General features: G+C 43.9%; 1 protein-coding gene, 2 long non-coding RNA genes, 1 other non-coding gene and 1 pseudogene across 10 annotated transcripts; 4 read left to right on the top strand and 1 right to left on the bottom strand.

The window, feature by feature from the left end:
• Positions 1–4,516: 4,516 nt before the first annotated feature.
• On the top strand, positions 4,517–62,748 carry LOC128335726 (uncharacterized). Its single transcript, XR_008311703.1, has 3 exons — positions 4,517–4,616; positions 61,264–61,345; positions 62,390–62,748. It is a non-coding gene; the product is annotated as an uncharacterized LOC128335726 (long non-coding RNA).
• A 194,525-nt stretch (positions 62,749–257,273) lies between these two features.
• DIAPH2 (diaphanous related formin 2) lies at positions 257,274–569,343 on the bottom strand. 4 transcript variants are annotated; one of them, XM_053274417.1, is made up of 28 exons: positions 569,084–569,342; positions 550,535–550,567; positions 547,970–548,146; positions 544,829–544,933; positions 538,633–538,653; positions 521,796–521,935; positions 510,513–510,587; positions 510,361–510,430; positions 509,249–509,385; positions 508,439–508,547; positions 506,094–506,204; positions 499,347–499,465; positions 495,869–495,985; positions 494,888–495,006; positions 493,961–494,025; positions 490,791–490,895; positions 488,450–488,788; positions 487,866–487,980; positions 457,074–457,175; positions 454,769–454,863; positions 448,406–448,507; positions 439,796–440,035; positions 428,681–428,810; positions 402,043–402,167; positions 364,123–364,287; positions 342,616–342,751; positions 329,011–329,106; positions 257,274–264,678 (listed from the first exon to the last, which is right to left on the bottom strand). In XM_053274417.1, the coding sequence occupies exons 1-28, from the start codon at positions 569,234–569,236 to the stop codon at positions 264,614–264,616; spliced, it is 3,366 nt and encodes a 1,121-aa protein (XP_053130392.1). In that variant the 5' UTR covers positions 569,237–569,342; the 3' UTR covers positions 257,274–264,613. The 4 variants fall into 4 exon arrangements, with proteins under 4 accessions (XP_053130392.1, XP_053130393.1, XP_053130394.1 ...); XM_053274418.1 differs by lacking the exon at positions 538,633–538,653 and having other exon boundaries at positions 569,084–569,343; XM_053274419.1 differs by lacking the exon at positions 550,535–550,567.
• On the top strand, positions 336,201–336,576 carry LOC128335724 (60S ribosomal protein L22-like; annotated as a pseudogene).
• Positions 569,344–569,758: 415 nt separating the features above from the next.
• Positions 569,759–969,609, top strand: LOC128335725 (uncharacterized). Of its 4 annotated transcripts, XR_008311700.1 has the most exons (9): positions 569,759–570,037; positions 571,648–571,733; positions 574,666–574,753; positions 637,525–637,635; positions 706,772–706,868; positions 830,856–830,968; positions 902,498–902,548; positions 906,221–906,329; positions 937,895–939,255. It is a non-coding gene; the product is annotated as an uncharacterized LOC128335725 (long non-coding RNA). The 4 variants fall into 4 exon arrangements; XR_008311702.1 differs by lacking the exons at positions 902,498–902,548; positions 906,221–906,329; positions 937,895–939,255 and adding exons at positions 957,357–957,477; positions 958,597–958,720; XR_008311701.1 differs by lacking the exons at positions 902,498–902,548; positions 906,221–906,329; positions 937,895–939,255 and adding an exon at positions 964,589–969,609 and having other exon boundaries at positions 569,761–570,037.
• TRNAA-GGC (transfer RNA alanine (anticodon GGC)) lies at positions 570,727–570,798 on the top strand. The gene has a single exon. It is a non-coding gene; the product is annotated as a tRNA-Ala (tRNA).
• Positions 969,610–1,153,433: the final 183,824 nt, after the last annotated feature.

Genomic DNA, 1,153,433 nt, shown 5'->3' with positions numbered 1-1,153,433 from the left:
TCCCCTTTACCAACAACCCCTTCTTTCCTTTCCCAATGCCTCCTTTCTGATGGTTCTGGTCAAATCTCCAAGAAACTGAGCATTACAATGCCTTTTTGCTCTTTGCTTATACTTCAGTATTATTGAATACCGAAGTGTGAAACTCCTGCTTCAGAGACACACACATTCACATTTAGGATGGAGGGAATATTTTAAATACTTAAATTTGATGGCATGAACATTCAATACGTTGGAATGCAGAAGGTCCCAGGTTCAGTTGTCTGGAATCTCCAGGAAGGGCTGGCAAATAGCTCTGCCTGAAAACCTAGAAAGCTGCTGCCAATCTGTGCAGAATACTGAGCAAGGGTCTAGCTCAGTATAAGGCAGTTGCCTACTTACATCTTCCTCCTGCCGCTAAATGGTAGAGACAAGCAGGAAAAGGCAGGAACCTAGCTTTCATCCAGTACAGTGCTGTGCATGCTTGCTCGAGAGTAAGTGCCATGGAATTCTGGTATGAGAACCTTTGAGCATACAATGGTCAGAGCAGTTGCAGTAATGGAGCATCTGAAAGAATGGGGATGTGAAGGAGGATTGTAAAGAAGATGCATACTACTAAGAATAGGTTAAAAAAAACAACCAACCATCAGGACTATTTAGATTTGTGTAAATTTGGTTTGGTGCTTTCTGTTTATTTCAAATCGATAATTGTGTTAATTCCTTCATCATCCCCAATCCGTACCTCTTTTTCTGTTTTGTCTCACACCCCAACTTTTTGAGATAATGATTGTATCACAATCATTATACCTCCAGCCTCAGAGAAAAGATGCTTCTGAACACCAGTTGCAGGGGAGCAACAGCAGGAGAGGGGCCATGCCCTCACCTCTTGCCTGTGGGCTCCCTAGAAGCATCTGGTAGGCCATTGTGGGAAACAGGATGCTGGATTAGATGGACCTCCTTGGGCCTTATCCAGAGGGGCTTTTCTTATGGAAAACATCTGAATACAACTCTGTGAGCTGGGTCTCACGATTCATGAGACCTGGTTTTTTCGGGTGAGTGGGGAGGGAGCCCTGGGCGGCTGGATCGGCCTTCCACACAATTTTCCGGCTCCGTGATGGAGCCGGCGGGGGCTGGGGAGCTTGGGGGCCACATGACCTCTGGAAGCCCCAGTATGCCCTGCACGAGCATGCTAGACCCCCGGAGCTGGGAGGTGGCTTTTCGCCTCCCCTCTGGGGGTCTACTTGTGAGTAGGTGCGGCGGGAAGCCGTGCCATAGCTACTCAAGATCCAGAAAACCAGGTTTGCAGAGCGCTCGCTCCGCAAACCTGGTTTTGAGGCAGGGGTTCTTGAGCAGGTTACCCGCTCTAGAACCACCGGGCTCGCAGCCGAACCCAGTGGTTCTGATGATCGTGAAAAATTGGGCTAGGTTTTCCTAGCCCGATTTTTCCCGATTGTCAGAATAGCCCCTCTGTGTGTGTGTGTGTGAGGGAGAGAGACCCCCACTGAATTCCATGTAATCTGCTCCAAAAGTGGTAAAGCCATAGTTCACTGGTAGAACAACTGCATGCATGCAGATCTTCCCGGGTTCACTCCCTGGCATTTGCAGGTATGGCTGGAAAGATTCCTGCCTGAAACCTTAGAAGAGAAGAGCTGGTTCTGTGGTAGCAAGCATGAGTTGTCCCCTTTGCTAAGCAGGGTATGCTTTGGTTTGCTGGTGGATGAGTGACTACATGCAAGCACAGTCTGATGTAAGATATTCACCTTAAGGGCTAGGGCCATAGCTTAGAGGTAGAGCATCTACTTGAGAATCTGCTAGCATGCAGAAGGTCCCAGGTTCAATCCCTGACAGCATCTCCAGGTAGGGCTGGGAGAGACTCCTGCCTGAATTCCTGGAAAGCCACTGACAGTCAGAGAAGACAAGACTGAGCTAGATGGACCAATGGTCTGACTCAGTATATGGCAGCTTCCTGTGTTCCTTGGTTATGTGTGCAGGGATAAACACCTCTTTCAACCCATTCCACCAGCCTTTCAAGACTGTTGGTCCAAATCTTGGTTCCTTTGAGGCTTCAGCTGATACAGGCCCAGAGCCTTACAATGAAAGCCCTACAACTGCTTGGGTCTTCCCCACCACAGCAAGTATCTCCCCTCCCCACAGGCTTTGCTGATTAAATATCCTTTGATATTTAAAGCACATGGTGAAGTGGGAAGGGGCCGTAACCCTTTGTTTCCAAAGGGGGGAGGTTCATATTTCTATGGTAGCTATCAGCCTAATCCTCTTGACCACACAGGTTTATAAGATAAGTTCAGAGTCCGTTATGTATGAATACATAACAATTCCCACATCATTTTGAGTAAGTGCACTTTTCTACAGCCTTGAAATCTGGATGGTGTTCTCTTGTTAACAGAGCTTTTTTAAATATATATAATCAAGTTAGAGGTTATAAAAGATAAACATCTGAATTAGCCACAGTGCTCTTCATAGGCTGCCTTCGGACATGACGGCAAACCAGAGCTTCTGTTTTTAAAAGTATTTTAAATGGTTTTAATTGTTTTTGAATTGTTTTTGGCACTGTGTTTTGAATTGTGTGTTTTAATGTCTTTTTGGGAAGTTGTTATGCACCGCTCAGAGCCTCTGGATGGGACGGTTTATAAATGAAATGAAATAAATAAATGCACCAGAGTTTCAAGATGGTGGTAGTCCAAATGCATCAAACTGGTTTCATCACCAAATCACAGATTGGTTTTCAACCCCAAACCTGAATTCAAAACTTAGCTTTGCATTTAGATTCACTGCTGGAACCTCAGGTTTGAAAGCATGTGATGGATACCTTCTGGATTCTGTTTGTGCAAACTGCACAAACCAGAGTGAAGGGAAGGAAGCGTCTCCCTTTCTCTTTCTTAATTAGCTGCCTCAGCTTCCTTCATGACAAGGAGGAAGTCAATGAAGCCAATTCCTCCCCCTTTGCATGCAGTCTCCCAGACTTGAGATTGTGACGCTAGGAACATAGGAAGCTGCCATATACTGAGTCAGACCATTGGTCTATCTAGCCCAGTATTGTCTTCACAGACTGGCAGTGGCTTCTCCAAGGTTGCAGGCAGGAATCTCTCTCAGCCCTATCTTGGAGATGCTGCCAGGGAGGAAACTTGGAACTTTCTGCTCTTCCCAGGGTGGCCCCATCCCCTGAGGGGAATATCTTGTAGTGCTCACACTTCTAGTCTCCCATTCATAAGCAATCACGGCAGACCCTGCTTTGCTAAGGGGACAAGTCATGCTTGCTACCACCAGACCAGCTCTCATCTGGAGGCACACCAGGGGGATGGAGGCAAACTGCAGGTCCGAAGGTGGCCATAGCCTCCTGCCCCTCAGTCACACTTAACTGTGTGACTGTAAGCTTACACACACACACACAACACACCACCCTAACTCAACCATTCACTTTTTTAAATGGAAGCGCACTCAGTACTGGAAAGCATACACAGATAGAGATATACCACTTGCTCTGATTGCATGGCATATTTCAAATCAAACCATCATCCAAATTGCAAATAAAGCTAAGAATTCTTATGAAATTGCCTCTGTGTTCACTTGGTGAATGTTGTCATTTGGGCAAGTGGGCTTAATCCTCAGTCTATCCACCATCATTCCAGCCATGCCCTGTCTTGTAAAACTGATTAATGGGCCCACCTGGGAAGAAATTACAAGAGCACCTGTTGGGAGAGCTGGAAAGGAAGAGGGTGCTCTGCAGAAAAGGGTTTCTTCTGACATGCAGCTGGACTCATTTTGAGCAGTGCAAAAAAGTAGAATGTAGAGGAAAAGTAAGTGTATGTGCAGTTGGGAGTATGTTGTTTAACAAGGAGGTAGCTCATTCCTTAAGAAGAAATAGAGGAGATACAGAAAATGAAGCTGAATATGGTTTCCTTTCAGTCTTCATAACCTTATGCAAAGCATATATCAAAGTCTTCCTTTGTTCTACTTTTCTTTTCAAGACATCTTCATTTTTCTTGTTTCCTCTCTTATCTTTCTCATTTCCCCCTTCCTTCCTTCCTTCCATCTTGCTCTCTCTTCCTATTTTTCCTCATTTCTTCTTCTTCTTTGCTTCCTTTCTCTCTGTCATAAAGTTCTGAGATAAGGTGATGCTTGTGTGGGCATCTACAGGGGAAGGGGTGGTGGTGAGACAATCCCCTCTCTCTCTTCCCCCCCTCCATTCATGGGTGAGTTAATATGTAGAAGCAGTTTCTTTTTAACACATTTATATGCCCTTCTCAACAACAACAACCACCCCTGCAATAGACACTCATGGATGTTCACAGAAGGGCTGTACTACTCTCTATGCGTGCAGTGGACAACAAAGCTTACAATACGAACGTTGGTGCGGGAAAAGAAACAAACTCTGCAAAGTCCGAAGTCGAAAAAGCCGGCCAGCTGCTGCAGTTTAGCCCGATAAAGGGCACTCCCGCCCAGTATGCAAATTAATGGGTGTGGTCCTTTCCCCCGTTAGCTACATAGGCAGCAGCTGTGTTCACCCAGAGAGGAGGATTTTGTTGGAGGGGGAAGGAACAGAAGGGCTTGAAAGCACAGCTACAGGGGTGTGCTTTTCTGAGGGAATAAGAAAGCAAAAGCCTGGCTTTACAAATCTCAACGTGAGTGTCTTTCCTGTTTCTACATCAGCCCTAGTCAGCCATTCTGTTGTGTGTGCTTACAGATATATTATCTTTGTGCCTGTGTGTGTTCTTGTGTAAATGGCTGTGCCTGCATTCCTTTAAAAAGTAGACCTGGGTTCAGGCTCCTCAAATGCATGGTACAGGTAGCTGTGTTCAAAAAAAGCATGCAAACAACTGCACCCCTCATGTGTGCATCCAACATAGCATGTAAATAGGGCTATAGAAGTTCCAGAATGTATTGTGAATGGGGTTCCCAACTGATTGGAGCTATTCCTGGGGATAACTTTCCCATTCCTTTTGCACATTTGAGCTATTAAAACTCTCCAGAGCTGCTTGAAGTGGCCACTTGGACCCTGATGCAAATTCTGAGATATTCCAGGTCAATCTTGGAGAATTAGCACCTCTAATTCTGAGTCAGTCTTATTCCCCACACACAGTGTGCTCAGTTTGCCAACATCCTCTCTCTTCACAACACTCACAAAAAGTTCTCAAGCAGAAGTGCTGTTTTTTTTAAAAGCCTCCTGCAATGACAGGTATTTATATACCACTCTTCAACAAAGTTCTCAAAGCGGTTTACATAGAAAAATAAGTAATACACAAATAAGATGGTCTCCTGTCCCCAAAGGGCTCACAATCTAAAAAGAAACACAGAGTAGACAGCAGCAACAGCCACTGGAGGGATGCTGTGCTGGTGCTGGATAGGTCTAGTTGCTTTTCTCCTGCTAAATATAAGAGATTCACCACCTTAGAATGTGTCTCTTTGCTCAGTTACTAAGGGTTCCTGTTGTGAGAATTGCACTGATCATTTTGGGCATCTATTTTAGTATATAAAACCTGTTCCAATAACCTTGTGGGGGTGTGGGGAGGAGTTGTTTGAGAAAAGGGAATTTAGGTGTGTAGAGAGAACTCTTCAAACACTTACAATTATTGTAGCAGGAAGGCTGATGAGACTGGAGTTGCCAAGCGAATTCCTGATTTTAAAATGTTGCCTTTCCTCTTCTCCCGAGTGAGGTCAGGAGCAAAATAGTCTGCCATATCTAGATTCTCAGACTCTAGTTCTGGTTATGTGACAGAAAATTGTTTTACTGGTCACAGCTGTAAGATGCTGGCTAGTTAACCCTCTAGGACAAAACTGCACATTCCTTTGGTCCTCCTGTATTGGACTACAACCCCATTATCCCTGACCATTGGCCACTGTGGATGAGGATGATTCCACTGCTAAGAGGCACCTTTTAAATGTGGTGGTTCTCTTTGTTTGGCAGGAGGAAAGTATCTGGCCCTCTCCTTCCCCAGCACAGCATCCCTCCAGTGGCTGTTGCTGGTTTCTATCTTATGTTTCTTTTTTAGATTACGAGCCCTTTGGGGACAGGGAGCCATTTTATTTAATCTATGTAAACCACTTTGGGAACTTTTGTGGGAAAATGATATATAAATATTTATTGTTGATGATGATGGGAGTTGTAGTCAACAAGAGGACCAGCAGGAGGGCCAGCGTTAGGCAGCCGGACTGAATGTGATAGACACACAATTTCGTATGTAGGAAGGACTCCTGAACAGATAGATTTGGAGGGCATTTTTGCTATTCTTTCTCCACTCACAGGTCTAACCACAGCAGCTAACTGCCACCCTGGGTATGTCCTATGCCCCTATGCCATGTATTTTTATCTATCTATCTATCATATTTATATACCACCTTATATATTCATCTCTAGGCAGTATATACAATCCAAATTACAATATAAAATTAAAAACAAACAAAACATTTTCACAGAATAAAAACAATTAAAAAACAATTTAGAGTGAAACAATTAAAATAAATTCACAAGAGAAAAACAATTTTAATTAAAAGCCTGAGAAAACAGGTGTGTCTTAAGGGTCTTTTCCTGCATAATCAATTAAGATTGCCAACCACATTGGTCCTGCTCCAGTGTTCTTAAAGGTAAAGTGTGCCATCAAGTCGATTCCGATTCCTGGCGCACACAGAGCCTTGTGGTTTTCTTTGGTAGAATACAGGAGGGATTTACCATTGCAATCTCCCATGCAGTATGAGATGATGACTTTCAGCATCTTCCTATATCTCTGCTGCCCAATATAGTACCATTGGGGATTCGAACCGGCAACCTTCTGCTTGCTAGTCAAGCATTTCCCCGCTGTGCCGCTTAAGGTGACTCTAGTGTTCTTAGCATGTGTAAATTTAGCAGGTGAAACTTTCCCCCATCATTTTTATTTCTATGCCTGGAAAAGTCTCACTTTGCAAAGCAGACCCAGAGAGAGAGAAAACTGTGTAGTATACTTACAATCTGACGTAAATACCCATTTTTCAACTTTGTAGTTCTTCCCTGTTAGTTCACTGCATCAATCATCTGCCTTTCTACCTGGGTTGATCTATGCAATTACCAAGCAGCTCTGTACATTTGAGCAGAATGTTATATTTTTGTGGAGAACTCTCAAGCAGATCTGGGGGATCGATGCTGATGAAATCCCATCAGTGGATTGCCTGGTGCTCCTCTGAGTGTCACGATTCTCTTGCTTGACTGACTGACTAATTTGAGTGAAGTGTGTCATCTGTTTACTGGGCTGTTTTTCTCCTGTAAATGCTCAAATTACTCACTTATCTTTGTTTACACTATTCAATCAACAGATGCTCAAATGATAAGTCACCAGGTTAGCTGTGTAGAATTCTCCCTCTCTCTTTCTGTCACAAACAGTTCTGTTTCTGTTTGACAAGTGCTCATCATGATCCCAATGAATAATGATCTACCAAATACAGCCTAGACAACATTTAAAGTAGGATTTTCAGGATCCCTGATAGCTGCCTGTCCATCCTTCTTAACGGACTCATGAAACCAGCCTTAAAGGAATTGCTAAAATGGAAGAAAAATCACACACATTATCATTAAGGCTGAGTTGACTTCTCAGCCAACTGATGTCATATCCGATGTGCACACCATTCATATTCTTGAAAATGAATCCACATGCATATCCATCATAGGCCAACACCACATGCTCAAAAGTCTTCTGATGGTGGGTGACGACAATTTCACACATCAAGCAGAGGAAGACTTTGCTGGCCACTAAATATACTTTTGGCAGGGAGCCACAGCTCCTCAGAGCCCCCTGAGGAGTGCACCTGGCTAATAGTTGTATTTGCCAATATGTATTTGTATCTTTTCATTAAGATTGTGTGGGCAGTGTTGCACAATGCTGGTGTGTACGCAGCACATTAGTGCAACACACACAAAACATCCATTGTGTACTGTTCTTCACACTGTACCTAAGTAGTCTATGGAATATGTTTCCACGGGCTACAAGCTTGGATGACTAGGTGGTTTTCTAGGTGGCTACTAGCCTGGATGGCGCTCTCTCTCTCTCTCTCACACACACACACACACACACACGCACACACACACACAACATCTATTTATCCAGGCTCATAGGCAGGATGTCTCAGAATAGCAGTTGCAGGACAGCAAGAGTAGGAGTGAGGGAATGCCTTCCTCTTTTGCTTGTAGGCTTTCCAGAGGCATCTGGTGGGTCACTGTGGGAACCAGGAGGCTGGTCTAGAGAGGGCTTGGGCCTGATCCAGCAGGGCCTTTCTTATGTTCATGTGAATCTTATGATGCAGTCACATCAAAACTGCTTTTGGCAAAGCTTTTTTTAATCCGTCTGTACATGTGCATTAAGAATGTGAGAGGGGGAAGATTTGAATTCATTAAAGGAAACCAAAGGTGTAGCAAACTGCGCAGGTGCAGTACTCTGCACCCAATTCAGAATTTAAAATGGAGCAACCGGGAAACGAGTCCAGAAGCAGAAGTTAAGAAATAGCAGTAAAGGTCGTGGCACATGCTGGACTAGTTAAGCATGCGATGGAGGATGTCAGATCATGCATGTTTTTGAGTGAGGGGATTGATTTGGTTGCTGCTCCCTGAAGTTCCATCCCCCACTGCTCTGACCATGAAGGAAATGGGGGGGGGGAGGACATGGTGGACCACCTTCCTGTCGTTCTTCCCTCATGTTTTTGTCCAGGGCCAGCTCCAGGTTTTGGGGGACTCTGGCAAACTGACCTCTGTGGGGGTCTCTTCCCACATGAGTGAGCCCCGCCAAGGGTCATGGTGGGGCCTAGCTTGGGGATGGAGTGACAGAGAGGAAGCAACAAGGACAGAGCAGCTCAATTGGCTGAGAAGGTTGCTGTGCCACCCAGGGGTGGCCCCCGGACTTTGACACACAGAAGGCTTTTCTGAAAGTTTACTGGGAGGTGTTACTGTGAACTCAAAGCTGTCCCTCCAAACCAACACAAATGTTGGATTTTTTTTACCCCAGATATAAATTGGGCTACACCCTAACACACAGTGAAAAACCCAAATTGTGTGTGAGCTTCTCCCTGATAACTCACAGGGACTTTGTGGTAAATCTGGCAGCTATGTGGATGCACCCCTCCATTCCAGAGGAGATGTGAGTTAAAGAGCTTTAAAAGCCCCATGTGAAAAACATCCAGGTATTGTGGCACTTGGGGTGAGGCATGAAGTGCTGCCTTGCCTCATGCCCTTGGTAGGGGCTGGCCCTCTTTCAAAACAACCATTGAAAGCTTTGGGGGTGAGTGGGAGTCAGGGAGGAGGAAAGGTTGCCAGCAGCCTCCTCCTCTCTCCCCAAGCTTCTTTCAGGTGTTTCAAGGAGTGTGAGGAGAAGCAAAGCTCATTGAGAAGCTTGCCAGGGTTAGATGGATCCCAAAGAGCTCCTCTGATGGTGATGGCTTGGCAGAGAAATCAGACTCTGGAGCTGAAGATTCTCAACAGCTGCCAGACTTGGTTTCTGATGAGGAAGAGCCTGGGATTTCCCCTGTATTGTGACGACGTATCAAGAGACAGGCTCAGTGGGACTCACACAGGTGCAGGAGATCACAAGAAAGAAAGCCAAACTGCTGACTCAGGGAAGCCTGATTGGTTGTTGGTTCTGTGGAACCATATATATTCAGCAGTCTCCCATGGCTGAGTTGCTGTTTGCAACTTCGCTGGCAGCTTATAGTGTGCTCTTGCATATTATCTTTTCCATGTTCCAGTTTGTCTTGTCTGTACTTCCTTGCATTGTTCCCTTTATTCCTTGTTCTGTGTCCTTCGCTTGTTTCATTCCTTGTTTTGTCTTTTCCTTCCACTTATTACTCAGTTATTGTTAGAGGGAGTACCTAGTTTCAGTTCAGGGGACTTTATTCATTTACTGTTTTCTTTGAGAGCCTTTTATTTTCCTTCATCCAGTTTCATTGCTGCTTTCTGTTTACTTTCATGGGGTTGTAAATCTTGTAGGGTTAGCTGGGCTATCAGTTCACGACAGGGGGGCAGCTTGCTGCTCTACTGCAGCCCCAAGAATCTGTCACCTGAGATAACTGCCTCACCTTGCCTTAAACTGTCCTTGCTTCAGCCACAACCATGGGGTGGCTAACCATGGGGTGGTTTCAGATACCTTTCTCAGCCCTACCTGGAGATGCTGCCATGGACTGAACCTGGGACATTCTGAACACAAAGCAGATGCTTTCTCACTGAGCTACAGCCCCATCCCCTAAGAGGAATAGCTTACCGCAGAGAGCACTCACAGGTAGTATTTACGAGAGCGCCGCCTTCTTCATGAACCCCAACACCTATTAAGAGCATCAGAGGAGGTCTGGTTGCAGTTGCCACTGGCTCGTTTGGTGGCCACCCAAAATTGGGCCTTTTCTTGGTTTGCCCCAGGACTTTGGAACACACTCCCAAACAAAATTAGAGCCTCCCCATCTCTGGCTTTCAAAGTTATTGATATCTATAGATTAAATCATTTTAATTGGTGAGTGTTTTTAATTGTTTTGTGTTTTAAAGTTGTAAACTGACCAGAGTTTTGCATATGGGGAGGTATAAAAATGCGTTAGCTAAGTAAGATGTGGGCACCAGGTCCTACGCCACTCAGAGCTGCCCTTGGACTCTGTCTCCTTGTGCTATGTGTTCCAGTGAGGATAGATGTGAGTCCGGAGAGGAGACGAATGACTGCAATGTAGGTCAACAGGACTTATATCATAAAACTGAAACTTTTAGACATAAACTAATATTGATTTAGGAGCACCAGGCATCAAGCATTCCAAGCCACTGCAACGCAGTCCAAGGGGCTTTCAGTAACTACAAGACTAGAATAAAAGATTGCTCCACATCTATTCAAGAGGACACGACACTTGCTTGACAGATGGGACTTGTCTGAGAAGGGTCCTAACTGGAAATTATCAAAAGCAAGCCTTCTGCAATCATTATGTAGAAGAGATAGAGAGAGAAGGGCATCAAGTCAACAAAACGAGCCAGCAGTTAAGCAGACAAGTAGGTTGTTTACTGAGGGGAACAAGGGGGGAAACCAATGTCTGGTGCAGGAAACGGCTGGAGGCAGGATCCATCTTGCCGCAGCCAAACCGTGCTTCATTCATGCCACACAACTTGTGTCCCAGTGATCCTTATTAAGCAGTAAACCAGTTCTGAGGAGGGTGCTGCTGGAGAATGTGGTCCCTTTTGTGGAAGTTCTGGGAAGATTTGTTAATGAATAATGGCATCAGGGAAGCATATCAGAGGCACTGATAAGGTACAAGATTGGGTTGAATCAGGGCAGCCCTTCCATGAGGCAAGGTGAGGCGGTCTCACCTTGCTCCAGGCAGCAGATTATCGGGGTGCCAGTGAAGTGGCAAAATGCCCTTCTGCCAGCGTTCCCTGTAACAGAGATCCCCAGATTATGTTGGCTACAATCCCCTGCATTTTTCTGCTGGTCAAGGGCTGACATAAATATTGTTCAGTTATAATTTCCAGAATCCCCAGTAAAGGGCCATTGCAGCTGAAGATGCTGGGAGTTGTCATCAGCAGCTGGGGATGTCTGTTAGGGGACACTGTCTCCTGCCCCCCTCTTTTAAAGAAAAGGATAAGGGGAGGGGGATGTGTGCATGGGGGTGGCATTTGCCCTCCCTCAGGTACACACTAGTCTTGAGCCACCACTGGTTTGAGTCGCATCTTCCCTACGTTTTCCATTCGAAGAAACTTAGGCCTGCCCTGCATATGGGCTGTACCATTTTGGATGAGGTGTGAGATGCCATCACACCTGCCTAAGTGGTGGGGCCACTGTTTCAATCACTGGCATCTCCGGTAGCCCTGGGAGAAACTCCTGCCTGGAACCTTGAAGAGTCACGACCTGTCACTGTAGGCAGCACTAATCCCTACTGGAGGATTTAGACGGGAGTGCCACATCTGAACCCTCTGTTTCGTCACCACGCCAAACTGGATGTCCCCACATTTGGACGTAATGTCCAGGGAACTGCTGGCCTATTTATCTCCAGAGTTCTACATTACATGCGAATGTGACCAAAGACTCTGCAGCTTAGCCCTGAGTTTTCTGGGGAGTGAACAAATAAGATGGTCAATTAGGTGGTGGAAATCTTGGCAAGGGAGACCTGGCTTTGCTTCCCCTTTCCTTCTTGCAAATAATTCATAACCCAATTCATAAGCCAAAGGGAAATATTTGATTACATTGAATTCCAAAAGGTATATTCTTTTCCCTGGGTTGTTTCTGGCATTGCATGCTTTTGAACCTCATTCAGACTCAGCAAGGTGAAAAATGGGGGACGGTCTGAATCAAAGGCAATGGGGAATTGGACTTCGACCCAGGATTATGCCAGGAAAAGCAAGCACAGGGAGACAAGATGATGTAAATGCTGTCTTCATATTGATTATTGTAGCACTGGATTACTTTTCAGATAACAGAATCTCAAAGCTCATCCCTTGGAATGTGCTTAGTTCAGCATATATGCAAACGAATTACCATTTCTTGATGATGTTTGTATGTGAAGGATACACAGTGTTAATGTTCCGATTGGGGAGATGAGGAGGGATTTAGAACTTGATCCACTACTGTGCAAGTCAAAGGGGCAATCGGAGAGCAGGGCTACCAGGTTTTCACTGTAGCTGTCCTTTTGCAGTAGCTTGATGTGCAGATATCAGCAGGAGAGAATGCTAACGAAGGCCCCCTTGTCCTTGCAGAATGGGGTCTTCTCACTGGCGAGGCTGGGATTTGTAGGGTTCAATGTCTGGCAGCATCTCCAGGTAGGGCTGGAAGAGACTCCTGCTTGAAACCTTAGAGAGCGTCTGCCAGTTGGTCTAGACTGTGTAGAGGGACCAAGGGCCTGCACGGGATAAAGCAGCTTCCTATGCACCCATTCTGGGATGAATCTTTGACATTCTTCTCATGTTTCTGGTCAATGACCGAAATAAAGTATGTCCTGTTCTGTTCTCGTTAAACCACAGTTCAGGAGTGGAATGTGGGGCAGAGCGAACTCACACTAGTCCTCTGTGTAGAAGATGAAACTTCATTATGTTGAAGGCCAGCAAATGAGCACCAGTCAACTTAAATTTCTCAGGAAGACTGACTCTGATACACCCCTTGTATTTTCACCGGTGACATTTAGATACTTCCAGCTGCTGAACTTATGGCAAAATATGTTTACAGTCTTAGTGTAATAAATGGGTTTATTACTTTTACTGTGGGCAGAAGAAACAAAGGCTTTAAATCTTGAGTTCTGAAGTGCTTGTCTCCGTCTTAAAATGCAGTGAAGCTTCCGGGGGTGGGGGAATTGGGGGAAGCAGTGGCTTCGAGGAAGGTAGTTTACTATATTGCTTCCTTTGTGAAATTGTGGCTCATATATTTTAAATAAGTGTGGCCTTTTATACATAAATGAAATGATTATCCAAGAGAAAGTACTGTTTCTGTAAAAGGAAGAAGAAGATTTTTATGGCTGGAAAGATAGAAATGCAAAAACCAGTGGACCAGCTGATATGTGTTGGCTGATTGTGAAATGAATAATTTGCTTTCTTGCTATATTCTTGGTCTATGATACAGCACCATATTACACCAGGATTTCCCATTCAGCATTCCTGAGCAATGCTAGGTGCACTCTCTGGCCCACCAATCCAATCAAAATCTGAGAGAGGGTGGGGGAAATCAGATTGTGGATGAGAGATGTTTTGCCATTTACTGACCCGGCATTCAACAGCAGCACCCTAATCCTAGAGGGCATGTTCCCAGAGCTCCCTGTGGCTATGGGTTTGGGAGAAGAGCCAGAAAATGGAACAGATCTCAGTTGCCTGGACCATTTCCCCCTGTAACAGCCAGCCCAACTCCCACCGCCATATCCCTCTGCCTGCTAACTGTGAAATCACCACCTCCAGACCATCTTAATTCAAGGTGTCGTTCTTTAAAGGAATTTGCTGCCAGAAGAAGTGGTGATGTCCAATGCCACAAATAAGTGGTGATGTCCAGAAGATAAGATGAATTCATGGAAAAGCAGAGGCAAATCAATGGCTAGTTGCCATGATGGTGAATAAAGCATACATGTTAAGGGGCACTATACCACCAAATTTCGGTTGTTGTGGAACAACAGGAGGAGAGAGCTATTGCTCTCATGTCCTGCTTCTGGAGTTCCCAGAAGTATCTGGCTTGGCTATTGCAGAAAACAAGATCCTGGACTGCATGGACCTTTGGTCTGAACCAGGAGAACTTTTTGTCTGTTCTTATCCAATTTTAGATCATGTGGTTGTTGGCATTTCTCTGTTCTGTTTCATTATCACAGTTATATCTTACTCTTGATCCAAGGAGCCCAGGATGACCTTTGTGGGCTTCACCATTTTTATCCATTGTGTTACATTTTGAAAGTGAATCTGAGTACAGACTCCTCAAATGCAGGTTACAAACAGGAAGTGTACCATTGTACATGTGTTGAACATAATATGTGAACAACAGGAAATGCTACAGATTTTGATGTGTGCATGGTGTACACGGATTACACGGAGGTGGACCTCGATATTAGCGGAGGTTCCATTCCAGGTTGCAGCCGCAGATATGGAAACCATGTTTATTGGGGCATTGGGGTGATAGGATTGCAGGGGGTAGGTTCCCTGTTGGCCCCAAATGCCCAAGATTTGGCCAGTTTTCAAGGGGGACACACATGGGGGTAGTTCCTTAATGAATCTTCCTCATGTAAAACAAACAAAAACTCCTTCAAGGGCACATCAGGAAATAAATTTCTAGTCCAGCCCTGCTCCCACTGTGTTACTTTTCTTCTTTTTTTACAGTGGACACTTTTTGGGGGGGAAGTGATCCCTCGCCTACCATCTGAAGCAGTGTGGACTTTTCTCCCAGAGCTCTGCCATCTTATTAATCATCATTCTGTGATATGAACTGCTCCAGCCCTGAAGGCCAGAATAAAATTAGCATCACAGGCTAGGAAAAAATCAACAGCACTGGCCCTGTGGAAGTACAGGGGAGCAGTTGTTTTCTTTTAATGTTTTAAAATATTTAGTGTTTTCAGAATCAGAAAAAAGACTACTAATCAGAACACGCAATGTGGCCCTCTGGTCAACAAAATATGAAAATGTTACTTGGGAAGCACATGGTAGAGAAATGATAATTTGAAGGATACACACACACACACACACACACACACACACCCTTCAAATTTTATATATATATCTCCCTTTTTTGGCTTGGCTAATGATGGCTTAAATGCTAGAAAGGGAATGCCGCATTATCCCAGGCACCCACTCAGATTAACTACAGATGGATTCATCCATAAATCAATTGTTCAAGGCACCACATGATCTCCAAAGAAGAGCCCTTTGAGACCTTGTAAATAAATAAAACTCTGCATGATCCGCTCATTATAATTATTATGGTCAAATTACCATTGTTGAATTATTCTTTGCTACACTGTCTAGAGACGGGGTTGCAGATGGCTTCCTACATCTAAGACATATTGAGATTCCCTCCCACCCCCACTTATACCTCGGTGAATAGAACTAACAATTCACTTTGGCAGCGACTCACAGTATGCGAATATTGCTTCGTAAAATGCATTGGAGGAAGACTCGCAAGACGATTGTCAATGTAACCTAAATAGGAAACGCTGCAAGGAGATGAACCCTGCTGAATCTGATGAAAGGCCATCTAGTCCAGTATCTTGCTTCCCACAGTGGACAGCCAGATGTCCTTGGGAAATGCATAAGCAACAGTCTTTCCCCACTGCTACAGAGAATGTAGGAAGCTGACTTCTACTAAGTTGGACCCTTGCTCCACTGTCTAGCTCAGGACTGTCTACACTGACTGGCAGCGGCTTCTCCAAGCTTTCAGGCAGGAGTCTTTCCCAGCCCTTCCTGGAGATGCTGCCAGGGATGGAACCTGCGGCCCTCTGCATGCAGAGCAGACACTCTACCACTGTGCGATGGCCTCATAGCATTTGGTAATCTGAGGCATATTGCCCATGAAATGGAAGTCCCATTCATCCATCACGACTTAATAGCTATGGGCAGATCCATCTTCCTCAGTGAATTTATCTAATCTCCTTTTGAAGTCATCACAGTTGTTTGACTTCACAGACCACAGAACATTTCATATTCATGTCCAGTTCAAAGAAGTCAATGGAAACAAAAGGGGACAAGCCAGCCAAATGGTATTCTGGTGCTCAAAGTGAGACATTCAAGATTTTCTAAAGAAAAGCTATATTAATGCTAAACATGGACACCTGCAATTGAGGGTTATGTGGAGGCTACCTATTAATTGTTTTACTTACCTCCAGCCTCAGAGGTATGATGCCTCTCAATACCTGTTGTAGGGGAGCAACAGCAGGAGAGAGGGCATGCCTTCACCTCTTGCCTGTGGGTTCCCCAGAGGCATCTGGTGGGCCACTGTGTGAAACAGGATGCTGGACTGGATGGGCCTTCTTGGGCCTGATCCAGCAGGGCATGTTCTTATGAAGAGGATGAAATATATACTGATGGCTATTACCTTGGATGACGACATTCTTCTGACATTAACGTGTGGCAACTTAACAGGATGATTTGTCAGTCTTTTAAGGTTTCATAAATAGCTTTATCTCAACAATCTACATGAAAAAGAGACAAAATGTTATTTATTGTACTTTCCTGTCATGGCAGATAGAATTTTTCAAAGATTTGTTTTAAGTTGGGACAAAATCTTGATATTAAAAGGACTGGAGATGGGAACTGATGTCATTTCCCCCATATATCATGGTTCTCCATAGTCTGTTTAGCTTCACAGTATTCTGTGAAGGAACTTCCTTTAATCTTTCCAGAGAAAGTGCTTTTCATTCCCTCCCCCCCGCCCCCTGTAAGGTTAGGGGGAAGCAATCATGATTTTGTTAAATCATGCTGAATTACTCAGATATTTTTTTTTTAAAAAAAATCTGCAATATGCAGTATTTACTCTGCAAACTGGGCATTTTTAATATTTAGTCTATACCATGTTATTTATTCTAAAAAAATGACATATTTGTTTTTGTTTTCTTAGTAGAACATAAGGCAAATTATATTAATTAGGCTATTTACATGATTTCCTAACTTAGAACAGAGAAACTTGCCTTCAGCTAGCAAATAATTGGAATTACAATTGCTAGAGATATCACAAGTTTGTTAATTATATCAGGCTCCATCAAGCTCAGAGGCTAAGCTAAACAATTTGCTTCTCCTTTTTTCTCTTTTCATTGAGCTATTATATGATTACATGCACAGTTTCATTGGTGAGTTCAGTTCAATGGGTCCATGCCTTTGGGGAATAGATAGGTGGAGTCAGTTTCTAAGGTAACAAGACCTAAACATTGCCTGGTTGTCATAGATTGACAATACAGAAGCAAATACCTGGAAGCAAAACCCTCTGCTATGTGCTGGTGCCCAGGGCTACATTTGATGCGCTGGATATGATGTGGGCTTCTTTGGGTGTGGTGGCTGGTTTTATACATTTTTAACCCACCGGGATCATAGCTGTTTCCTGGCAAAAGCCACATCTCAAGAGTTGTCTGGGATATGGCTAATCACAGTCCTGACTGCTTTCGGAGTGTTCCCAACTACCATGTCAAAATGTGGCTTCAGTGGTTTCAACTGCAAAAGTTGTCACTCTCTAGGGCTGGGCCCAAAAATTGCCAGGTGTTTCTTTCCAAATAATCCTCTCCTTGAGCTTTTTTGAAGTGAAGAAGTACACAGAACAGCCTTGCTGGATCAGGCCCAAGGCCTCTCTAGTCCAGCATCCTGTTTTGCACAGTGGCCCACCAGATGCCTCTAATCCTCCCTAGCCACAGTGGTCAAGAGTCTGGGATTATGGGGGTTGTAGTCCAACATCTGCGGGCAGGCTTCATGGCTCAGGGAGCCATGGATGGGGTCTTTCTACTTGGAGGAGCATCTCCAGCCACAAAGGCTCTGTGACCTGGGGGCTGGGCCATGTTCCCTGCTGCTACCTTGACCTTGTTAGGTCAGCTAGGAAGAGCAGTGCCCAACTTTGGGGATGCAACCCTGTCCTGAGCAACCCACCACTTGTGACTGCCTTTAGCCTTTAAATAACCTTGGGGTATCCCATGTGTAGCTCTGCTGCCATGTCTAGAGTGATCCTTCTTTTTGGTTTCAAAAAGAAGCAGATGCAGGGCATCTCTTGTTTCAGTTGCTCGAGTCAGAAGTTTGACAAACCAGCAGCTGATGTTTCTGGCTAGGTAAAGGAATAAGTTCGAAAGGCCAGCTCCTAAAAGCAGCTGTAATATGCATCCCAAACTCCTGCTAGACTACATTTACTCAGGTTAATATCTTAGTGGATCATGGGAAGGCTGTGGAAGCAATATATCTTGATTTCAGCAAGACATCTGAAGTAACTCCCTGTGATACTTACATGAAATAAGTCATCTCATAAGGTTCAGGTCTGAAAAGGGATTTGATCCTGGATCTCCCCAGTCCTAATCCAGCACTGTAACCACTATACCATGCTGGCTCTCTTATTCCCTGTGCCGCCATGGCAGGTCAGCTCTCTACTTAGCTGATGACGACTACACTATAGCACTACTGCTGTAAATGGCCAGAGGATGATATTGCAGATTTCAGCCCAATAGAAATCAGGTGACCCAAAGAGCCAATAGAATCCCAATCCAGCTATATAAAGCTTCTGACTCTGTTCTGACTTCTCCGTTTGAGCAACTTGTTAGGTGCTGGCTGAACTGTTCAATTTCATAGACTCCCTGCTTGATTCCTTACAGAGCTGTGCTGCCTGCCTCTCTGTTGAACCATCTGCCTGCCTCCAGGACACCAAATCTGATAGCTCTGTAGTGAAATGATATGAGAATTATCAAATGCCAAAGAATGCAATGAGAGATTTTAATGAGCCAATTCAAATCAGCTATCAAGCTGACGGGTGAACTGCCAACATGGTTCCCAATTCGCCTCCTGCAGAAGTCGAAAGCAAAACTCACATTGACTTCAACTGGATGTCATCCATAGTTCATGAGCAAAAGCTGAAGTCAGTACCTGATATCCTGACTAATGAAGTGCTTGTGTAGTGAACAGAGTTGTGCTAGCATGAGAAGATTGCTGTTTTGTGCTAAAAATTTGCACAATTACAATGTGCACAATCCCTTTCTCTCTTGCGCTAGAGGGTTCTTGAGCAAAATTTCTCTTTAAAACAGATGTGTTAAAGTATGGAGTTTTTGTGGTAGCACAATGCTATTCTGGAAGGCAAGCTCCACATTTAGTACAAGTAGCTAGCGCAATAGCTTGACTCTAGCACAACATCCTTCCTCAAGCATTTCCTCAGCCGGCCGCTGTGCTGAGGTTGGATAGGGACAATTGCTTTCGCTCTGCTGAATATAAAAGAACCACCCACTTACCTCTTTGCCCAGTCTATGGCGCACCTAGGTAATTTGGCAACTCAGAGGCCCCCCACCAGAAGCCCCCCAACTTACATTTTGGGAGGTCTCTCCTGCCGCCACTGCCCCGCTGTGCTGAACTGCCACACCTTTCCATAATTTTAGGTGGGCGTGGGGTGGTGGCTGGAGTCCCCCCTGGAACTTGGAGGCCATGGACCTGCGCCCCAAGGTCCAGGGGTAAGAACACCTCTGTGCCCAGTTAGCAGGAGTAACTGGGCAATGAGGCATGTCTTGGAGCTACAGACCATCAAAAACCCAAGCCATTCTTAAAATATGTCTCTATATCTTCATCAGCCTGAAATTTTCCATTGAGTTAGGCAAGTGGAAGAGTCAGTCAGGAGCTTCAGCAAAGCCCCAAAATCAATGCTGTCTCCTCTGGATAGCTGGAGATTTCTGTAACATTGAGTATGCCAATAATATTTTTGGATGTGTAGACTGATTAAAAGGCTTCTTTGGTACATCCACATTCTCCAATTTCTGGAACGTTACTGCCCATCAAGCGTCAAGGCAATCACAAGAAAATGCTTCTTCTAACAACTCTGCCTCCCTTTACGCTGCCTTCATAGACCTCAAGGCCACATTTGACTCTACCTTCCAAGTTAGTCTTAGATTCAGTGTCTACCACTCTGCCAATTTGACACAGTTGGAAATACCAAGCCACAGAAGGGCATTCTCCCTTGCCCGTTGTCATGCCCTCCCTTCCGCTGTTCTGGGAGGCCAATGCAAAAAGATCCCACTCACAGAAAGCCTTTGCCCCTGTGGCTCCGGGAAGGTGGAAACCACTGAACGTGTACTCCTCTCTTGCCCCTTTTATAAAGACAGCCAAGACAAGTTCATACTCCCCCTACTTCTCAGATACCCTGGTTGCTCTAGTCAAGACTACACCAAGATTCTGCTGTCGATGAAAATCGGGCCTTCATGTACAACACTGCCAGGTACTGCGTGGCAGTGTGCCAGATCCACTGGACTCTGACTGCCAGCCCATAACCTTTGTAGCAGATTTTACTACTGACTATTTTCCATGTTCGCCCTATTTTAGTTAGTTGTTTTACTTGACATTTTAGCTATTTTGCCTTATAATTTATATTATATTTTAAATATTTTATATTTTTAGAGGAGAGCTGGTCTTGTGGTAGCAAGCATGCCTTGTCCCCTTAGCTAAGCAGGGTCTGTCCTGGTTGCATATGAATGGGAAACCACATGTAAGCACTATAAGATATTCTCCTTAGGGGATAGAGCCACTCTGGGAAGAGCATCTAGGTTCCAAGTTCCCTCCCTGGCAGCATCTCCAAGATAGGACTGAGAGAGATTCCTGCCTGCAACCTTGGAGAAGCCACTGCCAGTCTGTGAAGACAATACTGAGCTGGATAGACCAATGGTCTTCCTCAGTATATGGCAGCTTCCTATGTTCCATAGGAACATAGATGTTTTTACTTCTATAGATAGTTGTATGTTATTAAGAATACCTATATATTTACCCTTGCTTTGTCTCTATTTTATTTTATTATTCTCCCCACAATGTTTAGAGTTTTGTTTTATAAATTATAACTTTATAGTCTATAGCATATTAATTTTTAGTAATTTAGTTGTAACTATTTCATGATAATTCAGATTATAATAATTGTAATGTAATATTTATTTATTGTTAAATTTGTATACAGCCTTTCATTAAAACAATCCCAAGGCAGTTCATATAGAAATTTTTTTTAAAAGACTATTAAAATTACACCATTAAAATATTAAGCTAAAAAATCAAAACGGAGATCTAACTAAAAAGATTTTAAAATACATACATAAAATTACCATTCGAAATACAAAGAAGCAGCAGAGGAGACAATCACATAAAAGTCTGGGTAAAAAGCCAAGTTTTCACATGCTTTCTAAAAGCCATGATGGAGACCGAGGAGCGAATAGCCACCAGGAGAGCATTCCAGAGTCTGGGGGCAGCAACAGAGAAGGCCCTGTCCCGAGTGCACGACAACTGAGCCTCCCTCATTGTCGGCACCCGGAGCAGGGCCCCCTCAGATGACCTCATCAAGTTGGCAACAACCCTTGGGAGCAGGCGGTCCCTCAAGTATCCTGGGTCCAAACCATTAAGGGCTTTAAAGGTCGAAATCAGCACCTTGAATTGGACCTGGAAACAAACTGGTAGCCAGTGCAACTTTTTCAACATGGGTGTGTTTTTATTGCCACGTGATCTTTTATTTTACTGTAGCTGTATGATATCTTGTGCTGGTCTTTGGCTGTAATAAAGATGATTGATCGAAGTGTGGTATAAATATTAAACATTAGTCTACATCCTTACCTTGATGTTCTTAATTTTGTACCCTGAAAGGTAACAGTACCACTAGACGATACTTTGATGTTCTTCTAACAGGTCTACTTGTGAATAAGCAGGACAGGCCCACTAAACAGTGAAGCTTGGGGGGTCAGAGGGGCTTCCATCTGTGAGAAAATGAATTAAGCCAATATAATATTTTAAAAATTAATCAGTCCCCGGGCAGCAATGCTCTGATAACATAGGGATTCAGATTTTTAAGTGACTGATCTTCCATGGTCCAGTGAAGAACAGGCAGGGAGTATTAGTAATCTTCAAAGCTTGATTGCTTTTTCTGATAGCATTACAAAATTAGTGGATGAAAGAATATGTAATTTATCTGGGTCTCAGCAAAGCAGTGGTTGCAGGGGCTTGCAAAATCTTTACTTGCAAAATTAAATTCAATTTGGCTCAGACATGGAGCCCTGCCACTTGGATTTGGAAATGGCTGGCTGAGTGAGGATGGCAAGGTGCCCGCCTGAGGGAGCTTTCTCTGGCTGGGGCATTGCAAGGGTCACATCTGATTTAACATCTTCATTAACCATCTGGACTTAGGTGCGACACAGCACATTAATTAATGCACAGGGTGCTTAATCAAGAGCGATTGCAAGCACCGGCAAGCCATCTTGAGGCGGTCCCAGGAAAGTTGTCCCTGAGGTTTTCGTGGTCAGAACGGCAACTCAAAAGACTTTCAAGGAGAATGCCTGTCAGTCAGGGAATGGGGGGTGCTGGCTGGGTTGATTTAGCACTCATGTGCCATCAGAGGCTGGTCAATCCAGTGCGGGTGAGAGAGAAACAGAATAGGACAGAAATGGAAGGAAAATATTAAGCTGGGATTACAGGTGTTCATTCACATTTGAGAAATGAGTAAAAGTAATTAGGTGATCGTTGCACTGTGAAATCAACAAGATTATAAAGCAAGAAAGCTTGTTTCTCAAAGAAACTGTTTTAGAAATAATCATTCAGGCAATTCATTCATTGTCTGTAAACAAACATACACAGAGTCTGTTCTTTTCCTTAGGCATCAGAAATATAGACAGCTGCCTTCTATTGAGTTAGACCACGGGGTCATCTAGGGAGACACACACACGCCAATTGTTGCAGGGGAGCAACAGTAGGAATGAGGGCATGCACATAACTCTTGCCTGTGGGCTTCCCAGAGGCATCTGGTGGACCACTGTGGGAAACAGGATGCTGGACTAGACGGGCCTTGGGCCTAATCCAGCAGGGCTGTTCTTATGGTCTTAATCCAAAAAATCATTAAAAATCACCTGATTGCCCAGTTGCTTTGCAGGTTGGTTGGTAGGTAGCACCCATCATGCTCTACCACCCAACCCAACTTCTTGTCCCTAGGCACTACCCATGGGGAATGATGGGCCAGTTCATATCCCCATTATTCCCTATGGCAGAAACAGCACCACCACTGCCACACAAGAGAAACATACAAAAGGCAATCTCCCAACACACAACATGGCACAAATCAGTCCAAAAAAGAATCACTGGCTCAGTTTCTGTCAGCCACACAGTGCCGGGTGCCCTGGCCGCACTGCATTGTTGCCACAAGTTGCTCTCTCTCACACTGACACACACAATTATGACTCCATAGCAGCAGCAGCAGCACCATCACCACCGCCACCATCACCATGTTTGGAAGCATAGCACAAGTAGCAGTTCTTCAACTTCAGCCACATTTTCACTTACGTATATCTAGAATGCAGATTCCTGGCAGACTACCAGACCAGAGCGCAACTTGGTTAGTCTCAAGGACATACAGATGAAGCTAATCTCACAGGGGAAAAAATCACCAAGCAAATATTACACACACTAGAGAGAGATTTCTTCAAAACACAACACCGCCATCTTGCAGACCAAACCTCAACATCTCAGGAAAGAAGGCAACCACATTCTTCTGCCTTTGACCATCTGAGACCAAGCAAAAGCAAATGGTAGCTGTAGCGATGGCACAGCAAGCATATTAAACTGAGCTGAGAAAAAGAAAACTACATATTTGGTAAGAAGTCTTCTTTCTTTTCTTTGTGTTTGGAGTAAGTTGACTTCAAGTTGTTTGGGCCCTGGCTGGCAGCCTGCCAGGATGACACGTCAGGGCACAAGTCTACACTCATCATGGGCCATCATGGGTGTGCGTGTGTGTGCATGTGTATGCACGCACGTATGTAGCAAACAGTAACCAATGGTGTTTGTATTTGTGTGTCTTTTAAACTTGTGCACCACCCAGAGCCTTTGGATGGAGCGGTCAATCAATCAATCAATCATGAGCAAGCCAGGTGCAGAGAATGTACTACCATGAAGCCCAGCAAAGGTCTGGTCACTTGGACAGCCATTCCTCCACCTGGCGGCCGATGACTGCTGACAGCTCATCTGCCATGTGGTCTGTGAAGAAAAAGAGACTTCTCCCATTATGGATCCGCAGCTTCCAGTAGCAGGGGGTTAGGCAAGGTGCTGATTTCCTGAGAGGATTAGGAACATCAACATAGATATATAGGCAGCTGCCTAATAACGAGTCAGGTCATTGGTCCATCTTAGTTCAGTATTGTCTAAACAAACTGGCAATGGCTCTCCAAGGTTCCAAGCAGGAGTCTCTCACAGCCCTATCTCGAGATGCTGCTGCCAGGGAGTGAACCTGGGACCTTCTGCATGCAAGCAGACAGATGCTGTTCCATGGAGCTATGGCCCCATCCCCTAAGGGGAAGATCTTAGAGTGTTCTCATGCAGACTCTCACCCAAATGTAAACCAAGGCAGACTCCACTTATCAAAGGGGACAATTCATGCACATCTTTTAGTGGGGTGAGTGATCAGAGTATGATTATTATAACTTCAGTGTAAACTCTTCTTCCAGCTCTACAAACCAACCCTTTTCTAGGGTAAGAGTCTGCTTCATTTTGTATGTATTGGTCTAAATCCAACAAAAAGCCATTCTGTCTGCCAGAGCGGTCTAGCATGAGGCCACAAAAAGCAAATCTTTATCCATCCTCCAACATGTAACAAACACAATGCATCTAGAAAAGGAACACAGAATTACTTCAATGCTCTGAATACAAAAAGATACATTCTCTCAGCAGCTGCTTCACAAGACTCCTAACTACATCTTGAAAGGGTATGGTTAAACAAAAAACAAAAAACCCCTGCAAAAACATAAAAAGTTTATTTGGGTACAAGCTTTTGTATCAAATTTCCCCCCACTAATTTATTCTCTGTGGTCCCGACCTGAATGGTCTCCTCCAATCACGGCACCTCTTTTGTTTCTGTTTTGTTTTGTAATCTTCCCACTCTGAGAATTTCTTCATACGCTCATAATTCCTGAAGCAGCTGTGCTGGTCACGAACTACATGCAATTTATAATGCTGACAATGGCGCTGAAACTGAAAGAACCCGTTCGCAGGGGCTCTAATCCTTCTGTTCTAGAAATAATTAAGCCCTTCTTTGCAAGATAAAAATCTTTGGGGAGGGTGGAAAAAGCTAGCCAATGACCTGTGTGTGTACGCGCGCACATGTGTGTGACTGAGAGAAAGAGGACAGATCTTCCCAAGCCAACTACCATATTTTAAAAGTTGCCATATGGAAAGCAGCAACAGGATCTCTGACTTTGCCGCCATTTGGTGTAGCAAAAAAGACATCATCCAGAGCTTCCCTTGATGAAGAAGTATATGCACCACATTTCCTCATCACGCCGATTATCTTCCATAACACACAGGCAAGCGCCGTCTAAACACTGCTACTCTGTCATTTCAGGCGGCTCTGCTTTTTTAACAATCAGATTTTTCACAGCCTGTGACTACTACCCACACATCCCAACTGTCTCTTTTCCAGGCAAATATGGCTATTTATTGTGATAGTGGATGTTCACTGCAAAGACAATGATTCCATGCACAACAATAAACAACGCGCTCTCTGGCAGCCCACACCAGCAGCGTTCACACCCGTCCATTTCATGCACCACATGAAATCCGCAGATCAAGCCTTCATGCTGGTATTGAGACCTGGCACCCAAAACATCCTTTCAGATGTCAGTTATAGACATTGAGAGACAACATGTGAACATATGGAGCTGCCTTACACTGAGTCGGACCACTAGTCCATTCAGCTGAGGACTGCCTGATTGGCAGTGGTGCCCCACGTTTATAGACAGGGGTATCTCCAAGCCCTGGGACATAGGAAACTGCCTTGTACCAAGTTAGGCTCTTGGTCCATCTAGCTTAATATTGACTATACCAACCGGCAGCAGCTTTACAAGACTATACAACAATTCATATTATACAACAATTCATGCAGCTGATATATTTGTCCCAAACTAGCCAGGAACCGATTTCCCATTCATTTCCAGTGGTGAAGCAGGCTGTTGCATAAAGCTGGCATATATACTATCCCTAGAAGCTGTATAAGATTGGAATTAATCAGCAGTGCACCAGGGGCCATCTGAGCAAGCCTGGTAGAAGTGAATTGGATCTGCACGAGGCGGGCTCACTTGGGCCACACCCATTCATGGCGGGCTTGTGCAGCAGAATTTCCAAGCTGGATGGATCACCCCACTTCCCAGGAGGAGCCCAAGAAAGAGCCCCCTGCTGAAATAATGGTGGGTGCTGTGGGTAGTGGTGGCAGCAAGGAAAACTGAGCCATCTCCCTCGTGGAGTGGTGGACTCTCTTGCTGAAGGTTTCCCAAGAGAGAAGGATGGCTCTCTGTCAGGGATGCTGTAGCAGTTTCTTGCCCTGAGCAGGTGTTTGGCTAGAAGAACTCCAAGGTCCCTTCCAGCTCTAACGTGCTGCGAAAACCCATACCAACGGTCTGGATAACTGAAAGATAAACTACAGAGTCGGTGCAAAATCGGCAGCCAGACTGGTCTCTGGGATAACTGGAATACAACATATAGCACCAATCTTAAAAGACCTGGCTGCCGACATGTTTCCGAGCAAAATGCAAAGTGCTGGTAAGGCACCTATCAAGCTCTGAATAGCTTGGGTCCAGAATATAAAAAATAGAGTGTCTCCTTTGTCATGAACCCTCCTGCCTATCAAGATCATCTGGGGAGGTTTGGTTATGGCTACCATTGGCTCGTGTTGTGGCTACTCGAGACCAGGCCTTCTCTGTGGCTGCCCCAGGGCTCTGGAATGCACTCCTTGTTAAAAATCAGAGCTTATCCATCTCTGGCTGTTGTTTAAAAGACCCTTAAGACACAACTGTTTAATTGATTTTATATCAAAATTGTTTCAGGGCCAACTGGAGAAGAGCTCTGCTGGTGAGCGATGATACCATGAGCAGGGGGGGTGCAATTTAGGAAGTGGTGGTGAGCAGCAGAGGAGCAGGTATGGATCTGCTCTCCTCCGTGTTAAAGGGGATGTGTGACCTCATGCGTTAAAGGGATGTGCTGTCATTCAGCATCTGAATCGTGTTTCATGGACATCCTCACAACATGACAGCCTACGTTCATCACAGTAGCGGCTCATCCCCTAACAAGCCAGAGGGCACCAAAGGAAGTTCAGCTGCCTCTGCTTCCCTGCAGCTTAGGGGAAGCTCTCTCTCCCACCCTGCCTGAGCGCTGCACCGCCTGCAGGCTGGCCATGCATCAGGTAGAGCGGTGTGGTTTGGCCATTTTAAGGCAGGCCTGTTGAAGACAAACAGGACGTTTATGGTGGCAGTAGGGCCCAGCAAAAGCAGACCAACTGGCTTGCTGTTAACAAACACGGTTGTGGTGGCAGGGCTGCCTCCTCCAATCTCACCCCAGGGCCACTTTCAACCTCCTTACGCCCCTGTTTCTACTTCTTCTAAACTGAACTTCCTGAGCAAAAACAATTGCAAATTAATGACATCAATATCTGTGTAAGTTGTCTTGAATGCCTTTACTACATGCTGCCTCCAGCAGTGTGAGAGGCATTTTTTTCTTCAAAAAAAGAATCAAACTGTAAACACCATATTTCCCCTTGATTGTGCTTAATGTCATGGGGAAGAAAACCATCCCTCACCGCTCTGGGTGTCTGTCATCTCTCTGACACACGAAAGGCTGCAACCCACCCCCTCCAAGATGCATTTTCATCATAGGATAATTTAAGCAGATCGAAGCGAGCCGAGTGCGACTCGGCGCCCTTTGGTGTCAGTAAAGTGCGGCGTCTCTGTGTTTGTTTTGTCTGCTGTGAGATTCACGGGGGAGGGGGGGCTCCGCAGCGAGGCTGCGGAGCTGCTGGGCGTGATGCTGGCAGCGTGAACAGAAGGAGACTCGCAGAGGCCTCTGGGGGCAGCCGCACAATGGTGCCACCTGTTTGTTTGTTTGTTTGTTCGTTTGCTTGCTTGCTTGCTTGTGTCTCTGCCATGTTGGTTAAATGGCAGCTGCTCAATGTGGCATTGGGAACCTCAGGCTCTGGTGGCTGGACTCTCCGCTCTGGGGATTATGTACCCATTCAAAGCAAGTAGATACCAATGTATCTGAAGAGAAAAGGTGAGCTTCTCGTTGGATGAATGACAATGTGAAATACTACTTTGCCCCTCCAGGTTGGACAGCATGGTGAACTTGGCTCAAAAGACTGAGCTGCCCCTGCAGTCGGAGCAGAGGCACACCTCCATCAAGAGCCACCCTTTGCCTTTTGGGGGTGGGCAGTGCAAGCAGCGGTCTTAGGCCTCCCACGCGGAGGGGCCCAACAAAGGATAAAGTCAAGATGTGGAAGAGAAGGAAGGGGGCCTTCAACAAACAGGCACCCTCCACGCCTCTCAAGAGTCTTAAAAACGCCTTGCACCAGTATCAGCTCACGCTCAATGTTTTCCAGCAGAGACAATTCACCCATCTGAACTGAACATTATCATGTGCTGAGTAAACAAGTGTTACACATACTTGGGTGCAGCAACCCTAAGATATCAAAGTCCCGCCATTGAGTAGAGACTGGTGTGATTCTATTCCAAGCCATCTGAAAACCATCTCCAATGTTTCTCCTCGGGAAGAAGCCTGAGATTTCCATGTCTCCTTGAAGGAAACCTAAGATTCTGTTTTGAATTTTATTTTGGATAAACTTCTGCTCCAACCCTAGTCCAGAGACCCCTCCAGCCCCTCTCAACCCAACCCAACCCAAAGCTTGGGAGGATATCTTAAGGACACAGGAAGCTGCCTTATTCTGAGCCAGCCCAGTACTGTCCACACTGGCTGGCAAGCATCTTCTCCAAGTGCAAGCAGGAGTCTCTCCCAGCCCTACCTGGAGGTGCCGCCAGGGAATGAACCTGGGACCTTCTGCATGCAAGGCAGATGCTCTCCCACTAAGCTATGGTGCTATCCCCAAAGGTGGCATACATGGGTCTCCCATCCAGGGACCATACCAGTTCCTGCTTAGCTTCAGCAAGGTGCCTATATCGTGTGCCCTTAGGCCACGCTTTGGGGCCCAGGCCCATCCTGTGCTTAACTTCAGGGCTCATTCCAACTTGGCCATACATTTGGGACTGGATATATAAAAATTTCCTCCCACATCCCCAATAGCCATTATGCCAAGCCCTGGGGACAATGCAGACTATAAACAAAAGTTAAAACCTGTTTGGCTGAAGTGATTGTGGAGAGCAAACGACTGAATTTTCACTTTGCTGTGCAGCATTTTAAGCCACAAAAAGTTAAACAACTTTCCCCCCCCCCCCGGAGTTCTTTTTGACTTGTTATTAAATCTTTAGATACAAACAGCTGAATGAAGCAACCTGAACAGCATAACAAACTAAAGCATGCCTAGGGCAGCAAATATGTTTTAATTTCCCCCCCACTTCTGGCTCTCTGGTGCCTTTTTGTAATGGATTATGTATCAAAAGCCTCTTCGTATTCTAAATTCGGAATGCTAAATAAATGAGCAGAATCAAAAAGTTGTGTGCAGCTGCCTTCTCAGCCCTGCTGTTACCCTTTAGCACTGCCCCTGTCGCTTAGGATTTGCAGACTTTTATCTGGTGAGCAGCTGGCATCAAAAAAGTCAAGATCAACCCACTTATTCCAGGGGGTGTCCGGCATCACAAACACTGGAAAGGTTGTCCCTAACAAGGTATTTGCTTCTATGCAACAAAAGCTCCTAGATGGAGATGCTTTTCACCCAGGAAGAAAACTTTGACTTTTTCCTTCTTTAGTGAAAACTTTGAATTTTATTTTTTTACGGAGGTTTTGAAAAGCAGCCTGGCTTTAACGATCTAAATGAATGCATCCGCTAGGAATTGCTGCACACTGGCCAAGCAGCCGGGAGATGGAACTATTAACTTTCTGTGAGTGCCAACAGACCTTTTAATCATTTGTTTGGTTCTGCAATTTCCTCCATTTAAATTCCCAAGATGGAACGAACACAGTTTGAAATGCTGCTTGAGGATTCTGGCCGGTGTCCACAGGTCCTGGTGCTCCAGCCCTGCAAAGGCATGGAGGGTTTTCTTGGACATTTTCTCTTTTCCCTGCTGAATCTCCCAAAGCACTTACTGAACCCCCTTAGGTGGAGGCAGCTCCTGGAAAAGCAACAGCCAGCAAACTCCTCGTGGAATGCGTACTTGTGTGCTGTTGCCTGCAAGCACATCTGTCATCTCACTGGACTGCAGGCCTTGAATGCAAAGCTTTGGGATGTCACTGTACAGTTACTGTTAAAAGCACTGGTCCCACCAGTAAGTACGTATGTAAATGTATTCTTGCATGCAGAAGGTTCCGGGTTCCCTCCCTGTCACTGCCAAGATAGGGCTGAGAGAGACTCCTGCCTGTAACCTGGGAGAAGCTGCTGCCAGGCAATACTGAGCTAGATGGACCAATGGTCTAGCTCAGTATAAGGCAGCTTCTGATGTTCCTATATACTGTGTCTGTGTGCATGGCTTCAACTGCTATTAAGGCAGGAATACTTGGCTGTGCCATCACATTGGGGTGGGGTGGGGGGGAGAATGCAGAGTAGTCTAAACTCGAGGAAATGTGGAGAGAAGTGTTCCCTGTCTTGATATGTTTGGGAGGACCTTGCTAAAAAAGTGATCATCATTTTACACAATCCATGCATCACTAAAACCCTGTTCAGAACCCACCCACCCCCACCCCCACTACATGCATGCAATGGGCAAGTTCACATGACCACCGCCCAGTCTGGAAGTGGGGGAAATGTCTGTAAAGTGTTGGGAGCTGAGAGCATGGGCTTCCCCAGGGCCTGGTGTCTGAGCTTGCCCAAGTCTGGGTCCTGCCACACTTCTATTGACTCTGTCACCAAGATTTGGAGCTTGACAGAATAAACTGTTGGCATCTTGGTCACATGGCATGGGAACCAGACTGGGGCACATTCAGACGTCACGCTCGCCTTCTGGGAGCATGTGCTCTCGCCTCACAACATTTCCCCCAATTCATGACTGGGCGGTGAGAACTATCCAGTTGAATATGTATCAGAGACACAGGATTGCACACACTAGCCATGCTCTGAGGCTGAGTTGCCTGTTGGATGCCCCCCTCAGTAGCCACATCTTCTGCATTAGTATGCCAAGGGCTCCATGTTCATATGGGTGCATGCATGCTTACTGAGATCCGGAGCCCTGATTGGCCAGTGTTGCAAGTCACATGGAGGACTCATGAGTGGCCATATCTGAATCAAGGCTCAGTGAACATGTCCTCTCACTCAGGATCCTTGAGGCCACTTGCTGGAAGCTGACACAACTGTTGCATTGACCAAGCAAAGGAAGACCAGGATTATCTTATTTATTTATTTATTCATTCATGTTATATTTGTAGACCGCCCCAAACTTCCGTCTCTGGGCAGTTGTGATGTGAGCATTTATACCAAGCCTGGCCAATTCGGAGGCTTCACACTGCCTGCCCATCACAACTGCCCGTAGCTCACTCATGAGGGTCCCAATACCAGTGCTGAAGTCCCTGACAGCCTCTCATAGAACTGTGGTATAGTGTACTTGGGGAGAAATAGGTTGATTGGGGTTGATAGGTAGATTTCATTGTCTCTTGGACAAACGATTGACTAAAAACTCCTGAAAAACAAAATGTGAGCCAGTTTCTGAATTGGGACACCTATGATTGGAGCATTCAAGCTTTCCTTGGCTTTGTTAAAGCTTTTTTCTCATCATGAATCTAAAATTCTTTTGTGCTTTTAGTTATTGCGGGGGAATAAAGGTTTGATAGTATTTTGTCAGTGGGAGCCTCTAAGTATTCATAATGGAGAAAAATGTAAAGGCTTGTTAATAAAACATTTCAGAGGGTTCTAACCAAAACGTATTCCCAATAAATAGGTATCCCTCCCCCATTAAAGGAAGATGGCAAGTGGTAGGCACAATGAAAAGCAGCTCCCAGACTGAACAATCAGTCTTCCCACCTCTACAACATTTTTAATAAGTCCTTTGCTCATAAAGCTGTCAGTCTTATTAGTGTGTATATCGTAGTAACACACCACTGAGATGAGCGCAGTCCTGCAACACATCGTTTAATATGGGGACCCTCAGCACTTCCAGGATAATATTTCCACATTTATTGCAAGGTGGAGATGTACTGTGAATAACAAATGCCAAGGAGAAATGACATATCCATGGCATCCAGTGTGGTTCTCCATCCTAATTTGTCACGGACCTGCTTATTGGGAGGAAAGTTCTAGAAAAGGTCCTACCACAATGGCTGTCCAGAGACTGTCTGACATACAGAGCAAGGTGAGAGAGAGAGAGAGCAGCCCAACTGAACCTCCCAAATAAATGCAGCAGGGAAGCAACCATTTTTGATGCACCCGCCCATCCCTAGAAAACCCTCAGTGCCACCAGGAAGTATGTCCCTGAGGGCTGTGCAATCCTTAGGGACATGTTTCCGGGTGGCAAAGCGGGCTTCCTGGGGAAGGGGAGGGCATCAAAAGATTTCCACTTCCCCACTGCTCAGGTGCCGTTAGTTGTGGGTTCCTAACAAATCGGACTGTACAGCGCACGGGTACATGCAGTTTTGGGCAACTGCTAGTTTCCTCAGTTCATTGGCATCTGTTCTACCCTCTACTATACCAATGTGTTTGTGAGTGTTCATTGGTAACACACTGCAAGGGGCAAGGGAGAAGCTGTTGATTGTATTAAGTTGGTGCAGTTGGGTAAATGTTGGATTTCCATTTTTTAATTCCCAGGCCCTCCACAAGGAGGCAGTTGCTCATGGGGCAACTGTCCCAGGTAGGAGGGGGATGGAGGGGGACTCTTTAAAAGCTGCCCAGCACTGGTGCAGGGAAAGCTGGGTGGCTGCAGCACACATTGGGAGTGTCCGGGGGCCGGGTGGGGGGAACAAAGAGGAAGCTCATCACTAGTGCAGGTTGGGAAGTCTGGGAGATGTAGTTCCTCCAAGCTTCTCCAAAATGGGAGAAGCTGATAATAATATACAGATATATCAGGCTGATGTGTGTGCGTGTACACACACACACACACACACACACAAACACACGTACCCTGATTCTCCACACGCTACAGATGGTCATATCAGGACGTTGCAGTTTGCAGAAAATGCTTTGGAATCCTTGAGACCTCCACTCTAGATTAGAAACCACCTACTCCAGATTTCCTTCCTCCATTGCCGGCAATATGGCCCCAAAGTTTCCTGTGTAAGCCCGAAGACACAAGTCATCTGCGATGCAGGCATCATAACAGATAGGCCTGTCATTGGGGCTAGGATTTATCCGCCGAGTGTGCACTGTATTTTACAAACATCGCTGTCCGTTAATCAGCATCCTGTTGTGAATTATGGCACAATAGAGGAGCACGTGACCTCTCATTTTATCCTTCAGCCCTAATGCTCAGGCTGACAGTACTGAGAGTGTGACACACGCCTGAAATTCATTGCTGCTGTCCAGGAAGTGACAGCAGATTAAAAAAAAACTTCCCGACATCCAGCCGAATCTTCTGTGATGTCTCTCTCTCTCTCTTCCACCTCCTAAGCTTAATGTATATCCACCTCTCACCCACCAGTAAATTTGCCCCCTCCCATTCCTGATGTCTTGGAAATATTCTTTTTTCCTTCAGAGAAATATAATGATGCACTTCCACAAGCTCCAGAAAAACATGGCTGCTGTTTCGGATAATATGTGGAAGAGTTTCATGAAGGGAGGGGCATGCAAACCGAGACCTTGGTTTGGGCAGTATAAAAACCCATTAAATAAATAAATAAATAAATAAATAAATAAAGCCTGGAAACCTTATATTAACTATACTGCTCTGGCTCTGGGGACTCTTTGGGGTTTGTTTTATTTAAAATGTTTGCATCCAAGCTTTCTATCCACTGAGGAATCCCCAACATGAGTGAAAACAATAACACTGAATGACAACTATAACATTAATAAGCAATAAACCAAAAGGGGGGAAAAAACCTCAGGGAGAGGGCAGCAGCCAATAAAATCAAGGACAGATTCAGTGACAGCTAAACCTCAGGAAACGTTTCATTCTGAATGTCTGAAAGCAAACAGTGAAATGCACAATTCCCCACAAAAGGAGATTTACAGAGCCTCAGAGTCAATTGATACGTTACATAAAGGTTGTCCATCACCAACAACAAATATTTCCGCACCCCTCCCCCCCACTTTTCAACAAAAGTTTCCAAAGCAGTTTACATGGAGAATTAATTAATTAATTAATTAATTGAGATGGCTCCCTGTCCCCAAAGGGCTCACAGTCTAAAAAGGAACATAAGACAGGAACCAGCAAGAGTCACTGGAGAGGTATTGTGCTGGGGATGGATAGGTCCAGTTGCTCTCCCCCTGCTAAATAAAGCGGCTATTCCCACGACAAGGAGAAATAGGGCGAAGGGAGCCTAGCCCAGTTTCTCCTGGTCGTGTGCTGCAATGGGAGCCATGCAGCTCCCGGCAGCAAGCCTGCAAAAATATGCCTCCCCTTAAACGAGGTTAGCGGAGCACGTGCTCTGCTAACCCTGTTTACCTGTCCGCGAGATACTGCAGCACAGCTCACAAGGAGACCCCCGCCGGGAGGCTAAAACAAGCCTCCCAGCCTCGCAGTCATGTGGGGCATCCTGGGACTTTTGGCCCTCGGGTGGCCCCCGATCCCCGCTGCTCCACCAGCTCTGTGACGGAGCCGGTAATTGTGTGGGCGGCCAATTCGGCTGTGCACAGATGGCTCCCTGCTCGTCTGTGGGAAAACAGGCGAAGTCCTCTCTCCCGGCAGAGCCAGTTAGGCTCTCCACACGGCTTGTGGAGAGAATCGCCATGTTAAAAAGGCACCTCTTTACCCAGTTAGCAGGGGTGGCCCCAGCTGCCATACATTCTGGCTGGGGGTTGTGCGGGCTATTTTCCAGTAACAGAGAGCTTTACGCTGGCCACCCCAGGTCTAAATTGCCCCTTAGTCAAAGAGAATGCTGGAGCCTGCTGGGGCCCACTATTGAGAAGACCCTGTTTCACGTGACTGTCTGCTGTGACTGAGAAGGCAAGGGGACACAGAGCATGGCCTCCGCTGATGACTGAATGAACTAGGAGATTTCTGTGGGAAGAGACAGTCCCTAAGGCCCCTGAAATATCTTGGCACCCATCCCTTGTGAACTCCAAAACCAAGATCTTCCATTAGAACTAGAAACTAATAGGATGTGGGTAAACTGCATGAAAAAATCCTCCAAAATTTATTGGGAAGACCTCTGAAATTTGTAGAGAATTTCATTGCCTTCTTGGGAGAACTCTTGAAATCTGGAGAAAATTTCAGTTTCTCTTTGGAGAAACCCTGAAAAATGCTGCAATTCAGAAAGAATTTCCACTCTGGAGAAATTTCTCCACAGCATATCAGAGTTATGTGCTGCATCTGATGGGCCTTAATTAATAATTTAGTCACTGCATTTTGGACCAGCTGAAATTCCTAAACAATCTTCAAAGGCAGGCCGGGATGAACAATGCATTACACTACTCTAATCTGGATTTCCAGTAGAGCCTGCGTGATTCCCACCATTTCCCAAGTCAAATGGCGGACTGACTCAGAAGCAAATCTGCTTTGAAACTGGACTCTCTGCCATTTCACATTCCCTCCTGGACTTGATTGACGCACGCTTGCATGAAATACTTGGGGAGATGAGCTAGGCAGGCATCAAGAAGTAGCCTTGAATAGTGGACCCAGTTTCAAGAGCCTTCTTCTCGCCGTTTTCATTGTTAACTTTGACAGAGACAGAAAAACTGCGGGAAGTGAGACTCTCACAGTAGGAGACAGGGCTTTTTAAAATCTGCAACCAGACACAAAATGTGCAGTCCTCCACCTCCACCACCACCCCACCCTCAAAATATACAGTTCTAAAGCTACATTTGTGCAATTAATTCAAGTCATGCAAAAGTTGTATTGTGGTAGATGTCGTAGGAGAGGACACCACCAGGGCCAGGGCAAAGCCTCTGGCTGCTCCACTCTCCCCAGCAATTGGCAGTGGTTGCAACACGCCCACCTGCAGCCTACAAGGTCGACTCCAGGAACAGCCGCTGACAGAATGCTGTGCTGGGGTTGGATAGGGACAGTGGCCCTTTCCCAACAAAGAGAATCCTACCCAGTTCCTGTCTCACAGACTAGCTAGGTTTTTGCTTTTTTCACTTTGCATTCTATTCAATTGTTCAGCCACCAGCAGTAACCAAGTGCAGAAAAATCCAATGATGTGCATGCATATCTGGTCTTGGATCATTCCACTGCATGAAGTATGCTTCTTTTTTGTGTTGAAAATGATCACACCGATTATTGGGGGGTGGGGGTGGTAAATGGAGACATCCCCAGAAGCCACAGAGACTGTAATATGTTGATGAGAGATGAGGATAGTCAGATGATTGGTTCCAAGTTTCCTCTCCTTGTATTCCACTCTCAGCATTTGGCTTGGCTGCTGCTATGTAGGCTACAAGACTCTTTAGGATTAGTTACCCAGGTGAAAGCTGAACCACTTATCCTCAATAGAGTTGCTGCTCTAGAAATCGCTATGAATTGAATAGAGACAGACAACTATTTGCCTCTCGGTTTGAGTGAAAAGAACAAATATAGTTATCATCACCTTTACATGCTGATGTCTCTTAACACATGGACAACAAAGCAGAAGGCCATTGTAAAATTGGATGTCCATTTCTTTCTCTGCTTCTGTCATATACTTTTTCTGCCTTTCTAATCTAGCAATGGAGACACCCATCAGATTGTTTGGAGCATTAGGATGGCAAGATTGTGCCTGCCTTCTTTTGTTTTACCATGGCATCTCATCAAACACCCTACAAATGCACCAATTTTCTGAAGCCCCTGAAGTCCCACCACGTGGCATGCTTCTGGGTGGATTTTATATGCTCGATTATGCAGATGCTAGCGTTATTTACCTCAAGTAATTTTGCATTGTTGGGATCGCTAAATGGGTACTAGACTGCAAAGAGGTTATACATTGGATATATTCCCAAGTTGCTGACAGTATGAATTCCTAGCTCCCACCAGAGCAGTCTCATCTAGGGCACAAATGAGGTTCCTTGTATTAATAGTCCATAGTAAGGCTATTAAAAGTGACTGGGTACAGTGAGCAAGATGCTAAAATAAGGCAGAAAGGTATCAATTAATCTCATTCAGTTGGAGGAAAAATAAACCAAAAGCAAATATTTTGACAGCATAAAAAGCCATTTCTGCAATGCAAGTGTTGCTATACCCACCTAATAACTTCAACTCATAAAATTCAAAGCCTTTCTTTAGTCTTCAGAATTCCACACTGTAAATAATGATACTGCTTTTAAAAGTCACAATGTTTGGGATTCATTTGTTAAAGTCAAACATCAAGGAAAAAAACCTATTTTTTCTCAAAAGAAATCATCTGAGACACAACAGAAGAAAAATTCAAATTATTTAGGGGAAAAGAAATTGTGAATGAATTTGACAAGAAGATGCAGTTCCTTTCAAGTTATTCTTTTCCCTTGAAGATGTTCTCTCCCGCACGACTTCTTTCAAAATTTCATTTTATCTAGTAGACAAAAGAACGTGGAGGGCTTTCGCTTTATCTGTCTTCCAGAATGGCAGCCTAGATTTGGCAAGTGATCTTGCCTCACAACTTGATTTAAACAGGGAGTTCTTTTCTCTCTAATCTCTGGCAGAGCCTGATTGTATCATTTCTTTCAAAATCATTTATGAGTCTCAACAAGGAACCATCATCTGGGTTAGATAGAAGAGCCAAGTCAGTAACATTTCTATTTTCCTTTTCAGCATACCAAGTTTTCATTTTATCCTCATTACAATCTCATAAAATAGGTTAGGTGGAGAAACAGCAACTGGCCTAAGGCCAGCACGATGCAGAGAATATACATCAGAATGTCTGCGGGATAATTCAAAAGGTTTGCCATCCTGTCCCATGTTGAACTCCCCACCAAGAAGACCTATTGTCAGCAGTGACACTCTTGCACCTGGACTTTGGGGCTGAAGTCCAGGGACTCCAAACCACCTGGGGGCCCCCATTCTGTCCTTGGTTGTGTGGTTGCCACTGCCCTGCACTGTGCTGGGCGGCGGGTGTAATTGTGACCTGTGCTGGGTGCTTTAGAGACAGGGGTGAAGGAGTGGGGAAAGAAATATGTGGGATGGGAATATGTGAAGTTGTGTGTTGAAATGTTTCTGCTAATGCATATTTGCATAAAGATTGATTGAGTGATTGATTGATTGATTGATTGATTGGATGCTTATCGACTACACAGATAGGTTCTTTCCAGGATGATCTGTCTTCAACTTGGCCTTTAAGGTCCCTCAGTGGTGCATTCATGGCTGTCATAATCAAGTCCATCCCCCTTGCTGCTGGTCGTCCTCTTCTTCTCTTTCCTTCCACTTTTCCCAGCATTATGGACTTCTCAAGGGAGCTGGGTCTTCACACATAATGTGTCCAAAGTATGATAGTTTAAGCCTGGTCATTTGTGCCTTGAGTGAAAATTCTGGATTGATTTGTTCTGTGATCCATTGGTTTGTTTTCCTGGCTGTCCATGGTATCCTCAAAAGTCTTCTCCAGCACCAAAGTTCAAAAGCACCAATACGTTTTCTATCTTGCTTCTTCAAAGTCCAGCTTTCACATCCATAGAGTGTCACATAGAGTGTCAACCTTCTTTTTTGGCCTGTTTCTTGATTATTTCTGTACTGAATTGGTGGGTGGAGCCCATGCTGGCAGCCCTTCAGCTTTTGCTCGATTTGAAATACTGCGTGATTGAAAGCTCAGTTGTCAGCTTGTGGTGTAGTCACAAAATGGACCCGTCATATAGCCAATGCTGAAACAAGATGGATCCAGGCCTGGTCAGTGGCAAGATGAAACTTGAGCCCTGATTGGTTGGATTGGTGATCTAGCCAGTCAAGGACCACACAGCCAGCCAACAAGAAGAGTTTTCTCTTTGTTAAGGAAAAAAATGCTGAAAATAACAGCAAAAAGGAGCAAAACAGTTCAAGAAAGGCAAAGGTTTTGTACAATCTTTCAGATAACATTTTGGGATGGTGAAACTCCCTTCTGTGAACCAAAATTATCCAACCATGAAAATTCAGCCTCAATAGCTGTGCTACCCTGAATTTTGGATTCAGAAAGAATGTGCTAGAAATATCAAGATATTTGACTACACAAGAGAGAGATGGTGTGTGTGTGGGGGGGATATTTCAAAATGTAACTGTAGCAGCTAAACTAGAAAGAAAAGTACAATAGAACTTAAGTGCTTTATACCTTGCAGAGCTGCAGCTTCAGGACTGATTCCAGAGTTTCTTGTCTTGATTTATGAGGATGCTTATTTAAAATATGAGGATGTCAAAACGCTGCTTACATAACAATTAAGTAATAAATGGGGATTTGACATATGGTAATTGGATTGGCTGTGTACATAAATTATTGAACTGTTGCTATAAGTATTTGGAGGAACGGGATTTTCTTTTTGTGATTTCTCCAAATTTAAATGATTAATGTTATATCTAGCACACAACTTTCTTTCTAAAATGTTTAGGGCTTTTTTTTTTGGACTGCCTCATTATCATAGATGTGATCCAGCCAAAATGAAACATTTTGAAGTCTATTTGATTCCAATGGGGGAGACTTAACTCTTTCAATGAGCTCAGAGCCCACCTCAGGGTTTTGATGCCCTAGGAGAAGTTAGGGTTTGATCCCCTACCCCACCCAAAAAGGCTTTAATTTGAGCCATGCAGGCTGATCATTTGCGAGGTCAAATAACTTCACATGACCATCGAATGACTAGCATACCTTAGTCTGAAGATCCGGTGGGAGAGAGTTCCCAGTCCATTATGGGGGCAAAACTCTCACACTTCAGAGATGAAAAGATGCTGCTGTTAATTTGGATATCCAGTCTGAGACCTTTTCCTTTTTGGAATTAAATGCTGAGGCAGGCAATTCATATTTAAGGGAGAGAGTGCAGGTTATAAGACTAGCAGTTTAGTGGAGGCAGATGAGCAATGAGCAAAGAAGACTAAATTTTGGAGTGTAGAATGTGTACTTTGGGGAGCAGGAGGCAGTATTAATAGTAACTGATATCTATAACAACTGATAATAAAATTCTGGTATCCCAGGTCCTTGGGAAGGGCTCGATGTCTGGATAAAACAAACCAGTCAATAACACCTGTCTGACTGTGTAAACAAGAAATAATAATAATAGGTCTGCCTATCAACATAGCAATACCAGGGGATAGCAGAAAAAGAAATAGAAAAAACAACAAAATACAAAGATCTACAAATTGAAATTGAAAGGCTGTGGCAGAAAAAGACCAAAATAATCCCAGTGGTAATTGGCGCCCTAGGTGCAATTCCAAAAGATCTTGAAGAGCAAAATGCAGCTTTACTGGGAACAGCCTACAGTATAGCACAACTAGGCTCATGTCTTCTGCTCATGCAGTTTGCTCACCCCACCAGCGGTTCACTGCTCTAGATGTCAGCCAATGGAACTTAACATCAGCTAACTTGTCCCACTAATTTAACATCGGCATGATTCACTTTCTCTGGATTAAGGCCATATAAGATTACAAAACTTGGTTTTCTCTTTGGCCTATATAATCATTATCTTTAAAAAAAAAAGTTCCTAGTTTGGTGTGAAAAGAATGGTGCCAACAGTGAAGCGTTATTATTCCAGTTTGAGGAATGCCGAGAGATAATTATCCTAATAACATTTCTTGAAGCTGGGGAAAAATATATGGGTTATTTATACAGCACATTAGCATTTGTAGTGTATGCAAAACAAGTAAATAAATGTTAAACTAATATATTACTGAAAAAGTCAATATTGATTACTTGGAAGTTGAAGTGCCAAAGAAGGGGCTGTAAAATGTGTGACAGTCCAAGCAAGAAGAAAAATATTATATTCAAAGTAAAATAAATTGCTAGGCTATAATTTAATCACTTAATCCATTGCCATAATATTTTGCTGTAATTTATTTTGTTACTACAGAAGCATTCGTTTTTTTAAAAACACATTACTGATTCAGCAGTGATGGCTGTTGTTGGGATGGCATTACAAGAACATCGTGGAGGTCATTTGTCTTTTTAACTAATAGTTCATTATTTTAATACAAGAATGATTTTTGCCAAACTCTCCTATGCTTTTTAACCACTTTATTTTTCCGCATTGAACACAACAAGAGACAGGGGACACCATTTCTGATGAAGGAACATATATTGCAAATCAAACGTAATTTATATTCACTCTTTGTGGTGCTTGATTTTTATACCATTACCAAGGAATCTGCACTAATTAGGGCAATCCTCTGTGAGTGTAGTTGAAAGGAAGGCCTATTAAATACAATGGAACTGGATTGTGATTAAACAGGCATAACACTGTGCTCCATAGGCCGGTTTACATGGTCAATCTAATGTTCGTGCCCTCTTCCATGCAGTGAATGTACAAATACAGAATTGACCCACCCCCCACCCCCCACTGATTTCCAATTGGCAACGTGCCAACTCTGAGAATTTTAATTAATGAAAATATAAATTCACTTGTTCTTCCCTGGGCATGGTCACAACCTCAGGAGATACACCAGGAAGCAAAAGATTAGGTTCCTCAGAGCTATCTGCACCACCTACAGGAAAAATGGTCAGACACATCTGTTCAGTTAACAATACACCAACAATTTATTGTGCTCACCACAGTCTCAATGACAGAAAAGAGTAGAGATGGCACAGTTGCTTTTTCAGCTAGCTGAAGGTGACCAGTCCTTAGGGATGTATGCAGGCCTCCTAAGAGAAGCTGATGACCCTTACCAAAACTGACTGTAAGCTTTTCTACCCTTTCCCCTCATTGGACCCCTCTCTAAACACATCGACTTGTTTACCATTTGTTTACATGCATATGGATAGGATCCAGGTTCCTCAATTTAAGAGTACCTATAAATGGCTATTCCCCTTTACGCATGAGCTCAGTTGACTAAGCTTGTGGTTTCCCCACATTGGTCTTGTTTTCCTTTGAGTCAGCTGTGTGTCACTTGTTGCTCGTCCTATCTGTGTTGAAAGGTCTAATGCTTCCTGAGCAATGACCACCTGTCTGAAAGTGTTGAGACACTGGTGACAGGAAATATCTGTGACTAATGGTCAGGTATATTGAACAAAAGGACCGAGTTGGACCTACTGTCCCCTCTAAAGACTGAAACTTTGCTCAAGCCAGACTAATTTCTTACCTAATTTCATATTTCTTTCTTATGGCTCCCATTAAAGGTTTTCCTTCTCAATAAATCTTACACAATCCAACATGAAGCTGAGATCTGTAGGTTTAGACTGGATATCGGCCTTGCCAAGGGCATCATTAGGCAGTGGCCCATGGGATTGAGCCCCCAGTGAATGACTCAGAGCCCCGAATCCCATCAGCCACTTCCTTCATGAATGGGGGTAGGTGGGCAACCTTTTCTGCTGCTGCTCCAGAAGCAACAACCACTTCTCATCTCTGTCTCCTCCCTACAAGGCGCTGAGCTGGGGACAAAACAGATGCTTTACCCCACCAATACAGCACCTGTCTCTTCCAGCTTCCCTTAGCCCATCTAACTACTGCTGTCTGTGTTTTATTTATTTATTTATTGTTTGAATTATATGCCGCTTTTCATTAAAATAATCTCAAAGCGGTTTACAATATAGTTAAAACATAGCATAATTAAAATACAGAGGTACAGGTGATCTCAAGAGCAGTTCACAATAATTAAAACTGGCAATAGTGTCAACAGTGTACTGGGGAACACACCCAGAATTTACTTGTGCGTTACAGAGCTAGATTGGTTGTGGAGGACAATCTATCCCTCAACTAGTATTCTCAGCGACAATAACTCAGAGAGTGTTTCTCTTCTAAATGTTCTAGGTTTCAATGGAAGGTAGTGAGAAAACCAGTGGCATATCATTTTGATGATATTTAATATTATACTAGTATTAGATAGTATCTGATAGTTTCCTTTTTAAAAAATTGATAACAAGCCATGGTAAGTAGTATTTGTCCATTGAAACATTATACGATTTCATAATTAAAGCCCACCAAAATCAAAACCATCAAGAAATATCCAAAGGCAGGCCAGTTTTCAGTTCTCTCTTAAAACATTCAAAATGAGAATTCAGATTCTGCTTTGAAATTAGGAACATAGGAAGCTGCCATATACTGAGTCAGACCATTGGTCTATCTAGCTCAGTATTGTCTTCACAGACTGGCAGTGGCTTTTCCAAGGTTGCAGGCACGAATCTCCCTCAGCCCTAGCTTGGAGATGCTGCCAGGGAGGGAACTTGAAACCTTCTGCTCTTCCCAGAGTGGCTCCTTCCCCTGAGGGGAATATCTTACAGTGCTCACACTTCAAGTCTCCAATTCATATGCAACCAGGGCGGAAAATTCTCCCATGTTTGTATGTTTGTGAAAATTCATCTGATCTCTCCCCATTTGCAAGCTGATTAGACCTAAATAGGATTGAAAACATACGTTGCTGAGATCTAGCATGCTGCATTTCAAGCTTTAATAAGCCTCGGAGAGTGCATTATCTGTTCCGAAGCATTTCTGAAGCCAAACCATTTCCTTTCTCTCCATACTAATAATCCGCTGCACTTAGGGCACAAAGGCAGCAGCGCATTGACTCATCAACACTGAGCATTTCTGCAATTAGAGAACTTATCTAATCTACATAGACAGTGACAGTTTGGGGACTAATTCATACATTTTGGCTGTCTTTTCATTTACGGAGCAGCATGAAGGGACAATGCCGGTTGGTTGTTGTACAGCTCAAATTTGATTTTATATCATCCCTGCATATGTCATTATCATCTCTACACATTCCCTTTGGGAGCCATGTACTCATATTGAAAGGGTCTTGGAGTGAGACGGAGTTCAGACTGTCCACCCTGGCTAACAGACTCTCTCCAGAGGGAGTGGAGCGATTTCCCCCCCCAACTGAAATGGAAAATGCTGCAATTCTGCTTCATTGAAGAACAGGTTGACCCAGCTCTGCCTTCTGTTTGCTCTCTGGGTTATTTTCGATAACATTCCTATATGGTCCCTGCTTACACTGCCTACCTATCACAGTTTCATACACAACATGGCTGCTGTCAGCCTGCATGTCATTTTAATAAGGATGCCGGGTTTTGGCAACATGTTCTATTGAAGCTTCCAGGTTTTCATTGCATATGGTGCTTTCTCAGGCACTCCCTGCTGTCATTCAGTGTAACCGACAGAGCTGCCCCCACTGTGTGTCCCGGATAAATAGCAATGTCCAGAACTTTCACTCGGTTTGATGTTTCAAATATGTCGCCAGGTTTTGGAAGAATGTCTGCTATTATGCTCTGTCTTTAGTATGTCTTTTTGTGGCCAGTTCTGGGAAAAGAAATACAATTAACTTAGGTGGGCATTCTCAGATGTAAGTTTTAGTCACCGTGCAGTCAACACAGTTGGAAGAATTCAAACATTGTGGGGTCAGTGTGGAAAATTCAGTTTACAAGTAAGAACCTGCAGCAAAATATTGCTGTATATCCCCGGCATGCCTATAGTTGAAGATGATGAAGGTTTTAGGCATCTTTCCCCCTTAGATGCAGAATTTTTTGTTCGGTTAGGGTTAGGGTTGGGGTCCACATTTTTTGTTCAAGTTCTCCTTCCTCACCTCACCACTGAGTTCCATTAGATAGACTACATAATCTAAGAAGGTAGCTTTGGAACACGCTCCCTACTGAAATAAGAGCCTCCCGATCTCTTACAACTTTTTAAAAGGCAATCACGACACATTTGTTCACTCAGGCTTTTAATTAGAAACTGTTTTAATAGTGTGATAGTTTTTAATAGTTTTAACGTTGTTTTAAATTTTAAATTGTTGTAATATTTTAACCTTTTTATTTGTTGTTTTTATTGTATTGTTGTAAACCACCCAGAGACTTGCGTTTTGGGCGGTATATAAATATGTTAAATAAATAAAATTATTATTATTATTATTATTCACACAACCATTTGAATCTGGTTTAATGTGTGTATTAGCATGATTGTGTGAACCCACACCAAGATGGTTTATGGTCCGAGACTAAACAGATTCCCATCTTGGCGTGGGTTCACACAATCATGTATAGACCACTGCCTATCATTTCCAGTTTATATAAGTATTTATATTTTAAAATCTGGGCTTATTTTTTTAAAAGTTTGCTTAATTAATTAGAGATTAATTTTTAGCCAACTAAAAGGCTTTTTAATCAATTAATTTAGCCAATTTATGATAAAATGTTGCCCCCATAATTGGCAACAGCCTAGCTTTACATCTGGACTGTACGCTGTCTGCAGGAAAAGATGGTACCCTCAGCTTTTCAGCCCTACTACGCTGAACATCTTCATTCTAACCCCCCAATTGTGGGTTGCCCAATTATTCAAAGTGTCATGGTCTGAAGAATACTGTCGAATAAGGCAGGAGTTGAACCATATCATGAATTTTCTAAGACAATCAATTTAATCAAATCAAATCAAGATAAAATATTGCAGCCTTAATGGGCAACAGCCTAGCTTTAAACATGGGATGTATGTTTACTGCAGGAAAAGCTGTGAAAGCAACATGGTAGGTCTGAGAAACTTGGTGCACCATTGTTTCCTGCAGTAAAAGTTGGAAGTATGAGCCTTTCTTCTCTTTTCTGAAATTGAGCTTTTGAACATCTTGATTCTAACTATCACTTGTGGGTTTCCCAATTATTTAAAGTGTCCTGGTCTTAACTGTAGAATAAGGCAGGAGTTGAACCGTATCATGAATTTTCTTCCCAAGCAGCCAAAAGTGAATGAGGAATGATTGAAAACAAATTTTAACAGTGTTAGAGCTTTACTCTCAGGCCTGAGAGCAATCTGAGGCTTCATCAGCAGAAACAATTGGGAGCAGAAGGCGTTAAGGAAAAGTAACACAGCACCGAGGCCTTATGCATGAGAACGCCACCAGGTTTCTCCCACCCAAACAGCTGAAGTTACTGACCTGGAATTGGGAAGTATTGTATTGGTCACGAAAGCTAAATCTACTCTGTCAGGAGGTTAACAGGGTACAGCATGTAAATTGCAAGAGCTATGAAAAATAGATGGACTGGAAAAATTTAATTTTATGAATACATATTGTTAGCTTGCTGAAAAGTCCGAACTTTTGGGGTAATGGCAGCACAGTTAGAATTTGATTAAACTGTTTAACATCTCAGTGTATGCATTCTGTACATATTGAGGGTCATGGCAGGAAGTCACTTTTAGGAGCACCTTCTACCACGGCTGGGACTTTTATTTGGCCCCAGGCATGCCACTCATTGAAGAATATTTCCTCATCCTTAGCTGTGTCAATCTGTTCAGCTTCCAATCCTTATCAATTACCCAGCTGTGCCTGGCTCCAAGGTGACCCTGAAGGCTAGGACTAATCACACCCTCTCTGAGCTGCTGCTGGTTGTGATGATTCGCGGTGGAAAAGTGGCCCTGTGACAGCAAACATGACTTGTTCCTTTGGCTAAGCAGGGCCTGTCCTGGTTTGCATTTGGATAGGGGGCTACATGTGAGCACTGTGCAATATTTTATTTAGGGGATGAGGCCACAACTCAGTGGTAGAACATCTGCTTGCATGCAGAAGGTCTCAGGTTCACTCTCTGGCTTCTACAGGTCAGGCTGGGAGAGACTCCTGCCTGAAAACCTGGAGAGCTGCTGCCAGTCAGTGTAGACAAGACTGAGCTAGATGGACCAAGGGTCTGACTCAGTATAAGGCAGCTTCCTATGTTTTCATTATTATTGTGTATGTGTGTGTGTGTGTGTGTGTGCTGCCTTTCAATGAAAGTTCTCAAGAGGTTTATATAGGAAAATGACAATACATAAATAATTATGGCGCCCTGTCCCAGAAGGGCTCACCATCTAAAAAGGAATGCAGGTTAGATACCAGCAGCAGCCATGGTAAAGAGGCTGCACTGGAGTTGGGAAATTGCTTCCTGCCCCCCACTAAATATAAGAGAATCACCACTGTCTCTTTGCTCAGTGAGCAGGATGATGATGATGACTGAAGATGACTCCTTCCTTACCTCTAGCAAATCAGTTCTAGCTGCTGCTCCTGGAGCTGGGCTGGGTGAAAGGCCACCACCAAGATCAGGGCCAAGAGGCCCAGTCTGGCCCTACGGCTGCAGTTTCCACTGCTTATTTCCCTTGCTCTGCTGAGCTTTCAGCTACAGACCATCAAGCACTGTGGTTGAACTCGGGAAGCAGCAATGGCACATCTCCTCTGCTTTGGGCCTGGTTGCCTTCATTGCACTTGCCTCTTCTCATATGGGTCTTCGGCCATGGAGACCATGCTTTCTGGTCCTTTCCTGGCAGAGATACAGTTGGCAGCTAGTAAGGGCAGTGTCTTCTTGATGGTTTTACCTTATCTATGGAACTCCCTCCTTAGGGACATTAGGCTCCATCCTGTCCTGCAATTAGAAACCCACAAGGCAAGGCAATCAGGCTCGCAGGACACTGGAGATCACCAGATGAGCAACTTTGGTGGGACTGGTGCTGGTGGCCTTAGTGGAATATCCAGCATCTTCATATACACACATCTGGGGTTTGCCACTTGATTCATTTTTTAATTTAAAAACAACAACCTGTATTAAAAATATTCAGTGCTGTGACGTCTGTTTCGGCAGCCTCCGAAGAAAGCCCCATCAGAGCCAAAAAATAATTCTCAGCATTCCTTGTGAAGGAGGCCAAAAATCAAAAATTCTGAGTGTAGCTTGTCTTTAATTATTTATAAATGAAACTGTTTCCATGAAGAAAAAAACCAGAGATTTTTTCCCAAAAAAACCAAAGTGATGGGCAGTCAGGAGCTTTGTGGGTGGTGAAGGGAGAGGTTCTTTTTACCCCTCGTCACAGCTAACAATTTCCAAAGACGTCACCGACAAAATATTGGCAATGCAATGTATGACCTTACGGAATGCTAACATTTCAGCTGACATTTTCATAAATGATTTATATTCTTCTCCCTGATCAGAGAGTGAATCAGTCAAACTGCTCGGACCTGATTCACAGATTGGTGACAAGGTTATGCACATCTGCGCAAGCTGAAACTTGGATTTTTTTTCTCTCAATGGATTTCTCAATGGATGGAAGACATACAGAATTTAGTTGTCATCAAAGACAGAAGTCTAGTAGTAGTAGTAGTAGTAGTAGTAGTAGTAGTAGTAAACTGCCTGGCTGAATTACTCAATGGAAGTAATATTTTTTCACTGGAGTGGATTCCCATTTTTAGCTCATCAAATATACTGTGGTTGTGTAGAAAAAAACAATTATGTACATGTGTTTGTGAACTGGCCTCCAACTATCTGTATATCTATCAGAAATTCTAAAAGATACAACTTAAAGAGATTTAAGTGTCCACTTTCAATTGGCTCCAGACCACAAAAAAGTTCAGAAGCCCAGAAGCTTTATGAAGGTTATTAAGGATATGGTGGAAATTGAATAACCCCCACTATCTTTGCCACAAGAAAGATGTTTGGAGTTACCTAGTGTGCAGAGAAAATGTCACTTCCCAAGGTGATATGAGATACACATACTTTTCATCCTAACAAGCACAAGTACGTGCTCTGATCCACTGACTATCAAAGCATCTAGTGGAGAATGTCAAATGAGGGCAAAGGCAGCAACTGTCTCTCCTACTAGAGCATCTACAGGCACACACAGATTCAGCTGAAATGTTTAAAACACACACACACACACCCCTCTGTTCAACATGATGAGGCTTAGAACAAGGTATAATGAAATCTAGCCTCTGAGATATTTAATCAGGAACAAGATCAGGAGGTAGGAAGGAAAGTGTAAGGAATATTATTCATTCGTTTGTTGGTTTGTTTAATAAATGTGTGTACCACCCACTACGGAAGTCTCTAGAGAGTTTACAACATAAAACAAACCAAGAATTTAACAGTTAAAACATTTTAAAATCCCATTAAAATATCCATAAAAACACACCAACTAACTTAAAAGCTTGGCTGAAGAGATGTGTCTATAAATGTGTCCTAAAAGCCAACAGGGATTGATTGATTAAGTGCCATCAAGTCCGTGTTAACTCTTAGCGACCACATAAATAGATTCTCTCCAAGATGATCTGTCTACAACTTGGCCTTTAAGGTCTCTCAGTGGTGCATTCATTGCTGTCGTAATCGAGTCCATCCACATTGCTGCTGGTCATCCTCTTCTTTCCTTTCCTTCAACTTTCCCCAGCTTTATGGACTTCTCAAGGGAGCTGGGTTTTCGTATAATGTGTCCGAAGTATGATAGTTTGAGCCTAGTCATTTGTGCCTCAAGTGAAAATTCTGGATTGATTTGTTCTGTGATCCATTTGTTTGTTTTCCTGGCTGTCCATGGTCTCCTCAAAAGTCTTCTCCAGAAGCGTCAATCCTTTCTCTATCCTTCTTCTCCAAAGTCCAGCTTTTGTATCCATAGAGTCCATAATGTCCAGCTTTTGCATCTAAGTTATATTAGAGACTATTTCACACCAGTGCACAAACAGGAATTTATTTATTTTTAAACTGTTTAGAACTTAATATCGTGCACCAGTAACATTTCCATAATTATATGAAAAGCATCCTGTAATTAGAGACACTCTATTAATAATGTTACCAAACTACACTTAAAGACATCTAAAGAAATTTCAGAGTTGTTTAAAATTTCAGAGTCCCCAAAGAGAAGAGGAAACAGGCTGAATTTGCATTTCATGTTCAGTCCAAAACTATTTTGCCTCCAGCACAGCCAATTTTTCGATTAATTAGGCAAAAAACTTTTAGTTAATGAGACATCCCATCAAAAATAACTTGCTGCTGAGATCACCTTGCAGAGGAGAATATTTCTTTTCTCTATTTCTATGCAGCTTGATAACCCTGTACATAAGAACAGCCCTGCTGGATCAGGCCCAAGAAGGCCCATCTAGTCCAGCATCCTGTTTCACACAGTGGCCCACCAGATGCCTCTGGGGAGCCCACAGGCAAGAGGTATGTGCATGCCTACTCTCCTTCTCTTGCTCCCCTGAAACTGGTATTGAGAGGCATCATGCCTCTGAGGCTGGAGGTGGCCCACAGCCACCAGACTAGTAGCCATTGATAGACCTGTCCACCATGAGTCTCTCTAAACCCCTTTTAAAGCCATCCAAACTAGTGGCCACCACCACATCCCATGGCAAAGATTTCCACAGATTAATTATGCACTGTGTGAAAAAGTACTTCTGCTTGTCAGTCCTCAATTTCCTGACCTTCAGTTTCATGGGATGACCCCTGGTTCTAGCGTTGTGAGAGAGGGAGAAAAATTTCTCTCTGTCCACCCTCTCCACTCCATGCATAATTTTATAGACCTGGATTGTTTCTCCCCTTAGTTGCCTCTTTTCCAAAGTAAAAGAGCCCTATTTGCTGTAGCCTTGCCTCATAAGGAAGGTGCTCCAGGCCTCTGATCATCTTGTTTGCCCTCTTCTGCACCTTTTCTAGTTCTACAATATCCTTCTTACGATACTGTGACCAAAACTGTATGCAGTACTTTAGATGTGGCTGCACCATAAATTTGTATAAAGGCATTAAAGGCATTATGAATAATTTATGAACAAATTAAAGAGCACTGGTCTAAGTACTGATCCCTGGGGGACCCCACCTCCTACTTCCCTCCATTGTGAAAACTGTCCATGTATTCCTACCCTCTTTTTCCTGTCCTTCAACCAGTTACCGATCCACACATGAACCTGTCCCCTTATCCCATGACTGCTCAGTTTGCTCAAGAGGCTTTGGTGGGGAACTTTATCAAAAGCTTTCTGGAAGTCAAAGCATACTATGTCAAAGATCACCTTTATCCACATGCCTGTTGACACTCTCAAATAACTCTTACCTGTGGGCTACCTGCCCAGGACAGCAAAATAGGAGAGTAGTACTTCAAGCACCTGGTAGTTGGGCTGAATTTGGTTTGGTCACACACAGTCAACAATCGGGAGTGCACTCAGCTCCTGAAATTTCCAATCATGTGAACTAAGTAAGAGAGTAGAAAAGATAATTCATGTAGGAGTAAACTTTCTTGTGATGTTGCCTCAGTTTTCCATTTTGTTTAATGTGCATTAAAACATGCAGTAGCAACCTACTTCCCATGGAGCATCAAACACATCAGGAGAATTTAAACCAGCCCACTCTTAAGCACCATCACTGGTATAGGTAGCACCAAAGAGAGGCGTTTTAACCAATTACTCCTCCAAGATTAATCTCCTGCATGCAGATTCATAAGTGGGAGAGAAAGTGACAAGCCAGCACAGTCTGTTATTTCTGTTCTGTCAATGAAAAATGGCTTTCACTCTCTGTCTTGGTGGCTTCTTGCTGTGTCTGAATGTTTAAGACTGGAGAGCTGCAGAGACTGCCTCAAGGAACCATATTTGTCAGGACTGGCAGCAAGGAACCCTTAAGTGTTCCGATAAGGAAGTGATGATTAAAACATTAAAGAGTCTAAAAGTGGAGGCATCAATCCTGATACAGCTTGCTGAGGGCTGCATGAAAGGAAGTTGAAAATGTGTCATCATTTCTCCCCCGCCCTTTTCATACAAAACTTCACCACCAGCTATGCTGGTTACCCTAAAACTCAGTGGCAGTTAATGATGATGAATTATCACCAATAGTAGGTAAGGCTCATCATTGACCAAGGCAACTTACAACAGCAATAGTGGGCTTAGATCTAAAGAACTGTGACTCTTCTGGACTAGGAATCAGATCCCCTACTACCAGAGGAGTCATCTGAGGACAGAGAGGATGAGGAAGGCAAGATGCTACAGTCATTCCCAGAAGAGCTTCAGATGTTAATATCCTGCCAGAGATTCCCATTGGAGGAGAGGCCCAGGAACTAGTGATGCCTCCACCTGCTAGGCTTGAGAAGGTAGACCTGTCCCACACCCAGGATGGCTGCTCAGAATTCTTGGAAATGGTGGAGGTACCTCCCTGTTACTATAGCACCTCTCCAGCAGCCAGAGACTCTGCTTCTCCACTGGAGCCAGCTCTTGAAAAATATATTTATGCCCTTTTAAACATAATTAGTGTCTTCAGAGGGAAACCCTAACCCTGCCCACAAACTACTTAAGCCCTCAGAGTTGGCTCCATAGGGACACCCTAGCATGCTGTTCTCAGTTGCCTTGTAGCCAGCCTGAATCTACCTAGCTTCACAGTGAGCTATCCATGGTCCTACTCCCTTGTGCAATTCCTAACAAGCCTTTCAGGTACTCTCTGTGGGCCGCCACAGCCCAGGACAGAATAGTGAGCTGAAGAGCAATATCTGTCAGACTGTTCCTCAAGAATTTGCATAGTGCTATAACTGGAAAGCTCTGCCCCCATTCTCATGTTTCCATTTGCACAAGAGGTAGCACAAACTCTTCTGCATTCAGAAAAAATATATATTTAGGAATATAGGAACACAAGAAGCTACCTTCTACTGACTCAGACCGTTGGTCTGTCTAGCTCAGTATTGTCTACACAGACTGGCAGTGGCTTCTTCAAGGTTGCAGGCAGGAATCTCCCTCAGTCCTGTCTTGGATGATGATGATGACAGCTTAGAGATACTGCCAGAAAGGAACCTGGGACCTTCTGCATGCAAAGCAGATCCTTTAGGGAATGTCTAAATCTAAATAAAATAATGTACTATCATGAATGACAGGGAATGCCCACTGGTTCCTGACCATGGAATACCAAAGGACCATGGAATGCATTGAGTTTCCACATGGCCAACAGCAATCCAGAAATTCCATGCATTCCTATGGCCTTTTGGAAGCAGCAGCATATGAACATAGGTAGCTGCCTTATGCTGGGCCAGACCCTTGGTCTGTCTAGCTCAGTATTGTCTACTGAGTCTCTCTCAGCCTTATCTGGAGATGCCAGGGGGGACGGGGACTTGGAACCTTCTGCATGCATGCATGCAGGTGCTCTTCCCATAGTGGCTCTATCGCCTGAGGGAATATCTTGAAGTGCTCACACATGTAGTCTCCCATTCAAATGCAAACCAGGGCAGACCCTGCTTAGTAAAGGGGGGAATGTATATGTGCAACCACTAGACCAGCTCTCCTCCCCTAGACCTTTGTTGGCTTGTTAATGTTTGGATGCTGTAGGTCTACAGTGCAGCCTTCAAAACAGCTCACAACAATTAAGTTATTGAAAACGTTACATCACAAAAGGAGCAGTTCACTGTCTCCTGTTCTCACAGAATGCAGTTCATTGTTCTCACACATTGCCCTGCCTCGAAGTGTAAAGCAACCCTTTCTGTGAACGGAAGGTGTCTTATTTTATAGGACTGCACCTTCAGCATGAAGAGTAACTCAAACATCACAAAGCATTTTAAAAAACCAAAAGCTGATTGAGGGAAATTGAAAAATGAAATTGTACAGGGTATAGTATTTTTTAAAAATACAAAATGTTGTGTGTGTCTGTGTACACAGGTGGGTGCACATGTGTTACTTGGTTGCCAGCTACTTTCACTTATGAATATGAAGATTTCTAGTTGGGCAAAAAGTGAAATCCAGTGGAGGACAGCAAGGGAAGTTTAAAGAGGTTTGATAAGACTGGTGAAATTTCTTAAGTGCTGTATATGTGTAGGTCACACATCCCTGATTAGACCATTCAGGAAAGAACATTAAGAAAGCATTAACTGTTCCCGACAACAAGGCACTATAGTTCTCAAACTGTAAAAGGTTAAGTCTGGTGGGTGTTTTCTGTAAGGAAAAAATCAATATTGTTGTTTAGTAGCTAATAAATGACTTTTATTAACCTGGACTGTATCATATCAAGAGTTCGCTCCCACTAAGACATTGAAAAGCAGCACAATGAAATCTCTTCCACAGGCAACCTACTGCATATCAGAACTATTCAAGAGTAGTCAGCATTAGGGATTTAATTTTTCTTCGCTCAGAGTTTTTAAATCCTCAGTAAAGTGTGTTGTCAAGTCGGTGTCAACTCCTGGCGCCCACAGAGCCCTGTGGTTTTCTTTGGTAGAATACAGGAGGGATTGACCCTGGCCATCCCTCCCATAAACATCGATAAACATCAAAATGATATTCACTCTGTTGCTTTGACCAGTGCTAGTCAATGTTGAAAAGATCAGGAGAAGCTGAAAGTTTCCCAAGCCACGTACACATCTCTTCATCTGTGTCTTACAGTCTGTGACGTTTTTTATGTTGCTATACCATTGATGCCATTCATAAATGCCATCCTAATTTTCAGGTGTTTGGAGTCTGGAAAGTTCAGTTCCATTCACTCCAAGCTTTAATGTTCAGCTTACTGTATTTATGCAAAGATATGGGACTGAAGACATTTTCATGTTGCAGGAAATATTATCCCTTCTCTGCTGTATTGTAAAAAGAGCATGGAAAGTGAATACAGCAGTAAAATTCCCCCTCAATCAATGCAGAATCGACTTGGTGAAGCTAGGATGAAACAGAGGCTTAAATAATACTTTGCATACTTGCAGCGACTGACATCCTGACTAAAGAAGAGCATGCATTAGGAGGCTGAGGGGATATGTTGGGAGCTTCCTCAGTCATAAGAAGAGCCCTGCTGGATCAGGCCCAAGGCCTATCTGGTCCAACATCCTGTTTCCCACCAGTTGCCTCTGGGAAGCCCACAGGCAAGAGGTGAGGGCATAATCCCTCTCTTGCCAGCTCCCCAGCAACTGGTATTTGGAGGTATCCTACATCTGAGCCTGAAGGTAATCAATCATCAAAAATCTTCTAGCTCACCTGTCCATGCATTTGCAAATACATTTTAAAATCAATTTCCTGACTTAACCATCATTGTTGCTGCCGTTCCCCAGTTCCTTCATCTTTTAACTTCACATTCTGACACTTTATTCGCTCTGTATTCCCTCATTTTCTAAACCACAATGAAATAAATCCATGGAGAAGACCACGTACAGCTGTGGTAACATGACAGAACAAAGTAGTCCATGGGACTGCTTAGATGATTGACTATTCAGATGAAAACACAAGCAAGCAAAAGAACCCCAAAGCGATGCTGAAAGGTACCAAAAAATTCCTTTGAAGGTAACATTGGATGTCTAGGATGAGGCTGGCAGGTTTGGTGACAAATTGTAAAAGGTAGGCAGAGAAATTGTATCTCCTCAAAGAGTAGAATTAAGGATTCACTGGTTACATGGCTTGGTTTTGTGACAGAAGCAGACAGCTAATTTGTTGCAGATATTTGTGATCTGTGAGCTCTGATGGCACAAACCACACATTTGGGTTGTTCACATGACCCTAAACAGGGTTGGAAAGCAGCCATGCTCTCCTGATTGGTGGCCATGTGAACCCAAACATCAAGGTAGAAGGAGGGGAGGGTGGCCATATGGGAGCTAGGAGCTGAGGCTCTGTTTCCCTTAAAGCAGCCCCCTGGCGCTGAGGTCAGTGCAGTACTGCACAGTGGGGATGGTCACCTCCTATTGGAGTACTCCGCTTTGGCCAAAGCCTCCCATAGGCCCAATAAGCAATGAGTCAGGGAGCCACACTTGGGTTTGATTAGGGCCACCACTGGCTCCCGGGGCCTTACTATGAAGAACACTGGGCTAGAGAGATCGACAGAAGCCCTCCTCTCGGAGGTGGGGGGCACTCTGCAACATTTGTCATTCTAGGAAGGCGGACTGGCCAGGGAGAAAGCTAACTGCATTCCTAATCTGTGCATGATCTCGTGGCTGCTTCAGAAGTGATATGCTTGTTTTACCCTGATCCAAGGTTTTGCTGTGGCAGCAAGGGCACCCTCAGTGACCTGTTTTTTTGAGCTGTTTCTTTGCTGCCAGAAATGTAAATGGCTCTATAGACACAGCAGATATTGCTATGACACCAGAAAAGCTTCTTTTGCTTTGCTCTAAAAGGTATACACAATTATGCTTCATTACCTGGTCATTGTACGAGATGACAGCTTAAATAGCAGCCAAGTTTTTCAGGTAGCTTGAAGAAATGTCACACTCGGGTGCCTGATCTGGTTAAGCAATAACTTTCACTTTGCTCATGGTTGTTTTTCCAGTTGCCAGTGCTGAAAATGCACTTCCTCATTTCTCATTGTCTACATCAGGGAAAGAACATATCATCCAGTTCCATTCCAATGATATTAGCTTTCACCTTGCCAGAACAGAAAAGGGTGAGCACAGGCATGTTTGCTGTGCTAATAAACATCTGTTACTGAACATTTTGCTTGCACTCATCCAGAGAATAATCTTTGAACTTACCCAGAAAAGTTCTCGGGAAGTTTTGAATGCAGATTTTGACTATTGTCAGTTTTCAGGGGAGAGAATGAAAAATACTCGGACTGCAGGTCACCATACACCTCCTTGCATTATTCAAGTTTCATGTGGATTGCGGAGCAGGTCATGTTTTAATGCAGGAGTTATTCTAGGGTTTTTTCTGAGCCATGGAGTTCTGGAATCCATTCATTGCAAAGTCTGCTTGTCACCACCCGTTGCATCTCTGCACTGTCAAATCCCTTGAAATCAGATGCAAAGATTCCTGGTATCAGGGACATCATTAGGAGGAGGTATTTAAGGTCAAAGATGCTACAGAGAAGACATGGTTACCCATGGCAACAACTTCACCTCACGATACCTATATACTGCCCTCAGCTGCAGAGCCTCCCTGTGCTTAAGAAAACATAATGTTTGCCAGCAGCAATATATAGAAAATAAGATACAGAATAGCTTAAATTAAGGCTGTCCACTAAAACCTCTGTTTCCCTCTAACTGGACTGTAAATGTGATGCTTGAATGTTTCGCTAGCAAATCGATTGGACCAAGTGACCATCTACTGTATCTATCATGTTTTGTTTTCTTCACTGCAAGTAGCAATGGTAGCAATTTTTCATGAAGGGTGAGTTATGTATTGGGAGGAAAGGGCGTATTTGTTCATGTCTTCATATATTTGTGGCCAGTCAGTATCGTTTATTGGTTACCCACAAAGGTTTTAACCAGTTGCAGTGAACATGAACAGCATGATAACATACAGGCCAGGTTCCCACATGACATGGCTATATCCAAAAGATCAGGAATCAATATGCAGATTGCCATTTTATTAGTAATATTGATCCTTGATCAGTATTTGATCAGTAGATTGGAAGTGAGGGACAAATGTCTGGTCCGGTGCCACAAGTAAGTGGGATATGCCGAGATTGGTGGGTGTGTACAGCATGCCCAATCTTGGCACAGTGTCACAAAGACCAGAAGTAGAGGTCACATGTGTTTCCAGGGCTGCAGGGCCAAGCAGAGCAGAGCCGCTGCCATACTGAGGGCTTCCTCTCTGCTGCTCGTGCAATGCCTTGTGGGATACGTAGAGGCCCCAGCTCCCAATTTCAGCAACCTCAGTGTTTGTGGGGGTGCAAGGGCAGCAGAGCCCCAAGGAGGCTCTGATCATCTGGGAAGCATGAGGTAGGAGCACGCCTTCCCTCCAGCCCACCCTCCTATGGTGGTGAGAATGAGCCCTTCGGGTGTTTGGTGAAAGATCTGAAGAATTGCCAGTCTAGGAGTTGCTGGCGTCTTCTGCCATGATGGCAGGCACACATCAAGCATCTCCCCGCTCCCCCGCCCATTACTGTATTCCTATACCAGTTATAGTAACACCGCCACCTCTGTGACTGTATTCTTTGAAAACAGGGCACTTTTACCCCCTGGAAAATATCGCATGCTCTTTCACTGGACTCCAATCAATCTGCAGCCATCAGACATTCAAGTTGTCAGAATGGAAAGCTGTAGCGTAGAAGTGTTTGGGTGGCAACCACTACTTTCAGGCTTTAATGGATGTTTTTTGTCTCCAAATATCCGTTATTAGCTATCAGATGCTGTCAGTCTGATGTTAGGAAAGGGCGGCCGCAAGTGTCATTTCCAACTTCCTAGGCCTTGTCCCCTCATCCTTATACGTTGGAGTATTGTGAGATGTCTTCCCAAACAATCTCCCAAGGCATCCCTTTTCTTCAGCGCCTGCTTCCTAAAGGCCTTGAGACACATATTGGGTGGCACAGAAGAAGCAAAATGCACATCAGGGAAGAAAGATCAGTGTCCTATATCTTTGGGGTTTTGACAGAAGAACAGTGGTGGTGTATTTCACATGAATGTTCCATCATAAATTAAAGCAGGCCCATAAAGGGAAGCTAGGAATGGTCTGCCTTCTACCGAATCAGACCATTGGGTTCCTCTAGCTCAGTATTGTCCAAACAGACTGGCAGGAGTTTCCTTAGGTTCCAGATGAGAGTCTTTCCCAGGCCTACCTGAAGATGCTGCCAGGGATTGAACTGGGGTCTTCTGTAGGCAAGTATGCAGATGTTCTTCCATTGACCTATGTCCCTATCTTTAAAGGGGGAATATCTTACAGCATTCACATGTAGTCTCCCATCCAAATGCAAAACCAGGCAGACCCTACTTAGTTAAGGGGACAATTCATGCTTGCTACCAGATGACCAGCTTTGATAGATAGATTGATAACAATAAAAAGTGCTCTGAGAATTTGAATAGTGACTTTCCTTCAGGTTGCTACACAGGGACATCTATGGAGGAGGTAACAGAGGTGTGAGCTACTTGTATGGGAGTGTCACTTCCTTTGACCAACTCTGGTGCTGCCTATGGGTCAGGACGCCTGGGCCATGGGCAGTGGTACCTGAAAGTCCAGAGGCCAGGTCTGAGAGAGTCTGGAACTCAGAGGGTTGAGTAGATGGCGAACATCTGGAGGGTTGAGGCAGAAGTCAAGATTGAAGTACACACCAGTTGTCAGGTCTCAGCTGGATATGTCCACCAGCAATCAGAAGGCTTAGGCAGGAGGCAAGGGTCCCAGTGAACAAGGGGTCAGAACCAAGGATCCATCAGGTCAGGGAGTCAAACCAGAAGCCAGCAGTCAAGGTCATACCAGGGGTCAAGCCATGTCAAATGGGAACCAAACTCAGGAACAGGCTGGGAGTCACAACATGGCACCAGAATGTATAAAAGCATTGCATGCCAGACCAATGAAGAGGTGAGGCTGAGGGCATTGTGTGATCTTTCTCCTGGCACCTACCCAGTCCCAGGTATTGGAGGCGAGGCAGGAGAGTGCAGGGCAGGGGTCCAACAGGAATGTGGCCGCCATTTTTCTCTGCGCCAGTTGTAGATGCAACTGTACGTCTTTCCTAAGGTTAAAACTCTAGACTAGTTTTTTTGGCACTTAATTCTTTGTTGGTTTCATAATTCCTATAAAAATGACCTGGCCAATTATCACATTGCCCTTATACCCAACAGGAGCTTGGGTCTTTCTCCATACAAAACCTCTCCTCCAGAATAAACAATAAGTTAAGCATAAGGAACTTTGTTGAGTGGATTTCTGTGGAATCTTTCAGTGGTGCAAGAGGCTGCCGCTGGAATGCTAACTCTATTGACTAGACCTCTGTGTCTGGGGCATTTGGAATCTAACTAACCTTTCTTTCTCTTCTCTTTTTTAATAAGATTAATCAGCAAGGAGACTGTGAGCACCACTTGGAATTGCTGATTTTTCTCAAGGGTGCAGGGCCTGCCAGAATTCTTTTAGTCCGGGCTCTAAAGAGGCATTTTGCTTCTCACTATGTGTTGAAAGCAATCAAACCTCAATTAAATCATACACACACACACACACACACACACATTCATGCTGGTGTTACAAATGAACTCCATGAATCCATGCTGCTATGGAACTATGTCTCCCATAAGTATGATTTTTAGAAGGTGAGAAGGTGATTGCAGAAATGCGCAATCTGAATTCTTTATTGACCTTCAGGAGAGCCCTTAAAACCTATCTGTTTGGCTTGGCCTTCCAGGGTTTTTAAATTAGTTTTAATTGTTTTAATGCTATAACCTGGTTTCCAGGGTTTTTAATTGTTCTGGTTGTTTAATTGTTTTTTATGATGTTTTAATTGTTAATTGATGTTTTATATTGTTTATATTTCTGTTTTAACTGTTATTGGTTTTATTGGTTTTGTTTTAATTGTAAACCGCCCTGAGCCACTTTAGAAGGGCAGTATAAAAATCGAATAAATAAATAAAATAAAACAAATAAGGGGCATGATTTGGCTGAAACTAAGGTGGGACATATGGATTTAATTAAAGCAGCCCATACCTTTCCCCTTGGATTTTGAGCATCGTTGGTGACTATAGGGCTATTTGCACATGTACACATTTTTGTGGGGATGGCTGTGCATGTCTTCATGTTAATAACCAATGTGGGGACTGAGACCCTCAAATGTGGTGTGCAGGTCATATATATTGTGGCAAATGCATTGAACATAATGTGTGCATAACTGTATGCATGTACAGTTCAAGAGTTGTGCGTTGACGGGCATAGTGAGACATATGCGGCTCATGCCTCATGGGCACCCCCTCCCACACACACACACTGCAGCCTGCTCCCTCTCCTAGTGGTGGCAGCATCCTCACCGCTGTGGCGACAGCACTCTCTCACTGCCCTCATGCCACAGTCGAGCCGGCTCTGGCCCCAACGCAGCTGGAACCAAAGAGCATTCATGCACCCTGATGACACGAGCTCCTCCTGAGGCCTCATGTCTGAACTTGTCCCCTGAGACTTGCTGAGGCTGAGAGGCAGAGGCTTTGTATTCAGCAGCCGCCCCATGGGGCAAACGGCTGGGTCGCCTCCACCTTGTCAAGGCTTTCAGCCTCTGCTATGGCCCTAGCCACTCCACCAGGCTGTCCATTTGGTCCTTCCAGAACAGGAAAGAGAGAAAAACCTCCTGTTTGGATTCAGTCTTGGCCTGAATACTAGGACCCAGGTCTTCTTGGTATTAGTAGGGCAAGCCTATTATTCCTGGTTGTCTGCTTGACCTCGACCTCCGGCTTCAGCTCTGAATCTTAGCTTTTCTCTTGATCCCGGTTCCTGATCTTTTCTCATCCCTGACTCCTGATTCTCTGTCATGCACAGAGCCAGTCAACATATGGAGACCAGAGGCCATTTGTGTGAGCAAGGCCTTTGGCCACCGAAATCCGAATAGGAGAACACTCTGGTGCACCATCCATGGGTTTTCAGCAGCCAGAGACGAGAATGCATTGATTAATCAAGGAAGGAAGGAGTTACTGAGCAACTGGGGAACTTTTAGAAATGACTAACAGTGACATGTTCTAGTTAAAGCTCTTTTACTGTGCTTTGGGAGGAATTCCAGCTGTTCATAGGAGCCTTCCCAGGAAAAATCCAGTAAGGATTTGGGAAAAGGGAATTCAGAATTTCTTTTTAAGAGACTTTACCACTTTGCAGCTGCAGCTGTTTCCTGTGCAGAGAGACTATGCTTATTGAAAACTTGAAGGCAGCAGAAAACAAACTATATATACCAATGCAGGTAAATAACCTGTTGATTGTTCTGTGGGTTGACATGGCTGTTATTTTCTTTTCTCCAAGAAAAGGTATTTTAAATGCCATTAGAAAATCTGAGCAGCGGTAATGAGCATCACAATACCTATTAGCAACAGAAACAAAAAGAAGAAGAAACTGCAAAATGAACCTCGTGGTTCTCTTTACTTGATCAACACTCACAAAAGAACCCAGCGGGAGATCTAGCTGCAAACTAGGGGAAAGGTAGCAATTACATGGGGAGTGGGAAATTCATGGCAGAAATGAGATGTTGCTACATCAGTGGCCTCGAACCAGAGAATGAGAGAGACAGAGAGAGAGAGAGAGGTGTGTCGCTGTTCTCCCCTCTGCTGTGGCACATCTGGAGAAACTCCAGTTTAGTCAGCAAATTCTATTTGGGTTTACATAAGTGTAACTGAAAGCAGATGTGGGTAACCTTGGGAGCAAAGCACTATGTTCTGATGGGAAATCTGCATAGACACCATCCAGCCCTCTTCCAGATAGGTAATTTTGACTAAAGCTCATAGGTGCTGCCCTCCCAACTATTTATGAATAATACACTAAGCTGTGGAATATGTCAGGAGCTAACAAAATACCAGGAAATCAGAAATACGAATACTGCATAAACATCATGCATCATGGATGATTCCTCTGAATCATACAACAATGGTCATTGGCTATTTTCATTATTTGAAGATAACGGGCAACTGGAAAAAAATTCAGGGGGCAAAAAAAAAGGAAGAAAGAAAATATTTACAAAACAATTTAAAAAGTATATGCATGGATATCGTTCTTATATAATTATCATGCCTTTAGTTTTCATAGTTTCTATGCTTCCATAGGTTTCAAATCCAGTTGTTTCATAGGCCACATTCACACGTATCTGCATGACATGCTCAAGATAGAAAATGGACAGTGTGTGCAGACACATCTTTGCTAATCCTGTCCCCTGTAAGCCATTGATCTTCTGATGAGTGCATGAAGATTTGTGACATCTTTTGAAATATTCACAGTCTGCTTCTTCCTTCCACAGGTCAGGGAGAATGAGGAGAACGCCCTTTAAGCCCCCCCCCCCTTAGCTTAGCTTTTGAAGTTCCCAATCTAGCAAATGCACAAAATGCTTGGGGTTCACAAAAGACAAGGAAAGCTTGTAAAATATTTCATCAACTACAGACACTGCTCAAGCCACCTCATCCAGAAAAAAGGCACATCAGAGCTCGTTTGAAGAGGCTTCATTCAGCAGCCCTTATATGTGACGGATGAACATACAGCAACAAACAAATCCATCCTCTGAACCTCCTGAAGAAGAGTCTCAACATAATCAGCTCCTTATGAATATATACTTTTTAATCTCACTGCTGAGATGAAATGCAATGAATGCTTTTTGGTCTTTATAAAACCTTTTTCTCATTTCTTCTTTCAACACAAAACAATCACGGAAAGGGGGAAGACCTTTGTGCATGAGTGCATTTGTATGCATCACGGCTGCATTCCCTTCATTATGAAAGACAGTTTGTGTGATTTGTTGCTAATTCCCACCTAATCAGTGCACCAAAAATATCAAAGGGGATCATGGTGGGGGAGGTAATCTGGATCGTGCCTTCCCCCCCACCCTCCTCACGATTCACATATCCCTGTGTGAACAGCCTCATTATGTAGTGCCTGTGTTCAGATGTGTTCAGATGCATGTGTGTTTGTGTGTGCGTGTGTGTGTGTGTGCGTGCATGCATGAGTGAATGACTGTCCCTGTATTTGCTTTAAAACTGAACTTGGATACAGGTCCCCTGAAATGCAGGTTACATACAGGAAGTTTACTGCTGTGCCTGTGTTAGAACATAAGAAGAACCCTGCTGGATCAGGCCCAAGGCCCATCTAGTCCAGCATCCTGTTTCTCACAGTGGCCCACAAAATGCCACTAGAAGCCTACAGGCAAGAGTTGAGGGCATGCCCTCTCTCCTGCTGTGACTCCCCTGCAACTGGTACTCAGAGGCATCCTGCCTTCGAGGCTGGAGGAGGCCCACAGCCACCACTCTAGTAGCCATTAATAGACCTGTCCTCTGTGAATTTGTCTAAGCCACTTTTAAAGCCATCCAAGCTGGTGGCTATCAGCACATCCTATGGCAATAAATTCCATAGAGCCCTTCAACTAGTAGCTGTTGATAGACCTCTCCTCCATGACATTATCGAAACCCCTCTTAAAGCCATCAAGGTTGTTGTCTGTCACCACGTCTTGTGGTAGAGAATTCCACAGGTTGATTGTGCGTTGTGTGAAAAAGTACCTCTGTTTGCTGGTCCTAGATTTCCCAGCAATCAATTTCATGGGATGACCCCTGGTTCTAGTATTATGTGAGAGGGAGAAGAATTTCACTTTCTCCACACCATGCATGATTTTATAGACCTCTATCATGTCTCCCTGCAGTTGTCTCTTTTCTAAACTAAATAGCCCCAGGTGTTGTAGCCTTGCCTCCTAAGGAAGGTGCTCCAGGCCCCTGTCCAATATCACTGAATGACAGTAATGGTCTGAATGACAGATCTGCACTGATGTACACTGGACACAGATTGCATGAGTGCTGAACATAACAGGTAAATAGGGCTCTGGTCACCCGGGATTCAGTATCAAGTAATTCCCCAGTGCATTATAGGAGTTAAATGGCTGCCAGAATAAAAGCAATGTTTCTAGCACCACCAAAGATTCGGCATTTTCTGTATGGGGAAAGGAAAAAGGAAAGATAAGTTCCAGCCTGGCTGCCCCTGGTCCCCTTGCAACCCCCACCCGCCCCAAACAAACCTGTAACATTTTCAGAAATGTTGTTCCTCGATGAACCTGAATCAAGCCTCTCCCTTTCCCCACTGCCTGAAGTCAGCATTTTGCAGTCTGTTCAGCAGCACTTGCTTGGGGCTGGCGAGTTTGTTTTTCACTCTAACTTGGAGCAGAGTTCCCTGTAACCGGGTTCCCCGACGTTGACGACAATTCCCACCGTTCCCAGCTGCAATGGCCTTTGGCTGAGGATGCTGGGTGTTGTTGATGACAGTATCTGCACATCTCTGTTACTGGGAGCACCAGCCGGGAGTGTGGCATGGTGGGGAAAGGGGTGCTTGGACTCATTCCCCTTGCCAGAGTCCCCACTTCGATCAATCCTCCACCAAGGCTGCCCACTTGCCCCAGGAGGGAAGTTAGCCAAGATGCAGTTTTCATGAAAGGCGTCTCTTCTGCAGCAAACTAGTGCCGACAATGAGTGTATCAAGACGGTAGTTTAGAGGAGTAATACAAGAGGAATGCATTTCCCCCTAATGAGATTTTCTGATTTCTTCCAACATGCTTGATCTCCCCCCCGCCCCCAACAAGGAAAAAAAAAACATACAGTCAAGTGGGACAAACCAGCATAGCCAAGTGGCATTTCACAGTTATTCAGAATTATGAATTCTGACTGACTACCAGATGCTAAATCAGTGGAAACTGCCTGCACAATGATTGCCAATTGAGCAACAACCCTCTTCAAAGTGGTTTGGATCTCTTCTCAGCAAACTGTTCAATCTATTTAATGCCGGCACTGCATTACCCAAGATGCAGAGCAGTTTTCTATTTACTGAAATGCTAGCTGTATTATATTGCTTGCTCGTGAACTCTATCTAAATTAACACCCACCTCTGCTGTTGCACTTCAAGGAAAGAAACATTTACTTCCTTTTCACTCTTTTGAAAATACAGAGAAAGGGAGGAAGAGAGAGAAAGAATATAAATAAGAAACATCAGTGGCATGTTTGAGGAATATTTTAAGTTTTGCTTGCTGAATTGGGCAGGAAAAGGCGAGCAACATGATTTGATTCTGCAAAGAAATGGACTTTATGTTGATTCTCAACAGCTTTCCTTTTGTACGTTGGATAAAATCTTGAGAGCAGAACAAGCCAGAAGAATGGTGAATATGGCAATAGAGCTGATAAGAGAACATCTCTTGGGGAGCAGCCTCAGGGTGAGTTTACAGACAATCAAGATTTGTAGGGTTATCTTCTTGCTCTTTGTCACCACTAAGTTTGAAAAAAGACAACCAGGGATTTTCAAATGTGCATCCTTTGCAATGGGTTGGGCTTTTCTTTGTCAGAAGAAAGCAGAGCAGAGGTTCATATTGGCAGCATCACTTGGGGTCAGTTGTAAACAGTGCTCTGCAGTGACTCTCTTTCTCATGACCCATGAGAAAGGACTTGAAGGGGAGGGAGCCTGCAAGTGCTTGCCTCCACCACAGATGATCATGAGCGGGCAAGGCTGGGCTTGGCTTCATTAGCCTAGTTTTGCCTGCACATGAGAACAGCCTCTTTGGCAAGAGGAAGACTGCAAATAGTGACACCTGCTTGACGAACACAGCATTGCTGCTACCCAGACAAACAAGCCTTCAAAACTGTCTGTTGAAGTGCAAGACAGCCCTAGGGAGAGAAGACAGAAAGAAGAAGGCCTTGACCAGTTTTCCAGAGAAAATAGGCTAGCTGGTACTCTGAACTGGGAAAGGCATTTTCACATGTGGTTTTTGATGCAAGTAATCAAAGATCCTCACAGAATATAAACACAGAACCAACCTGTGTGGGTTTTAATAATGAACCTTAGTGTTCTTCTGTTATGAATTCACCTTGTATGTCATTAGAAGACTAACCAAGTCAGAGTGGTGGTACCCCATACTCACTTCGAACATCATTTGGTTTCATCATCACTCACCCCACCTCCTATGCTTGATCTCCTGGGTTTCTCCCACTTGCAGCCTGGATAACCATCCTTTTGCCCCTGGCAGTATGACATAAGAACAGCCATGCTGGATCAGGCCCTAGGCCTATGTGTTTCTGTTTCCCATGGTAGCCCACCAGATGCCTCTGAGAAGCCCACAAGCAAGAGGTGAGGGCATGGCCTCTCTCCTGCTGTTTCTCTCCTGCAATTGCTATTTAGAGACATCCTGTTTCTGAAGCTGGAGGTGGCCTATAACCACCAGATTACAGGCCACTGTTTTGGTCACTGTATCTTAAGAAAGATATTGTAGAACTGGGGAAAGTGTGGAAGAGAGCGACCAAGACAATCAGGGGCCTGGAGCACCTTCCTTATGATGCAAGGCTACAGTATGTGAGGGTTTTTAGTCTGGAAAAGAGGCGACTAAGGGGAGACATGATAGAGGTGTATAAAATTATTCATGGAGTGGAGAGAGTGGATGCAGAGACATTTTTCTCCCTCTCTCACAACACTAGAACCAGGAGCCATCCCATGAAACTGAAGGTTGGGAAATTTAGGACCGACAAGAGGAAGTGCATAATGAATCTATGGAATTATCTGCCATAGGATGCGGTGATGGCCCCTAGCTTGGATGGCTTTAAAAGGGGCTTAGACAAATTCATGGAGGAAAGTGCTGTCAATGGCTAAGACACTGACATCATAATTCAGCCCTGCTGGTTCAGGTCCAAGGAGGCCCATCTAGTCCCGCATCCTGATTCACACAGTGGCCCACCAGTTGCCTCTGGGGCGCTCACAGGCAAGAGGTATGTGCATGCCTTCTCTCCTGCTGCTGTCCCCTGCAACTGGTACTGAGAGCCATCGTGTCTCTGAGGCTGGAAGTGGCGTATACTGTGGCATAAATACTCCCCCCCCCACTTTCAGTTTCCTAGAACAGGGATTCTCAATGTTGGGTCCCCAGATGTTATTGAACTTCAACTCCCAGCCCCTGGACATAATCTCCAGCCCCCGTGACCTTTGGTTGTGGATTATGGGGGTTGAAGTCCAATAACATCTGGGGACCCAACAATGAGAATCCCTGTCCTAGATGATGACCATTTACAAGGATTTGGAGTTCTTACACAAGCGTCGGGATGACCACTGCATAACATATGTATTTTTAGCCAGTTTTGACAATTACTATTTTTATACATTGCATTGCTCATTTCAATTTTTGATTCAATTGCTCATTTCTCACCAATTCGTCTTTTTTACAACTTTCTGTAACAGCTTTCTTGATGCTTTTAACCTCACTAACTAGACCCAATGTGTATTGTCTGACAATCATGCCATTCCATGCTTTGCCCCCGTTAACAATGGGGACAGTACATGAAACCAATTGATGCTAAATGCTGCTCCCAACGAGAAGACATTGCACGTCTGTTTGCTTAAGAGCACTGCAAATATTCAACAGTGTTGAGGATTTTAATGACATTGCAAAGGAGGCAAAATATTGAACCAGGGAAGACAGCAGCTGAAGACAAAAGGCAGTGACAGTTGTTTTCCTTTTTCTACCAGGTCCTTGCTCTTGGGAAAGACAAGCCGGGCTGATCTTAAAAAAAGATATGGGGAAAGTGGTCAGCTGCCATGTTAACACCGTTGGGGCTGAATTTATCATTGCTTCCCAGATATTCATGAGACGTGTCAAAGAGCAGGGAGCAAGTGGATTTTGCAGAATGAATACTTGCCTTCAAGGGCGAGCAGGAAGGTACCATCCTGGTCGTTTCACTGGTGATAATACTGGTGCATTTGAAGAAGCCAAGGGGAGGCGATCAGCACAGCGGTGCAGCAAGACTGACAACACAAATGACCTTTCCTAGGCTGGCGACAGTCAACAAGTCCCATTGCATATCATGGCAAAGGGCAGCCCCACCGCCAGATACAGCAAAGAGAACAGCTACTGCCTGACCTTACAAAAATCTGGGTCAGACAAACAGCCCCTCCAGCTCCAAGAGGTGAATCAATTACATTGTGTCACAACCTGAGCTGCGGGGTTGAGTAGTTAGAGCATGACCTTAACAAAGAAACAAGGAGTCCTTAAGGAATCATGATGAGCCATGGGTGAGTGGGGGAACAAGAATGAGCAATACTTGCCTCACATCAAACCACGCCATGGACAGACCAGAATACAAGCTTGGCAAACATCTGAGCTTGAAACCCTGGCTGATTCCAATGTGTGAATCAATGAGGAATTAGGCCAGCTGGCCGCCTTAGAACCACTGGGCTCACTTGTGAGCCCGGTGGTTCCGACGATCAGTAAAAAGTGGGCTAGGTTCCCTTAGCCTGCTTTCTACTGATCTTGGGAAAGGCCACACTGCATCAGGCCAGACTGCATAAATGATAGCCCCAACACTCAAAAAGGATGGTAATGTGTAGAGAGAGCACCCACTCTGATGTCAGTGAAGGACATCTTAACGTGTCAGGGCATCCTTCAGTTGCTTGTGGCATCCAAATGCCCCCTGAACACACATTGGTTTTTGAGTCAGTATTTAGGGGACATTTGGATGAACAGCCACTCCACACAATTGAAGGACACCCTGACCTTGTGTTGGGCCGTCCTCCAGTGGCATTGGGGCAGGTATGCTCTTGGTGTGTCTCTGCCACTCTTTGCATGTTGAGGCTCACGATTCATGCAGACCAGCCCATTATTGGTAGTACCATGATCTTGCTCATGCACCAGTCAAGCCTAGGGCATTGGCGTTGTTCACACGAGGCACATTGTTTGGCTGGGTGCCCTGGAGCCCTTCTCATGTCCCCATCCCTGGCCTTGTTGGGAAGAAGCAGGAGACAGTAGGGAGGGGCATTTTCTGACCCTAAGCCTCACGCCCACTGGCAACCCAGCTGTTGGGATCAATGGGCGAGGTGGCACGTGCCCCACTTGTGTCCAGCAGCAACCCACCTGCTGGGCTTGGAGGGCCAGAGGACCTTGCTTTCAGTGGCTACCCAGCTGGTGAAGGGAATTGAGCAGGGGATGCAAGCAGCCCCACTTGTGAGGCTCCTCCTATGTTCTTAAGGGTATTTTGTTGCATGCAGTCAGTGCCTTACAAAAAGTCTGTGTGTGAGCTGATCAACAGCAAAGGGAAATACTGGTTCATCTGATTCTAAATATAGCTTCATCCCCTAGGGGGATTTCCTTCCCCTGGAGGAAATTCTCCAGTTTGGGACAGCACATCCCTGACAAAGATTTTATGTTCCTTCGCCTCTTAACCTAAAGTGAGGAAGTCCACAAATATTTAATGTAATTGTTGCTCTACAACAAGGACTTGAACCTGAGCCACTTCTATTGTGGCTTTCTGGCAGCCCTGCACAGTTTAGTTTTCTTCCCCCCCCAAATGCAGATTGCCTGATGGCGTGTAAGATAGCTAATTAGATATAAATATCTACCAGCACCCAAATACAAAGGATCATACAGTGAACAGCTGTGCCACTCAATAAACTGGTTTTGTTTCTAAATGCAGCAGTTCGGAGAGTTATTTAGTTTGGGAAAGGAAGATTTGTTTTCTCTGCTTTTCTGGCTAGATTCAATTAAAGAAAGATCTTTTTCCCCCTGCTGCTTCTGCCACTCCTGAAAGCTACATAAAGCTTGGGTTTTGTGTAGACGCTGAAGAAATGGTTCCTTTGTCCGTGTGTGTAAGTTGAAGCTGGCCATTCATTGACAAGAGCAAAAAGAAAATAAATAGAAAAATAGCAATACTGGTGGAATCTGTGGAAGAAAAGGTATTCTAGAAAGGAGCATAGCAAGAACTGGGGGAAAAATGCTGTCTTTGTTAGTATTGCTCATGACCATAAAATACCAGTTCTTACTTTCTTTTATTAGTCAGAGCCTCGGGGCTCTGCAGTCTTCAAAAATCCATATCCACATTGCCCATGTCCTCACTGCCCAGGGAGGAGCTACCATTGGGCAAATGGATTCAAAGAGCCCGGGCTGCCACCAATCAGGGGCCGTGAGCGTGGGCCCAGACACGCCCACCACGTCTGATGTCAGATACGGGGTGTGTTATTTCAGTCCCAAACAGGGCCACGCGGCCCCGTTTAGAGCTGAAAAATGCCCGTGCTGCATTGGCAGCGTGGCCAGAGTGACTTAAGGCAGGGAGAGCCATTCCTGGTCTCACTGCAAGCAGGCAGGCCTCACCCGTGGATTTTTGGCACTCTAGGTGACCCAAGTTGAGAAGTGTGGGGCACCAGCTTCAACTGTCCCAGTCCCACAGAGGCTGCTCATTCTTTGGGTCCAGTGAAGGATGGCCAGCAAAAAACTTGCCCTAGTTTGAGGATAGAGTGGGAGAGAGTTCCCAGTCCATTATGGGAGTCAAACTCTAACACTTCAGAGATGGAAAAGATCCTGCTGACAATTAGGAAATCCAGTCTGAGACCATTTCTTTTTTGGAAATGAATGCTGAGGTAGGCAGTTCATCTTCCAGAGATAAAGTGCAGCTCATGAGACTAGCGGCTTATTGGTGGCTGAGATGCAGTGAGCAAGGAAGCCTGTTCTTTTGGGATGCAGAATGTGCAGGCCCTTTGCAGAGCAGGGGGCAGGATTACACATTACATGTCTACACTACAATGTGATACTCCAGGGGTACAATATGAGTGGGAGGGAGAGAATAATTGGAGGGACTATATTTGTTGGAGCTAGGACCCTGGCAGCATCAGCTCTCAACTTCAGTGTCTCATAGTGACCACTGGGGGGTAGCGATGTATAAACTGGTCCAAATTTGAACTGGTTCAAATTCAAACCAGTTTGATTACAAACCAGTTAGGGTTAGGGTTAGGGTTAGGGTTAGGGTATAACTTTAGACAGGATAACTTTAATCAAGTGTCTCCCACTGTTCCACAAAGTCCTGGAGGCTTCAACATACAACCCAGAGATGTTCTTGCAACACCCTACTTAAAGCTATCCTGTGCACAAGTTTCTTAATAAATACTTTCTCACTAGGTGCCAAATTGATTTATTCTGCCCCAGTGACTTCTGAATATAGGGCTGCAAACTTAATTTAGGGTTATGCTTTTGGTGAGCTGCGTGGAGATTTATCTGCATAGTTCTGTTAATATGGGCAAAGAATCTCATGGGGGCAGGACACTGGAAAAGTGGTTTATTCCAAAAGAAACGTTTTGTAATATAACCTCAGATCTGCAATGTTCATAGATCTGCAGCTTTCATTGCACCATCTGCTCCAACTTTTCTGATGAACGGAGCCAAAACTAAATGGGTGGAGCTGATGATGGGGGGGGGGAGGAAATAACGAGGGATGAAATAAAAGAGACTCAGAAAGACTCCTTGAAATCTGAAATGTCGAACGCTTGCCTCCTGCTGGTTTCTGGGGGAAAAGAATGTTGTTGAATTGCACTTTACATGTCTTTGTGATGATAAGCTTAGCATGAGCATATAAGATAAGCAGACAATAGCCCCTGGGCAAAATTGGGTTATGTATCTTTCTCTCTCTTCCTGCCCCTGGAAAAGCAGCTTGGAGTGGCAATTTTGATCAGGAAAAGAGTAAGGGGAAGTGTTGAGCAGAGATTTCCTCCCTGCTTCCTACTACCTGAAACCAGCCATCACCCATGACTGCTCCACAGTTTTTTTTAAAAAAAATCAGGAGAGTGCCTGACATACTCCTGCACAACTTTGGTGTGCATTTCAACAAAGTGTTTGTGCAAGTGTACAGGAGTGTTCTTGCATGAGTGTGCAAAATTGTGCAAATGGAGGTGCACGAAGGGCAGCCATTGGAAATAATGGCGGTACATCCTGCAATTCCGTTTGCAGAGTTTTGCACGATGGCACAAGTACGTTCTTGCAAAATTGTACAAATGCTTCATTTAAACGTGCATTGAAACTGCACACTATGCCAGCCTTTGTTCACACGCCGTCCATGTATCATCATCTGGCTTGACCCTATACCAAGTGCTGATCAGCAATTATGAACCATAATAAAATTTTAAAACGTCATTTCTAGATATTTATGTCCACTTCTGCACAGGGAATGCATGGGATTGCTTTCATTACTTCATGAAGATTTGTGGGAGGTAACCATATAACCCGCTTCTTATGTGTCAAGAAGGGAACATACTCTAGAGGAAAATATGAGATCTTTTGCTTATATGTAGGCTGACGCATTCCAGATGTGCACTTCACATCTGTGTACTTCAACATAGAAAAAGAAACTCCCTAAGCCTCTCAAAAGAAAGCTGGCCAGCAGATCCATTGGCAACAGCCTGAGGTCTTCAAGCCCGCACCACATTTTCACTGCATCAAATCATCTCTTTGACACTTGCAAAAATGAACATTGGTGGCAATGACCATGTCACGTTCCTCAGGACATGCATCACAAATACCTTCCACAGAGAGTGATAGCTGTTCTGGACAAATCTCTGCCTCCACGTTTAACATGAGGACTTCAGAAGTCACAGACATCATATTTTCACCAGTGGGATTCTGAGGCCTCACCCAGTTTCCCATGTTGTGCAATAAATTATATTGGGGCAAATATGCCAAGCATATTTCCTTAGACCTGATTCATTTCCCAAGCTGATTACTTGGAGTCCACTGAAAGCATGTCAGTGAACTTTGTGTTCCCCCCTTGGATAGTTAGGTGAAAAGACTTGACTGGGCCAGATGAAAATGTCTGAAAGGAAGCACAGGCCAACAACTGGAGCCAGAAACAGGAAAGGCAAGCAGGAGGGTTGTGCTAGGAAATGAAAAACAGCCATGCATCACAAATAGTGTTTAACAATGCACCATTTTCTACACATGTCATTCCAGAATCTCCTCGTAATACAAGCCCATTTCAAATATCTTCCAGTTCCTATTGATAGATTTTTCTCACAATGAACAATCCATTCACTTACAACTGGATGTGTGTGTGTTTCAAGTTAAGGCAACTCTTTCGGGGGTAATTACAATAATTTTTGTATTTCATTGTCTCCCTCTCTGTTCCACTTTTTCACTGAGGAGATATATGTGACTACACTATGTTGCCATGGCAACAGGCCAGCTAGTCGCTGTGCAAGAACCTGGGCACTCTCCTCTCAAAGGACAGATTGGTGGCCGGGGCAGGGGGAAATCACATAGGCCATGCTTCTTTGGGTTAGGGACCCATTGGTCCCCCCCCCACCGCTCCCTCCCTCTCAAGCGGTATAGTCCAGGGATTCTGCTACTTGTGTGAACCTGACCTTAGCCCCCTCTTGCATGAACAGTAGCTTGAACTGTGTTGAAAGATGGCATTAACTGAACTTGTGTCTGCAGGGTAGGGCTAGAGCAACACATTGGGCGGCCCCTGTAAGAACAAAATCTGTAAGAAGATATCAAAGGCTGGAATCATCTCCCAATGAATGGTTATCAAATATTCAAGGCATCCTGTGAGGCATAATTGTTCACTCAGACTTCAATTACTCATGGATCCATTCATTACCAATGCAGCAAACCATGATATATGTAAATTCTGAGTCATCAAAGTGAGTCACCCTCTACACTTGTCAGTCATATCTTAAGAGAAAGATGAGCTGCAGGAGCAATTGGGTGGCCAGAAGGTAAACAGCGCTAATTCGCTTTGCCTCTGGAAGGCACCAGTTAGTGGATCTTAGCCCAGAGAAAGACCTCATAGACCCAAGACGTTGGCTTACATTGTATCAGGCCATTGATGCATCTAGTCCGGTGCTGGGCTAGATACAAGGCTGCACAATGTCAGCCCTCCCGCTGTCTTTGAGCTGCAACTCCCATAATCCCTAGCCACTGTGGCCAATAGTCAGGGTTGATGGGAGTTGTAGTGCAACATCTGCAGGAGGGCTGAAGCTGTGCAGCCCTGTCTAGTCCATCTGGCAATGTCTCACCAAGGTCTCAGGCAGTGTCGCTCCCAGATCCAATCCTTGAGATCCTTTTCGCTGGCAATACCAGAGATTAAATGCAGCATTTTTCCAAATGCAAAGTGTGTGCAATGGCCCATCTTCCTGTGCTAACTGGGCAAAGAAGCACCTTTCCAAGTTGTGACCCTCATGCATTTAGCAGGGGGAGAGCAACCATCCCATTCATTACAGCACACTGTCCTTGTTTCCAGCAACTGTTGCAGTTGTCTCCCTTGAGGTTCTTTTTAGACAGTGATAACGAGCATCGGGAAGTGTCTTCTCATTCCTTTTGCTATGTGGAATCACATTAGAATGCTTTTTGTTGAAAAGTGAAATATAAATATTCATAACCACAGGAACACAGAAGCTGCCTCATACCAATTCAGACTATTGGTCCAGCTTGCTATTGTCCATTCTGACTGGCAGCAGCTTCTCCAAGGTTCCAAGCAAGCATCTCTTTTATTTTATTTTATTTTATTTAACACACTTCTGTACCACCCCAAACTCATGTCTATGGGCAGCTTACAAGAAGCAAACAAACAAAAAGTTAAAACATTAGTTAAAATAAATAACAAAAAACTTAAAACAGTAGTTTTAAATCTTGAGCCCTACCTAGAGATGCTGCCCAGGATTGAACCTGGGATCTTCTGCATGAAAGGCAGATACTCTACTACTGAGCTACAGCCCTGCCCCATATCACTATCACCATACCACCACCACCACTACTACAAGTATCTCTATATCACTCTTCAAACACAGTTCTCAAAGTGGTTGACACAGAAAAAAATAAAATAAAGATGGTTCCCTGTCCCCAAAGGGCTCACAATCTATGAAGAAACATAAGGTAGATCCCAGCAACAGCCACTGGAGGGATGCTCTGTTGGGGGCCAGTTGGTCTCCCCTTGCTAAATATAAGAGAATCGCCACTTTCAAAGGTGTCTCTTTGCTCAGTTTGCAGGATTATCATAATAAACAGTTTTAATCTTCCTACTGGACTTGTCTGATTCCTCCTGCAGGTCATCGCCAGGTCTAATATATATTTTAGTTCATGTCAGGAGCACAGAAGCTACATACAATACACAAGATCCTGAATAGCCGTTAAGTAAAAGCATATGCAGCTAGGCTCTATGGACCATTGGTCAAATGCTATATCCTAAACTGTAGATTTCTCTAGGAAGAAATGAAGGGAGATATGGACAGAACTAAAAGCCAGCTTTCAGTTTTACATCTGAATTAAAGGAACCAATATTTCAGGAGTTTTCCCTGAGAGCCCTTGAATAAGGATTTAGTATCAACAAAACTAAATGCTTTGGGATTTTTCTCTCTGGGAATCCACATATACATAATTATTGAACCTATCTATAGGCTAGGAAATCTTTAAGTATTTACAAAGTGAAATAGATTTCCCCTTGAGGACAATCCCAAGAGAATAAGATATACTTCCACACAGAAATTGCTTACAAGATTCACTCTGCTATATGATTTGAATTCCTTGGTTCTTGTGTCTTCCTAGTTTTCAGAAAAGCAGGAAGGAAATCAGAGGCCCGTTTCAGACAAAATGGCAAACTGCGGGGCCAACAGACCTGCAGTTTGCCTCCACACCCCACCCCACCCCACCCCACCCCAAACTTCAGTCCAGCTCCCAGTGGGTGGAACTGGCTGCGTGGTCTTCCTCCAACCCTGGAAGGGCAGCCCATACTAGCCAATAGGATGGAATCCCTAAGGGAAGCTTCCTCGCTTAACTCCAGTTTGGAGTTAATTTAGAATCCGGACACATTGCAGGGAACAGACCCTCAGTTGGGTGAGTGGAACTTGCTACAAACAAATGGTTCATTCCTAGGTTTGGGGGCAAAATTGGAACCACAGTTGGGTCCGGGAACCGTCATTCTGATCATTCAGACATCATGGGAGGTGAAGCTGAGCTGAGTTTGCCTCAGGTTCCCCCTTATGTCTGAAGCTGACCTAAGTGTCCAGGTTCACAGGTTGGTTAGCCCTTAGCATCCTTTATCCACCTAGTCTTAATCACAAAGAGTATGCTTAGAGAGATAAAAAGGTGGATTGTTTATTATTCGATCATTTATTGCCGTTGCTAGTGTGATTAAAATAGGAAAGAGAAATATGCAAGCCAAATTGCATTACAATCAATTCCATTGCAATCAGTTCCATTGCAAAATAAATCCATCATAGTAATGAGAACAGCCCACCTGTATCCCAAAGGAGAGGGGGCAGTGAACATAAGCATCTCCCCCTTGTGTCCCCCCATGCTATTCTGCCTCTGTAAAATGGCATGGGGGCATTTCACAGGAACTACCACTCACTGTGCAAATTCACACATCTAGGGGCAGTCTGGATGAATTGCCTCCATCCGTGCGCTTCTGTGGCAATGGGATGACACACCTGATATGGGGGAAACTTGCACACACACACACACACACACACACACACACACACACACACACACACACACACCTCCCCCCCATTTGATGGAGAGGGGCTGGCAGATGTGTCATTCAATCTGGCCCAAGGAGTAGTCATTAATCTGGATATCATTGTTCCTTGAGGAGATGAAAGTAGCCAACCAAAGTGGTCCATCAAAGTGAATGGGGTCCTGGAATTACTCCCTAGTTAGCCGTCTCTCTCTCCAGCTCCTCCCCTACACAGCTCATTGGCATAGCTCTCCACACACAGAAGGGCTCCCAACAATGGGTCTGCAGGACTTCTGCGGGCAAAAGAATGTGGCAGAGACTTTTAATGTCCGCTTGCATTTCTTTTCAAAACTCACCACTCAGTCAGGTTATAAATCCTCCGTTCCCTCTTGAAATCTGTATGGCACAGTTTCTTGCTATCCAGAGACATTGCCCAATCTTGGTGTCTCCTTTAAAGAAATGGAATGTTTTAAGGTTCAATGTACCTGGCAATCAGGGATAACTCCATGGGGCAGCAAGGCGTAGTGAGTGCTCCCCCTGCAAATATTTCCACTCCCTGTTTCGCTCCCCCATCCACCAGACTGGAACTTTACAGCAAGGTGTCAGGGCACACAGAGGCATAGTATATTGGCATAGTATATTTTTGTCCTCTAGCCTGAATTAATTATTGTTAAAGCCTCTATTCTTTAAAGAAGCCTCATTTGCTCACTCCTCCACCACAGAACAAGCTGAAAAAGCTAGTGCAGCCAGGTAAGCCGGAGACTCATTAATGAGCTTAATTTCATTTATTACCTTACCTCCATGAGTGTTTAATAGACAGCAAAATCCTCACTCCCCCCAATGATGTTCTTTGTCACCCCCTTTGCTCCCCCCAGTGAGTTGTTCTAGAGTCGCCCCTCCTGGCAAGATCCTTTGAAAGAAGAGGAAGTTTAGCACAAGACGTGGCCAAATGGAAACCAGCCCTCCCTCCAGTATTAAGCACCATGTGCTAAACAGGCACCCAAGCAAGCATCATTTTGCAGTGTTTCAGATTTATGAATTCTGCTGCACGGCTTGATGATGCAGAAGTGTGCATTGCCCTGCTGTTGATTACATTAGCATTTATCAAGGCCTGCTGTCCACATGGCAGTATGAAGTACAAATCACCATCTACTGTGCCATTTTAGATTCCCTGTATACTTGGTAGCCTCCATTTCCAATCTTCACTAAGTTGTTTAAGCTCATCTTTTGTCAAAGGCGAAGATTTGCAGTTGCAGCAGCAGTTCCCTGTTTAAAACAATGCTCATCACATTTTTGTGGCAGATCAAAACTAAAGCGAATGCAAAAGAATTCTTTGCAAATGAAGTGAGGGAAGAAGAGGCCAGGAAATATCTGCACTCAAAAAAACTGGCAGGAAGGTTTACAACACCTCATTTAACAAGTGTAAAGTTGATTTCCATTCCCACTGCCTACATTACAGGAAAGATTTAGAAGGTTTGATGATAACAACAAAGGAGTCTTTAGCTGCTTCTAACATTATCAGATCAGCAATTAGAGGTTCTTATGCCACAGCCCAGTTGACAATTTGAAAAGAAAGTTATGCATGAACCTTGCTTGCACCTCCGTTGGGTGAAAAAAACATCACTATGAGGAATGAAAGCTTCAAAAAGTAGACAGCAAGTCATGAAGGGCTATGATGCTCAGGATATGGATGGTGAATTCATGTTGCTCACAATAAGCCTACTTTGCCCTTGGGTGTCCTGCTTTCAACACAGCAAGCAGGAGAGAATTGGGCAGATAAGGCTTGCCTAAAATATCTGAACTTCAAATCCAGTGGAGATGCAAAGCTCCACATGTAACAGCAGCAGGGGGAGAGACCTGCTCCTGCGGGGTGTGCATTCCTGCTACTGCCACCCGTTCCATGCATCTGAACCCACCAAGGTAGGGTGGAGAATGTCAGTGACCCACCTAAGCCTGACATTATCAAGCCTGCTGCAAATGTTGGTTAGCAAAGAGAGTTTATTTTGGTCTGCAAGCCATAAATTAATAACAAACACTTGGTCCAATATAAAATTGAATTAAACTTATTACAACTTGTCCCCTCTCAATATCTCTGACCTTGTTCTAATAGCTATCACCAGAAACTTAGCAATATTTTGGGGTTAGTGATGTCAGGTGAATGTCGGGCTGAGATGTGCCATTGACATTCTCCACCTGGCATCCATCAAACATTTCCAGTGGGGATGCATGATCTGCGGGAACCAGTGGTCCTTCCATATTTACTTGCCACCATTACATGTGACTCTGCCCTTAATCATGTTAATTGCTCCAACCCACACACAGCAAAACTAGAGGGGAATCAATGATCAGTCTCCAGAAACACCAGAAAGATGGTTAGATCTTGGGATTCTGAGTGCAAGAATTTGTTTTAGAGCAGGGCAACTAGCAATAATAAATTGTACATGGGAGGCACAAGTCACTTATAGGAGAAGCAAGCAGGAGAGACGAATATCTCCCACTCCCATTCTGAACTCTTCATTTGGCAGGTGAGGGTCAGGTGACATGGAAGCGCCCAACACACCACATCCCAAGAGCTGCTGGGATAGAGCAATGGTCTCCCCAAAGGTGTTCAGCAGCAGCTTGGATTGGCTTGTGCTTGCTTCTCCTCAGCCAAGACAATCCTTCTGCCAGGCTATAGGTGCCTTATGGAGCCGGAGATATTCCCTAGCAGAATAAGTTAAGCTGTGCATATATCATCTCTGCTTGAGACTTTTGAATGGGGCAGTTGGGGGAATGCAAGAGTTTATTTTGACCTCATAAGGATGTTTGCAAATGATAGTACATCTTGGAATGGGCCACTTTCTGTGTCCTTCAGTTGGCCAATTTCCAGGTCTGCACACTGACTCAAAGGTGACAAATGAGAACATGTAGATAGCACTCCAGAACGTTCAACACATTTCACATACAACCACTGGGTCATTCTTATAACAGCCAGTCAAGTAACTGCTACATTATTTCCGGATGGCAGATGATTAGGGTGGGGCTGAGACAGAGAGAGTAGGGTTGTACAAACCTGCTCGAAATAATTGCAATAAAAGAGAGTACATTTTAAATGTCTTTGTTCTGGCCAAGTGAGTTGGCTAGACATATAGAAACCCCTGAGGAATAATTAGATGTGGCTTAAAGCACACAGTGGAGGCAGGAAGTACCCTAAAAAGAAAGTCCGTGTCTGATACCATGGCTTGGCTTACTCAGGAACATAGGAAGCTGCCTTATACTGAGTCAGACCTTTGGTCCATCTAACTCAGTCTTGTCTGAACTGACTGGCAGCAGCTCTCCAAGGTTTCAGGCAGGAGTCTCTCCCAGTCCTACCTGGAGATGCTGCCAGGGATTGAACCTGAGGCCTTCGGCATGCAAAGCAGATGTTCTAACACTGAGCTACAGCCTTCCATTAGTTTATTATCCAGAAAAGAAAGCTTCACATTTGATTTTTGTTGCAATTTGAAATTGCATCAGACCACCTAAGGCCTGAGATGTTTGCCTGCTGATGTATTTATAAATCAAAGGTATGCATGTTAATACACAAAATGTGTCATTACCACTGGCATTATGTGAAACAATTTACTTCGCAACTAGTTTAAATATATTAACATTCAGAATCAAAGTTCTCCCCAGAGAAGAATATCCCCCCTGCTGCGGCCTCCCTGGAAACTTGCTGCTGTGATTTTATATTCATGTGCCTCCAGAGTTTCCACATCTCAAAAGGGCGAGACAGGCAGTTTTGAAGAATCCTCCAACAGTCAGCTCTCTCTCCCTCCTTCATCCTATTCGATTTCCCTGGCTCATCTTATTGTGATTGTTTCTCCTCTGGAAATTCTTTATTTTATATTTGGTTATGCCATGCCTCTGATCCTTTGCTTCTGTCCATTGGAGTGATGTTGGTTCTAATTAAACAACACAATAAAATAATACTATAAATGTATATATTTCTTCCTACAAATGATCAGCAAATTAGAAGGCAACAGGATATGTAATAGGCACTAGATAAGGATCCATTACCAAATGTAAGTGAGTGGAAAATTTCAATTGCTCTATTTTTATTTCCAGATTTGGGCTGCAAGGATGACTTTGTGGCACAGTTCACGATCCTGCTGCCAGTCTTCACGGCTATATTTCTCAGCTGCCTTCAGATGTTTGCAGGATATGGCCCTCGCTGCTGCAAACACATTATGGAAAGAAGGAGCAAAAAAAGATTTAAAAGGAGCATGCCAAAGAAAATAATAGATGCACTGAGGCAGCTAATCAGTTTCATCGCCAGTCTATTAAGAATGAGACAGAATTTCAGAAAGGAAACATTTAAGTTAGAAAATAAAATAACAATCTATGTTCTTGCATATGGAACTGAGTAATAGCAACCCAAATTATGACGTTAGACTTAAATATTTTATGTGACTGTAACAGGCACATTTGGTTGCTCTCCAGTGCTGAAGTTAGCTGAATATATTGCAAGCAGTCTTCCCTAGCTAAGCTTCTTGCAAATCTCCCCTTATAACACACCTCCTCCAGGAAGGCTTTGGTTTACAAGGGATGTGAAGTCTAAAAGCATGTAACAAGTTTGAACATCGTCATCACCGCCTGTTTCCTTTGCCCTCTTTTCTTCTTCCTTTTCCTTGTCTCCCTACTACAGCCAGGTTCACACAACCTGTGGAAAGTGAGGTGGAGCAACTAGTGGTTCCCGGGGAGCTCAACATGCCAGGCACCAGCCAGAACTTCCGGACATGCTTGTGCCATCCAAACCCAGAAATGTCAGGTTGGCAATGTGCCTCTCAAGGACACAAGACATGCCCCACCCAACTTCAAATGTTGGGTGGAGACCTACCCTCCCCCAGAAGGAACAGGTTCACAGTTTGGGAGTACTTCTGGACCCAACCCTCTCCCTGATACCTCAGGTCGAGGCGGTGGCCAGGAGCAGTGGCACGCCTAGGTAATTTTGGCGCCTGGACCTGAAGGGCTTCGGAGGCATGGGATGGCAACAGCCCCCAACATTTGGAGGCCCCCCAAACAAAAGCATGCCTTCTCTGTGGTTGCCTCTGGACTGTGGAATGCATTTCCTGCTGAGATTTGAGCTGCTCCATCCTTGTTAACTGTTACAAAACAACTGAAGACTCATCTCTTCAGCCAAGCTTTTTAGTTGGTATATTTATGGATTTTTCAAATCAGATTTTTATATGTCAACTGTTAAATTCTTCGTATTTTTATGCTGTAAACTGCCAAGAGACTTTGGTAGTGGGTGGTATATAAATGTATTAAACAAACAAATAAATGGTTATAGACATTGGGCAAATGTTGGGTGGTGGAGGGAATCCAGCATTGCCAACCCAATATTTCCATGTTTGGATAACACAGAAATGGCCAGAAGTACCAGCTCCCTCTGGGCATACATACTTTCTGCGAGCCTCTGATGATCTCCACCTTATTTTGTTCAGTCATATGAAGCTGCTCTATCAAATTTTACACGCTAATTTCTTTGGGACAATGAGGGAGCGTGCAAGCCCAAGATGCACTCTTGATCACAAAGCACCTTGGGAGTCGAGCACATAGTCTGTTGTCCTGGGATAACAACCCCTTGGCTGACTTCAATCTGGGTTGACAAATTTCATTTTTAACAAACTCTGTTTAAGAATCAAAATTTTTAATAGGAACATAGGAAGCTGCCATATACTGAGCCAGACCACTGGTTCATCTTCTAGCTCAATATTGAGGGGCTTCACATGGGCATGAGGGCTTGTGCAGGGAGAGCGAGCCTGACCCACTCTCCCCGCACACAAGCAGGGAGCTTGCCCAGATTGGCCACCCACACAATTGCCGGCTCCACCACAGCGCCAGTTGGGTTGGCGGGGACTGGGGGCTGCCCAGCCCCCAAAAGTCCAAGAACGCCCCCCGTGAGTGTGCAGGACATTCTAGGGAGCTCCCTGACACCAGGAGGCTTGTTGTAGCAGGTCTCTTTGTGAGTCGCTGCAGTGTGGAGCTGCACTGTGGTGACTCACAATCACAAAAATGGGGTTAGCGGAGTGCTCGCTCCACTAACCTCCGGGGGGGGGCATTTTAGAGGGCTGGCTGCCAGGAGCCACACAGCTCCCAAGGTGGCACACGACCAGCCAAAGCAAGGCTGGGCTCCCTTAACCTGGTTTTGACTGGAATAGCCTCTATATCTACACAGACTGGCAGCGGCTTCTCCAAGGTTGCAGGCACGACTCTGTCTCAGCCCTATGTTGGAGATGCTGCCAGGGAGGGAACTGGGAACCTCCTGCTCTTCCCAGAGCGGCGGCTCCATCCCCGGAGGGGAAAATCCTACCGCCGTGCTCACACATGTAGTCTCCCATTCATTTGCAACCAGGGCAGACCCTGATTATCAAAGGGGACAAGTCATGCTTGCTACTTTCATTTTTAACACATTTTAACAAAAATCATGCAGATATATGTTCCTCATTATGAGAAAAGGAGAACCTGGGGTGTGTCCTAAATAGCATCTATGGAAAGAAGTCTGCCCCCCCTTCCCATAGTGCCCCACAAAAAGTTTATCTTGAGGGTAGGGTGACCCTCGACCATGGGACAGAAATCAGGGGGCTTCAGGGGGAAGGAGGGAATCCGCCCGAGCCAGCAGGCAGAGGCACATTGTGCAGGCCTTTGACACTCCACCCAGCCCCATTCCCATGAGTCCCCCCCCAGCCTAATGTCCCCCCCCACCTAATGAGAAGCTTTGTGAAGGGGCTCAAGGTGCTGCAGTGGAGTGGGAGAAGGCATTACTTGGGAGACAATCCTTTGCTTACATATACGGAAAAGAAGCAACATGAATCACTCCTTAGAAGGCAGTGGCTGAAAGGCCATTGCATTTCTTGCTGAGACAAGACAGGCAGATTTCAACACACATTTTAAGCACTGGTCATAAAATTAAGAATTCTGCCCATGCCACTGAGATCTCAGTTGTGTTACAATCCGACCAATGCGCACAGCCCTACTAAAATAATTAGAGCTCCCTTCACAGCGCCTAAATAACTGGAAGCCCACAATATTTAGAAATGCGAAGGGAAATGATTGAATTTACGGGAGAATTACTGAACAGAATGAACTAACAAAAGTTTCATCACACAACAAGAAGACTTCAGCACTGAAAAACCTGGAACATGTATTCTCTTAGAAATGAGGCGTTTATAAACTCATGGAAACTGGAAGCAATTTAAAACTAAATTGATCCTTAATAGGGAGCTACAAAAGGAAAGTAAAAGATAATCAGGTCTCCGGTAAGAAAACAAACAGACATGTTCTGACCACAGTTTCCCCGCTGAACCAAGTGCAGGGGTAATTTTGACAATGTGAAGACAAGGAAATATAATGCCACCCATCTCGACATCAACAATTCTGTTTCATGCATGGAATGCCAATGGAAAAGGATGATTAGTGCTTTTCACGTCTCGCTCTTACCCAAAACAAATATACGCTGAATCTGTTGTATGGTGGAAACAGCAGAACAATCTGATATTATCTAGAATACATTATCCGCAGCTCCAGATATACATTAGCAAATGCAACCCGTGAAATGACAAGCAGTACACTTCATGGTGCCTAAGCGTACATGTACATGCATTCACATGCGCACTAGAGATTCGATACACCCACTGCCCCACTCAGAGATTTAGCCTCTAGGGATCCTGGATGGGGCACTTAAATCAGGAAGAATGACAATCCAGTGACTGTTGCTGGTGTCTCTCTGATGTTTCTTTTTAGATTGTGAGCCCTTTGGGGACAGGGATCCATTTTATTTATTTTTTATTTTTCTGTGTAAACTGTCCTGAGACATTTTTGGAAGGGCGGTATAGAAATTGAATTAACAACAACAACAACAGCAACAACAACAACAACAGCAAGTCACACTGAAAAGGATCTCCTCTAAGAGACAAAAATAAGGACAAAAAGGTGATAATGACTGACCAGTGCCAGAAAACAGGGACTCAGCAAAGACCTCCAGAGTGGATGCTCCTGAGCCCTTTCCAGGGGCTGCACCAGAGGAGCAAAGGAGTGGCAAACCCTGGAAGAACTGCCTTCTGGTCTTCTCCATCCTCCTTCATTCCTCTTCCTACCCAGCTTCCCTCTACTCTCCTTAATGCACATTTTGGCTCCCTCCTCCACTTGGTACCTGACTTTTCTGAATCTGTTTAATAAAACCTCCAGACAGTGGGAGAATCCTGAGCCACGCTGTTACACAGACACATTTAAACACTGCCGGTTAAAGGATAGGAAACCGAGAGGCACAGCATAACTACTAATCTCTTTGATCCATTTAGCATTTTGTTCCTAACAGTATAATGCTCAAGAATGTCTGCCTTGAAACATTGGCTTTGAATTGCTACTATGCTACTAAAAAAGAAGGGAAGAGAACCTCTGCTTCACACAAGTCTTTATCTTCCATTCCTTCATCTCAACCATTTAATTGGGCTAGTGTGCTTGGCCAGAGATGGGAGAGGTCTGGTGATGGAACACCAGTTCCAGCAGTAGAATTATCTCTCATACCCTTCATCTAATAGTAGAGGGAAATTACTGATCTTTACATCCCTCAAGGCTCGCGTGCCAAGACGGAAGTTTACAAAATATGAAGGCCTTTTTCCAAATGTGGAATTTATGGTTGGGAATAGAGTTCTTCTTGGTGAATGAATTATGCAAAAGCTAAACAGTCTGGAAAGTGTCTTATAAATAAAATTCCTATGAATATTTATTTGTATTTATTCTTTTATATCTCACTCTTCCTCCAAGGTGTCCAGAGAGGTGTACCTGGTTATGTTTATCATCACAACAACCCTGAGGGGTAGGTTAGCCTGACAGAAACCCCTGCTAATTCAGCAAAGAGACACCTCTTAAAGTGGTGATTCTCTTATATTAAGCAGGTGGAGAGCAACTGGCCCTCTCCAACCCCAGCACAGCATCCCTCCAGTGGCTGTTGCTGGTATCTGTCTTATGTTTCTTTTTAGATTGTGAGCCCTTTGGGGCAGGGAGCCATCTTATTTATGTATTATTTATTTTTCTATGTAAACCACTTTGAGAACTTTGGTTGAATAGTATATAAATATTCATTGTTGTCATAAGTGACTGGCTCAGAATTACCCAGTGAGTTTCATAACTGAACGGGGATTAGAACTCAGGTCTCTGAGTCCAAGTCGAACATTCTAACCCCTGCGCCCTGATGGCTCAGTATCAGCAGTAGCATTGAAACTCTAGCCCAGTTTGTAGACTTAGGATGCAGTTCTTTGCATGTTTACTCAAATGTACATGCCACTGAATTCAGTGGGACTTGCTCTCCTCAGTGAGTATACCTAGGGTCAGCTGACTAGCAATTGTTTGCACTTGGTGACAGAGTGGGCACACACCCTTGCCCTCCTTTGCGCACACACACACACACACACACACACCCACACACACACACACACCCACACCACAACAACAAATTAAGTGAGACATACTACACAGAGGAATTCATTTCTCCCCAAAGGAGGAGGCCATGGTCAACTCCTCCAGTATTCTACCAAAGAAAACCACCGGGCTCTGTGTTCACCAGGAGCCGACACCAACTCGATGGCACCCTTTACCTTTAAAGCCAATCACCAGAACTGTAAGTGCATTGATTGGTTTGGAATTTCTAGTCGGCTACAAAGCTCCACGGAGTGCATAGGGGTTGTGCCAAAGCTGGGCTGGCCCCACCATGAGGCAGAATGAGGCCGGCTGCCCCAGATGATGGATTGTAGGCATGTTCTCAGGGGTGGCAGGGAAGCCCACCTAGCAACCCCCCCGCCCGAACAATGGATGGCCAGCAGAGGAAGGAACACCAACGGACACCACCAAGAGTGCTCCCCCTCTTCCCTTTCAAATAGAAAAATGAGGGAGGGGGAGAGATTTGAAAGGAGCGAGGAACTGAGAGTGTGAAGTGGATACTGTGCAGTGTATGAGGCCGGCCACTCTGTGTCATGAGGGGAGGACATCCCTTCATGCTCCAGCAGGTCACGCCCACCACCCACAAACCAATATAGAGATGCATATAGATGTGGTGAGTAGCACCCCTGGATCCAGTGGACCCCGAGAAGTCAGAGCTTGTTGCTCCTCCTTCTTGCAGCTGTCCTGGAATTCCTCCACAGGACTCCTGCCTCATCCCCAGAACCCCTTCCATCACCCCCAGGAGTGAAGGTGATGCCAAAGCAAGGCTGAGCTCCAGCACCCGAGACAAAGTGCTTACTGGATCCCTTCCACCGGGCTTACTCGGGAGGAAGGAAAAACAGCCCGGGTGTCTGCCATGTATTGGGGCTGGCCTGAGCTCCTGGAAAAGGCAGGGCTGCTGACTCTTCTCCAATCGCTTCACTCCCAGCCTGACCTTTCTGGCTCAACTGCTCCCTCGCTGCGTTCTGGATTCCCTTGACCTGCCAGACCCAACTGCAAGGAAGCTTAAGGGGTTAACCTGAAAGAACTACTCATTCTTCTTCCTCTTTGCTTTAGCCTTGTTTTCACTCCCCCGGCCCTGTCCTCTGTGCCTGCTTCTTGTTCTTGCTTTGGCTTCTGAGCCCTTGGAGACAAGGAACAGTCTTCTCGTTACTGGTAAAGTGTCATGTACGCAAATGGAACTCTATAGATCATTAACAGTCTTACTATTAAGAGGATAACCAGATTTGAATGAGGCATCCTCGAGAGGCCCCAAACAGGGAAAGGGAATAATTCAGCCGGAAATCAGGAACCAGTAAACAGGGACGGTTGGAGTGTGTGTCCTTTGGTTGCTATGGGCAGCACAGTGGTTGGCATGGTTTTGCTTTAAGGCAGAGAAGTCCAAGAAGGAAAACAGTATGAAATCATCCCTTTAGAACTCTGAAGATGAGCTTTCCTGTGAAATGAGTGACATAAACAAAATATGTCATAGTGTGGGAAGAGATAAAGCTTTTATTAGCACTTACTTGGGATGAACTGCGCAACATGACAGGCAAGGGACCCAACTCTCAATGTCCTCACAGCTGTTGCCGTCCTTTATGTTGCTGCAAAAGGAAGAGAGATGGGATTTTGAAATGCCACGACCGAGCCAAGCCACTAACCAATTGCCATGACAGGGACACAACAGTGTTTGGATGAAAGGGGCCTGAAGTAGTGGCTGATAAACATTTGGGTTGGGGAGACAGAGAGAGCCAGCCCCTTGCTCCCCAAACTCGTGTCTCCTTTCTCAAACTTCCCCACATTCATGACCCATGCCCTTTTCTCCCTCCTGTCCCTCCAACTCCCCTTCTAGGGCCCAGCCGCATTGAGCTGCATCAAGGCCCAGCACCCCTCCACATAGGTGGCAATAGCCATATTCACGTGCGATGCACATACAATCTGTGCACAGCATACACACCATTGTTGATCTGTGTGGTCACCCAAATGGCCTCTGCACATGCGTGGTCCCTAAAATGGCCCAAACTGGGGAGAACGCCCGAAACCGTGTCACCGCTGGCCAGGGCTATTCTGGGGGAGGATGGCAGAGTGGGGGGAGCTGCCACTGCCCCCATGCCCATGCCGCCATCCCCCCATGGCCACTACCACTACCGCAACAGATGGGAATTGTAAGTACAAAATGACCCATCCCCTCTAGATTTATGGAAGACCCCTGCCTTAAATGGTAAAGGGGAATCCTGATTGGAGTCCCCATTATCAGTAGAGCTCAAAATTGGCTCAGTTTGAACCAGGCTCAAATCAGGGCTGAGGCCATTCCAGTTTGACCCTCAAACCTGTTGAGATGAGGTGGTTCAATGTTGAACCCGGCTCGAACAGAGCTGGCTTGCACACCTCCACAGCAACGGCTCTCCAAGATTTCAGGCTGGACTCCCTCCCAGTCCTACCTGGAGATGCCAGAAATTGAACCTGGAATGCATGCAAAGTGACCAAAATGGCCGCCACACTGGGGAATAGCCCCGGAAAGGGCCAAAGACCACCGAAATCAGATGATTTTTGCATAAAGGAAGGCCGGGGAGGGGGGACCTCTGGGGCACCCCCCGCACCGCCTTGGAGAAGCCCCTAGGCTTTAAAAACAGAAATGAAATTCGACAAACCCCAGAACCGGGCGGGGGGGGGGGGGAGACTGTGGTCCGGGTTCGACTGGGGGTGGTTCAGCTTGATCCTGAACCTTCGAACCAAACCAGCTCAATATCAAACTGCTTCGGATTTGAACCTGTTTGCACACCCCTGTCAAGGACAGCATTTGTTTTCTTGGGAACTGGATGCTTAAATGATGGGGCTTTAAGAAATGTATACTATGAAACTGATACATCTCTAGGTGCCCTTCTTCCCCCTCCTTTGCTCCTTTTTCTGCTTTGGAACGGAGACTGCTTTGTTCCCTGTTTGGCATCATATGCAGGTTTGAATCCTTGCAGTTTGCATGAGTTGGGATGAAAACTTAATGCCGTCGAAGGTCACCTGCTGAGCTTTGGAGTGAGTGCGTCTGACCCCCCTTTTTCCTTCTTACTGATCTTTTCCTTTCTTTCTTTTAACTTTCCATTTTGGATGCCATTAGACTCACATTTTTAACTCTGAGAAAGAGAAGATAAAAAAGCTAAAGATTTAATGCTGAAAAATATGCCCGAATGACTCTATCGGGAGCACCTATACTTTGACCAGATTGAAACAGAACATCAAACTGTGGATTTTTGTTGTTATGCAAATGGACTTACACAAGCCTGGGACTTCTGTGCCCTCCAGACCCCTCCTATCCCTTCCCCTCCCAAACTTTGGTAGAATGCTTGTGCTGCCCTCTCGCTGGTCCTGAGAACCAGCCTAATATGCTGCTGTTTACCTTAATAATAAACCAATTATTAAGGTAAACAACAATAATTGTCAGAAACCACCACCACCTCGAGAAAGCTTGCTAATTCTTGAAACCCTTTTAAAAAATTCCTTTCAAATCCCACCTGATCAGGGACATCCACATTTTCTTCTGTGGCAACTCTGCACACATGCCGAGGCTATTCACACGAGCAGCTTGATCCAGGCTAGGGTTGGGCTGCTCGTGTGGAGCACTGGAATTGCTCCCAAGCCTGGTGCTTCTGCCCAGCTAGCCCAACCTTCTAACCTGTGATTCAGGCAATTGTGAGCATGATCACTGCCGGGTTAAAAGGCTTGCCCATGGCAGCAAGCCGGGGGGGAGGAGTGGCCAAACATGGCGGCTGCTCTAATGCAAGCAGCTGCTGCACTCGTTGCACGCGGCACTCTGGGGTGCAGGAAGGAAAAGTCCTCCCACTCCCAGCTCTTGCCTTCACCGCAACAAAGCTCATGTGGGCAAGCAACGCCGTGGAGGGAAGCATGGCTGCCGATTGTCTGCTGAGCTCCTGTGGGGAAGGCAGACGAGCTCCTGACTTCTTTGCAGCCCTTCAAAGCGGCAGCCGACAGGTGTGCATGTGAACTCCTTGCTTCTACGGAGTATCCCAAGAGCTTTGAACCTGAGTTGGCAGCTATCAAAGCCTCACCAACCAGCCTCACCCACAGGAGGAAAGGGATGCGGGTGCCTTCCTTTTGGTGTGTCATTCCACAGACTCCTAATCACATGGGGAGGCTGGTGTGTCAGATCATGCCCAAACACTGAGCCTGGGTAGAGGGGACAAGGGGAAGGCTCCCATATTAAAGGCAGGAGTGCAGATTCCCATAACCTGCTACCACGACCTAAACCCTCATTTATTGCTATATGAACATATGGCTTGGCTGGTTACAGAGAAGAGGAGCATAGGATGAACCCTCTTACAAGTATGGACTCCACACAGATCACTGCTGAGAGATGACTGGCCCCCAAGGTCTATGCAGGATGGGAAAATAGTCATAGAAACAGGAAGCTGTCTTAGAGAGTCAGACCATTGGTCCATCTAGCTCAGTATTGTCAACACTGATGGGCAGCAGCCCTCCAAGGTTGTAGGCAGGACACTTTCCCTGGCCTGCCTGGAGATACCAGGGATTGGACCTGGGAGCTTCTGCATGCAAAGGTAATTCCCCAAGTTAAGGTGCATAGGAAGCTTCCTTCTATTAAGCCAGACACTTTCTTCCTTCCCTAACTGGAAATGCTGTCATGGATTGAAACTGGGACCTCAGGGGCTCTTCCACTGAGCTACAGCCCCATCTCCTAAGAGGACTATCATACAGTGCTCACGTGTAGTCTCCCATCCAAATGCAAACCAAGGCAGGCCCTGCATAGCAAAGGAAACATGCTCACCACCACAAGACTCGCTCTCCTCCTCCTCTAAAGGCCTAGGCTTTGCATTCTGCAAATATTACTCAAGTGTCAGGAGCATGTGCATCAACTTCCATACCAAAACCTATTATTTCTTGGCCGTAGCATTACAAATCACTGGTGAAGACCGTTGTGCTCCCCATTCTCAAGTAAGTAATAAATTTGACAGCGCAAATAGCAGATGGGATCAGAAGAACCTAAGTTAACTGCCTATATTGTAATAAAGTAATAGGGCAGAACCATAAGGGATTTGGGAGCATTACATCCTATTTTGATATTTTGAAAAACTGATATAATGAAAATGCAGGGATGACACGGACTATATGGATTTTCATAAATACAGTTCTGCACCATGGGTTCTGACTGAAATAATGAATAAATGATTCCCAGGGTAGAGTATGGTGATACCTTTAAAAACTAGTTTGAAAAGAGAAAGAGGAATAAAACCTTAATTAAAGTACATGAGAAGAGAGCCAGCATCTGATCCAACATTTCAATCAAAATGTCCTTCATCTGCAGCTGCCTTCCTAAAAACAATGCACATTCTCTTATTCTTCCGGAGGGAGATGTGGAGATCAGAGAAGACTTTCACGCCAGAACAAGAGAAAAACTTCAGGTTTCTGTTCTATACAGCCATTTTAGCTAATTCCTCTCATCTGATGAAACCAGCAAAGTACCCAGAGCCTGACCTATGCTTGCTACTAAGCAAGAAGGGAGACCTCTTGAAGGTCATAGTTCCTTTGTAAGGGGGAAAATGACACACCCAACTACTTTAGTCAATGTCCATATATCATTTCTGTTGTATATAATATGTTCCCTTTCATGAACATAATCCATAAACGGTTTCCATATCAACACAAATAAATCTCATTCTGCATTCTGCAGATTACTCTTTAATAAGTCTCCATCTCAGACAGACTGAAAATCCATTCTGCATTGTCCTTCCAGTGCCTCGAGCTAATTCGCTCCTCCATCACCAAACCAATATAAGAACTCGGTTGTTTTCTTTCTTCAAGTGTCCTTGGGATCAGAGATATCATTCAACATTTATGAAAGATGTTAACCTTCATGTCCTCAACCTTTCTCAGAACTTAAATGCAATCCCATCAGGTTCCAACACACTCTTCTCCATGAGCAACAACGCCATCCTATTCCCCCATGATACTCTCCGAGATGCAATATCAGTGTGTGCTTTGAGGGACAAAGAAAAGCTTCCTGATAAACCCTGGTATGAGAAAGGAGAGCAGCTCAATAATGTCGGCGACTTCGTCAAAAGTTCACCCACACACACACACAACATCACCTCTTGGGAGTTCCTCCTACTCACTTTGGGATTCTTGGTGTAAATGACATAAGTGGCCCAAGCCATCCCTAAGCAAATTGTGGCTAGCACTCAATCACTTTCGCTGGACACTCTTCCTACCCAGCTTTTGGTTGTGAGAACCATTCCCCCCCCCCTTCATGCCAGTGCTGCTGTTAGTGTCAGTGTTCCCTCTAATAGGCATTCCCAGATGTCTTTGACTACAACTCCCATAGTCCCAAAGCAAAAGCCATTGCCGTTTGGGATTCTGGGAGTTGGAGTCAACAACATCTGGGAATCCCTGCTACAGGAAACACTGGTCAGTGTCTCCTCTTCCTGTCAACAGCACATCCTTTCCGGTTCTCCTGTGTGTGAAATTCCCACCTACAAGTCAACCTGATAATTACAGCCAGGGTGGGGCCAGAAGGGAATGAGAGAGAGGCGGCCACTCCTAAAGCAACTGAGGCTCATTTTCTGCCCCTCCAGCTTGGGCCACTACTGAGTACTATTGAGAAACTTCGTCAGGACAGCAGCCAGTATGTGCTAATATAGAATAACTGCCATCTTCTGCTTTAAAGCAGAATTACAATTTATAACCCCCCAATATAGGAAAACTGGAGAAAATCCAGTCTTTAACCAGTTTGCTCACAAATATACCAGGGCCATTAATGGTATTACCATAAAAGATAACTAAGCAACAGTAAGTGAATTTGAACATTTCTCTTTACAAAGGATAGGCATCATTTTAATGCAGTCTTGACCCTGCTTCTAACACAGTGTCTTCAGGGCCATGAATAGCCTCCAGGGTCATTCTGTCTGGCTTGTGGCAAAAGCTTTGGAATTAAATGACCAGCATTAGAGTACAATGTTGCAGGTGCATCTTTAATTGTCTTCAGATATTCCTTCCATTAATTCTGCTGTACAGGAGTGGACACAACTCATAAATGGAATGGGAACATAGACCAGAGAATGGAAACGTTGCCCCATAATGCCTAATAATTAATCCAACTCTCAGAACAAAGATAGAGCTGGTCTTTGGTCATGATGCTTGAATCTCAGATAGGCTCGCTCTTGCTTAGCCCTCTGGCATGTCAACAGTTAGTCCTAATTACTAATATGGTGCCAGGACATCTGAGGCTCTTTTAACATGTCCTCTTTTAACATGTAACTTTGTTGCACTAAGTTTCGCTGCTTCCTCTTTTTATGTTCCTCCCATACAAAGGCAGAAAGCAATTCTTTGTTCCCCAAACTCCAAAGGAAGTGTTCACATAAAGAGATTAAACTGCAGAGCAGCTGAACTCATCTACACTATGCCAGCTCTGCCCCCAAAATATATCAGGTTCAGAGAATTTCCACCTGTCAAAATATCTCCTTGAAGTTCTCTCTAATTGGTCTCCTAATTATCCTAGACCATCTTGTTAGACCCTGTATTAATAGTGTTTTTAAGAGACAGACTAGCTAAACCTAATTAAATTAGATGAGACTCAAAATGAAAAATGAAAATGAAAGCCTAAAAAATGGTAAAGACCTGACGGACCAAATGAATATTACTTGTGTCAAGATATTTATTTAAATGTATTTATTTAAAATATTAAAGTAGAAATTTACCACAGAGATTAAAGGAGTTGCATATCTTTAGCCTAGAGCAATGACATGATAACATTTAAATGTCTATCAGGCAATGATTTAAATGAGAGAAGAGAACCGAGTGAAATTTGTGCTGGTAGCAGAACTTGGCTAACTGGGACAAGAAAGTGTGACTCTTCAGTACATGCTTGAGGTCCTATTCTGGCTTGAATGAAAACCTGTAGAGCACTGAGGACTGAATAAAGCTAACTCTGGAAGCCTAGAGTTACCATCCAACGACAGGAAGGGCATAGTTGGATTCTACAGCACCCCGGAGAGCTCACCAGAAAGAGAGATGTTGCTTTAACAATGGACTAAACTCTGCTGAGTTCCAAAATAGTGGAGTAGACCTGTAAAGAGACTAAGCTCCACCCCACAGCTGAGAGCTAGAAATATATTCAGGGGCAGGGGTCATGTGCTCTAGTGTCTGGATTTCCTGCAGTATCTCCTTCATCTTACTAGTCAGGAGCTAACAGAGGGTAGAGGTTCCTGAATGGCTGGTACAGTGATGGTGCTGCAGATGCAGGCTCCTCACTTGAAGAGTCCATCCCTCCAGTCTCAGAAGCAGGATCAGGCATCAAATTCTCATCTTCAGGATGGGCTGCCAGTAGCCCTCCCTCACTTCACTCCATGCTGGCTTCAGGATGGAGAATATGAGGCAGATTCCAGGTGACTCATATCTGTACAGACCTCAAAGTCACTGCCTGAAGTGCCCAAAGATTTCAATGGTATACTAGTAAGGAAGAGGCTTTTGGAAGTGTATTTTTCAAATGAAAAATCCCAATAGAGAGAGACGTGACATTTCTCAGTTTTCAAGGAGAATTCTGCTGTGTCATACAGTTCACATTAGAATGCTAAACCCAGCCTGGCAGGAGTCTCTCTCTTCAGGCATCATCAAATGTTAAAGAAGAAGCTGAAAGAGTCTGGATCCAGCACCAGGGCTTTCCAGTGACTCTCCAGCAGTTGGGCTGGAAAACATCAATCCTTATCCAATTCCACAGGCAAGAGCAGAGCACCTTCTCCCTTTTGGCTTCAGTAAAAGGGAGGGAAGGGGAGGTCTCAGCACCACCATCTGCTCTTTACTGTGCACCAGCCTTTCAAAGGGCGATACCTGAAGATCTGCATGCCAGTGAGTCACATGAGGAGAAGTGTGCAAAGTAAGGAGAAGTGTGGCCGGTTTTTGGAGAACAGTATTGAAGAAACCTTAACTTTTTGATACAGGATCATTAGGAAACAATCAGGAAAACCAGCAACATATAATTTGGCCACTTGTATCCATCTTCATTTCTCATGTGGCTCTGGTTTTCAAAGTCTCTCCCAGGAGAACCTGATGCTCCTTGGGAGCTGATCAGGTCATCCTCCTCAAGGATAGCAGAAAAGCTACTGTAAAAAGCTGGTGGCCAGTCACTGTCAGTCTTTCCTTGCATTGTCCAGCTGCAAGAATGTGTTCTGGGGTTTACCCTCAGCTCATGCCTGGCAATGAGGGCCAATAGTTAGTGGCCAGCACAGTCTGTGAAATGACAGCAAACTCTAGAACATCCCCACACTGCATAGAGCTTCCATCAGGGTCCCATAGCAGTCAAGCCCATATGGCAGGGCTCCCTGAAGAGATGGTCTGAAAACCATGGATTTGTGGACAGAGCAATACAGTATATCCACAGCTGTCCTATTTAGACTACCTCCTGTCGAACCCTTCCAGTGTGTCAGGATTCTGAGGAGTTGCCTGCTAACTGAGCATAGAGACACCTTTAACCGCCCAGAGACATGAGTTTGGGGCAGTATAAAAATATGATAGATAGATAGATAGATAGATAGATAGATAGATAGATAGATAGATAGATAGATAGATAAAGAGCAACTGGCCCTAAGCAGCCCCAGCGCAGCATCCCTCCAGTAGCTGTTGCTGGTGGTCTATCTTATGTTTCTTTTTAGATGGTGAGCCCTTTGGGGACAGGAGACCATTTTATTAATGTAGTTTTCTTTGTAAACCACTTTGTGAACTTTGGTTAAAGAGTGGTATATAAATGTTGTTGTTGCAGTAGTAGTAGTAGCAATCTTCCTGAGAAGATTGGGATGCTTTCTATTCTGTTCTGTTCTGTTCTACAAATGCTGCAAGATGATCTTGAAATGTGAGTGAGGCCTTTGCAGAATGTTGGTGTCACAACACAAAGTTACCTTGTCCTAAGTCCAAACACTGGTGCATCTGGCTCAGCATTTCCTACACTGACTGGCAGCAGCTCTCCAAGGGTTTCAAGCAGGAGTCTCTCCCGGCCCTACCTGGAGATGCTGCCAGGGATTGAACTAGGGACCTTCTACATGCCAAGCAGATGCTCTGCCACTGAGCAACGGCCCCATCCCCTCCTATATGCATTGCATCCCCACCCTTTCTACCTAAATTAAACAAAGGTTTCTTTTCAGGGCTGCTACAAAATTTACTGAAAGAGGATTTGGTGTAAAGAGAGGCTTAAGCTTAAGTATATTTCACATTCATTTGAAATATTGTAATGGGTTGCTCTAACTTTTGTTCTATAATTGCAATTTATATGATTAATTTAAATTAGTTTTGTAATCATTGACTATTAATGAATATGAAGAAAAATTCCGTGATACATTAAAAAACTCAGGGCTCCAGAAACAGCAGGATATCCCATGCAATTGGATCGTTTCAAGTCTGTTTTGCCAGATGTTTTGCAGCTCCGTGGATGATGTGAAACATGGGTGTTCAAGTGACTGCCTCCAGAGAATCCTTTCTGCTTCCACTCAGCTTCTATCATGGGACTCTCCACGTTGCAAACTTGGGTGCCCAGATATTGTTGGCCAACCTCCCCCCGCCCCGCCGCCAGCCACGGTGGCCTCCAGTTTCTTCCTGGCCATGCAAAACACTTGAAGCCGACAGGCTGCCTGGGTAGAACACCGTCAGAGGAAACACAGTTCCTCACATAGGACATTTTCAGGTCTTGAGGGGCTGAACAGTGCTGGTCTCACAGCAAGGACTCACGAGTGGAGTGAGGCATCGGTCAAGGTCCCCCATTTGAGATCTCAAGCTCAGAATCTAGTCTACACAGGAGCCAACTAGAAGCAGATTTTTCCTGCCAAAAATCTATGCAGGAACAAGGTCATCAGGTCAAGTTCAGAAGCTGGGGAGTCAGGTCTACAGAGGAACAAGAAAACAAGTCAAGTGACAAGCCAAGGTCGGAAGGCAGATCTATATAAAACAAGGCTCAGGAGGAGAACTGAGCACCAATGTGGCTTCTGCAAGGTCCTGTCGCAGAATGAGCCCTTCCGGAGAGGAAGTGGAGTCTGCTCGCACCCACTGGTCTGGAGGGCTGGAAGGCTGAAGGTGCCTTTGCCTTGTGATGCAGTCACTGGCTGTGGTGTAACTGAAAGTTGAAGCGCTGGTGCGGCTGGTGTGGCTTCAGCCTCCTCTTCTGAGCCAGAGGAGGATGGAGAGGGCAAGGGGGCATCCTCAGCTCAAGGAGGGCGTTGGGGAGATATGGGGTCCCCTGAATTCTGGAGCAGGGAGACCCCACACACTGCTTTTCCCTCTGCTTCCTCAGGGTTTGTCTTCGATGAGTTGAGGTCAGGTGCAGGGGTCGTGACAGGCCCTCAGGACTCTTCAGAGGGTCAGCTTTCCTCCACCACTGTTTTTGCCCATGGAACCTGTTCAAATTAATCTAATGAAGCAGGTTTGGATATTTCAGGTGGTTCAGGGGCAAAATCTGAAGGGGCAGAGCCTGCCCACCATACAGGATCCTTAAATAAATACAAATGAGCTTACAAATGAGCTTGCTTCTTCCCAGAGTCAAAAAGGGGTCAAAATAGGGATGGGGCAGGAAATTATAACTCCCCCTAGTAAAAAGGGAGCATTGTTGAGCATATTCTACAGCAGAGCTGCACAACTTCAGCCCTCCAGCTGTTTATGGACTACAACTCCCATCATCCCCAGCCATAGTGGCCAAAACTGAGGGATGATGAGAGTTGCAGTCCTCAAGGCCAAGACTATGAGTCCCAGCCTCCAGATAGCTGTGCTGCATGAAGCAGTGCGGGCTGTGTAGGCACATGACAGTGCACCGAAGAGGCATTCGGAGATCTTCTGGGGGGAAAGTAGGTACCTCCCTGCCTTCCCCTCCTGTCTCATGGCTGTGTGCACGACCTCACTAAATGACTCTGGGCCAGGCACTTAACTCTCAGTCTGACCTACCTCACAGGGTTGTTGTGAGGATAAACATAAACCATCACCCTGGGCTCTTTGGAGGAAGAGCAGGACATAGATTTAAAAATAAATAAGTTCAGTATCTTTTTGTGTAATTCCCTAGCAAACGAAAGATCTTCCACCCTTTTTGCCACCATCTTTATAAACTGGAACAACGTCTTTCTGCAAGGCAAGACAGAGCCCACTTTAACAGAACTCCATAAGTTACCACCAGACACCTGCACAGCTTATGTCATCGTCCAGACTTGGCTCCAAATTTCTTTGAACAAATTTCAGCTAAACATTCTGAGTGATAAATCCACGGGCATACAATATAAATCTCTCTCTCCGGAAGCCTATCTCTCCTAACAACACCCTGTTTATTGCCTGTGAGCTGCAGTCACTGCACAACATTGTGTTCACTTAACATAACAATTCCATATTTCAAATCCAACTGCAGGTAACACTAATTACAAGAGAATGCTTTTTGGCATCCACGTTGGATGTATTTGTAAGCATAACACATAATTATCCATGAATGTTAGAACACCCGTTGCTTAATAATGAATGCAGCACCCATTCTATTCAACATTTTTGGACGTGTTTTGAGTCCAGCTCTCTCAAACTCTGAATGAAGTGCTCTGCCAAGCTGGTTCTGCCACTACAGATGTTGTCAGCCAACAAAACCAGAAAGGGCATCAGGGAACGAAGAAGAGAAGCTGGTAAAAGCTAATATTTCCCCGTTTAAAATACTTTTCATTTTAAAACAGAAACCATCAATGATACCATGTGCCCAGGAAGAAAGGTAAACACTTCCAGCAACCTAGGTAGATCTGGATTCCTCCTCCCTCCCTCCCTTTCCTTGTGGACCAATAGATTAGATGGATGAGATTTTTGTCCTGCATTCAGAAGCTTAGTCCTTCTGATGATGAAAAGGCAATTGCCTCCAATCGAGTGATGTTGTCACAAGAAAATAAGAGGCCCTTTTGAGGTGAATTTGGAGGTTCCTGCTCAGGTGAGCCATCCAAGACCACTGAAAGAAAACCAAACATCTCTTTAATAAGACTAGAAGATGGGTGAGGAAAGAGCATGCGCCTGCAAGATCCCGCCAAGTTTAATTAAAAAATAAAATTTCTTGGTGAAGCACCCAAGCAAAAAATAATTCAGGGTAGGACTCATAGAGCCCTTTCTCATGACTGGTGAGAAGGGCTACAGGGTGGGCTGTGGGGAAGGCAGATTAGACTTACCTTCCCCGCAGATGGCCGCTCCTCCGGTGCTGGGCACGCTCCCCACGCGCCCAGATGATTCCCCGTGCACCCAGGCAGCAGGGAGCGCTGGGGCCCTGGATGTGCATCCCCAATCCCCCCAGATACCATAATGCACTGTGCCAGCACGTGGTGCCTCATAGGGAACCCCCTCCCCCTCCCTGGGCTCACCACTGTCTGGCAGCCGCAGCTGCCAGACGATCCAAAAAATGATCCAAAAAATGGGGTTAGGAGAGTGCTTGCTTCAGCCCGATCCCAGCGGCTCCCATGAGCATGGAAAACTGGGCTGGGCTCTCTTAGCCCAGTTTTGCACATGGAAGTGAATAGCCTCCTAGAATTTCTCAGGGCACTTCTGCAAAGCTCAGGGGAAACCAGCCCAAGATTGCACAAAGTAAAACACGGTTGTTGTTCTTACACACCCCTGTTGTTCAATAAGGCAGCAGCTGTGAGACTAGTAGGGCAGTGGGGGGGGGGGGGGAGAAGGAGAAGGAGAAGAAATGGTGTTTGCCTGAGCAACTCTAACTTTTTTTGCGGTGGGGGGGAAGCTCTGAAAAGGAGCTGTGGTGTGTGTCCATCTGGAAATTGTGTAGGCTGGTCCTCTCAGTGTTCCACCTCATGTGCAGATCTAGGTGCATACTAGGAAGCTGCCTTATATGGAGTCAGACCATTGGCCCGTCAAGCTCAGTATGATCTACTATCCATGCTTATAACATTCAAGGAGATCATTCACACCATCAAAAATGGCATTCCACCCAGGTTTTGGGAGCTGTGTGTGTTCACAGTTTTCAGTTGTGTGGAAGCAGGGTAGGAGGAAAACCAGGCTAGCTTTTCCTCCTACTTTGCTTCCACACAGTCACTTCTACCCAGGTTTTCCTCTTACCTTGCTTCCACACAACTGAAAACTGGGAGTACACATGACTCCCAAACCCGGGTAGAACACAGTTTTTGATGGTGTGAATGACCTCAGTGTGTTGCTGCAGTTCTGTGTGCAGAAGCTGTGATGGGAGCAAGAAAGTAGCTTAGAAAAACTGGAACATGGCAAAGAGTACACAGTAGATTATCTCCCTGATGCAAGATAAAGATCACAAATTACTGTAGATATAAAATGCAAAATGACCTGTTGTAGCAATGCGGTCCATTTTTCTAAAAAAGTCTAACTTGTTTTCCCCAGCTCCCTTAGCAACCATAGGAGGGGGTTGTGGTCAAGAAAAAAGATGTCATTTCTTTACAAAGGAGGGAAATAAATTACACAGAGATGTCAACCTTTTAAAAAAATATTGAGCCAATTACAGTGCTACTTAGCACAAAAGAAATTGGGAAGTAGCAAAATTGACAAAATTAATCATGGATGCATTTGACCCAGAATGCTTGTAATGAGTATTTAAACACTCCTTTTGAAAGGGGGGGGAAGGGGAAAAATTGTTATGCTAAAAAGGCCATTCTGGAAATGGAATTATTATTTCCTTCCCTGTAATTAATTTGAGCCTAGAAGAGACATTAAAGGCTGCATCATGGTCTAAATGCATCGTTAGGAGGGAAGTGAGGGACAGGATGGAGACATTATTTTCAGACCGTTCTTCCTAGTCTTGTTCAACAGAGAGATTTATTTATTTCTCCTAAAGTGATAGGTATATGCGGGCACAAAGAAGTCTATGCCCACCAGGGGGGAAAATAACACTGCTAGCAAAAAATGCCTTTTCATTTTTTTAAAAAAACCATTCCAAGTAATTTCTACTTCAGAGAAACTAGCTGGATTTTTATAGAGGACAAGATCTTGCATACTTTGAGTTGGTATGTCCTTACATACATCTTGTGTGGCAGAGGAGGAGCCTTGGAGTACTGGGGATTTGGTGTCATCCAGCAAGGCTCCTGACACATACCTAGAACCCCCTCCATCCCCCCCCCCCAAGTCCCCAGGAGTGTAGGCAACACTGCACCAGGGCTGATCTCCAGCTCTAAAGACAGAGTGCACACCTGGCTGCTCAGAACCTCCATCCCAATGGGACTACTCAGGAGAGGGAGGCCAGCTCCGCTGCCTCCTCTAGAGCAGGACTGGCCTGAAGATCCAGGCAGGGGTGGGGCTCTTGCCGTCTAAATCTAGTCCAGCATCCTGTCTCACACAGTGGCACACCAGATGCCTCTGGGAAGCCCACAGGCTTGGCCAGGGCATGCCCTCTCTCCTGCTGTTGCTCCCCTGCAACTGGTAATTAGAGGCATCTTGCCTCTGAGTCTGGAAGTGGCCTATAGCCATCAGACTAGTAGCCATGATAGACCTGACCTCCATGAATTTGCCTAAGTCATTTTAAAGCCATCTAAGCTAGCATACCTGCCAACATGTCCCTATTTTCTCATTCAGGTGAATGGGAAAATAGGGAAATATAGGAACATGGGAAGCTGCCATACACTGAGTCAGACCATTGGTCTATCTAGCTCAGTATCGTCTTCACAGACTGGCAGCGGCTTCTCCCAGGTTGCAGGCAGGAATCTCTCTCAGCCCGATCTTGGAGATGCTGCCAGGGAGGGAAATTGGAACCTAGATGGTCTTCCCAGAGCGGCTCCATCCCCTGAGAGGGGGAGTATCTTCCAGGGCTCACTCATCAAGTCTCCCTTTCATATGCAACCAGAGCAGACCCTGCTTAGCTAAGGGGATAAGTCATGCTTGCTACCACAAGACCAGCTCTCTTTGTTACACGTTGGCAGCTATGAGCTAGTTACCTTTCCTGAGTGTTGCAGTGAACAACATCTGGGAATCCCTGCTACAGGGAACACTGCCTGCAACCTTGGAGAAGCTGCTGCCAGTCTGTGTAGACAATACTGAACTAGATGGACCAATGGCCTGATTCAGTATAAGGCAGTTTCCTAGGTTCCTAAATTGCTGGTTGTCATTCTTCAGGGTCTCTAGAGAATCAGTTTCTGAATGTTCCAAATGGAGGAGTTCTTCCTGTGTTTAGCTTGGTCCCTTTCATACAGACACTGAATGGGGATGTGACCAGTGGACCATGTGACCCTATTCCACCCTCAGGCATTCATGGAATGTGTGGGGAATGATCACGAAAAGGCTTCTGCTTTCATATGCCTCTTGGTTTTTAATCCCCCTAAATGTGGATGTGCTCATACCCCTCTACATTCTTGCCAAGGTCGTCTTTGTTTTTTTGTGATCACTTCATGTTTGCAGGAGAAAGGTGACAAACGAAATACTGCCATGGCTATGAAAATTCGGAATGGCCTTTAAAGTGGTTTGGAGAGACCAAGAGAATACTTTACAGGATATGAAACAGCTGTCCTTCATCTGGCTCCCCGCACAGATTGCATCTGTCCTTTCTAGATTTCACATATTATATTTGTGATGCATGTTACCCTGGGAAGTTAATCTGACCAACCCACCCACAAGGCTTGAATTCAGTGCAGCTTTATTCCCTCTGATTTTATAGAGCTAAGTGAAATATTGCCACTAACTGGCAAAAAGGTTTTCCCATGACCCTGATGGGAAACGGATATGAAAAACATCTGGGGGAAAATAAGACAACCTTTGAGTGGTAGGCCTTCAGGTGCTGTGACAGTATTTCCAGCTTTCTGCAAACATTCAATTAAACTACTGTGTTGGCCATTTTTACTTTTAACTACTACCCTCAGAAAGCAGCAAACTTCAGTGTACTTCATCTTTCCTAGCTAGAAAGTGGCTGACTGTTGAACTTCTGACCTGTTATGCTAGTCAGTTCAGAGACTGCTTTGGGAAGAGGCTCTCTTCTGCTCCTTTCTGGTCTGAATGGAAACGTGCCAGCAGATATTGCATTTACCATTATGCCAGGGCCTTGATGGGAATGGGTGGGAGTAGGGTGGCCCTGCCCGCCCCCTGCCCCGGAATTCCGGGTTGGGTTTCACCTGGATTTTAAGCATCTCACCCAGATTGCCTAACCAACCCAGATTCACCCGGATTCCAGCTTTCTATTATTTATTTATTTATTTATTTATTTATTTATTTATCTATTTATTTATTTATAAGCTCTAGTCCTTGTAGAAGGAGAGTTATGGAGCAAAACATGCAGTGACTATTCTGCTCAAAAGTTATTTTTCATGATTATTTCCTAAGGAAAGAGAGAGAGAGATTCAGGTGAACAGCTGAAGTAGTGAGTGATCCCCCCCGTTGATTCCCCCTTCCTGTGATCCCTCTGAATATATATATTCAGACTAGTGTCAGACACTAAGATCAAGACCAAATTCAGTTTATGATTGTAGCTGCCAAAATGTGCATAGCTAAAATGTGGATGTGACTGAATGTGAGGATTTGATTGATTAGACTATGGAATGTAGAAGTGATAAGAAAAAATAATAAGTAATTTAAAATCAAGAGATGCTTATATTCAAGTAGATTCCCCCCCAAAAAACCCAAATTTTGTTCATGTATTTGAGTTGGGGGGATATATGGATATATAGCTTTGGTAATGCAGGTGCAGTAGCAGGGGGGATTCTCTTTAAGATGAGAGATGATCCGAAAATTCTCTTAGAATTCGTTTTGGTGAAATTGAAAGGTTCTGAAGGATGTAACGTGGCAATTTCAGGGGGGTAGGCATTCTATTAGTTTCTTGTAATATTTTGACACTGTTCAGTGGCACTAGGAAAAACAGGAGGGACATCTTGGAGAAGCACTTTGAAGAATTCATGCTGAGCAGCTTCATATGTTACAGTGGCTAGTAGGTAGGAGAGAACCACGGTTGCCATCAGGTTTGCTCCACCCTCCAACACATTCTCTGCACAGGTTCGCATGTTGGTTACAAATGCTGAGTGAATGTCAGTGGAGTGGAGGGGACTTGACATTGTCCACCTAACTTTGGTGGATTTGGGCGACACGAAAGAGGTGGTGCTACTGGGAGCGTGAGCTCACTGGGAACAAGACGAAGAGACTGGGCCTATTCCCACGAATGGCAAAAATCGGGCTAGCCTCCGCTAACCAGATTTTTGCTGATCGTGAGAATCACCAGGCTCAGCTGCGAGCCCGGTGGTTCTAGAGTGGGTAACCCGCTCAGGTACCCCCCCCAGCCTGGGTTTGCAGAGTGAGCGCTCCGCAAACCCGGGCTATCTGATCATGAGTAGCCGCGCCACGGCTCCACGCCACAGCTACTTGCGAGTAGACCCCCAGAGGGGAGGTGAAAAGCTGCCTCCCGGTTCCGGGGGTCTCCCCAGTATGCCCTGCACGCTTGCGCAGGGCATACTGGGGCTTCTGAGGGCTGCGTGACCCCCAAGCTCCCCAGCCCCCACCAGCTCCGTCACGGAGCCAGCAATTGTTTGGGCGTCCAATCCAGCCACCCAGGGCTCCCTCCCTGCTCACGGTTCTAAACCGGGTCTCACTGATCGTGAGACGCGGCTCAATGTCTTCTTCGTCATGAACCCCATCGCCCATTGAGATCATCAGGGGAAGCCTGCCTGCAGTTGCTACTCGGTGGCTACTCAGGGACAGGCCTTCTCCGCTGCTGTCCTGAAGCTTTGGGATGTGCTCCCTGCTGAAATAAGAGCCTCCCCATCTCTGACAACTTTTAAAAAGTATTTAAATATTCCTCTGTTCGCCCAGGCTCTTAATTCAATACTGTTTTAATAGTTTTGACATGGTTTTGAAATATTGTTTTAGACATTTTAAATAGTTGTAATGTTTTAACCATTTCTGCTGTCATTGATTTTGTTTTGTTGTAAACCGCCCAGAGATGTAAGTTTTGGGTGGTATAAAAATATGTTAAATAAATACATAAATATAAATAAAAACAGGTGGTTTTCTCTTACTTACCTGTTGCTGTTATGGTTGAAGTGGCCCAATATCATGTGGCCGCTCTCGGATCTGTAAAACATGGGAAAGACAGGAGAGCATTTTAAAAGTTCAAAAAGGAAGACATTTCTCTTTGTTTTCATAAAGGTATCTTCACAAAGCCATGATTCAACTCACTAGTATGCAGGCTTTGAAAGTTTTTTAAAAATATTCTATCAAAATAATCCCTTTGTACAAACAGAACACAATTATTACACAATTATGACAGAGCAACAAGCAAGTGATGGAAAGATACAGAGCCATTACATTTCTCTTGCTTGTGGATCTAAAAGCTAATGTTCCTCGCCTCTTGAAACCATAGGTACAGTAGGGCTTCCTTCTCTAATTGGAATTCTCACAATGAGCCTTTAAACTCTTGCTGACAATAAACCATTACCCTATGCCTATACAGTGTAATCATGAGGCTGCTGACATTTGGGGAAAGTGATTCAGAAATAATGATTAATTTAAAAACTATTTTTAAATTGCTCTCCAAGATTCGATGAAGGAACAATGGACTCCCATCAATACATAATAGAAATGCGTTGCATTTTCCACATCACATTCAAGCCAAAAAGGGTGGGCGGCAGGGGGGGAGATCCCAAAGACTATTGCTCAGGAAGGAAAAGGGAGAAAGCAAACAACAAATTAGAATGACAAAGCTTTGGATGAGAGGTTACTTTGGGTCCAAGTGAATACCAAGTGAATAAGAGTGCATAAATAAAAACATGATAAAATGCTTTGTTAATTTCAAAGATAATGCTAAAGGACAAACAATGCAAAGCAGGAAAGAAATCATGGCAAACAAATAAAAAGGATCGGAATCAGGACAAAAACAGCCAGAAGCAAACATGGAATTTAATCTGCAGAGTATTTAGCTCTTAGGAGCAGTACCTAGGCTGGGTTTATACCATCCATATGTTTAGGCCTTTTAAAATGGTGGTTGGTTTGTGTACCCATATGTGGATGGTCCTCCCGTACTCTAGGTACAGGACCCATGGGAGTGTGTCAGGAAGCCCCATCTTCTACACGGACATGCTCTTAAGCCATACACACCACTCTCTATGGATACATCATTTGGCTGCCCGTGTGAAGCGCTGGGATTGAGGCTCTTCCTAACGCTGCCTCCCCCATAATCCTGGGAATTTACCCCAGGCTTTATCCTGGGTTAAAGGGCATGGTCCCAGGCAATTTATCCCAGGCTTTAACCTGGGTTAAACACAGCAGGCTCAGGGCTGTGTGTTTGCTTGGGTTGCAGACAGCAGAAGCAGACACAGAGCCAGGAGCCTACGGTATATCTCTTGCCAATTCTCATCTACCTAATCCAGGACCTCACCACCAGCCTCTCTTTAGACTATGTCTTCTGCCTTTGGCTCCTTGATTCTCACCTGCATGCTCTTACATTGGATGCCAGCTATTCTAGACCCTGACAAAGGGTTAGAGATTTAGGGTTTTTGTCAGTGAAAGTGGACAATTGAGGTAGGGAGCCTGGAATGTCACAGATGGGGCCAGGTCTACAGCACCTTCTTGTGAACTGATGTCCCAGACTTCCACAGGAACAACAAAACTCATGTGAAGAGAAGTAAATACATATAGTTTCAAGGTAATCTCCAGAGCCACTAGGAGAAATGCCAACAACCATCTTACAAGCTCTCCAGAGACTCCTTTAGCATATTGATAGTTCCTCCCTTCAGTATAAACTCTAACATCCCCATCCAGAGCTAGATCATGTTCCGACCACAAGTAAAGGCTACAAGAAGGCCAGAGCGATTCAGCATCATGTGGGAATATGCTGGATCTAAATCTTTCATTTATCATTTTCTAGCATTGGTAGTTCATTTCCTAATACCGTATATATTCCGGGAACATATATTTTACTTCTGTTTTTGATAGTGACTTCTTATTGCTTGGGATTCTCCCCCTTGCCCCTACTTTAATTTTACACCTGGGTAGACAGCAGCCAAGGAGGTCAACTGAATTATTGGTTTGCAAGTTGGATACATAAGCCACAACTCTTCTGGCTCCTAGACACAATTTGTTTCACTTAGATCATCTCAAAATCTAAAACTGCAAACCCAAAGACAATTAAAATGACCCACAAAAGCAGTGACACCACAAACGTGAATGGATTGTTATACTTGGGTAAGCAAATGATTTCAGTATCATCTCCCGGGTACCATTTTAATAAGATAACTTTAACTTCCACTTAAAGTTGATTTTGCTTGTATTAATAGCACCCAAGTTCTAAATGTTTTATGGCTCCAGCCAGTATAAACATGTCAGGATTTTAATCATCAATAATCCCTTCCCCTAGCATTCAGTTAATCATTTCTAGTACTGCCAAGCTTTCTAGAAGATTACTATTTATCTATATAAGTATGTATGTATGTATGTATTTAAAATATTTCTGTACCGCCCAAAACATGCGTCCAGTTGCAGGGGAGTAACAGTTGCAGGGGAGTAGCAGCAGGAGAGAGGGCCTGCCCTCAGCTCTTGCCTGTGGGCTCCCAGAGGCATCTGGTGGGCCACTGTGTGAAACAGGATGCTGGACTAGATGGGCTTCCTTGGGCCTGATCCAGCAGGGCTGTTCTTATGTTCTTATGCATCTCTGGGCAGTTTACAATTAAAACCATTTAAAACATCAAATCAATTAACAATTAAAATCACGTAAAACATTAAAAACATTTAAAACCCAGTATTGAAATTTTCAAAACTATAAATCTAATTCTATGCATCCTACATGGCTAAAAATGGTCCTGCTCATATTGATGCAGTCCTTTTTCCTGTGCTTCCCATCACAGGATTACTGTTCTCCTCCTGTGGCCACTTGTCTATGTATCCAGCACGCCTGCCTTGCCGCAGTGAGTTTTGGAAGGCGGCTCTTTTTTTAAGACTTGCTCACTGAGTCTTTTGTCTCAGGAGGGTTAATTCCATGCTCTGTCACTTTTTTTTTTTTTTTGCTGTTTCTCTTCCTTAGGAGAATCAGTGCTATGTATTCTAATGCATTCTTGTGGCATTAGGTATCACTCCTGAAGGTTGTGCAGATGTCCCTTTGCTGCGGGTGGGGAGGATGCTGGGGGAAGGCCAGATCAAGCATACCTTACCCCACCCACCACCCGTTGATCTTTGACGTTCTTTGGGATGCACATCTTGCTCGCCCACATGATCTGGGCTGCTCCTGGCAGCCTGGATCTCTGGAGGCCAGGAAAATGAGTCCCGGCCTCGTGGGATCCCTCAGTGCACCACACAAACAGCTCTGTGCATTTAGAGATTCCCCCCATGAGTCGGGCATTCTACTGTAGAGATATAGTTAAAGACTGGAGGTCAGCTACCAAGTGTTGCGCGGCACGGCCAGGCCAGGCAGATCAATATTGCTACCTGGTCAGACAATTGGCCAGGCTGAGGAATCGAGCATGGAGCAATGGTTACACCACACTAGATAAGCTCAGTGTGCTTGTGAATAGCTTCATTAGGTGATCTGTATTTATCTTCCGGAATGCTTTGCAATGATTGCCTACTCTCTTAGGCCACATCAGACAAAATTCCTAGTGAAAGGCCTTTTTCAAAGCTCAGACAGAGTTTGCAGAGCGTGATGATTTGCTAAGAAGTCTGGTATATGCCCCATGTGACCTCAATGGCCATTCTGAAACAATACCGGAATCCTTTGCAATATGCAGAGGTTCCATGGGAGATGCATCAGATTCTTGAGCAGCCAAGTTGATATGGAAGGGGTTCCCTGAAGACAGTAAAAACTACTGAACTAGATGATTCACCTCGTGGATATTGATTCCAATGCAAATGAGGTCCTAAGGAGGAACATGGTCTTCACCATGTTTCTGAAAGCAAGCACAGCATATGACTGCAAAATGATGGAAACGAGAACTAAACCTAGGCAGTTTTAATATAACAGATTCATCTCAACCGTAAAAAAGAGATGTGCAGAGATTTGCAGAGATTTCCCCCCCTACAAAATCCACCACAACTCATTCAACAATTGATTAATTGATTACAATATATTTTCTCCCCTGGGAGTAAATATATTGAACATTGTATTTGCTGCATTTTATGTGACAAAATCCAAAGATGTATATATGTATTATCAATAACCTGTATATTTATTTATGAAAATAATGTGGAAAACAGTCAAGTCTATTCTGATATATAGTTCTTGCTGATACGAGGGAAATGACAAATGTACTTTTCAATGGTTTACCCCCCTGATATCCCATTTCATTAAATGTTTCATGAGGATACCGAATGCATCCAGAATTCTAAAGTGAAGGGAGATGAAGAAGAAACAAACTTTGTTTCATATGTGAACACTAGGAATGATATTTTGCTGCAGCTCCACCTACTAACATGGCATATGGACCCCAGGTTCTGGTAGCCACTCTGCCACAACTCCTTGCCATGGCCCTACACATTGACTCTAGAATTAGCCCTGAGACTTGCATGGGCAACCATTGTATTCAGTGCTGTCCATTATCTGCTGTGGCATCAAATGCCAGGATCCAGATGGCAAGCTCTAGGAACATAGGACGCTGCCATATACTGAGTCAGACCATTGGTCCATCTAGCTCAGTATTGTCTTCACAGACTGGCAGCGGCTTCTCCAAGGTTGCAGGCAGGAGTCTCTCTCCCAGCCCTGTCTTGGAAATGCTGCCAGGGAGGGAACTTGGAACCTTCTGCTCTTCCCAGAGCAGCTCCATCCCCTAAGGGGAATATCTTGCAGTGCTCACACTTCCAGTCTCCCATTCATATGTAACCAGGGCAGACCCTGCTTAGCTAAGCGGACAAGTCATGCTTGCTACCACAATACCAGTTCTCTAGACACTGGTTGCCTGATCACAAGGGCTCACACACCACGTAGTGCTCCTCAGGCATTGAGCACACTGCAGGTACTGCTGCATTTTCCAGGTGCACAGTGCATTTGTGCAATTGCCAAAATCTCACACAAGAGTTGTGTGATCATAAGGGTTGTGCCATCATGGCAACTCTCTCACACAATTTCAGCAAGAGGAAGAAAGTTAGCAGCTTTTCTCACGACTGTGCTGGGTTTGAGAATTTCAGCATTTGTGCAAGTGTGGTCTAGTGGTCTGCATTTGGAAGATGTGGTTGCACCCACAGTGTGCACCCCAGCCTCCAGATATCCCACAACACGCCGCATGGCATGTGTACATTGGGGGACTCCCACAAGAGATGGGTACTCTAGGAGCCCATCTCTGTGTGTGGCCAGGCTGGAAGCAACTCACGCTCACACATGAGCAGCAACCTTGGCTAAAAGTCAGGCTAAAAAGCCAGACTAGGCAGCGCTGCCTATCATGATCAGGCCCGATCCTGGTGGTTCTCACGCACAGCCTAACACAGACTGGGCTTCCCTACCCTGGGTTAGGCTGTGTGTGAGAACAGCCTCACTGTCTAGCATGAGGCACATATGGTTTGGTTGCAATGCTTTGCACTTTCAGCTTGGAACCCAGAGTAGAAGTCCAGTGATACTAGTGTGATCTGGTTATGGACCAATGGCTGATGTACAGCCAACTTTGCCTTGTGTGACTGCAAACCAAAGTTGGAACAGAAAGAAATTCTTTTTCAATTCTAGCTCTGCTAAAAAGGAGTGGAGATACCATTTGTAAAGGACCCAAAAGTACTTGATTTGCTCATGCAAGAAGCTCCACAATAATCAATGAGACAAGTAGCTTGATTAAAGTGAGCAGGATTGAGCAGTCAGTGTGCACGAGTATCATAGTTTATTGAGTTTTAAGCCAATACTGAAGAGAGGGAACGAAGAAACACAAGCGGATGTATGTGGTAACCACTGAGTTTTATGCACCACGATGGCTGAGGGAGGAAAAGCTACTGAGAAAACCTAGCCTCTGAAACAAGACTTCATCCCATTAAGCGAATATTGACTTCTGTTGAAGCCAACATTACCATGCATTGGACTGAGAGGTAGATATCGATTGAGGCCAAGACCAATATTCTGAAGGGACAATGCATCTTAACGTTGACCAAAACCAAAAGTCAATTGATGTGTTTGTATAAACATTTTATTACAAAAATTAATTGTGACATAGGTTTCTAGAGACTCTCATTTGCTACTGAACCTTGCATTGGTTTTAAATTCCATTAAGAGAGAGTAGCAACAAGAGAGAATTCGATTTGAGTTATGAAGGTTTCTGTGTCTCAGAATAATGGGATGCAAAAATGAGTGGAGTCAGTGCTTATTTTCTAATGATGGTCAGGATTTGGAAAACAAGACGCATGGGGAAAAGTTGAAGGAACTGGTTGTGTTTAGCCTAGAGAAGGGAATACTGGCTGCAGAGTGGGCAGGTGGGGGGCGAGCAGTAGTATTCTGCAAATACCTGAAGGCCTGTCATCACATAGAAGAGGGGAAAGATTCACTCCTTGCTGCCCCAGCAGACAGGACTAGATCAAATGGGTTTACAGTTGAATAGGAGGGTAGATTCTGGTTGAATGTTAGGTGGAATTTCTTCTGGATCAGAGCAGTTCAACAATAGAACCATTACCTGAAGGGCAAGATGGACTCTCCCTCCCTGGAGACCTTCAAGCAGAGGCTGGGAAAGCATCTCTGGAGGAACTTGTAGCTCTGGATTTCCTGTATCAAGCAAGCTGTGGTTTGCACTAGATGGCATATAAGACCCCTTTGACTCAATAATTCTGTGTGCCAAAAGAGGGGTGGGTGGGATCAGTGGAAAGGAGATTAATGAAATGCTCCAGAAAAAGCCAAGCTAAAACCTTGCCTTAATGAGCAAGCCTCCAACATGCGGGGAAGAAATAGAAGAACTTGGGGGGTGACGTGGGGTGGGGGAGAGTCCACCTGAAAGCTCCTCTAAGTACAATATCAGAGACTCCAAATAATATGTGGGCCTATGGAAGTGGGTGGGTAGGTAGGCTCAGATTAATAGGAAATAACACTGGATAAAAATAAGAAGCTCAACTCTCAAAAGAGTTAGGTAAACAATACTAGATTTTTTTAAAAAATTGAAAGGAAGGAAGGAAGGAAATACGTGTTCCTTCCTTGCAAATAGCAAAAATCTCCAAATGACAGACTCGCAGTGTAATCCTATGTGTGTCTACTCTGAAGTAAGTCTCCCTAACCCTCCCCCCCACCCTGGTTTGGCTCAAATTCAAGATGGTCTGTGGGTTCTAACAGTTTGGGGTTTTTTAAAGGAACTCTCTGCTCCAGAGACTATCAATTTTTCACTTTTTGTTCTCCCTCCCCCTCACTCTCTGGCTTGTTTGGGTACATCCACATCAGGTCCATGGACTCTTGAATGCCTAGAAGTTGGAGGCCAGGTCAGTTGGGTGCAACCCTGATTACCTCCCTCTACAGGTTGATACAGACCACAATGAACATCAGGAAAGAATTAACTGTCTCTGCCCACAGTCAGAAATTCTCAGACTCCACAATATGATTTTAAAATGTTTTTAAATACATGAAAATACCCCAAATAAGTAATTAGGAGAATATATTTGTGTTTTCTCTTGTGCTTAACTATTGAAGCTGATTTCTGAGACAGCAAAGCTATCAGTCACAGATAGCCTGATAGAAAACAGAATAATATAATAGAAAACTACCTTTGGAAATATCTAATCTAAGCTCCTTCCATGATTTAATTTAACGTCAAGAATACACAAAACAAATTAGACAAAATAGGACATAAACATTAGCTCATTCTCTTTAAAGGCAGAATATATATCACCCAAGTGCATGGCCATTATGAATAGAGTTGCTTTATTTAATCAGATCAATGAGGGAGAGTTTTAGCTCAGTGGAAGAGCATCTGCTTTGCATAAAGAAGGTCTCTGGTTCAATCCCTGACATTTCCATGTAGGGCTGGGAACCCATCTGAAACTCTGGAGGACCAGTTATTGTAGACAATACTGAGCTAGATGGACCAATGGTCTGACTCAGTATAAGTCCAGAACCTTAATAAAATGTAGTAATGAAAGGACCATCTAGTCCAGCATTCTGTTTCCAATATTAGATAGACAGACTCTGGAAATTCACAGGAAGGACAAGAAGGTGATGGCTGTCCTGTCTTATGGGTGACTTCAGCTGACATCCACCCACTATCCACCTGATATTTGTAACCAATATTTGAAATTGAGCAGAGAATGTTGGGCGAATGTCCAGTGGAAGACTCAGGAATGGGACTTTGTTAAGTTCACATGACATGCCCAGAGGGATCATGTACCCAGGAACCAGATGTTGCACCAATCACATGAAATCATCCGATGTGTTTCCAGCATCTGGCATTCATAGAACTACCTTCTATCCCTTTGTCTCACTCTTTTCTAAAGCCTTATAAGCCAGTGTCCATCACCAAATTGTCTTGTATTTAATGATGCCCTGTGTAAAAAACACCCACTTTGTATTGTGGGCTATGCAATAGCTTGCTTTCAGAAGTAAGAGGAGGAACACTCACTGAAAGAATTGTACTAATGGGGGAAAAAATCCCTTCTCTGCAGCCTGCAAAGCATAAAATAATTTCATTTCTTTCTTTCCCCATTCCAACATGGGCAGCAATCCAAGGAATGCCAACAGCATTCATAACCGTCAGCATGAATCTGATTCATCTATATTAAAAGTATTTTAATGGGCATTTGCTGCTTGTAAAAAGTTGACAGATTGACAGCTCTAGACCGCAGCATTTCCTGTTTATCCCCAGAATGGATGAATCAGCAGGGTTAGGCATTTCTCTTACCAATATGTTTATGTCCGTATTCGAAGAGGTCACATCTGAAGAAGAAGGAAACCTGAGGCTGAAAGATGCCATTTCACATATATCTCCAGAACAATTCTTGGTGATGGCACTTATTCTTCAAACAGAAATTTAATTTATTTCCTTTATTATTTATTTGAATTTATAGCCCATCCTACCTCATCCTGAATGCATGGAGTAGTTGACAACAGATTAAAAAGTTATAAAATATCCCATTAAAATCCAATTAAAAGAGCTAAATATTCCACTCTTTCCACCCCCAATCTTCTGCCAGATTAAGTCAGCCACTCAAAAGACAGTACAATGATAAAAGAGGGTTATAAAATTATGAACAGTGTTGAAAGGATGAATAGAATGCAATTAGGTTAATGGGGAGGAAGACAATAATACCTTTATGAGGACCGGCCAAGATTCACAATATGGTTTGTGAGCTTTCAAGTGGCATAGAACTCTTAAAGTTTACAAAAATGTAAAAGAAAAAAACAATGAAGGAAAACATATATTTCTGGCAGAGGTATGGTGTCAAGCCTATGCACAAACCTTCCAGCACACTAGAACTGGGGGCCCAAGGAACTATGCACTGCTACCTCACGTTGTGAGCCAACAGATAATCGCCAATTAGGGATTGACAGAGGGAGTGTAACTCTGTTGGTCCTTTTGGACCTCTCGGCGGCTTTTGATACTATCCACCATAATATCCGCCTGGAATGTCTAAGGGGGTTGGGAGTGGGAGGCACTGCTTTGTGTTAGTTCTGCTCCTACCTCTCAGGCAGGTTCCAGATGGTGTCTCTTGGATACTTTTGTTCAACAGACTTTGGAGACTGCTGTTCTTCAAAATCTGGACTTCAATATGGTGTCCCTCAGGGCTCCATATTGTCTCCAATGCTGGGAGAGAGCATCAGGAGATTTGGTGCAGGGTGCTATCAGCATGCTGATGGTACCCAAATCTATTTCTCCATGTCAACATCATCAGAAGAAGGCATAACCTCCCTAAGTGCCTACCTTGAGGTGATGATGGGCTGGATGAGGGATAACGAACTGAGACTGAATCCAAATAAGATGGAGATACTTATTGTGCGGGGTCGGAACTCAGGAGATGGGCTTGATCTGCCAGTTCTGGATGGGGTCACACTTCCCCAGAAGAAACAGGTATACAATCTGGGGGCACTTCTAGATCTAAGCCTCGCCCTGGTGTCTGAGATTGAGATGGTGGCTTTTATCAGCTTCAGACGGTCCCCATGGTGCACACACTGCCATGTGGCATATTGTCAAAATGACCACATACTGACCGGCAACTGGCCAATCCAACTTGTTACTGACCTTAGCAAGCCAGCCTCAGCCCTCGGTCACGAACCTTGGGCTGGAGTCAGCAACAAGTTAGGTTGGCTGGTTGCCAGCTGGATTTGGGTGGGCTCTGATGACACACTGCAAGGGGTCATCTCCTGGACGTCATACCAATTCTCGGCAGATCATGTGAACCCACCCTATATACACTGCCTCACCATTTCAGCATGTGCACTGCCACTAATTCCAGGTCAAACTGGAAGAGATTCCTGAGAGAACAGGCCATGTGAGAAGCCTTTGACCCATAGGAGTTCCCAGGCGGTAAAACCTGCTTCTTTGGCCTGAGCAGCAAAGGGATCTAGCTGCCTGCTTGCTATGCCCTTGCCTTGCTCCTGATACTTTGCTGTTCCATGTCATTCCTTCAAAACATGGCAGGAGTCGGAAATGATGGTTGTTTCCAAAATGCGTTGTTAAGGCAGCTAGAAGTTGAATGTTTTGGGTGTGCATTTTATTCAGGGGGCTGAGCTGACTGTGCCTCTCAGGGGAATGCCCCAGAGAAGGAGACAGCTGTGCATTGTTCTTCTAATGCTGTCTCTTGCCAGATGATCCAGAGAGCCCCAGTTCCACAGGGAGGCCCCTTAGGAGAAAAGCATCGGCATTGTAGCATTCAGCTTCCGGCTGCAAAATGTATTCTCAGCTGTCTCTGGCAACGCAGTCCTGAATGATTCTTGCAACAGGGCTTGTGACAGCCCAAGTTCTTTGCAGAGCAACCTATTAGTCAGTCCTTTAAAGTTATTATTGTTTCATTAAATCATGCTTTCCATTTTTCTGAGCAGTGGAAAGATCTCCATCATGCCATCTGCTTTTGTGTGAGAATTCTGGAAGCTTATTTATAAACATGCATGTTGAGCAAACAAGCAGGCAGATCGGCGACACACAGTATTCATATTTAGAGTGATATCAGCTCTTCAAAAGCAACAGGATACCCCTGGAACTTGTCCCTCAAAAAAGATCTCTTCTCACCTTGCTTGAAAAGTTCAAGATGTGTTTCTAGTTCTGGGCAAGCTCTCCCCAGTTTGAATCAGGTTACTGTGGAAGAAGCCATGCAGCCCCACACACCCTGCCCCCAGTTGGGAAATATATTTGCTTATTTCCAAGCCAATATGAATTTATTTCCAAGCTCATTCCAAAGCCCTCTAACAACAGCAACCAGTCATTCCTCAAAACCTTGCTGTATTTGAAGTGAGAATTACCAGCTCCTGGGACTTGTATTTCCAGCCTTGAAAATATGAGTCTCAGAGATACCTGGTTCCCCCTTCGATGACTATACTCAGACTGCCAAGCTGTTTCCTTCAGCTCTCAACCAAGTAGGTGTGGTCTGCCCCACCTGAACTCAACAAAAGCCATTAACCAAGCACACCCCACTAGCGAACTATGCAGGGAAGGCATGAGACAGCTGGCGTGAGCTGGCCATCTGGGCGAATGAATGCTCAGATGGAAAAATTGTGATTGCATTGTAATACTTCTAGCTTTCAGTGTGTTCTCATGCTTGTATTCTCCTGTCCACTGGGCCTGCAGTGGCCAAATATGCAATGGTGTTTTAAAAGCTTTGGGAAGTTTTAAAAACAGAAAAACTACTACAAGATGTTACCAAGGTTGTCAACAGAAAGGAAAGGAAAGGAAACTTGGCAAGAATGCCCTCCAAAAATTACTCCATGGAAAGTACAGCAGTTTGTTCATTGCTACCCTAACTCTGACCCTAGCCCTTTCCACTATGCAGAAATGAATGCAATTTTACTCTGATTGTTTAGGAGTGGAGCTAATGGGGTGATATCAAACCAAAAGCTGTAAGTTCAACAATGCCACCCCCTATTTTCCATCTGTAGGCATTGCCAAAAATCACCATTGTCTTTGTCCCCAGAGATGGTATATTGATGGCCAAAATTTGTGGGCTGAGCTCATGAAAAACATGTGATAGAGGTTGCTTACAATACTGCAGAAAAGGGGGCTTTAGCATCCACTTAATTTCAGACATAGCTATATTCTTGTTTTCTTCTTGCTCTTGCCGCATGTAAAAGTACATGCGCTGACAATATTCTTTGCACGCTGAGCTGAAAGGCTGCTGAGTTTGAAGTCACTAGGAAGAACAAAAGCCAACCCCCCCCCACAAAAAAACACAAAAAACCACCAAAACCCCACCACCACCACCACCCAATAAGTACTGATCAATGACAGGCCACATTTGACAAAGCTATTTTGCAGAGTATGAATGCACTTAGTATTTTCCAAAGATAGTTTGAGTTTGGAGTCTGTGTGAGATGGGAAAGGAGTGGGATCTAATGAAAGCTTCCTGTTAAGCTGCAAAGCTTCAGGTGTGACTTGTGTCCTCGTATGTGGACTTCTGAACTCCTCTGCCTGTGATATTCGGCACCAGAAGAACATCTCAGCATATCAAAAGCAGCACAAAGAGAATGGGCAAACACGGAGAGCAGAAGGTAGATGGCAGGGGGAACCTGCTTCCTGAGCACGGTGCCATCTGATAATGTGGGATCTAGTTAAATAGAAGCCAAGAATATTTCCATCTAAAGGTTTTGTAAGAAATTGAAGCTTCATAAGCTTGAGGAAACCTTGCTCCACTACCATTTCCTTCTCTCAGATGGCCTTTTCTTCCAACAAAAGAGGGGCCCAGATCATTTTGATGCTGGAAAAGGATATTTTTAAAAATAACTTCATCTTCCATTGAAGAAAATTCAAAGTGGGGGCTACTTGTACTAGGGTGGCGTAGTGCTTTGTAGCATTTGGGGGTGCTTAAAGGTGGTGGAATAATGAAAGATATACTAGAGTCCTTCTATGTATCATGAAGTATTACTTCTATGGTGCCAGAAAGTATGATGGTTATGCACACACCATTCACACTCTTCATTGCATACACACATGGAGCCCAAATTCCAAAATTCAGCTTGATGACTATCAACACTAAACTGATGATTATCAGTTTAGAACTGTGAGAATAAGTTCTGCCAAGCTGCACCCCTCTCTGAACACAGGAGGAGGAATCGAAAGCTATTCCCCACCTCCCTGAACAAATCACTGTTCCCTGTTATGTCCAAACGAAGGGAACTGTGGTTTTCTTTGTGTGTGGTTAGTTAACATATTAAGCTTTCTGTCTCCTCCTCTCACACAGGAAGAGGAGGGCAGGGGAGTATAGACGCTGAAGGTTGGCTGAAGCTCATTCTTGTAACATTCAAGCATGATTTAGCATCATGTCTTCACTGGGTTAAAGAGTTGCTGCCTCCCTGCTCAGCTTTTAATTCTCATCCCAACCTCCAATTTCAATGCAATTTTGCTTCCATTTCACTTTTCAGTGCCCAGTCCTCTTATCTATGCTCTTTTAAACTGTCATTCTGTGGCTAATAAATCGAATTATTCATGTTCTCTTTCTTTCAAAACGACACTGAAGCATTTCTCTCCACTTCTGTATATATGCATCCGGGTGAGAATTTAAGACATTGGTGGGGTAACACTTTCCCTTGTGGAGAGCTTGTTTTTAATGGATTTCCACCAACATGGGCTTTGCAGGATTTATACTACTGGTGCATATCAATCAGAAAGAAAGATATCCTTAAGATTCCAAAAGCTAGTGAGTCTTTCCTCTGGCAAACCTCATCCTTCCACAGGATACAAAGTAGTTAAAGGCACTTTGCTGGTGTGGCATAATGGCAAAAAGAAAACGTAAACTAGGGAGTTCCTTGTTCAAATGATCTCACCGGCACAACTCAGTCGGTAGACTTAAGCAAATCCTTCTTTCAGACTTAGCCCCTTGCCTTGCAATGGAAGGAAAAAGGGATTGGTATGTATTTATCTGTTTATTCACATGACCACGCACATGACTGGGTGGGCAGGCAGGAGGGAAGGATACCTTACATATTCCTTTTGCTTCCCCCAGATGGCCACTCTCAGCCCATGCTGCATGCAAGTCCTGAACCCGTACAACCTGCATAGTCAGGGACAGCACGGATGTCTCTCCACGCTCCTCCCAGCAGTGCAGAGCCACAGAAGCGGGACCTTGTTGTCCGGGCCTCCAAGTCTCCCATAGTGCACCACACGCTGAGGGCAGTGTTCGGTGGGATTCCCCCAGGGGACGGGTGCTCTAGGCACCCAACTCTATGTCAGTGCGAGCTGCAAGCAGCTTGTGCTGCCACATGATCCTGGCAGCCGGGCTAACCTTGGCAGCCAGGCATGGGGCAGCCGGGCTAACCGAAACGGGGCTTTGGTAGGACCAGACCCAGTTAAGCCAAACTGGTTCCATAAACACCCCTAGGTGTCAGTGCTGGGTTTGGTGCCTGGTAGCTGCCGGGATCTGCATGGATCCTGGCAGTTCTCACGGGCCGCCTAGGCCTCTATGTGAGAAGCACTTTGAACCTTTGGAAGTGCTATAGAGAGGTTAAATAATGGCGTGTGGATCTTGGCTCACAGAGTTCTAGCTTCAGGTCTCCGTTTAGTAATGGAGCTCACTGGGTTGCCTAGGAGTGTGGCCTGCCTTCGGGGCCATGGGTGTGCTTCCCAGAGGAATCACCTGCCGGAACACAGTTCTAGGGTACCTCATTGGGAGGGAGAGACAGTGGCCCTGAAGTCCAAAAGAGGCATCACTACCAGTGAGCAAATGGGAGGCAGAATGCTTTCGGGGGCCAGGAGGGGCTTTCGTGACTCCGTTGCCATGATGGTGATGCTCTCTGAACTCACCACTAGAAGGGCCCTAAACCTCTTGTGGGGAATGGCTTGCCTTCCCTGTCCTTGTACAGCAAACTACATTATAGATGGAAAGCAGGAAGCAGGGTATCAAGGAGAAATAAGTGCAGGGCTGACGATGATGACGACGAAGACCAAGACCAAGACAAAGTATATACTTCTTTCCAACACAAGTTCTCAAAGTTCTTATCGAGGCTATTCTCACAATTGGCTATAATCGGGCTAGGGGAGCCTAGTCCGATTTTAGCGGACAGTGAGAAGCACGGGGCTCACAGGCAAGCCCAGTTGCTGCAAAGCAGGTAACCCGCTTGCAAAGCCCTCCCCTAAACCAGGTTAGTGGAACGAGTGCTCCGCTAACCTGGGCTCTACGATCATGTGTTGCCGTGGCGCAGCTCCGCGCCACGGCAACTCATGAGAAGACCCTTGACCAGGAGGCTGAAAAGCAACCTCCAAGCTCGGGGGTCTCTCCAGCATGCTCTGCGCACTCGCACAGAGCATGCTGGAACTTCCAGGGGCCACGCGGCCCCTGATCCCCACAGCCCCTGCCGGCTCTGTGACGGAGCTGGCAGTCGAGTGGGTGGCCGATGCAGCCGCCCAAGGCTGCAGCCTGCTCATGTGCAGGGAGAGCGGGCTAAGCCCACTCTCCCCGCTAACCCTCTCAAGGCGGGCCTGAGACCCGCCTCATCATCTTTTTATAACAGGGCTTCCCTGACCCCAAAAAGGCTCACAATCAAAAAAGAGATTGATTGATTGATTGATTGATTGATTACATTCATATCCCACTCGTCCTGCAAGGAGCCCATACATGGTTATGTTTATCCTCGTACCAACCCTGTGAGGTAGGTTAGGCTGAGAGAGAAGCAACTGGGCCAGAGACACCCAGTGAGAACAGGGATTTCCGCTCTGCCTGGTCCTAGTCCAACACTCTAACCACTACACCAGCAACAACCACTGGAGGGATGCTATGAACATTCTCCCTCTGCTAAATATAGGAGCTTCACCACTCTTGCTCAGATAGCGGGGAGGAGGATCCATCAGCCCCCTTCCTCTCAGTCCGGGGCACCAAAGGAGTACTGAGGGAAGCAGGTGCCAGTGTGACCTTGTGGTGAGAAGGAGGGCAGGAGGAGGGTCCCAGAAGGTGTGTGCACCCACCCCCATGCCTTACAACGGTTGTGTTTCCAAAGTGGAGCTGATACCCTAAGAAGCATCCATGATTCATTGTTTTATTTCTGAATGTTGTGCAGAGCAACACTCCACATAGTCAGTTTCCCTCAGCTTTGGGCTCCTTCATGTTCCTGTAGCTCATTGTGTGGTAGCACAGGGGAATATCATGAAACCTTGCAGGAAAACAGTTTTGATGCTATCATATATGATCACATCACAACGCCTTTCTTTTTTGGCAGTGCTTTATCAATGCAAAGCCGCAGATCGGTTAATGCAGAGAAAAGAAAGAGATGTAAATGAACCGAAAAGCACTAAAAACTGCCACAAACTGTGCATGCTCCAATTATGGAATTAATTGTAGAAATTCTCCTAGTTAAACTGAAATTCAAGAGGAGTGGAGCGCAGCACAGAACAAACCCAAGAAACAATAAAGCAACACAATGGGGGAAAATCTTCTCATCCCTAGCAAATATACACAGCAGATGTGTGATATAAATTCTATTGTCTTCTCACATTAGTCTCTCTTTCTCCCTCCCTCCCTCCCTCTCTCCCCTCAGTTAGAATATCCTGCTATTCCTTGTACCTTTAGAGGATAGCATTTTATAGTTATCTCTGTTCCCTAGTTACCCTTTTATGCTTTCACCCCTGTGATTTGATCACATTTATGAAAGAGAGGGGAAGCTGTAAAATGGCGGAACACTGGTTTCATTTCCAGCTCTGGTGTTTGGCCGACTGCCCAGTCAATATGGGATGTTTTCTAGCCCTCTATTTCAATGCAGGTATGAGGCAGGTTTTCGTTCCCCTTAAAAAAAAGAGAAAGAAACAGCAGGGAAAATACTACAAAGGAATCTACTACATCCCAGGGATATTATCAAGACAAAAAGTTCAGCATGGCAAAATAATAAACTTTCAACTCAGAAGCTATATTTTGTGCTTTGACTCCATTGCAAGGGGGGCAAGGAATGAAATCAGGCTTTCAGTGAGAGCATGTCAGACCCTCAGGGTCTAATGTGTAGAATTCTGAGTCAACTTCTTGCTCCTTTTTTCTGTAGAGTATGTACATAATTTTATTCCTGATGTTTCTGGTTCTGTCGGAGTTGGTCTCTTTTTTATTTAAGCTTTTTACTTTACTAAATTTTATTGTACATTTTTATGTAAAATGTACAATAAGCTGAGAAAGAAAGAAAACCTGTTGGATCTTTGATCAAATTTATCCATCTTTTAGAAGAACAGGTGTCAAATGTAAGAATAGCTGTGTCATTCCCACTCTTGTTAGAATTTCCCACAAACAATTCCCACCCACCCCCACACCGAACATAACAGCAGCCCTGCAGGATCAGGCCCAAGGTGGCCCATCCAGTCCAGCAGCCTGCACACAGTGGCCCACCAGATGCCACTGGGAGACCTACAGGCAGGAGTTGAGGGCCACTGTTAAATTTGACCCTCATTCTTCTGAAAAGTGGAGAAATTGGGACAACATGTTTTCCCTCTAAAATCATCAGTTTATTGTACAATTTGTTTGTTATTGTACATCAGTTTATTGTGCAATAAAGTTCAGTAAAGTAAAAAGCATAAATAAGAGAAAGCAACTCTGACAGAACCAGAAACAAGAAGAATAAATATCTTCAGGCTCAAAAGAAAACAAGAACAGGTTGACTCAAGACTCTACACAGTAGACGCCCAAGGGTCTGACATACTAACACACTACAGGATGCAAAAATCAGACGTATAACCAACACCCAAACCCCCATGCTTTTGGCAAGTCAAGCATTCTCTGGTGAGCTCAAGACTAGCTGGCTAGCAATTTGCCTGGATGGTATCATGTCTTGCAGGGCCAGGCAGTGAGAGGAGGACTCACCAGGGGAGTAGGCAGAAGTCGAGGTCAGCTTACAAGCCAGGGTCAGAAGCCAGGAAGTCAAGTCAACACAGGAGGAATGGGAAATCAGGGTTAGTCAAGCCAAGGTCAGGAGTCAAGAGATTGTGTCTACACAAGAGCAGGGCAAGGGACAGGCTACAAGCTTAGGCTTGAATCCTGGCCATGCCACCACACCCTGGTCTGCAGTGTGTCTTCAAGTGACTTGTTCCTCAGCCGCTTGCTGTGGCTTCGGTGAGGCATGGCTGCAGCGTCTTCCTGTGAGCGGGAGGAGGAGGACAAAGAGGGCAAGGGTGCATATTCAAGATGAAGGGCTCAGGCTCGGGGTCTGTGTCAGATGAGGGGTGTTCAGGCTCAGGATCCATCTCAGGGTCAAGTTCAGGAATCATGACAGGTGAAGTTTTGTCTAAATTTGGGGCAGGTTTTGTAGATGAAAGGTGAGAGAAAACAGGCCTAACACTTCACTAGTTCTCCCCTTTTGAATTTGTTTGCATAGAGGTGGCAGTGATTTTCCTTCCTGGCTGTTGCCAGCTGCCATTTTGTTTCCCTTACAATGTCTCCATGGCTATTCTGGTGATCTCATGGGTCATTGTTCTTAGGGGATTTCAGGATTTTACAAATGGCAGCCACCACTGGTAGCCACCATGTTGTTTATGGTGCATTTAGAGAGGAAAGGGCGGTGGCTGCCTCCTTTTCACCTCCTTTTGCAACCTCTCCATGTTTTGCACCAAATATGGGATGTGGTCAAGTTCTGTTCTCAGTAGCAGCAATTTTAGTCAATGTCTGATGCTGGCACATATTGTAAGTGGGGTTTTGGGGGGGGGGGGTTGTATGTGTGTGTGTGTGGGGGGGGCATTAAAGTTTCTTTCTCACACAGAAGTGCCAGGCAGAAGATGAGTTCTAAGGGAAGCTACAGGAGTTTTGATAAGACTAGTAACATTTCTTTGAGGGTGGGGTTCATACACAACCCCTTTCCTACACATTAATCTAGTGTGGTGGACAGCTGTCAGGGTGATCTTGTGACATGAGAATTGCTCATGTCACAGCCCAGATTTTTACAACTGTCTGAAATCTATTATGAACGGTCCTTACACCAGGAAAGACCTTCCCTCGGGGCATCATTGCTTTCCCTCCCACCTTTGATTCTCTTTGCCATGAGCTGAAGGTGAGGCCCAACATATGCTCTGCATAGCATGTGCTCGCTTCGTACCCAAGCATACTGTCACTCCTCGTTACTCTAGAAGTCTCCTGAGCACAAAGGGAAGCAGAGCTTCAGCGGATTGGAAAGGCATGCTCCACTAAATGCATTGGCCATCTGCAACATATGCCAAGAGGGGCTTTCCCCCGCCTTTTAGTTTTTTTGCTTCACATTGGATTTTGAACAATAGTAGGTTTTTGTCTTTCTAAGCAGTAGAAATGGGGCAATTGGATGATCTCTGGCATTATACCCCATTGAAATGAATGACCATCTAGACCCATTTTGACAGGGGTTGACTTGAAGTATGTTACTAGACAGCAGTGAGCCCTTTCTCACGATGGGACATAAGGGAAGGAGAGCTCTAAAAATGTTCCTTGCCCACAGATGATTGTCTTGTTGTGTGCTCACACAGACAGGACACTGGCTTTCTCTGGCAGCGTGGAGAGGACCAGGGTGCACTGCATATTGAACCACACAAGTACATGGTGCATTGTGGGAATCTCCTGGTGGCAGTACTGGCAGACAATTAAAAAAATTGGGCTAAAGAGGACCACTCACTCCCTTAACCCCATTTAAGAGGCTGGCCTCTTTGGCGGGTTTGCTGCCACGTGGCCACCAGGAGCTGCATGGCCAATGGCAGTTCTTATGGTCAATCAAGACCAGGCTTGCCTTTCTTAGCCCAGTTTTGGCTGAACATAAGAACAGCCACTTTTATCAGAGCTCATGGCTAAGAGACTGAGCTGTGAACCAGGAAGCTCAGATCTCGCCTCCTTCCTTCTAGGGCTCTCTAGGAACAAATTGCTGGAAAATAAACCAGAAAAGGCCCACAGCAATAAGGATACTTGCTACTGTCTCTCAGTCTTAACCCTGCATCTGCAATTTTGGGATAGTGACAATAATGGCAATTTTTCAGAGTTGTAAAAAATAGTGCATTGGTGTATATGACGTCGTTTCGGCTGTTGTTTGTGACAGAACAGCCCCCTGTCATGGCTGAAATATCTGCCATGAATTTCTTGAACCTGCATTTCTGACTCTGCAGCATGAAACTGGAACATCACTTTCTAAGGCATATGATCTGAACAAGACACCCACACTGGTTGAAAACCAAGAAAATAACTATCTATTTTAAAATAAAATTACTTAATGATAGCAGTAATTTCTAAATAAATGACTGTCAGCAAGACTTAACAGTGAAGGTACAACAAAGCTGAACTCCTCCTTGCTCCCAGTTTTTCTTTATTATTTTTATTTGTATGCATCTGTGCTGGGCTCCTTCTGTGTCACTCAACCATTTGACAGGTTTCATTTCAAAACCCATCTTAACATTAAAACAAAGAACAAAAACACACCCCACATTGTAATAGAAAGGCATGCACACAAACACAACAAATATCATTTTCCATTTTTGTTCCATGTTGTTACACTAAAGAACTTTAAAGATTTTTTTAAAAAACAACAACAGTGAGCTGAATCCAGACCAAGTTACTTAACAGTACTACTCAAGAGTCACTCTATAGAACAATGGAGGAGTAATTAAGTCTGGCCAGAGGAGCTCTTACCTCTGGACTTTGGGGCCAAAGTCCAGGGCCTCCACAGCCCCTGAGGCCCCCAAATCCTCTTTAGTCTGTCCTGAGTGATGTGGTTACCCGGCGAAGCATGATGATGCTTAATTGGCAGGGGAGGGGGTGCCTCCAAAGGCCTTTAGGTCCAGGCTCCAAAATTACCTAGATGCACCTCTGAGTCTGGTTAGACCTTGTGTCAGCACTGCTAGAGCAGGAGGGAATCTTCAGAGGGAAGACTGACTGATAGGGAAGAAAGGAATTTGGAGCAAAACCAGAGGGGTTATCTGAGTTAAAGGCACAATACAGTTTATAAGGGACAGTTGGCAAGAAGACGGTGATAGCTCTGGCAGCTGGTGCTCACTGGGGTGGGAAGACGGGCAGCAAGTAAGGCAGAGTATGACTTTAAAAACTGGCAAAATCTCCTGCTGATGGTGCCCAGTATCCTACACACCCAGCCCTGCCCCACTGCGTGTCCCACCCCTGCAACTCAGTTGGCCAACACCCATGAGTGGCAGCCATTTGGGAGGTCAGCATGGCAGAAACACCCCACAACATGTAGAAAGGGGCAGAAAGCTACAAGGAAAGAACTGAATTAAAGAGAAGCATGACAGCCAAGATGAGGCTGCATAACTGGGCAAAGAGGCACCTTTTTAACGTAGTGATTCTCTTTATTGAGCAGGGGGAGAGTAACTGGCCCTCTCCACCCCCAGCACAGGACCTCCAGTGACTGTTTCTGGTGTCTATCTTATGTTTCTTTTTCGATTGTGAGCCCTTTGGGGACAGGGATCCATCTAATTTACTATTTCTCTATGTAAACCGCTTTGGAAACCTTTGTTGAAAAGTAGTAATAATCAATAAACTTCATGGTGAGAAGAGGCAGCATATGAAAGTTTTTTAAAGATTGTGCCATTGAGACAGTGTGGACTCCTGGTGCTCACAGAGCCCTGTGGTTTTCTTTGGTAGAATACAGAAGGGGTTTCCCATTGCTTCCTCCTGCGCAGTATGAGATGATGCCTTCCAGCACCTTCCTGTATCACTGCTGCCCAATATAGGTGTTTCATACCAATGGGAATTAGAACTGATAGCCTCTTACTCCCTAGGCAAGTTGCTTCCCTGCTGTGCCATTAGGTAACCTTGCCAAATTCTGTTTTGCATGGCATTCCATTCCATTCCTTATCTAGACACCACAACTGAGATTGTATGAAAAGTATCTGGCCCTTCATCGTAGCCAGCCATTGCTACGTTGTTCCTTCCTTGACTAGGAAACTGGAGAACATAATCAGAATTATTCCTCACCCAGCCCCGAGGAGCAGCACTTAAATTTTTAACTGAATGTCAGACCATTAAAAGTAACAAGAATGAAGTGTATGCCTAAGTACTTTGAGGAAGAATTATGGTACTCTGCTAATTAATCCAATTTATTTTTTAATGAAAGAATTTGCCTGTAATTATTTTTGATAAATATTCTTGGGATATTTGCATCTGTAGAACACTTGTATAATTTCTGCCATTTTGTACATTGGCAGGAGAACAGCACTGAACACCACGGGCAAGAAGAGAGGGGCCAATCAGTACAGCGCCTCCAGCCCGGTGGTGACGCCAGCAGCTGGGGACATCACCAGTGACATGGGCAAGCATCACCGCCAGGCCGATTCAGGGTGGGACTAGCTAGGCAGGGGTGCCAGCGTTACTCCGGGTGTCACTCGTTGTTGAGCCATCCCTGAAGACTTGCCACACTGCTTCTGAAAGGTTGCCCACCCCTAGTTTAGACACTCCTTGCAAGGGCGGAGCTCTTGCTCTGTCCTCATAAAGCTGCACCGCATGTCAGCCACTAATTGTTCACATGATTAGGAACAGGGTAATAGAAACACCCTGCCTGCATTTGGGATCTGTGCATGCTCCCATTGTGTGATTGTGTGGAAGGGGAAAAGCAAGGTTGGAGCGGGGGGGGGGAATGATTGTCTGGGAGCAAGGAGTGGGATCCGTGGGCACCATCCTGCTCAGCTCATACGCAGCACTTTACCAAGCCACAGTATGTATCAGGAGTGGGGAACAAGGGTGCAAGAGCTGAAGAGGTGGATGGACTCATGCTCATCCCTACTTTTTACTTCATCCCTGACTTTTAAAACATCAGCCTCTGTATGATAATGACACAAATTTAGTTTATGACTCTGGGATTTGCTTCTGCACTGCAAGTGAAAATATGTTCATGCTGCTTGGTTAATTGCCTAGTAAGCTGAGTTGCAACTGCCCAAATAAGAGCTATCATTTGCAGAATCCGTCTCCAGTATAAAGATGGCGAATAAGCACATTATGAAATTAACTAGACAGTAAGCATAAATGCAACATTACATTCCAATAGATTATTTTTATGTTGTCACTCATGTAAACATTACATTAAAGGGTGTGCAAAATGAGATGGAAACACAAGCAACATTGGAGCAGAAGTAAACAAAGGAGAACCAACCCGTGTCCTTAAGAATAAAATGAGCAATAAAACTCATTTATGTGCAATAATGAACGTTTTCAAACAAGAAATATTGCAGCACAATTATTTGGGTTAACCAAGAAGCTTAAGAAATTCCTTTTTATTCTGATCAGCTACTGTAAGAATGTGCCCCCTGCCCACAAAAAAAACAAAACCACCAATAAAATTGACACTGCAGACTAGCATCTCTTTGTCCTGTGGATTCAGAATCAGAATCAGCTTTTATTTAGATCAATGACCAGAACAGCTGTGGATTCTATGACAGTCAGTCAGGTGTTCTCTTAGCCTTGCCATTCATTACCCATGAATTGAGGGCAGCCCCTGGATTTTGGCTCCTCCACCCAGCTGCTAAATTCCACCCACATCGACCTGGATTTCAAATGTGCCGCCCAGTTTGCCCGGATTTTACTCTGGATCTGATCACATGGGAGGGAAGAGAAGGCAGGGAAAGAAAGGAAGGCTCTGCGGCTTTGCCTCCTGGGATTGGCTCCACAGTTTCTCCACAGTTGTTTTGTGTTATTGTTCCAAACCACTTAGAGACTTGGATAGTGGCAGGCAGTATACAGATCTGTCAAATAAATAAATAAAATGCAAATTAGTTGCTGCATAATTTGCATAATATGCAAATTAGGCCACCTGGATTTGGGACACTTGAATAGGGCAACCCTAGCTACAATAGGGTAGAGATGTGAAAGCCGGCTCGCTTTCCAGTGCAGATTCCCTTTACACGAATGGGCATTCCCTTTCCCTAGAGTAAATATGGGGGGCAGTGAGAAAAAGGTAGTTTTTACTTTATAATACAGGTGGTGGAGATGGAGGAGGTGGTCACAGTGGCACTAGAGACATCAGACGCAGTGGGGGGCTCCTCTAACCCCCTCCCCCCAGCCTCCCAAATGACAGCCCAGGAGGTTCAGGTCTCTGCACACATGCAGAGGCCATTTTCATGACCTGTATGCATGCGCACAGGACATTTGCACCACCACAAATGGCCTGTGGCATGCACCACAAATGGCGTGCGCGGGGGATTCTGGAGAGACCACACCACGGCAGCACACGATCAACAAAACAGGGTTAGTGGCTAACCTCGCTTGGCTAACCTCGTTTGGCTAACCTCGTTTAAGGGGAGGGGTATATTTTGCGGTTTGCTGCCGGGAGCCACGCAGCTCCTGTGGCCGCAGATGAACAGGGAAAATCGGGCTAGACTCCCTTAGCCCGGTTTCCCCTGGTCGTGAGAATCGCTTCGTAGCCTCCTTTGTCTTGGTCTTGTTTTGAGGGGTGTCTCTCCCAGAACCACCAGACCTTGCCCTACTTTGTAAAGCAGTTCTGAGCAACAGAAGAATATCGATTGTGTACAACAGTGAAGGTGGGGTGAGGGGAAGTGGGAGGACAGAGACCTGAGCGATGGAGCTTCTTTCCCCAATTACACCACAGGCTAAGATCCGTGTGGCTTGAGTGACAGCAGGATAAAGCCTTGAGGAAAAAGCATAGCCTCTCTATAAATTATGTCTACGGCAGCAAACTCCCAAGGAAACCCAAGATAAATCTTGACTCTCTGACACTGATGGTGCATGTAAACGAGATGCGCCAGATGCTGGAAAAAAGAGGGAGGGGGAAATCAACAATTAAGTTCTGCTAACCATTTTAGAAAAGAAAAGTACATCCATTTTATGACACAACGTGCACAGACTCGGGGTATCAGGTGATACAGATCCAAATCTGTGCCCGGGGGTCATCAAATAATGTGGGCTGAGGATCAAACTCATCCTGACAACGTATTATAGGGTGCATTTATATAGTGCCAAGGAAAGCCAAATCCTCCTACCAGAAATAGCTGCAGAGATTAAGGAAACGTCCATGCATCAGGTTATCTTGTTGTTTGATTTTTTTAGGTTCAGATCCTAGAAATGGTCTTGTGGCAGCAAGCATGAATCCTCTCCTTTACTAAGCAGGGCCCGTCTTGCTTTGCATTTGGATGGGAGAATACATGTGAGCACTACAAGTTATTTCCCTTAGGGTCATGGGACCACAGCTTAGTAGAAGCACATTTGCTTCTATGAAGCGTTTTATTTTTTGTTTGCTTCTACCAGATTCACTCCCTGGCAGCAGCATCTCCAGGCAGGGCTGGGAGAGACTCCTTCCTGCAACTTTGAAGAGCCATTGCCAGTCACTGTCTATATTACACTGCGGAGCTAGATGCACCAGGGGCCTAACTGGAGTGAGGATGCAGTGAGACCAGCAGCAAAGCAGGCTGAAGGTGTAGAACTTCATGAGAGCTCGAAGTCTAAGTAAGCGGTAGACTTGTCCACACAACCATTATTAGGGTAGGGAAAGTCTCAGACCCTAAATCGGGAGCTGCACATCCTTGAAACACAGTTTGCCCTGAAATTGCCCTGAACCTCCCTGCAATTGGCAGGCCCAGGGGAGTGTGAGCTCTCTTTGGCATACACTCAGTTCATATAGGGCAGCAGGGAATGCAGCATATGAACTGGGTATGAACCTGCTTCATTGGAATATTCCACAATATGCATGTGTTCAATGGCAGCTGGTTATATCAAGCTGACTTATCAGTACTGGAGATGATTCTGAGGAATCCATCCATTAACCCACCTGGGAGCTTTCCAGATTACACGCTACAACAGTGGTAAAATGCTTTGGCTTGGCAGGATTGTATTGGACACGTCCCCCAGAATCTCAAACTCCTACAACAGGAAAATAGAACTACTTTTGTGTGTTGCACACGCAGCGTTGTAGCACTTCGACGCAAAGGAAACACATGCACTTCACAGCGTAGATCACAGTGGCTCATGTAAACAACGTGTTAGAGAGAGAGATGACTGCCATACAGGGAGGGAATGGGGCTTAGAATGCGTGTCTTTTCCCCATAAGTGATGAGCCCGTTGCAGAAGAGTCCTTATAGCTTCATCACACTGTGTGCTAATGAATGGCAGGGTCTCTTAGAGTGCTCTCTCTGCACTCCAAAAATGCTATTTAAAAACCATTTAATAAGAACAAAGGGTCAAGATTTCAGTAGGTTCAGAAGAGCCTGAGGTGCAACATTTCTAAATCCCCGGCCACTTTTCATGGGGAAGTTAAGAGCTATCTCTAGTAGATGCTTATTTGTAGTCTTGTGTCCTTTGACATTATTTAATTCACCATCTATTTTTGACCTAGAAGAAACGCATGCACAATGAGTGCCTGTTTTGAAAGAGTTATTCAGCATTATTCTCAAGCTTGCAAAAAATAATAATAAAAAAAAAACCTACCCCAAACCTCCCTATCCTCTTCCTCTCTCTTTCTCCAAACTCCTCTTTAAAACCCATTTTGTTCATGAAGAATTTGGCTTACTTCTATCATCCTTGTCCTCAACTGAAGCAAGGTTTTAAGCCAATAGATACAAACTTGGCCATAAGCTCTTCTGTGTTAATGAGACTTACTTCCGAGTAAACATGTATAGGATCACATTGCTCTATGCACATGCCTCTTCTCTCATCTGTTACCCTTAGCCTCCACACAGCCAAAAAAACCAACCCTGCAGTCTCTCCCTACTGTTGACATTTAGATTGTAGGTTCCATGGGGCACAGAACTCTGAAATATGTTATTCTGTAAAGCACCTGATATCTAAATACCAGCCAGCGCAGCGTAGTGGTTAGAGTGTTGGACTAGGATTAGAAAAATCCAGGTTCAAATCCCCACTCAACCATGAAACTCACTGGGTAAGTCTGGGCCAGTCACATATCTCTCAGCCTAACCTACCTCACAGGGTTGTTGTGAGGATAAAAATAAGCATGTACACCACTCTGAGCTCCTCAGAGGAAGAGCAGGATATAAATGTTTAAAAAAAAAAGGATCTCTCTCCCACTTCCACACCTCACTGGCTGCTGCAGGCAGGAATAAGAAAACTCACAAGGTGATGCTACTGCGGCTGCCGCATGCCTCAATGAATGTTCTTAAATGTTCCGTCCCCAAGAGAGAGAACTCACCCCAGGGATGCTTTTTTCAGAGGCATTTCTGTGGTTGGCAATCGCTGTAGTCCAGCACTCAGATGGCTTTTTAAAAGCGTTAGAGAAATTCAGGGAGGATAGGTCCTTCAATGGTCATGACAGTTTACATGGAGCCTCCATCTTCAGGGGCAGTATACCTGATTCCCCTTCATGCCCCGTTTGTGAGCATCCAGAGGCATCTGAGTGGCTGCTGTTGAAGAGAGTGCTAAACTGGATGGACTCGGGTTTCCTCCAGTACTTCAATCCTAATGTTCTTGTAAAACTTTGTAATTAGATTTGTCGCCCTGCCATTTCCACCTTTCTCGTGGATTATTTGCCAAGTGTGTTCTCATAAATTTTCTCTGATTTGCAAGGCCATGGTTTGCCTGTGCTTCATTTTGTCACACTAGGTTTTTGTTCTCCGCAGTCGCAGAGGTGTCCATCGCTTGAAAGAGCCACAAACAACTCAGTGTTTCATTTGGAAGAGCCTTAAAAATAAAATAAAATAAAATAAAGAAAGAAATCAGGAATATGGTTTGTTTGTTTTTTAATTTAAAAATCAGAAATACTGTTCAAAGAATAGTGCCCCCCCCCTTCTATAGTTAAACAGTTATCTTTTTATTGATTGAGCACCAAAGAATTGGATACAGTTCCGCAGTGGTTCTAACTGGTTCACAATGTATGAACCGGTTTCCTAACTTCTTTGTAAAGCTTGTGTCGAAACTAGAATTGAACAGGAGCATTAAAAAATACTGATGAATCTAAAACAGAACTCAACCCACCTTTTTAAAGGTGCTGCTCCTTGATTTCCTGACTACAATCAAATCTTAGCCCTTTCCCCAAAATATATGAGAAATGTGCATTAGAAATGCACATCCCATTGAAAAGCAATGCAGCATCAGCAGTCAGCATCCACACCTGAATGTGCATTCCCAGTGCCGATGTGGATGCTCCTTGAACCTACACCCACATTTTCCTATCCAGCAAGAATTGGCGCGGGGAAGATTACTTCCACATGCAGATCCTTTTAGCTGGATCAGGTCACCTATCTACAAATTAATTCCACTTTATTCCTAGCCACCACCACCCTATCTAATTCAGCCCCTCAGACACATATTAAAGCCTTCTACCAAAGTGATAAATCCTCCAGTAACTCTCCTGGCAACATAGCAGAGAGGAATTCCTGAATGAATAGATCATGATTAATCTGGCAGCATTAGAATCTTAAAAGTTTTTGTCACATAGATTTTCCATTGGGTTGGAAATGTGTCATTATTGAATTATATAGAAATCTGTGACTTCTCGATGGAGGCAGTACTTAATCCAGATAAGTACCATGCCTAGCGATACCAGCTGACGTCAGATGTGCTAAATGAATATGTTCATCCCATAATGCAGCAACTGCGATGTTCTGACCCACTAGAAATGAGAAAGTCACATTTCTCTGCTGTCAAACGGCCTTGCTAACTGAGCAAAGAGGCGCCTTTAAAGTGGCGATTCTCTTTATTTAGCATGAGGAGAGCAAATGTCCCTGTCCAGCCCAAGCACAGCATCCCTAATGTGGCTGTTGCTGGTGATAACAGCTTATCAATCTATCTATCTATCTAAACTGCTTTGGGAACTTTTCTTAAAGCAGTACATAAATATTTGTCATCTTCGTATTCAAAAATGAAGCCAGTGTTATCTGTGCAAGCTTAACGCACATCTATTCAAAACAGGAGGCATGAAATATTTGTAATGGCTTGGAGAGAATTTTGTGGCTAGCAACATAATTTTAAAGCGGTAATTTCTCTGGTAATTTCTCTCCATCAGACTGATGCAGGGCTGCTGGCCCTATATTTCTGGCACCCTAGGCAAAGTTTAGTCAACCTGGTGTAGTGATTAGAGTGCTGGACTAGGACCGGGGAGATCCGAGTTCAAATCCCCATTCAGCCATGAAACTAGCCAGCCACGTCTCTCTCAGCCCAACCTACTTCACAGGATTGTTGTGAGGAGAAACTCAAGTATGTAGTACACCGCTCTGGGCTCCTTGGAGGAAGAGCGGGATATCAAATGTAAAAATAAAATAAAATAAGTGGCAAATAAGTGGGGGGAATGCTTGACTAACAAGCAGAAGGTTGCTGGTTTGAATCCCTACTGGTACTATACCGGGCAGCAATAATATAGGGAGATGCAGAAAGGCATCATCTCATACTGTGCATGAAGAGGCCATGGTCAGCCCCTCCTGTATTCTACTAAATGGCAACCACAGGGCTCTGTGGGCACCAGGAGTCGACACCGACTTGACGGCACACATTCCATTTAGGCAAAATTTGGCTTTGGTGCTCTGCTTCTGCAGCCAAGAGCTTTGAAGTCCCAGCTTTAACTTGAGCCATGCAGGTAGCACATTTGCTGGGTGACTGGCTCACGTGGATGGCTGGTGCATGACTAACCCTCACTGGTTTGTGGATGCAGTGGGAGAGGGGAAAGAGTTGAGCCCACCCAAGACCTGCCCTTCCTCTGGTTTTGCCCCCCCCCCTCAGCAGTGCAGGCCCTGTGATCCTCAGGGCCAGCCAAGCTCTCTGTCTCCCTGAGAGGCAGCTTTCAATGATGCTATGAAGAGCTTCCCTCCACCCCCAACCAGACCCGACTGCAGCCCAATCAACCATTGTGCACACACCTCTGACTTCTTGTTTGGGGTCCGGAAACTTGAGAAATCAGGACGGAGGCTCATGCCTGAGCAGCCACAGCAGTAACCGAGTGGGGTGAGGCAGGGAGGGGTGGGGTCAGAGCTCACTGAGGGGGCAGGAGGAGGAAAGCGAGCCAAAGAGTAGCGAGGAAGCGGGCCCACTGGACTACTGTCCAGGAAGCTGGGGTGCCCACCAAGAACTGGTGTCCTAGGCAATTGTCTATATCTGCCGAGTGGATGGGCTGGCCCTGGCCATACGGGGGCCAGGGGCCATTTTGTTTCTTTGCTCCATGCCCCTCCAACAACAGCCATTCCTTTGGGCTGTATCTGGGGGAGAGGTAAGCCAGTGAGGTCCATTGCCTTGGTTCAGCTGGGACCTAGAGCCAGGGGGCACGTTTAACAATATCCTCCTTGAAACGCAGGGCCCAGGGAGGATGTAACAAATCTGTAATTGGATAATAGTACTGGGAGACAGGCCTAGAGGGGAAAGGACTTCTGTCTATAGTGCTTCCCTCTGTTTTGGTTTCCCTACTCAAACTATGTATTACGTCATGCCCGCTAAAACTGTAACCTAGAATCCGGTTGCCCAGTTACAACCAGAAGCACACTTTGAACTCAGCCACAGCATAATCAGGGTAACCAACGGCTTAACTAACAATTGGAAGCTGGCATAATGAGAGAAGATTACATTTGAGACTCCGGCAACCATTACAGTCCCCCGAATCAATAAACCAAACTCTAATACCTCTCCAGGTTTCGCCTTTTTCGTCGCAAGTGCACAAGTGGCATCTTGGAGTTTGTCGCATTTTTCTCATTTTGTAAAACACTGTAGCATGACAAACAGTCTAAACACAGAATATTAAAAAGGTCAAAGTGATATTAAAGCTGGTAATTTGCAAAATGAGAAGCCAGGGCTGAGAGAGGTTGCACAATCTCAGCTCACACAGGAAACAAAGGGAGTTGAAGGCACGGAGTACTTCTGAGTGATGGTTAAGACTCTTGACGGATTGAGTTCCAGAGGCCGGATTTGATTAGGAAAACACCCCGTGCTTCAGACCAAGAGTGCCAAAAATGAACTTCAAAAAGGAATGGATTGATACTAGGAGCAGAGGGTTTGTTTATCAGATTTGGAGTCAAATCCAAATCCGAACCTGAATTTTCTGAACACACGCAGGGCTAGTAAGCAGTCTCCTCTCCTTTTAATTTCCCTCCAACAAGGTAACCCCCACACAGAGGAGACTATCCATGGCAACCCTGTGCTGACAGCCCTCGGAGACCTACAGCCAGCATTGATTATTAGAGCCTTTCCTACATGCCCAGCTCTTCTCCTTTCTTGATTTCTCTCTTCCCTTTTCCACCAAGAGCATGGTGTTGTTCTGAGAACCAGAAGGTTGCACTCCATGTTAGCATATTTGCAATTCCAAGAGTCTCCCAGGGCACATTCCCAGTTCACCTGAGGCAATGGACCTTTGGACCTCTATGCCCCTTGTGAACCGAATGCACTCAGAGTTTCCCACAATCATAATTTGCTGGAGAAGATTGGCAGTGGCTAGCAAATTATCTTCCAAAAAATCTTGTCTACTGCTACAGAACTTTTCATTGGGGAATCCCCAATACACTTCTGAGGAAACCTGAAGTTCCCCAAAAGACATGCTGAAAAGCACTGCTCTGTTGCATCGGAAGTGTTATTTCTTATTGTGCAAATACCATTCTATGATAATCCATTCAAAAAACAAACAAACCCTCACCCAGAGCATGTTATTCATTGTTGTTGTCATCATTATTTCTAGCATTTCACTCATCCAAAGTGGAGGAAAAGGGGAGAAATGGAATCATTCTGTCTTGATGCCATTTCAAATGCCCACAGGTAAAAAAAAAAACAACAAAAAACAAAAACCCACTAACTATTCTCAAAACAGGCCCACAGGTGAAATCTAATTTTCATAAGTACCAAATCAACACTGCAGATACACCAGGAGGTTTGAGACTAATTCATGAGCAATTCACAAACAGAATAGAAAGGTCTAAATCGGCCCAATAATTTATTTCAAATGAATAATTCAGCCGGCTCTATAAAACATCTATTTTAAACACATTATACCATGGCAGACAATGTTCCTCCTCAGGGTTCTGTATATCATGATAACATTCAAATCGCTCAGGGTTCTTCAGAGGCAGACAATATCAGAATGTCACCTGCTGGATATAATACTGCCTTTACATTGCTACGATACAGTCTGGTTGCTGAGATAAATGGAAGCCCCGTATATCTTTACCTCTGAAGACAGAGATTGGGCAGAGAAAGAAAGGGGCTCCCTGAAGTTAGGGAACAATGTCTCATTTGTGGGTGGGATTGGTTTTTAAGAAAGGAAGTTACTAAGACCTGGAGGCTAACAGAGGCCACCTCTCAGCACCCAGGATCTTTGGCTGTCTGGGTGAATGTCTAAACATTCGTGATTAGATGGTTGTCCATATTGCTAAGTGGTGTTCCCCCTCCCCTCAACCATTGAGTTGGGATTGTAAACACAGCCGAGCCCAGGATAAGATCATTCACTCTAATGGACTGATTGGTTGATGATTCACTCGACCCACATTGGTCTGTTTGTCTGTATTTGTTTTTGATGTGGTCATTAAAAAAACAACACAAACACACTAATTGCACAGGTGAACATATCATCTGAACTGGCCGGCCGTGTTTTTCTTCAAACCCAGGCAAGCATCGTGGCCTTGTAATCCAAGCCAAAGAAGAACGGTTCCCTCCCTCCCTGTGCCTGCCTGCCTACTTACCCCTTCCTTCCCACTTTTGGGCCTGGCAGTGCCTATAGTGGTAATAACTGGAACAAAAGATAGCAACTTTACACAGGTGGTTTCGGGGGGGTGGGAAAGCATCTGAACCATTTTGGATCCCACCCAGCAAAATGACCACACTTGTGTAAGGACTGTAAGGGAGAAAAGAAACACACACACACACACATGCATTCCACTCCCTGAAAAATGCAGGGAGCTGTCATCATTAACTCCCAGACTTCTTCACGGCTCCCTGCGCCAGACGTTGCTCTCCCCCGTCTCTCCTTGGGCATCCCCATGCTCTGTGGCGATTCATCTCTGCTCCCCCCTTGCTGCCAGGAGCCCCATTGCTGCAAGAAAGAGGGAAATGAGCCAGAGACCAATTGCCTTCCCCACTTAACCACATCATAGCAGGAGAGGAGGGAGAGTGGCGTGCAGCAGCTGCCTCCAGAAAGAGAACATCTGTCCTGTGGTCAGTTCCTGTTTGAAGAGGGATTTCTCGTCTGAGTGGGGAGCAAAATGAATGTAGCACACAAATGCTCTTAATGAAGCCTCGACTGGTTGAAAAATGAAAGGGGGGGGGAGAACAAGTCGACCTGGAAGCATGTATTTGGAGGGGAGGAGTGGCGAGGAATGGGAGATGGGGTGCTTGATGCATGCCAGCCATTTTCCTGCTGAATCCCACCCACTGCAGAACAGCCTTCGCCCATCTTCCAAGAGCTCCAGATTTGTTCATGTTCTTTCTCTTAATGGCTTCCATTTGGACTAACATGGCATGCAGCATACAACAAGAGACAGGATTATTATTATTATTGTCCTCCCTTTCTCTCTGCAGCCCTCTTTGCCTCCTGAAAATATGACTTTGAGAGTTGCAGGACCCTCCGGGACATATTCTGAGGTGGCACAAAGAGCTGCAGCAAGAAGCAAGAATCAGCAAACATGGCCTCTTTCTCAGTGAACATGCAAAACATTATGAAACGTGTGTAATATTAAACTGGATAGCAGCAAATATGTATAAGCTGTTTTCTAACCCTCACCACAACCCAAGGTCACAGCCCTGCCTTCATCCAAAGAGTTGGAAGAGTTTTCGAGGACCTGTCAGCCCAAGTGGCGGAGTTCAAGCACAGCTGGAGCAGCACTTAGAAAATTGGCAAGAACCCTTTAAATAGCCTTAGTAACATCATGGCTGGATTACTGCAAGGCACTTTATGTGGGGATGCCCTTGAAGAATATTTGGAAAAGTCAGTTGGTACAGAATGCAGCTACCTGGGTTATCTCTGGAACTGCTCACTTGGAGCATATCACACCTCTTCTGAAAGAGCTACACTGGCTGCCAATTTGTTTCTGGATCCAGTTCAAGTGCTGGTGATTACCATTAAAGCCCTTAATGGTTTGGGCCCTGGATATCTGAAGGACGGCCTGCTCCCAAGGCTTTCTGCTTGCCCAACAAGGTCATCAGAGGGGCCTTTGCTCCATGTGCCAATGTTGAGAGCAGCTAAATTGTTGTGCATATGGGACAGTGCCTTCTCTGTTGTTGCCCCCGAGCTCTGGAATGCTCCCCCAGGGAATGTCCACTTTTTGCCATCTGTGGCTATTTTTAACAGCAACTAAAGACCTTTTTATTTGTTCCAGCTTTTACCCTTTAGGGGCTGCCAGGTTTCTCAGCTTCCCTGCTTCTGCTTCTAATAGTTTTTGGTGTTTTATGGTTTTCACGGTTTAACTGATTTTAAGGTTTTAAACATGATCTTTGTGGAGTTTTATTGTATTTTAATCTTTGCAAACTGCCTTGGGATGCCTTATGAAAGGTGGTATAAAATTGAATGAATGAATAGCAGAGTTTCGCCCAGGAAAGGGGTGGGCCCAGTCCACTAAACCCCTGTGGGAAGGGGCAGAAGCTATAAACACCAGCCCTCAGTTCCAAGGATCCTCTGCAGCAATGTGCATCTATCCTGCTGTGCCCAGCTGTTTTCCTTACCTACTTGGAGCTATCCGAGGTCCTGAGCCCTTTCCTGCAGCATCTGCCTGAGATTTGTCTCTCTCAGGTCCCTGCCTCACCAGAGGATCTGGAATAGAACACCCCGCTTCATACATCTCTACATTTTCCCCCTACATACAGAATTTTACACTTGTCATTTTAATTTCATTTTATTAATTTTAGCCCAGTTTTCCATTCTATCAAGGTCATTTTCGGTGGGTTGTGTTTTTTTTTAATTCATTCTTCTGAGGTGTTGGCTATCCTTTCCAATTTTGTGTCATCTGCAAATTTAATGAGGATTTCCTCCACCCCTTCATCTTAAATCATTGATAAAAAGGCCTCTGATGACAATCTTAATCAGCCCACAGGCTCATATGGGAAGAGGCAACCCCTGGTGCATATTCACCCACAACAGCTCAAAATCACAGCCCTCTTAATGCAGCTTTTCACTTAAAAAGGAAGCTTCATAGCTTTCTTTTGCCCATTTGCATGTAATCAGCATTTATATCTCCCAGTAGCTAAGCTTAAAACTTATTAGAAGAAAAGAAAGGAAGAAAAGCTCTGCTGGATCAGGCCAGCATCCTGCTTCCCACAGAGGCCAACCAGATGGCTTTAGAAAACTCACAAGCAGCTTGTGAAGGCAATAGCCTTTCTGTTTTTCCCCAGCAGCTGATATTCAGTGGTAGGCTGCTTCTGAAGATGGAGGTTCTATTGAGCCACCAAGACAAGTAGCCAAGTGGTTGACATCCATCTCTGTGAACTTCATTAATCCTCTTTTAACACCATCTAAGGTACTGGTCATCCCTAACTCTGATGGCAAAAAATTTAACATATTAGTTACAAACTGTGCACTGGCAGGGAATTGGTATGCAGAGAGTTAGAAGCAGGGCTGGTAGCAAAAGATAGAGATAGGAGGTTGCCGGGAGTGACGTTCCCTTTAACAGTAATTGCTAGATATCTGGGGAAGATGGGAGTGTATTTATTTATTTACTTATTTAAAATATTTATACCCCGCCCCTCCAGTGCAATATTGCTTGGGGTGGCTTACAACAATAAGATAGACACAGATACAAGTAATAAAATTAATGTTTTAAAAAGGTCAGATTAAAAACTATTTTGATGTTCAAATTAAAACTGAAAATTATAAAAAGCTAAAGAAGCTAAAGAACCTACTAGATATAACAAAATAACTATGATATTAAAAGGCCTCCTTTAAAAGGTGCATTTTAAGATTTAAAAAAAAAACACTGAGGGAGGGAACATGGCGAAGCTCTTCAGGGAAGGCGTTCCAAAGCCGAGGGGCCACAACCAAAAAGACCCTGTCTCTGGTCCATGCCAACCGGACCTCTGTTGGTGGCGGGGTCATGAGCAGGGCCTGAGATGATGAACGGAGGGCCCTGGCAGAGTCATACAGTGGACACCAGTCAGGAGATGCACACAGGCAAGATGGAATGGGAATGGGAATGGTTCACGAGGGGTGTCACTAGCCACCCAGGGAAAGACAACTGGGATACGTAAGGATGGGTGGGACACTCTGATCAGCAAAGACTCTTTGGAATGGAACAGCAGTTGGGAAGAGTGTTCGAGGGTGCTGGATTTCCTGCTCTTCAACTGAGGCCTCCAGTCCTTCTGCGTGGCTAGGTAGAGCAAACAGAGATTGAAAGTGGCTGGGGCCAGTGACCTGAACGGAAAAGACAAGCTGACACACATCTTTCCTTTCCTCTGCCGTATCTGGAGAATATTGAAAGCACCCACCAAAAGGCAACATGTCTGAAGATGGCTTGGAATATCCCCCCACCCCCACCCCCAAAAAAGTCTACATATGGCTGTTCCTAGAAGAAGCAAAAGCAATATCAGTGTATCAAATAGCCTGTAGCCAGTGTGAGTGTATTGTATTCCTCTAATAAATAAGCACTCCTAAAGTTGCAGTGACTTATGACTGGTGTTGGATAGAGCACATTTGTTTTTGTCTGGTTTATTAAACCTATAATTTATAGGTTATTAAAATGTGTTTGTATTCCTGTTAGAAGAAAGAGTAAGTAAATTATTTTATTTTAGAATATGTGCAGAGAAGGAGGGAGGGAGGGAGGTTTTCAGCAAAAGGTTCACAGAGATTTACATAGCAGAGAAATGGGGGCGGAAGGAGGTTCAAAAAATTATGGTGGTGTAAAATTAGATGAATTTTTAAATTCTACAATTGCACTATCATTGAAAAAATTCAACAACGGTTTGCAGTGTATACAGGACTTTATAACTCCCATGATGGTACATCCCAAGTGGAGCATCCTGGTAGTTGACTGAGAACTTCAACTTTCTAGTCCTTATGATTGCAAAGATAAGTCTGAACATACAGTATCTGGTAGTGCTTGGTGAAATAACCAGCTAAAGGAGAGCTGAGCAAGACCTGCCAGTTGTCAGTAGAAAGAGCTTTGACATGCTAAATGCATCCTTGGCTCTCCTATTAGCCAAGCAAAGCCCCTGATCATCACCACCACATTTTATAGAGCCTACTGTTGTTAATACAAGGTGCCAGTTCACACAATGCAATAATTTCCAGTAATCATTAATTCCTAGATTCCTGCAGTGCACATGCTCCCAATTTTCAGTTGTGTGAACCTGAAGATAATTGCCAATGTCGGGCTGGCATCAGGCAAAACCAACATCTACCTGTCTCTGACCAACATAGGATGGAGCATGTTAGAGCAGCAGCAGGCAGGCAGAGACAGAGCGCACCCCTCTTCTCCGAGAGGTTGTACACTGGCACAGTTAATTGTGCCTTCATATTTCAAATAAGTCTTGTGTGATATGTAATCAGTCTCCGGCACAAAACCCAGTGAAAGGATGTGGCTTGCACCACTTAATGGGTTGTGCCTTTTGCCATATGCCCAATGTACCTAACCGCTCAGATGAACAGATACAAACAGACAGGTCAATAAAAAGGGTTTCAGGCCAACCTCGTTCACCTTATAATTCCCCAGCATCCATGTTGAGGTGCACTTCAAACAAGAGGTACAAATCTTAGTTAAAGATGAAAGATACGACGAAAAGACACATTTCAGGCAGGATGTTTTCCATAGATTTAAACATGCTGGTCCTCATCATAATCCCTAGTCTGTGGCACACAGCCATGCCATGACTAGATAGTTGGTGATAATATGGAGCAGCCGAAATGACCTTTAATGCATTGTCAAAGGATGCATTTTAATTGGCTCCTCCATATTTTTAAAAAAATCTTCCATTCCGGAATCAGTAAAAAGGTCAAGTATGGTTACAAACCCCATTAAATATGAATGACTTGGGCACTTTTTATTCCCCCACCCCCACCCCCCACTGCTAGTATGTCCATGTTCTGTTCAGCATTTTTTGTTCCTAACTATGTTGAGATTGGAGCTAAAAGACAATTGCAAGATAAACATGGAAATCATCTCTGGTCACAGCATCATTCTGAAAGCAGCCTGTTCAATGTCTTTATGCATTCAGCCTCGTACCCAGTCATTTATTGTAGTTTTGCTGCAGAACAACTCCGTGTGGCTGGCCTGTCATCATTTGCTCCACTGTCACCAAGAAAGACTAACAAAACTCCAGAAATGAGAAACAGTCACTCTGCTTTTGTCACTTGTCCTACTAGCAATGTATGAAATAATTGTTGGTGTTGGTTTTCAATGCAAAAAATATTTTTTTTCTTTTTCAAAGCATCATAGAACATATATACCTCTTCTCGAAAATAGATACATATGAACCTAGAACCTAGAAAATATGCATCTATTTTATTTTTAAAGATTCCTGACCTGCTTTTCTCTTGAAAAGAAACAACACGGCTTAAATATTAAACAAAGATCATAAAAACATAGCCATGAACAAAACCATGAATGGAAACCATAACAAAATGTGTGCATACACATGTGTGTGTGCCACCTGTGGGGGTGGACAACTTTACTATTTTATTCACTTATTTATTAATTCGGTCTGATTCACACAATTGTTCAAATCTAGTTTTAATGTGGGCTACTGACTTTAGTGTCGGGATGTGCATGGAACAGGATTTGCATTCCGTTTCCAGCTCGGCTGTCAGCAGAGCGCCTTAGGTGGGGCAGCCCCAATGGGAGATGCCAGGTGGGGTTCCGCTGCTTGCAGGGGCTCACAGGTGCAAGCGGCAACCAGGTAATGATTTTAGTTCTCTCACGGCCCACCCTGCCACTGCCCTCACATTGCTCGGACCATTCAAACATTCCAAGAGTTCTGAACTCATTCCGTCGGAACCAGCTCAGCCAGTTATTTCGACAGAATGGTCCAGGGCATTCCCGTTCCATTCTGATTCCAGAATAGAATGGAAATCCTATTCTGTGCACATCCCTACACTAAAGTCAGTAACTCACATTAAACCCAGATCTGAACTATTGTGTTAACCAAGCCCTTGTTTATAAGGCACATTTCAGCCAAATATGTTCCCAAGTTATTTCCAGATAGTGACTGACATCCCCACTAAATTACTCCTCAATAATCCTATATAAATTAAGTAGTCCTTTAGAGTAATTCATTAGTACTATTGAGTTAACTTAGCCTGGATGTCAGCCAATGAGTTTAACACGTTCCCACATAAAACAATAAATCAATGTTAAAAACATATTAAAACAGCTTAGAACAAATTCAGAGCCACGGGTGAAAACACAAAACAACATACTTCCAGGTAAATCTGGAAGACTTGATTAATTTTAAAAAGTGTTTACATGTCGATAACAATGCATATGTCTTTGGAAAGAGAGCAAAAATTAATATAACTGAAACTCTTAAGCAAGAAGGTCAAAGCCAAATAAAAAAGGTCATGATCCTGTTAGAAGTCAATCTTACTACTTGAAAAGATATCACCATGGGCAAAGTCGCATCAGCTGAGTTTAAAGTTTGGAGGGATTCATATGGTCCCTGAAATAGTCAGTCCCCAAGCTGTGTTGATCAAAATCAGTCGTTTGAACTGGTTCCAAAAGCAAACTGGGAATAGGGCCATAGCTAAATGGTCAAGCACATGTTTACTTCCAGAAGGTCCCAGGTTCAACCCTTGTGTCTCCAGGTAGGGCTGTGAAAGACCCTTCCCTGAGAGACAGGCTGCCAATCAGCTAGATGGACCAAGAGTCTGACCCAGTATAAGGCACGTTCATACATTAAAACTCATAACCTGTGCAAATATCCCAGAAGAGATGTAGTATGTTCACACTGACCCACACCTATGTGGTTTTGTACTGGTTGAAACTTCCTTTCTGGAAAGGATTCACATAGTTCTACTAAATAATATGACTGGAGTGCAGGCATTTTGAAAACTCAAATGCCTACACGACACAAATGTAGTGGTTAGAGTGTTGGACTAGGACCGGGGAGACCTGAGTTCAAATCCCCACTCAGCCATGAAAGTCACTGGGTGACTTTGGGCCAGTCACACATTTCTCAGCCTAACCTACCTCACAGGGTTGTAGTAGTAGTTAGTAATTTTATTTACAGTCATTGACCAAACAGAAACAGGGTTGTTGGGAGGATAAAAATAACCATGTACACCGCTCTTGGCTCCTCGGAGGAAGAGTGGGATAGAAATGTAATAATAAATAAACATAACGGTCCTTGTGGTGAACATAACATTTGGACCACGGACCATGGGTGCAAATCTCTTAAACATTTGAGGAGTTACCCCGAAGTGCTTTCCCCTCACAAGTTTATCTCCTCCACAAGAAATAATTTAAGTAAGGAATTGCTCCTCATGCTTTTTCTTTGACCCCCACCCCCAAACTCTTATCAATGACTGTTATCAATGCCATTGTTTCTGGGATCTCTTTAGACCAGCTTCCTTCTCCATGGCTGACATCCTGACTAAATTATTGGACAAGACATCCTATTGAAATTAAGTAGTCCTTTAGACTAAATCCTGAGTAGTACTATTGAACAACGTAGGCTGGATGGCAGCCCATGTCATGGCTGCCATGTCGTGCAATATGCCACGTGGTGCAATATTATTATTATTATTAATTCAATTTCTATACCGCCCTTCCAAAAATGGCTCAGGGCGGTTTACACAGAGAAATAACAAACAAATAAGATGGATCCCTGTCCCCAAAGGGTTCACAATCTAAAAAGAAACGTAAGATAGAGACCAGCAACAGTCACTGGAGGTCCTGTGCTGGGGGTGGAGAGGGCCAGTTACTCTCCCCCTGCTAAATAAAGGGAATCACCACATTAAAAGGTGCCTCTTTATCCAGTTAGCAGGGGTTATATGACAAATATAAATATGACGAATATTTACGACCAATATTTATATACCGCTTTTCAACAAAAGTTTCCAAAGCAGTTTACACAGAGAAATAAAAATAAATAAATAAATAAAATGGCTCCCTGTCCCCAAAGGGCTCCCAGTGTAAAAAAGAAACACAGGATAGACACCAGCAACAGCCACTGGAGGGGTGCTGTGCTGGGGGTGGAGCGGGCCAATTGCTTTCCCCCTGCTCAATAAAGAGAACCACTACTTTTCCAAGTGCCTCTTTGCTCCCTTAGCAGGGGACATATCTATGCAATCTGTGTTGATCCAGTGGCCACCTTTTCCTAGCCGTCATCCTCTTGAATTAAACATGTGAGTTCATTTGCATGCCTGCAAATGATAGATTATTAATATGCCTTATGAGCATTTTGCCTGGCTTCGTCTCAAAGCTGCACATCAAAAGGGAAATGAATAAGGGCCATGCTTTCTTTCCATTTTTATCTCGGAGCGGATATTTTGTGCAATGAACCCATGTCTTGATAGGTGATGCATGAATGGAGCATTTCCCTCCTTAGGTCAAATTTTCTCAGATTCAAAAGAGATTTGCTTGTCATCTATTATCCGGCTTTCCTCCTCTCCTCTCCTCAGTCCCCTGCAGAGACCTGTGAAAGCAACTTCTGTGAATGTGCAATTTTGTTGCCATGAAACCTCACTTGGGCTGAAAATTCTTCTGTAATAGAGCCACTGATATTGTATAGAAGCCCACCAAGGTCTGAAAAAAAGCTCAGCCCTGAGGGACACTGTGTGCATTACATGTTTTATGTGTGTGTCTAAAATCTTTGGCAGGTATGTTTAAAAATACATTGCACACCTGTTCATTTCCTCCAACATCAGAACACTGCCATATGCATGACCCCAGTACAGGTCCCCTTAATTTACAGAAGAAATCCAGCCTCTTGCCCAGCCAAGACCTAAGGGCACATGAAGTGACCACCTTGATGAAGCTAAGCAGGTCTTTGTGTGGTCAGTGCCTGGATGGGAGACCAATGTAGGCCACCTTTGGGGATGGGGTCATAGCTCATTGGTAGAGCACGTGTTTTGCGTGCAGAAGGTCCCAGGTTCAGTCCCTGGCAGCATCTCCAGGTAGGGCTGGGAGAGACTCCTGCCTGAAACCTTGGAGAGCTGCTGCCAGTCTGTATAAACAATACAGAGCTAGATGGACTAAGGGTCTGACTCAGCATAAGGCAGCTTCCTGTGTTCCTATGAACCACAAATACCAGTTGCAGGAGAGCAAATACCAGTTGCAGGGGAGCAATGGAAGGAGAGGGGGCAAGCCCTCACCCCCTGCCTGTGGGCTTCTTGGAGGCATCTTGGTGGACCACTGTGTGGCAACAGCAAAGAAAGATGAAGAATGTTTCTATACCACTCTTCAACCAAAGTTCCCAAAGTGGTTTACATAGAAAATTAAATAATACATAAATGAGATGGCCGCCTGTCCCCAAAGGACTCACAGTCTGAAAAAAAAAGATTGTGTGAAACAAGATGCTGGACTAGGTGGGTCTTGAGCCTGATCCAGCAGAGCTGTTCTTACGTTCACTTGTTGTGAAACAGTTACCCTTGTTACGTTTAAGGGTTCCGTTCTCATTCAGGTTCAAGGCAACCAAGAGGCTTCAGCTTTGGGTTCCATTCAGGTCCACTGAAAATAAAACTACTCTCTGAACTGCTTTGAGTGTTTGCTTCAAGTTTGGTTTGACACACTAAACTGAATGTCACTGGGGGAAGCTGCAATCTGTTTGGCTCAGGCAAGCTAAATATTTGAAGCTAAAAAGGGACCTGATAATAGCTTATTTACCTGAAACCAAGATGAGGCCCCCCACTTGCCCATCGCCCAAGTTCTTTGATGTTCTTTGAAATTGCAGGGTCACCTTAAGTTCAGAGTTGCCATCTATTTGGGTAAATATGGCATTCTTTTCAGGGCTTGACTGAGTGAGCATGTTCTTCTACCAAGTGTCTTGTTTTCCTCTGATGGTTAAATTACTTCTTCCCTGTTCTACCATTCGGAGCCACTACCTTAAAGCATTTTTCTCTCCACATTTCCAAATCAGAAAATATGGTTGGTGTGGCCTGCAGGCTAATGGTGGAAAGGACCCTCATACTGTTGTTACTGCTGAGTATCTGAAGAAGAAGACTGACACAACAATAAAACACTTGAGGTTTGCAAGTGAAGTCATTATAATTCATATTTCTCTTGAGCATACCAGCAAGAAATTTCACAATCAAGAGAGGGTTGTAATAATTATTGTTAGTATAAAGATGTGCATATTTTTTTCTTATTCGCCTCTCAGTCTGCTTCAGTATAGCCTATATTTTTATTTATTTAAGGCGTTTTTACCCAACTCCACAGCCAACATGGCACCCTGAGGGTCAGGATTACATAAAACTAATAATACAATCTTTAAACTATTGAATAACAGGGTGTGTGTGGGGGTCTACCTTGAACACTTTTCTTCTTCCTGCTCACTGGCCAGGTCCAGGTGCACTTGAAGAAGCAGAAACAGGTGGGGATAGGAGAATAATAGCATTTTATAGTTGGAAGGGATCTTGGAGGTCTTCTAATATAACCCCATGCTCCATGCAGGAATTAATGGTGATGGTGATGGTGATGGTGATGGTGATGGTGACAGGGAGGCTTCAGCTCTCTGGCTTATTTTCTTCCTCTCCTCATAGGACAGTTGGTTGATCTATCACTACGGAAGAGAAGGGCAGTTGCAGTGGAGAAAAAGAGGGATACACATGCATGTAGTGGCACCGCCCTTGACCCCCTCTATGCTGCTGAACATTCATGGAAGCAGCCTCCTTTCTGCACACGCAGTTCACAGAGAAGGCATGTCCTTCCGGTGTATTGGATTCTGTCTGCCTTCACGTATTTGCTGTTAGTGTGACATGCCAGTAATCAAACCATTTCCTTGGGGGAGGGGGAAAAGTGGTTTGAGCAACGTTGCCATAATCGGTGATCCAAACAATGACATTTCCAATCACCAGCTCATTTGAGAAGGAAATGAATGGCTTATCATTTTGATGAAGCTGACTCAAATATCTGAATTCATTCAAATGCCTGAAAGTGATAGATTATTAATACCGTTTATGAAACAACTTCCTTGACATCGTCTCAAAGCTATGCATCAAAAAGGAAATATATAAGGGCCGTGCTCTCTATCAGTCTTTATGTGGGGGCTGATATTTTTGTGCAATGAACCCATGGCTTGATAGCTGACACATGAACATAGCATTTCCCGCCAGAGGTAGCATAGTTACCTCGGCATTCGGTTTGTCAAATTTTCTCAGATTAAAAAGAGTTTTGCTTGTCATATTCGCAAGCTTTTTAAATTATTTTTTCTTTTCAGTCCCCCTGCAGAGACCAAAATGTGAAAGCTACTTCTTTGTGAATGCACAATGTGGTTGGAACGAAACCTCACTTGTACTAAAAATTCTCCAGTAATAAAGCCATTGATATACAAAGCCATTGAGGTCTGGAAAAGCACAAGCCTAAGGGACACTTGGCACATGGCATGTTTTATATGAACATGTAAAATGGTTTGCATGTCAATTTAAAAATGTAGGCCAGGATCCAAAGAGCTAAGCACATCTAAGGCTTGTGCAAGCCCGGAGGGGTTCAGAAATATGCTTTCCACTGAATGGCAGACCATATCACACAGACTGCTTTTGAAATTCTCTTTCAAAAGTTTGACATGTGGTTGGAAGGTCTGCTGTTAATAAACACGAGCCCAAAGCCCCCATGGATTTGCAGAATTCGCTGTGCCACTTTATAGGATGGCTACTGCAGAGGAAACAGGCAAGGCAGCAAGCATCACCCTACAAGTAGCGACCTACCTGTCTTTCCGCCCCACATAGCTGAAGCTGGAAATCCAAAGAAGACTACATTCCAACACACACTTACTTGAAAGTAAGCTCCATCAACATCAATGTGACCTATTCCAGAGGAAATGTGGTGAGCCGGGCAGCATTTATGCGAAGTATACCATTGTTTCTCTGTCAGGCATCTAATATGTGGGACAAAACTCATACCCCTTCTGACCCTCTTTCATTCTGGTGCTAACATGGTTATACAAGAATATAGGAAGCTGCCCTACACCAAGTCAGACTATTGGTCCATCTAGCTCAGCATTGTCTATACCAGGGATTCTCAACGTTGGGTCCCCAGATGTAATTGGACTTCAACTCCCCTAATCCCCAACCAAAGGCCACTGGGGCTAGGGATTAGGGGAGTTGAAGTCCAAGAACATCTGGGGACTCAACGCTGAGAATCCCTGGTCTACACTAACCAGCAGAGGCTTCCCCAGGGTGTCAGGCAGGGGTCTGTCTCAGGCCCAACTGGACCTGGGACCTTCTGCATGCAGATGCTCTGACACTGAGCCCTGGCACCACCCCCTAAGGGGAATCTCATACAGCAGACAGTGCTCACCTGTAGTCACCCAACCAAATGGAAACTGGAGCAGACCTTGCTTAGCAAAAGGAACAATTCATGCTCGCTATCACAGTACTAGCTCTCCCACAAAGCAGTGCCTGTTGGTTTGAATATATAACCCACAAAGACTCCAGGATGACAGCAAGACCATGTATCTCTGGAGACAAAGAGGGCTCTCTAGAGCATGTAGTGGGTTTATACAGTTTCTGGGCCCTTTTTGGAATGCCAGTGGGTTTGAAATAAATGCTGATAACTACAACAAGCTACTTCTCATACAAGCTAGAGAATGTCTTCCTTCGCTGAGAGCACAGTAGCACAGATCCATCTAGCTCAGTATTGCCTACCCTGGCAACAGCTCTCCAAAGTTTCAGGCAGGAGGAGTCTCTCCCCGCCTATCTGGACAGGCCAGGGATTGAACCTGGGGCCTTCTGCAGGCCAAGCTGATGCTTTCCGCTGAGCTATGGCTACATGCCCTATAATGGTGGCTGGGTTGAAACCATAACATGTGTGTGTGACAAATATCTGTAACATGGAGGTGCATGCTACTCTAGGAAGCCTAATTCATTACATCCTGAATATAAAGCAAACATTTGATGAATTGGTACATGCATCAGGAAACCAGAGGAATGGAGACTCCCTACTGCATGTAAACACAATGGCAAATGTCCATTTGTCATCATGTAATGTGAAATTACCAATTGGGAATAATATGGTCTACTTGATGTATTTTACACTCTACCCAACTATAGCAAGGCATAGTGAGTGCTCCCCACAAAAATCTATTAAGACTTTTGGGGAAAACATAGATGTATCTGCATCGTTTCCAGACTCAAGGGATGACGCTATGACTTTATTTAAGACCAATCATTTAAACAGCCCCAAATCAAGAGGTTGGCTAAAGAGCTCTGCGGGTGGTGAGAGAGAAAACAGTACTGAGAAGTTTGCCGCTTGCTTTCTTAGCTGTTTGTGTTCTCGCTGGCGGCAGTCATGTTTTCAAGATGCTCTTCATAAATCTGACAGACAGAAATGTTATTTTTAAAACAAATTTAAAAGGTGGGCATTCGATCCATTTTGCTGTGAAGTCTCGCAATTTTCGCCCTTCAACCATCCTCTAAAATTGAAATACTCTCAAAAGCCTCACTAAGAGCTGACATCCTTGCGTGTGACATTCTCGTTACACTGGCAGTTCCTTGAACAGCCGGCAGGAATAGAAAAGAACCCACTTCTTTGTTGACAGAGAGCAGAATGATGAATTCCGACATTTAAAAAAGAAACACATTAGTATACTATGCAATTGTATTCACCACATCTTGAGTATTCACACACACACACACACACACACACACACACACACACACACACCTGGTGCCTCTCCCAGTGACACAATGTTGTTTCTTCCTACACCCAAATAGAAGATTAATTATTCTCTCTGTTCTGAGGTTACCAGGGGTCCTGATCCCAGATGCTTGCCTGACTGAGGCACCAGCGAAGCCATCTGAGGAGAGCATCAGATATTGGCTCTCAGATACAGCCTGGGTCTTGAATTGGCTAGGCATTACAGTGCTGCACCACCATTATAATTCTGCATTATAATGCTGCACCACCACCACCATTGCAGGAGGATGCTAGCAGCAGATTCTTCAGAAGTATTCCCAGGCTTTAGAAGGATTCCCAGGTGACACCAGAGAAGCAACCTTAGGCCACTGCCATCTATAAAGTTCTCAGATCTTCTGCTGTCCCTCAGTTTAGGAAACGTGTTACAGGGAGGGAGGTCTCCGTGGAATCCCTCTGGATTATTGCCAGCCTGCCATCCCCCACATCTGCCCCCACCCCCTTGCATTGACAGCCCTCAGGGCTGAGCACAGCAGCAGGAAACCTCAGCATGATAGGCTTCTCTTTTGCTAGAATACAGGAGGGGTTGACCATGGCCATCTCCCGTGCAGTATGAGATGATGCCTTTCAGCATCTACCTAGATTGCTGCCGCCTGATAGAGGTGCTTCCCATAGTCTGGGACACATACCAGTGGGGATTCGAACTGGCAACCTCTTGCTTGCTAGTCAAGTCATTTCCCCTCTGTGCCATTAGGTGGCTAATGTAATGGTGGGAGTGTTTAATCCGTGGTTATATCATACAACACATGCAGAAGGTCCCAGGTTCAGTCCTTGGCAGCATCTCCGGGTAGGTCAGGGAAATACCCCTTGCCTGAAACGTTGGAGTGCTGCTGACAGTCAGAGTAGACAGGACTGGCCTAGATGGACCAAGGGTCTGACTCAGTATAAGGCAGCTTCCTGTGTTCCTTCCCATCACCCACTAAGCTTTGTGGTTGAGCAGGGATGTGAATCTTGGTCTCCTGGGTCCACATCATATGGACTTATAAAGCTGCCTTATGAAGCTGCCTTGAAATCAGACCACCGGTCCATCTGTTTCAGTATTGCCTACACTGGCTGGCAGCAGTTTGAAACGGGTCGCCTCCAGCGCTCCCAGGAGATGCCAGGGAATGGACCACCTGGGTGTGCACTACTACTGAGCTATGGCCTCTCCCAGACACAGATGAAGACATTGGCCCAAATAAATAGTGGCTGTGGGTGGTAGGAGTTGCAGGCGGCAGCAGCTGGAGTGCCAGAGGCTGCGTAGCCCTGGGCTAGATTTTTCCTGGGAGCAGGGAGAACAGCAAGCTTCCCCTTCTGAATTTGTGGAAAGGGGAAATGTTGGCCAGAGTGGCTGTGCCGTTGGACAACACTTTCGTTAGGCTTCTTGCACATGTGCGCTGAACTCTGGTTGACCTCAGGCTGCAGTGTGTGTGTGTGCGTGTGTGTGTGTGCGTGCAACAAACAAACTAGGGTCTCCACTGGGGATGTGCCTGGGATGTACCTGGGATTCACATGGATCGACTTGGTTTGGGGCCATTGAGGAGGGTGGGGATTTGTTTGGGTTGTGGGGAAACACCAAATGAAGCTTCCTTCTAGCAGGAAAGATGCCAGGGATCGGACCTGGGGCCTCCTGCATGCAAATGAGATGCTCTGACCCTGAGCTACAACCCCTTCCCCAATAAGTTGACCAGTCATTCTCAATTTAACCCATCTCACAGGGCTGCTGTGAGAATAATATAATCCCAGAAATGGCAAAAAGTGTGAGTATGTCAACCTGCATCCTTGCTATGGTTAGGCTGGTGCTGTTAAGCAATTACACTTTTATCCCACTCTTCTTCCACAGAGCTCAATATGGTCCCCCCAACCATTGTTATAACATTTATATCACTTTTGTTTCCATCATGGAGCTCTGGACACTTGGGGTTCCCAGGCAATCACCTAACCAGGCAATAATCATACCTAGACCGAGGAGTCTACCTTCTACTGAGTCATACCCTTCATCCATCTCATTCAGTATTGCCTGTACTGGGACCACATGCAAAGCAAGAACTCTACCATAGAGCTGCAGTGTTTTCTGGACAATGACCGAAATAAAGATTTATCATATCATATCACTGAGCTACAGAGCCTCTCTAAAAGCCTGCTTAGCTTCAGCAAGGGGTCTATGTATCATTTGCTCTCAGACCATGGATGATGCAGGAGGTGTCCACAATGCCAGAAATAAGGGCACGAAAGCGACAATTGCCAAGGGGGTCTTCCTTTGCCCCTCCTTCAGTGAAAAGCACATCTTATTAAACCATCGGCCGAATGCTTGCTCTGTGGCCTCTAAAGCCATATAGTATTTATATACCATCATCAAACGAGGCTCAGTCAAGTGTACCAGCTGTAAGGAAGAGCCCAGACTTAGTAATTGAGAGAAGCAGGAGGGGTTGAAGTCGTCAAAGGTCAATTACTATAAGCAGCTCTAAGCGATGCTATGGACCTTCAGTTCCCTTCTACTAGCACTGGAAGAAATTTGTCCTGTCCATTTTAGTTACTTTGCATCCCTTCTGTGCAAGACCTATTCAACCAACATTAAAAAATAGTAGTCTGTAAATCACCTACCCAAAGCCGATCAAACATGCTTCGGACAAACAAGTGCTGCATTCTGTGCATCCAGGAGCAACGTTCCTAGCTCCCCAGCTATGAACATGTCCTTTCTGAGTGCCATGCTGTGCCTGCTCAAAGGCTTTGCACACGGCTGGCCCTTGTCGCTGTCTGCTACATTGCAGCAGACCCCTAGGCTGCTGGAACCCTAGACAGGCCCTGCACTTTTCCTCTAAGAAGCAGCAGGCCTTGCCTCAGTACCAAGGTTCTCTTGTTTTGGTGTGGTTGTCTCAGTGGCCACATTCGCATGTAATGGGGGACCAGAGTTGCAGGGACTCACGGTTTCCTTACCATTGTGTCTGAATGTGTGCAACTCTGGTCCCATCGGTAGCATGGCCTAAGGTTCCGCTCAGGAGAATCCAATTTGACCCCTCAGTTTGCAGAGAGTTTGGCTGTTCCAAACTGAGAGTCCAGGAAGCCTCCATTCCATTCAAATGCAGCACTGAAGACTGAACTCAGCTGGACTGGAGTTGAGGGAGGAAGCTCCTTCCACCCTCCCTCCCTGATTGGCTGAGCAGGCTGTCCTTCAAGCAAGAAGGAAGCCCTTGCAGTCTGTTCCCCTGCCTCTCTGTAGTCTTGGTGACTGCAGAGAAGATGTACTCCAGAACGTCTAAATTTGGGCGGGAGTCTGCAGGGAGGGGCACAGAACTGTGGGTCCATTGGGTCTGCATTACATGTGAATGTGGCCAGCATCTCTCCTGTCTCCTTGGTTTGACCTTGCCTTGGCTTGAACGCCTGATTACCTGCTTGACCCTCTAGCTCCTGATGACTTACTTGGCTTGATCTGTGGCTTGTCGCTGAGACTCTCAGCTCCTGTCTGGACCCTTTGGCTCCTGGTTGTCTACCTGGCTTGATCCCTGGTGTGTGGCTCTCCCAGTCCTGGCTTTGGACTTGTGCCCCCTAGTGACTGCTGCCCATGGCTCAGCTTCCTGACACTGGAAAAGTGTGGCCCCATTCAAGACAGACACACACCCCGCAATTTTACTGGTACTAGGGCTGCTCATGGAGACCAGCTCCAGGCTTTAGTAGGTCCTTGGCAAACTGCCATCCATGGTCCAATCCTACCGAGCCCCACTGTGGATCATGGAGAAGCTCACCTGGACAGATGGGAGAGCAGAGGGAAGTGTCGACGAGGGAAATGGCTCCACCACAACCATCACATGGAGGCTGTGGCAAAAGAGAAAGACACTGCAGTCAGCAGTGGGTTCTTCTGAGTACCCTAGGAAGCGCCCTCACGTGGATAACCACCCTACTGCCCATTATAAACAACTCGTTCTTGTCTGGATTAATTTAAAGACACCCTTATAATTACTTCACTGTCAAATACAAGCTACAAAAGAGGAGGTGCTTTTCAGAACAGAAAACAACACTGAGCCCAACCTGCTTGTGCATTACCAAAATACAACTCAGCAGGGATAATCCAAATTGGGTGGTGGTGGTGGTGGGGGTCACTTTGTTTGGATCATTGAAATAAATATGTGGTTTCTATTCAGACTTAGTACTTAATGGGTAAAACCTGCAAGCCTTCAAGTATTCCACAGCAGGAAAGGTGGTAAGGAAGGCAGCCAATGAATATATTTCTCCTTAAACAAGAAAACACATTTTTTAAAATGTACTCATTAGCATGACACCTTATAATGCCAACAATATCCCTGTTATTATTATTATTATTATTATTATTATTATTATTATTATTATTATTATTATTATCATCATCATCATCATTATCAAGATTCTATTCAGGCACAAATTAGAGGGTTACCAGAGGCTCTGCTAACACAGGAATTGTGGGAAGCAGAACACTCCACCATCACACACACTGTTTGCTTTAAAGGAGAACCAAGCTCCTCTAAGTAATAATCATACAGCTTATTCAATGGCACTAACCTTGTATGAAGCCTCCAGGTATGAAAGCAGGCAATAATATAAGTATTCACACTGGGAGCACTGTTATAATGAGTCTCCCTGTTGGGTTCATACTACCCAATTCTGCAGTCCCGGCAGCATTCGGGAGCATTTTGCTGTTCTTGACTGTTTATTTTGTACGCTTCTTAATTGACAGGAACTGCTTTGTTGATGGCAGCTGACCTCCTGCACAACTTTATGTTCACATTGTAACGTCGCGTTTCCACAGTTGCACAAGAGCAGAAATCGAGCAATTGCAAAAACCACATAACCAGAGTTGTGCAACTCTACGGCCACTGGCAACAATGGCCACATCGCATAACTCTGGCTGCACACTTTTTGCACAATTTGAACTCTTGTGCAATTGTACAATTGCAATGTTGCAACATAAATGTAAAGTTGGGCAGCATGTCAGCTGGGTTTTCTTCTCTCTCCTTTTACTAAAAATGGTTCAGGGAAATAAAAAATTAAATTTTAAATAATTTTTATTTGACATCCCTGTCACCAAATGATTTATTTTCATTCCTCCCTGCTCCCTGTCCAAGAGGGGAGATTGCAGTGTGTCTTGAATTAGTGACTTCATAATAATACTTAACATTCTAATAGTTCTTTTAAAATGGAGATGGGGCCCCAGCTCAGTGGTAGTGCATCTGCTCAGCATGCAGAGGGTCCCACGCTCAGTTCCTGTCAGCGTCTCCAGACAGGGCTGAGAGAGAGGTGGGGTCCAGATAGGGCTGGGGGTGTTCGGTCCAGGGTCGAGCCAAATCAGGGTGTGGGGGTCGGCTAGCCTCCGGACCTTCAAACTGAATCGGTTCAATACCAAACTGGTTCAGAGTCAAACCTGTTTGCTCACCCCTAGAGAGCTCTGCTGGTCAGTGTAGACCAGGGGCTCCCAACTCACGGTACTCCAAGTGTCGCTGAACTACAACTCCCGTCATTCCAAGCTACAATTTATTGTGTGAACTAGCCTAGTGGGTAGTGGAGGCGGCAGGGCAAAAAGAGCAGCAATGTGCTGTGCAGATGTTGCTGCTCTCTTAATTAGCGGCAGAAGCAGAAGCATGGGATGAATGCATGTGGCGGGGGGGGGGAATGTGGGAGGCAGCATTTGGTGGCCAGCTTCAAGCACAAGAATATTCTGGGTCAACTGGGGATGTGGACAAAGCATCTCCAAAAAATTCTCTGAACTTACTTCTTGAGAAGAAACCTGAAATTCTCTTCATGTTTACATTTCTCCTTGGAAACATCTTGAAATGCTCTCTGAATTTCATTTTGGAGAAATTCCAGTTACCACAGCATTTCTCTCTTAGAACATAAGAACAGCCCTGCTGGATCAGGCCCAAGGCCTATCTAGTCCAGCATCCTGTTTGACACAGAGGCCCTCCAGATGCCTCTGTCGGGAGCCCACAGGCAAGAGGTGAGGGCATGCCCTCTCTCCTGCTGTTGCTCCCCTGCAACTGGTATTGAGAGCCATCGTGCCTCTGAGGCTGGAGGTGGCCTATGGCCACCAGAATAGTAGCCATTGATAGGCCTGTCCTCCATGAATTTATCTGAGCCCTTCCTAAAGCCATCCAAACCAGTGGCCATCACCACATCCCATGGCAAGGAATTCTATACATTAATTATGCTCTCTTCTTCCACTTTTCATGAATGCTTGTTCTTCTATAGCAGTCTTTATTACTAACACAGCAATCACCTATAGAAGCACATAGGAGTAGCCTCTAGAAGTCTCCTAGAAATCTAGAAGTCATCTAAAAGTCAGCTGGATAAGCAATTCACCTTCTCTGAGTGAACTGGAGTGACAATGGAGCCTTCATGGGCTGGTCAGCAGCTCTGTTGAAAGGGACTGCATAGGTGCATTCGCAAAAAGAAGAAGAAGAAGCAGAAGAAGCCAATTCTAATGGACAGCCCTGTGTTCAATCCTTTTCATGGTCTTGCTAGAGGTCACATATTTGCCAGCATTACTAACAGGCAATTTGTTCTGCATTCGGAACACAGTTTTATTGTTGGTCTTCGTCATCCATTCTTACAACATAGCTCAAAGCTGGTTAACAAGCAGAGTTCATATCAGATCTTTAAAATCTTTATGTATTAATGAACTCCCTACAGTGAGAGTGAATGTCCCCCAAGAAGAGCAGCGATGCAACATTTCTTTAAAACAAACAAACACGCACAACACCGTTGATTTATGCTCTCAGCTTCAAAGACTGCTTGGATAATAATGGCCATATTAGAAACATGGATATTTTATTCACACCCAGCATTGGATATTATTTAGTTACAAGTCTCTATTATGCGGAGAAAGGTTAACGGTTTAATCTATTATGCTCTTCTTCCTAAAGAAGCCAGCAGAACCACAGGTATAAATGGATCAGATAAGAGTCGAAAGTCCCCTCCGTGGCAACAGTTGTGCATTATGCCAGGGATGTGGGTTAAGTTTTCAAATGCCTTTCCCCTTCACATATTAATATCAATAAACATGATTCGAGAGCAATGCAATAGGCCTCAATGGCCATGATTGCCTCCTTGGGTCTGAAGCATATATTGGTCCACATGATGACTCTGTGACCTCAGAGGTCACAACCCCAATCTGGCCATAGCTATTGGCTGCCCAGGCCTCTGTCTTCCTGCAGCTCAGGGCAGAATGGACTTAGCAGTCCAAACATTGAGTTTGGCAAGTTTTAGGAATGCCTGCCGCTGTCCCTGCAAACACTGGCATTCCCATAGAAGGTTGTTTCACCATCTCGAGCACTGGGTGTGTGTGGGGAACAGCTGCTTGGATTCCTCCTCCAGTGGTTCTTCCTGGAAGCTCTGCTGGTGATTTCCCACAGCTGCTGTTTCTTCTTTTTTACCTCTCTTCTCTGGTTCAGAAGACATTTCAATCCTGCTCTAGTGTATATTAGGATTCCAACTTCACCAACGTCGCTAACCCCTTGGGCCAATACCTGTAACCATTTCTGTGGTGGGAAATCCACCATGAGGTGAGTTTTGCCCCCTACTCTCTCACAGTGAAGCATTTTCATGTACTACATGTGGTAGGTTACCAATGTCCTGCCAAACATCATTGCTTTTGGACATATATCCCCCTCCCAGAGTGTATTGATTTAACATGGTTAATAATAACAAGAAGATGGCATCACACTACCCCTTCATTATGTAAACATTGTAAGGGAATATCACAGCATGGTGAATTCTTCATCTCAAAAGAAGTCATGCAAAATGCTTTTCTTAGGCCTGGTCTAGAATGAAGCTATACAATGGATGAAGCTCCTTGATGTACTAGTTTCATACCTGCAGGGTGTTAAGGAAGGGAACATTCAACAATATTATTCTCCCCCCTATAATTCCAAAGTGATACAGTCCATTTTACCACCAGAGAACCCTAGCATTTCATTCTGTCACATGTATAAACCAGATGCACACATAGAAGAGTTATAAATGCTATATATCTCTCATTCCCTGAAGATATTGTTTGCATATGCCCTTCAAGAATGTCACATATTAAATATATTCCATTTTAGGTCACTCAAAAAATTTGCCATCTGGCTGTGTGTACATGTGTTTTTTGTTTTTTGTTTAATTTGAGCCTTTTTAATTAGGTTCAAATAGGTTTCTCTTCACCTTCCCTGAGCGTCTCCCTTTTTCTGTACCATTAAGATTGAACTCATATCTACCATGCTGTGGTGTACTCAAGTGGAACCTAAAATTGAATCGGTGCTCCCCACGGATGTTCACACCTTACATATGCTTGCAAAAGATGGGTCACACCTGCCTAGTCATGCAGATAATTCAATTTCTCGATTATTAAGATATTAAGATGACCATTCCATTTAAAAAGTTAAGCTATCCTAAAGCAAATCTGAAAAGAGAACATCTTTGCAAATATTCAGAACACAATAATAAACCTTCGGTATATATTGAGAGAAGTGAAAAGAAGGAGCTGTAGAATACAGCCTTGTTAGTATTTCATTATGTTTTTTGCTTTGTCCAAGCGCTAGCAATACTAGAAAGGACAAAAATGATTGCAGGTCAGTCACACCAAGGTTTTTTTTTTTAAATTTATTTATTTAAGCCGAAAGAGAGCAAAGATGAGTGCAGGATGAATTCAAATATAATTCTCAAGGCCACGGAAGGATTGCAAGGATATGCTGGCAATTATTCTGTACCCTTGGCTTGTACAGAGTGATAAGGATGCTACTGTAAATAGCTTCTTCTTTTTTGCATAAATCACCAGTTGTTCACCAAGGGAAATGTTGGTATGTAGCCCGCTCCATCTCAAGGACTTGAGTGTGTAACAGAATTATAGGTGTATGAAGAGTATGGGGCCACAGTTCAATTGTAGAGCACTTGATTTGCATACAGACGATCCCAAGTTCAATCCCCCTGTATTTCCAGATAGGGCTAGGAAAGACCCCTGCTTGAAACTCTGGAGAACTGCTGCCAGTCAGTGTAGACAGTACTGAGCCTGATGGACCAAGGTTCTGACTCAAGGGCAGCTTCCTATTTATTTATGCTATCTACATTAGACTATGCCAAGGGATGCCCCACTCCTTTTCAATGTCTACATTAACCCAGTGGTGGGCCAGCTCAACAACCTGGATTTTCAACCCCTTAAACTTGCTGGGAGACACACTGCCACTCTGCTATATGCAGATGATGCAGCAACCCTCTCAAGGAATTGCATCGGCCTTAGAAACTGCTTTGTACATTACAGAAAGCAGCAAAAGAAACACAATGGGTCAAACTTGCTTCCTCTTCAAAAAGAGGTGTCAATCCCATAATTTATTGTTTCAAAATCAGTTCCAAATAACTCTGAACTACTGAGCTGCATTTTTTTAAAAGCACTAAAATGAGCTGAAGGCCCAAGCCAGGTAATGTTTTGATGTTTCAATAAGTCACATTATTGAGTCTCAAGATGGTCTAAATTCTAAAGATAAGAAACACATGATTGTCGTAGCAAAAGCTTGTGAAAAGGTTTATTTTGTATTCTCCACTGCAAGATTCAAAATGTTTAATGTGTTCTTCACTCAGCTGCCACATCCTAAATTTTATCTGCACAGCACTCCGTCAGCCCCGATCCACCATCTAAATATGTCACACCTGCATTAAATAACAACAACAACAAACCCCCAAAAACCCAACGACCTCACAAAAAATACCACACATGGAGAACAAAATCTAGAAACCTGTCAGAATAAGTGATGTTTGTAACAGGCTATTCTACAGCTGTGCTATTTAAAAAACTAGGATAGATAGATAGATATCTTTATTTAGGTCATTGACCAGCAATAAAAAACTAGGAATTTTGCTCCCTTCTCTTTCAAATGTTTGGGACAGCTTTTTGAAGAAGCCTAGATTTTTCAGAACTATAAAATATTTCTGGAGGTGTACTCTGGTGTTTATACAAACCTGTACCTTGACCGTAGACTGTTGTGTGCATACAAATTCATGTGCACAGACACTAAGGCATAGCATGCATTGCACAACCTTCATCAGAATCAAGAAGGGATCCTACTGCAGAGCTGAAGGTGGAAAGGGCAGCTGGTCTGTGGTAATAAGCACGAATTGTTCCCTTTGCTAAGCAGGGTTTGCTTTTAGATGGGTGACTACATGCGAGCTCTGTCTGCTGTAAGGTATTTCCCTCAGGGGATGGGGACAGTGGTACAGAGAGCAGTGGTAGAGCACCTGCTTGCATTCAGAAGGTCCCCAGCTCACTCCCTGGCAGCATTTTCCAGTAGGGCTGGGACCGTCTCCTGTCTGTAACCTTGGAGAGCTGCTGCCAGTCAGGGTACTGACCTGGTCGGTCCAGCACTTCCTGCGTGCTTATTCTCATTGAAGAATGTTTGAACTCAATTTTTAGGTGGCAGGCAAAATTTCAAGGGGACCTAGATAAATTCTGATAATGTTTCAGGGGAAGCGTTACTGTTGGTTGCTGGCAGGTGGCTGTCCTGTTAGCCTTTCAATATCCCAGCTCACCATCCCTTTGATGCAGCAATGGTGGTGTGGAGCTCTTCTCAGTGGCCAACACCTGCTAGCTGCCATTAATTTCCTCCGAGGGGGAGTGGCAGTCACCATTAGTCTGAGAAAATTCTTGGAGTATATCCACTCCTCGCTGCCAAAAAAAAAAAACCCCAAACACACACACACGTGTTCACCATAGAAAATGTGGGAGGGGGGCGATTCCAGACCTGCCGTAGATCCTTGATATTATGAGAAGAGAGGCCTTCTAAGTACAGAAGACAGTCTCTTCTTTTGTCTGCAGTGTGGGAGGGTATGGCCCCTTGGCACCCTGCCTCTAGCCCTGCACTGACAGTTACAGAATAAACACACAAATCTCTGTTTAATCTCAGTGTAGATACATGTGAAGAAGCCCAACCGGGAATCATTTCTGAGCAGAACTTGGGAGATCAGCAAGTAAGTGCTTTGTCCAGACACAGCAATCTTATCAGTAGGAATGCAGGAGATGGGATAATTTGACATCCTGCCTAAGTTTTATCTGTTCTCCTCTCTTCAGACCCTAATGGATTGTTTCCTGCCAGGGAGGCTGCCAACAGCTCCGAAATATTTTAGTTATCTGAATGAACCTCATGGCAGTTGATCTGAGAATCCTCCATTGATTTGTGGCTACGCAGCAGCATCTTCGTCCATTTCATTCCACGTGGCAATAAAATTGAAATAGATACAGACTATCAAAACTGAGAGCAGTTGCCTAACGATAGAGGGTTTTCTGTCGCAGGAGATTAATTGTAATGAAATTCTTGCATGATGAAGCAAGAGCCTCCTAAAAGCACAGAAAAAGGATGCCTCAGATCTATGCTGAGAAATAGATGCCCAGAGGATAAGGAATTTGTTATGGAAACTTTTCTTTGTACTTTGCCCACACCCAGAATCCACTGTATCCACTATCAAAAACATGATTGGTTTATTTTTTTTTGGAGAGGAGAGCTGGTCTTGTGGTAGCAAGCATGGCTTGTCCCTTTAACTAAGCAGGGTCCACCCTGGTTGCATATGAAAGGGAGACTAGAAGTGTGAGCACTGGAAGAGATTCCCCTGAGGGGATGGAGCCGCTCTGGGAAGAGAAAGAAGATTCCAAGTTCCCTCCCTGGCAGCATCTCCAAGAGAGGGCTGAGAGAGACTCCTGCCTGCAACCTTGGAGAAGCCGCTGCCAGTCTGTGTAGACAATACTGAGCTAGATGGACCAAGGGTCTGACTCAGTATAAGGCAGCTTCCTATGTTCCTATGATTCATGAGAAGAGCTTCTGTCAGGTCTGCAGGGAGAATGGGCTTAGCTCTCCCCTGATCAAAAATAGATGATCAAAAGGCAGTCTGGGGTGATCCGGCCACCCACACGACTGCTGGCTCTGTCACGGAGCCAGGAGGGGCTGCAGGGATCAGGGGCCACGTGGCCCCCAGAAGTCCCAGAAGTCCCCACATGGGTGCATGGGGCATCCTGGAGAGACCCCCGAGACTGGGAGGCTCCTTGCAGCCTCTCGGCTGGGGGTCTGCTCATCTGTCGCCGCACACCATGGCAACACACGAGCAAATAAATGAGCTTAACAGAATGTTCGCTCTGTTAACCTCATTTAAGCCGAGGGTGTCCTAGGTGGGCTAGCCACCTTGGGAGCACCAGGTTCACCCGTGAGCCTGGTGGTTCCCACAATTGACGGAAAGCGGGCTAAGGGAGCTTAGCTCTCTTTCCACTGATCATGGGAATAGCCTCAATACATATGCTTCAGCTATTTACCATGAAAAGTCCATTTGGGATGTGTCATACCTGTCCATGTTGGAACACAAACAATTCTCACAACACAGCTAAGGTGAGGGAATGTACAGATGGACCAACCTAGGAAACCCAAAACAATTGCCCTGACTCTTCCTAGGGCGATGAAGTGGACTTACCTCCACCTTGGCCCAGTCCATGCCACATAACAGGGTATATGGCCTGCCCTTGATATTTTTCATTACTGGTTATTTGCCATTGCTGGTGAAATATTTTAACAATGGCTATTCAACATATTCATGTTGAGTGGTTTTAAAGTTGGAGGAGGAAACACCAATAACCTGTGCTACGCTGTTGACACCACTCTGATAGCTGAGAATGCAGATGATCTGCAAACTCTAGTAATGGAAGTCAAGGAGCACAGTGAAAAAATGATTCTCCTCCAAGTCCACAGATTCTCCTCCAAGTCAATAGACCAGGAACAAGAGATCACTGATGAGCCTGATCTTATTTATTTATTTATTCCCTTCCAAAAATGGCTCAGGGCGGTTTACACAGAGAAATAATAAATAAATAAGACGGATCCTTGTCCCCAAAGGGTTCACAATCTAAAAAGAAACATAGGATAGGTAACAGCAACAGCCACTGGAGGGATGCTGTGCTGGGGGTGGAGAGGGCCAGTGACTCTCCCCGCTAAATAAAGAGAATCACCACGTTAGAAGGTGCCTCTTTGCCAAGTTAGCAGAGGTTACCTCTGGTGGTTGTAACATACAAACTTGCCAACTACCAGTTCCCACATCCTTTGCTCAAATTTTCCGAAAAGTCTGCATCAAACTTCAAATCTTGGTTATGGAAGTTGGGCAGAAGTTGGGAAAAGGTTGGGCGGACAGCACGGCAACTGGCGGTTTTGCGGTTTTGCACAACACATTCACCAGGAGTGGTTGTGTGGTGGTGATCATGCAAACCCATCCGCTGTCTTGCAGCCTAATCTACCTCATTGACTGTTGTGAGGATAAGGGTCTGGGGGACTACTGTGTGCACTGCCTTGAGCTCTTTGGAGAGGGTGGAAGCCTGCTTCATTGTGTTTTTGACACCCTTAGCTTGATTGGTTTTGTTGAGCCCTTTCTTAGATATCCTTGCTATTGATAGATATTTCCTTCATCTAGACAATCCATTTTGTAGCTTCCAGATCTATGATTCTTTGGCTCTGTAGCAGGTAACCTATCACTCTTCCAAACATAGCATCAAACACTTTTTGCTGGCAGTGTGAGAATCCCCAAATCACAACAGAGCAAAACGGCGACCCTGCAAATTCCCTCAGCCAAAAGCTCCCTTAACCTTTAAGCCACCTTACCTGCTAAAGACAGGATAATTTAAATTATCTCTTCTCTGAATCCAGAGATTATTCATTACCTATGAGTTTCCATTACGAAAGAAGTAGGGGGAAAAGCAATAAAAATATGGGCCTCTTCCTGCTTGGGGAAATAATAGACATATTTGCATAAATATCTTATTGGATACAAATTGCCAGGCTTCAAATAGGTCGACTATTGCCTTGATAAACTCTCTGTGGAGAAGATACTGAAAGCCATTTCATTTTTATTTTAATTACAATGAATTTCTTGTTAAGTGAAGTGGGGGGAAGGATCACGTAGATAGTCTCATGCAAAGCAAGGCTCTTTTCCTTCAGGAAGCCGTTTATGGCCAATCCAATTTTATACAGTCCAGATCCATTTTATTAGCATATTATCTGTGCAGGTTATTCAGTCAGTCAGCTGTGCACTTTTCAGAGATAAAGTGACATAATTTCTCCTGTTGTGGCTGCTACACTGCTTCAATTTTTCCCCCTTGCAGATAAAAGCAGAAGGGGAAATAAAATGATCATGAAGCTGTATTTTCATCTTTGACTATATTAATGTCATGAGCTCAGACTCTTAAGATCTTATAGGGGGATTTTCTGACAAAGACAGCCCCAAATATGTTATAGCTAAGGGCATAAAAGAGAGTTACCAAGAATTCACATGCATTTGAAAAGACTCCGATGTATGAATAAACCGACTGAGCCTAGAACTGCCAACTACTTTTCATTACCGCTTACAGGGAAAGGTTACACATGCTCTAATGACTCTCTTTAATGTAGGATGGTGGAACATTTTTGACAAGAGTTTCTAATTTCAAGGAAGCCAACCCCAAATAATTTGGTGCCATATCTGATTAACTCACAGCAGGCTAGCGAGAATCAGACTTCCACAGGTGCATAAAGGTATTTCCCCCATCTGATGTGAGTGGAAGGAAGGAAGGAGGGAGGGAAAGAGGGAGGGAGGAAGAGGAAGGCAGGCAGGCAGGAAGGCAGGCAGGCAGGTCCTCTGTTCCATGCCTATGAAAAGAATGTCTTTGATGCTCCTTCTAAAGGATAGTCTTTGATGCTCCTTTCTAAACTAGCACAAAATGGTACAAGTGCTAGACAGATTACAAGGTTGTTTTTGCTTGAGTGCTTACTGCTACTCCTGACTTAGCAAGGGGAGAGAGAGAGAGAGAGAGAGAAACTGCTGGCATTTGCATTTTCAAAGGGAGCGCTTCTCCATCACTGTTGCCTTGGGTGCGTTTTGAGATAATTGCAATCTATATCTTTGCCATCATGCCCTACAAGACCCTTTTGGTTCCCCCTCCTCTCTTTTTTGGCTTAATGTTTGGTCTGACGACGAATTTTGATGAACTGGCGTAGTTCATTATATTACATTATACCCAAAGAGACAAAATCAAATCGAAATAAGTAGAGCTGTTTCAAGATACCCCCTGTGCACACCCCATTTGTATGTGTCAAGAAAGCTTGTGTTTGCCAGGTGGTTGTGGGGACAACTTTCCCCAAATTCTACCAGCCATAGTGAACAACATCCAAACTAACATTGCACATGCAAAATAACGTTTTGTGTGTGCAGTGGTGGGGCGGGGGAGGGTGAAATCTTGCTGATTCCTCCCTTGCTTTTTCAGCCTCTCAAAATTATGTCTCTGTTGGTTGTGGTACCTTCAGGGACATATTTTCATGAGAAATAGGTAGCTGCAGAGTGAAGGGGGAAATCAGCAAAAATTGCCTCTCCTCATTGCACATGCAAAACATTATTCCCTATATGCAAAGTTGTGTGTATGCAAAGTTGTGGCAGAGAATTCCACACGTTAATTGTATTGTATGGGGAAAGTACTTCCTTTTGTCAGTCCTACGTTTCTTGGCAATCAGTTTCATGGGATGACCCCTGGTTCTGGTGTTATGTGAGAGGGAGAAAATGTTCTCTCGATTCACTCTCTCCATACCATGTACAATGTGCACATGCAGGGTATATGTGATTTAAAATAACTCGTGTGGCTTCACACATGAAAAGGAACTGTTTGGTGCATGTGGTTTACAGATATATACCAGTTAATTCCCATAATGTGAAGCAGCCCTGAGGGCTCAGTCTAACAAGTAACAATGCCACGTATCCTTCCTTTCTTTCAATGAACTCGGGCAGAATGAATGGAGGCTGCACAGCAAAAGGGCTTGCTGGATTCTGCCCATTGTTATCGGCAGCAGCAGCAGCTATTTTACTATCTACTTAAAGCATCCCTAAATTCACCCACAGAATCCCATTACTATTTTACCTGCCTATAAACAGCAGCCATTTTGAGACAGGCTAGTGGTATTAATCCTGAGGCTGTCATGAACGCCTACAAACCGCTTTCAATAACATTGATTTGGCTGTCAGAATGGGAAAAATGTCAACATCTCAAGCTATCCAATTATAGTCTAGAAACCACACTACTCCTTGCAGGAGGAAAACAAAAGGTCTGTTTCTTAGCATCTCTAACATAACTCACTGTTGTGTACAGAAGAGAATACATTGTGATGGAGATGCCTCTTAAAGCCAAGAGAACCTGGATCAACGTTAGCTGGGCCCTAGGGATGGAGAATGCCAGCACTCTGAAGGCAATAGAAATGGATCTGTCCTAACAGTTGGGTGGACAAGAAGAAACCAGCAAAGTAATTTGGTACACATCTGCAAATTTGGCAAGAGAATGTTATTGTGAACATTCACACATTTTCAAAATTTGCTTTAGAAATAATATTGAAGGATACTATATATTGTACAAAAGGTTGACTGATAACAGGGACGCAATTAGAGGAAACCCAATTTTAGTTGAATGTTTTGGCTCATGCCTTCGTCAGCAACCAAAAGATTTAAAGAAAACAATATGTGGACATGTACAGTGCACACAGTGGCAATTACGAATACTGTATTTGCAGAGTTTCAGGGCAGGTGACAGGAAAAAAATGATTGACAGACATTGCAGGTGGATGTAAGATGGCTTGTGCCAAATTCAATCCATGAGGTGTAAGGGTCATGAGTCTATAGATGAAAAAATGTCTTGTTCATCCAGTATATATACATTTTCTCGTGTGCGGGGGAGTGTGTGTGTGGTGACAAAATAGACAATACTATTTTCTCTGTGTGATTTTCTTTTAAAATGTGTTTGCTAGGAAGGTTAGAATGGTTTCGAAGATGAAAGAAGCCATGCAGTTGATTGACAGGGAACAGGCCCTGCACATCAGCAGGGAAACCCCGTTTAGAATCTTGGGGGAGGTGAGGCAGTTGGCGAGGGGGAGGCAGTTTGGGGCTGGAGGGGAGGGTGAGGTTAAGGGACGGGAAGGAAGAAATAAGGGGATTCTGAATGTGAAGGTGGGAGAGAGGAAAGAAAAGGGCAGGGAAGGAATGGATCCCTTAGGGTTGTGAAGACTAAGGCGATAGAAGAGAGAGGTCACAAAATACAACCATAAGATAAACAGAGGCAAAGAGGAAGAACATAAGGACAACAGCCCTGCTGGATCAGGCCCAAGGAGGCCCACCCAGTCCAGCCTCCTGCCTCACACAGTGGCCCACCAGATGCCTCTGGGAAGCCCACAAGCAAGAGCTGAAGCGGGCATGCCCTCTCTGTCAAACTTCAGTGTTACACATTGCTGGCACAAATGTATCCAGAAATCTATGCTTATTTTTAAGCATAATTTTGTTTTATTTTTTAAAGTGTTTTTAAAGGGAAAAACCCCTGGTGTATCTTGTTCAGGTCACATGCCTAAGAAAGCATGAAGCACTGCAGACTCAGAGACGCAGGTTAAAGAAGTATCGAGTAGTGACAGCAGATATTTAAGCCATGCCATGGGTGTGGTTTCCTGTCCTAAAAGCTCTTGCCTGTCACTGCCAATAATAGGAAATAGGGGGGGGGGGGCTCAGATTAGGAGGCTATCAATTTGCTTTTTGCAAATAAATGGAGACCTATGAAATTTATTTATTTATTTATTTATTTATTTATTTATTTATTTATTTATTTTTGCAAATCCATTGTGTCTAAAACAGTTCCTGTGATGTTGCAGGAAAGGGCTGTTCTGCTGCTACTTAAAATTGCATATTACACTTGTACAATACTACATCCATTGAAAACAGCAAAACACTCTTCAGTTTTCAATGAGGCAGTCAACCTCTGTTTAGACTTCAAGCTACAGATGGGAGTCCATGTGATTGAACAAAGGTTGCCGCCTTTTTGGTCCATCGAAGTCAGCATTGTCTACACTGACTGACAGAGGCGCTCGAGAGTTTCAGACAAGGATCTTTCCTACATGGAGACGCCAGGGATTCTACATGCAAATAGGTGCTTTATCACGGAACTACAACCTTTCCCAACATATTAAGCTGCCTTCTACTGAGTCAGACCATTGGTCCATCATGCTCAGTATTGTCTTCACAGACTGGCAGCAGCGGCGGCAGCGGCAGCAGCACTCTCCAGAGTTTCAGGTAGGGAATAGCCCCAGCCTACCTAAAGATACCAGGGACTGAATCAGAGTCGTTCTCAGGGCCAGCCCTCCCATGTAGCTCGCCCGAAGAAGCTGGCTCCTTCAGGCGGCAGACTGGGGGCCTGTTCTCAGAGGCGACCCACCTTCTAACACAGTTAGAGGGTAACCTCCCACGGACGGCCAAATGGCATCATGTTGCTTTTCCTCTTCCTGATAGAAAGGGAAGGGTGGGGAGAGAGATTTGAAATAAAGAAGGAATTCCGGAGGAGGGGAAAATGATAAAGGGCAAAAAACAGGGGAGATGCATTTAACTGGGCTGCTTCCAGCAGGAAATGTCATGAACTGGGCCTGGATCTTTTGCGTGCACAGCATGAGCTCTACCTGAGCCAAGCCCCCCCACCCCACCCCATGCCCTCTCTACAAAAACCAATGCACTTAGAAAGCTAGCATGTCAGGAGTAAAGGTTCTAGTTCGGCCTTCTCCTCAGGGTTCCCAGTTTTCTGTGTGCAGGGCTTTCCCCGCTTTTTTCTTTATTTTGTATGAAGGAACACTCAGCCATATAAGACCTCACTTGCAAAACCGTACAGCTCATACATATTTTGACCACCTGAGTGATAACTAGGCCTAAGTGAAGGAGTTGTTCTGGGTGGTTTATATCTGTCCAATATTAACAATTATCCTGTCTGGAACCAGCTCTGCGGAAAAAAAGAACTTGAAACATCCTAATGATGTGACAAGTCACTGGTACATTCAACACATCGCCACAAGTTGTCAATCCAATTAGAGGATTTTTTTTTTTTAAGCAATTCATGCCACTTGTCAATTGGGGAGAAACTGTTAACACTGGACCTTCACAACTGGAATATTTTCAGGATATCGAAGAGTAGGTTCCCTACACACAAGTGTGTGCAGTTTTTTGCTTTGTTTTGCTCCATCAGGAAGTTATTTATTCATAAGAAATGCCCTCCTGGAGCTGACTGAAGATTTATCTAGTCCATCATTATAAATATATGAAGCTTACTCCGACGGAGCCAGACTCTTGTTCTGCCCAGCTCAGTACCGTCTGCACTGACTGGCAGCAACTCTCCAAGGTTTCAGGCGGGGGTCTTTCTCAGCCCGACCTGGAGATGCTGCCAGGGACTGAACCGGGGACCTTTGGCATGCAGAGCCCAGTCTAGCCTCAAGCCAGAGAGAAGACAGCAATGAAGTGCAGGAGTTCCAGCATCCATTCCAGCTGTCCGTATTGTTCAGGGTCCCTCGCAGTTCATCCTGTTCTAGGCCAAGTCAGGGCCTCCAGCAAGGCAGGGACACAGACTTCAGACAGCTCCAAAGCAAAAAGGGTGAAGACCTCAGATTATTTGTGTATTTCAAATATTTATACACCACTCCTACTGCTCGAGGCAGCTCACAACAATAAAATAGATACAATATACAATGCAAGCAATAAAATTAACCAAATTAAGTGAACAAGTTACAAGTCAGGTTAAAAACCACAATCAGTATTAAATTGCAGATTAAAAATTTTAAAGGCCAAAAATTGAGAATTATAAAAACTAAGAACTAAAGAACCTACCAGATATTAAAAAGCCTCTTTAAAAAGAAGTGGGTTTGGTTGTTTTTTTGAAAAACACTGAGGGAGGGAGCTTGGCAAAGCTCCTCAGGGAGGACATTCCAAAGCCGAGGGGCCACAACTGAAAAGGTCCTGTCTCTAGTCCCCACCAACTGGATCTCTGTTAGTGGCAGTGCCATGAGCAGGGCCTGCGATGATGAATGGAGGGCCCTGGCAGGTTCATATGGTACAAACAGAAAAGCAAGCAGGAGAACAAGGGAACTTGTTTTCTGAGCAGGAAAACAAGAGAACTGGATACAGCAGCAGAGGTGGATGTTGCTCCAGCAGCTGCTTGGATCTGCTGGTCAGTTTTCATAGCTGTTGTCCAGGTGGTGGATTGGCCTGCCCATTCCCAAGAAAGGCTCTGTTGCTTTAAGGGGACTTCCCCTGGAAATAAACCTGATTTTCTAAGTGTTGGCTCTGGCAGCGCAGTAAAGCTTCTGCTTGGGCTCTCAGAGACCCCTCCGAGTCAGAAGATGAGGGCAGGGCCATCTCCTCATGTCATGGTGGAGGTACTGGTTCTGGTTCCTCTGGTTCTTCCTGATATGGGGACACCAGTAAAATGGGGTCACCTGGGTCTGAGGTATAAGGAGGTGGGTTACACGATCATCCTGGGCAGGCTGGGAGGGCATGGTGGGAAGGCTGAACTTACCTTCCCTTCCCCCCAGATGACCAAACCTTCCTTCATAGCACACCTCCCTCACACCCACATGGACAGCCCTGCTCTGTGCAGCTCCATGAAGCATGGTGCAGGGTGGAGGCATCCAGGATTGGAACTTGTTGTTCCAGCCTCCAGGCATCCCTCGCTGCAATGCACCCATCCCTGTGACTCCTTAGGCTGCATTCAGCCTGAGGAATCACATGATTCCCAGTGGCCGGGTTAAGGGTGCAAGAGCACCCTTAACCTCGGCTAAAAGCCGGGTTTGTTAAGGGGATAAGGTGGGCAGGGAGCGGAGAGATCCACGAGAATCCCACGCTTCTCATGCTAGCCCTGTTTAGGGCAGCACAGGCAGGGTTAGGCTGGTCATGAGAACAGCCACAAGTTCTCCTCAGCAAACCCCTGTTCCCTGCACCCCTTGCACTTCTAAGCCAAGTAATCTCTTTAGGCCAATTTTCTGAAGTTGTTTTCTGTCAGTTTTGCTTTTAGCTCATCTTTAGTGTTCATGGTTCCATTTTTCAGTTTTTTAATCACATCATTGCTCAAAACCAAAAAAATATCTGCAAGCTGAAGTGTCCTTCCAAAATTTGACAAATTAAAAACAGGTGCATGATTCTGCTAAGCAAACAAGCAGTTCATAGCATGATCCTAGTGAATGAAGCAAACAAGCTGTTTGGGGAGAGGAGAGGTTGACAACACAATCTCCTCTCAGTGTATCTACGCTTTCCCCAGCTGAAATTCTGAAATGTGCATTTCGAAACAAACAAAAATATTTCTGCATCCTATAACCCAGCAAACAATGTTGGCATGAGATGCCACCCAGTGTATCTATACTTCCTTTTTTCATTTTAAAAAAAATTGAAATAGGAAGCTTCTCAGAATTCAGGTCATGCCAACCAAGTTGGAAGATCGAACAGGAAAGGAATACAGCTACATATGGACAGCCCAGGGGTGTGTTGCTGATCTGCCTTTAGCTTCATGCAGCCTTCAACATACAATTTCCTATATGCCAACCTCTTCCCTCACAGCTGATAGGATTGCTTTTTTGCACAAAACAAATATTGTTCTTCATTCAGTTCCACTCCCACCTCATATCCAATTTTCTCTCCATGTCAGATAGTATCCCCTAAATCTCCCTCAGCCCAGCAGTTTCCCAGTGATCTGTTTCCTATTAGCAACCTATCGTCTACACCACAAACTTATACTGGGTTAATAATCATTCCCACTCCTCATGGGATCTCGGGAAGTAGAGTACTGTGAGTGGGGCAAGAGATTTCCAGTTATTCCCAGCATTCTCTTGGGGGGATTTTCAAAGGAAGGCCGTAACAGTTGCACTGGAATAGACGTATTAAAATTGTAGCATAGTGTGGACATACCGGAAAAGTTTGATTTTGAAATTATTTCTCAAAAACAGTGTACATTTTCTCCATGTTATTGTATCCCACTTTCCCATAAGCATATTATAGCTGCTTGCTCAGCCTGTCCTGGGCACAGCTTGTTTGCGCCATCCTGAGCCGAGTGAAGCATGAGGCAAAGGGGCTGTTTCCATTGGCTGCCATCCAGGGGCGGGGCAAGCCACTCAGGTTCTTGCCCAATCTGTTCAGCAGTCTGTAATCAGAGAGCAACCTTCCCCCCCCCCCTGCCCAACTGAGGGTCTGTTCCCTCCTCCATTATATCCAGATTGGATTTCATCCCAAACCAGAGATAAGGGAGGAAGCTCCTCCCAAGACTACCAGCCCATTGGCTGGTGCTGGCTGTCCCTCCAGGATTGGAGGACCCACTATGTGCCATTCTGTCAGAAGGCGATCACCGTGTGGGCTCCTGCTTATCGTCCTTGTGGTCCATCAACCGTGTATAAAGAGGTTCCTTCCCATATGCACTGTACCTGTCGTTATGACCAGGAAACCTAACTACCTAAGAGAACATAGGCCAATCAGCATGGAACCAAAAATGTCCTTCCCAAGGACCTGGGATGGCTGAATTTTATTGTCAATGTTGTTGCTGTTGTTATAGATATCATCACAGAATATAGGCTGTTCCCAGTAAAGTTGCTTTTTGTAATTGGCTGATGGTGATTTCTGTGGCCCCTATGGTGTTGAGGTGCTCTTCAAGGTCTTTTGGAACTGCACCCAGGGCGCCAATTACCACTGGGATGATTTGGGTCTTTTTCTGCCACAGCTTTTCATCATCATCATCATCATCATCATCATCATCATCATCATTTGGTGAAGGGAACCTAATAGGGAGTGTGGCGGGTGGGGCAGGGGATATTGCAGAATTTTCAAAAGATGAATGAAGGAAGCCTAACATTTAAAGTTTATTCTATTCCACACCATTTCTACCATTATTCTCCTATTGTTTTTGTTTTGATGTCCTTTGGCTAAATGAGATAAAGGTTTCTTGTTTACACTTATTTATCTGTATTACTTCTTATTGGGTAATATCCTGCCTGAATGTTCGTCTTTAAAAAATATATATATATATCTGCATAAGTAAAAGGCCTGGCACTGACTTCTTTCAATGAAAGCTGAGCATTCAGAGAAGGAGGCGTGGATTATCGCTGGGAACACCAAATCCCTCTGGCCTTGCTGTACCTATACCAAGCTCTCCACAGCTTCCCTGTGTCATTGGTCCTTCTTATTTTTAGTATGTTCACAGCCTTTGTTTGGATTTGTGATACTAAATATAATGCATGCTCTGTTTACTGTGACTACTACTACATCTTTTCTTATAAAAAGGACATTGACAAAGAAATGGTCTCAATGGATTCCCAGCAGGAGAGAGAGGTAGGCACCAATCCCTTCTCAGCTCAGTGCTCTGCAATTTCTCATTATGCTCTGATGATATCTGGTAGTTCACATCTCTCTGCCTGTGTGACCATGTTCAGGAGCGCTGCCCTCGTTTTTCTGGTCACTAACAGATGACATCCAAGTATCTGTTTCTTTGCCAGTTTCTACAGCAACTCTTGTCCTCTCCCTTGTGGACTCCATTTGCTGTGACATTGCTTCAGCAACCATGCACATCTTCCTTATGACATCCCTCCTCTGCTTTTCCCCAGCACCTCATCTTCCAACCATTTTCCATTTTTAAAAATTAGCAGGCTTTTAGAGATCAACCACTTTGGATGCTCCAGGGATGCAACTAAGCTGGGCTGTCCATGGAGGACAACAGGGGAAGGGGAGGGGAATGGAGGCAAGGGAGAGATATCTGTGCATTTCAGTCATATTACTTAGGCATCATTATAGCAGAGTGTTATAGCACCATATAGCACTATAGTATCGTTTTAGCAGAGCGAGGAGTGGAGATCAGGAGTGTAGCTGCAAATGAACACGGGCGGAAAAATGCCCCCCTGGGCGCTTTCCAGATTACATGCTGTTCAGTAGTAGTTTACTTTGGATTGGTGGGATCGTCTTGAAACCGTAAATTAAGGGGTGTTGTGCAAAGCCACCAGCAGGGGGAGCAGTCTTTTCTAGCTTGTGCAAACCTCCTGCAATGGGAAAATAGGACTTTTTCTTTCTTTTTTGCAGCATTGTAGTACTGTAACACAAAGATAAAACCCGAAAGAAGGCTTCGGAAATGTGAACGGCACCTTGCAGACAATGCAGGGACTGTGATGTAGAAACACAAGCAGTATGGAAGCAGACTTCATGGACATGTAGTGACACTGTTGTAGGGCGTGACCTGGAAAGCACCCTGGCCCCTGAGGGAGGGGAGCCCCCCAGCGGGCTGACAGCTTGCTCTTGACTCCCCCCCCAGCACCTCTCTCAAGAAGGCAGTTGGGGGGTAGGGGCCCCTCTCAACTTTTTGTCCCAGAGTTTACTTATGTTGTGACATTCTTATGTTCTTATGAGTTATGCCAAAGGCTTTATGGACAAGATGAATGTTGAAATGATATTTGAAGGAGGTAAGAGAGGTGAATCGCACAGGGGTGTGGCACACAGGGGGGCAAGAAAGGGCAAAGGCTGGATTCATTTGGGGGAGCAGGAGAGCCCTGGATGTGTGAGGGTGCTGGAGCTGGAGGGAGGGAGGTCATGGTTGCATCCCTTCTTGTGCCAGCTCTTGAGGAAAAATGGATTTGGGAGGATTGTCACAATTTATAGCTCTGAGATCCCTTTAGGTGACAGTGAATGAAAACGACCACTTTATTGCATTTATTTCCCCTTAAAAGGGATATTTTTTCCTCCAGACATCATAAAAATGCAGTCCTGGTGCCTGATCTTCCTTCTTGTCAAATTGTAGCAAGCAGGGCATGTTTTCCCCTCCTTTCAAGAAAAGGCTGGGGAAAGATGTAATTTAGATGCAATAGCACTTTCCCCTGGCTAATACTGGTCTCTGTGCTCTAAAATAACAAAGAGAGAATTGAGTCAGTTAATTGAAATCGCCTTAACTGTTCCACACACCCCTTCTGCTATATTTGTTTAGAATGGAGCACAAAAGGATACCGATATGTTCTGAGCTTGTACAATTCAGCATCACATTAAAATCTTGCTAGGAAGTGTCAACTACTTTGACAGCTTTTTCAAGGACACTATTAAAAGAAAAGAAAACCTTATATAAATAGTATTTGTTTGTTTTTTAAAATGAAGTATGATGCTAGATGTGGAAAGGCAAACACTCTGGAAGGGGACAAAACCTTTGTGAAATATGGGGGATCCAATGCTGTTGAGAAATTTTCTCCAGCTGCTACGCTAATATCACTTTATAGATGCCATTTGAAAAGCATTGGACTGGATAGAGATATGAGTGTTAGCAAGAGCAAGCTCCTAAAATTCGAGGTGTCCATTTAATTTTCCACAGCGCTGCTGAGTAGATTTTTAAAGGGCTGTTTCCTTACTTTCATAAGGTGAATAATAGCCAGTTCACACATTGGTGATTCAAGAAAGTTTCAATGCCTGGAGGGGAATTTTTTCTATCAATGGCGATAGGAGAACCCCCACAACCAGACCTGCAGTTCAGTCTGTTTCCCCTTACTCAGATAATAGCTCATGTTTTGTTTTGTTTTTTAAATCCGATTCCAAACTGAGTTTGGACCATGTTGTACCTGCAAAGGTGTTATTAAAAGAATGACAGGGTCAGGGGGGACCCCTCCCACAGACTATGGGTGTGCACAAAACTGGCTGGCCTGCTTTGGTCTGAGTCCAAAGTGGACTCGAACCAGACTGGGCCAGATTGGTTTTGCACCCCCTCAAACTCCCCCTGCCGGTTCGGTTCAGTTCAGCAAGGGGGGTTGTGGATGTTTTTTTAAAAGTATTTTAAACAACTTACCCCCTCCAGAGGGCTTCTCTGAGGCCTTGGGAGAGGTCATGACCCAGACCATGCAGAGGTCCATTGGGCATGCATGGTGGCCTCCAAAATGGCCACCACGACTGAGGGCAGGCCCAGAACAGGCCAAAGACCACCTGAACTGGGTGATTTTGGCAGTAATGGAGGCCGGCGGGGGAGGGGGAACCTCCGGAGCAGCCCCCCAGAGGGGGTAAGTTGATTAAACAAACAAACTTCAACCCCCCCTCCGCCCCCAAACAGGTTGTGGGGTTTGATTCAAAGCTGAATCAAACTGGGGGCAGGGTTCCATTCAGCATCAAGCCGTCAAACCGAACTGGTTCAATGGCAAATTGGTTCAGTTCCGAACCTGTTCACACGTCCCTACCACAGACCCCCAATAATTACCCAACGTACTTTCCTTTCACTTGTTCATCCACCTTTCTGTCTCCCCCTTCCCTGTTACCTCTCTTTCCTATTGCTCCAGCCATGATAGGAGAATTGGGGACCATCTCTCCCCTACCCCATGCTTGGCCCACTGCAGTGGCCAGTGTGTGCCAGGGCAAGGAGTGCTGGGACACTACTGACATGAGACGCCCCTCCATTCCCATGTTTCTGCTTTTGTTGGAGAAACAAGAAAGACAAGTGGGGGTGATGGGGCTTGGAGGTGGAGGGGTAAATATGTGGCAGGCAGGGCTTAAGTTCCTTTCCAGTTTTGCTTCAGATCCATCAGACATTATCTGAGCGTGGCTTGGAAATTTTCTGGCAACTTCGTAATGCTCACTGGGACACCAGGAGCAGAGGTGATGTGCCCGGGCTGAACTCCGACACTGGATGCCAAGTGCTTGCCTAGCTGCACAGGGCCTTCCTTCGAATGGTTCTACTTGGGAGGAGGGAGAGGCCAGCTCAAGCACCTGCTTTGGATCAGGGCCAGCCTGAGCTGCAGGGCCGGGCAAAGCTCCTTTCTCCTACCCAATCCCTCCATTTCCAGCCAGTCTCTGCTGGTTCCACAGCTCCTCCTTCGATCTCCAGCCTCCAGTTTACTGCCTTGCTAGACCTGGGTCGGAATAGCTGCTGGTGCTTGAATGCTGCCCTCTTCCGCCCTTTGGCCACTGCTTGGTCTGTCTGCCCAGTCCAGTCAGCCTTGCAAGGTTTAGACACCCCTCCCCCCTCCTGCTTCCTCCTGCCTCTACCCCCCACGACCACCTTTGAACGCAGGGAGTTAAGAAATGTGGAATGTGTGCAAAAGCATTCAGAGCGAAATGACCTGAACAGTCAAGTCCACTGCAATTTGGAATGAAGCATTTCCAGGTACAGGAGGTAATTATCCCTCAGGTGAGAGACAAATTTCTTTCAAGAAGGATTTCTTGGTAGGCTGAAGCAGCATTTGCCCACAGCACCTGTCACCAGTATCTCCTAGAAACTGAATCATCGGCCTTCTAAGCACCGATCATTGCAGGCAATTGTCAAGATCTGGTGGTGACCCGATGCTTAACAATGTAGCAGGAAAGTGATTTATTGTTTGTTCGTACCTCATTATCTGCCACAAGATTCTCTGCAGGTCATTATGCCATCCATGAGGACCTTGTTAGAACTTCAACTGTTCTCTTGCATCCTCACCCATGTCATTTAATTCCATCTTAACATTTATTTAAAAAAAATGGAGAGGAGCAAAAGTCTCTATCAGGCTTTTTTATTTTTTAAATAATGTATATTTTGAGCGCAGAACCAGAAGATGAGTAGGTTTTGAATGGAAGCTGTCACCTACAAGAATCTAATCCCTTTCAAAATGTGTTTGTATGAGAAGCTTGCCAAAGTAAACACTTGCAAACTGGGCACAGAGGCACCTTTTAAAGTGGTGGCTCTTCGATTACAAGCTGGAGTGGTCAGCACCATCTGAGGGGTGAATGCTCACTGTGATTTGTGATGACATCTATACCCCTAGAGATGGAAATTATGTGATAGCACTGTAATACTCCTAGCTTTTGGAGAATTATCATGCCTTTATTGTCCTGCCCATTTGGGTCTGATGTGGCCAGATTTCCAGTGGTGTTTGAAAAGCTTTGGAAAGTTCTTTGGAAAGAACCAAAAACAGCTATAAAATGTTATCTATGTTGTCAGATGAATTGAAATTAAAACAGGCAGGAATGTCCTCCAAAGATTACTCCACGGAGAGAGGACAATTTGTTCATTGTTAACCTTGACCCTACCTCTTTCCTCTGTGCAAAAATGACTGTGCGCATTTCCATTTTGTCTGAAAACATAGATAGAGTGGGGATCAAGAAGAGGTGAGAACACAGAGGTAGCTGTTAGTGCAACAAGGCGATCGCAGCTTTTCCATCTCTGGCGGGACGGGGGGCGGTCGGCATTGCCAAAAATCTCTAGGAACATTTGTCCCCTGAGATGATACTGATAGTGGGGATTCTCTTCTGTTTAGCAGGGGGAGAGCAACTGGCCCTCTCCATCCCCAGCACAGCATCCCTCCAGTGGCTGTTGCTGGGGTCTGTCTTGTGTTTCTTTTTTAGATGGTGAGCCCTTTGGGGACAGGTTGCCAGCTTTATTTATTTTTATATCTCTGTAAACTGCTGTAGGGACTTTTGTTGAAAAGCGGTATATAAATATCCATCATCGCCATCGAGTCCATGAACCAGGCCCACACATTTAAGCTAATTTGGAAGGGAGGTAGCTACGGTCTATACTTATTTCAGCACAGAGTCGCTTCCAGCAGCTGTTGCTAGTGTGTTCTGTGTCCACTTACCACTATTAGTACTGCCTTCTACCTGTTTACTCATTAAATGCTGACACTTCAGACAGGGAGGCTCTCCACATAAGCAGTGTGGAGAGCCGAGGTGGGCTAAGTGGGGAGGGTGGGCTTAGCACAAGCAAGCAGGAAGCCCTCGGCGGCCAAATCGGCTGCCCACACGATTGCCACTTCCATCATGGAGCAGGCAGGGGCTGTGGGGATCGGGGGCCCCCCAGTCCCCCAGAAGTCCCAGGATGCTCCACGTGAGTGTGTGTGGCATCCTGGGGAGACCCCCAAGACCGGGAGGCTTGTTTCAGCCTCCCAGCGGGGTTCTCCTCAGGAGTTGCTGTGGCGCGAATCCATTGCGCCTCATGATTGGGTAAATGGGGTTCGTGGAGTGCGTGCTCCACTAACCTCGTTTAAGGGGATGGGTGTTTATGGAGGGTAGCTGCCAGGAGTCAAACAGCTCCCACTTTAGCCCGCTTTGGGGCGATCATGGGAATAGCCTCCGGGGCTTGGTCCCAAAAAGGCCTAGGTCAAATGATTGAGCCATTACCATGAAGCTGAGCTTGGTGGTGTTGAGTGGGATGCCGAGACAGAAATCTATCTGAAATCTGAGTCGGATGCCTTCAGTACAAAAACATTCCCTTTCCCCAAAGCCTCCAGTACTTCACATTAGATTAATGCACGCATTTAAACTTCACGTAGAGCAGAATTTTCCTGGCACCATCCCTTCTGCCCCAAACCAAATTCCTGACCCACAAAGTGCACAGTCTGTGATCAGACTGGCTAACCATGAAAAACCACAATATATTTGTTTAAGTCATGGTATTATATATTTACTCCATCTCAGTTATCCTGCTCCTTTGGCATTCTCCTTTCCTTCTGGCAAGGCAAGGAAAGGGGTTCTGGAAGGAGGTAACAGGTATAGAGACAGTCGCAGGCCTTTCCCCACCGTCATGAATCCAGACCCTCTGCTACATCTGAGGGACAAAAACAAACAAACACCCAGAGGTCAAGTGAGTTGGGCAACAGAACCTCAACAACAAGCCCCCAAACTAGCTCCCCCTCCCTCAGTTCTCCGTCTCATCCCATTCCTGCTTTCCCACATTGCTTCTGCAGCTCAGACATCTGATAGCAGCACCTGGACTAAAACACTTCCCACTCAATGTCTATAGCCAGTTTCGCAGGCTGAGGGCACAACCTCCATCTTGGATGATTAAGCTTGCACTCACTTGCCGAAGCGTTTTTCTCCCCCGTATAGTTTGTAAGGGATCCAACTTAGCCAGCTGGAATACAAGCCATCCATCCTGGCATGTGACAACATAACTCTCCTTTTAAAACAAAAGTCTCCCTTTCTTTTCCATTAGGAGCTTTTAAAACTCTGGCATGCAAATGTTGACAGGCAGATGACACAGGGATGCTAATGCTTCTTAGACTTCCCCAGTGGAGAGACCTCCAAGCTTTCCACAGCTCTGCTCATTTTATTGCCTAAAACCTGTATAAAAGCCAACATTGCTCAACATCCTTGTGCCAATAAGATTGTTCAGCCAATTAAAAGCAAGATAAAAGGGCTGGCTAGGTGGAACCAGGTAGATGAGGATTGGCGATTTCATGAAAAGGAAAGAGGGGAAAAGAACTTGACACAGAATATCAAACTGATCATTTGTGCCCAGTGATTGCAAACAGTGTTCTATCACACAAACACTAAATGAAGCCACTACTATTTGTTGAGTTTAGGATATTTATACCACAACACAAAGTTCACAAAGCAGTCTACATTACAGTACATTACATTACAGGCCATACTGTGCTGTTTCTTTGTACAGTGTTCAACATGACTATGTCAATAATTAAATCAATTTAATTTTAATTGGCTATGTCTAGCCAATTAAAATCAAGATAAAAGGGCTGGCTGGGTGGGGTCAGGTAGATGGGAAATCACAACTGAGCCCCTAAATCCTGCTTGCTGTATGACCACACCCTGTGTTTCCCGTATGCTGGGTACCTAGGAGGCAGCCTTCGACTGAGTCACGCCAGGGGTTTGCACAGCTCTACACTGTCCACATTGGGGGACAAAGCTGTGCCTCCGTGGGAGAGGCTCCGCTTGGTATGCAGAAGGTCCCACTTCCTGTCTCTGGCAGCATCTCCAGGTAGGGCTGGGAGAGACTCCTGCCCAGAACCTTTAATAGCTTCTACCAGTCAGTGTAGAAGATAATACTGAGCTAAAAGAAGAATTAATGGCCTGACGTGTTATCCGGCAGCTCCCTTTGTCCCTATGATTGATAGCAGTTCTCCAGGGTTTCTGACAGGGGTTCCCCCCAGAGATTTCCTACCAGGGACCTTCTGAATGCAAAACAGGTGTTCTGCCACTGAGCTAAGTGGTGTAGCTATAATTGAGCAGATAGGTTTAAAGAACCCAGGCCCACCTCCAGCTCCTGAGGGGCCCCCAGCTCCACCCCTCCCTATTTTCTTCATTATCTCCCTCCCTCTGAGGGGCCACCAGGGTGAAGAAGGGCAAACATGGGCCCCCTCTCCCCTAGCTACACCCTGGCTACAATACACCAAAATAATTGTGTCCTTTACCTTTCCACTGGACTTATTTTTTTTTCTTTAAAAATCATAATTCAAGGAACACAGCTAAATGTGCACAAACACAAAAATTAGCAAACAATATGTGAGTGATCCCAGTGCATTGGGGGCTGTGCCATAAGTTCCCTGCATTGAGCTGGGGGTGTTGGACTAAGAAACCTCCAAGTTCCCTTCCAGCTCCATGGTTCTATATGTGTCAGGAGGTATTTCCTGAAAGGCAGTGCTAAAACAAAGTGCAAGTCACGACTGCTGCAATCAGAGAGAAACTGCTAACAGGTGCATCTAAGCAGGAGCTATGTAACAGGTCATGTGAGCAAGACATGACTGAATGTGATTGGCTAGGGCCAGTATACATACAGACCCTAAGTAAGAGTCCTTTGTTTACCTTGTGACTCCATAACACTGTGGACCTGCTGCTGCAATCCATGTTCCTGCTTTATGTGTATCTGGACCAGCTGTGGACTGTATATCATGTGAGTGTCCTTCAACTCAATACAATCTGGCTGTGATTTTACTCACATCTCTGGGTGTTCTAACTAGGACCTTGCTGAGGGCTAGCAACCTTTACTCTTCAACAACTGTGCAGTTCCAACAATATGCCACCAGTGTCCTTACTGAGCCAGGGATAATAAGAGTCCTCCTCCTCTTCATGAACTTTGTTGGCTGGCTGGCTGGCTTGCATCTCTGTTTAAACAGATCATGGTGCTTTCTCCTAAGAGTGTCATGTCTTTTCCATGGAACTGGCTTACCAACAGGCCCACATTACACACACCTATGCTTGCTCTCTCCCCACAGACCCCAGTTAGGCTCTATAAATGGATCATGTGTGGAGCCTCCTTGAAGAATACTATATGGGGTGTGGGTCACCTGAGCAGATGGAGCTCAGATCCCCATGTTTGTCTACAGTGGTATGCTTGTCTTTTTTCCAAAATCCTGTGTAATACCACCATTTCCCATGACCAACCCAGCAAGTTACAGGATCCAAAAAAAAAAAAAGGTGTGAAGTATGAGCTAAGGCATTCTTTGTTCCATCTCTGGAGACAAGCTCATTCCCAGCTCAATTCTCAAGTGGTCACTGTTTAAGCCTTCTCATCCAACACCACAACTGTGCACATTGCAATGAGTTCTGTTTCCTTAAATAATGCAATTTCAGTTAACAGCTCCAAGTCTAGGGAGAATACGACCAGAGTAGCAGGACGGGCACAAAGATGCATTAGATGAAAGGGGGAAGGGCATCCTCTCCATTGATGGCACTCAGAAAGCCCATAAGTGTGACTGCTCTCCGTGATAATGAAAACTTGATACACGGAGCAGGGATTTCAGGGGTCTCCAACAGGGAAGCGACGTATCTCTCCTCACAAGGGGAAGAGGTAAGTTATCAAGATTTAGCCGAGTTGTGCCAGAGGGCTCTCAGCTGGGCGTCCTTCCAGCAGGCTTTACCACGAATTACCACAGCAGGCGTCACAAAAGGAGGCTTTACTGTGAACTTGAAGTTGTCCAAAAAACCTGAGTGGATTTTTTTTTAACCCTGGATATAGATCAGGCTACACTAACTTGCAGTGGAGAAACCAGAATTGTGTGTGACATGCTCCTCGGTAGCTCGTAGGGACTTTGGGTTAGATCTGCCCAAGATGTGAACGCACCCCCTCCATTCCAGAGGAGATGCGAGCTAAAGGGCTTTAAAAGCCCGGTGTGAAAAACACCCTGGTGGTTCATGTTGCTCTCCCTGTGCATTATAACAGGATGCACTATAACCTGCTTCTGCACTTGGCAGTGCTTGTCACATCCCTTTAAAATGTCGTGGCCTGTTTCAATCCAAGCTCCCAGCAACGGCCTCTCTCTTTCCTTCCCCCCTGCAATAGTTCATATGCTGCTTTTCACAGTTCCCTTCCCAAATGTTAACTTGATCTCATCTCCTTTTTCTATTTCTTTTTGTTTGAAAAGAAGAAAACCTGGGTTCCTTTTATTTTTCAATAATATAATTCAGGCATTGTTTCAGTGAAGGAAATAGGTTGAAAACAAGCCAGCTCAGGATTGCCAGATCACAGTCTGCAGAAAAACATCAGGATAATATCTCTTTGTATGCTCCAAGATAGGGACAGTTTCAAATAGATTTTGCTCAGCATGTGTAAGGTTGTTAGACAGTGATTCTGTGGGATGCCGAATGCAGACAAGACAAAACAGCAAGTTACAAAAAGAAAGAATCCGCATCTGCAGTATAAGTGTTCTTTCTATACAAAGACTTGTCACTTATCTAGAGTCTCATACATGGAAACAAGGACTGCTTTCGGTACTAATTAGTTCAGGCCGTCCACAAAGCAAACCAGGAATGGAACAGGGCTCCGTACAAGGATAAACTACCCCCTTCCCCCAAATAATAGCTGCCCTGCAGGCTTAAGAAGTCAAATGGATTAGGGGCCACGTTCTTGTGACCTGGAGGCCATCAGTGCCAACAACTTCAGAAGTCATTCTCTCATTTTCCCCCCTTTAAGTTTCCTGTCCCCTATGGTGAGAAAGATTAACCTTCCAAATAGGAGTGAAGTACAGCCAACTCCCTAAGGCTGAGAGTGAAGAATGGAAACTGCATCACACCACTGGGCTGAGTCTGGACCCCACTACCGTTCCTTGACCTGTCCTTGTATTTGTATTCCAAAGGCATCTCCACGCTCCATCAGAATGTTAGGTTTGAGATGAAACAGTGAGAGAGAAGAGCTTAGAAGACAGAAAGAGAGGACAAAAGGAAACCAGTGATAAATCTGGGCTCTCTTAATATAAGGTAGCTTCATATAAACATTGATAGATGGACTTATCAGCTGAACTATTGGCTGTGTTGTCAGATGGTGCTTGCTTTGGAAGAGCCTTCAAGATATGACTCAATTAACTTTTTGACTGACAGTGATGCATTGTTCTGTCAGATTGGAACATTTATCATAGTACAAGAGATAATTCATACTGGCACACCTCATGTAAATTGAGGGTATCATTCACATGGTTCTTATCCAGATCCACCACCCCGGCTGCTATCTGCCCTAGAAAAAGCCCTCCATTTTGCATAATGAGAAAACCTTTTTTTCCAGAATCAGGACCATGGTGGAGCAAAGCTCCTCACCCTTCATGCCGTGGTCCCATTTAGATCAGGTTCCTGTATGGATTCTATTTACATAGAAAGAAATCAAGCATGCCAGTCCTAATCACGCAGTTGGCCTACCATCTAGTTTGGCCTTTCATCTTTGGAAAGACACACATCTTTGGAACAGAGCACAGCTGATGCGCTGATCCTGAATAGGACACAGTCAACATATCTGTTAAAAGGTCTTCAACTGGCATGACAGCCATTTCCCAGTCACCTTCCACCTCAGTTCAGGAGAACCCAGAGAAGGAGCTTCAAGGACAATCATATATCCTAGGCACATGTTTGTGGGAGAAGGCAGTCCTTCAGGTACCCAGGTCCTAAGTCATTTGAGGCATTAAAGGTAAGAAGCAACAGCTTCAACTGTGCCAAGGAACTGATCAGGAACGAGTGCAGTCTTTTCAAGACTAGCAAGGTATGGTTCATTTAGCCAGTAGTAATCTAACTGAAGTTTCTGAAGAATCTTCAGGGTCACCCCTGAACACAACACATAGGGGCTATTCCCACAATCTGCAAAAATCGCGCTAGGCTCTCCTAGCCAGATTTTGGCAGATTGTAAGAGCCACTGGGCTCGGCTGCGAGCTCCGTGGTTCTAGAGCGGGTAACAGCAAGGCAGCTACATTCACACTGGCCAGTCAGAATGGACAGATCCTATTTAAAAGCCCAGTGAAAAGAATAGCTTTGCTTGATATTCTCTGTTTCGGTTGTGCAACTACTTTTCAGTAAAACAGTGGATTTGTAGGTTCTCATTAATAAAAAATAAAAGGGGGGCGGAATCAATGTGTCTGTACTTATTAATTCTACCCCAGGGCCTTTTCTTTACTGAAAATAGTGTTAATTTGTTCCCCTTCCGCTGCTGTAAATATTGCTCCCTTAGAAAATAAGTGATTTATTTGACTGAAACAAAATCCATCTTGTGTTTCCAAGTGGTTTAGGGTTGCATGATCTATGTTTGGATTGGCTCACTTAATGCTATTTATTGCCGTATGAATGATATTAAGATGGATTTCTCTGGTAGGGTGGAATTACTTTTTCTTCTCTCTCACAATTTTTACTTGCCATAGCAAACAAGACTTTGTTACTGTATCCATAACACAATTATTATTTGGTTTGATTTTTTTTTTAAGCATGAATTTTTCAGCTTTGCAAAACTAATCCAAGGAGCAGTGTACTCTGGGTTGGTCAAGTGGCTGAACTGGGCCTTTTAAAGACCCTGAGGGGGCCGAGGGGGCAGAATATTCATTTGAGCCTCCCACACCCCACTTTCTTCTCTCTGGCTGACATACTGCACAACATTATGCATGAATTGGAATGTAACATTTGCACAGTGGCATAAAATCATCTTGCACAAGCACCAACAAAGCATAAGCAAACATTTAATAATCTCATTTAGCACATCAGTGTGAGCAATGCATTGCTCACACTGATGTGCTAAATGAGATTGTTTATTAAATGTTTTTCTTCATATTATCTTTTTAATCCATAGTAATTGGAGGTACTGTATACGTCCACCATTTATAGAAGTGATAATTTTCCAAGTTCCATGCTTGCTTTTAAAGCATAACGTTTTAGGCTGTTATATGGCAGTGGGTTCCTTTTTGGTCCATTTCAAATGCTGAACCAAACTTTGGATGAGGGCCCTCCATGTGTGGGACCTGGAATAATTGTTCCCTCAACACACACCACCACTAATAAAGGCCCAGGGCTGCCACTGTTATGGGAATGGAACCTCATGGTTGCCTGCAAGTCTCTTGCAAAGGAATGTGATCAATGTGTCTGCAATCTAGTAGTCACGGACAGGGACAAACTACCTGGAGCTGCAAAACTTCTCATACCGGTGTGGCAGAAAAACAAACAAACAAACTCAACATCTTTGCCTAGGGTAGATACGGCCTTAAGAGTGAGCTCGTGAGTTGAGGATGTATTGTTTTCTACTTGCAGTTTTCCCAGTGATTCTAGAGGTCACGGCTCCTTCCAGGCTTTCAGGCTTCAACCACAGCGCTTTGTGTGGTGGTGAAGAGAACAAGCTGTGAGACATCCATGGTCCAATTTTGCCTCACATGTGAACCCAAAGTGTGGAAATGCACAAGTCATTCTCCATCGGTCTCTTTAGATGACATCCAGTAGATGACATCCTAATGAAGCACTTGCAGAAGGAAGTTGCAGTACCAGTTGTGGAAGGAAGTTGCACTATTACTACCACCACTGCTGCTACTACGTACATATCTGTTCTCAACAAAAGGTTTTCAAAGTGGTTTGTGTAGAAAAAGAATAAGGAGAAGATGGTTCCCTGTCCCCAAAGGGCTCACAATCTACAAAGAAACACAAGGTAGAAACACCAGCCACAGCCACTGGAGGGATGTTGCACTCTCCTTGCTGCGCATAAAGATCACCACTTCCTCGACGATTCTTCAGGAACATGCATGGGGCTTTGAGCATGGCTGGACACTCCCTCCATCCTGTTTGGGTCATAAGGACCAGCCCAATGGTCGTAGGAGTCAATAATAATAATGCTTCATGTGTGTTTCATGCCTTTGATGGTTCATTTTGTTATAATCCTGGCACCAGTCCTCTAAGGCAGATGAGGATTATGATCCCCATATTGCAGATGGCGGGCTGAGGCTGGAGAGAGTGCAGCTTGCTTACCTACTAAATTCATGGCAGAGGTGATGCTTGGACCAGGGCTTCCTGGTATATAGCTCGGTCTCTTAGAACAACAGCACTACACCAGCTCTCAATGCACTCTGCATCCGAAACAAAAAAGCCTTCATTGAGGCTTTCCCAAAAGCAGAGCAGATTCTGATTCCACATGCATATAGCCATTAGTTCTGCCTTCCTGAATTGTAAGACTTTTGGCAGGCCTGTCTTCTGTCCCCTCTTTATTGAGAGAAGACGCTGCCAGCTTCTCTGTCGTCTGAGCCTTTCCCATCCAACAACTATATACAAGTGCCGTGTTCAGAAGCGTGGATCAAAAAAACATCTGTACATCCCTGGCATGCAGATGTTTTGACTGTGAGCTTGGCAGCAGGCACCAGGTTTTGGGAAGGACCCAGTTTCAATGCATCAGAATGGACCATTAACTGTGATGTTCCTCTGGTGCCTGAAAAGGCGGAATCTGCTCATTTCAGAACTATGGTGGAAAAGCTGCTTTCGGTTTCCCCCAAAGATCTCTGTAATTAGACAGGTGCAGATGGCATCCTAGCATTTCCATGCACCTGCAGCAGCAGGCACCCCACTTCTTTTTTCATCGGATCAATTCCAGGCTTTGGTTTTTTTGTTGTTGTTGTTTAGAGGCATGAAAAATTAAGCTCTTGGCTTCTCTGTCTTGTGGTTTGTCCCGGCTCATCTGCCTTCAGTGATGCTGCACAAAGGGCTCCAACTTCTTCTAGGGTTTCCACCCCACATTTCAGCTAATGCAAACTTTGAAGTGAATCTGTGAGTTCCTGTTTAGAGGGAATATCTGCGAGATTTCAAGCCTAAGTAGTTCCAGTGAGACTTCTCAGAGAGGTTTTTCACACTGCTACACTGCGGCTCAGTTCTACCTGAAGTGAAATACAAGGTAAATGTGGAGATTCTTCAGACAAAACATCTTCGGTATTCCGTAGGAAACGAAAAAGACTAATGCAAAATGTCAGGACTGGTGTTGCATATCTCTAATATTGTTTAATGCCCACAGAACCTTTATTTATTCATATATTCATTCATTCATTGAAAGATCCCTGCTAAGAAGAAATATCTAAAACTGATCACAAACATATCCAAATACAGTCAAATTCAATAGAACTATATGTAGACATTATGTCCAAGCAGCAAAAATAATGAAAGAGGCAACAAATAAAAAATGGGCAGGAGAAAAGACAGCAGCGAAAATGAACCCTCTTCCCTTAAAGCTCTCCAAAACAAAGCCAAACGTGATTCCATGGCACAAGAAGGCCAGAGGTGAGGGGAGCAGGCACAGACATGATGGGGTCTGGAGTGTAGCAAGGTTGCTGGTGGCTCTGGGACAAGCCACCAAGGCTTGCAGGTGTGCTACTATGTGCTGGCCACACACCCCTCCCCCCCTGCATCAGTATGCCAATGCAGGGGGCATGGCTGGCACTGGGGAGTAATATGTGGTCACAGCCCTTGCCTTCTCCAGGCAGTGGAGCAGTTTCTTCATTGGCTGGAGTGGGTGAGGGCCACCGTGCATTAATTCCCAGCACTGGGCACACACCCTGCATAGGCATGCTGATGCAGAACGGTGGGATGGGTAGGAAGCCCAGTAATGGAAAGGTAATGGGGCAGGGAGGTAAGTGGGTGGCTTGGCAGCCCCCCCATGGCCCAAGGACATTTGTTCCCCTCCCACTCCATTGTCCCTATGTGCACATATGAGTGTACAGACAACTGAACTCAGGTACAACGTAATGGCCGCATTCCCATGCAACATGAAATCAGAGGTTGCTGGACACACAGTTGATTTTTCTAACCGTGAATCACTTCACAGACCTTCATCCAACCACAGTCTGGCAACCTCTGATATCAGGGCAGGTGAGCCCCTCCCTCTACCTGGTCTGCCGAGGCTGCATCCCAGCAAGCTCCATAGTTTTCACATCACCGGACTGTGGGCAAGGTGTCAGCATGTCACAAGAGTGGCAGCCATTGGCCACAATCTCGAAGGGGGAGTGCTAAGCACGGTTGTGCCTTTGGGCAGTATTTTCCTGTTAGTCAGGAAAGGGAAGGGAACATGATGACTTCCTAGGAGGGGATATGTATATGAGGAAGGTCAAAGGATCCTGGGGTCTGGCTGTCTGGGTGACCAAGGATGTTCTTGCGAGGGATCACCCTGGCAAAGCAATCAATCCAGACCAAACCACACTCCTGTCCCCATGGACAGGACTCTTGCCACCAGCGGACTCACACTCTCAGGAGAGGGCCAGTCTACTGGGGAGGTCCTTAGGCTCAGCAAGACCTTTGGTCTTCCATCAGATTGCACGCTCATGAGTTGAGCTAACCCAACAAAGGATACCCCACTTGCATGGGTCCTCCAGCTTCTCTAGTTAATTATATAACTTTTGCACAGCTACCCTCTCCTCTCCAGGGAAACCTTTTCCACACCCAAAGGAGATTTTGACATTCCATGTGTCTGGGCGTAGCCGGGTGTGCAGATTGGGGAAACACTGGGAGCAGGGAAGGATCTTTATTCTCATTCAAAATTCCTGCATTCGGGCCAGTGTGGCACCATATGCAGATCTGCCACCGTAGGGAATCGCAGGAGAGAGGAGTCCCGATTTTCAGTGAATACACATCTTTATTGCTTCATTTTTGGAGAGCAAAGCACTTAGTGCCCGTCTTGTTATCCCATCCCCTTTCTCTCCTGCTTGCTAGGATGGGAGAGCAGGGGACAGAGGGGGAAGGGGGAATTTCCCTGTGTGACTTTGCCATTTGACAAGCTGACAAGCTTGGGCTAGGGACATGGTGGTGTCCTTGTTGCCAGGCAACTTCTTTGTTGGATCAGATATGGGGGGGTGAGTGCTTGGAGAGGTCGCCAGTGAGGTAGATCTCAGGTATGGAGCAGGCATGCTCCTGGGCAGATCTGCACTGCCATCTCTATTATTGCAGCTCCAGAAAGTGAGTGAAACCATGATTATGGCACTATCCTCATTCAGATGTAACACCAACACCGCCAAAACTCAGGTTGAGGTGGTGAAACTTTCTATGAACTGAAGGTTCAAATTTGAATTTGGCGAGGCAAACCACAGGTCAGTTCTGCTGCAAAACTGCAGTTACATGCATTCAGACGTAACAGAGTTCCAACCTCTGCCCCATTTAACTGCAGTTTCGCAGTAGGTGCAAATGCAGCCAATATCTGAATAGGGCTGTGGTTTGACACTCAACTTTATTCCAAACTGAAGAACACCAAATGATGGCAACAACTTCAGATGTTTCAAACAACTGCCAAACTTTTCAAAGCAATTAAAATGCTATCTCTTTTTCCCCTCTAAGGTTTTGTAACTTACAGGTACGTTAGGCAGGCAAGAGTCTTTCCAGTGTGAGGAGTCAGCAGTGTGCGATGCCTTTCTTCAAGTCATCTTGTCATATCTTTGCATGCACACTTGATTTGAATGCCATTGAGGAGTTCTGCCCCTTTGTGGCCCCAGGTAGAGGAATGGCATATTTTGGCTGGAGGGGAAGGTAAACTTTGACTTTCTTTTCCCCCTCAGAGCCAGCTGTCTCCAATATGCTTGGAGGTTTGAATTGCAAGCAGTCATCCCAATGGAGACGAAAGAGCATCAGGGAAAGAACCAGTGGTGGAACTGCTGATATTTTGCTCTTTTTAAAAACACTTGGCTCCACAATCTGGAATGAAACTGTAGAGGTAAAGTGAACAAGAGAAAAAATCCTTAATATAGAGCAAGTAGTACTGCAATATGCAACTCTTCAAGCTGCCCACTCTCTTTTCTGTATGATGGAAGGGACTGGGCTGACTGGAGGTGATGAAGAGGACAAGGGACCTGCCAAAGATATGTTGCCAAGGGGCCACCAACACCTGGAACAAACCATAAAGGGGGGGATACTTCCTAGCATCTCAAGAAGACTTGCTGGAACCTTCCTTCTCCCCGAGATGCTATTTTTCTATCTGCAGATGTTTTGATTTGTTTTGTTTTGGTATAGAGGCACATTCCACCACACGAACCCCCATCTATCGCCTCAAACTGCATGCCATTTAGCAAGAGACTGAAGTAAAAATGACAAAGAGGAGGAGATATGACAAATCCAGACCAGTAAAAGTGTGTCTAGAAATTAACTAATATTAGAGGCGGAGAAGCCAGTGGACGGAGATTGTGCCATGCTCTAACCCTGATGTGCCATTTTTTGGCTCACTAGATTCCATCCGAGCTCAATCCCTAACCCACCAGCTCTACACCTAATTCCATCGACCCTGGCTCTTCCTCTGTCGCCCCCTAGGCACCAATATTTTTTCAACTGAAAGTTGACTGCTGTCCCTACAAAGGGCAAAAAAGAGTTTGGTGGCTAAAGGAAGAGTGAAAGCCAGAAATTTGAACTAAATGACAGCAATAAAGCTAAGCCAAGAAAGAAAGAAAAGGATAGATGGACAAGATGGAGATGATGAGATTTCTTGGAGAGCAAGTCACCTAAAGCTGGCAAATGAATGCCGTGAGCCCATCAGCAGATACAGCCGTCATCTTCTCTGAATAGAAGTCCAAGGCTGGCTTGTTTGAGCTGCCAAATCTTGTTTTCAGTTCCTGACACATCCCATCCCACAAATTAATGTTGACTGGCACTGAGCCCCTCTGGCTTCCTAGGATGATTTCTTGTTGCCCTGTATTTTCTCGCTTTTAAATTCTCCATTGACTTTAATTAATCTTTCCTCAGGCTCTTGTGTCTGGCAAATGCGGGGTTGTGTGTGTGTGTGGTGTTTTTTTCCTTCCCTTTGCAGCCTACAGATTAGCTGGCTCCCTTTCTCCAGCTATCATGCTTCTCTTCATTTTATTAAAGAAAAGAATTCAGCAAATGGGCATTGTGTTTGGCTAGCAGGGCCAGCTGTTTGTCCTTGCTTTTTATTATTATTAAAAAATGGAAATGAAGAGGAATTAAAACAAGAATGAAGAACAATTAACTGCCCAGAGAGCGAGGGAGGGAGCGAAGGAGTGAGGGAAAGAGATGCTTTTTATTCCAGTTTCTGATATGATATGTTCAAGTACCTTTAGGGTACAAGATGTCAGTTTGCATTTCAACAGGCGGTGTGACGTAATACAAAATGACACACCAATTGTTTTATTACAGAAATGCAAGGCAGGAGGGAGAGAGAGACTCTTTTTATCTACAACAGGAAAAGGGACGTTCTTAAGGAGAGAAATACCCAGATGCCTTGCAAAATATGTTTTAATCAAAGAGGGAGGATAATTTTCCTCTTTTGATCCAGTCCCTCTGGTGCCACCAATGAACGCTGGCGGGTGGGTGGGTGGGGAGATGTTCAATACAGTGTCACAGTTCAGTAGCATGGGAGGATTTTTGAGTCTAGAGAAACCAAACATTTTAATACAAATTGGGAGGATTGTTAAGAGTTAAGTAGAAAGTCAAACTACGGTTCTAAAAAATCAAAATTTCTGTTCAATCAGTTTAAAGAGTAAAAACCTAAAAATTTGATATATTTTTTTTTAGGTTGGTAACAGTTATAAGAACCTAAGAACAGCCCTGATGGATCAGGCCCAAGGCCTACCAAGTCCATCATCCTGTTGCCCACCGTGGCCCACCAGATGCCTCTGGGAAGCCCACAGGCAAGAGGTATGTGCCTGCCCTTTCCCCTGCAACTGGGATTGAGAGGCATCTTGCCTCTATAGTCACCAAACTAGTAGCCACTGATAGACCTGTCCTCCATGAATTTGTCCAAGCTTCTTTTAAAGCCAACTGTTGTCATCATGGGTAGAACCTGTAATCTCTTGCCAGCTGCAACCATGGACCAACCATGATTACTCAAAGAGAGTGCCTGCAGCCAAATAGTGGTAGAAAGCTGAAGCAGTAGCATGGAGTACACCATTTCAGAATGCAAGTCTGAGGATATCTCCTTCCTTTTCTCTCTCTCTCTTACTATTAAAATTACACACAAACACACACACACTCCTTCCTTCCTTCCTTCCTTCCTTCCTTCCTTCCTTCCTTCCTTCCTTCCTTCCTTCCTTCCTTCCTTCAGATATCTCTTATTTCCTTCCATTTCCATTAAATCTTGAGTCTGGTTCTTACAAGTGACAGGGTGACTAGGAGGAACGTCCAGCCAGACTCCTGAGGAACAGTTGTGTGTCAACAAAAATCAAGGTAGAGGGAAGGGATCATGTGCTGGCCACCATCTGGATAGGAGGCTGTGGGGCATGCAGGGGTGTAGCTATAATTGAGTAGATGGGTTCAAAGAACCCGGGCCCCCCAGGTCCACCACTCCCTGTTTTCTTCATGATCTCCCTCCCTCCAAGGGAGAGAGGCAAACACAGGTCCCCTCCCTCCTAGCATCCTTTCCTCCACCCTCAATGCCACGCTGGGTGCACGAGGTGGGCGGCTCTCACCGCTGTCCTCACCAGATTGTGAGTAGCACCGGCAATCTCTTCCCCTACCTCGATTTCTGACACACAACTATTTCTTATGGGACTTGGAGCTGGTGGGTTGCTCCTCCTGCCCAGCCGTGTCAGTCATAGGAAGCTGCCCTATACCAAGTCAGACCCTTGGTCCATCTAGCTCAGTATTATCTTCATAGACTGGCAGCGGCTTCTCCAAGGTTGCAGGCAGGAATCTCTCTCAGCCCTATCTTGGAGATGCTGCCGGGGAGGGAACTGGGGGCCTTCTGCTCTTCCCAGAGCAGCTCCATCCCCTGAGGGGAATATCTTCCAGGGCTCACACTTCTAGTCTCCCATTCACATGCAACCAGGACAGACCCCACTTAGCTAAGGGGACAAATCATGCTTCCTCCCACAAGACCAGTCATAAGAACAAGCCTTTGATCTCTGCTTAGAGGAGCAATGTAAAATTAAAGCGTTTTATTTGGTTTTTTTCTCTGTACAATATATGCACATCTGCTGCTTGGAAAGGCATGAGGTTTCTGCTGTTCAAAAGGGGGAAGGACCCGAATCCCACTGTCTGTGCCCGGGGCCTTGGGTGCCCCTAAAGCACCTCTTTGGATTCCAGCTGTAATGTTATTTAAAATGTAAGATGAAGCAAGCCAGTTCCACTAATCACCACTTAACAACAACAAAAACGTGTGAACCACCAGTGTACAGCTCTAACTATATGCTTAGTTTAAAATAAATTAGTTCATCACACTTCCCTTTCAAGTTTGACAGACTGCAAAGATACCAACCCAACACATTAGTGCTCAGGCTTTGTTGTCTATGTAACAGGCTGGCACCCTTCAGTTTTTCAAAATGAAACAGTCTCTTCTGAATAAGGATGAACTCTCTGGCTGTTTGAAAAACTTGACATTTGCTCCCAATGTGTTTTTACAGACAACTTTTTGACTTTTTTGTAATACATATATGTCCTGCCTTTCTTCTGCCTTGGAACTCAGGGCAACGTATTTTGTCTTTGGCTTAGTAACAAGAGTCCTATTCACTCATTATGGTATGAATATTCGTAATAGTAGTAGGAATGTTGAACATGCATACAACGATAAGTATACCCTGTATACCAGTACAGCTGTTCACACATTGTGTTGAATGCAGATACAGCAGTAAACTGTATTTTGCATTCTCCCTGCTATATTCTCCCTGCATTTGAGAGACTGGTACCCAGGTTGACCTCTAAAATGAATGCAGGTATTCACATGATCAGTGTGAAGAGCTCCTCAGCAGTCTGCATGGAGAGTGGGTTTGCCCAACCCCCCCCAGATGATTGGTCACCTTTCCCTGGGTGGGCAGATCACCTGCCCAGATCAGCAGCGGCTCGTCCAGCAGCTCCAGGGCTCGGGTGAAGGGAAGTGCCACCGTCCAGCTCCCTGCCGCCCCAGTAAAGTGCGCGGTGCATTACTGGGACCCCGCAACCCCCGAGGGTGCCCACTGTGGCTGCAAGAGCCACGGCAGACACACAATCAAAAAAATGAAGTGAAGGGAGCGCTCACTCCCTTAACTTCATTGAAGCAGGCGGCTAGTTAGATGGGTTTGCCACCATGTAGCCACTGGAATCAGGCACGATCCCGGTGGTCACAGGAGCGTGAAAAACCAGGCTTCACTCCCTTAGCCCAGTTTTGCATGCTCATGCAAAGAGCCTCATTCACACACAAGCCTGTTGGAGTGTACAGACATCTGAACGTAGGTATAGTGTGTGTCTGAATAGCACTAAAGTCTCTTTGCTCCTTGTGGATTGTGTTTGCCACTCTGGGTTTGGATTTGGGTGTATCTCTGGCTTCTGGTTTGTCTTCTGCTCTTGATCTTTGGCCGTCTGCTTGGCTTTGACCATTGGCTTCAGCTCTGCCTTCTACCAGTCCAGACCCATTGGTCTCCCTAGCCCAGTGTGGTCCATGCTGATGGGCTGCGGTTCCCTGGGATTTCAAAAGAGCATTTCCCAGCTCTCCCTGGAGCAGCCAGGGATTGAATGCGATGCCCTCCTGTTGAGCTACAAACCTAATCCTGGTTTGTCTGCTCAGCTTTGACCGTTGGCTGTGTTGTTGGCTCATGGATTTTCTCCTGATCCTGGTCTGACCATTCAGGTTTGACCTTGGCTTTGGTTTTGACTCGCTTCCTGGCTTCAGTTCCTAGCCTGTCCCCTTGCTCCTGGTTCCCTGCTGGCCCTCCTGGTGCTTACATTAGGCTCTGACCTCCTCTTCAATGATGCCTCATGCCCCAGCACTAAGAGTAACTCAACAATGGCGGGGAGACGTTATATAAACAAATGCACGTGGACCTACCTGGGCCTCAATATGGCCCAGGAGGTCCTGATTTCTAGTCCACCCATAACTGAAATTCAATTGGTGGGTAACAGTGGTGACATCGCAATTAATGGAATGTCTGTCCCAGGAAGTTTAGCTTGGCTCCCTCTCTTGTCGTGTTTAGGTGGTCTAAATGGCCTTTATTGTTTGAGAAGACCTTTTAGGGTCCTTGATTCTGATGTTTTGCTTTGATAGTTTCACTTGCTGCCACTGATGTTTTCTCCTTTTTGACTGTGGCAGTGTTTATCTTAATTTTATTGCCGATCTAATACCTTATAAGCCACTTTGCTATTTCTACTGGAAATAAGGCTATATGGTTATCACATACATACGAGTGATATTTGGGAAAGGGTCCTTGCATCACAGGAGTTTATTAGAATATTTTTTTTTTAAAAAAAATACAGAGCACACATTGCTGCAGGCAGTTGTGGGGAAATATGTGTTTATCCCGGGCAGATACCAGCAATATGGAGAAACATAGGCATATGCCTGAGCCCTCCTTCCCTCCCCACCCTGGTCTTTGTTTTGTTTCTTTTCTGTGCAACCTCATAGAGGTTTCCAAGTTCAGGCAATGAATGTTTGGGCTTTTCTTTTCCACCCTTCAGCTCCTTTTTCACGCTGATACGTCTCGAGCTAATGTTATTCAACCGCTTCGCAATTTGTCACGACACATCCCATGCGCAGCTGGAAAAGCATTTGATTTTAGACGCTTACTCTGGAGGTCCATTGTTTAGGGAAGCAATTGGGGAGGGCGGGGGGGCGAAGCAACACTTTTCCAGTCCTATTAAGTGTAGCGAATATGCAATGCTTAACGCCAATGAAATAACTCAAATAACTGAACCCTATTGTCTTCTGTGTCAGTATTTAAAAACATGACAGAGCAAAGAGTTTGGGAGAAGGGTAATAACTTGATTTTCCGGGGCGGGGGGGGAGAAACAAGGGTTAGGGCCCTGGAATGTACAGCTGCTAATCGTGCAATAAAACCCAATGCATGAAAGCAAAGTCTCCCCCTTTGAATATGGGCTCAAAGCCAAAGCCACTTTTATTAGAATGCTTTTTTCCCCCTTTAGATTTCCATTCAAAAACTGCTAACTATCAGAAAGACAGTGCAACAACATGGACAATGAAGCGATTTCCCATAGTTAATTCATGAGTTCATAGTCCTTTTGTGTGGGCTGCCAGCAATAGGCTGGCCCCTGCTTATGTTACAATATAGAGGATGAATAGAAGGCTGATCAATGAGGGAAAGAGATTCTATGCTACCAGAAAGGCAGCTGCATTGGGAACCTGGAAAAGAAAAAGGGGGTTGGATGCCAAACTTGTTCTTATTTTATTTTAAAAGGAGGGTAAAAATAAAGTTACTTTATGCAATGCAGAATGCATTGCATTTGGCATTCGGCAAAGTGTCTCCCCACCAAACCCTTCTGATCAAGTTAAATGTATGTTTGTTTAAACGCACAACCCACTTTGTTCTCCAGTCTTGGGGCGGGATACAATTCACTTAAATATATATCTCAATTAATCATGTCAAATCTGGTTAAAACATTGATTTCTAAAACTCCAGCTAATGGAGTTGAACTTGAGCTGTGCTGTACCTAGGAATATAGGGAGCTGCCTGATCCTGAGTCAGACCCTTGGTCCATCTCGCTCAGTATTGCCTACACTGACTGGCAGCAGCTCTCCACAGTTTCAGGCAGAAGACTCTCCCAGCCCTACCTGGCCAGCGATTGAACCAGGGGTCTTCCACACACAAGCGGCTGCTCTACCACTGAGCTACAGCCCGATCCCCTAAGAGCAGGCCTGCTCAACTTAGGCCCCCCAGCTGTTTTTGGACTACAACTCCCATAATTCTCAGCCACAGCAGCTAATAGCCAGGAATTATGGGAATTGTAGGCCAACATCTGCAGGAGGGCCGAAGTTGAGCAGGCCTGCCTAAGAGGAATGGCTTATGGCAGGCAGTGCTCACATAGCGTCACCCATCCAAACCGGAGCAGACCCTACTTCGCAAAGGGACAGTTCATGCTTGCTACCATAAGACCACCTCCTCTCACGCGCGCCTGCCCATGGATCTTGTGTGTGGTGGAGTAAGTGATAAGTGCCTGACACAAAAATCCTCCGTTACCCTATCAAATAAGAGGATCCTCAATGGGCTGCATGTGTGGATCATCTCTGCGTTTCAAAATTCATACCTTTATTAAACCACATTGTAATTTGTAATAATGATCAGCTTGGAGCTGGAACAATGATTCCTCCTGAAGGGGACGAAGACACAGAAAAAAGAGGCTGCATTTTGGTTATTTTGCTAGTGTGCATCATTCAAGTACAAAATCTGAACAAGAAACCGTCCAAACTGCTACCAGCTTCATACCAGAAGGATGTTGGAGACAAATGTGAGTAAACTTTAGTTCCCCTCATCCACTTCAGTTGCTGATGTGAAGTGAACCCTCTTAAGCATATGGTCAGCCATATATCAATCAGTATGCAGAACTATACCGACTACAGCATGGGAACAGTTTGGAATTGTATGCTAGGTCTCACATGGATGGATACTCAAAGACATAATACAAATGAATGGATGCCACAAAGTGACATTTGAAGAAGCAACAGCAATGATCCTCAGCAAACATTTAAATTCTAACCACACAGTTACTGCATCTCATTCCAGACTGGAGGAGGAAGGCGGCTGTCTGAAATTCTCAGCTTCCATCAGTTCATTAAAATGGGCTTGATTCTTCCCCAAAGGGTTAAACCCAAGCAAATATCCATGTCCATTGTAAGTAAATACGGAGCTGGAAACAAAGAAGGAAGCTGCCGACACAAATGCACAGCGCTGCCAGAAGAGATTTTCAGTGGGCCAGAGAGCTTGCAGAGTGAAATGCAATGCATTGCAATGAGGTTTCCTGCACATTCATAAAAATGTACCATTGTGATTGCATCTTTGCTACAAGATAATTGAGACAGGCATAGTCCAGAGCTAAACAATGGCCAGTAAAAGACATTATTTAGGACTAAACTAGGCAACACACTTATTCCATGATTAGGCCCATGTCCTTGATTTAATAGCCCATGTGGGGTTCCTAATCCAGAACACAGCCACTGTGGGATGGGGAACTATAGCCCTTTCCCCCTACCATGAGCATGATCCTATACAGCATGGTGTCTGTCTGCCATGGACATGATCCTATCTGGACAAGATTCTGCCATGGACATGATCCTATAATCTACCACAGTACCTATCTACCATGGACATGGTATCTATCGCTCATCAACATGAAGCTATATTTTACCCAGAGGCATGCTCGCACTAAGCAGAGCTTTTCTGATGGACCTAATTCTACAATGATTCTGCCCTAGCACTAATAGAGCAACCCCACCCGCCAAGCCAGATCAGAACCATGTAGCAAAGGGCTGGAACCCCCCCTCCTGCTCTCTGATACAAATCAAACCATAACTTACACAGTAGCTAAATTCTGTGTAGCAGCAGCAAAAAATATGACAACAATTGACACAGTCATGACCCTGTTGGTTGCAATGTTTTTATTTATCATTTGTTTTAAACTTGGTGTTTGATCTTTGATCAAAATAAACATTGGTTGATTGATTGATATGCCTTGAGTTCTTTGGAGGAAGGGCACAGTATAAAAATGGATATAAATGCAGTACACCTATAATATTACAGTCCAGATACTTCAGCTCGGCTGACTTGGAAGACTGATTGGGGTAGAAGTTTAGGACTGATTCCAGGGTGGCAAAAATCCGAGCTGTTCAGATTATTAAAAGCAACTAGGAATTAGGCCCTGAAGTCTGAAAAATTCTCTTGAAAACTTTACTTGCCATGAACTTTTTAAAAAATGTATTTTTAATTCAAACAGGAGAAAAGGCTATTCCCCCCACCCCAGGCCCCCACAAGCACTTTTTCTCCTCCAGGTGGAACTTGAAATATTAATATCTGACTCTCCCAAAAATTCCTCCAGCTAAAATAGGGAAGATCAGGCCTGGCAACATTACAAAATGGGGTTTTTTGTCAAATCAATTTTAATGTATATACTGAAATGGGGAAGCAAAGAAGTGTGGTGGGTGGTTCTTTTGTGTGTGGGGTATTTTAACGTAAGTACCCTGGACAGCTCTGTTATTAAAAGCCCAAGAAAGCACAACAACAGAAACCTACAGAAGATAATGGTATGTCCAAAATGGCTCTCCCACAACACCCAGTCTATCTGTCTCACCTGGTTGTTGCTTCATTTTGGTAGGGCGGGTGGAACTAGGTAGTCACTGTATAAGCTGCTTATCCTGAGTCAGACCATGGGTCAATTTAGCCTAGACACTGTCCATTCCAGCTGACAGAGGTCCTCCAAAAGCTGGGCCTGGCATCCTGATTAACACCCTTGCTACAGAATGCCTCTGGACTACCACAGTATCAGTGCTTACATGGAGGGAAATGGTTTCCAGATCACCCAAAATATGTCCCCGAGGGCAGTGTAAACTCAGGGACATATTTTTAGGAGGCACACAGCATTTCAAGGCGAAGGGGAGATCAGTGAAAATCTCCACCTGCTGTGTGATTGCTGTAGCTGTGGTAGTAGATGTGGTCTGTTAAAGGGGTGCCTCTTCCATAGTGTGCCTGCACTATTAGTCAGGATATCAACCAAGGAGTGTAGGGAGGCCAGCGGAGGCCCCCGCCCGCCAGTGGCCCCCCAGCCACACCCCCTACATCTGACAACAGATGTTGATCTTTATTAACCACAACTTGCTTGCATGGTATTTTAATTGTGTGTGTGTGTGTCTGTGTGTGTATTTGCTGGATTTTTGGACTTTCTTGTATTTTAACTAGGTGTTTTGTGTGAGTTTTTTAGTTTTTTTGGGGGGGCTGTGTGCTATTTTGGGGTACTTTTGCATAAATTGTTTATGAGTTTATTCCATTTGTTTTGCTAGGGTCTGATGACTAAATGCAAATAACAGCTACTACTGTTACCACTACTACTGCTCTGCTTCCATGCTCAGATAGCACCTGAAGTTTCTGTAAGCCTCCCTAAGCCTATAACATTGGTCTGAGTAGGCATGCTTTTATTGTTCTTATTTATTGCGTTTCTGACCTCACTTTTTGGCCCAAAGAGCTGCCCAGCAGTTCTGCAAAGACAACAGAAAATGCAACAACCGTGTCTAAGTATATATAAGCAAAGCCTACTGACTATACATAAAGAACGGCACCCCAAGATGTTGATGTTTTGTTCTGTTTTAAAGATGGTATAAAATGCCTGTTCTGAGATTTGGAGAAGGACACGCTAAACATCTGGATGAACAAATGAACCCCAGCAGGTGTTTCTCTCCCCCCAAGCAGTTTCTCCTTTGCACAACATCACTTGGCGCTCCAGTCAAGACTCTTCCCTGTGTCAAGTTCAGCTGAATCCCCTCACTGGTCGCCCGTGCCCTGCAGCACTTGGGAGCTGTGTGCAAATCTTCTGCAACAGTAGTTTCACCTTTTCAAGGCAGAAATTGATTTTCCTCCTCTTGGCATGCAAAGGTACAGAGGGCACCCGCTGATCCATAGCTGCAGCAGGCGCCCAGTGGCACCATCCACAGTTGCTGACGAGGGAGCATCTCTTCCAAGGCTGCATCTTTTGCAAAGGAGAGGCACAAGGGAGCCCATCGACTGTGGTGAGGAATTCATCTTGCAAAATGCCACGGAGTCAGCTTGCCTCACTGCTGCTGGAGGCTATTGTCAGTGTTGCTAAGTAAGCAGTGAAAACAGTGTTGCTTTAATGGGGAAAGGCTTAGGTACCATGGTGATAGCTTTTTATAGTGCACCTAACAAACAGATAGGAAGGTGGGGGGAAGCCATTGCTAAAACAAATGTTGGAAATGGGAACAAGGGGGAACATTTCACAGCTCTCGGTTTTGGAAAAGATTTGCCGGCTTCCACCTGAGGACCTAAAAACTTTGGCTGAGGACCAAAAAAGCTGTCTGTGCACAGGCCTGGAGCATTTTTGCATGCTCCTGCCAGGGGGCCCTGCAATCTATCAGTTCCTTGCACAGTTCCTGGTTCTGCAACAGATGCCACTTCCTCACAAGCAGTGGGGTGAGGTGAAGGTGCAAGGGACTGCAGTGGGAAAGGCCCAAAGCAGCTTCAACGTGTGTGAGCTTTAGGGGATGAGGCCATATCACAGTGGAAGAGCATCTGCTTTCCATGCAGAAGGCACCCGTTTCAATCCCTGGCATCTCCAGGTAGAGCTGGCAAAGACCTTATCTGGAGAGCTGCTGCCAGTCCGTTTCGACAATGCTGAGCCAGATGGACCAATCCTCTGACTCAGTAGACAGCAGCTTCCTAAGTAATCTATGGAATCCAGCCTTGGTTTGCATCTGAATTTTCTCTCCTCTTCTTTTTTAAGAAAAGGAGTTTAATAAAGAGAAGCAAGCGGCATCTCTGCTGCAACCGTCAATGTTATCTGTTGCCGACAGATATTTATTCAGAGATGTATGCTTACCTTTAAGTAACCTTTTGTTTAAAATAAACGCTTGGGGGGGTTTTGAACAAGGTATTTTGGGTGCAAATATCTTCATGTCACATGCCTAAGAAACCAGGAAGCAGGTTAAGGCCTCAGACTGAGACATGCAGGGTCCAGAAGTGGGTATTTACACGGTGACCATCACTTGTGCCATCACTACACACATCAGGAGAAACGTCACTGGCCAAGTTTCAGTTATTTGCTTAGCACATTTCTGTACCACCCGATATAAAAATCTCCAGATGGTTTACCATTTGAAAACAAACAATAATAAAAACATTAACATAATTAAACCAATTTAAAATAGAGATAACAACTCTAAAACTTAAAACGTTAAAACGGCAGATTAAAAGCCTGATTAAACGGGTGTTTCAGATTTTTTCCCCTTTTATTCTGCAAGCCTGTTGAAGCAGCAAGAACCCTGTCAGAAAAATCGCTGGCAACCCTAAGCAGCAGCACGTCGGAGAGGAAGGCGGTCGCAATAGGTGGCAACACAGATATCCATGCTGTGTCTTTAAATTCCCTGATGCAGCCGGTGAAGAGGCTGCCAGGGATTCTGGTAATGTTCTGATCCCAGCTCTCTCGTCCCCCCACCACCCTGCTCCCTGCTGCTGCTGTGTGGTAGCCTTCGAATCCTGCTTATTACAGCTGGGCTGGCGAGAGGCAGGTTCCTTGTATAAGACTTCATTGACCACTGTGGGGAGTTTAAGGGTACAATCGGCGTCTCCATCTTGCAACTTGACAACCCTCTTTGAAAATAAGGCATTAGAGCAGGCTTGCTCAGCTTAGGCCCTCCAGATGGTTCTGGACTACAGCTCCCATAATCCCCAGCAACAGTGGCCAATATCCAGGGATTATGGGACCTGTAGGCCAACATTTGCAGGAGGGCTGCATTACAGCAAGGGTAGGCAACTCCACCTGTTGCTGAAGTACATCACCCACAGAGAGAGAGAGCTACAGTTTATTGTGTCTGGGGACGATGGGGTTTGTAGGTGAAGAACCGAGGTTGCCTTCCCCTATATTAGAGCAAGGCAAGGCGTATCTGGGAACAGGCAACAGGTCAGGTCAGCTGCTGAATGATGCCCGAATCTCCAAGCAGAACAGAAGGAACCTGACTGAAAAAGCAAGAGATGCAGAAGGAAGGAATAATCAGCCACGATTGGGATGGGAAACAAGTAGGAATTGGGTTTTCCGAAGAGTGACAATGAGTTGTTTTGATCCAGAACCATGAAGGAGTGCAACTGGTAGGGTCAGATCACACACACGAGGCTGTGTATTCGCCTCCAGGTGGTCAAAAGCTTCTGAGTTGCTGTCGCTGCTGCAGCCACCAACGGAGAGTCCTCTCAGATGATCTTGGCAGTACCCGGCTCCTTCTGTGGACACCGAGAAGAGGTTTCCACAGAATCCAGATTCAGCTGGATGACAGGTGAGCAGTAGCTGCCCTCATGCTCTTGAGCAGGGGCAGGTAAGCTTGGCTCTCCAGCTGTTGTTGAACTACAGTGCCCATTATCCCTAGCCACAATAAATGGTGACTCTCAGGATGATGGGAGTTGTAGTTCAGCAATAGCTGGAGAGCCATGGTTGCCTATCCCTGTTCCTAAGCTGCTGCTTATTCTCAAGGATATCAAGGTAGTCATATCCAGAAAGGAGAAGGAAGAGGCCCTGCCTTGGCTATTATAAGAAAGTTTCCAAAGCCCTCTTTCTGCTGGGTGCTGCTTGTGGATTTAATGCAGGCTCCTCGTCCCATTGTTGGGTGCTAGGCTTGAGGTGTATCTCTTGCCTCTAGTTTTCCAACTCCATGCACTGAATGTTGGTGAGGGACCTAAAACAGATAATCAGAAAACTGTGAGCAACTAGCAGTTAAAGATGTGGCTGCTATCTCAGCAAGCAGCATGCCCCTTGAAGAGGGAAAGGAGAGCAAGGGAGAGTACATGGGTGCAAAGAAAGGAATTGATCCAGAATGTCTGTGAAAGTTTAAAAAAGGCGACAGCAAAAAGGGCATCTGGAATGAGTCTGTGTTGAGAGCAGCCTTCAGGAAACGGACCCATCAGAAGAGCAACCTTTCTCAGTCTTTTTTTTTTTTTTGTCTCAAATATAATGAAATTAATAGACTCTCTTAGGTTTAAGCTGGTAAAACAGTTGTACATTGAATGTATGACTCGTTAGGCTTATTCCTTATAATGATTAATGGCAAATCACTACCTGAAACTGGGGCCATTCATCAGCAAAGAAATATGCCCTCAATGCAGGTGCTGTGGGAAACTGGAGGACTCCATAATAAGACATTTTAAATTTTTGTGTAATAGAGCTAAGTGTAGGAATTCCCAGATCAACTGCATACATTAAGACCTTGAAAATGGAAGGGAGGTTTCCTTTTGCTTATATTATTTGCCCCAAAACTCCAGTGCCACCATTGTGCTGGAGCATTCCCACACCAGAGGCGGACTTCCAGCTCTCGGAGTATCTGATGAGGGAAGCCACTTTGAATTAAACTTGCAGCATTAGGGAAGCAGCCCCTCCCCTCTCTACTCTGAGTTTTCTCTTGGGTAGGTTCAAACACAGCTCACTGCCAGGTCTTCCTTGTGGCCAAGGGCTTCCTAGAAGAAATGGGATGCCCCGTCTACCCTTCGCTCAAGGGCTTAGTAATTAAAGCACCCTCTGTGATCTGGCTCTGTGGAAGTCCACACACACACACACACACACACACACACACACACCCCTGCTTGATTGGTTTGTAGACAGGAACAGAGGAAGCTGCCATATACTGAGTCAGACCCTTGGTCCATCTAGCTCACATTATGCGAAACTTGAGGAGAGGGAGATCTGAAATATGTTTGACCTTTTTGTATGGTTATGCAAAATAATGTATTGGGACAGACAGGCATTAACAATTCAAAATAAAAGCTCCTGTCTTAAAAACATAAATGTGTAATGAAAATGGACATGAATATTAAAGCTGCACTCCTAATAGACACACTTATGTGTGAGTAAATTCCATTGGACACAGTGGGCCATACCTCTAAGTAAACACGGCTAGGATTGCTCGGTAAATGTAAAATAACCCAGCCTCCATACTGAGACAACAGATCAACTTAAAAATAACCAGTCGCAGTTCGTCAGGGGGTGCCAAAGGCTCCTCCTCTCTCTCCCGCCCCACCCAATAGCTGCACTCCCTCCAGGCCAGCCATTCATCAGGTGGAGTTGCATGGTTTGGTTAACTGCAAAGCTTGAGGCCTGACAACATGTCCCTATTTCTCCATTCAGGTGACTGGGGGAATAAGGACATGTTGGCAGGTATGCATCTCTACTTGACGAATGACCAGCCTGCAGGCAGAGGCGCTGTTTCTCCTGGACTTCTGGGCCGAAGTCCAGGGCCACCACACCCCCTGGAGCCCCCCTTCCCCCACAAATCCTCTTTCATCTGGCCTAGATGGTGTGGTTGCCAGGCTGCACCAGATGGCTGAGCGTGACCTCTGCTTTAGAGACAGAATGGGGAGTGGGGAAAGGAATATATTAAGTTGTGTGTTGAAATGTTTCTGCTAATACATATTTGCATCGATGTTTTATATTCTTACATTCTTGTGAGTTCAACTGCTATTTGTGCCCTCAAGAGCCCACGTGTTAAAAAATACTACCTGTGTCATGGTGTGTGTCTGTAGGGGGGGGGATGATGCTCTACTTGTGGTGGAGTTTAGGGGGCCTCCGTAGGTCTTTAGGTCCCGGTGCCAAAATTACCGAGTTGCACCTCAATATCTACTGGCTTTGGGTTACGATGCCGCCAAAGAAATTATTATGCATCATGTAGTGCAGAGATTCTCAACGTTGGGTCCCCAGATGTTATTGGACTTCAACTCCCATAATCCCCAGCCCCAGTGACCTTTGGTTGGGGATTATGGGAGTTGAAGTCCAATAACATCTGGGGACCTAACAGATGTTATTTGTTAGGCGTTGAGAATCCCTGGTGTAGTGGATATGGAGAAGCAATTGGATTCACGTCTGGTTATCACCAGTAGGACTTGAGGTGGTTTTTCAAACGATCCTCGGCCAGCTGCATACCTCACCAACTTGACCACCTTAAATCAGAGGAGAGCGTTCTCGCTGGTGCGGTTTAATGCCTTGCCTTTGGCCATATTGGATGGCAGATTTAAGGGGATACCACTTAGGAACCAGTTATGTCCATGTGGTTTGGGCAACATTGAGTCCGTCTTACACATTCTCTTACACTGTGCGTACTATAGGGATATTCGGCTACTTGGACTGAACCATTCTTAAGAAATGGGCCCGGTCGATCAGAAGAGTACTACATCTCCTATCTCTTGGCGAACCAACATGCAGTTGTTACAGCAGGGACAGCTAGATTCTGTGCAGCAGCCCATAAACTGAGATGAGAGCAATTGATTAGTGAGATGTTTGTATCCCTTGATGCTCTGTTATTTAGATTTACTGTTTTGATCTTGTTTTGTTTTAAGCTGATTTGTATTTTCATGTGTATGTTGACTGGCCATTGACCGTAATATTAAATTACTTACTTACCAAGCTGCACCTCTGCCTGTAGGCGGTGGGCCGGGAGAGAGAGGAAGCACCCAAGCCGCTGCCAGGAAGCAGAGGCAGCTGTGCCTCCTTGGGTGTTCCCTCCTGGTTCCTTAGGATGAGCCACGACGGATAATAACATCAATGAAACTGAATCCCGTTTCTCCAAAAACAACCTACCCCAAATTCTCAGAAGCTGTCATGCATTTCTTAGTAGTTTTGTCAAGCTATGTTGCATGGTTTAGGTTTATGATATATTACGCTTATGTTCAATTAGGGTTTGTTTTTTTTAATTTGATGGGAAATATTGCCTTTTTTGTGGTATTTTTGATGGTCAATGTGGACCCACCTGCCCAATCCTCCCATTCCCACATTTGGTGCCTTTCTTCATTGGAATTATAGTGCAGAATAGGAGAGTTGAATAGGGGCCTTGGGGGTTTTCTAGTCCAACCCTCTGCTCAGCACAGGGGACTTCTACAACATCTCTGACTGATGACCTCTAGTTATGTAGAAAATCTAGCTGCACTAACGTAGTTGATAACGTGTGTGTATGTGTGTGTGTTGTGACATGGCCGGTCTCCTTAATTATATTTAAGATCACTTGGTTTCAAGAAGCTGCTATTAAGAAGTAACATTTTGCTCTTTCATTGAATTTTCTTGCTCCTGCCTTGTTTACCAGCACTTAACACACGCACACAATCCCTGGCAAAGGAAGATAAGTTGATAGCAAGTACTGACAGCAGAGAAAGGTCAGGTTGAAGTTCTTGATGGAAAACAAATCCTAATTTATTTCTCTTGGAAATTCTCCTCCTCTGTCAAGGTTCAGCAGTAGCCAGAGCAACCCACTAGCTTTGCCCTAAAGAAGCAGTGAGTATTTAAAAAAACATCAGAAATGAACTGGCAGTCAATGTCAAGAGTGTGAATTATGATGTAGCTTTTGCTACATCAAGTGTGTTGTGGATGGAAAGAAGGCAAAGAATGAGTCTGAAGGCGAGGGCTTCAAATCACAGGGAGTGTGTCCAGGGGAGGATACCTGTGAGGATGGGGAATTACCTGGGAGGATTTCTGATTCATACATCAGATACCGTCTCCCAAGGTTTCAAAGCACTCAGTGCAGTAAAACAAATTGTGCATGAATTTTCAGTCTTGATTATGTCAGGATAATTTCAGCTGAAGTATAGTGAATCCCACAGATATCAGTGACTCTACCTCTATTCACATGTTATGTTCAACACATGTGCAATCTATATACAATGTATGCATGTACGCGATATAAAAAGAACAGTTATTCAAAAATTATGTTCAGTGCATGGATTGGACAGTGGTTTATATTTTTTTATCTGTACTGTGCGTTTCAAGGAGCCTGTAACCAGATTCTCTTGGGAAATGAATTCATGTACAGTCATTCATACAAAAGCATGTGTGCAGGCACCTGTGTGCTTGCACATTGTAGGGTCTGAATAGGGCTTATATTGGCTCTTACAGGCATAAATTCTAGTAAGTAAGAAACTCTGTTCCCTCAGACATTACATAATATTAGGACAACATCATATTATATGGGACTGAAAGTTCTTAGATAATGGAGGTTTGCTGGAGGAGTGATATAGGTGAGACTGCTACACCTGTTGAACTTCTGCCTGAATGCAGACCTTCCCAGCCCAATGTTGAGCTGAAAGATCAAAGCAAAATATTGGCGTACCAAGCCAAATTTGTAAAATGGACGTAATATAAGAAACTGACTGTATCGATGTATATGGCATAGAGGTTAAGGAGAACTTAACTTGCAATTTCCATTATTTTTAGAGCATGAGTGAAAATTCTAAGCACCTGAACTCTCTTAAACTGAAGTTATTAGGTATTTATACAGTATCATACTCCAATATCCATCTCACGAAATGTATGGCTTCAGTCCTGTATGTTTGCTTTGTATTTAAATGAGCTTGTGCATAATGAGCCTCTTTCTTTCTCTCGTTCCTCCCCATCTCTCTCTACCACACTGCAAGCAGCTTGCTAGCAGGCATAAATTTAAAAAGCAGCTGCCTGCCCTCCTTTTGCCCAGGCAAAATTGCCAAGGAAGCTGCATGATTATGCACCAGGTGCCTAGAAAAACCATTGAGAGGGGCTCAGAAGGGGCAAAGTGCATTTCTGGGTGGACAAGCTGTGCCCCATATGCTAGATTTCTGGAATCGAAACGAGGGGCAGCTGGGGGCAAACTCTTGGTCTGAGGAAGGACTTGCCCCACCTTGTCCCACTCTGGACTAGGAGACCGGTGGGCTGGTGGGGGGACCAAAAAAGATACTGAGGAAAGGGGTGTGCCTCTGATGATAGTAACTGATTATAATTCTCTCGAATCATTTGGAAAATCCCACTACTTTCACTTTTGCAAGGAGAACTGTGGTCCAAGAAGTTGGAAGAAGCCATCGAGTCGATTTTGACTCCTGGCTCCCACAGAGTCCTGTGGTTGTCTTTGGTAGAATACGGAGGGGTTTCCCATTGCCTCCTCCCGTGCAGTCTGAGATGATGCCTTCCAGCATCTTCCTATATTGCTGCTGCCCAATATAGTACCAGTGAGCAGGGATTTGAACCAGCCACTTTCTGCTTGTTAGCCAAGCGTTTCCCCACTGTGCCACTGCAAACTAGGCTTTTTCCAAGTTCTTTGATGCTAGCAATGGCCAGGGGGTGGGGGTGCCCTTTATTTTTTTAAGAGGGTCATCCTAATTCCAGAGTCATTTTCAATTTGGGTAAAAACAATAGTATCACACATTTATTCATGCAAAAGAGCATGATTAGATTTGGAGCTGAGGAGACGTATGCATGGTCTGATGTGTAAAATAGGGTTAGATGCTGGTTCTACAGGAAATCATTTGAGCAATAACCCATTACTGTCTGCAAAGTGCTTCCGGATTCTTGGATGAAAGAAACTATAGCTGGTCTAAAAATCTAATCATTCATTATTATGGCCCATTTATTGCTATTGCCAGTGCTCCGTTTCCTTCCCTGCATTAGCATACAGAGACATTTCTGATGGTCTGGCTTCCTGACATAGACACTGCCGATGAATTTGGATCTGTAACCTACCAACAATAAGATGATTTGTTAAAGGAAGCTCTCAGAATATAGTTATGATAGGCTGATTGGAATGCTATTTCCGACAGAGAGAGAGAGAGAGAGAGAGAGAGAGAGAGAGAATGAATGTGAATTAATTTGGGCAGTTCTGAAGTGCATTGAGAAAGCAGCCCTCAGAGCTGTGTTGAAATCACATATTGCAAAGTTTACCAGTGGAGGCATTGGGATGGATGTGAATGTGAGTGGCTGAAAGCAGCAATAGGAGTCTATTGGTGTTGCTGCCATGTTTATCCAGCCTGTGATATATATTTGTCTGGTGGCTATAGGCCACCTCCAGCCTCAGAGACACAATGCCTCTGAATCCCAGTTGCAGGGGAGGCACAGCAGGAGATGGGGCATGCCCTCACCTCTTGCCTGTGGGCTCCCCAGAGGCAGCATCTGGTGGGCCACTGTGTGAAGCAGGATGCTGGACTAGATGGGCCTCCTTGGGCCTGATCCAGCAGGGCTGTTCTTATTTGCTTCCAGCCTTTCATAAAATGCCCATGACAGCTAACAACATATAAACAAATCAACAATAAGATTAGCATTAATATAATTATTTATTTATTCATTCAAAGTGTATGCTGCCCTTCCTAAAGTGGCTCAGGGTAGTTTGCATTACAATCAAACACATAATAAAACAATTACAATTAAAAAATATATATAAACCAGATTAAAATTAAAACTAAAAGCCAAGCTAAAAAATGAGTCTTTAAGGCTCTCCTGAAGACAAAAATTGTGGGTTGTGGATTGATGAACCAGTGCTGCCAATAACAATGAATCACTTTCCTATTCAGTGAACTCTGTGAAGGTTTTCTAAGACATGCTGAACTGCCATCTTTAGATGCGTTGGAATGTCAGTTCATCACATCAGATCGAATCCATGGATAAGTCAATGCAAAATAAAATAGGATAAAGCTGAAATTGCTTGAATTTGAGACTTCACTGGTATATTTTGTAGGTGAAGTTGATTTTCCATATTTCATTTTTTGCATGTGCAAATAGGAGCAGACTTTTGCATAACTTGGAAACACTGTCTCTCCTGGCACTTAAACTAGTGTTTATTTCTGCTATCACTGTGAATTGGATGTGGTCTGTCTGCTTTTTTTTTTTAGTATACCAGCTGGTTATTATAGTGTTGGATCTGTTTATATTTACTCTCCACTAAACACCTGTAAGGTTTTTGCATCCTATTTTGTATTGTAAGCTCCCTGTGCTTACCAACTGCCAAGCTCAGCTTCCCTACCTCGCTGCAGATGCATTTCAATGGGGACAACATTTGAATCATAATTAGACTCCTGAATTGCAGAGAGACCATAAGAAACGTAAATTTGGAGGGGTCTTGTAGGCCAAATAGTCCAACCCCCCTTCCTTCAGGAAGGAAATGCCCATCTAGAGCATCCTCCACAGGTAGCTTCCTAGCCGCCACTTGAAGACCTCCAGTGAGGAAAAGCCCATCACCCTCATGGGTAGCTGGTTCCATTGTTGAACTGCTCTTGCAGTTGAAAAGGTCCTTCTAGTATTCAACAGAAATCTGCCCGCCTGTAACTTAAACTCATTAGATCTTGGCTGCTCTGAGGCAGCAGATAACATGTCCTTGCCCTCTTCTGTGAGATGGCTCTTCAGGTATTCTCTCATGCCCCCCCCCCACTTAGTAGTCTTCCCTTCTCCAGGGAGTTATTAGCACTTGGCACACACACTCTCTCCTGGAGGAGAGTCAGGGTAATAGCCCTGTCTGTAAAGCCTCCAGGCTAAACATACACAATTCCTTCCATCTTTCCTCATAAGGCTTGTTGTCCTTCATCCTGGCCATCTTCAGTGCCCTGCTCTGAAACGGTTACAATTGCTCTGCATCCTTCCTAAAGTGTGGTACCCAGAACTGGATACAATATGCCCATGAGTTATGACTAGGGCGGAATAAAGTTCAGACGTCTAGCACGGAATAATGTTTTGCACACAGTAGCAAGAACTATTGCTATTTGTGTCTTGGAAACAATGGTTCTATTCTATAATACTCTTTAAAAAGATACCTCTTTAAAAAGATACCTCTTTGCTCAGATAGCAGGGGTTGTCTGTATTTGGCTTTTGTGACCTGCCTGAGCGGCTTTCCATGGCTCATAATTGCCCATGCTTATTTTAAGCTCACCACTAAGCTTTCTGTGTAGCTACACTGGCTTTTTTCTTTTTACACAATCTCCCATTTTTGACATTGTAATGGTCCTTGGCGGTGTCCTTAGTAACTGATGCTTCAGGAATTGGCACCTCTCTTGGGGTCCTTTCCCTGTTAGTTTATCTAGCCATGGAAGCCTACCTGGAGTTTCTCTGATTAAAGTCAGCGTTTCCAAAATCCAAGGTACATGTTTGAATATGCTCACCGCATTACTTGTATTTGCCATACATCTGTGCAATGGGAAGATTTTGTCTGGCAGGGGAAATAAGTAAGTGTGGATTGGCTTTATATGCCTATAACCCCCCCACCCCCAAAGAAGTCAATTAACTTATATTACATTACCCTTGCACACATCTTGCCTCCCTTAGCATATGTCCTATAAAGAGGCTTGTGGTAGGGCCCTTTGAACATGTCATGTGCACACTAATGAAGAGAGATGGGGCTGTTGCATCTTGCCAGACTGAGAACCGCCTGCAAAACTCGAGTTCTGATGCAGAACATGAGCCCTTATTTGGCTTGGACAAACACAGATTTTTAGCTGTGGAAAGAGAGAATGAGAGGGAATGTTTGTTGGTGTGAATTTCCAGATTTGGACAATATTGTGTCTTGACACATAAGCTTGGGGAAGAGCTAAACATTACAGTGTAGCTCTGTGTTGTCGGTTATACTTTGTTGCTGAGGAGGTGTGGAACCAGAGGAAGATGGGTCCGCACCCAGTTTGCTTAGTAATTGCTAAGCACCACTGCAGTCAATGAGACCAGTTAGTCATGGCTAACATGTTTATTTAATGGTCACATTTATTTTCTGCTCTTCCTCCAAGGAACCCGGATAAGTGCACATGGCTATGTTTATCCTTCAGCTGAGAGATAAGTGACTGGTCCACGGTCACACTGGCTGAACAGGGATTTGCTGCCTCCTACCGAGTCAGACCCTTGGTCCATCCAGTTCAGTACTATCTACACTGATGGGCAGTGGCTTCTCCAAGGTTGCAGGCAGGAGTCTCTCTCAACCCTATCTTGGAGATGTTGCCCGGGAGGGAACTTGGAACCTTCTACATGCAAGCCTGCAGAAGTTCTCTCCAGAGCAGCCCCATCCCCTAAGGCAGTGGTTCCCAACCTGGGGGCCTCCAGATATTGCTGAACTACAACTCCCATCAGCCCCAGCTACAATTTATTGTGGCTGGGGATGCTGGGAGGTGTAGTTCAGTAACATCTGGAGGCCTTCAGATTGGAACCACTGCCCTAAGGGGAATATCTTACAGTGCTCACATGGAGCCTCCCATTCAAATGCAAACCAGGGCAGACCCTGCTGAGCAAAGTGGAGAATTTGTTGTAGCCTTTAAGGGTCCAAATTCCTGTAATGGCACTGATTTAATGGCTCTGGGATTTGGTTTGTCAAGCCCAATTAAAAAAAAAGAGCCCAGGATATGTCTGTGTGTTTAACAATTGCTAGTAGTGAGTATATGCATGCAATGCCATCCCTGTGGGGATGAACGACTGTGAACTACAGGACTATCCTATGACTCAGCCCAGTACGAGATCCTTGCACGAGCCAATAAAAAGAGCCATTGCTTTACATGTGGTAGGCTTTGGCTTTGGCTATCGGGTGATACTGGATAAGCCATGCCATAGAATTTTTGATTTGGAAGGGAGCTTGGAGGTCTTCTCTAGTCACTGAATGGATGGGTTCAAAGAACCCGGGGGCCCCAGCTCCTGAGGGCCCCACCCCCGCTCTACACCTCCCCCTTTTCTTTATTATCTCCCTCACCCTGAGGGGCCACGGGGGAGAGGGACAAACATGGGGCCCCTCTCCCCTAGCTACACCTCTGGATCAGCCCCCTGTTCAGTGCAGGAAACTGCTGCAGGATCCCTGAAAGATGGCCGTAAGACCTCTCTTTGAAAATGAAAATGAGTCCATATATAAAGAAGAGGCGTGGGAGGGGCATTTGTTATGTTTTTGCAGAAGCTCTCTATAATTAGCCATTTTCACTCCTATCACAAATGGTTGTGTTTGAGGCTAGTCTCCCAGGGAGGTTGTATTCTTTTCACAACTTCTTTCAAAGAAACAAAGGGACAAACAAAAGCAACCACAATGTAATTAGCCCAAGGTCATGGCCAGCATTTGACAAAGGTCTGACTATTATGTGGCATCAACTTCATTAGATCTTCAGCAGGGAACATTGCTCGCTCATAAGTCAGGGTCTGTATTTTAGTTAGCAATCTGTTGTTTTGCTGGCCCCTGTATGCTGGTGTAACCCTCCCTCGCGATTTTCCAAGGAGAAGCTTTCTGTGTTGGGCAATGATTGCCATGCGGAATCTGTGTCAAATTCCTGTAATGTCATCTTTTTCAACAGTGCATAATGAAATCTAACAAATGCCCAGAGCTACTCAGTTTGCATCTATGGTGGCAAAGAAGTGCTTTGCAGGCGGTGGTGATTGAAAGCATTTTCGCATCTCAACAAAGATGCAAGTTAGCATTACTTGTCACTGGCATACGGTCAAGCCCTTGAGTGATCCGGATAACAACTTTGGAAGGGGAAAAGAAATAACATCTTTAACCATCAGGATGCAGTTTCACTAAGAGTTCCACTGTAAAAAAAAAAAAAAGATTAATATGTTGTACTTGCAAGTTACTGCATTCAAGTGATAATTGTTTTTCTTGCTTCTCTGTTCGCAAAGCTCCCGCTTATCTCTGACTCATCTGCTTTGCGGGAATTCAGTGTAGAACACTGGCACTCAAAGGGAAACTGCGTAATTGTACTAAATGTTGCAAATCAGGAAAATGGACCCTTTTAAAAAAAAAGACTCAAGTTTTTTGTTTCAGATTCCATTTGTAGGAGATGTTTTGCTGTGCAGTCACTTAGCAGGAACATTTATTAGCACAGTTAATTTCTATTCCTGGTGGAATCAAAACTCAAACAGCTTGTTACCCAATAAAATCTCAACGGGTTTTCTCCCCCTCCTACTTGTAATCTGATTAGAGGAACTGTCATTTACTTAGAGTGTAAGCAGCTGATCTGAGTTGCATCTTTTATTGAAAAGCTTCACTAATGGGGAAAGAAAATGTGAACACTGACTTGCGTACTTAACTGTCAGTGAATAACATTCAAGCCAAATGAAATATTTAAAATTAATGAGTAATGGGGATGTGAGGAGAAGGAAACCAAATTCATAGGATGTATTATTCCAGGATTCTGATGGGGACAGATGGAAAAGGGAGGTTTAAGTTGGACATGGACAAAAGAATCTGAACACTTTTTATTTTTATTTTTTTTCTGTTGGAGCAGACATGGAAACTCTCCTCTAACAGCTGAGTTAGACATTATCTAAAGGTTTGAGTCTGTCTGTCCCGGCTTAAATAATATTTGTTTAAAAGAGTTACATTCTGACATGCTTCTTAAAATAATTCATGGCAGTTTACAGCAAAATAAAAACAATAAAATAGAACACAATCGCCTCTAAAAAGGTGTAGAACTACTGAAGTGTTCTCCTCTGGCTGATGAGAAGTATTGAAAATACTTAGTATTCCCAACAAGGAGCAGGAGCCTGTTGTATCTGCAGTGGTGTCCCAATTCTTGAAAATGCTACAGTTGTGCAGAACATGATTTTCGATTGTGTATAAGGGGGAAGCAATGATAAAAGGTATTCTCATAACATAATGAGAACCAGTCACAGGGCTCCATTTTTATTCATCTCAAATGCTTCAGAAAATTGGATTTTTATTAAGTTTTTGCTCCCTAATTTCCTCTCCCCACATTCCTACAAAGGGTTATTACATAAAACACTGGTTTAAAAGCTGCTGCACAGCCAGAAGGAAGACAGTCTGTGCACTTCAAGATGCTTTATTGGTTTCTGTGAACATTAGGCATGGTGTTCGTACTGGCCACCTACCAGTAGACTGAGGCAGAAAAACTAAAATTGGAGTCACAGCTGTAATAATTAAAAGACTTTGCAGCATCCATTTCTCTTCATTTCACCTCTAACCTTTTGTGCTCTACCTTTTTTCTCCTAATCATGCTTTGTTCTGGTTTTATAGCTTTTAAACCCCACCCCCTTTTAAATGTTATGGACTTAACTAAACTTAACTCACTCGTTCTCCCCTTTTTGGAACTTGATTTCCCTGTTTTATTTGAAGGTTCTTCTTAAGCTTTTCCAACCAGCAAGTCTCAAGACCAACCAAGCATGTGACTACATTTCATTCTTCTTGCGGCACCTTTTCGGTAAAGGCCAATCAGATATACGATTACTAACGGCAAATTCAGGCGGAGTATCACTGAGTCAGGGTGGGGTTTGTTGGCCATCTGGCTGGCCCATCCTCCCCCTAAGCAATTGGCCCCAGTTTCAAACTGCTCTTACTCTTAAGAAATTTCTCCTTGTGTTTCAGCTGAAACCTACCCCCCTATAATCCAAGCCCATTAGATCTAGTCCTTTGTGGTTGCAGAGAACATGTCCTTGCCTCCTCCTGTGTGATAGCCCTTACAGCGTTTAGAAATACTACCCTATCCCCGCTCTCTTCTCCAGGCTAAACATACCCAGTTCCTTCAGGCCTGCTTACTGCAGAATAAAGTGGAACTATTACTTCCCATTGTTTGAAACTATTGTCCTGTTAATGCAGCCTAAAATCACATTAGTCTTTTTTTTGGTGGCTGTATTACAATGACTGAATGAATATAATTTGGGCTGGATATCTGGCTGGAAGCATGCTTCTTTTTTGTCACGTTTCCACAAATTTATAGTTTAACTGTTTAAATGGAAAATTCAGTCTCTGTTGTGGGTTATCTACCGTTGCCACTTCAGAAAATAAGTTTGAGATGAATGAGTGTGCAAGTGGAGAAAGAAATGGGTTGTCTGAATCCAGCTGTTGACCCAGTACAAAGCTGCTCCTTCAATCCCTGCTTCTGCAGCTGAAAGTGAAGATAAAAGAATGATAGCCATGGTAATCCTGGGGGGGGGATTGTGGGCAGGGAGGAGATCAGGAGCAGCAAGCAAGAGTCCCAGAAGAGTGCATCCTTTCAGGTCATCTTTTTTTATTTCCTGGCTCCCTTAAGTAGCAGCACTGTGCATCCAGCGCTCTCTGTCTCTTGAATCCCCACATGCCAAACCTTCAGTACTTGCTGTTGGACACCCTGTAATGAACTGAATGATGGATTTTGTGGGTAAATAGTTTTGGTTGCTGAGTGACTGTCACTCTTTTGTGATGTATATTTACAGAGAACATGCTTGTTTGCCTACAGAGGAGGAGGAGGAGGAAAGGATAAGAGGGGAGAAATCAATGTTGGATGTGATGGCCTAAGACTGCTAATTTTACTAAGTGACTTAATAGTTCCTGTAAATTCTTCCTGACACCCATTTTGCCCCCTTCAAAAGACGGCTGATTAAATTGATGGCAGCACACACCATGGAGCCAGGCAACACGTTTTCCTCTCACTGCTGTCAGTGAGACCACAAACTGAGCAGTGCAAAATATGCTCGGCATACAGTGAGCCAAGTCTAGCTGCTAATGAATGACACCGCGATGGAATCCCAGAACTTCTCAAGCGGCGTCCTGGGCCTTTGAGAGTGACTGGTCCTCATAGGAATGCCAGCCAGCCACTTTAGAGAATCCAGCCCAACTCGGAGGGACACTCTTGACTTCTGAGACATGGTCAGAGGGGTCACAGCTCAGTGGTAAGCATGCCAGGCTGCCTTCCATGCAGAATCCTTGGCCTCTCCAGATAGGACCCCCCACCTGGAAATGCTAGTCACCCCCACTGTAGTAGTAGTAGTAGTAGCAGCAGCAGCAGCAGCAGCAGTGTTTGTTATGGCCAAAAGACTCAAAATACAGCAAGAGAACAAGAAACAACCAAAGAATAACAGCAGTTTGATATACCATTAAATATAAAACAGCCATTTAAGATATAAATTTCCTTCTGCGTTTAATCACAGCTGCTAAGAATTTAGCTACAGCAAGAGTTACTTCAGACCTGGAGTCAGATAAAAGAAATTTCGCATATATCTGAACTGATCAACCAGGTTGTGATATTAATAACAGGCAAATAAGATTTTGTCTCATATCAACATAGGATCCACAGACCAAAAGTACATGCTGCACATTCTCTATTTCTAAATTATTGTATGGACAGAATCTTTGCATCTCTGGAATCTCCCTAATAACACCTGCGAGGAGAAGGCATTTCAATAGGCCTTTGCAAAAGCAATCTGATGAAAACTATTATTAAGATTAAGTATGAAGCCATATGCCAATTATTCTGATAATTAATATCCAAATGGGCTAAGGAGCAGGACGGACCAAGTTTACCGACCAGCACTTGAGAGGTAATATCCCAAAGTCTTTGTTTGATTAAAGAGAAGGCTGAAGTGTGTCCCATCAAAAACAAATGGTCAGGAGAGAGACCAATTTGACTAACTTTCCAGGATACAGCTTTAGTGACCCCCACTGGTTGTCAGTGTGGCTGATACTGAACTACATGGACCAATAGTCTGACTTCTATGTGGCTGAAATGTATGTATGTGTAAAGGTGAACATGTGACAGTGTCTGAGAACGTATGCAGCTGCCTTATACTGAGTTGGACTATTAATCTGTCTAGCTCAGCATTGTCTACACGTCTTGGCAGCAGCTCTCCAGCTTCTCAGACAGAGATTTTCTCTACTCCTACCTGGAAATGCCAGGAATTGAAACTGGGACTGTCTGCATGCAAAGCACGTGCTCTACCAGCGGTGTTCTCTCTCTGTTTGTTTGTTTGTTTTTCTATCTGTGTGTGGAATGAGTTTTGTTCTGGGCGGCAGTATCAAGACCGTGTGTGCATGCCTATTTTCAGAGTGGGAGCTTCCTGATTCAATCTGAGCGGGATCTAAAATTAACTGAGCGGACATTACAGAAACAACACCTGTGTGCGTGCGCACATGTGCACCCACCTTAGGGGGAACACTGTCTAGCAGTATGCTGCATCTCCTCCTATAAGTACAATATACTGGAGCTTTCCCTGCTGGTTGCCAAATTTAAATTTCTGCTTGTCGCTGGCTGGCTGGAAATTGGAGAACCTCGAGTGCCAGACTGGTCAAGGAACTCCTTCTGGTAGCCTCATAACTCTCTTTTCCAATACTTTCACCCGTTACAAAATCCCTTCATGTGCAAATGTTGTGTAAATTTAGCTCAGTATGATTGTTCTAATTCCATATATATTGGTTATATATGCAACCTTCACTGCTGTACATAATTTCCCTTCCTAAATTTCTGAGTTATTAGGGAGGAAAGGAATTGTTTGGTTTTTAAAAAATCCTTAGGTTAATTTGTTCTAGTCTTCCATTTCTCTGTCTTTAAGAGTATAACTAGGTTTTTGGAACTAAACTGAAAGAAAGCTGAGGAAAGTTAAGATCCTCTTTTGAAGTTTGAGATAAACTTCTGGTTGAGGTTGGTGCAGTCCACCTGCTCCTTGTTTGCCAGGCCCGATACTTCTGCTGTCTTCTTTCTCTACCACAGTCCCTGGGTCATTACGATCCATCTCCACTCCTGCCATTTAAAACAGATGTAGGAACAGACCAGAAAAGGATGGTTTTGACAGGCCAAAGGCATTGCAGGCAATGTGGAGAGTCCAAAATGGCAGGAAAATCTCATTATTTCTGTGCAAGCAGGCAACTGGTTTCTAACCTACCAGGTCCTTATTTTTGTCTATGTCACTTAGAAGGCAGGCTGTGCAGAGAACCAGTATAATAAAACAGTAATGAATACCAACCAAGCTGGTCCGGAATTGTGAGGGAATTTGAAATGTATTGGTTTTATTTAAAACTGATTTCTTCCAGGAAATAGGTATTGGTTCCACCCAAAAGAAAACAGAGAGATCTTATCATTTTAGGTGCTGCAAATTAACATGATAAATACAGTGGTGGAGTTGAGTGATCCCAGTGGTGTTTTTCAATACATGGAATTGTCAACCATGATGCTTAACATGGGTACTGTTTCTAAGATAATGAAATGGAAAATATTCAGAAGAAGCTGTCCATAAAGAGAGGAGTTTCTGGGTGAGCTTAACAACCTGTCGGATTGTGAGATTTCCTATATTATGGAATGTGAAAAATTATATGGGAGGAGTCATAAGAGAAGGTAAAGCGAGTTCTTTCTCCCTTACTGCGAGAGAATGGTGTACTGAAAGGTAGATGAAAATTTGCTTTCTTTGGGTTTGCCAGCAATGGGCAAATCTTCTCCCAAAGGAACTTGATCCAGTCTCCAATGACTCTAGCAAATTTTAGAGAAGATGGGTTTAAAAAAAGGGGGTTGCCCACAGCTGTGTGTGCGTGTGTGTGTGTGTAATGGCAAGATTCTGCATTACACACACACGGTACTGGATTTCTATCTCATGGACTTTCTGAAGAAGCAAAAGGACCATTGCCCCTATCTCTTAAGATCTTTCAGGAAGCACCTTCATCCTTTTTCATGACCCTGTGTTGTGAGGAGCCAAGTGGGAGCATGGCGGGCAGATGTGCCCCACCCTTTGGTGCTCCCTGCCCATGCACCTTGGATTCTCGGTGTTCTGTTTGCCAGTAGAGAGTTATACTCCATGGGGGAAACTCTCTGCACTCAGTGCCTGCCCTCTACAGACAAGCTCCAAATGTGGCTTTGGATCCCATCAGTGTGAAGCTGTTTGGGTTTTTTTTTTTTTTTTTTTGCCCCAATATGCATCACTTTACACTTCCTTACATTAAACTGCATTTGCCATTTTGTCACCCACTCACCCAGTTTGGAGAGATCCTTTTGGAAGCCGCATATTCTGTTTTGGATTTCACTACCCTAAGTAGTTTAGTGTCATCTACAAATTTGGTCGCTTTGCTACTTATCCCAACTTCCAGATCATTATTGAACAAGTTAAAGAGCACTGGTCCCAATACAGATCCCCGGGGGACCCCACTTCTGACTTCCCTCCATTGTGAAAACTGCCTATTTATTCCTACTCGCTGTTTCCTTTCCTTCATCCAGTTATCAATACACACATGAATCTGTCCCCTTATCCCATGACTGCTAAGTTTACTCAATAGCCTTTGGTGGGGAACTTTGTCAAAAACCTTTTGAAGTCCAAGTATACTATGCCAACCGGATCACCTTTATCCACATTCCTGTTGACACTCTCAAAGAACTCCAAAAGAAGCAGGACTTGCCCTTGCAGAAGCCATGCTGGTTCTCCTTCAGCAAGGCCTGTTCTTCTATATGTTTAACAATTTAATCCTTAAGTATGCTTTCCATCAATTTACCCATCAGAGAAGTTAAGCTAACTGGCCTGCAGTTTCCCAGATCCCCCCTGGGTTGCTTTTTGAAAATTGCATTAACTTCTTTCCAGTCTTCTGACTGTAGGGACAAGTTACATATTTTTGCTAGGGGATCAGGAATTTCACATTTGATTTCCTTTAGAACTCTTGGGTTGATTCCATCTGGCCCTGGAGATTTGTTAATTTTTTGTTCTTCAAGATAGTTTAGAATATCGTCTTCCATCACCTCTAATTTCCCCAGTTCTTAAGCCTCCAAGCCCGAGAAGCTCAGTTCCAAAGCGGATGTATGGTCAGTATCCTCTGCTGTGAAGATAGACACAAAGAATTCATTCAGCTTCCCTGCAATCTCCTTGTCCTCTTTAATAATCCCATTTTGTTTGCTAGGAATCGAATGACTTTGATAACTGAGGGTAGTTATCGGGTTTTTCCTGAGGAGCCTTCTGCAGAGTATGTAAGGAATTTAATTCTGTATCTAATTTAATTGTCAAGTGGCACCTATACTTGTTGTGGTTTAAAGCATTTATTAGCATTTAAGGCCGGGGGAGTTGATGGTATTGATCCTTTGTTCTTAGAATAACCAAGATGATCAATTTTGGGTTGTAAACCTGAGATATTTCAATGCATTGCCTTAATGCCATTTAAGCATGGCCAGTTGTCAATCTCATTAACCTGTGGAACAAAGTCATTTCTCACAAATAAAATGCCGATGGGTATTATATAAGAATGTTTGAAAATCAAAATGTCCTTTTTGTGTTTAACTTCTCCTCCTGCAAAGCAATCAGGTACATCATCTCTGTTTGTCTCACTTTCATTGTTGTTTTTTTTCTCTTGATTTGACCCTGTTACAGTATCATCTGACCAGAATTTGCACTGTAGGGACATATCAATTGTGTTGACATTATTTTTTGTTGGGGGTGTGTGTGCACATTTTTATTTAGAAAACAAAAAATATAGTTCGTAACGTGGATATCCAAGGTTACCTTCCATATTTGAAAATGGTTATTTTCTGCTTGCAACATCTGGTGGGCCACTGTGCGAAACAGGATGCTGGACTAGATGGGCCTTGGGCCTGATCCAGCAGGGCTGTTCTGATGTTCTTAACATACAGCTACTTTCAATTGATGCAACTAAGCCAGCAATCCTATCTGTGCTTGCTTAATGGAGAACAAATCCCATTGTGTACAGTCATTCTGATTTCTAAGTGGCCACATGTAGTATTTTGCTGTAAATGTATATACACACTTTCCTGAAGCCTGTGATTATAACAGAGAACATTATATGCCAGCATAAGGGCTTCAGTCGGGGCATAGCTAAGGGAGAGGGGGCCCGTGTTTGCCCCTCACAGTGAGGGAGATCATGAAGAAAAGAGGGAGGGAGGGAGCTGGGGACCCCTCAGGAGCTGGGGGCCCTGGGTTCTTTGAACACATCTGCTCAATTATAGCTACGCCCCCCTGACCTCAGTGATTCACCAAGGCATCAACGCTTTGGTTTTCTATATACCCCGGTAACCTCTGGTTTCTCTAAGTCACCCCAGCAACCGCAGGCTTTAGCCTGGGAGTCCTCTCATCATAACGCTCTGTGGCTTGGAGGCTTTTTAACTGTAGAAGTGCTTGTTCGCTGATTAGTGAAACATGTATAATTGGTGACACGTACCATACCCTTCTGGGAAACAGTGGAGAATGATTTCCCTATTATGGTTTTATTCAGTGAGTGAGGTGAAGGACATCATATTGAGGTTTGCTTACAGGCACAAAATGAAAAGGGAAGCATCCCAGGAGTAAATTGGTGTTACGTGTGGGCTCACTTTGGCTAACTCTGTGCTGTGGCACTGAATAGAGGGAGAGTATTCTGCGAAACTGATGATAATTCTCTAGCTCTCCTGAATGAAATGCGCTTGGGTGTCCTGGGAAAACATTTTAATCCTCTGACTTTGACTGAGTGGCATTAATAATGAGAGCAGTATGAGGAGTAGATATCATTTTTATAGGAATGTGGATTAGGGAGGTTGACTTATGTTTAGCTTCCCCCTTCCCTTGGAAAGATGAGGGCAGGGCGGTGACTTGGGTTATTTGGCTTTTGGTTCCTCCTGGCCTTCTCCATGTGGGACACTTGAGAAAGCTGGTAGGCCTTTGGATGAGGATTTGCCAGGGTCTAGGTTGGAGGAGAAGGAGCTGGCAAAGAACATTATTGGGGAGTGAGGATTTTACCATACATCAAATTACTTATAGAGCTAAGGTAATTAAAGTTGTTAGTTTATTTACCTTATTAATGAAGCTTGCTTGACATTTTCAAACTTATTCCCTCTTAGAAAATACTGACTTTTTGGATAGTCGGCACAGGCAGATCCTGGAGAGGAAGGAAGCGAAGGGTCTGGCCTGGCACCTGGGAGGCTAGAGGGGTCTCTTATCTGTGGAGCCGCACTGGCTTCTGCTGCTCGTTCTGGGGTAGAGGAGTGAGTGAATGAGGCTTCTTTCAACAATGAAGGCTGTTGGAAAGAATCGATTCAAGCTACAGGACCCTCATATGCTATGACTGTTTTGTCTTGACAGTTTGCTGCGGAGTTCTGGTGGGTGAGGGTGTGAAACGGGGAAGGGGAAATGCTTTTGGGGGGAGCACCTTCTACCCCCGCTCCCCTTTAGAGTCATCCCTGGGATTTGCACTTTATGGGGTTTCCGTCTTAACATCAAGCTGGTTTGGATGATAACTTTGACTAGCTCGTGCAGTGGAGCAGAGGCATACCATCTTCCCCACCACCGGCAACCCTTCACTTCACGGCACGGGGGGCGGGTGTCATCCAAGCCATCTCCCAACAAGTTTAAATACTTTATAGTACTATTTGATTTATTTCCGTTGAGGAGATGTTTGGATGAGCTGCACTCCCATGTGATCCGACACTTGCACGATGGATGCTGAGTGAGGGGAGGCGTTCGATCATAACCACACTCCCCCCCACCCCGTGTGGGTTACATTGGCTGGTACCAATATTGCCTGAACTGGCCCGGAGTGTGTATGAATATTATGAAAGAAGTCTAAGTTCAGTCGTTCAACACAGGCGACAACACTAGGAGTGAGCCTGCTATGCATATGCAACCCCTCCTTTTAGAATGTAAATATATGTGTCAAAAACGGATGAAGCCAAGCAGCAACTGGTGGTTCTTGTTTTCAGGAGAAGCCGACTTGGCAGAGTGCTTGTTGTGACAATACAGAATCTGTCTACCTTTCTGTCCAGCTGACAGGCTGGCTAATGCGGCAATTGTAAAGTCCCCGCCTACACACACTTTTTTGGGGGGGGGGGAGTTAAAACGAAAAAATTAAAAACCCAGCTTTTAAAGAAGAGCATCAAATAAGAAATTTAAATAGTTAACCATGCAAGGAACCTAAATCTATTTTTTAAAAGCCTGTTGAAAGGTGGGGACTTGTCTGCAGCTGCTGCTGTTCTTCTTATTATACAACTCTTCTCTACCAGTGAACAAGTTAAGGTTGAACAATAATAAAATTTCAGTTCAATCCTCAAAAAGTAGAGGAGTGGAGGCAGAGGACACCTTGAGGGAGGTTGCCTTCTCTCTTTGTGCTCCCAATTTCCTCCCAGGACACTTGCACGATGCCTCCTCCTGTCTTACCAAATTCACCTGTGCCATGAAGCCTGTGTCCAAAGTAAGTCCCTGTACCCTACTGGAAGGGTCCCCAGCCTTGGGTCCCCAAATACTGTTGGACTACAGCTCCCAACATCCCGACGGATGGTTTGTCCACCTAGCTCAGTGTTGTTTACACTGACTGGCAGTGGCTCTCCAAGGTTTCCCAGCCTACGTGGAGACGCTGCCAGGGATCGAACCTGAGACCTTCTACACCAATGAGCAACAGCCCACCCCATTTCATGAAGCTGCCTTATACTGAGTCAGACCACTGGTCTGTCTAGCTCAGTATGGTCTGCTCTGACTGCAAGCACCTTTCCAGGGTTTCAGGCAGGAGTATCTCTCTCTGCCCTACCTGGAGGTGCTCCACATCCTGTTTTCTCCCTTGGGTTGATACCTAGCTTGTGATCCCCTCAGGGCAGAGACTTGTCTTCTCCTCCTCTGTAAAGCATTGGGTACATGGATGGTGCCATAGAAATAATGATGCAAACTCTGCAGTAGAAAAGGAAAACAGACCAGTTCCTGGAGGCCGGTCTATATTTCTAGGGCTTACAAATTTCATTTTTAAAAAACACCATATGCCAGACTTTTTAAAGCCCCCCTCCCCTATTACAACACAGTAGTGAAAGTTCAGCTTCATCGACCACAAACGCACTGCTTGTAACCTATTACTTGATATGTGTTTTTGTACATGATATGCCAGCTGCCCAAGTTTGGAAGATCCATCAGCCTTTTCACTCTGCGTAAAAGACTTGGCTTAACTCAAGCGTGAAACCATGGTGAGGGAAATATTTGATGCTTACCCATATACCTCTAGCCTTAGCCCCAGCATTTCCCTTGAGTGTGTTCCCCTTGATTGGCTCTTGCCATGTTTAGAGGTTGAGCTTGCTGGGGTCCTCAGCAGGCATCGGTCTGTTGGAGAGCTATAGCTAATGCACGAAAGAGAAATGAAGAGAACTCTTTGTATCCAGCCACATGCTGAGGAGCAGGGTGTCAGGCTCACACGCTGAGGTGAGGGCTGAATTGCATTTTCATTCTGCGCCACAGATAAAAATTGACACGTTGCTAATTTTCTCCTCTTCACAGATATCTTGGGCTGGAAGCTACATCTTGAAACAACCAAAATCATTTTTTTCCAAGTTTTCTCTGCCTTCTGTCTTTATGGATAACTCTTCCTTATGGGACCACCCCACAAACTCCTCTCCTTTTGTTTTGTTTTTTCTCCTTTCTCTTTCAGTTTGTTGTTGGTTATGTTTTCCCCTTTAGGGGGTCAGGGTAGTTTAGCTGCAATGTGTTAGCTAGGACTGTGGCTCTCTCTTTGAATTGGGTCACCATTTCATGGGTCTTTTGTCAAGCTCTTCACATAGTAGCATGAGTTGTTTTTCCTTGAGTGGTGAGTAAATTTCTTTTCAGCTACGAGATGTCTGAAGGGAAAGAAATGCTTGAAGAATGTGGACCTTTGGGTAGTGCTGCTGGCATCTGTGTCTCAGTTCTTTACCAAGTTCAGCATTGATGTGGCTGGTCATTGATGTGGTGGCGGAGGTGCTTCCGGCAGCCCGGCACCGCTTCCTACCCTCCGCTGGCTGGTAGGAGCCCATGGCAGGGAATGGGTAGCCTTTGTGGAGAGGGGGAGGAGAACAGCAGCGGCTGGCCAGCGGGTGAGGGGAGGCAAGCAAGGTGGCCCCATAAGCAGGAGGGGATGGGATCTTGGCGCCTGTGTGTCCTATTAGAACCCCACTCCTGCCATCCATGTACATACAGTACATACACTTCCCTGCCAAAGATTACACTACATGGATCTGATGTCGTCCATAAAAGCATATCCTATAATGCATTGGTTAGTCCTTAAAGTGCCCCACAAGACTCTTTGTTGAATTTGCCACTACAGACTGATACGGATGTCCCTCTGGAAGTGAACTGAATGCTAGTTCTTCCCGTGGTTAACCTTCTCAGTATCTTCTTCTTTCCCTGTGTCAAGCCTTAAATTGTCATCTCCTTGGGGCAGATGCTTGTCTTTCTGTTGTGAACCTATAAAGTATCTGCATGTTGACAGTGCTATAAAAACAAGAGAAGTAACTTTCTGTACACGTTTGTTTCTTAAGCCTTGTTGGAATTGGATTTACTGAAAAGTTGGAGTGATTCAGATCTTGAATTGATGCCATTTTTTAAAAAAAAATATATATATATATAGCAGTTGCTCATAGTGTCCTGAAAATGATGAATCAAAATACATGTTGCAGAAGATGGCATGTGAACAGAGCGAACCTTCTGGTACAATCGTTTGGCACCAGAATAGCTCATTTAGTACTAATATGGGATTCATGACTAAATCTCAAACTTAAAAGAGGTCACATACCACACGACAGATTTCTTGTAGAACAATTTTGATAATTTATTCATCAAGATGGTGCCTGGTAGGATCTGACAGTGGGGAGGAGAAGAGGAGATTTGTACAAAGCAGGATGTTGGAAAGGTGTAGAGAATTATAATGCACTGGATGGTATTTAAGGCAGGAGGTAGTACAAAATCTAATTAAGAAACAGCTGAAACTGAAAAAATGAACATGTAAGGCAGTGTAACACAGTGAGCCAAATGGATAATTTGATCTCTTACTAATGGAAATGTTCGTTAGCCATATTAGGTGATGTGTGAGTCTAGGGAGGAAAAGAAAATAATTTCCCAAAGGGAAAACTGCCTTGCCAAGGGCTAGAACGTGTATATATACAGCGCAGGGAATAAGACATTTCTGGATTGACAAATAGTTAGTTCACAACCTAGCATATGCAAGCATTGTTTTCTCATTCATAGTCCAACCCATCTTGCTATTGTTCATGGTGCCAGATTACTATTATACAACTTTCACCATCCTGTTTAATTAGTTTTCCTGAGTACAACACCACTTGTTTGTGGATCCATGATAATGTGGCTTCAATACATTGTGGCTGGGGATGATGGGAGTTGTAGTTCAACAACAGCTGGAAGGCCAAGATCGCCCATTCTTGGCCTAACACAACATCAAAGGGACCACAGTCTTGGTTGCCCTGGAAAGGGGGTGAAACTTAGGTTTTGCACACATTGGGATGGGTCCCAGGTTCAATCTCTGACACCTCCAGGTAGGGAAACATCTCCCAGCCTGTTTCCGGGCCCAATTCAAGGTACTAATTTTAGCCTTTAAAGCACTAAATGGTTTGGGACTGGGTTATGCTTTGCCCCATATGTCCCAAGCTGGTCCTTAAGATCTTCGGAGACCCTAAACCAGGTGCCCCTGCCAAACAAGGTGAAGCAAGTGGATACCAGGGAGAGGGCCTTTTCAGTGGTTGCACCCCATTTATGGAATAGCTTCCCCGGTGAGGTTGACTTGGCTTCATCGCTTTGTTCTTTTAGACGCCAGGTAAAGACATTTTTGTTCACTCAGGGCTTCTAAATTTTAAAGTTAAATTTTAAAAAATTCTGATCCGATTGTAATTTTTTAAAAATGTTTAAAATATTGTTTATGAACTGTATTTCATATTTTCTCCGCCTGCTTCTGTTTGTTATGATTTAATGTGTGCTTTAATCTCATGTTTTAATGTTGTGTTGTAAGCTGCCCAGATAACAATTTGTTATGGGGCAGCTAACAAATAAAGTATTGTTATTATTATTATTTTATTTTAGAGAGCCTTGCCTGAAACCCAATTAGGAGAGCCACTGTTAGTCAATGTAAGCAATACTGAGCTAGATGGACCAATGGTCTGACTTGGCATAAGGCGGCCACCTAGGTCCCAACCCCTCAATTCCCCTGCTTGTCTGCATTCCCAGCTATTTATCCCCCACCACCATTAACCCTGATGCACTCACTACAATCCTTAATTTTCAGCTTTTTATCCCAGTGTGGCTGAAGGGGGAGACATATATTTTCCCCATGGAACTTGAGTGGGGAATGTTAGTGCCTTCCTAAATGTTAAAACAACTGAGAGGGGAGCTGGTCTTGTGGTAGCAAAAATGACTTGTCCCCTTAGCTAAGCAGGGCCACCCTGGTTGCATTTGAATGGGAGACTAGAAGTGTGAGCCCTGGAAGATATCCCACTCAGGGGATGGAGCTGCTCTGGGAAGAGCAGAAGGTTCCAAGTTCCCTCCCTGGCAGCATCTCCAAGATCAGACTGAGAGGGATTCCTGCCTGCAACCTTGGAGAAGCTGCTGCCAGTCTGTGAAGACAATACTGAGCTAGATAGACCAATGGTCTGACTCAGTATGCGGCAGCTTCCTCTGTTCCTCATGCATTAGTGCAAGAACCGGAGCGAGTGCGGATTACAGCACTTTCTTTCGACACCACAGCCACCAAAGGCTGCTTTTATGTCCTGTGCACACCTGGCATAGTAGTCGGTGTTATGTATGCAGCATATATCTCCTGTTCTGAGCAGCTGAAAATCTAAAGCAGTTGCCCTGGAATGAAGCCAGAGCCTTCATCTGTGGATTTCCACCTAGCCTTACACTGTTTTAATGGAGACTAAAATTTGGACATAAATGTCCCCGTTTTTATGGCCACCTCATTCGGCTGCCAGCCTGCCATTCTTCTTGCTCCAGCAGCATGTCGTAGTAAAAGTTATCCATCAAGGGCAAGCAGGCCTGCTGGATTCACAGTATTGACAGGCAAAGAAATGAAGCTCAAAGAAACAGAAGGCACATTCTGACGCCAGACTTATGGCCAAATGCATCACTGCTACAGGCCAAGCGGCTACCTATTCCGAGATTAAACAAAGGCCAGGGAAGACTGATCCATGGGCCCTCTCCAACTCAGCTTTTCACACTCTTTGCGCCTAGTTTAAATTGCCATTTAAAATGCACCACAGTACCCGTGGCTTTGCTTCTTCCAGTGGCTTGAATGCCGTGATTGTCACTATTTTTCAAGCAAGGGCCACCTGGTCAAAACCAAACAAACCTTCAGCGTGAGAGCCATTTCCCATTGCACTGCACAGTTCTGCACTTTGCTTAGCGCTGGGAGGGCCCGTTAAGTGAGAGGGAGCCCTCTTTTAAGAGCTCTGGGGGGAAAGCCCTGGGAAGAGCCACACGTCCAGCACTCTGTGCACACCTTCCAAGAAGATGTGGCAGGGGCTCAAGAGGGTTCCATGTCTCTTCAAGGAGTTTCACCAGTACTGGGCAAACCACAGCACTGCACGGTGGGTGATCTCACTTCTGCATGGTGCCAGGGACACTGGGCAGGATATTCAGCTTCCAGGTCCAATGAAGAATTGGTTGAGGAGCTACACTGTTGATTGGCGCAGGGCCTTACCACAAAGAATACTGATTTACTGTCTGGAACCAGTTCTGCAGCTATCTTGATGCACATCAGGACTGCAAAACAAACATCTTGAAAAAATCTTTGAAATGGGTTTGATCAATAATGTACTTGAGTGGCGATTTGGGCATCTATGAAAAGAAACTTCACATTTTGAAATCAGGGACCCATATTTTATCCAGCGCTCCATCTCACTTTATTTTTTCCCCAACCACATGTCTCTTTATTCTCATTTTTTCTTCTCTCCTCCTCTCTTTTCCAGCTTTGGCGGGGAGGAAGATGGTAGTACCATGGCTAGATTGGAGGGATGCACATATGGATCCTGACCCTACAGGGCTGGCTCAATCTGTGCATCCCTTACAAAATCAACTCCTAAAATAGTGCTTGTGTGAAACCACTCTTAGGTGACCATGTTTTTGCTGTAAATAAATCAGAGATCAAGATGAGGGAAGAGACTTATTTTGGGATCATTCATTCCGTCACGGAGTCCAAAGCAATCAGCTGGCTAAATATAAAAATCCTGAGTACTAGGGAAGCAGGGTCCAGTAATTTTAAGGGGTTTGCATTATGTTCACCGGCACACTGTAGACAAAGAAGAGCCCTGCTGGATCTGACCAACAAAGGCTCTCCTAGCTGAGCATCCTCTGTCCTTCAGTCGCCAACCAAATGCTTGCAGGATGCCCAGAAGTCAGTCAATAGCCCTCTGCTCTGATATTCAGTTGCATACCACCTGTGAATGTGGAGGACCTATATAGCCATTATAGCTAACGAATTTGTCCGATCCCCTTTAGAGCCCCCTATGCCCAACCAGTTGCAGTAAATTCCATCAGTTAATTATGTGTTTTTGTAGCGTAGTACTTCCCTTTGCCTACTGCAAGTTTCCTGCCAATCAGTTTCATTGGGTGATTCCCAGTTTTGAATATTCCTCTTAGGCGATGGGGCCATAGCTCAGAGGAAGAGCATCTGCATGCAGAAGGTGCCAGGTTAACTCCCTGGCAGCATCCCTGGGCGGCTAGGACTGGGGGAACCACTGCCAGTCAGTGTAGACAATACTGTGCTAGATGGGCTAATGGTCTGACTTGGTATAAGGCCACTTCCTATGCTCCTGTGGAATGGGTCGCATTGAACTGGAGAAACTGAGTTAAAATCCAAGATTAGCAATGGAGCTTGTTGGGTGACCTGGGATTAAGTCACTTACTGTGCAAGGTGTGTGTGTGTGTGTGTGTGTGTGTGTGTGTGTGTGTGTGTTTCAGGCTAAAATCAGTATAACAATATCTGTATCAGCCTGAGCACCTTGAAGGAAGAGAGGGATACCACTTTGATAAAACCAGAGAAAGAGCCACTTGGAAGCTGTAACAAACCTTCCGTGGTTGAAGACTTGACAGCTCCTTCCTCCTTATCTGTTCACTGACCTGTGCATTTTTATACTTAAGTCTTATACTAACTTAGCAGGAAAATTACCAAAAAAACCCAAACACAAAAAGTAGCTGCATGTTCCATCTTCTGGCCTCAACCCAGGATCCCTCTTTGCTTTCTGAGCTGTGTAAATGTGTTGGCTAGCTTGTCGTGCACTTCCACTGCTTAAAATAGTTGTGACATTATAGCACGGAGCCCTAAAATGTGAAGACTGTAGTGGAAGGTTGGGACAGGCTGTACAGGGATTCTTCTGATCCACACCATCTATCCATGCAAATGGAGAGAGGCCAGTTTGTACAGTCTGCAGGGGGCGGGGAATGCAAAGCTCTTTCTGGACTGTAACTCCCATGTGGATATTTCAGTGCCATCTCAAACTTAGTCTGTTCCAAGGGGAAATTCCTTCTCTTTCCTCCCAAGCCTTCCTCTCTTGGTACATACATCCATAGTCGATGTCACCATCCACCCTGTTGACCAGGCATTGAAGAACAGGCTTCATCTTTGATTTCTCCATCTCTTTTACTCTCGACATTAAGCAATGTTAGATCATGACATAGTGCCATTCCGTGGGCCTTCCAGCAAAAAAAAAGTGGGGGTGGGAAGTGGCAGCTGAGTGACCACCAAGAAGAGCAGGCCATAAAGTAACTTCTAAAAAAGGGGGCTGCAGGGAGGTGACCCACTGTCACCTCTTACCAGTAGTGAGCTGCCTTTCCCTTAAGAAAATAATGCTCCACTCTTGGTGCTGAGCCTGTCCTCCATTTTGCTGCCGTGAATGGGACCCATGCAATGATTAACTCCAAAATTTGTATTTCATGTCTCAGAAGTAGACCAGAGGAGAGCTGGTCTTGTGGTAGCAAGCATGATTTGTCCCGTTAGCTAAGTGGGGTCTGCCTTGGTTGCATGTGAGTGGGAGACTAGAACTTTGAGCACTGTAAGATATCCCCCTCAGGGGATAGAGCCGCTCTAGGAAGAGCAGGAAGTTCCCAGTTCCCTCCCTGGCAGCATCTTCAAGAGAGGGCTGAGAGAGATTCCTGCCTGCAACCTTGGAGAAGCCGCTGCCCGTCTGTGAAGACAATACTGAGCTAGATGGACCGATGGTCTGACTCAGTATATGGCAGCTCCCTATGTTCCTAAATAGGAATTTGAGATGCTCATAACAATTGCCTGTAAGAGAAGGCGAGTAAAATGGACCTGAGGGTTCTGCTTCAGCCTGGAATGGATACCTTCAGCTTCTGCAAACCTCCAGCATAGACTGTGGAATCCAGCAGGGATCCCGTGACCTATTCTGAGCAGAGAAACCGAGGGCAGCCTTGGTGGCCTCTGCTGGCAATTTCAGAGCCAATCTGCAATATTGCAGACCTTTGTTCCATATACCAGTAATCATTCCTGCCATCGGAACCCAAATGTTTGGCCCAACATCATTCTGCAATGAAACAAATCCTCTATGTTTATCTGGGGAATCTGGGTATTGTTTCAGCCAAGAGGATATTCATAAGGGGATTTTTCAGGCAGATTTTGTAGCTGTGCTCAACAGCACGGCAATGTTTAGGAGGAATGGAGGAAGTAATGTTGTTTGTTCCATGGCAACATATGTTGAAGGCTGAAGACGGTTTTTTTTCTGTGCCGAGTTGAGCAATTTTCTCCATGCCCAGTGCTGGCCTACATAATGTTTGAACTGAGAAGCTTCTTTGAGGTTAGGTGGTGCCATCAAGTCAGTGTTGACTCCTGGCGCCCACAGAGCCCTGTGGTTGCCTTAGGTAGAATACAGGAGGAGTTTACCATTGCCTCCTCTCGCACAGTATGAGATGATGCCTTTCAGCACCTTCCTATATCGCTGCTGCCCGATATAGGAGTTTCCCATAGTCTAGGAAACATACCAGTGGGGATTCGAACCAACAGCCTCCTGCTCTCTAGGCAGGTTACTTCCCCGCTGTGCCATTAGGTGGCTCTTTGAGGTTAGAGAGTAGGAGAAAACGAAACTTCTGAAACCAGATACCTCTCTCACTCCTCTCCAAAAGCAGTCCCTACAAACAATTTATTATTTATTTTATTTATTTATTGAATGTATATATACCACCTAGTATAAAAATCTCTAGAATTAAAACATAAAATATAACACATTTAAAATTCATAAAAAGATAAAACCACAATAGATAAATACACATTAAAATTTTAAGAAATGCATTTGTTTCTCCCACAGCCAATTATAAGAGATGGCAAAAGTTTGAGGTAGTAATGATTTAGCAGTAAAAAATTTCAGACATGCTTTTCCTTGGAAATGTTAACCATTTTTGTGCCTTAGGAAAGGTTCACCAAATTAAAATGTGATTATACATTTAAAAAAGGAGGCAGATCAAATTTGATTATTCAGCCATAATGAGCGATGTCTTAATCCTATACATTACTACATGAGGAAAAAAAATTACTTATTGTATTAAGTAACAGAGAATAAATTGTAGCTGCTAATAAAAAGAATTTTTATTTAAATGTGAAATTAGTTTCTGCTTTATGAGATAGCAGAAATACTACAATAGGACTGATTTTTTTTTAAGAGCCAAGTTTTTCTTAATATTGCAGAAGCTCTAAAAATTCTTCTATGATTATGACAGCATACTCTGCACAAGAAGAGCATATTGCATCTCTTCTAAACCTATTCTTTTTGGGGGGACCTTGGATTAGAGAGGGTGATCAGAACAGCTGCTTCAGTGAATGGAGTAGAAATAAAACTCTTGCAACACCGTTGAGAGTTGCTGCTCAGAAATCCCATTTGTTGGAAAACTATTTTATTCTTGTTGAACTCTTGGAAGGCTACTATGAGAGTCTGGAAAAAAGACTGCAGTGGGGTGCTCTCCCTCCTTTTGATTGCTGCAGTTCCCAGATAGGGTGCTGTTCAACTGATTCCAGGCTGTGTGCCTAAACACAGTCATCTTGATACAGTGACCTGAAAGCCGCATTTGCACGCAACACGAAACTGCAGTTAAATGGGGCAGAGGTTTGAATTTGTGAATGTCTGGATACGTGCGACCGGGGTTTCACAGGAAAAGCGATCTGAGGTTTGTCTCACCAAACTCCCATTTGAACCTTCGATTTGTAGTGAGTTTCGCCGCTGCAACCTGAGGATTTTTGGCAGCAGCGTTATGTCTGAATGTGGATGCTCCCATAACCACGGTTTTGTGCAGTTTCTGGAACTGTAATCATAGATACGGTGTGCAGAACCGCCTGAGATCATGCCCACTCCATACCTGCCGCGCTTCTCACTGGTTGCCTCTCTGAGCACTCCCGCCCCCCCACCTCCGATCCAACAAAGCAGTTGCCCGGCAACAAAGACAGCAGCAGGTCCCATCCCAAGCTTGTCAGCCTATCAAATGGCCAAGTCACACAAGGCATGCCCCTTCCCACTCTGTCCCTTGCACCCCCATCCTGGCAATCGGGATAGAAAGGGGACGGGATGGCGAGACAGGCACAAGGTGCTTTGCGCTTTGGAAATGAAGTGACAAAGATGTATGTTCACAAGCACATGCACTCGGTGTGGCTTCTTCTTCTTCTTCTTCTTCTTCTTCTTCATTCGATTTCTATACAGCCCTTCCAAAAGTGGCTCAGGGTGGTTTACACAGAGAAAGAATAAATAAATAAGATAGTCCCCTTTCCCCAAAGGGCTCACAATCTAAAACAAGTCACTGGAGGTCCTGTGCTGGGGGTGGAGAGGGCCAGTTATTCTCCCCCTGCTCAGTAAAGAGAATCGCCACGTCAAAAGGTGCCTCTTTGCCCATAAGCAGGGCAATCCCATTGGAATGCTGGGACAGCAACATATGGCAGTGTGGCGATACCTGGGGTTGGGTTGAAAGGGCAGCAGCCACCAGGAATCCTTGAATGGCCGTGCTATGTTTTGTTTTGTTTTGTTTTTTGCACGATGACAGTGGGGAAGGGGGCCCCAGCCCTTTCACCTTGAGTGAATGTGTCCAGTCCCTAGGCTTACTCATGAGAAGGGCCCAGAAGCAGGATCAGCATTAGCCCAGTGAAAGGAGTGATTCCTCATCTGTGATGATGATGATGGATGCTGTCCCTGAGCGGACCCCTCCCAAAAGTGTAAAGCCATGGAGCTACCCCTTCACAGCTTATTAGAAGAACCCTCTGTGGTGACAGGGCTGTCTGGCTAAATTTATTTGTTACATTTCTATACTGCCCTATCCATCCCAAGGCTCTGGGTGGTGTGCAATGACATCCTTTCTCCCATGGGCCACTCACGCACGAGAGTGTCAGACCATGGAGACACGCGTGAGGGCCAGATGGCAGATGCCGCTCAGCCTGGTTGCTCTGTACAGGCAAGCTGTGGGGACGGGTTCCCTGACAACAGCTCTCCCTGTACTGGTGACTGCCGGGAAGAGTGATAGGCCATAGGGGCATGCATGCAGGCCAGAAGGCTGTTGCCACCCAGCCCAGTTACTAGATCCCTGCAAGCCCCGGGGAAGAGTACCCAGCAACACCTGGCCCAGTCCTAGTGACCGGCAGGAAGCAGGAGTCAAAGTGCTCCCTCTGGCAGCCTGGTTGTCCCTTAACACATAGGCATGGGGGTTTTTTTTGCCCAGCATGGCACCCAGCTTGGCAGAGATAGAGGATTCCCCATGGCGGCCAAACTGCATACGCAACGCCAGTCCCAGCCCGGGAATTTTGAATGTGTACTAGAAGCCATCCCCAGTGTTACCCAGCCCTGCCCACCCGGAACTGCCTGGACACATGGAGTGGCCCGGACTCCTTGGGAATCTGTAAGGGTTCCGTGGAGAGGGGAAGTCATAGCGGAGGAGTTATATTGTTAAACAGAGACACCGGGGGCTGCACATCAGCTGACGTTTTGCTGTGTGAGCTTCTGACATTCCAGTGGCATATATCCTTGTCGGAATGGGTTGGTGCATTTAGTTGGTCTGTTTAATGTAACTTTTATACACTAATACATCCCTGTGCGTGCGTGGTGAGATGAATGCTTAGAATTCCTGTTACCTGAAACATTTTTATAGAAGGGAAGATGCTCCTTCAGAAACTGTAGAAATAAAAAAGTGCACTAAGCCCAGGATTCACCCTGAAAGCATTCTTTCCCTGCTATCTAGCCTGGTCATATGTTGTTCTGGCAACAATTGCACCAAGCTCTCGTGGGTGTAAGCACACAGCAAGGCACATGGTTTCCACCCAAGGCAAGAACTTCTGTGCTAAATATGTAAGAAAGGAGGACATCCTGTTCATGCAAAGGGGTGAGTAAGAGCAAACTCCTGCCATGCTGTGGGGGTGGGGTGCAAGAGGCTAGTTCTTTGTTTTCATCTCCGTGGTCCTTTCTCTGAACCTGTCCCAGTGTATCTACATACAGTACATGATTAAAGCATGGTGCTTTGAGTGGCGTTCGCTCTCATTCAAGAATCAAGTTGGATTTAGATTTTAAGTCCTTTTTGAGAGGTTGGCTTCAACAGCCTGTAGCATCCTACTCCACATTCCTGTAGTCAAAAGCACTTCCTCGCGGCTGTTCCCTCTACCTGAGCCTTCCCTTGGTGTTGCAGGCTTCTTGTGCCTCTCGGCTTCACCCCGCTCTGCTACGTAGCTTCACATGGCATCCAGAAATGGACCCAGCACCCCAGACTGCTCCAGACTTGTTCTACTAGTTCCAGCTTCCGCTCCTCTCTCACGTTTCTGGCCACCTTGTCGCTCCTGCTTTTGGCCCGAGTACAATGATGATGAATAGGCTGAACCCACACAAGGGGCTCCTTGTGTCCCTTTGAGAGCTCAGGCTCTGGATGTTGCTGTTGACCACACAGGTCACCCCCCTCTGTAAGCTCAAGGGAGAAGGCTGCTGAGGGGCTAAGTTAGTTCGTTAGTTAATATACTGCCTGGCCGCAAAGGCTCTAGGCTGTTCACAAAAAGAAACACAACCAAAGCAAAACAAAGCAAGCTGTTAAAATAATTTAAAACATTCAAAGATTGCTAAAACATGTGTCTTGTGGGCTCTTCTGAAGGCTGGTAAAGATTTTAAACTCTAAATGTCTATAGGGAGCGCATTCCACAGCCTAGGAGTCACTACAGAGAAGGCCTGTTCCTAAGTCGCCACCAGGCAAGCTGGCTGTATATGGAGACAAACTTTTCTCGATGACCTTAATGTGCGGTGGGGAACATGCAGAAGGAGGCTCTCTCCCTGGTAACCCCGTCCTAAGCCATTTAGGGCTTTAATCTCATTGGGTCTCTCCATGCTTAAGCCCCTGCGTGGCTGTTGGTGGGAAAGATCAAGTCTTAATAAACACACTGCTTATTGTCTGAGTCATAGACCAGTAGAAATCTGACTTGTTTGCATTTCCATAAGCTGAAAACTAGATTGTGTGTGCTTTTGGGTGAAACTTAATCTGGTGGCTTCATAACAGGGTTGGGGGTGTGTTTGACTCCTTGGTCACGTGCTGGCTGGTTTTGGCTCTTCAAAGCAAATCAGGGAGGGAATCTTGCTGGCGAACAATAAGAACTTGAAGCGGGGGGATGCTTCTCTGCTTGTTATGCAACTGAGGGTTACAAGCTGAGCAGGTCTGTATTTCTGAGACGGGCAATTAAAAGATTGTGCCATCGAGTCCGTGTTGATTCCTGGCATCCACAGAGCCATGTGGCTTTCTTAGTAGAATGCAGGAGGGGTTTGCCATTGCCTCCTCCCGCACAGTGTGTGTTGATGCCTTTGCCGTTGTCACTGAAGTGAGCATCCACCTCCAACACCTTCCTATATTGCTGCTGCCTGATATAGGTGACTTCAAATATATATTTACCAGGCACGGCCTGGGAAGCACACCGCCGAGGATTCGAACTGACAGCCTCTTGCTCCCTAGGCAGGCTGCTTCCCCACTGAGCCACTGCGCAGACTTCTAAATCACTCCTGCTAGCCATAAACCTCTTGGCAACCAGCCATTCCCAGCCAGCGGCCAGAGTCAAAACTGCCTTCTCTTTCTCTGGCCAATTCCAACACTCCGTGCCTTTTCCAAGTCCTTTGGCAGGAGTGTAAAAATTGGTTTTGCATCCTCTGTATTGGGATGGGCTAACCCTCCAAATTGCTGAGGTGATTTGTCTTGATATCCCATTAGGTGGCTAGCGGTGGAAGGACTCATCATTCAGTGGCCGAGTGGCTGTTGGCATACAGAAGGTCCCAGGTTCAGTCCCCGAGTTCTCAAGGAAGGACTGGGAACAATGTTTGCAAAACTCTGCAGCCCGTCATTTTGGACAAGGCTCTCCAGCTGTTGCTGAATGAAAACTCCCATTCTTTCCCTTCCTGGGGGTGGTGGGAGTTGTAGTTCAGCAACAGCTGGAGAGCCAAGGTGGCCTCTTCCTGGAAGAGACAGACCAGTCCTCTGACTCCATGTAAAAAACCTTCATGTGTGAACTCTGCAATGCCAAGCTAGAGGCGTCAGATGGCCGATGGCCATTCAACTACAGAATGCGTGTGGCTTGATACATTTATTTATTTATTTTTACTTTTTGGTAAACGACTTTGGGAGGTTCTCCTGAAAAGTGGCATATAAATGCAAAATAATAAATAAGTAAGTGAATGTACTGAATACTATATTAGGATGTGGGGAGAAAACTCATCTCACCCAGCAACCATTTGTGCCCCCCATGGGAAAGGCAACCACCTGCTGTCAGGCACAAGTACAACGTTGATGGAAAGGAGAACGGGAGGGTTCTGTGCTATTCCGCACTCCAGGATATTGGCTTCGAAAGGGGCTTGGACAGATCCATGGAGGACACTTCTGTCAATGGCTACTAGTCTGGTGGCTGTGGGCCACCTCCAGGCTCAGAGGCACGAAGCCAGTTGCATACCAGCTGCAGGGGAGCAACCGCAGGAGAGGGGGCACACATATACCTCTTGCCTGTGGGCTCCCCAGAGGCATCTGGTGGGTCACTGTGGGAAACAGGATGCTGGACTAGATGGGCCTCCTTGGGCCTGATCCAGCAGGGCTGTGCTTATGTTCTCATATTGCTTAGGCTGCTGCTCCGTCCTCTCTGGAGATGGGAGTCGAATGCTGTTTTCAGAAACATTCTCAAGAATTTTATCATAGGTTCAGCTTCTTCAGACGCTAAGCTTTTCATTTTAAAGAGCCACTGGTGGGCCGCAAGAACCACTTTAGTGAGCTCCGGAGAGGGTGTTTTTCATTTCCTGCTCTAAACTGCAGTGCAGTGTAATAGCAAACAGCTGCTGTGCTCCTTCCCACAGGTAGCCGCATTTTGACAACGAGCAAAATAAGTTCTGTAGATAGAGTGGCCCATATGCTCATTTTTCCTATGAAGGGAGGCGAAGGAGAGGCCGTCTCTCTCTTCTGTAACTCCCACTTCAAACGGCATCAAGCTTCCATTTGCGCAATGTTGTTCCCTCCACAAGGGCGGCTGCCTGACAGCTGAGGCTGCAGGCCTTGGGAGATGTCTGTGCCCTGGAGAAAAAGGTCCCGGAGCTTATGTGCCTGGCACATTGTCAGGATTTGACCCAGCATGCCTGAAATCCAAAAGGCCACATTTGCTCAACATACTGCAAGTCAGCTCTGCATGGTTTCGCTGGGCACTTTCAGGAGGTTCAGGGAGGTCTCAGGGTGTGTGTATGATTTTCAGCAGGACAACAGGGCGGAATTCAAGTGTTTAAGCAGCTTCTGACATAATGCTGTGATCCTAATGTTGGTGGAGGCTCCACTAGGCTGTATTAAGGTAAAAACAAGCCCAAAACAAGATTAGGACATCGTAACAAAACATTCCGTTTGACGACTACTTTCTGTCTGTTCTTCATTAGTTGGATGTGATCAGTTAAGGAGGCTGGATTATCTGTTATGTGGACTTCTTTTCAGAGCCTCCTCAGTGCAGTCCTCAAAACGTCCAATGAAGCCTTGCTTCATTGATGGTCCATTGATGCAACTGGGAATGTCTATAGTCTAGGAATTTTTTGTTTTCGAATTCTTGTCACTATTTTTTCATACTGAATTATTTATTGATCTCCTATTATGTTCTTGATGCAGTTATAGTGCTATGAATATTGTCTACCAACTGTTGTTTTGATTAAAAAAAATCACTCTTTATAGCTACTGTGATGAATTTGGCTGAGGGAAAGTGGCATATAAATATGAAATGAACAGAGAATTTATCTAGATAGCATGTCCCCCATATGGAAACTGGATCTGCTTTAGTGCTGGGCCACATATTAGGGTATACAACTCCTTGTGGCAGTTTTCCTGAGAAAAATTAGAATTGTACAAAATGTTTAACCTATTTTGTTATTTGGGACAAATAACAAAAGTGGTGATTTTGATTTATATGTTTCTCCCTGACACCCCAGAAAACATTTTCATTTTGGCTTGTAGCAGTTCACACGGTCTATGGGAAGAGCAGAAGGTTCCCAGTTCCCTCCCAGGCAGCATCTCCAAGATAGGGCTGAGAGAGATTCCTGTTTACAACCTTGGAGAAGCTGCTGCCGGTCTGTGAAGACAATACTGGGCTAGATAGACCAATGGTCTGACTCAGTATATGGCAGCTGCCTATGTCCCTATGTCCCAAACCCATTTTGCTGAGCCAAAAACAGAGAAGCACCCCCACACCGCCCTTTTCATTTTCTACACAAAATGAAAAAATATTAGGCCTCAAAATCATGGAAAGGGGACTGTGCTTTTTAAAAAATATTATTTTTTTGAGAAGCATTGCATGACTGGGAAAAGCAAGCACTTGCTTGAGGTAGTGGAGTCAAAATCTCATCTCTCTAAATTAAGCATCACTTGTCAATGCGCATTTCACCTGTATTCTGCCAAAGCAAATGCAATTCCATATTTATTTTGTTTGTGGACGAGCTAACTCAATCAGAAGTGAGAGCAACTCTCAGGCAATCCCCCTGAGTCCTACCTTCTGCAATGATTTGATTGGGTTTCTTGTATGACTCTCTTAAATCTATGCCTGATTTGATTTCTGTTTGAGTTTTTTTTCCCCCCGTATTGCCTGTCGCAGCACAGAAGAGGCAGCACTCAAAGCAGAAGGCAGTGCCTGCTGCATTCTGTATGATGGCGTGGATGTTGGTTGGTGCCCTAAAATTGATCACAACCTGTTTGCTACTTTGTCCTTGGGGAGCGAGAAGGGGTGGGGTGGGGTGGGGATTTTTTTTTTTTAATTTAAAAAAACCCCAGTTTAAAATGAGACACTCAAGCATGAAAATATTCACAGAAACATGCTGTTTTTCTTTGCTGTGTCTCTTTTGACCCTCAGAACCAACCTTCCTCTTTGGCTAATGCTTCTTGTATGCCACTTTTCAATAAAAAGTTCACGAAGTGAAAAAACAGCAAAAAGAATGAGAAAATGGTAAATATAAATAAGGGATTTGCCACTTGAAAGGTGTCTCTTTGCCCAGTTAGCAACCTCAAACGCCCTACATCTGCCGTGCGTGCCACATTCAGTCAGTGAGGGTGTGCAGAAAGATTACGAATGCAAACGGGGAGATATCACTGGGCCCCCTCCAGGGGGGCACCACTGGAGTGACAGCTTGCTCTTTACTCTCTCGCTCGCACATCTCGAAAAAAGGTGATGGGAGGGGGCAGGGGCCCATCTTCCCTCCCCCCCTCCCCGGGGCCCGCTTGAACCTTGCTACGGCGCTGCAGAGAAGTATTCTTAGCTGCATCTAGGATGATGGGAGGGATGCTCATGGGAACTCAGAGACAATACTGAAGGACTTCCTTAGGTGTCATGTTTTACCAATGGCTGAGTATCATGTGGGGACTTGTCTGCCTGTAGAGCAGAGAAGGATTGCAAAGAACTGGCCCCACCACCGAAAATGCCTTGCTTGTAACAAATGGTGCCGATGCTCAGTTGGTAGAGCGTCTGCTTTGCATGCAGAAAGTGGTTTACGTCTTCTGCATTGTGCATTAAAAATATCTTAAGCATTTTGATTCTCATAGCACTTACTGTCTTTGTGTCCCTTGCATGCAGAAAGTCCCAGGTTCACTCCCTGGCAGCATCCCCAGGTAGGGATGGCAAAGACTCCTCCTCAAAACTTGGAGAGCTGCTGCCAGTCTGTGAAGACAATACTGAGCTAGATGGGCCAATGGTCAGACTCGGTATAAGGCAGCTTCCTTTTTTGTTTTGTTTTTGGTGACAGAGAGAATGGGGCTGTAGCTCGGTGGTAGAGCTTCTGCTTGGCATTCAGAAGTCCCCAGGTTCACTCCCTGGCAGCATCTCCAGGTAGGGCTGAGACAGACTCCTGCCTGAAACCTGAGAGAGCTGCTGCCAGTCAGAGCAGACAGTACTGAGCTAGATGGACCGAGGCAACTGGCAGCTTCCTGCGTTCTTATGATGTGGTGCTTGTATCTTTGCTTTACTCCATTCAACAAGAAAAAGAGGAATAATTCTATACAGCCAGAACCGCAACAGCAGGAAGTGCATGACCTCATTTCTCAGACATGTCCGCTGCCTCCGAGGTGCCAAAAACCTCCTTGCGGCCATGTAAGGATTTCTTCTATAAACAGCTGCTCTGGTGAGAAATAAGCACAGGGGCAGGGGTCTGTCTCCACTACCTTGCAAAGTGGCATTTCTGCTTGCCAGCAGGATGTTTAACATCCTTTGCCTGCGTGATGGCCTTGTGGTAGGCACTCGTGTCCTCGTCCCCCATTTGCAGCACTGCCTGGGGGTGGTGGTGGTGGTGATGAAACTGTATATTCGCTGCTTCATAACGATATGATCCTTCCTCTATCCCTCCTCCTGTTACCAGTGCATTCAGGAAAGGGCTCGTGATTCTGTACCCACTCTATAAAACTTCAGATAGCCATGTCGGCCCATTGGGGGAAAAACCAGTAGGGTCAGACACCAGCCCATTGTGGGCACAGCAACACTCACCTGAGCATTCCTTACCTGCTGAGGTATCACTTCAGTTTTCACGGCCGTATATCTGCTCTGAGACCTCACTTGCACTACAGGTGAGGAACAGTCCATATCAGCACCTCCACATGAACACTGACGCTGAAGGGTGATCGTGTGCAATTAATCAAGCAGGCATGTGACGACTGAGCAAGATTTAATGCAACCATGGTTTGAGGATTGGGAAAATGGGGAGGCAGCACTATTTGTCATTGTGGGGTTCATTACTTCCCACTTGGCTTCTTAACAGAGACAAAAATCAAAGGTCTACATGCAACCCTCTTCCCCTCCGAGAGCGAGAAGGAAATGTATGCCTGATTACGACTCAAGGGGATGGCATGGTCAATAACACTCCCTCTCCAGTCAGCAGTAACGAAACGGTGGAATCTTCCAGCTCTTTGCAAATGGGATTGTGGAAGCAGAAACAGTCTCCAAAACAAGCTATTGTTCTAACGAAAGCTCTGTAGAGAAGGAAGTCACTCAGAGGGCAGCTATTGCATGGGTATGAAAAAGAACAAGCCTGCCCATACACGGAACCTCAGATGACACCAAAGGGAAGAGGTTTATTTGGTCCTCGGAGATGATGCTGAGAGGACTAGGCCAGGGAAGTATGTGGCGACTAAATGCGCATTCCTGATTCGTCTCCATAGTCCCAATGTAGCACAATAAGTACCTCCGTCGTATCTGGATTCAGCCTCAGTTTGTTATCCCTCATCATCCAGCCCATCACTGCCTCCAGGCAGGCATTTAGGAAGGTTATGCCTTCTCCTGATGACATTGACATGGAAAAATAGATTTGGGTGTCATCAGCATAATGATAGCACCCTGCACCAAATCTCCTGATGATCTCTCCCAGCGACTTCATGTAGATGTTAACATCGGAAACAATAAGGAGCCCTGAGGGACACCATACAGAAGTTAAGATTTGGAAGAACAACAGTCTCCAAAAGAGAGACTACTTGGACCACCGAATCTCACGTCTTTAGCCCAGGTGATAACTCGATTGGCCTAGGCCTGCCTTCTGGGTGGTTTTTTGGCGATTGACACATGTTTCCTGAGCTGTTTAGTTTCCAGTGTTGCTGATGTTTTTTCTGCCCTGCTGCTTTAGTGTTGATGTTTGGTTTTTTGTTGTTTGTTCTGATGATTTTTAATTACGACTCTAAGCCACCCTTAAAGTTATGAAACTGCTGGGCAAGAATAACTATTTAAATTGGGCATGCATGATGTGTGTGTGTGTGTGTGTAATATAATTACACTAGACCCTCACGCTTCATGCATATGGTAGAGTGAGTTCTAGTCCATGAAAGCATATGCCACAATAAATGTGTTAGCCTTGAAGGTGCCACAGCAAATTTGCTGCTAAAGCACGAAGTGATTCTGGGCATTTGCATCAACCGTGTGCCTTTGCTGCAAATGGTCAGTGCTACCCTAAAGCCTTGGAAATCCTGCGTACAACTTGAAGGGAAAGCGGATAAAGCTCTCTGAAGCATTTCTGATCACTCTTGGTCTCCTTCAGAATGCCACTTTCTTCACCTTCTGCCAGGCTGGCTCAGTTTACATGTAAAACTAGTGCTTAAATCTGTCTTGTCTTCATCGTCTGTGCTAAGAAGGCTTTTTAGAGTGTGAACTGTGAAACTCTGATAACAAGAGAGCATGCCTGGCCCAGTGACCCACAGCGAGGGCTGCAATGGATGTAAAAAGGGTAGCGCTGCGAGGGAGAAGGCAAGTTCTGAATTAACCTGGGAAGATGATGTGCTCTGACAGGAGGAAGCAGCCACAGCACATGAAGGCTTCACAGCCATTGCGGGAGAAGAAAGGAAGATGCGCTTGGCATTGCAGAAGGAAGGCACTCAAACTCCTGCTGAAGTATGTCAGCGCTGAGGCAAGTGGTGCACATGGAAAGGACTGCTTTAGATTCCTAAGAACGCCTTGTGTAGTCTCTTGTGCTCTTCATTGTAAGGCCCCGGGGGACAGGGGTGGCCTCAATCCATCCTATGAGCGGCTCCTGAGTGAATGTGAAACTTCTGGGGCCTGTGTGGTGCTTCAGCCAAAAGTGTCCTTGTGCACGGGTCAAAAGTGACCTAGGATCCTTTGTCAACACATACATAGCATGGCTCTGAACTGGTGTCTGCATACAGCTGAAGTGTAACCAAACACGATGGAAAGACTTTTGGATGGAAGTTCTGTGGATTCTAGTTTAGCCTGGTTCTGAATGGAGTTGCATTCCCCCTTGAGAATGAGGCACACAGGTTAGGACAGTTTCTGGACTGGATGCTCGCTCAGTCCAATGGCAGTAATGGCCAGGAGTGCTTTTCAAGTCTTTCCCCTAATGTGCAAAATTGAAGCATTTTAGACAATCCCGGCAGAAAGTGGGGGAAATGGATCTTTGATGCAGTTTCTGATCTCCAAGCAGCGTGGCCAGAGATAAAGAAAGGTAGAGCTCTTGTACCTTTAGCTGAGATGGACAAGTTGTGGAAGGTACCATTTGTCCTGTGAAGGTGTGAAACTATTCAGGGTTCTGTTCGTTCGTTCGTTCGTTCATTCTCTCTCTCTCTCTCTGCACCTGGTTGTCCTAGATCAGGGATTCCCAACTTTCATTCTCCATATGACGTTGGACTACAATTCCTATGGTCCCCAGCTACAAAAGTCATGCATCTTTTCTCCAAAACTGTCCCCAGTGCAGTCAAGTGAAGATAACAACTAGTCCCTGTCTTAGATCAAGGAATAGCTGTTGCAGTTACTTTTCCTTCCCCATTCCCTGACAAACTGTAATATGTAGCTCACTGGTAGTGCACACGTCCTGCATACAGAACGTCCCCTGGCCATTTCAGAACATCAGAACAGCCCAGCTGGATCCAGCCCAAAGCCTATCTAGTCCAGCCTCCTGTTTCACACAGTGGCCCACCAGATGCCTCCAAGGAGTCCACAGGCAGGGGGTGAGGGGTTTGTGCTCTCTCCTGCGGTTGTTCCCCTGCAGCTGGTAATTCCCCTGCATCCCTGTGTAGGGCTGAGAAAAAGCGGAAATGTGGCAATGTGGTAACAACATGTGTCTCAATCTTCTGGTGCAAAACTGAGCCAGCAAAGTCAACCACTGTGGACCCTTAAACATCTGAAAACCAAAATTAGGGGCTTTGATGTTTCTGACAGAGGCTGTGCAAGAGACCGCTACAGAAGAAATTAGCACAATTGTTCTTTGGTTTTTTCCACCCTTAATGATTTACTCAGTTTATGCAGAGTGCAGCATTTTTGGCTTAGATAGATAACTTTCTGCAGCATTTAATATGCCCAGTCTAATCTAACCCTTCCTTCTTGAATGTACACAGAGCGTGCATTCATTTCCCCATCCACTGAGTGACTGAAAGGCCATCATTCGTCATATCCTGTCCTATAGCAATTTCAGTAGAAGCCGCTTGGTGTCTTGCTCATTATGAACCAACACAAGGCTCTGAACAGCCAAAAACCAAAACCAAAAAGACATACTCTCTTGGTATGTGTTCCGTCTCCAGCTGCACCTGTGGGCTGTGTAGAATTATTCTCCTCCTCATGGGAAGATTGCATGAAGCCAGGCACACGCTGAAGTAATATGATGTACTGCCAGATTTTTCTTCGGCCAGGATCTGTTCCTTTCCCCAAATGGATGTCTGCACATCTGCACCTGCTTATGGCATGCTCTTCTGAGAGAGTCTGGCAAGAGACTCAGACTATTATGGAGTATTCTGTGAGCAGAAGTAACAGCTCTTCACCAGGGAAACAGTATTCAGAATTTGTGGGTGTCGTTTCATGAAGCAACAAACGTAGGTTTTCCTCGTGTAATCTTGCCCTCCCTCCCAGTGACACACTACTTGAGTGGGAAAGACCCACTCAATTGCCCCCTCCTTGTAATTACTTCCTTCACACAAGCACTTCCCAACATGGGTTCACACCATAGGGAAGCAGCTTCCATGGTGCTATGGATGCGCGCGAAGAGGTCTTTGTGGTTGGCTTAGTTAGAAGTCAGCTGAAGGATACAGAAAATTTACTTGATATGTGTTTGTGGTGGTGAAACTTTGGGTTCAATCCTGAGGGACAGCAGAGGAGAATGCTGGCTGTGCATCCTGGCCAATAACCTTCCTTGTGTCTGGATCAGGCCTACGACCTATCTAGTCCAGCACCCTGTTTCCCACAGTGGCCCACCAAATGTCTCTGAGATGGGCAAGAGGTGAGGCCATGCCCCTGCTCCTGCTGTTGCTCCTCTGCCACTGGTTTTTAGAGGCATCTTGCCTCTATAGCCATCAAGACTAGTAGCCACTGATAGGCCTGTCTTCCATGAATCCGTCTAAGCCCCTTTTAATAAGAACATAAGAGGTGTGGTTTTCACACACTCCATAAGAGGTTGAAGAACTTGCCTCTCTCTGTATCTTTGGTTGCTTTTGCTCATCTATTTTTTTTAATCGCTCTCTTTACAGTAGCAACATTTGTACAAAACTGTTACTAGCTGCAGAGAAACTGTCTTATTAAGAGTTTCAGTGGTTCCTCGGCTGTGATATGATGCGTTACATACACTGTCACTCTTCAGCAAGATGCCTAGCACCTATATTAGGCTTTAAAATACCAGTGTTTTTAAACAAAACTCTGTTTTCAAATGCTGTGCACAGATGACATTCTGGAAATGAGATCTGCTTTCTGCTGTGGAGTCCTCTGAGGCAGGGAATTCTGCCAAGCAGGTAGGGCTTGCTTTTGAGAGGGATGAGAGCTCTCATAAAACCCAGTCCCTTTTGGAGGGAAGAATGGAACAGAACAGGATGGGATACGAGCTGGGACTGAGCCGAGGAATCCTACAAATCTAAGCTCCAACCCTGAGGACAGAGTTGAGAAACCAGCAAGACGTGGCTTGAGCTGGGAGAGGGATAGCAGCTGCTTCATGTCGGGGCAGAGAGATCACCTTGAGGTTCTCCCAGGAACCCCATAATAGAAATACCATCTTATCCTTCTGCTTTCTTTGTCCAGGGGGGAAATGGAAGTTTGGTAGGGGCTGCCGCTCGGGGCAGAGCATCTGCTTTGCTTGCGGAAGGTCCCAGCCTTGTTCAATGCCTGGCAGCATCTCCAGGGCTGGGGAAGAAACCTTGAAGAGGTTCTGCAGTCGATGTAGACAGTTGTGAGCTAGATGGAACAAGGGTTTAACCCAGTATAAGGCAGGTTCCTATGAAGGTTGGCTGGCTGCCTTAGGGACAGTGGACGGAGGCTGTGGACTGACATAAAAACGCTTTTGTTTTAGTGCTACTCAGGGGGTCAGGATTTCTGGAGAAGGGCCCACTGCAAAGCTCCAATCGTTTCGGCGGGGCGGGGAGCGGGACATTTAATGTTGCTGACCACACACATGCGTGGTGGCCATGTGCATCCTGGTGCCACGCATAGGCTGCTGCGTGGCACAATATTGCAGCAGGAAAAGCAGCGGAGCAGAGGAGGAGCAGGTAAGGACCTGCTTTATTTGTCCTAAGCGCCCGCTCTCCGCCCCGCCCAAATGCTTCATGCATATCCATCCCTAGAGGCAGAAATCCATGGCTCCTATGGAAATATGTCCCAAGAATTTCACCTAAAACAAGCAACATTGTAGGTGAATTTGGAACTTTCTGCTCAGGCAAAGCTCCTGAGATTTGTGTGGAAAGCCAAGAAGATCTGGGCACTGGTATTCGCTCAGCCTTGCTCACACTCTCCAGTTCTCCCCTCCCAGTATACTATACCTTTGACAGGGCTGTAGCCTTAAGAGGTTTGGCCTCCAGACACGCGAGCTGAGAGGCTGGAGAGGTCTTCATCATGCAGTTGGCTGAAAGCGAGGAGGAGGTTTCTCCTTTAGAGCAGCCTTTTTCCTTGATGTGAAAGGGAGTATGCCTTTTGTGATTTGGTGCTTCTTTAAAGTGACCATGGCCCTATAAATAACGCTCTAAGGGAGGAACGATCTAGGTGCTGAGCACAAGGGCAATTTTAGAGAGTCTGGAAAGCACCTGAATTTTCACAGAATCACTTAACCCTGACCTCTTTTCTGTGTGTCACAGCTACTCAAGTACATGATTAATATTAGGAATGTGACAACTTGGAGGAAAGCCATTTTTAAAGATAGGACTAAGTATTTCAATTAATTCTACGAGTCGTCTCACTTTGGCACATATTTAATATGACTGCAAAATAGTAGATATGCTTATCATTGGACAACAAAAGGCCTTCACTTAAATAAGTCAGATCCTCTCTAGAAAATGACGTAATACTGGAAAATATGGCTTTTATTGGGCCTGAATATAATCTGAAGTCTGTGGGATTTACTTCAGAGTAAACACGCAGAGGTTCAGACTGTATGTCTATGAATATGGGGACAATCCCTCGCTCGGTGGTTGAGCTCAGGCAGCCTAGAGCCTTGGCATCTCCAAAGGAAGGAAAATAGCTCAGTTGATGCAGACTTGCTTTAATCAGTGGCATCTTAAGAGATTCAGACTCTGGATGTTTCCCCCCCCTGAGATGGCAAATGTAAATATACTGACCTTGTAAATATCATGCTGACCATAATTTTTCAATAGGGCTGAAATATTTAGGTGATTAATTGGTTAGGTTAATAATATATTGCTCAACTAAAAAGGTGCACCTGATTTATTGCTTACAAGATTTTTAAAATTGGTTATTTTTAATTGAAGTACTTCTAAAAGCTTCAGATGGCAAGTGTTATCTCAGGAGGAATTCCCCTCTACATGTGAGTAAAGCGGGCGGGGGGGACATGCTTCCTCCTCTTCTTCTATGATAATTCTCTGTGGATACACACATGCATCATCATCATCAACAATAATATGGCCTTTTTCTGAGGTGCAGATTTAATCAATCAATTAATTGAGAAGCTAGAACTCATACGATTAACTGACCATGATTTAAGAAATCAGGTGTCAGCTCCAATTATTGTTGTTGTTGTTGTTGGTTTTGCATGAAAAGTGTTCTGGCATCCGATACCCAAGGCTACAGACTTGCTAGAACATTTCAGCTTGACAATAAATGTTGAATGTCCTATGTTGTCCATTTTTATTTTAGCAGTCCCCACTTTGCTCTCTGATATGATAGAGGCTGGCACATCTAGCCGACAGGTTCCCATGATATTTGGAGGTCTTTAGAAGAGGACACATGTTTGGTTTGTGGCCGTTGCTCTAACTTTTTCAAATTCTGATCCTTGCCAGCACAGAATTCAAAGTCTCTCATTGCATTTCCTCCCCCAAATAAAGGTTAAAGCATCCCAGAGTGTAAGTACGCTTTAATGAAGTAATTATGAAATTGGTATTACGTAATGAGGCAATATGTTCGAAGAATAAATATTTATGAAGCGACTCTGAGGACAGACATTGCATTTGATTAAGCTTCCATATCCCATATGTTCATAGTTAGGTTTGTCGTAAGTATCAAAATGAGAAGGCATATTAGAGATGTGGTTGATTACTGGTTGGTTGGTGCAGCTGATCATCAGCTGGGCCTAATGAAGACATTGTGCAGCCAAAATGTGTGCCTCTTAGTTGACTTGCAGTCAATCCATTTTGCATAACATTTCATTAAAAAGAGGAGGGAGTATCATCCCTCAGTGAGCTGTGTGTAGAATGCTTCAGGCTCGGCTTCAGCATGGATAGTTACAAGTATCTCCTGTTAGCCTTCGTCTGATCCGATAATTTAAAGCAACTTCATGTATTAGTTTGTGGCAATGCTGTCTTTATACCACCTGTGCACTTACACTGCAGTGCAAAGCATGCTATTTCCTGTGTGAGATGTTGATCCCTAACCCTAACCTCTGCAAACTGGGCAAAGAGGCACCTCTTAATGTGGCGATTCTCTTTATTGAGCAGGGGGAGAGTAACTGGCCCTCTCCACCCCCACCACAGGACCTCCAGTGACGCTTGCTGGGGTCTATCTTACGTTTCTTTTTAGATTGTGAGCCCTTTGGGGACAGGGAGCCATCTTACTTATTTATTATTTCTCTATGTACACCGCTTTGGAAACTTTTGTTGAAAAGCGGTATGTAAATTCTTGTTGGTGTTATCTGCATGGGTCAGGTTGGCAGTGCACATAGTTTTCTCCCCACCTCTCCTGAGAGAGAGTGACTGGCCCAGTATCATTCACTGACCTGTATGACTGAGTGTGGCGTTGAACCCAGATCTCTGGTGCCCTGCTCTAACCACGACACCACACTGGCAGCAGGCAGAGCTGGGTAATGTTGGAGTAAATCTGTGGCGCCAACGTCTTACTTCATTGAAGACACATTTCCTTGAGCTGAGAGGACCGGTCTGCTTTTGCTTCTGCCTCCACCGCCACACTCAATCCTCTCCTCTCTGCTTGAGCCATGACCCGAGAGGATTTGCTGTGATGAAGACCCATAGGCTATGCTCCTGCCATCACTTAGTTTTGTTTCTTTAGCCTGTGGCTGGGAGAGGAAAGGAGACGGTGGCAAATCTCTGTCCTGAAATGTTCAGTAGCTATGTGTGGCTTTTGAAGTACTACTTGGTGATTATTGTTATGGGACAATGAGCTCCCATGATATAAAATTACAGGCCCTGTGCATCTGAAGTTGCCTTACTGAGTTGGCCTTTTGGTTCACCTACCAGAGTAGTTTTATCTACACTGCCTGGCAGCAACTCTCCAAGACTCAGGCAGAGCCATGTTGCAGACTACAACTCCCAGAATCCCCAGCTGCAATGGCTTTTGCTTGGGGATTCTGGGAGCTGTAGTCAACCACATCTGGGGGTCCCTGTTAGAAGGCAGACTGGACAGAGCTCTTTCCAGTGGCCTGCAGGTGCCAGGGATGCAAAGCAGGGGCTCAGCCACAGAGCGACGTCCCCTCCCCTCAAGCAAAGAGGTTGGCTTGGAATGTTCAACACACACATAGGCATTTCCAGCTTCATACTTACTAACGCTTTCCCATAAATTACATATTGACCGCCTCTTTCCTTGCCTGCCAGTAACAACAGACTTGGTGCCCTTCCGTATTCACCGAGTCTTCTCACCGGCTCTTGTTTTTCCTAACGGTGGGTTTGTGTTTTGGCTTGAGGTATTGCTAAGGCGGAAGAGGCAATAAATTACCCTTATTGCCTTAATCATTGCAAGATTGCTGAATAAGCTTCACTCCATCACGGAGAAATCACATCCCAGCAGCTGCTACCGCTCTTCAAGACGGTCTGCTGTTTCCAAGGAGCAAGGAGATGAGTCAATCAATATAAAAGGCATTATGGCTGCACAGAGTAGCTAGTTCAGGCGCGGATTGTATCTCTGGAGAGCTTATACATCGGATGTGGATTAATACAGCAATAGGATCCTTGGAGGTATTTTCATTGCAAATGCAAATCGGAAGGAGAGGCCAGCCGCTTTTTAACAAATTCCTCCTGAAAGGCATTCCTCTTACCAGTTTCTCCCTTTTTGGTTTGTTTGAGGGCTGGCAACTGTGCTCAAATGAGTCGCATTGTGAGGATGAAAATAGTTATGCATCCTGCCTAATGACCGAAACTGGCCAGTGTGTTGCCCAGGGGATCGGGTGGGAAGGAACTTGGATTGCGCAGACAGCTCATCCAAAGGGCCAATTCTTCGCCAGCCTCTTTGAAACATGGAAACAAAACTGGTAATTACAAGGGCTGCAATTTTCAACCTGACTGGCAATTTTTGCATGTTACATTAACAATTCATTTTGGTGCGTTCTGCTCGCCACAGGACACTTCTGTCGCTTAGCAATTAGGCCTGTTGTTAATGGGAGCTGTGCAGCTCAGTTGACCATGGCCTACATTTGCCCCAAATCTATTACTTTGTTCTGTAAAGAGACACAGGCTTGCAAAAAAGACCCACTGCTGGGACAAAAATATTTTTTTTGCAAAATGGGGAGTGCCAGCCCTTAAAGCTTCAGACATCTCATTTGAGGTGGTTCTCATTTGAAACGAGGTACTTTTCATCTTTGCAGCTCTCACTGGAGAATCTCAATAAGGGGAACTCATTTCCCATCAGAAAGCCGCTTTGAATTCTTTGGATGCCTTATGTATGTACAAAGCCCCCAGCGATGATGTGAAAAACTGGCTTAGATGTAAAGAAGAGTCAGCAGGAGGAGAAAATGACCTGGTGCTCTTTGGTGAACTTGGGACAAGCTCGAGTGGAAAATGCCTTACAAAGCAGAGCCACAGTGTATCGGGGGCACTACAGCAGGAGAAACATGGACAAGGAGGAGTATTGGAGCTGTGGCATATAACTGGGCTGTCCTCAAAAAGGTCACTAGGGTAGAAATCCTTGTTTAGGAGCTGTGCATGCTCCCCAGTGGCCATTGTGAGAATTCTGCAAGCAAGGTAGGAGGGGGAAATGTTTGCCTGTGAGCTAGGTATGGAGGCGAGAGGAGTGGGATCTGTGTGTGTGTGTGGGGAGGTGTGGGGAGTTTCCCTCCACCCTCACTCTAGAGCTGGGTATGTGTTCAGGGCTTGCTGCTGGTGCCCGCCTCCATGCCCAGCTTGCAGACAAGTGGTTGTCATGAGAACAGCCCTAATCTCTAGTGGGCCATACAAAGATTTTGAAAAGAGCTTGCAAAAATGGAGGGATGCCCTAGATTGGGTGAGGTGGGTCATTTTGTTCATAAAATTTCAAACTGTCAGAAGCAGCCATTCTTTAAGTGGCTTTCTGCTAGTGTGTTGGGTCAAATCATTATTCCAGTTGGTGGACAGAGTGAAGAGTTGACCCTTCTGAAGCAACAGTCAACTCATAATTTTGCTCTGAAATATATAGTTCTTATAGGGCTGCTTTATCAACAGCAAGGTAGGGGGCATGCCTTCAATCTCCTGCTTGTAGGCTTCCCAGCAGCATCTGGTGGGCCACTGCGTGAAACGGGACCCTGGACTAGATAGGCCTTGGGCCAGATCCAGCAAGTTCGTTCTTCTAATCCAGCAAAACAGTTCTTAATTCCTTCAATAACTTGTGTGAGGGTTTATCTGCAGGTTTTCTATGTCACTTTAAGGAACTGACACACATTTGTCCCTGACCAGATTCTAGCAAATAAATTGCGCTATTACCCATGTCGTTCTCCAGTTGGGCCTCATCCACTGCTAGTGCTAAGCTCATTGTTATCATGGGCCCGTTCAGAGCTGAAGAGCATTAATTTGGGGTTATCAGCCTTGGCAGGACCATCTCCAGTGACAGCCCTTTGGAACAAGATGCATCAAAAGAATACAAAGAGAAAGCCAGGCTTTTGAAATATTTTGCCACAAGGGCACTCCACTCGCACACCATCCAACTGTCAACAAAACTGATCATCACTTTTCCATGGGTGTGAAGTATGGGCAGATTACTGCAGGCATATCAAGCAACTTGAAAGATTTCATAGACGCTATCTTGTAGGTCTCCTGGCAAGACAAAGTGTCAGATTTCACAACTGTTGAGTGAACAAAAAAGGGATCTTCAAGGCCAGCTCCAATGTGTGTGTTGTAGTGAGCTGCACAATGTTAGACTTCTTGGCCATTATTTCAGCACAGGAAGCACCCTTTTCTAGGTGGCAGTCTCTAGCCGCTGCCATTTATGGGTGCCACGAGGAGGTCAGTCAATATGTGCTAAAGCACCAGCCATATGCGATGTGTTGCACAGAACACAGCCGTGGTGGAGTCCTTCCCTTGCAAGGTCCTTCAACATTGCACCTATCCTTGTGCTTGTCTGGCTTCAGCAACCACCACACGTGACTGGGTGATAAAGCTGGCTCTAGTTTTGGTGCAAGGCACCCATTGTAAGTGCTGAGCAGGGAAGCCCAGGATTGAGGGCAAGAGCAGAAGAGCAGGCGGATGGGAGGCAAGGAGGGTCTGGTCAGCAACTAGAGAGCTACGAGACCTGTTATCATTATTATTGTAAACCTGGGGTTTGGGGCAGTGTACAAATATTTGGGGTTTGGGGCAGTGTACAAATATAATCAAACAATCAAATTATTATTAGGGGTAAAAGAAGCCTGTGTGCGTGCTCAATATCTGCTTGTGTGTTAGAGAAAAGCACAGCTGCAGGCAGGGAGCGTGCTCGACTGTCAAACCTCAGCTGGGTGGGAGGGTTTTCTCTCCGACCTCATTCCAAAGCTGGGGATGGAACCTGGGTTGGGCATGCTCCTCCTGCCCAGCTGGAGCTTGACATATGAGCAAGCTCTCTGCCCCCAACCCTGCCTTTATCCAATCCAAGATCGAGAGCATGCTGAGCCCCCCAACTAGGGCAGGAGGCTCCTCCTACCCTAGCTCCAATTGTGAGGACAACCCTGGTGTCTTGCAACCAGCTAGCGTTCTAGGAATCAGAAGGGAGAGATTTGGGGATGCCTGATTTAAGCAAAGGCAAGCTCTGTCCTCTTCCAGCTAACACTGATAATAGCTGGGGTTGTGTGTGTGCTCAGTTGTGGGAAGATTCTAGGTCTTGCAGGGAATGTCAACTTGTCAACTTCTTGGGAGACAGTGCTCCCCCTGAAACTCATTGTTTAGTGGCTGCCTTTAATTCTTCAAGGTGGACTGGGAAGCCACTAGGTGAGCTTAAACATTGGGCCCAGCCCTGACAAAAATGTTTCCCATTGGAATGTCGACCAGTTCCATTTATTAATTTAAAGTGCAGTGAATTTCCAAACGGTGTTTTTGTCTAGCTGATTTACTATGTTGACCACAAATGCCTTAATGTGACTCAATATCTTTGAAATAAATCAGAGACTTGTTTTAATGTGCTGAACGACTGCATTATATTGATACATTTTTAACTTGTACCACCAGGAATTGACAGAGTTTAAAAAGAATATAATCTCTCATTAAAAAAAAAAAAAAAAGCCATACAGCAGGCATCCCCCTGCCCACAAATATATTTGACACTTCGGAGTAAAAAACAAAATAAAACAAATATCCCTCCCGCCCCCGGCATAAAAACGACTTTGTAGCACAGAAGTACTTCAAAGTGATGGTGTTCAAGAGGTATTAAATAAACATAAGCAACGACACAAGATAATTCAAAGCAAAAAAACAAAAACAAAACACACCCATATTTATTTTTTTTAACAAAGTTTGGAATCAGTTGATCACCAAGTTCTGAAATCACCAAAATTGGTTTTAATTTGCAGATAAGGAATGTTGGCATTATACAGAAAGGTTTTAAACCTGTAGTTTTGCATTTCTGACATCTGAATCTGAAGTCTGTAAGACTGCTATCCAGCCTAGCTAGGTGGCTAACCTTCATGGAAATCAATGGGACACAATTTGCACTGCATTGCAGCTTAAATATCTGATGGGAAGCTGGAATGAAGAGAGCTGGGGTCTCAGAAAGCGTCTTATGGCCCAGGCATATCTCTGAAAAGGGGCAGTGGACATTTTGTAGGTTGGTTTTACAATATAGAATATTTCTTTTCGATCTGGAGGAATTCAAGTATCTCAGAAGACTAAAAATGCTTTCAGACATTCATGGTCTTTAGGCTGCCCTGTTCAACATCCCAGAAGAAGTGTGTGTGTTGGTGGTGGGGGCGGGGGGACTTTACTTGAGCCACCCTTGCCTTCTACAGTGGAGGGTGACCCAAGAAGTCGCTGGAAAGTGAGGTTCACTCCACAACTGATCATCCAGAACGATTGATCATAATGGGAAACAGACCAGTGTGTAAACTTGCTGCCAGCACACAGCATGGGCTGGTAGACTTGTTACAGAGTCCAAACACAGTGATCAGTCTCTCTGTACACTATACAAAGTGCACACGTACCAGGCACACATACCTTAGCACACATCAGTTTCTTCTGTATGACAGTCAGTGAGCTGGCAGGCTCCATTTTCTCTCCTTCAACCCATGTTCATGGGCACAGGACGGCCCCAAAGGCTACTAGCGATGGTGTGTTCCGGACAATGTGTGGTGGTGTTTACTAATCTGGATTAAGAGAGTGAGGCCTAGCCTCTAGGGCTGCAAATGATTTAGCTTCTGGTTCAGCAAGGGGGAGAGTGACTGACAGCTGAGGGCATAATTTGTCTTTATAAGGGCCTGCAAGTGGATATTTCATGCAGTAGGACTTCCTTGAATCCACCGGACACATGGGTGGCACCATGCCACATGGGAGGAGAGGTGGAGAGAAGTCTCTACAGTGCCTATATAATTAACGACTTCCTGACAAGAGGCTGGGCATTTCAGCTTCACAACAGTGCTCAGATCAAAGCACAAATGAGGCCGGTTTCTTGCTTAAGGGATATGAGAATTGATGTCAGGTACCTCTTCTGTTTGGTTTTTTCTCTCCTACTTTGTAAAGACATGGTACACTTGTGATATGTGATAACTTGTGCAGTTATCAACAGATTCCATCCTTCCATAATTAAGTAGATATTAGCATAGCATTTTATTTAAAGTACAATTTAAAATTTAAATAAACCGTCTGCTCCCCCTCCCAACAATCAACACCTTTAGATCTTTACTGTAGGAGGTGTTATAGGAGTACCATGTATCTTCATGTTAACCAAGATAATTGCAAGCAGCCCTTTAGTTAAAATAACCCTACCCTGCAAGCAGCCTAAGAGAGCTGTTAGCCAGCCTGCACCATGGCTAAAATAACCCCCATGCAGATGGGAGGGCAATGGAGTTTTTTGTACCTGTAACAGCACTGGATGAGAGCAGCAAATATCTTAAACTTGATCAGCCACAGAACCAATTTGGACACGCTTGCCTAGGCCTGGAAAAGGACGATGCTATGTGCCTTCCTGCATGTTTGAATTGGCTCTAGTCTGGTCCTTTTGGAGTGCTTGCTGATGCTTTCTTAGGGCTCTCTGACTCTCTCCAAAGTGGTGGACTATGGGAGAACAGTGGAACATTTGATCTGACAATGACATTTACCTTGGTGAATTATAGGGAATATACAAATTTCCACTAAAACCGGGATTCTCTGATTCTACTGCTGTGTAAACTTGCTGTTTAAATTGTGTCATGAAACCTAACCCTGAAACGCAACCCAAAGCTGATTTGGACTTCTTGCAGTTGTATGTGTCTCTGTGTAGTTATCCTTGAGTGTATTCTTTTAATGTGTGAGCCAAGAAATCATGGAGTGTGGCTGGAGCAAATGGCGCAATCTGCTGGAAAACATGCCTGCCAGGTGGTAGCAGGTGAGAGGCACTGAAGCCTGTGATTCATTGTGGATGTTCAGGAGGGTACACACTGGCTGACTGTTGGGAGGGTTCCCAAAGCTGGAAAAAGTGGCCACCATGATGTGCAACGAACAGGCTATGCTGCAAATTGTTTCAGGGCTGCTGTGGAATTATAAGGCCGCCTTGATGCTGCAGTGAACATTAGTGGTTGTGCAAGCAGCAATACCACAGTTGTTCCCTCTGCGGCAAATGGGAATACCAGTTCTATCAATCACTGGGCAACCATTCATTCTCAACAGCATCGGAATTGCCTTGTGAATCCACAGCAGCCCCAGCATGGTTGGCAATGTCGCTGGTAGGCTGCGCATCATGTCGGCCACTGTCTTCTGAACTCACTGCTAATTGCATGAAGCAATTGAATGAGCCAATGATCAAACTTAGGTCAAGGTTAAAGTGAGGCTGTAATCCCAAAGACACCTTTACGTTCTTGAGACCTAAACTAAATGAGATGTTGGAGAGTCATAAAAGAAGTTAAAATAGAAAGAACATCTGAGCATGGATCTCCACCATTTCATCTTCTTTGGTCCTATGTTTTCATCCAGCCATATTCTGTGGGGGAGGGGAGAGGAAGAGGAGGAAGGAATCTGCATGTAGCTAAGCTGCACTCTGAGGTAGTAAATAGACTTATGTATGCAGGTGTAAAGGCTAAGTAATTAAGCATATACTTTTGTGTGTATTTCTCTAACACTGAGAAAATAGTGGTCAGTAGAAGGCATGTGCAAGTTTCACCAGGATCTACACAAATATATACAGATCCAAGCTAAGCAAATACCATTTTAGGGCTTGCTTTTTCAAGTGGCTTGTTTAGAAATTCTTCATAGTGGTTTAAATTTTTGTAATAATAAGTAGCTTTGACTAAACGGGCTTTATTTCTGCAGGGGTCCCTTCAGACCTTATATATCACTGAAGAGATCAGGTCAGCATTTACGAGATTGCTCAGCAGTGAAGGATGTTTGCAGAATCACAGCCTATTATATATTTCATGGCATGCGTGGCAATTTTTTTGGAGCAAGGAGCAGGATTTGTGTCTAAGTAATGACTAGCATTCAGCAAAACCTTCCTGACAATCTGAATATTTCTACTAAATAGATTCCTCTCTGCAATAATATAAAATACCAGAATTTAACTCCATTCCATATAAAAGTTTTTTAAAGTGTTCTTAAAACACTTTCATGAAACATAAATTGCAAAACATCGAAACATTATAATCTTTAAATTTAAAATGTGAATGTACATTGATGTTCTGCTGTATGGAATACATATTTTCTGTTTAAATAAGCAAGTGTTACATTCCTATGTGGTGTTTAAATAATTGCAAGAAGTTCCCGTGATTTCCTTTTTGCAAATAACTTGAGGATTGTTCACCAAGCTCCAAAGCAAAGGGGCTGGGTGGAGAGATTCCTTTGAATACCAATATATAAACTGAATATATATTTCTTCAATTTCCCCCCATTCAGTATTAGAAAATAAGGCAAGTGCAGCTCTGAAAAGGGTGCTCTGACCTGAAGACCACCCCCATGCTAGGTCACCCGGCAAACAAATGCTAAGTGAGGAATTCATACCAATATCACAAGCAAGGTGTTGTTTTTAAAATCTGCATTTTCAAGAATAATGAAAAGCTATCAAAAGATTCTGTGTTCCAACATAAAATTCAGAAAATATTTTTCAGACTTTACAAATACAAGCACCCTGTATTTACATAGTTCTTCTACCTTTGTGTGTGTGTTTTGCTTTGTTAAGATACATGTCCATTAAATTAGGAAAATCTTTCACACGTGGAATAAAACGACTGGGTAGTGAAACAAATACAAGAAAACCTTTAGGGTTCTTTTGGGATTTGCTCTTTGCCAAAATCTGGTTCCTTAAGGTCTCCAGTTGCCAACTACCAGGCTGTTCAAAAACATAATGTCAGGAAATGAAAAATGTTACAGTCATAATAATTAAAGTTACAGTAAAAAGGAAAAAAAAAATCTGAGGTGTGTGAAGAGGTTATGTTCCCAGATACTCTGACTGCTTTAACATTTTGGCTGAAATTCTAGTATGTTACTTACATTATCTCTGAGTTTCAGTACATTGTTTCAAAATACTATACATTAGAAAATAGACATTTATCCAAAGGAGTCATGTTTTGGCTTCACTTGAGTTAGAAAAAGAGGATGGGCTTTTAAAAAACAAACTATGGAGCATCTCATGCCTAGTAATACATTCTGCTAGAGTGGGAGGTAATTGTAGGGCATTAAAAAACAACAACAACAAAAATTCTAAATTTGTTAGAAAAAGGGATCTGTAGCAGTGCCAAAGACGAACCTTGGTGGGTTGGCCTCATGTGTCTATACTAGAGACGTGCACGAGCCAGTTTGGTGCTTCCTCTGGGAAATGAGCAGCAGGGAGAGGAAAAGCAGGTGAGGAGCTCCTTATCGGCTCCTTAAAGGAACCACTCTCGCGCCCTGCAAGCCTGTGAATGAGCCGTTCGTGCACATCTCTCTCTCTTATACTGACAAACAACATGGGCCCTTTTCAAATTACCTTGAGGTTTTTCTCCTTCACTAGGATTATGAGATAGCCCTCAAACTCCCCGCCCCCTGCCAATAAATCTGAGTTTGTGTGTATGTCGCTCAAGCCCAGCCAGATAATTTCTAACATCTTGTATCTGGATAGGGCTTTGGGAGATCCAGGATGAAGATTCTGAACTCAAACCTCACTGCCTACACAAATAATCAAGTAGGCTGGTTCTCTTGGGACCGATGCAAAGAAAACAGAACACAATTAATAGTACATATGAAAGGAGTCCCTATCCACCAAGAACTGCTAATCAGATACTATGTAGTTAAGCACAAGAATATGTGGGCACTGCTTTTTAATGTGCATATGGGAGAAATGATTTAATTTCTTCCCTGTTTATATAACACTAGATTTCCCCTTCCCCACCCCAGAAATGACTTTGCACTGGAAAAGTATAGTGGCATAGTGACTAGAGCTTCAGACCAGGCCATTTGGGCTAAACTTTTTGCTTTGCAGGAAGGGAGCTTGGGCCACTTGCACTCCCTGCTGAACCTATCACCGGGGGCCCTAGTGAGGATGAACCTCACATATGCCATCCTGAGCAACTTGGAGGAAGAAAGTGATGCCGTGTAATTAGCTCACCTTGCCTTGGCCTGGGGAAGGAAGCCTCGGCTGTGGCTCTCCTGTTGTGCAATCGAATTGAGGGGCACAGAAATGTGCATAATGGAAGCCAGTTTCCTTGGGGAATTAGGTTGCCATGAGGACTCTGGCCCGTGCTGGCTGCATATCGTACGTAGTGGTTAAGAAACACCTTGCTAAGTAAGAAAACTGCACAATGGATTGTGGGATGTGTTGATGACTTGCCTGAGTTTTGATTCCCCCACTGACCTGAAAGGAGGCCCTTCTATAGACTCATCTGGCGCAGGGCATTCGGTACTCTCTCCACTAGCCACTAACGTGGTCCCTGTAAGCAGCGGGTGGGAATAACTGCTGTCAGGTATTTGGCACATCCAAGTGTGCCTCTCTAATCATCAGCAGAGGGGGAAAGGGAGTATTTCATCCTCAGAAATAGACACCCACCCCCCGTGAAATACATGTCACATACATATTAGAAAAGCTGCGGCAGTGTTGCTGAATATTTTCTGGGAGCATGGGAGGAACACGTTTTAGAGTGTGCTGTGGCACACACGGCATGAGCAGTGGCTGCCTTCTGCCTGATCAAAAACTGATATGGGCCAAAGTGGCCAAATGAAATATTGGAGTGATGTGACAGAGAGAGAGAGAGAGAGAGAGAATGTTGCAGAAGCATGGGTGCGTGACTATCCATTTCAGCCCACAGCTCGAAATCATTTTGATCTGGTCTCCTGCAGCTTTTCTAGAGTGTGTGTGAGTGTACTTCAAGAACCTAATCCTGGAGAGCCTTCATTTTTGCAGATTAAGTCTATGAAAGCTGAAACAAAGGCAAAGGAATTTTGGAACCATCAAAATAGGACAAGAAAGAATATTTCCTCAAAAATATCTGTATAAAGTTTATATATGTGCACAATTAGAAAATACATCTTTCAATATAGTTAAAAACATATTCTGCAAGTGATATGGTTTAACTTTGGTACAATCCTATGTTTCATTCTTTTTTTAAAAGATTTTTTTAAAAAGCAGTGATAAGCTATATATCTTCCTACCACTGAGGCTGTAGATTTGTGATAAAGTTTTACTGCAACCAAAATAGCTGAATCCATCATGCTTAAAACTTGAGATAAGATTCTAAGGAAATTGATGGGGGCTGTATAGTGCTTTTTCAAGCTTACAACAAAGGTCTCTTATGATGTGTGCTTTATCAGCTCACATCAGAATTCATTAATATGCAATTTTTTCTTCCCCCCCTCGCTTTCATGTCAAAATAGGAACTACAAGTAAACTCTGGTCTTCTTTAGTTGACCTGATGTTTTGACACTGCTCACTTTTCGCAGCAAATTCCAACCTTTCTCCCCCTTAACGAATACACCACTTTCCCCACATTTAGGGCCATCAAGGGTGCCATCCCCACTAAGATGAATGGAAGCGGCTCCAAAACATAGTAGGTAGTGGCCTTAATTGCTGGCTTAACCGCTGCAAGGAATACTAAGGAAGAAGAGACAGAACTTTATATTTTAACACTGCTTACAGCTCTGGAGAATTGCGTTAGTAATGTACAGTAAGTTGATATTTTTTGCACAATAGCCTTTGTAAAAATACATATTTATTCTTCTGGTTGTTATTCCCTGGAGTTCATTTACAATTCATTTCCAATCGTCGTTGCTTTCCACATATTCAGCTTTTTCCACCACGGCTCCATCTAAAGTGAATAAAAACACTCCAGTTCTTTGGCATAGGGAGACTCATACTGCGGTGATAGTTCCATTGTGACGGGAGCGAGACCGTTCCAAAGGTGCTCGTCTATTATCTGGAACACGAAGAGGAAAGTGGGTAAAAACAAAACAGCATTATGTTTTAGAACACGGATATTGCAATGTTGAGAGGTTTTCAAGCAGTCCTGAAGATAATTTCAAATGAATACATAAATAAATTACAAGGATGGAGCAGAGAACTTTCAGAGGGCAGCTGCCAGGCGGAGTTCAAGAGTTCTGCAATCAGCAATAAATTACTTTTCTGATCAGAGGAGCTGGGGGGACGAAAGCACTGGGAAGAGTTCTGCTGGATGCCCTCTGGAAATAGCGGATGGTGGCTAAAATGCTGGTTTGGGGGGTGGGGAGTGTTAGTATATAAAGAATCCTCTGAGCTCAGTAGTGTTAGGAAGGAGAAAAGTATGCCATCTTTTTGATTTGATTTGGGAAGGGTTCACATGGGCAGAAACTGATGAGATACAGACCCTTCTCTATAAGTGTGCACATAGACATGCTCTCTCTCTCTCTTTCTCTCCCCCCCACCTTCTACTACCTACATTGTGGAGATAAGATCTTCAATTTAGTACAAGTAAATCAGCCATTTCCCACACATCCTCCGGGTAAGCAATATTAACAGCAGCTTTAGTAAGTAGCAGTATTGGTCGCAATAAAAAGGCTGAAGTAATAACCCAACTAGGGCTAAAACCCCAAAGCAAAAAATTTAAAAGTAAACACTGGCTGAAAAAGTAAAGCAAAAACAAAACCCCACTTGAAACTTGTTCAGAAACCTGCCTGACCAATAAATGCAGTCATAACAACACTTGCTCAATTAACTTGCTTCATCCGGAACAGAAGCAAACAGAAGCCCTATTCACATACAACACTTGTATACAGGTACTTGTATACAACACTGTATACAAGTTCAACACTTGTATACAGGTACAGCTCGGCACAGTTGCAACTTCATATTTGGAGTAAGGACACTTCATGATTACAGTATACATTACTGAAAGGCACCTAATGGTGCAGCATGGAAATAGCGAGCAAGAGGTTGCCCTAGTGAGCAAGAGGTTGCTGGTTTGAATCCCCGCTGGTATGTTTCCTAGAATATGGGAAACACCAATATTTCCCAGAATATGGGAAATTTCCCAGATGTTTCCCAGAATATGGGAAACACCGATATTGGGCAGCAGCGATATAGCGAGGTGCTGAAAGGCATCATCATCTCATACTGGGAGGAGGCAATGGTAAACCCCTCTTGTATTCTACCATAGAAAACCACAGGGCTCTGTGGTCACCAGGAGTTGACACTGACTCTATGGCACAACTTTACTTTATGCAATACTGGAGGAGCTAGAGAGTGGGAGAATGTAAGATCTGAGGTGGCAAGGTACAGTGCTGTGCTTATTACTCCTTTTTTTCCTTGCTTTTTTGGTGATTTTATAGATCACTTTCCAGGCTCTGGAACCTAAATCCTTAATTCTCAATGCCTCATTATTCACGGTTTCATTATTCCCGGTCGTAAGTGAGGAACAGAACCCCCGCAAATAACGAGGTCCATCTCTATTTGGAACAGATGTAGGCAAATGTTGATTCCTTGCATTTCATTATTACATTATCTTGCTTTTCAGTGACCAACGCCTAGACTGACTAACTGAATATTTCTATTCAGGCATTACTCTAAAGGACTACATAATTTCAGTAGGACTACTCAGAAGTGATTTAGTTTAGAAGTCAGCCGATGATCTCTTAGTAAGGATACAGTTTGGTGTAAGCATAAAAGCATAGGATATTACGTCTCTGATGCTAGAAGAGATGAAGGAAATAGTTAATAATCCAATGAGTGAACAGGTTTCAGTACTTGCAATTTAGAAATTATATTGACTCCAGAACTAAAGAAAGGATGGTGTTTTGTGCTCAACAAATCTGTCTCCTGTTTCTTTCCATTCTGGGGAAATGTTGTAGAGGCTGAGGGTGCAAAGCAAGATGAATGTCTCAAGGGTACTGAAACTCTCCTGGAGTTTCCGCTGATTTATGCTGTCTTGAGGCTGGCTATCCTGGGAGTACAGCAAGCACTTGCTGTCAGTATGCAATAGAGTGCAGGTTGTTTAGAAAAGACTTATCTGGCATACCCACTTTTATCTGTTGTAGCGGATACAACTGTTTGCAGCTAAGCAGGGAATTGAAATGAAAAGCAAGTAGTCACTCACATGAAAATAGTGACATTTGTTGTCCCTAGAAACAGTAATCGCACAGAAGGAATGGCTTAGCAGTACCAAATGAGAGTTAAGATTAGCTTCTCAAACTATGAAGTTGCAAACAGAAGCATCCCCAGATAATAAATATGTGTTGGGGAAAATATATGTGGCATGTGGGAAGGAGTTGTATGGAGCACTGACCATCAGTTATACTGATAATTGTTGGGAAGGATCCTCTTAAAGCAGGGCTTCCCAACTTCAGCCCTCCTGCAGATGTTGGCCTACAATTCTGATAACCCCTGGCTATTGGCCACTGTGGCTGGGTGTTATGGGAGTTGTAGTCCAAAAAGAGCTGGGGGGGGGGCAAAATTGAGCAGGCCTATCTTAAAGTAATAGGTCCATGCAACTCATATTTTTAAGGAGGGCATTCAAGTGGCAACAGAGATCTTGTGAAAAAAACTCTAAGCAGCAAATCCGCTTTGCAACCCATCGATGATCCTAAAGCTGTGGGATTTATGGCTTCCTCTCCAGTTCAGACAACACTAAAGCAGAAGCCGAAGCTGCCTTACAGGCTCAGCAATTAACCTGAAATTTGAGTTACTCTGATTTTTTTTGAGAGCTACCGTGTCTCAGGATAACAGTTCCATAAATGCTCTTTTGTGTCTTCATTTGAGGTGAAGGTAATAAAGCAAAACCATGGTGAATACTTGCATGAGGAAAGAGTTTACATGCAAGCAGAAACATAAATTAAAACGCCTGTACAAGTAGGCCCTGCTCATGCCCCACTTTCACTGCAGAAGGTGGCGTGAGTTACTAGTGTAGATATTCACACACACCTTCTCCAGTTCTCACTGCAGAGTCTGCATGCAGACCCTGCCACATATATCTCCTGCATGCCAAAGCAGTGTGTGTGCTAGCCCTCAAGCTGTTCTGTCTTTGCCAGCATTCCTCTTTCTTTGATCTGCATAACCTAAATGGAAGTAAGTGTGTTTTCTTACTTATTTAAAATAAACTTATTTATTTTAAAATTTATTGTAGAATACATTTTGGGAAGCATCCCCTTCGTGATAAAACAATTAGCTGAAACTGTCAGGACCATGGACAGATACAGCCATTGGATGTGCAATTCCAGCAATTCTGGATGGATTTAAAAACAAATCTTGGAAGAATTTTAAAAAGATTGTCAAAGTACAACACAGAGAATTGAATGCATACTTTCATTTTAACTGTACTACTACTACTATTTCTATACTGCTTTTCAACAAGAGTTTCCAAAGCGGTTTAAATAGAAAAATAAATAAATACAAAATAAAATGGCTCCCTGTCCCCAAAAGGCTCATAATCTAAAATCCAAAAAGAAACGTAAGGTAGACACTAACTGCAGCCACAGGAGGGAGGCTATGCTGGGGTTAATTGTAAAACCCACTTAGAGCACATTTTGACATTGTAATAAAATGTCAAGAAAAACATGAAATGAATATATTATATCTGATATGTAAATACAATGTAACTGCCTCCATTCATTTGCAAGTTTTGTCAGGGAAGACTGTTGTTCTTGTAACAGCCAAAAGACATCAATACTCCAGGGTGTATTGCTAGCTGAATGGATGCCTGCAAGGGAAGATTGACTTCGCCTGTAACTGCTCCTTTGCAAAAGATACCACTTGTAGGATGCTCAGTCTTAGGTCATTTATGTGGCTAGAACTGCTCCATCCAAGGAATTCAGAAAAATTTCAGACTCCCGCATGGCAGTACTTAAAAACAACAGCATCTTTCTATATAGCCAAACAGTCTGCCTTTCTGTCAGTTCTTCTATAGAACTTGCATATCTCACTCTTTGGCTATCAAAGCTAAAGGGAATTTCTCAAGAGACATAATGTGGCTTCAATTTTCCATGCCTGTAAATCAAATGGAGTGGAGTCCTGAAACTGCCATCCGATTTGAAAATGGCCTTTTTGAGCTCTCTGGATTGCATTAACAACATTCAGAAGTGATGCTCCAGAGACAAAAAGGTGTTCTTCATATTCCTTGTGAAAACATCCTTAAAAGGAATTCTAGTCAGCGGGGAAACAAAAACTTCCAGCAGGAGGAGGAAGAGAAAGAAAACGTGTAGGAGTTTGTGGTGCTCTGGTACTTTTGCCAATGAAAGGGGCACATATTTGCAGCACACCCTTATACAACAGAAACAACTGAGAGAACTGTAAGGAGGGAAAGGGCTGTGCGTTCAGATGTTGGGAAGAAATAAAAATAACAAACTTTATTTGTTAGCTGCACCATAAGAAAGTACCATATTGGATAACTAAGCAGGGTCTGCCCTGGCTGCCTATGGATGGGAGACTAGAAGTGTGAGCACAGTAAGAGATTCCCCTTCTTAGGGGATGGAGCCGCTCTGGAAAGAGCAGAAGGTTCCAAGTTCCCTCCCTGGCAGCATCTCCAAGATAGGGCTGAGAGAGATTCCTGCCTGCAACCTGGGAGAAGCTGCTGCCAGTCTGTGAAGACAATACTGGGCTAGATAGACCAATGTTCTGACTCAGTCTGAGGCAGCTTCCTATGTTCCTACCTTGAAGACTAAGGGCACATTTCACCTGGAAGTTCTTCTGTAGAACCTCCACCAAAATGAATGAGGATTGCATTTCATCCAGCCAGAGATGTCACCTGGCCATCCAAGGATACACCAGATCTAGGAATATTCCTATGCTTCATGCCTGATCCTTCAAGTGGAGTGCTGCCCTTTCCAGAGCAGGTTAAGTTACATGGACTGATGGTATAACAAAGGAAAAAAAGGGGAGAGCTGGATATTAACAGAAATACAAACCACATCCTGTTACTGGTAGCAATAAACAAACTCATGGGTTACTCTAAGTGCGGTTGAGGCTACCCCTCCACTCCCTTTCCACCCTCTTGGAGTCTAGAAAGTGGAGATGCTGAGGAAGTCAAATGACCTGATGCACAGGCCAAGCAAGCAAGGAGGATGGCCAGGAGGATGTGGCCACACTCTAGCCCTTCTCAAGCATTATGCTGTATGTATGTGCGGACACCTATAGACATGTGCATCTGTTTGTGTGAATGACTATACTTTGTTCATCTTAAAAGTGAGCCTGGGCACAGGCACCCAACATAATGCGAATAACTGTATGTGTGTGCAGATCTGCACACAGATTGTACATGCACTGAACACAGTGATTACCTCTCCTGTAGAAAGGCGAATATAAGATTCCAACAAATTTGGACATTTCCCCCACCAAATGTTGTGAGTTGAAAGTAATGGCAAATGTGGGCTTATGGCCCCACATTTCTTAAAGAATGTACAATGTTAAATATCTAGAGTGCATTCTTTGATTCTATAATTCCCAGAACTCTGATAGAGAAATCATTTCCAACACTGACACAACAGAATAATATCCAAAGGAAACTAAGATCCGGCAGAATGAACATAAAATGACCAAATAAAATACGAAGTTTACGCCCCTTTAGCAATAAACACAATGCGAAAGCTCCTCCTTATTAGAGTAATTTTTGTTGAAACAGCAGAGAAGATGGGGGAAAAACACCCTTGTAAAGGCATTTGTATGGCCTATACCTTTGGGAGGCAATGAAAGCATTTGCATCAAATATTTATTTGTTCCTTCATTTAAAACTTTGCTCACTGAAAAAGCCTAATGAGATACACATCTAGTTTTTATGAAAGACTCAAGGGACAATATTCATACAATGCCAGGGAACTTTAGCACAATACAAGCAATGCAAAACCTAAGCACGGCCGATGAGAGAATAGACACGAGTGCATTTCATTTTCTGCTTAAAAGCTTTATTAAGGGATTAAAATAGCTTAAGACCCAGAGAAGAAAAAGCAAAGAAGCCAGAAGAGAGACGGGCAGGAGAGCAATGGTGGCACCTCCCAGTTTCTAAGCCTACCGGAGAAATATCTGAATAGACCTTAGGCCAGCTGGCTTGGGCCTGCAAATCCCAGCTGGCTGGGCTGTTGGCCTTATTTTGCAGGGGAGATGGTTAAACGAAAACAACAACATTTCTCCCTGTTCATATTTAATATGAGGAACTGGATATCAGGCTGTGGGTAGAAAACCAGAAGGGAGTGGCTGACGAGGTGTGCAGGGGTAGAGAACTGTCATCCCGCACCCGGGGGCTGCTGCAGAGTTGGAAGGCAGTCCCGAGGCGGTAGAGATCGGGGGACTGCAGAAACCGCGCTGCCACAGTCGTTTCCCGTTGCTGCAAGTGGGGGAAACTGTGGTGGCAGGGCTGGAAATGCAGCCCATTGAAGGGAGGAGAGCTGGTCTGGTGGGAGCCAGCAGGAATGGTCCCCTTTGCGAAGCAGGATCCGCCCTGCTTTGCATTGGAATGGTAGCTCACATGTGTGAGCACTGGAAGAGATTCCCCTGAGGGGATGGGACCACTCTGGGAGGAGCACCTGCAGGCTTGCCTGCAGAAGGTTCCAAGTCCCCTCCCTGGCAGCATCTCCAAGAGTGGGCTGAGAGAGACCCCTGCCTTGGAGAAGCCGCTACCAGTCTCTGCGGACAATGCGGAGCAGGATGGACCAAGGGTCTCACTCAGTAGAAGGCAGCTTCCTATGTTCCTACTTAGGAAACAGGAATGTGGTGTGGAAGCATCTGCAACTGCTTCACAAGTTCAGGACTTGAAAAGAGCTTGCACAACTGCCCGTTCTTAACAGCTCTAGGACTCCGCAGCAGCTCCGAGGCACAGCATGATGGCTCCCTGAGGTTGCAGATCATGGCAGCCGGTTCTCAAAGTGGCCTTAGACGTCAATGCAGTGACACACTTGTGAAGCAACTGCAGATGCTTCTGCACAACGTTCGTGTTTCTTAGGTACTACTGAATGGGCTGCATTTCCAGTAAGACGAACCACCAGGGCTTTAGGTAGCAATGCCATGAAGGCCCCCAATCTCTGTACTGTTATCTTCCTGGGGCATCAGAAGCTGCCAAAACCAGATACAGGATTTTGGATGTTGCAAACCTCTGGAGCAGTCAAATGTCTCTTGAGAAGACTCGGTGATGCACTTTGCTCATGCCACATTGATGGATCTCAATATTTGGGATCAAAAATGAAAACAATGACCTCTCTGTTACTGGGGGTCTTCAAGTAGAGGTTGGGCAGCCAATTGCTTGGAATCTTCTAGCTCTGGAGTTCCTGTGGTAAGCAAAGCCCCCTCTCAACAGTATGATTTTATTTATTTATTTATTGAATGTATATACCGCCTAATATAGAACTATCTAGATGATGTACAGGTTAAAAGTTTCATCATCCACTTATCTTTCCTTTGTCAAAACCTCACCTTGCATTTTAGCTTTAAAAGCTAAAGGGGAGAGGGGGATTGGAAGCCAGTGACAGACGGCCATGCAAGTCAGGGGGCATCCGGCTTTGAGCTCTTTGGCAAGTCTTAAGACCATCTGTGGGGAAACTGAGATAAGCAAGTGTTCCAAGAGAAGCAATCCATACTCTTCCTTAGGACTAGCAACCACTTTTCTCATTATCTTCGCTGAACTTGCAGATCAATACAACAGACCCCAGAATTGTATCTTGCTGATTTATTAAATTTCTAAGAGACTGTGAGACTGAAAAGAGATTTCTGAAAGCATTCACCTTGTGGTATCAAGCTCTGGTGTGCTTTCTTTTTGGCTAATTAGTATTTTAAACATTAACCTTTTTCTTCTTCTTCTTCAAAGTACAACAGTTTGAATAAGGCCTACAAAAATGCACAGCAAAATAAATCTGAACGTAACCTTTTAGAATCGGCTTAAGGTGACATTTATTGGGATTAGTTTCCTTTGTAACCAGAACTTAGAAAAAGATCAAGCGACACAATATCCCAGCATGCACTTTGTGTGATAATCTATGGGGCACCACATTCTAGAAGGTTGAGCTCAGGGAGGTTGTAGTGCGTTACGGAAGCAGCCTCGGATGCTATGAATAAGGTGTAGCTGCTGAATTTTCACTGCATTTGATGTGATGGTTATTCTCTTTTTGCTAGTGTTTGTTTTACTTTTGTAACCCGCCTCGAGCCAATTTAAATAAGCAAATAAGCTGAGTCTTCAGTATCACCAACATGAATCGGTATGAACATACGCTGAAGGAGTGGAGAGTACTGTAATAGCTATTTGACACGTTTCAGCCACCTTTATTGTAAGTACTAATTGTGGCAGAAGCATGTTAAGAAAAAAACAACCCTGGGAGTTTTCATGGGTGTAAAGGACTCCTAGTTTGAGCATAGGGCCCATTCCTATCTTCAGGTCGGTAGGTGGCCGGTTACCTGACTCCCTAAATGCTCCGCTGCCATGTCTTTCCTGGAAAAATGCCAGTGCCACAGGCCTTGATGGATTTGAGCCAGGAGTCAGCAAGACGTAGCCCTGGGGCCTGTCGTCGGCCCCAGAATATGTAAGATGCTCACCGGGAGCAGCGCAAATGCAGCATCCCTCCTCGGTCCTTCACTGCTGAGAAACCAGAAACAGGGTCCATAAGAACTGCCATGGAAGCTGTTTCTTTCTGCCTCAAAGGGCAGAGAAAATCTGCAAGACCCTTCATCATAGTCTTAAACCCAGAAAGAGTCAGGATCTGCAAGTTTTGCAGCCTGACCTCATGAATACTTAATAAAGAGTAAAGGCTCACTAGCGGACATCCTGACCCACCAACTAACTCATCTCCACTGCTGGCTCAGCGATGGGGGCAGATTTCAATAACTTCCTCTTAGAAGTGCTCTAGGTCACCTGAAAATATATCCCTGGAGGTTGTACATCCCACAGGGTCATCTTTTGGGGTGACACGAAGGGCTTCTGGGGGAAGGGGAGGCTGCTGAAATTCCTCCCCCCACATACTGCCAAGAGTGCAGCATTAGTCTGGAACTCTTCAGAAGCACTGATGCTTCATTAGTCAGGATATCAGCTGCTCAGTTCAGTGGGACTTCTTGTAATGGAAGGATGCCGTCTCAGTTCTATTTACATTCTCTCTCATGTGAAATTCAAGATGCTAGAGCTGGGGTAATTTTTCTGCAAGGAAAAACTTTGGACATTTCCAGTCTATTTAATACTCCAAATTTAACTTTGCTTCCCTCTGAAAATACCACCATCTGGGAGAAGCACTTTTGAAATGACTGAAAGCTCTTCTATTTCTGTTGACTGTTGCCATGATAAGCCTTATTTTGAAACACGACCACATGCCTGCCTCAAGGGTTACAAGACAAATCAATCTTTTTTCCTCTCTTCCTCCAAGGGTAATCGGCCTTTAAAATCACACAGGAAAATAGGCCTCTTTGCCAACACAAGCAGAGGCATAGAGAGAGAGCCACTCTCCCTGCCTCATTTTGATTTCTAGCTCCCAGCTGAGAACGCTCAAAAGGGACGGGGCAGAAAAGCAGCTACATCAGGTGGGTGATGTATAAAGAGACATTTTGGATCAGGAGGAGAGGAGTGGTGAGAATAACTGGAAGTCTGAATTCAGTCACAACATCTTGCAACTCCTACTAGTTTAGGAGTACATTTATATTCTTATTATTTTATAAGTTTAAGAGCATATTTATATTCCTATTATTTAGTTTGAGTAATTGATATTCCTTTAAAAAAACCCCACTGGTTACAATAGCACAATGAGTCACCTGTCTATATCAGTTGAATCTAACAGGAAGGGTTCCCCTCCCCTTCCAATTAGCAGGATGCGAATGACATATCTGGCTAACACCTACATGTCCAAACCAGAAAGCACCATGCAGTTTAAGGTCATTCACACTAATTTACTTGATTGGTGGACTTTTTATTCTATTCCCACGCGTCCTCCCATTGCAAAATAAAACAGAAAATAGAGGGGAGAAAATCTGTATTACATTATATATAAAGTCTCTTTTCTTATGGGCCTTTCTGGAGGAGAAGGAAGAGGATTGGAATTTAAAATATTAGAAGTGGACAATATTCCTGTGAGTCTGAAATGGCCCAGTCAAGTATCCAATAGTATCTTGAGTTTTCACAGTTTTTACTGTCAGCTCCAAGTTCTAGAATTTTATTTTATTTTATTAACAAAGCAAAACAAAATGGAGGATCATATTGCTTGGAATCTGTAGAGACTGCCAGGTTCTGCATCCTACTTTGGATTTTTATGGAAGGCCTCTACGCTCTGTTTCAACCTTCAACATTTTACGATTCCATACTGCAGCAGGCAGCTGGACTAGAAAGATCTCCAAGGTCTTCCAGTTCTATGATTTCTCAATCTGAAAACTGCCTAACAGCAAACTCCAAGGGTAGGGTGCAGACACGTACAATGCAAAAGCTCTAAAGGCATGATCAAGGTAACCCTAGTTCAATATCGATGCCATATGGGTCCAAATGTCTCTTTGGAGTCCAATTCCATGGGTAGCATTTCAAAGATAATAGACCTGTGTTACTATACTCCATAGAGACCAAAAGGACATACAGAATAGCTAACTTTAGATGTTGGTGGCATAATTAACCAGAGCATGAGTGGTGGACATGCAAATACGTAGGTTAAAGAAAAGGAGACCTATTGCAATTAAGAGGAGAAAAATTATTGGTAACTAGCTGGGCCGGGCACAGAGCAGCTGCTTCCCCTGCCCCAGCACGCCTGGCTTTCTGGCCATCCAGCCACTTCCCCCCGCCTGCTTCTCCCCCCCCCCCACATTTGGGCCAGCCGGTCCGCTTCCTCTCCCACCTGCCCACTTCCCCCCACCGTGGTTTCTGGCTGGTGGGATGGCCGGAAAGCCGTCACAATAAGTCAGTTGTGGCTGGGGATGATGGGAGTTGTACTTCAACCACAGCTGGAAAGCCAAGGTTGCCTACCCCTGTGATAGGCCATGCATGAGATCAGGAAATAAAATCAGTACTGACTTGCTACCCTCAAGTCCCTGCATGTTCCCCAGCAGTATTCCCCAGCCAAGATCAGACTTACAAAATTATAACCTAAGCCTTGGTTCCCAACCTCCCATTGTGTTTAACTAACAATACTTTGCTTGTTTCTTTGTGGAAGAGTTCAGAAATCTGGTTTCTTGTACGTGAGCAACTGGATAATAGGGATGATCGATTCAGGTACAAATCGATTTGTACCTGAATCTAGCTGATTCGGGTGTTTTGGAGATGAGCAAATAGCCCCGTGGTCCATTGGCTAGATTTGGGTCAAAATAAAATCACGCCAGATTCTATTTGAATCAATTCGAGATTCATATTCTTTGTATCACTTTCTCTAGATTCCCAGCTTTCTTTCTTTCTTTCTTTTTTTAAAAGCTAAGGTCTTGCCCCTGTAGAAGGGGAGTTATGAAGCAAAATGTGTGGTCACTATTTTTCAAGTATTTGGGGGATTCATTACAAGCCTTCATTTCTTCTATTCATTTTGACTGTCTTTGGACAGTGCCAACTGCCATGTGCCAACTACACCCCCCCTCCCACCCACAAGGTAGTGGAGTACTACTCAGTTTATGTTCTAGGAACTGTTCAAGTGTTTAGAATCTTTGATGTCTAAGAACCTTTCTTCATAATTAATCCCTATGAGAATTCATTACACACCAAAGAGTCTAAACACCTCAAAAATTCCTAAAACATAAACTGAGTACTCAGTGGCTTGCGGGTTGCCAACTACTCACTCTCAACTACTACTTCCTGCTTTCTATTCTAAAGGCATGATTAAAAACAATCCATAGCAATAATGAGATGCATGAAAACACTTTTCCTAATGTTTACGTATCTATGAAGGAAGACTGAATATCCCATGAATATGCAGCAGACTCTCGTCTCCCACAAACAGAAGTTGATGTCGGGGGGAGCTGTTTGGGGAGGGGGGAAACCCAAGATTAGATCCCTTTGGAGCACAGTATTGAAATTGTTCCACTAAACCTTTTAATGTGAATTTGCTCAACGGGATTGTCTATACAGGTGTAGAGCAATTATTAGATTTGATATTTGAATGAATCCAGGTTCCCATTAGAGTTTCAATGGTTCAATGACCCCATTATTTTCCTTCTAGCACTCCCAGACCTGATCAACTTAATTATTCTGACTAGTGAAACATTTAGGACATGAATTTCTGATAGGTTTGAAACCAAACGGGACAGCCAACCGTGAGTGCACCACTGGAGAAACACTCCCCACATAGACACACAACTCTTTCTTCTATAATATGTCAGAGTTTGGAAACAGGTTGTGTCTATGAGAACACTGTGTGTTCATTTATGATACTGCATTGCAATTTTACTGCAATTACTCTATTATATTATATTATAATTACTCTATTATACTGCATTGCAATTTTTATTCTGTTTATACTGAAATGTGCTCTCTACCAAGCTTCAGGTAGACTGCTGTCAGCCCACTATGACCTGCAATGGATGGGGAGAGAACTCTAGAGACCTCCTTCTCTGCCTCCCATGACTACCACACTGCCCACCAGTAAGCAACCATTATATCCGCCCCCACCCCACCCCGGGAGGTTAATGAACAGGATCAATATCTTAGTTCTCACTATTCTAGTGGTTCTGGGGACATCTGAAAGCCTGGTTAGAGTGATATCACAAATCCCTGGAACTAATTGCATTGCATTTGATCCAATAACACATGGGCAAGAGAAAGGCAAAGGGAAAGTTTGGAATGGGTTTTGGTGATAAGTGGGAGGTGTAGTGTATGGGAAAAAGAAAGTTGGGTGAATATTGTGAGAGAGGTGAGTACGAACAGCAAGTAGTAGTAGGATTGGGAATAGTAGGATTGGGAATATTGCTTAATAAATATAAAGGCTTGGGGAGGGCATGGAGGGGAGGAGATGTGTGGATAATTATGGTCCCTTAGTGGTGAGTGTGATGCATCAGTGCCAGCAAAAGCCACACAACCATAAGCCACATAGAATTTGCATCAGGTTACAAAGCAACACAACCTTTAAGGCAATGAGTCCAATCAGGTCAGTCGTAACTATTACAATGAACCAAAGAAGCAAAAAAGAAAGAGGTGAACTTCAGCCTGGTGCTGGATGGAGAATTCATTCACTGCCTGACAAATATCAAGAAACTGTCTTCCTGAAGGGCAACAGTCAGGAAGTATCCCATTCCCAAGAGACACCTTCTGTGTAAAGTAGAACCCAGACAAAGCAGCTCTGTGAAGTGGGAGGATGCTCTATTCACCCGGAGGAAGACATTTTGTTGTAATAGGTGGAGGCGTGCTGGGGTGACCGCTTCCTCTTGCCTCCTGAAAGGGCTGTCCCTGTACTGCAGTTGCCCAACCGGCAGTCTGAAGTAGGTCCATCGGGAAGACTTTCCCCAACCCCTCGCTGGCCTAGATAGTACACAGCTCATTCACGAGGATGCAGACCTTTGGCAATAGCCCATGCATTGCGCTTAGCCATTATCCCCAAAGTTTTCTATTTCATAACATATCAAATATTCAAAAAGTGCAAAAAGTGCAAAAAGCATTCAGAAAGGAAACAAGTCTCACTTTAAAAAAAAATCAATAAAAAACATGCAACAAAATGTCAGGCACACAGCTTATCCCTTCCTCTTACTAGCTGTATCGTGTTAGAATTCCATCTCTCAGTGGAAAGTAACCTTCTGTCAGCAAATATTTTGTTCATACACAAAAGTGCCTCATTCCTATTTAAATAATTAACTAAAAACGGTGTAACAGATGGTAAAGCAATCTCACCTTTTGGACCTGTCCCCCAAGCCGCTCTGCTAAGCCATGTTAACACAAGCAAAGAGATCCTCTAAATCTAACCGTTTCCAAATTTCTGCAGCTCCTACCATTACCATCTTTGATTTTCATTAGCCGTTGTTTTGGTTTTTTTTAAAAGAAGAAATTTAAGGCAACAAGAGTGTGAAGGCAGACGAGAATGGGTTCTGAATGTCAAGAAAACCAGCCGCCATCAAGCGAGTCTCATCTCATCGAGACGCATTTGTCCTGAAAAGAATACCGCTGACATGAGGGTGGCCCCGTTCCCCAGGCCTCCTCTCTCTAATGATATGTAACTGCTGCTGAGCCTGCAATAAATGTGTTTATGTCCAGTTAGATGGCCATCATTTCACAACCCAATCTGATCCTCTCCCTCTTTTTGTTAAAAAGAGAAAGTCGCAGGAGACCAGCACTCGCTCGCGCTTGAAGGCATTTCCTGACATCAGCTTTCACTTCGCACTTCAGCTGCGAGGACCAGATTTGACAAAACACACAGAAAGCCATGAGAGAAGGCTCTTCACCTCCTATCCAAAACTGCCTGACAGGAGTCAATACTGATTCCTTCACAAGGCTGCAGGTTTTTCTTCCTTTTTGTAAAGAACTGCTGCTGCTGCTGCTGGTGCTGCTAGATGAAAGTCCCTGGGAAGGCTTTCTAGCTATTCCTTACAATATTTTATTAAAGGTGGGTGTAGAAATGCATTTGCCTCAGCAGGAGGCCTCCCCTCCCCCCGTTCCAGTTCAAACTCAATTACTTTTAGCAGTTGGCAGTTGAAATAGCAGAAGTTAGTCGCCCATGCACAGATGTTCTATTCTTTGCATACAGTGTGCACTATGAAAGCCATGAATTCAGAGGTGGGGGAAAGAGGATCGCTCTCTTCTGCAGGAGAGAAAGAGAGAGTTTTAATGGGAGCTGGGCTGCATTCTTCTGAGTTTTTATAGCATTTCACAGAAACCGGCTATAGTGCTTTTCGTTCCAGCCCCACAATTACTGACAGTCCCTGTCAAAAGCAAATACACCCCCCCACCCCATATCCCTGCAACAGCCTCCCCTCTTGTATTTTTAATGTCTCAGAAACAATTTAGGTCCATTAAAAGAAAATAGTGGCAACTTGACAGTAGCCTGTAGTCTACATGTAAAATGAAATATTTTAAATAATACAATAAAGACAGCCTATCCATAATTATTATTTTTAGAATAAAATATCAACATTTTTTATTCATGCCTAGGCTAACATTTGCAATTCAGCAGTTTGCAATATTTAAGTGGAATTGAATATGCGATGAGAAAACTGGAGACTGCATCTTCCGTGTTGTACAAAAGGCTGGTGCAAGGAACAGTCATTAGTGCCTGCTCATTGACTCCATCATCTAACACATACGGCCAGATCCTGACAGAGGCTGGCTAGGCAGTCTAGCCACTTACCTGTGGCTCCCCCCACCCTCACCTACCTACCTACCTACCTACCTACCTACCTACCAGGAAATGCTAAATACTGTATGGGCCTTCAGTTATAAATCATTTGTAACTAAAGTCTGTACAAGTTACAAAATGAGAAGCCATTCCTTGTTTTAAAGGAATGGACCAAGAGTAATTTACAAGATCAAACATATCAAGTTAGGGTGTGGATGAATGTAGCCCTGGAGTTACTATATACCTCTTGGTGAATAACTAGCTCAGGGCTCATTCGGAAGTGCCTTTCTGTACACAGCCAAAGGCCACAGCCCCCTATCTGGGGGGTGGCACTGTAGCTCAGAGGCAGAGCCTCTTCTGGGCATGCAGAAGGTCCCAGCTTCAATCCCTGGCAGCATCTCCAGGTGGGACTTGCCAAGACTCCTGCCTGAAATCTTGGAGGAGATGCAGCCAGTCACTGTAGACCAGGGATTCTCAATGTTGGGTCACCAGATGTTACTGGACTTCAACTCCCATAATCCCCAGCCCTGGTGGCCTTTGGTTGGGGATTATGGGAGTTGAAGTCCAATAACATCTGAGGACCCAACGTTAAGAATCCCTGCTGTAGACAATAGTGAGCTAGGGAGGATCTGACTTCTGCTTCCAGCTTCCTGTGATCCTGTTCCACTCGCTGAAAACGCAGGAAAATCCCAAGACTTCACACCCCTTGACCGCTTGAACCCTTGACACTACCGCCTCAAATGGAGAGAGGATAAATGTGGAAAAAAGCAGCAGCAAGAATAGGTAGGGAAGCAGCCTTGCCATAGGGCACAACCAGGATGGCCCAATGAGTGGAATAACCCTTGGCAGTGGCTGAAGTCATTGGTCTGAATCTTTTTTATTTCCCCTGATCAGGATAAAAGAGTAGCTGATTGGCAAGATTTGTAATAGTTTTGCATACATGCAAACAAATCAGTGATACCAGTCTTAAGATCTCTCCTAATTTTCTTGCCAATGCATGCAAAAACAGATTAGTTCCAAATGACTCATCGTAAGCTTCTGGATGAATTGTATATATTTCAGTAATTTTCTCTACACCTATTTTCACAGGAGTACAACAGCTTCTGAAAAGAAACACATGAATGCATCCTATTTCCATTATATTCTGTAATGGGGTTTCTGTGGGGTCAGCAGCATATGTTCTCAAAACTCCCCAACCTATATATTAAAGAAACACACAACTTGTACTACTCTAAGAGAGGCATCAATGAAGTTCTGGATCCTATAAACAACTTGCTACATTAAAAAACAAAGCAAAACAGGCTGAACCAAAACGTGCAAGGGTGGGCATGGAACTTGAGAGAGGCCTATATCCTCCCAGCAGCTTATTTCTCCGGCACTTCTACAAAAGTTGCCTTTCCAATCAGATAACCACCCTCTGCCCCCCTGCCCGGCTTTCCTCCTCTTGTACACAGGGATGACTGACAGCATGACTTCTGCCCATGCCACTGTGCTCAGGGGGCTTTCCATATAATGGAGATCAAATCATCACAAAACTGCTAAGTGCTTCTCCAGCTGCCTGGGCACAAGAGATGTCGAAAACGGAGTGGCAACTTCAAATCCCTGGATGCAAGAACTTCCAGCTTCCCGACACCAAAAACTCTTTACAAAACGCACTGTGCCACTAATGGAGGGAGCTCTGGAGCAGTCCGTGTCTGCCAAGGTTTCCTTTGCTGTTGCCTCTGAAGGTCTGTGTCAGAATCTTTCAGACCCTTGGACCAAGTTTTAGATGGTGACATCCCATGAAGCCCTTGCAACAATTCCCCCCCCCTCCCTCTGCAAACCTTAATTTTAGTTTCTGTTAATTTCCAACACAATTTAATCTGAACAACAGGTCAGAGTAGTAACTGAGAACTCTTTTATAAATGCACATGGTATCAATTATTCTTGAGTGTGGATGATCTATCTATTAACGTCAACAGAGGCACTCAGAGCAAGTTTAACACAGCGGTTCAGTCATAAAATGCATTAATAGAGTGTAATCTTAGATCCTTCCTAAGTAGTTTATTAAATGTTTGCCCTTTCGGTGAAATGACAGGCATGATTAACCCCTGTGCTACTAAACTGCATACTCCCCAAACACTCCTCGGTTTGGGGTATGTGTCCAAGCATCTTCCAATTATTTTTTCTCAGTCTATAAAATCAGTAGAATCAGCAATAAAGCTTCTTCTGGACTACATTCAGGCTAGAATGAGAACCTGTGTGTACGAATTCTCCCCCATGATAAGAATTGCCTGCACGATTAGAAAGCTAGCTAATCAAGGAGAAAGTTTTAGCCTAGCCTTCTCTTCGATCTACTGTTGTTATATGCCAGGGATATTGCTTTTTTGTGGGGAATACGCTTTAATGAGAGACGCCTTCAGCAGTGGAAGCATTCCATGTATTCTCTTGAATGTATAAACTAGTCCAAAAAACAGTGAGATACACCAGTGCTGTGGACAGGTTTCCCATTAATACAGGATCAACAGTCATGGGGAGGAGCGATTAAATTTAAAGACCTCCTTCTTCCCTGGAAGTCTGTAGCCCTCAGGGACATATTTCCAGGCAGCACAGAACGCGTACAGGAGAAAGGAAGGTTGTTGAAATCCATCCACCCACTCACCCTTGTGCCAGAGCAAGCTCCAATCCTGTTTGGAGCACCTTATATTCGTAGTACCTTATGGAGCACCAGCACTTTGCCGCTTAGTATCCTTAGCCATAGAATCTCTGAGTTTGAAGAGACCTTGCAGATGGCTCTAGCCTACTCCATGACCCTCTCAGTGCAGGGAAATGCAAGTGTAAACTTGAAACTTAGAATTAAAGCTCAAGTCATTCTTCCAAATTCTCACAGCAGAGGAGTGTAAAGTAAAGTAAAGTGTGCCATCAAGTCGATTTTGACTCCTGGCGCCCCCAGAGCCCTGTGGTTGTCTTTGGTAGGATACAGGTGGGGTTTGCCATGGCCATCTCCCGCGCAGTACGAGATGATGCCTTTCAGCATCTTCCTATATCGCTGCTGCCCGATATAAGTGTCTCCCATAGTCTAGGAAACATACCAGTGGGGATTTGAACCGGCAACCTTCTGCTTGTTAGTCATGCATTTCCCTGCTGTGCCTCTTAAGGTGGTGTAAGAGGCTTTCAATAGCAGCAGACTTTACATATTATCCATCCATTCCCCGCCCCCTTTCCCTTGGTGCTCAGGAACATGAACAAGTCGAATATCCTCATTACCATACAGCAGCCCTAGCATTCAGGAGACACTGCTTTGTTCTACAGCAGCAATACTCTCTCCCCCTCTGTCATTCCCCAAAGAAATATAAAGATCCTGCAGTCTCTGTTTACACATAACAAATCAGGAACCATTCCCAAGGGCATTATTTAACACCTAAGCATTGCTTTGAAATGCAATTTCCAGCCCCACCCCAGTATTTCTCGCCTCCCAGTAGCATCCCACATGGGTCAGCACATCCAACAGAAAGACCTAGTGGGTGGCAACTTTCACTGTAGTACAACCACATCCAGAGGCACATATCTTTAAAACAAATCTTATTTCCTGAGTGAACGATCAGAAGTGAGAGCTGGGATGGATCCAGTGGCCGGCATGCTGATGAATGCTGTGTGCTTGTGCAGGGATGTTGTGCTAGCACAGGGCTGCTGTTTGGGAGCGGACATTCCAGACGAGTGTTGCATCAGCACAGACAGGTCTGCATTTGCACAGAGGCCTGCAACCTACAGCACACCTCGTACGTTTTTAAAAGGACTTTTGTACAACAGAACAACGTCAAAAATCCCGGTGACTTTTGTAGTGTATGTACAGCTTTACAATCTCATCCAGTAACCTGAGATTGGACGGGAAGGGTCTGACATGACAGGGGCAAGATGCAGGAGACCTTGAGGATGGGAACAGGTGACATGAGGAGCAGACACCCTGTGAGGGGTAGCAGAGCCCACAACACAAAGGCCGACGAAAAGCTGCCTTCAGCAGCCCAGAGATGTGAGTCTGCCACTCTTAGTTCGATCCTTTGTTTCTTCTTTTCAATCATTTTCACTGGGCCTGTTGATGCATCTTTCTACTTCTTACTTTAAGGATTATGTTGTGCTTGTTGTTCTTAAGATAAAGCAGCTTTATTTCCCTCACTGGCACATTTCAATCATGTCGGTGGCTGTTTATCATGAATATAAACACTCCCAACTTCAATTAGGAGCATTCTAATTTTCTCCCTGACCTAACTTTTTAATAGGAAAAGCAACAAGAACAAACCAAATACAAAAGACAGTTAATTGTATATTTTGTTGATGGCTCACATTTTGGCAGAATACACTTGAGTTGCAATTTTAAATTATCTTAAATAGAGCTTGGTTGAAACTTTCAAGCTTAATACTGGTCCCTCCACATCTCTCCCTCCGCCTCCCTTACTGGAATTCAAACTCCCAATTTAGTATATCAAAATACAGCAGAAACAGACAAATGTGACTAGAGGAATCTGGGGGGAAAGTGTTATATACAACCTGATATACAGCTTCTCTCATAAATTATGTACGGACAATGAGCTAAACCCCATGTATCCCCCCCCACCACCACAAAACATGGCACTGAGAAATGCTTTTAACTATATCACTGGTTGTTCAGTTATTTTCTTTGAAATATACAGAGGAGAATGTTGGAAAAGACTTACAGCAGAGCAGATTGGGGGGGTGGGAGAACGAGAACTTCAAGGGGATGTTGTTGGGTTTTAATGCAATCAATAGAGGGTGTTGGGTTATCTCGGGGGCATCTCTCTGCTTCTAGTGAGATCAAGGTGACATTCACAAATGTGTGTTATGCCCTTTATATCCTCTCAGTCCTCTTGCCTACCCTGTGAGGTATGCAACGCTGAGAGAGAATGGCTGACCCAGTGAGCTTTTTATGGCAGTGGGGATTTGAATCTGACCTCCCCAGCCCAAGTCCAACATTCTCACCACCACAGTGACAACTACATATCTGTCATTTTCATTCATGTGTTACAAAAAAAACCCCTCTAAGCCATCAAATTGCTAGCTATGGTTTAATTCGTTTGTTGCTTTGCAGTTGTCTGCAGGTGACTAGAAAACCCAGTGTGGGAGTCTGAAGGAAATGTCTTTGGACTTCAGAGACCTGAGAGTCCCAATTCCAGGAGGACTCCATGGAGGGTTGGGGTGGGTGGGACTCTGCTAGAGGGACCTTCTTTGAAGCACTCCAGCTCGACAACTGTAAGGCCCACGAACTTTGGGAGTCGTAGCGTTAGGAGGAGAATCGCTGGGGGATCAGAACGGGGCTCCTGGGGAGGAGAGGAGCACACTCGAATCATGCAGCAGAAGGTGTTTACATTACAGGCCAAAGCAGAAAGCCAACAGAGGCTTGGCTGGAGGCAGCTGCCATGAGGGTTAGAAGGCCCCACCGTTGGGGAGTGACTCCCTCAAGTGGGGAGCCATTGGGAAGTAGAGAACATGGGGTGGCCTCCTCTCCAAAGGCGCATCAACAAACACTCTTCCAAGCGAGCCACCGTTGAAGTCTCTGACCCCCCAGCTCAGACCCAGAGGGCCCCAGGTCTCAAGGCTCCTCTTTTGCGTCAGGGACACCACTACTAGAAAGGGAACACCCAGAGTGCATAAAACAGCTCCTGGGAAGCCTCCCAAAGTGCACAGATTTTGTCCAGATGTTGACATTCCAAAGGAAAAAAACCTCTCAAAAGTGAGGCTTGTGTTGCCCATGCTCTCTGGTCTGCCAATAATTCAAATCTGATTTGTAGCCACCAGGGAGCAGGCCTTTCCAGGGACGGTATTGCTCCCCGCATTAAACCACAGGTGCCTGCCAGGCCCCCAAACTGCCTCTTTCTAAGTGCACCCTTAAGGCCCCCTTTCCATTATTATTATTATTATTACATTTATATCCCGCTCTTCCTCCAAGGAGCCCAGAGCGGTGTACTACATACTTGAGTTTCTCTTTCACAGCAACCCTGTGAAGTAAGTTAGGCTGAGAAAGAAGTGACTGGCCCAGAGTCACTCAGCTAGTTTCATGAATGAATGGGGATTTGAACTCGGGTCTTCCTGGTCCTGGTCCAGCACTCTAACCACTACACCACGCTGGCTCTCGAGGGCTTCCCTTGAGGGCTAGTACTAAAATTCTTCACACAGTTAATCTTAGCCAGTTTTAAACTGATTTTATTTTTCTGATTGCTTGTTTTTCTCTTTTACATATGGGTTTCTTGTATGTTTTAACTTTTACAAATCAGTTTGTGCACATTGTCATTTAGTAAAGTGGCATGAAAATATTTCAAAGAAATCCTGCACTGTTTTTGAGGAATCAATTTTAATTCCTTAATGCAGTCTCTCTCTCTCTCTGTTGTTGAGGTAAGGAGGCAGGAGCGCAAGTGGAGGCAGAAACAGTAGGGGATGTTTTTAATTTATCCATTTAGTATGAGACTGTAGTTATTTCAATGGGAATATAAAAATAACAACTCGTTTGGCTGCTACTCGGGAATGGGGTCTTCTCTGTTGCTGCCCCTGGACTTTGGAATGCACTCCCTGTTGAAATAAGAGCCTCCCGAAATCTGGCAACTTTTTAAAAGGCACTGGAGACACATTTATTCACCCAGGTTTTAATTAGATTTATAGTTTCAAATAATTTTAATACTGGGTTTTAAATGATTTTATTGTTAATGTTTTTAATGTTTCAATGATTTAGTTTTGATTTTAACTGTTAATTGATTCTAATTGTTTTTATTTGATGTAAACCGCCCTGAGCCATTTTTGGAGGGGTGGTATATAAATCAAAATAAAATAACAAATAATATTGTTGATATTGTTCGCTTCTTCGTTTCCTATCCAAACATGTCTAAACAAGTTTCCTAAAACAACAAAGCAAGTAGTGTTTGTTTGTTTGAAGTGCAAAGGAAACCAGCAGGGGATCGTCAGTCCACTTGGACATATACAAATCTTGGCAATGCAGTTGCTCATGCACCTCAAAAGGGGGCCCAGACATACCAGGTGACTGCACAGAGAGAGAGATGCTGGGATGCCAGGGTGGGTCATTTCGAGGAATACATGAGCATGTGCAAGAGGCTACAACGAGGTTGTGTGAGAGTGATTTTAAAGTGCCTGATGGGAAGATTTTAATGCAAATATATTCTTAATCAGGCTAGAATTTGCTTGATTGGTTTGTTACTGCTCAGAACTGTAGCGCATCTTTTAGCACTAATTTCCCTCTCCATTTGCAAGGAAGCCTAGCTGTGAGGTACTCCCTCCGGTAAGGCAAAATAATGTAAAGCAGGCAACGATTTGTCTGCAATATTTGCAATTCTAATTCTAGGGCAAAATGCAGTAATGCATTAAATATCAGAGCAGGGGAAGGCAATGACATACAGTGGGCATTACAAAAAGACAGAGCTGGGAGTGGCTTGGTATTGACCCACTGGTTAACGGTGGCTGTTGCTCAAATGAGCCCAGATATTCATGAAGCAAGCAGGCATGGTGGAAGCGACAGAAGAGTAATTTTAGGTCCTCTGCATTTCAGGCAGTGTATGATATCCTGCGAATTAACTTTGAAATGTTGGTGGCAAGGCAAGGCCAATCAAATGTGGAATGAACCAAATGAAGTGGAACTTGATTGAGAAAATTGCCCTTAGAGACCATGTGGGAATTCACGACATTTAGTAGAATATCCAAAGATGCAGGCCAGTGAAAGCACTTCCTGCCAATTAACCTTTTGGACATAGATATAAGTTGTGCTAGAACAAATTCTTGGACTCTCCAACATAAATGGGAGATGCCTGTCTGAAAAATACTGCGTGTTGGCACACCGTTGAAGTTCCATGACAAAATAAATAGCTTGCTCTGCTCATGAACGGCTTTGAGCCCCTGTGAGATCAATGTTGTTATTAGTCACAACCCAATGGCAAATATCAGCTGGGAAGGAGTGGCTCTGTGGAAGCAACAGGATCTTTTCAAAACACAAAGCCCGCATGACAGATGAGCTTTCAATGCCTCCTCTGATTCTGGCCTGATAAATGCTTACTCCAGAATGAGAGATTAAACACAATTTTATCTGGTTCTTTTCTAAACAAAGCAATTAAGAAGAACTTTATATCAGGGTAATTATGTAAACCCAAAGTAAAACAGCCCTCTGTAGTACCCTTCATGGCTTGAGAGCAACTGTGCTTAATGCCTTCTCCGAACCTCATCAGAACTGTTGATTATCAGATTGCTCCATTATTCTGAAAAAGTACAGAAAATGGACACTTTCTGGCCATGCTTTTGAGCATGCAGCTTGGCAGTAAATGACATGACATTCTTTGTACAATTTTCTTTGTAGGTCTGCAAAGAAGAAAACACACACTACGGTATCATGTTCAACAGTAAGATGTAGACACTCATTAAATGTGCGTTCTAAACCAGGGATTCCCAGTGTTGGGTCCCCAGATGTTACTGGACTTCTACTCCCATAATCCCCAGCCCCAGTGGCCTTTGGTTGGGGATTATGGGAGCTGAAGTCCAATAACATCCGGGGATCCAACATTGAGAACCTCTGTTCTAAATGACCTTTTCTTCCACTCTACACAGCCAGATACCGAGTACACAATGGCAACACCAAACACGCAAGACCTCTTGAGAGGACACTCTTGGGCATCCAGAATCAAGACTAATTTGTTTAACCCTAGATGCTACTTAAGCCTCCTAAACAGCCTACTATTTTAATTCATTAGATTTCACTAAACAGAACTAAACTGCCTTTTTCATAATGGGGTAACCCCTGGGACGACTACGATGATGAGTACTTGTAGTAGTAAAAATGAAATGAAAATTTAAATGCAGCCTTTCCATTTTTAAAAAATGTGTCCAAGCTGATATAAAATCATAATAAATCCAAGAGGAATGTAGGAAGCTGCCTTCTACCAAGTCAGACCCTTGGTCCATCTAGCTCAGTATTGTCTTCCCAGACTGGCAGCGGCTTCTCCAAGGTTGCAGGCAGGAATCTCTCCCAGCCACTGAGAGGTACAACAGAACCCACAGAGATGCACGCCTCCTCTCCCCGCTCCCCGCCCCCGTCCAATTCCCAGTGTGGATTGTCTACCAGAGGAACCTAAGCAACCTTCGTACATAGCGGGGCCTGAAGCTGGATTGAAATCTATCAAGACCATCAGCCAATAGAGTGAGAGACATATGCAGAGCACAGAAATAGTGACCGTGGTCTAACATGAGGAGGAAAACTGCTCAAGGTAGTTCCATTGAAATTAAAATAGCTTCTTTGAGTCTTTTTCTTCACCATGTCAGTCAGCCAGTATTTTACAACACACTACACAGAAAACGAAAATATTTTTCAAGAACTTTGGCAACTGAAAAAAAAAACTCCTTTCAACAGCTTTAAACTGATTCTCCTGTAGCATAATTTGTCCTTTTCTTGTGTTGCAATCACTTCATTCTAACAAAACATGATTGCCAAAATTTTAGAACACTTGTAAATGCCTAAAAACATACAGTGGCTTCACAAAAATCTGCCACCTGTGTGTGAATTTTGCTAGCTGTTCACACATTTAAAAAGTGTACGGCTCATTGGGGACATGCACCTTGCAAAAGTGGAAAGCAATCGAGACACATGGCATTTACTCTCAGTTGGCATGATGTTTCTTAAGCACGTTCTTCAGGATCTGGCTCTGTGATCAGGAGATCACAGAACCTACAATAAACATCTATTTCATTATAGGGGTATACAGTAGTGACTGACACACCTCAAGCATGGGGCTTGAGTTGGACCACGGCAAAAAGTTATATACAACTTTGGTACATAACATTGTGGAGAGTGCAGTGATTTGCTGGTTAATGCACATTTATGCATCCGTGGGTAGAAATCTACCCCAAAATCTGGATATGGGTTTTAATTACCATCACAATATGATGATAGATAGCTTGGGGAAAAGATGTATCTATCTTAGCTGATCACACCTAAATTAGGAAAAATATAGAAGGAGTAGAAAGCAGTCTCTGCAGAGGTCTCCTGGTCCATTGCAGTTTTAATTGATTTTTCCATCAGAGGGCATGATAACTGATATAACAAAACAGCACGAACAAAACTAGTAAAGAGTAGTTATCGGGGGGACGGGACCATTAAAACAACAACATTAATATCTTGGAGCCAGTTTTGTTAGATAAGTGAGTGGCTGTCGCCAGCAAACATTATGAGGGGCAGAGTTTGTCTTCAGTTTAAAGTATTCACAGCAACAACACTCAAGCAAATCAATATCTGCAATACTTTGTTAACATTGCTTTGATAAGGTATGTGTTATTGAAAAAGAAAGTAAGACTATTCTGAATACCTGGAAACTGTTCAGCTCCGAAGGAAGAAAAGGACAAAAGTATTTGTGCACAGAGTGTATTTCTCAAACTCAGTTATAATTATACTAAAGATCAGATATACTGATGGACGACAAATATTTATATACTGCTTTTCAACTAAAGTTCCCAAAGCATTTTACATAGATATAAATAAGGGTTCCCTGTCCCAAAAAGGCTCACAATTTCTTGGCGGAATAGAAATGAAATGAAATGAAATAATAAATAAATAAAAGAAACATAAGATAGACCCCAGCAAGAGCCACTGGAGGGATGCTGTGCTGGGGATGGATAGGGCCAGTTGCTCTCCCCCTGGTCAATAAAGAGAATCGCCACTTTAAAGAGGTGCCTCTTTGCTCAGTTAGTAGGGGACTAACTAAGATAATAAAATAAAATAAAATAAATAAATTGCACTGCGATGCAATTCAAATATTTGCATTCAGTCCCTCCTTGCTTTTAAATTCTGGAAGGCCAGATTATTAATTCCTTTTGACAGAAAATCAAGATTTAATGAACAGCTGATAGCCCTTAGGAATTAAAATAAGTGTAAACAATAGCTCAGAAAAAATAAAGAGATCTTAACATATATATTTAAGAAGCAGCATTATTCAGAATAATGAATGAGTAGTGAATGTTAGTTTAGGCATGCCTCTTGGGAGAAATGACTAATTTTTGTTAGTCTGAAAATGTTGATTAAATGCAAGACAAAAACCCAGCGTGTTTCAATATGTACAGTACAAAGAGGTTTATACACAAATGGAAAGTTTACATTATTTGTGGAAACACTACCACTCATTGGGAAAAAACAGAAACTAAATTTTAACTAACACCAAAGTGTGTATTAAAGTACGGTTAAAAAACCAGCAATGTGGCCTGACCAGTGCCAGTAATATCTCAGAAGCTGGCATAACACTAATGGAATGGCACAACATTGCAAAACATTGATATAGGTATGTTCTGTTGGAGTTCTAGATGGCTACATTAGAGCCAATCAGAACCAGAGTTTGTTTAGCACATGACAAGTATCTGACAAGATTGAAATGCAGCAGAAATGGAAGAAGTGTCTCTTTTTCCTTACACTCTATGGCCTCATTCACAAAATTGTCCAAATCTAGGTTTAATGTGGGTTACCAACATTAACGTGATTGTGCGCACCCACACCAAGGAAGAATGTTGGTAACCCACTTTAAATTGTGCAGAGTTGTGCAAACCAAGCCTAACTCTGTCATATCCAGCATGCCATAAGGGGGCATTTAAAGGGAATGAGGTGTGGTCACGTAGTCACAATCAAAACCTTTTAACACACACACACACACACACACACACACACACACACACACACACACCCCGTTTTCTGTTCTCAGAGAGAAGAGAGTTGCTGTACCCAAAGAGGGGCGGGCGCGCGCGCGCACACACACACACACACACACACACACACAGAGATAGGTTTCTAGTCAGTAAAATGACATAGCTTAAGTGATTATATTACGTTTTTAGCCTCCCTCCTCCATAGGGAAATACATCAAAACTAAAGATGGTGTGGAAAATGGAGATGTAGAAATTGTACAACTTGTGCATTGATTTTTCCTTCAGCCCTGTCTTTGCCAGCAGAAATATTTTACAGTAATCTGAGCACAACCCACTTCTATCATAGCAACTAGAGCCTCAGGTAGGTCTGTAATGAGATCAGACCCAGAGCAATTACATTAGGATTAAATAATTGTTTTGTATTTTAGTTAATTTGAACACAGTGTCACTTCAGTAGTCCATATGACAATAAACTAGAGCTTATACATGCATTAATTCTGATACACATGAATAACATCTTATTGAATTATTTGGCTGACAAGAAAAATGCCCTGTTGTGCCTGGCTTTCACCTAAGCATATCTGGCGGGCGGGGGTGTGTGTGTTTTAATGGCCGTACACAGTTGATATGGAGATTAGGCTAGATATTTATTTACCCAGATACTTGGGAATATGTGATGAAAGGACAGACGTAAGAAATGTTGTAATTTAAGTCAAATTTGTATTAGAAGCCACAGTCAGGCAGATAAAGCATATGCTTCAATTGCAGCAACCCTTCTAACCACAATACTTTTTGCTGTCCTACTACATGAAGTAGGAACAAGTATACTGTAAAGAAATAGGTTCCCAGGCTGAATTCAGACTTCATGGAAGCTGAACTGTGGCTTGTTGTGATTATGATTAAGCTAACTATAGTTACATCTTCATTTCAAACAAAAATGTTAACAATGACGTCTAGAAATTCCTCTGGGAAATGGTGATGAAATTATCTTGTGTTAGTGCAGTAAAATTATTCCAGAACTATAGCACATTGGTACTTGACACCATGAAGGTTAAATATTTATCCAGAGGACTCTAATCTCCGCTGGTGATGAAATTGTAATACAGCAGAATTCTTGCACTTTGGTGGCAATGCCAAAAATGAAGCGCTCCATGAATAGTTGGAATTGTATTGCTTTATGATTTAATAGTTGTAAACTTGGGGTATCTGAAAGACGTGGGCTTTAAGGAAATAATCAGAGTGATGTCTCTTAATGGCAGCTAGGATTCTAATAGCCCAGGATAATGCGATTGTTCAGGATAATGCGATTAACACAGTTAATCGTTTTCCTTATGTATGTATTTTAGAAATACATATGTTTTCCTTACGTATATATTTTATATATGTGTAATGTACATAATAGGTCTCATAAGACATTAAAAGTCCTGTGTGTGTGCACGCATGTGAGTGGAAGGAGAGAGACGACGGTTTGGTGTGATATCAGGAATGACAAATCATGATTTCCAATTGGCTAGCAAACCAGAAGCTGTGCAATGTCACAACTGGTTTGGTGCCCGATTGGAAGCCATGGTTTGCCAATTCAGACATCACAGTGAAATATACTTACAGCCATTGCCCCATCTCCAGAGCTTCTGCACCATGGAAATAGGAGTGAATATATGAAGAAGAGTACTGAGAGGACAGAAAATGAAGGTAGACAAGCAGCTTTAAACTATGGTTTGCTGTGTGTCTGGAAGCTAAAACCATGGTTTGTGCAAACCATGGTTGATATAATGTCTGAATTGAGCATAATTCCCATTCAATAAACAACAGATTATTTTTTAATTTCCATCAGAAAATAGCTCAGACTTTGGACATATATTGGAATTAGTAGGTCTCTATTTAGTTAACATGTGCTACCAAATAGTGAGAGAAAGGAATTTGATGTAGTTCTAGGTGTTTTCTATTATGTGCCCTTTGACACCAAGTGTACTGTTTTGATCCTTTAGTTGAACCCTTTAGTTTAGGTTACACGATTCTTGTTCGTTTACTTGTCAAAAAGCATGATAAGTTTTTTTTTTCTTGTGCACAATTCCTATTTGAACTTTTAAAGGATAATACCTAACAATGAAAGAGACAGCTATGTTTTGAAAGCTAGGCTTTCCTCAGCCAATCTCTGGAATGTGTTAATTGAATGGAATGTTAACCAACAAATAGACCATTGCTAAGTAAATACAACAGACAATTTAGAACCACCACCACCACACAAAGCATGGTGCTTAATGTGGTGGATAATGTAGCCTTCAAGACTTCACCCTAAAGCAAAAGATGAGATGCTTGCACTCTACACGATGCTGCTGCCATATTTCATTTGGGAAATCCATATCCTACTTCTGACCATACATTCAGCAAATAGATACTGATTCAAGTCACATAGCAGTGTCCTAGAACTGGAACTCTGTGATTAACCAAAAGAGCAGAATTTAGAGATCTGAGCAATACTGGATGTTGAACCATCAATAATATACATAAATCAATAATTTCCCTGTTCCCACACACAAACAGTCTCACCTCTAAAAATTGTCAAAATGTGTGAGCAGCCACGGCAGTACTCCCAGCAGTACCTGACGACAACATCAGAAGGAAAACTCTGACATCCATGGCTCCTCCCAACGAGTCTTTGCTCCTCTTGCCTCTCCTTTTCCTTTGCCATACCCATCCTCCCCCGAGCACACTGTCAAGAACAACTCTCCAGGGAAGTGGTCTCTTTCCCTCTCACTTATGTCCCTCCATAAAAGTGTCCTGTACAATGAGGCTCCTACATCAAGTTGGAAAGTTGTCTTTCATTGTTCTCCATTGTCTTTTTGCTTTGATCTCTGAGTCTGTTTCCTGTTCTGCTTGCACTGTGAGCCCTTTAGAGGACGTTGACCTATCCCTCCAATTATAATCTCTGCAACAAGTCCTCAATCCTTTCGAGGAGTCAGGACATAAAATAAATAAAATGCTCTAAGCCCTGGAAGACTCGTGTGTTATCATTTGAAACCAATAATAAGGCTATAAGGAGCAGCCTTATAACGGGGCAGATAATTGGTCCATGCAGCGCAGAACTGACTGATGGCAGTTCTCTCCGGTCTCAGAAAGAGGTGTTTCCTCACACTGAGAAGCGAGATCCCTTTACAGGGATGCCAGGGCCTGAACCGGGGGATTTCTACATGCACAGGAGATGGCCCCCCACTGAGCGAAGGCCCAGGAAAACTTGAAACCCAGGAAGACCATCTCAAATCCTCTTAAAAATTCTAGATGGCAAGTCCTTTGATTAGCACATGAATTATTTTTATATGTGTGTGTGTGTGTGTGTGTGTGTGTGTATGAAATACACTATTCCCTCAATTTAATTTTTAACTACTTAATTAGTACAAAGGTAAAAGTATGATCTTTGAGTACTGTTGTACAAATAAAACTACAACAGAAGGGATTCTTCTTAGTTCTCCTTTTTTCTCTTTTTTTCTTTTTACTGCTCCTTAGAGTCTGGCCATTATCCAGTTTTTTTCCTTAGGCTTTTATGTATTTCTGTCTTCTCATGTCTTTTAATCTTTTTACATCCATTTTCATGCTCCTCCCTTTTAGCCTTTTATTACCTTTCAGGCTTTGATACCCTCTTGCTTCTGGTGTACTTTCTACTATTTCTAGTATTATTATGTACCTTAAGCACTGTTCCATATGTAATCTCTTTGATCTACTCTCACGTTTAACACGTAATCACCCTTATACTTTATGCTGGTCTATGACCGTAATAAGACTGACTGACTGATAGAGTCTTCATGGTTAACTTGCAGGAGAAAAAGACTAATTTTAGCTGATGAAGGAACACTCCAAGACCAACGCTCCCCTGGCAGAGTGGTTGCCATGATGGAGATTTTGGTCCATGCCATAGAGCCTGCCATCCCTGGTGGAAGAAAAGTGCTATTCTGGCTTTTTCTAGCAATGGACACCGATACTGAAAGGAGCCCAGGGCTGGAGTAAAAACCTTAAGCTACCACAGAAGAATTTTAATACCTCTGAGGCACAGAAAAGAATTTTTGCACACACACACACACGGAAAAGCCTGATACTGACTGTGGAAAGTGTGAGAAAATACAAGGCCGCATTTGCTATATGATCAAAATAGTCAGTGGAACTTTGATGATAGAAACCTATTGTTTTTATGCCTCAGAGCAACCAATGAGGAATAGCCTCCTTCAGTTCACTAGAAACAGGGGCATTTCGACTTCAGAAGATTAGCTCTAGGCAACAGAATAGCCTGTACCAGCAGGAAAAGTATGATGCAATGTGGGATAAACCTGTGGCAACATAATATGCTGTGTCTTATGGCCTCACTTTTGCCTGCAATGCAGAGAGGCAGGGAACCCGTATGAGCTCAGCTCAGATGGTGCAGAGATTGTGCTCACGGACTCCAGTGCGTATAAGCAATTCCTGAAAATAGCATGATGCAGGAATTGGCGTGCCTCAAGATTCCGCTGCTAGAGACTGCACTAATTCTGAGTAGATTTAATCTGGACAAATTGGTTCCTGTTTCAGCTACAGTTACATTCCCTTCTCTCCCCATTCCTTTGCTTTCCCTCTGCATCTTTATCCCAGTTTTATTCATTCAAGCTATACATATAATGAAGTTTCTAAGAAGTTGGCTGGTATATGAAGCCTTCCTTCCTTAAAAATGACAAAATTGATGATTTTCTCAAGAACAGGATACATCAAAATGATCAAGGGCCTTTCTGAAGACTACTATTGAGATTTTTTACCACAAAAATGGAGCTAGTGTGATATGGTGGGAAATCTAGAAAAATGCTCCATTTATATAGAAAATAGCTACTTTTTTCATTTTCTAGGAGCTTGATTTTAAAATTAATCTCCTTCAGATTTAGGTCATACTATTTTTTGGCTACACTTCTACCAATTATGGCTTGTGGATGTAAGACACTTGTTTTTGCCAGTGTTTTATGAGACAAGTGCCTGTTTAAAAAGCAAAATCCTCTAAATCCAAGCTCTCAAAAAATGGACATGCTGTTGTCAATCACTTGCTGGCAGGAGAGGGGAAGCTGCTGTGAGATGTGGTACAAATGCTCGTCTCACCAGCTGCTTTTGTAGTCTTTCGTCCTCTACTGGAAGAGGGGACTGTTGCAGCTCCCCTCCCTCAGTAGAGAGAACCACTGCCTCCCCCCAGAACCCAATAGGCTGTGGGCCCATTGGACTCCCTTCTCAATCTTGTGTAAGGCTCATCCTTGGCTCTGGTGTGTGGGGATGAGGGAAGGAATAAGAAAAAACCTGGCTTTCCCCCAGCTCTTAAAGAACTCAACGTTTCAGCTGTGAGGCATGGCAGATCTAGGAGATTGTGAGGAACCCTCCTCGAGAAATCAATACTTTTCAGTTCCTCCTCCTATCAGAGTATGAGCAGTTTCTCACAGGAAGCCCAATGTCCTCCACAGAGAACATGACACAGAAAGTCAGGTGCAAAGAGAGAAACCTCAGCTACCTGGGGAAATACGCTGATAATCAGGCTGAATCATATCTGAAGCAGGGAGACTTGGGGAAATAAAAACCTTTAAACAATTCATTCACCAAAAGCAAGTATTAAATATTTTTTCAGTCACTCTGAAGTGAAATAACAAGAAACCTTTTATACACAGAGATTTCACATTTAGTATATTGGATGTAATTATATACACCTGATTTCTAGTTCTAACAAAATTCCAATCTCTCTCCAAAAGCCAGTTATGAAAGCAATGATTTCAAGGCGTACAACTGAAGTCGCTCATATCACTGGATATTCCAGAGATATAAATTAAAGAACCACTATGTTGAAGACTTAAAAAATGAAACAATATTTTTGAAACAAGCACAATGTACATTGGAATATTTACCAATGCCAAACAGCCATCAGGTATCCTCCCCACAACACCATTCCTTTTATTGATAAGCAGTCTAGCCTACAATCAGAGATCAAAGTAATAAGCTGCATCACAGTAAAGGGTCTTGCAAGATGCCAAGCAATGCCAGATTGTTCTCCAGAATTATGTCCTATAAGATATAACTGGGCAATACATATTTACCCGTTAAGGATCTCTAACATTCTGACATTTCAACTGTTCATGCATTCCTACCATCACCTTCTCCCCCTGTCCAAATGCGACGATTTTTATAGCTTCTGCTAGATGTTTTGCTTGAACGTGTGCTCCATGCAGCATAAGGCAATTATTTTATCTGGAGACCTCTCCCCAAGGATGCCAGAGATATTGGAATGCACATTCTGTTAGTAGTTGTCGACTGCCAATCTCTTTCACACATGATGTATATTAAATGCATTTTCTTATCAGTTCCTGCTCAGAAAAATGTAACATTATGTATAGAGTCTGAAGTAATTCAGGTTGAAGTTTTAATTCCACATTCACATGCTTATTTAAAAGGTGCCTCATCTTTTTTTGGAGTCTGGAAAGACTGCTCTTCAGCAATGATCAGGGCACATAGACAGACAGACAACACAACTTAACTAATTCAAGGTGTTAGAACCTCCCAGCTCCATCTCATCCCTGTGACACCTTCATATTTGCCCAACATTTCTAACATGTTGTCTAGAACAGAGCTATATTAAAGGACATGGGGCCGCTATGAAGGACCAGCTATGGAACTCCAAGGCACTGTGTGTTGCCTACTGAAATTCGCCAAGATGGACTTACATATGTCTGACATCTTTGAAATCTTCTGCTGTACAAAATTACCCCTATCCATTTCCCAATGTAGAAAGCAATAATGGCACATGTGGGGACTTCCAGAAGGTCAGAAAACAGATGGGAGCCTGATTGGTCTTAAGTCAGGCACTTTAGAGTACTAATTTATCTCAATCCCAGTCCAGGTCAAAAAATATTCAGCTCTGAATTCCACTAGGAGTCCCACCATGTACTGTATATCAACAGTTGAAAAGATAATAATTTTGAGCCTGTTTTCCCCAAGTCATGCAGTTTTCTGTTATTTATGAACAATATTGACATTTAAGACACAGGCAGTTGCAACTGTGAATGAAATTGCCATTTTGCGACACATTGTACAATTCAAATTGGTAGATTTACTCAGCCTCTGGAATATTTTATCTTTCAGAATATCCCATTGGCTATATTTCAGTTTTATGTGTGTCTGTAGTGGACAGTAACTGATGAAAGTAAATGACCAGTCTGGAAAGAATGGAGTAAATAAGGCAAATTGCATAAATAAATTCTGAGTGCCCACAAGGGGAAAAATGGAACTGAGAGCAGAATATGAAAAACATGACAAGGGGGAAAAAAAAGAGAGAACACACAAGCACCAATTTCTTCATACGAAAGGAGTGCAATGCACAAATCTTTTTCAAAAGGATGAAATTGACTTTAGTTGTGACCCACCAAACAGGATTAATGAACAAACTTCAGCTGCTAATTTAGCTTGAGTAGCATGGTAGAACAAAGTGAGAAGACCTTTAGTAGACTCACTTAGAATCCACATTAAGCTTAATGGATTGATTGAGCAAGGTTGATTGACTGGTAATAGGAGAGGAGTCAGTCGGGTAGAGAAGAGTTGGTTGCCACTAGAGATGTAGATATGGTAGAGCATCTGCCTTCTTCGAATTGTTGCTCACATTTCCAAACAGACTTTAATATCCGTATTGGGAGCACACCTCTGCGTTGAAGCAACGTGCATTACTACTCTTATTTAATAGCTGCAGAAGTTAATGTTTCCTGTAGCAGATGAAAGGGGCGAGGGCTATGGTTTGGAAATGCCAGCCATTGCATTTAAACCTCATTCTATGGAACTGTAAATGGGTTCAACTGAAATGAAATTTCACTGGCTGAACAATCGTAGTAGATGCAAAAAAAGAAAATCCTCACTGCCTCACTACCTGGAGGAATAAATCTACGCTAGAGTGCATGTTAATTTACACAAGGTTAAGCATGTGTTAGTACTTAGAACTGACAAGAATTGCCAGATTTAAAATCCTGTAGCTATCTAGAGGCATTAAATTCTTTTTACTACTATTTTTGCTTTTACTTTTTCCACTAAAGTCTTGCAATCCTGTAACTATAAATCTCTTTGAGGTCAATGGAAACGTAAAGACTCACAGGTGACTTCAGGATTGTGAAGTTGGTCTACATTAACTTTCTTGAGCTTAGAAACTTATCTGTTTAGTTATAACACAAGTTCATTTGCCCAAATGCCTAGGAGAAATATCCAAAACAGAGAAATAAAGGGGTGAACAATTTATAATGACTGTTCACTGCCGTAGCAGAGATTGTGAAAATGAAGGACTAAATATTTAGGAAGGTTGTAGTTTAGAAACTGGAGACAGAGGGCCAATTTGGACACAACGCCAAACTGCAGGTAGGTGCACCTAGGCTTAAGAGCTGGAGTTGCAGATTGCGCCACAGACTATATCCAGTTACTGCAGTTTCCTCACCTCTGCCCCCTCTTCCTGGTCTTCCCAGGCTCAACCCCACCACTCGCGGCGCTACCTGCATTGCTAGACTGTGGGCATGGTGGTGTCAGCATGTCACTCATGCAACAACCACTGGCTATGATGTGAGCGGGGGGCATTTTCATGTGCTCAGATCTACATCTACAAAGATTAGAATTGTTTGGACCATGGTCTTTCCCATGCCACTCTATGGATGCGAAAACTGGACTTTGAAGAAGCAAGATAGAAAAAGCATTGATGCTTTTGAATTTTGGTATTGGAGAAGACTTTTGAGGATACCATGGACGGCCAGGAAAACAAACAAATGGATCACAGAACAAATCCACCCAGAATTTCACTCGAGGCACAAATAACCAGCCCAGGCTCAAATTATCATACTTCGGATACATTATGTGAAGATCCAGCTCCTTTGAGAACTATATAATGCTGGTGAAAGTTGAAGGCAAGAGAAGAAGATGACCAGTAGCAAGGTGGATGGACTTGATTACGATAGTAATGAATGCACCACTGGGAGAGCTTAAAGGCCAAGTTGAAAACAGATCATCCTGGAGAGAATCTATCTAAGTGGTTGCTAAGAGTCAACACCAACTTGACAGCACTTAATCAATCAATCAGTATCAGATTGGGATTCCTCTATTATTGTGAAATTTGTGGTAGCTGCTACTAGAATCTGGCACAAGATGATCAAGCTTTTTCCTGAATTATTGTTCATGCCTCCTTGTGTTTTATCTATGCATTTCCTTTGCTGGTCTATTCACTGTAACAATAAAGTTTACAGTTTACACATACTATAGTGCAGTGTGCACCCTTTCCCCCACTCTGTGTGCACTTACAGAAGAAAACAGGGCAATCAGCGTTGGCCTTCCAGGGTTTTTAAACTGTAGCAAACTGTTTTAATTGTTGTAAATGTTCGGCCTGGTTCTCCAGGTTTTTAACTGTTTAAATGTTTTAACTGTTACTTAGTTTTATGCTGTTTGTATAGTTTTGATTTTAATGGTAATTGATTTTAATTGTTTTTATTTTGATATAAACCACCCTGAGCCATTTTTGGAAGGACGGTATATAAATAAAATAAAATAAAATAAAATAAAATAAAAAATAAATGTGGACATCAAATGTGCACTGCAGATGCTAAACCAATATGTACAAGCATACATAAATGCCCTACTTCAATTTCAGACAGTCTGTGTATTGTGTATGTGTGATCCTGGCCCTCTCTGAGTACTTTTTCGTATTCTGATAGCAAGGCAACCAGGATTTCTGAATGTCAGCAGTATCAATGACTATAGACAATTTAAATATAGATGTCAATGATTTTTTCTAGGTGCAGTAATGAAAGTTGGCATCAGCAAATGATTATCTTGCCCTCCTATGATGATTATGCAACACAAACACATACTGAAGCCTTGAATGTGGGAGGCAGCATTGGTGATATGGAGCTTTATGGCATTAAAGCTCATTCCGATGAACTAAGCTTCAAATATAAAGCAGTATCTTTCAGAAGTCCAGCTTTTCTAACTTTCCACAACCCCCAAGATTTCACTGTAGCCCTGCTAAGATTTCCAAGAAACTTATATTACACAGTCAAATCAGGTGAATATGTACACACACAGATTTCCCAAAGTGTCAAATATCATAGCAGAAATCACAAAAATGTCAAAACTCATTCATATTTAATACAAAATTAAAATGATTGAACCCATTACTTCTTTGACAGCTGTGACAAAATCTTAGCCTTAGGTACAGTTTATTTTCTACATGTATAAGCAGAGTATGCATGAATGCATATGTAAAACCACATTTCACATTCTGCCAAATATGATCTAATGGGGCGGAAAGCTGATTTTATGTATATATCAATATTAAGGGGTGCTGAGCTGGCTTTTCCCACCTCAGAATACAGCTGGCTACACTTCATGTTTCCACTGGCAAATTATATTTGACATTTAATTTAAAAACTAAGTTACCTTAATCTAAAGATCTAGTACAACAACAGTGATAAAGCAGCAAAGCTGTCTATGGGGCCAAAATGATTTTTTTTTAGTTCAAGATAATTTTAGTTACAAGTAATTGAAAATGCAATTTAGAATTCATTACTTTGGATGGTTAATTACACTAGAACAGCCTCAGTTCCAAATGATGATGAAGCAATAAAATATAATAATTTTGCCTCTAAAAATGTATTAGATAAATAACAGCGAAGGAACAATGCAAATGGTTACATATTTTGAGCAAAAACCATACATACGCACTCGCTTAGTGTCCTAGGACTGATGCTTGCCATCCTACTTTTTTCCTAAATAAAATATGTAGCTGAATTGTGCATTTTATACATGAAAGTACTAATAGGCTAGTTCATGTGCAACAAATGTGTTTGCGTTTTTAACATGGTTTTAGGTTTGTTCTTTTTTACAGTGTTTGTGCAATCTGCCCATATGATTCCCCTCTACATTCTACACAAGCAAAGAGACTGTTTCAAATCTCTGCCAATAGACACTTAATTTTGCTCTGCATTTCTTGCCTCGCTTGCCTCTGTTACTTGCAGAAGCATAGCAGAGAAAGGTGATAATTCTGATTAGAGGACAGTTTGACCCAGAGAACAAAATTCTCCAGCTTCCAAATCTCTTCTCATGGTGTAAGTGAGATGCGTTGGCCAAAGCTGTACTTGATGCCAATTGACACTGACCTCGCTTGCCAATTGACCTCATTTTACAAGCCAAAATCAATGAGTTGCTTTCTGCCATTGTTCTCAGCAGCAAAACCAATCTTGTACATTCTCATGCTTGGCCAACACACTTTCCCAATAATTGTCAAGACTTGAGTTATAATCTGGACGTGACAACACTCCAAAGTCAGTGGGAAAGTCAACTCATTTTGACACCCATATATTAAAATTATAATTGGACTGGAAGGGGCTGTGGTCCTTTTTAGTGTCCAAGTCCCTTCTGAGGAAGGAAAAGACAGAGTTAAAGGCCAGAGGCCCCTGCTATTCGGCACAGCTTTGCCCCTGAAATAGTGTTACAAAGGCATTTCGGGCTGCAATCCTATTTACATGTCCTGGGAGCAACCACGGAACTCAGTGAGGCTTACTTCTGAGTAGGCATGAACAGGATTGCGCTGTCAAACACATGAAACAGGACCTGGAAACACTAGTCTGCCTACAAAGTTGTGGGGGATGGGAAATAAAGCCCTGATGATCAAATCTTTCTATCTCTAGATTATCTCCCAACAGTTAATGCATATTCGTGGTGTGGCAAACCACATCTTCCCCGTGTTGGGCTGTCAAATGCTTTGTTCTGAAGCAGCAGCACCAATCTGCATGCACGATTTAATGAGGGAAGGAATATGTGGTAGTGCAGGAAGTTGGCCTAGTCTCTGGGTCCATTTTCACGCACACGATTCCCTCCCCTTCTCACAATGATCACACTGGTGCTCCAGAGTGTCTCATACTTGGCTAGTTTTTGCACATGTTTAAAACTGGCATTTTTCTGAAGCCCAGAATTCTCACTAAAGGTGATAAACCTATTTCTGGACTGTGCCACGCCCCATTGCAGCAGGTGGGGCTCGCATGGCTTAATGCTCCTCCATGCAAAAACCATCCTGCACACACACATGCGCGCTCGCGCGTGCACACACACACACACACACACACACACACACACACGATGTAACTAGAACATGGGTAACTATGCTCAGGCTACCTCTGCCTAGGAGGGGCTGCAGCTGGCACAGGCGTCTCAGCTGATGAAAGGTGATCTGTGCCACTGATACCACTTGAGCATTCAGAGACTGAGCTGTAGCTATGAGCAGACTGCAAACCTGACCCTAACCTGATATGATTTAACCCAGCTCTAACACTACCACCACTTCACCTGAAACAGATGTAAATAAAAGATAGAGTTGGGCGTCATCAGTATACGGATGTGTTCACTCAGCAATGCCATGTGGATGTGAAAAAGCATGAGAACAAGATAGAACCCTGTGGCATCCTACAGCATAAATGTCACAGTGTTGAACAGTAGTTCCCAGCACCTCCTTCCGGAGTTGGCCTTTGAGAGAGGAATGGGACATACCATGCCCCCAGTCTCCACATAGAGAACAAATTTGGAAGGGTATTATGGAATCAAAAGCCTAAGAGAGAAGGAGGAGACTCAGTAGGCTCCCGCTTCTGCCATCCTTCTCCTGGCACAGGTCAACCACCAGGACAACAGCAGGTCTGAAACCAGATTCTAATGAGTCAATCTCACCTAAGACTGTCTGGAGTTGTCTATCAACTGAGCTGAGCTTGAGCACTTTCCCTAAGAAGTGGAGAATGGTGAACACATTTCCCGGAGAACTCTGATACTGCTGCTCTGCTACAACCTTGCCTCACTCCATCCTCTTCCCATGAGGAATCCTTCCTAACTAGGAAAGACAGCATGGGTACAAAATGCCTCTTTTTATGCCAATGGGAAGGATGATATGTATTAATGGCCCAACCTGTTCCCTCTTCCTGTGATTTAGCCTCTAAGACAAGACCTAGAGGTTCTTAATGACTTTCCCATCAGCTTCTAGTTAAAAAATAATAATTTTGCTACATCAGCTGACCTGCTAACTCATTTGCTAATTTGTGGGTATTCATCTTATTGGTTCTCAACCATTTCCAAGTACATGCACATGCTTAAATCACTGCAAATTTTTTTGAAAAAAAGGAATCTGCTCATTTTCTAGACATCAGGTTAGCTGAAATGCACAGGAAGCAGAGAAAGATCTTACACGCATGAACCTACTAAGAAGTCATTGAAACAGGGAAGGACTTTTCCCCTTTGATTTCTGAAAATGCAGAACAAACAGGATATGAAATATACATCCTAGGGTGACAAAAATACAGTTCCACTATGAAATCCAGGTGTTCAAACAGAAAAACCACACTGCAGTTTTAATGTCCAGAGCACATTGTACAATCCCTCAAGTGGTATATTTGCACATACTTTTCAAGTAATATTTTAACAACATTTTGGTATCCTTTTGACACCTTTGGTTGCTTAGTGGATATACAGCAACATCTCTTCCATAGGATGAATTTGCAGATGCTTTAAAACAAAAGATAAATTTCAGACTTAATCTTCAGAAAACTATCTTTGAAATAAAAATAAGGGCATATTTCAGAAGCAGTTGTGAAAAATGCTCTCTTCTGTGACATATTAATGAAGTTCGTGAAATTATAAAATACTATTGACTGAGCATAATTTACAGTAATGTACTCACTTTGACAATCAGATTTGATAACTGGTTCATGCTTCAAGTTTTCCAACTGGGAGATTCCCAGAATGCACCATGCGGTGGCACCTCCCTGCACGACCCCCGGAGCTACCGGCAGGAGCCAGTGCTTGACTGGGTGGGTGATCTGCCCGCCCAGGGAAGGGTAGGAGATGGTCTGTGGGGAGGGTGAGTATAACCCACTCTCCCCGCAGACCGCCCTGGAGCTTTTCTCACTGATCGTGAGAAGAGCTCCTCTGTGTGAAAGGTAAGATTGGGAGCTGGCGTCCTAACAAAACCAGTCTGGCCCTGGTAGAGAGGAAAGGCAGTGAGGATCAGCAATGTGTTTCCTCTCTACCAGAGTACTTCTAGAGCAGGCACAGAGGGGGGAATGTTTCACCTGTTTGCACAACATCACATATATGGAGGGACTGGGAGAGATGTGTGTGGGCTGCATAAAAAGGGACTCCTATAGTCCCTCTTCATACATTTGCTTCATTAGTAAGAATGTCAGCCAGTAACAGTATTGATATCTAATCAGCTATACTATACTGGCCATGAAATTTTGAAATCTCATGTCCAGGTTCCAAAGTAGTAAGGGACTATTTCCAGCCCTTTCCAAGATGGCGCTGAACTTGGGTTTCTCAAACAGCAGCCACACAACAAACTCCTTGAGAATCTGAGGGACATTTCTAAAACTGGTTGTGGTAATTTCATGGGCTGGATGGGTCTTGTCAAGTCCAGTTGACTTTAAACATTCACTGGCTACTTACAACATTAGATCCTGATTTTAGATAAATTCTGTTAAAAGCAAAAATAATGATTTGCTTCTGGGTGCAGTCTAATCTTTAAACATTATTGCACACTAATTTTTATTAAGCAGTATTATGCTTATATGAGAGCAGAACAGAAAGGACATAATATTAAAGCATCATCTTATGCGAAATGTAACAACAACAATAATATTCTTTGCGGGAGTTGGATGTTGAAAAGAGAGAGGTGCTTGAGGTTAATGCTGCTTACACTGAATCTGGGAGTAAGGCCCACTGAACACAGCAATTTACTTCTGAGCAAATATGCATCAGATTGAGGTATTAGACCACTACTATTTCAAAGGTGAGGGAGATGACAAAGCAACTTCCTATATTTGCTTAGAATACCTTGCGATCAGTTTTCTAGTTTATATATTCTGTTTATATTTCATATCCCTAATGAAGGGTTGTTGGTTTTTTGTTTTTGTTTTTTGGAAGTTAGCATTGTGGGCACTGGAGTGAATTTACTAGGATCACTCATGGCTTTCAGTGAGGATCATCCTGAAATATTTAGGTGGAGAAAGGAATGTTGTCTATCCCCCCCACAAAAAGTATTTGTTGAAAAAGACCAAATTTAGTTCAAACTGCTATTCATGTTCTCTTTTCAACTGCTGAAGACGTTACACAGTCTGAAACTAGCTGTTGAGCTCATAAAGTTTTAAAGGTTTATATCTACCAATATTATATGGATTGCTCACTTGGCAAACACAGCTTATTACACAAAATTTATTTTTATAGAGCTTTCCACACACTGGTGACTTGCAGCAAAGTGCAAGAAAAGCCTTGGCTGCTGCTACTGCAGGGAGGAACTTTGAGCTGGTATCATTGAAAGAATATTGGGGATCATGATGGGGCAGACACGACCAGCTTTCCATCACTGGGGATTTAAGTATGACTCTAATGGAAGTCTCAAGAGAAATACAGCGATAAAGTCACATACATTTCAGATAATGCATGCTGCTAGTGCTTGGACTACTAGATCCGTATCTCCACAAAAGTGATATTTTGAGCTGAGATTTCTATAATATGATGTGGTGCTCCAGATTTTCTTTGGTAGTTATTTACACAGCATTAAGTGCTTTACAATTTATAAGACATCATTGTGAGTTAGCTTAGGATGCAAGGTATTGGCCTTGGGAGCTGAAAGAGAGAAGATTTGAACCAGCATCTCTTCCACCAAAGTTCAGCACCCATAATTGTCCCACAGTGGGGGAGGGCCAGATATTCTTCCAGAATATGCAACCCCTAACAATTCCAGTGAACACAAAGCACTGATCCCTTTCCAAGGAATATTTAAAATGTAAAACCAGCAACATTTCAGTTAATGCTTTCTCAGTTTACTGAGACACGAACAAAGGAAAGGTTCCACATCCTCTGAGGAAAGAGCCAGCTTTGTCATAAAAAACAAGCCAAACTTACATATGCTTTTATAAATATAATCAGAATGCAAAAATCCCCTCTACACACCAAAACATTTTCGTGGGAAAATGTATATAGAGACACAATTTGATTTTTCTTTATTTTATCTTAAGGATGGACTTAATTAAATTAGACAGAGTCAAGGTCACTCTGAACTCTAAAAAAATTTCTATGGACAGCTCCACATAATCATTCTGGAAGTGGGGAATATATCGGGAAAATGTTGGAATGTGAGAGCCTGTGCTCCCAGTGGGCATGACATCTGAAGCTGTCAAAAAGTCCAGTTCCCATGCTCTCTGCCCAACATTCTCCTGAGATTCTCTACCAGACTTCCAGATCTTGGGGATGAAGTCAAGAGAATCCAAGAATCCAAGAGAGTCCCAAGAATATTTAAGTACCTTCATAGTCTGTACTTGATGCACAGATAGCATAATTAAGAGGGTGCTGCCAGCCAACCTTACAGATAATGATGGAAGATGAAGAAGGAAGCAGTCTAAGAAAGGATACATCTGGGCTACAGCCTCAAATCTTTTTAGTAGTTGGCAATACCCTGAGTTTATTTTAGGTAACTAAGTAAGGTTTCCAACTGGGGTGGGTGGGGTGGGCAGAGTATAGCTTTTTTTTGGGTAGTAACTCTTAAAGAGAGCTCCCTGATCCCCAAATATCTTTGTACAGGTGAGTTCTTTTGTGCACCCATTCCCTATCATCTCGTTTCAACAGACATACTAGAGGCTTAGAAGCAGTGGCATTTATATTTGAAATTGGCCAGCATATTCATAGAGTTGTATCCGCTTAGCTCATTAGTCCTCCTTGTACTCCCCACTTCAATCTCTTCGGTGCAATCCCAGCTACAGAAGAGGAGGACAATGGATGCAAATAGTCCAGCAAAGTTAAGGGACCGCATTGCTCCTGTGAGAAAAAGAAGGACCTTTCTCTCTGAAGACTGAGAGGTTCCGATTAAAATTTGTGTTGTGACAATGCATATCTTTTATTTGGTTCTGGGTCCTCTGAATCGGTAAAAGGGCAAATGGCTGACCTAACTGTTGTGATTAAGAGGCCCAGAACTGAATTCCGTGCTCATTCACCTATTTTTTCCTCTCATGTGGCACTTTAGCCTTCAAAGTTATTTATACTAGTGGGGGGTTATGGATGAACACCACCCTCTAGTCACAAATAGAGACAAGCTTCATTATCACATATTGCTTCAAGTAAATAAACTCAATAGGTGATCATATAATCCTGGGCATATACACTGCTTTTCAAACTCAATTATTGTTTTAATTCCCCCCTGCCCCCAGTTTTTCAGCCATTAATTCCATTTTGAACAGCTTAAAAAGAAAAGAAAAAAAGTTAAAAGCTTTTATAAAAAGGGAAACCACTTTTGTCCTTACACAAAGAACTTTTTTTAAAAAAAAGGTACTCCCATGGACAGAGTCCGTTAAAAATCAGATTATTTCCACAGCATTCTCCTTTTGTTCACCTGCCAGTAAAATATGTACTCTCATTGTCTCTGTTTGAATGCCTGTTTTTATCCGACTGAGGGTATATGGTCATTTCTATATTTTATTACCGAGTTCTTAAGGATTTCTTCCCCCCCTCTAAAGCATGTTTTTCTTCTCTCAAAACTGGGCCACATGCCTCTAAGGAGAAAGTAGTGAATTATTTCATTCCCACCTTTTCTTCTTTTTTGGCATCTCTGAGGCCTGCTATGCCCAGAAGTGCCTTCCACTCAAGCTGGACCATCAAATCAATTATCACAGCAGTCTCCTTTCTAAATATGAATGGCAATGAATGACAACAGGCAAAGCAAACTTTCAGCTTTGATTTGTCATTGGTAGTGTAATGCTGCTGCTTCTTTTTTTAAGTTCTGGTTTTTGTTTTATAGAGGTTTCACAGAGGCTGGTAATTTGGCCAAACTCTTCCCCCTGCTGTCTGCAGCTGTACTGTGTCAGATGCTGAGATAAAACGTTTCACCTTTCCGGAGCCAAAGTCACAGCAGAAAAATGGTGCGGAGAACCACTATAGCGATGTGGGCACATCCTGCTGACCTGCTCTCTGGATGGCTTTGGCCTCCGAGCAAACACTGCAGCACTGCACCTTCCACTCAATGGCTCTATTTAGGATTCTCTCCTCCTTCTGTATTAGAGAAATCAATTGTTTTCCACACTGGTCACATCACACAAGAAGATCCCAGTTAAATGGAATCTGTTTTCACCTTTAAAACCATTAATACCCAAGTTACTTCAAGGAGTGTAAGCAGCTCCTTGAATAGTTTTCTCTCGTGCCCAGAAATAAACATACATTGGCTGATTATCTGCTTATAAAAACAGTTTTTAATACAGATTTTATTTACTATAAATTATTTGTTATCTCTCTAATAAATATATTTTAAAAATATTTAAATAAGAAGAGAATGAGAGTTGTCCAAGACATTTATCTTTCTTAAATATCCTAAGCATACTGTATATACCGGCTGATATAATGCATTGCCATATATAGAGAGAGCAAGAGCTCTGTCCTTGCAAGCAGCTTACAAACACAGGTTTACAGCCACACAAGCCAAGGAGGCATTTGAGAAGCAATCCTTTTAACATAATTTTAAAAACCTTTTCTTTTTCATCCTTCCCTTGTTAATTTAATAGCACAGATCCCAGTGCTATGTCACAAATTGCCCTTAAAACCCGCCTCAGTTTCAAAACAGGTTTACCATGAGGCTGAGGGGCTGTTACCCATAGGGGAGTTACCCATAGATGTGAAAAAAATAAATTAGAGTCCTGCCAAAGTAAACTTAATGTGTGCCAGGTTTCATAATTGTATGCCCATCCATTTAGGAGATATAAAAGGGGGAGGAAAGAGGGCTGTTACCCCTTCTTGTGAAGGCAAAGGGCAGATTCCTCCACATGCTAGCAAAATGAAGGTCCAAGGAGGGTCTTCAATTTCAGAAGTTTTTGTAAAGTTCTCACTTGCAACAAGCCAGATTTCACAATTCTTAGTCATGTGTAAGAAAAATTCCAAAAATTCACCAAATATCAGGAGATTGACCCATAGCTATGGGGGAAAAAAAATTACACAGAGTCCTTCCAATGTGGATTTCATGTGTGCCAGATTTCATAACTGTATGACTATCCGTTCCAGAAATATAAAAGGGGAACAAAAGGAGTATGCTCTTACCCCTTTTCATGAAGGCGAAGGGCAGATTCCTCCACATGCTGGTGAAATGATGGTCCAAGGGGCATCTTCAGTTTCAGAAGTGTTTGTAAAGTTCTGGCTTGAAACACGCTAGATTTCAGCATTTTTAGCCATTTTAAATAAAAAATTCAAAAATTCACAAAAAATCAGGGAATTGAAGACCAATACTCTTCAAATTCCCCACATGTTGCAAGTTTCTAGTACAAATCAGTGGATTCCCCCCCCCCCCCGCCGCCATTCATCTCCATGGGGAAAAATCCTATTCCATTTTGCCAATTCTAAAGTATTTCCAAAATTAATTTTGATTTTCAGAATTAATTCTGACTCTACCAATTCAATGAAAAAACAACACACAGGATTCGGATTTTACCGATTTGGGGCAATTTTGATAAAAACAAAAGTTTTGAATCCGAAATTGCACAAGCCTATAAAAGCGTATGATTTGCTTCATTACACAACAGTAAACTTCATCAGATGTTGCCCTGCTGCTTTCTTAGCTCATATTTCAGGGGGTGGAAAATAATAATACATGAATCATTTTGAAAGCAATGCCCTTTCATTTGCTAAATATAGGGAATTTTGCAGATATTCTGCAGACCTTTTGCAGAAAACACAATGTGGGCCAAACCTGTATTTTTTATTTAAGGATTTAAATGTTACTGTTTAATAATCTAACTTTTGCCAAAACAGGAACATCTCCAGCCTCTAAGTGGTGGCTGTTGTCTTTTATGGACATGATCAGCTTTTGATTGTTAGGCAAGAAGAGGGAGCAAGTCCATTTGGTCTGAAGACGGCTTGCAGGCCTCCTAATACTTGCTTGTGTAACTGATCCATTTTCTTTAGTAGCATGCCTTGCAGTTGGCATACAAAGAATAGGACTGAACTGAAGGAAGCATTATGAAATACCCTTTTATTTTAGTTGTTCTGATTGTTTATAGAATAGAAAACTGTCAGTTGATTACAAATGCTTCTGCAACCTGCATCTCCACATGTGGCTTTATTGTCCATGGCGAAACGCACCCACACATAACAAATTTAATTAATGCAAATTATGCCTCTTCTGGCAGAATACTCAAGAATATGCAAATGTAACCTTGCTTTTGTAGAACTAGCAGCTTATGTGACAAATAAGTCCTGCTATGGAACATATTGTATTTTTATAGGAGAATATAACATGGAGGCCAGTCTAAGAAATTGCCTTTGCACAATAGCTAAGAAGTTCAGCTTTTCACAGAGTACAACTCCTTTTTGATTCCCTTTTAATCCAGACCATCTGTGGATATCCCCTACCCCCTGAGGAACAAAACAATGAGTTGTTTTGGAATGTATGGTGTTGCTCTAGGCTTTTGAAGGAATGAGTTTAAATCTACAAAAAAGCCATATTAAAGTCAAGTGCCAATTGGTGGATTATTAGGAGTTGAAAGCAAGGATTCCGCTCTTTCGTCACTGTGTGGACCAGCCTTGCTCAGGTGGCATCTGCTGTCTCTTGGAGGGAGCAGAAATCAAGGGATGCCTGGTAGGAGTCAGTCTCCCTCCAATCCCCACTGTGGTTTCCAGTTTCACCCAGAAAGGGCGCTGACTCATGGTTCAATGTTTTCAGTTGTTTAGTCGGCAAATAAGCATTTCAGATGGGCTGCAACTATTGCTGCACCATCCCCATGAAATGATTGCCTCCGGATGTTACACTGGAGCAACAGCTGTGTGTTCGGACTGGTCCACAGGGGCTCCTTTCAGGTGCCATGGACAAAGGGTTGTTTGGAGGACTGGAACCAAGAGACAGACTCCCTCCTTCCTATGACCATGGTCTGAAGAGGGTTTCCAATTGTGGTAATGAACGGCCAGCATGGACCATACTTTGCCATCCAGACGTCATGGCATGTGTTTGCTATGCACTAAAAAGTAAGCTGAAATCTTTTAGTGGCTCGTTAGGTGTAATGAGCAAATGTTTGGCTTTCATCTCAGTTGGCGGGTTCCTCTAGACTTAATGCTATTAGTAAATAGTACTATTACTTATTTTTAAAATGTATATCCCAGCTTTCTCCTGAAATACGTTGCGTACAAAAATAAGATAAACATATCCTAAAAAACACATCAACAAAAACAGCAGCAGAACAAGAGAGTAAAACTATAAACCTAAACCAGCAGCAGGACAAATATGAAGTCACTAACGCATGAAGTAAGCCACCTAAAGGTGCAGCGGGGAAGTAACTTGCCTAGGGAGCAAGAGGTTGTCAGTTTGAATCCCTGCAGGTATGTTCCCCAGACTATGGGAAACACCTATATTGGGCAGCAGCGAAATAGGAAGATGCTGAAAAGCATCAATACATAAACTCCTCCTGTATTCTACCAAAGACAAGCACATGGCTCTGTGGTCACCAGGCGTCAACACCTACTCGATGGGGCAACTTTACCTTTAATGTATGAAGTAAAGCATCACACCCATGCTTTCCCCAGCAGGATCACTCACATTGAATTGACTTTCTAGTCCTTGGGAAAGTTCTGCACTGCCATTTCCCCCTCTCTTTTCTGATAACTAGGGGGCCCTGGCCATACCCCACTGTTCAGCCTCGTATTGCGTTCTTATGGGTCCATATGGAAATCTGGATTCTGATCAGTTAAAACTTTTATATATTCTGCCAGATCCTCCCATTTTCTCACTGTGTTAATTGCAGCTTTACTGCAATTTTGCACGAGTGTGGGTGTGCACGCATGCACAGGCATTCATACATGTGAGCACAAGAGCAGCGGGGGGAAGTATAAGCGCTATGGGGATAATAAATAAGCGGTTTTGCTGTATACCGCCTTGGGACTGTTTTAATGAAAGGCAGTATATAAATTTAACAATAAATAAATATATATATAAATAAATAGGATATCTTTCTTGCTGCCAGACCTCAATCATTTTAGGGCGGGGGAAACACATCCTATAACCAAAAAAAAGTGAGACAGATTTGTATGCTGCTTTCCAAAAAGGAGACTGTGCTCAAATTGGCTCACGGCACACAAAACAGAAGCAGCAGCCGCACATCATAAACGTAATAGCAACAGTTGCACAGCCTAGCATAAGAGGCCCGTGATTTCCACCCCAGCATCATTTTGGATGCACATTTCCTGCCCCTTTCAAGTACACTTGAGAGAGCTCAAACACAATGCTCTTCTTTCCCCTTCATCGCCTCCTGCAGCATGGGACTTGCAGGGTCCACAAAATCCTGCACACGAGAGTTCCTTAATTAATCTCACTCTACTTGTCAAACATGTTATGTTTCAAGCTGCACAAGCAGAATAGGGGAGTCCCATGCGAGCCTTATTTCCTATGATATAGATGTCCCTTAGTATTAGGAAGCATTTTTATTCAGCAGTGAATAAATATTCATATAAGTGCACTCTGCTCAAACAGGAAGCTTAGATCATCTGTTCCATTATACATAAGTTTATTTTACTTTCAGGTGTCATCAGTAGGGCAGGGAATGAACATTTTGGTCAGCGTCCTTTTCAAGATATTTATTCTAATGGATGACACTTGGAAATAAAGCAGACTTGCCCATAATTAAAGAGGCTATTTTAAATCACCCTGTTCTGAGACATGATCATGGCCGAAGAGGAAAGAAAGAGAGACTCTTCAGGATATCTGACACATTTAAGAATACTAATAAACCCTTGGCTATTCACTGATGATTCTCACTTGATAATGCCATTTTCTAAAAAACCCAAGAACAACGTTGTTGATTTCACAGAAATTCATAGGGAAAGATCAGTGGAAGAGCCTTTGCTTGGCCTGCAGAAGGTCCCAGCTTCAGACCCTGGCAACATCTCCAGGCAGGGCTGAGAGAGACTCCTGCCTGCAACCTCGGAGAAGCCGCTGCCAGTCAGGGTAGACCACCCTGAGCTAGATGGATTCCTATCTTCCCATGTCACAACTGCACTGTTTGTAAAACCTGTTGGTACTATACCACACGAATGCAACTTTATAGCTTATCTTCAAAGCCAATTAAATACAAGATGTGCAAGCAAAATTCCCAATAAATTTATGCTTAAATTACTTCTCCTGCAATTCCAATTTACAAATCATCCAAACTTCTTGCAAAATTAAAATACTTGAAAACCCAAGAGCTGTGATGACAGAGGATGGATGCTACAAGTTTCAGTTTGGCTCCTTTCCCCTCCTGCTCATCTGTCTGCTTGGGTTGACTGACAAACCTTGCAGGCTGGCCTAATGAATCTTTCAAGCCCAAATTCTACACACACACACACACACACACACACACACACACACACACACACACACACACAATGTCAAGCTGCGGCTATACTGTGGGCATTGTCACCCGAGCTTCCAGTGACGACGATCATGTCAAGGGCTCCAAAAGTGACTCCAAAAATTTGATGAAGGCCAACCCCCCACCAGGGATGCTGTTGGATTGATTTTTCTGCCAATGTTCTTTAGGAAGCATCTCAAACAACATATCCTTAGTTAAATATACAAGTGCAGCATGTTTTGGCCTCAGTTATTTCACCTTGTATATATTTCGTAAAACTCCAAGACAACTGTTGGGAAAACTAGCATATCATTGACTAATTGAATCCCATTACAAAGAGGCAAGGCTTCTTGTTCAGTTTACATACATAAACGTAGAGTACTTTTCCTTTTATGGCCTCTATCGAGTAGACTTCTAGGAAAGCACTGCCTTGTGATACTACAAGAGCCCACCTTGCCCTCCCTCCAATCGCTGCCTAGATTTCAACAGCAGTTTTAGAACATGTTCTGAATCCGAACGTACACACTTTCTTGTGACATTTCAAACAATAATACGTGTATCTCTTTTTGCACGTGGAAGCAGAATATGCAGTGGCTGTTCTGTAGATTCTCTGTCCTGTTATAAGGACCCAAAGTGAATTGCAGTGGCAGAGGCTTTGTAGGAACATAAGAACAGCCCTGCTGGATCAGGCCCAAGGAAGCCCATCTAGTCCAGCATCCTGTTTCGCACAGTGGCCCACCAGATGCCACTGGGGAGCCCACAAGCAAGAGGTATGAGCATGCCCTCTCTCCTACTGTTACTCCCCTGCAACTGGTAAGGTTCATTGTTGAGGCCTGAGAATGTCCACAGCTGCATGGACAACGGGATTGTAGTCTCCATTACCACCCAGCCCAAATGACTGAAGCAGAAGAAACCATCAGAAACTATAGGTCCTATGCATCCCAAAAGGAATGGACTCTCTTGAACATTCAGACTCCAGGGTAGGCCTTAATCACAACAAGGCAGTTCTCTCCCCCATCAGTACTTCCCTTTTTACAAGGGTATTTGGGAAATGAGAGCAACAGGAAAAACTTGCAGGGCACTCTCCAAAGTACCAGCATTCCAAAGTAACTTGAAGAATTCTTGGTAATGGATCTGAGTTTTCCTGAGAAAGCTTGGAAACCAAGTTAATTATGAGAAAGGAAGGGAGAGCTTGCCCATCACTAACTATTACTCTGAAATCAGATTCCAGTTTCCATCTCTGCTTCTTTTTTCTGTCTCCAGGGAAGACTCTGAAGAACATTCTGCACCCTCCTAATTTGTGCCTGCGGGTTGCACAGGTTATTTGCGCAGTGTGTAAAAATGTTTCCCTTTTCAACTATAAATCTGAAGGCTTTCGAAAAGGAACACCTCTGTATTCTCATAAGAAAGTATAATATGACATTTCCAATTTCCTTTACCATATCATTTGTTATTTTGTATACAGCTGGATCTTCTCACTTATTCCTTCTTAATCACATCCTGACTGTTTATAACTTCAGTTTCCCAAGTTTTTAGTGATTTGTGCCACTTCCCTGGATCTAGTCTTTCACGAAATGTTTGTATAGGATCAGAGGTGGAAGCCAGGGGGCATACTACCTATCTATATTGACCGCAAAAGAATATCCCACACACTGTTTTATGAAACCTTGAACAGAGTCTTGTTTGGATTATTTTTGCAAAATTCATGCCACAGAAGCCCCCAAAGTATTAACAAGCAAATATTATTCATGAGATAACTGCTTTGCTCACTAGGGCTCATAATATGTTCTTACAGGTTAAGAGCTAATAATACACCCTTAACACTGGCTTCATATTTCCCCAAGTGATGCACAACTTAATATGTATTTGTTAAAAAGTGTAATAACAATGAATTCTTAGTAAGGGTTTTGAAAAACACTTACTGCTGTGCAGGAAAAGACAGCAGAGTATTATAGACAACCCCCTTCCTTATGTGCTCTACAGGTCTTTACCATCAGCCAAGGGAACCTTCTTGAGTACAGTTATCCCTCGCTAACTGCGGGTTTCCTAATCGTGGTTTTAAGTATCTGCAACTAGGAAATTGTGGCAGGTTTGGCCATCAGTGACCCAAATATCCACGGTTTGGCGAGATTTCTTGGTAATTTGGATTCTCCCCCCCCCATAATTTCCAGGGGTCAGGGCCTGATTTCTGGGGTTCTCCTTCACTCCTCTTACTGACTCATGACAATTTGGGGGGATTTCCCCCTATTTTTAACTGTATTTTGTGGTCTTTTAGCGATTCCCCTAACTCTATGTTTGCCATTTATTTCAATGGCTCGCCAACTGCGAATTCGTCAAGTTTTCCTGGAACGGAACCCTCGTGGTTGGCAAGGGATGATGGTGTACTGTCTGTGCATCAAGTCTGCAGCACAAGAACATGAAAAGAGCAATTCCAGATGAGTGCACCACAACTGTGGCACTCCCTTCAGCTGGCAGCTCACCCAAGCCAGAGCCTCAGTGTTTTCTGTAACAAATGTAAGATCTCCTTTGGCGGGGCTGGCTTGATTTGGTAATCACAATTCTATCCCACATTAAATATTTTAATATGTATCTGTTGATTGCATTCACACTTTTTGCTTGTCTCAAGCCCTAGCGACTGGATTTTGTGAAACCTTAAAATTATAAAGCAGAAGGAACAGGAATAGCATAGTACAAGGGAAAGAGTAGTTTAGCTGTGCTGGGATAGAGGAGACCCCAGAATCAAACACCCATTCAGGAACAAATCTTAATGGCTCAAAATCTCTAATCCTAACTTTCTCTGCAGGATGGTTGTGTGGATAAACCAGATATTACAAAGCACTTTGAGAGCCAAAATATACTACAGGATTGTTTAATAACAGAAAAGTATATCTTGTTCTTGCCGCTCTGAACTTTACAATAACTCTACAAAGACTATAACGGATAGGTATGTGGATTAACTTTTGTAGAACAAAAATTGCAATCCAAGGTCCCCTGGAGGGCATGGAAGTCATTATGGTTATGATATAGCTATACGCATACATTGCATGTTTGCATATATTGCAAAGTTTCAATGAGTAAAGGAAGGCGGTAATTTTAGAGGCTGTAAAGAAGTAACTGATATGCTTATTAGATTGTATGGGATGACACTAATAGGATTATGAGCTATAGTTTAGCTTGTCCATCATTCAATAATCTCTACGAGTAAGTGGAGTATCTTCACAGCAGTCCAGGTTTAATATTAATAATGCTTGATTTAATTTTTTGTGTTCTATATTGCTAAGTACTAATTAGTTTCAACCTCTTTCTTCAAGAATGGTACAATGCATGCTTACTCCAGCAATTATAAATTTTAGAGCTAAGATCACCCCAAAACATTTGCATGTGTGGAGTTATAGGAACCCTGAAAAGGGTGCTTTGTCTTAAATGCAATGTGGCTTCATTAATTATTGGCCACATTTCAAATCAGTGGATAGCCCTGTTAAGGAAAGAGGCATCTTTAAAATTTCTTTAAAATATAGCCCGCCCCCTTTCTCACACACAAAAGCTGACTCCTTTTGCATAGATTATTTTTGTGTATGTGGTCTTATATCAATGCACTGTGACATTATCCCAACTAAGTGGACAAAGAGGCACCTTTGAAAGGAGTAAAGGCAAAGTTGTGCCGTCGAGTCGGTGTCAACTCCTGGTGCCCACAGAGCCTGGTGGTTGTCTTTGGTAGAATACAGGAGGGGTTTCCCATGGCCATCTCCTGTGCAGAATGAGAGGATGCCTTTCAGCATCTTCCTATATCACTGCTGCCTGATATAGGTGTTTCCCATTGTCAGGGAAACATACCAGTGGAGATTCGAACCAGCAACCTCTTGCTCCCTAGGCAAGTTATTTCCCCGCTGCGCCAAGGAGTGACACTCTCCTTGGCTGTTTTTTATATGGCTGTTCTTGTAAAATTCAGTAATTGAATTAAAGAGGTCAGAAGAGTTGCAAGCAAATCTAAGCTGTATAGTGTTGTTTAGGTGGCTATATGTACTTTCCTGCATTATTCTCAACCTAAAGGGGAAAAGCAAAAACAAAGAGATAACAATTCTGTAGAATCGGTCTTATGGTCTTCATAAGAAATGGTGCCGTTTCTTGGCTGGAAGAAGGGGATATGGTTTAAAAACCAAGTATCTGCACAACTAAAGAGCAAAAGAACTCAGATGCGTTCTGATTGGTCATTGTGATGATGGACAAGAAGCTTTAGCGGGTTTCAGGGTAAAAGCCTAGAATCTGTCTCGAAAGAAAGCCAAATGTATCATTTCTGAAACCTGGCATCGGGGCACTGATAGTTTGTGATTATATGTTTCACAAAAGCAAATGTAGAACTAAAATATTAATTTCACACTGCCGCTTCTCACAGAGCTGCGATGAATGAGGGCACAGTAATCTTACGGTTTTTGAACACTATTTGTCATGAGTAATGGACACTTGCATCTGAACAATATGAAAATCACTATGAAAATAACATTAGCACTGCAATCAAGTTGCATTTACTAGAAACTCACTTCTGGAATGGCTTGTATCGTAAAGGGAGATACAAAACCGTTTAAGGTTTAGTTATTTGAAACTTCAAAAACATATCTTACAAGACGGAATTTGGGGGTGGTGCTGGTGGGGGCAGAGAGAGGTCTGGTAGTAAATAGAAAAGTGACAGCTAAAAATTTCTGAAGCTGCAGCAGACGAACCTGAAAGGTTTCTTATTCTCTCTCTCTCAAAATTACAACTGAAAGTTCTCCCCTGCTTTTTGGGCAAACAGTCTGCCACACTCCAAATGCTGGTGGGGGGTGGTTGGGACAGAACCCATGGCAAGTTACTATTTCAGTCTCTGAATGATGTCTCAGTTGGGAAAGTGATTTCTGTTTCACACACCAAAGGTGATACTGGACATCCAGAGATTAATGCTAAACATATGAAATGTGTGTCAGATATTTAGAAGACATGTTTCTGGAACCAGATTCTAAGCACGATGACTCCATATATGTTGTCTTTCTCTTTAAAAGGCTCTGAAGGTCAGTTTCGCTATGATACTGGATGGATTGAAGTCAGCAGAAGAGGTGGCAAAGTGACTGCAGGATTATTCTATCTATTTATTGGCATGGGGCTGTTTGAATGTTTTGACACGATGCAGAGAGCTGTCGAGATGGCAGCACCGCCCCATCCAACAGTCTTTTGAAAAGCAAGATGAGGCAGGAATTGGAGATGATGTCATTTCACCATCGTACCACTGGAGCATTGAACCAGGAAGTTACTGATCCAAAGAGTCATTGCCCCATGATGATAATTCAGCAGTTCTGTTATTTGCTACAGATTTATTTTCTAAGGGTGTATAAATTTTTTGAAGATGCATGTAGCATATGGGTTAGTTACCTCTTCATGTGGTAAGAAAAGCCTTTGGTAGCAGAAAGGGAAGTGAATTGGCCCTTTTTCTTTTTAAAGAAAAGGCTGTTGATGTGCCCCAAATTACTTCTGTTAGTAGTATGGACAGACACACTTTTTTTAAAAAAAGGATAAATAGATTTTGTAGTCTTGCAAAACTGCTGAATTCCCCTTTGGGTTGATGTGAGGGGAAAAAAAAGGATTGGCCATATTATGCCACCTTGAGTTCCGTGGAAGAAAGGCAAGTTAAAAAGCATAGCCTGTGTCAGGAGTTTGGCCCAGATGCCTTAGAGGCATCACAAGCTCCAGAACTGCTGCTATTTTAGAGAACAGTAGTTGGCAAAGGTTTAACAAATAAGGTAATCCCATGCTTTTATAAAATTAGAGTACTATGTTTGACAGTGAAAGGGATAAGTGGGATATGGATTAAAAATATATTGCAACTCAATTGTCCTATGGCATTATCCAATATTAGCAAATCAATGTTAGATGTTTGGCTGAAACCAGTTGAACAAACAATTCCATGTGGATCATATTGGACTCTGAGAATGACAGTCCATCTGGGCTTCTAAACACTGATCATTGTTGGTGATGCCATAGAGAAGAGGCAACATCCACTGCTGCTTCTGCTCATTCCGGCACAGAAAGGTAAACAAGCAGCTGAAGCGAGGAGAAGGAGCGGCCAGGCCACTGAGGTCCCGTGGTTGGCACGTGGTCCCCTACTCAGGCGTGGACCTTGAGAGGTGCTTGGCAATGCGGATTCCTGCCCTGCCTAGTTGAGAAACTTTGTTTCTAGGCCCCTGATTCAAACACACACCTGACAATGCTCTTTGTATCTAAATTCTACATTTGTGAGCATAATGGGATTTGCTTTCTAGGATACAAGAGGACACCGAACTGTTTAGACATGCCATAATACGATACATTTGGAATCAAAACAGTACAATGCACACTTTCAATAAGAAAGATCTATCCAACCTTGAACTTCCCACACATAACAAGAACAACAGTGAATGAGAATGTAGAGTACTCTGCGGGATGCGTTGTTTCTCACTTCTGCTGTGCCTCATCACTGAATGATATATATGGCATAATATAACGTTCCCCTGGTGTCACAAAATCATCATGTTAGTGGTAGTATTTATGTTTCTAATAAAAGATGGTTGGCCTTGAGCCAACTGCTGAAATTCCAGCTATGCACACATCCATTCCCTTTTAAGTATTATAATGCAGCAAAATACATTTTATCTTCTTCTATTTCTTTAACATAAACTATCTTAAATAGGTTAAAGGGCATCTCTGTGTTAGAGAGGAAAACATGCATAGTGCAAAAAACGGACTCACAATGTTCAAATATCCTCTCTTGATTTAAATATATCCAGATGATAAATGTCATACCAGAAATTTAATGTAACAAATGCACACATGGATATCAAATTTGATTAGTCTATTAAACATGAATATTGTTAATTTGAGGAAATATTCACTTTATTATTGCTTTTATGTAGCTAGGTAACTGGCTATTTCATGTCCTCCATAAATTATTTCAAATCTATTTTATGAATGAGAAGTACTGTCTCATATTTTTATTTTATATAGTATTCTCCATACAATCACCTCATAAAGCACTACATTTCAGGAGAAAGTAATAGAAAAAGCTTTTCAGGATTAAATCCTGGATACTGATTCTGAGCAGAAACATAAAAAGAACTGAGGAAAGAAAGGGATAGCCAAATCAATAGAATCCCGCCCCCAGCAGCTGAAGGAGCAGTCGGGGACTGAACCCCCAGAACCGGGAAGGAGGAGGAGCAGGAGCTGGGGTGGAGCCAGAAGCTGACCTGGGGTGGCTGCAAGAGGACTCTGAGGGAGGGCCCAGGCGGAGGTGCCGGAGACTTTGGGCGCCTCTTTCTCATCGTTTCCTTGTTCCTCGTGCTCGTTGGGTTGCTGTTTTGTACAGGAACGATGGTTTGGAATTGAAGTCTTTGAAAGGAAAGCTTTCTTGTTTTGAAGTTAACAATCTGTAGCTTCTGTCTGTCTCCCCACCCCATGCTTCGAAGCCTTTCCACCCTGCCTAACCTTGGAAGCCTGTTTTAGTAGACCCAGCCAGAGGGGGAAACCACAAACAAAAGTCTACTTGGTGGCAGCGGTGAAGCATAAGATCACGGGGCTGGTTGAGACCGGATCGTGACATGTGGTGGCTGCATGGTGAGATCCGTGACAGTTAAAATAAGTATATTTCTTAAAGTGACACACAGAGAAAAACTCAATACCGCTCTTTGGTCTATCTAGCTTCCATGTAGGGGCATTAAGCCCAGACTAGAAGATGGGCTTAGAAAACTACTGGGCATTCCAAGGATGAACCATTGTGCACTTTAGCTGCACTTCGGCAATTATTTGTATGAGTTTTAGTCTACAAATCAATCAAATTTGCTAATTCTGCAAACTTATACAACCAAACATTCTAAAGAAAAGGACCACGCTTTCTGGACCAGGATACTCAGAAGGAAGTCCCACCAACTTCAGTTCGGTCCATTCCCAAGGCCATCTACAGAAAAGCAGCCTTGAAGCTGGCTCAGCAGGGCCTGGTGAAGTATCTCAGCACTGAGGCAGACTAATCATGTTTTTTCTTTTGCCAAGCCAGCTCCTCCAAGAGCTCCTTTTCTGGTATGTGAGAAAAAGCTCTAAGCCTCCTTCTCTGCATCTACATTCTTTTATTTGTTCCGCTGCCCAAGCAAGAGGGAGTGGAAGTGGCAGGGACCCATTTAGAAGGGTGGGGTGGGGAGCAAAAGAGAAGGGAATACCTCTTTTATAATGGAGCCTCATTAATGGGGGACATTTTAATGAACTGGAAGGTATTTAATTGATCAATGGGTTTGGATAATCAGCTAAACACTGCAGACCCAATGGAAATGCCCAGGGATGGTACCATAAAAGCAGCCGATGTCCCACCTTAACAGTGAAGTAATAGACCAAGGAAGCTGGGCCAACAGGGAACAAGGGATGTGCATGGAACCGGCCCCATACACTCCTGGGAGGGCAGCGAGTTACTTTAAGGGGCAGCGAGGGTGCCTCCTACCTGCCCATCCATGCCCCACTGCTTTCCCCCCACCAGCGCTCTCCTAAAAGGTGCGGGGGCTGCAGCATTCTTCCTTGCAACCCTGTTCAGCGTCACCATGCAAATGGCTGGTGCACATGCCTGCTCCCTGCTCCTTAAAGTAGCCCCCGCCCTCTGAACCAGCTCAAACACCGATACTTCAAACTGGATCGGTGCGCCAGAAAAGGAGCGTCGAACTGGTTCTGTGCACATCTGTACAGGGAATAACAAAGGTCCCCAGGGGCACATAAACCACAGTATGGGAATCACTGGGCTAAGGCTGTGGTGTGTGTGTGAGTGAGTGAGTGTGTGTGTGTGTGTGTGTGTGTGATTTTTCGATTTTCACAATTTACTTTCAATGAAGGTTCATCAGCTCATTTGTAGTTCTTAAGCAAATTCCCAAGTAAGTGATTCAGGCAGAGTAATCTCTATTTTAGGGGATGCAGAAGCATAAGATTATGAACACAAGAAGCTGCCTTATACTGAATCAGACAAGTAGAGCATCTAGCCCAGTCTGTATCCTATGACTGGCAGCACAGTGAGATTTACTTTGGGGCACATATGCAGGGGATTTGGTGATAAATCTCGCTGAAGATGCTGATTGCATCTAAACAGATAGGCCCATTTAAAATTTCACACTTGCTTGCAGCCATTATAGAGTTGCTTAGTTTTATTCTTTTTCTAATGCACTTTGCCTGATTACTTACCTACACTAATATCATCACAAATTGCAGCATTTCACCTTTTTAAAAAATCATCTATGAAGAGGAGGATAACAGTCTTGATGGCATCAATCCTCTTTATAATTTGGAAAATGCTCCACAGCCTCCTGCTGTGTATTTTTAATGCACTTCTGAATTTCATTCAATTTCTTTAACTGATTTCCTTCTCTTTCCTAGCTGGCTTTCTGAATTCAAATCACCACGTACAATTGTGCTAAGCAATGAAGCCTCTCTCGAGAGGGAGAGGCTTCATGGAATTTTTGAATCTCCATAATTGTGCAGTGCCAGTTTGATATCATGAAGGTTCTCAACCTGAAAAGAGCTCATATCCCCACCTTCCCCCTCCTCTGCGTTGCTTCTCACCCCCATAATGCTCTCATTTTGACAACTAGACATTTTGAAATTCACTGGCCCCAAACAACAGGTCCAGAAGTAATTCTGCTGCTAGATGGCCAAGGAAATAGAAGGACATCTCAGAGCAATCTCGATGGCCACATGCTCTGTGATGCAAGAGAGCCAAGCAAGAGTGCACAATCTGGAATATATGAGCCTCAGTATGGACTCTGGAAGACCACCTCTATCATCAATGGCTGCAGAAACATCTAACGTTTTCTAGATTGCCTTGGGGCAGTTAATGGGGAACCTTGGACTAGAGCAATTCCTTAAGTTACGTTTTGAACACCATTATAAATTCCATAGGACATAATGTGCTCAATCCTGTGAAATTTTACGCCACAATATACGTGTTAATGTATTATAAAACTCTGTGCATTTATTGAACAAAACACTGTTAATCCAAACACAGATCTGTGCCACAGCAGTCTTATAAAAATATGGAACCGATTGGTTTTCAGCTGCCCATGTCTTTATCACTTTAAAGCCAACACAGCTTGGGAGCGAGAACAATATCAGTGACAGAAGTCCAAGAATTCTAAAGCACGTCCGCCAGCAATACAGGAGTAGGGCACGAACTTGAATTTCTGGAGCGACCAAGTAGGTAATTTATGTCTTATAAAGACGGCCCCTCTAGTCCTGCATCCTGCTTCACGCAGTGGCCAGCTACGTGCAACTGGGAAGCCCACAACACCCCCACTGATGTTCAGGGGCATGCCCCTTGGATCTTGATGGAATATACAGTTATCCATGCTAGCAGCCACTGAGAGCCCTATCCTCCATGCATTTGTCTATCCCCCTTTAAGTGCATCTGCACACAGGCTGCCTGGGCATACAATAGGCAGGTAGAGCTCCAGTGTGTACATGAAAGGGTTTCCCAACATCTGCAGTGGAAGGTTCATAATAGCTAGGAGGTCCGTGAGAGCACTGGCATGCCCACAGAGCTCTGAATTTTGACTGCTTGTCTGAAAATCACCTACTAGTCCAAACATATGCAAGTAAATGCCACTAAATTCAAGTGAACCTACTCCCAAGTAAGTATACATAGGCCTGCAAATGCAGGAGAGGAGTGTCACTTGGTGGCTATTGCACAGAAAGAGGATGCTGGATTAGGTAGCCTTTGGGCTCTTCTTATGTTCTGTAGGATATCAATATCGAACATTATTCCATTATTCCCCTTTTCATAAGCAACATCTAAAAGTGATGACAGCCTTTAGGCATGTTTCTTTATTTATGCACAGTTCAATTGTTGTGCATCTTATTAATGCAGTATGCCGAAATGATTGAACAAGTGCCTCTTCGTCCAGACTAAAATGCTTGACTTGTATACCAGACTCAGAGCTGATCTAAACCACCATGCGTGTACCTTGAAGCTGTAACTTATCTGCAGTAAGAAAGGCAAGGGGGAGATGGCACGTAAGACCACTGCAGCGGCAATATTTCTGAACTAGGACACTCCTAAAAGGGCACTAGCTATTAATGTTTCTAGAAATTTAATTCGATAGCAAAAGATTTAAAAGCTTAGTGCAAAGTTTAAAAAAAAATCCTGATAGAACAAGTTAGCTATGCAGGAGAGGGAAAATCGCTTAAACTAATATTAGAGAGAATATATTTCAGAATTGGTCTTGTTTTATAATCTCATAGCCTGAGGCTAGGATAAAAGGTCATGGATAATTGGTGAAAGAGTGATGGATGCCGTCCAAAATGTGTCCCTTTTAATAGTTTCAGCTATGACAAGATAGTGGCAGAAATGTTAAAGGAAAAGGAAAATCTCTACATTGAAATCTTATCAATGAATCATTAAACTGCTTTCTTTTAAGGAAGGAAACCTATCACAGATTCAGATTCTACCTTTAAACCCTCCCCCATTTTAACACAATATCTGTATAAATAGGATAGAAATTTTTTTTACCACTCTAAAGATTTTAGTGCTAGCGTGATTTAAAATGTATGTGAGTGCCAATGTGCAGCGGCTTTGTGAACATTTTGTTCACATGCAAACACATTAAAATGCATTTGCCACAGTCAAAATATCAATGAATATGTAGGGGTGCCTTTTTTCTTTTCTTTTTACTTCTATGGGCTGCAGGAGCAGAAATTTTTCTCCACAATATTTAATTATAATTCATTCAATTAAAATGGTTATTTCCCCAGAAGGAAGTCTTGGCTACATATACAAAATCTGCATATTTTGAAGATGCATCATTTGTTTGCTGTGCCCTGTCTAGGGATACTTAATTGTACACCTGAAACAGGGGTCTTTGCAGGCCCAGCTTTGCCGTCACGGATAAAAAGCACGATTCAGTGTGGGCTGCTATGCGTAACCTCATTCTCCTTGAAGAAGGGCGCCTGGGTTTCTGGAGCGTGGCCGCCTGTCTTAGACTCTCCTCTTTCTCAGTGTAAAAGAGGCTATAAATGTCTCTTAGTTTCCCACACTGAGCGGTGGGTTGCACTAGAAGAGCTCCAAGGTCCCTTCCACTTCTAACCTTAATCTAAGGATTAACGGGGGAAAGATGAAAGGAAATTCAGGGAGTTTGGCCTTCTGATCACCTGCATGCTGTATCTTCTACGCCCAGAAAATGAATTCAACAATCCCTGTCATCATAACCTTGGCGAAGTGACACAGTGAAAAGGCAGCATTAAAAACATGACTTGCACACTTCTTTATGGACACACATACCTCACAGTGGCCCCTCTAATTTTTTTCATCTCTGTGAGGAATGAGTTTTGTTCTGGGCGGCAGTATCAAGGCACTGTGGGGGAACCATGTGCATTCAGAGTGGGGCCTTCCTAGTTCAACCTCAGCGGGGTCTAAAATTAACTAAGCTAATATCGGAAAACTTGTGAGCGCACGCACATGCGCATGCCTTAGAGGAAACAGTGATACCTCAGAGTCCTGGGTTCTGACATAACATAAGCTTTTAAAATGCACAGACAAATAAGTGACATTTACAATATATTACTGTAGGATCAATATTACAACCTTCTATCTGAATTCAATCTACAGAGTAATCAGGAGGATTTGTGGAGACCATTTGTGAAAATACCAGATGGCATAAACTGATCAGTAAGGAAGGAAGCTAAACAAAATATATTACATTGTCTCAGCAAAGAGAATCCTCCTGTATACCTAGGAGCATTCTGACTCATCTATGTATCTATCTGGAAACATTTTAGTAATACTTTTTCTATAAATGCAGGTATGCTGGGATGCAATTCTGCCTCTTGGCCACAGATTACTCATGTTAATCTATGGAAATAATCAGGTTTGTTGACATTCTGCAAGGTTGTGCATGGAGCCCGACCACTTGTTTCCCTTGAGGACTGCATTTGGAATTCCTTGCACTGAAATAAGAACAAGACTTGAAATAGAAGGGACTTGGACAGAACCACCTCTTCCAATGCAACGGTGATCAATGAAGGCTAATATACCAGGACTAGTCAGTGGGTCTTCTTAGCACAGAGAGGCCATGTGGCAGCTTGCAGCTGAGGCTCTTTTAGAATTTACAATTCAATCTACGATTTTCTTCAGTTGGTAAATAATACCTTCTCTATTCTGGTGCCGTGCAGCTAGATGTGGTTTAAGAAAGCTCACTTATCTGAAAACAATAGGGAAGGGGTTTCTTCTTTTTTTAAGCAACAAAAACAACCATCTTGATGCTGATGTGATGTAATTTTTTCCAGTGAAGCCAGCGAGAGTTGGGGGTGGGGGGAGAGAGAATTTGTGCACTGGTGCAGATGAGAAAGACACAGATGATATTGGCCCTCTCCACTTTCCCACTCCCATATCAATGCCTCTAGCCAGCATAAGCCAATTCCTCTTTTAAATCACTTCTCTTATTAAGTAATGCTGTACCACACAGATCTTTTTTCCAAAATATGAAGATTGTCCTTAAGACAGGAAACTGAGGAAGCTGGAACAGCCCCAGGTATCCCTTGGCAGACTGCCTTGGGCTAAGAGACCCTTTGAATTAAAACAAGATATATGGTTTTAAACCAAAATAAAGAAAGACTACAGTAGTGCGATTTAAAAAAATGCTGCCAATAAAACCCCCACCAATAAAAATGGCAAAGCAATAATTAAAATGAGGAGACATAACTCCAAGTTTACACAATTCAGATGAGTCAACTCAATTATCTGATATTTTAAAATGATGTTCCACAAATGTGGAGTGTCGGCTTATTTCTACTGAACTCAGTGGGCTCCCCTTGTCGGGTTGTTGTTGTTGTTTTTTGGCATTCAACAACCATCTGTAGATACAGTTACCATATTAAAACTTATACACGTGACCTGCTGAGATTTCACACCGGACCCAAGACGGTGACTGAAATGCGTAAACGCTCTCTCAGAACGGACTCCCGTTCTCCTTCCTGATTTTGAACACTGGATATATTTCCGCCAAGCAAGTTCAACAATATTTGTCCTACCCTGAGTTCTCGGCATCCGTTTCCTGCGATCTCTGAATGCTGCCCCAGACTGCAGAGCCTCGAGAAGATTATCCATCACTCCTGTCTCGTCGCCCTCTGTGGATAGCAGAGGAAGTAAAATTAATCTCTTTGCAATTAAGGCTATCACATAGGGGAAAAATATGGAAAGCAAAAATAGAGTCACATTTACATAAAACCACTAAATTAAAGACATATATTTCAGTGTAATGAAAGCTGTCAGTTTCCTGCAGTAGCATTGACTAGTTTGCTTATGAGGTTCTATTAAGCAAAATTGATGTCAACCTCAGTGGCTGTTCCTCCGACTTTAAGACCTTGTCTCTTATATTATTGATGACATTCTCCATGGGCAAATAAAGAGGTGCTGATCAGCAAGCGCTTTTCACTTCAGATCCTTACGGAAGATCCCTAAGCAAGAACCTGGTGAGCCAGTTCCACAGGACCAGTGCACCCAGAGCAACTGGGTAATAAAGACTGTTCAGCAGCACGTTAACTATCTGCACATTCTAAATAAAGAGCAAAAGTTTCACAGCTGTTCAGTGCAAGGAAACTCTTCCATGCTCTGGCTGCTTCAGTCATTTCAATGGCAGGGACCGATGCATGCAAGGATCTACTTCATTTAAATGAATGGGGAAGCAGTTGCAAGCACAGGCAGCAGGATACATTTCCTTCTGCCTCAGTTACTAACCCCACACTTTGCACAACTTTATTCTTCTGAGTCCAAGCTGCAACCATCAAACCACCCCACCCCCCATGTCTACAGGCAGATGCAATTAAAGCTAAAACCTGTTTGTCCCAGACAGAGAACTTGTAGGGGAAAAGTTACTTATTACAGCATTCCAGATATCCAGAGGCAGAAACCTATGCACCGCTAAAGGTACTGAATACACGAGTCTTAGCACTGCTTTAATCCCTAGTGCATTGTGGGAAGCCTGCTAAGATGATCTACTTAATTATTGGCCAGTTACTCATTTGCATGTTTTAACTTCATGTTTCAATTTGTTCTGTTAATAAGGGTATGCAGCAGCATGTAGTAATGCAATAAACACAGGGCAAGAACAGCTATACATTAGCAGAGGCCCAGTGAACGCTGCTGCTAGCTTTATCCATATGCACATTACCGTATCAACTACAAAAGCTAACCGCACACTCAGTAAGCAAGTAAGACTCGATACAATTTTATTTTTCTCACATCTGTGGGCTGTAATTAAGTGCAATGTTGTAGCAGCCTAAGATCATATAACTTTACAGGATCATAATATGCCTCAATATATTTTATTGTTATATTCAGAACTCTACAAAAGTATTTAGTATTTTATTGTTATATTCAGAACTCTACAAAAGTATTTTAAAAAGCACTGTACACAAAGGCTGCAATCCTGCTTTCAGTTATACACACTGAAGATCTACCGGCTGACCTCTTGACTAACATGGCGCGCATGCTTCTAACCACGGTGCGCATGCAACATGAGCTCCTGCTCTAGTTCCTCTGCTTTGGAAACACAAGAACTCACGCGGGGATTAGGGCTGTGTGTGCACTGTGGTTAGAAGCATGCGCTCAGGGTTAAGATGTCAACCACTGATATTAATAGGAAGTTAGCATGTCAAACTGAGTGCAGAACTACAATATATCCATGGACATATTTGAAATGAGAACGCTAAACACTTAATATACACACAACTCGGTTATAATAATCACAATGGGCTGCGATTTTAAATTGTTTGGGTCAAAAGACTGTAAAGTGTTCAATCTCGACTCAAAATGAAGAACTGATCTACACCCGTCAGACAAGTCACATGGTACAGCTTACCTGTGATAAAGAGAAACATTTAAGTGAATGACAGATTGCATACTAAAATGTCCTATTCATTTAACACATCCACACAACACACCAAAGACTAGGCTAGAACTGTTCTCCCTGACGTACTAGCTTTGCGTGGGAAAGGGGTTGAGGGCTTAAGCAAGCAAGCACCCCATCTTGGCCTGACCCGCATTTCCAATGGCACAGTCCTAGGGGGGCTATATCACAAGTTTTTCCAAAGGCGCAGATCATACTTTAATTTCAGCAAGCACCAGTCTTTAGTGAAGTTGAAAAACAGCAGCTGAAAAAATGTAAACATGCAATGCATCACTGCATATAGACGAGCAAAAACACAACCCTCGCGGATGTTCAGTGCTCCTCAACTAGATAATAATTCCATTTGAACTCTTCGAAGGCTAATAAAATCACATTCTGGATCAAAACAAGAGAACATATTTTATATGGATATCCAACACTATTCTCATCATTCACTACACTACTTTCAAACTGTTTGCCAACACCATGGAAATGCCATTATCTGTTCTCTTACAAAGCAACTGAAAATGATATCAAGACTGAAACAGTTAAGCAATGAGCTGAGAATGGTGGGGATGTCAAAGGTGCCCCATAGATACAACCGTCATTCAACTCCAAACCCTGCACAACTTCCTCACAAAGGCTGCATCTACTCCCACTGCCCTTAGTACTGTACTCTGAGGTCTTCAATATGCTAAGCAATCAGTTGAGAATGATACAAATCTTGCAGGAAGGAAAGGAGTTCGACGGCCATTTAGATAGTCCTATCAGTGATGGTGTTGCATACGGGGCTGCCTTCATTGGAAGAAAAAAAAGGCAGGGGGCTGACTATATGTTTTATTAATTTTTATCCCATGCTTCTCCCATAGAATTCAAGGGTACATGGAATTCCCATGCTAGTGTTGATCAGACCCAGACCTACCTGACACTAGCACACTCTCTCTCATCGTCATCAAGGTCATGCTTTAGGATTGGTTTATTCTACTTCTCATTCCTTGCACCTAAACTGTCCTCCTTTCAGTATTATTTAAATTTAGGGCAGATTAGCTTATAAAGCTATTTTTATTTTAGATGAAGATGCTGATGATGCTGATGCTGATTAAAAAGCTATTTTAGATTATTAATGTGGGGTGAACAGACACACGCATTTACCAAAGTGGTCTGTTACCACAACATGAATGTAACCGCTTAGAAAGCTGCAGTTTGCTTCATCACTGGTGAGAAGCATTTTGCTATCTGAACAGTATTTTTTTTTCACCTGATCAGAAATCTGCAGAAATAAGGAACCTGTGAAATACGACACTAAGGAAAACAACATCATAGAAACCCAGCTTATCTAGGGGTTGTGTGCACACTGAGGCAAATCATTATTTGGAATTGTCTGAATCCATCAAATTGCAAAACACTGCAGAAGCAATGCGGTCACCATTGACTCACAGGATTGAAATACTATATTCTGAAAGCCTGTTAATCTATCCTCGAAGACTGCTCTTGCAATTTAAACTTGCAGATGGTAGCTAGCAAATGGAATAATGTTGAATTACTTTGTTCAATCTTAAAAAAAACCCCAACAACATGAAAATGTAATATTCATTTAAGTGTACTTTTTATACTAACTACCAGTCCTCTGAAAAGTGATTTTCCATTTAATGCTCCAAGAGCCTTTCGGTATAATTTAAAAGCAAAAATGGGGAAATGGACGGAGGCCTAAATGCGGGCAGCACTTTGATACACCAATTGCATCATGACTAAGGGAGTCCCACTCTGCTGCCGTGACACACCTTGTTGCTCTTAAAGCAGTCTTCAGCTATGTCGTGCAGTCAACAGTTTGTAGCAGTTTGTGCATGAACAGAACACACGGTGAATGGTGGAGATCAGGCGTGGTGCTCATCAAGCACACTAGGTTTCCAAATGTACAAGGATAAAGGTGCAGATCTAACCTTTAATCCGTCTCGGGAGAAGTGCAAAGAGATTAAACCAGCTTTGCTTTTTACAACTATAATTTACTGAAACAGTTATCACTTGCATTATACAGCAGGTGTTTCTGAAGGATGTGTAAAAGCTGGGAATCGAACAATTTCAATGCAGTTCATGATTGCTAAATTAACCTAAAGGAACATCTCACAATGAAGGAAGCTAAAAGGCTGAGAGGAAAGTGAGGATGACAATAGAAGTTTAGCCCATTTTCTACTAAGGAATTATCTGCTTGACAACTCTTAGGATATCTTTTTTCCCCTTAGTGGTAAAACTCAGGCCTTATTTCCCAGTTATTCCCAATAGGGTAGAGAAGCTAAGAGATTAAGAACCCCTTCACCTATTATTTTGTATTTTTCAGTATCCCTTGTAATTACAATAAATTACCAGACAGCCTACTCTCCACATGGTGTGGTGCCATATGGCCCCACCAATTGTCAACCCATTCATCCTCTACTCTCCCTTTGCCAAAAACATTTGTTTCACAATAGGAAGAGGGAATGAAAGACAGAACAAACAACAACTGTGCAACAGTGGAGGAAAAGAGGTTTGTCGGCAGGTCATTTAGAGAGTGGCAAGGAATGGAGAAAGAAGGTCAACCATATTCTACCTAGAGATGTTGAATAGGAGTGTGCACAAACCATTTGCAGCAAACTGGTCCGCCATGAACCAGGCTGGTTCAAGCAGCTCGATCGCGAACCAGGATGGCTTTAAGGAAGGCCGGCCAGTCCATGGTCAAGCCGAATCAAGCCAAATTTGGCACTTCGAGGGGCTATGTAATGTGGATTGTAAAGGAGAATCCAGTAAGTCTTCACAAAAGGCTTCCAAAGGGTGGCAGAGGAATGTCTAGATATGTCCAATGGAAAAACTGGACATACGTGAAACAAAAATTTGTTTGAAGTTGGGAAACGCTGAAAATAAAATAAAATCTTATTATGAAATATTTTCTCTTTTAGAACAAGGGATGAAATGCTTTTTAACGCAAGGCTTTAAAATATTGTGCTATCTCTCCTTTATTTTCTCCAAGACTGTCTATAGTATTAGGCAATCTTGATTCCCTTGTATTGGTGCCATGCACAACTCTCAAATCCTCTCGCTTGCTCCTCCATTTGTAGAATGTGGAGCGAAAAAAAAACTTATGTTTGGAAAGCTAACAGGAGAAATAGTATCTGCTTGGTTAATTGACGTGCTATAAGAGTTTTAAGCAAGTCTCTTAAAAATGCAGGTAGATGAGTTTGTAGTTTGGCTCTCAAGAATACAATGTACTGATAGTCCTTAATATGGAGATGTGTTAGGCTGGAGGCAGCCCCTTGGAGTAATTTCCTTTCCCTTTCCCCCAAGACCGCCAGAATCAGTTTGGAAGAGGGATTGTTACTTGTTGTGAATACACACATCCCACTGTTGCCTGCATAATTATCTCAACTTCTAGATAATGTCAACATTAACTACGATGGATTAAACCCAGATGATAACAAGCACTACTTTCTTTTTGCTTACCCTTTTCTCATACTTTTTGTTATGTTTGCTTTGAGAACTTTAGGGGGAGGGGACGGGTAGGCAGGCAGGCTGGAAAACAGTATATAAATAGCATCATTGGGTATACTTGTAATTATTGTTTGAATAAAACTAAGCCATTTCATTGCATAACTACATGAAACAGTAGTTTTATGTGCTAAGTTGTGCATGATGCATTCTCTGTTCTTAAAGCATAAATTAAGTCAAGATCTGATTAAAAAATATTGCATTATTCAATATCCCCCAATTACCATTTTTTCCTGGCTTCAAAATTTCTGGAAATTGTTCATTCCCACTTCCACCACAACACAATCTTTAGCAAATTTAGCTGCTGACCTAGACTTTAAGATTTAGTTGTCAAGGCACTTCTATAAAAACTTCCCTGATACATTTCACCACAAAAACCTTCACTAAACATCTGTGTTAAATGTAAAAGCATTTTGATTCACCTTTACAGTTAATGCTATAACTATTATGGGTGCCGTTTGACACAGTGATCAATGGAAAGACCTCTTCAGTCAGTTACTCAGTAAGAAGCAGCAGGAACTATTACAGTCAGATGATATAAAAATATTTTACAAGTTCCTATTTTAATGCAGCTCCCAACCACTCACTGGAATCTGAAATTATTAATCTCTGCCTACCAACACTGGTCCATGCTTACAGTTCAAGCAGTGGGGAGAGGAGCAGAGATCTGCCCTAGATATGTGCTAAAGGCTCTACTGACTTAACTTCTTACCAAATATCTCTGACAGGCTTTTATTCAGCACTGAGGACACTTGTGGTTGAAGATCATAAGAGAAGCTCTGCTGGATCAGACCAAGGGCCTCCCTAGCACATCCCTGCAGGCCCTCTGGGGACGGGGCGGCAGGCTCATTTGCGGAACAGTGCCAGCTCCTCCTCCTCACTCACAAGGGCAATGGTGCGGCTAATATAGGTGGTGGTTCCTTTTGCTCCCACCCTCAGGAAGTGGGAGGAAAAAGCTGCTGCTAATAGGACTCCCTCCATTCACCAATGGGGAGGGTGAAGAGGAACAGCCACTGTCGTATGAACCCTCCTAAGCACTGATGGGGATGGGGGAAGAGGGGTTTCTCCTTCGCCAGGTTCACCCCCAGCTGAACTAAAAGGACTTCCGCATGGAAGGGGCTGATGAGATTCATGTGCTGAGGTCAGATCTGGAGCTGGCACTGATAGCTTTGCCCTCCATGAATTTATCGAATCTCCTTTCAAAGCCATCTAGGCTATGGCCATCAAAACATCTTGTGGCAGCAAATTCCATAAATTATGCATTGTCTGAATTACTTTCCTTTGTCTGCCTTGAATCTCCAGTCAGTCATTGCACCATGCTGCTTGTTCACTGCTTCTCCTGAGGGCAGGACTAGAGCCAATGGGTTGAAATTACAAGGAAGCAGATTTAGGCTACACAATGCGTGTCATTCCAGCCCCGGGAGAAGCACAGCTGCCTGACCTGAACATGAAAAACAACAATCTGTACTGAAAAGCACGTAGCTAAGAGCACACAGCAGGTGAAGGCAGCTAGCCATGAGGAAGAATTACCGAAGATTAAGAGCTGTCTCGTGGAACAGCCCATTTTGTGCAGTGGCAGGCTCTCAAACAGAGGCTGGACTTTCAATTGCCGTAGCACTTCCCTGCACTGAGCAGGCGACTGCAGAAGACCCCCAAGGCCTCGTCTAACTCTAAAACTCAGCTAGTCTCAAGAACCTAACTAATTTTGTGTGCCTGCAGGCCACAAGCATGACAGGATGGATGCGGCCATAAAATGGGCATGGCAGGATGCAACACGGAAGTGAACGTAAGCTTTCTCCCCCTCTCGTTGCTGCTCCCATGGCACCTGTGAAGAAGCTTGTGGTGAAGGATGGTGAAAAGAAGAAGCAGGCCCTGAGGTTCACCCTGGACTGCACCCACCCAGTAGAAGTTGGTATCATGGCTGCTGCCAACTTTGAGCAGTTCCTGCAGGAGTGGATCAAAGTGAACGGGAAGGCCAGCAAGCTGGGTGGGGGCGTTGTGACCACTGATAGAAGCAAAAGCAAGATCACCGTCACCTTGCAGGTCCCTGTTCCCAAGAGGTACCTCAAGTACCTGGCTAAGAAATGCCTGAAGAAAAAAAAACTTGTCCGATTGGCTGCGTGTCGTTGCCAACAGCAGGGAAAGCTATGAGTTGTGATACTTCCAGATTAATCAGGATGAGGAGGAAGACTGAGAGCCAGTGGATCTGGAGATATTTTGTATGTTGGCTTTTCCTTAAATAAAGAATGGCAAAGATTGTGGTTAAAACGAGAGAGAGAGAAAGTGAACATATGAACATAAGAGCAGTCCTGCTGGATCAAGCCTGTGGGATCATCAACAGTGGCCCACCAGATGCCTCTGGGGAGTCCACAGGCAAGAGATATGTGCATGCCCTCTCTCCCACTGTAGCTCCCCTGCAACTGGGATTCAGAGGCATCTTGCCTCTGAGGCTAGAGATGGCCCACAGCCACCAGACCAGCAGCCATTGACAGGCCTGTCCACCATGAATCTAAGCCCCTTTTAAAGCCATCCAAGCCAGGGGTTTTTACGTGGATGGATTCCAGTAACCTGAAGTGACCCATGGTTACATTTTTGCGGCTTGCAAATGTCTTCTGTATGCTAAACAAATATACTTGAGAATCAGTTTTCTAGTAAGCATTTTTCTGCAAGAATATATTTTTGTGACTGATACTAACTTTTGAATTGAAGCTGAGCAAGTTCGGACTGTGTAAATAAGTGAACATGTACCTCGCAGTTTGCAAAATAAGGCAAGACTGGCTAACATTCCAATCGGACAGATTTGTTTATGATAACCTGATAACTGAAATACACCAGCATGATCCCAAAGGGGTGTCCCCTACTAAGCCTTGAGAGAGCCAATTCTGATCTTGGTGTATATCTTTTAAAAATATCCCTCCCTGCTCAAACCATGACAGTTGTTTCTGCCTCCAATTAGCTATTGGCCAACATGCTGGACACTTTCGAAGCATGAGAGAATAGCCATGCTCTGTCCACTGATGCAGTTGTGATATTCAGAGACCGTGGCAGGGTGCCTGCCTGTAAGGGCATCAAAAGGCAGACAGTGTCAGAGGTCCACAAGAGCGGCAAAGAGCCCACCCCCCCACAGGGTTCCAAGAGAATTTTCTAGTTCCTTCTTTGCCTCTGGTCATGCTGATCATGCACAACCACAGAGTGCTCTTGTTTGTTTACTTTCCTCAGCACCAGCAATATGAGGCCACCTTTACATGAAAGTCATCATCATTTTCTGTTGTTTGTTGTTTTTCCTTGCCAGGCAAACTTGTGGTTTGTCGACATTGACTCGACGGCACACTTTACCTTACCTTTATTTTCAGTTTCCTTCCCCCTGTTCACAAATTTCACAATCTTGTACATCACATCTCTTATCATACAAGCTAGAATTGTTTAAATGCCATTGGTGCTGTGTAAACCACATTCACCTTAATTCCCTGTCTTTCCAAGATTCTACGGGTTTGCCATGTAAATCTATCAGTTATAAATGACATTTTAAGTACTGGGAAACCCTTAATGAATCTAGCTCTTTTCCAACTCTTTAAAACAGGCAATTCATACCCATTCTTCCTAATTAGGTTTTCAAGCTTTCTCTCTAGATTCCTTTTGATGTTCAGCTGTGGAAACATCCTCTGCCCTCTTTATTACATTTTTCATAGTTTGTATTTTCACTATTTTGGGGTGTGATCACTGATTCTTTAAGAAAATATCCTTTTGGGGCTGATTTTCTATACCATTTGGTCTCTAAATGATTATTTCTTAATTTAATTTCCATATCTAGAAAAGAAAGCCAGCCCCCCTCACTTGGTTTTTCTCTCAAGTTCTCATATTCAGGTTCTCAAATATTGCATCTGCATGCTTTTCTGGAGTTGTAATAATAGTTGAATCATCAAGGTACCTTTTATACAGAATTACATCAGAATTGATGCTCCTTCTCTTGATAGTATTCATCTATTAAACAACCAGTAAAGGTGCTAGTCTGTTGCCCATTGCTAGCCCCAGCCTAGTTTGCACATAGTACTTTCCAACAAATTTAAAGGTGTTACATTGCCGGCATACAGTAATCTGTACATTAATTTCATTAATTGAAAAGCCACATGTGTCAATGACATCACTATTCTCTTCCAATAACTATATAAGACTCTGTCTTGCTCCTTCATGGTCTACATTCGTGTACAGTGCCTCAATATCACAACCACGCAAGATCATTTTAGATCAATCCATTCAAAAGAAACAATGACTTTTCAAAAAGGGGAAAATAAGTGTGCAACTGTCCTTGCGAAAAAGCCTGCTCAGATCTGCAGGGCATCATGGCTAACTGGATTTCTAGTAGCTCACAATATCCCTGTCTCATTAAGTAAATCATCTCAAGGCACAGATCTAAAAGAACCCCAAACCATAGCTTAGCTTGCATAGTAAATAATCTCTGACACTTGTTTGGCCTTCACCCACCCCGCCTCCCCCGGCCAAACCCTATTAGGTCTGTGTACCTAATACGCAGGTACATAGTGTAAGTGATGGCTTGTAATTTTGCCTTAGTGAAGAAGGTAGTGCTGAGAAAACATGCCGTGCAACTATAACGTATGCAACTATAGCTCAAATGATCTAATAAAATGTTCCCCCAAATAAAGAAAAAAATACAGTCGATAGATTGGCATTCTGTGACATCCTGTGAAGCTATGAAAACTCTCTCTCTCAGTGCAGAGAGTCCGGCACTTCACTGTTAACTTACATGGGAAGGGGGATGAGCATGACACAGGTGTGCCTGAATACCTCCAGGAGTTGGTGAGAAGCCCTCACAGGAGGACTGACTGGAAGCTAGACAGACTGAAACGAGCAAAGTGACACAGAATATCTGCACTAGAAAAGGTTTGGAACAAATACCTTCTGCCTTTCAATAAAGATGCAATCTACTGCTTCCTTATCTTCTTTCAAAAGTACATGCAGCAACGCATTTAACAACTCAGTTTGAATCTCGATTATTTCACAAGAGCTTTAGAGGACAATTTTCATGCACACATACTCCCTTTCTTGTGAGGAATCATATGCTGAACCATTACTGTGGTGTACGCAAGCAAGGTTTCATGTATGGAGTTAAAACAAAATGCAAGGGACCAACAAGCCATTCAAGGTCAACTGTCAAGGGTCAGTTTAGGGACCAGAAGCAGGACCAGCCACCAATCCAGCTACCACATACTCCAGACTACACAAACCAGAGCACAAAGTACCAGCGAAAGAGGGGAGCAGGCACTGCAAGAAGTGACTACAGAGCAACTGCTGAAGGGAGACAAGGCTTGGGGGTACACAGCAATATTCTGAGCATCCTTATTTGCCGCCTTGTTCTGTTCCATATGCCCATCTTGAAGGGCACAAGTTATGACCAATTAGCATGCAGAGCTGCAAGTAAATGAGGTCATAGTGACGGTGTTTCGCCATGCACCCAGATTATAGCTCACTACCGTACTAGAACACCAGGTGGAATGATGAATTAGGCATGGTCCATACATCCATGTTTTTATCATATGATGAAAGCAACATCAAGATAGAACAGCACAGGTAGAAATGTAAATGACTCTGCAAAAACACTCCAGACACATTTTCCTGCCACAGAGTCCATTCTCAGATTCAGCTGCCAGTCATCAGATTAGTGTAACCAGTGTAACAAAACCAAGACCGGACAATGTATGTGAGAATCAGGCCATGATGAGACTCATGGTGTAGGTACATAAGTGCTAAGAATCTGCTGCTGGGTCTCTTTCCATTGGTATGTCAAACATTTATGACAGCATTAGACCCATTGTACTAAATAAGATGGAGCTATTAGCAATCATGTAATTTGAATATTAATAGATACGAGCTTATGAAGTGACTTCTGATTCAGCTACTGGGATGCTAATATGTTTCCAGAAGCTGAATACCTTGACATCCCAGATAGCCATCAACTCCCAGTAATGAACTCCACTCCATTATCTTCATCTGCGTTAAGGGGAAATGTTAATATACCTTTCAAAACAATTAATTCAATACTAATTGTGATTGAGGCAGCTCATTCTTCCCTTTATCCATGTACCTCTAGTTAACAGGTGATTTTAATTGCCATGGTAATCGGATATAATGAAGACTGAAACTGTTTCTAATTAAATAACATTTGCATCAAAATTGCTGCTGTAGAATTTTTTGTTCTTAAAAGCCCCTGTGTCCTTTACTGCGGTTCTCCCTTGCCTTATTTACATGCCTTCAATATTTAAAAAGTTCCTTAAATACATTGTTATGTCTGCTGAGCTACGTATACAAATGTCACTATTAGCTAACATTAAGATGGAGTATGAATTTGGCATTATAGGGGAAAGGGTGGGTTGCTCATCACCAATTCACAAGATTCTCAAGTTCTTGCCAAAATTCAAAGTGCAATAGTTTTTCCCCCTGGCAATTTCCTTTAGCCTGAAATTGCAGCTTCATATTCTGGTTTATTTAGTAACTTTCACTAGAATCAGCCGGGATCACCTGGTATGAACATCACAACAGATTCTGGTTTCTTCTTAAATCGGGATCAGAAGTAGAATAGTTCCTTCTGGCATATGTGAAGGGAAGGCGAACGGGGGGAGCATTCACATGCCTGGGTAGGGGACAGTCTTGAAAACTAATTAAATAAAGGGATTTATACCTGCGTGCTTAAAGTACTGGCACAATATGCAACTATAGTCAGTCAGAGACACACAAAAATCTGAAACAAACCTAATTCATCACGGTCATAAAATGCAGCAAGGTATCTAAAATGTTTCCAAAGATGAACACCTATCAATGTGGTCTTTACCTGTGAGTATCCATGACCAACTTCTTGGGACTATTGGCATCATGCTGGAAAAAAGGGGAGTTATAAAGAAATCACCCCAAGTTCCTCTCTTTCGCTGGAGGGTTCAAGAGGGAACACAGCAGGAGGATGTGTAAAAATGCCCTCAGAAATTGGAAAGCAAAACAAGGAGGAGGCCATGCTCTGCTGCAGGCACCAAGATGGAGCACCAGGGCCATGATGACAGTGCGGGAGTCTGCGCTCAGTGTTGAAGACGGTGAGTCCAAGTCTTGAGCTAAAGACCCACACAAGAGGAGCTGCTCTGCACAATATCAGCTTAGGGATGCAAGACACCGTCTTCCTCGATGACGACAACAACAACAACAACAACAGGTCCCAGTGCTTCTATTTCAAGACTCCCCTCCTAATTGGCTCATTCCTGCTACCTCAATTCACCCTAATTACAGCGTGTTCAGGTATAAAACGAACATACCTTGGCATCTTACATAAGATTTGTCAAGAGAGAAATACTGTTATTTCGCTAGGACTGAATCCTGTCAGATTTGCTCACTGGGTTGAAAGACAAGCTACAGTCACACACTGAGCATTTTTATGTGTTTTGTGATTGGGATGGATTAAACTCTGCCTCACAACAGAACTGAAATGATCACAGAAGGGGGAACTGCAAACTGCAGGGTGAAGTAATCTCTCGCTCAATCTAATTCGTATTTGTGTCATCTCCCTTCTCAGTTGTGAGAATCCAAAGAGATGGAAAATAAAGCATGCATTTCAACAGTCGTCTGGAACTTTGCAAAGCACAGATATGAAGGCCTATTGATTCCTCCTCCCCCTCCACGTGCCCTTCCTCATAGCAATGCCCTCACATACAACAGAGTATCATTTCACCGAACCAGCAAGCCCAACGAAGGGCTTTTAAAAATCATATCTGATTGTCAGTCTGCAACAAGGCTCACAGCTGAACCAGATTTTGCAGCTCATAAGAAGTACTATTGAGAGAATATCCAGCTATGGTGGGGAACCTACAAGCTGCAGAGGAAAGATGTTCACTGCCTCACACTCTCTCTTTATAGAGAGGTGTTCCGAATAAGAATTAAAACAGCACAGATAAAGAACTTTTTAAAACAAGTAAATCCATTTTAAAAAACTATTTAAGTGTACCAAATGAAAATACGTCAATAACTCAACAGAAAATGCCTCTAAAGGGACAGCATGTAACAAATGATGGCAGCAGAAGGAACATAAAACCAGGCATGGTGAAGATACAGGAAACGGCACCTCTGTTTCTCTACCTTTAATGAAGCAATTAAGCATTTTTATTACTGACAGAGAGTGGTCTTGACTTGAGCAGATCTTGTCTTTCTCCACACCACAGCTACAAATGACACCCCTTACCTTTATTCATGTCAATCAGTTGCTTCTTCTTCTGCTGCCGCTCCAGCTTCTCACGTTCTGCTTTCTCCTTCGCCAGCTTGGCTCTCTTAATCTTCTCTTCCATTTCTCTTCTCTTGTTGTTCTCCTTCAGCGCCTCCTGCATTAGGAATGTGGAACACACAGGATTCTTCCATTACTTATGCGCAGCAAATTGAGGCAACCTTGTTTGTGTACAGACTTGACTTGTATTTTAGTTGCCTGGAGAAAAAGCATGTCACTTTTGAAAGCGCCAGGTGAATAACATTTTTTTTAAAAAAACAAATACACATGTTACAACATTATTAATGAATAAACTCTGAACAAGTGAACAAGTCCTCGACTGAGTATGGGTACACTTCAAAGTGCAGTTCTGAAATACCTGTGCTCACTCAATGGACAAAAATCCAGTATTAAATCTACTATGCAGCATTTCGTTGAAGGAAACAACAAGTAGCAACATTTCCAAACCATAGAAAAAGCACACAATTTGCAAATCCTAACTACTACCATGATGGATATTTATATGCCACTCTTAAACCAAAGTCCTCAAAGCGATTTACATAAAAAATTAAACATAAATAAGGTGGCTCCCTATCCCCAAAAGGTTCCAAATCTAAAAAGAAACAAAAGGCAGATACCAGCAACAGCTACTGGGGGGGATGAGGTGCTGGGGTTGGAGAGGGCCAGTTGCTCTCCTCCTGTTTTGTTTTTAATGTGGTTTTAGAATATTGTTTTACATTTTTTTAAATTGTTGTGTTTTAAATTTCTTGTTTTTGTTTTTAACTAATGTTTTAATGCTGTTTTTATCTGTTGTGAACCTTCCAGAGACATAAGTTTTGGGTGGTATAGAAATATGTTGGTTAAATAAATAAATAAATAAATAAAGTAAGCAAGTAAATAAATGAATATCAGAGAATCGCCACTTTAAAAGGTGTCTCCTAATGGCACAGCAGGGAAATGCTTGACTAACAAGCAGAAGGTTGCCGGTTCGAATCCTCACTGGTACTATATTGGGCAGCAGCGATATAGGAAGATGCTGAAAGGCATCATCTCTGACTGCGTGGGAGGAGGCAATGGTCAATCCCGACCAAAAGAAAACCACAGGGGTCTGTGGGTGCCAGGAGTCAAAATCGGCTTGATGGAACACTTTACTTTACTTTCTCAGTTAGCAGGGGTAGTTAAAAATGTTAAATACAGTTTAACAGTTTAAATATAGTAGGAACTTAGATTTTCACAATGCCACTTTCTTTCTTTCAAAGATCTTCACATTCAGTTAAACTTTAAACAGAACTGTTTATTCAAATGAAATGCTGTATTCATCAATCCATTTACATCCAGAATGTGTCTATTTTCCTCAAAAAAACCACTATAACTTGAAAATTTTTTATTTTTATTTTTATATTTTATGTCCCGCTCTTCCTCCAAGGAACCCAGAGCGGTGTGCTACGTACTTAGGTTTCTCTTCACAACAACCCTGTGAAGTAGGTTAGGCTGAGAGAGAAGTGACTGGCCCAGAGTCACCCAGCAAGTATCATGGTTGAATGGGGATTTGAACTCACACAAAAATGGTCACATATTCAGAATCTACCTGGCCATTCTGGCCACCTCTTCCAACTTCTTTCTAATATTTGGATACCTCTTGCTGAAAACTATTAATTTTCAACTCCTTGAATTATTGAGCTGCCAATAACACGTCAGTACTCTTCTCTTTTGGATCTTAGGAACATAGGAAACTGCCATATACTGAGTCAGACCATTGGTCTATCTAGCTCAGTATTGTCTTCACAGACTGGCAGCAGCTTCTCTAAGGTTGCAGGCAGGAATCTCTCTCAGTCCTATCTTGGAGAAGCCAGGGAGGGAACTTGAAACCTTCTGCTCCTCCCAGAGCGGCTTCATCCCCTGAGGGGAATATCTTGCAGTGCTCACACATCAAGTCTCCCATTCATATGCAACCAGGGCAGACCCTGCTTAGCTATGGGGACAAGTCATGCCTGCTACCACAAGACCAGCTCTCCTCTCCAACTCAAGTCAGCCAGCTTCTTTTGCAATGAGTTAAACTGGATCACTTGCACAAACAGCTGAATTAAGCAGACAGAGTCATGACCTCAACCATCTTGAATATGTGGCTATGTTGGGGAACTGAAGGTAGATTAAACTAGCCAAAGCTAATAAAGAGAAGATTGAAATAATGTTCAGGATGTTCAGCAGGAACATCCAACAAAAGGATGTTCAGCAGGCATCACAATCAGTGGCGAATAGCTCCCATCATGCATGGACTCTTGAGCGCTATTCAACATCTGCATGAGTTACAGGTGGCCCTCGATATCCACGGGGGTTCCATTCTAGACTACAACCGCAGGAAATGAAAACATGGATAAAGAGACCTTGAAACAGTGGAAACTGGGGGATTAGGGTCCCTGACGTTAAAAGGGGCTAAAAAGTGGGGAAGAGGCAGAAGTACATGAAATAAAATATGTACCATGCTCTACCGTATCCACCTGTCCAGCAATGAACCTCCCAAATCCCCAATTTCCTCTGATTTTCTGTAAAAAAATTGCGGGATTTTTTGTCTCCATCCTGCAAAATGGTAGCCAGAAATGACATTGGAAGTCATTTCTGGCCAACCAGGAACTGCAGGTAGGCGAATTCTGCCTATTTTAAAAACCAAGGATAATGAGGTTGGGTCTACGTTACCCTACTGCAGATATGTGAAACCGTGGGTGCCAGGACAGCGGATAACAAGGGCCACCTCTATAGTGAGTACAGGTATAGATGTGTACACATGAACAGTTACCCACACATTATGTTGAACACAGGTATAGCAGTACACTTCCTATATGTACCATGCATTTGAGGGGCCTGTTCCCAGGTTTGCTTAGCATATAAATGCAGCCATTCACACTAAAACATGTACAAGTGTACAGACATCTGTATGCTCATACAACATAATGTTTGGATAGGGCTTTGATTGCTCAGCTTTACTATGTTAGGATACTGTTATTGTACCTGGAACTTTCATCTGAACTTTTGCCCAGGACGAGAGGGTGTTGCAGTGGTCCGAAGGGGTAGAATGACTTTTTGTCGTTCCACTCATGGAGACCATTGCAATCTTCTGTTTCTGATACACACTGGCTACCATCATTCACACTTTATTGTCACTCAAGGCTAAAGTAGTGTGGAGCTTTCTTTGATTATTTTCTGGAAGTTGTGATAGTACATAATATGGAAGCTGGTATCCAGACAACAAGTTATCTATCCAAGTTAAAAAAGAAAGAAAGAAGAAAAGAATAAACTAAAACAAATGGAGCATACAATAAAATAAAATCAGAACAATTAGAGCATAACCAAACTATCCCAATAACTTAAAAGCAGCAACAGCCCAATCAAATGAACAACTTTCTGTTCTGTGGTCTTCCTGACTGAATACAATGAGTAAGTGGACAGGTATCTCTAAGCAGAAGGTTCCACAACAAGGGCTCCACCAAAAAAGATTTCCTCCTCCTCATTGCAATCAGCCTTATCTTCAAAATCAAGCCTCCCCCAAATATTTTAATGCCCAAGGATAAAAATCTTAACGCTTGGGTGCTGGCTGGTAATTTCAGCAGTAATTTTTATAACATGATTTTAGAGATATCATAATGCATCCAGTTTTATCCTGGGACAGCTCCAATAAGATAACAAGAAGATGAGAGCTATCTGCTTTCCTCTCCCTGATAACATTCAGGCTTCGGCGTTAATAAATCAGCTAAGAATACACTGAATAGTGTAAGTAAGGCAGCAGGTATCTTTCATAGAACATTTCTGACATGGGTAACCCATGGTAACACAGCAGAGTTCTAACAAGTAATTATTACATGCTCTGTAAAGTAAAATGTGCCGTTAAGTCGATTTCGACTCCTGGCGCCCACAGAGCCCTGTGGTTGTCTTTGGAGGGGTTGACCATGGCCTCCTCCCACGCAGTCTGAGATGATGCCTTTCAGCATCTTCCTATCTCGCTGCTGCCCGATATAGTACCAGCGGGGATTCGAACCGGCAACCTTCTGCTTGTTAGTCAAGCATTTCCCTGCTGCGCCACCAAGTCCATAAACAAACAAGGAAACTTCCAGACACAGGGAGGAAGGGAAAAACCCCACCAAACCTTCCATACTGCAGTGGGGAAACTTACTTGAAGGGAGTCCACTTGTTTGGGGAGGCTGCCAAGCTCTGGCAGGCCTGAAAAGAGGGCACTGCCGCCATCCTACTGTGCCAGTTTCTTCACTTCTGGGTAGGCGTTCAAACTTAAAAGCGTGGCTCTCAGAGAAGACAGGCCAAAGTTAATGACGCAAGTGGCAGGGCAGGAAGCCAGAGGAGGAAGTCCTTGCACCTGAAGGGCGCTGCATGGAGGGATTGGGAGGAATCTCAGCACTCCACACGCGTCGCTGGGCTGCTGCTTGCGGGAACAGCCTTATTATCTAGTCTGACCCAACTACAGCTGATACCCTACGTTATCGGCTGAACTAGAACAAGCAAAGTGGCTTTACCATTTGAACCCTTCAAATTATTCTGATTGCTTCTTCAGTGCTTTTCAAAGGCTTCTCTATGGTTTTGATAGTCAGTTCTCCTCCACCTCTCTCCCATAAGACACATTAGAACCAGATCCTGGAAGCCTGGGATTCTGCATCCTGCTCCTTTCTCTCAACTCTACTAAGCATGTGTTGCAGTTTTCATCACAATTTATATCCCCCGCCCCCATCACCTCTTTCAATGGAATGCTGAAAACTGAGCAAGTAAACCGTGTGTGTGTGTGTGTGTACACACACACACACACACACACACACACTCTCTCTCTCTCTCTCTCTCTCTCTCTCTCTCTCTCTCTCTCTCTTATTTATTTCTCACATATCCATGCCATGATTGAGGATAGTTGCTGCTACTGAGTGTCAGCAAACAAGTGATTGCTAGAGTGATTGCTACAGGCACCTCTACAACATTCAATGAAGCATTTAACAGGAACATGCACCAGTCTGTTAGCTTGGTCATCAGATCATTTCACTGGCTCGACTTTCAATACATCATTGATATGGTGCATGGTTTTACCTACGCCACATGATACTGTTTCTACAAACTGGACAGTCCCCTCAGTGAAAAGCAGTATAATCATTTATAAAATGAACACTGGAGAAAAGTCTAAAAGAGGAAGTATAATATTTCCAGTGCCAGAAAATAAGAAAAGGTGTCCTCTTTTTATTCAATGTCTACGCCCCTCAATATCAATATTCTCGGGGAGGCTCACAAAAATAAAAGCAAGAAGAAAAACCAAAACATCCAAGTTGGAAAATATCCTGCGAATTACACTATTGCTAATAAGAAACGTATGTGTGTGTGTGTGTGTGTCTGTGTGTGTGTCTGTGTGTGTGTGAGAGAGAGAGAGAGAGAGAGAGAGAGAGAGAGAGAGAGAGAGAGAGAGAGAGATATTTGTAAAGGGTCTGGCACAGAGTTGGCACTGCAGCAAATACATTTTAGATATAACACTGGCAAATCTGGTTCCCTAGGCTCACCATGGAACCATTACAGCAGTTGTCCTACAAGCTATGCTAAGAGAACTGGTTGTTTTGCCCTGACATTCCCTCTGCCACCTATAATTATTGGAAAACCCAATTGTGCAGAAGCTCCACTGAAACACGGGATAGGGAGGGAGGGAGAGAGATCAATCCCAGGGGATGCCCTGGCTTCTGGAGAGCAGCAGTACAAGAAGCATAGTGTGCTGCCATGTTGACAACTCAAGTGGCTCTTTCCTTAGGAACTGAGGTCAAGACACATTGGCAAGGAAGTTTAATTTTCCACCTAGCAACTACCTACCTCAAGTACTCTATCCTTTCACCATTTTTAAAGCACCTTCTCTTGCTTTTCATGAATACTTCATATCTTTGAAAATTTTCACCATCCAAAACTCCTATAGACTCTTGTTAATTATGATTAAATATATATATATATACAGCTTTTCAACAGAAAGTTCACACAGGAGTTTACATAGCAACGAGACTGAGAAAAAGGAGAAAACCATTCCTGCTCTCAAGAGGCTCTACAGAGTCTACAAAGTCAGCCCAATACACTGTAAGAAAAGAGAGGCCTCTCCTATATGAACAGACTGCAATACAAGCGTGCCCACTAGAAACTACGAATAAGCTAAATAAAATATAACATGAGCAGCGCAACAGTCCTGATAAAATAAAATCTATGAAACCCTCATCAAACTATTTGCCTTTTCTGCCTCAGTAACGTGTCTATCAAGAAGGTAAGCAACAGTAAACATAAAAGTTAAAATGTCTTGGAGGACCTGGCCCATCTATTCCGAAAGTCTAGGGTGTTTCTATCCCTATTAATTTTGTGGCATACGAGTTTTAGTCCCTTGACTCTCCCTTGATGAAATGACTATGAAGACAAACTTACAGGGGGTTAAGGCTAATATCAGGATTTGGAATGTGCTTATAAAAGCAATAAAAATGCAAAGCTTTTACTTTTTAAAAGTCCAGATTACCTTGTTATCTGCCTATTTCATTCAAATGATTTTTCCCAAATGGTAAGAGGCAATGAAGATTAATTGTTATTATTATGAATGTTTCTTCTTTCAAGTAACTGGGTGATGCCAAGAGCTTACTCCAAAATAGGGCTAAGTTTTCTAGCCACTGAAATTAAAAGCATGATGCATTTACCTCTTGACCTTTAAAAAATAAATAGAAGGGGAAACCAAAGAAAGTAACAGCCTACTTTGGATATGGGGCCACAGTACAGTGCAAGAACATGGCACGCAGAAGGCCCCAGTTTCATCTTGCGGTAGGGCTGAGAAAGATGCCGGCGTGAAGTCCTGGGAGAGATGCTGCCAGCCAGTGTAGACCATACGGAGCGAGATGGACCAATGGTCAGACACTGTCTGTATAAGGCGACTTCTATATCCCCAGAGTTATTATACACACACACACTTCTATCTTTGGGCAATACTGCTAATATGGAACCTCCAAACCTATGTATTGCTATTCGTGAACAGAATCCTTCAGGGAAAGCATTTTAAACTACAAAAGGAAAAGAGATTCGCAAAGGTGGAGAAGTCAGAGCTATTGATGCTTTGTAACTGTGCTATCTGAACAAGGCATGTGTGCTCTTCGGAGAGTGATTTTGGGCCTCAGAGAGCTTGCTGGGCGGATGGGATGGGGAGAGCAGGAGACCGGCACCCAGATGTGGAAAGCCACCCCTTAGAGGTACAGTTAGGTAAAACCTAACTTCAATGCATCACAAAAGAATAGGAAACAAGTGCAGACAGTGGAATACTGCTGTAATTTGCAACAACACAGAAATAGCATTTCAGATTATGCTGCCTGATTTTAAGGGCCAAGCTAAACTTCCGAAAGCACCTTAAAACCCAAGTGCTGCTGTTGAAAATGGCTGCCACATGCAGAGTTTCTCATTCTTGCTCAAAAACATGTCGCTGAACTTACCTCATATTGTGAAATTACAACATTAAACTCTACTGGGCATTTAAAGAAGAGGAACGATACCGAGTGACTTTTGATGACTGCTGCACATTTGATGTAAAACAACTGCATTAGCTCTCAAATCTTGCAGTATCCTTTGCTTTTGTCTACAACACAGATTTCTTTTACGTGACTGTTTAAAGTTATGTTCCTCTAATAAGGGCCCTTTTCTTTGTAAAGAAAAACAGCAACTTTTAAAAAATGGATTATGTTCTAGAGAAGGAAACAGTAAAATGTGAGAGGCCAAATGAGCAGGTTTGATGTGGCAGTTGTCTTTTTGGATTATGTTAAAAGGAGACTTGATTAAAGTACATAAAGGTTTTAGCGGAACATTTCACTTTCTAGCCAGGATGCTAAGACAAAAGGGTATATGTGGGGGGGGGGAAAACAAAGCAAAAACTTTAGAGCAGATGTTAAGAAAGCTTTTTCTTAGTTGGGGGCGGGTGGGGAACCATGTATGAACAGAACAGTTAAGCAGGCAAGGTTGCTGAGCTGCAGCATTTGACTGCTTTAGAAAACTATTTAACTGGGTAGGGATGAGGAGGGATTAAAACCAACAAGCAAGTTGAGGTGGAAAGCTGGGGGAGAGGGGAACATTTAATGCCCCAAAGAGACAAAATTCATCCTATATAATAAAAGGCTAAGTGAGTGGCCGTGGCTTTGGAATGTTGGGGATCTGCGTCCCTGCCTCCCTGGGCTGTTCTGGGCCTGCGCAAAGCGCAGGCCCAGAAGAGCCCAAGGGACACAGGACTGCAGACACCAGTGTCCCACAGCCACGGGCGGCCATTAGCCGGTGTGTGGCGGCGGGGGAAAGTGGCCGAGGCGACGGCGGAGCCGCCGCCTCGGCCATGAGCTGCGGCACGGCGAGAGGAGGCCGAGGCAACCAGAAGCGGCCGCCCTGAAAAAGGCGAGGGCAATGGCGGCGGGGGAAGACCGAGACGGGGGACAGGGAAGCTGGCCGAGGTGGCGGCGAAGCCGCCAACGAGGCCCCCGCCCGCTCACAGCCGTCGCCCCCGCCTGCTCACCCTCCCTCCCAGCTGCCCAAAATCACCTTCCCCGCTCCCCCCCCCAAAAGATTAAGGGCCAAAATGGCCCATGAGAAGGTCGCCGCCCCCGCCTATCGCCCTCCCGCCCACCCAGCTGCCGAAGACCACCTTACCCGCTCCAGCCCGAGGGAAAAGAGAGGAGCTCACGAGCAGAGCTCCTCTCTGTGCTAAGTCACTGCTCAAACTGCCGCTATGGACGCAAAGGACGCCTATTGCGTCCATTGCGACAGTATGGGCAGCAGCTTAACACAGAGAGTAGCTCTGTTCCCGAGTTCCTCTCTTCTCCTTCGGGCTGGAGCGGGTAAGGTGGGCTCCGGCAGCTGGGTGCGCGGGAGGGCGATAGGCGGGGGCGGCCACCTTCTCATGGGCCATTTTGGCCGTTATTCATCCACACAACCCCCCCCCCCCAAAGTATAAGCAAAATAAGGAAGAACAAAAACAGAGACAACAACAACAACAAAAACAAAAAGAGAGAGGGGACAAGGGGGAAAAAAAGAGACAGAAAGAGAGAGAGAGAGACAGAAAAGACGGGATAGAAAGCTAGCGCCCGTTATCATAACGGGCTTAAAAATACTAGTGTTAGATATTAGAAGAACTTTATTTGCATGCTAAATCAAACGAAAAAGTGGCTTGGTTCACACAATCATTTGACTCAAGGTTTAATGTGGTTTACCAACATTAGTGTGACTGTATGGAACCCACACCAAGATGGTTTATAGTCTGAGATGAAAGTGAGATTTCTGCCTTGGTATCAGTGTACAACAATCACGCTAATTTTATTAACCGATTTAAACCTAGATTCAAATGATCGTATGAATCAGGGCACAATTTTCTTAATGACCAAAATAAATATGATCATGGCAGAGGTTGCAAAAACCCCACAAACAAGCTTTATGTGGAATCTAGAGAAAGAAAGGCCTGTCTCTCTCTTGGTTAGGAAATGATTTCACTGAGGCAAGTTATCCGCTACTGAGGGAGCAGCCTGTAGTGAGAAGTAAGGTTCCAGAGAGCTCCTGATCTCCATTAGGATTCATAGAAGTAGACTTCTTGTGTTCCACAGAGCCAGCTCTGTTGCTTCACTTCCCCAAGAAGAAAAATACAAAATTAATGAGTTTCGCACATACTATACATCTCGAGGTTTGACAAACAGATCTTTGCACACCAGCATAGTTGTGAAGAAAATCTCGAAGGTAAATTATTAAAAATAAGAAGAAAGAAACTGACTGTAATGCGCAAATCTCCTTGGATATTAAAGATGCAGTTGGTTACAAAGCGGTCATGCGCTGGTAATGAAGACTGGCTGAGGTCCCAAAGGCTTTTGCTTTAAATTAGCCTAACTGCCAAAAAAAAGAAGAAGGAAAAGTTATCTGAAGTGGGGGTGGGATTAATTTATTGTCATAGCCCATTAGTACGATGAACTCCTGATTAATGGGGAGTTAATGTACAACACAGGGAGAGCTTAGGGTTTAACATTTCCCACCAGTTGTTCACCTACTTCTCCTGGAGGAAGAGCAAAAGAAACTTTTACATCCCTCCGTACGCACCTGAATATTTTATTACCTCCATGGAGTGAATAACAAATTCAAACCACCTGTGATGGTGACAAGCAAAAACAAACAAGCCAGAGACTAGTGAGCAAAGCAGTAGGCCAACTGTGTGTTTCCCAATGGGTAGGAGAAGAGGGAGACCCTGTTGGCACTCCGTTTCGGGGCTGATGAAGAGGCAGCATGTTTGACACAGGACTTCTGAGAGATGTCATAAAGGATTAGGACTCTTAGCAAGGTAAGCCACTGTGAGAAATTCAGTGAGGGAATGAGTTTTGAAAACTGGCACATCAGCGCTATCGGAATAGCAACACAGCACAGCAATTCAGCAGGTATATGGACTTCGGGGGAAACTAGCAAGATTGTGTGTCTCAGACTCTGCACAATGATCCTGCAATGTACAAGAAGAAGCCCCAAGAAGCCCCCACTACACCCGATGAGGCCTTAACAGAACATGGAAGCTATATTTCCTTTCTTTCAACATGCATCAAAATGTTATATTGACACATTTCTACACAACATTGTGGACCGCTTCAAAAGCCCAGAAGCTGGGAAGATGATGGTATTTTAATGTTGGTATGTTGACTGGTTTTATGCTATTGTAAACCTCCCAGAGATGAAAGTTTGGGGCGGTGTACAAATTTGATAAACAAACAAACATTGTCAGAAACCAAATAAATAAATGTCGTCAGGAACCATGAGCACACACTCCCAGCAAGCGTGTTATGTGAACCTCCTCAAGGCCAATTTCCATGCTGTCCGGCATTCTACAAATAAATAAATAAAATACATATCTTCCCTAAACACCTGCCTGGAGGCAGTAATTGGCTGGATGAGGGATAAGAAACTGAAGTTGCATCCAAATAAAATGGAGGTACTGACTGTGGATCAGCTGCAGTGGCGCAGCAGCTTGCCTAGGGAGCAAGAGGCTGTGAGTTCGAATCCCCGCCAGTGTGCTTCCCAGACTGTGCCTAGTAAATAGATATATATAGTCACCTATATTGGGCAGCAGTGATACAGGAAGGTGCTGGAGGCGGATGCTCACTTCAGTGACAACGGCAAAGGCATCATCTCACACTGCGTGGGAGGAAGGCAATGCTAAACCACTCCTGTATCCCACCAAGAAAAACACATGGCTCTGTGGTCACCAGGAGTCGACACCGACTCAACAGCACAATCTTTCCTTTCCTACTGACTGTGGGGGGTCAGAACCCGAGAGATGGTTTAGATCTGCCTGTTCTGGATGGGTTTACACTCCCACTGAATGACCAGGTACGTAGCTTGGGAGTGCTCCTGGACCCAAAGCTCTCCCCAGTTTCTCAGGTTGAGGCAGTGGCAGGAGCACTTTTTATCAGCTTCGGCTGATACGTCAGCTACGTCCATTCCTAGAGGTAAATGGCCTTTAAAAAAGTAGTATGTAGGCTTGTAAGCTCCTGCCTTGAGTACTGTAATGCACTCTACGTGGGGCAGCCTTTGTACATAGTCCGGAAAATACAACTGGTACAGAATGAGGCAGCCAGATTGGTCTCTGGGACAACACGAAGGGACCACATAATGCCGGTTTTAAGGGAACTGCACTGGCTGCTGATATGTTTCCAGGTGAAATACAAAGTGCTGGTTATTACCTATAAAGCCCTTAATGGTTTGGGTCCAGGATATTTAAGAGAGCACCTCCTTTGTCATGAACCCTGCCACCTATTACAATCTTCTGGAGAGGTCCAGTTAAGGTTGCCACCAGTGACCCAGGACTGGGCTTTCTCTGTGGCTGCCCCGGGGCTTTGGAATATGTTCCCTGCTGAAATAAGAACATCTCCTTCTCTTCCCTCGCCCCCAGGAAGACCCTCAAGACTCTCCTGTTCTCGCAAGCTTTTAATTAGAATTCATTTTAGTAATTTTAATTGTTTTCATTGTGTCTCATGTATTTTAATCTGTGTTGACTTTTAAATTTAATTTTAAATTTTGTACACTGCCTAGAGATGTACATAACAGGTGGTATAACATATGATTGATGGATGGATGGATGGATGGATGGATGGATGGATGGATGGATTGACAAAGCAAGTGGAGATGGGCTGAGAACTTGGACACTGACAAAAGAATGGCTGTCTGCACTTCTACACTTTCTATTAGTTGCAATATTTAAGGAGCAAAAACTGTGCTAGGATTTCCATATTGAAGAAACTTTCAGGTTTACTCAAGAAATGTATTCAAGCTTAGTTTGCTGTTATTTAGGATTATTTATTTAAAGGGAGAGGAAACTATCTGAAAAACAGAACACACATACAACCATCATGGCAGGCCAAAAGTTGAAAGATGAATAGATGCTTTTAGGTTTCTCTCTTTTAAAAACTTAGCCCAGAGACACATAATGATCAAAAGTAACAACTATCACAATCTCTGCAGCATCTTCAGAGATTGTAGTTGAAACTATATTTCTGTATTATCCCTATGAAAACCTACAGCTTCAAATGCTTTATAAGAAACACATGATAAATCTTCTCCAGTGTTTTGCCTTGGTCCCTCAAAGTCTTGTAAGCTGCTGCTGGAACTATATAAAGTCATATCCACAGTACAAATTGGGACTGAGGACAAAGTCCAATATTTCAATTATATTATGCTTTAAAAAAATGATGTCTGTAGGGAAACCTAACAGACACGAGAGTAAGTGGAAAAAGAAAGTACAATGTTGATTCACATTCATGAATTTCTGTTCCTTTTCCCTGCACTTGTTTTCCTTCAGTTTTTGTCGGAATGTGCAAAAGAAAAACTACAAACAACATCAGACAGAACTCAGAACATTCCACTGGTCTGCATTATTATTTTATTTTACCTCTCTGAATTTCCTTCACATTTAGAATAGCTGTAAGACTAGTTACCAAATAAGCACCCCATTCAACCTTTCAAGTCTTGTATATGCAGGGGTTTTTTTGTGTGCCAGTATAATTTTTAAAAGGACAACAAATCTAGTAAGAAACAAGACTTATAGTTAGGAAGAGCAAAAGTCTTGTGTTGGAAAGAGAGCTGGCCCTGTACCAACAAGTTCCAGATTTTAGCAAATCATGATTCCTGAAGATTCAAATAAGGCTGAGTTCTGATGAGCAGGATAAGCACATGTTATGGCTGGCTGAGGTTGTCACTGCAGTATGCCCGTATGCACAAAACCATGGTTACCGGCCTAAAGCTAACTCCAGTTTGCCATGCCAAACTCCAGTTGGAACCTTTGGTTAACTCTAAGTTTCGCCGCCAACAACTGAGGTTTTGCTGCCGAAGCGTTGCACCCGAATGCTGACTCAGCTATAACTGCAGTTCCGTGCCTATTCCAAACTTCAATCATAGCAGCGGTGGGTATGTGCCATGGCGGTGGCCGGGCAGCAGGGAGGGGCTCTCCTCTCCTTCAACTGGAGTTTGGCTGGCCACGGTTTGGTGAACGTCTGCGACGCAATTTGAAGTGAAGAACTGAAACCTCGGCCATGCTTAACTCCAATTAACTTGTACGCCTGAACTGGGCCTAAATGTTGGAGACTTTGTGGTGAACTAGGATCATATCTTCATATGTAGTGATCTTGCCCAAGACTTAGAATACTTTGACATAGGGTAACCCAATATGTAAAAAAAAAAGTCAGTTTACCGCCATAAAAACCTGAAAGAATTTTGCCAAATGTATTTGAGGAGACTGCTTTACGTAGGGAAATCAGTAATAGGTAGTGGAAATGTGAGCTTCACACAAGATGCTTGCTGCTATCCATGTTTGAATGAATATATCCAAACCAAGAACAGAGGAAATTCCACTTCTCACCATATGAGACACATGCAGAGAAAAAGACTGGCAAAGCATGCCAAGTCATTGTAAAAACTGTGGCAAATCTCGATCTTCAGACGAGAGACAGTACTCACAGTGTTTCACAGTTGTGTAGTCTATGGGCAACAAGAGATAAGCATCGTTCTGTTCAAGTAATTTCCATTCCATCCGGTTTTCCTTGCACCGTCAAGAACCACCGGCACTCCCTGGCTCTTCATGACCAATCTCAGCTTTGGGCAATGATGAGAATGCCTAGCTCCATCAGGTATGCTCAACATATTCCCTTCACATGGGGCCACAATTGCAACCCACTGGTCTCTTGTCCTCAAGATACTAACCGTTACATCCCCAAGGGACAAATTCCCCCAAAGCCTCTGCTTTTATTTGTAAGTAGATATGATGTGCAAACGTCACTTTTGTTACTATATCGAAAAATCCCTTTTATGCCAAGATCTGCTCTAACCCCACCCGCCCCTCAGAATGTATCTCTATTTGTTGTAAAAGATGCTGCTCGCCGTCTTCCTGAATCTTCTGTTGAGAATTGTCACTGGAGGATTTTTGACATTAACTTTGACAAGTTAGACAAGCCTCCCTAACAAGGGATTTAGGAAGCTTAAAAATACATTGGATTGTTGGCTCTGTAGTGTTTTCCAATCATAAAGGTAATGTTTCATACTTGATATTTTCCAGTGGGGAATTATGGTGAAATGGATCTCACATCCTTAATCATTCTATTTTTATCCTTCGTCATAGTCACCAGCTTACCCTACTATGGTAACCTTCAGGTCACGTCATTTCCCAAAGACTCTTAACTTTTCATTATTAAGCACAAATATAACTTAGATTTGTTCACTGATCTAAAATACTATAGTATCAAATGAATGGGGCTTATCTTTAATACTGACAATTTTGGGCACCAATAAAGATGATACTATTGTCACTATCCTAAAAAGTTAGTGGTCCCATTTAAAACAAGTTTCAACATGAAAATGACACAAGCAGAAATATGGATCAGAAGGATTAAATACACATGCAGAGCTTAATGAGTGAACATCTGTGTTATTTTGCTTTGTCTTAAATATACCATATAGCTTCTAGGTTTGTTCTATATATGTGTATCTTTGTTTTTCAAAGGCTTCATGTAGGAAGCAAGGATCATTTGTCTTTTGTTTCATGCAGTCAATAACCACCCACAAATACCTTTGACAACAGTAGCAAACTAAGCAACTCTATTAGCATCAAACCATATGTTCTACTAATGAGGAGTGAACTAGTACTTAAAAATATGTATTTCAGAGGTCTCCCTAAAACCTGTACCTTTTTCTCATTCCCTTTTGTACACTCTCACATGTCAGTTAGCTCAGAATGTTCTATGAATGAAATGTCATAGCCTTCTCTATTCACTGACACATTACTTTTGCTCTTTCTGTTCAAAGAAAATTTTGTTTAGCAACGTATTTCCTGAAGTACTCAACTCATTTTGTCTAATCTGCCACTGTTTCTTACCTACTCCATTCTCACTGCTATCTAGAACAGTGTTCCTCAGCCACCGGTCCATGGACCGGTGCCGTCTGTGAGGCATCACTAATAAAAATCACACACACCCCTGCAAAAAAAAAAAAATTGGGCCAGCGGAGGCCACCAGGAGCTCTCTGGAGCTCGTTTCCAGGCAGCCCTTGCTGCTGGATAACATTCATTTCACTTCTTTGAAATGAACATTATCCAGCAACAAGGGCTGCCTGGAAATGAGCCCCGAAATCTTTTTAGGGTGTGTGTGCCTGGGGTTGGGGGGGAGAGACCCCCTTACTAACTCCTGGTCCAGAAAACAGTGCATGAATAATGTACCAATCCATGACTCCAAAAACACTGAGAATTACTGATCTAGAACAGTGGTTTTCACGTCTTCTGCTTACTGGGAAATATTCCAGTGTCAATTTATCCATCTGTGCATCTGCCATTCAGAGAACTCTGGGGCACATTTTAGGGCACACTTCAAGGTCATAAGAGCTGCCAGCCAGGCATGTTGAACTTTACCATCCCTCGCATGTACCAAGGGTGTGCCCCCAAACATTTGACACGTTCATGAGATTGAGCATTGCAGAGGGAGGTCAGTAATGACAAGCAAGCTTTCTTTCAAGGAAGCATGTCTGCTATTCAACTGCTGAGATTGAGAACATCCTCTTAAGTTAGAACAAAGCTAGATCCTCTAGGGCTGTTCAGAGAATAATTCTCAGTTGTGGACTCAAACCGTGGAATACGAGTCTCTTGGAGGCTTGGGAAAGCCATAATCTGAGCATACTCTGAAAGTGGTGTTGACACTTGAGGAAATTTCAGCTGAAGTTTGATGGTCAGCATAGGATGGAGGAGGTAGAATTTTAACATTTGTTACATTTTAGTTATCTTGTTTGGATGTTCTATGTACAAATTGGTGAAAGTTATTGATGTCTACCGTCATCCAGTCGGGATGGGATTTTGACATGCTGTGCCACTTCTATTCAAGGTGACGAAAAGACTGGTCACACCATAGGGATGTGGGACTGAGTGAGCAAAAGCTGTAGGTTTCTTCCATTTGGGGAGGAAAAGATTCCTAACCTTTCCTGGCAACTGGGCCTTAGATGGGCAAGAAACAAGGAATAGCAAGGAATAAGAGAATGTTTGGATAGAGGAACAGTCTGTCTCTGGAGCTGGATGCAGGACTATGAGAACTGGGGAGGGTTCTCCTTCCCAAGCTCTTAAAGCTTCCTATAATTAGCATAATCCTGCCCTCTGGAGCATGCGGGAAGGATAACCCATGTGAGATGTCCTCATCCAGCAGCAGAGAAGGAACTATAATATATCATAAGAATGCAACGTTCCATATGAAAACACTGTCCAGGACTACTGGTCAGAATGACTCTCAGATACTGTATATTTGACTGCATACAGGTGATGGCATTGTCTATGGTGTTGTCGACAAGATCCTTTCTTGGCATCTCATGGCACCCCTTCATCACTACCAAAACATAACTAAAATCATACCACCCAGTCTGTGGTAATAAAATCTACAAAGGAGACAAAATGAGTGTTGATTTAAGATATGAGGACGAGGAATTCAAATACAGAGTTACAAAGCAGAAACACCAAGTAAAACAAGAGAACAAACAAGTCAGGTTCATGGAAATAAGTGCCCTTTTCCTGAGAAGCAAGTCTTTCTGTCCTGAAGGAAGGAAACCATTTTGATGGTAATCAATACCTGTAGCAGCTCACAAAGCAACCAAGAAAGGTCAGAGCCTGTACCATCCACACAGCCTTCTTTAGAACTTCCTTTCTTCCTGATGCTTACAGATAATGTGATAATAACTTATTTATAGGGAACATTTTGCTGCAAAATCATGTGTGGAGAGGAACTGCAAAACCCAAAGGGATTTCTCTGGTTTTCAATGCTTTGATCAGAAGAACAGAAGTAAGTCCCCCCTCCCTTCTTCTAACATTGCTTTAAAAAAACCCAAAAAACAAATAAACCTACAAAATAGTTCATTCATCATAACAGCTTTGGAAAAACACAGAACATTCCACTGGGAAGTCTGTCAACATTTTGGAATATTTGATTCTTTGCCAAGTGGTTGGTGGAAACAGAGCATTTTCAATTAATTTCCATATTATCTATTCAGCAAACTTTTTAGCAGCTTTGGAAGCTTGATTTAATCAGAACCAAGATTCTATTATTGGACATTTCTTATCTCTCTGATATTTAACTTTTATGTTTGAAATAACAATTAGAGAAGCAAAGTATATGCTTTCCCCAAACATTAAGGTACCAAACCTTCCTGAAAGTAGACTTCACGGATGTTTATTTTCTCCTCAAATACTAGTATTGTAAAAGCTTAATGTCTACATAGAATATTGACATGACATGTCTATGAAGATTATGTCTATGCATTTATATATAATTAAAACACACACATAGGCACTGTACTGTTTTTATGGCAACTTATTTTCAAAGTAATTCTCTTTTTGCAGTTGGGTTAAGAGTAAAAACAGAAGCATGACTGTGGATTTTTGCAAAAACCTGGTGGATATTTACACTAATGGCCAAGTTCAAATGCAACACCAGACCTTTCAATTATGCTAAACTCTATTAGCATGAGACCTAGGATCTCACACTTCTTCCTTGCATTCACATGTGAGGGGAGGAAATGTTTTGCTTCTGTCGGCTCCTGATAGAAAAAAAACCAGAATTTGCCATTGCATTTTAACCCAACAATTCCTGGTTTGTTCTAACTGCAATTTCTGACCAAGCTTGGCAATGTCTTGCTCTCAAACTGCGTTCAGAAGAAACTGGATTATTTCAGGTTAGGATTCAATGACAAATTCCAGATAATTTTAAACCAGGAACAGAAGCAGGATATTTCTAACCCTTGTACATGAGAGGGAAAGAAGAGCAGGGGAAACCCAAGGCTCTTGCTAGCAAATGCTAAATCAACACTTAATAATTTTAAACTAGCATTATGTCTTAACCAAAGCAATATTTCTGAAGCCCATGTAAATTTGACTCTGATTCTACTTGCTTTGGGAACTATCTTAATAATGCATATGCCACAGGATGATTAATTCATAGGGGAAATGATGAACTAAAAATGACCAACTACAATATAGAAAAATGGAAATTAGCATTAGCTAACTTAAACAATTGTCACCACCACAATTTACAAAGGACATTTCTCTCTTCTCCTTTCATTTTATCTGTAATACAAATAGGATGTTTAACTCAGAAGTCCTCCATTAGGTTATATAAAGAATCCTCTAAACTCAGGAACCAAGGAGACTTAGTAGAAAAGCTATTTTGAAAAATAGGGTTTTCCGGTAAGCTAATTTGCAATTGTCAATTCTAGAGGGAATGAGCAAAACACGATACTGTATTACCCTCCTACCTTGAGTCTCGTCTTTGTATTTTGCCCCTTGTATTTTCAAAGATAAAACAATCAAATATGAAAACTTCACAACAACAAAACTTAAAACTTTTTAAAGAAGGTGCCAGTGGACAAACATTTTAGATATATGGAATTCCCACTCCACAACTCCTATTTTAGTGAGAATACCAATAATGCAATCGCTTAATGTTGACAGAAAGACATCTTTGAACTTACCTACTTCTTGACATCCCATATGCAGAAATACCTCCATTTTGTTACCCCCTGACTGAAAGATAAGGAGATCTCCCCATTTCCAGATGGTGTCACTTGGAGTCTGTTGTTCTGCTAAGCGAGAACTAAAGTGTGGAGTTCCACAAGGCTCCACACTGCCTCCAATGCTCTTGAACATCTACATGAAATCGCTGGGAGTGATTATCAGGAGGTTTGGCACAGGGTGTTATCAATATGCTGATGACACCCAGATCTACATCTTCATGTTGACCTCGTCAGGAAATGGCATATCTCCCTCCAGTCTGACTGCACCCTACTCCTCAGGGTCAGGGTCTGAGCCTGAGCTGCCAGATAGGGTGAAGCTGTGCCTTGCTTGTAACATCTGTCCAGACTACACACAGGTACAAATGGAGACAGATTTCAGGTAAAAAATGTGCCTGGTTGCAAAAGAGAACTTTGCTCACTTCAGCTGTCCACATCGCATGGAGGTTTGAGAACTGAAATTATGTGTAAACCTAATCTCCACAATCCAGACTTTAGCATGTGTTATAACTTTTGAATTGAGGACTCTTAGCATGGGCATGCCCCAGCCATTTCAAATGAGGGAGCAGATGCCCCCCCCCCCCCGGCACACTAATGGGATCTGATTCTTCCACTGAAATGGATGGGGAGGTTTTTGCAGTTAACTGATGAGTATCCAAGTTCCTGTTCCCACAGAAATGATTGCTGGCTTAGAAATCTTGGCTATTCTTTCTACTCTGCTTAATTAAAAGACTCAGGGGCTTAGGGTCTCTCTCTCTTTGTATGGTTCCACAAAATCATTCTAATTTTTGCATGACAGGAAACAAAACTCAAGAGGGCTCACTATGCCCACTTCTGCAATGTGGAGATGGGGCCGTAGCTCAGTGGAGGAGCCCCTGGTTTGCGTGCAGAAGGCCCCAGTTTCAACCCCGGGCCACTCCAGGTTGGGCTGGGCAAGATTCCTGCCTGAACCCTTGGAGAGCCGCTGCCAGTCACTGCTGAGGATGCTGAGCTAGAGGGAGCCAAGGTCTGACTCGGTAGAAGGCAGCTTCCTAATTCAATCTCAATAGTCCTGATGAACAGCCAAGCTTCATTTTTTACAAATGTGCCAAGTGTCTGGCTTCTGTAGCTTCGAGAGACTCTTCCTTTAGTTACTTGAGTTCCATTTATTTTTATGTTTATGAAGAAAAGTAAAGACACAGAAAAACAAGCACACTTCGTCGTCTGGTGGATGCCACTTTTTCACTGTTAATGTGTTAGCAGTAATTTCCTATTACAGCAGATTTGCAAAATACATTCGAAAGATGCACCATTTTAACCTATTAAAATTAAAAACTGCTTCAGTCAAGAATCTACAATAAAATAAATTGCACGTAGTAAAGTTACACTCTGAGAACTGTTTGCAGCCTCGGCACACAAACTGCTGATAGTTACTCAACAGATTAAGGCTTGCTGCTGGCGATATGGATCCAAAAGCTACCAACTGTATGGCAAATGGCTGAGCACTATTGATAATTCTAGATGATTTGAATACTCCCTGGAGACAAGGATCATATTCTGGACCATATGGTTTTTTTCTGCCTATCCCTCATGATGCAGTTAATTACAACAACCCACAGGCAGCTACTGGGAAAGAGATCAGCAAGAACCCAAATTTTAAAACAGAGAAAAACAAGGGGGTCGGGGAATTCTCCATTTGACAGGTATTTTTATATACACATATGAGAACTATATACATAAAGGATCAATCCGAAAAAGAATCAGTATCCAAAATCAAGAAAAAACCAGTATGGGTTGGGCCCCAAGGACTGTGAGTCGAGTTGCAGAAGAGGCCTTTTCTGTCTTTACCACCACCCTCCTCCTCCTCCTCCTCGTTGCAACCTTATGCCTCCAGAAAAGTGACTTCGGAGGGTTGGGGGGTTGGTATAGGCACTGGAGAGGAGAACCTGCAGAAATTATCTCCCCCACTCCATGGCAGAAGTAAGTTATGCTCATGCAAGTAACCTTTGGCTTTAATCTCTTCTTGGACCATGATTTCTACAAGATAAAAACCAGTTCTATGATCCAGAGCTCCACGTGTGCTGTGAAGCTTGCACAGAGCTCCTGCTCCTGCAGGCCTTTTCATGCACTTTAATCAGTGGGCAAGTCTCATCACATTTCATACAAAATGATGTTCAAGTGATTCATCACTGTTAACCTATTATAGCCATATACACTTGATAACAGTTTTCACATGTTAAAAAAGACACTCCATGTATGTTGGAAACACTAAACATCCTAACAAATAATCACATACAGATTCTACAGATCTATGATTAAGCATTAAAATATTGGACTGCAACTTGAATTAGTAGTTCTGCTTTGCAACGCTATAGAATATAAGCGGACATATTAAGAAAACGGCACAATTATCCGGAGGTGAGGGAATACGAACTCAACTTTACTCACCAAGAACAACGTCCGGAACATGCTCAGATCTCCAAAGAATTCCTCAATGCTGACCGTTTTGGGATCAAAACAGAAGTACTCCCCCAAGTGTTCGTATAACTTGGTCATGTTGTTGTGCATGTTAGACAGCTTTTCATACTGCTCCTTGGCACTTTTAGCAAAGCTGTGGTCTTAAGTTAAGGAAGTTCAAATGAAAGGAGTAGCAAAGCAACACAACATGAACGGTTTCAATGCAATCACTTCCATGCAGTCCTTCTACTCAACACAGACATCACATATTCTAGCATGCTCCAGGTTTAACAAGCCTCTCCAAGACACAGCCTTCTGAAGATGGAGATCATTGCGTTTCACAACTCTCTGATTTTTTTTTTTTTTTACTTCATAACTGCTGGCTTTTGCAGTGCAGCATCCCTTGACTTTTAAACCTTGAGGGTGATCTTACGGATGGCCCTCTGAAGCCTGGGCCCACAAGTGGTCAAAGGACAAACCCTGTATAATGAGAAAAAACATCACTTAGGCAATATTCCCCCCACCCATGAGAATAGCAGCAGGTTTATGTGATCATTATAGAGACCTGATTTTTCATATGTTAGGAAATCAAATAAAGAGTGAACAAAAATGGAGAAGAAAAATAATAATTACTGGGACTAGGAAGACAAGGATACTGTATATTCACAATCCGTACACAGTTACAGCCAGAAACAATGTCCCAAAGGACCAGACGGTTAACACTATTTATTATTATTATTATTATTATTATTATTATTATTATTATTATTATTATTAATTATTATTATTTTACATTTTATATCCCGCTTTTCCTCCAAGGATCCCAGAGCGGTGTACTACATAATTAGGTTTCTCCTCACAACCCTGTAAAGTAGGTTAGGCTGAGAGAGAAGTGAGTGGCCCAGAGTCACCCAGCTAGTATCATGGCTGAATGGGGATTTGAACTCAGGTCTCCCTGGTCCTAGTCCAGCACTCTAACCACTACACCATGCTGGCTCTATGTGAGTTAGATAACACTATGTGATATCCTTCTTTAAAAAAAAAAAAAATCAGTAGTTTCCAGCTCCACTTCTCTATTTTTCAACTGCAGTCTATGTAGCATAGTGTGTATTTTTTAAAAAAAACTGTTAAAGCTAGCCTTGTTCCAAGTGCCACTGTTCTATCCCAGTAAGCACACTGGCCCTTTGTATTAGTAACTGAAGAGGGCTGGAAATCAAGGCGAGACCTACTTGACCTTCACAACAGTTTTAGTTACAAATTGCATAATTGTCACTTGAAGTGGAAGGAAGCAATTCCACGTAGAAATTAATTTTTTAGAACAGTGTGAATGCAAATAAAGGTAAAAATTGTATTACGAGAATAATTAAGGCCTTCCTTTTCTTCTTCTGCTCCAAATTCAATAAAAGCTTCATTTAATAATAATAGAAAGTGGCACAAAACATAATTTAAGTCACTTAGCCAACAGCAGGATGTCTAATGGTGCTGAAGTGTTCCAAGGCTAAAACCACCCATCTGGTGTCTCAGGGCTGCTGCCACACACCGTGGGACACATTCGGGACCCACCGGGGCATCTGCACAATGTGAAAGGCAGTCCTGAGAATGCTGCACAGCAGAGCAGTTGCGTAACCACTTAAAAACAGGGTCTGCAGTTGGTTGGCACTAATTCTGGTGTCCCCCAGAAGCAAGAGAGAGAAGCAAGGGTTCCACTGGCAAGCAGGACCTAGTCCAGCCACGTAACGGCCACCTTGGGTAAGCTAAGCAGCTCATGGTCTGGTCAGGGCCTTGGATGGCCCAATGCCAGGGACCCCATGGACGCCACCTGGAGGTCCATGGTGAAAGAAAGGAAAGACACAAATTAGGATTAGCACAAGCTGCCTACCCAAGTCTACATTGTGTTTAGGCATACCACACCCTCCCAACACAATATATCTAAAATACAGTGCCGCTGCTTCATATGACTAAAAAAACCCTACACTGTAGTTTCCAATGTAAACTAAAGAATGATGTTGTCTCTTGGCTTCCAGGACACAGGCAAGCAGGGCTTCTATTAACATTTCCAAATACCATGTTCTTACTGCATTGGTGTTTTCCCTTGTAGCGCCACATCAGAGATGCTAAGATCCAACGGGCAGGAAAGCAAAATGCTTGCAAGAGTAAGTATGGTATGGAGAATGGGATAGGCTACCTGTTGGAAACATAGGAAGCAGCTGCCTTATACAGAGTCAGACCACTGGTCCATCTCACTACACAGAAGCTCTCCAAGGCTGCAGGCAGGAGTCTCTCCTAGACCTACCTGGAGGTGCTGCCAGGGACTGAACCTGGGACCTGCTGCATGCAAGCAGATGCTCTACCACTGCGCTACTGCTCCATCCCTAAGAGGAATATCTTACAGCAAACCACACTCACATGGAGTCAGCCATGCAGATGCAAATCAAGGTGTACCCAGCTTAGCAAAACTGACACTCCGTGCTCACTAGGGATGTGCAGATCGATTCGGGTACAAATCTAGCTGATTCGGGTGATTTGGAGACAGAACAAATCACCCCGTAGTCCATTGGCTAGATTCGGGTACAAATCGATTTGTGCCAGATTAGATTTGAATCAATTCGAGATTCCTCCGATTAATTTTCCCAGATTTTCAGCTTTCATTAAAAACAAAAACAAAACCTAAGCTCTAGCCCTTATAGAAGTGGCGTTATGGAGCAAAATGTGTGGTCACTATTTTTCAAGTGTTTGGATTATTTGGTGTATAACAACTTTTCCTCAAGGAATCCCTATGAGGATTCATTACACACGTTCATTTCTTCTATGCATGTTGACTGACTCTGTCAACTGCTATGTGTCAACTACACTCCCCTCCCACCCGCAAGGCAGTGGGATATGACTCAGTTTATGTTCTAGGAATTTTTTCAAGTGTTTAGACTCTTTGGTGTCTAATAACCTTTCCTCATAATGAATCCCTATGAGGATTCATTACACACCAAAGAGTCTAAACACCTCAAAAATCCCTAAAATATAAACTGAGTACCCCAGTGTGTGTGTGGTGGGAGGGGTGTAGTTGACACATGGCAGTTGACTGTGGCACTGTCCAAAGACAGTCAAAATGAACAGAAGAAATGAAGGCACATTTTGCTCCATAACTCCACTTCTACAAGGGCTAGAGCTTAGCTTTTTTAACAAAATAAAGCTGGGGATCCATGTTAATGTTAGGATAGGGCAACTTTGAATTCCCATTATTTTCTATGGTGGAAATATACAAAATCACTAAAAACTTTTTAAAAAATCATTAAAAATCAACCAAGTGCCCCACTGCCTTAAAATATGGGTGGAAGGTGGAACCCATTGGAACCTACCCACCTCCCAAATATGGTGACCCTAGGACCTTCATAAGTGGTACAAATTGATCTGAATCTGAATCCAAATCCCCCCAAATCTGGGGTGATTTGGGGGGACAGATTTGGACACAAAACAAATCAGGGATGATTCGATTTGGACACAAATTGAATCAAAAAAAATGATTCATGCACATCCCTAATGCTCACTACCACAGGACTCGCTTTCCACCCATGTACGTGGCTCAGTATTTAATTTCCTTCTACCATGTAATCATATATTCTATTTATTACATTTATATCCTGTCTTTCTTCCATGGTGAAACTATATACTAACTGCAAACTCAGATAGCAGAGTGCTTATCTGTTTGGAAGTGAAATGGGGTCACCCCCCAAAGACGGTATTAGTTGCTATATACTTTGGAGGCTCCTTGGGTACACAGGTGTAGATAACTTCGTAAATTAAAATAAATCTTTCAACTTTCTTTTGGAGACTCTAAAGCCATTTAAAAAGTTCAAAAGTTAGAAGAAGTTATCCTTGTTCTTGAATTAAGTGGAAGAAGAAAAAGTGAGGAAGCAAAATGTTCTACAAAGCAAGTGGACAATGAAAACGTAGGATGGAATCGTGCGGTGCCTCATTCATAGCAGGCAGCCTGCCATTATCGGCATGGAGTATAAAGGAAATGGGACTAACTCGATGGAATAAATGGGCACAGATGTGGCAATGAAGAGGGAAGTGACAAAACGAACAGCTTCCAGAGAATAGCTGACATAACTCACTTAAAGCAAAAACCTGTGAAGGAATTTTGGACTTTTATTCTCCACATCACATACTTCACGAGGTTCTATGGAAACTGCCTGCTCCCAATAGGAATTAAACACTCTCTGGAGCAGTTGTAAAATGACACAGTGCTATAATTAAACAATATGCACCTGTCCCCCAGTTTGTGTCAACCAGCACGTTTAAAACCCACAGAAGCCCTGCAAATTTCCAGCCGATTCATTTTGTAGCTGGAGGGAACAACGGGGGAAGAAGAACACCCAGTTAAAAGAACAGTTGGCCATTCTACTTTCTAAGGCAACACATAAAGGAATACTTCTGTATAATAATTCAGGGATAGCTGCAGATCTAAAACACTTCATTTTATAGTCAACGAATGGCTATGTTTTGTTAATTTCCTTCATGCTCACTGACAGTAAACTATTTGAGAGTAAACTGCATTGCACAACTGAATGGACACTAACCACTGCGGGGTGGTGGTGGTGTGTGTGTGCGGATATAGATAATATATATTTGTGTAAAGCAACTTTTCAGAGAGAGAAAACCACAAACACAATTGCAGAGCACAATAAACCATTTGTAATTAATAAAGAAAATTCACAGTAAAACACAGTTTCCGAGGTGAAACGAAATCACCTCAATTGTGGGCTGCTATTATGACAGCAAGATGAAAAGCAAGCAAAAGATGACCATTGACACACACTACGTGATGATGCAAAGGAAGTACCTTGGCTAACTTGTTTTCATTAAATAATCTTCAGTAGAAAGCTGGGGGAAAGACATTTATTTATTTTTTATTTATTTATTTTTACATTTTTATACCGCCTTTCGTTAAAAGAAAACCCCAAGGTGGTTAGAAAACCCCAGGGGTGCACAACTTCAGCCCTCTGGCTGCTGTTGGACTACAATTCCCATCATTCTCAGTTACAGGGGCCACTAGAATAATTTTCAGTCCTGGTCTGCCCTGCCCCTTATGGACCTCATGCATGCAAGCACTGTTTTCAGACGGTTTCACATACTTTGCCTCAATCTTCTTACAGTGCTTTCATGATTTAAAATGAGCAAATTCCAAACTCCCAAAATTAAATCACACCACTTCTTACTGCTGTTGGGTTACATCCACAGAACCATGAGCAGTCCTCTGCTCTGCTTGCAGAATGGGACTTTCCTATACTCTCCTCCATCCTGACTACCCTCAGCCCCAACCTGCAAAAGGCTGATCCTAAGATGGTGGTGAGAGCCCAGCATTACTAATAACTGCTCAGAAATGCCCCACCATTTAAGGGGACAATCATTTAATGATTGAAGGCTCAGTTGTGTTAAGCAGCGGCGTTTCAAACTATGGCTTGTGCATACACACTGGCTGACATCCAGACTAGCACTGAGTGGGCACAGCAGTACTGAGTTCCAAATTACCGCTGCACTGTCACGTGAGTAGGTGAAGGGTCGATTTTGCTAAGCCCCCATCTTTCCTCTGAAGCCCACAAAAATGTGTCCCTGAAGTCTGTGTGACCATCAGAGACATATTTTTGGTGGACGCCAGAGGGAAGGGGAGATTGGTTAAAAATCACCCTTTCCCCTGCTTGCACAACAGAACAGCAGTAGTCTGGAACTCAGCAATGCTAGGCATTTGTGCAGTACTAGTCTGGATGTTGGCCAGTGATATTAGCCAGAGTATTGTTCAATTGAAATGTATACAATGCATTTCCCTCCATTATTTTTTTCTTGAAATGTGCCCCTGTGTTCAAGGGGAAAGGAAGGCATTATTCCCAAAAGCTACTCTAAAACTATGGAGGAGGAAGGTTCCTGTGTCAGTTATACTTGAACTACTTTTTTACATTTTAGCTACAATGGTGATATAAAATTCTAGTTGGAAGCATCAGTATATAACTTCAGGTATTTTTTTAGTGTTAAAATATTAAAAGAGCTTTAAAAAGCGGCATCACTTTAGGCTACAACTGTTTCTCAATTGCTTTGCCCTAAGATGGTGCTTTAAAATTCCTTTTTAAAAGCTTTTAATTCTCAACTTCCATTAATATGTACACACACACTCAATCCGGGCTAAGGGAGCTGAGCTGTGTCTCTGCAACGCGACACACACTTACATCCAAATGCTAAAGCAGGGAAGCATTTGCCAGCTCGTACAATGGCGAGGAGGGTGCTCACTGAGCATCTGATCACTCCTGCATATTCATGCCCAACGCTGCACACGGTGTGCACAGATTGCTACCAAATCCTCCCTCACTATTCAAATTGAAGGTAACTGGTAAGGAGAGGATGTGGTCATCCACATTTAGGGGAAATAAATGTGAATAATGTGAATAAATGAAAATAATGAAATGTGAATAAATGAAAATAAACCCACGTTTAGGGGAAATACAGAAGATATGAGCAATATTGCTAATTCTTTATGAGAGTGTCAACATAGTCTCTTGCCTCCCAAAATGCACCAGAGGAGTCCAGATTACGTGTTAGAAACAACGGTGTCAAAGCTGGAAGTTACACCTAGCTTTTCAGAATGTGTTCATATGGCTACATTGGAATTGTCATGGACGTCAACGTATTTCAGCAAGGGAGGGGAGGAGAAGCATGTGCAAGGAGTGGGCCACGGGGACAGAGGCAGCTGCCTCCTACCGAGTCAGACCTTTGGTCCATCTCGCTCAGTCTTGCCTAGGCAGAGAGCTGCTCTCCATGAGTTCAGGAAAGCGTCTCTCTCAGCTTTACCTGGAGATGCAGCCGGAGACTGAACCCAGGACCTTCTGTGTGCCAAGCAGATGCTCTGCCACTGAGCAACGGCCCCCTCCCCTCAGGGGAATAGCTCAGAGCAGACAGTACGCACATGGAGTCACCCATCCAAAATGAAAAATAAGGAAAATCCTGCTTAGCAAAGGGGGAATTCATGCTCACTACTGCAAGATCGGCTCTCCACTCCAGCAACCAAGAGAAATTAAAAGCTGCGTAATTATCCATGGGGCTAGGAGCAACTGAAACCAGGGACTACTAAAGACTGCTGAGAAAAGGCTTAAACAACTGTCTCATTCTCCCAGATTCAAACACAGTTCTACCCACCCATTGGGTTTTAACCAAACTACTTCTCGCCTAGGCCAAGAACCAGGTTCCGGCCTGGTTGGTGTGGTTCTCCTTCGGGGTTCCCATGCAGCTGCACCTCTGCCCTGCCCTTGCGTACTCCCCACTTTGTCGACCTTCCCAAACGGGCCGACACAGCATTTCACTTTCACCTTCCGGCTCATTCTGCTGGGAGGGGGCCGCACCTCAGTGGTCGAGCACCTGCTCTGCATGCAAAAGGGGGTCCTGGGTTCATTCCCTGGCGGCAGCATCTCTGGGCAGGACTGGGCAGGACTCCTGCTGTGACCTGAAAGTGCTGGTGCCAGTCAGTGCAGACAAGACTGACCTAGAGGGACTAAGGGGCTGGCTCGCTATAGGGCAGCTTCCTAGGTTCCTGTGATGTGTTCTTGCCTCAGTACCAAGTTGTGTGTGTCCGAGCTGGACTGGTGGTTATTTTGTTTGGTGCAATGGCCTAAACACATACTGAGTACAATGTACATTGTCGTCTCAGTACCCTGCACTCCTGGCTCTTCACACCCGAGAACTGCACCTCCACCCGCAAAAGAACTCCCCTCAATCCCCCAAATTTCTAACAAGGTTTCATCGGTTTCTTTGCAACCATACATTGTAGAGTAAAAGAAACAACAACAACAAAAGAGCAGGGCCAGGGGTGGTACATGAAAACTACTATTCTCACAAAGCCAAATCACATTTGAGTTCCGAAGCTTCGTGGCACAAGGCAGTGGGGCATTAAGAGACCTCTCCATGTGTTTCTTGCTCACTCTATGTAAGTAGCGCCTGTATCCTCCCAGGGGTAGAATTCATGCAAGGCAGCTACCGGCTCCTTTCAAATTGTGTGAAGAGAGCTTCTGGGACTAGGGGAAAGGCCGAAGGCACCACCTCATGCACACAATTTCCCAGGAGTGTATCTTGCAGGAAGATCTGATGGCAGGTGAGCAGGCCCCCACTGTGACGCTCCCACAGGAAAGGTCATTCTGCAGCCTGACAAATTGCTTCATGTTGATACTCTTTGTTTCCTCATTGCCTCTGCTGCCGCTGCTGCCGCCACCGTGTGACAGATGAAGCACTCACAACACCAGAACAAGGGAGAAAAGGGGTTTGCACAAAGGCTGCAACTCAGAGGAGAGTGAGCACAAATCCATCCACCCAATTTACCTGAAAGGAATGCTAAGACCCCCCCCCCATCACAAATTCATTTAGAAATCAGGGGTTGTCTTAAATTCGGGAGCCTCTTCCTTTGGGTTAAATACGGTACTGTTACCTTTTTCACATGCCTCTTGTGACCAGCTACTTGCAATGGCCCACAGGACCTTCCACCCAAATGCCTTAGTCTGCCTCAATTTCCAAGGATAAGGATCACAGATCCAGCAAGTTCCCCCTTTTAACGGGCAAAACAATAATTTCTTACATCACAATTTAAGCGATCACGATTTTAGCGCACTACCGTTTAAACTCAACTTGGGCTGGTTCAGATGTTATGCAGAGCCACAGTTCAATCTCGGTTCCACCTGTCATCTCTGAGCCTCACAAACCTGTGCTCCCCCTTCTCCTGCCCTCACAAACCTTGGAAGGATTGTACAACCAACTGCAGTTAAAAACAGAAACAAATATTGATTGTGATGTCTGAACTGACTGATATTGGTTTAGTCTAACCAAGTTCCTTTCAATAGACCAAGATCTGAAACTACTTCAACTGGAAGCAGAATTATTCCCAGGCTCATGAAGGCAGAGGTGGCAGCAGCAAGGTATACCTGGACACAAACCCTGAGGGAGACGGGGACCCTGAACAGAGTCTGTCTTGATAAGAGCTTGCTAGAACCAGCAATGCCAGGGCAGCCAGACACCAGCCTGCAGAACAGCCATGGGATTCTGAAGAGCAGGAACCCCCAGGTGGGATCCTGCCCCCTTCCATCGCCCCCAGGATCCCAGGACAAGAGGAGACGCTGGGCCCAGACCTAGTTCCAGATCCACACTTGGGATGCCTGTGTGGCATCCCGCCTGGTGGGATTCCTCAGGAGGAGCCGTAAATTGCCTAGAGCGTCTCCTTGGCAGGAGGGCTGGCCTGGGAATCTAGGAAGGGGTGGGGCTCCTGCTAGCCATATAAGCCCTCAGCCCTTACCTGCACCTGTGCTGGTTCATCAGCTCCCCCATGGGTTCCTGGCCCTAGCTAGCTGCCTTGCCTGAGGCAGGTTTTGGTGGGGGCAACACACACTCCGGAGACTCAGAGAACCAAGGACTGCGGTTCCCCCTGGCATCGGAAGCAACCCACTGCATGTATTCACTCATGAGAGACTATTTCAGTCCAGTAACTACTTCAGGCATACCACTCACCGTGCACAAAGGAACAGCCATGCTTCCTATGGTTAACTTGGGTGGCTGTCAAACAGCCAAGCAAGCTGTTCTAAAGTGCTAAGAACGCAAGCACCGAGTGGTGTCTGTTTTTGAACCTAGCGGCAGGCAGACTTTGAACCGAAGAACGTTTTCATTAGCAGGTGAGAGATCACTCTGAAAACACCTGACATTACTTTGGAGGAAGCTCTCTCCACATATGGCTCACTAGGCTGTGACACATGGGACATCATGCCAAGCAACAGACACAATAAGGAGATCAGCTCGTAAGATCACAGTAAACATTCAGATATTAGAACTCGATGTCAAATTAGTGCCACCCTCAACTGGAGTGCTGCCAACGGGTTTAGTAGGGCTGGAGGAAACTTTCATTTCCTCTCCAGTGCAGAGTAGTCACAGAACATATGAAGGGAGGAAAAGATGATTGCAATAAATGCCACATGACTGATCAGGAAAATAATTTGATCCACTCTGCTGCACAACAATTTGGCTGTTTATGAACAATGCCAGTTTTCAATACAATTGGCGGCCTTTCATCAAAAACAGAAAGTGCTCCCCCAAGGTTCAGAGGCGTAAAGGACTATAAAGCATAGTAAGAAGTCATAAAACAATGTAATAAGCAGCTGGGGAAACCCACTGGTCATTCAGGACTTGCATTTTATACCCAATCATGCAAATCTGTGCCAGAAACGAGTAAAGCTATTGTGTGGATTATAAATATGTGAAACGGGGTGCTCTGACAGGTGCTTTTCTCAGACTATTAAGGCTTGGACCTCTCTGGTCCTGTTGGAAAATCAGATTTGTGCAATTAGACAACAGCTACAATGCAGTGAAGCAGAACCAACAGCTGTTGTGACCAAGGAAGGGCCCTGTACCCACACGGGATGCAATTTCTACGTCTGAAGGAGGTTTGGTTTCCTAAACTGCAGACATGAAGGGCCAATGCAGATGTAAGAATCCAGAACTAGCATTTTAGGAGCAGATCCTAGCGCTCTCAAAATCAGTTTCAGGGTGTACCTGGTTTGTCTTAGTTTTCACTGCAGTTAATTAAAGTCGGATGCAATCCTGAATCGCAAGAAAGGTGGACAGACAAACCAGCATACAAGGGAACAAGAGCTACGCAGAGGGAGTGCATTACCTGCTCCCCACGTCAGCTAGAATCGTCTCCTCACTGACTCGAAGAATCTCTTCGAGTCAGGAATCTTGTCTTTGCCAGGAATCTTGTCTTTGCAAGGCAATGGCTGAGTCACCCCTTAAAGTAAAGGCATCTCAAAGCCTGCTTAATATACTATAAACATTCTTATTCATTATTGCTAAGCAAACCACTTTGAGAACTTTTCTTTGATGAAAAGTGAAATCATAATGGCTGACATGTTGCGCCACATACCACACTGGAACGACCACAGCTGAATTGTTGTTGCAGAGGACTTTGCAGGAGCACTAAAAATGGGGTTTGCACAGAAGCCTACTGCGCGACAGCAATCTTGCACAAGAGTTCCCACTGATACAAATGAGGCACGATGCGGCTGCACAACATTAGTCTGGAAGACAAGCTCTAGGCATAGTCCAATTAGGTAGCACCACCCCCTGCACTGGCACAACCTTTCCAAGCATGCGGCACACTACGCAACATGTTGGCCAACAAACAACAACAATGAAAGTGGTAGCAGCAACGTACAGTTCTTCCCACATTGAAAGAAGAAGAAGAAGAAGAAGAAGAGCTTCATAACAGCATTAGAAACAAAGATAGAGGTTGATCTCCACTAATCCAGCTCTTCTTAAAACTTGTTTACAATGTATGTTGCCACCTTATCAGTATTCCAGAACAAAAAGGGAACAGGCAAATCCATTTAATCTCGCAAATCCCACTGCATAATTTTGCACATGGATGTGATTTCAAAGTCCTAAATTTGTCCCCCTTGCAGTTGCTTTAAGTTGAAAGTAGAGGTCCTTCCAGTTTTAAATATGCCTCCTAAATGCAATTCAATAGAATGTGTGATCTGATCATTTTCAAATATTGCTCTGAGCCAAAAAGGTGGGGAGCCGATAATACATATGGACATTCATGGTAAATATTATAGCAACTATAGCTGGGCAATGGCTATACTAATGAAAACGGCGTGCAATTTCAATCCTACGCTTCTCTCTCTGCAAGCCAGAGTCATCTTGGATGTAAGAACTGGAGAGTAGGAAGAATAATAGTTCAACATAGTCCACCTCTCCTTAAACCACCACCACCACCACCACCACCACCACCACCACCACCACCACCACCACCACGTATTTATTGCCTTGGGATCATTATATGGGGTCCATCTTACTTATTTCAACTGCAGAAATCAGATCAGCTCTTGGGGAGGGGAAGGCAACAAAAGAACTGTATGACAATTGTCACCAGGCTGCAGCAGAGGGCAAGGCAAGCAGCAAGCCCCCTCCCCATTGGCCTGAGGAGGACCAAGTACCTACTGGACCCTCCCCTCCAACAGCGCCCCCCCCCTTAAATTTTGCCTTTTAAAAAAGATTGTAAGTCCATGGGGGAAAGAAGTATTACTTCTCAAGAATTCAGTTAGCTGCTCTGAGCCTTTCAGGAAGAGTGGGACATAAACGTAACCAATAAATAGATCTGAGCCTATGTCCCACACTTCGAGACCCCAGCTAACTGAGCAAAAGAGGCTGCCTTTAAAGTGGTGGCTCTCGTGCATTTAGCAGAGGAAGGACAACGGCTCCTACCCAACCCCAGCACGGAAACAGTGTTGGTTCCTGGTGTCCACTGGGTTTATTTAGAGTGGGAGTCTCTTGGGGACAGGGCAGGAACTTTATTAGTTGTTTTTGTATGTAAACCACTTTGGGAGCTTAGGAGGAAGAGCGGTATATAAATATTCATAGTTAATTGAGGATTCACTTCCTCAGCCACCAGTACTGATTTCATATGCATGTGAATTCAGAACCCAGGTGGTGAAAAGGTCACAACCGTGAAGAGGCCATCGGTCCGTTCTGAGCAGGATGTTCACTGGTTGCCAACCATTAGGAGGAGCATCTCTCAATCTCAGCCTCTTGCACAGACACAGAGAATGGAGGAGCTGGACCTGACCATGAAGATGATAGAAAAGCTGAGCAGGTAACCTGCAGAGTTCCGCTGATCCCCTCCCTAGCAGTCTTCTGAAAAGGAGTTATGTTTCGGCTTCCTCGCCACCCAGCTCCTTTGTATCTATGGCAACACAGAATGGATGCTGCTATAAAGACAATGTGTTGGTATATGACATGATCAGCCTTTATTAGAAATGGAAATGGTTAGCTACAATAAAGCCTAATCAAAACAGCAGCATGAGGCACACTTCCAACAACCCATCAAAAACAAAAACACAACCTTGCATGAGAAGCAGCACTGGAAGGCAAAGGAGAAGAAGGTCTCCCAAATGGGTTTCTCTTGCGCCGGGTAACATGATGTACAGCCATACGAGGGTAGAGCAAGAGCTGCATCCTCACAGGTTACCGGAAAACTAAGGGTGGGTAGCAGGCAATCAGATGATCCCAGAAGGCTAACGTTTGTGAGACTGGCTTCAAAACAAAATGTCAAAGGAATGCACTATAAAGCAGCATTTAAAAGATTCCTCAATAGGTGAACAGCTCAATCACCACAATGCATAAACCCTTTAGTGCAACACACAGGCCACTAACTGAGCCCAAAAATATTAATGTGCACTATTACTAGGAGAGTGCCTAATAACTAAGCAGCACAAGCTATTTGGACTTCCAGTTCTTCACGTCTACTACAAAATCTGAGAAGAGAGTCAGAGACTTCAACAGCGGTGATATCTGCTGGTTCCTAATGCCACTGCAGGCGGGTCCCACCAGTTTCCACTTCAGATGATGTGCTACGATATTGTTAGGCACGTCCAAATCACCCCTCACAAACACTCAATTAAAGAAGCCGGCAATGGTGAATGACACCAATTATACTTTGCCTGTTAGACAGAATTTGTCTGAAATCTAATCATACTCAGACATAATCACCAGGACTTTATAAGCTGTGCAAGCTGACCTTAGTCCTGGAGAAACTATTTCATACTCTGTAAAGAATTGATGAGAGTCAGTCATGAGGGCCGAGGGCCAGCACAACAGGTGTTAATGGCCAATGGCGGGAATGGGAATGCATCCTCTGGGGGGAAAGAACACAGAACAGAAGGGTTGATGCAGCTTGATTTCAAACTGGAGCAGCTCCGTCTCATTTTGTTAAGATGCAGAACTGAAAGAACAAAACAAAAAGGCCAACAAAAACGGCTTAAGCTGCCACGTATGAAGGAAGCAGCAGCAGGGGCAACTCTGAGGTAACCCAGAAGTAAGCATGTGGCAGTGTTTTCACTGTCCCGGCAGGAGGGTTGGACTTTCACAGCCACTGCAGTGAGAGAAGCATCACTTCAGCTCATGTGACATGGCAGCAGGTGTGTCTTTGGAAGCTTCTCTCCCTCTTTCAGCTCTACCAGGAATTAGTACAGCCATCTCTGTAGTATATTCATAAGAACATAACATAAGAACAGCCCTGCTGGATCAGGCCCATAGTCCAGCATCCTGTTTCACACAGTGGCCCAGCAGATGCCTCTGGGGAGCCCAAGAGCAAGAGGCATGCACATGCCCGCTCTCCTGCTGTTACTCCCCTGCAACTGGTACTCAGAAGCATCCTGCCTCTGAGGCTAGAGATGGTCCACAGCCACCAGACTAGTAGCCATTGATAGACCTGTCCACCATGAATCTAAGCCCCTTTTAAAGCCATCCAAGCTGGTGGCCACTGCCACGTCCCACAGCAAAGAATTCCATAGATTCATTATGCGCTGTGTGAAAAAGTACTTCCTCTTGTTGGTCCTACATTTCCCAACCTTTTGAATAAGACTCTTTAGTCCAAAATCGCTAAGCTGGACAAACCTACCAAAATATGCTTAATCTGTACTCCTGCCAACTTTTATAAAAATTTGTCTCTCAATTGTGTTTAGCTGCTTCTGAATGTCTTAAGTCAAATTCTGTCATTTTGTGCAAATGCAAATCAATGGTGAGTGGATTTGCAATATAAATTATTTAAATCTGAATTTGTATTTAACAAAAGTGGAACAAGTTGAAAGCAAAGCAGAGGGCTGACCGCTCCTCCAACACACAAATGGGAATTACACATTATCTGTTTCCTCCATACTGGTCCAAAATTCAATGGAATGTATAACATTCATGGTTCTGCTCCTGGAGTGTGCCATTGGCAGAAAGTGTCCTGGCAGTTTCCTTGGAGAACTGCCTAAAACCTTAATAAATATGAAAAGGCACAGGGTCTAAATAATTCTTGGTAGTGGAAAATTAAAAGCCTTAACGTTATTGCAAGCTATTATATTCACTGGCTAAGCAAATGGTATAATTTAGTGATTTTGCATGTTCTGTTTCAGAACAATTAAAAAAATTCCTTTCAGTGTCGCCCACGGCTTGGGGGCACCCAAGAAGAAATTTGGAGTGCGTGTGTGGTTTGGGGATTGTGTGTCTGTGTGTACTTGCCTTTAAAGTACTTCCCTCATGCTGTACAATTTGATTTTGAAAGTTGAGTTCCTCAAGTTCCTTGCCATTCAATATAGGAATCAGTCTTCAGAAAGAGATTTGTGAGGGTGGGGGGAGTGAATATGCTTAACCTCCTAATGAGAATGCAGTGGTAGCTACATAGAACTCTGGGCTGTGGCCGTCACGCAATTGTCTGGGATGCATCTCAGTGAGCTTAAAAAATCGGTTGCAGTTCAATTCTCTATGGAAGAACCACAGGTGAAAGTATGCCTGCTGGTTAAAGCGCAGTGGCAGAGACAACTAGGCGATAATGCACTGGGCCATAATGTACACCAGGTGCTCTAAATGCCTAGACGAGCAGCAGACAGAAAGCCAGTGCAAATATAAAATGCAATCTGCGGAGATAATAGTGGATGTGGAAGAGGCCCAAGCAAAAGTCGATTATTAGTCACATTAAAAAACAATGGCTGACATGATACACAGTTCCAAGAGGGATGGACAAGATCAGGGACCACACTACTGAGGACCCAGAAGCCGTGGCACCAGAGCAGAGAACCAGCAGTAGCATGGCCAGCATTACCATATGCATTCCTTTTGCCACGAATGGGGGAAACTGTGGTAACCCTGGTAGCACTGCCATGGTGTTTCTTCTTCTGGCCTTGCAGCAGCTGTAGCGCTGATGTCTTCCACCCCCCACCCTTGAAACTTCACAATATGTCAGCCAGTGAGGCCATGAAATTCTCACACTATTGGTTCCTAGAGGGATTGTTTTCCCCAAGGGTTAAAACATAGAAGGTGCTAATCAGTGTTCCCTCTAACAGGGATTCCCAGATGTTGTTCACTACAACTCCCAGCATCCCTAGCTGCAATGACCTTTGCCTGGGGGTTATGGGAGTTGTAGTGAACAACAGAGGAAACACTGGTGCTAACGGAACTAGCCTTTCCCATTCCACAATTAACCTGGCTTTTGGCTTTTACGTAGCACAGTGTTCTATCTCTTGGAAATCCTACATATGCATCATTATTTCACTGTCTTTGGATCTTCCTGATAATCAGCCTAGTATTTCAGTATTCATCCCATTGCTGCTGGGGCACAAAAAGGATTTTCTAAGTTGGATAAAACAATTTTATCCTGGTGCCTTGCAGAAGCAAATTTCTGTTCAAGACAAGAAGAAAGGGCAATCAAAAGGTGCTTGGGAGTATGGGAGGAGATCTGTGTAATCTGTCAATTATCCATGTTCTCCCTTTTTCTATCCTTTCATATATGGCTGAACATGATTTCAAATACTACAAGATGACAGGACAGAGTATCAAATAAATTATGCATGCTTAATGCCACCCACCAGCAACAGGAAAGAAATATTGAAAAAATGAGCCTGAAGAGTTTAAACATGTATAGTTAAACAATGAATTACATCTCCAATATTTGAAGTTTCAAAGTAAGAACTATATGAAACACTTTAATTTAAGAAGCTGGTGACCTTTCAGCTACCATCACCAAGATATGAAAAAATAAAGATTGGTCACGAAAACCTGGGTCTTGTTTGCTTTAGAAATAATTTTTCATCTCTCGCAGCAGCTCTTTGCTTCTTCCATTGTAGGGAGAAGCATAATACAGCAATGCATCGTTGTGGAGGGAGGGAGGGAGGGAGGGAGGGAGATGGTTTAAGCATCCGTGTTCATGTGGAAAATGCCCAGTCTTGGCAAGGAAACATTGAGGTTGGGCCCACGACCTTCGGCCACCACTCCCAAGGGCTGTGGGAAAGAGAGGAGCTTGTCTTGCCACATGAGTGGCAGCAGGGCAAAGGGAAATGCTGGGAGCAGGAGGGCCCTTCCCACACACCCCCTCCCGGGGCATGAGTGTGGCAGCTGCTATCGTTGTGAACAGCCACTGTGCTCGATGTGGCCGCTCCTCCCCCCCCCACCGACTTGCTGCCAGGAATGGTAGTGGGAAGCTGTGTAACCCAGAGGTGATCACCCAGCCGCTTGCCAGCTAAGGTTAAGAGAACCACAGGTTCGCTTAACCTCGGCTGAACGCCAGGTTCAAAAGTGAGGCTTCGCATGGGGGCAGTGCCAGGAGTGACCTTGCTCACCGCTTCACACACACAGCCTAACTCAGGCTGGGCTGCCCTAGCTTGGGTTAGGCTGCTCATGTGAACGCCCTTATTGTGCGCCTTCTTCCCTCAAGGGTTTTAAATAGAACCTTGTATGAAAGAAACAAGAAACCACCCTAGGACTATCAAAACACATCTTTCAAGAGCTCTAGCGTAAAAATTGCGTGTGGAAACTGGCAGGTGGGAAACACAGCTTGTGACTTTTTTGCTGAATGTGTACAACTCGGGGTATTAGCATTCTTTACTCTCCTCAAAACATTTGAGTCAGGGCTATAACTAAATGGCAGAGTTTCTGTTTTTCATAGACCACAATATATCTACTTAAAGGATTTTGGTTGCGAGGCTGGGAAAAGGCTATTAACCAAAGCCTTGGAGAGCCCCTATTTGTCAGTGTTGCCAGGATGGCTCCTTGGAGTCGTTGACAAAAGCAAGGCAAACCATCCTAAGTAGACACATTTTCAAATAAATAAAGCACCACGACTGGCCTGCCTAGTGCACGGCAGCTTGCTATAAGCTTCCTGTTGGGAGTTTGCCCGAGACGAGCCTACAAGGGGCTCCTAGAACACAAAAGCAGCACTACGAGGCACGAGAGACCAGAGCTTACGTTTACTCAAGGCAAGCTAGCAGCACTTTCCTCTTCGTTCACTGTTTCCATATTAATAACACTGCCTCCATAATTCTTAGACACACTAGAATTGACCCCATTGATATCCAGGATGCCCTTTACATGTGTGCCTGATTTCACTGACATCCTAAAATGCCGACAGTGGCTGACATCCAGAGGAACGAAGCACTTGTGCAGTGAAGCTGCACTAAGGCAAGACGGTCACCAAGTCACGGGAATGCTTGAAACTGCCCTCTTGTGCAAATGTAACACACACACAACCCACCACAGCATGGGCACCTTGTTGTGCAAGTGCAAGTGCAAACCTGCTTGGAGCATAGGAAGCTGCTTTTTCCCGAGTCAGACCCTTGGTCCATCTAGCTAAGTATTGTCTATACAGACTGGCAGCAGCTTCTCCAAGGTTACAGACAGGAGTCTCTCCCAGCCCTATTAGGAGATGCCAGGGAGGGAACTGGGAACCTTCTGCCTGCAAGCATGCAGGTAGTCTTCCCAGAGCGGGCCCATCCCCTAAAGGGACTATCCCACTGTGCTCACACATGTAGCCTCCCATTCAAATGCAAACCAAGGTGGACCCTGCTTAGGAAAGGGGACCATTCATGCTTGCTAGCACAAGGCCAGCTAGTCTGGCGTGGAAGCTCCAGAATTAGCGCCACTGGCGAATGCAACAGCCTTGTGCTGGTACCGCACATTCATGTAAGCGCTTCATTAGCCTGGTTACCAGCCGCTATTGTTGATGCTTCTGGCCAGTCACATCACCTGTCTTTGTGGATGTGGAAGAGGAAAGCCGCAAACAAGGAGCACACAACCATGGACCCAACTGAAGTAACAATTTTGCTGCAAATTATCTGGTGGCAAGCTATGAAACTCTGCTACGATTGTTTCAATGGGAATGGACAAAGATAAATACTGGGAGATGGTTCGTTTACCCAGGATTAAATGCAAACAATACCAAACAAACCTACTCTTGGCAAGTGTAGAACATGTCAGTGACCATCCAAGGAACCATCATTTCCCCTTCCCTCTCAATCTTTGAAGCAACAGTTGGCGGGATATACACGCCAAGTAAAAAAATGACAGAAAGAAATGGCTGATATTCCCTGCAATGCTCCGACAACGGGAGAAATCTGTGGGGATACAAAGAGGTTGGAAATTAGCAGCATGTCTTCCTTCTTCCACAGTACCATCCAAAAGGACGGTTCACTTGCAAGCATCTGCCTCTGAGAGCTGTGCAGCCCCTTTGCCACCTGCAGGGCTTCTTCCATTGTCAGAACACTGAGGGGAATGTTAGCCAGTGTCTATTTTATTTTGTCACATCACATGCATTTCTTAAAAGAACATATCTGGTTATTTATCGGATTGAACTGGTCCTGTATATCACTACAAGGCCAAATTAAAGGGCTGAGTTTGTCCTTACTTGTGCGATCAAAGACTTTAAACAGCACCTGTTACAATGGATATCCACCTTGTTTTCTTATAACATGTTCAGAATTACAAAGGCCTAGATTCTCTATCACAGCTCTAAAAAAAACACACCACTAGATTTGGGCAGCCTTTGACGTTCAAATTGCACTCCCTTTTAGTGGTGGCTACAACTAGCAGTAATCACTGTTCATATACAAATTATAAGACAACAGGCAAAGAATTCATCAAACAGGGGATACTGTAAGAATCGTAGATCTCTAGTGTACCTTCCCTAGAGAGTAAATTAGGTAAAAATCTGCCAGAATAGAGAAAACTTAACGTTAGCAATTGAAATACAGGTAGTACAAGCAAATCAAATATGTGTGCTTATGAGACGGTTTGAAACTTAACTTTGCATACTTTCCCAGCGCTAATTAAACATTATCATTTGGAATAACGATTTCAAAATGCCACAAGCCGCTAACTAAAAATAACGAGAATCTGGCACCAAAGGCAAGCGACATGGGAACAAGACCTGGTTGCTTCTCTGGCTGGTGTCCTTGCCAATCAAGCCCTCAAACAGCTGAGGTCAGGTTTCCAATGCACTTCATCAAATCTATCTTTCTGAGGGTATTTCCAAGAGCGCCTGTTGGATGGATCCATCTCCAACCTTTTTGCACTCAGACTACATGCAAGACGAAAGACAAAACAATGATGTGAAAATCTGCTTTATAACGAGTCGGATCCAAAGATCGATCCGGGCCAGTACTCATGACGGGCAACAGTACTTGTGGTTTAAAGGACGAGGTCTTTCTTTCTCAATCCCTGTTACCAAAAATCCTTTCATCTGGGGAGACCAGTTAATCTGAACACTTTATACTTGCAAAAGACGTATTCCAGCACTGAGGTAAACAGAGGGAAGGTATCAGATGCTATGACACAATATGAATGCACTTGTGAGCATGGGATATACGCTGAGGTTAACACAGTGATTTTTAACCAAGAAGAGAGGATGACCTTGGAATAAACCCCATTATGAAAACACATGCAGGAGGTGCAGGACATACATAAAGAGTTGGCTAGCAGTTTGCAACATTTCCCCAAGAAAGAAGGTGTTGCCGCTGCGGTGAAACAGCAGAGTATTGCTTCCACGACACCTGGGACTCTAAGTGCAACACCAACTGCAGCCTCTCTTAGAAGAACCAAAAGAGGCTATTCTTTCTCTGCTCCCCCCACATGCCCAACCAATCGTGTCAATATTGTACTCTCAGGTTAACGCTAAAAGGTACAATGTAAGTAGCATTCCTTGTTCTGGATTCTTCGTAGACATTATTGGGGGTGGGCTCCAAGGAGCAGCCGGCGTCTCAATATACCGTCTGTAAGAACAGTCTGTAGCTGTCCATATACAACCGATGTCAACAGATCACATTGTATTTCTACAGCATGGATATGAATACGGCAGATATTTATATGCCACTTTTAAAGGAACGTTCCCAAAGCCGTTTTCATAGATATAAAATGGCTTTCTGCCCCCAAAGGACTTGAAGTCGGAAAACCACCACCAAAAACATAAGATGGAGACCTAAAGCACTCAGTAGAGGGATGCTGCCTGCAAGGTCACAGGATATGTTTTAACACACTCACAGTTTACGGGGGGAGGCCAGGGGGGGCAGGGGAGTCTGCTTCACGCAGTGGAGACCGGACTGCATCCCATCCTCACTCCACACTGTAGAAGACAGAGGAGGCTGTAACAGGAAAGGCCCCTAAATCGCTGAATTATACAACACTGTGCTAAGGGCAACTATCTACGTGCCTTCCCAGTTCAGAGCTGCAGGGATTGTGCTTCAAAGGTGAAGATGATCCTGTGTTTAAAGGCCTGCACTGTGGGGGCTGTGTGTGGGGCTGTGGGGTCTCCCAAATAAATGGAAGGGTCAGCAGAACTGCAAAGCCTGGAAAGGCAGGCGAGACTCTCAAAGGTACAATTCCTACACACATCTGGCAACCAGGTTATTGCAAGCCTGCTAAAAACACCACGGCTGGTCTACTCTTCCCAATAAGGGTGATACATATGAATGCTTCACAGGGGGTAAAAAGGAAGAACTTTGCTGTTCAAACCACCTCTATATGTTTACTATCTTTGCATGTCCAATTACAGAAGTAGCTAGGGGCACCTAAATTCTGTTGAAATCAGCATTTACATTGCATTGGATTTTGATGGAAAGATGCACACCCAGTTTTCTATGGAGGGCTGAGAGCCGCCTTCTCCTCGACCTGTCACCACAGTACAATGCATTACAGAATGGAGAGATGCACTTCCCTAGACGTTACTTGGGTAGATGTTTACTACATGCATTTACCAACAAGACTCCCACAGAGCAATTCCATTACGCAGCCCAGAACGACGGTTTCACAGGAACACGATTACCATGGGAACATTCAGCCCTTGCCTGCTCAAGTAACCTTTACCTCCGACAAATGGGCAAGGGATGTTTTAAGCGGACTTCCTTGTAAGATCAGATGGTGTGAAGCAGTGAGAGAAACACCACCACTACTTTGAGGTAATTTAGACTCAGTTGCTTTGTATCAGACTGAGGGCCAGGGCATGGCCGTAACTATGCGAGTGGATTTTCGTTGTGATTTCCTCCTCTCTATTGGTTCTGCAATTATTTGAAAAGCTACCAAGCCATACAAGCAATTCAGCATGACCATGAATTGCAGCTTCGTGAAACTCAACCCACACTAGGGATGACTGCAAAGGCATGCAATGTGCATGGAGAGAACGTTCACCGTGAATGTGGTGAAATCTTGGCAGGACCGACACACAAGTGGTTGTCCACTCATGCCATCGTTAGGAAAACCAGTTGGAAAGAGCGGAAGACAACAAATCTGTGCCAAAGAACACAGGGACAACTGGACCCATTCGCCTTAAAAAGTGACCTCTCTTCTTGGCCACCATAGTTCTATGAGGAGGAGAGCTGGTCTTGTGGTTACAAGCAGAACTTGTCCCCTTAGCTAAGCAGGGTCTACCCTGGTTGCATTTGATTGGGAGACTAGAAGTGTGAGCACTTTGAGATATTCCCCCTCAGGGGATGGAGCCGCTCTGGGAAGAAAGGAAGGTTCCAAGTTCGCTCCCTGCCTGGCAGCATCTCCAAGAGAGGGCTGAGAGAGATTCCTGCCTGCAGCCTTGGAGAAGCCGCTGCCAGTCTGTGTAGACAATACTGAGCTAGGTGGACCAAAGGTCTGACTCAGTATATGCCAGATTCCTATGTTCCTATGAGGGGGGGGGAAATCAGAAACATCAAAACACTGATTGAAATCCTGACAAGGGCAGCATGCACAGGCCAGGAAGAGCACTCCCCAAACTGGACAGTGTGTGTGCACATTGGGGAGGAGTAGATTTTGACTACTCACTTTCTCCGAAAATGCCCTGCATCACCCAGAATATAATGTACTGTACAGTGCAATGTGTGCACACCTCTCTCTCTCTCTCAAAAAACCCTCTGGGGTTCAATTACATCTTTGATTTCATGGACCTGTGCTAGCCTGGACTGCCTCACCAGCACCCCCAAACAAGACACTTCTGCGTGGAAAGCAGATGCTCTTCCACTGAGCTATGGCCCCATGACAATCATGAAGGCCTCTCTGAAAGACAGCTTGCCCACCATTACCCATCTTCCATAAGATCTGTAGAAGAAACGGAGGGTGTTTTTAAGGGTGACAGCCATGAACTGAATATACCCCACTATAGTGTGCTTCCAGGTTAGTACACCCGACAGAGATATTTGTACAATTCATCCTTTATTAACTGCCCCCTGTTCCTTGGAAGACCTTCCTATGGAACAGAATAGCAAAACAGAAGGTTGAAATTTTAAGGAGGGGAATCATAATGTAGCAAATTTCAAATTCGCTTGCTTAAAAATGCTATTTTCATATGAAAAGAAATTTAAATTCTCTTCCCTGTGCAATGAGAAGGGGACACTAAATAAAAGTTGATATTGGGATTTTAGTACCCAAATGCCTGGAGATTGTGATGTGTTCCTTGCTGACTATTGAGCCAAGGAACAGAGTTAAGTGCCTCCCATCTGATTTCACCATCCCCAATAGCTGAGCCCTTAAACCTTTTTACAGCTTCCCAGCCAAATCCTTTTCACTGTTCTCCCCTCCATCGTTCTGTACTGAAGCAAGCTGCTGTCCCTGAAGTGCACACTCCCCCATGTGGTATCCTAGCATATTCTTTAACTTTAAAAACCCAACAAAAACCATGCAAAAAATCCCGCAAAAAATCAACAAACGAATAGAAATCAACCACCAGCAGCATACACTCATAATTAAAGTACTGGGTGTGCTAATCTTCCAGTGGATGTTTTTTTATTAAAGAACATAGGCTCTATTAGGATGGCTTCATTCAGCCATTTTATTGCTTCCAAAGCAGAACGTGTCCGATGTGGCTACAAAAAGTGTGCTCCAATGATGGTGAGCAGATTTCCATGCACTTGGTCGCAGCTCTCTGAAATCCTGCTTAATTTGCAGGTCATCCTACCCATTCTCGTGATCACCACTCTTTGGTGCACGGAAGGAGAAAAACACAGATTAGAAATGCAATTATTCTTGATCAGTTTGGAAACTTCACAAGCCACTAAAGCGCCCTGAATGCCCAGTTGTTCAGGTGGTCCCAGCTCCTCCGCCCCAGGTAAACCTGCACCCAGTTTGTCACCATTCCCCACTCAAGCACACCCTCGTTAAATTTATGTGTTTCATAATATTTGCCCTGAGGTCTGCATGGTCCATTTTTAGTTCTCATCTCAATTTTTATTATTTCCTGCCCATGTTCCAACTCTCCCTAGGCTCCCTATAATTGCTGTTATCTGCCCTACTGTTTGTATTACCTACAAATTTATTATCTGTGAATTTAATTAAAGTTCTTTTTAGCTTTTCCTGCAGATCTCTCATAAAGGTTTTAAATAAAGTTAGACCCAACAGAGATCTCGGATGTACCCCACTAAACACCTTAGGGTAATAATATATTGGTATTCATTCTCTTTCTTCCCCACCCCAGTAGGGGGATTTCTGTCTTAAACATCATTCTGAAGAAAAACAAACACCTCAGATTGGGTGCTTTGGCCAATTACATTAACGGATACCTCACAGCAACCAAGCAACATGTGTGGCGAGCATATCTGTTCACAAAGCCAGCAGCCAGGAAGTAACCCAAGTCCCCCTCCAAGTAAACACCCCCCAGTCCTAATGGAATTAGGATGAGGAATTCTCTCCAGACACTCACAGTATAAGAGGCATGAGGGTTGTTCCAAACATGGCAGGGAGGTGTGAAGAAACCACCAAGGTGCTCCTGCATCAGCCTCTTCTAGATCAAGCTTTTGCCAAGGAGGTATCCATTGGGTTCTCCAAATCCCGGGGAAGGCAGAAGGAAAGGGAAGGGTTCTGATGGCCTCTGCCCTCAGTCCAAAGGGGCTGCTAAGCTGTGCAAGTGCCTATGAGTGTGCTCTTTGGAAGCTACTCTCAGGAACATTTGGTCAGAAGATGGGGTACAGACCCTTTCAAGGATGGGGTGCGGATCCAATATGTTTCCAGGTGTAATACAAAGTGCTGGTTATGACCGATAAAGCCCTTAATGGCTTGGGTCCAGGCTATTTAAGAGAGTGCCTCCTTTGTCATAAACCCTGCCACCTGTTACGGTCTTCTGGAGAGGTCTGGTGACGGGTGCCACCAACTCGTTTTATGGCAACCCAGAACTGAGCTTTCTCTGTGCCTGCCCCAGGGCTTTGGAATATGCTCCCTGATGAAATAAGAGCATCATCTCCTTTGTTTGTTTTCAGGAAGATCCTGAAGACTCTCCTGTTAATAACTGTTTTATGCTATTTTATTGTGTACTTTAATCTGTGTTGACTTTTAAATATTTTAAATTTTGTACACTGCCTAGAGATGTATATATCAGGCAGTATAAAAATATGATAGATAGATAGATAGATAGATAGATAGATAGATAGACAGACAGATAGACAGACAGATAGATAGCAAGTGCATGTGAGCCTAAGGCTCATTCACAGAACACCAAATCACAGTTTGCATGACATCTGAACCAAGCCAGTGTGTTTTGGGGTGGAGAGAGGGATGGAAGCAACATGCATAAGAGCACAGTAAGATCCCTGCTGGGCCAGTCCAAAGGTCCCTCTAGTCCAGGATTCTGTGTTGAACAGAGGCTAGCCAGATATATACTTATAAGAAGAACCTATAAGAAGTGGAGCAGCCCTTGGTTCTCTCTAGCATTGGGATTCAGAAGTAGACTGCTTGGGGACGTAGAGGTTCTACTTCCCTGTCATGGCTAATAGCCCTTCATTTACCTATCCTCTGTTAATGTATTTAACCCTTTTATCAAGAAGCAACTTAAGCTAGTGGCCATCTTGTGATCCCAAAAGTTAATTATGTACAATATTCCCAACTGTCTCTTCTAAATGCACTTCTGAACACCTGCATTGGGTGATCCTGAATGCAAGCATTAGAAGAGAAGATGAAAAAAAAAATCATAAAATCCTGCTATCCACCATTTCCATATTGTGCAGCATAAGGGAAAATGAAATAAATGACAAACAATTATTCAGGTTGCATGAGATTATTTAAGCAATAAAGTTAGACTTAAAATTACCAAATCAGCCTCTAGTAACATTTTTACTACATTACTAGAAGTCTGAAATGGCTTCTTCAGTACTAAGAATCTATTCAGATTCGCTAATGGCAAGCAATGGTAACCTGTTTTAATGTGCTTATCAAAAAGGATTAATGGAAAAACAATGGTTATCAAAGCCCGCTATATATGAATCAATAAATCTAAACCTAATACACCTTAAGATATATGACATCCTATTTAGAAAGGCTGCAAAATACATTTCCATGCATTACTGTCTGTGTGTGACATTTTGTATCAAAATCTTCAAAGCACAAAATTAATACTAATTTTAAAAGAATGGAACTTGCTAATTTGTTTTGGCAGAATGACGAAGAGAACATTGTGGCCCATTTTTTACAACTGCTGGCCTCCCTTCTTAATTAGGGCACAAAGATACTTCAAACATACATGAACAGCTTCTGGTCACCCCTGGGCTCTAGGTGATCACACACAGTGTTTGCTTTCAAAGATTTCACGTACAGCAAAACAGGTTTATGAAGAGACAGTTACTCCTGGGGATTAAAGCTATGCAAGGAAGATGGCCCAGCAGACAGCAAAGGGGGGCCAACCTTTCCTAGAACACCTTCCTACAACCCAGATGAGGCGTCCTTTTACAGTGTCACAAAAAGCCCTCTCAGATTAAAAAATGTACATGGATGTCAGATGGAGTAACGGCTGGTACTGATTAACTCTACTGCAGTCCCATGTTGGTCTTTCACGGCACTGGGTCAAAGAAACCACCCGTGTCGCATTCAAAACACCCAACCGCTCCTTTCAGCTACTGTCTTATTGGCCACCTAATGGCGCAGCGGGGAAATGGCTGGACTACCCAGCCAGAGGTTGCTGGTTCGAAACCCCGCTGGTATGTTTCCCAGAATATGGTTTCCCAGACACACGAGTAGACCCCCAGCTGGGAGGTTGCAAGCAGCCTCCCAGGCTCGGGGGTCTCTCCAGGATGCCTCGCACACACTCACATGGCATCCTGGGACTTCCAGGGGCCGCGCGGCCCCCGATCCCCACAGCCCCCACCAGCTCTATGAGAGAGCCGGTAGTTGTGTGTGGCAATTGCCAGGCTCCATTTTCTGCTCAAACCATTATTACTACTGCTGCTATTTCTATGCCACTTTTCAGCAGAAAGGTTCTCAAAGCAGTTTACATGGGGGTGGGGGGAGAATTTCATCTCTGATTGAACAACTGGCTGCAGGGATCCTGGCATGGAGAACCCCTAACCCAGGACTACTTTTGGCTAGAGAGCCCACCCCGCCCAGATATCAACACGACTGGATTCCAAGGAATGTAAACAGCTGTGCAGATGTTTCTGATCCCTGCCAGACACCGAAGGAAGTAGATCTACTGTCTGTGTTTGTACTTTCCACTGCAATGACTCAGATTAACTGAGAGTGACCATGTCCTCACACCTGCTATAAGAATGGGTTTTGGAGCAGTGGATAAAGGGCTGACAGGTAGAGAGGGGTTGGGGAGTGTTCCCCAACTAATAAATTCTTCTTGCTCGAAACCTCACCAGTACTCAAGGTGCTTTCAGAAACATTTCAGAAACTGAAAGGCTGCAGAGATTAAGCCTTTAATGAATATGAGGGCAACTTTACTACAACTTTAATTGGGTGTTTAACCACCGATTGCTGTTTTGCCCAATTTTATTGCAAGCTCTAAACCCTGACTCCTAGTGAAAGGGGAGATCATCATCAAACAGACACTGTGCCTTGCACATGTGTGGATTTGCTAAAGGAGAAATTTGTACCACATGACAGTGCTCAGATTGTGTCCCCCCACCTTTACACGCTTATTACAGAGGGAAATAAACCATATTGCTGTATGGCCCAAAGTTTACTCTTTCCCCCTTTCCCAAACAACACTCCCCCTGCTTCTTCACTGGATGGAGAGATTTCTTTAAAAATACAGCTTACTCTCAGAATGACTTACAGAGCTGATTGTATAATGAAATGTGGCTAGCAAGTCAAAGAACTGGATTAAACAGCAAGATTTACTTGACTAGAATTCCTTGTTTATAGATTTGTTTCTGAGCATCTGTGTACTTCTGTGTGACAAATGCCAGAGGGAGCTAGACTTTGCTTAATAGAGAATATGTTCCATATTCTGTTTCTAACCATGTCACCATATTTTAAGCTTATTTTGAAATTTAGCTACAACCGAGGAGGAGGATGGAATCACTATGCATAAAACAACTTATATGTGCTATGGAACATATGACTCATTCAAAGTAGTTTTCAGTGATAGATGTCCAGCGGTAAAATGATGCAGACCCTCCTTCCTGAAGTCACTTTAAGAGTACACACGGGCTCTTTGAAATGAATTTTAAAATGGTCACCTGTAACACTAATCCAAAGGCTGAAGGTAAAAGGCATGCTCAACATCTAGTGAACGACGAGACAAAAATCCGATTATTTTAAATTTGCACGTCTGTCTGCAATTGTCACGATCAATCCAATCACATTCGCTCTCTGAACCCTTAGCATCCTTTATGGGGAGATGCAAGAAAAGAAAGGATGCTGTGACCAACAAAAAATTCAGAAGACAGAGCCATAGTTGTTCTTACTGTGCTCCAAGTGCTTTGGGGAACTCGTGCCAAGTAGGTGAAGGTTATGTGGGAAGACAGTGCCTGAGGAACAAGATGACAGAGGCTGGGTGGAGTACACAGGAACATACGAAGCTGCCTTATTCTGAGTCACAGCCAGTTCATTATTGTCTAGACTATACTTGCAATATTGAGCTACAGTGTATTCTGTACACTAGCCAACACCCAGAAAAACAAGCACATGTACAGCGAATGTGCAACACACACCCCAGGGGAGGGATGGTTTTCTTTGATTTCCCCTTCTCCCTCAAGATGACTGAGAATCCAAAAAATATATCCTTGAGGGTTGTGCAGCCTTCAGGGCCTTTTTTTTTTTTTTTTTGAGTCACATTTGGCTTCAGAGGGAAGGAGAGATCAACGAAAACCGGGAGATCAATGAAAACCACATGTGCCATTTGGTTAGTCTGGATGCCAGCCACTGACTAGCAGAAGCCTTTCAGGGTTTCAGTCGGGGTCTTTCCTAGCCCAGCCCAGAAATGTCAAGGATTGAAGAACCTGGGAACGTGTGAATGTGGAACCTGGGAACTTCCACAGAAAAGATTTGTCTTCCACAAAACTGCAGCCCAAGATAAGGCACAGGCAAAGACAAGATGAGGCAAAGGATCATTTATGCAGCATGTGGGGAGATCCAATCACCCAGTCCGGCTTTTAAAAATTCTCTATTAAGAGGAGGCCGGTGAGATGCAGCATGAGAGAGAAGAAGGGGTTACCATTAATTGGAAAAACAGGGTTGATAAAAATAAATGATTTAAAAAATAAAAATTAAAAAGCATTTTTAAACAATTTAAATTTATTTTTAAAAGATAAATAAATAGGATTTTAATTTAAAAAAATTCATTTTAAAAAGACCCTAGATCATGTGCATGCTGCCATACTTGCCATGTGCATACTGCCTGTTCAAGACTTGCCTTGGCAAGTCTGTTCAGTGCCACGTGAGAACTTCTTTACCTAGGACTAGTGGCTGCTTTTGTTTCTCATCTGCTTCCTATGTTCCCTCCTGTTACCAAGACTGCAGCAACATCTTGAAGCAAATGCATAGCTCTAACTCTGGTTTATCAATGTTTTCTGGATTCAGATGTGGTTTGCAAACCAACATGGATGCAGAACACTGTTTGTGAACTCAACATAAACCATAGGTTGTTGGCTGGCATGAGTTCAGACATAGAAACTAACCACAGTTCTGTGTTAACCGATCCAGTGAACCGGTTCAGACAAAATAAACCATGGTTCCATGTTATCACTGAACCGACCCAGTGAATTATGAGCTTTCATTTAGTCGTAAATTAGATTTTAAAAATCACATCTGCCTATAGCGGGATCCCTTTTCTCTCTCTCCCATAGGAGATAACGGCTTCTTTAAGGTAGTGTTTGCTATCTGCAGTTATTTCTTATAAGTAGTGGGATTTAAAATAATAAAAACCTGCTGTTAAGAGGGGAAACCTTTTTAGTTAATCAACATATTTTTAATCCATTAACTAATCAGCTACATCGGGGGTGGGCAATCATGGCCCTCTGGCTGCTGTTGAATTACAGAATTATCATCCCAGACAGAATTTATTTGGGCTGGGGATGATGGAAGTTGTAACTCAACAATAGCTGTAGCGTCCAGTTTGCCCACCCCTAAGTTATATAGCTATATATACTATATATTAGCATGCACAATCGCTGCACATATTAATCTCTCTCTCTCTCTCTCTCTCTCTCTCTCTCTCTCTCTCTCTCTCTCTCTCACATATATACACACACACACACACACACTTACTTTATAACACAGCAGCTGGCAATAGCCTACAAAATTACAGAGGGGTGGTATTTTTTTTTTAGTAATTCAATAAAAATGTGGGACAACTATGTAGAGAATTCCTATGACTCACTAAAAGTGTACTTGATAAAAAGGCAGAGCTCAGATGTGGGAGGAAATAATATTCCCTCCTGGATGACATACTTAATCATATCTGACAAATCTTGTGTCTCTTAATTTAACTACACAATTATACTGTTTCCAGAGTCACATTAGGGGATAGAGGCACAGAAACAAGGCCATAAGCTCGGCTCAGCAACAACCGACAGCTACTCTTACGACACCATGTTCTACCTAAATGCACTTTTAATTCCACTATTTGTCAAGCAACTGTAAAGGATGCAACTGCCCTTCTCTTGCTACTAGGCTGTTTCCCCCGCTCTGCATATTTGTGACAAATACAATGCTGTAACTAGGAATATTATTGCTCAGTGTAGCAGCTTCTCTCCGCCCCGCACATGATCCTCCACTTCTTTATACATATATTAGCATGCACTAAAAACACACCCTTACTCATCAATAGTGATCAGTCTTGTTTCAGGAACTTTATTAATCCAGTTAGGATTGATTTGTTTGAGCTGCAATGTTTTAGGCATGTCCAGTGTGTGCTTTCCCACACACTTCCTTTGAACAGCAGGATATGGTCTCCATCGTACCATATTAGAAACTGCTTCTTGGAAAAACCTCAGTTTCAAACTAGGTTGACATATAGCTTCGAATACTTCTATTTGAGAAACAAAAACAAACTTCTCCATTTAACATGCATATGGAGCTTTACAGGACTTTGAACACAGCAACTTTTATTCTCTCTCTGTGATCAAATAACTTTTTGTCTTATCACCATAAGCAAATTATTCCTTTTCCCCCAGCTGAACATGCAATCCTTTCCCCCTTTGCTTTCTTGTCCTCTCTCATGTACAAATCAAAAACAGACTGCAGGAATGCAACTGAGCAAATAATCAAACAGAATGCAGAAATGCAATTAAGCTCCTGCATCAGCAACATCCACCACACTTATCCTATGTGTGTGCGCATAAACACAGGCAGAAAACAGCAGCAAAGAGTCAGGAATTGAAACCAAAATATTTCAGGGGCACATGGGAAAATTGTGTAGGCAATGATGCAATGGTTCTACATTCGCGGCATCACACACCTTTCTTTTCTAAAATAGTCATTCTCAAATTCAGCTGTAGGGAACGCCTCTCATCCTGACCGACTGGAAGCGAAGGCTGTGCTGTGGGACGAGGGGTTCAGTGTACCTGATCAGCAAGGCACTGAAAGGAGCATCAACCAAAGGTTAATGACATTAACACCCCATCAGCTATCAACACCTGGGATTCTAACCAAGCTCATGATGGCAAGATAATTCACTTAAAGCATGTTGAGATGCCATCCCTGCACGGCACATTTCCCTTTGCAGTCAGGTCTAAATGAGACAAGGATTCTATCACTGCATTATTACCAGCAGCAAAAACTGAACGGATTCTAAACTACTGTCTTCCCAGAAGTGAACAAAATGAATCAAGGACCAAGATGGCCATCTCCACTGAAATGCCAGAGTAAACAAAGGGAGCACTTAATCAGTTTTCTGTAGAAGCACCTCTTAGCACTTGAGAAATGGTGGAAACACTAGAACTGAATACTTCAGTTGCAAACTAAACTATCCAGTTTTAAGGGATACTAAAGCTATATCTCTTGGCACTTCCGAGTTATATAATTATGCTATGGTCTTTCCCGGTGTGGCTCACGAAGGTGCTATTTCAAAACATGTTAACTGAAAAGACCATCCCCAATGAATAAGATTTGCTTAAGAACATTCCTGGGGCTAGAATAATTTATTGTTATAGACTCAGCTTTTTATTTCCGGTATTCCCATTGCTTAATCAGAGTAACTTTTCCCCTTTCTTCTGTGTTCATTTTTGGAAGCTCAATCTGACTTCCAGTTTTGCCTGACCTTTATATTCCTACATATAAAACAAATGACAGACTTTTATTGCCCTCCTGGATTACCTAAAGTGCTTTTCTTCTTTAAAAATAAGAAACATGGTGGACATCACCACTAATGGGGTAGAGATGCCATGTGCAAAGTGTCTCTGCAGCAATGAGTAATTCCTTTTTACTAGCTGATTGTTGTGTACCCATAATGCTGTGTGTGGCCAAATTCTTTGCAACTGCATGTAAGATTAGGTCTGAGCTGGTTTCAGTTATCAGTATTATGAAGACTCTGGCATTATATTTTGTATTATTTGCATTATCTTTACTGTGATTTCTACTGTCTTTCTTTGTGGTGTTGGGTCAATGACCGTAATAACGGATCTATCTAAGGAACAGATGTAAGAGTCCCGCTTCTCTTTCCCCACATCTCCAACATTTATCAGATTTGCTCAGCCCACATTCATGAAAACTAACTGGAGTCCAATATGAACGAAAGACTATTTTTTGTTGAACTAATTTGAGCCTCAAATCATAAGATACTTTGGTAGTTTCAGCCAAAATCACATCCCACTGAGGTTGTGGAATTGTAATATCTATCATCGGCTACTAGTTGGAGGGCTAAAGGCCACCTCTAGCCTCAAAGGCAGGATGCCTCTGAGTACCAGTTGTGGGGGAGTAACAGCAGGAGAGAGGGCATGGCCTCAACTCCTGCCTGTAGGCTTCCAGCGGCATCTGTTGGGCCACTGTACAAAACAGGCTGCTGGACTAGATGGGCCTTGGGCATGATCCAGCAGGGCTGTTCTTATGAACATTCAGTTCCAAGCTCCATTTAATTCTTTCAGCATTCAAGCTACCTGGGCTTGAATAAAATTATAAAGCATATTATGAGCCCGATTAAATTCAACAATATGATGATAGAATTTGATGATATTCAGAGCTTCCGAAGCACTAATATAGCATTAGGATCAAACCTTTTTGATATGCTGTGTCTTAACTGAATATATTGCCAAGCACCATCCGATTTTAGACCATATTCATGTTGTATAAGATGAAATGGTTTAAAAACAGAAGCAGAGGGTATTAATTGGGATTAATTGGGATAATAATTGGGTGTTAATTGGGACCCTGCCAAAGAGGCACCTTATAAAAGTGGTGATTCTCATTATTTAGCAGGGGGAGAACAACTGGCCCTCTCCTTCCCCAGCACAGCATCCCTCCAGTGGCTGTTGCTAGTGTCTATGTTATGTTTCTTTTTTATATTGAGAGCCCTTTGGGGACAGGGAGCCATTTTATTTATACGTATGCAACCCACTTTGGGAACTTGTGTTGAAAAAGCGGTATATAAATACTCGTTGTCATTTTTGTATCGTTAAACATGAAATCCATCTTTTAAATGAAGAACATATTGTAAAGATCAGTTATTAGGTCTTGTGAAAACTAACAGTATAAAGGTCCTTTATAATATATTCTGGGAAGGTTTGACGACTTTGGAAAAAATGCAGTGTGGAAAGGCTTCCCCGCTTAATACAGTCCCCTGTCCCATGTGGACCAACAGTCACACTTGGGTGGCAATAATGAAGAACCAACCATCTGTAACTTGCTGATATAGAAAGCAGAGGTCTTTCATTTTAAAATGCCTTAATTACCTGCAGAAAGAGAGAAACAATATAAGGAGTCAAAACCAAGTTCATGATGATCTGAAATTGCTTTTCTTTTTCTAAATTATCAAAGCTAGGCTTCTCAATGCTGAATACTTCCAGGCTGATTTTAGCAGAAGCCTCATTAAAGGAAGAGTTTGCTCAAGCAGAAAAGCAAGAAGGAATTGCCCAGATCCCGGTGGCAAACCATAACTGAGCTTCCATTTACAGAAGAAGAGCATGTACCTTCACCGAGTGTGTCCCAGGAACCATTATGGAGTTAAATGGGAAGATTGTGAAGTGACCCACATGTCAACGAAGATTTGCTGGAGTGAAACATGACATCCTGGGAACCATTTCCTTTCACGTCTTTCCCCTAATCTCAAGGAAAAATCCGCTAGAAGAGAGGAGCTACTTGCTACATTTCTGAGCAGCCCCTGCAAGCAAAATACTCTACACCAGTGTTACTCAACCTTTTTGGAGTCATGGACACATTCTCTGTGTGCAGTTTCCTGGACCAACAGTTAGTAAAGGGGTCGCCCTCCCCCCCCAAAATGAGCTGGTGGGGGCAGCCACTTCCGGGAACTCTCCGGAGCTCATTTCTAGGTAGGCAGCCCTTGATGAGCTTGCCCGGGCTTCGTGGATCCTGGGCCCCGCCCCTTTTGCACATGATATCACATGCACAGGGGGCAGGGCCCAGGGTTCCATGAAACCCAGGAGAGATCCCCAGGGCTCATTTCTAGGCAGGCAGCCATCAGTGCTGAGATAACGTTCATGTCAGCGGCCCCCACCAGCTTGAAACTGGGTTTTTTTTGGGGGGGGTAATTCCTCATGGACCGGCACGGACCGGCACTCAACTCCTCACGGACCGGCGGTTCAGAAACACTGGTTTAGATGAGCCAGTGACAGAGCTTTCTAATGCCTCATTCGTAGTGAGGTGGTATTTTTAGGCAAGTCCATTTCTTGTAATATAGCAACTTGCCATTAGACAAAATCTGCCATGAAACAAGGAAAGCCTTTGCACACTGGACATGAAGAAGCATTACAAATTGTTTCAGAAATCATGAATCGTGACACCAGGGAAATACCAAAATCTCTATGTTGATCCACAGTTAATCACAGCATTTTATTTCTCCTTAGAACACAACAGTGCTTGAATACGAATTTTTGCTGTCCTAAATGGCACATACTGTACATAGCAAAAACAACATATCCTGGGGAAAATATCCCATCTTTGATACTAGCAATGGATGGATATACTTAGCACGGAGCTCACATTCAAATATAAAGTGAATAACATTTCCAGTGGACTGGAAATTGCAAAGGCACACTCTGTTTCTTCTAGAGACAGCCTTAATTTTGCCCTCCCATTCCGCAAGAGGAATAATGTTCAATCAGGCTTTGGAAAAGGCTAGCCTCACATCAGTTAGCAACCTGACATAGGTAGAAGTAACATGGGTGGGAAAATATGCCTATTAACTAGGTTTGATTTGCCATCTCTTAATTCACTTATTTGTAACTGCTGCTTCTCAGTATCTTTTGAGTTGTCGTAAAATGGCACACTTGGCCCGATCAAAGCCTAAAGATAACAGAAATGGTGTTAGCAGGCCCGTACTTGAAATGGCCACCGGCATTTTATTTCTCCAAGTACTAGGGCAAGATGGTATACCTGTGTCTGGGCTCTACTATTTCATACTGCAGATAGATTTCATGTGATTGAATGCTTGTCCATTCCAAAATTACCCATCACACTGAAAAAAGCAGGTCAGGAAGAATTCTCTATAGGACAAGTCAGCTACACTTGCAAGAACCTAGGCTCTTTTTTGGTGTGAGAGGAAGGGAATACAAACTGTAATTACCATATGTACTGAAGTGCATCCCAGAGCCCCCTCTGCCAAAAATGATTAATATACCAGCATCTTTTACCTCCTTTATTACCTCAGGCACACTCAAGTGGCCACAGAACATGCCTGGCCCACCCTCTTTGAAACATCATAACTGTAATATGTGGTATCAGACCCTCAACCCCCTCCACCTCTAATCTGGCAGATATATCTATAATTATTTTTCAAAGAACAAAATCAAAATCTTATTTTCAGTATTTCATCAGTACAAAAATATATATTTTAATAAATGCAGTGCAACAAATAAATGCCATTTATCAACATGGCAAATGGCAAACTCAAACATATACTGTACTGGCAAAGAACAAACTCAAACTACAATTCCATATAACTGGAATATAATTCTCAAAAAGAGCTCAGTGAACTCAAGTAACCAGTCACCAGCAATGCCTGCATTAACTAGAAACAGCAGATATCTGACAGACTCAGTTATCTTATGTTGCGAAAGTAACAGATTTTTTACAGAGTGATTGTGTGATTAAAGCTGACAGGCAACTCCAAAACCAAGACCACTATTTTAATTACTGATCCATAGTTGACACCCTTTGTTCCCTGTAAAAGGGATTCCCAGATGTTTTGACCAGAACTCCCATAATCCTCAGTTAAACACCCCACTGCAGCTGGGGATGATGGGAGTTGTAGTCAACACCATCTGGGAATCCCTGTTACAGAAAACACTGGTTGACACTTGTGCTTCAGTCTGGAGGTGTGGAAAACTGCAGTACAGTCAAACTCTTCTGTTAGCTAGATTTCTAAGTCAGCTATTATTGCACATGGGCTACATAATGAAATCTGACTTGAAGCTACACACTGCTGAAACCGTAGATAACTCTTACCTTGTTTTTCTTTGTAGCGACATTTCAAAAGTGACAGCGGATGCAGTTTTCCCAGAGAGGTAGCTCTTGCCCAGACACGGAGGAAGAAAAAGAAGTTGCCGCATTGGGTGTGATCAGCCATTCACTCATCTCTGCTACAGAGATGTCCATCTCAAGGGCATAACTTGTATCAGTACAAGAACGTGCCCACAAATCAAGAGCATTTCTCAAAGAGGAGAAGAATGGGTTGCCCTGATTCTCACGGACCACTTCAGAAATCAGTTTTACACAACGATCTGCAGAACATCATGATGAAAAAGCCACAGAGACAAGTGACCACTCCAAGCCCTCTGAACATAAATACAATCCTCCCTTATCAGAGAAAGACCTGGTTTGCTTAATCAAAGGCAGAGAGGCTCCCAACATACATAGTGTCAAACAAAGCCCAAATCTCCCAAACAGGGGCCTTGGGTAGTGGGATGCCCTGAAACCCTGGTGAGTCACCATCAGTTACAAACAGTGGTGCAGGACTAAATGGACCAGCAGTCTGACTCAGAAAACATCCGTATATATGGTGGTAATTACCAATTGATATGTATTCAGTCTCATTTATGGCTTAGTTGTTGGCTCAAGACTGTAGAAATACCCCCAGGAAGGGGGGGGGGGGACTCCGCCCTGTTCTTCTGTGACAACCTTCTTTACTTGAATCCAAGGCTAGTGTTTCCCCCAAGTTCTTTGATGCAAGAACTCAGGGGTTGTCTTAAATTCAGGTTAAGCTACCCTCCTTTCAGGTACATACAAGTATAACTTCTGTTTAACCTGCATTTCTAAGGGGGTCATCTTAAACTCAGAGTTGTCCTCTATTCGGGTAAATAGAGTACCAACTTCAAGAGCCAGAAATATCTTTTACATCAGTTGCCATGATGAGAAGCAGTGTTTGAAACAGCAACTCTGTAGACATTCAGATTAGCAATTCTTCCCTCTCCTAATCAGGTGCAGGTGGGTAGGTGGGTGTGAGAGTGGGAGAGAATTCATTATGTTCATTATGCCACAATAGTTACGTTCTAACAAATCTAGCTTTCTCATTCAGTTTTGAGATGTGGGAAATTCAGATATTTTTGGTCACTTGTACATCTACCCTTTGTCACAAAAATGAAATAATATATTCCATTATGGTAAAGGATTAATGGAAATAAATGAAAATGTTTCCAATGCAAAGCAAGCACAACATTAAATATAAAGGGACCTAACTGTCATATGTTATTGGCAAACAAAACATTAGTACTCTCAATCCAGAAAGGATATCGTCATCTTCTCTACAAATCTGTCATGCAGATCATTTGTTTCAGGAAACTTCTTGATATCACTTCCCAAACGCTGTATCTGATTTTCCATGGAATCCAGGTTGCCCTTAAGACTTTGAGCTGAAACTAAGGGAAAAAATATAACTAAGCAACTAAATTTGGGTTATGGAAGAAAAGCAGAGTCAGAAATAATATTCGTGAAAGCAGTGCAGATAATTCCATTAAAACGCGCTCTCATTTTTCTGAATTACTGCTCATAAAAGTTCTACTCTTCATGAAATAAGTGAAGAATATATAATATAATATACCAAATCATGTTTAATGTGGGAATGTCACCATTTTATTCCACCATTAGTTCAAATTAATCCATTTCTATTTAAATTTATTGATAGAAATGCTAATATGTCATTCCTTTAAATATAATTTGTAGATTAAACAGAAACTAGGGTTCAAAGGAATTCTCTCTTCATAAAAGCATATACTCGGTTATATAAATTATTTAGAAAAGCTGTGTAAAATATCATTTTTAAAAATATTGCTATAGTATTCCAAAGTCTGTGTAAGCTTGCATCTATTGGAGAGCCTTTCCACCACCTGTTTCACATCTCTTTTTTAAACAATGTGGTAACAGAAAGACCACTCCCCATTTCCGTATTCGGTTTCTGCGGGGGGCGGAGTTGTGTTCCCGGCCCTTTGAGGCAGACACGGGGGCACCACCTTGGCTCCCCAAACACCTGCCTCAGGCCGTCCAATGAGTGCCAAGGTGTGGCTGCATAAGCTGTGGGCTCCCTTCAATCGCCCTCAGTTGCTCTGAGGGCGGGGCACCCACCCCTCCCATCCCATTTCAGTGAGGGTTGTTTGGTCGCCTTTGGGGGCCAAGTAGGAATTTCTTGGGTCACACCTGATTGGCCATGGTGTGGCCTTTTTTTGCCTACTTCTCACTGAATTCATGATTAAGGTTGCCACTTTGATTGGTCACTCTGCCAGAGAGTGTGGGTTGGTGTAGCTTGTCTTGTTTGGTGTCTGACTGGAGGGCCATTTAAGGCGAGTAGGCAAGCCAGGGGAAATCCCTTGCAAGTTTTGCGGCCCTTGAGCTGGGATCCGCCCCTACTTGGAAGCTGGCTGGCGCCCACCACTTTTGTGACCTGAGTGGGTGAGACTAGCTGACCTTCCCTCCACGAGGTTAACACCTCACAGTTATCATGATGTCCAGACTGGTGCCGGGCTGAATTAACACCCAGTCTTTTTGCCCGGCAGTGGGTGGTCCTTCCTTATGAGGCTGACCCTTGATGGGGTACCCACACTCTAATTCATGTTCCTCGTTGCAAGTTATTGTATTGACAATCAATAAAATGGCCCTTGTTTATCAAATTATACATGTTTTTGTTATTGTGCCTAGATATAAACAAGAACATTGCGACAGACAGACAGACAGACAGACAGACACATCCCTTTTAGTCGCCCTATAAGTTCTAATGTTATTTGATGCTGCTTTCATCACCTTTGAATAGCTTTACATTTTCTTTTTTCCTTTGGATTGTTCTTATACAGCTTCTTAACCTTTCCATTTTTCTTTAGGCGGAACACAGAGAAAAGAGTTCTAGCATGCATATCATTATGCATTCTCCATGCCCTTCCTATACTATCCAACAGATGCATTATTGCCTATCTAATTACCGGTCAGGTATGATTGGTTAGATGATACCTAATCTACCAGTAATTATACACACATAACTTGTTAAAGCAGTTTTACTCTAAATGCTGTAATATTAGTTTGTAGGTCTGGGTATTTTTGTTTTTTTTTTAAGTAGAACTTATAAAAAGCAACAAGATCTTATGAACGAATCTCCCAACAAAGGTCATCATCCATTGATCACTTTGACAAGTTGAATATATTAATATTAATATATTTATATTTTACTATCATATTGGACAATTTGAACATTTCAGCATAAGGGATGACAAGTGCTAAGCAAGGCTGGATTTGAGGTGAGACCCACATTCTCATGGGAAACTTGACAGTATTCAGAAATGCCCCAGCAATACCACAGCATCCATACTGTCACATCAAAATAGCAGGGAATGCGGGGGAGAGCAGAAAGTAGCCCATACTTCCAAAAAATAAACAGTATGGAATGGATGCTTCCACACAAGAGTGTGAACATGCAATGTGCCACAGTTTGGATTCCCCACTGCCGCTCTCGCTCCGAGTAATGTGAAGTGAAGGATGAGGAAAAGAAGCATACCGTTCCAAAGCATTATAATAAGAAAAGGCATTTTGTTTCTGGGCAGTGGTGGAGCATCTGCTTTGCATGCAGAAGGTCCCACATTCAATCCCTGGTGGCATTTCCAGGTGGGGCTGGGAGAGACTCCTGCCTGAAACCCTGCTGAAGCCTCTGACAGTCAGTGCAGACAATATTGAGGTAGATGGACCAAATGGCTATGGAATGCATAGAAGTTTGGAATGGCCAACAGTATTCACAAATCCCAGGCATTCCTATGATCACTGGGGAGGAACCAGTGCATTCCAGTACACCGCTCTGGGCTCCTTGGAGGAAGAGCGGAATATAAATGTAAAAATAATAATAATTTCCTGTCACTGATGAGGACGTAGCTCAGTGGTAGAGCGTCTGCTCTGCATGCAGAAGGCCCCAGGCTGAATCCCTGGCATCATCTCCAGGTAGGGCTGGGAGAGACTCCTGCCTGGAACGCTGGAAAGCTGCTGCCAGACAGTGTAGACAATACTGAGCTAGGTGGACCAAGGATCTGACTCAGTATAAGGCAGCTTCCTTGTAACATTAACCTTAATTCTGAAAATGTGATACACATTTTTCTTTCACTAATCTGCTGGGGATGAAATGCAAGATGAGGAGGAGAAAGGTCATTCCAAGAACTAGACATGCCATGCAACTAGAATTGCCATGCAAGGTGCATTTAGAGTTGCTTCCTTGACCTTTAATGTGCATGGAAATGTTGTTTAGGCTTTGTGTTCACATGATTGCACTTAAAATGAAACAATCCACAAAATAACCACTTTTCGCCTCTTGTTCTAAGAAAACTGGAAGACTCTCACAGCTGTAAAAGGCTCAAACAGACTATCTCTGTCTAGTTACGACTCCTTTGGTGGTAGCATTTGGGTTTTTTTAGTTACAGGTTCAAAAACATTAAAATATTTAAGGTGAGCACATTTTGTACCTTTCTCACAGCAATTGGAACAAATAATTCATAACTAGCTTTTAAGCAGGGTGATTGTTTAGGGAGCAATTCATCCTTCTGAGTGTCTGGAATATGAGAAAGGTCATCAGCCTCATTTCTTACTCTGCCTCCTTTCCCCCAGTGTGCTCCCAGACGATCACAATCTCAAAGTCTGGGAGCCGGCAAAGGGGGAGGGATTGGCTATGTGGACTTCCTTCAAGGCATGAAGGAAAGCCACAGCAGCCAACTGAGTAGGAGAGAAGGAGGAACTTCCTACCCGTAACTCCCGTCTGTGCGGCTTGCACAAACGGAGGACGCAGCAGCAGAATTTGGACAAAATGATGGCGCCTTTGAACCTGAGGTTCTTGTGGTGAAACTCAATGCAAACCTAAGGTTCAAATTCAAGATTGAGGTTGAACACTGGCCCACGGTTCAGTGACAAAACCGTTTCACACATTCGGACTACCACAATCATAACCTCAGGCACATTGGCCCTGGTTTGCCGTAATTCCCGAAGGCAGCCACATACTAGACAAGTAATTTACTTAAACATGCTGAATGTACAAATACCCTACAGAGCATAAGAGGAAGCAGGAAGGCAAACATCTTCCTCCTCGGACTATCTGTGTTGCCAGCTCATCTTGCACAACCGCTCTGCTCAGGTCTTGGGCACTTACTGACAGGCTGCTGGGGACCATTCTAAGTGTTACAGAAACCATGAAATGCTTTTCTGTGGTGGTACTTACAACACCTACAAGGATACATAAATACAGCTGCCGTGCTCACAGACTTCTGTTGATACTGGCATTCCTAAGTTAGAAAAACATTGCAGAACAGGGAGAAAGAAGACTCCCAAAGCCTAGTTCTATTACATGCAGCTGTAATAGTTGACAAGGTTCCAGGACAAGTGCAAGCCACAGTTTGCCAGTTCAAATGTAATGGGAAACTACAGTATGTTCAACCCAGGAAAGAACAAATTGAAGTAGAGCATGCAAGGAAAGGAGGACAATCAACTGGGGAAAACAGGGACACACCAGCACATGATCCATCTCCATAGCACTATGGTTTGGCAATACACCTGAACTGGGTGGATGCTGAGAAGACATTTAAAAAGTGCCCCTAGGGCTGTAGCTGCAACTGAATGGGGGGGGGATGTCCCCGGGCCCTTAAGGAGGGGCGTCTGCTGGCTGTGGCAGTTTGCCATTTGCTTCCCCCCTTGTGATTCTCTGAAGAAGTAGGTCGGGGGGAGCATGGGCCCATCTGAACCTTTTGTCCCAGGGTCCATTCCAACCTTGCAAGGCCCCTATTTAATCCTACCTTAAATATGGCTATCTTCAGCTGTAGGATGCAAGCAGAATGCTATCAGGACCTGTGATTCAGAAATATATAAACTTTCTCCAAATCCCCCACATGAAGAAAATTAAAATGCCACAGATGATGCTAAATATTCACATGCACGTTGGACAATTCACAGGTTGACTAAAAAACCATCCGATAATTATTTAACCCACTACCCACTTCCAAAGACTAGCTCTTTTGAGCTCTCACAAAATATGCCATGTGATTAATTATAGCCCGCTGTTTTCCCATTACTATGTAGGTATGATTCAAGGTGAACAGTGTGCATTTTAGACTGAATTATCTCCAACAAGCCCAATTTAACATACATAATTAAATCTGTAACTGATGTAATCAGTACTTTATTATTACATAAGGCTAAGAAGAATCAATGGGATTAAAAAATTATAAATGGTGACTTTGATATGAAAAGGTTATTTCCTTTTTAAAAATTCTGCATTAGCATTATTGCACCAATGAGATAGAGATGAAGTTACAATTTGAAAAACACGCCTAATGAAATATTCAATAATTATTTATCAGGCTGTTTTCCTGTTGGCCAAAATTCTAAGAGATAAATTTCATTAAGCAATTCATTATGAAGCATTGACTTTGTATTATTTTTAATGCTGGTCATATTTGAACTTTCTGTTGTACATTGTTTATTCCTCCCATCCCCCTGACAACTGGAATTTGACAAAATATGGCTAACACTACAGAATGTTGTCCCAATCCGTGCCCTCAAGTGTACTCTCATGCATATATGGAATGCCTGCTCATTCAACTTCCTTTTTATAATAGTGGAGAAACTCCACACACAACTTAGTCCACAGTAAAAGTAAGTGTGTGTATGCGCGCATGTGTGTGCATGCATACATGTGTGCAGGGGGAGACCTGCGGAATGTAAACTCTGAATGAATTTGGATTCATGTCCAGGAGAGGAATAGCTTATAAACCCTCAGTGAAAAGACTGTTCTCTGTCTCTGCAGAAAATGGCGTTAGACAGATCCAGCACATCTTCATAGCTCAAAAACCCCACATGTATATGCTTCTAGGGATGTCCGTATGTACCCCAAGGTTACTGTACAGTTTTGTGGCTTTTGCCCATATGGAGGTTTGAACAGGTATTGTGCAGACTCAACAAAGCAGATGCAACAGTTACTTGATCCCAAAACACCACCATATGACCCACAGCACCAATGCCATGTTAATCGCTGAATCTTAGACCTTCTGTTTACATGCCAGTTACAAAACCTGGGGGAAAATTCATAGAAGGTATTGTGCTTTACTTCCAACTGTGTCTGGTGTGTTAATAGATTTCAATTCTCTCTCTTTCTCTAGGGCAATTTATCAGATATATTATTACCAACATCTAAGGTAACTGCTGAAATATCTTTTTTTCTTTGTTGCATAGATGCTTATGTAACTCAATCACTAGAAATAAAAATAGTATCTGACGATAGTGTCATTTAATTAAGCACTTAAGGATTTTTTTAAAAAACCCTCAAATGGAAGAAAAAAGAATGAAGAGGAGGAACATACAAAATGTTGATCTTGCCTTGATGGCTTTGTTGATCTTTCCATTCTATGACTTTATCTTTACAAAGCAATCCAACTCTGTCATAGATAGGGAGAACCATGAACCCCGTCCTGTCCATTTACTTTGCCAGGAGGGACAGAACAATTTTTTAAGATCAAAGTGCTTCATAATCAATCTAGCCCAGGGAAGCTTCTGGCCTCATCAGAATTTAATGAGACATTCAGTTTAAGAAATAAATTAACTGACATTGTGGGATCATGTTTAATGAAGCAAGTATGTGCAAAAGGTCTATATTGCCATAGCAGTATAATCTATGAAGAGTCAAGCAGAAGTCTTATGGGATAAAATGATTCTCTGTGAAACAGAGAAGTTCATGGTTAAGACTATGAGCCGAGAAAGGTTTCTTTCTCTTGATGCAGCAGGACAGTTTACAAAGGTTGGTTGTTACTACAAGCATTCCTTGAAAATCTTATTCTGACTTGCAGCCCAATGATTTCCTCCTCTCTTCCTACTGGTGGTGTTGGTGTGGCCATTCCGGAATGGAGCAGCCATTCCTGTGAGCTTCCCAGAATCTGAAAGTTAGGTTTCGTGCAAAGTGGAGGCTTTGTTGAACGGCTAAAAGGCAGGTAGCTGCACAAGAGAAGGGAGAAGATGGCAGCTGAGAGACAGCCGGCTGCGGAAAAGTGATGCCTGACAGCACCCTGCTAAGCAGTGCTTCTAAGCAGTTGGGGAGAAGCAAGAGGAAATGCTAGCAAGAGACTTTGGGTCCTTCCAACATAGTCCATATCTCTATAGTAAATTAATATGTGGTCAGTCACTGCTGGATTTTAATTTGGTGCTCAAATGCCCAGGGCAGGTCAAAATCTCCTGAAGATGAAGGGATTTCTTTGCTTGCCTTTGATGTCCCTACACATTTTCAAAAGTTGTATCCCGGATTAATTGTTGAGGCGTTCCTACTGTAATAAGGACTGCAGTACTACACTGCCCAACCAGATATCAGATTGCAAAGCCAAGACTATTATAGGATGTTCAAGGAAGTGGAAAGAATCTTGGAAGGGATTAAGTGTTATATATCAGAATTCTTATATAGCGTAACAGTGTATCAAATCGCCCATGGCAAGGGTTCCCAACTGGTGATACTCCAGATGTCGCTGAACTACAACGCTCATCATCCCCAGCTACACTTTATCGTGGCTGGGGATGATGGGAGTTGTAGTTCAGCAACACTTGGAGTGCCACCGGCTGGGAACCCCGACTTAGGAGCAGCACCCCATCCCATCATTCCTACGTCAACCAGGAAAGTGCTGTCAACCAAGCTTCACTGTCCAACAACCGAGCTTGCCTACTTATGGGCTGCCACTTGCACTTAGGGCTAAAGTGTGCATACTCCAGAACTCAGGGGTACTTTCTCTGCATCACTGCACAGCACACTTCTAAAATATATATATTTGGTGGTATATATATTAAAGCTTAGGCAATTAAAAATGATGTAAATACAATGGGCAGCAACCAGACTAATGTTGCATAAGAATTTTTCACACGAGGAGGAGAGATGGTCTTGCAGCAGCAGGCATGAACTGCCCCCTTTAATCAACAGGGTTTGCCTTGGTTTGCATTTGGATGGGTGACTCCATATGAGCATGAGCTGATGTAAGATTCCCCTCAAGGGGTGGAGCTATACTGTAGCTTGTTTGTAGAGCTGGCTCCAATCTGGAAATTCTTGTAACTGTAAAAAATTGGGTTTTTTGAAAACAAAAATGATACATTTTTTAAATAGGAGGAGTGATTTCTGCTGATCCCCTGCCTTCCCTATATTGCCCCCAATGCCCCCCAGAAATATATCCCCGAGGTTACCCCAGATCTCAGGAACAAATTTTTGAGGGAGGCACAGGGGCAGAAGAAAAGGAACAAACATCGTGTGGCTCCAGTACTGAAAGGAACTGTTCATTCATACACAAAGCGTCAAGACATTTGTTCAAATATTACTGAATGAGATAAGCATTTCCACAACCTAAATCTAAAATGTGCTGAGCTTGCACCACAGCTTTAAACTGGGTAAAGACTGGAGAGGATCCACAGACGTACGGAGGAGGCAGAGTGTGCAGAGAGAGGGTGAAGTGGCCAGACGCGTTCTCCTCCTCTCTCAGACCAATGCCAGTATCAAAATTACAGTGTACTGAATTAAACCCAACCTACTTTCCTACAGCCTTCCACTTTGACATTCAGAACAGGGCACTTTCTTGTATGAAAAATCACGACATTGTTCAACATTCGGACTTCTGCCAGCAAAGCAAAGGCGTGCAGGATACACAAGTGATTTACTTGAAGTCTATTGTGGCTGATGGACCTAATTTTCTTGTATTAATGCACTCACACAGGCTGTTACAAGCACAGAACAGCTGTGATTTACTGGCATGGCAGAATGGTGGGAGTCACTGTGAAGCATGAAGGTGGCTCCTGAATTTAAGGCAGAACAACAATCTCAGATGCTATACTGGAGAGAATCGTCACAGATGCAGGCATTAAATTTAACATACCAGAAGGCACAATCCTTTTCATTCGCGAACACTGTGCCAGGTTGGTGAAAATCTGTTCCAGTTATTTGGAAAATATAGCAGGTTTTCATTAGCAACCACAATGAAACAGTACAATTTCTACCCATTTGTAGAATATCACACGGACTTTTAAATAACACATTCTAATGTTTGTATTTACAAATGAGCTTTGCCACTTAGGGCTTTCTCAGTTTGGAACATTGAGCAATTCCTCAACCATAGCATATAAACTGTGGAGCACATCTAGTCATTTTGATTTTCTTCTCTTCTTTTTGAAGTGGCAACTTAAGTATAAAGAACAACAACTGTGAATGTTCATTTTATTCACACCTTTCTGCTTGCAACCACGTGGGTGATTGTGTGCCCGTGGATCTTTCATGGTCAGGAAACTTAGGGTCAGACGAGACGCAGTCCGAAAAAATGGTGAAATTGGGAATTCTGGCGGCAGAACCCGCGCCGCCGCCCCCCCCCCACCAGAAGGCATTAAAGTGTGGGGCAAGTGCCCCAGGAAGCCCCTGGTGGGGCCCCTTTAACTGGCACAGCAATGTTTGGGAGTTTGGGGAGGTGGGCTGGGAGTGACGGACTTCTCCTTGGGAAGCCCACACAGCTGCTAGGAGCATGTGCAGACTTCTGGGGGTTGTAGTGCCGCGCATCCTCCCAGCAGCTGTGAAGGCTTCTCAGGACTCTCTGCCCCACCCCTCCAAACTTCCAAACATGGCTGAACTGCCCAGCCACCCCACGCCAGGAATAGGCAGCCAGTTAAAGGGCCCCCATCACCAGCGGGCTACCTGGGCCAGCTGCCCCATGTTCTGATGCCACCCGATGCGGGAGGGAGGGATTCCGAGACTGGAATTCCCGATTTTCCGATGTGCACAGCCTAGCACATTGATCTATCTGCAGGAGGCCCTAATCCTGATTGGAAACACTGTGCCAGGCTGCTTGAGGAGTCAACTTTCTCCCTGTATGCTTAAAATCCCAAAGTGACCAAATTATAACGGCTGGTATGAAAAAAAAGTCACACCATGTTCACAGATAACCAAGCAAACACACAGATATCAACGTATCCAAGCTGACTGTCTGGATCGGACCAGGGTATGGCAACAAGGAGAGGAACGTAGTAAAGTAAACATCCTATATCCTTTTTGCACTTGCAACTCCAGAAGCAAAGAGCGTGACCAGGCCAATAACCCAGGTAGACGTAGTCAAGTGGGATAATAAATGACTTTATTAAAACAACATGGCTTCTGAATGGAACTTACTGAAAATGCAAAGCCTTCCCTTTCTGACAAGACAAATGCACTTCTAATTTAGCTTAATAAAGTGAGAGACAGACTAATAATTAAAAACAGGTTGACAACTTAATTTAACTGCTGAGTGAAGGCAGTAGTGCAATACAAAGCCACTGCCGCATTCCGGTCACATGCGCTGGCCAGGGCGGGGCGGAGGGAGTGGGAGAAGAGAGACAAAATCAAAATTGACACTGTGACTGTGTGTTTAAAAATAGAATATTCTTCATTAATCTGGAAGTGAAGAACTTGCCTTGAAGAGGGAAAATGTAGCTGAAGGAGGATCATCTGAGCTCTGATCTGAATTGTGCAGGGCCCGGGAGGTCCAACCAGGGACGTTGGGAACAGCAGAACCCAGACCCCTGTCGCTCTGCAGCCCTGTGCTGCAACCAAGAGCTGAGCAGCTCTCTCTTGCCCTTGAGTAGCAGCACTGCAGGAGGCCGGAGGGTGTCCCTGAAGCTCAGTGAGGGTCAAGAGGCACAAGGAAGCCCACCAAATGCCATCTGGGACAAGAAAGCTGCAGACTCTGGCCTGACTCCTCAGTCTGAGAAAGGGGTTGTTTCCCCACAGCTCATCCCACCAGGCTGCACGGAGGCCAGCCTACTTTTCAGCTCACCTCCAGAGTGCCAGCCCTGATTTAGAGCAAGTGGCAGGACATGAGCCCTCTGGGGTGGGCGGTACCATCTGGGGGAGTGGATGTGGATTCTTGACCAAGTCTACACCCCTAGAGACGGGAAACAGCTAACAGCATTGCAATACTTTCCTCTTTCAGTGTGTTCTACTTTGTGGGCCTGGCTCATCAGCTGTGTGGGTGTAACTATGTGAAAGCATTTGAGCGAAGAGAAACAATAATGTGGGCTAGGGATCCTATGCTCAAACACATATATGCAGACACGGCCATTGCACGGTATGGTTTTCTAGTTTCTCCAGCCCTCATACTAAAGTACTACAGGTGGCCCTTCGTATCCATGGTGGTTCCCGTCCAAAATAATGCCATGGATGCTGAAATTGCAGATACCAAGGTTTTAAAGCCAATGGGACTGGAGGGTTAGGGTTCCCAGGAGGGGGTTAGGTACCAAGAGGTCGAACATTTGGGCAGGAAAAGAGAGAAAGTTTAAAGTGGGTAAAATAAATAGCCCTGCTATGCTCTGTGGGCCTCCAGCTATTCTTGCTTTCCTTGCACATGAGAAAGAATTCAAAGATATGCCCCCATCTGGATTTGTACATCGTTCTTCATCATCTAGGAGAGCTGAGCTTTTCAGGAACACGTAGATTAGTCCACAGCACAAGCAACCCTTAAGTTACTAAGGGAAGGTACTTAACATGCCAGCCAACATCCTTCCTATCATGATAATTCACTGAGCAATGGTGTTGTGTAGCAGCTAAGGATATGAGCTTTGAGCCAGGAAGTCTCCAGTTAAAATCTCCCCTCAGCCATGCATGCACCTGAAGCATGAAGGACTTAAGGAAACACACTGGCCACATTTGCATGCAATGTGAAACCGGAGGTCCCTTCACCTCCGCTTTCGGAAACTGTACATCTGAAGGTAGGCAACCTTGGTTTTGTTGAGAAATGGGCCCATGGTTTCCCTCCCCAAACACTATTTTGCGCCTTCAGTTTGTAGTGAGTCTTGCTGCCTTTAACTCCAATTCTGCAATGCCAGCGTTCCGTCCAAATGTTGGCACCGCAGTTTCCCCCTCATGCAAGCAGAGTTGAGGGAGGAAGCTCCTCTCTTGCCCCAGCTGCTACTGGCTGCTGGGGCTGTCCTTCATTAAGGAAGGAAGACCCGGCAGCCAGATCCCCCTCCTTTCTGCAGTCAGTGCGACTGCCAAGGGGGAGTTCTGCGTTTCATCCGAATGCAGATGGGAGAGTGGGGGAGGGGGTTGCAGAATCACACATCCATTGGACCCTCGGTTCCGTGTGACGTCCGGAGGCAGCCATTATCTCTCCGCTTTATCATCTGCAACATGAGGATAATATTGACCTACCTTACAGTTTGTTACAAGGATTACTAAGTAAACATTTGTGAAGTTATCTGAAAACTCAAGCACGACATATAAATGCTATTGCTACGTAAGTCACCACACTCGACACAACACCTACATCAGTAACTTTCAGTCCTGCGTTTTGCTTCTGCCCGAGTGTGGAGGGAATAATCCACCTAAAACTTTCAACTGCTCTAGGTGAATACATGGTTCTCACTTGATAACGACAGCTAATCACTGACTGGCCAATCAAGTGACACTCCTATCAATGATCAGCTGCTGCCTTATCAGGGCAGCAGCGAACACAGCAAGCTTTGATACGATAAGCTTTACCCACTTGAACTGATCCTGTGCATTGATCCTGCATCGTCCAGAAGGTGTAATGGCACAAGTTGTCAATGTATTCTCCCACTCATATCTACAGGGATATTCATAAATCAGAAGCAGGCTACATGTAGGACCACTGTTGGCTCTGCGTGGTGTGACATTTCTAACTTCTTGTTTTGATGGACAGCAGCACTGAGCTTTCTGTGGACGAAGAAGGAAGGTGCACAAATGCAACACCAGGGCACACTCTGTCAAGAAATTCACATCACATTAAGGCTGCCTCCCCCCACGCAAACTACCTGCCTTTAAGAGTACCTGACTTGCATTCAAAAATTATTCTCAGCTCAGCTGGAACTAATCTCCCCGTCCTTGTCAAAGGCTTAAATGAACTTTCCAGCGCAAGCCTCAGGCTACTGGCTGCCCAAATGGCAGTACAGGCTGTTGGATCCAACTCACTACTATGCGGTGGAAATCCACGGCTGGATAGTGCAAGACATACCACTAAATTTAAAAGCTGTGGGATGTTAATCCCAGGATGTTAATTAAAAGCTTCAGAGGAAAATGCCTGGAATCTGGCTAGCAGGGCATGCAGAAAGAGAACACCAGCATTTTGTTGCTCATGAGAAGAGACTACAGCTCTTTGAGACCAGTGTTTAAAAATGTGATATATTTTTCATGCAGGGTAATTTAGGGAAATGTGATAAATATTCATAGGTATCTTAGGATTTCAGTGGGTAATTCTCACTTGCCATTTCTGTCCTTGGGAGCAGAGACACATGAGAATATACATTAAGAAAAGCTGAGAAATATTGCTCTTAAATACAAGAGCAAAACTTAAACACAAGTGTGCTGCCTCCAAAGTAGAAAAGACTTTCCCAGAAAATGGCACGGAGCAGGAGCGGCTGGTGCAGGAGGCAAGAGGCACCTTTAAGCACAAATTGATAGGTGTTCACCTCCGCTCTGGCAGGTAGCACCTATTAGGTAGGTAGTGGAGGTAAGCACCTATTAATTTGTGCTTCAAGGTGCCTCTCACCACACACCCCTGCCCCGGCAGCGCCCAAACCAGCTGCTCCTGGCACAGAGTTACAAACATTCAGTTCCACAAACAGGAAAGCTGACCTTGAAGGAAGAGATAGACAGGGTTTCAGCAAATCAGGCATTTATGGCCTGGTTTCAGTTTATGAAACCAAGAACGATGCAGACTTTCTGCTGAGTACAAGCTAAATTCAAACTTATATCTTGCTCAAGTATCAAGAAGTCTCCTCTGCACATCTGGTCTCATCTCTTATCACAATTTTACATGGCACACAAACGCAACCCTCACCCTGCCTTTTTCAAAAGGCAGGCAGAGACACGAGCACAAGGGGTACAAAATCAATTAACTAACACCTGAGCACTCAGTATCTAAGGGCTAGGAAAAGAGAAGGGACGGCCAGCATAGACAGAGGACATTGTTGGTTTCCTACAATGAGAAGATAAGTAGCAAACACATTATCTGACAGGTAAAGTGACTTCTTTTAATAACTCTAAGTAAACTGGAAAGAGAGAGATTCACAATGAACAATCTGATGCTTTGGAGGTGAACTGACAGACTTACATTCACCTTAGGCTACTTTCAGAAAATTCACTTGGCTAGAAAGAGAGTGTCCTCCAGGCTAAAACTGCAAGAAAAGGCACTTTTCAACAGAACTGAACATTCTTCAAGTGTCGAACAGAATTCTTGCAACACTTCAACAGAAAAACCTAAAATGTTTTCTGCAACAATGCATTTCAAATAATACATATATGCAATAATGCATTTCAATTGAAGTGTTAAAGAAGAAGAGATAGTCTGAGTTAGCACACCCTTGAGGTTACACTTGCCAGTGCAATCTACCTACCATTCAAGTCAATAGCTAACTCTGTTTCATGCTGCTGTACTGTACCTGTGCTTTTAAATACACAGAAGGCCAGCAGATATAACAGCGGACCGGCTCCCATTCAAAGGCTTTGGCTGCTGTCTTCTGCACCAGCTGAAGCACCTGCAGCAGATGCCAACACATTTTTCCAAATGTTGAGCATGTGGCAGTGAGCTAGCAGGGGTGTGACTAAAGTGACATTGATAGTGACCAGATCTGCCCTCCCCAGAATGGACAAAGCTGGCCTGTCCATTGCATGAGGGTGGGGAGAAACGGATGTTCACAAGCCTCTCTCTGCAAACAAGTCCACAGTTGTTCCAACGGCCACTCTGCTGCTTAATCTCTGGGCCAGAGCAGGCTCACAGAAAATAACCCCAGCCTGGAAACACCTGCCAAAGCCCTGAAAGTCCCTCACAGGGTGGGGCTTCTTCACCCGGACTCCCTCACAGCTTCTAACTCCTGGCAGAAGAGACGAGAAGCCCTGAGGGAAGCACAACCATGTCCATATCACTTGGCATTTGGATCCCATGCTTCCTACAAGGAGTTCAGAGAGCATACGTGGGGGCTATTGCATTTCATCTCAATGCTCAAAAACAGTTCAAGTTGACTTTCAGACTTCAAGTTATCAAATAGCACCAAGCGATGAGAAGAGGAAATAAATTCCATCTAGATCCAAGCCGAATTAAGCTACTTCAGCTCAAATTGATACATGTAGACAGTTTTAAAATGTTTTGGAAGCTGAAAACTGCCAAAGCTGCAAAGGCTACATTGACTAGATTGCGCATGGACCCAAAAAACCCTGTAACAGTTGAGAGTGGAGAAACTCATCAGCACTGCAATCATAAAACTTGCAACGTAAATCACCAAAACAATATAAACATCATAAAAGCCAAAGCAATTATTCTAACTCAAAAACAATAACACACAAGAATAAACTGAGCTTGTTCAAAAATGTCTGCCTGAATAAAAACATCTCTACTTTGCCTTCTGAAAGCATCCAAGGTTTGGACTGCAGTGGACTCCAATGGGAAAGGACGGTCTGGTGTCACACTGGAAAAATGGCCCACTCTGCGTCCAAACAGATTTTTCTACAGAATAGTGATGGTTTGAAGAGCAGGGTTTCTTTCCCAAGATCTAAACAGGTCAAGTATTTAAAATGTGATAAGATGCTCCACAAGATACATTGGGCCCAGTGAAAAACTAATCCTTTTTAATGTAATGAATTTCCAAGGAGTAGCCAAATTAGCCTGTTGCTGCAAGAACAATGAAGAGTTGACACAGGACTTTGTTGTAATTGCCTTTTAACACATCTCATGCACAGAGGAATCTGCAGACCCAAATGTATTTTATGAGACTAGTTTAGGAAGTAAAGCAGCATTCTTAGTAGGTAGATTACTCCAGCTGTGGAACATCTTGCACCAAAGCCTAGCACTTTTTGGTTTCATTCAGGCATTGTACCAGGATTTGAGCTTCCAAATGTACTATCAAACAAACCATGGTTGAGAATCAGTTGTCTGCTTCCACTTTCTCCTTTATATGGCATCTGGAAGCAGAGCTACAGCCATAGATGTGGTTATCAATTCAGACATGACACCAGAAACAACAGAAGCATGAATGGTGGTTTGTAAACCAACCTTAGACCATTATTTATGGGATGAGCTACTAATCCATTAATTCACTAATACCAATAATTAAACTGCCAATGTAAAACATAACTTGTGAGCAAACATCTACAAATCCGTTTGTCAATACACCAGAGGCGGGTGCCAGCTCCCCAGCGGCACCACACCGATCTCCTGTGTAGAGCTCTCATTTTCACTGCCATTTTGGAGAAGGTTAAAAATAGCCTTTCTGAAGAGGAGAAGACACCCACTGTATCCCAGGGCAGATGACAGAAGATTTGCTTCTCTCCCAAGAAAAGGATCTGAGGGAAGACAGGGAATTAATCCTTCACATTGAGTACCAACGTTCCTTTCTACAAATAAAGCTTTAATACTGCACACGTCTCTTCTGTTGAGTTGAGTTTGGTGTGGTCAACCTGTTTGCTATGAACCTGAAGAGTGGTCATGGTGAAGGATGTGATATGTTTTATGCTGCTTCATAAATAATGGGTTTAAGTCAAGTGAAAGCCTTTGGCCCCAAACCTATGGGGCCAGGGGGTGATTCAACAATTAGATACCTCTCAAACCATGTCACATGTCATGTAGTTTTGAAACAGTTCAATAATTTGCATATTGAACTTAGAATTGTTGGCTGGGACATAATGCTATTGAGGACTGACTTAACTTAGAGGCAGTTTTATAGATGGATTTAAAAACACAACTGTGTCGGTGCTGGGGGAAATAAATTTGGGAGATAGAAATGGGTAGCAGTCATTTGATAATAGGGAGTTGCTTTACAGGAAGGTTAATCCATGGCGTTTGATACAAATATGTGGATATCATTCTAGGTTTTCAAAAAAAAATTGCCCATTTTGTCTTGCCAGTTTTTATTTTTATATAACCAACCTATATACATATAAATACAGTGTTTCTTCATATGTGTGTTTTATTAATTTTCAAATAAGTTTGGTTTTATTTTTCTCCTCTTAGTTATGTGTTGCAAAATTGATTACCAGGCTTGCTGTTGGAATGGGATTCCATTTAACTTCCACTCATTTTTCTAGCTCACTGCATGATTTGGCTTGCTGTACAAACAGAAGACCACAGAGCAATATAGATTTCACATAAACACACACTGTGTTTCATTTTGATTTCCTGGAACATGGCAGCTCCAAATATAAATCGTATTATGGGACCAGAAAACCTCTCTCGCTAAATTAGAACTACTGTGCATTTACAAATTAAAGTTGCATAGGGCCAATGCAGTTCTGACACACTGAGTCTATTCAGTCCAGAGCCGGCTGTGGAATTGTGAAATCCTCCTCCTCCACCCCCTCCTTTCAGGAGAGGGGGGCTGAGGAGGGCGCCAACATATGAGCACTGAGGCTCAGCACCATGTTTCTGATCTTACAGTGCTGATGGTCCTTATTCCTGACACCTCCCTTCCATAATTTTTAATCTGCAAAATTTCAGCTATATTGTTTATTTAACATATTTCTATACCGATAAATTCCGATACCTCAAGCTGCAGCAGCTTGTGGGCCATCTTTGGAAGTATCTCTGCATATATTTGTAATTATTGTTTGATTGATTGATTGATTGATTTTTGACACATCTGTATACTGCCCAAAACGCAAATCTCTGGGTGGTTTACAACAAAATAATATAAACAACAAATAAAAAGGTCAAAACATCACAACAATTAAAATTTAAAACATTAAAACAATTAAAAACACAATTAAAATGACATCTAATTAAAAGCCTGGGTGATCAAATGTGTCTTGACTGCCTTTTTTAAAGTTGTCAGAGATGGGGAGGCTCTTATTTCAGCAGGAAGTGTGTTCCAAATCCTTAGGTCAGCCAGTCCCAGAGTAGCCATCAGACGAGCCAGTGGCAACTGCAGATGAACCTCTCCAGATGATCTCAATGGGCAGTGTGGTACATAGTGAAGAAGATGTTCTCTTAAATACCCAGGGCCCAAGCTGCTTAGGGCATTATAGGTTATAATAAAGAGCTTGTATTTTGCCCGGAAACTCAGCAACCAGTGCAGATATTTTAAGATAGGAGAGATACGGTCTCTTCGAGATGACCCAGAGACTAACCTAGCTGCTGCATTCTAGACCAACTGCAGTTTCCGGACTATGTACAAAGGCAGCCCCACACAGAGTGCATTGCAGTAATCAAGTCTGGAGGTGACCAGACCAGATAATTATGACATTTAAAACTATTGCAAGCCTTTATTTTATTTTTCAAAAACTTGGTTGTGCAGAGTTCATTTTGTTTCTTAAAAAAAAAAAAAGTAAAGCAAGTTTAATATGATACAGAAGTAAGTAAATTTTCCCCCAAATTCCTTTCCCCGGAAACAAAAAAGAAACTGGGGGCGGGGGGGGACAACAATGCTCCCCCACCCCACCCCATGTATTCAGCATTGCCAAAAATTATACAGTTCTAGTTGACAGAGCATACACTTTGCATGAAAAAGGTAGCAGCAAGGTGGACGACTGGAGCGCAGGTGGAGAAAGACTCGACTCGAATCCGACAGATTGTTTTGTGTGGTCAGTTTTTGTTGTAAACCGCCCAGAGACATAAGTTCTGGGCAGTAGAAAAATACGTTAAATAATAAAAGAAAAGAAAAAAATAATAATTAAAAAGGCTTCTCCAGATGCAGCTGAGAGAAACCCCAGTCGGTGCAGACAAGACTGAGTTAAACGGAACAACAATCTTGCTCCGTATGTCCAGAGGTAAAGACTACCCTCTATTCTCTTGTCCTGAGTCAAGAAATACAGAAAAGGCCACCCTGCCCAATCTACGTGTGTCTAGCATAGCAGTAAATAAAGTAATGTAAGTAATTAACAGTATATTCCAGAAAGGGTTACAGTGGTCCACATGGTGCACGAGGCCACAGGGGTGGTTCTGAACTGCCTCATGCTGCTGCAGGCCCCTAAAGGACCACCTGCCATGCTGTGGAACTGGGTTTGTTCACGACTAGTAAATATAGCGCCATCAAGCTTCCACGGAACGACGGGCATTGGAAATCATGGCTTTCGCACTGCAGAAGTGTGACGACACCATTTTAAAGAGTCAAAGCGGAGCCCTACTACACAACACCCTGGGCACTGCTTTAGATGGCCACAGCGAGGTGGGCAGTTTAGAACTACCCATGAGCTCCTGTTCAAGCACCCTAAAAGAAAATGTTCAAGCACAAACACTATAATGGCTGAAGCCCACCCACAAAAAAACAAACCATGATCATTTAAATCCGTACAGGCATTCGTTAGAAATAAAACTGGGGCGGGGCACGCAAATGGATGGGGAAAGACTCTTCTCTCCCTTTCCACCCCAAATATGAATGTTTGGGTATGTTGATTTCCTCTTTGCCAGGACCATATGGGTTTTGCCAAGTGGTGTATTTTTATTACATGCCTGCAACCAATTCTCATGCAATCTGCTGCGCTGGTTGGACTGTGCAGTTTGATCTGGCATCTACAGGCAGTGGCAGGAATCCTTTAATTTGTTGGCTTTGCCTCTTCTGCTGCCATGCTGCAATGCAAAGGCACTGATGTGCACCTCCATCTAAGCGTTCCAATGCCTTAATTAAGAAATAATTGTGATGCCACTATTAAACGAGGGCTTTTTGAACTCAAGTGCTCTGTTTCCCTTTGCCTTTTTTATGATTTGAATTGAGGGGAAGAAACAGTCCTTTGACACTGAGGCAAAAAAAAAACCTCAAACAAAATGTGAAGTGCTAATTAAACTGTTGTAGAACAATATTACCCTCTTTAGTTTTACACTGACAATTTTAATGCAGATTCATTTTAACAAGCTTTCTAATCAGAATGCATCAGGCCTCCCATTATTTCTCCCAATTCAGTGAACAAATCCATTCCTAGGAATCTTGAAAACACAAAACAAGGCAAAACAAAACATAACATCTCTCTCATGAAAGTTTCATTACTACCTTTATGAACCTAAGCACAACTTCTGCTTTTTAGGGAGTCATTTGGATGCATTTATGCATACGTGAGGTTTAGTGGCAGACAGAAATTTTACCTTTTTTAAAAGTGTGGAAATTAAGACTATACAAATAAATGTTAAGCACCGTTAATAGCCTTTGGCTCTTTTTAAAAAATGTAGTAATTTGAAGACTATTGTAATAGAGGTATGTAATCACAGCAAATATCACTGGAAGCAAACAATTTTTTTTACTTAGTAGAAGTAAAAATGGGCACACAACCAGTTCAAATTCTCAACCCATGGAGAATAGCTATGTTGGCAAGTTAGAAAAAAATGCACTCACCTGTCTGAAACGGAGAAATGATTTCCCACTCACAGATATCATGCACTATTATTATTGTGATTAAACTTAATTAGCTCAACGGCCAGGTGTCTTGTACTGGTTGCTGGCAAGGCCAGGCCAGGCCAGGCCAGTCTGCAGGACCCCAGAGAGGTCCAGGAGAGTAGCGGACTCAATGCCAGTCAGAGGCAAACGAGGCTCTTGATAGCTCTGAGCCCAGACTGTCTCTCCCGTGCTGCACCTCCTTGTCTGGAGAGGGGGAGCCGGAAAGAGACCGCCGTCTGGAATCTGGCACTCCTCCTCCGCTCTACCTGCCCGGGCCAAGCTTTGTGCTGGCACTGGCACACAGCTATCACAGGGTGTGACGGGGTGGGAGAGGCTGGCCCTGCAGGGGCTTGGGTCTCGAGGGTGCTGCCTCCAGGAGCTCAGGCCTGCAGAGCTGTCTCAGGCTCTGGTCTGGCGTCAAGAGTCAACGCTGGGAAGGGTGCGGGTCCTGCCTCTCGGATTCCAGTCCAGTCTCGAGATCCAGGAATAGGGCTGGGGCAGCCTCCTCAGCATCTGACTCACAGTTACCGCTGGGAACGGGGGCTGCAACCGTCTAGGCTTTGGTAGCAGGAAGCTGTGGTGAGCCCAGTGGTTTGTTTTCAGGGACCTTCTGCTCTTGCATTGCTACACTTAATCCAGGATCCACCAACTGACCATTGCCTACCATGCAGAAACACCACTAGAAGAACTTTAAATCAACCCTGAGCTATTCTTGTTGGTGAGCAGTTCCCACCTACAGTACTTAGCAACTAATATGAACCACAGTTTACAAGAGTGATGGTATACAGGAGAAAAGGTGCATGGGAGTGTGTGTGTGTGGGGGGGCAGGACTCACACATATCCTTTTGAACCCATTTGCAGTCTCTCACTCTTCAAGAACCTCCTTTATCTAGCTGTTTCAACCTGCTGGCTTTTCAATTATACTCTTCAATTATACTAAATTATAATTATACTTCAATTATACACTTCAATTATACTAAAGGAAGAGCCACCTAATGGCACAGTGGGGAAGTAATTTGCCAAGGGAGCAAGAGGTTGCTGGTCCAAATCCCCGCTGGTATGTCCGCTGGTATGTTTCCCAGGCTATGGGAAACACTTCTATCGGGCTGCAACGATATAGGAAGATGCTGAAAGGCATCATCTCCGACTGCGCGGGAGATGGCAATGGGAAACCCCTCCTGTATCCTACCAAAGGCCACCACAGGGCTCTGTGGTTGCCAGGAGTTGACACCAACTAGACAGCACAACTTTACCTTTAAAGCAAGAGTGCATTTGCAACAAGTACTTTGCATTCAGCTAGCTTTTACCTACAATTCAAAACAGTCAGAAGTGATGGAAACCGGGCCGGGGGGGGGGATACTTGTGTCTTTCTAATAATTTAAACATTTTATGAATAATGTTCTTCCCACCTCACCACCAGTCTCTTCATTTTCCTCTTTGAGGATTTTCATAGCAGTGTCAACAAAAATTGAGAAATAAAAATCCAATTATGAAATCCAACATTTTAGCTCTCTTTTGATTTCTTTGCATGCACCATCTGCACATTCATAGCAACAACATTAAACTTAATTAGCATTCAATTATTCTGAACAGAGCATCCTTTGAAGTCTGTCAATACACTAATATATCCCAAGTTTAAGCTGTAGACATAAGCTTCCCTGGGTGACATTTATATAGCAAGGGGCTCTAAAGGTCCACTCGTGTTTGCTCTGAGGTGGTCACCAAATGTCACTTGCATGACAATGCCCCCACAGATTACTGTCCCTTTGCTGAACATCCATCATCTGGAGATATTCATCAACGCTGCCTCTTTTCCCTCTTTCAATACATGACTCCTCAACAACTGTTATGGTTAATTGGTACTCAGCTATTTAAGCCTTTGAAAATAAACTCTCTTAAGTGTTTTAGAATCAAATATATTCTTGGGCGGTGGTGAGGGGAGGCAGGACCAAAAAGCCGACTTAAACTGGTGTATAGGCTGACACAGGTAACCCACACACTTACTGCCAATATGAGCAGCACATTGGTCACTATCTCCCCCCACCTCTCTCACACACCCCTTTCTCTTTGGGCAGCAGGGCCAATGACAACCCTTTCTCTGCAAGGTTTCAGGCAAGAGTCCTTCCCAGACCTACCTGGAGGTTCTGCTGGGGATTAAACCTGCAACCTTCTGCACGCAAGCAGATGCTCTACCACTGAGTTATAGTTATATCCCCTAAGGGGATTATCATCTTACAGCAGACAGTGCTCACAGGGAGTCACCCGTCTAAATGCAAACCAAGGCAAACTTGGCAACGGGGACAGATTCTGCTCACTACTTTAACACTGGCTCACCACCACCAAAACCACCACTCTAGCCAAGCAGACAGTGGTCTGGTTACCCTGGCAACAAGGATGCTGCTCTGCCAGCTCGAGGCTTCCAGGGTCTCACCAAAGCCAACTGGTATGAAAATGTGCACCTCTAACAAGAGGGTACAGGAAAACCTCGGTATTCGCGGGGGGTTCCGTTCCTGGCTAGTGCCACAGATACCAAAACCGCAAATACCAGGTTAGGGTCCTGGTATTTGCACAACCAAATACCGCAAGGGTTAGGTTCCAGGGGTGGGTGGGGTTTTTTATTTAAGAAACTGGCCCCCAAATGGCCCCAAATCAGGTGAGAATCTAAACATTGCTGCTGACGGTGGCAGGATTGCAGCAGAAGCAGCACATTTTACCTTTGAAAATTGCCTCCTGTGCGGAGATTTTCAAAGGTACAATTGCCTCTGCTGCAATCCTGTCACCTCCGTCACCATCCGCGGCTTTTAAAAATTTTAAATGCTGCCTCATTCCCCCCCACCTCCAACCCAAGCCCTTTACTTGCCGGATTCCCCTTTACAAGTATATTGGTGGCCAACCCCCGACCCATGAATACGCGAGTATGTCTCTCCCCACTCCCCGTATAAGCCGACACTGGGTGTCTATTACTTGACTGCGGATACGTGAAACCGCGGAAGGCGAGTCCACCATTAATGAGGTTCTCCTGTAATGTTTAAGAGTGTGGCTTGCTGTGTGCAAGAGAGGTTCACAACAGTTCATAGAGCAAGCAAGCTGGGTGAGCCAGTGGAAGGCGGGGAGGAGGAGGAGGAGGAGCAGGATGCCGGTGCCTCACAATCCCCCCTTCCCCATCCAACCAGTCAACATAACCTTACACCCCAATTCTGTATTATACCCACATGCACCACGCTGCTCTGTCATCATGATCTCTGGAGCTTCTTTGGTTCTGCACTAAAGTATTCTATCTAGAGAGCGTATCTCCTGGCATGGCAATCTGGAAAACTGAACTGTTAGTTTTCTGTTCAAAGCAACCCCTGCCCCGCGTCTTCTTTTTTAAATAAGTCCTTCATCACATTTTTCAAAAGGGCAAATAATAATTATATATGTCTGTTTATTTTTCTACTTCAAAAGCTTTTAGGTATCCAACTAACTTCTGTCTTTAATAAAATAGAAGACTTTGCTGTAAATTAAGAGCAGATCATTGAAGATTCTGGGAAATGTATTATTTATTCTCCTAATCCTCCTGACCTTTTCATATTAAAATCTAATTTCAGTTCTGTTCATACAGCCTTTAAGTGTCATTTTAAATGTGTCTTTTTTGTTCTGATTGTCTGTGTATGGAAACCTGCATTTTTATACCTTTCCAATAAAGTGCCATGCCCATGGTAAAATGTCATTCCCCCCTCAAACATTTATAGTGCGAATGTTATTTATAAGTCAAAAATTAAGTGTTGATTTATATGAGTAGCATAGTATAAAGCTTGCAAAATGCATTATATTCCTTCCCATGAGAGTTTCCCCTAATCAGTATCCTCATTTGTATAGCACGTTTGAGTGTACTTCGTAGGAATTACCCTGTTGCAGTCCTTACAAGAACCCACTAAGGCAAAGCCCCTCAACTGCGGCCCTCTGGCTGTTTTTAGACTACAACTCCCGGTATCCCCAGCCACAGTGGCCAATAGCCAGAGATGACAGGAGCTGAAGGCCAACATCTGTAGGAGGAGTGAAGCTGAGTAGCCTGGCTGTAAGGAACATAGGAAGCTGCCATATACTGCGTCAGACCATTGGTCTATCTAGCTCAGTACTGTCTTCACAGACTGGCTACGGCTTCTCCAAGGATGCAGGCAGGAATCTCTCTCAGGCCTCTCTTGGAGATGCTGCCAGAGAGGGAACCTGGAATCCAGATGGTCTTCCCAGAGTGGCTTCATCCCCTAAGGGGAATATCTTGCGGTGCTCACACATCAGGTCTCCCATTCATATGCAACCAGGGCAGACCCTGCTTAGCTATGGGGACAAGTCATGCCTGCTACCACAAGACCAGCTCTCCTCTCCTCTCTCTCAGTTAAGGTCTGATCTTGCTCCTGGGGAGCTGAGAGGAAATGACTTGCTTAAGGTCATTGGCTAACATCCAGACTAACAAAGTACCAATACTATGGAGAAAGCACTGGCACTTCTGAAGAGTCGAACTAACTCAGCTCCACCATTCATGCAGCAGCGGGGAGCAATTTCTACAACTTCCCCTTCCCTCAGAAGCAGCCAAAAATATGTCCCACCCAAAAATATGTCCCTGGGGGTTGTGTAACCTCAGGGACTTATTTTCAGGTGGCATGGAGTGCTTCCAGGGGAAAGTGAGATCATGGGAATTTGCACACCCCACCCCGCCATACAAGCACTGGTGTGGTGTTATTCTGGAACCCTTCAGAAGCACTGGTGCTACACCAGAGCATAGTCCTGTGAGTGCTCCTTCAGAAACAAAGGGACGTCTCCTTCTTCTCAGACATGTTACTTTTAGAACAAGGCAACCCTAAGAATAAAACCCTTGAAAATTGCACACACTGGAGTCATGCTTCTTACAAATCAAGGTAAAAAAGGGCCCTTTCATTAAAATATGCAAAAATGTACACTAATCAGTTAATGCTGTTTATAGAAAACTTAACTAGCTTTTATCTTATAGAATGGAACAAATTTAACTGAAATTAAAACCCACTTCAGATTTATGCAAAATCTTAGGATTAATAGGGACTTCAGATCCATTAATAAATCTTTCCCCACTCCTACTGATGCAATGGTTTTAATTAAACTTTACCAACCCTTTTGGTTTAATCCCTTGAGCTGACCTCTCACACACTAGAGGTTTTAAATCAAACTGCAAAAAATCCTCAAAGCTGCAACTTAAAGTGTTAGCCACGGGAGAAAACCAATAAAGGATTTATCAAACATGTCTGGTAAACCAGCAAGGCTTTGTAAAGAGAATTTTTTATAAGTTTGAAAAAATGGACGAAGAAACTAAAATTAATATGTAGAAAAGGCGGTTAGGTAGTATATATCAAAACCATGTTTAGTATTAATCCCCTACTAATACCTAGCTCTTATCTGTCTATTGAAAGGTACGCTGACCTTTTCATATATTAGGGAGAGGGAGAGAGATTCATACTTGGTAAGTTATCACTAGGAAATGAACTAGAACAAAATGTTTGCTAATTTCTGATGAAAGTTATCTGTCTCAGTGAATTTGCTCTGACACAAACCCTTACAGTTTTGCTCCAAAAAACACCCCCAGGAATTGATCCCAAACTGGCCCTGCTACTGTTCCACAAGCACTTGAGACCTCGTCCAGAACCATCACAGGCCGATTACATCAGTTCTCATGCTTCCACTTGTGCACGAGATGAAACAAAGTGTTCCACGAGTTAACAACCATCTTTGGATTTAGTTTCACGTTAAACAATTATGCAGTTTAAAACGTATAAGGATGCTTGAACTGAATTGCTCTTTTACTGGTTCGCTCAGCTACTACTTTTAAAAGGCTACTCAATTTGGCTACAACTGAGAATAGTAGGATGTGGGGGCTGCACATATCATTAAGGTCTCTCTACTTTTTCATTATAATTGAAAAAACTGACGTAACACCACCCTCCTCCCATGAAGGGTGCTTCTCTAAGCAGAAGGCCACCTTTGGATTGAAACCCTTTGCCCCATTAAATAAATGCATACGCATTCGTGAGCAAAGCAACTGGTGAGTTTCAACACCTTTAGTCCGTTTCACCAGCTAAATATTTGCATAGTCCATTTGTAAAAGGTGGCAAATTGTGTTTTTGGAGATCTATATACTTCCCTGAGATTCGTTGCAAGTTCTACAAAATTAAAATATGTCTGCAATATCTACTAAGCCCTAATTCAAGCACTTCTTGGACAAGTAAGGGAAACATCACTCTGTGCATTAACTGGATGTATGGATAATAACACAAGGTTGCAAGGGAGTTCATAGCTGAACACTTTCATAGCACGGATGCTACAAGGTGCCTCATCTGAAGTTCAAAATGTTAGTTCATGCACTGTGTTATTGCTATGCTGCACTTCGTAACAAAACACATTTTCTTCTTGCTTTCTCCTATGTTCATAAATATCTAAGGGTGGTGGGGAAGAGAGGTATCTTTGAACATTATTAATGTTTGCAGGTTACGTAATCCTACCATCTAAAATAAAATGTTTAGAGCACTTTCCACACAAATGACTCAGAGTGCCTTATCTCGCCATATACCTTTGCTTGCGCTTTCCACATGTTCAAGTTCATCAGGGAATTTTAAGATGTCCCGATAATTCTCTTCACAAATTTCAGCAAGAAAATGCAGCAGTGTTGTCTTCTGATCTGATGATTTAGTATCTCTGATCTGCAAATGGAAAGGAATAAGAAAAAGGCATTTATTTCTTAGTAATACTCTACCCAAACAAAGGGCACACACATCAGCCCGTTTTTCATTTTCATCTTCATCACCATCAGATTTTACTAGTCCATCAAGCATAACAGCTTCCAAAGTTAAATTAAAAATATCTCAAGATAATATCAGGAAGAAAGTATGGTTTTGCATACCATGGTTTTGTATACTTATACAAGTTACATTCTTAAGCATGAATTTCTATTTTGGCCTTCAGTTTGCTGTGACTTGCAGTTCGATCCATATCCTTTTGTCATTAATTAGATAAGTCACATTTCTAATGAAAAGTGTATTCTTCTATCTAATATATACTTAATTCTGTGCTGGAGCCATGTTTTTGGGGTGGGCAGGAAGAGGATGCTATTACGGGTACAGTAGTCCCTTGCCAATCACAGATTTGAGTATCTGCAACTGGCAAACTGTCATCCCCCCCTCACCAAATGCGACCTGAGTACACGCGGTTGGCACCATTTAAAAAATAAAATTCATTTTTTGGCCGATTTCCAGGGTTATGGGGTCAATCCAAGGGTCAGGGGCAATTTCAGTGAGTTTGGGGGTAATTGGGGGGCATCATTTCCAGGGGTCATTCTCACAATGCCTTAGGACATTTTGAAATCTACTGAACAAAGTTCTGACAGAGAACTGAGGGGACTTTTACTCCATTAGAAAAGGACTACAATGTAAGCCTAAGGAACTTATTTATTTTTTGTTGTTAAATTTATATACCGCCTTACATTAAAACAATCTCAAGGCAGATTACAAAACATTTAATCCAATATAAGACTATAAAAATATTAAATTGGAATATATAAAAATACAAATCTAATTAAAAGTGTTGTTATAAAACACACACAATATGACCATAAAATACAGAGCAGCAATATCAAGAACAACATAGGAAACATAGGAAGCTGCCATATATAGAGTCAGACCATTGGTCAGTCTAGCTCAGTGTTGTCTTCACAGACTGGCAGCGGCTTCTCCAAGGTTGCGGGCGGGAATCTCTCTCAGCCCTATCTTGGAAATACTGCCAGGGGGGAACTTGGAACCTAGATGCTCTTCCCAGAGCAGCTCCATCCCCCGAGAAGAATATCTTATAGTGCTTACACTTCTAGTCTCCCATTCATGTGCAACCAGGGCAGACCCTGCTTAGCTAAGGGGACAAGTTGTGCTTGCTACCACAAGACTAGAATCACGGGTCATCCCGTGATATGACCAAAAACAAGTGTACATTTATTTGCTTGCTTTTTAGGTGTTATAAGCAATGCCCCTGCAGAAATCACAACACAAAATTAAGATTCATCTACCCCTATGAAAATCAACAAGCCAAAACAGGAAGGCTCATTTCTTCTTTATAGAAGCTTCTGAGGAGTAGACAACATTTTAAACCAAAACTCCAGCTCCTTTCTTCTATATGGAAGCACCACTACACACAAAAGAAGCTGCCCTTGTTAAACTCCAAGATTTTTCAGCATCTGGCCATTCACAGGCTGTTTAGACAGACAATATTGTGTTGATCACAACACCATTCATGTAGATTCTGCAGTGCTCTTGAGATAACAGGATTCGAGGAATATCAATTACAATACAAAGCACACAAATATTCTGGAATCTATTTAGAAGTTGAATACAATCCCCCTGCCCTCCGCACCCTACTTCTTTCTTTGAAGGCTGACCCACATGCCTGTGGGAAGCCATGTACCACAGTGGAAAAGACACACAATGAACACCCTTCACAGCCATTATTTGAACTACTCTCAATTCATTTCGAGCACTCTCACCATGGCTGTTATCAGAGCATACTCTAAACCGATAATGTTCAAATTGTGTTCTGGGAACCCTGATTTTACAATGAAAAAGATCGGTAATGGTGAACAAGTTTCCCTGGAAGATTCTACTGCCTCTACAAGGTATAGCCACACTGCGGTTTGGGTATGGGTTCTAGGATGCACCCTCCATTCATGTTGGGTAATGGGAAGAGGAAATGTATGAGCCCTATAGCACACTGATCTCCTAGCCATGGTTACGGTACATCTGCACTGAGTCATCATGTGAGGCGCTGGTGGATGTTTAGATGCTCTGCAGCTTCAACTGAGAAGCTGTTGCTCTAACTCTGGCCTGCTCAACTTTGCCCCCCCCCAGCTGTTTTTGGACTACTGCTGCCATAATCCTCAGCCACAGTGGCCAATAGCCAAGGATTATTCGAGTTATGGGCCAACATCTGCAAGAGAGCCAAAGTCGAGCAGCCCTGCAAAACTGGTGGACTCCCACTCCTCCCACCCCCAACACTTATAGAAATGTGTCTGACCGCACGTGTCACAATAAACTGAAATTAGGCAAAGCATCAAATGTGGAAGTGTTCAGTCAGCTCAAGGATGCAAAACCGTCAAAGCCACCAACATGGTATGGTAAGCCCAACTGCTAATGCCTTTTTGCTTCCATTCCAACTTTTTTTTTTCCTGTATCACATTTGTATAAATATTAAGTGTTCAGTGAATCAACAATCATGAATGCCTCAGTGCATATATCAAAACTATTGCTCTTGCTTGCCAGCCTCGATACAGTACATGAATTCTAATGGCAGTCGCCTTTATTTAAGCAAAATTAAGTTCTGCGCTCCCTGCCAAAGGGTTGTTTACAAATTGTCGCTTTCTTCAATAACGCCATACACTGCCATATAACATGCAGAAATATAATGCATTTTTAAGGATTTGCAATCAACATAAAGACATTTGATTGCTTGCTACTAGTAGGCAGCTTTAATACAGGCTTTCCTGGCTGTATTTCTGCATCTACTTCCAAACAAGCGCCTTCCCAATGCTTCATGACCAGGAAGGCCAGATTTGCAACCAAGAACCAGAATTCGAGTGACTGCTTTAAATGCAATGCATGATGAAAATAGACAGCAGCTGACCAAATGGAACTGGTAATCTTCATCATAAGCTATACCACCCCCCGAAAAGGCATTCGGATATTTTATTTTGATTTCGTAACATGGATAAAAGGCACATAGAGGAGGGAGGAAAAGACAAGGATGGAACTTTTATTTAGTGAATTAAAGGACAATAAACTGGCATTTTATTTTTCGAGGAAGTGCATTCAAAGGCCATCAGTCTTATAACATCAGCCTGAGCCCAAATTCTAAAGAGAGCAACTACGAGGCGTGGCAAGGGAGGCAGAAACAATATATAGTCCTCCATCTCAAGCACTGCTGCTGATCGTCACTAATGGACTCACAAGCAGTGATCCAAGGCTGGGGGAGAGTAACTGCATCTCGTCCACCATACTGCAACCACTGACTTACTATTGTTTATATACCACTTTTCAACCAAGAGGGTTTTCAAAGCGATTTACAAAACAAAGAATAAGAAAAGGAAAAAAAGATTATTAGAACATCTTGCTAACCCCTGCTAACTTGGCAAAGAGGCACCTTTTAACATGGTGATTCTCTTTATTGAGCAGGGGGAGAGTAACTGGCCCTCTCCACCCCCAGCACAGGACCTCCAGTGACTGTTGCTGGTGTCAATCTTGTGTTTCTTTTTAGATTGTGAGCCCTTTGGGGACAGGGAACCATCTTATTTATTTATTATTTTTCTGTGTAAACCACATTTTTGGAAGGGCAGTATCAAAATCAATCAATCATCAAATATATATATATATATATATATATATATATATATATATATATATATAAAATCTTCATTCCAGTCATCTTCCATGCATGTCCTGAGCAGGCTTCTTGCATTCGCTATTGGCACATCTTAGTTTCATTTGATATTTCTATTCAGTCACTGGTTTGCATTTGAAGAACAGGACTTGTGAGTACAAGACATAAGCACAGTCTAACATTGAAAGAATTACTTTCTCTCGTTTGTTTTCTTTTTGAAAAAGGCCCTCCTCTCGTGTGTTCCCCCCTCCCAGAGGACCACTGGAAGGTACAAACACCAGAAACAAGACCTACGGACCTCACTTTATGCCTTTACAGTAGAAACAGTTGAAGCAGCAGCAGCTTAAACACCTACAGATCCACATATCAGAAAGCTGAAATATTTTATCTCTTTCAATCATTTTTATACTGCCTTTCAGTTTTACAACTCCAAACTTACAATGTCCATGACACAATTACATTTCATCAACAACAAAATGTGTGTATAAATTCACTCCCCATAATCAACTGTAAGTACCTCCCTGCTTAAAACATTCACCATGAGACAGGACTCCAACAGAAGAGAGAGGATACTCTTTGATATTACCAACATTTATCTCTCTCCCACTCACTTTAAAATAACTATTACTACTGGACAGCATTTCCCAGTAGATTTCTATTTTATCTGAAGTTGGCAAAACCTCTTGGCAGAATGCTGTGTCTCTGCTGTGTGTAAGGATGTCTGACAGGGAGAAAACTAGTGCCAGAACATAGAAAGTTGCTGTACATGCCTTCTGTAAAATTAAATCCCTTATCTGCTCATTTTTATTCCAAAGGAGTCAGCTTACACAAGCAAATGTGGTCAAGTGCCCAGAGAATAAGATGCCATCAGAATGCAACTGATCTAGTACCACCTAGGGATGTGCAAAAAATTTCGGGCACAGAATGATCAGTGCCCGAAATGAACAATTTCGGGTGATTCGGGGCCGAACCGAATCACCCCCAATGTCCCCCGATATTTTTCGGGCACGAGCCGAATCACCCAAATTTTGGGCATGAAAAATTCGGGTGATTCGGTTCACGGTTGATTTTTGGTGAATTTTTAAAGTTTTAGTGACTTTGGGGCAGTTCGGGGGCATAGCATGGGATCTGGGCAAAAGGAGTGGGGTGGGGTGGTAGTGCCTAATGGGTGCAGGCTACCACCCCAATTTCAGGGGGATTGGGCCAAGGGCTGATTTTTGGTAAATTTCTGAAAATTTCATGTCTTTGGGGCAGATTGGGGCATATTGGGACAGAAAGTGGGGCCTGGGGCAGAATAGTGGGGTGGGGTGGTAGTGCCTAATGGGTGGAGGCTACCACCCCAATTTCAGGGGGTTTGGACAAAGGGGTGATTTTTTGAGAATTTTTGAAGTTTTAGTGACTTTGGGGCAGTTTGGGGGCAGAAAGTGGATCTGCCCCAAAATAGTGGGGTGGGGTGGTAGTGCCTAATGGGTGGAGGCTACCACCCCCATTTCAGGGGGATTGGGCAGAGGGCTGATTTTTTGAGAATTTTTGAAGTTTGGGTGTCTTTGGGGCAGATTGGGGGCAGAAAGTGGATCTGCCCCAAAGGAGTGGGGTGGGCTGGTAGATAGTGCCTAATGGCTGGAGGCTACCACCCATCCCCAATTTAAGAGTGATTGGGCAGAGGGGGGAATTTTGGTGAATTTATTTTTATGAGGTTTGTCTTCATAAGGTGAAGTGTGCTAAATTGATTACTTCCTCATATTATTCATAGTAAAGGAAAGTGTGAAAAAGTGAAAGTGGGGTCATGAGAGTTGTTTAATTGAAAAATATCTCATTTGCTATGATAGAATGAGCATTCACACCTCAGAAGTTTTTTCTGAGGTGTGAAATGAGGAAGTAATCAGTTTAGCACACTTCACCTTATGAAGACAAACCTCATACAAATAAATTCACCAAAATTCCCCCCTCTGCCCAATCACTCTTAAATTGGGGATGGGTGGTAGCCTCCAGCCATTAGGCACTATCTACCAGCCCACCCCACTCCTTTGGGGCAGATCCACTTTCTGCCCCCAATCTGCCCCAAAGACACCCAAACTTCAAAAATTCTCAAAAAATCAGCCCTCTGCCCAATCCCCCTGAAATGGGGGTGGTAGCCTCCACCCATTAGGCACTACCACCCCACCCCACTATTTTGAGGCAGATCCACTTTCTGCCCCCAAACTGCCCCAAAGTCACTAAAACTTCAAAAATTCTCAAAAAATCAGCCCTTTGTCCAAACCCCCTGAAATTGGGGTGGTAGCCTCCACCCATTAGGCACTACCACCCCACCCCACTATTCTGCCCCAGGCCCCACTTTCTGCCCCAATATGCCCCAATCTGCCCCAAAGACATGAAATTTTCAGAAATTTACCAAAAATCAGCCCTTGGCCCAATCCCCCTGAAATTAGGGTGGTAGCCTGCACCCATTAGGCACTACCACCCCACCCCACTCCTTTTGCCCAGATCCCATGCTATGCCCCCGAACTGCCCCAAAGTCACTAAAACTTTAAAAATTCACCAAAAATCAGGATTTTGCCCAATCCCCCTGAAATTGGGGTGGTAGACTCTACCCATTGGGCACTACCACCCCACCCCAAAATTTTGCCCCTGGGCCCCTTTTTACCCCCCCGAATTGATTCGGATTCGGATTTGGATTAAATCCGAATCCAAACCGAATCAAGGGTGATTCGGGTGACCCAGATTCGGGCACAAAACAGAACAGGGGTGATTCGGTTCGGGTCCGAGCCGAATCACCCGAAATCCCGAATTGCACACCCCTAGTACCACCACCACCACAGAATAATCATAATGGGCTCCTTAAAACACAATAAATGAAGAGACAAACCAAAATTTGAGACTTGATAAAAAGGGCACATCAACCCAAAATTATAGCTGGGAGAATGGGCAAGGGAATCAAAGTACCTGCAAGATGACATTTTTCTTCTCGCAGTTGTGTTTCATCTTCCCCGAAATATTTCAAGATGGGTTAATGACATCTCAGAATTGCATCTGCTTCGATCTCCAACAAGTAAAGTTTTTGCCACATCTTAAAGTCTAACAAATGCAAGTCGGCAGGTGTTGCTGTGGCTTAGAGCCCACGTCACCAGACCAGCATTCCCTGTAAGGCGTGCGCATGGGTGCATGCACACACGTTTTTTGGTGCCCGCTCAGTTAATTTTAGATCCCGCTCAGGTTGAATCCGGAAGGTCTCACTCTGAATGCATGTGTGCACACACTGCCTTGATACTGCTGCCCAGAACAAAACTCATTCTGCACACAGATGAAAAAAAGTAGAGCGAACACTGCACCAGACATATGAAGTTCTGTCCTTTGCTCCTACTATTCCTCATGCACCTGATGACATGAACTCTACTTCACAGAAGAGTATGATAAATTGCATCAGTTGTGCCACAAGACCCTCTGTTGTGTTTGCTGCAGCAGACTAACACAGCTACCGCTCTGGAAACAAAGAGGAATTTCCCACCAGCAGACACTCGAGACCTTATAATGACTTGAATCAGCATTAGGGGCTACTGCAGTTGTCGAAGGGCTACTGAACGAAGGCAAAATCTAGAGATTATGAGCTGTCATACCTACGTATGCACATGTAGACTTCAACTGGGCCGGGGGACTGAATGAGGTTCCAAGGGACCAAACGACAACACTCTAATGCAATAGGAGTAACTCCCAGTCACTAATTACATTTGACACAGCACTCTGAGTCCTCCTGTTTTTAACCTCTGATTGAACAGCACCAACTGATACAGGAGACTCTCCCGGTCATGGAGATACATGACATGTGGCACTTTGGGGATGCAATGGCATGAAAATGTTCCTTATGCAAGCTGCTCATGCAACTGTACTAAAAACCAGTGTACCCTAAGGTGTGCACATGTGCGCGTGCTCACACATTTTCCCCGCACACAGATGAAAAAAATTAGAGAGAACACTGCTAGCAACCTTCAGTCAACCATTTTGTTTTGTTTTGAAGAATGACAAGGCAGAATCTTGGTAAACAGTTTTCTTTTTTAAAAAATCAGCACATTTAAATAGTGTGTGTGAGTGTGTGTGATGTGATCAATCTACCAAAAGAAATGCTTCTAAAGTTGCTCTTTGCATGAAAGTGATCCTTGACTAATTCTCAAGGCAGCAGGTTCAGAAGCCGTAGAAAACACTGCCCTCCCTCTTCCTCTCCGAATTGTTACTACCAGAAGCCAGGCTATCCCGGCCTCTGCTCCCACCCCTGCCCTCTCTTTCTCAGAGCAGCTGTACGTCTCACTAGTGCACTACACACCCGGTTTTGGGACTGCAATCTGAATTTTTTTTTCCCATTTCCCCCTAGAACTCCTTGTTTCTGACTCCGTTGGCCCTTCTAAAATACTCTTAAGGTGACATTTCTCTCTTTAGAATGGAATGGAAGTTATCCTGCAAGCTTGGTGCGAATAAAAGCGGGCTCACTCTATTGAGTGGATAGTGGTCTGCTTCCTTGACTCCTAGAGTTAGCTGCAGTAGGGGAAATTGCCCCAGCAATCAACTCCCCAGATTTAAAGCACAGTTTGCCAGAGTGAGTTTGTGTGCTGAGCCACAGACATGTCACCAAGAGCACATGGGTCCAAGCAGTGTGGTAACACCACCCAAGTTCTGAGATTCTGGTTTTTGCTGCTTGCCTGAGGACTACAAAACAGGGCAGGGAATGCCAACCACCTGACAGTCGTGAGGTATGAATGACGGGCTGCACTGAAGAATCCCACCTTGTGCAGGCCTTCACACATCTCCAAAGAATAGCTTGTTGAGGGCAAGCCTGGAAATTGACTGAGGGAAGAAACAGCAGAGAGCAGCAGGCCAACATTTGCAGGAAGTAAAAATGAGCACGTAGAAAGAGGCTCTACAATTCAGGCTTAACTTCAGCTTGTAACAAGAGCCATCAACTGTCATATCAAAGAAGCTACATGCTTCAAACAGCTTGATTCTGATGGGCTTCATCAAGCTGCTTAAGGTTACCAAAGAGTTAAGTAATTGGAGGACTGTGGACAATGTTATCAGCAAATCAGAGTGCTCCCATTTAACATTTCTTATCTCCAGGCTTTAACACTAAAAGGGACCAGAGATCATCAGAAAAAGAACACTCCTACATGAAGGGCCATTGTGCTCCTTGCTCAGTATTAATGACGGTGCCTCCTTAGCCTTGAGCTCCTTCATAGCTAAAGGCACTCTGGAGCCTGGCAAGCTTCCTCTTCAAGGCAGCTACAATGGCTGGCTCATGTTTCAAAGGAATGTGGATCTTCTGATAGTAAGCCACAGATAATACGGATGTGTATATTATGCACCACCCCAAGATCAAAATAAAGGCTAACTTGATAGGTAGGAAGACAGACAGGTCAAGAGCTACATGACTGGTGTTGAGAATGCATTTGCACCACAGTGGCAGGAGAGCTGGTCTGGTGGGAGCAAGCATGACTTGTCCCCTCAGCTAAGCAGGGTCTGCCCTGGTTGCATATGAATGGGAGACTAGAAGTGTGAGCACTGCAAGATATTCCCCTCAGGGGATGGAGCCGCTCTGGGAAGAGCAGAAAGTTTCAAGTTCCCTCCCTGGCAGTATAAGCTGAGCTAAAGCTACGAGTTATTTTGAAATATCCTTATTAATTCTACAGCTTCAGAAAAGGTACCTAGAAAGATAGACCCTTTTTGTAACTAAGCATGCTTCCTTATCTTTCTTAATGATGAATCTCTAAAAATGGCGTATGTGTATGGAAATATGGGAGGAAAGACCCTGCATCCTTTACAACACAGAGTGTATTGTGAAGAAACTTAAACCAGGTTAATCCACGCTTGATTCATTTGTGTGTCTGGATGTACAAAAGATTTAAGTGGTAAGCATTTTCATAACATGTACTTCCAAATGATGTCTTAATCTGCTCCTTCTTCCTCAGTAAGCCTTTACTATAGCTAAATACATATCTATAGATACTGATTATACATATATATAACAAAATCAAGTCATAACCTAAATAAGTGAAGCACATAAATCTAAAAAATGCAACTAATTAAATTCAGGCAAATGTAGTTCGTTAAATTCACCCCTGCCCTGATTCCACAATTTTGAGTTCACTGTAACGTATATTGAGCGGATAGCTGTTCCCCTGTAATAAAAGAATATTCCATTTGGATTTAAGAAACATCTGCAAGTATTCAAACTATTAATAATTATATTGCTTCCACACAGAAAAATGGTGTTTCCCTCCCATCTTTACCAAAAATATTCAATGAGATTCAGGCCTGAGTCCTTCTGTTCAACAAAGAGGTCATGGATAGAGGTGTGCGCAGAACCTGTTTTGTGATCTGTTCAGAGCCTGGAACAGTTCATAAAGTGCCAGAACATTCTGTGGGAACCATCTCGATGGAACGTTCTGCTGTTCCAGGCAGCCAGTGGGGGACCTGAAGGAAATTGTGTTGGGGGAGAACCTTTAAGAGTTATTACCAGCAATAGTCCAAGAAGTGTTGAGGAGCATGTGCCTATGGCCATTGGCGTGCTGTAGGCGGGGCTTCTGCTGCATGGGATGCTGGTGCAGCAGCACTCTACACCACTTGTTTGGACTATTGTTGGTAATCACTTTTGAAAGTTGCCTCTCACACGCCTCCGCTCTAGCACTGCCTCAGGCCCCTCAATGGCTGCCTGAACAGCAGAATGTTCCAGGTTAGAATGGGGTTGTTCCGTTCTGAGTCTTGAACAGGCCCCTTATTTAAAGTGTTCTGGGCTCCGAACACTCAGAAAGGCCTGATCCGAGTTGAAACGTTCCGCACATCTTGAGTAATGGCATTCCCATTTCATCACAAGTCAGGCTTGAAGCACTCATCACTGCCACACATACAACCAAACTACTTCATGAAGGATCTTTAACACTGAGCTGGAACCCAAAGATATCTACTATAGCAGCTGTTGTGATCCATTAAATATATTGCAAAACTCTAGAGCAACTTGAAGGTTCTATAGTAGAAACCCATGAGGTCTTTCTCATAATATACTATCCACACAAGTTAGCCGTTATGTAAGAAGAAAACAACACGAGATAACAACATGTGATCTGTCCACGCAGTAGCATTTCCAGATTAACATCTATCAAGAGATACCACTGCACAGATAGTATCTAGGGTTTAAAGAAACCACACAAATCCACTTCAGTCTGCATCTGAAATGGAACCCGAAGGATACACTATAATAATACAAGTATGCTTTCATGCCATTTAACTTTACCTTGCATAGAAAGCTAATATTAAAACCCAACGACTGGGCATTTCTTGAGCCGGAATTCATGTAGTTTCCGACCAGCAGCACAAGTTCTAACAAACGGCTAAAGTTCTCACTCTTCTTTACTTCCTCGCAGGCTTTTGTTACCGCCATGATGCCTGGTTTGATATTGTTTATATGCTCTTCAAACATCAGCTTGAAAAGGATGCCGTTGAGACGAGGACGTAACATTTTTACTGAGCTCATCTGCATGGAAAGAAATAATCAGTTAGAGGAGCCTGACCCTAGCAGGACAACAGGAATGTGTTTCTTCTTCCACATTAATAATGCAATTATTACATTTTTAACCTTCCTTCCTTCAGTGAGCTCTGGACAGCATGCACCCCCAAACACCATAAACTATGGACTGTGTGCACCAGGCCTTGTAGTTGGGTTGGGTTTTTTTAATCATGAGCATTACATTTCTTTGAATGAAACTAATCAGTTTTTAAAATTTCAGATATGTCTTTGTTTTAATAGGATTATAAAAATCATTTTGTAAAACTCATCTGGCCTTCTCGGTTGCTGCCCCAAGATTGTGGAATGCACTCCCTATTGAAATACGATCCTCCCCATCTCTGGCAATTTTTTAAAAGCATTTGAAAACCCACCTCTTCACCCAAGCTTTTTCAGCTTTTTAAATTTTAGGTTTTAATCTGTTTTGACTTTTTAAATAGTTTAAATTGTTTCGGTTTTATGTATGTTATTGTTAACCGCCCAGAGACAAAAGTTTGGGGCCATGTACAAATTTGATAGATAGATAGATAAAAAATATTCAGGTAAGTTGACCTGAGTATTTCATATTCACATTCAAATATTAACACTTTTTGAAATAGAACTAGTACCTTATTTACCCAAATAGAAGACAACTCTGAATTTAAGACATTTCCCCCATTTCTTACATCAAAGAACTTGGAAAAAACCTAGTCTTGGATTCAGGAAAATACAGGATATCTTACATGTAGGAATGCATCTCACTTAAATCCAGGACTAATATTTATTCTCCACTCCCCAGTGCATTTGCTAAAGGTTTTTCTTTTACAGTGTGTCTCTCTCTGTGTGTGTACAGCATTCCAGTCAAAATGAACTCAAAATACTACCATGCATTTACAGAACCGCATACTCATTCGGAAGATGTTTCTCCCCTTCAGCAAAAGCACTTGTTCTGGCAGGTGGTAGAAGGAGAGGGAGAAACACTTAAAACACACAATGCCTATTGATATCCTCATGTTCTTAGAGTTCCCTTTTTATGCTCCATTTTATAAAGCATTTTCTCTCTTTCTTTTTGAGGGTCAACAGCAAATGAACACAATAAATGGCACAGTGCAGGTCATCTCTTTTACTTTTCTTTTCTTACCGTCTCGAATGCACACTGCATGACTCTCACTCCTTCTCTCTCATTCCTACTATCTGAAACAACTCTAGGGAAGGGGGTGGGGGAGACGACTCAGATGAACAATGGGAAAGCCAAGCAACATTCCTTAGTGGGTTGGGCTAGAACATGGCTGCACAACTTTGGCTCTTCTGCAGATGGACTCCCAACTCCCATAATCCCTGTCTACTGGCTACTGTGTCCGGTGAAGATGGGACTTCTTGTCCAAAAACAGCTGAAGTTGTGCAGCCCTAAGTTAGATCCAGGAGCTGATGGTTTCCAGTTCCTTCATCAGTATCTCTCTCCTTTTCCACTGTGGACCCCAAATGTTAAAAAAATCACCCTGTGAGACAATTTTGCATCACAGTGACCCGTGTTTAGCAAAAGAAACTTTACTGCATACAGAAAGTAATGAATTAAATAATCATCTACAGACGTCTAGAGGGGCATGATTGCTGGACTTTCTCCATCAAAAAGTGAGGTGAATTTTTTCACCATTTGGGATTGAAGACGATGATGACGACTCCTGTGATCAGTACTATGGGAGGAAAGCTTATATTATTAGTCCTAGTCTAACAAAAAAAACAACCGTTTTATCTTTCACAGTTAAAAAGGGAGAAAAATAATATTTTAATCATCATTATAGATTATTTAAACCACCTGCACAGCTATGAACTGGAAGGAGTGTATTAGTTATTGGGTATACACAAATAATGGCACAAGCCGATACAATTATTAAAAGCTTCTAGGCTTACAATAGCATTGCAGCCAGACTAAGCCACGTAAGCGCCTAAAACAGTTTGATTGAAACCACTGACAATTGTCAGATGTGACCCTTTGCTGCATTTCAGATGACTTACATTTTATTTTATGTCTCATTGCATAAAGTGCTCTGGGACACTGACCATGATTGCATATTATGCAAGGGTTTATTTGTATTATGAGGTCACTGTCCATCAAAATGCTACCAAGGGAATTACATTCTTTTGAGCTGATCCTACACTATATTAAAAAAGTGGAGTGATGACAGCTTTTGAGGGTTTTTACAAGTGCCTTATTTCCCTATGGAATTGGAGACAGATTTATGCTTTTGCAACTGATAAGATTTCCAATCAGCTTTCTACTCCTCTTACCACCCAAAAGAATCAAACTCCCCTCAAACAGATGGTGGATTCAGACAATCGTTTTTCACTTCCCACCCAGCAGGTTTCCTTTCTCAGTCACGCTGAGGTGAGAATGGAGCAGATTTAGGTTGCCTCCAACAAAGCTCACGGACCATATGTGAAAATCTAACGTGTGTCTGTGGTTTGCCAAAGTCCGGCAAAAGCTCTGTGTAATTCAGTTGCTTGCTTCCAGCAATTTACACACAAACAGAGCCCATCCGCTATCTTCTCATTTGCTCTAGTCCTGTGGTGCTAACTAGAGTCCAGAAAAAGGCAAGGACACGACAAAGCCACAAATGAAGGGAGTAGGATGAGTATATTATGACAACTATTTTAGACATTTGTATACAGGGGGCCATCATATCAGCCATTTCGGCACTTGCAGCAATATAGACCCAACCTCGTTATCCACAGTAAGTGGCTTTGCATATCCACAGTTTTGGGCAGTGCCGTTCTGCCCTTACATGGCCGTGCTCTTGCTGCACATGCTCATTGATTGTGAGAGCACTTTGGAGAACAGTGGAGTGCTTTGGTCTGCATGTTTAGAGTTTCTTGTGCTTCTAAAAGCCATTTTGGATAGCATTTGGTATCCCATCAGGAGCCATAGCCCTGGAGCTTTGGAAGCGTTTCTTGAGCCATTCATATCGCGCTTTTTGGAGCCGTTTTCTGGAGCCTCCCTACCGGGTATTGATCTGCGGGCACCGTTACGTGTTGTGGGTCAGTAGAAGAGCTCATATGACCGGTATGGGTACCCAGATGGGTTTTGCTGGCATGGCCGAAGTTGATTGACTGAGACATCGCAGAATGTGCTGCCTTCATAAGATGCTAACTATAACCTTTCTAAATTTAATTTTAGTTTTGATGACATTTTATTTTTTAATTTAAAACTTCAAAATTAGCATTGATTTTAATGTTGATAATTACAATACTGTATTAATATAAACTGCAATTAAAATTTCAATTCAAAATTAAATGTTGATTTTAATAATCCATTGAAAATTCATTCTCTCCTCAGTATTTGATTCTCACACACTCCTCTGTGTGTGTGTCTACTTGAATTGGAGTTAATTTTGTGCTGCCTCTTTGACCCGCCTACCAACCAAAAGCCAAGGTTTTGTGCTACTAAGTGCTGGACTTCCAGTGGTGCTAGGGAACATCATGATGATTACACATTACTGAAGAAGCTGGGCAGCACTGCTGGAGGAGCTGGAGAGCTGAGGGGCCAAGGTACCATGCGGTGTTCCATCCTTATCTCTGCTTTTACCCATAACATAAAATATAAAATAAAATAAGTGCACACCTACAATTGAGACTGGACAATTCTCTCCCTCTACTAAATATGAGAGAGTTGTACTTTGGGATGCATGTTTTTTGTAAATTTCCCTAATGAAAATCAGTATCATGTGTCGGGATTGTTATTGGTCCACATTCTCTGCAGCCTTACAAGGTGGGGAGCAAGAGCTCCATCCTTATAGGCAGCAGGAGACTAACTGCATTGCAAGCTTGCCTCGCAGAGGACAGGAGAAGGGATCATGAAACAATTTTCATTTCTCTCCCATCAAAAGTCCTGTTTGTGGGTGAAGAATATGTTTCTGAGGGCTGTGCAGCCCTCAGGGACATATTCTTAACTGAGAACAGGGCTTTTACAGGGAGGAGGTAGAAACAAACATCACTTCCTGACCCCTCCAAGCAAGGCAAGCTTTCAGCCCAGATAGATTTCCAGCTCCGAGTGGGGTCAGAGCTCTTATACCTTCCTTTAAAGCTCTGGAAAACGTTGACCGTTAGTGCCATTATATAACTACTGCACCTCTTAGGCTTTGACTGTTCCCTTCTTTTTCAAACCTACCAAAAAGATACAAAGCTGAAATTTATTAGGTTCATAAGCTCACTGTATCATCTGAGTAGACTGTCAACCCTCTGGACTAGCAGTATCAATCAGTGTTATCAACATAAACTTTGCTTCCTTCACTCAAAATAGATTGAGGTTTCCTTGACACTGGTATTTTGTTTACTACTTCATAGAAAGAATTATTTGGTCAGGGGTGCAGACTCCAAATTGAGGTGGGTCAGTGCTCAATTTTATTGCACAATTATAAGTGTAATGCACTTATATCAACTCCCAACACCTCACTATAGGTAGCAATGGCAACTAGGGAGTGGAGGCCATGTGTGTGCCACCACACCACCGCACAAGGGCTGCTGGGGGGAGTGTCGCCACCTCCACAGGAAGCTGTGTGGAGTGGCGGAGGAGCAGGTAATGACCTACTAGCCTCACTTTTGAAGTTGCCGCTTGCTGCCCCCTCCTGCCCATCCTTCACCAGTCGAAGCGGCTCGGAAGCCCCACAAACTGATTCAGCTCTGATTCTATGCACTCATCTCAATTTGTGCACATCCCTAACGGCAACTGCCATCACCTGATTAAAAAACATAGGACATAGGAACTCAGCGTTGTCTTCACAGACTGGCAGCGGCTTCTCCAAGGCTGCTGGCAGGGATCTCTCTCAGCCCTATCTTGGAGATATTGCCAGGGAGGGAACGTGGAACCTTCCTTCTGTCTTCCATCGCTTGAGAGGGAATATCTGACAGGGCTCACACTTCTACTCTCCCATTCATATGCAACCAGGACAGACCCTGCTTAGCTAAGGGGACAAGTCATGCTTGCTACCACAAGGCCAGCTCTTCACTCGATAATAAAGTGTTCAGAAATACGATTATATAAGCTGACTGGAAAGCAAACTCAGATGATGATGTGTGTCTGTTACTAACCTATATACATCTCGTACTGGATTACAGAAATAGTTTTGTTCCAATAATGGATCAGGTTTTCATAAGACTTATGACAACACACTCTGACAGCAAAGACTGGTAGTTTCTCTTTGCTATCCATCATTAAATTCCATCTCCTCACATTAGATGTGAAACATCATTGATCCAAGGATATAACTCCAAAAACTGTACTTAATTTGAATATATAATTCATCTTAATGCTTCATCTAAATGAAAATGTGATGCTCCAATTTTCATGCACAAATAAGAATATTAAGCTAATTAGTCTGTTATAATAAGTAACCTAATTACAAAGTGTGACTTTTCTAAATGAATTTTAAACATCTAATTCTGACCTTTATTAGGTTTGATGGGTATATTGATTATCCAATTAAAACCTATATTAATAATTAACTTACCTAATTTGTATATGCAAATAGGTATACACATTCTGAAAAGAAAACTTCAAATAGAAGTCAGACTTCCAATCATTCTGTATATGTTCCTTAAACTGTTCTCCTTAACAGCATTATTCAAATTATTATAATCAAGAATTCTTTTAATCAGGATATTGGCTGACATCCTGACTAAATTTCACGACAGAAGTCCCTACGGAAATTAAGCAGCCCTTTAAAGGGTAGGAGCAGCTTAGTCTAGATGCCTGCAGTTACAGATAATTGCGACCTCAAGGCGGGGGGGGGGGGGGGTCCTCCATCAGCTCTCAATTTTACCCTCAGATAGTCACCAAGTGTACTGTATTCGATTGTTATTGGGGTAAAAAAAATCCCTTTTAACAAAATGTATTAATTTATTCAGAAAACAATAAAATAAAAACCTGGAAGGTGTCAGTAGAGTGCCATAGCACTCATTAGATTCTTTTTCAGGAAGGGAGGGAGTTACGTCCCCACTGTAATTCAAGTCTTCTAAGGGAAGATTTTAGCCCAATTACTATAGGGAGCCCAGCTGAGCAATTATAAGGATTTCCGCCCCCCAGAGTTGGTACAAAGCAAATTTATTAGAACAATCCTTGGGATGCCAAGAGGGACGCCCAACGCAGCGTTAAGACTGGAACTGGGGTTAGTACCAACTGAAGCACAGGTCTGGGTTGCAAAGACTTTTTATTATTTGAAATTAAATCTTGGCCAAGCAGGCCTCGCACCTCTGGTCCTGCAGGACAATTTTGCATTTGAGAGGAAATCAGAAAGTTATGGGCTAAGTATCTCCATGTTGGTCTCCTTAGGGATCTTAAAAGCCAAGGAGATCATGAGGCAGCAGATTTGGGACATGGCAACTCAGGAAGACAGGGCCCAAGTCAGACATGGACCTTTCTTAGGAAATACAGCTCACCCTCATAGACCAGCTAAATATTTCCATGAGCTTGTTCTTGCCAAACCGAGAAGGGCATTTGCCTTGGCACGCTGGGGTGTGCTGCCCTCCGCTCTCCTAGAGGGACGCTACCTTGGTATTCCTTTTTCTCAACAGTTATGCCCGTGTCGGTATGTTGCTTCCCTGTTTATTTTATAGAGCTATTCAGCTAGCACTTTTGTCACCTATTGTGTCTCGATTTCCAGGTCGGCCATCGGCCTTTTATGTGTCTCTCCTTTTATCTGACAGTGATGTTAATGTTTCCACCAAGGTGGCAAAATTTTGCCACATTGCAAGCTGTGTAAGGAAGCAATTCGTAATATCATGAGTGTCAACTGTACTATATTGTTATATTGTGAATGGTGTTTTGTAAGAAAGTCCTGGCAGAATCATGATTGCTGGAGGTTACTACTTATCTATGGTGTTGTATTTTTGTCTGGTCAATGGCCGAAATAAAGATTCCATTCCAGCAGTGTGACACAAAATGAAATATTAGAACATCAACACTTTCTTTACTATTCGTCTTGTTCTGTGAAGGAGCAGAATATCAAACCAGTCACTGAACACATATGACATCTCCCCCTTTTATCCAGATGAAAACAAGACACTGATCCACCTATCCTCAATATCTGATTCAGAGGAGATCTGATCTTTTAAAAGCCTTTTTAAGATGTAATTGGGGGTCTAATACCCATGTGCTGTATGTAACATGTAGCTCCTAGCACTGCTAGACTTCCTTCACTGGGAAAAGAAATGGGAGGAGAGCTGGTCTTGTGGTGGCAAGCATGACTTGTCCCCTTTGCTAAGCAGGGCCCACCATGGTTGCATATGAATGGGAGACTAGAAGTGTGAGCCCTGTAAGAGATCCCCCTCAGGGGATAATGGGGCCACTCTGGGGAGAGCATTTGAGATTCCAAGTTCTCTCCCTGGCATCTCCAAGATGCCAGGGAGATGCCTGCCTGCAACCTTGGAGAAGCCACTGCCAGTCTGTGAAGACAATACTGAGCTAGACAGACCAATAGTTTGACTCAGTAGAAGGCAGCTTCCTATGTTCCTAAGTAAGGAGAGCAGCAGGATAAACAGGATAATTCTTCCTTAAATGACGGAGCATCATGAGAGAAAACAATCTGCCAAGCCAAGATTAGTTTTTGAGAGAGAGAGAGAGAGAGAGAGAGAGAGAGAGAGAGAGAGAAGGCGGTGGGGGTGGGGGGAGAGAAGAAGGCAGGCAGGCAGGCTTAGCAATTATGAATACATTTCAAAAGTTGATATAAACACACAAACACATATCTAAAGTAGATATAAAAAGGGAAGAAACAGCTTTTGATAGGAAGCTTCACAGTTTCCTGAAAAGGAGCATTAGAATGAAATGTGACACAAAAGAAACAGATTATATTGTAATACAAACGAAAAGAAGGAATCAAAATAGATGTTGAAAACACACACACACAGCCTTGGGCTTTTCACTGAAGTCGGTGCTCAGTGGTATACAGACAGGTAAGTCTTTATTCACAGCAGCAAAATTTAATTCTGATTTGTGCAAGAATAACACAACACAATTCATCCAGACTGTGTGCAGTATAGATCTTCAAACAAATCCTAACACCCCAATAACCCATTAACAAAAGAGAAGGCCATCCTTCTTCTTTTGGCATTTTAGGGAAGCACTGTGCCTTGCAGAGATGCATCAGGCATCAACACAACTGGTGCATCTCTAGCAAGTGACTGAGGGAGCTGCAGCGCTTGCATTGCTCTTCCATTAATTAGCAGGTAGGAAGACTCCAGTGGAATCTTCACTATGCAAACCATGACCAAGAAAAATGGAATCCATCCATACAGTTTAAAAAAAAAAAAAAACATGCACAGTAGAGGCTGAATAATAACTGGAGGCTGAATGTATGAAGTATAACATACCACAACTCCAAATTGTTCTGACTCACAGAGATCATAATATTCATTCTTCAGCTCTGCTAAGGCACTGAGTTCTTTCTGTTCAGGGAGGTTCTTAACCAGATTCTAGTGTAAGGAATAGAAATCCACATTAGAGTCATACACATTTAACTATGCTCTTCATAAAAACAGGATATGATGAAATGCAATAATTTCCCAATCTATAGAGATGCATGCCTTTATGCAACAGTGTTACAACCCTTCACCTTAGCAGCATTTTTGCCAAACCTACACAAATCGTATAGGTTTTAGCTATTATTCGCAACTTTCCCCCGGAACTTTCGCTCCTCTGCTGGTACTATATCAAAATGCAGAACTTACAAGAAAGCTCAAAACTTACTATCACTCTCTACAAAAATACTGAGATTATAATACAGGACTTTTGTTTATTGTTTTTATTAAAATAATTCTGCTTTTCAGAGCTCAATGTGGTTCACATATAATTCATTTTTAAAATTCATATTGGTATTATTGTTAATTCACTGCCTAGGGTCTTTGGAGGAGGCAGCATTTAAGAAATTTTCAATAAATAGATAGATAGATAGATAAATAGATAGATAGATAAACAAGCAAACAAGATGAACACAGATTTTTAAGGCACTAGAAAATATGGGGCTTCTTTTAAATTATGAAAGTTGGAAAATAATTTGTTTTGTTTCATTTAAATTCTGGAAGGCTTTACAACTGATGAGGAGACATGGTAGCTGTTTTACAAAGCAATATATTAGAAAATTAATTGATCCTCTTGACAGGGTGGAGGTGGTGAAACTACACAGGCCTTGGTCGAGTGTCCTTCCTATTGCTACTGAAGAGACAAGATGGCATGAAACTGACTTGGTCGGAACTTTTACAATAAATATAAAAACTCAATGTTGCTTAAATCCATCTTGCATTTTCCCAAGGATGGTTTCAGCACGCACTCACACTCTTTATGAGGCAAATGTGTTTTGATGTGTTTACTAACAAGTCATACAAATGACGCTAGCATCTGAAGAGGAGACATCTACTTGCGAGATGGGCAAAGAGCCACCATTCCAAAGTGTTGGCTCTCATAGTCATATTCAGCAGGGGAGAACCACTAGATGTGAAGCTAAAAAGTTCTTCATGATCTATTTATTTACTGAGCATATTTATATCCTGCCATTCTGGCTGTACTGGAGGCAGCTATTCCCACAGTGCTGCTAGTGGCAATAGAATGTGCTGGGTTGAACATGGATGTTTCCCGACACTTTCAGAAGTGTTCAGTCTGATTCCATATCTAAGCACGAGAGCAAAATGTGTTAAATGCAAACTTAATTTATAAAAAACAGGGGTACAAACAGCAGCTACAGCTTCAATACAATGAAGGTTGGATGGTTCTCCCTGGGTCTAATTTGAATGCATGCATCAAATTAACTCAACACTTTCATGGCATAACAGGGAGCATATAGTTCCATATTGTGCATAAAATCAGATTTCAAGTGGCACCTTCCTGATTCTGTTTTAGACCGGGAAGTCAAGAGCAAGTGTTTGTGACAGCAGTGAAACATACTTTGTATTCAATCTTTCATGCCTCATAGCTCTAATTTTATGGTATGTCGGCACTGTGATGCTTTTTTAAAAAACTGCCTATTAAACAGAACTGAGACATTTGTCTACTTTTCACATTTCTGCAATTATTCAACAGCATTTCACAAACTTTATTTTCTTTAAATGTTAATTGCACACTTAAAGGTTAGTTAAGTGAAGGTATCGAACCACCATGCTGTCTCCTGCATGCCAAAACCACCTCTGTTTCTTGCCTCAAAGCTCCTCATTAAGTCTTGGCCATACTTGGGTTCTTCATTCTCAAGTCCATCATAATGGATAGAGATTGGAACCTTGTCAAGTTCAAGATTACATCAACAAAGTGATTGCCAATACACTCCCAAATAATACCATTTTAATCCCATGACTTCTTTTTACATTTACTGTTATGTCTAAGGAAAGCAACAACAAACAACAACAACAACAACGGAAACCAGGCAGAGCTTCAGCTGATATCCAGACCATAAATCAGTGTGACATTTGCATTATTCCCATTAATCTTATGAAAATATATTCTTATTCTGACTTTTTAAAAAACTAGGCTGTGCTTAATTACTAAGATTAAGCAGTTGTCATGTAATTTTAATTCAGATACTTTCATTTTAGTGTTTTAATCTTAACTGTATTATATGCATTTTGATTTCTGTGTTGTTATTCACCACAAACTCCTGGGATGCGATGGGCTAGACATTTAAAAAATCACGAGAAAATGATTAGAAGTGGCTTAAGTATGTAAAATGAAGACAGTCCAACTCAGTTACAAGCTCTAAATTTCAGTATTGCTACCAGTATTAAAAGTCATGATTTTATGCGGAATAGCAGCAAATTACACAAGGTAAGCCATGAAAGAAGTAGAAAAATATCTGCTCAAACTAAAAGTGAGTAAAAAGGAAAGAAACAAAAGGTAACAGATATGCAACTTGGTGTGATTTCACACAAATACCTATTTACAGTTGATAACATTATTTCTGTTTTCTCGCAGTAGGGGGGGAAACAACTGTTTCTTCAGTAGATTTCTAGGATTATCAAGTAGCTAAACCTGTTGCTTAGCTGGAAGACCAAGCAATCATCCACTATAAATTGGTAACACCAAGAATGTCAGCAGGAAAAGAAAACAGAAATAGAAAAGCCTCCATGAAGCAAACACAGGGCATACAGCAAACTTTTGTGTGCCAAGGGTAGTACTGAGTCTCGTCTGTTAAAGAAGCCCTTAAAAAAACCAACCCAAAGTTTATCAACTTGGAATTAACATAAACCTCCATTCTCTCTATAGTCAATATTTTAACAGCATTGGACAAAGAGACTGGCAGGCATCCTCACTAAATTACTAGAACATTTAGTCGTTCTTTAGAATAACTCCTGAGTAGTACTACCGAGAAACTTAGTCTGGATGTTAGCCAGCCAGCGGAGTTAATGGAGATGAATTAACCACTAAAAAACCAAGTGATGTATTGGAGTTTTCGTTACTGCTTTGTCCACATACGTATCGGGGCTTCAGACATGTCCGATTTCATCCACATACATGTCTTGTGGGAGAGAGGCATCCACACCTCACTTGACCTCAGAGTAGAACAAGGAGGTTCCAAGGGTCATGGAATTATATTAAACTAAACACTTCCTAAAAGGAGGGGAAGGAGACCTCATCCCCCCACCCCGAACTGATGTCTGTTAGCAATGTTACTTGCACTGTTTGACATTAAACAGCAAAGCCAAAGCATAAGAACATAAGCACAGCCCTGCTGGATCAGGCCCAAGGAGGCCCATCTAGTCCAGCATCTTGTTTCACACAGTGACACACCAGATGCCACTGGAAGCCTACAGGCAGGAGCTGAAAGGGACATGCCCTCCCTCCTGCTGTTACTCCCCTACAACAATGTCAGGAGTGGCTTATCAACTGTCTTTTATAGTGCAGAACTGGGGAGGAAATAAGTCAACTCACAGGGACACAGGAAGCCGCCTTATACAGAGTCAGACCACTCGTCCGTCTAGCTCAGTAGCATCTACAATGACAAGCAGAAGCTTACCAAGGTCTCAGGTAGGAGTCTTTCCCAGCCCTAAACTGGAGATGCTGCCAGTGACAGAAAACAGGACCTTCTCTTCCACTGAGCTATGGTACCATCCCTTCAGGGGAATATCTTACAGCGCACACATGCAGACTCCCATCCAAATGCAAACCAGAGTGGAGCCTGCTTAGCAAAGGGGACAATTCATCCTTGCCACCACAAGACTAGCTCTCCTCCCCTGTGCACTTATGTGTAATATGTACACTTACACATTGTGATTTGGGTGAACAAATCCATATATTAGGCAGTATCTTTTTAGATATCTGCCTACCATAATTTGCAAAAGGAAAGAGGGGTCGGGGTGAAATAGAGGAAAGAGCCATATATAATCAATGAAACAGATTGTAGTTCATCTGCAGCATAACGGGGCAAACATAATATATGTTGCCAGCACTCCCATTCTGTGAGCTCCCAGAAGTCTCTCTGCTTATGTCTGAGGCTACAGGCTTGTAGTTCCCACTCTTAACATGCTCAGGAGCCTCAGGGGATCATGGGCTCCCCATTTGTTGGCATATGGGGACAGGTCACTTAGCAAGCAGTGAGACGATCACCCCCAGTTTCACAGCTATCAAAGTAAACTGAAAGGGGATTAGCCTTGCGCCTTTCCCTCTATTGGAAATGTCTAAGCAGACCAAGAGTTAGCTTTCAAGCTAACTTCACTTTCAAGGTCTCTCTGTCCGAAGACTGACTCTTTACTTCCCCCTCCTGTGCGGCTGCCTCAAACAAGCTAACGCTAATCACCTCAGCAGGAAAAGCAGACAAGGCCCTGTGAACGCTACTCCATCCCTTCCACATCACAAAAGAGCTAATGGGCAACTGGAACTCAGGAGATGGGCTCATTAAAATCTCTGGTGGGCTTACTGGGCCCTTCTAACCCAACAGATATCATCCTTGCACGTCCATTTACATTCAGGTTGTTCTTGATCAGTCATGCCATTTTGTTTTACCCACGCACAACAAACAGATCCTTTTGAGATCCACCGGAATTTCCCTCCTCAGGAACAGGAAGAAGGAACAGCCGGCATTTCACCTCAGGACACATTCTGGGCTGTAACTGGCCCTGGTTTCTTGAACCAGGGTGCTTCATCTGGACTCTCTACCGTGGAGTCACCCACTGTTTTGGTGACAGACCATCAGCCATAAGAGTGGGCCATGACTTGCTCTTGGCGCCATTCCCGCTCTCAGTCTCCAGATTGGCCATCCTCACTGGCCCAATCTGCCCAGCTCACCTTACTGCTACAAGAAGTTGGCTACGTGAGGACAGACCCCTTTGGGTTTACCCCTGCAGCCTAAGCTCCGAGCTACTTTTGGTTCTCCGCTACTATATCCCGGTTCCTGGTCCGTCCCTGAGGAAAGAGGTCCTTCAGCTATGCCAGAGCCATGAGGGTCCAATCACGCCTAATGGAAGGTTATAAGATCATCACTGTGCCCCTCGGGGCTCTCGCTATCCCTGCTCTTTCCTAAATCCAAAAACCTGTTTCTCTACAGCCTTCTTTTCTCTAGCCAGCCTGGAATCCATTTAATTCGGACACCAAGCTAATGGCCTCTTTGCAAGTCATCTGGTTAATCTCTGTAACATATTTTTAGTAGTAAGATTGCTTTAACCAACTCTCTTATTCTGCTGTACCCCTAAACCCTCAAATAAAAGCTTACTTTATTTTGAACTTCAACCTATCAGTTCACTTCCCCGGGACCAGAACCTTGCACAAATTTATTCTTAGAATAAATGCTTAGAATTTCAGCCTTAAATGTAGAATTTTGACCTAAATTAGACTACACTAATTCCTGATGAAACAAACAAGCCTAAAGGCTATGTTGAATCACTTTGGATATTTTTAGCTAAATATTCCTAGTTTGTGTTACACACACAGCTTTCTAACATCTACTTTGATTTTTAAGCAGAAAAATACCTAGATTTGATGTATCTGTTCATTATATGGTGGCTTGTAAAGTTCATTTTTTAAGTATATGGCAAGGGGATGTTGCAAGAACAAGAAGCGTACCGTTTAACTTAAGATAAATTCCTTCTCTTGATTCTGAGAACAAAACATTATAATGCTGGATATAGACATTACTCTCCTACTCCTATTTAGCTCTACTAGTGCTTAATTTAAAAAAAAAATTCTTTTAGAATACATGTTTCAGTTTTTATGGTTTAAGAAAGATAACTGAAGAGGTTAAACAGGAAGAAAAATAAACCTTTATTCTGAAAGTTCAATACCCTAAACAGGTATCCATTTATTGTCTCTTGGGGTAAGAGATCCTTGAGCACATGCATACACAGCTTTACTACTTTATTTCTACTGAACAAAATTTTAGTGGCATCTTTGTGGGGGGTGTCAAACATTTCATTACAAAAAGATCTTGGTATTGGTTATTCTAGAAGCCTAGAAGTGAAGCCTTAAAGTTTCTAGAATAGGATAAAAATCTAGATTAGCGAAACAATGTCAATTAATACTTAAAATGAGAATTGGGAAATCGCAAAATGGATTAAAAGGCAGAATTATCCATTTAAATCATTTTGAACTGATAAGCAGCCTACTTTCAGAATGGGTTTCCTCAGGGTTTGGGAACAGCCTTACTGCCCTATAGCACACTCAGTATTCCTACTGTGGGGAAGAAACAAAAAGGCCCTCCAGAAAAACATTCTGAAAAGTTCTTGTTTCATTCTTCCAGGAGATGCCATATACTAACTTACCTGAATCAACGCTTCACTCAGTTTTTCTTCATCTACTTCTAAAATAATGTTTTTTATTTCCTCATAAGGCATGCGGAAAGATCCCAGGAAAATAGCTGAAACAAAAGACCACCATGATTTGAGAAACCCACTATTGTCCACTTTAGGACTTCATTTATTTTCACATAGAAATGCCCATAGGCTATATATCAAAGAATATCCATTTTATTTTTTTTAAAAAACAACACCAGTAATGTCCTTTCAATTGATTGTGTATTATGTCAACCACGCTCTGCACAAGTGGATTGCCAGCCATGTCAGGGAAAGGGCTGTGATTGGGAGCCTCGGCTGCTGCTCCCTACCAGGGAAGAACCTTCTCCGCTGCTCCAACAGCCAGTTCATCAGAGACGGAAAGAGCCAAGGGAAGCACCCCCTGGCTTCTGCTACTAGCCAGAGGGCTAAAGGCTGCTAAGCTGTGCACATATGCATGTGTGTTTTCCTCTTGTTTTAAAAATTGTATAAATTGGTAAGCTGGCGATGCGATACACATATTGAAAAGGACTCCCAAGTATTTCTTTACGACCTTCAAATCTATATGTTAAAAAAAGATGATAAGACTTGTAAAAACATTGTTAAAGATGTTAAAAGCACAATAAAAACAGACGTTCCGGCGCCAAACGCCAGCCTCAGTGTAACAACACTGAGGCTGGCGTTTGATGCCGAAACGTCTGTTTTTATTATGCTTTTAACAACATCTTTAACAACGTTTTTACAAGTCTTATCATCTGTTTTGAATGCAATATATTTGAAGGTCATAAAGAAATGTTTTAAAAATCATTATGAGTGCAATCCCTTGTAAGCCTCTTGAGGAATATTCAGCTGAAAGGTGGGATATAGCTCCTACAAATCCAATGAATGCATTCATAATTTGAAACACAATGAAATTGTTATCAACTTCATAAACAAAAAAGTAAAATATAAATATTTATCATAATAATAAAATCCTCAGACTCGTATTAAAACCCACCAGCACAATCTTCAGACACTTTCTGAAGACAACATAGGTCATGTCTGTGCTTTAATTTTTGCTGGGTTTTGGCAGCTGTAGGCAGGTTTTGGCAGCTTTTGGAGTAAGGATGCCATCTCCCCTGGATTTCTGGGTAGTGTCTAGATTTTAAGCAAGCTGCCCAAATTGCTTAGCCTGCCCGGATTCCCAGCTTTCTTCTTTCCTTTTAACACTAAGCTCTAGCCCTTGTAGAAATGGAATTATGGAGCAAAATATGCAGACACTATTCTGCTCAACGCAGGACTTCAAGTAAGGCAGGTAAAGCAAGGAGGCTGGCTGGGAGAAATTAACAGTAAGTAATCCCCTGAGGAATGTTGCCTTTGTTTTTTTCCAGCAGAGAGGCTCTATAGGACAGTTGGGAAGATAACTTGATTTTGATGTAAATCATTGCCTACCTATGTATTGTAATGTTTAAGATTTTTGGCTTTCTAGTGCAATCCATTCTATGCATGCCTACTTTTCTGGTAGAAAATTATTTTGTGCTGGTAGATATCCAGAGCAAATAGAAGACAACTGGACAGTGCATCAGTTAATTTGCATAGCAAATTATTTGCACTCTAATTTGCATGGCATGCAAATTAGGGTGTCCAGATTTGGAGAGCTTGAATAAGGCCACCAGTTTGGAGGCATATTTACAGGAGTGTTTATCATTATGCACTCAAGTTTAATGTAATGTTAAGCTGGTTCTCTCTCTCATTCCATTTTAGGGGTAGAGTACTCTTCAGCTACGTAACATCTCTTGCCCACATCCAGGATCACTGACTATTACTATGATGCGACTTATAACTCAAGCCTCAAATTTCTTGGGAGTCTAAAGAACCACCACTGTTGAAGGAAAAATACACACACGGAAGACTGTGGTTTTCCACATTAAGAAACTTCTCTAGACATAAAGGTAAAGTGTGCTGTATAGTCGGTGTCGACTCCTGGAGACCACAGAGCCCCCTGGTTGTCTTTGGTAGAATACAGGAGGGGTTGACCATTGCTTCCTCCTGCACAGGAGGAGATGATGCCTTAAAGCATCTTCCTATATCACTGCTGCCCGAAAGAGGTGTTTCCCGTAGTCTGAGAAACATACCCGCAGAGATTCAAACCAGCAACTTCTGGCTCGCTAGTCAATTCACTTCCTGCTGCGCCTAGACATATTTATCCCTTATTATGGAATGATTTACAACAAAAAACTATTACAACAATCTTATGCAGGCCTGGAAGTTTGGGCTATGGCAAGCAATGTATAAAATGCAACAACAGATTACATACATAAATTCTGTGCTGTTTTCCCATCCAATATTCTCAGCTCTTTAACTTTCTTCTTAGGGAGGGCTATCTTCTTTTCTTCTGTATCGTCCACGACCTTTTTAACTGCAAGACAAAGGGTCATATATGAGTAGATGCCATGGTGCAATGTTGCCACATCCAATTTCTGTTTAAACCTTACAGTGTCTGCATGCATGTGCTCTATACATTGTGTTTAAGAACTGCTATCGATAAACTCAAGGACAGTTCATAAAGCAATCGTGGACAGGATAACCAACAGACAACATTTTGGACTTTGCTCTAGAAGCAAAAGGATGTGTTCAGGGCCAGTGAAGGATAGTCAAGTGTTTCCTATCAAATCGAATAGGCCCTGTGTCTGAGACTGACCCACAGATCCTTCTGTTCCTTCCTCCCCATCTGCCTTCAGCCACTGTTGTGCAAATGAATTACCACAAATTCCACCTCCAGCACATTAGGGCCTCCTACTGGTTGCAACCACAAAACACTGATCTTTAGTTAATTTATTTATTCTACCGACACCCACATTAATGTAAAACATAGTCAAGGGAAATAGAAAAGGTTCAGGTGTTGGGAAAGGCAAGCAAAATCATATTAACCAAACAATCAAAGAGAGGATCTAAATTAAACCTGTTGGTAAGCAACCAGGATTTTGTTTTCATTTAAAACTGTGATCTATTTTGTGAGCAATAACGTATTTGTTTATCCAAGCTAGGGAGGAAAAACTGATGCAACATGCTGCAAGAGATTGTTTTCCATTTGACTCTTATGTTATGCACTGCAGGCACAGCTGAGAGGTGGCTATATCCTTGTACTGTATACACCTGTAAACTAATGTATCCCCCTGAAAGGATAGATTTATTACGATACCTGTTTGGTGCCTGTACAATGGCAATAGCCAAAGTGAGCCAGAAACACAGAGACAATTAAACCCAACCAATTGCTCTGATGACAGGGGAAACCCTCAAGAAAGATGTAATGGTTCAGAGACTTAATTAAGTAAAACTTCACTATTAGCTCATCCCAAAATCTGGAAACACATGGGTTTTGAAAATTAACAGCTGCACAATGCCTAATGTACTCTCGCACCTGATCATTAACTCAATTATTGAACACCATTAAATATTGCCTTTGCAAAAATTTAACTGTTCTAATGTTAAAACAAAACAGATTGCATTGTACAATATTGGCCAGAGATATAGCAGAGGAATCAGCACCTAAACTATCATCCAGAATAAGGAATTTCCAAAGGTACACTCCTCACCCCTACATCACGGACAAGCTGTGTCCTAACCTCTCTCTAACCTATACTGCAAAGTGGGGTACAGAAGCACCCCAAGTATAACTTCAGTGGTCAGATGCTAACGAAATAGCAGCTTACTGAGCTCTAAATAACAGCATTACTAAGACACCTTCAGAACCAGCTAAGTGAACCAAAGGTTACAATATCCCATGCCATCAACAACTTTGCATATCAATATCAATATCAATGGCAATGGACATTTTGCTTCTCTGTGAATTCCCATTTCTACAGGTGGCAGGCAATTGTTACTGCTCAGATTGTGTTCATGCCTGAACTGCTAGGCTTCAAATGCTGCTGTCTGGATCTTGCTAAATCCAGCACTCCTGAATAACATTTTTCTTTGCTGAAAAGAGTCACTGCAGAAGGTTAGGCTGAACACTATTATTGACTGGACAAAGATCCAAACCTCTTGCCATTCTGCTCATGTGGTGGCTTTCCTTTTTCTAGGTGAGCACACCATGAAAATTCCCCAAACTTCTCGCCTGGAGTACAGGTTACTATAAGGGCAGGAGTGAATATGGCAGGGATCCCTTGCATTCACCACAAACAACGGATTCTGGTCTCTACTCATACATTATTGTGGGGAGAAAGGCAATATGATATCTGTGGTTGTACCCCACTTCTGAAGATCTCTCCTTCGGGGGGAAATAAATTCAAACAACTCAAGCAAAGCAGTGCAAGGACTTTATTACTGTTCAAGCATCTTGCTCAGCGATGAGGGTGGCCAGGGGTGCCTTTGAACTGCTTCGGTTAGTGTGCCAGCTGCATCCCTTTCTCAAGAAGGCAGATCTGGCCACTGTTACCCATGCCTTAGTCATGTCATGGCTGGATTACTGTCATATGCTCTACATGGCGCTGCCCTTGAAGAATATTCGGAAACTGCAGCTAGGGCAAAATGTGGCAACTAGGATTATACCTGGAGCTGCCCACTGGGATCATATTACCCCCATTTTGAAAGAGCTACATTGGCTGCCAATCTGTTTCCAGGTCCAATTCAAAGTGCTGGTTTTGACCTCTAAAGCCCTCAACGGTTTGGGCCCTGCATACCTGAGAGACCGCCTGCTCCCAAGGGTTGCTGCCCACTTGACAAGGTCACTGGCGGGCGGGGGGCGGGTGAAGGCTGCTCCATGTGCAGACAATGAGGGAGGTTGCACACCCTGGACAGGGCCTCCTCAGTCATGGCCTCCAGACTTTGGAAAGCTCTCCCAGTGGGCATCCACTCCCCCGTCTCCATCACAGTTTTTAGAAAGCAAGGAAAATCTTAGCTTTTTACCCAGGCGTTTAAATGAGTGTTTTATTTGCTGCTGCTTTGTACCTTATAGTTATATTGCACATATTTTCAAAACTTTTAATTAGATTTGTATTTTTATATTCCATTTTAATTCTAATTGTGTCATTTTTATGGGTTTATTCAATTTTAATTCTTATTGTGTAGTTTTTTATGGTTTTTATGTTGTTTTTAAATGTTTTGTAAACAGCCTTGAGATTATTTTGATGAAAGGAAGTATAAAAATTCAACAATAACATAAATAAATAAGATTTTCGTGGCTGGTTTTGTGTGTGTGTAAGTAAATAATTGTTACTTACTCTGAACCTTGAGGTACAGAGGAAGCTCTAAATCTAAATATACACACAGACACACACACGAATACCACAAACTTATTTTCTTTGGTGTTCATGACTCCATACAGAATGAAATAATGTTCTAAAAGAGAGTCAGTATCCCAAGAAAGAGAACAATATGCAGATGAACTCTCTGCCGCGGACAGACCGTTGAGGCTCGGTAAGTACAGAAAGGCAGTCTAAGCATGCATTAGCATGTTGTACTCAACACTGAATGATGAAATCACAGTGCAATGGATCACAAGGAGACAGAGCATATCACCGAGGTCAACACCACATCCTCTGAAACCTCCTAATGATGATTACCTTTGAAACTTGTTCTTGAGAAGTTATACAATGCAGAATTAACAAATGAGTGTATTACCTACCAAACACGTTGCAGTCATAACATTTTACTCAGACTTAATTAAAATACTGCGAACACAACAGTATTTTGAAGCATTTGTAATACACAGAGTAGATAGCTCTCTCATTCTTTCCATTTTCTAGACATTTTTATGGCCGGCATTTAAAACAGGGGAGTAAGAAAGAGTGTGTTTGCTAAACAGTATCATCCTTTTAACATTCTTCAGTGCTGTGGTGTTTCTTACTTCATACTGCCCCCTGCCCCCTCATCACACTGCCAAAGTCATTCAGTCTCTTAAATGGTCATGGTCTTTTTCTTACGTGTCTTTAATACCCAAGTTATTGTCCTCGCACCTCCCAAGCAACAGAAGAGAAGGAATACATCCCATTAACCATTATATTCCATCAACCGTTAATGCAAGGCAACCAGTGGAGTCAATAGCTTCAATGTGACCCCTGTCAGTTTTGCGCAAGTACTGTTTAGTTTTGGACACAATAAGGGCAAGGATGTACTCTGAAGAGCTGCACCGAAACCAAATCCCTAAGGAAGAAATTGTTCATGACAGTCAGAATTCCTCCTGGGCTATCTCAGAGTTCTGCCTCCTTTTGCTGAGAGCACAGTTCTGACTCTTTTCAGGCAACTCACGGGAAAGAAAACAAAGGTTTTGTTCCTAAAAGGAGGGGGAGAAAGAGTCCTCTGTGGAAAAAAGTCTTCACTCTGAAGCAATATAATGGAAGGGAAAGTCAAATGCATGTCCTTCATAGTGCAATAACTGTCTTCCGAAGCCTTTTAATAATTTGTTTTGAGCTGGTTGAAAAAAGAAGAAGTGTACAACACTTCATTGTCATTCCAAATAACTTTTCTCCAGGTTCTTCAGTATCTCACCTTAAACAGTGTCTTCCTAAATCCACAAAATTCCATGCTAACAAAATAGCTCTAAAATCTAGGATCACTCTCAGATTATTTGGATGAAGGTGTCACTAAAAGGTTCCTATGGAGAGATGGTTTGAAGTGACTCATAGCTTGGAAAAATAAATGCTTATGCGGCAAGTACCTAAATATATATGCTTAAATACATACACAGATTTTTTTCTTTTCTCTTGTTGATATTTTGCTTCTCCTCTTCAAAATTAACTTACCTAAAACCTGTGATCAACTAGAATATCAGCATCAACTCAGAAAAGGGGAAACAATGCCAGATAAGAGTAATGCTGATATCCTAAATATTCACTGTTGTTTGAACTGTTTCTAGTGATAGTTGTTTTCTGATGCCATATTAATACACTTTTGCTAGAAATATAGCCATCAAATTACAAGGACATTCCTTAACAATGGAAGCTGCCTTATACCAAGTCAGATCATTGGTCCATCTAGCTCAGTGTGGTCTACCCTGACTGGCTGTGACTTCTCCAGAGAAGCCGTTAGCCCTACCTGGAGATGCCAGGGAGAGAACGTGGGACCTTCTGCATACAAGTAGATGCTCTCCCACTGAACAACGAACCCCATCACTTAAGGGAAAATCTTACAGCAGACAGCACTCACATGTAGTCACCCATCCAAATGCAAAGCAGGGCTGACCCTTCTTAGCAAAGGGAATGCTCCCTACCTACAGCTCTCCTTAATCACTCACCTGGACACCCTTTACATATGGCCTTTTATCATACTGTATATTCCCATCAACAGTCCTACATACATAAGAGACTCCTAGTCTCAACACCTAGTGCTAAATAACATGCTTCCCTCCCTACAGGGAGAATTTCATCAGCATGACTCTCTACATAATGAGGGTAGAAGGATTTCCAGAGCTGGCTAAACTTTTCCAGGACATGACCACCTCCTACTTTGTGAGTGGTTCGTTCAGTGAAAAAGGCCTTTATTGCTGCTTGCTATGACTCTTATTCAAAAGAAATGCCCCTTTGGATACTGCAGTGGCTGGAATGGAGAGACATGTTGCAGTTACAGAAATTATTTAACTCTGGAAACAGATCACTATTGGAAGAAAATAATACTCTCTGACATCCAGAGCAACGGTGCGCTTGCAGAATGAGCAAATTTGAGCTGGCGCAAGACATTTTGCGTTAGTGCAGGATTCACCAATAAGGGTTCCAGGGCTCCAGATGATCACCAGACACGGAAAGGTGATCAACTGGGTTTTATGTGGGCAGCCATATGCAGTATCCTGTCATCAACACCACAGCTAACTATGCTCCAAGGATTAGGCTGGTAAAAGGGGAGAACAGATTGACTGATTGATTGATTAACTGATTGATTTAACATATTGGTATGCCTCCCAAATTGGCACGTCTCTCCAGCCTACTGGAGGCCACACAATACATGACTACTCTAGAATAGCTTTTTATCCCAGATTTTCAAAGCACCTACTAGCCACGCCCATTTTTTCTAATTAAGTCAACAGCTGTGTGATCTAACCAAGTACATGTGATGCCACCTGGAAGGGATGCAAATTGCACATTTATCAGCGCCAACAGTGAAGATAAAGTGTGTCTGCCACGTTCCGATCCTTCCTGTAATCATAAAAGCCAACAATCCTGTCAAGGTGTTTTTAAAAAGGATAAGGAGGAAAGTAAAGAACAGAAAAGGGAGTGGGGGGTGCTTTTTAAAAAACAACAACCATGTAGATTCATTTTTAGACTGTGATATCAACTTAATCAAAAGTTACTGTATCAAAGCTTGCTGGATGCAAAAACTCCATTAAAATGAAGAATAATTGATGTAAAGTTGCATCTGTTTGTCAGTAGTGACATTGCTTCCCAAGAACAAAACCAAAAAGCATGCCAGATGACGGCTTGATCAGGCCGCCCGATCAAGTCAGCTTCAGATTATTCATGTGTGCCAGAATAAGGAACAACAGCTATTGTTATAAACAACTGTTGCTTGAAACCTTTTTTTAAAAAAGAATTTACATTTAAGAAGAAATGGCAGCTCTACTGTTGCAAGAGGTTTCTTCTCCTTCTCCAGCCCAAGACATCACAAGGACCCAGCGGGCAGAAATGCACGTGTCTGCGCATTCACATGCACAACACATTGGAAACATGTGGCAGGAACAACAACGCCCCTTTTGCAACCTCAGGAGGAACAACAAAATCCTCCTATAAACACCAAGGCTGAGACCACTAAATATTCGTCCAAACTGGAAAACTTGGCAACCGGCTCAGAAGACATGTCAATGAAAAGGGAAGAAGAAGGGAACCCCCTTCCCCCTGTAAGATCCAATTGGGATCATTTTTATATTGAATAAGTGCATAGATAGGTTAGCCATATTGTATTAGGTAAATGTTTGACATGAGTCTGTTCGCTTGATACAGTTTAGGCCTTGATCAATGCTGTCATATAGGTAAAGTCCTAGATCATCCGCATTGTGCTCAAAATTAGATATCCTCTTCACGGTTCCATATACATACTCCCACCTCAGTGGAGTCCCGTTCTCCCACATTACATTTGAATTACCTCCAGAGCTTATACAGAGTGCAAAGTGAGTAATTTCCCGCTCACTGTTCAAGAAAGCCCCCACCTTCTCTCTCGTCTAATCTTAGAGACCCAGCCTGTCAACTCAGGCAAACTTCCTCATTTTTCACTGAAAAGCATAGTCTAAAAAGTAAGAGTATGCTAACCACAAACTTCACGCTTGGAAAGTTTGGTGCTGCCCAGAGTCTGTACCTTTCGGTTCCCTTACGCACAGGTCACCTTTGACCAATAGTATTAAATGTCAAGGGGGACAGGTTAGCAGAAGGTCATGTATGATCAGGACCCCTTCTTTGTCTAATCACTATTGATGCCTAGGTGGGAAAGGTGAGGATACTTAAAACCCTAATTTGAGGATAGAAGGGAGGGCTCTCTCCCTCAGGGAGGGTGGCTCAGGCACAGCACACAGGAGGAGGAAAGGAGGAAGTTGATCCAATCAATCAATTTGACGGCACCTAGAATCTAGCAAAAAGAGGAACAAGTCGAGGTTCCCTTGGGGTATAGTATATTGTGACCGCAAGGGTCTGGCTGTCCTGTCAGTGTCTCAAGGCTGTTAGTTTTGTGACTGCTTTGTGTGAGAGAAGTAATTTTGCTGCAATCTATGTGCTGCGATTCATCTGAACATTGGTAAGAAAATAAATCTGTTTTGATTAAACATAACCCCTTCATTCTCCTCGTGTCTTCTTGAGTCTTGGGATTCTCGACAGCCAGGACCATCAGAAAGAACCCAGTTAGTGTGAGAATTTTTGGAGTCCTCATTTATTCCTGGTTGCAGGGATTTTGAGATGCCAAAAATCTCTTACACCCCACCCAAACGATGGGGTGGGTTGGGGGGAAAGAACACAGGCCTTGTGCTTTCTAGAGTCAGGTAACTCAGTCTCTGGAGTTTCCCCTTCTCCATTACCAGCTCTTCAGAAATTAGCAAGATTCATAATCAGTAAACTCATGAATAATTTTCAGAGAGAGAGAGCAGCCACACAACAAATTGATAAAAGGAAAGAGGTCCTCTCCTTTTCAACAACTTTTTTGCGAGCTGAACCACTAAAAAACCTTAAGGCCATTCAGTACATAGGCTCCTTTAAGCGATTCATTAACCGTCACCAGACAAGGACACAGCTCCTTTTGAAAGGCTTTCAAAAGTTGTCTCTTGCAGAAGAGAAACTATGAACATATCAAACAATTATCAGTCCAAAAGGCTGTCTTCAGCCAGAAGCATTCTACCGAGAATGTTTATGAATAATTCTAGCTTCTCCTTGATTTTAAATTAACATAGTACGACAACACCTGTGAATAGTCTTATTCGTTTTAATTAAACACACACACTCCACCTGGGATAAACATTAAAAAGGGGAGAGGTAAGTATTTCATATAATTCAGCTATTTATCTCAAACTTCAAAGCATTCACTTTTGCCACAAATGTTTCTGATCCTTCATCTTATTTTTGTACATTTCTCTCTTTTGCCATATGCGTCCATGCAAAAATACATATTCATCAGCCATTTATTCAGATAAGGAAAGAGGCACAGCATATTCACTTGATGTTAAACCTGTATTTGCCTGTACAAATCAGACGATCTAAATTACTTGCATTACAGCTCACCAAGTTTCAGAATTCTATTAGAATGGAATTCATTGCACAGGACTGCAGAAGGTCTTTGATTTATCCTAATGTCAGGCTTTTAAAAAGTTGTATAAGCCCCATCTGAAACCTGGAGAGACACTACAGTACCAGTCAGCACAGACCATCCTCAAACAGTCCGGCACAGGTAAGCTTCCTGTATTCCAATGGGACTTTGGTGGGTTTCAAAAAAACTTGTGTAGGATACTGCTGCACAAGGAGAGATCCATGACACCCCAAAACTCGGGAGCATTCCTAGAGTTACTCTTTGCACCCCACTGTTTCTTCTTTACATTGCAGATTTATTTTCAGGCAGATGAAGGGGTTGGGGCTTTGTTCTAAAAAAAAATTTCAGATGTTTAGGGGCTGTTTGTTTTGTTTTGAATCTCCATTATCCTGGCGTGCAGCATCTGAAGCACTGCTTTTGCTAATGGAAAGCATATCCACCTCCCACAGGGAGTCCTCATTGAAATCTGGTTCCTCCTCCCAGCCTCCTTCTCTGCTATATCCTATTCCACTCCCAAGCTTCCCTCACCCCCCACACAAGGGGGACTGCAGTGGGAAGGAGGAGGGAAAGTCTCCTCCCGAAATTGTAACTTCCCCTGCAGCTCTCAGGGATCCAATCCACTGAAAAATAACCTGGTTTAAAAGAAAATATGAATTTAATACAAACATTTTAAATCCCTCATTTTGCAGCTTAAAACTGAATTAATGACCCTCTGTCAAGCCCACAGACGCTAAGCCTTGGTTTCCTATGTAAAGGGTGGGGGGGGGGAATACACTATGGGGAAATATATTTTACTTCTCAGAACAATTATACATTTGATACAGTAGGTCATAAACTACATTTATTATTGTGGCACATTATGAATATTTATTATTCTCAACGACGCTGCATGGGCATTTTATTTCCCCGTCCCTTTTTGCATAGTTTTGCCCAGTAATTACCAGCCTTACAATGGCCCTTTCCCTCAAGGAATTGTTCTTGCTCAGTCTTCTTGCCACTGTGCAGATTTCTCGTGCTTATATGTGCACAGAGCTAGGACTCCACCATTCCTCTCTCCAGCATACCAATGGCTAGAGTTTCCCCGCTCTGTTGAGCTCCCTCCCCGACCTGGGTTCTCCATGAATTGTAATCTGTAGGAAAGGTGGGTCTGCTCAGAAGCTCTGTCCTTCCATTGTTTAAGCAAATACCTGGGAACAACAAGGTAAGAATGGAAGGAGATTTGCATGGCAGTTTAGCCCTTGGTTGAGGGCTTTTCTGCGGCTTGCCTGGGGTTTTTACGCACAGCAGGCTTTACCACAAGTTTGCGGGGAGGCTTTACTGCAAACTCAAAGTTGTCCCATAAAACCAACACAAATGATGGATTTTTTAAACCCCGGATATAAATCCATACCAGAGGAGATGCAAGTTAAAGGGCTTCGAAAGCCCCACGTGAAAAGCTTCCAGGTAAGTGGGCCATGCTGCTTTCACTCAGCTGAACTCACTTGTGTTTGATCTCACCATTCTGGAAGACGGGATCTGAGATACGATTTCTTTCCAGGCAGGCTTAATAATTCAGCAGCTATTGTTTAATTATTTGATGGGCGGGGCGGGGGGGTGGGGGCACCCTGTCCATTTAAAACCAGAGTTAAGGCTATCTCAATCTGGCTCAAGCTCCAGAATTTGGAAGCTAAGGCTGATGCCTTAACAGACATGCCACGTGATCAGTCATGATGTTGTGCAAGGTCAGAAGGTAACCAGAATTTGGAACTCACCCCAGCACACCGGTGGCAAATGAAGAGTACAACCACTGTTGTATACTGGTCCAGTTACCTGCCCTTCAATTCTATTGACATATCATATGTATGAATGCCCCCAAATGGTGTGTCACTGACTCAGTTTGTCAAATCATTCCATGCTTATTAACTTCACTTCACAAGTAAAACATTAAAATAAATAGTTGACCGACAACCCACAAGAGAGAACTGAATTATAATAAACTCAGAATGAATACACTTTGAGTGCTAAAAGCGACCACCTTTATTTCTTCTGGAGGAAGTATGAAACATTTAAGAAAAGGAAGAAACTCTTTTCCTTAAGGGAATTATCTTCAAAGATCCTTGCTCTGAAAGGATTACTTCTATCCACCTGTGTAACTAGTGACAACTACTGAAGGAAAGTTTTGCCTTCACTTCCCCATTCTGTAATATCTTCCCCTGAGTGGCTTCCTCTTCCAAGCATGGCCCTGAATCACATAATCCCTGTTCTAAATCAACCTTCCAAATCAACACTACAGCTGCCACCTTGCATCCAAACCTGCTTTGGGAGAGCAGAGAGTCAAAAAGCAGCAATGTCTTAAAATCCTAGTCATAGTCCCACATTAAAGAATGGTGCATCTTGGATACAATTAAGACAGCATGGAAGTGTTGTCAAAAGTCCTTTATAAGCCCCTGTTCTCAATTGCAGGTGTGAAGTACTTTTTATTACACAACCACAGCAGAAGACTCTGTGTTGTGGCTATTTCCTCATAACCAAGCAAAGGAGAAGCAGCAGCCTGCCTTGTGTAGGTAGTAATTCAAAGACATTGATTCAGAGGCCAACAACCTAACATTCTGCACGTACAGACAAAAGCAGCATAGAGCTGATGCATTCCTGTTTCTGAAAGATGGGCATGAGAACATAAGAACAGCCCTGCTGGATCAGGCCCAAGGAGGCCCATCTAGTCCAGCATCCTGATTCACACAGTGACCCACCAGATGCCACCAGAGCCCACAGGCAGGAGTTGAGGGCAGGCCCTCTCTCCTCCTGCTACTCTCCCCTGCAACTGGTACTCAGAAGCATCCTCCCTTTGAGGCTGGAGGTGGCCCACAGCCCTCCAACTAGTAGCCGTTGACAGACCATTCCTCCATGAAGTTATCCAAACCCCTCTTAACGCTATCCGGGTTGTTGGCTGTCACCACATCTTGTGACAGAGAATTCCACAAGTTGATTATGCAGTGTGTGAAAAAGTACTTCCGTTTGTTGGTCCTAGATTTCCTGGCAATCAATTTCATGGGATGACCCCTGGTTCTAGTGTTATGTGGGAGGGAGAAAATTTTCTCTCTATCCACTTTCTCCACACCATGCATGATTTTATCTATCATGTCTCCCCGCAATCATCTTTTTTTCTAAACTAAAAAGCCCCAGGTGTTGTAGTCTTCCCTCATAAGGAAGGTGCTCTAGGCCCCTAATCATCTTGGTTGCCCTCTTCTGCACCTTTTCCAGTTCTACAATGTCCTTCTTTACACGTGCTGACCAGAACTGTACGCAGTACTCCAAGTGTGGCTGCACCATCATTTTGTATAAGAGCATTATAATATTAGCAGTTTTATTTTCAGTCCCCTTCCTAATGATCCCTAGCATGGAATTGGCCTTTTTCACAGCTGCCTCACATTGAGTCGACACTTTCAACGAGCTGTCAACCACAACCCCAAGATCCCTCTCCTGGTCAGTCACCGACAGCTCAGATCCCATCAGCATATACTTGAAGTTGAGGTTTTCCATCCCAGTGCTTTGTGCAGTGCAGTTGTGCACAAAGGGCAGACAATTTCCACCAAGCTCCCCTTCTCCGGGAAGTGCTCTGTGCAATGCACAAATATGTCTCCAATGGCAGCATGTCTCTCAGTAACAGATGTGCACACTGCACAGAGCGCTTCTAGAGCCAAGAGAAACCCTCTGTAGAGCATGTGCTCTGTACACAATTGCACCCACACTTCAGAAGCAGGAACACTTCCATTGCATGCATGCTTCGTCAGTCAGGAGGTCAGCCTGGGAACAGGAACCATTTACATGGAATACCCTGGCTTAATGCAGATACAACACTTCCAATTTCCCAACCATACACTCTCCTCTCCAAATTCTGCTCTTTCATACTTTGTTTGCCTTAACTCAATGCAATTTTTGTTCGTTTGTTTTGTTTTAATGCCCTTTGTCATCAATCTGGCTAGTATTGTAATACAAATATTGGTGAAGTGCAGCAAACTTGCCAAGTTCAATATTTGGACTTTGCATTCAAAGCCCAGTGCAGACCATATGCCCAATCTCTGAACCATGGTTAGGAGAGGGGGCCGTGCTGTGGACTCATGTGCTCCAGATCCTCTCTCCTCCCTGCTATCTTCCATCCACATCCTCTCCAATGGTTGCTTGTTCCCTCTGCATCAAGGTGAACACAAGCTGAAATTGGTTGGACCCCGAGTAGAACTAGTCACAGTTTGCATTGAACTCTGTGCAGAGTGTATACATACAATCATTTATGAGAGGTAGGGGGGATTTGTATGGAGGACAGCAGGGCAAAGAGGGTATACAGCTTACTCTCACCTTCTAGCCACGGTTTGGATATTATGTCTTCACTGGGCCAATATAAAATGGAACAGAAGTATTGATCTTGGCCAGTTCCCTTCACTTGTCAACTTTATTAAACAACAAATACCACATTTCTATGATTCCAGGAGCTCCCACAGAAGCCTTGAAGAAAACATTTTTCTTCTCAGATTCTTTGCAACAGTTCAGATGTCCACAGCAGTAATCTTGGGGATGACAGAAAACACAACTTCAAATTTGAAGCTCTGTATGACTCTCTTATCCTGACTGGTGTCCAAGGGTGGACGGATATAAACACGCATTTAAAACCATGACAGAACTGGATGATAAATGCTGACCATTTTCAGATACTGCCTGATCTAGCTATAGACAATGGAAGTGGGGGACTGCTAAAAGATGAATACTTGGAATATAACCATTAGTAGGTAAATGATCAACAGCAAAAAAGAGAGGGGGAGAGATTTAAATGGACTTTATTAGGGCATATTTTAACACTGAAATTGAATCTGTGTCAAAGAGAAGTTGAAGTACCACACTATGAATTTAGTCTCTTTCTGTTCTCTCCTGAGGAGTAAGCCACACACACAAATTGCAAAATAACGCTGTAGATGGGGCTGCCTTGATTACTATGAATGGATCTATCAATGGGTGATAGGGTAATGAGTGGTTAGGGGTTTTAACAGAATATACCATTCGTTTTTTTAATGGCTTCAAATTTATCTGCCTCTGCAAAATTATGTCCTTTATCTAGTTAGTTGGAGGAGAAACAAACAGTAACAGCTTTAATTTGGAAAGAGAGATCAAGAATCAAAGAAATGAGCGTTTTCAGCTTGAGTTAGCTGGACTCGAAGCAATCTATGAACTGTGGTGTCCACAAAGTCCCTTTGGGAATCTAAAACAAGATCACCAGTTTTTCTGCCTGCTGTGGAACTGTATTTGCTTCCACTCTATTCCAGGTATAGACTAAGTCTACAGTACCCTTTCATCCAAAGAGCTGATTTTCAACAGATTGCAGCAATCTGCTTCTGAAACGTACAAAATAGGGATGTGCACGAATTGATTGGGAGCAGTACCTTTAAGCATGACTCAAGCATCTTCTTACCTGCTCTTCCGCCCCCCTGCTGCTTTTCCGGGTGCGCGGCTGTGCTGCGAAGAAGTCCATGTGCCTCTGCAGTGCTTCACCCAGCAGCTTGCAACCATGCACAGGCTGCTGGGTAAAGCCTCATGTGGACTTCTAAGTGGCACCGTGCTGTGCCTGGAAAAGCCGCAGGGTGGAGGAGGAGCAGGTAAGGACCTGCTTTACTCGTGCTTTAAAAGGTACCGCTTTCCCGGGCATGGCTCTGTGCCACTCAGGAGTCCACGCGTGGCCACGGGTCTTCATCTAGCAGTCTGTGCACAGCCATGGGACACAAATGGCCACAGGCTGCCGGGTGCAGTCCCCGTGAGGACATCTGAGCCTCTCTCCCGGAAAGGCAACGGGCTGGGGGAGGAGCAAGTAAGGACCTGCTTCACTCAGGCTTAAAAAGGTACCACCCCCCACCGTTGCACCGAAACATTCATGCACATCCCTAGTACAGAACCCTAGGACAGAACCAGGTAACCTATCAAAGTTCCCCACATGCCTGCAGTGTGCTATGGAGCAGAGGTGGTCCCTAGACATGCTCTGCTCCATAGGCGGACAGCTCTCCATACCATGCCCGACAACCCAGCTATCCGAAGTCAACCCAGACTCAGTATTGTTATGCTTAGGGGGGATTCTGACAGAGCTCTTCAGTCATAATCCCACAGATGGCAGCTTCATCTCACTGGCTCCTCAGCCAAGCATATACCAAATGTCTGAACCTGTGGTTCCTCTTGTACTTAACATAACTAATATCACAACACAACGTCAGTTGGGTAAAACTAACCTCTCTCATGATGGTGCAAGGAAGCAAGACTGTGGGGATACACTTGATTATTCATGCACAACATAACTGAGTTCTTGGCATACATGCTATTTCAGATCCTCAGAAGACAGCCAGTCATGTCCTGTTTCCTTCTGCATAAGAACAGCCCTCTTGGATCAGGCCTGAGGCCTCTCTAGCCCAGCATCCCGTTTCCCATAGCAGCCCAACACATGCCTCTGAGAAGCCCACGCTCCTGTTGTTGCTCCCCTGCAACTGTTATTCAGAGGGATCTTGTCTCTAGCTATCAAGAGTAGTAGCCATCGATAAACCTGTCCTTCATTAATTTGTCTAAACCCCTTTTAAAACCTTCCAAGCTAGTAGCCATCACCACACCTCATGGCAGATAATTCCACAGATTAATTATGTGCTGTGTGAAAAAGCACTCTCTTTCGTCGGTTCCAAATTTCCCAGCAATCAGTCTCATGGAATGACTCCTGGTTCTACTTTTGGTACATCTACCTTTGGCTTTTGCCAACCATTGTAATTCAAGTATCGGTAGGAAACTTATCTATTGCCCGTGTTAACAACTGTATAGGATTATTTTTTTTTTCATAAATCTCTCCAGCCTACAAGGAGGAAGGAGCAAGTATTTATGGTTCCCATTTTTATACTTTGTAGATGAAACAACTACGCTCAGCTTGATAACTTCATAGGAAAGTTAGGATGACAATTCACACCAGGGCAGAGCACAGTTTTCTTTTAATACAGAATAAATATGCTGGTGGTTGTACTCATTAGGGAACTGCCACGTTCGTTAAAAACAATGTGGGGGCAACAATATGCAGGCACAGAAGACTCAACGTGGGCTACATATGCATACAAGGAGCAATAAATCACTAAATTATTCATCAACCACCCTGTTCTTCAATAATGATGATCAAACTTAGTTTAGTATAATGACTGAAAAAACATCCGACAACTGCATACAAAAGATTAGTATAGTTGTGGTGTGCATCTTATGAATAGTTTTCTTGTGCTTAATCATTTGCTGCACAGACTGAGGTCTTCACAAGACAAATTCCACAGTATTACACCAAATTGTCTAACATCTTTTGACAACACATTTTTAGGATCTTGAAAATGTCTGCCAACTGCTTGATACAGCTTTGTTATCTGTTTTGGCCAATGATTCCTGAATTAGTATTCTGAAAGTGAACCTTCCCTAATATGCATGTAGAACGGGGACATAAAGTTAGGCTGATTAGAGGCATTAGGGTTTTCCAGAAGTTTCTATTATTGCCTTTGAATGTGGAAGAAAACAGCAACAAAAGGCCATCACACACATATGAAAACGTATACAGATTGTTAATAAAAACAAAAACAACCTAATAAAAACAAAAACAACATAAACCCAGCTATGTCACCAGGATTATCAGCTTTTGGCAATGTCTAAACATCATTAATTCCTCCCTATCCTAGAATCTTTTATTTGTTTTATTTGCATTTAGAATATAAATAGTCTTTGATTATTCCTATTTAATCCATCACATGAGTTTGCGTATCATTGTCCAAAAAAGAAGCTTCAACAACTTTCAGCTGTTGAAGTAATAGCTTAATTCTTAGTGATATAACTGGGAGTATCATAAATGTACTCCTGGGCAAAGATGGTTATATTATACCAAACCCTAATTTAGTATTGACTAGTTACATTCATATTCAACCCCAAGTCATTTATAGTATGCAAAAAGCAACACAGAAATAGATAACTAATTGATTGATTAAGTGCCGTCAAGTTGGTGTCAACTCTTAGCGACCACATAGATAGATTCTCTCCAGGATGATGTGGAACTGGATGACCATTATTATGGTATGACCATAGAAGACTGACCCTATGAAAGTATCTAATATTGGACCCCAAACCATTCATTGTTTCAGAGGCTCAGAAAGGTGTCCCAAGCCACCAAGGCATGGTTGCCATGTACTCCGTTTGGAGTATTGGATACATGTAACAAAACTGAATCAATCTATTTGTCCTTCATGGCCAAACATGAACTCCTTTAGCTGAAATTCAAGAGAGCACTTTATATATAAACTGTACCCTACACTTTTCTTTTTCCTGAATAGTTTTCAACATGTGTTTCCAAAATTATCTTCTGTTGCTTTCATAAAGAATCTCATAATAGAGGAGAGTTGGTCTGGTGGTAGCAAGCATGACTTGTCCCTTCAGCTAAGCAGGGTCCACCCTGGTTGCATATGAATGGGAGACTAGAAGTGTGAGCACTGGAAGATCTTCCCCCTCTTAGGGGACAGAGCTGCTCTAGGAAGAGCATCTAGGTTCCAAGTTCCCTCCCTGGCAGCATCTCCAAGTTAGGGCTGAGAGAGATTCCTGCCTGCAACCTTGGAGAAGCCGCTGCCAGCTTGTGAAGACGATACTGAGCTAGACCGACCAATGGCCTGACTCAGTATATGGCAGCTTCCTATGTTCCTATAAGGCATAAAAATCTATAAAGGCAGGTTTTTCTGCTTTCCTTACGGCTTCTGTTCCTCTTAGCTTTCTTTGTGATCTTATGAGAATGAGTGCAACGTTGCTTGCTTTCCTTCTCCGGAAAGAAGCACGCCAGGCCACTGTGGTACCTGGAGGTCTGCATGCCATCACCCTCACCTGCCTCCCACCAAGCATAAAGCAACTCTATGATCATCTCTGACTTCCTCACTGAAGCAGGAAGCTACAGATTACCATCAAGTTGCTTCTGAAAAGGGAAAGAAATGAAGACTGGAGCCTAAACAGTGACAGATCTTATAGTATACTTTTTTCTGCAGTAATACAGAATATATGGAAACCAGGATGCAACTCTGACTTATTGATTACAATTACTGAAGTCCCTAAAAATGTATTTTCTTGTTTTTGATGAGATAGAAAGTTGTTTTTGTTTGATCTTTTATTTCGGTCATCAATAGGAAAACTTTCTCTATGAAATTAAGGTTCCTAGAATCTGAAAGCTGAAGGACTATGTTAAAATTATCTAATGTAGCCCAACTTCTGGATTTCTCTTCATTAAACTCATGCAAAAATCATTCCCTATAATATAGGAGGCCCATAGATCAAGACTACTTATACGAATGTATTCATATTTCATGCTAATTAGTCCCTGTACACGTAATCTCTTTCCCTAGTGTGTCCAGTACATGTGTCTCTGTCCTCGATTGCTCATTAAATTTGCCACAGTTCATTTGAGCACTGTATCACTGTGACTGAATTAGACATTTTAGAATCCAAAGCCTCTTGCTTCCTTCCTCCTGTGTATTTCTTACAAAATCTTTACAAGTAAAGCTCTGGTTCTGCTGTAGAAATAATGCATACAGGCGTCAATATGTTCTCTAAATGTATAAACAAGGTTATCACAAAGGTAGACCGGTGTCCTGAGTGCCTCAATTGTGCATGCAAGTGGCATGCCCTGGATCTGACAAGTTCTGAGAAGTAGCAATCCTTATTCCGTTTAATGGGGACCTTGGAGACCAACCATGTTGAGAAAAATACAGTGCTCACTGTTATACTGAGGCGTCTCTTCAGCAATTGTAAATCCCACATTCACTCATCCCCCCTCACCTCTGCCACTACTTAATTTTAACATGGAGCATATTAAACACTGAGAGTTCCTTAGTAGCCAAGATAACATTCCCATCTGGCCTCGACCACTTGCAAATTAATTCTTCATGAGAATCAGAGGGTGGTTAGGATGAACTAACACTAGGCAAAGTGGTCTCAAGTGTATTAGATGAATTTATTTTTTAAAAAACTGTGCCTATGTTGAAAATACCATGAACTATCTTTGAAGGAGAAACTGGCCCTTCAGGGCTGGTCTTGTCTAGCACAGATAGAAAATGAAAGGGAGACCAACAAAGACCGTTCATGAAATTTCAACATAAGATACTCTGACTCCCAAATCATGAACACAGTGGTCATAATCCAGAAAATGTATTATATACAAAGGGTTCTGTGTGTGTATGAACATGCACAACGTCTTGCTTCTCTGTTTTTGGCTCAGCAAAATGGGTTTGGGACATAGGGACATAGGAAGCTGCCATATACTGAGTCAGACCATTGGTCTATCCAGCTCAGTATTGTCTCCACAGACTGGCAGTGGCTTCTGCAAGGTTGCTGGCAGGAATCTCAGTCTCAGCCCTATTTTGGAGATGCTTGCCAGAGAGGAAACTTGGAACCTTCTGCTCTTCCCAGAGCAGCTCCATGCCCTCAGGGGAATTTCTTACTATGCTCACACTTGTAATCTCCCTTTCATCTACAACCGGGGCGGACTCTGCTCAGCTAAGGGGACCAGTCATGACCAGGTCACTTCTGTGGGAATCCAGCTCAGTTCTCATCACAGGACACCAAAGAACAAGTCTCCTTTAAAGTTTCTTAGTGGTCTAACTGCCACAGCCATCAGAGCTGTCCCCATGGTGGTCCAGAAATACGGACAAGCTTCCACCCATATGGTTGCCGAATAGCGGCCCACGCAATGCATAGGACAACACCAGCATTCCTGATCAGCCAGCTCTGCTGCACATGTGGAAGCCAGCCCCAGCAGTGCTGTGCAAGAGCACAGTTGTCTAACTACTTAAACCAGTGTGCCTGCACTTGCATGGAGGAACTTGCATTGTTTCCAAAGTGCATTCCGCTGAGCAAGTGCAGGTGCAATGTTTCAAGCAGTGGCACAACTGTACTCCAGCACAACTCAGTCGGGGCTGGTGTCCACGTGTGCAACACCACCAGTTGATCGTCTTGCAGGTGCTGCCAAATGCCAAGCAGGCTGTATCTCCCAAATAGGCTTGCAAGTCCTTTCCTGCTCATTTCTGTGCACCTTCTAGTTACTTGGCTTCAGTTGGGAATGCCAGCATTGACTTGTACATCATGTGGGCTGATGTGTTCACAATACACAGAAGCAAATACATATTCCTGGCCTGGCATGGGAGCATTTCTGCATGCAGTAACAACTATGCCCATAAGAGAACTTACAATGGAGGGTTCCGTTTAAATGCTGAAGTGTGTCGTCAAGTTGATTTCAACTCCTGGTGCCCACAAAGCCCTGTGGTTTTCTTTTGGTAGAATCCAGGAGGGGTTAACCATTGCCTCCTCCCACACAGTATAAGATGATGCCTTTCCGCACCTTCCTATATTGCTGCTGCCCGACATAGTCCCAGCAGGGTTTCGAACCGGCAACCTTCTGCTTGTTAGTCAAGCAATTCCCCCTGCGCTGTTAGGTGGCCTGAAAGCAACCACTAGTCGCATTAAAATAATAAGCCCCACACATGCCCTGATCACGGCCATCTCCACTTAGACACATTCGCTTTTCTCTACAACTAAGTGGGTCAGAACAGCATTTCTTTGTTTTAACATCTCAGAAATTTACACTAAACTCTACAGCAAATGACAAGTTTGATGCCTTGGCAGTCAAGCAATTCAAATACCTGCAATACCTTTCCTTAAAAACTTTGAGAAGAGATTCCACAAAAATGTAACTTTGTCTTACTAACTATAAGTATATATTAATTTCTTTGTCCTCGGTGTCCTCCCAACAGAGGATAAATCTGCACTCCTGAGGTGGCCACCTTACTTCGAAAACCAGGTCTCCGCACAATTATCTGTCAAACAAAAGAGGAACCAGAGCAAGCCCAGCGTGGACAAGCGTCACCATTGCTGGGAGCATTGGCTTGGTCTGGCGTTGCTGGAATGCTGCTCCTTCTGGCGCCCTTTTGTACAGGGATGAATGAAATGGCTTCTGATGCTCTCTCAATAAAAAAGACTCACGCACCCTACAACAGAAGCAGGTGCTATCGAACAGCTAGTGTTTGCACAGTGGCTTCACAGACAAAAACTTTACACAAAAGAAAGTACACACAAGCCGCTCCTGGGAGGCCCACACAGTGAATCTCGTAAACAATAGCCCAGCTGCACCAAAGCCACATGTATCATTCTAAGGTCAATTTGCAATCCATACTCTTCTGCAGCAAAACTAGTTATGAAAACCCAGTAAAAAGGAAGAGGCAATAACGTGGAGGCAATTCTATTGTACAGAGAGCGGTTCTTGCATAACTATTAGCTGCTGGTACTTGAAGCCTTAACAGAATTAAAGCTGAGATATGATATCAAACGCAGAAAACCAAAACAGAAATACCAAAGATTGCTGTCTTGGTTTCTGGGAGGAAACCTCATTAAAACCATTGGAACTTGCTTCCAAGTAAGCGCACATAAAATAGGGATGAATGAAGAAAAGATTGTAGGACACACTGTTATAAAGTGGTAAATCAGTAATTAAACAATACACACTGTACTTTAACTATTTGACATCCTGATTAAATTATTCAACAGAATCACACGGAAACTTAATAGGACAAGCTAGTTATGGCTAACTTGTCCTATTCATTTCAATGGGACTTGAATTGGGATTTAGTCAATCAGAATATTAAGCACCGCAGTACTTCAGAAGCAATGTAACACTGTTATAACCACAGTTTTTTAAAGCACATACTGTAAATTGTTTTAAGTATTAACTTTATCATTTTCTCTTAGAGTCCTCCATGTTGTTGGTGAGCGAAGTTATGCTGTATATCAAGCTACTCAGAAAGGAAAACAATTGATTAAAAAATAAATTCCAAAAGCCATCTTTGAATATCAAAGGTGTGTGTGTGTGTGTCTGTGTGTTTAAACAGAGTATAGCAAACCAGGAAAGGACCAATAATTCCTACTGGAGAATGAAAGGCAAAGTCTGAAGACACAAATCCAGGCAATTTGTTCGCCCTCTTAGCTAACAGACAGTCACAGCCTTTGCAACTTCTGGGGTGTCCGTCTGCTTTGCTTCAGTGTCATATTCCCCAGTTGAAAATTAGCCTTCCACTTCTCAAACGGCCATCCATTATCCTCTGCGCAGCATTCAAATACATAACGGGGGTATGAGAAGAGAGATTTATTTATTTATTTATTTCTAAGCCACCACTCTAGACTGGAGCAGGAGTGAACCAGAAGAACAAGAGCACCACCTACAGTTTGAAACCCAGAAGGATGTAATGGAAGGTTATTTATTCTTGTATGCTCATTAATCACCTTTAGAGATTGCTATTTCCCAACGCGGCACCTGGATCCAGGCAAAGTGCATCCTCCCTGCAATTATTATCCATTTGCAACTTCCAAGACAGCCTAGTCCGGAGCTGTGCACTCCTGAGGCTTTCATTTAAAGTCCAAGGGATGTCTGCACAGGGGAGGCCAGGAGAGACTCTATGGTTCCCTATCTCCCTTTTCGGGAGACCAAGAGACTTTTATATACACATTTTATCTCTAGGACTCTCCATCACATGCTGGTGTCTCTGACACCATGATTGCAACTTCACTTTGCTGCAAAGCATTTCTCTCTCTCTTTAACTTCCCTCAGCTTTGGAGCCAACAATTATGTAAATAGCCACCAAACAGGTAAACTTATTGTAAGAGCTTCAACAGAGAAGTGTAAGTAGTCAGCTGTTCTGTCGATTCTATTCATATGGGTCACTATTTTTAAGGAAGACTATTCTTCCAAAAACATGGCTCCCACTTTTGGCATAGATGACCAACAGACCAATTAAGAGCAGTATGATATCTATGTTGTGGATCTTCTATGTTTCAGTTTGTTTATTTATTATTATTATTTACTACTACTACTTCTTCTTCAGTAAATGCATCCAGAGCCACCTAATGGCACAGCAGGGAAGTAACTTGCCTAGGGAGCAAGAAGTTGCTGGTTCCAACCCCACTGGTATGAAACACCTATATTGGGCAGCAGCAATACAGGAAGATGCTGAAAGGCATCATCTCATACTGCACGGGAGGAGGCAACGGTGGCAAACCCCTCCTGCATTCCACCAGAGAAAACCACATGGCTCTGTGGTTGACAGGAGTCAACACCGACTTGACGGCACAACTTTACTTTAGCCAAATGTATCTAGCACTGAGTAACATCACAGATTTTATTATAAAAGCATAATTTTATATTGCATCCCAACGGAAAAACATAAATGAAAATACAATTTGTGCACAATCACATACTAAAGATTAGTGAAATCATCCCTTTAAAGAGTGGTGAAGGAACTTAGTTTGCAGAAGGACAATCTAAGTTATTAAAGGCTTTTATGCACCAATTACTACCTTTACTGATCTACAGTACACACAATTAATTTCTTCAGAGTGCCACTATCATCCTTCACTGGCAAAATACACAACCTAATTTACAAGAGCCAGAAATTAACATGATCCTTTAGGGAGAAGGTTTTACTTGCTTTATAAAGCTTGATAATTGGACCGCTAAAATAGCAGCAAAAAGTCAAGAATGCTGCTAAAAGAAAGTGTGCCTAGTATGTCAAGAAAGCATTAGTGGTCCCAAGTAGTTGGGCTTTAACTTGTTCATGGTGGCTTCTGATTTTCCAGTTTTGGATAACCTATAGACTTCTATATTTTGATGTTCAAGAGCTGCCAGCAATTTAACTGTGAAAAGGAAATAATTGTTTGCGGTTCTGCGTATCCACAGGGTGGCTGATTAACACCCATTTTCAGTATCCGCTGATATGAAAGGGTTAAACCCCACATATCCGCGGTTCCTAGAAGGCCGGACATGACCACGGAGATAACTTCTGGCCATTCTGTGCCTCATTTCCCCCCTACAATTTTCTGTGGTTTGAGGGGGGGGGGGGCATTTTGCAGCTTTGTGGGTATTTCTGGACACATGGAGCACGGACACATGGAATACAACATTTTGTGTTTTCCGGGGAGGGAGGTGCACTGTTAAAGCACATTTCCACCTTCCTGGAACCTAACCCGACACACACCTACGCAGCCGCCCAGCCAGGCAATTCTCCTGTGTGCACCAGGACCAATCAGGCGCCCCTGCAGCCCAGCCAATCAGCTGGGCTGCTGGGACGCATTTTTCCTGGGCACACCCAGGAGAGAGAGAGAGAGAAAATATCTTATTACTTTATTATTGTTTTCTCTGTGTAAACCACTTTGGGAACTTTTGTTGAAAAGCAGTATATAGATATTCGTTGTTTGTTTGTTTGTATAGTCTTCAACTTCTTCATACCTTGGACACACTGATCATACTAGCTTTCTATACAGAACCTACAGGTGAGCCCCATTATCCACGGGGGTTCTGCTCTCCGCTACAGCTGCAGATAATGGAACCACAGATAGTGAATCACTGAGTTAATGGGACTTGGGGGTTAGGTTCCTGGAGGCTCTGAAAAGTGAAAAAAGGCAGGAAATGACCCTAAAAACTGCAAAAGAAAAGAGTGCCCTACTGTGCCATACATCTCCAGGTGTCCAGCAATGCCCCCTCAAAGTCCCAAGTCTTGCATTTTTGTGCGGAAAACCATGGGTTTTTAAAATTTTATTTTAAACAAATGAGCCACAAAATGGCTTTTCTCCTCAGAATGGTGGCTGGAAATGTGGTCCATTTCTGGCCACCCTGGACCCGCAGATAGGTGAAATTAACGTTAACTTTACCTTTGTTAGCTTTACCCCCCACATGTGTCAAGGTCAGGTTTCAGTTACCCGACTATGGATACAAGGAAGAGGGAAGGGAAAAGTGGAAAGGAAAGGAAAACTAGAATGATTTTGATGGTTTGCCACCAGTGTAGTCCCCTTATTATTTTTATTTAGTAAATGGGTATACTATCCCAAACCGATGTCTCTGGGTGGTTTACAGGAAACATAATACGAAGTAAAACATTAAAAAGAAACGCCCATTCTATAAATCTAGCTAAAAGCTTGCGTGAATAAATGCATCTTTGAAGATCTTTTAAAAAGCTGTCAAGAGTTGGGGAGGCTCTTGTTTCGGCAGGGAGCACAGACGGCGGGTTTCATAGCAAACACCCTTGGTTACTCAGTGTTCATACTACAGATGGAAGTGAATAACAACTCTTGATGAAATTCATTCCGCCTAATTTCACCAAAATTGTGCCACCTATTGTCTTTGGAAAAGCCGTAGTCAAGGAGGGCACCAAAAAGCAAAAGCAGATGGGCCCCTTCGCCCATAACACCCGCTCCTCCCATAATTAGAGCAATGCTTTACATAGAAGTCAAATCAAGTTGTGGGCACGAGCCATCAATTGGATACTGGTCCAATCAAGCACATTTGAACACCATATGCTAGCTACATCGGGGGGGGGGGCTTGTTTTAGCTGTGCATATTTAATTTAGTGAGCTGAAACTACACCCTACCAGCCAACTGAGATGGCTTTGTACTTAACCAAACTAATGACATTGTTCAGCTAATATCATTAGCTGAGAGTTCAATTGTTTAAGCTATGGAACATGGTTTTGAATAAATTATATATTTTAGTACAGCCAAACTGGAGACATTTTTAAAAAGAAGAGCGACACTGTCAACTAGAATTTGGCTACATAGTTAATGTCTGTCAACATGTCCCTGCCAAAAATGGCCTAATAGAATTATTGACCTTCAAATAAGGGTTTAAAGACATCAACTCAGCACAATATGGAAGTGTGACATTTCACAAGGTCATTTCTTAAAAGGGTAAAGAATACTGTAGTCTGTCCAGTCATAATGTTGCTTTTATTAAGTCCTACACAATTTACAATTAATATGGTCAAAGATGATTCAGGTCCTCATCTCCCTTTCCCTCCCTAGAATTATTTATATCATACCACAATAGCCTTGTATAAAAAGCAGACAATTCGTCTGTGATTTCCCTTCTCTCTCTCTCTCTCTCTCTCTCTCTCTCTCTCTCTCTCTCTGGATAACCATTCCACATGACTAGTTGTTAGAATATCCAGTTGTTAGAACATCTCATGGTCATTTAACAGAAACAACCAACGAGTTGCTTCTTGGTCACTGCATGTCCCCCAAAGGAAACAACTTAGGAACATAGGAAGCTGCCATATACTGAGTCAGACCATTGGTCTATCTAGCTCAGCATTGTCTGTACGGACTGGCAGTGGCTTCTCCAAGGTTGCAGGCAGGAGTCTCTCTCAGCCCTCTCTTGGAGATGCTGCCAGGGAGGGAACTGGGGGCCTTCTGCTCTTCCCCGAGCGTCTCCATCCCCTGAGGGGAATTTCTTCCAGTGCTCACACTTCTAGTCTGCCTTTCATAGGCGACCAGGGCAGACCCTGCTTAGCTAAGCAGACAAGTCATGCTTGCTACCACAAGATCAGCTCTCCTCTCATTGGAACAGGCAAGGAAAAACAAATGCCCAAGGACAGGATGCAGGAGAACTAACTTGGCAGCAGCAGGACCCATGAAAGGAGCCTAGGTGTCTTAGAGGAAAACAGGTTGGACAGGAGCAAGCAGTGTGGTGAAGCTGCTCAAGAGACAAATGCCATCTTAAAAGTAAAGTGTGCCATCAAGTCGGTGTCGACTCCTGGCGACCACAGAGCCCTGTGAATGTCTTTGGTAGATGTGGATGTCTTTGGTGGACATCCACATACAGGAGGGGTTTGCCATTGCCTCCTCCTGCACAGTATGAGATGATGCCTTTCAGCATCTTCCTATATCACTGCTGCCCAATATAGGAGTTTCCCATAGTCTGGGAAACATACCAGTAGGCTGCATTAAAACAGAAGCATCGCTAGCAACCGTCATTCCACTCTGTTCTATGCTGGTCAGACCTCACAGTGGAAGAGTCGGCCTTGTCCAAGGGTGGGTTCCCCCTCGCTGGAGGTTTTCAAATAGGTTGTTTAGGGATACTGCAGCAACTCCTGCACTAAGGGGTTGGATTAAGAAACCTCCTCCATGAGCCTTTTCAAATCTAAAATGCTAGGATTCTATTATTCTAGGACATGCCTGGAAAAGACGAAGTGAACACACACCTGGAACCCTTGGCCAGTTCTAGTTCTGAGGTGTGAGCTGATCAGGAGTTTCCTGGCAGGCATCTTTTCCTCTACCAGTGAAAGGGACACACGATGAATTTTATTCTCAAAGGAGCTGGGTTTTTGCATAATGTGTCCGAAGTATGATAATTTAAGCCTGGTCATTTGTGCCTCAAGTGGAAATTCTGGATTTATTTGTTCTAGGATCCATTTGTTTTTCCTGGCTGTCCATGGTAGCCTCAAAAGTCTTCTCTAGCACCAGAGTTCAAAAACGTCAATACTTTTTCTATCTTGCTTCTTCGAAGTCCAGCTTTCACATTCATAGAGTGTCACAGCAAAAACCATTGTCCGAATGATTCTAATCTTTGTAGGTGTAGACATGTCATGGCATCTCAATATCCTTTCCAAGGCCTTCATTGCTACCCTACCAAGTGCTAGTCTGCGGCCTATTTCTTGACTGCTGGATCCTTTACTGTTGACGGTCGATCCTAAAAGGCAGAAGCTATCCACCACAATAATGTCTTCATTATCAATTCTGAGGCTGGTTGCTGTAGGTTACTCAAAAATACAGTCACACAAACCATATTCCCTTGTTTCGAAAAAACAGAGATGCAACAAGCTTTAAAAAGTAAAGATCCAAATGCTATTGGCATTCCCAATAGCTCCTACCACCCCTCATCATTCAACTTACAGGTGACTGCAAAGAGTGAAGAGCAAACCTATTTGCCCTTCAAAACTTTGATAGTCTGCAATTCATTGGGATGCCACTTTCAGCACAGTTTCATTAAAAAAACAACTGCATAAGTTTACATTTCCCCTTAAGGGAAGGGGGAAAAAGATTTCTGCCTCACTGTATGTAACAAAGGAAAATCTATCAGAGTATTTGCCTGAACAAGGTTTCAGACTTTTCAAGAGCCAACATTGCAACTAATGGTACCTATCAATCATCGTCTTGGCTTCATGAAGCTACAAATGCACCTTTGAAATAACCAGGTCCACAGAAGCTAGATCTCGTTCCCAAACAAGCCGATTGCCTTCAGGGTGAAAGGCAAGGCTTTTGACATAATTTAGTTCCCTTTTTCTATTCACCAGGCTATAAATGTACCTCTACATTTGTGGAGTAGCACCTTCAAATAAGTCAGCCGAAAGCAACATAAAACTCTGCCTGATGCAGTGACAGAAGTACTGATTTCCTTTAAGAGACACATAATTCTTGTGGATGGAGCCAGTCACAGATGCAGGGACAAGAAACACAGGCTTAGAAATGATCACGCACTTTAACCCTCAGGGGTTAACCACTCCATTGTAGTATCGTGCAAAAATTATTAAGCTTGTATATAGGCAACATTTTGTTTTTTATGAATATATTACAGTTCGGGCATTAACTATTGTGAAACCAGAACATATAAAGATCAGTAAATAATGCTGGACTACTATTGTACTCATATTAAGTGTGGTTAACAAAAGGTTATAGAAGAAATAAGAATATATATGTATGTATGTATGTGTGTGTATATATATATATAAAATAACACCAACGGAAATCCTTGCAGGTTTCCTTGTAATCCCATGTTACAGCTTAAACTTTTGTCAGCCAACATCTGCAGTGTATCTCCTGTAATCAACACTAACAGTAATAACTCTGGGCAGACTTTTTACCCTTCTCTGCAATTTCGCTAGTTAAGCTAGCTTTCTTTCTTATCATCCAATGATTAGTCATTAAGGCTATCACACGAGTAGCCCGGTAGTGCTGGGATCGCTCCCGATCCCAGCACTACCACCCCCACTAGCCCAACTTTTAACCCCAGCCCTTAATGGAGCGAGCATGCCATCAACCCCAGATTCAGGATCAGGATCTCTCTCTCTCTCTCTCTCTCTCTCTCTCTCTCTCTCTCTCTCTCTCTCTCTCTCTCTCACACACACACACACACACACACACACACAATCACAGAGTCGGGGGCCTAGAGCACCCAGCTCAGAAGAGAATCAGACAATGCACAGTGCTCATCACACAGTGCATTATGGGATACCTGGAGGCTGAGTCTAGTTTCCCCCGACTCCAGTGATCCACGCTGCCAGGAGCAGTGCAGACTGTATGGGCGTGTGGCAGCATGCCAGACAGGAGCTCCTTGCTTGTCTGGGGGGCGGGGAAGAAGGTGGTTCACCTTCCTCCCTGCCACCATCCGCCCTCTCCACCAGTTATGTTCGTGAGAACGACCTCATTAACTTCTTAACCATTACCAAGTATAAATCTCACTCAGCTGAACTGGTTTCTTCTGGGTTATCCCAAATTGATGAATATAATTTAATCCTTCATACACAGCCAAGGAATCAGACCACCCAAATATCAATGTAATGGCTCTGTTTACAGTGTCAATAAGGATATGATGATCTGGATATATATCGGGCTGGGCAAGAGAGGAGAACCAAACATGAAGAAAATAATTTGGGAGACAGAACCAAAACAGGCCTGAATTAGAGAGTTTGAAATATTATTATTATTACATTCAGGACAGATCTTAACTATATTTGACTGGGAAAGTAACGCTGCAGCTGACCTGACAATACTTGACAGTTATTTGCCTTAGCCAAGAAGAAGAAATTCATGTCTAGCATACCCCAGGAGCACAATTACTATGCTGCTGTGCTATTTACACAAAAAATATGCCTTGTGTCCAAAGGCTAGAATAAGCAAATTTGAAAGCATTGTACTTCACATCTCATGAAACTCAGTATAAGCTTATTAAAACCTATTTCTGGTGTATGCCTATCACCTGGGAAACCCAATTTGAGCCCATAGGGAAACAGGCTTAAAGCGTTTTAAGACTGGGAAAATGAAGGCCTCCTCCAACAACATTAATTGCTGGACAACTGTAACAGCCTTGAATTCTGGAATAATATATGGAGCCATTGTGTATTTGGAATAAGTGGCTGGCATATCCTGCAGCGAACTGCAGGTGGTGGAACACCTGCCCACACAGTTGCAATGGATGGATGTTGTGTCGCACAACTGAGTTTGCACAGTTTTAAGCCGAAGCAGTGCTGCTCTGTCTCTCAACAGCGATGGAGGTTACACAAATATAGCAGTGCAGGCAGATGCCGTGTCATTTATTCTTTGCCCTAAAAATGTCATTCATTCAAAGCCCTCCATGGTCTTGCCATATTTCTCCTTCCACCATCATACCCTGAAATATTTCTGCCTGTGACCTTTGCTTCAATTCCACCACCCTCAACTTTTCAAAGGTCTATTGCTGCTTTGAATAATTGCTTTTCTGCCTTGCTGCCATTTATACCTTGGACTCCACTCCAGAAAACTAAATACGATGCCAACTTTCTTTCTTCCTTCAAATGCCTCCCACAAAACCCACCTTTTCTAGGAGGCCTTTGGCTTAACCCTTCAGTTCACATCCCCTATTGCAGGAGCACAGTGAATAAATGGGATGACAACTAAATGTAAAGAAGACTAAACTAATGACAATGGGCACAGCAACCAGCCTCAGAATTGACTACGAAGACATTGAAGTGGTGGCTAGCTTCTACCTTTTAGGATCGACCGTCAACAGTAAAGGATCCAGCAGTCAAGAAATAGGCCGCAGACTAGCACTTGGTAGGGTAGCAATGAAGGCCTTGGAAAGAATATTTAGATGCCGCGATGTGTCTATAACCACAAAGATTAGAATCGTTCAGACAATGGTTTTTGCTGTGACACTCTATGGATGTGAAAGCTGGACTTTGAAGAAGCAAGACAGAAAAAGCACTGATGCTTTTGAACTTTGGTGCTGGAGAAGACTTTTGAGGCTACCATGGACATCCAGAAAAACAAATAAATGGATCATAGAACGAATCAATCCAGAATTTCCACTCGAGGCACAAATGACCAGGCTCAAATTATCATACTTCAGACTCATTATGAGAAAACCCAGCTCCCTTGAGAAGTCCATAATGCTGAGGAAAGTTGAAGGAAAGAGAAGAGGACGACTAGCAGCAAGGTGAATGGACTCGATTACGACAGCAATGAATGCACCACTGAGAGACCTGAAAGGCCATGTTGAAGACAGATCATCCTGGAGAGAATCTATGTGGTCGCTAAGAGTCGACACCAACTTGACGGCACTTAATCAATCAATCAATAGAAGCTAAGCTAAGCCAAGCTACATGCAACTGAACCTGCACATATTATTTCCCGATCCCCCTCTTTCCTCTGTCAACATTTACATTGCAAGCTCTTCAGGGCTGGGACTTTAAAGCACAATTCACATCACTGGTATAACTGCAGGAGCAACTCACATGACTACTGACAGGTTGATAGATAAAACAAAGAAATAATTACCCTTCATCTGTGTGGCAAAGGTAAGGGCCAGCTTTGCTAACAGATCTGGATTTTCAAATTTGTCCTCTTTAGCTTTCAGCCAAAAACAATTTTCTGATATTTCCTGTGGCTCAACCTGAAATAAAAACAAAAGCAAGTGGGGTATTAAAGATGTGGGGTATTGAAGATGCTACCTACCTTGAGCTCATGGACTGGGCAGGCTCAACCTCTAGGAAATTTTGTATGTGTATGAAAATTTTTAGGGGAAAACCCTGCATCTACTATAACACTATATGCATTATGAAGAAACTTAAACCAAGTTAATCCACGCTTGATTCTTGTGTGTGTCTGGATGTACAAAAGATTTAAGTGGTAACCATTTTCACAGCATGTACTTCCAAATGACGTCTTAATCCGATCCTTCCTCTTCAGTAAGCTTGTACTGTTATATAGCTAAATACATATCTATAGATTGATTATACTTATTTATATATAGCTCAGATTAGATTCCAAACACTCTCGTATTCAAAACAGGATCCCTACTATCCTTCCCCTTTAAGATCAGATGCAAGCAGAAAAATGTCTGCGATTTAGTATTACAATACCTTTGCCCAGTTGATCCTCTTCATAGACACTTCAGGGTTGTATTTTTTCTTTGACTTCATTCCAAAAGGCAGTGTTGGTGCAGCTCCAAAAGGAGGAGGAGGAATGACACCAAAAGGTGGTGGTGGCGGGGGTGGCCCTCCAAACATAGGTGGTGGTGGAGGTGGAGGAGGTGGAATAGGTCCGCCAGACGAAGGAGGTGGTGGTGGAGCACCAGGTAATGGAGGAGGGGGTGGTGGTGGTGGAGGAGGGGCAGTAACGGCACCTCCTGGAAGAGGAGGAGGAGGAGGGGGAGGGGGCGGTACACCTGTTGAAGGTAGGCCACTTGAAGGTGCAGGAGCCTGCAACAGAAAAAGAATAAAACATGAAGAAGAATGTTTCTTGCACAACAAATAGCAGAGGTACCTTGCAATTTCTCATTGAGAAGACAAATTGGAGGACTTGCATATTCCAGATGTCTCCCAGACCATTCAAGGAAGCAAGGTCACTCAACTGTGTTCTATTACATATCACTGAAGGATTTCACTGAGATGAAATCCAAAACGAAAGAGAATATAGTCTTATACCATGGGAAAAAATCATTTGCAAATCAGTATGAGTCATTTAACAGGAATGGGTTATATTTTTGGCACTGCATTACAGAGAGAAGCAGCAAGCGCCATGTGTAACTCCTGTAAGTTTCTTCACATTAAAATAGATCAAGAGAATTAATGAAGTGACATTTGAAAACAAGAAAAAGGGGCCCATTAACAAAATACATTCCAGAGGTTTAAGATATTTTTATCTGTGTGGTATTCATAGAACTGTTAAAAGGGAAGCCAATTGGCTGAAACCAAATTATCATCGTAAGGTTGCCATATTTAAATATTCACTACTTCACAAAATCCATCTTCTAAATGATGTTAGCTGTACAGGCTATGAAATTAGGATGAAGATCTGGCTCTTGGCTGTGATTCTTAATAAGGTTCACTTCTGCTGGCAAGATAACACTAGGGAAGTTTATTATCTGCACCGATATACACTCCTAGTATCATATGAAAACTTTTGAGGCCCACCAAGATGGCCCCTCCACTATAGCAAAATGTGAAACCACTGGCATAAACATTGGACATCTACTCCCCAAAATTATCCCCCCGCCTAAAATAAACTCCACTGAAGCAAGCGTACTCTCATTGGCAATCTAACAAATGACTAAACTTTCAAAACTAGACAGAGAGAGTATCTACTGTCTAGTTGGAACAGGAGGCCATAGCCAGTTTATAGCATTTCTTTTTATGTACAGTACAGTACTTAACTTCTTGATTGGCATTAAATCAATGCTAACTAGCAGTGGTATTAAGGTAATTCTGTTCTTTAAGAATTGACAGTATGCATTTGTGTGCAACAATATAACCACCAAATTTATCCATAATCACCATCAACTATGTTCAAAGTGCCAAAAGATTTAGAAAGCATCTCCATTAATAGCCTTTTGGTACTGCTTAATCAATACCAATTGTTCATTTAGAGTTAAAATGTTATGCCTTAAGCAATGCTTATTTCCAGCTCAGTTACAGTAAGCTTTCTAACAACAACAAAAGCACATTAAAAGAATACAGAAGAAAACAGACATGCTTACAACACCAAATGCATGTGACAAAGTATTGGCAGTAATTTTCAGGAATTGCTTAAAAATACAAGTCATCTTGTGCTACATGTTGACTTGGACGCCATGTAAATTTGGGCATTTTAGAGCCACAGATTTAGCTATTGTTTTTAAAGAGGTTGGAAAGAACCATAAAACCTGCAAAAGGCACATCCGACAGACAACAAAGATGGCATGCCATTTTCTCTAGGAATCATACTAAGGATCTGATGAGAGGAGCCCTGAAGTGCAGGCCTCCCAATCAAATCAATAATGTGAACAGGCTTAGTAATCTAGACAAAGTTCTGCTATCTCGATCGAGATGAGGGGTCAATTCTTGCAGTAAGTGAAGATCCAGGTGCCCATTAAAATGTCCATGTTTATTTTAAAAAATAATAACAACAACCAATTTTAGCTATAGTTCTTGTCTTGCCAAGTCTGTAAAATACATTATGTGCACATCCTCTACCCTGGATACAAAAAGGGTTAGGGGAGCAGCCTACATCATGTTGTGCATTGACCAGCCTGAAAAAAGCTACAGACGAGAGGAAGGACCCAGTCATTCAATCTCAGTTCAAACAACTAAATCAACATTTTTCCTACCACCCACCTCAATGCACTCTTGGCAATTTCCCCTTCATCCCAACAAAATTAATTCCCTAGTACCCCCAAAGTAGAACTCATTTTGACAGGGTGTGAAGTCCACCTTGTTACATTACCTGGGTGCGTAGCTGCTGGATTTCAGTTTCAAGCTCTTTGATTTTCTCTTCTCGTTTCTGAAGCTCAGCTTCTGCCTCCTGTCGAGCTGTGAATTCTTCATCAAACTGCCAGGATTGCCAACATAGAAACATTCATCCATCTTTGTCCAAACTCAACATTGTAACTTTCACAAGGGTGTTATTGAGGTTGAGCAAAATAATAGAAGCCTGTTCGAGTTCTTAGATTAGCCAAATAAATACCCCCCATGCACGATTTCCCTGGGTTCAGAACGCATGGCAATAACCACCAAGCGTCAGCTAACCTCACATTCCTATCAACCAGCAGGCCTGAAAAATTCAGTATCTTAGACATTTTCATCAGAATCTGTGGCACCTTAAAGACCAAATATCAAATTTTAAAGCTCATATTCTGCATGTAAATCTCTAACCTTTGAGATATTAAGAACAGAGAAGCTTTGTCCACACTTCACTCTGAAACACTTGGAGCATGAACCAGAAAACTGAATGCTCAAAGAGTTCCTCATTTTAGCGACTGATTGCAAGCACACAGGAACCACCACCTTGCCACAGCCAACAATGAGAAAGATTGGCATACTCTTATCTTATCTCCACCTATATTGCACGGCAGTGCACCTGTCTGCAATTTGAAGAGAGATACCAACAAAACCTCAAAGACTGTGGCAGCCTCTACAAGTTACCAATGCATTTGCCACAATCTTTAAGGTGATTCTGCATACAGGGGTGTATACATGGGCACAGCCACACACAGTTTCCCACTATTCATATTAATTCCCCACTTGGGATGTCCACTTTCAAATGCTATGGCAGTGAAGATCAAACATTCTTCTAGGATATCTTTAAATTCAAGTAAGTTCGACATTGTTTATATTAAGACAAAGTCTATTGACATCGTAGTTCTGTGTTGGACTTTTAATACTATAAGAGCAGATGTTTCTACCTCACAATAAAAATCCGACGTATATATTATTCAGTTTCTAGAAACAGTTGTTTCTGCAGGCTACACAGCCTTCAGAGGTGATGCAACATCACTCAAAATTTCCAGACTTTGATCAACTACAACAGCCACTGGCATATTAGAACACTTGCGATGTCTAGGCTGAATGAGTGAAGCCTTTCAGCCTAAGTGACTTTAAAGAAATCTTGAAGAGTTAAAGAAACTGATATTTACAGTGAACCCCAGTAACCAAACCTGATAAATTTAGGCAGGTTTTAACAGGCCTGAGCATGCCGGTGATGGTTGGTGGACAATGTATGCTGTGCAGTTTGGACAAGACTCGCTCCCTTATCAATACTCCCATTTACCTTGTGGGACCAATGCCTTCAATGTGTAGAGGCAAGAAACAATAAACATGAACTAACAGAGAGAGGCCCAAACTCTGCCACCCAAATACATAACATACATATGGTCATTATGAGTTTTGGGGAAAGTTTCATGTGAGATGATAGATCAACACCATAGTTTACTATAGGGCTGTCTCACATGACAGCGATCAAATATATTGACCCAAACAAAGAAGCATCACTAAAAGATTAACAGCTAGAACTCATACCCAAGAGATTGACCTATAAGGATTTAAACTAAGACTGCTAAAACTTTCAAAATTCAAAAGGAAGCACTTAATAAAGTTTGCAGGACATCTGCGGTTGCTGCCAACTTGTTCGGTGGCTACTGGGGAACGGGCTTTCTTCGTTGCTGTCCCTGGACTTTGGAATGCGCTCCCTGTTGAAATAAGAGCCTCCCCATCTCCGGCAACTTTTTAAAAGGCACTGAAGGCACATTTATTCACCCAGGCTTTGAATTAGATGTATGGTTTTAAATTTTTAATGTTGGTTTTAAATGATTTTAATGTTAATGATTTTAATGTTTAAATGATTTTAACTGTTTAATTGATTTAGTTTTGATTTTGTTAATTGATTTTAATTGTTTTTATTTTGATGTAAATCACCCTGGGCCATTTTTGGAAGGGCGGTATATAAATCAAAATCAAAATCAAAATCAATAAAGCACCCGAGATGAGAACATAGTGAATTGTTTCTCACAGCTATTTTTCTCAGCTGTGTAAAACTCTACTTAATACAATGTTCATCTCAAATAATTAAAATATCCAAGCTTTAGCTTTTAATACAATAGGAGGTAACAGAGCGAAATAATTTTGCCTGCCTCCAATTCTTCCAGATTCTGTGCCTGTATACCATAGAAAATTTGTCCAGAGTAGATAGTAGATAAACTGCTGCAACTTATTTTAGTCCCTGCCCATCCGCTGGATTGCAGGGGGGTTCGTGGTGGTGGTCGTGGCATATGGACGGCTTAGGAACAAGGAGACAGGCAGGTTAGACATACCATAGCTTCTAGCTCCCTCTTGCTAGAAAATCAATGGGAGACAGGTTCAGCAGCAGCTGTTAAAGCTGAGATGCTCAGACGCACCCACTGAGCTCTACAGCACAGGAATAACTAGTCACACTTTGGGGTCAAACAGTAATTCTCCCCCATTCCCACCACATTTTAAGCCATATCAGCCAAGAAAATTCAGGGTTTTTTTTCATCTGATTGGCACTATTTAGATGGGGATGAAACCCTTGTGATGCAGGTTGACTGCCTGAATAGTTCCGTTACACTTTGGCCACAGCAAGCAGGGTGAGCGAATTAAGGGGAATACGGAAGAAGAGGGGGCATTGATCAGCATCCTGAAGCATCGCTTGGAGGGTGCAGCGGGCTTCTTCATACCTATTCAGGGGACTCTTGAAGCAACCCTACCTTGTCTACCTAGGGATCACCAGCAAAGGGAACAGTGACTCAGCTAGACCTTCCTTAATTCAGAATGGAATGTGCTGGCTGGGGGTGGAGGGTCCAAGAAGGGTACAGGCAGCGACCCGAAGAATTCTGAATCAAGCTGCATTACCTAGATGTGCAATGAGCTGAGCAGAGGATACATATCACCACCTCGCCCAGAACTGGAGGACTGAATTCAGATAAAAGATTCAGGTTTGCCCCTACAGTATTTTCAAATCCATTAATTAGGCAGTATATTTTTTCATCAATGTCCATCAGCAATTGCATTTTCACGTAAATAAGAGACATGGCATATCAATAACAACCTGAACAACAGATGCAATAATTCCCCAGTGCTAGGATAGATATTTGTGCCTACCTTTTTGGAAAATTCCGTCGCTTTTTGCTCGCTTTCTTCCACTTTCACTTTGTCCACACAGCTCTCTGTGGTAGAAGACCATAAGAATCAACATGAGTTCCATTTTAAATGACAAATTTGTACATTTTTTTTTAAACCACCAACTTTTCAGATCCAATTTTTTAAAAAATCAAAATTTGAATTCAAAATTGAATTCTGCAGCAACCTGCCTGAGTAAAAGGGTTCCCCAACTGACCCCCAAAATAATTGTTCAGTAAGAGATCTTTCCAGCCAAAAAAGGTTTGACCCCAAATTTAAAAGAAAGGTATTATCTGTTGAAAAATTCTTCTGATATGAGCAAAGTACAAATATCTCCCCCGGTGACCTTGAAAATTACACCAGTCCATCTTGACTGATATTTACAGTCTGTGTTGTTCAAGTTCATTATAAAGTCACAAATATTCATGAAGACGCTATTTGTTTTTAAAAATGGAAAAGATTGTCAAGTGCAGCAATGACACTCTGGATCTCATGACTACATTAGGCTTGTCCCTCCAAACATCCCTCGGTATGCACATCACTTCCTGCTGTCATCTGTGATCACGAACATGGTCCAAACTGAACAAACAAAACCTCTCTCTGATTCTGAGTGTTTGTTCTCACAAAATGAAACAGAAGTCCTCTAAACATAAGATCTTTGGGTTCTGTCCAACATGGATTCAGCTTACCACAAATACAAGGAACAATGCAAGCACACCCTTTTCAGTTCCATTGGTTTTAATAGTGGAGTTATGTGTTTAACCTTCTACCTTTAACATCAATGAGGAACCTCTCACCTTTGGTTGCATGGAACTAATACCACATGGAGACTGATCTTATGAGAAATAAAGATGAATTAAAAATTATTACCAAGACGTTAAGAAATACGCAGTGTTAAGACGCACATACCTACAAGGTGCGTGAAGTCTACATCCAGTCTCCCTCTACACTTGAAGTCAGGATCCATACCACTACAATGCAATACTATCTGTGAAATGCATTCTTCTATTATCTTGTAATACTGAGGGCTGGAGGCAATAAAAAGAATAATTTCATTTTAAGATGCTCCATGTAAATATTTAACACAGAGAACATACATTTCAATCTACTTAACAAGCAAGGAAACCTAGTCAATTCCCATAACTGTGACATTTGGAATTTTAAAAAATTTTTTAGTAGAGGTATGATTTCACACAGTTGCAGTACCAGTGTTTGGAGGATTCACCGATGCTCAGTAGAGCTGTCTCCCCTTGTACAGAAGGCATGCCCACTCTGTGCTCCAAAGCACAACTACAGCGTCCAAAGAGAGAGGGTTGGGTGGCAATTTGAGGGGCACACACAGAGACCTCCTAATTCCTGGGGATGGGGGAGATGAAAACACAAGATTCTCAGCCTACAGGAATCCTCTGTACATGGATGCTGCACTCACTGTGGCATCTGCAGGCAGATTCCTGCCTGCAACCTTGGAGAAGCTGCTGCCAGTCTGTGTAGACAATACTGAGCTAGATAGACCAATGGTCTGACTCAGTAGATGGCAGCTTCCTATGTTCCTATGTACCTTCTGTAAACCAAATGAAAAGAGATAGAAACTAGGATGAACATTCAGTAAACTAATGGCCCTCTTCGGTTTTTGCAACATATAACCTACTTTCAGAAGTGATGCATTTCAAGCAAAACTATATTGAGTGTCACCTGAGAAGATGCCCTGAAGTTAAAGACACGTATTTATGTTTTGGTCACTACAACATTTTACCACTTGTTGAGGTGGAAAGATGTGTTGTCAAGAACTGAAATTAACACTTTATATGGTCACAAATGTTCACAATGAAGAAAGCACAGACATTCAGACTCACACACATTCAGAAACAAAAATAGCCACTGCTGACTTACCGAACATAATAATCATTCCTGATGAGCAGAAAATGTTGTAAAATGGATAGGAAGTAGTTTTCAGATGCTGTTTCTTTCAACATGTTATACAACAGGTGGTAGACCTCATTCACATCAGTATAAGGATTGTCAAGGAAATGTCAAAACAGTTGTACAGGAATTGATACAAGATAACTCCACATGTTTAAAGGGTAGGATCCAAGAACTCTGAAAAACTTGTTCAACGTGCCCAGGAAAACCCTGGACTTAAAATCTCACCGGGTGCAATCAAGCCCTTCAGTACACCTAAAGTAACTCTTCGAATGAACTATTCAAGGAAAAATATATTTGTGTAGAATTTTGTTTTTCTAGTCCTCACAAACTAAAGTTCACATGTTTGCTAATCAATAGGAGTATGGGATCAAATCAAGGATCAAATTATCAGACCCTATAAGATTATCATCTGAAGTGATTATCATATTGTTCATCCAATAGTTGCATTAGTGACACAACATTGTTCGATGCACCATTACTGCATCAATGGATCATTCCATGAGGTATAATGGCCGACAGACAATATTGGTAACACACAAACATGTCTATAAATACATTACTGTAAATCAGAATAGGGTGAAACTTTCAGGCACGATAGGTATTTCTTAGAGTTGACAGTGGACTCTTGTTTGGGATTGATACCACCTCCCATTTCATACAGAAGTGCCAAGGTTTCTGAGGAGCAGAAAAACTTTCCCCTACTTTCACACTTCTGCTTTGCTTAGATGCAGAGATCCTTTTTTTACTTAGATGCTTGTAGGCATTGCTCCTTCTATGAGGACTTTGGTCCCCAAGTTATAGGCAGATAGGTGCCAGGTTTTTTTGTGCAGCCAGGATGCATCAAGCTCCTGCTGGTCTCAGCAAAGCTCCTTTTAACAAGGGATGTGCTGAACTAGGAACACAGAAGAGGGCATAAAAATACAGTATCACTTTGTGTACTGAAAGAGTCTGTCGGGCAGGCAAAATCCCCTAATAACAAATTATTTCTATAATAAATCTAGAAATAAATTTTCTATAAAATTTATAGAATTTTAAATCCTATAAGGGAGGAGAGATGCAGATGAATCAACTACAGTGTGTTCTCAGAAGGTGCAAGCCTGAGGACAGACTGAAGCAAAGTGCAGCTAGAGATGTCAGTCACATAACCGTTCCCCTCCCCTCCTCAACATTTTCCATACATGGCGCATTACCAGATTAAAAAAGAAACAGGTTTTGGGTGAGGCAGAAGCTGCAGAGAAAAGCAAGAGAGCAGACAGCCGATCCTTCCAAGCAGTTCAATGTGATTTAGGGAATATTGTATGGGCAGTACCGTTATTAGCAATTTTGCATTGAAAACAATACAATGCTGAATGCTCATGGTAGGCGCCATATTGAATTGGATCCAATTACCTATTTAATCCACATCCCTATTATTCAAAACAAGAGAACAAAATTAGCAATGTCTAGTCCCAAGACCTCAACTAGCAACCAGAAACCACTCTGAAATTAAGATCTGATTGATTTTCTTCCCCCATCTTTATCTGCAATTTCAGAACAGAAGCCTCTCAGCCAGACATTTTATCAGGTTCCCTAAGAAGCCAAGACTCTTGTAAAAAATGTTAGTGTGCAGCAACGTGTTTAAAAATACTAGTAATAACTATTTCATGGAAATGTGAACAAAGTAAGTATTATATAGTGGGAGGATTCCAGATTTATTGACATTTTAACAGTTCAATAATATTTCAACCTGGCAAGAAAATCCTCACATTTCCATCATATAGTGAACTCGAGAAGCACAACATCACAAGAAATTAAGCATCTTTATGAGCAAGGAATTAATAATTGTTCTGGGATATCTTTAACAGAAGCTCTAGACCAAGTCATGATTATGCACGTGACTTGCAGGCAAAAAGTTATCAACTTCTATAAGACATATTAAATAAAAGAAACCAAGTGTATTAAATATTTCATCTTTTTATTTATTTTATATATCTTAATTATTTACATTCCATCTTTCCCGGTTAACCAGGTACAAGGCAGCTCACAATATAAAACAAATATTATTGTATTAAAATGAATTATCAAAACATGCTAGGAAACCAGTCATATCAGCTAAATAAAAAACAAATCAACAAGAAGCTCTAGATATACACAGGACAGAAACTCTTCTCTTTTACTCACCATCACTATATTGTATTGTTTCTGTAGTTTTTGTAGTGGTGAAGGTATGAGAAGTTACTGACACCAGCAGCTGGTGGACAGAATTCCCAGGGAACTGAACTGAACAGGAGTCTCAAGGGAGAAGGCTGAGGATAAGAAAGACAATCCAGGACACAAGAAGATAAGGATCAAAACAGAGGCAAGGAGGGTGAAGGAAAGATGCAGAGTAGGTTATAGTCCAAGAAGGAGAAAGAAGGGAGTGTGGAGAATAAGGCTCAAGAAACAGAGGAGCAAAAGAGAGAGAGACAATGGAGACAAGAAAGGTTTAATGGAGGGCTCAAAAGAAACTTTACACTAAGTTGAAGATGCACTGGATGGCAATGGAAATGAGATAGGAATAACAGGAAACAGACAATGGGCTGAAAAGCAAGGAGCAACAGAAACAATGGGGAACCACGGGGTTGAAGGAGGGAGCTAAGAGGTCTGGGGTGAAACTGAAAAGTAGTTCCAGGAACTCTTCTGAAACTCTCCTTCAAGAAAAAGAGAGGAGAGCTGGTCTTGTGGTAGGAAGCACAAAGTGCCCTCTTTTCTAAGCAGGGTCTGCCCTGGGTTGCATTTGAATGTGAGACTCCATGTGTGAGCACTGCAAGATATTCCCCTTAGGGCAGGGATGGAGAACCTTGGCCCTCCAGCTGTTTTTGAACTACAACTCCCATCATCCCCAGCCACTGGGGATGATGGGAGTTGTAGTTCAAAAACAGCTGGAGGGCCAAGGTTCCCCACCCCTGCCCTAGAGGATGGGGCTGCTCTGGGAAGAGCACCTGCCTACTGGCATGCAAGAGGTTCCAAGTTCCCTCCCTGGCAGCATCTCCAAGATAGGTCTGGGGGAGACTCCTGCCTGCAACCTGGGGGAAGCTGCTGCCAGTCTGGGTAGACTGTACTGAGCTAGATGGACCAATGGTCTGACTCAGTATATGGCAGCTTCCTATGTTCCTACCTTCCTTCTACTATACCTATACCATCTTATTTATTTATTTCTTATTTCTCTGTGTAAACCACCCTGAGCCATTTTTGGAAGGGCGGTAGAGAAATCGAATTAATAATAATAATAATAATAATAATAATAATAATAGATCCTTGGGAAAGACTCAATGTCTGGATAAAACAAACCAGTCAATAACACCTGTCTGACTGTGTAAATAAATAAATAATAAGTTTTCCAATGAGCTTAGCTTGCTTTCAAAACCATCTATTTTACGTTAAAGTTCATTTCTAAGCAAAACCATGTCATCTTTAAGAAGGATATTCCATTTCCACTCTAATTTCACTGAGGCGGTGGGCCAATTCAATTAAATCTTCTTCTTTGTTTTCATCAAACACTTTCAACTGAATATCAAGTTCTTCATTCTCCTTCTCTTTTAGACCCTAGTGTTTCAGGAAACAAGTTTTAAATTAAGACAAACTCTTCAGTTTATTTAACCAACTTTCTTTACTTACTACACACGCAGTACAAGCAAGCATAACCACACAGCTGAAGTTCATAAATCCCATTTCAAACAATAAGTATACTCATCTCTCTGAAGACCATATGCGTATGACTGAGATACATTTACTCACAGTAAAATACATTCAGTTTCAGGTATTTGTGCATGATACAGTATAGATAAAGTGATGGTACAGGAAATAAATGACTGTTCTTTAACTTTTACTCTATTGGACACAACAGTCCAGGCCAAATCTGCTAACAATATGACTATATACAAAAATCCATACCAAATTAAGAAACTTGATCCCGCAAAACATTTGAGAAACACGTTAAGATGCATGCAGTTATGTAATCAGTATTTGTCATAAAACTATTCAAAACACTGATTGCATTTGGATAAAGCACATGGATATATTCAAACACAACAGTCCCAAGTATGGCGTATTGAGAATTCTGTTTAAATTGTTGGTCCCACAATACCCCTACAATCACAACTATCTACTCTATACCCACGAAAGAATCAGGAACTGGTTTTGCTCACCCATCTTTCATGAGCTAATCATTAAATGAACCACCACATGAGGGGGTTATTTTAGTTGCAGTCTTCATATACTGCTTCTCATTTTTATAATGTAGGACCTCACAACATTAACACATTTCCACATTCCTCAACTCTCAGTTGTATTAATCCTTATTCAAATGAGGTTATAGTGGTGCTGCACTGTCCAGAAAACCTTTCCTTACATGCTGCCAATCAACTTTAGAATAGCACTGACGATATTTAAGGTTCTGAACTTTTTAAAATGGTCTCACTATAATAATTGAATGTTTTGAGCCTTGAAGCGGTGAATACCAACACAGGGTAGTATCCAATATTGGAGAGATCTTTCATTTCCAGTGGTGGACTCTACACTGTATAAGTATTCCATCTAGAGGGTGCATGTTCCCGATAGCACTCCTTAACCTTGTATTAATTCAGGAGAAACTATTCATTAGCTGGTTTAATAGGCATACTACTATGAATCATAATCTTCATTCACAGGCAAATGTAAGAGAAGAAAACATATCTTCCCTTTTACCATTCTTTAACGCCCTGGCTGAGCATACAGAAGAATGATTAAAGAGTAACTAATACACTCTAAGTGATTTTGACTATGCAGTACAGCTGTATTCCTCCCTCCTCACTTAAATGCCAAATGTGAATAATTACAAGCTGCTAAGAATTCGAAAGGGGCTTAGTAGTTGATTTTAACCAGCTTTTGTTTATGATTGCAGAACACCACCAGCAAATTACAATGTATGTATTATTAGCACATACATTTGCTGAACTTTAAGCTGCATAGTATGACAACTTTGAAGTGTGATTCTTGTACAGTAATTCTATATCTACATAAGACCATTTTCTCCTAAGTGTGACTAGTGTTTAAACACTAGAGTAATGATGATCAGTAACATATTAAAAGAACATGCATCAAAATTGTTGTTGGGTTTGAAAAAGAAAAAAAGAAAAAGAAAAATCCAAACTTTATAGCATGCCACACTAGAGATTGTTGGGATTAATATATCACCTTGAAGTTCTTTTACTATGCTCCCTTTTATCCTGTAGCTTTCAAAAGACATTCGATAATCACAAGTGAGGACATTCAAAGACGGTAACAGAAGAAGAAGTAGGATGACCAGGCTTGGCGCCTGCAACAAAAATGTCAGCAATGTGGAGCCCACAGTTAGCCACGTCGAAGAGAACTCACTGTACTGAGTAATGATGAATATCTGATTTGCATACCCAGAATATAAACATAAAGACTTGTAAGTCATTGACCCATGCAGCAAGAAAAACGTAAGGCTTGTCTTCTTTTCAAGTAAAAATAGGATGTATAAGAATATCTGCAGGGAAGGCAAGCGTTTCCGGCACGATATAATTACGTCTAAGTCGTCAACAAAATGAAAACGTTAACTTTATGCAAATGCTAACATAAACAAATGAAAAAAGTATATAATGAACAGGTTTTAAGGTTTCTAGGTGATTTTTAGGTTGTTAAATTGTTTTAAGTTTTTGTATAAATTTTAACTTGATTTATGCTTTTGTTAACCACACAGAGATGAAAGTTTGGGGCAGTGTACAAATTTGATTAATAAAATAATAAATAAAATAAACAGATAATAAGTTGTAAAGAAGACCAACAATGGGAATCTGGCAGCATGTGTGGCCCGTACTCACGATAGGAACCCCATCAAGGAGGCCTGGTGGGCAGAGATCTACAATGGGTTCTAAAGAGGCTGGCAGTCAATATCAGAAATACTAACTTATCTTTCTAGATCGTGGATAGTTTGCAGTCTGCCTAACTCTGAAATAGTCCTACTGACTTGTAATGGCTCTCTGGGGGTTCTGCTTAAATTAACCCCAACGGATAGATTTAAAAGGTCATCCAGCTCTTGTATTGGAGGACAGGATAATTCCTCTATCAGTGCCTCCTCAAAATATTCATAATCCAGACGACTAGTTCAATGAAGCAAAGGAGCTAAGTTCAGTCTTATGCAGCCTTGATAAGATGAAAAAGGCTTAAGTAATGAAATTACTTTAAAATAACTATTAAATTTGCCCCCTGTGTTATTTTTACATAGAGGTTCTAAAGTTGGCTCTTTGAAGGCTAAAAACCCACAGTCCTGCAGCTTTAAAGAAAATAATTAAGGATGAATGTCTGTCAGTTATGATGCTCCACTATAAGGCTGGCTATGCAGAAAATGTCCTCCATAAACAAATCTGTAATTAATCAAACCTACTCACTCTCCACTTTATTAAATGAATCAGCCAGTGATTATCCACAGTAACCCACCACCTTACCTTTACACATCTATATTCCTTTATTAAAAATTGGATCCTTAACTGAGCACTGAAATTAAAAATCTAAATTATGTCTAAGGTTAGAAAATAATCTTGACTATTAATTTGTTGTCCTGATTGGGTTTTATATAGCCTAAACAAATTATGAAACTAGACACCAAGGCTAGGAAATGTTTGCTGTATATCCAATATATAATCCTTCAAAGATAAAATTTAATGCATACCACTTATTTTGTCCTGCTGCTCTGTGAAAGACAATATATAAATTTTCACCTTTTAGCCAATAATCATTCTGGAGGCAAACAAGAGTTCTTTGGTTTGAAATACTCTCAAAAAACCTTTTGCTACGACAGTGAATAGCCACTGTCTATGTTTTTCCACTACGAAATCTGTTTTCCCCCTATCTGCTTTCCCCATGTAAATATGCCCAAGGAAGCCAAATACATTTCTTATTGAAGTGTAATTGCCACAAGCCATATTGTTCCCAGTTCTGATTTGCGGCAAGTATGGTGACTTAGTAACGTTCTCCTAAGAAAATGGCTACTAACTGCCGCAGAGGAACAGCCTCTTGAGGCAGCATGGCAGCTCACCCTTTTTGACGGTAAAGGCAGAATTCTCTGTTGAGGCAATACATAAGCAGAGAAAACAATAGAATATTTCCACAATAGTGTGTTGTGAAGAGAGTTCAGTCTATAAAGCATCTTTGTTCTCCATCCAAACAATCACTCAAAGTAGTGCTGGATGCAGAGACTTGAAGGGAACCTTTCAGCAGTATCTGGCTACCAAAAGAAGAAGAAGAAGAAGAAGAAGGTACCCTTACCTCACAGAATCATTTTGACCTCATTCTCAGGTCCATCCTAATGTCTGTGTAAACAGTCCTTATAGAAGGTCATAATGATTAAAATGAAATGATGTATTTCCTACTTTGACAGTGAAATAATTCTCCAGAGGATTGGGGTCATAATATTTTATTCACCAGAGGATTGGGGTCATAATATTTTAACACACTGAAGTTCTAAGAAAAATAGGTGATAACGTTTCAGATGTCCCAACTGAACCATATTACGGTTACCGCATTTGCTTGATCAAATGCCAAGCACTTAAGTGTTGTGGGAGAGTGTTGTGAAAAATTATAGCCACCTGATAAAATGGAAAAGGCTGATGCTTCTAAGAGCACTTGCCCGGGATACTCAGTTTCACTCCAGCTTTATACAGCTTAGGGGTCTTTCTAAACAACCAAATATCTCTGAACTGCATTTTCAGCAACTGCTTTGGTTTTGCAGATCATCAGAGTCCAAATTCAGTTCTTCCTATGTAACAGGGCCGGTAAATCTTGATTTTATATCAATGAAGAGAGAAGAGAAAATACATTACAAACCTGTCATGTTGGCACCCTAGTGAAAATCAGAAGAAAAACAGAAGGACCATGATCCAAAGAGCTATTTGGGGTGCATCAAGGGCTTGTGTGTTCCCTGCTGAATTTTGTCCTCTCTTTTTCATGGACTAGCATTCCCCCATGACACAAACTGCTGTGGAAACTGCCCAGATCTCAAAAGCAGTTTGCTGAGCAGCAAGGGCCCAAAGGGCTGCTGAGGCCCCTTGTGCGTGCAAATGGCCCAGTTCTCTGGATCCTGCCATGAGAGTCATCTCTAACCTCTACCTCCTTCAGACAAGGAGGAATTTCAGCACTGTTTATAATGGAAGTCGATAGAAGGGTTTATTTTTAGTCCACTCTTAACGTATTTAATTAGATCAGCTAATGAGAAAAGCCAGTAGCAACAGGTTCATCTCCTGTCATAGCTTTTTGAGAGGAAACCTAGATATTTGGGACGTCAACCATTCCTACAAGGTTGCAGCATATTCACAGGTATGGTTGCTGTTCTATTCACAAACAGATCCAGTACGATCACCGGAGGTCTCTTATCAAATATTGGTCATAACTGACAATGCATATTCAGTCATGCAACTAACAAACTACATACAAATTAGTCCTTGCCACAGTAGAACAGGCCTTGTTCTATCATGTGACCTTTATTTTGGTAATTTGGGGCAGCCTTTGCCCAAATATGGGCACCAAACTGACCTGGGAAAGTATGCGTGGAAGGGGTGGGTAAAACTTTGGTTCTCTATCTTCTACACTCCATTCTCCTTGGGTCCCCCCCCCCCACCAACCTTAATGAGGGCAATTGCCCTGTTGGGGAGAGTAGGAGGAGCTGAGACACTATAGACGGGTCAGCATGACACGACACCTGGCAAGATCCTAGAAGAGATTATTAAGCAGTCTGTCTATGAGCACTTAAGAAAAGAATGTGGTGATCAACAGAAACCAGTATGGATTTGTCTAGAATGCCACCCTAATCTCATCTCCTCTTTCAACAGTTACTAGTTCAGTAGATCATGGCAATGCTGTGGACATCATGTGCTTTGATTTCAGCAAAGCATCTGACAAAGTCTCCCACAATATCCTTGTTGACACATTGGTAAAATGTGGACTAGATAAGGCTGTTAGGTGGATTCACAGCTGTTGGACAGCAGGACCCAGTGAGTACTCATTCATGACTCCAGGTAATCCTGAAGGGTGGTATCGTGGAGCGTCGCAGGGCTCTGCTCCCTCCTTCAAGTCACTTTTCATAAATGATTTGAAGCCTCCTTCATGTCATTTGGAGGAGTGGAGGGATGCTTATCATAGTTGCACATGTCACAATGCTCGGGGGTAGCTAACACCTTAGCAGACAGAACCAAGATTCAATGTGATCTGGACAGGCTCAAATACTGAGCCAAAACCAACAAGGTGAAGTTCAACTGATAAAGTCCTGCATTTGGGTCAGAAATATCAAATGCAGAAGTACAGGATGGGGGAGACCTGATTTGACAGCAGTACATGCACCTCGGTGTCTTGGTGGACAGGTTGAACTTGAGTCAACAGTGTGATGACACTGTTGAAACATACTACAAATATTTATGCAACCTTAGACTGCATTAATAAAAGCATAGTGTCCAGATCATGAAAGAAATCATTCCACTTTATTCTGAGGTGGCCAGGTCTCACTTAGAAAAAGGGGTCCAATTCTGGGCCCCATCAATAAGGATGCAACTAAGATGGCGAGGAGTCTGGAAATCAAACTCTATGAAGAATGGTTGAAGGAGAGGAGTAATTAGGCTGGAGAAACAATTACTAAGGGGGGGAGCTGATAAACTTAAAATTGATAAACTTAACATATCTGGACTTGTTCTCTGTTGCTTCCAAAGCCAGGGCTAGAACCAACAGTTGGAATTACAAGGAAGCAGATTCAGCATGCAGCATCAGTCAGGATGCCAACCAATGTTGAGCATCATAAATCCTAAAAGTAAAAGGCTTCCATATCCTTATTTTGCTTATCCTGCTCACTAAGTCACTTTACTATGGAGAAATTGCAAGATAATCACCTCCCATAGTCAAGTCTATGATGGAGTTGGGGTTCAAACTAGGGGTACCTCATGTCATATGTACACACACAAACACACCTTCTTAGCTAATATAACTAACACTTTGTTAAGAAATGAAAACTGATTTAACTTACAGGACATTTTTAAAGCTCTCAGTCTTGCTCACATTCCACAATTATTAAAAATTGTAAGGAACCATTAAATTCAAACTTGGATACAGTGTGCACGACTTCCTAAGATCATAATGGTAAGAAATCAGAGTGTTCCGTGCATTAGCAGTTTTTCTGCAAATAACTTACTGGCAATATTTTCTTCAGCCCACAGCGCAGAAATTCGTTTCTCAAGTGTATCCTAAAATCAAGATCTTCAGGAGAAGTGACAAGGGCATTTATGAACTGCATACAGGCAGCCTGTAATTAGAAATTATGGTAAAAGCAGATGATTAGAATCAGCCTCCCCAAGGCACACAAGCAACCAACACCACAGAATGATCCTTCCAAAATAAGGAAATATACATTCTAAACTAAAAACTTGTTTTATGAAATGTCCTTCACCATATAACAGTTATCAACAATAATGTAATAAGCTACTTGGTCTGACCCCTGTGAAGTTACGTCTATCAAATGCAGTACAATTTAATGCAGTGCTGATGTAATATGTAATATGCAGGCACACATTACCAACGGTTCTGCGAACCATTAAGAAAGTTCACAGCCACCACCAGAACGTAACAAGTTCAGTAAAAAGAGTAATAGCAAATCACATTTGAAACAAATTATTGATCAGGAGGGAAAGAATAAGCATCAAACAACAATGCATCTTTTAAGTATTACTATTTACCATTTAATTTTCTGTATTAATTTAATACTTAGTATTACTTTAATATGACAAGCCATCCTCATACATGAAGAGACAGACTGGTGCAAGCTCATAAACTTTTCCAGTACTGAACATGCCTGCTACACTGTCATTGTGCTTGCTTGAATGATCCTTGTTATGTTACAACTATGACATGACTGAACAAGCCAAAGTACATGTCCAATCGGATATTAATAAAGAGAAAAGGTGCCATCTGCTGTGGCTGTTTTTGCCAGAAGAAATTCTGGCTTAATGGCTTGTGTTAATACTGGTAAAGAGAGCACTTCAGTCAAAACTGAGTTGATGAGTCTAGCAGTTGGACTTTTATTTAAGGAGTTTGGATCAGAAAGATTATTAACATCACAATGGCCCGAAGGAGATCCACTGAGACATTAGTCCAACTGAGGATATCCCATGGATAATATACACTGCATTGTCCATTTCCATCCTTTTTGTGCTTCTGCAATGAAACCAGAAGAGTCTGACTTTTTGCTTTCATCCCTTTCTTAGCCCCTTCCTTAGGAGACAGGGCATCCCGCCACAGGAGTCAATGGGCAAGATGGCTGAACAAAATATTGACGATTCCCCCTTAAAGAAGAAGCAGGGAACCCAAGAATAAGATATGGGAACTTGATTAGAAAATGATGCCACTCCAGCAATTAGGGAAGCAATTTGCCACTCCAGCAATCTGAATAAGCAATGTTCCCTTGCTAGGAGTTGCACGGACTACAAAGTAGCATGGCTTGAACAGCACTGCTCTTTTCTATAGTTAAGGTTAAACAAGGAAACATTCTTGCTACAACTAGGAATCGATGTGATGCAACAATTCAGGGACTGTGCAAAAACTGCAAATTAAGTATTGGGGGAAGGGTGGATTTGACAACATTCTCCCCAAACATTAGCCTAAGCAGGTATCTAGGATGTCTTTTAATTTATTTATTGCAAAGAACATTCCTTGGATTTGTACGCAATCTCCTCATGACATATTTATGCATCACTTTTGTTTATCTAGGTATTTTAGCATCATCTAAGCAATAAAAATAAGTTTTTGTTTTAGATCCCTCAATACATATAGAAAAAAGACTAGGCAATTACATTGCTCACACAGCTTGCGCTCATAAAATAAAGGGGGTGGTGCATCACTAACATAACCTTGACCTTTTACGGGACATAATCTTTCCTTTTGGTTCCTCTACCACTCAACGTTTTCATACTGTCATGTCAAGATTACAGAAATGATTCTGGTCTTATGGCCTTAACCTTCAAGGGCAAAAGTCATGAACTCAATCATTATCTCATTCACCAGGTAGTATTCTAGGACTAGATTTTATCCCTGTCATGATTCAGAACTAATACGCAATATGTGAGAAGAAGCCCTCATAAAGCAGATAGAGTAACTAGCCATCTGAGGATTTCCATTTTACTCTAAAAAGCTCACAAAGTTACTCCGCTAAAGAAAAAACTTCTGAAGGATCATAAAAATAACTGTACTGCATGTCATGAGACAGAGAGGGCTCTGCATTGCAAGAAATGTAGTATATTTTTACAATATAGAGAAATATAATATAGGAGTAGTATATTACTTATAGTACATGGATATTATCCATTTATGCAATACTCTGCATTAACAATCTTGGAGCAGTTATCTTTCAGTTACTTTTCTCACTAAGGTATTTATTTTTTAAAAAAATAAAACACCTGTGTCATAATCACCAAATAATTTCCTGCAATAACTTGTGTAACAGAACATGGGCAAATGGATGAATAGTTCAGCTTGGAATCCCACCTGTAACTGCAGAGTTTCATGATTCTCAAGTCCCTCCACAATATTGGAGAAACGCTCTACATTGTTTCTCTCTGCTGCAATTGTGATGGCTGCTAAGATTTTGTCCAGGCTGCAATAGAAATTTATATTTTTAATGCTGTGGATTATAATAAATGCAAAAACTTCTCTTTCAAAATCTAACATCATTCCTCAAGGACAATGGTCCCTCTGCCCCGATGAGTTGTTCTGCCTGTTCTAGATGGTTGCATTTCTCCCTCTGAAGGACCAGGTTCGCAGTCTAGGGGTGCTCATCGATCCAGCACTGTCGCTAGAGACTCAAGGGGCCTCTGTGGCTCGGAGTTCCTTTTATCAGCTTTGGCCGAGACGCCAACTGTGACCATACCTGGCTAGAGAGAGCTTAGCCACAGTTACTCGTGTTCTGGTAGCCTCTTGCTTAGATTACTGCAATGCATTGTACGTGGGGTTGCCTTTGAAAACAGTTCAGAAACTGCAGTTGGTACAACTGAAAGATTATTAACTGGGACTGGGTGTTTTGAGAATATTAAGCCAGTGCTTCATCAGCAGCACTGGCTCCCAGGCTGTTTCTGAGCCCAATTCCAAGTGCTGGTTTCAACCTTTAAAGCTCTAAATGGCTTGAGACTGGGTTACCCGAGAGAGTCCCTTGCCCCATATGTCCCATGATGATGGTGCCATTACAGCACAACTTTTGAAAATCAGAGAAGTGGTCAAATCAATTATTTTTTAAAAGCAAAATGAAATGTTGACCAGCACAATGCACACAAAACATCAAGAGGTTTACTTATTACTTACATATTTTCTTCTCCAACTATACAAATGGCAGAAAGTATTTTTACTGTTTCAGTCATCATATTTGGTTGCTTTGGGTCAACTGTTCTAGCAAGTAACAGAAGGCTTCTTTCATCTCCTAGAATTCTTTGCAATCCATACTAAAAAAAAAAGAGAATGCAACAAACATTACATGCTATAAGACTCCTCTTTACACACACACACACACACACACACACACACACACACACACACACACACTCTCTCTCTCTCTCTCTCTCTCTCTCTCTCTCTCTCTCTCTCTCTCTCTCTTACTTGAATGCTGTCTTGGGCAAATATTTTTGATGCAATTTTCTTGCAGCTATGGTGAATAATGTCCCATGGGTATCATCAGCAAGAAGGTAACATTTCTTTTCCTCTGACCAGATATTTCTTGTATGACGAGGGGCAGGGGACACAAAGTGAGGTTGTGCCTTCCTGCCAAATACACCGTAGGCATAGCTTGGAAATCTTAGTTCTGTAAAGTCCTCCTAAGAGCAGGACATGCAAATCACAGAGCTGCTATTGCCTGCTATGATCTACTTTTAACCACCAAGAGATGGATAAAGTCTAATTTGGAACCTTACAATTTGGGGGCACAAACACCAAGTCAGAGGCAAAAGTAATTAAAGTGAACATGTAGGAAACCTAACTTGCATTTTTGCATTGTGCTACATAAATGCCATCGTTCTGCCTCATTACACATCAGCTTCACATGTACCAGTTAAGTAATGTTCTCTAAGATGTATTTACCATACTTCTTTATTTACCTGGCTTTGTAATATGCTATCAAAACGATCCAAGGTTTTTGTGATACATTTTTTAAACATCTCATTTTCTTACAGAGAGCTCAACTCAACTAAGCACAACATTAATAAACACAATAAAGATCTAACTAGCACCACAAATTCAAAGAAATAACACAGCAGCAGAACAAATAAATATAATCATTCCAGCAGACGCACGTCAGCCAATAATAATTTCGCAAACACAAGAAAATAACCCATACAGAAAGACAACACACTCAGAAAGGACACTTTGAAAAGGCAAATTTTCTACTCTTGTCTGAAAGCAAAAGATAAATTTGAAGTTCTTACCTTATTGTTCATAAAAGCTTTGAGGCACTGTATAAGTTTATGCTGATTTTTCTTGTCAATACTTTCTTGCCTTTAAGGGAGGAGAACAATGTTAACTTAAGGTATTATTGAGCTCTTTTTTCTTCCCCCTTCTTTCTCCTTGTCATACTTACTGTTTCTTATCCAGAAGCTTTTCGAGAACATCCAACAGAAGTCCAAGCCCTTCATGTCCGAAATTGTTAACCCAACTGTGAAAAAAATGAAGTGCATATTAATTTACATTTCCTGTTTTGCACAATAATATACAACAGAGTAAATCACAACCAGCTAATGATCATGGCAGGCCAAAGGGATTTCATGTGCACGTGGGGTTCTTGCATGTATGGAGTTGCACAAGACTCCTGATTCCGCCCCCCTCCCCAATTAATAGGGAAGCCTGGATACATAACGTTTCCACATGGCAATGATGAGCAAGTGGTTATCGGGGCTTGCAGGGGAATGTCAAATGCTTCCTGTAAGCCAATAATTATAAGCTCTTCCGTTTGACTATAACTGACTGGACATGTGTATTGTGTGCCATCCTATTGAGCAGACATAACATGGCATGCATTGCAACAGTTCCAGCAAAACAGCTACCCACATGAACCTCTAACATTTCTCTCACCAAAGTGATCTTCTCCACACATGACCCAAATATGGGCTTCTGGCATTAAGCCAAGTCAATTGAAAAGAAACAGAACTACTGATACCCTTCTAAATACAAAAGCAAAGAGATTTGCCCTGGACTGTAAAGGAGTCCTATTCACATCACTTGCTTATCCACAGGAGTTATCAGCTCAGAAGAAACACACACGAACTGGAACACAGGAAACTTAATTAATCAATGTGGGGAGAGAGGAAACAAGGATAAGGCAAATATGGATTTAAATAGGAAGCTGCTAGTGCTGGTGCTATTCAAGTCAGCTCCTTTGTGTGTATGCTCCAATACTGAATCAAGGGAATGGGAAGGATTCATAAGAACATTAGTATGAGCCAAAGGGCAAGGTAATCTCTTATCCACATATCACAGATCATATTATGCAGCCCACCATGTGCGAAAGCAGAAACTGAATTTATGTATTGTTCAGATTTCTATACCACTTTTCATAATGCATCTTAAGGCCATTTACAAAAGTTAAAATAGAAAGGAAAGTATCACAAGCCCTAGTGTCCATACTATTCTTTAGGTAGCATATTTTAGTCACAAGGCCTGTTCACACAGCCATATGGGGGTGGTTTGCGGGGTGGAAGATCTCCTCCCTTGGTGCAGACAAAAGAGCAGAGCCACCACTGGGCTCTACAAGCCATGCACCCTGATGATTGAGGGAGCGGCTGGCTCCCCAACCAGGAGCTGGGATCTCCAAGTATCTCACAATGCATGGCACTCCCAGGAGAGGGGCAGCTCTGATTGCACAAGCAGGTCTCTCCTCTGCTCGGCCCCTCTAACCTCAGAACTCTGTGATAAAGATGCCGGCCAGGAGCTGCAGAAAATGGCCCAAGCACTGTTGTGACCAAACTCTGAGGTAGAAGAGCTGCTGTTTTCATCCTACCTCTGTTAAGACCTGGGTGCAAAAGCCAGGCCATGCACATCTGCAGGGGATGGGTCGGTGGGATTCCCATAGCTCCACATGAGCCTGTATAACTGCATTTACTGCCTCTTACCCTGAAAATGATGGTTGTGCGAAGAGCCCCATTGTCTTCAAACCAGCTCTCCTGTACCCACATACACACACAAATCAATTAACCAAGACTGGAATCATCAGCAGAATGCCAGTAATCAATACCGATAACGTGAGAAGAATGGAAGAACTGGACTAGAAGAAAACTAGCATAGGGCCTATGGAGTTGAGTATACTGTTGCCAAAAAAAAAAAGCTTGCATAACAGTCTATGACTTAGCAATTTTTACTGGAAGGCCTCTTTGAGTTCAAGAAAGGTGTTCTTGAAGGAAGTCTATGTACTTGGAAGCAAGCAAGAAGGAAGTCTATGAGGCACAGTGTTCACAGGTGGCACGATATACATCATGCCATCATCACCTCAAGGTTTTCTTCCTATTTCAACTTTTCTTATTTCCTAAGCACTCTTCTTGAACTTACAACAGAATCTATGCCTTAGCCATTTTTACTGGAAGGCCTCTTTGCGTTCAAGAAGGGTGTTCCCTTACCATCCCCCAAAATCCAATGTCAGCAACTCCATTGCTGTAGACATTGTTCTCTCTGTATCCCTCACTTGTTTCTGGATTGGTGACGAGTGGCTAGCTGATACTGCGCAAAGTGCCAAATTAGCCACTGGACCTCTACTTGCTGATCCATGTGGCCTTTGCCGCTTCATTGAAAGGAGCATCCCATTTCTTTCTGGCATGAATGTTTCGTTCCAACTGTATTCTATGATGGAATGGTTTGCCAGTGAATACACAGATACACCTTTCTACATCTTGCATGGAACTTCTGAGCCATAATCATCTTTTCTAAACCTCAGATCACCTCTTGGCACCAAGATTTTATTCATTATGTTTGCATCTGTCAAACTCTCGGGCCCTTTCATACTATTCTTTAAATCCAGTAGTTCTGTTGGTATGCTGCACAAACAAGTAACCGGAAAAATCTCCAGGTAGTTTCCAACATGGATTTTAGCTGCTGCTACCAAAGCAAGAAGAAGTGCAATGCAGGCAGGAAAGAGTAAGGATATGTGGAATCAGCATGAGATGCTCATGTCATCAGACACAGGTACCCACTGGAGTCAGAGCAAAGTCGACACTTACCACACAAGCAAAAGAAAGAAAATTTTGTGTGCAATTCTAAGCATGCCCGAGGCAACTGGTCTCATGCAAAGACAACCAACATTAGTCATGTTGTCTCTGTCATTGTTTGTGCAATGCCAGAGGCTAGTGTTCAGGGTTGTGTGTAATATACAGACTGTATTTCTTTCTAATGGTGCTCCATCCCCAACTGTAATCTCACAGAAAAACCCAAATCACTGAGCATCAAATAAAAGGAGTGATAGTTCAAAGCTACATGGAGAAATAAAGAACAGTGGGGAAATGGCAAAGCGCAGGGTGTTCTTATTCCAAAACAAACACAACATACAAATCTTATTTCCAACTGATACTTTCTGACACTCTAAAATCAAATTATGCTTTCGGTTTAAATAACTAAAGGGAGGGCCGCCACTGTTTTCCTATACCTCCCCTGCCCACTTGTAGTCATTAGTATCTTGTAGTGATAGATGTAGTCTATTAGTAATTTTAACATAGAGTGTCATGCCACCTGTATCATACTCTGAATAACGAAGCTACATAAACTCCAGAAGTGGAGAAATCTGTCCATGTTCATGTCACACATGATACCTCTCCAATTCCTCCTCAGTTGTACTTTCCCGTGTAAGCTCCTTTGCCAGAGACCCATTTCTAGTTCCATAGGAAGTCTACAAGGCACAGTGGCCACAGATGGCACTGCATACATCATGCCACCATCACCTCAAGGTTTTCCTCATATTTCAACTTTTCTTATTTCCCAAGCACTCTTCTTGAGGCAACTCTTGGCATTTTGAATGTATTAATATCCATTAGCAATAAAGCGCCCAAGAGTTGCCGGTGGTGGACATCCAGACTAATGCTGGATGCAGTACTGGTCTGGACATCCAGACCAGTGCAAGGATGCAGTACAACCAGTTGTTACGCTGGCTAGTTCTGCTAACTCAGGCGCTTGCATTCAATCAAGCAATCTTTATTATGGTCATAGACTAGCATAAGTTGCACTTGCATCCCAGTCTAGTGTTGTGCTGGAACAACGGTGCACTTGTGCAACAAGGTGCACAACCGGTGATAGAAGCAGAGGCCCACATCCTGTTCTGCTCTCTTTGTTGTGCAGGCAGACCAAGAGCGCAAGATATTGCAAAACCTTGAACATCCACGCAGCTACGTGACCCTTCGTGTATGTGTGCAGCTTTGATTGTTGCACTAGCACAGTGTTTATTTGTTTATTTATTAAACAATTATTGTATACTGCCTCCTCCAAAGATTCTAGGCAGTGAACAATAGCAATATTTTAAAAGGTGGGTGGGGGGGGGCGCAGAAGCCTGGTGGAAAAGATAGGTGAGAAGGGCCTTAAAAGCCACTAAGGAGCGGGATGAAGGAATCTGGAGGAGAAGAGTGTTCCAAAGAACATAAGAACAGCCCTGCTGGATCAGGCCCAAGGAAGCCCATCTAGTCCATCATCCTGTATCACACAGTGGCCCACCAGATGCCACTGGAAGCCTACAGGAACGAGTTGAGAGCATGCCCTCTCTCCTACTGTTACCCCCCTGTAACCGGTACTCAGAGACATCCTCCTTTGAGGATGGAGGTGGTCTATAATCCTCCAACTAGTAGCCATTGATAGACCTCTGCTCTATGAAGTTATCCAAACCCCCCTTGAAGCCTTCTGGGTTGCTGGCTGTCACCACATTCTGTGGCAGAGAATTCCACAAGTTGATGATGCGTTGTGTGAAAAAATACTTCTGTTTGCTGATCCTAAATTTCCCAGCAATCAATTTCATGGGATGACCCCCTGGCTCTAGTATTATGTGAGGGGGAACAAGGGTCCAGGCTAGAGATCGTTGTGCCCACGTTGGCGAGAATCCTGTCCACGTCATCAGCCTCAACAAGCTCAAAGGTATCCCAGATAGTGTAACAAGACCCAGCCTCTATTACCTCAACAGATACCAAGCAATTGGAGTCCAATTCTGACAGAAGGCAGGCAACTTTATCAGCGAAAAACCTGGCAAACACGTCACAGCAGCCAGATGGAAGATCACCAGAATCATCCCTTCTTAGCAAAGAGCGGGTGATTGGGGAAAGGGCCGCCAGACGGGAATCCACAGACGCAATAAGTGCAGAGAAATGAGCAGATTTTGCCGCCCTTATCACCACTGTATACTCCTGAACATGGGCAAGCAACGAGACTTGGTTGGCTTCTGTCTTAGTGGCAGTGGCGCTCCAGTGGCGCTCGAGGCATCTCTCGGCTCACTTCATCTCTCGTCCTCAGAGAACCAAGGAAGTCGAGATCTATGAGCCCTAAGAGGTCGTTTAGAAGCAATCTCATCAGAGACGTGAGTTTTGGGTGGTACATAAATATGTTAAATAAATAAATAAATAAAATACGTGCCCTTGTAGCCCCAATGTTCCAGGCCTCAACAAGTAGCGCTGATGAGTTGCCTACCAGATTGCTGGGAAACTCCCCAAGCGCCCTCTGAAAACCATCAGGATCCATAAGGCACATGGGGCAGACCATCCAAATAGGTCCACTGCCCCTGCGAAGGGAAGGAGCGGCAGCGATCTGCAAACGAATTGGGGAATGACCAGACCACAGCAAGGGACAGATGGATGAGTCCCCCCGGGAAGGATGAAAATGGTGGTTGCAGCTGGCGGGCAGGTGGGCAAAGAAAATGGCAGCGACTGGCGGCGGGAGGAAGAAGGCAGCAGTGGGCAAGAAAACAGTGGTGGCAGGGGAGAAGGCAGCAGTGGCGAACTAGAAGCACAGATGCTCTGCACCCAGCCCAACTAGTAATGTATATTCTGGCAAATTTGGATCTTCAACAATACAAAGCCTTTGCCTCTCCCTCTCCCTCTCCCAATGGCATTGCCTTTATGTTTGTAAGCAGCCAGCTCGAGTTCTTTTGAACATCCAAGCAGGATTATTAGGACACAAATTATGTGGTCAATTTACCTAGAAAACCAAGAGGACATTTTTAGAATCACAGATAGCCTACACCTAAAAACTGTGTTCTTGAGCAGAAGATCTATAATCAAAGAATGAAATACAAACATTCGATGATATTGCATGAATGCTTCAAGCATCTAGATATCCCTTGTACCAACTGAAGTTGATAGGGAACTTGTTACAGCCATTTCTCTCGTGGCTTGCTAAAAATCCAGAACACACTGGACATTCATATGAGTGCTGCAGCAAAACAATCAAATGCAGCATTGCTAACATATTTTGGTAGCTAATGCAGGATCATTTGGGTTGGACTGGTTTTTGTCTGGGTGTATACAACACACTGTCACTAGATGGCTCTTCAGAGCCATCTAGGTTCGAAATTGGCTTCTGAGAGACACTGCAGAATATGCGTCCTGAAGAGAAGAAAGAGCAAGCTAGAAAACTCACAGGAATTAACAAGATTACAAACACACACAGTGACAAGGCATCCAAGAATGACTCCAAGGAAGTTACAAGCACAAGCAATGCCAAGAATCTCCCCATGCAAACCTTCCCACATTATCCAATGAGCCCCTGCTTTCGTATCTCTGAGAAATTCATATCTGTAAGGTCATAAAAGCCAGGGTCTTCTCTGTGGTGGGTTCTGCAGTCGTGGAACACTCCCCGCAAGGAGGTCTACATCAAAAGTGAAAGCCTTTGTGTTCCACCAACATTTAACAGTTTCAGGTGTTCTTTTTCTCTCTCTTTCAGATTGTGAGTCTTTAGATTCCACTTGCTCCTATTTGTGTATTATTCTGGGAGTTTGCATATTGCTGCTTAGATGTTATAGTGCTTTATGATTTTGTATCTTACAACAGAAGGACCTTTAGCTTGGAAAGGCAGGGTAGAATTTTTAAATAAAAAGGCATACATGTTAAATAGATACATGCCTTACATGCAGACCAACTTCGCCCAGGCCTTCATGGGAACAATTAAATCATCATATTTAGATTTAAGATTCCAATAACTTCAGCACAAAATTGTTTTATAAAGTCATTGGGCTTAAGATGTATTTTGTTACCTCAGATTTGCAAACTATTATCACTGCTGGCAATGTACAAAACTGGGTAGAACCTTATCCCATATGCTGTGGTTCTGCTCTATTCCTTCACCATTTTGGAGAAAGGGAGAACAGAGAATTGACTGTTACTGATACAGCCTTGAGAATCTCTGGTCTGAACAATCCTTGGAATACATATTATTGAAATGGAAAATAATACCTTATCAATGTTAAGCATTCTGGGCTACTGTGCAGCTAAATGGTTTTCTGAAACTTGGCAATGGACCTCATATTTGGCAGTCAAGCAGCATGCAGCGTTTACGAATACAACGAAACATACCGCTTTTCAATCAAAGTTCCCAAAGCAGTTTACATAGATAAAAATAAAAATAAAATGGCTTCCCTTCCCCAAAGAGCTCACTATCTAAAAATGAACACAAGATAGACACCAGCAACAGCCACTGAAGGGATGCTGTGCTGGGGACGAAGAAGGCCAGCTGCTCTCCCCCTGCTCATTAAAGAGTACCACCACTTTAAAAAGGTACTTCTATGCTCAGTCAGCTCATTTAACAATACCCAAATATATATAATTTGCCTGCTTCTATCACCTAGTCTAATGCTCTCTTTCCCACCCTTCATGTGTCTACTGCTCATTGGACAGAGCGGTTTAATTGGGGAATAAAGAGGAATTTAGAGGAGATAAGATTCATCTTTTTATACAAAACATCTAGTGGGAAATTCAAGACATACGTATATGAAGAAAGTTCATAAAAGACTCAAGAGGGGAAACAAATCTATAAGCAATCATGTCAAGATTGTGATAATTTAAAGGGGAGTAAGAAGCAACAACCACCATCTTCAAAGACAAGACCATTCCAGTCACATCCAGACAGAGTACCGTTTGAGAAATAGACAAGGAGACATTGTTAAGCAAAACTATTTCGGAATATGAATGTATTTGCAGTGATACTTCTCTGAGAGAGCCCAACAATACAGAATTCAACTGGATGATAAAAGGGAGATTTGAAAGTCATCTGAACAAAGACAGCTGCTGAAGTCTGTAGCAACAGAGTACAAGACACAGATAAGCCCCAAGCATCAGCATTTAACTAAAAAGACAATTAAGACTCAAAGGTGACAACAAAATGGGAAAACGTGGTGGAAGTTTGATACAAAGCTGGCAAAAGAAAAGATAACACTCATTCCTGAAATGAACACAAGAACAATTAATGGAGCATGGAGGAACAACAATAAAGCCGAGAAGGGGTAGGGAGAAGAAGCCTCCAACTCTCTCAAAGGAGGCCTCCAAAGACTGGGTTGGTTTTCCCTGACTGAGGTTTTCCGTTGGACACACACATCAAGGTCATGTTTACATGTTAAGTTTCCTCCTCTCACTCTGTTCAGTAAGAGGAAGGGGTTCCCCAGAAAGGTGATGGGTTCAATCATAACTGATTCATTTTCTCTCTGTATTTAATGCATTCTGCACTATTAACACCAGTATACGGACGAGGATTAGATTTGTCAAACAATTGTCCACCAGGTTAATGACACACACAAAACAAAGCCAGACCAAGAGATGCCTGAATCGGGTACATTTGTGGGAGGAGCAGAGAAACTGGTGGGTTTTGCCAAAAGAACTCAAGAGCATTGTGAAGCCAGAGAAATGCCCTACTTCCGCGTCACTAAAGCTATTTTTGATGCATTATAGTTCTGACTTTTCAGCTTTCTTCTGAAAGAGCTCAAAGTTCTCCTCCACTGGCAGAACACAATTGATAGCCTTTGCTTCTTCTACTGCCAGGAGCCAGGAACAGAGAGTTTGAAAGGCAAGGCACTCCAGGAGTTAGTCCTGAGTGGGGGAAAGACATCAGCCAAAGAAATCTCGTTGCACCAATAGGCCAGAACAATAGACCAGAACCAAAAGGCATCCTCACAATTCTAAGCAATGAAGAGGTCTAAATTTGCCCTCTGGACTTGCTTTGCACCCTGTTCTGCTGTTGCTACTCTCCGTGCAGCAGGATTAAACACCAAGCTGCCATGTTCAAAAAAATCGGGATTATTTCTCCCCCAAAACTGGGATAATATATAGAAGAGAAGTAACGGCAGTGCAGACAAATGGACTTGAAAAGAACCATGCAATAGCCATGCAGAAGAAGTAGCTGTGTTCCCAGCCACTGGAAATTATGGCTCGCATCTAAGGTGTCCTGTGCACAAGCAGAAAGCAATCTGCTCATGCCCAGGAGACCACCCATTCCTTCTACATCGCATTCCACAGCACTCTTCTGGAAAGTCCACGCACTCTCAGGAGTGGGTTGTCAGAGGAGTATGAGGAAGTGAAAAGTAGGCAGGAAAGTCCTAGTGTAAACACAGACCACCATAGGCTGCTCTTCGTTCCAATTCCGACCCTGCATCGTAAAGCTAAAGGTAAAGTGTGCCCTCGAGTTGGTGTCGACTCTTGGCACCCACGGAGTTTTCTTTGGTAGAATGCAGGAAGGGGTTGACCATGGCCATCTCCCGCGTGCAGTCTGAGATGATGATGCCTTTCAGCACCTTCCTAGATCGCTGCTGCCCGATAGAGGTGTTTCCCCATAGTCTGGGAAACAGACCAGCGGGGATTCGAACCACCAACCTTCTGCTCGTTAGTCAAGCATTTCCCCACTGCGGCACTTAAGGTGGCTACCCTGCATCATACATATTGCTAAATACTAACCACAAGTTTTAAACTCATCTCCACAGCTTTAGGTGTTAGAATCGATATTTAAAATTACAACAGGAGAAATCTGATGCCAGTGTGCATTTTCAGAGCAATCCTGCAGACACAAAATATTCACAGCTCTGTACACATCAGCATTCTCAACAATATTATTTGTTTGAGAAAAGTGCTCCTATGCAATCTTGCCAGACATGATTTTACTCTTTCAGTAACAGATAATAACTGATTAATACCAATAAGCTATGTGAATCATTCGGTTCTCAACACCACACATGAAAATCTGACCGTGTGCCAGGAATCCCACCGTCCAGCTGAATACGCTCAATTATATGCCATTGTGTGGCTTCTCACCTTAACAATCCCAAATTACTTGCAGAAATATTCTATAGCTCAGACCTTCAATCCAATCTATTCTTCACAATCAGCCGCATTGTTAAATTGTGGGGATCGTCCTACTTTATGCTTCTCTCACCCTCTCTATGATACAAGTGGAGAACTCAAAACATCAGCTCCATCAAGGAAACACAAAGCATTACTGCTGCTAATGAACACATTTAAGCTGAGGAGCTAGAAAGGCAAGATGGGTGGGAAGAGAACACCAAGCAATCATTTGGCAACGTATCACATTATACTAGGAAGATCCATTTTTAGACCAGAGCACGGCCTGAGGGTACACGATATAGCTGTCTTGCTGAAGCTAAGCAGGTCTTCGCATCGTCAGTGCCCAGATGGGAGTCCCATGGAGACCACCTTTGGAGATGGGGTCCTAGCTCAGTGGTGGAGGTCTGCTTTCCATGCAGGACACCCAGATTCAGTCCCTGGCAGCATCTGGGCCTAGAGCTGGGAAAGACTCCTGCCTGAAGCCTTGAAGAACTGCTGCCAGTCAGTATCGACAGTACTGAGCTATGGTCTGACGGGTATAAAAGGCAGCTTCCTATGTTCCTCTGTACTACTAGTGGGGAAACTCTAAAGAACAAACGAACCTGTGCCTCTGCCCTCTGCTTATGTAAGATGCATGCCACAGGTTATACTTGACTGGCAGTTTAACACAACTTCCCAACTAACTGTACCAGTGCAGTGGGGAAGCAAATCTTTTCAGCACTCCTTCCTCCTTCCCCAGGAAGCCTTCTCTTCTGTGCCACCTGAAAACGTGACCGAGAAGATTGTGCGGCCCTTGGGGACATAATTTCGGGTGCCACAGAGAATTCCCTTGGGAAGGAGAGGCTATACAAATGGCTTGTTTCCTGCTAACCCCTGCTAACTGGGCAAAGAGGCACCTTTTAACGTGGTGATTCTCTTTATTCAGCAGGGGGAGAGTAACTGGCTCCATCCACCCCCAGCACAGGACCTCCAGTGACCTTTGCTGGCGTCTATATTAGGTTACTTTTTAGATTGTGAGCCCTTTGGGGACAGGGATCCATCTTATTTGTTTGTTATTTCTCTGTATAAACCGCCCTGAGCCATTTTTGGAAGGGCGGTATAGAAATCGAATGCATGCATGAATGCTGTACCAGTGCAGTTAGTTGGGACGTTCGGTTAGGCTGCTTTCTCACTGCACTGGAGCATCTTTGCTCTCTATGTCAGCCAGTATCGGTCATCAACCAAGCCCACTTGAACTGAAATTACAGACAGGACCAAGAGATGTTGGGAATGCACACTATCAGCAGATAGGTCAAAGGGGTGCACTTCTCAAACTGTTCACAGCTTACCCATCTCATTCTTCACCTACACATTACATTTGCCATCAGTGGTAAACTACCTGATTAACACATTAAAATTAGAGATTAAAGGAGTTCATCTGCCAATGTCGGCATATTGACCCCATGCCCAAAATGGAATTCAGGCTCACCACCAAACTCCAGGAGCCAGAGTTTCGGAGTCTGGCATATCACGAGAGGCCACCCTCAATCTTTTAACTAATAGTAATTCACAGCCTTCCACTTCTTTGAGTAATAGCTTCCAACACCTACCTGACTGGATTGCTCGTAAGAGAGACTCTCAGGGACTCTAAGCAGTTGAGAAGTTTTTCCTCCGAGATACCCGACCGTAGTTCATGAACATATTCTTGCGATGAGAGGGTACACTCGTGTTTATTGTTTTTTAGGCCTCCCTTCATAGGAAAAAGAAGGGATGTGTTATATTTTGATTCATTTTAAGCATAAAATTTTATGTGATGCACACGTTATAACAAAAGCAAGAAAATGTTTCCTTATATTCCCAAATTTAACTCATTTCATCAAGTTCCTCTATCTCTGTTTAAACTAAAGCTATGCTTCACCTTCTGATTAATGTTAGTAACACAGGAAGCTAGGAAGCTGCCATATACTGAGTCAGACCATTGGTCTATCTAGCTCAGTATTGTCTTCACAGACTCGCAGCGGCTTCTCCAAGGTTGTTTACTATGATGTTAAGATATTGGCCAGATTCAGGTGTAATGCTAAACCATGATTGAATATTAATAGCACAAGCCTGGGCCTCATGCCCTGCAAATGAGAGAAGCAAATTTGCTACTTCTACTCCTGGCTTCACACACACACACACACACACACACACACACACACACACACACACACGTTGTTGCATACAAACTCCACAAATCTGGGTTTCTTCAACCCACATTTGCTGAACAAGCCAGGATATCAAACTAGGCTTGTTCAAAAAAATGTGGTTAGGACAAACCTGCATGTCTGGATTCAATGGCAAATCCCAGTTTGTGTTAAACCTGGAAGAAATGCAGCACATTTTCTCCTGTCATCTGCAAAGATGAGCTGGCCTGAGTCCAAGTCAAGCTCAGTCAGTCAGTTCCTTATTGCGTCTATGACCAGCAACAGACAAAGACAAGCTAGTAATGCCAATCAATGGTTTACAGTTACATCTGGACACCACCATTATGGGGGGAAAGGATATGAAAATTAAAATATGCTTGAAGAGTTCAGTAGATTCCTCCTCCTTGATATACAAACATTACGAGCAAGACATTAATCCTGCCTGGCAAATTAAAGGGTATTATGGCCACTGATTTTAATGGGCTTGTCCATTAAGGAAACCTTTACTCTCCCACACAAATGTTTGATACTAAATTTGCCCAAGTTTCCGTTTCAGAGCTACTATTCAGTAGCATCCATCCTCTCTTTACACACACTACCTGAAATTTCCAGAAGCATGTGCTCTTGTATGTGTGCAGTTGTACATTTGGTCAGGAGCATAAACAATGCAGGCTATGGCATGCTTAAATCTGCACATGTCCAAAGCCATTGCTAACAATCAATAAATATGCCTGGCGATCACATCACTTGGCCATCATATCTATTCAACCATCTTTCAAACCTTACTTTTCAAAACACTTATGCATTCCATCATTTCCAAATCATACTACCGATTTCAATTCATATGTCAGTCAAAGTCACATGTGGTTGTTGCTTTCTACCCAACTCCCTGCACTTCCTCTCTCATATAGCAACTATAGTTTGAATGCATGTCACAATTCAGAATAAGACAAGATAATAAGACGAGTTTAAGCTGATGTCCAGATGTCCAAATGAGTACCAATTTGTTCAATAGCACACATCAATTTTGCTTCAATTTTGGGATAAGTAGATATGTTTATAATGTGAGCAATAATAATGAGGTTTGGGATAAGCTGTTTTTAAGCCTTCTGAAAAGTAGTATCCACAGTACAAAAACAGAATATTTTAGACAATGTAAGCCATATGTGCACATTTTGTGTCCCATGCAGACTCTCTTCATTGGCAATTCTATTTTTCTGACTATCGCTAACTGAAAGCAAACTAGGTAATGATGCTGGCCCCACATAAGAGATGGGTCTCAACACCAGCATATCACCCACTAATACAGGTTACAAGGTAAGGATCAGTGGGGAAAGAACATGTGTGCAAATGTTGGGTCATATCAACACAGTAACAAATAGGGAGTTGATTTCTGAATAGTTACAGCCCCCTCACTGACATCCTACCTGTTCTTTTGGCCATTTACACACAGTTGGTGAACATCCTCTAGAATGCTAGTTCCCCATTACTGCCATTATTGTAGTGAGCACAACAAGCAGAGTTTGAAGCTATTTGTTTCGGCCATAGCAACATGTACACATTTAACCTCTGTACCACTTCACATTTTTATATTTTCATTGATCATGAGGGTCTGTATAATGCAAATATAAATACGCTAATTATGGAGCCCAAAAGTCAGCAAGCTATACTAATTAGTGCTAGAGGAGCAACATCATATTTTTCATGGCAACGCAATGGCACCTTCAGCATTTTCTTTTGTTGTCAGTAACTCTCTGGGAAGTTACAATCTAACCTCAAAGATCAATTAATGAAATCAATACAAGCTATTCACACCCTTGTGTGTCCCTCTTTTCATTTCAGAAACACCTGACCATGTTCACTAATATGGTACATACACCAGACAACAGGACACACAGACTTACAAGGGATCCTTTAAGAGCTACTCAAGTCCAATTATGTAACAGCAAAAAAAGGGCTGTTTGACATTCACATTATATAAAAAACTACTTGGCAAATCTGGAATGTCTGTCCACACTCTGCTTACAAACCGGACTTGCAAACAATACACAGTGACCAAAATATATCTGCACCAATCCACAGATTAAAAAAAAATCCCAGTCCCTGATGGCAGGGAATTCTAAATAGAGGTGGCCAGCACACGGTTTCAGGAGACAAGCTCAGTGATTTCAAAGTTTCTTAGCTCCCAACACTTGGTAGCTTCCTTGAGTTGTGCCCTGTGGACTAACTCAGATTAAAAAAACAGATGGCCTTTCAAGAGGCAGCCGCTTACTGGGAAATGGACATGCTTTTCAACAACAGCAAAAGTGGAAACAAAACTAAAAAGTTTTGGTTCAGCTTTAATGATAAATAGATAAACCTGCTAAGAAAAATGTCTAATAAAGCATTTGTTTTTCATACCCATTCCTTAATAAACCTCACCCAGATGGGGCAGATAATCTAGAAATAGGAAATAACAGACACCATTTTTCCTATTCCTGATTGCTTTTCCTACAAAAATGTTTGGTAGAAGATTGGAAGGACGAAGAAAGGACAATAAGAATTATCTGCAAGGGCTGCAAGTAACTCTCTCCTAAGTATGAATACGAAATCTTTCCTAGTACCCTTTTCCCCCCACCACTGAGAGCAGTAAACATAGAATTCACATTCCGCACAAATATCTTAACAGTATCAGGATGCTTGAATTGAAATTTAGCCTCTAGTGTTCAAGTACCGCTGCAAGTGTGCATCTGTTATACTTCTATTACTATACGTCTTTATGCCCCAATCTATGGATGTATGTGTAGCCAGGTTCCCATTTCTCTTCACCAACATTTGGAACTGCTCAAGTAATAATTCTGGCACTAACCAGTTTAAGAGTCAACGTACACAAGAAGATTTTTTAAAATGATTTGAAACAGTGCGGGAGACATCCAGACTTCCAGAGCTCCAAACTAAAAAGGCATAAGGAATTTAATTTTATTTCTTTTCTTTTTTTATTTGCGGGGCAGGGGTGGTGGACAGCAGGAAAAAGGTTCACAGGGATAGAAAGCAACAGACAAGAATCCGAAAGACTGCTGCAAGCATCACTGAGCCATTTTTTAAACTGTCCAAGAGGCAGTCCTGGAGTCAGCAAAGAGCCAGAGAAGGAGAAATACAAGCAATTTCCAGTGCTCAACCACAGGGATTACAAACAACACCCACCACCCTGCTCCAAAACGAAGAAGCAGTCACATTAAGCCACATGGGTCTGACATAGGAGCCCTTAAGACACATCTGTTTAGCCGGGCTTTTAGTAGTCTGTGGATGTTTTAAATTGTTTTAATGGTTGTTTTATTTTGCTTATATTGAATTTACTTTTGTGAACCACCTACAGCCTTCAGAGTCAGGTGGTATATTAAATGAATAATATGAAATTCATTATTTTCATATCAAACCTGCTTTATGGGCAGGTTTTTTTCTCCCAAAAAATGGAAAAGGGGGGGCGGTTACAATACCAGGACTGACAGCAATACTTATCTAATCCAAGACACTAGCATGCAACTCTGTGTCTATGCAAGAATGAGCAGGTGAAATGTGCTTAGTGCTTTATAATGAGGCAACATCACCATAATGACTTGTCTTATTTAGTCAAAATAAATGCCACCCTGAAAACACATTCAACACCACTCCGCTCCCAACAAAATATTTTTCAGTTTGTTTTCCAGACAACTAATATATCGGGGTGTGCACAGACAGTTTTCCACAGCTCAATCCCAATTCGGACCGAACCGCAGGTCCACGAACCGGTTCGGCCGGACTGACCAACCGGACTGGTTGATTTGATTGAACCAGTTTGGCAGCAAGAAGGGTGAGGGCAGCGCCGAGGCATCTTCCAAAGTAAATAATAAGGTCCTTACTGGTACCGAAGCTACCTGGAGCAGCAGTGTGGCGCTTCCCCCAGGAGCACGCACAAAGGCCAGGAACGTGTTGGAGCCGCAATGCCACCGTTGCGAAAGGTGCTGGGGGGAGCACCGTGCCGCCGCTTTAGGCAGCTTCAGGACCAGTAAGGAACTTCTCATTTACTTTGAAAGATGCCTCTCACTGCCACCACCACCCCGGTGCCACCCTCACCCCTCTCACCGCCAAACTGGTTAGCTTTGGACCGGACCCCCTTCCTGAAGGGCAGTCTGGTTCACAATCAAGCCACTCGAACCAGCCCTGTCTGCAGCGGAACACTTTGCTTCCAACCATACGTGCAGACCCTTACTGACATGTACTTTTCTATTTTAAACAGCCATAAAGGCTGACAGTTTAGTGAATAGCGTAAGGTAGCTCAACATTCATATCCCCATATTACACAAGGAACATAAAATGTTGTCTTCCCAACTCCACCTGAGCGGGATCTAAAATTAACTCAGCAGACATCAGAAAACTTGTGAGTGCGCACATGTTTGCACGCCTGAGAGGGAACAGTGCCTACAACTGTATCAAATCTGGTCCAAATTAGTTCCCACTTGCAATTCAAATATTCACGCATTCGCCTTCTTGAACTGAACTGGGGTGGATGACATCATCACAAACTATGTCACTGAGGTGTCCCTTTATGTCACTCACTACAGCTGTAGCAAGTTTGGTTCAAATTGGTTATGTGGTTCACTAGTTCACTATGTGAACTAGTACCAAATTTGATGGGGGGGCAGGTGTGGACTGACACACACAGAGAATGCCAGGTGATCTCCTAAGCTTACTCTCCTTAAGGAACGTTTCATCCATAAACTGTAGTTTGCTGTTTTCACCATGACAGCATATTTCCTTAAGGAAAGTAGGTGAAAAATCGGGCAAACACATTTTACAGATAAATGTGATAAAACCAAAACCGCTTTTATGTACAATGAAAGGTGATAAAACAGTACACACTTATAGTTCATTCTACTCTGTATCCACAGAAGAGCCACTTTCATTTTTGTTTTTCTCCACAGAAGGAAAGAACTTGATTTGTTAGTACAGTATGCTCTCTTAAGCTTGTTCCTAACTCCTTAGAAGGAAAAAATGCATGCAAACAATATTCTTCATTTCCCCCCAATCAGATAATCATCACACAGTATCTATCTATTGACAATAAATAGGTGTATGCAGTTTATATTGCCAGAATTTAATAACAGAAGACCAATTTTCTATAAACTTGTTACAAATGGTCTTGTTTCATCCATATACTGTAGTTTACTGTTTTCACTATAACAGCATATTGATATATTCTATTTTCCCATTCAGAGGCAGTAGGTACTCTCAAAGGTTCTCCAGTAATTACTATCAGAGATTTTAGTTGTCACTATCATGTAAGAAATTATTTCTCGATACTGAATCAATATTCCCTTTGTGTAGGTCAAGAAAACCATTAATGAATCAAGCAACAATTTTACAGTGATTAATCTTTAAATGGCCTTTTCTATTTTTCTTAATACTTCTTTGCTTTATTACAAGACCAGCACATACGGAAGTAAGTTGCTTTCTATCTTTGACATTTTCAGCTCCACTTTATTTTAAAATATAAAGCAAGGAGTAGCCCACTTCAGAAGGTGCAAGAGAAAATGGGTTCTAGGCACAAGGGAAACTGAGTTTAAGGGCAAACCACCAAAGTTTCTAAAGCTGCCAAAAAAAAAGTTGAGTGGTGGTCCTAAGAATTCTAGCTGAGAACCAACCCGTGTGTGTGTGTGTGTTTGTGTGTGTGTGTGTGTGTGTGTGTGTGTGTGTGAGTGTGAGAGAGAGAGAGAGAGAGAGAGAGAGAGAGAGAGAGAGAGAGAACATATACATCTTTTCTGTTGTGCTATTTTGGAACACAGCTTGGTGAAAAAGCCATAGTTCCATTTCTAATCAGTTTGTCTGAAATTAACAAAGCTAATGGAATATTCATGCAACTAGCTAGATAAATCACAGCTAATACTAATCATATTCACTTTGGCCAGAATTTTAAGGAGTTTGGAGAAACAGAAAATAGTTCTCATAGTGAAAACCAAAGACTTTTGCTGTATGCAATTTGTCTGGCTCATCTTCTCAACCAGCTTTACTTTCCTTCGCACCTCAAAAATTTTACATACTGCTTGTTCAACACTAAATACATTAAATTAAGCCCTTATCTTCATTTGTTACTTTAATTGCTTAATATTTAAACTGCCTTGTATCTAAAACCTATCCTGCTGCAAAGGCTACTAAAACGCATTGTCAAAATGTCTACCTCCCAATGGTCTACCGCCAGAAAGTTTTGTAATTTATTTATTTATTTACTGTTGCCCCCGGGGGTGGGATCATGTTCTGTGGAATCTCATTTCTGCATTGGCAAGAAGTGCAGATTTATTAATTATATCAACTTTTCATCTATGGCAACAACAAACATTACACTTTATTTGGATTCAGAGCACAGTCTCGTTGCACTTTCCAATGCTCACACATTATTGACTATGAAATGTGATAAAGATTTTCACCTCCACATAAAACTACAGATCCAACAGAAACCATGACAGTAAACAGACTTTGAGACTTATACTTTTCTCTATCACCTGAACAAGCTGAACAATTCATATAGCTTGAAGCCACATGGTAAGTATCACCCGAAACAATCTGCCACATTTACCAATTATGTGATCAATAAAGTTTCATTACAACTTCTAGCATTTTGCAATGGAAATTGGTTTCTCCACTCCGCTTGGAGTACTGCTAATTGCTTTCTCCTCTGGCAAACCATCACCCACCTCTATAACTCACCTTGTTTTGCTTTGGTTCGGCATTGGTCACTTAAGCCCATGAGGCTCTCAGCTTTTCAGTTCATTATGGATCACCAATTTGCTCTAAATGCTGGTTTTCAACACAGCTGTTATTTACAGCAGTGGCTTTTTAATGTTTACATGGTTTTGTGCATTGCATATACACTGAAAAAGATATCAAGTTCAGGACAAATTTCTATTTCAATGTCCTTGAGAAGATTTCAAGGATTTGTCACCTTAGGAGTAAGGAATGCTCAGAAGAAAGGCAGTTTGAGGTAATTTAATGATGCACAGCCCATGTCTAAAACATTTTTTTTTTTAAATTAGATACATAAGTGGCATAGATGTCATTATTATAAATATTGAGATACTGCTTTTCAACCAAACAGAGTTCTCAAAAGCAGTTCACATTGCAAATAGAATAAAGCCACATTTAAGCCATATTTGATGCTGGTACCACAAGCCACTGAGGTTTTTCAAAGTTTCCTTCCAAGCACTCAAAAGCTCAGGTCATTCAAAGTTCCTGATGTAAATGGGCTGCAGTATTTAGCTGCTGCAAACAAAAACCACTTTCCTCCTTCTGAGGTATAAAACTGACTAGAGAAGATCCAAAATAACAGGATTAATACGAGTCACCAACAAAGGCAGGCACTTGCATTAACAGACCCACCAGAATAGACCGAGGGGCACAGAGATCACAAGGTTCCTCAAAAATATGGTCTGTGTGTGCCAGTTTAGTTACCCTTCCTGTATGTGATGTCCTTTGGGCATGCAGAAATATTAAAATAAGTGTGTACTTCTGTGGCTGATTTATCTACCTACTTCTGGAAAATTGAGACTATTAAGAACATTGCTGCTTGCCTCAAATAAGAGAATGTATTACTTACGTACACATCAAGGACGAAGATTATGAAGGAAAAACACTAACGGAAGTTATTATGTCCTTTATTTTCATGATTTATATTCTGCCTTTCAGTTAAAAGGGCGGAAAAAACCCCAAACTATCAAACAACCATAAGATACTAACAGTTAAAAATATGATCTTAAAAGCACACATACAGAAACTTAAGAGCAAAAATAGGTATCAACACAGAACCACAGCTTAGGTTCTTAATTAAAACTTGGTACTAAAAGACCTCAGGAACAAAAAAAACCATTTTCAACTTCCGCAGGGCAGTAGGAAAGGAAACCAGTTATATGAACTGGCTTCTCTTTTGCGACCCATGAGAGGCAGAAAGCATCCTTACATGGACCCCACGGTCAGGAATCCATGCCTGTTGGCTGAACCCCTTTAAGTACCTAGCTGCACTAGCAACTAGTGCAACCAAGTCTGGCATAGCGGTTAGAGCTTTGGACCAGGACTGGGGAGAACAGAGTTCAAATCCCTATTCAGCCATGAAGTTCACCAGGTGACTCTCCTCTCTCAGCCTACCTCACAGGGTGGTTGTGAGAACAAACATAACCATGTGGACTAGCTTCACGGGAGGAAGAGCAGCAGGATATAAATGCAAACAAACAAACAAACAAACTCCGGCCCCAACAATGGTGGCACTCAAAGAGCTTAATCTGAAAGACCTTGGAGGAGAGAACAGCAGCCCCTGCAACACATCTCCCTGCCCCAACCTGTGACAATATATTGAAAATAAAAGATCAAGAGCTTGTGGGAAGACTGCTAAGCAGCAGGGTTTGCAGCAGCATTCCCCTTGATAACCACCAGCATGACCGGGAGGGGGGACGGGGGGTAGCAGGCGCTCCCCACAGCTGAGCATCAACCCAGGGAGTAGCCCTGACTGACGTTCTTGCAGAGGGGGAGGAAGGTGGCCGCAGGGAGACGCCATGGAGGTGTGAGGCATCATCCCCTGCCTCACTGGGGCCTGACTCCTGCTATACCAGGAGTTTAGGGAAAATTCTCTTGGGCATTCCTGTATTGCCACTCAGCAAGAAACAATCAGAATGAATGCCTGCTTCTTATCCTCTTAATCTCCTTTTGTTCTCTTGCAAGCCAGCTCTCATATGCAGATTAAGGTCAGTGCTCTCATTTCAAAGTATTGCCAGTGTGTTTGTGCTTGAAACTGTCTTATCCCATAGGTAAGCAAACATTCCCCACCCCCCACCCACAGATAATTAAGGTAAACCTTAATTTCCAACATAGGGCCATATACTGGGAGCAGCTCCACACAGCTCAGGACACTCCATTATCTATGCTGATCACCCTCCACTTTTGCGTATTGATTAGCATTCCAAGGAAGAAGCAAGCCTCAACTTTTTGCTCCATAACTCTGCTGCTACAAGGACTTAGCTTTTAAAACATAAGTAAAATAAATAAAAGCTGAAATCCAGGCAAATCTGGGTGGGCTAAGCAATCTGGGTGGGATGCTTAAAATCTGGGAAAAACCCGAAATTCGGGGGGCGGGGGGCATGGCAACTCTAAGTAGGACCCAATGTGCAGAATGTAAACTATTCAAATAGCAGGCCTACCACCTGCCTCTACTATATTCAGATGCCTTCAGTCTACACCAGGGCTGCTCAACTTCAACCCTCCTGCAGATGTTGGTCTACTACTCCCATAACCCCTGACTATTGGCCACTGTGGCTGGGTATTAGGGGAGTTGTAGTCCAAAAACAGCTAGGGGGCCAAAGTTGAGCAGGCTTGGTCTGTACTATGGATAGTTGGAGTTATCCTCATCAGCCTCCGATATACAGCACAATCCTGAGTTTGCCGAGAGTGCCCACTGAGTTTTTGCTCCCCACAGCTGCTAAAGAACCTTAAGATGAGCAGCAATTGCATAAGAACTGCATCTCTTCGGTGTGTTAGTATATCATCACTTAGACTCCCAAGGAGAGGATTCCATCTAGAGCAACATTTCCCTCTTCCTCAAAATGTTGTTGTTCCCCAAGGTCCTCGCTCTCCAGGACAGCAGTGGAGCTGTCAGTCTGGACGTGTGACCTATTTGTCATGTCCTTGAGATCTTGTCCACTTCCTCCTGCTTCTCTCAGCTTTTGCAAGTCAGGCGCCTTGTTTTCAAGCAGAACATATTCTCTGAGAGCCAAGAGTGTATTGCACCAAATATGCACAACACTGTGCAATGCCCTGGGCGGTTTGCATGCCCTGCTGGGAAGAAAGATTCAACCCTTTGATCAGGCTAGATTCCCAACTCCACACATTGAGCATGAGCAGGGTGAGGGCATTTGTCTTGCCTGTGCAACAGTGAACGTCTAGGAGGGACACAGTACAGTTGTGTGAGCAATGGTCACCTCCCTGCAGTCCCTCTTCACCTGTGCACGCTGGTATTCAGGATGTTGGCCACTGAGCGGTGAGATTCAGCTTGGATAGAAAATGGCCCCCTAAAGTCCATCCTCGTTGGTCCTATCTAGCTATGACTTTTGAGGCTTTTTAGTTTAGGGAAAAGTGGTGATGTGGGGGCACGATGCAAATTCCATGAATAAATATTAAAATTAAAGACACAAGACTAACTTAAATCCCATTACTTTCCGTGGGACTTGCTCATGACCAACTTGGTCTGCTCAACATTAATTTCTTCTAAAACACTCCTAGGACAAGACACCGTCCTTGCCACTGAAACATAACCTAATTAATTTCACCTTGCAATGTCCCACTCTCCCCTTTCCATCTCAATCAAAGCTCAGGGATGAAAATCCTTGGATGCCCCAGGCCTATCTAGCTACAGCAGGACGTCCCTGTGCATTCTTATACTCCCCCTTAAAAGAACGTTGCTGGTTATTCTTTGATTGGAGATTATCCATGCTGCTTCATCAGGCATCAAGTAACGGCTGCTTCCAAGGTGGCAGGTTAATTCTTCATGGCACATGCATGTGTGGGCCTCTGCCAGGCACAATCAATCATCTGAGTTAACTTTTCCAATGTGCAGCTATAATGCCTTTATTATCTGCTTTAAACTGTAGTGCAGCAACAGAATGGGCTCATGTGGCCCTTAACTGTCCTCCTCCAAAATAAAGCACATTTCTGAAGGAAGAACAAAAGGAGAGCTCACTCTGGCAATTGCAAAAGCAGTTATTTAAGGAGGTAACATTTGTGCATGATTTAATGATTGTCGGCTCCTTCCATGTTCTTTTGTCTGGTTTCTAAGGCGGCTCACCAAGCATGTCTTGTTCACTGTGTGACACCAGCACAACACTGAGGTTTTGGCCAAGATTTCATCTTTCTATTGAGGTGGCAACATTGCTGAAAAACAACAGCTAAGCTACATAAATTTGAGTTGTGGTGCTAGTATTGAAGTATCATTTAACAGGTTTAAGGCTGTGAGGCTCAAGATGATGAAGAAGAAGAAAACCTCTCTTTACCAAAGAGAATGAATTCTCTCTAAGGGTTTGGTAAGTTGCAGCACATTGACTTAACTCAAAAGACTGGTTATTATTAATAGGCAGTTCCTAAAGCTCCTTAGGAATGAGGAGTGTATGGTCTCTGACTGAGTTTAATGAAGATAGGTCAGGCATTTTCCATGTGTTTATTTTCACCCCTAGCATCTCTAACAGGATTTGTGTGTGTGTTTGGTAGTAGTTAATTATATATCAGGGACCACACCAAGCACACTCATCCTTTTTGTGTATCTTTAAGCAGTTAGACATGCTTGATCAAGCCATTTTGATTTATACAACTGCCACCAATGCCATTATCAAGACTGTAAAAAACTTACAAGAAAATCAAATTAAGCTAATTAATAAGAAATGGCCAAGGTCCGATTCACGCACACATTATTCTGCAATATATCGACTCGGAGCCTAATGCAGAATGCCAAGAAGTGAATCATTTCCACTTCTATAGAGTAGGCCTCTTCAGGACACAAAAAGGTACTTATGTGTTCCACCAACCTTAATAACTATTGGCCAGTTTCAAATCTTCCCCTTTTAAGAAGGCCATAGAGCATGTGGTATCAGTGCAGCTGCAAAGGGCCTTGGACCCTTTTCAATCTGGCTTTGGGACTGAAACTGCCTTGGTCACCCTGAGGTGCTGCTGGCCAGTAGAAAAGCTAATGGAGATAGGGTGATTCAACCAGCTCTGGATGGGGTTGTATTCCCCTCGAAAGAGCAAGTGTGCAGCTTTGGGGTGTTGCTGGACCTGGCTCTTCTTTAGGATGCTCAGGTGGAAGCTCTGGCTAGGAGTGCCTTTGCACGTCTTCGGCTAGTGCACCAGCTGCGTCCCTTCCTCAGGGAGAGGCCAGATCTAGTCTCTATTACCCATGTCAGGTTGCAGCTGGATTACTGCAATGCACTTTACTTGGGGCTCCCCTGGAAGAATATTTGGAAACTTCAGTTGGTACAGAATACCAGCTGCCAGGGTTCTCTCTAGAACTGTTTGCTGGGAGCATATTACACCTATTTCGAAAGAGCTACACTGGCTGCCAATTTGTTTCCAGATCCAATTCAAGTTGCTGGTTATTACCTTTAAAGTCCTTAACGGTTTGGGCCCTGGATATCTGAAGGACGGCCTGCTCCAAAGGGTTTCTGCCCACCCAACAAGGTTGTCAGAGGGGCCTGTGCTCCATGGGCCAATGTTGAGAGAGGCTAAGTCGTCCTGCACATGGGGCAGTCCCCCCTCTGTTGCCCCAGGCTCCAAAATCCTCTCCCAGGGCGTGTCTACTCTCTGACATCTCTCCTGCTTGTCTGTCTTTTTATGGCAGTTGTTTTCTGGTGTTTTATGGCTGTTACTGCTGAACTGTTTTTAAGGATTTAAATGTGATTTTTATGGAGTGATTGCATTTTATCTTTTTAAAACTGCCTTGGGATGCCTTATGAAAGGCCGTATAAACAGGGAATAAATAAGAAAATAAATGCGACCAGGGAAGTGGCTGCTGCTTCTGTATGGTCACGTTCCATGCTTCTCTACCAGCATTTTGAAACAGGGTAAGGCTATTCACATGCTCCTGGCTTGGTGGGGGGGGGTTTCACCTACACCACCACCACCCCCGACACTCTTCTGCTGTATCTTTGGCAATCTTTAATGGTGCAGCTCGGTGGAGGCCGGGACTTGTTCTCCTGGCCTCTATGTATCCCACAATGCACTGTACAAGAAGCCCGATGCAATGGGTGCTCTGGGCGCCCAACTCTGTGTCACACACACACCCAGAATCAGGGTTACAGGCTAGAACAAAAAGGTGGGCAGCACTGGATCCTGGGACTTCTTACACAGCTGAACCCAGGCTGGGTTGCCCAAGCCTGGATTAGGCTGCACAGGTGAATGAATACCCTTACTATGTCGGGCAAGTGATGCTGCTATTAGGGAGAATTTGCATCACCCTCCCCCAGGTGTTTCCCCTTTCAATCACTTATGTAGGATTCTGCCTCACAAAAGCAACCACCACCATGCCACTAAGCCACCACATGGCCCTTTACCCCAAAATCAAATGGCAGCATCTGGACTAAGTTAGCCAGGACTGATTTCCATTGAAATAAATGGGGTCTACACTAGTCCTGACTTTTCTCACTGATTTCAATCATAATTAGTCATGACTTAGTCTGGATATTGCCCAGTGGCTTTTGCATAAAACTGCAAGACTAAGAAGCTAGAAGATTTTTATTTTTTAAAGTTCGTACTCTATTACTCCCTTTCCCTAGAAACTGCCCTAAATATGCAGCAATTTGCATTAATTATGGAGCTGTCTAGAGTTTGTTTGGGACTTATCACTAAGTATCCAGGATCTAAAGCTTTCAGCATCCCCAGAGACCTGCCAATAAGCTAAAACATAGATTTTCATTGGAGCTAGAATCCCCACCCCCCACTCCCATGCATTCAAGCGGACTTGTGAACTACATAAACAGAGATGGCACAAAGCAACTCCTGGAGAACTTTCTGAAGCAATATATGCATGCTTGATTTTGTCATCAGGAGGGGATATCACATAAGCAGACACCCTATCCCAAATGCTCCAATTATTATGGTTATAGCTTTATTTGTAAGTATGTGATAGTAATTCAAGTATATCTTCCTTTTCAGATCTTTTAAAGCTCCTGTTCTTGAAAGATGGCTTTCAAAATCCATTTTCAAAGCCTTTCACCTGAATATTCCAATTCCTAACACAGTTCATAGAGGATAATTCTTAACAGGATTACTGTCTCCCAAACTTCTTTCCGCTTGCAGCAACCTATCAGCATTACCCTGTTCATCTTCTTTAGCTATAGACATGCTAATTTGACATGTTAACGCTTGGTCCTGTTGCTTTTAATACACTATTCAGACATGGGAAGAATGAAAAGGTGTTTCAGCTGCCATTTTATTTAGTTGCTTATCTGTATCTGTAATGAACTGCACAGAAATGCATAGATGAGTGCTTATTTCTTAAATCACCCAATATTTTAAGAGTTTAAGAATGGAATCATGCAAGCAAGGGACCTAGTAATTAAAAGACTGCATCTGACATTTACTCAGACTATTCTGTCTTTGTTACAATTAAAATGTATAACCTGTAATACAAGTTATTAAAATGAAGTTCAGTGTTCATCTGTGGCATGTCAGTGTCTTCAATTCACAATTGCTGCTGAAGGCTTCAGAATTGCCAATGCAAGTAATAAAGACAAGAACAGTATTATGTAAAACTGTCTTAGACAAACTCACACTTTTCAGGAAGGAGAAGGTTTATTATACTTCTGGCCCACCCTAATTTGTGGGCCCCAGCAATTCCAGAGAAATGCTTATCACTGTCCCGAAAGGGCTCACAATCTAAAGCAATTAGTATGGACTGCCATAAAAGACAGACAAGTGCCTGCCCAGTTACCCCACAGAACTCTACTACTCCATACTACAAATACCCTCCTCCCGGCACTCCCTTTCCCGACTTTTTGTTAAAAAAAAAATACTACTACCTCTAACTAGCCTACTGTGAGAGTAAAAAAATAAGTCACAGCCAGCAGCAGGTGAATATATGGGCTCTTTATTCCACTCTAGTCGAAGGATGGCTGGTTTCTAATGGCCACAGTACCGGATCCATTCTGATTAGGTTGCACCATGCTTAGCAGAACATACAGACATACAAGCGTAGGGACCAGGAGGCAGGGTGGAAAGATGGGCACCTAGAAATTATCTTGGAAATAATCTATTGGAATGCACTCCAAGTGACTAATACTGTAGACTTCTGTGTGGGATATATACTAAGAAAAGCAAATATATTACACGTTGGGACATACATACAAGGCATATGGAAATAAATTGAGGAGGAAAAACTCATGGTAATGCTAACTGTGACACTGCATTACAGTGAGGGCTGGACAGAAAAATGTTCAGTCTCTTCTTCCCCAAAACAGAGTAGCATGGTCAGAAGTCAGGGACAGCTTCAGAAACATCTTTGAATACAACGTAAGGACCTGGTACAGTCACGATGGAGGGGCAGAAGGAGGGAACCATGAACAGCTTGGCATGGAAGCACTGCAAATCCTTTTGCCTTCTTTACAAGGGTTCTTTGCATCAATATGTTGCATTTTAAAATGCATCAAGCTTCGCTTGCTGACAGCCAGCCAACAGGAGTCAGATTACCTTTTTTCTTATTTTCAGATCAACATTGGCAGCTTGCCAGCCACTTTCCCCAAATGTTAACATTTTATTGAAATGCTACCAAGAACCTGATTATTCAATGAGTTTTAACCCATCTCTCTAAAAACAGACAGGGCTGTTCCAGATATCATGCAAAACTATGGATTAGTGTGAAGATCAACAGCCTCGGGCTTACATGTCTCCCCAAGCCCAGCCCACCCTGCCACCGGTCAAGCTTCCATCCATGTTTAGAAACAGCCAGCACTGGGAGCAACCTCTGAAACTGGCATTTCTCAGTTTATTTTTAACCACAGTTTGCAAACACGTGAGGATATGAAACAGGATTTCACACTGGGGTAGGCACACACAGGCACCTCAGCAGCGCTGCAATATTTACAGTGCCAGGTACTAAAAATGGAAGCAGTCCAATTCCAAGAAGGAATATGCAATTTAAGGTCCCAGTGCGACACACTTGCGGGCTTTATTGTGTTTTAAGTTCTTCTTTGAAGTGCTGTTCAGTTTTCCACCATGTCTGAATTAGAGCTGGCTGATTATTGGCCTCCTCCCTATTTTCGTCACCCTTTGGCAGAAAACAAAAAAGTTGAATATCTGATTGTTTTGTGGGAGGCATGAGGAAGCTCACGTGCTTGGACTTTTTTGCTTAACTGGGGGGGCGGGGGGAAACATGAACCATAGCAGCAGAAACCCTTCCAGTGCTGCTGCTCTTCCTGGCAACCAGCTCCTTCACTTTTTCTCCTGAAATGTCATGGGCAAACAATGCTTCTCATGACATGATGCAGTTTTACTAGGGGTTCTCAAAGGCTGGAGATCATGGGAGTTGTAGTCCACAGACATCTGGAGACCCCCACATTCAGGAACCCCTGAATTATACTGTTTTATAGTACAATAAAATCCACAATACTCCACTAAAGAGACATGCAAGAGGCCAATATAAAGTAGAATCACAGATCTGCACATTCTTCTCCTCATGTGTTATATCATGCATCTGCAAGTTGCGAAAGGCTACATTTGTACTCACCGGAACTTTACTTCCGATAATCTGCATGCAGTGATCAGTGGAGAGTAGAGATAAAAAGAAACCAAACAAAAGCAGAAATTAGTAAGCTGAAGCATTTCACACAACTAGCTATGTGCTCAGCAGTTAGTAACTATTAGATATTTAATAGACATAGAAAACATTCATCTTTTCCTCAAACTGTGGAAGCTTAGATTACAAGCAGTATTTTGTCTGCATCCATAATATTTTAATATAATAAAAGAGACACTGACTTGGCTAATGATTTGTATATTAGTTCCTGTGTTCACATTCTCTCAATATGTTCATTTATTAGGCAAACATTTTAACAGCTACAGTCAAAATTAGGCACTTTGGGGGTTGTAACCAGAGCAAGTAAATTCTGATCTACATTAATGGGACTTAAGATAGTCACAACTTGCCTCAATGATTTCAATAATACATAGAAAGGATTAAGGATTAACTTTATTTGTATACATCTCACTATTTTGAGAATAGTTTGCTAGTCCTACTATAGCAAGAATGTGAATACTGTGTACTATTCACCACTACACTGAATATAAGCATTGTGCTAATTGGCTGTCCAAAGATTTTCAAAACAACTTTAGAACTATAAGCCAAAAGCCTGACTAAACAGGTATGCTTCCAGGTCCTTCTTAAAAACATCCAGAGAAGAAGAGGCTCTAATTTTGTTAGGAAGCACATTCCAAAGTCCCAGGGCAACCCTAGAAAAGGCCCGGTTTCGGGTCACCAGTAACCGAGTCTGTGGCAACCGTAACCAGACCTCCCCAACCTTAAAGCCTTCAGATATTAACCATGGGAAGCAACCCTGTGACAGCTACACAGGAGAAGTAATGTAGGTGCAGACATATTGGCCCCAATGCCAGCTTCCCAAAGGTCCCACCCACATGGCTTCTCTTCTCCCCCAAAAAACATGCAAGTGGGAGTTCAGGAATCAACATGACATCTCCCAAGTCCTTTGGGGCTGTAGAGATGAGCCATATGGAGGATTTTGTATACATATACAGTATACGTATATGGATTTTGTACCACAGTTTTTGTATACATATACAGACTTTATGTCAGGAAAAAAAGATAGGAAGAGGAACACATGCTACATGCAGATGCAAACTATTAAATTGGTGCTTCAACACTGGGCAAAGCCCTTCATACCTCTGAATGTGAGATGTCTATACCTCTCCCTTACTACTGTTCCCAAGCACTTCTCAGAATGAGTCCTTTTCACATGACAGGGCAAATATCCACCAAGAAGTTACTATGTTAATCTACTAGATTTGCTCTATAGCCAGTGAAATAAAGCATCCCCCTGCCCAAACCTACCAGTAGAAATTATTAACTGTGCTGCCTGGTGTTCTCTTTGTTTTGAAAGAGCACCCAAGTCAATCAGCAATATACCCTTTGCTGGACAATTTTACCACTAACTTTTTGAAAGCACTGCCCTTTCATGTCAAGTCAGCCTTTTCGTTATTACACTGACACTAAAGCACCATTTTGGAGTAACTGGATACCAACTTACTCTAGCAATAACTTTGCTAGTCTAGATTTGGATGGAGAAGTAACATCCTTCATAGACTCTCTCAAACTAATTTTCTGTTGAACATGTCTGATACATCAACACTCCTGGCTCTGTACTGATAAAGCTAGTACACCTTTTCTCGCTTTTGTAGCCATGCTAACACTTACATTATTATATAGTTACAATTCAAGAAACAGATAGTCACTCATCCACATCATCTGCCTTGAGCAGAAACATCAGACAGCATACAGCTGCCTTCTGCCCATAATTACTGTAGACCAAGAAGTGTTGCAAAGTTAGATCAGCAGGTCAGTTTTTAATGCATATGAAACCTATGTTAAATTTTGGTGCACATTGGCCTTTCGTGACTGAAGGACAAGGAAAAAAAAATAGAATCTGTTAGAAGATCAGCAAGAACCAATAACACTGAACAGAAATTAGCAAGCTCCTGGAAGAGGTACACTCTACATATGTTTTGAATGTTCAAATGTTTTACCATGAACTTTACAATCCTGCCTGTACATATTAAGTGTATTTAATTCCTTATGCCCTGGCCTTCCTCTGTATGTTGGTGGTCCTGTTTCATCCTAACAATAAGTTAAGTGGAGACACAGCAACTTGCCAGAGGCTACCTTCCCTAGCTTAGAGATTTGAGACGTCTCCCAATCCACGCCTATCAATTACACTAGCTTACACATTTATTGTTGTATGAAAATAAATATGACTAGTTAACTGGCTTATTATAGGAAGGGCCTGTATGAATGCTGGTTAACACGAAGTGTATTAATGCAGCCATAGCAGTGTTTCATAACCACAATTGTTGTGTTTTCCCCCAAACACAATTGTGGTTCACAACAAAGCACAGCTCAACATTTTGCTTATTTTGTTTGAGGAACATTTTCTGTTGCCAAGCACTAATCAATACTACAAATTCCAGATGAAGTCCAAGAAAATACTAAATTTACCCAAATCCAAGATAAGGTCATATCTCAGAGAAATCAGGAGGCCTCATTTAATTCAGAGCCCTGTTCCTTTTGAGTAAATGTAGGTAATATGATCTTACTATTCCAAAATTTGTTTTTGAATCATACTCTATTGTTCTATCTTATGCTGGTCTTGGACCGTAATAAAGATGATAGATTGAGTAAATTCAGGTATAACTTGTATTTATCCACTACTTTTTAAAGGGGATCATCTTAAATTCAGAGTCATCTTTGATTTGGGTAAACACAGTATGTCAATTATAACCCTAGACTTGTTTTTCAAGAAGCTGTGCACTGCATTATTACACTGTGTCGGATGCAATGCCTTCAACTCTGGATTTTTGAGACATGTCCATAAAATCTGTATGTCTATTTAATAAAGCAGATTCAGCTTTCTGTATCTTCACTCAAGAGATCAACTGGCAAGAACATGTTATTGCCAGTAAATATAGTTGTGTGTTTAAGTTTGATTATGTGTGCTGTTGCACAGTTTGCATGTTTTAAGCTGTGTATTTACGATTCTTTCTGAGTTATCTCCACTCAGCTCCATATTTATAAACAAATTGGGCAAACACAAACATAATCTCATTTACTACTTCATTTTAACATAACACATGATTATTCATGTACTGTTATCTGCATTTTGCACTCAGATTTAGTTGTGTAGAATGATTACGTTTCTGCCTTTAGGTATTTGAAAAACAGTACTGAATATGCACGCTTGGGTTTCCCAAAGCAGTTTACTATGAACAATAACTCAAGTACTAAATTGGGAAAAGATTCATTGGAATTTCAAAGCAAGACCCTGTGCATCATGTAATTCTAGTGAAGTTAGGCTAGTGGCAAATTTCACTTATCACTTGAAACATATTTCTGCCCTTAGATACCAAGGAAAATTAGAAAACATGCAGCTATACTCTGTTTTGGTAGGACTGCAAAGTGTGACTTTAGACACTCAGCAGCAGTTAAACAGAAGTGCCATAACAGCAAAAGGAATTGGAGGTAAACTTCATGCACTACCCTGAAATGGAGACACCTTTTCAATAAAATGAGAAGGTAACCAATGCACTGGAAACTCTTTGTGCTGGAAAGTGTTAAGATAGATGAAAACTAATTCTGAATACTCCCCTTCTGGATAATCCCAACCTTCAGCAGCCTAAGCTAGCAGGCAGACCCATCTCAATCCTACTTTATGCCGACGATGCGGCTATCCTATCAAGGACATCGGTTGGCATGAGAAGAGCACTACACGGACGTACACAATTCTGAAAAGATGAGTCTCTAGTCATAAATACCATAACCTTTCTGTCTTTTGGCAAATACCCAAAAGACTAAGAATGCAAATGGCAAACTAGCAGGAGCAGATTAGGAACTATAAGTACTTGGGCATAGTTTTCCACGCAAATGGTACATGGGGTACACAATGCGAACATGCTGCAACAAGTGCACAGAGCAGTGCCATCTGCTGTATTAAACTATGCCCATACTAGAGGGGGCTATTTTATCCCAGCAGCTGTCAAGGTATACCAGGCCAAAACATTGGCACAGATGCTATGTGGGGTCCAGATCTGTTCCACCTGCAGCTTCAAACCCATGGAAGTTGTTCAGTCTGGATTCCTTCATGCCTTGTTCCAGATGCCTAGATGTGTTTCAAATGTCACCCTACGCTTAGAGGTGGGTTTAACCAGAGTCAAGGCCCAGGGGTGGCTTCACACATTTAATTACTGGCTCAAATTATATTTTTGCATTTAGGGCCTGTCCCCCCTGGTATTGAAAGATTAGTTCCATTCTAATTGGTGTAAGAGCCTCCATGATAAATTGGGCAGATATGGCCTCTCTCCACAGTATCTACTTTCATTGGGACATGACACCGCCAAAGCAATTATTAAACCACGTATTGTGGATATGGACAAGCAATCTGATTTAAGTCTTGTTAACCTCAGTAGCATTCCCGGTGGTTTCTCATACCACCCTCAGCCAGGGGCATACCTTACAAATTTGACTACTCTAAACCAGAAGAGAGCGCGGCACAGTTTCTCACTGGCACGGTTTCATGCCCTGCCTTCTGCCATTTTGGATGGCAGATTTAAGAGAATACTGCTTAGGAACTGGCTATGTCCATGCGGTTCGGGCAATACGGAGCCCATCTCACATGTGCTTTTATACTGTTAATATTAAGGGACATTCACATTGCCTGGATCGAACCACTTATAAAAAAACATGCCAGGTCAATCAGAAGACTATTAGACTTCCTTTCTTCTGGCAGACCAGTATGTAGCCATTCCAGCTGGGGTAGCCAGATTCTGTGCCGAAGCAGGCAAACCAAGACGCGAGCAGTTGATGGATTGTCACTGAGACCTCTGTCTGTATATGTTTTGATACTCTATTACCCAGTCCTGTTTCTGATTTGATTTTACTTTAATTTTATTTTCCATTTTATTTTTTGATGGCTGGTCTCTGACTGTAATAATAAATTCATTCATAATTCTGGATACTTTTACTTCGAAGTAAGAATTCATAATTATAGTAATTTCAAAAAGCAGTATCACTTTTAAGTAAACATATTTAAGGACAGTAATGTCAGTCTGCCTACACAATTCAACCTATGTTCTGCAGTAGCTATATTTTCCACTGGAAGTCTCAATTCAGTTTATGTTGATAAAAGCAAACAAAGGCTGTGTCCAATGGGAAAATGCAACACTTTCCCCCTCGTCCTTTTAACAAAGAACTTCAGCACACCACTTTACCTAGGGGTCTTTACAGGTTCCCCATGTCAAATGCCAAAACAAATGAACTAAATGTGGCATTTGCAACACTAACAATGTAGAGCTTCCAAGCTTTGGAATATGAGTTATTGTGCCGTTCCAAAGCCTAGATCATAAGACAGTCACAAGCACATACTGTCCCATGCTTCTGAGAGTCAGCAATTTATTGTGTACAAAATAAAGCTTCATACTAGATATAATGCTGTCAATTCAGGCAGTCACACATGTGTTGAGTCACTAAAATGAAGTAACTTTAGATCTGAACCACTTTCCATTAATTCTTTCAGAATTCAAGAGGTCCCTTAGGTATGTGCAAGCGGTGGTGAATGGGCAAAAGAGTTTCTCACCCCAAAGCAGTTCCTTGCTGCATCAGAGGGTTTAGTGAAGCAATCCTATCAGGCAGTATGAGGTTCTGCCTTTGGGATGAAGGGATCTGAACTCTATACTAAACACAGAGCTGAGTGTATGGTTCTTTGATCCCAGCCTTTATTTTCAATGGTGCTGAATCTAGGGCATCAGTGAGAGTAGCACAGAATATGCTCGGGGAGTTAGGATAACTTTTACACCTTGCTTTAACAGTCCTATCAGCATCTCCAAGTTTGTGCTTAACTGTGCAAGAGATACTGTGAAAAGCCCCGATTATTCTAGAGCAGTGGATTTAGGATACTTATTGGTTTACAGTAAAGACAGCATCATGTTTCAGATTACTGAGCAGTTGAGATATGTAATACATTCTAATTAAGGCTTTTATCCATCGTTGAAGGCATTTTAAAGGATTTTATGAAGAAAGCTTTGTAAGCACTCTAGGAAGGGTAAATTGAAGCAGAAATCTGAAGATTTGAGTTGAAAACTGCAGATGATGCTAAGCGTATTAGTCTGACCTATCTTGTGGTGTAGGGAGGCTTCCTACTTACAGATTTGGCAGTTGCAGAAATGTACTGGACAACCATCTCACGTTTTGTCGTCAAGTCCTTATTCCTTAAAGGAGCTTTTCGTTCTTCATTGAGGTTCATGTCTTCCTGTAAATAAACAGGCATAACATTACGAGGATTTGTTTATTACTTCATAGTTTTAAGTTAATCTTTGTGACTACAGATGCTAAGAATTGCTCCACATTTAACGAAGGAGCAGAGATGATTGGTTTACTCCAGACAGGTTGTTTAACATCGTTACCCTAATCCATTTACAGGAATAGATCTAATGCACCCCTTAAACCCTTTTTATTCATTGGAGGAAGAAACTGCATGCATGCATACTTTCCTACTCAAGGCTTAGCAACAGGAGGAAAAGGAGACAGCAAACTGCACATGATCTGCAACCCATAGTGAAAGGAACAGGCAATTAATAGATTAACAGAGTGTGAGCAACATTTCCCCAATATAGCTGATCACCATAAAGTTCCAGATCAAAGAATTTCATAGTTTCTCTATGTACTCAGTATTGATAGAAAATACTATAAAGAAAAGGGTACACCACCAGAGCGGTTAGCACCACATCATTCCATTTTTTAAAAAATAGGGCATAATACTCCATTTTGTTCCACTTAACTATGATAAATGCCCTAAACTGCCCTTTGCTAGCCATTAAGCGCTCGCCCCACATGAGCTGGTCTCCGCATTTTGGACAGTCACTGGAGAAAATCAGTCAACATTATTTTGATCGTCAACAGTCTCCACATTTGGCCATCTACTCTTAAGAATACGCTACTTAATTCAGTTGAAATTAGAAGTTCTGAGCTGTTTAAGCTAGGATACAATCTGCATGGCCTCTTTTGTAAACTCTATCCAAAATGGCATACTGTAGCATTCTTGTGCGATTATGGAATTATTTCATAAACAAAGCTGAAATTTGTGCTAAGTGACAGGTTTCCTTGGGATTCTGAAGTGGAAGATATACATTAAGCCACGTAAAAGTAAGATATACGTTTCTTCTGCTAACTAGGCAAGGAGGCACCTTTTAACATGGTGATTCTCTTTATTTAGCAGGGGGAGAGTAACTGGCCCTCTCCACCCCCAGCACAGGACCTCCAGTGACTCTTGCTGATGTGTGTCTTATGTTTCTTTTTAGAATGTGAGCTCTTTGGGGACAGGGAACCATCTTATTTATTTATTATTTCTCTGTGTAAACCGCCCTGAGCCATTTTTGAAGGGCAGTATAGAAATCAAAATAATAATAATAATAATAATAATAATAATAATAATGAGGAGGAGGAGGAGGGTGATATTGGTATCACTCCTCACCTTTGCAGCGTGCTAGCCGAAGAGATGGGATTCATAAGAAGCTGCCATATACTGAGTCAGACCATTGGTCTATCTAGATCAGTATTGTCTTCACAGACTGGCAGTGGCTTCTCCAAGGTTGCAGGCAGGAGTCTCTCTCAGCCCTATCTTGGAGATGCTGCCAGGGAGGGAACTTGAAACCTTCTGCTCTTCCCAGAGCAGCTCCATCCCCCAAGGGGAATATCTTACAGGGCTCACATGTGGTCTCCCATTCATATGCAACCAGGGTGGACCCTGCTTAGCTTGGGGGACAAGTCATGCTTGCAACTACAGGACCAGCTCTCCTCTATGGGCCTTGGGTCTGAACCAGCAGGGCTGTTCTTATGTTCTCTCCACGTGAGTGCAAATAAATGTATTCCAATTCACTTGCACTGAAGAGTTTGCACTTCAGTTAAGGAAAGAGGCTTGTTATTTGTATAAAGGATCAAGTCAAACAGTATGATTAATTGCTTAAATAATTAATTGTGGATTAAAGCATGGCATTTCCACTACATTATGTCCAGTTAACAGGGGGCAGTGTGCTGACATAGCTCTTAGCTGCAGGCAAATAACCTGCTTTGGCATTCCCAAGAAAGAAGCAGTTTTTCAACAAAAGCTTTCAAAGCAGCTCGCACAGAAAAATAACTAGTTGTTTATAAACAATGGAACAATCACCACACACACTGCGAGCTTCTGCCCAAAGGAGCTCTCGGCTAAAGACATAAGAGTCAGTCTCCCAAAATGCCACGACTGTTTGGCACAACCTGGCAAACGGCCACTGGAAACGACCAGTTAGAGGCTAAGCGACTGCTGTCTCAAACTAGAATGACTCCTAAGCTTCATTAAAAGTAGCACCGGACATTTCAAATATTGTTAGTGTCTGAAATGGCAAGTAGAGAAAAGGCCATTCTAAGGAGGAGGTCGATATGCAGAAAAAGCTTTGAAGTTCTCCACCATTTTGCTACTAGAGGCCTTAGGGCCAATATGCACTGTCATGTGACAGGAAGAGTTAGTGAGCTTTCTCTTATCCACATGAGCATTGTTGCGAGGGGTTATTCCAGGGCTTAGGGCTGCAACATGTTACAGTGGCCATCTAGGTGCCACTCAAAAATGACTTCCCTATGCTGGCTCATACTTGTCCCTGCCACAATATGCTGAAGTACTCCTCCTCTGACTGGCTGTTATTGCATGGAAGTCTCCATTACCCCTACCACCTTAAGTGGAGCAGTGGGGAAATGCTTGACTAACAAGCTGAAGGTTGCCGGTTCGAATCCCCGCTAGTATGTTTCCTAGACTATGGGAAAAACCTATATTAGGCAGGAGCAATATAGGAAGATGCTGAAAGGCATCATCTCATACTGCGCAGGAGGAGGCAACAGTAAACCCCTCTTGTATTCTACCAAAGACAACCCCAAGGAGCTGCGGGCGCCAGGAGTCGAAATCGACTCCACGGCACACTTTGCTTTTACTCCGTTACCCACCCACAGCTATCAAAAAGCAAGCGAGTTCTTATTTTTGGCAGAACCCTCACAGCAACCATAATGCACCTTTCAATCCTCCATCAAAACAACCAAGTTTAAATCAATGTTGGAGTGCCCATATACTGATCCCAATCTATCTCCTTTCCATGCATTATTTAATTAGTGTCTGCATTTGTCCTGGAGTGAGAATTAACTTCTTTGCTCAGAGGGTCAACAACCAACCGATAAGAACGGAAACACTGATAAACACAGAAGTCTCACTTTACTTATTGTTCATAGTACATGTACAAACTTGCAGGTTAGGCAAAATGCTTACCATCATTTTTTCAAACAGGTCCATCACTTCTTTTTCTGACAAATTCATTGAACGCTCATCATAGAGTGGCTGAGCCATGGGCAGTTCGTTTATAGTTGCCTGCGAGTCAATGGGGTGCTGAATTAACAGTTTCTCCTTTTTGACACCTGATTTCCTAAAACTGGTTATTCTGTCACGCTGTGGAAAGAACAAATGTTTTCTTTAGCAGTCAGTACATACAGAGACACATTTACTCATCATATTGTGCATCGCCACCACATTAATCATGCCAAAGATAATGAAGCCATACACTTAGAACTCCGAGACTGTACTACAAGAGCTATGTTTTTCCAAACATGGGATTTATTCTACTTTAAAATGCAATCCATTTATACTCAAGTATTCCCTTGAATCAGAAGCAATGGTAGACCAAATAACTTCATGTGTAGGGATCACTTGCCTGTGATCAAGGCTGTGTGCAGGGTTTAAGAACAACATCAACTGAAGAGCCCAACAACTCTACACAAAATTTACCCAAGTTCTGAATCAAGAAAAACCTCGTTCTGCAAATCGGTATATAGTATGCAAACTAAGCAAATATGCTTATTTTGCACAAATGCATTTGCTTTGCATCGGAGGAGCAGGAAAGCAGACAAGGCACACCACCTCTTTGGCTTATGAGATTTCAGCAGGTGTTGCCTGCGTCATTTCATGTAAGAAACCAGCCTCTTCTCCATGTGCTCGTTCTGCTCCACATCAGATTCCATGCTTGTGGGGCACATTCACAGAACCACAGTGCAAACACACAGCCCTACCTGTATGGATATTTCTCATAGCTAAAAGGAACATCCAGTTCTCATCAAATTGCAGATTGGTGCACATTTATACTTGATATAGCCAGATGGCAGATTTGTTTTTGTTGCTCATTAGAAGCTTGGTTTAAAATATCTTAAAATCATTGTAGGGTTTAAGTACAGTCTCTTTCGTGCAAATTATTGTAAAAAAAACAAGTTAGCCATTATACTGCATCCAAAGCCCTTATGTAAAGTTAATAGACATTAGTTGAGGGTAATGTTAGAATGGTTAAGTCAGTTTGTTCTTTTCAACAGTGCATGCATGCTGGCATATATATTAGTAAAAAGTGAATACAATGCTCCTGCTTCTCCTAGACTGCCTACTAAGGCACCCGAAATAAAGAGAGGCTGGTAATGCTATTGAAGGAAACAGGCAAGGACCTCTGCTTTGTATGGATTGCCTGGCTGCAGTGTAGTGTGCCAGGCACAGCAACGGCCTTGCAAGGGAAGGGAGGATTACACCGCGGAAGTGTGTCCACCCTGCCCTGTACACATGCTGCTGGATCAAGAATCGGAGAGCTGGCCAGCTTCTTAGAATAGCTTCAGCATTCTTCATGGATACTGAAATAACTGGGCTGTAACTAAATATTTCATTAAGATATGTTCTAGAACATCATTCACAACCAACCTGTGATAAACATGCCACAAGTAGTATAGGCTGTAGGGGTGAGTGATACAGCTGGAGGGGATCTAGAGGGCTCGTGGGGCAGGATACAACAGGTAATCAGGCCCTTCTCAGACCCTCCTTGACACTGTTGCCTGTAGAGGCAAAAGCCACATCCAGAAACAGAGGGCTGGCCCTTTGGCCTTCATTTGTGGAGCTTGGCAAAAAGGAACATCGGAAGCTGCCATAGACTGAGTCAGACCATGGGTCCATCTAGCTCAGTATTGTCTTCACAGACTGGCAGCGGCTTCTGCAAGGCTGCAGGCAGGAGTCTCTCTCAGTCCTATCTTGGAGATGCTGCCAGGGAGGGAACCTTCTTGGAACCTTCTGCTCTCCCCAGAGCGGCTCCATCCCGAGGGGAATATCTTACAGTGATCACACGTCTAGTCTCCCATTCATATGCAACTAGGGCAGCACCTGTTTAGCTAAGGGGACAAGTCATGCTTGTTACCACAAGACCAGCTCTCTTCCCTTCACTCACACCCCAGAGATTGGCCTTTACTGCTCTAGAGTGACCTTATTACTTATTACATATTGCTTCAGACAGATATTCTTACTGCACTCACATCCACATATGAAGGTCTAGGCTGTCAGGAGTTTTTTTGTGTGTGTTTTTTTTACATTTATATCCCACTCTTTCTCCAAGGAGCCCAGAGCAGTGTACTACATACTCGAGTTTCTCTTTCACAACAACCTTGTGAAGTAGGTTAGGCTGAGAGAGAAGTGACTGGCCCAGAGTCACCCAGCTAGTTAAATAGCTGAATGGGGATTTGAACCCGGGTCTCTCCGGTCCTAGTCCAGCACTCTAACCACTACACCACGCTGGCTTAGAAGTGTCCAGGTCTGTGAATGATTATGGTGGAAGAAGAACTCGGGGGGGGGGGGGATATGAGACAAGGTAGATGGGGTCTTTTAGCCAAATGGTAGGGAATCTTGTCTAAAGCTAGCCTCCTCATAGGAAGATGCAAGTCACCCAGCAGAGCATTTCATGTTTCACTGACCACAGTCTGATGCAACACAAGCAGCATGCACTAGAGAAACACAAACCCAAGCACTGGAGAATCTTACCACATCATCTGCCAAAGTTTTTATCTGAAGGTTCTATTCAAATCAAGAAGAGAAAAAAGGTATGTTACCCAACACTTTTAACATTGACATTAAAACCCCAAGCAGTTTCTCATATTTCAAACCTTGTTTTTATTATTTTCTCACAAAAAAGGGAGGTATAATTGCCCCATATCTTCCTAGCTTCCATATCTTCCTAGCCATATCTTCCTAGGGGGAAACCAAAAGGTAAAATGTGTCTCGTGTGTGTGTGTGTGTGTGTGTGTGTGTGTGTGTGTGTGTGTGTGAGAGAGAGAGAGAGAGAGAGAGAGAGAGTGTGTTTAAGATGGTTCCCTGTTCCAAAAGGGCTCACGATTTTATTTTGCTATCTAAACCATTTTGAGAACTGTTTGCTTGAAAGGTGAAATAATATTACTATTAGTAGTATCACCCACATGTTCCGTAGCATATCCCAAGTCTCCCATGCTGCTGTGGGCATCTAGTGAAGGCCATGATCTTGTGCTTTTGTGCAACAGTACAAAGACTTTAATTAGCAGGCTTCACTCTGGAAACTCTACTTGCATACCTGATCAATGACATACACAAAATACAATGCAGGATGAGCAGCTTTACAGAAATACTCCCCAGGGGTTTTTTTCCTCCAATAAAATTACTCAAGGGAACTATTACTTAAAGATTCATGTTGCCAATGGAAGACGTTTACTCTGAAAACCATTCTGGATTGAAACCTGAAATAACGACTTCTGATAAATGTAGAATAAGCTCACACAAAAGTTTCTATGGATCCCGTGACTTATTTACTTGGTTGGAATCACCCAGAGAAAAACCCTTCTATGCTACGTCACAAATGTTTTTGAAGATTCCCCTGAGTTTCAAAAGCAGAATGTGGGACTGATGTCTGAGAAAGCAATTCTAACCTGAGCCCCTTGGCCCACAGAACTAGTTGCATAGTTCTTGAATGCTGGCTGAAGTTTTTAAGAGCTTGAGCACTCCAATTTTTTTGTTTTGTTTTGCAACCCTATTTAAGATATTTACATTACTGGGATGGAAACTGACCAACACACTTGGAAGTTGCAATATCATTAGAGTTTGGTTTGCTCTCTTCCGTTCTATGGAGCCTGAACTCAGAATTCAATCTTCAGAAAGATAAAACTTTTAAACACCACAAAAAGTTTCTCTGTTGGCCAAGTCAAGAACAGAGTTTGGAAACACCACTGTCCATTCTAAGACAGACTCCCGTTCTAAGCACTCTCACCCACAGGCAACATGGGGTGGATGGAGCAAGCTCCTATCCCTGAACTCCACGAGTCACTTCAGAGGAAACATGTTTAGGATTGGGTTGTTCCATCTAAATACTGATACCAATAGGCTTTATGCACTGCTTTAAAGTGTAAAATAGATTGATGCTTTACTCTTAAGCCCTCAGCAAACAAGAGAAAAAGCTATTACAATACAACTTGCATTTCTTTGCTTTTAACTATGACAGATTAACTTCTCCAGGGACAGGAGAACAAGTCTTTAGTGTTCAATCAATGCTGCCATGTGAAAGCATACATAATTCAAGCTGTAACCAGTCAATTATTACAGTTAGTATCCCTGAAGTATGACTTTTACTCCAGTTTAGCTCCATTAACCATCTGAACTCTCATCTAGCTCTAATTGCAGAACTGAGATCAAGAGCTAGTATGAAATTCACCTTTATTTGAAAGGCTAAGCAGCTGCTGAAAAGCAGTTCACAATGCCACTGAAAACTGAAGATCTCTATGTGTTAAAAACGATCACAACAAGAACGAAGTTTATGTCACAACATTGTCCATTTCTCTACCAAGTACATTCACCCTATACAGAACTAAAACTGCAGTCTGAAAAAGGGGAAGTGTAACACGATTTCACCACTGTTCGGAGACTGAAAAAACAATCCACTTAACAGCTAAGCAATTATTCTTCCCCCACCCACCCGCCCTCCCCCACCAAATTTTGGACTGGGGTAGGTGGAAGAACACACACATTAAGAATTCTATTTCTTTTCCGGCCTTACAAAAGGCTTTTATTCCAAGCTTTGTAGTACTAATGGATCACTACATAAACAAAGCTAACACACATGTAATACTGCTACACAACTAACCAGTTAACCTAGCGCATAGACAAGAATCTCTCTGGAAAGTGTGTGGGCTCCACCATTCGGAATGACTCGCCACTGAACACTAGGCGTCTCCACAGAACGAGCAACAGGAATGAGAGCAGTGGAAGAGCAGGGCAGGATCTGAGCAGCCTCGCCCACCATTTCTAGTTAGAATACACACCACCAAGCCACAAGGACAAGAATGTGGGAGAACACAACTGCGCGCCTAGCACCGAAGATTATACTTTGTTTGCCATGAGCCATGAAACCAACAGGACACCAAATGGCCTAATTACACCTCATAGATAAAGCAAAGGTTGTAACTAGTTTTGAAGTGATGCTAGTGGTTTTACTAGACCTATACTAAAGAAAGCTCGAACCAATGAGCAAGCTTAGGATAACCTAACATAGAGTTAGCATTCTCCAACATAACGTAAGTTATGTACAGAGATGTAAGTTTTGGGCGGTATAAAAATATATAAAACAAACAAACATACATAAGAAGGTGAGCAGTTAATTCTGTGGTATCCAAGTCCCAGCTCCCTGCATATTTTAAAAAATGTGTTTGTCAAAGGAGGAGATTGCTAACAAGCATTCTTTTCTCATTCTCCAAACTTCCCAAGACAAACCAGAGCCTACAAGCGTGGGTCGCTAGGGGCAACCATAAGCTTTTTGCAATGGCTTGCACTGGAATGCCCAGCAAGTAGCGAGAACCCTCCCCTCTTGAATTATTTGTGCATCACAGAAAGCCTGGAGGAGTCTCTGTGCCAGGCACAGCCTCACTCTCAAGTGTTTCCAAAGCCCTGCATAAAGTGAGACGGATCTGGGAAGATGGGTCGGGGACAGCACCAGGCCAGTTAAAATGTGTGGCCCTGAAGATTAACATTTTATTTTTAAGAGATACTACCCTACAGATACTACCCTACAGTAGGAAAACTGTTAACTCATTTTGATCAGCCAAATGCATGGTGCAGATGAATGTGGAAAATCTAACAGCAATGCTTATGCAGCAGTACTGACAGCCGGTTTCCAGACTCCAATTTAAGGTGCTGGTATCCACCTTTCCCCATAGATGTATACAGTTAAGAAACTGTACATATCCATACTATTTCTCACTAAGTAACCTTGCTTATAAGATGAGCGTGGTTTTAAAGTTGGAGGAAGAAACATCCATAACCTGCACTAACGCTGTTGACACCACTCTGATAGCTGAGAATGCAGATGATCTGCAAGCTCTAGTAATGAAAGTCAAGGAGCACAGTGAAAAAATGGGACTACAATTAAATGTAAAGACGACGAAACTAATGACAACGGGTACAGCAAGCAGCCTCAGAATTGACAATGAAGACACTGACGTGGTGGGTAGCTTCTGCCTTTTAGGATCAACTGTCAACAGGAAAGGATCCAGCAGTCAAGAAATAAGCCACAGACTAGCACTCAGCAGGGTTGCAATAAGAACATAAGAACATTAGAACAGCCCTGCTGGATCAGGCCCAAGGCCCATCTAGTCCAGCATCCTGTTTCACACAGTGGCCCACCAGATGCCTCTGAGAAGCCCACAGGCAAGAGGTATGTGCATGCCCTCACTCCTGCTGTTACTCCCCTGCAACAGGTACTCAGAGGCATCCTGCCTTTGAGGCTGGAGGTGGTCTTTAGCCCACCTTGGAAAGGATATTTAGATGCCGTTACCTGTCTATATCCACAAAGATTAGAATCATTCCGACAATGGTTTTTCCCGTGACACTCCATGGATGTAAAAGCTGGACTTTGAGGAAGTAAGATAGAAAAAGTATTGATGCTTTTGAACTTTGGTGCTGGAGAAGACTTTTGAGGATACCACGGAAAGCCAGGAAAACTAACAAATGGATCCTAGAACCAATCAATCCAGAATTTCCACCCGCGGTACAAATGACCAGGCTCAAACTATCATACTTCGGACTCATGTGAAGAACCAGCTCCCTTGAGAAGTCCATAATGCTGGGAAAAGTTGAAGGAAAGAGAAGAAGAGGACGGCCAGTAGTAAGGTGGATGGACTCGATGACGACACCAACGAATGCACCAGAGAGAACTAAAAGGCCAAGTTGAAGACAGATCACTCTGGAGAGAATCTATCTATGTGGTTGCTAAGAGTTGACACCAACTTGACGGCACTTAATCAATCAACCTCGCTTATACTCTACATTGGGCCTTGGCAAAATTATCAGAATTAATGAGGGACACTAAGGAGGGGAGAGGAAAAATTGGCTTCTCCTTTTCCCTAAAGATGCTAGTCTAGGTGCCTTGGTTACATTTCTAGGTGCCATGGCCCCCTGATATCTGGGATGTGGCAAGCCCCGACTTAAGCAAAATTAAACTTAACAGGATACCTTCTCTGCCTGGTGCCTGCCTATGTTTCTTTCTGAGCTTGAAGTATTTTGTGCTGGCACTGAGAAAAGAAAATGAAAAGTCACCATACATAAGCAGAGGGTCACTTCACACAGACTCTTTGCCACATTAGAAATGCTGCTGTTTCTCACCATTTCAGTCTCTTTGCAATTGCCAAGCTGGCAGAAGTTGAATCAACTTGACCTGTAGACATTGGATGGATTTTGCCCAAGAATGTTATGGGTAATTGTAGGAGCAGTTTAGTCAGTTTCCCTATGCTGACATAAGATTGGTGGTTATGACTTGTTTTAATTAAGGTGCATTCAAACTAAAACTGGAAGAGTCTCTATTGTGTTTGCCACTTATAAAGGACAGATGGCTTCATCTGGACTGCTGTCCATTTGGCATAACTCTCAAGCACAACATAAAGCTTGAACCAGAGTAAATAAGGGCCTCATGTTAGTTCTCCAACTATTCAGATGTTTTCCTGTTTCAGCAAAACACTTATATTGCAAACCATTTTGCATATCGCACAGTCTTCAGCAGCCTAAACACTTCCCCGCTAAATAATATTATGCAAAACTGAAACAAGATTCCTACGAAGTTCTAGAGTTGCAGTGGCGTGGATGTTGTGCATATTCAACATGCTTAGACACATGCCAGATTATGGTTTCAATTTTTATGCTAGTCCAAAAGACTAGAACAGCCATCAATTCCAGTGGCCACTTGAACTTATTTATATTCCAAATTGTTGGATTTGTTTGCTGCTCTTGTTCCAACATGCTGCTTAGCCAACATCAGTTGCAATTAAAGGAGCTGGCAATGTTGCATGGGAAGTATGCATCATCATCACAATTTCCATCCTTAGCCAAACCAACCCTGGTCTGCTCATTACCATGACGAGCGGACAGGGGTCGGTTTGGCTAGGGAAGGAAATTGTGATTAAAATGGTTGTGTGCATTTTGGGAAAAGAACACCACAATATACACAAGACAAACAGAATTCAAATGTTACCATTTTAATTAGAACTTTATACATCCACCACTTAAAGGATTGTTTCCAGAAAATTGACGTAGCACATAAAAGGTAAAGTGTGCCGTCAAGTCGATTTCAACTCCTGGCAACCACAGAACCCTGTGGTTGTCTTTGGTAGAATACAGGAGAGGTTGACCATTGCCTCCTCCCATGCAGTATGAGATGATGCCTTTCAGCACTTTCCTATATTGCTGCTGCCCGATATAGTACTACACAACAAAACCGTACTACTACAGTAGTTGAACTGTCAGGACAGCTTAGAGGGCCTGGGAGAATAAAGAGGTCTTGGGCCTGGCACCAGACAACAGTGAAGGTGCTAGGCTAGTCTCCCTAAGAAGGCAGTCAGAATGCGGCAACCAAGGCGGGTCTTTCCCAGGTCACCACCTGGCTTACCTCAGACATGGAGTCTGAAGGAGGACCTCCTACGATGACCTGGTATGTTGCACTGGTATGTTGAGATGGGAGCAGATGTTCTTTTATGTACCCACATCCCAAGAACTATGGCCAGACTATCACTGTCCAGAAGAGACCACAGTCGCTGCACCAGCCTAAGCTGATGGATCCTCAGGCCTCTAGTAACAGAACTGGATCTACAAGCATCCTCCAGCCTGTGCATCTGACCCCTTCCAGAACACCATCTTCCCACTCAGATGAGCCACCTGAACTTCCATTCTTTTCAGGACTAAGATACAACACACATAAGCATCTTAAAACAGAGTTTCTTCAGTGATGCTGAAGCAGCCCCAAGTCAACCCAATTTACTATCTATGCACATTTACTCCAAAGTCTCAACAAATTCATTAGAACTTATTCCCAATACGCCTAGACAGCTCTAGCCTACCTGCTCTCATTCTCAAACAAGCTAGATAAGGACATTTCAACTGCTGTCCTGCTATCCTGAATGCAACGCCCAGGCCTCCAATAGGCTCAAACTTTTGTGAGGTATGACTATGCTACGGACCCACCTATGGCTAACATGCATTTTCTGTGGTCCTGCCAGTCACAGACACAGCTAAAGTCCAGTCTGAGAATCTTAAGCAAGTAAGCTAGCTATAATCAGATATAAGAGCAAGCTTATCATATTGTTCTCCTATGTTTACAACTTGCAACACTTCCAGTTCATGTATGCCAAAAGAAGTTAAATCAACATGGTTACAGCTTCCCAATCTAAACATATATGATTAAATTGGAGCACAAACACAAGATGCATTTGCTAGACGTTTAATGGGTCTGTTTTCCCCTAAATGTTTTTCCCCCAACGTTATTACAGCGGTCTGATCCAAATTAGAAGGCTCAAAGCAACAGATTGTCAACATAAGTCCAAAGGATAAATGAAAACTGTTGTTAAGAGCACTAGAAAATGATTACTGGAAAGCTCTACATACTGTGTTTTGAGAGCCAGAAAGGGTAAAGTCTCTAAATTGCTCATTTTAAAAACAAGAAGAGTCACTGGAAGGGAAAAGGTGAGAAGTGAACAAATTGACATTGCAGAGCTTTCAGACACTTCCACTAGGAAAGCCCCTTAACCCTCCATATACAATCCCCCTCTCTGGGGTTGAAGGTATTTATTGCAACACACACTGCTGCATTTCAACACCTTGTTGAAATGGGACTATCGAGAATCCCAAATCCAAGAAAGATCTTTTGCTTTCCTCCCCTTAACAAGTGAAAGGGGGTAAGACCCAAGTTATTTTTAATTTTTGTGCGGCGCCTATTTTAGGCAGTTTATCTATCCCAGTAAAGCAGATGGTAAGAACCACGAAGGCATTTTGGTAAATTAGGTAAAGGGTGTCGTCGAGTCAGTGTCGACTCCTGGCACCCACAGAGCCCTGTGGTTGTCTTTGGTAGAATACAGTTTGGTAGAATACAGTTTACCATTGCCATCTCCAACGCAATATGAGATTATGCCTTTCAGCACCTTCCTATATCGCTGCTGCCCAATATAGTTGTTTCCCATAGTCTGGGAAACATACCAGCGGGGATTCAAACCGACAACTTCTGGCTTGATAATAAAGTCATTTCCCCACTGCACCCTTAGGTGGCTTACACATCCAATAAATCCTTAATCAAAATTACAAACAGAATATACAGGCAACTGACAGTGAAGAATCTCTAGGAGAGACTTTTAAAGTTTAAGACCGACACAAATAGAAGTCAAGTCATTTTCAACAGAGAAATTAAACTCCTTCAATAAGAAGGGAGCTGGTCTTGTGGTAGCAAGCATGATTTGTCCCCTTAGCTAAGCAGGGTCTGCCCTGGTTGCATATGAATGGGAGGCTAGAAGCGTGAGCACTGGAAGGTATTTCCTTCAGGGGATGGAGCCGCTCTGGGAAGAGCAGAAAGTTTCAAGTTCCCTCCTTGGCAGCATCTCCAAGAGAGGGCTGAGAGAGACTCCTGCCTGCAACCTTGGAGAAGCCGCTGCCAGTCTGTGTAGACAATACTGAGTGATATGGACCTATGGTCTGACTCAGTATATGGCAGCTTCCTATGTAATGTTGGTCAGACCGAAGATATAATGGGATTTTAATCAAGCCAGCACTATTTCCTTCCACAGCAGGGTGGTGGTGGTGGAGAGAAAGAGTGCTTTAATTTGGATCATGTTCATAGATTCATAACCCCTGCCAAGTGGGCAAAGTGTTGACCATTTTTAAAGCAGTGGCTCACATATTTAGCAGGGGCAGCAAAGCAAGTGTCCCTACTGAGCTCAACATACCAGCCCTCCCAGGGATGCCTTTTTGGGACAGAGAACCAGGTTCTCATTCCTTCTGCTATGCAAGCCGCTTTACAAACGTTTGCCGAAAAGTGGTGTATATATCCGTTGTGACACTATCTCTACCTCTGGAATCTTCAAGTCAGTTTAGTAAACCCGCAGGAACTAGCTACCAAGTATTTTCAGATGACGACTGGCATCTTTAAACACAATTTCTAACTGCAACAGGTTTGGCTAGATTCCCAAATGAGGAGGCATTTGTCCTTTTTTTAACTCATGTCTCACCTCCGACAGGATTGTCTTCCTCAAGTCTGTTACATTCAGATTTGACCAAATCGCTCTAAACTAGATTATGTTAAAACAAACTGCATGGTGACATAATGAAACCTTGTTAAACATAACTCCACCTGGAGTATTGTTACAGTATAGAAAGCCCATTCAACATTTCCTGCAGATGTTACGTTCACAGGCATGATTCCAAATTACTCAACTAGTGTAACCTTAGCAAAAGGGGATTTATTCCCTTCAAAAATCATTGGGTGGGATAAACTGCTGGATGAAGGAAGAGCTACAGCTGTTTTATTCAGCATCCTATCTACCAGTGAGCCACAACTTAATTTTTCCTCCAAGGCAGCCTCATGAGTGTTCAGTTTCTCACTAAAAGCAATTTAAAAATGTCAATGTCAAGACAATTCCCCCTAATACTGCAATGCCATTTCCTATTGTGATCCTGCTCGTTAGCATTAGGTTGCTATAAATGGCTTAAGGTTTGGCCACATGACATTGCAGTCATGTGAACAACCAAACCCCCAGCTTTGCAGCTTACTATAAAAATGGGTACGGAGCAACAGAAACTTAATATTTTAACCCAGCACTAGGAGATGCAGCAGAGTGCCTCCTGTGCACCAAGTTCTATTAATATCAAACAATATAAGGTCATAGGTTTAAATGCAGAACCACCATCAAAACTGCCTGACAGCTCTGGGAAACGCCACTATTTCAGCAGGAATAACTGCTGCATGTTGAACAGAACAGATTGCCATGCCTTCTCAGTTTATAATTCCCTTTTTCATGCAGGAGCAGGAAGAGCACAAGCAGCTTCCGGTAAGCTAAGTGTGAGCAATGACACTTATAGGTCAGAATATGGGGATTATTATTATTATTTATTATTTCTACATTTATATCCCGCTCTTCCTCCAAGGAGCCCAGAGCGGTGTACTACATACTTGAGTTTCTCTTTCACAACAACCCTGTGAAGTAGGTTAGGCTGAGAGAGACGTGACTGGCCCAGAGTCACCCAGCTAGTTTCATGGCTGAATGGGGATTTGAACTCGGGTCTCCCCGGTCCTAGTCCAGCACTCTAACCACTACACCATGCTGGCTCTCCCAACTCCCATCAGCCCCAGCTACAATATATTGTGGCAGGGGATGATGCGAGTTCATCATCTGGAGGCCCCCAGGTTGGGAACCACTGATACACTCAAACTGAAATAAAGGTTCCTTTCTTGATGTTATAAAAACAGAGTCCACATTTAACAAAATAAAAGCAGGCCTCTCTCCCAGCCTGGTCAAAGTTGTGAAGATTAAGGTATGCCAAGGATGCAGTCTCTGAACAGCCCAAGAGACACCACACTCCCCTCTCAACAAGGGAAGGAATTATTTGAAAGTGGAGTGACATAATGGATCTCCTGGGGAAACAGATGCAAGGCTGAGCTCATCGACATAAGGCTTGAATGCTTATCTTTTTCCAGGAACAATAAATGGTTAAAGTATGGTAGATGTCTAAAAGACAGGCCTGGAACATACTGTAGTGGTATATCCCCAGCCCCTAACAAAAGTGCTGCTATTCAGGGCTTCAGCCAGCCCTGCAGGGGAGGAGGGACAGGTTTCAGGAGGATGGGGGAAAGAAAAGCTTTTTTCTGACATCCTCCTGAAACCTAGCCCCACTTTGCTATAACAGAAAAGGGTTCAGTTGGGGGGCTGGTTGCCATTCCCATACTCAACACCTTTTTGCTTGGGGGGGGGAGAAGAGGAGGGTCTGCAGAATAAGCAACAAAATTTGCTTCTTCCATCCTTCCCGCCCCCCACATGAAACCAATTGGCACAGAATGCGGAAGAGCATTCTTAAACTTTGTTGCCCATATTTCCCAACACTAATTCCCGCCTCCCCAGGATACTATGAGCCATTAAGAGACTCAAGCAGGCCAATTTCCTCTCCCTCTCCTCCATTGTTTTCAACATCCGCAATATTTTTCATGGCTTAGCTCAGGGGTCAGCAAACAACCCCCCCCCCCGGGTGCAGGTATCCAAAGTGGCATGCAAAATACCTTTGAGTGGCACTCACACTGCTAGAAAGACCGGCCACAACAATACTCATGGCCTGCATCCGGATCGGCGGCAGCAATCACTCTGGATGTCCGGCCCTCCTGAATGTGAGTACTAAAAAAAAAATGCACACTTGTGGGGAGGGGGATGGCAGACAGCACAGCCGGAGAGATGGCTGCCACCAGTCCTGGATGTCTGTTGCCCACTGCAAGCAGTGACACCAGCCACAAGCAGACAGAGGCCATCATAGTGTTCCTCACACACAGGTTCTCTCTCTCTCTCTCCTCTCCAGCAACTAAACTCTGTGCTTTGTTTGCTCCTGAAATGGAACAGACAAAGCACAGATGTTTACCAAAGGACGGATGGACAGACAGACAGACCAGCCAATGATGCCTAGCGTTGGCTGGAGAACAGTACTCAACAGTGCAGGGAAGAAGAGAGATGGCGATCAGCACTGGGCTTCCAAAAAATCGGCCAAACCTTGGGGTGAAATGTAGGGGGAAGCTCCCTAACATGCTCTGCTGCTCCCCAATTTGCGCTGTGCCCTAGAATGCCCCCAAATCAGCCTAAAATCACCAGTTTTTTTCTTTTCACTGAGCTATTCTGAAGCTCCGAAACACAAAATTGTCGCAGGAAAAGACCACCAAGGTCACTTCCGGCCACCCCCAACCCGTGGATACACGAGGTCAACTTGTTCCCACCACCACCATTCCCTTATTTTTTTAGCACATGCTGAGGTTGCCTGTCTTTTACCCAACCGTGGATATGCAAATCTGCAGATAATGAACCCACAGCTATGAACTATGCAGAACAGAGGCATGGTTTTAGAGGTGTCAATTTCACCAAGGTCAGGTGTGCAGCATCATTCAGCAGTTAACCATTTGATTATGAAACTGACAGAGCATTAGCCCAGCTTTCAGGGCAGCAATCTAAATATGCTACTGAGCTTGATTCAACATGCAGTGTGTCACTTGCTTCCTCACCTGGGGATACATGCAACCGAGTACAAACTTGCGCCCCACCAATTCTGCATTCACAGAACTCTTGAGAAGTTTGCTTAAAGCTCTCCCGTAGAACCAGCAGCCATTCAAGGCTAGAAAAAAGGCAACAGCCATGTACAGTATGATGCTGCTTCTCCAACAGGGCATTCAGTAGGCACCCAACACAAGGAAGCAGTGCATCTTTCTAGAAATCTATACATTTCCTGTCGAAGTTGTGGCTTAAAAGTGGCTACTTTTAGCCACAGTCAGTTGGAGGAAGAGGCAGCTGTACATGTTAGTAATATATTACAGCCAGGAAACCAAAGTATTACTCACATCATGAACTCAAGACGTAGGACTTCATTGTGTTGGTTGCCAGTGTTCCCACTCCTGAATGTCCTGCTGGAAACCAGTATTGTGCGGTCACCTTACCCCCCCCCCCCACACACACGCGCACACACACACAAAGTCCATCTTCCAGCCTTAAATGGCTACTGGTGCGGAGGCACTTGTGGGGGGAAGTGGCACAGGGGCTGGATGCCCACCCACTTAAACTCCCATTTCCACCCACTGAAACCTGCGTGTAAAGAGCTTTGAATCAAGTTACGTTGGAAATCAAATTAAGTAGTTCAAAACAAAACCCTAGAAGGTTTCCTGTTAGAAGCAGTGAGCCAAAAGCAGCTCCTTTTAGCCACAGTCAGTTGGAGGAAGAGGCAGCTGTATGAGTCGGTAATGCATCACAGCCAGGAAATCAAAGCATTACTCCCATGAGCTAAGGCTGCGACCCACAGATGCCAAGCCTTGAACACAAATCCTTCCCCTTAGCACTGCTACACTGCCAGATCAGCCTGGCACCCCATTCCAAAGGTCTGCTAGGCTGCCTTGTGCTCTGCTCACAAGCTGCAACCTTCAATAGCTGGGCTACAATCCAGTGTTGTGGTTCTCATGCAACACTCAGGCCAATCTCTCCGCCAGCTCCATGTTAATGCAACAGTCAGGCATGATTTCAATAGCCATGCCTTCCTAAGGGACACGGCTGTAGGGTCCGCAGTGAACCACATGCTTTGCATGCAGAAGGTCTCAGGTTCAATCCCTGGCAGCTCTAGGAAAAACTCATCTGAAGGTCTGGACAACCACTCAGTGTTCCCTCTAACAGGGATTCCCAGATGTGGCTGACTACAGCTCCCAGAATCCCCAGTTGCAATGGCTTTTGTTTGAGGATTCTGGGAGCTGTAGTCAACAACATCTGGGAATCCCTGTTAGAGGGAACACTGGAGCTACTGCCTCTTAAAGTGTAAAGTGTGCCATCAAGTTGATGTCGACTCCTGGTGCCCACAGAGCCCTGTGGTTTTCTTTTGGTAGAATTAAGGAGGGGCTGACCATTGCCGCCTCCTGCGCAGTATGAGATGATGTCTTTCAGCATCTTCCTATCTCGCTGCTGCCCGATATAGTACCAGCAGGGATTTGAACCGGCAACCTTCTGCTTGTTAGTCAAGCATTTCCCCACTGCGCCACCTAAGGTGACTAAATACTGAGCTAAGTGAACCAATGGTTTGATTCCAAACAAAGCAGCTTCTTACATTCGTAGTTCTGCATGGCATCAGATGACAGCTCTGATTCAGGACACCTCAGCTTTTTGCTTGGTGTCTTTCTAAAGAACTTGACAAATCCCAGGTGCCAGGGAGCCATGGTGCCTAGATATTTATCCATGACACCTAGACATTCAGAGGGGTGCTTGTTTCACCTTTTTTGTCCCAGGCAGCCCTGCTTCTGTTCCAAGTAGGTTACTGGCAAAGTGATGCCCATTCACCCTCCCCCTCCACAATGTCCATCACTAAGTCCATTAATTTTGTCAAGTGTCCATTGCCTGGCTCCTAAATTTTTGGGCTGGCTTTAGAAAGAAAGCCCTTGACACACTCCCAAAGAAAATGCGTCAAGGCTTGTTCTAAAAGTTGCTTTATTCATCAGATCTGGAACCCAACCAAGTATTACGTATCACAAAATAAAATCTATCTGACTAGTATAATTTGTAAACAGCATCTGTGTGGTTAAACTCTAACTTAGTACATATGGAAGCTGTTCCAGAAAATGGAACAACACAGAAAATAACACTTTGGCCAAATTCACACTGTGTCCTGGTATATAAGTTGCACACGGGAACATGGGAAGATAGCCTCAGACACATACAAACACAGGAAACTCTTTAGGTTCATGAAACAAGGTATCCAACATCTTTTTTATGCAGGCAGTTCATTGATAGAACCACATGCTTTCCATCAGCTTTTCCTATGTTCAGCACCTTCAGCTGAAAGGATCTAGGGAAGCAGAGATGGAAAAGGCACTGGCAGTCAGAGTGAACATTTGAGTTTAGATCAGGGCTGCTCAACTTTGGCCTTCCAGCTGTTTTTGGACTACAACTCCCATAGTTCCCAGCCACGGTGGCCAATAGCCAGGCATTATGGGAATTGTAGGCCCGCATCTGCAGGAGGACTGAAGTTGAGCAGCCCTGGTTTAGATGGTCTTTTATGCTGCATTAGTTTATTTTTCAGAGAAGTGGCCATATTATCCCATTAAAGCACAAGAACAAAGAAAGAATTCCTAAACTGATGTCACCCTTTAAAGATAGCTATCAAATGGCAAAGGCAATTCATGCCACAAAAAGAACTGGCCTTTTAAAGTGTGCCGAAACAATCTGTTTCATCATCATTGCTTAGCAAATATAAAATTGTTGTTCAACATACAGCATGGCCAGTGGAAGTAGCCACTGGCCATTTTTATTTTGGATAGATCTTCACATTTTGACCCCAGAATTAAAGCTCTACAGGACCCAAATAAACGAAGGACTGGGGTCTACCATGGGCAGATGATGACCAGTGGAAGGGCCTTCTGTGTTGTGGCAACCTGCATATGAAACACCTTCTCAGATCATGATTTTCTGCTGCCAAGTTCACTGTCCTTTTGGCACCAGGCAAAGGAACTGTTTATTTGCCCAGGGTTTCTAACACTTTTCTCATTCTGTCCCGCTTTCAGTTTTAAATTAAGTTTCTGTGTTGCATAAAACAACATACAACAACCACCCCAAGTGCTTTTAATTTAAAGGCAACATATTTATTAAAATAAAGAGAAATATGACATGGCAAAAGTGAATCATTCAATACCAAGGATTGGATGCTCAAAATATTAAGTTAAAACCTAACTCCCCAGACAGTCAGTGGCCCAAGCTGGCTGAAGTCAAGGCCATCCATTGAGGGAATACAAGAAAGACTGCAACAACCAGGGAAGTGGCAAGTGCCTTCTAGCTGAGATCCAGCGGAGTCTCTTCAAATGAGCCTACACACTAGTGGATGGAACTGAAAGCCCAGGGTCTGGACAACTGGAAAGGAAAGATCGTGCCATCGAGTCAGTGTTGACTCCTGGCAACCACAGAACCATGTGGTTTTCTTGGTAGAATACAGGAGTAGTTTACCATTGCCTCCTCCCTCACAGTATGAGATGATGCCTTCCAGCACTTTCCTATATCGCTGCTGCCCAATATAGGACTTTCGCATATTCTGGGAAACACACCAGTGGGGATTTGAACCAACAGCCTCCCACTCTCTAGGCAGGTTGCTTCCCCGCTGTGCCATTAGGTGTCTCCAAAGTGAGTAAGAGGACCAAATTCATACCACTGGATGCAAAGGGGGGGGGGGAGATGAGGCACGAAAAGCAGCTCTTCAGCAGTTACAAATCAGGAACTCCCCCACCCCACCCCACCCCTATGTACTTTGTCAAAAAGAAAGGTCAAGGTCAAGTGTGCCGCACAATTTATTGCCCCATTCTCATTTTACTCCTGTATGTAACACGAGGTTTCAAGCCCACATTAGCAGTGGCTGCCTGCAGAACAGCTACCACAAAATTAAACTTGCCCAAGGCAAGATCTTGGGGGTTCACCACGCAAGAGGTCAAAAACCATCATTTTGCCATTTGCCTTCCCAGATTCCACCACTACTACTGCGATTACCCCAAGGGTGTCCCTCAAGCCAAAACCATTTCTCCACTACCACCACACTTCATCACTCCCACTGTGGAACCAACTTCACAGTCAGCCCACCTCCCAACACACCCTACTCAAACCCTCTTACCCAAGATGGCCCTGAGTAACCTATTAAGCAGATGCCATGCCAGCCCTGCTCCATCAAATAAACACCACACTGAAGTTCTTTTATAAAGGAAGCCCAAAGGCTGCTTCCAAGCCACCCCTAGCCTCAAATGCAACCCTTGCTCCTTCCCAAAACCGCCATGAACCCACCCTGCACCTCCAGGCCATCCCAAGATAGTCACTTGCACTTGGGAATCCTCCAAATACTGACCCAGCTCCACTCTGCCCCAAGGGAGTTACCACTCCCCACCCCACCCCCGGCAACAAGACTCAAGGCCCCTTAATTGCTCCGATGAACAGAATTTAACAGGTGTGCCTTCTAGCTTGAAGATACGAATACAATGAATATTTATATACCGCTTTTCAACTAAGGTCCAAAAGCCGGTGCATGAATATAAATAAATGAAATGGCTCCCTGTCCCACAAAGGGCTCGCAATCTACAAAGGAAATATAAGATAAGACACCAGCAACAGCCAGTAGAGTGATGCTGTGCTGGGGACGGAGAGGGCCAGTTGCTCTCCCCCTGCTCATTAGAAGAGAATCCCCACCTTTTAGAAAGGTGCCTCTTTGCTCAGTTAGCAGGGGATGGTGCAGTGGGGTGGGGGGCCTGCAATTATTAAACACCAGTATTATTAAACAGAAGTGTTTAAGATCCATGAATTATATCAAGAAAATAAAGGGGAAACCTTGCACAGCACTGCAGGGCTTCAATATACCTTCAGTCACATGGCGGGCAGAGATCAACAGGTGAAGCGTTCCAACACTGCACCTCCAGAAAGAAAGTGCACCCACTAAATATCTACTAGGTACACAGCCGGCAAAAGCACAGGAACACTGTAATAAAGTGGCTACCCTATCTATCTCTCCTCTCCCAAAGAGTAAACTTCATTAGTGCAACTCTCTGCACAAGTTTGCTAGACTTTACTGGCCCTATATTGTTGTTAACAGAACCCAACCGGCAGAAATGGAGCAGATGAGGCTTCTTCTTGCCATGCAGGTGATGGAAGTGACTGGAGCCAGAGAAATTAGCACAACAAAGCCTATTCAAAGTGGTTGCTTACCTCCATCAAAGGACCGCCAACTATTGAAGCAGCCCTTTAAACTTGGAACTTCTGTGCAGTAAATACATTTTTGTTCCACACCATGGAAAAGCTTTGCCAGTTTGACTACTGCTGACCACACCTCTATAAAGTAGTAAGTACATGGGCCAGAGAACTTGGCAACCCCAAGCCTGTCTGCATGGTACAGGAATAGGGCCAGTGAAAGAAGCTGGCAACCACAGGCCTTCCAAAAGCCCAGTCAAGGCATTCTCCTCCTCTCTCCTGCCAGGTGCCCCCCCCCACCAAAAAAAAAGCCTTGCCATCTTGTGAACCAACCCCTGCAGCTGCTGCCCGTTTAACACCATCAAGGTCTGCACTGATGGAGCAGGGGATCACATTTAGGATAATTACCTCCCTGCCATGAAGCAGCTTCCTACATCTCAGTCTGCCCTTAAAACTGTATGGTGAATTGTGCTTTAAGGGCGGGGCAGATTATTGTACCCTTTCCCCACAGGCTGCTAAATTACACAAAAGGGCAATATATGAATCACCTGTGTATGTATGCAAGGATAACAAAGTGAGCAGAAGTTTAAAAAACCCGAACAGAACAGATACAAGAGGAGGTGTGTGTACAGAAGAAGGATGCAATAATTTTTTATAACTAGGAAAATATACAAGTAGAACATGTGTACTATATACAGAGTGAAAAGATGAGTGGGGTGATCTGTAAATAAATACAAGAACAAAAGTTACAAGTAGAACCTGCATATAATGAAAAGGCAAAAATGAGTTGAGTAGCTGGTTTATAAAGAACTACAACAGGAAGATAACTAGAAAAGCAAAAGATACAGGCAGAATCTGTGTAAAATGGAGATAAAAATGAACAGGGTAGTTAGTTTATAAATAAATAACCCCCCAAAAGGTAGAATGTGTGTATGAAGAGACAAAATGAGTTGAGTAGTTTATAAATAACTAGAAATGCAAAAACCAAAGAAAATGTGAATGTGTTTATAAACAAAAGCAAAAAATGAACAAAGCAAGAGTTTGTTTATAAATAAGAGACCAAACAAGAGGGTCTGTTTATAAATAGATAGAACATCCAAGAACACGAGGACCACACCAGGAGCGAACGCAGGATGGATAAGTGGAAACAGCAATGCAACCAGCACACATAGGGTTCTCAAGCTCCGGCCCCCCAGCAAGGGACTACAACTCCCATCATCCCCAGCGCCAATGGCAACAGTCATTGGGGCTGGGGGTGATGGGAGCTGTAGTCCAGCGCCATTTGGGGACCGGAGCTTGAGAATCCCTGCAAAGCCTGTAGCGTTTTGCAGCTGGGGATGATGAGAGTCCAGCACCATCCAGGGTCACCATCCAGGGATTCCCCGAGCTTGTTGACTACAACTCCCAGCACCCCCAGCTGCAATACCCTTTGCTTGGGGATTATGGGAGTGGCAGTCCACAAGCTCTGGCATCCCCTCTTAGACAGAACACTGCTGCCACCCCCCCCCCACGGTGTTCTGCAGCTGGGGGTGATGGGCCTTGTAGTCCAGCAGCAGCCTCCAGGGACCGGAGCTGCAGAACCCCCGCCCACCCTGCAGCTGGGGGTGATGGGCCTTGTAGTCCAGCAGCAGCAGCAGCAGCCGCCCCCTGCGGGGAGCGGAGCGGGCGACCCCGCCGGAGTGAGAGGCTTCATCAGCAGGCAGAGCCCGCAGCAAAGCCAGGAGCGAGGCGGCCGCGGGCCGCGGGGCGGCCTTGGGGGCTGGGGCTGCCCCCCCCCCCTCCTCCTCCTCCTCCTCCTCCCCTCTCCACCCCCCCCCCCGGGGCCCGCACTCACCAGCTTGGGCTTGTTCTTGCTCTCCTCTTCGGGGGCCCGCCCGCCTCCTCCTCCGCCGCCTCCGCCGCCGCCGCCTCCGCCCCGCTTGGGGTTCATCATCTTCCCCGGCGGCGGCAGCGCCTCCTCCTCGCCGCCGGCCCCCGGGCTCTCCATGCCAGCCGCTCCCCCAGGCCGCCTCCTCCTCCGCCTCCTCCTCCTCCCACCCCCCGCTCCTCAGGCCCCCATGGGGGCGCTCACGGACGGACCGCCTCTCCCTCCCTCGCTGGCTTTTGGCCGCCGCCTCGACCCCCGCCCGCCCGCCCGCCCGCCCGCCTGTCAGGGCAGCCGGCGCTCCTCGCTGGCTGCGCGCTCCCTCGCTCCCTGGCCGGCCTGCCTGCCGCGCATGCGCGTCTTCTCCCTCCGGGCGGGGGAGAGGAGAAGCGAGAGACAGCCGCTTGCGCCCTGGGAGGAGGGAAGGACGGCAGCGCCCTGCGCAGGCGCAGGCGCCCGAGGCGGTGGCTGAGGCGACGCCCCTGCCCACCCCCCGGAGGGAGGGGGGACGGGAAGGAGGGCCCGGAAGCGGGGGAGAGGAGAGAGGGCGCCGCGGCTCCTGAAGGCGAAAGGAAGGGACTGGCGGAAGTGGGTGCCCGGCTGAGGGGGGGGAGGAAGAGATGAAAGAGGAGGAGGAAGGAACAAAGAGGGAGGAGGGGAGGGAGTGGGGGGCGCAGGGCCTGCGGGGGGCCTGGGGGAAAGGCTGGGCACAGGCTGTCCCCCTCCGCCCTTAGTTGTAGCTGGCCAGTGCCTCTGTCCCTCTAGGGCAGGCAGGGCAGGTGGCAGTCCAACAGGAAGAGCTTCTCCAAGGCAGGTCCACCACAACACACAGAAATTGGCATCAGTTGAATTGCTGCCTGCCTTGGAGGGAGAGGAGGAGGAGCTGTTACAGCTGTATCCACTACAACCCACTCCGTGGTCTGGGTAAGGGTTTATTTTATCGATCGATTTATTTTTTTTTAATTTAAAACATTTCTTCACCACCCCGAACGTGCGTCTCTGGGCAGTTTACGGTTAAAATCAATTAAAACACCAAATCAATGAACAATTGAAATCACTGAAAACATTGAAGACGCAGTATTAAAATTATTCAAAACTATCAATCTAATTAAAAGCCTGGGTGAGTAAATAAAAGTTGCCAGAGATGGGGAGGCTCTTGTTTCAACAGGGAGCACGTTCCAGAATCCAGGGGCAGCGACGGAGAAGGCCCGAGGGAGGGAGCAGGGCGAAGCTCCTCAGGGAGGGCGTTCCAAAGCCGAGGGGCCGCAACCGAAAAGGCCCTGTCTCTGGTCCCTGCCAACCAGATCTCTGTCAGTGGCAGGGCCATGTGCAGGGCCTGAGACGATGAACGGAGGGCCCTGGCAGGTTCATATGAGCAAATGCGGTCCGACAGGTACCCCGGCCCCAAGCCATGTAAGGCTTCAAAGGTCAAGACCAGCACCTTGAATCCAGCCAGAAGCTGACCGGTAACCAACAAAGCGGACGCAGGATGGGTGTGATACTCATGAAGCGACTTGCGCCCATGAGCTTCCTTGCAGCAGCATTCTGGGCCAGCTGAAGACCGACAGCATTCTGGACTCGTTATCATCAACAAACAGTCCTAGTAAGGGAATGGGGCTATGACTCAATGGAAGAGTGTCTGCTTGGCATGCAGAAGGCCCCAGGTTCAATCCCTGGCAGCATCTCCTGGTAGGGCTGGGAGAGACTCCTGCCTGAAACCGTGGAGAGCTGCTGCCAGTCAGTGTAGACAATACTGAGCTAGACGGATCAAGGGTCTGACTCAGGCAGCTTCCTATGTTCCTAACTATTCCAAAGTGTTGTCCAGAACTAACCTTGCAGTTGGTTATTCACGGTTCTCTAGGAGTCACATGCTCTTACTTTGCAATCTCCCCTGATTCCAGAGAAACGGTATCAAGTGGTGGTTAAGCATTAATGACGAAAAGGCATTCTGCACATGCTCATCATAGGCAATTATTATTCTTTCACCCCTTACAAATATGGAACTGGCCTTGAAAATAGATTCCAGAGCAAATGCCTTGATGAACCCTGTTTCAAATTAAGTTGTGCCGTTTCTGCTAAAAGAGGATATTGTTATTAATAGGAAAACAATATGGCCTTCCAATCATATTGGAAAACCATATTGAGCTGGAGGAATGTAAACTTTGGCAGATAATTGCAATGAAAAATTTACAGATCTAAACATCTGTAAAGATCCAAAGATCTAAAATCATTAAAGATCTAAAATGGATTATTTTACTGATGCAGTGTTAGTGTATTCTGTTTGAGAGCAACATAGAACTGTACAGGGGAATTGATTTAAAGCAATGTGATTTAAATCAATTATTCAACTCATAAATTTAAAGCACTAAGAAAAAGACTGATTCATATGTTCCCGTACCCATTCTACACATTCTAATTGCTTGCAATAATGACGGAAACATATTCATTTGTAAGTAAATGGAGCTAATATATAACCTAGGAGCATAAACCAAAACCTTTTGGCATGCAGTAAGCGACATTCTTTTGCATTACAGAATTAAATCCACTTGTGGTGCAACTGTGACATGGTGCCGTTGTGAAATTAATGGAGTTGCCTTTTACTCTATCTGTACATATGAAGGTCAGTAAGCAAGATTATTTAGTTGGCAACTAACAGTGGCGCATGCGTAGAATGGAGCTTGCACACAAGTAAGTGTGTGTAGCAGTGCATTCTAAATATCCACAATTCTTCAGAAGTAGGGGACTACTCCTTAAAAACCCAAACCAGTAAAGCTATTCCCACAATTAGTAGAAAGCGGGCTAAGGGAACCTAGCCCGCATTCTACTGATCGTCAGCACCACCGGGTGAGCCTGTGGTTCCCAGGCGGCTAGCCCAACTAATTCCCCCTCCCCTGAAATGAGGGTAACGGAGCAAGAGCTCCATTAACATTATTCTTTTGCTTGTGTGCCGCCACGGTGTATGGCAACACACGAGTAGACCCCTGACCCAGAGGCTACAACCAGCCTCCCGGCCTTAGGGGTCTCTCCAGAATGCCCTGCACGCTCACCCAGGGCATCCTGGAACTCCCAGGGGCCGGGCAGCCCCCAATCCCCACGGCTTCCACCGGCTCCGTGATGGAGCCAGCAATCGTGTGGGCGGCCGATACGGCTGTCCAGGGCTCTTCTGCAGACCCGCCAGAAGCTCTTCTCACTGATTGTGAGAAAGAGCTTCAGTGTTTCTCTTCGGGCCGGATTGTGTCCTTGCTTGACATCTAAACTTAAGCATGTTTAACCCGCATTATTTTCTATGGGAGAATAAAGCAGACTAACTCTGTGTGTTTGACAAAGGGTCATGAAGTCAGTATTAAAAGACTATGTTGCATCTGACATGGAAACATCATGTTCATCCTTTTCCTGGGAAAGTGTCGTGCTGGTCCTAAGAGCCGTTTTCAAGTATGCATGTTGAAATTGATTAATATTTGGAGGTAATGTAATTGACTAGAAGTGCTCCAATCCATTCCTGAGGCTATGTCAGACTATTTAATTCCATTATTGACCTTAAGCCCTACCTGGAGATGAATGGAGTTCAGCTAGGTTTATTTTTGGCTCTACCTTCCAACCTTGAATCAGTGACTTAGGGCCAAATTAGGCATGGCTTTAATCATGTCTAGCCCTAGTGTGTTTGCTTTTCCCTCTCCCCATGTAAATAGCTTGGCTGGGGGTTGAGTCCGCTTGGTTGGGAGTACCATGGTGCAGGCCCAGAAGGACTTCAATTTGTGCAGGACGTATCAGCGACACCACCAGTTTTCTTCTGCATTTCAACTCCTAACCGTAGTCAATAGCAATATCAGGGTTAAGAACTGCCGTTGAAAGGTATGATCACCGTAAATACTGTAGTTGCAAACACGCTGAACTTCAGCAGTAGGTAATGGCATTGGCAGCATCCCAGTCCTGTTACAACAATCATAAAACTGTAGTACTGAGCATTCATTTTTATTAACTATGCAGTGCATAAAATGAAGTCTTTACTGTGTGGCAGTCTACTGAAGGGATGGCAACTAATTATGTTGATTAACGGAGTTCCCTTGAGCTTTTCGCCGAGGGCAACAAACAAATCGGCCTGACTTCTGTCCGCAGGTTCTCAGGGCCAATAACCAGGCATACCTTGAGCATCTTTGATCTGAAGTTACTATTTTTCACTGACCCTTATTACTCTAATGAAATCAGAGTCACACGAAGAGTTCTTGCTAAGCGTTTTCTTGCGACAGAGGGCTTCATTCGCCAGATGAATTTTAGGAATGTAGGAAGCTGCCTTATACCAGGATTGTCTACACTGACTGGCAGCCGCTCTCCAAGGTTGCAGGCAGGAGTCTCTCCCAGCCGTGCCTGGTTGAGTGAGCCTGGAACCTTCTTCATGCCAAGAAGATGCCCCACCACTGAGATACAGCTCTACCCCTAATTTTCTACATGGATATGACTTCTTGATAAGGTATACATCTCCAGGTAGTCATCACCATGCGCATTTTTTCTACAAAAACACACGGAAAGAAGCTACCTTCGATTACACATAATCAGCCAGTTCTCATGAGCAAAAATGGGATCGGAGAAGCTTTCTGCTTGGCTTCGGGAGCTGTGCATGCTCTTGATTTGGGGTCATGTGCTTGCAAAACCCTAGATAGGCGGAGGGGGAAATGATCATGCAGGAGGCAGAAGCTGGGTCTAATGGCTTTTCCCACACCTTCGAAAATATGCTGAGTGCAAGTCCTGGGTAGGACAGTGCTGTCCGACTCGCTCCTGCTTCCCACACGATCACTTCCTCCTCCTCCTACATGAGATTTGCAGCAGCCAAAAAGTAGGAGCGTTCACACAGGCGCACACACAGCTCCTGAAGCAGACAGGTAGGATGCTTCTCTGAGCCCCTGGCCCAATTTTTATTTAATTTATTTATACACCGCCTTTCTGCCAAAGCACTCAGTGAAGTTTGCATTTTATAATAATGGTTTACATTCAGAGATAAATAACAGTGGGTTTTGTTATCCACGGGGCTTCTATTATCAGCTGCAATCGTGGATAACGAAATAGTGGATAACAAGACGTTGAGGCAAAGGGAATCGGGGATGTTAGGTTCGAAAAAGCTTTTAAAGGCTGGAAATAAAGAAATAATGTGCTGTGCCATGCTATACAGGTCTAGCAATGCCCCCCCCCCAGCCCCAATTCTGCCATTTTCCATGAAAAATCACAGGGGGAGGTCCGTCCCACCCCCCAATAAGGACCCACAAAATGGCTCTGCTCAGCAAAATGGTGACCTCAGAGGTGATTTCTGGCCACCTAGGAATCATGATTTGATTTGATTTGATTTGATTTGTATACCGCCCTTCCAAAATGGCTCAGGGCGGTTTTTACCACGTATATCAAGGGCTGGTCTCCATTGCCTAACCATGGATATGTGAAACTGCGGTTGTCGGGACTGTGAGTGACAAGGTCCACTTGTAACACAAAAAGAGAAAGGAATGACGAGGGAAGAGTGAGGAAAATTAAGCAAACAAGGTCAATTATTTCATTTTGTGTTTCAGAGTGAAGTTGCATAATGACCAGGTGGAGAGGACATTGCCCTGCCCTTTCCAGGAAATGTATGACAGAAACTCTTATTTTAGCCCAATGGTAGGTCAACATATTCATTTTCTAGTCCGGGGCACCACAGGAAAGTTTATAGGCTAAGATTGGATAGCCAAGTTTTTCATCGCCCCAAATTTTAACTCACATGGGAAGGCTTAAGAGAAAGTTTCAAGAAGAGATCCGCAAAAACTGTTTTCTGCGGAAAGAGTTTTAAAAGCCTTCGAGGTAAATGCATGCCAGATTTTAAAGAAGCTAATTTGCTGTTTGATGAAGCAGAACATCAGTGCATGGGCAGTATAATTTCTGTTGATATGGAAACAAAGAAGCTAAACCCAAGGTTAGAAGCAGTGTTCATCACATACAATGAGGAAATCACTGAGCACTAATTACTTCCCGTGATTTAACCATAATTTGCAAGCATAATTGCTGTTCTGATTGTTAGCTCCTGAGGCTAAATCTTGTGGGTTTCCCATAGTAGATCTTGGGGCGTGAATTATATACAGCTTGATAAATCTAGCACCTTGAATTGTACTCAAAGAAACCAGGGGGCGGGCGAAGGGAACACCAGAACCCCGGTGGTACAAGACCTTCTGGCAGTCTGTCGGGGCAGGGGCATAGGAAACAAAGAAGCTAAACCCAAGGTTAGAAGCAGTGTTCGTCACATACAATGAGGAAATCACTGAGCACCCATCGGCTCAATTATAGCTATACCCCTGCGTCGCAGTCAGCAAGAGTGTTCAGCATGGGTGGGCAGCTACTGAGGTCCTGCTGATGATTCCCGAGACCCGTTGTGTGCCCATCGGTCGGGTAGTCGCAGTGTGACTTGATCAATGCCCACTCAGCCAAAGAGTGGATTGGCAAAATATGGGAGGTCATGGTAATGGGCGTAGGTGTCGTGGAAGGGAGACATGCGGGGATGGAGTACCAGTACAAGCAGCAGGCTAAGGGAGCCCAGCCTGGTTACTGCTGGTCGTGAGAACTCTTGGGAGCTAGCATGCCTAAATTACCCCCCCCCAATGAGCGTAATGGCGCAAATGCTAACCTCCTTTCGCCCAACCCCCGGGGCTCCGAAGCGAGTCACGGCTGGGCACGGAAGCACCGGAGCGAAGCTGCCACTTGTCTGGTCGGGCGATCCGCCCGCACGAGGAGGTATGAGTGCTCATCTGGGGGGAGAGTGGGTCAAGCCTGCTCTCCCCACAGAACCCCTTTCAGCTCTACACACTGATCATGCGTAGAGCCTTTTTGGCTATTTGGTTAGGCTCCAAATAACTCTGCAAATTGTACCACGTATTGGACACGTGGTTGTTGAACAGCAGCCTCCCGCTCCCATTCCACATGGAAATAATTCTGAAACGGAGTGAAATGCCCGCCGTTAATTATGACGTGCCATAGGGAGATCTGCTGTTTCAAGAGAAAATGTTGAGATTGCACTCAGAGAACGGCAATCCCTGGGCTCCAAACCAGTTATAGTGTCTCTTCGGAATCTGAAATATCCAGACTTTGTGTCCAAGCCTGTCAAGTATTTTTCCACCCCTGGGCTTCAGAGATATTGGAGGATGTGGACAGTAGCAGATAAAGAGCTGTTGACCTCTGAACCTGCCTATCTTTGTTTTCCATGCTTGCCTTTGCTCTAATTCTCTCCTCTGACATTCTAGTGACTCTATTCATACATTAAAGGTGAGGTGAAGTGTGCCATCAAGTTGGTGTCGACTCCTGGTGCCCTCAGAGCCCTGTGGTTGTCTTTGGTAGAAGACAGGAGGGGTTGACCATGGCCATCTCCCACCAGGCTGCCTTAAGGGTGGCTGCTGATCAGGTAAGGCTGCACAGGTTGGCTAATCACTGGCCAACCCCTACAGCCTACCTGACGAATGGCTAGCCTCATTAATGCTGGGGCAGGGTGTGATGGGGGAGAGAGCAGCAAGTAGAGCTCGGCGAAGGGGAGGCAGCTGTGCCTCATTTGTGGGGGCCCCTTGCAGATTGTTAGGACAAGTCACTCCTGTGTGCAGATCAACAGTCTGCATGCACTGTACACAGATTGCATATGCTTCCAACATAAGGTGTGAATCGCCTTTACATTGTTTGTGTTTCAGACGTTGGCACACAAATCTAAGCATCTTTGTGGATCTGCATTTCACTGTTCTTGAAGTGATGCAGGAGCAGAGGCTGAAAGTTGCCATTTCCTGAGCACATATGGGCAGCCGAAATGCTTTAGATCCTCCAGTTCTGCCTGCTGTACCGCCTTTTGTGGATCACTTTTTGAAAAAGAAAAAGGAGGGCATGTGCCCGCAGGGGGTCATATTTCTAGCTACAGGGTTCGCATTGTTATACAGAAATAGCAACCTGTTCTCAACGGAAAGGTGGAAGAGTGCTTTCCAAAGAGAAGAGGGAGGGACGAGGAGGAGATCTTTGGTCTCCCGAACAAACAGATTTGAGCAATGCAAATTGACAGCTAGTGTGCTGTAGTGGTTAGGATATTGGGCTAGGACTGGGGGAGACCCCACATCCAAATCCCCGTTCAGCCATGAAATTCCCTTGGGCCAGTCACTTCTCTCTCAGCCTAGCCTACCTAACAGGGATAAACATAACCATGTACACTGCTCTGGGCTCCTTAGAGGAAGAGTGGGATATAAATGTAAAGATATCTATCTATCTATCTATCTATTTTACAAGATCCTCAGACCTTTTGTCCGTATTGTCCTTGGACTTCGCAATGCTCAGGAATGAAAGGAGCGGAGAGCCATACCCTTTCGATACCTCCCCCTTGGCAGAGCAGTGGAATGACTGTGACATTGGTAGCCCGTGCTAGGTCAGCTTCCTATGGATAAAGGGCACCAGGGACTGTGGCGTATTTTTAATAGTCTGTATCCTGGCAAATGAACTGGTCGAGCAGGTATTATCAGGGTGCGAGAGCCAGCCCGCAAGCAGGGTGTTTTCTCTTATACTTTCCGAAACGTCAATCCAGATCATCCAATCAGCTCAGAGCACACCCCATTCCAAACTGTTCTTCTCCCAGTGAATAAAGGCTCTCACCCAGTTCACGGTTTGGTCATAAAATACCAGCCCTACACCCACCCTACTACCCCACCCAGTCTCATGATGGGAGGAGCAGACCAGCTGATCTCCCAGAGACATGAAGTGCAGGACTGCCCATGTGAAGTGGCGCTGTGCCCCTGAGCTAAGCCTGTGCAGCAGCAGCAGCGGCAGAGGGCTGGCAGGGTGCCTGCTCAGGAGGGTAAGCACAGGGCAGGTATTTAAGGCTCACCTCACCTCTGAACTTGGCAAGCTGCTCCGTCTTGTCTCAGTCTATTGTTCACCGCAGGGCAACCAGCTGCAGGGGAAATCCATCTGGCCGGGGTCTGTCATCCTGCCAATCGGATTGCACCATGAAGCTGGAGGAGGCAAGGATATCACGCCTGGCAGCAGGCATAACTGGAGGCAGGACTTCACCTGGGGATTTATGTTAAGTGCCAGGCCCTAGCCCAGGGGTGTAGCGAGGCTGGAGTGGGACAAAATGTGAAGGTGGGCCCCCAAATGGGAAGAGAGGGTCTGTCCCCTTGCCCTATTTTTCAAATAGGTCAGAGAGTGTCACCCGGCTGGAAGGGTCCCCTTTCCCAGGGACCGTTGCCTTCCCCTCCTTGTTCAGTTATAGCTATGCCTCTGCCCCTGCCCTGGTATCTATGGGGCAAGAACAGAGGGCCCTTGAATGTTTGCCAACTGACTTTCTCTCACCATTGTGCAAACAGAGCCCACTCGCCCTCATTGGTTCAATTTGAATGATCTTCTAAACCATCCAACCATGGCTGCACTCTCACAAACACAAGGAATGCAGTTAAAAAGTTAATTAGGGTCAGTGAGCCCCACAGAGCTGACTGTGAGAATGCAAAGTTCCCAGGGTAAGGTTATAAGAACAGCCCTACTGGATCAGGCCCAAGGAGGCCCATCTAGTCTACCATCCTGTTTCACATAGTGGCCCACCAGATGCCGCTGGAAGCCTACAGGCAGGAGTTGAGGGCATGCCCTCTCTCCTGCTGTTACTCCCCTGCAACTGGTACTCGGAGGCATCTTGCCTCTGAGGCTGGAGGTGGCCTATAGCCCTCCTACTAGTAGCCATTGATAGACCTCTCCTCCATGAAGTCACCCAAACCCCTCTTAAAGCCATCCAGGTTGTTGGCTGTCACCACATCTTGTGGCAGAGAACTCCACAAGCTGATTATGTGTTGTCAGAAAAAGTACTTTTGTTTGCTGGTCCTAAATTTCCTCCTATCATTTAATTAGGATTCAGTCCCAGCTATCTACACTGGTTAGCTGGAGCAGTTTGACTGGTGTTGCCCTGAAACTCTGTGTTCCCACCATCAGCTCCACGGATCCTGATTAACTCTATAACTGTGTTTCTTGTATTCCAAACCAGGATGTGCCTTGTGATCGTGAGTGATAGTGACAGCCCATGGTTTAGAGAACTGGCAAACAGACTCACTCAGCCCTCCTCGTTCTTCCATCCCATCTCATGCACCAATTCTTTCCTCTGTTTCCATATTCTAACAAAAATTTGTTGTGACATCAAAACTGGGCAACTACGCCCAAGGCCGGCCCGAAAAGACAGGACACCTAAGCGAGGAGTTTGTCACGGTTGCCAAGCTGTGTTGCTTGTGCAGGTTTGTAAAACTTAGTCGTATAACAGGCCTTAATGTTCCCAGGCGTTCCGAGCAGTGCGAATGCGCGTGAAAGGGGCCCGGGGCAACCCCTTCGTAACTTGCTGCTTGGCTGCTTCTGCTGTCTTGCTCTCGTTTGGGGATCCCACTGAAGTCCCTTAGGCCTCCTGCAGCTTCCTGACACTCAGCAAACTGCAAGCCACCAAGATCAGCTTGATGACACCCCCTTCAGGCAAGCGTCCTGGGCAACTACCCAGCTTGCCCACCCCCCAGGCCAGCCCTGACTACCCTCCAAGCACAGATCTTCTAGTTCTGAAATAACGACAGGCTATGATGGGAGCAAGTCACCTTAAGTGGCGCAGCAGGGAAATGTTGGACTAACCAGCAGAAGGTTGCCGGTTCAAATCCCCACTGGTACTATATTGGGCAGCAGCGAGATAGGAAGATGCTGAAAGGTATCATCTCACATTGTGCGGGAAGAGGCCATGGTCGACCCCTGCTGTATTCTACCAAAAGAAAACCACAGGGCTCTGTGGGCGCCAGGAGTCGACACCGACTCCACGGCACAACTTTACCTTACTTTATGATTGGAGCAACCTGGAAAGAGATGAAAAAGTCTGTGCCCAAGGGGACCCCACAGCATGTCCCTGGTCCTCCAGACCATAACGTGAGGATCATCCATACTGAGCCCCTGGGGCGAAGAAGCATAATCTGGAGACTTCCTCTCCCCGCAATCATATCTGAACACTGCTTGGGGATGGGGAGTTGGAAGCATGCCAAGAAGAGCTAATTCTGAGTGTTTATCTACATTGGAACACTTTTTTCTTTTTCTTTTTTAAAGTAGAGAATCGCTGGTTGTGAGCGAATTAATATTGTATGGCAGTTGCACTTGACAAGCCGCTCTCCAATCATCTCCCCGCTCTTCTTGGCGGATTATTATTTCTAGGTGAGATTAGTTAGCATTATAAACTAGATGTGTCACCCAGCCAATCAGTTTCAGACCTTCTGTTTAGACCGATTGCATTTCGAAAAGTGGCAACCGGTCTCCTCCGAAAGAGGAGCTCGGAGAAACGAAGCATGCATGCGCTGACAACCTTAAAGGGAATGCTTCTTTGAATCTGATCTGTATCCTGAAGTTTACTTCTCTGGCCAATTTGCATAGCAACAGAGATCGGTTATTGTTGAAGCTAATCTAATCAGGGCTGGCTGGTGTTTCTGTTGCTGAAGCTGATTATGAGTCATCTCGGCTGGCCCAGGCCTTTGCTTGTTTAGCCAGTGGGAACTCTGGTGACTAGGTGCGAAATTATTCCTGGGAACAAAAGCTGGGTTAGTGTCCTAAGAACTTTCCTCCTTCTCCTTCTTTTTCGCTTGGCAACATGCATTTTTAATATTTATTTCAAGGCCAAGAATAATTTTTATTTTTAGAGTATAAACTTCCCGAAGCGTAACGAGATAAAAGCAAAATCAAAACTATGATGCTTGATTAGTACTGAAGCTCTTAAACTGCTCGTGAAATTAATTTTCATCCACAGCAACCAATCACTCATAACGGAAGTGAATGTAGCCACTAATATGGAGTTTGGACGAGAAATACTGCGGTTATTAATGGGGCACTCTGTAGCAGCTGTGAAGGCAATTTCCATTTTATAGCCGGAGTTCAGGAATAAAGTGCATTGTAAAATCATTATTTATAAATAAAACTCTTATTTGCACATGAATATTAATTACCTTCTCCACTGAAGTTGCAAAAGGAACTTCCATCTAGGACATTCGTTTATGGCAGTTGAGCAGTTGAGTTGTGTCAATTATTCATGTCTCAGTGATGGGCATTCTTGCCCTTGTCCAGCCAGCGGCAACGTGCAAAGCAGACGGCGTTTAAAGAAGCAGCTAGCAGCCCGTTAGCCGGTCCAGAGCACCCCAGGGACCATGCTAGGCACCCTGGAGATTGGGTCTTGAGGGAGGGAGCATGACTCGCTCCCTTTGCTTAGCAGGGCCCACCTCGGTTTGCATTTGGATGGGTGACCACATGTGAGTGCTGTGAGATGGTTGGAGGACGAGGCCGTAGCTCAGTGGAAGAGCGTCTGGGGGCCCAGGTTCATCCCCTGGCATCGCCAGGGAGGACCGGGAAAGACTCCTGCTGGAAGCCTAGGAGAGTAGCCAGTACTGGGCCAGCTGGACCAAGGGTCTCAGGTAGCATCACCCACCCTGCTAACTGAGCAAAGAGGCACCTTTTTTAAAGTGGCAGTTCTCTTTTAATGAGCAGGGGGAGAGCAACTGGCCCTCTCCATCCCCAGCACAGCAGCCCTCCAGTGGCGGTCGCTGCTGGTGGCTCTCTTATGTTTCTTTTCAGATTGTGAGCCCTTTGGGGACAGGGAGCCACTTTATTTATCTATACATAGACATCTATTTCGCTTAGGGGTACCCGTCGCTAATCCCAAGTGTGGCAGCTCCCGTGAGAGTTCGCAAGCAGCTTCCGGATAGCGTCAGAGATGGGTGGATGGCTGGCCGGCGGGTGGGAAGGGAAAGAGGTGGCCAGGGTGGCTGGTGGGCAGTGTGGGGTGTGCGGGGGAGAAAGTAGTGACCGGCGGGTGGGTGGGGGGGAGAAAGCGGCAACCAGAGTGTGAGCATGTGTGGGTGGGAGAAAGCGGTGACTGGCGGTCGGGTGTGTGGGGGAGAGCGTGGTGGCCGGCAGGCGGGTGTGCGTTGGGGGGGGGGAGAAAGCAGCAACTGGTGGGTGGGTGGGGGGAAACCGGTGGGGGTGGGGAGAGAATGGGGGAAATCTGGGGGGGGGCTAGAGGTGCAGATGGTCTGCGCCTGGTTCAACTAGTTTATTTTTATTTCTCTATTGTAAACCACTTTGGGAGCTCCTGTTGAAAAGCAGCATATAAATATCTGCAGCCGTCCTCGTCTGAGGCGGTGTAAGGCAGCTTCCTCGGTGCCTGTCGTTCTGCCCACCCTGGCCTTGAGCCAATTCCTGCCCCTCTCAGCCAGCCCGAGGGCTCCAGGCATTTGCATGAAGGCACAAGCAGCCTTTAAGGCTGGTGATGTGATGCCCCCTCAGTGGCATGATTATGTTTGATCGATGGCATAACCCATGGCGCATAATGTCTGCATTGTTTGCCGTTATCTGATTTAAAGACAGCCCCGCATTCTCTTGTTTTGTATGTTCCAATCTGGAATGTGCAAGAGGACAGGATTCTTGCCATGCTTTCCCTGAAACTTAAATGAGTCATGACTAATAAAAGCAGTTTTGCTTTTTACGAAAGAGTGAGCTTAGTGAGGAGCAGTAGGACAAAGAAATTGGAATAGACCACATTAAATCCATATTGACTGATAATTGAAAGCAACTGCTTCAAGTTTAGTTGTTAGAGTATTTTGCCAGGGATGTTTCTTATTCCTCAGCCAACAGTTGCCAGGGCTGCAATTTGCCTAAATAAAGCTTCAATCATGGGTAAAATTGAGTGCAGGCAGAATTTAATACTAATGCAAATGGTAGACTAACAGCCCCAATTACTGTCTATAAAGTCACGAGCAAATTAATTAAAACTGCATGTCACATTCTCCATTATCAACGACATCTTTTCCTTTAAAAAAAAATATATCATTTGTTCTGAAGACACAAAGCTGCCTTCTTCTGAGTCAAGCCATCTAAGTCAGGGCTGGACAACTCTGGCCCTCGGGCTGCTGTTAGGCCACAACTCCCATTATTCCTGACTATGGTCCATCGTGGCTGGGGAGCATGGGAATCCAGTAACAGCTGGACCAGGCTAGACTGACTGACTGAGGCTATTGAGGGCTTCGGGCAGAGCTCTTTCTCTACCGGGAGAAGCCAGCCCAGGGTCAACACCTAGGACCATCTGCATGCCAGTTCTGGATGGGGTCACACTTTCCCCAGAAGGGACAGGTACGCAGCCTGGGGGTGCGTCTGGACACAAACCTCTCCCTGGTGTCCCAGGTGGAGGCAGTGGCCAGAGGTGCCCTTTTCCCGCTTCGGCCGATACGCCAGCTGTGTCTGTTTCTTGAGACAAATGACCTCAGAACAGTAGTGCATCTGCTGGTCACCTCCAGACTTGACTACTGCAATGCACTCTATGTGGGGCTGCTCTTGTATGTAGTCCGCAAACTGCGGTTGTTCCAGAATGCGGCAGCCAGGTTGGTCTCTGGGTCATTTTATTTATTTATTTTATTTATTTTTGCATTTATATACCGCCTTTCGTTAAAAAGATAACCCCAAGGCGGTTATCATCTCGGAGAGACCACATTACTCCTAGCTTAAAAGAGCTACACTGGTTGCCGATAAGTTTCCAGGCAAAATACAAGGTCTTGGTTATAACCTATAAAGCCCTAAACAGCCTGGGCCCTGGGTATTTAAGGGAACGTCTTCTTTGCTATGAGCCACTTTGAGATCATCAGGAAAGGTTCGTCTGCAGTTGCCACCAGCTCGTCTGGTGGCTACTCAGAGACCGGCCTTCTCCATTGCTGCCCTGAGGCTTTGGAACATGTTCCCTGATGAAATAAGAGCCTCCCCATCTCTGACAACTTTTTAAAAGGCAGTCAAGCCACATTTGTTCACCCAGGCTTTTAATGAGATATTGTTTTAATTGTATTTTTAATAGTTTAAACATTTTAAATTTTAATTGTAATGTTCTAATCTTTTTATCTGTTCTTTTTATTGTTTTGTGGTAAACTGCCCAGAGACTTGCATTTTGGGTGGTATACAAATGTGTTAAATTAACTGACTAACTAACTAACTCAATCAATCAATCAATGCAAGCATATTCAGCTGATCTCTAGAATACAGACAATCCCTGCTAACATGGCAAAGAGGCACCTTTTGAAGTGGTGCTTGGCTCAGGGGTAGCCCCGCACCTGAGGTGGGGCACTAATGCCCCATGCCCCTTATGGGGGTCAGCCCCCTTTCAGAAACAGACCTTGAAAGCTCTGAAAGTGGGGTGGGGGAAAGGGATCGCTGCCAGAGTCAGACCATCATCATCTAGCTCAGTATTGTCCCTAGTATCCCAGTACTAACTGCCTGTGGCTAACGGAGACCTCTGCTCACTGAGCAAAGAGACACCTTTAAAAGTGCCGATCCTCTTATATTTAGTCAGGGGAGAGCAGCTGTCCCTCTCCAACCCCAGCACAGCATCCCTGCAGTGCCTGTTGTTGGTATCTTTTTAGGTTTCTTTTTAGATTGTGAGCCCTTTGGGGACAGGGGCCCATCTTATTTATGTATGTTTCAATGTAAACTGCTTCCAGAACTTGGGTTGAAGTGCGATATATAAATATCCGTAGTAGTAGTAGTAGTGTCTCTCCCAGGTTTCAGGCAGGATTTCCCCCAGCCCTACCTGGAGATGCTGCCAGGGAGTGAACCTGGGACCTTCTAATATCCTTTCACTCAGCTGTGGCCCCATCCCTTAAGGGAAATACCTAAAGTATCACATGCGGTCACCCACCCAAGAGCAAACCGAGGCAGACCTTGCTTAGCAAAGGGGACATTTCATGCTCGCTACCACAAGACCAGCCCTCCTGCCCTAGTTTCCTTTCCTTGTGTGTCTTGCAAGCTTTGCAAAGAGTGCAAACGGCACTTCTTGCAATGTCTGCAAGGATCAGAAAGAGCTGCCGCACCACAAGGACCACTTTGCCATCCCTCTGGTGCCCTGTCACCCATGGCCTGAAGCGACTGCCTCACCTTGCCTCATGATAGGACCGCCCCTGGGTTTGCTTAGCAAGGGGAGAGCAACTGTCTTTATGCAACGCAGCATAACACCCCTCCCAATGGCTCTTGCTGGTGCCTTGTATCTCCCTCCTATTTTGATATAGATCTTGAACCCTGTTAGGAACGTAGGAAGCTGCCTTCTACCGAGTCAGGCCGTTGGTCCATCTAGCTCAGAATTGTCTACCCAGACAATTGTTGTGTTGAGCAGTTTGCATTCTGCGGAGATGTCCTGAACCTAATAGTAACTGGCCTATTAAAACTGGTGGTGGTGGTGGATGGGGGATAAATCAATGGCTTACTTAACTTTGCCTTTAAAATACCTTTCAGTGAACGGTGCAAAGCTGTTTTCACCTTGGGTACCTATTAACAACAATGCAGCCACTTCACATGAAGCTTGGCAAAAAGCACAGAAGAATAAAAGGGGCCAATTGAAGCTGGCGGTCTTTGTGCTAGACAGACTCTGCAATGAAAGCCAGACAGCTGAGAGTTGAAAGGGACAAAGCCGGCAGCAGGGCTCTCTGAAAATGCAGGGCTAGAGCAATATCTCGCCGTCTGTGTACCTTTGCCGCCTTTCAGAGCTGAGAGAATATACAATGCTCTATGGAGGCTCACCAATGTAACCGGGGATCGTCTACAGAACGTATCAATGCACTTCAGAAGTTTTGATTTCAGGCCCTTCCTCCTCGCAGGTCTTTGACAATGAGACCTGAGGTGGGGCACAGCAAGGCCATGGTGTTTCAACCGCCAGGCAGATCTTACAAAGCGTTAAGGGTTGGGTTTTTAAAGACGTGCAACACAATCCTATCCATCAATTGCATCTATATCAGGGAGGGATCTACCGTGGAGCACCTGTGTGCCTCCTGTTGGGTCTGTTCACTTAACTCCAGTTGCCCGCATTCGGACATACAGCTCCTGAAACCGAAGGTGAATGGACCTCCGGTTTCATGTTACGTGCGAATGCGGCCATTCTGTTACTGATACAACGCAGAGGAGATTTCAGATAGGGCAATGAGAGGCGAAGGTCCCTCCCAAGTTGTACCCTGCTTGAAAAAAGCCTTGATTAATTCCCTGGCTAGCAAGGATTCCTGGGGTGCAAAGTTGATATGACCCCACTGAAGTCTATGGAGGTGCAGCTGAGTGAGAGGACTGTACCACGTCAATGGCCTCCTCTTTGAATGGTTTACCAATGGACACGTGGGTGCACAAGAAACGCTAGGGCAGGGCTGTATGGAAAAAATTAAATCCTTTCTGCAACAGCTGGCTCTGCATCCCAGTTAAATTAAGCGTGTTGGTGGGGGATGTTCCTGTTTACTCAGCTGCATTAGTTTACCTTTCAGCATACAAATAACTTTACCATTCGCAGAAACTCACAACACTAACTATGTACCTGCAGCTGCTTCTAATAATTAAATGTGGGAAGTAACTGGCGGACACAGTTAAACAAATGCAACGGGCCAAATGATGTCTCACTGGTATTTTGGGAAGGGAAACAAGCACTCTTGTCAGCTTTCTACTTGTAGTGTTTTCAGAATTGAGTACTAATCATTAATATAGCAGCAATGGAATCCAGAATTGTTGAGGACAATACCTTTCGAGGCAGCCTTTTGAGCAGACAAACACTATCCTTGCAGCGAGGGAGAGGCATGGATATTTTATCATTATTTATTTACTGCACTTATAATTCTCTCTTCCTCCAAGGAGCCCAGAGCAGTGTACAATAGCTCTGTTTATCCTCACAACAATGCCGTGAGGTTGGTTGCTGATTCGTGACGGGCTCAGTCACCCAGTCAGTTTCCTGGCTGAAGGGGGATTTGGACTCTGGTCTCCCTGGTTCTAGTCCAAAGCTCTAACCCCTACACCATGCTGGCTCTCTAATATGGAGAGATATTGAAGATATGGATATGGAAGTGTATATGAATCCTACGAATATGATGAATATTTATATACCTCTAGTCCCCAAAGCAGTTTACACACATACACAAGCAAACAAATAGGCTCCCTCCCTGTCCCCAAAGGGCTCACACTCTGAAAAAGAATCATAAGATAGACCTCTGCAGCAGCCACTGGAGGGATGCTGTGCTGGGGATGGATAGGGCCAGTTGCTCTCCCCCTGCTCAATAAAGAGAATCACCACTTTATAAAGGTGCCTCTTAGCTCTTTTAGCAGGGGTACTTAATGACGCAGCGGGGAAGCAACCTGCCTAGCAAGCAGGAGGCTGTTGGTTCGAATCCCCGCTGGTGTGTTTCCCAGAATATGGGAAACTCCTATATCGGGCAGCAGCGATATAGGAAGGTGCTGAAAGGCATCATCTCATACTGTGCAGGAGGACGCAATGGTAAACCCCTCCTGTATTTTCCCAAAGACAACCACAGGGCCAAAGAAAACCACATGGCTCTGTGGTTGCCAGGAGTCTATACTGACTCAACTGCACAACCAGCCAACCGACCAACCAACCATATATCTGGTTCAGTCATTATATATACACAACAGAGCTTCTGACTCACCCCAAAGCCGCCTTTTCCCAAGCTGCTGCTTTTGTTCCTACACACACACAACCTCACACAAACCCCTTACCAGACTCTGACACACATCAACCCCTCTGCCAGAGGAGTCTGGATATTAAGCTAGCGTCTTAAGCCATTAGCAGTAATCTGCCTTACAAAAATGCTGGCAGACGGCTGGGAGCCACTGCCCAATCCAGGGTTGAAGCAGCAACCAGCACAGCAGTCAGATGAGGGTGTAAGCAAACAGCACTCACTTCCACACATCTGAAGTTGACTGCCGGAGCATCTTTGTGAGACACCACAACACTGAACTTCGCCTCCAGAATAGGAACACAAGTGAATCCCTGCTTTGGATGGAAACAAACCGGGACCCCTCCTCTTCACCAGAAGGGATCAGTTCTTAAAATGTCTGGAATTTCTTCTGAAGCTTGTTGGTGCCAACAGCAGGTTGTTGTGTTTAAGTACTGAATTTTCAAGGAATGGCAAGACATTCTTCATCTGACTCACGCTACGATTTTTGCATACCATTCCGGCTTCTGGCAAGTTAGAGACATGGGAACATAAACTGTTGAACTGTTCATGGGAAATGGTTGGGTTTTTAATCTGACTGGCACAGAGAAGGCCAGGAATCCCTGCTTCCAGGTAGAGGCATTTTATTTATAACCCGTCTGTCTTCATGGAGATCAAAGAAGCAAGCCCAGGATTTCTCAGGGCGTCTCCCATCCAGGCTCTGGCCAGACCCAGATCTGCTTCGCCTCAGCAACACACATGCCTTAAGATAATCTCCCGGCTGAATCCGGTAATCAAGCAGACAGTTCAGCTGGGAGAAGCAGCCGATGGGAAGCTCAGCCTGCACCCGACGAAGGAAGCAAGCCAGGAGAAGGCAGGGCGGGACTCTAGCTCAGTGGCCCAGCAGCTGCTTTGCATGCAGAAGGATCCATCCTTGGCATCTCCGGGCAAGGCTGGGAAACATTCCTGCCTGGAACTCCTGAAAATCCTGCCCGGATTCTTTCCTAGGCCTGCCTGAAGATGCCAGTTGGTGTAGACAATACTGAGCTAAGCGGACCCAGGATCTGACGTGATATAACGGCGGCTGCCTATGCTGCTCCTAAGATGGGATCTCGGCTGCTGGGAAGGATGGGAGGAGAGCTGGTCTTGTGGGAGCAAACACGAATGGTCCCTTTTGCTAAGCAGGGCCCACTCTGGCTTGCATTTGAATGGGAGACGACATGTGTGAGCACTGTGAGATATTCCGCTCTGGGAAGAGCATCTGCCTGCTTGCATGCAGAAGGTTCCAAGTTCCCTCCATGGCGGCATCTCCAAGAGAGAGCTGCGAGGGACTCCTGCCTGCAGCCTTGGAGATGGTCTGGGCAGACAATACTGAGCTAAATGGACCAAGGGTCTGACTCAGTATCAGGCAGCTTCCTATGTTCCCATCCCTTGGTGCCTGCCGATTTGGGAGCTGTGGCACCACCCTCTGGCCAGCTGGAGTGGAGTCCCTGCATGGCAGCTGAGATTAGACCAACAGTGACCTCACCTACATGCTGTCCTGGTGCTGCTGCAGAGAGCCAGGTGCCTGAGCCCCCCAGCCAGTTTCCCACCCCTAAATGTCACAATATAAAGGAGGGGGGCAGCAATGCAGTCTTAAGATACATTAATATAGTTGCACTCCAAAAGCTAGTTTATAAAGAGATTGCAAAAGGAAATATCCTACTTTAAATATTAATACATTACTATAGAGAATATTAATAGATATTATCTTGCAAGATGTTAAGGATGCAAATATTATAAGATCTATTAAGATACGAGATAATAAGATCTAGTATTGTAAGACATCAAGATCTTACAATATATCAAGATCTATTATTGCCTTAGATATTATTACCTTACAATATAGTTGCACTCCGAAAGCTTGTTTATAAAGAGGTTGTGAAAGGAACTATCTTACCTTACAAGCAACAATTTTGCTCTGCAATGTGGCCGTCCACCACCATAGTCACCCTTTGTGACTATGCTTTGGCTTAATGTGCGGAATTTAGCTTAAACTGGTGCAAACCTGCACACAGCCAAATCATAAACTAAGCTGGCCTTGGAGAGGATACACCCATCCTAGATCACCCAGAAGGGCACCCAGAGAAGCAAAGTTAAGTTTTATTGAAGAGCAAAGATTGACTGTAAAAGCAATGGTTATCAGCTCAGCAAGGCTGCTGGTAGTGACCTTCCCTTAAGGGGTGACTGCTCTGAGAAGGACACTGGATGGCCCCAGTCCACATTTGCAGGTTAGTGCTGAGGGGCAGGGGATAGAAGACAAGAGACAGTGGTCTGTAACGACCTGATCCCAGGTCAATGGGGGAAGATCCCAGGGGTTGTAGTTGCAGGCTAACTCTATGGAAGGAGGTTGAGGAGACCTTTTATTGCTGGGCTGAATGGGAGAAACTCCAGGTCATAGTGCAAGGCCATGTGCTCCTTGCAAGGAGCAAACTCTGGCCGCTCAGGGGTGGTGGCGGTGGTGGTCCAAAGGATAGAATCCAGACTTCACTCATAGCCAATATGGCAAGACTGGTGAAAGTCCATGTTTTAAATATGCATCAAAAATGGCAATACAGTGTAATTTATCCGCTTTGTCTACTCTTGAAAAAGATGTCATGGCCAGGGACTAGACAGCTGCTTTAGACGTCTCCAAAAGCTCGCATGCACCCAGTGGGAGATTTGACATTTTGTTCCTTGAATAGCAAACTTCTGTGCTGTATCGCAAATTGCTTCCGAAACTTCCTTCATTTCCAAAAGCAGCTTGCCAGGTACAACTTGCTGTCCTTTTTAAAAATGCAGGCCCCAAATCTCACTGGGATTAAGACTATATTTGGGGCTTCATCACAGTTTAGAGGGGGAAAGGACTAAGCAAAGACATGATAGGCATTTGTAACATTATGTGTGGTGTGGCAAAAGTGGACAAAGAGACGTTTTCTTCCCTTGCTAGAGGGAGGGCAGTAGAACCCGGGTTTGTCTAATGAATCTGGCTGGCTGGAGATTCAGGGCAGAGAAAAGGAAGCACTTCCTCACACAGTAGATCCTTAACGTATGAAATTGGCTGCTGCAAGATGTAGTGAGGGCCCCTAGCCTAGAAAGGGATTAGCAAATTCATGGAGGACAAGGCTGTTAATGGCTCCTGGCCATGATGACCATGCGGTGCCTCCAGGTTTACAGGCAGGGCTGGCCTTGTCGTGAGGTGAGGCAAGGCATTCACCTCAGGTGGTAGAGCACTGGGGCGCTAGCCAGGCTGAAAGATGTCAGACACCCTTGCCATTGGAGCAGCCTTTGGGGGCTGATTGCAAATTTTTCAAGGTGCCCCATTTCTCACACTCTTTGAAAAGCTTGCAAGAAGCATGAGGAGCGGAGGCTGCTGGCAACGTGCTTCTCCTCTCTGCCCTCCAAGCACTTCCAAAGCGTGCAAGGGTCAGTTTTGAAAGGGGACCCCCCCCCACCAGGGGCATGGGGGAAGGCAACATTTTGCACATCACCGTGGACTGCACAATCCCTTGAGCCACTTACGTTCAGAGGCAGGATGATGCCTCCAAATGCTGGTTATAGGAGAACAACACTGGGAGAAGAGTCATGCCTTCGTCTCCTGGTTGTAGTCTTTCCAGAGGCATCTGGTGGACCACTGCGAGAAACTGGAGGCTGGACTTGATAGGGCTTTGATCTGTTACAGCAGGGCTCTTACGTTATGTATCTTTGGATACTGGCCTATTCTTTCAAAGCTTGGCCCATCCTCCTCACCACCACCACCCCGCTCCCCGCTAAACGTTAAAATGTCATCATGTGTTATCTCAGGCCTGATCTATACTGGAAAGGGACCATAGGCAAAGCCCTTGCCCATACGCATCCCATGCATGTCTGGTCATGTTTAAATGCACACCACTTGGACAGGCCCATCAAAATAGCAGCATTTCCTCATATAGGACATTGATCCCTGACTTCCTAATGTTAGGCATGATTGGACCAGCACATATGGTCATGGAAAGGTGATCAAGTGTAGGTGAAATGTCTACACACTTCACCCATGGCCCACATCCTGTATAAATCAAGCAAAGAAGGGCACACATCCAAAAGAAATCATAGTAAATGGATTTGAGAATTCATCTTTCCATGCCAAGGGTCTAACTCCAAAGTGATCATTACCTAGAGGTGTATAAAGACTAGGTGTATATAGAATTCTTATTTTTCTGCTCAGTTGTATGAAATGGGGAAAGAGCTCACTGTGTGAACGAGCTGTGTGATTTGACTTTTAGAAGAAACTGGTATTTTTTCTTTTTGTCATACTTAAGAAAAATCTAAAGATTCCTGCAACGTTAACCTTCTGATAAGGTTAAAAGAAAACTTGAAGAAGCAAATAATCCACACAAGCTCTTATGAACCTTGTTGATTTCAAAAGATTATTTTTCTTTGTAATTTCAAAATGATGTCAATGTCCACACTGTAGAACTGAGAACTGTGTTAGAGCTGCAGATGTATCTTTGTTTCTACACCAAGTTAATTAAACCAGATTTTTGTACAATATTTGCAAATATAAAGAAGGAGACCAAAGGCAATTTGTAGAACCATTATATGAAGGCTCATTTATGAAGGCTCATTTACTGTGTGGAGATATATACTATATGCTGAGTGTTCAATACACTGGTCACTTTTCAAGCTTGCTTAACTTAGAATGAATGCAGATCTAAAGCCCTTTGATTTGGTATTTTCTGCATGATAGGTTTTGAAAGACTTTTATGATCATCTAAATAAATGATAAATCCATGCACATTTCTTACCTCCTGAAGTAGTTGTATATTTCATACTCATCAAATTTCTATGTTTTCAGTGAATTAATCCTCAATTATTAATGACTATAGAAGAGCAAAACATGAACCCCGAATGCTAATCACTAGTTTCAATGTCATTTCCAAAAAAGATACAGTTTTATGCTTCCTAACCTGATAACCTATTTTATATTTTTATCAAATAATTACACTTTCTTGTTCAAACAAAATCAAATTAGTTCTCCCCTGGAATAGAAATATTATTGCCTATTGCCTAGACCCTTACACACACACACACACACACACACACACACACACACACACACACACACACACACACACACAGTGTAGCCAATATGTACGGCATATAGAATCTTGGGACTATGTTGTTTCAAGCATCCTCCTTGGATATGCAAAAATGACCTTCTCTTAAGATTGTTGTATATTTTGATACCTGAACATGCTTACCTAATAGCTTTCGGTGACTATTAGCTACTGTTCCCACCCAACACACTTAGTTAAACCTGGACTAAAACAGTTTGGTTAGTGAAGGAGGAACATAGGAACATAGGAAGCTGCCATATACTGAGTCAGACCATTGGTCTATCTAGCTCAGGATTGTCTACACAGGCTGGCAGTGGCTTCTCCAAGGTTGCAGGCAGGAATCTCTCTCTTAGTACTATCTTGGAGATGCTGCCAGGGAGAGAACTTGGAACCATCTGCTCTTCCCAGAGTGGCTCCATCCCCTGAGGAGAATATCCTACAGTGCTCAGACATCAAGTCTCCCATTCATATGCAAGCAGGGTGGACCCTGCTTAGCTAAGGGGACAAATCATGCTTGCTACCACAAGACCAGGCCGCTTTCCAGATTAGTGAAGAAATTATAGAGAGCAATGCAGGAATCTGCCCCAGCCTCTGCATCTCATGGGACATGCTGTTGCAAAGATATTTCGAACCTGACTATTAATAGGGAAAGATTATGTTGTTCCCACTTCTTCTTTAAATAGATTGGATCTGCTAATTTCTTTGGAGAATAAGTAACTTTTTGGGGTGTTTTAAACAGCTTCCTGAAGGCTTGACAGTAAGAATATAACTCCACAGGCCCAACCACTTATACCCTGAATTAACAAGAAATGTGTGAAAAGCAAAATCCTTGTATATCACCTACCCCCTACCCCTCTCTTTTTTTACCCCATCATTAACAATGTGGTGGAGACTGTGGGCAGCAGGCAGGGAGACAAGTTGGGGAGCGATGTGTTTAAAGAAGGTGTCTTAGAGAGCTCCTTCTTCTCCATGATCCCCGCTGCAATTTAAGGTCATCTGAGGAGGTCCGTCTCCAGCTACCTCCGGTTCGTCTGGTGGCGGCTCAGAGGCGGGCCTTCTCGGTAGTTGCTCCTGGGCTGTGGAAGGCACTCCCGGCAGAAATCTGCAGCTTGAGTTCATGCTTGGCCTTCAAGAGTGCCTGTTTGGCCTGGCCTTCCAGGGCTTTAAAACTGTTTTAAATGTTTTAATTGTTAATGGTTTTAAACTGATTTTAAAATGGTTTTGTATTGATTGTTTTTAAAATGACCGATTTGCGGGTTTTGTTTTTGCTGCTGTATACCTCCCAGAGCTGTCTGGATGGGGCGGTATATAAATGTAATAAACAAACAAATACATCCCAGGATCCTGTTCAGCAGAGGAGCATTTCCTGTTCTCTGCATTTAGAGCCTGCTTTCCATAACTTCCAGGCTCAGCCCCTGACTTCATGAATCCTAAACCGGAGAACACACCTTCTAGGTCAAGACTTTTGGCCTTGACCTCACAGGTATTGATGAAAAAGGCAATAAAAACGGTGATCTGCATGAACTATGTACAAGAATGCTCTTCCTGCCCTGCGAGAGAAGAATGACAACTGATGGAGAGTGTGCCACCCTGCATTTGTAAGAGCGATTATTCTATTAGAACATTTTCACTACCTTGACAAATATCATGGTTGAGAAATGGATGGTATACACCACGACAATTAATCCAGTCACGGACCTATCTGGGCGCACAGATGCTGTGGGCTGATGCTTCATTTATTTGCTGCTTTCCAGTTCTGCACATCAAATAACCAAGGTAATCAAGTTATTGCTGGTGTCTTGCATGGAACGAAGAGTGATTAATATCATTTTGTAGGAAGCCGCTGTTGGAGGGCTTGGAGGAAGGAAAGAAATCGTGACATCGGATGAGGTGATCTTTTCAACGGGCCATTCTAAGCGTGAGCCGTTATGGTTGGCAGGAAGCAGATATAAAATCCAAGGTGTTGGCTTAAGTGATTGGTGGCACCCCGTGCCTTACTTGGTGCGTAAATCAAAGTTACTGTTTATACCCTCGGTGCTCAGGTACTTAAGAACACCGGCTTGATAGCAGCAGGAGGGCGGGGAAACAGGCCATCAATGAAAGTGAAAAGGGAGAACCTTCAAAGCATAAAAATAATAGCATTTTTTCTCATCAGGCACCATCAGCTTGAATTTATGCACTGCTCCGTCTGTATTTACGTTCCATGAATTTACGACTCTGATTGCCTCAGCCTGGTCCCGGATGCAGCCATTTCCCCCTAAACATACTTTTTTGCCATATGGATATGCAAATGCTGAACTCTGTGCAAGAAAAAGCAATCCCAAGGCACAGTGCAGCCAATTACATTTTAAGTAACTCATAACTGTTATCTCAACCCTCTGCTTATATAAGTTTTATAGTCTAGCAGAAATTCAAATTTCACACTAGATCGGCCTCTTACCAAGTATACTTCTGTTTATGCTAAACCACTTGCAATCACGAAACCGTAACGTTCACTAGCACCACCACCACCATCACCACACCCCATATGGACTAACAAGGTTCTGGAGGGACGACTCTTAATTCCAGTCCAAATGTTTGAATGTGTTGAACCAAAGTTAGTGACAGGCCTCCATCTGGTTTAGATATGATAAAGTAACACTTCGAAAATAGTACTGTGGGGTGGTGGGGAGAATTAGAAGTAACCATGGCTTTGGAACATATATTTTCTCAGTGAGTATGAGCCAAATAAGCATAGGGTTGAGGACAGAACAAAAGTTTCAAGCCATTGCTATTCTGTAGTATAGAAGAGCTATGAGCCAGTGGCGAGAGGACTTCACTATGACTCTCACCACAGGGAGAACCACACAGTTCTTTCTGCAGCTCATTTTATTCTCACAACAACCCTGTGAAGTAGGTTAGATTAAAAGGGGTAACAGGGACATAGCCCGGTTTGCTATCTGGGCATAAGGCACAATCTGGGCATGGAGCGTAGTGTAGGCTCTCTTGCGGCTTCCTTGTCTCCATTCTTGCCTGTCCATTCACCTTGCATAGTTTTCTTCATGGGGCTTGGGAGGAACTGACTGCTTAAGAATCATGAATGTGTTTATATGTGGCTTGGTCTGGGGGGGTTGAGTGAGCGGAGCATGGCAGCCGTTGCCAGGTACTTAGATGGGTGGGAGGAGTTCTAGAGTGCTGTGCTGCAGAATCGGCTAAGAGTGAACTGCCAAGGAAGGAGCTGGGAGAAAGGGACTCAGGCTTAAGAAGAGTGAAGTGTAACTGGTGGTGCTATGAACTGTGTATTTCTTGGAAAGGATCAACTTCTGTTTTGTCTTTGTCAAACAATGAATCCTCTTTATCCTTAACTAAATATGGATTTTCTCTATTGGAGTAACATCCCATGCACATTAGACGTATGCACGAATCAGATTCTGTGATTTGATTTGAGCTCGAATCGAACCTCAGAATCGTCATATTGATTTGTTGAAAACAGCTGATAGACTAGTCCTCTGAGGCAGGCTGACGCCCCAAGTCTGGAGTGGAGGGCTGATCTACCTGCCGACTCCAATTGGTAGACCAGCTGTCTCTGGGGGGAAACACATTTTGAGGCCTGTTTTCCCAGCGAAAAGGGCCTCAAAATGGCGCTCGAATCACCTGAATTGATTCAGGTCAAATCAGGGGTGACTATCTTTGACCCTGAATTGGGCCTTTCATTTTAAGGGGGATTCGTTTCGAGGTTGAATCCCCAAATTGCCCCCACTCAATCCAAATCGATTCAAGATTGAATCAAATATTATGGAAGAAGACTGTTGAAGTTAAATGTTGGCAGTGGGTACAGGGACCATCACAGGGCTATTATCAGTGGCTCTGACTTATGAAGCATGAGAAGAGTCATGCCTGCAGTAGCCCACTAACTATAGCACAATTGGTTAACATTTAAAATGCTCCTGGACCTAGTCAAGTTGAATGCACATCTTCTTGCAAGCAAACATATTCCATATGAACTATATCCCCGATCCCTTCCCCCCTGCCCTCCTTCTGCCTACTGAGCTTGCACTACTTGGTCACCATTAGCTCTTCTAGTGTTGGTTATGCTTCTGCCTTCACTTACACCACCATTCAGAAGTTCTTCTCTTTGCATCTCTGTACTGTCTAGCAAACTCCGGTAGCCTCGTAAAGCTTCTTCCTCCAATTCTTTTGCTGGCGCAGCTGAGCAGATGGTCTGGCAGCCTGCCCTCTGAACCACACAGCACTTGTTTCCTGGCAGATGTTCATCTGTGCCATTGACAACTCGGAGTTTATATTCGCAGGCTGCATTTTCATTGTCAGCAACTGTAGCGTGCTTTGTAAATGGACCAAAGAGCAAAGTTGTAAACCACGCCAGGTAATATATTTCCCCTGTGACTGTGTTAAAGGGAGAAAAAAATTCAATAGCTTTTACAAAATCCTGATTCCTATTGTTCTTAATTGTTCCTCAGCTGCATCCTGAAACCCTGAAGGAAAAGGACAGTGTGGGTTCAAGTAGACTGTGTTGGGGAACATTTTGATTGATTGATTGATTAAGTGTCATCAAGTCGGTGTGGACTCCTAGTGACCACATAGATAGATTCTCTCCAGGATGACCTTCTTCAACTTGACTTTTAAGGTCTCTAAGTGGTGCATCCATTGCTGTCGTAATTAAGTCCATCCACCTTGCTGCTGGTTGTCTTCTTCTCTTGCCTTCAACTTTTCCCAGCATTTTGGACTTCTCAAGGGAACTGGTTTTCGCATAATGTGTCCGAAGTATGATAGTTTGAGCCTGGTCATTTGAGTGGAAATTCTGGACTGATTATTTCCATGATCCATGTGTTTGTTTTCCTGGCTGTCCATGGTCTCCTCAAAAGTCTTCTCCAGCACCAAAGTTCAAAAGCGTCAATCCTTTTTCTATCTTGCTTCTTCAAAGTAGAATGTGGGGAACATTCTACTGGGAAACTGTGAAATCCTGGAGTGCCGCTGCCAGTCTGTGAAGACAATCCTGACTAGTTAGACCAATGCTCTGGCTCAGTATAAGGCAGCTTCCTATGTTCTGTGTGAACCAGCCCTATGTTTGGGAAAACTGCAGGGACTTCTGTTGTTCATGGGTGGAAAAAGAATGTCATGTGGACTGGCATAAAGGTAATGTGGATTGGCATGACAGCCTCATGCGGATAACTGTGCCAGGTGAATGGATCCATGGATAGGGATGGAGCGAGCTTGCAGTAGCAGAACCTACACTTAACTCCATGCATAGGCAGATTCTCCTTATGCAAGCTTTTGACACAAGTGTAGGACAGCATTGTGGCTTAGACAGCCAGACTGTCCTGCCAGATGGCTTCTCCATGTCCTCAGGTAAGGACGGCTTCCATATCCTCCTCTCCATGCAGGTATGAATAGGTTTCTACACCAAGAGACTAGACATGGTGCTTTGCCGTGTCCGGTGCCCCTTGGCTTCCTGATGAGACTCTCTGTTGTGTCTCCAGATGTTAGTAACTGGTATTTAAGTCTCTTTGGCTAAGCTGCGGAATATAAAAGACTGAGACAACAGGGGAAGTGATTTCCTAATAGCACAATCCTAAGCAGGGGCGTGTTCCCAGGCTGGCATGCTGCAATCCTAGACAAAATTACTTGAGAGTATGCTCCATTGAACTCATTAAGAGTCATTTCTAGGTAAACATGCATAGAACGGCACTGCAGTGGTTTTGCTACGTCTCTTGGATTTCCCTTAGCTTTGATGGCAGCTTTGAACTATAGCAGTGTTTCCTGAGGAAAGCGGCAGGCAGAGAGACGTTCGTGCTAACAATGATTTGTGGATACTCTCATGATTTCTGGTCGTGGGGCTTTGTGAAAGTGGAAGAGGCAGGGAAAGCAGGAAGCTAAAGTGACACAAAGCCACACACAAGCCATTGACAATGGGGCAGAGACAACCTCTGAAGAGCACAACAATTTGCTTCATGTATGAAACAGATTAATGCGAATACTGTGAACAGCTGGATATAGCAGGATGCTCAGTAATGAGGAAAGTCATTTTAATTTGATTTTAGTCTTAGTTTTTAATTGAACTTATTAGGGCTGTAGCAAAATTTTAAAAAAGCATTAGCACACAGCTGCTGACAAAACAGAAAGAAAGAAAAAGAAGCAATAGGGCTTTTCTCCTACAATTAATTAACTTGTGCTCAAGCATACAAGAGGTACGGAACTCCAGATGTTGCTGGACTACAACTCCCATAATCATCAGCCACAATAAATGGTAGCTGTGGGTGATGGGAGTTGTAGTTCAGCAACATCTGGAGTACCACAGGTTGGGAACCCCTGGTCTAGCAGAACTGGGACAAACTGGGCAGGTGTATCATCACAACAAGGTAGGGAACAAGTTCCAAAGCAGAAATCAGGGAACAGGCTAGAAGTTTAGGCAGTATCCTCACACAAGAGAGGAGTTGCTTAGGCTGAGCACCAACTTCTGAGGCTAGCTCTTTATAGGGGCTGGTGGGTGGGGACTAGTCTATGGGGATCAGGTGACGGAAGGTTCAGCAGTCAGCTACTTCAGTCTCAGAGCTCAGGCTGCCAGATCTGCAGCAGAAACGAGCAATGGTGGTTCTGAAAGGATGGTGCCGGAGCCTTACTAGTGGTACCCACCCACCCACACCTCATGTGCTGCTGAGAACTCCTTAACTTCAGACATAATGTGTAACCGCATAACACCCCCCCCCACACACACACCGCTCTCCCATCCACATCCAGACGTTTGGGAGAGCTTGACAGAATGACAGCCCACACAGCCAATAGGGCCGGAGTGAGCTTCCTCACTCATTTCCGATTCCATGGGGCCAAAAGTGCAGTGCCTGTGTTCGGATGCAATGCTGGTGCCACAGAAATGAACCAAAGCTTCAGATTGGGAATTCGGGGAGGGAAACTGTTGGTCCCTTTCCCCCACAAACTCCATTTCCCCAAATTCGAATGTGCAGCTTGGGAAACCAGAGGTGAAGGGACTTCTGGTTTCCTGTTACGTCTGAATTCGGCCACGTGATCATATAGACGGTCGCCAAGGGCAGTGTAATATACATGTTGAATTAGTTACTGTGTGTGTGTTTCTTTAAGCGACACCATTGAAGAGAGGATTGCTCCGTTTTGCTGGAGCTGCATGGAAGTTACTAAATAAGTTTAGAGTGGATAAAGCTTTGTTTATGGAAAAAACAATACCGGCAGCACAGTTCAAGGGCTTCCTGCCACACTGGAAGCAACATACAAATCAGGACTCATGACACGTACAGCTTCAGAGATGAAACTCAGGTCAGAAGTGTACCATGGAGAAGATAATGCCCTGTTGTCCAGGCCAAGGGAAAAGATCCAGCTCCTGGTAATCATGTCTCTCTTGGCCAATCCAGAAGTGTTATGCTGCCAGCCAATAGAAATCTCTTGTGCCTGAAGAAATCTCTGGTTCACATAATCAGAGCAGTGTTGAAACCCATTCACATGTTATGTTCTACACTCATACTGCAGTGTATACAGGTATAGCCATTCACATGTTACCACAGGTACAGAAGTACACCTCCAATCTGTACCATTCTTTTAAAGAGCCTGTATCCCAGTTCACTTTTAAAATGAACACAGGTGCAGTCATTCACACAAGCATGTGTACGAGCGTAGAGACATCTGTGTACTCGTACAGCCATGATGTCTGAACCAGGCTTTGGTTTACTGGGAGGCATGAGTGCTCCCACAGACCAGATCACGTAAACTCCTCTTGGCACCATGCCAAACCAACATCAAACTGAGATTGGTATGCTTAGATCTGCACTCGGCTGGTCAGTGTCTGGCTGATGTCAGTTTGGCATGGTGCAAAGCAGAGATAGTTGACCTTTTCTGAGTTCACACCACACACTCCGTGGGAGTGTGTACACCACAGGAATGATAGATTCCTGGTAAACCGACATTGCTCTGATCCTGTGAACCAGCCCTATAAAACCTGAACACACCAGTCCAGGATAGCTCAATAGGCTTCATCAAGCCTCAGAGTCCCCAACACTCCCTTCCACCTTGAGGTACTCCTGCACGCCCTGCTGCTTTCACATTTCCTACTGTAGGAAGCAGTTTGCAAGCGGTTTCAATAACTAACAGAACCCACAACATGCTAACTCTCATTTTCGTAGCCTGAAATTTCCTGTTTAGTGGAGCAGCAGGAATGGACTGACTGCTATCTTGCTGATGGCTACACACTCAAGAATACTTGACGATCAGATTTCCATTGCATTATGTAACTTGCGCCTCAATCCATAACATAGCCTGTCTTCTTCAGGTGTCTTCATTTGCAACTTTTTGTCACCTTGCCCCATCATTCACTAGAACAATGTAGGAAACAACACAGCCTACTCCAGCCTGGTGGGATATCAATCACATTCAACTGTAGGGGCAATCAGGAGATCAAGTGTTGTCTGTTTCTGCTGCTGCATTGGTGATGGATTATCCTAATGAGTGATGAATGCAATGACACTCCGGCTCCCTCTCCTCCCATGTTTTTGTCCAAGAGTTCGGAAACCGAATTCTTTCAAACCACCTGGGTTTGCAGCAGCATGTCACTTACAGGATGATGGCTTGCTTTCTATTCTGCACTGCCTTCTTCCAGACAACTGTAAATTGTTTTGTTTGGATGGAAAATGTGCTGCGGTCTTCTTTTTTAGAAAACTTTAACTATTTGTGGACACACACAAACATACATACAACCATTCCATAGGCACACATGATGTTCTGGTTGCTGAAGTTGGCAAGAATGGTTTGGGAGCTGTGTTGTAGTCTTTTTTGTTACTATATTTGCATTCAGGAGGGTGGGAGGGGTCGTAGCTCAGTGGTAGAGAACACATGTTGCATGCAGTAGTTGCCAGGTTCAATTCCTGGCATCTCCAGATAGGACTGGAAAAGATCCCTTCCCAGAATCCTGGAGAGCTGTTGCCAGTCAGTGTTCATCAGGGGTTCTCAGATGTTATGGGACTACAGTTCTCATCCTCCCCAACCATAACATCTGGGAATCCAAGGTTGAGAGCCCCCGGTATCGATACTGAACTAGATGGACCACTTGTGTGACTCAGGATAAGGCAGCTTCATATGTTCATCAGGAGCATCTATTTCTCAGTGGTGGGGCATATGCACACAAGGGTCCCAGGTTCAATGCCTAGCATCCAGGTTGGACTGGAAGAGACCTTTCTTTTCCTGTAGTGATGAAGAGCTCCTGCTAGTCTTTGTGGACCAGGCCTGCTCAACCTAGCACCCTCACCCCCACTCTCCCATTGTTTTTGGACAACGACTCCCACAGTCCCCAGCCACAGTGGCCAATAGCCAGGGATTATGGGAGTTGTAGGCCAACATCTGCAGAAGGACCAAAGTTGAGCAGCCCTGATGTAGACCAGGGATTTTCAACATTGAGTCTCCAGATGTTCAACTCCCATATTCCCCAGGGGCCTTCAACTCCCATATTCCCCAGCAGCCTTTGGTTGGGGATTATGGTTGCTGAAGTCCAATAACATCTGGGGACCCAACGTTGAGAATAGCTGATGTAGACAATACTGAGCTAGATGGACCACCAGTGGCCTGACCAGCTCATGTTCAAATGAAAACCAAAGTATCTGGAGATGGCTAGGCTAGCCTGAAAGTCCCAGCAAGCGCTGACCTCAGCTCATCTATCTGTGTCACCTGGAAGTGAGCCATGTGTTCTTTGAGCATAGCTTGGTGCAAATAAAGCTGTCCTCTGCTCTTAAAAAAAAAAGCAAAAGTAAAACCCAAGCCCTGCTTCCTGATTATTTGCTGAAACACTGAAGGCCCGGGCAGCTGTCATGTTGATCACCCCAATAATGAGAAACACAGTCATGGTACATGGGATAACAAGACAAGGGTGTAACACAATGGCAGGATAATTGCAGCACTGCTGGTTCCGATCGTCTCCTGAGAGCAATTACTAGAGCCAGCAAGGAGAGACGAAGCAAGACAGCTCCCAACAAAAAATGGCAAAGCTAAACTTCCAGGGCTGAATGTTCAGTTTTGTATGTGTTTTTGATTTGTTTTGGTGGCATCCCTCTCACAACCACTGGATTTGGGGTGTATTCCTTGAAGCAAGCAAAGCCAAGACGTGGAAAACACAGATAGCATGAAAAGGAAAAAGGTGGATGGCCATCCAGGTTGTGTGTTGGTCTTTACCTCTTGGTTTTGCTCCATATTAATCTCATTCCGGCTGCCCAAAGATTCAAAGAGGATCACAGGAACATAAGAAGCTGCCTTATACTGGATCAGACCCTTGGGTCCATCTAGCTCAGTATCGTCTACACTGACCGGCAGTGGCATCTCCAAGGTTGCATGCATGAGTCTCTCTCAGCCCTATCTGGAGATACTTCCAGGGATTGAAATTGGGGCTGTCTGCATGCAACTATGCAGACGCTCTTCCACTGAACTATGGCCCCATCCTCTTAAGGGAAAGAGTGCTCACACACCCCCTGAGCTGATGGGACTGCTCTGGGAGGAGCACCTGCAGGCTTCCATGCAGAAGATTCCAAGTTCCCTCCCTGGCAGCATCTCCAGATAGGGCTGAGAGAGACTTGCAACTTGGTTGCAACCTTGGAGAAGCCACTGCCAGACTGTGTCGACAATACTGAGCTTGGTGGACTAATGGTCTGACTTGGTTGAAGGCAGTTTCCTAGGTTCCGATGTAGTCACCCATCCAAATGCAAACCAAGGCAAACCCTGCCTAGCAAAGAAGAAAATTCCTGCTTGCTAACACAAGATCAGATCAACACCAGGGGAGAGGCCTGAACACACACATGATTTCAGACACCTCACTTGAAGGCTAGTGGTTCTTGGCTTGCTCCTCAAGTCCCTGACAGATTTTGTCAACATCACAGCAGGCATGCCTACAAATAACCTTGTTCATATGCAATAGAGCTTAAATCAACAAATACTGGTTTCCACTTAAATCAATCAAAGTGAGAGTGAGGGCAGCTGTGACTCAGTCCACAGAGCCAGAAATAAACTTCAAGGAGAGCCCAGATATTATTGTGCGAGAACTAAGTGATACAGAGCTCTATCCAAGAATCAAGAAGTAATGGCCTTTTCAGGCCCTTCTGCAGAGTGCTGCCACTCCCTGGAGAGAACCAAAAGCAAGAAATGCCAACAGAAATAGGGATTGCTCCACTCTTAGGTGCAGGGCTTGTCTGGCTCCCTGGAATCTCCTTTCTTTCTGGCTGGTGACCATGGGGGCTTCCAGGGTAGGTTCTGGGATGGGGTTTTCCATACCAGCATTTTTGGTTATATGTGGTGCCTTGTAAAGCCACCATTTTGTTCATGGTTGTCTTTCACTTGTTCTTCCCTTCCCTGTGCATTTGGGTCTCCTTGCTCCATGTCATGCCTCCAGCCCTGAGAAGTAGCACAGAGTTTGACCCAGATAGGAACATAGGAAACTGCCATATACTGAGTCAGACCACTGGTCTATCTAGCTCAGTATTGTCTTCACAGACTGGCAGCAGCTTCTCCCAGGTTGCAGGCAGGAATCTCTCTCAGCCCTATCTTGGAGATGCTGCCAGGGAGGGAACTTGGGACCTTCTGCTCTTCCCAGAGCGGCTTCATCCCCTGAGGGGAATATCTTGCAGTGCTTACACTTCTAGTCTCCCATTCAAATGCAACCAGGGTGGACCCTGCTTAGCTAAGGGGACAAGTCATGCTTACAACCACAAGACCAGCTCTCCTCTCCTTTGGTCGGGAGATACAGGCCAGAGGAGCCGGCTTCAGTTCGCACCCCAGGCTGGAGGCAGCAGGGAGGCCCCCGGACCAGAGACCCTGGACCTGATACCCCCCAAAACCCAAGTCTGAGTCCACCAATGAACTGGCCACTTCCATACCACATTTCCTCAGGTGGGCACAATAGTGCCAACAACAGGTCAGAGGCCACTTCATGGAGTAGAGAACTGCTACCCCCCAGGTTACAGGACGGCCCCTTTCATTGCCCTCCAAGTAGGAGAGGATGGTAGTCTGAGCTTGGAGGTATTTAATGCTCATTTCAGCACTGGCCCTTGTTGGAGCAAGTTATTCAGTAGGGATGTGCACAAACTGTCCGTACACTCCCAGGAGGGTGGGTGGGGTGTATCTGTCAGCCCCTGCCCCACTGATTCCCCCCCACCAGTGCTCTCCAAAACAGCTGGGCTGCAGTGTGCATGTTTGTCGGCCATGAGTGTGGCGACACTGATCGGGGCGCAAGCAGGAACGTTGCAGCCCAGCATGCCCACTGTTTCGGAGAGTGCCAGCGGGGGAAGAGTGGGGGGGGGCTGACAGATAGGCAGCTCCTTTCCTTTCCCTGAAAGCAAACACCGCCCCCTCAACTGGTTCGAAGGCTGGCTGATCGAACCGGTTTGGTGTTCCAGGAAGGGAGCACCGAACCGGTTCGTGCACATCCCTACTATTCAGGGTGCTGGAACCCCAAGTGCTGGTTCCTGAGTTCAGGGTTCACCTTTCCTTTTTCTTGGCTTAACTTTTATCATGAGCTCCAGCCTTCCTGTGCTTGCTCTTCCCCTGTTGTCCTAAGTGTGTTATGGAAGGTGGTGGAACTGAGCTAGATTAAGATGAAGATATTTTAAGGGATCGTGGGTGTGATTTCTGCCAGGAAAATGTGTTATACCAAATCAGGCCCTTGATCCATCTAGCTCAGTATTATCTACGCTGACTTCCAGTGGCTGTGCAAAGTTTCAGGCAAGGCTATTTCCCAGCCCTGTCTGGAGATGCTGCCAGGGATCAAACCTGGGACCTTCTGCATGCAAAGCAGATGCTCTTCCACGGAGCTATGGCCCTTCCTTGTTAAGAGCAGCATCTGACTGTTACAGGAGGCTTCTAAACGTAGGATTTGGGGCAGGCCTGATTAGCAACCTCCATGTTCATCTTGTGCCTAGTGAAAAGATATTGCAAAACCTTGGTTAGAAATGAGGCCAATTATTCTGACTTCCTCAGAGGAAATTCAATGGCAAAAAAATGCCAGCAGCTCATTCCAAAGGAAAGCTAGGCTAGGGATAAGAAATGGATCCTGTTAAAAAAAAAATAATTGTTAAAAAGAGAAGTTAATTTTTTAAAAAGAACTGGATTGTGGCCTGTGGAATTTAAGGGAAATCAATTCCTCCATACAAGAAGTTTGCACTTTTTAGTGAGGGTTGTGTCTTGTCTGCCTTTTAGTTAGGAAAATAACTTGCAAGCAATAGGTTAAAGCATTCCTTGGAGGCTTGTGATGTGTTTACAATGGGAACCACCTGTGCCGCCAAGGAAATATGGGTATCAGGTGGTCAGATAGAGGATGTGTGTGTACATGTTTAGAAGACAAAACCTTTATCTGATAGGACATTGAAAACTACTTGAGTTAAAATGATGTTCTCTACATCAACAGATGATTTTTATAAACAGTTGCTAATTATGAGCCAACCTGAGAATATTTCTACTGAAGGGTAGCATAGAAACTGAACAAATACAAAAAGGTGTGCAATTAACAGGTTGAACAAACATTTCATTTTCTGAAGGACATCTTCCCTCTATTATGCAGCTCTTGAGGGAAAACTGGCACTTGCAGTATGAATGGAAACTGGTGGTTTAAAATCCATGTTGGAACTCAAAATAGCACACTTAGGATTCCCAGGGGAATCCCCTGGGATCTAGTCACAGAGGATGCTGAGACCCACATAGCTTCAGCAAGGTTGTTGCAACATGTGCCTTCAACCCACACTCTGGCAGACAGTTTTTCCTCCTGTGTCACCATTACTATTGAGCTCTTCTGCATTAATATGCATATAAGATGTTCATAGGCCACATAAGCCACTTTGTGAAACTCCCCTCCCTTTTTAAAAAACAACCCTGAAAAGCAGTTCATAAATATTCTCAGTAATAATAAAATTGGACAATACCTGTGGTGTGTGAGTGCTGACAAAGGCACCACTATCTGTCCCATATAGTTGTTGTTGTTTTTTAAGGTGGGGAACATTGCTTTAACTCAAATACCTTCAATCAGCCCTGAAAGAGAGCTCTCTTCTCCTACCTTGCTTAAGAGCAAGGTAGAAAAGCTGGGCTACCTTGCTTTGAGCAACCAGAGTTGGGGGGATTTTTGTGAGTGCACACAATCATGCAGACCAGGGCACAATGCATCCTACCCTGATCTTGATGATTATATGAACAGGGCTGAGTTTGCATTTAAGCCCAGGTCGTGTTCGTATAATTAAACCTCACTGGTTCTCAGTGTCCACAGTGAGTGTGGGGAAATGGCTTTCCTGGAAGCATTTTTATCTATTAAGTACACATCCAACACAAGTCTGGAGAATATATCTATCCTCATAATTAAAGACCATTCCTCTGGTAGTTCTTCACGGTATTCCAGTTAGGGCCCCAGAACAACAGCAGCACAAGAGAAACAAGCAACAAAGGAGAACACACACACCCCTTTCTGAATCATTCATACATGATCTTCAAAGGACAATAATCTCTCCATTTTCCAACTGCACTTTGCAGGAAGCCCTTCTTGAAAGTTTCCTTTCCCTTTCACCTGAAAATGCAAAAACCTTGTGAGAGACGTGGCTAGCGTGCTGACAAAGATTAAGAACACCAGAGTCAGCTGTGGATCAGCTTTGCTCTCAGCAGTAGGTGATGTTGTAATCAGTGGGAATTACCCATATGGGGTTTAACATACGTGGGGATAATTGAGTCTGCAAAGGAAAAGAAGAAGAAGAAGAACTACAAATGGGATGGAGGCTTAAATCGAGTTGCTACATCTTTGACTTACTGTGGGCCGTTTGGATGGTTGTATCTAAATTAGAAGGCATCGCCAGTTGGTGACACAACTCCATCTCTGGATGCCGGCCACAACCCTTTTTCCAGGAGCTCTCGCTTAACAGGCATCTCTCCTTTCACTGCTTCAAGGAATCAATCTGTTCCATTAGGACTTCATCAATAATTACTTGAGAATAATTGCACTACTTAATGTCACTAATTTGTAGAGTTTTTGAGCTTCCCAAACAATAACTCATTAATTTTGAAGGGCAATTAAACCTACTTTTCAGCTGAGACAATTTAAGCCCAGGTAGTTTGCAGTCTTTATAAAAGTTTGGTGTTGAGTAGCTGGAGAACCTGCTAACAAGGCCAAATCTGGCACTGATGCTGTCCTACCACTTCCCTTGATATACTCCAGATACTTAGGAGAGACTGTCCTTATTTCCTGGTACTTGCCCCTGGTGAGTACATTTTGTTCCTTTTTTTGGAGATACCTAGTTATAATGTTAACATGAGTTGCTGGGTTTCGCTGCCTAGAGGCTCTAAAAAGACAAATCTAGGAAGTTACATCTTTCATTTTTTAGTTCCTCCAGAAAGGGAACTCTAGAAGTTAAATCTTTGAGTGGGATGGTACCGAAGAAAGATTAATCTTTTATCTAGCATGAACCACCTAGAGACTTCAGTAGTGGGCAGTTTACAAATATGTTAAATAAATAATAATCATCATAATAAAATACTTGCACATGATCATTAAGCCATCATGCAGGGCACAGAAAAATATGCCTTTCCATGTACTGCAGCCTTTTGAACTGCTGATCACTGTTATATTTGTTTTCTAATATATCTTGAATCAAAAAGAAGAAACACTCTCCTGGCATTTAAAACGGTGGAAGACTGACAACTGAATATAGTCTACCGAAGGCAGAGTACCCTTTAGCAATGCGTAATCATAAGGGGGAGGCCTTGGGCTGTGGTCGTCCTTGGATGTAACAAATATGCCACTTCATTTGCCCAGGAAATGTTTCACATGGAGAGTGACCCGAGGTTCCACTCTCCAAACTCCAATTTGAACCTTCAGGTTGTAGTGAGTTTCACCACCACAACCCGAGGTTAAACACAGCCTGCAAATGTGACTGCTGAACGGCAGGCTGTGTTCCCTCAAAACGGAGTTGAGGGAGGAAGCTCCTCCCTCTCTCCGGCTGTGATTGGCTATTCAGGCTGTCCTTCATGACAGAAGGAAGCCTGCACAACCAGATACCCCTTCTCTTTGCAGTCTCACTGACTGCAGACTCCCTGCTCTCCGTTACGTCCGAATGTGGACAGGAGAGCGGGGAGGGGGAGCAGAATCACGGGTCCAGGCAGGACTTCTGTAGGGCAGGCTCGACTATCAAATGTAAGTGTTGAGCAAGTATGGTTGATTACACAGCATATATAGCCAGGAGGGTTGTGTCGTAGTAGAGGTGTTGAAAGTCTAAAGAAGCTTATTATTTCTAAACAATCACCTCAGTAACTTGAAAGTAAAGCCTTGGTTGATGTACGGACACAATCTTATATAAGTACCTGAGTCTGAATAAAAAGAGGTGGTATATCGTCTTGCCAGTTCCAAGGTGGTTAGTTTGTCTCAGAAACTGTTATACGTTTGACCCTATATAGTAGTGAATGAGAAAAAACGCAAGCTATTGTACAAGAATAACGTTATTTTCTTTGGTTGGGGACTTTAAAACTGTTTCAACTGAGTCTATTTACTTCTCCCCTTATTGCCACTCGGGCACAATACCCAAGTTAGGAACCCAAATTAGGAATTAATTTGGTAGAGGCACTGTTGTAGATAAAGAAAGGGTTTAAAACAAATCAAAAGGGTCACAAAGATCTTGCTCATTTTAACATCGATATATTTGAACATTAATCTCTCAGCCCCAGCCACGGCTCCTGACAGCCCTCATCCATCCTGCTCTCACCCCTGCCGCCACCAGCAGCACCCTCCCTATTTTCTTCCTTATCACCCTCACTCCCAGTGGGACACTTAGGTCCAAAATCAGACCAAACCTTGGGGGTCCCCACCATGAGGCCCCACTTAATTTTTTTTTTTTAAAGATACCTGGTCCTGCTGCTGCTCCTGCCTCCTGGAGGGCCTCACCAGAGCCATTCTGCTGCCCCACACTCGCTGCTGATCCACACCTGCCACTGCCCCATACCCGCCACTGCACCACTGCACTGATATTTTCCCCATTTTCACCGCTGGGGGGTGGAGAGTGAGCCGAGTGGAGCAGGCCACCCACTGTGGTGGTAGCAGTGGGCCGGCTTCTCCCCAGACAGCGCGCAGGCTTCTCCCCACTCCCCAGCTGGTGCACCGGCACAGTTTGAGCATGGAGAGCATCATGTGCCATGACGTCACAGCAAGTGATGCTCTCCATACTCAAACTGCACCTGCAGTGGTGGCGCGGGACAGTGCTGGGGCAATGGCGTGGCCCCCCAGATCTTTGGAGGCCCAGCAGGAGCCCACAGACCTGGTCCCCAAGGCCCATGGCCTAATGTGCCTCTGATCACTCTGAGGGGCTGCCAGGGGTGAACAAGGGCCCCCTCTCCCCCAGCTATGCTCCTGCTATCTGACTTCTGCAGGCTTTTGGAGCTGCAGCGCTGCAGTGGTGCCATATTTGCTGCATCTGTGCAACACCACGGCCTGCAATGCTTCCTAGACCTGAGCTTACCCTGGGTGTGTTTGTGTGTGTGTCTTTTGCCCTGCACAGCAAACCATAGGATCAAGTTATCAGTGATGCCCCACAACACATCCTAGTTTCATAGTAAAGCAGCCAGCTGTTCATTGGAGCTCTAAGACCTTTTTGTCCGGGAATTAAGCCCCATCTTTGTCATTTATTTGCCAGTCCATCTGCTTTCCAATCTAGTATTTAGTCTGCAGCTGATCTGGACCATTTAGAGAACAATATCAGATAGCTTAAACAAAGACCTCAAGACAATAGGAAAACAGTGGCTTTTATTTCAGGGAACGAAACCTTGCATTCTATTTCGTTTCCTGTCTTCTCTAACCTGTTTTGTATGCGGCTTCGCCTGCCATCTCTAGTCTTGTGTCAGTGAGTCAACTAATTCTGAAACCACTTCCTCACCACTGCCCTAAGAGGCAGGCCTGGTTCTCATACAGATCATGGTGATGTGGGGAGGAAAGCCTTGGAAGGACTCCTCATTGACACATAGAGGAGAGTTGCCAAGTTCATGGCTGCCAATAGCCACAGTAGCTGATAGTCAGGGCTGATCTCATTATCCAACATCTGCAGGAGGGCTGAAGTTGTGTAGCTCGGATGACACACTCTCTTTCTAGAGGAAAATAGGTGGGTGGAGGATGGGGAAATGAGTATGACAAATATTTATATAATAGAGAAATAAAAATAAATAAATAAAATGGCCCCCTGTCCCCAAAGGGCTCACAATCTAAAAAAGGAAACATAAGACAGACACCAGCAACAGCCACTGGAGGGATGCTGTGCTGGAGATGGATAGGTCCAATTGCTCTTCCATTGCTAAATAAAGAGAATCGCCACTTTATGAAAGGTGCCTCTTGGCTCAGTTAGCAGGGAATCCCATACTGAGTAAACAGTATTCCAAGCCAGTTTATATACTGTAATAAAGGTATTGGAAGGAGGCAAGCCCAAAGAGCACTTGCCGAACAAAGCAACAGGCAGCCTCCTCTGAAGGCGAGTACTCCTGCTTCATCCTGCATGAGTGACTGGGAGATCCAGTCACACTCAGGGCATCTGAATGACTCATCATCCTGTTCTCAGTGGCGTCTCTGATTGAGAGACGATTTGAGCCAAGGTAGGGGTCAGGATGGAGACAAGAGTCCTAGGAGGAAGTCATACCTTGGAGATCGAAGAGTAAGAGTCCGGTGGTGGGGGTGGGTGGGGGCATTAGGAGCTTGGAAAGTTCTGCGTAGGAGAGGGGCTGAGCTGGGAGAAAAACAGCACTAGAGCAGGTAAGATGTTGTTCCAGTGAGGGTCTGGAGTCTCTGGTGTGTTAGAATCATCTGGTTAGTTAGGACTACCAATGGCTGGTAGCCTTGGTAGCTGGACACTTCCAGCAGGCTCAGAGGTGGCACGATGCCCCTGAGCATCAGGTGCTGGGGAGCACCAACAGAATGGGACAGTTGCCCTCTTTCCCCTACTTGTGGGCATCCCAAGTGTTCCTGGTTGGCTGTTATATGAGGCAGGATGTTGGAATGGATGGGCCTAGGCCTGATCCAGCAGGGCTTTTCTCATGTTCTTGGAGTGGTGACCCCTCTCTCTGCAGCCGCTTCTGTGCTTAAAAGGGCCTTGCTTTATTTCACAGCTACTCCCCTTATCTCCAAGCCATGGGAGAGATTCTGGAAGATGTCCGATCCCTCTGGTGCAAAGTGTCCGGGCAGAGTGAGGGCTTCTGGGGTCTGGGCTGTGGGAGCTTCCTCTTCTGACTCATCCCATGAATCTTCTTTCTCATCTCCAGACTGGAGGGGTGGACACGACGTGGACACGTGGAGCTCTAGCACCAGAGCAGTAAACATACAGTATCTTCTGGCAACCTCTCTGCAGGGAGATATTTTGGACTCACAAGAGCATTTAATTAATTAATGGATGTATTTCTTGTAGGCCCACTAGCTGATCTCTCAGAGGGTGTGCTGCACCACATCACTTGGGAATGATTGGTTTAGAAAGATCTTACAAGTTTAGCACTCGCTCCTAGGCGTTTCAGCTGGTAAAAGTGATAAATGGATTTCCCAGCAAAAAGGCAGGCACAGGAGGGTGCCGAGGACGACCTCCTGCTGGGAGAGAGATCTCAAACTTAATGAAAAGCTTAGCAGACCAATGTACAGTAAGGCTTGCATATGCTGCTGAAACTCTCATTCCAATTCTGTTCACAAGGAAGGGTCAGGCAGGTGTGAAGCTTTAAATTGTACGTACACCTTGACTACTGGGGATGAATGACCAGGCGTCAGTCCCCCCCACCCTTTCTATTTCAGAATTTTCCATACTCTGAGAGTGCTTTGCTGCCTCTGTTGTGCTGAACAATGTAAGACGCATTCACTTGGATCTCTCTAGCATGGCTGAAAGTTTATTTAATGTATTTTTGTTAAATGCATCCTACAAATTATCCTGCTGCTTTGCCCTTGAAATTAATGACTGATGCCACTCCATCCCTCAGCCCTGCATTTTATTAAGTGCTTCCCAGTAATACAAAAGCCTATCTGTCTCTTGTACTGCTATCCATTTATTAATTATAAAACCTTTTCACAAGTGCAAGTAAGTAATGCCAGCTACTCGATAATCATAAGGACCGATTAAAATAGGTAGGAGTCACTCTTTCATGAGCCAACATCCTGTTTCCCACAGTGGCCCACCAGATGTCCCTGGGGAGCCCACAGGTAAGAGGTATGTGTGCATGCCCTCTCTCCTGCTGTTGCTCCCCTGCAACTGGGATTGAGAGGCATCTCACCTCTGAGGCTGGAGGTGGCCTATAGCCATCAGACTAGTAGCCACCAACAGATCTGTCCTCCATGAATTTAATAAAATTCATGGAAGGCCCTCCATGATGGCTCTTTTCCAAACTAAAAAGCCTCCCGCTTCCCCACAACACAATGCCCCCAGCACCACTGCCTGTCTGAGACTGCTAGCACACCACTGGTCAGCAGCATGGCCTAAGAATACAGAGTACCCACTCGCAAATGGGGAGCACCATATTATCCTTCACCTCAGGCAGCAAAATGCCTTGGGCCACCCTTGAAATCTGGTATGTGTTACTATCCATATTCAATGGTCAGACAACTTGTCGGTTTCAGTGAAGGCTATCTCAAGCACCACAAAGCCAGGACATGGGAAACGAAGGCCGATGCCTTAACAGATGTGCCACGTGATCAGTCATGATGCTGTGCAACGTCACCAATTGTGCTCACTTCCAACTTGCTCCCTTTGCAACGTGCACACTTTCCCTTGGTATTTGAGGCCCAAATCAAGATGAGCAGGACGGAGTGCCTGGCACCAGCCAAGGTGCCCCATGTTGCCCTTGCTCCTGCTTTCTGGGAGGAGGAAGCCTGAATCCAGGTCTCCTGAAGGTGTGGCTGCTGAATGACCTTGACAGAGTGCTTCAACAGCAGGCCTCAAGATGCAGTCAGGTTACCATGGGAACAGGGACATGGTTTCTCTCAGTGCGACATGGATGCCTTACTAGAGATCCGGAGCCTCCTGTGTTTTAACAGGACCTGCCACACTATACCAGGTAGGTGGGGGAAGAGGCAAATGAGGATCCAGCTGGATGCCTCTTTCCTAATATAGGAACATATACTGTACTCAGTCTGACCCCTGGTCCATCTAGCTCAGTATTGCCTACACAGACTGGCAGCGGCTTCTTCTTGTAACCTTTGCAAGAAGCGTGGGGAGAGGTGCTCCTTGCAAAGCATGCAAGGGTCAGATTGGTGCCCAAATGCTGCTCCGATGGCAGTGAAAGGGGGCCCCCTGCTGACATCCTGGGAATCTGCCACCTAAGGTGATTGCTTCACCTCGCCTCATCGAGGAACCTCCCCTGTCTGTGCGACCAAGCAGGGAGGCACTTGCCCTGGTTAGGTACTGTTTCTCAGGTACACCTTATCCTTTTATCTCCTTTAATTTTATGTTCCTGAAGATTTTCATTTTGTCTGAGTATATACACATTTTCAAGAAAGCAAACACACTTGAAAATGAGACTTGACTCCTTAACTAATTTTGTTGGACAGATGGCAGGGATTATATTTTAACTATGTCTGCTCTTACATCAGAAATAATAATAGCTAATCAAAGTTGCGAGAAACTCTTCTCTCCAGAGAGTTAGCATCTCTCTCTCTCCTTCACTCCTCCCTGCTCTCTAGATGTAGACACACACACATATGAAAAAGCATCTGCTTTCAGTCTATACCAGCAGTCAGAAAAGTTGGGAAAATAGGATGCTTCTAAGGTTTTTCCACCGGGGAGATTTCACAATAATGTTTTTGATATTTGTTGCTTGTGGAAACCAACTGGCATTTTCCCCCAAAAACTATTTCTTGGCTTGCCTGTACTGTTTTGTGACCTTTTATATATTTTTTAGCATTTTTAAATTTTTTATTTTGCTTCTACAGAGGGTAAGCACCTACCTCCCCTTTGCCCTGTAAGAAAAGTGGTGTTCATGATGAACCCTTTTAAAAATTAAAATTTTGTCTTGTCAGAGAAACAAAAGGAAAGCCTTTACCTCAGTGTCTTCCTAGGACTTGTAGGCTTCAGAAGGAACCAGAAACAGGAAGAGAGGTCCAGCAAGAAACATTGGCTACAGACTCCTCAGGCAGAGAGGCATGAAGAGAGAAGACAGCAGAGGGGAGAGGTCAGCTTGTTAAAGAGCTCCTGAGAAAGAAGTGTGACTGGCAGCTAACCAAGGCTAATACTGGCACCTGGTGGTTGCTTTTGGTAAGGAAGTGAATTCATTCTTACTGAACAGACTAGGTAAAGCAAAGTTGTGCTGAGTCAGTGTCGACTCTGGGCAACCACAGAGCCCTGTGTTTGTCTTTGGTAGAATACAGGAGGGGTTTACGATGGCCTCCTCCCACGCAGTATGAGATGATGCCTTTCAGCATCTTCCTATATCAGTGCTGCCCGATATAGGTATTTCCCATAGTCTGGGAAACACACCAGCAGGGATTCGAATTGGCAACCTCTGGCTTGCTAGTCAAACTTTCCACACACAAGGAAGGAGCCTTCCCTTCTGAGGCAAACAACAACAACAGCAACAAACCCTTCCCCTTCTTCACACATCTATTTTTTCCCCTTCCCTAATTTTAATTATTATTTTTGAGAGAGGGAGATGTATGCTTCTTTCCCATTACTAGTAGGAGGGCTACAGGCCACCTCCAGCCTCAAAGGCAGGATGCCTCTGAGTACCAGTTGCAGGGGAGTAACAGCAGGAGGGAGGGCATGCCCTCCGCTCTTGCCTGTGGGCTTCTCGGAGGCATCTGGTGGGCCACTGTGTGAAACAAGATGCTGGACTAGATGGGCTTCCTTGGGCCTAATCCAGCAGGGCTGTTCTTATGAAGAAGCTCACCATCCTGCATCCCGCCACGCAGTGGCATTTTCAAAGGTAAAGGTATTGCCCCCTTGCAACTGAGGCCAGACTTGGGAGTGAGCCACAAGTGAAGGAGAATTAGCTATTCTCCATCTCCAAAATAGAGTCCGTGTGTGCCCCAGTGGGTAGTTGGGATTTGCATTTATTGCTTAAAAACCTGCTTGCAGCGAAAAGCGGCACTTGAAGCATTTTCATTTAGTTGGCAAATTTCTTTCCAAGGCTAATGATGAAAAATGTTTGTCATTAAGAGGGGTGCTTTGTTTTCCAACAATGTGAACATGTTTGTTTAGATGAAGTGTTTGACTCAATCAGAATAAAGCGTGATGTAGCATATGATAAAAACCTGGCTTTGGCATTAAGTATTGATGAAATGCACTTAAGTACCAAGAACACAATTACAGGAACTCCTAGAAGTCTGCTTTGAAAAATAGTTAACTGGGTATTCATCAATTATAGCACATATCCAAGGATAAAGTCAAAGCACCTTAAAACTATGAATTCCCTGTTGTCTAGTAAAATGTGTGTTCAGCTGCTAAGTAGAAGTATGTTGATGCAGAGAAGTGGTGATGAGGTCTTCTTTTACATAGCTTCTGGAGGTTGGGAGGGAAGCAATCAATTCAGCAGCCTATGAGAAGCTCGGCTTTGGCCATCCATGAGTTGGTCAGACTGAGGAGTCAGGCTCAAGTCAATAGCTATATACAGCCAGATGTCATTCCGTTGACTCTTCAGCAGTATTATGCATTGGCTATTCAGTGTACGATGTCTGTACACTCATTCATCTTTTTGTGCAAGGCCTCTGGTGGGATAAACAGAAGTCTCATACATAAATAGGTCGACCACCATCCATACAGTAATGTTTCAGTGACAGAACCAAGTAGGGAAAAGATGACTGCATGGATCTTTCCGATGCAATCAGCATGCACACCCTCTGCATCTGGATCTTCATGATGGGCCCCCGCCCTTTAAACATTACCCCAGTGAGAGGAGGGCCACTCATGAAAAAGGGGCTTTCCTGTAACCAGGGGTAACTTTTCAAGGAGCCCTCCTGGTAGTTTGAACTGTCGTGATTGCAGTTTGAAAGACTGCATGGTGAGCTCCGTCTGTGCCGCCGGTTTGGAGAAACTCTTTTCTCTCTTTGAGGAGGGGGGAAAGGAGACCCCTTCCTGCCTGAGATGATTAGGAGACTGATTCACACTATCCTTAATGGTAGGAGATGTTTCTTACCCACATCCGAGGGCTGAGTGCTCCCAATTTTTGATCATCTGTGATGGAATCAAAGTAGGAGGGGGAGGAAGTGATTGTGGGTTAAACAGCAGCAAAGGTGCAAAGGCTCCCTCCCACCCAACTCTTTCATGAGGTAGGAAGAAAGGCCCTTGTCCGCAGCTGATGTTTAACACACAGCCATTTCCTCCCCCTCTTACCTTGTTTCCCCATCACAGACTATCAAAAACTGGGAGCGTGTACAGCTCCCGGACTTGGATAAGTAACATCTCCTGCCCTATTAATGATTGTGAGAACAGCCCTAGGGATCACTGGCGTCCCCAGTTTTTCGCCCCTGCTCCACTGTGTATTTAGTGTCTGTGTTAGGCTGCAGTCACAGGTCCTGTCGGAAGCTGCAACAGCGTGTTCCATCTGCTCTGCTGTCTGAGCGAGCTGCTATCTGGCTCTTCGTCTTGCATCTTGAAAACATGCTTAATGATTCCATACTGAAAAGAAAACATTACATAATTTAACAAGGTTTTAATAACTGTAAGGAATCTATGAACCCAACATGAGATGCTTGTTAAAAGGATTTCCTTCTAGGTTTTCGTTTTCCATCCAACAAGAAGCAAGCAAGGATGAACCAATGAGTATCTGGGGGCTATCTCATAGTTTTTCTCTGAAACTCATGACTGAGATATGGGGTGGAAAGTGGATATTCCTGGTTGGTTTCTCTCTAATTCTATCCAGATGTTTTGAGATTTGGGGCATCCTTAAAAGCTTCATTTTAATATCAAGATAACTTCAGATTTTTTGGATTCATGTGAAGCAATGATTTGTTAGCCCCTAATGGAACTTGCCTGTTTGTTGAAGCCAAATGAAAAATAGATGTGATGATGTTAAAAGCAAAAAAGGAAAAGGAAAAGAAAAAATAAGAAGCTGAACTCATTTTTTTTTTAATTTCCTTTAGGAAATTTTTTTTTCCATATTGGAGAAACTTCAGAAGTTACCCGTGTGTACTGTACTGACTAATTAAAGTTCCATGCTATCATTTTTTTGTTCTTGCAAAACTTGCTTCACATCAGATGGTGATTGCCGTTCTGTTGCAAACAAGTGCAATTCCTTCTTGCTTTGCATCTAACTGCAGAATGCCAGGAATTCAGAGACTCATGTGTCACTCACAGGGACCAGAGAAACCAAGCTGCCGGCATAGCCGTAAATTAAATATGAATTGTGCCGCACTTCGTTAGGGAGGAGGAGCCCGGAAGATATCTGTATGATTTAGAGCATCAGAGGAACCAACTCCAGCAAGAGTTGAATTATTCAGAAAGATATAAGAGTTTGAAGAAGTGAAAGGCAAGTTGCATGATTTCATCAGAACAAAAGCCACCCATTTTTGATCTTGTCAGGCCTGGCTCCTGGGTATTCGGGTGTGTGTCATGGAAGATGTACTACAGTTGGGGCAGTCTGCAGATGGCAAGAATAGATGTCTGCATTGCTCAGACCACATCAAAGCTTTCATAGAGGTCAGATTGCACAAACAAAATCTATATTTGCCATTGCATCAATTGCACTGTTGCCCCTTCATGACTTGTAATGAGTTCCCTTTCTAACAGTACTGCACCACCAAAGCTTTTCAGAGTGGCCTGGTTCACACAATGGTTTGAATACAGATTTCATGTGGGTCACCAGCATTAGCACGGTGGCGTGAATCCACACCAAGGTGGTTTGTGGCCAGAGATGAATCTGAGATTCCCACCTTGAGTTCACACCATCACACTAATGTTGGCAACCCACATTAAACTTAGACTGAAATGACTGAGGTCATTCACACAATCAAAACCTGTGTTCTACCCAGGTTTGGGAGCTGTGTGTGTGCTCCCAGTTTTCGGTAACTTTTCCTCCTACCTTGCCTCCACACAATGAAGTTCTTCTCACGATCAGTGAGAAGAGCTTCTGGCGGGTCTGTGGGGAGAGCGGGCTGAGATTTATTGAAATCTGTATGTTTCAATAAAATTTATACAAAATGGTCATTAAAATAGTCTCTACATACAAAACTTAAAAGATTGGATCCAATAGTTCATATTGAAAATATATTGTTGGTGAAGCAGGAGACGTACGAGTGGATATTTCTGAGGTAAAGTCTCATGTAGTGATTCCTAATGAGTCCCATATTTTTGCAAAACGTGTTTCAACTCCGTTGAGTCTTCTTCAGTGGCAGTTTTCTGGAAAATCTATTTCTGTTTGTGGTCTCTACCAGCTATGAGGATCGAGCTGTTCCTTTGCCCCTACCATGGTCCTGATCTTCTGCTATGCATGCTGTTGGCATGTGGGCCACAATGATGCAATAGCACTGTGTGTGTGAGAGAGGGGGGGGGGGAGCATATAGAACCAGTTGCATGGATCTTGACCAACATTTTTATTTTTTCCAAAGATGTTTTTCTTCAATAGCTGCTTCAAAACAGTCCCAAGGCTGCTTTGGAAATGCACAGCAGCCGTGGGATGGACCATTATGGAAATGGTAGGCGGCACATCATGTCAGCCAGTGGGATTTACCTCTGAATAAAGATGCTTGGAATTGCACAACAATTTACTTCCTAGGTGCCTGAGTTAAGGAATGACAGTAGTCCTTTTGTGTGCCAAAATCAAAGTATAACTTTGGGTTCAGGCAAAAATAATTCCAAGTATCTTGCTCTTTGCTTGCTTGATATGAATACCTGTTTTGATAATCTATATGGAATTGACATATCCATAAATCTGATGGTGTTTCAGTTGGCTATCACAAATGCACACCTGAGCTGGGGATGCGGTAAACCTCCCAAGGGCTGCCGAGTGTACTTTCATTACTTGGGAGCAGGGATGAAATTGCTCACTTCTTATGATTCTTTGTCTGGAGGAGGCTGAAGCCACATTTCAAACTTAGATAAAATGGCCCTTTGAGTCCTTGTGACAGACGCAGTCTTTGGTACAGATGAAGCCATTTGTTTCAAGTGTCCAAACCTGTATTTAATACTTACAGGAAGTTTTTATTGAAGGAAAAGTCTTCCAAGCCTCTCTTAAAAAATTGATTGTGGGGGTGTGGGAGGGCAGGGGTGAAGTGGGCAAGATCCCTCAAGTATAATGCTACTAGATAGGATTGGGTCAGCTACAGTGCAACCCTATGCATGCTTACTCAGAAGTAAGTTCCCACTGTATTCAGTGGGGCTGTCTCCCTAGGACTAGGAAGGGCTGAGAATGATGGGAGTTGTAGTTTAACAACAGCTGGAGAGCCAAGGTTGCCTACAACTGCCCTAGGAGGGGTGTTTAGGATGGCAGCCTTAAACTCCCCAATGTACGGCAGTTGGAAATGGAGCTATGTCTCTGGCCTGGTAGCCTAATAATTAGTCAAGGGAAAAGGGTCTATAACTGGTTCTCTAACATCATTAATTGACTGGCAAAACTAACTGTGGCTTTAAATGGGGCGATCCAAGGCATTTTGCTGACAGAGGTTTCTTTCATGAAACTAGGTCAGGTGGTTGCATCAGGTGGCAGATCATTGGAGTGGCAATAAGATACCCCTTCCATTTCTATCAAAGATGATACCCCTTCAGGCAATAAATAAGGAGACTCCTTCCACTTCCATCAGAGAAGGTCTTTGGGACTGATCTGACCCTGCTTGCAAGTTTTGTAAAGATCGTATCTTTATATATCGTAGGGTATATATCGTATCGCAGGGTCACCCCTGTTCCAAAGCTTGCTTCTTCCCCATTTCATTTCCTCCTCCAAATGCTAATTGCATGGGTCTTAGCTGAGCACACACAGTCAGTGTGTAGCTTAACTCAAATTCTAACATGAGACCACATGGTTCCTGGTTTATGCCTTGTATTTTCTACCAGGAGACTCCATAACTGGGTCAAGGTAGATGGGGGTACCTGGATCAAATTCCTGCTCAGCCAGGAGGCTCACTGGTTAACTTTGGCCAGCCACACCTTGCATACCTCACAAGGTGGTTGTGAGGATGTACTATCTCGAGCTTCTGAGAGGAAAAGGATACAAATGTAATATAATTTTTCTAAGCCCATTCTTAGAAGGCAGGCATCCTGTTTTGCAGTTGTGCCTAAAATATTTAGGTTGCAGATCTCAAATTGGTAATTACAAACTACTGGCATTAATCCAGGAGAAGTGATTGAGGCATATTACTTATGATTGCCTTATGTTTAAATGAACAGGAAAAACGGAGTCAAAATGAATTTGGCTTCTGAAACACTATCTTCTGTTCTGAAACTGTTAATTAGAAATGGATTAATAACTATAGTGCAGACCTGCAGATTTTCTCAGATTTTACACTAAATCTCTCCAGAGAACTCATCCCAAACTAGCTTGTTTATTTGCTTTTGTATTTTTCATTGTAGAGTTTAATTAAGTCATCAGGTTGATAGATTAATTAGGGAGGGATTTGACTTCTCCAGAGTGCCCTGTTCTGCAGGCTAGAAGTTTAAATTAGGATGGATCATGTAAGTTTGGAAGATCTGGATAGAAGATGGCTGAGATTAGCATTGCCAACTTTTCCATGTGGCCCCGATATCGTTGCTTGAAATTCCAGCCTGATGTGCTGACATTAGCCAGTGATAATGGAGCCCTTTCATTTTACCTTAGCTGCATGGGAACCACTTTTCTTGTTTGGCTTCATGTGGGAGGAGAGCTGGTCTTGCTGTAGAGCGTCTGCTTTTCCTGCAGAAGGTCTTAGGTTCAATCCCTGGCAACAGCATCTCCAGGTAGGGCTGGGAGAGACTCATGCCTAAAACCTTGGAGAAGCCGCTGCCAGTCAGTATAGACAATAAGCTAGATGAACCCATGGACTCAGTATAAGGCAGTTTCCTATATCCCTATGTAGGGGCTGCGACTGGATCATATATGGACCAAACTGCATGCCATTTTAAATGCATCCCTGATTACATTTGGCAATGTGTCTCTCTCAACCAAAAGCAGTCCCTTGAGCTCATCCCCACCACTAATCTTCTTCACCATGAGCCCCACCGCCTGTTAAGATCATCTGGAGAGGTCCATCTGCAGTTGCCGCCAACTGGTCTGGTGGCTACTTGGGAACAGGCCTCCTCGGTTGCTGCCTCTGGACTTTGGAATGTGCTCCCTGTTGAGATAAGAACCTCCTCATCTATGGCCACTTTTAAAAAGGCACTGAAGACACATTTATTCACCCAGGCTTTTAATTAGATTTATAGTTTTAATATTTTTAATGTTGGGTTTTTTAAGTTTTCAATGTTTTAAATGATTTTAATTGTTAATTGATTTGATGCTTTAAATGATTTTAATTGTAAACCACCCAGAGGCACACATTTTGGGCCGAATAGAAAGATTCTAAATAAATAAATAATCTGAATCAAGAACATAATGTTCATGGAACATCTTCCTTCTGTACCATCTTTCCATCAAAAGTCACTTTTCTAAAGCTATCCTTTGCAGTAAATAAGTGTTTTGGTAGCTAATGGCTTTTGGCAGTAGGGATGTTTATAATTCCAGCAGGACAACTGCCCAGGGGGAAATAGTTAACCCTCCTCTTCCTGCAAAGTGTGATGTTGATCCAGAATGGGTCCCCATGGTGGCGGCTGCTTGTTTAAAGAGAGATGTTAAGTGCATCTTTTAATGATGCACTTAAGGTAAAGTGCAGTAAGACTACCAAGTGAGTCCAAGGCAGAGGGGCAATTCGAACTGTTATAACTTGCAGCTCATTTTCTTAGCCACTCTGGTACACCAGATCTATGGTATGATCAGCAGAAATGATTCAAGGTAAACAAATGTGTACACACACACCTTTGATTTGGGAAAAGGTCAACAGGCTGCAGAATTCGGTTATTTTACTGGCAGGGGCAAACCAAGACCTTTGAGCAGAGGCAGGATTTACTTACTTACTTATTTAAAGGATGGCATAAGTTGCCCCTCCCTGATGCCCCTTCACCCACTGCTGGAGACTCTGTTGTAGCCTCATCTTCCTTGCCTCCGGCTTCTGCTGCCATTCGGTCCGGCTTCAGTATGAGTTGCTGCTCCAGACTCCTCCTCCTCCTCGGTGTGCTACGGTTGAAAAGGAGAGCCAGAGGCAGTAGAAAGGAGGAGGAGAGAGTGTTGGGCTAGAGTGTCTCCTCGCAGAAGAGAGTAAGTTCTTACTGCAAGTGTCACCATTCACCCCCACATTTGGGACAGGAAAATGGTGTATGGAGAAAGAACAAACCTCTTCCTCTCCACACAGGACAGCCCCAATCAGGATTGTTCCCTCTGTAGCTATTTTTGGTGAAAGAGGCATCACTTCCTTTTGGAAGCTTAAGTACACTGGGCAAATTTGACCCTCAGTGTATGGGGTAGATATACCCAAAATTCTGTTCAGATCAATTGCCAGTAATCTTGTACCTCTGCAATGTGATATACATTTTTGTGTGAAAATGATAGGAAAGGAAAGATTGTGCCGTTGAGTCAGTGTCGACTCCTGGCGCCCACAGAGCCCTTTGGTAGAATATAGGAGGGGTTGACCGTTGTCTCCTCCTGTGCAGTATGAGATGATGCCTTTCAGCACCTTCCTATATCACTGCTGCCTGGTATAGGTGTTTCCCATAGCCTGGGAAACACACCAGCAGGGATTTTAACCAACAGCCTCCTGCTCTCTAGGTTACCCAAAAATTCTGGGTGGAGTGCATTTGCTCCTCAGGATATTTTCTGTCACAGGCGATGTGCAAAATGGCTGCCTGTGGATGCTCTCAGAACAACTTGCTTCTGCTTTTCTTAACTGATATTTAGAAAACCGAGGGTGGGTGGTAATACCTATAAGATAATCAAATTGTGTTATCAGCCTCTATGACTGGTGGGTTTCTTTTACCAGATTAACTTCCCTGAGTAATGATAAATGCAATCTCCCCTGTGTTCAATATGATGGAAATAATTAGGAGTTCAAAGTTGTTGGGGTTTTTTGGGGTTTTTTAAAACGAAATAGTTCAACCCAAGGTTAACTGTATTGCTGGATATTTAATCTTATCGGAGGCAATCTCCGAGACAAAACAAGATAGAAATGCCAGTCACCCTGTGAAATGGGGAATAATGCTGTCATGGGCCAATTAATTTCATATCCAAGGATGCTGCCAAAATGATCTGTTAAAAGACTGAGTGGATAAATTGAGGGAAGAAATTTGTTCAGTGAACAAAATGTCATCAGTGTACAAAAGTAATTTAGATTCCCCAGGCCCAAACTTTATTTCTTGACTCCTCGTTGTCTGATGCACAGCAAATATTAATAACTCTAATGCTAGAACAAATAAGAGAAACATGAAGCAGCTGTCTGGCCCTGCTGTGCTCCAAGACAGGAATTAGAAAGTTTGGCTGTCTTCAACTCTCTGGCTCCTGCTAGGGAGCAAATACAGAGTGCTTGCACTTCTGCTGTGATTCTTGGTGAGCTAAAAGTTCCCAGGAGAAATTAAGCCGACTTTATGGAAGGAAGGGCCTTTGTTAGAATTTTTCTGTTTTGCTTGTCTTGTCTGGTATTCCCATAAGAGATTCTGGACCAGAAACTGAAATTTCATGGGGGAGGGAAAGGATGAATAGGAAGTTAGAACTAATTTCTTCTTTTCCCCACCTAAACAATAATGTGTTAAGTAAGGCCTTCTTGGCATAGTGAATGCAGGGATATCTCTTGAAGGACTATTCTGCAACCCCTGGGGGACTTAAATAGGTGCAAAACTTGGGTTTGCCCTGGGTTTGAATCTCCACTCTGCCACATAGTTCAATGGATGACCTTGGGCCAGTCACTATGTCTCAGCGTGACATACCTGTGAAGATACAAGAAGCCCCTGATACCTAAGCAGAGAGGTACCTTCTAAAGTGGTAATTCTCTTATATTGAGCAGAGGAAGAGCAACTGTTATTCCTATCCATCCCCAACACAGCATCTCTCCAGTGGTTATTGCTGGTGTCTGTCATATGTTTCTTTCTTTTTTTAAGATTCTGAGCCTTCTGGGGACAGGGAAGCATCATCGTCATCATCATCATTTCATTTTATTTTACATAAACTGCTTTGAGAACTTTACAGAGAAGTAAAGTAAATATTCATAATTGTAGTCATAGGCCATTCATACCTCTTGGAGTTCCTTGAGGAACCATGTGATTGATCCGGGGCACCATACCACCAGCAATGACTTCCCCATTGACTTCAGAAGTGCTAATTTAAATTCATTTGTCAGTTTTTTCTTTTGAAATTAATAGTAACCCCTCCCCTCCACTGTACACCCAGATCCAATTGCACAGAAGTCTCTGGATGGGGTGGTAGGTCACAAACCAAGTGAAACTGTCAAGCAAGTACTTCAATCCAATGGTTACTTTTCCCTAGTCACCATTTTAATGGAACCTCACTGATAAATTTGTTGAACCTACACTAATTCTTGTTTGGCATATTATGAGATCATTCACACAATCAAAAACCATGGTCCACCTGGGTTTGGGAGCTGTGTGTGCTCCCATTTTTTCCTCCTCCCTTGCTTCCACACAACTGAAAGTTGGGAGCACACACAGCTCCCAAAACTGGGTCGAATACAGTTTTTGATTGTGTGAATGACCTCAGACAGTGTCTATTTCAGAGTTGAAAGGATATTCTATTTCAGAGGTAAGGATATTCACATAACACTTTTCTGCAAAAAAAAGCTGGCAGAGCCATTTGTTTTTACATTTATTCTTCCTAAAAGAACCCAGAGCAGTGCACATGGTAATGCTTATCCTCACAACAACCCTGTGAGGTAGGTTAGACTAAGAAATAAGTGACTGGCCCAGAGTCACCAAGTGAGTTTTATGGCTTAATGGGGATTTGAACTCGGGTCTCCCAGGTCTTGGTCCACCACAACACCCTGGCTCTATCCACCTTTGCAAGAGCAGGAGAAAAGGCCCATTCCCGGTTGGAGAAGCAGCAGCAGCAGCAGCAGGGAGGCGTTTCTGTGTTGAAAGTGTCCCCAGAAAAAAATTAATAGATGGATGTTCAATTAGTCTTTTCAATGAAATTGCGTATGACAAATCACTTCTTGAAACATTCAAGGCTTTGAAACCTATTAACTTTATTTTGACTATCAGTTGGCCTTCCAGCGTCCTGGGTTCTGTATCAAAATACTCTTGAATATGAGTTATATTATCAATGGGTTTCAATTTCTGAACTCAGTTCACACATCTTCACTGGCATTGATTTAGCTATCAATCTCTGGTGACCCTAGTTCTAGTGAAATGAGCTATTGACCAGGATTAACTTATATGCCTTCCATTTACTAAAATTAGATGCATTTAGCTGTGCTTTTGTTAAGTGGCTTTTTGTTAAGTGGCTTTTGTTAGTATTTTAGTTTTTTGAAAGGGCATCTCTCTAATCATGATGTGAATTTTTGCTTTCTGGTTATAGACAAACTTAAAACTGTCTCTTTCAGTATTTAGTTGGATCTTTAAAGCCAGATATGAATGCTGCAGGAAAGGAAATGAGCCACTAAAGTCCCACTGTATGGAACTTGCCTTTGAGACATGCAAAGCACTATATTCATTTTGCTGACATCTAGTGGCTGTTAGCATCAGCTTGCATTGGCTTTCTCTTCAGTCTTTCGAAATAATTTTCAGAAGAATATGTTTAGTAATTCAATGATAGATTTCACATTTCAGACAAATTTAGACTATATTCTGAACAATGTCCATGCTGGACAATCACATTTGCATCACTGATTCACACAGTAGGCACATTATGTTGAATACTTGCAGCAATAAAGATTTGTGAACTGACCCAATAAAATGCCGCCCCCCCCCACCAAACCAGTTACTTTGTCAGTTTCACTCTAGCTGCCCACAAGCAGATTCCCACAATGAGTTTTGAGGCATGTCAAGGGAGTGATTCGGAAGAGAAGGATGGTACCAATGGAAGCTTCCTTCCCAGGGCAAACAGGAGTTATGGAAGGGCAATTCTCTTCAGAATCATGGCACAGTGGAAAGGGTTAAATCCCCCATACTGTTGTTTTAATCTGGAATCTGTGGCTCCTATTTAAAAAAAAAAATCAAAAGGAAAATGGTATATTTAAAGTTGCTTCTACTTTGTCCCTTAGGTTTGTCTCCAGAATAACATGCTTCCAAAAATTTACTTGTAAGTGGGGAAAGTGGTTGTTGGAATCCACCTTATATTCCCTATCACGGCTTTTGCCGTGATTCTTTCAATCTATTGCTCAAACCAAGCTGATTTCCATAACTGGGTAACCTCAAAATGTTCCATTTTCTTCCAGGCCATGGTTTTTCAAATAAAGGAAATTAAAGTAAAATAAGTAAAGTTGCACTGCCACCTTTGAACCTCACTGGAGTGTAACTTACTTCCACCCGATGTTCAGATTGGAATTTGGCAAGGCAAACCGCAGATCTTTTTTGCTGTGAAACCACAGTTTCACACATTCCAACATACATGAATTCTAACCTCTGCCACCTTCAACTCCAGTTTGGCGTTATGTGCAAATGAGGCCATAGCATTAGGAATTCTGAGTTGTGTGAATACAGGAAGCCCCAGTTACACCTTTATATTTGTGTATTTAATTAATGGCCCAAATGAGGAGTAGTTTTGACCCATGGGTAGCTTAATGTTCTGTACTTGCAGCAGGGAAGCAAGCGAGTCCTCACTTCAGATACAGATATGTACCAACACAGGAAGTATTGTTCACACTTCCTCTATGTGTGCATATCATTAGGGTCCAGAGCTACTGTAAGCTACTCCCCACATTAAGCAGAGAAAGTGTGAATGGAGAATATCTTGTTTGTTACAGCGGATTTGGCCAGATGACATGCCTAAACTAACTCTGGCCAAGTCTTCAATGTCATCGAGAACTAAAGGGCAGTAACTGACTATCTTTCAAAGTTATGTCATCATAAGATTCTGAAAGGCATTAAGAAACATGAAGGTTGCAAAGTCAAGCTCTCCAGTGCTGCGAAATACGGCAGCTAAAGTTGCCCATATAAAACTTAATTGGCTCCCTAATGCATGGGTATTGTGAAAGCGTTTGATCATCTAATTAAACACAATAGTTTTCTTATTCTTCAGGATGCCTTCCTCATTAAGAGCAGAGATTGGGCTGTGTTCACTGAGGGGGTAATTATTCAATATATATTTTCCCCCCTCCTCCTCATGATTCCTTGAGTGGTCCCATGTCTTATTACTGCACACCTTCCAAGCCTAATGGTGAATACCAAACAATTAACTTCCTAAAGGGCAAATCTATTATTCTCATCACCATCTTCACAGAGCACTTCACATGAGCCAGTTAATTTTAGAGCACATCCTGTGAAGCATGTGGATAATAGCAAGGTGATTTGGCCGGCTCCCAGACAAAGGACTGCCCATAATTACTAAAAGGCATGGGACACGAGTACATAAGATTCGTCTTTCTGGAAGTGACCCAATGTTATGCTTCCAGCATTGGTCCACCAGATGCCTCTGGGTAGCTCATAAGCAGAATGTGAAGGCAACAGCCTTATTGCTTTGTACCTATCATCTGGAATTGTCTCTGTACATGGAAGTTCCATCCAACTAATTTGGAATTTGCTGGATCTTTTTTTTAAAAAGACACGAGAATGGAGTTTCATGAATGCCACACATTTTGTCGTGTTCTACCTAGGCTGAAACACAGCATGTTGCTACCCCTTCAGTGAACCTGGGAGCTTCTGCATGCAATGACAGATACTCTGTCATTGGGCTATGGCCCCATTCCCTAAGGGGGATATCTTACAGCAGAACGTGTCCACATGTAGTCACCCCACCCAAATGCAAACCAAGGTGGACCTTGACTAACAAAGGGAACAATTCATGCTCACTACCACAAGACCAGCTCTCCTCTTCTAAGACTAGCTCTCTTTCCCTGGTGTGTTGTGTCTGGTCTTGCCTCTCTGCAGAGGCACTGTAGGTGCTTAAAAGATCTGGGGCCTAGGACCATAGGGCCCCCCCCCATCTCCACCCTGGTGATGATTAAACTCAATCATACCCCTCAAGAACAATGACACATGTTTTTAAAAGTGTCTAATGTTATCATACAGCGCTTATGAAGACGGAAGCAGCACAGATCTCTCGTTCCATGCTTTGGGCAGGTGCCTCCATTGCTGCAATTCTGTTCTGGAAGAGGTTATGCAGGAGGAAAGTAGCTGATGAGATTCAGGGCTCTGAGAAATTAATTGAGGGTCTGTGCTGCATGGCCCTGCCCCTAATGACACCCCTGGCTCTCTAGCTTCTTGAATAAGCCACTGTGTTAAACGAAGTGAGAAGTAGGTTCTGTTAATTCCACATAGTACTACTTGTTAACTTAGTTTCTTCCAACAGCTTCCCAGCCCACCCTGGCACCGGACATCTATCTGGTATCAAAACAGCACGACAGCTATGTCTTCCTCTACTTTGTATCTCTTTAGAGATGCTGTTAAGAATAAGCTGTGGGGATTTATTGACAAAGCAGAGGAAAGTCTTTGTTTGCATGAGCTAATCTCCTTTCCTCTGATGCATTAATCTCCTTCAATAAAGATCATCCAGTTTGGGTTCAGCACTTCAGGAGAGAAGTTTTTCAGAAATATGTTGCAGAGTTTAATGCTTGTGTCTAATGACTCGAAAGCACACTGATCCATAAGGCAATGCAGAATAACGGGATGGAGAAGAAGAATGAGCAAACTATTTAAATCCAAGTTAGATGCGTGGTTCCCTGGCAAATTTAGTTCCCTGGCAAATGGAAATAACCTGAAGGAGGTGGGAAGTTTCCTTTACCATCATTTGTCCTGTATGGATGTCCAGTGAATATATGTTGTGGGTGCATATGTAGAGCAGGTTCATACAATCAAGAGATCTCTGGTAAACATTAAATGCCCAATGAGTGCAGCACAAGTGTTCCTGGTGTCAGGTTGTGTGAACCTAGAAACTATAATTAACTTCTGGAATTCACTTTGTTTCTGCAGTGCATGGCATGACATTACATGGGGTACATAAGGAACATAAGAAGCTGCCAAAATACCGAGTCAGACCCTTGGTCCATCTCAGTCAGTATTGTCTACACAGACTGGCAGCGGCTTCTCCAAGGTTGCAGGCAGGAATCTCTCTCCGCCCAATCTTGGAGATGCTGCCAAGGAGGGAACTTGAAACCTTCTGCTCTTCCCAGAGTGGCTCCATCCCCTGAGGGGAATATTTTACAGTGCTCACACTTCTAGTCTCTCATTCAAATGCAACCAGGGCAGATCTTGCTTAGCTAAGGGGACGAGTCATGCTTGCTGCCACAAGACCAGCTCTCCTCTCCCAGAGAGGAGGTTTCATTTCCTCCTCTCAGTGACAGCCAATAAGGTGGAGCCGGGATTATACAACATCACATCATGCATTCTAGGAACTAATCCTTACACAAAGAGAAGGGGAAACTGGAGATGGGGGTTTCACTAGCAAACCAGCATTTGCAGTCACATCTAGTTCTACCTGACTCTCTTGTTAGCAGGACACACCATGATGGATTGCCATGTTAGAATAGCATTCCAAGCAGGCACAGCAAAAAATCTGAAGTCATCCTAGGTAGAACATGGGAGAGTAAATAACCAGTCGCTAACACAAAAAGCCTAGACAATCTGGGCTTTGCACCAATGCTTAATATGTCAGTTTACTGGAAAACGTTAGAACAAAGATCTGAGATATGACAAATGCAGGCAGAAAATGCTGCTTTCCTTTATATTTTTAGTGGCACGTGGTATACAACTGCTGCTTTCCCCCACCCCTCAGGTCACTCAATACATTCACTTCAGACTGTAAATTGTGCATGAAAAGAAGTTGCTTATTGCTACTGGGTGTGTTTGATTTCAAATCCTCTGGCTCCCACTTCTGTTTCTTGAGAGCCGAGTTGGCTAGCAGAACCAATGTTTCTTTTTTCCTGTGCGGGCTTTAGAATAGGCCTCACTGGTTTTTTTGGGTAGCTTAGGGGTTTAGAGACTCTGCTGTGATGAAGTGCTTCTGCATTGCATTTAATCACTGCCACTTGATACTATAAGGCCACAGAAGCTTAAATTAAAGAAAATATATTACATAGATCTTGATTTGAAGAACCTCATTAATCTGTGTTTGCATTTGATTAAACTAAACCAAAATCACTTAGGATAATTCACCCTCCCACATGCATGAGGAAGGAATAAAGGATATGAGATCCAAATCTCTGTATTGTTAACTTGCATATTGTGAGTTAAGTCCGGGATAATATAGGGATGCATTTCAGATGGACAAATGAGAAGCATTAGTGGGTAGATTATCAGGTCTGAAGATGGGAGGTAAGGCAGAAGGCAGGCACGTGATGAATCTGCATGGGTGTGAGGATTAGTGGAAATATAGCCCTGTGTCCTCAGCAGTGTGTGCATTCCCTTCAGCTTGTGCCCATTTCCCAAGAGAGATTTTGCTCAAGTGATCCAGTCTCCGAAATGTGGTTCAGGCAACAAACTGAGAGGGAAAGAGGGAGAAAATGTGTCCACTCATTATGTTAGCAAGGCTGCAGTCCTATGAACATTTACCTGACAGTAAGCACCACTGAACTCAGACTAACATGTGAGTAAATATGCCTAGGGGTGCTCTGCAGGCCTTGTCAGTTCGGGAGGTGCAAGAAATGCTTCCCGGGGGTGGGGAGGGTACCTTTTAAAATGAGGCAGGCAGGTCTTACCTGTTACTCTGCTGCCCCACATGGGGGGGTGGTGATGGCTCACTGGAGGAGCAGATAGGACCTGCCTGCCTCCCTTTAAAGGTACCACTCAGCCCATGCCAAAATGTTTCAGCTGCTAGAGGCCGAATCATTTTGGCGCCTCCCTGAAGGCGCTTCTCCAAAATGATTCGAGCACGTCCCTATTGCCAATCATGTGTGGGTGTAGATGTGTTGCTTCCAGATTCAAATCCTTGTCCTGCTACAAGCAATAATAGAGGACTTTGGGTAAGTATCCTGTAGATGCCACATTTCACATGTGAGGATGACAAGGTGAAGGACGGAAAAGTGGTGTAAAAATGAGAATAGTAACAATGCTGTTTTGCTCACAGAGAGACCAGCATAAAACATACTCAAGTGAAGCCAAGAAGACCCAGTTCAAACCTTAAATCAACCATGACATAACTAAGCACTCCTAAGGAGACCTGCCACCTCTCATCTTCAGCCCTCATAGCTGTTGAGGATAATGGTGAACACCTTGTGATACCAAGGGATAAAGGGAGGTTCCACAAACCAGTTTTTGTGATTGTTTAGGTGGAGGAAATGGGGCCAACCTTGAAATCCATGTAACCTATATCTTACCAGCCCTGGGAGGGCTATGAGCCTCCTCAGCACATGGTTATGCATGTGGGATGTGAAAACACAGGGAGAGGATAACTCCTGCCCTATCCTCTGAGCTTGAGTGGTATCACTTCTCCACTGGGAAGATAGGAATGGAAACCCTGCCACTCTTCACTTAATAGTGCCAGCCTACACTGTGAATAAGTTATTAGATTTAAATAATTATTTGCAGCTCTGCTTGTATTTTTAAATAGTTGTTTATGATGCCTGTATCTGTCTTTGGAGTTGTGGGGGCATACCCAGCTCTTCCGTATCTTAGACAGGAAGACATGCATCACAAGACATTCTCAAGTAAATCCAAATGCAAATAATGTCTGTATTATCCACATTGTAGCATTACTGGTTCTTTTGATGATATAGGACAATGGATTGCAACCTTCCTTCAAAGAACACTCTCGCCCTCAAATCTTCTGTCAAGAAACCCCACCGGAGATGACTCTAGGGCACGCTCCAGCACTTACTCCCATTTCACGCCGGGTGGTGGTTACTAATGAGATCAGTGTCACGACTCAGGCTTGCAGCCTACCCTACTGCAGAGTGACTTGATGACACAGCCATCTTGAGGTTTCACATTTTATGTCAACTTGTTAAAAGCAAGGCTTCATGTATGGCATGGCTCTTGTTGAAAGCCTCTCAGAAGGAGGCGAAAGAAATCTGAAGTTTGACCTGAAGGTGACAAGAGTTGGATTTACCCAGTTACAGTGGTTACAAAATCATATAAGCATATTTTTAAAAATCCTGTAAGGGAACAACTCGCTCTGCTTTCTGAGCAAAGGACTTCAGGAATAGATTGGTTCCTGATGGCTAAGTCTCTGAAACATTTGGAGGGAGTGCAAAGCAAGATTTGAAAGAAGACTAAGCCATCTTCAGATGTATGAAAAGAAGCATTGAATATCTGGTGAAAGGGATTCCCCCCCTGGCCTTGACAAAAGGAGTAGTGCTAGGCCATGTTCAACGACGGGTGTTCATTTCAGGTCCATGTATTCTATAAAAAGAAGTGACAGAAATAGCGAAGGTATAGAAAAGGACATCTGGAAAAGATATGTGCAAGGAAAGTATGCCGTTTGAAAAATGTGAGGGAACCTTTGTCAGCTTGAGGGTGCCAGAGAAGAGATTTAAGGGAGAAACTCACTTGAAGCTTACAATTTCTGCACCAGACAGAAGACAGCAGTGGTTACAAGTAGCTTGGGTCACACCCAGAAGTAAGAGCACCAGTGGTGAAAAAAGAGCAAGTAACGAGGGAGTTGCTCCTCATAAAACAGTCTCTTCCTCTCCTCTTCCTCAAAAGCTAGTGCAATAATCACAACTGTGATGAAGGAGAAGGGAGCACTCAGTTACTCAGAGAGATCCGTGTTATCAAGTCTGATCAGGGGCGTAACTATGATAGGGCAAGGGGAGACAGTTGTCTGGGGGCCCACTGCCTTGGGGAGCCCCCCAGAGGCAAGTCACATGACTGATTTCCCCCAGCCGCACACCCGCCCGGGCCTCCTTCAGTTGCATTCATCCTCCGAAATTGATGTGAGTGTTAAGACCTGGAGCTAACAGAACAGCATGTCTTTCTCTAGCACCATTCAATGACGTGCATCGTCCACAATATGATGCCTTTTTATTGTTTCCTTTATGATTTCAAATATTCACAGGTTTTGACAGACTTCTTGCATTTTATAAATGTTGAATGTAGCTTTGGAGATGGCAGTCAAGAACCAGGATTAAAAACCAGTTATGGGACTAATTGGTATTAAACTGGCATTAAAAGCAAGCAGGATGAAGGCGCTCATTATTGGGGATCACCGTCTGCAAGACGGGATATAATTTCCTGTTCGGGGTGAGGTTACGCTCCTCCAGAGAGGACAGGTTCATAGCCTGGGTGTGCTCTTGGACCCAGGTCTCTCCCTGGTGCCTTAGTTTGAGGCTGTGGCCAGGAGTGTTTTTGCTTTTACCAGCTGCGACTGCTTTGACAACTCTGCCTGTTTCTTGAGGAGAATGACCTGAAAACCATGGTGCACCAATTGGTAACTTCCAGGTTGGACTACTGCAATGTGCTCTCTGTAGGGCTGCCTTTGTACGTAGTTTGGAAATTTCAGTTAGTCCAAAATGTGGTGGCCAGACTGGTCTCTGGGGCATCCTGGAGAGACCACATTATGCCTGTTCTTAAACAGTTGCATTGGCTGCTGATATGTTTCCGGACAAAGTACAAAGTGCTGGTTATTACCTTTTAAGCCCTGAATGGCTTAGGCCTGGATTACCTGAGGGATTTCCTTACTCTGCAAGATCCCCACTGCTCATTGAGAACATCAGGAGGGGTCTGTCTTTGGGTGCCAACTCAGTTGTCGCCCGTCGGTTATGAAACATGCTCCCCATGGATATAAGAGGATTGTCTTCATTGGAGACAATTCCAAGAGCCTTAAAGACCCATCTTTTTAGCCTGGCTTTTAATGATATTTAGTTTTGATGTTATCTAGTTCTTATCGTAATTTTAATTTGCTTTTAACTTGTTTTTGTTTGTAATTGTTTATTTGAATGTGAACTGCCCTGAGCCATTTTTGGAAGGGTGGTATATGAATCAAATACATTTTTAAAAAATGCTTTTGTTAAAACGAGTTTTATTTTATTTTTTAATTTTAAAATGGTTTCAATTGTTTTAAGCTGTGCACGCTGCCTCAAGATTTAGGCGTCAGGTGGTTTTATAAACGAAGCCAACCAACCAACAAGAGGTGGACATTTCACCTGACATTTCAGGGCAATAAATAAGGCATTTTATACTGTGAAGGATTTAGAATTGCTGCCCCCCCACCACCACTCCTTGTTTCAAGTCTGGGAACTGGGGCCTGGGAAAGGAGAAACCCTTTTAAAGTAAGCAGCCAGGTGTGTTCGAGGGGCAGGTGTCCTGGGGGAGATCGTTTGAGAGGAATTCTTCACACAGCAAGCCCATGCTGGATTTCCCTCTCAAAGCTGCTAGGCATCTTAGGGCTCTAAAGGGCTGCAAGATCAAACTGAGGAAAACTGATAAACAGCAGAGCAGGCTGGCTGTTCCAAAAGGCTGCAGCCTCCTTTCTGAATGTGAGGCTCTCCCCTTCTCTCTCTGGGAGCACATTTTAAGGGCTGGTTGCATGGGAAGAAACCCGAAGGACACAGCTGGCAGCTTTCTCCAGGCTTTCTCCTCAGAGTTCCCTCCCAAAGCCAGCTGTCAAAAGCAACCCTTTTTCACACACCCCCACCAAGGTTCCGTCTGTAGGAGGGACTCCTCTCCTGATTGGCAGCCCTTCCAACCACTCTGCATGCCTGGTAGCACCTTTTCAATATTGCAGCATTCTTCTGGGGAGGGGCCATGGCCCAGGCTGAGCACAGGGCAGTAAAAATTATCCAGGAGTCAAGCTCAGTCCCCAGTATCTCTAGCTAGGGGAAGACTCTGTCTGCAGTTCTGGAGAGCTGCCGGCCAGTGTAAGCGTCCTGAGCTACAGGGAGGGGAGCTGGTCTGGTGGCAGCAAGCATGAATTGCCCCCTTTGCTAAGCAGGGCCTTCCCTGGTTTGCATGTGGATGGGGGACTGTGTGAGCACTGCAGGGTATCCCCTTAGGGACTGGGGCTGCTCTGGGACAAGCATGCTTGCATGCAGAAGCCCCCAGATTCCTTTCCTGGCATCTCCAAGACAGAGCCGAGAGAGACGCCTGCCTGCAACTGGAGAAGCTGCTGGAGGGAGAGAGAGGTGCATTTTCTCTCAGTCTCTCTCTTTGCTGGACACTACAGGAAACGGGAGTCTTGTAGATTAGCTCCTTGGCTCTTATGCCACCAGAGTCCGTTGGCTGGAGGAGGAAGCTAAGCCAAACCTGCACAAAACCCCAGAATCTTCCAGGACCCGGGGAGCAGGATTTGCCAGTGGGCCAGTCTTTTTCAGCTGCCTGCTTTCAGATCTGCTGCATTACCATTATCAGTCTGGGCAGGACCACCATATTCTTCCTTTGTACTGCCAAACTGGTCTTCCAGCTGCCACTTGCCTGCCCACCACCTACCTGCCTGATTGATGCCCACTCCTCGCCTCAAGGTATTTGTCATCTTCATGCCATTGTTGGATCATAAGACCAGCAAAGGGCTAGAGTAGTGGTTAAAGTGCTGGACTAAGACCAGGCAGACCTAAGTTCAAATCCCTCTTCAGCCACAAAGCTCACCAGGTGATTCTGGAGCAGTTACTTATCTCTCAGCCTAACCTACCTCACAGGGTTGCTGTGAGGATAAACCGAACTCTGTACATCGCTCTGGGCCCCTCCGAGAAAGAGCAGGATATAAATGTAAATTATCCCAGACATGCTGCCCTTCTCCCCTTGTGCAGAACACAAAGTTGATTGTGGAATGTGCTCCCTGCTGAGATACGATCCTCCCCATCTCTGGCAATTTTTAAAAAACACCTGAAAACCCATCTTTTCGCCCAAGCTTTCTCAGCTTTTTGAAATTTTTTAGGTTTTAACCTCTGGTTTATTTTAAATTGTTAATTCTTAAAAATTCTTGCATTTAAAGAAGTGTTTATATTCTTATCTTCCTTCATTATTTATTCCCCAAAGTTGGTAGACTATGAGCCTAAGATGAGCCTAGCTGAAACACATTTTTATTTTGGAAATGCTGATCCCTGGAAAAGCTCCAGGAACCATGGGTTTTATGCAACAAAAGCCCTATGCAGACATTATTGCATGTGCTCGATGCTGCTGGCGATCGTGCTTGCATTCTCCATACACCTGCTGTCAATCCATGTGCTGGAAGACACACGTGCACAATGGCCTAGACTCCAATGCGTGTAGGCTCCATTGTGCTATCTGCCCAACCTAATTTTGTACAGATTGCTGATCTGTACATATTGTTTTATTGGAGCATACATGTGTTGATCTACAATTGCAGAACACTGGGCATATATGCATAGGTATGCAAAGAGGTATGCATAGGTATGCAAATTATATGCAAAGAGGCACCTTTTAACGTGGTGATTCTCTTTATTGAGCAGGGGGAGAGTAACTGGCCCTCTCTACCCCCAGCACAGGGCCTCCAGTGACTCTTGCTGGTGTCAGTCTTGTGTTTCTTTTTAGATTGTGAGTCCTTTGGGGACAGAGAGCCATCTTATTTATTTATTATTTCTCTGTGTAAACCTCCCTGAGCCGTTTTTGGAAGGGCGATATAGAAATCGAACTAAGTAAGTAAGTAAGGTGCAGCTGACATGATTGCAGCCCCTCCCTAGCCTCGTGTACATCATAATATCTGCTTAGGATGATACAGATAATTATATCATATTCCAATGTGGTTCTTACTGGGAACTTCTAGATGTGTCTAGGGCTCACGTCTTGCACTGATATCAGGGTGGAGGACTAATCACTTCTTTGTCTCCATGCCTGCTACACAGAATTGCCATTTGTTCTTATATTTTTACTGACAGGTTGCAGTAACAGATGGATGTTCAACTGATGTAGCTTTTCCGGGCTGAAGATGCATGCAATAGACACTGCTGGACCTCTACCTGCTGCAGCATAGGATCCTGCCATAAAAGGTAATACACTGACTATTTATTTATTTATATATATTTATTTATATCTATTTATTTGAGAGCCAACGTGGTGTAGTGGCTAGAGTGCTGGACTAGGACCAGGGAGACCCGAGTTCAAATCCCCATTCAGCCATGAGACTTGCTGACTGACTCTGGGCCAGTCACTTCTCTCTCAACCTAACCTACTTCACAGGGTTGTTGTGAGGAGAAACCTAAGTATGTAGTACACTGCTCTGGGCTCCTTGGAGGAAGAGTGAGATATAAAATGTAAAATAATAATAAAATAATAAATATTTAGATTAGAAAAAAGATGAATGCGGGGAAGCATGATAGAGGTCTATAAAATCATGCATGGTGTGGACAAAGTGGATAGAGAGAAATCCTACTCCCTCTTACACAACACTAGACCCAGGGGTCATCCCATGAAATTGATTGCCAGGAAAGTTAGGACCAGCAAACGGAGGTACTTCTTCACACAACGCATAATCAACTTGTGGAATTCTCTGCCACAAGATGTGGTGACAGCCAACAAACTGGATGGCTTTAAGAGGAGTTTGGATAACTTCATGGAGGAGAGGTCTATCAATGGCTACTAGTCAGAGGGCTCTAGGCCACCTCCAGCCTCAGAGGCAAGATGCCTCTGAGTACCAGTTGCAGGGGAGTAATAGCAGGAAGGAGGGCATGCCCTCAACTCCTGCCTGTAGGCTCCCTGTGGCATCTGGTGGGCCACTGTGTGAAACAGGATGCTGGACTAGATGGGCCTCCTTGGGCCTGATCCAGCAGGGCTGTTCTTATGTTCTCTTTTCTCCAGCATTCCACACTGCCATCTCACCTCCTGTTTTCCCCATCACCACCCCTGCTCCCTCACTGTCCCTATATATACCTACAATGTTCTCAGTCCACTTTGTGTTGTTGCCCATGGAAGGTGATTGGAAAATAAGACCCAAAACTACCATAGTACATCCCTCCACTTCCACATGATTCAAATGTGGTTACTGAGCAGAATGTGTTTATCTCTGTGTTGATGGTGCTTATGTTTTTGGGTTTAGTGGCTGTGGTCCTAGCATTTGTGTTTACTTCTTTTTTTTAGGACTCTAGAAGTGGTGCATAAGGGCTCTTCAGCTAAGCCAATACATTATCTTAATGGAAATAGAGTGTGCATAAACGTTTGGAATTTGCATTTATCCTAAATTGAAAGTACTTATAATGCCTTTGCATTTTTAAAAGCATTATGAGCAAAGGGCAGTTAATGTCACAAGAACGGAAAGTTTTGCCTGTTTAATATGTAAAAAGAATAATTAGCGAACCAGCAAAAGGAGGTTTGTCTCATCACCAGGGCAAGCAGGGGTGGGTGGGGTGGCAGAACAAAGAGAACCAAATATATAATTGGAAGATGCACAGAAATACAAAAATAGGTTATAGAAGAACTCTTGCAGCAGGATCCCAAAAATTCTTACTTGGAGACAAATTTCACAATGTTCCATGGAACTTACTCCCAATTAAGGGCAAACTAGACATTAAGCCTCTTCACATGAGCATCTAAACCTGGGTTATTTACCTCTTGCATGCTTGTGTGAACCAGGACAACCCCCGCTAGCTTTGGTAGCCCAAATCTGGGTAATCCTGTTTCTAACCATGGGTCTTAACCCAGCTTAGTGCAGAACAGGGTCCCCAGTTCTTGAGTTTGTTGACTGTGTGTCCACTTCCCTCTCTGTTTGTCAGTCCCAGCAGCTGGTCGCCATGTTTTTGAGAGTGCTGTGGCTGGAGGGGCTTTGATCTGTGAATCTGCCACTCTGCACAGCACTCTCTATGATCATGTGCTTGAAATTGCATGAATGGGGTGTTCCCCACCTTCTCCCCCATCGTGGCCAGTCAGAGGGTGGCTGGGATGCAATGGTTTTCTCTTCTCCTGCAAGCATGGTGCATTGAGAGAAGGTTCTCCGGATTCTCAGGTGGACTAAGCTCGCTGCTGTAGCACTTGTCTGGGAGTGGGGTTTGCAGAGCCCATTGGAGGCTCTGCGCATCTGCACAATGTGGGGTATGGACTCTTCCAAGCCCCAGACCACCCCATCCAATCATGTGCAAGCACCCATTCTATCTACGTCCATCAGTATTGATGGGGCTAACTGTTCTTTTTAAAAATAACAGCTGTGGGAGGTGCAATATGAATCAGGCCAATGGCAAGGGGAGATGTTTTTTTTTTTTTTTTTTTTTAACTTTTTGTCCTTACTGTGGCCACAATCTGGATTGGGGCCCCCCTGCTCCTTCTCCTCTTTTTGAAAGGAGTGAATAGAGCTCATAATAGGGCAAGAAAAACTCCAGTCGTTGGTCAAGCTTTTTAAACAAGCAAACAAGCAACTAATGTACTTGTGCAAAACATACTTAATGGAGGCATAAAGAGAGCATTTCCCCGCTCTTTCTAGCACATGTTGCTATGGAGTTTAATGACTATTTCCGTGCACCAGGGTAAACAATACACCAACCCTCTAAGGATGTTGTGCTAGTCAGTACACTCTTGAGGTAGTAGCCACTCATGTGTCTAGCACGAGGATGCATCTGGAATCTTTGTCCTAGCCCCTGAGAACTGCCTCTTGGTGTGCTTTTGGTGCAGATCTAGTGCCCTAAGAGAAGCTATACTGGTGGTCAAGGGTGAGAGGGAATGTGATACTATCCAGTCCACTTGCATTGTAAATACCAGGGGTAGTCAATGAGGCTATTCCCACAATCAGGAGAAATCGGGCTAGGGGAGTCTAGCCCGATTTCTCCTGATTGTGGGAACCACCGGGCTCGCAGGCGATTAACCTCCAGGTGGTTAATCCGCCAAAGTAACCCTTCCCAAGGGGAACCCAAGGTCCAGGGGTAAGAGCGCCTCTGGGCGGCCCTGCTATGAGGCGAGGTGAAGTGGTTGCCTCAGGCAGCAGATCATTGGGGCGCCAGTGTGAGGCAGTAAGACACCCTCCTGCTTTAAATATTTTTTTAAAGGGAGGGGGAGAGTGAGACAAAGGTGCATGCAAGGGGAGCTTCCCCATGTGTCACTTGGGGTAGGTGGGTGGACAGGCAATACAACCACACCCCGATCCACACACAGATCACTCCCACCTGTGTGGTGGAGGAAACATCTCATGCACCTATCCATGCCACTCTACCTGGCTATTGCAGCATAGCCACACCCATCCCTCTTTCATACTACCTTTAATCCCTACCACTTTATGCCTCCTTCCTTTAACAAAGCTATGGCCTGATTCATCGCGGTTGTCAGTATCTGCTGCTTTATTTCCTACCCATTGCAAAAAGCCATTTTATTGGGTGAAAGCAGTGGTGGGAAATGGATTCTTCTCCCCCTCTAACTCACTGACACTACATTTGACAGTCTCCCGCCCCCGCCCCCGCTCACTTTGCAGGGTTTCAGCCTGACTGGCTTGGGCTGTGTGATGCTCATATATCTAGTTTTAGCTCCCAGTACCTTTACATTCTGTCAGCAATGCAGGCACAGCAAGAGCAGTTGGACACGTCTCCTTTTTTCATAGCAGCTTTCTGGGGTTCTCTTCCTTCCTTTTGATCCCCATCATCCTTTAGACCATTGTCCCTGCAATCCAATTCTGATAAAATCTCACAGGTTGCCTGTTGACAAGGACGGGGAACCTGTTAGTGGCCCCTGCCCATCTCAGGTCAGATCTATTGATTCTTTCCCCTTGTTTACTGTCTTCCACAGAGCAAAGCATTCAGAGCAAGGAGTGCTGGTTTATTAGCATGCAGGACAGGTTGGTGCCTAGAGCTGCAGCTACAGAGCTCGCCTCAGTGATGTGCTAAGGTTGGCTAGGTGCTGACGAATATTCCCATCGGTTGCTGCTTGATCAAGAAAGGGATGGGTGGTTAGGCTAGGAAATGGAGGCAATGCCTCTCTCTGCTCTTGTCAGCTGTGTGTCTGTCATTGTGGTGAGCCAAGCCAGCTATTCAGGGATCTGCACTTGCTGCCTGTGGATAGGTCAGGAAGGATCAGAAGCGGAAAATTCCAGGAGCAGGATAATTTCCATTATTCTTCACCCATTGTGACAAGGGATGATGGGATTGGTAGTCCAACTATATCTGGGGACCCATGTTTGAGAACCCATGGCTTAAACCATCAACCTTGATATGTTTGGGCAACAGGATTCCATTCTCTGAAATGTTTCTGTAAACTGACAACAGCTTTTAGGCACTTAAATAACACCAGCATCACTTGAAACATTTGTCTCTTAATGAGTGGGATAAAACCACCTTAAAATAAATGGAAAATAAACTCATTTTGCAACACAATGATTACACCTCATTAATTTCATTCTTTTTACTAAACAGCCTAACTGCTCCTTTTAATACCCATAATTGGGGCAGAATACACAATGAACTGTTTCCTTAAGTGCGGCAATATTTTGTGAAGGATTTAGCAGTCTGTGTAATACAAACACATAATGGGCTACTCTTCGGAGCTCCAGAACACAGTCTTAGGATGGGTTTGTTTATCTGAGACTTTTATGTGCTTCTGTTGCTTGCACTCGGCTAGAAATGTTCATGACTTCTTTTTCCGCTTCTTCTTTAATGACCTTTAACCTAATGAGGATCAAATTAAAATGCTAACCGCTAAATTTACAGGCAATATTTAAAGTTAGGTCGTAGGGTAAATCACTTGCAATGTAGAGGAACGCTGAGGTCCTAAATACATTTTAGAACCCCCTGACTATTGAGATCATCAAAGGAGCTTCATTTATGCAGAGGAATTATGTTAACGATATTGTCTGAGTTTATATAGTAGCTTTGGAGTGTTACTTTGCATTTATATAGTATTTTTGGAGTGTTTTCACATAGTTCCCAGATCTTAGTAATCCTTACAACAAGTCTGTAAGGTTGTTCAGAGTCATTAAGGCTCCCCGTTTTGCAGATAAGAGGCTGAGAGCCAAAGATTGGTTGGCTGAAGGCTGAATAACAGGCTTGTGAAACTTGGCCCATGGAGCTGCCCCACCTTTCATATAATTTCATCCTTCGGAGCAAGTGTTTCTAAGACCTCTCCTTCCATTCCCTATATGTGTCCTTTTTGCTTCTCAGCTTTTGAGAAAGCTCTCTGTCAACCCACACTGACTTCTTTAGATGTCTCCCATGTTTCCTTCTCATGGGAATTGCTTACAATGTGCCTCCAGTATGTCCATTTTCAGATATGGGATTTCCCTTGTGGACTCTTTCGTCCTTTGGGATTTCTAGCCATGGGCCTTTGCCTATATGGTCAGCACCCAGGTCACTGGGCCACTCTCATAATACTGGAATCAAATGCACATACCGCAATCACAAAATTGTACGTTTTCCATGGCAGAACCAACATGCACATGTTATATATTTAACCACCCTACAGCAGAGGCCCCATTAGTTCTCCAGTTTGAAACTGGAAATTCATTCATTCATTCATTCATTCAGTTTATATACCGCCCTTCCTAAAGTGGCTCAGGGCAGTTTGCGTTAAAATTAAAACTAGATAAATAAAACATTTATTTATTTATTTATTTATTTAAAAAGAGAACAATTTAAACCAGATTAAAATTGAAATTGAAACTAGATGTCATTAAAAGCCAGGCTAAAAAGGTGGGTCTTTAAGGCTCTCCTGAAGGCCTCCAAGGAAGACAAGCCTCTTAGGGAGTGCTGTTCCACAACCCAGCGGTGACAACTGAGAAGGAAATTAATGGAACAAGAAGTGCCTGCATAAGACATAGATTCAACCTACCCCACCCATTCCTTAGTGTTATTTTTGGTGATGTGGCATTTCTGAGCCCTTAGCAGCATGCCATTTGATCTTTTAATCATGTTGCAATTATGTAAAGGACAAAGGCAAGAGGCTTGCTGACAAATTTGTTTTACACTCTTTGTTGTTGGCACTGTGAAAAATCTCTCAATGACTACTGTTAATCGGCAGCAGCAGAAATGGATAATTAGGTGCCTACGCTGACCAGCCTGGAGAGAAGACTTCTAAAAATCACAGTGTCTATATTCGTCTAAGTTCATAACTTGATTTTATAAGTGGAGGAATTTTGAAGGTCATCTTGTGTGGGGTGATGTTCATCTGCCAGTCATCAAGGAGGAGAGCGGGTCTTGTGGCAGCTAGCAGAACTTGTCCCCTTAGCTAAGCAGGGCCCACCCTGGTTGCATACGAATGGGAGACTAGAAGTGTGAGCACTGTCAGATACTCCCCTTAGGGGATGGAGCTGCTCTGGGAAGAGCAGAAGGTTCCAAGTTCCCTCCCTGGCTTCTACTAGATATGGCTGAGAGAGACTCCTGCCTGCAACCTTGGAGAAGCCGCTGCCAGTCTCTGAAGACAATACTGAGCTAGATGGACCAAGGGTCTGACTCAGTATATGGCAACTTCCTATGTTCCTATCAAGCAGACCATTGTTGACTACAGAGAAATCAAGTGAGGTATGTGTATGCATGTCAGAACCAGGCTTTAGATCTCACAGTTCCAAGTCTGAAAAGGGATCCTGTGATTTCTATTTAAGTCTCTCTTCCTTCCTCTCTCTTTGGCTTATACCTGTGAAGAAATATGGCACATTTTTGCCATAAATTCCAAATTTAATTGCCTTCTGCAGTAGTTATTTACGCCTCATATTTTATTCATTTTTCAAATGTCAGGTAGGACACCAGGGATGCCTGAAATCTTTCTCCAAAGTCCCAGGTGAGCCTAATTAGCATTCCTGGCACAAATGCAATCCTAACTAATTTGTTATTGAGCTTAATCAAGCTATCACATCTAATTTCATCTTCCTGTAAAAACTCATTTCAGGTGAAATTATTCCTCTGTGCTGCAGAAAGGGCAGTGCTGGCATGAACAGCATTGACTCCATCCATTTTTTCATTCTTCACTTCTAGGGAAGGTCTTCAATATGCCCTCCATCTCCACCCCATTTCCTAATTTCCATCCACAGATAAATTGCTCAGAACTACAAGCTACTTTTTAATATTTTGTTTTTTATCAGAATCTGACTGCATGTTAAGTACAAAAGTCTTCCCTTCAGATGAATCCTCACTTTTGGATTATTGCATCTTTTTAGAGGTTGTAAGCTGTCTTGGTTGCTTGGGAGAAAGGCAGCATAAACACACAAATGAAGCTGTAAATGCAAAAAATTGCATTCCCCTAATATCATGTTTATGACATAGGGACATAGGGAGCTGCCATATACTGAGTCAGACCATCGGTCCATCTAGCTCAGTATTGTCTTCACAGACTGGCAGTGGCTTCTCCAAGGTTGCAAGCAGGACTCTCTCTCAGCCCTATCTTGGAGATGCTGCCAGGGAGGGAACTTGGAACCTTCTGCTCTTCCCAGAGCGGCTCCATCCCCTGAGGGGAAGATCTTACAGTGCTCACACTTCTAGTCTCCCTTTCATATGCAACCAGGGTGGACCCTGCTTAGCTATGGGGACAAGTCATGCTTGCTACCAGCAGACCAGCTCTCCTCTCCCTCCCTCTCTCCTCTGAGATCAGAGAATCTCACTCTGATTCTCATCATGAGAGTGCATATGAGTCCAATTTAATCTTGGGTGGTGGTGGTGGTGTTATAAGTACAGTTGCCAACTGTTTTTACTGGTCCTGCTCCACTGCCTTGAACAGCAGTCCAGTGCACAGGTAATGGGTTTCTCACTCCCCTATGTCAGAAAAAGATTAACTTGCCAAGCAAGTAGCGTAAGAAGAATATGCAGAGATTGGTGGATTCATATGCATAGCTGGCCCTAGGGTTGTTGGGGCCCTAGGTGAAGTTTGATTTTGGTGTCTCCCCAGCCAAGAAGTTCAGAGCCCTGGCTTTAGCTTGAGCTGTGTACTCTGCTCATTCATGGGGTCAGATGACCAGTGACTAGCTCACACTGGTTTGAAGATACAGTGGGAGAGAGTTCCCAGTCTATTATGACGGCAAACATTAACACTTCAGAGATGAAAAGGTGCTGCTGCTGGCAAGCCAGTCTGGCATTCAGCTCCTGCGGCATATCACACAGAGCTCAGCATCCGTAGAGGTTCTGTGTGATGTCTGAATCCACCCTATGGCCACATTCATATGTTAAGGGGGACCAGAGTTTCAGGGACCCACAGTTTCCTTACCATTACATCCCAATGAATGCAACTCCGGCTCCGTCCATAGTGTGACCTGAGGTTGCACTCACGAGACGCCATTTTGAACCCTTCGTTTGTCATGCCTTGGTTTCTTCCTGCTGTCTGAATGCAGCGCTGGGCTGGAGTTGAAGGAGGAAGCTTCTCTCTCCCTGATTGGCTGTGTGGGCTGTCGTCCTTCATACAAGGAGGAACGGCTTCTCTGTGCAGTCTCACTGACTGCAGAGAGGACACTCTACAGTAGGTCCAAATGTGGACGGGAGAGTGGCGGGGGTGTGCGGAACTGCTGGTCTATTGGACGCAGGGTTCCACATGACATGTGAATGCAGCCTATCTGTCACTTGCGTTATTCATTAACATTTTCTGGAATCTATTTCCAGTGTCTGACTATTGCTGGAGTTTCAGTTTCCAGAGCCTCAAAACACATGCTTCAAAGAAGATAAAACTAGACAGGAACCGTTACACTCCCCCTGCTAAATAAGAAATCCCTCACTTTAAAAGGTGACTCTTAGCAGTGGTATTAAGGACACCGCTACTGAATTTGCTTAGAAATGTCTAAATGACTGCACCACACTTACATTTTCCAGTCAAAGGAGTTTGCCTCCCTTCCAAGGAAGGTTCTGTCTTCTGATGGAGTGGCGAGGTTTTTCTTAATTGTGTCCAGGGGCGTAGCTAGGGGGAGAGGGTGCCAATGGTCGCTCCTCTCCCTAGCGACCCCTTGGTGGAGAGAAGGAGATAATGAGGAAAACAGGGAGGGGTGGAGCTGGGGGGCTCTCAGGAGCTGGGGGCCCCTGGATTCTTTGAACTCATCTGCTCCATTATAGCTACACCCCTGATTGTGTCTTAATGAAAAAAGATCAAGTTTAGCAGAAGATAAGGGGATTATCAGGATGACGGATGCATCGTCCATGCTTTTGCTTTTGTGAAAAGCTTATTGCTGGCCTCATTTTTCTTATGATGCATAGTGGAATATATAGTAATGGGTGCTTCTATTCCTTTGGCGATTCATGCAGTATGGAGAAACCCAAATGCCACAGTTCATTCTATTTGCCATCTAAAGCGCTCTCCCACCCCTTGTGCTGAAAGCATCAAGTGCAAAGCCTCAAGTAGTTATCTCCAGTGAACAGAAAGGCATTTCTTTTCATGCGGATGCCCTTAATGGTTCATAAATGTCTGCATAATAATGCCTCTGTTGACTTAACATTCATGTTTATTTTTTACCATTCTTGTTTGTTACTTAAGTTGCTGTACAGTGCAAATTATTCCCAGCACTGAATAGAAAGGAGAAAAATATTAGCTTATCTCTCCGCTTTCCAGTGCAATCTTTCTGCATATTTTTCACAGTGAAGCCTGAGCTTTTGTGCCTTTCAAAAACGATAGATTGTCCCAGCATTAGCTGAAAATAATATGCAAACTGTACATTTCCATTTCGTAGTGGCACAGTGTAAAATATGGTCATTCTAGGTGCGTTACAGGAACTGTTGATCATTCCAAACTTAACCTAATGATTACCAATTGCTGATAGTGCTGACGTCCAGTATCTTTGTCGGTTTTGAGAATGATAGTTGATAGGGATAATTTTTTTTAAAAAGTATTCTGCATTAAAAACCTCCCCAAGTAGAGTGGAATTGAGTGGAGGAGAACACCCCACACCATCTATAGACAGAGGTCATAGTGGTCTGGACTAATGAAACAAATGTATTGAGACATCTTATAATGATACTAGTTTGCAAGCATATTAATGTCTGCTAATTGAGCAAAAAGGCACCTTTTAAAAGTGTTGATTCTCTTATATTAGCAGGGGAGTGCAACTGGCCCTATCCAACCCCAGCACAGCATCCCTCCCATGGCTGTTGCTTGTATCTGCATTATGTTTATCTTTAAGATCATGAGCCCTTTGGGGACAGGGGACCATCCTATTGATGTATTTTTCTATGTAAACCACTTTGAGAACTTTGGTGGAAGAGTGGCATATAAATATTCATCATTGTCGATATATCTCTGTGACTAGTCTTTTCCTAGCTCTATGAGGTCTCATTCCCCATGCTGACCAATGAGATAATGTTCTCTTATTTTCTGGGACATTAATGCATTTTTTCTGGTTTTTCTTTTTGTAGTCTGAGCAAAATGGCATGTTTCTCTCTTTCATGGTTAGGTCTGGGAGTTTCATGTCGTTGAGTAAGTGAATGAAGCAAAAGAGGCTTGATATCATAGTTGCCACTGCAGCTGGTTGAGTTCCTCAAATTTTCCTTGTTAGGAATATAGGAAGCCGCCATATACTGAGTCAGACCACTGGTCCACCTAGCTCAGTATTGTCTTCACAGACTGGCAGCAGCTTCTCCAAGGCTGCAGGCAGGAATCTCTCTCGGCCCTATCTCAAAGCTGTCTTTGAGACATGTTTCTGTACCCCCCCCCCAAGTTATTGATTAACCACCCCGGAGGCTCAAAAAGGGTAAAGAACAAAGAAATAAAACCTTTTATTCAATTACTACAGACTAGTTCCATCTGAGGCTTTTAGCTTTTAGATACACTTCAAAATACTTGGTTGTTTAAAAGAATACTTAAAAAGCACCCTGAATGATGCTGGGGAGGTACACTTTCAAATTCAGTTACTTAGTTGCAAATAACAGATATTTAGGAAATACAAAGCACTCACACAAATAAATATAAGTTTCTAATGCAAAGCCTGACTAAACAAACTTTCCTCTAGATTAATCTTCCTGAAGCCAAAGCCCAGGCTTCCTATCCTTTAACTCACCAAACTCCTGGTGATAATCAAGCCCCTGCAGTTCTATCTTCCAAGAACTGCAGTCATCCTGTTGCAGAAAACTCCATTGACACATGTCCGCCCTGCTCCTCCAGCAGAGAACTTCTTTTCTTGTTCCCAGAATTCCTAGCAACAGCTCTCTAGGTCCCAGCCACCTGGTGTACTGATTGATTGTGCCCTGGAATTCACCAGTCAGGACAAGGGGTCACTTCCTGTTAACTCTTTAGAGGGAGGGGAGACTGGTCACTACAACAATTTGGAACAATTTAAAAATACTGGAAGGTCAGGCTAAAAAAGGGAGCCTTAAGCTCTTTCTCGAAGGCCAGCAGTGTTCTTGAGTCTTGGATGTGAGAGCACATTCCACAACCTAGAGGCAGTTACAGAGAAGGCCCAATCCTGAGCCACCGTCAGACAAGCCTGTGTGACAGCCAGAGAGAGATGAACCTCTTAAGATGACCTTAATGACCAGTAAGAATCTTGCAGAAGAAGGTGCTCTCTAAGATAACACGGAAGCTGCGTTTTATGCAGGTTGGCTTTTTCTGAAGGCTGCATTCCTTTCATGACAATGGAGGTGGGTCATGCGCACAGAGTAAGAGTGTGAGGGATGGTATGATTTTTCTACAACACACATGGACTAGACTGGGGAAAGGTATCATCTGATCCACCTAGTGAGCAATTTTTTGGAATGTTAACTTTTTTCTGCACCATACCTTGAGTAAAATGTTTTACGGGCTACTGATGAAGAGCCGTCAGAACAGGGGGATGGAGGGGTTATCACTGGTCTATAAAAAACTTACTCCTTCCTGGTCATAATTTCCTAAAAGGAAATTTCTTTTGCATCCTTCTGTTTGTGTGCCTGCTGCTGTATCCAGAAAAGAGGCAATGCATGCTTAGCTTCTACTTCTGCCAAACACAATTACGTTTGGAAACAACCCACTGCTTAACAAATATAAGGATGGCAAAGGTACAATGATGAGATGAGATTACAATATTGGGGCTTTTGGATAGGGTGCGCACCAGCCTCTGGAACCCATCTTTCATTTTTAAGGTACAAATGTGAATTTTATGTAACTCTGCTTTAAAAGGATTCAGTGCCTTCCCCTGATGGTAATCTACAGCTTCACTCTTTGTTCAATGCTATAATTTATCTACTTAACAGCAGCAGCCATCTGTTAGCAAACAGGGTGAAATCAAAGCTTAGGTAGGGACAAAAAAGGAAAACAAAACTGATGTTAAGACATGATTTGTGAAAAAAAGGATGCTAGTTGATGTGCTTTCTGGTTCTATCCCAGAGAGCAAATAATTCATTTTAGAACCTTTCTGGGGCTAGGGGGAAGAAACCACAAGCGTGCTGGATAATTATTCCTGTTGAAGGGGTTCTTTGAGACTGACATTATGGTGTATTAAATAAAGTAAGTTATATATGCTATAGGTATGTCAATACTCTTGAAAGCAGAAGGAGAAAGATAATGATAATGGGAGAGTGAGCGAGTGCCACCATCCAGAGAAGAGTCGTAATAAAACTTGGAGACAAACCTTGTATGTCTATATAGGTTAGGGTTGCGATATTCTGGCTTTCCAAATCTGGGTGCCTAATTTGAATATTATGTAAATTGGCTTGAAAATAATTTTTGAGCAGAATAGTGACTGCATGTTTTGCTTCATAACTCCACTTCTACGAGGGCTAGAGCTTAGTTGTTTTTTTAAAAATGAAAGCTGAAATCCGGGCGAATTTGGCTTCGCTAAGCAATCTGGGTGAGATGCTTAAAATCTGGGTGAAACCCAGAATTTCGGGGAGCATGGCAACCCTAGTATAGATATCTGAATGCAGGTACAACTTACTGTCTGAATAGGGCTTATCTTGTGGGGCAAGATAACATCCGAGAAACATCTCCCTCTGATATTTTGGGAAGCTGCTGTCCATTGAAATAAATAGTACTGGATTAAATGGAGCTATGTATGTATCCGAGAGGGCTTTATATGTTCATTTTAAGAAGCTTACACAATACTTCTGAGTTATAGAATGGTGTGCCAAGGTTTGTCAAGTATCATACACTGGACAAGGAGGTCTGCCAATCTGAGTCTTTATTATACATGCATTTGCAAACTTGTGTTTATAGATGAACTCCAAAACCATGCTATGTCTGAAGTGGCCCTTAAAGATGTCAAACTCTCTATATTTCCTGATATGGTACCGAGTTAATGTTTCTCTCTTGCTTTCTCTTTTGGAAATGGACTTAACAATAGGGAACAGAGAGAACTTATTGACAAAAGGTGCCTTTGAAACTGATGTTAAGTAGAATTTAAGCATTTTTAAGAATGAAGCATTCAGCAGTTCTATTGTAAGGAAAAGCCAATCAATTGGAAAGTCAGAGGACAGGATGTATCAGGTACCAACCTGAGATTGAAAATCAGTACTAGCAAGCTCCTTTATGACCCAGCTTGAAAGCACTTCAGAAGTGCAGAAAGTTTGTCTCTTACTAATGACAGGCTGCAAAGATTCTTGGATACTCATGGTGACTCAGGTAGGATGTCATCTTAGCTGTTCAGACACTGGTTTCCTAATGAGAAATGAGATATTTGTACACTGAAAAATTTACAGATTAAATGATGATGATATTTTCCCCATAATCCAATCCTATGAGCCCCCATGTGGCCCGCAATGGCACAATCCAGCAAAAGGTTCTCCTACACATGCTGTTGAAATGAATGGTAGCTATGCAAGTTGACTTCTTTGGGCAGGCTCTTGAGCATTCTTGTTTGTTTCAATTGTGCTTGCTAACGAGAACCTCCCTCCGGATTGTGCTCAAAGTGCTTTGGGTTAGAGTATAATATTGTCCAAGATCTATGATGGCATTGTAGTTGACATTGTGATCCAAACCAAGATTGTCACATTGCCACAATACTGTGCATTTGGGTTGGCACTGCCAGATCTGATTGTAGATTTTGGGTGGGTGTGGGGGCTCCTATCAGGTGAGCCCACCCACAAAGAGTCATTTCACCAACAACTCATGGAAGTTATGGTGAAGAACATAAGTGGACTTAGGAACCAGAAGAACCTCTGAGAGCCCTGAGCCTTCAGGAGGTGCCCAACGCTGCTGATTGCTAAGCATTGCTATTCTTCTGATGTCTATCACATGGGCTATATGCTACCTCCGGGTTCAGAAGCTTCTGAAAGCCAGTCAGTGGGAAGCAGCAGCAGAAGGAGGGCAACTGGCCTACACATCTCACTTTGGAGCTTCCAGAGGTATCTGGATGGCCACTGTGAGAAACATTGTGCTGGACTAAAGGGGCCTTTGGTCTGATTTAGCAGTACGGGAGACCCTCATTATCAATGGTTTCATGGGTCACGGTTTCCTGTATTTGTAGATGGGTCTTAAAGACCAAGTTTCTTTATCCACGGCAGGAAATCTAGGCAAATTTCACCTATCCACCGTTTCTGAGTATCCAGAGTCATTTTGTGGCGGTTTTTCTTTTTTTCTTTTTAAAAGTTTTTTTTGGCAAATATCCACCAAAAATTTGAGTGGATTCAGGGATTTGGGAGAGCTTACTGGAGACCTGGAGAGCAAAGTGCTATGCTTTATTCCTCTTATTTCTGCCCCCTCCCTCGCTTTTTGGGCTCTTTTTTAAAACTTAAGGAACCAAACCCCTGGATTCGCATAGGGGTAAGGTTTCTTTATTCACGGATTCCATATTCACGCTTATTGGCAAGCCTCCTGTAATCTTCTTATTCCTGTAGTAACCACCACAGCCAGCAACACCAGTCCATTAAAATGTGGCTGGGTGTTGAAAGGTGGGTCACAGTGGGATGTAATGAACTCAGGATTGGGGCTTGAGTCGTCTCTCAAATTTCAACCCCCAGAGAGTCACTTGTGCCAGTGCAAACCATACACATGTAATCATTGCTAAGACTCTGTTGGAATGGGGTAACAACTGGAGTGGCATTGGCATGAATCGCTCCTTGCTGTATTGGAATTGCTCGTATCTATAGAATCAAGGTATAGAAATGAATGAAAAACCATTGATGCTAAGAATTCAGTCCTCAGCCCCGAGACAAGGAAATCAGTCCTATTGCTTTCCATGGAACAAATGTGCTCTCCCATGGGCTGTCTTCTAGAAACATCTGCTCCTAAGCCCAGGAAACCAACCACAAAGCTGCAAAATCACCACAAATTGGAAACATTACAGCCCATGGACTCGGACGAGAATTGATAACTTAATTTGTTTTGCTTGGGTAGAGACCCAATTCCTTCCCTGCCCCTCCAGTTTCTGGGCTCAGTCAAACACACAAACGAACTTGACTTTGGAAATAGGGTTTGATCACAATCAACGTTGCAGAAGGGGAGAGTCTCTATACAGATGATTTGTATTTGAGGATACTGGTGCTCTCTCTCTGACACCCTCAATCCTTTAGGTTTATAAAGCTGCATTTTGATTGAGCTGGCTCAACATCCTGTTGAAAGAATAAGATTTCAAAGGACTGTTAAGTCTCCGTTAATGATCTGCTAATTGTTTACATTCAATCTGAACTCATCTGACTACTTGTGCCTCTGATTTTGCCAAGGCTCCCTTGGTTTGCCTGCTTTGCTGCCCTCGGGCAAAATGGGTCTCATTGAAGTGCAGGTGTGCTTAGCAGGTACCATAAAACTATCATAAAAAGTGCAGATGCGCATAGCATGCCTGTCAGGTGACACGCTCATTGAAGTTAAAAAGACACGGCCTGTGTATAAATTAAGAACCGATTTGCTAGCGTGCTACCTTTTTTGATTGCCATGCCTGAGTAATTTTCTCTGCAGCCCCAGACTGAATATGCTATTTCACCAGAGCTGGCTATGACTCATTTCCCTGCATTAGTTTCTTCTCACAGATGGCATCATTTCATCTCATGCATCGAGAGTGACAATTGACATTGTGGAACTGAGGCGGTGGAGAGTAGTTCCATGATGAATATATAATCTGCATGATAAATTTCCTGGTTTTGTATTTTAGGGAGGGGGGGAGATTAAACATAAATGTGCACGTATGTGCAGCAGGGAAGCATTCTCTTTCTCTCTTGGAGAGAGGGAGAGAAGGAGAGGGAGACAAAATACCTTGAAGCTGTTAATTTGATTCGGAGGGCAGTTGGCCATATGAATTCTAGGTCTCTTTCATGCCAGAAATAGGCTATGGGGACAGGGGCAGCTGCTCATTCCTTGAGGCGGATCCAGTCATTCCTGGTGTATGGAAATTTATTTAGAGAGATTTTCCACTTCTGCCCTTTTGCATTGGAACTGGTTCCCCAGTGCATCTGACATTTTTACTGGAGGTTCTCTCTCCTTGGACGCTACTAGGCTGCACAGTGCTGATGAGTCTTTGGAAGCATGACAATACAAGCTTATTTGCCTCGCTGCCAGAATCATAGCCATTGCAGAAGAGACTGCTGAGATGCATCGAACGGATCTGAAAATATATAACATTTCGTTCCTTTTCTTGGAGATCTAGGAACCAATTTATTAAAAGGGAAGTGTATAGGCAATGACCTTGAGAGATGATGTCTATGTTGGATAGTAGGTTCTACCTCCGTGCTCTTGGACTGCATTTGTTGGCTCCATTGTAAAGAGAGAGTCTCTGGGAAGGGGGAGAGGTGACAAAACCAGCACCAGAGTTTTCTGAAATGGTTGGATGGGCTATAAAGAACGCCCACACCCACTCCTCAGCTGGAAGCAGCTTTTTTCATTACAGCGTTTCCCTTGATTACCTAGGCTGAACATTGCTTCTTCGTTAGCAGGTGGATGCTGAACACAAGCATACATGAAGATGTTGGGCGTGTTTGCTTCTGGGCAGTGGTTCAAGAGAGGCTTTGGGAAGCTTCTGATTGAGAGAAGAGCTAGGAGAATAATAAGGCCTCTAGAAAGCACAATGTTGCTCTGGCGCTATCCTTACTGATGGCAGTTTTGTCCAGTTTGGCCCTAATAGGCTATTCCCCAAACTAATTAAACACATACACATTAAAACCAGGATCTCACTTGAATGGGTATATGGGGACCTTTTATAAAAGCAGTTGTGCTTGGCTTTACCCATTGATAAAAACAGTAAGAGTTCAGTCTACACCTCATTCTGATTTCTCAAAGTTTCCTGAAAATGAGAAGATGGTTTCTCAGAAATATTGGGGCCAAATGAACATCAAGACCTAATCCAGACAGTCTGGCTTAGGTCTTGAGCCTTATCTTGTTTTTGCTTGTTAGCCCTAGGATAGTTCCCCCCCAAAAAATATGGGATCAGAGAATCTGGGTGGGCTAAGCAATCTGAGTGAGATGCTTAAAATCTGGGTGAAACCCGGAATTTCTGGGGGGTATGGCAGCTCTATTTCCACACCCCAGCTGGAAATCTGATTGCAAGTCTAGTTGCAGTCTGTTCCCTCCCCCCCACCCCATTTATCATTTTCAAATTAAAAATGTTTTTACACAGAGAAAGGCATTGTGAAGTTGATGGTGGAGAGGAAAAGCATCTTCTACTTCAAAGGCCAATCCTGAACAAAAGTAAAAATTTCCACTCTGTCTCTAATTATGGCAAACAGCCATTGATGGCCTTTGCTGCTCCCACTGATTGCATCCTGTTGTTCTATCCATTTAATGCCCCAATTTAGTTGCATTGTCAAGTATATAATATTGTGAAGTTAAGTAACATTTTTCTTCCCTGTTGATGTCAGTTGCCAGGGTAGCTGCATGCATTAAACTTAAAGGTTATGCGTTCTGTGTGTAAGAGATTTCTCTAAAGTGTTGAACTTTAATCTTTCCAGCACCAAAAAGTACTGGTGGATGTGTTACCTTTCATTTTTCTCCCCTTGAAGCTTGCACAGCAGAGGTTATGTCATGTAACCCTCTGCATTTAAAAATAAAAATGAATATTTTTTTTGGTTTATAATGAACACTATCAGTTGCTTTCAAATATGTGCTTGATCCCACCCCCCCACCCCCCGTTATTGGAAGACCATAATGATAAAAGAGTTTTAACTATCAACCAGAAATGACATCCCTTGGGCCAACGGCACACATTACATTTTTAGGAACATGCTCAAGACTTTTAAAGGGCTGAACTAAGGTTTATGAGAAATTCAGGACTCACATCTTTGGATGTGGGTTTCTTAAAATGTCCCACCAGGGGAAATGCAGCTTGTGGGGAGCAGTGATGGCCTGAGACCAAATGTCATCTCTGCCTGCTGGCTCCTCATCTGCTTCTCACTGGCTGCTCTTACCCTCTTCCTCCTCTTCCCTCCTCCTCCTCCTCCTCTCCTCCTCCGCCTCCTCTTCCACCGACTTTGGCAGCAGTGTGTGAGAAGCTGCTCCATCTTCCTCCCCAGGTAGGGTTGCCATATTCTGGGCCTCCAAATCCAGGTGCCCAATTTACATATTATGTAAATTGGCCCAGAAATAATTTTGCATATGCAAATTAGCAACTGCACTTTTCAGTTGATTTGTATTTGCTCTGGATAATTACCAGCAGTAGTTAGGGAAGATATCTTTGCCTGACCATTTTCCTTGACATATTAACAGCAGCAATAGAACAAAAATAAAATAAAATAAAATTGCACAGCTTTTTAATTAAGGCTGCAATTCTGTACATGCTTATTTGAGAGAAGATCTGATTGAAACCAAGGGTGCTTACTTCTAAGTAGGTATGCATTGAACATAAAGCCAAGCAAGTCTTTAAACACTGCAATACACAGCCTGGCAGGCAGGCAGTGATTTACATCAAAAGCAATCTATCCTCTCAATTGCATGATAGAGATCCCCTGCTGATAACAAACAAAGGCAACATTCCTCCGGGGATTACTGTACTTGTGAAACCCTCCCAGCTACTGTCCTCTTCCTCTCTTAATCCAAGTCCAGCAGTTGAGCAGAAAAGTGACTGCACATTTTGCTCCATAACTCCACTTCTACAAGGGCTAGAGCTTAGCTTTTTTTAAAAAAAATGAATGTTGAAATTAGAAAGAATTTGGGTGGGCTAAGCAATCTGGGTAAGATGCTTAAAATCCAGATGATACCCGGAATTCCGGGGGGGGGGGATGGCAACACTATCCTCAGGGGACTCTATTTGAAAAATGTACATAGGAGAGATTAGTGCTGGGTTAGGGTTTCTTTCTGGAGATATTTTAGCCCAGTGGTTCCCAACAGGGGATGCTTGTACCCTGGGGATACTCAGAGCCCTGCTGCCTCTCCATGCTGTAATCAAACAGCAGCTGGTGGGCCAAGGTTGTGCAGCCCTGAGACAGAAACACACAGCAAGGAGCTGTTCAGTACACATGCTGCTGCAAACGCCAGATTTGCATATTCATAATGTGTGAAATGAGCCTGGTTTTTTTGGGGGGGGGGTTGCACAGGGTGGGGGAGACTCATTCAAAAACTCTGAAATTTTAAAAATACTAGGTGTTCGTCTTGTCTGTGTTGAGCCGCCTAATGGATCGATGAAACCTGAATAATACTGAAGAGATGCATAAGATCTGACTTTTTGGTAGATCAGTTCGCAATGGCAACTTATATTTAACCCGATGATTTGGCTCCAGATGGATATTTTGTAATCGGAATCCTATTAAGCTGACACATTTGTAATCTAATTAACATCATGTTTGCATTAACAGACTTCCTGCTTCTTTGTCCTGAAAACGACCAGACGTGGTTGGAAAAACAACCTCCCTAGTAATAAATCTTTCTTTAAAAATTCCTTGGGTTTTGCTCTGAACATCTAAGCTTGCTGAACAATGATAACAAGACAGAATAGCTGTGTACACCTGGGATACACATCTCCAGTACTTTAAACACAGTATTTTAAACACTAGTGGTCAGAGATTGAACCTGACACCTTCTCCGTACAAAGGAGATGCTCTATCACTGAGCTACAGCTGTCCTCTAAAGAGCTGGGACCCTCTCAACAGTGGCACCCTTTCCATGAAAACTTTTGCCCTGAGAAACATTTCTGACTCATTTGTTCTGACTGTCAAGGAGCTAATAAAAACCAGCATTTTTTATTTTTATTTTAATTTTTTTGCAAAGCATCCATGGTATTAGGAGAGGAGAGCTGGTCTTGTGGTAGCAAGCATGACTTGTCCCCTTTGCTAAGCAGGGTCTGCCCTGGTTGCCTATGAATGGGAGACTAGAAGTGTGAGCATTGTAAGATATTCCCCTTTTAGGGGATGGAGCCGCTCTGGGAAGAGCAGAAGGTCCCCGGTTCCCTCCCTGGCAGCATCTCCGAGATAGGGCTGAGAGAGATTCCTGCCTGCAACCTTGAAGAATCTGCTGCCAGTCTGTGAAGACAATAATGAGCTAGATAGAGCAATGGTCTGATTCAGTATATGGCAGCTTCCTATGTTCCACTAGTTTTCGTGGGTAGTGACTTGATTTTCAAGGCCTCTATGTGTTATTGCATCACGACTGGAACTGATGCATTTTTATACTGTTTGTGTTTGTGTTGCATTTTTAATGAATTATTTTGAGCCACTATGGGAGTTCTCTGGACTTGGAAGCAGGAATTGACATTTGGATAAATAAATAAATGTTTTAAGTATTCCTTCTGGCCAGGAATGGGGCAGCATCCGAAGTCACTGCACAGCCTGTGACCTGTGTCTGTTCTAGTTCCCAAGTAGTCCTGAGGTTTTCTGGAGCTCAGTAGGAGGAAGAGAAGAATCTCCTAGGAACCTTTTGTAAATCACACGCTTCATATTTTGCAGCTGATGCTAAGATGGCAAGTGGATAGCCTGGATATGATCCTTCTTTTTCAGTCCCATCAGTTTTAATGGGAATGATTTAAGGAAATGTTAAATACTTTCATTAAAACCAACCAAAGGCACATGAAAAAAAAAATGCTTAGCTTTGGTTTCATGTCCCTTTTGTCTTTAAGCTGGCTTTTGGGTGACCTCTATAAGTTTTACACTTTAATTTGTTTGCGGTGTTTCCATAATGAAAAATAAAGCTAAGTTAAATAATACTTCCTCTACATTTTATGGGCTCCTTTTATATTCTGAAACAGAAGCTTAATGGCCTCTGTCTGTAGCCATATAAACTAATGAGAGCCATTAGAAGCTACTAATTTTCCTCCAGGAACATGGAATGTTACTCAACCCAGTCAGGGCTGTCAACGGAGCAAGCTGGACAGCCATCCATGTCTCCCCGCCTGGGAAAGGAGGTGCTGGTGGTGAAGGCAAGCCGCCAGCAGTCAGACCCTCTCCTATGGATGGTAGTCAGCACCATGCTGGAAAACTGCAAGGGACTACAACTAAAAAGAGAATAGTGGCGCTAGAAGGGGAATTAAAGCCATATTCTGGCTTTCCAAATCCGTGTGCCTAATTTGCATACTATGCAAATTGGCTTGCTAATAATTTTTGAGCAGGATGGTGACTGCACATTTTGCTCCATAACTCCGCTTCTTTTTATTTTTGTTTTTCACTTAAAGAAATATTAAAGAACAGCCAATAAACAAGAACAAAGAAAGAAAGAAAAGAGAGATGGGGCGGGGGGGGGGACTCACCACATACGACATCTCTTGATTATCTAATACATCAACTTGGATTCCATTTCCCCATCTTATCTCCTCCTATCATTTCGTTCTAACCCAAAGGCAGTTGAGTAACATATCTACGCATCAATACAAACATCAAAATTAAAAATATAAAACTTGTGGCCTTGTTTACCAAAAAATAATCCAAATCTTGGATGTGGCGTTAAACCATGGACCAAATTATAATGTATAAATGGTTCCCACATTGAAATAATTTTTTCCTCTGATTTGTTGTTTATGTATGAAGTGCTCTTAGCCATTGATGCAGATTCCCAAAGTTTAAATTGCCACTCCTCTAATGATGGAATTAAATTAACTTCCCAATATATAGCATAGAGAATTCTAGCCGCAGTTATCATATATAAAGAGAGTTCAGTCTATTTTACAGGTATATAAGGTTTTGTGATATTTAACAAAAATATATTTGGTAACAAGGGAAAGTCAATATTCTATGAGGGCTAGAGCTTTGCTTAAAACAAAAAGAAAGCTGAAATCTGGGCGAATCTGGGTGGGCGAAGCAATCTGGGTGAGATGCTTAGAATCTGGGTATAATCTGGATTTTTGGGGGACATGGCAACTCTAAATTAAAGCCCACTAGTCATGTTACTCCGGGAGACTGGTAGCCATAGCAGTGCTAGTCCCTTTTGTGTCATTTCAGAAGTTTGTCTCTGCTGCGTGGGAGGGCCCACAGCTGTGAATCCCAATGTACTAGAATGAGCCCAGTTTCCAGAAGCCCTGGGAGAAGCTGACAGGTGGTCCTTCCCATGTGGCCTGGAGTTTCCCAAGTTAGCTCAGCAGCATGAGAATGATGATTTATTTATTATGTTTATACTTATATGCCTCCTCAAGGATCTAAATTATGGGCTGCATATCAAGCTGCACTTGGAGCTCAGACCCACCACCATCACTGTTATTCTGTACTGCTTTTGGACAGACATAAATAAATAAATACATCTCAGAGAGATTTGCATAGAACAATAAGGTGGTTCCCTGTCCCCAAAGGGTCACAGCCTAAGAAGAAACACAAGGGAGACACCAACAGCTACCACTGGTTGAATGCGATGCTGAGCTGAACAGAGTGGAGAGCCAGTCTTGATACAGCAAGCATGAATTGTCCCTTTTGCTAGGCAGGGTTCACCTTGGTTTGCATTTGGGTGGGTGACTGCTGGAAGATATTCCCCTTAGAGGATGGGGTCTTAGCTCAGTGGTAGAGTATCTCCTTGCATGAAGGAAGTCCCAGGTTCAGTCCCTGGCTGGTGAGGGAGAGAGAGAGGCCTGGCCCAGCCACAGCGTCCCCCACTGCTGCATTGGGGGCAAAGATAAGTGGTGGTGGGGCGGTGGTGGTGGTGCAAGGGCAGCAGTGGGGCAGGACAGGGGCGGTCTGCTTGGGGGCCCCTTGGGGACCAGGGACATTTGTCCCTGCTTGCCCATGCTTGGAATCCAAGGGTGGGGGGGGAGTCCTTGCATTTAAGCATGCAAAGTAGATCACTCTTCATAGTGATCTATTAAATTGATCTTGCTGTCTGAGACTGGGGCAAGTGTAAAAATTGCTGAACATGATATGATTATTCAGTTGAAAGGGCTGTGTTAGCTGGTAGGACTGTTTCGAGACTAATCAATAATTAAAAGGCTTCTCTATTTCTTTGTGGTGTACGATAAACACGTCCTGAGACTGAGTAACAATCCTTGTAAAGTTGAGGCATTTAATCAATCACTAAACTTGCTCCTTGTGAGTTTACAGAAAAGTCATATAGATTATGGATATCAGACAATAGATGCAGCAAAACTGCAAACCTGCCTGTCCACGAGGCATCTTAGCCACTTAACATAATTTTTGCCAGGCAAATTGCAAAACTGAGGAGAAAAAATCCTTCATTGTAAAGGATGACCGCTACAGAGTGGCTGGCTGAAATCCAGACTAAGTTACTCAATAATACTACTGAGGAGTTTCTCTAAAGGGCTACTTAATTTCTATAAAACTACTCAGGAGTAACTTGGTTTGGATGACAGCCACTGATTTGAGGGAGTGGAAGCTCTAACTCCGTGCAAATGTATCCATTAATATTAACCGAAACTGGTGATTTAAAATCCATTTTTAAAAAATGAAATGGAAGCTTAATGGCCTAAATGAGTAACTCCTCAGTAGTATTATTGAGTAACTTAGTCTGGATGTCGGCCAGCCACTCTTAGCAGTTATCCTTTACAAAATTGCCTGGTGCTTGAATCACTTGAAACGTTTTGAGTTGAAACAGGGATTTTTTGTTTCAAGTTCAAAAATGTCCCTTTGAGGTTATACACTCTTAATTTCTGGCTTATATTCAAGTTTTTATTGTTTGTTCTTTTCCATTGCTGCACAGTTTTTACGCATGTGCTGTATTTGTTGAAAATAAAATTATTTTTTTTAAAGGCGCTTTCTTTTAAGGGTGTTTTGTTTCACGCTCAAAACACTGACCTGTTTTGAGCTTGAATTCATTTGCTCATCTCTAATGCTCAGTGTAGATATTTGTATGAAGGCTACTCCTGGAATGTCCCACAGCTCTTACATAAGCAGCCTCTCTTATGAACTCTATGGAATTCTCCTAAATTTAATTGCAGCAAAGCCGCAAGTACCAAGAGTAACCAATAATGCATCACATGTTCACGTTCCTTAAGACAAGTCTGTGTGCACATTGACCATCATTAGCTGCAAAAAAGAAAAAAGAAAAAAAGACTCTCACCTCTACTAATGTAGAATCACTCTTCCTTCCCTTTACCCATGTAAATGGGAGCTGTTCCATTCAATGACAAATTGTTCTCACTTCTGTTTAAATGAATTTACATTGTTCCGGGATTGCAGAGAAAGCCTTAACAATGAGCCCTGAAAATCATTTGATTTAAACAGACATAGATTCTATGTTGAGCATTTGATGGGCTTTTGGTTTTGCAGGATGACTTCATTAAATGGCTTGTAATGATATATATTTTAAAACTTGCTTCTTAAATAGCCTAGTCGTCCCATATGTGGTCGAGACATAAAGTGGGGCTATTTTCACAGCACTGTACAAGGGGTAAAGAAGAAGAAGGAAGCTACATCTCATTTCAGTGTGACTTTTGCAATTCCTGTGCAAATCTCACTGGAAAAGAATGAAAATTGAATGATGGCATAATAGTGGTATGCCACTATATGATCGTATCTATCAATTTATCTATAATATTTATTTATTTATTTATTTATTTATTCAATTCATTCATTCATTCATTCATTCATTCAATTTCTATACCACCCTTCCAAAAAATGGCTCAGGGCTATTTACACAGAGAAATAATAAATAAGTGAGATGGCTCCCTCTCCCCAAAGGGCTCACATTCTAAAAAGAAACATAAGATAGACACCAGCAACAGTCACTGGGCGTACTGTGCTGGGGGTGGAGAGGGCCAGTGACTCTCCCCCTGCTCAATAAAGAGAGTCACATTTAACCCAGCGGCGATCAACCAGATGAGTGCTGTGGGCCAAAGTTGAGTGAACCACTTTCAAATGCCGGGTTTGAAGGTGGAGCTTGGTCCTGGCGCTTGCTGCTTGTGACCTTGCTCCTGGAGCTGCACATGCACAGCCTAACCCAGGCTGGGCAGCCTTAGGATTAGGCTACATGTGTGAATACCCTTTCTATTTTATTTATTTATTTATTTATTGTTAAATTTGTTTACTGCCCTTCATTAAAACAATCCCAAGGTGGTTTTTTAAAATCTTAGAACATAAAAAAAGAATCAAAATATATACAGATCTTTAATATTATATTGTAATATAATGGTAATAAAGCTGTATGGTTTGAAAAACTGTTCAACTATGAAAGACAGAATAAATCTGAATCAATGAAAACATATCTGTATATTTCTAAATAAAATGAATACAAAATGATCATTGAGATAGTGTCTGTGTCCAACTGGACAGTCCAATAGATCATTTCAAAATTGCCGATGAGATGGGAGAAGTAGAGATGAATGTTCCCTCCCAGTATCATGTTTTAATTAGAAGACAAAGTGTCATGTCATAATTTTGCCAGCATCTGATCAGTCTTGTCGTGTTGCCAGACGCGTTTCGACTATACCAAGTCTTCTTCAGTGGCAATTGTCTACTGTTGAGTTTCCACCCAACATAAGGACATGTTGGCTTCAAAAAAAGCCTTCAGCTTTTCTTTTTTGATGTTCTAATATATTGTTGAATCCAAACAGGGATTTGTTTTCTTTTGCCACTAAATCTCTATTATGTATCTGTGAATTAGATTATTGGACTTTTTATATTTTTCAAGGTTTTTTGATGAATGATTCGTGAATTCCTACTTGTTACGATTTATATACTATAACATTATGAACACAATTTTTTAGATAATAAATGCAGTATTTGTTTGTATAGAACTATAACTCCCATTATCCCCAGCCACAGTGGCCAATAGTCTGGGATGATGGGTGTTGTAGTCCATCGTCTTTAGGGGATCTGAAGTTGGGCAGCCCTTCAGTAGGGTGATGGATGGTCTCCTTAGTAATTTTTCCAACCCATCTTCTCTTTTAGGAAGAGCCTTACAAATCAATCCCAATTAAGTCACAATTTTTTAAAAAAAGAAATGCCAGTGATTCCAATGTAAGAGAAAAATATGCGGTTGTGTTAAGGATGGTTGTTTATAGCACAGGAGTCCATTTGTGCAAAGGACAGGGTCTGTAATGAACACCAGTATAATCATTTCCTGGGCTGAATTTCACAAATACTGATCTGAACTAACTAGTCAGTTGCTTTGGCTGTAGACTTCTAGTCCCCAAGGGATGCATTTCTGGTATTTTCTTGTCACACACAGAAAAGGAATCATAAATTAACTTCCTTGGATTCCTTAGGGAAGCTCGTCCTACACTAGTAGAAGGATTTCAAGAACGGTTCTGCCAGCCAATTTAAGCTAGTTTTCTCAATGAGTAATGGTATTAGAATAGCCTGCAGTGAGAAATAGCATTGTTTGAGAGGGGTTTTGCATGTTGGGTGAGGAGATACTCATCCCAATATATTGGTATAAAATTATTCAGCTAGCAAGCACAGTTTTCAACAGCCATTCCATCAGTGGCTTAGACAGTCTGGATAGCAAAACTTAATTGAAATACTCTCTCTTGCGTCTCATAAAGGAAAGGAAAGATTGTGCTGTTGAGTCAGTGTTGACTCCTTGCAACCACAGAGCCCTGTGGTTGTCTTGGTAGAATACAGGAGGGGTTTACCATTGCCTCTTCCCACACAGTATGAGATGATGCCTTTCAGCACCTTCCTATATTGCTGCTGCCCAATATAGGTGTTTCCCATACTCTATGAAAAGGATATGAAAAGGAAGCTTTTCTTTTCTGAAACACCGACTGTCCCAAATACTCTTTTTTGTATTATTTCATGGAGCTTTATAGTAGGTATATAACTGCCTCTACTGGGAAAAACCACAGACTTGAGGAACTGGGGGAAGAGCAATTCACAACTTGTGCAGATTTCTAAAATTGACAAATCATAGTTAAAGCTTTAGAGCAGAAATTATGGGATGGTTCTACCTCCCTCCAATGGCTCCCAAATAATTGCTGCTTATAGACTAAAACAAAACAAAACACAAAAACACCACCCAGCGCAGGGTTTAGGTATTCATGTTGGTAGCAAATAAAATAGCATAAAAATCTTGGCAGAATTACCCTTTGACAACATAGAAATTTTCCATCCCAGCTGGTCATTAGGCCTTTCCAACTGTCAACGTCTCATGCAATCTGCTTTAATAGCAGCATATAATTAGCTTTGTACAGATCACAGGCGTTGGGGGGTAATATTCAAGCCCAAATATCAAAATCCGAAGAGAGATAACTCAAAGGGACATATGTCTGAGGCAGCCTTTTCAGTGCTGTCTTTAGTCCTAAAGACTGGAGCTATGTTGATTTATGCATATTAGCTTTGAATCCTGGTATGGAAATCTATCAATTACTTTTCTATGAGAGTTCTGGAAAGAAGTACAGGCAGGGCACTTTTAAGACTCCGAGAAGCCCAGAAATAGAATGTTCATCTGAGCCCCATCTTCTCTGGCTGACCTAAGGCCCATTCACATGTTATTTTCAACACTTGCACAACAAATGTACAGTGTACACAGGTACAGATCTGTACACAGGTCCAGTCATTCACATGTTATGCTGAACGCGGGTACAGAAGTGCATTTCCTAGCTGTACCATGTATTTGAAGGGCCTGTATCCAGGTTCACTTTTAAAATGAACACAGGAGCAGTTATTCACACAAACACAAGTAGAAGTGTACAGACATCTGAACACTCAATAAGAAAGCAGGAAACTTATGCCTCTGCCTTCCTACCTGGATGATACTACGTATTTTCATGGGTGGTATTTACTTATTTGAAGTGTTTATTTCAGGGGGAAATCTTTGAGGAGTATCATGTACAGCTGCACACATGGTGTGAGAGTGGATGTTCACTCTTCCGTTGTGAATTCTTACACATAACTGTATAAAGCAAGACTAGCCTCGCCAAGCTTCTGTGGGTTGGCTTCTATTTTAAGTGGAAGAGGAGCTACAGGTTTTCTTGGTATATACAAAGTCCTGTTTGAACTGGGCTCTACTGTGCAGTGTCCTACTCCCGGTGAAACATAACGTGTGCTCAGTTATGCAAGCTCTTAAGCAAGTGCAAAAGTTGTGTAAATGGAGTTATGCAACAATGTGGCCACTGTCTACACTGCTGCACAATTCCGTTTATGCAGTTTTTTGTGCTTGTGCAACAGCGCAAACAGTATGTTTCACCACAATGCGGTCACCCAAACTACTGAAATAACTCTCGAGGCTGAGCTTATATTTAGAGACTGATTAGCTTTACTGTCTTGAGTGAAAAGGATCAATCTGATCATTTCAAATACTGAACTATACTTTGGATGGGGGCTGCCTCTGTGTGTGGAGCCCAGGGCAATTAACCCCCTTGTCCCACTCAAAAGCAGAGGCGCAGCTAGGTAATTTTGGAGTCTGGACCTAAGGGCCTTTGGAGGACCCCCTCCTCCCTTGCAAATTAGGATGCATCATGCTCCGCTGGGTGACCACCCAGGACAGACTAAAGAGGATTTGGGGGGCCCCCAGGGGGAGCACCTCTGCTCAAAGGCCCTTATATCAGCCTCAAAGAGGCTAATATAAAAAAGTAATATCTCATCTGGGTACACAGACCTCTTTCGGGGATTTAATCTAATGATAGTTTCAGAGACAACTGAACTCCACTAATCTTAAGGTAAAGTTTTTTAAGGAAGGGACAGGAGCATTTGTCAAGGTGAGCAGTCCTGCTTGGCATTCCAAGGTGGGACAAAAAAATTTCAATGTTCCTCTGCATTCATCTGGACTTCACACATATATGGGCCAAAAACTGGATTTAATTGCTTCTTAATGATGAATCTGTGTCCATTACATTAGGTAGCACTTTGTGAACACTTTCTCTTCCTTGGCTGAAGTCCTGGAATCCAAGATAGCTTTGTCTGGCAGGAGTGAGTCTTTTAAGAAATACATATATGAGCTGTCTTTATTTATGGAAATCTGTCAGTGTGCAATGCAGATGCAATATAGTAGGAACTCAGTAATAGCCCACTTCATACTCTGCAACATTTCACAAATGAAAATAAGGGTTTGCTTGTATCATCTTAATTCTCATGTCAAGGATCTATACCCAAGACATAGCCCTTTTCTCCAAAGGGTCTATTCCGTATGTTGGATTCAGTTCACTGCAAGTGAACTGGGAGGAAGTTTGTTCTTCTAGTTAAAGAAAAACATAATTGTTCTATGATAGATAGTCATCAGATATCTCTCTGCAGCTGCAGTGTATGACATGTCAGGCAATGAACAGCATAGCACATCCTGTTTATGTACCATCCATTTATCTGAATGTGCACGAGAGAGAAGCTGAATCCAATACCTACTCATATATTCAATTTCTAGTGACCTTTGGTAGGAAACCTCATACCTTGGCTAAACGTAACCGTGAACTCAGTATTCACTACACTAATGCTAAAGTTGTTTGGGAGAAGAGGGGTGGATTCCACTGTTGGACTGTTAGCTGTTCCTCCTTGCTCCAAATAATCATTGCTGTCACATGCTGCAGTCAGTGATGTTTTCTGACCGAGCTGGTGTTCTTCAAATGAGGATAAATGGCAGGTTAATGCCCCAAATCCATTCATAATCAAAGCTACTTGAAGGATTATTTATATATATATATATATATATATATATATATATATATATATATATATATATATTCATTCATTCATTCATTCATTCATTCATTCATTCATTCATTCATACTCCTTGCTTTCCAGTTGAAGGTTCAGGTTAAATACCTGAAGTAGTAATGAAAGTTAATGGAGAGCAATTCTTTGGATATATCAATGAAAGGTGTACTTAGCATTCATATGGAAGATATCACAGTGTAATGGATAGAAGCAGCAAGAAAAGGGAGAGAAAACAAATGTAAATGCTAAGGAACTCATTTTCCCTGCAGGAGTATTGATTTCTTATATCTTGCCTGATAGATAGGATGACTAAGCAGAAAACTACTTTCAAAGGCATTCTTTCAACAGGAAGCGGGAGGGGGGAATGATAAATGTTGCTTCATTAGAGGAAGCCAAAACACAATTCGCCTTTGTGATGGATTTATCATTCCCACCTTGTTCACAGTCATCTTAATAAGCATTTGATAAATGCCCATTTAGCTATAACAGAAATATCATGTTTAAAGTCCTGGTTCATGGGGTCATCTTTCAAAACATTCCATCTTAATTGGGGAAAAAAATATATCCATATCCTTTGCATCTCTGTTGAATGCTTTTAGGTTGCAAATAACCTTAGGGAGGAAATGCGGAGGGTGGGTGGTGGATGCCATCATGAGTATTTATGGCAAAATGGAGCAGAATATTTAGATAGGTATACTTCCATGTCAGTGCCAAACTGTTTATGCAGAAATTCCACCAGTAGAATTGGTCTCTATGGAATGACATCTTAGTCTAACAGTGTGAATTCTGGCTAAATGTGAAACTGTCCTAAAAGGGCTTCTAGGATATTATGACATTAGTGAACATTGGACACACCATGTGATGAGGAAGATGGCTCACAAACGTTTCTCATAATTGATTTAATGTTCTGGCGTTGAAGTGCCAACTTAGGGAGACTTAAAGGAAAGCTATGCTTATCACTGTGTCTCTCTTCAAATGTATTCCTTTGTGATGAAATGCAGCACAGCAATAGCATCTGGCAAGTATTCTTGTGCAGAGCATCCTGCTTCAGCTGGAGCTTCATGCCTCCCCACCCGCCAAAAAAAATTAGTCAAGGAGCTGCACTTGGGACCTGCCACTGACTCCCAGGTCTGACTTCTATGCTCCTTGTAGATTTGCTAATAAATCAAATATTAGAAAAACATGATAAGTTTCCATCCAAGTCTAATGAAAGAAATCCATTATATCCTCTCACTGCTTGGGGAATTGAGGAGTCCAGAACAATATTTTGCAGCCCTCCTCTCCCTGACATGATACCATGTGAAAGCCCCAAACTACCATATCAGAGAAAATGCTTCTTTTTAAAATGCTCTGCTGCAGTAACATAGTATTTCTGCGTATCAGAGGAAAGCTATGTTACCTGGGCCGTAAAGCACAGTTTCCAATTTACCTGTCCCAATGGCTCTATATTGAATTGCATCTACTGTTTCCTAATACAGTCTCATTACCTGTAATCACAGGCTAGAAAGCAGAGTCAGTATTGTTTGAAGAAATCGGAATGAAGCAGACTTTCTTGTTTGCTGCTTGTCATTGACAGAGTCTCTGTTTCCTTTCAACTATGTATGGCAGTTAGTAATTGAAAAGAATTGTTGGGTGTATATATACACAATAGGCATGCTTTGCAGTAGCATTCATCACCAGTTCACTAGGGAAGTGATAATCTTTGATCACCACCTTTGGAAAAGGAACAAACTGACATTCAGCAAAATACAGTCAGCAATAGCACCACCCATTGCAATGGATATCTTGGGATTTTCTTGAGTTTGGATTAGGCAATGACCTCTGTGCTTCTGTGAGGATTCTCTTAGTGATAGGCACCTAGGTGCCTTGGGTCAGCCTTGCAACAGTCACTGCATATCCTGAGCACCTACTCTCATTGACAAGAAATGAAGGGACTCACCTCATCAGCAGCTTTAACTCCCTCAGGTTCCTGATACCTAAAATGTTACTGAGTCAGTTCTTCTGTCCCAAAGATCTGGAAATTAGGAGGAGAATCTCAGTAAAATGGCAGCTGGAGAATCTCAGTCACTGGGCATGGCGGGTTCAGTTGTCACAGCCACTGGGGGTGCATGCACTCACCTACTGACACGTCACCAAGATTTACATCCCTGCTACAGAGCTTCCAGCAACCATTGGAACCTGCCCAAAGAAGCAAGGCTGATTGAAGCCTGAGAAATATTAGAGTTGCGATGTTTGGTCTATTAGTCAACTGGAATAATCAATTAAAACATTTTATTCAGCTAAGAAGGCATTCCCTGGTCAGCAATCTTAAAAAAATACTTTTAAAAATACAGATTAGAAGCACTATCATAGAAGAAGCATTCTCCCCATGTGTGAGAGAAAGGGGAGATAATGCCTCCTATAAGATAATGCCTACTGTAACAGATGCAAGTATAATCTAAAAACAAATAATTTGGTTATTACTTTAGAATGATTTTTCTCATATGCAGACTTACTTAAATGTAATCAATTATTTGATTAAATGCATATGATTAATTGACAATGAATTCTTTACTTGGACGGCAGCCCTAAGAAATATCAATTAGGCCATATGCTGCAAGAAGTAGATTGTAACCAATAATTTGCATGATGGATGAACATAAGATATGTGATCACACTTATAAATTCTTACAGTGAAATCTGTGATTTCCTTTGTAGAATATGCTTTCTTTTTGTGACATGAATTTGTGGCATAAGATAAAAAGACATTTTTTTAGAAGTCTGCATAAAAATCAACATTTATACACATCATAAACATTAATGACATAAATGCAATATGTCATTAGTTTTCATAGGGGAATGAAGGGTTTCTGTCATAGGTCTTTACTATTTCTGCATGGGTGAGGGCAGCAGAAAAATGAGTACATAATAACAAATAGAATACATGTTACAAAAATGGGCAAATGAAATGCAGGAAGCTGCCATATACCGAGTCAGACCATTGGTCCATCTAGCTCAGTAGTCTACACTGACTGACAGTGGCTCTCCAAGGGTCCAGGCAAGTGGTCTCTCCCAACCCACACCTGGAGATGCTGCCAGGGAGTTAACCTGGGACCTTCTGCATGCAAGCAGATGCTCTGCCATTGAGCTATGGCCCATCCTCTAAGGGGAATATCTTACAGCAAACAGTGGTCACATGTAGTCGCCCATACAAATACAAACCAGGTGAGATTCTGCTTAGCAAAGGGGACAATACATGCTTGCTACAGCAAGACAGCTGTCCTCTCAATAGGTCTCAGAAAGATCATAGGGTTGTGCTCAGCCCAGGGAGGAGGGGTGGATGGATAGTGATGGTAGGTATAGGAAGTACACCTTTTAGATTGTGAGCCATTTGGGGACAGGTGGCAACCATCTTATTCATGCATTTATTTTTCTGTGTAAACCACTTTGGGAACTTTGGTTGAAGTAAAGTGTGCTGTCGTGTCTGTGCCAACTCCTGGTGCCCACAGAGCCCTTTGATTGTCTTTGGTAGAATACAGGAGGGGTTGACCATTGCCCCCTCCCATGCAGTGTGAGATGATACCTTTCAGCATCTTCCTATATCGGGTGATTATGGGTGTTTCGCGTAGTCTGGGAAACATACCAGCGGATAATCGAACCAGCAACCTCTGACTTTTTCTTTCATTGCTTTAATGAAAGGCGGTATATACATTTAACAATAAATAAATAAATAAATTTCTCCACTGTGCCATTAGGTGGCACGAGTGGTATATAGATATCCATAGTAGTAAGAGTACAATGGTTGAAGCTTTTCATTCAAAGCTTGTGCATAGGGAGCTATCCACAGAGATTGGTGCTGAAACGAGGTTGCAGTATCAAACTGTTTCAGAGCCATGTATTGATGACTTAAATATGTATTATGTTGTGGAACTATACTAAAGTATTTGATATATGAAGGAAAATCTTGTAAGGCTAATGCTGAAGAGTAAAGTAAGAGACCCCCATTCAAAAGATTATGGTTTACCTTAATTCAGTTCTTAGTATTAGAACTTACAGGCTTCAGTTCAGTACACCAGGCTGGATAGTGTATGAAACAGAAAGATATACTCCAATCAACTCTATCTGCCACACTCATAAATCAAAGAGAACTTGGGTGGATGATGGGTGTGCAAGATTGAATTGTAACCTTGAGCTTCAATCAGGGAGCATGCTTTATTATTGATTGCTAGAGGGTTATCAATTTATGGAAATGATTTGTGAACGAGCTGGACAAGGAGAAAACTTCACACTTTTTCATTGGGGGCTTGCCCATTGTGCTTTCCTCTAAAGAGCAGAACTGTAGATATTTTACTGCAATGTTTGGAAGGACAGAAGAGGATTATGAAGCTGAAGAGGAACATATTTTATTGCCAGTACACTGTAGCTGTCACTGAGATTATAGCAGGCTGAGATGTGCCTTGACATGGCTGCATCTGATTATATCATCTGGTGGTGCCATGTCAGAGTTGTCGGGGGAATTATGGGTTGGTGCCAGTCAATACAGACAATACTGAGTTAGATAGACCAATGGTATGACTCAGCATAAGTCAGTTCTGAAGCTGGTTTTTTTGGGGGGGGGCGTATCTTGGCTTATTCTTTTCTTATTGTTGGAATATCAGTGCTATTTTTCCTACTGTCTCCTTTCTGCAGCCAAATTAGTTTCTCAAGCCTGCTGTGACCCTTTATCCTTCGCCAATCTCCTTATCTGGTTGCTGTCACTAAGAATGAAATGTGGTGGGGGCACCTACCTTCTGTCCCTGCAGCCAGGGAGGGAGAAGTACGGATTGAGTTGGGGGAGTCGGCACAAAGAACAAAGAAGTTCTTTTTCAACACACATTTGCTTTTGCTTTTCCCAAAAGTAATACAGAAGTGTATTTAACCATTTATTTATGGTTAGAGGGGGAAAAAGATACAATTTAAAACCCTAAAAATAGAAAATTAACACATACAAAAATCATCTGCATTGTAAAAGACTTTTTTGGCATTAAAATATGGTCAAACAAGTGATGATTACAGGTTAAGGAGGAAAAAAAGGGAAGAATTACCTAAACTTTAGTGCATGAAACAGATACACACCTTTATCTAGGAGGTATGCACTTGCTTGGTGGAGAAGAGCTTCAATAGATTATATGAAAAGAAATCACATTATCACTCTATTCACACTCAGAGTTGGGTTTCTAGCCTGCCTAGCTTGAGTTAGCTTGAACATAATCAGAAATTTTGCCTTGGATTACAATATGAGTTGGAAAAGAAGTCTGAGGGTTGTGATGTTTATCTTGTGAGCATTATGGCTCACCAAGGTTTGTATTTTGTGGTAAGAAATTACTACAAAGTAATGGAACATAGATAGCTGCCTTATAATGAGTCAAACCATTGGTCAGTATTGTCTACACCAGGCCTGCTCAACTTAGGCCCTCCAGCTGTTTTGGGGCTACAACTACCATAATCCCCAGGCACAGTGGCCAATAGCCAGGGATTATGGGGATTGCAGGCCAATATCTGCAAGAGGGACAAAGTTGAGCAGCCCTGGTCTACACTGACTGGAAGCGGTTCTGCTAGGTTTTGGACAGGAATCTCTCATGGTGCTGCTGCTAAGGCATGGATTATGACTAGGATAATTAGCCCTCCTATTTATTAACTCTCTCAGCCAGCCCTTTTTCATTTATTGCTGGACTTCAACATAAATATCCATTTTAGCTAAAGCTTGTTTGCTTTAGGACTTAAGAAAACAACAAGAAGAAAAGGGGAAAAAACATTTTCTAAAAGCTAATTAGGAACAAGCAGATTCTTCTTAACTGTATGGAAAAAAAATTGTATAATTGGTTCTTTTAATTCTCTTCCTTTGTTTCATTTTTAACCATGCTCCATTTTGCATTCTTCTCCTGTGCAATTTATTTTCATTTTTAAATGTCTTTTTGAAGAGTGTGTAACACCTATTTTTCTTCCCTAATTAGTTTATCTCAAAGAAGAAGTCAGGGCTAGTGATACTCATATGGAAAGCAAAGTTCTATGAACTTGTACACAAGATTGCTGTTAATTCAGAATAACACTTGTCCCACCCTCAGTCTATTATCACTCTTTTTGTAATGGTGTGCTAAGGAACAATTCCTAATCTGTTTTAAGTGATCATACAGGTGCTAAGGTTTATGGTAGAGTCAAGGGGACTTGCTGGTTTCTGAACACTGTGAGTTCTACCTTCCTACAAGATGGAAGATAAGTCTGGCAAAAGATTCAGGGTAGACATAAGGAAAGACTTCTTCACACAGTGCATAATTAGTTTGTGAAACTTGTTACCATAAGAGATGGTGATTCCCATACGGAAAGGGCAAAGTTCATTTCTGGGTGGGTGAGCTGTTTCCCACATGTTAGATTTCTGAAACAGAGGTGGGTGGGGGGACAGGTGGGGAGCAAACATCTGCGGGGTACTTTCCACCCAGAGCCACCCTTACCTTGAAGAAAGGTTCTCACAACCACGAGTAGGGCAGGGAGGGCAGACGGGCTGTGGGGGGAAGGCAGAGTTCAACCTACCTTCCCCCAGATGATTGCTCCTTGTGTATTTGGCACACATGCCCACACGATCTGCACTGGAAGGATCAACAGAGGGCAGGACTCCTTTTCCCAACCTCCAGATATCCCACAAGGCACCATATGATGAGTGTGGTGCCTTGCGGGATCCTCCATCAGACAGGTGCTCTAGGCACCCGTCTCTGTGTCTCCTTGGGCTGTGTCAAGTGAACTTAACCGGCAGTTTGGTGAGGGGTGTGCTTGATCCCTTAACCTCAGCTAAGAGCCAGGCTAAGGAGTGGGGTTGGGCTGGGTGGGAGTGCTGGGATCCTGGGGCAGGCTAGGCTGCTTGTGAGAAGAGCCTTTATATGGGGAAAGGGGAGGGTTTTTTGGTCCCGTTAAATTTTACTTTGGTTTATTGCAACATTTCAATACAATATCTCTAGAAGTCTGGAAGAGCCAAGGGTTGGTCTGGTAAACATTTCTGGTCAAGCAAAACCCCCAAACGTCTAAGGTAATGGCATATTCTGCAAGCACCCCTGCCTCCTTCTCTTCCTTCCCCTTTGCACTTCCCCCTACATTTCTTTTGCCTGTATCCAGGTTTTCTTGATAGGCTTCTGTTTCTCACAATAGCCTTTAATAGATCTAGAGTAAACATGAGTTTGGTAAGATTCAGTATCTACAAGTTGAAAACTCATATCATAAACCTCAGTTAAAGTACCCCTCATGCCCTTTTCTAGTAATTAACATAACCAAATGGAATCACAGCCACAGAGCATGGTGGCAGGAATGAAAAGTATATCGAATAGATTAAAGAACAGAAAAAAGGCAAAGAGGGGTACAAGGCAATCTAAGCAGCTCGAGTATTTAAAAGCTCCTTGCTTGTGGAATTTAGCAAATTATGCTGCAGAGGATTGAGAGAGATTTAGGCAGGAATTAGAGCTGTTTATGATAACAAGCCAAGGAAATGATAAGCCAGATGCACAGAAAAATAACAATATTGCCAAGCATGGCTGGGGAAGAAATAATCTATTTTTTGTTTCTTAAAAAAAAAAATCATTTGTACTTCAGAAGAAATAAATCGGTTATGTAGTGAAGCTTGCAATAGTTGAAAGTGCCTGATTTTGGATCAAATGTAATGAAACTGTAAGAGAGCAGAGGATGGAAAAGGGACAGGGGACGTATCACATTCCTAGGAACAATCAAGCATAAGATTGTCCATCTTTGTCCTTTTAAACAAGTTCATTGCACAGTAACATATCCAATAATTTTTGCCCAAGGAACCTAAATTCTACAAGAAAAAAACTGAATTCTCGACCAATATAAATCATACAAACTAAGCAACTTTGAATCAATTACTCTGCAGTTTTTAATATTTTATTTATTAAAAAACGATGCCCCACTTTTCTCAGCACATGTTCATGCAAAGTGCCTTGTGATTGATTGATTAAGTGCCGTCATGTCAGTGTTGACTCTCAGCAACCACATAGATAGATTCTCTCCAGGATGATTGGTCTTCAACTTGGCTTTTAAGGTTTCTCAGTGGTGCATTCATTGCTGTCGTAATCGAGTCCATCCACCTTGCTGCTGGTCATCCTCTTCTTCTCTTTCCTTCAACTTTCCCCAGTATTATGGACTTCTCAAGGGCGCTGGGTCTTCACATAATGTGTCCGAAGTATGATAGTTTGAGCCTGGTCATTTGTGCCTGGAGTGAAAATTCCAGATTGATTTGTTCTATGATCCATTTGTTGGTTTTCCTGGTTGTTGTCTATGGTATCCTCAAAAGTCTTCTCCAGCACCAAAGTTCAAAAGCGTCAATACTTTTTCTGTCTTGCTTCTTCAGAGTCCAGCTTTTGCATCCATGGAGTGTCACGGGGAAAACCATTTTCCGAATGATTCTAATCTTTGTAGGTATAGACACGTCACGGCATCTAAATATCCTTTCCAAGGCCTTCATTGCAACCCTACCAAGGGCAAGTCTGCGGCATATTTCTTGACTGCTGGATCCTTTACTGTTGACGGTCGGTCCTAAAAGGCAGAAGCTATCCACCACCAAAGAAGACTGGGGGCTAAATGGGCTTTCAATGGAAAGGGGATTATACAATGTCAGGGCCATGATAAAAAAAAGTCCCTGCTCTGGGCAAGCAAAGCCTCTGCCCAAACCATTATCCCAAGAGTCCACTAAATCCTGGGGCCGGCACTACTAGCGCTGCTTATAAAAATAGGAGATATAAATTTATGGAGCTCACAGGCAGCTGGATATCAGCTTGTGTGTCAGCTGGACACATTTTTATCACTCCAATGTCTATAGAGTTGATGGCTGTAGTCAGATAACAATAGAAAAGTAATAGCCTGGCAGGCAGGCAGGCAGCCTAAGCAAGTTATGTCTATCTAATGGGGACAGATTGTCCTTGGTAAAAGAATTTTTAAACCATTGGATCCAAAACAATGACTTTCATTAGTAGTGAAAGCTGGCCAGATCGGTCACAGAAAGCAGCTCCGTGCTCACGCATGCACACATAACCCATTCTTCCCAGTGCAGGGGAGCCAGATTTGGAATACGGCATGTTGACTCAGCATATTAATCTACTGGAGCCCAGTCTGCCAGCAGACTGCAAATGTGTGAAGGCCGGCAGTTTTCAGCTTCAGGAGGGGAAAGAAAAATTTCACTGCCAGTTGTAGGCTTTATAGGGCTGTGTCTAATTTATCACTCTCTAAAAGCCGCAATAACTCCTTGAGGAGGTAGTTAGGGGAGAAAACCCAAGAGCAGTTCAGAAATGAGACAAGATGCCCAGGGACACTCTGGCAGAACCCCTTTCTAGTTTGCAGGTTGCAGGAGAAGTTGGTCTGATCTGTCCAGGAATGGTCTGGGCATCAACACAACCTCGGATGAAGCTAGGTGTGCATCTTCCCACTTCTGTGCTAACTGAAATGATGATTCAGGCATTGTTCTTTAACTGGCATTTACCATTATTTTTTCAGTTTTGAGACTCATCCTGCAAAACAAACAAACAAACAAACAAACAAACAAAACCCTCAACAAAAACTAACCCCTGTTAGTTTTAGAAATTAGGTTTTTTTAGAAACCACGACTGAATGAATCATCATTACTCTTCTTTTCTGCTAGTGATACAGCTAAGAGTTGGAAAGCTGACAGTGCATCTGCATGCAATTTTCCCTTCACCATGTTTTCTGGGCATCTTCCAGATGCTTGTGTAATGTCTCTAAGTTAGTTAAACTCTCCACTGAACTTTCTGTCACCTTTGGCTGTGCCCTGGATTGTTCAAGAGTGCCATATTTTTGTCCCAAGTCTATATGTGAAAAAGAAAAAGAGGAAACCATTTGTGAACAATTCCTGTAGGTCTGCATGCAGCAGAACTCAGAAACATTGTCAATTTTAACATTGCTCCTAGGTCTGTTTTTGTAGCTTCAGGTGATGGTTTCTTAATTGATGGAAAGAACTGTATTTGGATTTGCTGCATCTATTACATGAATGCTCAGAATATATGTCCAGGTTAAAGTATTTTCTGCTTTCCTTGTTGTATTGATGGCCATTCATTAATGAAGGATTGAAGAACAAAGGTTTATTGTCATGTAGAAACCAAATCCTTCACGTTTCCTGGGTTGAACCCAGCTACAAAATTTGTGTGTGTGTGTGTGTGTGTGTGTTGAAAGCTGCTCTGAGAATGGCAAATCTTGGTACCTGATTTCCATGCAGTGTGAAAATGCACCAATGTACATTTTATTGGGACAAAAATAACCCCGGCAGCCATACTGAAGGAAATTGCTTCTTAAAGCTAATGTTTTATTGATTTTTCCAGGTAGGGAATGCACATCATAATAAGCATGTAGCTTACATTAGCCATTTAGATATCATTAACTTATTGAGTTATGCTTGCTGGGGTCCTTGTATCTGTATTTTGGAACTGCTGCACATTGATGTGTAATATTGAGTGTTTTCATTTCTTCTTGTTTTGCCAGAACCCACCTAGAGTACAATGAAGGATTCACATTTCTGCTAGCAGAAACAGTGCAATTGTTTGTACAGTGGGTCAAACAGTGTTCCCATCATTTTCTCCTGCTAGTCCCATGTCAATCCATCAGTGGCCTTTTGCAGTCTAACACTTTCTCCCACCAGTACAGATGCTAACACAGAGAGTGCTCCCGTCACATCGAGGTTTTACTGAAAAGTGCTTGTTTGTTTATAAGGGATTTAACTCTATCAGTTAGTAACTGTAAGCCACTTCGGCACTTGGAGGACTGAAAGGCAGGGTGAAAGACAAATCTCTAATATGATTGCCTCATCATCATCATCATCATCATCATCATCATCATCTAGGTTACAACAATAATATCAAGTGAACAACTTTTTAAAAAAAATTAAAGCAGCTTTACAAAGCAGTATACTATTTATTATATAAAATAATAAATGCATTCTTTAAAATAAAGAAGCTTGGTGCAGGGGAAGAAGCTTGGTGCAACAACTTTTAACCTGTTGTTGAAAATATGACCCTTTCTGTTCATAGGAAAGATACCTCTGTTTAGCATTTAGACAGTTTTTGCCTACATACTAAGAGTTCACAAATATTATCACAGGCATGATTATCAAAAAGTAAATAGGAGGGAACTGGAGGTTCCAGGTGAGTGGTATGTCCATCCCTTTCCAGGTTCTCTCTGCCACCCAACATTCTCCACCTATTTCAAATGTAGGTTACAGATGCTGGCTGAATGTCGGGTGGTGGAGGGAATCCGACATTATCCATAGCAATAGCAATAGCACAATAGCACTTACATTTATATACCGCTCTATAGCTGAAAGCTCGCTAAGCGGTTTACAATGATTTAGCATATTGCCCCCCCCCCCCAACATTCTGGGTACTCATTTTACCGACCTCGGAAGGATGGAAGGCTGAGTCAACCTTGAGCCCCTGGTCAGGATCGAACTTGTAACCTTCTGGTTACAGGGCGGCAGTTTTGCCACTGCGCCACCAGGGGCTCTGACACTGGTGGGTTCATATGACACGGAAAGGGGAGGAATTACAGGATCAGCCAGGAGTGTGTGCTTGGTGGGAACCTCTGTTGGAACAGTGCTGTTTTGACCTGTATTTTTGAAGGTGGGGGGTGGGGGAGGTTGGCCAAAGGGATCTTCCTGGGCAAGAAGTTTCACACTGGCCGCATGTGCATGCAACAGGGGACTGGAGTTGCAGGGACCCATGGTTTCCTCACCGTTATGTCTGAATGCGTGCAACTCCGATCCCGTTGGTAGCACAACCTGAGATTGCACTGAGGAGACTCCAATTTGAACCCTCAGTTTGTAGTAATTTTTGCTGCTCCAAACCGAGGAATCGCGGAGCCTCCCTGCCATCTGAATGGTGCACCACACGCTGCATTCGGCTGGACTGGAGTTGAGGGAGGAAGCACCTCCCTCCCTCCCTCCCTCCCTCCCTGATTGACTGTGTGGGCTGTCCTTCAAGCAAGAAGGAAGCCCACACAGCCCACTCCCCTGCCTCTCTGAAGTCTCGCTGGCTGCAGAGAGGATGCTCTCCAGTACATCCGAATGCAGGCAAGAGAGTTGGGGAAGGGGGGGGGATGCGGCCACTGTGGATTTTGCTGCAGTGAAGACCCTTTCTCACTTACTCACTGCCATACTTCAGTTAGAGTTGGGAGATGAAATCAGGGCTCCTCTTGACAACTGAATCATATGATTTCTTTGTCAGTTCTATAGACATCTTGGCCCCAATCCACTTTGGGACTGAAACGTCAAAGACATTTTCTTGTGAAGTGATACTGTATATTTTCTGCAAACATTAGCAATTAGAAAACAATAAAACAACAAACAATAAAAATCAGCAAACAAAAAAATAATAAAAATCAGAAAAGACATAATTAGAGTTATGTTGGGCTTTAATACATGACCTATACCCCAGCATAAGCCATTTGTGACCAGAGAGTGTGCATTCAATATCCCCTTCCTTCCCACAGGGCCCTGCATTGTAGGGGAATTCTTCACTTGAGCTGCTTTTTTCATGGCAGAATAAATTGTTCTGGAGCATAGTGTCTGTGTCAGGGTAGTGTTTTAACAGCCGTCTTTATATCACACCTTGAATAAGCTGCACCTCTTATTGTGTGAATAAGCAATAAAAGAGTGTAGTAAAAGAGAGAGATGGAACCAGGGCTACCACAAGATTATATACATTTATCTCCTGCTGTAAATTAGATGTCGTTCAGAACTGCGATTAATAAGTAAAAGAACACACAAAGAAAACATTTAGGGACACACACACACTCGCACTCACTGGCTTCTAACACTGGCTTCTTTGCTTAGACCGCTTAAATATGCAAGCTTTGTAATTCAGTTGAAGCAGTTTAATGTCTAATATTTAATGTAACACTTTGAGCCACTTAATTTCATATTCCAAAGTTTTAATGGGCATAATACTGGATAGATGATCGTACTATTAGTCTAATCTTTGACAGCATCCATATGGCGCTCTGGCAGTGATGTACGCGTTTGGCTTCTAGAGCAGGTTTTTGAATTCAAAGTAATGATAACAGTGAAGGTGTTTCCATCGTAAATGTAAGTTACATTGTGATCTTCACCTTTATATAGCCACATGTGTGGCCTTTTCTTTTATCATTAGTTTCATGGCGGTAGGGAACAATGAGTCTTTTCGCAGTTTAAAAATGGGGTTTTGGCAACCATTCAGTAGTCCATGATCAACTATAGTGGAAGTGACAGCATCTAAGCCTCCTCTAGTTGCATCCATAATTCCTTTGCTTTGGACACAGTAGACTCATTAACACAACCAGCCTTAGGGTAGGAGGAGCACCCAACTCAGGGCATGAGAGCCGTGCATGCTTCTCATGGGCAGTTGTGTGCACCCAAACATTAAAGTAGGAGGCAAGGGAGGTGATCATGTGCAAGGCAGGAGCTGGATACAGATAGGAAGTTTTCTGCTGTACCTGTGTTAAAGATAACATGTGAATAGCTGTACCTGGGTACAGATCTGGGTTGAAAATAACATGTGAATAGGGCTCAGAACTAAAGGGAGAAAATATGCTTTTTGAAAGCCCCACTGTGTTATTGTGTGTTTCAGAATAGTCCTTCATCATGGCTGGTCACCACATCTAAAGATGGACATTGTAGAACTGGAGAAGGTGCAGAAGAGGGCAACCCAGGTGATTAGGGGACTAGAGCACCTTTCTTATGAGGCAGGGCTACAACACCTGGGGCTTTTTAGTTTAGAAAAAAGACAACTGCAGGGAGACATGAGAGAGGTCTATAAAATCATGCATGGTGTGGAGGAAGTGGATAGAGAGAAATTCTTCACCCTCTCACATAACACTAGAACCAGGGGTGTCGAGTGTGTATCAACATGACCTTGAAGAATATGTTGTCTCAACAGATCATATTCAGGCAGATGTAGATATTGGATCATTGGAGTAGAGTCATTTAGGGGTGTGCACACAACTGGGTTGCTTGGTTCAGTTTGAGTCCGGACCAGACTTGAACTGGACCAGGCATTTTTGGTTTTGTGTACCCACGAACACCCCCTGGCCAATACAACTCACTGCTGCCGCTCTGGGGGCTTGACTGTGGCTGTGGGGGGTGGGTCTCTAGAGGTTGCCCCTCCCTCCACCAGCCTCCATTTAGTTCCAAATAGCCTCATTTGGGCTGTGTCATGTCCCCAGCCATGCAGAGGCCCATTGGGCATGCACAGCGGCCTCCAAAATGGCAGCCACCATGGAGGTAAGAACCGGAATGGGCCGATGGTCACCCAAAATGGCAGTGACTACAGAGGTGAGGCCCAGAATGGGCCGATGGCCACCCAAACCAGGCTATTTGGAACTAAATAGAGGCATATGGGGGGAAGGGGAACCACTGGAGACCCCCCCACAGCTGCAGACTAGCCCCAGAGTGGTAGCGGTGAGCCACACACACACACACACACACACACACACACACACACACCTGAACCTGATCCGGGGGTTGCTCAGTCTGTGATCGGGCTGAACAGGGGCCGGTTCTGTTCAGGGGTGGTTCGGTATCAAACTACTGAACTGCTCCTGTTCACTGTCAAACAGGTTTGATACCGAATCCGTTCACACATCCCTACAGTCATTCTGCCACAAATACTCCTAAGCAAAACTTGTGAAATGGTTGCCAATTCCTTTTTCTCCAGTTGACACAAGATATGAGATTGCATCTAGAATCAGAGTCATTGATTGCCACGTTGAGCAGAAAATAAGTAGCATTCTTGGAACATCACTCTTTCACTTAAAAACATTTTGATTTTTTTTTTTAAACTAAAGCCTTAAAAAGTGTCAAAATGAACCGTGCTTTTCTCCTTCACAAACCAAATCCAATTATTTTGTTTTCCTGGACAAATACCTCCGTTTGAACTTGAGCTGTGCAAATTGTGAAATTAATCAAATTGAAAGTTCATGGTGAATATTAATGTCAGCTACAATTAATATGCTGGAACAGAACTCATTTTCTCTTGCCTGGAAGCAGATGGAAGCTGGCCCAGGCAGCAAGAGCCCAAATATTTACCAACTTCAGCTACAAGTTTGGAAAGGAAAAGGTTACAGCAATATGAAGTGACAATGTGAAGATGTATTCCACCCCCGCCCCTCACCGCATTTGCTATCCTCCTTTTAGTTCTTCCTCCAACTGAAAGTAAGTAGCTTCCTTTTGGCACTGGAAATGAAACGTTAGAATCCCTCTCACACATTCCTGACTGAGTAGCCTTTCAAGAGACACTGAGAGTTCAGTGGCAAGCTCAACTGAAGGGGAATTACTTACCACAATTACTATTAATTATATATACTGTTTTTCAACAAAAGAGTTATCAAAGGGCTCACATTCTAGAAAGAAACACCAGCAACAGCCACTGGAGGGTTGCTGTTCTGGGGTTGAACAGGATCAGCTGCTCTCTCCCTGCTTAATATAAAAAGAACTTCAAAATATGCCACTTTGCAGGGATAAAGGTAAGTACATAGTGCAGTGGCAGATCACCTGCTTTGCATCCAGAAGGTCCCAGGTTCAATTCTTGGCATCTCAGGTAGGGCTGGGAAAAGACTATTGACAGAGACCCTAGTGCCAGTCAGTTCAGAAGAAAGAAAGAAAGAAAGAAAGAAAGAAAGAAAGAAAGAAAGAAAGAAAGAAAGAAAGAAAGAAATGTGAGGAAGTTTAGCCAGAGGAAGAGAAGGAATGGATGATTCCCAGAAGTGCAGTGGTGGCAGCAGGGGCTAGGATGAAGGGACGGATCCTGTGAGCCTGGTGGGGAGGGTGGAGCTATGGGTGGCGCCAGGCTATGGTAGCTGGCAAGGCTCAGCAGTGGGAGAAGCCCACCTGGAGGGTCTCGTTGTTCGGCACCAATGCCTTCACTGCCCATACCCTCTGAGCTCTCCAAGTATCCTGAGAGCTTGGACCAAGGCTGCTTGTAGACCACCTGGAGGCGGTGACCCTGCTGTCCCAGCTGCCTAGAGGCCTCCCAGTTAAGAAGTCTGCAAATCAGCTCCAACTCCACCTCTGGCCAGATGGCGCGCCCTGCAAGCACGTTGATGTTGGAGTGGTGGCATCGTTTGGGTGTCTGCTCAGTGAGGACCTCATCCTGAAGTTCCCATATGCCATGAGGAATGCCCATCCCAGCTGTCTCCCAAGAATATCTCCCATATCGCTTGAACCTATGGCCCACAGAGTGCTCAATGCCGATTAGGCCCAAAAGGTTGCATGTGGGCCCAATTATTAAACAGGAACCACTTGATGTCCCAGGATGTTGCTCAGCAAGGGAGCTGGAGTCAATGTTATCCAAACTGAGTGCAAACATGCACATGATCGCAAAAAGGTCCTGCAAAGCCTTCCTGAATGTTTAAGGAACAAGAGAGAACAACAGTTCAAAAATAAATAAATAAATAGATGAGGAGGGACCTCCTTGAATTCTGGGGGGTGGGAGTGGGATCAACACCCCTGCTGCCTTCACTGGTTATGAGGTCTCCCAAGGATTCTCAGAATATTGAAGTGGTTAATATCAGACATGATTTTTTCACTGTGCAAGCATGGTACAAGTCACCTTAATGGGCGCAGCAGGGAAATGCTTGACTAACAAGCAGAAGGTGGCTGGTTCAAATCCTAACTGGTACTATATCGGGCAGCAGCTATATAGGAGGATGCTGAAAGGCATCATCTCCTACTGCGCAGAAGATGGCAATGGTCAACCCCTCCTGTATTCTACCAAAAGAAAACCACAGGTCTCTGTGGGCGCCAGGAGTCAAAATCGACTCAACAGCACACTTTACCTTACCTTTAAGCATGGTACCATTCACACAGCCAGAAAGGTTAATTGACTACAGTACAGAATCAGGATCAGCAACAGTGGTGGAAGCATAAACAAGGAAAATCTCAAGTACTTTCTCCTGGTTCTGACTGTGCTCAGCTGTTGTGGCTTGGGATGCACTTCTCTTGCTCTTTTTTCCAAAATTCAGTCACATAGATCACAGTGAGAGAGAGCTTTGCTAAAACTGCTGAGGCTCCCAAATCAGGTGGAGCTGATGTTCAGAAAATATGCACATTCACGCAGCATTGACATTTGTAAGCAGAAATACATAAAATATGATGTAAGGAGTAGCCAGCCTGCCAGAGTAGCTTAATACGTGCACAGGAATGATAGAAGCCTTATGTAAGGGAACGAAAACTTTAAACCAATTACAAGCGTTCCTTTGGAGATGCATCTCTTTAAACTAAGAAGTTTCTAATGCCAAGTATTAATAAAAAGGCATGTTAACTGTCACATATAAATCTTATTTACCTTTCATGTGCTTCTTCCTTGTAGTCAAGCTGCTCATTTGGAATTTAAAACAAATAAAAAAACCCCACAACCAATGTGTGGAATAAAGCACAACAACAGAATAAAATAAGAAAGTACCACAACGAGGTATGAAATAAAGTGGGAGAAATGAGGGCTGGAACCCTCACATGCTGTTAATGTGTGCTTGACAATTCTCTTTCCCTAATTATCAATTCAGATTACAAGGCTTTTAAAAACAAGCTTTCTTTTCTTTTCAGCTCTCCTGAGAGCTCATTTCCTTTCCTAGAAGAGGCAAAGTCATACAATATAGGAATTATTCATTAGAGTAAAAGACATGGTTCTGAGCAGCAACTGGCAGGAGAAATAGCCGAATTTATTAAGATATATTTATTACTTTTTAGTCCACCTTCCTTGAAGGCGCTCAGAGTGGCATGGGTGGTTTCTACCGCACAGGTTGTTTTCACAACAGCCCTGTGAGGTGTGTGAGACTGAGGGTGAGAGACTGGCTGTGGACTTGGTTGGGGGACTGAGTATAGAAGACAAATGTTGATTGATTCAGAAAATAAGCTAAGCCAGTGTCGTGTTGTTGGGTTAGAATCCCCCTCTGCCCAGGGATGCAGACAAAGGGAAGGCTTGAGGAACAACCCCACACTTAATTTTTTGGGGGGTGGGTGGGGAGAGAAAAGATTTTTTTTGGGGGGGGAAGAGAAATATGTTTTGAGGAGGGTTCAGTAAAATGGGGGGGGGGATTTTAGTGGTGGGATCCACATCCCTGATGAAAATGATAGGCTAATGTAGGGTCAGCCACTGTCTCATAGCCTAACCTTCTTCACAGACTTTTTGTGAAGATAAACATGTGTGTGTGGAGGGCGGGGTGGGGGGAGGTGGCTAATGAACACCTGCACCTCAAGCTTCTAGGAGGATAAGTGAGATGCAACTGTGAGTTATAATAATGTACTAATTTTGCTATGACAAAGCAACACATACAAATAAGGTCCGTCCATATTTGCATGACCCCCCCCCCAAACTAAAATTTCAAATGAATATTTCATAGCTTGTACATTGCCTTGAGTACCTTTTTTTTGGGTTTTGGAAAGGCAACCTATAAAAAGTTTTATCAATGCTAATAAAAACCACGCTCTTGTCTCTGTGCAGCTTTGAATTAATTCCCTTTTTGTCCCTGACTGCAAACAACTTTAAAAATTCATTTGCTAAGTGTAATGCAGCTGACCACAGGCAGCTGGACTGAACAATCATGCCAGATTTCTCTCTGCATCAGAGGCGAGCGCTGAATATGCTGTTAGCTGCTCATTGAGCCTCTGTAGCTCAGCATTGGATACAGATGAAAACCGCTTCCAAATGGCCTTCCTTTTGAATACAGCTCTTCCCTGCAGATCTCACCTAATACAAATTCCTGGATGACTTTGGTGGCCAGATACTGTATCGGATTATTTTGCTGGGGCTGTCTGCTTTATTGTTGTCGATAATGGCTCCAGCATGGAGGAATAGCACTGTGCATGGCTTCTGCATTGCCCACAGCTTGAACTTAATTGTACACTCCATTACTAAGAAAGTCAGGGGAAATGAAAGATCTAACTTGTGAAGCAGAAGAAGGAGAGAGAGAGAGAGGAGATGTTCCAGCAAGCAGCATTGTGTTCTCTGAATATAAAGGGAGGAAAGGTGTTTGGTTTTCATTCCGACACATACCCCTCTTCTATTACTTTTGTTGAGAGCTCAGACTAACGAAGACAACATTTTTGGCCTCCAGGTTTCCCTTTATTGTGGCTGCTGAAATGCCAGCCATTATGCTGATTAATGTGAAGGGGAGGATTTATTTTATTTATTGATATGATGATGATGATGATGATATTTACACACAGTCTACCAGAAGTTATTGACTGGATTTGGTACTTTAATTATTGGGCCTTTTCCAATGGTCTAGGATAACTAAAGAAGAATTTAAAATATTGTAGTATTTGTGCTGTCCTGAGTAGCGTGGCCTTCTGTAGTTGATGTGTTGTAATTTTATTGATGCCCAAGGTATTGTTGTTGTTGTTGTTATTATTACATAGATTCCTTTCCTGACTTTCCTGCAAGTGTGGCACAAGGTAGCTAACAAAGAGAAAACACAACTCCTTTGGGCAGTGTTCATCTCCTGCATGATAACAGTGTCCTAGAGGAACAGACTGATTCATGTTGCTTGCACTTCCTTGGTACATATTGGAGGAGGAGCTTCAGGGATCCTATTTCAGTGGCGGGGTAGGGAGAGATTTCAGTGGGAGGCCAACATACACAAAAAGCTTTGATGACCTTCTCCTGGAGATACACACACACACACACACACACACACACACACCACCCTTCCAAAGCGGCTCAGGGCAGTTCACAATTAAAACACAACCATTAAAACCAATAACAGTTAAAACAGAAATATAAACAAGAGTAGCTTAATAACAGCCACAACAACGTCAACAGACAAACAGATGCCTTTTCAGAAAAAATGAAAGGTCGCATGACTCTGGCATGCACACACAGGATCATTGGATTGTTTATAGCAATAGTCACACATGGTGTATAGAACCCGGATGTTTGCCAGAGATATGGGAATTCTAATTCTCCCCGAATATCAGGGTTTTCAGGGTTCCTCAAAGGAGAAATGTACCTCTCTGAATTTCAGTGGTTCCTCTTAAGAAGGAACTGAATTTCTCTTTGGATTTCAGCGTTTCTCCAAAGGTGAAATTTTGAAGAATTTTCTGAGCCCACCCCCCACACACATTCCAAGAGGCAGGGTTGTCCCACTGCCACAGGCCTCACTGAGTGGCACTCTGGGGTGACTAGTTAGCAAAAGCTAGCCCTGGAAAGCCTTGGGCTCCTAATATAAGTTCATCCTGGGTTCTGTAAAGGTCCATCCTTTACAGGAGGTACTGAAACAGTACAGTACAGTATCTGCCCTGTGCAGGGTATCTGTGTTTCTGTGGTACGGTAAGCCTCCTGTGATGCTGTCGTGCCCGTTGGAGACCGGTTGCAGTGTCATGGGACGCCATCAGGTTGGTTGGATGATGTTCAGGAGCCTCACCTTACATATCTGCAGTAGGGAACTGCAGGGGGGAAGTGGTTCTTTGAATGCTGTCAGCCTATGGAGGAATCCTCATCTGGACTGAAAGAGATGCCCATGAGGGAACTGGAGTAGCACTGGAAGGCCCATTAAAAGACCAAATAAAGAGGTGAGGCTTTTAAGCAAGGGAATCTCCAGATCCAGCTTCATACCTTTGCTTATGTGAGCTGGAGAGAAGATCCGGCCGACTGCAAGAGAGTTCAAAATGTTGGTCACCATTTGTCCGTTCCTCTCTTAATGGATGTTGAATCAGCCACAGTTATAGCCTAATGGGATGTCAGAGGACAATTCCAGAATAAAACTGATCCAGCAATGCCAAGTAAAGCTCATGTTCTGATGAATACAAATTAATGCATTACAGGCTGGCATTAATGCCGATATTGCAGAACGAGCAAGATGAATCTCCCAGAGAATAACCCCTTTGTGATTTAAAGGAGAGGAGGAGGAGAGAGAAAAATAAACATCCACATACCTGTTATACTGATGAAATTGCTGGAAGAAGAGACTTCTGCTTTCTTTTTCTTACTTGCAGGAGTCCTCAGAGCTCAGAGGGGCACATCTGGGACTACTTGTACAGTGCATTAACAGACAATGCAAGTTTTCTGCTTCTCCTTTTATGTCTGTATTTGCTCTGATATGAAAGCCTGTAAAGAGCTTGTGGTATACTGCTAGGTTTTCTGAAGATGAGCTGTCTGTCTTTTACATATTATTGTTAAAGGAAATAACTCTATAAATTACAGGTCTGGGTACAACAGATAGTTTTCCTTTATGCCAAACCACACATAAATCCAGCCCATGAATCATTACATACTGACCATGATCCACTGGGATGTAGTGATGAAACTGAAGTTTGGATCTGGAGAATACAGAATACAAACTCTCCTTTCTCAGAAATTTGCTGGAATCATTATGAGCGGAGCTCAAACCTCTCTGAGGTTTGTGCTCAACTCAGAATTAGCACCACTTCAGCTTCAATATTATTTATTTATTTATTTATTTATTTATTTATTTATTTATTTATTTATTTATATGCCACCTGACTCCAAAGGCTCTAGACGGTTCAATAAAATAAGCATGAGAAAAAAACAAAACAAAACAAACTGTTTAAAAACAGCAATTTAATATTTTCAGAGATTTCTAAAAGCTTGGCTGTGGTGGGGAGTCCCCTAAGGGCTCTTTAAAGCCTGGCAAAGATGTTAAACCACAGATGTCTATAGGGGGCGCATTCCACAGCCTAAGAGTGAGTACAGAGAAGGCCCATCCCAACAGACCCAATCCTGGTTTTCCTGCCAGTACACCTGCCTCCTTCCCTTTCACACTGACACTTATATGGTGGGTGGTAATTAGAAGGGTGGTTGCATCTGCCATCTTCATTAAGCCCTCCAGCAGCATTGTGGTGCCAGGACGTCTGCAAATTATCACCCCAGGGCTTCCGAGTCCCCACTAATACATGAGAAACCCTGGGAATCTGCAGTTCCCAGAGATCCTGGAGCCTGGGACCCATGTTTGCAGTATCAACGCAGAAGTGGAATCTTTCTCTAAGGCAGTTTCCTAAGGCCATTCACGAGATCATAAATAGGGTAGAAGAAGGGAATAGTGCGCAAGTTTGGGAAGAGAGCGCACTCGCATTTCCTGCTTGTGCATGAGTAAAAAACAAGGCTGGAGGTGGCAACAGTGATTATTTCTCAAGTGGCTGCTGAGAAGAGTTTAATGAGGTAGGCTTTCCCTCCTACCTCATTAAAGAGCTGGGTACAGCTGCTGGCTAGGAGATTGGAACTGGCTGCTTCAGGCAGGGTCTTTTCTGTTGTGGCCTTCCATGCCCAACTATATTGGACAGGTGCCTCCTTCCTTTAACTCTGATGCCAGTTGAGAACAGTGGTATTCTCCCCAGTCTTTGGAGCTTGGCCGTTAAGGTGTTGAAAAATGGCAGGGCGTTCTCTAGGCATTGATGGCATTTGAGGTTTTTCTTTTCAATGTGAATGGCTCCCTGGTTGATTGGGTTTTATTTGTGTATGGCTTTTAATCTCATAAGCCACCTTGGAGACCCTGATAGGGCTGCAAGGGAGGCTATCAATATTTTTTATTAAATAAATAGGAAGGTTGGTGAGATGGGAGTAAAGAGGTTACACTTGAGGTGACAAAGAGTAGAGGAAAAGGCAGACGTTGCTCTTAGTAAATGATTACATGTGCAGTTCATTTTTCTTGGGTGCACACTTTTTAAAAAACCAGCTTATTTAGCGTCCTACATATCGAAATGTGTAACAGATTTCTAGTTTTGCTTGAGTTGTCTGAAGTGCCCTGGTGATCAGGAATAAGTAATTGCAATAATAACCTGGCCATACTCTAGGGGATGTTTTCTGAGGCACATGAGTGCTTGTGAGCATTTCAGAGATGCTCAGACTTCTAGGCAGTAATCCAAATTATTATGCTGCATTTTTTTGAAGTGTATATAGCACTGACTGCCTTTTTAAATTTTTCGCTTCCGTCTAAAAATATGTGTTGCTTGTGATAAATATGGGAGAACATTGGAAACGGTTTATAAAACCTTGTGACCTTCCAGACAGAGGATTTTTGACTGATCGGTCTGTTTTTGTGCTGGTGACTTCCACTACTGGTTCAAAATCTCTGCAAAAATAAAAATAAAAATGAATGCACAGACCAACCATTATCCTAAAAGTGTTTTAAAGTTTCCTGCCATTAAAAAAGATGATTTGTCTGTTCAAATTTGTAGTCAGACGGCATATCATTAAAACACACACACACACACCCCACCACCACCACCAACAACAACAACAACTTCTAGGATTAAATCTCTTTACACCTTCAGGGAAAAATGGAAACTTTTTATTTAGAAAAAAAAAATACGTTCTCACACACGGTATTGCAACGTAAGGCCAGACTTGGGTGGTATTCCTTGAGAAGAGGAGAAGGCACCAGATAGAGCCCCTGTATGCTTGAATATACCACTTCCCCCAGTCCTATACAAAACTAGGCAAGTGTCAAAAGCTTCCAGCACTAAAGCTGGGAGTCTGGCAGCCTGCATACTGCTGCCCCATGTGGTAACCAGGGGGACTACATTAGCACTGCCCAAGCATGGAGTTTCCCAGTCTGATTCTGTCTAGCCAGGCTGCTCACAGGATCCTTCCAGGACAGGGAGGATAGAAAAGCTTCCTGGCTGGGCTCAGGCGCTGCCTCAGTTCCTGGGTCTCCTTGCTCCATTTATGTTGTGTCGCTGGGTTCTGGGCTCCTGATCCTTGCTTGCCTGCTTGACTTTGACCTGTGGCTTCAGGCAGCTCTGATTCACGGGTTGCTGCCTGCCCCCAGTTCCTGCTCTGTTCTCTTGCTCTTGATTCTCTGCTAGGCCCACTCCAGAAAGCTGCTCATGGCCGATCTCTCGCTGCCTCTCAGGGATGGGTTAGGCTTGGTGTTGCATTTCTCCCTCCTCCTTGAAATAAGGTGGTGCCAGACTGAGGCTGGGATGAAGAAGGCAGAGATATTAAGGGAAGATCAGGTTAATAAATGTGCAGTTGTAGTTCATCTGAGTTCTCTTTGCTTTTGCAACGCATGAGCACAGAGAGTCGAAGAGAGTTATGTGCAAGGCCTGTATTCTCTGGTGCCTGCCTACTCTTGGATGTATGTAATTGCGAACCAGGTGGGAGACAATGGAGAGGCAGTCTTCAGGACGCTCAGTTTCTCTTTTTAAGAAGGCTCCAATGTACGATTAGCTGTCTGCGTGATAATGAGCAATCCATTTAACTTATCTCCATGGAAAATGGAATCATAGGAACCTTTGGGGGAAAGTCAGCATTGCATACATGTTGATAAGAACTGGGAATCTTGAAGTTGTACCAAATATCTTCTGGTAGTATTAGCCATGGTTCTAGTTGGGTCAGCTGCTAGATCACCCAGATGAGAAATGGAGGCAGGAGACGTGATCAAGGACAGACTGGAAGGCAAGGCTACTCAGCAACAACGTGCTCAGACTGGAGAGCTTGGAGGCAGGGATTGCACAGAATTGACAAGACTTCATTGGCTCATGGAATCAGCTGACCACATTCCAGCTAGTGTTATTTCAAATTAGTGCTGCATCCTAGATGGTGCCCTTGGCTCAGAGAGCCAGTTGTACATAGCTTCTGAGGGACCAGCATGCAGGCGGCTACTGATGGCTGGCTTCTGGTTCTGTTTCAAGAGACCCCTCCCTGGTGCCTTACACCAAGGATGCATCACAAAACCCAAGCTGCTGCTCCCCTCCAGACCCCTGTAATTCAAGTCCCACTTGCTCTTCTCCTCCCCCTTCACACCTCCCCTATGTGCTTCAACATAGGGGTCCACCTTTTACTGAGTTGATAAAACTACTGGCCCATCTAGCTTAGTACTGCATACTCAGATTGACTCTCTGGGGTTTCAGGCAGGGGTCTTTCCCCACCAGGGACTGAACTTGGCACCTTCTGGGTGCCAAGCAGATGCTCTCTAACACTGATCTATTCCCCAATCTTCCCAACTTCCATCTCAAACCAGTTCTTCAACTTTAAAACTTCTTTTTGGCCAATTTGCTATTGTTGTGACGATGTCTATATCTATAGAAGTAAGAAAGAAATTTATACAATGAATTCCTTTCTAACTGGAACAGGACAATTCAGTAGCTCCTGCAGTGCATGGCATATCTTGCACTGCTATCACTGCTATAGCTCAGTATGGCTGGGAATCTTTTATTCTTCTGATAGCAGCATGCTGTGGACACTCTGTTCCCATGTGCACCTTTGGGCATATGGTACCCTACTGGAAAGAGCACATTGCAACCTCCTAATGCATTCTGCTATACCAGATGACAATCTGTTAACCTTGTGTGCGGGAAGATAGCATATTTTGTAGTTGCACATTTAGTTCACTGGTATCAGGAGCCCTGGATGCAATAAGAGACCCCTAGGAACATGGAAGATGACTGTGCTGTAGATAGTGATATATGCAAAGTGGATGGTGGTAGTCCTCCAGTGTCAGAGGCATCTTGTTTTATATTTATATTGGTTTTGCCTTATAAGGCATGGAAATCTTATTTAAGTTCTCTCCAGCATTCAGCACACAGCTGGGGTCAAATAAAAGTAGTATGAGAACATCTGTGCATGTTGAAGGTTTTACACTAGTGTCATGTTTGGGACACTTCAAAATGGTCTTTTGCAGAGGATTTTTACATTCTTTCCAATGTTGTGTACAGATGGCTTGGGGAGAATGTAGTTTACAATTTTCTGCTCCAGAAATATTGGCTGGAAATAAAAGCATTTGCTGATTATCACTTGTCTATAAAAATGTAAGGTTCCTTTTTTCAGAAACCGTATAAGACATTCAGACTGGCTGGTCTGACATATCTTGTATGGGATTTATGAAGTTGGAATCCATGCTGGTGCTCTTTGGCCCCCATTTGCTCTTGCTTTCTGAGCAGACAGAAAGTATTATTATCTTCCCCACAGCTCAGGTCTGTCTCTAGACTAACCATTGGCCCCTTTTTTGGTGTGGGGGGTTCCAAATTTCATTTCTTAGGGGCAAAGTAAACATTCCTCTAAGCTCTATGTGTTAGGCTGTCTGGTTGAGTATGGGCAAGAATCTTGAAGACATGGTGTGAAGGCAAAGCAAAGACAGATAATCTGAAACCCAGAAGTTTCATAGTGGATGTGGAGGATCAGGTGGTCTCCCCCAGAAATGATTGGTGCAGGCTGAGCAAAATGAGCAACTCTGAGAGTCTGTATGACCCTCAGTACCATCAGGTTGGCCCTTCTAACTTCACCTGAACTCCTTTACTCCTGGGGGTCATTTTGTTGTCATTATCCTTACAAGCCTGGGGCAATGATGTCCATCCCAACATTGCTTCAGCTCTCACATTGACCCCGAGCCCCCAGCCCCGATCCTGCCTCCCGATCCTGAGACAGTGTTCCCTGTATCAGGGATTCCCATAAATTGTTCGCTAAAACTTCCAGCATCTCCAGCCAAAGCCCATTGCAGCCGGCGATGCTATAGGTTGTAGTCAACAACACCTGGGATTCCATGTTGTAGGGAACACTGCCTGGGGGTTGTGAGGAGGAAAATTGCCCTGGTGGTTCCCCCCGCACAACTCTGAAGCCATGGTGTCAGTCCCAGCACAGCCACCACACACCCACCGGCCCCAAGTCTACCCAGTCCCAGGAGGACCTGTGCTAAATTCCCAGTTAGAATGTCTTACAGAGTTCTCTCTAACCAGCAGCACAGGTGAGCCACAACTTATTCCGCTTCTGGGCTTCGGCTTCAAGCTGTCTCCCACCCTAGCATCGAATAGCACTTCCTGCTGTGCTGCTGTGACAACATTCTGTGTTTCCCCACCACTGGCCAATGAAGTGGGGTGAGGAACTGCAAGTCATCATGACAGAGTGAATTCTTCTTGATATTTGGAGAAGGTGGAGGGCGAGAAGTGTGTCTGTCATTCTAAGTGGAACTGCATCTTTAGCACAGCATCTAGTTTGGTGGCCCTCCAAGACGACTGTCAGAGCTTTTTCACAGGAGTAATTTCTTGCCTTATTTCTCTCTGTAGCATCCCTAAGGTGCTTCCCAGTAGGCTGAAAATGCATCTGTTGGTTAAATGGTTAGCAATGTCCTTTGGCCTTATATATCATATTTCTGAACACATCCAAGAGTAGATCTGTGCACATTCTGAAAATCTGGATTCGGGTTCGACCTGATCCGAACTTGACAATGTCAGATTCAGATTCTATGGGTTCTAGTGATATGGTATATTGGATTGGATTCAGATAAACGAGTCCTGAGAATGCAAGACTTGATAAAGAGAATGTCATGGGTGTCATTCAAAAAAGTGTGATTCAGACTCACCCCTTTACCTGCTGAACTGGGGGATTGTCTCTTGGGGAATGGGGCTGCCTGTAGCTCTGTGGTAGAGCATTTGCTTTGCATGCAGAAGGTCCCAGCTGCAACCCCTTTCGCAAAGGAACACTTACTGGTCTGAATTTCATTGTTCATTGTACAAGATAAAATGACTATTTGCTAAAATCTATTCCATGGGTGTATTTCTTGCTCTATGAAGGCTCACCTTTGCAGGGGTTCATTCCTTTCCAATCCAAATAGACCTCTCCATTTTCTTTGTATCCACTGGCTTGGCTATTACTGGACACAATGAAAACTATGAATTGCTCAATCAAGCTCCATATTATCAGAACTGAAGACATATTTTCAAAGATGTTTTCTGCAGACGTGCCATGCCATCAAAATCAGTGGTATTGTTAATGGTAATTAGCAATGATAATTAGTCCCGCAGTGGTGCCATTTGTATGAACGGCTGTTGTCTTCCTGCCCATCTCATGTTACTGGCAATCATTTTTTTAAAAATTGCCACTGTTCAGACCGCTGAAAGACGGAGGCTACAATGCTGTTCACATTTCCTGGGGAGTAAATGCCATCAAACTCAGTGGGATTTACTTCCAAGTAAACATGTGTAGGATTGGGTTATTAGCCTGTTGGGAATTGCAGAACTGAAATTCTACTTTGTTACGAATATGTTTGGCATCCAGGGTTATAAATATCAGCGAAAGAGTGATGCATCTGTTAAAGATGCCATCCTCCCTCATGCTGGGGTCGGTGACAACCTATCATCTGGTATAGCATCCAAGTAGAATGGACCAAGAGGTTGCAGTGTTCCTGATGCATAGTGGAATGCTATGTGCCCCAGGTGCCCATGGGAATAAAATGTCCATAATGTGCGACTGCAGACAGTTGGAAGTGTGAATGATTTTATGACAGAGACAATGTATTGTCCTAGCTGCAAAGAGCTCTGGGAAATGCAGTCCAAGTCTAAGTCCCTGATCATCTTGGTTGCCCTCTTCTGCACCTTCTCCAGTTCTACAATGTCCTTTTCCAGATGTGGTGACCAGAATTGTACGCAGCACTCCAGGTGTGGCCACACCATAGTTTTGTATAAGGGCATATTTGTATAAGGACACTTGTATAAATGTCCTAGAAACTATGGCTCACATACAGCACAAACTTACACGCATGTTGTAACACAGCATATGCATGCAGTTGCAGAAGTCTGCTCTTGTGCACATGCAAAAATCCTACAGCTGTGAGTGCACAACAGAACAACCGTTGTTTCCAGTGGCCCTACTGTTGCACAACTGCAGTTGTGGATTTTTCTGTATGTGAGCAAGAGTGCAATTGTCTGACTGAGTGCATGCTGTGTTACGGCCTGAATGTCAGCTTCTGCTATATGTGAGCCATAGTTTCTAGGGCACCTGATGTCCATCCTGAGAAACCATTTACTCCCCAGAAAGTGTGACTAGCATTGCAGCCTATGCAGTCTCATGGCATTCTATACAGTGGTACATTGCTGCATCTGCGCCAGAGTCCATTTGCATAACTGTGTGCATAATGTGTTACAATGTACACATAAGCTTGTACCATATGCCAGCCTATACGTACCAGAGATTCATGTGCTGCTTTCCTGGTGTTCAGAGTGCCATGGGGGGAGAGAAGTACACCAGCTCATATTACAAATTGAGTCAAAGAAATATTTGGGGGAAATGATTCATAATGTGACTGGGGCAGGCAATTACAGACTTCAGTGACATCAAATATCTGGGCCACTCACTGTCTCTCGGTCCAAACTAACTCATGGGATGATGGGTCATAGCTGGCTAGACCACTTTGCTGAGGGCCTCAGATTCAGTCCCTGGCATCTCTGGGTAGGGCAGGGAATGACTCCTGACTGAAACCCTGGAGAGTCATTGGCAGTTCGTGCAGACGATATGGAGCTTGATGGACTGAGATGAAACTCAATCCAAAATAGCTTCTTATTCAGGATTGTTGTGAGGATTAGAATGGAGAGCATGTACAGCTCCTTGGAGGCCAGGCGGGATAAAGAGATAACAAAATAAACCCCCACAGACATATTAACTCTGGTGGATGGAGTTGACAGTCCCATAGAGAAACACAGTGGTCTGTGAATGGCCCAAGCAACAGTGTGTGGCTGAATTTCTTGTAGATGGACAACAAGGCCTGTAGCTTAGTGACAGGGGATCTGCTGTGCATGGAGAAGGCCCTGGTTCCCTGGCAGCATCTCCAGATAGGACCGCGAGAGACTCCTGCCTGAAACCTTGGAGAAGCCGCTGCCAGTCAGCATAGACAAAGTGAGTTAGATGAATCAATAATCTGACTCAGCATGAGGCAACTTCCTGTGTTCCTGTGTTCCTATGACAATTCTGATCACAACCAGTGATCTTTGTAAAAAAAGCCTCATAGAAACTGGAGAGGGGGAAAAAAAGCAAACGGCAGAACACACAGGCATTATTTGCCAACTGTTATGGTAATTAGATCATTATTAACTAACATGCTTTCCAATTACCAGACCAGAAAACATGCTTGTCTTCATGATTTACCAAACTCTCTTTATTCTGTCACAACTGTATATGCACTGCTGTGGTTTTAATTAAGGGATGACCTAACCAAAGATGGATAGGCTTGTGTTCTCTGACCTTTTCTCAATTGCTACTCTGTGATGCCAGGACTTATGTGGCTAGAAGGAAGAAGAACTAGGAAAGCGTACACACACACACACACACACACACACACACACACACACCAGTTGTTTTGGCCTTTAATAGCCCTCGCTCCCCTCCTGAGATGGCCCCCTCATCCTGCCATCCAGGCCCATTCAGGAGGACTAAACTGTTCTCAAGAACTGAGGCAAATCCTGATTTCCTGAAGCTGCAAGGCTGGATTTTTGTCTTTCCTGCCCGGTCATTTCCAGCTCCTTTTGAGGTGCAGCTTGGGATTGGGACCCTAGCTCAATGGTAGAGCATCTGCTTTGCATGCAGAAGGTACCAGGTTCATAGGAACAGAGGAAGCTGCCATATACTGAGTCAGACCATTGGTCCTTCTAGCTCAGTATTGTTTTCACAGACTGGCAGCGGCTTCTCCAAGGTTGCAGGCAGGCATCTCTCTCAGCCCTGTCTTGGAGATGCTGCCAGGGAGGGAGCTTGAAACCTTCTGATGCTCTTCCCAGAGCGGCTCCATCCCCTGAAGGAAATACCTTCCAGTGCTCACACTTCTAGTCTCCCATCCATATGTAACCAGGGCGGACCCTGCTTAGCTATGGGGACAAGTCATGCTTGCTACCACCAGATGAGCTCTCCTCTCCTCTCCATTTCCAAATAGAGCTGGAAAAGACTCCTGCCTGAACTTTCTGCTGCCAGTCTGTGTAGGCAATACTGAGCTAGATGGACCAAGGTTCTGACTTGACACAAGGTTCTATGTCTCTGTGCTTCAAGGAGGAGAAAACCATACCATATGGTCCACAATGGGAAATCCATCCTCTAGAAAAGCTTGCTTCGGCTGAGACAAAATTTTCATTCGGTTTGATGGATGTGATCTTTCCAACGGTGGATTTATTCCTGCAGAAGCAGACTGTGGGATCTTTGATTTAATGCAGACTTCGCCTCCTGCCTTTCCTGATTTTTGTTATTACCCTGGGTTGCCGGTGGAGCACCTGCCACTCCTGAAGGCTGTATGGGCCTTCCAGAAGGGGGACCGGCTCGGTGAATGGTTAATGATGTATGCTTAGCTCACGGGTGTAGAGGGCTGTAAGTCCACTACAGATTGAATACAGTTCTGTGGCATGGCGCTCAAACCGATACCAGAGGTAACACTGCCACCTTTTGGCTACAGAGTAAGAAACACCCCTTCACACCAGAAACCTGCAAGTCAGCTCTGCCGCAACAGCACCGCTCAGGAAGAGACCTGGTAGGGACGTAACTGTTCAGTAATGGCAGCCTGGTTCGGCAGATTCAGACCCCCACCGCCGCCTCCTCCTCCTCCTCTCTGACTTCCATAGCATAGCGATGCTTTAAAGGGCTGTATTATGTTACATTCTAATTATGTTTTCCCGAGGAATGAATTACGTATGCATTGTGCAGATAGTATGAAGGCTACCATGGTTACCATTGTGAACCTGGCAGCATCTTTTATACACTGCCAATTAATCTGAGGTAATATTGGAGAGAGGAGGAGGTTGAGCGTAGAATGCTAATGCTTCAGCTGGAAGATGGAGGGTGGTTGTAAAACTGCAGCGCTTGGGGCAGGCCTCTCTGAGGCTTCGGGACAGGGCAGGCTGAGTGCTGAAATTAAGAAAGAGGTCAGCCTGGCCGCGAAGAATAACCCGGCCTCTGCCACTACACTGAAACTTCAGGCAGAGTTCAGTCACAGCCGAGAGTGATATGGGCAACAAATCCACCAACGTGCACTGTCAACTTATGGCTATGAACTCGAGGATGGAATAGCATCATGAATGTCAAGAGTGCATTGAAGTCACCTTTCCAAGTCTTTTTCAGCATGGTAATTTCAACACAAAAGCTCTTTCCTGACCCCGTGGAGTGATCTCCAATTTTGTTGAGTCAGGTCCCTGAGCTTTCTGCAGGTTCTGAAGCTGCAGCCTGAGAAATTTCAGACAAGGACTCAATAGGGCAGTTCACACGGTCAGCACTTGGGTGGGAGGAAACAGCCAGCCCATGTTTGGGAGCTGTGCTTCCATGCATCCTCCCGTTTGCTGGTCATGTGTGAATGAAAACAAAAGGCGTGGGAGGGAGGGATCATCTGCGAGTAAGTAAAGGAAGTGAGTGAATCCTTTATTATGGTATTTGACCGGATGTAGATAACCCATAAGAGCGCTGTGACGGCAACATATGGCAGGGCAGCTATACCCAGGGTTGGGTTTAAAAGGTAGGCCAAACCAGGAATTGTTGAATGGCTAAGGTCTATTTTTTGTGTGCAATGTTGTTGTGGAAGGAGGCCCAGCACCTTCCCCTTGAGGTAATGTGTGCAGTCCCTAGTCTTACTCATGAGAAGGGCCGGGCAGCAGGATCAGCATTGCCCCAGTGAAAGGAGCGATTTGACATATGTGACGATGATGGAGGCTGTTCCTGAGTGGACTGCTCACTCATGAGAGCATAAGGCCCTGGGGATACCCCTTCAATGAGAAGAACTGTTTGTGGGAACAGGGGTGTTGGGCAGACTCACCAATAATGTGTGACGACATCCCTTCTCCCAAGGACTGCTCTCTCGCGAGGGTGTCAGGCCATGGAGACACACATGGGGGCCAGAGGGCAGATGCCACCCAGCCAAGTTGCCCTATATAAGCATGGGGATGGGTACCCTGGCAACAGCTCTCCCTGTCTTGGCAACTGCCATGGAGAAGCTGTCAAAGTGTGTCTACCCATTGGAACATGTCCATCTTTGTTTTTGCCCAGAACCCACTCTCCTGGGGTAGCTGGAAATTTGGCCTCCTCTCTCCCATGATTCCCCATGGCAGCAGATCTGCATATGGTGCAATGCCAGTCTGAAGTGGGGAAATTTGAATGAGAGTTCAAAGTTCTGTCCCCGGTCCCGGTGTTTCCCCAGTCTGCCCACCCAGCTACACCCAAACACATGGAATGTCAACATTTCCTTTGGATGCGTGAAAGGCTTCCCTGGAGGCTGTGTGTGTGTCGCTATGCAAATGTTCTATAATTAACCAGAGCGAATGGGGCCCCCTGAAAGTGGGCCCCCCTTTTTGGGTTCACTCAACTCATGAGCGTGCAGTCTGATGGAAGACCAAAGGTTTTTGACCCTGAGGTCCTCTCAGTAGACTGGTGCTCCTATGAGTGTGTTAATCTCCTGGAGGCAAGCCTCCATAGGGGCATGAGTGTGGTTTGGTCTCCGTGGACTGCTTTGATGGGGTGACTCCCCACAAGGGCATCCTTGGTCACAGCAGACGAGACCCCAGGATCTTTTGTCCTTCCTCGTATACATATCTCCTCCAAGGAAGTCATAATGTTCCCTTCCCTTTCCTGAGAAACAGCAAAATGGTGCTCCCCAAGATCCCCCCCCACCAGAAATTGTCTTTGTGTGAGACAGTTTTGTTTCAGGGCTCTTATGAGGGCAGTGGTACAATTGTTGCCAGAAGAAGGGCTTGGATGGCATGGCATTTAAAGAGATATAAATGCCCTTTCCCTGCCGAGGCTGGGCAGATCATTCTGAAAAGACATGATCGTACACGACATGCCCCCTTGAAGATCATGGCCAATGGCTGCTGCCCGGTAGACATGCTGGCACGTTGCCCACAGTCTGGGAACTTCTGCATGCAAAGCTTTATCCCGACATAAGCACTACAGAGCTTGCTGGGAAGCAGCCTCAGTGGGCCAGGAAGAGGGAGGTCCTCCCCTGCCCTGTTAATGGAGGCTGCTGGACTTCAGTTGGAAGAATGTTGGCGATGTGATTCATGGTTTGAAAAATTAGCCATAGGTTCTGCAACCTCCAGTTTCACGTTATGTACGAATAAGGCCAGTCTTAGTGAATGAGTACAGCAGGCAGAGGAGGACCTGCAACAAAGTAGAGGGAACAAAGGCTCAAACAGTGAACTCGGCACGGCTGCAAGGGTGCTGTATGCACACAGTCTTGTCCCAGTGTTCACCTGTGCAATGCTGGAGGGTATCTGCATTTTGCACTCCCAAGGACATTTCTTTCCCCCCCTCTCCCACAGCAGCTGGAGCTAGAAGTAGCCCCTGGCCACATCTGGCTTTGTTTCACTCCCAGGACTTTCTCTCCTGACTCGTTGGGAGATAAGCCTGTTCGGGTTTCAGGCAGCAGGGTCCACTGGGGGACCCAATCAGCTTCCAGTCCACAGACATGAACACTTGGACAACTCTCTTTGGGCTTCGGAATGTGCTCGTGTGTTTTCACAGAATGGGGGGCTATTTTTCTGCTTCCAAAATCTAAACGTTGGCATGATGGCAGCTACATTCGTAGGCTGCCAGAGCAAACCTGATAAGCCTCTGCTAATTAACTCTATGGCGATTCACAACAATGGTTATGTGCCTCCTCCATTTCCCCTTTCTATGCACATGTCACATTAACAAATTAGATCTACTTTAATTGCTTATTAATTTATTATTGCTGCCTGTTAAAACGTATTTGCGATTGATGGCTGTGAAAAATTCACACATTAAAGGAGGAACTTCCCATTTTAGATTGGAAGATGAGGAAACCAGTGAATGAATTGTACAGTATTTAACCATGGCTTATTAAGTGTGGAATAGCAGAGAAACCTAGGACATTATTCCTTGTGCTGGAAGATCTGCTGGGTGATCTTAAACTGGGTGGCATTGGATGCAGTGGGTGTCATGGGACTCCCAGCTGCTGGAAGTCTCCTGATGTGCTAATTCGCCATTTGTCCATTGGAGCTAGTAGCTCTAACATCTGCTGCCTGGAAACCACAAACCTTTGCCCAGATGGGGGAGAATGATCTTGTCTCACTGTCATGTGGAAGTCAAAGCCTCTTTATCTGCAGCTTCCATGCTAATTCCAACAAATAGAATTTGGACATGCCAGGGCAATCTCAGGAACTCCAGCTGATCCAGAACTGGTGAAATGGCTCTGCAGAACATCTTCCAAAGATCATTGCTGCCGAAACACTCTCCAGCCTGAGACACTACTGAACACTAATCCAAGCAGCAGCAATACCCAGGTTAGGACCTTTGTAGATGTAGATTCATCCAGAACACAAGACATGTCTTACATGACGCCACAGTTTCATGGAAACATCCTTGTGGTGTGCTTCAGGGCCAAGGTCCAGGGCCTCCTTTGTAGGAGAGGAAGGCCTCCAAAGGCCTTGAGGTCTAGGCTCCAAAACTACCTGTGCTTTCCTATTGTATTTTGCCCAGTCTTATCTCTACACTTGGTACCATTCTGATCCTCACCTCTCTGGGTCCCAGAGCATGGTCTAAGGGCATACAATACAGCTGCCTTGCTAAGCAGGTCATGGTGTGGCTAGTGCCTAGATGGGAGACCAATGTATGCCACCTCTGGGGATGGGGACACAGCTCAATGGCAGAACTTCTGCTTTGCATGCAGAAGTTCCCAGGTTCATCGTGGGTATTTCCCAGGCTTTATCGTGGGTAAAGCTCTATTAAATTTGGGTATCAAGAGCAGACTGGTTAACCAAAATGGTCCAGTGAGTGATGGATTCTGTGGACAACCCTGGTCCAGAGTGCTAGACTGGTGCAGCTGATCTCAAGTAGAGCTGTCCAAGCCCTCTTTAGGAAGACAAGCCCTGTGTCATTTGACTGCTCTTGCTTGGGGGATTGCAAAAATATATCCACATGATGGTGGTGGTTGTGTGAATCTACCACATGTGTAGGAAGAGAAGTAAGAGAAAACTGAATGTTGACTTTCCCCTTACTCTTTCTGCTACAGAGATTGCATAGCCTTGTACCTTCCTCCTTTACAAGGAATCCTAAACAGGAAAACATTTTTGGCAGATCAGTACTAGAAATTCTGTACCTGGTCAGGTGGCCAATTATATACATTTTATGGATGGATGTTGACACTTTCCTTGTAGGCTTGAAAATGGTTAATTATAGTAGCAACATATTTCAGATATCTGACACACATCAAGCAAGGTGGAAAACGCATTTGTTCAGAGCAGCTGGTTCTGTAGATGGATGGAGACCCAGATGGAAGTGTTCTGAGTGACTGAGCATTACTGAGGTTATGCAGAGAGCTGGCACAAGTTTGTCTCTCCTCTAGGAAGCCCGCAATGGAACTGTAGGCCATTAACAGCTAAAAACCTGGAACTGAAAGACTGATGATAATTGGAGGGGGGTGGGGGAAGGGAAAGGGAACTAATTCATAAAACATTACTATAATAAAAGTAGTTAATTAAAACTGTAAAGCAAGTCATCAGAATAGTGAAAAGGGGAAAAATGGAGTGTCATTTTGGATTCATTAGTCTCAACGTCGAGTTTTATGTTTTGCTTTGATGAAAGTGTTGCATTGAAGGGCTGATGGAGCCTCAAGTGGATTCATGGCAGTGAGTGAAACTTGGCAAGCATTTTGTGGCTTGTGGGTTTTCTGGAGACATTTGGCTCTCCATTGTTGGAAACAGGGTGCTGACCTAGATGAACCTGTGATCTGATTCAGGAGGACTCTTCATATGCTCTTACAGCACTCCAGACCCTGGCTGTAGAAGCAAATGTCTGCTGTGCAGTTGCTTCTGCATGTGAGCCCGGAATGGATGCCTGGAAAGGATTTGCCTGCTATTTGTATTGATCTCGTGGCTTGTTACATTCCCCAACAATGTTCATTCTGTTTTATTTGGAAATGTACATGCCGCTTTCCTGCCAAGGCATCCAAAGTGGTGTGCAGTGTGAAAACAAGGTCGGCCACAATAATTAAGGAAGCAACACATGCTACCAAAACAAAAGTACAACTGCAGGAAACCAAGAACAGTGGGGAGGCAAGACAGGGCAAGCACTTGCTGGCTACAAATGGCATGATAACCTGGCTCCTGCTGGCGCAACATCTCATTCTGCTCAGCTAGACACTTCCCCTTGCTACGGAGCTACTCCTTGTCCTGGTGGATGCGAACCCAAGCCATGCAACAGAGGTGGTGAGAAGAGTTCGATTCTGCGGCAAAGAGCTTTCACTGTTGCTCTTCCCCCTTTGTGCCCCTGCCAACTGGGCAAAGAAGCACCCTTTTAACATGGTGATTCTCTTTTATTTAGCAGGGGGAGAGTAACTGGCCCTCTCCTGCCCCAGCACAGTACCTCCAGTGACTGTTGCTGGTGTCTATCTTATGTTTCTTTTTAGACTGTGAGCCCTTTGGGGACAGGGATCCATCTTTCTTTCTTTCTTTCTTTCTTTCTTTCTTTCTTTCTTTCTTTCTTTCTTTCTTTCTTTCTTTCTTTTTCTTTCTTATTTATTTAATCTTCCTAGCTTTGCTAATATATGGAGAGGAGAGCTGGTCTTGTGGTAGCAAGCATGACTCATCCCCTTAGCTAAGCAGGGTCCGCCCTGGTTGCATATGAATGGGAGACTTGATGTGTGAGCACTATAAGAGATTCCCCTCAGGGGATAAAGCAGCTCTGGGAAGAGCGTCTAGGTTCCAAGTTTCCTCCCTGGCATCATCTCCAAGATAGGGCTGAGAGAGATTCCAGCCTGTAACCTTGGAGAAGCCGCTGCCAGTCTGTGAAGACAATACTGAGCTAGAAGGACCTATGGTCTGACTCAGTATATGGCAGCTTCTTGTGTTCCTATGTTTTAATGAAAGGCAGTATACAAATTTAACTATAAAATAAATAAATAAATAAATAAATAAATAAATAACAAACATACATACTCCCATATCCTGAACATTCGAATATAGAAGGACCCAACATTTCTAGTGGTAGGAGCAACCAGGATTTGTTTCTGGGCTGAGGACTCTGGGGAACAGGGGCAGTACTGAAGAATATGACAATAAAATACCATCAGCTGAGTTCTTGGGTTTTCTTTTTGATAATCAAAAGCTGTTGATTGAAAAAGTCATGGCATGTATGTGCAGCTGTGAATGGGAGCAAGCTCTTTTTTCCAAAGGGAAGCAGGGATCCGACGCTTCTTGCTGCTTTCCATTCTTACCAGTCGGGTGAAGGATGCCTCCGTTTTGGCTAGCTATGTAATTGCAATCAGCTCACAAAGTAATGTGCTAGCTCCTGGGGTGCAAGGACCTCATTAACTTCATTCTAATTGTCCAACTTTGCTTCATAAGCAGCCGCGCAAATGGAGGGAGTATTCGCTCAGCCAGCTGGACCCCATGTTTGAAGCTACGTTCTTCATGGATTCAGGCACAACTTCTGCATTTTTAGGGGGGCCCCCCAACAAAATGCCAGAAGTAAACACAGGAAGAAAACAAAGCATCTGAGGGAAATGTGTGCGCACAAACAACTGCAGCTGAGGGGGTTGGGGTGGGCCATAAAATGGCTAAGACCATTGGGTTTAATTATAAATGCACTTCAGAGCTGTGTTCTAACTCTCCTGGTTAAATATATTAAACTAACTGTTCTACTGCTTTGCATAGTACATTAAACAACTTAATCATAGTGTCCTCTCTTGCATCAATAAACTTAGCATTTGTATTCTTCTCACAGCTACGTTTTCTTCTCTCGTACTGTTTTACTTCCTGTTAGGAATACAAATCTGAAGCGATTTCCATTTTAGTCAAGCTTGATTAGTTGGAAGCGAAGCCCAGGCTTTAAAAAAAAGTCCCATGAAACTTTTTAAATGAGTGCCTCAAACAGAGTCAAACCAGAGATGTGCCGGGGTGACAAAGACTTGCATCCTTTCGTGCTTCACTCCCAGGAAGGGCTGGAAAGCAAAACTGCATACATTTTCAGATTTGTACATCAGGCATTTGGAATAGTGGGCAAGCAGAATTCGGAGGCAGAGAAAGAGCTTAATAACGACAACGGCTTGAGTTTGGCTTGTGGTAGGGATGGGACCAGCGCTCATGGTCAGAGCACATGGTTTATATGCGGATGGTCCCAGGTTCATCACAGACAAGAAGGAGTGGGCAAGATCACTCCCTCAAACCATGCAAAGCTGCTGCCAGCCAGTGCAGACAGGATGAGCTAATAGTCCATCATGGCATAATGAGGCAGTTTCACATGTCCATGTGACAGTGAAACTCAGTGAACGAATGCCTGTAAGAGGGACAGCTGAGAATGTACCTGCTCTCTCTGCCTCTCACCTCCATGAATCCCAAGGAAGGCGTGAGTAGAGCTGGTGCATGTACAAGGTGCACAAGTGTAAGCTTTGTGTGCATAACCTTGCCCAGCGACTTAAGTTTTGGGCGGCATATAAATATGTCAAATGAATAACATTTTTTAAAAATAGTTTTTAACAGCCTTTAACATTGTGTTGAATTTTAAATTGTTTTAATGTTCTAATTTTGTTCTAATTTGTATTGTTTTTATTGTAAGCTGCCCAGCGACTTAAGTTTTGGGCGGCATATAAATATGTCAAATGAATAACAAATATCCCTGAATACCGGTTGCTTTCAAAGAACCACAGGTGGAAGCTGTTTGCCTTCATCTCCTGCTTGTGGACTTCCTGGAGGAATCTGATTGGCCTTTGTGAGATGCAAGAAGCTGGCCTAGATTATGTTTGGTCTGCTCTAAAGAGATCCTCCTGGTGTGCTTATGTTCTTCTGCAGGGCAGGAAAATGGCCAGGAAGGAAAAGCTCCAAGCACCTCTTCCAGCTGCTGTTTCAGGGCCTTTTGAAAAGAAAATTCAGGACTGCACAATGATAGGTGAGTGCAATTTGCATGGTCTGTGCTGCTACAACACACACCGGTACATTCTTCTTGTCTGTGCACACATACTTAGTTGCCTAGAGTCTCATTTCACGACATTTTGTAGGCTACATCGCAAGGGAGAAAACCCTCAGAATTGGGAATTTGACAGCAGTATTGCAGAAGATATTCACTGCAGAAGCCTGGGGAGTAGCAGAGGGGTCTGTGGGAAGCATCTCTGGCAGGGGGAGGTGAAATGGTTTCGTTTGATTAGGGTCTGGGTTCTACAGAAGCCTGGTCATTTCTCATTGCTATCACCCACTCTTTACACAACTTTTGTATGACTTGAATTTTTGAATGGCACATTTTTTTTAAAGAACTGCTCATTTTGTGTCTGGTTGCATGTTAAAAAAAACCCTACTTAGTCCCTCCCCTCCAAAATCACAGCATCCTGAGGCTGCTTTTCATAAACAAGAACATCTGTCCGGGCTTTAGTACGTACATTTGCACGTGACATGTAGTTTGCTCCTGAAAAATGCAGATCTAAAATACAGGGGAATCTGTCAGCCTTTCCTGAACTTCCTTCTCAACTCTTGTCCAAATTCCAGTCTCTTGCAAGCACTAGAATTCTCCTAGACTACTTTGGACTCCTTCCCCTGACTGCATAATGTCACGTTGACTTTGCAACATGATTAAGTAAGAAAAAATCACAAATGCCCAAAATGATGGTTTTTCAAGACACATTTCAGTATTTGGATAATGTAAGCAGATGGGGTAATTTGGATAATGGAAACGAAAGCAAAGTGGTCTGTTTGTGGTGTAATTCCCAGCTTTGGAATAGAAAATGGTGGTGGTAGTAATAACAATAACAATAATGATGATGATGATGATGATATTAATAATGATGTGAATGGAAGTGGAGGGGATTCTGATGCATAAGAATATGTTGTGGGGTGGGGGAAAGCCATGAACACAGTGCCTTTTTAAGAAACCTACATGCATCTGGTTTGCCGAGAGAAAAAGGAAAGATAAGCAGGCTGACCAGTAAAGATCTGATGACATCCACGTGGGACAGCAGCAAATTTTGTATCTGCTCAATGGAAGGAGAGCTGCTCTTGTGGTCACAGACATGAGTTGTCTCCTCTGTTAAGCAAGGTCTACCCTGGTTATCATGTGGATGGGAGACTACATGTGTGAGCACTGTGAGATATTCCCCTTAGCGGATGGCGGGGCCCCTGCTTGCTTGTTTCCAAGTTCCCTCCCTGGCAGCATCTCCAAGAGAGGGCTGAGAGAGACTCCTGCCTATAATCTTGGAGAAGCTGCTGCCTGTCTGTGTAGACAATACTGAGCTAGGTGGGGAAATGGTCTGACTTGGTAGAAGGCAGCTTCCGACGTTCCAAACTGTGGAGTTGAGGTTGAATTATGAAGATCATTTGGGTCCCTCAGTGGTCAGGGCACACATGTGTCAGATTTGGCACCGGTCAGCCTCCAGGCAACGAAGTGCTGGGAACTAGAGGGGAACATAGGAAGCTGCCTTCTACCAAGTCAGACCATTTCCCCACCTAGCTCAGTATTGTCTACCCAGGCTGGCAGCAGCTTCTCTAAGGTTGCAGGCAGGAGTCTCTCTCAGCCCTGTCTTGAAGACGCCAGGGAGGGAACTTGGAACCTTCTACTCTTCCCAGAGTGGCTCCATCCATCCCCTGAGGGGAAGATCTTCCAGTGCTCACACATCTAGTCTCCCATTCATATGCAACCAGGGCAGACCCTGCTTAGCTAAGGGGACAAGTCGTGCTTGCTACCACATGTAGCAAGCTCTCCTCCCAAGACCAAGCTGCAAGTGGGCCAGATGCAGAAGCATGGACCCAAACAGGCAGGGGGCCATATTCCAGAGCTGCAAAAGAGTTCAAAGGGGCTGGAGGCAGCCAAAGCCAGGCAGGGGTCAAGATCTGAGACAGTAAACTGGGGACGGGAGCATGAACTTAGGCAGATTCCTCACACATGAGGCAAGTTCTTGCAGCTGAGGAAAGAGCTCTGAGGCTAGGGTTTCATGGGGGGATTATAAGGCGGGGATTAGTCTTGGGGGGTCATAGGAACACAGGAAGCGGCCTTCTACTAACTGCTGCTGTTACAAAGATTTTCTCACAGAGGAACCCGGGGGTTAGTGTGAAGAACCCCAGGGTTTCCGCAAACACATCTTAAAAACCGCTACACTAATCCAGAAGTATTGAAATTGAGCTTTGCTGTCTGGGGCCTGCTAGCCTTTCAGCAAGCATATTGACTTCTGCTTAAAAGACACCCTTTCCTGCAAGAGTGCATCCTAGTGGAATGGAAAATAGATTTTTCTCCTGATTAGGGTAAATTCTTGCCTTTCAGCCGCCAGCCAAGGCCAGAGAAATGAAATCAATTATTGTCTCCCAAATTCCAGGACTGTACTGGAAAGCTCAATTTAGCAGCCGTTGCCTTATTAGCAACCACCCTCATGCAGTACTTGTGTGTCTACCAGTGGGGGAAAGCTGTGCATTGGAGAAAAAATTCACCCCAGTTCTGCAGGCAGCTTCCTCGGGAGCTGTATGTGGCAGTAATTAAATATAATGGACACTGCAACTCCTAATCAATAAAAATGGTATTAATTAAAAACCAATGGGTTGCTACTCAGTACAGTTGTTTACCTGTTGTAGGATCCTATCTGGTTGAACAAGGAAATAGTGTTCTTTCCTTTTCCTTTTCTCTTAATCCTAGCAAATGCATGTACAATTTTCAAAGTGAATGCTACCATGCAAGCTCAAGAAAGTGTGGTGCCATGGATCATATTTGGGATTTCAATGTGGCTCACTTTGGTTTAGGACACTATTCCGCCATGCAGTCCAGCTCAATGCAGCGTACATGGTTATGTTTATCCTCACAACAACCCTGTGAGGTAGGTCGGGCTGAAAGAGAAGTGACCTCCCCACAGCTTCTAGCATTGTATCTCCATAAGCATAATTTTACCCATTTTATCTTATTTTATTAATCACCCCACAGTTTTTAGAGTTGTATTTCACTAATCATAATCATAATTTTATAGGCTAATTATAGCTATGGAATCAGAGCATTTTTGGTGTATCCATCTGCTTTATAATAATTTTAATGATTTTTTATTTGATTGTATCTGTACTATATCCTGTGCTGGTCTTTGGCTGTAATAAAGATGATTGATTGAGAGAAGTGACTAGCCTGGAGTAATCCAGTGAGTGTCTTGGCTGAACGAGGATTTGAATTCAGGTCCTTTACTATGAGGATAAACCCCCTCTTTTCCTACCCAGTTACTGATTGTGGGAACCGCCTCACTGACTTCAACACTGTAGGGACATAGGAACAGAGGGAAATGCCATATACTGAGTCAGACCATTGGTCCGTCTCACTCAATATTGTCTACACAGACTGGCAGCAGCTTCCATAAGGCTGCAGGTAGGAGTCTTTCTCTCAGCCCTATCTTGGAGATGCTGCCAGGGAGGGAAACTGGAACCTTCTGCATATGAACATGCAGATGCTCTTCCCAGAGCTAGCCCCAACCCCTGAGGGGAATATCTTACAGTGTTCACAGTAGTCTCCCATTCAAATGCAAACCAGGGCAGACCCTGCTCAGCAAAGAGGACAATTCATGCTTGCTACCACCAGGCCAGCTCTCCTGCACCAGCTCTCCTGTACAGTGTCCTAGAAGTTCCACCCGCCTCTCTACCATTTAAGCCTTCTTGCGTCTCCTCTGTTTCAAAATATTGAATTTGGATTGCTAATTGCTCAGGGTTAAATATTCCTCCCTGGACCGGCATATGTGCTCAGTCCTCTATTTGTTTAATGTCATTCTTTTCAAACCAGGAGCTAAGACTTCTCTTCATCCTTATAATTAACTTGTCAGAAACTTAATAAACGTCTTGCATCATCTCGGTGGGAGTTTAAAGTAATCAGGATGATAATTTTTATCCCACGGAGACCCTGTAGTTTAGATGCAAAGGATAACCTTGTGTACTGTTGACAGGCTGGTGGGAACAGCTTCCATGAAAAAGGAAAGAACCACACAGGCATGCCGAATGTGTGCACAGAGGCCAGTCCATATGTTTGCCCGGGGATTAGGAAGGGAATGCTCCCTGGGATCCTGACTCTACCACCCTCATGGACAGGGCTCACACACAACACAGACGGTTTGGGCATGCATCCCCTGCTTCTGCTGTCCGTCCCAGTATTCTGAGATCAGCCACGTCGTGCAAATCCACCCATCTCAGAATATCCTGCCCTACGTGCTGCGTTGTGTGTGTGTGTGTGTGTGTGTGAACCTGGCCTTGCAGAGGAGAACGGCTACCTTGTCATGAATCCCTAACCACAACCTGGCCTAGAAAGGACAGCCTAGGAGGAAGGGCTGAGTCACTGGGGCAACTGTTACTCAGAGGCATCCTGCCTTTGAGGCTAGAGGTGGCCTTTAGTCCTCTGGCTAGTAGCCAATGATAGACCTCTCCTCCATGACATTATCCAAACCCCTATTAAAGGCATCCAGAACATTCTTATGTTCTTATCAGACCGTTTCTGATTAATGCAAATGTTCTTAAGGGCTATTTGGAATTGTATTTGAGAGAGTCTGCACTCCTTCTTTGAATCACTAATATTGAGACTCAAAGATTTCTGGCTCTTCCTTGGTAATCTCAAAATCAGCCTGCATTGGTGATTAATATATTTTAAAAATTGCAGAGAATAATTTGCATCTAAATACAAGAAGACTGTGGGAGGCCTATAGAGCAGACCGATCGACCCGTAAGATAGGAAAAGACATTTATCATAAATGTGTACAGAGGAGAAGGAAGATTTGGCAATGGATCAGGTAGACTAATACAGCCAAGAGAAAATGCCACCATGTCTGTCTGCCTTTGCATTTTGTGTTAATATCCTATCTTTGTATTCCTCTCTGGAGGCCAATCTGTAAGTCAGGCTACTGTGCGTCTGCAAGAGTCATCTGGGTCTGGCAGACGGCCTTGGGAGGAAACCCAGCACACTGAATATTTATCCACAAGATTATTCAACACTGTATCGACCAGCAGTTCCTGTCATAATCTGGGAAATACAGATGTTATAGCCATGCTTGTAGCCATTCACATGCTTGTTGTCCCCCAGTCGGGAGGTCCAAGAAGCATGTGGTTTGCAGAAAGGAGACCCAGGGGGTGTTTTTCTGATTGAGTGAGCAGAGTAATGGCCAGCGTAGGCTTACTTCCTTATCCTTCATTTAATCAAAATTGTCAAAGTGGTTTACATGCATGGTTGTTATAAGAAAGCATTAAGAACAAATGCAAAGCAACAATAGTAATATAAATAATAGCAGCTGCAAATCTGAATTTAGAACAGTGAATGTAAAACTGCTCTGGAATAGAAACATGTTTGACATCCACTGAAGCATGGAAAGCGGGGAGCTTGTGCGATCTACTGGGGAGGGAATGCCACAGTTGTGGTACTGCTACTGAGAAAGTCCAGTCCCTGGGACCCACCGGCTTGTAAAGAGGGACTGTACCATGGGTGTCTGGGTGGGGGGAGAGGGGCGGTTGACCCCCAAGACTGAACCAGTTCCCATTGAATTCAATGGTATAGGAGTGCTGGCTTTACCCCCACCTCTGGAAAATGTCCAGAGGCTGCCCATGAGTCAGTGGAAGAGCACCTGTTTTGCATGCTGAAGGTCTCAGGTTCAATCTGGCATCTCAAAGACAGGCTGAAAAACACTCCTGTTTGAAACCCCGGGAGCATCTATCTTCATTTCATGCTAATGGGATTCCAGTGGTATCTGGTGGGTCAATAGGAGAAGCAGATGATGGACTAGGCAGTAGGGCTGTGAAAGTGGGTTGGAAGGTTGGACGTGGCCCGATATTGCCCACTTCAGAGGGCATCAGAGGCAGTCTGACCCTGGAGAAGCGGATTGGAGGTTGGATTGGGTTAGAACCAAATTTTCTCCAACTCTATTTGCTAAAGTTCAGAGCGCTGGTTTTCAGAGCTCCAAATGGCAGAAATCCACCTTTTTGGCGTGTGTGTGATCATGGCTGTATATTCCAGTTTCACATATACATGGTCTTGTTGATCTTTGGACTGAAGCTAGTGTATCCTTGATTAACCTGGGTTTCTTAATCTATGAGTCCTATTTTAGGGTTGGAACCAAAATTTCTCCAACATCAGAATTTCTGGGCACTTCTTGAGAAAGATCCAAGAATTTTCTCAATCACTTTCTCAAGATCACAACAGTTAACAAGTGCTTTCCCCCCCAGACCAACTCAATTCCAAGCTGTTGCATGGGTCGCCAGCATCACTACCAATATGGTCATTAGACATTTGGTCACCCTGGGCATGCTTTAAAATATGCACACAGATATGCATCTTCAAATGCTGAGCAAACTATGATTCATTACACATCTACAGTTCCAGACTACTGCATTTGGCTTCTGTCCCAGATTGGAACTTTAAAACATTTTTAAAACCCTATAATTTCAAATGTGGAAGTCAGAACGTGGGCAGGCATGGTCAAAAGCACAAATGACTTGGTTTCCTCAACTAACTGTGCAAAGAGGCACTTTTCAAAGTGATGATTTTCTTTATCTCAAGAAGATTAAGCCCATTTGTTCTTTATCTTAAGAAGCAGATCGCTTCTGCTCTCGATCTGTCGCTGCTGAGCATGCCTAACATGACATTAAACATGTTATAAAATGGTGTGGCTCTAGTTATATTTAGTGACCCAGAATCATAAACGGCTTCTCATTTGGGAAGCAAAGATTCTGTGGGGAAATGCTATGCCTCCTTTGAAAAATGGCAGGCTTTTATGTATTCATCACCTTGCCTTATATAGTTGAAGTGTGGTGGGGCGTAACTCTCCGTGGTCTGACTGAGATGTGAATTTTGTAATGATAATGGTCAATCTTTCCTGAAGCTGGAGGTGACGTCTGAAATACCGATCAGTTTCCGTAATTGGAAGCTTGGCAATTACATTCTTTACAAAGAGAATATATTTCTACAGTGTCTATTCTAGATGCAGTGTACCTTTGCAACATCTTCAGGAAATTATAGGGATGGGCTGTAGCTCAGCAGAGCATCTCAATATTGCTCAGTAGAGCATCTGCTTGGCAGGCAGAGGGTCCCCGGTTCAATCCTTGGCAGCATCTCCAGGTAGGGCTGGGAGAGACGCCTGCCTGGCACCTGGGAGAGTTGCTCCCAGTCAGGTAGACGGAATAATGGCCTGCCTTGGTAAAAGGCAACTTCCAGTGCTCCTATGTGGCTTTGTTGTCTTAAAACTGCATCTCAGACTCAGCACGTTAAAGACAGTAACTGCAAAAAAACCCAACAACAACCCAACTTCAAAGTGTTTTGAAGAAAACACAAGAAAAAGCTGAACTGGAATGTGACAGAGAGCTTGATTCTATTTGTTTAGGTCCCAATTAAGACCAAGGTTTTCTTTGCCATGACACAGCATAGCACATATATTAGCATAGCAAAGCTAGGAAGATTGTGTTGTTGCTAAATATTGCTGTGGTGATGGCTGGGCTTATCTTGTATTCATTTGAAACTACCTGAACCCACACAGAGCCTCCAGGACTTTGTTGCTCTTGTTGCCCCGTGTCAGCCACCCACTCCCCGCCACCCCCACCCCTCCCCACCACTTGTCCCTCCCTGCCCATCACCTTCTCGCTCCTCCCCTCTCACTCGCCTCTCCCCACCGCTCACCCGTTCCCGCCCCTCGCTCACTCACTGACCCCACTATCCGTTCCTCTTCCCTACCTGCATATGGAATCCCCACTGCCCAATCACCATGGTGCTTCTGTTCTGTTCCCTCCAATTGGGAAAGCACTGTGTGGGCGGGGCTTGCCATGTACAACCTGAGTGTATTATATATAGAGAGAGAGATGTCACAGATTATACTCACTGTATTTCATGGCCTTTCAGCCCCATTGTTTACCATTTTTTCTCAGCACCCTTGCACTTATGCATCTCTGTACCTGCCAAATAAAAATAACACTTTGTGGGTTCTATTTCCCACTCTCAGCCCCCGCCCCCACCGGGCTGTAGCTCAGTGGTAGAGCACCTGGTTTGCACATAGAAGGCCCCAGGTCCTATCCCTAGTATCTTACATAAGAACATAACTGCCCTGAGCCATTTTGGAAGGGCGGTATACAAATCAAATCAATAAATAAACATTTTATTTATTCTTTTGATTCATTTGATTCATTTGATTTATATACTGCCCTTCCAAAATGGCTCATCCTAGAAGAGACTTGCTGGATCAGGCTCAAGGCCTATGGCATTCAGCATCTTGTTTCTCCCAGTGGCCCACCAGATGCCTCTGAGAAGGTGAAGGTATGTCCCCTCTCCTGCTGTTGCTCCCATGCAACTGGTATTTGGAGGCATCCTGTCTCTGAACTGGGGGTGTGCATGAACCAAACAAGTGGTTCTGTTTGAATATGAATCTATTTAAGCCAAACCTATGACTCTATTCAAAACTTTAGCAAGCATGAATTGTCCCCTTTGCTAAGCAGGGTCCACCCTGATTGCAATTCAATGGGGGACTACATGTGAGCACTGTAAAAAATTCCCCTTTGGGATGGGGCTGCTCTGTGAAGAGCACGTCGCAATTTCCCCCTCTGGCATCTCGTAGATAGGGCTGAGAGAGACTCCTGCCTGCAAACTTGAAGAAGCCACTGCCAGTCAGGGTAAACAAGACTGAGCTAGATGTACCAATGGTCTGACTCAGTATATGGCATTTCCCTCTGTTCCTATGTTCAAACTGTGTTGCTCCGAACCAGTTCGGTTGAACCAACCAGCCAGTCTGGCCCTTTTGATTGAACCAGTTTGAGCAATTTAAGCAGACTTTACTTGTAAAGGGGAATCCAATGAGGGTGCCCTTTATTTGGGTATGGGGGAGGTGGGTGGGGGTGGTGAGAAAAAACAGGTGTTTACCCAGGCATCATGGCTGCCACTGCTGCAGCTCACAGCCACTCACCCTCCTGGAGTAGCCCCAAGCATGTTCTCCCTCCTTTACCAAGCCACCACCAGCTCAGCAGCGGCTTGGCAAAGAAAGGGGAGCGCGTTTGTGGCTGTGCCACGTTGTCAAGTGGCGGTGAGCAGTGGTGCTGGCAGCCGTGCTGCCTCTCTCACCACCTCCACCTGGCCACCCCTCACCATGCTGAACAGGTTCATCCAAACCAGGCCTGGTTCAGTTCGATTACGGACTGAACCGCCCCTCATTCGTTCAGTGATTGAACCCTCGAACCAGCCCTGGTTCGAGGTGAACCGGTTCGGCATCAACTGTTTGTGCACATCCCTACTCGGAACCCAGAGGCAGCCTATAGCCATCCAGACTAGTAGCCAGTGATTTACCTAATCCCTGCTTAAAGCCACCCAACCTGGTGTCCATCACCAAATCCCAAGGCAGAGAACTGCACAGATGAATTATGCACTGTGTGAAAGAAGTACTTCCTTTTGTCCTTGCAGTTTCCTGGCAATCCGTTTCTTCAGCTAGGGGTGGGGAAGACCCCCGGCTCATGCTCTGAATAGCACTTCTAGTCAGTGCAGACAATCCTGAGCTAGATGTATGAATGATCTGGCTCAGGAGAAAGCAGCTTCAGTTTTTAAAAAGATGCCACGAACAACAGCTGGCAGTCAGAGAAGACAATACTGGGCTGGATATACTGATGATCCAATTCGTAGAAGGCAGTTTTACATACTCAGATTTATCTTTCTTGAACCAAATGGAATTCCTTGCACCAGAACTGTTTAAGCAGGACTATTCCAGGAATCTATTCCTCTAATAGTTAAAAAGAAAAAGAAGAAGGTGTGTGTGGGGGGGGAAGAATCCCTTTTCATATAGCTATATGATTGTCAGAAGAAGGTTCAGTGCTGAAGGCTCGCAATTTAAATTCTAACCTTAGATAAGCGGCTTAGGCTGTTATTACTCATAACACTTAGAGTGGCTGCCCAGTGCCCAGTGGCAAAGGTGCTTTGATTGACTTCTCATAGCATGGCAATGTCCTGGAAAGTGTGGGACCTGGTTTTCTTTAGTGTTAAGTGAATGGAATGCTTGTAAATGATACCATCTGACAGAGCTGGAAATTGAAGTGCCCTATTTTATCTGCAGAAGAAGGTACAGGCAGGAAACTAAGTATATAAATTCATGTTCCCTCGCGGTGTGCATGTAACGTGCCTGAGGCCCAAAGCTGTCCAAATTGTAATGCGCAACACAGCCAGAAATAGGCACTCTGAGCTAGTGACATCTTGACACCTGCTGTTATGCTGAAAAACAACAGCACCCTGGATTTGACCTAGGTGCTAGGGACCTTTGACCAAGGTCCTAGAGACCTTGCGGGCTCTGTAGAAGTTCCTCAGAGGCTTTTAGATGGGAAACTCAGGAATGGTGGGCAAGCTTGCCTGAAAGATAACCTGCATGGTTCACAGCCTACCGCACAATGCAGTTGACAGACCTAGAGTCCATGGGGAGAATATACGTTGCCTTGAGCTCCTTGAAGGAAGAGTAGGATATTGATTGATTGTTTGCATAATTTCTGCACTGCTCTTCATTAAAATAATCCCAAAGCAGTTTACACTGTAACTTACATTATACTGATATGATATGCATACTTACTTGTACAATAAATACAGAAAGAACTTTTCAAAGACCACATGTTTGAAGAATCACTGGTTTCCAAAAATATGCACTCTGTCCTAGGCCCAGTCATGACACTAGTTTATGAAATAATTATATCCCACTTTCTTTGTATTTAAAAAGACCCCCAAAGCAGATAACTAATCTCAGTACAAACACAACAATAAATCAAAGACATTAAGAGTTGTTCAACATCAGAAAAACCAGCCACTATAGAATGAGTTCATTAATCTACAGGACCTTCACCAATTGCTCTATGGGACTGCCTGTACCATGTTAAGATCAGCAGAGACAGGGTCAAATGGGCCTCTTTGGGGAGTGCATTACACAACTGTGGGGCCATGATGAAAATCACACACACACACACACACACACACACACACACACACACACACACACACACGGAAGGTCACAGCCCATCCATGCCCATATCTGCCTCCTCCTCCTCCTAGGAGACGCAAAACCCTACTGGGACCCTGGACAGTCAATAGCTGCTGAGGGATGGTAGGGAGTCCCCCCTCCCTCCAATGATATCCTGCTTGAGAAGGCTGAGATATTAAAGACCAATTGTTCCCTGTTTGAACCCATGACCCCAGTTTTGGAGCCCCCCTTCCTCATTGCCACAGGGATCTCAGGAGCAGGGGTGAAGATGGATCCAGAAAACACCCAAGAATTGGAGATGCTGCATTTGTTCAGCCACCCAAAGCCTCCACTCGGTCAGCCCTAATTGGGAGGAGGGAGGGGGGTGAGCAAGATCCAGTTTGGATCAGAGCCCAGTTGAGACTGAGGATGGAGTACAGCAATCAGCTCCACTATAAAACCTTTCAGGCTTTGCTTGCTAACTGCTGATGCTGCAGCTCTGGGAGGGAGGTTCCCTTCAGCGGTTGGACAGCTCCCTCACCAGCCCTGGTTTCCCGGCTGTCTCTGCTCCTGTTCTGTTGGACAGCTCCTTGGCTGTCTAGGTCTGCTGCTTGTGTCTTCTTGCTTGGGGTAGGTGGAATTGGAAGGGAGTGTGAGAAAAGAACTTGGATGTTCCTCGATGAGTACATATAGGCGAAGGTAGTCTTTAAGAAATTCTGCTCTAACTCCTCCTAGCCTTCACTATTAAAAGAAGCATTCTGCACTGAGCTTGGAAATGGATTAGTGCCAGTGAAAATGGGACCATACCAGAGCAATGTGCTCAGCACACTTGGCTCCTGTCAACACTCTAGTCTGGATATTACTGAGCCATGCATGACTATGACCCGATCAAAATTTTGCTTTTGATGTGGTCTGTCTGTTCCAGTTGCATGCATCACCTGTCACGTCCCCGACAGATAATCTACTCAGGGTGAAATCTAAGCTTTGGGAGAGACCTCCAAACTTGCCATATCCTGAAGAACTGAATGTCCTCATATGGGCTACATCTCACAACTTGGGGAAAGAAACTCACAAGTCTGGGTACGCTTGCACTAACAAGGGGTGCTTTGATTTCATCTCTGTCCCAATCTGGTGAACTCATAGTAGGAGGCCAGTATGGGCCATAATGTTTGTTGTAAATCAGGAGAGGTATGTGGAGTTGAAAACTGCTTGCAATGGAGTAGAGGAAATGGTTACACCTTCTTGAAAAGTGTACACTACTTTTAGAGGGGCCCTATCACCACTTTCTCAATTTTGGACTTTAATTTAGGTGCTCAGAAGATGCGTTCCATCCAAAAAGCTGTCTCCATCTAAAAACCAAGCATGACTTGTCTGCTTAGCTAAGCAGGGTCTGCCCTGGTTGCATATGTATGGGAGACCTGATTTGTGAACCCTGTCGGATATTCCCCTCAGGGGATGGAGCCGCCACTCTGGGATGAACAGAAGGTTCCAAGTTCCCTCCCTGGCAGCATCTCCAAGATAGGGCTGAGAGAGATCCCTGCCTGCAACCTTGGAGAAGCTGCTGCCCGTCTGTGTAGACAATACTGAGCTAGATAGACCAATGGTCTGACTCAGTATATGGCAGCTTCCTAAGTTCCAACTTCTCCACTTTTTAATGCAAGGAACATTTCCATCCAAGACTGGTGACGGACAATCATGTTTAAAAGTTGAAAGTGTGATAGAAATATTAGTGCCTTTGATGTGTACACTAGTATACAAGGGCACTAGGAACCATTCTCTCTCTTCAAATTCATTTTACAGATTCTGAATCAATTCCAAACCTCTCTACCAGGGATACGAGTATATACATTATAGGCACGCTGTTTCCATTCATAGGAACATAGGAAGCTTCCATATACTGAGTCAGACCATTGGTCCATCTAGCTCAGTATTGTCTTCACAGACTGGCAGCAGCTTCTCCAAGGTTCCAGGCAGGAGTCTCTCTCAGCCCTATCTTGGAGATGCTGCCAGGGAGGGAACCTGGAACCTAGATGCTCTTCCCAGAGTGGCCCCATCCCTTGAGGGGAATATCTTCCAGTGCTCACACATCAGGTCTCCCATTCATATGCAACCAGGGCAGACTCTGCTTAGCTATGGGGACAAGTCATGCTTGCTACTACAAGACCAGCTCTCCTCTCCTTCCAAACATACAAGATGCTTTATTACACCGAGAAGTAATTGTGAAATATAACCAACTTTCTTTCTTTGTAATTCCACTGTTCCGAAATAGGCACAGTAGACATTCCATTCTGACTTTGTCAACATGAAAGCTGATGCAAAGTGCATTATATAAATGCACCAAGAGATTAGTTTGAAAGGCATAATTGTATAGGCCCCCCCATCCCCAAATCCTGATGCTTGATATTATGTTGAGACTGTGCTGTGTTTTCATTATCTTGCCACTCTGGGATGCAGCCTAATATGATGAACCTGTAATGTGACCCTAGAACTCATCAGAATGTGATAAATAGCAATTTCAGAATCCGGATAATAAATGCATGCTCTTGGGTCCCAGAAGTGAGCAGCCACAAAGTGAACATTGAGTTCACTGAAGTCTGCAAATCGGCAGGGACGTGCTGTAACTTCCAGGCCTCTGCATTTTGAGTTTTGATTTTATAGGTTCTCAATAGGTAATGGGGTGGTGGTGCTGGCGGGGAACCCAAAGTAGACATTAAATCAGTCAGGAAAGGAACGTAAGATGCAGCTCTACGACTGAAGCTGATCCTCTCCCTTGAATAGCTATCAAAAATGTTGTCTCTCGTCTTCTATAAGCACACTTCTCTGTCGATCTGTATTTACCTGACTATGATGCAGTTTATTTTCTGCACCTCTGGATGTTATAGTGCTATATTTCTCAATTGCACCAAAATGGCAGTCGTCTTATTACTGGCAGTGCTAAAGCGCCTTCTCTGCAGTCACATCTCAGACTGCATCAGTGCATTGTGGGTACAACGCCATGGCTGAATGAGATGAATGAGATGGCCTGGTGGTTCTTTTTTTGTTTTGTTTTTTGTGTTACACACACACACACACACACACACACACACACACACGCTGCTTTCTGCAGCAGAGCTGCACTGAAACACTGAGATGTATAATTGCATGTGCTAGTAACACTTTATAGTAGTGTTAAGGGTTTAATTTAATGGTGCTTGAAGAGTCAAATGAGTGTTCTGTTGATGCCTTGAGTACTAGAAAAGGAATAATCATCACTTTATGGAACCTTTGCAGAACTCCAATGGGAAATTGCTTGTCTTTGTACTGGGCATTCCAGGGTGAAATGGAAAAGGAGTTCAGGGGAATCTTCCATTATCCCTTTTATTGGATATGTTTCCATTCTTCCTTCCATAACAACATGCATCTTTCAAAAGGTGCAGGCTCAATGGTCTTGCAATCTGCGATTACGATACGCAGAACAGATGCAAAAATAATTGGTGAGCTTTAGAGACCTCATAAATGCCGGCAATAAAGGGCAATAGGATGCATAATTGGAAAAGGTCACCTTTAAAAGGAGGTGAGTGAAAAGGGACCAGCAGCCTGATCCTAAAATAAGCTGCCGGGACAAAATTCCTTAGGATGGGGTGTAATAATGGTGACATTAGCACTGTGTCACAACCTGTGAAGTTATGCTGGTCTTGCAGCTCTGTTGTGGCCGTGCTACAGATGGAGCCGTTGGTGCGGCTTGTTAAGAATGGGAGATCAGAGTTAGGTCAGAGACTCTGGAGCTGTGCTCATTAACTTAGCTTCATTGTAGGAGGAACAATGCCATGCTTCCCCATCTTCTAGCATGGAGAGGGGAGGATTGCTGGTCTTGTGGTAGTGAGCATGAATGGTGCCCTTTGCTAAGCAGGGTCTTCCCTGGTTTGCATTTGGATGGGTGAATACATGCAAGTGCTGTAAGGTATTCCTCTCAGGGAATAGGGCCAAAGCTCAGTGGAGAGCATCTGATTACATGCAGAAGGTCCCAGGTTCAGTCCTCGGGAGCATCTCCAGGTAGGGCTGGGAGAGACTCCTACCTGCATCTCTGGAGAGCTGCTGCCAGTCAGTGTCAGTAATACTGAGCTAGATGGACCAAGGGTCTGACTCAGTATAAGGCAGCTTCCCATCTCTCCATATAACTGTTGTTGGGGCTTTGGGTGAGGGCATTTATATTCTACCCCATGTAGATGAAAAGCACACATTTTGTCAAGATTAATAATGGGAAGACATTGAGAGTGCCCAAGAGAGGCCAGATTTTGCAATGACCATACTGATTCCCTGCAAGACATGATTGGCTGCCTGCCCCTGTTAGCATTTGGCTCATTTCCCCGCAGCTGAGAGGGGAGAGTTTGAGCGGGAGGGCAATCAGACCCCACGTTGCAGTCACTGTCATCCAGTCTCTCTCATTCATTGGGGTAGCTTGTTGTTTGCTCAGTCATATCAAGGCTATTCCATTATTTAAATGATCAAACAGTTTACGACTGAATGAGAGCTAATGACACGAATATAGATGAGAGTTAATTAACACTCTGGGTAATTTATTTGACTGTGGAAGATTCCATGCTCACACTGAGCTGCCTGCCCTTGCAACGTTCATTTCAGACGTGTCGCATTTACTCACCTGTTGCCCGGGAAGACGAATCGTGCTTCAGCTCGGTATCTCTCTTTTTAACTGGTTAATATTAGAGCACATGAGCTAGTCAATTAATAAGGGGCCAGAAACATTACTCTGGGGTTATATCTTTTTAAACAGAGAAGCAGGAGGCAGACAAATTAAAGGACAACTGTACATTTTCTGTGCAGGCAAATGGAAGCCTACTGTTTAACATATTGTGCACATTTGAGCGTTCAGGAAGCAGAGGGTGGGAATCTCCACAAAGCAATGGCTCTTCACCAGCAATGCTAGTAATACATAACAAGGATGAAGGCCACCGCTAAACTGCATATAAGCCATCCAATAGACCCAAAGCAATTTGCATGGCATTTAAATGACCCTGGGAGAAGAAGAAGAAACCACGGCATTCACTTCTGTATGATTCTCTCTCCCCACCCTCCCTCCGTCTCTCTCTGCATTCTAAAAGCAGCGGGCAAGGATTCAATATTTCAAACCACCTCCTCAGAGGTAGTAAATCTCAAGAAATTATGAAAGGAACTGATAAGAGAGATACAAGTGCGTTTGCCTGATCAGAACTGGAGAATTAGTGGTACATCTCTGATTATAAGGTGATCAGATCAAAGAACAAGGAATGGCTGGGTGGCTGACCACACCGGGGGTGGGGGAGGAGATGATAAGCGTGGGTCTGGAGAGCTCTCTTGGTCTTGCACAGGTAGGCGCTTCAGTATCCATATTTCAGGACGTCTGAGGGGATGCATGATGGCTGGCTGTGGAAGGGAGTTGCCTGTATCCGCTCCTTGTGGACATACATGGCCACACACATGCTCTTCTATTCATATGGAACAGATACATGCATATACACCATGCATTACAAACACAGTGGTGATTAAGAAAGGGGGAGGCTGTGCTTTTCCACCCATATGCACTGAGTGTGTGTTTACCTGGATGCAATACTGCTGGCAGTGGGACTGGACAAAGGGAAGAAGCTATTTCCTTTGCATGGGCATTTTCCCTTCCACCCACCCACCCAGAAGCTCAGTGCGATCCCACTTCACTCCAGCCAATAGGAAACACCCTTCCCCACCCCTGTTGTATCAGGGGAGAGAGTCTTTGTCCTTGGTGAGCTGAGAGGGCAGGTTAGAGGTGTGCACACATGCATACACACGGACATTCCTGCTCCCCAACCTTACTGGCAGTCCTGTCCTGACTATGAAAGGACCATGGTGAAAAAATATAGACTACTCACCAAGTGGCAATTGATCTGTGTATCCCCCTTTGCCTTGTCAATGCTCCTTAAAGTTGACCAAGATGTCTTTTATGCAGTGGAAGTCTTACTGGTTGTGCAAGAGAACATTAGTCATCACACTGCACAAATATTCATGACTGAGAGCTGGTGTGGTGTGGTGGTGAAGAGACAAGGCAAGATGCTGATTTGGTTCTTGCCTCTTCTATAAATGCATCCGGTGGTCTTAGGCAAGGCCCTCTCTCTTAGCTCCAGATGGCCAACTGCAATGTGGGGACGATTGTGCTTGATTATTTTACAAGGTTGTTATGAAGTGAGCCTTCAGAATCAAATGCTAAGTATTCTGATGCAATCATATTAAGACCTTTTATTGCCCTGCAAAGAAACTGGAAGTTGTAGTAAATTGCACATGCTCCAATTCCAGAGTTAAACTGGAACATTGTAGGAGTAGAACACAGGGTGAAATGAATCAGAGGACCAGTAAGGAATCTGGAAAATCCACCCTTTCTGTCATGCATCAACAACCCAACAATCGTCTGAAGGAGGAGGAGAGAGGTGTAGTTCTCTTCATGGGCTGTATTCACAAGATTCCTCCTTCAAAAGTTCAAATTTGCTCAAATTCTTTGGTAGAAACGTAGAAACTGCCCGCCACAAATCTAGTTCAAGAAACATGAGTTTAAAATTACCCCATGCTCCTAGTTCCTTATAAATATCTAGAATTTTTGCTATTGAAGCTATAACAAGTTATTGATTGTTGCTTTTCAACAAAGCACAGGTATCGCTTCAGCACCCAAATTACCTTAAACTGAGGCAATGAGGAAATACATACACAACAAATCTATTACTTGCTCTTGCTCTGTAGCTGGTGGAAATGCATTCCTGATATCATTCCTCCTGCCCACCACTTTTTGAGTTCTCTAATGTTGTGCTTCTGCCACTTACACTGTAACTGAGGATGATGTCGCTTTACTGAGTAGCTTCAAGAGCTGTGATGCATTTGTGGTGGGAAGCAAAATGTGCCATTGCAGGTGAGCATCTTCATGGGATATTAACTGGGAGGTGGACAGCAATGCCACAGAGCAGCAAGGAAGCTGAGCATGCTATTTGTGTGATTTTTCTTTTTCACTTGGCTGATGATTGCCAAAGAACCATACATAGTCTGAACTTTCCGGAGTGGAAGAAAAAAAATAGTTGAACTTGTACCTTGTTATCTATCGGTTGTCATGACTGTACAGTATAGCCACCTGGGAGAGCAGATCTCTGAAGATCCAAATCCACAGCAGGTGCTGAACCAGTGACATAAACGATAGGCGAGCAATTCACACAATCATCATTAGCTTCCTAATTCAGGAGCTGGGCACACTTAATCAATGGTCTCCCTGAGAAAGTGCTGCTGTGGATTTTTGATTTTGATATCTATTTTTTTGATAGATAAAAACAAGGTTGGAGGTGGGGCGCTTGATCATCAGTCGAGAGTATCCTACCCAGATTTTGTCACAGCTTCTGAACAATCCTACCCAGCTGGGACTTGACTGATGATCGAGCTACCTGCCTCTCTGGCCTTATTTTTATCTAACACATAACAATAGCAATAGCACTTACATTTATATACCGCTCTATAGCTGGAAGCTCTCTAAGCGGTTTACAATGATTTAGCATATTGCCCCCCAACATTCTGGGTACTCATTTTACCGACCTCGGAAGGATGGAAGGCTGAGTCAACCTTGAGCCCCTTGGTCAGGATCGATCTTGTAACCTTCTGGTTACAGGGCGGCAGTTTTACCACTGCGTCACCAGGGGCATGCTCTAGGCACCTGTCTCTGTGTCTTCTAGGTGAACATAGCCCCAGTGAAAACACTATCCTGAAGCCCAGGTTAAGGGCTTGCTTGAGCCCTTAACTCTGGCTAAAAGCCACATTTGAAAGCAGGGCTAGGCAGTGCTGAGAAGGAACACATCTGTTGGCCATTGACTTGCAGTGTACAATACTTTTAATAGAATGATTGGAAAATGGTAACTGGAGAATATCTTTGCAAATACTACAGACAGGTGAACTTTCTTGATTTGACCACTTCACTAAAAAGTTCCTTCCTTCCTTCCTTCCTTCCTTCTTCCTTCCTTGGAACATAGGAAGCTGCCATATCCTGAGTCAGACCATTGGTCTAACAAACTCAGTATTGTTTACACAGACTGGCAGCAGCTTCTCCAAGGATGCAGGCAGGAGTCTCTCTGGTCTCTGCCCTGTCTTAGAGATGCTGCCAGAGAGGGAACTTGGAGCCTTCTGCATGCAAGCAGGCAGGTGCTCTTCCTGGAGTGGCCTCATACCTCTTACAGTGCTCACATGTAGTCTCCGATCCAAATGCAAATCAGGGTGGACCCTCCTTAGCAAAGGGGACAAGTCATGCTTGCTACCACAAGACCAGCTCTCTCTCTCTCTCTCCCCTTCCTTCCTTCCCAATAAAGCAAATTAAGCTATCTGTTCAAGCCATAATGATTGAAGCAGTTCCAGTGTTTCTTGGCAGTCAGCATTCTCTCTTACATTCATTTGTGCAGTGCACACCCGATAGCCTCTCTTATTGTAATTTATATACAGTTTCCTAAAATACTGAACAATAAAGCAAATTATTTGAGATTCTAAAGTGGATGATAGAGAATGGCAGAAGAAAATGCAGATAAATTGATTAACCTGCCATTAAATGATATATGGCTCAAGTTAAAAAAAAAAAACAACCCACAGCAGACAAACCATAGTATACAAACAAACCTGATGAATAATAAAAGTTAAAATGCTTAATGAATTAAAAGGAGTTGTGTCTCCAGCACAATCATATTCCTTTTGGGTGTGTTGCACAGCAGAACACTGTAAGTGAAGGCATATTGGCCTGAATTGATGAATGTAGCTCCATTTCCCTCCACAAATATCAGCTGGGTTTTCTTTTTTTAAAAGTTATTTGTATTAAATGCTTCTATACTCCATCTTTTCCTCTCTTGGGGAAACCAAAAGCACCTAATAACTAAAGACTCACAAAAACATAGGTTTGAAATCCAAAAACATAAATGCCCTGTACAAAAAGGCACAAATCTCACCTATTTTGAGAACCACTGTCGTTTAATGGATATGAATGCGTGGGTGGGGCAGGTGGAATTGATGCCCTCTGGTGCCACTGCCATCTTCTGTGTGTTCAAGGGCAGCATTTGTACAAAATTCTGTGTACAACAATCCAATTGCATGCCATTGTCCAGAAGCCATTCAAAAGGTAGGTCTGCCCAGCTGTGTTTCAACTCAACTTCTGTTCTGTAGAGGAAGAAGAAGAGAAAGAAAGAAAGAAAGAAAGAAAGAAAGAAAGAAAGAAAGAAAGAAAGAAAGAAAGAAAGAAAGAGTCAAAATAATCGACATAGCAATACCAGGTGACAGCAGAATAGAAGAAAAAGAAACAGAAAAAATAACAAAATACAAAGATCTTCAGATCGAAACTGAAAGGCTATGGTGGAAGAAGGCCAAAATAATCCCAGTAGTAATTGGCGCCCTAGATGCAATTCCCAAACATCTTGAAGAGCACCTCAACAGCATAGGGGCCACAGAAATCACCATCAGCCAACTACAAAAAACAACTTTACTGGGAACAGCCTACATTTTGTGGCGATACCTATAAGAGCAACAATATTGATAACAAAATTCTGGCATCCCAGGTCCTTGGGAAGGACTCGATGTCTGGATAAAACAAACCAGTCAACAACTCCTGTTTGACTGTGCAAACAAGCAACAAATAATTAATAATGATCTTTATTTTTTAGCCACCCTATACCAAATTGTTCTCTGGATGGCTATGTATGGTTTGATTCTAAGGTTTTGGTAATTCTCCGTCCCTCCCACTCCCAAGTTGTTATCCCACCCCACCGACCAATCTAATTTACAATCTATTTTCTAACCTTTTCAGACCCTGGTGTATTGCTTCTCTGTTTTCCCTTGGCAGCATTTTACAATTTGTTATCAGATGCACATTTAATTAACGAGCCACCAAATAGCTTTCTTGAAGCTGGTCAATAGGCCATCTTCCAGATTGTTAAAAAGATGTTGAATAAACAACCTCTTGTGAGTTTATACCCCAGCCGCTTGTCCAAATCTTGCCTGAATTTGTGCAATGCTCTTTAATAATTCCCAATTTCTTCCCCACAAACACAGCTTTTTTAAGAACAGCTTTTTAAAATCCTCCCAAATTATCTTTCAAATTGCTTTAATTTTTGTTCTTCTTAATTGATTGCACAATGAGATTTAATAGTGTAGCCATTTTCAGAATTATTTAATTCTGTCCTCCTCTTAATTCATTAATGAACTGGCATCCTCTTTGGAGTTTTCCCCTTGATATATATGTCAAGAGCCTAATTCCTTAGACTAAAATTAATCTATTTTCTTCTTTATCTTGCCTTGTAAGATATGGCAAGAAAACTAATTTTCCCTCTTCTCACTACTGTACTTCTTCAACTATTTTTCTTGTTCCTTGTGCTTTTCTTATTGGCTTCAGAGGCTCTGCCTTAACTTGAATTTTGTGTTTCCCTTCAGATCCTAGAAGATTAATAGCAAACAGGTCACATAAGTTTTCCTTTCCTTTCCTTAATAATAGCCTGAAATATATAACTTGGGGATAAGGGAAGAGAAGCCCTTGTGTTGTTACAGGTGCATGAATACCCACTGTGAGCATGAAAAGATCACCATCAAAGTAAAGTCTTCTGTATAAATTCTTTATGGTTGCATGTTTCTTCCACAAATATAATTTGAGCCATGGTTCTAAATCGGGTTGCTGTAAAACCTCTTTGCTTTGCTGCTGCATAATGCAATCGTGGCACGGTGTAGGTTGCAGGGATACAGGCTGCACTTGTTGTGTACTGCCTCTTTCAGAGGCGAGCCCAGAAGGTCTCAGAATGAGAAGGCCGTGTGAGAGAACTGGGGGAATAGTTTATTCTGGTTACTGTTAACCTTTGGTTAAAGGTAAAGTGTGCCGTTGAGTCGGTGTCGACTCCTGGCACCCACAGAGCCCTGTGGTTGTCTTTGACAGAATACAGGAGGGGTTGACCATTGCCATCTCCCGCGCAGTATGAGATGATGCCTTTCAGCATCTTCCTATATCACTGCTGGCCATATAGGTGTTTACTAATGGGGATTTTATTTTTATTTTTATTTATTTTTACATTTAATATCCCGCTCTTCCTCCAAGGAGCCCAGAGCGGTGTACTACATACTTAGGTTTCTCCTCACAACAACAACCCTGTGAAGTAGGTTAGGCTGAGAGAGTGTGACCGGCCTAGAGTCACCCAACTAGTTTCATGGCTAAATGGGGATTTGAACTCGGGTCTCTCCGGTCCTAGTCCAGCACTCTAGCCACTACACCACGCTGGCTCCCTGGGATTCAAACCAGCAAGCTCTGGCTTGCTAATCAAGTCATTTCCCCAATGCACCATCAAATCAAAGTCAGAAGTACACCCGAAACCAGAGTGTGATAGAATGCTAGGAACTGGCTTTTCTTTGTGGAACCTGATCACCATGGATATTTTGCTTTCTAAATTGATTGTGTAATAGACTGTAAGCCAAAGAAGATCGTCATTTGTCTCCCTTCAGGTTTGCTCTATTAAAACTTTTCATGAGGTGGTGGGAAAGAAAAAGAACCAAAGTGGGCATTTCTTTAAAAAGTCAGCTGGTAGCTGGGATAGAAAATGCACAAAGTGTAAGAATGGCTGTGCTATTACTGCAGGACAACCGCTAGGAACAATAGCGGCACAGTTCTAATTCTGGTAAGGTCAGTGGAGGTTAGCTCTAACCTGGCATTGCAATTTAGCTCACTCATGCTGCAGGGTGAATGTGAAGCGAGGAGCAGCGTTTTAGATGAAAGCGTTGCAGTGAAAGAGGCAAAAGGCAGTGATCACTGAGTGCTTGAAAAGTAAGTACTGTGGTTATTTAAATAACAACAACAATTGGAGGGAAGACTGTGTGGGAGGATGTGCCATCCATCCATGGCACACTGGAAAATATGCATCTTTGGAACACTGTCTTGACTTCAGCCAGCCTAGCTGATGTCCGTGCAACAGCCACATCTGAGCAGAGGAACCTCATGCTCCTCCTAGAGCAGACAGACTCAAAGGCTTCTGCAGCCCTATGGAAACACTCATCGGCCCTTCCTTGTCCCGGGAAGCTTCCTGCTGCTGAGGCAGACCTGGCCTCAATATGAAGGTTCTTTGTGTGCTGGTCCCGTACTTCTCTTGATGGTCTGCTTGGTGTGATCCTTGGTGTGTTCCTGGCTTCTGTCTGACCTGCTGACTCCTGATTACTCTTTGGCTTGACCTTCAGCATGTTCCTGGCTCTCAACTCCTGGATTGACCCTTTGGCCCTGGACTAGCTGTTGAGTGGATCATCTGGTGTCTCCCTGAATGTCCCAGTCCTGGACTTGTAGTTTCTAGCAGCCACTGCCCACACTCAGCTCCTGACACTTGAAAACCATTGGCCTGGTCCACACTATCATTTAACGTTGGTAACTAATGTTAGGATGGTTGTGTGAAAGCACGCTGGTTTGTGCCCCAAGCTGAAGCTGAGATTCTCACTTTGGCATGGGTTCACACTATCATGTTCACACTGGTTACCAACTCTAAACCTAGATTCAAATGATTGTGTGAACCAGGCCATTGAGTGTGAGGTAACATGAAAGCTCTTTCTGTGATGCCTGATCTCTGACAACCCATTCGTAGATGCAGCTCATCCTTGAAAATTCCAGTCACCAAACAGTGAATGTGTGAGCAGATGGCAAATGTGTGAACTGTAGATACTGCAAAAAGTAAACAAAAACCAAAAACTACAAGGAGGCGATTACATGTTTTGCAGTGGTCAAAACGAGCCTCTGTTTTTCAGTTCATTTGGTTGTTGAAGCTGGCACAAAGGACACCTTGATGCATTTTTGAGGAAGTGAAAGAGTGTGGGGAATAGTCATCTGTGACTCTGGCGTTGGGAAATTAGGGAGATTATTGAAGAGCTCTTTTAAAAAGATGGATTAATATTTTCAATGCAAGTAAATGTTCCTACTCTAGGGCATTTGTTTAGTCAAATGAAGCAAGAAAGAAATGAGGTAATAGAACTATTTGTCACTTGCAGGCTTTAAGTGGAGGAGAGAGCTGAAATTATGGATTTCTTTGGCACGGCGAATGCATTTCACTAATAATAAAAAAAAACACTTGGTGATCTTTAAGAGAACATTTTAGAGGGGGCTGATTTTTTGCTTGCCAAATAAACTTGATTTTGTAATAAAAAATGTACAGGGAAGAAATTGGTTAGAAGTGTTTTTAGACCATATGAAATATAGTAGGCTTCTTGGCAAGGACTTTGGGCCAGATGACATTCCCCACAAATATACCAAGGACTCAGTTGGAAATGGTGGTTTGCATCATAGACCTTAGGGAGAAATCATGTTCTCTGTGATGTCAGTGTATTGCAAGTCTGCTGAGTAATGTTGCTCCCAGTTGGTGATGGTATATTAATATGTGTGGAGTTTTCAGTTATGCTGCAATGCTGGATTAATATACATTGGTCAAGGAACCACTCATGTGCTGAATGCATCTCTAGTCATGCCTTCTTTGTTGAAAAAAAGCAAGGTTCTGCCTCTGCAGCTTTGATATCCTTCTGTAAAATCCTTGTCTGGCTGTATGTTCTTGTTGCATGTAACAAGTTCAGAGATGACATAGGAAGCTGCCTTATACTGAGTCAGACCATTGGTCTCTCTAGCTCAGTATTATTGACAATGACTGGCAGCAGCTTTCCAAGGTTTCAGGCAGGAGGTGTCTCTCCCAGTCCTGCCTGGAGATGCGGCCACCCGGGAGTGAACCTGGGACCTTCTGTATACAAGCAGGAAGATGCTCTTCCACTGGGCTATGGCCCCCATCCCCAGGAGGGAATATCTGACATCGCTCACACATGTAGTCACCCATCCAATGCAAACCAGGGTAGACCCTGCTTAGCAAAGGGGGCAATTCATGCTTGCTTGCTACCATAAGACTGGCTCTCCACCCAGAAATCTGGGGCATTAAACTGTTGAGTTTTTAAAAATTCATAATTATGTTGTAAATTGGAGAGCTAAAGAATAGGGCAGAAGCCATGCGCACATCTAGATACTCAGGTCTGGCATATGGCTCTGTGTGAAGGTCCTTCCACTGAGGATTTGGGACACCCTGCGTTCCTCAAACCTCAACCGGTGATCCACTGATGAGACTGATCCCGATTCTGCTAATGCTTAGTATTCACGCTACAGGACTCCAAAGACTTCTCAGTTTTTTCACTTGGCTGAATGGGAAAGCTCATCAAGCTGGGACAAAGAAGCCCATGACTTCCTAATAGCTGTGATAAAAATAAATAAACAACTCTTTGTCCGTATTGAAACAGCCCTATCCATCACTCGCTACTGCCCCACATCCTTGGCTTGGAGGATGACCATCTCAATATCTGTTCCTTAGAATCTGCTCTTGAACTCCATCTTGCCTTTCTGCCAATTGGCCTGTTTCCCATAATCATTTGAATCCAGGGTTTTTGGTGTTTTTTTTTTTTTTTTTAAAAACATGCTTATATACCACCTGATATGTACAGCTCTAGGCGGTGTACACAATTTAAAACTCAAGCAATATAAAATAAAGTAAAAACATGTAAAACCATTTCACAGAATAAAAAGTTAAAACCATATCATGAGATAAAAACAAATTAAACTGTTTAAAATTAATTTCAGTTAAAAGCCTGAGAAAACAGGTGCATCTGGATGTTCTTCCTGAAAGCAAACAGAGAAGGAGATGCTCTTATTTTGACAGGGGGCATATTCCAAAGCCCTGGGGCAGCCACAGAGAAGACCTGGTCCTGAGTCACTACCAACCAAACTGGACCTCTCCAGATGATCTTAATAGGTGGCAGGGTTCGTGACAGCAAAGGTGCTCTCTTAAGTACCCTGGACCCAAGCTGTTGAGGGCTTTATAGGTGATATCCAGCACTTTATAGGTGATATCCAGCACAAGACCATCTGGGAAAGCTGGAGAACTGAAGTGTCTGGAGGGCTGAACCCCTTGGAAATCTCATCTGAAAGGGTAGATAGAGCTTCATCGTTAATGTGCACTGGGGATGCATTTAGCAATTGCTCCATGAACTTCTATCCCTGAGCTATACAGAGCAGAGATCCTTAATGGATTAAGTAAACCCTAGACCTGGCATACTTAACCATTCCAGGCCCCCCCCCCCCCGCGAATATAGAATAGCTGGTTTATTTTGGTTTCTAATATCTCGGGGTGCATAGGAATGACTTTATATTAAAGAGGTTGCTTTTTACCAAGTCCGTCCAGTGGGCCATCTTGCGTGGTCTCCTCTGACTGGCAGTGATGCTCAGATTCTTTATTTTTAAAAAAAGCAAACTGTCTAAGATACTTTGCTTTTAGCACAACACACACACAGCTGTAATAATATAGTAGCTTACCCCACTCTTTGTGCTCCACTACCCCTGCATAGCTAAATGAAAATTTCTTGTGTCACTGCTGGAATATGTGGAGACTTCAGTCCTCCTGGATCATCTTACTGATGGATATCCCTCTGAGGTCTGGTGCAGGGAGGCAAGGCAGGTGAAAACAGAAAAGCCCAGCTGGGCCAGACAAAAAAACAGTCACAGGCACAATCTCACACAGTGCACAGGGAGGGGGAAGCTAATGCTTTCTCTGTGCATCATTTCCTCACCACAAATGGCAGGAGGTGAGAAAATTAACTTCTCCCCTCTGTGTGTGCTGTGGCCCCAATCAGATTGGGGCCCCAAAGCTTCCAGGTGCTTCCAGCTGAAAGCATTCCTCCTTATTATGCCCTCTCTAGTTTGACCTTGAGTTGCAGAGAAAAGTAAATACTATGGACAAGATGCCAGTGAGACCCACAGAGGAACTAAAACCCATAGGGTATGTCGGTTCTCTCTCTCGTCTTACGTGAAAAATTCCAGTTGTCATGGAAACCTGGCAGTTAGTTTTCTGCTAAACTCACAGTCTGCATAATCCAGAAACCATGGCAGCTGAGACACAATTTGGGGACAATTCTGCCAAATTAGGAATTGGTTCCATGGGATCTGAACCGATACAATGGCAAGAAAGACTGGGCTTCATTGAGAGTATCTTACATTTGCAGCTCAAATCTTGGATTAAAAAAAGGTAAGGTGGTTTCCTCCAGGAAAGAGTGGCACTAAATTATGACACTAAATTATGACACTAAATTATGTCAGAATTGGGACCGTTTTGTCATCCTTAATGGTCTTCCACATACAGAAAAGCAAATTCCCCTTCCTGCATCTGAATGCTTTTGACATGTTGAAAGAGCCTGTACAGACAATGTATGATGCTATTCTTGAGCATTTGCAGTTGACAAATTAAATACCTTTGCCATGTACTTTCAGGAGAATGTATAGCTATTGATTCCCAGAATTGAAACTTTGGCCAATTTTCTTGAATCTTAACAGGCCCTGAGAGGAATTAGTTCGGAACAAAAAAGGGCTGCTTGCCTCTAGTCAGGACCCAAGAGAAATGGAAGCAGGTTTCTGGATGGAAAGCATTTTATTGTAATTAGACTGATCAGTCTCCTTTTATTTTATTATGGATATTTAATCATCCTAAACCTAATTCTCTGCTTGTGCATTGGGGCTTTGGATGGTTCAGAGCTCACCATTTGCTACAGAGCTGTGATTCGTTGTCCATGTTTTAACAATGAACTACTAAAAACGTGTGTCCCTTCAGGCACTGAGAGTCTAGACACCAGCACTTTTGAAAAATGCACAACTGCCGCACAGCACAGATGTTTCCCAACCCCAGCTAACTCAAGGTTCTTTAGTGCCGGCACAAGAAACCCAAGTGAGTGACCTGGGGAGACAATGGGCTCGGGGGACATCAACGATGCTGTGCAGCGGCTGTGATGGATTCTTCAGACTCCTTTGCAGTGCTTCAGGGCAGAGTAGGTGGCACCACCCTAGCCATGTAGCCAGCCCTGGATTTCTCTCCCAACCTGACTCCAATGACTAGAAGCCGGCCGTGAGAGAAGTGCCCATAAGGATAGAGCATGGAGAGGTGAAATGGGAGAGGGGTGGTGTTGAGAATAAATAAATAAAAACTGTTTGTATTTTTATGGTGTGTTTTTAAAAATGCTATGTGGTTTTTACTGTTAAACTGATTTTAAGGGTTTAAATGTGATTTTTATGGAGCTTTATTGTATTTTAACTTTTGTAAACCACCTTGGGATGCCTTATGAAAGGCAATATAAAAACTGAACAGTAAGTAAGTAAGTGCCCTTTAATGCCCACACATCCCCCTTTTCACTTTGCCCAACACCCTGTGTGATGTTGCAAGGCATTGTGGGAGGCATGTCTTGGACTGTGCAGGGGTACTGGAAAATGTCCTAGGCTGGCACTAAGTGGGTGAGTGTCCTGAGTAGTGACTTGGAGTCAGACCCTACGGAGGTAGGAATAGCAGTAGGCCTAGCCCTGGACCTCACCCTTGGACCAGAGCCCAGAAGGAGCCCCAGAGCTTGGATCCCCTAAATGCCAACCTCAGAACCCATCCCTGAAGAGCCAGCCCTTCCCACACCATGGCACCCCTTGATATTTGCATGCCAGCACTGCCAGCAGCTGAGGCAGGATCAGGGAGAGAGGAAGAGGAGTGCTAGACTCCAGGAAGTGTTGCTTTAAGGATTCCACTCTTCAGGTTGGCTGGTGAAGCCCAAGAGGGGTAGCCAGAGCTCTCAGAGAGTTAACCATTCAGTGTACCTCTGACTGCTGTGAGACCAACTTCCTTCCCACAGAGCTATCCAAGGTCCTGAAGACAGACCTTGCCTCCCCTCACCCTGTCTTGCTTCACCTTGTGGGCAACCAGGACAGGACAGTGGTTGGTTAAAAAAAATTGTTCATTTTTAAAATGCAAATTAGCTGAAGCTTCTACGAGTCCCCTCAAACTTTACATGATGTGGGAATGTCACAATCTGATATTTTGACATCTTTTCTTCAAGCTTAAAAACAGTCACTTATATGTAAAGTTGTGCCGTTGAGTCGGTGTTGACTCCTGGCAACCAGAGAGCCCCGTGGTTGTCTTTGGTAGAACACAGGAGGGGTTTACCATTGCCTCTTCCCACACAGTATAAGATGATGCCTTTCTGCATCTTCCTATATTGCTGCTGCCTGATATAGGTGTTTCCCATAGTCTGGGAAACATACCAGTGGAGATTCGAACCAGCAACCTCTTGCTTCCTAGGCAAGTTACTTTCCCACTGCACCATTAGGTGGCTCACTTATGTTTTGGGAAGCCAAATTAGATTGGGGCAATGGTGGTGGGGAAATGGGGTGTTTTCTCTGCACCACTTCCCACTTCCACCCCCACCCCCCCCCCGGCAGAAGCTGCTAATAGGGTTGATGGGGGGGGGGAAGCACACTGTGGATACCTATCACTTTCCCCCAGTGAAGTTCTCAGCCACTTTAAGGAGGAGATGATTTCAGTTGCAAAAGAGGCATGGAGCCAAAGGGTTGAGTATTTCTATCTATCTATCTATCTATCTATCTATCTATCTATCTATCTATCTAAACCACGTTGGGAACTTTTGTTGAAAAGTGGTATATAAATATTGCTCATATTCATATCGTCAGTGCTAATGCCTTCAGCCAATTTGGCCTCCCTCCTGCACAGCTGCTTTCAAATTTTATAGAACTGCTTGGGAGAGTCAGTCATGGATCTTCTGCATTGTGTAGAAGGTCCTCGTACGCACAGGATGAGTCCCACTGTGTTTGCACTGTGGAGCACAAGAACACAGGAGAGCTTCCATAAACTGAGTTAGGCCACTGAGCCAGCTAGCTCTGTATTGTACTGACTGGCAGCAGCTTCTCCAAGGTTGCAGGCAGGAGTCTCTCTCAGCCCTAACTGGAGATGCTGCCAGGGATCGAACCTGGGACCTTCTGCACACAAAGCAGATGCTATTCCACTGACCTATGGCCCCATCCCCAGGGGATTAACTTACAGGGCTCACATGTCACCCGTCCAAATGCAAACCAGGGCACACCCTGCTTAGCAAAGGGGATAATTTGTGCTCACTACTGCAAGACCAGCTCTCCTCCCCAAGAGGAGAAGACGAGTGTGACATCATTGCAGCAAGGAATGCAGGCAGCCTAGGTGAGAAACATTCTGGACTACAGATGAGTCAGACTGGACACGTCATTTGGTCATGAGGAGCAGCAGAGTGTGCAGTTTAAGTCATCTGAACCCTTAAAAGTTGCCTGGCCTAGAGGTTTGCCAAAATATTTGATTGCTGCCCCCAAAGTTCATTAATCTTCTCCATGTTGTTTTTCCTTTGCCCTAGCAAGAACCCACATATTCACCTCCAGATGTTGCTGTGTACGAAATTTGGCAGCCACTCTATATAGCCTATATGCCCTTCTAATGAGAGGGGGAAGAAACCTTTGTTCAAGCACTTGTTAAAAAGTTCTCTTGCCTTTGGCGGTGGGAGGGGGGTCGCGGTGTTTGTTATGTGCCAGGTACTCTTTCATCTAAGCTTTCCTGCAGTTCATCACAATACTTGTTGTTTCACCTGTTTGATTTTGAAAATTTCAAGATACAGAAAAATGTGGCATTGCCTAAGTACTTGGGACCAGTAATGAAAGGAACTGTCAACAGAATCCATCCCTTTTGCTTAAGGGAAACTGAGTAGAAGGGAAAGGCTGTTATGAATACCCCATTGTTCACATGCTGATTCTTAAGATGATCTGTCAACAGGAAGGTTAGTATTCAGGAATTCTCTGTGAAAGGCATTTTTCACCATTCTGACAGAAATTCTTAGTAACTATGATGCCTGCAAGGTCCTAGAAGCTTCCGGGCTCAGCCTTTTCCTCCCTCCCAAGGCACGGGCCTCCCAGGGATGGAGGATGCTTTGGAGTGGGGAGGTCCTCAGCACCTGAATCAATGGCTACTAGTCGGAGGGCTAAAGGCCACCTCCAGCCTCCAAGGCAGGATGCCTCTGAGTACCAATTGCAGGGGAGTAACAGCGGGAGAGAGGGCATGCCCCTTTCAACTCCTGCCTGTGGGCTTCCAGAGGCAGCATCTGGTGGGCCACTGTGTGAAACAGGATGCTAGACTAGATGGGCCTTGGGCGTGATCCAGCAGGGCTGTTATGTTCTTTCCCCCACCTTGACTCTTTTGCACTTTGTCTCTCTGGGTGGCTATGGTAGCAATCAGGGGTGCAGATCCCAGCCTAAGTAACATTTGAGGAGTCCTCCCTCATTGTACTGAACTCCTGCCACACCTAAGAACCCATATTTCCCCCCCAAATTGTCTTTCCTCTCCTCCCCTCAAAAACTTTAAATGAGGTTTTGCTTCTCCGGCTTCCCTCTGTCTGCAGCTGTGATAGCAGTACTTAGTGAATGTAAAGTAATACTTCAATTCTGTGCCCTTTGGGGACAGGGATCCATCTTTATTTTTATTTCTATATGTAAAGCACTTTGGGGGATTTTTAGTTGAAAAGTGGTACATATAAATATTCCTCGTTGTCACTGTTAGTGTGTTGAAGTATTTACTCTCTCTGCTGCATTCTTTTACTTTGCCAACGTGTGTCTTATATTTAAATCTTAGCTATATAGTGGAAACGAAATGTAAAATGTGAATTGGCCTTAAGATGCAACAATGTCACCGCTGTATGCCAGCCATTAAGAATACCACTTTCAGACCCTTGTGGCATAGATGGAGGTACTGGGGAGGCAAAATAAGGTGCACTTGATAGATCTTCAGAAAGTGGTGGGGTTGTAGAGGAGGAGGATGTCGCTTCCTAGGTAAAATGAAGCTTGAACCATTTACTAGGAGCAGAAAAGTAATACAGAAAAGCCAAGAGCTCTGTAAGAATTGTATGACTTGTAAGTAATGAAAATCTTCCATCTTGTGCCTGAATCCTGCTGTGTCGATGTATTTATTTTCAAAGAAACAAAGTGAATAGTTCTCACTTTTTGGTAGGAGTTTGAATTATAAGTATATAATTCTATTGGATACAGGCCTTTGAAACTCAGCAGAAGTGGGGGGAAAGGCAGCCTTGATGGTCCTTGCTATACAGGATCCAAACTTCCCCTCACTGGTGCTTGCTTCCATTTGATGTTGCTGCAAATTATCCAGCCTCCTGGTTTCTCTGTGTAAACAGCATGGGATACAGGAGCTGTCAGGACATGCCAGGTTGTGAAAAGCAGTACGGTACCAGCTGGAAGCAGCTCACGGCTTCCTAGTAATTTTCGGATGCTAATCAGAACTGAATTTGAACATGGGAGTTCAAAGCTGTAAAGAGGCACCATGTGAGGATTCATTCCTATAAAAAACATTTCTGGACAGGGGGTTTCTCCTGGGAGTGGAGAAAGTACTGCATCTGAACCGCTGATGGGGGCGGAGGGAAACAAAGATGATAAAGAGACAGATGAGCATGATAGCAGTATTGAAACCTGTACATTTGACATGCATTGTGGGGAACCATTGGGAGTCTGACATTTTAAGAGAGGCTCCTGAAGTATTACACTGGCTGGAAATGAAACTAGAGACAGCTTCGGTTCGGGAGGAATGTTGATGGCTAATGAGTAGATTTAGATGAGGCAGACTCAACTAACGAATATGGATAACAATATCTCTAACTCATCTGAGCCAGGAGGTGGTAAATCTAATCCTAGAAAATGACCAGCAGTCTGGGTAGGTGGAAATAGCGGCACTCACTGAAATGCCATTCGGAGGGAGTTGGACAAAGGAAATGATACAATAGCGGAAGTTCTATTGTACTGCTCCTAACATTATCTTCTCTCCAATTAATGTTACATATTTCCAGCATTAAAGGTAATACTGTTCCTTCAAAAATGCACTCATTTGAGAAGCTCACCACATAGTTATGCCCCCTTGCCTAAAGGTGCATGCATTTTGACAACAGGCATTTTGAGCTGTAGGCATATCAAATGGTTGCTTATGAAGAGTCAAATACATGCGCCTATTTTACCATGAAAACCTTTATCCAGGAAGTTGACCTTCCAAACAGGGACCTATTTCAGATGTGCCAAGTCAGGCGGAAAGAAGCCTGTATTGTTTAAACTCTCTAGAATGCCAGAAAGCCATAGAACTTCTTGCCTTTCATGTATTCCTTACGATTTGGTGTTGGGTTTTTTTTTAGCTGTAACTCTTGTAGAAATCCTCAATAGTCATCTGTACTGCATCCAGAAGAGTCCAGGGACAATCATATGTACTTCCAGATAGGGCCACTAACTGCTAAGGCGGAACATGCTAAGATGGGACACATTCATCTCTTCCGGCCATAATCCACCTTGTCTTGGGTTCACACAATCATATGGATGTCGGTAACCCACATGAAACCTAGCTTTGGGTGGTTGTGTGTCAACCACAGTAGAAGACTTGAAGCAATAAAGTCACTGAGTCACAATATGGCATAAAGAGCCACAACTGTATTAAACCTTAAACTGACTGTGACTGCAGCAGGTAAGAGTCTCCATATCTACCCCCCATCAGTGTGGGCCTGCAGTAGGCTGGAGGTCAGACAACAGCTTCCTTCTCCCCAAATAAGGACAAGGGTGATCACACCCTGGCTGAGAGCAGTAGATCAGACCAGTGTGGATCTCTGCTCCACTTTGCCAGTCGCTAAGGGGTCAGGGTCCCTTCTCATCACCCCAAGCCATTCAGCCTTTGAGGCTGGTGAAGCCCCAAAGAAGGAATGAGTCCCAGTTGTAGCCTTCATGCTCCCAAGTATATGAGGACCAATTGAGCATTCCCCGCTTTCTCAAACAAACCCCACCAAAGAATCAACCCTACACTGACTTCCTGCCTGCCCAGAAGGTTGTGACCCAAGTATCTAGCTACAAAAAAGGGGAGAGAATGGAGTGGGCAAAAAACTTCCAGACTCAACCAATCTGCCAGGAAGCAAACTATTCCTACTCATCCCTCAAAGAAATGACCAGAGAAGCCCGTTCTATGCCCAGAGTGGGAGGGAGGAGAGGACGCAAATGAAGGCTAAGCTATTGGTGGAGAGCTGTTCCCTGAACAGGTCAGCTAGCCACACCCCTTCACAAGCTTTGGAAACAGTGCTGGAGGAGAGGAGAAGCAGAAGATTGCTGTCAACAACCTCTTCTCTTCTTGTGCCTCCTGCAGCTTTTGCAAGGAATGTGAAAGACACTCTTTGCAAACCTTGCAAGGGTCAGATCATGCTGCTCTTATGGCAGTAGTGTGTGTGTGTGTGTGTGTGTGTGTGTGTGTGTGTGTGTGTGTGTGCGCGCGCGGGCGGGCGGGCGGTGGGGTCATCTTGCCACCCTGCTGGCACCCCAGTAATTTGCTGCCTTAGGCAACTGCCTCATATCTCCTCAGGAAAGGACCATACCTGCCCTTCTTTCAGTGTTGAATGAGGGCAAAGCCACCACAAGACAGGGGTGTGGTGATATTCCAGCCCTACCTGGAAATGCCAAGTACTGAACTCAGAGGACCATCGGAAGTGGCCTGGTATAAATCAGCCCATCTCGTTAAGTAATGTCTACACTGACTGGCAGTGGCTGTCCAAGATTTCAGGCAGGGGTCTCTCCCAACCCTGCCTGGAGATGCTGCCAGGGAACGAACTTGGGAGCTTCTGCAGGCAAAGCAGAAGCTTTACCACCGAGCTTTGACCCCACCCCCTAAAAAGAATGCAGCGCTTCACCCAATGAGTGTGAAGCGCCAGGAGGGTTAGAGCAGAGCGCTTGACTACTGCCTCCATCACGGAGCTGGTGGGGGCGGGAGGGGTGGGGGTCAAGGGATGCCTGGCCCCTGGAAGTCCCAGCATGCCCTGCATGAATGTGCACGGCATGCTGGGGAGACCCCCGAGGTCGGGAGGCTTGATGGAACCTCCCGGTCAGGGGGGTCTCCTCATGAGTCGCTGTGGCGCAGAGATGCGCCACGGCATCTCACGACCTCCAAACCCGGGTTAGTGGAGCACTCACTCTGCTAACCTGGGTTAAAGGGAGGGTTTTTTTTAGGTGGGCTAGCCACCAGAGAACCACTGGGCTGTCCCGTGAGCCTGGTGGTTCTCACGGCTGCACGAAAGCGGGCTGGGCTGCATTAACCCACTTCCGCGCGGCCGTGTGAATAGCGTCAATATCTTACAACCGGCCGTGCTCACATGGAGTCAGCCATTCAAATGCAAACCAGGGCAGACCCTGCTTAGCTAAGGGGAGAGCTTCAGGCTGGCCACCACAAGACCAGCTCGCCTTCCCTTCCGCTCCGATGATCTGCATGTAGAGCTTCTGCTCCCCCACGGATTACAGGCCTTCTCTTGGAGGAGGGGGCTAGAAAAGCTCAGTGATGCAGGATATGCATTCTGCCTCCTCCAACATTTTTTGAATGGAAACATTTCTCATAGCTACTTATTAAAAAGCCCTGACATCCATTTGAGCTCCAGATATTGGCTCTATAGCTTAAGGGGGGAATGTTGTGTTAGTGCATTAAGAGTAAAATAGAGTTGTGGGGGTGGGGGGGTCATACTTTCTTGGCAGAAATATACAGTGCTTGGTGTAAGTTGGAACAGTTAAAAAAAAAAGAACCCAAAAAACCCTTCCTTAAATAACCTGAGGAAATGTATCTAAAGCAGGGTTTACAGTTCTTGTTACACTGCCATCATATAAAGCTTTCAGGGAGGCATAGCGGAATAGTCACACCATGAAAATTGAGCACACGAGTTTTAAGACTTGAACATAAAGGGCATCAAAGCATTACAAAGACAAACGAGGGCTACAAATTAAATCCAGCGAAAGAGCAACAGAATGCTTATGCATGAGTTTGAGTTAATGCCCGACCATAAACCAGTAAAGAAAGTGGGAAGCAAGAAGAACTTGCAAGTATCTTTCGATTGGGGAGACCCAACAGGAAAAGATTTCCGCTGCTCCAAGGGAAACACTAGCTTCATTCCCGTGCAGGGACAGCAAATGTGGGAGTTGTGGGGTGGAACTGGTCCCTAACGCATTCTACTTGGTTCCTCATGGCCCAGCTAAATTTTGACTGAGGAATGCTCTAAGGTTTGCTAGCAGCCCTGAATGAAACTGTAAGAATATCCTGAATATCCTTGTGGCCAGATCTCATGTAAGGGTGGGCAGCTTTGTCTCACTTAGGTTCTTTCAAGGAGTTGAGGCTAGAGTGCTTGTGAGGTGAGGGTAGGACTTAACTAGACTTTTGTGCACTCCCCCATCAGTAGGAAGATGCCTGATACTGAGTCCGACCCTTGGTCCATCCAGGCCAATATTGTCGGCTCTGACTTGTGGTTGCAATCCAAGGTTTCAGGGAGGAGTCTCTCTCTCTCTCTCTCTCTCTCTCTCTCTGGTCTTCCTGAAGATGCCAGGGATTGAACCCTGGCCCTTCTGGATGTGAAAGCAAATACTCTGGCACAGAGCTGTGGCAAAATTGGTCAACCCCCCCCCCCACACACACCATATAGAATAATGAAATGATTCAAATTTAGATTGCAAGTTCCTTGGGGCAGAGAACTGTCATCTTGTCATTGCAGTGTGGAATCCCTAGATGGTGCAAAATATGCAGATAAAATTGGACTCATCCACCTCTAATTGCTCTATGAGCAACCCCTTACAATATTTCATGGAATCTGGTTATTTTGAGAGATTAGAGTCACTGGGAGGAGAAATGGATAAAACCTGGTCCACACCAGTCATGTGGCAGCTGACTGCCGCCAAGTTCCCCAAGGATTGCGAAAAGAAGATATTTCTATCAGGAGCAAACAAAATTGCCCAAGTGCTGCAGATTGGATTGGATTGAAACAAGAATCTAAAAGGAATTTTCATATCAGACAAAAAGAGAAGCGATGCCTCCCTCATCTGCAAGCCTTTGCTTAGGTGAATTGCTTTTCTGAAGAAAGATTAAGATCAAATTACCAGAAATTGCAGAGCCAAGCAAAAGATAGTTCAGAATTTAGAGAGAGGATGCTATGATAAAATGACAAGAAAAGAGAAGGGGTGTGTGTGTGTGTGTGTGTGTGTGTGCATAGATCTCCAGAATGCATCCAAGATCCCCGTTGCATGTCACGTTTTTGTTCCTTGGAAACGGAGTCCCATCTAGCTGTGTCCCACAGTGAATACTGTACAAAAGAAATCTGAAGTGAGATGATGGATAGTTTTGAAAGAGTGTAGAACTCTAACATGCCCACTTTGATCCTCCGTATCAGTGATATTCAAGTCCTATTAGCTTGATGGGACCAGGCGTGAGGACACCCCCTTGGGTCCTGACAGTTCCATGAACACTAAAGGCTTTCAGCTTAGGAGCACCTGATGCTGGCAAGTCCGAGGCACTATTCTCCCTGGACTTCTGGGTGGAAGCCCAGGGCCTCCACACTTCCTGGGACCCCCAAATCCTCTTTAGTCTGTCCGGCTGGTGTGTCCGCTGTGCCGCCAGTCCTCACAGCACCGGGCAGCCGAGTGTGACTGTGACCTGTGCCACGTGGCTGAGTGTGACCTCCGCTTTAGTGACCAAGCGGGGGAATGGGGGAAGAAAGATGTGGGATGGGAATATGTTAAATTGCATCTTGAAATTTTTCTGTGAATGTATATTTGCATTGGATACATACACCTGTTTTATTTTCTTACATTCCTGTGAGTTCAGTTGCTGTTTGGACCCTCAATAAGCCTCGTGTTTAAAATACTGTGTGTATCTGTGTGTGTGTGTGTGTGTGTGTGTGTGTGTGTGTGTGTGTGTGTCCAAAATTACCTTCTGTACACAATCAGATGTGATCTTTTCTTGCAGCTTTAGAATTTGCCCTCACTGATAAAAGTGGTTTCCACCAATCAATCAACTACACTTGATGTGATCAGTCAGTCAATCAATCAGTCAATCAATCAATCAATCAATCAAATTGCTTCATGTCAGTTGAAAGGCTGGATCTCTAGTTACAATCCTGGTTTTTTAAAAAAAATTAAAAAGAGCATCTGAAGAAACTGGAAGCAAAAACTCATTTGTATGTGTGAGCTGCTTTCGCTCCGCAAGTCATACATACCTTTGAAGGCCAGGCTCTCCTTAACTTTCGGTGCTCCCTAAGCTATATGTGATCTTCTGTTGCTGTCTCTTTCCATAATTGGTACTTCTTCGCTCCTGGTCTCCTAATGGCTGCAGGAGGAAATCACAGTTCTTTCTTTGTCACTCCTCTGGTCTTGCGATTCTCCCTGCACACCTATTTATTCCGCTACTTACAGTCCCTTCATCGGTTAGAGAGATGGTCCTCATCTGCTGCCTTGGCTCATATGCTCAAAGGTGACATAATCAAGAGAAGGGGAGTATTGGGTTCGATAAATCACTTCCTTTCGTTATCCAAGTTCTTCTGTGTCCTGGAGCTGGGTATATTGGTTTGGGGCAGGGAAGAGACGCTTCCTATATCAGCTCCAGCTAAGTGGTTCAGTTGTTTGTCTTGAGAGACTTCCAGAGCAATGTACTCTTTGATTCTAGTAAATCAGAAAGCACTCTTGCATCCACCTTCTGCCTGGGTTTTTGTACATCCTAAATCTCGTTGAAGTCTCATCTTCTATGCCCATTGCCTCGGGCTACTGGTAAGAAGCCGAACTTTTCTGCTTCAAGAAAGGTAGTTACAAATGAAGAGAAATTTAATAACTCCATTGGCTCCTTTGGGTCCTTCTTCTAGCAAGGCTAAATTGCATAGTAAAGCTTAGTTACTGGACTTCATGTTGAGTTTGAGTTTCTGTGCATACAACATTGTTTGTGGTTATTAGAAACTAGCAAAATGTCCGTCATGACCAGCAAGGTGTGTCTGGAGGGAGGATCTGTATAACTTTAATTAATTAGTTAATATATTGCATTAATGTCTGGAGACATGTGGCTCAAACATTATTTTGGCTCCCATGTATTTTTTTTTTAAGAAAATGGAAGAGGGAAAGGGAAAGGTGGTCAAACTGGGGTGCAAGCATGTTGCCACTGACCTGAGTTCACTCTTGGATGTGGTGACTTTGCCGCACCGAGCCTTAATGAAGCACAAGACTGAGGGGGAAGCACTGACTGGATGGGAAGGTGGGGGGCGGGATGTCAGATGTCGGTTTTCCTCCAGCCATCAGGCTCCTCTCTCAAGATGGTAACACATTCCTCCCTTGCACCCCACTGAACTTTGGGTTTGGGGTTGTCATCCTTTTGGGGACCAGGGAGGAATGTTTGGCTCTTTGACTGGTCTTTATCTCCTACTTTTATCTATGGTTCGTTAGGCTCTCCTTGGTCACAGTGGCAGGTATGGTAGAGTGTCTTGTGAGGGAAGCACAGAGCTATTAATGGTGAGCACCCAAAAGCACATATTTGGACTAAGAAGGAGTCATCCTCATTTCATAGGTTGTTCTCTGGCGACTAGCCCACCACAGTAGCCCTCCCCTTAAACGACCCCATTTTGGCGACTGTGAGTTGCCATGGCACGACTCCGCGGAGACTCATGAGGAGACCCCTGCTGGGAGGCTAAAGCCTCCCGATCTTGGGGGCTTCCCCAGGATGCCCCACACATGCACGTGGGGCATCCTGGGACTTCCGGGGGCCGGGCAGCCCCCCGATCCCCACAACCCCTACCGGCTCCGTGATGAATCCGATAATCGTGTGGGAGCCTGCTCTCCCTGCTCTTGTGTAGAGCCCCTTTGTGAGCAATGTCAAGTCACTCAAGAGGGCTGCTGGTTGTGTGGTAAGCAAACATGCTAGGAAGCTGAACCATGGGGTTGTACGTTTTCACAACTCTCTTGATTGCTGTTGGAAAAACCATAGGTGCGGCAGTGCCATACTGGGGGAAGATATATGTAAAAGGAGCCTTAAACATGGTTGTGTAATAGACAAAACTATTTGTCTAGAAATTGGTTTGTTTTTCAGAGCCCTGATATGAGATGTAAATACTACATTTTCACTGCAGTAAGTGAAAGGACAAAAGCAATTTCCAGTGTCATGTTTCTGTGTCATTTTTTGCTGTGTGTGTGTGTGTGTGTGTGTGTGTGTGTGTGTGTGTGTGTGTAAACATCTCCTGTAGCGTTTCTGTGGTCCAAGCAACCATCAAGAAACATCAGAAAGACCAAGGGCCATTAAAAAAAAAAATCTGGTATTCTGTAAGATGGTTCCTTTTCCCTTCAGGGAGCCATTGTGACATTTATCAGACAATGTCTGCGATTCGGTAGAGCTGTTAGTTATACTGAAGACTTTCAAAATCCATAAAAATCAATTGTGTTTTTTTGGTTGTATTTGCATTTATATAGGTCTTTTAATACGGTTTGAGATAAAATAGTGGTGGTTCACTTTCTTCTCCTCCTCGAAAGGGATGAATTACATTACTCCTCCGTGTTGGCTGATGTGCATGCCGAGATGGCAACGATTATTTTGTCAATTGTGTTTCTCGCATGGGTCTCGTAGGTTTGTATGTTGGATTCAGCAATAAGGTAGTGCAGGGAACTAATTGGGAGAAAGAGTGAAGATCAACACAGCAGGGTTTTCCTCTGATCTTCACATCATACTATTTGATCTTTTATATCTCTTTTCAGCATCCACCAGTTGTAGGAAGTGGGTTGGGGTGTACCAGATTGCTTTTTTTTTTTTTTTTTTTTGGAAATTGCTCACTAACATTAATCCTGTGGAGGCTTAAATAAATGTGCCTTGTAGAAGCCCCAGTCCCTTAACAGATAGCAGCCGTTTCTTTACTGCAGTTCTGGAGCAGCAAGCTATCTATGGACTCACATGAAATGGCAGGGTAATATCTTTAGGCATATTAAAAGCCCTTGTCTATTTTTCACCCCACTTAGTGGTACAGCAGCACCTGCAAAGTGTGTGGTGTGATGTTGCTTACACTGATCTTTTTTTAATTGAGGGCAAGCATAGGAGAAAAAGTTATTTAAGGGGTTCCCCCCCCCAATTTGATGACACTCAAGAAAGTAGTCACAGCTAGTTGTATACTGGAGTGTGCTCAGTGGTAGAAAAGCAATGCTTGGATTCATGTGAAGTCTTCTGCAAAAAATGTAGAGAATTCTGAGAAAATTCTTGAGTGATTCTCTCTCCAAATCTCAGTATGGAAAAATCTCAGTTCTAACTCTCCCAGTAGAGGTTTTGACTGGATGCCTTTTTGAGGTCCAGGTAGGACTATGTTGGCCTGGTTCTGAATTGGCTTGTGTTTGGAAGTCTTTTTTTTCAACTGCCTTAAAGTCTTCTCTGTAGTTTGATAGATTTCCCAGTCACAACTGGCAGGTTCAGTGCAGCTCCAAGGATACCTAGGACCACGTTATGGTGATAACCCTAAGGCATGTGTTGGGCATAAAGGGGAGTTCCAGTCGTTCCTTAGGAACACAGGAAGCTGCTTTATACCAAGTCAGACCATTGGTGCATCCAGCACAGTATCGTCTACACCAGGGATTCTCAATATTGAGTTTCTGGGCGGTATTGGACTTCAACTCCCATAATCCCCAGCCCCAGTGGCCTTTGGTTGGGGATTATGGGAGTTGAAGTCCAATAACAGCTGGAGACCCAACATTGAGAATCCCTGGTCTACACTGACTGGCAGCGGCTCTCCAAGGTTCCAGGCAGGAGTCTTTCCCAGCCCCACCTGGAGATGCTGCCGGGGAGGGAACCTGAGACCCTCTGAATAGAAGCATGCAGAGGCTCTTCCACTGAGCTATGGCCTCACCAATTAAGGGGTTGGTGGGGCCATAGAGCTCCTTCTTCTGCATGATCCCTGCCACATATCTGAAAAGGTCCGTCTCCAGCTACCTCCGGTTCGTCTGGAAGCGACTCAGAGGCGGGCCTTCTCTGTCGCTGCTCCTGGGCTGTGGAATGCACCCCTGGCAGAAATCCGTAATTTGAATTCTTTATTGGCCTTCAGGAGAGCCCTCAAAACCTCTCTGTTTGGCCGGGCCTTCCAGGGTTTTTAAATCGTTGTAAATGGTTTTAATGTTGTAACCTGGTTTTTACACGGTTTTGAATGTTTTCATTGTTTTTGTTCTATGGGGTTTTATAATCTCAGTTTTTAACTGTTAATTGATTTTAATTACTTTGTTTCAATGTAAACTGCCCTGAGCCATTTTGGAAGGGCGGTCTAGAAATCGAATGAATGAATAAGTAAAATTTTAGAATTTAAGTTCCCTGGGGCAGGGACTCATACCTTGTACTTCCATAAATTGCCAAGTACAATGATGGTATGCCAACAACAATTTTATTCCTGCTGTCTTATGCAGCATGTGCAGGGGCTGGTCTTCTTGGCTACCTGGTGCTGAGACACAGCCTCAGAGGCACCCCTCCGTTATTTGTCGGTTAGAGGGCCAAATCTCAGCATTTGGGACAGATTGAGAGGCCAAGCTATATGTCTGACAACCTCATTTTCTCCTCCCAACCATCTAATCCCATTAAAATCTAATTGACAAAAATCTTTTTTTAAAGTTCCTTCATTTGCCTGGGGATGGGAAAAAACAGCCTTGCAAGCAATCTGTGTTTAAAAAAAAACACAACACACAGCAAATCTAACACAGCAGCACTTTAGATATTATATTTGGATAGCTGCAGAGAGATGATTTTATATTCTTCTAAAACAGCGAAGGTTAGGGATGCATGCATACATTCCTTCACTAAGCTTTATAAATGGCCCTGTTAACATGGGGGAATAAAACAAATCTTTCAAATTCCTCGTATTAGTTGGGTTGAAAGGTATCTCTAATGGGTTATCTGTTCTGTGGCTCAGCACAGTGGCAGGTTTAATCTAATTATTCCAAGCCTACCCATAATAGATAGCCTAGTTCACAAATATTTCCAGGGAATTCATAAATCCCTGTTGCAGCTTGATCCATTGCTCTGTGTTTTTTTTCCTTTTCTCTCCCCCTCTCCCCATGGATACAAGACCAAAATTCTCAAAGCAACTGGATTTTTCTTCTGCTGCTGCTCTAGTTGGACAGTTTAGATGCCACTCAGTCATTGATTCATCATTTTCATTGTAAACTGCCCAGAGACACAAGTTTTGGGTGGTATTAAAATATTTTCAATCAATCAATCAATCAATCAATTAAATTTATTTATTTTTATCCACCCAGGAGCTTGGAGGAGGATACACAAGATCCTCCCACTCTGCTTTCACAATAAACTTGTGAGGTAGATTGGGGAGAAAGGGAGAGGCTGTGTGACTCCAAGCCACCCATTTCATGGGTGAGTAGTAATTCGAACTCGAGTGTCCTTGGCACACTGCAGTGGGTGTCACTGAGTTCAAGAAAGGTACTTGGGTTGGGCTAAGCCTGAGTTTCTGTGCCTATGCTCTTGGGAGGTGTAGTCCAACAACATCGGGGGATGCAGGCTTGAAAACTGCTAGGCCAGGGTAGGCTAGAGGTTTTCTCCCCAGCACAGGAACATAGAAAGCTGCCTTCTACTGAGTCAGACCCACGGTCTAAGCTCTTCCCCTGGAGTATGGCCCCATCTCCATTCCACTGAGCTCAGGCCTCGTCTTACAGTGCTCACATGTGGAACCCTTTTTCACGATCACGGAGAAAGGGCTGCGATCTGTGGGGGAGGAAGCCTTGAAATGTTGACCTCCTTCATGGTTGGGTGCATCGCCTGCCCAGACAATGGCCAGCTATTGCTGGCCACTTGAGGGTTCGGGGGCTGGGATGTATCCTCCCAGCCCCTGGAACTCCTACAATGGACCATGCGAGAATGTGGTGCATTATAGAGATCTTCCCTATATAGGGATCCCTCCCTATAGGGATGTTCCTGCACTGGCCAGGAGGCTAATCACATGTAGGTGCCGTGTGGAGCCATGTGGCACCAACACACACTCAATGAGCCTGATTTCTGGGCTAAGCGGTGGGCCCCCTAAGCAGGTTTGCTGCCGCCTCCGGGAGTTGCCCCTGGTGGTTCACAGGCACCAGCAAAACAGGGCTGGGCGTCCTTAGCACAGTTTTGCCTGCGCGTGTGAATAGCCTCATGGTCTCCCATCCAAATGCAAACCAAGGCAGACCAAGGGGACAGTTCATGCTGGCCACCACAAGACTAGCTCTTTGCTGAAGAGCAGTGCTCGGTCTCCTGACCCCTGATCAAAAGACAGGACACACAATCAACCATGAAATCTGCCTGGAAGCAGATTTCGTGAGCTTCTGCTGTCTGAAAGGTGCCAGAACAATGCATTGGACAGATAGCACCCTTAAGAAGATTTGGCATCTGTCGGCTAATTACTGAGCAGACTCAATGAGTGTAGATTCAGCCATTGTGTTAATGTAAGTCCTGGCAGGACATGCACTTCCAGATCGCTATAAATCTTTCAGTTTCAGTGTTGGCTCATAGCACCACCTCCGCAGCAGGAGATAAGATGAAGTGTGGCATACGCCTTTCGAATTAGCCTGGCTTTGTCTGTCATGGGACTCTGCTTTGGCAGAAAGATACGACGGGACACATAAATTAGGAAAGTAACCTGGATGTCTCCTGACTTGGTATCCAGCCCTGGGATGTCTCTGTGGTAATCTGGTCTTTAATGCTCTGTTGAGCCTGTTCTTTTTAGCTAAGTGAAAAATGACACCCGCAGTCAAGTTGGTTGTTTTCAAAAAGAGATTTCCTCCCCCACCGCCATTGCTCTTCACTGCAATGTCTTCAAACAAACGTTGCTGCTTACTACCTGCCTTGTTTAGAGCAACGTCAGATAATCAGAGGAATAATTTTATATTAAACCAGCTTGGCTAAATCTGTTTGAAAGTACCAGAAGAAAATGCTTAGCATCAAACAGTGCCCCCTTTGGACATCTGATAAAAATTTAATGCAACTTCAGAAGTTTCCATAGCAGGCTCCAGCTGCCACCTTTCTGCCTGTCTTAGAATCCTTTCCCCTTCACAGTCATTTCTCTGGGAAGAAGGCAATTGTGCCTATGCAGGAAAGATGAAAGAAATGTGGCAGTTTCAGAAACTGTTAGATAGCGAAAGCTTGCTTGATAGGTATGAAATTATATGCTTCTCTCAGGGCACAAAAGTTCTGGTGCTGACACATTTCTAAGGAGTATCGCCTGCTAAATTTGAAACCTCTCAGAATAGAGTTGTCGGGATGCAGCTTGGAGTTTGGTTAATTTAAAGCTATAACATCAGTGCTCAGCACCCTCCCTGAGTTCCTTTTCTTGTTTGTCTTCTTGTATCTCTGGCCTCGTGTGTGGCACATCTGGTGTTCTGATTTCCACAGCAAAAGAGGGAAAGGGTGACTGAAAGGACTGGAGGGGAGAGTGGAACAGGTCAGAGAAACTATGGCTGTGAATCATCTGATCTGTCATGACATTTATCCACATAGCATTCCTCTCTCGATGCAACCTGGCAACACTCTGTGCTTGGCAAATCAGTATAGGCCTCCCAGGTCCGCAGTGGATATCCCAAGTGCAGGGATTAGAAGCTTAGGAATCACCCCCCTATAAGGGATCTATTTGATCCATAATAGGGGAGCCCTCTAGAGCAGTGGCTGCACCACTCAGAGCCTCCTGCAGATGTTGGCCTACAACTCCCATCATCCCTGACTATTGGCCACTGTGGCTGGGGATGATGGGAGTTGTAATCCAACAGTTAGAGGGCTGAAGTTGTAACTGATCCAGGGCAGTTGTTGAGATCCTGCTCTGAGTCCCACTGGTGGCAGAAGTACAGTGTGTGCACACTGAGGACAGGGTCTCTTCTGTGGGGCACCAGGACAACAGAAAGTCCTACCTAAAGAGCAATGGCTTTCTGGTTGCTCACGTTTAGGCGAACAACTAACCCTTCTCTTTTCCAGTGGGCATTTTCAGGTGTGGCCTTTTAGTATTGGTTTAGTATGGTTGTTGTCTACCTCTGAGCCTTTGAATGGAAGAAACCCTCACACTGCAAGTTGGAGAGGAAGTTCACCTCCCTTTTGTAACTGGAATATGCTTGAAGAACAGACCACAAAATCGAGCACATTTGTTTTATGGCTTACCTGCAGCACCTCAAATCTACACCGAACTCATTAAATTAACAAGAAAGGAATTGGATGAACTAAGCCAAGAGGGTAATTCCCTGAATCACATTTTGGCAAGCTTCACCTACTTTGATATGCAAATAACAATAATCGCACCATTTGGAGGCACCTGCTCTGCAGGAAATCCTGGGGGAGGGGGGAATTAACAGGGAAGACGGTGCTGCTGAGGTTTGCGGTATGGGCAACGATGCAGCATGTCTATTACAGAAAATATATTTAGTCCAGCCAACAGGATTTCCTTCCTAAGGTTCATTTGCATATGCAGATAATGTCATGGTCCAGTCTATCACAGCATCCACACACAACAGAGGCTTAGTGTTAGATACTGAGGAGGCAGGGCCAGTGTTGGCCCCAGCCCTGGATCATGATGCCAGGCCAGAACCCAAGAGAGACCTAGGGCTGGGCTCCCCCAAGGAAACTCCCTTGGGGCCTGAGCTCCCTTGGGTAGCACCTCTGGAACCTGAGCCCACTAGAAAGCCGGCTTCTCCCACCCCATCACATCCTCTGCTGACTGTACATCAGTGTTGACAAGAAGTTCATCAGGAGCAGGTGGTGAGAAGGAGGAGTGAAAAAGGTCCTCTTTAATGCTTAAAAGGTCCTCACAGAAGGTCCTTTTTAATGCTTCCACTATCCAGGCAGGGAAGTGAAACCCAGGAGGGCTAGCTGGGCTCAGGGGTAGTTAAGGGCTCCGTCTGCAACTTGTTCCCTTGGACCTCTCCAAGGTCCTGATCTTGCCTTCACTCTCCCTTTCTCTTACCTTGCTTCATCGGCAACCAGGGCAGGAGAGATAGGGCAGGTGGTATAGAATTTATGTGGCTATGCAGTTCGGACTGCAGCTGTGTGGGCATTGCCACGGAATGGTGATGCAGCAACTCTGTGGAAGCTAGGGCTAGATGGGAGACTCCCTAGGAAACCCACATTTTCCATGTTGATTGATGCCACCTCAGACACCGTGCTGGCTCTTGTACTCATGCAGCCACTACAGTTGGCATGGTTCTGATTGGCTCCTCACCCTCAGATCCTGTCCGCATATTGTTCGAGGTTATGACCATGGCATGCAAGTCAACTTGTTTTCATCTGTACAGAACACAAGAAAAGCCCTTGTATGTGCCACAGTGCCAAGGAAACTTTCCACAAAATTCTTCCTTGCCATTTTCCTTTTGTGGCAGAGGCTAAGGTGCCCTAAATCTATATTTCATTGATAATTACTTAGAAATGTGATGATTGCTCTAATCTAAATCATTGTTGTGTGGTGTGTTAACTTGTGTGGCGAAGAAAATGGTTTGGGTGGCCCCCATTGAGCTAGGCTAAACTTCAGAGATAAGAATTAGTGACAAATCTGAGAGAAATAAAGATTTTTTTAAAAAAGTATTTCAGTGGTAGCAAAGCTTGCCTTGACTTAAAATGCTTTTCTTTCTTTCTTTCTTGGATATAGTACTGATGCAGGTAATCAATAATGTAGTTTTGCTTTAAAAAATCCCTTTTGACAAAAGGTGTAAGATTGATCACCCAGATCAATACTATTTTTAGAAGCAATTCATCAAAATTGTACTTAAACAGAGACCATGATGCATTTAACTGTTAATAATACAAATGCCTCTTTTGTCCCTTGTGGATAATCTTGTTTTTGCAACACAGAGCAGTCATTTCCCCTCCCCCCTCAATAAATGTGAATTTCCCCTTGGCATAAAACCTGCTGAGTTAAAAAAGGAGTTTGTGTTCAGTCCTGCATGGTAGAAAATGGTCCCAACAATCCCCTTTCAAGGCACACAAAAGTCTTTCAGCATCTTTCAACAGCAGCCTCCACTGGAGCTTGGAGACAGGTTTTAACTTAAGACGGGTAAATATTGTATTAAGAAAAGGGTAGGATAATAAAAATCCCACAATGAGTAACACAGCTTCAGAACGGTTAGGGACACTCTTGTTAATGGAGGAGAGATGTCTGAAACTCCTTCATAGTGGGAAAGAGACATACCCACCTAGTCTAGGACTTCTTTGGAAGGACAATTCAGAACTGCATAATAGCATGTGAGTGTAACCTGTGTGCATAGCAAGCATTGTTACAACCACCCCTGAACATTTCCCTTGTCTGCCATACCCTGTTATCTGGAGTCCCATCCCATTAATGTAGAAGCAGGGTGGCTTATGGGATTTTATTTGAAATATTGATATCTGCAATATTTTGCAATATCTAATATATTTTCAGTATTTGCAAGCTATCTTATGGTGTTTGGTGCATAGCCCCTGAGGCAATGCACCAAATGCTCCCTTGCCCCACACCCCTGACGGATGTCCATCCTCCTTTCAAAACTGTCTCAGTACCCGTTGAAAAACATGGGGAATAAGATGTAACTCTGCTGTAGAACACCATAATTATTCAACAGCCACAGTAGCACCATCTTCTGAAACCTAACCTCCAGGAAGGACTATGAACTACTGCAAGGCACTGCTTCTTCCCAATCCTCTTCAGGTCGGGCGGTCTGGAAATATTTCATGGCTAATGGCACTGAAAGCTGCAGCAGTCCAGCAGAACCAACAGAGATACAGTCACCCAGTCCGGTTCCTAGTGTGGATCATTGACTAGAAGGACCAAGGCTATCTCAGTCCCAAGACTGTGTTGGAAAAACTTCTGCGGAAGTATCTGCACACTCTTGGGAACTCTTTCCAGCCTTGGGATGTGGAAGCCTTGCAGTCCCAGACCTAAAGAGCAAGAATGAGGACATTTCATGGTAGCTCTGCTATTCTGTTGCCAACCTAGTCAAAACCTGTTGGGCAACATCTGGCCTTGTCATGACCAAGCACCACTGAAATCAATGGCTGCTCATGACTAATGTAAATCCCATACATTTGTTAATGGCTAACATAGGATGCTATGCATAGGTTGTTTGATTGATTAAGTGCCCTCAAGTTGGTGTCAACTCTTTGCGACCACATAGATAGATTCTCTCCAGGATGATCTGTCTTCCACTTGGCCTTGAAGGTCTCTCAGCGGGGCATTAATGGCTGTTGTAATCGAATCCATCCACCTTGTTGCTGGTCGTCCTCTTCTTCTCTTTCCTTCAACTTTCCCCAGCACTATGGACATCTCAAGAGAGCTGGCTTTTTGCAGAATGTATCTAAAGTATGATAGTTTGAGCCAGGTCATTGGTGCCTTGAGTGAAAAAAATTGGAAATAAACTCTTTCCAGCCCATTTCTGGAGGAGGTGCAATCAAAGCAATGTAGAGTCTTGAGCAGAACCATATGCTTTTGATCAAAAGGCCTTCCTATTTCAAAATTAGGATATTATGCTGGATAGCTACTCCCCCCCCCCCCGAGATGATTCAAAAATCAGGAACCGCTTTTTAATATGAAAGTGAAATTCTTTGCTGCAGAAATGGAGGCTGTTGGGCATGGATTGTTAGTCATTGCATATCCTTGCTGACTCTTGAGAAATGAAGAAAAGTGCTTTGTGTTATGCTTGCCATACGCAGAAGAAGCAATGGAGCAGTGGTGATAGGCCCCCTTGCTTGTGTCTGTAGATGTAATTTTATTTCAGACATGTCACCTACTGTGGGGTTTACAGAAAGAGGCTTGTAGCCGCTGAAAGATTTGAAAGGAGAGTGATAACAGGCCACAATCTTATCACCATAGTCTTTAATGGAGACTAGAGCTGCTATTCCCATATGTCACTGGTAGTTTTTTTTAATGGAGGCCTACCCAGAATTCCAAGCATCTCTTATTTTGCTCTCTTCGTGTTTCTACAATGAAGTTGTTGTTTGCCTTTGTAGATGCAATGACAGATCTCATGGACGGCATGAATGGCATCTTGCAAATCGTTCTGACAAGTTTTCAGCAATTCTGCTAAAATACTGGGATTAAACTGATTTTGTCCTCTTGAAGGACAAAGGGAAGAATTCTGATGGGACCACAAAATCTAGGGAGATGAGTGGCTGATATGGAGTGCACTGTGAGGCTATTGTTCAGTGAGCACACGCCAGGGCTGTATGAGTTCCTGGCATTGCCCGTTAAAGCTTCCCAATGTTTAAGGCTAAGAAAGATCTGTACTTGTGGGACCTTCCTATTTAAAGTAGCTAAAGCAATGCTCATTTCATTTTCATGTTCATGTTCATGAAGCAAGGCTCATGTTCATTTTGAAACAAACAGAAAATGGAAAAATCAGAATGGGGCCCAAATGGAGAGGAGAGCTGGTCTTGTGGTAGCAAGCATGACTTGTCCCCTTAGCTAAGCAGGGTCCACCCTGGTTGCATATGAAAGGGAGACTAGAAGTGTGAGCACTGGAAGAGATTCCCCTCGGGGGATGGAGCTGCTCTGGGAAGAGCATCTAGGTTCCAAGTTCCCTCCCTGGCAGCATCTCCAAGATAGGGCTGCCATATACTGAGTCAGACCATTGGTCTATCTAGCTCAGAATTGTCTTCACAGAATGGCAGCAGCTTCTCCAAGGTTGCAGGCAGGAATCTCTCTCAGACTCATCTTGGAGAAGCCAGAGATGGAACTTGAAACCTTCTGCTCTTCCCAGAACATATTCATTCCCTGAGGGGAATATCTTACAGTGCTCACACTTCTAATCTCTCTTTCTGGTGGGCCACTGTGTGAAGCAAGATGCTGAACTAGATAGGCCTTGGGCCTGCTCCAGCAGGGATGTTCTTATAACCTACCAACCCTGGGAAATATTGACTGTGATCCTAAAGGTGAAGATTTCCTTTGATTATTTTAATGAGGAAAAGAAATGTTAAAAATCAGGCTCCGATGTGATTGATCTTTGCAGAATCCGTTGAGAATATCTAAATTCGCTTGTTGTTCATCACTCTCTTCTTCTCTCTGTCTCCCTCATGGAATGTGCGTGGCCAGCAAAATAACCTTCTGACCCTTAGTAAAGTTTGTCAAAAGGAAAAAAGAAACCAGAGGATAGAAAATGGAACGACACTCGATATTCAAAAGGGAGCCTCTTAAGTAACGGGACAAAGAGTCTTGTGTTCCTCTTCAAAACAGACCTGTGGAGGTCAGAAGATCTGGGGATAAGATGACATAATTGCCGTTACTGTTTTACAAGGGAAGGGGGAAACCAAAAAAAGAAAGACAGAACAGCAAGTTTTTAAACCATGATCTCAGAGATGACTCCAGGGGTGCTGTCACTGAGCCTACCCACCTGGCTTTGTAGGGGAAAGGGAGCTGGTTCTGGAAAGTGGCTGGTATTGTCTGAGGAAGTATCATATTGCTAGAGCAGTAGCCAAAGTTCCTAGCTTTCAGGCTTCATCTCCTTCAGGCATGAACAAGAGAGCTTTTGATCACACTTAAAAAGAAAATGACTTCAGAACTTCTGTCAAAGGGTGAAGTTGTATGGTTCTGAAAGGGGCAAGAAAGCCCGTGCCTGCACCTTGCAGGTGAGCCATAAGATGGAGCCTGCATTTATTTTTCAGCCTGGAAAGGCCAAATGAAATCTTGAGATTTCTAAAAGATTTCTTTGGAACGTGACAATATAGATGGCTGTTTCTGCCAGGGTAGAACCTGGGACAAATATGTTAACTTGCTATATTAATGGTGGGGTCATTGATGGTTGCTGTCAGTGAAACATGGAAACATAGGAAGCTGTCTTTGACCATTGGTCCATCTAGCTCAGTATTGTCAACCTAGACTGGCAGCGGCTTCTCCAAGGTTTCAGGCAGGAATCTTTCTCAGGCCTATCTTGGAGGAGCCAGAAAGGGAACTTGAAACCTTCTGCTCTTCTCAGAGCAGCTCCACCCCCTGAGGGGAATATCTTGCAGTGCTCACACTTCTAGGCTCCCATTCTAATGCAAACCAGGGCAGACCCTGCTTAGCTAAGAGGACCAGTCATGCTTGCTACCACAAGACCAGCTCTCCTCCCATATGGATCACCCTGGTGGGTGAGCCATATGGGAGGAGAACCTTGTGGGCTGCTTGGGACAGAGCATGGTCAGCTCCCTGTAGGCATAGAAAGGAGCAGGGATGTCCGCACACAGGCCCATATGTTGGGCAGGCACTGTGAAGCCCCTGACTCACCGGGCTTGGTATTAATCCTAATAATTTGGCCAACAGGGCCTGCTACGCTCAGGGGCAGTGTAAGGGGTTGGCCAAGTCAGGTGTTGCCCAGAGGTCCACACTCATCTGAGGGCCAAGACCGGAAACCCGCCTCCACCCCCCTCCACCCCCCATACTGGTGGTGTGGGCTGCTTGAGAGACTGACATTGCTGTTTTACCCACCACCCTTCTCTGCAAATGGGAGCATTACCCACAGGCTCATGTGGCCTCCTGCAGGCCTTTGAGGGAAAGCCCATTGGCTGGTGTGGAGGGTTGGGGGGGAGAGGAGGAGGAGGAGGAGCTGGAAATGGACATTCCAAGGACTGAATGAGTAGCATTTTAGCTAGAGATGCTTAGCAGTGACAAACGTCTCCCCTACCATGCAGTTATTAAACAAGTTGAAGAATGCTTCAAATGAGGAATTATCCCTGGAGCCGGTGGAGTAATTGAGCCGGACTCGCTAACATTCTTTAGAGGCAAGGCTCTCTAGAGATGGGATTTTAAGAAAGAAGGAAGCCTTCGGACACGTTTTCTTAAGGCTTCCCCCACCTTTACCGCTCTTGTTTCCCAACACTACAAACCTTCATTTCTTTCTATCACAAGGACACTCCATTGAAGCTTTCATCACAGAAACATAAATTTCCCTTTCCTGTAGATGCTGACTTTCCCCTGCATCACTGCTGCTATAATCTCCTCCCCTCCCTCTACCAGATTGCAACTCCTCCCCAATCTCCAATCAGCTTTGTTACAGAGGAATATTACCTGTTGCTTTCTTATCTCTCAGATGAGTCGCAGCTGTTGCCACTTCGGTGGCATGAGATGAACTATTGGCAGGGCATGGCTTTCACGTCATCCATTGCCTGGCAGTGGGGCTTCCATGTTTTCGCTGCAACCTGCCTATCTTCAGAACAGGTTCTGGCATCTTTATGAGGATTTCAAGGTTTTGAAATTCTGAGCAAGTCTTTTAAGGGTAAGACTAGGGATGTGTGAGCCAGCTCGAGGTCGAGCCAGCTTGCGCTTGAACTGGCCTGGCTTGAGGGTTTGCTCTTGAGCTAGAATGGGCCCAGTTTGGCTTGAGGTTGAGCTGAACCCGCCGGTCTGGTCCAGGGTTTTTTGGTTTTTTAAATGGCGGACGTACCACCATTGTGGGTTGTTGGGGTGTGTGTGCTGCTGCAGCCGGTATCCTGCGGTCCCCCTCCACCCACCAGTCTCAAATGGCCCATTTTAGGTCACTGGGGTCAGGAACAGGCTGAAAATGACCCGAAATCAATGGGCCGTTGAGACTGAGGGGGAGATCAGCAGAGGAGGGAGAACTCGGGAGACCCCCCACATCTGCAGCAGCACCCCTGAAGCCCTGCAATGGTGGTGAGTCTGCCATTTTTTTCAAGAAAAAAAAATCCATTCCCCTTCTCCCCCCTACCGCCCCGAGCCAAGCCCCAATCAGTTCGGACTCCAGCTGGACCAGGCCTGGCTCTAGTGTGCACAGAGGACCCATTTCAGTTTGAGTCTGGTACTACTCAAACGGAACTGGGTTTTCTGGTTTTGTGCACACCCCATAGGTACGACAGAGCATGACTAGGCTCAATATCCTTCAGAGAGTCTTTACCTTGCCAGCCCAAGGAGTCACTAGAGAAGTCAAATTAGATGGGTGTCAAGTTTTAGCTTTACCACTGTGGAAAGTGGTGGAGGGCTGGTCTTGAAGTAGTGAACATGAATTGTCCCCTTTGCTAAGCAGGGTTAGCCTTGGTGTGCATTTGGATGGGTGACCCTCTGTGAGAACTGTAAGAGATTCTCCTTATGAGATGAGGCCATAGACCATCAGTAATAGAGCACCTGCTTGCATGCAGAAGGTCCCAGATTTAATCCCTGGCAGCATCTGGAAATCTTATGTGGCACCCAGAGAACCATAGTGCAAGGCTGCTGGTGTGAAACTGAGCTGAACTCACAAATCCTTCTCTCTCTGCCCTCTTGGCAGGAGATGCAACACGAAATCCAGAGAGCACAATGTCTGCTAACTCCAGCTGTATATTTTAGGAGCTTGCTTGCAAAACTGATGCCATAGCATAATAGACTTTTGGATGTAGGGAAGGTGGGAAACAACGGTCAGCCAATGGTAACAACCCTGCACCATTGGCCCGAAGGCAGGAAGGCAGGTTAGGTGTCTGGGTGAAGCGAAGGTCAGATACAGAATTATAAATTACATGTGATTTCTTTGTGCGAACCTGCTGTGCTAGCAAAACAATTAGCAAAACAACTACCGAGGTCCAAATAATAACACCTGCCTATAATTATGTGTTTCTCATTCTCCTGAGACTTGGCTCTTCTGTAGGGCCTTTGGACTCTGTGGATGCTGCTGTTAATGTTGAACTCTGGCAAATGGCTTTGCTCTATTGCTATGATTAAGTTTGATGGCTGTTCTAATTATTGTTTTGGGTTAGCCTCCGAGTTGTTTTCCACAAAGATAAAGTGAGATGTATTTAAAATAATTAAAAATAAATGAAAACATAATGTATATTTTGAAGTTCAACAGTCTTGAGTTGGGCCAGAACAGTACTCAGAAGAGTGTCTTGGCTCTCTTACCCTGGCAGGAAGCAAGCAGCTGCTGCTCTGTTCAAGTGAATGGAATGCACCTTTCTATATCAGAACATAGCGAGCTGCCTTGTACCGGGTCTGGCTGTAGGTCCATCTAGCTCAGTATTGTCTACACAGACTGAGAGCAGCTTCTCCAAGATTGCCAACTTCTCCAGGGATTCCCTCTATGCCCTATCTTGGAGATGTTGCCAGGGAGGGAACTTGGGACCTTCTGCTCTTCCCAGAGCAGCCCCATCCCCTAAGGGGAATATCTTGCAGTGCTCACATATGTAGTCTCCCATTCAAATGAAAACCAGGGCAGACCCTGCTTAGCGAGGGGACAATTCATGCTTGCTACCACCAGACCAGCTCTCCTCTGTGGTCCCCTGGGGAGGGGCAAGGGGATGCCTTGGCAGACTTCCAGACCCTGGTGGAACAGGGACTGACTCCCCCCCCGGCTCCATTGCCCCCATGGCCTGATCCTGAGGATGAATAAGCTTCGCAGTGGGGAAAATGTGTTCCTGGTAGTGTATGTCTGAACTTGCCTTTTGTTTATTAGTCAGACCTGCTCCCTCCAAATTGCACTCTTCATAAAAACAAGAGATGTGTATGCACCCCAACATATGAGAAAGGAAAATTAGCTTTTTCATTAAGGCATGAAATTATCGTCTTTAAGGAGATCATAGCATTTCAGAACTTTCTTTACTCCTATAGCAGTGCCTGCCTGGCATCCCATCAATACAAAATTGAGTTGCTCTAAGTAGCAATCTTTGTTAAACCTCAAAGCTGTGTTCCTGCTGTAGGTACCGAGAGAAAAATGCCTAATTACATAGTTACCAGGAAAATAACACATTATTTCCCCAGGAAAGTGCATGGCAACGTGTTGCAGGCAATGGTAATTACATGGTAACGTGTACAACAGATCCTGCATTATCTCTTTGATAACAATAAATAACTTGTACTTTAGCTATGTGGAAGGTTTTGAGATAAATGTCAGATGCTACATATGATGGAGAAATAGAAGGGGCCGTTCTGATGAGTCTAAAATACTGGCTGCCCAGATACAATTCTTCTTCACTAAGAGTTCCTGGTCTAAGGTTTTGCACTGTCTTGAATGTAGCATGTTATACAATTTTCTACACAGGTGGTGTTCTGTTACGAATCAGCTGTCCTGCAAAAATTCCAGCTCCCAACTCCAAGATCTGTTCACTGAAACAGATCTTCAACTGTTAGTTGAACCGTTGAAACAGAAATGAAATGAAATGTGTTAGCTGAACTGACCTTGGAAAGAAATCGAAAGGCTGCTTCACATGACCGTCAGCAGGGTCGGAGAAGCACCTGGCCAGCCTGAGCAGGAAAACAGGGTGCACACCCAATTTTCAGCCGTTTGCAAACATTAAGGTGAGGAGAATGATCATGTGCAAGGCGGCAGCTGGGTAGGATGAGCCCACCCAGCTCAGATTCCACCAAGCTAGGAGGGAAAGCTGTCCTACTCAGCTGCTGCCTTGCACATGATCATTCTCCCAGACGCGTAACTATAGGGGGGCAGGCAGGGCACGTGCCCTGGGCGCCACTCTGGTGGGTCACGTGGGGGGGTGCCAAAAAGTGCCATGACCCCCCATCCCCCCTGGATTGCATGGCGGTGGCGGGCAGTGGCGGATCATGTGCCCCATGGCTTGTGGCGGCGTGGGAGTGAGCACGGTGGTTGCGGGCAGTGGCAGACTGTGAACTGCGCAGGCACGCCTCGCAGTTGGGAAGCGACGCTGGGCCAGACGGCAGGCCTCGGCGTCGCTCTGCACTCAGCGATCCGCCGCCACCCGCCGCCGCGCTTACTCCTGCCGCCGCCGCCCGCCACCGCGCTCCAGCATCTGGAGCTCTTTACCTTGGAAAAGAGGCGACTAAGGTGAGACATGATCGAGGTATATAAAACTATGCTTGGAATAGACACTGTAGACAGAGAGAAATATTTCTCCCTCTCTCAGAACACTAGAATTAGGGATGTACATGGGACCAGTTTGGAATCTCTTAATGGGTCCACAATGCCCCACCATAAAACAAAGACATCTTCTATAGAGCGCCACCAAAGAATCAAAATGTTCTGACATGGATTCTGTGAAAAAAATGTCTTTTACTCTCAGTGTTATCCATATATAGGTTTGCCACTTCTGATGCCATGGTGGACCCCATAGATATTCCTTTGGTTTGCAAATGGTATTTACCATTAAGGGAGAAGTATTTTTGACAGTAGTGGTGGCCAGCACTTTAGCCATGGGGAGTGAAAGGGGGGGGTCCCTCCCCTCTCTGGTGCCTGGTGTGCTGTGTAGCATTGCGTCAGCAAAAAAGCATGTAGTTCTTGGGAATAGTTTTGGGATTCACAAGGCAGTGCACAGAATTCCACCCTGGTTTGGAAAGCCACTGAGCTGGTTTCCAGTTTCCAAAAGTAGCTTGCTCCCCCACTCTCAGTCAATGCTAATGTGAGCCATGGGGGTAGATCTCATCTTTAATTTAGGGCACTCATCACTTGTAACTGTGTTCATGTTAAAATGCATTTAGAAACGGGGTGACCTTGCAGATCTTGGAAAGGTGGTTCCTAGCCCAGTGGGGAAAGATACTTTGTTCTCTTTTGTCTTGCCTAGCAGTTTGTTTGTTTGTTTGTCTGTTTTCTTGGAAGATCATGTGAGTTCACTGTAGGAAGAGAAGGATGCAAAATAAATAAATAAACCGCCACTACCACCACCATCCCTGGGGGCTAGATTTAGAAAAGTTAAAAATATTCTTGCTGAGTTTTCAGTGAAGTTTGTGTCTTTGACAAAGAACAACACATTCCTTACTTGTGAAAAAAGAGGTGGTGGTGTATTATGTTATCCTGTTAAAATAAAGGCACTGAAATTGTGTGTCCAAGTATGCATCATAATTTCATGACAAGCTTTTTGGGAGAATGGTCTGTATGTGTATTAAAGTGGCTAGTTGTGACAAGGAGGAAAGGGGATTGGTTATAAAAACTAAAGGGCTGTTCTTCTGATTCTAATTTAATTGGAGTGGGAGATGCATCCTACCCAAATTTGCGAGCCATATCTATCTATCTATCTATCTATCTATCTATCTATCTATCTATCTATCTGTCTATCTATCATATTTGTATACCACCCACTACAGATCAAGTCTCTAAGCGGTTTACAACATTAAAACAAAACAAGATTTTAAAACATATAAAAGTTTAAATTAAAATAGCTAAAAAAACCCTAGTAAATAGCTAAAAAGCTTTGCTGAAGAGATTTGTCTTCAATTGGTTCCTAAAGATCAACAGGGATGGAGCAGCTCTAATCTCAGCAGGAAGTGTGCTCCACAGCTCTGGGGCAACTACAGAGAAGCTTGGCTTTGAGTCATCCCTAGATGAGATGGTGGCACCCTCAGATGAAACTCCCTTGATCTTTATAGGTGGCGGGGTTCATAACGGGGTTCCTGTATGCTTCCGTTCCCTATTGTCTGCAAGTAAAACACAAGGTGGGAGGAGGAGGGGGAAGTGATGGTCCGCTAATAAGCAGCTGGGCTTTTTGTCCTACCTTGTCAAAGAGCTGGGCACAGCTGCTGGGTAGGAGGGACATTTGCTTAGCAGACAATCACTTCCTCCCCTCTCCACCTTTCATTTTACTCACAGATGATCAGGAAATGGGAGTACTCATCACTCCTAAACTTGGATAGGACACCTCTCCTACCCTTCTGTAATTAGAACCATGCACACAGAGAATTATATTGTAAAAGTATAATATGCTTGGATAAAAGTGTCCAGCTCTATTCTGTATTTTAGCAATGTGACTGGTAGAAATTCACCAGGTGAAATTATTATCATGGTGCGGGATTGTAACATATCTGCCATGCATCTATGAAAGGACTCATTCAAGAAAGAAATTAGCAGGCCTGTTTTTAAGGTAACCATGACCTCATAAAATTGGAACCATGGCTAGGGGGCATGGATTTTCCAGGCAATAATATGGCCTATCAAGACTTTTCTTCAGGGAACTTCCTCTTATAACTCTTCCCTCCCCCCAGATCACAGGGCCATTGTGTGAATCACCATGAAGTTAATCATGGAGTGCTTGCCCATGGAAAAGCCTTGGAGAATGAATCATAAAATACCTGCCCAAAGTAAAGCCTTGGTGAATCATGTACAACCTATAGTTATCTCTAGGCCCCTTTATTGTCTAGAAAAATTGATTCCGCTTAATATAAAGGTGATAGCAAGAACCACTGGAGTTTAAAAGCAAGTAAAATATGCTTTGGAGTGTTTATGTATGTGAGAGATGGAGGGAGGATAAGAGTGTGATTGTTTGTGTATGTGTGAGATCTCTGCCTCTGGAAAAATACAATTGGTAACTGTCTGTATGTTTTGCTAATGATGGAACTTCTGTAGATTCTATGTCAGCATCAGTGGATACCCAGCTTCTGATTACAGAAATGTAAGATGCCATGTTGTCATGGAAACCCAAGCCACATCTCAGAACTCTTGGAATCTGAAGGAGATGGGTTGTCCAGCCAGAAGACTCTCATATTCACTAATGACCTCTGTGAGATCATGTTGTGGCCTTGAACCTTGGGCTAGAGACATTTTCTGAAAACTTCACACACTCACTTGAAACCAATTTGAACGGCGCAGTGGCGATCAAAGGTGAAAGAGAGCACAAGCACTCCTGTGGCTTTTGCCTTGGGAATCGGCCACTCTCTGTTTCCAAACAAGCCCTTTGCCCTCCAGCTTGTCCTTTGAAATGGTGTCCTAATTGCTTCTCTGGATCCTGACCTAAATTTCTATATCTTGAGTGTAATTTCTACATGTTATACTTCCTGGTGGAAGAATGTTTGCATTGCTAGTCTTCCCCACCCCTCCTTTGCTGGAAAGGAACATTATTTTTAAACTAGAAAATCCCATATCCTTCATAAAATATAGGGGCTATTCTCATGATTGCAGAAAATCGGGCTAGCCTCCGATAGCCTCCGATTTTCTGTAATCGTGAGAACCACCGGGCTCGGCTGCGAGCCCAATGGTTCTAGAGTGGGTAACCCGCTCAAGTAACCCTGCCCTGAAACCAGGTTTGTGGAGCGAGCGATCTGCAAACCTGGTTTTCAAGATCGTGAGTAGCTGTGGTATGGCTCTGCACTGCACCTACTCATGAGGAGACCCAGGAGGGAGGCGAAAAGCCGCCTCCCAGCTCCGGGGGTGTCTCCAGTATGCCCTGCGTGCTCGTGCAGGGCATACTGGAGCTTCCGGGGGCCGCACCTGCAGAGGCTGCCTGCAGCAGAGTGGAGTGGAGTGGAAGCTGGAGAGCTGGAGAGAGTCCAAGCGAAGGAGTTCAAGGAGTACAAGTTGCTGTCACAAGCAGAGGGAATCAGAGCTGGTGCTGGAAAGAGAGCGGAGAACTCCTGGGGAGAGTGTGGCTCTCTGGAGTCCTGAATCCCGCCCCCAGCAGCTGAAGGAGCAGTCGGGGACTGAACCCCCAGAACCGGGAAGGAGGAGGAGCAGGAGCTGGGGCGGAGCCAGAAGCTGACCTGGGGTGACTGCAAGAGGACTCTGAGGGAGGGCCGAGGCGGAGGTGCTGGATACTTTGGGCGCCTCTTTCTCATCGTTTCCTTGTTCCTCGTGCTCGTTGGGTTGCTGTTTGGACTGGAACTATGGTTTGGAATGGAACTCTTTGAAAGGAAAGCTTTCTGTAGCTTCTGTCTGTCTCCCCACCCCATGCTTCGAAGCCTTTCCACCCTGCCTAACCTTGGAAGCCTGTTTTAGTAGACCCAGCCAGAGGGGGAAACCACAAACAAAAGTCTACTTGGTGGCAGCGGTGAAGCATAAGATCACGGGGCTGGTTGAGACCGGATCGTGACATGTGGTGGCTGCATGATGAGATCCGTGACAAGGAGATAAACCCCTTCTACTCAACGGGAGCCTCACAGATGATCACTGCCTCGCACACCATCACAAAACAGAAACATGCACAGTTTCTGAAGTTGTTTTTATAAAAGATCACGTGGACCCGCTTTGTGCATCTCTCCAACTACCAGTTTTGCCCACTAGTCCAAATATGAGGTCAAAAGAAGAGACTAACAAAACAATCTCATTTCCATCCCCCCCCCAGTTCATGCACTGCCTTGAAACACTTGTCTCTGAAGTCGGGGTGAGGGGGTGGGTTGTTCTAAGCTTTCTATTCCCTAGCAACTTCTGCATCTTGGCTTGTAAAAGCAACTCTGAAATGTCAACTGCCTACAAAATAATAATTGACCCAGATGGAAAGGTGTTTCCTAAAAAAACCCCAAAAAACAAAACCCCGAAGTTTGTGCCATGTGCCCCTGTGACTCCTGTGTCTCGGTGGGCCGCCAAAGCAGTTGCCAAGGGCAGAAGAATGTCAGGTGGGAAATTGCTTCTAACTGGGAGAGGTAGACGTTTTCTGTTATGCCTAGGGCAGCAGGAATTCTCCCCAAAGCAAGAGAGATGCTACGCACCACTGCATCGCTGCATATCAGGGAAATGTAATTATTGTGGTGTATTGATATTGACGAGATGGTAACAGCATGTTACAAACTGCTGGAGTCTATTAACTCAGCGGGAGGCTGGCACTCTTGAAAGGGGCATGCTGCATAATCGATGTACTTCCTTGTGAATCAGTGGTGTACCCACAGAATAAAAGGGCCTTACAAGTAATAGAATTACTAGGGTGTTTTTGGACTGGTTATATTAGCGGTCTGTAAAGCATAACTTTGCAGTAAGGAGGACTAGTGTAAGAGATAGTTGTGTTATTTATTGCATTTATATCCAGCCAAGGAGCTCATGCAGGTATGCATGGAGTTATCATCAGCCGATCTTTTGTTGACAAGTGGTGTATAAATGGTAATAGTAGAAAGGTCAAAGTGCATTTCTGGGTGGGCAAGAGGTGCCCCACCTATTAGATTTCTGAAACAGAAATGGATACTGTTGGGGAGGGAAAATACTTGTCTAAAGGAGTGTTTGCCCCCCCATAGCGACCCTCCCATAGTCTACTGCATTATGCAACCCCCTTTCTACCCCACATCTCTGTGCACAACTGGGGCTGACCTGAAAAGTGATTCTACTACAGAAACCTATTCCACCCATGGCTGATCATGATGCAGCCTCATTCTCATAAATACAGTGTTCCATCAACAGACAACAACAACATATATTTCTAAGCCACAAAAACAAAATCAAGAACCTTCATGGTTTAGCGAGTGCAAAAAAAGAAAAAGGGAAATATATTAGGGATGGAATAATGTGAGGTTTATGGATCTTCATGCAAAAATTGGAACCTGAGGAAGCAGATGGCAGAAACTGATGTGGTACATACACAATGAGTAATTTTAAAAAATGTAATGATAAGTTGAGTCAAGTAGTTACTGATTTCACTTTCAGAAGTAATGAACAGTAAAGAGTTTCAGGACTAAATACATTTTTTACTGCCTTTTGATGATACCATGTGTTAACACACACAATGCCATAACGGTCACTGGTTTAATAGGGAATCCACAAGTTAGATATATATCTTTGGCATTATAGTATTTTTGCCGAGTTCTTGATTACATTGCCAAGGTTGGTTGGCAGCTCTGAGGAAATACCAGTTCATGCATTATATATTTATAACCAGCTTTCACTTTATAAGATCTACATATGGTGTAATTAAATGAATTTTGGTTTTTTTTTAAAAAGGAGGCTAGCTTTACAAGCCAAGAAATACTAACCTAGAGGGCTATATATCATTGTGCAGAAAAGACTTAATTGCAAGAGAATTTTTCTCTGAGGAGCCATAGGCTGTGAGCCTGATTTCTGCTTTGAAATGCGGCTCTTTCTTGTTGCTTTTTCCCCGTCTTGACCTCTAAAGAAAATTCTCCACAGATAGCACCAGGAACAGGAAAATATCCTGTCAAGTGATTTAAGTTGGAAATGTAGGGGAGTTTCTTTCTAGCTTCTGAGCACAGATATAGGCACAAAAAGACTGGTTGCTAACCATTTCTTCAAGTGGTATTTGGAGAAAGTTTTCTGCTGCCTTCTACCCATAACATGCTAGTGTTCTGGGTTCAGGGAGTATTTGCCAGAAGGGCACATTCAGCCATGCAATGACCTACTTTTGCAGTCTGGGTAGTACAGTCCCCCAAGGGAGTGCACAGCAATTTATTTTTTGGGGGGAGGGCAAAATGTATACACATAAGTATATAAATAAAAACAACTGCTGCTCACCTCAATCTGGCCATGTACTGGGGGTGGGGCTATTTATTTATTCGATTTCTATACCGCCCTTCCAAAAATGGCTCAGGGCGGTTTACACAGAGAAATAATAAATAAATAAGATGGCTCCCTGTCCCCAAAGAACTCACAATCTAAAAGAAACATAAGATAGACACCAGCAATAGTCACTGGAGGGATGCTGTGCTGGGGGTGGATGGAGCCAGTTACTCTCCCCCTGCTCAATAAAGAGAATTACCAGGTTCAAAGGTGCCTCTTTGCCCAGTTAGCAGGGGATGCCTGTGCTTTTGCCTGGCCAGATCAGCACTAGGGCTGCACACTTCTGCAGATACACCACCCCACCCCACAGCTGCCTGCTGCATCTCTTAGAGCACACGCTCATTCTAAACCAGTTCTGCACAACGTCAGCCCTCCAGCAGCTGTTGGGCTACAACTCCCATCACCCCTAGCTAGTGGCCAATAGGAAAGTAGTAAATTGTAGTTCAACAACCGCCAGAGGGCCAAAGGTGTGCAGCTCTGTGCTAAACCCACAGATCACCTTTGCTGGATGGGGAGAATGATGGGGTATATCAAGTGGAGATTTCGTCTACATTTTGCTGCAAAGCCCTATGTATTCATTCCCCTGTTTTTATCCCTGCTTTATCAAAGATGTTATCATTTCGGAATGTAAAGCTCAATATTGCCTTACAGTCTAATCAAGCATTCCATGAGCCTGCTTTGGGTTTTCATTAAACTCCCCAATAACCACCACAATAAAAAGTGGCCTTTTTATTTTATGGCTGAGATCAGATGTATATTGGATAGGATATGTAAAGAGAAACTGCTAAATACATGAATCATAACCTGGGACATCCAATATCTGAACAACACATAGTTTATCTTGCTATAAAGTACAGGATATAAGAACATGATATTAAAATAATACTACAGTAAGGAGTGAGGACTGGTCTAAAAGAAGGGTACACAGATCAAGAAAGAGGCTTTTGAACTGTAGCTTCAGGGTTGCGATTTCAGGAACAGATGATTTCCAAGCATTTGGCATATTGCCTCACAGGCTGCTTCCATGTCTACACAATTCTCTTGAAATGCAATGGCAAATATTTAGATTCCAGATTTGCCCCACCCCCAATGTTCAAGTGCAACAGCACTGATACTATTTGGAAGGAAGACCACCACTTCAAATTCCGTTCTTCATTTGGCTTGTCAGGTATGAACTCTGAGTGGCAGTCAACTATTCTACAAATCCTGGGTTTCAGCATGCTTGTCTGCACAAGATCTATATTTCATTGGATGGCAAATGAATGAAACGCTCTTTAGCGAAACACTTAATTGCTCCCTCGTAACTGGTGTGGCTGTCTTCATTCTTTTTAATGCTTAGGGGGTTTGGTAGGGATGTGCACGGAACCGTTCGGCACTCCATTCTAGGAATGCTGAACCGCTTCCGTGAACTGGCATTTGAGTCAGTTTGGGGGGAGGGGTTCTTTACGGGGCAGGTGAGGCACTGCCTGCCTACCTGCCAGCCATCCTGCTGCTTTTCCTGCACTCTCATCAGCATTGCCATAGAAGTGACCAATGTGCATGCGCATGGCAGGCATGGCCATTGTGCATGCACATGGTACGCACATGTGTGTTGGCCACTTCCGTGGTGAAACTGACCAGGTCACAGGGAGGGATGCTGCAATCTCGCGTCCCCGCTTTCTTCAAGAGTGCCAGCAGAGGGAAAACAGCGGGGCAGGGGCTGGCAGGTGGGCACAGTGCCTCCCCTGCCAATTAAAGAACTCCCCCCCCCAACCCTCCCAGGAGTGTTTGGAACCAGTTCTGCGCACATCCCTAGTTTTGAGTAGCCTCCTTTGATACCAGAGACCCTGTGACAGCACAATACATCAGTGACCTTTATTATTTTTCAAGCGGGGGCCATGCTGGCAAAAAAAACCACCCTTCAGTGTGAGAGTCCATTCCCACCGTGCTGACCTCCACAAAGCACTGCACTTTTTTCGGTGCTGGGAAGGCCCTTAAGAGCTGCAGGAGGGGAGTGCTGGGAAGGCCTTCATTTCCCAGCACTCTGCATGCCTCCCAAGATGGTGCTGGGGGTCAAAAGGGCTGTGTGTCCCTTAAAGGAGCCCCCCACCCCCAGTGATGAGCAGAACACAGCACTGCATGGTGAGAACGGTTGTCCCAGCATGATGCTGGGGAACTTCACAGAGTATTCAGGGTTGTCTGAAGCTTCACACCAGCCCAATAAACAATTAGTTGGGGGGGGGCACACTTAGGGTTGATGGAATTGGCCACTGGTCCCCGGACCTTACAGCGAAAAACTCTGCAGTAAATGATCAATTCATACTGTACCCTGGAAAACATTATCTGTGTCCAGTGGAGGGCAGAAGTGCATTGGGGGTTCATAAACATGCCACCCTTTACTGTTTTTCTGTTGCCTATCATGCCTTTCCAAAAGCAGCAATAGATCTGCTATGAAAAGAAGTGCTAGCTGTGGGCTGGCACTGTGCAGAACAAAGCAGACCCGACTATACACTTGTCACTCCACAGGAAATACAAACAGAGATCCTATATAACAACACCTGTCTTCCCATTAAGCCAGAAGGACACCTGGCCTGAGGGCTGCTGGCAAGTTCTGCTTGGCAATTACCTACTTCCTAGAGTAGGTTGCAGTCCTTATTTGTATAAGTTTGTTCTGGTGACAGCTTCCACATGAACTTTGCAATAATATTGTGCTGTTTAGAGGTGTTCAAAAATCACAGGAATTCATCAGGGAAGGAAATCCGGTAACAATGGACTCTCCAAACACTTGGCCGTGTTTGCAGATAGCTGCTTACACCCAGTAATACTTCAAAAAGCTTCTCTTTTGTCCAGCTGAGACCACCATTGCTGTGTCATTGGGCCCTGTATTCTGACTGAATTCACTTCCCTGCAGAATTTTCAATTAGGCTTCTGTTTTTGATTGCTCTGTGGACCGGCGAAGATATAACACAGCAGAAAGAGCACAGTTTAAATTTAAACTCCCAGGTTGAGTTGTTAAAGCTGACCAGTAGAACAGTTGTTTCGCAAGTTAAGCAAATGATTGGAAGTTGCTGAGAGTGTATAAATATGTCTAGCATTTTTGCAGCTCTCTGTCTGACTTTACAGCTGCATTTTAACACAGCACAGAATTACCAGAGCTGAGCATGCTTATGAAATGAATATCAACAGGAAAAAACTCATAAATTTAAAGAACAAGAATTGTATGAGGTGTGATTGATGAATAGAGAAGGAGGAAAATGATCTGAAAGTAAGTGTGTGTGTGTGTGTGTGTGTGTGTGTAATCTGTGTGCAAAATGTATCCCGTAAAGCTCATGACAGAGAAGATTAAATAAAAACCTTGAGGATTTTAAGAAGTCAAAGGTTCTTATGGGCAGGAAATCTGCATAGATATATTTCATAAGGTGCAGGATGTGTAGAAAGGGTGGACATTAAACCAGTATGCCCAGTTCAAGTCAGAACCAGACTCAAATGGAACTGGGCATGTTTGGTCCCCCTCAAAAAAGCATACCCCCTGGTTCGGCTCAAATTCAAGCCTACCCAGGGGTTCTAACAAAAACAACATTTTTTTTAAACTATTCACTGCCTCCATGAGCTGCCACTGCGGGGTGGTGGTCTGCAGCAATTCCCCCTCCCCCTGCTGGCCTCCCCCTGATCTCCAATTGGCTTGGTTCGGGCTGCTTTAGTCCCTGGGTGGCCCATTCTGGGCCTCTTCGTGCTGGTGGCAGCCATTGTAGAGGCCGCCACACATGTCCACTGGCCATCTGCATGTCCAGGTCAAAGAGGAGATATATGTGTTAAAATAACTTCTCTCAGAATTCCACCTTGTGAGAGTGAGCCATCCCTCATCTGACGCAGTTCTCTCAGCTATCCAAGAGTTGGGAGGTGGTGGTGACAGGCGTGTCAAGAGCCTGAGTGACTCTGCATCAGCAAATTTTGAGCCAGTTCTTGGGGTGGCACAGGCAGCATCTCCAAGAGAGGGCTGAGAGAGATTCCTGCCTGCCTGCAACCTTGGAGAAGCTGCTGCCAGTCTGTGAAGACAATACTGAGCTAGATGGACCATTGGTCTGACTCCGTATACAGCAGCTTCCTATGTTCCTATGCTATAGGAATGCAAATAATACAATTAGAACAGTATGTGTTGTTTCATTGTTACGTCTTTCACTCTTACAAGATGCTTTATCACACAATACAACAAAAAATATGATCAGGGTGAACAAACAGTGTACAATGAGAGATTTTAAACAATTTCTTTCATATCTCTGAAGAGAGAATGATAAATGTCCAAAAATAATGGTTTGTCCAGTGATGTTGGCTGAAAACACAACATTGCACATGATAAGATGGCTATGAAACTGCAATCGGACAAAAACAGCTGCGAATGCTGGTGATTGAAACACAGATTGCACTAATTCTCTGTTATTCTTCAGTTTCAGTCACTATAACCAATTCAGGTCTGTCAAAAAAGATAATTTGTTAAGAACAATTATGATGGTCTGTGCTGGATTACATGATACATTTTCCATATAAATAACCTGTGGCCAATTGTCTTCATCACCCATGTTGGGCTTCATTATACACTTCTTATTCTCCAGGCCAGGCAGGGGATGAGCGTTGGTCTTGTAGTAGTGATTATTAATTTCCCCCTTTGCTCAGCAGGATCTGCCTCAGTTTGCATTTGGTTGGTTGACTACATTTGAGTGCTGTAAGATAGTCCCCTGATGGGATTGGGCCATAGCTCAGCGGAAGAGCACCTTGCGTGCTTGAGGTCCTTGATTCACTCTGTGATTTCCCCGGGTACAGCTGGAAGAGATTCCTGCCTGAAAACCTGGACAGCCACTGCCATTCGGTGCAGGTAATACTGAACTAGATGGACCAATGGTCTGACTGGTTAGAAAGCAGTTCCCTACATTCCTATCTTTCAGGGTTTCCTGCACTGAGCAAAGGGTTGGACCAGAAGACCTTGAGGATTCCTCCCAACTCTTAAGTTCTTCTATGTTTGAATTGTCCCCAGTGATTTAAGATGCTGGCAACAGCCATCATGTTTCTCAATTACAGATGCTTCAATAAAGTTCTATTCTTCCCTCCATTTCACTGCTAAAATTAGGGACAGGCTTATAGCACTTCACTCCTCATACCAAGAACTGCCATGCACCATTACACATTACTGAAGAGTCTGCCTCCCCTGCTGCATGCTGTGTTCATAGGCTCTGTGAAAACCAGTTGCTTACCCCTCTAACAGCCCAGAGACCACATGTTTCGTTAAAGCTCTACAAAAAGAGTTTCTAAAATAAGTTATCAATGTTCCAAAGTGTATCTGAATAATTGCAGTGTATGTGTTCCCCCCCCCACTGCTGCCCCCCATGTACATCAGCCATGCCTCCTGCATCACTGTCAGATGAGGGGGTGGGTGAGAGTGGCCAGTGCCCAGAAGGGGGCCACATGGCCCTTCTCCTTTCCAGCTGGCATCTTGCTCACCAGCTGGGTTCTTTCTTTCTCTCCCTTGCTCAGGGACCGGCACCTGGAAGGGGGGGCATAATGGCTCCTCTCCTGCTCCTTCCCAGCTCTGAGTGAGGGAGAGCAAGCAAATACCCAGACAACACTTTGTTTGCTGGAGAAGGAGGGGGATGGTGCCCCACACACCCAGCCAGCAGGCACTTCATCTGCCAGCTAGGTGCAGGAGGAGGAGAAGGGGGAAAGGGTCAAGGGGTCGCATTGGCAGCCCCCCGGCCCCAGAAGTCGAGAGACATTTGTCCCCCTTTGTCCAGTGGTGGCTACGCTACTGGGTCTGTGCCTGTGTACACTGTGCATACACAGCATGCCTAGGGCTAAAGATGGTGATGTATCATCGACAGGGACTAAGGAACTAGGGTTGCCAACATTTCATGGCCAGAATGAGGGACACGGGTTGGGAGGGGCTGGGTGGCAGGGCAGGAGGTAAATGCAGTGGTAATCAAGAGCTGAGTATCAACGGCGTATATGGTATTGCATTAGATGCTGTGGAATAATAGTGCCAGCACTGTTATTATTTAGAACATATTCAGGCTGTACTGCTTTTCGACCCAAACCTTCTCAAAATAGTTTACATAGCAAAAGGAATCAAATGCCCGCCGCTGCAAGTATTTTACCCTGCCACTGTTTGTCTCGCCACCAAAATGCGGGACAAATACCAAAATCCCTGACATGAGAGACGTCTCTCTGTAATGCGGGACAGTTGGCAACCCTACAAGGAATGGAGGCTCCCTTTGCTAGGACCACGGGAGGTTCTGGTCCACAATCATTGTTAACCTTTCCCTGTTTTTTCTTATTTTAAAGAAAGGAAAGATCTCCGTATAAAATGTGTTTAAGCCAAGTCCATAGCTGCATTGGCTTCCATCCTGATTTTCATAATCTACATTATATCTACTAAAGAACAAAGCTGACTTAGCTCTTTACATAATGAGATTGTTCTAATAAAAATGAATAACCTTTGTCTACTGAGCAAAATAACTTTTAAAGCAACTTCTCTGCTCTTCATTCCTCCGAGCCTTAACTTGAAAGTGAAGATTTGGGAAGTTTTCTTTCATTTGGCGACGGGAATGAGGATAATTACATTCTGGAGTGGCTGTGTTATTAGGAATCCCCAGAGTACTGCAAGGGCCAGCTTTAAGTCATTTAGAAGCTCTGTAATGAGGAGAAGTGGTGCAGGCTTGTAAAATCAGTATCATTTATTAAAACAAAACAAAAACATGGCTTACAAACAAGGTTAATGAATAGAGATGTAAATTCTGCCCACACATGGGGCACCGAGTGCGAGGATCTTATGAATGCAACTCCGCTGCGGTGCCATTTCAAATCTGTCCTGAGATAATCCAATTCCCCAAGCATTCTCTGTTGTTGTTTTTTAAAGCAAATAGAGTAAAACATCTATTGTTTTCTTCCTCGTCCTCTTTATGCATCTCTGGCTTGCATTCAGTAACCAAGCGAGCCTCCTCACTTCTTGGCATGTCAAATGCAACTTGGGTGCAGAACTGCACCAGCATTTCAGAAAAGTGAAATCTGAAGTGGATTCCAGGTTTCCTCTCAAGGCAAAAACAGGGGGAAAAGGAAAGGAAAATAAATCCGAGAACATTCAAGGGAGGACAGATGTGCTTCTATAAGACAAGTAGCACCCACTACCCGAGAGTAAAATCATCTCTTTACCTTAAATTGCTGGTCTTCTCTCTCCACAAAAGTAAGTGTGTGTGTATGTGTGTGTGTGTGTGTGCGCAGGTGCAGGGCTGTCCCTATGGGGCAGGCATGCAAGGCACAGGACAAATTGATGTGTGTGGCACCTCAGCAGAGCAGTGTGGGGCTGTCCACACAAGCTGCAAATTGTCCAGGTGGGTGCCTCAGCTGAGACACATCCTCATGGGCCGTTTGGATTTTAAACCACCAGGCCCTCCCACAGGACCTCTCAGCCCTGCAAGGTGGCACAGGGCAGCAGGCTTGTGGGTGGGTGTGGCTGGCATGTGTGATGTAATGGGGGTTGCCAGGCAACCCACTGCTGGGACTTCCCCTGACTAGGATGCATCTGGCTGGCTCTTCAGGGCAGTGCATCCTTTTCGCTATGTCTGCTTCTGCCATGGGACTCTATGGTGTCCTACTAGGTTTGGGGGTCGGGGCAGCCTCCACCAGCTAACCAGCTAACCCGGGTTAGTGCATTTATCTGGTGCATTTATCTGGCATTATAATTTATTTAAATAAATCTGGCATTTATTTAGTGCATTTATCTCAAAGTTTCAAAGTGAGATTAATGCTTTTAGATAGCCATGGTTTGGGCACCTTACCCACTTCCACACCACCTGCTAACCTGGGTTAGTCCACCACTGACCTGGGTTAGCACCATTGTGTGTCAAGACTCACTGAGGCTTTTCTCATGATTGGAGAAAGGGCTCAAAAGGGGCAGGCGGAGGAAGCCTCGAAACACTAACTTCCCCTGCAGATGATCCTCTCTCCATTGCAGGGTGAGTGGATCGCTCGCCCAGATGATGGCCAGCTTCTGCCGTCAGCAGAGAGTTTCTGAGTTGGGGAGGCCCCCGGAAATTCTATAATGGACTATGCAAGTGCGTGGTGCATTATGGGGAGTCGAGGTGACTTGCATGTAGGTGCTGCACGGAGCCACATGACACCAACACATGATCAATTAGCCCGGTTTCTGGGCCCCCTCACACCTGGAACCTGGACTAAGTGGCGGGCTACTTACGTGGGTTTGCTGCCATGTCACCACCAGGAGCTCTCAGTTCTCCGTGGTTCACAGGCACCAGCAAAACCAGGCTGGGCTTCCTTAGCCCAGTTCACCTGTACATGTGAATAGCTCCACTGTTCCTTTTATTCCTGATGTCATGGAGAAGATGGTATTAGTCCATATCAAATCCACCAGTACCAGATGCCAGACTGTTGGTAGACAATGTCATGGCCAAACCTTTGAAGCAAGTCAAATCCAATTGTTTATCTTTTCCTCCTGGTTTGTGCTATGTTTTTTTCTGAATCCATTCTTGATTCAAACACAGTTCTTGAAATGATTGATCTAAATCTGCATCTTTAAGTCCAGTATGAAATTGATAGGTCTTAGAAATATGGAAGAAAAGCACAAACACATATCTTAAGCCAGCTTCAAGACGATTTTCAAAAGAAGCTAGCTGCCTTCTTCATCGCCGAATTCCCGCATCTACTCTGCATGCAGAAGGGTCACATTCTCTCCTGATTTTAAAACATCGGCAGTTTTGACCGGGCTAATCAATGTCATCTAATTAGAGATCTACATTGAATTTAACAAAAGACATTTCTTGGCTCTGAAACATTTTCTAGAATTACTCAAAGCTGCTATAACAAAAAGGACATTTCTCTGTCCTTTTAACATTTTATTACCACCGCTGTTTATATTAATCTGTCTACTGACTTACCACCAAGAAGTCAAAATGGAATCAATCTCTGGCTCTATATCATTGCAGTGGATACCATATCTGCATGGTATTTGAACTCTGTGTGCTAACCCTTGGATAATAATTAGACACCTGGGTATTTTAAAAAAGCAAGGCTCACTTTTGCCAGGAGTTAGCAGGGATGATAGTGCTTTTACCACACAAACTTGGAAGGGCTGTGAGTTTTTAATAATCTACACTATTTAAGCTTCCTATTTGCATTTGGGCAGCCAGACGGTTCTTAACTTGCACCCCTCTCCCTCTGCTTTTTAATTTTTTCCCTTTACCATGTGCCATACAGGTCCCACCTACCCCCGACCCCCAAATAAACTCAGCACTGGAGACTGGCCAAATTGCTTGCATTTCAGAGGTAGAATCTTTATTTCCTGCAGTGTTCAGCACTTTGCTGGAAATCAAGGTACTGAAGGACTTTAAATCCATCTCTTATCTATGATAATAATTTCTCTCTCTTCATCTATTCTTTATATCTCCACTTGGGTATAAACATTTCCTGCTTCCTTAGTAGAGTGCGGTTATTGTTACAGGGAGATTTTGTAGCAGAAGGAAGTAGAAAAGGAGGCATGGGTGTCACAGGAATCTTTTGGAGACGTGGAGCTTTGTCCTCCAAGAATAAATGACTCCATTCTCCATCCGGTAGACAACGTCAGGGTCATCTCCATACAGTGCTGAGCAGCCCGCAATTTGCACCACAATAATGTGAAAATCTGTATTTTAAAAAACCCACACCTGAATTCAGTGACTGGTTGTCAGATGCAGTTTTTGTCAAGCTGGGACAGGCTGAACATAGGAAGTTGCTATCTGGTGGACCAATGAATCAGAAGCTCAGTATGATCTACACTGACTGGCTCTCCAGAGTTTCAGACCGAAGGATGCCACTGATTGAGCCTGGGACATTCTGGCCACATTCACATGTAATGTGGATCCAAGGGTCGACATGACCGGTGGTTCCACACACCCGCACACATTTGGACATATCACCCAGGATCTGACCTGCACTCAGGGAGACTGCAGAGAGGAGGGGGAACTGGCTGTCGGGTGTCTTCCTTCACATGAAGGACAGCCGTGGCAGCCAATCAGAATGGAGAGAGGGAGAAACTCCACCCCTCAACTCCAGTTTCGGAGAATCCAGCCTTAAGTTCTGAATTTGGATGTACAGCAGCTGGCTACATATCTCAGGAAAAGTAAAGGTAAATTTGTGCCGTCGAATTGGTGTCGACTCCTGGCGACCACAGAGCCCTGTGGTTGTCTTTGGTAGAATACAGGAGGGGTTTACCATTGTTTCCTCCCGTGCAGTATGAGAAGATGCCTTTCAGCACTTTCCTATATCGCTGCTGCCCAATAGAGGTGTTTCCCATAGTCTGGGGGACATACCGGAGGGGATTTCAACCAGCAACCTCTTGCTTGCTAGGCAAGTTACTTCCCCTCTGTGCCCTTAGGTGGCAGCAAAACATACAACAGACCGAGGGTTCAAATTGGAGTTTGCGCAGGGAAACCTGAGGTTGCTTTTCCAATGATGCAGAGGTTCCATGCATTTGGAAGCACAAGAAACCCAACCTCTGCCCTTTTCAACTCTGGTTTCCTGTTACGTGTGAATGGGGCCACTGTATGCAAATCAGGTCCTTGACCACTGAGCTATGGCCCCACCACCATAAAGGCAAAGGTGAGAAAGTTGGATCTATAGGTAGGAGCAGAGATTCTCAATTGCTCTAATGAGAACATATGTCTCCCTTAGCTAAATAAACAATGAAGTGTTGGCTTGGTTTGTTTTTTTAAAAAAACTAGAAAGGTTTTCTGCCAAGAAAACGATATTTTTAAAATGCTCTGATGCAGAACCTTTGTCTAAATATAACCTAATTTCATGCTCTTATGAAACTTTTTTTTAGCTGAATGAATTATGGTGGTGTGCTGTTTGGAAGACAATTACTGCTGTAATTTGCAAGTGTTATGGTCCATATTAAATCCTTATTTGAGACTTGATATGTAAGTTATCCACACAATAGGGCTTAAGAGATCTTGTGAAAGCTTGTTCCATTGAGCAGGAATGTTAATCTTCAAAACTGGAATGAGATAAAATTCTTAAAATATGTGACAATTTTTGTAAACATGTTGAAATCCACAGAGCAAATGAGGTGATATCTTCATTGCCCTGTCTAATGTTTGAAAAACCCCCAAACCCAAAGCGGAACTCTTCTTCAGGTAAACATTGGGAAAGGATTTTGGGGCTGATGCCATCTTGGCAAAGCTGACTGTGAAGTTGAATGAAAAGTATTGATGGTAAAGAAACATACTGAGGCTGTTCTCACGATCGGCCAAAGGCAGGCTAAGGGAGCCGAGCCCGGTTTTGGGTGATCGCTTGCTGTAACGGGATCTGCACGGCTCCTGGCAGCCAACATCACTAAGTACTCCTCCCCTTAGGTGAGGTTAACGGAGTGAGTGCTCTATGAACCTCATCTTTTTGCTAGTGTGTTGCCGTGGTGCGCGGTGACACATGAGTAGACCCCTGACCTGGAGGCTGCAAGCAGCCTCCCGGGCTCAGGGTTCTCTCCACGATTCCCGACACACTCTCACAGGGCCTCCTGGAACTTCCGAAGGGTGCGCAGCCCCTGATCCCCACAGCCCCTGCCGGCTTTGTGAAGGAGCTGCCTTTGGATTGTCTGCAGGGAGAGCGGGCTAAGTCCATTCTCCCCGCAAACCCCCTTATGGCTCTTCACACTGATCGTGTGAAGAGCCTCACTGAGTAGAAGATTGCAGGTTCAAGGCTTGCTTCTGGAGAAATGCAAAGGTCCATAAGTGTTGGAATTTTTAATCAGTTTTTCAAAGCGCCAACAAAGGCTGCTGCCCACTCCAGTTACGGAGTCGTCGTTGCTGCAGTTATCCAAATAACATGCATGGAGACTGTTGTACAGTCTAAGCTAAGTAGGTTTATTGGTGAAGTACATTTTGGACAGGAAAGACCTAGTCCTGTATAAAGGCTACATAATGGAGAGAGAGAGAGAGAGAGAGAGAGAGAGAGAGAGAGAGAGAGAGAGATGTTTCCATCTACTCTCCAAGAGGAACGGAAGTGGGCTCACTCCCCACAGGAAATACTTGAGGAGTCAAGGCAGGAGTCATAGAGTAGAGGTAAAGCAGGGACCCAGCCACCTAATGGCGCAGCGGGGAAATGAATTGGCTAGAGAACCGGAGGTTGCTGGTTCAAATCCATAGTGGTATGTTTCCCAGACTATAGGAAATTCCTGTATCGGGCAGCAGCAATTTAGGAAGATGCTGAAAGGCATCATCTCATACTGCACAGGAGGAAGCCATGGTAAACTCCTCCTGTATTCTACCAAAGACAACCACAGGGCTCTGTGGTCACCAGGAGTCGACACCTACTCAACAGCACACTTTACCTTTAAAGCAGGGACAGGTAAGGAGACCCTAACTAATTACCTTGGACATGTGGAAGACATTTTGGATCAGTCTTTGCATACATACACTTCTGTCTGAAAAAGGCTCATGTCCTAGCTAAATTGTTGCTTTTAATTATACTGATGTAGTTATATAATACCTACTGTAGTTATACTGTTAGTTGTCGTTGCACTCACACAGCACTGTGAGTATTATGTTGTTGTATTCTACAACATGAGAATTAAGCAGCATTGCTTCACTGCCCAGGTGTTGCTGCTGTTGCTGTTGTTATTACCTAGATTTTTATACCACCCTTCAACAACAACAAAAAATCCTCAAATGATTTATGTAGAAAAAGCAATAAGATGGTTCCCTATCCCAAAAAAGGCTCACAATCTAAAAAGAAACACAAGGTAGCTACCAGCAAGAAACACTGCAGAGATGCTATGCTGGAATTAGAGAGAACAGTTGGTCTCCCCACCACCCACTAAACATAAGAGTAGCCACTTTACGAAATGCTTTCTTACCCAGCTAAATGTAGGATTCCATCAAAGTCATAGGAAACCGTTAAGTTGTCCTTTTTTGGTGAGAACAAAGATTGGGCATTTGGGCCTGAAATCTTTAGTGCCATATCATTCTTCCTTCATCAATCAATCAATCAATCAATCAATCTTTTTTACGGTCATAGACTGTACATGGATGATTACATAAAGTACTGTACATGGATGATTACATGTTAAAAGTGAGAGTAGATCAAAAGTGATTACATATAAAATGGTACATATTAATACGAAAAGGACTAAAAATACTAAAAATAGTAGATAATACACCAAAAGCATGAGCGCCTAGAAGCCTGAGAAATAGTAAAAGTCATAAAAATCCATGGAAGGCATAATAGGGAGGTGGGAATAAAAATGGATGTAATAAAGTTAAAAGACATGAGACGACAGAAATACATAAAAGCCTGAGTAATAAAACTGAAAAACAGCCAGATTAAAGGTTATAAGGAAGGCACATGAGCAATTGTAGGGTCTGCCCAGAGTCACTGAGGGTCAAATTAAGGCTGATAGGACTCACTGCCTGTCATCCGCTGACAAATGCTGATCACAGCCACACAGTACCTGGCGATGCTACATGTGATGGCAGGCTTAGAGTCAGAGAGTAGCAAGGAGCTGTAGAATTGGCTCGGATGACCTGGATACTTGCTTAGCAATGGAAGGATGAGAGAGGCACAAATGTCTCTATAGAATGAGCAGTAGAGGAGAACGTGCTCAGTAGTTTCTGCCCTAGGCCACAGGGGCATAGTCGCTCTGCAAATGGGGTCCTTCTATAATGGCCTTCTAGCACTGCTGAAGGGAGGCCATGACAGCGAGCCAAAGTGAACGCCCTTCTGTGCTTTGGGACCACCAGCTGGGTGAGGTATGCTTCTGGAGAAGGAGACTATCTAAGCCTGTCATTGATATGAAATTTTGGGACCCTGTCTTCCTTCATGAAGGAACTCTATCCCTCACCCAACCCCAATTTTTAACAGAAAAGGAGGGCATTGAAGACAAGCTTTCTGCTTGGCATTGATACAATGCTCAAAGTCTATTTTAAGCATTTGAAATTGCAGGGATTTATTTGTGTTTGTATTTTTTAATTATAAACCTGGCAGCTTAATGTGACCGCAGGGACACTTCTTTATTAAGTTAACATTCTTCCAAGCAGGCACAGCTGACTTGCTTGTCTTCCTGTACTCACACCCTTAAAAATATGAATTCCAAGGTTGAACCTTCCTTGAATATGTGTTCTTTGTTCATCTGCTTGCGTTCAAAATTCATGTCACCACTGTTACATGATGATAATCCTCGTATACAAGTGTGGATAAAAAATGGTTACAAAGGGGTGTGTGTGTGTAATTTTTTATTTCAATCATCTTCATATTCTAATTGTGTAACTGAAAACTCTTTAATCTAGAGTGGTGCATAGTTTTCATTAGGAATGATATGTTATGTCAAGGGTTCCAAAGAAGAGGTATTTGAGGGACTCCCATGGGTTTGTTGTCAGTTTTGCTGCCTCCCTATCCCCCCACCATCTGAGGATCCCAGGCTTGGAAGCCAATATATCTTCAGTGATATGTCTGCTGCAGAAGGAGAGGGAGAAGGTTGTAGACCCTCCACCTCTGCTCCTGATTGGCTGGCAGCATGCTGAAGCTCAGCCTGCCCCTCCCCTCAACCTGACCAACAGGCTTCAGAAAATCAGCATTGGGTACTCCTAATGAAATTAATGGGACAGGGACAAGTAAACTTCTCCCATTAATTTCAATAAGACTGGCAATGAGTCATGTAGTGTGGATGTGAGCCGGTGACTTAAATTTGTGTTTTTATGTATATGTGTGCATACATACAAACACCCAAATTAAAATGTTACTGTTTTGAGATGAGCTACTCCAGTCACAGGCTTACATCCAGATTTAGATACTCATAAACAGTCTTACTGAAATTAATGGACTTGCCCTATTAATTTCAATGGGAGTACTCATGAATAACTTAGTCTGGACGTAAGCCAGTGACTGGAGTAGCCTACAGTTTTATAACTCTAACATTTCAATTAACATGCACACACATACATACAAAATCTCTGTGAGGTAGCAGAGCTGAAGATTTGTGGTCGAAAGGGTACACTTGTTTAAAAGGGTTGAGAACCCCAGCGTTGTGTGAATAGCAATAAGAGATCTCTAATTAGGTTAGTGCTGTTTGACTTTTTATGATCTGGGACATGTTTTCCACTCCTTTCAACAATGGACACCTCTCTCTCTCTCTCTCTCTCTCTCTCTGTTTTCTGTTTCTCTGTAGGCGTTTAGTGGATGAGCTGACAAATGCCCATGCAGTAGGTAGAGGCAGAGCTTTCTGCAATGGTGCCTTCATTCTACATGTATTCACTGAAGCTGCCCATTTGAAAGGGTCTAGAGCAACTATGCTCAGAGTTGTCTTTATGAGCACCTTCATCAGATCATAACAGTTTAGGCAAATAGTATGGTGACGCAAAGCAAGCCCGGACTGTCATTTGGGAGGCTGGTAGCAGGTGGGGCTGGAGGAGCCCCTGCTGCCAGCTCCGATGTGCCCATCACCTCCACCACTACTGCAGCCTCCTCCACCATCCCCAGCGCCTTCATTCTCAAGGTAAAGGATCCCCCTTTGACCCCTGCTTCTTAGGCTAGGGAATCCCCTGTACTTGCAAAGGGGAATCCTAGCCAGATTCCCCTTTACAAGTATCCCCCCCCCCGAGGTGGCCCGCAATCCGGCTCAATGGCCAGACTGGATCAGACCAGTTTAGTTGAGCCCGAGGCAGGCTGTGTCGGCTTGAATCCAGTCCGGATTTGAGCCAAACTGGCAAAGGTGGGTGGCTTTCAAAGGGGCTTAGACAAATTCATGGAGGACAGGTCTATCAATGGCTGCTAGTCTGGTGGCTGTGGGCCACCTCCAGCCTCAGAGGCACGATGCCTCTCAATACCAGTTGCAGGGAAGCAAGAGCAGGAGAGAGGGCATGTCCTCATCTCTTGCCTGTGGGCTCCCCAGAGGCATCTGGTGGGCTTTGGGCCTGATCCAGCACAGGGCTGTTCTTATGTTCTTAATATGCAAGTGGTTCTGTGACAATCCCTACATCTGTATCCAGGGGACCTAGGTTTGACCCTTGCTGACCCATGAAGCTTCCGAGATGATATGGCTTTCCATATAGCTCCCCCCTCATTTTAGCCAAACTTATTCCAGAGGACTGTTGAGAGTGTAAGATGGGATAATGCCACTCTGGACTTCCGGAGGAAGGGCAGAATACAGCTTTATAGATATGCTATATTCCAAAATGGCCACCACCAGCACAAAGAGGCCCAGAACAGGCTGAAAATGGCCCAAGATGGGCTGAAAACTGCCCAAACCAGGCTGTTTTGAGACCGGGCGAGGCTAGCGGGGGAAGGGAGAACTGCCGGAGGACCCCCTGTGCGGTCACAGTCGCACCCCACCCTGGAGGCATTGAGTTCTTAAAAAAAAAATCCTATTAGAACCCCCAGACCGACCAGGGGCTAGTGATTCAGCTCAATCTCAAGCTGAAACGGGCCTGGGTCAGCTCAAGGGCAAGTCCTCAAGCCAGCCAGTCTGATGTTGAACCAGCTCAAGGTCGAACTGGTTTGCACATCCCTACTCTCGAACAAGTGAGGCAAAATATGTTTGCCTCACATATCTCCTGAGCATGTACAGAGTACCACTGAATAACCACAACTCCCAAACATGCATATTAGCTTAAAGGTATGAAAACAAATCAGAAATTGAACTTCGGGAGTCATTTGAAACTCAGAAGCTCTATTAATTATAGTTTCTGAAAATAATTAGCTACAGTGTCCACTCCTTGAGTTTCTAATTTTCATATAGTTCCTAGTAATTTTAGGCACTTTATAACTCGTAATAACAGTAAAGTCCCTGCTTGACTTTGCTCTCTGTCTCGTTTCTTTTTAAAAAGTCATTGTGATTGATTGGCTAACATATTAATAGCTTAGTTACAGATAGTAATTCAGCCCTTTTTCCTGTCAAGTTTCTCTGGCGAGCAAATTGAGGAAAGATAATAAATTGATATGAAGCTAATAGTCTGACTTGCAGGGTTTTTTTGTGGGGGTAGGAAATAAATGCACAGTGAATGGTTGTGCATATATCACAACCTTTAGATCTTTAGAATAATAGCATAACTGAAACATTGCCGTAGATTTTTAAAAAGGGTTACATCCACCTTGCTTCATTTTGTCCCACTTGAACTGATATGGGATAAATGTACTGGGCAAAATTCCTGTATGTACTGAAAATATTTACTTAGACAGAATTACTAGAGCCTCTTGGTCAGGACATACCGGTTGGCAGGAACGAACACAGAGGAAAGATTGGTGAGTGTTCTTTTGAATATCATCATGGAGTTGAGTGGGCCAGTTGAATGGGCTAGTGGTTCCACAGACACGATGTCCAAATCTGGGGAAATGGTGTTTGGAGCAGCGACGAAACTGAGGGTTCAGATTTGGAACTCCAATCAGACCTCTCAGGTTGCAGTGAATTTCTTCACCACAGCCTGAGGTTCCATGCAGCCTGCAGTATGCCTAAATTTGGAACTGCAGGCTACTGGCCCTGGAACCGGAATTGAGGGAAGAAGCTGATCTCCTCCCTCAACTCCGGCATGACTGATTGTGTGGGCTGTCCAAGAGAGGATGCACTCTGGTACATCCCAATTCAAGTGGGAGAGCAGCGGGAGGGGGCATGGCACTGTGGGCCCATTGGGCCTGCAGTTCTGCATTACATGTGGCCTATTTGTATACAACTAGGGCTCTCTCCTTAGACCTGTTCAGGTGTTATGATCCTTGGTATAGCAAATGTATGAGGGTAGCAAATTACGTTGCTAGCCAACTCTCTTTGCTCCCTGGCCATGTCCCTTGAATTCTGTGTGCTCAGCACTTGACTGCAAAGGGCAGCATAGGGCATGGGGAGTGTTTCTTAACACGATGTGGAGCTCTGACTCCCCAGGGTTCCACCTCACATTTGGTACTGCCCTCTACAGACAAATGGGGAGGCAGAGGCCTGGAGGTGTGATCATGGAGGCTCAGGGATGTGGTTGTCCTCACCTGCAGTCAAGAACCCAGGAGGCAAGGCAAGGCTGTTGAGTTAAAGGACCTTGGAGAGCTCCAAGGGAGTAGCTTGATCTGGGGATGATCCGAGCTGATATCAGCTCTCAAATACCATCAGGCTCAGACTACCTGCTAGAAGACCAGAGAGATTTAAAGCGGCAGCCCTCTGATCTGGACCATAGCACTTCTCCTTTGCTCCATCAATCATCCTGGTATGTTGCCAGCACAAGTGTATGGAATTTTCTGCCACAGGATGATGTGGTGGCCTCGCCACCAGCTTGGATGGCTCTAAAAGGGGCTTAGACAAATCCATGGAGGACAGGTCTATCCATGGCTACCTGTCCTGATGGCGATAGGCTAGCTCATGCCTCTGAATACCACTTCCAGGGGAACCTGCCCTCACCTCTTGCCTGTGGGCTTCCCAGAGGCATCTGGCGGGTCATTGTGGGAAACCAGATGCTGGACTAGATAGGTCTTGGGCCTGATCCAGTAGGACTGTTCCTGTGTTCTTATGTGTGCAGGACTAGGGGAGTGTAAGGTACTTGGTATGGAAGAGACCAGTTCATTGGGTGGCTTGGGCTCTGTGAGTGCCTGCTCCAGGGTCTCCAGTTCTGGGATTTCTCGCCGGCTCCAGTTCCAACCTGGTGTCACAGTTAAGTCCAGGCTGACTGCTCCCACTTCCCCTCTTTGACTCAGAGGAGAAAAAATGGAAACAAATTCCCTTCCTACTTAAGGACGTTATTGTGTGTATGCAGATTTTGAAAGCTCACCTCCATCTTAATTAATCTGGGAGAAGATTTGGGGGCTTGTGGGTGGTTTTTCACAAATGTTCAGCAACATTTGCATAGTTTTATTCCGTTCCCACAGCATATAAATGGGTAAAAATGGTGCCTTGATAGAATGGTGCCTTCTAGCAAGGCAGCAAGGTGAGTTAGAAATGATTTTGATAAAGAAAGAAAGAGAATAGTTGTGCTAGGTTTAGTATTTCCGAGAATTGTGGGCATTTCACCTTCAAAAACTCCAACTATACTTTAAAGGACAACACACACATATTTTTAATCTCTGAAGGAAGGAACCAAGATTACAACAATATACATATATACACACTTATACATGCTGATATATATCTTAAGAACTCTTTATTCCCAGACCATACAGTCACACTTTCTCTCCTTATTGTAAACATAACTTGGGCAGAAATTTCTTTCCCAGGCCATAAATATACACTGTGTGTATTACTCAATTTTATAAATGGCTAACAAGTGCAGTTGAAAAATAATTTCATTCCTGCACGGTGACCAGTTTGTTTTGGCCAGATGTGATAAATAGCTTTCTTATAGCACACGTCTTTCCCCACACCATGTTTTTTCTTCCCCATTGCAAGCAAGATTTAGAAGTATTCTGATTAAAGATGGTAGCAGAGCCTGGCCAGCATTCCAAGAGAGAAAACGGAAGCAAGCCTTGTATAAAAATGTAATGGGGAGGATCTCTTAAAGTACTGCTGAGGGAATCAAGCGTGATATGATTACTCTGCTCCACATAAAAGCTATACAGAGAATTTATTTCTGCCTGACCAGTGGGACTCTGAAATTTCTAAAAAATGTTATTTTATACATTGGGCAAATAAATGCTCTCATAGTAGAAATGAATCACTTTCTTGTACAGAATAATCATACATATATTTGGCTACAGCACCCAGTTGGCTGAGTAATTGTAAACAGCCGTGGGTTGGAAGTGTTCCATAGGCCGAGTTGATGTTCTAGTACAAAGCTGGTGGAGGGAGGGTCGGGGGTTACTTGGAGGCATCCTTTCCCATTTTTTAATCCCGATTGGCTGACATGAAATGCTCACAACTGTGTTGGGGCAGGGAACCTTCAGAGCAGCTGCCCTTCAGGCTTGATGGGAAGGGCAGCATGAATGGAGTGAGAATGGCATATGATTTCCACTTCTTATCTATCTATCTATCTATCTATCTATCTATCTATCTATCTATCTATCTATCTATCTATCTATTGCATCTACATACCAAACAGCTTTGGGCGGTGCGGAAGAACAAGGGGATGTACTTCCCCTTAGTACATGAGCGAGCTGGAGTGGTTGGTACCATGTGGGGGAACGGATGCTCACTGTGATGTCTGGCAAATTCTATACCCCTAAAGATGGAAAAGAGGAGGGAGCATGGCAAAACCTTCAACTTTCAGTGTGTTCACATGCATTTATTGTCCTGGCCACTGGGCCTGCAGCAGCCAAATTTGCAAGACAGAGCAAATTTTGAAAGTTTAAAAACATATAGAGGCTGTTCTCACAGCCGTGTTCTCACAAGCTTGTGTCGTCTGGAGAACTGGGAGTGGAGGGCTCCCAGTTGCTCCAGAAGAGGGTAGCCCAGGGGCATAGCTAGGGGAGAGGGGCCCTGTGTTCACCCCTCTCCCTGGCGGCCCCCTTGGAGTGAGGGAGAGAAAATAGGGAGGGGTGGAGCGGGGGGGCCTCAGGAGCTGGGGGCCCAGGTTCCGTGAACTCATCCACTCAATTGTAGATACACCCCAACATTTTAACCCGACATTGTACCAAGATAAAATGAACCTGTGCCTTGTTTTACCTCGGTAGGTGATCATGTGAATGATCACCCCCGGGTCAAATGCCTTCCACCTGGCCAGCCACCATTAAGAGTGGCTGTGTGGGGTTCAGCAGCTACTCTAATGAGAGCAGCCCCCACGATCCTTGTGTGGGGCACTCTGGGATGCAGGAGGAGGCAGTCCTCCGTCTCCCAGCTTTTGCCTTCGCTGCATCGCCACCTATTCAAGCAAAAATTGTGGCAAAGGCAAAGATGACACCACTTGTCTGCCAGGCCAGGCAGGTGAGTTCCTGTCTTCCCTGCAGACCTCCCCAGTGGCCGTGTGCAGTTGTGAGGATAACTTCATAAACTACTATACTATTTTATTGATGCTGTCAGAGGAATGGAAATGCAAATAGGCAGGAATGTCTTCCATGGAAAGCATACAACCATTTGTTCATTGTTACCCTAACCCTTTCCTCTGTGCAAAAATGATGGCAATCATACCCTAAAGGTAAAGTGTGCCATAGACTCGGTGTCAACTCCTGGTGCCCACAGAGCCTGGTGGTTGTCTTTGGTAGAATGCCGGAGGGGTTGACCATTGCCTCCTCCTGCACAGTATGAGATGATGCCTTTCCGCATCTTCCTATATCGCTGCTGCCTGATATAGGTGTTTCCCATAGTCTGGGAAACATACCAGCAGGGATTTGAGGGGTGCTCATACATAGAAAGCTGTACGTACAACAATAACAATGCTATCACATATTTTTGGACTCTGGCGGGAGGAGGGACATTTCCAAAAATTATGATGATCATTTATCTCAAGATGGTAGCAATGGCCAAAATTTGAGGGCCTGGCTCATGGACCTCTCCCCAGGAAAGTGCTATTAGCTCTATGTCCATGAGGGCTGGACATCGTTCAGGGCAAGTACTCTGAAGGCCCCCTGCTCTTGTTGAAGCTCTGATCCCATTGACAGATGGATCCAGGCAACCCAAGAGGCAAGGGTGGGGGTGGGGGAACCTCTGAAAGCCCCCCAGGCAGTGATGACCCAGGGAGATTTGTCTTCCCTTCGCTTCACTGTAGCTACACTGCTGTCTGTATCCCTGCTGGTCAGGGTAGTTTATTTAGTCCACAAAATGCTATTGCATATTTTTATTCTAACCCGTTGGCTGGTTAAATACTGCAATTTTACTCTTGGGTTTTTTTACGTATAGATGTCTGACTTAGAAAATATTTTTAATTCTGTGGCTGTCTTAAGGGCGAGAAAGGGAAATATTCAGCTCTGGGATGTTTTTGACTTGCACTCAATTGCTGCCTCTTGGGCTTTTGGGACAGTATTAATAATACCAAGCAAGTCCCTGTCAGAGCTCTTCTTGCTAGCTTGACATCATGAGAAGAACTTTTATTTAGCCACAAGAGTAAAGGTCAAATCACTCGGAAAACAGCTAAGTGGCCAATTTTCCTAGAAATATAGATGTGGGAAAGGGTTGATGAGCTAAAAAGAAATGAGTTAATCATGAAAATTATATTTCTTTTAATTTAAAGGAAGATGAAAATTATAATAGACAGTGTGGTAATTTTATCCATCACTTGAAGGCTATTATAACGTTTTTATGCATTTGCAATTTAAAAAAATATAGGCATGGTGTTCTTTCCCCCCTTTTTGTTCAAATGAAACTTTTGGAAACTATTGAAGAGTTTGACATGGAGATTTTAGCCATTCTCTGTACATAATTTCCTGTATTGAAGTTTCACAAGTTTGTTGTTTCATCACATATTCTACTATACTGAAGTTTCACATCTTTAAAAATAGTCATATCTCAACTTTCTTAGGAGATGGAGTTCAAAACAGTAGCAATAATGGCTAACATCCAGACTAATGTTGCACTCATAGTGATGGAGAGGAAGTTTTAACTGATCTCCCCTTCCCCCTGCAGTCCACTGTGCTTCCCAGAAATATATTTCTGTTGGCCCTTCAACCCTTAGGGACATATTTCCAAGAAGCCCAGAAGGCTGCAGAGAGAAGAGGCTGTCAGTGAGAATGTGTGCAATGTAAGCCTGGATGTTCACCAGCGTTCCCATGAATGACCAGACCCAGATGTGGTCTGGGTCTAACAATTATGGGCTGATTTATGTGTCTTTCAGAGATGGGGCCTTGTTTGACATGGGGTTGCTCAGAAATGCAAGCACCCCGTGTTAATTGGTAGCCCTGATTCAGTGTGGCACAGACTCCTGTGAGACTGGTCTGGCCAATGCCTGAATGGGTGGCCACCATAGTGAATGAGTCAAATGATCTTACTCATGAGACACCTACGTAAAGTTTACCATGACTAAAAACTGGAGGGAGGAGATGTCCTCAAACAACCCATTTGGTGATGAAGCCTGTCCTTTGCTTTCTGTCCTCAAACTCTCATGTAGTATGAAGGCTTGCTTTATTTCTCTCTCCGCCCTCTCTTTCGTTCTCCTTTCCCCCTCCTTTATCTTTCTCTCTCCCCTCCCCCCTCCCTTTCCCCTCCCTGCTTTATTTCTCTCTTCCCCTCCCTTCTCTCTCTCTCTCTCTCTCTCTCTCCTTCCCTCCTTCTTCCCCTCTTTCATTTCTCCTTCTCACATGAGAGCTCCTGCTTCCATTGCCCTTCGGCAGTCATGGACATTCATGTCTTCCACCTCCAATTCCAGAAGCAAAGCGGCTGTGGGGGAGTCACCTCACAAGTCCATGTACTCAGTGCTTGGGTATTCCCCTTGGCTGGCCTCGCCACCACCCGTTGCTCCCCTGCAACTGGTATTCTGAAGCATCTTCCCTCTGAGGCTGGAGGTGTCCCACAGCCACCAGACTTTAATTGCCATTGATAGACCTGTCCTCCTTGAATCAATCTAAGCCCCTTTTAAAACCATCTAAGCTGGTGGCCATCACCACAGCCCAAGGCAAGGAATCCCATAGATTAATTATGTGCTGTGTGAAAAAGTCTTTCCTCTCATTGGTCCTAAATTTCCTGACCTTCAGTTTCATGGGATGACCCCTGGTTCTAGTGTTGTGAGAGATTTGTTCAAGATATTTGCCCCAGCTCACAAGGGCGGATATGACTCATGGGATAACTAAAGAAATATACAGAAATCTCCCTTCTATTCAAGTTTCACTGCACTCTTTTCCTTTCTGAAGGGCTTATTCATATCTAATCTCTTATCACCTGCTATCGGAGGTTTGTTGCAGAGGCCACACTGGTGTCAGCAAAAGACTCAGCCATCACTGGGAATGTTCTGAGAATAAAGCACACAAGCAGGGAGAGGAAATGCCTAAATAAGGCAATGTGCAAGGCAGACTTAATTCTCTGCAGCCTCCAAGAAATCTTTACTAGACACTCTGATAGCGCTATTGGAACAGGAAATTGAAACCTTGGAGCAACAAAATAGATGATGATCAGTGCTGGTTCCCTTCAGTGTCTTTTCCTTCTGCATACTGTGAGTTAAACCTGCAAACGTGACTTGTTAAAGGCTGAAATTGTTAACGTTTCAGGCCATGTTGGATGTTTATTAGCATAGGAATAATGTGTGGCATTAGAATGGCAGGCAGAATAGCAGTTGGCCAATAATAAATAAGGCTATTAAAACATAAGAGCCCCGGACTGCAGTGACACCAAAGCAAAATCAATGGGTAGTTTTTCTGCATTCAATAACAAATGCACACTGCCAGATGCGAAGAGATACTGCGTGGGACACGCTATTTCACACATACGCTCACCAGTCACCAGTGGAGATTAAGAACTGAGAGTAAACCAGCCTTGAAAAGGGAGATCTCGGAGGAAATAGATGGGGTATTTTTTAGTCCTCCTATGAGGAATAGATTCAAATGATACAATAAAAGCGGATTTATTTCAATGGCAGAAAGTTGCATACATCATGGCATTGTTAACTGCACATGGTCTGGCCTTCAAGTGTCTGAGACTCATGATCTATTCTTTTCCTAAAATGCACCAAGGGACAGCAGAAACCTGCCTTTGAGTAAATGAGGGCTAAATTACACATTACTTCCAGTACGTGCTATGCAGCTTATGCTTGTGTTGCTTTGTTAGATCTCATGCACGCAGGAGGAGTCCGATCTGCATTGGGATCACAATGGTGGTTTCTTACTTCTAAAAAACATTAATGGTTGACTTTAGGTTGACTGCTATACTAATGCTATGCTGATGCTATGAGGGAGGGGCAATTTTTTTGTAATCTCTCCCTCTGAAGCCCACTATGCCTTCCAAAAATATGTCCCTGAGGGTTCTGCAACCCTCAGGAACATATTTTCAAGAGGTTCCCATGGGCTTCAGAGAGAAGCTGAGATAGGGAAAGATTGCCTCTATCCCATACCACTAGCACAGATTTAATCTGCTTATCAGCTCTTATTTTTAGGTGTGTTGGTTTTGTATGTATTGTTTTTATGGTGGTCGTTTTTCTGTAAGCCACCTGGCAAAAACGTGCACTTGAAAGGCAGGACATACATTCACCAGACAGATAAATAAAACCCTCTGCCTGCTCTTGCCTTGCTCAAGATTACATCCCATTGACTTCGCCCCATAGAACTCAATGGAAACTGCTGACAACTGAGCCTGCCCTGATAGGAAGAGCTCCAGCCCCCAGCTGCATATTTGTAGCCCAGTTTCAGTTTCTTGCTGTGGTGCTAGTAGAGTCTGAACTAGAGTCTGTTATACACATGGTGAGAGTTATAATTTAGATGAAGAAATAACTAGCACTGCTTTTGTTCTACTTTTAATTTGCAAAATTAATGACTTAGATTTAATCACTGCAAAGTCTTTATGGTGTTTACAGCTGGAACAACCGGGTAAGCCAAGCTTCTGTTTTGCTCATTTTACAGATGGAAAACTGCAGCAGAGATGTGATGCTTTGCCTGAGGCTGGGAAGTGAATGCAAGGCAGAAGTAGGATTTGAACCCAGGTACAAAGCACTAACCCATGAGATGGAATTGGCTTTGTACCTGGGTTCTAGTCCTGCTTCTGCTCTTTATTGACTTCCTGGCCTTGGGCAAAGCACAGGTTCAAAGCTAACTCCCTTCCCACGAAGTGTCCAACTCTGCAGCAAGATCTCACAGGGATGGCAAGGCAGTGAGGCAGGCCTTAAGCTCCCAGGTGGGAACAGGGCAGGCTGAGAAGCAGCAGCGCTTAGAGGACCAAAGCAGGAGTGAAGCAAGTAATCACAAGTTAGGCAGCAATTCCAGTCACAAGCCAGCTAAGAACTAGGAGCTGAGTTAGTCCCTCTAGGAAAATAAGAGCAAAAGGTCAGGGCTAAAGTGAGAGTCTTTATAGCCTGGAGGAGCCACACCCTTCCCTGTCCTGCCTGGAATGTCTTGCTCTAGAGACCTTTGCTCAGGCTTCCCCCTCCCCCTGAGGAGACCCACTGAGGGACAATCCCTGAGAGGCTAGCTATGCACTTTTCCTCCATTGTGGGACCTCTGCATCAGCTCTTCTCTCCTGGGATCTTGGAGTTGAAGCAGGGGCTTCAAGGGCAGCAGGTGGCTGGTCCCAAGGGCCACGGGATGCTGTGTTTCATCAGAGGTTTCTACAGGGGCAACAGTTTCTGTGGGCAGCAGAACCTTTGCAGGAGTCACAAGCTCAGATGATCATGTGGGCTCAGCCAGGGTGGCGAGTTCAGGCCTTTGGGGGAATGGTGGATTGAGATGGTGGATTCAGAGCCTCTGTAGGGATGGCAGATTCAGGCAGTTCTGGCACTGGTGGCAATGAAGAAGCCAGAGTGGTTTCTTCGAATGGTGCAGTGTCTCTCTCATCCTTGAAGTCACTGGCCTCCAGACCAGGATCAGGAGGACCAATCCTGAAACTAACTCATGAGTTAGTGGGAAGGGAGTTAGCTTTGAAGCTGGTTTCCACTGCTCAACTTGCCACTATCACCCACATGTTCAGGAATATTGCTTGATTCAGGTATATTATGCTTATTCATGAGCAGAACTACTCATGGATGCCACATAAAGCTTACATGGGAATTAATTAGCCCTGGACTACACTGCTAGCTGATTCCAGAGATATTATAGTAGTGTGATTGTAGGGGGCAGGATCTACATTTTTCTTGCTTTATACTGAAGTAATAATAGTTATGTAGTTAAGAACATAAGAACAGCCCCAAAGGATCAGGTTCAAGGCCCATCTAGTCCAGCATCCTGTTTCACACAGTGGCCCTCCAGATGTTTCCAAGAAGCCCACAGGCAGGGGGTTTATCGCCTCAGTTCAGATACTGCCCAGAACACCATCCTAGGTCACTTTGCTGAAGATAAGGCTAGTCAAAACTGAGACGGATGGCCACCAGGGAACTCCAAGTAATCTGCTTTGACCACCATGATGGAAGAAAGGCAGACTATAAATATAAGGGACAAGTAGATGAAGTGTGTGCTTGTAGAAGCCCGTGTAATTTGGCAATTCTGGTTAAGCCAATTGCAATTGTAGGCCTGAGGATGCATGCATAACCTCATGTGCAACCTCACACCCATTCACCTGTGCGTGCAAGCATGCTCACTAAATACTAAACTTGTGTGTGCAGAAGCACACACACAACCTTCTCCCCCACTCCCCATCATCTGGATCAAGTCACATTAAACTAGCCAGTTCTTGAGTATTTCTTCTATAGTCTACTGCTTGGTTATAGTCCTGAGATAGCTCTTAGAGGGCTGTTTCACACATTACAGACCTGGGCAGGCGGCCAATCCAGTTCTGACGAGTGTACCTGTATCCTATGCATGTTTTCCAAATCACATTTTGATTTTGGGAGAGGAGAGCTGGTCTTGTGCCAGCGAACATGGATTTCCCCCTTTAATAATCAGGTTCCACTCTGGTTTGTGTTTGAATGGGTGACTACATGTGATCACTGTCTGCTGTCTTTCCAAGATGAAACATCTAAGAATGTCCAAGGAAAGCTTAATGAATGTCTGTTCCTCAGGGTGTTTCTGCACTTCCCTAATTTTAGGTATACATGTATACCATCTTAACTGTACCTCTAAATGTTATAACGTATACATTAATATGGTCTCCAGATTAAAAGCATATGATTTGGAGAATGCTATAAGGTGGCAGTCCATGGGCTATGGCCAGAATAGTTTGGCTTTTAAAAATGTTTTTCGGTTCTTTCTTGTAATAACAGGAGTATAGGATTCAAGTGCTAGCAGTTCTAAATTTTAGTATGAAGGTTACTATGGTTACATAGATATTCACTTTCTTTTGTGTTCATAGCTTCAGCAATGCAGGAAGGACTGATGTGCATTTGCATGATTGCAAAAAAGGGGAAAAAATCAATGTACTTAATATTTTTCCTCCACTTCTGTGTTACACTTAGTAAGTTTCCATTTTATGGGCACTTCCTTTTGCTGTGAAGCTTCCTCCATTACATGATTTGTGCTGGAAATGCCAAGGATCACATTTGCCATCAGGACAATTCTCCAGGCAGCAGCATCAGATTCCATCCTTTGGAGTCTGTTCCCAAAGTCGTCTTCTTCCCACCCCCACCCAGGACAATGTTATGAAGGCATAAAGCTATGCTCCTGAGATGTGGGAATGTGCCATCAGAACCCTTAAAGATGAACAAGAAATGCACAGCCATACCTTTGCATCATGCAGATGCTTTTTGAGGGCCCTGCGTCTTTCAGGGGTGGGTGGTATACTTATTTAGGCCTTTCCAAAGTGCCTACAATCTCCTTGGGGCTACATAAAAATAAAGTGGAAGGCAGTGCACACATGTCGTCCCCAATCCAAACGCAAACCAGAGCAGACTCTGTTTATCAAAGAGGACAATTCATGCTGTCTCTGCTGCAAGGCCAGCTCTCCACCCCATATGATGGCTGCAGTGATTTCTGAGATAACATAATGTATGGCTCTATGAGCCCTTAAAAATGTGTTCTTTATCCAGTGGTGGCAGGACTCAGCTAGTATCTGATAGGCATTTTCCTGTTTCCAGCTGAGCTGGGTCTCTTATGAGATGGGGATCGGGGAGGGACAAAAAGCTTCAGAGAAGCTTGAGGGGAAAGGGATCAGGACTTCTGACAGCAGGTGATCAAGAGAGCTGAGTACAATGGCATAGATCAGCGGTGGACAATCTTTGGCACTGAAGCCATTGTTGAACTACAACTCCCATAATCCCCAGCCACAATTCATTGTCACTGAGGATGATGGGAGTTGCAGTTGCAGATGATGGGAGAAGAGCTGGAGTGCCAAAGGTTTCCTACCCCTGGCATAGATGGATGTTTCAGCAGTTGCTTGGAGCCGACATCCAGTCTTTATAGCTGCGGTCTACGTAGAGTGAATTGGCCTCACTCCTTCCCTGGGGAAAGCACTCTTGTGTAACAAGACTTTGCCTGATTTTCTAAATCCTGCCTCTAGCAACTTGGGAGATTTCTGCTTGAGCTGGCCAGTCTTTAAAGGGCTCCTCAGAGGATGAAGGCAGGGCTCTGTCTTGGTCATGATGGGGTGCTAACTAGTACTCCTGCTGCTGCTCTTGGTGTGAGGAGTCCTAGGGGCACCGGGGCACCCCAGGTCTGTGCCATAGAGTTTTCTCATCTTGCCTCCTCCTCTGAACTGCCTGCCTTTTCCTTCAGTCTGTCCTCAGATACTGTGTCTTGTCCCATATCCCTGGTTTCCCAAACCTGTTCTACCTAGCTGACATGTGGTGCTCTCTGAGCAAGATCCAAGATAAAACATCTGGCCTAGAGTGGGAGCCAGTAGCTGGTAGAAAGTGGGAGATACCAAAAGCACAACAACAGTTGCACAACCTTGGCCCATCTGCAGATACTGGGGTGCAGTTTCCATCCAAGAGAGGATGGTGTGTCTGGATACGTGATGTGTCTGGGGATGGTGGGCGTTGTTGTCTGACAACAGCCGGAGCATCCGAGTTGTGCAGCCCTGCCTGACCACAATTATGTTCTTATTCTTCCAGTTTCTTTTCAAATCTATCCCATTTTATTTTTTAGAAGTCGATAAAAAATAATGTCAATATTCTACATTAGGATTCAGATCCTCCACCTTCCATTCCGTTTGGGTTGAGTGATATCCAACAGGCAGATAGATAAACATTTGGGTGGGGAGGAAAATATGTACTTGAAAAAACGTTATCAACAAATACATCATAGCAGTTTCTTCTTCCTGATGAGAATACAGTCTGAGAGAGTCAGGCTCTGGGTAATGCAGGCAAAATGTTCTCTTGGGGATAATAAGGAGCCTTCTTTTCTTGTAACAATAGTATGACATAAATGTATCCTCCCAGGACAATATAACTGATACATTTCCCTGTGGGTCATTATGATTCCATTGCAGACATCTTAGCATGAAAAAAAAATAATAAAGTGAAAGTAGAGGGTGAGTGGGGGGAGGAGAGGGAAGTAGTTCTCTCTTCTGTTTCCATGACAAAAAAGAAAAAAAGAAGAAAAGATATGTAATTTCTTTCTCTCTCTCTCTTCAGAACCCATAGTGGAATTGTAACACAGGCTCTGATATTTATTAAAAGCACAGACCGGCTTGCACAAGATTATTAAGATTTGGGATGTTCTAAGGGAGGTATCAAAGAGAAGCAGGATAAACATATAATGAAAAAAGATGAGTGTCTTACTGACTGAGCACCCTCAGACCAAGGAGATGCATTGCAGATAAGTAGCCATGTGCATCTGTTGTAGCAAAAATTGTAGCAACAACCAAGACCTTTGATACCTGCCACAATAGATTAATAAATGCATCAGTCCTTAAGGTTCATCTGTGTAATATTTTTGTCCATCTTAAAGGAATGATTGGCTCATAACTCCGAATGAACATTTGGCTAATCAGCAGGGGTTCTCAAACTTGGGTACCAACTCCTATTATCCCCAGTTACAATTGCCTTTGACTGTGGCCTCTATGGGACTATATTATGGATTATGAGAATTGAAGTCCAACAGCATCTGAACCCAAGTTTGAGGACCCCTACAGAGTTCCTTGAGTAGTTGGGTAAGCAAGCTTTGGTTTACATAGTTTGAAAGTTAGTAATCCCACCATTACGGACTTGAAATTAAGTCAAGTTCCATGTTTTCCTCAAACCAGATAACTATTTTAGCTCCGCCCCCTTGAGTCACAGCTGAATTTATTCCTCAAGAAGTCTTTAAAGGAATTGAACTCTGTCTGCCATTTTGTAGTTAGATTCAGAATGTTAACATGCTGTGAAATGGTTGCTTTTAGAACAACATAAGAACCAAGGAAGCCACCTTATACAACATCAGACCATTTGCCCATCTAGCTCAGTATTGTTTACACTGACTGGCAGCAGTTCTCCGAAGTTTACCCCCCACAGGCCTACCTGAAGATGCTACCAGGGATTGAATTGGGAACCTTCTGCTTGCAAGTAGATGCTCTACAACTGAGGTATGGCCCCATCCCCCAAGGGGAATATCTTATAGCAGATAGTCACCCATCCAAATGCATACCAGGGTAGACCCTGTTTTTCAAAGAAACAATTCATGCTAAGAAACAATCCATTCTTGCTGTAAGACCAGCTATGCGCCCTAGACCGGCTCTCCACTGTAGACCTTGGAGATCATCTAGTCCTACCCGCTACCAATTGCAGAAAATGGCTACAGCACTCCTGATTTCAACCTCACTGGTTGGGCTGGTGACAATGGCAGAAATGGTGGTGCTCTGACCACAGGGGAAATTAGGGTGGAAGAGATATCATTTCCCATCTTCTCTCCCTGACACCCAACACACTTCACAGCAGTGCATACTGATGAAACATCATGGTGGTCCTTGGGAAATGTAGTTTCCCAGCAGCTACTGCATAATAGCCACAAAGTTATCTGCCACACTCTATGCAGAGCTTTACCTGCATAGTGATATTCACCCAGAGCTTCATTATCCATTGAAATAATCAGGGAAGTCCCTACTGCTTGTGGAATCAGTATGTACACTGGAGCCCTTGGATCCAAAAGGTTAGCAGATTATTTTCAAGGGGATCATGACAGTTCTTGTTGTCTCACTGTTGCAGATGTACATGGTTTCTGCTCTGGAATGCATCTCATTATACATCTTTTTAAAAAGGAAATTAAAATTTCTTTTTTATGGGGATTTATAATCTCTGTTTTTAACTTTTAATTGATTTTAATTGTTTTGTTTTAATGTAAAAAACATTAAATGGCCTTGGGCCATTTTGGAAGGGTGGTATAGAAATTGATTAAATAAATAATGAATGAAATGTCATTAATACAAATTAAATAAATATGTCCATATCACATCTCTGTCTGAATGAAGAATGGGCCATAACCAAAATAGATATATAGATAGATAGATAGATAGCCGTCGGCGTCAAGTAGGAGTCAACTCTTAGAGACCACATAAATAGATTCTCTCCAGGATGATCTGTCTTCCACTTGGCCTTTAAGGTCTCTCAGTGGTGTATTCATTGCATAACCAAAATACAATATGCAAAATAAACATTAACATAGCTGTATTCTTCATCCCAGCATATCAATAGTTCTGATGAGACATTTTGGTTAGTCTGCCAATTCCAATACAACATGAATTGATCCCAATTCTGGTAGTAAATCATAATCTTTTTGATTTTTTCTCTCCCCTCCTGAAATCTAATCAGGTGAGTAAGCTCTACCATATTTAGCCCCATTGCCAATCCTGAAAAAGAGGTCACTTTCTCAGAAATCATTTTACCATTAAATGCATAAATAATTGGGAAGAAAATGTATGTGCATAGAATTATGCATGAACAGATTATAATATATGCAGTTAGAATGTTGCAAAAATGAATATGTTTAATGGGTATATTCTGATTTTTTTCCACATTTTACTTGATATAATATTGATGAGTAATGTATATCATATTTGACTTATTTTTTGTTTAAAGATGGGACTGGTTTAAATTTGGGATTGCGTCTGTCTGAAACTTGCATATATTATCATTAGGTTCAATAAACAAGCAGAGTAAAACTTAACTGGAGCGTCTTCTGAGCATCTCTGCTCTTTTTTTTTTTTTTTTTTTTTGCTTTTCCTGTGAAAAAAGGGAGATGAAAGAGACTCTGCAATTTCCAGAATGCATATTCCCCCTTTGTACAAATATTTTAGCATCTGAAGTCTTCTGTCTGAGGGATTTTAGGTCATTCTCTATGTGGGAAGGTCTCTGCAGATGGTGCATTAACTGAAAAAGTTACTCCTGTTCTAGCAAAATCTCTTCCTAGGGAATATGAGGAACCAAACAGCTCTTTCCTCCTCCTAACTGGATTTATTAAAGGGAAATTCTATCTGCTTGGCTTAGCTCAGTTAACCAAAAGTTTTAAAAGTAAAAAACTCACTGACTTGAAAATCCTTTTTTCGGGTGGAGGGGTGGGGTGGGCTATAATTGGCACTTCTGCAACACAGTGCAGGACTGCCACCAAGGCATCCATTTCTCATAGTCTCCATTATCAAAGTCAATTTAGCACGGGGTGAAAGGTGCAAGACTGAGAAGAAGGAAAGATGTAAATTGTCTATTTTATCTACATAACAGATCTAGGAAGAGCACTGGCACCTCACTTCTGATCTGGCCTGGGGTGTGTGTGTGGGGGGGGGGGTTCTCATTGAAGTTCTGGTCCCATTCATCAAAACAGCCAGCGAGGGAGTTACTGAGTACATCAGCACAAAAGCTTCCAATGCCTGACTAGAATGGGAGAAACTGATGCCATCTATATTTACCAGTGGACTCTGATCTGAGAATCGATTAACTGCATATCTGCCAAGGGGAACAGCCCTAGCAAGGGTATCATTAGGGGGTAGCCTATGGGGCACAGGCCCCCAATGCATTGCTCAGAGCCCCAATCTCCCTTCTCCATGACCTCTTCGAGGGAGGAAATGCCACAGTGTAGGCATCTGCACAGAGCATGGGAGAGAGCTCACCTAACTCGCAGTATTCTTAGGGGGCATGATTAATTACCAAAAGAGGGGGCCAGGCCCCAGCTCTTTTAAGTACCCCACAATGCCCCTGCTGGCTATTGGAATGACCCCAACCCCAGTGTTTACAGACAGTCCAACGAAAGCTACAGTTTTACACATTCTTTGTGTTTTTCTTAGTTTCGTCATTTATTTCTCCTTCTCGTAACAGTACTTGCTTCAGGGCTGTGACAAATATACTTGCAAAGCTTCTTAAAATAAGCTTCATTTTAGTGTCTGTGCTTTTTTAAATGAACAGTCAGGTCTCAATTGTGTGGTAAATTAATTCTAGTAATAAGCATCCTCCCCAAATCTTTGCAGGTAATTAGCAGATCGGATTAATACCCAAGAACTGTGGTCAATTTCCTTTTGAAGCTGCAGGCTGATCAGATAAGCAGGCATTGTGAGATATTTTTAGAGAACATTCCCAATCTCTCTGTTGAGAAAAGATTGTTCCAATGGCATGAAGAAGTACTGAAAACTTCCACAAATTTACAAGCTGTAAAGTAGAAGCCACCTTATGGCACAGCTGGGAAGTAACTTGCCTAGGGAGCAAGAGGTTGCTCGTTTGACTCCCCACTGGCATGAAGCACCTATATAGGGCAGCAGCAATATAGGAAGGGGCAGAAGTCTCTTGCTTGGTTTGCATTTGGATGGATGACTACATGTGAGCACTGTCTGCTCTGAGATATCCCCCAGAGGGGAGGGGGCCGCAACTCAATGGAAGAGCATCTGCTTACTTACATGCAGAAGTTCCCAGATTCACTTCAGGGCATCTCCTGATCGGACAGGAAGAGCTTCCTGCCTGAAACCTTGGAGGGGCACCGCTAGTCAGTGGAGGCCCTACTGAGCTAAATGGGCCAGTGTTCGGACTCCATCCACAGACATGGCCACCCAGGGCCCTAGCCTAGCCCTGACACAGCTGGGACACTGAGGTCACGTTTTCTTCTCACTTTCATCGTGGCCTGAGGATTGGCCGAAAGTGCAGAAGGGGGGGGCAAGCTCATTTTTAAAATGATATCATAATATAGATGGCAAGTAGAGCAAGTGTTTGAGCCATAATCCAGCATATACCTTATGTGAACAAAGCACTATGTGGAAGCCTCTCTGTGTGTGGCCTGTGTACATTTCTATTGACTTGGAAACAGGGCCATATAGATTACCTTGACTGGCGTCCCCCTAACCGTAAGATAACTTGCTGACAGCCATTGATTTGGCCCCCACCCCACCCCCAGTAACCTTTTAACTTCTATGATCCAAAGTGCAAAAGCAGTTGGAGGCAGCCTGGAATGATGTGTATTAACATATTTTAACACAGTCAGTGCAGCCACCACCACCCTCCCCATCTTGCCATGCTACGGGCAGAGTGGAAACCAGACAGTATATATTTGACATCTTGGAAATAACATCTTGAGAACACCTACAGGCTAGCGAAAGTAATTTGAGCTTGAGAAGGTCTGGGGAAGAAGGAAAAATGAAAGTGGTCGTTCTGAAACACTGAAATTATTCTTGTTCAACTTAATCTAATTCAGAACGAATACTGCTTCGGGGGTGAACAGCAACCCAAAAAACACAACTGGGATATTCTTTATTTGTATTGTACATTATAATGAAAAATTCAGACCTGGGCTGTTTTAATCAAATCAAATAACTATGTGGTTAACTTCTTCATGGTGGCAGAAAAATGGCAGCCCAAACATCAGGTCCAATGGGGAGAAAAGGCAATCTGCAAAGGCCACTGAACAGGTGGTGTTTAGAAGCAGAGACTTTTCTCTAGTTTGAACATTTCTTGAGAAATAGGGATTCCTGCTGTTACTGGGCTGATCATCAGTCAAGGCCTCTTATGAGGTTCAGTGCAAAAGATTGTGATTTTTACTGATGCCATTTCCTGTAACATTTCAAAGAGCTCCAGCACAGTTTTCTACATATCAACAAGGTTGTTTTGATGGAAGACCAAGTCTTTCCTCTGAAGGAAACAGAGTCTCTTTCCTGTCAAAGAGATGATAAGAGCTCCATCATGCTAAAAGGATGTTTACTGGAGATGACCAAGTTAGCTGGCAAAGACCGCCTTGCTATGTATTCTGTCTCACTGCTGTGTGTCCTGCACCTCCATATCCCGAGATCTCAGTGAATTTGGAATGACCGTGAAACATGCTCAACCCCTGCTGAGCTTTGGGAGAAGCTTCTCTCTGAGAATTGTGGACACGATTAACTCCAAGGAAGCTGAATAAATATAAAGGGGAGGAATACTGAAATTGGTTTGTTTTTCTTTGTAAACCACTTTGAAAACTTTGGTTTAAAAGTGGCATAGAAACATGTGTAGCAGCAGTAGTAGAAGATGGCATGCATTACTAAAGTTAAATGGGGAGTGATTCTAAAAGAATTGCTGCTTACATTTTATTCTCTCATAAAATAGCAGCTCCAATAACCACTGGGTTTGGGGAGGGGCATTCAGCTCTGTCTCTTTGTGCCTAAAAAGAATATTTGTTTGTGTGTTCAATTTTTATAGCACTTTTCCATAGCCCTCCCTAAGCTGCTTAATGCCCCAGGAGAGAGGTTTTCACCCAAACCTATGGAAATGGAACAGTTAATAGCAGCTTGAGGGGGAGCTGTTTTCATCAGGGCTGTGGTATGATGGGAAAGGTTTAAATGCTGTCATCGGGTGTGCTGTGGTCCCAGTTTTGAGGTCCTTCCAGGCTTTTAAACTATGGAATTCACTGCCAGTGGATGTGGTGATGGCCACCAACCTTCATGGAGGAGAGGGTTATTGATGGCTATTAGCTTCGAAAGGTGTATATTTCCATCAGGATCAGAGGGATCATGCCCCAGAACACCAGGTGTTAAGGAACACCAACCTATGGGGGCAGTTGCCCTCTTCCCCCCCCCCTTGGGGGATTCTCAGATGCATCTGACTGACCACTGTGTGATGCTGGACCGGATGGACCTTTGGTCTGATCCAGCAGAGCTTAGTGCTGGCTTCCACATGTTTCCAGAATGAACTGCATGTGGAAGAGAAATGGAGCTTCCACATGCTGCAGTTCTCCCACATGTCTTTTGTGTATGCATGTCGCTGTTTTCCATTCACACTAGAGGGCAGAACACTGCCAGCCAGTTGTCTGCAACAGCAGTGAAGTTTGCACCCTAGCGGGCTTTTCTTTTTAGGAATAATAAGGGTGGGGGGCGTGAAGTTCATAATAGCAATTGTGATGCCCGGGTTTCAAAAAATGGCAAAGGCTAGTGAAATCAAATCCCGTAGTGGGGAAGAGATGCATCTTATCGCTAGCATATATGCATTGAAATGCTTGTGCATGCGCACTCAGGTGCCATGCATGGCATAGCCTGTGATTTCACACACAACGGAGCTGTATTTTCAACTGCTGGTCATGTATTGATTGATTCCCGCCCCCCAACCCCAAGTTTATAATTGAAATGGTCTCTTTCTAGTTCTGTCTTGAAGAAGAAGAAGAATTGCTTTCAGATCAGTGAGAGACAGGCTGTTGCAGGAGAAGTGGAATCAAGTGTTCAGTCCTCATGAATAACAGCTGGGTAGGAAGGTCATGCAGCCAGGCTCGGAGTCCCGTGCGCACCCTCAAGGAAGGGTCATGTGCTGGCAAAAATTAAGGCTGATCATGTACTAGCCACAATCTGGGGAGGATGGTGGCCAACCCACATCCTGTACCTGGCACTGTATCAAGTGGAGAGGAAAAGCATGTCCTGCAACAGGGGCGTAGCTAGGGGAGAGGGGGCCCGGCAGCCCCCCACATTGAAGGAGATAATGAAGAAAATAGGGAGCGGTGGAACTTGGGGGCCCTCAGGAGCTCAGGGCCCCGGGTTCTTTGAACCCATTTGCTCAATTATAGTTACACCCCTGTCCTGCCCCCATCCTACCCAGATCAGGGCTAGCAGCACACATGGCCATTTCTCCTTCCCCCAAGTTTGATTTTTGCCATCACGCGGCCATTCCTTGGGAGTCTGCGTGGAGCTTGGAGCCTGACTGGATGCTTCTCCTACCACCTATTACTACCACCACCACCACTACTACAAAGATTTATATGCCACTTTTCAACAAAAGTTTCCAAAGCACTTTATACAGAGAAATTATAAATAAATAAAAATGGCACCCTGTCAGCGAAGGGCTCGCCATTGAAAAAGAAACATAAGGTAGACCCCAAGAACAGTGACTGGAGGGATGCTGTGCTGGGGGTGGAGAGGGCCAGTTGCTCTCCCCTTACTCAATAAAGGGAATGAATCGCCACTTTGAAAAGGTGCCTCTGCACAGTTAGCAGGGGCATGCAAACAAGCCTTGTATGTGGCCAGAAACTGAAGAGCATTCAACAGTATGCCACTGTGAAGGGAAGGAGGCAGAGAAAGTGATCCTTGGTATGACAGCAGGAGCATTCCAGCCCCATCCCGATCAATGCAAAATGTGGGGATGCACTCCTTGTGTGCCACACACACCTGCCACAAATAGGACACCGCACCGGCATCATCAGCATGGTAAAAACAATGCAGGGTGCAAACCAAGTGCTACTGTGTCTTCTCCAATGTGAATATCTCTCCAAGTGCTATGGAGTTCACATGATGTGAACTAAACAGAAGTGTTTAGATTGTGAGCCTTTGGGAACAGAGAGCCATCTTTATTTATTAATTATTTCTCTATGTAAACTGCTTTGGAAACTTTTGTTGAAAAGTGATTTATATCAATATTTATAATAGTAGTAGTAGTAGTTTGTTGTTCAGTTAACAAGGTATCAAGCCTTCCATACAAGTAGTGGTGTTCTAAAATTAATTTCTTGACATAACCTGTTTGAATTAGCTGTCTGGTATTTAAAACTTACCTGAGCGCTTGTTAAAGAATAAGGAAAAAAGGGGAAAAAAATCATTGACCCTGTATCACTATAATCAACCTTGCTCTGTTGTTCTCTTCCACCCAAGCTCAGATACCTTGAATATAATTCTCAGTATTATACATCACTGTAAATCTGTTCTGCTGGGTTGTCCTTGATGGTTTTCATCTGTGCATAAATCAGTAACAATGCTCATGCAATTTTTATCTTCTGTTGGCTCCCCAACATACCTATTAGTGAAAAATGCATTAGCATGGCCTCCCTATGATGCCCACAGCCTCCCTAGTCAATTAATCAAGAATAGCTTTTATCAGGGCTCATTTACAGCATTTTCTGTCAAGGCAGGAAGTTATGAAAACATGAGCGTGCATGAGAAATTGTTACTGCTTAATTCCATGTACCAATAGCCTGTGGCTATGACAAAATATTTCTCTTAATGTACCAGTGGGCTCATATTATTTAGCTGCATGATATTATCATGTTTCTTGCCTAGAAAATTCGTCATTGATTGCTAATCGCAAGAGTAAATGAAGTGAGTTAAGTGAGTTAAGTTTGAAAGTCAAGTTAGGAATCAATAAATTCTGCCAAACAAAATGGCAGCTGTTATTGTTTCGATAAACTTTAGCTGACTTCTTTGCATGTTTTAAATTTTTAATGGTTTACTAGTTGCTTTTTAATCTGTTTCTATTGTGTATATTTTTGTGAGCCTTTGGAGTCAGGTGGTATATAAATGAGATGGATGGATGCATGGCATGGAGGCAAAGTAGCTCAGCAGTGTTTATGTCATGGTGTTGACCCCATGAGCGGAGAGAAATCCTGTTTTCCTGCTCTCCCAGAGAGGCAACGCATCAGCCTCCGCTACAGTCGGGGCCTCCACATGTCCTGCCAACCACTCAGGAGGCAGCTGGGAAGCAGGGGCAGCAAGATGAGCCAATGACATGGGGTCCAAATTCATCCAGCAGCTGGCAGACAGGGGAGACGAGATGCAGGTAACACGGCCATTAGGTACGTGAGATTGGGGGTGGAGGGGATGGAGACAGGAGACACATTTGGAAGGGGAAGTAATTGGTGGGGAAGATATTGGGAGAGAAATAAAAGGTAGTCAGGGGAGTCCGAGGAAGAGAGTGGTGACATACCAGAGGCTTCCCAGTCCCAGGAGCTCCCTGGGGCATTCCAAATGGAGAGACTGCAGGTACTGAGGTGGTCCAGGATACAAGAAACCCGCTCCCTGCTCCAAGCTGAGGCCTCCAGGGGGGTGGAGTTTACATTCAGTAATCCAGGGTGGCGCTGTGCGCGCAGAAGGGCAATTTTTGCTCCCCCCCCCCCAGGAGTACGCCCTGCAGTTTGGAAGTAGTAGGGTCTGGAGGGTTCAGGGTTGCAGGGTTGCAGGGAGCTCTTCTGGGGAAAGGGAGTACAGGTTGAACTGGCCCCTCTGTGCGCACAGCACCACTCTGGATTACTAAACACTGTGGATGCCATTTGCACTCTGTGCCAGCCTTCATTCGGACAGAGGGGTGTGTAGTGGAGTATGGGCTCATGTGATGCCATTTGCAGTGGCCAGATGCATGCACATCTGTATGCACATGATATCCAGTTCTGAAGAGATCCACCCATCCCACTGTGAGATGGAAGGTTGTGTGTGGCTGAATGGGAATAAAGAATGGGATGGATGTGTGCAAATGATGGTTCTCCTCTGTGCACTTGATCAAGGAAGGAAACTGAAATTCTCTATTCTGGTTTGAAAAGGCTGTTTATTTCCTCTCTTCTTCAAAAAGATGCCTGCATTATTCTGACTGCCTGGCTGACATGTTTGCAAAAGCATGCTCTCACAGCTGTCTGCATTTCAAACACAAGAGGCCTCATATGCCTTTGGAATCCATGCCAGGTTTATTTTTCACAAGGCCTATCTTCAGGGTCTCACCCTAAAGCTTTCCCCTGTCAACATTTGTCCTTCTGATGCCAGGATTATATGGCATTTAAAGTGTAAATCTGGCTGGGTTTCATAGGTTTGTTTCTTCAACAGTCTTCATATTTGCTCTTCTTTCAGAGTGTTCTTTTTTCAAAGGATGACTTATTTTCCACCAAGGAGGCGGAGAGGAAACCATTTACTTTGGCACATGCCGGCAGGGTAGCCGTGATGCTTTCCCTGGTGGAATTATGACATATGAAGGGGCTGCTATTATAGGTTTTGCATACAAATAGCCTCATAACAAAGTGGTGCTAATTTATCCTTACAGAAACCTGATTCTGTTTACTTAGAACAGGTGCTTAAAAGGTAAAGGTGGATTTGGACTAGCAAACAACACCCTGTTCTTTAAGAGGCTGTGCCTTCCCCACCCTTCCTTTATTTTAACAGCACGAAGTGGTTGCACAATTTCCTCTGAAAATATAGATATCGTAAGAAAAATGAAATAAAAAGAAAATCTATAGCTGAATCTATTACCTGCCTCTTGACTAAAACAAGAGAATTGCTCATTGCTTTGATGGTCTGATGAGCCCCCTCTCCCCCTGCCCAACACCATCTCTCTCTGTGCTGGCTCCACATTTTATGACTGCATTCTTAATGAAATAGTGGAGCACCATCCATAGTCGCAAATCTATTCTTTTTATAGTGTGACACAGAAGCAATGGATTCTACTTCTGGGTTTCAAAGAAACTTTGGTGCAGGGGAGAAAAAAAATCTAGCTTAAAATAAAAAATGATGAAATGAGGGCTTGCAGGGGAAGGGGGGGAGGGCTATTATCATTCATCGCTTCCACTGAGCATAGAAGAGGGAGGCGGAGGGCCGTCGCTCCGTGGTGGAGTCCGTGTTTTCTGTGATTGAAGACTGCAGGATCAGTCCCTGGAATGTCTAGCAAAAGAGTTTCAGGTAGAAGGGCTGAGACAGACCTTGCATGAGAACATGAAGAGCTTCCACCAGGAGAGCTGGTCTTGTGGTAGCAAGCATGACTTGTCCCCTTAGCTAAGCAGGGTCCACCCTGGTTGCAGATGAATGGGAGACTAGAAGTGTGAGCACTGGAAGATGTTCCCTTCAGGGGATGGAGATGCTCTGGGAAGAGCAGACGGTTTCAAGTTCCCTCCCTGGCAACATCTCCAAGATAGGGCTGAGAGAGAATACTGTCTGCAACCTTGGAGAAGCCGCTGCCAGTCTGTGAAGACAATACTGAGCTAGATGGACCAAGGGTCTGACTCGGTATATGGCAGCTTCCTGTGTTCCTATGTTCCTAACACAGGCAAGAGTGGCTAGAGCAATAGTGTGTGGAACAAGCAAATCTTGGTGGAACAAGGCATTAGCTTAGTTGCACTAAGAGCAAGGCGGATTTGCACAACTGCGCCATTGTACTGTAGTGCTCTTTGCACCAAAGTTCCCATGGAAAGAAATGAGGCATGCTGCAGTTGCACAACTGTCGCACAACCACGAGCATGCTTGTGGTAGTGCAACATTAATCTGTGGCACAAGCTCCAGACTGAGCACAGTTTAGGTAGTGTTACTCCACAGGGTCTGCCGCGGTTTGCATTTGGATGGCTGACTACATGTGTGTGCTGTCCGCTGGGGGCAAAGCTCCGTGGTGGAGCATCTGCTTGCATGCAGAAGGCCCCAGGATCTAATCCTTGGCATCTCCTGGTAGGGAGGGGAGGGAAAGACTGCTTGCAACCTTGGAGAAGCCACTTGCATCAGTGTACACAATACTGAGCTAGGTGGCTCAATGGTCTGACTCTTCCCATGTTCGGATCTCTTCTGCCCCATCTGTCTTTGTTGTGGGGAAACCCTGAGCATCCACCATGAACTACTGGAGACAATGGGCCTGCATTTTGCCATTGGGAGATACTTCATACTCAAGTGTGGATCCGCTCAGCTTTAGGTCCTATGCAAATAAAGAATTCAAAGTAAGTTGCCTGGGAATCTACACAGAGAGAGAGAGAGATGTGGACCAAACTTCCAGAAGGACCAATCCTGTGGCCCAGACAAGACACAGTGTGGAAATTCCCCTGCTGATCCTTGTTTGCTAATTGGGTGCTCCATGGGGCTGTTTTGAAGAAGAGGAAGAGATGCTGTGGCATGGGGTGTCAAATCCTTTTGCCCCATGCCTTTCCTCAGTATACATCAGATCTCCCCAAGAAACTATCTCTGTGGGGGGTGGGGTGAGGATAGGGGGTGGGGACATGGTGTATGTCTTCTCCTATGGAGTGAAGGGACTCATCCAGTTTGCAATGCCATTGGCAATCTGAAACGTTTCCTCTTTCATAGTTCCTACTGTTGTCTTTGAACACATGAACATGTGGCGCTGCCTCATAAGTCTGAGGTCTTAGATCGCTCCCATCATCCCCACAGTTAGGGATTATGGGAGTTGTAGTCCAACATCTGCAGGAGGGCCAAAGGTCTGCAGCCCTGGTCTAGGGCCACATGATGCAGATGCAGCCGCTGATGGGCGGAGTTAGTGCTAAGTGGGTGTGGTTAAAGGAAGGGGTGGGGCAGTAAGGCTACAGCCAACAATCCCTTCTTATGTTACTATTCTGTTCTGCCTACCTATACTGTTTCCCCCACTTATGCCACTATTCTGGAGTTCTCTTCTAGGGAGTTGCGAGTGGGTACACTCACATCCACACACAAGCTTTTGCCAGGAATGCTTTCTATGTAGGATTTTGCTTCTTGGAGTGAGAGCAGGAGAAGGGGATTCATTGGATCCTGCCCAAAGGTTTAATTCCATGAGAACTCACACTGAAGCCCTCCAGGGCAGAAGACCCCACAGCCTCCATCGGCAGTCTCTTCCACGGCTTCATCATTCAGCAGCTTTCCCCCTCTTTGCCATCCCTGGAAGTGAACCCTCTGCTCTTTTTGCTAAACGGAGGGGCTGAGACGAACAAAGAGACAACTTTCTAGAGAAAGCATCTCAAGAAGAGTCTTCTTTGAAAGAAAAGGATGTCAGAATGTAGTGCCCCTGAGGAAGACTTTTTATCGAAACATGTTAGGATTATTAGATTTCTGCTGTTTCTGGAGTACATCTTATCATCTGGTACCAGCTTGAGGCTCACCTTTCCTTTTGTATGTTTCACCTTCTGGTGCTGCTCATATTTGGTAGCCTCAGAGTGAATAAGTGTATTTCCTATTCACAACAACTTCACCCTGACATGGGTTGTGATTAGTGAAGGTGATGTTGTTGTTCCATTGCTGTGCAAGGCGCTTGGCAGAATGACATCAAAAAAATAGGTCCCTGTCCCAAGGAGTTTGCAATCTATGATACATATAATTGTTGGGCCCTTAGCTGTTTAAAGAAATCTAAAGGGAAGTTCTAACAAATTGAAAGAAGGGGTGGGAGGTATCCTCTCGTTGTTTTTAGACAAAGTGCACATACTGTACAGCAGATTTTATTTATTTATTTATTTATTTATTTATTTTGCAGCATATACCAGGGAATGCCTCTTTTAAAGATGATGCCTGCCATCTACAGTTTTTATAAGAATGTGGGCTTGTTCTCGTGACCCATGTGATCATAGGTCAGGGCTGCTCAACTTCGGTCCTCCTGCAGACGTTGGCCTGCAACTCCTATAATCCCTGGCTAATCACTGTGGCTTGGGACTATGGGAGTTGTAGTCCAAACACAGTGGTGGGGGGCTAAGTTGAGCAGGCCTGTCCTAAGTTAACTATGATCACCGAGCTGGGAGTGCTCCCATGGGAACACATGATGGGAGAATGCATGCTTGGCTGGCGATTGTCGCTCCACTGCAGTGGTTACTTACTATGATCAGCAATTGACCGAGAAACCCATGGTTCTCATTCCATGTTCGGCAGGAGTGCGCCTGCCTCAGCAATTGTGGCTAACCCTTTAATTATGATTGTGCAGGGAGTGAGGACAAGCCCTCTGCCTTAATAGTGGGTCACCCCCACAGTGCTGCTTGTGGAAAGATTCGTTCCAGTGCTCCACCAACTTGCACTATCGTTGGCAGAGAAAAGATCCTGCAGGCACATTGTGCAAGGAGGTCCCCATTTGCAAATGTCCAGGCTTGTGCAAGAAGGAGGCTGTGCAATGGCTTTCCTTTCCTCATAAATATGGGGGTAGAGGCACTCTTACCCCTGGACTTTGGGGGCAGGGCCTCCACATCCCTGTCCCCCCTGTGGGGGGAGAGAGAGAATGAGAGAGCGAGAGCGAGAGAAAGAGAGAGATTGTGATTGGAGTGAAGCTAGCTATCATTTAGGGAAGATGGGGGTCCAGGTGAAGAAACCTCTGTTCACCCTCCGTGCACCCTCTGTTCCAGGGCTGAAGCTGCCTTAAAGTTTCTGGAAGGAAGAAGCCACCCCGGAGAGTGGGCATGTGACATGGGTCTAGACCAGACCCTCCACAGGGGGCAATTCATAGATCGTTTGTGTGGATGGTTGTGAAACGGGACATAAGGTTTGGAGGATCTGGCTCATGGTGGCAGCAGCCAAGATTCTATATCTTTGGGTAATATTCTGGGGGACGGTGTGTGTGTGTGGGGGGGGCACCTGTTAGACATTAGCTGCACTACTCCAAAATTGGCATGGAGGTAAGAGGAAAACCAGGGGGGAAATAGGTTGGTTTCACTCCCTTTTCAATTCCCATTCCTCCAAATTTTAGGCAAAAGTTCACAAGTGAGAACTTTTCTGATATAGTTTTTCCTTAAAAAACTTTTTCTTTACCTGATTTTCTGTTGTACATAATGTCACAACGCAATATGTTTTGGCCTCGCTGAGGAGACTGGGAAGTCATGCAGGAGTGAACATTTTTGGTAGTGGTTTTTAAATAAGGTACTGAGTTGGATGTCTCTGGAGTGACAGACAAGTGATTAACTTTTGTGGTGATACAATCCTAATCTTGGAGTATTTGAATTTTATTCTTATGGATATTGAATTTATCTTGCAGATCTAAGAAAGCAATGAAATGTCAGTTAGGAATTCAATCACCTATGGATATTCACACCTTTCCCTAGCCCTCCCTCTCATACTAAGCACTTTCTCTCAACTTTATGACTAGTGTTATGCCGTAAAGAATTCCTTCCATCGGAATTTTGTAATTCAATAACGAAGGCAAGTAAGTTTTTGCACAGGTCTGCTAATTCCTTTTTATTGCAGCCTGAGCTCATCTTCATTATGGATTGATGAAACCTCATCAAATAGAACCATGCCACCATCTATTCTAATCCAATTATTAGCTTAATTTACAGTGGCACAAGTCACGAGTTGCTGACCTGTAAATCTGCTACATAAAACATACTGTAGAGTATTACCATGTAAATAAATTATACAGGGGGGGGGAATTAGAAGGGTTATTAATCTCAAATCACTTAGGTAAATTTGAAACAAAGAACCCCTGAGGGCCTTACAAATTCCTAGCAGCAACATGAAAACAACTCTTTAAGGCTCTGGAAATCCAATCAGTGGACACAATCCAGCCCCTCTGTGCATCAAGACCAAGGCATGGTAAATGGGACATTGGCAAGAGAGATGTGATGTAAAAATGGTGATTTCTTCTTGCATTTTTATTAATTAAAATAGTGGCTAAGGGGGGTGATCAGAGCTGGGGTCACAGCATGCAAGAAGAGGGAAGTAACCTTTTTCTTGGTCATCACAGAACATTGGAAGCTGATTTATTTTGAGTCAGACCCTCGGTCCATCTAGCTCAGGATTGTCCACACAGACTGGCAGCGGCTTCTCCAAGGCTGCAGGCAAGAGTCTCTCTGTCCTATCTGGAAATGCCAGGAAGGGAACTTGGAAGCTCTTGCATGCAAGCATGTAGATGCTCTTCCCAGAGCAGTCAAATTCCCAAGGGGAATATCTTACAGTGTTCACAAATGTTGTCTCCCATTCAAATACAAACTAGGGTGACCTTGCTTAGCAAAGAGGACAATTCATGCTTGCTACCACAAGACTAGCTCTCTTCCCATTGTCTGAGGCAGAAGAGAAGCTTTCATAGAAGACAACAGGAGCTTTCCTCCCAATGCTAATATTCATGTTGGATGCATGTTTATTGGGTCTGAGGCAGAAGGGGAAATGTTAAATGCCATTCTCCACATGCCAGGATTCTGAGACCAACTGGACCTCCCTGAAGCTGCTATCTTAATGTGAAACCCAAGATGGAAGCTTTAGTGATGTATGTCTTATTACATATCTTGATACATGTAAGCCCGTGTTAAGCCAGACTTGGTCAATCTGCAGGATTCAGGCTTCTGATAACAGATTCAGAGTCCACGCTCTAGAGAGGAAGGTGCAGATTCAAGCCCTGCAGTACCCATGGACCTTAATCACAAAACCCCTATCATGGAGGGGAGCTCTCAGAAAAAGCTCTCAGAAATGAGGAGGCTCTTATTTCCACAAGGAATATGTACACAAATACGGCAAATATTTATATACTGTTTTTCAACAAAAGTCCCCAAAGCGGTTTACATAGTCTGAATGAATGAATGAAATGGCTACCTGACCCCAAAGACTCACAATCTAAAAAAGAACCATAACGTAAGACAGACACCAGCAACAGCCACTTTGCTGTGCTGGGGATGGATAGGGCTAGTTGCTCTCCCTGCGAAGAGAGCAAGGAACCCATTCCAAAGCCTTGGGGCCACAATGGAGAAGGCCCATCCCTGAGCAGCCACCAGACAAGCTGGTGGCAGCTGCAGACGGACCTCTCCAGACTATCTCAAAAGGCAGCAGGGGTTGTGATGGAGAAGGTGTCCTCTTAAATATGACACTGGCCTCTCCACAGCCATTCTCTTGTTTACTTCTCCTTCTCACCTCCCGCAGGCAGGGCCTCGGAGTTTTTGGGGAGGGGGTTTGGTTCACCTGAGTCCTCTTCCTCCAGTCTCTCTCCACCACTCGTTCTTCCAACCGCCCCTCATCCCTGGCGGAGCCTGCCTTCAACCCCTCCTGACAACTGATGCATCCCACGCCCCTGCTAATTGGACCTCCGCCCTGCCATATCAGGCTGCTCTCACCCGTATCCCCCTCAGCTGTGCCTCGGCCTGCTGCTGCTGCCACCTCCCTCCCTTTCCCCCGCCTCCCCCTGGCCCCCCTAGCCCGGCTCTTTGGTCCCACAGCGTCTCGGCTGGCCACTCGCCGGGCTGCTCTGTCCAGCCACCCAACCCACCTGGGGCCTCTCTGGCCTCGGCCACCAAGGGAACGTCGGAGCCGTAAGGCCGGCGGCGACCCCAGCCAGCCAGCCACATGGGGCTCCAACGTTGTCTCAGGCCAGGGAATTAGTGCTTGTGAGGATGGGCTGCAGAAAGCCCCCTCTCCATGGAAGTGGGGAGGGTTGGGCTTCTCTGAGCCACTGGCGCAACTTGCTTTCATCTCAGATCCCCGGTTCCCGACAGTGATGGGCACTATTTAAAGACACAGAATGGCAGCTCTTACAGGTGCTTTGCTACTAAGTATGCTGATTTGGGGGAGAATTATGGACTGGTGTGTTGCACAAGCAGCATGAAATAAATGGGGGTCTGTCTGTTGCACTGAGAAATAGCTTTTATTATTCAGCCTGACTAGCAACTGACTAGCAAGAGCTGAGAAAAGTCCACTGGGAATGTCTATGCGAGATTTGATTCATAGGCTTCTGTTACCTCATTGCTTGATTCCAAACTGTCTTTTTCCTGAGAGACCAATGATTTCTCAGACTTGGATGAAAAAACACACCAAGGGACTGCAAACTTCTATTTTCTTATCACGCATATGCATCAAACACTCCCATTAATTTTAATAGCTCTTTTAGGCAGAAAAGAATGCTTAGCCTTGATTATTTGTAGAGAATCAAGGTTTTTATTTTCACTTTTCTTCTTCTTCTATTACCATCTGCAGAGACCAAGATTCTGGGTATCTAATTGTATTAGCATTTGGAAAACCACCACCCGCCCCCCACAACATCTACTTAGCAAGCTTTCTCTTACCATTTCTCTTCACTGCTGTTTCCCATTTATTTTTCATTTTTTAACTTGTCTAAGCCACCATATTTCTGTAGGTTTTCTTATTCACACATCCATAAACCAGTGATATAGATTACTATTACTAGCTGTGTGCAAAAGCTTCCCGAGGAATCTCACTTGTCTTAAAGTGGGGCCGTAACTCAGTGGCAGAACATCTGCTTTGCATGCAGAAAGTTGCAGCTTCAGTCCCTGGAAGCATTTCCAGTTGGGCTGGGAAATGACTATTGACAGAGACCATCCTCCCAGTCAGTGGAGACAGTACTGAGCTAGATGGACCAATGGCCTGATTCAATATTTGGTAGCTTCCTAGGTTTCTATAAATGTGCATTTCCTTGAAAGTTCCCGGCTGTTCCACCTTGGAAAGAGTCCTGAAATTATCTTCAAATTTCATTTTATTTGAGATTTTGGCTCCAATCTCCTTCTTCTATTTTACAGATGAGGAGGTTGTCAGCTGGGACTAATGGGCTTCTTGGGGCTTGGGGTAGATATATAAGAAAATAGGCAGCTGCCAGATACCGAGTCAGACCATTGGTCCATCTAGCTCAATATTGTCTACACAGACTGACAGCAGCTTCTGTAAGGTTGAAGGCAGGCGATGCCGCCAGGGAGGGAACCTGGAACAAGCATGCAGGTGCTCTTTCCAGAGAAGCCCCATCCCCTCAGGGGAATCTCTTACAGTCCTCACATATGTAGTGGAAACCTTGGAGAAGCTGCTGCCAGTCAGTATAGACAATACTGCGCTAGATGGACCAAGGGTCTGACTCAGTATATGGCAGCTTCCTCCTGTGAGGGGAGAGTAATAATAAAGTGACTGGAGTTGGGTAGGACAGCTTTTTGTTCACCCTTGATAAAATGCTGGGGACAAAAAGTGGGTTGACCACACCCACCCTACCCAGCTCCCACACAATGGCTCTCCCTTCTTCCTACCTTGGTCTTTGCAAACACAAGACCACCAGTCGGGAGTGTGCACAGTTTTTCCGACCCTGGTTGGGTGTTTCTCCTACCCTGATTTTGGTCATCAGAATGAGGCCAATAGTTTTGGTGATGTTACTCCGCAAAAACTCGTATTCAGAAGCATCCTACCTTTGAGTCTGGAGGGACTTCCATCACTTATTGCCCTTTCCTTATTTTCTGTTTTCTAGGCTTAAATGGATTAAGTAGGAATAATTTGGTCTCTTTTCCTTTCTTATTTCCTACCTCTGTCTGCCGACTGTTCCAAAAATTCACAGCAGAACAGTTAAGTGAGTAAAAGCAATATCTGAATATAGATTGTATTCATTAGTTCACACTTGCATAGAATAAATCTCCCTGAACATATTAACAAAAGAAGCTGCTCCTTTTGCCAATAACACCACCTAACGATAAATTACTGTTACCGTCAGAAATGCAGTATTAATTTTTCCTGTAACTGTTTAAACAATGCACATGTTTTCAATACAGTCCATTAATTTTAATTACCAACATGTAGAATGGAGAAAAATATTCTGGCTGCTTGGAAAAATGTATTGCTAAGTCAGGATACAAGCTGATTATTTGTCTAGAAGGCAAAGGAATTGCTTGATTCCGTTTTGATTCCATATCTCACCGTTTTGGAGCTGATTCATACACATTTCATCTTTTTCCAGTGACGTCAACATGGGCCAACATTTTCAGTGGTTATTAGGTTGTTAACTGGTCCTATAAATCAAGGCAACTCTTACAGCTCAGTATAGTTGCCATGTGATGGCTTCATAAGATAAGAACAAAAGAGCCCTGCTGGATCAGGCCGATGCCCATGTCATCCAGCATCATGATTCCCCAAATGGCCACTCAAATGCCTTGGGAACCCCCCTTGCTAAGCAAGCTTTGGTTGCCATTTGGATGGGAGTCTACATGTTAGCACTGTCAGATATTATCCTTAGGGGATGGGGCCATAGCTCAGTGGAAGAGCATCTGAGGTCCCAGGTTCATTGTTGTGGGGTGGTAATTTTTATCCCCCAGTTAATTAGCAGAGCCCTAAAGAAGCTAGCCACTTCAGTTAGAGAGTAGTTGTGGAGTATAGTTGTTGCCGCTATTTATTGAAGACACATGGAGATTCTTGTAGAACTAAATACTAAGTATTTATTGAAGTATACTTTGAATAGGAAAGACCTAACCCTAATCTATAGAACTACATCATAAATAGGTTGGGGGGGAGAGAGAGAGAGAGAGAGAGAGATGTTTCCATGTGCTCTCTAAGAGGAAAGGAGGGATTCTGACTCTCAACAGGAAATACCTGTAGAGTAATATCAGGGATCATAGAGTAGAGACAGGTAGAACAGCGAGAGAGACCCTTATTCACTATCTCTACTCCCAGTGTCCCTAGTGGTAATTAGGATAGTTCATGCAAAAGGTCGATACACTGGAAGTCCAACTCCAACATTCACTCCCTGGCAGCATCTCCAGGTAGTGCTGGGAGAGACTCCTGCCTGAAACCTTGGAGAAGCTGCTGCCAGTCTGGGTAGACAATACTGACTCTGAGCTAGATGGACCAAAGGTCTGACCCAGTATAAGGCAGTATAACCCAGAACACTTAAGAGGAGGCAGTATAAATATTACCACAAATACATACATAATAAACAAGCAAACAGACAAACATGGAGGTGGCTTCTTTGTTGACAAGATCCCCCACCCCCGGGGGGAGATGCTCTTCCAAAGGCAATGCTTGGGAGTGCCATGACCCCCCCCCCACACACACACACACATTGAGCAGCCATTTGGATTTTGATCCTAATGTGGCTGAATCAGCAGGACCGGCACTGCACATAGACCCCAAAACGTGGCCCTACCAGCCAAGAGATCCTGGACGAGCCGTCTCCTACCCATTTGCTTCCTTAGCCTAATCAGCGAGGAACAAACTCTGTCCACACTGGGAATACTCATGTAAATGTATTTTATGAAATTTCACTGAATGAATGTATTCAAAGGACAGTTTGACACAAAGTCATTCTCTGCAAGCCAGAGAGCAAGCTTTTGGTTTCTCATGTTGTCGGACACTGTGGGTTTCCAGACCTGATTTGTGAGGCTCTTGAATCAGTTCCCTGGGTCCTGTGCTAACTTGACCATTGGCTGCAGGAAGAAATTTTCAGCATTTCATCTGAACTGTATTTTTGGTGCTGGAAACTAGAGCTGCATGCTAATGCAGAAAGTCAGGCAATGACTTCTAGAAATGTAAGATCTGGCTGAGGTGATGGGTGGCTAATCCACAGTCTAGGTCTAAAAGGCATGAAGATGGAAGCAGATGGAAGCAGCAGGAAGCTGGAGCCTGTAGTGCAACAGATATGCCCTATTTGACCAGGCAAGAGTCGGAAGTCAGGCTCCTGTGATTTATAGCAGGTCTGGACAATTTGGATCCTTCCTACTGAGTGCAGATCACAGGGGCCAATGTAGCACAACTCTTTATCCTTCTGAGTTTGAAAGTGGCTCTGAGAATTCAGTACACACAAGGCCCATTCGGACAAATCACAGGCTCCATGAACCTGCAGTTTTCTTCTCTTCTCTGTTCCTGACGTGCTCCCAGATGAGCCAGAGCTGCACTCATCAGGTCTGGAAGCTGGCTGTGTGGGCATTCTGGGAAGGAATGCTGTGCCAGCCAATGAAAAGTAAGCAGCAGGAGAGGAGCTTCCTCCCTTCACTCTAGTTTGGGTGAGCTGTCCAAACCAGATGAAAACTCCAGCCTTTGGACCCTCAGTTGGGTAAGTGAACCTTACATAAAAGCGAGGGTTCATCTGGAGGCTGTGGGTAGGAATGGGAGCTGTGCTTGGATCTTGGAACTGCAGCTCTGACTATTCAGACATCACAAAGGGCCAACCAGAGGTGAGTCTGCCTCCGGTTTCTTGTGATGTCTGAATGTGGCCACAGTTTCAGGTTACTCACCAAGTTAGGCCCTGGCCTTGAACCAGGAGGCTCCTGGTTAAAGCTCTAGCCCTAACCTGATCAGAAATGCTCTGCCAAATTCCACTTCAGCTTACTCCACTCCCTGCAAATACTATGCCCACATATTCTAGTTCAACACAAAGCCCTTGCCTTAACTTCCTGGCATGTACCATTTCTTCCAATCCAGTACTGACTTCCTGTTGACTTCATTTCTCCTGCTTTTCTACCTGGATTACTAGAGTGTTTCCTCTTTGTAACTGCCTTCCTACTACAGACTAAACACTTCAGCCTGCAAAGTCATCGGGTACTTAACTCTGTGAGGACCAAACATTGACCATAGTAGCTTAGAACCTCCTGAGGGAGGACACCAAATGTGACGCCACCCTTGTACAACAGTTTCCTCCAAGCCAGACCCCACCTTTACATGTGCGCACAGACACATGCACATCTCCCTCCACCTCCACCTCCTTCACCTTTGCATTGGTGATAACCACTTTCCATGACTCCACCACTTCACACACCACTGGACTGATAATGAAAAGTGGGAGGAAAAGAACACAAGGAAAGGGCAGTGGAACTTTCTCCATTACTGCACTTTCCTTTCCCCCCTTCAACTTCCTATCTGTCTCAGTCTTGTCCATACTGACTAGTAGAAGCTCTTCAGATTTTCAGACAAAGGTCCTCTCCAGGTCTACTGGGAGATGCTTCCAGGGGTTGCCTTTCTGCATGCAAAGCAGGTGGTCTACAACTGAACCGCAGCCGCAGCCCCAATGGCTGACATTTGCAAATATATATATATATATATATATATATTGCTCATAGACCTGCACAGAAATACATGGAGTGGAATCTCATAAGGAAGATAATTGTTTTTTTTTTTTAAGTCAGCAGCCGAAGCTAAAATTTTTATCACTGCTGAGCAGGCTGAAGCGCTCGAGGGGCTAAATCATGCTCTTTGGAGGAATCCAAGATTAGTTCAAGGCTTAGCAAACTAATGGATTATTTTTGTTTTTGTACCTAGCCTTGTTCAACCTGGACATTTCTCCCCAATTTGGCAGCTAGTCATGCCAGGCTTGTGGAGAGAATATATAAGCACTTGCAGTAACACATGCTTGGGTGAAGCAGTCAAAGGAAGCCTCCATATGAAATGCTATACAGAAGAAGAGTACATGATTTCAAAATTCACATTTGCTTACCACGTAGTTAGGCAGGTTTTGTTGATATTGGTTGTGTTGCAAAAACAAGAAAAACAGTTTTATTTGCATACTGATTCTTGGTCTTGGATCAATAAGACTAGATAACTGAGTATCCAGTACAGAAAAATAAATACTGAGTGAGAGAGAGAGAGAGAGAGAGAGAGAGAGAGAGAGAGAGAGAGAGAGAGAGAGAGAGAGAGACCCAAGGAAAAAATAAAATAAAAACACTTGTATTAAACAATAGATTTGACTGTATCCAATCTTAGATTCTTGTGGATGTACAGTCTGGCTTGACTCAATCAAGTGTGTGCACGCGCGCTCCCTCCCTCCCTCCCTCTTGGAAGAAGAACTATAGAACTACATATAGAAGAACTATATTAGCATCTATCATATGATAACCATATCATTATCAGCTTGGTGTGTTAATACATGGCCCTGGAAAATGAATTATGTTAGTGTTGTATCAGGTCTTGTACACCCTGTGTACAACTTGCAGTGAGAGCTGGAGGCCTACATGTCCATAGACCAGTGGTTCCCAACCTGGATTCCTCCAGATGCTGCTGAACTACAACTCCCAGCATCCCCAACCACAATAAATTGTAGCTGGGGATTATGGGAGTTGTAGTTCAGCAACATCTGGAGGAATCCAGGTTGGGAACCACTGGCATAGACTATGTTTCATCAGTTTAGTCTATCTGTCTATCTATCTATCTATCTATCTATCTATCTATCTATCTATCTATCTATCTATCTATCTACTTGAGATAAATAGATTCGAGCCAAGTCTTCCTCCACTTGCGTTCAAGCCATCTACCTTGCCTCTTCAGCCCCCATAGTTCTTCTGTATACCAAGGGCTAATTTAGAACCGGGTCGGAGAGGGCGCTTAGGAGCAATCTTGTCTACTGCCCTAGTAAGTTCATATTATTCCAAGTCTGAACAAGGCCACCAACAGAATCACTGGCAGAACCAACCTTAAAGTCTTCCAAGGCTTCTTGGAATCCTATTGGATCCAAGAGCCTTTTTGGGAGGACCATCCTAATAGGTCCTTCAACCTCTACGGAGGAGGGTTGAGGCTGTGAGTCCAGCTTTAACCAGATGGTGGTCCATCCATGACAATAGGGAAATGACAAGAATCCCCACCCACAGAACACCTTCCTGAGCAAAGTAAAAATCCAAATCGAGAGTGTGACCTGCAATGTGTGTTGGTCCTGAAACCACTTGGGACCAGCCACTATGTCATGGACACTATGAACTCCTGAGCTGATCCTGACAATTTGGTTCCAAAGTGAACATTCAAGTCTCCCAGAACTACCAGTCTAGGAGAATCCAATGCTAGGTCTAGAACCAAGTCAATCAGCTCAGTTAGGGACTCTTGGGCAGTGGGGTGAATGGTACACCAACAGAAATCCCAGTCTATCCTTGGTCTCCAGACATAGGTACACACATTCAGTATAGGCCAATTCCCTGACAGGAACCCTGGTAAGGAAGAGATTATTCTTATAGACCACAGCCACTCCTCCTCCCCACCCTCATCCTCTCACCTGCTCTACAACAGAGTATCCTGCCGGGAGAAGCTGGGCCCAAACAGGAAAATTAGCCTCCCCCATCCAGGTCTCTGTAATACATACAGAGACCATACCAGTCTCTGTTAGCTCCATCATCCACAATCCGATCATGAATGATTTCTGATTTATTCTGGACCGACCTGGCATTACAAAGAAGCAAGGTGAGGTTCTGTGGGAGATTGGCACTGCTCCCCAAGGTCAAAGAGCTGGCAGAGAAGCTGGAAGGGGTTACAGCTATTAAATTTCTGATCTCCCTTCCCCTATAATAGCCTGCTGCCCTTCCAACACAACATCTTCCTCTATTCCCCACCACCACTGGAATATGGTGGCTTCCTCTATTCCCCCAGGGACAGTGGACATACCCTCCCCATCTCCAGGTACACCAAAGCACATACCTGCATAAAATCTAACAAATAAACAGAGAAGTCTTTTAAAGCAACATCATAACTTGCCTCAGCTCTCTGCCCCACCCCCAAAGCCCACCCCCAAAGGGTGGCCCCCTTTGACGGCCCACTTCAGCAGGCGCCTACAGGTAGCCCAGCCAGTGGCCCACCGACGGGTGCATCAACGGCTGCATTCTTCGCACAAGATTTATGCCATGTGGTGGAAGAACATGGGGAGCTCTGATGAATCAGGTCCATCTAAGCCAACCTCCTCCTATATCCCACAGTGGCTGAAGAGGTAAGAGATGTAAGCAGATCTCTCTTTTGTGCTGTTGATTTCGATAGCATGATATAACCATTGTGATTAGTATCCACTGACAGGCTTGTCTTCCATGAATCCAGGTGTAAAAGTCCAGCGCTCATATCTGCACTTGCTGCATGGATTATTCATACTTGAAGTGCTCCTCAGGATGCACCATCTTAATTTTGATTGAATGGTATATCGCTTATAGTTCATTATTCATTCATCCCAAACAGCTAAGAAGAAGAAGAAGAAGTGTCTAGCCATTGCTTTAAGTGTAAGGACTGCACAGTTTTTGCCCTCCAATTGCTCCTGAACTATAATCTCCATCATCTCCAGTCACCGTGGCCAATGGTTTGGGATGATTGGAATTGTAGACCAACAACAGTTGGAAGGCTGAATTAGTGCATCTCTGCTCTCAGTCTACATTTTCAGCTGGCTTCCAGTTTACCATTATAATCATTTTTGCAATTCACATTACAGCTTGCGTGCATGTTCTCCCTTTCTCCATTAAGGACCAGTCTTTAGAAAGGATTTCATGAACATCTGCTAGTTCCGTGGACTGAATGTTCAAGTTTTCTTTCTTTCTACCTATTTACTTTCTACCTGCAAAAAATAATAATGAAGAGAACTGCTTTCTCATCACAGCTGCATCCCCGTTTCTCTTCTCAGTTTCTGCTTTATAGGGGATGTCACTGACAATCCCCTACGTCTTATACATTTTTGTGGTTGTTGCAAAAATCCAGAGAGAACCATGCACTTTGAAGACCCGATCTAACATTTCTTGTGCTCTTCATTGAGAGATATTTTCAGCCAGGGATCAAAGAACGGACAAAATAACCCCTCTCTGCTTAAAGAACGTGCCTAAAAGAAAATATTTCAGCCTTTTCAATCTGTGTTCATTTCTAGTATTCCAGGTAGTCATGGCCATTCATCATGGATGAAGAAGACAGTTTATTGCTGCAGAGGATGGTATCATTCCCCCTCCCTTGGCTTTTACGTTAGGACATTAAATATAGTGTTGCTTTGCAGCAGATGATGTAGATGATGAAATGCTTTCCATGTATTACCCTAGATGATAATAAAATAAGCCAGGTCAGTGCATTTGTCTCATCCTGGTTTCATGCTCTTCCATCAATCTGGATAAGGTGTGCGTATGTATGAGATGTGTGATTGCTCCTAGCCCCCTTCTTTTTAAAAAAATAAAGCATCAAGCTCTCTCTAACCTCTCCATAAAAGCATGACAAGGGTGTGGTTAACCTGAAGCATTGCCCAGCTGGGATAGTGGGGAACACAGAGACTTAATGGGGACCTGGAAATCCTGGTGATTTATGGCTTGATACAGTTCTCATTAGGCACCCACCACAATGTGTAACATCCCATAAATTATACACTGTGCAGTAAGAAGCCATAAATTGTCATTCTCTCTGTGAGTTATTACCATTAAAGACTCTTAGACCCCATTGCCACCGTGAGGTTTGACGGTTTCCCATGCCAGCTTTCTTGCTAATGATTTCAGCAACTTGGGGACAAGGGAGTGAGAGATGGGGGGGCTGATTCTGTAGCACAGTTTCCTTAATGCTCAAAGTCGGATGTTAAACGACTTACCCAAGGAAAATATGATTGACTCGCCTGGCAACATTTCTCATTACTGAGCTTTTCTGAGGATCATTTCAAGAACCTGGCTTGTCCTCACCCTCTTTGTTTGTCTCTCACAGAGCAGAAATCGGTAGTAACTCAGTTAAACTAATGGTATTAAAGGTGCAACTGCGAGAGGAGAAAGAATCGATCGGGGGATCTTTAATGGCGAGGTCAAAAGCGAATCTCCATTTTTAGTGGGGCAGGTTCCAGCCCAGAAGTAATGCTCTAGGCCTATCTCATGTAAACTGGACAAACTCTGTGTGTGTGTGTGTGTGTGTGTGTGTGTGTGTGTGTGTGTGTGTGTGCACACGCGGTTGTGGTTGTGGTGGAATTGGAGAAGTATGTTGTGGGTGACAAGCTGAGCACAAGTCATTGTCTACTGACTTCTCTTCACAATGTGACGGGGACTATGGCCTGCATGATGTGCCTGCATGATGCTGACATTACTGATCAACTGGCACTAGTGTGCAAGTGTGCATTTGCACAACTTACTTACCACAGTGCATTTGCAGAACGGAAGTGACGGTGTGTTCGATGTAAGTTCTGCTGTTTGTGTCCCATGAAGGTTCTGCAGTCTAAGTGCACAGGTGCTGTTTTAAGCAGTTGCACAACCGCACTCTGCAAAAGCACCCCAGGGCTGCCTTCCACAGGCACAGCAGTGTTGACCAGTTGGTAGCCCCAGCATTGCATTGTGCATCACGTAGGCCAGGGTTGCGCAACTTTTCAAAACAAGTGCATCCCTTCTGTCACCAATCTTGAGCTCAGGGACCCCACTCTGTGTGTGTGTGTGTGTGTGTGTGTGTGCACGCACACTTAAGAACACAAATTAAAGTGTTACAGTTTTGGAGACAGGCTCTCATATGCACTCAGTTGTTATTCATAAGCAGCCTTATTGAAACTGACGGGACAGGTATACTTGTTCTATTAATGTCAATGGGAGTATTCTAGTAGTGCTAATTTCCGGAAGCCTGTCAGTCAGGCTGAGGGGAGGGGCGGCATGTGACCCATCTGCATGTCGCCTGCCAAACACCCTCCTCCCTCCCTTTCTGCAGGGGACATATTGCTGAAGATGCCTTGGCTTCCACCTGGGGAGCCCCAGTTGAGAAGCAAATCGTGCGGCTGCAGCATGGGGAGGCAGGAGGGCTCTGAGTAGCCGCTGGGAGCTCTTCACGTGCCCCGGGGGCTACTAGTCCCCCTCCCAGTTGGGAACCCCTGATGTATGTTAATGCTTTTCTGGAAGATCCCGAGAGGAGAGAGCTGGACCTGTGGTAGCAAGCATGACTTGTCCCCTTAGCTAAGCAGGGTCTGCTTGCATTGTATATGAATGGGAGACAAGACGTGTGACATTGTAAGATATTCCCCTCAGTGGATGGAGCCACCACTCTGGGAAGAGCAGAAGGTTTCAAGTCTCCTCCCTGGCTTCGCCAAGATAGGGCTGAGAAAGACTCCTGCCTGCAACCTTGGAGAAGCCGCTGCCAGTCTGCATAGACAGTACTGAGCTAGGTGAACTTATGGTCTGACTCCATATATGGCAGCTTCCTATGAATCCGGCAACTTGGTCCTAGGGGGATTTTTTGGAGACCTTAGAATTAGAATTCAAAGATCAGTGAGCCACATTTGTTTAATGGGACATGTTTAAGCTTTTGCCTACATATCAGTATTGAATATCATTATAACGAGCGATCAACGTATCTGCCTGATGGATACAAATTGGTTGGGCTTGGAGGAATTTGATAAGAAGCCAATGCCCCATATCCAGATGAGGTGCTCTTGTCTCACAGACAGGTGATGTGCTCTTTACAATGGCCACCTTTGGACGTAATGCAGAACCACAGGTCCAATGCACCCGCGGTTCCGTGCCCTCCTCCCATTGCTCTCCCACCCACATTTAGATGAAATGGAGAGCTACTTCTCAGCATTCTCGCTGACTGTGGAGAGGAGGGGGATCTGGCTGTGGGGGCTTCCTTCTTTCATGAAGGACAGCCCGCACAGCCAATAGGAGCCGGAGCGAGGGAGGAGCTTCCTCCCTCAACTCCCATTTCAGAGGGGTGAGACTGCAGTGCCAGGATTTAGGTGCCACTTCAACTGCATCACCAGAGCTGGAAGCGGTGAAACTCCACTCCGAACCAAAGGTTCGGATTGGAGTTTGCTGTGGAAAACCATGGGTCCATTTCTTCACTAACCTCTAGTTGCCCACATCCAGACATACGGCTACAGAAACTAGAGGCAAAGGGTACTCTAAATTCAGGTTACATCCAGATTTGGCCAATATGTGTTATATAATGTAGATCAGGGGTTCCCAACCTGTTGTATTCTAGATGTTGCTGAAGTACAACTACCATCTTCTCCAGCCACAATAAATTGTAGCTTGGGATGATGGGAGTTGTAGTTCAATAAAAACTGGAGTATGACAACTTGGGAACCCCTTGATGTAGATAGGTGACAGACTGTGTGTATTTGTGTGTGTTTGTGCAAACATACTTTGTCATCAACAACAATATACAGATATGATAAGGATACAACAAATATTTATATACTGCTACTCAACAAACGTTCCCAAAGTGGTTTACATAGAAAAATAAAAATAAATATATAAATAAAATGGCTCCTCTGTCCCCAAAGAGCTCACACTGGTGCATAAGATATTTGTTTTAGTGGCACACTTCCTTTGAAATGTTCTACTGTAACTGTTTTAAATTTTTATTCACTGATTGTTTTCAGACATTGTTGCATCTCTCAGGAGCCTTGAGAGCCAAGGAATGAAATAAACACATGTTTATACTTCAGTTCTCCCAAGTCTTGCTTACTCTGCTGTGCAATTCTGGTTGACATCAGCAGATAATTACAGCTAATCTAATGTCGATAGTAGGGGTGCCCTGATTTGTTGCTCCACTGATCATCTCTGGGGAGGTCTTGCTTCAGGGAGGCCAACATGTCACATTTTGTCTTTTTTGTCTGATTCTTGTATTATGAAGGGGTGTGGGGTCTGTTCATTTCCAAATTCAGGTTCAGTTTCAAAACCTAATTTTGAAACTTTGTTTCCTTTTCCTTTAAACCCTGAATCAAACCCTCCTCCCTTCCCTCTTGTTTCATGCTGCTGGCACTGTTGCTATGAAGAATTGACACCTAAACTTCGAATATACATTCAAACGAGTATACCTCATCCTTGCTGTATTCACTGCCCCTTTTGAGCAAGGCACTTCTTTAGCACAAGACACTGGACTAGAACTGTCAGCTTGATCCAAGGGGTTTAGGGAGATTTTCATTTTGTTCACACACCATACCTTTAAAAAAAACACCCACCAGTAATTGAGAGGGGGAATGATCTTTTGTCTCACTCCCCTTTGGACCCCAACCCACCCTACCCTGCTTCCGTGGTTTAGGGAGAGAAGCTGAAGAACACCTTAGGAAATTGTAACCCTTCCATTTTAAGCAGGATAAAAATAATGGTTGTGATAAAATTAATGTTAACATTTTGTTAGCCTTTTTTGTCGCATTAGACCAGAAATGCTTTTTTTATTATTATTTCCCCCACCCCTTCATCACCAGCTTTCCATTTACAGCTAAAGCATGCCCTCTAGTGAAGAAACTGCCGAAGATTTTAAGGTGGATTTGTGTTCGTTTTTACTGAGAATTGGTCTGGAGATTTTAAGTACCGTGAAAACTGAATATAGCCTCATAAATATAAACAAAGTATTATTATTATTTTTATTAAAAATGGTTATAGCGTAGAGAACTCACCCCCTCCCAATCTTGTTAGTGATGCTTATTTGGGGGAGGGGATATAGCTCAGAGGTACAGCACATGTTTTGCACATAGCTTCAATCCCTGGCATCTCCAGGTAGGAATCTCCAGGTAGGAAGAACCCTGTCTGAAAACCTGGGGAGCTACAGCTAGTTAGGGTAGGCAATACTGAGCTAGATGGACCAATAGTCTGATGCATCAGGTGGCATTTTCATATTCTGATATAAGAAAATGCTTGGGGCAGAAAGTGGTTTGAATGTGTTGTTTGTCTTCTATAGCAGGAGGAAGATTCGGTTCAATCCAAGATTCAGACCAGCTGTTGGAAGAACCGTGGAAGTGAGGGCGTTTTGTGTATCTCCCTTCTCTCTTCCTTGTGGCTTCTGACACAGAGGTGAGCAGTCTTGAGGCTTACTTCTTCTTCTTAACTAAAATGCCAAGGTCCACCAACTGCAGCCAGGTGCGAAATAGTAGACGATGGTGAATCCAGATGCAAATGCATAGTTTGGTAAAGGTAAAGTGTGTCGTGTAGCCGATGGCAACTCCTGGTGCCCACAGAGCCCTGTGGTTGTCTTTTGGTAGAATACAGGAGGGATTTACCATTGCCAGCTCCTGCACAGTAGGAGATGATGCCTTTCAGCATCTTCCTATATCACTGCTGCCTGATATAGGTACCAGTGGGGATTTGAACTGGCAACTTCTGGCTTGCTAAATCAAGTCATTTCCCCACAGTAGTTTAGTAAGAGGGCCAATTATCTACTGCACCCCATGAGACATACATTGGGGTGATCTGCAGATACAGTAACAAATCGACGTCATAAGAAAAGTCCTGTTGGATCAGGCCATGGGCATCCTGCTTGTCCAGCATCCTGCTCCATGAAGAAGGGTCAGTTCAGTTCTTAGCATCTCCAGGTAGGGCTGAGAAAAACTCCTGCCTGAACTCTTGAAGAGCTGATTCCAGTCAGGAGACTCAGATTCCGCTGTCAGAGACAGTGCTGAGCTAGATGGACCAAGGGTCTGACTCCATATCAGGCAGCTTCCTATGCAATCTTTTCAGTAATGCTGCCCAAAGACCTGTCAAAGGCAATCAATCAATTCCCTCATATTTTACAGGCAGAGAATACTAGGACCAAGAGATAAGCAATTAGCACAAGGTCACTCACAACATAGAAGGTTTTTTAAAGATGCAATTTCACTTCCTATTGGGAGTTAGAAACCCTTATGGATGTAATGAAAATCACCATGAGATTTATCAATAGATCCTGATCTACCTTGTGCTTGCCCTCTGTGGTAGTAGAGGGCAGGTTTAGGAGGGCTCCTTATTTGGAGAGATTGTCTCCTTATGGGAATGGCGATGTCGAAACAGTCGGTCATGTGGTTTTGTATTGCTCTTTTTATCATGATCTGCGCCTTAGATTTATTGCTCCTCTTGATTTTAGATATCCAAATAACTCAGATGAGTTTTATATAAACTTATTTCTCTCCGATACATATACCGATGTCTCGAATCTGGTGGCCAAATTCTGTACGACTGTGATTAAGATCCACACATGGTGTGTTGGAGATGGTTAATACAGGCTCTTAATTGTTTTTGTTGTTGTTTTTATCTTATTCCATGTTATATTAATTTTATGTAATAGTTCTTGATTATATATTTTATGTGTATATATACACACATACATCTATACTGATATTCACTTTTAAGGACCCTTATATCTGGATCTGAACTGTATATTGATCTATGATTATACTAAACTGAATCGAATCGAATCATTGCATCAAACTACATTGTGCCTGCCCTCAGTCTAGCACAATGGCTGCATTCGCACATAACATGAAACCAGAGGTCCCTTCACCTCTGGTTTCAGAAACTGCATGTCCAAATGTGGGCAACCGCAGTTTCGTGAAAAAGTGGACCCGTGAATTCCCTCCCTGGACTCTGATTTGTACCTTGGTCTGAATAAAGTTTCGCCGCCTGTACCTTCATTTTTGTAGTGCCAGCATCACGTCCGAACGCTGGCACCACAGTGTCCCCCTTCTGCAACCAGAGTTGTGGGCGGAAGGTCCTCCTTCAGTCCAGCTGCTATTGGCTGCTACGGCTGTCCTTCAGTAAGGACAGTTCTCTCCAGTTCCCCCTCCTCTCTGCACTCAGCAAGACAGCATAGAGTGAGCTCACCATTTCTTCCAAATGCAGATGGGAGAGCGGGCAGGTGGGGGCAGATTGGACCCATGGTTCTGCATTATGTCTGAAGGTGGCCAATGAGAACATCCGCACGCTGCCTCACACTCATGTTATTTTTCAGCTGGTGGGGGCAGAAAGATCAAGAAAGTGATGGTGTCATACCCCATATTGGTTGTACTAGATATTAAAATGAATGAACAGAGACATGAAACATAGAGTGGTGTCAACTCCATATCTCTTTTGCAATCTGTTCTGGCACTGGTTGAAGGTGATATAAATGGCATTTCTGCTTTCATGTTGTCCTTGATAAGAAAATAACAGCTATTTCTGGTCCTAATTCTGAACATCCTTCCTCAGCTGCTATTTTAATTAACACACATATAAATGAAACATTTACCATCTTGTTGGGTTTGATATTGAGGCTTAGTTCAGGGTTCTGTTTTCAATATGTGAAGAGTAACCCAAGAAGAATCCAAACATAATGTACTTGACAATCAATTGAGAGTTGTAGTCTAACATCAGCCAAGGACCCGGGTCTGAGAACCCCTGGATTGGGGGAAAGGGCTTTACCAACTCCTCTCATTTTGAAAACAGCAGGTCTTAAAAATTAAAATCAGCATTGCTATCTAAAGAGAGATCAATGGATTTGTTTGAACGACCACAAGCCTGGCTCTTGGCTGAGAAAGAGGCAGAAGATTAGATCTGAATTTCTGTTCAGCAATTTTCAAAATGGCAAATGCATACACTGTGTTCACTTAATTTGAGTTCATTTTGACTAGGGAGGGAGCCAAAGATGGTCTCCAAAATCCAGACAGAAGTAGTTCCAAATGGAAGAGTTGCTGGAAGCGAATCAGTAGGTTGGCAGAAATTGAATATCTTGCTAAGATGCTGCTCAAATTGCCAAGAAAGTGATATGCAAGTCACATTATTAATTACATGCAAGTCCACCATCCCTTTTTTGGGAACTGCTGAAGAGAGCTATAGAATACATTAGGCCTGTTCTGACTATCATTAACTGGGTAGGACAAGCTGTGAGTGCTCTGGATTTGTGATTGCCTGCGAGTAAATAATAGAGCGGGTGGGGGGAGTGCTCAGTCGGAGACCTGGGAGGTATGGTGCTGTCCTCCCCAGCAGGAGCATCACACGTGAGCACAGGCCCTCCTACTCCCCGGTTTACTTGCAGACAATCATAAATTAGGAGTGCACCCAATCCCCAAAATGGATAGGAGGCTTGCCCTATCCATCTAATGATGGTCAGAACAAGCCTATTGAATCTACAGACCTGTCTATAAGCTCAGAAAATCCAATCTGATTTGACTCAGAAGGGCTCCAGGACCATGCATTCTGTGCCAGGTTTTGGCAAGAGAGAAATGTGGTAGCATTCCTGTCTGTGGGTCAAGGACTGTAGCTTCAACTCCCATTCCTCTCTCCATGTATGGGGCATACTGAGTGAGCCTTCCTCCACCACCCAGGCACTATTGACAGGACACCTCAGCTGCCCTCAAGCCTTAAAGAGGGTGAGCATCTCGGTGACTTGCTGTAAATTCAGGGGTTGGAAATCAAGCCGATGTTCAATCGATGGAAGTTCGTTCTCTTCCATTTGTCTAATTTCCTTTCCTGCTATGTGTGCTGCCCCCTCCACCCCATGAGTCCTTTTGAGCTTCTGTAGGTGTCTGCTTGGATCACATCAGCTTACATATGAAATTATGTTGACTAGACTCCCTTAATTGTTCTTGAAAAGTTCATACAAGTTCAGATGGCTTTGAACTCCCATTTTGCTGCTGAGCGAACAACTCACTTTCGGTGAACACTTCCTTTGAGCAGTATATTTTTCCCCAAAGGTATGAAAGACTTTTATGTTCCTCGGTGGTAATAATAGCATGACTGATTTACATGTAGAATCAAATTATTTTATGAATTGCTTTTGTGTGTGGAATGATAAACCTGAAAGGGAGCAGCATGATAAATGTCTTTCTTTTACAGTTACTATGTTTCTTTCTAATGCGGCAACATAATCTTGTCTTATTATGAGGTAATATATTCTAATAGGGGACTAAGAGTGCTTCAGGTTGGACCACTCATCTTCCATCAGCTTCCTTAAGCACCTAAAGCATGTCCAAGAAGAACCATCATGCTGAGCAGCTATTTCAGGGAAGTTCAGAAGCAAGAGGGAGGAGGATGGTAGCTTTACTTACTTACTTACCATATTTGTATACCACCCACTACCAGTCTCTAGGTGGCTTACAGCAATAAAACCAAGACATTTCAACTATTAAAACATAAAAACATTTTTAAAAATCAAATTACAATACCCATTTAAACTACCAAACAGCTAAAAAGCTTGGCTGAAGAGATGTGTCTTTAGCCAACTACAGAGAAGGCTCGCCTATGAGTCGCCACAGACAAGCCGGCAGCACCCTCAGACGAACCTCCCCGGAAGACCTTAATAGGTGGCGGGATCCATAACGAAGAAGGCATTACAGTTTTCACATGTGTTGATTCTTAAATATTTTGTCGTAGGTGAAATCTGGCAATAAAGATGCAATTTTTTTTACTGTTGTTATTTTAACTAATTATTATTATTTTATTATAATTATTTTAAATGTTTTCATGTTTTCAGAACAAATTAAATTTGCATGTATACAACCAATGCCAGCCCTCTCTCTTTATCTCAGCAGCACTCCGCACATTATAGTTCCTATTTTTTACTGTCCCTTTGATACGGTCACAGGAGAAATGCAGTAGAGTATGACAGGGGTTCTCAAACTAGGGTCCCTCTGTGTTGTTGAACTATAACTCAGGGAGAGCTGGTCTTGTGGTAGCAAGCATGACTTCTCCCCTTAGCTAAGCAGGGTCCACCCTGGTTGCATATGAATGGGAGACTAGAAGTGTGAGCACTGCAAGATCTTCCCCTCAGGGGATGGAGCTGCTCTGGGAAGAGTAGAAGGTTCCAAGTTATCTCCCTGGCTTCTCCAAGATAGGACTGAAAGAGATCCATGCCTGCAACCTTAGAGAAACTGCTGCCAGTCTGTGAAGACAATACTGAGTCAGATAGACCAATGGTCTGACTCAGTATATGGCAGCTTCCTATGGCCCTATGTTCCTAACTCCCATCATTCCCAGCCACAACAGTTCCATCAACATATTTTGTTCATCTTTTACCACTTCTTTGTAGTGATGGTTTCCACATACTGCTTCACCACTGAATGCTTCGTTTTGCTCTACTACTACTACTACTACTGGAACACATATTTTTACATTGCTTATCAATGTTGGTGGACTACAGCTCCCAGCATGATGGAAGTTGTAGCCCAATAATATATGGAGATATCAGTCAAGATGGATATACTGATTGTGGGGGGTTGGGACCCGAGAGATGGTTTAGATCTGCCTGTTTTGGAGGGGGTTACACTCCCCCTGAAAGATAAGGAACATAGTTTGGGAGTGTTCCTGGATCCCAAACTCTCTCTTGGTTTCTCAGGTTGAGGCAGTGGCTAGGAGTGCTTTTTATCAGCTTTGGATGATACGTCAGCTACGCCCATTTCTGGAGGTAAATGAACGTAAAACAGTGGTGCATGTGCTGGTAACTACCAGGCCTGACTACTGTAATGCACCCTGCTTGGGGCTGCCTTTGTATGTAGTCCAGAAACTACAATTGGCACAGAATGCAACAGCCAGAATGGTCTCTGGGACAACACGAAGGGACAATATAACACCAATTTTAAAACAATTGCACTGGCTGCCAATACATTTCTGAGCTAAATACAAAGTGCTGGTTATGACCTATAAAGCCCTCAATGGCTTCAGCCTGGGGTACTTAAGAGAGCGCCTTCTGTGTCATGAACCCTGTTGACTATTATGATAATCTGGAGAGGTCTGGTTACGGTTGCTCATTTGGTAATGATTTGAGACTGGACCTTCTATGTGGTTGTCCCGGGGCTTTGGAATAAGCTCCCTGTTGAAATAAGAACATCTTCTCTGTTCGCTTTTAGGAAGACCCTCAAGATGCACCTGTTTTCTCAGGCTTTTAACTGGAATTAATTTTAAACTATTTAATTTGTTTTTAACTTATGGGATTGTTTTTATTTATCTTGTGAAATTTTAACTGTTTTTACTCTCTTTTATATTTGTTGTGTTTTAATTCTGTACGCAGCCTAGAGATGAAATTATTAGGTGTTACAGAAATAAGATAAATAAGATAATCATAAATATGGGGACCTAAGCTGATAAATCTTTTGGGCTTGCTCATTTCTTTAAAAAAAAAAAAGGTTTCTAGAAAGAATACCAGGAAGGCTCATGGAATGGATAGTGGTTGGATAAAGCCAAACAGAGCAACAATAAAAATTCATTGAAATAAAATCCTGCATTTGTTTGCTTTTAACTCTGTGAAGGTAAAGAGACGTTTATTTCATTTGCATGATCTAATAAAATGGAGTGAAAAAGGCAATTGCCTCAAACAAAGTAAAACTAGAAATCTGCAAATGTTTCTACACAGATTACCATTGTTATCTTGTTTGTGCAACTGATGTATAATACATTTGTATTGAATTTGAAACTTGGTCAGAATGATTTTCGCTGCTTCTCATTGTCGGTTTTCTGTACTTGTGTGGCCAAGATAACATGGCATTCCAAGCAGATCAAATGAATTGTAATGTGGGAGGGATATATGTTTGGGTTCTTGTTCATTCATGACTACCAGCTGCGGTGGCTCAGCCAGGAATCAGCTTGCCTAAGGAGCAAGAGGCTGTCTGTTCGAATCCTCGCCGGTGTGCTTCCCAGACTGTGCCTAGTAAATATATATTTGTAGTCATCTATATTGGGCAGCAGCAATATAGAAAGGTGCTGGAGGCAGATGCTCACTTCAGTGACAATGGCAAAGGCATCCTTTCACACTGCATGGGAGGAAGGTAATGGTAAACCTCTCCTGTATTCTACCAAGAAAACCACATGGCTGGCTCTGTGATTACCAGGAGTCGACACTGACTCGATGGCACGATTGTGCCTATTCTCCCTTTCATTCCTGACTGTTGCAAGAATAGCAGGCTGTGCTAAGGGATTAATTTTTTTAAATCAAGCATCGTGAGACCCAAACCATTAGCAGATGCTTTGCATGGGCGCCATCATAGTAGACCATTTGCTTTGAATGCAAAAGATCCCAGGTCAATCCCTGAGAACATCTCCACCTCTGGCTAGAAAAGATGCCTGCCTGAAACCCTGGAGAGCTGAGTGGCAGCGGCTATGATGGCTGCCTGTGATGGGATGGGGGCATAGCTCAATGGTAGAACATCTGCCTTGCATGCAGAAGGTCCCAAGATCAATCCTGGGCATTTCTGGAAGGGCTGGGAAACCCCCCAGTCTGAAACCCTGGAGAGCTGCTAATATACTGAGCTAGGAACATAGGGAGCTGCCTTATACAAGTCAGACCACTGGGCGAGCTAGCTCAGGATTGCTGCTGAGGAGAGCTGGTCTTGTGGTAGCAAGCATGACTTGTCCCCTTAGCTAAGCAGGGTCTACCCTGGTTACATATGGATGGGAGACCACATGTGTGAGCATATTCCCCTTAGGGGATGGAGCCACTCTGGGAAGAGCAGAAGGTTTCAAGTTCCCTCCCTGGCAGCATCTCCAAGAGAGGGCTGAGAGAGATTCCTGCCTGCAACCTTGGAGAAGCTGCTGCCAGTCTGTGAGGACAATACTGAGCTAGGTGGACCCATGGTGTGACTCAGTATGTGGCAGCTTCCTACGTCCCTATGTCCCCTCCCCCCGCACCGCAAGTGTTGCATGCTTAACTCTGATTGGAACCCACCTGTCTACCCTTTACTGGGGCTGGGGGAGCGGATTGCCTTAAAGAGGCTGAGTAGGCATTTCTGGCTTTCACCTGATTGGCTTCTGGGTGACAGTTTTTTCACCTTCTCCCTACAGAGTTCTTTGCAGCATTTAATGGTGGGTTGCCATAATTAAATTTGCCTTTGTCACATGTCATTTCATTTTCATTGAAAGGGGCTACAATCGGGAAAAGAGAGTAAACATAATCCTTCCACCAGATGTATGGGGGGGGTGGCAGGGCGCCCACAAAACTAATTTTCACCTGGAGCAGCAAAACAGATTCAAAAGGCCCTGTTTACATGGACCTCAACCAGTATAAGAGCAGCCATGATACTGGTGGTGTCTTGTGGTTAGTTGTCGTTCAACAGTGCCTCCAAAAACAATTTCACAAATGGTAGTGCTTTAAAAAAAAAATACAACCTTCTTTGAGTCGCAACTCTCTGTCCTAGTTCTTTGATTAACCTTTCGAGATTGCCTTCTGAAAAAACAATACCGACCCCATAAATTAAATGACAGAATTAATCTGACCTCCTTACAGTGCAACACAGTAAACATTTGCACTGATAAATGTTTGCTAGCAAAGGCAAGAGGGGGGAAATACAGGTTTATGAGAGGAACACAATAAAAAAGGTAGAATGAACTTGTTGAGGGTTCATGAGTTGTTAGCAAAAAAATCATTTGGTCCTGAGCATTCCGGGTGTTTTTTTGTTTTTGTTTTTTAAATCATTATTTGCATGCCTGTGAGAAGATAATCCTCTCTGTGCAAGCAGAATCCTTAACAAAGTGATATGGTGAGAATTTGAACCAGATCATTAGGCACTGGAATATGCTGCATGTCTAATACAAGAGATTTGAGTAACAGTGTTCTTAGAAAGCATGTTGTATACATTTTCTGACTGGTAGATACAGAAGTTCTTTAGTGGCCTGAAGGGGCTTCTCTTTCTATGTTCTCTCCTATTCTATCAGTTATGCTTAGGGTATGTATGCCTTTAGAACATTGATAGCCTGCCTTTCCATGGGGCGGCCCTTCCATGAGGCGTGTTGGGGCATTTGCTACAGGCACCTGAAGCCCTGATCTCCTCCCCCCACCGAACCCATATCTAGGTGTGGCTGAACCAGGCTAGCTTTAGAAGGGAGCGGTGAATGATAGAGCATATTGCACATCACCTGTTCAGCCTTTGTAATCTGCTTTGGAAAATGGATTGAGGAAGCAATCAGCCTATGTATGCCTAAAGCATCAATGGCATAACTATATAGATCTATTTCACAGTGTGGGTATGGAAGCCAGGAACATAGCTTGGCTTGAGGGAATGGGGATAATTTGGATCTAACTTGCCATTTCATTTCTTTGTGTGCACAAATGTTTTGATACTCTTGATTTGGGGTTGCTTTATCTTCCTGCCACCCTGACTTATAGTACCTCATTACAGAGGCATGGCATCCAGTGCGGAGGGGGGTGGGAATACAAATGACAGTAATTTTGTGAAATATTGTGTGTTTTGTTGGATTTTGATTTATTGCTTTAAAGTGAACTAAAATGCCAACCATTCTTAATAAAATGAGAAAAGCCTTATTTTTGCTGTAGGGAAACGGGAGTTAGAAAGCAATATCTAAGTGCAGTTGAATTTCCAAAGGAGCCGGGTCATGGGCTGGCCAGAACTGCATCTCCAAGAAGATGGAAAGGGCGGCTGGATGCAATTTTTCACAAATATGGGGGCGGGGGACCATTCTTGTGGCCCCCATCCAATTGTTTTGATAGTAAAAGCCTGTCCACGCGCAGATTAATCAAAATCAAAGATATTATCTTTCGGGATATTAGAGCCTCAAAGAGGTAAAAACTAACAGAAAGGAATAAAATGTGAGGGAGTTACTGGATAGAGGAGAGGAGGCCCCGGAGATGTTTCCCGCCAGCTGTTTTCACCAATCTCTAGTAGGGCTGTGCACGGAACCGGTTGCTCTGGTTCGGTTCGAGTCTGACCCAGACCCACATTGGACTGGGCCAATTCAGTCCAGCACCCCCTTGAACCCTAAAGGTGGTCACTCCAGAGTGGTGGAATGAATTTCCTGCTGCAATTAGAGCTGCTCCATCCCCAAGGGAAGAAAGTGGACATCTGTTCAGCCCGGCTTTTCGCTGATTTTTAACTGACATGGTTTTAAACTGGATTTCGTCTATGTTTTAACATTCCTTTTAAGTCTGTGGCTGTTCCATTTGTAGGTGAACCAATTCAAGACTTTTGTCATGGGTGGTATATAAAAGCAGTAAGTTAATAAATCACATTCTTGCCTGGTCTTTTCTCCCTTGGAATAGCAACAGCTGCCAGTCTTGCTGGGGGTTCCCATCTTCTGGGCTGGCTTGCCTCCTCTCCACTCAAAGTAACAATATTTCCTCCTGCTTCTCAAGTCCCTCTTTGTTCCTTGCTTGCTTCCATGCCATCATTACCCCCTCCCTTGCCTTCTTCCTCCCTGCATCCCAGCTGACCTCATAGGATGCCTCTTATGCTGTGGCAAATGTCCTCAGCAGCTCCAAACCTAAGGAATGCCCTTCCCCTGGGAACATACCAGAGCCCTAACCTGAACACCTCTCAGTAGCTGTGCAAAGGCTAGATCATACTTTTTGATTTAACCTGGTCGTATCTGGGGAGCCAAATTTATTTATTTAATTTCAGTTTAGTACAGGGCTGCACACCTTTGGCCCTCCTGCAGAAGCTGGATTACAACTCCCATCATCTCTGGTGATTGTCCATTGTAGCAGGGGATGACAGGAGTTGTCATCCAAAAACTGGAGGGATGACGGGCTGAAGCTGGAGGGCTGAAGTTGTACAGCCCTGATTTGGACCAATAAGGACCAATTAAAGTCAATTCATAATAATTAAAACAAATAAACCTCAGTTGTAGTCCAGAATGGTCCACGATGCTAGGGACCGCGATCTATGGTTTTTGATGGCCGCCAACCCCCCAATCAGAGAGGGCACATGGAGAGAGAAATTTCAACTAGAAAAGTGTTTTCAAGATCTTCTTAAAGGCCACCAAGGATGGCAACTCTCCTATCTTGGGCTTGGCAAGCAGTGCTTTCCAAAGCTCAGGGCAGCTATAGAGAAGCCTTGAACCTGAGTTGCTTCAAAATGAGTTGGCAGCAACTGCAGGTGGACCACCCCAGAGAACTTCAGTGGTCAATGGGGATTGTGCAGAAGAAGAAAGCATACTCACAGGTAATTGGGTGGATATTTCACTCTTTCATTTGACAGCCAGTGTATGGTATCACCAAAACGTGCATGGGGTAGTGGTGGTTGGCATGGTGGCTTGACCATGGGGTTGGTCCTGTTCCCAGCCCTTTCTGCTTGTATTCTTGGTGCCTTGTCATTCCACACAGGTGATAGGCAACCATCCTAGAACTCCTCTGTGCCAAGTTCCTTCATGCTTCGGAACTGGTTTATGAAAGCCACTCATTTCGGCCCTGCACTCCTGAACGAAAATTGAACAAAAGGCAGTATAAAATATAATATGGGTTGACAGCCTGAGGGAGGGGGGGAAAAGCTGTAATTAAAGTCCATGACTTGTGTGAAATGTAACTGCCCCACCAGTCGAACGAGCTCTTTCGCGAAAGATAGTAACAAACAAATCTATGCTTGCTTGAGAGGAAGTGCCCAGCCCCAGATTATCAGATGCTTCTGCAAAAGCCTTTTGTAAATTTTACTAGCTGGAGTTTGACATTCTGCCAAGTGATCTCAGTGAACATTTTAGCCTTATAATGAGCACTGACATTTTCTCAGCATTATTTCTCCCCAGTAACACTATACAAGTCACCGTCTCATCTGACATTCTCCATAAAGGGATAATTAACTCCCATTGTGTATACAGTGGATGGTGAGAGAGTGTGTTGAAACCTTTCCCAAACATGGCTGCTCTGTCCACAGAGGGAACCCGTACAACACTTTTGAAAGGTGTTCCTACTCAGGGCTGCAGATACCACCACCCCCTCAAGCATTTGAAGAGTTCTCCCCTTCATGTTACTAAACTTCTACATCAAACCTAATCACTCATATTTCCCCTCCACCCCAAAGTGTCTTTTCTCTCTCAAAAAATTGAATGAGGAGTTGTTCGTCAAGCTTCTCTTCTGGGCCAGTTCAAATGAACAGTGCCCACTACACATGATATTGTCAGGGCCATGGTGAGAATGCGCCCGCCCTGGAATCTCTAAAGGATGAACCGATGCAATGTCAGCATATCCTTTAATCACATATGAGAGGTGGTCATTGTAGTGTATGTAGAGGGGCGATTCTGATGAACACTGCTCAAATGTGACTAAAGAACATGCTGAGACCCCTGGCCCCAATGAAAGCCCCTCAGAGCCCACAGACCCAGAGAAGAGATAGTGCTTACTGCCTCTCCTGCGGACCTCACAAAGACCCTGTGCCCCACAATGAGGCTCCTCTCCTCCATCAGCCCTGGTATGCTGGGCCAGGGCTGAACTCCAATATCAGAGGCAAAGTGATCACCTAGCTGCTCAGGGGCTCCTCCACAACAAGCCTACTTGGGAGGAGGGGGAGGTCAGCTCAGGCCCCTCCTTTAAACTGGAGCAGGCATGAGTTCCAGGACTCCTGGTTCCCATATGATGCCTCCACTTTCAGTTAGCTTATGCTGGTTCAACAGCTCTTTGCTTGCACTCTTGCCTTTGGCTGCAGCTTTCCGAGACCTGGGTATAGATAAGAGGAAGGGAGAGAGAAATATAATGTCTGTTTTATTTGAGTCATGCCACCCCAACGTGATTTTCTTTCCCGATAATTTCATTGTAAGTACCTTGAGTTGTATCGAGACATCAACACACCATTTTCTGGGTAGTCTTCAAAACATGGTTGGAACAGGATATGGTTGAGTCATAAACCTGATGTTGGAATATTCAGAGGGCAGCCTGGCCAAACCCAAAGTCCCATTTTAAAATCATTGTGTGCTGGGTATTGGGACAAGTTTGTTGGTGCTTAATAATCTTTAACCAGTAGCAGCCATGCTGTGCTTCTGTAAGACAAAGTGAGAAAGTAGAAAAAGACAGCACTGTAAAAGTCATCGTTCTGCTGTGTGTCTTCTAGGACCACTCACCCAAGTTAGCTGATTTATGCAACTTTGATCAATAATCTCTATTTATGAGACGTTTATGCTAGCTCTTGCCATACATCATCCTTGCAAAGCATCCAACAGAAAAACCGTGATTCAAAGTACGTATTGACAAATGTTAATTTCCAAAAAAGAGTAATTCTAAAATTGATCTGAATTGCATCTCATTGTATCTTTGGCCATCACCACAGCTGATGGTTTCCCTTTTATTTTCTCCACAACGACTAATGTGAACAAAACACAGTAGGATACCTGGATAACAACTTCACAGCTTGTCCTACTTTTTATATTACAGTCATGGTTCAACTGAGTATTACAGCCAATATGCAATTATAATGCAATTGCCCTTGTGTTTAAAATTAGTCGTGCATTTAAGAGACTCATATATGATTAATAATCAGTTATATTTCATTTGTAGTATGCAAACTGCCGAGGTATTGTTACCCAGTTCATCTGTGCAACAATCCTTGGAGATAGTTTACTATAATTGCCAAAATGACTTATTCCCCAGATGAAGAAAAGAAAATAATTAAAATCCTGGCTTTGCGGCACTATGGGCCCAGCTGTGATATACTGATGTATATGGTCCATCATCTATTACAAGCATTGCAATGCTTCTAATTGGGTCTGGTGGCTAGCTTCCTGCATTAGAGGGTTATGGCAATCTGAACTCCATAAAAATACATGTTATAGCTGCTATTATTATTGCTGTGATCACTGGCTGGCAGAGTGAGGATGCACCAGTGCAGCAAGATTGCACCTTCACAGGACTTTCTAACTAACTGCACCAGTGAAGTGGGGAAGCGGCAATATTTGATGCCCACCCCTTCCCTAGGAAGCCATCTGTGCCATCCAAAAATAAGTCCCTGAGGGCAGCGCAGTCCTTGAGGACATATTTTTTAGTGACTCCTCTGGCTCAAATCAGAGGAGATGGAGCCCTGAGAATCTGTTTCTCTACTTGTCCCATATCACTGTGAGGGGAAGGCCTCAATCCCCTCATAGGGATTCTCCAATACATTCAGGTGCCCCTTGCAAGTGAAGACTCTCCTTGGTGGAGGGGTTTTGTGTGCTTGTGTTTCTGTGTGAGGGAAGGAGGATTTGGAAGGAAATATTTATACAGTTACTGTGTAAACATGTTGCATGCTCTCTTGTATTTTTGTATACAGCCTGGGACATGCTTCTGAAGACCTGTTTGTTTGCTTTTTGTGCCCTCCCCTTCTTGAGGATGGGGAGGGTATAAAATATTTCACTTCCACACTGCACCAGTTTTGATAGGCTGCGCTCTCACTGCACTAGTATGTAATTATTTGTCATGTTTATATATTGCCCTATATGTGGGAGGAGAGCTGGTCTTGTGGTAGCTTGCATTACTTGTCGCCTTTGCTAAGCAGGTTCCTCCCTGGTTGCATATGAATGGGAGACTAGAAGTGTGAGCACTGGAAGATCTTCCCCTCAGTAGGGGATGGAGCCACCACTCTGGGAAGAGCATCTGAGGTTCCAAGTTCCCTCCCTGGCAGCATCTCCAAGAGAGGGCTGAGAGAGATTCCTGCCTGCAACCTTGGAGAAGCTGCTGCCAGTCTGTGTAGACAATACTGAGGTAAATGGACAATTAGTTTGACTCGGTATATGGTAGCTTCCTCTGTTCTTCTGTTCCTATGTATATAATGTCTTAGGGTGATTTACAGTTACAATTTAACTGGTTACAGTACATACTTGTTCTGTATGTCAGCCATTATTTCTGTACAAAGACTAGGCTCTTTACATAAAAATTAGACTAAAACACCAGCCTCTAGTACTTAAATCGGCTGTTTTGCAGGTTTATGTGTGTGTTTTTGAAGCAGATGTTAAAGTATGAATACCAGCCATGAGGACCATGGTGGCACATAGCAGCCAGACTGATACCATGGTAGTAATGGAAGCTAAGTTCAATAAAATGAGGGGGTGGGGCTCTTCAGATGCTGGGGGCTGGGGAAATCTGCCAGGACTGTTGAGTCTTGCTAGTATCTTGTGTAAATTGAAGGTGCACCATAGAACATCTCCCTCCATAGGAAGATTGGAAGCTGCCTTATGCCGAATTGGTCCAGTTTGCTCAGTACTGTCTAAATCTTCTTCAGGAGAAGATTTCAGGAGAAGATTGCATTGGTGGACAAGCATATTTTTTACAGGTTTCAGGGGGTGTTGCCAATTGACTGACTTCCTTAGTTTCTGAGCCTGACACACACTGTACAGAGAATATTATCCATTTCTGACTTCAAGTCCAATAAGACTTCAAGTTCATTTTGCATTGATTTTCAAGAGGTTTTTTTCCCTTAAGAAATCAAAGCTAAAAACATTGATCAATTCATTTGTGCATGCTGAAATATGTATTTTGGATATGAACACGAATGACAGAGAGGTGCTTCACCAATCAAAGTTTCACTCCTTTCATAAACTTGGAAGGTTTTCTAAGTTAAAACAAAAACTTCTGACATAGTTGAAGTGGGGCATTTGCATACAGAAAATGTTGAAATAACACATTCAGAATCGATGCTTTGCTCCTTGACACAAAGGCAAGGGAGGGGGGAAAAACCCCTAATATGTCAGCTTCAAATATATCTGTCTCAAGCAAGTTGGGAAGAAAGACCAATAGGTCTCATCCGGATGGACGAGCTGTGGGAATACCTGTCAAGACATATTGATTTGATGCTGTGCGGTGTCGTTTTAAAGGCTCTCTACTTTACAAAATTCTCTGCAAGTGTTCTCCAGATTTGGGGGATTACAATCACAAATGTAAATCAGCATATATTTGGTTCTTGAAACAGTTCAGCTAAGAAGACAAAGAACTCACAGTGTGAGTTTGTTCTAAGTGCAGGAGGAGCACTACCACCCATTGCGGGGGGAAATTACACAGAAATGAAGCAAATAATTTTGCCACTTAAAAATGAGGGTCATGGGACTCAGTTGTCGTGGTCTTCAGTCATATACTCAAACAATCACATTGACAGCATTATTTATTTATTTATTTATTTAAAGCATTTAATATAAATAAATAAATAATACCGCCCACTCCAAAGACTCCGGGTGGTGTACAATGGCATGTAAATAAGGTAACATTAAAAATTACAATCAAAATTACATTAAAAATAGCAAACTAAAATAGATAATGGAAAGGAAATAAAGTCAACTACACGGCAAATTCCTGATGGAAAAGAAAGGGTCTTCAGTAAGGATTTAAAGACCGGTAAGGAGGGGGACCTCTAAAGACTGGTAACGATGTCATGTCATGTCATGACATAATCATATTGAGAACTTTTCCTGTTGAAAAGTGGTGTATCAATATCTTTAATGATATCTAGCCATCCGCCCTGGCATGTCCAGGGTATGGTTTGCTTTCCCCAGCCTTGGTTTGAATGGAGCATGAGGCAAATGGGGTATTTTCATTGGCTATCTGGTGGGATGGGGGTTGGATTTAGTGATCCATCATCACTCCCACTTCTCGGGTCTGGCAGTAAGTGTTCTGGAATCCACCCTTCTAACCCACTTTTGGACATAGTGTGTGGGTTTCGACTGGTTGTCCTTTTGGAGGCCAGCTAGGAATTTTATGGGATGGCTCATGATTTTGCCTGTCTCACCCCATGCTCCTTAGTTAGTTAGGTCTTTTCAGTCACAATGGCGAGTACAGTGTGGAATGGGAAATATTAGTGTAGGGTTTGGTGAGCATCTTAAAGGCATTTGATTACTGTATTTATTTTTACACTTATATCCCACTTTTACTGCAAGGAGCTCAGAGCGGTATGCATGGAGGCCATTAGAATGGATATTGGAGTGTGCTTGTGGAAGAGCACCAATGGGACTGGGTGAACTACACATCAAATACAATCCGTTGGCTGACCAGACTGCAGCCAATGTTCTCAGTTTTATTTGATCCTAAGTAGAGCTTTGTGTCATCCCAACATGATGTCGCAGTTTACTCCTGATGATGGATTTCCAAATGTTTGCTCATTTGCTAACTAGGGCTTGTTGAACTAGCTGTTTTATGGCTTGTTTGTCTCTATTGTGGTTCCCTTTCATTAATGTTTAGTTACGTCTTAAGCTATTGAGTTTATATATGGCTAATTGGCACTTTCTGTACTGGTCTGCAGTAATTAAAATGTACTCTAATTGAGCTGTTTTTAGTCAGAGCTAACCAGGATGGCTTTTAAGTGTTTAATAACACCACTGCCTGGTTTTCCTGCGATTCCCCTAGCTTTAATTGGGCTCACTTGCAACAAAATTAAGTGATTTTCTTAATCTCTGCCAGATTTCATGTCATTTTGTAATTGCTTAAACTGCTGACAACTTGTGTTTGTTACAAATACACTGAAACACTTGCACTGTTTGGTTCCCCCTGCTTTTGGCTGTCTCCCACAACTCAGTTAATGGCAAGAAGACTCAAAGCTAGCAATAACTTTGTATTAACCTGCTGGTAAATCTGAATTAGGACCAAAAATGCTTTAGTTTGTGCAAATCATCTCTGTTTCCAAACCTTTCCATCTGTTTCATGCTCCTGTGAATGACAGCTGTATCATGGGGGGGGAGATTATCCAAGAAGAAACTGTTTTTATTGGGTCAATTTGTCACTGGAAACATGGAAGGCTAACTTATCAGGGGCCAGTCATTCTCAGGTAGGGATGGTCTTTCTGCACACATTTATGGTCCCATCTGGTAAACCTCAAATTCCATAACAGAAATTACCGCTAGCAAGCACAATACGGCAGTATCTGTCTATCTATCTATCTATCTATCTATCTATCTATCTATCTCTCTAGAGATCTAGATATCTATCTATCTAGATATTTTTACATTTATATCCCGCTCTTCCTCTAAGGAGCTCAGAGTGGTTATGTTTATCCTCACAACAACCCTGTTGTTAGGCTGAGAAGTACATGACTGGCCCAGAGTCACGCAGCACTGAGCTTCATGGCTGAATGGGGATTTGAACTCAGGTCTTCCCAGTCTTAGTCCAACATTCTAACCACTACACCATGCTGGCTTTAGTTATTTTATTAAATCATAATCAAAGAGCCAGAGCGGCATAGTGGTTCGAGTGTTAGGCTAAGGCCAGGTAGACTTGAATTCAAATTCCTATCCAGCCATGAAACACATTGGGTGATTCTGGGCCAGTTACAGCTCTCTCAGCCGAACCAATCTCTCAGAGTCGTTGTGAGAATAAACATAACCGTGTACATGGTACATACCATGGTGCATACAACTGGTACATGGTACAGCTGGTACACACTGTTGTCATGTACAATATTTATGACCCCCTCAAGTAGACCTCAGATTCCATATAACCACCGGGAGATATTCTATATCAGGTGGCTTATAAATATAATCAATCAATAAATACACCACTCTGGGCTCCTTGGAGGAAGATCATGTCATAGAGCTAAAAATAAATACATACATAAAGAATCGGAAGCAAATGCAATTTACATTAAAACTGCAGTAGACTTACGACTATGGCATCCTTCAGTTATTAAAACATTGTACATTCAGCACCTGCTATTCCACAGATGTTGACCTCACTTTGCAAATGATTAAAATGTTTACAAAGAGGTCATGATTAAATATTCATCTGAAATACAACTCATATCATTGAGGATAAAGTATAATTGTGGGGTGTGTGTGTGTGTGGACCCCACCATCTTTCACAGGATTGTTCCACAATGGGCAGAATCCATAAGACCAGCTCTCGACCCCATTTGCCCAGGAGGAAAGTTATGATTAGTGCCCATGGCAGTGAGCTTTTCTCCTGGACTATGGAAATGGCAATTTGAAGGCAGGGAGTTTTATCTGGAACATAATGTGGGGACACAGGATGAAACTGCAGCTCCTCTACATCCTGTTCCCAATCCTGACCCTCTGTGGATGCTCCTTAAAGAAAAACAAAACAGATGGAACTACTATGATGTGTTTTAGTGTTGTGTGACCTTTACCTTCTTCAAACCTGCCTTCCTTGTGCTTATCAACACCGATGAAAAGCAAGGGCCCTGGACAGGATTATAATATATGAGAAAAAGAGTGTTTTTCCCCCTTTAAAATAATTATTTGCTACAAGTATGAAGCTAAGATGAATTCTTCCCTGATGCATTGCATGTAAGAGGCTGTCTCTGGCAATGATTGTCTTCTGCTTAAAGTGCTTCAGCTTTTAGGGGAAACAATCTGAATTTTTTCCAGCTAACCTCTTCTATTTCCAAGAATGAAGCCAGCCACTTATTACCTAGAATGGAAGCAAAGTTCCTCCGTGGTTGAGTTGGCTTCCTTTGCTAAGAGGATTCTGGTTTTTCATGTTCCGATATCTGTAAAGAAAAAGCCTGCCTTTGAAGGCTCTGCAGGAATCGATCTCTATTAAAATTTCATAAATATCTCACATCGCTGTTTTCATTGTTTGGGATCAAACAGAAGGGGGGGCAATGCAAAACACACACACACACACACACCACACTTGTTAGCACATCATGACTTAATGCTGCCTTGGGTAGCTTATTGAAGGCATTGTTCATGAAAGAACTGGCAAAAGCTGTAAGGAAAGAAAGCTGAAACTAAATGCCAAACTATTTCCTCTCTCTCCTTTGGGCACCCAACTGAGGTTTCTGAGCTTACATCTAATTTTTCAGCACTTTTGGATTTAATGTGTCAAGTTAAGCAGAAAGGGTCAGCCATTAGAACTGCCTAATAAAGAGACAGCAAGATGTTACCTTGGTGCCATGAAGAATTAAGAAGAATGTATTGCAATGAGATATTTAACAGTGCATCCAGCTTGGGGTGCCTTGGAGCTTCTCCTCAGCAAAGCCAAGCAGATGGCGCTGAGAAACAAAAGGTTTTCGTCCCCTTCACCCTCCCCACCCAAATTTCCTGTGCAAACAATGTAAAGGAGTTTAATGTATTCCTGAGAGCTGGGGCAACAGATCAAGCCAAAGTTAGGAATATGCTATTTTAATGAGAAATTCAGTTACAGACAAAGGCATTAGGGAAAGCCACAAGAGGAAGTGTGGTAAATGGTCTTCCCTGGGCACTAGCTGGTGCAAAACCGAGACTGGCGTTTAGGAGAAATGAAGAGAAATCCCCGTACTGTGGAAGATCCAGGTGAGTCTTTCTGGTGATTTGTTTTCAGTTCTTCTCAACGTTTTTATTGCTGAAATTTACAGAGCCACCAAACTGCACCTGCCTCCATGTTCATCTCTGCAACCTCCATTATTATCTCTGTGTGCAGCAAGTTCCAAAAAAGACAGAAGAAAGTAAGGGGAGGGGAGAGAGAGAGAGAGAGCCGCCCAGGGCTAGGCGGATGCTCGTGTGTGGGGAGGGTGGGCTTGACCCACTCTCCCCACCAAACCCCTTACGGCTCTCCACACTGCTCGTGTGGAGAGGCTCAGTATGTACTGAGGGAGACAGTGTTCCAAAGTAGGACTGTAGCAGAATCAAACTCCACCTCCCCGCTCTGTTCTCTCCTTCATTAGATTGCCAGATTGCACATGCACACACACAGATACATCGGCATTAAGCATGTGTTTAATTTAATGGATAGTGTGACCCTAGCATTCTCCCTAGGGAAAGTTCCATTTCAACAGCCTAGCAATGAGAGGAGAGCTGGTCTTGTGGTAGCAAGCCTGACTTGTCCCCTTAGCTAAGCAGGGTCTGCCCTGGTTGCATATGAATGGGAGACTAGAAGTGTGAGCACTGGAAGAGATTCCCATCAGGGGATGGAGCCAGGGAAGAGCATCTGAGGTTCCCAGTTCCCTCCCTCGCAGCATCTCCAAGATAGGGATGAGAGAGACTTCTGCCTGCAACCTTGTAGAAGCCGCTGCCATTCCGTGAAGACAATACTGAGCTAGGTGGACCATGGGTCTGACTCAGTATATAGCAGCTTCCTAATACAGTCCATTCCTGAATAAACTTATGATGGGTTTCAGATTATTGTGCCCCCTCCTGCCCCTTATCTCATTTTTGGCAGCAATTTATTTCTAAGCAGAATGTTAGAGATTTTACATTTTCTCAGATAGGCAGTTCTTGTGTTCTTAAGTGCTAAAGATGACACCACCCCCAGTATCCATTCTTTTGAACAAGAAATTTTTCTAGATCACTCAGAGGGTAATTTTCAACTCAGATTCTACAAAATTGTATTTACTATATTGGCAAGAGGTTCAAGCAGTTGCAAGGTAGGAAGAAAAAACCCAGAGTTTTTATCAACATATCATTCTCTGACTTTGAATCCGAGCAGAGCAAAACACTATCTTAGCTATAATCTCTGGCATGAACCACCTTTTAAAGTAGCATTATAAATGCTTTTGTCTCTCAGTGAGTGGCAACACACAGTCACTCTAAATGCTTAGATATATTGGAAACCATTAGAGGTGTCTGATATGGTTTATGATAACCCTGTTTCCCTCACACTGGATTTTGGAGGGCTGCAAATAAAGCCAAGACAGCTTGAAGCATGTTTAGTGTAGATTCATGCCAGGTATCTTGAATTTAATTAGACAGTAACCAAATGATTTCTTTCCATCGATAAACTACTTCAAATCCTGCTAAAAAACATTTTTTGTTGTTGTTGAAAATCACTTTTAAGTGTCAGGTAAACTTGTCAGAAATTTATTGCTGTGGTGCGTGTGCAATGACTAAAAGAAATCATGGGAGGAATCATCCCAGATATGAAAAAGACCCTCAGAGCATCTCTCTTGGTGTTTGGGAAATCATAATTGTGTATCTTGATTTCTTCATCTAGAAAGGTCCCTGCTGTTTCGGCAATGTTTTTCCATTGGGCAAAGGCAATGCTGGGGATGGAGAGGGCCAGTTGCTCTCCCCCTATTAATAAAGAGAATCACCACTTTTAAGAGGTGCCTCTTTGCTCAGTTAGCAGGGCATTGTGGGATTTCTGGGGGCTGGGACGATTCATCCTGGCCCCTGCGTCTCCACACTGCCAGGGGCAGTGACGGAGCATCTGGTCATCTGAGGGGAAGGTCAGCTTTCCATAGCTTCTTCCCTGGCTACCTGGCCACCCTCACACTTGATTGTGAGCAAGGTCCCACACTCACTAACTCACTTACTACAGTGGATCATAGCCCAAAGGCCAAGAAGCCATGTTGGTCTAAAGCAACTCCCTCTGTTCTACGTTCTAATGGTGGTGGTGGTGAGACTGTTCCAGGGCCTTTGAGGGACAGAGGGCCTGCCAGCCGCCTGACGGTGTGCAATTTGCCTCCAAAGTTCCAAGGAAGGCAGAGAGATGGGGGCTCACAAGGGGGACCCCCCTTTACCTTTTTGTCCCAGGGCCCACTCCAACCTTGCTACATCCCTAAGTGTGGGTAGAGTGATGCACTTTTCCATTGACCCCCGCCCCTGCAATGCTCTAAGTCAGTTCTCACATTCAACTGCCAGGCGTCAAGGATCCAGCAAGGAGGTGCAGAGAGATCCAGCAATGTGCATGCGTGTGTGTGGCATGTAGAAATCAAGTGATTACTGCACTGAATGTAGCCGATGTGAATTGGCTCTTGCTCTCCATTTATTTGGACCATTGCTTCTCAAAGATGCCTGCTGAATTAGTGACACTTTTCTAGCAGGCACAAGCTGATTGGGGACCATTTGCAAAAGATATTTGCTTAAAAAATAGTATTTTTCACTGAATGGCCTAGCTTTGGAGAATAGTTTTCCACCCCCTCCTATTCTGAATCCATCAAGTGCTGATTTGTCTTTTGCCCATGTTGATTTTGTTATCCTATCCTTGATTATCAACCACAGCAGGTGCAAAAGTGAACAATCTGCTGGGGAGGGGAGGATATTGCTGAATAGAAGTCCTGCAAGTGGATGTTTCAAGGGAGCACAAAGCAGAGGAACGGAAATGCTAAAGACCTCCGACACAGTTAATCGGCAATTCCCCACGTTCTGCTGGCATCTCGCAAAAGCCTTTTTTAGCATTTATAGTAAGGACTGGAAGCGTGTGACATATAAGTTGGTAATTTTCTCTTATGAAACTGCAGATGATTACTTCAAGCACTTCACGTCCCTCGTTTTAATTTGCCACACTCCTGTGTGTGTGGGAATACAGCTTTAATTTAAGATATTAGTGTACTTTTCAGGGGTTTATTTCTCCTCATCAGCTAATTTGTTTCTTTAATTCCTTTGAAACCTGCCCTGTCAGGAACCATCCAGTGTGTGTGTGTGTGTTTTATAGGATGTAATGTCTACCACTTCAGGCTACCAACTTCATCACAGGGTCCATTAAAGAAAAATGTGTGGAGGGGAGAATGAAATTGCTGCTAAATGAAGGTAAGGTTGTTCTCATGACCAGCCCTACCTGGCTAGGACAAGGCTAGCCCAGTGAGGGCCGGTCTTGTGAAGTCCTGGGATCACTTCCAATTCTGCCACTCCTCCCCATAGTAAACCAGATTTCCAACCGGGCTTCAAGTGAGGTCGGAGGACAAATGCTTGCCTCCTACCTCACCCTCCGATAGTGCGTGTTGTCACACAGTCAGGAGTCAATTTGGTCATAGAGCTGGTGAGAAGGAGTGGCTACGCAGCTACCAATACACTACGCTGCCTTTTCCATTTGGTCGGCTGCTGGTTCCCTAGTTTTCATAGGCTGGCTGTTCTTGCACTTTTTCATGTTTTTCTTGTGGTAATTGTTGAGCTTTCCTATTGCTTGTTATTTATTTATTTATTTATTTATTTAGAATTATGTATATACCGCTTTTCATCAAAAAGCAAAGTTCACAAATTGGGTTCCATGGCAAGCACATTAATTTAAAAAATCCATGATATATAATTAATTTCTTGAACTTTCCTAAAAGTGTAATCTACGCAAAATGACTTTGCCCAGTCGATGACAGTCCTCACCAACTAGTTAGACAAATAAACCTACCAAAGTTTAGGTTTTCCTTTTCTTTTCCTCCCATCCCCCCCAACTTCATCCCCTCTTTTTCTTGATCTGGGGATACCCCCATCTTGCACTCATGAGCTGCCTCCATCCAGCCCCTGGTTGCTTCCAGTCTCACTATTCTGTGTTGACCTTAAAGACCTCTCCTCTCCTCCCAGCCCCCTGCAGGAATCCCATCTGGGGTTCTTAGTGCCAGGGGAAGGAGCTGGGAAATTCAAGAGAGAAATTGCCGCAGCATTTTTAATAGGATGTTCTACTTCCGATTACTCTGGGGAAAGCCTAGCTCGAACATAATAGGAAGAAATTGTGCGCTAGCTTCTGACTCCCTCTTCTTCTTCTTCTTCTTTTTAAAAGAACAATTCTCATCCAAGGGCTGAAACTTTCTGCAGAATGCTGTGTGCAGTGTGCGGAGTGAAAATGTGACAGTGAATGTTGCAGCCGCTGCCAGAGCTTAATATTTATGAGGTGCCCCCAAACCAACAAGTGCGTTATGATTTGCAGGATGACTGGGGGTTAGTTTTGTTGGGCATTAATACATATTAAGCTGGGTAAATCTTTGTGACTTAAACACCTTGGCCTAGGAGCCATATCGCGTCCAATCTGCACGGCTGTCTGGGACTCAGCCGCGTGATTAACACAGCGTGGGGCAAGCTCAAAGGAGAGAAGGCTGGGCTAGAATTGCAAAGCAGAACAGCCTCGGATACGAAAATCCAACGAGCGAATGAAACTCCTGCTGTGCCTAGTGCAGAGAGGTGAAAGGACCCCTGGCAGAAGAAGGCTTGGACGGAAATCAGAAATGGAAAATAAAATATGCAGAGAAACTGGAGAAATTCTAACTCCAGGTTTGAATTACTAATGCTGACCTATTCTTTGAACCACCCAGAGCTCTCATCTGATGCCTGAATCGTTAATTGAGTGGGCAGAGGGGGGCGTTTGTTGCAAAATAAACAAGTGCTACTTCTTCTTTGCTTGAATTGCATCTCAGTTGGACCCCCTGTTGTGCTAGATTACATAGACTGAAGCACAACCAGTTCAGGGCTGGTCATATGTACCCAATGATTTTCTTCAAGCAGAATCCTGAACAAGCAGAATCTGGTGTTTGACTCAGAATCCAGCATTTGCTGAGTCTCGGCTATTGTTGTTTGTTTGTTTGTTTTGCTTTTTAAAGTGGTACATAGCACATGGCACATAGTACTCGGTAGAACCTGCCTTATACTGAGTCAGAACATTGGTCCGTCTAGGTCAGTTTTGTCTTCACTGACTGGCAGTGGCTCTCCAAGGCTACAGGCAGGGAGTTTTCTCAGTCCTACCTGGAGATGCTGCCAGGGATTGAACCTGGGACCTTCTGCATGCAAAGATGTAGATTCCACTGAGCTATAGCTTACAGCTCTCCCATGCAGTCTCCCATCCAAATGCAAACCAAGGTTGACCCTGTTTAGCAAAGGGGACAATTCATGCTTGCTACCATAAGACCCACTCTCCTTCTGAAGCAGATGTTCTTTCACTGAGCTATGACATATCTTATAGCTTACAGCTCTCACATGTGGTCACCCATACAACTGCAAAGCAAGGAGGACCTTGCTTAGCAAATGGGACAGTCCATGCTCACTACCACAAGACCAGCTCTTCTCATGGAGAGCTGGTCTTGTGGTAGCAAGCATGACTTGTCCCCTTAACTAAGCAGGGTCTGCCCTGGTTGCATATGAATGGGAGACTAGTAGTGTGAGCACTGGAAAAGATTCTCCTCAGGAGATAATGAGGCCACTCTAGGGAGAGCAGAAGGTTCCAAATTCCCTCCCTGGCAGTATCTCCAAGATAGGGCTGAGAAAGATTCCTGCCTGCAACCTTGGAGAAGCCACTGCCAGTTTGTGTAGACAATACTGAGCTAGATGGACCAATGGTCTGACTCAGTAGATGGCAGCTCCCTATGTTCCCCTGGAGACGTTAGCTTTGTAATTTTGTGGGCATTGGTGGTGAAACCTCTATGGTGCTCTGTCTGTCTATCTATCTATCTATTTGATTTTTATACTGCCCTTCCAAGCTGGCTCAGGGCGGTTTACAATTAAAAACAGAAAGCATTAAAAACAATTAAAACAGAAATACAAATATAAACACCAATTTAAAAACATCTTAAAAACCAATTAAACTATCAAAACAATTAAAACCCTGAAAACCAGGTTAGAAGGAGATATGTCTAGAAGACAGATATATCACTGAGGTAATGACTCCTGGGTAGTATCCAGCCTGGCATTCACACCGCACTGTTTGTGCAAGCCGTTTTCCTCGACTCTGCTCCTCAAAAGTCCTTCCTGAGTATCGTGGGGCTCTCAGCAGCAACAAGGGAAGCAAAGGAGGCGCCTGCAGAACTTCACCTAGGGAGGGAGTCTCTGTGCCATTTTTTGGCTATTGAGGGGACTGGAGGAAGGCAGAGAGCGGGGAGGGGGGCATGCCTTGCACTTTTCTCCAAGTGCTTTTTGGGGGTGGGGGTGGCTTCTATTCAGTTTATTTTTAGTTTCAAATTCCAGTGACTAGTTACAAAATAGTGTGCAGACACCAACTCTACCTTAATTGACTTGGTGATACAAGAGATAGGAAAATAGGACGTTGCCTTATACCACGTCAGACCATTGAACTCAGCATTGTCTACACTGACTGGCAGTGGCTTCTCCAAGATTTCATGCAGGAGTCTTTCCCAGCCTGACCTGGAGATGCTGCCAGGGGTTGTATCTGGGACCGTCTGCATGCAAAGCAGATGCTCTGCCACTAAGCGCTACTGCCTCACCCCCAAGGGTGACATACATGGGCTCCCTCCTACCCAGGAGATGTACCCAGGCCTTGAACAAGGTAGGAAGGTTCTGGCTTATTATTATTACAGTCCAAACCAGGGAACAATAACAACCAACACAAAGCCAACAACCGAAATACAGAATTATAGAAACAATGACTTCTTATAAACCAACACAATCAGATTCAGAGACCAGCACACTTCCTAGGAATTTAAGTTACTGATTTAACCATCTGTTTCCCAATAAAGCAAGCCATAAGAACTTAAGAACAGCCCTGCTGGATCAGGCCCAAGAAGGCCCAAACAGTCCAGCATCCTGTCTCACACAGTGGCCCGCCAGATGCCTCCTGGAAGCCCACAGGCAAGAGGTGAGGAGGCATGTCATCTCTCCTGCTGTGGCTCCCCTCCAACTGGGATTCAGAGGCATCTTCTTGCCTCTGAGGCTGGAGGTGGCCTATAGACACCAGACTAGTAGCCATTGATAGACGTGTCCTCCATGAATTTGTCCAAGCCCCTTTAAAGCCATCCAAGTTAGTGGCCATCACCACAACCCTGTGGCAGAGAATTCCATAGATTAATTTTGCGCTCTTGCTGTATGAAAAAGTGCTTACTTTTGTTGCTGCCCTGCAACAGCAGAACCCTACACCGCACCAACAGCAACAAACACCAGAAGGATGCTGTTTTGAGATTGGAGAGGGATGTTTGCCCCCCCCCTCCCGCAAATATAAGAGATCTCACTACTTTAAAAGGTGCCTTTTTGCTCAGGTAGTAAGCAGCAGTTCCAAAGGTGTCTACAGGACTTCCCTGCCCCCGAGTAACTTGCACCTTTCAAGCTGAAGAGAAATGCTGCTTCTGCTTATATTGTTCCATCTGTCGTCCTGCTTGCTCTTCTTCAGCGGACAGTGGCTGTATCCCCTCCCCCCCGCATCCCCATCCCCTTATGATACGGAAAGGGAGCAATATCTAGCCACAGTAGAACACTGAATAATTCCCCAGCATGCAAGCACTATTAAAGAGATTATTTTGAGCTGAAACTGCAGCATTCCATGGACCATATTAAGGTTATTGATGGTAAAGAAAAGCAAACTATTAATTTTTTATCATGATAAAGCTCTCCCAGCAAGTACCACTCAATACCAATCAAATAAATTTTTCAAAATAGCCCTGTGCAGCCACTGTGCATTGCTTCTGGTCTCTGCTTCTTCCTTCTCAGCCTTGTCAACACACTCATGTTCTCTTCTTTCTAAAATACTTCCGCCTCCACTTTCGATTGCTGCAATCCACTACCTAGTAAACTCCAATAGAGCTCAATTTGATTCAGGGAGATTCCACTGGATTAAGTCCATTGTGGCCTGAAGCCTTCAACTGATATTTTGCTGGCTTTTCTTTCTGGTGGGTGTGTGGAGGGAAGAGAAGTTTCTGGCTCCCTTTTGTGGTAGGACATACCAATTTTCGCACAATCAAGACTGCTAAAAGATGGATAATAGCCAAGTCTTGTTCTTTGCTTGATAGCTTTGTCCAGATTGAATGAGTTGAAAGAGAAGGAATGGACTCTTAATCCTCCCTAAAGATTGGTATAGCCAGAAGTGTTAGGCGATTGAACAAATAAATGGCTGCAGCAGTTGCAGTCTTTCAAAAGTCACATTGCAAAGCAGACAATATGCTCACAAGGCTAGACTTTTGACCAGTCAGATGATTGATCAGTTGCCTGCTTGCCATGATCTTCCTGGTGTTGGCCCTGTCCCTGGACTCCAAAACTCTACCTTCTAAAATAATAATAATAATAAATTCCTTTACTTTAATTAAGGTGCTTCAGTGGTCTAACCAACACAAACATTTTTACCTTGAGACTAAATTAGCCCCCCTCTACCTGTATGATGGAACTCACACACACACACACACACACACACACACACACACACACACACAAGTACACAATTTTGAGTTACACTTCACATTATGGAAGACAGCTTCAGTGCTGGAGCTGTGGGGATTGAAATGTGAGGCACTCCTTCAGAGCCAGCTGCTCCGTAAAGACAAATAGCCATGACAAAATTCCAGGTGTGCTAGGGAGTGAGTTCTACTGTGGCCTTCTGCCTCACAACATGCCCATTTCCTACATGCCCAGAACCATTGCACTGTTAAGACTGTTTATTGTTTTTTTCTTGTTCTTTTTACATTTATATCCCACTCTTCCTCCAAGGAACCCAGAAAGCGTACATGGCTATGTTCATCTTCACAACAAACCTGTGTGGTAGGTTATGTGGAGAGAGAAGTGACTGGCCCAGAGTTACCTAGTGAAATTCATGGCTGAATTCGGGTTTCCATGTCCTAATCCAACACTCTAACCACTACCCCACAATTAGGTTAAGATAATTTCCTTATATGTTTTCTAGATTTAAAAGCACACACCCTCCAGTCTCCTATTATGAAAGATGACAATAAAAATGTCTCGTGGTTCTATGATGCCATTGATTTTGCATAACGTATCATAAAGGCTTTGCTTTCATGTGACATGTGTTATGTGTTTTGAAAGTTTGGGTTTTGCTTTTCTTTGGCATATCATGGTTTATGTTCCAGCTTTTGAACTCTGGAAAGTTTAGATGTAACTGAGGAGTAATGGGGGGTTTAAATACCCATTCTGTCGCTTACAGTGTTGAGAGACAAACTGAATGTTAAGCCATCAGCATTATGAATGGACCAGGCTAGAACCACATCAACAGGTGGAATGTTGCCCTTAAGTTGACCCCACTTCCATATGTTTAAACTTTATTAGCTGGAAATCTGTATGAGAGTGGATGAATAAGCCTTAACCAACTTCTTGGATTCACCATCTCAGCTGGAATTTAGTCTTTTGTGCAGTTGGGTTTCCCTCTTCTGGCATGACGTGGCAATTCCATTCATTGTGAGCACTGCTACACCTGTCTGGCTCGTAATGGCTCCAGAGGATGGCAGAGCAGCTTAGGACACCCGTCTGCAGCTTAAAGAGGACCTGGCCACTAGGCAAGGAACAAAGGGGAGGGGTTAAAAGGAGGAATGAAAGGTCAGCCTCCCCCATCAGCCAGGGGTAAGTCAATCCTGAACATTTCAAAGCATTTCTCAGGTCACCCCAAAATGGCCCCAGTTCCATGCATCACCCCCTACTCTGTCCCTCACTTTTGAATTCAAGCCAAAAGTTATTCACTGAGAAATTTCAGTCCAGCACTAGCTGGCATTCCTTTACCCAACAATTGCCAGCTTTCTGCTGATATAAATATGGGGGTGGGGGTGGGGATACTAGATGTCCTGGGGGGGGGGGCTAATTGAATATCAACAGCTCAAAAGCATCAAGAGGTTTAGCCTTTCTCAAAGGAGTTGCTGTGCACTCTGTGGCACTGCAGTGTTTGTGTATATGCTTGCACATGCATAAGCACTAGAGACAAGAAGATGTGTCTCCCTGCAATCCGAGACTAACTTCTGTAAGAGAGCGCTGAATGCTGAAGAATGATAACGCCAATAATTCACACTAAAAACAAAGCCTCCCCCAAAGGGAAAATCATGGTGGTGGATTACCAGGGATGGGGACCACAAAACAGGGAATGTACCAAATAAATGAAGGCAATCAGGGAGTATGCATCTGCATAGTAAGTAGGGTGCAGTCCAGGGCAGGGGCAACCCTAGAGCGACTGGTCTCAGGGACCCAAGAGGTGGTGAGGAATGTTATTCAGGAGTAAGGTCTATGCTATCCATTAATACTTATAGCTGTAAGGTAATTAACATTTTTCATTTATTTACCTTTTTAATGAAGTTTGCTTGACTTTTTCAAACTTATTCAGAAGATGGGCCAGATTCCTCTGAGAAAATACTGTTGTTTTGGATTAAGCCAAACCTTCCACTCTGCGTTCCAGGATAGATTTCTCTTTTTGTCAGAGGGCATGTGGTAGGAACGACTTGAGAGCAGAGTTTTGTACCAGGCCAGCTGAAATCTGCAGGGATAAGACCTTGAACTCCCTTGCACATATGGGCTGCATTCACAGATAACACAGAACTATGGTCCAATGGACCCGCGGTTCTGATCCCCACCCCACCCTCTGCTCTCCTGTCTGCATTCGGACAAAATAGACAGGAGAATGCAGAGGGGGAACTGGCTGTGCATGCTTCCTTCTTGCAGGAAGGACAGACCAGACAGCCAATCACAGCCAGAGAGAGGGAGGAGCTTCGCCCATCAACTCCGGTTTCAACCAGCCCAGCCTGCAGTTCTACATTTGGACGTACTGCAGGTGGCTGGAAACCTCAGGTAGAAGTGGTGAAACTCACTACAAAATGAGGCTTCAGATTGGAGTTCAGTGAGCAAAACATTGGCTCACCCACCATATGGGACTGGAGTTTCACACATTCGGACATTCAGGTTTGGAAACCTCTCACCCTTTCAACTCCGGTTTCCCATCATGTGCGAATGTGGTCATGGTCTCACCCAGCCCAGTCCCTGGTCAGGAAGGAATAGAAGGAGTTGACCTGGCTTCTGGGAGGCGAGAGGAGTCTCTTACCCGCCTGGCAGCATTGGCTTTTCCTGCTTGTTCTGGGGCAGAGGAGTGAGTGAATTTCATTCATTCATTCATTCATTCGATTGATTTCTATACTGCCCTTCTAAAAATGGCTCCAGGTGGTTTACATTAAAACAAAACAATTAAAATCAATTAACAGTGAAAAATAGGGACTATAAAGCACCATAAAACAAAGAAAAGTTAAAACATTCTGAATAAGGATTTAAACTGCAGAGGCTTATTAAAATAATGAATCCATGCTATAGGACCATAATATGCTATGACTGTATTGGCTAATGTTTTACTGTAAAAGTTCCAGTTTGGTGAATGGGGAAGCAAAAGGGGAGTGGGAAATATTTGGGGGGGGGAGTGCCTGCTACCTCTAGGACTCATTCCTAGTCTGGGGGCAGCCTGCCCCACAACCTATGACAGGCTACTGGGTATGGCTTTCCAGTTGGCCTCTGTACCCCTATGTCATTTGCTGGGTCAAGGCAGGTGTGTTTCACAAGTAACACCAGCCTTTGAAATGCACCCATTTCTGTTAGTATGCATACATGAGGAGTGTGCGTGTTCCAGCATTTTCCCCTCTTACTCACTGTGGTTGGTGGCACCGCATCGTTCAAAGTCGCAGCACAATAATGAATCCAGTGATCAATATGTAATTTCACTGCATCCTTTCAGTGTTGCAGGATTAATTTAATGGCAGAGGTAACAGAATGTCAATGGATTTCTTGGTGTGAATATCAGGAATAAATCTGCTAAATTTAATTGTTTGAAGATCATTAAAGGGCGGCTTTAGCAATAATTGTGCTTTTTAATGTTTCAAATAATGTCCCTATTAGCGCGGAGAGGGTGGGCAGGAGGTGAAAGTAGCAGTTTTCAGTGATGTCAACCAGCATTTATTATCCATTGATGATACTGATTTTCACACCTTGGCTGTCATCAAGGAACCCTCATTCAGGAGGAAATGCAAGTACTCCATCGCAAAAGGGAAGCTTGGATTACATGTTTGCCCATTCTTGGTACATATCCTTTGCACATATATGAACCTCAGAGACTGTCTCACCCTTTTGTTGTTGTGATCACTTAGATCTGCTTAGAAATCATTCTTAAATACTTCATCTGTGCATCACCTTCAGACAACAATGGCCCATAGAGAACAAAGGTGGCATATAGACAATGGAGCTCTTCTCACTGATAGGTGAGAAGAGCTTCCAGCGGGTCTGTGGGGAGGGCAGGTTAACTTACCCCTCCCCACCGATGATCACCAAGCCATCTCTGGGCAGCTGATTGGCCGCACACACGGAAGTGCGCAGAGCATCATGGGGAGGCCCCCGGGACCGGGAGGCTTGTTTGAGCTCAGCACAGGAAGTGCTGAAGAGTCAGATCAGGGGTCAGAGTAGGAACAGATAGGGAGACCCTGACTCACTGTCTCTATTCCTAATGCCCCTAGTGGTCATTAGCATAGTTGGTGCAAAATGTCAATCCACTGGAACTCCATCTCCAACAATGTTACATTTGAATTTGAAGGTTCCATTCTTAGCAAAGTTTGTCACTCATCCATTTCTCTGATAGATCAGAAGTTTTCACACGATCTGCTCCAAAACTCCTGCACATTGCAGTGAATTCTGGAGCATGTTTTGGAGCACACAGAATTCATGTCTGCACATTGCTTGGTCCATTTATGCCCCAGAGTCATCGCTTGTAAAACAGAGAGTATTGTGGCTTTGAATATACCCAACACACGATAGTAGGGAAGGCCAGTATTGGTGGACAGCTGCCCTTTCAGGCAAAGCTGCAGGTCCTTGGGTTCCCTGAAATTCACTTTGATAACCATTCTGTGTGAGAGAGAAAAGTTTTATCACATCCTCCTTTGGAAGCATCTCAGTGAGTGCCATCCCAGCAACTTCTGACAATGAATCTTCTAAGTAAATCCCACCGGTTGTGCAATGAATTGCACGGTTCCATTAGGAGCGGCGTTGTTCATCCAGAGTGTGCCGCCAATGACATGCTTAAATCTAAATGGCTTTGACGCTATTGCCTATTGCGATTCAGCACTCTCGTTTCTGATAAGCATCCGTGTTTGTTTTTTAAGGGGAAGTTGCTGTGAAGAGAATTTTAGAAAGGCAAATCCAACAGTGTGTTCATTTTATTTAAATGTTGTGTTAGGGAGCAATTATAGCCCAAACATTCACAACTGGAATTGATTTGTTTTAGATCGCAGCAATATATAACTCAGATTGTTCTTGTTCCATGCTGACATGTGAAGAGGAGCTATGATGTATGAAGTCAATAATCGGAGTTTACTCTGCTGCTGATAAAAATGAGTGGGTCCCTTTGACGTTGTTCCAGGGAGGCTGTCAGTGAAGGATTTTTCTCGCTTTAAAGCCTCTCCTCCCATCATTAGTTTTAATCTGATGTTCTGTTAAAAGTTGCACAGCGTTGTGACACAAGCAAAAGACCTGAAACTGGGGTAGTTTTGCAATGAATGGCCCCATCAGAGGAGCTGCGACCCTGGCAAGCAAGTGTTGGAAGTGGGAGGTGACAATACGAATATGACAAATATTTATATACTGCTTTTCAACCAAAGCTTCCCAAAGAGGTTTACATAGAAATAAATAAGGTAAATAAATAAGGTAGATAAATAAATAAATGAATGAATGAATAAAATGGCTAAAATGGCTCCCTGTCCCAAAAGGGCTCTCAATCTAAAAAAGAAACACAAGATAGACCCCAGCAACAGCCACTGGAGGGGACAGAGAGGGCCAGTTGCTCTCCCCCTGCTCAATAAAGAGAATCGCCAAGATGGGGCATCAAGGAGGAGGGCATCTGTCACTGTTCCTGACCATCATCCCAGAAACTTTCCAAGGGGCAAGGGACGAATGCAGAGGCTTACTGGGTGGCAGTGGGCGCAGCAGCAGCAGCAATAGAGGTCTCATTTCTTCCTCAAGGTCAGCCAGCAGCAGTGTGTGGGGTGGGTGGGGATGATGTTGGATGGTTGGATGGCCATGAACCTTCAGGCTTGAGCCCAACCTGGCTGGCCTTAAAACTCAGCACGTACTTTGGAGAAACTGAGTGCTTTGCTTATTTACAGCTTTTATTAATTAACTACTAAGTTTGCCATCATAAGACATGGTGACAGTTTCTAGCTTACATGGCTTTTAAAAGTATTACACATATTCATGGAAGATGAGTCTATTGCTAGGTATGGCAGCCAATGGAACCTCATGTTTACGGGCAGTATCCCTTAGTGTACCAGGTGCTGGGGACAAACACCAGGGGTCATCTGTTGCCTTCTAGTAATCTTCGTAGGGTTTAATGAAGCATCTGGTGAGTCATGGTTGGAAATAGGATGTTGGACTAAATGCCCCTTTGCTTTTGTCTGGCAGGGATGCTCTTAGAACATTTATCTTCACTGACAATTATTTCTGTGTCCCACAAAGTTTGTTTCTAGTTCTTACTGAAAAGTTTTGCAATTATGGAAAGCCCCACTTTAGTTATTCTTTGTATGGATTCTCCCACCCCATCCTTTCAATTTCTTTTCATCAAGAGGTGCACATCAAGCAGGAGGAACAAAAAGAGCCCTCCAATATCTTTTCTTCCTTTAAGTAGAACCTTTTTCTTTTGTTAGCATCAAGAATCTCCTTTATTTTTGAGACCTATAATATGATTGTACTAAATCTCTTTGATTAAAGTTCCTTTCAAGTAATTGACATCTTATTTTGCTGGCCTTATGATCTTTCCTTCATTTATCGAATTTCCAGGAGTCATTGTTCTGGGAAGGTCTCTGCTCTCTTCCCCTTTGATGCCTGCCAGACAGTGACCCAAGTTTTCTAAGGCAGAACTTTTGACTTTTGAGAAGTTCTTTATTTTACTCTTCAAATTCCTACTCTAAAGACTGGTTCATGCATACATGGTCAAATCTTGATGGACTGCATCCTAACTGGATGCCCAGTTGCACGTGTGACGGGGCCATCAGAAACAGAACGCTCATAAAATTCATAGCATTTCAGACATAGTGCTTTTCAGTGGCGTCAGTTTTCTACATTTATCTGCCAGTCATCAAAGCCCCTTTTAAAGACCTGCCAGTCATCAAAGTCTGTTCCTATATATCCATTCCTATATTCATTTTCTCCACCAGGAAGTGTAGTAATAGGAGGCGGAGAGGAAGAGGTTCACAATAGCCAATAGCAGGCCCCTTTCTACCCAGGGGTGACACTTTCATGAGGCAACATTAGAGGGGTGCCAACTGGGTGGCAAAATGCCCCCTACCAGTGCCACTGCAATAGTATTGCCATTGCAATACAATTGTACTACCACTGCAACTTTTGGGGAGCAACCTTTGCAAGGAATGCCTCACCCTCTCCCTCCTTACAAAGTGTGCAAGAAGCACGAGGGAAAAAGAGGAGGAGGCAAGCAACCTTCCCTCCTCTCTGCCCCCACCATCACTTTAAAAAGCTTGCAAGGGCTGGTTTTCAAAGGGGACCAGCCTCCACCAAGGGTGTGGTATGAGGCAGCATTTTGCTCCTCACCTCAGTCACCGCCATGCTTTGGCCCACCCTAGTGCCTACCTACATTCATTTAAAGCTCAGGACAGAAGCAGTGGCCATATTTGCACGTAACACGTGCAGAGGTCCCTTCACCTCTGGTTTTGTTCAACCACAGATCTGTCAAGAAATGGACCTGCGGTTTCCCTCCCTGAACTCTAATATGTACCTTCAGTTTGTAGTGATGAGTTTCACCATCTTTAACTCCGGTTATGCGGTTCCAGCGTTACATCCGAATGCTAGCACTGCGGTTTCCCCCCGCCCTCTGCAACCAGAGTTGAGGGAGGAAGCTCCTCCCTCACTCCAGCTGCTATTGGCCATGCGGGCCGTCCTTCATGAAAGAAAGAAGCTCGCGCAGCCAGTTCCCCCTCCTCTCTGCCATCATCAAGACAGCAGAGAGCGAGCTCTCTGTTTCATCTGATTGCGGACGGGAGAGCAGGGAGCACAGAACCACAGGTCTATTGGACCCACAGTTCTGCGTTATGTCTGAAGGCAGCCTATGTGTGGACAACCATATGCATACAGATATCTCTTTCTTTGCAGTTGAGAACTCTGTACAATTGCATGTGCAATGATCTCTTTTGGCTTCCAAATGAATGTATACTAGAGGTGACCCTGTGGCCAAGATTCTACACTTCCTCCCTGCCTGGACCTGCCACATCTGAATGTCTGAAAAATGGCTCGAGTATTCAGTAATCAAGTGCAGATAAATCAGTTGCCTGGCCCTTGTCTAATGGCCACTATTTGTAGAAATAGCAATTGGATTCCACTCAGGTCATGATCAGTGTTCCCTGTAACAGAGAAATCCAGGCCCTACAACTCCCATCCTCTTCAGCTGCAGTGGCTTTTGGCTAGGGATTATGGGAGTTGTAGTCAACAACATCTGAGGATCCCTATTATAGGGAACTCTGGTGATGTTAAAGGTTGTGTTTGTTTTGCTTCAATTTCTTCTTAAATTCATACAGAGTGCCTCAAATAAGGAAGGGTTCAAACATATCTAACTTCAACTTGTCCAAGGTCCACCTGTTAAATTCATGGTTACAGGAGGATTTGACTCCAAGTATCCTGGGTCTGTTTTCCTCTCTTCAGGCACAGAAGTATCCTGGCATTTATTTTCTGCCTCAGAGAAATTCAAAGTGGGTGATCTTTGAGATGTTTTTGTTACTCTAGAAGAATACTGCTTAGCTTTTCTGAGGCACCAATATTGTCTTCATTTATTTCTCCCCCTCTCTCTTTCTGTCAGGCCAAATGACAAGGACATTATTTCCCATTTGCCCTATCCAGAGGTGAGGATAAATTTGAAAAATGTACCACTCACAGGTCAATCTGTCATATTTTCGTCTTGCAAAAGGTGTCGGTTGTGATCTCCTTCCCTTGGCTCTGCCAGAGCAACTGTGCAAGAGCAGCTTTATTGAATGTTCACATTGGATGTATTGCAAAGTCAAGAAACCTCGTGGGGGCAGCATTTAGGGGTAATAAAACTGGATCATTCTAGCAGGAGTTCAGATTTCAGTGGGCTCCTCAAGGCAGACAGGACTTCTCTGAGATACTTTACAGAATTCATACTCCTTTTCATCTTAAATATTCCCGATGGGAAAAGTCTCACATTTTGGCAATGGCTAGAGAATCCTCATGGAAATGCTGTCGTTCGGAATTAATCAACCTTGCTCAAGGAAGGATGAGAAGGAATAGTGGTTTTTCCTTGTCTTCGGTCCATAACCCAGGCCCACAGATTATGGTCATTGGTGGATGGTTGTTCATAGTAAATTATGGCAACATTTAGCCCACAAGAGATGGAAAATAGGTGATAACATAGGTGATAGGTGATAAATAGGTGATAACATACTGTATCAGCTTTGGCTGATATGCCAACTGCAACCTGACCTGGACAGAGATGGCTTGGTCACCGTGACTCATGCTCTGGTAACCTCTCGCCTAGATGACTGCAATGCGCTGTACAAGAGGCTGCCTTTGAAAATGGTCCAGAAACTGCAGCTGGTACAAAATAGGGCTGCAAGATTATTAATTGGGACTTGGCATCTTACTTACTTACTTACTTACTTACTTATTCGATTTCTGTACCGCCCTTCCAAAAATAGCTCAGGGTGGTTTACACAGAGAAATAAAAAATAAATAAATAAGATGGATCCCTGTCCCCCAAAGGGCTCACAATCTAAAAAGAAACATAAGATAGACACCTGCAACAGTCACTGGAGGTAACTGGGCATATTACGCCAGTGCTCCATTAGCTGCACTGGTTCCCCGTCCGTTTCTGAGCCCAGTTCAAGGTGTTGGTTTTATCCTTTAAAGCCCTAAATGACTTGGGACTGGGTTACCAGGCCTTAAGATCTTCTTCAGAGGCCCTCCTCCGGATGCCCCTGCCAAACGAGTTGAGGTGAGTGGCTACTAGGGAGAGGGCCTTTTCTGTGGTTGCACCACATTTATGGAATAAGTGAAGACGCTGCCAATCTGTGAAGACAATACTGAGCTAGATAGACCAGTGGTCTGACTCAGAATATGGCAGCTTCCTGTTCCTATGAATAGCCTCCCCAGTGAGGTTCGCCTCGCTTCATTGCTTTGTTCTTTTAGACACCAGGTAAAGACCTTTTTGTTCACTCAGGCCTTTTAAGTTTTTAAAATTTAAATTTTTAAACATTGTGATCTGATTGTAATTGATTTAAAAAAATGTTTTAAAAATTGTTTTTGTGTATTTTATATTTTATTCCCCTACCTTTTTTTGGTCTGTTATGATTTAATGAGTGTTTTTTAATGTGAGCCAGCATGGTGTAGTGGTTAGAGTGCTTAGAGTGCTGGACTAGGACCAGGGAGACCTGAGTTCAAATCCCCATTGAGCCATGATACTAGCTGGGTGACTCTGGGCCAGTCACTTCTCTCTCAGCCTAACCTACATCACAGGGTCGTTGTGAGGAGAAACTTACGCATGTAGTACACCGCTCTGGGCTCCTTGGAGGAAGAGCGGGATATAAATGTAATAATAATAATAATCTCACGTTTTAATGTTGTGTTGTAAGCTGCCCAGAGAACAATTTATTGTGGGTCGGCAACAAATAAAGTTTATTGTTATTGTTATTTCTCTATATTGTTTCTATATTATTTTTGTTGATGTTCTGTGTTATCAACCCTTCTTTATCATTTACTCAAATGATTAGGGCAAAACTGCAGTCAATGCTGTCTAGAGGAAAGTATCATGCTTCGGGTAACAATGAACAAATACTCTCATCATTGAGTATTTTTGGAGTGCATTCCTGCCAATTTTCATTTCTATTCCTCGTTCAACTTCAATAAAGCTGTACAGTGGTGGTTTTTGTATTTTTAAAACTTTCAAAAACTTTCAAAACACCATTGCACACTGGGCCGTTGCAGGCCCAAAGGTCAGGAGAAGAAAAGCAGGCTAAGACACTGAAAGCTGAAAGTCTTGCAATGCCATCACCTCTTTTCCATCTCTAGGGGTGTGGACCTTATCATAATGAGCATTTGCCCCCCAGGATGGTACACCAGCCAGCTGACTCATGCTCTGATAGGAAACACCAGCTCTTTCCTTCTTAGCAGCACAGAATGGAAGGTGATGGAAATGATCTGAAGCTCCGTGGTAGAGCATCTGCTTTGCATGCAGAAGGCCTCAGGTTCAATCCCTGACATCTCCAAGTAGGGCTCAGATGTCATGTCTAGCGTACAGACTGCCTTAACCTAGAAAGAAGTAGACACTCTTGCAGGAATGGAAGGGGGGATGCGTGCTCTTGAGGCTGAGGGACATCACACAGAGCTCATCAGCATTAGCAATTGTTCTACATGGCTTTCAAACCAACCCTCTGTTAAGGACTCCTGTGCCCCTCACAGGAATACAGTTCTCAGGATTTCATGGGGGTGTGGAATGGCAATTCTACATTTTTAGTGTCCATGGTGTATATTTGCCCTTGATCTGCCTTCTTGCTCGCTATTCACTTTACTAGATTTTCCTTTAGTCCTCCTTCAAGACGGGACAGTTCCAAGACTTCAGTTTGAAGGCGGCTCGGAGCTGGAGGGCCCTTTTCTCCTCCTGTTGCCTCCTCTTTTACTTCAAGGCTGCTAGCAGCTTTCCTGTTTGTCTGTGACTGCGCGAGAAGCTGATAAAGCAGCCTTTGTCATTTCAATTTTTCACACATTTCCCTCCTGCAACAGCCATTGCCTCTTTGATTTCTCACAGATTTGTAAGTGTGCGTTTGTGTGCACGTGTGTGTGTGTGTGATATAACTCAATGAAGGTTCATCTTGGCTGCCAGCTGCCACAGGACAGTCATCTGTAAGAGTAGTCTGCCTCCAAAATGTCAAACAAAATGAAAGAGAGAGAACTCACCCGGGAGATCTCTGGATGGCAGGCTGTTCTGTAGCTCCTGCTCTCGCTGTGCCAGGCGCCTGCTGCGCTTCGTCAACTGAACCAGAATGGGACGGGGCGTGATGCCAGAGTCTCTGAACTTCCTCCAGCCAGGCCCATCAGAGAAGCCCTCAGTCAAACTGGGAATCACAGTTATATCACTGGCCATTGGAAACTAAATTAATATCTCTGCTAGTGGGTGTGGGGAGGTAACAACCCTCCATCTTGCATCAGGTGCAGTGTGAGAGTGGACGTCACATGTTATGGGCCCACCTGTGATAACACGACAGCTGCCAGAAGCACTCTCTCTTGCCCAGTGCCAGCCAAACGGGCAGGGGATTCTGGGATGGTTGTCATTTGGCTTCAAAGGAGGAACCATTGCTCTCATAAGCATGGAGTTCGTTGGGCAGGATGATTAATGGCCAGGCGTAGGTGCCTATCAGTGCAGCTGCAGTGGGTGATCTTTGAGAGTCATTTGTCTTCTGCCAGCAAGATAGTAGCACCTATCAGATGAAGAGGCTGGTTTCATCAGTGATGTCTTGGGTTGGATGGATACCATGGCTTATCTCACCGACTCGGTCAGAAGTGAGATCATGTTGCCATGGCTGGCTCGGAGCCATTTAAAATGGAGCGCTGAAAACAAACTGGCTGACATGATGCACAGTGTTACGGAGCCATAACGCTGCACCCCCGGGCTGGTGCTGGGGACCTGAATGGCAGCCCCAACACCATGAAGAAGGGGCAGCAGGGCAGGCAGCACTTCTGCAGTTTACCCCATTGTTGCGAATGGAGAAGAGAACTGCTTTTGCAGCAGCAAGCAAGCATGCATTGTGCCCTTTGCTAAGCAGGGTCTGCCCTGGTGATTTCATGTGGCTGCTGCTATATGATATACGCCCCTCAGGGAGCCGTAGGGGAGGAAGAGCATCTGCTTAGCAAACTGAAGGTCCCAGGTTGACTCCCTCATGAAATCATGTGAGCGTTCTCACTGGGGGAAAGATGCAATGCCAGGTCTTTTGCCACCCTACGCAGAGTAAAAATATTGGGAGGATTGTGTCTGGGGTTTTTGTTTGGTTTTGCATTCTGAAGCAGTCAACTGCATCACAATGACTACCCAGACATCTTTTTAAAATATAATATTCTGTGTTAGGATCCAGCAGATTTCTGCCTTTTCTTTTTATTGTCGCTTTACATTACTCTCTCCCTCCCCCATTTCAGGCATGCTGATAGCAAAACCCTACAGTGCCATCCTGTGGATAACTTATGCTAATTGTGAAATTGCAACTGTAGATGCTAAACAAGGCCACCCTATATATATATATATATATATATATATATATATATATGCATACTTTTATTTTATTGGGTATAATTTAACAGTATAACTGAGTTAATTAAAAAGACAGAAATGAGTGTGAGCTCTTGGTTTTATGTTTTATGTTTTCCTAGATGTGTTTTGTAGCTACTGCAGAAAGCTCATAAAGAACTCCAGAAAATATACAATATAGCTTCCCCTGCTACTGAATAAATAATTTAGCTTCTTAAAAAGAGACATGCAATAGAAGCAATCTTTAAAGATAGACGGGATTCCCCAAAGGGCTAACTTTATTCTGGTTTGAGATGCATATAGATATCATTGTGTGATGTTAGTCTCCTTGCTGCATTCAGAGAAGTATATTCCTCTCTCTCTCTCTCTCTCTCTCTCTCTCTCTCTCTCTCTCTCTCTCTCTCTCTCTCTCTCACACACACACACACACACACACACACACACACACTTACTTGACATCCCATTGGTGCATCAGCCTCCGGAGGAACTTTAGTAGGAGGCTGGCCACATACAAGGAGGAGTGGACTTGGTCTCTGTTGCTCCATAGGGAAGGAGCACATCCAATGGGTTGAAATTACGTAAGCACGTAAGAACATCCCTGCTGGATCAGGCCCAAGGCCTGTCTAGTCCAGCATCCCGTTTCCCACAGTGGCCCACCAGGAAGCAGATTCAGGCTAAAACATTAGGAAGAATTTCTTAACTGTAAGAACTGTTTGACCATGGAACAGCCTGTTTCATGCTGCCATACGCTCTCATTGGCTTAAGGTTTTCAAAGGCTAGGGAGCCATCTGTCAAGGACTCTGTAGCAGGTTCCTGCACCGGGCAGAGGATTGGACTAGAAGAACTCCAGGGTTCCTTTCATCGCTAAAATTCGATGATTCTAGGAAACAGGCACTTATGTCACAGTCAGATGCCTTCATTTTTTCAAGTCTCCACGATCAGATGAATTACTGCTTTTCCTCATAGAGAAGCAGTTCACATCAATTTTTGGCTCTGTGGTTGTGCATGATGACATAGACAAAAAATAAGCATTGTTTCTAAGGCTATCAAATTCTCTAGGAAAGCCTAGTGGATCAATGATTTTCAGAAATCAGTTTGGCCATTAAGTCTTCACTAATCTGCAGTTGAGAAAAAAGCCCAGGCATTCTAAAGAAAAAGCATGCTTTCTTTGGATTGGATCCAATGGTTCCTTTCCTATAGAACAGGCATCCCCAAACTGCGGCCCTCCAGATGTTACTGAACTACAACTCCCAGCATCTCTAGACACAATTTTTTGTAGCTGGGTATGCTGGAAGTTGTAGTTCAGCAACATCTGGAGGGCTGCAGTTTGGGGATGCCTGCTATAGAAGAAAGAAACCTTTAAATATAATCTTTTGTCTTGAAATCATATATGTGTATGAGAGAGCATCCCGCTTCTGAATTCTGGGAATGCCTCTTCAAAAATTCTGGTAAAACCTCTTGAAAATTCTGGGAATGCCTCTTCTAAAATTGCACTTGCCACCTGTAATTTCTATATATGATTGCATTAAATATATATTAGAAAATCCAGGGCGCTTTCCTAATGCTCCCAACTGTTTTTAATCAATTGATGATCTGAAAGCACAAGCCTATGCATGCATAAGAGTGGCTGACATACTACACAATGGTACATTAGCATAGTAACTTTGCATGCATGCAAGTTGTGCAAATTATGCATAAATGCCACATTTACACAAATGATGTTAGGAACATAGGAAAGTGCCATATACTGAGTCAGACCCTTGGTCCATCTAGCTCAGGATTGTCTAAACAGACTGGCAGCAGCTTCTCCAAGCTTGCTGGCAGGAATCTCTCTCAGCCCTCTCTTGGAGCTGCTGCCAGGGAGGGAACTGGGAACCTTCTGCTCTTCCCAGAGTGGCTCCATCCCCCGAGAGGAATATCTTCCAGTGCTCACACTTCTAGTCTCCCATTCATATGCAACCAGGGCAGACCCTGCTTAGCTAAGGGGCCAAGTCATGCTTGCTACCACCAGACCAGCTCTCTTCTCCCTACATGATCTGGTACCTGGCCACCAACCGCCTCAACCACTGCTGACCCCCTCCATTTGCCTGAATCAGAACTGATCCAAGATGAGCTCTCCACGCAAAGTTACTAAGCTGATGTATTGTTGCACAGTAGGTCTGCCAAGAAGTCCAAGTGTGCTCATTGGTGCATACTTCCACAAAAGTGTGCCTGGGAGTGCAGCCCAGTGTGGCCTGATGTCAAATCCTGCTTATTCATGTGAGGTTGCCGCCGTTGCTGACATGTTATTAGGATAATGACAGGGAATAATCAGTTCAAAAACTAGCAAAAACCAATTTGGCCTGGATAATATTATAGAACTCTCTGTCCAATCGCAGCCAAATTTCACAGGTTAGATAACTGATGTGATAATTGCAATTATTGCTTTGCAACCTTAAGGCGTGAATTGCTGTCATCAATGGTTTTCAGTTCCAAGCCCTCAGGATGGGCCAGTTCCAAAACTGAAAGAAAAAGAAAAAAGCCCAAGTAGTTGGATCCCATTTGCAAGTGGAAGATAATACTTCTCTTCATTATACCAAGGCAACATATTCACATAATGAAGTTTATTATTATTAGCATCTCAAATAGGGTTGGCACTGAATTTCCCCACAAACAACATGACATTCAAAGTGAATTTCAGGATTTCTTCCAAGGCAAAACATCAGAGCCTTTTCAAGGGCAGCCAAACAAGTTAAATTTAAGTTAAATTTCTGAGTGGCTTCAGCACATCCTTAATTTCTCAAACTAGAGCAGTTTTTTCTTCATTGTGGGAAATTTAATCTTCTTTCTTTAGAGCTACTTTCTGCCATATGCTATTTTAAAAGAGTGGCCACATTCGGCACAGTGAAATGTGGGTGGATTATGCTGATCCCCACTGCCGCATCATCGTGGTAGAGTGGGGGTGTGTGTGCACCCAGCCCCAGAAACAGGCATGGTGGCTGCCATTTTGGCCGGGGAAGATTGTTCGGTATATTGTGCCAGCCTGTTGCCTTTCCTGCCAGTCACTCTTCAGAGAGGCACCCGCCCTGTGCTCAGTGAGGATTAGACAGTCAGCAGTCGGGGCCTAGTAGGATTTTTTGGGGTCACAGCAGATTGGCACCAGGTGCAGCCTTTATTCACCTACTTCTCACTGAGTCTTGTGGTAGCGGGTTTCATGGGACTTAGGAGTGTTCTGTCACTTAGCAGGAGAGTGCAAGCTGGGGTAGATTGTTTTGGTAATGGTGCCAGGACAGAGGACCATTTAAGATGGGAGGGGCTGAGGAACAGCCCTTCAGGGTTTCACAGCCCAGAGGGGTGGGATTGGTCCCTCCTCGGAGACTGGCTCAGCTCACCAGCCCAGAGTTTTGTGGCTTGGCTTGGGGTGGGTCAAGTTGCCCTCTCCTCATCTGGGGGAAAGCCCTGGCGCCTGGAGGAATTGGTACCCTGCCCTTCGCCCTGGTGTGGTAGCAGTCCTCCTTATGAGGCTGACCCACACAGATGGAGTACCCACACTCTGGTGAGTTAGGTTCCTCATTGCATATGTTTGGTTATATTATTTATCAATAAAGTGGCCCTAGTTTACTCCAATTATGCATGCCCTGTCTTTATTGGGGCCTGGGGGTGCAAGTACCACACACACACTACTGGGTGTGTGTTAAACACCCTCTGTGCTGTTGCAGAAGGGGGCTGTTCAGCTACAACGTAAAATTGCACAAGCAGAGTTGCAAAACACTGCTTCTCTTGCAAATATTCAGGTAGCACTGCAGAACTGTGGCTGTGCAATTTGAAGAGGGAGAAGAACAGCCCTTTTCTGCAACAGCACAAGTGCTGTTTTACACATTTGCAGCATCACGGGCAGGGTTGAACCACCCACGTTTTGCTGCATTGAATGCGGGCCACTAAATTTATTGTCAAATCGGAGAGCAAGTGTGGTCTAGGGGTTAGCTGGCCCATGGTCAAGGAGGACAAGGGTTCAAATCCCCTCCAAGCTATGACCCCCCCCCGTAGGTGATTGTGGCTCATCACTATCTCTTAATCTCACCCAATGGTTGCCAATATGGGGGGGATGGTAAATGAGCAATCTATGCACTATCTTGGGGATGGGCCATAGCTCAGTGTGAGTACATCGGCTTCCCACGTAGAAGGCCCCAGGATCAGTCCCTGGCAGCATCTCCAGTGAGGGCTGGGAAAGGCTCCTGCCTGAAATCTTGGAGGGCTGCTGCCAGTTGGTGTAGACAATACTGAGGTAGATGGACCTGACTTGGTATAAGGCAGCTTGCTTTTTTCCTATGGTCCTAAGAGTGCGTCCCTTCTTCCCATCATGCATCACTTCATTTGTGGGGTGGATTTTCCATGTGAAAGCCCATCATGTGGCCAGGTGGTTCTTGTGATGAAACGAATGGGTGTCTGTGTTCTCATGCAATCTTATGGAGCATTTGACTCACATGTTATGTTATGCATTTTCTGAGGAAGAATAGGGTATGTCTTCTCCTCCAGTGTCCCAGAATGGCGTTGGATCCATACATCATGTGGAACAAGCTGATTTTCCCAATTTTTTAAAAAAATCCGTTTTCTTCAATTCTAACAACAGTATCTAGTCCTGGATGCAATAAGATTAGCTATAAAAACTTCCAGGAGGAGTCAGAATGCTTTTGTGAATAACTGTATAAAGGTTAATACAGGTGAGTTTGGAGGATCATTTACTAGCATCTAAAATTAGAGAGAGAGAGAGAGAGAGAGAGAGAGAGACTAAGATGTTCTGGTATCTGTGTAACCTAATCAACTGCTCTTTATCCATGAATTGTTGTTTAATTAACATACTGTACAATAAATGTCTTCTTACATCTAAATTAAGTGCTTATTTGAGAAGCTTAATTTCAAGTGTTCCTTTTAGATTACTGATCACCCATAAATCACCCGATGTATCTTTCCCTCCTATAATCACAAAATTATTTTTACGGGTATAGACTAAGCCGAACAGATGATAGATGGATGTGAAGAGTAGAAAGAGATTCCAGGTGGTAATGGAAAATAAATTAATAGCTGTATTCCATACTCTGGTGATTCTCCTTTGAGATGTGGTTTCTTATCCAATTTCCACTAGCATTTAAAAAATTGCTATTCGGCTCAGGTGGCTATAAAATGTCAAGTAATATATTTGAAAGTTTAAGATTAGTTTTTGCACAATGAACTGAGGTTGAGAGAGAGCTCAATTTGGAGATTTGCAATAAATATCCTTTCCTAAAAAATGGTATTATCCGTGACTAATCTACCAATATTTCATATTAGCACATGTCTTTTGTTCTTGAGTTCTAAATGTAAATTTTACAGTGGGAGGGAGTGTGCTAAACACCCCTCCCCCCTTTTTTTACTGGCATGCTGTAGGGCATAATCATCCACTGCAACTAGAACACAATTACACCTTGGAGGGAATTCAAGTGCCCTTCAGTTTTAGCAGGGCTTGGAGGATTTCACAGAGAAGTAAAACTTGTGTACTGTTTCAAATTCTTACTATCCCTATATACAGTCTGGCTTTATGAATAGACTTTAGCATGCTATTATACACTTTCTGGCTTATATGTAAGAAGAATGCTAAACTAGCTGTGATATTGCAATCAGTTTGTGGATTGCTGGTGTATATCTCGAGGGTAGATGCCTGTCTTACATATGTCTGTTGAGAGGTATGTCTCAGTCCCTGCTAAGTGGGCAAAGAGGCACCTTTTTAACGTGGTGATTCTCTTTATTGAGCAGGGGGAGAGTAACTGGCCCTCTCCACCCCCAGCATAGCACCTCCAGTGACTGTTGCTGGTGTCTATCTTGTGTTTCTTTTTAGATTGTGAGCCCTTTGGGGACAGAGAGCCATCTTATGTATTTATTTGTTGTTTCTCTATGTAAACCACTTTGGAAACATTTGTTGAAAAGTGGTATGTAAATGGTTGTTGTTGTTTTTGTTGTTGTTGTTGTCATCGTTGTCGTCTTCAGTTGAATTTTCGATCCACATATGTTTCCCATAGAGTGTAGCTATGCAACTGATCCTAAATGTATCTGACACAATACCGAGCTCTGGGGAGCTTTAATTCTCACTGCTCACCCAATGCAAATCCCTACATAGATGTGAATGAGGCAGCCAAGATCCACATGTGCTACAAACTACCTGAGCAAGGTAGCTATGAGGCTGCAGGTTGCATTGAAACAACCAGTTAATATCTGCTTCACTAGGTCAGCTTGTTCTCTCAATGACTGCAGAGTAAAGTGGTAAGTTGCATGTGGGAATGAAGCATCACAGACCAAACCAAGCTGCTGGTTGTAGTGGAAACCCCACAATGTCACATAAGAACAGCCCTGCTGGATTGGGTCCAAGGCCCATCCAGTCCAGCATCCTGTTTCACACAGTGGCTCACCAGTCTAACTCCCTGGGAAGACCACAGGCAAGAGCAGAGGGCATGCAGTGACTAGATGCAGTGAATGAGGAAGCAAGCAAAGTAACCAAACTTGATCACTTGAAATAACCAAGCCTTGCCAAGGAAAGGGGCAGGGTCAATTCACTCTACTTAGGCAGTGACTCTAAGAACCAGCAGTCTGGTGGTGGACTTTGCTGGAGCAACATTCTCTTATGTTGCATTAGCCAGCCCTGTTGCTCTGCTTGGCCCTGGTCCTCGGAGCTGTCCATGGTCTGGCACATACATGGAACAGGATATTTTCCAGCTCACACTTTGCCAGTTATGATATTCTCCTGCCATGCACAGTCATTTCATTTCTGTTCTAGAGAACTATATTGATTTAAGTTCAGATTCTCCTATCATCTCTAAGCAAAAGGAGCAGGCAAGTACTGGAGAAAAAACCTTTGCAGAGCTGCTGGAGATTTAAATTTCATTCCTCCAGCTGTTTTTTCCTTAACATGTGGCATGGATATTTCTCTCTCAGTAGCTTAAATTTTGGGTGTACTCCCTATAATAAGAAGAACACCCAAAATAATAGGGGAAACTATCCTGTAGGAAGGACACCTCCCTATAATAATCCCCATTGAGATAAACATCTCAATGTTTCCCAGATTACTGGGAAGGTACAAAAATGTCAGTTCAATTTTTTGAAGACGCCTGGACTCAATCCAGGCCAGACAGCCCCTGCAGAGTTTCCCCAGTCAGCGGTTCGTTGAATTACTGACTGGGAGTTCCTTTCCCTGCCTCCACCTGTCTGATGTCAGACACGGGCGGGGGGGGGGCATGGCTTAGGGCATGTATTTATTAATTAATTTAATTTAATTTTTTACATTTATATCCCACTCTTCCTCTGGGGAATTCAGAGTGGTGCACACGCATATTTTCATCCTCACAACAACCCTGTGAGATAGGTTAGGCTGAGAGATACATGACTGGCCCAGAGTCACCCAGTGTGTTTCATGGCTGAATGGGGATTTGAACTCAGGGTCTTCCCGGTCCTAGTCCAGCACTCTAACCACTACGTTATGCTGGCTCTCTTTTTGTGTTCATGATTTTTTGTGTTCACGATTTAAAAATAGAAAGGGGCGAGGGGAGGGCACCAGCTCCCACAATCACAAGCTCAGAAGAGCTAGAAGAATAAAATAAGACTTTGGCCTGGTTGAAAACCTGCCAAGACACACTCTCTCTCTCTCTCTCTCTCTCTCTCTCTCTCTCTCTCTCTCTCACACACACACACACACACGGTCTAGAAGATCTTTCACTTACAACCTATTTTATCTCCTTTGCCAGGGAAACTGCAGACAAAAATCTCCCCTATTTTTTGATTACAGTTTGGTACCGTTGTACATTGCATCTCGTTTGAAGAACACCAGTTAGTAATTCCTGCCTCAGAAGCTTGAACCAGGAGGGCAGCTGTCTTACAAATGCCAATACCACGCAGGGAGGTTGCCCAACCATTTCTGAACTTTACTTCAACTCAAAAACTAATGCTTGCTTTCTGTCAAAAATGATCTTTCCTGGAGTTCGCTGCATTAGCAACAGACTCTCAACGCAATAAGAGAGGCAGAAAGCTGAGTTTCTGATCCTCCATTTTGTATTGATTATCTGTGAACCCATATAAACAAGAAACTCATCATTAATTTTTATTTTTCATGAGCTCACTAAGGTGACCATTTCCCTACCTGCAAATTTCTCATTTTAATCCTGACAACTTGCCTAAAAGAAAGTGCCTACTGCCCATTACGTTCACTGTTCAGAGGATTTAAAACTCCAGAGGGCCCTGTTAAATTCAGCTTTATGTTGGCATAAGTAGCTGCAATTGTGTCAGTAATTTACATTTAGGGAGAGTTGAAGTCCTTTTTTCCCTCTCTGTCCTTGAAATGATAAAGCTGCTTAGTCAGTGTAGAAAATTCAGCTAGGCTAATGCTTTTCCCCCCTGTGAAATTGTCTCCTTTTTTTTCCTTTTAAATGATCAAATCAAGACTGCTGCCTCAATCCTATTCCACAATTACGGACGTTTTCTTGAGGGAAGCAATGTAGGTGATGTGTCCTTGCTGATGACTTCTTAAATGAAGGTAATGCCGAGGATTTTAAAATGCAACACTATGCACTGAACCGCTGCATAAAAGGATTTCCAGATTTTGAACTGTCCCCTGCAGATGTTGCTTTCAATAGCAGTTTTATCTGCAACAATTAGCAAGTCTTCACAGTTAACTCCATATTGTGGTGAGTTATGCTGCCCAAGTTTGATCATATCAGGCTGCCGATATGAATGCATCCATCCGGCTTGTGAATGTATTTGGGGTATGCTCCTGTGCATGAAAATGGGCCTTTTGCTGATCACGGGAAGTGCTGCTGTGTTTCTTGCTAAGCACCATACAGAAAGGTGACCTCACACAGGCTCTACCCTCAGGCTTACAACCTTTAGAGAAGGAGGAGATGCAATGGCGGCAATGTGGAAAAGCCATCTGAGAAAATTCTCTGTTTTGCTTTGGGAGGACACCTGCAATTTCCTTTCAAATTTCATAGGGAGCTGCAGAAATAGACCTGTTTTATCTTCTTACATTCTTCTGAGTTCAGTTACTGTTTGCGACCTCCAAAACGCATGTGTGTGTTAAAGATACATCTAAGTCAGCCCTCCAAATGAAAAGCAAGGCAGACCCTTCTTAGCAAAGGGGACAATTTTGTTATTATTCTTTTAATTTACAAGCCATTTTATTTACTTATTTACATCTACTGCTTTGGGAACTTTCTGTTGGAAAGCAGTACATAAATATCTGTCATATTTATATTCAACAACTCATGCTCACACTAGCAGAAGACCAGCTCTCCTCTCCAATACTCAGTACCAGTTCCAACCCTAGGGAAATCATGGCCATGTCAAATTGCATCCAAACAGACCAATGGAAGGACCTCTTTCTTCTTAAGGGAGCCCCCCCCCCGCAAATTAAGCATCATCATGCTCGGCCAGGTGACCACACCACCCGGGACAGACTAAAGAGGATTTGGGGGCCCCCAGGTGTGGTGGAGGCACTGGAAGCAGGGGCCCCATAGAGCATTATGTCTGAATTGGGCCACAGATATAGCCAAATGGCCAGCTTGAGAAGTTCATCTTTCAGAAGGCCTCCTTTTTGACAAAGTCTGCATTTTTGTTACATGCCTATATTTCTTGATCACCTGATCTCATTGATTGATTTCATGAATGTTTATCCTGCTGCAGTCCCAAAGAAGATCGCAATATTGTTAAAAACAGGGGTGTAGCTATAATTGAACCCATCCACTACTGGGTCCTTGTGTAATCACAAGAACCGAGGCCCCTCAGCTCCTGACGGGCCCCCAGCTCCTCCCTATTTTCTCCATTATCTCCCTCACTCTCAGGGGCCACTGGGAAGAGGAGTGAACACTGGCCCACCCTCTCCCTTAGCGACACCCCTGGTTAAAATGTACTAGGCATGTTAACCACCCACTATAAACCAAGATGAGAACAGCTGCAGCAGAAGCAGACACTGGATGTCTTCTCCTGTCTTCCTCTTCTCTGCTTCTTCCTCACAGAAAAGTAACTTTGGTTCCATGCACTCTTTGTGGAATCCTGATCATGTGTTTATGAAATGCGACCTGATCAAGGCCATTACTTTGATGTCAGCCAAATTTGTCTTGGTTTGTCGGATTCATTCCTTTGTGTGCCTATTCTGTATGTGCAAAAACAGAGAACTGACATGTAGAACCAGCCACGGCAACAAAATGTATAATCACAAGACAGAGCCATACCACTGACAATGGGAAGGCTTGAAATTATGGAACAAAATGTCAGATCTGACAAAGGCATTGCTTGAACAGCTAGGTTTTCGGGATGCTCCAGGTCACAACTCAAAACCCAACACACTGAGACAATGGGATATGGCTGATTTATTTTATATTTTGTGTTTGTTTTTTGGATATGTTGTGATTTCATGTGTTTTATGTGTTTTTACTCGATGTTTTAATGCTGTGTTGTGAGCCGCCCAGAGAACAATTTGTTATGGGGCAGCTAACAAATAAAGTTTTTATTATTATTATTGATTTAATTTAGCGTCTCATTTCGAAAGTCCTCAGGAGCTCCAAATCAGTTGCATATGGCTAGTTTAGTACTAAACTGGCTGAGTCTATGCAGAAATTCCCATTTATATCTCAAAGTAATGGGCAATTCTGAATTGAATGCCTGAAAATAGGCAGCGAAGCATAAATAAATTTGCTTTTGAAAATTCAGCATCAAAACACCTCATTTTGATACTGTCCAGTTTAAAAGTGGACAATGCCAAAGCTGAATGTCAAAGCAACATCTAGAATGCTGTCTTTTGAAACACTTTATTGCAAAACTTGTTAATGTCATTGGAATTTCTCAATTAGCTCGATTCAAACTGAGGTCCCAAATGGGGGTCCGGTCCATGTTCGAACTGGACTGGCCACAAATAGCTTACATTTTATCGACTTGCACTAGCTAACGCACTAACACTTGCAGATGAAGACCACTGAAAAATCAACTTTTTTTCAGTGAATTTTGGCATCCTCAATGGCTCTCCTTCTCAGTACTGCAGTCTGAGTCCAGATGGAAACTCACATTGTCTGGTTGAATCCTTTAATTTTGTTTGGAAGATTTTTCATAGTGATATATGCTACAATCTGTATGTTGGCTCTTTCCCAAGACTTAATGAACTCACCACATTTTGTGAAGAGTCAATCAGATGATGGGTGCTTCAAAATTTAACTTATAAAGTAGATCTCCCTTTGATAGGTAGATGTCCAAAGGTCCCAACAATGCTCCAGACCAAGTGGCCTGAGGTTCTGGAAATGTAAACCATCATTTTTTAAAAAATTAAATGGCTTATACACACACACACACACACACACATTAGGGTTTGTTTGTTGTTGTTTTTTTAAACCAAGTATGTGTGTATACGTGATTTTTTGAGTGAGTGATTGGTTCTGGTCGAACTGGTTCGTGGACCAGTTCAGGGGTCTACTGGTAACAGGACTTCGTGGCCAGTCTGGTTCAAACTTGGACCGGAACCCCCATTTGGGACCTCAGTTCGAATTGAGCCAGCTCACACATGCTAGTCCCATATAAATGGCCTTGTTATGATTATTAAAAGGCATAGAAAGACCTCTTAAATTATGGTTCCTTTGTCATTTAAGTTTATGCACATTTATGTGAGGCTTAGTGCTACTGAAGATTTTCTTCTGGGTAACATGCATGGGATCAGCTATACATCTTAATGTTTCCAAGAGCCAGCATTTGAACATAACTGTGGATATAGCTCCCCCAACAGAATGTTTTGGATACCCTACTAAAATACAAAATTACACCCAGCTAAAATACACCCCTGGCTTCATCATGCAACTCACTAAACACTGATATCATATGGAGAAAATGAGATGTTGGTTCAGATCTTGCAACTAGTCACCTCTAGTTGGAGATGGGGACATAGCTCAGTAGGGGTGTGCATGGAACCGGCTGGCCCAATTCGGTTCAAGTCTGAACCGGACCTGAACCAGACCTGTTTGGTCCAGCACCCCCTCAAACACACACACACAAACACCCCAGTGTGTAGTGTGGTTCGGTCCAGGGAGGGTTCGTGAATTAAAATATTTTTTTTAATCACTTACCCCCTCCAGGGGACTTTCTCTAGGTTGTGGTGGTGGGGTCTGTGGGGTTTCCTTCCTCCCCCCAGCTTCCTTGTTACCCAGGCCACACAGAGGCCCATTGAGCAGGCATGGCGGCCTCCAAAATGGCCACCATGTCAGTGGGGGAAGGCCCGAATGGGCCGAAGAGCCGTCCAAATGGCCGGTTAGGGTGGCAAGGAGGCTGGCGGGGGGAGAGGGGACCCCCGTGGACCCCTTGCCACCTAGAGGAAGTCTCCCATAGGGGGTAAGTGATTAAATTTGTATTTAATCATGAGCCCCCATTGAGGTGGTTCAGTTCGACTAGCTCAGTACTGTCTTCACAAACTGACAGTGGCTTCTCCAAGGTTGCAGGCAGGAATTTTTCTCAGTCCTATCATGGAGAAGCCAGGGAGGGAACCTGGAACCTTCTGCTCTTCCCTGAGTGGCCCCATTATCTCCTAAGGGAAATCTCTTCCAGTGCTCACACTTCTAGTTTCCCATTCATATGCAACCAGGTCAGACCCTGCTTAGCTAAGGGGACAATTCATGCTTGCTACCACAAGACCAGCTCTTCTCTCCGAGACTAGCTCTCCTTTCCTCATCCATACGTTATGGCCATATTTCTTTTGTTTGGTGCATACACTTGTCTGTTAGTCATATATATGTTTGTGGGGTGTGTGTGTGTCTCTCCATAGGTTATAAATGGAGAAGCGTGTCTTTCTCTGTGTGCAAAGAAGGAGATCTATTACTCCCCCTCCCAGAAATTGCTTTTGAAATTTCCTTTGTGACATATTTCATGTCATATTATGTCAAGCCCCATCTGTCAAATCACATTAGATGATCTAACAGTATATGATGTGAATGAGCCAACCTGACAGGCTACATCACAATAAGTGCTCACCTTGGACATTATGAATGAATGGCTACAGGCAATGGAGAGCCTTCAAGCACTTATGGTGCCTGTGGTGAGGAAAAGTCAAGCTTTGCATTTTTTTAAAAGTGAGCATTTACATTTTGAGATGAAAGCTGTTTCTTTTTGTTGTCAGAATCTTGCTTGGCTTTTATCCCTCATCGCCAATTTTGATGGGTAAGAGCTTCATTGTGAACCCTTGTTCACAATAACCATAGCTGTAGTTAATACTCCATCTCTTGTTTTGTGTCCCTGCTATAACATCCACTTACGGCATGTTGCTAGGAGCTCCAGGCTCCCTTGCCATGAACCTGCTGCAGTATCTGAGAACCTGGCAGATTGCCCCCCTGCTCTGGTGGCACTCAGTTGTGAAGTTGGGGGTAGAGCTTTTCACAGAGTTGTGGACTATATTCTTGGTTGCAGGTGGGAGCCCTTTCCTTGACCCAAAAGGCTCCAGAGCATGGGCACTCTGATTCCTTTGCAATGACGCCACTTGATGATGTCATGAAGCTAAATCAGAGTGAGGGCAACGTTTCCTGCCCTCACTTTGCAGCCTTGTGCATTAAACCAACTGCAACAAAAATGGGCATCTGTCAGCCACTGGGACTCCCGGGAGTGCAGGTGCTGCTTTCACCTTGGCCACAGAACAGGTACTGATGATGGTGATGATGCTTCCTACACCGTCCTAAACCTTCACTTTCAAGTCAACAAGGAGGCTATTCTCACGACCCACTGAAACCGGGCTAAGGGAGCCCAGGCTGGTTTCAGCTGGTTGTGTGCTGCAACAGGAGCCATGTGGTTCCTAGAGACGAGCCCTCTTAAATGCCCCTCCTTAAACAAGGTTAGGAGATCATATGCTCCACTAACCCCATTTTGATCATGTGTCAGCACAGCATGGTTCCACAGCAACTCATGAGTGGCTTCCTGACCGGGGGGCTACAACAAGCCTCCTGGCATTGGGGGGCTCACCAGAATGCCCTGCATACTTGCACAAGTCATTCTGGGACTTCCGAGGGCTGGGAGGCCCCCGAACCCTGCCACCCCAACCGGCTCCATGACGGAGCTGGTAATTGTCTGGGCAGCCGATCTAATAATTATTGGCATCCCAATAATCTGCTGATCCGGCCGCCCAGAGAGGGCTTCCTGCTCATGTGCAGGGAGAGTGGGTCAAGCCCACTCACCCACAAACCCCATTCAGGCTCTCCTCAGTGCTTGTGTGCAAAGCCTTAGGGTTTCAGAACTTGGGGGAAAGGAAGGGGCTCCTTCCTTTCTTCCCCCATTGCTCTAACCTGTGGGATATCAGGAATAATGTGTGCAGCATGTGTGATTGATTGATTCCTTTTTTGCATTCTTGCATGATCTCTTCCTTCATTCCTCTGTTGATTGGGAAGAAAGAAAGGTATGGGGACTGATGTAAGTTGTAGTCCCTGTGAGGGAAATTGCCTCTCTCATTATCTGGGTCATACAGCAGTTCCTGTGGGATACAAAGAGCAGCCTAGCTTCCTTCCTTCCTTCCTTCCTTCCTTCCCTTTTTTCTTCTTTGAAGTGAGTGTCAGAAGGGCATCTTTCTGCCTTGCTGGCATCCCAGTAATCTGCCATCTGCCACAACTGCCTCACCTTGCTTCATGGAAGGGCCACCCCTGGGCCTAGCCCAAACATTGGGGTCCCCCTGGTCAGATAGGCCTCCTCTAACCTTAGTTATGGGTTCCCATTTCCTCCTGGCATCTCACCTGATGGGTTTGTTCTACTCTCACTGCAGCCCTCCCTGCTTATATGCAGGAAGAGGTGGACATCAGGATGTCTGCAAAGAGTTGATACCATATCATTTCCAGCCCAGCCATGTTTATCTATGGCCAGGCTGATCATCTCACACCACCTCCAGAAAGACCTCCTCAGTGTGACTCCCAACAGTAACAATTCCTTGATTTTCTCATATTTCATCCTCCTTCAGTTTAGGCTATAAATATTTAAGTAAGCCAGGCTGAATCTCAACTTCAACGTCTTTCTGGTTTCCACTTGTCATAATGGTGAAAAGAGAGACTTTTATTTGTATTCTAAATGTCTCTCCAACCCCTGTTCGTATTTGGCTGTCTGTCTCCCCCACAGCATGTAAATAACGAAATACATTACTGCAATATAGAGTTAGAGAAGAGAGGATGAAATATTTTGGGTAATAAAATTAAATCCTCTTTGCTTTTCCTTGCCAGTTGCATTGTGTCTTGGTAGCGAGATATCTAAAGTAAAAAATGTAACATTTAACTTTTAAGAGGTCGCAAATGGAAGTCTATAAAATCCCCAAGTATATTAAGAATGCCTTTTGTGATGCTTGACATGTAAATTCACACAAATTAACTAAGTAGATTTTTAAGTTTACGTATTTTAGAACCTTGGAATTATTCTAATAATTAGATTGATTTAGACTTGGAAATATTGAATAAATAAAGCCCACAGGCTATTTTTAAAAGTTCCCAGCTGTCGCACTGTCATTTTGTTTTATATGAAAATAAATTACTAGACACATGAACAAATTAATCCAGCTTTCGCTGACAACATTTTTTAAAAATAAAACAAATCTAACAGTAGCTTTTCATTAAACTGGAAAGAAAATAAGCCATACAGAAGAGTGTTAATGCATAGAGGAAGATGTGCACTGAAATGGGTGGGAGGGAGGGCTGCTCAGTCCAAGCAACTAAAAGTGAGTGCTATAGAGCTGGTTTCTTAAAATGCTACTCCTGAAATCAGATTGGCTGGTCTGCATCACGTGGCAGACTCCAAAATGGTGGCCTGTGTGCTTGCCTCAAGGGTCCAGGAGCACCCACCACCACTACCACGGCAGTCGCATGAAAGTGGCAAGGAGAGGCATTTCCTGAGATCTACTTATTGGCAATTTCAGGAAGTGAACCTTGGAAATTACAGATAGAAATCTAGGAATGTTACTGAATTCCCCCCCGCTAAAATTCAAGACAGAATGCATGGTTTCAAATGCCTCCTTCTCCGTAGCAATTCAAGTTTTATAAAATACCGAGGTATCTACAGATGCTGTGCATTCCATACGCTTGTGTGGAAACGGAAAACACTTGTTAAAATGCATACTTGCAACATATTATTGAACCAGTTGTTTGAGTAGTAAATATACTGGTGGAAAAAACAATCCTGAGACTTTTAACAGAACAGAGTAGAATCAAAATCAAAGAAAACCATCAGAAGTTTGGATTGAGCCGAAACTGAGAGATCAATTTCTATGCGAATTGTAGCCTGAAATGACAGCCCCTCCCGGGCCTAGAATATAGTCTGCTTTCCAAAGGTTAGTAAAATTATTTTCCTTTCTTTCGCACTTCTCCCTTAAATATACTTTTGAAAAGTGAATTGTGCTTTGGGCTGTCATCATGTGTGCCAACCACAGCATACTCCAGCATCTTCACATCTGTCAGCGACTGCCAAGGATGTGTTAAGTGCCGTGATGAATTCTGGCAGCTGCCCACTAATATCATCAGCAAGTTTGTTTGCAGGAAAATAAGTGAAAAGATCCTTGACAAGTGACTGCAATTGCTTGGATCATTAGGCTACTTCATGCGCAGATGGAATCGCAACAAGAATTAATAGGAGGTGGCAGGGCCTCTCATTTCTTCTCTCTCCAGTCTGCAACTGGCAGTCCTTAAGATGCCTTCTGAAGCTGCCTAGCTGAAGTGACTTACTTCTGTGACTCCTGACTTTGTCATCGTGGTCCAGGTCTTGCAGCTGGTTCCCACAACACAGGCGATTTGGACTCTAGACACAATGTTTCATATAGAAAACGAAGGGTGCCGAGACCTAAAGTGGGTTTGCCAACCATGTAGGGGTGTGCAATCTGATTCACCATTGAATCGATTTGGGTCAAATTGGGGATGATTTGCAAGTTCAACCCTGAATGAAATTGCTCTCAAAATAGAGGGCCTGATTCGGGTCCGAGAATCTCTCCCATTTTGATCCAAATTGGTTTGGGTGATTCGAATGCCATTTTGAGGCTCATTTTGCTGGGAAAACAGGTGTTTTCTGGAGAGAGCTGGTCTACCAATTGGGATTGGTGAGTAGACCAGCCCTCCACTCTGGACCCAGGTAGACCTGTCCACAAAGGTGGGCTGATGGACTTGAGCAGAGGGCTGGTCTACCCGCTAATTCCAATTGATAGCCCAGTTCTCCCTGGAAAAACAGGAGAGCTGGTCTACCAATTGACGTTGGTTGGTAGGCCAGCCCTCCGCTCCAGACATGGCACTGCTCTGTCAAGTTTCTGTCCTAACCCCAGCCCATGACTTACGCACTTCTCAAAGCTTCCCCTTCCAGCATGAGACTGGAGATGTTGATGATATTCTTACAGTTCTGGGATATGAGTGCTGGATCAGTTGGCCATAGTTCTGATGGTTATCATCAGAACAACCATTAGCTGATGGTTATCAGAAATAAGTCTTTTTCTGTTGCGGTATGCTTGTGGGATTTTCTCTCCAGAGAAGTTTGCCTGGCATCTATGCTTTAAGTGCTAGAAGAATACTTTTTTCTTTCTTCAAGTCACCTGGAAATTGATGACTTTGTACTTTTCTTAACTTTTAAGTGTCTAAAATTTAAAGAATTTTATTGCTGTTTAAGTGTTGTTTTGATCTGCTGTGATACATATTGTTGTTTTAACTATTTTTATTACTTTGACTCAGGTGTTCTCAAACTTGGATCCCCAGCTGTGTTTGGACTTCAGCTCCCATAAGCCCACCCAGCCACAATGACCAAGTCTAAGAACCCCTTTGAAGGCATATTTTTAAAATAGAAAAGTGGCTTTAGAATAGCCTAAATATATAAATGAAACAGTTATTCTAGAAGTCAAGGTTAAAATCTACTATTTTTAGGAAAACAGCAGTCAACTAACTAGTTTTAAAAGACTTGAATAAGGGAAGGCTGTTCATCAATTACAGTTGGTTAACATTTCCCCCCCCCCCAGGGAGTCTATGTAAAATTGACATTATGTCTGCAATTAAAATACCAGCTGGAACGATAACAATCCTAGGAAGGAAAATCAGCAGTTCTGATGAACAAAAGTACAGCAGACATCTCAAAACTTGAAAGGTTTTAGTACCTTATAAAACCGAGAGGCTGTTCACACAAACAGCCCAATCCAGTCTAGGGCAGGGTTGGACTGCTTGTGTGGAGCACTGAGATCACTCTTGATCCCAGCATTTCCTCCAGTGCTAGCCCAACTTTAAACCGTGGTCCTTAACCTGGGTTCAAGGGCGCGAGCATGCCCCTAATCCCAGGTTCCGGCTTGTGTGTGAGTGCACACGGTTGGGTGCCTAGAGTGTCTGACCCATGGGGGAATCCCCCAATGTACTGAACTGCTTGTGGGGTGCATTTTGGGATTCCTGGAGGCTCATTTCCCCAGCCTCCGGTGATCTGGAGCACTGCAGATTGTGTGGGCACACAACAGCCCGTTGAAGAGGTGATTGTCGGAGGGGGAGAGGTAGGTTCATCGCTGTCTTTCCTGCCCTCCCCATCCCTATCCTGGTTGTGTGAATGACCTTAAAGTGTACTCTGCTGACGAATGCTCAAATGTAGAAGCTGAAATTGCATTAGGATGATAATTGGGTGTAGTCCCCACTGAGTCACAAACCTCAAGAGTGTCAATAGAAACACAGCTTTCCTTCTCCTTGCCAGCAGTCCCCTGAAAATGTGGAATTTTGGAGGGTTAATTTTTTTTAAAGCAATGCAAAGACTGTAGGTTTGTTTGAACCTTTCCGAGTTTGTGAAGGCTGTCGAGGTGGAATGAAGTCAGGGAAGCAGACATTCTGAGGGATCCCTACGAATGGGTTTTCAGGGCTTCATGGGTGAATGTGGGGAAGATGGGAGCTAGAGAAATGGAGAACCAGGCCCAATTTAATGGTAAGCAAGCCAGGAGGTTGCCCAGGGCAGCTACCGTACCCTCGGGGTATGTGTGATGTGGCATCCTGCAAGGGGCTGGTACAGGAATTTAAAGGTTGAGAGAGGAGAGCTGGTCTTGTGGTAGCAAGCATGACTTGTCCCCTTAGCTAAGCAAGGTCCACCCTGGATGCATATGGATGGGAGACTCCATGTGTGAGCACTGTAACATATTCCCCTCAGGGGATGAAGCCACTCTGGGAAGAGCATCTAGGTTCCAAGATCCCTCCCTGGCAGCATCTCCAAGATAGGGCTGAGAGAGAGAGAGATTCCTGCCTGCAACCTTGGAGAAGCTGCTGCCAGTCTGTGAAGACCATACTGAGCTAGATAGACCTATGGTCTGACTCGGTATATAGCAGCTTCCTATGTTCCTATCAGGTCTGACCTGATCCCACAAATGTCAGTTTGGGGTTCTTTGGGCCCTTCCAAATGTCAGGTTGGGATCAGGATCGGGATCAGTGTCAGAGTCAGAAAATCTGAATCTATTTTAAAGTAACCACGGATACTCACTGTGAAACCAGAACATAAGTAACATGACAACAGAGAGTCGCAGGGGAAGTGATGTAACATCAGAGAATCAGGGGAGAAAGCTGGAAATTAAATGCTTATGAGTCACAATGGGCAAAAAAACTCACCTTTACAAAACTGTTTTATGGGAGAGGAGGTGTGCAGGTAGGCATGCGGGCAGGCAGGTGGGCAGGCGGGCGGATAAAGGGCAGAAGATGTCCCTTCCCCCAGCGAGGATCACAATTTTTTTTTTTTAAAGCAGACTTGTGCTAACTCTGGAAAACTCTTGATTTATTCTGAAAGGGGTCAGAAAAGCCCAACCTAGATGTGGCCTGTCAAGTTTAGTTTCGGACTCTTTCTGAACCTGTCCGATTTGGATAAAACCAGACCGTGTCAGTTCTGACCGACCCAACTTTGCACATGCCCACTGGTTAAGGCTTGTTAGGGCAGCCTTACACCGGCCAGCAGAGCAAAGAAAGTGCTTTAAAATGATGATTCTCTTATATGTAGCTGGGGAGAGCACCGGTCCCCATCCAGTTCCAGTGTTCCATCCTTGTCCAGTTGAGGACAAGGATCCATCTTATTTATTTATTATTTCCCCAGGTATTTCCCCATGTTTGGAGAACTTTTGTTGAAAAGTGATATAGAAGTATTCACAGTCGTAGTAACAGCACAGTGAATGAGAAGTTCATAAAGTTGCCTTAACTGTTACAGAGGGAGAGGGGGGCAGGATCAACAATGCGACAGATAATATAAGCAGAAGCTTTGGGTTGCTTGTAGTGTGCTGGTCCAGCCTTCTTCAAGTTGTGTTCTCAAATGCGATGTCATTTGACTTCAGCGCCCATAATCTCCAAGGGCCTTGTGGCATCTGGGGAGCAGATTGGAGAACCCCTGATTTTGAATCTTCTGGAATCCAGTCTTTCTATGGGGAACAGTATCTCTGCACTCTCTTCTCCATACCCAAGTGACTGCAACTCTTTTGGCTTCAATCTCTCCCATTGTGTGAGATAGACCACCCATTCCTCTCCCGATTTAATTGCTTCGATAGGTTTAAAGGCCTAAGTGTTCTGATATCAAAGATCCTTCCATTTATTTTGATTTATTATTTTTCCTTCCATGAATATTGGGTCTTTAAACAACAAACAAAACCCTACATAGCAATTGTTCATAGAGCATTATTTGATGCCTATTATTTTTCTATCAGCACCATTCTTATGTTAAGAACACTGCAATAATTGTTTGTTCATGCATATACAGCTCTTCTAAAAATTGTCTCAGGTAGCCAATTAGCTCATTTAATTACATTTATTTGAAGATCTGGCAAAGATCTCTGAAAATGTTGTCTTTCTGCCATGAAATGCTTTGTCCTCTTGCACATAAAATAAATGAATGTTGGCTTAGATTTAGTATTTGCTTTCAACAGACAGTATAAGGCAAATAAGTCAAACATCATTAGATTGAAGGAACACTTGCCAAATAGATTTTTGACTATGTTGGCACACCTTCTTTCTCATTAAAACTGTCTTTCAGAGCTGAGCAGCAGAGAAACACATGCTGTCTGGGATCTACAGAGCTTAGCAAAGTATGCAGAATATCTGATTCATAAAAGTTAAAGAAACCAACAAACTAGAAGACAGGGCTGCATCAAACTAAGTTAGTCTTGACTAAGTATCATTGAGACAAATCCCATTACATTTCAATGGGTCTTAGTCATGGCTAACTTAGTCTGGATGCAACCCCAGTTACTTCTAAAGCAATAGGCCTGTTCACCCAGCTGCTTGAATCTAGGTTTAATGTTAGTTACTAACACTGAAGTGGTTGTGTGAACATATGCCAAGGTGGGAATCCCGGGTCATAAACTTCCTTGGCATGGGTTCATACAATCATATCAACGTTGGTAACCCACATTAAACCTAGATTCAAGCAACTGTGTGAACAAGCCTAGTATTTCCATCTTGATGCACACATTTTTAAAAATGGGGACACAATGCCCCCCTCACAGACACCTGGGGAACATAGGAAGCTAACTTCTACTATGTCAGACCCTTGGTCTATCTAGCTCAGTATTGTCTTCACACACTGGCAGCAGCTTCTCCAAGTCTGCAGGCAGGAGTCTCTCTCAGTCCTGTCTGGAGATGCTGCCAGGGAGGAAACATAGAACCTTCTACATGCATGCAAGCAAGCAGGTGCTCTCCCCAGAGCAGCCTCATCCCCTAAGGGGAATATCTTAGTGTTCACACATGGAGTCTCCCATTCAAATGAATACAAGGCGGACCCTGCTCAGCAAAGGGGACAATTCCTGCTTTCTACTACAAGAGCATCCCTTGCTTGTGAGCAGCCACAAAGCTGTTGCATGATATTTTTATTCATTCATTCATTTATTTATTTATTATTTTTGCTTCTTTTCTCTTCCTTCTCAAATAGACCTAAGGAGTGAGTCCGCTCCAAAGGCAGAATGGTTCACAGGTGGAGCTGACTCAGACTGAATCACTGTTTCAAAGCATACATATCTGCAGTTTCAGAATCCCTGCTCTGATCATTCTGGCAAACATACTGAAATCTAGTGTTTTAAATATATTTCTGCCAGCTATTCATGCCTGACCAGGGACTCACCATTGTTGTTGTGCTGTATTCAGTCTCAGTGAAATTGTGTACTGTCCTTTGAATATAACCAAGCTTCCAAACTCTCTCTTCTCCTAGAATAATAGAGAGCCCAGTTCTTCCCTTGTAGGGAGAATGCCACCTCCACTCAAATAGGACTGCCCCAGTTTGAGTCTGGTGAAATCCCTTTAAACAGGGACTGACTCAAACTGTCTTGCAAGAGGATCTCACGAGAGGGGGTTTCTGGGTCCCATGAGACTTGCAGTAGCTGCAGGGTCTTACTTAGTCTCCTGGTCCATGATGAGATGGGGCCGGAGACAGAATTGGGCTGAGCAGGATCCAGAGGGTAGCTGAATGTAGCACCCAGAGGATGGGCTAGGCACGATGCTCAATAATCCCCCAGCTTCGTCCTTAAGTTTTCTGGGCCTCGGTTGAGGCCACAGGGAAACAAGATAATGGAAGAAAGCTCCCCCAAAGTTAGCCAGCTTTAGAAAGGACCCTGCACTTCCCAAATGAAAAGCTGAATTAGTCTTGGGGATGAGCAGAGGGGGAAAACACATCTTTAACGCCTGTGTTAAGCATCTAAGTAACTCCAGGGTTCCCTGGCACACAGTTTGCAAACTGCTTCCCTGCACATCCCCCTCCTAATACAGTAAGTAAGCATTTCACCTGGAAATAACTATGCATAGGAGGACGACTCCACACAAATCCCAAAAATGTTTGGTGAACTGCAGAAAGGTGCCTGTAGACCTGCACGGTAAGTTTCATCGTCAGAGTTGGAAGGAATTACAGTCATGATGATGATATGGCTCCTGCACCTGAAAAAGCCTAATTGTGCCGCCTGTTTTAATTGGCAGATTATTTGACATGCCTCCGCTCCCACATATTTGCATGATTCAGCCACAATTAACTCCCTTAGCAAAATCAGTGCTTGCCTTCTTAGCAAAATCAAGAGGTGGGATGGAGACCTATTTATTTATTTTTCAGATTTGTAGACCGCCGGAAACTTCTGTCTCTGGGCGGTTTACAACAACATAAAGCAGTTCAAAAATGAAAACCTTAAAACAATTTAAAACCACAATCCAGTTAAAAGGCTTGGGTGGAAAAATCAGTCTTTTTAAAGCACTCAGTGTGCTTCTTTTCCTAGGGTATAGAAATCCAATATAAAACCTGATCTCTGATGGAGCTCCATAAGATAAACTAGCTGCAGTCTTTTACAAGGAGAAATGGTTTCCTTTGTGCATGTACTTGAGGAACAATTGTTTACAAGTAAAGATGAATTTCAAAGCCAAATTCAATTTTCTTCCCTTTTGACACAAAAGACGCCTTCAAAGCAAATAAGAAAAGAGTGTAGCAATGAAATTATCTGGCTGTCCAGAGAGTAGTACATGAATTACAGAAACACTAATAGGAACTTTTGTTTCTTTAGATGACAGCAGGTATGCATTCCTGAATGTATTCGGTTACGACTGAATGAAACATTGTGCGAAGGAAGGAAAGCTCCAATGTTACATCAGTCACCATCTGATGGATTTCACTCATCAGAAACAGATAAAAGGTGTAGCCTGTAGAGCAATATTACACACACGGAGACAAGTTGAAAAGCGAGAAAGAGAGATTAAAACATTGCCATTGGGGGCTGCAGAGGACTCTGTGGGCCAAGAAAGAAGACAGGCCTTATCCAGCATGGCACGCAATGGTGGGAAATGGTATCGGAGCCCAGGAAGGGGCCTTCGACTGAGTCAGGCCATTGGTCCACCTAGCTCAGTATCCACACTAGGCTGGTTCCCACAACCGGCAATAGGGTGGGAGAAGTGTGGGAGCTGTCTGTGTGCACTCCTGCTTTGTGATTGTGTGTGAAAAAGGGGAGGTAGAAGATGAAGGAAGTGATGATGTGTGAAGGTACATCTGGTGGCGCCTCAGAACCGGGCCTTTTCTGTAGCTGCTCCTGGCCTATGGAAAGCAGCACTCTTGGCAGATATCCCTAACCCCTAGCACAGGACCTCCAGGGACTGTTGCTGGTGTCAATCTTAGGTTTCTTTTTTGATTGTGAGCCCTTTGGAGACAGGGAGCCATCTTATTTATTATTTCTCTGTGAAAACTGCGTTGGAAACCTTTGTTGAAAAGCGGTATATAAATGGTGGTGGTGGCTCACTGTCGGCTTTTAAGAGAGCCCTGAAAACTTACTTATTTGGCCTGGCCTTCCAAGGTTTTTAATTGTTTTTAAAGGTATTTTAATTGGTTTTAAATGGTTTTGAATGGTTTTTATATTGTTTTGACCATTAATTAATGGAGGATAGTTCTATCAGTGACTAGTCTGGTGGCTATAGGCCACCTCTAGCCTCAGAGGCAAGATGCCTCTAAATCCCAGTTGCAGGGGATCAACAGCAGGAGAGAGGACATGCCCTCACTTCTTGCCTGTGGGCTTCTTAGAGGTGTTTGCTTGGCCACTGTGTGAAACAGGATGCTGGACCAGATAGGCTTTGGGCCTGATCCAGCAGGGCTGGTCTTATGTTCAGAAGAGCGTTGATCTTCATGAAATTTATTTAGATCCATTCAAAGTGCCTGAATCAGTCACTGTATCACTTTTTAGAAGTTATTACCTGAACCAGAAAGCTAAACAATACTGATGAGCCTGTACTGGCACGGAACCCACATTTGTAATGGCCCAACTCCTTGGTTACAATTTTACATAGCAAATAGTACAGCTATTTGGGGGAAAGTGATTCTTTCCCCCTAAGCTTCTTGAAGAAGGAAGCCAGAGGGTGTGGGAAAGAAGCTCTTTTGAGAGAAGCTCATGTTGATAGATGAGCTCTCTTAGTAGTTAAAGATGTTGCAAATCTCTGTGATGTTCCACTTCTAGCATGAATCTTGCTGAAGTTGGGTGCATATGGTGGACTTCCCTATCAATATACACCATCTGGTTAAATTTTGTGGCATTCCAGATTGAACTAGATACATGCAATGGAGAATGTGGTGATCGTGAAATGAGCACTATGACTCAACAAATGAGTCCAGCTTGAAATCCAGGCAAAGGGAAGGTACTTTACACTGGCAATAACCGTTTCTGAGGAATGTGCTTCGTTCTCTTTCCACCACCTGGTGTATGCTTTCAAGCTCTGTGCCACGCACTGCCTTCTTGAGAGACCCAAACTGACAGCTCGACTTATTTATGCTATGGCTTCAAGGAAGATGTGTTGGATTGTAAAAAGCTTTGCAAAAATGTAGGGCGACGCACATACCACACACATATTTTGCCTCACTCCACTGGAAATAAATTGGTTTCCCAAATTCAGATGAGCTTCCCTGCCTTGCATATTTATTGTATTTCTCTTAGATAATAAATTGCCTCATTCATCATGGGCTGAAGCAACAGATATGGAACTCGTGTAAATACATCACTTATTGGCAATCAGGCTGGAGGATCTCAGTGTGGGGTGTCTGATGATACCTGATGAGTGCCATCATCTTCCACTGCGTTTGCGAAGATGGTACAGGACTTAGCCATTTGTAGGATCACACCACCAGCTCAACAAGAAGGGACTGGTACTCGGTGTGAATACCAGCCTACTTTCCATGTACTGAATTTGTATAATGGAGATCTTTCGGGATGTAGTACAAAGTCATAGCCATAGTACAATGCCGGGGCTGATTAGCTTGATTAAGCCACTTGTCTGGATGCCTTCCTTTCAAAGAGAGAGTTAATTGCTCACAAAAACAAAGAGAACGAAAGCTGGAAGACTATTTCTCAGCTGGCCTTACTTGCGGGGTTGTAACCAGGCCAGGATTACCTCCGGCAGATCTCAAGAAAGAAGTTCCACACTAGGGCGGAATCTCTAAGAGCCACACTCAGGTGTTACAAAATGTGGCAAGAGGGAAAGAGAAGTGCAAATGATTTGTGTGCTGGTTTCAATACGTATCTTTGTCCAACATCAAAAGTGGGGACTCTCGCATGTCAGTGGTTATGCCTACGCTTCCCCCACATCTGGAATTCACACATCTTATTCTGAACCGTGGGAGGCGGTCAGGGGCTAGGGGTGCCAAACCAGGAACTCTAGCGATAGTCCTCATGTGCCTTATTCCCAGCACCACAAAAGGAATTTCTAGAAGCGATTCACATGCGCAGGCAAAACTGGGCTAAGGAAGCCCAGCCCAGTTTTGCCTGGGCGTGTGCCCTGCTGGGATCAGGACCAATCCCGTCAGCCTCTCAGCAGCAACCTCCAGAGCCACCCTCTTAAAACAAGGTTAGGAGAGCGAGCATTCTCCTAACTCCGTTTCTGCGATCGAATGGCAGCCGTGGCTGGCAGACTGAGGAGACCACGGGGAGGGGAGGGGAGGGGGGATACCCATAATGCACTTTGCACTCGTGAGGTGCATTATTGGAGCTCTGGTGGGCAGAGCAATGCAGGGCAACACCTCTCACCTGCCTGAGTTACCGGCAGAAGCCGTTAGCTGTCTGGGCAGCCGCTCTGCCCGCCGAAGAGGACACCATTGCTCGTGTGCAGGGAGGTAAGCTCTTTTGGGCTTCCTCCCTACTAACCCTCTTGCCCTTCCTCACTGCTCATGAGGACGCGCTCCTAGTCAGAAAGAGATTTTGGCACGAAGGCTTCTGTACTATAGTGCCGCCTTTGTAATGCTTGGAGGCGGTACTGCTGTTCTTCAGCCCAGGTGACCAGTGAGGAACCAATAGGAGTCATCCCTGTTGGCCTTGGCATACTACCACCACCACCACCTACTGAATGCGGAGTAAGATCCACATCCTATTACTAGAGGAATTCTCCCTCTGTTTTGGCTTCCTGTTTCCACACTTGGGGAGTTTCAGAAGTGCACTTACTTCCTTTCTCACTGCCGTTTGTGACATCCAAATGCCAGGTCACTTCTTGGCAGAAGGCAGCTGTGACCAAAGAGGGTAAAAAAGCTGATGGTGCAGCAGCAGCCTGCATCACTGAGAGCAACCCTCCATCTGTCCGTAGCAGCTGTCAGAGTCAGCAGCTGCTACAGGCAGCTAGAGGCTTCTGTCAACTTGCAAGCTGGTCCACAGGCTGCTTAGGGAAACTGGCCTTGAGTAGAATTGTGTTGCAAGTAAGGACTCTCTTTAAACTCCTATCTTCTTTCTTACATAGCAGCGTAGGAAGCTGCTTTATACTGAGTCCGACCATTGGTCCATCTTGCTCAGTATTGTCTGCACTGACTGGCAGCAGCCCCTCAGGATCTTTCCCAGCCCTGCTTGGAGATGCTGAACCCATGACCTTCTGCAGGCAAAGCAGATGCTCTTCCACTGAGCTGTAGCCCTTCCCTTATAAAGACGTGTCTCTAAATGGTACCCGTTGCTACAACATGAATTCAGAAGAGATGACAAATGTTGTGCAGCACGCACAAAACGAGGTGTTCATCAACATGAGAGGGAGAGGAGCTATTGCCCAGTTTACTGCTAGTGACTGAAAGGATTGTATTAAATGTTCCCTGGTCATAGCTGGCCAGGCTCCTGTTTTATTCCTTTATGAAATCATTAAAATATTAGGATCAGCAGTAAATCCACACCACTGGTTAATGGCTATTACTCTGGTTACTTACTGATGGAAGCTATGGATCATTACTGCTTCTTTAATATACTTAGGTGCAGTTTCACTTCATCCCAGGAGGATTTTCCAACCTGCTAAACTTCTGATTATAGACCAACAATCAGTCTCCTATATCTGAATCTAATTGGTTATCTACCTGCCTTTTATCGAATGTCTTTTTTTAAAAAAAATAGTTTTAGTCATTTGGAAGTTTATGAACAATAACAAGCTTTAAAAGCTTAAGATGCTCATGACCTTGAATGTCTGAAAAATATCTTTTTTGATGTGGCCATGGTTGTTACCAATACTATGGACTATGGCAGGCAATCAGAAGGGGGGGGGGTGAGATCTGAGACTTGGAAGGGTTCTTATCCCAGTTCTTACAGTTACCTGTTTTCTTCCTAACTATTGTTTTATGCATATGCAGATTTAAGTTATTAATTAACCAGTCCATCAATTAACGCTCGTACGCTTAATCAAGTAAGATGTCTTTGAACAGGTGACAGCCGTAACAATTAACTCTGATCTTTCCAAAAGGTGGTTTTCTCCCAGCTTTGCCCTCAGTGCTGAGCTCCCTGATTTCACTTCTCTCTTCTGTTTGCATGTCCCATCGTTGGGAATACTCTCTCCATGGCTTACATTGAAGAGTGATATATAGGTATTTGTTGCTGTTGCATAGTTTTAAACCTGTTTTCATTTGAACATGTGCAGCCTGGCTCGATGCCTTTCCGTGACAGAGCAGTCCAAGCCAGTGCCAAAGTGTTCACCTGCCTTGCAGCATTTGAAGGAGACTTTGATTTCTCAGGGAAGTGTTTTCATCCCACTTTGGGGGGGAAAAAACCCACAAAGGAGAGACTGATAAGGAGAAAAATGCTCTTCCAAAAAGAAAAATTCCCCATGGAATCATACAGCAGCATCCATTTGTCCTCCTGATAAGGGTCTTTCAGCATCTCAAAATACTGCCACACAGAAGGAAGGAAATCTCCTCTAAATAATGGGAGTATTTTTCTTGATTGCTGCCGCTAGTCCCATTGACACCGAATCTTAGGCCCATCTGCAGCAGAATGGTGGCTGGAAGGTGCTGCTATTAAGTTGTACTCAAACAGGGTCACCATGAAGGGGGAATGTTCAATGTTTATACCGCATCTCAAGGCAGTTTACAAAAGCTAAAATGCAATAAAGTTCTGTAAAAGTTACATTTAAAACCTTAAAATCAAACATTAAAACCATAAAATGCCAAGAAACAATTAAAAAGAAACAAACGCAAGAAAGCTGAGAAACCTGGAGCCTTTAGGAGGTAAAAGCCTGAATAAATAAAAAGGTCTTTAGTTGTGTGTTTTTTTAAGAAGTTGCCACAGTTGTCACAGAGCGGATGTTTACTGGGAGAGCATTCCAGAGTCTAGGGGCAACAGAAGAGAAGGCCCTGTCGACAGTCTGCATGACGATCTAGCCTCTGTCAATCTTGGCACACGGAGCAAAGGCCCCTCAATGATCTTGTTGGGCGGGCAGAAGCCCTTGTCCTTCAGGTGTCCACGGCCCAATCTGTTAAGGGCTTTAAAAGGTAATAACCCAGCACCTTGAATTGGATCCAGAAACCAATCAGCAGCCAGTTCAGCTCTTTCCAGGAGTGTAGGGAGGCTGGCAGCAGCCTGTGTGTGCGGGCACCACTGCAGCCACCCTTCCCCACCCCCGCATTTGATGCCAGATGCAAGGGAGCGGCTATCTATGCCCCCACGTCTGACGTCAGATGCGGGGGTGTGGTCTCCCTCCCAAATGGGGCTGCACAGCCCCATTTGGAAGGGAGATCGGCCCGCACTGTTTTGGGTAGTGTGGGCCAGAGTGACTCTCCCTGCCTTCCAGCCGTGCTGCCAACGCAGCATGGGCCGATCTCCCTCATAAACATGGCCATGCGGCCCCTTTTGGGAGAGAGATTGATCGGCCCCACTGCATTGGCAGTGAGACCATTAAGGCAGGGAGAGTCACTCTGGCTGTGCTGCCAACACAGCGTGGGCTGATTTCGGTTCCAAACAGGGCCCCAGGGCCCCGTTTGGGACCAAAATAATGCCTCTGTGACTGATGTCAGATGTGGGGGTGTGTCTGGGGCATATCTCCATCTCAAATTCCCATCTCCCTTTCCCATCGAGTCCAGCAGGAGAGCGAAACATGGCTGAATTGGGTCTTCTGAGTGGCTTTCTTCCATGATGCAGTTTAACAATGCCACGAACACTGTGGCTCTGGAGTCTCTGACAGGGTTGTTGATGTGGATTGTAACACATGGCATGGTCCTTCGGATGCTCTTTGGTGGAAAGCTTGTGGTGAGGGAAAGACTTTGTCTTGCATTCACCAGCACAACTTTCAAGAGGGCTGCCGAGGTAAAACGGATGCAAAAGGAACAGTGATGCAAATTGATAAGGAGACGGAAAGGGATCTGGAATCATAAGATGGGCTTAAAGCATAAGGATGATGCAAACTGACAGGGGAAGAGGATGAAGTCCTTCCGGAATAAGATCAATTTAACAATAAATGTAATGGAAAGTGACAACCTGAGAGGGAGAGGAGGTTGCAAGGGAAAGTCAGTCAAAAATGTACAAGTTGTCCTTACTGACAAGGCAAAGTAATCAAGTTGCTGGTCTAAGAGCATTTCAAAGTTAAAACATGGGTAGCTTGCAAAAAATGATTTATTTTGGTTGTGGTGTTAGTGGATGTGAGAGAGCTCAGCAAGCAATTACAACATGCCTGTGTCTTCATTTGCATTTTTAGGCATTTGGGATCATGAATCTTGTATGGCAAAGATTACATTGAAGTCATCAGGTAAATATGAGATAAATGTGAAACAGCGTGGCTAACAATATCCAGGGCCATGACCTTCTGACTTGTTTCCCACCAGACTGATAATATTTGCCATTAAGGGATAATATAGCAATATCTTTGTACCTTTTATTCCTCTGCACATCACTTTTTTATTGTTGAAGGACCTCATTTCCCTGTTCGGGGTGGTCAGGCTAGCTCCAGGCTCTGAAGGGCCTCCCTCTCTACCCGCCAGGTTGCTTGTCCTTCTGATTGCTCTACCACCGAGCAACTGGGCCAACCTTGCCCATTGGCTGTGTAAGAAACAGTTGGTTGGGCTTTTTCGGCTCCTTGGCTCTTAAAAGAAGGAAGCCTCTGCTGGAGCCACCTGCAGGCTGTGGCTGAAACCTTCAAGGGTGGGGCTGGGGGGGTGGGGACAATGCATTGCATTTGGGGATGTAGGGGGTGTCTCTGGGGCAGCTATCCCAGTGGTGTTGAGGAAGATTTGGTGTTGGTAGATCAGCAGGTCATAATAGGCAAAGGGAATTTAGAAATTTAATTGTGGTTTCCCCCTCAATCAGCCCTACCACCACTTTGACCTTGGAGAGCAGTGCCTACAACCCACAGAACCTCACCTTATTATTTTGTAATGCCAGGTCAGTCCAAAATAAGTCTGAGATCATCCATGGCTTGATCATGGATGAAGGAGCTGACCTGATGTGCATTATGGAGACCTGATTGGGAGAGCTTCTCCTAGGTCCCAGCTTCTCCTGTGGTGGAGCAGGTGTGAGGATGTGATCTGGGAGGTGGGGTGGCTGTGGTCACCCCACAATGATGATGGAATGAAAGAGCTTATGTGATTCACTGGTTTCTGGAAAAAAATAGACCATAACTGTTTTTGGTGCAAGTACTACATATAAAAATCCAAGAATTGCAATGAGGTATGTAGACCCAAATGCCTCTAAACAAAGCAACCAAAATTCTACAGCAAAATCCAGGTCATTGTCCCAAAGAATGTACAAATGTAAACTCAGGGTGGTGGTGGAATATGACAGAAAGCTCTAGGTGGAAGAGGCAAGGGAAAGTAACTCAAGCTGAATGAGAGTAAACGCCATTCCATAATCCTTTTGGAACAGGTAGTAATTTCATTTCCTTTTTCTATGGGTAGGTCCACATTTACAGTTGTACAATCTTGCATTGTACTTATGGTTCACAGTTCATATCCTGTCTTGGTCTATTGACCAAAATAAATATTCTTCTACTATGAGAACAAAAAATATTCTCCAAGAGGCTTACATACAGTGAGTTTGCATGATTGCTGCCAAGTCAATAAGTTGGGAGCCAGAGGTTCCCACTGAGTATGCACTGGAATGAAGTCTGAACAGGCATGAAGTCTGAACCTGCCCAAGTCCAGTTCCATGCTCGATGCCCAAGATCCACTGAAAATTCTCTCAAGATTCTCCACTCAGCTTCAAATGTAGCTTACAAGGGAGTGGCGAATGTTGGGAGAATGTCAAGTGAATCTCAGGATTCCAGCACGAGAATTGGACTTGGGTGGATTCAGAGCTTATGCCTGCTGGGAGAACGTGCTCACTGGAAACCTCTGGTTTCAAGCTTACTGACTTGGCAGTGATAGCGCAAGCCCACTCTATGTAAACTTCTTTGAGAACTTTTTTTTTGTTCTAGTAGCAGTAGTTGGGATATGAGCAGGAGGAGGAGATTTATTGTGGTCAATAGACCAAAACAGGTTATGAATACAGAATCATAAATACAACACAAGACCATAACTACAACACAAACAATAAAACTACAAATATATAAATACATCAATAGCCCAAGGTACGCCATCCTCAGTATAGCATCCCTCCAGTGGCTGTTGCTAGTGTCTATTGTATGTTTCTTTTTTAAATTGTGAGCCCTTTGGGGACAGGGAGCCATCTTATTTATTTATTATTTCTTTATATAGAAACCCGTGAACCCGGTGGTTCTCACGATGGGAGAAGACTGGGCTGGGCTCCTCTAGCCCATTTTTCTCCCATTGCGAGAATAGCCTCGATGTCTGAATAGGCTTTTCAGGGAAACTCATTTGTCATTACCGACCTTTTTAAATGGAGTTTATACAATGCCTTTCAGAAAGATCCTCAGGCAGCTCATCATAAAAACAAATGTTTTTGTTTTGCGCAATATTTCTCTCCTGATTATTGTAATTGGACGAGGTTTATTAGGCATAATTACCATTGACTTACAAGGAAATTGCAGCAATAAGAACAGAAACCCATATGCAAATAAAAGCCCATGCCACACAGAAAAAGTCGACACAACCGGCTTGCTAAAGACGGATTAGCATTGACAGCCATAAATCCACTGATTCGATAAAGTGCAAAGCTGTGTGTGTTTTTGTGATTGATGGTGTGTGGTGGCAGAGGTTAAATGATCACAGCCAATAAAACTTTAAGGAAGTCAGAACAAATAAAGCAGCAACATATGGTACCTATCACACAAAGCCATATATAGTTCCATGTGTACTATATATATATGCGGGCAGCCTGTGTTGAGTGGTCTGGCCGGCGAGTTGGCTGAGGATGGGGGTGATGAGCGGAGGTGAGCCAGGCAAGAGCCTTAAACAACCTCCCTCGCTTCTCCCCCACCCCTTTACTTGTAATTCCCCTTTACAAGTATTGCTGCTCGAACCGCTGAACTGGTTCGATTGAACGGACCAAACCGGACCGAACAACGGACCGAACCAAATTCAATTCAGATTCAAACCGAACCACATTTTGGGGGTCATGCACACCCCTAATTTCATGGCTTGGGATCCACTGTGAAGAAGTCCCTGTCCCTGCCTATAACACCGACTGGTCTGGTCATCACCAACAGATACCCAAATGGGGTAGCAATGCTCTCCTTTTAGGCAATCAAGGGTTGGAGATCTTTTCTCTAGGTGCTATCTTTTCTGAAAACAGCTGTTCCTAGGCAATCTCGCAGCTCAGTGGTGGATAAAAGGAACTTGGGTATCAGGACTTGGAAACATACTGCCCATCAGAATAGATAATCCAGGACTACATGACTAGCCCAGGATTGCTATATCCTTCATGATTATGAAAGGAGCCTTAGAGAGCAGCCCTACCTAGAGATGTCTAGGACTGAACCTGGGACTGTCTGCATGCAAAGGAGGTGTTCTGCCAAGAAGACTGCAGGCTCAGTCCCTGACAGCATCGCCAGGAAGTGCTAGGAAAGACAGTCAATGTGGACAATACTGAGCTCGATGGACCAATGGCCTGGCTTGGTGTAAAGCAGCTTCCCACGTTCCTTTCAATCTCTACTCTATATCTGTTTCAATTGACTTGGAAAGATTCCTGCCTGAATCCTTGGAGAGCTGCCGCCAGTCAACGTAGGCAGTACTAAGCCAGATGTACCAATAGTCTGACTTGGTATAAGGCAACTTCCTCTGTGAATTCATCTTTGTAGGCAACACAGCCCCTTTTCTCCAGAGAAATTGATGCCGATGCCGACAACAACAACAACAACAACAACAACAACAACCCTTAAAAGAACTTCCTAGCATATGCTTGGGAAGATCTTTGCCTTTTCTTTCCTCATCCTTCTTCTGTATTTTTAGCTTAACCTTTGTTTGTGATTCATTTACACTGAGCCGGCTTTCCTTTAACAGCATCATCTTAATCTCTTTTTATCAAGAAAATGTTTGACCTCGGAAAGCTTGCCTTGTTCGTCTTCATGCTTGAGGCTTACTGTGGATAAAGAACAGTGGGGAGGAAACGGGCTAATTTCCAGGTCTACCAGGCAGGTAAATTTCCACCACTGCTATTCCATGGCTATGTTTTTGATTACCACGATGGGGCCTGGGGCCAAAGGAGGGTAGAGATTGTTAGTGTTTAGTTATTGCCCATTGTCAATATGCTAAAATGAAGCTGGCTGGTGTCTCTGCTTTGCCAGAGTGGTAACAGTAAATGTCAGAGATAAGTCATTCATTGCTTTTAGTTTTAATATAAGAAATAAATCTGCCAAGTGCAGGAACACCCACTGTGAATTTTGATGGAACAAATTGGTTTTCTCTTAGCCATTCATGCTGCATTATCTCAAAGAACAGGCAACATGGGCATGCAGGCATTTTTTAAAAAAAAAAAAAAACACCAATGGCAAGCCAATTTAGCATTCCAGGCAATCAGGTATTGTCCACCCCATATCTTTGATTGACTGGCGATTGGTACAGTAGGTATTTGATTACACTCCCCTTGAACTCCTTAATCATTTTCTTCCTCTAGCAAAGGGCTGCATATTGCCAATTGGTACCATTGCTTTGATCATAAGAGGGAACAAAATCAATACAAAATTGCCTTCATCCTTTCTATTTTCTTATGCTCTGCCATTGCAGAATGTGCTGTACTCATTTTTATATCTGAAGATAAAACCTTTTATAATTAGGGATTATATCGTTATGAGCATCTGGAGGAAGGAGGAAGGATGCCAGGTGGTGCCAGTTCAGATCACAGAAAGTGTGGACAGGTCTGCCCTTCCCATTTTATGGAGCAGTGGTAGAAAGAGCACGTGTCAATATTGCTCACGAAACACGGATCCCCATATAAAAATTATATAATTTATGACTTGAATATAGAAGCTGCAAAAATGTGTATATATCTGTATATCTGTTCTTTAGTTTCTCTTACGAATAAGATGGTTATCATAGAGAATCTACAGCAATCTCTCAGGATTGGAAACTGAAACAGAAGGGGTATATGTTGGGATTTGCTCTAGCATTGTCTCTGTTCTTTGCATAGAACATGCTTGTCTATTTGAATGTATCATGTGTAATGGCTTGGAGGAGGAATCTCGGTTTGTTTTTCTGCTCCTTACTTGCTGTCTTGAGGTCAAACTGAGAGGTTCTCCCTCTCTCTGCATAGGCAACTGTTAGTCTGTTTATTGTTTCCTTAGCCTATGTGTTAGTTAGTCATAAATATCAAACTATTGTTTTTCAGTCAAAGTTGCTTCCTGTACTTATAGAGGATAAGTAATTTCTCTGCAGTAGTATAATCTTCTGAGATTATACCTGCTACTACCACACATGTGGGTCTAGCATAAAAAGCATGGGAACCAGGCTGCTTTTCCACTTTAGAATGATTGCTTTTCTCTTATGCAAATGTATGCAGATGCAATCAATTCATTGATAATTAGCTAAGAACACACATCCATTTGAGGATGTGAAGACAGGTCAGTAATAAAGCATCTGTTTTACATCCCCCTTTCAGTGCCTGGTATCAGGGAGGGCTGTCAACAAACCCTCTCTGAAACACTGGAGTGCCACTGGGATGGAGTGAGATGGACCAATGGGCTGAACCGAGGGGACTTGATTATTGGACAACATTGCCTTTTGATTCTAATCTGATCAGAACAGTGAACTCTTGCATCTGTCTTTAGACCACTGCCATGGTGTGTTTCATCTTATATCACACCCCTTTTCATTATGTTTGGTATTGTGAGACATCGAGGCTCTTTACACGATTAGTGTGAAGAGCTGTAAGGGGGTTTGTGGGAAGAGTGGGCTTAGCCTGCTCTCCCTGCAGACGATCAAGAGGCAGCTCTGGGCAGCAGGATTGGCTGGCCACATGACTGCCAGCTCCATCATGGAGCCGGCGGGGGCTGCGGGGATCGGGAGCTGTGCGGCCCCCAAAAGTTCCAGGATGCCCCACATGAGCACATGGGGCATCCTGGAGAGACCCCCCAAGCCTGGGAGGCTGCTTGCAGCCTCCCAGCGGGGGTCTCCTCTTGTGTCACTATGGCGCGGAGCCTCACCATGGCAGCACATGATTGGAAAAACTGGGTGAGCGGAGCGCTTGCTCCTCTAACCTGGACTAAGGGGAGGGCTACTTTGGCGGGCTAGCCGCCAGGGAACCACCAGGCTCACCCGCGAACCCACCGGTTCTCACAATGGGGAGAAACTGGGCTGGGCTTCTGTAGCCCAGTTTCCCCCCATCATGAGAATAGCCTCATCTTGTGATTGTTTTCAACAGGCAGGGTCATAATGTTACCCTCTAATATTACAGAGTAATGTTAGTTGGAAACCCAGCTTCAAAAAACCCAGCTGATGCCCAAATGTAGGGATGGATGGATGTCTCCATTCCTTCTGAATTTCACCATTTCCCTTTAATTTCCATTCTGCTATCTTCTAATATATATCCTCCGATCCCTCCATAATTTGTATTTAAATGCATTTCCCATGTATTTTCCTTTCCTTTTCATGAAATACACTGCAAAGTACACAGCTAAACACGTTGTTCTTGCAAATGTATGGAATGTATACAATTCATAGATCTCACTTGTTGGCATCCAGATTAATGATGCCCCAGTGGAAGAGCATTTTCTCTTGTGTGAGCCACGGGACATTTTTGGTGATCCCACCTTTCCCCTGAAGAAAATCGTGCTTTCCAAAATTATCTTCTGAGGGTTGGCACAGACTGGCTGCAGGAGCTCTGCTGGGTTCAGGGACATATTTTCAGGAGGCACAATCAGCTACAGAGGAAATGAAGGATCAACAGAGATCCACCCCTGCCCCCTGCCAGCCACATGGTGGAAAATACTCTTCTACCAGGATGACATTATTCTGGTTGTCAGCCACAATATTTTATAAAATCCAATCTACTTGGGAGCAGAAGGGTCCTGGAACCATCTATTCCATCATGTATTTCAGCAAGAAAGGAAATCTCTTGCACCCTTATACAAATATATATTTCAGCAAGTAAGTGCAGCAAGCTTGATAATGCAGATCATTAAAAATACTATACCATTTGAGAGAAGAAGAAGAAAGCGTTTCTGTTTCCAACAATTAGCACAGCCTGCAGGTTTATGAAGCCATGTGCCCCAATAAAGATGTTAACTGACTCTGAAGAATCTGTCTTGATTTCTAAATCATGGTAACAGCATATTGGAGCTTCCAGATTCAAAAAACCAAAAGGTTTTTTTCTCAAATAAATTAAGACAAAAGAGCAGAGCTGAACATAATTTTGGGACAAAATGTTATGACAGCTTTCTGGGCTGGTTATTATCTTCCCCATTTTTTATTTTTTATTTTTATTTTTTTATTTTTTGTGAATTGGCCTGTTTGGAATGATAAATGTAGTTAGTCTTCCATTTGTGTAACCATCATTGAGTGCATAAATATTTAACAGTGCTAAAGTTAGAATAAAGGCAGCTAATTAAACTGTGATAGCACAATTACTAAGATGAAACAAGTGAAGAAAGTTGGAGGCACAGTGGTATGCCTTTCCATGAGAGGTTCAAGCTGGCATGATTGGGAAGAAGGGTCACAGAAGATAATTTTGGATGGCAGAATAGCTGCATGTAAAGGTAATTTTATTAAAATTTAAAAAACACAGAAACCTTATTGCCTGTTTGCTTTATGATGTTTTAACCAATATGCAGCACAGTAGCTTAATTTGTAATGGTATGTTTTTCTTGATGCTTCATTTGTTTGCAGAGAGAGCAGAGAGCTGACCAAGAAAAGCTACTGGGGAGAACTTTGTTAAGGCCGAGTCTAGAGTATAGGATAGCCAGATGCATTTATTCCATCTTTTATGTGTTCCTTATGCAATTATGGTTACTGTTTTTCTTATTTAAGATCTTACAAAAGCCTAGTATTTGAATGTTACTATTTTTGCTCTAAGTTAAATTTTCACTCTTTTGTTTCAACAGTTGTCTTTGTCTGTATTCCCTCCCCCATGCTTAGGTTCCTCACCAATGGAAGGACCATGTAGTAGGGACAGCCAGTAAAAATAAAGAAATATACGGTGTGGCAATGGTAAAGTTTAGTTAGATCACGGCGCTGATTGAGCCTGGGCTGTAACCGCACCGTAGAACGGAATGACCAAATATTGCAGACAGATCTCCAATATCACATTTCAATGGTGTTAATTCATTTGTTCAGTTATGAGTAATCAAGGAGTGCTTCACACAGACGTATAGACGATGTGTTGATTTTCTAGCTGATTGTGTGAACTAACTTTACCCAAATGTCTATTGAAGAGGCTCTCCACATGAGCAGTATGGAGAGCCAGATGGGGCAAAGCCCGTTGCCCACCACACATGAGCACCCGTGGAGCCCTGGGCGGCCAAATCAGTCACTCACATGATTACTGGCTCCATTATGGAGCCGGTAGGGCCTGAGGGGATCGGGGACCACCCAGCCCCTAGAAGTCCCAGGATGCTCTGCGTGAGTGTGTGGGGTATCCTGGAGTGACCCCTGAGACTGGGAGGCTTGTTTTAGCCTCCTGCCGGGAGTCTAATTGTGAGTCACTGCAGCATCTCATGACCAGGTAAACAGGGTTCCACTAATCTCATTTAAGGGGAGGGGTATTTTTGGAGGCTTGCTGCCAGGAGCCGAGCAGCTCCTGCTGTTGAAGCCCACGACCGGGAGAAACTGGGCTAGGCTCCCTTAGCCCTATTTCTCCTGGTTGTGGAAATAGCCTCTGAAGACTTAGAAGCATAGGGATTCGCCATTTAGCAGAAATGGGAACCCATTAATGAGGAGTATTATATTATATGCAAATAAAGAAATTTGTTCTCAGACAAATACATCAGTGCCAGCATTGCACTGGAAGCAATATGAAAATTATACCCATATAATTTTATCTGTGATGGCTCATCCATGTGAACAAGTTAGTCCCTGATGCTGTTGTCGACAAGTACCAAATAGGAACCATGATCCAACCCCTCTATTGAGAAATCAAGTGGTTTATATGCATTTGGGAACTATTCCTATCAGTCCCTCTGATTATGGCAAGGCCCAATCTAGGTTTCAGGGCCTTCAGCAGACTGCCCTCCATAACACAGAAACATAGGAAGCTGCCATATACCGAGTTAGACCATTGGTCCATCTAGCTCTGTATTGTCTCTGTGGGGAGAGCTTAGCTCGCTCTCCCCACAGACGAGCAGCTGATTGTTTCTGGGAGGCTGGATCGGCCAACTGCACAACTACCGGTTCTGTCATGGAGCCGGTAGGGACTGCAGGGAACAGGGGCCACCCGGCCTCCTAGGGAGACCCCTGACACCGGGAGGCTCATCTTAGCCTCCCAGCGGGGTTCTCCTTGCAAGTCACCACAGCACGGAGCCACACCATGGCAACTCACAATCAGGAAATTGGGGTTAGCAGAGCACTCGCTCTGCTAACCCTATTTAAGGGGGAGGGTTTGCCCGTGAGCCTGGCTGTTTTCACAATGGAAGACAACCAGGCTGGGCTCCCGGTTTTTCCCCATCGTGAGAATAGCCTCATTGTCAGTCAATGTAGACAACATTGAGCTAGAACGGTCTGACCCAGGATAAGGCAGTTTCCTATGTTCTGATGCCGACCCTAATGGTGGACCATCATCCAAAGCTGACATTTTTATACTGTGACCAGCTTTGACCTTAATAGTGTGTCTTTCTGTGAACCAATGTTTCCAAACGCATACAATTCCATCCTTTCAATCTCTGTTAAATGGCAACAAATAAATACTAATCCTTTAATAGACACTTGATCAAATATCACAGCTTTTAAAAAAGAGTAAAACAAGCTCTTAAAAGTGTTACAATCCTGAATGGCCTTGTGAGCAGTATTTCAAGGAAGTGTTGCTTCTACTTGCAAATGATTCTGCTTATTAAGATGAAGGGCGGATAATCCCACTAACAGAACAATAAAGAGGTGCCATTTCTGCCAAATCACTTGCTGATCACTTGAGCTCTCTGAATGATGATGCGGTTCTTGCATACTCTGGGATATTCTCAGTATGGCTGAGGAGTGGGACAGACACCTCTTGATGGCCCCCTCTTGTTTTGGGGAAAACAAGCTTAAAAGGTGCACCACAAGTTCAGATTCTATTCCTATGCAGATATCCTATAGTTCCTATGCAGATATCCATACACAGACACAACTTCATGTCTGAATAGGGCTTGAGTCTTCTGAGATGTTAGGGCATCCAAGCCCAAAGTCAAAGAGAACTAAAGCTCCTCACAGTCACAGTGGCCAATAGCCAACGATGATGGTAGTTGCAGCCAACCACAGCTGGATGGTCAAGCTTGTGCAGCCCTTCTGTTGGGTTACCCACAAGAGATGAGGGAGTCCTGTTTTGTTGAAGCATTTAAGAAATTTCCAGGAAAAGTTTTCAAATGCCATGCAATTTCCCACAGGTATGTGTCCTTATAGCTTTAAATTGCTACCATGTAAAGTGGCATAAATATGGAAGATCCTATAGGAGCAAAATATTCAAGGAACGTTGATGGAAGCCAAACAGCTTGTGATGTTGTAGTGGCTGTGATGGTTCTTTCCATCCCTAGGGAACCAAGCACCACAGATGGACCAATAACACCCAAAGACCAGATCTACAGCACAGCTGCAAGGATTTTCCAAAGTGAGCAACAAGCTTTGATATTTCTGTGGAGTGCTCTTTAACTTAGCTGACCTGCTCTTCCATGGGACAAGTTTCACCTCTCACTGCCCTTGAACTCGCTAAGGAAAAAAAGATGAGATCATTTTAAGGACTTTACAATGCTGTGGAGAAGCAAAAAAACTAATGCATGTCCTTGTTCCTGTAAAGTCTAGTACTTTAAGGGAAAACACTTGGGAGAAAAAAGAACATTTTGTGAAAAGCAAGAGACATTGGAATGAATTCACCTCAAACACTTTCCCACAATGTCAAATGGTAGCTCTTTTTCCCCTCTAGGCAAAATCTGTTGTTTGCTTTAGTGTTCTTTCACATTGGAATTTGCCCAAAAAAAAAAATAAAAAAAATTACTAGGCTCATAGTAGAAAATGGCTCTTTTTGAAAGAAAGAAAGAAAGAAAGAAAGAAAGAAAGAAAGAAAGTATACTTCACTGGCCCTTCCTTATGCAAGGTAGCTGCCACATCTATACCATTCATATTTTTATGGGATGGAATCCACCTAGGGTTCTTCAAATGAGTTACTGAAGGCCAGGTGCAGGCCTAATTGCAGTGAGCAACAGAAGGATTGGGTGGTGACTCTTGCAGCTGTTCCTGCAGACATTCAAATATTTACGGCGTGAAAAAATGAGGAGATGAAAACTGAATTCTAGCTCTGCAAATGAATTCTGGCTCTGCAAAAATTTACTGTGAGCCTGCAAATGAATCTGAACATTGCTGTTTTGGCTTAGCCTTCAGCAAACTCTATACAGAGCAGAGAAGATAAAGTGGCTAAAATTTCCCAACTGGACAATGAGCCACATATTAAAATGGTGGCTCTCTTACATTTACCTGGGGGAGGACCCTGACCCTTTAAGACGGGGAACCATTTTCTTCTTCCATTTGCTACGTGCCTTTCTTTCTTCAATTGCTTGGGAAGGTACAAAGGTTTAAAGGCCTCCTTCTCACAAGCCACACTGGAACATATCAAGCAACCCTATAATGAACCAGACCAATGGCTCATACGGGCCAGTACGGCCCCTACTGACTGCCAGTGGCTGTCCATGGTCTCAGGAAGGGGTCTGTCCCATTGTCTGTCTACTTCTCATACTATTGCTCAGTGGCAATGCCGGGCAAGGAGTCTCGGACCTTCTGTGGTCTTCCTATTGGCCTTCCCCTGGGTGGGAGCCATCCATTGTTTTAGACTGCAGCTGAAGTGTGAGACACCTGAATTCCTTTACATTCGTTCATTCGTTCATTCATTTGCCTCGCCTCATTGAATTAAATCCCAGTGCAACTAGCAAAAAGATAAAATATACACTTAAAAAAACAACAAAAACACTTTTTAAAAAGTGTCTTGCAACTGGGATATCACAATAGTTATTTATGAATGTCCGTACATTGTTTTTTTTTTAATCATTGCATATCGAAAACTAGCTGTGCAGGAGGAAAAACCTACTGTCTGAGTCCCTGAAAAGCCACTGCCCATCAGTATAGACAGTAAAGGTAAAGTGTGCCGTCAAGTCAGTTTCGACTCCTGGCGCCCACAGAGTCCTATGGTTTTCTTTTGGTAGAATACAGGAGGGGTTTAGCATTGCCTTCTCCCACAAAGTATGAGATGATGCCTTTCAGCATCTACCTATATCACTGCTGCCTGATATAGGTGTTGTCCTTAGTCTGGGAAACATACCAGTGGGGATTCGAACCAGCAACCTCTGGCTTGCTATTCAAGTCATTTCCCCACTGCGCTACTTAAGATGGTCAAGGTGACAGTACTAAGCTAGAAAGACCAGCCATCTGACTTGGTGTATGGAAGCTTCCTAGGACTATGACCCTTGATTGCCAGGTATTTTCTACCATGTTATGAATGTCAGCAGGGCAAAAAGGTGTTTGATAAGTAATGACATTGTAACCCTTTTGCTAAAAGCTTCTCATGGGGTGCTCATGCGTTCATTTCATTCAAGACAGAGAACTGTAGGAAAGAAAGAATTGCCAAGGCAGTGAGAGAAACATTAAAAAGAACAGAAGCACATTTGAACTTGATAGCCATAATAGCGCCGTTCAGCTCTTGCCAAAAGTCATGTGTAATAGGAAAGCTGTTTTCCTTTGTGTCCACCTGCAAAGTCCTTACCTAGAGGAATATTAAGCAAAAGCATCCGTAATATTAGAATATGTTGTGTGTCTTAAAGGGAAAATGTAAACATGAGAAGAAAGTGGAAAGAATGCATTGTCTCAAACTGAAGACAACGGTAGTGTTCTAACATCCCTCCAGGGATCTGTGTGCTCATGTGAAGTGCCACCATTTGAAATAATTAATTGGCATTTGCGGCAGAGATGTTATCTTTTCCTTGTTAAGATGTTGTACACAGGAAAACATGGCTTTTTGGAAGCTCTGAAAAATCAACACCGATTCGACGGCACACTTTAGGGCTGGGTTAGGGAACACCTTGGTTTTTAAAAAGGGGGAATCCATGGGTTTCTTCCACTTTGGGGGGAAAGCCAGGAATCTGACAGCTGCAATTGTCCTTGAATGAGCAAATTCCATTTCTAGAGAACACAAGCTGAGCAGGATAGGTTATGCAAGGGGGGAAGCAATGCAAAAATCACAACTAATTAGGATTCCTGCAGGCTTTATCAACAGGTCTGCAAAATACAGTAATTAAGCTGTGACTGTGAAAACATGCCACTTTGATGTTTTTGAGAAGAGGCGAGCAAGCTTAAAATTACCCAGTTCGAAAATTATCACTTAAAATCTTCTTTATAATGATACATATAATGTATCTACTGCTGCAGCGCTTTTTGCAATTACTGCAATCAAAGCTAAGACTAATTTAATTTCTCAATAAACCATACAATACATTAACTTCCCGACTTCCATTCCTGCGGGCTTTTTAGGCTACAGTGGAAAGAGATGGTGAGAATGAAAATTTATTCCCTTGCTGGAGCAGAAATATTTATTTTTGGTGTGTGATCTAGAAGTATGTGTGGGAAAAGTCATAATATGCAATGGGTTTGCATCAATCTATTTGAGTTTATTGCCAGTGTCATAAAATGTGCCCCATTTCTGTGCAGAAAAAGAAAATAAATGCTCTTGGAGAATTTAATAATTAGTCTTCTTGAGTCAGCAATCATAAAATGATTCTGAAGGAGCAGAGCAGTTTGGTTTCTCTTGAGGGTCTACTTAAAAGATCTAATATCAGGAGACTGGCATTTATTTTTGACACATTCTGTAGTATGCAGAGATAGGACAGAGAAAAATCGCAACTATCAAACTGGCATCTCCAAGATAGGGCTGAGAGAGATTCCTGCCTGCAACCTTGGAGAAGGGGCTGCCCGTCTGTGAAGACAATACTGAGCTAGACGAACCGAGGGTCTGACTCAGTATATGGCAGCTTCCTATGTTCCTATTTTATTGGATGTACTGGGACTTAACTACATCACAGTAAGTTGTTCTATTGGTTTCAAGAAGACTTGGTTAAAACTAAGACCTTTATCTGCGGTGTGATGGAATGGGACTGTAGCTCAATGTCAGAGCATGCAGAGAAGATCCCAGGTTTGTTCCCTGGAAGCATCTCCAGATGGACTGGGAAAGAGCCTTGCTTGAAATCTTGAAAAGCTGCTGTAGCCAATACTGAGCTACATGGAGTGATGGTCCGACTCAGGAGAAGGTAGCTTCTCGCGTACAGAGCTTTCTAGCTCTCAGTTGTAGCTGATCCATCCATTGTCTTCTTAGTGAAATAATACATAGAACATTCCTCCACTATTGCCCTAAGTAGCATGATTTGTTATGTCATACATTTGCATGCACACTGAGCACTTACCCCCTAAACTAAGAAGAAGGCTGTGTCAGGCGCCCGGAGCTTTTCCCAGACAGTAGGTTTCACCATGGGTTTTCTGTGAGGCTTTACTGCGAGTTCAAAGTTGCCCCTAAAACCCAACACAAAAAGTGGATTTTTTTTACCCCAGATATAAAGCAGGCTACACTCTAACGCACAATGGAAAACCCCAATTGTGTGCGAAGTGCTCCCTGATACCTCGCAAGGTAAAAGTAAAGTGTGCCATCAAGTCAATTTTGACTCCTGGCACCCAGAGAGCCCTGTGGTTTTCTTTGGTAGAATGCAGGCGGGGTTGACCATGGCCTCCTCCTGCGCAGTGTATCGCTGCTGCCCGATATAGTACCAGCGGGGATTCGAATCGGCAACCTTCTGCTTGTTAGTCAAGCATTTCCTTGCTGCGCCACTTACGGTGACTATAGCTTGCAAGGGCTTTGGGGCAAATTTGGCTGATATGTAAACCCACACCCTCCAATCTGGAAGAGATGCGAGCTAAAAGCCAGTTGTTTCCTGCACATCCAAGCTGGCGTCTCTGAGGCCAGGCAGTCAACCACGTTGCTTTTGCATCATTGCATATACAGTGCTCATCACAGACCAATCATACCCGTATAGGTGAATGTGGGTGGGCAAGGGATCAGTCGATACATGTGTCTGCAATGTAGCTCACGGAAAACAAACTCCAAAGACACAGTTAGCAACTTAATGGGTCTTCATCTTGTATCTCCAAGAGCCCTCTGGATTTTTTTTTCATTACTTGTAGCAGTTCTTATCATACTTCAAATATAGAGCTAATTAGAGAAGATATTAAGAAAAGCTGCCTCTCAGAGACTCTTGGCTCTCAGCTATTATAGCCACCTATCATGAGGCATTATTACGCTATCAGCCTAATAACGAATGTATCATAAAGTAACTATCCTATTCCCAGGCCTCAAGATACTTGGTAGGTGTAAGGGAATTCTTAAGCTGCATTGCCATCTGTTGGTGTCCACATGGCACTGCAGCATTCAATAATTTACACACACACAGAGAGAGAGAGAGAGAGAGAGAGAGAGACCACATTTATACATTCAGTAATTTGATGACTGATTGGTCAGTTAGTGTACTTATTAGCGATGTGTTTATTTATGTTGGGTACTATTTATTTATTTATATGCTTGTTTATTTATTATATTTGTACATGCCCCAAACTTCTGCATCTGGGCAGTTTACAACAACATTAAAAAACATTAAACATTAAACAACATTAAAAAAGCACAAGTCTAGTTAAAAATCTTGGCTAAATAAATGTGTCTTTAAGGGTTTTTTAAAAGTTGTCTAAAGTGGGGAGGCTCTTATTTCAGCAGGGAGTGCATTCCAGAGTCTCGGGGTGGCAACAAAGAAATCCCTTTCCTGTGTAGCCACCAGATGAGCTGGTGGTAACCGCAGATGGACCTCTCCAATGGGTGGTGGGGCTCCTAGTTAAGAAGACTTTCTCTTAAATACCACGGGCCTACACAGCTTAGGACTTTATAGGTATTAGATCTTTATACCTGTATTTTGTCCAGAAACTTATTGGTAGGCAGTATAGCCACCTAATGGTGCCACGGGGAAATGACTTGACTAGCAAGCCAGAGGTTGCCAGTTTGAATGCCCGCTGGTATGTTCCCCAAACTATATTGGGCCGCAGTGATGCTGCCCTGAGCTGGCCTGCAGTTGCCCAACATGTTGTAGGTTAGGAACTTGCCCCTGGGGCTGGGTTGGGTAGCTAGTTCTTAGTACCCAGACTGTAGGAGTGTGTGTGCAGAGCCAATCCTCTTTTGTTGTTTGATGCTGATGTTGAATAATAAAGCTGTGGCCCTTTTCTTTCCAACTAAACATTCTATCGTCATGGGTGTGGGTGCAATCACTCTTTCAGGCTTTTCACATGAGCAGACCCCCCCCCCAGGTAGGGCCGCTTGTGTGGAAGACCAGGATAATGCACAATTATGCCCCTCCAGGTAGCCCAAGGTTTTCTCCGCCCTCTTAGCAAGGTCAGGAAGGGCATGGACACACCTCTCCTCCCTGGACCCTGGCCATGTGTCTGCCCAGCCTTCCTGGAGAGCCAGTCGGCTAAAGTGCCCGGCTGTGGGGAAATTGCCAATGCACTGCACTCCTTGAGTGGTGCATTGTGGGATTTCTGGAAGCCAGGCAGTGGCAACCATGTGCCCAGCCAAGCAGTGAGGTGAGAGGATTGCTGCAGTCATGTTGGGGAAGGGAGGTATAATCCTGCCTTCTCCCAGCCCTCCCTAGCCACTAGGGATGTTGGCTTGTTGTTTCGCAAAAAGGTCGATGCTGCAGCTGCCAGCAAGGAAAAGGAGTGTTGCTGTGTAAATCAGTTGTGAGAGATCTGAATGGAAGAACCGCCCTGCTGGATGAGGCCCAAGGCCTATCTAGTCCAGCATCGTTTTCTACACAGTGGCCCACCAGAAACCTCTGGGAATCCCTCCTCCAGCTCCCCATAGGAAAGGGGAAAGCAGCATGTTAGGAACATGCATGTCTCTGGGCCTGAGGCCCGAGACTTTCTGCTGCCCATCAGAGCCTCCGAATGTGCAGGTACCTGCTGTAGTCAGTTCCACCCCAAGCAGGAGAGGAGAGCTGGTCTGGTGGTCGCAAGCATGACTTGTCCCCTTAGCAAAGCAGGGTCCGCCCTGGTTGCATTTGAATGGGAGACTTGATGTGTGAGCCCTGTAAGATATTCCCCTCAGGAGATGGAGCCACTCTGGGAAGAGCAGAAGGTTCCAAGTTCCCTCCCTACCAGCATCTCCAGGATAGGGCTGAGAGAGATACCTCGGAGAAGCTGCTGCCCTGTGTAGACAACACTGAACTAGATGGACCAAGGGTCTGCCTCAGTATACGGCAGCTTTGCTCTGTTCCTAACTGCAGCAAAAATGTAGTATTTACATCTCATTACAGGGCTCTGGAAAATAAACCAATTTCTAGACAAATAGTTTTGTCAAACCTGAGCCATAAAGCATCTAGGGACCGGCAATGATCTCTCCTTATGCCAAATGCGTGCTTGAAAAAGTGTTCACCAGAAGCCAAATATCCCAGAAACTGCACTGTATCTGCCGTTGTGACCAAGGGAACCCCCAAACTAACTAACTAAGGCATATAGTATGAGGTAGGCAAAAAGGACCCCCCAAACAAGGCCAATCTATCAGTGGCCAAAAAATTCCTACCCAGCCCCCCAAACAGGATGACCAGTGATAGCCCACACTATAGCCAGGGATGGGTGGAAGGGGTCACATCAAATCTGGATTGCGTTTGGGGTGGGCCGAGAGCTGCAACGGCAGCTCAAGCCCCTCCCCCAACTGTCCTCCAGCCAATGGCTGGATGCACCTTGCCTCGTGCCTTTTCAAAGGCCGGGGCAAAGAGCCCGCCCCCGACAAATCTACCATATTTATATACTGCTTGATACATGTCTCCCTAGGCGGTGATTCCAAAACAAGCAGATTCACATAGTAATTGACTTGTGTAAATCATGACTTGAGGTCAAATACCTTTGTGCTGTAATTAAGTGGGCTTGGGGTAGGCATCTTGGTTTATTCTTCAATGAGCATTAAGAAAGGAAAATGAATGGGAACAGCAACACAGGAGCTGCTATGTAAAAAACTAATAAATGGTAAATAATTGTAATCATAAAAGCATCTCCTTTCCCGCTCCAAGCCTTATCCCAAGCAATCAGAGTATATCATAATTTGTGGCACTTTATAGCAGAACAAAAAACCTGTTTGCTAGCATTTCGAATGTCCGGGACAGAATTCTGCTTTGTATCAAAGGCAGCTGGTTTTCTTATTCCAGTTCTTCCATCAGTGTCTGTTTCTGGCTCTGAACAATAAGGTACAAAAGATGCTTCAGTGCTTTGTCGTTCTACTTTTTCATTTTCCTCCCACAAAGTGGAAATCCTCCAAGGAGGACATCACCTGTACAGCGGTGTCTTTGTCTTAATGAGAATATCTGGCTGGTAATAATTTAATATGGTAGCCTGGGACGCCAGATAAACCTTTATGGGGATTAGTCCACCTTATATATTACTAGAGACGGATTCATCCAATGAGAGAGAGAATATTTATAAATATTTGTGTGTGACAGGAAAACAAAACAAAGCAAGCATTAAATTATTCATTTTCACCAGGCACAGGATGCACACAGTAGGTACAAGCTGTTGTGAGGTACCGAACAGTATTCATAAGCTGCTAGGACTCCTTGGAACATTCTCATCTACATTTATGTCTGGATTTTGAATGTCCAATTTTCTAGGGTTTTGTTTCCAAAGCCTGCACTGAGCAGGGGGTTGGAGATCAGGTGCATACAGCAGATAAAACCTTCAAAGATTAAAGATTGCATTCAAACTAGGAACACAATCCAGAAAATGTGGAGGATTTGTCCCTTTGGTTTCATGGGGGAAGTGAAGCACATACTTAAATCTCCTCCATGGGGTTAGCCGCAAGTTAAATGTGCAGAACTCATAGAGGAACGTCTTGAAAGGCGATGCTATAAAATTAAATGCGGTGGCTTCTCCACATCCTTGTTAATGCCTCCAGAAACTGCCTACTCCTCAACAATCCAGCAATTCATCTTGAAGTTGGGGCTTCTTAGTCAGCATGAGCTGGTTGGTGGCAGCAGTCAGGGAAATCAATATGTCAAACAGTCAAGTATGTGGGCCACATTCAGGTCATGAAAATGCAGTAAATTCTTATTGGCTCTGTTTTCAGGAAACCCTCCTTCGGCCATTGGTTGGTTCATCCTGGAGCTCATCCAAAATTGGATGTTACTTAGCTGGCTGTCCTCAGGGAGTACTCTGCATTGAAAATAGGAATCAGATCTGTGCAGCTAAGATGGCCTATGAAATATGAATAGGGCTGGTATTCTGGTGGGGGAGGAGAGCTGGTCTTGTGGTAGCAAGTATGGCTTGTCCCCTTTGCTAAGCAGGGCCTGCCTTGTTTTACATTTGGGTGGGTGACTACATGTGAGCGCTGTAAGATATTCCCCCCTGGGGGTGGGGGCCATAGCTCACTGGAAGAGCATCTGAATGCTTACATGCAGAAGGTCCCAGGTTCACTCCCTGGCTGCATCTCCAGGTAGAGCTTGGAAAGATGCCTGCCTGAAATCTTAGGAACATAGGAAGCTGCCATATACTGACTGAGGCCATAGGTCCATCTAGCTCAGTACTGTCTACACAAACTGGCAGCAGCTTCTGCCAATCAGGATAGACATACTGAGTCAGACCATTGGTCCAACTAACTCAGTATTAAGCCAGCTCCATATGTTCCTATGAGTTGCCTCCATTTGTTATAGCAGCAGTGTGGCAGCAAGTTCTCCTTGACTTCTCCCCATGCCTTTGCACTTTCATTCAGAGGAAGCATAGGGCCTATTCCAGAAGAACTTCCCACCTGATCAATCGTTGTCCTCCATCTAGGCTGGATGAGAAACAGATGGAACTGTAACATCATGCTTCTCAGGATCTAATGGTAGAGGGACATTGTGCATTTCCATTCCTCCAACACACAAGGAGACTTGCTAACATGTACGCAATGCCCTTTAGCAGGTGTTGGCAACATACACAGGGCTGAATGATCTCTTTCATACCCTTCCTGTGAGTTTATGCAGAATATCCAGTGGCAGGAGGAGAGGTAAGGACCTAGTAATTTACAGTTAACTAGCTTAACCTCCGCAGAACATCTGCGCGCTCGTACTTGATTGCTCCCCTCTCCCCTGCCACAGCCTCCTACTGCAGAGATCTCCCCACCCTCACCTGAGCTGCACTCCTGCTCCTCCTCCTCCATCCCATTACTTCCACCCCCCTCACCTCTCTCGGTCGTGGCTGCTGCATGTTGGCCAAGCTGCAGCTTCCTAACCCCAGAGATCTCTCCTCACCCAAGCCCTGCCCCGCTCCTGCTCCTGTTCCTGCCCACAGGAGCCTTTCATCTGGTTGGCCACTGTTAGAGACAGAGTGCTTGACATTTGGACCCAGCATGGAAATCTTGGGTTCAGTTAGCGTTTTTACAGAGATTAGGAGGTTAAATTACTCATGGCCATTGAAACAAAATGGAAGGTTAATTCTCTGAGGGTTAAAATAATTACACGTGGTCCAATCAAGGTTGTGTTTTGCTTGAATCTCTACGTGAGGATGTGTAGCAGGGCTGCGACAATCCCGGAAATGCAGATCTGTCACAGTTGTGAAAATACGAGTAGCTAGCTTGTCTCTGTGCTGCTGACATTTCTGAGGCAGGATAAAAACTCTTCTCAGAGCAGAATAATTGTTAAGTTTTTGACTGCTACTGGGAGTCGGAGATATTCTTTTCCCCTGAGCACTTCTGACTCAGTTGTCTAAACAAAGCAAACAAGTGAAAAATTAACTTTCCATGCTTTGAAGTTAATCTGTTTTTCCTATAGGCAATTCTCAGGTTCAAACAAAATTATCCTGTGCTTATGCCATGAAGAAAAAGTGCTTTTATGCCAAAAACAAAAAAGGGAGTTGGTTTTTCAGATAAGAGAAAGGAACTAATCTAAATAGCTGACAGGTTGGGGTGGAAGAACATTGCTTTTGTTGCAAATGGATCCTTATTCGGGTCTAAATGGAACAAAGGAAGAGTGGGAGGTGAGTTTCTGATATTTCTGTATCTCTTTGTAAGGCAGTGACTGATGTGTGTGTGTGTGTGTGTGTGTGTGTGTGTGTGTGTGTGTGTGTGTGTGTGTGTGTTGTTTGCATAAGGTGCTGGTGTACAGACACATGCAGTCACCTGGTATGATCTCAACATCAGCAAAGTACAATCTAAGTGCAATATACTCTTCTCCACAAAGGGGTTTGGTACACAGCTTGATCTCTTTGACCTGCCTCCCCCTCAGGAGTTTCAGGTCTTTTCCTGAACAAGTCATAGGCTTCCTACCAGAGATGGGCTCTGTCCCCTGCCTCTCCCTAAGTCTCACTTCTCTCTTCACCAGATAAGTCCCTCCTATTCACAAGTACTTTCTTGATCCAAGCCTCCAGCTCCCCTTCTCCCCTTCTCAACTCTTTGACAAACTGTCATCCAACTAACCAACTGATTTCTAACAGCCAACTCTCTCTCTCTCTCTCTCTTTCTCTCTCTGCTTCCTCTTGCATCCCAAGGAGTTCCTTGTCCCTCCTGCCAGGGTTTCACGTCTGCTGCTGCTGTCAATCATCCTCCTGCACAAACTTACACATTGCTACAAACATACATTCCAAAACACATATAACACAACATTTTTTTTTAACAGGCCACACTAAAAAATGCAAATCATCGCATGGACATAATCAAAACTGACATGGGGAGATGTCAAAACAGATTGTGAGCTAGAGATTGTAACTAAAAGAACTTGCAATTCCTTATTTTTATTTATTTTATTTTATTTATTCAATTTCTATACCACCCTTCCAAAAATGGCTCAGGGCGGTTTACACAGAGAAATAACAAACAAATAAGATGGATCCCTGTCCCCAAAGGGCTCACAATCTAAAAAGAAACACAAGATTGACACCAGTAACAGTCACTGGAGGTCCTGTGGTGGGGGTGGAGAGGGCCAGTTACCCTCCCCCCGCTCAATAAAGAGAACCACCACGTTAAAAGGTGCCTCTTTGCCCAGGTAGCACCTTATCACATTTTTTAACAATTCAGAATCATAACTCATGAACAACTACCCCTGTGAACAAACCATAGTTTTGATACCCACCATTCCTAAAAGAAAAGTAGGACTGTACAAAGCTTCAGGCTGGTGTTAGGAACCCAAGCCCAACAGGCTACTTCAGACAGATTTGGGTCCAATTGGTTTGAATTAGGCCCGCTTTACTTCAGTCCCCTTCAGCCTGCTTTGCCAGCCCTTCTTAAGATGTTTTCCCCCTCTCTACCTTGCTTATAGAGAGAATACAGGTGCAGTTGCAGCAATGCAGCTTCTCTTTGAAAAGAACAGCCAGAAGAGGGGTTATTTCCTCTTCCAGTAGCCCTGAGAATGTTGAAAAGGTTTTGGGGAGTTACAGTCTTTGGGGAGTCATAGTCTTTGGGGAGATATAGTCTTTTCGGAGGCTGTGGCCAAACCATTCTTCTATATCAGAGATATATCTAGCAAAACCATCACTCCCCTAATAATGTTCTTTGTCACCCATTTGCTCCCCCAAACTAGGTGTTTTAGAGTCACCACTAGCAATAGGTGGTTGTGTCAACAGTGCTTATGCAGGTTTCCACATTTGGGACAATGGAGAAATCTGCATAAATATAATTAATGCATAAGAGAATGCATAAGATAATTAATCCCACACGGTCAAATCAAGATTGTGCTTTGCTTGTAAGTCCTCAAGATGATAGTGCCCATTAGGAGTGTTGCAATCCAGGAATAACATGGGTAAATACATGTAGCTATATTGTCCCCATACTGCCAACGTGTGGGAAGGGCCTGATCCACAGATAGGTGCCTGAACTTGCCTCCCTTCTTCCTGAGTCGACCCACTGGGAGGGAGGCCTCCTGCAGCCAGGCGAGCAGTTAGTCTCCAGTATTGGAGTTCCACCCTGGTGTGGCATTTCCCCTGCTCCTGGGTGCAATAGATGGGGTTCTGGGGAGAGGACAGAGGACTCTGAGGGGCATCAGGTCATCTGAGCTCTAAAGGTCCTGCAAAGAGGAGCGACAAGCTCTTGATGTTCAAGGTCTGTTGGATTTAGGGGGATTGTTGGGGCTGGGGTGGTTTGGGTCTTGGCTGGGGTGTGCACCTCATTGCTTGGAAAAAATTCTTTGGACTGAACGTATTTCTTCTCAAACTTTCTCCTATGGAAAATTCTATGGAATAAAGGATCTTTCTACAAGGTTATCCATGACAAGTTATCCATGACAGTAATTGATATGTTTATTGTTGACTAAGCTTGAATTTCACGGTCAAAATTGGGAGCACTCTATTTATTAAAATGCTCATTCCAATAAAAAATTCTATTATCTTTTATGCATATAAAAAATTTATTGTACTACTTTGACTATGAGATGGGATGTGTAAATAGAGTTTAAAATAAGTGGGCAACCAGCTTTACAAAAGAAATTATTTTCCTTTCTTTGAAGGTCTCAAGAGCTATTTTTCTTAATTATTTTTGATGTTTTCTTTCTCCCAAGCAAGATTTTTTCCCCCTCTTTTTCCCCCTGAAATAGAAATAATTAACTGGCTTCCTTTTGAACAGATGTAAATTTCAAAAAGACGACTCCTCTGTAATTGTTCCTGTCATCCTAAGAGAAGGTATATTGCCTGAAATGTCAGGAACCATTAAGAGAAACAGTTTATGTATACACAGGCCCCCTTGAAAGAAATACATCTTTCATAAATAACTCGCATCCCGAAATTCAATGAGTCCTCCAGCTAGCTCCTTCCCTAAATTAACCATCAGTTACTACAGTACTATGCGAACCAGAGTGGCTTCCCTGCTGGCTTGCGACAGGCGAGGAAAGCAAACTTCTTAAAATGGCAGACTGTGCCGAGTTTAGTTTTAGATCGACTTTTGTATGACGGAGCCAGCTGGAAAATTGGATACAGCTATTCATGCAGAATGAAAAGAAATAGAGTGTGATTGTATTGTATTGTGGACAGAAGCTGGCAATGTCAAAAGATCATCACTTTCGAAAGGAACTATAGTGAGAACAGATGAATGGCTGGAACCTTTTCTTTCCCCGTCGTAAGTAGTTGATGATAATAACAGAGACAATCTCCAAAGTAGAAATGAGCACATTTCCCCGGATCTGCTTGTTTGGGTTCACTCCACATTGCTTTCCACTCCTATTGAATTCCAGTTTAACGACAGAATTGCTAGAATTAATTCTCATACAGGAACATGTGCAGTTTGCCAATGTAACTTCCAGTTCAGTTGTAGCACAGGCCTCAGCATGGCTAGTGTGCGTGTATGCATGGGCTGAACACTGCAGAAAAGCAGCCTCGAGGTCAGTGGTGTGGCAACGTTGTTGACAGCTGCCAATGTCCAAATGTTTTGGTGGGTCGTCACTGCTGCCACAGCCCATCACAGCCCCCCCTCCCGCCACATGCTGTGCTGGGCAGTGATGTCATTACACTGCAGATAACTTGCTCCCCTTTGCCGACCGTGGTGCTTGATGCGGTTGTATCTGTGGCTGCATCTTAATTCTTTTTTTTTCATATGTCGTGCTTTGAAGATGCACGATGAACTCCTGTTCAATGGTAAAACGTGACACAGAATGGGGCCTTCTCGATGTGAATGTGGAGAGGGGGATTTTTGCATTTTGGGGAAAAGACAGACTTGTGGTTTTGTTATGTCGCGTTGCTTTGCAAGAGGCAGGGAAACTGAATTGGAACAGCCATCTTAGGTTGCACAGTTGGAGCTGGAGTGGGACACCGAGTGTGCCCACCCAGCCTCCATGCCTTTTAGCCTTTCCTCAGGCTCTGCCTGTCACCTTTAATGGGGGCCATGGGAGAATCTTGCCTTTCATGCTGACTGGCTGTTGGATGGGTGGGTTTTGTTAATCCCATCAGCATGCAGGCTTTATATCCTATTTCTGATTGGTTTGTTTTGCTTTTCTTGTCACAACATGGGGTGGGCGGGGTTAGCTGGACAGCAGAAAATATAGGTTTGCTGAGGTGCATGGGAGGGGGTCCGGCACTCTCTTTTAAGGAGAGGCTGATCCTGGGAATGGTATTTGCCAGGGATGGTAGGAGGTCCCTGGTTTAACACCATGATTTGGAGGGGCTGGGGGCAAACCCTGACTGAAGGGGTTTGCTTGATCTGTAGTTTAGCTTCCAGCAGTTTCAGGGCTGTGGGGTGTTCTGACAAATATGCTGGGCCTGTCTGCTCACTCCCAGGAATGGATTTCAGATGAGTTAGTTCTGCCATCCAAGGAACCACACAAAACCTGTTGTATTCTATATATAGTTATTTATGTGCATGCTTAATGTTGTGGTGAAGCATTCCACCTGCACGTTACTTACTCACTTTACTTTGCTTCATTACAGTCATAGACCATAATTTCATCTGCCCCTTTTTACCCATATCTTGGTGTTCTGCCTGTTTCTCCATCTCAGTGCCAAGAATCCTGATGACTCTGTGCATTCAATAATAACGTTTTCCCACTCACCCCTGTTTTTATCAGTGCACACGTGGTTCAGTTTGGAATCCATCTGAGTGATCAAAAGGTTCAGTGAAATTTAGATAAAAAATATGGTCCCACCTAACCTTTCTGGAGTCAAGGCTCACTCATCTCAAAGGGAAATCAGTGAGACATATCTATAAGTTAATGGGTTCTGGGCTGCGGTTTTAGGAAAACGATTGAAATATTCTGGGGCATTTTTTTAAGCTTATGTTCAGTTTGCTACCTTTTCAAGATCTGACAGTATTACAGTAAAAGGCAAAAAGGGGGAGGGATTTGGACTGAAAGATCTACTGACAAGAAACTGTTATTCCCAATGCTGAGTCTCATTCCGATAGACGTCCTATTAAAATAATTGAGTTTTAGATATCAATATTTCCTTGTGCTTGCTAAGTACAGATTTAAATCTGCAAAGCTTCTGGACTTACTTTGAGATCCACATGCAGATCCTGCATTAAACTTTGAAAGTCATCCTGGCATTGACAGAAGGAGTAATAAGACACTTAGCCTGCATTTTAAAATACATTGGTGTTCACCCAAGAGCTGCAGAGGTTAGACAATCAGTCATTTGGTATGAATAATGCTTTAACTGAGAACTTTTCATTAGTTTAGGACTCCTAAAGCTGAAGGGCTACATCTCACAAGATCAAACTATCCTGCTGAGTATGTGAACTAACTCAGTGGATTTATGTAGAGTTGAGTGCAGTGAGACACTGTTACAATTGCTGCAAAAGTACCAGCTTGCAACTCAACCTACACCTAGTTCCAGGTCTACATCTTGTGACTGATAAGGAGAAATCAGCCTACCAGCCATGTAGGCAATTTGATAAAATTTTCTGGTTCTGGGAGAGGGAGGGAAGGAAGGAAGGAAGGAAGGGGGCAGAATAACAAAAACAGGGAGAGGGGGGGGATAGGCAACAAGGGATGCATGTGTGAACACCTGCACTTTCAGATAGGCTTCATTCTGGTTGATAAAATGGACATACTTTTCTTTCAGGCTTCATGCTGTGTTTCAAAATTGTTTCTCTCCCTTTTCCCCCTCAAGAGTTTTGACAACAGAAAAATGAAATCACTTTTTTTAAAAACACATGACATATTCAGTGCATTCTGCTTCCCCTGAAAAGAAAAGTATGATTATACAGTCCATGTCATGTGGGTTTGTCAAGAGGCTGTAGAGGGAAGCTGTGGTTCAAGATGGGAAGCCTCCCTTTGCAGCTTAATACCACGGTGTGAAGGAAATTTACATGTCTCCGCTACGGCTGCAGCGCAGTTTAATTTGAGAATGTGGGAGAACTCGGAAAGAGATTGTTCAAAGAATTACTCTTGTGAGACTGATTTACTTGGATGCTGAGAAACCTGTTCATTGATTCCACTCTATTATAGATGAGGAAAGGAACAGCCCTCTGCTTCTCTGCTACCTGCTGGTTATGATTCTCTTAGATTTTAAATGGGGGAAAGTAGGAAATTTTGTCTCACAAGAGTGTCAGACGTCAATAATTTGCATCTGTTTAAGAGCCTGTCATGGGCAACATCCGTCCAACGCCTCAAGGGACTCTCAGATTTATTTATTTTTTTGCTTAGTATATTCTGAATAATCTGCTTTTGAAACACAAAACCACACAAACAAACAAACAAAACAACAAAGAAGGCCAATGCAATTGCATACAATTTGGACTCATAATTCCCACCTCCTCCAATTTCAGGACAAAGGGTGGAAAAAGCAGACTGTAGCCTGTATCGATTGTCTATAACAATGTATTTGATTTAGTGGGGCTTGGAGTCTAGTGGGGGAAGCCGAACCTGCAACACTACCGAATTAAATATGGATGATGAAGGGAAGGGAAGGGTGAACCAAATGAAGTGTGCAGTGACCTGCTCAAGATCAAGATAAATGGGTGTGTGTGTGTGTGTGTGTGTGTGTGAGAGAGAGAGAGAGAGAGAGAGAGAGAGAACTGCAGCAGTAGAAAAGGGTTAAGGGTTGGACGACAGCCCCTTTTACCACAGGCAGGGCTGCACAACTTTGGCCCTCCTGCAGATGTTGGACCACAACTCCCACAAAGGAACATTGCCTTTGCCCAATGGAAAAATATTGCCGAAACAGCAGGGACCTTTCTAGAGCTCCTGGTGGCACAGTGGTAAAACTGCTGCCCTGTAACCAGAAGGTTACAAGTTCGATCCTGACCAGGGGCTCAAGGTTGACTCAGCCTTCCATCCTTCCGAGGTCGGTAAAATGAGTACCCAGAATGTTGGGGGGCAATATGCTAAATCATTGTAAACCGCTTAGAGAGCTTCCAGCTATAGAGCGGTATATAAATGTAAGTGCTAAAACAGAGAAGGATTTGCTCTTATTTCAGCAGGGAGCACGTTCCAAAGCCCTGGGGGCAGCCACAGAGAAGGCCAGGTTATTTATTTATTTATTTATCAAATTTGTACACCACCCCAAACTTTCATCTCTGGGCGGATAACAATAGTATATTGCAAGGTGCCACCAAACGAGCTGGCAGCAAACATAACCAAAGTTCTCCAAATGATCTTGATAGGTGGCAGGGTTCACGACAGAGAAGGCGCTCGCTTAAGTACCCTGGACCTAAGCCAATAAGGGCATTATAGGTAATAACCAGCACTTTGTATTTTGTTCAGAAACATATCGGCTGCCAGTGCAGTTCTTTTTGAATCTGTGTTATATGGTCCCTTCGGGTAAACCCAGATACCAATCTGGCTGCCGAATTCTGTACCAATTGTAGCTTCCGAACCAATTGTAGTTTTCCGTACAAAGGCAGCCCCATGTAGAGTGCATTGCAGTAGTCAAGCCTAGAGGTTACCAGCATATGTACCAGCATTTTAAGGTCATTTATCTCCAGAAATGGACGTATCTGGCATATCAGCTGAAGCTGATAAAAAGCACTCCGGGCCACTGCCTCAACCTGAGAAATCTTCCAGAGTTTCTGCCAGTCAGGGTAGATAATAAGATAATAATGTTCTCATGACCGATTCTTCTGGGGCTGGGGGGCAAGGGGATACCAAACTTGGGTACCAAACTCCTCTCCTCTGGCAGAGGCCAACTGGGATTGGAAGTGATCCCAGTGGTTCTCATGACCAGATCTACCCAGGTTAGCATTTTCCTACCCGGGTAGCTTTGGTCGTGAGAATGACCTAAATACTGAGCTAGTTGGACCAATGATCGGGCTCAGTATAAGCTTTGTATGTTTCAGCTGGCGGGGGGGGGCTGTTAAAGCGATTGCCGGCAGACCACTAAGCCTGGTACATTCTCTGGCATATACTCTGGACCTGGTTTAGATAAGTTGTTGCATTTCTAAGATGGATTCGGCACACTGGAAGCAATGAAAAAGGTCCACCTTCATGGACATCATCAAATGGAAGTACATCCCGCTAACTGGCACCTCGCCACTTTTCATTTGAGCAAATCTCAATTTCAGATCGGCATATCATTACAAATGCATGTCATCTTTTTGTTAATTCCATCAGCTTGGTTGGAGGGGAGATATAAAAAGATACTCTATCACCTGTGCAAGTGTCCCTGTGGATCAGATGAAACTGAACATTTGGCTCATATTTTACTTTATTGTAATTTTTATAGCATTCCACGTAGTAAATTGATTTTACTCCCTTTAGAGGGTTTACAGCAGGCCTGTTCAACTTAGGTCCCCCAGCTGTTTTTGGACTACAGCTCCCATAATCCCCAGCCACAGTAGCCAATACAGGAGGGCCAAAGTTGAGCAGGCCTGGTTTACAGGGAAGATCAATGGATTTTTATGTGACCTATCTCCTTGCAGGTAAGAGTATAGGTGTTACTTCCTGTGTTTTAAAATTTTGTGCCATTGCATACATGTCAAGTAATGGCAAAGGTTCCCCCTATCGGTTAGGTAAGGATGTGTTCCCAGTTTGGGTAAACTTCCTTTTATCTAAATGTAACCAGGACCATTGACAGACAGCTCATATATTCAGGGTAAATATTGGACTATAGTGCTGTAATCTGGCCAAGTACTGCAATAAAGAACTTTGCTTTGCTTTTGTTAGTTTTGGAGAGGTTCAACATCAGATCGCCACCAAATGGCTCAGCGTGGAAATGCTTGACTATCAAACAAGTTGCTAGTTCGAATCCCTGCTGGTACACCTATATTGGGCAGCAGTGGTATAGGAGGATGCTGAAAAGGCATCATCTCATAATGCATGGGAGGAGGCAATGGTAAACCCTTCCTGTATTCTACCAAAGACAACCACAGGGCTCTGTGGTCACTAGGAGTTGAAACCGACTTGATGGCACACTTTACCTTTAAACATCAGATCACTTCTTCATAAGGTAGTTTCCACTCATCATTGTACAGACACCTTATGATGTTATGTTAAACCCCTTCTGATGAAACATTGCTAATTGGGATCAGGACTTCTTCAAAAATCCACCCATGTTTTTGCCAGAGGAAAACTTCCAAATTTGCTTCAAACTTTGACGTTGCTAAAATCCAGAATAAAAATGCACATGAGTGTGCAGGACCCTCTGCAGGCACTTTTGAAACTATTTGGCATCTTCCGCAGTTATTTAATCCATGGAGAAATCCCCCTCTCCAAATCCCCCTGCAGGTGAAATATCAGGGGCGGTTCTCATCCCATACAAGGACATCTGTGCTTATTTATCACATTTACCTGAATCCTCAAAATAAATTCATTGGGTACACCATAAGATGGCAATATTTCTCTTTGAGAAACAGTTGGAGGAGAGAAGTACTGGAATTGAAACAAACTTTGCGTGGGATCACAATAGTGTGCCTCAAATCCTCTGTTGAGCTACAGTGACTATCTCACATTGTAATCTCTGTACAACCTTCCGTTTCATTTCATAATGGGTAATTAGAAATTTAATTAGTTGCAAATTCAGTGAATTTTTCTGCAATTTGGGGGGCTGACATGTCTTGTTTTGGAAATGGTTGCTTCACGCTCATAAATGAAGTATCCTCTTAATATTCTGGATGATACTTTAACTCTTATCTGTGTAGAACATAAGAAAATAAAAGTCAAAGGATGTGGGGCTGGTGATCAGGATCTTGAGTGTGATACAGACTCACTGTGTTTGGACTCACATGGGACTGAAGGTGCTTTCCAGGATACTTACCAGAAGGCCTGGTACACCAAAGAATGCAAACGTATCATTAAGAGAAAAGCTTCCCTGAGAGGAATCAATAGGCAGAGCAGGCCAGATGCCTCCGCCAGATTTTAGGGCTTTGCTACAAGGCACCAAATTATTAGTCAATTCCATTTTCACTACTAAGTTTGAAAGGTGCTATTGTGTCTCTGTCCTTTCATAAATTAGAAGAGGTTTATGCATTATTGATTTATTTGCTACATTTCTATCCCACTCTTTCTCCAAGGAGCCCAGAGAGGCCTACATGGTTACGTTTATCCTCACAACAACCCTTTGAGGTAAGGTAGGCTGAAAGATAAGTGACTGGCCCAGAGTTTCATGGCTGAATGGAGGTCTCCCTAGTTCTGGTCAGTTCAGTTCAGTTTGTTTCGTTCTAGTCCTAGTCCAACACTCTAACCGCTACACAAACAGATTTGAGTGGGGCCTATTGATGGAGAGATAGTGCAAGAACAGTGCACAGCGTTTAATAATGCACTTGGTCACAGCAGCATATTGGTCACAACCAATTTTAAAACCAAGTATTCAGTTGTGGGATTGGATGTCTGTGATATTTTTCTTGATGGCTCAGGAACCTAAAAGTCTTAGGCTAACCTTATTTGACATACAGGTCAGAATGGATCAGTGTATGGAACGGGATGCGTGAGACCAGAGTGCTTCTGGCTTTTCTCACACTACTCTCAGTAAACTATGAATGTGTGGTAGGGGTATGTATGGAAAACCTGGTTTGGTTTTAGTAGACCCGGACTCGAACTGAACCGGGTCCGGTCCGGTTCTGCGCACACTAGAGCCAGGCCCAGTCTGTCTCGAGTCCAAACTGGTTCAGTCCCAGGTTGGAAGAGAGGGGGGACAGATTTTTTTAAAAAAGAAAAGAATGGTGGACCTCCCACCACTGCAGGGCTTCAGGGGGCGCTATGGAGTAGTCATATGGATAACTAAAATAGTTATCCGTGTGATCTGGGTGTTGGTATGCTAACACCTAATGAAGCTGTAATTTGGCATAAAAGTTTCCATTGTGAACTTAATGTTAATTAACAACTCATTCTTAGAATCATGCAGCGTGAGAGATTTGGGGGGTTTATTTTGACAGCTTTCATTTCTAAGTGGCTAATTAAAACGGTTTGGCTGACACCATAGGCATACATCTGGCAGCTGTATTCTCCAGTAATTCCCCCCCCCCTCATTTCATTGAAGGTATCTTGCGAGCTTAAATTAGAAAATGGATATTTGTGGGTTGTTGTACTCCCTAGCGTAAACCTCTGAATGGAGTCAGTACTTGGCTCGTAAGTTTATTGTTTCACAGACTGGCGACAGGATCTACAATACTAATCTAATGGAGCATTAGCATGCATGATGTCATGTCATCTGATGGAAGAGCTTAGCGTACACTCAAGCAGGCATTGCAGAGCTGCAACTGAAATTTTGCCTACAGTGAAACCGGGAGGAAATTGTGGAGGGCAAAGATCCTGCCCAGGAACCTCAAGGGAAGCCCAAACAATGTTGATATGGCTGGATAAAATTCTTGTCTTGGGGAGTGGGTCTGTGCACCACTTCATGGTGACTAGATTTTGTGTCTGGAGAAATTCAAAGCAAATTTAAGAGTTTCTCCTCAGGCAGGTCAGTTGCTGAATTTCAAGGGAAGTCAAAGGAATGCCAAAAAGACTAGCGACATTTCTCAGGGAGATTCCACACATTCCCCGAATTATTTTGTGCCTGTCTTTTCATTGATGTGAATGAGGAAGACTCTTCATTTTGAAGTCCCATGTGATCATCACAGAAGGTTCTAGACCAGGGCTGCTCAACTTCGGCCCTCCTGCAAATGTTGGCCTATAATTCCCATAATCCCTGGCTATTGACAGCTGTGGTGGGAGATTATGGGAGTTGTAGTCCACAAACAGCTGGGGGGCCAAAGTTGAGCAGTTCTGTTCTAGACTGAAGGCAGTATTACAAGAGGGAGCTTGAGTACACATTCTTGGATTTCCCCATAAGGTATTTAATACCCCTTTGTGGGGGAAGAATAGCTCAGTTGCATGAACAGGGTCCCACGTGGCTTCCCTGGCATCTCCAGTTGAAAGGAGCTTGAACAAAAGACCACAACTGGAGACCTTGAGGAGCTACATCCAGTCCAACCAATGCAGTACAAGGTAGCTTCATATCTTCGACAACATGCCAGTATCTTCTTATTTATTATTTATTTCTGCTCCTATGTAAACCACTTTGAGCACTTTTGTTAAAAAGTAGTATATAATAATAATAATTATTATTTGTTGTAGTAGTAGTAGCCACCTAATGGCGCAGCGGGGAAATGACTTGACTAGCAAGCCAGAGTTTGTTGGTTCGAATCCCCACTGGTGTGTTTCCCAGACTATGAGGAGGACACCTATATCGGGCAGCAGCGATATAGGAAAGTGCTGAAAGGCATCATCTTACACTGGACGGGAGGAGGCAATGGTCAACGCCTCCTGTATTCTACCAAAGACAACCTCAAGGCTCTGTGGTCACCAGGATTCGACACCAAGGAGGAGAGCTGATCTTGTGGTAGCAAGCATGACTGGTCCCTTAGCTAAGCAGGGTCCACCCTGCTTGCATATGAATGGGAGACTTGATGTGTGAGCACTTTAAGATATTCCCCTGGGGGGATGGAGCTACTCTGGGAAGAACATCTAGGTTCCAAATTCCCTCCCTGGCAGCATCTCCAAGATAGAGCTGAGAAAGACTCCTGCCAGCAACCTTGGAGAGGCCACTGCCAATCTGTGAAGACAATACTTAGCTAGATGGACCAATGGTCTGATTCAATATATAGCAGCTTCCTATGTTCCTATGACTTGACGGCATACTTTACTTTAGTAGTAGTAGTAGTAGTAGTAGTAGTAGCAGTAGTGCCACCAGAAAAAATGATAGAAATGCAGCCCAGGAATTGTTGTGTCATGTTTAATCTTGGTAAATCACCACTGGGACCCTCAGTGTTTTTGATAAAATACATATGCACCACACTTCCAATTGGCACCAAAGGGTTACAGGCAGCTGAAGAGTTCCTCGGCACACTCACTCTGAGTGCATTTCCACCGCAAAAGCCTTTGAATGTCAATTCATAGTCAAGCATCTGTTAATGAATGAGTTGTCAACCGTCCTGTTGCCAAGCTCTAGTAGCTCGAGGTGTTGCTTCACGTCTTTGCTTTTCAGTGTTTGTCATCTGCTGTTTGTGAGAAAGAGTCCAAGTGGTAAGGCATATCTCTTAAATACGTTATTTAGAAGTGCTTAATTAAATGTTAAGGGGGTGGCAGGGGGAGGTCCATATGCCTGGTTCTATTTTCTTGTTTACTAGACTTTAAAAGACCAGCGGAAGGCATTTTCGAAATATCCTCAAGAAATCAGACTGGCTGAGCCAAACTATGACTTGTTCATGTAAATACTTGATCAGCCACAACACCATGAAGAACAACTCCTCCCTCCCTCCCTCCCTAAATCCCATTGGCATGCACTGGTGGGGTTACTTAGAGTGGAACTGAAGACTTGCTGTCCCAAGTATGAGAGAAAATAACTCTTTGTTCCTGCCCATTCTTTAAGGTCCTCTTCAGAGGCTTTCCTCTGGGTGTCACTGCCTAAAATGGCTGGTGGGAGGAAATCTGGTCTTGTGGTAAAGGTAAAGTGTGTCGAGTTGATTTCAAGTTGATTTCAACTCCTGGTGCCCACAGAGCCCTGTGGTTGTGATTGGTAGAATACAGGAGGGGTTTACCATGGCCTCCTCCCACGCAGTCTGAGATGATGCCTTTCAGCATCTTGGTATATCACTGCTGCCCAATATAGGTGTTTCCCATAGTCTGGGAAACATACCAGCAGGCATTCGAACTGGCAACCGCTGACTTGCTAGGCAAGTCATTTCCCCACTGCACCATTAGGTGGCTATGGTCTTGTGGAAGCAAGCATGAATTGTCCCCTTTGATAAGCAGGGTCCTCCCTGGTTTGCATTTGGATGGAAGACTACATGTGTGAGCACTGTAAGATAGTCCCCTAAGGGGATGGAGCCACTCTAGGATGAGCACCTGCATGCTTCCATGCAGAAGGTTCCAAGTTCCCTCCCTGGCATCTCCAGATAAGGCTGAGAGAGACTCTGGCCTGTAACCCTGGAAAAGCCACTGCCAGTCAGTGTAGACAATTCTGACCTAGATGTACCAATGGCCGGACTCATGAGAAAGCAGATTCCTGTGTTCTTATGGCATGGCCTCCCTAGGTAGACCTACCTGGCAACGTCTTTGCATACGTTTAGGCACCAGGTTAAAGCTTTCATCTTCCAGCAAGCTTTTAACTTGTAATTGCTAGCCATCTTGATTTCTGCTGGCTCTGTATCTGCTTACTAGCTGTTTTAATGTTCTTAGTTGTTTATATTTGGTTTATTAAAATTGTGTTAGATTTTGGTTTTAATGATGTCCAATCTTCCTGTGCACATCACAAGGACATTGGGCAGTTGAGTGGAATATGAATAAATTGGTATGGATAGTGGCATGGTCTCTAAAATGATTTTTTTAAAAATGCAATTGATTAAAAAATATATTTTTGGCCGGGTGGGGGGAGTCATTACTGCAGTTACATGATCTTTTTGCACTAGCACAATTTTGCTCCTTGCAGAAACACTCAGTCTGGATGGCACGTACTGCATTTTGTATGTGGCCTTTCCCTGCTGTTGATATGGAGACTTGGTTTATTTGGTATCTGCCGTATATTGAATTTGAATCTGCATTGCTTATATTGAGTTTCTTACTTTCAGTGTTGTTTTACCATTTGCTGTAAGCCACCAACTGTGCTGTTCATATGAATCTGAATCTCATACAGCTTCATTATCTCAATAATGCACATTTCAGATCTCGTTGTGTCAAGCCTCGTTTGGCAGGAAGCAAGGAGGACACAACGGAAGACATACCCTTGCCAAGGATTGCTTACAATTTGCCTAGATGAATCAGGGAAGAGCCATAACAGACGCCAGAGGTTACACAAAAGAATGAGGACAGATTTTTATCCATACTCTGCACTGTAAAAAAACAACAACAGATGACTACTATGCAGAGTAGAGATTCATCTTAATGTTACTTGCAATTGCAGCAGAACACAAATGCATGTACGTCTCAGCTGATGGCTTTCACATTTGAAGAAGGAGCCATCATGGATCTGCCTGTAGAGATAGAATGTCCATATCCCTCCATATTAGCCTCCAAATTTGAGTGACTTTCAGGTATCTGGGGGACTTTCAGGTAAGGCACACCAGCCATTCCAGGAGGTACAGGTTATTCCGTTTTAAGGGAATATCATGCTGAAGGTCTTTCGGAAATGAACTCTTTGCAACAACTGTTCCCTCATCGGCAGAAGAGAAGGGAGTTAAAAGAAAGAGGGTGCCTTGCTAGCCCTGCCCAGTAAGTGGGAAGAGTGGCTTGCTAACGTTGTGAGCTGTCCCTGATTTCAGGGGCAGGACGGAGGGACAAAAAATAGCAAGCTACTTCTAGCCAAGGGGAAGTATGACACAAAACGAAGACTCTGCAAAAGTCTATATAAAAATGAAACCGTGGAAAATTATGAATTCATTGTCTCACCTTCAGGAACAAGGGCAGCTAATTCAGAATTCTGGGATCTGGGGAAACATTTGGATAAGGAGAATTCCAGAATCATGTCTAATGTGAACTGGCCTCTGGATGTAAATGATGATGCACATTCATCCAACTAGTTGTGTGTGTTTTTAAGTGGTTGAACAACAGTTAACGGACACCAGTGACACAGAGCTCTGACCCCCTGAGACTTACAAATTCACTTTGCTGTTTAATTAAGCCCTTTTGGGGTTGCATTTTATTACAAGATTAATGCTGATCTCATTGATGGATGTGAAGATTATTATTTGCCTTTTATCACTTAGTAATTTAGTTCTGCGTGTAATTTACTGCTCTGTCTTTTATAGTAAAATAGATCAAGGAAAGTTTCCATTAATCTTGCTCTTTTGGCAACCATCTACATTTAACATTGTGAACAGCCATCAATAGAAGCAGTGTATTAAGGCGAACAATGACAAAGGAAGAATTTAATTTGGTCGTTAGCTTGGCTTCAAAAATGTGTTTAGAATGGTGACGAAGGCTGCTTCCCATTATAGCCCTAAGTAACACTTTAAAATGTCATTTAATTTGTCAAAGGTCTAATTACAATGTAACCTGCAGGACAATATACTGCTTTGACCCTAAGACTTCGTATCCAGTGCTCCTTTATTTCTCTTTGCTGTCACAGCAGACGGAATTGAAAGGTACCAAGTCTCCTTTTCAAACAAGTAAACTTCTAGATGGCTCACAGTTTACGACCACGTAGGCCAAGGACAGCCAACTGATGTCTCATACACAGCTTGAGATTGGGGACTCTGTCCTGGACTGTGGCATGCAAAGAATGAAATTCAGGAAAATATTGGCTGACAAGATGCACGGCATTACGTGTCCTTAATATTGTGCTGCGGGGCTGCTTGGAGAACCATGTTGGGGTTATGCAAAATAGGTGCTTGTGCAAGCAGGACCTCTGCAGGTTTTTGCCATTTTCTCGAATGTGGAAAGCTGCAGAAGCACGGCTTGTGCGTCCGCACATTTTGCATGGGAGTGGGGATTTTGCTATAGATTCAGTTTTTATAGAGGTAAGGTAATTAATGTTGCTCATTTATTTACCTCTTGAACAAAGCTTGCTTGACACTTGGGCAGTTCACACGATCACCATTAGGGTAGGAGGGGCCTCCTATTCTAATTCAGGAGCTGGGACATACTCCAGTTTTTGATTGACCATGTACTAGATAAAAACAAGGCCAGAGGTGAGGTGTGTGTGCTGTCAGTCAGGTCTCAGCTGGGTAGGACAAGTACACCCAACCCAGATTCCATCCCCAGTTTCTGAACAAGTTAGGTAGGGAAATCACCCTAACCAACTGGGGCCTGGCTGACAATCAAGCCCCTCCCCCATCCCCAATCACAGACCTTTATTTTATCTCACACACAATTAAAATTCCAGAGCACACCCAGCTCCCAAATCAGGGTAGGAGGCTTGCTGAATGATCAGCGGGTGAACTGCCCTGTTTTCAAATGTCTTCAGAGAACAGGCCAGATTCCTCTTAGAATAGACTTTCCTTTTGGATTAAGTCAGAACTCCCAGTCCACTTTCTCTTCCTGTCCAAGACAACGTGCCAGGGAAGACTAGGGTGGGGAGAGAGGGCAGTACCAGCCCAGCTGAAATCTGCAGGGGGGGTGACCCCCCATGCCCCTTCACAAATGCTCTCACCAAGGCCAGGTCCTGGCCAGGAACGAAGGGGATGGCACGAATCCGGGGAGGCCGGAGGAGTACCCACCTGACTGCACTGGCTTCCACTGCTTGTTCTGGGGTAGAGGAGTGAGTGAATGAGGCTTCTTTAAACAACAGAGGTATTTTAAAGTAATGAATTCAAGCTATAGGATCCTCATTTATGATGTGCTTCTCCTGCCCTGGACCCTGACAATGATGCATTTTGGCGGGGAGTTGAATTTTTTGCCAAGCCACCTAATGGCGCAGTGGAAGCAACCTGCCTAGAGAGCAGGAGGCAGTTGGTTCAAATCCACACTGGTGTGTTTCCCAGAATATGGGAAACTCCTATATCGGGCAGCAGCGATATAGGAAGGTGCTGAAAGGCATCATCTCAGACTGCGCGGGAGGAGGCAGCGGTCAACCCCTCCTGTACTCTACCAAGAAAACCACAGGGCTCTGTGGGCGTCAGGAGTCATCACCGACTCAATGGCACAACTTATCCTTAAAAATTGTGTGCTACATCACAATTCCCGTATTTTCCTGATGCTTACACTGAAATAAAACCCTAACTCTATGAAACCGCACATGTACTTAGATCTTCATTGTAGAGCCTGCTACATATTGCTTCCTGGTAGAAATATGAAAGGTGTGAAACAGGACTTTCTCAGCAAGGGCCCCTCTTGGTAATATCTCTTCCCTGGAATATCTGACTGGCTCTCTCCATTACTGCTTCCAGATGCCAACTGAAGACAGAGGCTGCAATGACAAGGAAATAAGCAGTGTAGTCCCAATGAAATTAAAAGGACAAGTTAGGCAATACCTAATGCCCTTTTAATTTAAATGGGATTACTTTGAGTAATTTTCATCACGTCAGCCAATATTATTTGAGTGTGCTTTTGGCCTTGATAGTAATTGATGATCTGTTCAGTCCTCCTGTGTGGGAGTGTGTGGAAGTTATTGTTGATGGTTTTGTGACTTCTCTCTTTTAATTTTGCTGATTGGTCACTTTTTTTTGTAATGATGGTGCATTAGATTTATCTCTTTGTGAAATTAAAAATCTATTGCCAGAGACCCTGATGGCAGTCAGTAGATAATACTGAGCTAAATGGATTAATGGTCTGACTTGGCATAAGGAAGAAGGTATAAGGAAGGTATGAGTTCCTTGGTATAAGGAAGGACGACAGCTGGTCTTATGTGTAAAGGCAAAGTGTGCCGTCAAGTCGATTTCAACTCCTGGCACCTACAGAGCCCTGTGGTTTTCTTTGGTAGAATACAGGAGGGGTTGACCATTGCCTCCTCCTGCGCAGGATGAGATGATGCCTTTCAGCACCTTCCTATATCGCTGCTTTCCAATATAGTACCAGTGGAGATTTGAACGAGCAACCTTCTGCTTGTTAGTCAATCTCCTCATCCCAATTGGCTCTCCTACTGACCAACATTACCTCCATCTTGTCCGGATTCAGTCTCAGTTTATTAGCCCACATCTAACCCATCACGGCCTCCAGCCCTCGATTCAGGACATCCACTGCCTCCCTAGGATCAGGTGACAAGGAGAGATAGAGCTGAGTGTCATCTGCATATTGCTGACAACTCAGTCCAAGTCCCTGGTTTCATGTGGGTGTTCAACAGCACTTCAGCAATTGGTGGCCGAAGTGTCAAAGTTGTGCTGGGGACTTGCGTGATCACAGCCCATATTCTTAGCCACCGTGATGTCACCACCTTTCCAAACCAGAAATATTAGCACAGATGGCGCATCTCAGGAGATCCACACATCCGAGCCCTTAGCTGCAACTCCAGTTCCAAATCAGGTGCTCTGGGGCAGAAAACACCTTCCAGGGGGTCCCTGCTTCTGCTCTCACCTAGCCCTAACCAGATCCTTTTGCAGACTCTTGTGCACCATCACAGTGCCACATTCCTCTGAGAAAAGCAACATCGTTAGGGACTAAAGGATATTTACAATGTGTTAACCTTTAGATGGAGCTGTTTCTCCTTGTATCATATTAGCATGTCGATATTTTGTTTAGTTACCAAGACAAATAAAAACACACAGCTTCATGCCATAATCCAGGGATGGAATTGGGGAGAAAAACAAAACAGAACAGGCTTTTGCCCCCCCACCAAACATAAAAATGCTTCCTGTTTCAGCCTGCTGCTACACCTCTCTGTGCATCTCAAAATAAAACTCCATATGTAATTGCTGCGTTCTTTTCATTTTTAATTGTTGGATTCCTTTCAGGGATGACACCACAATGGAAACTAATAAAGCACAGAGAGGCTAGTCTTCAAATGCTGTTCTGTTTGGAGAGGAATGTTCACAATGATCATTACAAAGGCAGACAAGAAACAGGGCTTTGGACGCTATTAAAGTTTATACCATTAAAGCACTGCAACAAAAGCCAGAGAGATGTCTTTGGCATAGGAGGAAGCACTCAGGGGTCAGAGGGGGGTCCATTGGTGGCCTTTCTCAAAGCCAGAAGTGGGACAGCCCCCCCCCGCCCCCTGCCCGACAACCCAGGTTATCAGCCCGGATCTGGGATACCCAATTGCAGCAATGCAGCTGGCAGTTCTGGTGAGGAGACAGGGCGAGAAGACCTGACGAGCAGCAAGACCCTGAACAACCCCATGCCACCAGAACCCCCTACAAGAAACACAATAAATGCCTCCAGTTCAAAGAGTAGGATCAAATCAGGGATCCAAAATTAACAAAGTCCTAATAAAAGTAGGATCAAATTGAATTAACAACCATTGAATTAACAACCATTCTTGCCACATGCTGATAGAAGAAAATCAAGTCACTCAGCATTTGCAAAAAGGAATAAAGGAGGAGCACCCTTGGACTAGGGGCAGCCTTTTCATGAGGCATGGCGAAAAGGTCATCTCAGGCGACAGGTGCCCCAATCCACCTGTTTGGCCATCACCCACCTGACTCCTCTCTGTCGCCTCCTCTCCTTCCTTTCCTCCTCCTATGAGTATTTATGTACCACAAAGTTAAAGAAAAATAGATAGATAGATAGATAGATAGATAGATAGATAGATAGATAGATAGATAGATAGACAGACAGACCAGATGGCTTCCAGTTCCCCCAAAGGTTCACAATCTAAAAGAAATGTAAGGCAGACACCAGCAACAAACACTGGAGAGATATTGTGTTGCGGCTGGAGAGGGCCAGTTACTCCCCCCTTGCTAAATATAAGAGAGGCACCATTTCAAATGTGCCCCCTTGGCTCAGTTAGCAGGGGTGCCTCTGCTGTGATGGGATGCATTCCATGAAGGCACAGCTCACCCACTGCTGTTCCCCCAGTAGTTCCTCCATCTCCACTCTTTCCTTTCCTCCTAATAGGAGGATTAAGCTGGCTGCTGCAGCAGGACATGTGGAGGGAGACCGTTTGCAGCTCCTCAAGAAGGAGAGCTCGTCTTTTAGTAGCAAGCATGACATAGCTAAGCAGGGTCCACCCTGGTTGCATTTGAATGGGAGACTACACGTGAGCACTGTAAGATATCCCCTTAGGGGATGGAGCCACTCTGGAAAGAGCATCTGAGGTTCCAGGTTCCCTCCCTGGCAGCATCTCCGAGATAGGGCTGAGATTCCTGGCTGCAACCTTGGAGAAGCCGCTGCCACTCTATGTAGACAATACTGAGCTAGATAGGCCAATGGTTTGACGCAGTATATGGCAGCTCCCAATGCTCCTATGTTCTTCTCTAGCTGCCTTCGAAGCCTCCAGGAGTCAGATATGACCTACGCAAGATATGAAATGGATGCAGAGTGGGAAAGGGCTACCAACAACCTTTTCTCTTTGCCCTGCCTCCCCCTTTAAAGTCTTCAGTGGGGTAAAGTGCACCCAGCCATGGGGCAGGGTGGGGTTTGGAGCTTCACTGCTGGTGCCCAGAGACCTGGGACTGCTACTGCCTCTTTGGCAGGAAAAGATAACCTCGAGGCTCCTTCAATGAATATGCCTTTATTACAGGTGATAAAGTGGTAGAAAAGGTCCATCTTGAATTGGATTCAGAAGAAAACAGCAGAATAATGCAGTTGGAACAATACTGGTTTTGGTTTAGTGCATCCTGATTGTTGGGAGAGACACTGTCTCCTGTCTGAAAACTTGGAGAGCCACTGCCAGTGAGTATACATAGCTAGAAGGACCAAGGGTCTGACTTGGTATAAGGCAGTTGGCTATGCAACTATAGGGATTATTCCTGGTAAGTAGGGGCATGTTTATTCACACCTCCCCACCTTCATCAGGAGGTGACCACCAGCATAACTTGGCACCAGCTGCAGCTTTGGATTCATCTCAAGTGCAGCCCTGCACAGAAACGGTTGCAGGGGAATTGAAGTCCCTCTTCCATTGGCATTAGCAGGCTGTGGGGGTGAGCTGTTTGACTCTTCACCAGATCTGACAGCATCACTCTGCAGCTTGGATCAGTTCTCAAGGTGACTCTGAAATTTGCCAAGGGCTCATTTGCTGCCTCCTTCCAAAACACGGAAGACTTTGTCGATATCTTCAAGGCTAATAAAATCTGTTCCATGGACTCTGCCAGAGCAGACCGGTTTCCTTTTTCTTGTAGAGAGCAAGGCAAGGGCTTGGATCTGAGAAGCCCTTGATGGTTAGAATGGACTGGCCTCCTCCTTTTTTGTCATGGCATGGTAGCAATAGCTACCAGTTGATTTCATGCATGCACCTGTCCAAGCCCATACACACTCACACCTGCTGCTACACTCGGCTGCAGCCATAGCCACAGTCATGTAATGTGCAGGATTCACAACCTTCTCCCTCTATACAGCATGTCCAGTATTCTTCATTTCCTCTTTCACATCCTGCCCCTTCCCATTATTAGACCACTTTACCACAAGGATAAAGTGGCCGCAAGTCAAGAAATACGCCACAAGTCAAACAAAGAGGTTTACCACAAGTCAAGAAATGTGCCGCAGACTAGCATTTGGTAGGGTTGCAATGAAGGCCTTGGAAAGGATATTGAGATGCTGTGACGTGTGCTCTAAACTACATTTACTCTTGGTGAAAGTGAATGTTCATTTGTAGAAACCAGCTGACTCAAATCTGTATGTTCAAAACTGGTTATTTAATTGAATGATGCAGGGGAAATTGATGTTATAAATATGTGTCCTTATTATGCCATAATATGATACCTACCTGTCATTGTAACTTTGAAGGGGGAAATTATAATACAATTTTACTTAAAAAATTAAATTAGAATCGTTCGGGAAATGGTTTTTCCCATGACACTCCATGGATGCGAAAGCTGGACTTTGAATTAGCAAGATAGAAAAAGTATATATCTTTTATACGGTTTTGAACTTTGGTGCTGCAGGAGACTTTTGAGGATACCATGGACAGCCAGGAAAACAAACAAATGGATAATAGGACTAGGGATGTGCATGGAAGTGGTTCGGAGGCCCTATATGGGCCTCCGAACCAATTCAAATGGCAGGGGGTTCCGCTGGTTCGGTGGCGGGGGGGTGTGCATCTTTAAGAGAGGGAGAGGGTACACTTATCCATCCAACCACATTACCCCCACCAGCGGTCCGTTTTGGTAAAGCCCCTCAGGGCGGTGGCTGCCCCATTGCTGCCTCTCTTGGAAGTGATTGAAAGTACCAGACGCTGGGCACGGGTGTGTGTATGTTGCGGGAGCAACTTCCAATCCCTGCCACCCCAACCGGCTCCATGACGGCGCCGGTAATCATGTGGGCGGCCATCTGGCCACCTAGGGAGGGCTGGATTCTCATGCAGGGGGGGGTGAGTCAGGCCCACTCTGCCTGCCAATCCCCTTCCGGCCCTCCACGCTGTGTGCAGTCATCTCCCCTGCAGATTTCAGCAAGCCTGGTACTGGCCTCTTTCCCCATGTGGCTCTTTCCTGCCCCTTGAGCTTGGACCCCAAGAGAAAACTAGCCTGGAAGGTTTGGCCGAATCCAAAAGACAGTATTTTCTGAAAACAATCTGACCCATTTTCTGAATGGTTGAAAATCTCAAGCCAGTTTCATCAATAAGGTAAGCAAACTAACACCATTAATTCCCTTACTTCTATAGGTATTGAAAGTGTCGCGAAATCCTCACTCCCCTAATCATGTTCATTGCCAGTGCCCCCTGTACCCTCCAACCAGTTCTTCTAGAACTGCCCCGGCTTCTTTCCCTGTCTTCACATTTCTGGAGTCTTCCTGATCTGCTCATTCAAACACTTAGCTGGTCTGCTGTGACTCAGATCCCTGCAGGCTGTGATGAAGCTTTATTAGTTTCATCTGACTTTCATTGCAACCTAATCAGAATCATATTAACAACAGCTCTTGTTGGATTGGCATAAATCTTGTATCACATCCTATTATTTCTCAGGTCTGAGGGAGCAAATGTTTTGCCTGCCACTTGTATCCGAGATGAAGAAATCTTTGTCCATTGGCTAGCAGCTTCATGCAAGGCTGAAAACTTAAATCTGCACTATTGGCAGACTGACCAAGCAAAGCTTTTAAAAACAAATTATACACTTCACCCTCCTACCGGTTGATCAGTGGGACTGAGACTAAAGTGAGAGCCACTGTGGTGTAGTGATGAGCGTGTTGGACCAGGGTGACTTGAGTTCAAATCCCTGTTCAGCCATGAAACCCACTGGGTGACATATCTCGCAGCCTAACCTACCAATCAGGGTTGTTGTGAGGATAAACATAAACATGTAGAGTGGAGGGATGGTGTGCTGAGTTGAGCAGGGGCAGTTGTTCTCCCCATCGTTGCATGAAAAGGTGCCTCTTTGCCCAGTGAACTGGGTTGAAAACCATATATGCCAGGACTGACCATCATCAGCATTCTGCCTGTTGTTAGACTACAATTCCCACCATCTCCAGCTATAATGACCAATAGTCTGGAATGCTGGGGGCTGAAGGGCTGAAGCGGGGCATCCCTGATTGATACCAATCAAACAGGATACAACAGGGGGACATCCTGGCCTGAAATCACATCACTGCTCCATCTAGCTCATAGACTGCCAGTGGCTTCTCCAAGGCTGCAGGCAGGAGTCTCTCTCAGCCCTATCTTGGAGATACTGCCAGGGAGGGAACTGGGAACCTTCTGCTCTTCCCAGAGCAGCCCCATCCCCTAAGGGGAATATCATGTCATCTCCCATTCAAATGCAAACCAGGGTGGAACCTGCTTAGCAAAGAGGACCATTAATGCTTTCCACCACAAGACCAGATCTCCTTCCTCCAACTTCTTGTGGGCTATACATGTAACAAATCAATGAATGGATGTTCTTCTCCCAGGCATTGAGACCCGAATTGGCCATAAATATGGGATGGAAAGCAATACCTTATGTATTGCTTGCAAAGTTGGATCCAAAGGCCAACTACAACTCCAAAGGCCATTTTGGCTGAGCATAATGGGAGTTGTTTTCCAATGGCTTCTGGAGACTCAGTTTTCAGAACTGCTTATGGGTAGATCTCATCTTACGGCTGGTGAATAGGTTTTTGCAATCGGTTTAAACCAGGCCTGCACAACCTGAGTCCTCTAGCTGTTTTTGGATTACAACTCCCACCATCCCTAGCTATAGTGGCCAATAGTGAGGGATGATGGGGTTTGTAGTCCAACATCTGCAGGAAGGTGTGCATTCCTGATTTAAGGAAACATAAAAACAAGTTGCTTCAGCACAACCCTGCTCAAAACTTTCACATGCCAGATTGGACACAGCTTTTTTATTGAAATAAAATTGCAGTCAGAACCAGCAAATTTTGGTGTGACTGAATTGTTGTTAGTGATAGACAGGGTGGAAATACATGTACGCTACATCTTTGAACATTTTCCCCCTTCTGCTCTTCTGTTCTAATTTCTGTCGATGGAGATAACTGCCTGTCTCATAGTAAAATGTTGCCCAAGCTTGCAAACCAGAAGACATTTGGAAAATAAATAATTATCCATCAAGTGATATGCTCTTTGCAAGATTCGTATTATTTTGCCAATGCAAATCCATCCTACTGTCAACGTTCACAGGAAAATCACATCCCCTGTTGGAAACTCTTATGGTAGCTCTGATTACTAGATTTGCATTGATATAGCAGTTGTCACCCAGAGATATCAATATCATTTAAAAAGCTGGTATTCCATTTTTTTTTTCAGATGGAAAAATGAAGCATGGGGACATGCGTGGGGACTGTAGAATATAGCAGAGAAATATGGGGGGAAACTCAGTTAACATTCTTTTCCTTATTAATTTAGCACCTAGACAACATGGTTGCTGATTGAATTTGACATAACTTCAGACGGCAAGAGCAAAAAGCATGGCATTCTTGATGGCCAAAGGAAATGTTTTGTCCGAGATTTGTTCCAATCCCTTTTTGAAACAGAGAGGGGCATTAGATGTGTGATTTCATCTCATCTCATCCCGTGTCACATCCCCTGCCTTTTATTTCATCAAGTGGGCGTCTTGGCAAGCGTCTCCTCTCTATCTGACACCCGCTTCCTTTGAGCGCCAAAGGGGCCCGCTGGCTAAGCAGCTCATAATTCTGCTTGTCGACATTCCGAGACTAGGCTCTGCTTTCCGCAATCAAGGAAAACTATTTGCTATCTCTTAAGTGGAATGAACCCATCTCCAGCAGGACGTGCTGTTGTATTTGCAAAGGACATTTGATTGGCAGCTGGCATAAGTGATTCCACTGTAGAGGTGGAATGTTTTTCAGAAGTCAAATGTCTTTCATTAGAGAGCCAGTTCTGCAGAATGTCACTCAAGACGGCACGCTGTACAATCCAGGAGATCAGCTGGCTCTGCTGAAGGAAACAACTTGAGTCCCAACGTCTGTCAATTGTCTCCCTACATTGTCAGCTGGTGCATAGCCCAAGGGCAGAAAATAAAAGGTGTATGTATTTTATTCTTGCAAATTCTCTCATATATATATATATATATATATATATATATATATATATATATATATAGCCAAGGAGTTCATCATCCCTTCCTCAGATCCATGTGTCAGATGACATGCACTGATTCTCAACCTTCTCCCATCATTTGCAGCCACAATTGATTGCTAGGTTCCTTCCTGGGTTGTTAGATGCAGCTCTTCCAGGGCATTTACGTAGCAGTGTGTTCACAGCAAAGTTCAGTTTGGGAGGAAGAGGGTGAAGAAAAAGTGAGTGTGAGGAGGAGAAATTGAGCAAGGCCTCAAGTTCAGAAAACGTCTCACAGCGAGCTCCGTTTAGAGCTGATCCCAAACTGAGACCCCCTATTTTGGCCAGGAAGACCTACAGCACTTCCAGCACTGCTGTCACCATCGTCTCTACAGGCAGAATTCAGTAATTTTCTTTTAAAAGGGGGAAAGGGTACCAGCTAGCATCCCCTGGACATTTCCTAAAGTTTGTCCACACCTCCCCGCAAAAGCCCCATCTTGTCTGAATGTGAAAATAAAAATATTTAGATCAGCTCTACTTTGGCTTCCATCAAATATAGCACTGGGACAGTCTGGGGCACTGGAAAAAGAGGAGAGCTGGTCTTATGGTAGCAAGCTTGATTTCTACCCTTAGCTAAGCAGAGTCCACCCTGGTTGAATTTGAATGGGAGACCACATGTGAGCACTGTCAGATATTCCCCTCAGGGGATGGAGCCACTCTGGTAAGTGCAGAAGGTTCCAAGTTTCCTCCCTGGCAGCATCTCAAAGATAGGGCTGAGAGAGATTGCTGCCTGCAACCTTGGAGAAGCTGCTGTCAGTCTGTGTAGACAATACTAAGCTAGATAGACCAATGGTCTGACTCGGTATAGGGCAGCTTCCTAGTCTCCAGTTCATATGCTTAGCTAAGGGGACAAGTCATGCTTGCTACTAACAGACCAGCTCTCCTCCCATTGAAATGTAACAAGTTGTCAATTATTTAGTTTATGCTGATGAATAATCAAAGGGTGCCACAAAGGTTTTCCCCCTCAGGAGCTAAAACATCTTGGACCATCTCCATTACTGAGAAGTGAAAATACGAGTCCCCTTGAGTGTTATCTGTTTTCCAGCAGCATTAAATAACCCCAGCTCAGTTTTCTGCTTTTCTTCTTCTTTTTTGCACATTGCCTGAGATAAAACCCTTGAACCTTACAAGTAGAGGCTCACCCATTTATCCAGGGCACAGCAAAGAGGGAGCAAATTCTATCGAATCATCTTTGCTAAGCCATTCTGTTTTTGTCAACGAAACAGATTATTCTGCTTCTGCTGAAACGGTGAACCATAACAGTGGATGCCAGAAGTGATTCAGAAGGATGATATCTTCCATTCAGCTGAAAAGCTTGATGGGCTAAAGAGATTCTCCTGCCCATCTGCCCGATGCTTTTTGTGGCATTTTAAAAAAAGTTTCTTGGTATTTGATGATGTTTTATTCATAATGCTTTTTGGACATTCTTAAAATACTCTCCAGTGATTCCATGATGTGAGGATATCCATCCCTCTCTTTAAGCAATTTCTCCATTAGAGTTAAGCAACGGAGAACTGAGGTTGTCAGAAGAATGTTTTCGAGAAGCCAGATGACATATCTGGAGAATGAAAAAGTCGCACATATTTCAAGATTGAAAGAGCATCCTGTGTTTGAAAAAAACAAACAAGACAATAATCATCCAAGGGCTAGGAACACACATTTTGCATACATTCCAAATTTGGTAAACATGTCATTCTGAATAAAATTAATTTATTCATAAATGATCTAGAAGTAGGGTAAGCGGCGAGGCAGACAAATTTGCAGATGGTAACAGACTCTTTTGGGTAGTGAAATCCATAACAGATTGTGAGGAGCTCCAAAAGGATCTCTCCAAACTGGGTGAGTGGGCAACAAAATGGCAAATGCAGTTCAGTGTTGGCAAGTATAAATTGATGCACATTGGGATGAAACCCCAACTTCAAGTATACGTTGATGGGATCTGAGCTGTCGGTGACTGACCAGGAGAGGGATCTTGGGGTTGTGGTGGAAAGCTCCTTGAAAGTATCAACTCAATGTGTGGCAGCTGTGAAAAAGGCCAATTTCATGCTAGGGATCATTAGGAAGGGGATTGAAAATAAAAATATTAATATTATAATTCCCTTATACAAAACTATGGTGCAGCCACACCTGGAGTACTGCATACAATTCTGGTCACCACATCTAAAAAAGGACATTGTAGAACTGGAAAAGGTGCAAAATCGGGCAACCAAGATGATCAGGGACATAGAGCAGCTTCCTTATGAGGTAAGGCTACAATACCCGGGGCTTTTTAGTTTAGAAAAAAGATGGCTGCGGGGAGACATGATAGAGGTCTACAAAATCATGCATGGTGTGGAAAAAGTGGATAGAGAGAAATTCCCTTCCCTGGGGAAGGGAATGGCATAAAATTACTGCTTCCCTGGTGCATCCACTTTAAAAGTTCTGTTAGACTGTTCTCTCACTTCACCGGCATTTTCTTGCTCTAAATGTCAGCCAATAATATTAATTAATAATAATACCACAGCCTTGCCTACTTTAACATGATGGATACAAATACAACAAATATGTACTACGTATATTTACTTCATTGTGCCCAAAAATGCCAAGTGAAAGTCTCTTCTTTCCTTCTTTCTTTTCTTGAGACATTCAACCAGAGAGCAAAACTAGATTGTTGTATGTCCTGGGTTACAGTCTCACAGTCTGGGTCATAATTCATGATGAAATCCAGGGGCTAAAATGTGATCCCATAAAACATTAATCAAATAATTACACAGACTGAGAACAGATTTGTGGAAATCCAGCACCTCTTTTGCAGTTAATTCACAAATGGAGAAAAATGGCTCAATTCATCAAGTAAATGACTCACCACACACAGCTTGCACACCCGGCCGAGAGCCCAGCAGACTCTTCTGTCTGTGAGTCATAATAGGCACCCCCACGCCTGCTTAAGCACACATCCTCCTGTGCTCTGTGGACATGTGGAATGAATGACCTGAATTGGGAACAGCGCCATGAAACCCATAGAAACATTCAGCACCCAGGGCCTAGGAATCTGCTTCCGCTGCAGCAGGCCAAGCGATAACATATGTTCTCACAGAGGACGGCCCTCCCAACACCTCCTGTGGTACCACTTAGGGCGAAAGCAGATGATCTGCTTATTGAATTATAGGACCCGCAGGCTTGATTTCTCTGACATAATCGCACACAGAGTAAGCCCATCTGGACCGGGAATATGGTGGGGAGAGGTAGAGAATTTAACCCTTGGCCTGCAAAGGGACATCTGTAAAGCTGCATGGAACTCCCAAACTGCATGGAGGATAGATTGATTTATGTATGTATGTATTTATCAATCAATCAATCAATCATATCTCTATACCACCTGATATAGAAATCTCTAGGGGGTGTACAAGTTAAAACACAACAAATATTTTAAAAAACCACATCTAAAACAGCCACAATGAATAAAACAGGTTAAAAACCCCTGTGATGGCGGCTATCAGGAGAATCAGAAGGCAAAATTGAGAAAGCAACCAATCTGGACTGGACTGGGAACATGGTGGGGAGATGGAGGCTTCAACCTTCTGCCTCCAAAGGGAGGTCTGTGAAGGGCAGGAAACCACATGGAAGCTCACAGGGTCAGAAGGCATTCTACCAAGCAGCTGGTGCTTTCACTCATACTGCAAGCATTTTGGTGAGGGTTTCCTTGAGAGTAAGGGATTGCTCCTTCATTGTGGCCAGGTGGGATCAGGAGGCAGGCAGCATTGCTTCCCCTTTGCTCCAGAGGACTTCTGTGTCTTTGATTTAAAAGGGACGTTTCCCCTACTTTAATTGTCCTTCTAGGTCCTGCAAGGGGCTTCTGGGTGGGTACTTCTGGGATTGGTAGTTTTTTCTGAGGCTGCCGCCACCGCTCCATGTAAATTAGATTCTCAGTTTACATTTGGAACTGGAGAATAACATCTTGGGGAAACAATCTGAGAGGAGAGCTGCTCTTGTGGTAGAAGACAGGGCTTGTCCTCTTAGCTAAGCAGGGTCCACCCTGGTTGCAAATGAATGGGAGACTAGAAGTGTGAGCACTGTAAGAGATTCCCTTTAAGGTATGGAGCTGCTCTGGGAAGAGCATCTAGGTTCCAAGTTCCCTCCCTGGCGGCATCTCCAAGAGAGGGCTGAGAGAGCTTCCTGCCTGCAACCTTGGAGAAGCTGCTTCCAGTCTGTGTAGACAATACTGAGCGAGATGGACCAAGGGTCTGACTCAGGATATGGCAGCTTCCTATGTTCCTAATGTTTTAGTCACAAACCCTCATGAGTATTTTGAACAGGACAGCCTCCTATTCAGAAGCTGGCCATCACAAACCTTGGCAACATGGCCACAAATCCACAAATCATTGTCCCGATACCTATATGTAGGCCCAGACTCCAGCTGTTCCATGCAATCAGCTATTTCATGCCACCCCTCCTAGTCCCTTTCCCATGCAAGGGAGTGGCAAGCTATACTATAAGACTACATATCTTTGCAGCTTGCAAAATATTGGGGGTGTTGTCGGACTTCAACTCCCAGCGTCCCTGCCTACTGGCCACTGCAGGTGGGGGTGATGGGAGTTATTTATATATGTATTGAACTCATTTGTATACTACCCAAAATGCAAGTCTCTGGCTGACATTTAGAGTTGTCGCGTGACCACAGCTGCAGGGCTGAAGTGGTTGACTTCTGTTATACCCGGTGCTTTTTCTGAACAGGCAGGTTGACGCTATGCTAGCCTCAGTAAATTGTACACATGCAAGAGCTCTAGGAACATGACATCAATATTGGACACACAGCACCAGCAGCCATTTTGCAACTCCTGTCTTCAAGGCCCTCATTTATTGTGCCCACTGTGGTGAAAAGAAGGTGTTGGGCTTAAAGTACAAATGTCTCCATTTATTGGGATTACTGTTGTTATTATTATCGGAATGCCTGTGTAGAATTCTCAGGTTCGTTTTGGGGGGGAAAGTAAGATATTATTGAATCGGCAAAGAGAGGGTGTTTTGTGGCAAGAACAGCATGATGGTGCCAATTTACCTTTCTGTACCCAGTAGCTTATTGTTTCTTGAAGGAATTAATTTTTTAAACATGTCACTTACTATTTTGAGCATAGCAGGGGCCCTTTCATCTTCTAGCATATGGAACTCCTGTGATCTGTCTTACAGAAAAAAATCGTATACAGGCTGAAAGCAAAACATTTAATTCCTGGAGACCAGCTACTTTAACAATTTGTCACATTTTTTTGTCATCATCATATTTAACAGATTTTTCAAGAAAAGAAAATAAGGATAAGTGAATACTTAGGAGGCAATCAGTAAATATAGACAAGTTGTATCTCTGAAACAAGCTCTTTATTCGGAGGTTTATTCCCACCCCTTGTTTTCACCTATGTCTGATTTTTTTTTAATGGCCAAATAATAGCCAATTGTGCTTGATGCTGTTTTGTTTCCTGCTTGAATGTGGGAAGAAGCAACAGGGTGGTGGATCTGAAATGTTTCAACAAAGCCAGGGAAAAGAGCTATCCGAGTTTGATAAAAATGACATGTAGAGAGAAGAAAACTTTGGCATAGAAAATAATCATAATGTTTCCTGATGCCAATGTTCTTCATTGCAATGCCTGAGAGCTAGTGCTGGTTTCCATTGACCCTAAATGTATGGCCAGTGCTGCACTTTGTCCAGGACCGGGTGGGGATGCCTTTAAAGGAAGGGGGCTCCTCTGGTCAGCTAAAGAGCCCAGTAGAAGCAGCAGCCAGAAGGCTTAAAGCAACAAGCAGCCTGGACTCTGGAGCTCAATCCATGAAGACAGAAAGCAGAAAGTTGAAGGAGAGGTGGGATGGAAGGGAGTGTCTTTGTTGGGGAGATGCAGGAGGGGTGCCCCAAGACTATGGTCAAATTCACACATAACACAAAACTGAAGTTGAAGGGACCTCTGGTTTTAAAAACTCTATGTCCAAATGAGGACAGTCACAGTTTCAACAGAAAATGGACCCACAGTTTCCCTCCCTGGACAGTAGTTCACCTTCAGTTTGTAGTGAGGTCTGCTTCCAAGACTTCCAGTTCTGCAGTGCCAGCGTTATGTCTGAATACTGGCACCACATTCTGTTGCTTTGCTGCTGGATTTGAGGGAGGAAGCTTCTCTCTCGCTCTGGCTGCTATTGGCTGCCAGGGCTGTCCTTCAGTGAAGAAGGAAGCCAAGACAGCCAGTTCCCCCTCCTTTTTGCTGTCAGTGAGACTGCAGAGAGGGAGCTCTCCTGAACATCTGAATTCACATCTGAAGTGTGTGGGGGGTGGGGGGTGGGATCAGGGAGGAAGGAACTGAAGCACAGAGGGATGGTTCAGACATTACGTGGAACCTCAATTATAGCCAAGCTCCGTGCGACATCCCTGAGTCTTGGGAACACATGCTTCCCCCTCCTATCACCTCATCAGTATCTGCTTCCCACCTAGGCTGCAATGAACCTAGATTGGTCTGAACTCACCAACCCTGATTTATTTTTCAGATAGTTTGAGATCTGGAACCAAGGTTTGGAGTGAGTTGCAGATCTTGAGTTATTTGAAGAAAATAGATTAGCATGTGCTCTGACTGGTGGGGTCAGAGAACATGACCAATCTCAGCTTATTTTAACCTTGACAGGAAGTAGACATTCACGCAGGGATGGGAAGGGGCATGTGTATTCCCAAGACACAGGGAATTCTGCAGACCCCAATTCTATCTGAGTTTGTGTGTGATGTCTGAACCATTCCAGAAAGAAGGCAAGTAGCAGCTGCAGGAAATCCCTGTTGCCTCTGATTAGGGTTGCCATTGTTTCAAGAATGGCCTGGAGTCTTAAAGAGCTGGCATCAATCTCCAGTTGAGTATTGAAAGCAACCGTATGGATTTTGATTGCCTGATATTGTGAAAAATATCAAGAGGGGAAATATCTTGAAACGTTTCAGTCAGAATTTGCGACCCAGTCTCTGTTGTGCAGTGGAGCAACAGCAAGACCTCGTGGGAGATGGGGCAAGCCAAGGAGAGGCAGCCCTTCTGGGGCTAGGAAGCCAGGAAAGGCCTTTTCATGGTCCACCAAACAGGGCTGCTTCCAGGGGTACAACAGGATCTACTGATGACATTCGAGTCAGGACTCAACAGGTGCGAGGCAGAGTGGAGAGCCAAAGGCCAGACCTTCATTTTTCATAGCTAAGGATGAAAGAAAGCTGCCTAATTTTCAAGGCAACCTTATTGGCAAAGGCCTACAGAACAGTATTCCACTCCAACCTCTGAAGCCACACTTTTTTTAAAAAAAGACCTGTCAGAGCAAATGCATCTACTTCCTTTAGGAACATAAGAAGTTGCCTTATACAGAGTCAGACCATTGCTCCATCTAGTTCAGGATTGTCTGCATTGACTGGCAGTGGCAACTCCAAGGTTCCAGGTAGGGGTCTCTCTCAGCCCTATCTGGAGATGCAGGAGAATCTCTTACCGCTCTCAGATGTAGCTGCCCATCCAAATGCAAACCCAGGTGGACCCTGCTTAGCAAATGGCACAATTCATGCTTGCTGCCACAAGACCAGCTCTCCTTACCAAAAGCTCTAGTTACCAAAGTGATCTCATTTGTCAGCTGATTGCATTTCACGCTAGTTTTAAAGCCTGGCTGACTTCTGTTCTACATGTGCATGTAACGATTTTTCCGCCTCCATAACATGCTTTGTAACTGCCAAATGGCAATTGCAAATGGCTTGAAAGCCCCATTGTCGTGACTGGGGCCCCTGACATTTTATTGTTTCCTTAATCCTTCATTACCCATTTGCCTGTTTAACAGCAATTGAATTTTAAGAGGATTCGACCCCCACTTTGCTCTTTTATTATCTGTGTTTTATGATTCAGGCAATAAATGTAACTGTTGCAATCAAACTGGACCAGCTTATTGTGATGGAGACATCTTAACTGTGAAGGCACAATGTTATGCATGAACAGGTATAATAATAGAAATATTCATTTTTCCATGAAGCTGCAGGTAATTATTCCAAACTTTAATGAATGTCTCGGTTCCTTCATGAATGGAATCACCGAGTGCCCCAACCCCCAATCATACTTCTAATCTTGCTTCTTCTCCAATATCTAGCATTGCCACGGAAATACTAGAGGGGAACAAGGTACCAAGATCAAGCATACATTTTTCAGAAATCTCCCCCGCCAAAGAATTATAAAACTGGGTCTACAACCATAAGGACGTCAACTCAGAAGTAAGCTGCACTGAAACTCACAGGATTTACTTGCATACAAATATATGTAGGATTGCCTGTAAATTACTAACGACAAGAGAAAATGCAATGATATATAGCATCATTTTAGTTAATTAGCTATCTAGCTAGCTGGACATCTACTGCATGCCATACATAATAAGGCTTGTAGCAGGCTGAAATACGAAGAAATAAAAGTAAAATGCTCATTAAAAAGAATACAAATAAATAATGTACCAAAATCCATTCCCGGGTTATATAAAGATTTAACCTTGGACATCAGGGCGTAATAAAACAGAGAGGTCCTACAAGAAATTTAGAGACTCTTACTTAGGTGTTGCTCTCTCACTTGGAAATAATACCAATAATACCAATATTTTTTTTATTATTATTATTATTATTATTATTATTATTATTATTATTAATAATACAGTCAGACAGGTGTTATTGACTGGTTTGTTTTATCTAGACATCGCGTCCTTCCCAAGGACCTGGGATGCCTGAATGTGCTTTAATAGTCCCTCCAGTTCGGCCCTTTCCCCAATGTCCCTTTTCTCTCCCCCTCCTGATCCCACCCTGGTCTCTTGTGGGGACACCATGTCCATCAGCCGTGCCTTCTCACTGATGTCATCAGTGGGCATGGCTCAGCCCTTTGGGCCATCTGCCTCAGTCTGGCTGCCTGTGTTGCCCCCATCCAACTCCATCTGGCCTCCCACTTGGCTTCCCTACGCTCTCCCTAACTCCTCCGTGCCTGTGTGGGCCAACCAGCAGGACACATATAGTGCACTGGAGCCACATTATATCTGGTGCATTGTGGAGAAACAAAATGGTGGTGGCCAGCCAAACTGCAGACACAGAAGCATCATCCTCCCCCTGGGGGTATGAGGTCAGGCATCAATGCCTGAAAGTTGCCTGAGGATACTGCATGCTGACCACAGGTCTTCAGCGTGAACAAATAAAAACTGCAGAAAAGTTAAGGGGAATCTAGTGAAAGAAGTAAGATTGCCTCTGTGTTTTTGCTATAAATGTTTCTACCTGAATTGTTGTTATTAGAGATTCTAGGAGAGTGATGGGGAAACGTGAGAGATTACAGCTTACATTTATTTCCAATATTCTCTGCAGCTGTTGGCTCAATGTGGTTTTATATAAGGCTTGGGCAAACTGTTTGCAAGAGAGTCAAATAAGCCCTGCCAGACTTATTTGGAAAAGCTGGTGCATTTATGGTAGATCACCCACTGGACTCTGGATGAAAAGTTAGAATGAAGATTGAAGCCTACTCTGGGCAGAAGAGAAGCAGAACTGAGAAGGTAGCAAACTGTTCTTTTTAAAAAAACAAAAAAACACAAATTGGTGTGGGTTTTTTTCCAAACAAACAGGAGGAGTATGAGATTTTGAGGGGCTGGTAGTCCCAGTATGTGTGTCTGTGTTTGTTTTTTGACAGGGCTCTTTTTTTGGTGGTTGTATGGCTTTCCATTTTAGTTTCAGTCAAATAATTTTGACTGAAGAGAGGCAGTGAGAGGAGCCAGTGAGTTACTAACTCTAACTGAGGTGAGTTACACCGGGTGGGAGGGGTAATCACTCACATTCCTGTTGAGTGATGTTGTCTTCTTTTGAAGCCTTCTCTCTACATAAGAGGCAGTGGCCAGTTAGCTTATAGGCCTGAGTTTAGTGAACAGGAATTAGCAAACAGGTATCATAGGAGTTTTGCAAGGAGTTCAGCGGGGAGGTGTGCAGGAGAGCTTTAAAGGAGCCCCTCTTGATCACACGGAGCCCAGCAAGAAGAGAAGGTGAGTCCTACTCCCTCTTTTATATTCGGGGGGGGGGTTAAGTTGTTGAATAGCTGACAACTTCAACTAATCCTCAACTTTAAAATAAACCATGTCAAAATACTCTGAACAGCCAACAAAACCAACCATGAAGGTAGAAAGCCAGCATGGGAGGGGGTGCTTCCCAGTATATTGCAGTTCAGTTCCAGAATAGAAATAAGTACACCATTTAGATTTTATGCTGTTATTTATTTTTTGTGTAGGTTTCCCTCTACCTCAAAATGATATCATATGACAGAATTAGACATCTTGTGCAACCATATAATAATCTGTTATGGTCATCTCTACTCCATGGTCCCACTCCATATCTTGCACCTTTACCCCCTTGCACTTCAGCATTTGGGTCAAAGATGACATGTGAGTGCTGTAAGATATTCCTGTTAGGGGATGGGGCTATAACTCAATGGAAGAGCATCTGCTTGCATGCAGAAGGTCCCAGGTTCAAGCCCTGGCAGCATCTTCAAGTAGGGCTGGAAGAGACTCCTGCCTGCAACCTCGGAGAAGCCACTGCCAGTCAGTATAGACAATCCTGAGCTTGATGGACCAATGGTCTGACTCAGTATAAGGCAACTCCCTGGGTTCCTAGGAAGGCAGGAATATCTCTCCCCCATTCCCCCATGCTGCTATTGGATTGAGCATTGGTCAATGAAACTCATATTCCGAAGCAAGGAATTACAAAATTTGGTGAATCCTCTATATAATATAGGGCTTACAGTGAGTGAGTGAGTGAGTGAGTGAGTGAGTGTGTGAAAAATAAACATAAATAGCCTGTGCCATACCTGTCTGAAGACCCGTGTACTAACCATGGCTCTTGCCCACCACCCTGCGAGGCTTTCAGGAGGGGGAGTTCCATTTTCTTACCAGCTGAAACTATGCTTAAGAATGATAAAATCTTGCATTATGGGGCACAACATTTGACCTGAATACAAGACTAGGTTTCTGTCCCCTGCCCCCAGTTATTTGATGTTAGAAATGGGAGGGGGGTATCTTACATTCAGAGTCCTTTTCCTTGTGCTTGCCTATGATTGCAATACACTTACTACTATTAGAGTTATCTTCCTTTCTTGTTATTACAGGTATCACCTGTAATTAACCTGCATTATTAAAGGGGGTCATCTTAAAGGCAGCATAGTGTAGTGGTTAGAGTGTTGAACTAGGACACCCGGAATACTTGAGTTACACAGGAACATAGGAAGCTGTCATATACTGAGTCAGACTCTTGGTCCATCTAGCTTAGGATTGTCCACCCAGACTGTTAGCAGTTTCTCCAAGGTTGCAGTTTCTCCAGAGTTGCTCCATTCGTATGCAACCAAGGCAGACTCTGCTTAGCTAAGGTGACAAGACATGCTTGCTACCACAAGACCAGCTCTCCTCTTAAATTTGAAGTTTGAATCCCCACTCAACCATGAAACTCACTGGGTGACTCTGGACCAGTCATGTATCTCTCAGCCTAACCTACCTCACAGGGTTGTTGTAAGGATAAAAATAACTATGTACACCACTCTGAGCTCCTCGAAGGAAAAGCGGGATATAAGTGTGTGTATGTATGTATAAATAAATAAATAAATAAATTAATTAATTAATTAATTCAGAGCTGTCTTCTGTTTGGGTAGATATGGTAACTGCTCTCTCCTCCTTAAATCCATTGCATAACAACCAGAAGCTATTATGGTGGCATTAATTAGCATTCCCATAGTCCAACTGTGATCAAAGATCAAATGTAATTTCACCATTTCTTGCTCATTCTAGCTCATTCACTGCTAAGTTGTCTTGTTCAGGTATCTGTGATGAGCTGTCTGGTCACTTAGCCTGATGATCTGTGTCATTTTAATCGCTTTTTAATCACTAAGTAATTTTAACCTCTTTTTAAGCACTAAGTAATTTGGGTCATAGGGCAGACACCCATCAGGAGATTCAAATCGAGTCCTCCCAATCACTCCAAAGAACCTGTGTTTCCATTGTCATGCAGACTGCACTTATGACTATCAACTGAACTTAACAACAGAGACTAAGTAGTAATATTGCTTGCAAATTTTCTGTCATTCTTATCTGTCTTTCCACCCAAGTCAACATAATGGGTGGTTTACTTTGCCACATTTTTGACAGTTGTGTTTGTTTTGAGCTGAATTTTGATAAGATCCAGAAAGCTGAATTTGCAGTACAAAAGACAAATTGCTTGGCTACTGAAATGTAGCAGTTGATGCAGATATGAACAGACTTAGTGATGATTGTTCAGTCTGGCATTGAGCAGTCTCTGCCTGTTATCTGCATAGGAATTGTTTTAGCTCTGGAGGATTACACCACAGTATCTCCTAAGAAGAAACCAAGGAGACATTTCCTGGACGAAAAGGGATAAAATGTGACAGGTTTGATCCCTGCATGAATGATAAACTGTAAGGATGTAGATTAGACACATGTGAATGGGTTAAGGGGGGGTGTGTGATGAAAATGGTCTGGGGGTCTGGGAACCAGCCCTATAAGGAAAGAGTTAAAGAAACCAGGTATGTTTCACTAGGAGAAAAGACGACTGAATGGGGACATAATTTTCCTTCCTAAAGCAGAATTTATTTTATTTTATTTTATTTATTTATATTTATACCCCACCCCTCCAGTGCACTACTGCTCAAGGTGGTTCAAAACAATAAGATAGACACAGATACAATAAAAGTAAGAAAATTAACTAAATTTAAAAAATATCAGATTAAAAACCACAATTATTAGGTTGAAATGAAAACTGAAAATTATAAAAAGCTGAAGAAGTTAAGAACCTACCAGATATAACAAAATAATAATGGAATATTAAAAAGCCTCCTTAAAAAGGTGTGTTTTAAGATGTTTTTTAAAAACACTGAGGGAGGGAGCATGGCAAAGCTCTTCAGGGAGGGTGTTCCAAAGCCGAGGGGCCACAACCGAAAAGGCCTTGTCTCTAGTCCCCGCTAACCGGATCTCTGATAGTGGTGGGGCCATGAACAGGGCCTGAGATGATGAGCAGAGGGCCCTGGCAGGTTCATATGGGCGAATGCAGTCTGACAGGTACCCCGGCCCCAAGCCATGTAGGGCTTTAAAGGTCAATACCAGAAGTCAGCAGGAGTTGAACACAGGCCAGAGTGAACCCATGAAACAATAAAGGAATGGAGCAGGGAAAATCTGTCCATTTGTCACTACCAGCCTTCCCTAAGAGCCTAGAGTGTTGGATTAGGACCAGGAAGACCGAAACGTAGAAATAGTCCCTGATCACAACCAGGAGTTCACTGTGGGAACAGCAGTTCAGTGGGTGGCTTCATTTTGATATACCACTGCGGAATTAATCCCAAGAAGCTACAGATGAGGGCCACATAATGAGAGCTTTAAGCAAATGTTTATTCATGAAGTCTGCATTCCTCTGCTAGTCCTCTCCGGCTGACTGCCTGCTCAGTGTGCACTGCAACAAATGCCTTAGAGTAGACTAGCAGGTATGGAAGACCGAGGAGTTCAGCATCTGCTCTGTGCAGTCAGAAAGAAAGGCAAAGGATGCAACTTTGCAGAAAGACATGTAACTTTGAAGCAGAGAAATCAACACTCGAAAAGGCAGTCCCCATGATCGATAAGAGGGTAGGACATTTTTGATCGTGCACAGCCCTAATACTTATTAAAGTTTCCCATGAATCCTAGCTGCATAACACAAAACAAAAAATAGCATTCAGTGAATACTTTCTAATGCTTTGATAAAAAAAGCAAAAGTTCCGTTTCTTAATAAAGAAATGCAGTCATGTTGATTGGTTTTAACTCTTTCACTTCAGGGGGTTGCAAATATATACATAGTAGAAGCGATTACATTTTCCTTCACCAAGCAACTTCTGTGTTACACTGTCAATGTTCCATTCTGTTAATAGCTGAATGTTTCACCTGGAGTTGACCCTAGAATGTTCTTAGAAGCAGTTTCAAGTAAACTGGAAGGCACTGAAGGGTTTAAGACCAAAACAGGACAGTTTGGGTGAACTTTGATGAAGAGTTTCTGAACAAAGCAGGGCAATTTTGGGTTTTGAATTTGTATCAAGTTTCTTGTAAAGTTTTGAGGTGGCAGGTGGTTTACCACTCTTTGGTGTCGTGATAGTGAATATCCCTTTTTTCATTTTTAGAATTCATACTGCACAGGTGGTGGTAGCAGTGGCAGAAGTCATGACATAGGGAGACAACTCATGGCAAGTCTGGTTCCCATGACAAGCATGCACTCCTGGTGCAAGCCACAACTTCTTCTCAAGTTGTGTCATCTGAACATGGCAATGTCTGGTTCCTGAACCACACTCCTCTTCACCACCTGACATCCACCACCCAAATTCAAATGTAGGTTGCAAATGGGGGGCAGAGGAAAATGCAACTCAGGAAACGGACATTGTGGGTTCAGATGACACCATCTGAGCAGATGTTGTGGCTTACATTGGGAGTTCGTGCTTGTGGGAACCAAAGGTTTGTGTCAGCCAGACACTGTGGTTGTGGATCATAACAGCAGCCCTTCTGGATCAGGCCAAGGCCTATCCGGTCCAGCATCCTGTTTCCCACAGTGGCCCACCAGATGCCTCTGGAAAGCCCATAGGCAAGAGATGAGGGCATGCCCCCTCTTTCCTGCAGTTGCTCCCCTGTGATGGGGATTCACAGTCACCCTGCATCTGAGCTCTGAGGTAGTCTATTGTCACCAAGACTAGTAGCACTAGTGTCAGTCTGAGAACGATTCTAGAAGAACATGATGGCTGACAGCAGGCTAAGCATATCTCACAGTTTCAAGAAATTGCCAAAATTGGGCCCCCATTTTTGCCCACTGAGAATATCGTGGAGAAAACATGAGGGACATGGTGGAAACCATGGAAGAGGCATTTCAGATGAGCAATAAAGCAAGACTGCAAGCCACCTTTGCAATTTTATACTGAATGATGGGGTAGAAACATTCAAATCAGTAAGCAATTAAATAAATACCAAGAGAAATTAGACATTGCAGTTGTCCCCCATCCAAAAGCGCTGATCACCTGCAAAATCTGTTTGATGCACATGGGGCTCTGCGGGAGCCGTTGGGTTGCTATGCTAGTTTGGCATCCAGAATCTGGCTTGGAAGAGAACTCTGCTTCAGTCTTGAAAGTAGAAGAACACATTGCATGGGAATTTCGTGAGTCTGGTTTTGACTTTGGACAGCTGCTTCCTTTACGTCAGCTCAGCAGGAGTACCTACCGCAGAGCAACTCTACGGACATCCATGTGTGGACACGTTTATTTCCTGATTGTTACTGAGCAGTGTTTTGTTTTCTCTCTCCTCTGCAGGCTGACTCCACATCTGAGTGACTGCACCATACAATCCAGGAAGTACCAAAAAAGCTTATGAGGGCTTCCAGTATTGCTATTTATTCTGTACACTTCATATCTTGCTGCCTACAAACCATGAGAAAAAGTGTTGGGAGGGTCATCACGGCGAGAAAACAAATTTAGCTCCTATTGCACTGTTGTTCTCATCTTTAGAACTTGCATCAGTACAGGAGATAGTTTCTGGTATACTCTGTTTAATTTGCCTTACACCATATTGCCTTGTTCCCATCTTCCATTTGGAAATAAAAATTTAGGTGACCTTCTGAAACCATCAAACCTATTTATTTGGCTACCAAAATGGCACAGCTGCTTTCTTGCTACAGCTAAGGACTCCCGTGAAGCTTAGAAAGCATTAATTGAACAGACCCTCAAGCGAGAAAAATGGAGAGGGCAAGCCCATTGCATGAAGGGCCATTATTTTTAGATTTGCAGTTTCCAGTTAGAAGTGTTCTGTAGGCTATTTAGAGCTGGTCCCAGCTCAATGTAAGTTGGCTTCCAATTAGAGCTGTGTGTAACTGAAGTTTGTGGCAGAAGTATGTAGGTGTGTGGAGAACACATCCTAGGGCCTCTTTTTAAATTGGAAATGGTGAACAACACCTCCTTCTAATTGACTGTGATATATTGTATTTATCCAAATAGAAAATGACTCTGAATTTTGACAACCCTCTTTAAAAATGCAGGTTAAATACAGGTTAAACCCGTATTTAACCAAAAGGAAGAGAACTCTGTATTTAAGATCTCCTCAATGTCTAACACGGAAGAACTTGCGGGGAAACAAGTATTGGATTCAGCTAAATCTGGTAGATAAGCAAAACGAATGTTTAGCCGTGCCACAGCTACTCACAATTTTTAAAAATGAGTTTGCGGAGCACTTGCTCCGCAAACCCAGTTTTAGGGGAGGGGTATTTAGGCGGGTTAACTGCTCGGGAGCCACTGGGCTCGCTTGTGAGCCTGGTGGCTCCCACAATCAGCCAAAATTGGGCTAGGCTCCCCTAGCCCGATTTTGGCTGATCATGGGAATAGTCCCACTGACTGGCAGAGGCTTCTCCAAGGTTGCAGACAGGAGTCTTTCCCAGCCCTACCTGGAGATGCTGCAGGGATTTATCCTGGGAGCTTCTGCATGCAAAGCAGAAGCTCTACCACTGAGCCATGGTCCCATCCTCACAAACAAGATGGAGCATTTTATTTTTCTCCATGGAAGTGAATGACAACTCTTCACTTCCGATGGGATACAAACTGAATGGATGTACCTGTGCAGGGGACACCATTGTGCTGGGCTTCAGCCTCCTCCTGCTCCCAAAGACCCTCCTGTTGGGAAATAAACCTGCTCCAATTCTATTAGTCAATCTAGATATGTAAAACTCAGTTTGCAAGATTTGGTCACACTTTAGTGTGACCAAGAAACAGAACCCTGGGGCTATGCATATGAAGAGGCATAGCTCTGCCTCATGAATGGCATATCCCCTAGGTTTCGTCTTGTGGTCTTGTTAAAGTGTGATGAGATCTTGCAAACTGAGTTTTACATTTCTAGACTGATATATTATCACAAATGAATGAGGGAATGGCATTCTTGTTTTATCTCCCTCCTCTCTGGTAGCATTGTGCATTAAGCATAAGAAGCTCTGGTGATCTAGCAGTATTATTTTCTAGATGGATGCTGGACCATCAATTTTGCACAAGATGGATGTAAGGCTTAAGTTGATCAGTGATGCTTACCCTGTTTAAACAGATTTTGCAGCTGGGCTAAGGGACAGTAAATCCTAAAACAATTAAGCTGATCACACACCATACTGAAATGACTTTAAAAGGGCAGCAATATTTTTGTTTATGACATTTCAATCTTGTCTACAACAAATTATTTTGTCCACAGGAAATTCATTTTGGGAAAGATTAAGTGTGTTTTGTCAAGAGAAAGACATTAGGTGCCTAGCACGCATGCTGTTGGAATGATTGTTTTAAAAGCTTCTCCGTGTTCATTCATTCTGCGCCCTATAAGTTACTCCAGAGAAATTGAACAGTTTTGTGAATGAAGTGCTGACATGGACCCTGGGGGGCCACTGATGCTTAATCCTTAGCTCTTTACTCCTCCTTAATAGAAAGGTACACAAACCTGCCCTCACCTTTCATTCTGTTGAGACTCCAGTTTCATGCTGATGTTTATTATAGCAAGTCAGCCCTCGGCAAGGCAAATGTTTCACCTTCATTTCTGCATGGCACCACATCCCCTCAACACTCTCTTGTGCTTTAGGTATGGGCAGACCTGCTGGTTGGGACCCTGCTCAGTTTTGACAGGGAGTGGAATGCTTTTCTTCCTCCCTTCCTGAGCGCTTCAGTGGATTGCAGAAACTGGAATTCCACAGTTCACTCCAGTCCAGCAAGGGGGAGGTAGTAAAGACACATCCGCACTATTCACAGCAACAAATATTTATATACCACTTTTCAACAAAAATTCCCAAAGTGGTTTGCATAGAGAAATAAAACAACAAACAAAGATGGCTCACAATCTAAAGTGAGAGACAAGAGAGTCACCAGCAACAGTAACTGGAAGTACTATGCTGGAGGTGGATAGGGCCAGTTATTCTCCCACTGCTAAACAAAGAGAGTTAAAAGTAAAGGTGTGCTGTTGAGTCAGTGTCGACTCCTGGCGACCACAGAGTCCTGTGGTTTTCTTTGGTAGAATACAGGAAAGGTTTACTATTGCCATCTTTTGCACAGTATGAGATGATGCCTTTCAGCATCTTCCTATATTTCTGCTGCCTGATAGAGGTGTTCCCCATATTCTGGGAAACATACCAGCAGGAATTCGAATCGGCAACCTCTTGCTCCCTAGGCAAGATACTTCCCTGAGATGATGCCTGAAAGGCAACATCTCACCATTAGGTGGCAAAATAAAGATAACTTCTACAACAGTCAGGTGAGAGCCGCAAGTGGAGAAAGCCTTGAACTTCCCGGCAGCAGGTGGGAATTTCATGATGGCCCAGAAAATGAGTATGTAGGAGATGATACTGAGAACAGATGGGCCAAGAATATCTAGCATATCTTCTGTCTGCACCAGAGTCTGGATGAGCTTGGTGTCAGAGCTGGAGAGCTCCAGAAGTGGGGTAGACATTACAGAAGAGGCAGAGGACCTCCCAAGCAGCACAGAAAGGAAGGTGTGATGTCAGAAGTGTGGAGAGCAAGGAGTGGAGAGCAGAAAAGAGCCAGGACCCAGACACCAGGAAAAAGGCAGCACTTGCATTTAATCACCATGGTGCCATGCAATGGCTGGCAGAGGGCCATGCAGGCCAGGAGGAAGCTATCTGTGCTGCCAAAGGCCAAGAAGAAATACATCTGCACATATTCTGGGTCCAATTCAAAGTGCTGGTTCTCACCCACAAAACCCTTATGGGCTTAACACCTGTATATCTCTGGGACCTCCTCTCTCGGCCAGTTGTATCCCGTCCTGTGAGATCTTCTCAGCTAGCCCTCCTTAGTGTCCCAGGCACTACGTGTCATGGGCCCAGACACCATGCACTACCAGGAGGAGGAGGAGGAGGGCCTTCTCTGTGGCCACCCTTCTTAATCAGTGAACCCTAAAATCTGCGGAGATATTCAAATGCTGAGAATGTTGGAAGCATCTCCACTGTAAAGTCCATTGTTCACTGGGGAAATATCCATATGTGTTGGTGCAAAAATGGTTCCATCTAGACTGAGTGTCAAATAGCAACTGTTTCATATGGATTGCTCTAAAATTGTAGCTCCATAGAACTATCCATAGAGGGATGCATTTCAGTTTGCATCAAACTCTCAACTGGCTTTAATTATGTGATAAACGCCCCAGTCAAAGGCATACACAATGATGATTCAGAGACAATAAAATATTTATAGCTAATTTTATGTAAGCCCAAACAAATTGCATTCAATAAACAAAGAAATATAGGCCAGAAAAATAAAAATGATTTAATACATTGTTATGGATTCCTTTTTAATATGCAATGATGAACATAAATTTGGTTAACTTTTACGTATCTGATTTGAAACACAGTAAACATTTATGCTTTGTGACAGTGCAATGGATTCTGTAGCTATTCTTACATACAAGTGAATCTCTCTTCTGATTGCCACAGATATAACACTCTGTTGAGCAGATCTAATGTTAAAACTACCATTCTGAACTATGATGTAAGGAATCAAACATATTCAAACACCTTGTAACGGACCTGGCATGGGGCTGGCCATATGGAAAAGAGGTACAATCGATTATTGGGGACATGTGGAATGCTTTCTCTTCCGCTTTGAGAAATGTTGCTAGTATTTGAGAAATATTTTTTGGTCTCCATGAAACTCCTTGTAATGTTTCACCTGAGGAGGGAAACCTTCAGATTTGCTGAAGGATTATATTCTGTCTCCCACCATGGTAGAGATTTTGGGGGCGAGGGAGGGATATGATAATGATATGACAATATTTATTTTTTCCAGCATTTTCTGGGAACCACAATCTGGGGTGTCTATTACACCTCTAAAAGAAGCAGAAGAATACCTTGTGGAATAAAACAGCACAAAACTCTTTGAGAGGTTTTTTTGGTGGGGATCCTTCACATCGATCTGGGGCAGAGGAACCCTGCAGGCGTCACACAGCTAATATGAAGCAAAACAAGATGTATTGGGGTAGTGTGTATGTGTGTGCAATGCAAAACATAAAGTAAGCTCATAGACAAAGGTGATAGCCCATTAGGAGTATGTTAGGAATGAGGAACCTCGACCAGAGCCAATCACCAAGCTCATAAACAAGCTGTACCATATTTGAATAAGGGTTGTGATAAGGGAAAGAGGGATACAAACATAAGGAGAATTAGTGTAATGGTCACCAGTTCTTAGGAGCCTTGAGTGAGTTCCTAAGGACTGGTCACCTCCGGCTAGCTTGAGAAGCAGTTTGATTTACTTTGTGGATGTCTGTAACGGGAATCTTAGCTGAGAAAAATAAACTTGGTGTGCATTTGCATATTAGTGACATCTCTGACTGTTTTATATGTGGGTCAAATGAGCAAACAGAGGACCTAATAATCATTAGTCTCACTGCCCTCTGTGGTGATGGCCATTCCTCAGTAGACGAGAGTGAAATTCATAATGTTCCTTCATTTTAGTTCCAACCATGGTCAGCCATTATTTTCAACTGTGAATCAGTTTGGGTGCAATGCATTGGCAACAAGGTGGTATAGGTATATAAATGTAGTGCATAAACTGATTGACAAAAACATGTTGTTGAAGCAGATGGGAGTCACCTAACATTGTGGTTCAGTCTCCAATGCAGCCAGAGGCAGCCTTAGGGAAGATTCCGTTCACAGGTTCCAGTGTTACGAAACTGGCTTTGTTCACTTTTGCTCCACAAGATTTGGATTTCCTTGATTATTATTGCTCTGCTACACCAGGGTGCTTTGCATAATGCAAAAGAGAGCCTGTGGAAACTTGTTGGAACAATATTTAACATATGTAAGGTACCATATTTCAGCCGCTGATATGATCATTTATGACTAACCTATTACAATTTGTTAGCGCAGGCCTGACCTTTCTCTTGTAAGCAAAGGGCACATTTTACAGCTTTCTGAATATGTCTTATCTATTTAGGAGGTTTTACAGAAAAGGAAGACATAGTGACATTTAGTTTTATTCTAGTTCACTGCCATTAACCTCCCGCTGCTGACTTTTCGACGGCTGCACACAGAGCTTTATCAAGATGGAGCAAATTAAAGCCCTCATCCGGGCTTGAGAGTTAAAGCATGTTAGCACATTGCAAATTGTTTCGGAGATTGCAACATTTAAATGAATTTGCTTAATGATACAGGCGGTGGGTTCCTGCCAATGGCACAAGCAGGCATCCATATGAAGATCAAGTACAGACTTGAAGAGACATTTCCATTGATTGGAGAACTGCTTGCAGGTACTGGCCAGTTCCCCACTCAATTCAAGAACATCTATGGCCTAGAACTTGCTTGCTGTTCCATTTATCTATCATGGCAATTTGCCATGAGGATACCAGTCCTCCATGAAATCTTCACTCAGCCAAGAGGTCCACTAGGTAGCCTTGAGCTGCTCATTAGAGAGCGAAGGGCTGGTCTTGTGGTAGTGATTGATTAAGTGCAGTCAAGTCAGTGTCGACTCTTAGCGACTACATAGATTCTCTCCAGGATGATTTGTCTTCAACTTGGCCTTTAAGGTCTCTCAGTGGTGCATTCATTGCTGTCGTAATCGAGTCCATCCACCTTGCTGCTGGTCATCCTCTTCTTCTCTTTCCTTCAACTTTCCCCGGTATTATGGACTTCTCAAGGGAGCTGGATCTTCGCATAATGTGTCTGAAGTCTGATAGTTCGAGCCTCGTCAGTTGTGCCTGGAGGAGTGAAAATTCTGGATTGGTTTTTATCCTATCTGTCCATGGTATCCTCAAAGGTCTTCTCCAGCACCAAAGTTCGACAGCGTTCAAAAGTGATAGCAAGCATGAACTGTCCCCTTTGCTAAGCAGGATCTGTCTGGGTTTACATTTGGATGGGTGACTGCACATGAGCACTGTCTGCTGTAAAATATTTCCCTCAAGGATAGGGCTGTAGCTCAGTGGTAGAGCATCTTCTTGTATACCGAAGGTCCCCTGTTCAGTCCTTGGCAGCATCTCAGATAGGGCTGGGAGAGACTCCTGCCTGAAAACTTGGAAAGCCACTGCCAGTCAGCGTAGACAATACTGAGCTAGATGGACCAAAGGTATAACAAACTCGGTATAAGGTACCCTGCAAATTTACATGCCCCTCTTGCATCTTTCTTTCCAGGCAATTCTATGCTATTTATATTGTGCTTAGCAAAATAGGGACACTTCCAGCAGTACAGTTTGTTCTACTTTCCTCTTCTTTGCAGTATCTCTAATGGGCTTGAACATAACATCTAAGGCATTTCACAAACTGTTGGGTAAGGACGGAGAAGCACCGTTCAAAATGAGGTTTCCATTTCCATTAATTTAATGTCTGGAATCTGTCAGGTTAACTCAAAGACTGGGGACTTGGCAACAAAGGAATTCTGCCATCTAGTTTCCACCCCTCTGGTTAGTCTCCTTGGGACGCATTCATTAAACTGATCAATGATTTCCGGTGGGAATCATTAGGAGTGCTCCAGGCCAAGAAGAAATAGCATCCGAAGCATGGGAGACGACAGGAAGGGCCCCTGATACCACAGATTGGAAGGCACCTCGGTATTACCATGTGTTATTCGGGTTGGGCATGTCTGGTCATATTAGAACATCCGGCATTTGGAACCAGTGATGGATTTTGAATGACGGGGAAATGTCTCACTTGATGACTAATTACAGCTAAATCCTGCCATCTCTTTCACAGATGCAGCAGGGCACAGGACCAGGCAGCAGGCTGTGATCAGCACTGCAAGGAAATGTCTCCTTTTCTTTCTTTGGTGCTGAAACTGGGGCTGCTCCTGGACTTTTCCTCATCTGAAATCTCCCTAGATTTTGATGTGGAAACAAAGCATTATGAATCCTCTGGTCTCCCCACCACCACCACAACTGGAATGTTGTACAAAGCATTCTGCATGCCAAGTTTTATGTAGCTTTCCGTCCCTTCAGTTAATTGGTGTCTCCACCCACCCACACCCACCCACACATACATCAACAAGGTGCATGTGGACGGAGCTGCACTTAGGTAATTTTGGAGCCTGGACCTAGGGGCCTTTGGAGGGTCCCTCCCACTGCTGGAGGCTCCCCCTCCCACTGCAAGTTAAGCATCACCCCCCCCACACACACACCATGACAAACACAGTATTTTTAACACATGGGCTATATTTATGCAAATATGCAGTAGCAGAAACATTTCAACACACAACCTAACACAGTCCCATCCCACATTTTTCTTTCCTCCTACCTGTCTCTAAAGCATCCCACACAGGCCATAATCACACTCAGCCGCCTGGCGCAGTGCAGGCCAGCAGCGACCACACCATCCAGGAGAGTTTAAAGAAGATTTGGGAGGCCCTGGACTTCGGCCACTAACAAGCGGAGACTGAGGCACACATCCCCTCCCCGCCCCAGCAGCAGTGCACAGAGCCAGTTGGCCCTGAGGTGCACGTGTGTGTTGGCGGACAGCTACATACTAGCCCTGCCCTCGTGGCCTGAGTGCAAAGGCTGCGCCCTCCCACAGCCGTTAGCAGTGGGACGGAGTGGTATTCCATGGGTTTTATGCTTCTGCACATCTTTCCACCTGCCACTCTTCACAAAGCCGATTACTTTATTGGACATAGTGTTGGGAATATTTCTACACCATTTCTCTCTCTGATGGAATCAAATTGCTTGTCAGTTGTTGAAACAAATGTGTTGAGATAGGAAGGGGTTACAGTGAAAAATAGTGTATGTTCATCATTCGGGAATAAGCATCCTGCTATATTCCTTTCAATGATATACCTTCCATTAGGCTTCATGTACTTAACTTCTTCACATGCTGGATTGATTTCCTTCCTCACTGTTGTGAGTGTAATCTTAGATCCCCGCACTATCAACTGTAAAGTAAAGTAAAGTGTGCCGTCAAGTCAGTGTCGGCTCTTGGCGCCCACAGAGCCCCGTGGTTGTCTTTGGTTGACCATTGGTTGACCACAGGAGGGGTTGACCATTGCCTCCTCCCGCACAATGTGAGATGATGCCTTTCAGCATCTTCCTATATTGCTGCTGCCCAATAGAGGTGATAGTCTGGGAAACATACTAGCAGGGATTCAAACCAGCAACCTCTGGCTTGCTAATCAAGTCATTTCCCCGCTGCACCATTAGGGGACTTCACTATAAACTGTACCACCACTATAAAGTGGTGTCAGTCACTGTTTTTCTTCAGATGGCCAGCCTATTAGAGAACACTTCTAAATCATAAGCGTCTCTACACTGTCTTCAAGGAGGGCATGATAGCAACATCAGTTGGGGACTGTCAAACCTGGTTTCACACCCTCAAGTGGATGTTGTGAGAATGCTAAATTCGCTCTGGACTCTCGAGAGGAATTTTTCAACAGCCCTAAATTAAATTAAAATTTAAAACAGAGTGTGTTCAAGTGACTGTTGCCATTTTCTAGCATTCTGTCTCAAGCTCTTTGGCAGTTATGAACCAGCCTTGAGTTAATTTGCATGTGATAGTTGCTAATCTTTGTCCGTATGTTTTGCTTTTATCAAACTGGGCCTTGTTGTATTCAGTTTGGCTCATTAAATGTTTGAAAGATTTCCTGATGCAGCACATAGTGGCACGAGATATTCAATTGCATGGCCAGCATCTTGCCAAGCGATTAATTAACTGAGTTTCTGCAAATTTTCAAAATCTCAGTCTGCTTAACCGTTGTGTTGCTCACCCCAGTCAAAACAAGATTTCCCAGGACACTTTCGCAATCTTTTACACAATATGAGTTTCATTGTTTTGGGTGATTATCTACACAGTGGCAATTTTCCTTCTGCGCTAAGTAAACAGCACCCAAGCACATCCTTAAGGATGCTTTGGGAAGAGTTAAAAATCAGTGCCTCCGACGAGGGCGGGAATGCTCCCGTAGCAATCCGTTGTAATTTCAAGATGAAAACGAAGCAACCTCATTCTACCCTTCTGTTTAGAGCAGGAGGCAAAAAGGAATTGCAGGAGGCAAACACAAACCTGGAAATTCAATAAAGCAGAAGGAATATGCTCACAACTAATGAAGTCTCCAGACACCTACATGCATTTGTTTAGGAGGAGAAGCCCTAAATCTTATAATGGCTTGGCAAATGTAGCGCAGTGGGAGCAAAGGCCATCATGCCCCCATCTGGAAAGAAGGGAAGGCCTGGATGTGCCCCCCAAGGGATCATATACAGATGTGCTTCAGTAGCAATCCCTGGTATATTTGTGTTTGCAAAATGCTCAACATTATGACAGATGGCATGTGAAGAGGGAAGGCTTTTTAAAAGAACATAGTAGGGATGTGTTCGAGGGTTCACTGAGGTCAAGCCGAACCTCCCGGGCTGGCTTGGGGCTGGTTTGGGGGTTCTAAAGTTAAATAATAATATATTTGTAAACACTCATGAGCCAGGCCATGCAAATGGCCAGGGTGCTTGTGCAGCGGCCTCCAAAATGGCCAGCACTGGAGAAAAGACTGGAACACCCCCAAATGGGATGAAATGGCTCTTAGAAGAGCAGGAGGAGGTCAGCGTAGAGAGAGGGAAATGGCAGACACACACACACACACATGGCCACAGCAGCACCCCCCAAGGCCACCAGACCCAGCAGTGAATGTTTAGCTTAAAAAAGCCCAACAACCTTAGAACCCCCAAACTAGCTCAAATTCAAGCTGGAAGATTGAAATTCCCCAGAACCATAAGTCTAGAACCATACGTCTATTTATGTGTGATTGTATCAAAGTTAGTTTTGTAATGTTTTACTAATATGCACACACATTAGTAAAACGCACAAGGTGTTAAATGCCCACAAAGAAGAATCACGAGACAACCAAATATTCAGTCATGCGAACATTTTTAGTATGAGATGAGAATTAAGGTCTTTAAAATGTTCACTCATACTCTAAAAAGCATTGAAATCCAAGGGAAGGTGCCCATCTTAACTTCTTCACCACAGGAGCTGCAAGGGCTTTGTAAAGGTAAAGGTAAAGTGTGCCGTCAAGTCAGTTTCGACTCCTGGCGCCCACAGAGCCCTGTGGTTTTCTTTTGGTAGAATACAGGAGGGGTTTATCATTGCCTCCTCCCGCACAGTATGAGATTTTGCCTTTCAGCATCTTCCTATATCGCTGCTGCCTGATATATCCCATATTTTATGCTGGCTTTAGAAATCAAGCTCCATGCATCTGCACTTTGCCTTGGTCTTCCAGCTGGACACTGGACTGGGGAGGGCTGCATCCAGGATCAACTTCCCCAATCACTTGCTAGAGCTACCCCTGATGAACTTCTGCCTAGTTGCTGAAGGAATCTTCAGATCTGGAACCAGCTGTGCCAGAAACAAACTGATGACCAGCTGACCGAACATCTTTAAGCACTGGAGAATTTGAGACATACTCTAGTTTTCAGTTAACAGCTGCCATATTGTAAACTACCTGAATTGTTATTTGTAGTCTGGATAGTCTAGAAAGGCAGCTACATATAAAGCAGGCAAACTCTTTGTATGCCATATTTCCAGACTTGGAATTATTTTGGTGGTTTTTCAGAATCTTTTGAACACCTTTTTCTTCTTAACGTTTCCACAGTGACCTTTTTGAAGGGATCTTTATGGATGCACACATCCCTGCTGATTACAGAGAGCAGAGTCTAGGAAGGCTTGATCAGGATGATGCTTGGTCAAGAAAAGGATATGAGCTAGACCTCTCCGCCTTTTTTCCATTTAATTAACCTAAAGCTGGCTGAAGCTTTGTATCTCTAGGCCAACAGGAATTTACGTCAGAATTAAAGCCCACACTACAGATGGACAACTAACAAGAAAGCAGGTAATTAGTTCTCTCTAGTTAATTGTGTTAATTGGCGATTGTGGAGAGAGCAATATCTCTCCCTCCCCACTGTGCGATATCACAAGGAGTGTGCCGTGATGGTTTTCCAAAAAGAGTGAGAAAAAGCAACTGTGTGCGGAATTTGATGCCAGAGACATCTCACTGCTTTGACTAGGGAAACAATGGTAGAGACATCTGGGACAATTGGGCTTAGGCTGAGCAGGGAAAACCTTCCACAGGAGCAAACGCTCTAACTTCCTGGCTCAACATAGCCTCTATACTGGATCAATGGATTATGTCTATAATATGTGAAATGTGCACCATACAGAACAGGGACTGGATAAATGCTTCTGCCTAACAGAGGCCAGGCTGGTCTCTGGGTCATCTAGGAGAGACAATCTTACTCCTGTGTTGAAGGAACTACACTGGCTGCCGCTCTGTTTCCTGGCAAAATACAAGGTGCTGGTTATTACCTATAAAGCCCTAAATAGCTCAAAGGTAAGATAAAATGTGCTTTCGAGTCGGTGTTGACTCCTGACGACCACAGAACCCTGTGGTTATCTTGGGTAGAATACAGGAGGGGTGTACCATTGCCGTCTCCTGCGCAGTGTGAGAGGATGCCTTTTAGCATTTTCCTATATCACTGCTTTCCCATAGTCTGGGAAACATACCAGCGGGGATTTGAACCAGCAACCTCTTGCTCCCTAGGCAAGTTACTTCCCTGCTGTACCAGCTTAGGCCCTGGGTATTTAAGAGAATGTCTTCTCCGCCATGAGCCTGTTAGGATCATCTGGAGAGGTTCATCTGTGGTTGCCGCCAACCCGTTTGGCAGCTACTCGGAAACGGGACTTCTCGGTTGCTGCCCCTGGATTTTGGAATGCGCTCCCTATTGAAATAAGAGCCTCCCGAAATCTGGCAACTTTTTAAAAGGCACTGGAGACACATTTATTCACCCAGGCTTTTAATTAGATTTATAGTATTAATATTTTAATATTGGGGTTTCAATGTTTTCAATGATTTTAATTGTTAATTGAATTGATGTTTTAAATTACTTTAATAGTGAACTGCCCAGAGTTGCAAGTTTGGGGTGGTATAGAAATATTTCAAATATGTAAATACATACATACATACATACATACATACATACACACGATCCACATGGCTACCTATCTGAGCTTGTGTGGATGCATATGAAGGAAACAAGGGAAAGGCTGATTGTGTGACTTAGGAAGCTGCCATATACTGAGTCAGACCATTGGTCCATCTAGCTCAGCATTGTCTACACAGACTGGCAGCAGCTTCTCCAAGGTTTCAGGCTGGAGTCTCTCTTTCTGCCCTTTCTGGGAGATGCCACAGATTAAACCTGGGACCTTCTGCATGCAAGCAGAAAATTTGCTTATCTTTGGCTGAAATGAACCTAAACTGGAACCCTCGCCTTGCCATGCAAACCAGGGAAAGAAACGCTTCCCCGTGATGATAATATTGTCCACTGGTATATTTCTAGAGGAAATGCAGAACTGACTAATTGTGGTGTGAATTGACAGGAAATGATAGCTCTTATTAGCCAAAAAGTGGTTGTCAGTATAAATTGCTTTGCAGTAATTTCAAAGACAAGCTAATGGCATGAAAAATCTAATTTTGAGTCATGTTGGAGCAGATGAATGTGACAGAATGACAAGCATACATGAACGATGTCCAAATGGAATGCAGTTTCTAATACCAGAGGTGTTAATAACGCGATGAGTTTAATGTTGATTATTCATATAATTGTTTATGACATGAGTCCAGTGTGTAGAGTTTACTGGTTCTGTACGCAGGACTATTTTTTGATGAACAAATAAGTCTGTGCACCAGGCATGAATGCCAAAAAGGTTGTTCTGGTGGTAGCAAGAATGAATTGCCCCCTTTGCTAAGCAGAGTCCACCATGGTTTGCATTTAAATGGGAGACTATATGTGTGAGCACGGAAAGCTATTCCCCTTAGGGGGTGGAGCTGCTCTGGGAAGAGCCTTTGCATGTTTGCCTGCAGAAGGTCCCAAGTCCCCTCCCTGGCAACATCTCCAAGATAGGGCTGGGAGAGACTCATAACTGCAACCAGAGAGAGCCACTGTCATTTGGTGTAGGCAGGACTGAGCTTACTCAAAGTACTGCAAGAGCTTACTTTGAAAGGGGGAATGGCCCCCACCAGTCCAAAACCCTGCTACTGCACAGCATCATACGGTGGCATAACAGTTGCAGAAAACTAGAACCAGCAATGCCAACACAAATTATGGTTCTCCTACAAATTATGGTTCTCCTACATGAAATCACCTTGAATTATTTATCTTGTGATGAAAAGTAGTAGAAATGTCATTTCTGAAATAGACAGACAGGAACTCTTCGTCTCTCTGGCCAAATTCACACGTAACATGAAACCGAAGGTCTCTTCACCTCCAGTTTCATTAGCTATACATCACCTTAAGTGGCACAGCAGGGAAAAGCTTGACGAACAAGCAGAAGGCAGCCGGTTTGAATCCCCGCTGGTACTATATATGACTAGTGCTGCATAGCTATAGGAAGGTGCTGAAAGGCATCATCATCTCATACTATGTGGAGGAGGCTATGGTAAACCCCTCCTGTATTCTACCAAAGACAACCACAGGGCTTTGCAGTCGCCAGGAGTCGAAATCAACTCAACAGCACACTTTACTTACTATTTGTTTGAATGCGGACAACTGCTGTTTCATTGAGAAATGGACCCACAGTTTCCCTCTCCAGATTCTACTTGTACCTTAGGTTTTCACTCGATTTCACTGCCTCCAACTTCAGTTCTGCAGTGCCAGTGTTATGTCTGAATGCTGGCATTGCAGTTTTCCCCTCCTGCAATCAGGGTTGAGGGAGGAAGCTCCCCCCACTCGCTCCAGCTGCCATTGGCTGCCAGGGCTGTCCTTCATTAAAGAAGGAAGCCCCAGCAGCCAATTCCCCCTCCTCTCTGCAGTCAGTGAGACTGCAGAGAGGAAGCTCTCCATTTTGTCCTAATGCAGACGGGAGAGCAGGAGGGAGGGGGTGTGGAACCGCGGGGCCATTTGACCTGTGTACCGCATTACAGCTGAAGTCCCCCCCAAAAAACACACACACACTATCCCTCCAGGTTTAGCAAAATGAAGAGGCATTCCTCTCCCCCCCTCCACATTAGTTCAATTTTCATTCTTGGCTCTGCCACTGCATTCATACATATAGGTTAACTAAGCTGCTGTTAAGGGAATTTCCTCTGAAATGGACTAAGTAGTTTGCTTCGAGAACCTGAAACCTGAAGTATATTCAGCAGAGAAAGACGTTTATGGCGGACATCTCCTGGGAAGTCAGTTAAAAGCCTGGTGGGTTTGAATGAATATCAATGACTATTACCTAATGGAGATAGTAATTGCTACCTAATTGGAATGTCTGCAGGTCATTTTACAGGTGTACATCTGTGTTGCAATCACCTGCTTGGTCCCATCTTCACCTTGAACAGCATTATTCAGCAAGGGGTTGCATGTGTAACTGAGGAAGCTCCTCTTAGGCTTGAAGTAACAACAATTAAGTCGCCTGCTATTGCTCTAACTACAAACAGTAGCCTGGCCACAGCTGCAAAGGTGCTAAAACTGGTCCTTGACCCCAAGCCCTGTAACTTGGAATATGATCAGACCAGGGCCCCCTGAAAATGCAACCCTCCGCGAGGTGACACTGATAGGCCAGGGCCCTTGTTTCTGTCATGTTCAAACAGGTCTGAGGGGTTGCATGTTGCTTCCTCCTTGTGGAAGCCTGCTGCCCTTTAGACCTGGACAAGCTCCACTTCATAGGATCAACCACTGGCTCCCTCAGCAGCAGGAAGAGTATCAGAAACTTCCTGTTAGACAGGCCTCACCTCAGTATCAAAGTTTCCTTATTCCTGATGAGATTCCTCTTGATTACTCATTGGTCCATCTGCTTGGGTTTTTGGCCTCTGGCATGTTCTTGGATCTGGTTCACCCCCGATTCTTGACTGCCTGCATGGCTCAACTTCTGGCATTATGAAGATCACTGGTTACCAGTTCAGCCCCCTGATTTCTGACTATCTTCTTGGCTTAGCCTGTGCCCTGTTCCTGACTTCAGGCTACTGGTTTAATCCCCAATCGCCTACTGGTTGCCTGATTCTCCTGGTCCTTCATTTGCCTCACACCACCAAATGACTTGCTGCCCAAGGCTCAGTCCTGACAATTCTCAAGAGTTTTGTGCCCCAGAGAGTCTGCTCACTAACATTCCTGGCATGAAATTGGGAAAGGTTACCTAACATGACCCCTTAAGGCTCTCTACACCTCAGCAAGAGGGCAGAACCTGAGAGTGGCAGTCGGGTGAAGGATGTCCAAGTCTCAGTTGGACGCCAGAACTTGTTTTGAACAAGCTGTTTATTTGGAGCTGTCTGAGGTTCTGAAATGTCAGCCTGACCCTGTCCCTCATCTTTTGCCTTCACTGATCCAAGGATCTACCCTTGACTCCCTACAGTTGTTGGATCATGCCCCCTCGAACCTCCTATTATACTGATTGATTGATTTGATTTGATTTCTATACTGCCCTTCCAAAAATGGCTCAGGGCAGTTTACACAGAGAAACAACAAATAAATAAGATGCATCCCTGTCCCCAAAGGGCTCACAATCTAAAAAGAAATGTAAGATAGACACCAGCAACTAAATAATAGATAATAGATAGACTCCCCCTGATAAATAAAGCGAACCACCATCTTAAAAGGTACCTCTTTGCCAAGTTAGCAGGGGTATTGCTAACCCTATTAGCAATACCCCTATTGCCCTATTGTGGTCAAAAAACAGAGGATGACAAAAACAAATGAATGATTCCAGGAAATCCAAACTTGTCCAGTGTTAACAACACTGAGCTTGAGTAGATCTGGTCATTTTTTGCAGGTCACAAACCTTGTTCCAGGCTAGGCTCCAACCAGCACCTCCCTGTCTTATCATCTAGACCACCAATGGACCCATAAGGGTTTGCTGTTCTCTAAATAAGAAATGCTGGTTCCTGGCCAAGGTCTAGAGGCAGAGTCCAGGCTGGGTTCAAGGAAGAAGCCAATTGACTTCCAGCATTTTCTGGTGTGTTCAGGGGCTGAGTTCAGTACAAACACTGAATGCATCATAAAAAAAAGGCATGCAGCATTTAAAAAAAATGAATGAATGAATGAATGAATGAATCCTGGCCAGTCATCAGAATTCCTTATTTTAATGGATTTCAATGGACCCCTTATTTTATGCGTCCATTTGTGACTTTCAATGGTAGCACCAGAAAAATGTTGGGGCCACAGAAAGGAGAAAGGTGGATTTCTAGGGGACAAATTTTGACTTAGGTTTAAGCTAAATCTCTGAAAGAAAATAACAGTGGCTGACATTTTGTGCAGTATACCCTTGGTGTTTTTGCTGGTCAATGACTGAATAAACTTATAACTAACCCTTGGTGTTAGGAAGTTGCAGTTGTGGGCAGTTGTGGATCTCCTTCAAAGAGTACATGGGCACTTCCTTGGTGCTACTTCCATTAGCCCCGCCCAGACATTCACAGAATGCCTGCTGAACATGCTTATAGGTCCTGCAACAGGTTGGACGTCCCATCACTCACCCTTAACACTTAATTGCAGCCTTTGTTTGCCATGGAAAGGCACACTATCACACTTGCAGTGCCCATCTCTTCAGATGAACACTGAAATAGGTGTGAAGAGCAGGGTGGGCAGGGCAAGTGATGGGCAGGGGGCGGAACGTCCAATCAATTCTGAACCCTGTAAGTGCATCCCATGGGTATTCTACTGAATCCCTGAACAGGGCCATGGTTTCCATTGGATGTAGCAAGAAGTGAGTGAACGCCCATGTACTGTTTTAAGGAGATTCACAATAGCCCGCCTCTTCAATAGCCTCAGGGCTGCCTTTTATATGTGCATCAGCTGGCTGCAGCTTCCTGACGCTGAGTTGCCCTGCCCGACATTCTTTGTTTGTTAAAATGTTGGTGCCCACTGGAACTCAAGGCAGCTAACAAATGCACTAAAAAGCAATAATGTGACAATAACTACACCCAACAAGGATACCGCCATGATTACAATAAAGCACATTAATGCTCCCATCCTAAGCATAAGCGGAAATGAGCCTGTGGGCAAGTGGGCTTTAGACATGTATATGGAGGCCATCAATCCTTTGAGAAAGACCTGAGGAACTTGGTCTCATTCTGTTCAAGGAATATCCCCCCCTGATTGTTTGTGCTTGTTTACCATAATTGCTTGGGTTTTTATTTCTGCGTAGCTTTCTCATGGTAAGCAATCTGTATGTTATTGCTTCATTGACTAATCACAATTATGGGGTTCTTTTTGTTTAAAAAATACTATTTTAACTTCCCAAGCCTCTTTTAGATTTTCCTTTTTGTGCTGCATTGCTGACATGTTATTTTTTTAAAAAAAACTTTATTATGTTTTATTTTGTTGTTCTGCTACTTTAATCATATTTGCTGCTTTCATCATATTTTGTGGTCTTTTATATTCGTGGTTTTTTTTTTAATCTCTTAATTGTCAGCTCGTGGCCCTGGAAGGTCTTCAAATAGAATTATTTAGATAGGTAACTTTGTGCTAACCAACTAATTAACTAACTGGCCAGGAAGTGGATGGCGGGGGGATCACAAGCCAGTTAGGCTTGTGTTTTCACACACACACACACACACACACACACACACACACACACACACACACCATTCTAGCACTCATACAACACATCAACAATGAGGAGAGAATTCTTGGATAATGGATTTTAAAAGCCTGTGGTTGCCAGAGAGTCTCTGAACACACAAGTGCAGAACTGAGATACATACCAGGACTGTGTGGGTATTATTTGCTTCTTGGTTCACTTAATTACTCATTTTTGAAGAGATGGGGAAAGGAACAATATATTCTAAAGGAAAGCATCCCATTAAAACAATATTAGAATTCAATGAAATCCAATTGAAAATATTTTCCCTTGGATTTTATTGAATTTTAACATCATTTTAATGGGATAGTTTGGCTTCAGATCTATTGTTCCTTTCCCCAAGCTTTCAAAATGCCCATCAGGCTATGGATTAATGCATATCCTTCTGCGTGCTTAACTTAATCTCCCAAAGTCAGCCTGAATACATGCCTGGCATTGTAACTGTCTTTTTTCCAAGTGCATGTGTGTGTGCGTGTGTGTGAGCGGTCTCATCAGTTATCTAATGATAAAGTTTAACAACCAATAGGGTGGGAATGATGGTCTTCTTGAATGACAAATATCCCAAGGAACTGATACAAGTAAAATATATGGACTATTCAAGCTAATAAAGCAAAGGCATCATAGATAGGCATACCTAAGAACATAAGAGGAGACCTTCTGGATCCATCCAAAAGACCATCTAGTCCAGAATCCTGTTTCCCACAATGGCCGCCAGATGCCCCTAGGAGGTTCCCAAGCAGAAGGAGAAGGCAATACCCATTTCACAATGTTGCTGCTCAGCAACTATCCTGTTCTAGGCTGCTGGGGGGTCTCTAGAAATGAAGGAATCCAGGAGAACCATGGACTTTGGGAAGTTCACAGTGCAAGGATTCAGGACCTCAGCTAGTCCCAAGCAGGCTCACAGGAGCTGAGTAATGCAACCATAACAGAATGTTGCTTCAGCACTTTCATGAAGCAGACTGCTGGTCCTAGGGGACCAGAGGCACTCTTACCCCTGGACTTTGGGGCCAAGGTCCAGAGCCTCCACACACCCTAGGGGCCCCCAAATCATCTTTAGTCTGTCCTGGGTGGTGTGGTTTGTGCCCTCAAGGACCTACGTGTTAAAAATGATGCTTAACTTGCAGCAGGGGGGCCTCCAAAGGCCTTTGGGCCGAGGCTCCAAAATTACCTAGGTGCTCCTCTGTAGGGGACTGACACTACCCCCTTCCTAGGGAACTCTATGTGTCTTAGAAGGCCCTGCTTGATTTCTCAGGCACTGGCTGTGGTGATGCTGGGCAGCTTCCAGCTGGTTGATCATGGGAGCCTTCTGAGTCAGAAGACAAAAGCAAGGCCATGTCCATGAGGCATGTGATGGAGATGCTGGCTCAGTTTGTTCTGGTTTTCTTGATGTGAAGAGTCCTCTTGGCATTGGGGGAGGGGGACATGGGCACACACAATGAGCTCTGGAGGACTCACATTGTCCTTCCGGGGCTCTGGCCATGAGGAGGGCTGAGTCATGTGGCTCCCAGGAGCTTGGCAGCTTGGGTTCTTTGAACTTATCCACCCTACTATAGCTCTGCCCCATCACTACCTGCAAGACCCACTCTCCTCCATGCTGTTCTGTATATTACATATTTATTCCACATTTCCTTAACAGTCTCAGGGCAGAATCTCCCATTTTATCCTCCCAACAGTTAGATGCCACCTAATCTAGGGTCACTTGGCCTTAGATTTGAACCCGTCACCCTGGTCTTGCCCTAACCACTCTACCACATGGATATATTTGCCTGCCAGACCTTAATGCTTTCCGCCATTCTTCATTTCAAACAAAGGGCACCCCAAAGAAAAGGACACGATGCCATGCTGGTGTTATCTTGCTCAAGCTTTGAACTGGGGGTAATCAGACATGCTTTTCCATGCATGGATTTGTATATTAAGATCACTGGGAGATGGCACAGAGTAGACAGACTTCAACAGGAGCCCTTCAAAGAAACCAAGGTTACTGACTGTAATATAATATAACCTTACTAAAGCAAGCCCATTATCATCATTGTGCATGTTAAAATTAGCACAGATGAACCTTCTAAGGCAGCAAGAGAATAAAATTTCATTTTCATAACTGTGTTATTATTGTGAATTGGGTTTCGTTAATGTTGTTGTTGGGAATACTAATCAAATTAACACTGATAAGGAAAATGCAATGCAAATGCTACCACAGAGAGTTGTTTTAAAAAACAACAATCCCGAACAACACACAACTTAAATGTGCTCGAATCCTCTCTACTTTTCATATCCGGTTATACTTTATAATAAACATCATATAGAAGAACTAATCTACAAACACACTACACTGCACCACCCTGTAGCAGAAAATAAGGAAGCCTTTGGCAGCATACATTACGGGTTTTTCTCTCTGTGTGTCCAGTCACCGTAGTGCTTCCAGCTCATTCTGATTTGTATTCAGTGGCGGCTGGTATGGGCAGATTGGGGGGAGGCTGGTCCTCAGTCTTCTCACCCCATCCCAGCTACTTCACTCTCCTATTTCTTAACTGGCCTTGGCATTAGCCCTTTGTGCGTGGGCTGGTTATTTGTCCATTTTCTCAGCCCGGCAAGTGACCAGCCCATGCGCCAAAAATTAATGCTACAGCCGGGCATGGTGAGAGAGAATGAGGCAGTCAGGACAAGGTGAGAGGAATGTACCCAGGTGGAGGCATCAGCAGAAACAGTGATATGATCATTGCAGACAGAGCACATCAGCAACATTAAGGTTCTTTCGTTCCAAAGGTGGAGAGGTTATCCCTGCAGTGTTAAAGCCATTTGCTGCTAAATCATTGGCCCAATTCTTGTATGGCACACACTTGGGCCCCTAACCTAATTATAGGCCATTGGAGATGCTGTCATGGAACACACAAATGCATGGATGTGGCTGGCCAATGCGACCCCCTCCATTTCCCACTCTCCTTGTGTTCAAGGCTCAATGTGGGAGAACCTGTTGTATGCTGGTGCTGTGACAATCTTAAACAATCGTTTTCAGATCTAGAGAAGCTTGATTAAGTGCGTATCAGTTCTTTTTGACAGAACACAATAGGCTGGTTCTCAGGATCCTAATTAGGGAGAGAGACCTATCAGACCCTAGCTGGGAGCTGTAGACACTCCTGTTGTCAATTGTCTGTGAGTAAAAAGCAAGGCAGGAGAGGCAGAAGTGACAGTCTGCTAACCAGCAGCTGGTCTGGAGGGCTCCATCCTACCCAGCAGCTGTACCCAGCTCTGCAATGAAGTAGGGCAAAAAGTCCTCCAGTCCAGCTGCTGATTAGCTGAGCATCACTTCCGCCGCTCCTAGCTTCCTTTTTACTCATGATGATCAGGAAATGGGTCACACAATGCACTCCAATTAGGGTAGGATGGGTCCTCTACCCTATCTAGGATTGTGAGAGCAGCCCGTGTGAGAGCTTCGGATTAAGACAGTTCCATATATAGGAATTGTTTCAGATTAGTTGATTAGCACAGAATTTTCAACTGTATTTGAATATGAGAATATTTTCCCCCATCCTCACACATAGGGAGGATTCGTGATAATTGATATGTTTAAAAGGTTGACGATACTGGGGTATATTTGTCAAGTTGGCGCTTTGTTTTGTTGGTTAAACTAGCCAAAGAGCATCTTCATTTGCAATAAATGGATCAAAAGGAAATATTGGGGGGGGGAACCTCCCTTCAGAGTCAAATCAACTAGACACCATCTTTCACGCCATCATCCAAAGCCAGACTGAGTCGTTAGTTTCTGCTGCTACACAAGCCAGACAATTTATTGTTAAGTGCTTGTCTGTGAAGAAAAATCTGCTTTTCTAGCAGCTCTCAATGGCACTGACATTTACCCAGAGTAAATCTAACACGGATAGGCTCAGAATTGTACAGCCTGACAGACGTGACATTTACGACTGCCATACTTTAACCAATATTGTGATGATAAGGTCCTGGATGTCCCAAGGAACTGGTGAAATATAATTTCAGACCTAATGGATAGTCTATTTACCTTTTTACTAAGGCCCAAGAAGAAATAAATTAAGGGTCTTTCTCTGGTTTCTTGGTGGGTCCTGGAAATAGGCAAATTCAATCTTCTTCCAGATTTCCCCTAGAGATTTAAAAAGTGGAATCGCTCTTTGCTTTTTAGAGCTTATGAATATGTTGGGTTGAGATCTGCAGACTACTTTGCTCAGCATGCCATGAAAACAATTAGTTGATTTCATTTTAAAAGATAATGGCCAGGCAGCACATATTTCTAGAAGAATATCGCCGAGGCATTTTCCTAAATTATGCTACAAACACCTTTGGGTCTGGACGGCATCATTTGTGTAATTAATGTGAGCCAGAGATTGGAAGAAAGTCATCTTTAAATAGTACATGTGTTCTAGTCAAATGCAGCTTTCTCATACAAAATTGACAAACTGGGTCTGATTATACTAGCTACTTTGGACTTTCTTCCAAGTAAGTGTGCTCAGGACTGTTGCCTTTACTGTTTCAGCAGGACATAAATCAGATAGCCCCTGATAACTTGGCAAAGAGGCACCTTTTAAGGTGGTGATTCTCTTTGTTTAGCAGATGGAGAGGAACTGGCCCTCTCCACCTTCAGTGACTGTTGCTGGTGTCTATCTTAGGTTTCTTTTTAGATTGTGAGCCATTTGGGGACAGAGAACCATCTTATTTCTCTGTGTAAACTCTTCTGAGCAGTATAGAAATCAAACCAACTACAATAATCTCAGAAATATTTAATTCAAAATGGGGAGCATTTGACCCGTCTGTGGAGGGATGGGAATATCTGAGTCAAGAACATCTTTACCCTGTTAGTTTCTAAATAAATCTCCATGCAGTGTGAAATAGCAGGATAAGAGCTTCAAGTAAATTTTGATTGTGTTTGTCAATCTGTGAATAGAGACAATGATGAGTATTAAGCACATTATAGAGGCACAGGGTCTTCAATCTCGCTCCTTTGCAACCTAGTATGTATAAAAACCATGGCAAATATCTCTTTAAATGCAGATGGGATGTTTGCCAGCAACGGCAGTAACAGACTATCCTTGCTTTCAACCTACATCTGAAGAATATTAAATCATCAGTTAGTCTGAAAGGTGTTACCTTATCCTTTTTTTGTTCTGAATAATGGTCTGAGTTCTCCAGGAGAGGGAACTGGCTGAATGCAGCAAGCCAGGAGGAGGATGCAGGTGATCAGCTAGCCTCCTCCCCGACTGTTCCTGAGAGGCTGACCTTTTTGGAGGTGCTCCAGTCATTCTGGAGCCTACCTTGTCCCCTGGGAGTCTGGGCTAGGAGCCTACCTTGTCCCCTGGGAGTCTGGCAACTCCCAATGCATTGACTGACTTCCTGGGCTACTCTGAATATGAAACCTGCTCCCCTAACCTCCTTAATCCAGCATATCCAAAGTTTCCTAAAGCTCTCTGTCCTGAGCCATTCCTGATCCTTCTGGAGCTCTTGTCTTCTGCTCTTCACCTTCTCAGCTGCTTTCCAGCCCAGTGCTGGCACTTTTTCTCCTATTCACATGGATGAGTTTATGCGCTTACTGTGGAGGAGATGGCCAGGAGGAGGGGTGAAGAATACACCTGCTGTCACTAGGACACATCCTGCACTTGTCGTTTGGAGTTACAACACTTTTTGGTGTCAGAAGCCACCATCTGTACCTGCTCTGGGTGTTCCAAACTTGAAATACAAATAGTAACAGGCAGTCTCAGAATTGCTTTTTTTAATACACTTGTTTTGATAAACGCAGGGTTGGATAAAATAAAATTCAACAGCTGACTCAACATGATTGTTAAGGCAGACACCTTCTGTCTTTGGGGAAATTAAATCGGTGTGCAGCAGTGTGCTTATAGACCAGGCTTAATGCTCAAGCTGCAAAGGAGTCCATAACACTTGGTAATACCAGCTTCTGGATACGGTGAAGAGCCCCAGATTGAATGAATTCCCAATTCCCAAACCCAGTTTTATCATGCTTCACATGAACTCCACTGTCTCTCTATCCTTTGCATTGAGTAATAACTCTCACTCTTGCCGTTATGTTCTGGCATCCCATTATACAATGGTTTTGAAACTTTTGTAACAAAAAGGATTTGCTTAACACATTCGGATCCCAGCCCATTCCCTGGCAGTCTGCCAGGCCCAACAGGGCTCCTCAGAGTTGTAAAGATAGAACTTGGCCTGTGGGAATTATGGAGAACGTGGAACAGTGCTGAAAACTCTGGACCTAATGAAGCCTGCTGTGCACATCCACTAGCCTCAACCCTGGATGCCCGATTAGCTGACCATGACCTTCGCCCCCGATGAATCTCCTAATCCCTCCCTTTGCCTCTGTCAGAGGAAATGAGTTATTTTCAGGGTTGCTTCTCTGACCCCCGCCTTTCCTAACTGTTCTTCCTTCCTGCTTGCATCTCCACCTAGATCTGTCCTCATTCTCGTACTCATGAATTCCAGACTCTGAAGCTTTTCTCATGCCTGTGGTTTTCACAGTCTCCAACCATTGGATTGGCACTCCTACTACAAAAAGCCTTCCGTTTCCCTTTGATTCTGAGAACCAGCTACCTTTCACTGTCAAGACAATAGACTACTTCTCAGGACCAGCAACAGAGTAGGACAACTATTTTATTTGGAGTACAGTGGCTTCATGGTCTGCTGTCTTTGGTGTCCAAGCAACAATTCAAAACATAATGTAAGATAGTGATGTCATTGAGGTTCCTAATTACCTGGCTTAGAAGATTAACTTGCCCAGCTTGTAATACTCAACTGCTTTCTAAAGAGAGCAGCATATTGTGAATACTTTTTCTCTGACTCAGAATTTAAATTTAGCTTATCCCGTCCAATCTGGCACTTGGAATACTGCAGTGGTAGCATCCAAGATGGCAGAACCCTGGGAAATGCAGTTTTCCAGGGTGCCTAAGTCGACTGTATAGTCTTCAGGAGCCCTGGAAAATAAACATGCTATAGCTCCTTGCATCTGGGATGCAGCTGACAATGCTCATGACAAGTTACCAGGTGTAAGGAATCTTGGAACATATAGTCCATACTAAGGTATCAGGTAGATTGAAAAACTATATTTCCCAGTGCCAATGGCAGCTGGATGTTGCCACTACAATGTTCAAGATGCTGGGGTGTGAGGGGGAGGAAGAATTGAGGCCTCTCAAAGAAACCTAGAGTGGCAACAAGCCATCCCCACTGCCAGATAAGTGGAAAGGGGATGGGGCAGAATACAGAAGCTCATGGGGTGGGGGAGGGGTTGAGAGCTGATGGGAGGGGGTTGGGAGGATTCTCTAGCATTTCTGCTGCTATTGGGATTTGAATTGGACTGAGAAAAAAATGGACTGTTATGCTTTTTAAAAAAGAATAGCTCAAGGAAATTTATCCATCACTAGTGTAAACAACCTTACAGTATGCATTAGATGCACTTCGAGATACAGTACTTAGAGGGAGTCCATGCTCCCAAGGCTGGCACATGTCATGTTTCGGTAATGATTACAGTGCATTCCCATGACCTTTTGTTCTATATTTGCCTCAATTCAAGGGTGGCTCTCTAGTCTCCAGGAGTCAACACTGACTCGATGGCACAACTTTACCCTTCTGCACAGGAGGAGGAGTTTGGGCACCCTGAAGTGGAATAAGGTCCGATTTTTCTGTGGAGCTATTACCATTGCATTGTTCTGCTTTGTGTTAATGGGATTAACATTCTCCAAAACATGAGCAACACACACTAAAACAGTTAGGCAAATACAATGTTATCCCCTTGACACCTTAGCAGAAGAACACTACAATAACATGTAGCAAATCCACACCAACCAACCAATATAGGTTGTTTGACTTGTTGAAGTAATTTGGCTGCAAACGTAAGGGCCAGTTTATAGAATCAGCAGAATCACTGGTCAAGTTTTTTTCTTGGATGGGCCATCCCTCAGCTGCAAGTGAATGGGTTGCATATCTGAATTGCTTCCCACAGGGGAAACAATCCTGCTTAGAAACAAAAGAAAACTAGTATGGCTGAGAAAGTGATCCATCATAGACATGTCCTAACCCGCTGTTTTTCTATGAAAAGGGAGGTAGCTTTTAGTTGAGAAACATTCAAACATGACCTTCCCCAGCCAGAAGTGATCTATGCCAGGCTACATTTTACTACTTGGTTCCTTTGATTCTGTAAAATAGAAAGAACATTTTCTGCATGTGTTGATTCAGTTGTCTTATTTCTTTACTGACTTTCAGTGGGACAACACTGGAAAGGCCCAAAGTTCAGTGATCAAAACACTGTCTCCATTTCTTCCAGGACCTGAATATGACCTCCTGAAGTCCTAAACCAGGGGTGGGCAAATTTGACCCTCCACAATTTAATGTGCCTGGCAATAATGTAAGTTGTAGTTCAAAAATATCTGGAAGATCAAGTTTCCCCACCCCTTCCCTAAGCTATGTCGAGCATAAAAGGCCCCCATACATTGCCAAAAAAATATTCTAGCAAAAAAAAGGACAATGAAAATAGAAATAATGAAGCATTATTTTTGTTTGGCAAAGATGCAATGAAGAACAAATAATCTAACAAAAACAGTTATCGTGCAGTAAGCCTATCTGCATTAGAAATTAGGGGTGTGCATAGACCATTTGGCATGCTTCAGTCTGAATTTGGTCCAGATTTGGACTGAACCACGCCAAAGTGAACCAGTTTGTTGAACTGATGATTTGGTCTGGTCGATGAGCTGAACAAGCTCGAATCAGTCTGAAGCAGTTTACAACCAAACTGCTCAAACCAGCCCAGTCCACAGTGGTCCCATTTGCCATTGAATCAGTTGGGCACATTCCTATTAGAAATTCATTCTGTAAAACTTGGAATTTGGTCAGATTTTGTATCCAGAAGCCCCTCTTAATGTGAGGCCCTTATGTAGCTTGTGCATAAATCTGGCACTGATTCCTTCTCCATGTAAGGGTATTTAGGATCCATGTGAACCCAATTATCTGTCTGGAAGCATCCATAGAGGCATCTGGAACAAGTTTCTTTACATAGATTCTGGAAAGTGTGTGAGTTAGATCTGTCCTTTAGGCTCCATAGTGGAGAATTGGTCTTGCAGCACAGAGCATGAATTCTCCCCCTTTGCTAAGTAGGGTTCACCTTGATTTGTATTTGGATGGGTGACTACATGAGCACTGTAAGATATTTCCCTTAGGAGATGGGGCCTTAGCTCAGTGGAAAATCATCTGCATTCTTACATGCAGAAGGTCCCAGGTTCAGTCTCTGGCATATCCAGGTAGGGTGTAGACAATACTGAGCTAGATAGACCAATGGTCTGACATGGTAAGGTACCTTCCTCTGTGTTCCTATGGAAAATAAGACCAAATGGTTGAAGGATTGTTCTGGATTCTGGAGTCAACCCAGGATGGCATCTTTACTTCCCCTTTCCAAAAGGAAGATGGAAACATGTTCCCCACTGTGAAACATGTTGCATTCGGAAGCTTTACCTTGGCTGCCATTACATTATATTAACTGTTTCACATCTACCAATCAGCAAAGAGGATCTTAACCATATGTGAAGAGATAATAAAAATGCAGTTTCAAAGGGCACTCTGAATCAAGTCCTCATCAAACTGTAATTGTGATTAATACTTAACATAAACTACAGCAGAGCTTAATTAAAGATGTTTTAAAAGACTACAAAGAAGCGAAGAGAGTTAGGGAAGTGATCAGGCACTTTAAAAACATCTTTAATAACTAAAGGAGTAGATGGCTTGAAAAGGGGAATAGATGAATTCATGGAGGAAGAGTAGTCTATCATAATGGCTCAATGCTATCTCAATGCTCTCTCCAGTTTTAAAGGCACTATGCCTCTGAATACCAGTTACTGGGGGTGGGGTATTGGCTATCTGTGAGCTTCCCAGAGGCTTGCTACAATGCAGCTAGTAAGCATGATCAAGACTAAAGCTACCCTTCAGGTAAAATGTTGTCTGTGTGCAATGATGGTTGGCGAGTCCATGGCCATCGGTTGTCACAGATACCACATATATCTCCCTGAGAGCTGGGGACTCTTGGAAATATGAATCAGGGACAACATTCTTCCATAACTATAGTCTGGATTCCATCGCTCAGTGATAGAGCATCTGCTTAGCATGCAAAAGGTCCCAGGTTCAATCCCTCTTCTTGGCAATTTCCCCCATCTGTTCTGACATCCATTTTGCTTTCTTCTGTTTCTTGGACTTTGGCAGTCTCTTTTCACATTCGTCCTTAACTACTTCTTTGATTTCATTCCACAGTTCCTCTGGTTCCCTATCAATGAGGTTCAGAACTTCATAGTGGTTCCTGGTGTTCTCCTTGAAAAATGGTGGATACATTCTCAAGATCATATCGTGGAAACTGGATAGCTTTGGTTTTCCACTTTAGCTTGACTTGGAACTTGACTTGCACATGAGCAGTTCGTGATCTGTTCCACAATACGCCCCCGTATCTACAAAGTGCATACAAACCCTAACTAGAGGCCCTTCTCCTAGTCACTGATGAAGCCCGCAGGGATGGGGGAGAGTAGTTGCAGTGGGTAGGAAAGAGAGCCGCTTCTAGTAAAACTTTCTGTAATATCAATAAAACAATTCCAATACAATCACTATTGGAAATACAAAGGTAGAACTAAGCCTGTATCATATCCACACAAGCACACATTAACAAAAGATGGGATCAAGCTAAGAGGATGACTAAATGATAAGGGATGAAAAACCAAGTTGAGAGGAGGTGTCATTATATTCTGGAAAGAAAGATAGAGACTCACAATCCCAATATTCTCCTGAGGAGAACATGCTATTTTCTTCAAAACTACTTGCACTATAAATCAAGGGTAATTGGTTCTTATCAGTGATGGAGAAATATCCCATATCCCCCCCCGCCGCCCCGCCTTCAAAGAAAACCGTATGACTATAAGCTGACATTACCAGACTTCACAAAAGCTGAGAAGCCAGAGGGCTTCTCCTCAGTGTGTTTTCTGAAAAGAAAGCTGGAAATAGGTTCTGTAGCTTTTTGTGTGTGTCTAAATGAGAAGACTTGGGACATATCAGCAGCATGTGTGAACAGCAGGACCTGTTCTTCTATATGCTTAAAAAATATATATCTTCAAGAATGTTTTTTATCAATTTGCCCAGCACAGACTTTGAGCTAACCAGCCTGTAATTTCCTGGATCCCCCCTGGATCCCTTTTTGAAAATCGGGGTTACATTGGTTACTTTCCAGTCTTGATTGTAGGGATAAGTTACATATTTTTGCAAGGTGGTCAGCAATTTCACATTTGAGTTCTTTAAGGACTCTTGGGTGGGTGCCATCTGGGCCTGGCAATTTGCTAATTTTTAATTTTTCCATACAGTTTGAAACATAATCTCTCATCACCTCTATCTGAATCAGTTCCTTAGCTATCCTGAGAAGCTCAGTTCAGGCACAGATATACAGAACTTCATTCTCCATGACACCAAAGGAGCTCTCAGCCTGGGAGTGGGATACCTCTGTCATGTTCCTGAGGGTCTCACCCACATACCTATCTGACTCTTTGATCTCCGGATCAGCCACTTTGGCTTTGAGGGAACAAACTTGTTCCTTGAGAGCCAGGACTTCCTTGCACTGAGCACACACCCATAACTTCTGACCATCATGCAGATAGGCATATATGCAACACTGGGCAATACACTGGGAAGGACCCCCTCCCCTGCTGGCTTTCTACCTCCATGACTAGTTTTGTTGGCTGTTAAGAGTATTTGGAGATTGTTTTTTATTTTTTATTTTTAAAAAAGTTAGGTCTTAGCTGAAGTTGACAGCTATTCAACAGTTAAAACTTACTTTCCTGAGACAATAAAAGAGAGAATTCTCTTCCCACTGGGCTCTGTGTGATCAAGAGAGCCTCCCTTCAAGCTTTCCCACACACTTCCTGGCTAAATGCCATGCAAAACTCCTATGATACCTGTTTGTTAATTCCTGTTCACTAGTTCCTGGTTGCTAAGTTCTGTGGCCGCCACCTCTTAGGCACAGAGTAGGCTTCACACTGAGGCAACCTGGCTCAACAGGAATGTGGCCCCTCCCACCAGGTGTGACTCACTTCAGACCTAACTGGCAATGCCCACTGTCTCTCTCCAGGCAAAAGAAAAACTAAACCTGAAAGCCACACAGCCACAAAAAAACAAACCCTGGCAAAAAACATACACAAATGGGACTTCTCCCCTAAAGTCCCCCTAAACCCCCACAATCTGAACTACCTCAACCTTGCATGAGCACAGAGATCCAAGGTTTAGGTATGATGCTGCTCAGCCAACTATTCATTGGTTTCTTCCCAGACAAGAAGGATAGGAACAGATAACACAGGAAACTGCCTTATACAGAGTCAGTCCATTGGTCCATCTAAGTCGGTATTGTCCACACTGACTGGCAGTGGCTCTTTATGGTTTCAGGCAGGAGTCTTTCCCAGCCCCACCCAGAGTTGCCAGGGATTGAACTTGGGACCTTCTGTATGCAAAGCACATGCTCTGGATTGCTTCCTCACCTCTGTTCCTGGTCAACTCTCTCACTCTTGGTCCTTTGCTGGATGCTTCCAGTCCTAGCTTCAGGATCTGACCTATCCTCTGGTGGCTTCCCACAACTCAGTATTGACTTGGTTTTGCTCCATTAGAAGGTTAGTTACACTTGATGAACGGCAGCTGTGTTTGAGGCAATGCTAGATTTCTATCTATGGTGTTCACTCATGCGGCTTTTCCTCAAATGCTGCAGTTCACTGACGGTATGGAAACCAACTCATGGCAACTTTGCTGGCATGGCATGGGACCCAATGCCAAGAGAAACAACTCCCACACTGTTCCAATAATAAAGGAAGAGGGCCTTTGCCTAATAGATCTGTGAGTATGTTGTTATAGTATTTGTGGTGTGGAAGAGATAATATTAGAATGGATAGGGAATGTGTGCAGAACCATTTCACAGGTTCTTAATTGGTTTATTCTGTGCCAAATCAGCTTTGCAACATCACTTTCTAAGCAACCTTAGACCATATCAATTTCACATTGAACTCTTCGCCAGACTTCAGCCATCTTCTTTCCATAGTATGTAATGTGGAACAGGGAAGCAAATATATTCCATTACATCTAAATGGCAGTAGCCTCTGACTCCCTCCCACTTATCCCCTGATACTAGGGGATAATGACATGCAAAGTGGGTAAACAACATATGCTAAATCTAGCTTGCCAGATTTAGAATTGGCATCAGGGGGGATGCTGTTCCACAGGAAAGTTGCTGCTGTGTTGATGATCCAATCCAGTCAATTGCCCACCAGAGCCAAATAATAGCCAAGACCAAATCCTTAACATGTTTTCCCTTCCTTATTTTCCAAACAATCAGTTTTGAGGGATCTATTTTGCAGTTAAGGTTATTTATGGAATCAGGGTAATCCAGCCAAACAAGAGGACGTTAAGTTCTTTTCATATCGTCTTCTAAGGGCTATGTAGGAAAAAATATTTCATGTCCCCATTTGTTTCCACGGTTAAAAGGCTAATTCATTATGTCAATATTCAATCTTTGGAATCACATGTATAACACCATAAACTTTGTCCATTTCCGTTTGCTCTTTCGTCTATTCATCCGACATCGGTTTCAATGGCCTGCCATTCTCCTGCCTCCAATATTGACGCCTTCCAGCTAATCAGCATTAAATCTGAAAGCATTCTAAGAATGTATTCTAAGAATGCCTGCAAAATTTCAGACAGTTAAGAGAAAGGGGTGCTGGTTTGAAGGACATTATAAAGGGCATACAGACACACTCTAACTGCTGCCTAAACTAATGGTAATTGGCAATAAGAACTATAGACAAACCATCAACATGGCGGAAGGACCTCCAGAAAGGCAGACCAAGGTAATTGGTAGAAGGGCACCCAAGAAGGCAGACTTTGGCTACAGGCTTTAGTACCAGAATTCGGTAGCCCGTTATATGAGTAAGCCGAACTACTGACAACTATAACAAGAAAACAAAGGATAATTGAGGATGGGGTGGTGGAAAGGAGATGAGTTATTTTGAACTAACTGCCCCTGGCTGTTATAGGGTAGGGAACTCCATGCTCAAAAGTGAACCTGGAAACAGGGCCTTCAGATGTATGGTAGATAGGAAGCATGCTTCTGTACATGCAAATCACTTCATAGAGGAGAGCTGGTCTTGTGGTAGCAAGCATGACATGTCCCCTTAGCTAAGCAGGGTCTGTCCTGGATTGCATTTGGACGGGAGACTACAAGTGTGAGCACTATAAGATGTTCTCCTTAAGGGGATGGAGCCGCTCTGGGAAGAGCAGAAGGTTCCAAGTTCCCTCCCTGGCAGCATCTCCAAGATAGGGCTGAGAGAGACTCCTGCCTGCAACCTTGGAGAAGCCGCTGCCAGTCTGTGAAGACAATACTGAGCTAGATGGACCAAGGGTCTGACTCAATATATGGCAGCTTCCTATGTTCCATAACATGAATATGAATTCATAACATGTGAATTGCTGTACCTGGATACCAATCCGTACCTGTATACAGTGTATACTCATTGTAAGAGTGTTGAACATAACATGTGGATGGGCCTACAGTGTCCGTTGCCAATGTTATCGGGGGCACCTGTGTCCTTGATGGCTGAAGTGAGATCCTGAATGCAAACGATACCCTTCGATAGATATTTTTTCCACAGCCTGAAGAAAGAGAACTATTCTTGTAGAAATCTTGCAATTTTTTTCTTCCAACAAAGAGGCAGGAGGATAAGAGAATTACTGGAAATACTGTAATGAAGAGTGAAAATAGAATTTAATTAGCTTTACATGTACAGATGCAGCTCCAAAGCCCCAACAGAGCGAGCTTCTGAAGTCCCGACATGTCAAGCAGCAGGAGATGCGTCTGTGTTAAATTGGGTAAAAACAACAGATAATTAATGGAGACTAACCACCACCACTTGCTAAATTGGTTGCACTAATGTCCTTTTCTTCGATAGGACATATAGAAGAAATATATGTTTCTTAGTTGGTATGTGCAATGGATCAAGCTATTATTCTGTATATGATAATATCATATATATTCAGATATAAAATATAGGGATAATTACTGGGAATTACAGCTGTCTAAGGATTTGGATAAATTACTACAGTTTGAGGGGACTCTTTTGCCAGTACCACCAAGTATTCGCAGTGGATGGGGCGGAGGAGTATGTATTTAACATTGAACAAAGTTATAGTCTTAATCTGGTCCATTACTATTCATTGGAAATCTTAAAACCGTATCTTAAAACATAGAACAAAATGACAGTGATCCAATATTCCAAGATGTGTAAATCAGCACTTGGGCAATGAAGAATATTTGCCCAACTGAGTGGTTAATTGAACTGGTGGAACATTTATCTTTTCTACTGCTCCTGAAGAGGGCAGAAAGACTAGTACCTGGCCTTTCACTCAACATTCATAACTAGTGATGGGCATATCTCCCTCAGCTCACTTCAGAATTAACTCATTATTTATCATCTTTTTGAGAGAATTCTGAGAAGAAACCTTGCCTTTCCTTCTTTCCTAGCTCATAATTTTGGGACATCTTCTCAAACTGCCCCAGTGAGTTAATGTATCTCTCAAGTTTCTTCGACTCCCCCTCCCCACCACCTCAAGTCCTGAACTTGGACTCATACTAAAAGCAATGAGACACTTTGCACCCAGACCCAATGAAAGTATGAGACAACTGTGATGGAGTAAAATGGGCCTTTACTGATTAACATTCCATTTAACTTTATTGATTAACATTCAATTTAAGGAAGAAGGGTTGGCACTCCACTCCCTACAGTGCAGAAGCAAAACGGTCACTACTGCCATGCAAGTCAAACCTAAGCATACAGGGTGACATACCTTGGCTCCAGGCAGCATCCACCCTAAGGCTGGTGCTGCCTATCTTAGCCAACCCAATTTCAAGACACTTGCTTTAGGGATCACCAGCCTCAACCCACCAAACCTTGAAGGCTGGTGGTTCCACAGCAGGTTGCAGTAAATCCTAAACCAGCACTCCCTGTGCTTCAAAGCCTCTAGAGCAGGCCTACTCAACTAAGGCTCTCCAGCTGTTTTTGGACTACAACTCCCACAATCCCCAGCCACAGTGGCCAATAGCCAAGGATTAAGGGAGTTGTAAGCCAACATCTGCAGGAGCACCAACGTTGAGCAGCCCTGCTCTAGAGACTGTCAGGGACTCCTCCACATGCCAAACGCATGCCTGAAGGTGCTCACTGACCCAACACTACCCCACAGAAACCACACTGTACCTGCCACAAGAACGGGCTAGCCTAGCTTGATCCCTTCTCCACCCACCAGCCTTCCAAAACCACAGCCAATCTGCTCTTCAAATCAACCAAAAGAGAGAGAGAAGAACCTCTGGGAAACAAATGCACATCACACTCCTTCGGTTCAGGTTCCTTAAAGAGGAGCTGGAAAACATCAACATACTTATGCCTTCAAACGTGCTCTTTAGAGGATTGCAAAATCAACAAGAACACCACCACCACCCCATAAGGATAATTTATTTCCCAGGGCTGTAAGTTCCCAGAACAAAACAACCCTGTTTCAAGTTGAAATGTTTCGGCCATCTGCATTTTGTTTTGAGCTCGAAACAAATGCAAAATCTGTTTCATGCACATCCCTAGCTCTAAAGGGCTAACAATGGACTCAAATGACCAAGCTTCAGTATTGGGGTACCAAGAGTGGGATTAAGAAGAACAGGCACCACAAGAGACAGCCGAGCCAGAAGAGCCATTGCCCCCACCATGCCCTGAGGACACCCCTGTCATTCTGAGGACACCCTAGTAACCCCACCAGAGGAATCACTACTGCATCACAGGAGCCTATGATTAAGAAATTGGTCACAGCTCCTTTAAATGTCTACTGCTGCAGGAACTAGAAGGAGGAGCTTGAGACTGATTACTGAAGGCAGGCCTATATAAGGTCTCCATTTTTTTAATCGTGGTTTCAAAACAGCATAAAAGTCTGCCTGGTGCTTATTTGATTACTGAATGCCATATCACCCTACATTAAGAAATGTAACTCCCTTACTTCCATATTTCAGGCAGGACTTAATCAGTACTTGGTTTTGAATACCTTGGACATCATGAGTTAAAGACTTAAAAAAAGAGAGTGTGCTGAATCAGTAAATAATTCCATTTTTTAAAAAGCCAATAGGCCTTTTAATAAGGTCTCTGTTCAGAAGATTTCCATGTGCATTGTGTGCATTTTTGTGTGTTCATGGGTTTTACAGTCTGTTTTTCCATCTGCCCTTATCTTATGGGGATACTGAGAGGCTTAGAAATTCTCTGTTGCTTGAGATGGAGTTAACATAACATGCACACTGAAAATAACTAGGGAAAGCAAAATAAATTGAGGGTCGTTAAGGCTAAATACGTGCATTTACTTAACATAAATCATATTGATTATCATAAGAATATAGAGCCAAAGCGCCGTTTATCTCACTTTAAGGATTAGACATGTCAAGGAATTAGTGATGCAACAAAAGAACTGCATCATGCTAGTAATGTGTTAATAATAAACTCTCCCCCACTCACCACCAACTGCTGTCAGTTCTACGTATATTACAAATGTGGTGCTGGGGGATTTGGGCATCAAATCTGAATAATGGGCAGGCCTCGGTTTAAGGCAAACAGCGGCAATTTCCCTGCATTTGACATGGAGGCAGCCTGGAAGAGGATGGAAGGTTATGGGGGGAGAGGAGAGCTGGTCTTGTGGTAGCAAGCATGTCCCCTTAGCTAAGCAGGGTCTGCCCTGGTTTCATATGAATGGGAGACCAGAAGTGTAAGCACTGCAAGATATTCCCCTCAGGGGATGGAGCCGCTCTAGGAAGAGCAGAAGGTTCCCAGTTCCCTCCCTGGCAGCATCTCCAAGATAGGGCTGAGAGAGATTCCTGCCTGCAACCTTGGAAAAGCCTCTGCCAGTCTATGTAGACAATACTGAGCAAGATAGGCCAATGGTCTGACCTAGTATATGGCAGCTTCCTATGAGGAGCTGCCCCATGATCTTCTCTCCACTCACACAGTGTGCGGGACTGCAAATCAGTCTGACCCACATCCATGTTAGCACTGCGTGGAGGAAGTTAGTTCTGAGCTGCTGTTCTGTCACATCAGTGAGAGCAGGGGTGTTTACTGCTGATCTCCCATTCCATCGGAAGTCAACTGAGCATCCCAGAAATATGTCCTTGTGGGTCTCATGGTAGTGCAGTGCAGTGGTAGCCTGGATATTAGTCCTTCTCTGTTTGTACCAACAGGTTTCTTAATGGATTAATTGTAAGCATATCATGCCTGTTCTTAAAGAGTTGCACTGTGTGCAAGTATGTTTCTGGGCAAAATAAAAAGTGCTGCATACTTATTACCTTTAAAGTCCTGGATGGCTTCATCTCAGGCTACCCGAAAGAGGACCTTTCTTTGCAAGATCCCCACATGTATACTGGCCAATATGTTGTGCAGTCCTGTGCCAGCATTTCTGATCAGTCCACACTGCAGTGTGGACACCTAAGAATTGCTGGCAGTTGTGTACATCTCCTACAGCAGTGTGGGTCCACCAGAAATGGCTGCATAAGAATGCTCAACATGCCGTCCACTGTATTTAGAACAATTATATCATGAAGTGAAGATACACGGAAGTGAAGATGTAAAAGAGTTTTTTTTAAAAAATCCCAACTCCAAAGGAGACAGGCAAGATGAGTAACAAATCTTGGGGGTAGAATTGTGGCTTAGACTTATGCAGTGCCTTATGGTCATCGTTGTAGAACGAACTTGTCTCTTTGATTTTGGTGGTGATTAATCATGACTAAGCTGTCCATGTTTACAGGAATTTGGACAATATTCTTTTCCATGTTCAAATCTTTAGATATTTTAAAAGAGAATTCTACCCTCTTTGCAGGAAAAAAAAAAATCATCAAGAAACGTGTTCTCTCTAAAAATATGTAAAGATATGAACATGAAAACTGCCCAAATTCCAGTAAACATAATAATAACCAGAAAGCATTGTATCCTTATAGAAGTTAAAAGCCCTCCTGAAATAAATGCTAATTTACAATTCCTTCCCCCCAACTTTCTGGACTTCTGAAATCTGAAAACTCTACTCCCCACTGTTTCCAAAGCGACTGAGTGTAGTTAAGAGCAATGTGATTTATACACCTGCAGATAACAGCCATAAAAGAATCTCATTATCACACCAATGTATCTTGTAATTAATTTCATTTTAGCTCAATAATTAATTAGCTCATGTAACTAATGCTGGGGTGGCAAGCAGGATCCCACTATGGGGGTGATTTTGGTAAGAGAAAGAATGGAGTGGCAGGCCAGGAGTGAATGTTTCAAGAACTCGGTGTTGAGATTTGTATTGTCCAGGACTTCAAAGGCACATTTTTAAAAAACAACACCACAAAACTCCTTCACCTCAATGACAACTTAGGACGTTGTTCATTTGGCTCAAGAAATTTAGTAAATGATAGCCTTGGGGATGAAAAGCGGGGGGGGGGTGACCTTTCAGTACATTTCCTGCCTGGATAGAAAAGAGAAATACAACAGAAGTACAGCTGGAAGTGAGTAGGCTGAGCACTCATCCAAATCCTCTGGGGAGGGACTGTACCACAGCACATTTTCTGTACAGCACCTGGCACTGATGATAAAAAAGGGCATGTTTGTTCAAAAACAGACAAGACCTTCAGTGAGGAGCACGGCTGAGGAGAGATACCATGCTGCTGCATGCACAGTCCATGCTGCTGTGAAATGTCACACAGCTGTGGATCATATTCTGCTTTCTAATGAGTTAGGCCACTGGTTCATCTAGTGCAGTTTGGTCTTCATGGACTGCCAGGGCCTCAGGCAGAGGTCTTTATTGGCCCTATCTGGAGACACCACGGATTGAAACTGGGACCTTCTGTGTGCAAAGCAGGTGCCCTTCCACAGATGTGTGGCCCGTCTCCCTAGCCATGGAGCCACTCTGGGAAGAGCAGACGGTTCCAAGTTCCCTCCCTGGCAGCATCTCCAAGACAGGGCTGAGAGAGACTCCTGCCTGCAACCTGGGAGAAGCCGCTGCCAGTCTGTGAAGACAATACTGAGCTAGATGGGCCCAGGGTCTGACTCAGTCTATGGCAGCTTCCTATGCTTCTAATAATATTTTAAGGTAACTGGCATTATGTTAGCGGTTTTGATGAAAAATGGGTTAGGAATTAAAAAAACATCCTTCATGGATAGGTCTTTGGTCTCCCTTCAGGACCCCGGCTGATTAAATTTAATAGACAAAGTCCTATTGAGGCTTTTGGGACAGGCTGGGGCTATACTATCAGAGGAACTACATATGAATGGTGGGGGCATCTCACAACCTCCCACATGGATGCCGCGTGGACTTGGAGGAATCGTCAGCATTGCCCAAAGGCCAAGCTGACTTTCTTCTAGTGTAGCATTATAGCTAATAGGTCTCTGGTTTAAATTTCACCTCTGCCTTGACCTCATTAGGCAAGCCATTGTCATTCAGCCCCACTGCCAACCTGCAATATGGGGATAAAAGCTCACCTACCTGATAAGGCTGTTGTAAGGGTTATTGAGATAGAAGAAGTAAAACCCTTCTAACAATGTAAAGCACTATCTGAATGAAACGTGTTTTAATTATGCCCTGTGGCAAAGCAATGTTAAAATCCTCTTGTAACTTCTCCTGTTTGTTGGTTTGTTTTTCCCCCCACAACTGCATCCAGATTTTAGGGTAGATTATCTTTGAGCCATTTGAGCCGGATCTGTGAGTCGTGACTTCATTGGGAAGTTAAGTCCATGCTGAGTTGCATTCAGACTCCCTGGGGGAGAGAGCACGGCAAGATGAATTAAAAAAACTAGAGGTTATGCTATAAAAGATTCTACACAGTACTCGGAATTTCAGCAGGGAAGTTAAGTGAGAATCACTTAAAGGATTTCTAACAGTTTTCTTAAAAAAAAAAAATCTGATAGTTATGAAGTGTTAAGACCAACCAGTTGAAATGGGGGAGTCAAAATAACATCCCTATTTAAAAGAGTACACCTGTTACACTAATTGCGCAGGGCAAAATGGGTCACTCTACCTGCCAAAAACCTTTGGAACTGTCAGTACCGGAAAAGCTCGTTGGCCACAGTTTCAAATACACATCCGTTAGAGTGCATAAGTCTCCCACACTTATTATTCACTAATTTTAAGTCATTCTATAAATGACTATTATTTGGTGGAAGTGCCCATATAGAGATGCACTGTCCTTCCTTAGAGCAAGTTAATTTGGGATAGTTCCTTCTGGAAGCTTGGGTGCCATTTGGATTTGGCATGACATTTAAGTTGATTCCCCCCCCCCCCAAATTATCTCTTTCTCAGCAAAGAGGTATGGAATGGCAAAGATGCAGCTGCTACAATCAAGTGCAATTTTTGTCATTTAGCAGTTTCTGCTTAGGTTAGATTTTGTATATTAACAAAAGCAGGCTATTGTAAGGTTAAGACCTGGGTACATTAGCAAATCCATCTTTCGCCTCGCTTCCATGCTTGATTTAGGCCCTTGAATGTCAGAATTGCTTTGTCACTTGCATCGAGAGGGGACTTAACCTTGAGCAACATGGTGCAGCTGAGTTTGAGGACTCCAAGTTGCCTGGAGTACTTTCAGCTTGGAAATGAAAGATCTCCACTCACCAATGGCCTGTGGATCAGACCAGTGTGTATGTTCAGCTGGGGCAGTTTGGTAGCTCTGGACTGGTTTGAGCTGCTACACTGGACAAAAGATTAGTTTTGCAATACTCACTCCTTGCATTATATATGGAAGCAATTCTCTTTCCATGGAATGGAGAGAAAGGAATAGGTTAAATTCAGGAAAACCTAAATGGGCTTCCCTGGGCCTGATCCAGCAGGGCTGTTCTTATGTTAGGTTGCTGGATTGGCATGATAATCTTGTGGATATCTGAAAGCCACATTTCACGTCTTTCTGTTGCAAAGGTTGAGCCGGCCTGTGGCCGACATCTTGACTAATTTATTTATGTATTTTTCTTTGTAAACTGCTTTGTGAACTTTGGTTGAAGAGCGGAATATAAATATCAGTAGTAGTAGTAGTAATAATAATAAAGCACAAAGTGGTGCTAGCAGAAGAAGACTGCATAGTTGCACACACACACACACACACACAGAGGGATTTACGGAACTGTACTATTGAGCTCTTGGGCCATGGTGGTCTTGTGCAAAAGTTCCTATTTGAAAAAATGAGGTTAGCTGCAGATTAAACAGCTGTTGTCAAGTTGCACAACACTACTCCAAACGCCAGCTCCAGACTTCATGCAAGTAGCATGCTAGCTAGCACAATGGCCTTCCACAAGTGCTTCATTAGACATTGTGTGTGGGGGTGGGGGTGGTCCTGTTCCCGTTGTACAATCTTAATAAACAACCACGTCAACCAGATCAGTTGCAACAGAGATGGAAAGAAAAGCTTGTCGATTACAAGTCTGTGTAGACAATACTGAGCTCGGTGTTTCACGTCAGGAATCTTAGGCCAACCCTGGGAAGAACTCATGAATCTTCCCAGACCAGATAAGCCTGGGAAAGCACAGCCTTATCTGAGTGCTCCTCCTGTCAGTCCCTATAGACAAATGGATTAAAGGTCCAATTCAGTATAAGGCCGTTATACAAATACGAAGATGATGAATATTTATATACTGTTTTGCAACAAAAGTTCCCAAGGTGTTTCTACACACACACACACACACACACACACACACACACACAATGGCTCCCTGTCCCCAAAGGGCCCACAATCTAAAAAATAAACCTAAGATGGACACCAGCACCAGCCACTGGAGGGATGCTGTGCTGGGGTTGGATATGGCCAGTTGCTCTCCCCCTGCCCAATAAAGAGAATCACCACTTTAAAAAGGTGCCTCTTTGCTCAGATAGCAGGGGTTATATGCTCCTGCCACATTGTGGCAATCTGCATTATATCTTCTCATCATTTGACTTCTCTACACTTTAGAAACTAGTGTACAGTCAAATGATGTACATGAAGGTATGAACCTAGCTGTACTCCCTAGGGATTCAGTTAGGAACATAGGAAGCTGCCATATACTGAGTCAGACCCTTGGTCCATCTAGCTCAGTATTGTCTTCACAGACTGGCAGCGGCTTCTCCAAGGTTGTAGGCAGGAATCTCTCACAGCCCTATCTTGGAGAAGCCAGCGAGGGAACTTGAAGCCTTCTGCTCTTCCCAGAGCAGCTTCACCCCCGGAGGGGAATATCTTACAGTGTTCGCACATCAAGTCTCCCATTCATATGCAACTAGGGCAGACCCTGCTTAGCAAAGTATCTTGCACCTTGTTCATACACCTTCCACTCTCTCCCGTTATTTTTACTTTGCCCTTAAGTGATCCAAAACAAAGATGTAGGATGGAAAGATAAAATGCACATTGCCACAATCGATAAAGACTTCCAAAGACTTTTGTCTTTATTTTGACATGGGGATTGAAGAGTTTGGAGTTTCATTAGCTGAGCCAATAGAAATGCTAATGAGTTAGTTATCTTGTTTGAGAAATGGAATTGTTCAATAATGTGACCATTACTTGCCAATGGGAAATAATTGCTTTATGGACCTCCCGCACAGTTTGAAGAAGACTAATAAATGACAGGCCTTCTGTTAATAGCCACAAATTACATTTCTGGTTAAAAAGCACCATCAGGAATTTCTTTAAAACTTTCACTCTTATAATCAATAGTCGTTTAAAAACTTTTATGAAGCTGTAAATCCTGAAGAGTGACTGCTAAGAATGTCAGTTTGAAAAACTTACTGGAATGTGAGTGATTAAGACTTTTATAGAATACGTGGAAAACATGACAGAGAAATAATTTTTTTAAAGAGCAGAATGTGCTAGATTACAATGCCTGGTTTGGTTTTGCTACAGCTGGGCTTAGTTTTGACACTGAAACCATGAGATGGGCCAGGAACAAGCGTCTTCGAAACATAGGAAGCTGCCATCAGGCCATCACCAGCCGCCCTGAGCCATTTTTGGAAGGGCGGTATAGAAATCGAATGAATGAATGAATCAGAGCATCGGTGCATCTTGCTCAGTATTGTCGACACTGACTGGCAGCAGCTCTCTAAGGTTTCAGGCAGGAGTCTCGCCCAGTCCTAGCTAAGAGTGTGGGGGTGTGCATGGAACTGGTTTGGCTGGTTCAGTTCAAATCCAAACCAGATTTGAACTGGCCTGAACTGGGTCTGGTTCAAATTGGTCCAAACTGGTTTGGGTGATATACTTGTAAAGAATCCAGTGAATATTCCCCTTTATAAGCAGAAGGGAGTGGGGAGGGGGGCCTTCAAGAGATAAGGGGCAGCCAGGCAGGGGTGCTGAGAGTGGGGGAAAGATGCTTATCCCACCCGGTGCTAGGGGTGTGCATGGAACTGGCTGGTCCAGTCCGGTTCACGTCCAAACTGGACCCAAACAGGACTGGGCCAGTTCGGTCTGGTACCCCCTTGAACCCCCCCGGTCCGGTTTGGCACCTTTTAGGGGGGAAATGTAAAAAATTTGTTAATGTACCCCCTCCGGGGGCTTCTCTGAGGCAATGGGGGGTGGGGGGTTCTGCAGAGGTTCCCCCTCTCCCTGCTGGCCTTTCCTTTTCCCCAGTACGGCAGCCATTTTGGAGGCTGCCATGCCTGCACAATGAGCCTTTACATGGCTTGGGTCATGGCCTGGGGGAATTGGGTTTGGAAGAATTGGGGTTGGGGGGTGGGCATTGCTGGTGAGCTGGACACCAGGAGAGCAAGGCAGAGTAAGTTATTCCTCTTATTTATGTTTTCCTTCTCTGTTTTTAGCCCTTTTTGGTTTGTAGGAACCTAACTCCTAGATGCCCATAGGAATATGGTTTTTTAAATTGTGGTTTCTGTCTTAGCACCTTTTGGCAAGAGCAGAACCCCTACAAAGAACGAAGGCCACCTGAACTGCAGTCATGTGTGTGCAACTTGTCAGTGCTGCACAGGAATCAGCAGTGTGCCATTAGCCACAGGAAACACTGGATGGCAGTGTTCTATTAAAAACAAAAACACCAAGACTGTTAAGTGTTAATCGGGCTATAGCTATTTTAGTATAAGGGAACGATAGACTTTGGAGCAGCCATGTATGTTGTTAAATTAAGGGATACAGATTTTAGCAGAATGGTTAGAGGAATCAGCTGATGACTTTAAATTTTACAGTCTGGCCTAATGAAACTATCTTTCAACTTTAATCTTAACTATTGAGCTTCAGGGTACGGTTTGTTCTGAATCCCTACACAACCTTTAAAGACTAGACCTGCTCTGAAAATGATATTCTTGCTTTTTTCAGAGCAATACCCTGTATTGGTTTGGCTCAAGCCCACAGAACCCTTAGGGTGATGGTGTGGAACTATTTGAGAATCAGGATGTGCACACACCAAGGTACTGCACCTGTACTGCAGGTGTACTATTACACCTGTACTGAACTCTTTAAAATAGGAGAGCCGTTCCTTACCTTACAGTCAGCTTCCTGCTGTGACAGCACTTCCCCCCAAAACCCACTGGCATGCTCTCCTCTTTTTAAACTATCCCACTCACTGTTCTCCTACACATGGGGATGAACCAGTTCGAACCTCATCCAAACCGGTTCAGCACTGAACCAGTCCCTAGTTGAGAAAACTAAGAGTAGCTGGAGAAACCTGTCAAAGTCTTTTTGTATTCATAGAATTATTACAGCTTTTTGGGGGGGAATATACTGTAATTGAAGTCTCTGAACAGGAGAGGTCTGCATTTCTGACCTCGGAGGTGGAATCAACTTTCACATGTCTTTGTTAGACAAGCCCTCTCTTCCAGGTTTCTTTATTGGCATTTCCCAAACTGTTCTTTCATGCCCCAAAGTTTGGGCAGACTCATGATAAACTTTTATCCTTAATGAACTGGGAGGGAGCCCCTGTGAACGTATAGTACGTATGTATACGGTACTAGGTGACTCGACATTGAGGTGACTCACTGGAGCGGGGGGACCCTGGGAAAAGAGACAGGCTGATGTACCAGAAGAACTAACAACCCAGAACTACATTTGGCATCCTGGGGACAATATAGATATAAAGTCTTTGTAAAGCTGGAGAAACTAAAATGATCGTGGGGGGCGGGACATTTCTTTTATGTGGAAATGCTACAAATTTGTAGTTGTTGTTTTAGAAAAAAACTGGCTAAAGGGCAGGGGGACATGACTGAGGCTTATAAAATGATGCATTATGTGGGGAAAGAGTGCCTAAAGCATTTTATTCCCAGTCTAACAACACTAGAATCATCCAAAGAAGCTGTTGGACTTCCAGGGGACAAGGTGGGCTCCTGGCCCTTCTTGAACTCCAGAATGATTGGGTAGGCACAGGCAAGGTCAGCCTCAGGAACAGACAGGGGAGGACATTAATTTGTCACCTGAGTCCTCCTCCTGGTTTGCTGCATTCAGCTGGTTCCCTCTCCTGGAGAACTCCTGGCTCTCCTACTCAGAAGCAGCCCCTCATCATTGACTGTCTTCTCTTTAAATGTCCCAGTGCAGAGCTGACAGGGCTTCAAGCCGACTTCCAGCCCTACCCCCTTCCTCAACTTGCTTCCTATTTCCTGCCCTGCCCAACCTTGCTGTCTCCCTGGACCTGTTCCCTGCAGCTCTCCCTGCCTTGCCCTCTCAACCCCACTGAGACCCGACCATTCTGGACCCTTCTCACCAGTGCCAACCCCTGAAGGGAACAGAAGCCCCAAGGAGGGATGCCATGCCCTCCTCTGGACTCCACAGTGCCATGCAGATAACCAGGGAACATGGCATCCTGTCATAAACTGATTAGCAGGAGATTTGGCATGAACAAAAGGAAGTACAGGAAGCCCTCTTTATTTGCAGGGTTCTGTTCTCATCTATAGGCATGAATACAGAAACCAAGAACAAAGCAACCTTAGTCCTATGGAAATACAGAATTTAGGTTCTGTAAAATAAAAAAAGCCTGCCAAAAAAGTGGTGTGGAACAGAAATAAGAGGAATTAAGCACAGTACCTTGCTCTCCAGGTCTCCCCAACCCACCCACCCCCCAATTGTTTGGATTTTCCTGAATATTCTGGAAAAATACCAAAATTGTTCAAAGTTTCAACAAATGTTTTCCCAAAAAGATTTTTTTGAAAAGAGTCACAAAATGGCTCCGTGCTGTCAAATGGCAGCTGGAATTGACAGCGTAAGTCATTTCCTGGTCATTTTTGGCCTCTCAGGGACAGATTTCTAAGACCTGTCCACAGATACACAAAACCTTTGGTTGGATTTGCTGCCAAATTGTATATAGTCATTACGACTATACGCTTACTCCAGGTTCAGAGGTAGTATGTTTCTGAACATTAGTTGTTGGAGAGCAACAGTGGAGGACAGGGCATGCCTTCATTTTTCATGTTTTGACTTCCCATAGATCACTGGGAATATGATTGGCTGCTGTGGGAAGAGGGATGCTCCAACAGATAGACTTTGGACTGATCCAGCAGGGCTTTTCTTATGTTCTTATGATAACACATGCATGGGATTGTGGAGGTCTTCTGCAGATCCAATTCTATTCCACACCCTACACCTCGCCTTAATAACCACTGCATTGACTCCACTCGAGTCCTATGGAATCATTTGCTCCTCAGCTGGATTCTAGGGAAATGCACAGTTAAAACAGATTAGAACATTGTGCAAAGTCCTGTTGATGTGCATGGAAAATCAATCCCTTCCTTGCTTAGCTGTTTTCCCCTTTGCCACAATAACAAGAGTACTAAACAGTAAAGACTTAATTCATTCACTCACATCAGCAGCTGTTCCTGTGAATATACAGAAAGAAATCAATGGGAGCAATTGATAGCAGCAACGATAAACACAGCCATGAGATGAGAGAGGTGTCAATTTAAAATAGCTGCTTTGCTTTGGGTGACGACTGGTGCCTCCAAGATGCCTTTGTTTGCACATGGCATTAATAATCCTTACACAATGGTATGTTCCTCAATAGATGTAACATGGAAACTTCACCAGCATCTAATCAGTAGTGGGTGATGAGGCTGTAGCTCAGTGATAGAGCATCTGCTTTGCATGCAGAAGGTCTAATGTTCAATCCCTGGCAACATCTCCAGGTGGGGCTGGGAGAGACTCCTGCCTGAAACCTTCGAAAGCCGCTGCCAGTCAGAGTAGACAGTGATGAGCTAGATGGACCAGTGGTCTCCCTCAGTATAAGGCACTTTCCTATGTTCCTATTTGGCCTACGGCTGCAATAAAAGAACTACTACTACTACTACTACTACTACTACTATGTTCCTATGAAGGTCTGATTGTGATGATGGCACTGAGAATTTCCATTCATCATAGCTGGGCCCAAAACTGAGGAGTTATGTATACTCCTCTGGAGTCATTCCAGTGAGGAACAAGTTGCTTCTTAGGTACATCTGGATTGTCTTTTTAAAAATTTTATTGGTTTTTACAATATCTTAACAATCCCATTACATCTAATTAAGTAAATATTGACTTCCCACTCACCAATCAGCATGATTCATTAACTATACAAGTCAACCATTGCTATAGTAATTCAAAACATACATCCTACACATTGCAGACTCGATTTTACTCTACCAGGTACATCTGGATTCTCAAACCATCCTTTGTCCTGCCATGTTGGCACCATGAGGTTCAAACTGGGTGGTAGCCCTGTGTATGAAACATGGATGTCTCAAAAAGGTCTTTTTGGTTCTACTTCTTTGTATGGGCCAGAACCTTTACCAGATCACGAACTGTGGCATCTCCATTTACTATTCTGAGAATATACTTCCAGAGGAGCAAGTTTTCACATCTGTGACTGATCTGAATGCCTTAATCCAATAAATGCCACCGTGTGTGTGTGTGTGTACACACACAGGCTTATGGTCTCCCAAAACAATTTCAAGTGTGTGTCGCTCGTTCCCAAGATTGCCCAGTACTTGGTTTGCGGCACAGAAATTGCACTCTGCTTCCAGAGAGCTCTTTTGCAATGACAGAGCATTACTGACAGGCTGTATAAAGAGAAATTGCATTGTCTACTTAGCAGGGGCTTCTGACAGCAGCAAATAAATGTCTGCTCCCTTTAGAAGACAAAGCATTGTTAACTTGAAATATAAAACCTCTCATGCAATTTATGCTTCTGGGATCCCTTTGCAGGTCTTGAGAAATGTGTTGGGAAAGAATCCCCTCCGCCAGTCTTAGAACTTAACAAGCAACCCAAGCATAGTTGTCATAATCCAGTGCCCCCCACCAACACCAACACCACCACCCTCCACCAGCCCTCTTATTTAAGGCTTCTAGTCTATGGATACGAGGTAGTTCTGTGAGTGCCTGAGAGTCTTCTGTGCTTGACATGAGGAAAAACACCAGATGTGTTTGGATTGTCAAAACTATTGTTGGGATGCTGCATTACCTCGTTGCCTGTGTGGCCTCATCCCTCCTGTGGGGCTTTTCTCCTCCCCCAAAGGGAGCGGGGTAAGGTAGTTCCAGGCTGGTTGGATCCTGGTGGGGTTGAGCAGGTGAGGCCAAGAGAGCTGCTGGGAACAGCTCCAGTGGGGCCACCATGTTGGAAGTGGCCGGAAGTAAGACCAGCAGGCTTTAAGCACTGTCAGCTCTGTACTAGGGCATTTAAAGCCAAGGCAGCTGATGATGAAGACTGCTCTTGTGCATCAGACAGAGTTTTTCTGGATAGGGAACGGGCTGAACATAGTGAGCCAGGAAGAGGACTAAGGGCTTCCTCTGAGGCTGAGCTTGGCTGTACTTAACCTGGGGATTCTGGAGTCAAAGGCAGCCAGAAACACACCTCCTCCTTCTTGGAGCATAACAACTATACGGAAGACAGTCAAGTCTTTTTCTTTGAAACTACAGGTTTCTTTGGTGGTTTATTTGAAAAAACAGGCCTGATCCTGCTATATGTGTGTTAGGTCCCACTGATTTCTGTAGTATGTATGTCTTGTCTCTTGAAGCTATTTGCTTTACTGAAGGCTTCCTTGCCTTCTGCAATCAATCAGTCAATCAACATAAGGTCAGAGACCAGCATAAGGCCTTCTGCAATCAAGGGGCTTGCATTTCCTGCTGGTTTACTACATGCATGGGCATCAGAGTCTCACTATGCATCACAAGTGCTTGTGCATGAGTAAGGGCCTGAGCTCTGCAAATATCTATTGCTTGAGAGAGCGTAAGATCTGAATGTCCTTATACCTGTACATTTGATTTGTCTTACCTAAATGCAATTGTCTAATACTGAGGCAGACTATTGGACCATCTAGGTTAGTAGGGATGTGCACAAAACCAGTTTGCCAGATTTGGTTTGAGTCTGGACCGGTCTTGAACCAGACCGAGCACATTTGGTTTTGTGCCTCTGAACTAGAACCCCAGCTCGAGGTTGATCCGATCTGGGCCTGGGCTGCCAGCCCTCAAGCCAGCCTGGTTCGATGGCAAACTGGCTCAGTCTCGAGCCAGTTCGTACATGCCTATAGGTTAGTATTATCACTGCACTGTCTGGCAGTGCTCTGCAGAGATTGGATCTGGCACTCTCTAAAGCCAAACGTGTGCTCCACCATTGAGCTATGACCCCCATGCCAGTCAAATCCTTTTCCAACAGAGGCAAAAATTTTGTCAACAAAAGACAATGCTCTATAAAGAAGTCAAAATGCAAAAGTTTCAGCAATACCTTAATGTACAACCATAATGGCCGCAACATTTTGAGATAGGTGTCTGGTCTACACTGATAAAAGAAAAGGTTTCCATGAAGTGGAACTCATCCCAGACAAAATCTAATCCAAATAGGTAATGAACTAGGGCCTGCCCTGGACCTGTGCTTTTTCTTGTTAATGTGCAACCAGACACAAAATGTGCCATTCTAGAATCACTTTTTTTTTTTTTGGCAGAAGTCATATAAAAATCACATTGTTAGGTGAGATGGAAAGTGATAATGAGACAAGTGAGTAGTCCAGGCTCCTCCAGAGCCCAGACCCTGATCAAACACACACATTTCTCAACCCCTGCAAAAGAAGTTTTCTGCAGTCTCCACTGCTATTCCTCACATAGTCTTCACCAATGAATATTTTAGCAATATTGATTTCAAATTCCCAGATCTGAGGACATTCTCCCACTATATGTAGGCTTTTGAATGTAATAGAATGTGACCCTAGGCAACAGTGTATCTGTGCTTAGCCAAGTAAATGCATAGGTGTGTGTAGACAGACAGACAGATCTATCATAGATGTGTATTGTAGCAGTCTACCAATTACATTCACATGCTATTGCCGAGTTCTGCATATTGATCAGCAGAGGCTGACTTCGTCATATCTGCCAATCCTGATTTATAATCACTTCTGCAGGTGGTCAGTCTTCCTTGTGGCATGAATGCAAATAAACTGCCAAACTTCCTGTATCAAAAGGGCCAACCTTTTCGACTTGTGGTGGGTGAAAGCAGCACAGCTGCTTTCTTATGGACTCCACGAAATACCATCACATTAAGGGCAGGTTTCGAAAGAGATGGGCTTTAAGCAAATATTGCCAGCGCTTAAAGTTGTTTAATTTACATCAATTTTCCCAGCTGAGCAATACATAAATATTCATGATCCTCCCACAGTAGTTTCCATTACAAGATGTCATCAGAGATATGAGCGGGGGGGGGCAGGGAGAAGGATCTGGCATAAATATTTTAAAACTCCTCTCCATACACAGTGCTTAATTCTGCTCTGATCTTGTATTCATGATCATATTAACAGAAGAAAACTTCATTGTGAAAGTTTTATTAGGGGAGGTAATGACTTGGGCAATTGAAAGATATTTACTACTGAATTATCCGAGAGCGCAAATGGCACTGCAGAAATCCCATTCCCACTGAACTTTGTGCTCTCTGAACTCTTAGCATGCACACCTGAAAAATGTTAGTTAAACAGGATGGAAAGAGCTGGGGGCTTCCTAGCCATTCACAGTTCATATCAATAAGGAAGGAGATGCTCGATGGTAGAGCATCTGCTTTGCATGCAGAAATCCCAAGGCTCCCTCCCGGGCAGAGGTGTAGCAATAGCAATAGCAATAGCACTTACATTTATATACCGCTCTATAGCTGGAAGCTCTCTAAGCGGTTTACAATGATTTAGCATATTGCCCCCAACATTCTGGGTACTCATTTTACCGACCTCGGAAGGATGGAGGGCTGAGTCAACCTTGAACCCCTGGTCAGGATCGAACTTGTAACCTTCTGGTTACAGGGCAGCAGTTTTACCACTGCGCCACCAGGGGCTCTTAAGTGTAGCTATCATTGAATGGATAGTGGAAAGAACCTGGGCCCTCCAGCTCCTGAGGACCCCCAGCTCCATCCCTCCCTAATTTCTTCACTATCTCCCTCATTCCGAGGGGCCAATGTGGGGAGAGGCAAACACGGGCCCCCTCTCCCCTACCTACGCCCCTGCTCCCTGGCATTTTCAGGTAGGGCTGGGAGAGACTCCTGCCAGAAACCTTGGAGAGTCACTGCCAGTCAGCATAGACAATACTGAGCTAGGTGGACCAAGGGTATGACTTGGTATAAGGCAGCTTGCCAGGTTTCATGATGCGGTAGAACTGGGGAAGGTGCAGAAGAGGGTAACCAAGATGACTGGGGACTGGAGCACCTTCCTTATGAGGCAAGGCTACAGCGTCTGGGGTTTTTTAGTCTGGAAAAGAAGCGACTACGGAGAGACATGAATGAGGTGTATCATTTACGCATGGAGTAGAGAGAGTGGAAATTTTTCTCCCTCTCTCACAATGCTAGAACCAGGGGTCATCCCATGAAACAGAAGGTCAGGAAATTTAGGAACAACAGAAGGAAGTACTTTTTCACACAGCACACAATTAATCTATGGAATTCTCTGCCATGGACTTTGGTGATGGCCAGTAGCTTGGAAGGCTTTAAAAGGGGCTTAGACAAATTTATGGAGGACAGCTCTATCAATGGCTACTAGTCTGGTAGCTATAGGTCACCTTCAGACTCAGAAACAAGATGCCTCTGAATCCCAGTTGTAGGGGAGCATCAGCAGGAGAAAGGGCATGCCCTCAGCTCTTGCCTGTGGGCTTCCCAGAGGCATCTGGTGGGCCACTGTGTGAAACAGGATGCTGGACTAGATGGGGCTTGGGCCTGATCCAGCTGGCCTCTTCTTATGTTCTTATGTAATTAAACCACCCTGAGCCATCTTTAGAAGGATGGTATATAACTCAGATAAAGAAAGAAAGAAAGAAAGAAAGAAAGAAAGAAAGAAAGAAAGAAAGAAAGAATAAAAAATGAATGGATATCCAAAATGTGTTGCACATTGAGTTCTCTCGGATTTTACAAGGTTGCCCTTATCATGAAGCAAAGTGAACCAGTCATTTCAGGGGCAGATTTTACAGGAGATGCCATTTCCCTCCCCTGGTCATTTTTGTAGTGTCATGTTGACTTTTTTGTTCTAGTTCAAAAATGCATTAATGCATTGTAGATTTAGCCTGTTTCCTGAGCAAATGGTCTACCATACCCGTGAGGCCAGAACTCAGAGTTTGACCTCATTTTTGTGGCTGCCTACACTTCTTTATGACTCATGTGGTGTGATTACTCCAAGGCGATTTTTTTCCCCTGGCACACACATTTTTTTACATTTCTCATTTTCACTGCCACAATTATATTTTTATGGCTGAAGGTCAAAGCTTCTTCTGTAAGGGAGATAACTTGTTAATTGCCTTGGACAGGAGCGGCTGGTGTGGGCGCCGCCAGTGGGGAGGTGAGAGGCACCTTTAAGCACAAATTAATAGGTGTTTACCTCCTCTCTGACGCCAGCTGCAAACTACTCCAAGAGCAGTGCATTGCCCAGCACTCTCTGTGGTGGCGGATCGGTTCCACCACTCACCTGGTTTCCACTAAGCCAATCTCCCACTGGTGGCCAGGTGAGTGGCAGAGCTGATTTGCCACGGCAGAAAGTGCTGGGCAGTGCACTGCTGCTCAGTTTGCAGCTATAGCTAGAGCGGAGGTAAGCACCTATCAATTTGGGCTTAAAGGTGCCTTTCACCACCACCACCACCCACTTGGTGGTGCCTGCACCGGGCCACTCCTGGCCTTGGAGGCTTGGGTGACATGTCCTCAATGGAAGGCAGTGGTTGGGAGATATCTGGTGATCTTCCTTGAATAGTAGCCATCATCACTTGGAGGAGGTCCCCCACCCCAAGCTAAGGAGGTGCTCTCTCTCTGTGTGTGTGTGTGTGTGTGTGTGTGTGTGTTTGGAGAAACAGCAGTTTACACTTTTGGACAGGGTCACAGGTAGAGAGGAGAGAGAGAGAGAGAGAGAGAGAGAGAGAGAGAGAGAGAGAGAGAGAGATATCTCCATGGAAATCTACAGATTCCTGAACCATGTGAACTCATGTGCCAGGTGAACCCAGGAAAAATGAGTGATGTCTGGTTGGCAATGTGCTAACCTGACATTTGCTGGAGACTGACAATCTAAAATTTGAACTCAAACTTGTAAATGTTGAGTTTGAACATTGCCAACTTGACATCGCTGAATTGTCCTGGGTTCACATGACAAACTCCTCAGGAATCTGTACAGCTCGGAAATCTGTAGACTTCTCTGGATCCCACATGTCTTTGACCATGAGAGAACCAACCTGGAGGGAGGGAGAGAGGGAGAGTGCTAGGTGCTGAAGAAACCTTGTGTGAGCAGGTATCACTGTCTGGAAATCAGATATAGACAGCAGATCTGTTGCTCAGTAGGAATTTGATACTTCCCTTCACTTGTGCTCTACTAGTAAGTCTGTAAACAAAACAAAAGAAATGACAAAAAAGCTACCATAGCTCGCCATCATTATCTCCTCCAAAGAAACCACAATCCAGCTACAGATTAGCACACTGGGTACCATTTCACAGCATCCAGTTTTATTATAAGGGGTTCTGTCTCTTTCATTGTTCCACTCCTTGTTGAAGATCTGGCTTTTTAAGCAGATTTCTTGCTCACTTGCTCTGTTCTTCTTGGATTTTATTGTGGTTTTATGCTCCTTGTTTTAGTGCTGGCTATTGCTTTTGGAATGTTTTCTATTGCTTTATGTTATTGTATGTCTTTAAATTTATTTATTTATTTATTTATGGTCACAGACCAGCATAGTTATAGTCTGTGTGTATATGCTTTTTCTTTAAAGGCGGCATAAGAAACAAATAAATAATCAAGTTGCAAACTGGGCTGGAGAAATGTATTCTAACCCATCCTCAGCCCTCCTCCCAATCGGTCCCTCTCACCACACTACAAATGGCCTCTTTTCAATGCTGTGGGGAAAAAAATCCTCCTTCTGAACTTTCAGTGGAGAAGAATGTTCGTGCAGTAATTGGATCGCCCGTGACAACTTGCCATCATTTCTTTATTAATTATGATACTTAATGTAGAGGAATGACATCGCTGTGTGTTTAACTCTCGTTGGCCTGGCACAGCTAATTGCTCCTCAAGAGATGCCAACCTTGGTGTGCTGAGAGTAGGAAAAAGAATAACCGCTGACTTTAGTATCTTATTTTCCAGTGAGTTAACATTTTTCATGTAATTAGCCCCGGTGTTCTTCCTAGATTAACAGATCAACTAAGAAGAAGTTATTTTTTAAATGCCGAAGAAAGGAAGTGGAGCATAATATGGAGCAGATTCAGAGGGTGTCAGCTCATCATACGGAGAGCACGGATGAATGCAAGTTGGGTTTCCCTTTGGACCGTCACAGTCATATTTACATTTCACCTTGATAACAAATTGTATATTCATGATGGTTTCTTTTATTTTGCCTGATAATCACACAACTGGTCTAATCATTATGATTTTGTCCAATTGGAATTTTAGGACTGTTTCACCCATTACTCAGGAACTCTGGGATACTGAGAGATTCAGTTATGCAGAATTAGTGTAATAGATGAGTAGGGCTGTGTAGAATTAGTGACACGGTGAACAAGTGGCTGTTAGGGATACAGGCTAGCTAGCTGCAGTTCTTTCCCAGACCTCCAGTTCCCCACCAGGAGATGCCAAGGGAGTGAACTTGGGACCTTCTGCATGCAAGTACTGTGTGCAGATGCTCTTCCACTAAGCTATGGCCCCATCCCTCAAGGGGAATATCTTACAGCAGTTAGTGCTCACATGCAGTCACTCTTCCAAATGCAAACCAGGGCAGACCCTGCTTAGCAAAGGGCACAATTCGTGTTAACTACCACAAGACCACCTCAAGAAAGGAGAAGCAATATTAATCCAATCCTAAAGCATTTATCAGAATTAGAATAGGGTTCCAATGAAAAGTGGGTATAAAAGATTGAAAATACGAACAATCAGGGTCACCATTTTTGCACTGTGAGGGATGGAGATTTACTACCCTTTGTATTCTGTCCAGCACCTGCCATTGTGACCAGCAACCTAGCTAACTGAGGGAGTTATTCCAACTCCCCCAAAGGGGAGACCAGCCAAGGCCCACGTCAAGTCCACAGCAGGGAGGGGAGGGTCACTTCTCCCACATGAACTGAGGGACTGAGAGTGTGGAAGACATAATGGCCAGATAAGCCTTACCTTCTCCAACCCAGCAACCAATGGCTGAACCCCAGGGCCTCCAAGTCCTGCTTCATCAAAGCAGAGATGGGGGCAAACAAGCCACACCACAGATTCAGCAGATTGCTGAAACAGAAAATTGTCATGATTCTCTTGGATAATGCTCTGTTCTAGTGGTGTGTGATTTGTGATTTCCTTCCCATCTATCACTACCAGTCATAGATTTGGAGAAAGTATTCACTGAATTTTTAAGGGAAACCTCTTCTGATTAGGTGCAGCTTAATGAGCAATGCAAGTCACATGACACCCTAGCCGTAGCCAACATGAAAATCAAGAGTAATTGGGGCCATCAATCTGTGCAGATAGCATACTTAATGTTTCCAAAGGCTTCAGAGTATTGGATTATGACAACAGATTGTCTTTCGGTGCCATCCTTTTTTGTTCCACTGACAGCATGGGCAATGGTTTCTTTGTAGTTTGCTATGGAAAGTTAGACTCTCAATTAAAGCAGAAAATAAATTTGAAAAGTAAAGGGCTTACGAGATGGAAGATCAATTGCTTACTTGTCTAATTGACAAGCTATTATGTTCTTGGCAAGATTAGCTTCAGTATATCCTCTGACAGAAATATGATGGCTCTAAGAGTCCACACTGATGGTCTCTCTTGCAGTTCAACATCCCTCTTCTTGTCCCCAGATCTCTAAATGCCCTTATTGACCACTGATCTCAGTGTCTTTCATTTAATGTCATTAGCTGATCTGCTCTGATGTCATAGTTGCCATAGGTAGGCATAGGTATCTCAGCCTCAGTGGATACCATTGGAATAGCTCCTATGGGGTCACAGAGGATCCTAGGCCAGGTTGTTGATGTAGCTGGAGTGAGATGACCTTAGATTTTTTAAATATTTGAAGAAATACTATTACTTTATTCTATTATACTCATAGACCAGAATACAAGTAGTGATACAATTTACAATACAAGCAAGGTAATCGATAACAACAGTAAAAATACTAAATAATAAAATAATAAAATAGCAAATGCATACATATTATTTCTGAAATTCCAAGACCAATATGGTCATAAACATGGAAATGCTACCACTACCAGAATACAGTGAACCCTTGTGGCTACGAAACAAAATGTTGCTACTTGATATCTAACATTGAGATATTTATTGGCTAAAAGATACATGATGGAAAATTCATCTGGATGGCCTGGAATTTTCTTTAATGAGGGTTGAATCAACCCTAACTGATAGGGGTGTACATGAAACTGGTATGCCCCATTTGGTTCGAGTTTGAATTCACCGCAGACACCCACACACCCAGTTTTGATCGAATTCAAGCCAGTCTGAAGGTTCTAACAAATATAAACTTTTAGAAGAAACTCACCATTTCCAGTGGGCCATGGGGAGTCTCTGGAGTTTCCCCCTCCCCCCACCAGTCTCCCCCCAGTCTCCAATTGGCCCAGTTCAGACCATGTTAGATTGTTTTCGGCTCATGCTGGGCCTCTTTGCATAGGTGGCAGCCATTTTGGAAGCCACCATGCATGCACACTGGCCATCTGCATGAATAAAAATAGTTAGAACCACCGGACTGGCTGTGTGTGTGTGTGTGTTTTGGCTTGAGTTTGAACTGAACCAGGTCTGGCTCAGCTCAAGGGCGGGCCAGGGGCTAGCTCGGGCCGGTTTGCACATCCCTATTAACCGAGAGTCAGAATTGAATATGCATCCTAAAAGGGCGTGAACAATTGTCTTCATGGACATAACCACTGGGAAGGTGGAATTTTGTGGTATCTGCCCTCTAAAAATGCTGAGCAGAGAGCATTAAGACGGGCTCTAGAGAAGACCCATTAATACTTAGAATAAGTGAGTCACAATAGGTAAGCTGCTAGGAGAGATCTTAAGGACTCTCTAAGAGGTCTACTTGAAGTTTGACTTAAATCGTTCTGGAATTCCATGTCCCAGACTCCTTGTTAAATAATAGCCTTATCAAATCCTGAGGATAATAAATGCTCAGGTGAGAGGCCATACAAAAGCAGTTGACATATAATGCTCTTCCACCAATTTGACAAGTAATTATTGGATGGTATTAAAAGATCAGCCCAATCGGAGTTAGATTTAGCCTTAGCCATGCAGTTAGAACAATTAAGAACATCAGAACAGCCCTGCTGGATCAGACCCAAGGAGGCCCATCTAGTCCAGCATCTTGTTTCACACAGTAGCCCACCAGATGCCTCCGAGAAGCCCACAGGCAAGAGGTGAGGGCATGCCCTCTTTCCTCCTGTTTCTCTCGCACAACTGATATTGAGAGGCATCGTGCCTCTGAGGCTGGCAGTGGCCCACAGCCACCAGACTAGTAACCACTGATAGACCTGTCCTCCATGAATCTGTGCTGTTGATTCTGCCATAAATAATATAATGGCAACTTTAATTTGTCAGTGTGAAGCACTACAACTTATTTGACTAAGGCCTTACTCTGTAGCAAGGATAAGCAGAATGTAGATTTCTGACTGGTGAACCATGGTCCAAATTCCAATGGATCACCTACTACTACTACTACTACTACTACTACTACTACTACTACTACTACTACTGTTTTGCTGGTCAATGACCGAATAAACCTATAACTAACTAACTAACTAACTAACTACTGCTACTACTACTACTACTACGAATGATAATAATATTTATACAGTGCTTACCTACCACTTGCTTCATGCCATGATTCTTGCAAAGAATGCTGAACTAGATATATCATGGCTTGATCCAACAGGACACTTCTTATATTCTTAAGCAAGAGTGCATAGTCAGAATCACTTAACACAGATCAGTTCCTCCTTAAGTGTTCAACAGGAAATGGGAAGAGACACAAGATAACTATCTAGAAGGCAGCATCTCATGAGCAACACTTATGTTTGTCATAATTGCAGATATGCTGAAAGTTGTGGCATAGAGAGAAAGGGGGAAACTATTGACAAGCTCTGATAGGCCCCTGTAGCTAATTTTGGTTTGAGAAGTTTTCATTTATGATGCTAAAAAAAGAGAAGCAAGTCGTAAAACTGATTTTTCATGCTACAGTGTGGCATCCAAGATACCATTACACTCTTTGGGGAGATAATTGGTTCACGCTGGAATTACAGCTGAAGTTGCATGAGTTCCTAAATTAAAATATTTATATTTTTTAAAAAAGAAATGCTCCTTTGAATTGTTCGTTAGAGAAACAAAAATTAGAAGGAATTAATTAAGCATGAGTTATTTACTAGCCACAGGCTGGCTAAAGAGTGTTGGAAGAGTTACAAGAAAACAGCCTTTCTAGAAAGTTGATGTGGAGAACCCTGGCCTAAAAAGAGTATTTTTAAAAAGGAATTCTAGGTGAAATACCATCTGCTTTATTCAGACATCTCAGATCTGACACATTATGTATGTGAAAGCTCCTCTTTTATAATATGGCTTCCATCTTTTAACTCAGTATAAATTATATACAGTCTATTTATAAATGCATTATTTTAAAAGTATTAGTTTTTCCCAGGCAATTACAAAATAAGCAATAAACACAGATGCAATTCATAATTGATGGTTTTTTAATTTGAATTAGCATTTAAAAGTATTCTACATTATTGGCTAATTTAAGCTGTACAGTTTGCTTTGGAAATGTGGAAAATAGCCATGGCATAGTTTGTCCAGCCTGAGTTTCCCAATATTTTGCTGTGGAATTAGCACACAGTTACCAAAAAGTGTTGCCTAAATCAAAATTTGAGGAACATGTTTATTGTCCTACAAATGTGGATTCTGGGATATATGAATTTAAGATGAACTGTTAAAACTTCTCAAGGGGCTGTGAGTTTTACAAATTTCTGGTTCATCCCTTGAAAACTTCAACTCTTCCCCCCCCCACCATTCCATGGACAATATGCAAATTAAAAGTGGGCATCTGAAGACCTGGTTGACCGTAGTCATAACCTGGTCACCATAAAAGCCTCTAGAACACTAGACTGTGTAAGGAGCTGAAGGAGTCTAATTTGTCAGTTCAGGATTATTCATTTAAACAAACAAACAAACAAACAAACTCCCCAGTTCAATTCTGGTTCAGACACTAACTTAAGATGTGTCTTGGTACCAATGAATGCACCACTGAGAGACCTGAAAGGCCAAGCTGAAGACGGATCGTCCTGGAGAGAATCTCTCTATGTGGTCGCTAAGAGACAACACTGACTTGACAGCACTCAATCAATCAATCACCTGGTTCAGACATTTTGAACCAGTTTCAGACTGGTTTAGAGATATACTGAATAGTATCTGATTCTTTGAATTGCATTTTAGCTCTCTTTTATTAAACATTCTTAAATAAATCTTAAATAAAACATTCTTTTATTGATGAATAAATCAAAATGCATTTGTTTACTATTTAATCTTTCTCTCTCTCTTTTTTAAAAAAACTGTCCAATAAAATAAATTAAACAGTTTTTTAAAAAAGGCATAGTTTTATAACACAGGAATTTGTTGGGACATGGGTTCCTTACCCATCTCCAGTGATATCCATGGGGCAGGGACATAGCCAGCATTGTGCCGGGGTGTGTGTGAGCTGGGTCAGGGCCATGAGTCTCCGAAGACCACCAGCTCCCCCTTCTCTGCAGGACACTTGGCCCTAACTCACGGCAATTGCTGCTATTTTTCGGCAAGAACATGTGGACCTTTTACAAGCTGCTTGTTCCCACTGAGAACCAGCCTCTCTGGGAGTCCCAAAGCAGTCAGTAGCTTGGAGGTACCCAAAGAAGATGCAGGTGGCAGGTCTGACCTAAAGCAGGAGCTGCTTCTTTAAGGTGGCCAGAAAAATGGAGCCTGGGCGGGGACCGGATGCTGGGGAGAGCTACGCCCTTGGTATGAGGGTCCTGGACAGCCCCAAGAGGAGTTGTGAATGGGAGAACCACAGAGGCAGGAACCCAGCGCAGGATCCAGGAGAGGACCCTCTGTTGTGCCCAGCAAGTGGGTCACAGTCACCTGGATTCCAGTTATCTGCTTCCTCAAATATTACCTTTCTCCCCAAGAAAAGCAAGGCAAATGCCTTCTTGGCCCACTTTTGCAAGTGCACAGAGTGTTGCCAGGGGCCTCGCTGATATTTTTAGCTAACAGAGAAATATGGCTTGGAGGAGTATGGAGGAAACATACAGATGTGCACACATTCCTCGAAATGTCATTTATAAAATGATAACAATAATAGAATAGAGGACATGCCCAGTGTTCAACAGATGATGGAAGCAGGGCACTGCTCTTGGATTGTGTCCCCTCCTGTCCAGCATCTTCAAGATAGGGCTGAAGAGACTCCTGCCTGCAACCTTGGAGAAGCTGCTGCCAGTCTGTGAGACTAGGGATTCCCCAGTGGCCTTTGGCTACGGATTATGGGAGTTGAAGTCCAATAACATCTGGGGACCCAACGTTGAGAATCCCTGGTGTAGACAATACTGAGCTAGACAGACAAATGGTTTGACTCAGTGTATGGCAGCTTCCTACATTCCTAGTCCCATCCCTATACTTCCACAACCATTGACATGAATATGAGACTTCTGCAAAAGTGCTACTTTTTCATCGCTGTTCTTTTGCGAACTGGAGGACCCACCATGCAAAAGGGTGAACATTATTGTATGCCAGTGGGTATAAGGGTCAGCCTTGGTGACATTTCAGCCACCAGGACATCAAAGGTAGCTCCTGGGCACTAAGGAATCTCAGTTAATTAGTGAGATTGTTTTGTATGGGAAGAATGGATTCCATCTCCAACGCTCGAGTGGCAAGATGCAGAAAAGTGGCAATGATTCAGGATAACTCTAAATACAGTTGTCATTGTGGTTATTAGTATATTTGAAAAACGTCTGTGGCACTCACCGCATCATTCATGACGAAACATCCCATCACAAATCAATGTTTGACCTTCTAAAGCTATTTTTATGTTATGCACTATGTTTTTATAGGGTTTTATGCAGTATCATGGCCTTTAAATCGCAAGAGACTATGAAACCTTGTAACCAAGATTACAGTCTAGTGGAGGTTGTTAATTTTACAAATGCTTGTAGAATGTAATGACATTCTAAAGCTATGCAGCCAAGAAGGAGTGGATGCGTGCAGACTTTATTAAAATGCATCTGTGAACTTTTCCAGTAATTTAAAATCCGGGTTTCACAGGCAAATTTCACACAACAAAGTTCTCAATAAGGTTTATATGGTAACTTGTCAAAGGCATATGAAAACATATATATGTATCCAGATATTATGTGTGAATCTGAAATGCCTGCATGTTAAAATACTTGCTAATTTTGCTAAGAACCTGAGGAAAATGTAAGACTGCACTGCCTGATTTAAAAATAAAGAACAAAACAAGAGCATAGCTATAATTGAGCAGATAAAAGAACCCAGGCCTTTCAGCTCCTGAGGGGCCCCCAGCTCCACACCTCCCTATTTTCTTCATTATCTCCCTCACTCCGAGGGGCTGCCAGGGAGAGGGGCAAATATGGGCCCTCTCTTCCCTAGCTACGCTCCTAGAACGGAAATCACACAAGGTGCTGTAGTGATCTGGAACTATGGCTCCCAGAAACCAGGCTTTGGCCGCATTCACATGTAACATGAAACCAGAGATGAAGGGGCCTGAGGTTTCCCTCCTTGAACTGTGTTTTGTACCTTCAGGTTGTAGTAAGGTCCGCCGCCTGGACCTCTGGTTCTGCGGTGCCAGCATTATGATTGGATGCTGGCACTGCAGTTTCCCCCTTCTGCAACTGGAGTTGTGGGAGGAAGCTCCTCTTGCTCCAGCTGCTATTGGCTTCCAGGGCTGTCCTGTAAAAAAGAAAGCCCCGGCAGCCAGTTCCTCCTCCTCTCTGCAGTCATGTGAGGCTGCAGAGAGGGAGCTCTCAATTTCTTCCCGATTCGGACGGGAGAGGGATGGAACCATGGATCCATTGGGCCCGCATTTCCACGTTGTATCTAAAGGCAGCCATTGGCATGTTGCTTCCTGTCCCACCAGTGTTCCAGCTGCATTTCTGGCATACTGAGCTATGGAAGGCGAACACTGAGGGGGACAATGAGGGGAAAGCTGGTTTCATTCTGGCTACCAAAATGTCCTTCTCTCTGGGTACAGCAGCTTGTCATCCCAGCAAATAGCAGATTAATGCCATCCCAAATTAATGCAAGGGCACCTCTTTTGCAATTTTTATAACCTTGCAGTTACACAGGGGCAGTTTCTCAAGTATGCCTGAAACTCACCCCCCATCAAATTGTGACAATGTAATTGAAAAGGGAAGACTAGATGGTGACTCTGCTTTGACCCTCTTAGCCCTCCTTTCCTCTCTGAAATGCTTTCATTTTCCTGTGGGCATTCACCCACCCACCCCTAGATAATTTATTATAATTTGTTGAATACACCACTAGAAGCAAATGATGACATTAATCTGCTCTTCAGCACAGAGTGTCAACAAGCCACTCTGAATACATATCCCTTTATCTATTGGAACTAGTTCAGGAATCTGGCTTTTATTCTACCCAACATGAAACACATGCACACCCTTCATTTCTGAAGATCAATCTTTTTTAAAAAAGTTGTATGCTTTCCAATGGCCAGTGAATACTCATGAAAAGGAAGCTACCTTAAACTGAGTCAGACCATTGGTCCATCCAGCTCAGTATTGTCTTCACTGGCTGGCAGTGACTCTCTACCTGGAGATGGATTGAGCCTGGGACTCTCTGTGTGCAAAACAGATGCTCTGCTACTGAGCTACAGCCCCATCCCCTAAGAGGAGTATCGTACAGTGTTCACACGTAGTCACTCATCCAAATGCAAACCACGGTGGACAAATGGGACAGTTCACAAATGGGACAGTTCGGACTCGCTCCCACAAGGCCAGTTCTCCTCCCCAAGACTTTCCAGAAGCAGCACCAGCTACTACAAGAATTGCTCTAACTCAGCACTTGCAATCAACTAGTTCTCATTAATGCACTTCAGGTTCTGTGCCCTTGCCTAGATACTGTGCCCTGAATGCCCTCCCCAAGACACCAAGAAAGGGATCCCTCAACAGTCTCCCCACATATTTTATTAATACATGAAGCTGTCTCCCACTGCGTTACATCACTGGTCCGTCTAGTTCAGGATTGTCTACATTGACTGGTTTTAGACAAGGATCTGTCTCAGCCTTACCTGGAGATGCTGCCAGGGATTGAGGTTGGGACCTTCTGCATGCAAGGTATGTACTCTACCTCTGAGCTATGTAGGAATATGGGAACTGTTTGACCTCTGGTTCTCTGGTTCGCCATCTAACTGGTCTGATGGCGAACCAGAATGGGGTTGAGCCAAACCTCCCCCCGCCAGGCCGGCTCAGGGCCAGTTTGGGGGCTCTAAAGTAAACAACAACAACAACAACAACTCACCACCTCAAGGGGGTGCTGCCACAGGGAGGTGTCCGGTGATTCCTCCTCCTCCCACCAGCCTCCTGTCCCGGTCTCTGTGGGGCCATTTCAGGCCACTTCTGTCTCTAACCTGAAATGGCCCTACAGAGACCAGGGGGAGGCCTGTGAGGGGAGGGGGAAACTGCTGGAGAACCCCTCACAGAAGCACACATACCCCAGAGGCGGTGAGTTAATTTATTTTTTTAAAAAAACCCTGTAGAACCCCCGAACTGGCTCGAATTCAAGCTGAGTCGGGGGTCTGTTTGGGTGGGGTGAAATCAAACATGCCTGGTTCAGTTTGAGTCCGAATTGCACACCCCTAGAGCTATGACTCCTCCCCAATAATATAGTACTGTAAAGCACAATGTACAATAGCATGGGCACTGAACTGCATGGTTCTGATGTTTTTTTGCACACAACCCTTATTTAAAGTACATTGGATTTTTTAAATTTTAAATTTTTGCTTTAGCTCTTAAAAAAACAACCACCCCAATTATTGCATGGGAGAGATGAATATTTATGGCTGCATTACAGGGCTACACAGCTGCATATGCTGCTTCAAACATTTTATGTTTTCATATACAGATGTGTTGAATTTTACCAGGCTCAGCACTATTCAAAAGTCTCTTGGGGAACTGCTAAACTGCTTGTTCCATATTCAGATGTCCCTTTGGCAGATTATAATAAAGAGCCTTGGAAAACATACTGTTTTACTGGCAATAAAGAGGCAATAACATCTTAATACAATCAGAAAGAATAACTTCATCTAAATGTCTGAAGTAAAGGGATAATTGAAATTACTTTGGGTATAAGCCTCAGCAGTTTCCCGCTTTGTGATATTTCAGGTGATCATTTATACTTAATGAAATGCAATGAAACAATAGAATGTTATTGATTTAGAACTTGAAAAAGTTTGGTTGGAGTCTGCAGCAGGCCTCTTTGATATGCCTCACATTTGCGGAAGAAACAAATAGCCTACATTATATCTCATTATAGTCACTAGAAATCAATACCCCCTTGCATTGGGAAGCATACCTCTTCTAGCTTTGCAAGCCATTTTGACTGGCAAGTGGAATCAACAACAAAGCCCATCTGAAGTGCGATCTATCTATCTATCTATCTATCTATCTATCTATCTATCTATCTATCTATCTATCTATCATTGGTGGCCCAGCTATCAGTTTGGCAACTAAATAAATACACTGAAAATTAATTAGGTAGTGGTTTCTACATATTTAAGGGACTCCCCAGACATGTGCAGTATATTGGTTTGCAAATTAAAAGAGACTTAAAAAATAAACAAAACCTAAAAGCCAAAAACCAAACCAGCCTGTCAAGCATCTATACTCGTTAGCTTCTAGGACCTTTGGAATGGAGGGGGGAGGGAACTGGACAGCTTGATCTCCTAATAGCTTATATAATATCCTATAGGAAGGGATTACCATAATAAGGATGTGTTTTGCTAAGCAGTGTCCACCTCGGTATGCATTTGGTTGGGAACATAGGAAGCTCCCATATACTGAATCAGGCCATTGGTCCATCAAGTTCAGTATTATCTACACAGACTGGCAGCAGCTTCTCCAAGGTTGCAGGCAGGAATCTTTCTCAGCCCTATCCTGGAGATGCTGCCAGGGAGGGAACTTGGAACCGCAATGCTCTTCCCAGAGCAGCTCCATCCCCTAAGTGGGGGAATCTCTTCCAGTGCTCACACATCAAGTCTCCCATTCATATGCAACCAGGGCAGGCCTTGCTTAGGTACAGGGACAAGTCATGCTTCCTACCACAAGACCATCCCTCCTCTACGTAACCATTATAAGATATTCCCTTTAGGAGATGGGGCCTTAGCTTAGTGGAAGAGCATCTTCTTTGCATGCACAAGGTCCCAGGTTCACTCCCTGGCATCTCCAGGTGGGGATGAGAGAAACTCCTGCCTCTAACCTTGGAGAGAGCTGCTGCCAGTCAGCATAGACAATACTGAACTAGATGGACAAATGGTCTGACTCAGTATATGGCAGCTTCCTGTGTACCACATGCTGTGTGGGAGGGCTTCAGCAAGTTCTACACAACCTGAGGTTGTTTGGGGGAACATTTCTGCCCTCTTGTTAACCCAACAATAAAAATCAGAGAACACTTCATAAGTCCTAGATGTTGTCAATTTGCAGATGGCAAATCTGACTTCATAAGTATGAGCAAAGAATGGGAGGGTGGGGCAGGTATTACTCCAGAAATTTTTTGCATGAGATGAGAAGGAAAGCCTGTAATATTCCCTTGCATGCTGTGCAGGAGTAAAGGTGTCTAGACATTCTTCAGTCCTGTGAGGAAAATCCAGATTGATAGCAAACACACTTTTGCACAGGGTGAGTTATTACTGGGAAGTGATGCATCTTGCAGACATGTTGTGAAACCTCCAAGCTCCCACACAACTCATTGGAACCAGCTGGAGACTTCTGTAGTGGATTTATTCCCCTTTGAGTCTCAACGCTAAGCTGTTCACTGAAACAGAAATCTGAGCCTATGGAAGGAGCTGCAGGGATATAAATTTTCAGAAGGGGGGGAACACAAATGCTGTACTAATCTCCTGAGATCAAGTCTGCCACACTTTTCAAGGAGACAGCAAACACCTTTTGTTTGCTTTCTGCACCTTGTGTTTCTTGTAGACACCATTTGCTGTCATTGTTTCCAGCAAATTGTCGTTTCATGATGGTTCCAAGAAAGTGGCTTTCTAGGCCTCTTTTATTATGCCAGTGTCAAACCCTTGGTGCTTTTGCTGGCAGATCAGATGAATCCTCATCTCCTTTTAGCTCTGTATAAGAAGAATAACAAAATAATGTCTGTAAGCTAATACGCTCCAACGTCAAAGGCTGTTTCTGGCAGCATTTTTATCCAGCTCAGGTTCTTTGCACTCAACAAGCCTATGACAGGCTCAAACAAGACATTTCCTTAAATGTGTGCTTGCCACTGAGGACATCAGCTGCATTTCTAGTTCCCTATCCACTCGCTATATCATCGAGTCCAACAAATTCATGCTGTGACATCATCAGAAGAGTATATGTTTCCAAGTTCCAATCCTCCAGGGGCAGCCAATAATGTGCAACAGGAGTGGAGAAACATCACATCACAAAGCTTTCCCTACCTAGACATTCATGGTGAGAGGAGGGGGAAACTAGATCTGCATATATTGTGTTCAATCCACAAATATACATTCAAGCAGACATGGGGTGACGGTGTATATATTAGGGATGTGCAGAACATTCTCAACTTGGAACGTCCCGACTCTGAATGGGACATTTCGAGTGTTCCGAGCTTGGCCACACCGGCTGCTCCTGCAGTAGACTTGAGGAAACCTGTTTGTCTTTACCGATTTCCAAAAGAAACCCACATTAAACAGTTCTCTAAAACACACTTTGAAAGCCACCATCCATTTTAGGAACATAGGAACATTGGAAGCTGCCTTCTATCAAGTCAGACCCTTGGTCCATCTAGGTCAGTCTTGTGTATGGAGTGACTTTCTCAAGATTTCAGGCAGGAGTCTCTGTCAGCCAGTGGCAGCTGGTGAGGGTGCCACCAGGGGGGGTGATAGGAGGCCCCTTTAACTGTACATTCATAGGCGCTTATCTCTCCTCCTGACAGCACCCGCTGCAGGGGAGAATCGGTTCCACCACTCCCCTGGCCTCGGCCATTTTCTGGCCATGCAAATGGCCTCTGCCACCTGAGTGGCAAAGCCAATCCTCTGCTGCAGCGAGTGCTGGGCAGTGTGCCATGGCTGGGAACAGCTTTCAGGTGCAGTGGAAGGAGAGGTAAGCATCTATGCAGTTATAGTTAAAGGTACCTCCCGCCTCACCCAGCAGTGCCCACAATGGCCACCGCTGCTCTCAGCCCTATCTTGGAGGTGCCAGGGAGGGAATTTAGAACCTTCTCTTCTCAGCGTGGCCCCATTCCCTGAGGAGAATAACTTACAACACTCACATGTAGCCTCCCGCTCAAATGCAAACCAGGGTGGACCCTGCTTAGCAAAGTCTACTTAGCAAATTGCTCTGCTCTCCATGTTATTTATCTTATTTATTTGATTGATTGATTGATTGATTGATTGATTGATTGATTTCTATACCGCCCTTCCAAAAATGGCTCAGGAAAGTTTACATTAAAATTATTGTCTCCGCTATAACATTCTGGAGGACCAAAACAACAGAATGTTATTATTGTCTCCACTATAGCATTTTGGAGGGCCTTCTGCAACTCAACTTCCCTCACTCAGTGAGTTTTGCATTTTTCATATTTGTTTCATGTTCAACTCTCAATGTGACTCCCTCTTGTTTTGTACAGGAAATCAATATTCCTCAACATGGATTAGACAGTGCACATAATGTTCTAGGCCAGCAAAATATTTACTTAAGCATCAGTCATGACAGCCTTCCTTCGGAGCATTATAAAAAACCAGGATGTGTGCAGAATTTCTGGGAGGAAAAATACATAGCAAGGACTTGCTGTGCAAATAGACTGACACTATAAGGAGGTGTGTGCATTGCTGATTAATTGTAACAACTTTGAAGGATGGGATGAATATTTCAGCAGCCTGTTTTCTCATTTGTTTTAATTACTGGCTCAAAGGTGTTTAGTCGTATTTTATGAAATTAGACAATCCTCCTGCAGATATGCATAAACAAACGGGAAAGTAAATCAGGGTCAAACACCAGAATCTACAGCCCTGGAGGATTTGGGCTCACAAGCTGTCCTATTCGTGCTCATCAGGGGTCAGCATTATTCGGCAACCTTAAAGTATCCGCTGCTGATCCATGCTACCATGGAGGACAGTTTCCCATAGACTGTCTGAAATGTGACTTTTAATTGAATGGTAAATGAACTCTGCACATGGACCCCTTTTGTGCATTGTGCTGCATAGCCATCTCAATTAAAAAGAATGGTGCAGTGGTTTTGGCAGGAGAACTGTGGATTCACTCTCTAGTTTCTCCTTCTGTAAAGAACTGGTGGATTGGAAGATTGTGGCCAGAATTCAAAAAACTGAACGTAACTCATTATGTTCTGCTTGTACATAACCATGAGATTCTGCACAAAGAATTCTCAGCAGTTTGTATCTTGGCTGTCAAGACGTCCTTCAAATAACCCTGGAAACTATAGTCTGGTTATAGTGCGGTGGATTCTTTGTACAGAAACCCCCTGCAACATTTCATTTCTCTTGCAAAATTTCATTTTGTTTCCCTTGAAAATGCTTTGATGCTCCTCCTTGGGAGGAACCTGGAAATTTCTTTAACCTCCTCGCCTTACCCCACTCTTTAATTTGTGCTTTTTGAAAGGTTAGAAAGAGGTTATGTAACTCAGTGGCAGAGGTTATGCTTTGCATCTTAAGACAGACCTGGGGAAGACTCTCTGTCTTAAACCCTGGAATGGGAAGTTGCGAAGCAAATTTCATAAGCAACTCCTGAGAATTTTCAAGAGAAGCCAAACAGATTTCTATAAGACAAATGAGACTTCCCAGGGAATGTTGCTGCACATTTCTGGAGCTGCTTCCAGGCACTGTAGAGAGTCCTAATTTAGGTGGAACAAATATCTGACTTATTATAAAGCAACTTCATGATATGTTCACAGAGCCCCTTTAAGGGGAGGCAAGAGGGGGCTGAGCAAGTGCCCCAGACCACACACATGTGGGACACTGGATCCACAGCATGGCTCAGTGATCAAATCGATCCTTTTCATTCAAAACAGTAACTCAGTTAAACTATAATCCCAGGACCAAGAGTTCTTTCAGTACTGGGGGTGACTATATTGACACAGGACACTGTGGCTGTTGTATAACCTGGACATTTATTTTGTGAGGAGATGTTGATAGAGGGTGCGCGTCTGGCTTTCTTAACCCAACAAAAGTGTAAAGCCATTCTTGCAGCTACACGCCATATGAACAGATACGGTGCAAAAATGTTTCCGAACACTTGTCAGCTCCCACCTGCTGTGGCAAACATTCTTGTCAATCATTCCTACCAAGTGGTGGAGTCATTTCCAATGCTGGGCAGGAATCTGAGGTGTCCGAGATTACAATCAGCAAACCCATTTGACTTGTGCCCCGTCGGTATGATGGCTACAATCAGTAAGTCATTGCAGACTTCCTGTGGCATTTCTTTTCTCAGCAAATGAATTGGAAGAGGTACAAAAGCTGGACCAATTTTCATTTGCTGTCCAATTACCCTGATTTCCACCACCGCCCCATTTACAGTTTGTGCATAGTGAAATAAATGTGAATAATTCCTCAAGTATATTGTTATAACTTTGCAGTGGTAAAGTCAAACAAGGAAAAGAAAAGAAAAGTTAATGTTCCAGTTACAATTTTTAATCTCACAAGCAGCCTAGGTGCAGTCTAAATAATAGGTTCCAGTAATATTATGCAATATGAATATTAACAGTAACATGTTTGGTATGTTTCCTTAAAAAAAAAAAATAGTGCTACTGACTTTAAATTTTCCAGACAAATGAAAGTTATTTGCCAACAGAAATCTCTGACCAAATGCTTTTAGATCTAAAAATCATTTCAGAAAAGCTGAATAGATTATTTACTACCTCTTAGCACCACCTATTACAATCTAGAGTGGCACTAAAAGCTTTCCAGCTAAACTTTTGGTCAAACATTTGCCTGAATTTGAAAGTGGTGGAAAGGAGGTGAAAAGTATCCATCCCCTAGTCTGGAATACTGTATTCAGGTCTCATTTTGAGTATTGTGTGTCCAGTTATGGACACTACTCTTGAAAAAGGATGTAAGGGATGGATTGAGAAGGAATGGATTCTCCGAAATGGGAATGGATTCAAAGGAGGGCAATAAAGAGGGTCAGAGATCTGGCCATGTCCTGTGAGGAACTTGATGGCGCTCTTCAAATACTGAGGCCAAGCCAAGCTAGAGCCAGGGTGCTCGGGGAGATAAGTCAGAGTGGAAAAGGCTCATTGAAAGCAGAGCTAGATAGACCAATGGTCTGATTCAGTATATGGCAGCTTCCTATCTTCCTAATTATCAATTGGTTTCACTTAGCTCACACATGGCTACAGTCTCCTGTTCGCACGAATAGCATAATGTCCAAATAGAGCTATAGAAGACTATGCATGTGGCTAAATTGTTGGGTCGGGAAAACTATATCTCAGTCCAGCCTGCCTGATAAGGTTGTTGTGAAACCAAAGTGGCATTCTAAATTCCTCAGAAGAATACAAATGTAATATATAAGTCTAAATATGATTTATTGAGGCAGCTGTGCCCCCAAACACCCTTAGATATATGCCTTTCATATTCTGTGGGCTTTATATGTGTTTTCGAACACAGTACCTATATGTGCAGGGGAAAACATGAAATATGGCTAATTTGAATAAATGAATTTAATGCTGCTAAGGGATAGCTCTCCAGAATGATTTATTATTTACCCATTACAAAATCTTATTGGACTTCCTAATACATAGCAAATGCAATTTGCTTTAAATTTTGGTGAGGTGTTGTGTTTTTTTTTTTAATGGTTCCTCCTTGCCAAAGAAAGACTACATCATTAACCTCACAGGAATGCTAATAAACAAAAATAATTTAAAAGCTTTATTAAGTTCAATTAATTGGTTGTAACAGCCTAATTTTGTCATGTTTTGGTAGCTACTGTATTGTAAGTAATCCTGATGATTTTCAATTCAGTTGCACAAACAAGCTTGCGTACAAAGCAAAACACTGAGTTGTTTTGATAATTATAAAAATCATTGGCCTGTTTGCTGTTTTGTGATAAATGGGTTAATTAGCCTTCTTTTTATTGCATCTAATTCTTTTTTTACTGCAACAGAACAATGGTAATTTATCCTACAGTGAACATTGATAGATTTAAATCTTAAACTTTTCCATTGTTTAAGAAAAGTCCTTTGGAGGAGCTCAACACAAAATGGAAACCAATAGTCTTAGGGGAGCTGGGGTGCCTTGAAATGGTTGCCAAAGCTCAAGTGAAGACTGCATGTTTGTTCTGCCCATCTGTATCCAAATCGCTCAAGATTGCTGGGGCAAATGGAAGCTACAATGCATCGTATTGATATACAGGGTAGTGCCTGAGACAGTGGCCTCAGCGGCAGGATAGTGTGTGTGTGTACACACACACACACACACACACACACACACACACACACACACACACAGAGCTAACAAAATCAATACAAATAATATAAAACTAATAACATAGAAAATAAAAACAATCAAAGCTAATCAAATCAGTCCTCCATGAAAACAAAAAGAGTTTAAAACATTAAAAGGTTAAAAAACCCACCAGTGGGGTGGGCAATGTTAAAGTGCCTCTCTAAAAAGAGATGGGTCTTCAACAATTTCTTAAAGCCCTTGAGGGAGGGAGCATGGCGGAGTTCCAGGAGGCTGTTCCAAAGTCAAGGGGCCACAACCAAAATGGCCCTTTGAACCCGGTCTCCCTGGTCATTGTCCAACACCCTAACCACTCCACCACTCAGAAGAGGGAGCTAACTGCAGTTTTAGAGTTTTGTGTAGTAACTTACATGTAGATTAGTACTTGTGTATACAGGGCATCCCTGCCTATGACGCATAGAGTGCCAGAGTAATTGCCTCTGCCACCTGCATCTGGTTCCATCTGGTAGAACTCAGGGAGGTTCTAGTAAAAAAAATAAAGAAGATCCCACAAACTTAGGCTCTGCCCACCTTTCTCTTGAAATACCTGCTGTTGTTGTTGTTGTTTGCATTGTATGCTAACATCGAGACATGGACTATTTATTTATTTATTTATTTATTTATTTATTTATATTTCAATTTCTATACCAGCTTCCATAAAACTAACCCCAAGGCAGTTTAGAAAAGTTAAAATGCAATAAAAACTCAAGAAAAAAATTGCATTACAACATTAAGATCAACTAAAACCTACAAAACCTGTAAAAACACCAAAGCGGCAGCCATAGAAAAGAACTTGCTGAACTGGATATGATTTTCCAGAATTTTAGATGGTGTCGAGATACCTTTTTGCAATGTCACTATTCCTTTCCTATAAATAAAACTCACCACACAATTAGATCCTAAATAGCATTCTCAATATATGAACACTTGCTTTAAAAAAAAAAAAAAGATGCGAGTATGAAGCAGGTCTAAATTCCTTGCCACACTCTTTATTAAAATGTCACCATTTTCAATGCTTTATGGATGTTATTAGACAAGCTTGCCTATTGGGCACATGTTAATGAGGCCTCTCGGAACTCAGTTAGCATGCGCTGAAATCTCCCTTCTGTGTCTCATTAAATTCCCCACATAATTCCCATTTCAATCAGATTGTGCCATTATGTCTGAAGGCTGGCTGTGGGGGAAGCAGATAAATTCAACCTAACACCCAGATCGCCAACCGTTATGAATTTGTGCAGTGTTTCTAATGCAGTTTTACATTTTCATAAAATGCTTCCCAAGTGGATTTGGTTAGGATGTCTGACAATCCAAAAGTCCAGCTGTCACTTGAAGGATGAACACCACACCTCTTCCATATCAATATCTTATCCTTGGTATATGCTGTATTTCACTATAGCACTCGCACTCACAACCTTATACCAAGAGCCTTCTACGGTTATCCCATTCTGAAGCAAAATGGTGAAAACACACTGATAACACCACAGATGAAAGTATAAGAAGCACTTGTAGCACTTCCATTGTTGAGGGCTATTGACCAAATCCCCTTCCTCCTATCATTTCTGGATGGTTTACTCAACTGCTCTATTTGTTCTGTTGGCAATTTACTGCCCTGCATGCTTGAAAGGTGAAAAGCATGTTTCTAATTGGGATGTGTGTGGGGGAAATATAGAAGATATATGATAAATATCTAATTGCTCTATGATATGCAGGGGCATAGCAAGGGGAGGAGAGGAGAGCTGGTCTTGTGGTGGTGAGCATGAATTGCCCCCTTTGCTAAGCAGGGTCTGCCCAGCTTTGCATTTGGATGGGTGAGTGTGTGCTGTAAGATTAGGGGCAATTTAAAAAAAAATTAAAACATCTCCTACACGTACAGACCTTGGGACTCCATTACAGGAAATGGTCAATACACAATAAATACAGGTAAGTGCACTAGAACCACTTGAGCTTAGATGCAGAAACTCATCTTAGGGGATGGGGATGTAGCTAAACAGTAGAACCCCTGCTTGCATCATGAGGAAGTCCCTGGCACCTCTATGTCTACCACCATCTTATTTATATATTATTTATTTTTATAGGTAAACCGCTCGGAGAACTTTGGCTGAAGAGTGGTATACCCATAGTAGCAGTAGTAGGTAGGGCTGGGGAAGACTCCTGCCTGAAACCTTTGAGAAGCCGCTGCCAATCAGTGTAGACCATACTGAGCTAGATGAACCAATGGTCTGACTCAATATAAGGCAGCTCTTATGCCACCTAATGGCGCAGCAGGGAAGCAACCTGCCTAGAGAGCAGGAGGCTGTTGGTTTGAATCCTCACTGGTATGTCCCCCAGAATATGGACCGGGGAGACCCGAGTTCAAATCCCCATTCAGCCACGAGACTTGCTGGGTGACTCTGGGCCAGTCACTTCTCTCTCTGCCTAACCTACTTCACAGGGTTGTTGTGAAAGAGAAACTCAAGTATGTAGTACACCGCTCTGGGCTCCTTGGAGGAAGAGTGGGATATAAATGTTAAAATAATAATAATAATAATAATAATAATAATAATAATAATGGGCAGCAGCAATTTAGGAAGGTCTCATACTGCACGGGAGAAGGCAATGGTAAACCTCTCCTGTATTCTACCAAGAAAACCACGTGGCTCTGTGGTCGCCAGGAGTCGATACTGACTCGACGACACAATCTTCCCTTCCCTTCCTGTTGTAAATCTGTTGGCACGGCTGACCCGACCGGATTTATGATCCCTCCAGCTCCACTTCTGTGAGTCAAGATGGCAATTCTGTAGATAAGAGTAGCAGCTTAGCTTCATGAACAAAAGTGAAGAATGACTCTCAAAGATAAAGTAATATATGCAAAATAAAGTCCCTTGAAACTGAACTAGATACCCCCCCCCATGATAACTGAGCAATAATTGAAATAAAGGAGCAAGGAAGGAACAGGACAAGCTGAAACAAGAAAGGTTGAACAAAGTATAAGGAATGCTGTCTGCAGCTGCTTGATATAGGGCTCGAGATAATCAGCAGCCAATCAGGCTTTCCTGACTCAGCATTTCTATTGCCTCTCCTGTGAGATCTTACACCTGTGTGTCTCCCCCTGAGCCTTTCTCTTGAGACGCCTTCTTAACACAGGTGAAATTGCAGCTTCCTCCTGATCAGTCTCCTCAGCCCTCATCTCTGCCAGCTGTCCAGATTCCCCTGCAGCCCAGCTCTAGCGTCTGTTCTCACAGCCAAGTCCTCCTGCTGTGCTTCTGACTCAGAGGTCTGAGCCATGACACTTCCTATGTTCTTAAGGTTGGAATGGACCCTGGGACAAAAATTGAAGATGGGCCTCTGACTCCAGTTGGTCCAGATACTCTTCAGGGTGTGGGGGAGAGTTTCAGGAGGGGAATGGCATCTCCTTTTCCAGCCTCCTGAAATCTGAGGTGCTGCAAAGTGCCAAAGTGCAACCAGCCCCAAATATGAACTTTGTTCTGCCCGGGTTTGGGGGCTGTGTGTGTTCCCAGTTTTTGGTTGTGTGGAAGCAAGTTTAGAGGAAAGCCTGGGTAGAAGTGATTGTGTGGAAGGAAGGTTGGAGTAAAGTTTTCCTCCTACCTTGCTTCCACACAACCAAAAATTGGGAGCACACACAGCTCCCAAACCCAGGTAAAACACAGTTTTTGATTGAGTGAATGACCTCAATGTCTAGTAATAATTTTTGGGGGAAGGCTTTCTCCCACCCCCTGCAAAATGTCTCATTACAAGCATGCCCTTAATATAATTTTACTGTGTCTCAGAAGCAGGATGCCCTAAAAGGAACAGCAGCAACAGAGAAAGGAGACAGATTCCAAACAGGTGAAAATGATGTGTGGATTTATTGCCAACTTATTTTCTCTGTGTCCAACACATTTTGACCAACTGCCTTCCTCAAGGGCACAAAAATGAATGTATCCTATTGGCATGGGATCCTTCTAACTCCAGTGAACTTGGCCAGCTAGCTGCCTTAGGGATTAAGGTAGGATGCCCTGGAAGGTACAGCCCTGCATCATATGGCACTCTTGGGTTCCCTGCTTGCTCTGTAAGCACCTGATGTCAATTTAACTCAGAAGTTAAATTTTACACACGTCAGGATGTGCATCACAAGTCTGACAACAGGGCCCAGCAGAATTCCTCCATCTTTGAACTCCTGCCAGTTCCCTGAACAGGCCTTTCTCAGCTTGCAGCTTTGAAGGTTAGGTTGCCAGCTTGCCAACCAGTTGCTGTAGCTGTGCTTTTATCAGCAAGTGCAATATACAGATGTTAGTAAGGGATAATGGTGTGGAAAATGGATGGGCCATATTGCTGAGTAGCAGAACAGAAGGTCCCAGTTTCAACCCCTGGCATCTCCAGGAGAAGAGCTAGGAAAGGCCCCTCTCTGAAGCCCTAGAGCAGGGGTGGGGAACCTTGGCACTCCAGCTGTTCTTGAACTACAACTCCCACCATCCCCAGCCACAATAATTGTGACTGGGGATGATGGGAGTTGTAGTTCAACAACAGCTGGAGTGCCAAGGTTCCCCACCCCTGCCCTAGAGGCTTGCAGCCAGTTAGAGGCCAAAACTGATCTAGCTGGTCCCATGGACTGATTCACTATAAGGTAGCTTCAACAATGTTGACAGCTATCAGGCTGCATGTATGTCTGCATATTCATTCATTCATTCATTCATTCAATCATTCGATCAATCCATGTTAAATATTAAATGTGTTAAAGACAGAGGAGCAAGCCAGGTAGTTATTGGCAAGGCAGGTCAGTTGGCAGCTCCCGCTGGAGGGGGCGAGAGCAGATAGATATACTGAGATGTGTGACCATGTACTCAAGGGGAGAGCTAGCACAAGGGTCGAAGTCAAAGTTGTTGTTTGTGCTTGGAATTGAACTGCAAGGGGAGAACATTTTCAGTGCTACATAATTAGTGAGATTTCTCCAAAGTTAAATTTTTCCAGGCAGATGACAGGTGCATAACTCACAGAAGCAGAGTGATTGGGCTGGGCAGACTGCCATGGAGCCATATTGGCTCTTGGGTCTATTAGTAAGGGAGATGCAGCTGGGCTAGCTTTTGGTTTTTCGTCTGTGAAGATCTGCTAAAACAACAAACTTGTTTTTCTTCCTTGGGACTACTGAATACGAGGGATGGAAGGGAGCTGTAGGAGGCCAGGAAAGTTTGCGAGTGAATCTGTCCACATCCTGACAGGCCATTTCCAAACTAGATCTACATTATGTGAAACAGTGGTTTTCAAACTGGTCTGGGGGACTCTGGGATTACTTGCTGAGACGATCAATAATTGTGGTCAAGCTTCCTATGGTTAACCACTGCCAACCCTTTTCCTGTAATGTACAGCCACAAGTTAGCAGTATGTGCCCATTGGATTGTGCTCTGATTATCTAGACCTGGTCATTACTACTTATGTTTATTGAGCATACCCCATAGCATGCAGGCCCTAGATTCTAGAAACGTGTGATAAAGCTGGTGGCACCAGCCAAAGTCATGATCCTTGGTGTAAGCATTGCAGTGTTGCAAATACACAATGGTTGTCCCTATTTGTATCTGTGCAGTAGTGGAACACTTCTTAAAGGACAATCAGGATTCTATGTTGATTGTGTGTAGTCTGTTGCCATTCAACACGTTTTCACTACTTGCTCACTGAACACGTTCATACTGAGGTCATGCACACAATCAGAAACTCTCTGTTCTATCCAGGTTTAGGCGCTGTATGTGCTCCCCAGGTTTTGATTGTGCAGAAGCAAGGTAGGAGGAAAACCTGGGGAGAAGTGATTGTGTGGAAGCAAGGTAGGAGGAACAGCTACCTTCCTACCGTACTTCTACACAACCGAAAATTGGGAGCGCAGACAGTTCCCAAACTCAGGTAGAACACACAGTTTGATTGTGTGAATGATCTCATTGTTTTGAAAGCACAGCTGCGCCTTGTATTGTGTCAATTTGTCAGCAGCCCTGACAAATGAATTGAGGATATAGGAGTGCTGACAAATGAATCGAGCCATTTTTGAGAACTCCTACATACACATTGACACTGATGGAAATTATCCTGGACTGTATGCACCACCCCTGCTTACATATGCAATGATTAAAAATTGAAATCTGTTTCCAGTCATTCCCTGGTTTTGAATTCAAACTTCCCCTAAAGTGCTTTAATATCTTGCATTCGTTTGGAGCTTTACCTTGACATAACAAGCTCAATTACAATGAGTGGCAGGAGAGAGTTTTACTTCGTTCATTGCCTGCTTCCTTCCAAGCTAGAAAATCTGGCACAGGCACGTTAGAATAATTTATTTCACTGCCAAATGCTTTAAGGGGGTAAAAAAGGTAGTGGTTGAGAGAACTAAAAATACAAATTTGTACAGAGACTGCAAACTTTATCCTACTACTTATTGTGGTGGTTTCTTGAGGACCCTAGTGAGTATTTGCAGGATGAAGGCCTTAAACTGCAGCTCAAAGGAGCCTTTCTCTCTCTTCTGGATGTGAATCCAGGACCACGTGAATCTGTTCTAGCTAAAGCCAGCAGCTTCACTACAATTCATGCCTGGATTGAATATCTATATGCAAGAGCATTAAAAAAAAAAAGTCAGATAGGTGCCCTCAGTTTTTGTAGATTCTGAGAGAGGTTTTCTTTGGAAATAAAAGCTAGGGACTGGGGAAATGCTAAATAATTGTTATAGATGGAGAGAGACAGATTTCCAATAGGTAGTCATAATTATATTTGGTTTGAGTATACAAACAACGGTATCTCATAAAACTTGAAGCTGCTCACCTACATTTTAGGATGGAGTGTTCCTGTTCTCACACAGGAATGGCTCATATATAGATATCAGAGATGGGGAGGCTCTTATTTCAACAGGGAGTGCATTCAAAAGCATCAAGGCAGAAACTGAGAAGGCCCGTCCCCGAGTAGCCATCAGACGAGCCGGTGGCAACTGCAGACGGACCTCTCCTGATGATCTCAATAGGTGGTGGGGTTCATGACGCAGAAGATGTTCTCTTATGCACCGAGATGCTGCTCATAAAGGCTCCCCCCACAAGCACACACAATTTTGCTATCTTGAACCCTTTCACAGATTCTAAAAATGGATTCTCTATGCAGCTCCCTGCAATCTCACAATGGCAGTGGTACTTAAAAGTGGAGCTTATGCAGTTGCAGTAGTAAATGGATGGGTGGCCGAGGGGGGGGGAGAGGAGAGGAGGGGCTCTGCTCTGTGATAGGGCAAGTGTTCTTCCTGCAAAAGGACCCAGGTTTTGTCCCTGAGAAGGAAGGCTGGGAGGAAGCACTGCCTAAGCCTTGAGAAGTTGCTGCCAATAATTTATTTATTGCATTCATATACCACCCCATCCAAAGGCTCAGTTAGATGATAAATACTTGGCTTGACGGACCAGTGGCCAGTTTCAGAGAATAAGCAGCTTCATAGGTTCTTCTGGGCCACACTTAACCTTTGGAGGATAGCTTTGGAGTAAAGAGGAAACACCTGATAAAGCCCATTCCTTCCACAGGCATCCAACTTATTGTTTCTTAATTGTCGCAATCTGCCTCTTGTAGAGAATACCTTTTAATATTATCCTTCTGGTAGATTGTTTTCCCGGCATTTGAGAACACCTCAGAATTGCCCAATTTTCTCAGATTTGCCAATTGTGTTCATTTTAGAAGCGACTTACTTCGTTCATTGCCTGGTGTGGTACTCAGCATAAATATATTGCTATGCAGGGAACATTCAGGTAATACCTTCCTTTTAATCATGATATGAAAAAAAGCAGTTTGTGTGAGATTTTAAAAATACTAATATGAAATGTGATTCTACAATAACGAATTGGGAGTAGCATATTCAGTATAGTCTCAGGCCAAGCCTAGACTGGTTTTGCTCTAGGAAAGTCCTAGTTTGGACTAGGAGAGTCCTTTGGACTAGGAAAGACTTCTCTACTTTACTTGTCCTGGGCATTCTTTGCCTTGCAGTGCTCTCCTTACTGTCCATCATGTGTTGCTTAAGGATCCACGTTTTCTAAATGAGTGTAGAAATTTCCACAAGTTCAGCCATCTGATCTGTGACATGTGGGATTAATGGCACACAGAGGAGGAACAGCTGCTTTGGGGATTTCCCAGAAATATGGATGACTTTGGAGTAAAGCTTTCAGATGGATCTGTTGGAATAGTGAAGCTGTGGAATCTGGTGGTTGGGCAGCTGATTGATTGATTGAATGATTGATTGATTAAATGCCATCAGGTCGGTGTCAACGCTTAGCATCCACATAGATAGATTCTCTCCAGGATGCTCTGTCTTCAACCAGGCCTTTAAAGTCTCCCAGTGGTGCATTCATTGCTGTCATAATTGAGTCCATTCACCTTGCTGCTGGTCGTCCTCTTCTTCACTTTCCTTCAACTTTCCTCAACGTTATGGACATCTCAAGGGAGCTGGGTTTTCACATAATGTATCCAAAGTATGAAAGTTTGAGCCTGGTCATTTGTGCCTCGAGTGAAAATTCTGGATTGATTTTTATCTATGATCCATTTGTGTGTTTTCCTGGCTGTCCATGGTCTCCTCCAAAGTCTTCTCCAGCACCAAAGTTCAAAAGCATCAATACTTTTTGTAAAATACTTCTTCAAAGTCCAGCTTTCCCATCCATAGAGTGTCACAGGAAAAACCATTGTCTGAACGATTCTAATATTTGTAAGTATAGACACATCACAGCATTTAAATATCCTTTCCAAGGCTTTCATTACAACCCTACCAAGTGCTAGTCTGCGGCGTTTTTCTTGACTGCTGGATCCTTTACTGTTGATGGTCAATCCTAAAAGGCAGAAGCGATCTACCACTTCAATGTCTTCATTATCAATTCTGAGGCTGATTTCTGTACCCGTTGTCATAAGTTTAGTCTTTTTTACATTTAGTTGTAGTTCCATTTTTTCACTGTGCTCCTTGTCTTTCATTACTAGAGCTTCCAGATCATCTACATTCTCAGCAGTCAGAGTGGTGTCATCAGCCTAGCACTGGTTATTGATGTTTCTTCCTCCGACTTTAAAACCACACTCTTCCTCTTCAAGTCCAGCTTCTCTCAATATATATTCAGCATACAAGTTGAACGAATAAGGAGAAAGTAGACAACAGCCTTGTCTTACTCCTTTGCCGATCTGGAAACAAGTCTGTTTCACCATGTTCTGTCTGGACTGTGGCTTCCTGTCTCGTGTATAGGTTTCTCATGAGAACAATGAGATGTTCTGGGATGCCCATTTTCGTAAGGATATCACACAACTTGGTCAACACAATCAAAGGCTTTTCTGTAATCAATAAAGTATATCTATATTCCTTTTACTTTCTCAATTATCCAGCATGTATCAGCAATAATGTCTCTTGTTCCTTGGCCTTTTCTGAAACCAGTTTGAACATCCGGCATTTCCCTTTCCATGTAGGGCTCTAATCTGCGTTGGGAGATCCGGAGCATTATTTTGCTAGTATGTGAAATTAAGTATATTGTGCGATGTTTTGTACAATCTATCTCCCAGAATACTTTGCTCATCTCTTCCAGGAACACACCCACCCCACTCCACAATGAGGCAGCATAGCAGGACCGGTGTGTGTGTGTGTGGGGGGGGGGTGCGTTGGGCAGCTAAGCAAGGCATAAAACAGGGCTTTGGGGCAGGCAAGGTGCCTTTGATCATCTTTGGCATAGCAGTACCTTTACATTCAAAGCTGAAACGCCATGTCTGGTTTTCTCTAGCTTGCTTGCTACTCCTCTGTGAGAACGTTTGTTTGTGTTGGATATTTGCCTTTCTCTTTACAATTCGTTGTCCTGCATTAAAAATCAAGTTGGTTGAACGGGTTAGTCTCTGTGGTTTTCCAAAGTATGCTAACTCACCACTCTCTGGGCTTTTTACCATTTATTCCTCGTTATGCAGTCTACAGAATGATACAAGGCATTTAAAAGAGGCTGCTGCCTTTTATTGTTTCTGATGCCCATGGTCCAGTGACTTGCTGATAAAAGATTCCTCTGTATCCAGAGCATAATTAAATCTGCTGCAGCAGTATTCAACTGTATCTTCTGGATTAGAACACAAAGGACATGCAGGAGTGCCCAAACTTCAGGAGTTTGTTTTTTAACTGCAATTATTGGTGAAAAACAATAGTGTGTTGTTGTTGTTCCCCTGACTGATGAGGAGACCAGTGGCAGTGCTGCTGAGGCTTGGTTTCTATTGGCTGAGAGAGCACTGGAGAGTTGCAGTGTCTTTCTAATATTGGCTGTATTTACGAAATATACAAGCGGAGCAGCAGTGAAAGCAAACACTAGATATTTCTCTCTAGAAATTTGAGCAGCTGTGAGGCTGCACCCCCAGTTTTAGTGAAGTCTGGCTAGAAACTCTCTGCCTGAGCCGGCATTCTCTCTTTCAGGGTGTGTGTGTGTGTGTGTGCACGCACAGGCACACACATTCTCTCTCTCTCTCTCTCTCTCTCTCTCTCTCTCTCTCTCACACACACACACACACACACACACACACACACACACACACAGCCAGACACCTACTACTATTTTCCTCTCTTAAGCATTTGCACACCTTATATCTGCATGGGTAGATATATGAACACAACCCTCTTGCATCTCCCTTTGGTAGAGACAGGGAGTGTCACCTACTCCAAGGTCCTGGTATCCCATTAAGGACACAGTACCCTCCCCACCCCGCCCAATTATTGAGATCCCAGAGATTGAACCTGGGACCTACCATTGCACTATGGCCCTGCTCCCATCCAAACGCAAACCAAGGTGAACCCTGCTTAGCCAAGGGGACAATTCACGCTTGCTACTGCGAGACCAGTTCCCCATCCCCCTTAAAAATGGACCTCAGGGAATAGGACCCAGAAAGAAGAAAGAAGTCTCAGGAACAGCGGCCTGTCAGAGTGGAGAGTGCCGCTGCATGTGCTGTGCGATATCCCTTTTTCGTGAGTAGCTCTGCTGCAGCTGAGGTCTGGGGCAGGCCTTCCCCAAGGCAAAGAGCATGATCTGCTGCTAGCTCTGTGACCCTCGTGTGTTCCGTTCCATGAACGGAGCTTTGGGAGAGAGGGTGGAGTTTGCGACCTCGTCATTCAAACTTCTCCCAAAGTCCTTGTCACCATGTTTTAAATTATTTTCTGACTTACAACTTTTGCCGTGATTATTCAGGTGCTCCCCCTGCCCCCCACTGCCAGCAGCCCTCTTGTTTGTAGATCATCCATTTTTGAACCGCTTCCTGCGTGCAGCCTCCTATCAGGCAGTGCAGGCACATCTTGATAATCTCCAAATCCAGCAGAGTGCTGTCTGGCAATCAATAGCCACCTGCCCTCTCTATTTGCTTTCCTTCGCTTGCATATTTTAAGGGAACTGAAGTAGCCCCTCCAATTTTCTCTCTGTGTGCAATACAAACGATGGCTTACAGAAATATACATAATTGCTATCTCTCCCTTCTCCTCCTCAGCTTGCTGATGCCCTCTCCTTTCCTGATTCTCCGTCTGCCTTTTGATTACTTGGGAGAATTCACCTGTTTGCTCTCTGATAGGACTGTCAGGCGAATAAGCCGACCGGCTCTCATGCAAGTAGGAAGAGGCAAGTGCATTGCCTTGCACATTGGAATCATGGGCAGATGGTGTGTGTGTGTCGGGAGGGGGGAGCCTCCTACATTAATGCTTCTAAAACAATATTCGGTTTGCAGTGAAGGAGCTGGCTGGTAAGAATCGAGTTCAAATCTCCTTTCAGCCATGAAACGCACTGGGGCACCTTCCAGATTAAACCCTACAGCAGGGGTCACTATGGATCTGCCAAGTGAGCATCCATGCTTCTTGTGATGTGACACCCCCGCCCCTGCGCTGACAGCAAGGGGCCGCTCACATTTCCGATGCCTTCTTTCGGATTTTATCTTTGCATTATAGTGCTACAACGTTGCAAGTCCATTGCAGAGGAAAAGCTATGTTTTCCTGTTGTAAGGGTCTGAGATTCTGGGGATCATTTTCAATACGATCCTGCCAACCCAAAGCATGTAACCCCTGTTGCAGTATGTAATCGGGAAAGCGCCTGGGTGACTCCTCCGGGCCAGTCTCATCTCTTTCAGCCTACTCGACCTCACAGGGTTGTTGTGAGAATAAACACAACCATGTTATCGGCTCTGGGCTGCTTGCAGGAAGAGTGGGGTAGAAATAGAAATAAAATAAAATTTTAAAAAAATTAAATAGTTCCCAAGTCGTGGGTGCAAAGCATAACATTGTGGTGCAGAAGTAAAGTCTGTGGCCATCAAATCCAAGTGATGATTCCTTCCACTAAAATCCCCCAGTTCTTAAGTACTTAAATACGTGAAAATGTTTTTTGCGGGGGGAAGTGCTTCCTGCCCAAATAGCTGGGGTGATAATGCATTGCAACGTGCATATTTAAAGATGAGTTTTTAAAATGTATGGAATGCACAGAATCACGGATGGAATGCATAAAATCCGTAGACATCTCTGGATTTTATAAGATCCAATCTTCTGAGAAGCTAGAAGGGACTGAAGCCGTGCATTCCATTGCAAATTCTGACTAGAGGAATTTGGTTACATCCATTCATGTGAGACTTTGCTTCTCTGAAATGTGCTTTGTTTGTGTGAAACTGACAAAGGCATAAATTTTGCTGGTCTTCATTTTATTTCTCCCTCTTTGCCTTTTAAAATATGTCTCGAGACTTTAAATAAAGGGGGGAAAGAATCCCCTGTTGGATTCCCTAACTGTATCTTTTTTTCATTCCCTCCTGCTTCTCTCTTGTTAAGATGGGTCTGAAAATTTAATGCGGTGTGTTAATGTAAATTGCTCCAAGCACCAATTGGCATGGGGGCTCTGTATAAATAAAACAGCTATTACTTCCATAACAAAATGGCAAAATATATACGCAACATGCTCCAATATTAAATTAGAACTAGTATTGCTTCTTGAAGAACAGCATACAAATAAGATACCACACACTTGTTCTTTTAGGGTATATCATAGGTCTGAATACTTAGCTTTAATAAAAAATAAAAAAAACCCACTCTTAAATCAGAGTGGAAATTGCAAACTGCCTCCGCAGCATGTTACAAGAGTGTTTTCACACAGGGCACAAAGAACCATGGTAGTCCTGTGTTAATTTTTTAGCAAAGGATATGAAATGTTTCACTTGACTGCACCTTACTTATTAAGAATTTGAGAAGAAAAGGTGGATTTCCCCCCTTATCTGTGCTTCAAAAAACCACCAACCCAGCCTCTTTTAATATTCTGTCTTTTTGGCATGAATTAAACAGCTGTGACATTTTACCTCTGCAAAGCATGTCTGGTTGTTTAGACACCCATCAAATAAAATCATAGGCAACTTGTAGTGTATGTTCTAAAACCTTGTGAGTTGATGGCTATGCCTTTTCTCTTTAGAATAGAGGAGCCAGTTAATTTTACCTACAGCGGATTTCTTTATTTTATTTATTATTCACCTTTTATATTGCCTTCATAAAGCATCCCAAGGCAGTTTGCAAAAGTGAAAATACAATAAAATTCCATTAAAATCACATATAAATCCTTAATCAGTTAAATGATAAAAACTATAAAACATACACACACACAACCATTAAAAAGGTATTTAGTTGGGATTTTTAATAGCAGCCATAGATGTCAAAGAGTGGACATTCACTGGGAGAGCATTCCAGAGCCTGGGGGCAACCACAGAGAAGGCCCCGTCCCACATGCACAACAATTGAGCTTCTCTCAATGTCGACACATGGAGCAAAGTCCCCTCTGACAACCTTGTTGGGCAGGCAGAAGCCCTTGGGAGAAGGCGGCCTTTCAGGTATCCAGTTCCAAAACCATTAAGGGCTTTAAAAGGTAATAACCAGCACCTTGAATGGGATCTGGAAATGAATTGGCAGCCAATGCAGTCATTCAAAATAGATGTAATATACTCTGAGCCAGCTGTTCCAGAGAGAACCCTGGCAGCTGAATATTCATCTGAATATCCAAATATTCTTCAAAGGCATCCCCACATAAATCACATTAAAGTAGTCCAGTCACGATGTGATTAAGGCATGGATAACCCTGGCCAGATCTGCCTTCTTGAGAAAGGGATGCAACTGGTGCATGGGTGGTGTTTGGTTGGTGTTTTTTATTGTTTGTTTGTTTACAATTTTGCATGGTTCCTGCTCTTGCAAATTGGCTAGACATTTCTGAAGGAAGCCATATGACTGGTGGGAATTTTTCAGCGGGGTAGAGTGCGAAGAAAGGGATAAATTCATGGAAATGGGGTCTAATCACCCTTAGGATGCCATTCAGTTCTGCTGAAGGCAAAATTTGAGTTGTCTGATAGAGTGAAATACTGGAATCTTCAAAAGAAATATATAATGAATTTAAGTAAGATGAGTAAAACTCTTGAGTAGGTGTTGCACATCTCTGTATATGTTGTATTCATACAACAACTGTATAAATGGATTTGCCGGCATAACAACTACGGAAGCTAATGATGAACTTTTCTGGTGGTTTTCAGACTGTTCTGTGAAACTGCGTGGTTCTTTGGAGGTTGACAATTTCACCCAGAGGCGCTCTTACCCCCAGACTTTGGGACCCCGGCCCATGACCTTCACAGTCCAGCAGGGGCTCCAAATGGCCGAGGGGGCTCCTGCCACCCACCCCCATGCCTGCCCCGCTGCTGCCCCACCCCGCCCAGCCACTACTTTTCTGTAATTTTTGCCGCCATGTGTGTGGCCAGGGTCGGTCGGGGTGAGCCGAGCAGGCCTCCCCCTCCCATGGCGGCCGCGGGCAAAGTGGCTGCTGGGCCGCTCCATCTGACCCAGCGGCCATCAAAAACTGCAAGGTGCTCCAGTGCCCCTGCACCGTTCGAATAGATCTTTGCAAGGGCTTGCGATGATCTATCCAAACTGCACAGGCATGCTGGGCCAGACAGAGAAGCCCAGCAGCCACTCCGCCGTCAAAAAGAGGCCTGCTTGGCTCACCCCCAACCCCCAGCCACACACATGGAGGCTAAAATTACAGAAAAGCGGCAGTTTGCCCTGGCGTTGGGGGGAGACTCACAGTGGTGGTGGGGGCTGGCTGCAGAAGGAGGGGGGTCTCATGGTGGGGGCAGTCCAGGTGCCAAAATCACCTAGGTGCACCACTGATTTCATCAACGAGAAGATCAGTAATATCAGACAAGCTTCCCTAAAGGCCAAGAATGCTACCAGTCCTGAATTTCCCCAACCATGTGTCAGTGGAGAGGGGGCACTGGGTGAGTCCTAGGCTGTGCTCCCAGTTTGTCTGGTCCAGGCTGAACAGGCTTGGCCAGAATCCCACCTGAAAGGAGTGTGTGTTGCTGAACTTTCACAAAATATTCTCTCTCTCTCTCTCTCTCTCTCTCTCGTTGCAATTCATTCAATTATCTTTTGACAATCCTTTGTGTCCTCGCATGAACACATAAAGCTTTGAATGTGTCCCTGTGATTCCTTCAATTTGCTTTTCTGTAGGCTGGAAGGCACAGTAGATTGGTGTGATATTAATGGGCTTAATTGATATATAAGCCTAATTTGCCTTCCTCACCAACTTTCATCATTAGGCCACCAGCACGTATAGTTGTCTCTTCTCTGTGGCCGTCGCATTACCAGGTCCTAATTATAATTAAAGTATGTGATGGGAGAATCTCCTTGGCTTGGTGGCAGGCATTTTTCTTCCTTTATTAATCTTTGTTTATAGAGCACCATTAAATAACATGCAGGCTTACAAAACACCATAAGCCAAAAAGGTAGTTCCCTGATCCAAGGAGAATAGTCAGAGGTGTACCTAGGTAATTTTGGAGCCTGGACCTAACGGCCTTTGGAGCCCCCCCCCCCCCCCCTGGAAATTAAGCATCATTTTTTAACATGTAGGTTCTTGAGGGCACAAATCACACCACCCAGGACAAACTAAAGATTATTTGGGGGGCCCCTGGGGGTGTAGAGGCCCAGGATTTCGGCCCCAAAGTCCAGGGGTAAAAGCGCCTCTGAGTATAATATCTCACTGAGGGAGAAGGTAGGGAAGAGGAGTGGGGGATATATCTGCATCAGGAGTGTAGCTATAATTGAGTGGATGGATTGAAAGCACCCAGGGGCCCCCCAGCTCCACCCCTCCTTATTTTCTTCATTTTCTTCATTTTCTTCCCTTACTCCAAGGGGCCACTGGGGAGAGGGTTGAACATCGCCTCCCTCTCCCTTAGCTATGCCCCTGATCTGCATACCTATGTCCGCATAGATATAGAGGCAGACCATTGTTGCATGCAGCTCAGTTAGGTCTTCCAAAAAGCTCTCCATCACTGGTAAATGTCTTTCCCAGCCCTACAACCGGATTCTTTAATTGGAAATGCTGGGGATTGAACCCGTGACATGATGGCCCCTCAACAGACCTTTGCTAACTCTAAAGATGATCCAGGAAGGAGGGGAAGGGCTTTACTGAGACATATGTAGAGAACCAAACTAGCTAGTTGGCAGCACTGGTGCCAGAGAAAAGGGCTGTCCTCATGATTAGAATTAGGGTAGGGGAAGCCCCGAACCCTAATTCAAGAGCAATTTTGTACACTCCCTATTGCCATCATGAGAATTCTACAAGCAAGGTAGGGAGAAAGAGGGGGGATGACCACTGGTGAGCTGGGGATGGAGGCCAGCTCCAGAGTGTGGGTGGAGGGAACACATTCCCCTTGCCTCCTGGATCTGTACACAGCTCACATTTTCCCCTACCTTGCTTGTAGAATTCTCACGATGGCCAATCGGGAGCGCACTCGGCTCCCAAATTAGGGTAGGAGGCTTCTCCTCTCCTAATGCCAATCTTCCTATTGAGTAAGAATATGGTGCTTTTAAACACTGACCTCATGTAGCTAAGATGCCTGATGTAGCTAAGATGTCTGCATAGATATAGAGGTAGACCATTGTTGCATCCAGCTCAGTTGGGTCTTCCAAAAAGCACTGGGAAAAATGGGTAAAATTCACTAAGGCAATCTTCTCACTCAAATTCCTGGACACTTCGCTTCCAGGGTGACACATGTCCTATACCCTGGACATGATGTCCAATTCCTAGATTGTCCAGGCCAATCCTGGTCCTGTGGCAACCTTACCTCGATTCCTGAATTATGGCTCCACTCCTTTCCATGGGTTGTTTGTAGCTTTATGGTGAAGCCAAGGGCTTCATGGAAGAAGTAGTTTTTAGAGTGATCCAGGATGTGGTTAGGTAACCTTGGCTCTCCAGCTGTTTGGGGATGATGGGCGTTGTAGTCCAACAATATCTGGAGAGCCGGACTGTTGCCTTACAGTCTGGCAGAAGAGAGGTAGATGGCGAGGGTAGAGTTCCAGCTATGAGGGACAACAAAGAAGAGCGGGTGGGGTGGAAGACCATTGCATTGGAGTACATCAGGACCACGCTTCTCTCTTGGTATCCCCTCTTAAGAAACAAACCAGTGGTGGCTGGTGCTGTAAAATTACTTGTTTGTTAAGAATCTAGTAAAAAAAACATTTCCATCATTAAACTGGTTAGCACAGAACCGGGTTTCCCACCCCATTTCTATTTGCTCTGCACCTTGCCATAACCCTGGCATGCCGTGAAGTACAAACAAGAAATCTATTATCCGCCCCGCTTGAATAAAGCTTTGTGTATCTCCAGATAGCAGACCTTCTGTCTAGAATGTATTGAGTGTCCATGTTTGCCTTTCTGTTGGAGGAAGTCATAAATAAATCTGAGGGAATATTTCAAATTGGGCATATTTGCATTGTTTTAAGGCGGTTTCATCCATCTTGTCTGCACGGATGCTCTCAATAGGTGTGTAAAGGTAGCAGTCTTTATTGTAAGGGAAACAGCTGTACAAACAGAGCCCTGGATAAAGAAGGATCCATCCGCTGTGCGCTTTCTTTTAACAGAATGATGTGTATAGTGTGTTTTTTCTGTCACTGTTTCTTGAAGCTTTATCTCTTCAGTGACATGAATCTCTGTATGTCAGTCTGAAATGGCCATTGTAAGTTACTGTCTGCCTGGCTTTGAAAAGTGATGTCTACATTTGGACACACAAGAGTAATCGTGCTGGATTGAACCAAGGTCCATCTAATCCAGAGGTGCACAACTATAGCCCTCTAGCTGCTACTGGACTACAACTCCCATCACCCCAACCTTTGGCCACTGTGGCTATGGTTGATTGGCATTGTAGTCCATCAGCAGCTGGAGGACCAATATTGTACACCCTGGATCTAATCATGCTCTATTTCAAACAGTACCGATGTTTCTGGAAGTTCACATTGCACACACTGTAGGAAGTGAAAGTAATGGCCATTGGTAACCCCTGAATTTTGTTCCCTAGCAGCAGAGGGATGCTGTGTCTGGACATAGATGGTCCAGCTAGTTAGTCACCATAGCTCTCAGATGTTGATAGACTTGTACTCCATGAATACAGTGCAATGAGGTGATAAGACTTTCATGCATTACTCAAATTCTATAAATCACTTAATTCTCAGCCTGGCTAAGACAGAGAACAAACCATTCAAGAAAGCACATGTCCACCCCTCTCGAGTATAATTGGCTGGGGGGTGGGGTGGAGTATAATTGATGGGGACACCATCAGTTCCATGAGGCTGGGACTCTGCTTACCACTCCCCCTTGTGGGGGCTTGCTGTGCTGCATCGATGGTTATTTCCCATGAAAGCTTAGTAGCATCTGCACATACCTAGATTGTGTATCTCTGAAGTGCTAGGTTCATAGGCTGCTGCCATATACTGAGTCTCTTTCAGCCCTGTCTTGGAGATGCCAAGGAGGGAACTTGGAACCTTCTGCATGCAAGCCTGCAAGTGCACTTCTCAGAACGGCCCCATCCCTAAGGGGAATATCTTTCAGTGCTCACATATAGTTGCCCATTCAAATGCAATCCAAGGTGGACCCTGCTTAACAAAGGGGACAATTCATGCATGCTTCCACAAGACCAGCTCTCCTCTGAGGACAGGACAAGACTGTCACTTTTGTGCTTTGGTTTTGACCTTCCCAGGACATCTGCCAGGCTGCAGTTGGAAAGAGAATGCTGGACTCAATGGCTCTTTATTCTTTTCTTTTCAAAATGTTCTTTAAGTATTTATTAGATGGATCTTTATCCTGATGCTCCAGAAAAGTCCTTACTAACAACAATTACAGGAGACTAGCAAAGCTAGAGGAGCCATTTTGCTGACTTTTAAAAATGTGCTGAGAACTCTTCAGGCACAGCTTGAAGAACAGTTAGCACCCCTGAGCAAAGAGGCACCTTCGCCCCACCCCAGCTATCAGGGGGAGAGCACCTGTCCCTCTCCATCCCCAGCACAACAGCTTTCCAGGGGCTGCTGCTGTCCCCCCCGCCACCCCAGCTTTTAATATGAGTTTGTTAGCTCTTTTGCAACAGGGTACTATTTTTTGGCTATGTAAACTACTTTGAGAACTCTTTTTGTGAAAAGTGGCATATACATATTCATAATAATGACATTTTTCTCATAAACTATTATCAGCAGGAGGAGTTTTAGGAGTGCTTTTGACACATCCGTAATGCAGACCAGACTTCTGAGGAAGACCACAAAGCAGGTGCGCTCTGGATAGTAGCAACAGCAATACACTTATATGGTCTGAGTATATACTTTGTAATGTCTGTCTTATTCAAATTCACACAGTGTTCCAGGTGCACCAGGGTCCTCCAATAAGTTTTTTGGTTTTTTTGCCTTAGTCTCTAAGTCAATACAAAAAAAAAAAAAAAATCCTAGTTATACCTGGGGGGAAACATGAGCATATATGCAAAGGTCATATTCTTTATTACGAGCCATTTAAAAATAAATCAAAAGGTGAGGGCGGGGGAGAGACAAGAGCTGAAAATGTTAATTCATTTCTTTACTGGAATAAGGAAAGCCCTCGGTGAACACATCACACACACGCACACACACACCCCTACTCTAATTAAATTGCTTGACATGAATCGAAGCACATAATTGCCATGCTAGACCAGACCAAGCGTCCATCAAGTCTGGAAGCTGGTCTCTGGGGCTGGTCCGAGGGGAAGGGAGACAGTCACCTCAAGCAACAGATTATTTGGCTTGAGAAGAACAAATTCAGATCCCACTCTAGCATTGAATCCTAATAAATAAATTGTTCTAACCTGTCATAGAAGCCCTTCTCACAATCAGTGAGAAGGGCTATAGGGCTAGCTGCAGGGAGGGAGGGTTGAACTCACCCTCCCCGCAAAGGATCGCTCCCTCATTGCGGAGTGGCTGAATCGGCCGCCCAGATGACTACCAGCTCCTGCTTGGAGCCGGGAGGAGGAAGGTTTAGAGGGCTGGGAGGTCCCCAGAACTTCCATAATGCACCACACAAGTGCATCGTGCATAATGGGGAACCTCCCCACACCGGACAGGAGGCTACTCTTGTGACGGTGCTTCACGCAGTACATTATGGGGAGCCTCCAACACCAGCCGGGAGGCAACTCATATGAGGCTACTTACAAAGCCACAATCAGTTAGCCCACCTTTTGGGTGCCCTCACACCCCAAACACAGGCTAAACAGCGGCTTGCTGCTGTGCCACCGGGAGCCATGTTTAGTAGGAGGTATTATTTAGGTATTTAGGAGGAGGTTTTGTTACTGTTGCTCTGTTCAAGGTATTTCTTTTGCTTGGGTATAGATATGAGGCCTCTTCCCATGAGCAGCTAAACCTGGTTTATCGGCATCTACGCCAAGGTTGCATGCATGTGTGAACCAGGGCAAATGCCCTAAGCCCTGGTAATCCAAACCTGGATAACTTTGCTTCTAGCCCTCATCACTCTTAACCCTGCCTCTAAGCCTTGCTCTTGACCCAGGTTAGTGAAGAGCAGGGGCCCTCGTACCTAGGCTTGTCAATCATGAGGCTGTACACACAAGCGGTGTGTAGAGCCTGGGAGTGTTCAGCGGGGAGGGAGGGCTTAGCCCACTCTCCCCGCAGACGATCGGCTGGGAAGCCCTGGGTGGCCGGATCAGCCGCCCACACAACTACCGGCTCCGTCACAGAACCAGTGAGAGCTGCGGGGATCGAGGCCAGGAAGACCCCCAAGGCAAGGAAGCTGCTTGTAGCTTCCCTAGAGCGGGGGGGGGACTCATGAGTTGCAGCACGCTGGCTCATCTGTCCAGTAAGGGGATAAGGGTGCTTCCAAGCCCCAAACTGCCCTCATCTGATAGTGTGCAAAATCCCGTGGTTTTATATTCTTATATGTTCATTTTAACTTTAGTTTGCACCAGAATTTGAAAAAATAAATTAGAAGCTAGTATCAGAATTTTTCTCAAGGTCAAATATCAGAAAATGTTTGAGGCAGGGGGATGAATTTCTAGCAGGCAAGTAAAATTTTCCAGTGGGGAGAGCATTCTAAGCATCCTTGGAGTCAGCCCTGAAATTTCACCCGAAGTGAAATTTTAAGTGAAATCTAAGGTTCCTCTAAAGCAAAACTTCCTAGAATTCCCATGAGAGACCTGGTGGATTCCTCTAAGACAAGTGACTTCTCTTGAGGTTTTTCTCCACATCCCTAGTCGGGCCTGATCTTGTTTCCAAGTTCTAGCTTTCAGACTGCGTTTTATTCCTTTAAAATTGTGTGTTACTGGGACACATTGTTGAGTGCCATGTCAGCAGGGAATGCAATCGAAATGTTTAAAACATATATGACATATATTTGAAAGCCAAGTGTGTTCTTCTCTGTGGCTTCAGAAGCTGCTTTGCTCTGTCAGTAGTGCTCGATTTGTTTCCAATAGTTTCAGTTTTCTTCCCTCATCCATTTCAGACTTCTCCGTACTTGCTCTTTAAACTGCGGCTTCATACTTCTAGAACCATCACTCCCTGTTGACAGAGTATCACATGGTGCAGCCACTGCAAGATGCCTCTCATCATTGGACTCTGCAAGGGGCATGGAGTAGATCAAGGCTCACTGCCACAGTCAGCTCCACTTGCGTTGCTGCAGTATTTCAGAGAAAATAGTGGCCGGGGGGGGGGGGAAGCCAGATTCCTGTTCCGCTTTGGCAGTGCCATCTGGTGTCTGCAGTGCAAAGAGCACATGTTCTTATGTTTGCAGAAGAAAGCTGCTGATTCGCACAGTGCTACGTGCTAGAACATTGCCAAGGGCTCATTTGCACGTTGGAAATGGTTTTTTATTACCGCTGCAAGTGTAATAAGAATTTCCCACTGCAACTTCAAGAAGCTTAGTGTGCAACAATTGTTCACGTGTTAAAAATGCTCTCTGTCTCTCTGTCTTCCCTTTCTATTGGTCCCCCTTTGACATGTTCTTTCTGCCCCCACACCTTCAGATGCTCTGTTTCTCCGAAAATAAGAACGATAGCCATCTGAACTATCGCCATCTGAATTTCCTGACTCTGATTTTAATCTGAGATGAAAGAAGAATTCCTGTTTGATATCCACTCCAGCCAGCCAGCTCCAGCTCCTTAATTTCCTGATAGGCAAAAGTTAGCTATGCAGCTCAGGAGAGATCTCTCCCGGATGCACAAAGACTTTACAAACTGGAGAATACAGTGACCTAACCGCTATCCACTGCTGCAGATGCTCTTTCCCAATTGGTCTTTAAATCTAGCCTAATGGCATGATCCCCAAAGGGCCATTTTTGGACTGGGTTTGAAATGTGTATTCTGTGTTGGGAGGGACAGATTCCTTTTTACTGTGTGCTTCTGCAGTGTTTTCTAAGGAGGGTTGCAAAATGCATTTCTGTCTGTGAATGTAGCTTGTTCCAGCCATAAGGGAACAATGGGGGAACTTGAAACAGCCCATTGTCCCCCATGAGTAGCTCCTAGGGTCACCAAAATGGGTTGTGTGGTAGAGCATGATGGGTAATAGCTACCACTCAACCCACTAAAGAAATGGGCAAGCGGGTAAGTTTTAACATTTCCCACCAAACCCCGATAGGCTCCTATGAGGGGCTGGGGGAAAGGTTAAAAAATTGTTAAATATCACCCACTTGTCCATTTCTTTTGTGGGTTGAGTGGTAGGTATTACCCATCATGCCCTACCACACAGCCCATTTTGGTGACCCTAGGAGCTACTCATGGGGGACAATGGGCTGTTTCAAGTTCCCCCATTGTTCCCTATGTCTGAAACACTCAAAATGTTTCAAGTTGTTTCTTCAAAACAGCCTGCTCAACCACTCTTTCAGTGAAATGTTTTGACCATTTTGCATTTCTTTTCGAGCTCAAAACAAAATGCAAAATCCATTTCATGCACCTCCCTAATGCAGGCGATCCATTATTCCATGTTTGATTTCCATCCCTTGTTCCAACAGCTGAACATGTACTGTTTTGACCTTCTCTCTTATTCCATACATGTGCAGAAGATTGCTTTTCATGCTGTGATTTAATCAGTGCACATGTGCAAACTGAACACTCTGGCAAATTTTAGAAATGGCACAAACGAAACCAGAAGGCAGGAGGAGGGCGGTTATGCAGACCATGAAACAATAATGGATTGGAGCATAAGAAATCCATTCATCTGTGGTTATAATGCTGTTAGTCACCTTTGTAACTCCTTTTCAGATATGGCAAAATCCTGAAATTCACCCCGGGAAGAAGCCTCTTTGTAGGTTAGTCTGTCTGACCCACACTTGTTTTAAATGCGAGCTCTCTGGCCATGGTTTGTGGGCAGGGCAGGCTGAGCATCAAAGGTCTTGCGCGTGGCTTTCCTTTGCAAGCAGCAATTGAATTCCATGCTGCATTCCATGGTGAGTTGAGCACAAAACCTCTTCTTGCGGGCCTGAGCTGCCTGTAGACCTTTGCTGATACTTCTGCAGACATCTTTCGTTTTCCTTGAAGCTTAAAGATTCTACACGCTCCAGGAGATTAAATGTTGAGTCTGTGGAGTGACTGGCTTGGCTCCCGACAGACTTTGTTCACATCAGCACATGGCAACATAAAAGTAACCTCTGCTTTCATAGGATCTTTTCTATAGAAAGAATGCAATCCAGGACCCTCGTGTCATCTTGGGGAAGGATTATGTCGCATGTGCACTTCGATTTCTTCGATTAAGTGAACTTCTTCACTCTTGCCATTCAAAGGAGGTGCTCAGTCCACTCCAAACACACATTTGCCTGGAAAGCCAAGTCTCCCTCAAACCTCATTTTCAGAAAGTGTGATGAGAATTCTTGGCCTAATTTCTCCCTCGGGTTGTGGGTTGCAGTTTATCTGGCCTTATTACCAAAGCAGAATGAATGCACTAGGAAATCATCCACTGAATGTTTCATAGATTACTGTGCATGAGTCTGCTGCATCTTTAATTCCTTCATGCATTCCCCTCTTCATGTTACTAACACAATAAGGCTCTACATACAATCAGTGTGCAGAGCCGAGTGGCGTTTAGCAGGGAGAGCAGGCTTGACCTGCTCTCCCTGCAGGTGATCACACACCCCTCCCCAGGCAGGTGGATCGCCCACCCAGACGAGCAGCGGCTTGTTGTGTCTTGGCCATTTCACGACACCTTTTCAATATCTGGATTTAACGGGGCAGCTGAAGCATTTCAAAGATTGTTTATGCTCTCGACTTGCCAAAAGATGGCAGCAGAAGATTACTGTCCAAAGACAGCAGAGGATATTTGAACAAGTAATTATCCACCAAGTAGCAATTAGGTATCATGGAAGGCATGTTGCTTTCATCTCTGCAGTATGAAATGAATCTTTAAAGGACAGATTCTTAAAGTTATGAACCACCTTACCAAAAAAAATGTATATTTCTGCCGAGATTGTTTCTTAATGTTTATGCTTAACTTTCCTGCTTGTGGTGAATGCCTCTGGTTCCCTCTGCCAGCCTGCACCATGCCACCCTTCTGTCTTTGTCTGAAGTTGAATATAAAAATGCAGCACACAATTATTGTGAAAGTGCAATTAACTTGCACAGCCTAGGATGATGATGACTATTTAATCTTGTTATGAGTTACTAAAGCTGTTGCCAGTATTCCCCCCCCCTCCGCCCTTTTCTCAGGAAAGAGAGGATGGCAGAATTTGAGTCTAGCTGACATAACCAGACATGGTGTTAAAGGTGTCATCCTTGCTGCATTTGTTTTTCCTTTCATAAAAATAACGTCAACTGGGATGGTGGGAGAGAAACCAAGGTTGGGACTATAGGGCACAGAGAGGGGACATTTAACATTGACCAATCCTTCTGCACTTGATACAAGTCCTGGGTAGCCACCTAATGGCGCAGCAGGAAATGACTTGACTAGCAAGCCAGAGGCTGCCAGTTTGAATCCCCTCTGGTATGTTTCCCAGACTATGGGGAAACACCTATATCGGGCAGCAGCAATATAGGAAGATGCTGAAAGGCATCATCTCCTACTGTGTGGGAGATGGCAACGGTAACAAACCCCTCCTGTATTCTACCAAAGACAACCACAGGGCTCTGTGGTCCTCACGAGTCGACACCAACTCGATGGCACATTTTACCTTTAGGACATAGGAACATAGGAAGCAGCTTTATACCAAGTCAGACCATTGGTCCATCTCGCTCAGGATGGTCTACCCAGACTGGCAGTGGCTTCTCCAAGGTTGCAGGCGGGAGTCTCCCTCAACCCTATCTGGAGATGCTGCCAGGGAGGGAACTTGGAACCTTCTGCATGCAAGCAGGCAGGCGCTTTCCCCAGAGTGACCCATCCCCTGAGGGGAAGATCTTACAGTGCTCCCACATGTAGTTTCCCATTCAAATGCAACCAGGGTGAATGCTGCTTAGCAAAGGGCACAAATCGTGGTTGCTACCACAAGACCAGCTCTCCTCCCCCAGGCTGAGCCCAAGCAGTGTGTGTGTGTGTGTGTGCGTGTGCGCGCGCGCGCCATCCTGCCTCTTCCCCTGAGTCTGGATGTGACGCCTTACCACCAAGCATAACAGATCTGGGCAAGGGAAGGTTTCTACACAATATTTCTAACACAAGATTTTCTTAACCAGGAACTGGGGACAAGAAGTAGAAGTGTTTCTATCTGAGGGTTTCATTGTTGAGATTCAAGAATGGTGTCTTGTAGGGAGCACCAACATTTCTATATATTTCTACTTTGGTAGGTGGGCACTCGAAATGGAGCTGGAGTTCTTTTCATCTATTGAAGATTTCTCAGCATATTAATCATACGGCGTTAAAGCCTAATTTCTAAACAAAATCAATGTGTGATTTCCCGCCCCCCGTTCTTTTCCTTCCTATGCAAAGTCAATGCCGAGTTATACAACTGAAGTATTTCACTGAAGAGGGTAGTGTTCGGTTTTTTTGAAGTATAGGGAAGAAAACATACTTCTGTGTAAGTGGGTAATCGTGTTGTTGCTTTGAAAAAAGGTGTGCCTTAATAGTTTAGAGGGTGCACAACAGAGATTTATGAAATGATGCCCAGTGTGGGGTATGTGGGATAGAGAAGAATTTCTCCCCTTCATAGTGCTGGAACTTGGGGTCCTTGAAAGAAATTGTACAGTAGGAGTGTAGGACATACAATGGGAAATACTACTTCACGCAGTACAAAATGCCTTATGGAATTAATTGCTGCAAGAAGTAGTGATAGACAATAGCTTTGGGTCAAACTAGAAGTTACTTTAAACACATCCATTGCAGCTGCGTCCTTATATATTTTAAAAAACAAAAATTTAATGGCATGAGGCTGCATATAGCATGTCCTTAAAGGATGACTAGTTTGAGCCCTGCATAGCTTTAAAATGGGATTAGCTGCTTGAATCTGTGCAGATCCGTTTGCTGTTAAAGGCAAAAGAGCAGACTCCAAAAAAGGCGTTTCTGGTCAAGTGCAAGTGCCAAATGTTTCTCAAAGCTGGAGCTGAGCTTTTTCTAATTTTTTTGTTTTTAACCTTAACCTTTCAACATTCATATTTGTCAAAGTCTTCCAGAAACCAATCCACCAGTTCTTCAGGGACCATGAAAGTGTACCTAGAGGTGAGGTGAGCAGTTGTGAAGTGATTAGGGAGCAGGGATTGTGTGCTGGTTAAAAAAATAAGGCAAAGGGTATATTTAAGGCTTTATGGGGTGACACATACTTTTTGGCTAGTCCCTTAACTCAGGGTGCCTCTGAGTACCAGTTGCAGGGGAGTAATGGCAGGAAAGAAGGCACGCCCTCAACTCCTGTCTGTGGCTTCCAGCAGCATCTGGTGGGCCACTGTGCGAAACAGGATGCTGGACTACATGGGCCTTGGGCCTGATCCAGCAGGGTTGTTCTTATGTTCTTATGTAACTTGGTATTTTCTATGTTAAAGATTTGGGCAAGTTCAGAATGGTGATTAAACAAGTTTCTCCCCATCTGCTCATGTCAAATTCCAAAAAGGGCTTTATTTAATTTCCAAGCCTGTCAATCGCAAACCCTGGCCTGGACTACCTCCTTATGCACCCCTGGTCTCTCCCTCCTTTCTCTCTGCAGCTAGCGTCAGAGGGAGACAACTCCGTGGTTCCTTCTCTCCATGGTTTTCTTCCTTGAGCAGGAGGTTAGATGACAAGCCGCTGTAACTCTTTGATTCTATGTAGTGCTTGCCTCTTCCTTTGAAGCCAGCATTACCAACACCAAATAATTGGGTCCAAGTCCGGAAAGATTTGCCAGCATCTCTAGTTAAGGGTGCTTATTTCTCACCAGCAATGAGCAGTTTAAAGGCTGAAGAGAAGGTGTTTAGCTGCTGAACTGGGGTGAAGCTTCCCCCCCCCCGCCTGCTACTCCATGTAGGTTTTTTAAATGTTGCATATTCACATTGGGATTGAGCTCATCAGGCAAATCCTAAATCCGGTATATGCATTGCAAGATGTTGAGAAGTCTGCAGCTCATTAAGGTGAGAGAGGAGGATGGTTAGGATAAGCCAGATATCGAAAGTCATACCCAAGGGAATCTGGGGGTAGAAGGGATTTGTGGCATTAGCATTTCTAACTGGATTTTTTCCCTTCCAAACCAAAACTGTTTGAGAAGGATCTGATGGCTTTGATGCCTTTATAAGCTATTAATTCCAGAGACCATGTCAGGTTGAGAAGAATTATTGGAATCACAGTTTTTGCTGTATAAAAGCAACTAGCCTTTTTATACATAGCATAGTTGGTCAGACAAACAAAAAACAAATGGATCATAGAACAAATCAGTCCAGAATATTCACTCCAGGCACAAATGACCAGGCTCAAACTATCACACTTTGGACACATTATGCAAAAACCCAACTCCCTTGAGAAGTCCATAATGCTGGGGAAAGTTGAAGGAAAGAGCAGAAGAGGCCGACCAGCAGCAAGGTGGATGGACTCGATTATGGCAACAGTGAATGCACCACTGAGAGACCTTCAAGGCCAAGCTGAAGACAGATCATCCTGGTGAGAATCTATCTATGTGGTTGCTAAGAGTCAACACCAACTTGACGGCAGTTAATCAATCAATCCATCAATCAATCAATCATTAGTCAGATCACATGGCTGTGATATTATATATTTCAAGATATTATTCTGATTCTTTTATTGTTCCATGAGTTTGCCCTGCTCTAAATTCCACTCTTCTTCAATTGGTTTGTTTAAGAATTTCAAAAATTAATTATAGAATTGGAACATTCACATATTGCCATAGCCTTCCGTTCACTTGCATTTTTTCTACTTCTCTCTTACTGATGCATTTGTATAATTACACATAGAGGCTATTCACACGATCATGCAAAACCCTTACTGCTCCCTACCACAGCTGCTAAGAATTACCCTTTTGTTGGTTTCTCCTTGCCTCTGGGGGATCATCTTCTCCCTGCCACCAAGGTGCGAATATGGAGAGGGGAATACGGAGATGTATTCCGGCACCAGTTTTGGGAATCAGAGACTGTGTCTAAGAAGGGTGAGCAGGCCAGAGAACAAGAAAAGAATAAACCAAAGCCTATAGAGCACATTTGGGCTAATTTGCCATCTGCCTTCACCAGTTATATGGGTGTGGTTCTGCAGGTACAGACAGCTTGGGCTCCAGCCCTTGATATAATTCATCAGGTTTACATGGATTTTGCAGGGAACTAATGGTAGAAGTATGACAGCTGTTTCTGCATGAGGGCAGACTTGGAGCCCCCTCTCCCATGGGATAAGCCATATCAGGAGCTGTGGCTTCAGATTATGACCCCCTTGCACCCCATGCAGGGGGCTGGGGTGTGCTGACAGTGGTCATATTATTTCTAAAACTCCAGCAGCGATTTCCGCTGTTGGTCCCGTTAGTCATTTGGTTCAACCCCACTGGGTGTGTTGGGACTACAGCACCAGAGAGTGTTGCATGTGGTGGCCATGCAAATTTTGACATGACTGCAGGTTTTACAGGGGAAACACCCCAGTAGCAGCTGTCATACAATTTGGGGTTTCCAAAACAGAAGTGTAAACTGCCCTGAGCCATTTTTGGAAGGGTAGAGAAATTGAATTATTATTATTATTATTATTATTATTATTATTATTATTATTATTATTAAGTGAGTCTAGACAGGATAAGAAGGGTGGCAGTGGCGGCAGCAGCACTCCAACGCCCAGCCAACAACCTGGATGGCTTTAAGAGGGGCTTGGATAACTTCATGGAGGAGAGGTCTATCAACAGCAACTAGTTGGAGGGCTATAGGTCACCTCCAGCCTCAAAGGCAGGATGCCTCTGAGTACCTGTTGCAGGGGAGTAACAGCAGGATCGAGGGCATGCACATACCTCTTGCCTGTGGGATTCTAAGAGGTCTCTGGTGGGCCACTGTGCGAAAGAGGATGCTGGACTAGATGGGCCTTGGGCCTGATCCAGCAGGGCTGTTCTTATGTTCCCTCCAGAAAAGGGACATAGTCCCATTAATGTTCTGGCTCTTTGGATGCTTCTGGCTGCCATATTTTGTGGTCAGGTTGCTTACTTGCTGACTAGTTGTACTGCTGGTTTTAGGATCCCCAGCAGGTTTCCCAGGGAGCATGTTTCGCCCAAAAAAACTTGAAGTCAGTACAGAACATGGATGACATTGTCCTCTGCAAAATTGGCAAGGAAGCGGCTTTGGGCCGGTGCTGGGTCTGGGGTCCTTTTGGTTTTCACTGCAGCAAAAAAAATGAAGACTTTGGAGAAAGACTTGCAGGAGGAAAATGGAACTGTTATTGTGTAAGATTCCTCAGGTGTATAATATAGGCCTTCAGGTAATTGTGTGATAAGTGTCATTGAACAAAACAAAATAACAATAAATATCTGCCTTGAACAATGTCCTTTCAGTTTTCACCCTGCTGTTCTATAAAGTGTTATTTTACAAGTATCAAGTGCGGGGTGGAATTTCCCCCTTATGAAATTTCCAAGAAAATGAAAATGAAGAGCCAGATAAGTATTGGGAAGGAAAACATCAACCCTGAGGCATGAAGCACTGCTGGAGAGGAACTGAGACACATACCAGCATAAACGGGTTAGAAGAGTTGATCGAGTCTGAGAGCTCCCCCTCTGGTGCTTCACCATGATGCTACCAAAATATTTCATAAAGTGAATCTCCCAGTTTTGAGTGAGGTGGAATAATGCTGTCATATGTTTCATTCCCCAGTGATGCCGATCAACCTATATGTATACAACCCCACCCCAAACTGATTTCCCAGTGTTTTTATTGTAAGCTACCCTGTGCAGCAATGTGCTGGAGCAGTGGGATGGAAATTGAGGATGTGCATGACATGGATTTTTTTGTTTTGTTTTGAGCTTGAAACTGCCCAGGTTTGTGTCTAGAAGCACCCCCAGACTGCGTACCTGTTCCTTCTGGGGAAGTGTGACCCCATCCAGAACTGGCAGATCAAAATCACCTCCTGAGTTCCGACCCCGCACAATTAAGTACCTCCATCTTATCTGGATTCAGTCTTAGTTTGCTAGCTCTCATCCAGTCTATCACCGCCTCCAGGCAGGCATTTAGGGAGGTTATGCCTTCTCCTACTGACATGGAGGGGGAAAATACAAGAAAGTCAGCCCGAATACAAGAGACTTTATCCACAAAAAACTCATTAACACTTCACAGCGGGTAATAGATGGCTCCAAGTTTTGATTCAAGGAAAGCTGGGTACTTTCTAGCCCTCTTACAACTCCACTGGATGTTTACTTGCAGATGCAATATGGGCTGAAAAGAATTGCTTCTTTGCTGCCCGTATTGCCAGAGCATAGATCTCCAAATGTGCTCTATGTTGCAATCTGTCGGATTGTAATTGAGTCTTCTTCCACTTGCACTCCAGTTGTCTTTCTTGCTGCTTCAGCCCTTGTAGTTCTTCTATATACCAAGGGGCCAATTTTGAAGTGGATTGGAGAAGACGCTTAGGAACGATCATGTCTACTGCCCTTGTGAGTTTGCTGTTCCAATACTCCAGCAGGGCATCAACAAGCTCACCTGCAGACCCAATGCTAAGACACTCCAAAGCTTCTTGGAAGCCTGCTAGATCCAATAACCTTCTCGATCAGACCATTCTAATGGGCCCCTCACCCCTGTGACGGTGGGGTGCGACTGTGAGTCCACAGGGCAGCAGCCACAGCCCCATAAGTTAGGGAGCACACTGGCTGGCAGGCTGACAACAGCAAATGGCAGCAACACAGGCTCTCACCACTGGGCGGCAGCCATCTTTGGGAAGCAGATGTTAAGGTGTCTTCCTCCCTGCAAGGCTTCTGGCAGGGAGGAAGAAGTACTTCCCACTTAATGTAGGCAAAACATCTCCTGCGTTTTAGTGCAGGGTAGGCAGACAACCCCCCTGCCCTGGTCAGTTCAGGTGAATGCGGGTGTGTGTGTATGTGTCTGTGGCCCCATAAAGCAGCCCTGCACTGGAACCCAGGTAGTGAGCTACTGCAAAAGGGGATCTCTGAAGGGTGGCGGTAAGCTTAAATAGCTGCCCCCTTTGCCCTCCATTTGGCCAAGGGTGGCTCTGCAGTGGACAAGGAGGGCAAACACCACCACTTACCCCATTTCAGTTCCAGAAATCCCCTTTGCCCCTTCTGGGCTCCCCTCAACCTTTTTCTTCTGGTCCTGCCACTGCATTTGGCCTGGTACCACATCAAGCCATGACACAGCAGGAGGATACCTCTTGCCTCTGTTCCAAGGTGTGGCTCCCCTCACAACATTGTACTGCAAGCATGGAGAAGAATGGTCTAGTCATTTGAACATTCTGACTTTCAGAAGAACTCCCAAATCTTCTGGTAGTAAACATACATTTCCGCCTTTTCCTGCCTTCAGCCAGACTCGGGTATTATGACATTGTTGAGAATGCACATAAGCAGAAGAAGGTGGTAATTGTGGGGAGAGCTTTTGTTAAATGTTTATCAGTAGGGAAGCAGAAATGCCCGACGCTTTTAATTGCAAGTGATTTTATTATTCAAATGATGGAATTTGCCAAGAACAGCTGCATTTTGCATTTTGCAATCTAACCAGCTCTTTAATAGTACCTCTGATTTGTGGGTATTATATTATTTGACTGCACAAGGCTAACTGCACTCAAATTCTTGTGCGCATACTAAGATTTAAAACTGGGGAGCCTGGCGATCAATACTGCAGCGTGTTTCTGAAAGAGGCCTTTGTGAAATGTAATGACCACAACTGTATTTAGAAAACCAATTCCCAGCATTAAATCAAGCTTAATGTTTTACTCATTCAGCACGCAAGAATAGTGAGGCTTATCGTGAAACTTGTTATAGCTTCACTATACTTCTTTTCAAGAACATTCCTCCTCCTATGACTGCCTTGCCATTCAGAAGGTATGGGGATACAGCCCTGCAGAAAATCTGCATCCTGAATTAATTAGCTACCTCCTAAAAACTATGCAAACAAGAGAGAGAGAAATGAAAAGCAATAACCACCATTGTACTTGCCACTGAAGAGGCTGGCAGGAATCCAGGACAGTCTATTGTGGACACTCCTAACATCCTTCGCCAGACAGCACGAGCCCACACATTGCTCCATTCTCTCTCCAAAGCACTGCCAGGCTTGTTCGAGAGAACAAATTCTGTTTGGCGCTTGCCCACACTCTGGAATCTAGCCATTCACCCTGCCGTTGTGTTGGGCATGGCTTGCTTGCCCCAACCTCAGTTAAATGAATAAGAAGACAAAGGGGGTTTCTCTGTTGGTTGCTGAGCAGGGAGAGGGTGGGGCTTAGCAGCCATTGTGGCTCCCGCCCTCCATGCCTGACAGTCTGCATTTGGAGTGTGACTCCTCCCTCCTGCCCTGAGACATAGTGTGGGTTTTGGCTGGTCATCCAAGTTGGAATGTTTTGGCCTCATCACAATTGGACTGAGATGGGGTCTTCTTCTTCTTCTTTGTTTGTCTACCTCACACTATGTCCCCCTAGTTAGTTTGGTACCTTTTGGTCACAACGGCAGGTACAGGGTGGAATGGGAGGAAATTAATATAAGTAGTGAAGGGTTACTGAGTAGTAAAGGGACTCTGCCTACACAGGCTGATGTCTACCCTTTCTCACCAGGAATTAGGGATGTGCACAGAACCGGTTCAGAGGCCCTTTATGGGCCTCCGAACTGGTTCGAAGAACCAGCAGTTCCGCTGGTTCGAAGGCTGTGGGGGTGCCACTTTGAGTGGGGGAGGGTGCACTTTCCCCTCCTACCGCTTCCCCCTCCCGCCGCTTCCCCCTCGCCGGCACACATGCTGGAGCACACAAGCACATCGGAGACTTCTGGCCGTATACAGCTAAGGGGGCAATGGGGCGGCAGGGAGGGAGGGGCGGGGGGAAAGTGGTGGGAGGGGTAAGTGCAGCCTCCCCCACTCTTAAAGTGGCACCCCTGCAACCTTTGAAATGTCCCGCCGCTGTTCCGTGCACATCCCTACCAGGAATGGCTATGCAGCTGGAGCTTTGTTTGGGCAACAATCGTTGTTATGAGCTCTGGATTTGTCTTTGTTTGCCACCTCTGAGGCCTGAGCTTGAGCTGAGCTCCGGGTTTCCACTTGGTGGCAATTTGCAGCACACTCTGACACCATTTCAGAGTGCTCCCTAGACGGGGGGGGGGGATGAACAGACAAGTACTTTAAAAGAATGTTACTTTTTAAGTTACTGAAAAAGTAAAAGCAACGGTGCAGATTTGGACAGTTGGATTCCCTGAGGGTCAGGACATCCATGGGTGAACTGGAGGGCCAGACAGATTTGTGTTTAGTTCTGCCTAGTTCAAGTTCCAGAAACAGAATGGGTTCTGTTTGCTGTTATACATTCCAACCATTAGAACAAGACACTGCACTTCAGGTTCTCTCTTTTTTTAATTAGAATGCTCTAATTACACAAATATTTTCTCGTGGAGGCAAAAAGTAATCAATTTGACATTAATTGGCTCTCTTCCCTGCCTTCTCCTTTGGCAGCCAGGCCCTGTACATGCAACCCAGTGTAATGCTGTACATGCAGAACATGGCTCGTCAGTTGATTTGATGGTTAAAACGATAATTGGTACGAAAAGAATGGAGCAGTACTCCTGGGTAGGCGACCACCCTGGAGACTGAGGAACCAAAGCTGAACAATGATTTAACATTTCTCCTTTTGTTGCATTTTCTTTGCCGATGTGAGATGCATATGAGAAAAAGCAGGGAGAGAGCGCAAGAGCTCAAGCTTTCATTTTGTTCATTTCAGTCAAGCAAGGGGGAAAAAGAAATCCCTAATTTTTTAAAAAACTGCAAGCTGTCTAAATTATTAGTTTTCACAAGGCAGCAAAAAACTAATTTGCAAATGTCAGGGAGCTGAGGTCTTGAACCCGGACTTTATTTATTATTTATTTATTTATTAGATTTCTAAACTGCCCTTCCAAAAATGGCTCAAGGTGGTTAACATTAACAAGCAGACCCAGGAGTCTTATTGACTGCACCACCAAGGTGGTTGGCCAAAAGCAGATATGTGCTGCTGCATATCCACCAACCCCAAGGCAGCTGGACATGGGGTAGTCAGACCTTTGGTCCATCTAGCCCTGTCTACACTGACTGGCAGTGGCTCTCCAAATGAACCTGGAATCTTCTGCATGAAAAGCAGATGCTCTACACGGGTAGATTCTCTACCACTGCAAGGATCATGGCTGGTGAGGAGTTGGGGCCACCCATGGCACTTGGCCCCAGACACCTACATCCTCAGCAGTCACAAACTTAAACTGATCCAGCCTAACTACACATGAAGAGTCGCTGGACACCACTGCGTCAGATCCTCCTGTATCGCCTCCTGCATTAATTGTCTAATTCGGCCACAACTGTCTGACACAACAACTCATAAAAACATCATAGCGGGTAATTGGTGGTTCCAAATTCCAATTCAAGGGGAACACAGGAGCCCTCTCACAATCCTGGAGAACCCTGCGTAGCGTGATTTTACTGACACAACATAGGCAGAAAAGAATAACTTCTTTGCTGCACGTATTGCCTGAGCATAGATCTTCAAATGCACTCTATGTTTTAATATGTCAGGTTCTAGTTGAGTCTCTCTCCACTTGCACTCCAGTCATCTACCTTGCTGCTTCAGCCCCCGTAGTTCTTCCATATACCAAGGGGCCAGTTTTGAAATAGATCGGAGAGGATGCTTAGGAGCGATCATGTCTACTGCCCTGGTGAGTTTGCTGTTCCAATTCTCCACCAGGGCATCAACAGGATCACCTGCACAGCCAATGTTAAATCCCTCCAAGGCTTCTTGGAATCCTATTGGATCCAATAACCTTCTTGAGCTGACCATCCTAATGGGCCCCTAACCCCTGCAGAGGTGGGACATGATTGTGAGCCCAACCTTAACCAGATGGTGGTCCGTCCATGACAATGAGGAAATCACAGGAGTCCCCACCCACAGAACAGCACCCTGATCAGAGTGAAAGACCAGATCAAGTGTGTGATCAAGTGTGCTGGTCCCGAGACAACTTGGGATAGGCCCATAGCTGTCATGACTGCTATAAACTCCTGAGCCACCCTGGACAGATTGGTCCTGAAGTGAACATTGAATTCCAGCACCACCAGTAGCCTGGGAGATTCCATTGCCAAACCCAAGACCAAGTCTGTTAGCTCAGTTAGGGACTCTTTGGGGTGACTAGTACACTGACAGAAGTCCCAGTCCTTCCCTAGTCCCCAACATAAGTACACACATTTAATATGGTCAGACACTTCAACAGGCATCCTGGTCAGGGAGATGTCATTCTTATAGACCACAGCCACTCCACTTCCCCACCCATGTCCTCTCACCTGCGCCTCAACAGAGTACCCTGGAGAGAGGAGCTGGGACCAGACTGGGCCACCAGCCTCCCCCAACCAAGTCTCTGTAATACATACCAAGTCTGCCCCTTCATCCAGAATCAAGTCATGGATGGTTTCTGAACTGGGCCACCAGCCTCCCCCAACCAAGTCTCTGTTGGTGTCCTTCCTTCCTTCCTTCCTTCCTTCCTATACTGCCCCAAACTTGTGTCTCTCAGAAGTTTACAATTAAAATACATGTATAATCAATTCAATGATAATGCATGTCAAAGGAGCGAAAGCTTTGCAGGATGATGGGTAAAACATGGCCCTGAATGCATTTAGAGGAAACCTCTCAATGGCAAAAAGATGAGTAAAAGACTTCTCACCGTGACCACCACAAAGAAATCCACATTAGGCTCTGAAAATCCAACCAAGCCAGGATTTTCTGGCTTGCATGGGATTTTTTGCAGTTCCTGATAGCTTTCGTGCTGAAGGTTGCTCAAATGAAAGGTTGTTTTTAATCATCTTGCTTTATTTTTAACACATGGCACAATGCTCACCAGAAATCAAACAAAAAAACAAACACATCTTCAAGATGGGTTCCAAATGATCATTATGAACCCTCATAAACAATCCATATGTCATTTTCCCTGAAATTATAATCTATTATGTTGCTCAAGTGGAATAATAATGCTATAAAAAACTAAATTTATCCCAGGTGCCCCAGCAGGCTGATTCTTCATTATCCATTAATCGCTAATGGCAGTGTTCCACGGAGCCTCTGCCAGTTCTACCCAGTGCAGCTTTCTGAAGTGATGTTTTAACATTAAACATAGACATTGATTAAAGTTAAAAACAAGACATTGTAGCTCAAGCAGTAATCTAAATGAAGTATAAATTGGCTCTGAATGGATTGCCTAGTTGGGGAAGAAAAAGATTTTTTTAAAGTAGGTTTTCCCACCTTCTTCCAATTATTTTTATCAAAACATGGCTTGACGTGCTGACTGGAGAAATCACAAGTCCTGTTCACACATGCAGACACTTGAAATAAGCTCCAGAAAATGGAAGCCATAAGAGGAGAGGCAAGCTGTTATGAATCTGAAAGTTTATTCTTGCAGAATAAAAACCATAAAAGCCCAATGTGTTTCAATTAAAATCTTCAGGGACAACAGATCTGATAGTCTTTTCCTTCAAAGAGAATACTGTTGGGAACCTTCCTCTGTAAGGATCTCTCTTGATCCTTTCACTTCCATCTGGCTGACCCACTTTTGTCCTTCAGGAAATACGTAAAGACCTTTATGTTTAGGGAAACTCTTGGAACTGAATTCGTGGGTTTAGGTTAACTATATCGATGTTGATGTTCTGGTGTTCTTTGTGTATTAAATGTTGGTTTTTAAATTTAGCTTATTCTGAATTCTGGTTTTATTAGCTGCTTTGAGAACATTTTATCTTTGTCAGTGGAGTTTTAAATTTAAAATAATTAAAATGTCCACAGTGATTTCCACATGGCAGCATCAGTCATGTTGTGGCAACCATCTCTCTGAATGGCTGGCTTTTCTATTTTTGCAGAAATTTATCTGAAAATGTTTATCTGAAAATGTTTGTCTTGCCTTTCTATTTCCAGGCGGAAGTGCTTAAGGCACCTTATGCAATAAAAATGACTAAGCCATGAAATTAATGGGTTGTATCCAAAGTTAACTGATACAATCACAATCACAATTAACTTGAGAGCTGGTCTTGTGGTGTCAAGACTGGATTGTCTCCTTTTCTAAGCAAGCTCCATATTGGTTTGCATTTGGATAGGAAACTATGGGGCAATTCACACGATAGGAACATAGGAAGCTGTAGTATACTGAGTCAGACAATTGCTCTATCTAGCTCAGTATTATCTTCACAGACTGGCAGCAGCTTCTCCAAGGCTGCAGGCAGGAGTATCTCTCTCAGCCCTATCTTGGAGATGCTGCCAGGGAGGGAACTTGGAACCTAGATGCTCTTCCCAGAGCGGCTCCATCCCTTGAGGGGAATATCTTCCAGTGCTCATACATCAAGTCTCCCATTCATATGCAACCAGGGTGGACCCTGCTTAGCTAAGGGGACAGGTCATGCTTGCTACCACCAGACCAGCTCCTTGCACTCCTGGGGGGAGTGCAAGGGGGAGGCTGCACTTAACCTACCTCCCCCCCAGACGGCTGAACTTTCCTCCATCTGTGCTCCTCCTGCATACCCACATGGACAACTCTTCTCTGTGCAGCTGCATGAAGCATGGAGCAGGGTGGAGGGATCGGGAGCTGGAACGTGTTGGTCCTGCCTCCAGGCATCCCTCAATACAACGCACGGCACACCCATTGCATTGGGGATTCCCCCCATGAGTTGGGTGCTCAATGTGCCCATCTCTGTGACTCCTCAGGCTGAATGCAGCCCAAGGAATCACACAACACCCAGTAGCCAGGGTAAGGGTGCAAGAGCACCCTTAACTTTGGCTAACAGCCGGGTTTGTTAAGGGAGTTAGGCGGGCACTCAAGACCAGCCTAACCCTGCTTGGGGCAGCCCGTGAGAACAGCCTCATTATGTGAGAATGGTAAAATAAAAATATCCCCTTAGGAGATTGGACCATAGTTCAGTGGAAGAAGATCTGCGTGTTTGCATACAGAAGGCCTCTGGTTCGTTCCCTGGCAGCATCTCCAAGTACGGCTGGGAAAGACCCCTCCCTGTAAACAATACGGTGTAGACAATGGATCAGTGGTCTGACTCAGTATAAGACCGCTTCCTGTGTTAATAATGACCAACCTATCTCGTTGTTTTCAAGGGTGCTTCATCATGAAAAACTTTACATCTGATTAATGGGACTTATTCATTATGACTAGCTTTATTTCGATACAAACTAGTATATGTAACCAGAGTATTTGTAAACAAAACACACCATTGGGAACTGGTGCAACTAACATGGCGGCCAGCAGACAAAACCTTTGCTGAATTAGTAAAGTCTTAAACCAGTGGTGGATCACTGAGGAAGAAGGAGACAAATGGACTTCCCAGGTCAAGGAGGTCCGCATTCTGGGGTGGAACCACACGGAGACATTTTTCATGCCAATCTCTCAGCAGCTGGAGATGCCTCCACAACAGCCCTTACTTTGTGTCACAGGATGAGTGTGTTTTCAGAAAAAATGTTCACCATGTCAGAATGACAGGAAAAAGTCACCTTGTGCTGAACTAGCCAAGTGAAGAATGCAAGCATGCATAAGGATTCAGACTGAAAATATGCAAGTACTAACTAGGGTGGCCTTGTATGAAACTGTCCCTTGTATTGGTATAGCTACTGTTTGCATGTGTGTCACATCTTAGAGGGGATTCATGTGACCATGCATTTTTTTGCACAAAGATAAGGTCAGTGTTGCACTAGGAAGAGGAGAGGAGGCCAACTTTTTCACTGCAACTATGGAACAGATATTTTGTGCACACTTTCAGTCCTTGTGGTGTGTGTTCTAAATAGGGAATAATTTAATCCCCTTTTGTCCTCCCAGTAAATATTTGCACAATAAGGTAATTACATTCCAAACTATATCATGTTCTGTTTGCAACAAAAGGTGTCTGCAGAAAGTATTTAAGCAAGCAGTAAACTGTCTCTGCCATAATGAAACTTTTAATAAATATGCCAGTTGCATTTGCGTATAAGTGAAGTGGAGAATTAATAATGAATTTGTGACTTATTAAAATCTATTATTCTGAAAAAGAACTTGAAAAGAATGAGTGTTTAATATAAGGAGGGGGGCAGCCTGTCTGCTCTCCGTTCTTCCCTTGTGTCTTAGTTTTATTTTAGAATAAATTATGAGGGAGACAAATTAAAACACATTCCATCACTTTGCATATAGTTGAACTTCTACATAATGCGGAAAATTATCTCATTCTCCAGTTGCATTCCAGAATTTTTAGACACTTGAAAGACGAGAATTAAAACACAAAGACTGTGTAACTGTTCTGTTTTTCAATCCTCCAAATCATGCATTTTGGGGAAAATCAGCCTGCCATTTTCAGTTCTCTACACCAGTTCCTTCAGTATTATGCATTTGCATTAATTAATTTCATGACTTAAACCCTTGGCTTTCCCCCATATACATATGTTTGGGGATGTATTACATTGTGGGTTTTGCCATATCAAAATGGGAAGATATAGATTATTTGATGTGGAATGCTTCAACTGCCCCAGCGATGTCGATATTTGATGGGAGGAAAGGTTGAAATTTAAGAAAAGTGTGATTTTTTTAAATTCATATTTTTATACCGCCTGATATGAACATCTCTAGGCAGTATACAAAATTTAAAAACAATATAAAAGTCACAGATTAAAAACCACAAAACACAATAAAAACAATAGCATAAAGCAGTTATTAAAACAAATTATTAAAATGAATTCTGATTAAAAGCCTGCAAGAACAGGTGAGTCTCGAGGGTCTTCCTGAAAACAAGCAGAGAAGAAGATGCTCTTATTTCAGCAGGGAGCATATTCCAAAGCCCTGGGGCAGCCACAGAGAAAGCCCAATCCTCCCGGGTCACAACCAGATGACCTTGTGGCAACCGTAACTGGACCTCTCCAGAAGATCATAACAGGTGGCAGGGTTCATGACAAAGAAGGCTCTTACAACCCCTGGGCCCAAGCTGTCAATGGCTTTATATGTGATAACCAACACTTTGTATCTTACCTGGAAATGTATCAGCAGCCAGCATAATTCTTTTAAAATTGGTGTTATGTGGTCCTTTCATGTTGACCCAGAGACCAATCTGGCTGCCGCATTCTGTACCAATTGTAGTTTCTGGACTATGTACAAAGGCAGCCCTATGTAGAGCACATTACAGTAGTCAAGCCTGGAGATAACCAGCATATGTACATTTACTTCCACAAATGGACGTAGCTGACGTATCAGCCAAAGCAGATAAAAAGCGCTCCTGGACACTGCCTCAACATGAGAAACTAGGGAGCGCTTTGGGTCCAGGAGCACTCCCAAACTACATTCTTCATCTTTCATGGGGAGTGTAAACCCATCCAGAACAGGCAGATCTAAACCATCCCTTGGGTCCTGGCCCCCCACAGTCAGTACCTCCATCTTATTTGGATTCGAGCTCAGATTGTTATCCCTCATCCAGCCCATTACTGCCTCCAGGCAGGCATTAAGGGAAGATATGCCATTTCCTGATGAGTTCGACATGGAGAAGTAGATCTGGGTTTCAGCAGAATATTGATAACATCCTGCACCAAACCTCCTGATAATCTATCCCAGCAATTTCATGTGGATGTTAAAGAACATTGGAGACAGTATGGAGCCTTGTGGAACTCCACACTTTAGTTCTCGCTTTGCAGAACAACAGTCTCTAAGCGACACCATCTGGGAAAGGGCCCATTATCCCCTTTTCTTTGTTCTTTCAGTTGTTCTCTGGGTAAGACCGCTAGAGGCTGCACAACCTTTTGTAAACTCTCTTGGCATGCTTTATGAAAGGCAGAATAGAAAATGAACAATGAATAAATCAATAACATTTGGACTCTTCAACTATTACCATGGATATGTATATGACACTTTTTAACAAAAGTTCTCAAAGCAGTTTACATTAAAAATAATAATAATAAAGATGACTCCCTGGCCCCAAGGAGCTCACAGTCTAAAAAGAAACATGGGGTAGACACCAACCACCACAACTGGAGGAATGCTGTGCTGCGGTTGGAGAGGGCCAGTTGCTTTCTCCCTGCTAAACATTAGAGAATCATCGCAATGCAAAGGTGCATCTCTAATAAACAGCTGACAGAATGGTGCTGAGGTTGGTTTTGGAGAAAGCGTGGATGTGGATGCGGATGTGGCACATTCCAATCTAGGATTATGACTTGCAGATCTCTTCCTTAGGTAACGAATAGAAGTATATAAATGGCCATCAACGTGAAGCAAATTGCAAGAGCTTTGATCCTTCTTACCTTTATATTCGATTGCTGGTGGACTTTTCCTTGAATTCCCTAAGTAAGAATTCCCTAAGTAAGAATTCCTTTGCCCTGACTGTGTATGACTTCAGTAAACAGCAAAGAGGGGCTACAGAACGGGAAAGTCCTGGATGCTTGACTTCCCAGTTTCTCCCTTTTTCTTGTCTTCTCGGCTTCTGTTTCTGTTCTCGCCTCCATTGCCACCGCCACCATCACCCCCTCCCCAATTTCCTCCCATCCTTACTCATCATTGACTGGCTTCTTAAGTATCCACTGCCATTCAGGGCAAGTCTCGTGAGGAGTCAAACTCCTGTCTCATGAGAGCAGCCGATGCCAAAGAGTTTCTGGACCGACCCCCTTCTCCTGCCCACTCCTGATTGTCCTCCATTCCTGCTGCACTGCCAGGCCCTATCTTCACAGCCTCTCCTCTTGATGCTGTCTCTCCTAGTTCTTCACAGGAGTCTCCATTGGCTTATTTGCAGCAGAGCTGTGTGCAGCTAATTGCCCTCGCCCTTGCTCTCTTTCCAAGGACAGGTGTTTGAAGGGCCCCATTTGCTATTCTTTGGCAGTCTTCTATGCCTGCCAACTAAGTTCCTTGATACGATGGCAAACACAGGTTCTGCAGAGAAATCGGAGGTTGGAAGGCTTCCAACACAACAGCAGATAGTCAATGTGTATCTGTTGTGTATGTGTATGAGGGGGAAGCTTTGTTGCAGATAATCTTGCACTCAGTGGGTGACTGTTTATTTTCATCCTTGGTGAAGGTGGGAGTATTTATCATCTTAAGAATGCTTCTGTCGCAGCAGTGTTCTGTTTTTGCACTCTGAGATCCTTGTCCTGTCTGGAATTCATGCATAGTAAGAAGGTTGTCCAGATTCTGTTGCAAAAGTGTTACTTCAACCAATTTTCACTTGCAGTTTTGCTAAGAAGATATCTGCAAGCTATAAAGCTGACACTCTTGTCAAAAGCAGATTGGGGAGTATATGCAACCAACATCTCTCTCAATGGAAATGCAATCTCTATTTTAGAGTCTTTTAACTTCTGAGGAGCTCTTCCTCCTGTACATAGTTTGTAATTTTGTGTAAATCAATGCATTTTTTAAACCCACCATTAGTTTTTTCGACAATCAATATGCAGAGATTTATGCAGCAACTTGTATCAATGCAAATAGAAATTGATTTAAAATTCCACAAATAATAATAATTCCCAATATATGTGGGCTTTTTGCAAGACACAACTATAATTGTCTTCTCTTCTACATCTTGCAAGGTGTACAATGAAATATTCAATGTTTGTTTGTTTAGTGGTAAATTACTTTCCACGCTAAAATGCAGTATATATTCATGGCTAGAGTCAGAATCAGGCTCTGTACAACTGGAGGGGAATGTGTGTTTGTGTGTGTGTTTTCTTACGATAGCCCTGTGAGGTAGGTTAGGTGAAAGTTTTTACAAAATAATAATAATGTTCTTAGTGTTAGCAAAAATAGATCTAGTTGCTTAAACTAAAGCGCAAGTTGCTTAAAAAACTCCTATTGATTATCTCAAGCTGCAGGTCTGTCCTTCACTTTCTCCTGATACACTGGTGGTTGTTTTTATGATGAATGCAATTAAACCAAGGCAATTTAGTGATCAAATAGTGAGGAAAACTGCTTGCATGCAAAGACATTAGTGGTGGTTGAACAGCCTAGAGAGGTTGCTGTTAGGTACATGGTTGTGGTGACCCAAAGATGTGAGAATTGTCCTTTATGACATGTGTAGTGGTCACACCCAATGGTCTGCTTGAATTAGGTGAGAGGGAAAGCCTCAATTTATGTTGCATCAAAGGGATGGTGACTTGCTGTCATTCAAGATATAAAGTGCTAGCAGGTGTTGACAAAATCTGATCAAGCAACATTGTTCCACTGAAGGCGAGGGGGGGATATTTCTCCCCCCACCATGCAAGATTAACTTTTGTGCACTAATTAACTGAAACATAACATAGCTTGTTTTTTAAAAAGACTGGAACAAAATGTCCATGTGTGGTATTTATTTTTAATTTTTGTGTCAGCTTTCAAATCCAGAGAGGACCTCTTGGAACCTAGTAGGCTGTGTTGCAATGTTATGACAAAAAGTATAGAATTAGAAAAATAACAATAATTTAAAAAGAAATGGTTTGCTTAATGCTGTTCTGTAAATACTGTATAACTTGAGTAGACTACTGTTGTACTTTCTATTTGGGCCTATTTTAAAGCTGGATCAGAAGATGCCTTCGGTACCCAATGTGGCTGCCAGAATGTGGATTGGAAATCAGCAATTGGAATATATTTTGCTGATTCTATATCTATTATACTGGCTACCCTTTTGTTTCTGGACTCACTATAAAACTGGAATATTAATCTTTAAATCCCTTAAGCTATGTCAAGGACCATCTTAGTCCAAATGGACCTGGTCAACTATACGGTTGACTTTGAGGCTCTTTGAGCGGTCACAGCTAGAACTATGATGGTAGATGGGTGCTAGAGACAAGATCATTTCAGTGGTGGTGCTGCAACTTTGGAATGCCCACCCCGGGGAGGTCTGGTGCTTCCCTTTCTTCCCCCTTCCAGATGCATTCTGAAAATATTGGTCTACCTAATTGTTTTGATTTTCTACTGGTTTTAGGTGACCTTCATTCTTTACTGCTATTTTCCATGATGACAACATTCTTTATGCTACTGTAATTGTTATGGCTGAATTCTCACAATGTATAGCAATCCTGGTTAAAGATTTAACCAAGATTGCTGAGCCCCACAGAGTTGGTTGTGAGAATGCAGATTTCCTGAGCACTCCTACTCAAACTACTGTGGTTAAACTGTGCTTAACATGGAGAGATAACCAGAATGGTTAGTCACAGGAATTTGACCAGGATTGCCTCAGAATTCTGAATTCTCACAACCAGTTTTGTGTGTCTCAGAAAAGAGTTAATCAGGATCATCGTGACTGTGAAAACACAGCCTATGTATAGGATCACAGTTGCATGCTTCTTTCAGTGTGCCATGTGTTGCAGAATAACACACAAGGTTTTTTTTTACTCATTAAGCTAAGTGAATGAATAAATAAAATAATAGGATTGCAACTTTTACAGCACAATCTTAGGCATGTTTTCGGGGGGCTTGCTCATTAAGTGTGGTTAGGATTATATCCTTAATTGGTAGATATACAGCTGGTTAAACATCAAATTCTAACTTTAATTGGTAAAGGATAGTTAATTGGTAGGGCTGCGAGTTAAGAGTAAATATACAAGCTGACATCGTGATAAATACGTGCTTGCATAATGAACAAAACTGTACTCGCCCAACAGATCGCATGATTGTGCCCCCAATTGGGATTTGTGGAATTGCGCTCCTGCACAAAAATTCCCTTCAAGCCAAATGAGGTGCATTGCAGGTTGTGCAACACTACTCTGGAAAACAAGCTCCAGACTTTGCACAAGTAGCTAGTGCGTCAGCTTTGCACTAGCACATCGTCTAGCATCACAACGTCTTAGAATGTCAGCCGCTGAACACATTAGGTCTGGTATAATGATGTAATAGAAAGGAAAGGAAATGTTACAGACGGCCTTCTAGCTATGAATTGCTTCAGTTATTGTACTCTTCCATCAATATTTGAAAATGGCATCCATGTGGAGGTTTGGTATTAACACATATTCATTTAAATGTAATTGATTAAACAATTGGTTAGAAGGCAGCTCATTAATCATCTGAGTATTCCAAAATGTCATTCGGTAACATCAAAATGGTTTTGCTTTCATGATTTAATGGCTTTGGTAAGCCAGAACGTGGGCAGAAAGACAAGAAGACTCAATTCTGGACGTTTAGAACAACACAGGTGAGGGAGGTTCATATATCTTATCACTTATACCTCACCTTTCATTTCCACACAGAGATGTCCAAAGCAGCAGTTATAATTAGTCAAAGTTGAGCCTCAAGAGAACATCGCTTGATGATCTCAGTGGAGGGGCAGTATCACATGGAGAGAAGTGGTCGTCTAGGTCCAAAACACACATGCTGCTTCTTCCTTCATGCTGAATCTGAGAACACAGTGAGGAGATCTTGTGATAGGCTCATATTGTACCAAAGTCTTAGAGTAGCTTTGGACATTTGAAGGAATGGGAGATGCTTTCATGAAGAAAGCTAAGTGCGGCGTAGGGGACATCGTCTCAGTTCTAACCTGGGGAAATCTGATAAGGTCACTGGTGACCAGGGGTGTTGGGCCAAGATTCCATAGCACCCCCTGCATAATTAAACTCAAGCATACCCCCCCCCAAAGAATAACACAAAGTCTATAATATTATTATAATATACAGCACCTATGAAGATATAAGCAGTAGAGAGCTGGATGTGGCTAGGAGCTCTCTCCCATGCTCTGTGCTAGAACCTCTACTGCTGCACATCCTTTCTGGTAAAGGTCATACGGGAGAGAGATGGCTGATGAGATTTGGGGTGCTGAGCACTTCCTTGGGGACCCATGCCCTAATGGTCACCCCCTAACCCTTTGCCCAGTCAATTATCTCTAGCCTAGGAACATAGGCACATCAGAAGCTGCCATATACTGAGTCAGACCCTTGGTCGATCTAGCTCAGTATTGTCTACCCAGACTGACATCGGTTTCTCCAAGGTTGCAGGCAGGAATCTCTCTCAGACCTATCTTGGAAAAGCCAGGGAGAAAACATGGAACCTTCTGCTCTTCCCAGAGTGGCTCCATTATCCCCTGAAGGGAATATCTTCCAGTGCTCACACATGTAGTCTCCCATTCATATGCAACCAGGGCAGACCCTGCTTAGCTAAGGGGCAAGTCATGCTTGCTGCCACAAGACCAGCTCTCCCAAGGGTTGTTTTGAGGATAAAATAGGGAAGGGGACCATGTGTACCACTCTGAGATTAAAAATATAGTCCAACTTCAATATAGTGGAACAGAGGTAAGGTAAGCTCATGGATTCACTCTCTCTCAATGTGCTATTTCTCTGTAGAGAATAATGGGGCTGGGAATCGGAATCTACTTCCCCCTGAATCCATCTTGGCCCATCAAATCCCATGTGGTCTACTCTGACCCTAAGGTTTCTCCCAGCCCTGATCTCAGCAGTCCTTTTAACTGGAGACTCCAGGGATGGAACCTGGAACCATTTGCACAACAAACATCTTCTGTGTCACTGAGCTATGACCCTTGCACTGACCATCTGAGAAACTCTGGGGGTGCTTCAAATGGCTAACCATTCCTGTTTGTAATTGCTGACGTGTTTATCACTAAGGGCAAAAACTAACTGAAATCATCTCTCACTTTCTTTAGTATGCATAGGTTTCTAGTAAAACAGAATTGCAAACACTAATAGAATAATGTTCTTCTGTAAGAGGCTAATTTTCAGGCATGAAGGTGGTTGATAATGCATGAACATCTGTCTGTTTGTCTACCCTGGATATTACTTAGGATGGAATTAACTCTATGGCCTCTTTGTAATGCAGATGGAGGAATAAAGGCATATGCACAGGGCTGCAAGAGACCCATTTCCATTATTTTCTCACTGCGTGCTGTATACTTACATTTGCCCCTCTGTATCTGAGCAAATACAGTGTTCTCACACGTTTGCAGGGCTCTGTGCTCATTACTGTTCTGTGCTCACTTGAACATCTGCTTGCTTCCACTCCAGAGGCAGCTGCATTTTTGCAGTGGGTACAATCATTTGCAGGCATTTCCACCTCGGTCTCCAAATGCTCTGCCGATGCAAGGCATATTTTGCACAGCCGGCTGTGTGATGGCAATGTTCACCGAGGATCAGACCACCCACCTACCAGCTGCAAAGGGGATGCCTCTAAAAGGGAAAGATTTGTGATGAAGATATATATATAACATCATCATTAATAATCGCTTGCAACTGAAGCAATCATTACCCTGTAAATGTGCAGAGCCCCCAAAGAGCATTTCTGTTTTATCTGTACTACAGTAAGAGTTTGAACCAGAAACACTGGAGCAGATTGTTGTAATTCTATTTGCCTGTCTTGATAAAAGAAGTTGAGATTCCTGCTTTAATAAGAATCTAAGAGAAAACCTATCAAGAGCAGATGATCTTGTCTAAGCTTTATCAGTTCAGTTCAGTTCAATTAACAGTCACTGACCAGAGAAATATATGCATACAGCTCATACATATATGCACACGCATACACACCTATGAATACACGCATATGCATACGCATACTCCCATAAGCACACAGACATGTGCATGTGGACACACACACGTATATGCACACCCACAAGCGCATATACAAAAACTCACACGTGCATATGCACATCTGCACATCTGCACACACACATGCGCATATGTACACTTACAAGTGCATATGCAATAATGCACATGCGCATATGCACACGCACACTTGCCCACTCGCATATGCACACGCATATGCACATGCACACACACATATGCACACACACATACAAAAAAGTTCCTTTTTTAAAAAAAAAGTAAAAGAGGTATATTCCATCCTAATTGTAAATTCTCTGTGATTTATGGGATCTTATTTTAATTGCCAATTGGTAGCTCATCTCAAGTGTATGGCTAAGCTCTGTGTAATTTCACTGGCACTCAAATGAGCAAAATTGTTCAAAGGACTAGAAATATTCAGAAAACACAATGTACAAAACCTGAACAATGGCTGAAATGGGGAAAAATGGGATCTGTGCAAGTAATGTGCTCTTGAGAAAACATCATTTTGGGGGGAAATTATATTCAGATATTACTTCCCTTTTATATTTTTTAAAAAACACCTTAGTTAAAATTCTACATGTTAGAGCCCATTCATTTCATTCTCTCTTTCACTCACCTGTATGGTAATAAATTTGGGAAGCAGCAGTCACAGAAGGAACAGAATGGAAACAAACAACATGCTCCACTGGTCTTATAAATGTGGTTTCATGAGGGCCAGGATCCAAGGGAGGACCGAGAACAAAGCATGATAGGTGATGGGCTTTTGGTAAAGACAAGCTGCACTTTGGTATCTGCACTCAAGCACCAAAGTCAGGAAAATTGCTAAAAATCACTAGAAGTGAAATTTATTTATTTAGTTATTAGAAGCATTTAATATACTGCCCACTCCAAAGGCGATGTACAGTGACATGTAAATAAGGTAACATTAAAAATTTACAATCAAAAATTACTTTAAAAATTGCAAACTAAAATAGATAATGGAAAGAAAATAAAGTAAACTACAAGGCAAATGCCCGGTGGAAAAGAAAGGTCTTCAGCAAGGATTTAAACACCGGTAAATAAGGAGGTAGACGAATCTGAAGGGGAAGAGAATTCCAAAGAAGTGGGGCAGCAACCGAAAAAGCCCTTTTGCGGCTCCTCGAACTCCGAACCTCTCGAAAATCAGGGACCGACAAAAGGGCCATCTGAAATGATCTAACAGGACGGGATGTAACTGGATGGGAGAGGCGATTCTGTAGCTAAACAGGTGCCAAGCCCTGCAAGGTTTTGAAGGTAAGGACCAGGACTTTGAATTGAATTCGGAAGCGAATGGGTAGCCAATGCACCATTGTAGGCCATCTGCTGGCTGCCATCACCTGTGGAAGTTAAATGACTACCAGAAAAACACTTGTGTGTGTGGCTTTGATCCATATTGCTGGACTGTTAGTGACTAGAGAAGGAAATAATGCAATGGTATTACAAAAATGTTTATTCTAAAAATCCAACCTGTCTCAGACACTCATTTCCAGGCAATTGTCTCTTTCATTTGCATTTCAAGAGCTAGTCTCTTTCTCTGCTTAACACTTTCGACCAGATGTTGAGGATTATCAACAGCGGCTTCAAATCTCCATTTTAACTTGCAGTCGTGATTCAGTCAGGTACAAAAAGCCATTCTGTACAGCACGGGAGGCTGCCCCAAGATCAGCTCTAGAGTGCAGCTGAAATGCTCGCTCGAACTCCACTGCGGTGTTTGCAAGGCCATCTGCACTGCATTCCACCCGCCAGTGGGACGCCAGCAAAGAAGGTCCTGTCTCTTTTTCCTTCATCAGCTTTCCTGATGCAAGAAGGCATCGCCCTCCCTCTGATTTGGCTTCAGATGTTGGTGCATCTACTTAGCATGTGTCATGACCTTGAGGGCAGCCCTGGGGTGAGATTTGAGGTGCTCACTCTTGCCACACACAGTCTTCCCAACCACCCACTCTGTCTCCCTTTGCCAACCATGAAATGGTCTAATGACATCACTGCAGTAGTGCACACCCCGTGGTGATGCCATTAGACCATTAGGCCAGCAAAGGGAGGCAGGACAGTGGCAGGCGGGTGACTTGGATGGCCGGTGTGGACCATGAAGGCAGGTGGAGTAGCAGGCAGCAGTGGCAGGAGCATGCCAGGCAGTGCCCAGACACAGCAGGCCAGACACTCCCCACTCCATTATTTATCCATGTCTGCATCTGCTCTAAATCTCATTAGCTACATGACGTTATCATGAAGCCAACACAGCTGCTTTTACTCCTCATTTAATTGTTTAACTGCTTGAGAGCTTGCATTGAAGAGTGGAATATCAATAGTAGTAGTAGTAGTAGTAGTAGTAGTACAATGGATATTTATATACCACTCTTCGACCAAAGTTCCCTAAGCGGTTTATATAGAACAAGTATGTATGTGGGACTGGCAATCCTGCTTAACTCTTTAACCAGGATCGCTGTGAGTGTGAGAATGCGGCCCTATGTACTGAGCTTCCCAACACAAAACCACAAGCAAAACTTAGCTTGGGCGGACCTCAGATTGCCTTTTCCTGATCTCTTGAGCTGCATACTTATTCATATTAATTCAGACTGATATTTTCTTGCCATGTTATTTCTTTCTTTTCCTCCATTGCATGGCGCTTTGCAAAATATTTGTAAAAAATAAAATCAATGGTTTTGATCTGACAAATCCTTGCCGCATTATGTATCATAAATCTAGATTGAAGGTGTAACTGACATGGGGTATTGTGGACAAATAAAATATAATGAAAACACTGATAGCACTGTTTAGGCTGAGGTTATTAGCATCCATTTCAAAATATTAATTGACCTGGCAGGAGGCCTGATAAAACGAGTGGGGAAAAGGGGAAAATATCGTCTGAAATGTTCCATGGCAGACGTATTACAGCTATAACTGATAGGTTCAATAGGATAGCCATGTTAATTTTCTCCTTGAGTGAAAGGCCAATGACTTCAGAAAGCTAGTTTTCCTAGAGCAATAACAGTTCTAACTCTCTTGGGACAAATATTTTCATTCTTAATGAAGACACATCAGGTTACTCAATGGCAAAAGGAACATTTTACTATAATGGAGGAAAATATATATTAAATGTGACAGGTTCTTTGCTGGGATTGTAGCCTGGATCTTCGGAATATGAGAGGGATTGATCCCAGATCACTTATAGCAACGGGTTAGAGTTGCTTTAGCCCCAATGGATGTTGGAGAATGGATGCCGGTCTTCCTCCAGACCGAATACCACAACTTGACAGCAACTCAGAACAAATTTATACATCTTCCTTTATTTTTATTAATAGAAAGATATATTCTTCCCATCTTTATCTGACTTTTAAGCAAGCTGACAAGGAAAACAAGACAATCCTATCAGGCAGCAATACAAAATCAATCAGATGCAGAAAATACCAGGCCAGCTTCTGAAACCCCCAACACTCGCACAGCCATATACCCTTATAGTCCCCCATGGAGCTAAGGTTTGTCCATATGTTGGAAAACAGCACATTCCGCAGATGTGGTGCCAAAAGACCCTTTCATGGGTGCTGATTCCATGATACTCTGACAATGTCAGGATACAGAACAATGCCTTTGTTGGATAATGCAGTGGTTGCTGCACATGGAATGAGGTAGTCCTTACGGTATCTGGGTCAAAGGACATTTCGGTAAGGAAACAGCATCATGAACTGGACACATCAACGTCAAATGTAGATGAAATAATATTGGAGCTAGTAGAAAATCAGCAAGGGTCATGGACGTATTTCCACTGTAACAGAGCATTTCTGGAACAGGCATGTGCAAACTGGTTCAACTTGAACCGGGTCCCCACCAGCCTGAGATTAGGGGGGACACTGACGGGGCTTAGGGAAGCTGCTGATGCCCTGCCACCCCCACCCCCCAAGGAGCTGCACCACGGTGAGTAAGGTAACCTCCCCCCTGCTCCCCGCCCACCATTTAAAAACCCTGTTGAGTTCCCCCAGTGCTTATAAAGGGGAATCTTTACCAGGTTCCCCTGTACAAGCACTAGACAGGGTCGACCCGGTTCAACCCTGGTTCTAGGCATGAAGCAAATCACCGGTTTGTGCGGACCGGGCTGTTCGGTTCAAGTTCGGTTCAAATTCAAACCGAACTCCCCGGAGCAGTTCCATGCACACCCCTATTCTGGGGCATGGGGAGAGCACTGAAAATAGTTGCAAGAGAGCCCACACTTCAGAAGCACAGGGACGTGCACCAGGACTAGTGTTGATAGAAGCATACATACAACATTAGGGCATCAACCAGAGTGTTTTCTCCCCTATGACAATAGCATCTTGCCATAGCATGTTAAAGGGTTCCCTTTTTACCCTAAATGTTTGTTTCTATGTGACTTATTGCTGTTCTTCTTTTTGTTAGATTTATTACCTTTTTAAAAAAAATCCCTGCATTAATTCTGAATGAAAGCAGGCTCTGCTGAGACTCTGACAAAAATACTCAATTGAATAGATTTTATTATGCTAGATATTGATGGGAGAATACTGACCAGCAAAACATTTTAACATCAACTTTTTATTATTATTTTCAACACTTCTGTTCATTCTTCTGCTGTATTTATTGATAAAACAATAACAGCTCTGTTGTGATGATCCTTGTTTTATGAGCTGCCTTGCTGACAGCCTGTTGTTATTGTTTATCTGTTTTTCTGCCTTTCCTCTCTTTGACAAGTTGTTTTCAACTTTTCCCCCCATTTCTTGATAGCTTAAATACTTTCCTTTAATAAAAGGCACACTTATTTTGGCTAAGAAATACCGGTAAGGTGCTGTTTACTTCAGAGTGAATCAATATCAGCTGCATTTCAGTCTTTGGCTGTTTGAGTGGGGGAAATTGCATGCATAAGAATGTAGGAAGTTGCATTATGCTGAATCTGACCACTGGGCCATCTTGATTTGTACAGTTTATTGTCAGTGGCTCTCCAGGGTTTCCGACAGGGGTGTTTCCCAACCCTATCTGGAGATACCATGAGTGGAACCTGGGATCTTCTGCCTGCAAAACCTGCTCAATCTCTGAGCGCTGCCTTTCCCCCAGTGGCAAGAATTCTCTACTCTTCCCCAACAACAGAGCTAAATCCCACCACCATTCATGCCAAGATCATGGCAACCCACCAGCACGTCACTCAGGCACCATGTGATATGTTTCAAGGTCACCTCATTGTGAGGATCGCTTCTCATGTTCTTCCAGTGGTGTGCATGCTAACCTGCTCAGGTAGTACAAATAACTCTGGACCACTAAGCTAATGGTCCACATCGCTCATCCCTGTTCAGGAGATTGATGCCAATACAGGGTTAAGTATCATGGCTTCATTCCCTGTGATCTGGGGCTTCTTGTGTTTCTCTGGTAACACAAAAAGGAATGGTGTTTCTTCAGCTCCCATGCCACCAGGATAACAAGAATCCCACATAGGCATCTTACTGATTATTTTCTCTAATGCAGTGCAAAGAATTAAAAGCAACATGCTGATGTAAATGTAAGAAGGCAGGCATATTTGAAACACTGTACTGACGTTGGTTTAATGGGGAGTTTGTAGAGGAATTGGCTCATCTTTCCCCATCTCTGGGGAGCCCTGAAGTGCATGTGAGCATGCAAAAACCAGTGGTGCTCTTACCCCTGGACTTTGGGGACAAATTTCCAGGGCTTCCACACAACCACCCCCCTTTTAGTACATCCTGGGTGGTGTGGTTGCCGTTGGCTTGCACTGCGCCCGGAGGCCAAGTGTGTTTGGTGCTTGGGATATTTGGCTGCAATTTAAAACACTTGCCTTAAACTTTTATTATTTTACAAGCTGGATAAATCATCAAGCACTGAAATGCCTTGTTAAGAATAGAGTGTGGCTTATTCTGGGAGCCAGAGGGGAAATCATGCATGGTTTGGTCTTCTGAAATGGAAGCACCATTTTAAATTCCATCACCAGCAGTGCTGTGTGGATCAAATTTGCATAGTACAGTCCTCATGGAACCTACTAATTAATGCACATCTTATGGAAGAGAAGTAATTATTAGTTGCCTAACTGTGCCATTCACGGTAGGAGAATATTGTCACTAAGAGATATATTGTGCATGCAGGCAGTCAACATAGTGCACTACACAAAAGGTATTTTATTTATCAAGAAAATGAGTAAGTTGCACAATGGGCATAAAAGTGTTCTTTCTAGCTATTCAAAACACGCAATCAATATGAAGAGGTTCGGTGACTACCTCTATAGGCTGCATAGCAGATGAAATATCACAGAACTCCATTGACACCAGTTCCAGCAGCCCTTCCTTTGTTCTGGATTTTAAGGTAAAGGCATAGTAAACTGCTTTTACCAAGTCAGACCACTGGTCCACCTAGCTCAGAATTGTCTACACTTACTGTCGGTAGCTTCTCTTTTCTTGGTGTGACTTGGTAGAAGGCATCTTCCTACATTCCTCAGTTGTCAGAGCAAATGCTTTGTATTCAGAAAGTTCCAGGTTCAGTCCTAAGGCATTTTGGGTAGCAGGACAAGGAAAGATCCTTGCCTGAGACTTCAGTGATGGATGGATGGATGGATCAGGTGTCATCAAGTGGGTGTTGACTCTTAGTGACCACATAGACAGATTCTATCCAGGATGATCTGTCTTTAACTTGGCCTTTCAGCTCTTTCAGTGGTGCATTCATTGCTGTTGTAATCAAGTCCATCCACCTTGCTGCTGGTCGTCCTCTTCTTCTCTTTCCTTCAACTTTCCCCAGCATTATGGACTTTGCAAGGGAGCTGAGTTTTTGCATAATGTTTCTGAAGTCTGACAGTTTTAGCCTGGTCATTTGTGCCTGGAGTTGAACATCTGGATTGATTTGTTGTAGGATCCATTTGTTTGTTTTCCTGGCTGTCCATGTTATCCTCAAAAGTCTTCTCCAGCACCAAAGTTCAAAAGACTTCAGTACCTGCTCCCAAAGTAGACCATACTGGGCAAGACAAATCATTGTTCCTACACAATATAAAGCAGTTTCATGCAGGGTGTGAGTCATAGCCTCAGCTGTTGCCCTGACAATGTGATTACTTCCTTTTACGCAGCTTCCTACTTTTATACCATTTTCCAGTACAAACGTTTTCAACACAGATTGCCTGGAACAAAAAGATAGTCCACTCTCCTCAAAGGGCTCAGAATCAAGACAAACAAACATAGGGTAGAAACCAGCAACAGCCACTGGAGGGATACTGTGCTGGGGTTTGAAAAGGGTGAGTTACCCTAACCCCCTGCGAAATAGAAAGAGAATCACCACTTTGAAAGGTGTCTCTCTTTGTCCTGTTAGGGATATCTGCACATGATACCTAGATCTTGTAAGATCACAAGAGGTTTTCTGGAGTCAATTGTAAACTGTGGTGGGAAAGAACAAGCAAACCTCTTAATAATGAACTGCTGGCATGGAGAGAGAGAGAGAGAGAGAGTGTCTAGGCACCAATGTGTGCCTCCCTGTGTGGAATATTTGCTCCAGAACTACAAATCCCTCTTCCTTCGTTCCTGACAGCATTTCCAGTCCATAGGCAAGTGCTGTATGGCAGTCAACTGGTGGCTGGAGAGAGGAACAAGCATTATCACAATTGGGAACATTGAGCTTCTGGGAATGCTGGGAGTCAAAACTGTTGATCACATCTACAGGTTCCAGAACAGATGGAAGAAATGAGTTAACCCTCTGATGTTCAGAGCAGATCTATCTAACTTCTAGATAGATAGGAAAAACTCAGAAGGGATCTTAGGAACAAGGAGCAGTGTCTGAAATGAAGGGCATTTTTTCAAGCCATCCCATGTCTAGTTACAAATACAAACCAGGAAGCCAGAAACTTAATGAGTGAAAGGAGCTCAAAAAAGCTCAAGGACACAAATCAGGTTTCCGACTGGCAAGGGATTGTGGCAGAGAGGGCCCCATGATACACATTTGTGCAGGGCCCAGGAAAAATGATCCTTCGAAAATGGTCCTTTCTTGCACACATGACCATGACCTATGCACTCATTTCATTAGCATTACTAAATTAAAACATGATGGCTGTATTAGGGTTCATTCGAAGATGGAGCGAGACACAGTATTGTAGATTTCCCCCACCAGTGTTTCTCCATATTTTGGCTGGGATGCTGCTGATGTGAGAAGCAATCATGCCATAGATTCTTCACATACAATATTAAGGATCTTCAATTATTTACTACATTTATATTCCACCTTTCCTCCGCTGAATTTAGAGCAGCATACATGGGGTTCAAAGACGGACAAAACAAAAAGAAGCAAAAGGTGCTGAAGAAATTGGTGGCACTCCATTTGTAAGTACACTCCTTTTTTTTTTTACTGCAACATCTAACACTTGTCAATTTTTATGACAGTCCATCAAAGGCAGGCTGAGAAAAAAATCGGAAAATATAATTCAAAGAATGTTAAATGGTTCCCCAACCTTGTTAAGTTGAACATTGCATCCATGCTCCATTTCTGATACATTTCACAACTCCTTATTGTCTTTCCAAATATAGCTTTTACAAGAGTAATTCATTTTGCAGTGTGGTTTTCCAGACTGGGACCTACTGGCATCCTTATGGAAGTGGTTTGAGAAGAAGCCATACCGTGGTCACTTGCACACCACTGAGTTAACTTCAGAACAGACCTTTAGTCTTGTACAATGTGTTAGAACCCTAATTGAGTGCAGCAGAGGACTGAAAATTAAGGGCCTGCCCTGGCCTCCAAACAATCTAATTTCCCAACTTCATTACCACTATTCACTGTGCACGACAGCGAATTACTGATTAGCCTGATATATGTATCGACCAAATGACAAACTCTTATTTACTCGGATACATTAAAATAATGAAGCTAATTAAAGAAACCAGCCTGGTATGAGAGCACCCAGTGTCTCATATATCATAATTTCAGAGGAGCCATAATTGTTTTAGGAATGGTTAAAGTCACCTTTATGTGGGAAAAGGAATCCTTTATGTGGTCTGGGAATCGAATGTAGTTCAGTTGTAGAGCATCTGCTTACATACAGAAGACCTCAGGTGCACCCCTTGGCAGCATCTCCAGCATCTCCTGCCTGAAACCTTCCAGAGCTGCTGCCAGTCAGGGTAGACATTACTGAGCTAGATGGACCAAGGGTCTGACTCAGTATAAGGCAGCTTCCTATGTCCCTAACTGTTTATAGCTCTCTGTAACATGAGAGTCTGCTCAGCTCTTGTCCCTAGGCGGAAATCCCTTTACTTGGGGACAAACTAATGGACCGATTCAAGCCATGCCTTTTTTTCACCTTTGCTCCTCACATTTCTCCTCAATTGGGAACACACCGAGTTATATGCAAAGCTTAAAGACGTGCCAATTTCATTTAAAAAATAAATAAATCACCCCTTTGCCCAATGACTTTGAAATCTGGGTTGTCTCTTCCTTGCATCCATTGAGCACTACCACCCATCACAACCCACTCTGGTCCACCCTGGTGCCCCCCACGTGGAGCGATAAGGCTGCTGGACTCCCCATTATTCCCTGTGGTGAAAAGCTTAAAGATGCACCAACTTCAAAACCTTTTGCCCAATTTCTTTGACATTTGGGTGGTAGCTTCCACACATTGGGCACTACCAACCACCCCACTCTTTTGCCCCAGAACCTCTTTTCTTGCCCCAAATTGATTCAGATTCAGATTTGGAAAATTTGGGTAAAAATCTAATCTGGGGTTATTCGGGAGGCGGGCAGATTCGGACCCAAAACAAATCAGGGTGATTCAATTTCGGTACAAATCGAATTTTAAAAAATAGATTCATGCACATCCCTATCCCTCTCCCCTCTTCCTCTCTTGCTGTTTGGGTTCATACGACTGCTGAGCAGAAGCACCAGTGAATCCCCTACTCTGGCTAAGTACTTCTCCAACCCTGTTTAGGGTCATGCGAACAAGCCTAAACTGAATTAGATGGGCCAATGGTCTGAGCCAGGCAGCTTCATATGTTCATTTCTGTGATTGGATGTGAATGGAATTAGCAAGGTTTGGCAATGAATGGGGGGAAATGAGCCATTTGTACCTGGTATTTTCCAACACCAGCATCTTAGGGCTAAAGCCACAGCCACAGCAACACTGTAATGCACAAGTATATCACATATTTAAGGCAGAAAATATAGGAACAGCCCATGAAACTATTTTTGTCTCATTCTTTTTCACTTCATCAACATTTCCTTCTGTTGTTTCGCGAGCTTTTTACAGTACCTTCAACACAGTTGGAGCTATCTTTTAGAAGTGATTACATGGGCTAAACTTCTCTGTGGCATACTTAGTAATTATGTGCCCAATACCTATTGTGATTCATGGGAGTAATTTCCGTAGCATGCTATGCACCTTGCTGAAAATTTAAACCTCACTGTCATTTCAACAAAGTGTCGGTGATGGGTGGGTCTTTCCAGCTATGCACATGATGCTTTGTTAAATTAAATTTTGCTTTTCAGCATGAAGTTAATTGGCACGTACTGACACTAAAGACCAATTATTATTGGAGTTCCTGTTGTGGTGTTAGTTTCTTATCAGACTTCCAGAGAGTAACAGAATTTGCAATTAGTTTTTGTAAATAGCATAGTCCATTTCTGAGCCTGATCAGTCAGAAACAAGAAAACAAATTAAGCAGAAAGAGCTACTAAATTAAGCAGAAGAAACTGTTAATGTTTTTTTTAAAAAGTGAGGGGAAAGTGGAAGAGAAGCATGCTGTGTTCTCTCAGCTCAGCAGCGAGTGGCACTATTGTTTAAAACTATGTCCCTGTTGCTAGGTCGGTCATCTCAAATTAATATTTCAATCCAAAGGTGGGCAAACGAGACAAGATACAGTGTCTCCATCAGAGTGATAAATAACAATAATGCTTTTGACCTCTTGTAGATCTACTCTTGGGAATGCTCAGACACTTGTCATTACTCTAATTTGCTGACTAAGTGCCAACATGATGCTTTGAAGGGAGTTAATTTGTACTGTCGTGTTAGGAATGTACATGTGCATAGAATTTTCAATTGGGGCTATCAAATACATCTGGGGCTCGTTTTGCCACTGTCACTGTGCCTCTGTTCTGATACCCACTTCATTCTGGGTAACATCTTGATCATCATCTCCTCCTCCTCCTCCTTCTTCTTCTACCACTTTTCGGAAAGACCTCTCAAAGTAGTTTACATAAAAGCTTCAATTAAAAAAACCATACATCAAGCCACATGCTTAGATCTTCACGTGCTGAGCCTTTTATTTAAGCGTTGTCACTTCTTTCTTCTCTCCTCCCCTCAGAGCAAGAGGGTCCCTGATAATAGTGATTAGAAGAGGAGAGCTGGTCTTATGGTAGCAAGCATGATTTGTCCCCTTAGCTAAGCAGGGTATGTCCTGGTTGCATCTGAATGGGAGACTACAGGTGTGGGCCCTGGAAGAGAGTCTCCTTAGGGGATGGAGCTGCTCTGGGAAGAGCAGAAGGTTCCAAGTTCCCTCCCTGGCAGCATCTCCAAGATCGGGCTGAGAGAGACTCCTGCCTGCAACCTTGGAGAAGCTGCTGCCAGTCTGTGAAGACAATACTGAGCTAGATAGACCAATGGTCTGACTCAGTATATGGTAGCTTCCTATGTCCCTAGTAGTGTAATTACTACTTTTGCTGCTACTATTACTAATATTACTACCCAAGAGTGTGCATGCATATACCCAGAACAAGAGGTGCTCTTACTCCTGGACTTCCGGGCCAAAGTCCAGGACCTCCACAGCCCCTCCCCCCCAATCCTCTTTAGTCTGTCCTGGGTGGTGTAGTCACCCAGCTGAGCATTATAATGCTTAATTTTCAGGGGAGGGGGGCTCCAAAGGCCTTTAGGTCCAGGCTCCAAAATTACCTAAGTGCACCTCTGGTTGTATATTACCCAGGTGCATGCACAATTCACCCAGTCTGCCCCTTTTTGTTGCTGTGTATCATGGAAATCAGAATTTCTGCATCATAGATATATTTGTTATGTGTGGTTGCACCTGCTTCAGATTTCCATATTGCAGTATAAAAAAAAAGAATGTGAACTCTTGGATAGATATTACAGTTGATCACAGTGCTGGTAACAATTTGTTACAACACTGACATGTTTTGGCTTTATGTACATTTCATTTATCTGGGGAAATGTTTCCAAACAAAGTAGAGGAGTTTATGGCTGTGAAAGCTTCTGATTCACACCTGAGAAGCCTGTGGATTATGTCTTGGTGGTGGTGATTGTTTGCACGGCAGTGGGATTCTGATTGTTTTCTGTGAAATGGGAAAATGTGGCTCTTGGCAGATTTGAAAGGAATATTATGGGGAACCACCACTGTGAGCTCCTCCAAGCCATATCCACCGCACTTTGTTTTGCAACCCAGCGATGGTCATGACTAGCTTGCTGCACGTTCACCAGGGGTCTTCCTTTGCTGCCAGTGAGTTATGCTTCAAACACAGTTCTGAGACAGAACAGTATTGTAGGTTGCAGAGAGAGAGAGAGAGAGAGAGAGAGAGAGAGAGAGGAAAAAGAAATATGCCAGCATAGCAGGCCAATCAATCAGAATGTTAATGATGGATCATGAAACACATTTGTTGACAAATAAAACTCAGGGTGTTATGCCAGCAGAACCAACTGTGCCTTTTGCTCTCTCCAGTTGCCAGCTGTGAAATGTTGCTTCCAACCTGGGATTTATGGATTGGAATAGGACAACAATTGCCCTGCATCAGACATCTGCTTTGCCGCAGGTGCAGCCTACTAGCCACCAAGCGTACCTCCAGATGATGTGGGCTCCAACTGTGAAATCCATCTCAGTGTTCTACTCATTTGTGTTCCAGGTCCCACTGCTACTATTTATAGAGCAGTGTGTTCCACAAGGAAGCAGTCACTCCCCTCCCCAGGGTTGTGCATTCAGTTCGGGGCCAATAGGAAAGCACAATGGGTTGGGCCCTTTCTGTGGAGTCCTCTCTCCCCTATGGGGAAAGTGCTTGAAAGGGCTACACTTCCCAGTGCTCCCCACACATCCTGCCATGCTCCATGCACCCTCCCAGCCATTGGTGGGATGGTACAGGGCTCTGCTTTCCATAAAGGAACTCCCCCCACCACACACACATACCAGAAGAGAGCAGTATCGTGTGACGATGGGCTCACTGCATGATTCCAAAGAGGTGAGGTATATTGTTTGGCACTGGACATGCCAAAGCCCAGTCCCACCATTTATTCCTCTTTTCATCTCTCATCTCATAATATTCAGAGCCTGCCTATAGACACTGTGCTATTTTGTGGAAGCTTCCCACCCTATCGCAGCTAGGGTTAAGGTTCAAATTATATTTGAAATCCAATTACCCCAGGTACTCCTTGTTCTGTCTTGCAGCAGTATTCAGAGTCTGCATGTGAGATAGTATCCATGTGATTGATTCCCCTTCATGCAGCTTCTGTTTGTGAGCATCACACCCACCCACACCCATAGACAAACTTTAAGATGAGTAACAAAGAACAGTGTGCCTCTATCTCCGCATGGCTATCGTGTGTGGGTCCCATCTATGTACCATTTGGCTGTTTGTGTGCCTTCTGAATGGCCTCTACAGTGGGGGTCCTTTGGCCAACCTGCCTGAGATTTGGGATGTTTGATTCCTTGGAGGGGACCTAGGATGTCTGAAAATGTTGTTCCAATTGGCTGTAGAAACAGCAAAGTTAGAAATAGGAGAAGTGCAGCTGCTTCTCCCATTCAAATCCATGGAAATGACTAAACAATACAGACACATTTTGTCATCAGCCAACACAATTTAAACCAATGAATACAAACATGAATGGAGCTTTAGCAACAGAAACAAATTGAGAAATGACACTAACCCCCTTACACATCCCTACTTTTTCTCCACTTAGGAGAATAGGAAGCTGCCTTATACCAAATCCAACCATTGGTCCATCTAGCTCAGTATTATCTACACTGACTGGCAGCAGCTCTCCAAGGTATCAGGCAGGGGTTTTCCCCAACCCTACTTGGAGAAGCCAACCCTACTTGGAGAAGCTCTCGTCCCCAAGAATAATAGATTCAAAATGTACACTTCAATTTCCATATGCTGGATTTATCAAGGGCACATGGCCGAACTGATGACGACAACCAGGATTTTTTAAAGTGTATCCATCACATATCAATGTTTCAGAAGCTTTGGTCTTGTTGCAGCAAGCATGAATTGTCCAATTTTCTGAGCAGGGTCTGCCCTGCTTTCCATTTGAATGTGAGAATACACATAAGCACTTTCAGATATTCCCCTTAGGGGACAGGAGGACCACTCTGGGAAGAGCATCTACATGCCTGCATGCAGAAGGTTCCAAATTCCCTCTCTGGCATCTCCAAGATAGGGCATAGAGAGATTCCTGCCTACAACCTTGGGGAAGCCACTGCCAGACTGTGTAGACAATACTGAGAGAGATGGATACATGGTCTGATTAAGTATATGGCAGCTTCCTGTGTTCCTATGTAACCTACAAACCTCCCTGAAGTGGACTAAATGGTGATGTGAAAAAAATGGGACTTTCTGGTGAATGTGTCATATAGTGTCAAATGTGGGGCTGACACAGAAATGAGAGTAGAATTATCTCCCACAAACTGGATAGTCATGTGTTCTGGGCCCCGTGGCTCACAAGGAGTTAATAGAAACCAGACGCATTGTATGAAACCAGGACCATAATTTGGGAATGGTGAAATTGGAAGAAACAGGAAGTGGTGCTTAAAGGTGCAAAGAGGCTAGATGATGGAACTCGTGGGGATAATGGGAAGAGATCTGAGAATGTCAAAGGACTGGTTTAATCAGAAGCAACATCAGAGCTAAAATCTGTTGTCAATGAATGGGTGCTTTTTAACATAGACAAGAACTCAGAAATCCAGGGTAACACACACACATACAGACATATTGTGGGGAGTGGGGGGGGGATCTTGCTGGCATGCCCCCCCCTCCCAAATACATGGATGGATTCTAATATAACTGACTGACTGGTGATCAGGTACAGCTGAGGTGGCTTCAGAGAACTGTGGAACCAGTTGGTTTCATTCTGAGCAGATGGTGTTACACAATTGCTCTTCTGTGCCACAGATTTTCAGGTGCAGAGTAGGGTATGATAGTGATCTTTAGATGATACAGAAAATATTCAGGTGCTTAGAAGAAGGTGACGTATCCTTTTCACTCCCCTAGCTCCCTTCTACTTTGGTGAGCCTAGTAGTGATGTTGACTTCCAGATGTGCCACTGCAATATGACTTATCACTATAAAATCTTCTTTGGCTGGTCCTAGTGCCACATGGAAGCAACGGGGCAAGCTTCAGTACTTCAGGCCCATTAGCCATTCAACACACTCATATTTTCAGATGAGAAGTTATCACAGTAGATTGTCTAGAGTTTTGAAAAGGTTAGGAGGACAAATTCATATTGTAAAGCATGAACTGTTCCCATTCTTACAGAGACATAAGTTTTGGGCGGTGTAAAAATATTTTTATATATATATATATATCCCTCTCCAAAACCAATACATGCTTCCACCCCTTCAAAAAATATTTTCTTCCCGGTATAGTCCAAACATGGCTTGGCTGAATTATGTGAAATGTTCTCCAGCAATTCTCATCTCGACTTAAATTAAACATGACATTTTCAGGCCAATGTAAGAGAAGAGGGGGGGTTTAATTAAAAAAACAACATTTCCTGCAAAATTTAGATGGCGTTGAATCTGGAACAGATGACTAGGCCCCGATTTATTTTCGACCTTGTGTGCAGAGCCAATGATGAGGTTCCAGGTTGTTTAATTTTTGTTTGTTTTGCCCTGTAGGTCTCTGTCGTATGTGTCAGAAGTAGATATAATGAGGTTGAGATGATGGCCAATATGTGAACATAATATTACTGCCTTCCAGGTAACTGAGGGGCTTTGATGAGCTGAGGGGCTTTGGAATGAGGCAGAATAGAAGTCCCCGTGTGCTTGTCCTAGTTGCTGTCTGGACTGCCGTCATAACACCCACACCTGCTCCCTGTAATCGGTACGTTCTCTTGTGCCTTGCATACAAGCAGTCATTCATGCTCACCTGTAATGTATGCTTTGCACAGGGCAGCCCGGCTTTCAGTTACCTACGCTCTGAAATTACACAGTCAGCTTCTCTCTCATTTAGAGGCTCATAAACACAGTCCAGCAGCATCCGTTTGCCCAACAGGCCGGGGAAATGATTCAGAAATGGAAGCCAAGGAAAACAATAAATTGCAGAAAGCAAGCAGGCAACTTGACAACATATTAGGTCCAGCCGCAGAAGCCCTTCCAAGATCCCAGACATTCCATTATTCCACATAAAGCCACAAAACACAGAAGGCACGTGCATTTGCTCCAGCCCACTCAAGAAAGCTCTTCAGCTGGTAGAAGCAGCTGGTGGATTTAAGGATGGGACGATTTAAGGATTAAGTAGTAAGGCTGAAAAGGTGTCTCACTGAAAGCACTGAACAGCACCTGCATATGGATACACATCCAATTGTTCATCAGCTTCATGGCTCTAGTTCCTAAAAGGAAGAAGGTCTAAACCACACTATATGAAAACACTGTGGGTAGCTGAGATCATGGGGAGAAAAGCAGGAACCTCCATGGGGGCATGGGGCCATACCTCAGTGGTAGAGGATCTACTTTGTAGGCAGAAGGTCCCAGGTTCAACCCCTGGCAGCATCTCCAGGTAGGGCTGAGAAAGGCTACTGCCTGGAACCTTGGAGAAGCTGCTTCCTGTCCGCATAGACAGTTCTGAGCTAGATGGACCAAAGGGTATAAGGCAGCTGCTGATGTTCCTATGAAATGGAGGGTCAGGAGTCTACATACTTATACAAAATTAAAGTCCTCTGGACATTTGTGAGGGCTCTCCATCCCCATGCCCGCTTACCTGCTCTCAGCTACAAAAATGCCTTTAAAAAAACTCTACAGTAAAAACCCTGCCTTCGATTATGGCTCCTTCTGCTGCATGGGAGTTATGAAAGCCCCCCTGAGATTCAGGAGTGACTTGTCATGACAGTAAAGTTGGAACATAGGAAGCTGTCATCTACTGAGTCAGACCATTGGTCCATTTAACTCAGTATTGTCTACCCAGACTGGCAGTGGGTTCTCCAAGGCTTCAGGCAGGAATCTCTCTCAGCCCTATCTTGGAGATGCTGCCAGGGAGGGAATGTGGAACCCAGATGCTCTTCCCAGAGTCACTCCATCCTCTAAGAGGAATATCCTACAGTGCTCACACATCGTCTCCCATTCACATGCAACCAGGGCAGACCGTGCTTAGCGAATGGGACAAATCATGCTTGTTACCACAAGACCAGCTCTCCTCCTAAGGAAAGGACCTTAGAAGACATTTTGGCCTTCATGTAACTCTTAGAGTCCTGCTCATGGCACTGTTGAACATATGGAGCTGCCTTCTTCCAAGTCAGAGCATTGGTCCATCTAGATCAGCATTGTCTACACTGACTGGTGGCAGGTCTCTGAGGTTTGAGAGAGGAGTCTCTTCCCAGCCCTAATTGGAGATGCAGCTAGGGATTGAAACTGGGACTACCTGTGTGCAAAGTATTTGCTCTGCCCCTGAGTTACGGGCCCATATCCTGTTAGGTCTGTCTTGGCCTGGCTTAGCTAAACAGATCACCAGCAGACTGAAGTGGACTCATTTCAGATTCAAACTGGGACGTTTCATGAACTGAATCTGAATTCTCCACCAGATTAAAACAAAAACAAGGTGTCAAGCGGGAGATAGGTTCTGCTCTAATCTTCTTGAGGTCTCCAAGTTTATGTAGGAGTTTTCCACGGGATCATTCCAGCATTCACACCCCCATCTGAAGTTGTACATTTCAGGAACCAGTTTGTGAGATGATGAACTACTTGGCAGTGTGTGGCCGAGTTCACTGTTTGTTTCACTCCCACTCCTTGGTTCATTCCTAATGTAAATCTGAGCAGTAAAAATATTTTGAGAATTGAAGTTCCTCATCACAAAACAAAACACAAAGCTGTGTGTCTCTCGAGGTCGTTGACTTCCTCTCTCTGCGTAGCCCCAAGCCATAACACCTGGGCTGCACCAATAGCTCTAGACAAATGTTCGCTTATTAAAAGCTAGCTTTCCTTTGTGCAAACGGCACTTACAATTTCCAAAAGTAAATTGAATGGGGAGTGGGGGGAGGTAGAAACATCTGTTGCTGTAGCACACAACTGGTCCATAGTGAGGATTATTATTATTTTCTTTGAATGACAGTCTTCACAACTCATTACCAGTATCATTGCTCTTGGGCAAGATTTTGTTGGTCGTTTCCACCAACCTGTCAAAGCAAATGAATGTCTCGAGTCCCTTTGTAATTGGCTAACTTGTTTTTCTCCAATACTGCCCAACTCTGCGGTACATAGGAACATAGGAAGCTGCCTTCTATTGAGACAGACCTGTATTGTCTACCCAGACTGGCAGCGGCTTCTCCAAGGCTGCAGGCAGGAGTCTCTCCCAGCCCTATCTTGGAGATAATGCCAGGGAGGGAACTTGGAACCTTCTGCATTCAAGCCTGCAGATGTTCTTCCCAGAGTGGCCCCATCCCCTGAGAGGAATATCTTACAGCGCTCATGCATGTAGCCTCCCATTCAAATGCAAACCAGGGTAGATGCTGCTTAGCAAAGGGGACAATTTAGGCTTGCTACCACAACTAGCTCTCCTCCCAATTTTCTTTTCTGCATGACACTTTATATCATTTGGTTTGGAGGAAGATGATCCTTCATGCCTCCATAATTGAGCTGACAGTGATAGCATTTGAACCACAAACAACGGACCAGAAGGATGGCACTGCTAGGGCATTATCAAGGGAGTCAGAGTTTGCCAACTCACAGTTTTAGTGCTAAACAGGCAATCCTGAGCCAGGTCATTCCAATGATACTCATGCAATTAGCTAAGTAAAGCTGACCAGCAAAAGATAGATTGCTTATATGAAAATTATTTGTCAGCTTGCTTGACAAGGCCTCACTATGGAAGGGAGTGCCTCTGTCCTTCCCCAAATAACTCACACACACGTACAACATATATTATATTCCACCTGGAGGCATATAGATTTCTATATTAGGCATTATAGATTCAACAAACAAACAAACAAACAAACAATATATTGGAAAAACAGTGGATATCAAAACCCTTAGTGGTGGCAAAACACTTTCCACATGGCATATTCATGTTCCATTAATTCAAGGTTTCTCCAAAGGCCATGGCTGGGGATGATAGGAGTTGTAGTCCAACAACTTCTGGGGACCCAATGTTTAAGCAACCCTGGCATAGACGAAGCTTATGTATGTACACATGTAGGCTCTATTAACACCTTCAGCTGAACATATGGATATCAGAAGTACAGGCAGTAAGTGTGATCCTTCCCCCTGCCTCTGCATCTTCATGACATCTGTGGGGAAAGTTTGACTTGGAGTCCTTTCTCACAATCCATGAGGAGGGCTCAAAGGGGCAAGGGGGGGAAGCCCCAAAGAGCTTATCTCCCCTGAAGATGATCCTCTTCATTTTGCTAGGTAGCCAGATCGGACACCCAGATGATTGCTGGCTTCTGCTGGTAGCTCGAAGGGTTGGGGTCCCAGGAGGCATTGCCCCATGTCACCCAGTCCCCGGACCTCCCATAATGCACTGTGTGAGAGCACGGTGCATTAAAGGGATCCCCCTCCCCTCTACTCCCCTCTCTAAAGCCAGCCTGGATCCCTACAGTCTGCCAGCCTCAGCTGGGTCTGGAGGATGATCAGTAAAACAGACTTAGGAGAGCACTTGCTGTCCTAACCTCATTTAAGAGGGTGGCTCTGGAGCAGGGTTTGCTGCCAAAGTGCCACCAGGATCCGGCACGCACGGGCAAAATCAGGCTTCCTTAACTCATCCCAACGGTGTTTAAGCTTAGCTAATCTCTTCCACTTAGGCTGCTTCTGATGAATGTAGAATTGGTACTGGCATGGACCGGAGAGTTTATGAGGGTACATTGCATTTTCAAGGGGCAGGGAGGGGTTTGAAGGCCAAACCCATAAAGTGATGCCCTCCTGAGAAATACTGTAGATCTCACCAGATCCCCTTTTAATCTCCTTTAAATGTGTTGTGATCGTTCATTCGACCAGGAATTTCCAGAATCCATCTCAGCCTATCCTTTTAGAGAAAATGCAGCTTCATTGGGAACTGGCCACTCCCTCTCACACAAGAAACTTTTGCTAGTCTTTGAAAAGTTGCCGCCACCCCCAACTGGAAGTTCTATGTATATTTTCCCCAAGCTGGCAACCTAAGAAGTCGCTTTAACATCCCATTTTAGCTAAAAAATAATTGGCAACTGTGTCTCCTGTGGTCAAAAGCAACCTTTTCTGAAGAAATATAATTTTTTCCCTCTTAAATTTTGTTCCTTGTTTCCAAATGCATACAGATTCAGGTAAAATTCTGAGGCCAATAATCAGTCTTGAACTTGCATGGAAATTTCTGACAAAACCAGACAAGAAAAGTTTCTACTTTTGTCAGGTCTGGCCTTGGGTGGATCAAAATGAGATTTTCCTCTAGGTCTCTCTGTGTGGTTGCCTTTTTGCAGACGCTGTGTGTTAATGATATGCAGAGATAGCTCTTTCTGCATGCAAATGATGCATAATGTACTAGCAGAAATGCAAGACAGGGACGAAATTCTTCAAATTGACTTTGACAGCATTCAAGGTTGGTTCAAGGAAAAAAACGCCTCCTCTAGAATGTTAAACAATGGCTTTTCAAAACATAGGAAGTCTGAGCATAATGATAATGATCACATTTGATTGTGCTATGCAGGAAACAGATGACTGATTTAAGTGTCTGGGGCCTGGACTTTATTTCTACTGTTGTGCGAACTGTGTGGGTCTGTATCATCAAGTAGGGAACTTGTGGTGATTGGTGCAGATGCCATGTTTTGTATAAAAGTATAGGAGATTGACTAAGCATGACATGTGTTGTGCTAACAGTGATATTACAATAAGATAATTGCTCATCTTGGTTTGGTTTGGGATATTGGTACTCACGCATACCTCTGTATAGATCTGTTTATTTTATGGATTCAAAATAGATTAGGGTCAGAGATCCCACACAGTGCTTGAAGGCGGTTTGAGTGACATTACGATTAGCAGTCAAAGCATAGCATAACCACAGAAGAGCCCTGATGCTAGCCCGGATGGATGTGCTTGCCCTCTGTGGTCGTAGAGGGTAGATTTAGGAGGGTTCCTTTTTTGGAGAGATTGAGCTGGGTCTCACCATGGATGGGGCCCAGTTTAGCACGGTGAAGAGCAGGGAGGGAGCTCTGGGTGACCGGTTCGGCCACCCACATGATTGCTGGCTCTGTGATGGAGACGGTGGGGGCGGGGGAGCTCGGGGGCTGTGTGGCCCCCAGAAGCTCCAGTGTGCCCTGCACAAGAGCGCAGGGCATACTGGGGAGACCCTTGGAGCCAGGAGGCAGCTTTTCACCTCCCCTCCGGGGGTCTCCTTGTGAGTAGCTGTGGCGCGGAGCCATGCCGCGGCTACTCACGATCGGAAAGCCTGGGTTTGTGGAGCGTTCCGCAAACCCGGGCTCAGGGGAGGGCTAAAAAAGCAGGCTAGCCGCTTGTAAGCCACCGGGCTCGCTTGCGAGCCCAGTGGTTTACACGATCAGCCAAAATCGGGCTAGGCTCTCCTAGCCCAATTTTTGCTGATTGTGAGAATAGCCCCAATGTGTCCTTGTGAGAATGGCGATGTTGAAACAGTAGGTCATGTGCTCCTGTATTGCTCATTTTATCGTGATCTGCGTCTTAGACTTATTGCCCCTCTTGTTTTTAGATATCCAAATAATTTTGATGAGTTTTATATTAAATCATTTCTTTCTGATATGTATACCGATGTCTTGCATCTAGTGGCCAAATTCTGTACAGGCTAATCCCCACCTGGCAAGCTGACATGGGGGCAGGAATGGGTTGGGGCTCGCTGGACTGCTTGGCCTGGGTCTACAAGTCCAAGAGCATCCTTTGTCACAGCAGACCAAACCCTAGGATCCTTTGCCAGCCCTCATATACATATTCCCTGCTAAGAAGTCATCATGAGCCCTTCCCGGAGTAACATAAAACTAGTGCCCGTCTCCACCCCACCCCCCTGGTATCAGTAGTTGTACTTGTGCAAGACTATATGGCCATGGTGGTCTTATGAGGGCAACAGTGCAAGTGCTGTGAGGAATAGGGCTTAAATGCCCTTTCCCTGCTGATGGTGGTCGATCGATGCCAAAAAGGCATGATCACACTAGGTGCACGTGCATGCAGACACACACCCTAGATCATGGCCAATGGTTGGTGCTCTACCGATGTCCAGACGCCTTGCCTTCAGTCCGGCGACCTGAGCTCTACGGAGCTTGCTGGGATGTAGCCTTGACAGACCAGGAGGAGGGAGGGGCCCCTCTGCCCACAAGCCAGATGCTGTGAGATTGTAGCTTGACGATCATCTGCAGGATGATTCCCGCACTCACAAATTAACCACAGGTTTGTCTACCTGAGATTTCACGCTATGTCCGAAGATGGCCTATATCTTTAAATAAATAAATAAAACTAAGATCTTAATTACAGCCCAGGCCAATGGAAGCCACCTAACGGCGCAGTGGGGAAGCAACCTGCCTAGAGAGCAGGAGGCTATTGGTTCGAATCCCTGCTGGTGTGTTTCCCAGAATATGGGAAACTCCTATATCAGGCAGCAGCAATATAAGAAGGTGCTGAAAGGCATCATCTCATCCTGCGCGGGAGATGGCAATGGGAAACCGCTCCTGTAGTCTACCAAAGACAACCACAGGGCTCTGTGGGCGCCAGGAGTCGACACCGACTCGACAGCGCAACCTTTCCTTCCTGTGGGTTGAGCACAATTTTTCAAAATGTGTAACGTTTCAAAGCTGTATTGGCCCGTTCAAAAATCCGAGACATTTCAAAAAATGCTGCTGTGACTTGCACGTTTTCTTCCATGAAGGGTGTTCTCAGAGAAGCTTGAGGAGGGGTGTCCATAGGCCCCCAGTCTGACTGTCTTCCTCTAAGGTAAAATGGGCACTAGGGTATTTCAAAAGGAGGCATGGAGGGTCTTGGCAGAATGTGAATAACTTAGCTGAGTTGATATTTGCTTGGGGAAATAGTGGTACACGAGGAACAGAGGCAGCTGATGGTGGGTGGAAGCTGATGGGCCCTATCAGAGCCCCTCCATGCCCTGCTTTCCAAACATACAGAATTCAGGGTTGTGGCCCAAATCAGTAACTTTTTATCAGTTTTTAATTGTATGCCATGTTTATGGAGAGGCTGTATGACAACGTCTAAGGGTGTTGGTTTCCCCCCCTCATGGTGTTTGGGCGGAAATGGAACTGCCTCAATGAACAATAGCTTGAAGGAATGCTCTGAATATTTCCCACTGAAATGATCTTGTCCACGATTAGTTCAGCTGTCATAGCTGCCACGATAAGTTAATGACAAAATAAATGAAGGATAAATGATATCCAACTGAAATTATTTCAGGCTCCTTTCTCTCATTTATCATTGACCTATTCTTCATTCTAACTCTCTTCCTTGTAATAGCATTATATATAATGTTAACATCTCAACCTTCGGGTTTTTAAAAAGATACATATTTTCACATATGCTTTAGAAATTCGAGAATCATAGCATTTTAGAAGTGGAAGGGACCTTGCAAGTCTCCTAGTCCATCCCTGATCGGTGCTGGAAATTGTGACAGCATTCTTGGCAGATGGTTGCCTCTGTTCACAAACCTCTAGAGAAGAAAAGCCCACCATCATATGAGGCAGACAGTTCCACTGTCAAAAAGCTCTTACCACTATGGAATCCTTCCCAATGTCTACCCTAAATCTGCTTCCACCTGCATATTTTCCATAGCCTGTGCTTTATTGTCTATAGACATTGAAGATGGTGTTTATCCTTTTTGAAGTGATTTGCAAATTTCTGAGTGCCAGCTCAGAAGTTTTTCTTCTGCCTTTGGCACCTGTTTTCTTCTCACAAGTACTTGGTGTTGGGTTTTTGTCTCCCTGATCCTTTAAACTGGGATCAGCTTAAAGTCCTTCTGACCGGTTTGCAAGGTTCCTGTGTAACACATATGAATATAAGAACAGCCCTGCTAGATCAGGGCCAAGGCTTATCTTGTACAGCAACCTGTTTCACACAGTGGTCCACCAGATACCTCTGAGAAGCCCACAGGCAAGAGCTGAGGGCATGATAGGGATGTGCATGAATCAATTTTTTCAATTCGATTTGTACCCGAATAGAATCAACCCCGATTTGTTTTGGGTCTGAATCTGGCCAGCTAGCACAGGGGTGATTTGTTTTGTCCACAAATCTCCCAAAACAGGTAGATTTGGGTACAAATTGTTTTGTACCTGAATTGATTCACACATCCCTAGGGCATGCTCTCTCTTCTGCTGTTGCTCCCCTTCAACTGATATTCAAAGGCATCCTGCCTCTGAGGCTGGAGGTGGCTTATAGCCATTGATAGACCTCTCCTCCATGAATTTATCCGAACCCCACTTAAAGCCATCCAGGTTTACACATTCTTCCCAATCCTTCTTATCTGCACCCCATCTCATTCTGGGAGTCCCTCAAGTAGGTAGCATAGGTTGTGGTTCAAGAATCCAAATCTGACTACAGAATCTTCAGCTGTTAACTTGCAGGATCTTGCATTCTCTTCCAGTATCGTTACTTTCCATGAGAAGGATGGATGATGGAAGCACTACTTTTGTACCCAGCTCTTGCATCTTCTTACACAGTGCCTCATAGTCCTTAGAACTATGTCAGGTTTCTTCCAGTGGTATCATTTGTTCCCACATGTGGCAGCAGGGAGGCTTAATGATGGTCTCATGAGTCTCTTTAACCTCTCCTTGACATTCTGGATGCACAATCCATATCTTCCTTGATTATCTGTCAGGTCTATAGAAATGTGATCTCCATCTCTCTGCGTAGAAAGTCACCCACCACCACATAACTCCTCCTTGTCAGGGTGGTAGCTGGTTTCCTTCCAATCATGGGGGACTGGATATCTTCCTCTTTCTTCTGTTTTGCCTGGGATGGCAATGCTTGTCCAGGTGGCAATGGGTCATGGTCCATAGGTACTGCCCCTCCTACCGGTTAATCAGCACCAGTGGCCCAGAATGTCTCCCAATTTTCCCGGTCCTGGGTGCCATTTTTCTTTGACCTTTTCTGATGAGATCACTTAATCCTCTATAGAACCATTCTTCTCTGTGGTCATTCTGGGAGAGCTTGTTCTGTCATATCCAAGGAACTCCATCTTCCTTGATAAGTTTCAGGCCAGAAAGGCATGCCTCAAGCTCCTCCACATTCTCTTCCAGCAGGGTTAGCTTGCACATGAAGCAGATGTAGTCCATGTTCTCTGCAGGTAGGAAAACAAACATTACATGCTACATGCAGTTCACCACAGCCCTTAAGAACATAAGTACAGCCCTGCTGAATCAGGCACAACTTGACCCATCTAGTCCAGCACCTTGTTTCACACAGTGGCCCACCAGATGCTTCCGGGGAGCCCACAGGCAAGAGGTATATGCAATTTGTGTATGCCCTCTCTCCTGCTGTTGCTCCCCTGCAACTGGGATTGAGAGGCATTGTGCCTCTGAGGCTGGAGAGGGCCCATAGCCATCAGACTAGTAGCCATTGATAATCCTATCCTCCATATATCTGTCTAAACCCCTTTTAAAGCCATCCAAGCTGGTGGCCATCACCACATCCCATGGCAAGGAATTCCATAGATTAATTATGCGCCGTGGGAAAAAGTACTTCTGCTTGTTGGTCCTACATTTCCCAACCTTCAGTTTCATGGGGTGACCCCTGGTTCTAGTGTTGTAAGAGAGGGAGAGAAATTTCTCTCTGTCTACCTTCTCCACTCCATGCATAATTTTATGCACTTCGATCATGTCTCCCCTTATTCGCCTCTTTTCCAAGGTAAAGAGCCCCAGGTGTTGTAGCCTAGCCTCATAAGGAAGGTGCTCCAGGCCCCTGATCATTTTTTTGCCCTCTTCTGCACCTTTTCCAGTTCTACAATATCCTTCTTAAGATACAGTGACCAAAGCTGTACACAGCACTCCAAATGTGGCAGCACCATAGATTTGTATAAGGGCATTATAATATTGTCTTGCTATCCATGTTCCTTGCACCTCCAGAGTGCTTGGTCTACCTCCCTCGCATACAAAATTCCCTTATTCTGGTTTACAATCTCCCAGTATGCTATTAACATTATTTAACGCTAGATGACTAATTTCTATAGATTTTTTTCTCTCCTTTTGCTTGAAAAAAATCTCTACACCTTTTTTCAGGATAGTACCAGGAATACAGCAGTGTGTTTCTCCCCGCCACCAACCACATTATTAAAGGAACCATCTGCTTCTGACCTTTATAAAAAGCAGGGCTTTGATTTTCAATTAATACTTTATTGGGGGCTATTATGAATTCATGAGTCAGGCCAAGGTAAGGTTGCATTTTAGATTGCCTCTTTCTGGCATTGTAGTTGTTGGTTGTGGTTTTTTAATCCATTCTTTCCTCCCTGTTCTGTTCCATGGAGTGTACTGAGGAAAACTTTGCTCTGTGCATGTCATGTAGTGGTTATTTGACTTCAATTACCAGGAATAAGGATTTGTAAAGTGTCAGAGAGAGAGAGAGAGAGAGAAATTTCAAGCATATTATTTATTTGATAGCCCTGCTGAAATCAGTGAGGCTATCTTTGGTCTAACTCACAGAGGTCCTCTTACCCCTGGAATTCAGAGCCGAAGTCCAGGGCCTCCACAACCCTGGGCCCCGCTAAAGAAAGTGGGGAAAGAAAGACATGGGATGGGAATATGTTAAGTTGCATGTTGAAATGTTTCTGCTAATGCATATTTGCACAGATATACCTTTTGTATATTCGTACATTCTTGTGAATTCAGTTGCAGTATGTGTGTTAAAAAAATACTGGCATGTTTCATGCTGTGTGGGTGGGGGTGGGGGTGGGGGATGATGCTTAACTTGTGGGGTGGGGGGCCTTCTGAGGCCTTTAGATCCAGACTCCAAAATTACCTAGGTGCACCTCTGCTAACCCAGTAGGGTTCTTCTGTTCTTGGAACACAGGAAGCTGTCAGACCATTGGTCTATCTTGCTCAGTGTCGTCTACGCAGATAGAAAAGGAGGTCTCTAAGGTTTCATACAGGAGTCTTTCCCAGCCCCACTGGAGATGCTGCCAGGGAGTGAACCTGGGACCTTCTGCACGCAAAGCAGATGTTGTACTACTGAGCTATGTCAGGCTCCCCAAAGGTGAATACCTTACGGCAGACAGTGCTCACATTATGTGGTTACCCATTGGAATGCAAGCTTGGGCAGACTCTGCATAGCTAAGGGGGCAGCTCATGTTCAGTACTGCAAGACCAGATCTCCTCCCTTGCCTTCTCTTGTCTTGAAAGAGAAAAATGAAAGGAGCAAAATTACTACTACTACTACTAATAATAATAATAACAATACTGTTAATGTTTGTTTTAATGGTTTTGCATTGTGAACATCCAGGGACGTTTTTGTATGAGATGGTATATAAATTCACTAAATAAATAAATAAATAAATAAATAAATAAATAATGTGCCTATCTTTATACTACTTTTCAATGAAAGTTTCCAACGCATTTTACATATACAAACAAACATAAAATAAAATGGCTCCCTGTCCCAAAAAGGATCACAATCTTAAAAAACAAAAACTGGAGGGGTGCTATACTGGGTTCGCACAGGGCCAGTTGCTCTCCCCTTGCTAAATATGAGAGCATCTATCACCACTTGGAAAAAGTGCCTCTTTGCTCACTCAGTTAGCAAGGTAACTGGGGGAAACCTGCCTTTTTCATCAACTCCAGTTCGTTGCCTCCCCAATTTGCAACCTCTTGAAGAAAGTCCAAATCCCCTTGACTTTTTCTCCTGGAGGCCCCCACATTGACCAATCTATCTTCATGCTTGCTCTTCTTCCTATTATAGAGGAGTCTCTTCTTTATTGCCCTCGTTTGTAATAATTTATCTTTACACTTTACAACATTATTGATTTATTAAATTGATCATTAAAGATACAAGAAGCTAAATCATTCAGTTGGACACCTGGAATTAAGTGACATATATCTCCTTGCTCCCGTTGGCTGTGGAATTGAGTGGCATCAAATAATGAAAATCAATCCCTATTTTATTCAAGGAAATAAAAAAATATAATTAAATAGTAAGTCATTTTCTTTCTTCATTAAGGTCCGCAATATTAAAAGAGTATAAATCATTAACATAAAAAATGCAAGAGAACCTAGAAACTGTATCCAGCATATCTGTATGCTTAGAGCTTTTGTGCCATGCCCTTGTTCAAATTCAGGAATGGCCAACTTCTGCATGCTGAGGGGTCATTCCAGGAACACTGGAAGCTGCCATATGCTGAATCAGACCATTGGACTATCTAGCTCAGTATTGTCTGCACAGACTGGCAGCGGCTTCTCCAAGGTTGCAGGCAGGAGTCTCTCTCTCAGCCCTACCTTGGAGATGCTGCCAGGGAGGGAACTTGAAACCTTCTGCTCTTCCCAGAGCGGCTTCATCCCCTGAGGGGAAGATCTTGCAGTGCTCACACATCAAGTCTCCCATTCATATGCAACCAGGGCAGACCCTGCTTAGCTAAGGGGACAAGTCATGCTTGCTGCCACCAGACCAGCTCTCCTTTCTGTTCTCTGGAAAGTAGCTTGAGACTTTGCTTCGAAAATTCTCATCTCTGGAAAACACCGACCTCATTTCCTGTTCTCCCCCCACCGGAGTGTTGCAGGCTACTGCGCAGGTTCACACAATCAATTTCATCACAGTTGGATGGGCATCTGAGATGCTTGAGGTTCGTGTGCTGCCATGGAGTGTGCTGAGTGAACCCAGACATCACTGGGAATCTCAGATTGGCACCGTGCCAAACCTATGCGAAGCTATGATTGGGAGCTTAAATCTGAAGTCAACTTGACATGAGATTGGTTGTGTGAACATGAGGTCGATGACCCATAACCCACCCATAACAACTGTTTATCTTGCTTCGGGGTGTTCAAAGCATGTCATATACAAGATCTTGAGGGCGGGGGGTTAGGGGAGGACTGAAGCAGGCTATGAAAAGGAGGCGCTATATGTCTGTGGATGGGATGGGTACACAAGATTGAAAGGACTGCAAAACTGGAAGAGCTGCAAACCTTACTGTCAGCAACATCATCCTTTCTCCAAGAAGCCACTGGCTGGCAATCATAATTTTTGCCCTTCAGAGAGATGTACCATATTGTTGCCACCATGAAAATGATAGTAGCAGCAAAGAAAGAAGTAAAACAGCCTGCGCTGTTCCATATCAGAAGCCTGGAATTTGAGCAAAAGTTCTCACTTGGGAGAGTGTTAAGTTTAGATTTGTTTTAACCCTTTCAACAATCTTGTTAATTGGTCACCAGTCAACTCATGACAGAGTCAAGATTTCATAACTCTTAACCCTGATCTACACCAGCTCTCAACCCAATTAAACAGAATTAAACTTTTAGTAACCTTCATCCCACTTGCTGTAGGCAACGTCGGTAGCGTTTTTGCCTTTCCAGCAGTCATTTTCTCCATACTCATTTCACTTATGAAGTCTAGTTCAAAATTTTAATGAAGGAGAAGGTATTTGAGTTGAGAATTCTGTCCAGCTGGGCATTCTTGAAACTATTGTCTGGTTTGTTCAGTAATTTCAGATTTCCTCCTTTAAAAAAATAACCTTACAGTACTTTGCAGGGTTGAGCCTTCTGGACATTTGCTCACAGTGTGAGTTCCCATCTCTGCCCATGACCTGTTCTGACCAGAAGAAGTGTTGCATGCAGCATGATTCAGGATGTCAAGGCACACCTTGAGCTAGAGGAAAAAATCTTTCCCTCATACTCACTACAATCTACTGTCGTGCTGACTAAGAGGGCTCTTGCATCAATGTCACTGCTACAACAGCATGGAGCCTTTTGACTTGGAAGAGGAGCAGAAAGCTACCTCCGGGGGGTACCCTTCTGAGAAGCTGTTATCTGATTACTTCAGCACCATTATGTCCTCTCACTGCCTGCAGTACTGCTGGGGGTTCTTTCTATTTAGCAAGAGTTCAAGCCAAGCTGGAATTCACACTGCTCTATATATTTTGGTGAAAGGGAGTGTGTATGTGTGTTGGGGGTGCGCATGTGCACGCACACACACACACACACCCCTTTACTGACAAGCATTGCAGAGTAAGCTTATCTGCTTACAGAAAAATCCTCCAAACCTAAGAACATTGACATGGCAGCAGCCAACTGAGACGGAGCGGTTCTTTGGAGCAACAGTAACATCTATGAAGTTGACTCCCCGCTCCCTCATTAGCTCAAGCTGTTCCTCTTGTCATTCCCCATGTTATGCTCTTTCCTGCTACACCTGGAGGGAAAGTACCCCTTTTCTTTGTTTTTTCTTATTTACAGTACAAATAACACAAGGCTTTTAACCTTTCCAAATGGAACAGTTTTACAAGTGCCCAGCTGTCAACTTGCTTATGGAGTAATAGTGCCGATCCTTCCAAGGGATGGAGAAGGAGAAGGGTACCAAACCCAAATGTTTAGCATGGCGTGCCTCACGGGCAGCCGCCAATGCCAGACACTAATTCTTTTTTTCCCCCTGCTGGCAGGAGGAAGTGTGGGGAGGGCAGGGGGGAGACAATGCCATTGCCTGTGTAAATTAAAGTCACAGAAACAACACAAGACATGGGAGAAGCAGTGCCAAAGAAAACAGACTGATCCCGCTTCTCAAGCTCCTTTTGCCAAGGCTGCGAAAGAAAAATAGAAAACAATGACGGTTCATCATCACCCAGTAAAGAAGACAGGTTCTTTTAACCTTTTAAAAATGGACAAAAGAAAACCAACACGGAGACAGGGGGGAAATCGGCAAATAACCTTTCAGGGTTCTTTTGAAATCTCTGCATGTTTCCATGGCAACCTGAGTCCAGCTGACCCATACTCTAAACCAGGCAAAAATTGCTGTAGGGGCCATGAAGTGTGACACTCTTGGTGGTCAGCCATTGATCTTCCCCATTAGGCAAAGCTCCAGATCCCATCCTTCCCAGTTTCTACACAGCTATGCTCTATATTTCTAACCTTGAAACAAAGGATCATAATTAAGAGTCATGATTCTTTCTCGTCCGAGCTTTGCTGGTGAGTTAATGGACACTTGCTACCATCATCCAAGTATCATCTTTCTCAAAAAGCTGTGGCTGAAAGGTAGGACAGGCCATCCCCCACCACAAAAGGGAGAAAGGGCATGTTGAGAAAGTTTTGTCTTTCACCATGTCCATGAAAGCAGAGATGGTAGGGAGAAAAGGAGTCGGGGGGGGGGGGCAGGGGTCCACTTCTCATCCCAGGACCAACTCCAACCTTCTTACACCCCTACTACAAATTTCTACCTTTGTACACTGTATACTAATAAAAGTGTTCACCATGTTCCAAAAAAGTGTTCAATAAAATGGGAAATGACTTGACTAGCGAGCCAGAAGTTGCCAGTTCGAATCCTCACTGGTATGTTTCCCAGACTATTGGAAACAGCTATATCAGGCAGCAGCAATATTGGAAGATGCTGAAAGGTATCATCTCATACTACATGGGAGATGGCAATGGCAAATCCCTCCTGTATTCTACCAAAGTCAACCACTGGGCTCTGTGGTCGCCAGGAGTCGATACTGACTTGATGGCACACTTTACCTTCACCTTTACATCACCTAGAGATGTCTATATCAGACAGTATAGAATTATTATTATTATTATTATTATTATTATTATTATTATTATTATTATTATTATTATTTACACAGTCAGACAGGTGTTATTGACTGGTTTGTTTTATCCAGACATAGAACTGGGATGGCTGAATTTTATTGTCAATGTTGTTGCTGTTGTTATAGATATCGTTGCAGAATATAGGCTGTTCCCAGTAAAGCTGCTTTTTGTAATTGGCTGATGGTGATTTCTGTGGCCCCTATGGTGTTGAGGTGCTCTTCGAGTTGCTTTGGAATTGCACCTAGGGCATTATTATTATTATTATTATTATTATTATTATTATTATTATTATTAATTCAATTTCTATACCGCCCTTCCAAATATGGCTCAGGGCGGTTCAGTGATATGATAGATAGATAGATAGATAGATAGATAGATAGATAGATAGATAGAACACCATTATACATAACCATTGGCTACTTTCTAGTCTTCTGGTTCAGAGCCTGCTTGTAGGGATAAGTTACATACTTTTGCTAGGAGGTTGGCAATTTCACATTTGAGTTCTTTAAGGATTCTTGGGGGTTTGCCATCTGGCCCTGTTGATTTGTTGATGTTTAACAAATTAACAAATTTATCGAAGCATGGCTAACCCTGTATATTTATGCCTTTATTCCAGACAAAGGGTCATGTAACGGTTTTTGAACTTTGGTGCTGGAGAAGACTTTGGAGGATACTGTGGACAGCCAGGAAAAGAAACAAATGGATCCTAGAACAAATCCATCCAGAATTTTCACTCAAAGCACAAATGACCAGGCTCAAACTATCATACTTTGGACACATTATGCGAAGATCCATCTACCTTGAGAAGTCTATAATGCTGGGGAACGTGGAAGGAAAGAGAAGAGGACGACCAGCAGCAAGCTGGATGGACTCGATTACAATAGCGACGAATGCACCACTGAGAGACCTTAAAGCCAAGTCCATCCTTGAGATAATCTATCTATATGGTCACTAAGAGTCGACACCGACTTGACATCACTTAATCAATCAATCAATGGGCCCTACTGGTATTTTATTTATTTATTTTATTTTAAATGTTTCTATACCTCCCAAAACTTGCATCTCTGGGAGCTTTACAATTAAAATCATTTAAAAGATGAAATACATTTAAAACCCAGTATTAAAATTATTTTATCCAGGTGTAAACACTCCAGCCCTGGTTTATACAAAATACTCACTCTTCCTGGCCAGTGTGCAGTATGTACACATCCAAGCCAGGTGTGTTAACCAGTCCTCAGAGTTATCATCTGGCCAAGTCACTCAAGTTTTACCATTCTTTCCTCTCTCTCTTTCCCTGCTCCTACACATCATTACCTTTCCCCTGTACTGGCGTATTAATGTCAGAAGGAGCCTGCAGTTATTACAAGTCACATAAAAGGGGCACACACTGAAAAGAATATTCTGGTTCTTTTTCTGGGCTTGACGAAAGTTAAATTTTTGTGGGCCAAAAATTGTGACAAAATTATTTTATGGTGTCTCAGTTTCTTCTTTAGGAAAAAGAAATAGAACAGGGATTTATACAGAGAGTAGTTCTCAAAATTCTTCTCCTGCATGGAAATAAATCCCTTTAACAATAAGTTGATATATGTTCCTTATTATCTCTCATAACACTGATGAAAAAGAGGTGTTTTTTTTTCTTTTTCTCTGTCAGAGTTGTAGCTAGCCTGCGGGTGGGAAGAAAAGGCACTGGATATTTTCTTTCCCTTTATCTTTAAAATCCATACATAAAAGTCATCTATCAATTTTAAGGACTCCTTAAATGCTTCCAGTGTTGAGGCTTCCATACAGATAGATTCCTTTGTTTCTTCTTCACTAGCTACTGCCACAAGCTGTCTTACAAAGAGTGGGTTGAACGGAAAATCAAAAATATATCATAGCCTGAGACAGAACACACGTTCATAATCACATATATGGGGTGGGGTTGGGGCTCACTTGCTAATAACAACAGACTGAAAATGCATTCCGGGTCAACTGCTATAATATTTTTAAAGCCTCTGTTTTCTAAAATGTGCTATTCACAATGCCACTCCTGCCCACGCTGAATTAATTCGCATAAGAAAAGACAAGACCTTTACAACGCATTATCTTGGTAGCATTCTAATTGGGTACTTGTTTCAATAGGCATGAAAATATTCACAAAGCTACCTCAAAATATTGCATTGTGAACCCATGCCTTTCCCCCAATTCTTTTCCCTTTGCAGTGGCAGAGGCAATAGCCATAGGCCAACTTCCATGGTTATCACTTGGTGACTTGTAGAGGCTATTCGATTGCAGAAAATCGGACTAGCCTCTGCTAGCCCGATTTTCTGCAATCATGAGAACCACCGGGCTCGGCTGCGAGCCCGGTGGTTCTTGAGCGGGTAACCTGCGCAAGTAGCCCACCCCTAAAACCGGGTTTGTGGAGCGAGCGCTCTGCAAACCCAGGTTTTTTTAACGTGAGTAACTGCGGCGTGGCTCTGCACCGTGGCTACTCACAAGGAGACCCCCAGAGGGGAGGCAAAAAGCCGCCTCCCAGCTCCGGGGGTCTCACCAGCATGCCCTGTGTGCTTGTTCAGGGCATGCTGGAGCTTCTGGGGGCCAATCGGCCCCCGCTCCCCCCAACCCCTGCCGGCTCCGTCACAGAGTCGGCAATCATGTGGGTGGCCAATCTGGCCACCCAGGGCTCCCGCCCTGCTCGTGTGCGGGAAGAGCAGGCTTAGTGATCGTGAGATCCAGCTCGTAAGTGTCTTATGGGGGAAAGAGCTCTGGGCATTGCATTAGAATGTGTGAAATGTCCTTTAATCACATCTCAACTTATGTCTAGCAGCCAGGGAAGAAATATTGGCTGCTTTCCACATCCCATAGCACCCTACTGACATTTGTGAGGAACGCATGTAAAAAGAGCCTTAGGATACCTTCAGTCTCACTTTCCTTGTTCAAAATCCCTGCCAAATTCAGGGTTGTTGACTAGAAATGAGTAGTCCAGGCTTTTGATCAATCCCAACTTGGAGTAGAAAAATATAGATAATCTGGTGTCAATCTCTTTAGGGCTTTAAAGTGTGCTCAGTAAGGAACCCACAGTCTGTGTCGTCGTAACCGGAGTGGAGTCATGCACAGGACATGTTATGATCTGATAGTAACGATACTTAAAATTCTACAGCAGCTTTGCTGACGTCCAGTTTGCTCTCGTTATATGTTTATTGATTGTGTACCCTGATCAGCTGCATTTCTCATTGTCCGTTTTTCACAAAGTTCATTGGTACACATTTCAAATTATTTTCTTGTTTTCGGCTAGTTGAAATAACCAAAAAACAAATCAAAAACCACAAACATATTCCTTACCGAATCGTTTGCTGTTTTCCTGTGAAAACCTTTCTGCATTAATCAGGCATGAAAAAGTTACAGCATTGTTCAAGTCCATCATCCTCTCGGGATGTTATGATTAATTTGAAATGGCAGCCATATTTTTAGGGTATTCTGCTCCTCTTTATATGGAATATAAACAGTGCATCCTGTTTATATGGATGCACATTGGCCAACACTGTAGATATCTACTGTGTAAATGATTTGGGGGAAAAAATATCGGGGTGCATTCTGGTGGATAAATTTATTGTGTGTAACATGTAACACTGTGTCCTCTACAATTCAGTCTAGGAAACATTTGGGGAATTCTTGAGATTATTACCAGGACTAGCACTATCACACAGAAAACACACTCATTCTATTATCTCACTCAGGGTTTTTCATTTTCTGTTGCTGGGGAGGAGATAGGCAGGCATTAGAACTTGCAATGCTCCATAACTATTGTGGCAGTCTCCTTAGTGTTGTAGCAGGCAGCCCCATGGGGATACCGTTATCCAACCTATATAGTCATTTTCTGGATGGATTGTATCCTGTCCCCTGGACAGCCCTAAAGTGGGGGCGATGTTGCTGGAATATAAAAAGGGCAGAGGAACTAGACAATAGTAGAATGCTAGAGTTGGCCGCAACTTTGGAAATCTTCGAATCCAACCCGCTGCTTAGTGCAGTATTCCAGTCAGAAGTGCACCTAGGTAATTATGGAGCCTGCTCCAACCCCCTGCAACATCAAGCCTCTACAAACACACACACACACTCACTGTGACACATGCAGTATTTTTAACACATGGTTTCTTGAGAGAACAAACAGGTATGTGTATGCATATATGCATTAGCAGAAACATTTCAACATGCAACTTAACATATTCCCATCCCACACATTCTTTCCCCACCCACCCCCGTTGTCTCTAAAGCACTCAAGACAAGTCACAATCACACTTGTCTGCCCGTTTCAGCACATGCTGCTGGTGTGGCATGGTGACCACACCACCCAGGACAGACTAAAGAGGATTTGGGGGGCCCCAGGGTGTGAGAAGGCCCAGGATTTTGGACCCAAAGACCAGGAGTAAGAGCACCTCTGATCCCAGTATCCCTCACAGATGAGTGGCAAGCCTCTACTTGAAACCTAAAGTGTGTGATGTTGTGGTGACAAAATTTTGACTAATAAGAATGTATTGAAAAATATGGAGAAGTTGAATCTTCAGAAATGCTAGCAGATTCCTTTTATTGCTTTAAAAAAAACACTGGCTGACATAGAGATTAACACTGCATCGGCACGACGGGGCAAGATTGACTTTCACTGATTTCCCCTTAAAAGCATAAGAAAAGCCCTGCTGGATCAGGCCAAAGGCCCATCTAGTTCAGCATCCTGCATCACGCAGTGGCCAACCAGGTACATCAGGGAAGCCTGCAAGTGGAGAAAAGAACCACCCCATCTCTTCTTCCCTCTTAAGCCCACTATGCCACCTAAAAATATGTCCCTGTGGGTTGCATCTGACATCAGATGAGGGGGTTAGCCACACACCCTACATCTGATGTCAGACGCGGGGGGCATGGTCTGGCTCCTGAACAGGGCTGCACGGCCCCATTCGGGAGTTAGATGCAGGCCAGCACTGAGTTTGCCGCATTGGCCATTTAACTCCTGGATGGGGCCATGTGGTCCCGCTCTGGAGCTAAACCTGCCACCCCTGTGTCTGACGTCAAAGGTGAGGGTCTGTCGGGGCAGCGGCCCGGGTTCTTTGAACCTGGTCGCCCAAGGGTGGCTATGCCCCTGTGTATTTGTGTATCTGTGTGTGTATACACACACACACACACACAGAGAGAGAGAGAGAGAGAGAGAGAGAGAGAGAGAGAGAGAGAGAGAGAGAGACTGTTTTTTTCTCCACCTCTCTTTAGTACATGTCTCCCCCTCACATGATTGCATGGAAACTATCACAAGTTATTGTTAACTAGTGTTTGCAGAAAATGTCAGGTTGATTGCTTTGGGGTGTACGCGCTATTGCTGCACCTGTTGGAACAAATCAAAACTCCATTTGCTGATTTCTCCAGTTGGGTGATATGTAGAGAACTAATTACTGATCATATCCTGCTACAGGCTAAAGTATCTGATATCTTCTCATCCAGCTGTGCCCATCTCAGTGTTTATCTGTGCCTCTTGTGTTATGAGTCTCATCATAGGGTTTTTTCTAGGTGTTTTTTTTTTTAAATCTGGGTTGCTATTTGCTGTGAAACCATTATTCTAAGAACATATGTTTGTGATGAGTACAACCCATGAACATTTGAACAGTCTCCATCTGGCTCCGATCAGCCCAGTACCAAGATATATGAAAAGTGTTAATACAAGAAGAAAAGAAAGCAGCAAAGGTCCTGCCCATTATTTACTGGTCCTTTTTAAAGACAAGCTTCTGAGTTTCATTGTGGGTTGAGTTAGCTGAGCCTTGTGAAGAATGGTAACTATGTCAGTCTGTCTTACTATTGATAGGGAAAGATAATTTAACAGATTACCAAGCAGATCATTTCAAAATGCTTCAGTGAGTGCTGGAACATAGAAAGAGAGGAGGGGAGCTGGTCTTGCAAGCATGAATTGTCCCCTTTGCTAAGCAGGGTTTGTCCTGGTTTGCATTTGAATGGGAGACTACATGTGTGAGCATTGTAACATATTCCCCTTAGGGGATGGGCCCGCTCTGGGAAGAGCAGAAGGTTCCAAGTTCCCTCCCTGGCATCTCCGAGATAGGTCTGAGAGAGACGCCTGCCTGCAATCTTGGAGAAGCCGCTGCCAGTCTGTGAAGACAGTACTGAGCTAGATGGACCAATGGTCTGACTCGGTATAAGGCAGCTTCCTAGGTTCTTAACTGGATTCTGGTTTAGGCAGCAAGCCTTTGATCAGCATTATGTCTAGTTCTGCCTTTCTCTGAAAGTGGTTAAAGCAAAATCAAGTGAAAAGCTGTGGTTTCCCCAAGGCATACAGGAAAGCTCTCTCTCCCCCTCCCTCCCGCCTTGTACCAATATTCTACTTGAGCATTCATGGAGGTGCTGTCTTCATTAAGCCGTCGTCCTCAGAGAACCACAGCTGGCTTCCAGTACAACTTTTTCTTTTTTAAAAAAAGTGAAGCGTGGAGAATTTTCTTAATTTGGATATGCTGAATGCCTGAGTTGCTTAGAAATGGTCATTAACAACCAATATCAAGTATTAAAAATTCCCTTTCAACTCTCTGAAAACCAAATGGTGTTTACAGACGATATGCAAAAAGCATCTTTCTGCTGGGCGAACTTAGCAAAGCAACTGCCATTTTGATTAGGGCTAAAATGAAGGACGGTTTTTCCCAACGCTTGTGTTCATGAGCTAAAAGAGTTGTTATGGGGGGGGCGCAAACAGAGGCAAAAGTGTTTGCACATTCAGAGTGAGGGCTGAGTGATGGGCAAGTCTTTGCACATTCAGAGTGAGGACATTCTTTACCTTGTGTGAAGGAAATCCTAGGCTCATTCCCTGCCAGCATCTTCTGATAGGGCTGAGGTGAAAGATCCAATGTCTGAAACCCTGGAAAGCCAGTGCTAGTCAATGCAGACAACAGTGACTAAGATGGATGTCAATATGATTCATAGTTCATAGTTCATGCGCTGGAAAGAAACAGCAATGGAGGCTTTCATCATGTCCTGCTGGTGGTAACACCAAGATTTGGAACTAGAAAGACCTTGCTCTGCTCTAATGTAATCTTCTGCATGATCCCCACTGCATATTAACGACCTCAAGAGATGTCTGTCTCTGGACGCCAACAGCTCGCCTGGCAGTGACTCGTGAGAGGACCTTCTCTGTAGTTGCTCCTGAGCTCTGGAATGCGCTCCCTATGGCTGTTTGTGATTCAACATCTTTACCCATCCTTAATAGAGCCCTTAAGGTGCACCTTTTTAGTATGGCTTTCAGTAATCTGTGAATGTTTTAAATTGTTGTTATAATGATTGTTTTACTCTGCTTTTATTTTATCTGTTTTTGTGAACCGCCTGGAGCCTTTGGAGTCAGGCGGTATATGAATGAATGAATGAATGAATGAATGAATATGCCCAAGATCATGCAAGCAGGGCTTAACCCTCCAATGGACTTAACCCTCTCTGATGATCCAGATGATCTCTGAGGGATGACATTCTTTCTGGATCCAATTGCGCAAGTATAACACCTAAAATGGAGAAGTAGGTCTCTTTAGGGACATGGGAAGTTGCCTAGACCTAATCAGACCCTTGGCCTATCTAGCTCACTAATGTCTACACTGATTGGCAGCAGCTCCTCAAGGTTTCAGGCAGGAGAGGAGACCTGGTCTTGTGGTAGCAAGCATTACCTGTTGCCTTAGCTAAGCAGGGTCTGCCCTAGTTGCATATGAATGGGAGACTTAAAGTGTGAGCACTGTAAGATATTCCCCCTCAGGGGATGAAGCCACTCTGGGAAGAGCAGAAGGTTTCAAGTTCCCTCCCTGGCTTCTCCAAGCTAGGGCTGAGAGAGATTCCTGCCTGCAACCTTGGAGAAGTTGGTGCCAGTCTGTGTAGACAATACAGAGCTAGATAGACCAAGGCTCTGACTCAGAATATGGCAGCTTCCTGTGTTCCTAGTCTCCCCGCCCCTCGAGATGCTGCCAGGGACTGAACCTGGGAACTTCTGCAAGCAACGCCAATGTTCTGCCACTGAGCCACAGACTATCTCTCTGTGTGCAGATTCCTGAATGATAGTAGCCTCTATATTTTCCCCCAGTCTGTGGTTTTCTTGCAACCATTCACTAAACACAAGGTCAGGAAAGGAACTTAAACTACTGTATTACCTGTTATTCCCAAATAACAATTATCTCTTTTCCCAAAGGAAATTATGGTCAGGTTCTCCATATGCATAAGAACAGCTTATGCACCACAGGTGTTATGTTTTCAAATGCATTTTTCACCTAACTAAGAATACACCCATTATTTGTGGGGTGTGTGTGTGTTTGTGTGTGTGTGAATGATGCCTACATTGGATTGTTGAATTTGAGCTTTCTCAGTTAGAAAAGGGACAGAAAACAAAGATTTACTATATCAGGTGATATTTACACGTTGAATGCCACACACAATGCTTTACATCTGTTACCACTTGTAGAATATTGTATCCATCATATGCCATATTCAGGTCCTCCATGACAGGTTTAGATTGTCCCCTGTTTGAAATACATAAAAATGATGCAATGCATCGGATACAAGAAATGCAATTTCTCTTATATCAACCTTTCTCCTGAAGACAATATATTACTAGCTTGTGAAGGGTTCATCAAATCAGGTGTTTGTTTTGAGCAGAAATATCTTCTAAAATTGCTTTTGAAGTTATCTGTAAAGCCAGCAACTATCTGATGCAGCTAATATAATTCAAATAACAGGAGCATTTTTTGTTTATGAAACAGTACTCTAATTCAAAAAAGAAATACTTTTACCATCTCTCTGGTTGTTGATGAGGAAGTGTGTGTGTCTATACCCTGCTAACTGGGCAAAGAGGCACCTTTATAACATGATTTTTCTTTTTATTTAGCAGAAGGAGAGTAACTGGCCCTCTCCACCCCCAGCACAGGACCTCCAGTGACTGTTGCTGGTGTCTATCTTATGTTTCTTTTCTAGATCGTGAGCCCTTTGGGGACAGGGATCCATCTTATTTGTTGTTGTTGTGTGTGAGAGTGAGAGAGAGAGAAAGAGAGAGAGAGAACATTTTGCTTTAGACAAGATTGTGGTGGCACTGGCAACAAGGGAACCCTCAGTGTTGTATAATGACTAGGTTGACACTTTAGTCTGAGAAGGACCATATCTCAGTAGAGAAGCATCTCCTTTACATGCAAAATGTTGTAGGCTGAATACCTGGCATAGTCCTAGTCAGAAATCCAGGAGGACACTGCCACTGAGTGGGCAATAAAGAGCTAGATGGACCAATGGTCTGACACCATTGGTGAAAGCCAGCTTCCTATGTTGCCTATAAAGACCTGTTCAAATCTGCATTCAGCAATGAAGTTTGGCTGGCAAGTTCCTAACTTGCCTCAGAGGACTGAGGGCTATTGTAAAGAAAAGAAGTACAATGTACACCATGCTGAGTTTCTTGATGGAGGGCAAGGATACAAATTCTCCGTATAAGATGGACTGCGGTGAACTTTAGGTTCTTCCAGCTTAAATGGAATTGCATGCCACATTCATATTCTTGCCTTCCACCAAGAAGTTGAAAGTGGCATCCATGTGGTTGTCCCATTTTTCTTTGCAGAAGTCCTCTGGAATGGACATTGGCCAATAGTAGCCACTCTCATTGTCATTTCCCCCACTAATGTGATTTGCATGAGATATCACGCAATTCTGTGACAACTTCCCTCACCAATGCTGCTTTCTGCTCAAGAATTAAGACTTACCTCAATCTACTTAAAGAACCATTTTATTTTCAGCCACTTCTAATTCTGCACCCACCATAATGGAACTAGTCACAACCATTATCTGCTGTAGTAATCTCATTATAGACTGCAAGCCAAGCAGCTGATGTTGGGAGAAAACAGCCCTACAACTTGACTAAATGGGATTTAGCAAATTGGATTTACTCAGGTAATGTTGTGATTTTTTTTATTTTTTTTAGCATTTGAAAACTCATCTGCCTGTTACATTAGGAGAGAACATACTGTGAATCCTTAAATGCTTCTCTTAATCTTCAGGTAACAAGGTAACATCTTGGTGGATGTGAATTTGTACGTGTTCTTGATTCTATCCTATTTGTCACATTGAGCTGAGGGTTTTGGATGAAATGAGTATGGATTTAACTGACTTATTCATCCTATGCTTAATTAAGACAAAGGAGGATCTATGATATGCTACTTTTTTGGAGGGAAAGTGAAACTTGAAAAATGCAATTTTGCCTAAAGCCAGTGTGTGTGTTTGTGTGCATGTATGAATAAATCGTAATGGTAATTATGAGTTTTGAAATCTACCCTTGAGGTATTGTTGAGTAGGCATACTTCTGAAATTCTTCTTGTCTGAATTTCTTCCTGTATTTTGGACTTTTTCTGAAGTGGACATAACTTGCCTAGCGATAAAAAGGTTGCCAGTTCGAAACCTCGCTGGTCTGTTTCCAAGACTATAGGAAACTCCTATATTGGGCAGCAGCGATATAGGAAGATGCTGAAAGGCATCATCTCATACTGAGCAGAATGTAAGCTATTGCAGCAGTTAGTTATCTGATTTGATTTATTTGATTTTGCAACACTTACCTGTTACATTCTAACTTTACATAATAATGGCTACTAACTGTATATTTTGCATCCCATAACCCTTTGTCCCAACATTTTACATTTTTTTCTGTATCTCTACACACAGAGACAAAACACACACACACACACACACACACACACACACACATACACACACACCTCTTCATGGATCGGTTGAAATGGACTCCTAGAACATGAAAGTCAGTGCTGAGAGAAATTTGGATGTCTTCTAGGTGCTATAAAACCTTTTTATTTTATGTCAGGTATCCACCTCAAGTTGTGCATAAATACCCACCCATGTGGAGCAGAAGGACACAGTAAATAACCAATCTGTCTGAATATATTGCTTTTTGGATCCTGTGCTTTGCAAGTAATGGATTTCTTAAAATTTTGTTTCCCGTTCTGCAGAAGAAGAAGAAGAAGGGAAAAAAGGTAAATAATGAACTGTTCTCAGCAAAAGAATAATGAGAGGACTTTGGATGTTTAAGTGAATGAATTCAAAAGAACATAGCCAAGCCTAAATGAATGACGTAAAAAACATAGCCAAGCCTAGCATTTAATAGAGCAAATCAGTTTGAGAGTGTTAAGCATTATCTAATGCTATAGAAATACACTGATACACTTCAGCCACTGAGCTGCTGAGTTGGCCCTAATATTTAAGCGGAGAAAGATTATACACTTGCTAACGACTGCTTAAATATTCCTAAAAAAATTAACATCAGTAAGACACATCATTAATGTGGTATTAAAGTAAAAGCTCATCTTAGACATATATAATTCACTTTACACTGCAGGAGGAACAGCTGTTAAATCTCTAACGGAAGCCCGATTCAAATGATCTCTGGCCTAGGAACACGGCACACTCATAGGCTGATGTGCATGGTAAAGGCATTTAAATGAGGCAGTGGATCCATGGGATATTTCCATGGGTACGTGTTTTGCCAGTGGCCAGCAAGGCATCATATTTAACTCAGAATTAAGAGACTGGGATGGGAGAGGCCCCCATAGCTCAGTGGTTTGCAAGCATGTAGTACCAGTTTCAAACCCCGGCATCTCCACTTGGCAGAGAAGGGCTCTCTGGTTAATGGTAAGTATGGTAGACAGTGATGTGGATGCAACGCTAAACTACAGTTAAAGGCAACAAGGGAAGGGAGAGGCAACCAGTCCCAGGAAAGGGAAAGTGAGGAAGCCAGTGGCCTGCTCCTAGCTATCGTTAAAATGTGGGGTGTATTATTGAGTTAGCAACCCAGTCAGAGGCATAGCACCAAATGTAGCTCCTCCCTCCTCATCTCATTCCCTTTTCTGGTTGCTCCATTGATGCTTGTGGACGGGCAATATATAGGGAGTGGAAGCAATATATAGGGAGTGGCAATGGGAGAATATATAGGGAGTGGAAGCAATATATAGGGAGTGGCAATGGGGGAGAGGAAAATGAAGAGAGGGGAGAGGAGACCAGAGAGCTGGGTGAGGGTGTTCCACTGTTGAGTCAGTAGTACATAGGAACATAGGAAGCTGCCATATACTGAGTCAGACCCTTGGTCCATCTAGCTCAGTATTGTCTTCACAGACTGACGGCGGCTTCTCCAAGGTTGCAGGCAGGAATCTCTCTCAGCCCGATCTTGGAGATGCTGCCAGGGAGGAAACTTTGGAACCTTCTGCTCTTCCCAGAGCAGCTCCATCCCCTGAGGAGAATATCTTAGTGTTCACACATCAAGATTCCCATTCATATCCAACCAGGGTGGACCCTGCTTAGCTAAGGGAAGTAATGCTTTCTACCACAAGACCAGCTGTCCTCTCCTAGTGGTGATGGAGATGAATGAGTGATTCACTGAGCAGAGGCACCTTTTAAAAGTGGCGATTCTCTTGCAAGGGGGAGAAACTGGTCCTATCCAACCCCAACACAGCATCCCTCCAGTGGCTGTTGTGGTGTCTACCTTATGTTTCCTTCTAGATTGTGAGCCCTTTGGGGACTGGGATCCATCTTCATTTCACATGATACCAGCTGCTGGGGTATTAAAAGTGAAATGCTAAAAATGAATTCCCTGCTTAAAGAAGTGGTTTATGTACAGTAGTTGTGGACTCAAATAATTGCTTGGGAACGGAATCGGTGAAACCGGCCTACTCTTCCCCTTCCTAGAGTTGCTTTCACTGTTGGAAAGATTTTCTGACTTGCCACTAAAATTCAGTCAGCATAATTTCGTGACATGTCTCGCCATTTCACAGATGAAAAAAGGCATATGAGTGTAACCCCAATTCTCCTAACAATTAATTCCAAAGTCCCCTGTTACTTTCAGTGGGGGAAGTTCGACTCCAACGGCTCCATTCATTTATCCTTCACTGATTGGAAAGCCAAGGTGGCTCTTTTGGCTATTAATATGCTGCAGGAACGCAATTGTCCTACATTAGGTTTCCAACACATTGGACTATATCTCAGTGGCTGCAAGGTATGAGGTAGTAGGTTGTATACTGCATACCGCCTGAGTGTTCAGGTACAGGCATTTTAGACCAGTGTAAAGGTAAAGTGTGCTGTCAAGTTGGCGTCGACTCCTGGCGTCGACTCCTGGCGCCCTGTGGTTGTCTTTGGTAGAATACAGGAGGGGTTTGCCATTGCCTGCTCCCACACAGTATAAGATGATGCCTTTCAGCATCTTCCTATATCGCTGCTGCCCGATATAGTCCCAGCGGGGATTTGAACTGGCAACCTTCTGTTCGTTAGTCAAGCATTTCCCCGCTGTGCTATTAGGTGGCAGCTCTTTATCCCCACAGATCAGGACCATGGAGAGTGCTCTTTCCTTCCTAAGCTCATCTTGCTCTTCTATCCCTGCACCATCTCTTAATGGTAAAGTGTGCTGTCAAGTCAATTCTGACTCCTGGTGCCCACAGATCCTTCCAACATTTCTGTGACTCAAAAATAGTTTCTTGTAGTTGTCTTTCATAATCTCCACTGGCTGTTCTTAAACATCGTTAATTAGTCATTTCCAACTGATTTATTATTATGCTCCTGACAAGTTCAAAGAATTTCTTTCTTTCTTTTTTTCCCAGGAGAAGCTGCAGTGGCTGTTCTTGCTAATTAGTTAAGTCCAAGGCATTCACTATTTATGGCCAAACAATTTGAAATGCCCCCAAGACTCACTACTGGCTAGTGGGATAATTCAAATGCTGTTGGATGCAACACGGAAATTTACAACTCCAAAGATGGCTTGAAGCAAACAATTCGACAAGGCCCTGTGCAGTCTGAATGAGCATGAATGCTGATATTTCAGCAAACAGAAATTTTTAGGAATATTTAGGATTATTTTCTGTGCCTGGAATGGATTAGCGGGAGAAGAGCTGGTCTTGTGGTAGCAAGCATGATTTGTCCCCTTAGCTAAGCAGGGTCTGCCCTGGTTGCATATGAATGGGAGGCTAGAAGTGTGAGCACTGGAAGATATTTCCTTCAGGGGATGGAGCCGCTCTGGGAAGAGCAGAAAGTTTCAAGTTCCCTCCCTGGCAGCATCTCCAAGATAGAGCTGAGAGATATTCCTGCCTGCAACCTTGGAGAAGCCACTGCCAGTCTATGTACTGATCTAGATGGACCAATGGCCTGACTCAGTATATGGCAGCTTCCGATGTTCCTATGAGTGGCATCTGGCAATATTGGGTTCCTATGTTCCTAGTGCTTAACTGCAGTGTGACCTGGTTGATATTTGGGGACAAACAGCTTATGTGGATGCTTTAGTTGACCAACACCTTAGAATTGCCTTGGGAAAGAAATGGTTATGGACATGGTTGTTGTTGTTCACTAGGAGTCATGGTTTAATGATCAGGATCCGGTCACCGCTGAAATCTAATACTTGTAGTAGGCGGGCCTACTCACATGTGGAGATTCTTAGATAAGGTCCTATCTGTGATGGCAGACACTTCCGTGATCGGGAGGCAGGGATCCCCGAAAGTCAAGGAGGAGTTATTCATAATTGTATAGCTCTTGTATTTATCATTTGGCTCATGGGAAGTAAAGGATGTTATTAAAGACAAAAGCAAGGATGGACAGGAGTGTTGGTTGAATGGAACAAGGGAGTCTCAAGATTTTGTTGAAGAGTTGAGATTCAGGATTCTTTAGGCAGTTTGGCCAAGTCAGTAACTAAAAGAGGATTCTTCAGGCAAGGGTGCTGATGGGGCATTCTGCTTTGTTCCATAAGAATGCTATTCATATGACTGGGCCGGCGGGTAGGCTGTGCCAAACTCACCTTCCTCCCAGATGATCCTGTCACATTGGTGGGATGCACAAATTGCACTCCCACACAATAAGTGATGCTTGGAGCAGCACAGTTGTCTAGAGGCCTGGACAATGCACCCTGGCATCCAGATATCCCACAATGCACCACTCAACGAGGGCGGTGCATTGGGGGAATCCCCCAGGAGTTGACACTCTAGGCACCTGACTCTGTGCGTGCTCAGGCTGAGTCCAACCCAAGCCTCCACATGATCCTGGCACCAGGTTTAAGGGTGTGCTCATGCCCTTAGCCCTGGAAAAGGGCCTGGGTTAATAGCAGGGCTAGTTGGGCAGGTAGTGCCAGGATTTGCCCTGATCCTGGCGCTGCAACCCAGGCTGGGCTGCTCTAGCTTGGGTTAGGCTGTTCATGGGAATTCCTTAATATCTGGCGCTGCTTTCAGACATAATGTCAAACCAGAGGTAGCTATGCCAGAGGTTATAAATTGGCGTTGTCCAAATGCATGAACCCACAGTTTCATCAACGACCTGACCCGAGGTTTCTGACCCCTTAATTTGAGCCTTCGGTTTGTAGCAGGTTTTGACGCAGAAACCTCAGGTCAAAAAGTGGCATTGTGTCATCCGGAATCTGCTGCTGTGTCCAAACTAGAGTTGAGGGTAGGAAGCTCCGCCCTTTCTGCTCCCCGAATATCTGCTGCAGCTGTCCTTCATGCCTCGAAGGAAGCCTGTGCAGCCCGTCCCCCCTCCACTTTGCAGTCTCCCAGACTGCAGATGGGATTAGCTCGGAGGTGTGGGGTGGGTAGGTGGGCGTAATGGAGTGTTGGACTTGCAGTTTTCCGTTATGTGCGGAAACAGCCTGAGTGTTGCCATCGATGCTCCAGAGACAAAAAGGCATGTTTGTTCTGCAGGTTGCATTAGGTATCGCACAATGGATGCCCCCTGCCCTCCCCCAATATAAAGCTTAATGATCTTGGGTATTCTGCAAGATAAGGAAAGAATGGGGCAGAGTTATTGGCAGCTTTTGTGAGGTTTCAGACTACTGCATTGAGGTGTATCTTGGAATTGTAATTAGTTCCTTGTCCAGTAGGTGGTGCTCATAGAACTGTTAGGCTGTGATAAGTCACTACGTTGCCTTCAAATTGTCTTCCGGGCTCCACATTAACACCGCAACAGACTTAACACCAAATCCTGCTATTTCACAACTTGAAGAACAATACGTCCATTGTTCAGTTCACAGTTCATCAAATCTTCTTTCCTTATTATGAATATGTGTGTGTGTGTGTGTGTGTGTGTGTGTGTGTGTGTGTTTGTGTGTATATATATATAATGTCCTTCAGCAGTGTTTCCAGGGCAGTTTACAAAAATAAAGCAAACATAATATATCCTTTCCATCTCTGACCTCATAGGTGGATCCTGATTACCATGACCATGAAAAGCTCAGTTAAAGAGTTAACTGTGATTTCCAGATTCCATGGAGATGTGTGGGGTGCAGGGATTATGGTTAACTCTTTAACCACACTTGCCGTGGTTGTGAGATTGTGTCCATTGTAAAACAATACACGAGGGGAAACTAGAACAGCCCAAGGAAACTAATATGGCCCTGATCCATATCTTGGTATCAGATTATCCATCCTGTGCATATCAGGCATAAGAGAGCCAGTGGTTTCTAGAGCCTGTTCCGTTTCTTGATAGGATAATAATGGAATAGTGCCCAGTTCAGACCCAGGTGCTGCAAGAGACAAGTGAATGTCTGTCAGTGCTAAATAACATTTTCAAAATAACAGGAATTATAATAGCTCCACTGCAAATATACAATAAATCCGTAACATGTTTATTAATGAGACACTCTAAAATGTTCTGATGAGAAAACATGTATCTATTGATTTTTTTTCCTGGAGTATGTTCTTTAGAACATTATTTAATTAGTCTTTATTTTATTTTTGTTGTAAAACAAAAAAGGCAAGACAGAGATTGTATAGACTGATAAAGCATGCTCGAGTGATATGTCATGTAGAATGAATAAAAAATCAATGGCAAAAGAGGGTGAGGGGAATCTTTAGAATTCCATTGCTTGGATCAATAAGGCCAGAAAATTAAGATGTCTCTGCAAAGTACTGTTTAATCTGATTTACAGGCAAATTGTGATAATCTTTGCTCCATATTTTAATCCATAAATATAGACATTTGTCCTCTTACATGCTGTTCCATTGCTTCCCAGTAGAACCATTAACAAAGCTTCTCTTGAGTGAAATGGGGCCACCATTTGACTTTCTAATGCTTTCATAATCTTGAGTTTAGTCCTGGTGGGGTCATTTCAGATTGGGGAGTGGGAAATCAATCATGCCTGCATGCTTCTACAGTGATGATAGTTGACGCCTTTAAAAACTGCTGTGCCTTTTATAGCCAAAAATTCAGCAGGTGAAAAAAAATCCCCATTGTTTCAGCCTCATTCCAGAAAATGACTCAGTTGTTTGTTTTTCTGAAAGCACTGGCAACACTAAAAGAGCTGATTATTTACTTCTGCTTAGGAATATATATATATATATCTGACTCTGTATTCTGTGTGGGCATTATTTCAGTGCCTTCTGGAGGTGAACAACAGAGAAATTCCTCTCCCTCCGCGACACTGGATAAAGGGGCAATCAAGGGGAGAGAGTGGATGTATTCTCATGTAACACAAAATGGAGGTCCCTTCACCTGCGGTTTCAGAAGCTGCACATCTGAATGTGGGCAACCACAGTTTTGTAAAGAAATTGACCCGCAGTTTCCCTCCCACAACTGCCTTTTGTTTTTTTCGGTTTGTGGTGAGGTCCACTGCTTGGACCTCCAGTTTCGCGGTGCCAGCATTATGTCCGAATGCTAGCACCGCAGTTTCCCCCCTCTGCAACCAGAGTTGAGGGAGGAAGCTCCTCCCTCTCCCCAGCTGCTATTAGCTGTGCAGGCTGTCCTTCATGAAAGAAGGAAGCCCACACAGCCAGGCCCCTCTCCTCTCTGAAGTCAGCAAGATGACATAGAGGGAGCTCTCTGTTTTGTCTGAATGAGGACGGGAGAGCAGTGGGAAGGGGGCATGGAACCGCAGGTCCATTGGACCCGCGGTTCCACATTACGTCAGAAGCTGGCTGCTGCTTCCTCAGTTCTGCAGACTCTTATATGGAGGAAAGGGGTTTAAATCCCCATTTCTCTTTTCTCCTACTCCTTTCTGACTTATTAACTCATATCACAGAAAAGGGGAAGCTTCCTCATTGACTTCTTCCCTCTGACTTACAAAGCCAGCACTGTAAGCTGTGTGTGGGCTCAATGGCTCTCCCAACCCGCACAAGAATTCCAGGTCCTACAGGGCAGGCTGGATACTATTCCATTGCCATGACAATGGAACTACAACCAGCCTTGATGTTTGCAGGCAAGAGATGGCTTTCTTCATCCCTTACACCAATTGGGGGCATATCTCCAGCAAGTGTGCAGCAACCCCCTCCAGGAAGTGGGTGGAGCAGCATTGGTCAGATAGGTGGGGTGGGACCCAAACATACTATACTGCAATTACTGACACATGTACTGGTAGAACAGGTATGGTGGAATCTTAATTACTCAGGTCTTTAAAATATCATGCAGAAGTAGCTAGATGGTCTACCACCCTTCATGGGTTTCTACCACTGAAAACAGTGTTCCACTATCTCGGTAGCAAAAAAGATAATTTGAGATTTCTGCTGGTATTAGGAAATTGGACTTGATGCCCATTCTAGCTCTATTGTCCAATAATTCTATGGCTTTTCTGGACATTCGGTTTAGACCACATTCAAGATCTCATGAACAAAAAACCATGATCAGCATGTATATTGCTTTGAGTATTTTGATAGTAGGCAGCTAAATGAAATGTCTAGCTAAACTATGTTCATCTTCCACTTCTAACAACTGAAACACTAAGTATTGTGTCTCCTTTACTCTTCACCATCTCATAAATTATGCCCCTCGAACCATCTGCGGGCATTCTGTCTACAAGTTCCTTATCCTCAGTGAAACTTTTGATGAAAATATTGTAAGAGAAATCACTCAAGTTGCAGAAACCCTGTTCAAAACCTATCAAGCCAAATGTGCTTAGAACTGCCCGCGGACTCATTTTCTCCTACCAAATGTTTATGCAAATGCACTCTGCAGAAGTGAGCATATTACATCAACCGAATTTCTACTCAAGTTTAACATATCGCTTTATCAGCCTGTCATTAAACAAATAGCCAGTTGCAAATTAGCAATGCTAACCGGCACTCTAATAAATCTGTAGAGCAATTGTAGGGTTCAGAATTACTTTCAGAAGCATTTAATAATGACAATCTCACACATTTATCTAGCATCCCCGGATAAAAGGAGCTAATCATTATACCGAATCTAAACTAGAGATTGGCAGATATAAATCAGGCAAGGGAGTGAGAATTCCCACTAATATTCCCCACAAACCCCCACAAATGGTGGCATTCTAATTGCCTCCTATATGCTCAAAAGGAAAGTGCAGAATCTTGTTTTAGAATGATTGATAGTTCAGCACCGTTCTTAGACTGGAACATCATTTCATCACTGAAGGGTGTTTGCTGACTTGCTGGACCCCTCCGTTTTGTGCAAAACACACTCAGTAAAGTCGATTCTCTTCCATTTGGAATCTAATCTTCAGGTTTTGCCTATTGCTCTGATCAAGTCATAAGAATACAAGAATAGCCCTGCTGGATCAGGTCCTAGGTTTATCTACTCCAGCATCCTATTTCACACAGTGGCCCACCAGATGCCTCTGGGGACCCCACAGGCAAGAGGTATGTGCATGCCTACTCTCCTTCTCTTGCTCCCCTGCAACTGCTGTTGAGAGGCATCATGCCTCTGATGCTGGAGGTGGCCCACAGTCACCAGACTAGTAGCCATTGATAGACCTGACCTCCATGAATTTGTCTAAGGCCCTTTTAAAGCCATCTGAGTTAGTGGCCATTGCCACATCCCATGGCAGAGAATTGCATAGATTATGCTGTGTGAAGAAAAGCTTCCTTTTGTTGGTTCTAAATTTCCTGGCTAACAGTTTCAGGGGATAACCCTTGGTTCTAGTACTGTGTGAGAAAGGGAGAATAATTTCTCTCTGTCCATTCTCTCTACTCCATGCATAGATTTATAAACCTCTGCCATGTCTCCCCAGAGTCACCCCTTTCACACTAAAAAGCCCAAGACGTTGTAGGCTTGCCTCTTAAGGAAGATGCTCCAGGCCCCTGACCGTCTTGGTTACCCTTCTGCACCTTTCCCAGTTCATATATAACTCTTAATGTTATATACGAGGACAGCCCTCAAAATCTATCTCTTTGGCCTGGCCTTCCAGGGTTTTTAAATTGTTGTAAATGTTTTTAATCTGCTGTAACCTGGTTTTCCAGGGTTTTTAAACTGTGTTGAATGTTTTAACTGTTAATTGTTTTATGGTGTTTTATAGTCTCTGTTTTTAACTGTTAATTGATTTTAATTGTTTTGTTTTAATGTAAGCCACCCTGAGCCATTTGTTAGAAGGGTGGTATAGCAAACAAACAAACAAATAGATACAACAAGGTATGGATAGCCAATTCCAGCCCGCAGTTGCAAACTTGAGGAGAAAGAATCTTGGGAAAGGGTTTTCCAACAAATTTTGCTTGCAGACCAGCTTATAGGTTGGGGAGTCAGACTCTGAATCACAGTTTGCTTCAGGTGCCATGTTATTGGGATGCCAGCAGGCTGCTAATATGCCCCACCACTGCCATTGGACAGGACGGATCTGACTCTTGCAAGCTTTGCAAGGAGTTCCTCACTTCACTCTCCTTTCAAAGCCTGCAAGAAGCATGAGGAGAGAAGAAGAGGCCGCCCTTCATAGGAAAAAGAAGGGATGTGGTATATTCTGGTTCATTTTGGGCATAAACAAAAGCAAGAAAATGTTTCCTTATATTCCCAGATTTAACTCATTTCATCAAGTTCTTCTATCTCTGTTTAAACTAAAGCTATGCTTCGCCTTCTGATTAATGTTAGGAGCATAGGAAGGTAGGAAGCTGCCATATACTGAGTCAGACCATGGGTCTATCTAGCTCAGTATTGTCTACATAGATTGGCAGCGGCTTCTCCCAGGTTGCAGGCAGGAATCTCTCTCTCAGCCCTATCTTGGAGAGGCTGCCAGGGAGGGAACTTGGGACCTTCTGCTCTTCCCAGAGTGGCTTCATCTCCTGAGGGGAATATCTTGCAGTGCTCACATGTGGTCTCCCATTCAAATGTAACCAGGGTGGACCCTGCTTAGCTAGGGCACAAGTCAACTTGGGAAAAATTCCCTAGAATTGTTCTACTTTGGAAACAAGAGCAGGAGCTTCCCCCAATGACGACTTTACATTCACATATCAGCCAGATTTACCCTGAAGTTGTTGTAATAAATCAGAAAGCACTTCATAGACAATTTGAGTTCCTCCATGCATATTGGACTTTAGCCTGATTTATGTCTGGGGCAAAGAAATCCACTTTTTGCATTGTTTTGGGGGGGTTGGCTAAGATTCTTTGTAGAATACTCAACTCCCACATTTAAGCCCATGTTTAAGCCCACTGTCTGGGAATGCTCCAGGTAATTTGGAATTCCAAAAATCACGGAGAATTTCAGAAGCGTCCCTGTTTCAGATGACAGCTGTTTCCGAAACAACTGAGCTGGGAATGTAATTTGGAACTGCATCTCAGCCTGGCTGCTTGCTGCTCTGTTGGTTAATGCTGAACATTTCACCCTCCCTGACATTATCTGAGACATTATAATCTTCTATTACTGCAGGGGAATGGCCTCCTATCAGTAACGAGCTCAGCTTTGAAAGATTCAATATCAAAAGCCATTTTGCTTCTGTGGAGTCGTCGGAGGGGGGGAGGTTGGCGTTCAAAGTCTCGCTCCATTTCTGACTAGTTAGAATGGCTATGGTGTTCGACAGCGGTAGCGTCTTCGATAGCTCATTTATATAGGCAGGTTTTATGTCTGACATCCTAAAAGCTGCCAGGTCCAATACATTATTGAGAATCCATTATTTTGCTACTGACTATTTATTTCTGTGCATCTATAATCATAAGTACCCGGCATTATTCTGTCACCTTTCAGCCTTCCCATATAAAATATTCAGGAAGCCACACACCCCTCAAAGAGAGGAGCTCATTGACCTTGATGCTTTGAATGCATATAGGGAAAATATGCAAAAGTGGGAAAAGTAAAAGGCCATTCTTTGATCTAAGTTGGTAGGTGGCAACAGGTACAGCTCTTAAACTTTAATAGGACAGGCTCGCCTTAGTTGAGAAGGCCAGAGAAGGATAACTCTTAAAATAAACTAAATTCTGAAAATAAACTTTTCAGGTTCCACTTTTCTTCTATTCTTGTTATTTCAAGATTTGGAAAATAATAGAAGGTAGGTCAACCTTACAGTTTGTACCAATGGCATCAACTTCTTCCTACTTTCTTGCTGGTTGTGTTGGCTCTTTATACCATGAAATCTGACCTATGTTAAATTCTGGGCCGTAAGAATTGTTGGTATGGATGTATTGATTTGCTTGCTTTAATACTTTTCGTAGAAGATCGCACTTGTGGAGAGTTTCAAAAAGCCAAATGTTGATGAATAATCATCCTCACACATTTCTAAATTACGTCTAATAACTTAGACACACATGTTGCTATAGCTTGCAGGGAAAAATACAGTCTGAGAAAATTGTCAACATAAATTGCTTTGATAAGGTCATCCTGACAAGAAAATGAGAGGGGGGAAATAGGAACACAGTGAACGTTGTCCTACATGTTAGATTTCTGAAACAAGTTTATTGGTATATTTCACATTATTGCTCATAAGCATAAATGGAAATTAGCCCTTGTGGAATTCTGATATTATATACATTGATGCTATAGATAGATTATCAAGAAAATAACCCTGAGTTCATAAAGAGGTGCCTTTCCTTCAAGTTGGCAGAAGGATATGGAGGAGAACTGGTCTTGTAGTAGCAAGCATGAATTGTCCCCTTTACTAAGCAGGGTCCACTCTGGCTTGCATTTGAATGGGAGATGACATGTGTGAACACTGTTAAGATATTCCCCTTATGGCATGGGGTCGCTCTGGGAAATGCACCTGCACACTTGCAGGCAGAAGGTTCAAAGTTCCCTGCCTGGCAGCATCTCCAAGATAGGGCTGGGAGAGAGACTCCTGCCTGAAAACTTGGAGAAGTCGCTGCCAGTCTGTGTAAATATTAAACTAGATGGACCAAGAGTCTGACATATGACTCATAAAGCAGCTTCCTATGTTCCTGTGTTCCAGTAGGGGAGCAGCAGCAATGGGGTGAATTTTGGGGGATTATTACACTTACTCCATCTTGGCCCCAATGTGACCTGCCTCTAGGTTTTTCTATAGGAAACATGAACCTCAAAAATCACCAAGACTTCCTATTTCCTGCAGTACTTGATGTTCTCCCAGCATTATAATTATCAGCCACAAAGAAAGAAAAAGAAATAATGAGAATTAGGAGAGGAGAAAAACAGAACAAAACATCTTGTCATCTTCTCCAAGACAGTTGGAATGAACCCACAACCTCCAAGAAACTATGAATTCTTTCATCCTAAGAACAGAAATGTATACAATAATATTTAAGAAAATTATACAAAGAACTTAACTCCCAGCATTCTAGATAAAGGAATACATTACACAGACCCTGTTAGTGTGTGGGGGGTGCTTTGCACTTGTCATATAGAAATTCATTGGGCTTCCCTTGAACCTTCCAGATTTAGGTTCTGAACTTTGCTTCGGATTATATTTCTTAGAAATGTTGGTTCAAACACTATTACTTATTGATGTATCTATTAAAATAATTTACATCTTGTCAATCTGCCTCAGTGTAAAAGACTCAAGACAGCTCACAATATAATAATAAAAGCAAGATCAAATTATTTACACCAGCAAAATCATAATAAACCAATGCACCTCACCCACACAGCCCCAGCACCCATTTTATATGGGGAGGGGGTAAACATATTAGTTGATATCAAGAATAACACTACACATGTGCAGCCCAGAAAAAGCCCATGTGCAGCGGCTATAATCCTGCTTCTGGATCCTGCTTCGGGATTTTTGCTGATCTCCCCATCCCTGTGACCCTCAGGGACATAATTGCGGATTGCACAGAGGTGCTTCTGGGGGGAAAGGAGATCAGCAGCAATCAACCTGCACAAACACACGTGTGCCCACACTTCACAAACAGGCATGCCGCTGATACAAGCATGCTTTTTTGGATGGCATGCATGCAACGTCAGTCTGGGTGTCAGTCACAAAAGAAACACATACCTATCATAATCGTCCATCATCGGGCCCTGTTGCTCAAAAAAAAAAAAAAGAAGATTGGTAAGAAATGTTACCTCAGGGGCTGGATGTCAGCTTTGCAAGATAAGCAAGATACTTTACATGAATGAATGGAGATATATTATATATATTATGTTCTGGACCGACTGGGGAATGAAATAGTATTGAAAGTGGATCCATCTTGAGGCCTTTGTCGGCAAAAGCAATTTGTTTCAGTTTACACAAGTAACTGAGAAAGGCATCATACAACTTAATCATCTTTTAAATAAGTATTAATCTTGTTTCTTTTGCACCTTGATGTTACAAAGGAAAACTGTTTAGAATCATTGGCCACTGAAACTACTCACTTGCTGACATGATGAGGAAAATGACTCAAAGTAGTCCCATCCAAATCAAAAGGACAATGTCAGCAATGTCTAACTTGTCCTCCTACTTTAAGTCATTTTCCTCATCACGTCAGCCAGTGTGTTGTTTCAAGATAATTCCAAAAGTTCTTGAGGTGGAATTCAGTACTTTAGTCAATATGGATTTCAGGTCCTTAGCTTGATCCTGGATTAAAACATGAAGAAGTGGCCAGATTCTCATGATCGCTCTTGATATGATAGACTGCCTTGCGTCAAAATTACCTCAAGGCTTCGTAGAACATGAAAACATTGGGTGGATTCACACAGCCTGCTCGGAATCTCGGTTACCCAGCTGCCCATGATTGTGTGAACCCACACCAGAGGTTCACTCAGGCTGACAAACTGAGATGTGAATTTCTGGTTTGCTCCAGGCAAGCCCGCCCCCTTGGCCATCTGGACCAATGATTGCAAGATGACACAAGGCAGGCTGGGATAGCATCCAGGGCCTTGCTCTCCTAAGGGTAGATCTATAATTGAGCAATGGGTTCAAAGAACCTGGGGCCCCCCAGCTCCTGAGGGTCCCCAGCTCCACCCCTCCCTATTTTCTTCACTATCTCCCTCACTCCAAGGGGTCGCCAGGGAGAGGGGTGAACATTGGCCCCCTTCAGGGGTGCTCCTAGGTGCCCAAACTGCCCAGCTGCAAGGCCCCCCCCCAGCACGAGCCCCCCATGTGAGGTCCCCTGAAACGTCACAGGCTTGTAACAATCTCAACTGTGCAGGCATGCCTCACAGTTGCAAGAAGACAACAATATAAAACAATCAAAGCCGTTGCAAAGTAATAAAACCCAAGGATTTAGAGTCAAGACTTTATCCCTGCCTCCATCCTGAAAGCAAAATCTTAATAATTCCAGATCAGTTCCTGGTGCATTCTGGGAAGCAAATGGGGCTGATAGTTGAGCTGACTGCTGTGAGAAAGCTGTCATTTCTGAAATAAATAATAAATAATAAACAACTTTATTTGTTAGGTTTAAGTAAGAAAGACATTCCCCCATTGTCAAATCAAAATATATATATATCATGGTTTTCTAGAGAAAAGTGATGGCAGTTTCTAATCTCTGTTGGAGCCAGCAAGTTGCCAACATTTCAGGAGATTGCTGGCACCTAACACTCTGAGTCCAGTTTTAGGATCTTTCTCCCCCTTCCATGGCATAATTTAAACATTTACCAGTGATGGTAATATTTTCTTCACCATTTTTTCCCTTCAAGCAGGATTCAAAGCCGAAGGTTAACACAGAACCATTTGCGAAGCCATTGCGACCCTAATTGTGTGTAACGTGAGCAAATATTAAATCGGACCTGGGAGTTGTACATTTCACAGTAGCATGTGACAAGGCTTCATTTTAAGCCTGATTCAGTCCCGTGAGATCCATGCATGACAAGTTCTCCCTCTTGCTTTGGCAGGTAACAGCAGGCTGTCTTCTGGCCCAGATGACACTGGAGACAGCATCATGCTGTTTTTGTCCTTGGAATGCAGAAACCCTGCAAACTCCACATACTACCTGATTTGACTATATACCAAAATTCAAAACAAAGTCGATTCCTCCTCCTTCTGTCTCGCCTGAGCTACTGAGCTTGGAGGAGAGAACCACACACACGTTATAAGGCAGAGTTGCCACCACAGTTTCACCCAAAGCAAATCCATAGTGAGATGGGTGTCTTCCTTAAATGAAACATTTGGGGAATTTCAAGAGGGTTTTAGGGGATGGGGTTGGAGCTCAGTGGTGAAGTATCTGCTTGCGTGCAGAAGGCCCCAGGTTCAATCCCTGGCAGCATCTCCAGGTAGGCCTGGGAGAGACTCCTGCCTGTAACCTTGGAGAACCGCTGCCAGTCAGTGTTGACAATGTTGAGAGAGATGGGGCCAATGGTCTGACTTGGTATAAAGCAGCTTCCTCTGTTCTCTGGGGAGAGCAGAAGATTCCAAGTTCCCTCCCTGGCAGCATCTCCAAGATAGGGCTGGGAGAGACTGCTGCCTGCAACCTTGGAGAAGCCGCTGCCAGTCTGTGTAGGCAATACTGAGCAAGATGGATCAGGGTACATGGCAGCTTCCTATGTGCCTATGTTCCTTCTGTGCTTCCAGATGGAACACTCAGCAGCTGAGTTGGAAGATTCCGTGTCTTTTTTATTTGTAGGGAGGAGATATGGGAGGGGGATGGACCAGAGAAACTCTGTCCAAAAAGTAACTTGTAGAGCGATTACCTATCACCTAATAATAGCTCGGGGCCTTTTAGGCGCTAGAAGATTGAAAGATACTGTTTTCATTTTGGATTACTGTGATGTATACACTATCAGGCTGTCAGTCCTACTATCACGGGTATTTATCACTTTGTATTCGTGATTTATTCTTGAAGGTCTTTTGTTCGCATGCCTCAGATTATGTCTCCTGGCTTGACTCACTTCCCTCCCCCTCAGCCTTTTGATTTCAGCAGTCTTTATCTTCATTAAACCTACCTCCCCCCCACCACCACCACAATCACTTCCCCCCTTCCTTTGTAAAGGACATTTTTTGTTATTTGCTAAAGAGAGCAGTTGGAGAGAAAGCCTGTGTTTCGGCTTCAGCTGCTGTGGGGTAAAGAGATGCCTTTGAGGGGCAGCAGCAACTGAAACACTCACTACATGTGCACATAACATGGACCCACGTTTCCACCTCCCTTGCATGCTTACCTGTCCGCGTTCGGACATAAGGGCCAGTACCCAAACTGCAGTCAGGGAGACTGCAGCAGGGCAATCCTTAGAGAGCTCTGGCGGGGTGTGGGCCCTGGAGCAAATCAGCCAGTGCGGGGTCCCCTTCCAGTTAATTCTAATGGAGGTTAAAAGAGCGGAGCCTAGGGCATTCGCCCTGCTTGCCCTGCCCTAAGGACAGCCCTTGACTACAGAGAAGAGGAGGAACTGGCTGTCTGGGCAGGGGAATTGGCTGCCTCCTTCACTTGAAGGACAGCCACGGCAACAAATCAGAATGGAGAGAGGGAGGAGCTTCCTCCCTCAACTCCAGTTTTGGATAATCTAGCCTCCTTTTCTGAATTTGGACATACAGCAGCCGGCTGCTAACCTCAGGTAGGAACAGCAAAACTCACAACAGACCAAAGGTTAAAACTAGAGTTTGGGGAGGGAGACCTCGGGTCACTTTTCCAATGGGGCAGAGGTTTCATGCTTTCGGACGTACCAGAAATCCAACCTCTGTCCCGTTTCCAGCAAGCAGGAATTACCCCCTGTGCTAAGCAGGGTCCACCCTGGTTTGCATTTGGATGGAAGACTACATGTGAGCACTGTAAGATATTCCCCTCTGGGGAAGAGCACCTGCATGCCACTCCGGGAAGAGCACCTGCATGCTTACATGAAGAATGTCCCAAGTTCCCTCCCTAGCATCTCCAAGACAAGAGAGACTCCGGCTTTCAATCTTGGAGAAGCTGCTGCCTGGTAGTCTGTGTAGAAAATGTCTACACAGTATAGACAATATCTGCACAGTGTAGACATGTGGATGACACTCAGCTGTATCTCTCTTTTTCATAACATGCAGGTGAAGTGGTGACTGTCCAGAATTGGTGCCTGGATGCAATAATGGACTGGATGAAGGTGAACAACTTGGGACTCAGTCCAGACAAGACCGAAGTACTGTTGGTCGGTGGTACCTCTGTCAGGTGAATGATGTCCAGCCTGTTCTAGATGGGGTTGCACATCCCCCCCGAAGGACTGGCTCACAGTCTGGGGGTGCTGATTGACCCAGCACTCCCGCTTGAGGCTCAAGTGGCCACTGTGGCTCAGAGCTCCTTTTATCAGCTTCAGCTGATACACCAACTGTGACCTGACCTGGACAGAGATAGCTTGGCCACAGTTATTCATGTTCTGGTAACCTCTCGCTTAGATGACTGCAATGCGTTGTACATGAGGCTGCCTTTGAAAATGGTCCAGAAACTGCAGCTGGTACAAAATACAGCTGCAAGATTATTAACTGGGACTGGATGTTTTGAGCATATTACTCCAGAACTTCATCAGCAGCACTGGCTCCCAGTCCATTTCGGAGCCCAATTCCAAGTGCTGGTTTTAACCTTTAAAGCCCTAAATGGCTTGTACCAGGTTACCTGAGAGAGCGCCTTGCTCCATATGTCCTGACCCAGTCCTTAGGATCTTCCTTGGAGGCCCTGCTCCATGTGCCCTTGCCAAATGGAGTGGGCCAAAAATGTGTAGCCCTGCTGGTGCCGTGGGGAAGTAACTTGCCCAGGGAGCAAGAGGTTGCCAGTTCAAATCCCCACTGGTATATTTCTCAGACTATGAGAAACACCTTTATCGGGCAGCAGCGATATAGGAAGATGCTGAAAGGCATCATCTCATACTGCACATGCGGAGGCAATGGTAAACCCCTCCTGTATTCTACCAAAGACAACCACAGGGCTCTGTGGTCACCACGAGCCGACACCGACCCGACAGCACAACTGCCTACTGCACTAGCAGAAGTGCCTGCAAGTTGAGTAACAGCATCTATCCAAGCTATAATATAGCCCTCAGCAGCATATTGGAATGGAATCAGAGTTAAGCCAGTTTTCTTGATAATGTGAATGGGAGTTGTAAAATCAACATTCTTTAAGTAAAAACTAAAAACAGGGATATTTAATCAACTGGGGACTGGATGCCTTATATCTTATTATATTTCTGCTGGGCATGCCACATCTAAGCGATTGCTCCTCATTATTAGAAAAAGTATTTTTGTCTGTGAATTCCCTTGGAGATCCTGGGAGCTTAAGAGGCCTTGTAATGCAGATGAGAAACATCAGTGAATTGCTTCCTCTGAGAATACAAAATAGCAACCCAGATTTGTGGATGCATTTCAAATTGATGCAGAACTGTGACAAACTAACACGAGGCCTGTAAAACCCATTTATGTTTGGGAAGGATCTTGGTTACTGGGAAGAGGTGAAAGTTGGTAACATTAGGGATACAGGATTGGCTTCCAGAATGAATGAGGTGGTGTCAGAGTTTCCCCTTGGCTGAAGTGCTCTACAGTGCTTGAAACTGCCTGGCGAACTTTGAAATTCCTCTTTCAATATTAGCTTCTTCCTGGAAGAATTCAGAAAATCTTTTCAGCGCTTGGAGAATTTCCGGATCGGACCCTGTCTGCTGGGTCTTCTAGGGCTTGACTTCAAACTGCAACCTAAAATTTCATACAGTGCTTAGAAGGAAAGACTGGGCCAGCAGGCATGGTCGTTCAAGACTAAGACTTGGTTGAGTGGTTAACAGAGGTAATATTCGCAGAGTGGAGGAGCTGGCCCCGTGCCCTTCACCTCTAATGGTGTGGTGGACATTCCAACTTGGAGGCACCTCCAGGTATGGCCGGGAGAGACTCCTGCCTGAAACGTTGGAGAGCCACTGCCAGTCAAACCTTGGAGAGGTTTTCAGCACTCTGTCCTGAACCCTGTCGCCTATTAAGATCATCTGGAGAGGTCCAGTTATGGATGCTGCCAACTTGTTGGAAGGCCTGTCTCCACTCTCTCTCAGCTCCAGGCCCTGGGTTTTATGCCTTAATGCCCTGACACACTGATACTGTGAAAATGGATATAGGATTCCACCACAACTATAGTCAGCTTTGCCTTGAAAGAATATAAATGCCACGAATCCATTACAGCCTACCCCATGACCTGGCTTGAAAGCCAGCCTAATCCCCAAGACAAAATAGTTGAGTTAGGGTTTTTTTCTTCTTTTGCTTTTGCTCAGTTCTCTCTCAACCCCCCCCCCACACACACCATTTCTTTTTTGCTTCATCAAGTCGCTTCATAAAACGGCACTGCAGTTCCTAGGCTGGAAAGGAATTCTGCTAAGTCATCTAATTTTAATTAAAAGCTTCTAGTAACAAGATGGAGAAGTAAAAGTTGGATCTGGCTAATATCCAGCTGTTCATGAATTCCCAGCCAAATCAAAATTAGCTGCTCAGGAAAGGACAAGAGGAATCCTTGGAGACTTCACGGTGCTTGTTCTGTGAACAAACACCTATGCTTCGAACCAGGGCTGTCCTTAGAGAGCCTTGGTAGGGTACGGGGCCCCAGGGCCAATCAGCCAGTGTGGGGCCCCCTTCCAGTTAATTCTAATGGGGGTTAAAAGAGTGGGGTTTGCCATGCCCTAAGGACAGCCCTGCTTCGAACTGTCAGCATCTCCAAACCTTTGATCAGACACCATCTATCATTTAATTAGATGTAAAACAAATCTCTCTAACTATACTACTTCTACTGCTGCTTTCCCACTATGAGACTGTGGATTCTGTGGGAGTTTCTCACGGGAGCTGTAATATGAATCTTTGGAGGTAGGTTGACAGAGCTCCTTAGAAATCTTACAAAAATAGTACACTGGCCTTAAATTCTGAAGATTTCATGGAGGTAGCTGACATGGCAGCTTAGGGCTGGTCGGCGGCAGTGGGTGAGCTTTTTAGTTTTAAAATATCATTTCATGCCACAGCTCTGTGGGTGTTGGCAGCAGCTGGGAATCTGAAACTCTTCCCAGCAACAGGTTCTATCCATCGCCTATTTACTCCCCAAAGTCCTTTCAAACTCAAGATACAAGGTACAGATTGCAAGAAGAGAGAGACTCCGGGCATACAATCAGAAAAGATTTCTAGGTGCATTGGAGCTCTTAATTGAGAAGATGATAGATCTTCGATTACCATATCCCATATTCTTTCAAAGCAGTTCCTTATTTTGGAGCATTATTTTTCTCCATAGTTTAGCCACAACTTTGGTTCGTCATGCTCCTGCATTACCCGAATATCTTTGCTCCTTCTCATGCCTTCATTTTCAGATGAAGATGCTAAATTCCTTTCTCTCTGCATGAAGTGCTTGGAGATGAATCAGTGGGGTTGTATTGTCTCCATTTTGTTCATTAACAATTTATCTAATCCTTGATATTAGGCTCTACTAATTTCACATTTCTGTAGATGTTCTAAAAACCCTCAGTAAGGTTTTTGTTTGTTTGCATTTCCCACCAGTTATTATTTTGATTTTAACATCTGATATAACTCAAAATATAATGCCATTGTTGTTACAATATGGCTCTTGTTTAGTGGGTACTGTAAATCCTTGCATGTTCAAGAAATGTTGTATGTATGTATGTATTATTACATTTATATTCCTTCAAGGTGCCCAGAGTGGTATATGTGATTGCGTACAACCACCCTGTGAGGGAGGCTAGGCTAAGAGATAAGCAACCGATCATCCAGTAAGTTTTGTGGCTGAATGGGGATTTGAACCTGGCCTTCTCCAGTCTTAGTCCAACACTCTAACAGCTACACCACTCTGGCTCCCTGAGAAATGTTTGTATAGTGCTGAGCTTCAGCTCTGGATCAGTGGTACACATTTGCCATGAGAAAGCTGTGCTACCAACTATGGGCAAGATCTTCATCATGGCAACAAGTAAACAGGAGAAAATCCATTTTGGTAGCAACTGAATAACTGAATCAACACTTGATTGCACCTGTTATAATGCATGTGTTGCTACCGGCAACAGATTTGTGCACTGGGGGAGACACACACACACACACTCTCTTACTTCCAGAAGAGTTAAGATGGGGAGATAGACACACTCTATCTATCTATCTATCTATCTATCTATCTATCTATCTATCTATCTATCTATCTACCTAGTGTCATATTTTAAAGTGGAATTTGGCGAACGCAAACATCTTTTCATCTAAGCAGGTACAGCATACAGAAGATTACTGAAGATAGAGAAGGTATGACATTTTATTCAGGTCCAATAAACTAATGCACTTTCTCTTTGTGATCAAGATCTTCTGGGGAGAAAATAATGTGCATATAAGAAATGAAATCAAGAACTGAGTATTTTGACTTCAAAACCTTTGCACAGTAAATGCACAAAGTTATTGTTGATTGTAATAATTGCAGCATTCTCAGCAAAATCCATTCCAAGCCAGCAGCAGAGATTTTTTTTTTTTATTTTTTTGCTTTTTTTAAAAGAAAGGGGAGGATTCTTGGAGAGTAACCTACTGTTTGGGGATGAAATTATTTCCTTGACAGTTGGTGAAGGGAAGAGATTCACACGTCTCAGCAACTGTTTTCCTGGTGGAAAAATCTAAGTAAAATGATCAGAACATCTGGCAGAGCCCATAAATAAAACAGTACTTTAGAAGAGTAACGATTCATTGTATCCTAGGCCTCTATATCAATGACATTAGAACAATTAATATTCAAAACATGCTTAATTATAATTATGCTATACAGATGTTCGAGGGGAGAAAAAAGAAAATGAGGTGATTTCAGGTTGAGCTCTCATGCAGACAAACTAATCTCATCATTATTTTTTTTCACCTTGTTCCTGTAAAGAAATGTGGAATTTAATACAAACTCAGCATTTAGGGAAAGTCTGAGGGGACAAAGAGGGAATTAAGAACAGCATTAACATTCTTCATGAAAGCTAGAACTTTATTTCTCTTTGTAGCTTCTGTTTATAAATGACATTTTTATCTTACCCCTCCTCCAAGGAGCTTATTATGGCATTTATTATGTTCTTCCTTTGGTTCTACAACAACCCTGTGAAGTCTGTTTGGCTGAGAGACAATAAGATTGTTCACACAACCCGGGACAACAGCAGGGTGGGGTAGGCTGGGGTGGGAGGACAGGAGTGTGCTTAAGTTCCCCCCAGATGATCTCTGGTCTTCTTTGGGCTGCACAGCTCACACAGGTTGCACTGCCTGGATCTACACAGCCATCTGGAGGCCTCCAGAAATCCCTCAATACTTCAGGGAAGCGATCCAAGAAGGAGAGAAAGAAGAATGCAGAGTGCTATATTGTGGCACTGTTTATGCACACACACCCCACTCACCCACGAATGGAAACCCCAGGCCCAGGTGACCTTGTGGACAGGTTGGCCCTCACTCGGACCCTCTCCAAGAAACTGAAATGACTGACACCATGATGTGTCAGCTCTTCATTTGCAGGAAGGGGATTGGTGCAACACCAGCATCATTGGACAGCTGTCAAGAGCTCTGGGTGGATGGACCAATCCCTGTTCCTGCAAGATTGTGACAAGTAGGCAATCCTAAGCATCATGGACTCGATACATCAGGGAGCTTAAAATCAATGGGCAGTCACTCAGTGATAAAGAAACATGCTTCCCCACACATAAGATTCCACTTTCAGTCCCTTGTTGCAACTCTAGCAAAAAAACTCTCCAATCCCCGCTGAGGCACTGGAGAACCACAGGGAGATGCCTATGCTGAGCAACCTACCCTGGGAGAAATGGACCAGTGGTCTGATGCAGCATAAAGCAACTTCAAATATTCAGTTGTATCTGAGAACTCTTGAGGGAAGCAAGGAACGATTATGGGAGGGGACATCCTGTCGAATTCCACCTTCCTTGGCTCATTCCGATTAAATTTAATTCCATCTACCTTGAGCTTTCCTCTGCTGTTTTAGTAACTGCTTATTTTAAAAGTCATAACAATAATTTAAACAAAGTTTAAATGTCATAAAATATATTTGATATAATTAAATGGCATTTCTTATATCATTGATGAAGTCTCTGTCACTTCAATATGTTTTTCCCCCTTTTACACTGAACTCCTACAACTTGATACCAATTAGGCACTACTTATTAAATGTGAGCAATCTGCTACCATAATTAACAGTTCAGGGAGAAGGCAAGTCCTAGCCAAAGTACGAATCTTCTCATCTAACAGTTGTATCCTATCAAATGAGCAACTGAAATTCAAACACCGAGGATCAGTGACTTAAATCTGCTGTTTCACACAACACAAAATGTGCCCTGCTTTCACATTAATTAAAAATGCTTGTTTTGCCTCTCTGTTGTAATTAAAAGTTCAGGGAGGTGACAAGACAGATCGTTTTCTTCCTTGATATTCAGCCAGTATAGTTTGTTTTGTCTTTAAAGGCCAGTTTACCCAGGCAATGGCAATTTCATATCGCGTATACAGGGTTGCAGTGAACCTCATCCACGGAGCTGCCATGCACCTGCTGAATTATGGTTGTCCATCTTTAAGAACATAAGAACAGCCCTTCTGGATCAGGCCCAAGGCCTATCAGGTCCAGCATCCTGGAAATCCATTCGTTATTGAGTGTGGGTAGGGGCTTCATTTGATGTTTTATTTTCTCCCTTCCATTGTTGCTCTCTTTCTGTAATGTGAGGTTGGGGTTTTTTCCCCTCCCTCTGAGTATGAGACATTGGGCGTTTGTAATGGGATTGTCACTGAAACAATATTGGCTGGTTGCTGTCAGTCTTTTTGCTGAATCATGACACTGAGTTGTATTTAAGAGCAGGACTCAGACACTTTTGCGTAGCACTGAGGCTGAAGTTTGACATCGAAAGGTCTGCTATCTTGAAATATGTTCTGAACATATATTGCACAATAAAGAAGTCTCCAAAAAAAAAATATTAGGGCAATAGTTGTGTTCAGTATCCATGATTGCCCTGCCCACCCTCTCCCACTTTAAAGGATTGTTGCACTATGGAATATTTGTGTTTTGTTTATTTATTTATATCCCACCTATCTTTCATCATGGGCTCAAGGTGGCACAGACAAGGGGTTTCCACACCCTCCAGGCATTGTCCAAACCTAGGCAGCTCCAGCAAGAGGACAACATCTAGGTTCAATTTGTGCCATGCCACTTCCATTCCATCAGCAGTGTCTGGGAGTCCTGAAGACAGGATTTCTCTTTCACCCATACAGTGTAACCTCTAATGGGGCGGGGGGTGTCATTGACTACAGCTCCCAGCATCCCCAGCTGTTATATCATTTGGCTGGGAATAACGGGAGTTGTAGTCAAAAACACCTGGGAATCTCTGTTACAGGGAAAACTGCACCCACTCTTGAACAAGTGAGATTGTCACTATTGGATTAAACCAGCCATATACACCAAAAAGACAGCCTATAATCCAATGTACAGTTAAGTATGCTTTCTTAAACTGGTTCATTTCAGTGAGTCTAATTGCATGATGGAGTAATTTTTGTACTGACTATTTTTGAATAAAGACAGGAGTTCCAACATTCACAACACATTCATCAGGAGTTTTTGTACAGTCATCTGAGATCTGCTAATATGACACGTGTGTGTATGTGTTTGTGTGCATACACAAACAAGAACACACATAGGAACAAAGGAACATCGGAAGCTGCCATATACTGAGTCAGACCCTTGGTCCATCAAGTTCAGTATTGTCTTCACAGACTGGCAGCGGCTTCTCCAAGGTTGCAAGCAGGAATCTCTCTCAGCCCTATCTTGGAGATGCTACACGGGAGGGAACGTGAAACTTTCTGCTCTTCCCAGAGTGGATCCACCCCCTGAGGGGAATATCTTACAGTGTGTGTGCACACACACACACCACTAGCTTGTAATTTGCAAGCATGTCTCCTGTACCACAACATTTCCATGCACTCTCCCTTCACTCCTTGCTGACCAGTAGAGCTGCTTGGTTTTGAGGATGTCCTGGTGTTGCTGCCAACACCCCACCCCCTCCAAAATGACAAATTCTAGGAGACTGACTGAGAGAGATGAACAAAGACAGCTAGTGCAAAATTGTTCATAGTTTTCAATTTCTTGTTTGGGTTTTGTGGAAATCCAACACAGAAAGAAATCCAGTGAACTGAAACAACAGAGCTTCATCATTCTGTGAGAGTCCAAACTTCCGGGCAGTAAAAGTAACCTGAGAAAATGGCCAAAGCTTGCCAGAAGGCATATTTTCCCCATGCTTTTCAGTGGGAGAGTTTTTCTGTATTTTCCAGGAAACTGATGAATCTTCCTGGGTTTTTATTTTTAAGTATTGGGTAGTGTGGGTGAGTATGTTTCCATCTTTTTGTGGTTTGGTCTGGGAATTTCATGTCAGTGAGTGAGTGAGGTCCAAGCACTGCTTTATAGAGAGAGCTAAACATAAGTATGAATCACTCACCCATCCCTCCCACCCTCACAAAAGGAAAAGGAAAAGAGAGAAAAGAAAAGGGTGAAAGATAAGAAGAAAAACGGGCGGAAAGCGGGGGAAGGGGTGAGGGAAGAAAGGTTACTGTACTCTTACATGGAAAATACGTTCAGAAATCCAGGCCAAATGTTTACACACACACACACACACACACACACACACACACACACACACACACACACACCACATATTCCTTGAACACGAAAATTTGTTACATTCAATTATCTTTCTTTTTTTTATTCAACATATTCCACTACCATGAAACGTTCACCTTAAAAGGAACCACAAAATGTGATCTGGTACAAGGCTCCTAAATCGCATCTTCCAAAGTGCATTTCTCTTACACATGCCTTCCATAGCCTCCCCACCCCAAGGTGGGCCTTGTGACAGCAACAGTAATTAACTGGACATTTCCAAATCTGTTCTAATGGCCAAATTGTTATTATAGATTATTTTTATTCTAGGAAGCAGATTCTGTGAGGAGGCCTCGCTAAGTACCAGGCAGAAATCTTGACTCTAGCCGGGCAAAGGAGTCCCCTCGCAAGGGAGGTGCATTAGCATATCCATATTCCGCAGCAAATGCTTTGAGGCTGCCAAGTTGCTGTGCATAAAATCAGGCTCACGCTGTGCCAGTGTTTATTAGTCTCCATCTTCCAAGCGGCTGCAGTCCCTCTTGAATAAATCTGTGTTTTTAAATCTTCATAAACCAAGGCAAAAGATGCTCCCCCAGTCCAAATAATAGAAAATGTGGCCCATTTCAGACTAGATTTTTTTTTAAAAAAGGGTTAGGTTAATCATCTCTGACAATTTATTTATCTTCCAACTTACCAAAAATGAGTTGCGTTTACATATCAGTTATCCACAGGGCTGCCACTGGAAGCTGTGAGTTTTCAAAGGGTTTGTGGTTCACACTGAATAGATGCATGGACAAAATTCAAAAGGTATTCAAAATGGTCTATGGTTACTGCAGGAGGGGAGATGCAGA

The sequence above is a fragment of the Hemicordylus capensis genome, chromosome 11 (assembly GCF_027244095.1).
Source record: "Hemicordylus capensis ecotype Gifberg chromosome 11, rHemCap1.1.pri, whole genome shotgun sequence".
NCBI lineage: Eukaryota > Metazoa > Chordata > Lepidosauria > Squamata > Cordylidae > Hemicordylus > Hemicordylus capensis.
The sequence above is the reverse complement of the archived record's forward strand: the minus strand, read 5'-3'. Positions and strand labels throughout refer to the sequence as shown.

Excerpts from the sequence above, each read along its gene's own strand:
- DIAPH2 (XM_053274417.1), bottom strand. The coding sequence starts at position 569,236 with ATGGAGAGCCCGGGGGCCGGCGGCGAGGAGGAGGCGCTGCCGCCGCCG. Across the intron at positions 510,431-510,512 it reads AAGCTTCTGGATAAGAAACA|GCAAGAAAGTATTGACAAGA; the intron begins GTAAGTATGACA and ends CCTCCCTTAAAG. Across the intron at positions 487,981-488,449 it reads AGAGGATCAACTGGGCAAAG|GTTGAGCCACAGGAAATATC; the intron begins GTATTGTAATAC and ends TTTTTATTTCAG.